General features: G+C 32.1%; 32 protein-coding genes and 4 long non-coding RNA genes across 87 annotated transcripts in view; 20 read left to right on the top strand and 16 right to left on the bottom strand.

Annotated features, from left to right (window-relative positions):
* The window catches only part of LOC145320052 (apoptotic protease-activating factor 1-like), a 61,304-nt gene extending 41,923 nt beyond the window's left edge, over window positions 1–19,381 (top strand). Inside the window, exons 34-47 of the mRNA XM_080162491.1 lie at window positions 8,705–8,754; window positions 8,869–8,931; window positions 9,035–9,152; window positions 9,522–9,636; window positions 10,125–10,187; window positions 10,511–10,599; window positions 11,087–11,236; window positions 11,668–11,746; window positions 12,037–12,103; window positions 13,601–13,686; window positions 16,417–16,498; window positions 18,047–18,097; window positions 19,155–19,241; window positions 19,367–19,381. Coding sequence (XP_080018617.1) covers window positions 8,705–8,754; window positions 8,869–8,931; window positions 9,035–9,152; window positions 9,522–9,636; window positions 10,125–10,187; window positions 10,511–10,599; window positions 11,087–11,236; window positions 11,668–11,746; window positions 12,037–12,103; window positions 13,601–13,686; window positions 16,417–16,498; window positions 18,047–18,097; window positions 19,155–19,241; window positions 19,367–19,381 — 1,115 coding nt within the window. The remainder of the gene's footprint in view (window positions 1–8,704; window positions 8,755–8,868; window positions 8,932–9,034; window positions 9,153–9,521; window positions 9,637–10,124; window positions 10,188–10,510; window positions 10,600–11,086; window positions 11,237–11,667; window positions 11,747–12,036; window positions 12,104–13,600; window positions 13,687–16,416; window positions 16,499–18,046; window positions 18,098–19,154; window positions 19,242–19,366) is intronic.
* LOC145318989 (uncharacterized) lies at window positions 13,159–27,063 on the top strand. 7 transcript variants are annotated; one of them, XR_013879630.1, is made up of 13 exons: window positions 13,159–13,315; window positions 13,601–13,686; window positions 16,417–16,498; window positions 19,155–19,241; window positions 19,507–19,637; window positions 19,990–20,077; window positions 20,799–20,832; window positions 21,134–21,295; window positions 23,682–23,767; window positions 24,097–24,177; window positions 24,518–25,088; window positions 25,347–25,474; window positions 26,852–27,063. XR_013879630.1 is itself a non-coding variant. In XM_080160799.1 (12 exons), the coding sequence occupies exons 6-12, from the start codon at window positions 19,519–19,521 to the stop codon at window positions 24,623–24,625; spliced, it is 678 nt and encodes a 225-aa protein (XP_080016925.1). In that variant the 5' UTR covers window positions 13,159–13,315; window positions 13,601–13,686; window positions 16,417–16,498; window positions 18,047–18,097; window positions 19,155–19,241; window positions 19,507–19,518; the 3' UTR covers window positions 24,626–25,088. The 7 variants fall into 7 exon arrangements, 1 of the variants encoding a protein (XP_080016925.1); XR_013879629.1 differs by lacking the exon at window positions 26,852–27,063 and having other exon boundaries at window positions 24,518–25,070; window positions 25,363–25,697; XR_013879628.1 differs by lacking the exon at window positions 26,852–27,063 and having other exon boundaries at window positions 25,347–25,697.
* A 3,071-nt stretch (window positions 27,064–30,134) lies between these two features.
* LOC145318976 (uncharacterized) lies at window positions 30,135–39,235 on the bottom strand. Of its 2 annotated transcripts, none has more exons than XM_080160772.1 (10): window positions 39,154–39,235; window positions 37,687–37,741; window positions 37,007–37,102; window positions 35,946–36,027; window positions 35,012–35,081; window positions 33,591–33,654; window positions 32,693–32,759; window positions 32,293–32,340; window positions 31,760–31,817; window positions 30,135–31,239 (listed from the first exon to the last, which is right to left on the bottom strand). In XM_080160772.1, the coding sequence occupies exons 2-9, from the start codon at window positions 37,730–37,732 to the stop codon at window positions 31,760–31,762; spliced, it is 531 nt and encodes a 176-aa protein (XP_080016898.1). In that variant the 5' UTR covers window positions 37,733–37,741; window positions 39,154–39,235; the 3' UTR covers window positions 30,135–31,239. The 2 variants fall into 2 exon arrangements, with proteins under 2 accessions (XP_080016898.1, XP_080016899.1); XM_080160773.1 differs by having other exon boundaries at window positions 35,012–35,078.
* A 41,214-nt stretch (window positions 39,236–80,449) lies between these two features.
* Window positions 80,450–82,623, top strand: LOC145320271 (uncharacterized). The gene is made up of 5 exons (XM_080162696.1): window positions 80,450–80,570; window positions 80,941–81,030; window positions 81,467–81,544; window positions 81,817–81,863; window positions 82,376–82,623. Exons 1-5 carry the CDS (start codon window positions 80,519–80,521, stop codon window positions 82,493–82,495), a joined length of 387 nt encoding a protein of 128 aa, XP_080018822.1. The 5' UTR covers window positions 80,450–80,518; the 3' UTR covers window positions 82,496–82,623.
* A 10,859-nt stretch (window positions 82,624–93,482) lies between these two features.
* Window positions 93,483–98,732, bottom strand: LOC145318975 (uncharacterized). Of its 2 annotated transcripts, XM_080160771.1 has the most exons (3): window positions 96,571–98,732; window positions 94,611–96,377; window positions 93,483–94,268 (listed from the first exon to the last, which is right to left on the bottom strand). In XM_080160771.1, the coding sequence occupies exons 2-3, from the start codon at window positions 94,675–94,677 to the stop codon at window positions 94,021–94,023; spliced, it is 315 nt and encodes a 104-aa protein (XP_080016897.1). In that variant the 5' UTR covers window positions 94,678–96,377; window positions 96,571–98,732; the 3' UTR covers window positions 93,483–94,020. The 2 variants fall into 2 exon arrangements, with proteins under 2 accessions (XP_080016897.1, XP_080016895.1); XM_080160769.1 differs by having other exon boundaries at window positions 94,611–98,732.
* A 10,169-nt stretch (window positions 98,733–108,901) lies between these two features.
* LOC145320051 (uncharacterized) lies at window positions 108,902–112,201 on the bottom strand. Its single transcript, XM_080162490.1, has 4 exons — window positions 112,159–112,201; window positions 110,416–110,531; window positions 109,983–110,151; window positions 108,902–109,515 (listed from the first exon to the last, which is right to left on the bottom strand). The coding sequence occupies exons 1-4, from the start codon at window positions 112,199–112,201 to the stop codon at window positions 108,902–108,904; spliced, it is 942 nt and encodes a 313-aa protein (XP_080018616.1).
* A 1,883-nt stretch (window positions 112,202–114,084) lies between these two features.
* Window positions 114,085–117,302, top strand: LOC145318974 (uncharacterized). The gene is made up of 5 exons (XR_013879618.1): window positions 114,085–114,170; window positions 114,575–114,641; window positions 114,872–114,939; window positions 115,368–115,484; window positions 116,270–117,302. It is a non-coding gene; the product is annotated as an uncharacterized LOC145318974 (long non-coding RNA).
* A 7,162-nt stretch (window positions 117,303–124,464) lies between these two features.
* On the top strand, window positions 124,465–135,836 carry LOC145318973 (uncharacterized). Its single transcript, XM_080160768.1, has 5 exons — window positions 124,465–124,845; window positions 125,536–125,616; window positions 128,977–129,272; window positions 133,273–133,382; window positions 133,843–135,836. The coding sequence occupies exons 2-5, from the start codon at window positions 125,580–125,582 to the stop codon at window positions 133,958–133,960; spliced, it is 561 nt and encodes a 186-aa protein (XP_080016894.1). The 5' UTR covers window positions 124,465–124,845; window positions 125,536–125,579; the 3' UTR covers window positions 133,961–135,836.
* Window positions 135,837–150,361: 14,525 nt separating this feature from the next.
* Window positions 150,362–156,732, top strand: LOC145318971 (uncharacterized). Of its 3 annotated transcripts, none has more exons than XR_013879616.1 (4): window positions 150,362–150,478; window positions 155,353–155,501; window positions 156,060–156,220; window positions 156,582–156,614. It is a non-coding gene; the product is annotated as an uncharacterized LOC145318971 (long non-coding RNA). The 3 variants fall into 3 exon arrangements; XR_013879617.1 differs by lacking the exons at window positions 150,362–150,478; window positions 156,582–156,614 and adding exons at window positions 150,763–151,072; window positions 156,662–156,732 and having other exon boundaries at window positions 154,195–155,501; XR_013879615.1 differs by lacking the exon at window positions 150,362–150,478 and adding an exon at window positions 150,763–151,072 and having other exon boundaries at window positions 154,195–155,501.
* A 19,099-nt stretch (window positions 156,733–175,831) lies between these two features.
* Window positions 175,832–178,998, top strand: LOC145318970 (neuroparsin-A-like). The gene is made up of 7 exons (XM_080160767.1): window positions 175,832–175,950; window positions 176,199–176,245; window positions 176,604–176,647; window positions 177,434–177,493; window positions 177,762–177,813; window positions 178,211–178,286; window positions 178,854–178,998. Exons 1-6 carry the CDS (start codon window positions 175,890–175,892, stop codon window positions 178,262–178,264), a joined length of 318 nt encoding a protein of 105 aa, XP_080016893.1. The 5' UTR covers window positions 175,832–175,889; the 3' UTR covers window positions 178,265–178,286; window positions 178,854–178,998.
* A 537-nt stretch (window positions 178,999–179,535) lies between these two features.
* On the bottom strand, window positions 179,536–207,432 carry LOC145318969 (uncharacterized). Its single transcript, XM_080160766.1, has 18 exons — window positions 207,366–207,432; window positions 206,657–206,704; window positions 205,689–205,774; window positions 205,261–205,345; window positions 204,800–204,880; window positions 204,215–204,300; window positions 203,334–203,421; window positions 198,917–198,965; window positions 188,253–188,347; window positions 187,679–187,764; window positions 187,242–187,332; window positions 185,777–185,959; window positions 185,377–185,471; window positions 184,672–184,771; window positions 183,347–183,415; window positions 181,972–182,024; window positions 180,400–180,524; window positions 179,536–179,744 (listed from the first exon to the last, which is right to left on the bottom strand). The coding sequence occupies exons 1-18, from the start codon at window positions 207,387–207,389 to the stop codon at window positions 179,656–179,658; spliced, it is 1,533 nt and encodes a 510-aa protein (XP_080016892.1). The 5' UTR covers window positions 207,390–207,432; the 3' UTR covers window positions 179,536–179,655.
* Window positions 190,830–191,804, top strand: LOC145320270 (uncharacterized). Its single transcript, XR_013880140.1, has 2 exons — window positions 190,830–191,126; window positions 191,402–191,804. It is a non-coding gene; the product is annotated as an uncharacterized LOC145320270 (long non-coding RNA).
* Window positions 207,433–208,750: 1,318 nt separating the features above from the next.
* Window positions 208,751–213,445, top strand: LOC145318967 (uncharacterized). The gene is made up of 7 exons (XM_080160763.1): window positions 208,751–209,260; window positions 209,553–209,616; window positions 210,124–210,216; window positions 211,105–211,190; window positions 211,485–211,587; window positions 212,184–212,245; window positions 212,683–213,445. The coding sequence occupies exons 1-7, from the start codon at window positions 209,223–209,225 to the stop codon at window positions 212,756–212,758; spliced, it is 522 nt and encodes a 173-aa protein (XP_080016889.1). The 5' UTR covers window positions 208,751–209,222; the 3' UTR covers window positions 212,759–213,445.
* A 662-nt stretch (window positions 213,446–214,107) lies between these two features.
* Window positions 214,108–215,987, bottom strand: LOC145318968 (uncharacterized). Its single transcript, XM_080160765.1, has 3 exons — window positions 215,808–215,987; window positions 214,817–214,884; window positions 214,108–214,519 (listed from the first exon to the last, which is right to left on the bottom strand). Exons 1-3 carry the CDS (start codon window positions 215,985–215,987, stop codon window positions 214,462–214,464), a joined length of 306 nt encoding a protein of 101 aa, XP_080016891.1. The 3' UTR covers window positions 214,108–214,461.
* A 1,844-nt stretch (window positions 215,988–217,831) lies between these two features.
* LOC145318963 (uncharacterized) lies at window positions 217,832–238,215 on the bottom strand. Its single transcript, XM_080160741.1, has 15 exons — window positions 238,164–238,215; window positions 237,302–237,383; window positions 233,724–233,800; window positions 233,101–233,197; window positions 232,298–232,414; window positions 231,771–231,819; window positions 231,142–231,224; window positions 228,794–228,903; window positions 228,318–228,370; window positions 227,450–227,515; window positions 226,973–227,023; window positions 224,770–224,821; window positions 224,611–224,669; window positions 220,641–220,750; window positions 217,832–218,746 (listed from the first exon to the last, which is right to left on the bottom strand). Exons 2-15 carry the CDS (start codon window positions 237,340–237,342, stop codon window positions 218,695–218,697), a joined length of 1,017 nt encoding a protein of 338 aa, XP_080016867.1. The 5' UTR covers window positions 237,343–237,383; window positions 238,164–238,215; the 3' UTR covers window positions 217,832–218,694.
* On the top strand, window positions 237,858–594,816 carry Hel25E (ATP-dependent RNA helicase 25E). 2 transcript variants are annotated; one of them, XM_080160732.1, is made up of 13 exons: window positions 237,858–237,907; window positions 588,871–588,979; window positions 589,256–589,344; window positions 589,637–589,727; window positions 589,959–590,063; window positions 590,312–590,404; window positions 590,605–590,704; window positions 591,374–591,477; window positions 591,654–591,749; window positions 592,547–592,681; window positions 593,109–593,227; window positions 593,960–594,125; window positions 594,355–594,816. In XM_080160732.1, exons 2-13 carry the CDS (start codon window positions 588,920–588,922, stop codon window positions 594,484–594,486), a joined length of 1,290 nt encoding a protein of 429 aa, XP_080016858.1. In that variant the 5' UTR covers window positions 237,858–237,907; window positions 588,871–588,919; the 3' UTR covers window positions 594,487–594,816. The 2 variants fall into 2 exon arrangements, with proteins under 2 accessions (XP_080016858.1, XP_080016860.1); XM_080160734.1 differs by lacking the exon at window positions 237,858–237,907 and having other exon boundaries at window positions 588,721–588,979.
* Window positions 238,884–252,939, bottom strand: LOC145320049 (uncharacterized). Its single transcript, XM_080162489.1, has 12 exons — window positions 252,915–252,939; window positions 252,421–252,771; window positions 251,294–251,416; window positions 244,381–244,450; window positions 243,967–244,197; window positions 243,523–243,717; window positions 243,121–243,365; window positions 241,282–241,389; window positions 240,611–240,802; window positions 240,316–240,470; window positions 239,922–240,071; window positions 238,884–238,961 (listed from the first exon to the last, which is right to left on the bottom strand). The coding sequence occupies exons 1-12, from the start codon at window positions 252,937–252,939 to the stop codon at window positions 238,884–238,886; spliced, it is 1,923 nt and encodes a 640-aa protein (XP_080018615.1).
* Window positions 253,378–268,306, bottom strand: LOC145318935 (uncharacterized). Its single transcript, XM_080160652.1, has 4 exons — window positions 268,185–268,306; window positions 265,234–265,338; window positions 264,191–264,790; window positions 253,378–253,691 (listed from the first exon to the last, which is right to left on the bottom strand). The coding sequence occupies exons 1-4, from the start codon at window positions 268,234–268,236 to the stop codon at window positions 253,396–253,398; spliced, it is 1,053 nt and encodes a 350-aa protein (XP_080016778.1). The 5' UTR covers window positions 268,237–268,306; the 3' UTR covers window positions 253,378–253,395.
* Window positions 340,145–399,907, bottom strand: Syt7 (Synaptotagmin 7). Of its 3 annotated transcripts, XM_080160738.1 has the most exons (21): window positions 399,787–399,907; window positions 393,607–393,697; window positions 393,092–393,195; window positions 390,438–390,517; window positions 389,269–389,317; window positions 386,765–386,818; window positions 379,148–379,234; window positions 378,554–378,603; window positions 376,354–376,384; window positions 374,519–374,585; window positions 373,298–373,358; window positions 370,499–370,547; window positions 368,190–368,243; window positions 366,890–366,964; window positions 366,013–366,052; window positions 360,521–360,618; window positions 356,087–356,135; window positions 353,489–353,554; window positions 351,587–351,651; window positions 351,347–351,366; window positions 340,145–343,702 (listed from the first exon to the last, which is right to left on the bottom strand). In XM_080160738.1, exons 2-21 carry the CDS (start codon window positions 393,695–393,697, stop codon window positions 343,681–343,683), a joined length of 1,212 nt encoding a protein of 403 aa, XP_080016864.1. In that variant the 5' UTR covers window positions 399,787–399,907; the 3' UTR covers window positions 340,145–343,680. The 3 variants fall into 3 exon arrangements, with proteins under 3 accessions (XP_080016864.1, XP_080016863.1, XP_080016866.1); XM_080160737.1 differs by lacking the exon at window positions 351,347–351,366 and having other exon boundaries at window positions 351,567–351,651; XM_080160740.1 differs by lacking the exons at window positions 351,347–351,366; window positions 386,765–386,818 and having other exon boundaries at window positions 351,567–351,651.
* On the bottom strand, window positions 407,027–410,316 carry LOC145318959 (uncharacterized). Its single transcript, XM_080160731.1, has 2 exons — window positions 409,828–410,316; window positions 407,027–408,842 (listed from the first exon to the last, which is right to left on the bottom strand). Exons 1-2 carry the CDS (start codon window positions 410,260–410,262, stop codon window positions 407,730–407,732), a joined length of 1,548 nt encoding a protein of 515 aa, XP_080016857.1. The 5' UTR covers window positions 410,263–410,316; the 3' UTR covers window positions 407,027–407,729.
* LOC145320048 (uncharacterized) lies at window positions 433,034–486,805 on the bottom strand. Its single transcript, XM_080162488.1, has 9 exons — window positions 486,706–486,805; window positions 439,963–440,051; window positions 438,753–438,801; window positions 436,332–436,371; window positions 436,041–436,119; window positions 435,371–435,525; window positions 435,031–435,121; window positions 434,591–434,854; window positions 433,034–434,160 (listed from the first exon to the last, which is right to left on the bottom strand). The coding sequence occupies exons 1-9, from the start codon at window positions 486,730–486,732 to the stop codon at window positions 433,986–433,988; spliced, it is 969 nt and encodes a 322-aa protein (XP_080018614.1). The 5' UTR covers window positions 486,733–486,805; the 3' UTR covers window positions 433,034–433,985.
* On the top strand, window positions 520,621–529,902 carry LOC145318934 (protein Skeletor, isoforms B/C-like). The gene is made up of 8 exons (XM_080160651.1): window positions 520,621–520,698; window positions 521,762–521,816; window positions 522,060–522,128; window positions 525,277–525,327; window positions 525,871–525,960; window positions 528,945–529,007; window positions 529,171–529,230; window positions 529,421–529,902. Exons 2-8 carry the CDS (start codon window positions 521,799–521,801, stop codon window positions 529,502–529,504), a joined length of 435 nt encoding a protein of 144 aa, XP_080016777.1. The 5' UTR covers window positions 520,621–520,698; window positions 521,762–521,798; the 3' UTR covers window positions 529,505–529,902.
* Window positions 532,227–569,982, top strand: LOC145318957 (protein-lysine N-methyltransferase SMYD4-like). 2 transcript variants are annotated; one of them, XM_080160723.1, is made up of 27 exons: window positions 532,227–532,364; window positions 532,713–532,756; window positions 535,457–535,507; window positions 543,649–543,721; window positions 545,076–545,157; window positions 545,501–545,574; window positions 545,859–545,975; window positions 546,229–546,322; window positions 547,090–547,116; window positions 549,135–549,224; window positions 550,678–550,792; window positions 551,243–551,299; window positions 551,513–551,581; window positions 553,048–553,112; window positions 553,574–553,647; window positions 553,969–554,071; window positions 555,424–555,526; window positions 556,577–556,639; window positions 560,983–561,109; window positions 561,266–561,349; window positions 564,093–564,179; window positions 564,759–564,832; window positions 565,217–565,318; window positions 565,896–565,940; window positions 567,430–567,513; window positions 567,954–568,010; window positions 569,454–569,982. In XM_080160723.1, exons 1-27 carry the CDS (start codon window positions 532,308–532,310, stop codon window positions 569,518–569,520), a joined length of 2,085 nt encoding a protein of 694 aa, XP_080016849.1. In that variant the 5' UTR covers window positions 532,227–532,307; the 3' UTR covers window positions 569,521–569,982. The 2 variants fall into 2 exon arrangements, with proteins under 2 accessions (XP_080016849.1, XP_080016851.1); XM_080160725.1 differs by having other exon boundaries at window positions 565,896–565,941; window positions 567,464–567,513.
* vih (ubiquitin conjugating enzyme vih) lies at window positions 571,010–578,855 on the bottom strand. 19 transcript variants are annotated; one of them, XM_080160745.1, is made up of 9 exons: window positions 578,733–578,855; window positions 578,054–578,126; window positions 575,310–575,381; window positions 574,730–574,781; window positions 573,926–574,044; window positions 573,109–573,204; window positions 572,679–572,822; window positions 571,282–572,344; window positions 571,010–571,184 (listed from the first exon to the last, which is right to left on the bottom strand). In XM_080160745.1, exons 1-7 carry the CDS (start codon window positions 578,804–578,806, stop codon window positions 572,766–572,768), a joined length of 543 nt encoding a protein of 180 aa, XP_080016871.1. In that variant the 5' UTR covers window positions 578,807–578,855; the 3' UTR covers window positions 571,010–571,184; window positions 571,282–572,344; window positions 572,679–572,765. The 19 variants fall into 19 exon arrangements, with proteins under 19 accessions (XP_080016871.1, XP_080016870.1, XP_080016869.1 ...); XM_080160744.1 differs by having other exon boundaries at window positions 571,010–571,164; XM_080160743.1 differs by having other exon boundaries at window positions 571,010–571,144.
* LOC145318961 (uncharacterized) lies at window positions 578,814–587,636 on the bottom strand. Of its 9 annotated transcripts, none has more exons than XR_013879608.1 (11): window positions 586,542–587,636; window positions 582,420–582,544; window positions 581,943–582,146; window positions 581,603–581,692; window positions 581,421–581,477; window positions 581,137–581,193; window positions 580,686–580,773; window positions 580,390–580,527; window positions 579,844–579,970; window positions 579,248–579,557; window positions 578,814–578,965 (listed from the first exon to the last, which is right to left on the bottom strand). XR_013879608.1 is itself a non-coding variant. In XM_080160735.1 (10 exons), the coding sequence occupies exons 1-10, from the start codon at window positions 586,757–586,759 to the stop codon at window positions 579,372–579,374; spliced, it is 1,290 nt and encodes a 429-aa protein (XP_080016861.1). In that variant the 5' UTR covers window positions 586,760–587,636; the 3' UTR covers window positions 578,814–579,371. The 9 variants fall into 9 exon arrangements, 2 of the variants coding, with proteins under 2 accessions (XP_080016861.1, XP_080016862.1); XR_013879609.1 differs by having other exon boundaries at window positions 578,814–578,955; XR_013879610.1 differs by having other exon boundaries at window positions 578,814–578,918.
* Window positions 594,817–594,874: 58 nt separating the features above from the next.
* Window positions 594,875–617,755, top strand: LOC145318955 (uncharacterized). The gene is made up of 27 exons (XM_080160721.1): window positions 594,875–594,997; window positions 596,668–596,800; window positions 598,221–598,380; window positions 598,823–598,924; window positions 599,080–599,286; window positions 600,422–600,898; window positions 601,491–601,586; window positions 601,766–601,885; window positions 602,510–602,618; window positions 603,079–603,190; window positions 603,893–604,069; window positions 604,350–604,405; window positions 604,762–604,872; window positions 605,135–605,243; window positions 605,964–606,063; window positions 606,372–606,492; window positions 606,882–606,998; window positions 607,285–607,808; window positions 608,132–608,313; window positions 609,027–609,328; window positions 610,538–610,656; window positions 610,961–611,006; window positions 611,116–611,188; window positions 612,341–612,751; window positions 614,959–615,659; window positions 615,912–616,453; window positions 616,804–617,755. Exons 1-27 carry the CDS (start codon window positions 594,900–594,902, stop codon window positions 616,863–616,865), a joined length of 5,367 nt encoding a protein of 1,788 aa, XP_080016847.1. The 5' UTR covers window positions 594,875–594,899; the 3' UTR covers window positions 616,866–617,755.
* Window positions 617,422–725,115, top strand: LOC145318958 (calcium/manganese antiporter SLC30A10-like). Of its 6 annotated transcripts, XR_013879607.1 has the most exons (17): window positions 617,422–617,805; window positions 631,560–631,654; window positions 672,807–672,937; window positions 676,433–676,519; window positions 683,602–683,773; window positions 701,107–701,202; window positions 709,731–709,805; window positions 710,224–710,350; window positions 711,620–711,687; window positions 712,183–712,264; window positions 713,122–713,247; window positions 717,272–717,403; window positions 719,488–719,644; window positions 722,644–722,726; window positions 723,307–723,402; window positions 723,791–724,678; window positions 725,016–725,115. XR_013879607.1 is itself a non-coding variant. In XM_080160727.1 (16 exons), the coding sequence occupies exons 3-16, from the start codon at window positions 672,817–672,819 to the stop codon at window positions 724,388–724,390; spliced, it is 2,022 nt and encodes a 673-aa protein (XP_080016853.1). In that variant the 5' UTR covers window positions 617,422–617,805; window positions 631,560–631,656; window positions 672,808–672,816; the 3' UTR covers window positions 724,391–725,115. The 6 variants fall into 6 exon arrangements, 5 of the variants coding, with proteins under 5 accessions (XP_080016853.1, XP_080016854.1, XP_080016855.1 ...); XM_080160727.1 differs by having other exon boundaries at window positions 631,560–631,656; window positions 672,808–672,937; window positions 723,791–725,115; XM_080160728.1 differs by lacking the exon at window positions 617,422–617,805 and adding an exon at window positions 631,202–631,313 and having other exon boundaries at window positions 631,560–631,656; window positions 672,808–672,937; window positions 723,791–725,115.
* Window positions 725,116–804,442: 79,327 nt separating this feature from the next.
* Window positions 804,443–919,582, top strand: LOC145318956 (uncharacterized). Its single transcript, XM_080160722.1, has 34 exons — window positions 804,443–804,495; window positions 804,962–805,008; window positions 805,391–805,444; window positions 831,492–831,598; window positions 837,431–837,492; window positions 838,329–838,385; window positions 848,827–848,876; window positions 852,161–852,226; window positions 857,209–857,307; window positions 861,026–861,098; window positions 869,068–869,146; window positions 869,346–869,442; window positions 869,617–869,706; window positions 873,196–873,283; window positions 873,539–873,615; window positions 883,892–884,084; window positions 884,377–884,645; window positions 884,995–885,261; window positions 885,908–885,965; window positions 886,401–886,462; window positions 891,358–891,532; window positions 891,954–892,055; window positions 893,161–893,300; window positions 893,759–893,902; window positions 898,275–898,381; window positions 903,596–903,734; window positions 904,130–904,202; window positions 906,028–906,118; window positions 911,904–912,000; window positions 912,285–912,446; window positions 912,633–912,707; window positions 912,993–913,235; window positions 918,238–918,708; window positions 918,879–919,582. The coding sequence occupies exons 3-33, from the start codon at window positions 805,436–805,438 to the stop codon at window positions 918,271–918,273; spliced, it is 3,387 nt and encodes a 1,128-aa protein (XP_080016848.1). The 5' UTR covers window positions 804,443–804,495; window positions 804,962–805,008; window positions 805,391–805,435; the 3' UTR covers window positions 918,274–918,708; window positions 918,879–919,582.
* Window positions 919,583–923,299: 3,717 nt separating this feature from the next.
* LOC145318964 (uncharacterized) lies at window positions 923,300–927,840 on the bottom strand. Its single transcript, XM_080160742.1, has 7 exons — window positions 927,745–927,840; window positions 927,302–927,381; window positions 926,873–926,930; window positions 926,275–926,392; window positions 924,599–924,712; window positions 923,934–924,049; window positions 923,300–923,647 (listed from the first exon to the last, which is right to left on the bottom strand). Exons 1-7 carry the CDS (start codon window positions 927,838–927,840, stop codon window positions 923,324–923,326), a joined length of 906 nt encoding a protein of 301 aa, XP_080016868.1. The 3' UTR covers window positions 923,300–923,323.
* A 4,241-nt stretch (window positions 927,841–932,081) lies between these two features.
* On the bottom strand, window positions 932,082–970,426 carry LOC145318953 (N-acetylated-alpha-linked acidic dipeptidase 2-like). 2 transcript variants are annotated; one of them, XM_080160719.1, is made up of 27 exons: window positions 970,009–970,426; window positions 967,442–967,519; window positions 964,985–965,093; window positions 964,604–964,661; window positions 964,083–964,198; window positions 962,856–962,954; window positions 962,501–962,629; window positions 961,924–962,023; window positions 961,277–961,304; window positions 960,915–960,981; window positions 960,603–960,642; window positions 959,739–959,837; window positions 959,317–959,382; window positions 959,007–959,092; window positions 958,625–958,706; window positions 958,180–958,305; window positions 957,389–957,505; window positions 945,024–945,135; window positions 943,726–943,845; window positions 943,230–943,311; window positions 942,862–942,944; window positions 942,190–942,274; window positions 941,526–941,612; window positions 940,983–941,027; window positions 933,375–933,448; window positions 933,044–933,086; window positions 932,082–932,257 (listed from the first exon to the last, which is right to left on the bottom strand). In XM_080160719.1, exons 1-27 carry the CDS (start codon window positions 970,049–970,051, stop codon window positions 932,155–932,157), a joined length of 2,277 nt encoding a protein of 758 aa, XP_080016845.1. In that variant the 5' UTR covers window positions 970,052–970,426; the 3' UTR covers window positions 932,082–932,154. The 2 variants fall into 2 exon arrangements, with proteins under 2 accessions (XP_080016845.1, XP_080016846.1); XM_080160720.1 differs by lacking the exon at window positions 970,009–970,426 and adding an exon at window positions 968,812–968,832.
* On the top strand, window positions 946,232–948,571 carry LOC145318933 (uncharacterized). 4 transcript variants are annotated; one of them, XR_013879591.1, is made up of 4 exons: window positions 946,232–946,321; window positions 946,707–946,768; window positions 947,738–947,840; window positions 948,427–948,571. It is a non-coding gene; the product is annotated as an uncharacterized LOC145318933 (long non-coding RNA). The 4 variants fall into 4 exon arrangements; XR_013879590.1 differs by having other exon boundaries at window positions 946,239–946,321; window positions 946,648–946,768; XR_013879592.1 differs by having other exon boundaries at window positions 946,248–946,321; window positions 946,648–946,768; window positions 947,742–947,840.
* A 4,003-nt stretch (window positions 970,427–974,429) lies between the features above and the next one.
* Window positions 974,430–998,085, top strand: LOC145318952 (cyclic nucleotide-gated cation channel subunit A-like). The gene is made up of 27 exons (XM_080160718.1): window positions 974,430–974,468; window positions 975,866–976,007; window positions 976,374–976,432; window positions 976,934–977,033; window positions 977,772–977,815; window positions 977,963–978,015; window positions 978,204–978,302; window positions 978,407–978,472; window positions 978,623–978,716; window positions 979,293–979,361; window positions 979,459–979,549; window positions 979,898–980,008; window positions 987,533–987,608; window positions 989,014–989,112; window positions 989,654–989,723; window positions 990,025–990,114; window positions 990,563–990,657; window positions 991,127–991,237; window positions 991,682–991,738; window positions 992,093–992,143; window positions 992,576–992,641; window positions 993,119–993,196; window positions 994,365–994,456; window positions 994,846–994,896; window positions 995,908–996,015; window positions 996,451–996,520; window positions 996,804–998,085. Exons 2-27 carry the CDS (start codon window positions 975,892–975,894, stop codon window positions 996,870–996,872), a joined length of 2,085 nt encoding a protein of 694 aa, XP_080016844.1. The 5' UTR covers window positions 974,430–974,468; window positions 975,866–975,891; the 3' UTR covers window positions 996,873–998,085.
* A 6,968-nt stretch (window positions 998,086–1,005,053) lies between these two features.
* Window positions 1,005,054–1,013,661, top strand: LOC145318951 (purine nucleoside phosphorylase-like). 3 transcript variants are annotated; one of them, XM_080160715.1, is made up of 11 exons: window positions 1,005,054–1,005,193; window positions 1,005,684–1,005,732; window positions 1,006,853–1,006,909; window positions 1,007,835–1,007,866; window positions 1,008,008–1,008,058; window positions 1,008,317–1,008,445; window positions 1,008,992–1,009,089; window positions 1,009,814–1,009,880; window positions 1,010,886–1,010,997; window positions 1,012,800–1,012,924; window positions 1,013,546–1,013,661. In XM_080160715.1, the coding sequence occupies exons 1-11, from the start codon at window positions 1,005,113–1,005,115 to the stop codon at window positions 1,013,633–1,013,635; spliced, it is 891 nt and encodes a 296-aa protein (XP_080016841.1). In that variant the 5' UTR covers window positions 1,005,054–1,005,112; the 3' UTR covers window positions 1,013,636–1,013,661. The 3 variants fall into 3 exon arrangements, with proteins under 3 accessions (XP_080016841.1, XP_080016843.1, XP_080016842.1); XM_080160717.1 differs by lacking the exon at window positions 1,012,800–1,012,924; XM_080160716.1 differs by lacking the exons at window positions 1,012,800–1,012,924; window positions 1,013,546–1,013,661 and adding an exon at window positions 1,011,544–1,011,738.
* Window positions 1,013,662–1,014,845: 1,184 nt separating this feature from the next.
* On the top strand, window positions 1,014,846–1,026,049 carry LOC145318950 (uncharacterized). Its single transcript, XM_080160714.1, has 17 exons — window positions 1,014,846–1,015,020; window positions 1,016,383–1,016,463; window positions 1,016,823–1,016,906; window positions 1,017,396–1,017,454; window positions 1,017,919–1,017,978; window positions 1,018,289–1,018,364; window positions 1,018,575–1,019,476; window positions 1,019,935–1,020,032; window positions 1,020,629–1,020,728; window positions 1,020,959–1,021,684; window positions 1,022,093–1,022,212; window positions 1,022,778–1,022,830; window positions 1,023,434–1,023,542; window positions 1,024,062–1,024,238; window positions 1,024,470–1,024,562; window positions 1,025,366–1,025,471; window positions 1,025,912–1,026,049. Exons 1-17 carry the CDS (start codon window positions 1,014,975–1,014,977, stop codon window positions 1,025,977–1,025,979), a joined length of 2,958 nt encoding a protein of 985 aa, XP_080016840.1. The 5' UTR covers window positions 1,014,846–1,014,974; the 3' UTR covers window positions 1,025,980–1,026,049.
* A 4,002-nt stretch (window positions 1,026,050–1,030,051) lies between these two features.
* On the bottom strand, window positions 1,030,052–1,039,519 carry LOC145320269 (glucoside xylosyltransferase 1-like). The gene is made up of 15 exons (XM_080162695.1): window positions 1,039,429–1,039,519; window positions 1,038,603–1,038,683; window positions 1,037,977–1,038,050; window positions 1,037,178–1,037,268; window positions 1,036,468–1,036,517; window positions 1,035,808–1,035,889; window positions 1,035,308–1,035,391; window positions 1,034,692–1,034,775; window positions 1,034,325–1,034,425; window positions 1,033,919–1,033,979; window positions 1,033,142–1,033,255; window positions 1,032,834–1,032,908; window positions 1,031,211–1,031,318; window positions 1,030,582–1,030,624; window positions 1,030,052–1,030,198 (listed from the first exon to the last, which is right to left on the bottom strand). Exons 1-15 carry the CDS (start codon window positions 1,039,498–1,039,500, stop codon window positions 1,030,068–1,030,070), a joined length of 1,251 nt encoding a protein of 416 aa, XP_080018821.1. The 5' UTR covers window positions 1,039,501–1,039,519; the 3' UTR covers window positions 1,030,052–1,030,067.
* A 7,895-nt stretch (window positions 1,039,520–1,047,414) lies between these two features.
* LOC145318932 (uncharacterized) lies at window positions 1,047,415–1,069,499 on the top strand. Its single transcript, XM_080160649.1, has 6 exons — window positions 1,047,415–1,047,511; window positions 1,065,938–1,066,113; window positions 1,067,152–1,067,290; window positions 1,067,764–1,067,862; window positions 1,068,359–1,068,462; window positions 1,068,838–1,069,499. The coding sequence occupies exons 1-6, from the start codon at window positions 1,047,488–1,047,490 to the stop codon at window positions 1,068,911–1,068,913; spliced, it is 618 nt and encodes a 205-aa protein (XP_080016775.1). The 5' UTR covers window positions 1,047,415–1,047,487; the 3' UTR covers window positions 1,068,914–1,069,499.
* Window positions 1,069,500–1,102,661: the final 33,162 nt, after the last annotated feature.

The following is a 1,102,661-nucleotide window of genomic DNA, read 5'->3' as shown; positions in this document are numbered from 1 at the left end:
TGAAACAGTATAAATATTTAGGTTGATAGCATATTATTCATTAGTATTTTGTCAGTGGGCAAAATGGCAACATGTAGCGGAAGTAATGGCGTTCAGGGTGGTCAACATGGAGACAAGGGTGTTGGAGGAGGAGCTAAGGGCAAGGGAGATATTAGAGGGCAGAAAAGAAGATACAAAGAAAGAAAGATGCTTGCCAAGAAAATGAAGATGGCAGCTATGAGTGGGAACCAGTACCCACGATGCGACTTTTTTATAATTTAATGATATTGTTTTAACAATTACTAATGGCTCTGTTTAGAGCCCCAATAACTATCAATGAGATTATTATTCTAAAATATTATTCTAAAATAAAGGGGGGAGGGGGCGGAAAAATATTTAAATTTTCGCGTGCTCTTGATGAGAGGGGTAATCTAATTTTCAAAATATCCAAAAAATATTTTAGGTTAGGTTAGCTTATAGTCTAGGGAGCCGAGCGCTGCGGCCACAGATGTTCGTTGTCGAGGGTACTCTAATTTTATAAATTTCAAAAAACTATTTTAGGTTAGGTTAGGTTATAGGCTAGGGAGCCGAGCGCTGCGGCCACAGATGTTGCCTGTATTATGATCGATTTTTAACGTTTAAATCCCTTTAATTTTGCAAACTTTTTCCGTAGGTACTAAGTTTAAAAAGATTACATAAGATCTCAAACTTGATAATGTTTTTGTCCTAAACAGGATGGCATCATGGTTGGGCTTGCCGGCGCTCTTCTTGGTAAACTTAACGGCGAATGTGTTGGTAAACAATTGAGATTTTCATTTAAATTTAAAACTGTTTGCATCATGGATGGGATTCCCGGCGCTAACCTCGGTAAACATTTGGGCGCAAATGTTATAAAACACTAAGTTTTAAAATGTGAAAATTTAATATTTATATTACTCTCTGGCTTTGTACTCTCTCGCGCTCCCCCCCAACCCAATCCCCATGGCATCTTGTCCTGATTCTAATTTCGTAGTAAACTGACGTAATTTTGCTACATGTACGAATATTTATATGTGCTTTTAACTCTCTTGCGCCCCCCCCCCCCCCCACCAATCCCCACGGCGTTCCAAAGAGTTCCACTTCCAACCAATCAGAGTGTTTCATTTTTGACCAATCACACACGAGTATTTTGAAAGCTTTGCAGATTTTTTTTATATAAATAGACTGTAAAGACAGTATCACAATTAGTCGCGTGAGGGCTTGTGGTAGCAACCTGAGTGTTAGCTAACCGGTTGCCACGGCGGCTAAAGAGGCTTATGTCTCTATCTTCCCCCCCCCCCCTCCTCTCTTTCCTGTCACACATCATAATATTTTATGGAAAATATTATTTTGTTGTCGGGGGGGGGGGGGGGGGGGGGCTACTCAAATTTTCAAAAGTGAAAAAAAGAGTTGTAGGAGGAATTTACCGAATATTTATATATTTATCCATCTATCTATCTGTCTGCCCTTCTGTCTATCTATCTATCTATCAACCGCATGTATAGTTTTGCATCAATGTTATTTCTTTCTTTGAATTAGAATATTTATATATCTATCCATCTATCTATCTGTCTGCCCTTCTATCTATCTATCTATCAATCGCATGCATAGTTTTATTTTGCATCAATGTTTTTTCTTCCTTTGAATTAAAACACTTATTTATCTATCCATCTATCTTTCTGTCTGCCCTTCTGTCTATCTATCAACCGCATGTATAGTTTTGCATCAATGTTATTTCTTCCTTTGAATTAAAATATTTATATATCTATCCATCTATCTATCTATCTGTCTGCCCTTCTGTCTATCTATCTATCAACCGCATGCATAGTTTTTATTTTGCATCAAAGTTATTTCTTTCTTTGAATTAAAATATTTATTTATCTATCTATTTGTCTGTCCTTCTGTTTATCTATCTATCAACCGCATGCAGAGCTTATATTTTGAATAAAAATAGTTATCCATCTATCTATCTGTTTATTTCCATCAACCGCTTTTAGTTTTTTTCTTTATTTTTTTAAATTAAAGAAATTATTAATCTATATATTCACCTATATATCCATCAGTCTGTCTGTCTATCTTTCAAATGCATGCAGTGTTCAAAGGGACACTTTTTGAAACCAAATAAAGAGTTACAGCTCTGGGATCTGAGATGACAGTTGCTTTAAAGAAGTACAATATGGAACTGTGAAGAAACGGTGGCGGAACTGCCACTCCCGCCGAAACCGCCGTTTTCCGCCGATTTTTTTTTTGCCTTTTCTCGTTATATTAGACAATTTTCAATCATCTGAGATAAACTTTTTCTTTAATAAAAGTTTCCCTTATATTTTCACTTGGCACTTGCAATCTTTTTTTTTATAATATTGACCTGTTTGAAATATTACAAGTGTCACGTAAAAATATAAGGGAAATTTTATGAAAAAAAAATTTAATCCATGATGATTGAGAACTGTCTAATTTGGCGAAAAAAAGGCAAAAAAAAAATTCGGCGGGAAATGGCAATTTTCGGCGGGAGCGGTGGTTCAACCGCCGTTTCTTCACAGTTCCATATCGTACCTCTTTAAAGCAACTGCCATGTCAAATCTCAGAGCTGTAACTCTTCATTTAGTTGAGTTCCTTTGACCCTTAGTTTTGGTTTCAAAAAGTGTCACTTCCGCCCCCTCCCTTTTGAATAAAAGCTATTTCTAAATTTGAATATTAATTTATTTATCAATCTATCTGTCTGTCTATCTATCTATCCATCTGTCTATCTATCTATCCATCTGTCTGTTCTTTTGTCTATCTTTCTATCAATAGTATATGCATAGTTTTTATTTTGCATAAAAGCTATTTCCTCTTTTATTTTCCTTGTCAATCTGACCACGGATAAAAGGACATAGAAGGTTATTCCAAATAATAAAAAAACAGTTTGGTGCTTTTCCACAGTGTCTGTTGAGGAGTGATTATCATCCCTTCTTATTTTTGAAATAAATTTAAATTAAAGGGGAAGAAATTTTTTTTTCTATTTCAATATTTTTAATACCTTGAAATTTCTATTGTGAATATTCTTCTCTGTTTAGAACAATAGTATACTACACATAGTTGTTAAGCAACGAATTCTTTATTTAATCAGCTCAAAGTTAAAGAGACTCTGAAAGAAGTTTTTGTATTTTGTATTTTGATTTAAATAAAATGAATTTTGTAATAACTAAAGATATGTAGGAAAAAGATCATATACTCCTTGACTAATCATACCAGCTATTTTGGACCCACAGGCCGGTTTTATGCTAATTTTCGTTGTAGATCATCTTTACTGTACATGCGTTTCTTACAGAAATAAATTTATGCTATCAAGGAAAAAATAAAACCCCGTCCTTTCTCTACACATTTTTCTTTGTTAAATTTTGTGAAAAAAAAATGGCGGGAAAGTCAAATTAATCCATGAAGCTATAAATATTTTTGTTCTTGTTTAATTCCCCCAAGTTTTTTCCGTTTTTATTGCTTATTGCTGAGAACTAAATTTGCATAAACTACATGCATTGACATGAGCCAGTTTAGATTCGTGGGTTCAAATCCTTGCAAAATCCGTATATTAAAGAGGATGTTTGTTAGTATGTCTGTCTTTCTCGCTAATTGAATTCTTATTTTCAGCGAAGCTTAATGTAGGTTTTTATTTCAGGGAGGGAAGAAAAGAGGACCCTTGTAATATATATTTACTCCCCATACATATTTAAGGTGGTGGTGACGCTTAACCTTCCCATATGAGACCGCCTTAAATATTAAGTTGTCTTCTGATTATCAGTGCGTTAACTAAAATCCCCAAAACAGCTTGATATTCGCAATTTTTATGCTTTTCCACATTAATGGCTCTTGAAACTTATTGCCATGCACAATCACATTTAAGACTTGCAGACAAAGACTGTACAGTAAATTAAATAGGTTGTATGTTGGATGTTACTCTACCTAATATAAAATAAACAAACAAATATTTTTTTTTTCGAATTAAGAATGTAATATGTAAGTATTTTAGTGCAGCTTCTACTACTTTAGGACATTTTTATAAGACATAAGGAATTTCTGCATATACATAGGGACATAGATTAAAAGTATTATAAACAATTAAAATAACAGGACAGACAAAGATTTAAATGACTTTATCACTAGTAGTTAGAATAGGCTAGCATTTAGTGCCTTTTAAACCACTGAAAAAACAAATATCAATGAATTGAAAATCGTTTAAAGTTTTAGATATAGGACATTTTGTTTCTTTATAAATACGTAATTTTTTATCTTTTTTTAAAAGTAACACGATACATAAACTTTGTGTCGGGGAGAATTTCGCTAACTACTGAAGGGTTATAACTGAAAGGTTAAATCCACCCTCCCAGGAGAAAAATTTAGTATTGAAACTATGAATAAAATATGTTTAATATGTTTTTCAGAATAAACACACACCCTTTTTTTTCTATATCCTTAGTTAAAATAAGCATAAGAATTGAGGAGTTTCTTAATTTCCGCGTGCATATATAATAACAATTGCATAGCGTTTATTTTCTTTAGAAGAAACAAACAATAAAATAAGAATTAAATTTAAGGGAAGAGGCAATTTCTGTAATAAAATTCCTCATATAAAAGTAAGAAGGCGTGTGTCTGCAACGAATGATCGCGTTAACCTATGAACTAATAATGTTTTTTCTATAGAAAAGCTTCCATAGTCACAGAACACGGTTGGACCCTCAGATGTCAAAACTTTATTTTAGTGTTTGGCCAAAATGACTTAGCAATTGTATCTGTAAGTACGTCTAATAACACCCTTTGCTATTTTTAAAATCCTAGAAAATTTTTTTTGCAAGAAAATTGCATAAATTCGCAACCTTTTTTAGAACCACTACATAACTCGAGTTTTAAAACTTTTTATATAAAATCCTTTTTACAAAAATTATCAATAATTACTTAAAATTAAACCTGAAAGAAAAAAAATCTCATTACACGTGTTAATTTGCATGTTTTAGGTCTTTTTTTGAGGAAAGTATAACTTCCACATTTTTGACAATAATTATATTTTTTTTAACATTTCAAAGTAAAATATAATAAAACTTAAACGATTTTTCTTGAATTATCAGTTGAAAATTTCATCAAACATGCAATTTAAGTGATGAAAATTTAATAAAATCATTTTTTGAATGTTTAGAATTACCAATTTTCTACATTTAAAACAAAATGTTAACAAAATTTAAAAACATTTTAACATATAACTTCAAAAATCAATAACAGTTTATAAAAAGATGTTTCAAAAAATAAATCATTAAAAGGTATTAAAATGCATTTGAAATTACTTAAAATTACTTAAAATTAAAACGAGAACATCTTTTTACACTGTATTCTGTGCAATAGAGTTTAAATGACATGATTAGTGAATGAAATATTTCCTAAACTCATTAAGCCTTTTTGTGACTATATTAAAAATAATTTATTTTGTTTTATATTGTTTTTTTATTCAAATATTTGACAAAATTTTCCCTACGTCAATAAAATAAAGTCAGTTTTTTACTGTTTCCAGGTTTTTCTTTATAATTATAACAATTAAATATAATATAAATCTTCATTATCTTTTATTTGAATTATCATACACATTAAAATGTAAAGTATAAGCTAGAATAGCACTTTTTTCAACGAATATTTTAATGACATTATATCAAAATAATTCCTCTTAAATATCACACAACATATGATTGGGAAGTATAGCCATTTCTTGGAGGTATAATATTTACAAAAATAGCATTAATTCTGTTTTTATCAGAAGTTAAAAAAATTGAACAATTCTAAAACAATGGTTGGCTGTCTAGATATTGAGTACACTAAGACTACGGCTCTGTTCTATTGAAATAACGTTGCAAAAAGAGGGGTTCTGAAAGTAATCTACCTAATTTTTTTTAAAGAACCAACAAGTACTGTCAGTATCTTTGTTCTTGTAATCTAGCAGACAATCAAATCATAACACAATTTTCATGATAAAATATTCAGGTTTCTACTTCACATTTTAAAAAATATACTGATACTGATATACTTCAAAATTTTACTTTGTACTAATTGAAAAAATATGTTGTAATTCTTATTTTAAAGTTACATTTTTATCCCTGACAAAATCATAGACGACTTTTAAAGGCATCTTATCTAAACTTTTTGAAGAAAAACTTAAAAACGTTAATTAAGTATGAAAACTATTTTCTTCGATTTTTCTGAAGTTATTATCGCATTCTATGGGTTTTTTATTATCATTTACTTATATTGAAAGTGCCAAACATTGTACCCTAACTTATTCATTTAATAAAAAACCAACCGTGAGAAAGAAAACTCGCCCCTGGCAAAAAATAAAATACCCTTTTCTAAAAAAAATTCTACATTTTTTTTTGTTTAAAACTTAAATTGAATGTGGAGGTGGGGGTCGAACTTCAACCTACCCTAAATTACCCGTAGAGACCTGTATGTGTGTAGCCACACAAAGTTTATAATTTGAAACATTTGCGGAGATGCAGGGACACCTAGAATGCAAACTATTAGCTTTATTTGACGTTAATTTGTATTGATAGTGCAAGGGGTTGTTACAGAATTAATTTAATAATTTTCTATATATTTCTGTTTAAAATTTTAATATTTATATTTCTCGTATTCATTCGAATCCGGTGGATAGGAACCGGTTCTCATCCATACGAAAAAAACTATGTCTAGCATCGTATTATATCCAGCTTTCTACGAATATAAAAATGTACAATTATAAGATTAAAACCAGTTTTTTTAGTATAAGATTAAAACCAGTTTTTTTAGCCCGTGCCTTCGGCACCTCGGGGCTAAAAAAACTGGTTTTAATCTTATAATTGTACATTCTATATCCACGGAAAGCCGTTTATAATACGATGAAAGAAATAACTATTAATCTTTTGAAAGCTTAGCGGGTTTTTGAAAAGGTTGCATTAAAATAGATTTATTATAGAAATGTCTCATTGTTTTTAAACTTTATTCATGGTGTTTTTTTCTTCACAAAATTTGTAATAAACTTTTGTTTTTTTTGTAGATCTTTGAAACTCTTTAAACAATATGAACGCATTTGAACCCTACTTAGAAAAAAATAAAGAGCCTGTATAATACGACTTAATTTTTAAAAATATATATTTTGTTCTAGTATTTACATACTTAAATGTTTTGAAAATGGAAAATTTTGTCATATTTGTTTAAAATATTGCATTTCAAGAGGGATTTATATCAATATTATTTATTATAAAAAAATATATAAATTCAAACTTAAAGAATCGTAAACCTAACTTATTATATATTTATAGCAATAATTAATTTTTTTATTTTTGTTGGCTTTTTATCTATTTTGATCATTGATAAATCAGTTTCATTTGTCTTTAAACATCTTGATTTTGTTTTAAATCATTTTTTTAAAAATCTGTTAAATTTTTTTTCCGAGAAAAATGTAACTCCAAATATTAGCAGTAACAAAAATTTGACAACGCATGCTTTGTTAAATTCAAAACAACAATAATTGCCTTGTAAAAATTTTGCTGAACTGAAAGATTGATCTAACCCTGAGGAAAGAAACTGAACCCGGAACTTTTCCTAGATTTTGTGCCTAACAAAGATATCAAGTTGCCCTCGTTTGTGGGTGGGCGCTGTGGGCGCGCATACAATACAAATTTTTAATGAATTCCTATTTCTTAAGCAGAAAAAGTTTGTTTATTTTTCCATAGAGGTCTCTTATTAAATATACTTTTTGTTTTGAACTTTAAATTTCTTTTAAAAACAAAAACAATATTTTGAAATCTTTTGTTTCTCAACCTAAATTCATTTTTTTGTCTCGAAATTTTTATGCAACAGAACTTAAAAATATAGGCAGTGATATGTTATTAGGGAAAAGTTAATTGTTGCATGAGTTATTGATATAATGTTACTATATTTACCAGCATGTAGATAACCAATCAATAACATTTGTTGGGAGATTCGCAAGGGTCTCGATTCAGAATTATTTTTCACAATAACAATAATTTGATAAAATTGAATTTTAAAAAGAATGAAAATTGAATGAAGAGTTAAATTAAACAAGCACAGACCAAACGAGTCAGTTACCTATTTTTCTCAGGAGGGAGGTAGGGGACTGTAAATTAAAATGGTACTCAAAGTTTTATAACCACATAATCTTATTCGTTGGTTCCAAACTAGTAAAGTCCAAACTTGACGCCAATAATTTAAATCCTTAAAAGGGATAATTAAAAAAAATTTTGGAATGCAATTCAATTTATCGTCCACTGTATTATCCCTTTAGATCCCTGATAATATATTTACAAAGTAAAGGGCAGACAAAGATTTAAATAAATATTCCGACTAATGAGGAATAGTTTGAAAATGAATAAAAATTTAGATTCAATTTTTAAAATTCTTTTATATCCCAACATTTTTTATTGTTGTGTGCCTTGTTTTTATTTACAAATTACATTTACATTATAATTTTTTCTTATAAAGAATAATTTTAGGCGGGTAGCTAATATGTTTTTGGTAAATGAAGTTTATTAATATATTTCCATAATTATTAAGATATTCATTTTTACTTAAATATTTCCTATTATTTCTTTTTTTATATAACAATGCGTCTTATTCTTATATGTCTGTAATTTCTTTCCAACTTCTGTCTAAAGTTTTTTCTACACATAACAATAAACTATAAATATTCCAGGTACTATAACAGAGAAACTGGTGGTACTATGGTGTGTGGAGACAAGACAGGTTGTTGCAGCACTCACAGGACAGACAGACAGACAGACAGACATACTAACTATTAATATTCCAGGTACTATAACAGAGAAACTGGTAGTACTATGGTGTGTAGAGACAAGACAGGTTGTTGCAGCACTCACAGGACAGACCAGTCATCTGGTTAATCTATCCTTTATTCAAACGGAGGTATGCAACATTATTTTTTAAAAGTTCTAATTGATTTTCTAAATTTTTATTTCTAATATTTCTCTAAGTCTCATACTCTATCCATCACTCTGTTACTGTGTAGGAAGAAGATGAACATGAGGACGAGGGTGATTATGACAAAGTGCTTCTAGCTGGTCTTAGTGAACAGATGCTGATTGTCTGGGCTGTGGATAATGTAGAATCAGACGCCATTTATCCAGGGATACTATAAATAAAAATGAAGCTACTCTAAAGTCATATTTCAAAATGTAAAGACAAAACGTCTAGTTTGACCTCTAAAGGTGTCTTTATTTGTATTGTAGATGTCAATTAAACACAAATACCTTAAAGAAAATACACCATTTAGTAAGAGCATTTTGCATTAGATATTTATGTGTATTTATAAGGGGTTTAAACACTTTTAATTACCTAATCTGTACGCCATTAGACATTGTACGCCAAATTATTAATTTCTATTAATTATTAACTGTAAGTAAATCGCAGAATTTTTATTAATATATCTCCAGCCTGTGATTTAAGGAACTATGTCCCTTAAAGTTATTTTATTTATTTGAGTATTTGAACCGTAGAGCTGCTGCCACTTGGACCCAAACACCACACACGCTGGCTTAAACCTGGAGCTTTTATCAACAATTACAATATGGCAGCTAGCAACATTACCAACAAAAAGTTGGCAGTACTAAGGAATGTTTTATATAACTTACAAGCTGTTTCGCCTTTAGCTCTCATTTGGGGGCAGGAAGGGGGGAGGGGGCAAAAAAGCCTTACTACTTTACAAAAAGGACTAATTCTTTCGAATATAACAAAAATTTCTAAGCCTATTGAATTCTTATATAAAAATAATTTGTCTGTACCTAAATATCTCGCAATCTGTAGGAACCAATATGAGTCTTCTTTCAGTAGAGCTTTTGTAGTTCCTGGAAAGATTATACTATATTTTTAGGAAAGGTACTTTCAATCTCCCAAGCTATATCACTGCTAGAAAAAATTCTACCCCCTCTCCTTTAAAATCAAAATTAAAATAAGGGAGTTTTAAAAAAAACTGTCACCTCCGGCCGACCTTTTGTCATCATTTCTTGATATTTTTTAAACATTTAGACCAAATTATTTTTCCAAAACTAATTTTTCTTTCTTATTTGTATACATGTTTATAAAACCAAATATTGAATCAGACAAGAATCATCCGGGGGGAATGTTTTGTCTGAGGATGCTATCACAGCCGCACCTGACGACAGGAATAGTCAACATATTTTAAAATATACGAACTAATAACTAATAACTGAAACCCTCCCTCCTTTTTATGAAATGAATTTAAATAAGAGAAGAGGTATTGTTATTTCCTATGCCTAACCCCTTGGGGGAGGGGGGGAAGGGGTTACAGTCTGCGGGACTACCCAGTACCCAATGTAAACTAACATATAAGATAATAAAAAACAACAAAAATTACTTATTCCTATTTTAGGGTGTGTTAGGGGGGGGGGGTATATATAAGTGCTTAACAATTTACTCACTTTTAACGCGCATAAATAACTTATGTTTTCAATTTCTATTTCGATAGAAATCGAATAACTATTTTGAAAAATGGACGAAGAATATTTGCATCTGAACCTGAGCTTGATGAAATAACAGCTTTAAGGCTGAGTAAAGGTACATATTCTATATTCTATTTTAATTTATCACAAATTAGGGTGGGTCGATTTTGGACATTTTATCTGATACCAAAGTGGAAATTTTCACATAGTTTTTAGAAATGTAATACACCTCTGGATGATTAAAAGTCTAAAAACAGTTGGCTACCACACATACAATTGTATATCTATTTTGAATAGGAGTCAAAAATTTATTGAATCAGAACTATGGCTTTATGGTGCTCCTAATGTAGGCCTTGAGAAGTAGAATCAGGAACTTTTGTCTGTTTCAAAATATCTTGTTCCTAGCCTAAGAAATTACTAAATAAACACCATTTTTTGTTGAGAATTGGCCAACTTTTAGAGTTTTTTGAGACGTATGAACGATTTATTTTGAAACGGACAAAAATTTCTAATTTTACTCCTCAAGGCCTTTTTACAGAGCACCATGAAGCTATAGTTCTGATTTAATAAAGTTTTGACACCCATCATTTATTTTTGTTTAGATTGTGATTATGCGGTTTACGGAACGAGTGTTGGATTTGTCAAGAAATTTAAATTTGACAAAAGACATCCCAGTGTTCAAACTTTGAAAGAAAAACACTCCTCGCCAATTATTACTATCAAAGTTACTTCAAGTGGCACTGTTGTTTCAGGTAGTTCTAAATTAAATTATTGATTGAAAAGTATGAACACTACTAGTTTTGAATCATCCAATGAAAAGTTGTCCAAAGTTTTTAATTAAGATAACTCTTTTCTCTTCTTGACAGTCAAAAATTCGCATAATCTGAATTACTATGAAACGTGTAGAAAGTTAGAAAAGTGTTATTTTTCTACATATAAAGTGATCAATAAAGTTGTGAAATCGGAGTCAAGAATCTGGTTCCTTCAAAATTGCATAAAGTTAAAAATTGTACCTAACAACTCAAAAGTTAAGATCAATTTAAATGAGCGAATACAAGTTAAAACACAAAAAAAATATGGCCTGTACAAAGATGTTAGTTTGATAAAGTAGTCTTGGGTTGAGATGGATCAATAGCTTTTAAAACTTAGATATTTGTTACTACATATATTGCAAACTTTTTAGGTGGTAACGATCACAAAGTAAAAATTTACCACCCGGATGGACGAATTTTCACTTGCGAAGGACATCAGTCTTGTGTCAGGTTAGAACAGCTTTAATAGTTAGGAGGAGAATTATTGTCAGTTTGACATTATCATAGCTTTTGACTAATTTTTCAGGGTTTTTGAAAACAATTTTCAGGTATCGTTAACTAAAAAAAAACTTTTTTGTCTATAGTTGTTTTCAACATTATAATATATGTACATTATATTCTGATTATTCAATTCTGCTATTCTACAAATATTAATGTTCGTTTGTCGTATCATTTTTAAGCTTCGATTTCATGGATGTTGTCATGATTGTTTTCATAATATTTATATTATTTATGCTTAGAGATGTAGAGTTAATTTGTGGAGAGACTCAAGTTCTAAGTTGTGATAGAGAAGGAATTCTCAGGAATGTTAAACAATTATGATTTAAATATAATAACTCAACAGTTTTCCTTGTGTTATTTAAATTTTTGGATCTACTGCAGTTCACGGTAAAATATTGCTGGTAATGCAATTTTCCAAAAATCTATGAATTTTAAAGGCTGCTAGCTGCCAAACGGCTGAACGTACAGATCATGCCCGCACACTGTTTTAAGCGACATAAGAAGGCCTACAAATAATCTGGAATAGACATAAATCAATAATGCATAATTATCTCGCAGTGCAGAGAAATGCGCGAAAAAGACCTATTTTACTCGTTTTTTCTTCAGTTAAGCTTTCCCTGTGCATCATTGAATCTTGGCTATTCCAGATTATTTGTAGGCCTTCTTATGCCGCTTAAAAAGGCGTGAGGTATGATCTGTACGTTCAGCTGTTTGGCAACTAGCAGCCTTTAAAATTCATAGATTTTTGGAAAATTGCGTTACCAGCAATATTTTACCGTGAACTGCAGTAGATCCAAATTTTTTTTTTAAACTATGGTATGTTGCTAGCTACCATAGTATAGATTTAAAGGGTTCTAAGAGGTTGTTAAAATCATAAGAAGTTTAATTCGAGAAAAAAAGCATGATTTTGATTTAAATAACTTTAATCTTACTTTTCTATTTCACTTCAATGTAAAATTTTCGCAGCATACTATTAGTTCCTATTTTCAATAGCAATGTTACTCTATAATTAATTTGTCTGTCCGCCCGTCCGGCTGTAACGCAATGGGTGAAATGTGATTTTCTGGACTGCTACGGACCTGGTTGGTCGGGTGGTCAGTCATGCTACAAAATAAAAATAATAGAAAACATGATGTAACTCATCTCTTCAACTGCCTCATCAAACCAACAACATTTACCCCCACAGATCTTTGGAAAAAGCCTAAAGCAGTGGCCACATTCCTGCAACTAAATAACGAGACTTGATGACAACCTGATAAACTAGAAAACGTGGCTGCAATCATCATTAGAAAACATCAAAATGCGTGTAAAATATTCTTGATTTTAACATGATCTGCTCTTTAAATCAATTTGTCCGTATTTTAATGGATATATGTTGTCATCCTTTATTTCCATCTTTAAAAAAATTGTCTAACCCACACCAGGATCTGGGATATAGAAACAGGATTGGAGCTAGAAAAGTTCTGCGAAGGTTTCACAAGCTTCTCCAGCTGTCTGGATGTTTGGGAGGGAGAACAGGTTGTTATTTAGCCTTTTAAAAAAGTAGTGTGCAGTTCTTTTAAAAAAAAAAGTTTTTATGTTTGTCTGTCTGTTAAACTGTCGACATTTGACCTTTCTTAGATTTTCATCAAATTTACAAAATTTTCTAGATGTTCCATGAAGTATTGAGGATGCAATTTGCCCAAGAAATGTTTTTTTTCTCTATCTGCTTGACAAGACATTCCCTGAGGAACTAAGATTAATAAGGGGGGGGGGGGGGGGGTCAAATTCTGGTACAATACAATCAATCTAGAAAAATTTCAGGAAAGTCTGGCAGCTGTTGGGGGCGTTACTGGGGGTGTCTCAATCATAAACCTACAAACTGGAAAATGCCTCATCAAAATAGCGGAGTAAGTATTTAAAAAAACACCAAAACTTTCCTGCAAAATACGTCCAAGCTTTTTATTTTAGGGGTTGAACGAACATGAACATAATCTTTATAGGGCGGAGGCGAAACTTTTGTTGACCCCTCCAACTCCCAAAATCTTTATTTAGACGGGGTAAATAGTAGACACCCCTTGACCCCTCTCCAATCTTCTAACGTTCTTGCTTCTTGTATTTTCCAGTTAATTATAAATCATTTCAATTGCGCCTTAGTCGGGTGCTTGACATTTATAGTAAAGATTAATTTGAAAATACTTGAAGTACCTAAATTAAGCAAGGCGGACTTATTTTAATTTTAATGAAGCAGCAACAATTTTTGTATGATTGCTTAATTCAATTTTCGTCTACATAACATACTAGGGGCAATTGAGGGAAAGCCGGGGGAAGAGTAGCCCCTGTTTTTAAAAAAATCTTTGAAGAAGAAAAGGTTCTTTTTAAGGGGGAGGGGGTTTCTTGGGACTATAGTTCTTTGATGGGTGGAGGTACCTCTGGACCTACACACACACAGATGGACATACTCCTTCTTTCAAGTAGGGTTTTAATTTTATGTGAATTGACGTCTAGTCTGATAAGTACGAATATATGGAAAATATTAAATATGTATAAATATTAAATTGTCTCCCAATTAATAAAAAAATATTAAAATATATGCTTTTTATAACATATTTTTAGGTGCGTCGCATTTATATAAGTGGTCCCTTACATTAAATTTGAACTCGTTCTCTTTGGGTATAATCAGGGCTCGGCACCTGCACCACAACAGCGCTACAAATTTAAACCCGATTCCTAAAACAGTTAGGTTAAATTGAAAAAGCGTAGAAACTCCATAAATCGTTAATCGAATGTCTGTAGGCACTTTTCTGATTTGGAATAATGATTCTTAGGACGAGTAGGCACTGTTTTATCAGCGAAGCATTTCTATAATAAAGTCTTAAAATATACCATATGGCCAAATTTAACATCTGGTATGCAGGGATAAGGGATGGGTAACGTAGGAAAATATTATTTCAGGCCTATTTCTAGCCTAATAAACCAGTTTTGGGATGGCGCAGTGGTTCGTATAAAACGCTAATGAAAAAGCTGTGTGTGTGTGTGTAGATAAAGTATAGAATCTAATTCAGGTAGCTAGTTTAAAGTAAAAAACATAACTTTTTATAAACCTATATATTAATGGCTTTTGTTAAAATGAAGTTTTTTCTCTCCCAAAATTTTTTTATCTTTTACTTTGGTAATTTGAACTGTCAGAAAGCTATCGTTGGGTTTCCCTCAGACAGATTTTAGTTTGTATTATTTGCATTTTTTTTAATGAGTAAAAATTTTATTTGAAAATTTCATTGCTAATTAAAATTCAAAATAAATAAATTAATATGCACTTGGGTAACATTCTATCAAGTTCTTTGGATACTATTATATAGTGATAGATTTGTACTGTGTTGTATTGTACATATATTAGGGTTAAGGTGTTGTATCAATTCCGTATTAAATTTTTAAAATTCAAAATACAACATCTAATTTATAAACTACCAAATGAAAATTTGTAGCTACCTTCTTTCCAAAAAATAATCCCGTTATTTTTGTTTTTTCTATATGGCCCTTTTTTAATGTTTAACTCTAAGCAGATTTAATAATTAAGCTAATGTGATCTAACACCATTTGTATTTATTTTTTAGTAGCAGACGAAATCATTATTTTTTCTAGAATTGTCTGCTTTTAAAATTTCCGCCAATTGGTGATTGGTTGTTAAAACAGGCCGATTCTTATTGGTATAGAGCGATAGCTACTTGGGAGCGTCCGCCAGTTTGATAGGAATTTGTAATAGTTGCAATATCCCTTTAAAATCTAGGCCGGGACCTAATTAATGGCCAGGTTTCCTATCCCTTATCCCTGCTGGTATGTATGTAATTTGAAATACATTTTTTTGTCAATGTTCGTTTCTTGATAAGCTTCACTTTTATGGATGTTATCATCCTTGTTATTTTGATATTTCAAAATTTTTATTTAATGTATTAAATAAAATATTTCCTAATGCAGTTTGCTTCAAATAATATCATTTTAAAGGCCATGTTTTTCTACATATAGGGTGGGTTGCTTGTTAATTTTATTATTTTAGAATCGTCCTATTGATAACTCCTTTTCAAATATTCCATCAACAGTAAAGTAAAGCTAAACTATAATCGTAACAAAATAATCAACACGTCAATCTTAAACATTTAGATTTTTCCTCAATGCTATTTTATTTCTTAGATACCTATTGAAGTACATATATCAGAAATGTCCAGATTAGCTTTAATAAATGTTGTCATCCTTGTAACAAAATAGTTTATTTGGTTGAATAAAAAATGAGACAAATACTAGTAAATATTTAGAGGAACCCACAAAAATCATCTAAAATATCAAGCCATATTTTAAAAAAATGTTAAAAAAAATTGAAATACGTGCATTTTTATACAAATATTTTAAAATACACTATTTCGTTAATAGCCTATTCAATGTAGTTTTTCTTCCATTGTACCCTTTGACCGTTTTAAAATAAAAAAAATTATGTAACTCCTAATTTCTTGAATATTATGAACAATTAATATGTTTAAATTAAGAATCAACTTTATTTTCAGCAGAATGAAACAAGTTAAAACATAAAGACATTAGATTAATACATTACTAACTTATTACACAATATAACCTGGATTTTTATTTAGGCAAGGACCAGAAATTCGGAGGGCAAGGTTTGGTCCTGCGGGTAATATTCTGGCCACTGGACACGATACTGGAGAAACACAGGTTAAAACAAGTTCCATTTTATCATGAAAATTTCTAATATTGTAGCTGTGTTGTTGAAAATCGTAGCTTGTCATAAAAAGTTGAATACATTTGCAATTCCCCAAAAAATCACTTTGCAAATTTCAATTTTCTACCACGTAGTTTTTAAAATATCAAGACTTGAAAATCGACTTTTTAAATTGCATATCACAAAAAGACGATTTTCAAGTCTTGATATTTTCAAAACTACGTGGTAGAAAATTGAAATTATTTCAAATATATGCCATATGAATATAGTTTAACCCATTAACTACCAAAAAATATGGGGTTCACTAAATTAAGTTCAAATGCATTTAGTGAAACTACCCCTTTAAAAAAATAAATCTTTGATTTGGGAAATTATAATTATAAAATGTCATCGCTGGTATTATGTTTTTGAATCATGTTTTACTAAACATAGGTAAGAAAAACTTTCTCTACTAAAAAAGTTTCTGTTTTTAGTTTGACAAATTTTAGTTGTCTGATCGGACATCTATTCATTTTGCAATGATTTATCCCTTTAAACTTTTAAAATCTAAGTAACCAACAGTATCCCTTTTTTTGTTTTCTTTCAGATATGACAAGCCACGAATTTCAATAGATAAGCTAAATTCAAACTTTCAATGTTGTATAAAATTTTCAGTTTTAAAAGTTTAGTTTTAGTTCTAAAACATTTTATTAGATTTAGTTTATTAGTTCATAATATGAATAGCCTTCAATATTTCTTTACATTTGCATGCTCTATAAAATTTGAGATCAATTTTGTTTAAAAAAGTATTTTTTGATATTTTTTGTCGTGTATTAGAATAAAAAATTTGGGGTAAAGTCCTTGTGTGGCAACGCTCTTTAAGGGGCGATTCTTCGTTTTTCTTATAGTAGCTATTCTCCTATTTCTAGCATTTGCGGGGCCATTTGCCTAACCCTGTGGGGCAATCACCTAACCCAATATAACCTAAAATAACCTATCAAAAGCCATTTTAAAAATACGACGAATCGACTCTTATGGGTCGTTGCCACGAAAGGGACTATTCCCAAATTTTTGCATTCTTATTTTTTTGTATAAGTTATTGACCGGATTTTCCTATTACAATATTTGTAAATTGCTTAAGTTTGCTAACTTATTAATTTTATATGTTAGTTAACCAAATATTTATTAACATTTTATTTACCTACTTGTTTATTTAATCAAGGAAATATTCCCAAAAACTTTTATTTGTATATAATACAATATAGGAAATATTCTTACATATTGTATATATTTGATGCTTATATAAGTCAGGGAGTAGACATTGGACTGTAAATTATACTAGTACCAACAGTTTTATTATCACGTTATCTTTTTCATTGGCTCAACTTTTGGTTATTTATTGAATTTAGATTGGCTGTTTGGTATTGCTAACAATTTATCGTCCACTGTCTTATCCCTCTAGATATTTGGACAATAGGTTCTGCTGTTTTTCTTCGAATTCTTTTACTGTTTTAAATAGTTTAAATTAGACACAAATGGTTTTTGTTATTTTTGTGACTTAGGATTCCGAATCTAATTGTTTTGGTGGTGGTAATTCTAAATTTACAATCCAGGTAAGATTTCAACTTCGTGCTTTCCCTCAAGGTGACTATCGAACACTAAAAAGATCCTAGCATCTTATTAAAAAAGAAATTAAAAATAAGGGGGGAGGGGCAGTTTTTTCCTATGCCTAACCCATGCTGGGCCTATGCCTTTGGTGCCCCAACCTTGCGGGGCTACCCAGAAACGTACCCAATATAACTTAAAATAAACAACTAAACGAAAAATTCCTCCTTCTCTCGTATTTTAATTTTAAAAAAATGATGTAGGATTTTCTGTGTTCAAATAGGTACTTTGAGAGAAACCGCCTTTGATAACTTTTGATAACTAGAGATAAAAAACTAAATTGCACTTTTGATCCTTCTATATTTGTTTGTTAGTTATTTACTTTAGATACATGTTGATTCATATTTCTAATATTTTTAATAGTGAATTTATATTCATAATCCCCAGTGAATGTCTGTCGGTCAGACTTTTTGTAACGTCATTCACATCTGTTTCACATTAAATACATCTTTTTTTTCTTTTCATGTTAGATATTAAAAATAATTTTACACACTCAGTTATTTATTTCTTTTAGAATTTACTTTATCATACCTTCTAAAAATCTACTTCTAGCATGCTTTGTATTTTAAAAAGATTTTCTGATTTTCTTCTCTATTCTATACTCTATATGTATGCAAAAATAGTATGTTGTATCATTTAAAATAATAGGTAATGATATACATAGATAAATAATATTAGAAAAAAAATAAAAAATATAGGTACCTTAAACCTAATATTACTATGTTTCCATCTGTTATTTATGAGAAAGTTTCTTTAAGATCCTTTGATTAATTTTTATAAATAATATATTTACCTAACAATTATTGCCCTGCCTCAAATTTAAACCCACTTGAATGAAGAAAAAAATTCTAATAAGATCGATTGTCTGTTTAGGAAAAGGTTCAGACATCAAGCTAAATTATAATAAGACGATTTACTAAGGCTTACACGCGGCTGCCGAGCCCTGTATTACGAATGATACTCAATAGAAATATTTCTTAATAATAATCTGAATCAATTTTGAAGGTCTGGGATATAAAAACTGGAAGAAGCCTGCTCACATCTCCACTCAAACTTCACAACTCTTGGGTCAAGGATCTGGCCATCTCAAAGGTGAGCATTTATATTTATAGAGAAGCTATGTTTATATTGAAGCTAATTCTGTACATTCAAAATGTAACATGTAGATTTTTTCCTTAAATATTCTGTATTTTTTTAATAAACTCTTTTTTTTTCAGACGTTATTTCTCTAGAGGGGTTAAGCTACCCTCTACCAAAATATATAAAGTTTTACCTGATCGGTACAGATAGCTGGATCTTTTGTTACAGACTTACAAACAGACATCCTAGCACTTTGGTTTTATTAATTTAATTTTAGGATGGAAAGAAAATGTTAACCGTTGGGGACAGATTAATTTGGTGGAGTTTGGAATACCTGGCTAAGCCTCAACCTTTGTCTGCTGGTCCTAAACGAAAGTTGTCTCTCCCCATGCCCAGCCGTTCTAGAAGGTATTTGTTTTATTGATATGACTATCCCCACCATCCACATAACAATGATATGAAGCTCCTTTTATAAACCAAAAACCAGGGATAGAACAATTGATGGACAATATTTTGTTATTTTGGAAGGGAGAGGACATTAGACTGTTAAATTATACTGATACCTAATGTTTTGTGACATCGTTATCCTTTTCGTTGACTCAAAATCTGTTTAACCCAATAATTTTATTGTCTTGAGATATTAGATACCTAAATGAAACTTTCTCAAATTATTGCATGAAAAAGCTTTTAAATGTGGAAGTAAGTAAATTAATTCTTCCGTCATTTGCCCATCCCACCCTTAATACATAGAAATATTTAGGTCAAGTGAGTCCAGATCCAACGCGAGTTCAATCCACGAGGACAGCCTGGATGGAGCACACCTGGCAAACCTATCAAATCTGAACAGGAAAAGAATAATATGAAATAAAATGCAAAATTTCAAGTATTATTATAGTTTTATGTTGGATATTTAACTAGTATACATGTAGACGAGAAGCTACCTTGGAAAGGAGAACCATATCGGTTCAGCGACTAGCGAGATCCTCCGGTACAAACAGACATTCTGTTACTTTATTATAAGGATTGTGATTGTACAAACTAGGTGTATGCATATCAATTTTTGGGTGCGCGTTTGGGAAGTAAAAATGGCAGGGAAGTAATTCAAATATCGGGAATAGTACCTTTCGTAGCAACGCCCCTTAAGGGGCGATTTGTGGTTTTTTTTAAATGGCTTTTGATAGGTTATTTTAGGTTAGGTTAGGTTATATTGGGTTAGTTGATTGCCCCGCAGGGTTAAGCAATTGGCCCAGTAGGGTTAGAGCCCCCCCGTAGGGGCTAGAATAAGGGGAAAATCTACTGTGAAAAATACGAAAAATCGCCCTTTAAGGTGCGTTGCCACGAAAGGGACTATACCCCAAATATCTTATCTTGTTGATACCCTCTTACTTGACGCCCGTAGTAGAAACTCTCAAATTCATTTGACTTTTTAGTATTTGCTAAAACTTTCCCAATATCCCTTGATAAACTAAATGTAAATCTTTCTTTGGATGTATAAATATTCCACTAAGCATTTATGCCGATGGTAGAATCCTGGTACCTTGTATGTACTCATTATTCTTTGTTTGAAGGCTTTCACTTTCCGGGTCTAACAGTCATATAAAAGGAACGCTCTATTTTAAATGAAATGCATAAAACTTTAGGCTTAATTCTAGTTAGATGGTTGTTTTAAACTGATTCAGCGTTACGCTAATTAACAGAAACTAAATATCAGAAAGACTTGTAGGACGTATCGAAAGGGTAGGAATGTAGGTGGCGCCTAAAATTTGTTAATTCGTTTATTTTTTGTGGGTGTTGGGGGGGGGGGGGGAGGAGAAATTACTCCTTTACCTCCCCACCCCCGTTAGACGTCCCTGAGAAATCATCTCTACATTTTAAATAAAAAATAAGAGTGTCCTTTTGTAAAGAATCTGGAAGCCACGGCAGCAGCCCAATGTCCCCGCCAAGTGTTGCAAAATCACCACAAATTCTCGCAACCTCTCCGCCTGCTATAAAGTCTCCACTTTTGCCGCCGATGTCGCCATTGTTGTCTTCGCAACTAAGACGTCACAAGATTCCTTATAGTGCAGGTTGAATTTTTTAATTATTACTAGCACCTACCAAAAATAATATTCTGTGGCATCTACGCCACTAGAGGCCTCTAGGTGCCCTTGAGGAACGTAATTGTTACTAAAATTGTCGGATCATGGATAGAAAACGAAGTACTGGGTTCCGTCGTATTTTCACAGTACCTTTTGATAGGTTATTTTAGGTTAGGTAAATGTTAATAATTGCCCCGCAGGGTTAGGTGATTGTCCCTGCAAAGCCCCCAGCATGGGCTAGAAATAGGAGGAAAGCTACTGTGAAAATAAGACAAAAACCGCAACTTCGTTTTCTTTCCATGATCCAAATTGTCCTTCCATTCATTGATTTTAGTTGTTTTTTTTTATTAAAAATATTTATTTACAGTTTTAAGACATAGATCATTTTATTAAAAATATTTTGTTTTGTGTGGGAAGATAAGATACAATAGGATTAGTGATGTGATCATATTCCAAAATTAATACCTGTCCATTGTTACATCCAAAGGTTGGATATTTATTGTATTGTATTTTTATCATACACTAATTTTAAAAAGGAGTGGTTTTATCTTTGTGTTTGTCTTTAAGTTTAAAATGCACAAAATGTAATTGCTTCAAAACCGATAAATATCCGATGGATTAGAACCGGTTCTCAGCCCTACTGAAAAATTGTGTATATCGTATCAGAAATAATTTTCACGAATATTAAAATAAAAATCATAAAATTATATCAGGTTTGTTAGACCGGGTCTTCACCTTCCCTGGGTCTAATAAAACTGGTTTTATCCTTATCATATTTTTATTTTGATACCCGCGGAAAGCTGTTTCTAATACGATGCGATAAATAACTATTATTTGTAGAGATCAAACCTCCTCCCCTTAAAAGGCAAAACCTCTAGTAACTAAATGAAGCCTTAAGTTTTAATAAAATAGTCCAAGTTATATTGGTTTTAAAATATTTCTTTATATTGTACTTCTTTTCATGCATATTGTATTTCTTGTTTAATATATAAACACAGATTCTTGATATTTTTCTATTGTATTTATTTTTAAAACCAAGCATGTAGGTGGTCAAAATGAATGTAGATTTTATTATCGTTTTTCTATCGCAGGCTTTAAATATTTTTTTCCAAATATAAGAAATATTGATTAGAAATATGCAACGTCTGCTATTCAGCCAAATAATTCCACTTGAAATTGCTGAAAATTAAATATTTTGTTGGAGTAAATTTGGAGTAAAAGTTGTTTTTTTGGTGTAATTGAAAGGGAAGTGGGCGAGGAGGGGAGAAAAAAGGGAAGGGGGTTGAGGGGAAATTTTGACTTAGAATTGTTTGTCAGAATCACATATCCTTTTCCCTGAGAAATATGGAAGTTTTAAGAGAGCAAAAATCTTTTAAATTAATTCTTTATTATTAAACTTAAAACTTGTTCTACTGATTGCAAGAAATCTTTCCTATTGAAAAATTTAAATTCATCCTCATTGATGATAAACAAAATAAGCTCATTTGTAGATAAAACTATTGGTTGAAAAGTGTGATCACTGCTTGTTTGGAACCAAATAATACCAAATAGAGTACGCAAAGTTTTTAAGGACGATTTCAACTTCATATGCCTTATTGTCCGTAACGTATGGACGCAAGGACCTATCCAATTTGTGGAAAAGGTTTTTTATAAATAAGAAAATATTTAAGTACTTATCAATGCTCTACTTTTACTTATAAAGAGACCAGTAGGTTGTGGGTAAATTCCGTAAAGGTGTGAGTTTTAAGGCTTGAAAACAGTTGTAGATCAATGATATTCTCTAAATATGTTTATTCCTTATAGAATAGAATCATAGACAAAAAGTTTTTTTAAGTTAACAATACCTGAAAATTGTTAAAAAAAACTTAAATTTTCACTGAACGCTTTGCTAATGTCAAGATGACAAAAATTAATTTTTAACATATAATACAAAGAATTACCATGGACAATCAAATAATGTTTTTAAAAATTAATATCTTTGAAATAATTGGCATTATTTGTAATTTCTGAAGCTCTTTCCAATAATTTTTTATAACAATTTTTTAACTTAAAAAAATTTTGATTGTCCAAAGTTCTTTAGAATATACATATTCAGTGAATATTATCGTTCTACTACTGTTTTTAGCCCAAAAACTCATACTTTTACGGAATTTACCCGCAACCTACTGGTCTCTTTATGCTTAAACGATATAAAAATATACATGTTCTTATTAAAATATCTCTTAAATTCATTTTATAATTCTAAAAACAAAATATTGGTATTTCTTTTAACATACACATATATAATAAGTGTTTTCATGTTTTTTTTCTTTGTTTTTAATATACAATATATATTATATAAACTACATATGCTAAAAATTTAATTTTATTTAAGGTTCAGCTCAAAAACGGCCGAATTCGTTAAATCTAGAAAATGTTCGGTCTCCAAACTCACCAGCTGCCAATAGGAAAGATAAAAAGGTAATTTATATTTTCCTGTCATTCTTCTTGAAATGTTTTAATCAAGCTGACAGATCTATGATATTATAGACGTCCGTCAAGACAGTTACAAACGTTTTTGGGTTAGTTTTCATTAATTTTGAGGTCATTTAAGAGGGTTGCTGTTTACTAATATTCAAGTTGTTTAACCTGTAAGTTTAGGAAATAATGTTTTTATATTTTACACGAAAGGACAGTAGGCTTTTTTATTTCATGGAAACTAATCTTGGTTTTGTTAATTCGAGCTAGTTTTCTAGTTTAAAGAATAAAACAATTTGATTTTATTAAAATTTTAAAATTGATGTTTTTAGACTGGCAAAGGGTCGCAGAAAGAATTGTTACAAACATTCGATATGAAGGGCAGTTCGGCCGACAGAGTTTTTATAAACCAGGTTAGTGTGTAGAAGCTGCGCAGCTACTATATAATTGAGGTTTATCCACCTGAATGTCCGTTGTAAAGAAGAATGTAGATTTTTTACACCACATTAAATCTTCAATTAACAGAATCCTACATATGAACCCCAGGATAAGATAATGGACGATAAATTGAAATAGAACCCCGATGATGATGGACAAAATTACCAATTTTTGGGGTTCATATCAAGGAGGTTAAGAAGGGAAAAATATAATGGTAGACGGCTGAATAAAAATAATCCTACAGCAGTAAGATTAGTGCCAGTCAAATGCTGTTTTAAGTCTAAAGAACTAAACACACCTTTTTTTTATTTTCAGGATTTTACTCAATTTGTGACAATAGACGACGCTGGAATATTATATATTCTCAATGAATACAGACCAAACACAGAAATCACCAAATTCTTCCCAAATAACCTTTCTTAGCATATATCTTTTATTGATAGTTTTTTTGCATCTTGTACTTTTTGGTGAATATATTGAACTTGACTTTTTAAAAGTAAACTTAGACTTTCAAAACTTTATATTGTCTTCAGAATTATTTCAATTTATTTAAAATTTTGTATTTCAAACCTACTTCCCCCCCCCCCCTTTCCTCCACCAGTTATTATTAATTTTAATTGTAGCCCAAGTAGGGGTAAGAACCCTTACTAAACCTTACCAAAAATAAGCCTGAAAATTTGGGAAGGGAGAGGTCAGGAGGGTTCGTTGGTCCAATTTTGACCCCTAACATTTTCTTTCAATTGATAGTTAATCAATACATTTTAAAAAAATATTGGAATTTTTTGACATTTATTATATGTATGTATTTCTATTATATGGATGATGTCATTCTTGCTAAATGTTTGTTAATATTTAATATTCAAACAAAGTTCCTTGTTGAACACTTGTAACTCCTCCCTCTCCTTATTTTTTAAATAGGGTTAGGGGACGGGGCTATTTTTTCGTTTTTTTTGTTTTAAGTTTATGTCAAGTAAATTCAAATTTTATTGGGTATTAGCTATTAGGTAGCACCACAGGGTTTTGGCACAGTTAGGTATAAGCTCCGCAGGGTTTGGCCCCAAGAAGGGGTCAGGAATAGAAAAAATCCATATCCCTTTTCAATTTGTTCCAAAAATAAGGTAGGTGGGTTATAAGTGCTCAACAGGTAATTTGTGTGTAAGCACCTGATATTTATTTATTTATGTTGCAAGTAACCTTTAATTATCTTTATTCCAATGATATTATATACACATGTGTAAAGGTCAAATACCCATAGAAAATTGTAGATTGAAGGTAGGTAGATTATTTTGCTCAAACTCAATTCCCATAGAAAAAGTATTGTAGATTGTATATAGGTAGATTTTATTGGTCAAACTCATTTTCCACAGAAAACATTTGTAGATTGTAGGTAGGTAGATTATTTTTCTCAAACTCAATTCCCAAAGAAAACTTTTCTAGATTTTGGGTAGGTATGCCATCTTGTTATTTCTATAATCATAATAAATCTGAATACGTACCATTACAACTTTCTGTAAAAAAAGACATTTCAGGTTCAAATAGTTTTAGAGCAGCTACTTAACATCTAGGATATGTTGGTCTGTACGCCTGCCGGACGTAAAATTTAGTTTTTGTACCTATTCATTTTTTGTAATATTTGTACCGCTCATTATAGACATGATTGATTTGTAAATTTTTATGTAGCTTAATTTTTGGAGGATTCTAAAATAAGTTAATTATGTGCCATAAACTAGTCTTTGTTTATAATCGGATTTTAAGATTTTAGAACATAGAATGCTAAGCATTTATTGAACTGAATGAATGAAATGTGATGTATTTTGGTCAACTAATTAAATTTTTTTCTTCTATGTTATGGCTGCATAATCGTACTTTCCCTTTAATAGAATACTTTGAGTATTCTATATTAATCCATGATGAGGTTAATGTCAACACTAGTTAAGTATTCAATATAAAATTGAAATAACATTTACCTATATCAGCTTAAGTGGTACAACTCTTATTTTATGTTTTTACCCTGCTACACGAAAAAAAATCTTTTATCAAAAGTTGTTTCAAACATCATGAATAAATTTTTTTTCTTCAGTTTACTGGACTGATTATAAATATATCTGCTCCTTCTGTAGATTAAAAATAATGGTTAAAAAGTTTGGACACCAACTTGAACCAACTAATCAAGCTTCAATAAAGGGACCCAAAGTTTTTGAGCCAATTAATAGGATAATGCGTTCATAAAATTTTGTTTACCAGTGTAATAAACAGAATGACCCTCCCTGCTTTTTTCACAAGTTCTTTTTAACAGATACATACTCCTTTGTTGATTTGTTAGCGGCTGCGCTCCTAGCATCTATGGTCTCTATATTTAAAGGAATATAGAAGTGTAGAAAAATAGCCTAAAACCATACCCAGACTTATCTAAAAAATTAAAACCATCACAGGACCTATAAGAAGCTTCACTGTAACGGAGAACCATGTCGGTTCAGTGGTTAGCGAGATCTTACATAAAGTTATTTGATAAGAGCTTAACATAGGTCCCAGGACAGTTTCAGGCTATTAATTTTAGTTTTATTTATTTGGATGATTTAGGCTTTTTAACCCCTTTCTACCACTTTAGATACAGAGCCCCCTAGATGCTTGGGGCGCATTCATTTGTAGTTAATAATGAGCCAATTTTAGAAAACTATTTATATGTGATTAATTTTCACAATAGACGTTTTGAATAGTGTATTTGAAGAAGACTTATTGTACCTTAGTAAAATTAGTGTGATAAAAATCAAAATAGAAGAAATGCTGTATTTTTTAATACGCGAGTCTTTATGATGTAATTATTTATTTTAAGATACGTATAATGAAGGAAAAATAAACTATTGAAATAAAAGATATTTTTATTTATAGGTGATTTTCAGAAAATAATAGGTTACAATTACAATAACAGGTAATGTTATGGTTTTATGCCATTTTTCGTATTTAATTTTCTTTCAAGGTCATATATATTCCAATTAAAAAATATATTTACATCAAAAATATTGTCTTTTATTGCTGCGCCTTTTTGCTTTCAACTTTTCAAATAATTCCGTTTTAGGATCTCGAAAATAGATAATCAGTTTTGCATTTCATGGAATATATTAACTGGTCCCGTTATGTTTATTTTTCTAAGTATGTATTGCACGCCACATGTGGAAAGGTTACTTTGACTGTAATTTATAGTATCTCGCATAAGTTGGCTTTAAAACTTTGATTACTTTTACTACACCTTGATTGGTAGGTAGAAACCAGCATTGTCTTTTCTACTAAAAAATTTTAATCAACATAAGGGCAATTATGTTTTTATTAATTGGGGTGAATTAGTTAAATAAATTTATGGTTAATTGTCTTATCCCATAAGATCCCTGATATTTAGCATATAATGTTATAACATCTTTTAATTTTTATAGAAAAAAAACAAAAATAATGAGGATAACAAACTATTTTCACGAATAATCCGCGTGGATTTTGCTCTGCGGAGTGTCCAATCACTTCCACTAAATGTATTAAATTATAAAAATAGGTATATTCAAGTGTGACTTCACAGCCGATTAATATCCGTTAACAACGAAATTAATTCGGAAAAAATACGAAACCTAAAAGTGTTTTTCAGCTGTCGTTGGGGGGCAACACAAAGCAAAATTGACGACTTCTTCATCTGCCCCCCAAATATTATTTTAGATTTATTTCGCTTGTTGGTTATACCTTATTCCTGGATTAGAAATGGTTCTGTGCCATTCTGAAAAAAAAATGTATCTTATCATATTATGGAAAGCTGTCTATAATAAGATGAGATAGGACGTCATGTAAAATTGTAATAATAAAAAAAGCACAAATTATTAAATACTTCCTTCAATCAAAAGTATCTTTTCAAATTACCATTTTATTATATGTCTAGAAATTTTAGGTTCATACCCCTGTGGAGTTCCTCTATTTCTTACGTCATGACCTAACCTAACTACTTAAATAACTATTTCTTTATTCTCATACTAATCCTACGTACTATGTGTTAGTGTTTATCTTATTAACAAGTATTTATTATTTTATATCTATCCAGGAAAGGAAGAGATTTTTAATTTTACTGGAAACAAAAGTTTGAAACACAAATTCTCTCATTCATTGCATGGTTTAACACTATAACTACAGTTTAGACCTGTCTTGGATAGGTAATTGAAAACTTGCATGAAAATTGTTCATTGATTGTGTCCAGCCCTTTACGAGATCATAGCAGACATAAATACAACATAATATATTTTATTTTCAAATAGTTTTTTTTCCAGTATGGCTTGGAAACCGATTAATATCCGTTGAATATGAACCGGTTCTCAGCCATACCGAAAAATCATGTATAGTATCTTATCAACGTAAATTACTTCACTTTACTTCAACCCCCTCCCCCCCCCCCGGATAACAAAACTGGTCTAAACTTATAATTTTTCATTTTAATATCCGCGAAAAGCTGTCTACTATACCATGCGATAATAACAATTCCCTGTATTTTTGTAAATCTCTCTAAGTTCAACCTACACATCAACGCCTTTCAAGAACTCTTCATTATATCATAATTCTAAGAGATTCTATAGTTATGGTCTATCCGTCTCATCATATTGTATTTTCTCTCCATTTGTAACTCGTTCTGGTCGTTTTGTTATAAGCTACAATTCTTGCCAAAGGTATACTATTAACCAGGTGTCTTAAGAGATATGACAATAAATTGTAGCACATACCAACTGATTATTAAGAAATTAACTCCTTCAGTATATTGAAATTATTGGTTGAAACGTGTGAACACTGATAGTTTTGAACAAACCAATAAAAATTTAACAAAAGTAGCCAATGAAAAAGTCATTGCGGTTGCAAAACTTTGGGTACCAGTGTAAAAATAGCTTCAGTTTTGAGAGCCAGGTTTAAGTCAAATCTATTTTTAGGATTAAATGTAAAAAGTTTTTCGTTACGTTTAATACAATAATAACTTTTAATGTTATATACAGGAGGGTTCTAAGAAGGTGCACCAATCGGACAAGCCGTTAACCTGATTTTTGCTTAATAAGACTATTTACTACGTTATAATATAGTAATATTTCCTATAAAAATCACATATTGATTTAAATCCTTCTGAGGTTAGGAAGTTTTGAAAATACTGTCGTTTAAGTTGAATATTTCTTTACTGGTCCCAAAGTTGGTAGGTCATTCATTTGTCATCTTCGCTTTTCTTGATCTTGTCATACTTGTTTTAGCCCTATTTTTTATAAATCTTTTACATGATTAAAGTCATGTTTAGCCCAGGGTTCTTAAGGAATAAGACAATAGACTTCAAATTAGTGTACATATCTCCACAGATGACAAACAAAATGACCCTGTCTATACAACTTAGGTTACCAGTAGAATTTACAGTCAATCTTTCCTTCCTCTCTGTGTACAGTCGTAATAAATATACAATTTAATTTTAGTAAAGCCAAGCTTTTCTATAATTGGGGTCTGTACGTCCGTACGACACTGTTAGCTCTTTTCGTTTGGTACGATTTAGAGAGCGTTATAACATTTTTTTACCAGAAAGTCCCTACGTCCATTTAAAATATGTTGATTTTTTTACTTTTTTAACAACCACTTTTTGTATGATATAATTTTCCAATTCATCTGATTTTTTAAGCAAGTTTATATTTACTGTGTTGTTTATATCTTTGAGTTAATGCTCTGTTGATCTTATTTTGACACTCTACAAGTTTTTAGAGCTTCGCTTTTATGGATGTTTGCATCCTTGTTTAAGATGATCCTTACGAAAGAGTGGAAAATAATAATATCCAGGATTAAAACATTTTTAAGTCAAATTTTCCTTTTTTCTTTGTTATTTTTTTTGATTTATTATTCAGCCAAGTTCAAGTTATAGAGTAACTTCGGAAAATAAAAAAACACGTTTTGAAATTGCTACATACATATATTTATATATTTTATTATGGTTTAAAGAATAAACAAAAATTTCTATTTTAAATTGATATAGTACGATTTATGGTTATTTCAACTTATGAAAAAAAATTAAACTTAAGTTTTTATTAAATTTTAAGTTTATCTTTCTGTAGGAATATTTTTGTCTATGGCAATTGTAATTTATATAATCAAAATATCAAATTTACATGTTATCAAACGCTTTGGTTTAGTCTAACTAACACTAATTAAAATTTTACTTGTTTTTATACTTTTTTTTTAGGTATTTTGTCTGATGAATAAAAATTTACTAATAATATTAATAGTCAGTATGAATAATTAGAGAAAAAATCCAGCCTCCTTACACATTTAATAATTTAGGGAATGGGGACAAAAGTTTTTTAAAAAGGTCATTTTACAGAATAATAATATCAATAATAATATATGAAGATTTGTTTTATCAAGTTTGGCCAATATAAGATTTTTTTCTATCCCCTTTAAAGCAGGTTCTATTTATATAATATGACCTTTTAATTGCAAACTTTTGTCTCCAATCAAAATATGCACGGCACACAATTTACAACATATGTACAAATTTATTCTTGTTTTTATACCATAGATAAAATATTTTATATAAGGATAGATGTGCTATCTTAGTACATACATATATATTTTAGCTATAGAAAATAAGAAAATAAAGATGAAATGGGCTTTTTTAATATCTAAAGCCAGAAGGTTAAATTTTAGAACAATAAAGTGAAAAGTAATATGTTTGAAACGTATTGAATAGTTTATAAAAAAAAATTTAAAAGATAACTTTGTTTTAAAAAACTTAAGTATTAAAAAATCTATTGTTATTTTTAGAATAAAAAACAGAGAATGTTTTACTTTGTATTAAAGCTGAAGTTTTAAGGGTTCATGTGGAAATCTTGATTAAGTTTTGTTCAATTTTTAATTGTGGATTGTTTTTATTTTAAAGGTGTGTTTTTAATGATTTTAATGACTTACTAAAAGTAAATATATTTTATGTTAAAAGTTATTTTAATTTAGAATCCTGCGAGCATGTAGAACCTTATTCTGTTCTATCTTCTTATGGCCTGGCAGGGTACAAAACTATTGATAGATGAAAGACAAATGGTATTAACGTCCAGCTTACAGCTTGGAAGATGTTTGTTCTGTTTTTGGACACATTTAGCCGTTGAATATGGTTCACAATGGTATCTATGTCTAAGAGGAGGTTGACTATAGTTTTCTGGCACCACATTACCGTACAAAATAGGACTACACGACAAGGGAGGGTCGTGCAATCAAAGAGTTTGTTGTCTGTTTTAAGGAAAAAGACCATATTATCCTGTTGTGACGTCATAAATTTCGGGAAAGGGAAAAGAGAACCCCATTTCTCCCAAAGAGATTTTCTTCCCCCTTTTCTTTTTCTATCCTGAAATTTATGACGTCACAACAGGACAATATGGGCTTAATCGTGTTCAGTAATTTTCTGGAAGGTTAAATACTAATCTAAACATTTAAAATACTTTTTAAAAACTATCCTTTTTTAAAGACGAATATTTGATTTGTTACTAATAGGATATCTGATCCACTATCTATAGTTTTATATGCCTAGCAGAATTGTTTCAGGAATTTTGGAGAACAAGGTCTGTCTGTGCAGCACATCCTGTTATTTGATTATCCAATGTTTATCTTATTTTCATCTAGTAGACATTGGATTTGAATAAATGTAAACCTATTTTGGTTTAATATAAGATTTTTTGCCTCTTATGTTGATTTTGTGAAAGGTACAATTACAAAAATTTCAAACATTTCATATGTCAAAAACAAACTTTTAGTCAATCAAATTTAGATCCATCCATCCATTCGGCCTCGGGTGCCATCCTAAGTCCAGGTGCATTTTTAAATGTGGATAAAAAATACTATTCAATTACACATTCATTTTGCCTTTCTTGCTTCAAACACAAAGTAACTTGCTTAAGCTAAATTTTGACCCCAAAAAAGCCGTCGACAGGTATACCTGACACCAAATTTACCTTGTAACAGAACCCCCTTTTTTTAAGAGGAGTGGGGAGCGAGAGACAAACATCCTATTGCACTTGTCATATTTATGTAGAAAGTAAAAGTAAACATTGCAATTCCTGGCAAGTCCATAGGGTCTGTTGCTTCCAACGTATTCTGCTATCTGAGTCCTGAAAGTAACCCAAATTCAAAAAAATATTTGATAACTGTTTTATATAAAGTAGTAAATTGTACTTAAGTAATAAAGGAGGGGAAGAATTTTCATTGTAAATTAGACTTATACCCAAAAAATTTTACGAACACATTATCTCGTTCTATGATACACATATTTTGATAAATTTGTAGCGTCGAGTAGTGATAAAAAATTGTCGTCTATAGAATTGATATACAAAATTACCAACATTTTATTTTCAATGTATTATCCACTGTGTGTAGGGCAACAAAGATTGCAGATGGAAACTTATAAAAGAACAAAATAATTTGAAATAATTTAGGCTCTCGGGTTATGAAAAAATGTATTACCTCATGCCAGAGCGTTTTTGAGTTAGGTCACCAAATTGTCTGATTTCCTCAAATAGTCCCTGAAGTCCTAAATATATATTTTTTACTTTTTTTACACACTACACATGAACACATACATATCAATTCTAGTAAATTTTGAAATTTGGATAGCTTTATGTTTTTAGATATGTATGGAAGTGTTCAGAGAAATAATACTTATTTTAACATAATGTATCTATCAATCTATGTATCTATACCTGGAGAATATCCACCCTCACAAGCTAGGTAGAGCAACATAATCAGATGTATCTATCTATCTATGTATCTATACCTGGAGAATATCCACCCTCACAAGCTAGGTAGAGCAACATAATCAGATGTATCTATCTATCTATGTATCTATACCTGGAGAATATCCACTCTCACAAGCTAGGTAGAGCAACATAATCAGATGTATCTATCAATCTATGTATCTATACCTGGAGAATATCCACCCTCACAAGCTAGGTAGAGTAACATAATCAGATGTATCTATCTATGTATCTATACCTGGAGAATATCCACCCTCACAAGCTAGGTAGAGTAACATGATCAGATGTATCTATATATCTATGTATCTATACCTGGAGAATATCCACTCTCACAAGCTAGGTAGAGCAACATAATCAGATGTATCTATCTATCTATGTATCTATACCTGGAGAATATCAACTCTCACAAGCTAGGTAGAGCAACATAATCAGATGTATCTATCTATCTATGTATCTATACCTGGAGAATATCCACCCTCACAAGCTAGGTAGAGTAACATAATCAGATGTATCTATCTATCTATGTATCTATACCTGGAGAATATCCACCCTCACAAGCTAGGTAGAGCAACATGATCAGATGTATCTATCTATCTATGTATCTATACCTGGAGAATATCCACCCTCACAAGCTAGGTAGAGCAACATGATCAGATGGTCTCCACAGATTTTCTAAAACATAAAAGGATTAAATTGTACAGCTTCCATATGTTTTTATCTTAAAAGTTTTTAAGTGAAATGTGATATTATTAGCTCCTTTTTGTATATTTGGATTTTTAGGTGGGTGGTCTTAAGTAACTTTGTCCGACCATAAACTACAGCATAATTAATTTTGAGCTTCGCTTTTTGTTTCTTGATATTACTTATAATTTTTGTTTCCAAGAATACCAAAAAAGAATATTTTCTATTATCTAAAAATTAGGCCATCAAAATATGTCAAAAATATATTATCTTGATGTTGTTTTTTTCAGCATATATTATTAAGAATAAAGGATTACTTAATTCTTATTATGAAAATGTTAGTACAAGAATATTTTTTTTGAATTATATTTTTCAGACATTTAACTGTTATTGCTGCACTATTACTGGTCATTATTCTTATTGTCAGGGCTGTGCCTAGGGTGTGATTTAACACCTCCATAAAATGAGAAATTGGGCTAATCTTTCCCCTCTCCTAAATCCCATTATGATTAATTTTAAAACAAGGATGACAACATCCATAAAAGCGAAGCTCTGAAACGGTAGGACAAACGGACATTAACGCTTGTTTAATGTCAGAACTGAATAATCAGAATGCGAATGTATAAGAGTTAAAGCAAAATTGTAAGTAAATTTGTTGAAAAACTGCTTGATACAGGATAATGATTATGGACATACTTACATTTTTAGGACTTGATTATAGAGTTGCTTCGCTTATAATATTGTACTTTGTTGTCCCAGGAATCAGTATACCAAAAATCAGACCAATCGGATAATTAGGTCACATACAAATTTGTTGTTAAAAATGTAAAAAAAATCAACATGTTTAAAATGGACGTACGGACATTCTGGTAATGATTATAGAGTTGCTACACTTTCTAACTCGTACCTAACTAATATAGGAATCACCATGCAAAATTTGAAATCGATAGGACAATTCTAACATGCCTAAATTAACGAAAAAAGCTATTTAAAAAAGTAAAAAAATCAACATGTTTAAAATGGACGTACGGACATTTTGGTAGTGATTATAGAGTTGCTACGCTTTCTAAATCGTACCTAACTACTAAAGGAATCACCATGCAAAATTTGAAATCGATAGGACAATTCTAACATGTCTAAATCAACGAAAAAAGCTATCCGTGACGGACGGACGTACGGACGGACGGACGTACGGACGGACGGACGGACCGACCCTAATTATAGAAAAGCTTCGCTTTTAAAAAACATTCAAGTCCAGGCTAAAAAAAAATCTTTTGACTTTCGGCTAAAACATTTGCAGTAGGCACAATTATTATTTTTGAAGATATAAACTATCAGATTATCTCACCGATGCACTAGTTCCTCTCTTGTTCTTGTAACCAGTGAACAAATCAAAGCCTGACATACTAGCAGAGCTGCTGATTTTTTTTTTTTTTTTTACAAAATTGAGTATATCATTTTTTAACAGAAAGTAAACTGGTATTTTTTATTATTTTAAGTTACTTAGCCTTAAATAATCTAATTTTATTTGAATTTTGAAAAAAATATGTTTAGTTTTCTTTTTCTTTTACCTATGGGACATTGAATGGCTTTTATCATTTATTTATATTTCTAAAAATCTCACTTGAAAACCCAGCTACCTTGTTTGTAACCAAATACCCAACTTTACCAGGAACCTCACTATTTACCTTACCTCGTAAGGACAGGATTCTCAATCGACTAGAAATTCCAGAGCAACATCCGCGTGTAATGGGATGCGATACTCTAGCACTCAAGGATTTTAAGTTTAGTAACATGCATCAGACAACCAACTCTTTGATTCCTAAATCTGCATGGTAATGAATTGCGCCCATTTCCCTTACTCTAACTATTAATGTCGCGCACCTGACATAGTAGCAGTAGGAACAATTTTTAACATCCTAAGTTATGACGCAGTGTCGTGCCGAGATTTGAACCTATCACTTTCCCCACGAGGAGCGGATGTGCTTACGTGTTAAGCCACGGTCGCGAGTATACCTTACTATTTAATAAGATCTCTTAAAATAGTGTACATTAGCCAATAGTTTACATTTTATGTACTAGAGCTAATAATAAACTTTTCTAATAGGACTTAATTAAATAGTAAATAAAAATAGTAACCTTTAAAAAGTTAGGTTTTAGGCTGTTTTATTTCTACCTTTAAGTCTTGGTAGTTTTAAACTATTTTTTTCCTCGCTTCAAATACAAATCTCAATAGAAACAAAATGAAGTTATTAAATAATGTTACAATTTTGTTTAAAAACCTTGGTTGAGGGCTGAGACTCTGTGGTAGCCCTAGAGCTCGGGTCATTGGGGCTACCAAGCCCTTGGACTGAGGATATTTCTAATCAATATAATATATTTATTTTAATTTAGGCTCTAGGAACCTCGGTTAACATGGTTGTTAATTAACATGGCTTGTTATCTCATCGTTTGACATTTATTCATCTACTTAAGATTAATGTATGTATTTAAAATAAATGCCAGTTTTAAATCAGAAATTTTATTCAATTAAAGAATAAATAATTTCCTTTGTTTTTTTAGGCCTAAGTAAATCTACCGTAAAACAAAAACTGGATATTATACATATGTTTACATACATTCTAAAGTCTTTGCTACAACTTTTTTCATCTTAAATTTTTCATAACCTTTTTTAACTCTTTTTACCTATAATCATGTTATATGAAGTAGTGTTTTTTTCTGTAGCTAGAGATTTCTGAATAAGTTGTACTGTTAAGCGTTTTTTTTTATAAATGTCATGGGGTGGTTTTAGGCTATTTTCCTGACCACCTAGACAGTTAGGGAGTTGAATCCATTTTTATAGAAGCAGAAATATAATCTATGATTATGGTTTGGACCCTCTAAAACTGTAATCTACCCTTCCACTTTCCCCTCTCTTGGTGAAGATATCTTCAACGCCGATACAATTTTTGAAAAATAAGATTCCACTTTTGTCTCTCTTGTTGAAGATATCTTCACCAAGAGAGTCAAAAGTGGAATCTTAAATTTCAAAAATCGTATCGGCGTTGAAGATATCTTCACCAAGAGAGGGGAAAGTGGAATCTTACATTTCAAAAATCGTATCGGCGTTGAAGATATCTTCACCAAGAGAAGGGAAAATAGAATCTTACATTTCAAAAATCGTAGCGGCGTTGAAGATATCTTCACCAAGAGAGGGGAAAGTGGAAGGGTAGATTACAGTTTTAGAGGGTCCAAACCATAATCATAGATTATATTTCTGCTTCTATAAAAATGGATTCAACTCCCTAACTGCTAGAGGCGAAGCAACTAGTTTAGAATTATAGTAAATAAATAAAATATTCCTGAAAGAAGAGTTGTGGGGAGGGTGGGTATCTCGCTGTGTTTCCTCTAAATGCAGAATCTTCATCAAAATCTGCCATCAACTGGCAGACCAGCAAATCTAATACATATAAAAATATATTGTATACAGCTAAAATGATATTTCTTCAACCAATTCTGCTTTCAACAGATCACAAAATTTGGCTAATGATTAGTTATCTTTTATCAAATGAAAAATTAGATGCCTATAAAAATCCGAACAGAGTATATAACTAATAATCTGCACGTGTTTCAGTGTTAGGAAGGCTTACAAACAATGGCCTGCAAAAATCTACTAGCCACTAGCCTTCAGGTATAGAAACCTAGCATTAGAAAAACAACCATTATATAATCTCCTTACGAAGTTCAAATTAGTGAGCTAATTTTTTTCAGAAATAAAAACACTTCTACTTTAAACAATAGATTTTTTTACTTAAAACAATTTACTTAACAGTCCCAGTATTCCAAAAATCACGTGAATTTGATAATAAAAAGGACAAAAATCATCATGTTTGCCATGAACACACGGACTTTGGCAATAGATTTGCTATGCTATCAAAATTGGCCTGACTGATTATGACAATTCTGACATGCTTAAATTACTGTTGCGGTTACGGACGCACAGACCAAATTGTAAAGTAGCTTCTCTACTAAAACTTTTCTGACCTGGCAATAGTGTAACAGTGACAAAAAGACATAATGTTGCTCTCATTACAGTAACCTACAAAATAATTAGCCAATCACAGTCCAGATAAGTCCATAAAACGGTCATAACACGCAAAGTAAGAAAATGTATAAGTAAAAGCAAAATGATGAATCTTTCTGAGCGCTAGACAGGTATGGTTCTCTTTCACAGTGAAGCTTTTAGAACTATTTTTGGAAAAGGGTACCTTAACCCTTCCAAGAAAACTTTCCTTTGGAAAAAATATAAACCCCCCTACCGATAAAATTTACAAAAATTCTAACATTGAAAATGTGGGCGTAGCTGCTAGTCTAAGTGTTATGTGATACATAAATTTACTTTATTTTATACATAATTAATAAAACATATCATACAAATCTACATTTTGTAAAATTAAAACACAGTGCGTATGAAGGTGCTTTGACTTTTGCGTCAGAACCTAAATTGGGACATAGTGCATTACAGGTAACTTCATTTCACTTTTAAATTTTTTAGAAAATTAGATTCGAAAATTTCAAGTTCAATTTTCATCCATTAGGAGTTACCGCATAATCATGACAAGAAAAGCAAAGATTATTTATTTAAAATTTTGAACAAGTTTGCTTTTATAAAGTTCTTCATAAAACCACTCCTGAAGTGAGTTAATTAATGTCTTTTTTTATCAGTTGCTTTGCTAAGGTCACGGAAATTCAGCCTTAAAAAATCATATATAGAGACTTTTATGACAAACTTTATAAAAGCAAAGTTTTTCAAAAATCTAAATAAATAACCTTTGTTTTTCTTGTCATGATTATGCGGTAACTCCTAGTGGATTAAAATTGAACTTTTCAAATATAATTTTCTCAAAGACGGCTGCATTTTAGATTTTATTGAAAAGTGAAATGAAGTTACCTAACCTAGTGTAATGAAATGCACTATGTCCCAATTTAGGTTCTGACACAAAAGTCAAAGCACCTTCATATATACGCACTGTGAAAATATCATATCTAAAAACAACAGAGTTTATTGACAAAAACAAGCTTGACAACAAGCGTTTCATGTGAACCGCATTATAGACAGACATACAGTGTTAGGGATTTTAAGAATTATGAAACACGCTTAAAAATCTCATTACATCAGGAAGAAGAGAGTGAAAAATTTGGTTTAAGAAATATACAGTCCTTCTTGTCCCTTCCCTTTAAAAAAATCGTTAATAATCAAAGAATGAAAGTACATTTAAAACCAATAAAATGTGACAAAACTTAAACTCAACTTTTAAAAAGTTAAAAAGATAAGTGTAGATTTTAATTATTGGTGGAAATGTTAGGACACTGCTGGATGGAACAATCCAAATAAACTACACGTAGTTTGAACAAACAATGTTACAAATGAGAGAACCTTTTGATAAAACTTTGGGCATTATTATTATTTATCGTCAATGACCCTTCCCTTCCTCCCTGTAAATTAAATACCTTAATTATTGAAGCTATGAACCTCTTTGGTTGAAATAAAACCTGCGACAGACAATCTATTAGTAAATTTTGAACTTTTTATACAGAAATTCTCTGTTTACTCTAAGTAAACTTACCATATGATTCTCTTACCTTCACTCTCTCTCTCTCTGTTTTTCTCTTTCTCTCTCTCTCTCTTCCTCTCTCTCTCTCTCTCTCTCTCTCCCTCTATCTTTTTCACTATCCACTCTTTTATCTTATCTTACTCACTTATAAACTCAGGGAGGGAGAGGACAATAGAATGTAACTTTGCTGGTACCAAAAGTCAATCATGCTCTCTCATTTGTTTTACCGCAAAACTTTTTATATTTATATTAAATCAGGATTGGTTGGTTCATTGGAAGCGTCCAAACTTTTTGACCAACTATCTTAATCTGCAAAAGGAATAATTTCGTTTATCATCACTTGGGATGTATGTCAATTTATTGTCCATTGTCTTATCCCTTAGAATTAATACTAAACTCTGAAATCTTTCTCTTTATTTTGTCTTTCAATTTCAAAATTTTATATTATTTTTAGAAAAACAAAAATTGACAAATTCAATCCCTTTCCCCAAATTTTAATTAGACACCTTAACTATATTAGAGCTAATCACAAACGGTTTATTAGGGACCCTTTAAAAATAAGGGTATCTTAAGCTTTACTTTAGTTTGGGGGAGATAGGCTACCCTTAAATTTAGTAATGTCAAGCTTAAGTAAAGATTTTGATAGGCATACTTTAGCCTTACATAAACCTCTCATAAACAAGTGTACATAAGCCTGTACTAAACCTTCCTTATTACATCAACTTGCAATAAAAAATAGGAATATTTTAAAATCTTTCTTAACTTATCCTTTATGTATTTGTTTATGTAAAATAACGTGGATTTAAAAAAAAGTATTTCATAAATAAATTACAGTTCTCTTTGCATTATTTGTAAGAATAGAATTGTAGAAATGAACTCTTTGTATGATTAAAAGTTCATAAAGGCAAAGAGAAAAAAGTAAAAGAGGGGAATCAAGGGAATTTAAGAATGGATAAAATCAGTAGGCCTGGCCATTTTTGCTGTGCTAAACCATATTGTTGTTGCACCTCTTTCCAAACTAAAAGAATTTAAAGAAGATTAATTAACTTTTGTTATAAAATTTTGATATTAAATTGTTAAAAAAATATTTTAAACCTTTTTCTACTAATATCGTGGATTTAAAAGATTTTTATTAGCAAAGTTACTATATAATATGAATTTATGTCTGTCCATCTGAAACATTTATGGGAAATTTAATATTTGAGAAAGTCATTTTGGTTCAATTGCTTTTAATAGAAAAGGTTCTGATTGATTTGAAAACAATTTATTTTATCTTTTATCTTCATTTTAATTTCAACATTAAATGAAAATATGCTTAAAAATGATATTGGAAAAGATGTTGTCTTAACTCTTATTAGTTTTCCTCATGACATTATAAGGCTGCACCACCAATGTATTTTTCCCCTCTCTCTTTTACTTTACTTACTGCTTCTCTTTTCCCCCCAATTGTTTATATCTACCCTTTTCAACCGATTCCCCCCAATAAGTGTACCTTAATTTTGTGTTAACACTCACTAGGCCAATCCTCCCCCCACCTCCCCCCCCCCTTAGTGTTCTTCATTTTGGGTTTAAAAGTTATCATGATTGAGGCTGTACATTTGTATCTTACGTTTTTTTTTCCTTTTTTCCCATTAATCTTAATCTAGTTTTTGCTACTTTAAAGATAGCAATTTATTTCTTTTCTCCCTTAATCTTGTTTTTAATACTTTAAAGATAACATTTGTTTAGCTGATTTATAAAAACTCTTCCTATCTTTTCTGTATTTAAGATAGGATACCCTAAGAAAAAATAAGGCTTTCCTTATTTTATTTAAATAATAATGAATGAAATTCTTTCTTAGCTAGACAATTTGATACATTTTTTTAACAAAACATATTGTAGATTAAATTTAACTTTACTACAACAGAAAAAAATTAACAATCTATTTGCATGAATTTGTCTATTGGATGTACTCTTTGCATTTTTCCTTTCTTATTAGAGAGTTGCTAAACAAGAATGACAACATCAATAAAAGCGAAGCTCTAAATTTGTAAACAATTATAATGTAAAATTGATTAAATGCAGGATAATGACACACACATTTTTTAGGAATCATTATTTCAATTATAAGATCAAGATGGATAGGATAACTAAATAATTAAAGTTTTTATAAAAAAAGTTTTAAAAATCAGTATGTTTAAAATGAACATGTGGGCATTTGGATAACGATTATAGAGTTGCTAAATCGTATCTAACTATTACAGGAAACATTATTTGAAATTGATAGGATAATTCTTATATGCCTAAATTAATAATATGAGCTATCAGATACAGATGGACGGACTTACCCTTATTATAGAAAAGCTTCGCTTTTAAAAAGAGAAGTACAAAGTTGCATTCTCTCAATTAAATTTGTTATGTAATTACATTTATGTTCCCAATCTTATTAGTATTGTTATTTTTAAAATTTTAGATTTTAGGAACCTGCCTTAATTGAATAGATATAGGACATTTAGATACACATTTTCTAATGCAGCCAATAGGAAAACAATGTAGCAATAATTCGGCCATATTATTGGTTAAAAATTGTGCAGATTTTTGTACAAAAGTGAGGACGTCAAAATATGTGGGGAAGGGGGGGGGGGAGGGATGGTTGTTTATCTTCCTAAAAATGCTTTGAAAAAAATTTTTTTTTTATTACCCTCACAATAAAATCTTTACCAACATTTGATGAAGGGGTAAATAATTTTTAGTAGTGAAGCTACTCTTTAGATCCAAATGTTTGTCTATTGGTCAGTTTGTCCTTCAAAGACAAAAATGTAGAGAATATGATTATCTCATCTCCTATTCAAGATATACAGCAGTAACTTTTTGTCAACACTCTCATATTAAGAAGTATAATTATCTATTAACCCTTACAGATCAGGGGGGGGTCATATTGACCCCCCCCCCCTCTATTTTTTTCAATGTCATTTTTTTGTAGGTAAGATAGAGAGTTGTGACTTTATGACTTTTTAAGTTTAGTAATTATATGTCGGCAAGAGTTGATCTTATAAGGATATCTAGTCTGTGTTGGTCATGGTGTCCGGTCAAAGTGGGTTAGGTGGTACCAAAGAAGGTGTATTTACTTTTATTTTTATAGCTAGCCGGTGCTTTTAGTAAGTAGTAGATGTAAATTTTTCCATAGAATTCAGATATGCAATCGTTTTTTTTGTAGACCTCTTATTTTTAAAGTAATGTAAGTTTTTTTTTTAAAAATTAAGTCAATTTTAAGGTACTAAAATGCAACAAAAAAAAGAAAGAAAATGGCCATTATGAACAAAAATGGTAAAATCTTTAATTTGACACCTTACTTTTTAAATTCTGTCAGGTAATTATTGAAAAAATCGATTTTTTTAAACCCACAAGAATAAAAACTTTGAACTTAATTTTATCATTACCCAGGCATAAGAAATAGGCGTTATATATACTGTTAGAATGAGAAAAATATTACAAATCCATTCTAAGCAAAATTGAAATAAAAAGTTTACACTATAGTATATAAACTACAATAAAAGGAATTATATAAAAATATTATGTTATATTATACAGGCAACCATCTTATTTCTTATTTTGAGAATAAAAATGGGAAGGGGGTAAAGAGGGGATGAAGAAAGTGTTGCTTGTACAAAATAATATATTAGGCCATTTTTTTTTTTTTTACTTTTTTTCAATTTTGCTTATAATGGATTCGTAATATTTTTCTGATTCTAAAGGTATATATGAACCCATATTTTTTATACCTGTGTAATGATAAAATTAAGTTCAAAGTTTTTATTCTCGTGGGTTTAAAAAAATCAATTTTTTCAATAATTACCTGACAAAATTCAAAAAGTAAGGTGTCAAATTAAAGATCTTACTATTTTTGTTCATAATGCCCATTTTCTTCCTTTTTTTTGTTGCGTTTTGGTACCTTAAGATCGACTTAATTTTAAAAAAACAAACTTAATTATTTTAAAAATTGCATAACTGAATTCTATGAAAAATTTTACATCTACTACTTAATAAAAGCACCGGCTTATATAAAAATGTATAATTACTAAACTTAAAAAGTCATGATGTAATGAAGGCAAGTGACATTGAAAAAACTAGAGGGGGGCGGCTAATTTAGCCCCCCCAATCTGTAAGGGTTAATTTCTTATTGCTCTAAGGGAAACATCCATGGTAATTGGAGTGCTTTTTAGCAGGTTTTTGGCTATAGGACTACTTCCTAGAGTATTTAACCCTTAACGGTTGGGGGGGGGGGGGGGCGTTGAACGCCCCCCATCCGGTTTTTTCTATCTCATTTTCTGTGTGTGAAAGATAAAGAGCCCAAACTGCGTGACTTTTTAAGTTTGGGTATGACACATAACTGAGAGTTGGAATTTTTTGAATATCTCCATCCTGGCGGGCACAGGATGCCAGCAAACCTGGCAGGGTCATCCAGGTAAAGAGCAAAAATATTTTTTTGACTTAAACAAAGTATTTTATCTTGCCAAAATACTAAAATATCCTCTAGTAGTACATCCTTATATGAAATACAGGTGTTCAAGTCAATTTCAGGTTCCAGGTATGATCCTGCAGGTCCTGATCCTCCAGGTCTCCAGAAATCTTTAAAAGGCTCCTGTGACCTCAATTTTTGACTTTGAGACTTCAAATTTTAAACTTAAGCTTTTCTTACATGTCTACATAACGTATTAAAATTTCATAAAGATCCACTGCCGTTTTCCCGCCAACCGCCGACTGCGGCGGCTGGCAGCTGCCAAGTAAAGCTGCGGCCGCTGAAATTTATAATTTGACATTTCAAATATAAAATTTACATAAAGATAAACATTTTCTGCAAAAAAAATTGTTCTTCTAGCTTCAAAAATAAGAAAATTACAGCCGTTTGAAATTTTTAAGTAAAAAAGGACCTAAAAACAAAGGTTGTTAAATAAAAGGGTGAAGGAAGCGAAAATTGACTTTGACTTACTTAAGGTCGGAAATTCATCATAACACAGGGGATAATATGGGGGGGCGTTGAACGCCCCCCCCCCCCCCCCCCCAACTGATTAAGGTGCGGCAAGGGGCCCGACTGTTAAGGGTTAAAGCTAAAGAATCAGGAAAAAATATATCATCTAAAAATTTTGTTGCCCAAATTATTGAATTTTAACAAATACGTCTAAATAATCAAAAGCATTTCAGAAATTTATATCATCTAAACATTTTGTTGCTGAAATTATCAAAATGAAACTTATACAGTTACAAATAAACAAAAGGGTTTGTCTTACACCTCTATATGTATGACAGAATTTGGTGCCAGATAGACCATCTAGATCTTATATATCTATTCATTGGATGTCAAAGCTCTTCCCACCTCTACCTGCTTTCTTTTGAATTAAGAACCCTAAGGCATCGCTAACTTTAATGTAAGCCTACCTTAAAGTTGTACTAAAAAAGCTTACATAAATTTGAAAGTAACCTTTATCAACCCCCCCCCCCCCCCCCACCACCACCCTTCCCTATTAATTTCTACCTGCTTTCTTTGCAAAGAAAGGTTTAGGAATCCCTAACTATTTATGTAAAGGTAGCTTAATCCCCTCCCTATTTTCGATGCCCCTAACTTATATGAATCATCCCTTTTGATCTACTTCTCCATCAAAAATCCTAGGGTATCTTATCAAAAAAAGGTACCTTAACTAATTTTAAAAATAATAAGAAATAAAATTCTTTCTTAGGATGACAATTTGATGTTTTTTCAACAAAACTTTGTGTGGATTATTTTTAATTTTACTATAATAGAAAAACAAACTATAAGGATAGATCATATAGAACTAAAAGCTACTCTTTGTAATAAACATATAAAATTTGTTAACATGTGGCTCTTTGTAGATTTTAATTTTAACATCTATATAGATGTTCATACATTTTAACAAAAAAGTATCATAGGTTCAACACTTGCCTATTTCTAATATTTGATTATATGTCATGTGTTTTACCTATATTTTACATGGTGCCTTTACCAAGCTAAGAAATCACTCTCTACAAAATGTTTTTTTTAACCTTTCTTTATAAATCTAACAACTTTAAAGCTTAGAGGGGTTGTAGCTATTAAGTATAAAACAGACAGGACTTGAAAAGAAACTACTTAAAAACTAATGAAAGCTATAAATTTTTATGATTTTTGAGCTAAAAGAACAGTTAGCTGTTTTAAATAATAACCTTTAAAAAAATATTCTACCAAGAAAGTACAAAAGTATAGTATAATGAACCAATAGATATAGTAGATCTAGATGGTAAATCGGGCCCAATAAGTTGTGAAACTTAATAAGAAATATCCAAAGAGGTAACTTTATCCCAAGAAAGTTAACTATTTAAAGATGACTTCTTATATATGTTATGTCATATATGCTTTAAATCATGCGAGGGAAGAAATTTTTTAACCATATGACCAAAGCAAAGGCTTATCCTATGAAAGACTATTTATAGATGATTCATTTTGCGAATGATATCAAAGGATAATTGCTCTTTCTAACCAAATTTTGTTTACTTTCTAACCAATATATGGTAGATTGATCCTCCCCTGTATTCCTATTGGCTGAATTTGGGAGTATGTATCTAGATTATACCTTTTAATAATTCTTACTTGATAATTTCTTTATTGGTGTTCCTTTATTTCTTCAAATCTTGAATGACAGCTTTAAATGACTTATTTTTGATTACATTTTTTTACGGCAATGCTTCGCCTATCTATTATGAAGTGTTGATTTAGGGAAAAGAGAACACTGAAAACATTTTTTACTGTGCTAAGAAAATTGCTAATAAAACATCACATGTTTTATTTTAATAGAGAAAGAGGGGACAATGGGCTATTTATTACCAGCTTATACCAATAACGAAATTAATTTGAAAAAATCACAAACATTAACACTTGTATAGTGTCAGAACTGAATAATCAGAATATAAATGTATACGAGTCGAAGCAAAATTGTAAGTAAATTTGTTGAAAAACTGCTTGATACAGAATAATGTTTATGGACATACTTACATTTTAAGGACTTTATAGAGTTGCTTTGCTTATAATATTGTTCTTTGTTGTCCCAGGAATCAATATACCAAAAAGCAGATCAAAGGGATAATTAGATCACATAAAAAATTGTTGTTAAAAAAGTAGAAAAATCAACATGTTTAAAATGGACGTACGGACATTCTGGTGATGATTATAGAGTTGCTATGCTTTCTAAATCGTACCTAACTACTACAGGAATCATCATGCAAAGTTTGAAATCAATAGGACAATTCTAACATGCCTAAATTAACGAATAAAAGCTATCTATCTTGGACGGACCGACCCTAATTATAGAAAAGCCTCGCTTTTAAAAATCATCCTGTACAAAACATTTTGAAGCAATTCATATAAATCTAATATCTTTAGAGGGGTAGCCAAAAGATATGGTGTATGTCTGTCTGTGTGTGTAGAACTGGACTAAGAACTACGCATGAAAACAGTTTTTAGTATCTTTAAAAGTTTTTTAAAGCAAGAATAAGTTTCCTTTTTTTAAACATAACTAATGGCATATAAGAAGCTTCCATGAAAAGAAACCTATTCATTCCAGAAGCTAGCAAGATATTTTAAACATCCTTGATTATATCTCTTTTTTTATGACCATTGTATTTACCTTCACTTTTACTTTATTTCTAAAATAGCAGCTACGCCCCTAGAGGCCTCTAGTGGCACTTTAGATGTTTTTATTTGTTAAAGTCTCTACATTACTTCTTTATTTTACGATAATTCTCTTTATGTTACAATGAAGTCTCCCATATATTTTAAATATTTTGATTTTTGTCATTTCTCTTGGGAGGTTGGTTGTACCCTCTCCCAAAATAGTCATAAACCTTCCCAGAAACCATTAGAATCTACATATTAAGGAGAACCCGATCGGTTCAGATCCTTTGGTACAGACACACAGACAGACACACAGACAAACAAACATCCTGCTACTTTAGTATACGGATTTTAGCGCATATGAAGGAACACAAATGAATATATCAATCAGTTAAATGTAGATGAAATCAGGGATCTAAAGGGATAAGACAATAGTAGATAAATTGATACCCCGCCCAAATTGAATTTTGGGATGCCTAGGCAAAATTTTTGAATTTTGATCTACCTCCCCCCCCCATATAAAAAAGGCTTGGACGTCCTTGTACTGTACAATTAGTGGTTGAAACGGCTGGATATTAAGATTAATGAACATACCAATTAAATTTCGAAAAAAAGTCCCATAAGTTATTAAGCTATTGAATAAGAAAACGTTATAATACAAATTTGGGGACTAATGTAATATTTTAGAAAGCCCAATGACCCCTCCCTCCCTGGATTGAATGAGAATTTGTACTTGCTTTCTACCTGACTTAACTAGATAAGATACCTTTTATATGTTAAGTATACCTAAGTAATTTTATGTAACCCTAATTAAATAATTAAAAAATAAAATTAAAAATTATGAAAGATAAGTCTTAATTAGAGTAAAGTTTTTTTCGTCTACATAAATAGAAAAAAAGAAACATTAAAAATAACTAAAAGTGTACTCATTGTAATAAAATTTGAATTATAGCTCTTTAAATGTAGAATCAAATAATTACATCTATTTTGTTGTTCATTCATTTTAACGAAAAAAAAATAATTTGCAAATGTTTAGCACACCTGCCCATTTCCAATATTTGAATATGATTTGTGTTTTTTATATATATTGGGGAGGTTAATTTACCATATTTTCTACTAAAAAAATCACCCTATAAAAAATATTTTGAAGTAACCATTCTTTATAATTATGAAAATAAAAAAATATCTTTAAAGAGGCCTTAGATGGTTAATTGCTATTATGTATAACACAGATAGGATGTATGTGGCAGAATTTACAAGGAACCGTGCTCAAAAACTTAAAAAAGATAGAAATATTTTTTAAAAATCTTTAGTTAGAAAAACAATTGGCTGTTTTAAGACATAACCAAAAAGGTACTCGTGTATCAAACCTGATTTTTCTTGACCTAACTTAATGTAACTAAGAACAAAATAGGAACCCCTAGTAAATCTCATAAGGTACCTTAAAGCTTCCCTAAGTCTTACTTAACATTACTACATTTAGGAATACTTAACAATATCTTAGAAACTTCATAGGGATACTTAACTAAAAGCTTACATAAGCCTGACATAAGAAAATACCATTAGGAACACTTATCTTCGTTCGTGATTCTCACTATTATAATTAAACAAGCATGATAATTCTTTAAGAATTAGGAAGCTAGTAAAAGTGGCTGACTCAGATTATGACGTCAAATAAAAATTTAACCAATGAGAGGCCAGCATACACTGTAATTGACCGATGGTAAAATTTATAGTGTCCTCTCATTGGTTGATTTTTTTTGACGTCATAATTCGAGTCAGCCACTTTTATCAGCTTCAAAATTAGGGTCACTTAGTGAGGCAAAATTATTTATTTGAAAAATCCTCAATAATTTTTTATGCGGTTTTGGGGGATTTTTCACAAAAATAATTTTGCCTTACTAATAATTTTGCCCCACTTTTTAAAGAATCCACCTCAGATGTGCAATGGTAGTATAATAAACGTGGACAAATGAGTTCAAATTAGAAGAAAATATGACGTCAATATGGATATTTCAGCCAAAAGTTTTTTTTGTTAATTTCTCTCCTTTTTACCAGTTTTTTAATCTAATGTTAATTTTGTCATGTTTGGTAAGAGTGTGCAATTCGCAAAATTGTAATATAATGCAATACATTTATATGCTTTCTTTTATTAAATTACATATAATTTATTTTCCTTATTATTTAATTATCAATTTTTACAAGGGATGCTTCTCTAAAATCACTTTGTCTGTTTGTCCATCACGCCATAGAGGAAATGGGATTTACTTGTTAAAATACCTGTGACCGTGACGTGACACGTAGCGCATCCACTCGACGCCTAGGTGAGGTGATGAATTCGAATCTCAATTCAACACTATGAATAGCTAAATCGTTAGAAATGGCTCCCACAGCTGCTATGTCAGATGCATGACATAAATAGCTAAAGTAATGGGAATACCTTTTCCTCCCAGAAGGTGCAACTCATTATCATTCAAAGTTTCAGACAAAGGTCGTTCAATAAAAAGTTGGTTGTCTATTTAGATGTACCTAACCTCATGTATTTGAAAATTAGATGAGAGATTGGCCCCCTTATAGTTATCCTTGGTTGTTGAACAATTATCCTAGAGTATTATGGACATCTGGCTTGCCCGTCATATTGACAATAGCCAACAAGCGAAATAATCTAAAATAATATTTGTGGGGTAGATATTACAGTCGTCTTTACTAAGAAGCACTGTCCCCCAAAATCACGAAAAAAAGCTGAAATTACCAAATTAAAAAAAAAAATAATTCAATTGTTGGTTACAGCTTTAATTGACGAGGTAGAACAAGGTAGAAGTATACAAAAAAAAACAAGGATGACAACATCCAAAAAGCGAAGCACGGTAGGACAAACGGACATTAACACTTGTATAGTGTCAGAACTCAATAATCAGAATATAAATGTATGAGAGTCGAAGAAACTTTAGTCATTCAGAATTGTCCCATCGATTTCGATCTTTGCATGGTGATTCTCTTAATAGTTAGGTACGATACTAAGGCGCAGAAACTCTATAATCGTTACCGGAATGTCCGTGCGTCTACATTTATATTTTGCTTATTCAGTGTTGACACTTTCCAAATGATAATGTTTGTTTGGGCTATTGTTTCTGAGCTTCTCTTTTATGAATGTTGTTATCCTTGTTTAAAAATGTATTTTTATTGAAAATTGTTTATCATGCTTGTATTTGTATTTTGCCTAGTAGTTGAGACAAAAAGGATTACATAGGTTCAAAATATTTTTCAATATTTCCTATCAAACTTTGCTCTTGTTATTGACAATTAAAACCACAACAATATTTTTCAGTATGGTTTCGAAACCGTTTAATATCCGGTTCTGAGCCATACTGATCCAATTGTGTTAAAGATATTTTTCTACTACTAAATAATAAAATCAAAACAAACAAAAAATGTTAGTTTTGTTGGTCTGAGAACTCAACCCCTTTAGGCCTAAAAAGTAGAATCGTATAATTTTTTATCTTACTATCCGCAGAAAGCTGTCTAAAATACGATGCCATAAATAACTATTCCTATACCCTGATTTTGCCTTTTCAAACTATGTGCTTTGAAAATAGCCTTAAGACTGCAAAGTAAACCCAAGGTTCCGTGATAAATATAAGTAACCGCTAAACCCCTAATTTTCTCATGGCTCAAATCCACTTTTACTTAAAAACAGATTCGACTTACACTATTGTTATATATGTCAATATTATATTACTAAGTTTAACATGTACGTATAGGTAAAAGTACAATATTGTTTGTGTACAAACTTCTACACTTTGTTTGTAAAGAAAATGTAAGTGATTTACCTTTTTGAGGCCCTACTGGGTAAATTTTTTTTAAAATAATAAAATTGAACAAGGATGACATTATATATCAAAGCCAAGCTTAAAAATTATGTAGTTGGAAAAAAATCTTGTATATTTTAAAAATTACCTCTTGAAGAAACAAAATAAGAGTGTTTTATTTTTGCAAGATGATTCTTACATTTTTAGACCACAGATATTGGTAAATACGTCCCTTCATGGCCAGGGAAGAGGGTTGGATAAGGCAAAGGTAGGGGCAGGGGATGGAGGGTTATATTTTTGGGAATAGTCCCTTTCGTGGCAACGCCCCTTAAGGGGCGATTCGTCGTATTTTTAAAATTGCTTGTTATAGGTTATTTTAGGTCAGGTTAGGTTATATTGGGTTAGGTGATTGCCCCGCAGGGTTAGGCAATTGGCCCCGGATCCTTGACAATAAAAATAAAATCACCAAATTTTTCAAAAAATATTTATTCTTTAATCTCGAAGTCAAAAATACTTTTAATTTTCAAGTCTGAACCTAAACCTTAAAGATTGGCTCTCATCACGAGAATGTCTTTGTAAGTGACTATTTTATATAAATTTAGGTAGATTTTTTTTATAAATGTATACCCCAGGATCCGGATCTTTGGACTCAAAAAAATTCGGATCCTAGCGGATCCGGATCCACAACACTGTTTTTTATAACGGATTTTCTCGGCTCCTACAAAAGATACACGGCTGAAACTTCTTGCCATTAAATCCTTTATTATGCATCTTAATTAGGTATAAAAATCTCTGGTAGTCTCAATGCCTTTAAACAGTTTTTAGCTACTTTTCTTTTTACAACTTTAAAAGACATAAACCTAATATTTTAAGGTTATGTGATTTTTTCTGCATATTATCCCTTTTTTTGTTATAAAACAGATTATCTGCTCTATAACTCACTTTGTCCGTTTGTCTATGTTATAATAGAGTTTGTACTTCTTATGGGTATTTTCATTATGTTATAAATTATCATCTATTATTATGTAAGACTTAGAAAACCCTAAAAACTCCCAGGCTTGCCTAAGAAATTCTATACAATTTGGTGTAATATCCCTCTGTCAAATTGCAAAATCATTGTTACATGTACTTTTTAAAAAATGAAAGCATGTTTCGATTAATTTCAAAAATTGCTTTAATAGACATATTTCTTTTTTTTGTAACCAGATTTATATGTAAAGGGCTGCAAATATCAATAAATGTTAGAAAAAAATCACTGTTCTTACCAATGGATGCTGTGAGTATTGGTGCAAAAAATATGACGTGACAAAAAAAATTAGCCAATGAGAGGCCGTTATTGACCAATGGTAAAATTTATAGTGGCCTCTCATTGGCTAATTTTTTTTGTTACGTCATATTTTTTGCACCAATACTCACAGCATCTTACGAATGGCGTGTACAGGATTTAGCCAGGGAGTGTAAACATTGGGAGGTGAAAAGAAAAGGAAGGCAGACCTCTACAATTAAAAAAAAGGGAGTGTTTTGACATCCCCAATCTGCAGATCTAGTGACATTGCCTTGGTCTCCAGATATTCGTCACAACAGGAGTCTATACTACCCTCAAGCGTTTGAGTTCTAATTAATTAAAAGTAAAAAAAAAAATTGGATAGGATATTTCGGGTATAGTCCTTTCCACGACATCCCTCCATAAGGAGCGATTCTTCGTATTTTTAAAATGGCTTTTTATAGGTTATTTTAGGTTAGGTTAGGTTATATTGTGTTAGGTGATTGCCCCACAGGGTTAGGTAATTGGCCCCGCAGGGATAGAGCCCCCCGCAGGGGCTAGAAATAGGAGAAAAGCTACTGTGAAAAATACGAAGAATCGCTCCTTATGGAGGGATGTCGTGGAAAGGACTATACCCGATATTTCTTATCATCCCCCTCCAACAAAAAACAATTTTTCTGGACCCATAAAAAGTTTCAGCGGTTTTTGATTCTTTTTGGTTACACACACACAAACAAGAACTTTAATCTATTACTGTTTTTACGTAGATAAAATTACGAACATCGCTCTATTTATTATAACTTTATAATTGTATAAATGTGTTGCTAAGCTTGTATAGTAGGTCATTATTATCATAGCAGGAATAAGTATTCTTACAAACAGATAATGGATGTGTTGTACATACATTTCCTTGGTGCTTCCCCCCCCCCTCCACCTTTAATTTTAAAATAAAATGAAATAGATAAAGGGAGAGTTGGCCTATACCTAAAGTGTACTAACCCTACAGGGCTACCCGGTATACAATATAACCTAACCTAACTCTAAGCAATAAATAAACAAAGCTTAGGCTAATGTAATAACTCCAAAATAGCTTGACAGAAAGGATTTGAAGAAAATACTTTTGTCTCAATAATTGCTTTCAGGATGATTTTTATTCGAGGAGGAAGTGGACACTGGACTTATGATATTTCCCCATGACGTTTTTAAACACGTTCTACCATATGTTATACTAAAAACTTGGAGGCGTAATAACAAAATTGAACCTTAATTGGGTTGTACAAACTTTTACCAATAATTTTGACCCACATATTTGTAATTTTGTTTCTCATAATTTGGGGTTTGCTTTGTTTTAATATTGTATATTCTTAAAACAGCTGACATGAAGGTTCACTGTAAAATATGTATAAGCCTTATGTAGTTTTGAGGCCATTTTGAATTTAGGATTTTAATATAACATCCTCGATACAAAGACCTCCCCCCTCCCACTACTAGGAAGAAAAGTGTTATTGTTTATTGCTCTAAAAAAATTTATTGTTTGAACTACGGCAAAGTCACTTTAGATCTATGCACCTAAGATTTGCAAAAACTACATAATAATGTGCTACTTCATACAAATATTTGGCCTTCAAATTTCACTTTTAAATAATTTTCCCTGTCTTGTGTATAGTAAATATTATTCACTCCTTATTGCTATACAAGTTCTTAACAGAACATGCGTTGCTTATCATTTCAAAAATATTTCTGTCCGTACTCCCGTTATTTCGTACCTATATTAGCTGATATTTTTAGGGTTGTCCGTACAGATTGAATTTAGTTTGATTGGGTTGTACAAGCCAGCAATGTTTAACTTTAAATCTATAGAATAAGTAGTTTTCTTTCCTGGTATTATCAGATAATTTTATTTTTTTATTGTGGCCCTTGGAATTTACCAATTGGTAGTTTTCAACTTTAACAGAAAATAAATTTGACTCTAGGCTAGTATAAAGCCTCCTCGAACATTAAAAAGGAAATTTGTATTCTGATATAAAAACCAATACTAGTCTAATATTTCAACATTCATATGTAAACCTTGTTTATCTAAACTAATTAAACACAAAACTCTTTTTATTAGGCTATAATTTTACATTCCAGCCTTTCCCTCCGAAACCGCTGCTATGGAATATACTATTGAAAGTACGGATGTTATGAAACTCTGTAGAGGGTGAAAATATAGAACATATTCGCGTCCCTAGCACCTAGGGACTCTGTTTTCAAAGGGGGAAGACGGATGTAGAAAAAGAGACTTACCTATCTCTAGACTTAAATTCAATATCAAATTGCCTGAAACAATCCCATGACCTATGTGAAGCTTCCTTAAATAGAGAACTAAATCAGTTCAGTAGTTAGCAAGAACTTAACAGAAATCAAAAAAACTTACTACTTTATAATATAGAGAGAAGTAATTAGATTAACATTTTGTTTAAATTTGTTAATCGGTTTTATTTAATTTTTTTTAGATAGGCAAATATAACCTTTTGTGTTTCTATGTAATTTTAATCTCTAAACCTTGCATATTTTTTATTTTTTCATATACTGCATATTATTTAATTTAAAATATTTTCATTTGATGTAAAACTATTAAAACAAGGATGACAACATCCATAATTAGCAAAGCACAAAACCATGATTGACAAATGGACATAGTGACATTAGGCAAATGTTCAGTGGTCATTTAATATAGATGAAAATGAAAGAAGGGCATTAGAAAAAAAGTTTTTATGAATGTTAAAAAACCTAACAAAAATATCTGTATAAATTGGACTGGCAGATAATATAAGTCATTGGAAAACGGAACCGTCACAAAATAAATCAACAATCTACCTTCAATATCAACAGAGGAAATCAAATTTATGTGAAAATCGAAAATAAGGCTACTTGTCCTTTCATGTATGAAGAATAAAATCCCATAGATTGACGGGAAATTTTATTTTCTTATTGTTACACACAAAAAGTTAGTTTAAAAATCGGACTATAAAACAGAAAAGATATGTGAAAATTGTTAAAAGTTGATTTATCTTGCGTTTGTTTATTAATGTTTCCCTGAAGCAACCCACTTAGCTTTGTTTATTAATTTTCCACTAATTTTTCTTCTTTTTAAAACATTGTTTTGCATAATAAACCTAATTTTAATTTAAAAGTAAAGCTGCACTAAAATTTAAACTTTTGGTTTCTTATCTATTTTATAAAAATTGAAATGAAAAGAGTAAATTATATTTATCATGGTAGGAAGGGGACATAGAACTAGAAATTATACTGTTACCCAAGTTTTATTAACAGGTTATTTCATTTAAAAAGCTTAAATTTTGATTGGTTAGTTCAAACTAATGATGTCAAAAAATTTCTACTATTGATATTGACATTGTTTATTACTATTTGAGATGTATATCAACAAGGATGACAACATCCATAAGTAGCGAAGCACAAAAAATCCTGGGTGAGTATACGTACAAGAAGATTAAAAGTGTATTCATTAAAATCGAGAATATATTTATTTGAGAAAATAAACACGAAACCTTGTTTTATTTTGTATGATGATGACGGTCAAAGTAAATTACATAAAAGATGCTCATAACAAAGGGAAAAATTATTTTGATACTAGTATCCCAAAAAAAGTTTGAAAATTGGACAAAAAACACCAAAAATATGGGGAAATATGTAAAACATATAAAATAGCCAAAAAACTGCTAAAAGGCAGTTTGACCGACATGGCTGTTTTCATAAAACGACAGGAAATTAAATTTTTATATCATTAACTTAAAAAATTTGGAAAATTGGATCATATACACCAGATATATGGAGAAATACATGAAAAATTTAAAAATAGCTAAAAAAGGCAGTCTGACCGTCATGGTTATTTCTTAAAACGACGGCCAATTTAATTTTGATATCTATAACTGAAAAAATTTGAAAACCGGACCATGAACACCAAAGATATGGAGAAAAATGTGAAAAATATAAAAATAGCCTAAAACCTGCTAAAAAGCGGTCCGACCGCTATTGATGTTTTATAGTTAATTGTGCTCCTTAATGATGGAAATGTTGTCAAACAGTTTCAGTATTCTATCTTTTATAGGAGCTGAGTAAATCCCATTTCCCCCATAGCGTTACGGACGGACTGACGGACGGGCATAGTGTATTATAGAGTAGCTTCGCTACTAAAAATACATATGATATATATTTTCAGGAGATATTACAAATAAAGAAAATTTCTTTAATGATGCCGAATTTTGGTCGTTTATTATACATTTATTATGCTGCTTTGCATATTTTGGACTAATTTGTTTGTGTTTTTCTGTGCCTGTGAAAAAATATTAACTTTTAACGTTTCCTATTTTTAAATTTTTAAAAATATTTTGAAAAGAAATATGAAACTAACATAGTTTAAACTTTAAATAAGGTCAAAACATTTAATGAATTGTAAATTTATAAGTTTATTACTTAAGGCAAATCAATAAGGTGTTTTTAGGCAAGGATCTTAAGGGTTAAGATAATGGATGATAAATGTATACATCACCAATTTTAAAGAACAAAAATATTGATTGAAAAGTATCGATTTTGATAATTTAAAACAACCTTGTTTAAAAAACTTTGGGTACCAATGTTGTGTTTTAAATGAGTTATTTAAGCAAACAAAATTTAGCATAAATGGATATTTAATACCGAGGGATTTAAATATCCATTTATGCTAAATTTTGTTTGCTTAAATAACATTCTATTGCAACAAAAAGGTGATGTTAGCAAATAATTTCTTGAATAAAATCATAAAACGTTTTTTCATTTAATTTTCATTTTTTTCACTGTTGTGTTTTTATTTGACATTAAAAATAAAAATCATAAAAAATCTTCCAAATCAAAGAGAAAAAATCTTTGAATTATTGGTCAATTTAAGTTCAAAGATTTTTTTATTGTAAAAAGTTATTTTTTTTAAAAATATTTTAGAAAAAAAATCTTCTAACAAAAAAAATTTTCATAATCCAAGATGGCGTCAAAACATGTAAAATAATATTTTCAAAACAAAAAATTAAAACTTGAATATCTTTTTTCACAGATTGAATTTCAAAAATCGGTCTGACAGTTTTTCCAAAGTCAGTATGATCTATCGAATGAAAAAGGTTTGAAACTGATAGAACATTTCTTTATACTAAAACATATTTTTTCTCCCGTTTTTTCCCACACTTCCAAAAAATGAAATTCAATGAAAATTAAATGGTTCCCACACTAAAAAAAAGTTCCCACGGGTCCTAAAAATGAAATTAAATGAAAAACATATGTATCATTTAAATGAAAATTAAATGGTTCCCACGCTCAAAAAATTTTCACACACATGAAATTCTTGAAAAAACCTAATTAATTGAATATTTAAACAAACTGAATATCGCGTTTTTTGCAATGGAATGATTTATTCTTCTTATTAGACAAATCATAAATAAATTAAACATGTTATTTACAGTCCAATGTCCCCTCCCTCACTGAAAACAGTACACTTTACTTAAAACTCATTTTAAAAGAAAGATTTTATTGTGGACACTTCAATTAAACACGACACTGAGCTGACAGAACAAATTGTTAACATAACAAGGATAACAACCTCCAAAAAAGCAAAGCTTAACAAATCAGAAATTTCATTATAGATATACATCGATTAAAAGATACCTAATAATCCTAGGAATCCATTTTCCTAAAAAATATATATTGGGTTTTAAAATTCAGCATGGTTAAATGGACTAAAATGTACCTAATTGTTATGGGAATCACCATAAAACAGAGATACAACAGTTCCAATATGCCTAAAAAAGCAAAAAAAAGACAAAGCTGTAAATACACAATAATGTGTTAATTTGTTAAATGATGAGTGTAAAGAAATGGAAAGATCAGGTTTCAGCTGTTTTAACAGCTAGATCTAATAATTAGATGATGTGATACCTGTGCGCAAGTGAATGCACATCCCAGAAGAAAATTGACAAAATCAAGAGAAACAAATAATCTGCGTATTTTAATTCTGAGAATTTCAGACGTGTTTTAAAGACTATATCTGTTTTTACAGCCTTGATTTATGCTCTATCTATCTATCTATCTATCTATCTATCTATATATATATCTATCTATCTATTTATCTATCTATCTATCTATCTATCTATCTATCTATCTATCTATCTATCTATCTATCTATCTATCTATCTATCTATCTATCTATCTATCTATCTATCTATCTATCTATCTATCTATCTATCTATCTATCTATCTATCTATCTATCTATCTATCTATCTATCTATCTATCTATCTATCTATCTATCTATCTATCTATCTATCTATCTATCTATCTATCTATCTATCTATCTATCTATCTATCTATCTATCTATCTATCTATCTATCTATCTATCTATCTATCTATCTATCTATCTATCTATCTATCTATCTATCTATCTATCTATCTATCTATCTATCTATCTATCTATCTATCTATCTATCTATCTATCTATCTATCTGTCTATCTATCTATCTATCTATCTATCTATCTATCTATCTATCTATCTATCTATCTATCTATCTATCTATCTATCTATCTATCTATCTATCTATCTATCTATCTATCTATCTATCTATCTATCTATCTATCTATCTATCTATCTATCTATCTATCTATCTATCTATCTATCTATCTATCTATCTATCTATCTATCTATCTATCTATCTACAGCATGACCCTCAAAAAAGTATTTTTAAGCATCTGCAGCCCTTATTTCTCAATGAATTATAAAAAAAATGCATATGTCCTTGTTCTCCATAGTATTCCACATAAGTAGATATAAAAATATTTTTTTTACCTCCATTAACACCGGAGATTTTTAGAGCTAAAGTTTTGAAAAAGTGACTGAGGAAAAAGTAACTTTTAACATGAAACGACTTTTTTAGCAAAATTAAGGTAGAAATCCTTTTATTTTTGCTACTAGCAGAAACTTTACACAAAAATGAAATAAAAAATTTAGTTTTTGAGTAAAAAGCATTTTTTTACACATATTTTTTGAGTCTTTTTAGTTTAATGATATTTTGAAAAACTTACTTATTAGGCAAAATTTTTTAAGATTAAAAAACCAAATAAATCTTTATGAATATAGCAGGAAAATTGTTTTTGTTTCACAATCCTAACTTTAATAACAAAAAAGTTATGAAGAAAATAAAATTAAAACATAATGATTTTTTTGTCTAAAAAGCTTAATTAACCCCCTATTAAATTATTGAGATGTCAGAAAAGTAGGCGGAGCAACTGTCATAATTAATCCTTTTCTCAAATAAGGATTAGTTAATAACCTAAAATTTGCAATTAATCAATTCATTCAGTAGTATTTTTTGCCATTAAAAATTTATATTTTTTGGTGGAATAAAAAAGAAATAATTAGTTAACTTGTTTTTCTTTGTGTCTCATTATTCAGTTGCCAGAAAAACATAATATAACCATCCAAAAAATAAGAGAAACAAAAAAAAATTCTTTTTCTCAGTCACTTTTTCAAAACTTTAGCTCTAAAAATCTCCGGTGTTAATGGAGGTAAAAAAAAAATATTTTTATATCTACTTATGTGGAATACTATGGAGAACAAGGACATATGCATTTTTTTATAATTCATTGAGAAATAAGGGCTGCAGATGCTTAAAAATACTTTTTTGAGGGTCATGCTGTATCTATCTATCTATCTATCTATCTATCTATCTATCTATCTATCTATCTATCTATCTATCTATCTATCTATCTATCTATCTATCTATCTATCTATCTATCTATCTATCTATCTATCTATCTATCTATCTATCTATCCATGGCGCCAGACATAGTTATTATGAGAGCTTGAATTTGACATGTTGAGTTGATGTTGTTCACTTTTCATTTTTTTTCAATTACCATTTTTATGTAGCAAAGCTTCTCTGCATTATGTTTATCAGTTTCAAAGTTTATCTCAATAGGGGTGTAATTCAAATATTTTATATTCTTGGGGTGGGGGGGTATTTTCGTTACCACCTCTGTTCTTTTTTACTTTTACCGCTATGTTTCTAAGGTTGACATACATTATAAATTATTTATGTCAAAAAGTTTATGTTAAACCTAAGTTACACTTTTTAACCTACAAATTTAACTTCGCTTTCATATGTATATATGATTCTTGTTTGCTTGACTTGTCAAGTTTTATACTTCAACTTGTCTGTCAAATATGGATTTTTTTGTCCTAGCTAGGCAGATAAAAACTGTTGTCAGATATTTAACGTTTTGGAAAGGGGTTGTAAACACTATACACCATAAAAAATAACATCCAAGGGCAGTGTCTGTGTCCTAATCCAAGAATGTCCAAGCTTTTTTTTTTTTGGGGGGGGGGGGTCCAAAATCTTAATAGGTAGGAGAAATCAAGTTTGGAGGGAGGGGATTTAAAAAAATAACCAACCCCCCAAAATTTTGTGAGGTAAATATAATTTATTGCACCCCTTCCCATTGCCTCTTGTCCTTATTACTCCGCCTCTTTCTTTTAAAAAACTTATTACATCCTTATTTTAAAATTTAGAGTATTTAAGAATCTTTGCTGCTAGGTAATGTTGATTTATCATAAAGGATTTCTGATTATTTAGCGGATTATCTTACTATATCAAATATATTTTATCGGCCTAACTTTATAAATATTGTTGAAAATTTAACAAATATTCTAATTAGATTACATATGTATTCTTAGTGGCGTGCGGAAGGGGTGTGTTATCATACCACCTCCCCTTTTTCGAGACCTTAGATGAACTTTTGGTGAGCTGCCTTCCCCTTTCAACCCTCTAGTAAATCACTGTGCACGCCACTGTGTATAAGTATTTTTTCATGTTTAATGTAAACAAGAAGGAAAATATCCAAAGATATTAATACATCTATATTTTTGTTTGGTGTGTATTCACTTACGCTTATTGTATTTATATTTATACTTTATAGTGTAAATAACGCCAATAAGCTAAGTTAGCACACAAATAGGAGGGTTTTTAATGATTTAAGTGCACTGAAAGTGAAGGGTCAATTTGTCCTTGCTTTTGTCATGATTTGATACTGTGTCGTTAGAGTTTTGTACTCTCCTAGAAAGTGACTGTCGAGCAATGAAACCCTACCGTGATTTTTAAAATTAATATTCACAACCCCTGAAGGAGACTTACCCCTTAACCCTGCAGAATTCCCAGTAACCAATATAACCTAGCTTAACCTGACCTAAGATAATAAACAAACAAAAAACTACTCCGCCTCTTTATTTTCAATTTTATTTCAAAATAAGTTGTTAGGGGGAAAGGTTTCGGTGCTCGATGAGGAACATTTAGGGAATTAAGACACCCAAATTTTTACAATTTAAAAACGGAGTATACTATAACAAGTGCTCAGCCGCTCATTCATAAGACATTGAATGGCTAGATTGCCAAATAAGACATCTAATTCTTAAAGTTATAAAACGTTTACTTCTCTGCAAAGGCTTAGAGGTGACTGAAGTTTGTATGCAAACCACCCTCTAGTCAAAAATGAAGTTTGTATGCAAACCACCCTCTAGTCAAAAAAAAAAAAATTACGTGCTTATAATCATGATTTAAGAAAAGATAAACTATTTGAATATTAATTGAGACGTAATAATTAGTTACCTTCCTTTGTTGTTTATTATTATTTTTATTTAATTACGCATTTAATCATTAATAAAATTGTTTATCGCTAAGAATAAACAATGTATTTGTCATGTCTTGCTTTTAGGTTAGGTTAAGTAAGATTACTCAGAGTTTCTTCAAATATCTACAAACAAATATTTTTTTCTCAGCTGATATTAATTTATAGTTTACAACTTAAATTTATTGTCAAGATTTTTGCAACCACTGATCATATTTTATGACATGGAAATTATCATCCTTGTTAGAAGCGAAGCTTTTCTATAATTAAGGTCAGTACGTCCGTAACAGTTAGCCCTTTTCGTTAGTTTAGACATGTTAAAATTGTCCTATCGATAGTAACAACTCAATAATTGTTACCAAAAAGTCCGTAAGTCTATATAAAACGTGCTATTTTTTAACTTTGTTTGACAATATTTTTTTGAATGATATAATTATTAAAACAGACATGTTAGAAATATCCTATTTATTTCAAACTTTGCATGATGATTCCTAAAAGGGTTAGGTACAATTTAGATAGCGTAGCACATCTTTTATGTTTACCAGGGAAAAGGTAATGTGATTCTGACAAATAACAAGTGAAAATTTCCCCACAACCCCCTTCCTGCTTTAGATACCTTCTCTTATTTTCTATGTTTTTCAAAAATAAAGGGGATGAGGTTTCTCTGCTCGCAAGGCTATTTGAGGGAAAGCACCGAAGTTTTTTTTAATTCTTATATATGTGTAAAATTGTTAATTAAACTTGACTTAACCAGATATTGTATTATAATTTTTAAATGTAAAAAAATGTTTTTATCTAATATTTGTGTAATAGATTAATCCATGCACACCTTGCATGGTGGCAGTTAATTGGAATTGATATTTATGATTTTTATTTTAATATTTGTGGAAGATTGTCTGTAATACGATGCTGAGAATCGGTTCTAATCAAGTGGATATTAATCGGTTGCAAAGCCATACTATGAGTAACACTATTTCCTTCATATACTATACTTTTATGTCGACAAATATTATAAAAACAAATTATATAAATGCGCAGATGTCATTTAGAGTTGGTTAGCGAGATCCTTCATTACGTATATAGACAGACTTATATATGTGGTAAGACGGCAGCATACGGACAGGCATTACACAGAGTTGCTACGCAACGGCTTATCAAATCAAGCCTTCAGCGCTAATCCTATTATCACCATTTCACCCCTGCCCCTCCGGGGCCGTGCTGAGACCCCACAGGCAGCGGTCAGCTTGGACCGTCTAATAGTGGGAGGGACGCGGCCACCTTACAACCCCGCGCCCCAGTCAACTATCCTACCGGGAGATGTTTGCCTTCCCCCTGACTGCAGCTTACCCCACAAATGCCTACCGCCGCAGGGCTCCGCCCTTGTCTCCCCACACCCCCTTCAACCTAACCTATTGTTATCATCTATTTTTGTATATCTATTAATAATCCTATTGTAAATGTATTCAGTTATAAATATATCTTTGTAGTAGTAACTACTGCTAGTTCTTTATTGGTAGAATCTTCAAGGCTAGGGGCTCGTTTGGATTCGAACTCGCGACGGTAAGCTGAAACGCTTCAACTTACCACATCTTGGTGTCAGCGTGTTTCAATCGAGCCCTGCTAAAACTAGCCAATTCTACCTCTGATTGGACCCTTTTGCAAGTAAGGGGACAGTCAGCCGCCAACTAAGAAGCCAACTGACCCGCGAGACGGCCTTTTTAGGTCGATTTTCCATCATTTTGAACGCATTATGTAGGCCTCTGGCCTACGGCAAGCAGATTTAGCCTGCTAAAAGCGCCAGTCGACGGCGTTTTCCGTACCGTGTGGGAGCTGCGCTAGGTGCGCAACCACGGTGATCGGATAATTTAGCTCAGACGGCTACAGAACTGAGTCTAATTTGGCATGTGTAGCTGGGACAAGCCCCAGGACACCCAGGCCAAACCTACGAGACGGACAGCTGCGTAGCTGGTCTCCCTAAGAAGGCGATGTGTGGCTGCGAAGCTTCAGCACACAAGTAAGGCCTACCACTGCGACGGATAGCAGAATTCGAGCCCAAGGCGCGGCAGGACGGGACATTCCCTGCCGTCACCTCTCAGGATTCGAACCCACGGCGCTGCAGGACGGGACATTCCCTGCCGTCACCTCTCTGGATTCGAACCCACGGCGCTGCAGGACAGGACATTCCCTGCCGCCACCACTCCAGACACAACCCACCGGCGCTTGCAGGACGGACATTCCCTGCTGCCACCGCTTCCAGAATCACCCTTAGAGCTCCTAGTGATAACTACACATAAGTGTTTATAAATGTCAACCAAGTGATAAAATACAAAATTGTTGACCTAGTGATTTAATAAGCTCAAGTGGTTCGAAGCTCAAGTGTAGACCACCACCAAAAGGTTTGCACCCACTATGGTAGGCGAGAGCACCATAGCTGCGGCCCGGCCGCCGCCGAAGTTCCGCCCGACACCGGCAGAACGGGAGGCCCCCTTGTCCAATGGCCAGGACCTCCACTTCCCCTGCCATATCAGGGTGAGGTTCCCCACTCACGACCCTGCCCAGCACGTACAGGTTGATGCCATGGTTGATTCTGGCAACCGTGTACCAGGGTCCGCTGTTATTTCCGAGTCCCTCATGCACGCAATGGGCGTGCAGAGGATGTTGATTCCAGACAACACCCAGATCCTGACCGCTAATGAGGAAGGGCAGCCCCTTCAGGTAATTGGAAAGTTATATGAATTATATATGGCAGTCTCACACACTCTTATACTCCATCTGTACCATGTGACCGTGGTACGGAATCTCTCGCATCCACTGAACTTAGGGGGGTACATCTTGCGTGAATTCGGAACTAGGCTCTGTTTCGACATGCAACCCCCCTGTCTGTGGGTGCATGGGGAGTTTATCCCCCTCCGCGGCGTCCCTGTGGACCGGGAGACCGCCGAGAGAGAGTTGAGTTATGAGGGGCCCCTGCCAGGCCCTCTGCCGGAGCAGCCGTGGGTAGTCGAGCGAGGGACACACTGGGTGGATACTGCGCTGAATGCCCACAAGGGGACCAACCTGCTAGCCATGGGAGTGCCCCCAGTGCCCCGGGTGCCTCTGGGGGACCTGCCAATGACGTTCCCCGAGCTTTCCAGCCCTCCAGAGCCCATCTTCTCCGCCGATACCTTTATCAACGGCCAGCCGTGTCCACCTGGCCCCCTCTACCTGGGGCCCCCAGCGATCCAACCCGCTAAGCCGCGGTTAGCTAAGTCCGAGACCAGGCCCGTCAAGTCGTGGTCTGATGCACTCGGAGCCGCGCCCGACCCCCATGATTCAGCCTCTCCCGGCGCCGTGCCCGTCAAGTCGTGGCTGGACGCCCCTGGAGCCAAGGCTGGCCCTGACAACCCAGCCTCTCCCAGCGCCGAGCCCGTCAAGTCGTGGCCGGACGCCCCCGGAGCCAAGGCTGGCCCTGACAACCCGGCCTCTCCCAGCGCTGAGCCCGTCAAGTCGTGGCCGGACGCCCCCGGAGCCACGAATGGCTCCGATGCTTCAGCCACTCCCGGCGCCAAGCCCGTCAAGTCGCGGCCGGTTGCCCCCGAGCCAAAGCTGGCCCCGTGCCAGCCACCACTTACAAGCTAAATGCTGTCACTCCAGCCAATGGCCAACCACCCCAACTCCGCACGGCCAAGCGGGTGGCCTTGCCTGGGCGCAGCATCATGGCTGTCCCTGTCTGCTGTCTGCTCCGGAACAAAGGTTTGGGGAGTATCTTGTCATTCCAGAAGGCCTGTATGCGCACAGGCCTGGCTCCGCCAACGTGTTCCGAGTACTGGTGGTAAATGAAGGGGAGATGCCTCTCCTGCTGAACGCCGGCCTCCCCGTGGCTGGGGAGCTGGTGAAGCCCGACGTCTTGGAGGTCTCCGACGAGCCTCTCCCTCGCCTCCACTCCTTCCAAGAGCCTGCTGAACCCCCAGACATGCAGCAGCTGTGGGCAGACCTTGAGATGGAGGAGAACGAGTTCCTGCGCAAGGACCCCCTGCTCAAGAAGGAGGTCTGGACTCTGCTGTCGGAGTACAGAGACGTATTCTCCAACTCTACCCTGGGCTGCACCGACGTCGTAGAGCTGCAACTTCGCCTCAAGCCAGGGACCCAGCCGATCCGCCAGAAATTTCGTGATTTGAACCCCTGGCAGGAGGCTGAGCTGGAAAGCCAGCTGGATACCTGGTTGAAGGAAGGAGTCATAGAGCCCTCGGACTCGGCCTGGAGCAGCCCCCTGGTGCCCATCAAGAAGAAGGACGGGAGCACCCGTTGGGCGGTCGACTACCGGGCCCTCAACAAGTGCCTTGAGCTAGACAGCTACCCCCTGCCCAAGATCCAGCAGCTAGTAGAACGAGCCGGGGGACACCGCGTCTACAGTGCCTTAGACGCGGTGGCTGTGTACTACACCATCCGAGTGTCCGAGGATAGCCGGCCCTGCACCGCCTTCACCACCCCTAGGGGCTTGTACCAGTGGAAAAGGATGCCCTTTGGCCTAGCCACCGCACCTTCCGTCTACTCCAGGTTCATCGCTGGGGTTCTGAACCCATTGGGCACGGCCAACCTCCAGTCATACCTGGATGATGTCTTGTCTTTCCACAACGACACCTGGGCCCACCTGGCTAGGCTCCGAGAAGTCTTGGAAGCCCACCGTAGGGGAGGAATCCGCCTCAAGCCCTCCAAGACCAAGCTGTTCCGCGCCAAGGTGGACTATCTGGGCCACACCTTCAGCCGCGAGGGCATAGCCATGCAAGAGGGTTACATCGACCGCATCCTCGACTGGCCAGCCCCCAGCACCCCCAAGGACCTGCTGGCGCTCCTGGGGTTCTTTGGGTATTACCGGCTGTTCATCCCGGAATACGCCGACCTCACCTACGAGATGAATTGGCAGAAAACGGCCAGGACACTGACATGGACAGCTGAGATGGAAGCCCAGCTGGTACAACTCAAGGACAAGTTCCGCCAAGCCCCCATCCGAGCGCCACCCAGGTTTGACCTGCCAGCCATGTTCCAGCTCACCACGGACTACAGCAGCCGGGCCATCTCTGCCATTCTCAGCCAGTGCCAGGACGGCAAGGAGAGGCTCATTGCCGCCGTGGGGCGCAAGACGACCGACCCCGAGACCCGCTACCCGTCCTGGAAGGGAGAGATGGCCGCCATCATGTATGGAATCCGGAAATTCCACGGGATCCTGTCCTACCGCAGCTTCCAGATCAACACTGATTGCTCGGCCTTGCTACAAATGAAGTCACTGAATGCATCCACAGGGATGGTAGCCCGCTGGCAGGAGGAACTAGCGGCCCTAGACTTCACCGTCTGCCATCGTCCCGGCACCCAGAACACCAATGCTGATGCCCTCAGCCGCCGGGAGGATGACAACATGCCGGCCCCGTCCGCCGAAGAATTAGCAGAGCAGGCCGAGTATCTCCACCACCTTTGCCAGCTAGGGGAGCCCGCACCTGGCAGGCCCTCCACAGTACGGCTGGATCCAGCACGAGTCTTGGAAGCCCAGACCCAGGATCCCCTCCTGCTCCGGGTCCGCCAGTGGGTGGCTGACGGGAAGCCCCCAACTAAGGCTGAGCTCCGGGGCAAGGACCGGGACGAGCAGCAGTGCGCCAGCCACTTCGCAGCACTTGGACTCGACAAGCATGGCTGCCTCACCACCACTGACAAGACCCTGACAGGGGAGAGAACACGGTACCTGCTGCCTTCGGCCCTCCGGCAGGATGCGTTCTTCCTGGCCCATGGAGCCCCCATGGCTGGACACCATGGAATGGACGCCACAATAGCTCGCGTCGCCATGCACTTCTGGTGGCCCAACATGGCCCGCGACGTCTGCCTGATGGTCCAGACCTGCCCCGAGTGCGTACAGAAGGTCACCAAGGAGCGGCTGAAAGTAGGGATACACGTGCCCTCCCGGCAGGGGTATCCACAGCAAGTCTTGTTCATTGACCTGGTGGGGCCCCTACCAGAGACGCCAGCCGGGAACCGCTACATCCTCACCTGTCAAGATGGGTTCAGCCAGTTTGTCAGCCTCTACGCCATCCCCAACAAGCGCACCCTCACGGTGGCCGAGGCCTTACTGCACCGCCACCTAGCCACGTTCGGATGTCCCTTGAAGATCCACTCCGACAATGGGATGGAGTTCACGGGCCAGGTATTCAAGGAGCTGGCCTCCAAGCTTGAGATTGGCCTGACACATCCACCGCCCTACAACCCGCAGTCCAACCGAGTCGAGAGGTTCCATCGGACGCTCAACACAGGCATGCGGATGTTCCTGGACCGAGACGACAACAACTGGGAGCCGCACCTGCCCGCCATCGCCTTCGCCTACAACACCAAGACCTGCAAGTCTACGGGCGTGACCCCCTTCCTGGCCTACTTTGGGAGAGAGGCCAAGCTCCCTGTGGACTTGGTGCTCCGGCTGCCGGACACTGAGTATGCGTCAGTCCCAGCAAACGTCCAGGCCCTCCTGCAGCGATACCACGCCGTGTATGACGCAATCCAGCAGCGAGAAGAAGGGACCATCCGAAGGAGCGCAGCAGCCTACGAGGGAACGGCCAAGTACGAAGTTGGAGACCTGGTCTGGTATCTGGCCCCCCGCTTAGTGCCAGGGAAAGCAGCCAAGATTACCAAGAGATGGACTGGCCCCTGGAAGATAGTGAGCCGGGCAACGGACGTCCACTACGTCATCAGCCCCGCCTCTCCGACAGCCAGGATCACAGAAATCACCGCGCATGTTGGCCGACTGCGCAAATACACGGGAGATGTCACCGCCCAGCAGATTCCAACGGACATTCAGGACGACTTGGACGGCGACGAAGACGCCACTGAGCTGCCGGCCGGAGCCGCGGCGGTGCCATCCAGTGGACCAGTGCAGCTCCCTGTGTATCAGCCGGCGGCCGCAGCAACGGAAGCCCCACAGCCTAGCTGCCAGGATCATGACCCGGTGGAGGAGAACCTGCAGCACCAACCCAGCGAGCCACCGCTGGCGCCGCCAGCCCCAGAACCACCCACGGATGCAGTTTGGAATCCCGACGCGGACATGGAGCCCCTACCTGCCAGCAGCGAGCCCCCAGGAGGAGAAGTTGCCACTGAGATGGAAGTAGCGGCCCCCGAGGGTGAAGCAGAAGCGATGTGCCCCCTCCAGATGACAGCCGTCCCCATCCGGGTGAGAGCCAAGAGGCCGAGTAACCTGGACAAGATGGTCTCTGTGTCCAGCTACCCGCCAAGACAGAAATAGTCCTGCAGACAAGGCCTAACTTCCAACGCCGGGGCCTGGCCGTCGCCAACCCCCAGCTGGGAACCAACTGGGAGCTGACCATGCTGATATCCAACCACAGCCAGACCGAGCAACGAGTGTCCCGAGGGGCCTGTGTAGCCTGAGCTGTCCTACACCGCGCTGTGCCCCAGGGAGAAGCTGCCGTCCCCCACGGTTCAAGGCCTGGTGTCCCGGTGGTCCCGCAGCCCTTGAAGGGGAGGATGTGGTAAGACGGCAGCATACGGACAGGCATTACACAGAGTTGCTACGCAGCGGCTTATCAAATCAAGCCTTCAGCGCTAATCCTATTATCACCATTTCACCCCTGGCCCTCCGGGGCCGTGCTGAGACCCCACAGGCAGCGGTCAGCTTGGACCGTCTAATAGTGGGAGGGACGCGGCCACCTTACAACCCCGCGCCCCAGTCAACTATCCTACCGGGAGATGTTTGCCTTCCCCCTGACTGCAGCTTACCCCACAAATGCCTACCGCCGCAGGGCTCCGCCCTTGTCTCCCCACACCCCCTTCAACCTAACCTATTGTTATCATCTATTTTTGTATATCTATTAATAATCCTATTGTAAATGTATTCAGTTATAAATATATCTTTGTAGTAGTAACTACTGCTAGTTCTTTATTGGTAGAATCTTCAAGGCTAGGGGCTCGTTTGGATTCGAACTCGCGACGGTAAGCTGAAACGCTTCAACTTACCACATATACATTATGTTAATATTGTACTATGGGGATAATCATGCTTGGTTTGTTTTTCAAATGATTAGTAAGAAGCTTCTATACAAGGCAGACCCCAATTTTCGTAATTAGTAATTTTGATAGGTAGATACACAGTCACTCTCTGTCATAAATTTTTTTCTACCTAATCTTCACAAGAAAGGTATAGACTTAGAGTTTACTTTTAAATACGATTGCTTCAGATTTTTGAATTTAGATAATCATTTGATACATATATTCCTCTTTCCAAAAAATACCTTTCTTGAGAAGACAGTTTTATTAACAGAGACCCAAATGGAATGACATACAACTTAAGTATTGCCAGGCTGATGGACGAGCTACGAAAGAATTGGATAGACACACAGTAGGAAAAACAGCCTGGAAGGCTGATATACAGAGAAGCATACATACAGTATGATGAATGGACAGACATAGATTAACAGTAGATAGATGAACATGGATAGAAAACAGATGAAAAAACAGACAAATAGATGGACAGACAGATGGATAGACAGACAAATAAATGGACTGCCAAATATTTGGACCGACAAATAGATGGACAGACAAGTAGATCAACAAAAAAATATAAGAAAAACAGATGTATTGTCAGACAAATAGATAGACGGACAAATACAGAAAAATAGTTGGAAAGGCAGACAATTTGATGGACAGACAGATGGATGGACAGACAAATAGATGAAAAGGCAGACAAATAGATGGACAGACAGTTGGATGGAATGACAAATAGATGAAAAGGGAGACAAATAGATGGACAGACAGATGGATGGTCAGACAAACAGATGGATAGACAGATGGATAGACAGCCAAATATATAAAAAGGCAGACAAATAGATGAAAAGGCAGACAAATAGAAGGACAGACAGATAGATGGACAGACAAATAGATGGACAGACAGATGAATGGTCAGACAAATAGATGGATAGATGAAAGGATGGGCAGACAGATGGGGTCAGACAAATGAATTGAAAGAACGATTTTTCATATTATTTATTAGTTTCTCCCCCCCTGTTACTGTGTATTATTACTTGTAAGTGACTGTCACTTTTGATAAAGAATGCACGCGAGAATGCCGTGTTCTTAATTTTACATAATCTCAAGTGTTTAAGTACGCCCGGTGGAAATAATTGGGGGCCTGTAAAGGGGCAACTTTGATTTTATAAGCAGTGCAGCTACAATATAATTAGAATGTCGGTTAACATTATTAGAACTTTGGCCTGGGCCCTCACATATATCAAAAATGATCAAACATCCCTTACTTTATTTTCACATTTAAAACATACAAATATTTTTTAGTTCTTACGGATAGCTTTAACCTGTTATTTCTGTGTACATATTTACTTGATTAAAATATACCTTACTGTTCAATTTTTTATTAAAACATGTCAGCTAAATGCTTCCCTTCTAATTAAACTGATAATTTTGATATGTGTATGATTGTTTTACTTCCAAATAAAAAGTACATTATTTACACCTGTATGTTCCGTAAGATCTCGTTAACAGTAAGCAAGATTTTTAGAATTCTAGTATGCATAATGCTGAAAATAGTTATATTAAAAGGCTTAAAATAAAAATTACAAAAAACATAACAAAGATGACAACATTCTTATTTAATAAAAATGTAGATGGAGCTACTGACAAATTGAGTTATAGGGCAGATATTAGTTGTCATAAAAATAATGTGAAAATCACGAAACCTTTTCTTCATAAAACATGTATTGGTCTTTTGTAGCATAACCGACAGACTGCGGGATCAAGTAAATCATAAACTAAATGCTCATCAGTAAAGGGAATATTCAACAAATCTTCAGCTGTCTTTCTTGAATGGCAGCTTATAAAATCACCATTACTTTATACAGACACACTGACGTACGGACATTTCAAAAATAAATAAAGGGCATGAAATAGGAATAACATACATAGTCTCTAAAGAAGGTTTCTTAACTTTTATTTTTATAGCTATTCGGTGTTTTTAGTAAGTAGTAGATGTAAAATTTTCCATAGAATTCAGATATGCAATCGTTTTTTTTTTGTAGACCTCTTATTTTTTTAAGTAATTTAAGTTTAAAAAAAAAATCAGTTGGTTTTAAGGTACTAAAACGAAATAAAAAAAAGAAGAAAATGGCCATTATGAACAAAAATAGTAAGATCTTTAATTTGACACCTTAGATTTTGAATTCTGCCAGGTAATTATTGAAAATCGATTTTTTAAACCTCGGTTGAATCAAAACTTTCAACATAAATATATCCTAAAATAGGCATAAAAAATATGGGTTCATAAATACTTTTAGAATCAGAAAAATATTACCAATCCATTGTAAGCAAAATTGAAAAAAGTAAAAAAATAAAAATAAAAAAGAATGGCCTAACATATTATTTTGTACAGGAAACACTTCATTTACCCCCTTTTTACCCCCTCTTTACCCCCTCTTTACCCCCTTCCCATTTTTACTCTCAATGATTTTATTCTTAAAGATTTAAGATGGTTGCCTGTATAATATAATATAATATTTTCATGTAATTTCTTTTATCGTAGTTTATTTACTATTTTGTAAACTTTTTATTTCAATTTTGCTTAGAATGGTTTTGTAATATTTTTCTCATTCTAAAAGTATATATACGCCTATTTCTTATGCCTCTGTAATGATATATTTAAGTTAAAAGTTTGTATTCTCGTGGGTTCAAAAAAAATAGATTTTTTTAATAATTACTCAACAGAATTAAAAAAGCAAAGTGTCAAATAAAAGATCTTACTATTTTTGTTATTATTGTTTGCAATTTTCTTCTATTTTTGTTGCGTTTTAGTACCTAAAAACCCAATTAATTTTTTATAAAAAAACTTAATTACTTAAAAAATACTAAAAACACCGACTAGCTATAAAAATAAAATTTAAGACACCTTCTTTGATAGAATTTGAATAATATACGAACTTATATACACATTTTAAAATTTAAAATGTTCTTTAAACATTTTTTTTTATTGTGAACTAATTGTATAAAATATTTAAAGTGTACAGCAATGCATATTCTAACAGGGATAGAGAAATCGACATTAAATATTTTTTTTACCAATTCGATTTTTTATTTTTTTTCTCATATTAGGTTGTGGAAATGGGATGGGTGAAAGGGTTAAAGATCAATTTTTATCAATTTTCATATCCCTTTATCCCTTATTGAAGATATACTACACACACATGTGCCGACATTATGTTGCCGAAGTTCAGGTATACAGTGAACAGTATATGTGCCATCATGTATTGATATATACACCTTACAACTAACTCCTCTATTATTCATTGACCCCTAATTTTGAAGAAAGTTTGGAATTTCTCAGTAAGGGTAACACAGCGTCACAGTTTAAATAAAATATGTCTAGGGTAAACGCTGAAAATTGTTTAGTATACTTAATTAATTTAAAACTGTATGCATAAAAAATAAATACCTCATTAATTTTTTATATGTTGAATTTTTTCTATAAAAAGTGAAAAAAAACGTGTAAAAACTTGTTTAAGGTGCAAGGTGAAAAATCTTAGGACTGAAGGAGTTTTATTAGGGGGTCCATGGTCAATGTGGGTACATATATTTAACTCTCGCCCCCTCTATAGGGGCTAATCAAAATCAGCTTATCTATGGTTGTTTTTATAAATAGTTTAAGTCCCTTGATCATTATATTCTCTTTGAATATGGTATAAATTGAAACTTGTAGCTGGCTAAGATAGCAATCCTTCCATCCACCCCTTTTGTCCAATCCCCTCATAATGGATGAACAAACTGATTAATAAGTGATGTCCATATCAGCAATCTAACTTCACGTAAAGTTTTTCTCAGTCATAATATCCACGAATATTTTACATATATCCATTGAGGTTCTTTATCATTTTAATGTGAACAAATTAACACAATACATTGCAGCTACTGTACACAATTGAATCTTGCTTAGGTCATTGTCTCTATAATCAATTTATTGCGCCTCATTTTTTTTGTGCTTCACATCTTATGGATGTTGTCATCCTTATTAAATGTGTATTCATTGCATTCCTAAAATATTATGAAGTTTGACCATAAGATAATATTTTTTCTTATATTTATATTGCTCTATCCCTGCAATAGCAACATATTAAAGTTGCAAAATTAAGGTGTTCGTTCACTGACGCACATGCTCCACATTATCAAATCATTATAACCGCAAATTTTTACTAAAGCACAACCAACGCCTAGACCAGGTACGTCCAACAGAAGAAGGGGTAACTGTGTGAATAATATCACTCCTAAACTTGAAATACCCCCCCCCCTAAAATGGTATTTTTTATCCACAACCCCCCCCCCAAAAAAAAAAGCAAAGACGTCACTTTTATAGTATTAAAACCCTTATAAAAATTAAAAAGGATATAGAATATACGAGGATATTATATCAGGGTGAAAATTATAGTCAATCTAGCTTGCTAACATGGACCAGTAGGGTTCATCCAGTAGGGTCAGAAGGGGTCGTTATTTTAGCCCGTTGCAAGTTTCACTTTATAAGAGAACATGATAAAATCCAAGTTATGACAAATCCAATTCATTCTTTGATTTAGATTTATTTGCTATTGTGTGTATTTGCGAAATAAAACACTATGTGAAAGTGATTGCACAACAAGATATTTTTTTGCTATTTTTACATATTCAGGACATATTTATAAGATAGAGAAAGTACATTACTATCTTAGATACAAACATTTAATAAATCTGTATATGTTTAATTTTTAGAACAAAGCTAAACAAGGGTGATAACATTCACAAGTAGCGATGCCTAAAAAAACATAAATGGACAAACTGACAAAGGGAATTATAAAGCAAATATTCATAGATCATAGGAGATAGAAGAAAGATAGAAAATCACGAAATCTTCAAAGATATAAATAAATATATTTCTTGTGTTTCATTCCGATGGACCGACTGACCAAGAAAGTTGTAAACTGCATGTAAATTTATTTGAAATGACCTACCACCTATTCTTGAAGTGTTTTTAAAGGCCTATTCGTTATTCTAAAATAAAGTTTTTTTCTTCTTCATTTTTTACGTAATAACCAAAAAGAAGTACTTTTGTCGTGTTTGTAAACTTGCAGCTTTAAAATATATTTATAAGTATCTACTAAGAAAAAAAACAATAACGACAACATTACATAGATATCTTATACTTTTTTCCCCAGACTTTTACATCATACTTATTTTTAATGCGTAGCCCTGCAGGGCTCTATGAAAGCATCACATTAACCCATCAAGGCATATATAATTTTTCTCATGTTTTTTTCATTTATTGGCTTAAAAAACCTTGGGTTCTTTTACTAAATCTTGATTCATCACCAGTGTCCAAACTTCGAATAATTTTAATATACTAAAGGGGGTTCCACGCCAAACGTAGGAGTGGAAAAACATCGGAGTGGACAAACGGAGGAGTCCTAAACGTCGGAGTGGACAAACACAGGATTTTTTTTTATACAACCTCCCCTCCCACTCTCGGTCCCGGTATTTTTAGTTAGGTTAGGTTATAGGCCAGGGGGCCGAGCGCTGCAGCTAGGCAGGCTAGGGGGCCGAGCTCTGCGGCCATAGTCATTATTTTGTAGACAGAGGTATACAAAATTTCAAAATTGTCATATTATTAAAATAGCGGACACTCCTAGGTTTTACTTAAGCAATGTCCACTCCGACGTTTGTCCCACTCCTACGTTTGTCCACTCCGACGTTTGGGACTCTTGCGTTTGGGACTCCTGCGTTTGTTCACTCCGACGTTTGGGACTCCTACGTTTGGGGTACATCAATTTAACGTCATTTGTCTTATCCCTTAAGATCCCTGACTAAGTGAGAAGTGTAAGTTTAGTTTTCACATATTATGATAGTTACAAAGTAGCTGCGCGATGATCAAATATTTTGGTTGAACTTAAAACTTTCTCTGTCTGAGCAAACAACAAGACGCTCTTGTAAATACCTAAGCAACCATGAAACCAAAACAAAATAAAAATAAACAATTTTTATATAAACGGTTGTTTGTTGGGGGATAGAAAATGCTTTCAGAGGATTAATTTTTTTCTTGTTATTGTTGCAGTAAAGATCTATCAATGAATATGACAGGGAGGGAGGGAACATTGGACTGTAAATTATACAGGTACCCATAGTTTTATCACCACGTTATCTTATATGTCTGTAAAACTTACAGTATTTTAATTGAATTTAGATTGGTCAGTTTTAAAATTTATCCCCTTTTTTAATAGATCATTCTAATATGACGTCATTAGGAACAATTCGACCAAAAGTTTTTTATTTCATCCCCTTTTTTTATTGGCACTATAAAGAGCTTCAGGAACCGACCATTCAAAATTGCTCAAAGTTTTACAGGCAACAAATAAGATAACGTGGTAATAAATAATAGTCAGTCGGAACATTTCGTCCAAAAGTTTAAAAATTCATCGCCTTTTTTAAAGCACTATAAAGAGCTTATTGGTTTCTCAATAAAATTATACAAATACACTGGGGCTTACTTGGTGACTTACAAAGCAGCGAGAGAGTAACATCTTATTGCATTGCTTAGCTTATGAAGCCGCGTGGTTGAAAGCAACAGAAACTGTAGCTGTTGGTGCCGAGCCCCAAATTAACCTTTTTTTATTGACGTAATTTAAAAGTTAACAAGGATGACAACATCCATAAGTAGCGAAGCACAAAAAATCGTAGATGGGAATACGTACAGTTAGATTTTAAAGGTTTTACTAAAATCAAGAATAGATTTTTTGGATAAAATAAACATGAAACCTTGTTTTATTTTGTATGATGACGATGGTCAAAGTAAATTATATTAAAGATGCTCATAACAATGGGAAAAATTATTTTGATATGGGGAAATATGTAAAACATATAAAAATAGCCAAAAACCTGATAAAAGGCAGTCTGGCCGCCATGGTTGTTTACTTAAAACGACAAAAAGATTAATTTTTAAATCCTTAACCTAAAAAATTGGGAAAATCGGACCATATATACTGAAGATATGGAAAAAAGTGTAAAATACATAAAAAATAGCCTAAAACCTGCCAAAAAGGCAGTCTGACCGTCATGGTTATTTTCTTTAAAAGACAGGAAATTTAATTTTAATATCTATAACTGAAAAATTTTTGAAAATCGGACTATAAACACTGAAGATATGGAGAAAAATGTTAAAAATATAGAAAACAGCCTAAAACCTGCTAAAAAGGCAGTCCGGCCATCATGGTTGTTTTCTTTAAAAGACGGGAAATTTAATTTTGATATCTATAACTAAAAAAAAAATTTTGAAAATCGGACCATAAACACTGAAGATAAGGAGAAAAGTGTGAAAAATATAAAAATAGCCTAAAACCTGCTAAAAAGGCAGTCTGGCCTTCATGGTTGTGTCTTTAAACGACGGGAACTTTAATTTTGATATCTGTAACTGAAAAAATTTTGAAAATCGGATCATAAACACTTGAGATATGGAGAAAAATGTGAAAAATATAAAAATAGCCTAAAACCTGCTAAAATCGGTCCGACCGCCAATGATGTTTTTTAGTTAATTGTGCTCCTTAATGGTGGGAATGTTGTCAAAAAATTTCAGCATTCTATCTTTTATAGGAGCTGAGTAAATCCCATTTCCCCCATAGCGTTACGGACAGACTGACGGACGGACAAAGTGAATTATAGAGTAGCTTCGCTACTAAAAATGAGAAATTAATAACCATTAAATGAAAAGATCATCATCTCTAGCAAACGTTATAGTATTTTCTATTAAACATATTGATAATTTTAAATTTGTTTAAAGTAACAAATTGACAAACATATGCTGGAGAAAATATTTGCTTAGAATTACTGTTTTTGTTTAAATTCTTGCATAATAATTGTTGTTATTAGTAGCGAAGCTACTCTATAATTCACTTTGTCCGTCCGTCCGTCCGTCCGTCAGTCAGTCAGTCCGTAACGCTATGGGGGAAATGGGATTTACTCAGCTCCTATAAAAGATGGAATGCTGAAATTTTTTGACAACAATCCCATTATTAAGGAGCACAATTGACTATAAAACATCATTTGCGGTCGGACCGATTTTTAGCAGGTTTTAGGCTATTTTTATATTTTTCACATTTTTCTCCATATCTTCAGTGTTTATGGTCCGATTTTCAAAATTTTTTCAGTTACAGATATCAAAATTAAATTTCCTGTCGTTTAAAGAAACAATCATGAAGGCCAGACTGCCTTTTTAGCAGGTTTTAGGCTATTTTTATATTTTTCACATTTTTCTCCATATGTTCAGTGTAGGGTCCGATTTTCAAATTTTTTTCAGTTATAGATATCAAAATTAAATTTCCCGTCTTTTAAAGAAGACAACCATGACGGCCAGACTGCCTTTTCAGCAGGTATTAGGCCGTTTTTTTTTTATATTTTTAACATTTTTCTCCATATCTTCAGTGTTTATAGTCCGATTTTCAAAATTTTTTTTCGGTTGTAGATATCAAAATTAAATTTCCCGTCTTTAAATGTAATAACCATGACGGCCAGACTGCCTTTTTGGCAGGTTTTAGGCTATTTATAAATATATTTAACACTTTTTTCCATATCTTCAGTGTATATGGTCCGATTTTCTAAATTTTTAAAGTTTTTAAGGATTTAAAAATTAAATTTTTTGTCGTTTTAAGAAAACAACCATGGCGGCCAGACTGCCTTTTATCAGGTTTTTGGCTATTTTTATATGTTTTACATATTTCCCAAGACCTTTGTTTATTTTGATCCAATTTTCAAACTTTTATGGGATATCAGTTTCAAAATAATTTTTCCCATTGTTATGAGCATCTTTAATATAATTTACTTTGACCATCGTCATCATACAAAATAAAACAAGGTTTCATATTTATTTTATCCAATAAATCTATTCTTGATTTTAGTAAAAACCTTTTAAATCTACCTGTACGTATTCCCATCTACGATTTTTTGTGCTTCGCTACTTATGGATGTTGTCATCCTTGTTATCTAATATTAATTGAACACATTTTTGTGTCATTTAATTTAATGTCTTAAAATAGAATGATAGGTGTTTCATCATATCTGCAGATTATCATAGCCGATCAGTGTTTTAGATTCACAAAATACACAATTACAGCAATATATTAGAATGGGTTTTTAATTATGAAAATGAACAGAAGTGGATGGTAATAATAGTTACATCTTTTCAGGGAGGGAGGGGAAATTGGGCTGTACATTACATTTGTCCCCACAGTTGGCTCAATAACTTTGGGGACTATTTTTAGTTTTTTTTATTTTTGGTTGATTTAGTTGAGTGTCACAATTTCAACCACTAATTGAAATCTACAAAAGAGGGGTAAGATTTATTGCTATTTTAATAATTTGAGGTTCTGATGATTTTATACTGTAATACATGCACGGAAGTTATGTACACACGAATAATTTGAGTTGACATGTTGATAGGGTTAACCAGGGAGGTCAGGGGTAGGACAGCTGAAATAAATAACTCGCAATGGCATTTTTGTTGGTGACTATAGTCGGTTTAAAATTTTTAAAAAATCAATAGGTAATAATGATAGCACATTATAAATTTTAGAGATAAGACATTTTCTTAAAAACATAACTTTTTATTTTATTGCGTTAATAAAAGGCTAAACATATGAGCAAAAAGTTGGTTTCTTTGTCGTTTTCATAGCTCCACTTTTCAAGAATTTTGGTTATTATCAATCTTGTTATGTATTTTCTTTATATCTAATTTTATTTGCTCTAAATTCCTAATTCATTTCGTGACGAGTTTGTTTATAAATAGAACTGTTTCATCGGCTACTGGGAAAAAAAACTGTTAAAAACTGAAAATGTTACGGGGAGGCAATTATAATTATTTATGTATGTAACTAAGTGAAAAATTGTACTTTCGACTCACTTTAGAAAAAGATATTATCTTAATTATGTATCAAGTTAAATTGTGTATAAGCACATTCAACAAGGTTCGACAGTTGCGCATTTTTGTATGTGCTAGAAATAATTAGCAAGCATAGAGCAGATCGGCTGTTGCCTATTAATGCAAAGATGCAAAAGCAGCTTTGGCTTCCCTAAAAAGCCCGGTGAACACAACTGTGGCTGCTGCACACTGATTAAAACTTCAAAACAGAATTGAGAATTTTTGGACAAAGTGAGTTATAAAACCGATGTTTAATTGTCTAAAAAAGAAAAGAATGAAAAAACTATGCAAAAACTCAAAGAAAAAAAAGATTTTGAAGTGCATATACCACTGAAATATTCAGTTGTTTATCTTCAACTTGTGTCTTCGCCCCTAGCCTCTAGGGGCGATGCCCCATAAGTTACTTAAAAAAAAATTCTGGTGTTGCACCCATAATTTATGGTGCAACACCAGAATTTTTTTTTTGGTTGGGGGAATTTTCATTTTTGGGGGGTTGTGGGTGTCCCACTCCCCAAGAAAATAGCTTAAAATAGGTATATACCCTGAGGAGTAGAATCCGATCGGTTCAGTGGCTACCGAGATCTTAAGGGACAGACAGACAGACATCGTTCTACTTTGTATTATAGATAGCAAACGAGATAAAAATGATGGAAATATGGGAATATGGACAAGATAAATTAGAGTTGTAGCATTAATAGCAGTTGAGTTAATCTGATCTCCCTTGGAGCGTTACAAACGGATGGACAGACAGACATAGTCAGTTATAGAGTAGTTTCTTTTCTAAAAAGTATTAAATATGAATTTAACTTATTTGTCCATATCTTTAAAAGATAATTGTTATCAGTAAGATGTACAAGCATTTCTTATATTTAACTAGTAATATAATTGTACAAAATGAGAGCACTGACAATAATATTTGTTTTGACCATATCAAAAGCTTTGTCAGGGATTGAAGTTATTAATGAAGATTTTTACAGTTCAAAATTTTTAACATATTTTTTGGTATGAGTTGATAGTTGACATTTTTATCCTTAAAAAGATCATGAAGCAATTTTTAAAAATTCACATACAATTAGATTTACTCTAGCTATTTATAAATTATGACTAAAATTTTGCTTTATTTGAAAGAATAAGATTGTTAAATACATAATATTGTAAATTAACTTTGAGAGTACTGTAGCAGCTTTAAAAATCGAATTATTATGGCACTTTTATAGCAAACTACTTTGTACAAAAAACACGATTGTTAAATGCTGGTTTTGTATAAAGTCACAAAATTCGGATTTAAACACTTCTTATATTGATTTGTTGAACAGCCAGTGTTGAGACAGCTGCTGAAGAATGCCCAGGATTCTTATGTTCTGGAGCTTGCTGTCCTGAACCATCATGGGAGTGTTGCTGGGAAGGTTGTAATTATTTTTTAAAAACTTACATGCATTAACATATAATTTAGCATTAAGAACTTAGATTGCTGGTAGGTAGAGAACAGGGTTATTAAATTTTAAGTTATTGTGTCACCAAACACACTAAAAAATTCAATCAACTCAACAATTTCAATACTATAGTTCATATTAATAAACATGATTAATTCCTCTTAAAGTAGTTGATAACACAAAGAGCCCAATACACTAACCTCCAAAATATTGCAGACAACCAATTCTTTGATCACATGATCTTTTTCTTGAAGTCTCAAGTATGCAATGCAATAAGTAATCCTTAAATTAAGACACTATTTGGGCGAAGACTTTGAACAAATAACTTCCTGACAATAATCAGCTAAGTAAATCAATTTATTAATATTTCATATCCAGAAAATTGATATTGATATAAACATTGATTTAGGTTTTATTCCATGTGCACCCTCAGCTGATTTCTGTACGCTAGCAGCTGATAATAATGTTCAGAGTGACCAAAATTCAGGAATCCGAGAGATAAATAAATTTTCATCAAAACTAAAAAAAACTCATTAAATTGAAGATTAAATATCAGGACTATATATTATACAATAAAATTTTTTTTATAGCATCATAGTAGAATAATTAAACTAATTATTAATTTCCACCTAAAATATGCAAATTAAAAACTTTAAAATATAAATATTCTCCAATTAGCTTTATTATGTTTGTTATTATTACTTTTCCTCCACAGTGCAATTATTTTTCAATTCAAATTTTACTGCATTCTTGATATAGATAACAAGGGTAAATTAATCCAAATCAATGAAAATGAAAAACCAGAGGTAAATGAATTTAATTTTGTATATTTAAAATGTCTTATAAAACATACATGCACTCACATGCAATTTATTATTTTTACTCATACTGGTTACTTTTGGCCCTAACCTCTAGGGAAGGGCGGAATAGGTCAGGAAAATAGCCTAACTGTAGCCTAAATAATAAAGCTTCCCTGAAAAGTACAACCAATTACGAGCAGTACTTACTGAGATCTTTAGCTTCAGACAAAAATGTGATGTATTTTGATCTTGAGTTCTTACTTCTAGACAGAAATAAGGGATGGGAAACCTGCCCAAAAATTAGATTCAGCCTAGGTTTGAAAGGAATAGTGCAACTTTTATCATTTCCTAGTTAAATTAATTAGTTTGAGGATGATTTTATTGGCTATGACTTTAAACCAATATTTTTATTGCACTCATTTAGCTAATTTATTATATTGATCTTCCCGTAACTAAATTTTTAGGCCTTGGTGAAATACTATTTTGCTAAGTTTCCCATCCCTATCCCTGACTTCTAGGATGAATGTGATTTGTGGTGTCCAGGAGGTTGCTGCCCGATGCCTGATGCTGAAGAATTAGGATGGGTCTGTTGTGCTGATGGAATGTTTTCATGTGCTCCAACTTATTATGATTGTTAAAATTTTTAAGATTTGGGGGGGGGGGGGAATAATAATAGTCTAATTAGTCAAAATATGATTTTTTACATACTGCAAAATCTTGTAACATAAAAAATAAAAATTCAAAATATTTATCTTTAATTTGATATTTCATTAAAATTTACAACAGTAAATGGAAAAATGTGTACATTGGTAAATTATTATACAATCAAGAACATTATAGTATTGCATCCAAGATGCCCACTTGAAATCGGGACAAAGACCAAATTCTTGCAAAATTGTGTCAAAAATCACCCATTTGACGCCATAAAAATGAGTGACCATCCATCTCTTTTTTAGAGGTTTTCTTTCCCACTTCTCCTCTCAGCTCCCTCATTTTTATGACGTCACATGGATCATTTTTGACACAATTTTGCAGCAATTTGGTTTTTTGTCGAAATTGGAGGAAAATCGCGGTAATTAACCATGCCTTCACAAGTCTACATTCTGTGCAATGTTATTGTTAGAGATTTTAGTATAAATGATTAAATATTCCTACCAGCTGGCTAATATAACGACATATCCTCACCCAACCCGATTTTGTCTGTCTGTTTGTTTGTCTTCTTCTTCTTCTTTTAGCCCTTGTCCTGCTCATCCCGGGTCTTCATCATTTCTGGCGGACAGGCCAAGGAATCTGGCTGTCTCGACAGGTTTACTCCATAGGTTTTTCACATTCAATGACGTAGGGTTCTGTGCACAATTAAACAGATGTTCAGTGGTATGTAAATCTGGACAGTTTGGACAAGTGTCTGACACGATCTTGTTGGGATCCTTGTTTATTCTGGCTAGAAATGTGTTCAGATATACACTATATCCTGAACGTAGCTGAGCCAGTGTGGATCTGGTTGTTTGTTTGTACCGAATGATCTCGGAAACCGCTGAACCGATCGGGTTCTTCTTAACATGGTAGCTTCTCATAGATCCTGAGAAGGTTTATAACTATTTTGGGGGAGGGTACCACCACCACCTTCCAAGAAAAATCGCCCCAAGAAAAAAGTTTAAAAATTTTTTTTTAAAGTAAAATAAAAAATGGCGGGTTGCATTCCCCCCCACATAAAAAAAATTTCCCCCCCCCCCAAATTTTTCTTTTAAAATCTAAAATAATAAATTGGGTTATCGAATTCGACTCTCAAGTAATCCTAGAGGCTTCTAGGGGCGTAGCCGCTAGTTAAATATAAATCAGGAAATAACTAGAAAATAACACATTTAGGAAAATAAAACTATAAAATTTAACATACTGTTTATTGCAATTTATTTTGCAATATACACTGGGAAAATCAAATTAGTAAAACTTATTTCACATATAAAACTATGCAAAAGGTTAATCCTTATTATAAAAATAACAGAATGTCTCCATTTGTCTGTGTGTGTAGCGAATGAATTCACGAATCGATATGGGGTCTCCTTAACAGTGAAGCTTCTTATAGGTCCTAGGAAGGTAAATAAGGTGCCATCACACTCCGATAAGAAATCGCCCCTAGAAAAAATAACCCCCCCTCAAATTTTTTAAAAAATCATATAAAAAACTAAAATGGAAATTGAAGGGTCGATTTCCCGTCACGTACATCTAGGGGCGTAGCCAATATTTACCATTCAAGTAGCAACTCTAAACAAATTGAACTATATCGGTTTAGCGGTTAGCTAAAGTTTTGGTACAAACACACAGACAAACAGACATAAATCCTTTTTTAAAACCGTTTTTATATATTTATTGATTGTAGTTACACTAATTTTAGGACATAAGAAATCGTTTTAAAATAATTTATATAAGCACAATAGTACTACAAAATAATTAGATTTTTAAAGTAAAAATTTAAATTTTTTTTTCATTTTTGAGTGTTGAGAGAAATTGTCTTGAAACTGTTTAGTGTTTACCTTATGTAAAGATTTTCATATTTTTACATGGATTAGGTATAATTCCTCAAATCTTACATAAAAATTAATTAAGAGTCAGAATATCACATTTAATAAACACAAAGAAACAAAAGTGAACAATTGAGCAATCTTCATACGAAGGGGCAAAATTTTTGTCTGTGTGTATCATAAGATCTCCCTAACCGGTGGAACGACAAGGTCCTCTATTACAGTGAAGCTTCTTATAGGTCCAAATTACCAACCTCCAAAATTTTACTTCATCCTTTCAAAATTAAAATGTAGGGTCGACTCATCCTACATTCTTCCTCAACTACACCTAGAGGCCTCTGTGGGCGTAGTCGCTAGTAATAATATAGAGTTAAAATAGTATATAACCGAAATACAAAATTCGATAATAATCGTTCGTAAAATAATTTCATATAAGCTTTATTTAGGTTCTAGGCAGGTTATCCACTATCTTTTATTTAATTACTAGAGTTGGCTCGATATAATTATCTCCCTATTGGCTAGTTTTCTATATGCATATCTATTTCTCAATAAATCTATTTTCCTCACCCGGCATTACTATCTAAAAGAAAGTACATATTTAATAATTTAAATGATTTTTAAAAGATTTTTTTAAATTATATTTTTTTCTTTACATTACCATCACCAAAGGGTTAATGATGATGATTACAATTTTAGTTTAATATTTGAACACACAAAATGTCGCCACAATCGAATTCTTTGAAAACATAGTTTTCTTAAATTTATCATATTATAAATTTAAATTTTCTTTTTTATGATTAGAAATTAAATACATCAATATAAGGTAAATAGCAACATGAAATGAAAAAAATGAATTTATTTTTAATAAAGTAAAATAATGGGTCTTATCGTTCTGGGCAATGAGAGTTTATTATGGATTATTGGAGCACTATGAGTTTTAATCATATATTCCTTGGAAAACTTGAGCTTGTTTATAGACATTTATTTCCTATATAGATCTGACATGGATCTTGAAGCAATTAAGCAGGCCGTTTTGTACATGTTAAAAATTGGAAGATTTCATTTAATAAAAGTAATCGCAAATATACTTAGTAAATAAGAGGCTAGGGTCATATGCAGCCAAAATAGATTACAAGTTAACAGAGTACGAATTTCAAAAAAAAATTCTTAATTTTTTGTCTTAGCCCTGAATTAATTATTTTTATTGTTGTTGTTTATCCTTACTCCCTGACAATCACATGTATCCTAATTTCAATTCATAATGCCGCGCTCATACATCCATACAAATTATATATTTAGTATGAGAAATTTTTTGTTGAATAATTATTTTCGTCACTCTGGGCCAAGCGGTGGCGTGCACAGGGGGGTGTAGGACCTTGTCCAGGGGGGATTAGAGTTGTGATGTATGGGACTGGTCACATTAAATTGTTATCCACCTTCCCTTATTTTTGCCAGGGGAGTCGGTATACCACCCTTTTAGCATGAAAAATGAACAAGAACGATTACGTCCAACAAAATAAAATGTCTTAGTATTTAGAAATACAGTGTGTGTTTTTTATGAGAACTTTTTTGAAAGCCATTTTACCCCACTTATAGTTATCAGAATTTAATGATTAATGGCTTATTTTCTTCGTTTTTTAAAGGAAATTATGAAACAACAAAAAAATTACAGTTTTTGTTGAAAAAGTACAGTAAAGTTGAAAATTAAAAACTTAGGTGTCAACATCTAAAAATGGTTTTAGCGCATTTTTCTTATGCTCAAATAATCAACCTTTTGCAAGAATGGCTGCTAAACACTTCAAAGTTGAGATATAGAGCTAAAAATGTATACAGATGCTATTAGGGACATGTACTAGAACATATCAAAGTTTGAAGGTCATATCTCAACCAGGGAGGGAGTACTGGCCCCCCAAAGTCGACTACAGAAAATCTATTTTTTAAAGAAAAATGCGCTAAAACCATTTTTATATGTTGACACCTAAGTTTTTAATTTTCAACTTTACTGTACTTTTTCAACAAAAACTGTAATTTTTTTTGTTGTTTCATAATTTCCCTTAAAAAACGAAGAAAATAAGCCATTAATCATTAAATTCTGATAACTATAAGTGGGGTTAAATTGCTTTCAAAAAAGTTCTCATAAAAAAAAACACACTGTAGAAGCAAAGTTGTTAGTTTAAAGAAACATTAGATTAGAGGCTTGGCAACAAATTACGATTTTCAGAAAATCTTATGTTTTAATTTATTTATAGATTTGTATAATCTTAGATGTATGGAAGATTTTAATTAATTTTAATTGTTGAATGTTTATGTTTTTTTTACTGTCTTAGGACAAAGGAAATGGGAAGAACAAGAAGTTAAGGGTAAGGCATGGGAGAATATCAGTGATGGGAAGTGATTTTTTGTAACTCTATTCTAGCTTTATAGACAGTTGGATAGACAAACATACAGACAGATAAATAGATTGATGGACAGACAGACAGACAAACCGACAGACGGACAGACAGACAGAAGGACATACAGATAGACAGACACAAAGACAGATGGAGTGACAGACACACAAACAGACAGACGTGACAGACGGACAGACAGACGGACAGACAGACGGACAGACAGACGGACAGACAGACGGACAGACAGACGGACAGACAGACGGACAGACAGACAGACGGACAGACAGGCGGACAGACAGACGGACAGACAGACGAACAGACAGACGGATAGACAGACACAAAGACAGATGGAGTGACAGACACACAAACAGACAGACAGACGGACAGAAAGACAGGAAGAAAGAAAAATAAGTACATAAGAAATAAAAGAATGATATAAATAGCGAAACTTTCATGAAAATTATATTACAGAGAAGCCTCGCAAATTTAGTTCAAGAATATAGTATCGCGAAAAGCACTCTGCCTTGTAATTACAAGAGAGTCAAGACAGTCAAAAACAAATAACATAAAGAGTAGCTTTGCAACATATAAATAAAATTGATTAAAGATTAAGAATATTTATCCCTATCTTATTCTTAAAAAATTATAAAACTAGATATTTCTTACTCGTTCACTTTTCACGTATGGTCCCTCAGATGTCAAAACTTTATTTTAGTGTTTGGCCAAAATGACTTAGCAATTGTATCTGTAAGTACGTCTAATAACACCCTATGCTATTTTTAAAATCCTAGAAAATTTTTTTTGCAAGAAAATTGCATAAATTCGCAACCTTTTTTAGAACCACTACATAACTCGAGTTTTAAAACTTTTTATATAAAATCCTTTTTACAAAAAATATCAATAATTACTTAAAATTAAACCTGAAAGAAAAAAAATCTCATTACACGTGTTAATTTGCATGTTTTAGGTCTTTTTTTGAGGAAAGTATAACTTCCACATTTTTGACAATAATTATATTTTTTAACATTTCAAAGTAAAATATAATAAAACTTAAACGATTTTTCTTGTATTATCAGTTGAAAATTTCATCAAACATGCAATTTAAGTGATGAAAATTTAATAAAATCATTTTTTGAATGTTTAGAATTACCAATTTTCTACATTTAAAACAAAATGTTAACAAAATTTAAAAACATTCTAATATAAAACTTTAAAAATCAATAACATTTTATAAAATGATGTTTTAAAAAATAAATCATTAAAAGGTATTAAAATGCATTTTAAGTTGCTTAAAATTAAAACGAGAATATCTTTTTACACTTTATTCTTTGTAATAGAGATTAATCGTCATTTGCTGAAAATGAAACATTTAATAAACTAATTGAATCTTTTTGTGACCATATTTAGAATTTTTAATTTTTACACTAAGGTGTTTTTTAATAAAAATCTTTGTTAATTTCTGTTTTACGACAAAAAAAGAAAGGGACTTTTTTACTATTTCTAGGTTATCTTATGCAATTTAAACTATATAATATGAAATAAATTTTAATTGTCTTTCTTTTGAGCCACAAAACACTGTAAAATGTAACATATATGCAAAAATAACAATTTTTTTAATGAATATTATAATATCCTTACATGACATTGCGTCAGAGCTTATTCTTTAGATCATATGTTCATGAAAAGTAGCCATAACTTGGAGGGTTGCGCTATTTATTAGAATATTAAATAAACTTGAATGGTAAAAATATTAGCATATCCTTTGTTAATTCAAATGCTTTAGGTATATTATTCGGAAAGTTAGTTAAAAAAGAGAGCATTTGCTGTGTATACTGTTGAAAGACTTTCAAAAATGTGAATTACAAAGCAATCCTAAAAGATCGGGCCGTAGGCAAGTCTTGGTCGATTGGGGGGTACGGGGGTTTTCTGATAGCAATTTGCGTTATTGGTATACAAGGTAAAAAAAAAACATTTTAAAGAAATTCTTTAAATAAAACCCAACGTGTATTGGCAGTACAAACATCTTCATGCTAGCAGACATATGTTTATCAAAATTAAAGAAAAGTATTTCCACAAGAAAAATTATTCAGGTTTCTACTTTATAATTTTAAATATTTTTTTTCTGATAAAATGTTTGACATATATCATATAATCATTTACCAAAAAAAATATTTTGATAATTTAGATTTCAGAGAATATGAAAACCCTCAAAAACTAAGACGACATTTTGCATCTTCTGCTATGACATTTAAGAAAAAAAATTTAAAAATCAAAATTTAGTATGAAAACTATTTTTATCGATTTTTCTGAAGGTATTATCGTATTCTATGGGTTTTTCATTATCATTTACTTATATCGAAAGTGCCAAACATTGTACCCTAACTTATTCATTTAATAAAAAACCAGCCGTGTTTTGTCTAATAATAAGATTTTTAAAACCTAGAAAATTAAAGATAAATCAATGAAAGTTAGAAATAAATATTTTTTAAAAAGGAAACGTATTTTGGCTTCTTTTTTATTTTAGTTTAGGCTTATTCAGCGATTAAAGTTAACCTGTTTTACATTCACTTGGATACATATTTAAACAGCATAAAGATTAAAACAGGGCTTTGCCAGGGGGGTTGGTTCGCGAAGCGCATCCAAGAATTATTACACCTCCCTTACACCAAAATCGAGGTCGGTGTAATACAAACTTAAATTTAAGGGGGATTTTATTCGGGGAGTTGGACCACCCCCTTATATAGTCAACCTTCTCAAAAGTCAAAAGGCGTCCTTTGGTAAAATTTTCACACCAAACCTAAATCTAAGATGGGTGTGACTTTTTTAAGTTCCCTAATTTTGCTAGAGGGATGAACTGCCCTAATAATCCCTTCTGCACGCCTATGGTTTAACAGTTTGCAAAAGGAAACAATTAAGAAAGTACACATTGTCAAGTAACTCTCAAATAATACATAAATTTCATGCAAAGTTAAAAAAAAACAAGTATGAAAAAATCCACGAAAGAAAAGTTCAAAGATCAGACTGTCAGACAAAAGTATTGTAACAGCTCATCTCAAATTCAATTTATTTAAAAGTTTAATCGAAAATTCTGTACATGTATAATATATACCCAAAAAGTACTTTAAAACAGACAGTTTAACATGGACATGCTTTCATTTTTAGACTTTCGAATCCTCGCCTATAAAATTGTGCCTAATCATACTAAAAATCTACACTCCACAATGAAAGACAATAGGATAGTTAAATTTAATGTAGTCAAACGTAGTTCAAATAGGACATAACGACATTCTGGTAATGATTATAGTGTTGGTTCGCTTTCTTAATTTTACCGTTTTGATAATAGGCTTTTTATCCTTTTAAAAGGTATTTTTTGCATTCAGGTCAAAAAATAGACCAATCCTATGTCCTTTTCATTTTGATTTTTAGTTTCTATAAAACCATTCAATATATGGTTTATATCCGAACAAATCCATAAGAAAATAATTTTATTCTGAGCCAAAATGTAATAATACATGCACCATAGTTGACTTACAGGCGTATAAGCCTTATTGCATAAAATAAATATTGGACTTTTTTAATAGAATAAATGTTAAAATTGCGTAGAACAGCAAGTATAATTTGCATGTCATTAATTTAATAAATAAGACGTGTTCTAAATTTTAAAGCATTTTTTTTTCATCACTGCTTCTCTTTAACGATGCGCATATGTCTAACTAACGGTCAAGTAATTGGACGATAGGTAAGAATTCAGTGACCACTCTAAGCAGTGTTTAGTTTTTCCTCCGTATAATAGTTTACTGTACGATTAAACTAATAAACGTCTTGTTTTGGACGAATTTGTTCTTATTTTTTCACCTGCGCATAGATTTCACAAATATTGATGCAAGAGTTAATGATCATTTTCAGATTTTAATGTAATCAGTTAAAAAAAATTAAAAAATCTCCAACAAAATATTTTTTCGTATATAATCTCCTTTATACATCTTTTGAAAACTAAAATGAAGCCACTCTACTAAATCTAAAAATAAACAAATTAAAATGTACAGAGCATGCATTTATAGCGATGAAAAAAGGTCATGTGTCTCTTTTAATAAAAGTTTCTAAATTTTTTCGAGGAAAATTGCTGCTTTTTATCTCTGTTCTTGTATTATTGACTTAAATGAGACATGTTTTTAGTAGCGAAGCTACTCTATAATTCGAAATGTCCGTCCGTCCGTCCGTCCGTCCGTCTGTCCGTCCGTCCGTGTAAGACAGAATAGGGGAAACGTGATTTTCTCGGCCCCTATTAAAGATAGACAGCTGAAATTTTTTGACAACATTCCCATTATTAAGGAGCACAATTAACTATAAAACATCAAGGGCGGTCGGACCACTTTTTAGCAGGTTTTAGGCTATTTTTGTATTTTTCACATTTTTCTCCATATCTTCAGTGTTTATGGTCCGATTTTCAAAAATTTTTCAGTTATTGATATCAAAATTAAATTTCCTGTCGTTTACAGAAAACAACCATGACGGCCACACTGCCATTTTGCAGGTTTTAGGCTATTTTTGTATTTTTCACATTTTCACCATATCTTCAGTGTTTATGGTCCAATTTTCAAAATTTTTTCAGTTATAGACATAAGAATTAAATTTCCCGTCGTTTAAAGAAAACAACCATGACGGCCAGACTGCCTTTTTGCAGGTTTTAGGCTATTTTTGTATTTTTCACAATATTCTCCATATCTTCAGTGTTTATGGTCCGATTTTCAAAATTTTTTCAGTTATAGATATCAAAATTAAATTTCACGTTGTTTAAAGAAAACAACCATGGAGGTCGGACTGCCTTTTATCAGGTTTTTGACTATTTTTATATGTTTTACATATTTCCCCATATATTTGGCGTTTTTGGTCCCATTTTCAAACTTTTTTGGGATATTAGTATCAAAATAATTTTTCCCATTGTTATGAGAATCTTTTATGTAATCTACTTTGACTGTCGTCATCATTAAAAATAAAACAAGGTTTCGTGTTTATTTTCTCCAATAAATCTATTCTTGATTTTAATAAATACACTTTAAATCTACTTTTACGTATTTCCATCCACGATTTTTTGTGCTTCGCTACTTATGGATGTTGTCATCCTTGTTAATATAGATATGGAAAAATTATAAATATATGCTTAGGAAAAGAATTTTTTTAATAATTTTTAAAAGCGAAGCTTTTACATATATGTATATTGTATAATTAGGGTCGGTCCGTACGCCCGTTCGTTAATTTAGGCTTGTTAGAATTGTTCCATCGATTTTAAACTTTGCATGCTGTTTCTATAGGAGTTAGGTACGAGTTATAAAGCGAAGCAACTCTATAGTCGTTATCAGAAAGTCATAATAATGTCAGTATGTCCACAAAAATTATCCTTTATTTAAGAGTTAATGTTCGTTTGTCTTACCGTTTCAGAGCTTCGCTTTTATAGCTTTTTTTGTTTTTGTGAAATTGGATTATTTAAAATTACTTCCGAGGCTCGGAAGCGGCATTTTTAAAAAATCTACAAACGTCTAAAAGGCTTTGTATCGTTTGTTGTAAATTTATGGGCCTTCGGCGACTAAAAAAGGATTTAAAAGAGCAGCTTAGCAAATTTTGCAGCTGGTTAGCATACAAGTTTTGTCAGCTAAACGAGTTAGCGGCTTCCAAGCCCTGATTATAACTAAGTATATTCTTTGCTTGTTACTTAATACCTTTAAAAGGACTGTATATACTGTGTTCACAGAAGCTACAAAGTACATCTAACAAAATTTGGATTTGATTTCTAAATTTATTTTGTTTAACGATTCTAAGAAAACTATATGATATATTTATAATTTTGAATCTGTTTTAGGAAAAAAATACCCATAAAAGTAAGAGGCATAGACGTCCAAGGAGGGGGGGGTAAAGTGGTGATTACCCCCCCCCCCCTCCAAACGATTTTTTTCATTTTACCCCCATGCATTTAGGAAAGGTATTTACCCCCCCCCCAACAATTTTAGGGGGGTAAATACCCTCCCTAAAATAAAAATCTCTAGCAAAAAAAATTTTTGCGCGCTTCGCGTGCATTTTTAATAATAATTATTTAATAAAATTCAAATTACCCCCCCCCAAAAAAAAAAAAATTTACCCCGGAGGTAAACTTTAGGGGGGGGGGGTAAACAAAATTTACCCCTGCCAACAGATTTCAGGGGGGGTAATTAACCCCCAGGTTCTAATTAATACCATAAAAACACCTAGGTTTTACCACTTTTATGGTAAAATTTTACCAGCCTATACGATTTAAAAGGTGGTAAAATTTTACCGTAATCGTGGTAAAAACACTTTTTGTGGTACTCTGTAACGCTTTTTACCAGCGATTTTTACCACAATTATCGGTAAAATTTTACCAGATTTCCGGTAAAATATTACCATTTTAGGACGCAAATTTATACCAGATTTTGACCAATTTTTACCACTTTTTTGGTAAAATTTACCGCAAATTTCTGTAAGATTTTACCGAAAAAGTGGTAAAACTGTTCAACACCTGGTAATATTTTTGCCCTAAATTGGTAAAATTTTACCAGAAATAGGGTAAATATGGTAAAAATTTACCAAAAATTGTGGTAAAAACGGGTGGTAAAAATCACGAGAAAGTGGTAAAAAACGACTGACCTTAATTATAGAAAAACATCGCTTGTACACAAATCGCAAAAATAAAAAAAAAATTGTTTTCATTTTTATCTTTATTGATTGAAACACTTAAACATATTTTTTTACATAATGATTTACATAGGTACGATAGCGCGCTACTATATAGGTATATATTCACAGAAATTTTCTTAATTAGTCTAATTCTAGACGTGGTTTAAATGACCAAATATTACATAGTTTTATTCAGATACTATAACTGCATGTTTAATCGGTTTAAGCTGAGAAATTAACACAAATTATACATAGGTTTTAAGCTGAGATCTGGATTCTAATTGTACTTTATACTAGAACATTTTTATACACAAGAAAAATATATTACGAAGTTACTTTCCATTATAAAATTTTCAAAAATTTGCTATAGGAATAGCGGTTTCAAATAATATTATATGAATATTCTCATCGTCAGAACAAAACTGTCAAAACTGTCATATAGATTAATGTACGTACAAATTAAAGGTGGTTAAACATATTTTTGACTCAAGATATCTTGATATATATCACTTTTTTATCACAAATAGTTTATATATGATCTGACTGGAAGGACTATTATACATCAGCTTACTTTTGTCCTTCTTTTCTTTCCTTTTGCCTCTTGTGAAAGAACACGCGGCAGTCAGCACACAAATAGGTGCATTCGATGAGTCTTGTGTTCGTTGGCAGCTCGCTTCGGGGACTGCGTCCATGGGCGCAGGTCTTGATTTTCCCCGGTGTTGCAGTTCTTTTGCGCCTACTCAGTTTTGATGCTGGCGGGATTGTAGGAGGGGGTGGTTCAAACATCTCCTGCTCATCATCTGACACTCGATACACTGAAATTAAAATATTTTTTAAAATTATTTTTTTGTACAAAAAAATAGTTCAATTTTACAATAGTTTTTTTTTCTAGCCTAACCTAACCTAACCTAACCTAGTGTATTAATAGAAAGAGTAATATTTCTAGTTTTAGCCTAACCTAGCCTACCTAACCTAGCCTAGCCTAGCCTAGCCTAGCCTAGCCTAGCCTAGCCTAACCTAACCTAACCTAACCTAACCTAACCTAACCTAACCTAGTGTAATAATACAATGTATTACGGCATTTTCTTAGTGCCTAGTACAGAAATGTTTCACTATATGCTTTGGGCACAGTCGCTAGTATAAATATTGTACTATACCTGGGCTTTTTGGTCCTGGATTCTTTATGTTCTCATAAATGATATCAAAATCCGGTTCGTTTTCCATATTCCTGAAATTAAACAATCTATACTACAAAGTAAAACGATTTTTGTTTGTATGTAGCGAAGGATCTTGCTAACCGCTGAACCGATCGGGTTCTTCTCATAGGTACCGGCAAGGGAAGGGAGTGGCAAAAGAAACTTTAAGGATATACTTCATATTAGAGGGTTTAGCGTACAGAAAAATCATTTACAACACAGTCGCCAGGATAAAGTAGTAAAAACAATTTAAAAAAAATCTTACTTTGCTGGTGTTTCCATAACAGTGATTTCCTTAACCTCGTTCTCATCCGAATTTTCTGGAGAGCCAGCTGTTTTGTTCCTGAATTAAACAATATATATATAATAATCTATTTAAATTAAGTAGTCAACTTTTTGGTTCCACATTTACCCCTTCCACCTTACCCAGCTAGAGGCGTACTTGCTAGTACTCGCTTTTAATAAATAAAGGAACACGTTGAATTTGTCTTTACAGAAAAATCATTTACAACACTGTCGCCCGGATAAAGTATGAAAAAAGAATATTAAAAGAAATATCTTACTTTGCTTCTCCTTCCATAACAGAGTCTTGTCCGACCTTCTGGTCATCCTTTTGTGCCGGACATCTCTCGGATTGCTCCCTGAATTAAGCAATCATATTATAATTAAATAGTAAACTTTTTTTGGTCCACATTTACCACTCCCACCTTACCCCTAGAGGCATACTTGCTAGTTTTGTAATATATAAAGGTGAATTTGTCTGTACCGAAAAATCATTTACAACACAGTCGCCCGGATAAAGTATGAAAAAAGAATATTAAAAGAAATATCTTACTTTGCTTCTCCTTCCATAACAGAGGCTTGTCCGACCTTCTGGTCATCCTTTTGTGCCGGACATCTCTCGGATTGCTCCCTGAATTAAGCAATCATATTATAATTAAATAGTAAACTTTTTTTGGTCCACATTTACCCCTCCCACCTTACCCATAGAGGCATACTTGCTAGTTTTGTAATATATAAAGGTGAATTTGTCTGTACCGAAAAATCATTTACAACACAGTCGCCCGGATAAAGTATGAAAAAAGAATATTAAAAGAAATATCTTACTTTGCTTCTCCTTCCATAACAGAGGCTTGTCCGACCTTCTGGTCATCCTTTTGTGCCGGACATCTCTCGGATTGCTCCCTGAATTAAGCAATCATATTATAATTAAATAGTAAACTTTTTTTGGTCCACATTTACCCCTCCCACCTTACCCATAGAGGCATACTTGCTAGTTTTGTAATATATAAAGGTGAATTTGTCTGTACCGAAAAATCATTTACAACACAGTCGCCCGGATAAAGTATGAAAAAGAATATTAAAAGAAATATCTTACTTTGCTTCTCCTTCCATAACAGAGGCTTGTCCGACCTTCTGGTCATCCTTTTGTGCCGGACATCTCTCGGATTGCTCCCTGAATTAAGCAATCATATTATAATTAAATAGTAAACTTTTTTTGGTCCACATTTACCCCTCCCACCTTACCCATAGAGGCATACTTGCTAGTTTTGTAATATATAAAGGTGAATTTGTCTGTACCGAAAAATCATTTACAACACAGTCGCCCGGATAAAGTATGAAAAAAGAATATTAAAAGAAATATCTTACTTTGCTTCTCCTTCCATAACAGAGGCTTGTCCGACCTTCTGGTCATCCTTTTGTGCCGGACATCTCTTGGATTGCTCCCTGAATTAAGCAATCATATTATAATTAAATAGTAAACTTTTTTTTGGTCCACATTTACCCCTCCCACCTTACCCCTAGAGGCATACTTGCTAGTTTTGTAATATATAAAGGTGAATTTGTCTGTACCGAAAAATCATTTACAACACAGTCGCCCGGATTAAATAGAAAAAAAGAAGTGAAAAAAATTTCTTACTTTGTTTGTGTTTCCAAACAAGCGATCTCCTCTTCCAAAGAAGCAATTTTTTGCTTTGCTGCCCCAAGGTCTTGTTTTATTTTCTGCATTGTCAAGCTTGGGAAACTATCGTCGTCCCTGAAAAATAAAAAAAAATAATACTAAAGTAACAGGATGTCCGTGTTTATGTACCGAAGGATCTCGATAACCACTGAACAGATCGGGTTCTTCTCATAGGTACCGGCAAGGGAAGGGAGTGGCAAAAGAAACTTTAAGAGATATACTTCATATTAGAGGGTTTAGCGTAGCTGCTAATTTGAAATATCAGGGGTGTATATCCTATATGGGATCCCCTGTTCAGGTGGTGGGGGGAAAATAACTAAAATATGTGTGGTAGGAGGTATTAAACCAAAAAATTTTAGTTCTTTAAATATTTCTCCATTTCCGTCCCTACTTGGTGAGATAAAAATAGGTGGGAAAAAAATACAAAATTTTGTACCACGGGAACAAAATAAATCTTGTGCGTAATGTACACCCCTGAATGAAACTATAATTATTCGCCATAACAATAATGTTTATCCTACTCTTTTCAATCCGGCTACTACCACCTTCCGAACAGAAATAGAATGGTAACAAAAATAAATAAACTTACGTAGTGCAATCCAAAGTTAGGTTCAAATCTTCTGTATCAGACGATTTAGGAGGGCTATCAGGCAGGTCAGGCAGCTTAGCAGGCAGCTCAGGCTCAGACACACTCATTTCGTTCTTCTCTTTTTCGCTATCACTGAAATATATAAATATATATTATATATCCCAGGTAATCGGACCTTTGCCCAAAGAAGTAATTACCAAAAAATATGTAATATGTATTTATGTAATTATGTTGTGATGGATTGTCGAATCCGATTCGATGAATGGTTACCAAAATATAGCTAGGGACGGACGGACGGACAGACAGACAGACAGACATCATTCTACTTCGTTTTATACATATTAAAATATTACTCACCCACTTGTGGTTTCCGGCTTCTGTTCTTCGTGCTGTTCGTCTCTCTCTAAGTCGGCTGCTGCGGCTGACATGTCGGACATTCTATATTAAATTTGAAAAGAAACAAATTATCACTGGTAATTAAATTTTCATGAATAAATGTCCAAAAAACTGACGTAGGGAATTTTAATATAATAGGGTCCAGCAAGATCACATATTGGTATATCTTATATTGTAAACAAGTATATAGACAAATTTCATTTACAAAAAGTTAATACAAATTTGAAACGTTCTCTTTTTTAATTACAGCACATAAACCTTACGGATTTTACCATGGAAATCTACCACCCTATTAATTAAAACATTCCCTACGATAACTGTTATATATAATATTTATATACAAAATTAAACAAATATATAAAATTAACAAAAGCTAATTGTGAATAGTTTTTTTCCTTAGTTTAGGGGGTAAACTACAACTGCTATATACTGAATTACAAAAAATGCGACAGATTATACAACAAAAAATTTTCAGTTTAAGCTCTTAACTTTAAGCTCATTAAACTTAATTGGTGGAAAGGGGTAGTTTCACAAAATGCATTTGAACTTAATTTTGTGAATTGCATATTTTTCTTTGTTAAGATGGTAAAAGTACGTGGTAGAAAATTTAACTTTCTTCAAATTTATGCCATATAAATAGAGTTTAAACACATTTAAACAGGTTCAAATATACGGTTCACTAAATTAACTTCAAATGCATTTTGGGAAACTACTCCTTTCTAGATATTATAAAAAAAAGTTTAAGATGAAACTTATGAAATATAAAAAAAATTACATATAAATATATATATACGTAAAGTCCTGGAATTATTGGGATTGACTGGGACCTATCAGGTCTTCGTCTTGTTCTTCGTCTTGTTCTTCGTCTTGTTCTTCGTCTTGTACTTCGTTTTCAGATGAAAGTTCCGACGAATAATACTTGTTTCCATTCTGCGGTGCGCAGGGATGTATATTCTACATGGTTCGGATGTGTAATATTTTTTCCAATTCTGCGCAGGGATGTATATTATATTTCATTAAATATAAATAGATGGAGGAAAGAAAAAAAGGTAATAATTAAGAAAACTGAAAACATTTGTAAATTTTAAAAATTTTTAGCCGTGGACAAACAATATTTCTTGTGCAGAATATACACCCCTTTCCCTAATCAATGTAGCTGCCAAAGTTACTGTAATTGCTTATGTTCTGAGCACATTGTTGAGAACTTGCTCTCTGTGGTGGTCTGGAGCTTGATCTTTTCTTCTTCTCTAACTCAGCATCTTCAGGCCTGATTCCCTGTTCCCACAATCTTTGCTGCTTCATGTTGGCCTTTACTCGTTTGTTGGCATCTCTTCTTGTCCGAGCCTCACCACGCTGGCCGAAATCGGGCAAATGTGTATTTGTTCTGTTCAACATTTGCTGCAACCTAATTTGGTTAGGTTGCTCACTGAGTTGACTATAACTACAACCTGGCTCTGGACTGAGTTGACTATAACTACAACCTGGTTCTGGGTTTACGTCTTCATCAGGGTTTGATGTGCCTGCGCAACTTTCAGCATAATCCCGGCTTGAATTTTGTGCTCTGCTCGTGCTTGCTCTGCTCTGGTTTCTGTACAACACCGCATCAATTTGATTCCCAGATGGAAATGTTGTTTGTTTTCTGGGACGTTTAGGAACTTCTTTGGTAGGCTTTGGCTTTTGGGCCACTTTTGCTTTTGGCCTGCGTTCAACTTCTTCTTCTTCACTACTACTACTACTGCCAGTTCCAGTGTCTGGGTCTGATTGATGACCTTGATCTGTATCATCACTTTCTGGTGCTTCTTCTTTGATGTCAGAAATTAATTCACCTTCTTCTCCATCTTTTTTCCACAATGCTTTTTCTCCTACAAAGAAATAAAAAATGTTAAAGCAAATGTACATAATTGTAGCTTCAATATTATTTCCATACCTATATGAACATTAGTTACTATTAATCAGATTCAAATGAAAACAAGCAATATTTTTTACCCTATATTTATATGCCAATCAAAGATAAAAGGGGGAATTTTGCATTGGCAGTTGCTTTATAGGGGTACAATATGGAACTGTGAAGAAACGGCGTCGCCACCGCCGAGAACCGCCAATAAAAGCCCCAAAAAAATTCGGCTGGTTTTAGTTTTGGTTTCAAAAAGTGTCACTTTCGCCCACCCCCCCCCCCCATTTATTACATTAAGACCTGTAACTTACCTACAATGTTGATGAGTTCTAAAATTTCCCTTTGGTTGTGTATAGAAACATTTGAGCCTACTGCAACAACCTCATAATGACCCAGGTGGTTTTCAATTATAATGGCAAGTTTGGGTAATATTATTCCACATGGATGTATCCGAATTTCCTTACTTGCTTTGCCGTCATTCTTGCCCTCAATGTCCTCAACCTCCAAAATTTCGTCACTCTCGTTTCTGTCATCTTCGTTATCCACCTCGAATGATGGTTCATTTGAGTCCAGCTGTAAACTTCTCTTGGTTTTTGCTTCGGCTTCCAATGCGGTTTGCCTTCGCTCCCGGTTCTTCTTTGGAATGATCGGCACATCATCTAAATAATTATTATAGTCATTATTTCAAATAGTATAAATGTTACCCCCCCCCCCCCCCCCCCTCCAAGGAAATAGCTTAAAATCACCGCAGGACCAATACACAGAAGAGTAGAATCCGATCCCCAGGACACAATTAATACCATAAAAAACCTAGTTTTTACCACTTTTATGGTAAAATTTTACCAGCCTATACGATTTAAAAGGTGGTAAAATTTTACCGTAACCTCGATCGATTCAGTGGTTACTGAGATCTTAAGCTTCTGACGGCCGGACAGACATTAAGCTACTTAGTATTATAGATAGCGGCTGCGCCCATACAAATTTTAGCCTAAAACCCTGTCAGGGCCTGTACGAAGTTTCCCTTAAAACAAAATTAATGCACAGGGTTTTTATCTAAGACTACTTCTCAACTAAAATATTAATAAACTTAAATTTAGGTGATACAGTTCCTACGTTTTTCAAACTATAAATAACAATACCTTCGGCATCCTCATCATTCTCATCACTGCTGCTTTCCTCCACGACACTTGTTGCCTTTCCAGTCACCTGTCTCTCGTTACTGTTGCCTGTAAATAATTAATTTATACATTAATTTTATACGTTTCCAAACAAAAAGCAAGTACTGAAAACATTTTTTCCACCCCCCCACCCCCCCTACTTGGTGGAAAAAAAATTTTAAAAGGAAATGTGTTGTAGGAGGGATAGAATAAATAAATCATAGAGTTCTTTAAATATTTTTCCATTTTCCCCCTACTTGGTGAAAAAAAACTAGGGGGGGGGGAAGAAAAATTTAAAAAAAATTAGTAGCAGAGGAAAAAAAATCTTGTGCAGTATATACACAATACGAGGAAAGATAAAACTTATAAATAATAATTAATGTTCAACAAATATGTACCTGTGATTGAATTATTTCGTCCAGAAAATTCTTTCTGTCTTCGCAGTGGTGGCAAGTTTGGTGGTGGTTCATCATCTTCCATTGGCACTGTATCATCAAGATTTCCCACATTTTGGGCCTCATCGTCTGTTTCACAAATAATTATCTTCTTCGACTTTTTCGAGCCCTTTCCTTTTCCATGCTTCTTCCTTTTGGAGCTTGTGATGTTTTCAAATAAATTTACAAAGGGTTTATTATTGGACTGGCTGTTGACCATTGGATCATCATATAACCTACGTGGCTTTACTGGTTGCTTTACTGGTTCTGGAGTTACTGCTGGATTCTCCGCGGGTGGTATGCCAAACTCATTCCCAATCTGATCATCATTTGAATTCATTTCAACGTCGTCGCCTCTGTCATCAATTACAAGCTCACCATTGTTGCTTTCTTCATCAGCAATGTTTTCCATACCATTTTCTTCAACAGCATTGCCTTCAGCATCATTGTCTTCAACAGCATTGCCTCCACCATGATTGCCTTCACCATCATTGTCTTCACCATCAGTGGATTCATCAGCAGTGGAATCATCAGCAGTGGAATCATCAGCAGTGGAATCATCAGCAGTGGATTCATCAGCAGTGGTGTTCATTCTTCCGATCTTTCTATTTCTGGAAATTACTGTTGCTTTCTCACTGGCATTGTGAATCTTTGTCTGTTCTTCACTCATTTCTGGTTTCAAATTTATTGTGGCGTACGTATAATACATTACAGCTCTTGCTATAACCTTCTTATTACTATGGACTGTCTTGAAAAATTGCTTGGGGTTCTTTGCATTCCCAATGTCTGCATAATTTTTGATCTGATATGCAGTACTCGACTTGTCATTGTTTCTTTTCAAGTAAATCTGGTTCTTTCCTTGAACTTCGTGGGGTAAGCAACCCATTGAGTTGCCACCTAACATGTAGTAAAATTTCTTGTCTTCGGCTGTAACACCTGGTGTTGAAGTTGTGATTGTCTTCGGTTTAATACGCCGCTTAATTCTTTGTATCTCTGCAGGGGCCAGATACAATCCACACATCTCTAAGGCTGATCGTTTCTGTGGCTTTTCCTTCTTGTCTTTCTTGTCTTTCTTGCCTTTCTTCTTGCTTGTCTCCTTGCTTGGCTTGAGTTCAAAAACCTGTTCGAAATTGTAGAGGGGGGTTGACAATGCGCGTTCTTGTTTTCGCGTTACCAGCGCTCGAAATAACCTCCAGATGACAGGATCATCATTATGAATCATATAATCTTCGGCTCTCTTCATATTTTCACAAAAACCATTCGTGTCCTTGGTAAAAGTGTGTTCGAAATTGCGCTTGAACCTAGATAAAAAAAGGGTTTATATCAAAACAGTCTCAATATATAACATATATCAAGAAAAGATGAACTAACAGTCTTGCCACATAAAAAAATACATGGTACAAAATTGAAATTCTTTGAAACATATGCCATAGAAATGTAGTTTAACAATTTAACAAGAATACAATATGCAGTTAACATTTCGTGAAACTACTTTTTTAACTAAAGAACATTGAAATGCATTTTGTGAAACTACCACTTTCACATTTAATAGACGCGGAATAGATGCGATAAATAATTGAATTACCTACAAGCTTGTACGTGGTTCCTCACTAGAAAAAGGTCGCTTGAAGACACATAGGTTCCTGTTCTCCACAAATTTGGTGGGATAGCTTCATGTAGGTACGTGTGGTTAAGCACTAACTTACAATGATCCAAGAAACGTTCCACTGAAATAATAATGAAATTTTGAATTAACTATGCATAGGTACATGTTTATTATTGTACCAGGGGTGTATATTCTGCACAAGATTTATTTTCACAAATAAAATATATATATAAAAAGATTATTGTACATGGTCACCTGCTAGCAAGAATAGGAATGCCCCTTTTATTCGGTTTATTTCCCTTGCCCCCACCTCCCTTCTCCCTGTTTTACACGTTTTCTCATCATGTCAAATTTACAAAATAATATTTACTTACCAGTTTCGTCATCAATAACTTCCGGAGCAGTCCAAAAGGCAGCGGTGATGCGGGCGTCAAAGGTGAACTGCTCGAACACGACATATATGAAGGTGATGGTGTCTCTGCATACTTTCAGTAAGGTTTGCCAGTCTTTATGCACTTTCAGTGTGTCATCGAAATTTTGGATGAAAAAGACAATTTCTTCTCTTCGCATATAACCATCTTTTTTCAAGGGGTCATGGTTCTATATTCTTTCTTTGTAAAATTCTGGTGAGAAAATACGGTCCACGACAACATCCTGATTCTCACTAGGCCCTTTATTCGCCTCCTCCTCAAGTTGCTCATCCACATTGGTCAGTCTTCTTAGATCAGTCACCAAGGTTTCCACTATTTTTCCGGTTTTCTTCATTTCTGTTGTCAGCGTTACAGTATTTTCAGCCATATCTCTTGATACACTGTCTTGCAGGTCTTTGATGTCATTCTTCAGTAATTCATGGTTTGTCGACGATTTGTTTGCCAAGTTTCTGATGGACGCATTAATGGGCTCTATTTGATTTTTTATGTGTGAGGCGAAGAAAGTACGTAGCTGCTGAAATTGGTTCTGAATTTGGTTCATAACGGCCCCGGTCAACAAATCCTTAAAATTAAACATATTAAACCACATATTTTCAAGTCTTGGTATTTTAAAAACTACGTGGTAGAAAAGAAGACTATCCACAAACAAGAGCAAGTGATCCTAAGCATCTTCCATCATTTTTGGACTTTGACAAACAAAAAAACTTGGTAAAATTTGACCAACTTTTTGGTAAAAATTGACAAGGTAAATTTTTAGGCTAAGTCCAGATTTTTGGACTTTGACCAAAAAATCAACTTGGTAAAATTTGACCAACTTCTTTGTAAAAATTTACAAGGTAAATTTTTATTGGTCAATGTTTACCAAAAATTTAGTCAAATCTTACAAGTTATTTTTTCCAGGCTAAGTCGATATATATCCTAAATAATTGTAATTTGTATCCTCTGGATGACAAAATGAAATAAAAATAATACCTCGCTTTCTTCCATCTCACCAGAAGGGGCAGATGATCCCTGGGGTCGTGATGACTGGGACTGGGGTCGTGATGATGTTGCAGGAGGAACTACAACTCTCTCGGTCCGTTGACTCGCGGAGGGGGGCCGTGGCCGTGGCCGTGGAGATGGAGGTGGGGTAATCCTTATTGGAGATGTTGTGGTTCTAGTTGTGTTCTAAAAATAATATAGATAATTATTGTAAAGCATTACTTACCGAGGATTATAGTTTTAAACAACACTGGCATTATCCTAATTTTTTTCTTCTATTTTTTAAAACTTTACCCTCCCCCCCCCCCTCTCCCGACAAAATGACTGTGTTAGGTTAGGCTAGGTTAAGTTATATGGTTAGAGGGACCCAATTTGTTCAACGGTTAACGAGATTTGTTGGTACAAACCCACAAACAGACATCATGTTAGTAAGTTTAGTATAACAACAAAACACCAACAAACCAAAAACCGATAACAATAAAACTTAAAATCCTACCTTTGCTGTTGTACCTTTGCCACCTCCAGTAGATTTGTTACTTCCAGGTTTGGCACTTGCAGCTTTGGCACTTCCACCTCTGGCACTTCCATTAGGTTTGCCACCTCCAGTAGGCTTGTTGTTCTAAAACAAGAAATAATTGTTGTATTTACAATGCATAATAAGATATTAGATAGCAGTGGCTACGCCCCTAGAATTTTAATTACTAATATCAAATGTTAAACACACTGTGGAAAATTAATAAATAATTATACTTGGTCAATAATCTTTTGTGGTCTGTTAAGCATGAACCGATAAGGTTTTCCTTTCGATCCGGTAACATGCGAATTTATAAGTTTTAAGAGCGAAGGGTAGCAGCAATTTGTACAATAGTAAATTAGGCCTTAAATATAATTTTTACCTTTCCAGAACTAGCACTCTTTCCAGTCCTCGTCATTTTGGGATCTAGCTTGGTCAATTGCCAGTCGAAATTACGCTGTTCTATCCAGGTCGTTGGCATGGGCAATTTGCATAGTTTTAATTCTGAAATGTGTAGACAGAAATTAAAATTTTATGTAAAATTAAATTAAATTGCAAACATGTACTCTTTCAAATTACAGACTAGACTTATAACACTTTAACTTCATACCCATCGATGGCCAAAAAGGTAGGGTTTTGCTAAATTAAGTTGAAATGCCTTTTTTAAAATTAGCTATAAAAAATAATTTTAATGAAAAAAATATTTTAAAGTACATTTCACATAAATTCCAAATAAAGAGGGAAGGGCCTTCAGTTGAATTTTACAACATTTTACATACATATTATAACAAAAGGGGGGGGGGGGGGGGGGAAGTGACACTTTTTGAAACCAAAACTAAAAGTCAAAGGAACTGAACTAAAGAAACAGTTACAGATCTGACATTTTGCATGGCAGTTGTTTTATAGGGGTACAATATGGAACTTTTAGTTTTGGTTTTAAAAAGTGTCATTTCCCCCCCCCCCCCTTTCTCTGCTTTCAATGTACAAAATTAAATTCCGATAGGAATTACGATGGAGACATCTTGATGCAACAGGTGTACGGAGATACATGCTACTCTGTACTTCAGTAGGTTGGAGGCTAGTTGTGTTGGAGGATGGCTATAGTCTTCGGGATCGTCAGTCTTGCCTACTCCTAATACCAGGGGTGTATATTTTCAGTGTTTAAAACCATAAAACTTAATTCATATTTCCTAGACCCCCCCTTTACCACACTCTCCTCCTGGCATGATAAGAGAATTACAAATAAATTGTGGTAGGTTAAAAAGGAATTAGATGAAATGTATAGTTCATGAAATATTTCTATACAACAATTAATCATGTGCAAAATATACACCCCTACCTATTATTCTGGAATCTTCAGGAAAGGTGTATGCCGGAAAAAATGTCCTCACTTTGTGGACCAACCATACTGTTTTATCACGACGGCAGTCTGGGACAAAGTAGAGGTCTTGGCAGTCTGTATAGAATTGATTACTCTCGAACTTTCGTTTGTTGGCATTCCTAGTTCCCCTGACAGCCAGCTTTTCATTTATGTACGGTTTCACTGTGTGAAATATCAACAATCTAAATATGTCATTTATGTCATTAATGGCTGTTAAACGGAAAGGTATGTTGCTGGTGAAATCGTTATAGCTTAAGTGTTTGATCAGCAATACACGGAAAGAAAGTTATGTTACATTTTTAAAAATTACATTAAAATTTGTAAAGAGTGGGGGGGGGGAGAAGTGACACTTCTTGAAACCAAAACTAAAAGTCAAAGGAACTCAACTAAAAAAAAATAGTATTACCTGTTTGAAACCTCTTTAAGGCCAAAATTATATCATCGGATGTAAGTTGATATCACATGATTGGCACTTTCGAAAGCATAACAACTGAACGCCATGGATGGTCCAAATCGGCGGACATGTTCCGGCATATGGTAAAGCATGTGAGTATTGTAACTCAAGCACGATTCGCCGTACATCTCCGCCAATTTTGAGTTCAGGACCATTATCATGGTCTTGAGCTCAGCCACACGTTCAGTTGTTATATGCTCTTCGAGACTGCGCAATATGTGGAATAAAAACTTGCATATCAGACGTTGTTCATCTTTAAGATTTGCCAACTGGAAAAAAAAACATTGTAATAATTTAAGGTAAAACTAGCTGTTTTGCCCCTAGCCTCTAGGGGCTTCGCCCTATATACTTATTGGAAGTCCACCCTCCTCAATAGAAATATATATATAATATAGCACACGTGCGCAAATTTAAAAAGAATGTTATTGCTATACAATATAATGAAACTGAAATAAGCTTTAAATTCCAAAAAGATTATAATATGGTAAAAACCTACCTCTGCATAAAATATCATATGGTAGAAGCCCAGTACTTTGAATTCAGAACTTTTCAAATTGAGGGCTAGCTTCTTCTCTGTCAGGCGCATGATGGACGTACGGGGAACGCGATCAAAATCGCCAACAAGCTTCAATTGATCGTTGATTTCATCTATAATTGGAGTTACTGCAGTTCATGGTAAAATATGGGTGATAAGGAGAAAATTTTCAAAATTTAAGTTCTTTAAACTTTTCAAACTAACAATCTTTTAAGCGGCATAACAAGGCGTACAAATAATGTGTAATAGACATAAATCCAAAAATGCAGAATTTTATCGCAGTGCCGAGAAATGCGCAAAGAAAACACCTATTTTACGCGTCATTTCTTTAGTCAAATGCAGTACATCCCTGTAATTCTCTCCATTTGAACTAAGTCTTCTTCTTCCAATTCTGGATAACTATTACGTCCTTTCTTCAGGTACGTCATCACTTTCTTTACATAGCCCAGGTGCAACGCGTGCATCGGATCACTGGGGCAATCTTGTATTAAATCCAAGCTCGGGTCAAGGTCAGAAAAACTGGTTTTCATGTTCTGATTATTTTCCTCTAACTTGCGGAATTTCTCGTCAGACCTCGGCGTACCCATATTTTGACTGTCACTGGGGTAAAATACATTCATTGATTCGAACAATACCAAGTTCTTTTGACGGAGATAAGTCTGTGAAAAAGCCATCCCTGGAAGGTCACAGTGTGGGCATCCATTTTTTGATCCATGGCCAAGAAGGCCGAATACATCGGCTCTGGCAACGGCATCGTGGATGATGGTTCTACATTGAAAGGTATGTCCAGGTAATCCTTCTTGAATTAGTTTGTTGATGAATTGGGTAACATTATCCAGAAAGTTGTAACTGTAGGGACGCTTCCTCGTCTTCTCAAATATGCTGACTGGCAATATAACACTGAAATCTTTGTTGAAGAATAACCTGAAATAATGAAGAAGAATTAATAATAATAGCATTTAATACCTTAGACTTAAAATTGTAGTCACTGATTTATAAAACGTAAAGGCTGGTAAAATTTTACCGTAAAAGTGGTAAAAACTAGGTTTACTTATGGTATTAATTAAGTCCTGGTATACAGTAAGACAGATTTTTATATATGAATGCAATAGAAAAAAGTATCAATTGTAAACTTAGTTTTCTTTCTTATTTGTTTATTGAATGGTTTCCTAAACTTTGGCTTTAAAAATCTGGGCTGTCAATTGATGTAAAACAAATATTTTGATATCCTTTGAAATATAGGCTGCCAATCCTAAAAAATACCTTTTCGAGGGTCATGCTGTATATGAAAAGAACTTTATCCCAACCCAACCCTTTCAAATCCACAATATATTAATTACTTACCTAATCCAGACAGTATAATAGGAGATATGAGATCCCTGAGCTGCTTTCACTCCGTCGCCCGAGATGTCAAAAGTTATATGATCATCAACGGCCTGTTGTCCATTCAACCGTTTAAAGTCTGTGATGGCGTCTTGGAGGATCTCATAGGTAGGGAATCTGGAAAAAGAAATATATTTTTAACTAAAACTTGCACAATTCAAAGAAATTTTGCACCATCGGGCTCCAAATAATATTACGATGAAAAGTAATGGAACAAGGATGACAACATCCATAAAAACCAAAGCACTGAAACGGTACGACAAACGGACATTAACAATTGTGAAGTATCTGAACTGAATTTAAAAATATTAAAGTCGAACCAAAATTGTATGTAAGTAAATTTGTTAAAAAAAAATGCTTGAAGAAGGATAAGGTTTATGCACATACTTAAATTTTAAGGAATTAATTATAGAGTGGCTTCGCTTATAATATTGTTCTCAAGTTGTCGCAGGAAGCAATATACCAAAGAATGATCAAACTGATAATTAGAACACTTGAAAGTTTGTTGTTAAAAAAGGAGAAAAATCGACATGTTTAAAATGGACGTACGGAAATTCTGGTAATGATTATAGAAATGCTACGCTTTCTAAATCGTATATAAACATACCTGCACTCAATCAGTGAACCAGGAGCATTTGTAGGATTATATTTGTTTTCTTTGATTTCAACTTTGTATTTGGGTTTGAATAATGTATTATATGACGGAAATTTGAAAATACACAAGCGTTTCAGAATCGCCAGGATGATTCTAACTTTGTTGTGAGAGATGGGGTTGTCTAGAACACAAACGCTTCTGAAATCATTAACAACTTCTTTCTCAAGTTCTGTAAGATGTTTGAAGGGATCCCCGTCATGATCGCCATCAGGTTCGTCATCAGGGTCATCGTCATCATCTGGGTCAAAATAATCTTCAGGTATATCAAACAATTCGACGTGTTCCCAGTCCTCGGCATCTTGAATGCTGTCATTGTCTGCATCATTATTATCGTTGGTATTATTGTTGTTAATATTGTCTACAACAATATTAATGTAGTCCGTTTCTTCAGGATTGTTATTTAATCGCTCCAAAACTTGGTTTGCGTAGCATTGATAACATATACTTTCGGTTTCCTTTGTGAAGTTGGTATTGCAGCCTGTACAAACTTTACCTAAAAAAATACGATGTTAAACATGATGTTTTATAGTTATAAACCTTCCCGGGACCTATGTGAAGGTACCCTGTAAAGGAGAACCCAATCGGTTCAGCGGTTAGCAAGATCCTTTTGAACAGACACACAGACATCCTGTTACTTTAGTATAAGGATAATGCCGTAAAGAAAAACTAGTCAAATTAGAAAGTTAAAAAATTTAAAATTCCAGAAAAAGTAGATAAATGTAGAGAGTGGGTGAAGGTGGGTTAGGTTAAGGGATCCCATGTAGAATATACACCCCTGGAACAAGGATATCTTGAGACAAACTTAACTAACGTTTGATCAAACCAATTGTTTGAAATTTAGATTGAAAGGAAAATAAAAAACAAAAATTGGGAGACAATGTTTGTGGGAATTTGGACAAACAAACAACAAACAGACAGACCGACATCGTTCTACTTTATATTACAGATATTGTAGGTTACCTTTTGACGATGCAGTTTCGTTCTCATATTCCACATCCATCAAATCCTCCTGCTGTTCTTCTTCTAGTAATGGCTGACTGTCTTCACTTTGTTGATGTTTCTTGCGCCATTGTCTGATTCTCGTTGCATTACAGAAGAGTTTTCTTATGGACCTCAGTTTATGCTGCAACTGGAAAAAGATTACATAATTAGTGAATTACTTATTTAAAATAATATAGGGGAGTTGTTATGGATCGTTATTTGGGCAAGCTACATGTGTCAATTGATTACAGTACATATGACTATACTGGTGTAAGAGCAAGCATGTTTATAGTGCGCTGACTGCAAGTGAAAAATAGAAATTAAAGTCGAGCATAGATTATACTTTAAGTACAGTAATGAAAAGTAAGGTCTCATCTTAAATATGTAGAAATAATTAGTTGTAAAAAGTCACCTGTACATTTTTCCTCTTATCTCCACTTCTTATACGCTTCAGTAGAGCTTTAGAGAGTGTACCAATCAAATTGTCTCCCATTTCAATAACGTCTAACAGGGGTGTATAGGTAACTCCTGAAATAAGAAGTATATGTTATAATCAGGGATGTATATTCTGCATGGGATCCCCTGCTCAGGGGGGGGGGGGAAATAAAAAATAAGTGGTTGGAGGAAAAAAAAATGTAAAAATTAAGAAAACTGAAAACATTTTTTCCATTTTGCCCCCCTCCTTGGTTAAAAAAACTAAAAAAATGTGTGGTAGGAGGGATAAAATAAATGAAATATAGAGTTCTTTAAATATTTTTCTATTTCCCCCCCTACTTTTTCAGAAAAATCTAGGGGGGAAAAAAAATAAAAAATTTTGTAGCAGGGGAAAAAAAATAAATCTTGTGCAGAATATACACCCCTGGTTATAATAATAAGGTTATTACTTGTTTACATATAACGAAAGAAGGAGAAAGTAAAAAAGGGGGGGGGGGGGGAGTGACACTTTTTGAAACCAAAATTAAATGTCAAAGGAACTCACAAAATAAAGAGTTAGAGTTACAAACATAAGAAAATACCCTTATTTATTCTTTGATTGTCTATAAAATTAATTAAACTTACCTATAAAATTGGGATCCAATTATACATACGTCATCCAGCGTTGGTCTGACATTTTTTTACTTTGAAAAAAATAACTATATACAATATACATAAAATTTTGTTTGTTCCAGTCCTGACCTGGATAATACCTATATAAATTTCCTGCCTTCCCTGAAAAGCCGACGAACGCATATATAATCGAGCCCCACTGGTCGTGACTTTTGCAGAATTCTGCAGTTGCATGGAGTTTTATTATAACAACAGTGTTGAACCCAGAAAATTTGTTAATTTGCTATAAAATAAATAATGTAAAACAACGAAAACAACATAACAAAAATATTAAAAAACAAAAACAAAAAATAAAACATATCAATTAAGATCTCCTAGAGAGCTATAGCCAGAAGCTTAAAAAACTGTACACGTGCATACGTAATCGTCGGCTTTAGGGGTAAATAATGTTTATTAATGTTTATATGCAGGAAATTATATATCTGCACGACCAGTGGGGCTCGATCACTGTCACCATGGGTACTTAATTATAAAATATATGGGCGCTGCAATCAAAGAGAGGTTAACGTAAATGTTCTGAAAGAACAAATTGATGTTATCCTCTTAGGAAATACCCCCCCCCCCCCCTAGAAAAACGGCCCCTGGCCTCTACCTAGCCGTATAACTTAACCTAGCCTAACCTAACCCAGCAATTTAGTTTGGGGGGGGGGGGGATGGGGAGTTAAATAATACAAACAAAATTTTCTAAGAGGATAACGCCACAAATTACAATTAAAATTCGCTTTCAGCATGGATATCCGGAGGCTGGATGAAATCGCCGGCGGCGAGCTCGGCTTCTCCTAGCTTCTCCTTTCTCTTCCCTGAAAGGAAAGAACATTGAATTAAAAATGAGAAAACTAAAGCGTTTTTTAATGAAGAAACTCAAAGAATTCTGAAACATTTTTTGGTTAAAAACAATTTTTTCCCCTGCTACAAAAGACAACTAGCCATGAACAAGAGCAGGTGATTTGAAGCAACTTCCATCATTGATCCACTTATTTCTTTTTTCCCCCTCCCCCCCCCCCCCGGAGCAGAATATACACCCCTGCAATAATTTCGTAGTTTTTACCTTTCCTTATTCTTTCCTGCTCGTCAGAATGTGAAGAACTCATGGTCTTGAATATTATCAGGGCCGAGCAGGTTAATCTAAATTAAGAAAAGAGATGTGTTACTATGGGTTTTATTTAGAAAAAAGGGCTGACGTTGGTGAGGAAAGGTGCACAGTCGGCTTCATGGTCAATGACATATCTCTCGGTATCATCCAGGCGGGGTCTCTCGTTCTCGTAGAGATTCTCGGGCATAGGTTCATTCTTCTTTAAGTGTGTCTCTACCCAACCGTGATGGTATAACAGTTTTACTATTTCAACAGCGTCATCAATGCCACATGATTCTTCTTGAACTCGAATATTTAGCTTGGAGAAGAGTCTCAACATCCTAACCATGAGGGCGTCCCATCTGTCATGCAGCTCGTGGTATTGGTATGGATCCATCCTAATTTGAGGAATGATTATTTTGTTTGTCTTGTTTATTTTTGGGACGGGTGTGATTAATGTTTTTTAACTTTCCGGTATTTTATTTGTCCTTAAACAAGGGGGGGGGGGGGAAGGCCTGGAGCTCCGGAACCTGGAGGCCTATCCAAAAAATCTTAAAACTTGGGAAAATTCATCATATGAGAATGATTTTATCCCTAATAACCTATACTCTCAGTCCAAAGATAAAGCCTATACTCCCTGTTTACGCAAATGTGTCAAAACTTCCCCCCCCCCCTTATTTATTTAAAACAAATTTTGTAGCAGGAGAAAAAAAATAAATCTTATACAGCTAATATACACCCATACCTGTTATTATGATGTACGCGTACCCAGGTGATTGACTTGAATAGCCTGTTATTCAGAACTATCTGAAAAGGTAGAATATTTAAGAAATAAAAAATTACAAAATAAAAATAGCTCGTATTCATTCGAATCCGGTGGATAGGAACAGGTGTTCTCATTCATACGCAAAAAAACTAGGTAACTAGCATATCGTATTATATCCATGGTTTTCTACGAATATAAAAATCTAAAAGCATAAGATTAAAAACAGTTATTTTTAGCCAGTGCCTCCGGCACCTCTGGGCAAAAAAAGTAGTTTCATTCTTATAATTGTACTCCTATATTTGCGAAAATCCGTTTATACTACGATGCAAGAAATATATTTATTAATTTTACATTTAAAAAAGTCCTGTATATTACGTAAGCTAAAAAGAGTCCCAAAAATGGGAGAAAAAACGAATACGAAGAATATTTTACAAAGAATTCTCAATAATTAATGATAAAATTTGAATTATAAAACAGAATGTTACATATTAACTTAAAAATTCACTGTAATTTCACTAAAAATGATTACTAAAATACAAAAATGCACCGTAGTCATATAGTGCAGTTGAATATTGCGCCGATGGAAAGTTACGGTTGCCAACATACAGATTGAATAGGTGGCAAAACACTTTGCAAGACAGTTATATTTTTAATCGTAAAAATGCAACGAATAATAATATTTCATGAATTATATAAGTTATGCAGTTTTAATTAATTAACCGGTAAAATATTAAAATGATATTATATACATAAGGTGTTTTTTAAAGTTTGGCAACTTTGTCGAGCACGCTGATTTGATCTTCTGAAAACAGGGTTACGAAAGTTAAATTAATGTAAATTTTTTTTAATGTGAATGTAATATATTTTTGCAATGACTTAAATGAAATATCATCGATAAAATATAAAAAAATATATTGCAATGGATATAAAAGAAATATTTTTCAATATAAAGTTGTATACCTGTACAGAGCATGTGCATGAATGCCGCTATACCGATTGAAAACTATTGTAAACAATGAGTGTTATATTTCAAGTCTCTTAGAGAAAATACGTGTTATATCCAAGTATGATTGACAGGAGATGGTCCATGTCCAAGATTTAAATGAATGTCATTTAAGAATTCTAGAGAGCTGATATTCAGAAGTTTAAAAAAGTACGTGTCCACCTTCAGTCTTGGCTGTTAGTATATGGACCCTGCAATCAAAGAGTGGTTTGCGTAAAAGTAAGTGTTTAAATAATTTTAATATAAAAACATTAATAATATAGGACCTTGAGCGTACGGTTTTAGGCTGCCTTCGATTAACGGTTTAAGTTTTACTAGCGGCTATGCCCCTTAGAAGCCTCTAGGGGCACTTAAAGTAGGAAGAGAAAAGTCGAGGCCTCATCCTATTTTTAATTTGAGTTTCAGCTATAGATTAAAATAAATAAAAAGCTTCGTTGTAAAAGAGAACAATATTAATATATTTATATAATAGGATAATTGTTTTAAGCCTTTTTTAAGCCTTTTTGATTTGATCTAAGAAACACTTTTTATCCTATTCTTAATATTAAATAATCCGGGTTTAATATATATAAATGTAAAAGAAATATTAATAAATTATATTTAAATTGAATATTGTTTTTCAGGTTCAGCAACACTGATTCATCAGAAATAACTATTTGGGCGCTGCAATTAAAGATTGGCGAGATAGAAGTAAGTGTTTAAATAATGTAATAAAAAAATCAATATAATTTAGGACCTTACGCATGGTTTTAAGCTGCTTCGATAAACTGTTTGTTTTATAATTTTTTAAACCTTTTTGATATATGATATAAGAACGACTTTTTATCCTATTCTTAATATTTAAAGTATTCTACTATTAATATATATAAATAATAATAGAAATATTAACAAATTATATTTCAATTAATATTGTTTTTCAGACTTAACCAGGAATCAGATTCGTGAGAAAATATATGGGCGCTGCAATTAGTGAATGGTTTACATAGAAGTAAGTGTTAAAATAATTTTAATAAGAACATGGATATTTTAGGCCATGTTATTAAGACTATCCTTTAACGAAACCTTTTTAATTCAACCTTGCTATGAAGCCTTGTGTGATGGTAGAGTGTTTGAGTTCTTAGGGAACCACACTAATTACATAATATTATCTTGAGTTAGACAGGTTTTATAAGCTGTAAACAGACTAATACAATTAGATATGTCATTATCTTTAAATTATTTATTATAATCTATATAATAGCACCTTTGAAATAAGCTCATATTATATCCAACCTATATTCGCCCTTTAAGGTTTATGATTGTTTTAAGCGTAACGAATTTTTATACCCTTAATAGAAAGATATTATAAGATGTGTTTTATGTAAAATAATATTGAAAATATATATAAATTATATTTCAATTAATATTCTTTTTCAGGTTTAGCTTCGCACACAGCTGGGTGTATTCTCTGATTATAAGCTGACCGCAATTCGATCGTGGAACATTTCTTGCACCAACATGAAGCTGTTGCCATCAGAAATTCATCCGTTAAAAGTAAGTGTTTAATTATTTGTAATAAAAGATAGTTGGAATAATCCTACACGCAACTACGGCAACACCTCGGCCCCAAAAGGTAGTTTCCATGTATACAAGCGTAACAAATATGAAGTTAATATACACAGACACACATCGAACTACCTTCATGAAACTGTATACTAAATTATATTAACAATTAAGCTATTATTAAATTTATTAGATAGATATTAAACTGGTTAGACAAAAGTTAATACATAAAAATAACGTACTAGATAGGTAGCTATTTAAAATTAGATTTTACTACTTTATATTATTGAAACAGTACATTCAGGATATTATTAAAATCTAAACAGCATTACATTCATCCTCGTGCATGTTTACTTCGTGAAGAACAGCTGCCAGTTCGGCAGCCTGGGCAGCGGCGGGCAGCAGAGGGGAAGGACGGCAGCGATTAAGATGTGTAGTAATCCATCCATGCTGATATAACCTCTTACAAACCTCCCTCTGGATCTCGACATTGTCAGTTCTGGCTCTAATCTCTAGACTCTCTCTTAAAACTAACATACGACTATTTAATTCATACCATAACTCCAAATTCCCGTTATAAGACATTCTTAGTTTCTCTCAGTCTGGTTATGTATTGATAACTGAATTAAACTTTCTCTAATAAGCAGGCACGTACACAAGCTGTATCTACTTTCTCCATGAAATTTTCCCAAAACAGTTAACTTTCCTTTTTGTAAGGCCTTTTTGATTTGTTAATCCTTTAATTGCTTAATTTAAAAATGAATATTCTTTTTCAGGATTTTGGAGTTGAACCAGTTTTGAAGTGTGGAGCTTTGCAGTTCCATGGAGAACAACTTGAGTTCCATCTCAACATGTAACAGTCACAGATTATACAAAAAATTTCATTATTTATTATGACGACAATGTTGAACCGAGAAAATTTGTTAGTCAGTTAAAATTAACAAATAATTTACAGAACGATACTAATAAGTTTTATTATGACGATCAATGTTGAACCGAGAATATTCTGTTAGTCAGTTAAAATTAACTTAAATAAAGCGTATTGATTACAATCAGTGTTTATTATGACGACAATGTTGACACCAAACATTCCACAAGCTAAAATTCTAAAAAATATTGACTTTATTAACAAATAAAGCGTATTGATTACAATCTGCCAAATCAGTGTTTATTATGACAACAATGTAGAACCGAGAAAATTTGTGTCAGTTAATTAAGTTCTACTCGAGAGCTCCAAACATTCCACAAGCTAAAATTCTAAAAAATATTGACTTCATTACACATTTGACAGGTGTATGGTATGTTATTTACAGAAACGATACTAGTAAGTTTTGTAGTTTCAGTATTGACCTGGATAATATCTATATGACCTGTTATGTTATAATATGAAATAAATTCTAAATAAAATCATTATCATCATATTTTATTAATTTCATATTCCATATAACGAAAGCAAATAGTGCTGAGTAAAAGGATGTTTGTTTGGAAAGTATTAGGTCTGAATATTTCCTCATTATATTTTATTTGCGATTTTTATCATTAAGTAGAAGGATGTTTGTTTGGAAAAATCTGGACTTAGCCTAAAAATTTACCTAAAAATATTGACAAGAATTTAATTAACAAGTAAGAATGGAAAAACCTACCTTAAATACTGGAGATCTTGAGGCAAGTATAAACTTGTGCACTTTTAATTTGGAGGTACTAGTTTCTATCAAACAATCAGTAAACTCTGGATCCTCAAAACAATTCTCCAGGTCACCAGAGAGACAGGATACTGCACTTTCAGGTCCAGGTTTTATAACTTCCAGCCAAATAGTCAGAGTACCTCCAGGTAGGAGACTTGCCTGATTGTTCTTCAGTACATTAATCTCCATAAAAGCAGCATTACAATTTCCCTCTCCAGGTGGCACTGTTATCAATCGACATTTAGGCATCAGTAGTAGACTGTTGTTATCTTGGATGCCAATCTTTTGTAGTTTCAGTATTGACCTGGATAATATCTATATGACCTGTTATGTTATAATATGAAATAAATTCTAAATAAAATCATTATCATCATATTTTATTAATTTCATATTCCATATAACGAAAGCAAATAGTGCTGAGTAAAAGGATGTTTGTTTGGAAAGTATTAGGTCTGAATATTTCCTCATTATATTTTATTTGCGATTTTTATCATTAAGTAGAAGGATGTTTGTTTGGAAAAATCTGGACTTAGCCTAAAAATTTACCTTGTCAATTTTTACCAAAAAGTTGGTCAAATTTTACCAAGTTTTTTTTTTTGGCAAAGTCCAAAAATCTGGACTTAGCCTAAAAATTTACCTTGTCAATTTTTACCAAAAAGTTGGTCAAATTTTACCAAGTTTTTTTTTTTGGCAAAGTCCAAAAATCTGGACTTAGCCTAAAAATTTACCTTGTCAATTTTTACCAAAAAGTTGGTCAAATTTTACCACGTTTTTTTTTTTGGCAAAGTCCAAAAATCTGGACTTAGCCTAAAAATTTACCTTGTCAATTTTTACCAAAAAGTTGGTCAAATTTTACCAAGTTTTTTTTTTTGGCAAAGTCCAAAAATCTGGACTTAGCCTAAAAATTTACCTTGTCAATTTTTACCAAAAAGTTGGTCAAATTTTACCAAGTTTTTTTTTTGGCAAAGTCCAAAAATCTGGACTTAGCCTAAAAATTTACCTTGTCAATTTTTACCAAAAAGTTGGTCAAATTTTACCAAGTTCATTTTTTTTGTCAGAGTCCAAAAATCTGGACTTAGCCTAAAAAAATACCTTGTCAAATTTTACTAACTTTTTGGTAAAAATTGACCAAATTGCGTTTTTTTGTCTAAGTCCGAAAATTCGGACTTAACCTGAAAAATAGAGTTGTAAAATTGACCACATTTTTGGTAAAACTTCCAAAAGTGGTAAAATTAAAAAAAAAAAAAAAAATTTAAATTTAGGCTTCATTGTATAGAAGTCGTTATTTTAAAGTACTACAACTGATTATGAAGAGCTGTTTTTAATTTAAAACACAAAAAACGGGTTTTTTTGTTTCGTCAAATTTTACAAAAAAAATGGTAAAATTTGACTAATTTTTTGGCTAAAATTTTTGCTGGTAAAATTTACCACGAAACTGGTATATTTTACCAGGTTGACCAGCTTTACCACTTTTCTGGTAAAACGATTTTTTTTTCTGGTATTTCGTAGAACCTGGGCCCCCCCAAGCAAATTTTACCCCCGGGGTAAAAAAAATTTCCGGCGCACTTCGCGCACCATTTATACCTCCCCCCCAAAAACGAATTACCCCCCCCCCCTCAAAATTTTTTTACCCCCCCCCCCAAAAAAAAAAAGCTTGGACGCCCCTGGTAAGAGGATGTCTTTTTTTGCGAGATCTCTCTCAAACCTTCGAATCGCTTTGGTTCCCTTTTCAATCAAGAATATAGGTCAAGAGAAGGTTTACCTTATTGGAGGAAGTGATACTTCTACCCTCCCAAAGAAATGACCCCTCTCAAGTTTCTTTTAAAATTTTTCCTGTATAAAACTAAAATTAAAAGGGTAGGGTTATCTTCCCCCTAGAGGTAGGAGAGTAGCCGCTAGTAATGTTCAGCGTTGTCTTTCCTTCTTTGTTTATGTGTTGTATCTGCTTAAAGGCTAAGATATTCCTATATTATATTAATATAATTTGAACATATTTAATGTCTTCAGATATGTTGCGGTTTGGGTTAAAACTGGAACTCCTCAAAATTATTTAATTTGAGTTGAAGGTTTATTAGCCTAAAAACTAGGAAATAACATTCAAAATCTGCTAAAATCTGGCTGATATACTATCTTCTTATAAACATACAATTAATTCCAAATGTTACTGATTATTAAATTTTGTTGTATTCATTATTTGGAAATGATTATTCTTAATCTTCAGGGACACAGTGAAAGGTCATTAAATGGTAAATTAATCTTCTCTACATTTCTTATGTGAATTTATTGGCTTTTCGTTTCTATAAGAACCGTGGGAAGAAAGTGATTGTAGATTAATGTAAGTTCCTATATCCCTTACGATCTGATGAAGTATTTTCAAAGTTCATAGACATACTTAGTTCTAAAAAATCTGAGGAAGGGAAGGGGCATTGGACTGTAAATTACGTTAGTCCCCCAAAGACATTCCCTTAACCTTTGGGTTAAAAGGTTTAGGGACTTTACTGCTAATAATTCTGATCTACATAAGGGGAAACTATATTTATCATAATTGCAGGTTTACATCAATTAATCGTCTGTACTTCAACCTTTTAATAATTAGTGACATATATAGCGCTGATGATTGCCAACTTTCTCAAATTACTTTGACATTTATACTTTTGAATATGCATCATTTAAACAAGAAATCACATCAAAGAAGGGCAACATTTTGAAACAAGGATGACAGAGGTTAGAACAAACGAATATTAACACTTGGGGAGTAAAATCTTAATAAGCAAAATAAAGAGATGCTTTGCTTATAATATCGTACCTTGTCCTAGGTATCATTGTTTTATCCTAAAAAAATGTTAAAAATTATCATGTTCTAAATGGGTGTTAGGGCATTCTATGTCTAAATTAACAATGAGGGCTATCCGTTACGGACAAACGAACGGACCTAATTAAAAAAAGCTTGGTTTAAAAAGGGTTCATGTCTACTATATGTACTTTAGGGTGTTTGAAATATTTTTCTAAAAAAGGCAATATTTTTTTAGATGAGCAGCAACTCCATGATATATTAAACTTTAATGACACCATCCATAGGTAGCAAAGCACTAAAAATCCTGGATGGACAAATGGAGAAAGTGGATTGTAGAGCAGATGTTTAGATGTAAAAAATGAAAGAGAGAGAACATGCAAAAACTTAAAATCACGAAACCTTAAAAAAATAAGGTTATGTCTTTGAAAGTTGTAAAAAAGCAACTGAAGAGCTTCTTAATAGCAGTCAATATAAAATCACGAAACCTTCTTAAAAATGATCTTTTGTAGCACGACTGACGGTCAATAAAAATTATATCTTTACTAAAAATACGGAATTACTTTATCATTCAGAAAAGATCCTAAAAACGATAAAATAAAACCTGAATTAGATTAATTTAACAATTGGTTTCTAGGTTCATGAGATTTTGCTGGCCAGACGAACAGACAAATATCCTGTTACTTTAGTATGAATGATTTTTAAACACCCAAGTGAACAACTTGCGCTTTTTAGAAAAACACATGGATGTTAAAAATATACCGTACTTTTAATAACCCAACATTAAAGGGTAGCAACAAGACAATTTAAATCAATAAAGTAGACAAAGGGGGAAGTAGGTTGTGCTAAAATTCTGTAAAGGTGCGAGTTTTAAGGCTTAATATCAGTAGTAGGACAATAAAATTTTGTCTTTATTTGGTCTAAAGTTCTTTTCAATAAGGAATACACATAAATAGTGAATATTATCGTTCTACTACTTTTTTTAGGCCTTAAAACTCACACCTTTACAGAATTTTAGCATATCCCACCTACCCCTTTGTTGTAAAAGCTTTTTGAAATTGGTTTTTGATAGCGGTTTTCATTCGTGGCACCCACTGTAATTTATATCATTATGAAAAAAATAATTTAGAATATATTGAAATAAATGATATTATGCTTTTAATGGTCTTTCAAGATTTAATGGTATAGAAAAATAAATCACTTTATACAATCAGATAAAGCCAGATGTTTTAAAATTTTGTTTTCAATTTGTTTAGCATAGTACAGTTAGGGAGTTGAATCCATTTTTATAGAAGCAGAAATATAATCTATGATTATGGTTTGGACCCTCTAAAACTGTAATCTACCTTTCCACTTTCCCCTCTCTTGGTGAAGATATCTTCAACGCCGATACGATTTTTGAAATGTAAGATTCTACTTTCCCTTCTCTTGGTGAAGATATCTTCAACGCCGATACGATTTTTGAAATGTAAGATTCCACTTTCCCCTCTCTTGGTGAAGATATCTTCAACGCCGATACGATTTTTGAAATTTAAGATACCACTTTTGCCTCTCTTGGTGAAGATATCTTCAACAAGAGAGACAAAAGTGGAATCTTATATTTTAAAAATCGTATCGGCGTTGAAGATATCTTAACCAAGAGAGGGGAAAGTGGAAGGGTAGATTACAGTTTTAGAGGGTCCAAACCATAATCATAGATTATATTTCTGCTTCTATAAAAATGGATTCAACTCCCTAACTGTAGTACATCATAATAAGTTTACAATAATATTAATAATAATAAAGGGGTTTATTTATTTAGAAACTCAGGGATGAGACAATCAACGATAAATTAATCCTCTTGCAATTGTTAAGTGTTCCCATTTTGTTTTAGTATTTTTTGACTTTAATTTTTAGGGAGAAGAAATAGGTGTAGATTGATTTAATCACCTTTATGTGTTTATTATTTGACTTCAATAACACAATTCAAACTAATTTAAATAACAGCAAAATTGGATTTTAGTTACTTGAAAATGGGGGTTTAAAATGATTATCTGGCTAAACTATTGATAAGAAGAGGGAGCGGACATTGGACTGTAAATTACACTGAAACCCAAAGTTTCATTTCCACTTTACCTTTTTCGTTGGCCCAAAAACTTTAAATAATTTTCTCGTATTCATTCGAATCAGGTGGATAGGAACCTGTTCTCATCCGTACGTAAAAACTATGTCTAGCATTGTATTATATCCAGCTTTCTACGAATATAAAAATGTACAATCATGAGATTTATAATACGATGCGAGAAATAACTATTATCGAATTTTTTTGGTTAGTTCCAAACTATTAGTGTTCTAACCCATCAACCAATCATTTAATCTATAGAAGGGGTAACTTTGTTCATCATTATTGGAAAATGTGGATGTATATCAATTCATCGTTCATTGTCTTATCCCTAGTAGAGATGCTACTCTATGATACGAATAACTGTCCAATTACCAATACGTATGTCCGTTTGTCTGTCCGTCTATTCAGGATAGACGGCTAATTTTTCGTGCGTGAATATTTTGCTTAACTGTGAGTATCTACTCTATATTTTACTAGTTCCGTCGGTAAAAATACTATAAATGCTTAATTTATATTAGCAGCTGTTCAAATATGTTTATATTAAACACTTTTCTCTGATGTAAAGATAGTCGGAGTTATGGAATTATACAGAAGCCTTGCTACTTAAAAACATGCTTGTATTTAGTGTTTTTATAAATATATGGAATAATGTCAAATATTAAGCATAGGCGTGCTAAGAGAGTGTTGGGGATGGTGGTAGGGGTAAAACAAGTTTTCCTAAATTAGCCCACCCATGAAAATTTTTATCTTCAATTTAGGTTGCTAATATCATGGATCTAAAGGGATAAGACTTTGGCTGATATATTGATGTACATCTCCAATGATGATACACAATTTTATATTCTGTAAATTACAATGAGTAGTTGAAACGTTTGGACACTCAAACATGAACCAACTAATCAAAATGCAATAAAAGTCCCAAAAGTTGTTAAAACAACGTTATTACAAAACTTTGGGGACTAGTGTAATAAACAGCCCAATATCCCCTCCCCCCTGTGCTGATATAGTTCTCAGATATTGTTCAATACGTTCCTCCATGGTCTTGGGAAGGGGATTGGGTAAAGTCATAATTGGGAGGGGATGGGTGATGTTAGTCAGCTAGGAGTAAAATATGAGGGTATGCGAGAATCTCTCACAATATTCTACATCAATTATTTTCTAACACAACCCCATTGACCCCCTTGAACCCAAATCAAGTGCACGCCCTTGATATGAAGTTAGCAACAATAATAATAAAGATGACAATAACTTCCCCTAAATATCATATATGTTCCCCAAAATACTATCAATATATGTCTCTAAATCAAGCTAAACTTGAAAAAGAGGCAAATCAAGAAATTTTTAAACCTACAAAAAATGCTTTTTAAGTGTTTTATGAAATTTTATTAAGATTTTTAGCTAAATAACTTGGGCATTTATTTATTTTTTTGATTGCTTTTTTCAGTGAAGCTTTAAGATAAAATTTTAGCTTATTTTACTTACCCATTATCCATTTAAAATAAAATGGGCTATAGAAGTATAAACGGCTGACACATAATATCGACATGGCATTAATTAAAAGTCGCCATAGCAGACACATTACAATATGTACTTTAGATAATTATAACAATGCATTTATATTCTTTTAAAATGGGTAATGGCTGGTAAGTTTTCGACACGACATTGTTCTGATAATATAAAACATGTAGACAGTAGAAATACTTATTTGCTTTAGTGCTATGTTAAATTCTTATTTACAATGTATAAACGTATTATATGAAAAACAATAATAATATGCATGATGATAAAGATATAAATTCAAACAGCATTGGCGCAGATTTAAGTCGATCATATGTTGGGTTAGCAAACAATATTACAAATAATTTCGAGTTATCATAATTGCTTAATATTATAAGTATTCAAATAAGATTATGTTTTTGTCTATATTTATCTGAAATAAAAATCTTCTTAATCAAACTTTATTTTTTTTTTATAATTTCCCTCGTATATATATTGCATCTAGACCGTATGAAAAAATCATATGTTTGATTCTTATTTTGGTTGGGTCAAGTAAAGTCTGATAGAGACCCGAAGAAGTAAGGAGCAGCAGGTTTAGAGGGGCTAAAATAAGTTTTCAAAAATTAAAAACATGTGGGGGGGGGGGGGGTTCGGAGGCAAAGAATCAGATTTGAGTAAAAGCGCTGAAGCTTGCTTTGAAAAAGATTAAAACTTAATCATGCATGAGTATTATAAGTAATTCTTGGTGTATAATATAAACAAGGCCTTCAGGTACTTTTATAGTTGCAATTTCTCTATTATTTCTGTCTAGCTTTCTTTTCTGCTCTTTTTATTTGACTGCTCCATAAGAACACTAATTTCTGTGGCGCTTGATATCCCCAAACTCATACACGCACACAAAATTCCACCAGCCCAAATTATCGTTGCGCTAAGAAGTGCCTCCTGTGGAACCCCATAAAAACTGACACGCTTAACCTCTGGTGACATACAGAGTCAGTTTCGACTCGGACATCACACTATGAGGATTTCATATACTATGGGATCTTCAAATAGAATAACAACACCCGAAAAGGGATCTTGCAGTTTAAACCATTAAAATAAAATAATAATAAAAAAGCGAAGCCTTTGACAATTAAACGGCTCTCCCCTTAAAACTCGGTGTGGAAGTTATAAATAAAAAGACGCGAAGCGACTCTATAGTTGTTGAACGTCGTCAAATGGTAGATTTCTGTTCAGGTCCTGGTATGAATACAACTTTCTGGAAGGAAGATTTAGGTAAGATTAATTCGTAGCCTTTCCAATTAATATTTTTTATAATTATTCCACATATAAATTTATTTGATAATCTTGACAAGTTTTTTTTACTTTTTGCATGCGTTTGATAAATTTAGAGGCTAGTTCGAAACTTGATTCTATAACAAGCCAATGCCTTTTTTTTTTTTACAAATTGCACTTAAATAAAATATGATATTATTGACCTAAATATGTAGAAGTACGTCAAATTGTATGAATAAAATGCATTAAAAATAACGTGAGCATAATTTTATAAATATGTTTGTAGTACATAGCAATGCATATCTTCAACACAGCTCAAAATCAAAATTAACTGTTTTTTTTTGCTAAGAAAGATATTAATCAATAAGTTTATATAAAAAGTATAAATAGATCCATAAGTAGCGCATCAATGACTTAAGATGAATCTATTCTACATATGTTTTGGAAACATATTTTTTTTGTTATTTAACTTTTGATTATCAAGTTCGTCCAGGGGTGGGATTAATTTTTTTTCTTTAAGAAATATGTTTTTACCCTCCTCCCACCCCATAAAAAAAGTTTTCCCAATGCCTTATATTGATGAAGGTAAGTGATTAATGTTGTAGTTTTAAAACTGATAAAAACAACCAATTACTGCTTAATTCAGAAAAAAGTTATTGAAATAAAAAAATTAAATGTCGTATTTTTTAGGATTACCAGCAAAGAAATTGAGAAGATAGAATAATTGAGTAGAAATGTATTCCAAACTACTCAACATCTTTATAATCTCGGGTAAGTCAGGAGTTTATTTTTAGGAGCGTAGCTACTTGCTATATTATTCTTACTTTGTATGTTGTCTGGGTGCTTTACCTCAAGGTACCTTTAGTGCACTGACACTCTCTTTATTATTTTATAATAAATAGAAAATGAGGTATGGATTTTTTCCCTCCTTAGCTGCGGTTAGGTCTCATCCTGAAGGGCCTCTAACTGCGTTGACCTAACCCTACGATCCTACCCTTTAGTAGATTTAACTTACCTAAGGTACAATAAACACATGAAAAACTCCCCCCCCCCTACCTTTTATTTTCAACGAATTTCAAAATAAGGGAGGGGGGAGATTCTTAGTAATTGACCGGGCACTGGCAGGAATTATTAACGGTAATTTATTCACCTTAATACGCATTTTTAAATCGTTTGTATATAAGTAATGGGACCTTATGGTGGAATAGATTAAAAATTGGAAAAGGGTTTTGGTTTAGAGTTTTAAATGGGAACTAAGAGGAGGAGAATTTTAGTTCCATGGGCGGGTTGACATCCTGTCACATAGTGATAGGTCAATAGAAAATATAACAATATTTTCGCAAAAATAATGATTTTAAATTAAAATATTCAGTAGGGAGATTTGACAATAGATAAAAAATTAATAGCGCTCCCTCCCCTTTATTTTTTAGCTTATTTTTTGCACCTTCGGGGGCATCAATCCTACAGGGTACCACTGAGAGGTATTAGCCCTTTGAACCCTTGCTAAACCTAATCTTACTTACTAAATTAAAGCAATACAAAGATATTTTAAAAAGTTTGTTTTGGTACATTTGCAAAAGAGCGAAATCATCGATTTGATATTCCTTAGAATTAAAATACAAAATTCTTCTTCTTCTTTTAAATATATTTTTTTAAAATATGTAATTTCTATATTTTCAAGCATTTGTATGGATTAAACTAGAAATAACTAGCAGTTTATAAACAAAGAGTTAATATAAAAGTATATTTTTACTTCACAGATAAAACTTTATGTATTAAATTGAGTTTTAAAATTTAATATAGAAAAAGTAATTTTAAAACTGCAAATATACCGAAAAACGTAGGCGCTAGTGGCGTAGCCACTGCTAGACAAAAATGGTGTGCATATACGTCCGCATATTTTTATAATGCATAGTGTTTTCGACTCGCAAAAAGCCACTCTAGAAAAAAAATTAAGAAAATATACATTAACACAAATAGAAGTTTATATAATTGTAATAATATGCTATTCTAATAATTTTATATTGTAATACATTTGCGGCAGTGAGAGCACACCTTAAAGATCTGAACTAATAAAAAGCATTTGTTATTATCTGAAGGCAGAACTTAGTAAAAACTTTATAATGAATATCAAGGGTAAAGTTATTAATACTTCCAAGGGCAATTTCTTAGAATTGAAACGTTGTTACTTATTTAGCATATAAAATTATGACCTTTTGGATTGATACTATGGGGATCTATCCACACGAGACACCAAAACCTATTTAGATTCCTATTCTTAAAATAACTTACATCTTTTAAATTGTTGGTTTTGAATGAACTTAAAACTCAAGATTACAGTTACATTAATTTGTATACCACATGATTTTTTTTACACAGCTTTACAGAAAATTATATAACTTTTAATAATTTTGGAAAAAAATTGTAGATATCTTTTTAAAAAAGGTGGCACATCCTTTTGCATGAATTAGGTGCATAGGTTAAATCAGGGCCTGGTTTTGTAAAGTAAATATTTTATATATAGGGTTTTTCCTAGAGTATAAGAAATATTTTTTATTACTAAAATGTGCAAAATAAAGAAATTCTTGAAGCAAAAATATGATTGCACTTTAAGAAGCAGTATTTTAGTAGGCATATGCTCTTGTACTTTTAAAATTTTCGTACATTATCTGTATACTGGGTGTCTGTTATCACCTTTTTTATAGGAAGATTCTACATAATTGGGTCTGTCTGTCCCAATCAGAGTAATCTTTTAATATTTGTCGTTTGCTTGATTTGCTGCGCTAATTTTATATAGAACTACCCATTCTTATACTACGCATATTAAACTTGTTGTTTTATGTATTTGATATTTTTATTGTTTTTAAAATTATTATCTTTTGATAAGAAATTTTCTTTGACTCCTTTAAAATTAAATTTTTAAATAGTATAGTTTCAGAGTAGCTGTGCCTTGAAAACCCCGGTCTTAATGATTGATAATTTAACATATTATTTTGTTTCTCATATGTAGTATCTTTGGGATGGGTATTCTTACAATCCTTCCTGTTTACTAAATAATACTATTTATGTCTGGAGGATCGTTTCAAATTTTCCGGGAAGTTTTGTATTGGAAAATAAAAATAGATGTTAGATGGGAAAGGAGGGGGGGGGGGGTCCCCTTAGCTTCTAGTTTATTGAAGTTTCTTATCAGCAAAGCAAATAGGTAGTAAAAAAGATAAAAAAGAACAAAAAATTATAAAGATCTGTAAAGCACCATGGTTATATAATACGTTATATAAGTTTTAGCAGAATCAAAATTGCTACGTTTTGAATTTTTATTCCCCACCCCAAAAAATCAACTAACTTGAAGAAACACCTGATCTGTCAAAAATACTGGCGCCTTGTCTTATTACAATTTGATATATAACAATCACATTTTTAAATGCGAGACTTTTATAAAATTCTGACACTTTCCCAAATCTTTGCTCACAATTTGTAGCAAAAGAATAAACTTTATAAACATAATAGTGACTACGCCCATAGCAAATTGGAGAAAAGTTGAACTCGAGTTTTTACTACCTAATGGTTTCACAACCCCCACTGGTTCATCGCTTTGCACGCCACTGGTCCAAAACCGAGTAAAGGTTTCTTAAAAAGTAATTAGCGGGATTTTAAAAAATGTTTGTACAAATGAACAACTTATCAATTACAATCTTAGCAAATCATATCGTTCTATTCTTTTTGGATATTGACATCCTTGTGTTTTCAAATAAAATAAAAATGTCATTTTTTTGGGTTGAACGTTTTTAGACACAATGTTACCTAGTTTTTACGTACTAAACTTTTAAAGAGTACAGATTTACAGCTAGTAACAAGGCTGTAAGAAACGATTAAATGGTATACACCCCCAATTATATAAACAGAATTATCCCTTATGTAAATTGAAAGTTTGAATACTTCTAGTTTGGTACCATCCAATCAGTATTAATTAAATATACCAATCAAAAGTACCCGTCTAAAATATTAAAACCTCTCAGGACCTAACAGATGCTTTACTGTAAACGAGAGCTAACAAGGCCTAGTGGTTATTGCGATCTTTCGGTTAGGACATACAGCCATCCTGTCTCTATTATACATGAATATGATTTTTAGGTCTGTACAGCCTACGGCCATTCCTGGTCTGCGGAAAGAGTCTGGCCACCTCAACCCTTCAGAATTACAGCAAGCGTGCTCCATACTCCCACCTGCAAGGAGCCATGACCCTAGCGTCATCCTACACCTCCAATATGGACTATATTTCCTCTGTTGAACAGAAAATAAATGCCATCATTAATCTTGCCGCCAAAAAGGCATCCAGTGGCGGTAGTAAACCGACGGTGGTTAATATTCCGGCGGCCCTTCGCCATCAGTCACGGCCGCTGGAGAGGCGGAAGCGGAGCCCAAATCAGGTAAAAATTTCTTTAAAAATATGTGAAGGATAGGCTACGCTATGATTATAAATGTTCGTTCGTCCTTCACTTTCGCTCTTGGGGCTTAGCCCAATTATCAGAAAAATGTTATCTACACGACTTCTATTTGAGATAGAAAGCTTTATACAGATATAACTCTGATCAATGAGCATCTTCTCTTTTACATGTTTTGTCCGTAGGTCGGGGAATGGTGGAATATAAGTGATTCTATTTTGTAAATTGATTCTGTCTGTTTGTTTGTAACTTATAATCATAGTTAAAAACGACTTTGAAAATACAATGAATTAATTTAAATGGATAAAAATGCGCAATTAAAAGATAATCTTTTTTGTTCCTTTTTGCCTTTACTTATACAAATTCCTACATACTTTATAAAATATTTAAAAATAGATTTGTTTATAACAAGATCTTGCCTCCACAAACATGTGTTACATTTCATTCAAACGTCAACGCGAGCCCTCTAAATTGACAATAGTTGGGTTTTAAAAAAATTTTAGATTATGAAAAAGCTAATTAATTCAAATCTAACTCCAGATAAATATTAAATAATTATTATGGCAATCTATTTTCAAAATAGTTTCTCTTACCTTTTAATATTGAATATGAGCAATAAATAATTTCTTTGTTGCCGAAATTTCTAACCTTTATGACACTATAAAAACGTTACTTTTTGCTAATTTATAATATTATCGGTTTTGTTTGAACGTTTTTAAAAACTAAGGCTTGAAGATTAAAGACTTTCTGCCTAGATTGTTAAACTTTGCCTTTACCAACAATGTCATCTAGAGAATATGACATTTTTTCTAAAAAATATCCCTAAGGTGTTAAATCTTATCGTAAGAAGTAGTACGGTTTTTAGTCTGTAGTTTAAGATTTCGATAACTAACGAATGACTACTCTATTATATGGAAGCTTCAGACTCTTTATTTTTAGTTTTAATCTTGGGATGGTTTTAGGCTATTTTTCCAATACAGAGCTTCTAGATTCTGGGGTTCATCCGATAATAATAAAAAAAAAGTAAGAAAATAAGTGAAAAAATAGATTAAGTAAAGATTAACTGAGCCCCGGGGGTTCAAATCATCGGTGCATGTAAAAATCAATTAAAGTGTTTTAAATTTTCTGGATTTTATTTTATATTAAAGAATTTTAATTTTTTTTTATTTGACAGATAAAAATGTTTTTACAAAAATTGTCTAAAACACCCACTAAAATAAAACTATTTATAAGTATGTTGCATTATATATTTTAATTAAAAAAAAACATATCCTTTTATCCGATTGGACTTAAATATACAATGCTGAATCACGCTTTCTTGTCATGATTTTCATTTATCTAATATTATTATTAGTATACAGAAATACAAGTTTAGAACAAGGACAAATATCTTTCCATAGAAGCGGAGCTCATAATAATTATTATGACAATTAAAATGATTGTATGTGAGTACTGTATTAATATTGATATTAAATAAAATTTTTTTCAAATCTTGAGATTATAAAAAAGGGCATAATCTAGGGAAAAAATAACCAATTAAAATAAAGACGCACGGTCTAATACAGCAAGTTATAGAGTAGCTGCGCTACTGATATTGTTATTATTATTATTGATGATATTTAAAGTTGATAATAACAAGTATTTCCATATTTTCCTTATCAACAATCTCTCTCTCTCTCTTTCCCTCACTCCTATCACTTTATTTATCCCCCTTCTCCTTCTCTCTTATCCTCGCTTTTAAAAGGTCAAATAAACAATTATTGTTGATATGGCGAATAAATTTATACCCCCTCCCTCCCCCCATCCTCCCTTCCACCTGGTCTATCATTTATTACTGTCCTATTTTAAATGACAAACCGACTCAATTTCTTAATTTAAAATATTAATATTAAAACCCTTATAAAGTACCACCATCCAATTAACGGAAAGACTAACAAACGAGTAGGAAGACAGACAAAGGACAGACGGACGCAGAATAGTCTCAAAAAGGCCAGACAGCCGGAATGTAATTAACGTAGACAGGAATATTGAGTAAAAATGACAGATGAACGGACATTTGAAATTATTGAGTAGCTTTTCAACTTAAGATATAAAAAATGAAGAGATATGGTGACTGTTTTATTCTTGTGATAAAAGTTGTTATCCTTGATGCTAAAAATTTGATTAAGGCTTTTCATTTATGCGTTTTTCACACTTTTTAATGCATTAGGGATGCTGAGCGATTGTATAATATCTAGAGGATTCGAAATGAAGAAGGAGTTAGAAAATTTACTAAAACACGAAGGTTCTCTAAGAATCAAATGAACAATTAATTTCTAAATATTTGGATTTAATTCCACCAAAAAAGTGCTGCTTATAAAATGATTAGCGTCTGAGCTCTAGGGAATCTTAAATTCTACAATTTTAAAAAGATAAATTTCTAATTTAGGATTAATTGGCTTCATAATATTGTGTCCAAAAATAGGCCTATTTCTTATCATTTTACAAAAAATATATTAAACTTTGAACAGAACTAATACAAAGCGTACCTGCTAAGCACAATTTATTTAGAATTCTTAAAATCGATTTATCATGACTTGGATCTTAAACCAGATTATTATATACTCTAATAAAGCGGAACTTTGACCACAAAAAGACAGGATAAATAGCAACCTAAATTGACGACAATATGTTCCCTGTCAAAATATATTCTACAACCATTTATTCTTTTTAGTTGAATGTAATTTTTCTTAAAAAAAACCAATGTGTGATATTGTCAAACGCTTTGCTTGAGTCAAGCTGCTTTAAATTAGCCATTACGTTTCAATATTTAACCAATAAAGGTACTAAGAAAGAGAGGTATTCAGGCTCCACCAATAAAAATATCCCGGGAGAACTCGGCAGACCTGCTATTGGGTAGAAACTGTACACATTTTGGTATGAAAGGCCTTATTTTTTTAATTTCTTCCCAATAAAAAAGTCGGCTATAAACGGTCGAATTTCTTAATTAAAACCCATAGATCAATTCGTTTCAATAGTTTTCAAATTTAGTGAGAGATTGATGCTAGTGACACTACTCCTTAATTTTTAATAGATTTTTAAAAAAATAGGGAAACAACTAAATAATAAAAAACGCCATTTCCATTATTTTTGAAATTAATTGTCACAATTCCAAGTTTTTAGAGGATTCGTTAAAGAGGTGGATGAAAGTAACCCTAATATGAAAGATTGAAAAAATATGGCATATGATACTTGATTGTTTTTTTCTTTTGTAGGTTTATATATTGTATGAATTGATATCTTCTAATATGAAAAAAAACTACAAGCCGATATAAACACTTCCTGAAAATTGAGCATTAATTATTATTTTATATGTTGACGAGATCTTAAAAGACATACCATGCTCAACCCTATTTAATTTTCTTTAAATATCTTCTTTTAGTTAAAGAATCTGGTTAGCGTACACTTATTGAAATATTACATATCAGTTCTTAATTAACAAATATTCGATTCCTTTTTTTAAAGATAATGTTGGAATCTAAAATAATTTTCTCATATGCAGTGTAAAAAATAAATGTACAATATTATTTGTAATGGTTATAAATACTTTAATTACTAAAGAAATCTATTAAACTAGTTTTGGTTCTGAATAAACGTGCGGCGATTAAAACTTTTTAAAAGAATAAATGATTTTTAAAACTGTTTAAGTTTCTACCTTACCTGTTTTTTTATTCTTTTTTAACAAAAAATTTTAGCTGATTCTAATAAGATTTCAACTGTTACAATTTCTTTATAAAGAAACCATCTAATAGTTCCTTTTTCATTATGACCAAGTTCTTTACTATACATTAGTCTTCTTCTCTCATATTTCTATTATTTAACCCACATATTAAACCATATTGAGATCTAATAAAAGGGGACATTAGTTTAATTCAACTAATATTTTTAGCCCTATACATTATTACTTTTAATCTCATAAATTTTTGACAAAAAATTTTTATTTCAGACCCGTTTGTGTGGTGACTTTTTAATCAACATGCTGAATGTGGTCTGTTTATCGGGCAGGAAAAAGAGAGAAATTCCTGAAACAGACAGAAATTTCTATTATACAAATAGGTAAGGTTTTTTATAACTAAGATTTATAAATCAGTGTACCGAAAATTCGAAATATAATTTCATGTGGAATATTTTGGCACTGGATAAAAAAGGCAAACACATTTTCGAAATACCATTGATCTAATGATATTAACGAAAAGTAATCATTATTTGGGATCTTCAGGGATAATGCAATGGAGATAAATTGATTTACTTCAACAATTCAGATTAAAATTGATACTTGAAAATATGTACACTACTAGTTTGGAACTAATCAATTAAATATGAATAAAAATACACAAAGTTTTTGACCCAACGATTAAGATAAATTGGTTTAAACCTTTGGATGCCAGCGTAGTTTACAGTCCAATATCCCCTCGATTCCCCCATGGTTATTACTGACATATAGATATTCTGTGTCGCGATGAATTTAAATTTTTCCTAACTCCTAAAAAAAGTTATTATCTGTTGTTTGTTCTAGAGATGAGATGGCAGCTATAACAGACAGCCAGCCGCGGTCAGCCAGGCTCAGTGACGTGTGCTGCAGACAGGCATGTGACATTGTCACTCTACAGAAAGCCTGCAGTTACTTTTACTAGCAGTGTGGCCGCATGGAAAATTGCAACATCAATTTAAAAAAAATATCTTTGGACAAAAGTGAAAAAATATCATGAAAAATCAAGATAAAAACATCGTACACACTAAAACTAAGGCTTATTGTAAACATCATGAAGATTTTTAAGCCCAAACTTATTTTTGATATTTTTATTGTAACTGTCCTAAGAAACAAATTTTGATAAAATTAAACCGCCTTCCGGGCTTGAAGGAGCTAGACATTTTCATCAAAATTATTAATTATTAGAGAAATTTAAAAATCGAGCCCCATTAAATAAAAAATTTATTTATAGAAATCAAAGAATTGCTATGTAGATTACATTACAAAATCTTATTTAAAAACATCTAGTCAATGAAGTCGAACTCAGACTTTAAAGAACTACATTTATGTTTGGGTAGCTTTGAAAAGTGTCTAAAAAATCAGCCTTTTGACGTCATAAAAATACGTCTAAATCTATCTCTTTTTAGGGGTTTCCTTTCCAACTTCTCCTCTCATCCCTCATCTTTATGACGCCATACGGCTGATCTTTTGAGACATTTTGTAAAGCTTCAAGTTTCTATCATAAAATGTCCTTTTTAATTAATTCCATAAATTTGATTTTGTTTGGGCTTAAAGCAATCAATGATAACTTAAGATCTCGTATGTAAATAATAAAATTTAAAAAAATGTGATGATTTGTAGAAGAAAGAATGGAACCCAAGTCTTTTCAGCCAGAATTTGAACAAGAATAAAGCAATTCATAGATGAAACTTTTCTCTAATTTAAATGAAACTTTTAATATTTGCACAGTGAGTCAATATAAAGACACAATTATTTGGATAACTTTGACAACTTGTGAAGTTTAGTGATTAATTCAACTCTGTTTTTGAAAGAGTTTTGAATTTATGTTATACATTTCTGTTAATAATCTTTTTGAAACTGATTTTTAATGCAATTTAATGCATTCTTTTTTAAAATATAAAATAATCGTAAAAAAGTAAACTTAAAGCATTTTAAACATAAACTTTACATTAAAATATATTATATTCTACTTACAATAAAATTTAATAAAACTGCAAAGTAAGACGACATATTAATGTATATCCTACTTTCTCCCAAAGAAAAAGTACGGGTATGATAATCGAAAAAAAAATCAACGAAAATTTATCCTTTATTATTAAAAGAACTATATATATTCAAAAACACTATATTTTAAAGCTGGTAGGTGGCTAATAAGGCTCATTTCGGGAATAGCCCCTTTCGTAACATCGCATTTTTAAAATGGCTTTTTATAGATTATTGGGTTAGATGATTGGCCCACAGGGTTAGGTTTCCCAGGGATTAGAAATAGGAGAAAAGCTACTGTGAAAAATACAAAGAATCGCCCCATAAGGTGCGATGTTACGAAAGGGACTATACCCCTTATTTCTTTTGACTGTAAAAGACTTGAATTTAAGTTTATAATATTGATAAAAATGTCATTTTTTTGCATTTTTCAATTTATATTTATTTTATTTTTATAACGAGGTAAACTTTTTTCTAGGTGGATTAGAATTATGAAACAGGATACCAAAAATGTTTTATTTTCTAAAGTGATATTTTATATAAAAGGATAAATTTAAGTTACTAGATTTTTTTCTTGAAAACTTAACAGTTACAAAAAACAATTCTTTCTTTTAGTTAACCATGTACAAATATTTTAAAAAATACTCTAAAATATGATTATTAAAATATATGTTAATATTATGTAAAATGTAAAGTAGTCATAAAAATATGTAGAGCTTTATACATTTAAATATTGTAAAAAACTATTTAGGCAATTTTAAAGTGATATTTATTATTATTACGATTCCGTAGAAATAAAGATAAACTAAAAATATTGTTTTTAATTCAAAATGTTTAATTTTAAATGTTTTAAAGGAAAGAAATAAGAATATTCTGAAATATTCAGGTATGGTAAGGGATAAGACAATGGACGATAAATTAATATATAACGCTAATGATTAACTCCTACTATAGATTAATATCAGTGGTTGAAACGTTGAAATATTAGAGTAAAACACTTGAGGGAGAAGGGGTTAAATAACTGTATTTCCCTATCCCAATAACCTTGTACCAACTCTCAATTGGGCCATTGGAAATCAACCAATGCAATGGTGTCGTGAATAATCAACACAGTTAAGTAGCAGAAAATAATTTGTTAGCTGACGAAAAAGGTCATTGGAAAAGGGGGGGGGGGGGGTAGTTATCTGTATATACACATATACTAAATATCTGTTTTTGAAACAACCAACTAAAATTGTGAAGAGTGCAATTTTTTCACATAGAAAAGCCTGTTATCCTTATAAAAAGTAGCATGATGTTTTGTATGTCTGCGTACTAAGGATCTTGCTAACCGCTGAACCGATGAGGTAATCCTTTACTGTGAAGATTACAATATATCCAGGGAAGGTTTATGGCTATTTTGGTTAAGAATACTTCCACCATTCAGAGATAAATCAATCTAAAAAAAAATTTGTTTTTTACTTTTTAAAAGCGAAACTTTTCTGTAATTAGGGTTGGTCCGTCCGTACGTCCGTAACGGTTAGCTCTTTTCGTTAATTTAAACAGGTTAGAATTGTCCTATCGATTCCAAACTTTACATGATGATTCTATAAAAGTAAGGTAAGACTTAGAAAGCGTAGCAACTCTATAATCGTTACCAGATAGTCAATTTAAACTAGCTTATTTTTTACTTTTTTGTTAACAAATTTTTGTATGTTAAAATTATCCGATTCATCTGATTTTTTTAAATACTGATTTCTATTACAACCAGGTATAATCGTTTAAGCGAAGCATCTCTATAATCAAGTCTTAAATATGTAAGTATGTTCTTAAACAGTATCATGTATTTAATCACTTTTGCAACAAATTTACATACAACTTCGTCTGACACTTAATGTTCGTTTGTCCTTCAATTTCAGAGCTTCGCTTTTATGGATGTTGTCATCCTAGTTCTTTTTAAAGGTAAACTGACTTATTTTTACCTCCCGTACTTAGGGAGAAGGATGAATCTGGGTCCAGTTTGGATGTGTCTTTGGAATGGAAGGTCTGATCAAGAGTGTACCTCTCTTTTTATGCGATATAAAGCAAGGCTCTATGTGTTAGCAAATCAACATTCTAAAACTTTAAAATCAAATCAAATAGTTTTTCTATTTGTGATAACGTATAGCATTTCAATAGAATAAATTATTGATGGAAAAAATTGGACACTGCTTGTTTGAACCACCCAATTTGGATTTAATGACGTGTCCTCAAAGTTCATTGTCCCTTTTTTCCTGTGAAAGAGTATATTTTGGGGTTCGACTGTAAAATGGATTTTTTAGACATAAAAGTTGAAAATGGGGGCAAATAAAACTAGTTACTTTCAGTATAAAATACAAACAGTTTAATTTTTGTATTTTTTTCAAAGATTAGTTAATATTTGTGTTTGATATCATTAGAGATGGGCGTGCAGTAGAAAGATTGCTGGGGGGGGGGGGGGGGTTTAGAGGTTAGAAGTATTATACCCCTGACAAAAAAAAAGGAATATACTTTTGGCCAGGAGTTGCTTCCTACCCTTTAAAAAAAAATTTTAACTTGCATTTTATTATATAAGCTACTCTATAAGGTTTAGTGTCTGTCTTTCCTTCTGTTTGTATGTAATGTTTTTTTTTAAATTTTAGATGTTAAGATAATTAACATTTTCCATGGTAACCATTCGCTTTACTTCCCATTCCCTACAAATTCCCTAGTTTTTAGGATAACAGGCTAAATATTACCAGACTTCTGCATGCGTTGGGATCGTGATTTACATCTGTACAATACTCACTTTCTCATTCTCAATATAGGCGTTTTTATATAATTGCAACATTAATTCCTATCAATAAATAATTAAGTGTGTACCAACTTTGGTCAAAAAATACTTATCTGTGCATATATTTTGTAAGATATATTTGTTTCATAGTTTATAAACCTACTTACTCAGTATATGTAGGACATGGCCATAAAAAATCAAAATAATGAGCAAAACGAGTGATTGCGCCCCTTTCTCTTTTTGTCGACAGATGTACTTGGATAAATTATTTTCAGAATAAAATATTTGTATTTCCCATCCCGACATTAGCTTATGTGTTATTTTAGTGAACGTGAGTTATATTTTTGAGTAGCATTATTAAGTTACGATGGATGAAATGATTGCTTAATAAGAGGAAAAGTGGGAAGAGAATAAGGGTTGGGGTAGGATCAGTTACCATTGTGCCATAGTTTCTAATCCTTAAGTCAAACCTCATCCTTCTTTTTTTCTTACCACCCCCTTTTATCCCCGTTCATTTGATAGTGGACAATTTGGTGACGGGTAATAAATATCCGAAAATAGAAATGACGCAAATGATATGCAAATTCTGATCACAATTCTCACGTTTATCTAAAAATGCAACATATGATAATAGCTATTAAAACAATTTTCAAGCATAACTTTTATCTTATTAGTATAACAATTAAATAAGAAAAATATTTTTACTATATGCAGTTTGTGATCACACACCTAGTTGAAAAAAAATGCAACACGTAGCTTTTATTTTAAGAAAGACTAGGGGCAACAAACGCCCCCTAGAAGCCTCTAGGTGTTCTTAAGGTGGGAGGGGGATAAGTCAACCGCCCTTCTACTTTTTAATTTGAGTTTTAATAAGAAATATTGAGAAAAAAATTTGGGGGGGGGATTTTAAATTGGGAGGGTGGAGATACGCTCTCCCAAAATAGTTAAAACCCTTCCCTTTACCTAAAAAAAAGCTTAATTGCAAAGGAAAATTAAACAGATGTCATTTAAAAAAAAAATTTCAATTGGCACATTTGTATAAACACCTGTAGACTCAAGAACTACGCCAAAAATAGGGAAAGGAAAAAAAAGAGGGGTTAATCAAGTTTGAAGATATCAGAAAATAGTTATGATCACCAACTTCTACCATCGACAATTTACTGCCACGTCTTGCGGTCGTAGCGGTCATGCAAATTTCAGATCTCATTTTTTGCTGATTTTTCTTCCTAAGATAAAAGCGATGCTTGCAAGATTATTTAATTCACTAAAATATAAAGATAAATTTTTCTCAAATCGCGAAATCATGGATCTGAAATTTGCGTCACCCCCCAACCTGAAAGTGGGGAAGAGAATAAAGGAGGGGGTAGAACCGGTTATAATAATGTTTTGTTTTCTTGACTTTAAATTAAACTCTGCCGTTCATTTCCGCTTTTTCTTCCTTCCGCCTTTAATAACTCTTCACTGCAAGAAAATAAAAACATGTGAGCTCGCTTTTTAATAGCTAAGCTACTCTAAAATTTACTTTGTCCGAGCGTTAGTTCGTCCGTAACGCTTTCGGGGAAATACGATTTTCTGAGCTGTTATTGAAGATAGATGACTGAAAATTTTATGTAAGTTTCCCTGTATCAATGAGCATCAAGTGTATAATTTACTTTGTCCGTAAGTCTGTCGGTCATGCTTAAAAAGATATTTTTGTTTATTGCGAAAGGTTTCGTGATTTCTATGAATTATTGATATTTTCTTCTTTATAATTCATTTCGTCTGTTTGTCCTTCCATAAATTTATAGTGCTTATATCCTTATTGATGTTGTCATCTTTATTATATCTGTATGTCGTTTTCTCTCTTTATCTTTTCTCAACTTTTATTAACTTTCTTTTTTTTTCTTTAAACTTTTTATATTTTGCTCTATCTCTATTTCTTTTTCTCTGTTCTTTCTATCTTTTCCTTACTGTTTATTTTCTAAAGTTTGTAATAATATCTTATAGATATAATTTTAAACAGCTTCACAATGTCTTTTGTGAAAAATCCTGTGCACGCGCCTGTCTTTTGATATCTGGAAATCATTACATTAACATTAATTATATTATTTGACAGATTTAATCAAATTAAAAGAATATTCGAGATTTTTTCAAAATAAAGCTTTTCTATTGAAATGTTAGCAAGTCAAAATTAAATTTCAAATTTTATTTTTTTTTGTATTTTCCCAAAAATATTGTTATTTTTTTATCCTCTTCCATTTATAAGTAAAATATGCTACACAATAATTGAGTTACGGATATTACACCTTAACGGGATTGAGGAAACACTGTATGTTGTTTCTATGCAAGTTGCAATGCTGATATGAATGTTCATTCACATCCGCAAAGTGTTTCTTAATTACAAAAAGGGAAAATTGCAATTTGTGTTGTATTACATTATATTTAGTATGATAGTGGTAGAAATGCCGGAGGATGGAGAAATTACACTGTACAGTATTCTTGTCCCCAAAGTTTTTTTTAGATGTACTGAATTAATTGGCTTAATCAATTTGGGGGCCTTTATTAAATTCTGAGTGTGTGGTACAAAATAAGTGATTAACTCCAATAACTTTAATCTACAGGAGGGTATTTTTTATAAATCATTAATTTGGTGTTCATCAATTTATTATCCATTGTTTTATCCCTCCAAATCCTTGGTTTTATTTGCAGAATAGGAGGACACACGCTCCCATCCCCTAAATGATTCATTATGATTAATATATGTAGATTGTAGAATTATTCATAGTATGTTTAAATTGATTATTAACAATTAATGAAATAGGATTGTCTAGCCGCTAACAGTTGCCTACACTACTTGATTCGATTATTATTAGATAAGCTTTGAGAAAAAATATAGGATTAAGGAATCTGCAGATTTTTCTTGGCCGGCATAAGGAATCGGAAATAGTATTTAGATGTGGCAGCTAGTCAGCCAATAGCAAACCTCGACTAAACCGTAAATATGACATTTAGATATTAAAAAAATAACAACAAAAGTTTTATTTTCTAATCTAATATTAGGGTTGAAAATGCTGCTTAATTTTGAAGATTTTAAATGTCGAATGCAATCGAATACACGACACTGATTTCTATGATGGCAGGTGTCTAGCCCTGGTGAAAATTTTTTAATCGGTTGTGACTGAACAAATCCTAGGAAATGTCTCAAAATTGCTGGTGGATACTATTTCTAAAATTTAGCACTTAGATTTAGACAGCTAATTATCTTTAGTGGTTGTTTAGCGGATGCGATAAAATAGGTGAGAGAAAGAAAAAACAGACTTAAATAGATCTGCTTCGCTACAATACAGCTGGCAATGCCGATCCTTCAAATTTCAACTGATTTCGTCATGTTATGAAAAATTTTAAACTAAAATACATCGAACATGAAACGTTCAGTCAACTAAAATAATCTAATTAGTGAACATTTGATTATGTGATTCTTAAATAAAGCTACATTCCTTAATAGTGGCTACACCCCTGGAGGCCTCAAGCAAGGGCGTCCCAGCTTTTTCATTTTTGGATGGGGGAGGGGGTAATCTTTATATCATTTAGGTAAGGACGTCCAAGCCTTTTTTTTGGATGAGGGGCGGTGTAAAAATTCAAACTTCAAAATTTTGGGAGTGCATACGGCACTCCCAAATTCATTTGGTGGTGGGGGGTAATCACCCCTTTACCACCACCATTGGATGTCCTTCCTTGGCTTGAGCACTTGAGGGGAGAAAGGGGGTGGGGGGATGAATAGAAAAAAGAGGATAACGCCAAATTAAGATATAAATTATTTAAATATATTTTAATGAATATAATTTTTACTTAAAGTTATGAACTGTATAAAAATCCATCTTGACGGATGAAAAATAATTTCTACAGCTTTATTTCTTTTATTAAAAACTAGCGGCTACGCTCCAAGCCTCTAGGGGCTTTGCCCCAAGAGGTTTAATAAAAAATTTTAAAAAAATATTTTTTTGGGGAGGGAATTTTTTTTTTTTTTTTGGGGGTGGGGTAGTCGACCCCACTATTTTAATTTCAGTTTTAAAAAGAAATTTTTTTTTTTGGGGGGGGTATTTTTCATTTTTTTGGGGGTTGGGGTTGTCCCACCCCCCAAGAAAATAGTTATAAACCTTCCCGGGACCTATGAGAAGCTACCCTGTAAAGGAGAACCCGATCGGTTCAGCGGTTAGCGAGATCCTTCGCTACAAACAGACAGACAAATAGACAGACAGACATCGTTCTACTTTGTATTATAGACTAGCGGCTTCGCCCCTAGCCTCTAGGGGCTTTGCCCCAAGAGGTGATAAAAAAAATAATATTGTTTTTAGGGAGTGAATGTTGCTATTCTTTCATTCAAAATAAATGCTGGAATAAAAAATAATAAAGGGCAGCCTGCGGCAGCCTGTAGCAGAGCAAAATAAAAAATAAGGAAGGAATTTTTTTGTTTTTTGGGGGGTTAGGGGTGTCCCACCCTCAAGAAAATAGCTTAAAACCACCACAGGACCAATAGGTATATACCCTCAAGAGTAGAATCCGATCGGTTCAGTGGTTACCGAGATCTTAAGCTTCAGACGGACGGACGGACAGACAGACAGACATCGTACTACTTTGTATTATAGATAATCACATTCATTTATTAAATTTCAAGTTTCTATTCACCCTACAGAATTGAAATTTTTAAAATTTTTGAATTTTTTGGAAATGGTACGGTGAAGTAAGGTTATATGTACAGTACACTTTACATTAACTATAGAGTGGCTGGGCTAAAAAATAACAAAACAAAGACTTACCAATGTTTACATATTTTTAAATAAAAAATAAACCAAAGTGCTTTCTATTTTTTCATTTTTTAAAAGGATGGCAAACAGTTAAAGATTATTTTGTTGTTTTGATATTTTTAGTTCTTTAGTAACGTGGCTATTACATATTATTTTTTATTGCTAAAGGAAGTGAATTAAAACACAATACGGCCAACATATTTCATTCAATTACCTTTGTCAAAAAGTCCTAATAATTTTTTGGCAATGCGATAAAGATTATGTGAATGGGAAATAATTTGTAACTTTATTCTTTTAAATAATTTGTAACTTAATTCTTTTAAATAATTTGTATTGGTAAAGTTATCACACGTGATTCTCCTTGTTTCTATGTATATGTACTTGTTTATAAAACATTCACCTAATTCCAAACAATTATTTCAGCTATTTTCAGCAAAGGTTTTTTCATTAAGGGACGGTCGTTAATGGAAAGCTCCTGGCGTTAATTTGTGTATGTTTCTATCGAATTAGAAAATCTAAAATTTTTGGAATATCGAGGATGATGAAAGTCCCTCCACAGATTATGACGTCATGCTATAAAATAACCAATGAGAGGCCAGCATAAATTTTACCATTGGTCAATTACAGTGTATACTGGCCTCTCATTAGCTATTCTATCGTATGACGTCATAATCTGTGGAGGGACTTTAATCATCTTCTGGAATATCATTTTTTAGGATGATTATTATAAAGCTTTCGGATGTAGGTATTCGGCATCATGTATTCAAGTAATTTTGGGATATATTTTTACGGAACTTTTGTTTAGATTCCGATATTGTTAAACATTGAAGGCGTTGTTACTTTATATATGTCAGTTTTGCTTTTATGGATGTTGTCATCCTTATTTTTTTTGGAAAAATAAGTGTTTGACGCTATTAGGTTTTTACCGGTAATGCGTATACAAAATATGTTTTTGGTATTTTCAAACCTTTTTTAACAATATCGTTTACTTACAAACGTAGCAAAGGTAAGATCGAGAAATTGTAGTAAAATAAGTATAAAATATGTAAAATATAAAATTAGGAAGCAGCTTATAATGCCAATAAAAATTGCAATATAAATGTGGAGTTTTCATCAACAACCTCCCAAAACCATATTCAGTTGAATGACATAAAAAAGATCAATGATAAACAATAGTTTGTATTACACAATATTTATTTAAATCACCACTGGTTACCTCACATACAATTTATAAGAATTTGAAGGTGTGGAATAAAACATCAATAATAGTATGTGCTTAGCTTAGGACATGGACCACAGCTAAGGACAAAATCTATTAAGGAATTCCAGTGATGACTCTATTGTTATAACTCTATTGTCTCGCTTTATCTGCCAATTCTAAGAGAATTATGATAAAATATATAAACAAATGATAAAGCACACAATTTCTATTAAAATAGCACTAAACCATTCAAATACATATAGTACATGTACCTGAATTTATTGTTCTAGATAAAACTAACCATATAAAATATGTACAGCACTTAAAATAGACATAAAGTATATCAAAATGTACTAAACAAGAAATTACTAATATTTAAGTACTTTTCTACGCATTTTAATTGATATACTTTAATCGTTTCTTATTAATAAAATGTAACATAAATCACAAATTATATTTATGAAACAATTATTAAAGTCTCTCTCGCTCGTTCTACAACAAATGGCGTTATTTTTTTATAGGCACTATAAGCTGCTTTTAAATTATTATGTTTTGTTTGAAGTTATTAATAGATTATCTGATTAGGTTGTCCTTTTTAGTAAAGCTTCACATACACCTTGGGTGAATTTAGATTACCACCCCCCCCTGGAAAGGAAAAAACTTTAAGCTAGTCAATAAAAAAGGTTAGAATGTTTGGGTATAGTCCCTTTCGTGGCAACGCACCTTAAGGGGCGATACTACGTATTTTTCACAGTAGCTTTTCTCCTATTTCTAGCCCCAGCGGGGCCAATATCCTAACCCAATATAACCTAACCTAAAATAATAATCAAAAGCCATTTTAAAAATACGAAGAATCGCCCCTTAAGGGTTGTTGCCACGAAAGGGACTATTCCATAATGTTTCTTTTTTCATTAAAAAATAGCATTCGACACTAAAAAAACATAAAGATGAAGAGAAAGACCTAACAAAAAGTTTACTGTATACAAATTCTTAATAAATAGTAGTTATCCTTTTAGAGCGCATCTACCATACACATATGTAGTTATGTATTTAAACATACAATTTTCTTATTATTGAAGTGGTTTCGCTCTTAGTATCTCTATTTAAGAGAAGAAAGAGGTCAGCAAATAGTCTAAAACAGCCAAATAGGAAAACAGGAACAATATAGTGGTTAGCGCAAGATCTTAACTGACAAGCTATTAAGTAAGCTATTATTATTGACAATTAATATTGAATTTACAGCTCTAATTTAATGAGGACCTTAAAAGGTTTATTTTCTTCGTATATATGCAGATAAATTACAAAAAGTCATAACTATAAAGTCAAAATGTCATAAAAATGATGATATTATGTCAGCAATGTTCAATTGTAGTTGATTGTAGTAAAGAAGGTGTATCAACTATTTTTTTTATAGCTAGCCGGTTCTTTTAGTAAGTAGTAGATGTAAAATTTTTCATAGAATTCAGATATGCAATCGGTTTTTTTGTAGACCTCTTATTTTTTAAGTAATTTAAGTTTAAAAAAAAAAAAATTAAGTCGATTTTAAGGTACTAAAATGCAACAAAAAAAAGAAAGAAAATGGTCATTATGAACAAAAATAGTAAGATCTTTAATTTGACACCTTACTTTTTCAATTCTGTCAGGTAATTATTGAAAAAATCGATTTTTTTAAACCCACGAGAATAAAAACTTTGAACTTAATTTTATTATTTCACAAATAAAAAAATATGGGTTCATATATACCATTAGAATCAGAAAAATATTACGAATCCATTGTAAGCAAAATTGAAAAAAAAAGTTTACAATATAGTATATAAACTACAATAAAAGGAATTATATGAAAATATCATATTATGTTGTACAGGCAACGTCTTAATTCTTCAATTGAGTATAAAAATGGGAAGGGGGTAAAGAGGGGGTAAAGAGGGTTAAAAAAGGGAAGACAATAGTGTTGTCTGAACAAAAAAAATAATTGGCCATTTCTGTAATTTTTTAATTTTTTAATTTTTTTCAATTTTGCTTACAATGGATTCGTAATATTTTTCTGATTCTAATGGTATATATGAACCCATGTTTTTTATGTCTGTTTGAGAAAATATTTAGGTCTAAAGTTTTTATTATACCGAGGTTAAAAAAATAGATTTTTTCAATAATTACTCAACAGAATTTTAAAAGTAAGGTGTCAAATTAAAGATCTTACTATTTTTGTTCTTACTGACCATTTTCTTCTTTTATTTTGTTGCGTTTTAGTACCTTAAAACCGACTTAATTATTTTTTTTAAAAACTTAAATTACTTAAAAAATAAGAGGTCTACAAAAAAACCGATTGCATATTTGAATTCTATGAAAAATTTTACATCTACTACTTACTAAAAGAACCGGCTAGCTATAAAAAAAAAAGTTGATACAACTTCTTTGGATAATAGTTAATAGCCGCGCCTAAGCCGCGCACAAGCTTCAACTTTAAACGTGCTTGTGGGCATAAAAAGAATTCTTAAAAAGATGGATTGTCTGTTTGGGATCAGGTTTTGACATACACTGCATTTTAAAGTTTTAATATGACGATTTCACTGAGGTTTACACGCGGCTGACGCGCGGCTGCCGAGCCCTGGATATATAAGCATTGACTATGGCCAATTTAATTTAAAATTCTTTTCCTATTCCATAACATTGAACAAAACCGTTATTCAACATAATTCCAACTGCGTGGTTTTATTTGCAATTTATTATTTAGTTTTAATTCTAATACATCATACAATCTTTTTTTTTTTTAAAGCGAAGCTTTTCTATGATGAGGGTTGGTCCGTCCGTAACGGTTAGCTCTTATAGTTATTTTAGACATGTTCGAATTGTCCTATCGATTTCAAACTTTGAATGATGGTTTTTATAACAGTTGGGAACGATTTAGAAAGCGTAGCAACTCTATTACTGTTACAAGAAAGTCCATATGTCCATTTAAAACATACTTCTTTTTTTACATTTTTTACAACAACTTTTTATATGATATAGTTTATTAATTATCCTATTCATCTGTTTTTTTGGATTACTGATTCCTTTTACATCAAGGTATAATGTTATAAGCAAAGAATATCTATAATTCAGTCCTAAATAGGTAAGTATGTCCTTAATCAGTATCCTGTATTTAAGCAGATTTGCAACAAATTTACTAACAAATTTTGTTCATTTATATTCTGCTTATTCTGTTCTAACTCTCTACAAGTGTTCATGACCGTTTGTCCTAGAGTTACAAAGCTTCGCTTTTATAGATATTGTCACACTTGTTAGTTAAAACTTCTATTAAATTAAAGGTATTGAATAGAAAATGATATTCTTATCTAATTCATATTTTTGTGTGGCGACTTAGTTTATTGAATATTTGCGATTTAAATTTACTTTTTTCATTATCAAAGAACACATACATTTGAAAAGATATATAAAACTTTTGAAAAATAAATGTAATCTAAAATATAAAATAGTCCTTCTGTTTCTAATAGAGAGAGTATCAAATCAGTCCCTTTATCTTGGTTTCATCAACCCACTCTTGGAAGTTTATTTGAGTAACATCCAATCCACTGCTTAAAATGGACGTACGGACATTCTTGTAACTTTTATAGAGTTGTTACGCTTACCTAACTACTACAGGAATCACCATGAAAAGTTTGAAATCGAAGGACAATTCTAACATGCCTAAATGACCGACGTACGGACGGACCAACTCTAATAATAGAAAAGCTTCGCTTTCAAAAATACCCCGAATGTTTAGACACTTGCTTCTATTAACCTTCCTATCTTTAGAATAAATTGAAAATAAGGTGGAGGGGATAGTTAAGTTTTTCTCCTGCATCCCAAACCCTGTAGGATGCCCTTACAATGCGGGGCCTGCGATGCCCTAACCCTTATCTGACCTTAATTAATAAACAAACAGAAGAACCTAACTATTTCCGGATAATTCCAACATATCACTCTCTTTTTTAAAAGGTTCATAAAAAACAGTGATAACAAATCTAGTTATAGCCACTTGTATCCACAATGTAATGGTGTTCTAATGAAACCAGAAATTTTTCAACTAATTTTAAAGTTGTTAAAATTACAATAATATAAAATAAAAACAAAGAGTTAGAACGACAAGATTTTTTATATAGGCACTCTTATCAGTACCCTAAAAAATCACATCTGGTTTGAGTAGTATGAACAGACAAACTTATTTAAAGAATCACAGGAATCATCACAAAAAATCAATTGTCTATTGTTGAAGGCAAATCACCCAAAACATTACCAACTAACCGACAGACAAAATGAGTTATAAACCGAGTAATCACTTAGTATCAAAGCTATTCTATAACATTTCGTTTTCTTCTTTCTATAACGATAGTGTTATCAGATTTTTGGTACTAAATACTTATTTAATACATATATAATTAATAAAAAAAATATACACAAAATGCCCTATTCACGGAGCGCTAAAAGTGTAACGAATCATATGCATTTTTAAACGGACCAAAGTCAACCCAAAAACCATTGACTTTTGGCAGTAACTTTTTATACTCTTCTTGTCAATACACAGTGCAGATAAAACTAATTTTGGACGAACTGGATTTTTCGGACAATTACAAGTGACAAATTTTGCCATTTAAAAGCTTTATATGCTTCAAATTTTTTATTGCTGGTATGTTTAGACACCTAAAGAATCCCCTAGTGATCCCAGGTTCTACGAAATACCACAAAATTTCACCCTTTTTACCGGAAAAGTGGTAAAGCTGGTCAAGCTGGTAAAATTTACCAGTTTCGTGGTAAATTTTACCAGCAAAAATTTTAGCCAAAAAATTAGTAAAATTTTACCATTTTTTTTGTAAAATTTGACGAAACAAAAAACCCCGTTTTTTGTGTTTTAAATTAAAAACAGCTCTTCATAATCAGTTGTAGTACTTTAAAATAATGACTTCTATACAATGAAGCCTAAATTTAAAATTTTTTTTTTTTTTAAATTTTACCACATTTGGAAGTTTTACCAAAAATGTGGTCAATTTTACAACTCTATTTTTCAGGTTAAGTCCGAATTTTCGGACTTAGACAAAAAAACGCAATTTGGTCAATTTTTACCAAAAAGTTGGTAAAATTTGACAAGGTATTTTTTTAGGCTAAGTCCAGATTTTTGGACTTTGACAAAAAAAAAAAACTTGGTAAAATTTGACCAACTTTTTGGTAAAAATTGACAAGGTAAATTTTTAGGCTAAGTCCAGATTTTTGGACTTTGACAAAAAAAAAAACTTGGTAAAATTTGACCAACTTTTTGGTAAAAATTGACAAGGTAAATTTTTAGGCTAAGTCCAGATTTTTGGACTTTGACAAAAAAAAAACTTGGTAAAATTTGACCAACTTTTTGGTAAAAATTTTTACTTTTTATTGAATTTTTTCGCATAAAAGAAGCTAACTTTTTTTTAAAACCTTGAAAATTATTTCATCATTTCTTTTAAAACATCCTCCCGCATCGTCAAAAATATATCAAATTTAATATTTACTTATTAGAGCTAGCTTCATACGAATTAAAATTAAAAGAAAAAAAATCCAGGTGTGTGTGTACGCAGATGTGCCGTGTGCATTTGAATTTATCGATTTTTCATCTTTAATATAAATATAAGCTTTCGTATATTCCCCTGAATGTTTCTAAAAGAAAGACAGAGATTTCGAATTATAGAGTAATTTCGCTACAAAACTTATATTTTTAAGTTTTGATTAATTTATGGCACCTCTGTGCGCGCATGCGCACTATTGATAAGCTTATGATTATTTGAATATAGAGTGCCAAAAATAATTATTAGTTTTGATTCAATTTAATCAAATATTTTGAATCAAGAAGTAAATTACTACTCAATTTTCTCTAAATATTTAAATTTGTAGAATTTACAATTTGTTTGGAAGATTTTTTTTAAGCAAGATGTTTAAAAATGTGGCAAAATTGTGGAACAACAATGTTTCATGATTTCTATATTTATGTTGTCTTTGCCAACCGGAAATACCACCGAGATGGGTTTTTAAAAGATGAATGCCACATTTTTTCGGCGTTTTTTAGACATTGATTGATTGAACGTTGACGATAGAATTTCAAACAGAGTATATAACATAAAAATACTGAATTTTAAATTATTTTTTTAGCAATTTTTCTAATGTCTAACACAGCTCTAAAAAGATGCATTAATTAATATGCAGCAAAAATGGATTGAAGATAATCTTTTTTTTTCTATGAAGGCCGTACCATCAAAAGCGAAATAATTAAATAAATCATTGTATACTCTTTTAGATTTCGCGAATGTCGCGCTTGTTATTCATAGCGTAAAAAATGTCGAAAAAACGCGGCATTATCTTTAAAGAACCCGGCCGGAAATAGATTCATATATGGTTAACAACTATATATATTTAAATATTTTTTTTAATATTGAATGCACTATATTTTTTTATATTCTATCGAATATATTTTATATGTCATTACAAAACTATATTACATTCAATATTAACATTAAAAAAAAATAACATCAATTTAAACTTTCGTAACCCTGTAATTGGTTATTGGCTTCAGAAGTTCAGTTATACATAAACCACGGTCCACGCTTGAGCTAGCATCACCAGCATGGCTCTGCCTAGGCTTATAATTAGAAAGGCCAGGGTATTATTATTGGTTGAAAAGTTTGTACATTATTATTACAGGTATTGTGTCTTTAAAGGGACTGTGAACGTAAATTTTTCTCATCTTAATATCAAATCTTAACATTATCTCATTCATAATATCTCACAGATAGAGCAAAACGCGCTTTTGTTTGCTTAAAAAACAGCTTTTTCCGACGATTTTTATAAGGTACAGGGAAAGGAAGAAATTTTCCGTATTATATAAAATGTCCATTAAATTGATTTTTTGGTATTATCCTCTTAGAAATTTTTTTTTCAATATTGAAAATTTGAGTACCAACCCACCCCCCCCCCCCCCCCCCCGACAGCGAACTATGAACTCTGGCCGCAGCGCTCGGCTCCCTAGCCTGCCTAGCCGCAGCGCTCGGCCCCCTTGCCTGCCTAGCCGCAGCGCTCGGCCCACTTGCCTGCCTAGCCGCAGCGCTCGGCTCCCTAGCCTAAAACCTAACCTAACCTAAAATAGTTGTTCGTCGGTAGTCGGGGGGGGGGGGGGGGGGGTACAAAATTGAAAAAAATTGAAAAAAAAATTTCTAAGAGGATAACGCCGATTTTTTCTCCCATTATAGCTAAAATTAAACTTTTTCACATAGTTCTAGATTTTTCCTAACAGTTAAAGTGATCGCGAAGCTAATTTTTCAAATTGCATTTTTATTTACTTTTTCTTATGTTTTAAGTAATTTTCATTGAATAATGCCTTAAAAATTCCATAAAGGTAGAAATAAATTAATTAAGAATGCCGAGATCCACTTCTCACAAAAATACCACAACAATCTGTGCACTTATAAGACTAAGGAAAAATCACCCTTTTCTTTGCTTACACATAAAAACAACGAAATTTATACTACAAAAATTTTGTTGTACTACACCTCTTTTGAAATAAATGTTCAAACTTGGTTTACAATTAAATATAAAACCTGCGTTAATTTCGTAAAATCAGTTACCAATTATTGATATATCTATGCAGGTACACTAACATATGAAAAATTGTTGAAATCTTCAGAAAATACATGATTTAAGAATAAAATTGGGCAAAAAGAATAAACAAATATCATTTGCCATACATATCTAGCAAAAAAATTAGCAGTCTTTCTAAAGGTTTTCCATAAACAAAAGCAATCTTTTTTTTCTCCCAATTATCGGAAAAGAGTCAAATTTTTCTAAATACCTGCCTAAATTTAAACCCTAGATATCCAAATTTAGTTTTTTATTTAATTTTTTTTAAAGCCTTAAATTCATATTCCTACAATCAATATACATAAGTTTCAACTAAACATTATTTAAATGAAAAATCCATATAAAATAAACATTCAGGGCCCATTATTTTAAGTAGTTGTCTGTTTCATTCAACAGAGTTGGGGATTTAAAACAAAAAGGTCGTCAATTAAATAAAATCTGGATAATATATAAGTTGATTTTAATTAATTTTTATCCAGTAATATGACTGTTTCATTCACACAGAGTTGGGTCTTTGAAACAAAAAGGTTGTTTATCATTGAAAATCTTGATAACATAGATCATACTTTTCAAGGACGTCCAAGCATTTTTATTGGGGGGGGGGGGGGGAAGAATTAAAAATTACAATTTCTGAGATGCCTACAGCATCACAAAGTTCATTTTGGGGGGAGAAATCTTTATGTCATAGAGTTGGTGACGTCTAAGCTTTTTTATTTTAAGGGGGGGTAAAAATTAAAAATTTTGGGGATGCCTACCCCTTTATCCTCCACCCCCTAGGACGTCCCTGGTGATATTATGTAAAATCTCGACAACTTGGTTAAACAAGTTTATTAATTTATTGATTTATAATCATACAGATTTTGTTTATAAACCCAACTTATAGCCGTTTGTATTTCCCTCTTTCTTTCTTCGTCCCCTCTCTTACCTGTCATTGTACAAATGGTACCAACAAATTTTGTTAAGTTGAATTATAGAAACCAAACATTTTTGAATATTGTAAAAGTTGCAGTCCCTTCAGTGTATTTTAAGTTATAAGTTTGGACCAATATAGGACAATTTCAATAACTATAATAAGTAAATAATTGTATTCCCATAACTGAAAAGACATGTTATTTTATGAACTGACTTGATTTAATATCTCAGGAACCATCTTTACGTAATTTTGTTTAGTATTAAAATAAAGCCTTGCTTTAATTATTGTACATCCATATACAACAGATTTATATATAAATTTATTAAAAGAATAGAATTTGTGTGCTCTTTGTCCTATTCCATGTTTTGAAGAATAAACTTTAATACAATCAAGTTCTGTGGTGTCCGTACTCTGTCTGTGTGTATGTGTGTGTGTGTTTAATTCAACCTGTCTGTACTAAAAAAATGCCTATCTTAGAAAACACTTACAGCAAAACCTTTAATTAATTTACATTTTAAAGTTTGTTTCTTTTAAATATCTTCTATAAATTTTAGTTAATTAATTAAATATAATCTAAGCAAGAATTTTACCCCAAAATAAAATAAAACCTTAATATCTGTAAAAACTTTCTCAATTGATAATAAAACTTTAAAATCCCCCAATTATGTGAGGGCCTATTCGTATTTTTAGCTCTGCAGTATGATTCCAAAAGAGAGTACAAACACACAGACAAACATCCTGTTACTTTATTAGTAACAGGATGTTTGTGTGTCTGTATATTTGTGCCAAAGGATCTCGCTGCAATCAGGTTCTTCTTAACATGGTAGATTCTCATAGGTCCCGGAAAGATTCGTAACTATTTTGGGGGAGGGTACCACCACCTTCCTAAGAGAAATCACAAGAAAACAAAAAAATTATGTTTCTTGATTTAACAAAGAGTATTCAATGAAATATAAATGTCAAACGCAACATAGACATATTTTAAATATAAAAAAAACTTTTAAAGTACCATTAGAGGCCTCTGGGGGCGTAGCCACTAGTTAGAGCTAAAAAGCTTGGACTTTATCTTAACAATTTTTAATAAATGAATGTGTCTTTATACAAAATGAATATAATTAAGTCATATTAATGATATCAAAATATATTCTTATTAATATATTGATTGCTAAATATAAAACAATGCTTTGCTTTTTAAAATGTCTTTAGAAAAGCATTTTCTGAGATAAGCATTTTTTGAGATAAGCGTTAATTAAGATGATACATTATTGATGGTCCCGAGAATAGCTTAATTTTATAGTTTCAATTATAATATTATCAATTGCCTGTATGTATCCTGTTCAATGGTTTATATTACATTTTATCATACATATACAAAGCAATTAACTGATTTTAAATGTTTTTTAACGTCACATATCTAAAGCCATGTAGATATGTAGAATTAGATATTCATATAAATTTTTAAATAAAGGAAAAAATGAAAATCCAGGAACCATTATCAGTGATATTCATTACCATATATGGCTTTATTTCTGTGACCATCGGAAGAAAATTTTAAATCTATCCGTAGATAACAATTTCAACATTTTTTGGTTAGTTTAATACGGTATGTAACAAAAGCTTTTATTTTACTATAAATTTGCAAGTAAACTTCAACTAAAAGATTGTTATTTGTCGATTTTGATAGGTTTTTAGATATGTATAATAAAACACAAAATACAACGATGTTTTCAAGGGAATAAATTCGTTTTTTTAAAGTTTGATTTATTTTTAAATGGGAAGTATTTAAGACTTAATTCTCAAAAAAGTAATCTTAAAAAACAATAATCAGTGACATATATCAACTTAATTCCAGCTTCGTGAACACTTTAAGCTGACTTTTAACATAATCCTTGCTTTAAACCAATGTATAGTTACTTAGAAATTGATAAAATAAGCAATATTTTTTATTGAAAACCAAATACAATAACAAAGCCAGAAACAGGTTTTTTATTATTATCCAATTAACTTTAGATGGCCCATCTTAATTACAAATTTGTAAATAATAAAGACGCAATATTTTTTTATAAACAGTCTGATAAAAGTGTAAACTAATTCTCCAAAGTGGGTTATTTATTGTCCAACACAATAAAAAAGGATATTATTATTTTAAATAACCTATGAGATTCAACCCTTTGTAGACAGTGAGGTATTTTTTTTGTCAATAATACGAATTTAAAATATGTCTTTATTACCTAACTACTACGTTATAAAAAAACTAATTGGCAATTTTATAGCATAAAATAAATCCTTAACAGTAAGTAAATTGTTTCAACTATATATGACAAGTTAAATATCCCTACAAACATTATAAGAATCAAAAACGTTCAGATTTTCCCTGTTTTTTCCTTTTTCCCTCTCAAAATACCATAAAATCAAGGCATTATTCCTGGATATTTTTGTTAATAGGACGTTTTTGGTTGATCAGTGTAGTGAAATGTGCTTAGTAAATGTTAAGATTTGATAATCAGATGAGAAATTTTTACGTTCACACTCCCTTTAATGGCTTTTCACATGTCTTATTTTATAAAGTAGGAAGGCTTTTTTTTGTCTGAAGCTTAAGATCTCGGAATTTCACCTTGCATAGAGCATTCGTAAAATGTACTGGGGTGCCCTTTCTTTACTGTTTAGTTTTAATAAGAATTAAAAAAAAAAACAATATTAGGGTTACTTTTCCTAGGAGTGAGAATATATATATATATAGTTATAAACATTCCCTGATCTTATGAGAAGCTAATTGAATAGGAGAACCATACAGATCGATCCAGCGGTTTGTAAGCTCAGCATTGTTAATTTTTAAAACATGCATTTTTAAACTCTCTTTACAAACTAGAATGGAAGAAAATAAAACCAAACAAATCAAATACATATAAGACCGATCTTTATTTATCCATCTTTCTTTATTACTTTAAATATATAATATTTATTTCCATATTTTTATTCTGTTCTTTACTTAGGAATGATAACTTTTTAACCTAACCAAAATATTCAGGGTCTGCTGTATTCCGGGCTGTTCCTGTACCACCTGGCGTCGTATGAGAGCGGCGGCGAGGCGCTGGTGTCCTGCGGCATGTTGGAGTCACTCCTTAAGGTCATACAGTTGGCCAGCAGTGAATTGGAACACATTACTTTTGTTACTAGGTATGTTTTTCATGGTTTGATATACAAGTATTACACTGAAAGCTAGGTAAAAAAAACAAGGTTGACATCATCCATAATGTATATCATAGAAATAAAGAAAAATACGCACAATTTATAAAAATAAGTTTCTTTGTCTTTTAAAGCATGACCGACGGACGTAGTAAATTATATACTGGTTTCTCGCCGTCTGTCTTGAAAAGGATCGCATGTTAAAGATTGCATCACAGACGTATAAAGCGGACAAACAAAGCGTATTATAATAAAGTAGATTCTTTATAATAAGAAATATATTCAAAAGTTTAGAAAAATTTGTTTTTCATTCTTTTTCCAGCGTGGCTTCGAAACAAATTAAAATCGATTAGAAACGGTTCTCAGCCATAATGATAAAACATGTATACTGACCATTTTCCAAATAAAAATCATAATACAAGTACCAGTTTTGGTAGCCTAAGCCTTAAGCCTCTCAGGGCTAACAAAACTGGCTTTAATTATATGATTTTTATTTGAATATCCACAGAAAGCTATCTATAATACGATGGAATAAAAAATATTATTTAGGGCTGTAAGAGTGATAGATCAGAAACTATTCATATGACGTAGCGGCCATAGCCGCTCAGGAGGAGCTGGCGGCGGCTCAGGATGCGGATGCTGTTGATCCCATTGGTGGTCCTAGTGGCTCAGGTTCTAGCTCTAGGCTAGCTTCTCATCTTATTCAACAGGTATGCATTGTTTATTTATACAGGGATCTTAAGGGATAAGACAATGGACGATAAGTTTTTTAGGTTGCAAGCCAACGAATGAGAGATGTGTTGATTAAACCTTCAAGACCAGTAAAACTTACAGTCCAGTGTAACTTCCTTTCCTGGCATTTATAGAAGTTGAATAAGAAATGATAAAATATGATATGCGAAAATGTAAAAAAGAGATAGGATATATGAAGAAATATTGATTTTAATCTTATATTGTATAACACAAACTTTGCTTAAATAAAAATAAAATCCTATAACGTAGCCCTATACTATTGAAAATAGTTAAATATAACAAAACATATTATTAATATCAATCTATCTGATTATTTAGGACGTACCCAAGCCTGGTTTGACCTGCCTACCCACGCGGGGTGCCTTGCTAAAATCTTCTAACAACCTATCTCTATTTAGGATGTACCCAAGCCTGGTTTGACCTGCCTACTAAAATCTATGCTCAACTTCTTAAAGAAGGCTATTCAGGAATGGGTTATTAAATGATTTAAGACGAAGTAAAATATTGTTTAAGTTTAAAAAAAGATTGTACTAAAATAATTTACGTTTCTGTAGACACAACGGGAAACATGGTTCTTATGGGATAGGACAAAAGACGAAGTATTGAAATTAAATCAAGATTTACCTAATAAAAATTAGGTATTCAAAGTTTTTGAGTTGACGAATAAGTAAACTTGTTTCTGAAACTTTGGATACCATTATGATATTTACACCATATTTTACCCTCCCTGCCTGGGGTTTAGGTCTAAATTTATCTAATATTAGTACTTGTTTGGGACAGGGATCTAAAGGGACAAGACAATGGCGGATAAATTGATGTACATCAGCAATGATGATACACAAAATTACCCCTTCTGTGGAGTATAATTAGTTGTTGAAAGCTTTAGACACTTAACTTGATTAATCAACCATTCAAAATTCAATAAAAGTCCCTAGAGTTGTTAAAGCAACGAAGAAGAAAATAAAGCTTTGGGGACTAGTGTAATAAACAGTCCACTTCCTTCCTTCATTTAATCCTCCATAACTTAGGACCCCGCGTTCAGCGACTGCATACGCCACGTGTTGGAGTGAAGTTTGCCCAACAGTTTGAAGCATATATTCAGTAAAGCCGAGTACTATGGCCCCAGCCTGTTCTTGTTAGCCACGGATGTTGTTACTGCTTATGTTTTCCAGGTAAGCTTTCCCTTTATTTTTTCTCGTTCTGCGTTTTCAAAGATGTTTAGTTAGATAAGTTTGCTGATTTTTTTGCCACGTGTCAAGATGCCTGTAGGAAATGAATGAGGGGGGAGAGGGGGAGTCGAACCTACACACTTTTATTTTTGCTTTCAAAAGAAAATTTTAGGTGTGAGAGTAAGGGGGGGGGGGGAGTTCTGACACATTTGCGTAAACAGCGAGTATAGGCTTTATCTTTGGGACAGACGGACAGACAGACAGACATCGTTCTACTTTGTATTATAGATTAGATATTTAGTAGGGAGGGATGGGACATTGGGCTGTAAATTACACTAGCCCCCAAAGTTTTCAAATAACATTTTCTTATTCTTTGGCCTAACAACCTTGGGTACTTTTATTGATTTTTTATTGGTTGGTTCATTAAGTTGAGTGTCCTAACATTTCAATCACTTATTGTAATCTACAGAATGGGTAACGATGTGTATCATCATTAGAGATGAACATCAATTTATCAGCCATTGTCTTATCCCTTTATATCCCTGTAATTATCTAATTAACTAATGAGCAATTTTATTCCAGGTTGAATATCATGGTTATACGAGGGAATGGGGCCGGTGCCCAGCAATTCCAGGAGGTTGCGCAACAGTTTTCGGCCAGAGCAGTAGAATCAAGAACACTTGTGTGTTTGGCGGCGCACCCAAGGGTCCTCAGCTGCGCGACATTGAGAACGGCTGCTGATTTATTAGAATTATTATTATTATTATTTTATGTTCAAGTTAAATAAATATAAAAATACAACAAAAAATTTTATAATTTTTTCTATTTTTAAAAACGAAGCTTCTCTATAATTAGGGTCAGTCGTTTTTTACTACTTTCTCACGATTTTTACCACCCGATTTTACCACAATTTTTGGTCAATTTTTACCCAATTTCCGATAATTTTACCAATTTAAGACAAAAATATTACCAGGTGTTGAACAGTTTTACCACTTTTTCGGTAAAATCTTACAGAAATTTGCGGTAAGATTTTACCAAAAAAGTGGTAAAAATTGGTCAAAATCTGGTATAAATTTGCGTCCTAAAATGGTAATATTTTACCGGAAATCTGGTAAAATTTTACCGATAATTGCGGTAAAAATCGCTGGTAAAAAGCGTGAGAAAATACCACAAAAAGTGTTTTTACCACGGTTATGGTAAAATTTTACCACCTTTTAAATCGTAAAGGCTGGTAAAATTTTACCGTAAAAGTGGTAAAAACTAGGTTTTTTTATGGTATTAATTAAGTCCTGGGATAAACATATAAGTATATTTATGTATTTCTCTATGTTTACTTAAAACCTATCTTTTGCGGAAAGTCAAACATTTTTTATCCCACAAGGATAGATTAGTGTATTTTGGGCGCAACTAAGATGAGAAATTGAAGCAGATAGTTGCATGTTCTAATATATCTTAAGGGATGAGACAATGGACGTCGAATTGAAATGATTTCCCAATGATAATAGGATATTGTGGTTATAAAACTTTGGGCAAAAGTGTAATTTACTGTTCAATGTCCTATGCCCCCCTGGTAACACACAACAATTTGAATGGAGTATTCTGATTTGAAAACAACATAAAAGTTAAATAAATTGTTTAGAGATAAGTTAAAAAGTATAGGTGCATGCTCAATATACCTTCCTGCCTTTTTCTTCATTGACCCATTATTTTGCAGAAAACAGTTATTTTTACAAAGAAACTTGTGTCAGTTCGTACGTCAGTCCATAATGCTATTGGGGTAATATTTTTTTTTCTCGGCTGTTATTCAAAGTAAATGGCTGTTTTTTTGTGTGAATATTCCCTAGACCTATGCAGTATATAATTTGTCCGCCAGTCTGTGATTCATGCTACAAAATAAAAACATACATATAATGACAGGTTTCATGAAAATTGTTTCTCAAACGTTTCCAATGAGTATTGGTTATAGAGTAGCTGTGCTGCTAAAAAGGTGCAATAATAGATATTAGTTGGGTAAAAATAAACTCTGTTGCTACTTACTAAAATATAATAGCTATACAAAATAAATTTTGAAAAAGATAACTTTTAACAGGGTATCGTTGACTTATGAATAAATATAATACTAGCGGCTGCACCTTATCTTTTTACAAAGGGTCGCTGCATACGAAGGAGTAAAAATAGTCTAAAACCATCCCGGAACCTTAAGTAAAGCTTCCCTTAAAAAAAACTCAATCAGATCACTAACTATATAATCCTAAGCTGCAGACAAAAAACCTTACTACTTATAAAATAGGATATGTTTCAAAAGGTATGAGAAAGATTTATAACTTTCTATCTTTTCAACTTAAATGCTCTACTTTAAGTTAAGTAGCCTTTAAAAAGAGATTAGTCATTGTTTTGAGGTAAAGGTAAAAAGTTAGAATAACTTTTAAGCACTGAATTTTTTAATTTAACTTTACAAATAACAAGACCTATTACATCCAATAGTAGCGAGATATTGACTTCAACTTACAATCTTTAAATGAATTTTTAAAAGTTTTCATATGAGGGCAGATTTTTTTAACGGCTGCAGGCTGACCAGAAGCTGTGATTTTTTTTTTATAAAAAAGCCTGTCAGTTTTACTGAGCTAACCATAAAAAGAAGGGATCTATTCGGATGCTGGGTTGAGTTGTTGTCATATCCTGACTAGTATAATGTCCTACATTAAACTAATGAAAGGCAATTCTGGGTCTTATGTTGTACAGTACGGTTTTTCCACGAGTTTTTACCAATTTAAAAAAAGATTATTTACTTTTATTATTTATTTTTAAAATCAAATCCTATTTAAATTTTAAACCAGCTTATTTGCTTTTGTACATTTCAAATTTGCGTTATTCTCGGGCTTCTGGGTAACTGTCAACAAAATTTAAATTTTTTTATTCAATTTGATAACTTATGTAAGTTTTAAATTATACAAAGTTCAAATAACACATATTATAGTACTATTATTATTGTAACAATAACATATCAATGTAATCATTAATACCCTAGTAGTTTTTACCCCTTTTCGGTCAGATTAGAAATTCACTGTCACTAGATTTCAGATTTAAATCTGTCTCAATATGACTCTTTGTTACCAAAACTCAGATATGACAAAATTTGACTAACATTCAGATTTCAATCTGAAATTTAGTGACATTATGTCAGGTTATTTCCTCATTTTTGGCAATGCAATCAAATATCAAAATATCACCAAAAGTCATATATGACATGTAGTGACATAGAGTCAGAGTTGAGGATATTACCTTATCTGACACATTTTTACCAAAAGTCATATATGACATTAAGTGACATAGAGTCAGAGTTGGGGAAACTACCTTATCTGACACATTTTTACCAAAAGTCATATATGACATTTAGTGACATATAGTCAGAGTTGAGAAAATTACCTAATCTGACTCATTGTTGCCAAAAGTCATATATGACATTTAGTGACATAGAGTCAGAGTTGAGAAAATTACCTAATCTGACACATTTTTACCAAAAGTCATGTATGACATTTGGTGACATAGAGTCAGAGTTGAAGAAATTATCTAATCTGACACATTGTTGCAAAGGGTCATATATGACATTTAGTGACATGCAGTCAGAGTTGAGGAAATTACTTAATCAGACACATTGTTGCCAAACATCTTGTATGACATTTAGTGACATAGAGTCAGAGTTGGGGAAATTAAAGGGTGTTAAAAAATGATTGCTTTACTTTTTTCAATATAAACCATACAGTTTTGGTCTAAAACTAATAAAAAATATTTCAATTTATGCTCAAGCAATGACAATGAGAAAATAATATTGAATTTTGAATCTTCTCACATCTCAGCTTGAGACCTAGCCCTTGAAGAGAAATTTGCCCTATGCCTATATTTTATGATAAATTAAGAAAAGTTTGCCTGTTTTTAAAAAGATCAAACTATCTTATGTACTTTATATCTTGTAGATAGACCCCGTAATGTTAAGAGTTTTTTTATGGTGCTTGTAAAGACCTTTCTATAGACACATTAACTAGGTTTCTAACACAATCCTAGCTAATTTGGCATAAAAAAAGAAAGACCTGGCAAAATTCAAGAATTTAAATTAGACAGAGCCATGTCTCAATGTTCGATGGGTCTGTCTTTTCAATGTTAAATTGACAAAGATTGAGTTAAAAATCGGGTAAAGGTGTCTATAGAAAGGTCTTTACATGCTCCATCAAAAACTAAAATAATTATGGGGTCTATCTTAAGAATTTTAAGTAATTGATTTACATCGTGGGCAATTGTTTTTTTAACACCCTTTACGATATCTGACACAATTATGACATTTAGTGACATAGAGTCAGAGTTGGAGAAATTACCATATCTGACACATTGTTACCAAAAGTCATGTAAGACATTTAGTGACATAGAGTCAGAGATGAGAAAATAATATAATCTGACACATTGTTACCAAAAGTCATATATGACTTTTAGTGACATAGAGTCAAAGTTGAAAAAAATACCTAATCTGACACATTGTTACTAAAAGTCATATTTGACATTTAGTGACATGGAGTCAGAGTTGGGAAAATTATCTAATCTGACACATTGTTATCAAAAGTCATATATGACATTTAGTGACATAGAGTCAGAGTTAAGGAAATCACCTAATATGACACGTTGTTGCCAAAAGTCATATATGACATTTAGTTACATAGAGTCAGAGTTGAGGAAATTACCATATCTGACACATTGTTACCAAAAGTCATGTAAGACATTTAGTGACATAGAGTCAGAGTTGAGAAAATCACCTAATATGACACGTTGTTGCCAAAAGTCATATATGACATTTAGTGACATAGAGTCAGAGTGGAGAAAATTACCTAATCTGACACATTGTTACCAAAAGTCATGTATGACATTAAGTGTTATAGCGTCACAGTTTAGGAAATTATCTAATCTGACACATGGCTAACAAAAGTCATATATGGCATTTAGTGACATAGAGTCAGGGTTAAGGAAATTATCTACTCTGACACATTGTTACTAAAAGTACTAACTTTGAGTAAAAGTATCACAAGCAAAGCAAATGGAAAACAAAACTGAGCATAAGAGTGTAAGGAACACTGCAAGAAATACACCAATCTTATTACTAAAAGGCTGCCACAAGTAGTTTTAATACCCAAAATTGGCTGGAAGCCCTTAGCTTCAATAACAAAAAAATTGAAAGCATTTTAAAATGATATTTTTGGTATATAAAACTTTTGAAAGTTTTTTGTTGCTCATGATAGAAAATTAGAAATTAAATTAGGTAGGCTAGAAACAAAATTACAGTGTGTTTTTTTTATGAAAACTTTTTTGAAAGCAATTTTACCACACTTATAGTTATCAGAATTTATTGATTAATGGCTTATTTTCTTCGTTTTTTAAGGCAATTAATAGAACGTTAAAAAAGTATTTCAGTTTTTTAATTAAATAGTACCGTAAAATCTAAAATTCAAACTTAGGTGACAACATCTAAAAATAGTTTTAGCGCATTTTTCTTATGTTTAAATCTTATACCCTTTGCAAGAAATTTTTTTTGATTTTCAGAAGTTGACTTTGGAGGGCCAGTACTCCCTCCCTGATTGAGATATGGCCTTCAAACTTTAATATATTCTAGTACATGTCCCCAATAGTATCTGTATCAATTTTTAGCTCTATATCTCAACTTTGAAGCGTTTTGCAGCCATTCTTGCAAAAGGTAGAACATAAGAAAAATGCGCTAAAACCATTTTTAGATGTTGACACCTAAGTTTTAAATTTTACATTTTACTGTACTTTTTAGACTAAAACTATAATATTTGTTTGTTGTTTTATAAATTGCCTTACAAAACAAAGAAAATAAGCCATTAATCATTAAATTCTGATAACTATAAGTGGGGTAAAATTGCTTTCAAAAAAGTTCTCATAAAAAAAACACACTGTAGAAGCTTATTTTCAGCAAAAAGTTAACTTGCAGGTATCTCATCATATTTACTTCAAATATACTTCATATTTATTCTAAAATATATGATATTCACTTTTAGGGCAAGAAATAGACAAAATTCATTTGCAGCAATGTCAAAAATTTAAAAAGCAAATTTTGACATTTTGGTTGTGACACCCTGTATCTCACAATTTTCAAGATAATATCTTATATTAATTTTATGTGTAAAAACATGTCACTGTATTCCAGAAATCCCGAAAAATGACAAAAAATCATAGAGAGTGTATATTTAAAAATTTTAATGAAATTTTATTTAAATAGCAAAAAGTATACATATGTCTTACTATATAGTAGGGGTTTTACACAAGGGGCATCAAGGGTGGGGGGGTGTAAAAAGATAGTCTAATAAGCACATTTCAGAAGCTGTAACTTTCCTTGTTCTTGAGCTATATTGATGGGAATCATATCAACAGATATTGCACAATCCAATTAACAATGTTTGATAACCCCTAACAGTCCAGGGGGGGGGGGGGGCTACTTTATGATTTAATTTTTATTTTCATTTTACTTGAAAGAATACATTTTCTATCTTAAACAATATAAATTCTACTTTTCTTTGTTTATAAGTATAAAAGAACCTTTGGTGAAAGGTTGCTCAATAAAAGGATAAAGGGAGTAGATAAGGTTAATTAATGATATCAGAATATTTTTTGTTTATTAAACAAAATTTTAGACTTCTAGCTTTAATGGGATTCAAGATGGATATAAGTCAAGCATTCCCCCCCCCCCCCCCCCCTGGAACATAGTGCATGTATGTGAAGTAAAAGCTTTTAAACCTAAAAATGAAGAAAAAATGCCTTTTTTTATTGTGTAACACCACAGTGAAAAAATTCGCAATAAATTGGACTTTCAATGGATTAAAAATGTTAAAGCCCGATGCACCCCTAGCATAAATTGAGTTTTTTTTATGGGGGGGGGGGGGAGGGGGCTAAATAAGCCTAAAACCATCCCAAGATGTAAATTTGGTAACACAGTAGCCTAAATGGAAAACTCAAATAGTGTAGAGGTTAGCAAGATATTAATGGACAGAAAAAAAATAACTTTTCCAGTATGGCTTTGAAACCGATTAATATCCGCTGGATTAGAACCGGTTCTCAGCAATACTGAAAAAATCATGTACTGCATCATAATGCAGACAATTTTTCCACGAATAATGTAAAAAACATAAGGTTAATACCAGTTTTGTTAGCCCAGGCCAAATTTAAAAACGTTTCATTAAAATATCTAAGGAAAGCTGTCTATAATATGATGTGATAAATAACTACTACTCTATGCAATTTTTTCAGTATTGCTGAGAACCGTTTCTAATCCAGCGGATATTAATCGGTTTCAAAGCCATACTGGAAAAGTAATTTTTTTTTCTGTCCATTAATATCTTAATAGCTAGGAGCTTTTCATTTAACATTCTAATTTTATCTTATATTTTTATATCCCTGTTTTATATTTATCTTTTATTGACATTTGCCCTTTTCACGTCATTCTATAGTATGTTCAATAGTTAATACATTGCTGAAATACAGAAAAAGCTAAAAAATCCCTCAAATGCTGTTCAAATTTAGTTTTATTCTGGCCATTACTACATAACATTTTTATATTTGAACCTTTTCAACCCCCCAAAAGAAACCTTATGAGTCATTTTACCGACTTGACCTACAAATACTTTTTTCTAGAACTCCTTTAGCCCATAAAAAAAAAATTATTATCACCACTCACGTAGGACGCACCATTACGACGGTAGCAGTAGATATAAGGAGCGATTATTTAGTTATCAGCAGATGGTTTTCCATTTAATTCTAAATACGACGCGTAGTTAAGTGTGTGTGTGCGGGTGTGGTTGTGTGTGTGTGTTTTACAAGTTGAGCTGAGCTGGTCAGTAAGTATTTAACTGTGGGTGAGGTGAAACGTTAAGAATCCTTAATTCAAAGTATTGATGTGAAAAAGCAAACTGATAATAATATTTTTTCTCGTATTCATTCGAATCCGGTGGCTAGGAACCGGTTCTCATCCATACGAAAAAACTATGTCTAGCATCGTTTTATATCCAGCTTTCTACGAATATAAAAATGTACAATCAAAAGATTAAACCCCTTTTTTTAGCCCGTGCCTTTGGCACCTAGGGGCTAAAAAACTGCTTTTAATGTTATAATTGTACATTCTATATCCGCGGAAAGCGGTTTATAATACGATGAAAGAAATAACTATTACAATGCTGTAAATATTTTTAAATTCAAATGTTAAATGTATTTGGTTGAATTTAATTATGTTACACTGCATTATTTTAATCGCGTCTTTTTGAGTATCAAATCACACAAACAAACAAATCAAATAGTAGTCAAACTTGTCATATTCATAAATAAGGTAGGGTTATATATATTTATATGTTTATGTAATAGTTATTTATCGAATCATATTATAGACAGATTTCCGCGTATAGAGAAATGGTATTGGAACTATATAACATTAAAAATAATCGTTTATTATTCGCGGTCAACTGTTTATGAATTCGGGGATAAGACAATGGATTATACACTAATATTTATCTTCAAAGATGATAAACAAAATTACCCCACCTAAATTGTAATATAATTTTGGGTAAAACGTTTGCACATTGCAAGTAAATGAATTAACCAATCCAAGTTTATTAAATATATCCAAAGTGTTTGAGCCAACAAGTATTTTAACCTATCTACTAAAAAGTTGTGTCTTTAAAAAAGGTTTATTGAAGTGCTTAAATAAATTTATCATCCATTGTCTTATCCCTTAGGATTTCTGGTAAAATCGTAAATTTTTCTGTATTTAAAACAGGGATAGTACAATCCATTAAAGCCAGGAACGGAGGGGACAATGTACTGTTTATTACTCTAGTCCCCAAAGTTTTATAATAACGGTTACTTATTATTTGGCCTAACATCTACACTGTTGTGGAATTAAGATCGGTTGATTAATTAAGTAGAGTGTCCAAACGTTTCAACCACTAATTGTAATGGGTGATTTGTGTATCATCATTGGGAATGTACATAATTTTATCAATCTTTTTAAATCTAAGTCCTGGGAAGGTATTAACTATTTTGGGACTAACCACCATCCCTCCCTCTAGGGCCGTAGTCATATTATATAAAGTTTTTTGTCAGCAGATTAAGATATCAAAAGCTACATTTTTTGGAAGTTTCACGTTAGTCTTGCGATGACTTCTATTCCAACAAAGTACATTGTTTATGAAAAAATAAGTTGCGCCGCTATCATTAAAGCTAATTACCACTTGCAGACTGCCAGAACTGAACAAGCATAATATAACTGTATAAAGTATAAAAAAAAAGAAAAAAAATCAACATGTTTTAAAAATACGTACATACATTCTTATAACTATCATAGAGTTGCTACGCTTTCTAAATCGTACCTAACAATTCCAGGACTTACCATGCCAAGCTTGAAATCAATAGGACAACTTTAACATGCTTTAATTTATTAACAGCTATCTGTTACAGACGTACGAATGGACGGACCGGCCCTAATTATATAAAATCTTCGCTTTAAGCAAGGAGAATTATGTTCATAATTAGCGCAGCAACAAGTTTAAATACAAGAACAATCATATCCATAAGTAGCATAACAATAGTATCCTATAACTATTACAAAAGAAAAGAAATACGTTTTTAAATAGCGTAGCAACAAGTTTCTCATTTTCATAAAATACAACAATGTCCCAAAAAGTGCAATTACAACCTTATTCTAACCAAGGCAATTTTCAACCAAGAGTAGTCAGTGATCTTAGAGATAAGACTATTACCGATCAATTGATGCATGTCCCCAATGATGATACACAAAATTATCTCTTCCGTAGATAACAATTAGTGGTTGAAACGTTTGGACACTCAACTTTATGAACAAACCAATAAAAATTCAATCAAGTCACCAAAATTGTTAAGCCAACGATAAGAAAACGTTTCAACCATAAGTAGCCAGTGATCTTAGAGATAAGACTATGACCGATTAATTAATGCATATCCCCAATGATGATACACAAAATTATCTCTTCCGTAGATTACAATTAGTGGTTGAAACGTTTGGACACTCAACTTTATGAACAAACTTTATGAAGTCACCAAAATTGTTAAGCCAACGATAAGAAAACGTTTCCATAAAACTTAAGGAACTAGTGTAATAAACAGCCCAATTTCCCCTGCCTCCCTGATAAGGAAATTTTTTTTTTTGGTGGGGGGGGGGGGGTTATCTATATATCATAGAGGCAAGGACGTCCAAGCTATTTTTTTGTTTGGGTTGGTAGAAATTAAAAATCTAAAATTTTGGGGGTTGCCTTTTTTTAACCATGTGACCTTATTTGTTGGCTCAAAAACTTTTATTGAATTTTTATTGGTCCAAAATTTTTTATCAATAATTTTTTTCTACAGAAAGGGTAACTTTGTCAGGGATCTTAAGGGATAAGATCAATATAAGTACCCAAAGTTTTTAATGTAACAAATATAAAACATGATTTTTAAACTTTGGGTACTTGTGTAATTAACAGTGTAATTTCCCCTCCCTCCCTGATCTTTGTTCATTTATAATCATTAGGGGCGTGTATTAATATTCCGGCGGCAATTGTCTTATCCCCTATAATCCCTGGATAACATAAAGTAATAATATAAGTTGTTTGAATTAATTCTCTAGTATCCCTGAAAAATAGATTGTCGATCCCATAATATGTCAGCCAAGAGTAGTATTTTAATAGCTATATATAGTCAACAACTTAAATTATTGAAATTGAAAGGAGAAACAGTTTTGGTAGGGGTATTAATAATTTGAACTTTTTTCCACTTCTATTTTGTAGCAAAGCTACTCTATATATCTTTGTCCATCAGTCCGTTTGTAACTCTATGTGTGCAGTGTTAAAATATTTGGTACTAAATTTTGTTTCATATTTTTTTCTTTTTTTTTTATATCAGCCGACCATCCTGACTAAAAATAAGTTTTATGCTTTGTTTCTTATGGATTTTGTCATCTTTGTTGCACAACCTACTATTTTCAAGCTTGGTATTTCCCCCCTCCAAATTTAATAATGTTTGCACACCCTTTGAAAAAGAATGACAAACATGCATTTTAAGTAAAAACGCATTGAACAAAATTGATAGATCGACCGGAATTTTAGAAGAGCTTACCTTTAACAATTGTTGCAAGCTATGCTACTATTCAGAGATCACCCAATTATGATACACAAAATAACCCCTTCTGTAGATAACAATTATTGGCTAATGGACACTCAACTTTCTGAACCAAACAATCAAAATTCAAGTCCCCAAAGTTGTCAAGTCCATGAATAAGAAAACATTATTTGGGGATTAAAGTAATAAACAGCACAATGTCCCCTCCCTCCCCAATTACTACACTGCTTTTTTTCAGAGAGAGAGGGGACATTGTGCTGTTTATTACAATAGTCCCCAAAGTTTTGTAAAAATGTTTTCTTATTCATTTGCTTTTTAACTTTGGGGGCTTTGCCTTTAGTTAATTTTGATTGGTTGTTCATTGAGTGTTCAAACGTTTCAACCAATAATTTTCATCTACAGAATTGGTGATTTTGTTTGTCATTACTGGAGAAGTACGTCAATTTATCCGCAATTGTCTTATCCCTTTAGATCCCTGTTTTTTTTTAAAAGCAACTCTTTTGTAAAATTTGGGTCGGTTAGGTTAGCTAGAATTATCAAATTGATAATCTACAAATATTCAATTTGTTTTAAATAAATATTTTGTTGGCATAGAGTTGGCTTAAACTTGTTGCTTTATGTAACTGAAGGGAAGTGGGTAAGAAAAGGAGTAAAAAAGGGAGGGGGTTTTGGGAAATTTTTACTTAGAATAGTTTATCAGAATCCAATCCCTTGTCCATGGTTGTAGTAATTTGGAGCTTTGCTTTTGTATGTTTCCTTGTCAAAAGAGAGGCTTTTATATAGTTAGGGTCTGTATGTCCGTACATAATGGATATATTTTATCATTCATTTATGCATGTTAGAATGTTCTATTGATTTTAAACTTTGCATGATTGTTCTAAGAAAGCTTAGCAATTAGTACACGTGTTAATGATTGTTAGAATTACTGCTTTGGAGCTTTGCTTTTGTGTATGTTGTCATCCTTGTTTTCTTATTTAATTAATTAGAGATTCTGGGAGAGAGAAACAAGGGATAAAACTATAAAATACACACTAAAATTATAGATATGTTTAGGTAAAATTTTTGGAAGGTTAAGATAAGGGGGATGGGGCTGAGGTGCACTGTTAAAATTGAGGGATATTTCCTGATATTCTTTTTAGTAGACTGATTTTTAGAGGATGCTCTTACTTGAAGTAGCCTAGCTGAATGATAAACAATATCCTTGCTCAACTGTCTATAATTAATCCTTCACAGCTTAGAATCAGCTTGCTTTTTAGAAACACTAGCGGCTGCCCCCCTAGCATCTAGAGGCTCTTTTCGAAGGGATATGGAATGTCATAAAAATAGCCTAAAGTAAAGCTCAGTGGTTAGCGATATCCTTTGCTACAGACAAAAAAAGAGATACAGGGTGCGGCACATAAATCCGGACAAATTCTAATTTTTAAACAAATGAACATAAAATCGTCAATTTGAAAGATATTTTTTAATTTTAAAAACTGAGAGGCAGAATAGGTATATGACTTGACTATTAGATTATTCAAAAAAATGGCGGCCAACCTCAATCACCGCCTCTACCCGCCTCCTCAACCGCCGGCAGGTTCAGGTCAAAATGCACCTGTCCAAGCTGGCGTAGTTCTCCTTGATAGTGACAATGAGGGAGGTCTTTGTGGTATGTGCACTTCTACATCTCAAAATCTGCATCGTTTCACTTTGATGGAGTACTACGGCCAAGCCATTTCAGATAGAGAGCTCTAGTCTTTTCTAGTGTCTTACTTATGTATCTAACAGTATCCCCAGCAAGTTGCATAACTCTACCTCACCTACAGATGGGCTAAGGTCAGATTTAGTGGGCCCTAGTCGAGAATCAATATTAAACCACTGCACCGGCGCATTTGGAATCTGCCTTGTTGTACATTTGCGCGGCCAGCTCGTTGTACACGTCCATCTTTGTCCAAAGATTTTTTGTGCTAAAGGGTCATTACCTAAGCTTTTTATAGTGGGGTCAAACGTCCTGATTGGTCAAGTAGTTTTGACGCTATGGCCGTTTAAAAAACGTCCGGATTTATGTGCCGCACCCTGTACATACAAGGGTAGGAGGGGACATATAACTGTTTACTACACTAGTCCCCAAAGGTTTATAATAACGTTTTCTCATTCATTGGCACGACAACTTTGGGGATTTTTATTAAATTTTAATTGGTTGGTTTATTAAATCCAGTGTCCAAATCTTTAAACCACTAATTCTAATCTAAAGAAGGGGTAATTTTGTGTATCATCACTTAGGATCTATTTACATAAATTTTTCGGCCATTGTCTTATCCCTGACAAAATACTTTAAAATTTGTTAAAATCAAAGGATACAGTATTGGATCTTCTGCAATAACAATATACTAGCAGCTACGCCACTAGAGGCCAGCGGGAAGTCAACCCTCCCACTTTTAGTTCAAAAATGAGAATAATAGCCCACTTCGATTTTTATTAGGATTTTAAAGTTTATTTTTTACTATGGATTAAGTATATTTTACTGAATTGTGAACTGTCTTTTCTTTCTGGGTAAAATTCTTGCTTAAAAAGCATTTTTCTTCATAATATGATAAAAAGATAATGATAGTAAAAAAATAGCACTTTTGATTTTATATTTATAATTATTCATTAAAAGTTATAGATGTAGGATATATCTTTGAATTAACATAAAAACTATGAGGATTCAGCATGAACCAATGACAAAGCTAGAAATCTTAAAATGTTTTCACAAAGTGACTTATTTCCAATTTAATAGAATAACTTTTATTTAATTAAAATGAAAAGAATGAAAACAATACAGATTAAAGATACATACTTTTTAAAAATATTTTAAAAAATAAGTTTGAATAATCATATTTTATATCATATTTGTGAAATGTGAAAAAGATAAATTTGTTGTATTGCATAAACATTTATTATTTTTTACAAATTTAGTCCTCTACAGCCGACTTTTATGTGTTTTAAATGTATAATAGACGTGAAACATTTTTATGTTAATTTATTAATATATATTGTAAAGAATTAATTTTTAATTAGTTTTGATAGATAAAATCAAAAGACCTAACTTTACTTTATACTAGCATACAATATTTATAAAGCAAGACACTCTAAAAGCTTAGTATTTTACCCACAAAGGAAAGAAACATCACGATTCAGTAAAATTTATTTAATCCATAGTAAAAAATAAACTTTAAAATCCTAATAAAAATCGATGTGGGCAATTGTTCTCATTTTTGGATTTGCAGTATGATTCTACAGGTGTTAGAGTATATTTTGATATATATTTCAAAAAAAGGTTAAAAACAGTTTAAACTTAAGCAAAATAGTCAAAAAAGTCTTATAAATTGCAATATCTACTTAAGGATTTTTTTAAATTTTTAAATTTGGCATATATATTCTAAAAGTAATTAATGGTTTTTATGATTATTTGTTCATTACAAGTTTTTATGATTATTTGTTCATTACAGGTAACCAAAGTTTTATAACCATTTTGGTTCTGAAACTTTGGACACCTCGTAATTTATTAAATTTTGATTAGTTTGTTTTATAATTGATTTTAACTTACATTGGGCGATTTAAATTAATCAATCATCTATTGTCTTATCCCTTAACATCCCTCATGTTAAATTCTTGGTTGACTAATTATTTATAATAATCTATGTCTCTCAGGGATCAAAGGGGATTAAGACTATGGATGATAAATTGATATACATTATACATTCCCAATCTTTAAAATAATGAAAATATTATGATATTTGATAAAAAAATGTGTTGTATCTTTTTAGATATCCTTTCCGGCTAGTTTATTTCCAGGTTATCGGTTTTGTGGTTAAATTTACGTGCATTTTAATAGGTTTACCATTATTGTGGCTTAAAAAATAAAAAAGCTATGATTTTAAACTTCTACACCAAAACAGCGAATTTTAGAGTAGCTGCGCGAAAATTGTTATTTGAGTAAAAATGACTTTTTAAGTTTCAGGGCCTTTGAAATACATATTTATAGCTTGGCGAATTTAAAAAGGTGTGAAAATAAAAAAAAAAGGGGTAAGTCAAACCGCCTTAATAATTAGTCACATTTGTCAGATAAAGGATTACCTGGGCAAATTTTGAGAGTCAATTTATCACAGATTTCGATCTTAATCACCTGAACTTTGGTCACATTGAGTCAGATTTGTCAGATTATAATCGGAAATCCCCCTTGACAGATTAAAAATTTGGAGGCAAATCCTGAGTAATCTGAATTTTACTTACAAAATGGCAAAAACACAGGTTTCGTCAGATTATAATCTGATAAAATGTAATAAAAAGTCAGAGTTTATAGATAAGGGGCGGGATTTAGGTTTCAGTTTAAAACCTGAGCAAAACCTGAAAAAATTCAGATTAGACAAGGTTTTGTCAGTACTTGCCAGATTTAAAAACTACTAGGGATATGTACATAAACATTTACTTTAAAGCAATTTTAATCATGTGTGTATTTTTGTTTACGGATATTCCCCTTTAAACTTAAAGTATTTTGCCAATGCTATTTTATGATTGAACCTCCGATAGGATAGAGCCCAGCAGAATGATAAACATTTATTTAAAAAAAAATGATAGAAAATAAGGTTTGGTTGGTCAATTTATGAGTATAAGTTGAAGCAACCAATATTTCACAATTATATAATATCTATGATTAAAAGTGATATACTTTACAATAATAGTTATGTTTGATAGATTAAAGTTTTTCTATTTGATTTTAAAGTTATGATGATAACACCCATAAAGGGAAGCGCAACAAATTCTTCAATAAAACTTTTTACTTATTCGTATAAATTTTTGTTAAAGGGGAGGGGTACGCCTATGTCACCCCAACGTTTTAGAGGGGGTTTAAAATGTAATATATTCCCCAATTTTAAAACTTTCTTGAGGGAGGGAGGGTGGGGTATACACCCCTATAATCATATCCCCTACCCTATTTATCTTGTTTATCTTGTGGATGTACATCAATCAATCGTCCAATTGAATTTATAGTTGTACTCTTACTCTTTTTTCTTTATCTTTGCCCATATTATTGGCATGACTTTTCTAAAAGGTTCTTCACTATTGGCCTTGCTGTCTTTACAGACAATCCAAGTTATTTAGGTATCAATTATCTGCACATAGTTACAAATACATTACAGTAATGGATATACAATACGTAGATATATTGATAGGGAAAAAATCTCGTCAATTTATGTTGCTAATATGGACCTCATTTCTTGGTTTGTTCTTTCATCCAGTAGGAGGGGGTTGATTGGGGGAAAGGGGTATCGCTAAAGATATCACTTTATTAGAGTACATAAAAATCTGGTGCAACATCCAAGTAATAACATATCGATTATTACAGTAGATCTTAAACATACAAATAATTTACACATATTTTACAGTTGGAGCTATATAATTATAATCTTTAAATGGATTAGACAATAAATATTTAATAAATTTATATCCCCAATGATAATCAATAAAATTATTCCTTCTGCAAATTAAAATGGACAACTTTATTGAAACCAACCAATCAACAACAAATAAAAGTACCTAAATTTTTAAGACAACGAATAAGAGATTGTGTTTTTGCTTAATTCGCTTTACATTTCCTATTTGCAAAATTATAAAGAGCTTTTCTATAAAATACCGAAGAAAATTCGACTTCCTTTCTATCTATATATACATTTACCATACAAGGACAATTATGTTCACAAGAAGTGGAGTAATAATAAAAAAACAGTTCGTATACAAGTCTGAATGTGTGTGTGTGTTTATATCAATCTGAATAAATGTACCAGTCTGGGTGTGTTAGTACCTTTGAAGTGTGAAGTACCTTTAGGACTTTGAAGTGCCTATAAAAAATGACGTCATACAATACACATGTCCTAGGATATGCGAATACACAGACTAAATTACTCATGGCAGGCCAGTAAATATTTTAATTGAGCAATGGTAGGCCAGTAGGGCGTCATTTTTATAGGCACTATAAAAAGCTTCGTTAGTACCAGTTTGTGTAAAAATATGACGCTGCAAATTTCATGGACTTCATTTTTTTTTACAATTCTTAAGATTCGTCAAAAAAAAAGTAAAGGTTTAGACAATTATTAATCTAGTGACGTACGAACAACTCTTGATTATAGAGTAGATGCGGTACGAAAACTACATAAGGTGTCCAAAATAAATACTCTTATCCAATGTAAAAAGAAAACATTTGCGTATAAAAAGGAGAAAATATTGATATAGCTATTCATTCTCCCACCAACCATCAAAGAGAAACAACGTATAATAATCAAAGATATATATTTCCATAGGGTGCACAGCAATTACAAGAAAATATTGACATTAAAGTTTTTTTTTTCAATTATTGTAATTAAAATACTGAAAATGACATTTTAAAAGCGTTGCTTTTCTATAATTGTGGTATCGCCATACGCCCTTCCGTTCGTGTCGTAAGGTAAAATGTTATATGCGAAGCATCACTATAAACAAGACCTTAAAATGTTATAAGTCCTGAAACAGTGTTTAAGTAATTTTGCAACAAAATTCAATACAATTTTGTTAATACATATAAATTTATATTCTGCTTATTAAGTTCTGACACTCTACAAGTAATAATGTTTGTTTGTACGGCCATCTTATTTTAGAGCTTCGCTAAATTATGGACGTTGTCATCCTTGTTCTTATAGAAAATGACTTGTCGACGAACCCTAAATAAAAAAATGTCAGTATTAAATATTGAAAAAACAATTAAGTTTATTTTTATGGAAATAATAGAATAAAATGATTAATATAAAAACATTTACTTAGTATTAATTTTATTTGTCATAATTATTGACAAAATATCCTTTACTATTTTCCTAATTAGGGGTAAGTCGAGCCACCCATTTTTAATTTTAGTTATAAAAGAAAAAGTATTGTTTCATTCTTTTCTAAGGGCGATTTCTCTTGGATGAGTGGTGTAACCTGCCCTAAAATAGTTATAAACCTTTCCAGGACATATAAGAAGCTTTGTTGTAAATGAGAAACCATATCGGTCCAGCGAAATCTTTCGGTTCACACAGCCAGTCACAGACATAGATAGTAACTGGATGTTTAATTGGGCGTGTCTAATAGGATCTCGTAAACGGTTAGATTGTGAAAAGGGGACAACCAATTCTAGAATTCTTTGAAAAAAAATATTTTACCATTTTTAATTTCCTTATCCCTCACTCAATAACTCACATAATTTCTTACTCACTCATATTAATTGTATACTCTATTATAGAATACAATGCATATATACGCTGGTCTTGTCTTTCTCATGTTTGTTGTGCTAAATACACCAAATCAGGGATCAATACTTAAATAATTCAATAAACAGTTGGATTCTTAAAATATTAGTTTTAACAATAGCAATAAGACTTGTTTTAAAAACTAAGCAGCTTAAGTGTATTTTACATAATCTATGCTGTTTAATAAATTCCTCTTCTATTTATTTAAGGAAAATTTGGTGATTTTTGTTTTTCTTTTCATGATACCATCTCTTGTTCGTTACCAACTTATTTTAAGACGTTATTTTTAAGTATTGATCTTATGCAGGTGTCTGTAGCCAACCCTGCTCCCATACCTGACATATGCGATATTCAGGTGATATTGATAGAAGGGACAAGTGCCTTATAATGCTCTAGTTATCCAGAGAAAATGTTTTTTTTTGTAGCTTTTAGGAAATTACATAGATTAAGGAGTTTTATTTAGGTTAATGAAATTAGATCTATGATCATGGACCTCCAAAGGTGGGAGTTAAGGGATGTAAAACCCCTTAAACTTTGAAACACCACATTTTAACCCGCTCAAAATTTAAAAAAATGTATTAGATCACGTTAAACCCTTAAAAGACTTGGACGTCCTCGACTATGATGATGCAAATAAATAAACAGTCTATAAATTTGATTTCATATATAAGACATAATTGGCCAAAATTACTTATTCAACGTTTTTTGTTTAGATTGGGGATGAGAAAGACTGTCACTATGGACAAACATACGACAGGTTAGAAAGTCATGGCTATAGAGTAGCTTCTACATCCTATTATATAAAGTAGTAAGCTTTTATTTGTCTGTAGCAAGAATCTCGCTAATCGCTGAACCAATATGGTTCTTCTCTACAATGAAGCTTCTTAAGGTATGATTTTTAACTGTTTTGAGAGGGTAGCTCCACCTTCTAATTAAAAAAAGACAACCACTACCCCCCCCCCCTAAAAAATACTTTTTCTCTTAAAACCTTAAATTGAAATGGGGAGGAGGTCGAACTCCCCCTAGAGGCTTCTAGGGGCGTAGCCGCTAGTAATATATAAAGTTTTGATTAGTTAGTAATCTATCTGTGACTCAATTGGTGCTACATTGGTAATGCTCATCTTTTTGCATAAAAAATGAGTTGTACTTTTCAGGGAAGATTTAATGTCCTTTTTATAAATGTCCTGGGATGGTTTTAGTCTATTTCCTGACCTTCCTGCCCTTATTAAGAGGCTTTGTGCGAAGAATCTAGTATAATAATATGAAAAAAGACAGGAAACAAGAGAGAGAGAGAGAGAGAGATAAAGCGCGAAAAAAAATCGGCTTGAGGACCATCCAAGAAACATGGGTTACTTATTCCTGTACCTGTAATTTGTTCGTCATATCCCATATAATACATATTTATGTCATTCACTTGCTCTAGTTCAGGTAGGCTCTCTAATTATGTCACTTTTTTTTTGACAGATAAAGGGACAGGAACACTTATAGGTTATAGGTTATCTTCGGTTCACAGAACTAAGAATTATTTCATTCTTTATTTCAGGTGTGGAAACATGGTCTGTATGAAAGGTCCTGGTGAGGTTTGTGGGGGTAAATATCAAAGGTTAGAAAATAAAAATTTATTAATACGCAAATTTTGCTCTAAAAAGATTAATTTCTAAAACCATCTTTCTATTTTTTACTATACTTTTGGCAATTACTATTGAACAGCGATAAAATATATCAAATTATTGCCTATTTCTTCAAGCTTATATATTAGTTTCAAATTTGTGTTTAGGACTGATTTAATATAATAGTGTTATCAAATTTTTGCTTCTTATTTCTGCTTAGAACAAAATCTTATTCAAATAATAAACTAATTTTTTTTAAAGGTATGGCATCTGCGGTGAGGGTCTAATGTGCTCAAACTGTGGCAGATGTCAGGTAAAATTGATAGACAGCATGGACGACAGATAGATAGATAGTTAGAATAGGTATATCCAATATCAGTGTCAAATGTACTCAAAATGTACATGAAATTTTCGATTAAAAAACAATGCTATAATTAAACACCTAATATTGAAATTGACAAGAACACTTCAACCTTTGACAAAAACACAGTAACTGTATTTGTGTAAGTTGTTCAAATGACAGCACCATTATAACAGGTGTCAGGTATCACATATAGATAGATAAATATATGGATAATAGAGGGATGGATATTATGTATATATGGTTAGATAAATTATAGATATATTGAATAAAATGCATTATGGAATAATCAACATTTATTTTGAAAAAGTTTAAGCAGCAACCAAAATCAAATGACTAATCTATTTAGGGATGTTCATACAAACACTTTGTTTGCTGGAGCGATACCCAATGCATTTGGTAAACCCTAATCTCATTTCGTCCAGGTAAAAATATTTCTATAGAATGTAAAAACGACATTTGAAATAGATACAGGACGCTGCGCTGCATTTTAGGAATTCAAGCATAGGTGCTGTTCAGTCACCATTCTAGCCAGGCCGTGGGAAATACAAAATAAATCTTAAGCTTTAATTTTCCAAATGTAAAAAAGAATGTCCCTTTTTGTGGTATTAACTAAAATAATAATTATCATATGCACCATCAACTAAAAATACTTTTTGTTTTGTTATTATTATTTTTTCAGCATTCATCATAATGCTTTACCATTTTTTCAATAATTTAGTTACGCTTATTTACAACATCTATTTTTAGCTAATGAAAATCTATAAAACTATACATTTATCATATTTTACTTTTTTAATTGTTTATTATGATGTATGAATATATTATTATGCTATTCAAGGACATTTTTCCTTAAGGGGATAGTAAAACTAATTTTATTAGGTTTATATTGCTTGGATTATGCCTGATTTGTTCATAATAAATGCTGCATTTTTGTACTTGTATTAAACTATATTCTTTCTGCAAATGTTAATTGTGTTTCTCTTTTTCAGGCCAAGATATTTGTATCTGTGAGGACCAAAGTATTTATTCTGCTCAATTCAATAATAGTTTGATTTGGAATCACTGTATGGCGCACTATAATGTAATGTAAAATCATATCATATGTACAATTTAATAAATCCCCCTGCACTTAAACTTTATATCTTCATGATATGTAATATAGCGGCTACTCCCCTAGAAGCCTCTAGGGGCACTGGTAGGAGGGGGGAAAATCGACCTCATCCCATTTTAAATTTGAGTTTCAAAAGAGTTTTAAAAATATTATTTTGGGGGGAGGGGGGTGAACACACCCTCTCCAAAATAGTTTAAAGCCTTCCCAGGAACTATGAGAAGCTTCACTGTAAAGGAGAACAATATCGGTTCAGCGGTTAGCGAGATCCTTCGGGATAGACAAAAAACGCTTACTACTTTATATAATAGGATGGCTACTCTACAAGTTTATAGTTTGGTCTGCCATGTCAAACAAGAATAACTGCCAATAAGAGAAAAAAATATATAAAACTTTAAACAATCATTTTGAAACATCATAGTTTGTTAATTTTGATTAACAATAAAAAATAATAATAAATAAAAGGCAAGCTTGAAAAAGAAAAATCCATATTATTAACAGAGGAAAATTTTTATAGATTTTAGAATCACAAAAATATGCACTATAGGAAAATACAAACTAAATAAATTTCAAATCTATATTTTCATCTTTAAATAAATTATTAAAATTAATACAGGAAAATTTTTATGTAAAAAAAAATCTAGGTTTTTTTTTGGTGTCTTTTGGCTCTGCAAATAATCCACTTAGACATCACATTTGTCAATGTCAGGCCATTTGGGCCCAGCAATACAGCCACACTCTCCACTTCCAGATATTCCAACACCATCATATTCTAAATAATAATAATCATACTTAGGCTTAGCAATACAGCCACTCCTTCCTCCAACATTCTTTTAAAGACCCATACTTTGCATATATTTGCATTATATCAGACAACAATTTACCTATAAATTAGAGTCCATTACTTAAATGCCTGTTGGACAAAACTGTTTCAAAATGCTTACATAACAGGTATTTTTTGACCTAAGATGCTACCACAAGTTCATTGCAAGCCAAAGTAATAAGTTTTGAATGGTGATTCTATTTCAAGAAAAATTTATGTAAATACTTTTTTAATGTTCATCATACTGCATATTATTCATTAAACAAATACCTCAACCTTCTTATGGAGAGAAACTAGCTAGTTGCAACTACTAGTAGCTGGGTTGCTACAAATTTAATCATTTACTTATTTTCTATTCTTTCTCCTCCTTTATGTTAACTTTAGAAATCCTTGTTAAAACTTTTTTCTAATCAAATTTTATATAGAAATATAAGAAAAGAAATAACTCAATTCTAAATAGTTCAGATTATTTTTCCTTATTAAACTTTATAAAGGGTAATAGATTTTATTTAAGTAATGTTACCTTCTACAATTCCCTATTTTTTAACAATGATGCTTAAGTCAATCTAAATCCCTTTCTTTGATTAGCATTCAATGATGTTACCTTCAAAACTTCCTTCCTTCTCAACATCAGTAAACTCATCTAACTCCTCTGCGGCATGATTGCCTTGTTCAGCTGAATCTCCATAACCGCCAGGGTTAGGCACAGGGCAAGTTCTCAAAGCAGTCCTACAATTATTTTCATAATATATCTGATTTCTAAATCTCCTTTCCTGTCTGTCATGATGATAGAGATAGTCTAGAGATACACACTCTAATTCAGCCAATAGGAAAACAGTGTACAGGGTGAGTCAGAAAAAACTGAGTTTTCCGATTTTCTGATACAACCAGTAGGAATAAGGAAAAAACAATTATAGGTTCTTGTTCTCTATAAAAATATACATTAAACTTAGAAAAGGTGTTTTTGAATATCTCTGAAAACAACAACGCTTTTTAGAGCATAAAGATTTCAAAAAGTGTGTGTGATGACTTTTTCGGCCACTATTTAGTACTTTTTAGGTAGATTTATGAATAATAAAAAATGTCTACCATTCTAAAAAGATAACCAAACATATTTTTTGATTATTAAAATTTGTATTCAACAGATTGTAAATATTTAACATCTTAAAAATACAATTTATTTAAATTAAGTTATCACATTATAAATCAAACATTTTGTTGTAATCTATTGTTAAGATTTAATACTCCATGAACGGAAAACCAGCTCATGACCGGAAATATTTCATCTTGTTACCTAAATTCCTACCCCCTCCCCCTGAATTTCCTCTATATTTGGTGCAAGACTGGATTTAATCTCCAAAATCTCCGCCCCCTTTTGACAAATGTTACTTGTGTGTTATAATTCATCATAATAACTTCATTTAAATAGGGTAGGGTTTCTAAAAGGCATTTTCATTTTTAAAATTGAAACATTGATAACTTTTTTATCTTAAGAGATTTTTTTGTCAAATAAAAAGGTTTTTTTTTTCTTTTTACTATAAGCTACGTTATTATAGAAGATTCTTTTAAACCACATGCATCACAATCAAGAAATATGAAAAAATGACAAATTGCAGTATTCTAAAAATGCTTTTCTGAGGAGCCAAAAAGCATTTCACCTTTAAAACTTATTAAAGTACTTTTCTTAGACCTTTTTCTAAATAAATATTGAAATTTTAAGATTTTTTTATACAAAATAGATGAGTTATTTTAATTTTTCTTGATCAACATTTTTCACACAAGGCATTTTTTGACACCATACACCTATCATAGAGGCCGCATTTTTAGAGATAATGAAAAACACCTTTTACAAGTTTGATGTGCTTTTGTACAGAGAACAAGGATATATAATAATTTTTTTTGTATTCCTTCTGGTTGTTTCTGAAAATCGAAAAACTCAGTTTTTTCTGACTCACTCTGTAGGTGGACAAAATTTGGGGTCAGATAAACAATCTAGATATATTATGCCTATTTTCATAATAATATTGTTCAGCTCAATCTCCTTACATGCAATTTTTCTGTTTTTTATTTGATAGTAGGTTAATTTTACTGTGAAGATTTCTTTGATAATTGGGCTCTCCATCTGGTTTTTTATCACATTTCAATACACATTCAAATACAGTTATTTTTTACCTACCTACACTTAGATGGTTCCAGCCAATCACAAGTCCAATGCAGGAAACAATGGCCCTACAAATATTAATACATTATAAATTAGGATTTATTTCCTCTAGCAAACAACTCCTTCTGCTACAGAAAAACTTCTAAAGTAGGACTTGCTAGTATCATGGGAAAGTGCAATTTATGACTTTAAAACAAAAGCAACCTTATAAGAAGATTTGCATTTTACAGTTAATTCATTATTATTTTTTTTTTTAAGTAGTTGCATGCAAATGTGTCTTTTAATGAAATATGAATAATAATTAATTGGTTTTAATTTTTTTAAATTATAATATCTAAAATATGATATAATACATTTTTAAAAATTACATCAAGTTTTAATCAAGCAGACAAAAATATAATCAAGATATCAAAAAAAATTCCATTACTCTGCACCAATGCAATAAAGTCCACATTATTGTAACTCATACAATAATTTTTCCATAAAAAGATATATCTTAATCTAAACTTTGTTTTAGTTGTAAGTACTATGATATCAATTTGCAATTAATTAATTACTGGAAACCTTAAGAGGTACAAGCCCCGAGGGAAGGTTAACTTTTTATTCACTATGACGCAGTAGAAATGGATAGTTAAAAAAACTCAAGAACAGTCAGTCTTTCACAAATATTAAATTGTTCTCTCAATTTAAACCATTTTCTACTTTCTTTTACGTCAACAATGGTGACCTTAGCAAGACATGGTTTTTTTTACTAGTTACACAAAATAATTATTAAGACATGGATCTGAATCTTTTTTTTTATCTATCCTTATAACCGTAAACAATGGACGCAGAAGGTTAATAAATATTATTTCAAGTGTGTCATTATTTCCACAATAATTTCAACCGCAATTTCAATTTTCCTCGCAAAAATCAGAAAAGCATATGACTAAACTGCTAACATGATATTAGTAGCTAAAACACCAATTACCTAAAACTTAAAGGACTATTCAATGCATAGACGTCCAAGGGGGGGGGGGTAATGGGGCGATTACCCCCCCAAACGATTTTGGGGGTGCCGTAGGCATTTAGGAGGGGGTATTTACCCCCCCCCCCTTAACCAATTTTTGGGGGGTAAATACCCCCCCCAAAATAAAAAATCTCTAACAAATGTTAAAAAAACAACCATTTAAAAATGTCATATTAAAAGTTCATGAATTCAAATGTTTGATAATATGATGTATGTTATTATGATATCTATGCCCATTGCCTATGGATAATTTTTGTTTGCATTTTTGCATTCTTGTTAAAATTTTGGCAATTTTGTCTTTCATTGATCTAATCTAACTATTCTTATTTAGACGGTTGTAAAAATCAATACACAGATTTTTATGGAGAAATGATAGTTTACCTTATGATCTCCTCTTTCCTCTACATAATGAGAGAAGAAATGACATGCCTCCCTCTCTTGACATAAAGCCTAATTAAATATATTCTTAATTGGTTATTAAACAGAGTGTTTTATTCAGGATTCTAAATAACCAATGTAATTCGAATCCACCAAAAGTGTAATAATATTATCATAATTAGGGATATACATCAATTTATAGTCAATTATTGACCATTAAAATCCTTGTTCAAACAATGATCATCAGGGCTCGGCAGCTGTGCATCAGCCGCTCGCATGCTTCAGGGAAATAAACCTTTAGCAATTTTAAAAATCAGATTGAAGTCTAAACCTAAAGCATCCAAACGGGTTTTTAATTTGAGGCTGAGCCACGATTGCCGAGCCCTGATAAAAATTAATCTAATTTGATTACCACCTATTTTAATTACAAAAAGATAATAAAAAGCCAATTTAATTTAAATATTACTGATCAGGATTGAATATTTCTGAAGCTGATTATAGTGCCTAATAAAAAATAACGTCATACAATACAAATGACTAATGTTAGGTCAGTATACATTTTACCCTTTGTCAATTACATTGTTTGACGTCATTTTTATGAGGTACTACAAGCTGTTTCAATATTTCTACAGTTGACAAATTCTTTGCCTTTAACGTTACGATCAAATTTCTATTTTCTGTTTAACCAAGGAAAATGTAAACTGACTTTTTTAGTTTTAGGGAGATAAAATCCTGAAATCAGACTTAAAACTAAAACCATTCAGAAATACGTGTGAAGCTTTCCTAAAATTTTGAACTCAATCGGTTCTGTGCATTGAAAGATCTTAATAGACAAGCAAAATAACCTTATTACTTTATACATACTGGCGGCTACGCCTCCAGGGGCTTCTAGGGGCACATGAGAGATGGGGGGGGGGGGGGTGGAGAGAAAGTATTCTTCCTCAAATAGTTATAAACATTCCCTATACCCATAATCATCTTTACTTGTATGAGAAACATATCAATCCAGAACGGTTAGTGATATCTTAATTTATAGACAGATAGACATCCAGTTACTTTTAAAAAACGAAAATAGGATAACTGTCAAAGTAAATTCGTTTCCAGTATGGCTTCGAAACAAATTAATTTTCGCAGGATTAAAACCGGTTATCGGCCATACTTAAAATTTAAAAACCACGTATAGCATCGTAATACTGACAGTTTACCATGAATATAAAATAAAAATCATAAAATTAATACCGAGCTTTCGGGCCCTCTTGGCTAACAAAACTCATTTTAAGATCCGTGGAAAGCTGTCTATAAAACAATGCAATAAATAACTAATATACCTGGCATTCAGATGCTGTTTGGATCCATTCAATCTGCTGGATATCATTGTTATGTCTCTGGCAGAGATAGTTCCTGTGGAACTTGTTACACCCGCCTGACAGAACAGCAATAGATAATATTGTATTATAATTTATTTTGTCTCAATTTTAGGTATAGAATGTTTGAATTTAATTAAGTTGGTTAAAAATATATCATTTTCATTATTAGTGAATCATATATTTTTCTTTTCTGAAGGAAAGAACAATTATTCGGATCAAATTTTTTTTTAGCATTACAGGGATAATTTGTTTTATTTTTATAGATTTTTAATGTGGTTTTGGAGGATTTTTCACAAGAATAATTTTGCCTCACCAGCGAGTAGCGACTCAAATTTTTTTAAGAATCCACCTCAGCTTGAATCGAAAGTAAACAATTCTTTCGTCTGCTAGAAATGTTCCTTTTTAGATTTGACGAAAAATCGGGTCAGACGGATAATCAAGATATAGTATGTCTATTTTTGACCCTTTGAAACCCCTCAAAATATTTTGGGGCCCATCAATACCTCGTAAGTATTTCTCCCTCCCTCCCAATTTTGAATGTCACACCTTCCCGATTAGATTTAGAGCATTTACCCCCCCCCCCTCAACCCCCACCACCCCCTAAAAACTACGAAAAGACACATTTATACTTCAAAATTATTATATTCTATTATCTAATTTCCTGACTCTGTGGTCGGCTTATGGGTTGTGGTAGTTTTTGTTGTTGGTGTCTGGGTTGTTGTTGTCTTAGTTGTTGGTGCTTGAGTTGTTGTTGTAGGAGCCTTTTATAGAAAGTAGAGTTAGAACAGAAATTAAATTAAGTTCACATAAAAACGCTTCTAACAGATTTTACAACTAAAAAATTGCTAAAGGTTGCTAAGATTTTGATAAGAGCAAATTTCTGTAATGAAATAGTATTATATTAAGAATAACGTTTTTATGTATTTTATCATTGTTTAAAAGGTTTTGATTGCTTAAAAAAAATATCTTTATATTCTGATATAAAGTGTTTCATGTTAGGGCCAAAGAAATATAAAAAAAATAGAAAAGTCGTTTTAATGTCAACTTGTGCTGCAAATATAATTACTTGTGTGGTAGGCGCTGGTGTAGTTGTAGGTCTTGCAGTGGTTGTTGATGTTGTTGGAGCTGGAGTTGTTGTTGGGACTGGTGTTGTGGTAGGTCTTGGGGTGGTTGTGGTTGCTGGTTGGGGAGTTGTGCTGACTCCATTGCAGTTGTCAATATCAGGAGATACTGGCCCACTTACACATCCCTAGCAAAACATATAATATAGTATTTTTCCCCCTATTATTACATATGTGGTATCCGCCTAGGGTAAATGGCAGACACCAGAGTTCGAATAAAGACTACGGCAGTGTGAACAGACGTGGACACCTTACTATAGAGAAGCTACGCTTCTCTAGCATTCACTAGACAAGAATCAACATCTATTTCAGTTGTCACTTTATTGAAGGTGTAAAGGATACTAAAGCTATATACAACAAACAATAACTACATGGATAGGAATAAATGATCATAACATAAAAGCATTACAATACATATACAATAGTCAGTTTGGGCAATCATGATTCCCCATCCCTGGAAAGGGTGGGGGGAATTAAGAATACAGTTAACCATAATATAAATACATATGGATTAGGAATAAAGATAGTTAAAGATAAATCATACAGTAAAACATAGATAATTGCAATGGTTAGGTAGATGGCTATCCCTGTCTGGGGCAGGCAGGATAGCCCATGGAGCAGCACAATAGGTAGATAAGCATAGAGGGGTTGAGTGGTAGGTCTGGGTACTAAAGAGGGAAGGTTTGATGATTACTTGTGACAACAACAGCCTGTGTGGGGGTGATTCTATCAGGTGAGGGCAGGTTTAGATCCTTTATCCTCAGGGTTGAGGTGGTGCTGATAACTTGGTGGTTGAAGGGGAAGGTTCCGGTGCTTAAGATGGGAGAGGGAGGGGTAACACCCCTCCCTCCATTTGCAGGACAACTGAGAGATGAAACCAGTACCGTTATCTGACATATTTTCAGGTGGCCTTATAATTGTAGAATAACAGGATTTAGCTAGGTGCGTAGCATCACTATAATGTCCTGGTTTCTGCATGGTCCAGAGCTGCCGCATACCACACATACACCATTTTTGCTTATCTCGGAAACAAATATTCAAAGAAAAGTGAATTATTAATTAACCAAACGTCTAACTGAAGACTTACCCATTGATTGCATATCCTTTGTCTGGAAGTTTTACTTTTGCATGGAAATGAGTTGTGCCTATTTTGGGCTGAGGCATTCCTCGTACTTTAATCTTTAATTTCTCATATAGCTGCAGTGGGAACAATTTTTTTATGAGTTTTCAAATGATTTAAGCAAGTTTTAATGGCTTAAATGTATAACACAAAGATATATATCAAAATACTAAACAACCTTTTAGGTGCAGTATTTAGTGGTTATTTACCCTTAATGACTTATAAACGAGCTTAAAATCTCTGCATACTTGGTATCTGTGATAAAAAAAAATGTTCCAAAAAATTCTTACTGTGCACACATCAATTGAATCACAGGTCTTGAGTAGGTAGCAGGTTCCATCAAAATAGGTGAAATACCCACATTGGCCTGTTGCTTCATCTCTTAATAAAAAAATAAAAATAAAAATTTTGTCTTGAAGCATTACCAATACAAGTGATGATTAATGGTCAGATAAAGGAGATCGAGGCATGGCAAGGACAGGACAATATATGGAGAAAACAAGTTGCGGTATTCCATGGACTAAAAATAGTCAAAGAGAGAGACGCCCATGATGATGAAGCCTTTAACAAAAAATAAACATTTTATCTAACTGTAACAGACAGTATACCATTAACAACCACCAAGAAATCACATCTCTATAAAACGTTTCACATACAGGGACTTACTAACAGACAGACAGATGGACTTTATAAAGTAGCTTCGCTACAAAAAAAAACTAGTTTGTACCTACACTTATCCTGGCATACAGAGGCACTTGGAACATGAGATATATAGGTGATCAAATTATACTCTGTGATGGGACACATACCTTCCTAAACATATAAGAAAAGAAGGTTTTTTAACGTTTCAGTGGACAATAAATTAAAATATTGAAATATTCACTGTTTAGATTTTAAGCCATTTAAAAGAATTCTGGGGAAAAAGTATAATGTTTTTTTATAAAAAATATCAATAGTTTTATCTTCTTCAAAGTTATACTAAAAAGTAACGGTTTAACAATTTCACGATTTCCCTCAAAGTGCATATTTACCAACCCACCTTATTTTTTAGATTAATTGAAATTATTGTGGATAGGGACGGGGGTAGTTTTTTCTCTTATACCAAGTCTCTATGGCACTCTAACCCTGCTAGGCTACCCAGTATCCAATATAACATAATCTTATCTGCAGTAACGTAGAAAACAACCAAACCAAAACTAACTACACCATCATAAAGTTTCAATTTATTTAAAAAATAGTTGGGGGGGGGGGGGGGTCAGCGCTTAACATACACTTTGAGGGAAACTGTCCAAAAACCTTACATGAAAGTCTGAGCAGTCAGTCCATGAGGCAGTTGTAGTGGGTCCTGCTGTTGGCTTTGCAGTTGTGGTTGTGCTTCCTGGCTCAGAGGTGGAACCTGAACTTAAAAAAATTAAATACAGACGGTCACGTATCAGGGAGGGAGGGGAAATTGGACAATAAATTATGCTAATATCCAAAGTTTTAATACTAAGTTTTTTCATTCCACTTTAGTCCACCAGTGATATAATTTTCTTCACAAGGGATATTTTTACTTTAAGGTTTTGTTTATTGATCGTTCTGGTAACTTATGGATTATACAGTGTGTTTTTTTTTATGAGATCTTTTTTGAAAGCAATTTTACCCCACTTATAGTTATCAGAATTTAATGATTAATGACTTATTTTCTTCGTTTTTTAAGGGAAATTATGAAACAACAAAAGAAATTACAGTTTTTGTTGAAAAAGTACAGTAAAGTTGAAAATTAAAAACTTAGGTGTCAACATCTAAAAATGGTTTTAGCGCATTTTTCTTATGCTCAAATAATCAACCTTTTGCAAGAATGGCTGCTAAACACTTCAAAGTTGAGATATAGAGCTAAAAATTTATACAGATACTATTAGGGACATGTACTAGAACATATCAAAGTTTAAAGGTCATATCTCATCCAGGGGGGGAGTACTGGCCCCCCAAAGTCGACTACAGAAAATCAATTTTTAAGAAAAATGCGCTAAAACCATTTTTATATGTTGACACCTAAGTTTTTAATTTTCAACTTTACTGTACTTTTTCAACAAAAACTGTAATTTTTTTTTTGTTGTTTCATAATTTCCCTTAAAAACGAAGAAAATAAGCCATTAATCATTAAATTCTGATAACTATAAGTGGGGTAAATTTGCTTTCAAAAAAGTTCTCATAAAAAAAAACACACTGTAGTACCTCAGGATTGGTACATGTTGTCTCAACCATGACACTTTGGTTGAGCTTGACTTCCGAATTAGCGGGAAGTTCACGAGATCAGTTGGCGAACATACAAACCCCCAATACCAGGAACCATCAAGTTTCAACAGCAGGTTTGAATATAGATTTATTGATGAAATTATTTCAAAGACCTGAAATTACAATATCAATTAGTTCATAATTCCAGTTATTTATAACCACGTAATCTTATTTGCTTTTTAAAATCATTTTTCTCTACAGTAAAAATCTTTGGAAACTTTGGCTTTAAAGGAAAATTATTTGGTTTAATAAATCATTGTTAAATGCAACAATAAGGCACATAAAAATTACTAAAACATATATTAAACATAATTAAGTTTCATGCTTAGCTGGCTAAAGCCTTTTTAAATCTACATATAATCGTCCTATACACCATTCTTCCTTATAAAATTAACAAATTCTACCTGAAGTTCTTATGGTTTCAAATCCCTGATATACTAGGGTCGTTCACACACTATGAGACCAATGATAGGCCCAATTTTGTTCTCCGAAATCTTCACACTCTCATATCTCATTCAAAAGTGAAAAACGTGCGCATCATCATAAACAAAACAATCCATGCCGCGCCACATTATCAAAGGAAAGGCTAAAAAGACGACATTTGCGCTTAGTTTTTGGATTAATGATAAGGAATTAATTTTGCACTTGATAAACACAAAGCTTCCTCGAAAAGAGGTTAAGACACACCCCCCGTTTGAAAGTCAAATTAACTTCCTTAACGAGATTCAAGGTTTTTTTGCGCTGAGCACTAGCAACATTTCTCACTAAACTCAACTCACCATAATCACATGAGAATGGCCACATCCCGAAAACGTGACAATTTTGCTCCTAACTAATGAAACCCCGTGAAATGCATACACAATATTATACTCCTCACTAGGACTCATAATACCTCACATTTTAGGATAGAAGGATGGGGATTGGTTTGTACCATACAACATTCCATGCACATGACAATCACAAGATCACATACACAAATCCTAAAATGGATAATCCTATTAATCATGATGTTGTAAATATAACAACTTATACTAAATAATAATCATTTCATAATCAATAGGTAATAAATCATTATTAATAATCAATAAGTACCTACGAAATCAGGTTGAAATGTAAACAATAATGGTAAAATAAAACGAAATAAATCTTAGACAAGTCATACTTTAACTTACACAAAGCTTTGACAAAGCAAGAAAAATGCGCGTCTCGCATTTGGTTCTTAAAAAACTGTGTAAGACTTAATGTTTTGCCTCCAACTTCTGTGATAAAAGCCAACCATAATGTTAGATTTTCTAACGAGGCTTCTCAAAACTTTCAAACAAATTTACAAAATGTGAGCTTTGATAATTTAAAGATAGGCATTGTCGAGGAAAATAAACATTTGGACTTATGTAAAAAACATCTGCGCAGCCTAAAAATTTCTCTGCATGGATTAATTTCGGAACCAAATTTACATTTATTTTTGGAGGAAAAAGTCAACAGTGATAAGTCAAAATTAAAGAAACAATTTTTCAATGTTCATAAAAATAAGTTGTGTTTCTTGTTGCAGAAAAATAATAAGCCTATTCCTCGTGAGTTTCAGTCAATCAATGACTCAGCAAATAATAATTCTACAGTTAAAAAGTGTCGAAAATTTGTGAAAAGAACAAAATATAGACGAAAGATAAAACGTCAGAATAAAAGCTTGAACTCTTTGGTTACTAATTACAGTGATATAGAACTAACTAAAGAAATGTCTGACCTTTTAAACCGTGGCCTAAATTTTGCAGTGACACCGAAATCTGTTAACACTACAGATATTCACGCTGGTTTTCAGAAGCTAGGCAGATCTATGAGATGGCGTGAAAATCTTCACAAGGAGGACGACATGGAAAAAACCTTGATAGAACCTACACAAGGTAGAAAGCCTTGGCATAAGGTTAAGACTAGTTTTCCAAAAAGCGCTCCTTCTGCAGATTTAAACACATTTTTAAATGGTTCATTGGCTTGCGTCCTAGGTACGGATTTAAACAAAATTCATACAAATTTACCTGAATCAGAGAGGCGTGCTATGAATGACTTGATTCAACTTCAAAAATCCCGCCAAATCACAATTAAACCGAACGATAAGACAGGTGGCTGCTCCGTTCTTAACACTTCGGATTATATTGATTCTATGGAGATTTTACTTAAGGCTAAACACTTAGATGCTGATGGTCAAGAGCACCCGTATTTTCAAGAGCTGGATGCATATCAGGCGGATCAAATCCAGTTTAATGACCATGAGAAGCTTAAATCGGAAGTAAATAAAGCTAAAAAGGAGGGCTGGATAGACAACGATATAGCTTCATGGCTTGTAACAGAGGAGCCAAAGCCAGGTAGATTGTATGGCTTGATTAAAGATCATGTGGCTCCTGAGAAATGGCCGCCAGGTACCACTGTACCTCCCCTCAGGCCAGTAGAGTCAGCAAGTGGTACTACTTTCGAGAATGCAAGCCATTTCGTGGATATTCATTCTAACCATCTGGTTAAATCCTTGCCATCATATTGGGAGGATACACCAGATATGCTAAGGAACTTTGAGCAGGAGAATCTAAAAGGGCCGCAGCCTACAGGTTCTATTCCTGTGACTTTGGATGTGTCAAGTCTGTACACGAATATTCCCTTAGACGAGGGGATCAATATATTTGGTAAATTTTTAGAAACAAGAAGTGATAAAAGTGTCCCAACCACTTTCTTAATTACTCTTTTAACCCTAGTGCTAACATGTAATGTTCTTGTTTTTAATAATAAGTATTACTTACAACGGATAGGGACAGCCATGGGCACGCGTGTTGCACCCACTTTTGCCTGTTTATTCATGGGTGCCATAGAATGTTTGATGCTAACATCATGGAAAGGCATCAAACCACACCTTTACAAACGATATATTGATGATATTTTTTTCTTTTGGACTGGCACTGAGCAACAACTTTTAAAGTTTATTGAACATTTGAACAATTTTCATCCTTATCTTAAATTTAAAGCTTCTTACAATTTCGAGACCAAATCTGTGGAATTTTTAGACACTGTGATATCAATTGATAAAAATGGTTATATTAAAACTGATTTATTTGTTAAACCTGGCAAAAAATGTTCTTATTTGCTTACATCTTCTTGTCACCCTAGTCATATAACTGAAAATATTCCTTATTCATTAGCTTTGAGATTAAAACGCATTTGCAGTGATAATTTAGATTTTGTAAAACAATTAGATACTTTAAAAGAATTACTTTTGACCCGTGGATACAAACCAAATTACATTTTAAAAGCTTTTGAACGTGTTTCTGTAATTGATAGGTCAACTGCTTTGAAAAAAGTAGAGAAAAAAATTGTAAACCGCCCAATTCTTAGTTTACAATATGATCCACGGTTGCCACATATTTCAAATATTTTGTTTAAATTCTGGAAGGTCATGACACAAAATCCTTTATTAAAAAAGATTTTTCCAGATCCACCGATGGTGTGCTGGACAAAACCAAAAAATTTGAGAGAATTTCTCATAAGAGCAAAGTTGCCAAAAAGTTTAGTTCCTAAAAGACCTTCCAGAAATAAGATAGGTTTTAAACATTGTGGTAATGATTGTATGTTATGTAAATTTTCACCTAAATTTGTTAACAACATTGTATCTTCTGTAACAAAAGAAACTATTCCCATTTTATCTAATTTGACTTGTAATTCGGAAAATATTATATATTGTATAACTTGTACTAAAGATAATGGAACTTGTAAATCTCATCCACAATATATTGGACAAACAGGACGCAAAGCAGTGGATAGATTCAGAGAACACAAAAATTCAATTGAACCAAATTCTGTAAAAACTGTAGGACAACATTTTTCACAAAATGGCCACAACCCTTGCCATTTACAATTTGTTCCTTTTGAGCAACTTAAAAGTAATAATCCTTGGATAAGATTAGCCCGTGAAAAATTTTATATTAGAAAATTTGAACCATTGTTAAATCGTAGAACTTGATTCAAAATGCAGTTGCAATTGTTTTTTAAAAAAATATTTTTTTCAAACTATATACCCTTCCCTTTCTCTCTCTTATTACACAGCCAGTTTGACCGCTTCTCCTTCATTTGTTATTTGGTTGTGTTATAGTAAAGATCTAAACAGTAACTGTGAATTTAAAATTTTATTTTTTATGATATATTTTAACATTTTGACTATTTTTGTATAATTCTTAATGCTTTTTTTTTCATTTATTTATGTTGTTGTTTTCTATTACAGATGCGATTGATAATGAAGATTTTTTTCTTTGAAATATATTTCGTTATGAAGCAGCAGTAGTTACTAATTTATAAATGTTATGGTTGAGATAGATTTATAACTGTTAAAGTGCTTAAGATTTATAGGTACTTAAAACTAAATTTGTTAAGCATCAAAAAGAGTAGTAAGAAAAAATATTTCAAAATCCTTGGGCAGAAAGTTTTTCAAACTTAATGAATAAGAACTGTACTATCTTAATCAACAATAAACTTTTTAATACTTAAAGAATAGCAAAATAATAATATCTTCGTTAGAATTTTCATCGGAATTATGAAAAAAAATACCAATTTTTCTTTGTAAAAATATGAGACTTTAAATATGAATTTTCAATCATTCCTTGATCTGAATAAAAATGTTTTACTTGATTGAAATTCATATATAATTTTTTTAAAAAAAATCTGCTAAAAAAATACTTGATTTTTTTCTTAGAATAAATATCGAATCACGCAACCTCGACACATTTATTCCTTTTTGTTAAACTTTTCAGGTAAGTTTTTTTTAATGAATTGTACTTTTGAAAAGAAATTAAACTCAATAAAATTAAATTTGAGCATATGAAATAGAATAAAATTTTTTGCATTTCATTTGATTCTTATTTTAGGCATAAAAATAGGCATATGAAAATGTAGCTTTTTACTAAGAAAATGTTCTTAGTTTTCATAAAATAAGAATCAATTATTAATCATAATTTTTAATAACCGCTTTTATTTTAATATCTGCGATAAAATGAAGGAAAGGTTAATTTAAAATATGCATAGTTTATCTTAAATTAATTCTGTGATATTCATATAAATAATAATCAATAATTTAATAATATCATACATCGTGTTCATTATTATAAATGCTTATCTCATAGAAAATAGAGTTTATATTTAAACATGAACGAAAATATATGTACCTAGGAAATAATTGCTATAAAATACTTCTCAAAGTTTAAAATTGTCCGAAGTCGCTAGGTACATATATTACTACGAATCTCTGCTCTCGGAATGAAGAAAAAATCTTTACGCGTGGATTATTAGGAATCCTTGCCTCCGGAGTGAAAGAAAAAACTTTATTTGCTTACAAATTAAAACAAATATCTTGATTTTTTGCGATAATCTTTTTAAAATAATAATAAGAAATTATTTTAAACATTATCATAATAATTTTACATGTTGTGTTCTTTACTTTAATGCATTATCTCATATGAGACTCTGAGAATAACATATTTAAGCAACCGTGAACCATGAAAAAAATACCTCGAAAAATACTTTTAAAAATCTATTTTTCTCAATCTAAAAAAATCTGCAAAAATCACTTTGTAGTTAATACACACAGACTTTTGCTTTTCAAAATCATACTTAAAGAAACAAAATCTTTTAAAATCTGCTTTAAAAGTCTAAACAATTTTGTAGAATTTTTGTGCTTAAATATGAACAATAAAATTAGTTGAATAATGAATACTTATTCTTTGCAGAACCTTTTTAGGTTCCCTTCACAAGCTTAATATATAACTTGTAATATTTTTTCTTTAAAGATCATTTTCACATAAATAGTTTATGTTGTAGATTAGATATGTGTGGTTTGAAATTTTTCAATGACTTTCTGGCGGCAACACCCGCCATATTTCCACCCGCCATTTGCAGGCCTCTTACCCTGTGTCGGGCGGCAAGGTTGGCAGCAGCCAAGTCGATTCTTGATTCATGACAGCACCAGGGCAAGTAATAAAAGTGCGACTGTCATAAAATTTAGAATCATCTACCGGCTTTTGTCCGGCCGGAACCGAAACTCCCGTCGGCTCTTGTCCTGCCAGAACCGAATTTCTTATTGGCTCTTGCCCAGCTGGAACCGAAACTCCCGTCGGCTCTTGTCCAGCTGGAACCAAAACTCTGATCGGCTCTTGTCCAGCCGGAACCGAAACTCCCGTCGGCTCTTGTCCGGCTGGAACCGAATCATTCAGCGGCTCAATACCCGCCGTAACAATATTCTCAACGGCTACAGTATCGTTACCAATATCATCAGGAATAACTGCAGCACAACTAACATCATTATCAATATTAGCCACGGCAACACCCACCGTAGCCATGTTGTCAACGGCTGCGGCACTAGCAGAACCAAAAGGTTCATCAGCAACGTTACAAGCAGAACCAACAGGTTCAATAATAGCAGCTACGGCAGACCCAACCGGCTCATTATCAACAGCTACGGCAGAACCAACTGGCCACGCACTTTCATCAACAGCTACGGCAGCTTTATATGCAGATTTCTGCTGACCAGCTCCATAGTCAGCACTTGTACAGATAAAACCACTACCAAAAATGGTTCGCCACAACATAGACTGGCCCACTTTCTGGTAGGTTGATGGAAACACGTCAGGATGTGTATTTCCAATGATGATATCTAAGCCTCCACTAATATATGTAAATCTTTCTGGGGGCATCTTAAATATTTCGGCGGCGGTTTCCGGATGGACCGAGCGCATCTCGTTGCCACCTCCGAGGTTAGGCATAACAGCTGCCTCAAATTCTCTCAAGTTACCATCCCTGTCCTTCAGATAGAACACCACATTGCGGCAGGATGATTCACTACCGTCAGCAACAGAAATGTTTGTATATCTGCTGGTAGATTTCAGCTTCAACTTGTGGGACATCTTCTCAGATATAAGTGGTAGACTCGCACCAGTATCAAACATGACGGCGGCATGGCAGGCGCCGCCGCCAGGTGCTACAACTGGAACTATTTGCAGCAGGAAGGTACATGTGCTAGGCGCAAAACTTGATTTGTAGACTGTATTCACACTAGCACTAGCCTCATGCAACATACGACTATGATAACCGTCGCAATTATTGGTGCCACAGACACCAAGCTTATCCGATTTATTACAATTGTCAGCAGCATGACCCTCACACAGGCAGAGTTCACACAATTTATTCTGCTGGACAACTTTTTTTCGGTCAACAACATCCATCTTCTTAAATGTGGGACAACGGAAAATAGGATGTTTATCCTCGCAACTTTTAATAGGACATGCACTATTCCACTTGGAAGTTTTGTCCTTTCCAGCCCATCCATTCTCATTGTCACTGCGGCCAGACACTTGCGCGGCGGCAGCTCTGTCACGATTTCTCTTGCCGGCGTTAGTGTCATAGGACATATCACCGGCCAACATGGCACCCCTGGTCCTCTCCAGCAGTTCTACAATCTTCTGGATGTTTGGTTGGTTCATGCTACCTAGCTCCATCATAATTTTGTCTCTCAAATTTTCAGGGCACTTGTCTTTAAAAATATGAATAAGAGTTAGGTGATTGTAATCCTTAGCTGCAGAACCAACGATGGCTTCTACCTCCTGCATCATGCTCTTGAAGGTAGCAATTGCGCTAACCACGTCCACAGGTTTATCCACAGGTTTCATCTTGTTCAACTTAGTTAAAATCCTCATGAACCGGCGAGTGTTTGATAAAAACATCTGATCAAGAAACGCCCATTGTTCATTATGATCTCTAATCGCTGACACTTGCTTGCGTAGTTCCGGGTTGGTTATCACCTTCTCCATACACAACATCAGACTTAACCTCTGGTCAGCAAATCCATAACCAGAGCATAGATCTTTAAAGACCTGTTTAAAATTAGGGTAATCCGTGTCAGTACCGTCGAACGACGGCAACAAACTGTTGTCCCAGCGCCCATACTGCGGGTTGGAACTCTGAATATCCACAGCAGACATACTTCTGGAGAGAATGGCAGGTGTCCCACTCTCATCCAAGTTAGATGAACGACGTTCCATCTCTCTAAGCCTTCGGTACATATCACGTACTTCTTGGCGCAACTCCATGGAAATTTTAAGCACTCCCATGTCCATCTTCACCTTCTCAATGACGTCGAGGTTCCTGGCGACAGTGCTTGACCTCGCGTCGTCTGAATCATTGTCAAGCCAGTACAGAATTTTTGTACACTGCTCCAACGACGCATAAACTTTATCTGCAACAGTTTTCTGCTCACTAGCTTCATCCAAATCACGCTTGAACTCGCGCAGCTCACTAGTATCCACGGCAGGTTTTAGACTTTTTATTAGGTCAGATTGGTCCTTGACCTCACTAAAAATGTCACGAATTGATTTTAAATTCACATTTTCACATGAACTAAAACTTTGGCAGGCTTTTAGATTGTCATAAAACACTTTTAACTGTTCGTCAAACACTTCTAACCTTTCACTGCCAATAGCGATAGCTCGCTCAATTTTCTGCTTTTTAGTGAGCACCATATTGATTCACTAGGTAATTATTTCACAGAAAAATTGTCAATGTTTTTTTTTTTTTCATCAATACACTATATGCTATTGATTTATTGAAGAATGCTAACGCCTATTCTTCAGATTCTTTGAAGAATGCTAATGCCTATTCCTCAGAACCATTTGAAATTGCTTGTGCAGCGCCTTCAACCATCAGGTTATTTGAAATTCGCTTGTGCAGCTCCTTCAAACTCCATTCCTTTGAAATTGTCTCAACCATGACACTTTGGTTGAGCTTGACTTCCGAATTAGCGGGAAGTTCACGAGATCAGTTGGCGAACATACAAACCCCCAATACCAGGAACCATCAAGTTTCAACAGCAGGTTTGAATATAGATTTATTGATGAAATTATTTCAAAGACCTGAAATTACAATATCAATTAGTTCATAATTCCAGTTATTTATAACCACGTAATCTTATTTGCTTTTTAAAATCATTTTTCTCTACGGTAAAAATCTTTGGAAACTTTGGCTTTAAAGGAAAATTATTTGGTTTAATAAATCATTGTTAAATGCAACAATAAGGCACATAAAAATTACTAAAACATATATTAAACATAATTAAGTTTCATGCTTAGCTGGCTAAAGCCTTTTTAAATCTACATATAATCGTCCTATACACCATTCTTCCTTATAAAATTAACAAATTCTACCTGAAGTTCTTATGGTTTCAAATCCCTGATATACTAGGGTCGTTCACACACTATGAGACCAATGATAGGCCCAATTTTGTTCTCCGAAATCTTCACACTCTCATATCTCATTCAAAAGTGAAAAACGTGCGCATCATCATAAACAAAACAATCCATGCCGCGCCACATTATCAAAGGAAAGGCTAAAAAGACGACATTTGCGCTTAGTTTTTGGATTAATGATAAGGAATTAATTTTGCACTTGATAAACACAAAGCTTCCTCGAAAAGAGGTTAAGACACATGTATTATTACAAAATCCAAAAAAATGTTTAATCTCAGAAAAGGTTATTGCCTGCCACAAAGCACAAATTTAATTGTGTAAATAAACTACGTCATAATTAAGGTGTTAAAATTGGTGTTGATATTATGCACTTTACAAATTATCTATATAAGACTACAATCGCTTTCTCTCTATATGATTACCCTCACCTGACATACATTCATCATAATCAGGTTCCAGGCCTCCGCTAATACAGGACTAAAAATTTAACAACATGAACAATTTTGTCCATAAGAAGTGACAAACTTCATGATTTACAAGATATCATACAGTAAGTATAGAATTATGGCAAGGTGTGTCAAATTATTGTTATTTATTGGCAATACAAAACTATATAAAATTTTAGAAAGCAGAACTTTTATATCTTATTAATTTTTAAAATATTTTTGTCTACCCTCTTCTAAAGAACTATTAGTTTAGTCAACAAGAAATTCTCAGAGATATCAGGATATAGCATTACTAATTTGTTCTTATTTAATACCTATATTTGCGACAACTTTTATTCTATAAATTCTTCCAATTTTTAACATCAACAAAAACCCCGCCCCTCTCGGAGAGAATCGAACCCGGTACTCACGGATAAGGAAACCAACATTCTATAATTAAGCTATGAAAGAATCCAATTATCAGAGGTGAAAAAAGACATAGTAAACAAAAACTTATTTCTTATTGTATACTTTAAAATTTCATGGATTTTCATGTCTGTCATTTTGGCTCAGGGGTAGAGGTGAGGTTCCAGTTGGAAGGTTGTGTGTTCGAATCTACCCAACCTCAAAATATAATTTTCAATGTCTGAGATAACAAGTAATATTTGGTAAAAGTAATAATATTTTTAAAAACTACATTATAACAACATTCACTTAAAACATAAAAAAGCTTTTTTATAATTTGCTTAGAGAGTAGATATCATGACAACTATAGTAAATAGTAAAACTTTAACATGGGAGGATTTGAACCTGCAATCTTCCTATCCATACCCCAGCGTGATAACCCCTACACTAAAGAAGATAAGATATTATGCAAGAAAATTTAGGTATAGAATACAATACTCTCTCTCCCGTACTCTGCACATAATTTTTCAGTATGGCTGAGAACCGGTTATAATCCAACGAACATAAATCGGTTTCGAAGCACTACTGTTATATGTTATTTTTAAAGGAAGAACAACTTGATGTCTATTATCCCATAATAAAATAATAATTTTTCCTGCACGGTCTAGATCCTGCAACCATTGTAATACAACACTTTGACGCTAACCACAAGACTAAAAAAGAAAAGAATTTTTCCAAAAAACGTTGACTATCCAGTTATGCATTGTATTATAAACAGCTTTTCACGGAGATAAATATGTACAATTACAAGATCAAAGCCAGTTAAATTAGTCACGAAATGCCAAAGGCAAGGGCTCAAAAATTGGTTTTAATTTATTCTTAGGAGGGTGGTGGAACCCTCACTCAAAATAGTTACAAACCTTCCCAGGAACTATGATAAGCTAACCTGTAAAGGAGAACTATATTGTTTCAGTAGTTAGTGAGATTCTTTGGTACAAATAAATGAACAGAGAGCCAAACAAACATCCTGCTACTTTATTATATGGATGATAGCTACAATCTTTTAAGTTACTTGCCGGGATTTGAACTGGAATTCTTAGATAAGTTACGTAAAAATTTGCCCCAAGACTACAGCGGCACAATTAATTTAATGTGATTTTTATATAAGTATAGCGAAAAAAGACAACATAATCATTTTCATAACATTTCTCTCTCTAATCAAAAAAATATTAGCTGACACGGAGTTAAAACCTTCCAACTAGCACGATAACCTCTAAAAGAAGAATAGGTATAAAACAGTAAAATTTAAGTCAATGAGCTATGAAAACAACCGAACATTCTTGGTGAAAAAGACAAAGTAGACAACATTTTCAACACTTATTGTTTAAATTCACCATTTTATAGTAATCTACTCTGTAGCTCAGTGGATAAGTTCAAATTATAGTTTTAATCAAAACCACCTCATTGAACAAAAATATTATTTTTTAACAATGATAACATCGTAAGTAAAAAAAAATAAAACCAATTTTAAAAAGTCACTTAAAATCTTGGAAAAAGCAATTAAAAAAAGAGAAAGAGAGAGAGAAAGAGAGAGAGAGAGAGAGAGAGAGAGAGAAAGAGAAAGAGAGAGAGAGAGAGAGAGAGAGAGAGAAAATTTCAGAAAATAAAAAAATAAATATTTTTGTTCTTTGACCGCGGAGATTTGAACACGCGACCTACAGATAAAGTAAAATCTAAAAGAAAAATTTTACTGTTACTCTACCACAGAGCTACGTCGGTGCTTAAACGTAGGGAGAAAATAGACATATTTAATCCCAAGAAACACAAATTTTTTGAAGATTTCCACGGATATAAAAATGTACAGAAGTAAGATTAAAAATGATATTTTTTGCACCGATGTCAACAAAAACTGAATAGAATATGATCCCAAATAATTTATCAGTATGACTGATATCCGCTTCTTATCCACCAGAAGCAATACTAGAAAAAGAAGAACTCAATTAAATTAATATTAAAACATAGTAGACAATATTTTATTTATATAGTCATTGTTTACAATTAGACCAATTTTCAAATTAAAATTTAATGGTGCCAAAAGCCCTGTGGTTAAACACCGGTGACGTAAGATCTAGAGTTCCGGTTCAAACCCCCAATCTTTCATCAAATTTTTGGGGGAGTTGTGATTTTATTGGGTGGGGTGGAGGGGGGGGGGGGGGGGAAAGGCCAATTAACCTCCATTTTTAATTTAAGTTTTTAATTTTGGGGTGGAATGTAATTTTTTTCTAACGTGATTTTTTTGGCAGTGTGCTAATACCCTCCCCCAAAATAGTTATAAACCTTCCCAGGGCCCATAAGAAACTATCCTGTATAAGAGCACCATATCGGTTTAGTGGTTAGCAAGATTCTTTTGGTACCAACAGATAGACAAACAAATGGACATCATATTTTACTTACTGATGTAAGAATAGGACAGATTTTCTACTAAAACAATTTAGTTCTAATAGTTCTTTGGTACAGTGACTGCAGAGAACCATCTATCATCCAGGTTCTAATCCCCGAAGTGTTTTTTGGGGGTAGGGTGATTTTAGTTATTTTTTGGTGGGAAAAGAGAGGGGAGGTCAAGCAACCACCAGTTATAATTTTAGTTTTTTTTTTTAAAATTCAAAAATTTGGATTTAAAAGAAGATTTAAATCAGTTCAGTTGTTATCGAATTCTTAATCTACAATCAAAATAACCCTTCATACTACTACAAGGTTTTAAAAATATTCGTTTTCAATACTTGGAGGAATAGAACCGAAAACCTTTCTAACATGAGACTGCCGCTCTAAGCCCTAGACAGTAGGTATAAAGATATGTTAGACAAAAATTTAGGTGATAATAATAAAAATAAAGTAAGTTTTGCTAGAGCAAATCTATTTAACAGAGAAATAGGAATTTCTACAATGCCCCCTCTCTCTCCCTCTCTTTCTCTCTCTCTCTCTCTCTCTCTCTCTCTCTCTCTCTCTCTCTCTCTCTCTCTCTCATGCTGTGTTAAAAACGGAGGTTTGGTGGGCATAATTTTTGCATAATGGAAATAATAAACAAGGATATTATTACAATGAATTTTTGTGTGTAAAATCTTATATATTGTAAAACCAAAAGAAAGTAAATAAAACATTGAATAAATCTAGCCAATCGCGTGATAATTTTAGAACGTGGCCTCTAATAGTTATATAAGCAGACGCCTTAGCCCTCAAAATCACTCAGCCAATGCAATAGAAGAAGGAATCTTTTAGAATACTGAAATTGTTATAGATTTGTGTTTTGAAAAGAAAAGTTTTATCAGGGAGGGATGAGACATTATAATATAAACTTAAAATCCCACTAATTATAGTAGGATCCCATAATATTTTTTAAAAAGAGAGGCAAAATTATAAATATGTTTTTAAATAAAATAATGAAACTAATAAAGAGACGGAAGAAAAGGGATGATAGAGAGGGACATTAAATCTTTTAAAAATATGAATATTTGTAGTTTGATTTTTTTCTTACTTTCTTAGACAGAGATAAGACAATGGAAGAAAAAGTTTAATATTCAGGGATAATACAATGACAGAAAAGATTAAAAAGGCAGTGATAAGACATTGGAAGAAAAGAGTTAATAGTCAGGTATACGACAATGAAAGTAAAGGGTTAATAGTCAGGGATAAATAGCTATTAGTTGGGGATAAGACAATAAAAGAATTGAATTTTTTAGGTGGTGCCTGCACCACGATTTTTCTTGAAAAATTTCAAGAGTAAGATCACCAGAACATTTGAAAATTGCATTAATTGATGATTATGTAAATAACATTGTATTCAAGGATGTATTAATTTGAATTAATATTTGTAATATATAACAATTGAAATACAAAATAATATTTTGATCCTACAAATAATATATCAGAAGATAGTAAAGAAACGCGCAGCCAATAGCGCGCTCATAGCGCGCTCTTGGCTAGTTCTATATATTTAGACGACAAAAGGATTACTTACATTACAGTCAGTAAGAGTATCACAGGTTAGCAGGGTGTAGCATTGGTTATTAGTCCAGGTCCAAAACTTGCAACCCAGTGTAGAGCCTCTTCAAATATTAAAAAATTAAAATAAATATAAATGTTTTTAAAAAGTTTACTGTTATAATTAGCGATGCTACTCTATAATTCTAAATGTATGGCCGTTTGTAAGAAATAATGGAAGCGTGAATTTCACGGCTGCTGCTACAGATACATGGCTGAATGTTTATGTGTATATTTCCTGCACTAATGAGCATCCAGTATATAACTTGCTGACTTTGTGCGTTTTTTGTGCTGGCCTTTTAATAAATGCTGTCATTCTTGTTGAATAATTTTGCTCACTTAACCTTGATATTATGAACACAATTGAGAAGAAATTTAGATAGAGTTAAAGGTAAGGCGACATTCAGTAGTAGGCATTATAGTGTTTTATTTAAATAATTGTTGATTTGTTCTTATATTATTTGTATTAGGTGCATTTTAGATACTGTAAAAATCAATCATAGTCCTTGTTATAGGCTTGCGGATATTGCTTGCCATTATTATTTGAAATTAGTAAGGACTGTCTCCGTCTTTTTTTAATCCCTCAAGGTTCACAGCCTCACCATATCATAAACAGCTTTCCGCGGATATAAAAATGAACAATTATAAGATTATAACTAGTTTTTTTAACCACGAGATGGCGAAGGCACATTCCAAAAAATGATTTTAATCTTATGATTGTACATTCATTATTAAATTCGTAAAAATCTTGATAAATTAGAATTATGCAGCTATACATTATTTACAGTATGGCTGTGAACCGGTTCTTATCCACTGGATATTTATCGGTTTCGAAGAAATGCTGGTAAGATAATTAACCTGCATTTATCCTGACATTCATCAGCAGAGAAAACCATAGGTACAATCTCGAGTATGTTCATCTCTGTCAATGGACAATAAGCTTCCTACAAATAAAAATAATAATAAATTTGGGATTGAAGGGAATTTGTTTTATTTCTATTTCTTAAACAACCATGCATTTATAGGGCTCGCATAAAACCTAAAAAAAATGGGATCACACAAAATCCTAGTATGTAGGTTACACCTGTCATAAAAAATAAATTTCTGTAGCAAATATTAACTTTTGTGAATAAAGGTACTAATAATTCATAATTCATAATTCTATTCTTTTGTGATATTACTGACCGAGACTGCAACATAAATAAAGAAGTTAAAAATATTCTGACTTCTCCTTTATCAATAGTAATACTGTTGTAGGAAAAAATAAATTATGGCTTAACTGTTGAACTTCTTTGATATAGGTTGTTGAATCAATGATCAAAAGTTTTTAGTTAAAAAGAATAAACTTCTAAAACGGTGAACCTAGTGCATATTGTCTATAGTTTCAAATAGATTTTCTATTTTTACAAGGTACGTTTTAACAAAAATCCTGCAAAATCTTACATGGAAATTTTCCTGACAATCTGGTACAGGTGGCCAGGAACAGGATTCAAAAGCTGGACTGGCAGGACCACAGACACAGTGCTGAAAAGTATTAAAAATGGGGGCGTTATAATCAGATAGACAATAAATGGTACAAAACTAACGTAAACTTAATTTGGGAAATATAAATTTTTCTCTATTTATAATAGACATTTTTCTTTAAAAGTAGCACAATATCGGCAGTCAGCCTTAGAAGAATAAACTGTAATTCAGCCAACTGAGAAACCTTGCAGTAGATTTAGTCAATGTAAGCTTTAATTTGTAACACCTTAATCGACGTGAACGTATTTAGCAAAATATATCAAACATTTGTCTGCTCTGTAAATCACAAACAGACATGAGAACATACACAATAAATAGAGCCACTACACCTCTATAAATAATTTATGGGAAATAATAAATCATTGCAAATTTTTTGGTACCTGGCAGGTTTCAATGGATTCACATCCTTTCACCAGGAAGCACTGTCCTTCAAACCAGGTGAAGTACTGGCAGTTTGGATCAGCACTACAAAGTTGTTAGTAATTTTTTATGGTTTTATTTTATTTACTTATTTATTTAAAAAAATTGATTTTTTTATCATGTTTTATTGGCATACTTGATCATTACTTTAGGTATGGTTGATAAACTTGAAGCTGGAAGCTCCATTTTTATGCATGGTATTGTTGTTGCACTGTCTCATTTCCTAAACCTATGTGGGGTTAATCAGTACCCAATTTAACCTAACCTAACCTGACCTAAAGTAATAGACATACAAACAAAAACTACCCTTTCTGAATATTATTTTCAATCTATTTCTAGTTTTGATCCTTTCACATTTTTCATAGTTGCTTATAAGATTAAATCTGACCTGCATTGGGATTGACAAAGTCCAGCAGATGAGACATCATCATGATAACTGATCAAATTGTATTCATCCAGAGGACATGTACCCTCCTAGTACACAAATATATAGTTATCGATAATACAAAGTAGAATGATGTCCGTCTGTCCGTCTGAAGCTTAAGATCTCGGTAACCACTGAACCGATCGATTTCTACTCTTCAGGGTAAATACATTTTGGCCCTGTGGTGATTTTAAGCTATTTTCTTGTGGGGTGGGACTCCCCCAACCCCCCAAAAAATAAAAATATTGCCCCCTCCGATTTTTTTTCTTGCGGAGAAGTTAGATTTTTTTTTCTTATGGAGAAGTTAGATTTTTTTCTTATGGAGAAGTTAGTTCACATAAAACTACTGGCGGCAGCACAAAGAGAACTTAATTTTCTTTTTTAATTTCCTCTTGGGACAAAGCCCCTAGAGGCTAGGGGCGAAGCCGCTAGTTTTACATAACACAGTAACTATTGAGTATTGTTTTCCTAGTAAATAATTTCAAAGACGTAGAAAGTCCCTCAAAAAAATTCTGAAGTCATAAAAATGAGGGATGAGGAGACTAGTGGGAAAAAACCCCTAAAAAGGAGATGGATAATCCCTTATTTTTATGACGTCACATGCTGATTTTTTGAGCAACTTTCTTCATCTTCATAATTTAGGGGGACAGAAAGAGCCTTTGAAAAGATCTACTCTTTGTATCTTTTGCTGGTGGGGTATTATGGACAGTTTTCCGCGGATAGGTAAATACAAAAATGTAGGAAAATATACGGGTTTGTTTTGACCTGGGTATTGAAGGCCCGGGCCAACAAAATAAGTATATCATTTGATCTAAGTTTCTTTTTCGTTAAAACTATAATTTTTATGTGTGTCTCGATAGTTTTAAATCAACTGTACTGAAATCAACCAATGTAAAAAATATGATTATATAATATTTTTTATTAAAAGTTACTTTAAAATCGTTGCAATTGAAGGCCAACGTTCCAGAAATCAGCAACCCCTAAATATAAAGATTATAAATTAGTAGTAAAAAAAGCATACTATGTTTCAGATTTTTGAAAATTGTGGATTTTTCACTTCAAGATATTTTTGTGCTTTCTCTTAAAGTGACTGTCGAACACCCTCTCCTTTATTTTTGAAATAAATTGAATATGTGGGGTGGGGGGTTGTTTTTCCTATGCCCAACCTATGTTGAGCCTATACCTGCTGTGTTATAACCCTGCGGGGCTATCCAATACCCAATATAACCTAACCTAACCTAAAAAAATAAAATAAAAAACTACCAACTCTGATTTATTTTCGGTTATATTTTGAAATATGAGGTGGGGGTTTGGTGCTCAACAAGACACTTTGAGAGAAAATAACGAATCTTGCTGGACATTTATGACGTATTGCATACAAACTACATACATCCAATTTCTTTAATTTATAGTATTGTTATTACATTGCTTCTTATGGACATGGTTGTCCTTGTTATTTTTTCAGAAAAAATATTGTCACGATATCTTCATCACTCAAAATGACATGTTTTAGGGGTGAATTTGGATAAATATTCCCTTCAAAAGCTAAAATTTATTATTCAGAATTGTAATTTACATTGAAAATCAGCTTTTTTTTCACGGAAGCCTTAAAAAAAGAATAAAATTTATAATAAAAACTGCCTGTAAGATAAGAAGCAGCAACATCTTGACCTATCCAAGGACAAAAACTGAAAGAAAACATCCTTTACAAAATTCTTTCTTATTTTCTTATCATTATGATGTAAATACACATCTGACTTAAACTAGGTGTAGGGTTCAAAATAAATACAATATTATGATTTAATCAGGGATTTTAAGGGAGAAGCCAATAGACTATATATTGATATGCTTCCCATTGGTGATTTACAAATATACTTCTTCTGTTGAAGTTTAAAATTATAGGCTAAAAAGTTTGGAAATAGCCAATCAAAATGCTAAAAATCAATGATCCTACGAAAATAATGACAGGGTTAGAAAACTTTAGGTACAAGTGTAATTTACAATCCATTCTCCTCTCCCTTCCTAGATTTATAAATATTTCTGGATAAATAAGAGATGCCAACTTTTCAATAATATTTCAATTTACAAAAATCAGCAACCCCTTATAAACTTAAGTGTTATAGTCAGACAGATTATGTCCTTTATTCTCCTAAACAAAGAGTTAAACATTTATATATAGGCTTTAAATGTGAAATATTTAACAGTTTTGAAGATTTATAGTGTCATACTTGAATATTTTCTATAAGAAAGGTTTGACGATTCAATGATCCTGAAGCCGATTCTTTAATTTTTAAGAGCAAATCCCAGGTTTCATATTTAATAATGTAGGCATTACTCAGTATAGTACATTAAAACCATAAAAATGCCCAATGCAGCTGTGAGTAAAATTATCTTTTATAATGTTTATTTATTCATCATTTTTACCCGGAGTTATCTTACTAGCAGGTCAGCTAAATTCTAATGTCCGATTGTGTACATAGCACCCTCATAAAATATTTACTACTAGCTAAAAAAGCTTCAAACTTTTAAAAGTTAAATTTGAAAATTTTTAATTGTATAATGTATAAATCGTTTAAACATTATATCGCTTTTCCCTTTGACCGGAAATAATAGTTTGGTTATCTGCTGTACATCTTCGGATATTAGGGAAGAAATAAGTTATCAATTTTCAGTTGATCTCATAGCATGAACACACATAGAATACAGGTATATGACAATTGACGATAAATTTGAACCAAATAAGTTTAACAGTCCCCAAAGTTTTTGAGAAGACGAATGAGACAACATGTTTATACAAATTTGGGTACGGTTCAAATTACAATCTATAAGCCCCTACCTCCCTGACGGAGTGAGACAAATATGGTTCTAGAAAACAAATTGCTTTGAATGATAACAGTTATTTATCGCATCGTTTTAACAGCTTTCCGCGGTTATAAAAAATATATGATTTTGATATTATGATTGTACTTTTTATTTTCGTAGAATACTGGATATAATACCAGGATTGAGGTATAGCCAACAAGCTGAATAAATCTAAAATAATATTTTTGGGGCAGATAAAAAGGTCGCCAATTCTATGCCTAGCGTTGCCCCCCCCCCCCTCACACAACGACAGCTGAAAATCACGTATAGGTACGTGATTAAAAAAAATAATTTCGTTGTTGGTATAAGCTGTATGATACGATACATAATTTTTCACATGATGAAAACATTTTTACTTTTAATCCAAGCATAGGATATATTTTAATAGAGGCCTGGGGCATCGAACCTAATGGACCTGCGTCATAAAATTCTACAGTCGAAGCCGCTAGCTGTCTATCAAAGGATTAAATCCAGCAATCAAGTTAAAATTGTTTTTGCAATTACAAAAATTGATAAAGAATAATAATCATTATTTGCTTCCGGTTAAAACTTTACAGTAATCAAAGCAATTGTTAATAATAGCATATAAAATTTCTACACTTTTAAAGAAAAATATATTAATTAAGTAATTTAAAAATGTCACGCGAAGGAGAGGTGGTAACTTTAAGGAAAAGGTAACAACAAATATAGACAAAAATAAAATAAAACATTTTTGTACTAAATTTTTCAGATTTTTTCGATAAAATTTGATAAAATTTCGATTGGTGTTTTTAAAAAAACATTTTGATTTTCTTGTTTCATACCTGTTTATAAATCTGTAATATATCGCATCGTATTATAGTCAGCCTTCCGCAGAAGTTGAAAAATTATAAGATTAAAACTAATTTCATTTTAAAATTCGCGAAAAATGTCAATGATACGATGATATACATGATTTTTCAGTTTAACAAAAAGGCTTATTTTTAGGAGAAGTGAGCAAGCAGCAAGTATAACAGATGTTGATATTGAAAAATACAGAGATATATTTAAGGTGAACATGTTAAATGGGATAGTTTAAACATTTAAAGATGATAAAATCCTAAGACATCAGTGCGTTAATGTAGTAAGGGGCAAGCAGCCTCAACCACAGCTTTGTAAGTCGTATGGTCGACCGTACGACTTAACACGAAACCCAGTAAGTTTTAGCAATTAACCTTCAAAACAGCCACCATCAGCCTTAGTCACCATTAATCTTAATTAACTTCAGCCACCTTTAGCCGCAGGCACCCTAACCAAGCAAATATTTTGCTGCTTCTAGCCGCTTTAATATTAATTCAGATAGATTCGAAAGAACGAAAGTGGAAGTCGCATACTTGTTTTAAGCCCAAGATGCGGCCGCACTGCTGAGTGCTTTGCTACTGTAAATGTTTTGTGATTATACTTGCTATTCTTATTTTTTGGTTCTTAGATACATTATGTGTAAAGCGCCGTTATAAATAATCTAAGCTACCAATTTTTAAAGATATATGTATACTATTATTGATGCTGTTACATTTAGATCTTGGACAAGAACGGAAGTAATCGAATAAGCCTTGCGGAGTTTGGAGAAGTACTGAATTGTTTGGGTCAAATTGGACAAGATACATCAGAGGTATTGGTATTCATAAGACGTCCAAGCATTTCTTTGGGTTTCTCTATCACCCCTCAAAGACTCCCTTCTATACCCCCAACTGTTATTGAAAAATCTTGTACACACACCAGCTCTAAAAATTTTAAGATATTGCTGAGGAAAATATTGTGAAAACTTATGTGTGGATGGGGGGGGGGGGGATGGGTGCCGGAACCCCCTGCTAACTTATAACCTTCCCTAAACCAAAATGTAAAACATTCATAAAATTGCGTTCAACAATCTTTCAATCCGATTAAAGATAGCTGACATCAAATATGCAAGCACATCTTCCACTTTGATTTATAGAACTAATCTATGTTGTACAGGACTTATAAAAAACACAGTGGTAACAGTAAATTAAATGGTGTCTCGAAATTTAACTCTAATGTCAAAATCATTTGGGGGTGACTAATTCAGAAACTATATCTTTTGTTGATCTTGCCGTGTATTTAGAAGACAAGATGCTCTTTAAATGTTCTCGTCTGTCTGCAAAACTTACATTTTGAAAAAGTAAGGTGTCAAATTAAAGTTCTTACTATTTTTGTTCATAATGACCATTTTCTTTCTTTTTTTGTTGCATTTTAGTTCCTTAAAATCGACTTAATTTTTTTTTTTAAACTTAAATTACTTAAAAAATAAGAGGTCTACAAAAAAACCGATTGCATATCTGAATTCTATGAAAAATTTTACATCTACTACTTACTAAAAGAACCGGCTAGCTATAAAAAAAAATAGTTGATACACCTTCTTTGTAAAGTGTTTTAGCTAATAATGATATTGCAGTGTTTAGTTTAGGTTAAGTTAGGTTTATAAAACCCTGTAAGATTAAAACACCATGTCTAAACTTGGTTAATTTTATAACCTGTCCAGGATGAATTGAAAGCTGTGTTTAATGAGATGGACTCAGCCAAATCTGGTGGTATTAATGTCAAAGATTTTGCCAAGTTAATGAAAAGGTTAGTGACGCAGCTACTCTATAAGTGGTAATTGTTAGTCGATTGTTGCGCCAGTAATTCTCTTATTATGTACATGTTATTGGTTTTAATTTTTAAGTGAGAATGGAATTCATCTTAGTAATCAAATATTTTTACCTTGGTCTTCCTTCTCAATTTATCTTGAGATGGTGGAGATACCATCTATTAAACCTTCCCATGACCAATCATAAGCTTCACTGTAAAGGAAGCGTTTATCAAAATCCTTCGGTACAGATCCTGTTCTTTTATATAGAGATGAAATTTGATTTGTTACAGTTTCGAGCCCACGAAAACGAATCAAGAGGAGGAGTACAGACAAGTATTTCAACTATTAGATTCTGATAATGATGGCCTTATTTCTACTCAAGATTTAACTAAGGTTAGATTGTGTGTGTGTGTGTGTGTAGCAATGGTAGCCATGTGTGTAGCCATAGTTTCTCAGTGTTTTGTCCTAGGTAGTCATCGAGGATAGATTAGATCTACTAGTTTATGATAATAATAAGGTCTCATTACTACTAAAAATATAACTAGGGTTAGATGAAACTTTTATTTATTTAATTTCAGCTTTTCTTTCTTTTTATTCTTACTGGTTACTTCTATTATTACTATGTTTCTTTAGAACGTTATATTGAAAAAATCCTGTTTTTATCTTTTTTTTTATATGTTCTATCAACTACACCACTAGAGGACTCTAGTTGCCCATGAAGGAGGGGGGGGGGGGGGGGAGAGGAGATTACCCATTCCACTTCATATTTTAGTTTAAAAAAACGTAATATTTTTTTTTTTTTTGGGGGGGGGGGTGATTCATTTTATTCTAGAGCCGATTTCTCATCGGACGATGGTGGTACCCTCCCCCGAAATAGTTAAAATACTTCCAAGAAAAAGAACCATATCGATTCAGCCGGTTAGCAAGATTCTAAGGTACAGACAGACAAACACACACAGACAGAGATTCTTTTACTTACTATTTGTCAGGTACTGCAGCCACTTGGTGTTGGTCAGAGGACCTCCCTGGATAGTATTCTTGAAATGATACAGTAAGATTTCCAATGTTTTCAAATCTGACTTTAAAAAGCATGATAAAAAAATTATACTTAAAATATCTTTATACGCGAATAAGAGACTTAATTAAGTGGCACTTAGACGTATAGTTATAGAGTGACTTCGCTACTTAAAATCTGTTTCTTTTTTGCTCTCGCAGTGAAAATTATTCTTACTTTGCCCCAGCAGCCCTATTTGCGGGGAGGTGTGTCCCAACCACCACTTCACAAGAGGACAGACACACATACATCCGAACACAGTAATAGTGTCTGACTGATTATGACGTAACAAAAAAAATTAGCCAATGAGAGGCCACTATAAATTTTACCATTGGTCAATAACGGTCTCTCATTGGCTAATTTTTTTTGTTACGTCATAATCAGTCAGACACTATTACTGTGTTCCATACATCCTGTTAAATCATTTTGTCTAGTTTAGCGGATGAGGATGGTCTAGGAAAAATGGATGTTAAACAATTCCTAGAAATCATGATGGGTCAAGATGAATAAACTTAAACATTTAAAAACAGATGTAACCACATTTTTAAAACAAATTTCTGAATAAATCTACCTACAATATTTAAAGTCTTACGTATATTTAAAGGATACTTAATTCAAAAGTACAACTTTAGTTAATCTGACCTTTAAAAAATCAAATAAATTTTGCTATATTCTAAGAATAGGTGTTTTGCCTTATAAGCTCTAAACCCTTATGCCTTTTCCTGTGTGTTCCTAACCCTATTGGGCAACCCAGTAGGTGATATAACTTGACATATTCTAAAGAAATATACAATAAAAAACTGTAACCCCCCCATACCCTTTTCAACCTTTTTAAAAATGGGTTTTCTTTGTTCGACTAAGAAACTCACAGATATCTGTTGAGGATTTACTTACTTTTTATTCGCTTTAATGGATGTTATAATTCTTGTTCAAATTAGTATTAAAAATAGTTTGAAATTTCTATTATATTATAATTAACAATATGTAAAAAAAATTTATGTTATTTTGTAAATAAATAAATGGTACAATATTTTCACTAGATCACAACAACTTTTTGAGCATAGTAGAAGTAAAACTTTTAAAACCTTATTTAATGTTATTGCCAAAATTTAAAAGAAGGGGAAATCTGATGTATGTAATTGTGCTATATAGATTTCTAAAATGATCTAATATTAATAAACACTTTGTATTACGGGATATCTTTGTAGAGTCACCTTCCTTTATGATAAAAAAAATATGAAAATAGATACAATAATAATTTTAGTAAATCATTAGGCATTCAAAATTTCTGACAATACAATAGCATGATATAAAACATTCCAAAATATGTAAATAGATAGTTAAGGCACTTTGGTGATACCAAAATAACAAAATTTAAGTAGCATTTTAAAAAATGCGACGAAAATAAGCAAGAGATTTTTGGTGATCTTTATAATGTTTTTATAGATAACAATATTGTAAATCTTATTGCAAAATAAAATATTCAAGGATAATAAGGATTAAGACAATGGACGATTAATTGATTTGCATCCCTGAACAAATTACCGCTTCTATAAAATAAAAATTTTGGTTGAAAAGTTTGAACACTGATAGTTTTGAACCAAACATTCAATATTTCAGTCTCCAAAGTATTTAGGCCTTCAAATGTGTATAAAACTTTGGGTATCGATAATATTTGAAGTCCAACATCCCATCCCTTCTTGAAAATATTTTATCTGAGGTGAATTCTTAAAAAAAAACTTTCCCCTCTGAAAAATCAGTTTGCCCCACTAAAATTTTAGTGATGCAAAATTATCCCCTCTGAAAAATCAGTTTGCCCCACTGATTTTAGTGGGGCAAATTTTTATAAAAGAATTCGCCTCTGGTTTCTTGAGTTAGTAGATTTAATACATATCACATAATACTAAGAGGCTTTGGGAAGTCAATAATTTTTACTATTATTATATACCTACACAACATTATTTTATATTTAATTTCCAGGGATCACTTTGAATCTGGCAATAATAATATCACATTTTTATAGTGTCAGAGAGAGGAAAATGGCAGATTTGTTGGCCAATTAAATTTTCTCCACAGTTAACATATTTCAATTTGCAACTCGCCGAAACAAATTTCACTACATGAAGTTTGAGGGCATTTTCTGGCTTTGTCACCCCTCCGCTCCCTCCCTTCTCACTGCATTTTCTAATTTTTTATGTGTTCTTGGTGTTATTTTAACCTCCCCCAGCCACTACGGGGTTCTGCACATCCATTCTTCTTGAATGATCAAATCTAGAAATAAGTTCTTTAAATTACTAATATAAGTCCACAAAAGGGATAGCTATTTAATTTGAAATATAAGATGCAACAATGAGAAACTTGATATATACAACTTTAAAGGAAAGTAAGTCTAAAACTTCCTTTTTAAAAAGGGCTGTAAATCTAAAATTGTTAATAATAATTATAATAATATACTTTTATCCGATTTGTTGGGCTTTTCATTGAATGTGTCATTTATGATAAATTTAGTTTGTGTGTATACGAAACTAAATGTTCTTCTATAAAAAAATGAGTTTTAAATTATTTTACCTACTATGCATTATCAGGAAGAGTTTAGTTTTTGTTGTGTACTCGCAAGCCGCGCATTTGTACTCCTTCTAAAATAAGAAAAGTAATTAATTATACTGTAAATACAAAATCAGTCATTACTAATACAGCTGAATAAGCTCCTTTCTTCTATGGTAGCTATCTCAATTTCATAATGTATAAGTAGTTTTTAGTATGGCTTCAATTCTGATTGCATCCGTATTACAAATTCTGACTCGAGACATACTAAAAATCATATATCTTGTATTATAGAGAGTTTTCAACGAAAACAAAAGTTCATAAATTAAACCCTATTTTGTTGGCCCTCTGGGATAAATATATATATATATATTGTATACATATACATATAAATATTTATAGTAAAACAACATTTTTTACTTCAATTTTATTTATCTTTAACTTAAAGTTTTATGCTTTCGCAATCTTCAGAAAGATACTAATGATTTTTATAACATAATTGGATGATTTTTTCATAAAATTTTAGGAGATTTTTCAACATATTTAAGTTTACATAAAAATACTAATTTTGAACAGCTACATTCTTTAGTTTCCTAAAAAGGTGATATTTTCTGTGGATACACTTAGAGAAAATTTCATGCCGTTTATTGAGAATAGATTTGTTGTCTGAATATAAGATTGCAACTTTTACCATAAGACAAAGTTGACATTTATTAGAACCAGGATCAAAGGGTGGCTGCGTAGAAAAGATACTCCACTTGATGTTATATTGTAACTCGTCATTTTTTAATTGCCAAATAGTTTCGTATATCGTTTAAATATATATATATATACTACATAATTATATAATCTATTCAAAATAGCCTCACATATGTTTTACTAGTGCAGTGAAAATAATTATTGTTTCTTAATAGTTTTTCTAATATTTACTAAATTGTCATTCCATTTCTAATTTAATATACATCTTAGCTCCTCTAAGATGCTTTCACTACTTTTTTTTTTACAATAAAATTACCTTTTTAGCTAAAGGCTTTTTCTTAATTCTAAAAATTTTCTTGATAGAATTATCTTCTGTTTTTACTTCTTCAAATGTAGTTTTAGCCATTTTAAAAGCTTTTAGAATAAAATTTTGTGATTTAACTTCAACTCCACAAGTGGTTGTAGAATAAATGGTTTCAAAACAAAGTTTCACCATTATATTTTCAAGGCATAGTTTGGTTTGGCACAGCAGGGGTAAATATAAACTTTTCACAGATTTTTAAAAAATATTTGATATATAAACATTTTACTGTAAGAAATAAATTAATTGTAGATTGTAATTTAGAAAAAATAATATAAAAATTGTGATAAATATATAGCCCTGAAAATAATACAGGTCGAAATGTTGACAATAGAGGAGATTCAAACGCAACTGAGCGCAACGAAATGTGACGTCACGCAATTCCAGAGAAACAGTGAAAATTATTCCGAACAAGATCAAATATTTTCAAAATTAGCGTTTGAACAATATTTTGACAAATTTTGACGAAATTTGATACAGTATAATTTGAAGACCATGAAAAGAAAACGAAGTAGCGGGTTTCGACGTATTTTCACAGTAGCTTTTCTCTTATTTCTAGCCCCTGCTGTTGGCTCTAATCCTGCTGGATCTTTTTCCTAACCCTGCGGGGCAATCATTAACATTTAACTAACCTAGCCTATTATAAGCTACTGTGGAAATACGAAGAAACCCGCTACTTGTTTTCTTTACATGATCCTAATTTGTATAATCGTCGGGCATAATCAGAAAATATCTTCTATAATACAAAGTAGAATGATGTCTGTCCGTCTGTCCATTAAGATCTCGGTAACCACTGAACTGATTGGATTCTACTCTTCATTGAATATACCTACTGGTCCGTTGGTGGTTTTAGACTTTTTTTGGGGGGTGGTGTACTTATTTTTTGAAATTACCTCTTGGGCCAAAGCCCCATAGGCTAGGATGAAGCCGCTAGTATAATATAAAGTAGTAAAGTTACGTTATTAAAGCTGACATTCCCTCCTTCCCCGAATCGAAGGGGAGAAGCTATTAGTCGATTTATCCTTAAAATAAAGTAAGAGGATGTTTGTCTGTATGTCTGTTTGTCTGTCTGTATGTACCGAATAATCTCGCTAACCGCTGAACCGATCCGGTTCTCCTTAACAGGGTAGCTTAATTCTCATAGGTCCCGAGAAGGTTTATAACTATTTGGGGGGAGGGTACCACCACCCTCCCAAGAGAAATCGCCCCTTGACCCCCCTAGACTACAGATACTTAATTTTTTTTGCAGGTAATTAAAACTTTAATAGTCGCACCATCACATATACTTATTTTTTTTAAAAAATACCTAGAGGCTTTGGGCGAAACCGCTAGTGTATATCAATACTAACTGACTACTAATAGAAAAGTGTAAATAAAAGGTCGTCATACTCGTACAAGTATGTGAATTTAAAAAATTAAAGATGGTGGTACCCTCCGCCAAAATAGCAATAAACCTGCCCAGGACCTATGACAAGCTACACTGTGAAGGAGAATTGTATCGTTTCATTGCACCTCTAATAACGTACAATTTTTTATGTTTTAATATTTTGCTATTTAGTGAAAAAGAAACTGAACTTTTTTGATGATACAGCACTTTGAAAAAGATTTGTTAGGTTAATAAACCTTCAAATTCTCTTTATCTTAATTAATTTTTTTTGAAATTGTGAATAAGAAGATAAGTAAATGTTCTATAAAAAAAATGTACTAGTTGAAATAAGAATTCTTCATTTTTGGTTCCTTTTGGAGGGGGGAGGATTTGCAATATTTTTGGAAGTTATTTCGATCTCTTTCCACGAGGAATAGTTATTTATTTCCATCCCCCCCCCCTGTACTCACATCTCATAATCTTCTACTGTATGAACAAACTGACAAATAAATGAGGTTCACATTAGCGACCCCTGTCAATATATCCACGTATTCTTAATACATTGCTATTTTGATTTTACATCTGTCTTATTACATTTTTTCAAAAAATTTAGAACGTTTATATTTAATTTATCATGATATATATATTTTACTTTATTTAAATTTATAATAACAAACAATATATAATAACAGAGTTAACATCTTAAATTATTTCAATCAACAGTAAAGTATATTTAATGGTATGACATCACTTCCGCTCTTTAATATATAATATCAAATTATCAAACCAAAAATTTTAACTGCAGTAAAAATTGATATTTCTCCATTTAGAACACAACTTTTATTTGCCATATAATTGTCTTCTTTGAAAAATTAAATTTGGCGGAAGTAATAACGCACTATATTAAAAAAATATATAACATTTTCAGGGCAGGTATATTCTTGTAAATAGATAAACAATTTTTATTATGGCTTCGTAACCATCTAATATCTTGTGGATTAGAACTGGTTCTCAGTCATACTGCATAGCATCGTAATACAGATGATTTTCCACGAATATTAAAATGAAAATCCTAAAATCAATAACAGTTTTGTTAGTCTGGCCTTCGACTCTTCGGGGCTAATAAAACTAGTTTTAATCTTATAATTTTTCATATTAATATCCGCGGAAACTGGTCTACAATACGATGATATAAATACTAAATAGCTATCATAAAAGCAAGGTTACTTTAACATCTTAAATTTGAAATTTTTGAAATCTACTCATAAAAAATCTATTTGAAATTTTGGGTTCTTAAAATAGCATGGAAATTCCTATAGATGATTTCATTGATTTTCTTATTCTATAGACGCATTTTAGATTATATTTTAAGAATCCACATTTTAATCGTAATATAACATATATATATTTATTTTTAGGTATATATTAGCACCCTTACATAACAAAAATAAAATAATGATGAACATCAGTTTAAATTTACAAAAGATCTTTTAGTCCAGGAAATAAATCTTCTGCCTTCAGCAAATGCCTGAAATAAAAACAAAAATATTTTAATAATCAAGGAAAATGATGTCCAGGTTTCGTGATTTTTTCTCTAATATTCATGATTTTAACAAATACTCTTTAAATCTTTTGTCCGTAGTCTCATCCATGATTTTTTGTAGTTTCGCTACTTATGGATGTTGTCATCCTTGTTACTTATTACTTAATGTACATTGGTTACTTAATTACAACGGAACAATTACGAACATACACTTAACAAAACTTTTTAAAATTAAATTGCATATTCTGTTTTACTTTTCAATACTAAGAATTGTAGTTTTAAAATGAATTGGGTTTAGGATTTGCCGACAAAATTGTAGGAAAAACTTACTTCCTAACAAGAATGGGCAAATTCATAACACTGCACTGTAAGAAAACAGGGATAAAAACACGATAATTTCTTAGTTAAATTTTAATTTATTCCCATTGATAAATAGTGCCATAAAAATGGATATACATAGAATACATGGATATTGTAAGATATTCTCGCATACCAAAGAAAATGTTTCTCCCCGCTGGTCCCCCTTCCCTGATCATGAAGGAACGTATTGTCCGATATCTGAGGACTGTATTAGCAACCTGTATTGACGACAATAATTCCCCTGTCATAACATCCACGCATTCTATATATATATCAATTGCCTTATACCATAATTAAAGATTAGTTGCGGAATAAACCAAATTGCTTAACAACAAAAATCTTGAATCGAAACACATTCAAGTTAATAATATGAATTATAGATTGAAATAAAATTCACTAGAAAATTCCTTCTGAAACCATTTAACATATTTTAAACACACAGACAGTTACAAACAGCAATAGCTAGAATTACAATTTTCTGGTAAATTCCCCCAAAATAAAATTGAACCACAAAACAAGCATGTACTATAAATAATTCTTATTTCAGACTAGTTTGGGTTAAGTAAGGGAGGCCCGCAAGGATAGATCCTCTTTGGGTTAGGGTATAGATAAAGGAACTATAATAAAACAAATGAGTTTTTAAAATTATGCCATCAAAAAATTTCGTCACTTCATCTGCTATAAATTCACATTTAAAGTTGGACGAATTATTGCGTCTTATTGGCCATCTAGGGGGAACAAATATATTGGCTAGAGCTCCTTGCCAGGACTCGTATAATAAGAGGAGGGGGGGGGGGGGTTGTTTATGGTCTACTTGTCATTTCTAGAAATCACGCCAGTTTTCCTTATAATTTAGTTTTATTTCGCTCTGGTGAACCTAACCCCATTATACATACATATATATGTAATAGGCTTAAGTCGACTCAGAATTTTTTTCCTTCAAATATGTATTATATTAGTTTTCACAACAATGTTAAAGTAAAGCTTGTATGTAACTAGGGTGTGTCTTTCCAAGAATATTGATAAAAGTATTAAACCTTACCAAGAATTTACAGTTTTGGAATTGATTATAGAGATACTTCGATTATAATAGTGTTCCTTATTATCATAGGAATTATTGTTCCAAAAATTATATGAATAGATTAATTGGAAAAAAAGTTGAAAATCAATTTATTTTAATGGGCCTATGGAATTTTTGGTGAATATCATTAAGTTGTTACGATTTCTAAATCGTACTTCACTGTTACAGGAATCATCAGACAAAATGTTAAAATCAAAAGGACAACATGCCTAAATTAACTCTTAGATCTATTCGTTAAGTACGGACAGAATATAATTATAGAAAAGCTTCGCTTTTAAAAATGTATTACTTCATGCCTGTGGGCTAAAAAAAGGACTAGACTGTACCTAGTTTTCTTTCTATTCTACAACTCTAAGATGATATAAAGATATACCCATTTCTTTATATTCTTATTTCATAAAGTATCTACCTATCCATGATTCTGAATTTTAAAAGTACCTGTCTATTACTCTAAGATGATGGTGAGAAATATCCACTTTTCCTTGATCTTGTGTGGCTGCTTCTGCCATCAGATGGAGGACCAACGACATCAGGACTAGATTATTCTCCTATAACATGGATTAATATTAAGAGAAAATTGTCAGGTAGCTTGTAACCTAACTGATAAAAGTTTAAATAGCATGTTCTAGTATTAGAAAAGAAACGTCCGACATTAAAAGATGACTATTCTATCATAACATAGATTAATATACAGAGAAGGTCGTCAGGTAGCTTGACACCAAAAAAGATTAATCATGATAAAGGTTGAGGTAGCTTGTTCTATCATAATAGAAAAAAACTAAATTAATTAAAACATTATTCTACCATAACATGTAGTAATGTAGAAAAAAACAGATAGCTAATCATAAAAATAGAAAAAGGTTTAAGTAGCTTGTTTTACCATCAGATTTAGGGAAAGTTGTCAGGTAGCTTAAACAAGTATAAGAAGGAGAACTAAATATATATTAAAACTAGATTATTCTCCTATACCATGGATTATTATAGAAAAAAAGACAGGTAGTCTAGTTGAGGGTTCAGGTAGCTTGTACTTTCATTTAAGGGAGAACAAGATAAATTAATAGATAATCTTAAATAACATGGATTAATATTGAAAAAGACATGTAGCCTATGATAAAATGATATAGAGAAAGGTTCAATATGAACCTGTTGCATTATAAGCAATGAAATCTATAATACAAAGTAGAATGATGTCTGTCCGTCCGTCCCTTAAGATCTCGGTAACCATTACTCTTCAGAAAATATACCTATTGCTCCTGTGGTGGTTTTAAGCTATTTTCTTGGTGGGTGGGACTCGCACAATCCCCCCCAAAAAATCCCCCCCCCCCATTATTTTGGGTGCAAATCCGCTAGTGACATATAAAGAATTAGGTAAGTCCTAAATATCAAGAGTAAGATAACTAATATTGTGCATTTTTTGGATGAGTTACGCTATTATAGATGTTATCATCCTTGTTCGGGTTTTGCTGAAAGCTCAGATAAAAAGTCAATAAACAACACATTTAAATTTACGTTAGTAAAATAAATCTTTAGTTTTTACATCACGAACATTAACTTTTCAACTCAATGACGACATACACAGCATAAATTTACTACATAAAGAGAGAGAGAGAGAGAGAGAGAGAGAGAGAGAGAGAGAGAGAGAGAGAGAGAGAGAGAGAGAGAGAGAGAGAGAGAGAGAGAGAGAGAGAAGAATTACAGGGAAGAGAGAATTGAATTCAAATAATCTCTACAAAAGATTAGGTTATTTTACAAAATATCAAAGGCTGAATTTTAAGCTTCAGAATTGAAAGGAAATTTTGATCCATCGTTCTATCATTAAATCAGTTTAAAAATCGGTAACAAATTGTAAAAAAATTTTCCTGTTCTCAAGATGTTTAAGAGTTCTTAAATATTAACAATATACACACATGCATGTCAATTTATTTGATGCAATTTCCATTTTTAAATTAGTTCAAATGTATCACATTATATCAAAATGTAAAAAATGTTTCTATATCTAGATGTTTATGAAGTAATAAGTAAAATCATACCCAAATTTTTTGAATGCAATTTCCATTATAAATTAGTTCATTTACGGAGTGTAAAAATATAAAATAGAGACTGAGGGTTTAATGTTCATTTCAATTGCAATGGTGTTCTAATAATGTGTAGGAACATAGTGACAGAAATTGGCGTATAGTATACGCCTCTAACCTCTGTGTCACACGCAGTAGTTTAATTATCAGTACCCAAAAATACCCAGGCTTGCCCTCATCATTAGCAAAATGGTAACGTGCAACTTGCTGTCAAGAGGATGTTGAGTTCGATTCTGGACCAAAACGCGTCATACTAGGAAGGTTTAAAATTATTTAAAACAGAAAAAGTGCTATTTTATAGAAGAGGATATGTTGCTAACTTGTGCTATCACCAATATTAGTTTAGAGCATATAGTTTTGTTCATAAACATTTGTATTCAAGCTTCTATTCCAAATCTATAACTCTCCATACAAAACTGTAAAATAACATTAAGTAGCACTGCTTCAATAATACTTTATTTTTAAACAGGAAAAGAACAGTAAAGTTCTATATTCAAATAATTCTCGGCAAAGAGGGGAGGGGAGGGGGGATAGTATCGACTTATAGTTACAATAACTTTCATCTTTTATAGCATAATTTGAGTATTTTAGACTTAAGGCTAGTGTTTGACAAACAAATTTATATGTGTCTGTGTGTCTGTCTGTACCAAAGGATCGCATTTTCGTTATGGTTCTCCTTTTCCATTTAGCTTCTCATATGGCCTGGGAAGGTTTAAGACTATTTTAGGGAAGGTACCTACTCCCTCCCAAGAGAAACTAGAAAAATGGAGAGTCGATTTCAACCCCCACCACCTCCAATTCACCCCAGAGGACTCTAGGGGCATTGTTGCTAGTAAATAATTACAATTAAGCCTTTCATTTTTTACTACATTTATGAAATGCTTGAAAAGCTACAAGGCCTCGTTGTTCCAATTTTGCATGATCTTGAATTTAAATGGCAGATTTTTTTCCTATTTTCATTACTGATTTTGCATTTTTTTCCCAACATATTTATTTTTAGACAAGAAAAAAAAACTATTATCTTATTTCTATTTGAGTATAAATTTTTCGTCCTTTGTACCCTTCATTTTAACTTTGAACCATAAACAAACAAAAATTGTTATCAAGCCCTTAATATTTAACTAAATATATTTAACTATGTGGTGAACAAGGAATAATTGGCTGTTTTTGATACTTCCATATAGTGTGCTTTGCCACTCTTTGATGTTGTTATCCTTGTTTTTGTAAAAAAAATTAATAATATTTCTTTCTGAAAGAAATCAATTACTAATATAATAAAATGTTATTATAATATTAGTAAGAAAGACAATTTAGAAAATATTGGAAAAAAATTCTTGACGAGATTAGAAAGAATAGCTTACATAAAATCAATAATAGGATAAAAAGAAAAAGGTTTCCAACATATAAATGTGTTCCATAAGCATTAGAATCGTCTGTTACTATAGCAAAAAAAAATATTATAAATTGAAAAAGTATTTTAAGGTCTGATAAAGTAAGTTTCAGAAATAAAGCTTCCTATAAAGGCTAGAAAGGATTTTTCGCAAATTGGCAAAAATTAGATTTTTTGCACTTATACATTTTAGGTTCGTTGTTTTTATTTTTATTTGTCCTTGATCATTTAATTTGACACACACTCTCTGAATAGCAAAAACCTTTTTAGTGAAAAGATAATAAAGATGCTTTTAAGGATGGGAAGTAGAACCCTAACCCCCCCCCCCCCCTAAGCATTATAAAGCACATATTTATTTTCAATTTTCTTGTATTTCTTTATATGATTATGTATATCAATTGTGGTTGAGCGCATCCTTGTTATGATATTAAATGTCTGGAAATATTGGATTTTAATATAATATTGATGTGCATCATATGAATGAATTTTAAACTATTTTAAATTTGCATTAGATGAAAACAATAATAAAAAAATTATTTTCATTATATTAAACAATATAGAACACTACTCGGCAGCCGCTAATTTTCAAATTTAAACCCGTTTGGATGCCTAGAAAAGTTTTTTTTTTCAATTTGGGTCAGATTTAGAATTCCAGCTGATTTTTAAATTTGTAGAAGGTTGATTCTGAATCTTACAGGCGGCTGGCTCGCGGCCGCCGAGCCCTGGAAGTACCTTAATATTTAAAGTAACATAGTTTTGGAAACAAAACAACATGACTTGGCAGCCTAAGAGAAAGCTGCAAAAACAATGTTTAAATTTTTTTCTCGCCGCTGCTCATATCCGCAGACACTTTCTGTCCATAGCCTGAGCACTGCAAAACTGGACCTTGGTATCATCATTAAATGCTGATACAGACGGACATTAACATAGAATAATAATTTACCTGTAAAAGTCCTAATATTCTATGGATCTGTCCAACTGGTAATTCTCCACGTACTGATTCTAAACATAATTATTCTGTGATAATTTATAAGTAATCTTTGATTTTAAATCACATGATGAATTAGAGAAAAAAATGTTTTACTAAATGAAAATACTATACCTATCTTATTATGCCAGTCAACTAAGGACCCATGGATCTCAAACAGTTGCTCCTAAAATATAATAACAAATAAAAAATCTAAAAGTATAAAGTTTAAAGTGTCAGGGTTTTGCCAGGGGGTTGCGCGAAGCGCCCCCGAAAAAAAAGTTGACACCCACCTAGCGAATTTTTGACACCACCCTAAACCAAAATCGATGTTGGTGTGGGGATTTAGAGCTTTAGGTAGTGTATTATAGATCACAAGAGGGGTGTTATTGTATCTACCCGTCTAGATGTCCACCCTCTACATAATTATCTTTCTCAATAGTCTAAAAAGCACCTTGAGGCGAGCGCGCAATATTATTTCACACTCTCTTTAATTTGAAACTCTAGTTATTTCTAAGAAGAACAATCCCTCGCTTTATATAGCTAGCTTTAATACTAGCGGCTACGCCCCCTAGAGGCCTCTAGGGGCACTTGAGGAGGGGGAAGTCGAATTTGATAACCCAATTTCTTATTTTAGATCTTAAAAGAAAAAGTGAAAAGAAAAAGTAAAAAAAAATATTTTGGGGGGTGGAATTTTTTTTTTTTTTTTGGGGGGGGTTGCCCGTTGCCCCACCATCATTTTTAATTTTAGTTAATTTTAATTGGGGGGGGGGTGTCGGTTCAGCAATTAGCGAGATCCTTCGAGACACACAGACAAACAAACAGACAAACATCCTGTTACTTTAGTATAAGGACAAGAGAAAAAGATAGTAAAATTATTCATTTCTTCTTCGTCATGTTTAGAAATTGGACGAAATCGTTCTTGTTTTATGTGATTTCATTAATTATAAAACTAAGAAAAATGCTAGATACGAGGATAAAAAAATCTACCAAAAACGAAACTCGTTCTTTTTACAATGATTGAGTTTGTATACTTTTAGAAGATAAGATTCTTCCAAATATAATGATTAATTTGAGAAATGTTAAAGCAAAAATGTTTATATAGAACAAAATATTTATTTTGATAAAATTGTAGAGTAGTTGCTATCACTTTACAATGATAAGATGGATAAGAAAAATCTAATAAAGTCAACTTTCTATGGAGTTAAAACGCATTAAAAAGTTTTGATTGATTTAAATACTGTTTTAGTTTAATATAAAGGGTAGATTTTGAAAAATAGCTACGCGACGTGTAGATCCCAATTAAAGGAAAGCTTTGCTTTTATAAATAGATAAAAAGCCCGCCTACTGTGTTAAAACATAGTAAGATACATTTAATTAAGTCATTGTAAAGGAGATAAAAAGAGGAAGGTTTAGGCTAATAAAAGAAAAGTACAAGTCTTTCCATAAAATTACCAAAACAAAGACAGTTTATATAATGAAATTCAGAGCTCTGCCGCCGCTTTAAAAAACTAGCTGGAAGTCTAAACATAAATTTGTCAATCACTCTTTAAAAAAACATCCAAACGGGTTTAAATTTGAGGCTTCGTCACAGCTGCCGAGTTCTGATATAAATGAGCAATGTTCAGTTATATATAGCTAGATTAGATTTCGGATCTATAGTCGCATCCCAGCCCATTGGCTGGAACATTTAAATCGTTGAATATATATCCTATTCCTCTTCCTTGAGGCAATCTGTCCCCATTTATCTGTATCTAGAGGATTATCAAATTAAATTAATTCTTTCAGTATTTTCATTTTGAGGCGTTTATTTTATATATTTATATCCCCTAATGCAAACTCTGCAAAATAACACTAAATGACTTTAAAAACAGAATATTTATAGGGTTTTACAGAAATATTTAAAAATTACGTATCCACAAATTGCCAAGAGTTTTGAGTCAAAAGGAAAGTTGACACTCTAAAAATAACCTGAAACAAATTAAATGTAAGAAGTAAGACGAATGGTTAACGGACCCAACATGTAAAATCCTCAGACAGAAAAACTCAAGGCATCAAATTTTTTAATTTATTCAACGTTTCGAGGGCAAAACTGCCCTCATCATCAGGAATTTTTTTCGTCCATGTACATTATTAACAAAACACAAATTGAATGTAAGAAGAATTTGAGGCCCTAAAACGATGAAATTATGGCAGTTTCATTCTCTCCAATAATTTATTGATCTAGTTTTTAGTACCTTTGAAAAATATAGTTATAGGTTATAGATCAGAAAAGCCTTGTATTGTTAAGATAAGATCCCACTGTATGTTAAGAGTTACCAAAAGTGGATAGATTTACCTGGGTTAATTTAGTGCCGACAAACAATCCATGAAATCTTGTCTTGTAATCCTTAAATATACATATTAATTACATTTTTTCAAGTGTAATATTAAAGGTAAAAGTAAGGGATTAAGCACAACAAACAAAAGCAAATGAACTAAACATCTTTCAGGTATGGTGTTAAGCATTTTTAAAAAAAGAATATATGTAGTAGGATTATTTCCAAAAATATATTTCTGATAGAAAGTGCATGCATTACTTGTCTCGTTCCTGCATACTCCCTTTTAACATCTATATTACTTTTATTTAAAGCTCATGCATAGTCCCTTTTACCTTTTTCATATTATCATTTTGAAAATAATATTAGAACGTCTGGTATTCTATAATACAAAAAAGAACGATGTCTGTGTGTCAAGCTGTGTGTAAGTCTGTCCGTCTGTCTTGCTGCGGCTGAGAAGTATGAAAAAAGGAGTGTAGAGATAACTAAAATTATACCTGCATAATATAAGGGAAAAGGTGAGGTATAATTCGGAGCACCTTTTCTATATTCTCAACATCAACCTAAATTAATGATTATATAATTTATAAGGAACATAGATGGGAACATTCATAAGTAACAAGGCACATAAAAATAAACAGCTTGATAAATAACCAATAAGCTACTAAATGTTCTGCTGAATGTTTGTCTCTCCTGTTCTAATAAAAATTTGTCTGTTCTGTTCTACTAAATGTTTGTCTGTCCTGTTCTACTAAATGTTTGTCTGTCTTGTTCTACCAAATATTTGTCTGTCCTGTTCTACTAAATGTTTGTCTGTCCTGTTCTACTAAATGTTTGTCTGTCCTGTTCTACCAAATATTTGTCTGTCCTGTTCTACTAAATGTTTGTCTGTCCTGTTCTATTAAATATTTGTCAGCCCTGTTCTGCTAAATATTTGTCTGTCTTGTTCTAATAAATGTTTGTCTGTCCTGTTCTATTAAATATTTGTCTGTCCTGTTCTACTAAATATTTGTCTGTCCTGTTCTACTAAATGTTTGTCTGCCCTGTTCTATTAAATAATTCTCTGTCCTGTTGTACTAAATATTTGTCTGTTCTGTTCTACTAAATATTAATCTGCCCTGTTCTACTAAATATTTGTCTGTCCTGTTCTACTAAATATTTGTCTGTCCTGTTCTACTAAATATTCCCTTTCCTGTTCTACTAAATATTTGTTTGCCCCTTCTACTAAATATTTGTCTGTCCTGTTCTACTAATTATTTGTCTGTCCTGTTCTACTAAATAAATGTATGTCCTATTATACTAAATATTTGTCTGTCCTGTTCTACTAAATGTTTGTCTGTCCTGTTCTACTAGATGTTCGCCTACCTCTGGATTGACAAGTCCTTGTAAAGCAGAGGGAACCGGTATTGAATCAATGCCTTTAAAAAAAGATGTTAATGATTTTATACATAACTAATTTTATTTTAAAATAAGGAAGATTTATCAAAATCCCAATACAACCAACAAAAAGAAGATTCAGCAATGGCATGTTATGGTCTTTTCAAACAAAATCATTACATAATGAATAAATGTGTAAATGAATAATTCCATAAGTAGTTGTGTGGGCCATTACCTAATATTTATTGCTGTTCCTCTAACATCGAAGGAAAAGGGAAAGGGGGAAAAATAAAATTTTAATAAAAAAATAAAATGGTCTAAGATCATCTGTGGAGATTGAGAAGCTTCCATAAAGTTAAAAACTCAATGGGCCCATAGCAGGATCTCTAAAAAATATTCAGATGTAATCCTAGACAATTGCCTGAAGATACATAAATGTTGAAATATGAAATAAATTTCCTTACCTTGTAGTAATGAGTAAGAAATATTCTTGACTGTGAAGGGACTCGACTCTACATCCACATCCCCTGATCTTTCAGAACCAAATACTTTGGATGCCTCATCTATTGAATATCTGAAAATAATAAATTAGTTAGTTGAAAAAAACGATCAAATACGCTTTCAGTTTCTCTGAACCAAACTTTGCTCAATAATATGCACAATTAAATCGTTATATCCCCTTCATACAAACAATCCTTTAATTCCACGACCTTTATCTGAAATTCCTAACTTAGTATGGTTTTAAGTGGCACCTGTTTTGTGCCAAGACATTCCACCTTCTGTAACTATTTATGTCGGGGACCTGAGATATCAGGAGTAGAAAGTATTTTTAAGGTAATTAGTTATGAGATGGTTTTATTCTGACATTCAAACCTATAACCTTCCCGCTACGTGTTATGCCACAGCAACGAATTGTATACTTGTAGTTGCTAGCTTCTTTCAACTGGTACAAGTCGCAACAAACATTTGTTTATGTAAATAATTAATCTTGAATTAATGCTATTTAAATAGTTTGCTTTGAACAAACTTATAATTAAGCCCGAAGGTATTATACACTTGATATCAATTTAAGAATAAAAGGTAATAGCTTACAAGTGGCCGGTTGAGCCTTAATACACCCCTCCCCCTGATTTTTTTTCAATTATTTCTCTATCCCTCATCCCTGTTGGGTTACCTAGTACCCAACTTATTTAAAATATTTTTAGATAAGGAGTGGGTGTTATCTGTGCTCCAGAGAGTACTTTGTGTGATAGCGCTTTGTTAAATTAAACAAATTCGAAATAATACTGGGATATTATACATTCTTTTAAAGATATTTTTTAGAAATGTATTTTTTGGAGACGGGTTTCTTATCCCAAAAGAAAATAGCATAAAACCACTATCTGACCAGTAGGTATATCCACAAAAAGAGCAACATTGTAAGTTCAGCGGTTAACGAGATGTCAAGGGACGGATAAAAATATGGACGGACGGACTAAACAAGATATAAAGACGATACGCGGCAAAGAAATGCACCATAGAAAGTATAAAAATCCGCATTTAAAATCTTAAAACTTTAAATTTTCTAATTATATCTTCCGAGAAAATTAAAACTTTTTTCTGTTTATGAAATGCTTTTCAAAAACTTTGTAATAACTTTAAATTATAATAGTTATTTCTCGTATCGTATTATAAACGGCTTTCCGCGGATATAGAATGTACAATTATAAGATTAAAACTAGTTTTTTTAGCCCCGTTTCATTAAAAAAAAAATATATTATAAAGTATTAAAACTATCAGAGTAATTTACTAAGGAATTTAAAGAATTTAGCTATGTCTATTCCAATGATTAAAGATTAGAGTACCTAATTCTGATGTGATTCTCTTTAAAAAGACTGAATATTATTGCTGTTCTACATTAAGCGTTAAAAATTGAAGAGTAACATTGCTTCTTCAATTTAATTTATTTTTTTATATTGACGTCAAATGAGCATTTACATCAGCCGTATTAGTATTCTTTAAAGGTTTTCCTTCTTTAAATTTTATTTTTTATTGTATTGTTATTTTCTAAGCTTTTGATAAAGATAGTTGTCTACTTTTTCTACTTAGCATCTACTCTATAACTAATTCGTGCCATTTTAAAAATTTGTTACAAGTGAAGTTACTATAGAGCCTGCACAAAAGTGAAGAGTGGGGGGGGGTCAGTTAGAAAGGATAAGAAAAATAAAGAAAAGGTGAAAAAGTGAGAAGCAAGAGAACGTCATGGACGACAAGACATACAAACTAACAATCGGACATGAATGAGTTAAAAAGTAGCTTTAGTACAAATAAAAATAAGGATGGCAACATCAATAAAAGCGAAGCTCTTAGATGGTAGAACAAACGAACATAAACAAGTAGAGTGTCAGAAATCAATGAGCAGAATATACATGTAAGCCAAAAGAAAATTGTTGCAAAACTAGATTTATTAAAATGTTTAAGGGCTTACATACATTTTTAGGACTCAATTATAGAGATGATACTCTTATAACATTATACATTGTTTAATATGAATTAGTATAAAAATCAGATGAATAGGATAATTATATCAAATGGAACAATTAGTATCAAAAAACTAAAAAAATTGCTTGTTTTAAATGGACGTACGGACTTTCTGGTTACAGATATAGAGTTGCTAAGCTTTATAAATTGTACCTAACTGTTACAGAAATCATTATGCAAAGTTTGAAATCGATAAGAATTATAATATGTCTACAATAGTAAAAAGAGCTCACCGTTAAGGACGGATGGACCGAACCTTGATTTAGAAAAGCCTCGCTATTAAATATCTTACTTGAGATTAACAATGCTGTTATTCACCAAAGTCATAAACCTCTGCATCAAGTATTCTTCCAGGCTTAAGTCACCAATCTCGTCCTGACAAAAAGAAAATTAAGTTTCAGGATAATTTTAGTTTCTATGATGATTTGCCTGCAACTTACCTGGTTGTATCTTGTTACATTTGATTTTCCGAATGATACAATATCATTTTGTTATATTCTATTAACTATAATAACATTTAGATGTTATTGACTATTTTAGAAAATCATAAACCCTATGTAAAGGTAACAGGATATTTGTCGTGTGTGTGTAGCTTAAGATTTAGTTATGCTCTGAACCGATATGGTTCTTTTGAAGCTTCTCATAGATACAGGGTATGTTTATATCTACTTTGGGGGAGGGTACCACCACCCTCTCGAAAGAAATCGTCCCAGAATTTTTTATCTTTTAAAACTAAAATGAAAAGTAAAGGGTTGCCTCCCTCCCCCCCGGCCCCCCTCTCACACTTCTCTGTACTCAATAAGTGCCCTTAGAGCCCGCTAAGGAACATAGCAGCTCGTTTATCAATAATCTAATGGTTTATTTAAACTACAACACTTTCTCCCAAATAATTATCATCAAATCTCCTATCTCTTTATTCACCTGAATATCTTGTGTCAAAAATGCTTCTTCATCGGGTGTAAGAACTCGCCTTAAACAAATCAAATATTTATATTTTCTCATCACACAACAATCTACCTTATGAAAAAGTTACAGCTTCTGTCTTGTCTTGTCTTTCTGTCTTTACTTACCGTTGTACCGACATGGTTCTCCTTGGAGAAAACTACCATGGAAAAAAATACAACCCTTAAAAACTAGGATTGAAAGTGGAGAGTAGGTTTACCCCCCCCCCCCCCCCCTCCACCCTTCCCTCAAGCAATAAATAGCAGTTAGATGTAAGCAAATTGTTTCTGGATACTCTGTTTGAACAACTGTATTTTCATTCAAAGTGCCTGTTGACTTGAGCTGTTTTTGAATACATTAATAGAAAGAGGGGGGGGGGGGGGTAAGTATGCATAACTTCTACAGGGGGCGGGGGGGCAAACTTTAGTTTTCAAAAATATAAACAATATTTAGATACTAATGACCCTAATAAATAGAGATAATATATTTTTTATACTCAGACTCACCCATCAATATCAATATTAAAGTCTTCATTTTCTTCAAAGATATTATTTGTATCAATCCTATCGGCAGCACTTATCTTGGTTGATGGCTCAGATAACTTCATCTCAGATGTCAGGGTTCTTAAACAAAACAAAATATGTTGGGCAATAGGCTGGACATTGAATGAAGCACTTTATAATGCCTATAAAAATGACGTCCTACTGGCTTACCATTAGCCAATTAAAATGTATACTGGCCTACCATTGGTAATTTAGTCTGTTTATTAGCCTATTGGGCATTTGTATTGTATGACGTCATTTTTATAGGCACTTTAAGGAGCTTCGGTACAAACAAAAACTGTTTAATCATTATTTAAAAAAAAAATAAGAATGATTTTTGCCCATTGCAGGGAGGCGCCCATGAATCTAAAAATTTGGGGGTCCCTTCTAGGGAACAATTTCTTTTCTTTCATAGTATGGCTTGAAGTATTGATCCTAGCCAGAGAAATTTTAAAATAAATGTAAAGTTAAAGTCGTTTTGAGAAAATTATCTTATTTGTATAATGTTAAAAATAAAAAAAATCATTGAAAATGGACCCACTCTATATATCATAAAAAATTTATCAAATTTGAAGAGAAATCCGAACAAGGTCGTAACATTCATAGGCATTTTATACATTTTCCAACATAAAATTATATCTAACTGTTACAGGCATTATCATGACAAGTTTTAAATTGTTAAGATAAATTTACTATAAGAGCTATCCGTTGTAGACATACGGACAGATCTTATTTATAGAAAAGTTTCGCCTTAAAATATAAAATACCTGAGAACTGTTAGTGGTGAAACTATGCTGGTTAGATTTTCTAATTTTGAGCTGATGTTACGCGATTTATCCAAGATATCTCCAATAGAAGGCAAACCTATTAAATTGTAAATAGTTGCTGAAACATAGATTTATAATTGACGTTATATATTTTAGGCTATCTATGATATTACTAGCGGATAGGCCACTAGAAACCTCTAGGGGCGTTTAAGTTACGAGAGGGAAAAGTCGACTATCCTAACTATTTTCAATTTGAGTTTCAAGAAGAAAATTTAAGAAAAAGATTTTTTTGTAAGGAGGTATTTTTTTTACTGGGAGGGTGAAGATACCCTCCCCAAAAATAATTAAAAATCTCTCCTGGGCCTATAAAAAGCTTCACTGTAAAGGAGAACCATGTCAGTTCAGCGGTTAGTGAGATCATTCCCTACCGACAAAAAAGTTTACTACTTTATACAATAGGATATCTTAAGTGTTGCCATATAATATCTTCCTATTAATGTCTTGAATTTTATCACCCTTATTTATGACTCGGTTTTGGACAGGGTTCAAGCCCATCATTTCCCAGGCAATAAGCGAGTTCTTTAGGATTTTAATTAAGAGTCGCGAGTTTAAAAAATGTATACCTGGAAGTTGAAACTTTTTAACTTCCTCCGAAGCGTTTTTAACATGCTGGGTAAAATGAAGATTATCCCATTCTGACCTAAAAAAGCAAAAAGTATTACAATCAAAAACTCTAGAATATGTCCGTTCGTCCGTTTTCCACTAAGAATTTTTTACAATATCTGCTTGCTTTATACCTAATCCCTGCCTTAATCCCACAGGGCCTATATTGCTGTGCCTTAACCCTGCGGGACTATAATTTATCTAATTTAACCTAGTGTTGACCACTTTAATGTATGAATACTTACACAAAATATCCTTCCTTATTTTCTCTTCATGTAAATTAAAGTGGGGTAGAGGTTTTGTGTTTTGAGGGACACAGCCGAATAAATATGTACAATTGTTATCCTTGTTTCTTTAGCTCTACTTTAAAGTTTCTAACTTATTTTAAAACTTTGATCTAAAGGTTTTTGACCTGAAAATTTGCAATTTTATAATACTTCAATTGATGGTCCGGTTTAAAATAGATTTTTGGCAGGTGTTGTAGTTAAAATTCAGCATAAATTTAATTAATTTTCCATTAACGTATAAAACTCGTCAATTTACTAACTATAACATGGGACATACCCAGGGATCTAAAGGGACAAGACAATGGCCCATAAATTAAATGACATCCCAAATTAAGATAAAAAAATAACACTTCTGTAGATTACATTTAATGGATAAAACGTTTGGACAATCAACTAAATAAAACAACCAATCAAAATTCAATAATAGTAAAAAAATTTGTAAGTCAAAGAATAAGAAAACGTGATTATAAACCCTTGTAACTAATGAAATAAACAGCCTAACGTCCCTCCCTCCTCCAACCTTATTTTCAATTTATTTCAAAATAAGAAGGGGCTGGGTATACCTATGCTTTTAAAGTTACTTTTTAAACATAGTTACTCCTATAAAGTTATAAAACAAAAATCCTTATCTGAGTTGTAATTGTAAAAATGAATAAAGATAAAGCTAAAACGCATATAAAAAGATAAATATTTTATTGATATTTTGGTTCATATCCTCTTATATCCTAGTATACCATAAAGTCCCTCCGATATTAATATTAATATTCAAGAACATGTATGTAGCTAGTGAGCTCTAAACATTGCAAAGATTTAACCTTGCTGGGCACGAAAGCACTTTCTTATTTTTAAATTTCAATAACCTAAACTTAGAATCTCAATTTCATTTTGTTTAATACAAACTTTATTCCAAGAGAAAGCGATGCTTAAAGGGTTGTTTTTTTATCCCCCTCCCCCCCCTCAAAATTTGAAAACCATCGTTTTACCCCCCTTAACATTTTAAAAATACATTGGAACTCCCCTTTTAAACCTTTAAAAACCTTCATTTAATCCCCCTCAAAATATTTAAAAATACATTAGAATACCCCTCTCACCCCTCTCAAACCTTTACAAATCCTCATTTTACCACCCTTAAAAAAACAGGACTTAGACCTCCTTGTCAAGCTGGATAGACGACTAGACAGGTATACAGAAGGCAACAACTTTATGAAAAGAAAATATAATAAGTGTCAACAATGGAAAATATGGAACTGATAGGTACAAATATTTTTATCTTATGTATTTCAAGAGTAACAGAGATATGAAAATTAAATTATCTCGAATCAGGTGCAGGTGGTAAAATGTTCATAGCAATGATTATGTTCAAAACTCAAGGGCTGAACGTAAATATAATGTTTAAAAGACAAAAAAAGGCATACAATTAATCTAGTAGAATAACTACTACTCAACAATGCTCAGTTATCTCGCAACGAACTTAAATGCAACACAACCGAATCTAATAATAGAAAAGCTTCGCATTTAAAAAATAAGAATAATTACATCCATAAGAAGCAAATATTGGAATATGGACGGACAAAGTGTTTTTTAAAGAGAGAATTTAACTCAAGATTAAAGGGGGTGGGGGGGGGGGGGGGGTTTAATGCAACCATCTCGTAATCAATGTATAAATGGCACTTAAAATTCGAATTTTGATCTGAAATTTTGCATGAGTAATCCTTGGTAGGTCTATTTTCCCTAAATCGAAAAAAAAGTTGAAAAAGTAACGGCTAACGGCTCAACCGTTTTGCCGTTTTTTGGCTATTTTTAGGGCAAATCTGTCATAAATTACGTAGAAATCAACTTTTTGAAACATATTTTTGCTTTTAATTATGTGAAATGATACAAAATAACATTTTTTAGATTTCTAGTACCAGCAACTACCGGCTAGAACCGTTTGAAAACGTTTGGATCGAAAAAGAGCATTATGTGGAGAGAGGTTTCGTGATGGATTTCGCTTGAAAATACCCAACAAATGGCTATACGGATGAGCCGCCAGCCGTTAGCCGCTACTTTTCCAACTTTTTGTTCGATTTAGGGAAAATAGACCTACCAAGGATTACTCATGCAAAATTTCAGATCAAAATTCCAATTCTAAGTGCCATCTATACATTGATTACGAGATGGTTGCATTAAAAACCCCCCCTTTAATTGAAAAAATCACGAGACCTTTGCAAGTATTTATTATTTTTTAATGTTTATATTTTGTAGACAGACCAACGGAAATAATAATAATTTAGCCATCTATCCTGAGTAACAGCCGAGATAATCTCAGTACTTACATAGCGTTACGGAATGGTGGCGGCAAGAATAGACAAAGTGAATAGAGTGGTTTCAAAATATCCTTGTATGGAAAAAATATTGAAGGCAAAATAAGTTGTAATCTGTTATATTTATACAATTTGTAGTTTCGTGTTTTATAAATATTTTATTATTCATCATTCATAACAACGCAAATCCTCTAGTCCTATAATATAAAGTATTGTGGTTTTTTGTTGTCTGAAGCTTCAGATTTTAATACCTAAAGAACTGTTTAAGTTCTCCTTTTTAGGGAGGTTTCACATAGGACCAACTATGGGTTTAGGCTATTTCGAATTTATATTTAAGCCTTGAGTTGGCATTGAACTATTTTTTCCCCTCTTCATACCCTTTTAAAAGCAGAGCCCCTAAGTCCTAGGGGCGCACCCGCTAGTATTGATATTAGGTAGAAATGTTTTTGTTTGTTCTAAAAGATTTCACAACCAATGAACCGATAAATGCATAATTTCAAAATATCGCTTCACAAAAATGTGATTATATATAAGCTGTAAAGGTGGTAGCTCCCTAGGTAATGGGTGATAACCCCCTACAATAAAATTTACATAATCAGACATCCCCTTCACTGTTTAAAGGTGCATGTCGTCAGTCCAGAGGAGGTTGCGGAGCATTGAAGGAAATATATGTAATAATTAATACTATTAAGATCTCCATTTTAGTAAGGCTTTACATAGCCCCTGTAATGTTTTTGGATTATTTCATATGTAAATACATAGTATTCGTATGGCTTTAGGCTATTTCTTAGACCTTTTACTTCAACTCGGAATACAGAGGCCCTAGAAATTAGTTTACTGTATATTAGTATGAATTTGTATATGTATGTTTATTAATATCTCGCTTACGGCATGAACGTTACATTCACATATTACATGAGTTGTAGTAAATTTAATAATTAGACTTACTTTAGCGCTGAAGAGTTGAAGTTTTTGTCTTGTGCAAGCATCCGAGTTCTATTCTTGATAATTTCAGATACTTTACTGAAATTTTGGAGAGTATTACCTTTAGATTATTATTTATAACAAGGACATTTATGTCTAGAAATAGCACAGCTATATATTGTATATTTAAAAAATGAAATAGTTAGTCATAGAAATAAATATATTAAAGACATAAATAATGAAATTATCAAGTTTTAGAAATATTGCAATGAATATAGTAAATACGTTTTTTTTTGTATGAAATAGTTAATTTATGTTCTTTTGACTTTCTAAGCGTGTTTGATTACTAGTATAATAATGGATGTAGAATATTCGTGGATACTTTGACAGGGGAAAAATTGTCGTCAATTTAGTTTTCTAACGTTGATATTTAGTCAGTTCGTTCAACATATAGGAGGGGATGGGTTTAGGCGGGATGTTAGAGGGAAATAATTAATCCAGCCAGCTACAAGTAATAATAAATACATAGGAATAATTTACTACTACTAAAGTAGGCAGTTCTTTGTGAGTTTCCATATATCAAGTCTAAAACGACCAAGCTAATATTGCTTGATTCACTTCTACAAGAGATGCGATTGATAATGAAGATTTCGTTATGAAGCAGCAGTAGTTACTAATTTATAAATGTTATGGTTGAGATAGATTTATAACTGTTAAAAGTATATTAAGTAAGATCTAGAAATAAGACATTATGGGCATTCGGACCAACGGTCCGACCCTAACTGTAAAAGAACTTTACTTTTGAAAATATTGGCATTTTCAAAAAGTTATGAAAATAATAATACAGTTAATAAAGGCAAACTAAAAAGGTAAAGTTTCCTGAAATCTTCAGTGATGTGTCTGAACAATGGTATATCCAGGGACTGGTTCAGAATATTCTAAAATATTTCATCAGGCTCGGTTTATTTTTCAAAAGTAATGGGTAGTTTATCTGTGTGTCTGCGTGTAAATCTGAGTCTGTGTTACTCTGGGATTTTAAGGGATAAGACTATGGACGATAAACAGATGTTCATAATACATCCTTTATAATCATAAACTAAACAACCCTATTCTAGATTGAAACTATCGATTGGACTGCTTGTTTAAACCAGCCAATCATGATATCATTAAAGTACCCAAAGTTAATAGGAATGGTATTGTGTACAAATCATTATTTTTTTAGAAAGCTAGTTTTATCCCTGGTAATATTATTATCTAATCAACAGTGACCTGTCACTACCGTACAAAAACCAGTTTATTAAATTCTTAAAATCCATGGATATTAAGATAAGACAATTTGCATTAAATCCCCAATGATGACAAACAAACAAAATGCTTCCTTGGATTAAACACTGCTAGGATAAACCAACTAATCAGGATTTAATAAAAATATTCAACCCTTTTTAAGCCTACAAATAAGAGACTGTTTTTGATACTTTGAGTACAAATATTATCAATAGTCCAATATTCCCAATTCCCCATCCCTTTAACAGAAATATTTTCTTTAGATTTGGCGGTTATATACATAATCCTCGTTGATTTTTCTATGCGGTAGTAATGGTTGACCCTATCTAATCAGCCGGAGCCTGATAATTTCCTGAAAGGGTGAATTCACGAGGGAGCTCAGAGAAAAAACAGCTGAATTCTGAAACAATTGATTAATACATAAAGAAGAAGAAGCTTTTTATAGTGCCTATAAAAATGACGTCAGACTAACATTCAATTTGTCAATTAAAATGTTTACTGCCTGCCATTGGAAATTTAGTCTGTGTATTGACCTATAATTGGTCGTTTATATTGTATGACGACATTTTTTATAGGCAATATTAAGAGCTTCATAGTTTAAGGAACATGCATCTAATATTATCATTTGGTTGCTGCCTTGCTGCAATTGAATTTATATCTTAAAAGTCGGCTACTGATGAATATAAAAATGGCGGTTGTCTGACGCAGATATACGTTGGTAGTTAAAAGCGATTTAAACTGTTCTTTAAATTATAAGCATAAGTCCTTTATTTTCTCTTATTTCCTTCAATTTGTCTGTCATTTTGTTAAAAAAATACCTTGTATTATTATTATTAACCCATAAAATTTCTTTATGATTAGTTATCTTTTCTTATAAGTCTATTATTTGTGAAAATATAAAATAATATAATTACAGTTATAATTTGGAGAAAATAATTAGCAAAAGAAAAGCATTGCATGTTCAACAGACTGTAATTGGTAATTATATAAGAGTAATCAACATTGGTTGGGTATATTTCTTGCAAAGATATAAATGGTGTAAATAATATCTAAATAAAATGATTTTAAGATCCTATATACTAATATTACCGGATGTTGGTGTTCTTCTTTTTAAACAAAAGTTAGTTAAATATAGCAGTTGCTATTATGTATGTACGTAGCCCTGATTGATCTAGGATTCAGATGCACACGGAGATTAAATGTAATTGCTAGTTCTATCCTCCTCCGATTATTGGGGCGAAGCCCCTAAAGGCTTATGTCGAAATAATGTAATAAAAGCATATAAATATATGTACAAGCCATAACATCTAAATGCTTGAAGTTGAACTATAATTAATCAAAGAAGATAATGACTACCGACCTTATGATCAACCTGTTTATTGGTGAGATCCAGCTTCTTATCAATCTTATTTCTAGATGAATCATCAAATATTTTCTTATCCTCTCTGCTAGACTTGTTTCCCTCGGTGTCATCATTCAAATTCTCATTTTCAACGCCAGATGTCTCATTCTTAAAGAATAAATAATATGAATTAATTCTAGTAACAGAATACAATTGCAGCTGCAACATAATCAAGGTACATCTGTCTGTATGATCGTTCATAATTGATAGAAACTTATTGTATATTTTTAAACAAAAGATAAATATTACTTGTTTTAAAAAATATTGAGTTTTTTTTTATGGTTGATAGTATTAAATTAAATGAAAATAATCAATATACTGTTAATTTATTTACTTACAATGATATACTTACTTTATTATCAAATGATGAGCTAAAATCATCAGTGTCCATTTTTAAATCTGCATCACGATCATCAGAAGTATCAAGATTGTTTGAATCAGCTGTGCTTAAAAATCCGCCATTTTTCAACTTCCCGCCAATAATTCGGGATTCTACTTTTTCAGGCTCTAAAACATAAATAATAATTTTAAATGAATTTAAAAGGAGCAGTTTAATGAAAAAGAATTTAATCCAAAATGTGTGACAGATGTTTCTAAACGAGTAAAACTTTTTTTTGTCATTTTTTGCATGAAAATCTTATTTTTACCTGAAGTTTCCAAAGCCAATAATGACTTGATGTTAGCTCTCAAACTTTCTAAAGTTGGAACCTTTGGTGGGGTTAGGAATTGAAGAAGCCCTGCTCCAACTCCCCGGCCAGGTGGCTGGTCAGGACGCTCCTGTGCGGCTCCTTGGGTTGGGTAAAGAAGGTTGAATAGACCACTGCCTCCTACACCATCTTGATTTTGTCAATATTGTAAATAGATAAAAATATATGCCTAATTATTATATAAGCCAAATTTTCTTAATTTGCTTTGTATGCATGAAACTTTTTAAAATCTAATTTCTAATGATTATACAAAAAGCTTGTGTAAGTGTTTATTTGACAATTAAAGCTGGAGGAGAATTGACGAGGAAAAGCATATGTTAATTAAAAATGATTGATAAGTAAAATCCTAACTTTCTAAAAAATCTCTTAAAGTAAGGATTGAAGGAGTTTTTGATTCAGTGAGGGAAGAGACACTTCATTTTTTATTATCAAAATCAAACTTGTAACCCCTTGGCCCTATCCCTACGGGAAACTTTTCCTTAAGACCCATTCTAACCTTTACTTAACCTAACCTAAAATAAGCATCAATAATATGTTTTCTAAGAGTTTGTTTGTGGTACAAATGCGAAATGATGGAAACAGCTAATTTTAATTAAAAATTGACAATCCTTTTTTATTATTAGATGATAAGAAATTGAATAACCCTCCTGTAGTGGGTGTTGCAGTATCTGAACTCCCGTCCTGATCTTGCTGACCAGTTGTACTGCTGGACAGTAAACCTGAATAATTTCACATTTTTACACCATTCTATAGTTTTGAGTATTCTTTGAATAATATTAATACCTGTATGTGAGGTCTTTCACTTGCCAAATAACTTTTCAACACTGCAATTTTATTACTGATGCGCAAATTGTGGTCATAATTGACCTATATTGGCATGACAAAGACTGATTAGCCTGGGATTTAAAGGCAATGACCGAAAAAATGATAAACATAATGATACATTAAATTAACCCTTCTGTAGATTAAAATTAGTGTTTCAAACGTTTAAACACTTAACTTAGTGAATCAATCAATCAAAATTCATTTAAGTCGCCAAAGTTGTTAAGCTAATGAATAAGAAAACGTTATTATAAAACTTTGGGGACTAGAGTAATAAACAGCTTAATGTCCCCTCCCTCCCTGATAATTCATAGTGTGGGTTGTTTCATTGATCCATAAATATTTGTGAGACACCCAGCTGTTTTGTCTTGATTGGAACTTATTTTTGGGAAACCCTGTAAGTGCAATATTGTCTGAATTGGGTCTTATTGTTCTTCAGATATTTGCAGACTATGCAATTTTTTAGTGTTCCCATGTATAGTTAAGAAAATAAGTAGAAATTTAATTTATGAAAAGACATGATTCTATCAAAGTGTTTTGGCACTAATTTATCAATCAAATAGAGAAAGGTATATAAACTTTCAAGGCTATATTATTTTAAACTTTGACCTGTTAATGGTTTTATTCTTTATTAAATGAATTAATAATACTTTAGCTTTCTTCAATTTTGGTAGATTTATATGGACAACAATTTTCTAACAAGACAATTGCCTCTCATAAATTGTGTTTTCATAATGTCACCCATTTTTTTTAACAAACATACCTATCTACTTAAAGAGAAAACCTAAATTAATGTTAGTTTAATGGTAAGTCCATTACTTGATTACAATTTAGATTCATGTGATATAATGTTTATAATCATTGTCGTCAAACATACACTGGGAATCTTACTGTCTTACCTATGTACTCAACAATGCTATATTTGCATAACATAAACTATAAGAAATTACTGCTTGCAAAAGTAACTAAGTTGTTCTTTGTCGCAGCACAGACAAGTAACACTTTGATTACAGGACCTTTGTATCTTCCTATTTTAACCATCCATGTTACTTAGATGACCTAGAAGTTTTAGGATAATCCTGCCTAAGCTCGAAAACCTAACAACGTGAACATGCTAAATTTGAGCAATATTTTCTGTTGTAATATAAGAATATAAACTCAATTATTTTACAACCTCAACAAGGTTCTGGCACTCTACATCTTATTTATGAAAAAATGGAAAGATTAAAGTAAATACAAGTCAACAAAGTACTAGAATAACAATAACAATTACCTGTAGCAAAATAATATATTAAAAAATAGTAGAAGCATTTATATTATTCTTTAAGGTTTTCAATTTTATTTTTAAAAAGAATAATTAAATATTTTTTTAGGAGGATAATTTTTTTCTAGGACAATTTCTCTTGGGATGATTAAGGGCGTCACCCTCCCGCAAAAAAGATAGACTTGTGAGCAGCTAAATTGTTAACGAGAACCATATCGATTTAGAGGTTGGCAAGATCCTTCAGTACAGACAGACCTCCTGATACTTTTATATGATGGTGACTTTTAGGTAATTAGGAATTAGAGTTGATGATTTATGCAGATGTTATAGTTATAGAGAGGCTGCGGTACTAAAAATTGTATACCTAAAATAGAATTTATGGGATCGCCAGGTATAATTCTTGACAGCGAATATCCTTCAGTTGTAACCGCTACATTTGCCCGGGTACTATCCTTGTTCTCCTTATTTGCATCAATATCAATGCTCTTTTTGCGGGGTTTCTCTTTCTTTTCTTTGTCACTCTCGTGCTCATTATTTTCTTTATCTTTGTTTTTATTTTCGGGGATTTCTTTCTCAAATTTATCTTTAGGTGTTTCTTCGGGTAAATCTATGTTTTTATGACACTTAACATTTTTCTTAAAAATTAAAATATGATTTATTATTCAACCCCTAGATTCCAATGACTTTTTCTTACTTTTTAAATATTTTTAATTTCCTTACATATATAATAGCTGAATTTAAACAGTTAAAAAATGTTAGCATTCCTTCAAAATGAACATCACCAAATTCTTTACTTAGTTCCTTTTCAATGAGAGTTCTGAGAGCTTCTCTAAAATCAGGATCAATATTTTCAGCTGTTAGTCTGAGAGCAATGGGATCGAGCAGATGTTTATCTTGATCATCAATTTCTTCATGTGACTCATTTAGGTCTGTTTCTTCTTTACTTTCTTTTGGTTCATCACTAAAATATAAATATCAAATTTTGTAACATTTACATATATTCTTTAAGTATACAACTACTTACAGAAATCAAATCTATCAAACACAATTTATTTAAGTAATGAATCTAAATTTTATTGATTGGCTTACAGTAGACTTTACAAAAAAATCAGCTTTATGTCGTTGATAGAAGCCGAGAAAATGACGTTTCCCCTTTCTCCATAACAAACAGATAGAATATAGAATTTTTTGTGTCAAAAAAGAACTGTACCTTATTGTTTGAGAATCCTCAGAATTTTTCTTTGTATCCTTTTTCTTTCTCCTATTCTTATTTTCCAGTGCCAGCCGAAGCAGCTTTAATTCTGGAATAGAATCATAATGGCTGCTGCCAGCTCCAGGTGACAGCTGCTGCTGGCTGCTAGCTCCAGGTGACGACTGCAGCCGGCCGCTAACTCCAGACGGTTGCTGTTGACCAGATCTTAGGTCTGCCTGTTGATTTAACCTATGTAAAAATGTTCATTAAAACTATTTTATAGGATCTAATGGTTTTGTATAAAACTTCGTTTCCCTGACTTTTTATAAATATGTTATTGTATTTATTTAAGTAGCAATTTTATTTTTTTCCCAACAAATTGTATTTTTTTAGATTAAGTAATGAACATTATAATTTTATTTTTTGTATTACCTTAGTGTTAGACTAGGGTCTTCATTGGCATTGGCTGTAGGGCCGTGGTAGCCTAGTCCCGCAAAAACATCTAAATTAAAAGATTTTTAAAGATATGCTTTAAAATTTCTTATCGGCACTAAGTAGTAATATCTTTTACAGATTTTGTGATCTAACAGCAGATTTCGGTGGTAAATTTTTTTCAAAGCTTATCTATAATTAGGGTCGGTTCGTCCGTTTGTTTGTCAGTAACGGATAGCTCCTATGGATAAACAAGGCATGTTAGAATTGTCCTATATATTTCAAACATTGTATTATGATTCCTGTAACAAAAGGTTCGATTTAAAAAATAATTTTAAATAAAAATTCTTATGGCTATTTTATTTATGGATCGGTCTGTAGATTTATTGGTCAGTTGGTGAAGTAAAAAAGGTGATAAACTTAATAACCTAAAAATCCATATGGTAGTTGGTTACTTTGAGGCTATCTGTTTGAGAGGGGGAAATTTCCACCAAAAAATGAATATAGAATCAAGAAATGTAATAATTGAGAGGAATAGAATATGATGAATTAATTTAATTTTCTCAAAAACATTGCTTGCTTGAAATCCTCTATTAATCTATTTTAGTTCAATAAAAATCTAAGCTTAATTATGAGCATGTTTTTATTCGAGATATAAAACCACACTCTTTCAAAATTTCTTCTAAAAAAATTAATAACCCACCCCATCAAAAAAAGTTGTGTTGAAAAGATGTGTAAAGAAAAAAAAAAGAGTGTGACAATAAAACAATTTTCACTTAATACTCAAGAGAGTTGCAAGGATTTCTATTCAGGTGACCTTCAGCAGTTTAGCGCATATCAATATTGGCCTAATCACCACGTCATAATAAGGACGTTATAATTATACCAATTGTGACATTTAAATGAAATGTGGAAATGACATGGCCTATTAGTTGCATTCACTTTTAGACACACAGATAAAGTAAGTGCAATAAAACAATTGTTAGCTGAAAACTTCTATACATTTTAGGCTCTAAGATGATGAATTGACGTTGCTTCAAATTCAGTCTTTGACAGCTTTAAAATATGGGAGGAGAGATTATATAGAAAAATATTAATTAAAGATCTAATATCCTTCATCTCAGTAAACTAGTTCTTTTTTCATTTACAATTATAATTTTTACTTTTCAGTAAATACTTTAAAAATTGATTATTATTGCTAACTACACCTGCATGTTAACAATAATGTAAGTATCCAGACTTACTCAATAATCTCCCTTCTTACGCTTCCAAAGGGATGTTGCTTTAACGTATTACGTTTGAAAAAATTCAACATAAAGTTAGACTTCTAGTTCAAATCTACATATGTTGACTTAAATTTTTCAGTCGCAATACAATCATACAACTTCTTCCTAGTTGTGTATGATAAATTATTAAGTAAGTTTGGGCGGGTTCATATCGGAATTTGACGAAGAGGGGATATGCCACAGATAAAATGTACTTATAAAAAAAATTTCTGACTGAAAAAGAATTTTTTATAAAATTGAGTTTTAGAATGTGACCACTTAAAAATGTATTTCATTACTTAAAATATGCAATGACGACATTCATATCAAGTCCTCTCCCCTTATTATCTCAGTTCCTATTAGAGTTAGAGAACTAAAAAAATTTGTGCATTTCCACAGTTTGATAATGATTTTCCGACAATAAGTCTCAACCTATTTCATAACTAATTAAGTCCAAACCAAAGAATTTCTATGATCGATGTTTAGTCCACCTTTCTTAATGATCTTGACAGAGAATGAGAAGACAATTATAAGTTGTTACATGATAAAACTTTTCAACAAGTTTAACTTTACAATAGGTTTCCCTTCACAAGCAAAAGTTGCCAACTTAGTCTTGGACAAACCATTGCTTTTGGCATCACATACAATTATCATTTTTTCTATAGGTCAATATGTCCATCTAAATTTTTGTGGGGAGCTCATTTAACTTGAAGATAAAGTGATTACTCTTTTTAAAACATAGATTGTCCATCCAATCATTAATGTAACTTTGGTGGAAATCAGATTTGTATTAGGATAAGTAAACTAATAAGTTTTTTGAATGGTCATGTGCTCCAAACCTGACTTTGTACAGCAGATTGATTGACAACTTACCTTACATCAAATAATCTTATTTTTATAATTAAATAATCACTACTTATCTTATAGGCATAATTATAAACTAATTAATAACAAAAGACAAAATATAAGATAGCTACACGGTTTAAGGATTGCAGGGAGGCTGTATATTTATCCTTGTATAATTTTGACTAATTTAAATGGTAAAGTAACTATTAAAATTTACTTTTCATAAAAACTTTGTAAAATATAATAAGGGAAATTGTATAATTGTCTGATATTTTGTCATTAAAATTAATACGATACTTAAATATCAAAGGAGCTTAATCCTCCTTTATAATAATCTGAAGTATTAATTATGACAATTAATATAAATCCTGTTTTTGCTGAGATATATTTTCTTGATAATATTACTTTTCACTATTATATACTTAAATAAATCAATCATATTTCAAACAACATAATGTAATAAGATAAATTAAAAAAGGTTTAGACAATCCATTTGAATTTAATTCATGTCTTATTATATGAAGTAGTAAGGTTTTTATTGTATGATCTCTATGATCTATAGATCTCAGATTTTACTTGTTTAAGTAGGTGGTAATTTCCAAAGAAGCTTTACAAATGGGGTGGTTTTAGGCTTTTTTTATGAACTCCCATAGAGGCTAGGGGCATTGCAACTAGTACTATTGTAAACTGTTTCAAATATAAAGTAACAAGTTAACACTTAAGTGTGCCTCTCCATTTACTTAGTTTTTAATTTTTACAACATTTAATCATAGGTAAAGGTAAAGTGAGCAAGATTATAGGGGAACATCTAATCATCATTTGTAAGTTTCAGGGCCAGAGATACCTATTTTATGAATCAGCTGGATATGAGAAATTGTCCAATGAAAGAAAATAGTTCAGTGACTTGAATTAAGGCTTATATTATATGAACAAAAAATTAGCAGGTTTCACAGTTCAACATCATTTCTTACTAAAGCAACTGTTATGTCTAATTTAATCGGTACAATCTTGTTTTTTAGTCTAAATAACTCTACTAGATCTCAGCTATAGGCCAGTCTCCTATTGGTATAAGAAAATTCTGGGTTGGTAACCTTGTTGACATCTGCTGTTTTTCCACGTGATAATGATTGGACGAAATAATTCCATTCTCAATAGCTTTCACAGTATTTAATTTCATTGGGGACTTCTTTATATGTGAGAGTGCATTGACATTTTTACAATACAAATATTAATAATTTCTTCTTTTCAAATCAATATATCTATATGTTTATAGTAAAGCTATTCTACAAGTATTAGAGTCTGTAATTGTCATTTAATATTAATAAGATGACTAGAATTTGAAATGGTAAAAATAGTAAAGAAGAGGTCTTATAGTAAAGGAGATAATAAATTTTTTAATTATTAATGTTTTGATTTTTTCATTTTAGGCTTTTATTTACAATTTAAAGTTACAAGAGCCTTAAAATTTAAAATATAAAGGCATATTGTATAACATTTAACGTTAATTTGACTTTAGCAAAGCTGTTGTTTTAAATATTTCAAAATTTAGCTGTTTTATAGTTCAGAATACAAGATAAAATTTGCAATTTTAAAGTATTGTATAGTGTATACGCATTATTTTTAAAAGCGAAGCTTTCCTATAATTAGGGTCGGTTCGTACGTCCGTCTGTAACGGTTAGCTCAATTCGTTTATTTAGACATGTTAGAATTGTACTATCGATTTTAAACTTTTTATGATGATTCTTAAAACATTTAGGTACAATTTAGATGGCGTAGCCAATCTATAATCGTTTCCAGAATGTCCTTACGTCCATTTTAAATATGTTGATTTTTAACTTTTTTAACAATAAATTTTTATATGATAAAATTATCCGATTCCAACGACAACAAAGTCAATAAGCGAAGCATCTCTATAACCAAATTATAAAAATGTAGTATATACTTAAACATTATCCTGTATCTAAGCACATTTTCAACGAATTTACTTAAAATTTTGTTTTGACTTTTATACATTTATATTCTGATAATTCAGTTCTGACACTCTACAAGTGATAATAACCGTTTGTCCTACTGTTTTAGAGCTTCGCTTTCATGGATGTTGTCATCCTTGTTTTTGTTGGGGTTATCCATATTTTACACAAAATTTTACAATTATATAATTTTTTTATGTAATTTTTTTTATTTAATTGTAGAGGGAAAATTCTAAATTCTATTACTTGATTAATCCCCCAGATCTTTAGTAGTGAAGCTACTCTATAATTTGAAATGTCCGTCTGTATGACTGTATGTATGTCTGAAACGTTTTGGGGGAAACGTGATTTTCTCAGCTCCTACAAAAGATAGAAGGCTTAAATTTTTTGTCAACATTCCCATCAATAAGAAGCATAATTAAGTGTGACACATCGTTAGCGGTCGGACTGCTTTTGAGCAGCTTTTTAGCCGCTTTTAATTTTCAAAACTGATTTTCTTGGCTCCTGTAATTGAGAGAAGGCTGAAACTTCGTGTCAACATTTCCATAAATATGGAGCAAAATTATGCATAAAACATCAATAGCGGTTGGACTGCTTTTAAGCAGCTTTTTGGCCGCTTTTATTTTCAAAAATTATTTGGTCGGCACCTGTAAAAGAGAGAAGGCTGAAACTTCTTGTCAACAATCTTATTGATATGAAACATTACAAAGTACAAAACATCAATAGCGGTCAGACTGCTTTTAAGCAGCTTTTTAGCCGCTTTTATTTTTCAAAACTGATTTGCTCGGCTCCTGTAAAAGATAAAAGGCTGAAACTTCTTGTCAACATTCCTATTAATATGGAGCATAATTAAGTATGAAACATCAATAGCGGTCGGACTGCTTTTAAGCAGCTTAGAGCCGCTTTTATTTTTCAAAACTGATTTGGTCGGCACCTTTAAAAGAGAAAAGGCTGTAACTTCTTGTCAACAATCTTATTGATATGAAGCATTACTAAGTATAAAACATCAATAGCGGTCAGACTGCTTTTAAACAGCTTTTTAGCCGCTTTTATTTTTCAAAACTGATTTGCTCGGCTCCTGTAAAAGATAGAAGGCTGAAACTTCTTGTCAACATTCCCAACAATGTGAATCATAATTAAGTATTCATCATCAATAGCGGTCAGACTGCTTCTAAACAGCTCTTTAACCGCTGTTACTTTTTGCAACAGATTTTCTCGGCTCCTATCCTTGGAAGTCTGATTGATTTTAAGCTGCTTTTCTTTTTCAGATATAAACCTTAATTTTTCAAAGTTTCAAGATTTTAAGTTTTTGCATATTTATTTGCATATTTTTCTCTTCCTTTTCTTTGTCATGATAACAGTTAATCAGCTCTATAAATTACTTTGTCTGTTTGTCTATTTTATTATAGATTTTGTGCTTCGCTACTTATGGATGTTGTCATCCTTGTTTTTTTTTATAGATAGTTAACGAATAGAAAGTTCAGAAAATTATTTTTATATGTATTAAGTAGGACTATAACATCTGCCCTAGCATAAAGTAAAGCATATAAGAATTTCTTCTTGAAATTATATTTTTCATATGGTTCAAAACTCGCATTAAACAAAAAAGGAATAAATTTTTAGAAATAAAGTTAATTTTCAATCTCAGTCTTTTTATACATTTATATGGCGGCAAAAAGAACATTTAGAGGTAAAATATTTCTTTTAGATAAAATATCTCTTTCTCATTGAAGTATAAATCACAGCTTAAGCAAATACTAAATTTACATAGAAATTAAACTCAAATAAATTAAATCAATTTACATTGGAATTATATCAAATTAAAATTACAATTTAGCTGCACCACCGATTTATTTCGGTACATTGACTTTCAATATTTAATTTAAAACCTTTGAAATTTCATAATATTTAAAGTTGATAATCCTTAGATAATTTTGGAACATTTATTTTAGACCACACGCCTCGAATGTATCATAATATCACAGTCTCTAGGCAGTTTCCTTCTCTACGCACTTTCTCTGAGGTGGATTCTTTAAAAAAAATAGGGGTCGGTGCATCGCTTATGAGGCAAAATTATTTTAATGTGAAAATCCTCCAAAATCACATAAAAAATCTACTAAAATGAAATAAAATCATGGAAGGGTTATTAACTTAGATTTTATTTAGTCTTTGTAGATTTTTTTTTTATTTTAAAGGATTTTTCATGAAAACAATTTTGCCTCACCAGCGATGCAGTGAACCTATTTTTTTCAAGAATCCACCTCTGTTCCATAGTAACCTATACACACGTAAAGCCCAGATAATTTCCTATACTTTCTAAAAGCTATGTCAATGATTAACTAGGTATAATTTTTGAGAAAGCCCAATCTGTCCCGATTTTGTATCACTTTGAAAAGTGCGATTCCAGTTACGTCATATACGTTTCGGGAAAGAAAAAGGGAAGGGAGAAAGAAAATCTCTTCAAAAGAGATGGGAGAAAAGGGAATAGATTTTCTTCCCCCCTTCCCTTTTTATATGACGTCACAGGAATCGCACTTTTTAAAAGTGATACAAAATCGGGACAGATTGGGCTTTCTCATAATTTTTGTTTTTTACATCATGGGTGTAATAGGGTTGCCGTACCCCCAACCTCCTCCTCCTGTTGCCAATGACTGATTTTCTAGCATTGAGAAGCAGCTTATAGTGCCTATAAAAAATGACGCCATAAAATACAAATGACCAGTATAAATCGGACCATTGGTCAATCACAATGTATACTGGCCTATGATTAGTCTTTAGTATTGTATGACGTATTTTTTAAAGCCACTATAAGCTTCTTTTAGTATTGCGTACCTGGAAATCTCAAAAAATCAGTTAGGAATTTTCTTGGTGTTATTCCAATGGTTGGGGCTGTTCCAGGTATAAGAATATTCCCTCCAGTCAGAGTTGCCTTGATCTCTCCAACAGACGGCAAGCCTATAACATAAAGTAGTAAGGTTTATTGTCAAAAACAAAGATATCTATAGAATATGAACAATAAAGTAACAGGATGTCTATCTGTCTGTACCGAGAGATCTCGCTAACCGCTGAACCGATCGGGTTCTCCTTTACAGGGTAGCATCTCATAGGTCCTAAGAAGGTTGATAACTATTTTGGGGGAAGGTACCACCACCCTCCCAAGAGAAATCGCCCCTAGAAAAAATACCCCACCCCAAAAAAATTTAATTTATCTAAAAATAAAAATGAGGGGGCGTCAGCCCTTCCCCCCTTAAAAAAATTTAATTTCCTCCCAAAAAAATTTCCCCCTCCCCCCCTCAAAATTTTTCTTCTTAAATCTGAAATAAATAATGGTTATCAAATTCAACCCCCCCCCTAAAGTGCCTCTAGAGGCCTCTAGGGATGTAGCCTCTAGTTGTAAATATTACAGCAAGTATTTGTTAATGTACATTAACAAGATGCCAAAATGTTATTGATTTTGATACTTTTATTTGGTGAAATTGTTAGCGAAAACATGCTAATAATCAATTGAATGAGTATCTCCATCACTTTTTCTTATTTTGTTACCTCTTCAATTACCTCATAAGAGCGAGGTTGCTATCCAAGACAGTTTAAGGGTAGGTTCAATAACTAAAGAGAGGCTATTCTATACTTTCCCGTCCAAATACGCCTAGTATTAGGTTAAGAAACTACCAACAGACATCCAACTCTTTAATTACACGGCCATTTTCTGGAAGTCCCTACTGTGCACGGTAATGAGTTGTCCTAAGAAATTCCCCCTACTCTAATCATTATTGTCGCGCATCTAAGATAGCAGCAATCAGAACCATTGTAACGTTTTTAGTTATGACGCAGCGATGCTTTATGTGTTGAGGTATGGTCGCGGGCATTTCTTATTTTGATTGTTTGTCAATTCTTTCCTTTATTATAAGCGAATCCAAAATCTAAAATTAAAAAAAAATGGAACATAAATAAAATATTACCTGGTATTTTAAAGTTATCAATATCTTTTTCTAATCCATGTTTGAGATTAATCAATGTTTCAGCCAGAGTTGGAACTAAAGTATTTGTTTCTTTATCCACACCGTGCACTTCATTAGATGCAGCTAAATTGGGCTTAGTGTCTAGTATCAATGGCTTTTTTGTTGGCTTTCTTGGCGAATCTTTGTCGTGATCATTGCTGTTTCCATGTAAATCTTCATCATTCAATGAATCATAGATGTATAGATCTGTAGATTCTGTAGTTAAATCATAGATATCAATAAAATCAACTTTCTCATTGATATCACTAGTGTTATCTTGTCCATTAGAAACTGTTGGCTTTTCTGTGGTATCTTAAAAATTTGCTGGATTTTTTTTAGAAATACAAGGGCGTCTACTCGATTTAGGTCAGATGAGACGGGGTGGGGGGTATACAAAGTATCTAAACTTTTCAACAAAATGTTTATACGCGATATTTTTCTGGATTTATTCATACTGTAGATGTTGGAAACTAATGCCATTACTTTTGCTCTGACGGAGTACGAATTTAATAGTAGTAATCACTATCAAACACTTTGATAAGGTCTAAAATACACAAATACCGGTCAAATGTAAAACATAAATTCAAAAGAATTTCTAGAAAATAGACATGCTTATGTAAAAAACATTTGGTAATAAGTATATAAATAAAAATCCTTCTCTTTTCTTTCTGTTATCAATTTAAACATTTCTTAACATCAAAACAATTTTGAAAACTTTTAAGTTATATAACTTTAGAATATACAAAAATGCTTTTCTTATGAAAGCAAAGCGTCTGTAAAGTTAAATATGCATGTAAAAATCAGTTTTCATTGCTAAATACGTTGATTAAAACCAAAATAAAATAAAACCACTGTTTTTGTCTATAATACACGTTCCTTTATTTTTGGTTAGGGGATGTTAATAATTGTAAACTGTGAACGTCACTGGCTTTTATTTTAAAAAATCCAGCAAATTCCTTGCAAAAATTCCGCACCAGTTTCATTACTGGGTAGTGAAGTAGCTTCCAACTGACTTGGTGAACTTGTCGATGTCACAGTAGTGCTACTTACTGGCGTCGCCGTTTCATGGTAAATTCGCCGATTCTGTGAGCGGCGGACAGGCGGGTTTGATGGAGCCACGGGTCTCGGTGGCGGAGTTATCAAGTTCAGGTGTCGGCCTAGTTTGCTGATAGGCGGAACTACATGAACGGGGGATCGCTTCTTTTTCCGTTGAAGAAATACTGGCTTGAAACCTTAAAAAAAGGATTAGGATTATATGTACACTAACACGGTAAATATATTTTCTGTAATTGGAAAAAGTATCTAAAAAATCAGCCATGTGACGTCAAAAAAATGAGGGATTATCCTTATATTTTTTAGTGGTTTTCTTTACCACTTCTCCTATCATCTCCCTCATTTATATGACATCACATGGCTGATTTTTGAGACACTTTGTCCAATTACATATTTTCTTAATACAATGTTAGTATACCATAAGGTATACTTAGTGGGGATTATAAAATCTTAAAAGTTATTAACATGGTTTCAGGATGTATATTCTGCAAATTTAACCCTGCTAAAGAGAGGGGGGGGGGGTAAAAAATAGAAAATATGTGGTGGGGGTAGGGGGGGGGGTGGAAGTAAAAATTAAGATAACTGAAAACATTTTTTTCCATTTTTCTCAACTCCTTGGTGAAAAAAAAGCTAAAAGAATATGAAATAAGATATTCATTTTTCACCCTTCCTTGCTCGAAAAAAATGGGAGAGGAAAAAAATAAAAATTTTGCAGCAGGGGAAAAAGAATAAATCTTGAGTAGAATATACACCTCTGCATGGTTTTCGTTACACCTTCCCCCCCCCCCCCCCCCCCCATCTTCCTACATGATGAATCCATTACACGTGCCTGGCTTCATGTGTAGTTAAATCTTTTATACATATGATAAAGATGTAAGTATAAAAATAGAATATTAAATTTAAACTTAATTTTAGTTCTCTAGCTCTTTGAAATTGTAGATATAAATATGTATTATTGAATTTCTTATGAAAATAATAAGGGAACAAGGATGACAACATATATAAGAAGCAAAGCTCTTAGTTATAAAAATAAAAACAACAAAAATTTTTAATAAATGAAATAGTGTCCATAAGAAAATCAGCTGTCTATCTATAATAGCAGCCGAGAAATTTATGTTTTCCCCATTACCGCTTTCAACAGATGGACAGAAGTACAAATCGAATCATAAAGTAACTTCGTTACTAAAATGATACATATTTGCAAGTACAGTTTGATAGTAAAGTATTCATTATGTATTTATCTAATGCATAGTTTTTAAGCTGCTTGATATTCCATTTGCGAACAGATTTCCTACACTTAAGGTTTGTACGTCCGTAACTCTACAAGCATTACCATGAGGCCTATAAGTTATAGGAACAAAGTTTTCAAGAATATAATTATTCTATTACTTGATTCAAATATGGGGTTTCCTTAAACAATTATGCATATGCTTTGTGCTTTTTGGAATATTAGTATTCTTAATAAGAAAGATCTCTAAAGTTAACTACCTTGAAATTTTAATAATGATAAGAATTTTTCCCAATTTAAAATAGATTAATACAAAGAGTCGCTGCAATAAATCCGATGACATCATGAAAATATTTGAAAGAAGTTGTATCAACTTTTTTTTTTATAGCTAGCCGGTCCTTTTAGTAAGTAGTAGATGTAAAATTTTTCAAAGAATTCAGATATGCAATCGGTTTTTTTGTAGACCTCTTATTTTTTAAGTAATTTAAGTTTAAAAAAAAAAAAATTAAGTCGATTTTAAGGTACTAAAATGCAACAAAAAAAAGAAAGAAAATGGCCATTATGAACAAAAATAGTAAGATCTTTAATTTGACACCTTACTTTTTCAATTCTGTCAGGTAATTATTGAAAAAATCGATTATTTTAAACCCACGAGAATAAAAACTTTGAACTCAATTTTATCATTTCACAAGTAAAAAAATATGGGTTCATATATACCTTTAGAATCAGAAAAATATTACGAATCCATTGTAAGCAAAATTGAAAAAAAAAGTTTACAATATAGTATATAAACTACAATAAAAGGAATTATATGAAAATATCATATTATATTGTACAGGCGGTTGTGGGGAATCTGGTAGGTCCACGCATTACCTGCATGATCAAATATCTCATGATTTTTAGTTCTTAATTTCTGACGACTTTTTATACAGTTTTGTACTGTGGGAGGCGTAGTGAAACAAGTAAGTTGGGGGGGAAAGTACCAATTAAACGGTGTGCGGTCATTTCCGCATATTATCACATCAGCATATTGTTTCATCAATACACAAAAGCAAATTATATTAGAAGGGGTATACAGTAGTGGATCTAAAGGGATACTACAATGGCCGATAAATTAATATACATCCCCCGCCCTATGATGATACTTAGAATAACCCCTTCTGTAGATTAAAATTTGTGGTTGAAAAGTGTGAACACTCAACCTAATAACTTTGGGGACTATCGTCATTGCCCACTCTTTCTCTGCTGTACAAAGTTTATACTGTGTTAACAAGGACAAAAGGGATGAAAAGTAGAAAATATTTTTTTCATGAAATAAAAGAAATATATTTTTTTTCATTAAATAAAACAAATATATTTTGTATCTTGTATATCAAAATTGTAGATCCTAAATAAATTTTGTTGAGTAATTTACCACATCGTATTATAGACATCTTTCCGTGGATAATTAGTAAAAACAAGGTTCCGAATGCCTGAGGTAACAAAACTGGTGCTAATCTTATGATATTTACTTTAATTCTCATGTAAAATTTCTGTAATATTAATAGTAATAGAGTAGCCCCGCTACTCTAAATTATTTTGTTTTATACCAACTAAGAACTAACGGCAAATTTTCAGATATTTAAATTAATTTTTTTTTTTAAGAATTAATTAATGATTATTAAAATCTCAAAAGCTTTTTTTCTAAGTTTGTTTCAAAAATTAATTTAAATACTATGAAGAAAAAAAATACTTTATCGATGTACTTAATAGCTTAATGTACTTTTCTTCAATTTATACATGGAAACGTTTTATGGGGGCGTTGTTCAAAAAAGTGGTTTATACACCACCAATAATTAAAATTTAAACAAAAATAAAAATCTGTATATTAATGTATTTTATATACATAGATATATTTAAATCTTTTATTACAAGCGACTTTAGATAAAGTATCAATTAATTCACATGCGTCGCATGTGTTTGAATGTATTCGCATCAATGTAAATTATGTTTGCAGGGATAAATGGAGTTGAAATATGGAACTTGAAATTGTTGGCGAATTTTATCTATAATTTAGATGTCTGTCAGCTTGTCATTGTAACTTTTTTTCTGCTTTTGTAAAAAATATTGGAAAACGAATCAGTTTTTTACTGTCAGTGAGTAAATACATATTATTTTTTTTTAAAAGCAATGCTTTTCTATAATTATGGTCTGTCCGTCTGTATGTGAGTTTATTTTATTCTGGGACAGTTAGCTATTCCGGTTAATTTAAACAGGTTAGAATTGTCCTATCAATTTCAAACTTTACATGTTGATTCCTATAAAAATTAGGTATAATTTAGAAAGTGTAACAACTTTATATTGACTTATGTTTAAAATTCTGCTTATTAAGTTCTGACACTCTACAAGTGTTAATGTTCGTTTGTCCTACCATTTAAGAGCTTTGCTTATATGGATGTTGGCTTCCATGTTTGGTTGTTGTTAAAATGAGGAGTTATGTTATAAGATATGTGCCAGAGGGCAATTCTAGGTGAATTTTGTTAAGGGGGGCAGCAGTTCTGACACTTTTGCGTAAACAGGGAGCATAGGCTTTGTCTTTGGATTGAGAGGATAGATTATTTAATAAAAAAAAGTTTAGTTTTGGGGTGTATTTTCCTTATATCTATTTTTTTGATAGGTCTCCAGGTTCAGGTGCTGCAGGCTGGAAGGTCACTTCTGGACAGGTATAAATGAAAAAAAAATTTGTTTGAAATCTGGCTCCAGGTTTAGGTACTGCAGGCCTCCAGGTGGATCCTGGACAGGTAAAACAAAAAATTTTCAGTTTTAAAGTTAGAGAATAACTTATTTAACAAAAGTTGCTACTTTATGGATAGTACTAGCGGCTACGCCCCTAGAGGCCTCTAATAGCACTTTAAATGTTTTTTTTTATATTTAAAATATGTCTATGTTGCTTTTGACATTTATATTTGCGTTTAACTCTCTTTCTAAAATTAAGAAATGTAAAAAAAATTTCGATTTTTTGTGATTTCTCTTGGGAGGGTGGTGGTACCCTCCCCCAAAATAGTTAAAAACCTTCCCGGGACCTATGAGAATATACCCTTTTAAGAAGAACCCGATCAGTTCAGTGGTTAGCGAGATCCTTAGGTACAGACAAACAGACAAACACCCTGTTACTTTAGTATAAGGATTAACCAATTTGAAGATAAATTTGAAATCGGGATCCAGGTTCAGGTACTGCAGGCCTCCAGCTGGATCCTGGACAGGTTAAAAACTAAAAATGTTTACTTTTGAAGTTAGAGCATAACTTATTTAACAAAATTTGCTACTTTATGGATAGTATTAACCAATTTGAAGATAAATTTGAAATCAGGCTCTAGGTTCAGATACTGCAGGCCTCCATGTGAATTCTGGACAGGTAAAAACTGAAAAATTTTACTTTTGAAGTTAGAGCATAACTTATTTAACAAAAGTTGCTACTTTATGGATATTATTAACTCATTAGAAGAAGAATTTTAAATCGGGCTCCAGGTTCTTGTGGGCCCACAGGTGGATTCTGGACAGGTAAAAACTAAAAACAATACCTTTGAAGTTTAAACAAAACTTATTTAACAAAAGTTACTACTTTATGTATAGTATTAAATAATTTAAAGAAAAATTTGTAATTGATTTCAAATTTTCTTCAAATGAGTTAATACCTATTATCCATAAAGTAACTTTTGTTTAAGAAGTTATGCTCTAACTTTAAAAGTAAAAACAAGTAAATACTGTCCATAAAGTAGCAACTTTTGTTAAGTTTGTTTTGTTCTAACTTCAAAAGTAAAAATTTTAAGTTTATACCTGTCCAGGATCCACCTGGAGGCCTGCAGTACCTGAACCTGAAGCCCGATTTCAAATTTTTCTTCACATGAGTTATTACTATGAGTTATTACTATCCAACTTTTGTTAAAAAACTTATGCTCTAACTTTAAAACTCAAATTTTTCAGTTTTTACCTGGAGGCCTGCACTACCTGAACCTGGAGCCTGATTTCAAATTTTTCATCAAATTAGTTCATACCATCCATAAAGTAGCAACTATTGTTTAATGAGTTTTGTTCTAACTTCAAAATTAAAAATTTTTAGTTTTTACCTGTCCAGAATTCACCTGGAGGCCTGCAGGACCTGAACCTGGAGGCTGTTTTTTTTCTTTTCTTCATATATGCTCATAAAATCCCAAAAGATGAATATTTGGTTTAATAAGTTGATCTCTAACTCTTCAAACAATTTTTTTTTTCATTTACACCTGTCCAGAAGTGACCTTCCAGCCTGCAGCACCTGAACCTGGAGACCTATCAAAAAAATTTAAATATAAGGAAAATACATCCCAAAACTAAACTTTTTTTTTTAATAACCCATCCTCTCACTCCTAAGATAAAGCCTATGCTCCCTGTTTACGCAAAAGTGTCAGAACTGCTGCCCCCCTAATTAGTAAGTAGCGAAGCTACTCTATAATTTGAAATGTCTGTCCGTCTATCTGAGAAAGAATAGGGGAAACGATTTTCTCGGCTCCTGTTTAAGATAGAAGGATGAAATTTCTTGTCAACAATCTTTTTAATATGGAGTATAATCAAGTATAAAACATGGATGCCAGTCGGACTCCTTTTTAGCAGGTTTTAGGCTATTTTAAAAATTTTCTATTTTTTCTCCATATCTTTGGTGTTTATGGTCCGATTTTCAAAATTTTTTCATTTACAGATATCAAAATTAAATTTCCCGTCAATTAAAGATAACAACCATGACGGTCCGACTGCCTTTTTGTAGGTTTTAGGCTATTTTTATATTTTTCACATTTTTCTCCATATCTTTGGTGTTTATTGTCCGATTTTCAAAACTTTTTCAGTTCTAGATATCAAAATTAAATATTCTGTCGTTTTAAGAAAACAAACATAGCAGTAAGACTGCCTTTTAGCAGGTTTTTGGCTATTTTTATATGTTTTATATGTTTCCCCATTTCTTTGGTGTCCAATTTTCAAACTTTTTTTTGAATATCAGAATCAAAATAATTTTTCCCAATGTTATGAGCATCTTTTATGTCGTCATTGTACAAAATAAAACAAGGTTTCATGTTTATTTTCTCCGAAAAATCTTTTCTTCATTTTAAAAATACACCTTAAATCTACTTGTACACATTCCCCTCTACGATTTTTTGTGCTTCGCTACTTATGGATGTTGTCATCCTTGTTTTATTATCATTAATAAATTCATTTGATGAAACCATATCCCTATTTCATAAAATAATTCAATAACCCCTTAACATTTGGGGGGGGGGGGGAGAGACTTAAATGCCACCTCCCCCCTTCTGGTTTTTAGTAGCGAAGCTACTCTATAATTCGAAATGTCCGTCCGTCCGTCTGCCCGTCCGTCTGTTTGTCCGTCTGTCCGTCCGTCTGTCCGTTTGTCCGTCTGATCGTCTGTTCGTCTGTCCGTCCGTCTATCTGTCCGTCTGTCCATCCGTCTCTCCGCCCGTCTGTCCGCCCGTCTGTCCGCCAACCTGTCCGTCCGTCTTTCCGTCCGTCTCTCCGTCCGCTTGTCCGTCCGTCTGTCCGTCTGTCTGTCTGTCCGTCCGCCTGTCCGTCCGTCTGTCCGTCCTTCTGTCTGTCCGTCTGTCCTTCCGTCCCTCTGTCCGTCTACTCTATAATTCGAAATGTCCGTCCGTCTGTCTGCCCGTCCGTCTGTCCTTCCGTCTGTCCGTCTGTCTGTCTGTCCGTCTGTCCGTCTGTCCGTCTACACTATAATTCGAAATGTCCGCCTGTCTGTCTGTCCGTCCGTCTGTCTGTCTGTGCGTCCGTCCGTCCGTCTGTCCATCCGTCCGTCCGACTGCCCGTTCGTCCGTCTGTCCATCCGTCCGGAAGGGTACCGACCGTTTAGGGTTAAACATAGAGTAAATTCGCTACTAAAAACTTAAACTCTAAAGTCATCAGAGGTGTAACATGAATTTTATTTAGTTTCCTGCGAAGTTGTCTCCGATACCATCGCTAATTTTTCAAATCAAATTAACGTTTTTGCTGTACAAAATGAAATATTTTAATGATTTTTAGTGCATTTTAATATGGAATGTAAATATTCTAAATAGAAAAAATTAATTTCTATTAAGGCGTTGCAAAGTTTTAAGTTCGCCAAATTTGAGATATTCCGGACCTACCATTTAAACTACAACCGTACAGGCAACGTCTTAACTCTTCAATTGAGTATAAAAATGGGAAGGGGGTATAGAGGGGGTAAAGAGGGGGTAAAAAAGGGAAGACGATAGTGTTGCCAGAACAAAAAATACAATTGGCCATTTTTTAATTTTTTAATTTTTTTACTTTTTTTCAATTTTGCTTACAATGGATTCGTAATATTTTTCTGATTCTAAAGGTATATATGAACCCATGTTTTTTATGTCTGTTTGAGAAAATATTTAGGTCTAAAGTTTTTATTAAACCGAGGTTAAAAAAATAGATTTTTTCAATAATTACTCAACAGAATTTTAAAAGTAAGGTGTCAAATTAAAGATCTTACTATTTTTGTTCTTACTGGCCATTTTCTTCTTTTATTTTGTTGCGTTTTAGTACCTTAAAACCGACTTAATTATTTTTTTTAAAAACTTAAATTACTTTAAAAATAAGAGGTCTACAAAAAAAACCGATTGCATATCTGAATTCTATGAAAAATTTTACATCTACTACTTACTAAAAGAACCGGCTAGCTATGAAAAAAAAAGTTGATACACCTTCTTTAAACTGAAGTGATTTTGTAAACAGTCCTTATTTTGTTGAAAAATGAATGAAAACATCCTAATTGTTGTTGTTTTTACTTTAAAATAATAAATGATTTTGATATGTATTGGCTTCACGTCATGTAGACATATCAATATCAGTAACTAGTAGCTGCGCTCCTAGAATCCAGGGGCTCTATGTCAGAAAGGGTAGGGAAGAACAGGAAAATAGCCTAAAACTATCCCAAGACTTAAATATAAAATTCTATTAGCCTAAAACCATCCTAGACCATATATAAAGCCTCTCTAAAATGGAGGATGCAATTAGTTCAGTAGTTATTGAAATCTTCTGTTTTAAACGAACAAAAACAATATTATTTTATAACATAGGATAAAATTAACTAACTAAAGCTTATTCCTAACTACTTAATCCTGGACGGAGTATGGCAAATCTTACTTGAGTAACCAATAAATAGAAATAATATAGAAATAAAGTCATCATATCAGTAGAATTTTTAAGCCGAATTGTGGACAGGTGTGGTAAATGGCATATTCGAGAATCTGTGGCAATCTACATATATCTAATTTTTTTATATCCATGCACCATTAAAAAAACAATCAAGATACAGTATATTTAATTCACTTTCTCTTACACAAATATATTGAAAGAAACAAATTTAAAGTTGCTATGCTCCTAATAAATTAACTGTGTTATCAAGTGCTTATAAAAAAGAGGACAAATTATAAAAAATGGCCAAAGTATCATATAAGAACAGTCTATTATTCTAAAATGACGTCATTCGGGATATTTCGTCGAAAAGTTTTAAAATTTTTCCTTTTTTTACAGGCACTATTAAGAGCACCGTACACTATACAATAGGGTATGTCCGTTTGTCTGGATATCTGTCAGATTGTCTGTCACTTACGCCGATTATTAAGTATACAGGCTACACTTAATTTCTTTGCATACTATGGACAAAATACATAGTTATAAATGTATAATTATATGTATTAAAAATCTTCACATATCTAGTTTTAGTGTCAGCTAAAGAAATGTTTTGACAGACAGAGGGACGAAGGGACAGATATAATTTATAGCATAATGAAATTCTTAAATGTGAAATCTTTATGAAAGATACATATTTGCACATTATATTGTTGGCATATCACTTCAAATTTGATAAATCATTTTCACTTTTATATGAATATAGAAAAATGGATTCAACATTAAAAAAAACTAATGGTGATTAGTTAGAAAAACACCATGAACAATTTAAAGATTTGAATTTAAAAATATTAAAAGTCTAATAGCATCCTAGAATCTTTGTAAGAACAATCGGTCAAGTGGTCAGCGAGTGGTCAGAAAAAAATATTATTTCTTTACATACATACAACTTAATTTAAAAAAACATTAATCTTCAGTGGAAAATGTATGTGCAAATTCCCCCTCTGGTAGCTTGTAAGGTAATTTTTGTTTGTTTGAAATTTAAAAATATTTATCTTAAAATATATAGGTATAATGTCCAATATTATGGAAAAGATACAGGAAGGAAGTAGGGGACAATGGCCTGTTATTACACTTGTCCCGAAAGTTATAAAGTAACGTTTTCTTATTCGTTTGCTTTTATTGAATTTTCATTTGTTGACTCATTAAGATGAAGTTTCCAAATGTTTCAACCACTAATTGTAATCTACAGAAGGGGTAGTTTTATGCATTATAATTGTAAATGTACATCAATTTATCGGCAATTTTCTTATCTCTTTATATCCCTGGAAAAGATATGGTCTAGACCTCAATATTATGGGACTAAGAAACACGAAAATGATATGAAAATAAAAGTTACTTTATAAAGTGTCTCAAAAACCAGCCATGTGACGTCATAAAAATGAGGGATTATGTATCACCTTTTTAAGGGTTTTCTTTCCCACTTCTCCTCTCATCTCCTTCATTTATTTTTATGACATCATATGGCAATTTTTTGGACACATTATAAGTTACAAATTTCTTAATGATAATATGAAAATAATTGGGTAAAAAAAGGGTGGTACATTCATATATCATCCTTTGCCCTCCCCCTTTTTTACACATTAAATATTTATTTAAATATTCTTCCCTACTCGCAAAGCTGATCTAATATCTTTAATCATAAAAGGATTTTGTTGGAAAAGTTAAAAAATCATAAATCATAAAAATTTGAAAAGTTTACTGATACCCTCACATTAAAGAATTTAAAGGATTGCTATACATATGTATGATCCTTGCTGATAATAAAACTTCTTTAAAGAACAATCATTCCCATAAGTTTTATCTTACAGTAGAAATAAATATTTTTAAGGTTTTAACAGGCAAAGTTTGAAATGCAAGCTAGAGCACATTAGTTTGAACAAATAATTAACTTTTCATTAAAGGATCTATAATGTATTGTAAAATTACTTTCATTTTTTCTTATTAAAAGAAAATGCTGGTTGTTAGGATGGACGGACAATCTAGAGTTATAGAGAAGTATTAGTTATTTATCGCATAGTATTATAGACAGCTTTTCTCGGACATTAAAATAAGATATTTTAGGATTAAAACCAGTTTTGTTAGCACCGAGGGGCCGAAGGCTCAGACTCATTTTATTTTAATATTCGTGGAGAATTGTCTGTATTACAATGCTATACATGATTTTTCTGTATTGCTAAGAACTGGTTCATATCTAGTGTATGTTAATCTTCTAATTCTAAATTAACTTACCTGGAATAAAAGATTTGGAATTCTGGAAGATAACTCCAGCAGCTTCCCCCATTAAACCCGCCAAATTTAGGTCTTCATCAGCTTCTCTCTGTGACCTTACTAAATTCGCGAGCTTTTTATTGTTAGCATTGGCGGATTTCGCATGAATGTCGTCTTCCAGTTCACCTTTAGCCTCTCTGATTGATAAGCTTCTAGAATTCATGTTCATATTCATGTTCTCGTTCATGTTCATGTTGTTATTATTGTTGTTGTTGTTGTTATTGATGTTGGTGTTCACATTTGCCATGACGGTCAAGGAGGACGCCACAGCGGACGCCAGAAATGCCAGGAACGGGAAAATGGCGAAGGTTCCGCAATGGCCAGCACCATAGCCGTCATCGCGTTTTTGGAGTTTAGAAAACCCATCGCCATTTGGACTGTGAGTCTTGCTTTCAGCAAGTTTTAATGATTCCCTGAGGAATTCTTTTGCATCAATGGCATTATCATTGTCAATGTCGTTTGTAACCAAGTCATCTTTAGAAATGTCGGTGGGGTTGGTTTGTGGCACATATTTTTCTTCAATACAGTTTAGATAGTCTTTTAACTCTTGGATCCATGGTCCTTAACAAAAAGTTGCTTTTTATTATGAATATGAAATAAAAATTTCAAAAGTCAAGGATATTTTAAACTTTAAAAGAATTATAGAAGTATGCATATCTGTCTGCTTGATGTTAAATTATTGTAAGTCAATGGACTAGTTATATTTTCCTATTCTAAGAAGCTTTGATTCTGTTCTGGGAGTGGAAGACTTAACTCATCACAGAGGTACGCTCCCAAGAAAATTGTAAGCGCGCCCCCGGCTCTTCTATAAGATGCCCACACAACTTTTTAGTCATATTTAAAAGGGCTGCAGTCATTTGTTTGAATGACAAATATAAAGTCACTGTGGATGAATTTTTGACAATTTCAATAATAGGCTTATAAATATTATTGGCATTATTATTATTTTTTGTTTACTAAAGTTTTAATGCATATTAACAATCGACAACAATAACATGACTTACCTTTAAGAAGAACATTTAATTCTTGTATTTCCGTATTTAAATGTTTATTTGACAATTTATTTACTTTTTGTTCAGGTACACTTTTTCCTTCTACCTCAATCAGCCCTAAAATATAATATATTATATTAAGATGACAGCATATATTCAGTAATGACTTTTAGCTAAAAATATTTAATTTCACTAAAACTGTAAATATTATAACCAGCCTGGGCCATTGTGCGTAATATAATTTACCTGATAATATTATAACCAGAGCCTGAGCAATTGTGTAAAAAATATAATTTACCTGTAAATATTATAACCAGAGCCTGGGCTATTGTACATAACATAATTTACCTAAAAATTAGGGTTGGGCCGGATATCCGGCCATTTTCAATATCCGGCCGGATACCGGATATTGAAACTATCCGGCCGAATATCCGGCTATATAATCTTTTATATTTTTTAACAAAAATCTCAGTTTTTTTAATCTTAAATGGCTGTAATTTTCTTATTATTGAAGCTTAAAGAACAATTTTTTCTGAATATGTTTATCTTTATGTTTTTTGTTTATATTAGAAATCTCAAAACATAAGTTTTGGCGGTGGCAGCAATACTTCGGTTGGCAGGTAAACGGCAACGGATTTTATGAAATTGTAATATGCCATGAAGATATATAAAAAATTTGAAATCTTCAAGTAAAAAATTGCGGTCACAGGAACCGTTTAGAGATTTCTGGAGACCTGGAGGTTCAGGACTTGCAGGATTTTACCTGGAACCTGAAATCGACTTGAATACGTATATTATATATGAGGATGTACGACTATGGGATATTTTAATATTAGATAACATGAAATGCTTTGTTAAAGTAAAAAAATATTTTTACTTTTTACCTGAATGACCTTACCAGATTTGCTGGCATCCTGTGCGCGCCAGGAAGGAGGTATTAAAAAAATTCCAACCCTTAGTTATGTGTCATATCCAAATTTCAAAAGTATCCCAGTTATAGCCCTCTACCTTTTATACACATAAAATGGGATAGAAAAAAACAGAGGGGGGGGGGGGGTAGGCAGGCATTCAACGCCACCTCCCCGCCCATCCTCCAACCGTTAGGGGTTAATATTACAGATTGAGGGTATTAATAGTTAATTAGATTTATTTGCTAAGAAGAAAGATCATTTTATAGTTACTTAATTTTTAAGTTTTAACCTTAATTTTATCCTATTATATAAAGCAGTAAGCTTTTTTTGTCTGTAGCGAAGGATCTCGCTAAACGCTGAACCGATATGGTTCTCCTTTAGTGTGAAGCTTCTTATAGGTCCCAGGGTGGTTTTAGGCTGTTTAATTTTTATGAAAAAAAGTCGTTGTAAAGTTTTAGGTTATTTTTCTTCACTTTCATGTCCCTTCTAATATCCCTAGATACGAGGGACGCAGCCGCTAGTATAATATAAAACACCAGTTTATGAAGACATTTTTTTTGCGGGTATGGTCCCTTTCGTGGCAACGCCCCTTAAGGAGCGATTATTCGTATTTTCACAGTAGCTTTCCTCCTTTTTCTAGCCCCTCGCGGGGGACTCTAACCTTGCAGGGCCAATTTTCCTAACCCTGCGGGGCAATCACCTAACCCTGCGGGGCAATCACCTAACCAAATATAACCTAACCTAACCTAAAATAACCTATTAAAAGGAATTTTAAAAATACAACGAATCGCCCCTTAAGGTGCGTTGCCACGAAAGGGACTATATCCTTTTTTGATACTTTTTTATGTAGTAATTTGGCCGGTTATCCAGCCGGATATCCGATAATTTGGCTGGATAACCGGATATCCGGCGTTGGCCGGATATCCGGTCGGATACCGGATATCCGGCATTTGAAATCAGCCGGATATCCGGTATCCGGCCAAAAAAATATCCGGCCCAACCCTACTAGTAAAAATATTATAACTAGAGAGTGGGCTATCGTGTATAATATAATTCACCTGTAAATGTTATAACCAGAGCCTGGGCTATTGTGTATAATATAATTTACCTGTAAATATTATAATCAGAGCCTGGGCTATTGTGTTTGATATAATTTACCTGTAAATATTATAACCAGAGCCTGGGCTATTGTGTTTAATATAATTTACCTGTAAATATTATAACCAGAGCCTGGGCTATTGTGTTTGATATAATTTACCTGTAAATATTATAACCAGAGCATAGGGTATTGTGCATAATATAATTTACCTGTAAATATTATAACCAGAGCCTAAGATATTGTGCATAATATAATTTACCTGATACTATAATAACCAGAGCCCAGGGTATTGTGCATAATATAATTTACCTGTAAATATTATAACCAGAGCCTAGGATATTGTGCATAATATAATTTACCTGTAAATATTATAACCAGAGCCTAGGATATTGTGCATAATATAATTTACCTGTAAATATTATAACCAGAGCCTAGGATATTGTGCATAATATAATTCACCTGTAAATGTTATAACCAGAGCCTGGGATATAGTGCATATTATAATTTACCGGTAAGTATTAAACCAGAGCCTAGGATATTGTGCATAATATAATTTACCTGTAAATATCAAACCAGAGCCTGGGATATTGTGCATAATATAATTTACCTGTAAATATTAAACCAGAGCCTAGGATATTTCCCATCATATAATTTACCTGTAAATATTATAACCAGAGCCTGGGCTATTGTGCATAATATAATTTACCTGTAAATATTAAACCAGAGCCTAGGATATTTCACTTCATATAAATTACCTGTAAATATTATAACCAGAGCCTGGGCTATTGTGCATAATATAATTTACCTGTAAATATTAAACCAGAGCCTAGGATATTGTGCATGATATAATTTACCTGTAAATATTATAACCAGAGCCTGGGCTATTGTGCATAATATAATTTACCTGTAAATATTAAACCAGAGCCTAGGATATTGTGCATGATATAATTTACCTGTAAATATTATAACCAGAGCCTGGGCTATTGTGCATAATATAATGCGCATCTCGGTTACTCCACCATATTATTGTTAACCATCACCGCATTTACTCCACACACATTTTATACTCATGTCTGAAATTATAAGCATAAAGTCATTTTCAACTTTTTGGGAATTTAATTTTTTGCAGGGATCTTCAGGGATTAGACAATGAACAATAAATTGATATAAAACCTAAATCATAATCAACAAAACTATCTCTTTTGTAGATTAAAATTACTGTTTGTAAAGTTTCAACTCTGCAAGAAGGAAAAAAATAATTACGCTCCAATAAAGTACCCAAAGTTTTTGAGCCAATAATTTATTTTTCAAAGCAATGTCACCTCAAAACATGGTATCATGACAAACAGAAAAAAAATTTTTATTTCTGGGTAAGAAAGGAAAGTTTTTGTAAAGAACCTACAAAAATAACAAGAAAAAGAGTCATGGCACTACTTGGTAAAATGGATGAACATACCTAATTTAAAGAGTAGCTATGCCGCTAAAAATTATTGAATTGAAAAAAGGGCGAAGTAAGAAAAGTAGGTAACTATTAATCTCTGTAACAAGGAAATCCACTTTAGCTTATCTTTATACCACATGGTGTAACATCACTTCCTCATATGCTTTACTTTTATATTGTCAAAATCCTTGACAAAATCCCAATTATGGTATATACTGCGTTTGGGTTTTGTTTATATGAAACAATTTGCACTAACGAAAATAACAGTTTCAATTATTGCAACCCCTGAGACATTAACCCTTTCTCATTAGCCACGGCCCTTCGAAGGTGTCGGGTTGAAGTCAAAGAGTTAGTTGTCTGCAATGGTTTAAAAAATGTGATTTTTTTTATCCTAGTACTATTTAAGTTTCTTTTTTATTGGTTTAAAATCAAAACTTTGTTTTTAATATACATTTGATACGTTAGTTTTGATAAAACATTGTTTTTGTTTACTCTGTTTACTTTTCTAAAGATTTATTTTCTAGATTAATACTGAAAGGAAGGATTTGAATTTAAACAAGAATGCTTATATGCATGGTTGGATTTTATATACTAATGGCTACGCCCGTAGAGTCTCATATAGAATAAGGCAAGGTTAGTTATCACCCTCTTAGAACCTATTAATGCTTCCCTGAAAAACAACAACTCTATAGATTATGTATTGCAGGGAGGGAAAGGACATTAAACATTAAATTATACTGATAACCTAAGTTTTAAAACAAACAGCTCTCTCACTCATTATCTAAAAACTTGGATATTTTTAATAATCGGATCAAACTAGCAAATACCAAACTACCAATAATTTAAGTATTCAGAAGGGTTGATTTTGTTTATCATAATTTGGGATGTACAACAAATAATCTATCATACAATAGAAGGTTTATTAAGGAAAGGTTGCTCTGTTATCTTTCAAACGAGGGAAGTAATAATTTTATCTCAAGGTATAAAAAATCATGTTAATCAAATGTTTGTGAGTACAAAGAAAACAACTTTTTTTATAATATATTTGCTTATAAGAGTTTTTAAAGTTGACAAACAAAAAGAGATAATTTTCAGATAAAATGATAAGAAAGTGAACCAAAAAGATACTTAAAGAACATAAGTATATATATAAAATTTAAATAAAGGATTTCAAGTTTTTGCTCATTTGCGTTTTATTTAAATTAAAATCTTTAGGAAATTTTACTTCCGCATTTTTTACTCATTTATTTAAATTTGAACAAGGAAGAAAGATTTTTTCAAAAGGCTTTGAAACCGATTATTATGCTTTGGATTAGAATAGTGTTCTAAGCTATCGTATCGAATTACAGACAATTAGCCACGAATACTAAAACAAAAATCACAATATTATTACCAGTTTTGTTAGACCAGGCCTTCGGCCTCTTGGAGCTAATAAAATTGGTTTTAATTTTATGATTTTTCATTTTACTACCCGCTTAAAGCTGTCTATAATAAGATGCATAAATGATCATTCCATTGTATCTTTGAAATCGACTATAATCCAACTGATTAGAACTGGTTCTGAGCCATAATAAAATATCTTGTATCGTACGTATTATAGAAAATCTTAAATAATAATAAAATCAAATTACTAGGGGTCATTTCTCTTGGTAGGGTTGACCTATTACTCCAACCAATAAAAACTGCTCTGAACCTAGATGAAAATTCTATGAACAGAAAAATATGATTTGTATAGAGGCGAGATCTTTAGGTACTCAGGGACTGACTGATAGACAGACAGATAGACTGACATCATACCCCTTTATGTAAGGACCAGATGATAAGTCCCGCGAAGCCTCTAGAGGCATTAAGGGTAAGGTAGGGAAGTCGACCCGCCCCCATCCATTTTCAATTATGTAAAGGAGAATCATACCGGTTCAGCGGAACACAGTAATAGTATCTGACTGATTATGACGTAACAAAAAAATTAGCCAATGAGAGGCCACTATAGATTTTACCATTGGTCAATAACGGCCTCTCATTGGCTATTTTTTTTTGTTACGTCATAATCAGTCAGTCACTATTACTGTGTTCGGTTCAGCGGTGCGCGAGTTACTTTCCTAAAGACGAAAAAACTTACTACTTTACAGAATAGGATGTAGTTTTAGCTTTCTATCATATAAACACGTAGACATTTTTTAAAAAAATCTACTTTTAATCCTTCTATGTAAATTATGATTATTTTTTGTCCTCTACTATATAATTATCTTATGCACGTATATGAGAAGGTTGTCCTACAAAAGAGTTCAGAAAAATCCAAGAAAGCAAAATTGCAAAATAATGAGAGGTTATTAGTGCTCAACAGTCAATTTGTGAGAAAGCATGATAAATATTATGAGGTTACAGATAGCAGAACGGCACACCACACAACATATGTTTGTACACTATTAAAACAATCAAGTTATCAAATGATCAACCGAGCACAGTGAGTTATGTTAACACACTGATCGACCAGTTAAAATCTAAGCTGTCAATAGCATATATTTAAAATTGGCTAAAATTATCCACGAGTTTTCTATAGCCACGTGCTTCCTTGCATTATAGTGGTACAGAAAGTATATGTCTTACTCGATCCTATTATATATATAGTTGCATTGCGTGAATATTTTGTGTATAATTGTCATGAGTAGAAAACTAGCAAATTGTAACATAATTATAGTTGTTTGCAAATTATACTTTTGCATGTAATATTGTTGCGCAGCTTTTCTATAATTAGGTCACCATTCCGTATGTCCCCAGCTCAAACATAGTGAGCTGTATGGAACTTCCTATGTTGTTATATGATAATTTTAAAAATAGCTTGAAATTCCCCTTATCAAAATTAAAAACTGGTATATTTAGTGATTTTTTTACATTAACTGCTAAACTAATATTCTAAATAGATGTTACTTACAAAAAAGGTTTTGACAATGCTTCCTTCTCATATTTATTCATTTTTTGAGTATGGATGTTGTTATTCTTGTTTTACGTGTAAGTCAATGATTTAGGTCACATTGGAAAATTTCCTTACTCCCCCACCATAGGTAGGATCTCAGAAAAGGAATTTCGGTAACCGTGCATTAACAAAAAAAAATTTGTAGACAAAAAATTCTAGCATTTTATTTTTTTAATCTTTAAAGTTGTATTTCTTACTTGAAATAATAAAATAATATTGGACATTAATTTTCGTTTAGAAAAATGTATTGTACATTGTATGTACATTCATTTGTTTTGAGTCAATATTTGATATTTGTTTACCTAACCTTAACCCCAAATATTCACATTGCCACAATATAAATAACAAACAACAATTTTTTAAAAACCAAGCTTAGTTTGAAAAAATAATATGACAAAAAGTTTTTTTTAGTAGCGAAACTACTCTATAATTCATTATTCCGTTCCTACGTCTGTCTGTAAGAAACTGTTATAGGGAAACGTGAATTTCTAGGCTGCTATCAAAATGGAAGACTAAAAAAGTTGGTGATGATTAATATATAAAAAAAATAGGCATCTACTTTATAACTCACTATGTCCGGCCGACTGTATATTGGAAAGAGAAACATGTTTCTTATCATCTGCTTTTAAAAATAGACGTCTGAAAATATGATAATATGATTTTAAACATATGGATGTTATCATCCTTATTTATACAGTTTTTCCCAAGTTTTATTTCTTTTATGTATATGTATGTCCTATATTCATTGACAATAAAGAGTAACACTGTACTAAAAGCAGTAAAAGGAATAAAGATTCTGAACAAAACAAATGATAGTTATTTATTGCATCGTATTGGATACATCTTTCCGCGGACAGTAAAATAAAAAAAAGCTGGTATAATTTATTATGATTTATATTTTATTATTTGTAGAAAGTGAAACGATAAATGTTTTTTTTCTGTATGACTTAAAACCGGTTCTATTCTAGCGGATTTAAATCAGATTCAAAGCAATACTAAAAAAAATATTTAAAAATTATCTTTTTTATTCTCTATATCATGTTTAAATTCATTTAACAAGCACTCGCCAATGTATATGATAGCCTTTAGGAAAAGTCATAAAACTAAGCCATAAATGTGCTCTTACTTTATAAGAAAAATAAGTAGAAGAGTTGATTAAGGATAGAAATGAGGAAAAAATGTAGGGGAAGTTTTTGTAATAAGCTGTCTGATCTAGAAATTTTGAGTGATTGCTCTTTCACCCTTCTCTATAACGCTGTATACACCACAAACATTTTTTCTCTGCCATTGTACTATCTGAAATTAGAAAAACTATTAGATTTATTGTCATATATGGGTAGAACAGCAATAGAAACTAACAACAACATTTAGATTAAAAATTCATTCTGAAACATTCAGTGGATAATGGATGTCTTAAAATTGATAAATATTAAAGAATAATTAGATAGATGAATTAGTGTTGAACATAGGTGACACAAGTAACAAAAAAGCTTCAGGTATAAAACTAAAGTATCCTAATTATCAAAGTATCTGTCCGTGTCTATTGTTACAATTTTCATGGTCTACATTGTCCAGACAAAAGGACCAAAGTTGCATATGTGTAAGGCAAGGAGGAGACAATGGACTGGAAATTAATCAGGTACTTAAAGTTTTGTTAACACCTTCTCTCATTCATTTAAAAATTTTGATACTTTTTTTAAACCTTGATTGCTTGATTAAAACGAGCAGTGTCCAAACTTTTCAACCAATATATTCAATCTTCAGATGATGTAATGCAGTACATCACGTTATCATCTATTGTCTTATCCCTTAAAATCCTCAATAAGAATGCAAAATGCAGTTTTCTCTTTATAACATTAAATACCTGCTTATTTATTCAAAAATTATGAGGAGCTGATAAATTTCTTTATTTGAAATGATAATTTGATCTAAATAGTTGTTATGTAGCGGTTTGAAGCACGAATACAATTTTGGCAATACGATAAAAATATTTTATACCTGCCTTAATGCTCACTATCAGCTTACTTGCTCTAATGAAAATGGTATTATTTTGTACTAAACCCATTACTCTGAATAAATCTCTTTATAGACCCAGACAACTAGAAAATTAATATCACAAAATTTACATTTTAATTGTGTTCGGATAATTTGAAAAAAAGGAACTATAGAATCAAGAACGATAAAATCGATAAAAAGCGAAGATCTTAAAAGCAATTTATTAAAATATTAATAATAAAAAGTTTTAAAATGAAAAAATATTTTTTAGTGGGAAAACCACCACAGGACTAATATCTATATTCCCTATTATTTTAGCGGCTTTTGGTAATAGGATCTTCAGAAGGAATCAAGATCTCTAATCTCCTCCTCCCCTCCTTTTACCCTCATAAAGCTCATTAAAATGCCCCTAGAGACCATTAAGTAGATAGATAATATGGCACATATGCGGAAGTGAATGAACACCAGATGAAGTAAGAAAGCATTGGTGCATCATCAGACAATGTATTTCTGTTTGAGTGAGTCTGTCTGTCAATACAAAGGATAATTGTCTGTCTGTCAATATAAGCTTTAATTGTCTGTCTGTCAATACAAGGGCTAATTGTCTGTCTGTCAATACAAGGATTAATTGTCTGTTTGTCAATATAAGCTTTAATTGTCTGTCTGTCAATAAAAGGGCTAATTGTCTGTCAGTCAATAAAAATGTTTAAGCTAGACAAATGAAATGAAGGTGTGCAATAGCTTCCGCCAAGATGCCTGTATTAAATTGCACAAAAATAGTGGCGTTATATTCTTAGTTATATTTTTTTTTTCATTTTTTTTACAATTTGGTTAAGTTAGGTTATAGGCTAGGGGGCCGAGCGCTGCGGCTAGGCAGGCTAGGGGGGGGGGAAGTATAAAGATTTTCAAAATTGAGAAAAATATTTCTAAAAGGATAATACCAAAAAAGTTAGTATTTTGTGATGTGATGGCATAGAATAAGAAGGGACAATTTATGCGTTAGTAATACTTTGCAGAATTGTTAGATTTTTTTCAATATGAAAAAATGATTTATGCGAAAATGATGTTACACCCCACTTGTGCTTTGGGTGAACATAGTGAAGTATATTTGCTCTGATTACTGCTTGTCTTAACAATTTTTATATGCTAGATTTAATCACGAGTAAATAATAATAACAGGGCTCGGCAGCAGTATATGATAAATCTCGTTTAGATACTTTTTTACTGAATTGTCGGATTGGCATATTATAGGAACATATTTAGACATCTAGCTGACTTTAATAGAATCTAAGAAAATTATCACATTTCCCTTAAAATTAGAGGATAATAGATAAACGGACCAAGTAAGTTTTATGCTAGATGCTCGTTGACAAGAGAATTATCACCAATAAAAAAGACGTCTATATTATATAGCAGCTGAGAAAGCGTTACGGACTGACAGACGAACCGACGCTTAAATGTAAAATAGGACATATAATGATTTATGTAATAGGGTAAATAATTATAAGGTTTAAAATTAGGGATCAATTATAAATCCATTAATATTTTTTGGTTGGTTAAGAGTATTTTAGTTGGTGTGTTGTCATATCAGCAAAAAAAAGTCTAGTTTTTAGCAAAAAGCACCCTGAAACCTTTAAAAATCACAAACTATTACAACTGTAAGGGTTAAATTTACTGTCACTATCAAACAAGCAGCCATTGTATTAGCTTTTTTTCTATTTTCAAAAACTTTGCTATTATGATAATATTGAGGAAACGTTGGCACGTTAATTTGGTTGCCTACAGACAACAATACCTATTATGTTTCATAAAAAATGGTATAGGTAAGGAGGAAAAGGGACATTTATTATATCTTGTTTCATAGCTAACGGATATAACAATTTAACATATAATTAGCGGCGCAGCTTCTGTGGATCAGAAATTCTTAATTTAAAAAATAACTATTTTATTTCTTATCCTATAACCAAATGTTATGCATCTAAGGATACTTCTGGATAAGTTAACATATTTATTAATCTTCACCCATTTCACCCTTATGATTATCAGCTAGGAAATGAAGATTTATTTATTTAAAATTAAGGAGAAAAATAATTTATCATTCATTATTTAATCCCAAAATATTTGAAGATAAAAGGTTATTTTTTTTTCAGTAAGGATTTGAAACCGATTCAATATCACTTTTATATCCGCGGAAAGCTGTTTATAATACGATTCGAAAACAATTATTCTTACATAAGTTTCCAAACTAATCAGATACAGGAAATGCACAATTCTATAGTTAAATTACAAAAAAAAGATGGATATAACAATTCCTCGCCTCCATCATATAAAGCAAAACTTTTTATAGAAAAACTGCAATCGCATCACTTAAAGTAAAAAAATCAACAGTCAAACTAATAAAAGGCGGCTGACTATATTATATCCATTTTATTAAGTAGCCAAATTTGGGCGGTTTTCTGGTTTTCCATAAGTTGGACTTGGTTCATACTTAGTGCCCAAATAAAATAACGAATAAAATTAGATAGAAAAAAAATCATGTTTAAGTCAAACAAAGTCTATTTTATCACAAAATTATATCAATGGCGTTTCTTTAAATGTAAGTGTTAAAGTAAATTGATTTCATTTATCTTATTATTTTCTGATAAATAAGATTGTATTAGTTTGAACGTTGATAAGCTGCTAAATTAATGATTTGGAAAGCTACCTATCGTCGTTTTTTTTAATACAATAAAAAATTACATTTGGAATCTTGGAGTGGCTTAAATAAAAATATTTAAAACCTTTTTTTTTCTAATTTGTGTAGCTATAAGGCTCTCCTTCCTAGAGAAGCTTTTATAAGATTGTTTTAAAAAACGATTGTTTAAAAATTAGCTAATTTCTTAATTTTTTCTATGTTTGTTTACAGAAATATAAATGGGCAGTGGTAGGCAGTGCCCTTTCTTTTCCTTATTTTAATCAAAATTCAAATCCCCTAGATTTATACAACTTGTACAATATTACAATCGAAATAATATTACTTGGATGTTGCACCAGATTTTCATGTAATCTAATAAAGTGATGGTCTTAGCTGGCTATAATAACGATACCAGGTCTCTAACAACCTGTTGAACGAACACACCAATAAATGAGGTCCATATTAGCAACCCAAATTTACGACAAATTCTACCCTGTCATTTTATCCAAATATTCAGTTAACACTCTTATAGAAATCATATATATGCATGTGTGTGTGTGAGTGTGTATGTTTGTCGAGTAAGACTTCGTAAATATAATTTGTCAAAGCTAAGAGTACTTGTACGAGTAAGAATTGTACGGAAATTCCACGGCTTTTAAATGTTAAACAAATCTTGAAAATAATCTTTGTTTTCGAAATTTTTTTGCACCGTGAGATTTTCAAGTTTGGGCAGGGCGAAACAAAGGAGAAATTTGACCGTGTGACATCACACTCCCACATCAACAGGATGTCTGTGTGTATCTGTTTGTGCCGAAGGCCATCGCTAACCACCCAACCGGTATGATTCTTCTTTACAGTGTGGATTATCATAAAGATTTATATATTTATTTTTTTCTTGAGAGGATACCACCATCCTCTCAAGAAAAAAATAACCCTTGCAAATATATATATGATTTTTGATATGTTATTTATTGCATTTAGATTTTTGTGTGGATGTGGTTCTACACTAAATTTGACATGGGGTGGAGGGTTGAACATGAAAATGGTTGAAAATAGGGAGAGGAACAATTAGGAACAGGGAATTGATATCTTTGTCCAGGGTCAAGCTAGATTTTAGGGGATTAGGGAAACCCAATTTTTATGAACATATCCTATTATAAAAAGAAAGCTTATTTTTGTCTGTAGCAAAGAATCTTGTTAACCACATAACTGATATTGTAAAGCTTCTGATAGGTCCAGAGTATGTTTAAAGTTATGTTGATGGAGGGTATCTCCACCATCCCAAGAGTAAACGCCACTGGAAAAAATTTTCCCACCCAAAATAAAAATTGTAACTCTTTAAAATTGAAATTGAAAAGGGAGTGACAGGACGCCTTCTTCCCCTCACCTTAAATACCCCTAGAGGCTTCCATGGAAATTCGAAGCACCACTTGAATATTTCCTCTGGACTAACCAAAGATTTAAGGGATAAGACAGTGCAGGAGTAAAAATTTATGTTTATCTTCACTTATAATATTCAAAACTAACCCTTCTGTAAATTTTTTGTTTAAAAGAATGTATATTGCTAGTTTATTAAAGTAATCATAATTTAACAACGGTTGAGATATGTTTATAAAACTTTGGGTACCGGTGTAATTTACACTCCACTGTCCTCTCCCGCCCCAGTTTAAACTTAGTTTTTTTCCTTTTAGCATTGTAATAAAGATAATAATAATCAAAATATGTTATAACGTATATTCCTGATCTAAAATGGTTAGAAAAGGTTCAACCAATGTTTATTTAAGTTTCACAAAACAACAATTTTTAGATTTAAAGCTTTGTAAAAATTTGGGGATAAAAAATGTACTTTTAAAAAATGAAGCTACTCTGTAACTTAGTTTTGCGCATCTGTATATTACTTTATGATTATAATGAATATTATAGAGCATCCTCCCTCCCTCTACTATTAGTAACGAAAATTGTACAGAATTGATATTCAATAGATTTTATTTTTATCGTAATAATTAGATCGGAGCTCCTCTTAAAATTTATCCCTAGCGGTTACGCCCCTATTTGCATTTAGGGTCACTTAATTAAAGGAGGCTCGGGTGAGGTTTACCCTCCACTTTTAATTTTAATTTGACAAAAAAAACTAATAACTTTTATGGGGGTATTTTATTCTAGGGGCTATCTATCTCGGAAGCGTTGAGATAACCTCCTCCAAAATATTTAATAATAAGATTGATTTTCTGATCTATAGGCATCTTCAATGTAAAGGAGATCCATAAAGGTTCGTCGGTTGGCTAGATCTATGCACTAGACAGACATTTAATTTTTGGATTTGAGCAATGGCAAAAACTTTTTAAAGTTTTAAATGATTTGTTAAAAATTCAAAGGCGTAAAATATGTATATACTAAATAAGTGTACCATAAAATAGTAAGCCCAACACTTAATGAACTTGTTTTCCTGCCTGGACTTTTTATTAGGCATTGTTAAGGCCATATAAAGTTATTGTTTTGTTAACTTGCAATAAAAATTACCTCTTTTAGGTTGTTATTAAAAAATTTACAGCTTCCTTATAATTTCTTATTTAACTTTTTATACATCTTTACTATATAATTTTTTACTGCTTTATCTTAACTACAGGGTTAAGTTAGAATAAAAATCATAAAAATCCCAATTTAGCGTTGTTTTATTGTAGCAAAGATGCTTGATAAGTAGAGTCTTTTAGTTTGTTTGTCCATTGTAAGAGAAGTTTAAACAATTAGTATAATCAAATGATAATTTCTATCAATCGATAATATATAAATTTTTAAAAAGCTGTCATAACTGACTTAATATCAGATAGTAATTTTACGATAGTCTTTTGTTGCAGGAATCTAAAGGGATAAGACAATGGCCGATAAATTGATGTACATCCCCAATCATTGTATAACAAATTACCAATTCTGTAGATTACAATTAGTGTTTGAAACGTTTGAACACTCAACTGAAAGAACCAACCAATCAAAATTTATGAAAATCCCCAAAGTTGTGAAGCCAACGAATAAGAAAACGTCATTATAAAATCTTGGGGACCAGTGTAATAAACAGCTTATTGTCCCCTCTTTCTGCTTTTGTTGATAAAATAATAGCACAAAAGCCTAACCGGGATGTAGTAAAGGTTTGGTTGTTGACCATGAAAAGTTTGAGTTATTATTGCGTTCAATACATGGTTGGGGGGCTGACTATTATTGTACTCTCTTAAAATGACTTTCCAAATAAATTTTTAGCCGTACACCAGTTATTTTGTCCAAATATTAGCAACAAAAATATTTAATTGTCTCTGTAGAAGTGTATTAAAACTAACAAAGTGTTATGTAAGAAATTCTCTTTTTTTGATGGATGGTAAATTTCAGGGGTATAAAGAGCATTGCACCTCCATTACTGACGAAAAGAAAAATTAAGCATTTAAAAAAAATTATAATTACTTAAAACCTATATCTTGACCGTCATGTCCCTTCTTTCTTAAACAAATTATTAAAAACATATTTCTAGTATCTGAAGAGGGGGAGGGGTAGCCCATACGTTGCCCTATCCGCTATTCCTCGTCTAACCTTTGTTTTTGCTAATAAGACCTGCGATACGTTTTTACAAATAGGTTTTATTTGTGGTCTAAATAAAATATGACGGGCAACCGCTAATTTGTGTTTTAATGTAAGAGATTATTGTTTATCCTTCCAACTATAATTGGTAATTATTAGTCCTACAAGAGCCCTACATTACGCATCCACTACCCTAAACACGTCAAACTAATTTACCGTAAATAATCAATGATACAGCCAAGATAGCTGTTTATTCATTTACAGAGAGACTTTTAGACAATGGTTCCAATATTAAAGTGTTGTTGATAAAGTTTAAAATGGTGGTTGACTTTACGTAATAATGAAGGTTGTTGGATTTAATGTCTAATAGCATTAAGATAATGTGTATTCAATCTTGTTGAATGACATATCCTATTAAATAAAGTAGTAATGTTTTTTATCTGAAGCTTAAGATTTCAATAACTACTTCACTGATTGAGTTCTCTATTTTAAGGAAGCTTCACATAGGGCCCAAGATGGTTTTAGGATATTTTTTACAGTCTTCAAATACAGAGCCTCTAGATGCAAGAAGCACAGCCACTATCATTTCCATAAACTAATTAGATTTTTTAAAAACTGTTTCTTAATTCCAAAACAGTGCATTACCAACCAAACCAACAGGCTGACAAACCTAAAATTTTAGAGTTGCTTTGCAAAGGTAATTTTATTTCTGCTATTTTGTATTATACTTATATTGCCTATATTTAATATTTATGCTTTAACCCAAATTTTGGCCTTAAGCAACTATTTTAAAATTTTCAGGAATTATTTGTAGGTTTAACAATAATGACGCCATACACATTCGAAATTCATCAAATATGAATGTTCTTTAGACTAGAGAATAAAATTTAGCCTACATTGTGTCTAATCTTCCTTGGAATTACACTATGATAAGTCTAAATTATTGGATGATTAAAAACCTGATTTAACTATATTCATTGACATCGATAGGACGATTCAATCATTCTTAAATTAGAGCTTTCTCTTTAGTACGTGCGCTTGAACTGACGGACATACCTTAGTTATAGAGTTGCTGCGCTACTATAATTACTGACTATTAATAACACAGTTTGAGTAAATTAACTTTTAAATTTATCTATTAATATTATATGTAGTCAAGAGTGAGGTTAAAGGTTAACATAATTTAAGGAGATATTATAGGCTGATATTAAGCTTAGAGCGTTAACAAAATTAGCGAAGCTACTCAATATATAACTTATATACGTCAAAAATTAATTTGATAAAAGCTCCATTAAATCAAAGTTTCTCAAAAACACTTTCAGACATTGTTCTACAAATCACTTTCAGTAAAAAATATTTTTCTGAGAAGTATAATTTTCACAGTTTTTCCTTACTCAGTTTTCCGTGTGCAATAGTGTCCGTCAAAATGTCATAACTACAAAGTTTCGCGTGTTGCGACTCATTTGAATTTTTCTTCATTTGAAATAATTATGTTTTGTCATAATTGGTTACTGAATGGGGGTTGAACTTAGAAACGAAATGGAAAAATTGAAGAAGGGGGGGCGGGGGGGAGTTAAGGGAAATACCGGAATAGGTATTCATCGCATCGTATTAAAGACAGATTCCGCAGATATTGAAATAAAAATTATAAGATTATCTTTAATGCGATACGATACAATATTTTTCAGTATGGCTCTGGCGTGGTTTTAATCCAGCGGATATTAATCGGTTTCAAAGCTAGAAAGTTGATGATGGCTGTTTTAAAACTTAAAAAATGACAACCCCTAAAGATTTCAGACAGACACAAAGACAAACATGCAGAAACTTCTAGAGTAGCTACGCTACTAAAAAAATGTAATATTTATTTTGTGTGATGAAGACTGAAGTGAGAAATGTAATTAATATAAGGATGGATTCCTAGTTATTACTGATGATTAGTAATCTAGATAGATTTAGATTAACAAGGACATTTAAAGTCTACAAGTAGTGTAGCTATATTTAGCTAAAACAAACTTCGTTGAAGAGGAATAATTAGGTAAATTTTAGGATATATGTTAAGATATGTTCGATCATTAATTAACTAACAAACTTTGGAGACTTTCATCAAATGTTGAGTCGGTAGTAGAAGCTAGTGGTATAAAAAAATTTCCACCAATAATACTTTCTAGTTGATACAACCCTATAATCTAGGGGAGGGTGGAAAAGGTCAAGAGATAAGAGATAAGACTCTAGGGGGCTAGGTGTCGCTTCGGCTACTTGACCTCTTCTCCACGCGCCTTGAAACATACTCCGCTTTTGATACTCCGCAGTGTAAAGCGTCTATTTACCCATCAGACAACCAACTCTCTGAGATGCACGACCTTTGTCTGAGAAGTACCAACTGTGCATGGTAACGAGTTGCGCCTGTTTTGGGCCAAGGCATTCCCCCCACTTTAACTATTTACGCCGCGCATCTGACATAGTAGCAGTGGAAACCTTTAGTTATGACGCGGTGTCGGACCGAGATTCGAACCTATCACCTTCCCGACGACGAGCGGATGCGCTACATGTTGAGCCACGGTCGCGAGTTAAAGGTCAGGAGATAGCCTAAAACAACCCAAAGACATTTAGAAACCTTCCATGAAAATTATAACCAATTTAAACTAGCATTTTCCGAGATCTTTTGCTTCAGACAAATAAACCTTACTTTTGCAACGTATAATATTGTAAATGAGGAAAAATCTATTTTATTGATAAATAACATATTTTCTTTAGAATTGGACAAAATATCTTGATAATATATTTCTAAATAAAAAAAAATTTCTTATACTATAAGAAAAATGTTAGGTCGACAGTTGCCTACATTTAGAGCGGTTGTCTAATGCTATTATTTTTTTTTAAAAATAGTAGCTTGTCAAATAATGGGAATTATTCCTCCATCTAAATTTCCTATTTAGACCCTTAGAATGGACGATAAACTAATGTACATCCCTGGGTAAACAAAATTACCTGTTCTGTATATAATAAAGTTAGAGAATAGAGGGAGCAAGGGTACATGACTATATAGAACTATCGCAAAGACCTACCAACACAATCCCATTGCTCAAGAAATTTGACAGCTTAGACTCTAAAATGGCTGAGTTTTATACAGGGTTTTTCATTTTTAGAAACAATACCCTAACTATAAAATTTATTATGTATTTGTGTTTGTCCTTTATAGATAATGCATATATCTTAAAATTAATAAAGTAAAAAAAAACAATTTTGGCGTTGTCAAAAAATTATAAAATCGTAAACATCTGGATAGTAATTTCATTACAAGCTGTCTTGAGTACAATTATTTCGGAAAGTATACATTATTTCCATTTTTTATAATAACAAGCTCAAGTTAACAGCACTATAGATTTAATTTTTTAAAAAAAATATATTTCTTTTTTTAGGAGGCTTTTAAATCTTTATCTTAGTACTAGATAGATAACTTTCTTCCTTACAACTTTCCTAAATAGTTTAACTGTCCATAGCAATGTGAACTGAACCAGAGCGCATGTCTGTGTATATGTCATATTTAGTAGCGAAGCTACTCTATAATTCACTTTGTCTATCCATCAGAAAGTCCGGATTTTTATTCAATGAACTTGTAATTAAAATCAATTGTATTTGTTTTTTTTATAAAAGGATATTACATCCTAATAAATATATGTAAATTATTTCAAATTGTAGCTCATTTATGACACTATACATGCTATACTCTGCTTTTACAGTTACCAAATGAATGTAATTATTTTAAATTCCTGAAAATCATAAAAATCTGTAAATTGCTATATACATTTTCAATATTTCATGCAATAAATCAACTGTTTTTTGAAAGACATATTTGTTAATTGTTGCTAAACTTGATATCATCATCCTTGTTAGAATGTACTATAGTATTTGAATAAAAAATGTATTATTATTTTTTGAAGCTAGCTTTTTAATAATTATGCTTAAATTCTGTTAGATTTACTGATAATTATCATATAATAATTTTTTGCTTATTTTCAAGGTCTTACTATTCTAATTATATATACATTATTATGTTTAATAAGAAAATTCCGATATTCATCTTAGGTTATTTTTTTTTTAAAATTGCTATCTTTGAATTAAATATTCAAATAAAATTACACAGTACAAATAATAAAAAACAGGTTTTGCTTACAAAACACAATCAAAACACTTTTGAAAAGATAGCATTGATTTTAAATGATAAATATGCTCCAAATTTTTACAAAAATTAGGCAAAACATTTATATTTTGTCGTTGATAACAATATCTTATTCTTATACTCTTATTTACAAATAGTTTTACACTAAAATCTTTTGATTTAATTGTTAACTCTTGTACATTAGGTCACATGACTTTAATTAATAATAAAGGTCCCCCAAATCCTTATACCAAAATATACGGTGGTTTTGATTAATTAGTGAAGTTCCTTTAAATCTTATTCCAATGACAGCTTTTGAGCTTTCTAGCAGCTAAGTGAGAAAGCAAAATTTCTATCGATAAACAACCTTCTGCAGCATCAGGGGTCTTTGAAAAAAGAAAATGGTTTTATAGCTATTTATCACTCTATATATATTACTTTAATCTGTATATTAAAATTATTTGGGGACTCTTAGGTTCTTTCAACTCATACAAGATTTGCTAAAAGAAAGGACAAATGAAAGAACGTGTTTACAAAAGTTTAAGGACAAGCATAATTTACGGTCCAATATCTCCCCTCCCTTCACTGATGTTTCTAGTTACAATGCAATTTCTTCTTCAGTTTTTCCTTGTCAAGAGATTAAATACAGGGAGTAAGGGAGGGGACAATGGGCAGTTAATTCAATTTTATAGTTGTGACCCTTTAAGGTTGAAAACCCAGATATTTCCAGATAAAACAAGTATTTGCAATATAGCAACCTTTAGTGGAAATTTTTGACTTTTTGAATTGTTTTTAATTCGAAATGCACCATCCTTAAACTGATGCTTTACTACAAGCCTTTGATTCTAGAGATCAAAACTCTTGTTTACAATTCATTTCCATAATTGTTATTATTTGAACTTCGGAAAATTAAGGAAACATACCATTTTACTTTTACAACATCTTTTACCCAAATTTTTTTATTGTATTTATTAAAAAGCTTAGACATGAAAAAGCCTTTAAATAATTATATTACAAAACTTACTAAAACAATTACCTTCCTACAGAACTTTTAACTCAAGTTATTTCATTTAACGAAATAAAAATGAGATACCTTGCGTCAAAATTTCATACTACATAAATAAAATAGTTGAGAACATAAGTGCATCTTAATTTTAAAGATCTTAAGGTTTAAGTAACTTATCTTAGGATAACTGGTAGCTGCGCTCCTAGCATCCAGGACAGAAAAATAAAATAACACCATCTTGAGATGTTAATGATAAACAAACCTTGAACAACTCAGGACTTCGAATTTTCCCTAAAATTTTGAAATTAATCGGATCATTAATTACAGAAATATTAAGCTAAAGACAAAAAACTTTTGCCTTTACATTAAATCAATAAGAAACATCTAACATGTCTAAAGTAACGAAAAGAGCTAACCGTTACGGACGTACAAATGTGCGGGACCCAATTATAGGAAGGCTTTGCTCATAATAACTAATAATCTTAATATAATTTCTTTCTACAACGCACTAATCGGAATGAATTAACATTAAACAAGAATTAGATATAAAAAATGTAATGATTCAATTTACAAAATAATTTTCAAAATCAAAATATTCTGTCTGCTTGTTATTGTTCATCTTTTTGTTGACGCGCTAGTTTGCCGCGAGATTATGCATGATTTTGCGTGACGTCATTCATAATTGGTCCCCAAGATTGGTTAGAAACTGCTAAATTCTTGCATGTTCCCTTTAAGCCAGTCCCCAAAGTCTGAGACTCCTAAAAATTGAATATTCGATCCATTGTCCCCTCCCTTACTCCCTGGATTAAATATGATTGCCTAGAATCAAATTCATTCTTTGTAATGCATTTATTTGTATAAGATTACTGTTTGGATGAGAAACAATAACAATGTTAAAAAAAAAGGCAAAAACTCAGCTAATTCAGAAATTAATAGAAGTTTGTCTCTATGCCTAACCATCTCCTGCGGAGACCCTAAACATGTGGGGCTATCCACTACCCAATATATTCTAACCTAAAGTAATAAACTTAAAACTTTCCCTCACTAATTTTCTATTTATATCATAGAAGGGTAAGGGGTTCTGTGCTTAAAAATTCATTTTAAGGGTAAATGCAAATCAATAAACAACAATGAAGAAAAGATTTAATTTAAACAATAAAATCAATCTTTAAAACTAAAGTAACATTTTGGTTACAAGTAATTCTTGGCGATCAAAAGAGATAATGTTATTTTTCATACTGAGATGGTTTTTTGAAAGAAGAATGCCGCGTTTTATTATGAAATTATTATGAAAATGCCTCGTAGGATTATAGAGTATACAACTATTTATTTAATAATTTCGCTTTTGTTGGTACGGCTCTTATAGAAGAAAAATAAATAATCTTAAATCCATTTTTGATGTATATTAATTAATGCTTTTTTTTAGAGCTTTATTAGACATTATTCAAATGGCTGAAATAATAATTTTAAAATTTTGTATTCCTAAGTTGTATACTCTGTTTAAATCCTACGAGGCATTTTCTTAATAATTTCATAATAAAACGCGGCATTTTTCTTTCAAAAACCCATCTCTTGGTTGGTATTTCAAGTATATTGAAATGAATGGAAATTTTCTCTAATGTTTTGCAATGAACGTGATTATTTGTAACTTATAATTTTTATATTTTTACCTTGTTTTTATCTAAAATTCATCTTTTTATCAATTTTAATCTTATTATATTTTCAGATTTTTAAATTTTATTTAAAAGTTTTTCAACAGAGAGGCGGCGGCGGGTTTCGGCCCAAAGAACTGAAACGATGGTACCGAATCCAAATAAGTAAGTAGTTTTTATTAATTATAATAATGTATTAAAACGTAGAAAGAAAAGAAAATTTTTATTTAAATTGAGGATTTTTATTTTCTCATATTTTGAAATCTGTTTTTGAAGTTTTAAATTCGTAATTAATATTTGCACATAAAATTTTATGTTTATGTAATCTGACTGTTTATAGTCGGAATTTATTTTTAAATATTAATGGTTAATATGAAATTTTACTCTTTATAGTAGAATTTATTATTAGTTTTATTTTTATTTAAAACTATTTAGTGTATGACTTGTTTTATTTTAAGGCTGGTCCAAACTGCTGATAAATTTGGTTCTTATTATCCAACAATTACACCTGAACTGTTGAAACAAGGCATAAATTCTATTTTATCTGTTTGTGCTGTAAGTGATGGAAAGTCCTAGTCTGGAGAGTTTAGAGTTGCTCTGGGTTCAAAGACACCTCTAAGAATACCGTTAGATCTTGAACTTGTTTTAGGGTGTAACCCAATACCTGAGGTTCAGTTTTTTTATCCGGTGCAAGCTAATAATCTATTGTTCATGAACAACAGATGGCACACAGAATGGTATTCGTTTCAAGACCTGCTGGCTGCTGGACTTCTTGCTTGTGATAAAGCAAAAACATCCAAAGAATCTTACGCAAAGTTGGTGGATAGGTGTAAATTGAGTCTTATTAAAGAAGAATACCAATGTGCATTTAGAATAGAGGTGGGTTGTCCTTCCGATGGAGATGTGTTGGACTTGAATATAAGATGGCTTCCTTGTTCAGCCCACTATTTGAAGAATCATTCTAGATTAAACAGCGGTGATGTGGCTACAATCAATGGTGGAAGTGTAAATGTTTACTGTCCATTATTTCCAGAATCATTGAGAGATATTATGCATCATTTCCCAGTTCCGCCAACTTTATTTATTGATTCAGATATTACATTAGATGATTATTCTACAGCTGTATTGGATGGATTTCCTGCCATCTTAAGTTTCATTCAAGGTCACGTTGATTTGACTATTGAGAATGCTAGAGAATACATTAAATCTCCAACAGCGCACTCTGGCAATGTTAAGAGGTTTAAACCGAAGAGAAAGAATCCACCAACATCAACATCTGAGTTAGCAGCTCAATCTCATTCTACAGGTACATTCACATTGTCAAAATTTGGAACAAAGAAAAATATATGGCAATATATCGCCTGCGTTCCCTATGCACAGAGGAAAAAGATTTCACTGTCTAAATCTGGGTCAACTTGGGATAGTTACATGACTGCATGGCGTACTTTTACTAATTTTTGTATTATAAAACGAAGAAAACCTTACATTCCTGTTGAGCCTGATATCTTAATTGATTATGTATGTTTTTTGGATGAGGATAGAGGTTTACAATATCCAACAGTTAGGTCTTATTTGTCTGCTTTGAAGAAACTTCATCATTTGAATAATGTTTCTGACAAATCTTTTGATAGTCCGAGGTTGAGTGATGTGTTGAAGGGTATATACAATGAGTCAACTTTGATGAAGTCTGTTTCTACTAAGAAATATAGAGCGGTCATGACGTGGACAGTTATGAAGATTCTGGGCATGAAGATTTGGGGATCAGCTGGTATGACCGATTTCAATAAACAAGTTTTTTGGACCATTAGTTTGTTCTGTTTTTTTGGGGCGTTTAGAGGGGGAGAGATGATGTCCTTGGATGCAAATTCATTTGATCCTTTTAGATGTATCACCTGGGCGAAGATCAAGAGACTGAATCAGAATCAACTTTTAATTGATCTTGTAGTTCCAAAATCTTCAGAAGTTCCTGAAGGTACTGTAGTTGATATTTTTCGATACCCTGGTGATAAATCAATGTGTCCTATAGAAAACATTGATTTTTTGATCAAGATGGTGTTGAAACTTAGAGGTCTGGATTTGAACAAGCCTGTGTTTCAATTTGATAATGGCAGCATGATGACACCAAAGTTTATGAATGAAAAGTTAAATGAATATTTAAAGCCATTATTTCCAAATGTACAATTTTCTTCACATAGTTTTCGTGCTGGAATACCTAGTCATATGGCTGCAAACCCTGAGTTATTCTCTGTTGAAGATTCCATGATTGGTGGTAGATGGACTTCTAATACTGTTAAGAGATATCAAAGACTTCATGGTGTCGCTCAAAGAAACATATTTTCCAAGTTTAATAATTTTTTGCAGGTGCAAATTTAATTTCTATTTTTATTAAAAGGAATGTAAAAGGTTTTCTTCGCTTTATATATTAATAATATATTGAATTTTATCATTTAAATGTTATTATCTAGACTCTTTATTAGTTTAGAAATTTTATAAGATATATCTAAATTTTTTATTATTTAGAATATTAACTGAAAATATTATTTGTTTAATTTAGAATTTAAGAACAAATATATCTAGACTCTTTATTAGTTTAGAATATTGATTTGCTTTTATGTTGAATAATTTTAGATTGAGGAGTTACTTTAAAAATATCTAAATTTTTTATTGATTTAGAATTTTGACACATATATATATCTAAACTCTTTATAGTTTAGAATATTGACTTGTAATTTATAAGATAACTCTTAATGTAGGTATATTTATAAGATATCTAATAGGTTTTATATTACTTTTTATAGTAGTGTAAAGTTTTTAAGAAAAAAGTTTCTTTTTTTATTAAGTAACTTTTAATTTTAGAATTACCACCCGGCTACAGCCTAGTCAATCCAGATCAATTATCTACAGATCAATTTAATAATCTTGTAAATACAGCAGAATTAGATATAAGTGATCAATTGGGTCATCAAATTACTGGAAACTCAGCTATTTCAAGTGTTCCATCAGTAATCTCGCTACATTTACAGAGCACTAATCCACCATTGCCAACTAAAAGTCAGGAATCTTGTCCACCTCCACCTCCTCCATCAACACAAACAGTTACTGATAACTATTCTTTTGATGGGTTTTATCAAAGTAGTAATGGAGGTTTAAGTAACAGTAATGGAACAAGTCAATTGAGAAGACAAGGTCGTGTTTATCATACTCTAAATTCACAGGATAGATTAATAATAATGTTATTTTGTTCTGTAAAATTAAATTTTATAGTTTTGATCAATGATTTCTATTTTCTTTTAAATATTTAAAAATGAGATAATTTTATTTTATTTTTTTTTTTATCTTCTTTAAATAAGTCATACATAAATTAAATAGGTTTTAATCAAAAAGAAAGGAGTTTATATTTTATGTAACTAAGTATTTTATTTACATTTTCATAACATTATTATAAATTTTCAACTAGTCTACTGAAAAAGCTCCTGTTTATTTACCTTCCGGTCCAACCTATCAAAGTTATGCTTGTTCAAGCAGCAATCTTCAATCACAATCAAACAATAGTCATTTCTTAAATTTGCCGTCAAACTCTGTTATTCAAAATACTTCAAATTTTGTTAATAACAACAGAATGAACTATAAAAGATCTGATGTTCTTATGGATACAACAATGTCAGCATCAGAATTCCGAACCATTTTTCCTGATTTAGCTCCAGGTGAAGGTCCAATCCCTGAGTGCTATTTTTACTTAACAATAGGTGAATTGGCTATTGAAAACTGTAAGGCAAAGAGTAAAGTGATTAAGAAACCTTCTACACTAGAAACCAAGTTAAAGGATAATGCTATTAAAATACACACTGTCAAGTCATGGGATAATAATACTATGGATAATCTTAAAGATAAACTTCATCCATTGAGATTTGATCGCTGTCCAACTATAAGCTCTGAAGAAATGTTTGTTAAAGCGGCTCATTTTTATGATGACAAAGAGTTACTTCCCATTAATACCTATGATCTATCTAGGCTGGATTTGACAAATAAGATATCAATGAAGGGTTTTGAAGAGCTTCATAAACCGGATTCCACAATTCTCTCTGTAAAAATGTTTTCCCCTGAAAATGTAAAGAAAACAAATGGTGGATTATCAAGTTTAAATGTGGTGCGAGATGAGAGTGGAAATCAAACTGTTTTAACTTCTCTTTACTTAGAAGACATTGAAAATATTAGAAATTTCAAGGCTGCATTTTTTGGTTTATATGTTGCGAAGGACAGAGTTGTTCCTTGGGACAAATCTCTTCAACCTCTGTGGAAATTTTTTCTAGTACATGATTGGTTAAAAGATATTCCTAACTCTTTTGGATACAATACAAATGAAGACCAAGGGAGTTTTTGTACTTCGTTCACTGATAGCGTACTGCAAACAAATGCAATCAGATTTTCTCAGAAACAACCGCATATGTCATTTTCAGAGCTAGATGCTCATTTCCAAAGTTTTTGTACTTTCAATCAAAAATGTTCTTTTGTTCAGCTGGTTCCCGTGGTTAATAAAAATGTTGATGGGAAAATGAAACAGGTTATCAAAGAAACTTGGACACCTTCAGAACCTGGTGCTTCTTACATTGCAGTAAGAACTATTTGTCGTGTGTTCAATTCTGACAAAAACTGCAAAAACTCTTTTGATTCTAAGTCTAGAAAGTGCCACGACACAAATGGAGGGAATAAATACCTTCATATTTGTAATGTTAAAATGCCAAATGGTAGACCTTGCGGCCAGGGACATAAAAACAGCAGTCATCCAAAAAATTGATTTTATTTATTGTTTGTTTATTTTAGCTTATAAATAAGAGTTTAAGTTTTTCTTTTATTATTAGCTATGGTAGTTTTCATTTGTTTATGTTATATCGAGCTTAGAATTAATACATTTATACAGATTTTATTTTTGTATTTTATGATATCTATTTTTGATAGATTTTTAAAACATGTTTATCTTTTTATAGATTAAGCATTTTATTATTCCATTTTAATCTGTTTTTATTTATTTAACTATTTTATAGTTAAAGAGTTTTATTGATTTTAATAGTCGTCTTTTATCCCAGTAATATATATATATATATATTTATAAATCCATAGATTTATTTTATAATATTTATCATTATTTTGAAATTGTCAATAATAATTGTGTTTATTTTCAGAAAAAAATTTGGAATATTAATTTTATTGGGGGGCTGGTTTTAAAATGACAATGTGAATGTTTAAGGAAATGTTGAATTCAGTCATTTGGGTTTACCTGGAGATGTTTTGGAATCTTGGCTAAAGAAGAGGAGATTTTTTCCGGTAAATAAAGAGTTAATCAAATTACCAAAGCCTTTAAAAAATACTGAAATTCCTCTGTTGGAAAATTATAATGATGAACCAAATGCTGATTTTTGGGTTAAATTTCCTTCTAGACCGTTACCTGGCAGATATAGTCCAAATACTCCGATTTGTGCTAATTCTTATGAAAGTGAATTTTTACAAATCAAAGAAAAATTGTCTTTACCTCAACGTGAATCAGTTTTACAAACTATTAATGATTTAAGATATGGCGCAAATTCACTAGTTGATTTTGACCGTATAGAGCCTCTTTTTGATTCAAATGCACAGAATATGGGTTTACAAAAAGTTGGTTGTCAATTCACTGATCAGTTGGTAACCATGATAAAAAAAGGTTATGTTTCTGGACCTTTTGATCAGCCACCAATAGTGAATCTTAGAATAAATAGTTTGTTTGTTGTTGAACAAACAGACAAATGTCTGATTTTTTCTACATTGGACAATGTATGTGGCCAGAGAAGTTTATTTTACAGTTATTCGATGAAGATGGAAAAAAGTTTGGAAACAAGACAACTTTTTTAGAAGCAGTTGGTGTCCTTATTTCAATTTATCATAACTACAAGTTGATACATAATAAACATGTCGTATGTATGGTGGATAATGTTGCTGTTGTTTGAGCCTTTATCAATGGCAGATCTCGTCAGGATCCTTTTACCAGTCTCATAGTGTCAGTAATAAATCATATTGCTGGTTCAACACCTTTTAAATTATATGTGGAACATCTTCCAAGAGTGTCAACTTTGCCAGCTTTAATAGCGGATACATTATCAAGAACAGATCCTAAAGGCAAATATCTTATTGACAATATTGGCAAACCTGTTAAAACTGATTGGCCACCTGCTTTGAAATCATGGTTACTAAATCCTGTTATAGATTGGGATCTGCGATCAAAAATTTTAGCTGATTTTCGTGCTTCTCTTTGGGTTTGACTTCTTTTGGATGTTTTTCTTACTGTTTTTGGTATTTTTATGTTTTAATGAACCAGTACTTAAGCAATAAATATTAGGTAAATTAGATAAGTAAGGGGTTTGTTAGTTAAATATATTTGTTAAGAAAAAGTAGTATCTTAAATTGTTTAAGTACTGGTTTCTATAAATCTTTTCTTTAAAATAAAATAAAATAAATTCCAAAAGAAGTTCAACAGATTTAGGTCGAGAGCTGTATTCCTTAATGAAATCAAGAGTTAGTAATTCATAAAATAAAGGTGAGAAAATTTCCTTGGTATTTCAAGTATATTGAAATGAATGGAAATTTTCTCTAATGTTTTGCAATGAACGTGATTATTTGTAACTTATAATTTTTATATTTTTACCTTGTTTTTATCTAAAATTCATCTTTTTATCAATTTTAATCTTATTATATTTTCAGATTTTTAAATTTTATTTAAAAGTTTTTCAACCCCACCCTCCATCCCTGTATTTTTATGTTTTAATGAACCAGTACTTAAGCAATAAATATTAGGTAAATTAGATAAGTAAGGGGTTTGTTAGTTAAATATATTTGTTAAGAAAAAGTAGTATCTTAAATTGTTTAAGTACTGGTTTCTATAAATCTTTTCTTTAAAATAAAATAAAATAAATTCCAAAAGAAGTTCAACAGATTTAGGTCGAGAGCTGTATTCCTTAATGAAATCAAGAGTTAGTAATTCATAAAATAAAGGTGAGAAAATTTCCTGTAATGGGAAATGAAAATATTGTGCAAAACGTATTCGACAATTACAACGTAGAAAAACGTTTTTACAAAAGAGCAAAAGATTCTTATATGTATTATTATCAATGCTTCTTAACGAGTTAATTTCTTTTTCAGAACTTAACTTTAAATTAATGTTATAATTCGTTTTATTGACGAATCTACTCTAAAATTCACCTTGTTTGTCAACCATCCATCATCAGTTACGCTATGGAGAAAATGTGATTTATTTGTCTATTATGAAACACTAGCGGCTACGCCCCCTAGAGGCCTCTAGGGGCACTTGAGGAGGAGAGAGTCGAATTTAATAATTCAATTTCTTAGTTTAGATTTTAAAAGAAGAAGTAAAAAAAAATTTTTTTGGGGGGGGGTGCCCCTCCTCATTTTAAATTTTAGTTAAAAAATTTTAAAAAAAAATAAATAAAATTTATGGGGGGGGGGGAGTTTTCATTTTTTGGGGGGGTTAGGGGTGTCCCACCCCCCAAGAAAATAGTTATAAACCTTCCCAGGACCTACCCGAGAAGCTGAGAAGCTACCCTGTTAAGGAGAACCCGATTGGTTCAGCGGTTAGCGAGATCCTTCGGTACAAACATACAAACACACAAACACTCAGACAAACACACAAACATCCTGTTATTTTATTATAAGAATATACGGCTGTTTTTTAGCATCTAACATATTCATACTTAGTCCGTCTATTTGGTGCAGATTTCAGGAACCAAAAAGTATCTGCTCTATATAATCCGATAGGGAATTGTATTTTCTCGGCTGTGTTTAAAGATAAATGGTTAAATATTGCATTAAAGATACTGCTCTCTAATAAAAATCTTAATTACTCATTCAGTCTGTCATAACGTCGTTTGTTCTATTCAGATTTGATATAAAATTGTTTTAATTGATGAGATTCGTCACCTATGAATGTTTGTCAATGAATCTTGTTAATTATTAAAGGAATACATCAATCCATAAAAGCGAAGCTCAATAATTAAGAAATCAAACAAAATCATATCTTTCAAACCGATTATATTCCGCGTGTGCCTTACTCAAAAAGCACGTATCACGGGGCAATTACAACAAGAATCAATCTTATAATTGCGAAAAGCTGTCAGTAATACGATTTTATTATAATAATATTATAATTCTGAAAATAATGCATGTATTAATCGTACACTGATTAAACTAAAATGACAACAAACAATTAAGATTGATCATGAATTGATGGACATACCTTAAACTATAAGAAGCTGTGCTAACAACAAGAAAGACTACACATTATATCTAGTACTTAACAGGTTAATAGAAAGACCCTTCAGAAAATACCATAATCAGTAATTTTCCAACATGAAACAATATAAATAGGAAATAAACAAAACATATGCATCCAATCATAATTATATATAAATTGTAAAGTACATATAAACATTGAAAATAACCTAGTTGTACAGTTTTTATAGACAATATATGGACAAATATAAACACTGAAGGTCCTAAACCTTCAATTAAAAAGGGTACTTATGAGCATAGGCCCTTTTTGAATATTTTTTTTCAATAATAGAATAAAAGAGAGCTGGTTAATTTGTTACCTTAAAAAGTTTGACTAAGTATAATGTTCAGTCTAATATTTCCTTTAGTCCCATTAATATTTTGGCCTAACATTGTAACATTTGTCCACTTTTTACAAGGTAATTCTTCCACGTATCTGTGCTTTTTTTGCTTGGGTTTGAAATTAGCAACAATTTTGATGGTAGTAAAAACATTACATCAAGGTTTTTAGTTAGGACCTTTTCCTTTTCCAAAAATTTGTATCATATAAAGTTGTAAGGTCTTTTACAACTGGATAAACCTTATATATTATATATTACTAAAATCAAAGAACAATTTTCACAACTATTAAAATTTCTGAAAATATCAAATTGAAATATCAAAAAAAGAAACTATTGACAATATATTAAAGTCTGGATTTTTCTATTTAAAGTTTTGAATAGTTGAAATTGTGTTGTATAAAATTTCACATCAAACATGTCAAGGAAACAGGGATCAGGTGTCTCAATTGATATAAATCATCTAATGTTACCTGAAAAATTTAGTTTAGAGTATGTCATAAATTAAGAATTATAAATGATAGTGCCTTTCAATGTATAATTATCAGTTCATAATACTGCATTTTAAAAAAAGTATACTTAATTACATTTTTGGTCACTTTATATGGAATCATTTAGCTTTTTTACAGGGAATTTCTACAATGCCATAGAAGAAATATTTTTCCAGTTCATAACAGCATTTTTCCAGTAAAATCAATTATATTTTGAGGCTGCACAGAAAAAATTCTGAAAAATATAAGACTTGATATTCTTGACACTAGGGTTGGGCTGGATATCCAGTGTGGCCGGATATCCGGCCATTTTCAATATCCGGCCGGATACTGGATATTAAAACTATCCGGCTGGATATCTGGCAATATAATTTTTTATATTTTACAACAAAAAACTCTGTTTTTTTAATCTTAAATGGCTGTAATTTTCTTATTATTGAAGCTGAAGAACAATTTTTCTGAGCATGTTTATCTTAATTTAAATTTTATTTAGAAATCTCAAAACATAAATATTGGCGGTGGCAGCAGTACTTGGCAGCTGCCAGCCGCATACCAACGGTTGGCAGGTAAACGGCAACGGATTTTATGAAATTGTAATATGTCATGAAGATATATAGAAAAAACCTAAGTTTAAAATTTGAAATCTTCAAGTAAAAATTTAAAAGATTTCTGGAGACCTGGAGGTTCAGGACTTGCAGGATTATACCTGGAAACTGAAATCGACTTGAACACCTATATTTTATATGAGGATGTACGACTTTAGGATATTTTATTATTAGATAACATGAAATGCTTTGTTTAAGTTAAAAAAATATCTTTTTTTACCTTCATGACCTTACCAGGTTTGCTGGCATCCTGTGCCCGCCAGGAAGGGGGTATTAAAAGAATTTCAACTCTCAGTTATGTGTCATACCCATATTTCAAAAGTCACTCAATTAAAGCCCTCTACCTCTATACTCAGAAAATGGGATAGAAAAAAACAGAGGGAGGTGGGGGGGGGGGCATTTAATGCCACCTCCCCGCCCATCCTTTAACCGTTAGGGGTTGATATTACAGATTTAGGGTAGTAATAGTTCATTAGATTAATTGCTAAAAAGAAAGATCAATTAATAGTTACTTAATTTTTAAGTTTTAACCTTCATTTTATATAATAAAACACCAGTTTATTAAGAAATTTTTTTTTCTTGTATAGTCCCTTTCGTGGCAACGCCCCTTAAGGAGCGATTATTCGTTTTTTCACAGTAGCTTTCCTCCTATTTCTAGCACCTGCGGGGGGCTTTAACCTTGTGGGGCCAATTGCCTAATCCTACGGGGCAATCACCTAACCAAATATAACCTAACCTAAAAATACGACGAATCACCCCTTAAGGTGCATTGCCACGAAAGGGACTATATCCTTTTTTGATACTTTAATATGCAGTAATTTGGCCGGTTATCCGGCCGGATATCCGGTAATTTGGCCGGATACCGGATATCCGGCATTTAAAATCAGCCGGATATCCGGTATCCTGCAAAAAAATATCCGGCCCAACCCTACTTGACACTGAACATATATTGAATAAAATGTAAATATATTATGGGAATGTTTTCAACCTTGGCGTCATTTTTCATTGAAACTGTCAGTACCAACTACAGGTATAAAAAAAGTATACAAAAATAGAGTAAAATATATGTAAACAATACCAAATAAAATAATACTTACATAACAGTAAGTAGATTTTTTTAGTTTGTTGGTACAAAAAGATTTGGCTAACTGCTGTATTGATATCGCTCTCTTTTTTGTAAAGCTTCTCATATGAAATTGTTCTAAATTGTTTCTAGAGGCCTTTAAGAGCACAGCTTCAAGTATAAAAGTTAAAAAATAAGTAATATTTTTCATGGCTTGTAACCCATCTCCTGACTCATAGCCTCGGATAGCCTATAAAGGACGGATTACACCAGAAATTCTTATTTTTTTTGAGTCTTTGAACCAAATCTTGAATAAGGATGAATTCTTGATGAAGATGTTAAGCACCCTTCAAAAGACTAACCTTTTGTATGGAAGTCCAACCTGTTAAAGTATTTATTTTCTATATCCAAGAAAGGCACCTTTAAAAAAAGGCCTCAAGTGTGACATGTTGGTTTAAACGAACCGTAAACTTGAGAATAGAATAATTTTTCTATAGAATGCTCTAAACACATCACCTAATGACTTAAAATCCCAATGTACTATAAACAATTATTAATCCCAAAGAGTATGTGAATAAAGATGCAAATAAACCAAGTCATTGAGTAGATTTATGTTTGAGTCCATGACAAACTTTAGATTTTGGGAACTTGGTTATCTAAATATAAGGCCTGTTGCCACTCTAGTAAAATCTGAGGATTTCACTTTTGTTCTCTGAATCTCGTATCATATCATAAAATTTACAGAAATTATTTTAAATAATTGACTTATTAAATTTAGAAATATCTAGATTAACTGGCGATTTTCCAAATGGACCAAAAATGAAATTTTTGAAAAAAAGAAACCCATTTTTTTTACATATGTAGCACGCTTCGTTTTTTATTAAATGAATAAGTTGGGGTACAATGTTTGGCACTATCGATATAAGTAAATGATAATAAAAAACCCATAGAATGCGATAATAACTTCAGAAAAATCGAAGAAAATAGTTTTCATACTTAATTAACGTTTTTAAGTTTTTCTTCAAAAAGTTTAGATAAGATGCCTTTAAAAGTCGTCTATGATTTTGTCAGGGATAAAAATGTAACTTTAAAATAAGAATTACAACATATTTTTTCAATTAGTACAAAGTAAAATTTTGAACATTTTATTGATCAGTATATTTTTTAAAATGTGAAGTAGAAACCTGAAATATTTATCATGAAAATTGTGTTATGATTTGATTGTCTGCTAGATTACAAGAAAAAAGATACTGACAGTACTTGTTGGTTCTTTAAAAAAAATTAGGTAGATTACTTTCAGAACCCCTCTTTTTGCAACGTTATTTCAACAGAACAGAGCCGTAGTCTTAGTGTACTCAATATCTAGACAGCCAACCATTGTTTTAGAATTGTTCAATTTTTTTAACTTCTGATAAAAACAGAATTAATGGTATTTTTGTAAATATTATACCTCCAGGAAATGGCTATACTTCCCAATCAGATGTTGTGTGATATTTAAGAGGAATTATTTTGATATAATGTCATTAAAATATTCGTTGAAAAAAGTGCTATTCTAGCTTATACTTCACATTTTAATGTGTATGATAATTCAAATAAAAGATAATGAAGATTTATATTATATTTAATTGTTATAATTATAAAGAAAAACCTGGAAACAGTAAAAAACTGACTTTATTTTATTGACGTAGGGAAAATTTTGTCAAATATTTGAATAAAAAAACGATATAAAACAAAATAAATTATTTTTAATATAGTCACAAAAAGGCTTAATGAGTTTAGGAAATATTTCATTCACTAATCATGTCATTTAAAGTCTATTACACTGAATACAGTGTAAAAAGATGTTCTCGTTTTAATTTTAAGTAATTTCAAATGCATTTTAATACCTTTTAATAATTTATTTTTTGAAACATCTTTTTATAAAATGTTATTGATTTTTGAAGTTATATGTTAGAATGTTTTTAAATTTTGTTAACATTTTGTTTTAAATGTAGAAAATTGGTAATTCTAAACATTCAAAAAATGATTTTATTAAATTTTCATCACTTAAATTGCATGTTTGATGAAATTTTCAACTGATAACTCAAGAAAAATCGTTTAAGTTTTATTATATTTTACTTTGAATTGTTAAAAAAATATATTATTGTCAAAAAAGGAGAAGTTATGTTTTCCTCAAAAAAAGACCTAAAACATGAAAATTAACACGTGTAATGAGAATTTTTTTCTTTCAGGTTTAATTTTAAGTAATTATTGATATTTTTTGTAAAAAGGATTTTATATAAAAAGTTTTAAAACTCGAGTTAAGTAGTGGTTCTAAAAAAGGTTGCGAATTTATGCAATTTTCTTGCAAAAAAAATTTTCTAGGATTTTAAAAGGGTGTTATTAGACGTACTTACAAATACAATTGCTAAGTCATTTTGGCCAAACACTAAAATAAAGTTTTGACATCTGAGGGTCCAACCGTGGTATATTTAAGGTTAAGTAAAAGTTAGAAGAGCCCTGTAGGGATAAGTTCCCGCATAAATAACACAAAAAAAAACACTTTAACTCAATTATAAAAATATATGGAAAAAAAAACTTGCATTTTGCTAATTACACGATAATAAAACATACAAGCCATCCTTGATTAAAGGTTATTCATGTTTAATTAAGGTGCCAGTTTAAAAGCAAAGGTTTTCTATAAGCATACATTTAGGGTTTTTATGTCTCAACACTAGATCATTTGGACAGTGAGGTGTTTTGCCTTTAATATTATTTGTGTTGTATCTAACGTCATTTATGTTTTTAGGGATTGGAAAATTCTTAAAATAAAGTAACAGGATGTCTGTTTATTTGTTTGTATGTTTGTACCGAATGATCTCGCTAACCGCTTAACCGATTTTTTTTTACCAATAGAGACTTGAACGCAAGGTATCGTAAAGACTTGAAAGCAACATAGATAGGTATCGTTTAAAAAACATTTAAAGTGATACTAGGGGCATCTAGGGGCGTAGCTGCTAGTGGATAATAAATTGGAAACATCCTAAAATTATGAAGGAAAAACATAATAATATTGGTGGAAGAGTGTGTACTTTGCAAACCTAATAAAGAGTCCATATTACCCCCTTAAAATGTTAGCTTACGAATGATAGAATTAGAATCGGGTTTTAAAAGTTGGAAGGGCAGTGCACATCAGTCCATTGTCCTCTCGCTCCCTGTTACAAGTCGATAATAATATTTTAGTAATAACAATACTAGCGACTACGCCCCTAGAGGCCTCTAGTGGCACTTTAAATGTTTTTTTTTTGTTCAAGTCTTTACGATACCTATCTTATGTTGCGATCAAGTCTCTACGATACCTTGCTATGTTGCGTATAAATCTACGAATATTTAATTTTTTGATTTTTTTGTGATTTCTCTTGGGACGGTGATGGTACCCTCCCCCAAATAGTTATAAACCTTCCCCGGACCTATGAGAAGGTACCATGTAAAGGAGAATCAAATCGGTTCAGCGGTTAGCGAGATCATTCGGTACAAACATACAAACAAACAGACAAACAGACAAACAGACATCCTGTTACTTTAGTACAAGGATTACCTAACCTATTACAATTTAAACAGTTAATACATTGCAGCTTTTTAAATTAATCTTTATTCGTCATAAAATTATGAACATAGGTTAATTTTTTTTAAATGAAAAAAAACCGCCCCAAGTTCTATATTTCTATAACACAACAGAGTGTGAATACATTTCCAGCAAAGATAACTTAAGACAATAAAAGTCTATTCAAAAATCTTCAATCTATTTTTTAACAAATATAACCTCTAGTTGTTATTGAAGACAATTTTCCATCCCCTAGGATGAGTTAAAACCTTGTAGGCCATAAAAACCTCGATGACATGATCTTATGATATCTCACCTAACTTTCTAGATGATATTGAAACAATTATATATTTATAGTGACGTGTGACTTGTACAGTAGATTCCCTACAAGAATATTTTTCTGCTGTTTCGAATGAACATCCTATTAACTTAAAACTTAGAAAGGTGTAACACTTCCGCTTATCAGAATAACTCTTTAAAAAAAGCTGAATCATTCTTGCATCTAAAACTTAAACTTTAAGCTTAATATCCTAAACGCCTAATTTTGTTATTTGAGTGGCTATTCTGTAACTCATTTGATCCTTTAAACAAAAACGTTCCGGGTATAAACATAAATTTAGAATTCTTTGAGGCGGAAGGACATACAGATAAATCTTTATAGTCATTGGATCAAATCCTATAATTTTTTTTAATGGTATCCTTGTAGTTAGGGTTTTCTAAGTCTTACATATTCCTGTATATATAAGGGTAAGGAACCCCAAACTTCTAGGCTAGCCTTTCAAAATTTTACAAGATTTAGCCCATTATGAATACATATACAAAAGGTAAAAATTATAGATAAATTAATAAATATGGTTAACTTGTTTTCTATGGCGTAAAACCCTAAATGAATGTTTTTTTTATGTCATAAATGTTTATTATGTATGATGTATCAATAACAGGAAAATATTTTTATATAAAAACATGTTTGTTTATTGGATATCCATAGTAAGAGATATAAGTTTTCCGGAATTTTAATGTAGGGAGTAGATTTGAAATCTGCATCAAATTTTAAGGATTTTTTATAAAATTCGTTTTTTGTAAAATTCTTTATCTAAAAGCGAAAATACATTTTAAGTTAATTAATTTTGACCAATAGGATAGGTGGATTTTAAACTACCTGCGCTCTAATTGGTTGAATGATGTACGACATCCAATCAGAGCGCAGATTTTTTAAATCCACCAATCACAGATGCCAAAATTAATTAACTTAATTTGTATTTCCGCTTTTAGATAAAGAATTATACAAAAAACGAATTTTATAAAAAATCCTTAAAATTTGATGCAGATTTCAAATCTACTCCCTACATTACAATTCCGGAAAACTTATATCTCTTAATCCATAGCTGCATTTCCTAGTAACCTAAACCTCTTGTCAAATTAAGCATCATGCATTAGTTTGCTTCAGGATAATAACTAAAAGGAGACTTGCAGATTAAAATCTTCAGTCACAATCAACAGCCAAAACTTAGCAGCATAATTTAAAGAATTTCAGCAGCAATTAAAATGAGCTAGAATTTTTTTATTAGCCAGTTTTGGATAAATTTTCCTTTATTGACATTGCCAACATCGCAGCCGATTTAGAAATTTTAGCCTCCATTAAGACAAAGCCAGGCTTCTTTTGTTTACCAATCTTTTCGAATTTGTCTTAATGCGATAAATTTTTATTTGACCGACAAGCTAAAATATTAGAGTGTATCTTAGAATGCAGTTTATTATTAAAAGAAATATAATCTTTTCTTTATCATGCAACCTATAATTTATACATTATCCTAAATTAAAATACAACCATTTTTGACTCAGCTTCCTGAAGAATTGGTCATTCGCCACTAACTTATTGATGGAAAACTGTAAAAGATCTATATGATATGTAACTAGCGGCTTCGCCCCTAGCCTCTAGGGATCTAAAGGAATAAGACAAAGGCCGATGAATTGATGTACATCACTAATGGTAAAACACAAATTACCTATTCTGTAGATTACAATAGGTGGTTGAAACGTTTAAACACTAAACTAAATGATCTTAATAATCAAAATTCAATAAAGTTCCCAAAGTTGTTGCCAACGAACAAGAAAACATTATGATAAAACTTTGGGAACCAGTGTAATAAACAGCTTAATGTCCCTTCCCTGCCTGATAGGAAGTTGTAAATTATAATGAAACCAATTTCTGCTGTTATTTGTACTGTACAAATTTAAATATAGAGACACTTTAAAATCCACAGTGGGACAAAGTTGGGCATAAAATGTGGATTCACAGGTTGTCCATTTTTTTGTTCCCCCTCGTTTCTCCGTGGAGATTTTGCTCCGTCAGTATGAAGAGCTTAAATATAAATTCATAAATGATTTATTGACCAAAAAACCCTAAATGGTATATTGAACATTGAAAAATAATCAAACCTACATTTTCTCAGCTTGGCCCACAGTATATTGGCAAAAATATTTGTCGAATTAAATCCAAATTGCGGTTGAGCCCCTAGTCTCAAGGAGGTTAACCATTGTATTGGAGAAATCAACTTTCTTGATTTAATACTATAATAAAATTGCCTAAGTATATTTAAAAGGGATGATTTCTGAATTCATATTTAGGTTTTATGCTATTTTACTAAGCCCCACAGATAAATAACCCCCCCAAAAAACACCTACTATAACTCCTTTTCTATAAAATCACAACGAAAAAAATAAATGAAGGGTTATCCCCCTTGAACCTAGAGACAACGTAAAATAAAAAAGAATAAAACCCAACTATTTTAGAAACATGTTATATTTTTGACCTAAGCTATTAAATGAAACGGTTTTAATTTTAATTTAGATAAATGAGAAAGATTTAGTACATTTAAGTACATGGTTGTTTAGTTTAATTATAATCACGAATAAAGAAATTTTAAAACTGACAATTATTTTTGTCAACGTAATTTTATTTGCCTGTTAATTAAAGCTAACTGTAAAAACATTACTGCTAAATAACATATCGACCTTAACTGGCTGAAGGCGATTAATTTATCTTTTATTTCTGTATCCTCGTATTCCTTAATTACAGCAATAAATGACCTTGTAGCTTTCAGGTTTTCTTAATTTAACATGTATTATATTAATGTATATTTTGTATATGTTCAGAAAGAGTTGCTTTCAATTATTATGTTGCTATGCCACTAGATTGGTGGAGTCCAACAAAAATCTCAAAAGAAAAGAAAAAATCTAAGTTAACAGTCAAATACGTAATTGACTCAAGAAGAACTAAAATTATATCATGGAAGGTAAATTATTTTAGTACCCAAAGTTTAATCAACAATCTCTCTCATTCATTGGCTTAAACACGTTGGGTGTTTAAATCAATTGTAATAGGTTAGTGCACTACTAAAATTCTTCAAAAATCTACAATATTGTATTCAAAATGGAGAAATAAAAGCTAAGTAAACTTATCTTTTAAATTTAATTATACAACTTATTTTATATTAAAATATTAACTGGTAACGGTAGTCGCAGCCTTTTTAAAGTTTTAATAGTGGCTCGACTGTTTCCTGTTTACATAGTGACAGCTGAATCTTTCTTTTCAAACAGCTACAGTTTCATATTAAAAAGAATCGGAAAAACAAAGGCAATTGCTGGTTAAAATAGTGGATGATTTTTTATCGGTCTGCAATCAACAACTACAATCTGGAAGGCTGCAACTTTGGTATTTTAAAAAAAAAAAATTTTTCTTTTAACTTCAAGATATTTTTAGTTGTTGATTAATCAGTTGGTCAATTAGCTGCAGCTGTTTATTGTTAGATCAATAAATTAATATGGTAAAAAAATATGCGGCTGTGGCTGCAAATGTATGAGCCTGAACTATTTTTCCTATACTTTATTTAATTTCTTCAAATTACCTAATTTCCTATCCTGTTTTTAAATATTAAATATTAATTAACTAAGTAGAAATTAACAAAATAAAATTGTACAATTTATATTTGAAAATGAACTGTAAACTTTGGAACCTTTGGATTTATAAGTTGATTGTTGGATAGGTATGAATTCAATTTGTCTAAATTTTCCCCTATACTTGCAAAATCCTTACGTTTTACTTACCCATTAGGTAAAATCTAAAAACGTGGAAAGCATTCTCTAAGTTTTTATCCTTACTGTCACTCTTCGATTGTTTGTTTGTCCGTCTGAATTGTCGAGTTTCACTTTTATGGTTGTTTTCATCCTAGTATAAGTAAAAATTCTTAAAAAATAAAATAGAATTATACAAGAAGCATAAGATCTAAGTGAAAAAGATATTAGGACAATTCCAAGAATTTAAATTTATTTTTTATTTTTCTCTTTAAATTTTTGTAGAATAAAATATTTAATTGTATAACATATTTAAATTGTAATCAAATCCTGTGAATTAATAAGGTAACCTTATGTAAAAGTGTAAAAGAAACAAGGTTGACAACATATGCGTTATTAAATAACAGTAAAGCAGCTGTAGTAAATCTATATCTACATTAAAAAGTTGTCTGTTTTTCTGTCTATCCGTATGTTTGTATGTCTGCCAAAAGCTTGAGATCCCACTTACTTCTGAAATGATAAGGTTCTATTATTAATGAATATAACTATATATTCTTGGTAGGGTTAATTTATTTTTGAGGTTGGGAAATTACCCATAAAAAATAGTCTTTTTTTAGGAAGCTATGTTTGATCCTTCTAGGTATATAAGGAAATTTTAGATTAGTCTTAGCCAGATTTAAAGCGTTTTTTGAAAAGCTATGACTATTCTTTCGTGTCTTAAATTTTCAACCAATGGTCAGGTTTTAGGTTTTTTAGCTACATCGTTTATATGATTACTTTTTTTATCTTAATTTGAAACAATTTCCTACAAAAAGTTGACACTAAATAAAACAATAAAGTTTTTAATAGTTATTTTTAAAAGTGAAACTTTCCTCTAAATAGGGTCGGTCTATCCGTGACGGATAGCTCTATTCGTATATCAAGACATGTTAGTATTATCCTATCAATTTCAAACTTTAAATGATGATGATCTTATTACAGATCTTATTTTGGAAGCATGGCAACACAATAATTGTTTCTAAACGTCTGTACGTCCCTTTATAAACATGCTGATTTTAGAATTTTGACGAACACTTTTTTGTGTGATAAATTATCTTACTCGTCTGTTTTTTGCAAAAATGATTTCTAGGACAACAAGGTCCAATATTATAAGCGAACTTTAAAAAGTGCAACCTGTTTTTAAACAATTTTGCAACCAAGTTATGTACAATTTTGTTTAGATTTATACATATATATTTAGTTCTGTCACTCTACGAAAGCTATTGTTAGTTTGTCCTTCCTTCTGATTTTAGAGCTCTGCTTTCATGGATGTTGTCATCCTTGTCCTTTTTATATAGATTATTAATTTATAATGACACTAAACGTGATAAATTAAAATAGAACTTCCTCGTTCCACAAAACATTCAACATATTTTCTCAAACGTATAATTGGTTTACATTTTAACAAGGATAACAAAATCCATAAAAGTTAAGCTTTAAAACTAAAGGATAAACGAACATTAACACTTGTAGAGTGTCAGAACAGAATACTCAGAATATAAACGTAGTATAAGTCTAAGCAGAATTGTAAGTAAATTTGTTGCAAAACTGATTAAATGCAGTACACTGTTTAAGGACATTTTAGGACTTAATTTTAGCGATGCTTCGCTTAGAACATTGTACTTTGTTGTTCTATGAATCATTATTACAAATCAGATTAATAGGATGAATAGATCACATAAAATATTCATATTGTTGGCAAAAAACAACATGCTCTAAATGAAAGCATGAACATTATGGTAATATTTATAGAGTTGCTACGGTTTCTAAATCGTACCAAACTGCTGCAGGAATCCCTATGTCAGGTTGGGAAGCGATAAACCATTCTAACATACCTAAACGGACAAACTGATTGACTCTTATTATAGAAAAGCTCTATATGATTCCTTACTATTAAATAAGAGCAAGATTATTAAATCTGTCCATAATAGCATAAATTCATTTTTAACTTTCGCTGTTTTTGATGTTGTTATTCTTGTTATAACTCCTATTTACACCACCAAATTTTGGCTTTGACATTTTGTTATAACAACGTTTCACAAAAAAATCTTTCCCAAGTGTTCTTTAACAACAGATAAAAATCAATTTTCAAAAAGCGATTTTCTCAATTTAGATACTCTAAATACAGATAGAGCTAACTTAAAACTGAAACAGTTTATTATTGGAAATGTAATCTTACTGTATAACATATCATTGTTCTTTTATAGTTAATAAACATCTATAGATTACACATAGACTTAAGTCTTGCTATTGTTTAGAGTAAAAGTTTTGTTGAAAGACGAAATCACCCTCTTTCCCTCACTCGTCCTTAACTAGAAAACATGAAATTAAAAGTCAGGCTTTCTAGAAAAAATGAAAGTATTCTCAGGGCTAGAATGGAGGAGTTGGCAACCAAAAAGAAATTATGTTTCTTTTATAAAAAAAAGGAATGGTTTACAGTAATCGTGTCTTAGCCTCAAGAAATTTCTAATTGAAGTAGAAAAATCAATTAAACAACCCAAAGACCAGTATAAATCTTACCAAAAATTATAATTAAGTTTTTGTTTCTTGAATACATTAAAGATATCATTTTTATAAATATCATTCATCGTATTCTGTATATTCTTGATGTAAGTGCGGTTACTTTATGTTAAATAACAGTTACTTTACGTTAAATCAGCGTTTTTATATATGTAATCCATGATAGAAAACACGAATGACGAATTTTTTTTTCAAATAAAAAAATTGTGATGTAATGTTATAATGTTTTTGGTAAATTATAAATAAAAATCTATACAATATAAAACATTGGTTGAAAAGATTGGGCACTACAAGTTCGGACCCTACCAATCACAATTCAATTTTTTTAACCTACAAGAAAATAGCCTATAACCACCACAGGACCAGTAGGTATATTCCCTGAAGAGTAGAATCCAGCAGTTACAAAGATCTTAAGGGACAGACAGACAGACATCATTCTACTTTGTATTGTAGATTGTGGGGGAGGAAAACTTTTACTTTTATTTATTATCCCTCCATTCTTCTGGGTTAGACTTAGGAGTTGACTTTCCAAACTTTCGAAGCTACGCTATATTTTGAAATGTCCTTCTGTCTTTCTATTTTTGGTGTTTATGGTCGAAATATCAAAATAAGCATAATTTAAATGTACAAGTGTACATCCAAATCACATTAAATGACCTGTGTATGCATGTCATCCCCCCCCCCCCCCCAATAGACGTCATATTGTAATTTGATAATTATAACATGACCTCCCCTCCCCTCCCCCATCCTTTCATGCAACAATGGAACAAGGTTGACTAGATCCAAAATCATTGATAGAAATACATACAACAAGAATATTTGTGTATTGTAGTTTAAGTTATTTAATCTAGAGAGTGACATATTCATAGAAGGTAATTTTGTGTATCATTGTTGAGGATGTATATCAATTTATTGGCCATTGTCTTATCTCTTAAGAACCCTGATTTTTCTTAATGTTGATTGCAAGATATTTTGACTTTTAGACTGACCTAACCTAGTTATAGAGTAGCTGTGCCACTAAAAAAGGGGAAAACAATTAGTGAGCAAAACTTAAAAGGATTTTGTTTCTAACTTACTAGTAGCTTCGTCCCATGTTCCTAGGGATATCTTATATTTTATAGAGAAACTAGCTTAAAACCTGACCATTGATATTATTTATCTTCTCAATATTTCAACTACATATTACTTAACTTTTTAATAGCAAAGCTATTCCACAATTCTATAATGTATAACTCCTAACATTCGTCTATAAAAAGGTTACTATTAAAGATTTATGTCGGATTTTTTTCGAAGATTTTCATCAAATATACTTTTCAAAGTTCAAAGAGATAGGGGACAATGGGATGTTTATTACACTAATCCCAAAAGTTTTATAATATTTTCTTATTTGATGGCTTAACAACTTTGGGGACTTGAGTGGTTAAATGTTTCAACTACTAATTTTACGTTAAAAAATGCATTAAAAAGTAAAACATTTTAAATGTACATAATAAAATTCACTACATCCTATATCCGCGGAAAGCAGTTTATAGTTTTCAATAGGAAGACAATATCATTAATGATCAGTCTACAATTTTCTGGTCTGAATTATTGCTCTATCCCTGTATCTTAGGAATGCAATCTTAGCATTTCTGGGGGGGGGGGGGGGGGAGGAGTTAAATAAACACTCATTCTCTCTCACTTCATACATCCCCCCCCCCCTAATAATTCTTCCTATAGGACAATTTTGTCAATTCAAAGTTTTATGATAACGTTTACTTATTCATTGGCTTAACAACTTTGGGGACTTTAATGGTTTGTTCATTAAGTTGAGCATCAAAATATTTCAACCACTATCAATCTTTGGGGATGTAAATAAATTTATCGCTCATTGTCTTATCCCTTATGGTTTCCCTTAAACTATACGGGGACCTATATGAAGCTTACCTAAGATGGATAACTTAATTTTAAGGAAGCTGTTTAATAATTAACTGGCTAAACCTAATTATAGAGGAGCTTCGCTTCTAAGAACTATATAAATGTATCATTTTAGATTTTATTGGCCTTGTTTCACCTTTTTATTATTTTTAATGGTAGTAAACTGTAAAGTAAATCATATTCAATCGAATATGGGGGGGGGGGGGTAAAATCCCTGTGAACACCGCACCCCCTATAATCCTTTACAATAGGAAGTTTAAATATGAGCATTTAATAAAATAGGTTCTTTCATTATTTTAACTTTTTAAGTGTTAAAACCTAAAAGTCTAATTAGATATATTTTGCAAATTATATACCTAAATGGTTTTATTTATTTAATATCCTATTATACAAAGTACTAAGCTTTTTTTGTTTGTAGCGAAGGATCTCGCTAGCCACTGAATCGATATGGTTCTCCTTAGCCTTAGCATGGATTTAGGCTATTTTGTTTTTACAAATAAGTCTAATTATGGTTTTAAGCTATTATTATTTTTTACCCTTCCATTTCCCTTCGAATGAAATGCCCCTAGATGCTAGGGGCGCAACCGCTAGTTTACTAAAAAGCTCAACGGTTAGCAAGATCCTGAACAGACAAAAAACTCTTACTACTTTATATAAATAAACGCCAATTATTATTTGCTAAATCAAATTCCGGAAAACTAAAACAGAAAAATAGGTTGCGTGAATATTTTAAACAATATTTATGAGAACGTTCCCAATTAAATTTTCAACACTTTATTATTTTTCTACGGCCAGCGAACGTTGAGTTATATTCCCTTTTTCAATTATATTCAACGTCCGAATTTAACTGAACAACTGGATATCGGTCAGAAATAACATATAAGGCTTAAATTTCAACTTCCTGTGCGAAGCGTTATATTAACCCTTTCATTTTTGAATTTTACGGATTTTCTCAAGACGATTCTGGGGTGCGTAGGGGAATATTAATATTGAATATATATTTATTCAACTAGCGATGTCTCTGTATTAAAAAGAATCGGGAAAAATAAAGACAATTGCTGGTTAAAATAGTGGATGGTTTTTTATCAGTCTGCAATCAACAACTACAACCTGGAAGGCTGCAACTTTGGTATTTGAAAAAATAATTTTTGGCTTCTAACTTCAAGATATTTTTAGTTGTTGATTAATCAGTTGGTCAATTAGCTGCAGCTGTTTATTGTTAGATCAATAAATCAATTTGGTAAAAAATATGCGACTGTATAAAGCTGTGGCTGTGAATGTATGAGCCTGAACTATTTTTCCTATACTTTATTTAATTTCATCAAATTACCTAATTTCCTATCCTGTTTTTAAATATTAAATATTAATTTACTAAGTAGAAATTAACAAAATAAAATTGTACAATTTATATTTCAAAATGAACTGTAAACTTTGGTCTTATAAGTTGATTGTTGGATATGTATGAATTCAATTTGTCTAAATTGTCCGTCTGAATTGTCGAGTTTCACTTTTATGGTTGTTGTCATCCTAGTATAAGTAAAAATTCTTAAAAAATAAAATAGAATTATACAAGAAGCATAAGATCTAAGTGAAAAAGATATTAGGATAATTCCAAGAATTTAAATTTATTTTTTATTTTTCTCTTCAAATTTTTGTAGAATAAAATATTTAATTGTATAACATATTTAAATTGTAATCAAATCCCGTGAATTAATTAATAAGCTAACCTTATGTAAAAGTGTAAAAGAAACAAGGTTGACAACATATGCTTATTAAATAACAGTAAAGCAGCTGTAGTAAATCTATATCTACATTAAAAAGTTGTCTGTTTTTCTGTCTATCCGTATGTTTGTATATCTGCCAAAAGCTTGAGATCCCACTTACTTCTGAAATGATTAGGTTCTATTATTAAGGAATATAACTATATATTCTTGGTAGGGTTAATCTATTTTTGAGGGTGGGAAATTACCCATAAAAAATAGTCTTTTTTTGGGAAGCTATGTTTGATCCTTCTAGGTATAAAATTTTAAGGAAGTTTTAAATTAGACTTTTTAAGCGTTTTTTGAAAAGCTATGACTATTCTTTCAGGTCTTAAATTTTCAGCCAATGGTCAGGTTTTAGGCTTTTTTTTAGCTACATCGTTTATATGATTACTTTTTCTTTTTACATAAATTTGAAACATTTTCCTATAAAAAGTTGACACTAAATAAAACAATAAATTTTTTAATAGTTTATTTTTAAAAGCGAAAATTCCCTCTAATTAGGGTCGGTCTGTCCGTGACGGATAGCTCTTTTCGTATATCAAGACATGTTAGTATTATCCTATCAATTTCAAACTTTAATTGAGGATAATCTTATTACAGATCTTATTTTGGAAGCATGGCAACACAAAAATTGCTTCCAAACGACTGTACGTCCCTTTATAAACATGCTGATTTTAGAATTTTGACGAACACTTTTTTGTGTGATAAATTATCTTACTCGTCTGATTTTTGCAAAAATGATTTCTAGGACAACAAGGTCCAATATTATAAGCGAACTTTAAAAAGTGTAACCTGTTTTTAAACAATTTTGCAACCAAGTTATGTACAATTTTGTTTAGATTTATACAAATATATTTAGTTCTGTCACTCTATGAAAGCTATTGTTCGTTTGTCCTTCCTTCTGATTTTAGAGCTTTGCTTTCATGGATGTTGACATCCTTGTCCTTTTTATATAGATTATTAATTTATAATGACACTAAACGTGATAAATTAAAATAGAACTTCCTCATTCCACAAAACATTCAACATATTTTCTCAAACGTATAATTGGTTTACATTTTAACAAGGATAACAAAATCCATAAAAGTTAAGCTTTAAAACTAAAGGATAAACGAACATTAACACTTGTAGAGTGTCAGAACGGAATAATCAGAATATAAACGTAGTATAAGTCTAAGCAGAATTGTAAGTAAAGGGATAGTTTCACGAAGTGCATTTTAAAAAAAATAGTGAACTGTAAGTTTTTTCTATTTTAAATAACGTAGTAGTGCATAATATAAAGTTATTGATTAAAATTAAAAGATTTGACCAGGGATTTTCCTTCAAAAATGAGTTTTTCATTTTTATTTTCAACGTCGTTGCATGTTATATATGGCAAAACCTTTTTTCTCATAAATACAACTTTAGATAGCATTTACTAGTTAATACAACTTCAAACTTTTTATTCAACAAAATACACATAACAACAAAGAATGACCAATAAAATATTTAGTATGGTACTTAGAGTAGTGATCTTTTTATATGTCTTAGTAGAATATATTAGGCATTGGATAGATATGATTGTGATAAAGAATTTTAACATTGACCTGACCAAACTTTTTTTATTTGACAATATCTAAAAGAGTTAGTGATTTGCAACATAAATTACATGAGAATGGTCTTTTTATATATATATATATGTTGTATGGTTAGTTGGTATTTCCGCGTGAGATAATGTGTATATTGTAAGTAAACCGGACGGTTTTCTTTATTTTTTTTAAAAAGAATCTATAGAAAACCTGTTCTATAATGAACCGGACGTTATTTTTATGTTTTTTAAGTAACTTGTCCCAAGGGGAACCCCTGTTCAATTTTTTTATAACTCTTGTGAAATATGTGGAAAAAGATTCTCTGATATTGGTGTTTTGGCTATACATATTTGGAAAAAAATAGACCATTCTCATGTAATTTATGTGGCAAATCACTTTAACTTTTTTCGATATCGTCAAATAAAAAAAGTTTGGTCTGGTCAATGTTAAAAATTCTTTAACATATAATCATATCTATCCAATGCCTAATATATTCTACTAAGACATATAAAAGTTCACTACTCTAAGTACCTTAACTCTTTAAATACACTTCATAGAACTATCCCTTTGTTGCAAAACGGATTAAATGCAGTACACTGTTTAAGGACATTTTAGGACTTGATTTTAGCGATGCTTCGCTTAGAACATTGTACTTTGTTGTTCTATGAATCATTATTACAAAGTCAGATGAATAGGATGAATAGATCACAAAAAATATTCATATTGTTGGCAAAAAACAACATGCTCTAAATGAAAGCATGGACATTATGGTAATATTTATAGAGTTGCTACGGTTTCTAAATCGTACCAAACTGCTGCAGGAATCCCTATGTCAGGTTGGAAATCGATAGACCATTCTAACATACCTAAACGGACAAACTGATTGACTCTTATTATAAAAAAGCTCTATAGGATTCCTTACTGTTAAATGAAAGCAAGATTATTAAATCTGTCCATAATAGCATAAATTCATTTTTAACTTTCGCTGTTTTTGATGTTGTTATTCTTGTTTCAACTCCTATTTACACCACCAAATTTTGGCTTTGACATTTTGTTATAACGACGTTTTACAAGTGTTCTTTAACAACAGATAAAAATCAATTTTCAAAAAGCGATTTTCTTAATTTAGATACTCTAAATACAGATAGAGCTAACTTAAAACTGAAACAGTTTATTATTGGAAATGTAATCTTACTGTATAACATGTCATTGTTCTTTTATAGTTAATAAACATATATAGATTAAACATAGACTAAAGTCTTGCTATTGTTTAGAGTAAAAGTTTTGTTGAAAGACGAAATCACCCTCTTTCCCTCACTCGTCCTTAACTAGAAAACATGAAATTAAAAGTCAGGCTTTCTAGAAAAAATGAAAGTATTCTCAGGGCTAGGAGGGAGGAGTTAGGCAACCAAAAAGAAATTATGTTTCTTTTATAAAAAAAGGGGTGGTTTACATCAATTGTGTCTTAGCCTCAAGAAATTTCTAATCAAAGTAAAAAAATCAATTAAACAACCCAAAGACCAGTATAAATCTTACCAAAAAATATAATTAAGTTTTTGTTTCTTGAATACATTTAAGATATCATTTTTATAAATATCATTCATCGTATTCTGTATATTCTTGATGTAAGTGCGGTTACTCTATGTTAAGTAACAGTTACTTTAAGTTAAATCAGCGTTTTTATATATGAAATCAATGATAGAAAACACGAATGACAAATTTTTTATTCAAATAAAAAAAATTGTGATGTAATGTTATAATGTTTTTAGTAAATTAAAGTATACCTAAGCAAGAAGACCAACTTCAAAATATTAAAAGTTCTAAAGAAGGTGTATCAACTTTTTAGTAGCGAAGCTACTCTATAATTTTTAGTAGCGAAGCTACTCTATAATTTGAAATGTCCGTCTGTCCGTCTGTCTGTATGTCCGTATGTCCGTATGTCCGTATGTCTGTCTTAGTTTGGGGGAAACGTGATTTTCTCGGCTCCTATAAAAGATAAAAGGCTGAAATTTTTTGACAACATTCCCACTATCAAGGAGCACAATTAACTATAAAACATCAATGGCAATAGGACCGCGTTTTAGCAGGTTTTAGGCTATTTTTGTATTTTTCACATTTTTCTCCATATCTTTGGTGTTTATGGTCCGATTTCCAAAAATTTTTAGTTATAGAATCAAAATTAAATTTCCTGTCGTTTCAAGAAAACAACTATGACGGTCAGACTGCCTTTAAGCAGGTTTTAGGCTATTTTTGTATTTTTCACATTTTTCTCTATACCTTTGGTGTTTATGGCCCAATTTCCAAAGTTTTTCAGTTATATATATCAAATTAAATTTCCTTTCGTTTCAAGAACACATCAATGGCGGTCAAACTGCCTTTATGCAGGTTTTTGGCTATTTTTTATATTTTCCACATTTTTCTTCATATCTTTGGTGTTTATGGTCCGTTTTTTTTATTTTTGTAGTTAAAAATATCAAAATTAAATTTCCTGTTGTTCTGAGCATCCAGTATGTAATTTATTTTGACCGTCAGTCTGTTAGTCATAGTTCTGAAATGTAAATAAATATTAAGAAATTTAAAACAAATGTTGAAAAGGTTTCGTGATTTTTTCCTAATATACATGCTTTTGTCAACTAATATCTAAATTCTTATTTAATTGTTTATGCTTCGCTACTTATGGATGTTGTCATCCTTGTTCACTTTTTATTTAAGATAGCTAGCCGGCTCTTTTAGTAAGTAGTAGATGTAAAATTTTTCATAGAATTCAGATATGCAATCGGTTTTTTTTAGACCTCTTATTTTTTAAGTAATTTAAGTTTTTAAAAAAATAATTAAGTCGGTTTTAAGGTACTAAAACGCAACAAAATAAAAGAAGAAAATGGCCAGTATGAACAAAAAAAGTAAGATCTTTAATTTGACACCTTACTTTTAAAATTCTGTTGAGTAATTATTGAAAAAATCTATTTTTATAATCTTGGTTTAATAAAAACTTTAAACCTAAATATTTTATCAAACAGACATAAAAAATATGGGTTCATATATACCTTTAGAATCAGAAAAATATTACGAATCCATTCTAAGCAAAATTGAAAAAGTTTTTAAAAATTGTAATAAAAAATAAAAAAAAATAAAAAGTTTATTTTAAGAATTGTAACTACTAAACTAGCCAATCACAAATCGCGAAAATTGACGAATCACGAAGCTTAACCTATAAAGTTTACCAATAGAATTGCCTAAAAAAAAAGGAGAACGTTCATTTAATATATAAAATAGATACTACAATAAATATAGTGATATTACAGAACATGTAAAGAATGAAAAATTATGAACAAATATGCATCAGTCTGTTTATAAACTTCAAAACAATGCAGTTAAAAATACATTATTGTTTCTTGTGTTTAAAAAATATCTGCTACATTGCATTGTCTTTTGTTTAGGTTTTGTTCAGGTTTTATTCAAGCTAACCCTTTAAAGCCGAAAATTATGATTCTTAAAATAAACTTATATTTTTTATTTTAGTTTTATAAAAGTTTTTCAATTTTGCTTAGACTGGATTCGTATTAATTTTCTCATTCTAAAAGTATATATGAACACATACTTTTTATGCCTGTGAGAGGATATTTTTAATTTCAAAGTTTTGATTAATCCGAGGTTAACAAAATAGATTTTTTCAATAATTACTTAACAGAATTTTAAAAGTAAGGTGTCAAATTAAAGATCTTACTATTTTTGTTCATGCTGGCCATTTTCTTCTTTTATTTTGTTGCGTTTTAGTACCTTAAAACCGACTTAATTATTTTTTTTTAAAACTTAAATTACTTAAAAAATAAGAGGTCTACAAAAAAACCGATTGCATATCTGAATTCTATGAAAAATTTTACATCTACTACTTACTAAAAGAGCCGGTTAGCTATCTTAAATAAAAAGTGAAAAAGTTGATACAACTTCTTTAAAAATATTCAATGCATAAAACATCAACATTCATATGTAAATAAATATTTATCATAAGAATCAGTTGGGGTTTCATCAGAAATGTCAGTAAAGATTTGTTTAAGCTTTTCAGATGAACTAATTTTGGGTCATGATGTAATTTTAGGCATAATTAATAAAATTGATTACTCTAAATGGAAAGATAAAAAAATTTAAGATTAGTTGCATTACATAGATTATCATATTTGAGGGCTTGCAGCACATTTGGTGTCTTGTGATTATCCAAAGGGATCATTTCTCTTTCACCACAAATACATGATAATCTATTTTTATTTAGTGGTAGCATAACCACTCTATAAGCATTAATAAGTTCGTCACTGCTTTAAATTGACGGATTTTCAGAAACAAGAAAACGTTGCTAGAAAATAAATGCATTATTCAAATTATTTGCCAAATTCAGTGATTTATTTACAATTAATTCAAAAAATAATCTTTTTAGCTTTTGAAATCAAATTTTAAAATTTAACTTATTAATAGACAAAAAATTAAACTTTATATTCCAGAATGTTATAACTGTTCCATACTGAAAAAAATTGTTCCATACTGAAAAAAATTTATCACATAGTCATAGAGGTATTGACAATTTTTCAAGAAATATAAGAAAAATCCTAAAATGAATACCAGTTTTGTTGGCCCGTGCATTCGGTCTCTCGGGGTTTTATTATATTATCCGCGGAAAGAGCTATCTATAATACTATTCTTTAATAAACTATTATTATCTTTTCATCACCAGAAAGGGACTGGACAATGTTGTTATAATTAATTTACAAACAACCTTTTTATCCTAAAACTTAAAATTTGGAAGTAATATTTACCTGTAATTGTCATGCTTCTAAATTACTAGCTATCTATGTAAGTCTCTTGTTATTGTTGCGCTACTTAATAAACAAGACTGTCCTTGTTATTTATATGTTTACGATATTTTGGTTAAACGCTCAATGATTTCAACTTAAGAAGGACGTTTTATACATTTAAACTAAGATTAATTCACTGTAACTTGTAATTATCACTATTTTAATATACTTTTATATCTTGGTTATTACTTTATAACTAAGGAACCTTTCACCTAAATAACAAATTTTGTATTTTACACAATATTATAAAATACATATAGATGTCTGTGAAATAGAGCGAGCGCGTTATTATAAGCTACAACTTGTGTGCACTGGTAGCGTCGCGGGTGCGCGCGCCTAGCAGACTAAACACTTTGAATTTCCCGTTGAAACTGAGAGTTTATATTTCTGGTTTAGATGATGGGTGTCCCCGCATACTAACAAAAAAAAATTAAGCATATTTTGAAATGATTAAAATATCTTTTAAAACATTTTCAATTTAGGGACAATTTTTTTAACTTTAAAAAGTGTGGGTTGACACCCAGGAGGGATGTATCAAATCCAATAACACTAAAAATACATTCCTTTTGTCGTCAGTAATACACCCTTCTAAACCTTTACCCCCTTTCCCCCCCCCCCCCCCTCGAATTTGATTCAATGAGGGTGTCAAAACTTTTGAGGTGCGCTTGGTGCATCCCCCCCCCCCCTCCTCAACAATGTTCTAACACGCCACTGGTTTTATGCATTTAAAACAAAATAGTATACTGTTAAATTAATAAAGAAAAAATAAAGTAATCCTTGAGAGTGTAATACTTGACTATAAGAAAAGTTCCAAAATATTTTTTAAAAAAATTTCGTATTTCACACTTGTCTAAAAGGGCCCATTTGTAAACATGATATGTACAACTAGCATCGCCCTTTAAAATAGGGTTGGCTGAAAATTAGCCTTAAACCATCCACAGAGATGTGCGAAGCATTCCAAAATAATAACAATAGTAATAACAAAATAATAAACAAGCATTTACTATAGAATACTATCTCATTTTTTTTGTTAAAACATAAGAACGTTTTAATCGTATATGCATTTGATGATGTGTGTTAGTGAGTATGTTTATCAGTGTGTGTGTGTATGTTTGTGTGTTAGATGCTACTTAATGGTCAGCTGGCAGCAAATTGACAAAGTTGCATTTTTGTCAAATAACTATTTGTTTCATAGCCTTTATGCTACAAAATAAAGACTGTAAAGTAGTAAGTTATATGTAGAACAGTTGTTCGAATAAGATCTTGTAAATAGCTAGACTGATCGCGTAACAGTTTAAAGAAACTTTAATGCTACTTTTATAATTTGTCAAACTAGCAACTTTTCCAAAGTTTGGTTTGTAAATTTTGTCAGTTATTAGTTCCTAAATTACCCTTAATTTTTTATTAGACACTTTTGACATATTATCAATCAATACCAAATTTTAGTTGTTGATTTTGCATCCCCCAGCGCGTCGCTACCTGTCCTTACTCCTATTATATGAAACTACCCTAAATCAAAATGATATCAACATGTCTGCCCAACAATAAGCGTGTGTGTGTGTGTGTGTGTGTTTAAGAGTCAAAATTTCATTTGCTGCTCATTCCTCTCTTATGCACGGAAGTAACATAATGTATGTATGTATATGTGTTTGTCATCAAGACCTCTCATACGGTTTGAATTTATTACTGAAGCTTTTATCAAAGTTATGAAGTAAAGATTACAGGTTTTCTTTGGTAAAGTTATAGCTTAACCTTCATCAGAGAATTTACTTAAGGGGGAGGGTGGGGGAGGGGAGGGGGATAATAAAATTATAATATTCTCTTTAAAACAAAAATAAATATGAAGAGTTTAGTCCAACAAAACCAGTGGCGTGCGAACCGAAGGGGGCATTTGGGGCAATCGCCCCCCCCTAGCGACCAAAACGCCCCCCCCCCCTGCCCCCCCCTAGCAACCACCCCCCCTGCCCCCCCCCTAAATGTTAAAAAATGCCCCATTTTGCCCCCCCCTGGTCAACAAAAATGCCCCTTTTTGCCCCCTACCCTACAAAAAGCAAAACTATCCCAGTTTCCAAAAAAAAAGATCAAGAAATACTCCAAAAAAAAAAATTTGGCGCTTCGCGCCAAACAGACAGTTACTATTCATTTAACCTTACCAAATTTTTAAATTAATGTAGAAATTAGGTTATAATCTTTTTTCACTGAACATAACAAACCAGGTTAAAGGAAGTATTTTATTTTTTATAATATAAACTTTTTACCAAAGAAATTTTGTACATCCCCAATGATGATACACAAAATTTCCCCTTATATAGATTACAATTAGTGGATGAAATGTATGGAAACTCGACTTAATTAACCAACCAATCAAAATTCCATTAAAGTCCCCAAAGTTGTTGAGCCAACGAATAAGAAAATTGTATATGAAATATTGGGGACTAGTGTAATAAATAGCCCAAAAACCCCTCCCTCCCTGCATATTTGAAGAAAAAATTTGCGCTTTGCGCCCTTCTAAATTGTTTCTGCTATGAAATATTGGGGACTAGTGTAATAAATAGCCCAAAAACCCCTCCCTCCCTGCATATTTGAAGAAAAAAATTTGCGCTTCGCGCCCTTCCAAATGGTTTCTGCTATGAAATATTGGGGACTAGTGTAATAAATAGCCCAAAAACCCGTCCCTCCCTGCATATTTGAAGAAAAAAATTTGCGCTTCGCGCCCTTCCAAATGGTTTCTGCTATGAAATATTGGGGACTAGTTTAATAAATAGCCCAAAAACCCTTTCCTCCCTGCATATTTGAAGAAAAAAGATTGTGCTTCGCGCCCTTCCAAATGGTTTCTGCTATGTAATATTGGGGACTAGTGTAATAAATAGCCCAAAAACCCCTCCCTCCCTGCATATTTGAAGAAAAAAATTTGCGCTTCGCGTCCTTCTGAATGGTTTCTGCTATGTAATATTCGGGACTAGTGTAATAAATAGCCCAAAAACCCCTCCCTCCCTGCATATTTGAAGCAAAGGTTAATTTATCTTCTGTACTATTTTTTCAAAGATGCTCTCTAGCTTCCTTCCCTTCGGTCATTGCAGGGTGGGGAGAAGGGATGGGAGAGAAGAGATGGGGGGGGGGAAGAAGTGGGGGATATAAATGGGAAATAGGGATGGGGGAAGGGATGGGGAAGAAGGGATAAGGAATAGGAGGCCCATAATCAAATAATCCCACCCCTTAAAACGCCCTTATTTAAAATTAGTATATATAATCAAAATGCCCCCCCCTAAAGCAAAGTGCCCCCCCGGGGCACTTTGATTTAGGGGGGGGCAAAATTTTACAAAATCTTCAAAATGCCCCCCCCTAGACAAAGTGCTTCGCACGCCACTGAACAAAACCTTTTGTATTAGACATACTCTACCTAAGTTTAATAATGGATGACGGTACCCCATGTTTTTCAATCCCTTGTCCAGTGGGTTCCAACACGCGAGGTTAGTTCTCGTTAGTTTGCATCCAGTTTAATCCTTAGATACTCTTAACCCTTACAGCTCGGGCCCCAATTCCCACCTTAATAGATCGGGGGGGAGGGGGGGGGGGTCATATTGACCCCCCCCTCTATCTCGGCTCCTGTTACAGTTAGAGACATAAAATGGTGGTTCATGTGTATTTTTAGAGAAAATTACTTTAGTCATAGCGGTCAGACCGCTCCTTAGCCGCTTTTTAGCGGCCATCTTGAACTAAACTGAGGGGGGGGGTCAATATGACCCCCCCCCCGATCTGTAAGGGTTAATAATAACAACTTTATTAGAACCAGTAGGACACATGATATGATAATGTTATTATATAAATTAGTCAGTTTTTTGTCGGAATTTAAAAATCTCGGAAAATACTGTTCCGAATTGGTTAAACTTTTAAAGAGGAGATTCATAAACATCTTTGGGTGGTTTTAGGCTACTTTATTGACCTCCCCGACCTTCACTAGAGGCTAGGGTTGAAGAAACTAGTAAAAAAAATAGTTACAAAATTAGAAAAAGCTCAACAAATTTGACAGCTGGACATACGAACATTAACAAATCTAGAGCGACAGAGCTTTAAGTGTTGATTAATACTTAACAAAAAGTACAGCGTTTTTAAAATTGCTTGAATGCAGGATGCCTAATATGAATCACATCCATCTTAAGATTTGATTATGATTAGAAATGCTTCTCGTGTGACATTGAGTTCAATCTCGCTTAATTTCTTCTTTTCTTTTAAAGATGTTTATATGTTGAAGAGTTGGTTATAAAAAGTTGGTCAGACACGTACGCTTAAGGAGTAGCTTCACTGAACACATAAAATGACGGCTCCATTGTATTTCTGAGATATCAATCTAGCTGTCTACTCAATACCCGTCCCGCCCACCTAGGTGAACCACAAACAAAATTCTTTAAAAATATATTAATGCTATACTGTTTTAGGTTTGGATAAGAAAAAGCAGAGAGAGAGGGGATATTGGATTGTAAATTACACTGGTACCCAAAAGTTTATAACAAGACTTTTCGTTCGCTGGATAAAAAACTTTGGGTACTCTTATAAAATTTGATATGTTTGTTGCAAACTAGTTAAACTAGTAGTGTTCTAACATTTAATAAATCAATAAATTTAATCTTCAATAGGAGTATATAAGTTTATCATCAATTCATAATCCATTGTCTATCCCTTAAGATTCCTAAGTAAAGGCTTAGCAGTACCGCAAAACTTCGCAGGATTAGAAATTTTCGCAGGGGATAGATAAGACTTTATGGGGGGTGCTGGTTTCCACTTAGCTTTAGGAAGGATTGTACCAATTTTTTTTGTGAGTCACAAATATGTAGTATTATTTAGATATGTAGTTGACGACCTAACTTTCTTTTTTTGTAAACTTTCTAAATTTCGTCTTGCTTTTTACTTCAACTACATGATAAGTATATACAACACCAGACCTCCAGCAAATAAAAAACAAAGAAATTACCCAGCTGTCAAGTTAGCTATCCGCCTTAAAAAAATATATGCACCCTCCAATTTGCCGTACTTAAATGTGCGAAGGTGTTTGTTATTTCCGTTTGGTTAAAGGTATCACTGCTTGTCACAAAAGATTACAATAGTAAATTATTAGAGTTAGCTGTCATTTATATATTTAAAAATTTGATAGCAAAGACAACCGTACCCATCTCCAAACCTTAAATGTCTTTAGTTTTTAGATATAAAATGATTGGGAATAAGGTATATTTCCTGATAAGCAACCTAATCGATTCAGTGGTTACCTTACTTTAGCTTCATTCAGACTGTCGATTTATATCTTAATATTTGTATGTTTTGTATGTTTTTCTTTGCATTTACCTATCCTTGTACCACTACATATGCCATGCCTATTCTAATAGAAAATGGGATTGCATACAGAGTTGAAGAGATAGGAATAGTATATCAAAATTACAATCTTAACTGATGATTTAATTTTTCTATTGTAATATATATATTCCATTTTATTATAGAAATACAAATTCAAAGGGTAGAATTCAGGGACTAAAAATGTAAAGTAAGTCAACATCAAGTTGCCGTTTATTGAGAAAAATAATTTTGTAGGTCATTTTTTTCTAGTGGCAATTTCTATTGTGAAGTTTTGGTACCCTCTCCCAACATAATTATAAACCTTCCCAGAACCTATGAGAACATGAAACTACATTGTAAAGGAGAACCATATCGGTTCAGCGATTAGCAAGATCCTTCAGTTCAGACAGACACACACATACACATACAGATAGACATCCAGTTACTTTTATATAAGAATTAAGATTTGGCAAGGGACAATATTCAGACAATTTGCCTTTCCTTGTAGGAATGTAAAACATCAAGCAAATACTACTTTGGCAATGCATAAACTATTTGCTATATTTTAATGTTTTCAAACCTTCTCACGTTTTAAATGAGTATTATGCATTTCTGTGTATATATATTGAAGTATACTTGGGTAAAATAAAAAATACAAATTACCTATGTATAAATAAACGCTAATACATAATTCAAATTTAGTTTTTACATTTATTTTGATTGTATACTACGCTACCTCTGGAACTTTGTTTAAAGAGAAGCTTTTCTATGTTTGGGTTCTGTCTTATCGTTAATTAGATGAAGTTAGAAGTGTTCTACCGATTTCAAACTTTGCATGAGGATTTCTGTAACAGTTAGGTACGACGTAGAAGCGTTGGAACTCTATATTCTTTTATAAGTCCATATGTTCATTTATTCATTTAAAACTTGCTTATCTTTTTACTTTTTTGACAACAATTTTTATTTGATATAATTATCCTAAAGATTTGCCTTGTATCCTGTATTTAAGCAGGTATCTTGTTACGTTTTGGCACTCGATATAATATTGTGTTAATGTTCGTTTGTCCTACCGTCTTATTTTAGAGCTTCAATTTTATGGATGTTGTTATCCTTGTTTAACATATAAATATCTTTAGAGCTTCTAATTTGATGTAGAAGTCTGAAGACAAGATAAAAAAGATGTTGAAGATAATTAAAAATCTAATTTTGTCTAATTCTCATCTTCTTTTCGCCTTAGGAATTTATTCATATAAAACAGAAAGTTAACTTTTTGGAGAAAAGCCAAAAAATATTCTTCGAAACTTGTCAGTTACTCTCATTACCACACCAATAAGACAACTAACACTTTGATTGCACAGCTCTTGTTTGGAGATCCTAATTATGAACTAAATATTGTTCTCTCAAAGTGCCTTATTGAACTTTTTAACCATCCCCTCATTTTTTCAGAACTAGGTAGCCCCGCAGGGTTATGGCATAGGAAAAAACATATTCCTATTTATTTTCAATTTCTTTCAAAATATGGGAGGGGTTTTAGTGCTGGACAGGTATTTTGTGAGAAAGAATCAAAGAAATTTTTACATGGAATATGACAAGACATACTTTCCAGAGAGAGAGGGGATAATGGGCTGTTTATTTCACTAGTCTCTATTTTTGAGAGCTAGCTAAAATGTATGACCACCGTATGGAATTAATAGTACATTTGTATGTTCTAATACTCTTGGAGAGACAAGACATGTATCTTATTTTCCCATTTTTATATCAATATTTGATCGTGTTACGGAGCTCGAGATCTTAGATGAGAGCCAACCGCGGATATTGATCTTTAACCGCTACTTGCTGTTCGATAAATAAACAACCAGACTGATTTTAAATCTCTTTATTGAAAAGTGATGAAAACCATGGAACTAAAACAAAATAAAAACCATTAAATCAAGATATAATGGTACGAGAATCAGATAAAGCAAAAAATCATATCTTAATAACTCGACAGAACATAATACATTACTAATAATAAATGCACAGGTTAATACTCAAGTTTTTTCATAACAAGATAATACATTACGAATAATAAATGCACAAATTAAATGCTTAAGTCCTTTATAGACAAGGATTAAATAATTGCCGTTTTTAATCGTAATCGATCCAAATTTGCTAGGATATCTTCCTATTTAAAAACAGGAACGACCACTTTCATATTTCAAGGAAGCAGCTTATAGTGCCTAATAAAAAGAGACGTCATACATTACAAATGAACAATGATAGGTCAGTAAGCATTTTACCGATGGTCAATAACAATGTATACTAGCCTATAATTGGCCTTTTGTATTGTATGACGTCATCTTTTATTAGGCACTTTAAGCTGCTTCTATTTCAAGGAAAGACAACTCTAAAATAGCTAAATTAATAAATTGTTAACAACACTATGCTATTAATATTTTATCATACACTATTTAGGTTAAACTATTGAGAAATAAACTAATATTCTTCATTAAGTCGTATAGATACCAATGGTGGTGGAGTATAGGAGTGTTTACCCTGCTCAAACTTTGAAACCCTTCATTTTACCCCTTCAAAAATAAAATAAAATAAAAAATCATTAGATTACCCCCCTCAATCCTTTGAAACCCCTTTTAAACCATTTTTGTATTATTGTTTTTTTAGAATCATTGTCTAACTTCTTGATTAAATCTGTGTTTTCATTAGTTATCTAATTGCACTTTTTATTAGATGTGCGTAGAGTCTCTTTAATTGTCCGACTGCCTTTATAAAGACTTATTTACTAACCTTTTTTTGTGTAGAATTCTCTTTATTATCTAAATACCCTAAATTTTATAAGTATTTGAAAGTGAATTTTTAGCCGTATTTCTTAAGGGGATGAAGTCACTTTCTCCCCCCTCTTGCCCTTAACAAAAAATGCAAAAGAAAATTGCTTGATACATTCGGTTCACTAGTAGCCAAATACCTACGAAAAAAATACATTACTTCTGTATATAAGAGTGAATAGGGATAAAAAAGTAAAAAATAAATAAATGAAGTCTTCCTTTAACTCATTTTTGAAGACCTTAATTCTGTTTACCATTTCTATTGTTAATAAATGTTATATTAAACAAGTACATTTATGTTTATAACAAATTCAGCAATAGCAAATGGAATATTGATGCTTAGGGTTGCTGTTACAAAGGTTGGCAGTGACTGTGGGTTGCATAAGCTGAGTAAGGCTAAAGGTGGCTGAGCACTAGGGTTGATGCGGCTGACGGTGGCAGCGGCTGGATCAAGGGTTGACTTGTAGCGCATTCTTAGTGGGCAACTTTGAATTCCTGTAAGGCTCGCTGCGATCGAGCTGCTGAGCATAAAAAATTTGAGAGGAAAATAATATTAATCCTAAATGAAGGAAAACACAAGAACTAAAAAGACAGAAAGGAACAGTAGGGGGGGGGGGGGGGGTGTACAAAATAATATGAACACTTTTACATATGAGAATCATGTGAGGTTTATAGACCGACCAATAGAAAGATAATCATGAAATAGCTGTATAATTGATTAGCTAATGAATAACGGAATTAATGCGTAAATATTTTTTTACAGAAGCGATGCCCCTGTACAATGCATGATATTTCATAATTCCAAAATATATTTTAGTCCTTTCTAGCACTACGGCCAAAGAAAAGAGCAAATGTGTCGTAAATCTTTTTCAATTATTTATAATTAACATCTAGTATCTAACTTTCTTTGCCCAACTGTCTGTCTATTAGGCATAATATCAAGGCGGCTAATATAAGAACAGGTATACAAATATTATTTGTAAACATGAGAATATTTACCGTTTCTTTATTTCACTGTATCCACTGTTATGATTATTTTTATTTTTGGATCATGGAAAGAAAACAAAGTCATTCCTAAATTAGGACAGAAGTCACCTTCCTAGGAAGGACATAAGTAGCCTTCCTTAAGTGAGAATTTGTTAGATGAAGGGCATAACATGCCTCCCTTAACAAAGATTTTGCAAGATTGAGGACATAAGTAGCCTCCCTTCACCTCACAAAACCTAGCTTTTTGATTCTTCACATAGCAAAATCTTGCATAAAATTGGTTTTTGGTCCATCACATAGCAAAATATTGGAAAACTTAGCTTTTCTGTCCTTCACATAGCTAATTCTTGCAAAACATAGCAAATTCTTACAAAACATAGCAAATTCTTGCAAAACATAGCAAATTCTTACAAAACATAGCAAATTCTTGCAAAACATAGCAAATTCTTGGAAAACTTAGCTTTTCTGTCCTTCACATAGCTAATTCTTGCAAAACATAGCAAATTCTTACAAAACATAGCAAATTCTTGCAAAACATAGCAAATTCTTACAAAACATAGCAAATTCTTGCAAAACATAGCAAATTCTTGCAAAACATAGCAAATTCTTGGAAAACTTAGCTTTTCTGTCCTTCAAATAGCTAATTCTTGCAAAACATAGCAAATTCTTACAAAACATAGCAAATTCTTTCAAAACATAGCAAATTCTTGCAAAACATAGCAAATTCTTACAAAACATAGCAAATTCTTGCAAAACATAGCAAATTCTTGCAAAACATAGCAAATTCTTACAAAACATAGCAAATTCTTGCAAAACATAGCAAATTCTTGCAAAACATAGCAAATTCTTGGAAAACTTAGCTTTTCTGTCCTTCACATAGCTAATTCTTGCAAAACATAGCAAATTCTTACAAAACATAGCAAATTCTTACAAAACATAGCAAATTCTTGCAAAACATAGCAAATTCTTACAAAACATAGCAAATTCTTGCAAAACATAGCAAATTCTTACAAAACATAGCAAATTCTTACAAAACATAGCAAATTCTTGCAAAACATAGCAAATTCTTACAAAACATAGCAAATTCTTGCAAAACATAGCAAATTCTTGCAAAACATAGCAAATTCTTGGAAAACTTAGCTTTTCTGTCCTTCAAATAGCTAATTCTTGCAAAACATAGCAAATTCTTACAAAACATAGCAAATTCTTTCAAAACATAGCAAATTCTTGCAAAACATAGCAAATTCTTACAAAACATAGCAAATTCTTGCAAAACATAGCAAATTCTTACAAAACATAGCAAATTCTTGCAAAACATAGCAAATTCTTGCAAAACATAGCAAATTCTTACAAAACATAGCAAATTCTTGCAAAACATAGCAAATTCTTGCAAAACATAGCAAATTCTTGGAAAACTTAGCTTTTCTGTCCTTCACATAGCTAATTCTTGCAAAACATAGCAAATTCTTACAAAACATAGCAAATTCTTACAAAACATAGCAAATTCTTGCAAAACATAGCAAATTCTTACAAAACATAGCAAATTCTTGCAAAACATAGCAAATTCTTACAAAACATAGCAAATTCTTACAAAACATAGCAAATTCTTGCAAAACATAGCAATTTCTTGCAAAACATAGCAAATTCTTGGAAAACTTAGCTTTTCTGTCCTTCACATAGCTAATTCTTGCAAAACATAGCAAATTCTTGCAAAACATAGCAAATTCTTACAAAACATAGCAAATTCTTGCAAAACATAGCAAATTCTTGGAAAACTTAGCTTTTCTGTCCTTCACATAGCAAATTCTTGCAAAACATAGCAAATTCTTGCAAAACATAGCAAATTCTTGCAAAACATAGCAAATTCTTGCAATAGGGGTCCCAAACTCAAAAACAAATTTTCAGCGCGATCCGACCACCGGTTCTTGAGATACGGTGACCTGGTGTCCTTGTTACTGACGGTAAGATTTGGGAAATGGTTCGAATCCTTAGTAAATTTGGCTAAGTCCAAATATTTTTTGACACTTAGAATATTTTTGACCTGGTGTCCTCTCAGTAGGTACGCTTGGTGTCACCTTGGTATTTTTTCTTCAAAAATTTGACTAAGTGTCAAAATATTTTTGGACTTAGCCAAATTTACTAAGGATTCGAACCATTTCCCAAATCTTACCATCAGTACCAAGGACACCAGGTCACCGTATCTCAAGAACCGGTGGTCGGATCGCGCTGAAAATTCGTTTTTGAGTTTGGGACTCTTATTGCAAGAATTTGCTATGTTTTGTAAGAATTTGCTATGTTTTGCAAGAATTTGCTATGTTTTGTAAGAATTTGCTATGTTTTGCAAGAATTTGCTATGTGAAGGACAGAAAAGCTAAGTTTTCCAAGAATTTGCTATGTTTTGCAAGAATTAGCTATGTGAAGGACAGAAAAGCTAAGTTTTCCAAGAATTTGCTATTTTTTGCAAGAATTTGCTATGTTTTGTAAGAATATGCTATGTTTTGCAAGAATTAGCTATGTGAAGGACAGAAAAGCTAAGTTTTCCAAGAATTTGCTATGTTTTGCAAGAATTAGCTATGTGAAGGACAGAAAAGCTAAGTTTTCCAAGAATTTGCTATGTTTTGCAAGAATTTGCTATGTTTTGCAAGAATTTGCTATGTTTTGCAAGAATTTGCTATGTTTTGTAAGAATTTGCAATGTTTTGCAAGAATTTGCTATGTGAAGGACAGAAAAGCTAAGTTTTCCAAGAATTTGCTATGTTTTGCAAGAATTTGCTATGTTTTGCAAGAATTTGCTATGTTTTGAAAGAATTTGCTATGTTTTGCAAGAATTTGCTATGTTTTGTAAGAATTTGCTATGTTTTGCAAGAATTAGCTATGTGAAGGACAGAAAAGCTAAGTTTTCCAAGAATTTGCTATGTTTTGCAAGAATTAGCTATGTGAAGGACAGAAAAGCTAAGTTTTTTAAGAATTTGCTATGTTTTGCAAGAATTTGCTATGTTTTGCAAGAATTTGCTATGTTTTGCAAGAATTTGCTATGTTTTGCAAGAATTTGCTATGTTTTGTAAGAATTTGCTATGTTTTGCAAGAATTAGCTATGTGAAGGACAGAAAAGCTAAGTTTTCCAAGAATTTGCTATGTTTTGCAAGAATTTGCTATGTTTTGCAAGAATTTGCTATGTTTTGCAAGAGTTTGCTATGTTTTGCAAGAATTTGCTATGTTTTGCAAGGATTTGCTATGTTTTGTAAGAATTTGCAATGTTTTGCAAGAATTTGCTATGTTTTGTAAGAATTTGCTATGTTTTGCAAGAATTAGCTATTTGAAGGACAGAAAAGCTAAGTTTTCCAAGAATTTGCTATGTTTTGCAAGAATTTGCTATGTTTTGCAAGAATTTGCTATGTTTTGCCAGAATTTGCTATGTTTTTCAAGAATTTGCTATGTTTTGCAAGAATTTGCTATGTTTTGCAAGAATTTGCTATGTTTTGCAAGAATTTGCTATGTTTTGCAAGAATTTGCTATGTTTTGTAAGAATTTGCTATATTTTGCAAGAATTTGCTATGTGAAGGACAGAAAAGCTAAGTTTTCCAAGAATTTGCTATGTTTTGCAAGAATTTGCTATGTTTTGCAAGAATTTGCTATGTTTTGAAAGAATTTGCTATGTTTTGCAAGAATTTGCTATGTTTTGTAAGAATTTGCTATGTTTTGCAAGAATTAGCTATGTGAAGGACAGAAAAGCTAAGTTTTCCAAGAATTTGCTATGTTTTGCAAGAATTCTTGCAAATCATAGCAAAGTCTTGCAAAACATAGCAAATTCTAGCAACACATAGCAAATTCTTGCAAAACATAGCAAATTCTTGCAAAACATAGCAAATTCTTGGAAAACTTAGCTTTTCTGTCCTTCACATAGCAAATTCTTGCAAAATATAGCAAATTCTTACAAAACATAGCAAATTCTTGCAAAACATAGCAAATTCTTGCAAAACATAGCAAATTCTTGCAAAACATAGCAAATTCTTGCAAAACATAGCAAATTCTTGCAAAACATAGCAAATTCTTGCAAAACATAGCAAATTCTTGGAAAACTTAGCTTTTCTGTCCTTCACATAGCAAATTCTTGCAAAACATAGCAAATTCTTGAAAAACATAGCAAATTCTGGCAAAACATAGCAAATTCTTGCAAAACATAGCAAATTCTTGCAAAACATAGCAAATTCTTGGAAAACTTAGCTTTTCTGTCCTTCAAATAGCTAATTCTTGCAAAACATAGCAAATTCTTACAAAACATAGCAAATTCTTGCAAAACATTGCAAATTCTTACAAAACATAGCAAATCCTTGCAAAACATAGCAAATTCTTGCAAAACATAGCAAACTCTTGCAAAACATTGCAAATTCTTGCAAAACATAGCAAATTCTTGCAAAACATAGCAAATTCTTGGAAAACTTAGCTTTTCTGTCCTTCACATAGCTAATTCTTGCAAAACATAGCAAATTCTTACAAAACATAGCAAATTCTTGCAAAACATAGCAAATTCTTTCAAAACATAGCAAATTCTTGCAAAACATAGCAAATTCTTGCAAAACATAGCAAATTCTTGGAAAACTTAGCTTTTCTGTCCTTCACATAGCAAATTCTTGCAAAATATAGCAAATTCTTACAAAACATAGCAAATTCTTGCAAAACATAGCAAATTCTTGCAAAACATAGCAAATTCTTGCAAAACATAGCAAATTCTTGCAAAACATAGCAAATTCTTGCAAAACATAGCAAATTCTTGCAAAACATAGCAAATTCTTGGAAAACTTAGCTTTTCTGTCCTTCACATAGCAAATTCTTGCAAAACATAGCAAATTCTTGAAAAACATAGCAAATTCTGGCAAAACATAGCAAATTCTTGCAAAACATAGCAAATTCTTGCAAAACATAGCAAATTCTTGGAAAACTTAGCTTTTCTGTCCTTCAAATAGCTAATTCTTGCAAAACATAGCAAATTCTTACAAAACATAGCAAATTCTTGCAAAACATTGCAAATTCTTACAAAACATAGCAAATCCTTGCAAAACATAGCAAATTCTTGCAAAACATAGCAAACTCTTGCAAAACATAGCAAATTCTTGCAAAACATAGCAAATTCTTGCAAAACATAGCAAATTCTTGGAAAACTTAGCTTTTCTGTCCTTCACATAGCTAATTCTTGCAAAACATAGCAAATTCTTACAAAACATAGCAAATTCTTGCAAAACATAGCAAATTCTTGCAAAACATAGCAAATTCTTGCAAAACATAGCAAATTCTTGCAAAACATAGCAAATTCTTAAAAAACTTAGCTTTTCTGTCCTTCACATAGCTAATTCTTGCAAAACATAGCAAATTCTTGGAAAACTTAGCTTTTCTGTCCTTCACATAGCTAATTCTTGCAAAACATAGCAAATTCTTACAAAACATAGCAAATTCTTGCAAAACATAGCAAATTCTTTCAAAACATAGCAAATTCTTGCAAAACATAGCAAATTCTTGCAAAACATAGCAAATTCTTGGAAAACTTAGCTTTTCTGTCCTTCACATAGCAAATTCTTGCAAAACATTGCAAATTCTTACAAAACACAGCAAATTCTTGCAAAACATAGCAAATTCTTGCAAAACATAGCAAATTCTTGCAAAACATAGCAAATTCTTGGAAAACTTAGCTTTTCTGTCCTTCACATAGCTAATTCTTGCAAAACATAGCAAATTCTTGGAAAACTTAGCTTTTCTGTCCTTCACATAGCTAATTCTTGCAAAACATAGCATATTCTTACAAAACATAGCAAATTCTTGCAAAAAATAGCAAATTCTTGGAAAACTTAGCTTTTCTGTCCTTCACATAGCTAATTCTTGCAAAACATAGCAAATTCTTGGAAAACTTAGCTTTTCTGTCCTTCACATAGCAAATTCTTGCAAAACATAGCAAATTCTTACAAAACATAGCAAATTCTTGCAAAACATAGCAAATTCTTACAAAACATAGCAAATTCTTGCAATAAGAGTCCCAAACTCAAAAACGAATTTTCAGCGCGATCCGACCACCGGTTCTTGAGATACGGTGACCTGGTGTCCTTGGTACTGATGGTAAGATTTGGGAAATGGTTCGAATCCTTAGTAAATTTGGCTAAGTCCAAAAATATTTTGACACTTAGTCAAATTTTTGAAGAAAAAATACCAAGGTGACACCAAGCGTACCTACTGAGAGGACACCAGGTCAAAAATATTCTAAGTGTCAAAAAATATTTGGACTTAGCCAAATTTACTAAGGATTCGAACCATTTCCCAAATCTTACCGTCAGTAACAAGGACACCAGGTCACCGTATCTCAAGAACCGGTGGTCGGATCGCGCTGAAAATTTGTTTTTGAGTTTGGGACCCCTATTGCAAGAATTTGCTATGTTTTGCAAGAATTTGCTATGTTTTGCAAGAATTTGCTATGTTTTGCAAGAATTTGCTATGTGAAGGACAGAAAAGCTAAGTTTTCCAAGAATTTGCTATGTTTTGCAAGAATTTGCTATGTTTTGTAAGAATTTGCTATGTTTTGCAAGAATTTGCTATGTTTTGCAAGAATTAGCTATGTGAAGGACAGAAAAGCTAAGTTTTCCAAGAATTTGCTATGTTTTGCAAGAAATTGCTATGTTTTGCAAGAATTTGCTATGTTTTGTAAGAATTTGCTATGTTTTGTAAGAATTTGCTATGTTTTGCAAGAATTTGCTATGTTTTGTAAGAATTTGCTATGTTTTGCAAGAATTTGCTATGTTTTGTAAGAATTTGCTATGTTTTGTAAGAATTTGCTATGTTTTGCAAGAATTAGCTATGTGAAGGACAGAAAAGCAAAGTTTTCCAAGAATTTGCTATGTTTTGCAAGAATTTGCTATGTTTTGCAAGAATTTGCTATGTTTTGTAAGAATTTGCTATGTTTTGCAAGAATTTGCTATGTTTTGCAAGAATTTGAAGACAATGACATCAGTTAAGAAAGCCTTGTATGCAATATCTGTTTGTATGTTTTTCTATCAAACAGCTAAAGCATTTATCAAGTATTTTGAATCTCCTACAGTTATTCAAACCAGAGAAGGTTTGTTGTCTGACAATAATTATATCAAACCTAGGTAGGCATTGATTTTAAAAGTTTCAATATACTGGGAAAATGGCAATTATTTACAATATATTTTACAGTTAGGAGGATTAATCTAGTTTCTTAGAAGTAGAAATAGTATCTTGAATTACCACATAGTCTCATTAATAAGAGGATATGTCTACTACTATAAAACTGGGTTGAATCTCCTAACTGACTTCAACAGCTGGAGTTATAGTTCTAATCGTAAAAATATATCTTATTCTTTTTAATACACCTATATTTAACAGAATATTTGTTTGTCCTGGTGAAAAAGATATCAACAATACAAAAGCTAAAGCATTAGGCTATGGCTGGGTCATGGACTTGTATGTTGGACAGAACTCATATAACAAAGATGCTTTTGTCTGGAATGGAAACCAAAACATGACTTGGTCTCAACTAAATGATCATCTTTTTGAAGCTCAAGCAAACTTTGGGTCTGATTTTGAGTACTGGTTGTTGGAAAATTCAACAAAGAAAAAGATAAACATGCTTTTACCATTTTCATCCTGTATAGAAATTGTTAACTACAAGCAGATACTTGGTGTAGGATCAACAAACCACTCAATCAATATAATTTTGGAAGACCCATTTCGATATTTAAAGTATCGGGTTCTTAAAAGTGCCATGTTTGGTGAATATATGGAGGTTGAAAAGTTTGCAGATCCCCAGATTAAACCAGTTGATTCATATTTTACAATATACACAATAGTGAAGAATGAAAGGCCTGAAAAAGGTTTCTGCACTGTGTATTCATCCCCTGATGGTTTCAGTAAATGTGTTCAGGTATTATTCATTAAAGTAATACTTTAGATAATGATAAAATAAATTCATTATAAACATTTATCATTTAAGATTGTTGAATTTACTCTTTATTACTTTCAATTAGAGTAAAGTTGTTAAAAATTCGATTGAAATAAAAGTCTAATGAACTAGGAATATATTCAAAGATTATTTCTTTTTTTGGACAATTGTCTATGATATGATATGATATGATATGATACATGTTTATCAGTATGGCTCTGAACTTGTTTTATTCCTGCAAAAAATATAGGATTCAAATACTTGAAGGAATTATTTTCTCTATATTAACTCAGAGAACAGTTGTTCAACATTCAATTGAAAGGATAGGCTGCATATTACCTTGGATTCCTTCAACAAGTTCTGAAGATGAGAATAAGAGGTGTGCTCTAGTTCACACTTTTGATAATGAAGAAAAGGTATGATTTAAAATTCTCATATATCAAAGGAAACAAGATGTGTTTAATTGCAACCGAGATTTCCTAATTGAAAATCAAATTTAGATGAAAAAAGCAAAAGCAGAACTTATGGAATTTGCAGAGAAAATTTGGTTCCTAAGTGAAGCTGAATATGATTTTGGAAATTGTCTACAACCTTGTACTTCTGTAGAATATTCTACTAAACTAGTTTCAAGACAAAGGCATTGAAATTTTACTTTACCAAAGTATTTTATTTTACTATCCCAAATAATAATCACAAAAAAACTGATAAGTAACAAAGTTAATTCATAATTTGGGTATGTCTTGACCACTTCATTTTTTGTTTGTTTGTGTAACCATTGGTAGCCATGGTAGCCATTTGCATAGTACATTTATAATTTAGGCATATCTTAATGTCAGTCATTCTACCACTTCATACAACAAAAGTCCTTTATAGTAAGTTGTTATACAGGATGAAAAAAAAACAAATATTAGCTTAGGGTACAAAATAACTAAATAAAGTGCACTCTCTATACAGCGCAGCAGACAGTTTAATTGCTGTGCTATTTTTGGACCTAACAGCTGTTGTTATGATGTTGCTTTAAGTAATTAAAATTTTGAACTGAACACAGGTTTCAAGGAACAATAAATTGGATAAATTTGTCATTTATGGATAAAATTAAGATTAATGATTACACAAGCAGGTAATTTCAATTACCATCTTTTAAGTTTAGATGTTAGAGAAAAGGCAATATTATCCATTTTCTCATGTCAAATAAAATAAGATTGTTAAACCCTTTTTTAAAGTTATGATGAATTTTCACTTCTTGTTGAGATTGGGAGCTCACTTGGACTCTGGACTGGTTTATTTATTGTCACACTGTTTGATCTCTGTGTTGAAATGGCACTAAAATTTTTTAGCCTTAAACTTAATACATTTATCAGATAAAATGCTAATAAATTATATATACACCTAATATATAGATGTTTAAAATTTGTCATGATTCATTCTCAGTTAAAATTCAACATCCATCATAAGTAGCGAGGCTCAAAAATGATGAAAGGATACCGGGAAAAATTTTAATATAGAGCAGTGTCATACAATAAACATTAAACTTTATAAAATAGGGAAATCACGAAACCTTTGAAATCACAAAACCTTTAAAATCACGCAACCTTTAAAATTATGATAACTTAAAAATCTAGGAATCGATCTAGCACCGCAATTAATAGACAAATCTTAATGAAACTTGATGGAAAAATTTTGAATAAGAGCATATTCAATCCCTTATAATTTTAGCCGTCAATCCTGAATAGGAATAGAGAAAATCGCGAAAACCTAAAAATCTAGTAATCGATCTAGCACCCCAATTTATAGACAAATCTGAATAAAACTTGGTGAAAATATGTAGAATGTAAAATTTCAGCACTCTATCTTGAAAAGGAGTTAAGAAAATCATGAAAACGTAAAATCTATGGCCCGATCTAGCACCCCAAATAACAGACAGACAGACAAATCAATGTTTATATTAGACGTGCAAATATAATGGGAATCTTAACTAGAAATTTCAGCTGTCTAATTGGAATAGGAGCCGAGAAAATCACGTTTCCCCCATAGAGTTACGGACTGACTAACTGACTGGCGGACGGATTGACTGACGGACAGACATAGTGAATTATAGAGTAGCTTTGCATATTCATGAAGCAAGAAAATTTTATAATGACAATTTTGTTGTAATTATTTTTTTAAAATGTAAAGAAAATATATATTTACATAGAATGCTTAAACATAGTTTTTGAATTCAACTACTTTTCTACAATATTTGTATTTTGAACTATACTTGGATGATTTATCTAATAATGATGTTATTTATAAACAATTTGTTAAGAATAAATGTACTTTACTACACCCGGAAAATATTTTTTTGATTAAATAAAAAGTTCAAGAAACACATTTTATCTCTTTATCATACTGGATTTTTAAATGGTTATAAAACTCTTTACGTTGTAAAATAAATCCTGCACTATGATCTAAATTTTTTTTTAGAGTTTAAGTAAAAAGAATTTTGTGTGTTTGTTTATTGAATGTATGTACTGTGAAAGATTGAATGAAATTGAATGTGTAAGTGCTATGACGTTTTAGTGCAATTAACCCTACAACACTTTTTTCATTCAGGTTTTGTAACTCAGTAATCAAGTTAATGGTAATCCCTTAGAGGCACAAGCACCATATAGAAAAAGTAAATGATTAGTTTTTAAAAAGCGGTGGTTTAATTATTGCTTGGTAGCCACAAACTAGCTACCTACAAACTTTTTTATTGTAACTAACAATAAAAACTTTTTTTAATAAATTTTTACCACACTGAACTGCAACATTTTTAGTTAAATCTTTAACTTTTTAACTTTATTGAAGCGCAGTACTTTATAATCTCATCACTTTAATTCTATTAAGGGGGGGGGGGGTTACTTTTCCAACTTTTTGTTCGATTTTGTGAAAATAGACCTTCTAAGTATTACTCATGTCAAGTTTCATAAAGAAATTCGGATTCTAAGTGCCATTTGGGCATTGATTACGAGATGGTTGCATTACCACCAACCCCCCCCCCCCCGCTTAGTTTTGCAGAAAAATTTGTCACAAATTCTGCATTGGATACTGATGACCTACTAACCTTTAAGAGGAAAAGGGAAGTAGATTATTACACTGCCTTTGTCCTTTACCTTATTGATAGTTTGTGTGATATTGTTAGTATACAGGGTGGGGCAAATAAGACCGGACAAACTTTAAACGGCCATAGCGCCAAAACTACTTGACCCATCAAGACGTTTGACACCACTATAAAAAGCTTAGGTAATTACCTTTTAGCACAAACAAATCTTTAGACTAAGATGGGCTCGTACTCCGAGCTGGCCGCGCTTATGTTCAACAAGGCAGATTCGAAATGCGCCGGTGGAATAATCTGGATTTTCGACTAGGGCCCACTAAATCGAATCTCAGCCCATCTGTAGATAAGGTAGAGTTATGCAATTTGCTGGGGATACTGTTAGACATAAGTAATACACTAGAAAAGACTAGAGCTCTCTATCTAAAGTGGCTTGGCTGTAGTACTCCGGCAAAGTGAAACGTGGCAGATTTAAAGATGTCAAAAATTGTGTGAAATCGTGAAAATTTCTCGGTTCTCGACGTTAGAGACCCATATTGAACTTAAAAACTCATTTTAGACTATGAATTGCGCTGACAACCCTAGCTGAATCTTCATGCCATTTCCAAAAAGGTATAGAACGTCGTTCCAGCTCACCTGTGGTCCAAATAAGAGCCTCCGTGTCAAAGGGTAGCGTTAAAGTTGGGTGAATTTGGATCCTGCGGTTACTCACGTTCCTAAGGAAATGGGGGCTCCCAGCAGCCCGATCTTAATTCAATGGACTTTTGGGCCTGGGGCTACTTTAAAGCATGAACCAATAGACGTGCCTATACAACAAAGACCTCCCTCATTTCCACCATCAAGGAGAAATTCGCCAGCTTGGACAGGGACATGGTGACCAGAGCCTGCGGGCGGTTCAGGGGGCGGGTGAAGGCGGTGATTGAGGCTGGCGGCGATTTTATTGAATAATCTAATAGTCATATACCTATTTTGCTTGCCAGTTTTTAAAATTCAATAAAATCTTTAAAATTGACGATTTTATGTTAATTTGTTTAGAAGTTAGAATTTGTCCGGTCTTATTTGCCCCACCCTGTATATTGGAATGTACTCTTTCTTTTTCAACACAATGCACATAAATCTGTTCTTTTTCTACAGAGACAAGAAAATTTGTTTTGAAAACAATGACAATTTAATTATAAAATGCATGCTTTGCTACTGTCACTAAGCGACTAAATATGGAACAGTTGCCATACAAAAATCCACGCTAGTGAGGTAAAAACTATAAATCTTGAGTATTACTTCATATGTTTGTTGTCAAACACCCTAGAATAAGAAACATAAAAAAAGAAAGAATTTGACAATTACATAGTTTAGGGTAAGATTGATTAATCGGCCAGTATCCTTTCTCTGTATTCCTGGATAATCAAGAAAGAAAAGATTTTCTTATGCTCTAATAATAAGCTCAGAACACTTCAACTTTAAGTGCAGAGTCATAAAGCACTCTGTGCTCATAGACAACTAAACTTGAAGGTTCTTCCCAAAACAATTCAAATCGCATTACTTTAGAAGTTTTGAAAGTTTATATCTTTCAAGAAGGAGCAGATAGGATTTTAAATTAAACAGAGTATGATTCTTTATTCAAAAGTTTATATAGAACAGCTGGGGTGTTTGTTTTTGTGTGGAAAGTAACTTATCTGTCCAGAATTATAGAGCCATAGAGAAAGATAAAATAGAGAAACCCAAGAAATAATTCATTTTTGTAGTAAAGCTCACTATAACAAAAGCTAATCTGTAGAGCAAAATATAAAGAAAAAAGACATTATATCAATTGGCTTTTATGGAAGGCGTAATCCTTGTTTTTTTCATGTGAAAAGAATGCATCAAACAATCAGAAAATAACCAATTTATCTCTGATACTTATTCCTCATTTTAAGAAGCGCAGATTATCTACAATTTCAACGTCAAGTTCATGAAACAGCTATTAAGAAATATTAAAAACTCAAAGAATGTTTACATTCTTAATTTTGAAATAGTTGAAATATAACAGAAGGGTTGAGGATGTAAGTTTTTCATATGTTTGTTTATGACTTAAGGGTACTTTGTAGCACCAAAAAAGGGTCATTTTAGTGAGATACAGTAAGACACAGTTCTGAGTAAAACGAAGTTTTATAGAACACGCTAAAATATTAGAAAAATAAGATTACAGTTAATAAAACATTTATTATCTAAAATCTAAACAGTCAGCTAAATATCTGTATAATGTATACTTACGTACATAAAATATAAATTACAGAGGTCGTTTCTATACAAATTAGAATCGGCGATATCATCAAGGAATCACAAAAATTGTTTTTGTAAAAAATCTGAAAAATATTACCTTACTTTTTCGCTTTAAAAAAGAAAATGATTTTGTGATTCTTTAATTCTAAAGAGTTTTTTAGCAACTCGCCTTTGATTTCTTCACTTTGAATAGTTATTTATCGCATAGTATTATAGACAACTTTTCGCGATTATTTAAAAAATTAAAAGAATAAAAACCAGTTTTGTTAGCACGAGGAGCTAAGGGCCCAGACTAACAAAACTGGAATTAATATCATGTTTTTTTATTTTATAATCAGTGGAAAATTGTCTGTAATATGATGCTATTGATTTTTCAGTATGGCTAGGAACTGTTTCTGATCCAGGGGACATATGTATATTGGTTTCCAAGCCAAACTGGAAAATATTTTTCTCCTAGCAAAATAAGTTTAGTTCGAATTACTTTTTTTATCACTTTTACCTTTCAAAATATCAGCTTTTTTCTTTCGATAAGGCTATTTTTTTTAATGACTAAAACATTATAAGACAACAAAATTTTTATAATTCAATTCTTTTTTTATAAAATATTGTGATATTTTCTGCAAAATAAAATAAAAATCTATAAAGTCTTTTTATTTATAATGTTAAAAAAACGAAGCTTTTACATTTTAAAGTCATTCGCTACGTCGGTAAGTTCTGGCTTGTTAAAATCGTCTGATCGATTTTTAAATAATTTATGCAGATTCCTTCAACACAATGAGGTATGAGTTTATAAAGTCATTAGGTTTAAAGTTTAGTAATTTTATATGAAATTTTCTGAATTTACCAAAAATTTATGTACCAGCGTAATTTACAGCCATATGCCCTCCATCCATTGATCTTCGCTTTATGAATTATGTCTTGCTTGCTATTTTATTAAGTTTAAAACATCAAATAACAATGGATAAATAACAGTACAACGGATTATGGAAACATATAAAATTTTCAAATCTTTCAATTTGAATTTCATATAAATTCTAAACTTAAAATTTATATTGTACATAAAATTAAATTTTATAAATGTTCGTTAAACTAAATATCATTAAACTTATGTACAAATTATATAATTATTATGTAATTTTATTCTTAACAATTTAGTTTTAATTTAGTTTACAATTAAAGGACGAATTCATATGATATGTTTCTAAAAGCGAAGCTTTTCTATAATTAGGGTCGGTCCGTACGTCCGTAATGTTTAGCTCTTTTCGTTAATTTTGCATGTTAGAACTGTCCTATCGATTTGAAACTTTGATTGGTTATTTCTGTAGTAGTTAGGTACGAATTAGAAAGTGTATCAACTCTATAATCGTTAAAAAATTATAATTGTACGTCCATTTTAAAAATGTTGATTTTTAAGTTTTTTTAACAACAAATTTCTATGTTTTATAATTATCCGATTATCCTGATTTTTGGAATACTGATTCCTAGGACAAAAAAGTATATTGTAATACACGAAGCATCTCTATAATCAAGTCCTAAAAATGTATGCCCTTAAACATTATCCTGTATTTAAGCATTTCTAAATCAAATTTACTTAAAATTATGTTTCGGACATTTATATATTTATATTTGATAATTCAGATTTGACCTTCTATAAGTGTTAATGTTCGTTTGTCTTACCATGTCAGAGCTTCGCTTTTATGGATGTTTTCTTCCTTGTTTGAGAAGGAATTTAACTACATTTTTTTATTACATAATATTTGTAATAGTTATTTATCTATCGAATTATAAGCAGCTTTCCTCAAATACTAAAATAGAAAATCATAAGATTAAAACCATTTTTGTTAGCCTTGAGGAACCGAAGGCCAGGGCTATTAAAACTGGCAATAATTTTAATTAAATATTCGTGGAAAACTGTCTGTACTGCGATACTTTACATGATTTTTCATTATAACCGAGAACCGGTTCTAATCCAGCGGTTTCGAAGCATTTCTGGATATGCAATAAATGTTTTTCAATTTGTTTTTTTTTAATATTTTATGAATTTTACTGGAGTCATGTATATTTGATCTATTTTATTATTTTTTTAACAATTTTTACTTTAGATGATATAATTTCAGCAGCTATAAAACATTAAAGTTATCAATAAATACATCTAAACTTTGACTATACAAAAATATATAAATTTTGGACTGATTCGAAATATAAAAAAAGTTAATTTTAATTACTTTATAGGCTGTTAAGTCAAAGAGATATCATTTAGACATTATTATTAAAATCAGCAGTTCAAGTCCAGCATAAATTGGAGGATAACCAAGACTCTGTGATACACAGGGAGCTAGAGAAAACTCGTTTTAGACGAATATACATTCGCTAAGAGCTTTATTGAGTCTTAGTTATAATTACTTACAATGGCGAAAGTACACAGGGCCCGGGATGTAAACCTTTAGAGGTATGAATCTTAATGGGGATGTTGATTGTTGACACAACTCCACTACTTCTGCATCATTTTGATTACAAGCCTTTTAATGCTAGTACATTTTATGTAAAAACGCTCACCGCTACCAGCCTGTAGAGTTCAGAAAAAAAACTTTTTTATATCGCAGATAACATTTTTTTTCATCTTTTATCGTATACATTTACAACTAATAGGAATAATTTTGATCAATTAACGCAAAGGTTTGATTAAATATATCTGGGGGTAACAGAAATATTGGCAGCATCCCTCCAACTGTTAGTGGATCACAAACAAACTTTTTGATGTACTTGTTTTATGTTAGGTTAGATTAGATAGTGTCAGGCAAGCCCTGCTGGGTTAGAAGCTCCCCGCAGAGATTAGAAACAGATTATAATTAAAGAAATTGAGGGAGGATACTTGTGCTCCATTAAGCAATAGGAGGGTTTTTACCAAAATATCCTTAAAGACTAACAAAATAAGCAAACCTTACTAATAAAAATATAGGACAATGAACGCTTAATTTACTCCTTAATTAATTAAATATTTACTTGCAATTGCCTACTCTCTCCCTCATTAAAAAAAGGAAGATTTTTTAAATTTGTTTTGCATTTCAAATGCTTTTGTTAGGTCAAAGTGTTTAAAATTCTAGTTTTAAGTTAAATATAAATATCTATTTATGTAACACACTTTTTAAAAATATTAAAAAAGATAATTTTGGTACATTTCCATAAAATAAATTTTTACTTTATATATGTAATCTCTTTTATTCGCGTTGTTAATATGTAGATTAGGCATTATTACAAAATACTGTATATTATGTATCTTTTTATATCAAACGTACATATAAAAGGTTTTGATATATTTTAGAATCTTTTTATGATAGATTGTTTTTGAAATATCTTTTTAATGCCCCATAGAATTATGAAGTAAGTATGTATTTTTTTACACAAATAGTAAGGTATTTTTAACGTATGATGTCACTTTCAATTATCTTAATTACTTCAAGACTCTCCTGGTTTCAACCTTAATAACAAATTTATATTTTTATACATTATAAATATATGTAAAGATAAATAGATAGATAAAAAGATAGAAAAATATATAGGTAGATATGTGGTAAGCCGAACGTTTCAGCTCACAGGGTTGCGAGTTCGAGTCCAACGAGCCTTAGCCTTGAATTATTCTACCAAAAACAAACTAGCAGGATTTAGTCATACAGAAATTATATATTTAACTGAATAATATTTACAATGAATGTTTACTATTTATATACAACAGATTATAACAATGGTTAGGTTTGAAGGGGGTGTGGGGACACAAGGGCTTAGCCCCACGGCGGTAGACAGGCTGCGGGGGCAGCCGTGGTAAAAGGGGAGGCAGCGCCTCCCGGTTATATAATTGCGTGAGGGGCGCGTGATAGCTGCGTGTTTGTGCCCCTCCCCATATTTAGGCAGGCCAGTTTGACCGCTGGATAGCGGGGTCACCGTCGGTCATGAGGTGAATGGTGATATAATGGGGATTAGTGCAGAGGGCTTGTTATGATAAGTCACTGCATAGCAATTCTGTAAACTGCCCGTCCGTCTGGTTCTCTTCTACTGGGTCACGATCCTGGCCGCTAGGCTGTGGGGCGGCTGCGGCTGGCTGGTACACTGGGAACTGCCCTGGGTCACTAGCTGGCGGCGCCGCAGCTCCGACAGGCAGCTCGGTGGCCTCCTCGTCGCCGTCCAGGTCGCCTTGAATGTCTGTTGGAATCTGATGGGCAGTTACATCTCCAGTGTATTTGCGCAGTCGGCCTACATGCGCGGTGACTTCCGAGATCCTGGCTGTTGGAGAGGCAGGCTTGATGACATAATGGACGTCTGTAGCTTGCCGCACTATCTTCCAGGGGCCAGTCCACCTCTTGGTAATCTTGGCTGCCTTCCCTGGCACCAGGCGGGGGGCCAGGTACCAGACCAAGTCTCCAACCTCGTACTTGGCCGTGCCTTCGTAGGCGGCCGCGCTCCTCCGGATGGTTCCCTCCTCTCGCTGCTGGATGGCGTCATACACGGCATGGTAGCGTTGCAGGAGAGCTTGGACGTTGGCTGGAACCGAGGCATACTCTGTGTCTGGTAGCCGGAGCACCATGTCCACCGGAAGTTTGGCCTCTCTCCCAAAGTAGGCCAGGAACGGGGTCACGCCCGTGGATCTGCAGGCCTTGGTGTTGTAGGCGAAGGCAATGGCAGGCAAGTGTGGCTCCCAGTTGTTGTCGTCTCTGTCTAGGAACAGACGCATGCCTGTGTTGAGCGTCCGATGGAACCTCTCCACTCGGTTGGACTGCGGGTTGTAGGGCGGTGGATGTGTCAGGCCAATCTCAAGCTTGGAGGCCAGTTCCTTGAATACCTGGCCGGTAAACTCCATCCCGTTGTCGGAGTGGATCTTCAGGGGGCATCCGAACGTGGCCAGGTGGCGGTGCAGCAGGGCCTCAGCCACTGTGAGGGTGCGCTTGTTGGGGATGGCGTAGAGGCTGACAAACCGGCTGAACCCATCCTGACAGGTGAGAATATAGCGGTTTCCAGCTGGGGTCTCTGGCAGCGGCCCCACCAGGTCAATAAACAGGACTTGCTGTGGATACCCCTGGCGGGAGGGCACATGTATTCCTAGCTTCAACCTCTCCTTGGTAACCTTCTGGACACACTCAGGGCAGGTTTGAACCATCAGGCGGACGTCACGGGACAGGTTGGGCCACCAGAAATGCATGGCGACGCGGGCAATGGTAGCGTCCATTCCAAAGTGCCCAGCCATGGGGGTCCCATGGGCTAAGAAGAACGCGTCCTGCTGGAGGGCCGAAGGCAGCAGGTATCTGGTTCTTTCTCCTGTCAGGGTCTGGTCAGTGGTGGTGAGGCAGCCATGCTCGTCAAGTCCCAGGGCCGCGAAGCGGCTGGCGTACTGCTGCTCGTCTCGTTCCTTGCCGCGCAGCTCAGCCTTAGTTGGGGCTCTGCCATCGGCCACCCACTGGCGGACACGGAGCAGGAGAGGGTCCTGTGTCTGGGCTTCTAACACTCTAGCCGGGTCCAGTCGTGCGGCAGGGGGCCGGCCAGCTGCGGACTCCCCTAGCTGGCAGAGGTTGTGGATGTACTCAGCTTGCTCTGCTAATTCTTCAGCGGTAGCTGTCGGCATGTTGTCGTCCTCCCGGCGTCGGCTTGGTGTTCTGGGTGCCAGGACGGTGGCAGACAGTGAAATCTAGGGCTGCTAGCTCCTCCTGCCAGCGAGCCACCATCCCTGTGGATGTGTTCAGCGACTTCATCTGTAGCAAGGCTGAGGAATCAGTGTTGATCTGGAAGCTGCGGTAGGACAAGATGCCGTGAAATTTCCGAATTCCATACATAATGGCGGCCATCTCTCCCTTCCAGGACGGGTAGCGAGTCTCGGGGTCGGTTGTCTTGCGCCCCATGGCGGCAATCAGCCTCTCCTTGCCGTCCTGGCATTGACTCAGGATGGCAGAGATGGCGCGGCTGCTGAAGTCTGTGGTGAGCTGGAACACCGCCGGCAAGTCAAACCTAGGCGGCGCTCGGATGGGGGCTTGGCGGAACTTGTCCTTGAGCTGTAGCAGCTGGGCTTCCATCTCAGGCGTCCAGGCCAGGGTCTTGGCCGTCTTCTGCCGATTCATCTCGTAGGTGAGGTCGGCATACTCTGGGATGAACAGGCGGTAGTATCCAAAGAACCCCAGGAGCGCCAGCAAATCCTTGGGGGTGCTGGGGGCCGGCCAGTCCAGGATACGGTCAATATAATCCTCTTGCATGGCTATCCCCTCACGGCTGAGGGTGTGGCCCAGATAATCCACCTTGGCTCGAAACAGCTTGGTCTTAGCTGGCTTGAGGCGGATTCCTCCCCTGCGGTGGGCTTCCAAGACCTCCCGGAGCCTAGCCAGGTGGGCCCAGGTATCCTGGTGAAAGGTCAGGACGTCGTCAAGATATGACTGGAGGTTGGCCGTACCTAGTGGATTTAGGACCCCTGCAATAAATCTGGAGTAGACAGACGGTGCCGTAGCAAGGCCAAAGGGCATCCTTTTCCATTGGTACAAGCCCCTGGGGGTGGTGAAGGCGGTGCAGGGCCGGCTGTCCTCAGACACACGGATGGTGTAGTACGCGGCCACCGCGTCTAAGGCACTGTAGACGCGGTGTCCTCCCGCTCGTTCTACCAACTGCTGGATCCTGGGCAAAGGGTAGCTATCCAGTTCCAGGCACTTGTTGAGGGCTCTGTAGTCGACGGCCCAGCGGGTGCTCCCGTCCTTCTTCTTGATGGGCACCAGGGGGCTGCTCCAGGCGGAGTCTGAAGGCTCTATGACTCCCTCTTGTAGCCAGGTGTCCAGTTGTTTCTCCAGCTCAGCCTCCTGCCGCGGGTTCAGATCCCTAAATCTCTGGCGGATCGGCTGGGTCCCTGGTTTGAGGCGCAGCTGCAGCTCTACTACGTCAGTGCAGCCGGGGGTAGAGTTGGAGAAGACGTCCCTGTATTCTGATAACATGGTCCAAACCTCCTTCTTGAGCAGGGGGTCCTTACGCAGGAACTCGTTCTCCTCCATCTCAAGGGCCTACCACAGTTCCTGCATATCTGGGGGCTCAACAGGCTCTTGGAACGAGTGGAGACGAGGGGGAGGCTTATCAGAAACCTCTAAAATGTCAGGCTTGACCAGCTCCCCAGCCACGGGGAGGCCAGCGTCCAGCAGGAGGGGCGTCTCCCCTTCATTTACCACCAGCACTCGAAACACGCTGGCGGAGCCAGGCCTGTGGGCATACAGGCCTTCTGGGATGACAAGATCCTCCCCAAACCTCTGTTCTGGGGCAGCTAGTTGGATGGCATCCTTAGTACGGTGCCCTACTAATTCAACAGGGACAGCCATGACACCGCGGCCAGGCAAGACCACCCGCTTGGCCGTGCGGAGTTGGGGTGGCTGGCCATCAGTTGGAGTGACAGCGCTTAGCCTATACGTGGCTGGCCCGGGGTCAGCTTCGGCTCCGGGACCCGCCGGCCGCGACTTGACGGGCTCGGCCTCGGGAGGGGCTGGTGTGTCGGAGCCAGGTGTGGCTCTGAGGGCGTTTGGCCACGATTTGACGGGCTCGGTGCTGGGAGAGGCCGGGGCGCTGGGACCAGCCTGGGCTCCGTGGGCGTCCGGCCGCGACTTGACGGGCGCGGAGCCGGGAGAGGCTGATTCCTGGGAGTTGAGTGTGTCTCCGGGTGCATCAGACCGCGACTTGACGGGTCTGGACTCGGACTTGGCTGGCTGAATGGCTGGGGGTCCCAGGTAGAGGGGGCCAGGTGGACACGGCTGGCCGTTGATGAAGGTGTCGGCGGAGAAGATTGGTTCTGGAGGGCTGGCAATCTCAGGGAACGTTGTTGGCAGGTTCTCCAGCGGCACCTTGGGCACTGGGGGCAACCCCATGGCTAGCAGGTTGGTCCCCCTATGGGCGTTTAGCGCAGTATCCACCCAGTGCGTGCCTTTCTCGACTACACGCGGCTGCTCTGGCAGTGGGCCTGGCAGAGGCCCCTCATAACTCAACTCTCTCTCGGCGGTCTCCCGGTCGATGGGGACGCCACGGAGTGGGATGAACTCCCCACGCACCCACAAGCAGGGGGGTTGCATGTCGAAACAGAGCCTAGTTCCGAACTCCTTGAGAAAATACCCTCCTAGGTTCAGAGGGTGTGAGAGATTCCGTACCACAGTCACGTGGTACAGATGGAGTATAAGGGTGTGTGAGACTGCCATATATAATTCTTTTAATTTTCCTATTACCTGGAGGGGCTGGCCTTCCTCGTTAGCAGTCAGGATTTGGGTGTTGTCTGGAACCAACATGCGTTGCACACCCATTGTGTGCATGAGATGTTCAGAAATTACAGCAGACCCTGGTACACGGTTGCCAGAATCGACCATGGCATCAACCTGTACGTGCTGGGCAGGGTCAGGAGTGGGAAACCTCACCCTGATATGGCAGGGGAAGTGGAGGTCCTGCCCTTGAGACAAGGGGGCCTCCCGTTCGGCTGGGGTTGGCAGAAACTTCGGTGGTGGCCGAACCGCAGCTATGGTAGTATCGCTTACCATGGTGGCTTAGGCTGTAGCTTCGAATCACTAGAGCTTATCAATTATCACTGGGTCAACAATTTTATATTTCTTTTTATCACTTGGTTGACATTTATACACACTTATGTGTTGTTATCACTAGGAGCTCTAGGTGTGATTCTGGAAGCACTGGCAGCAGGGAATGTCCGTCCTGCAAGGTTCAGAGGGGTGACGGCGGCAGGGAATGTCCCGTCCTGCAGCGCCGCTGGTTCGAATCCCGAAAGATGGCGGCAGGGAATGGCCCGCCCTACAGCGCCTCGGGTTCGAATCCTGGAAGGCAGCGGCAGGGAATGTCCCGTCCTGCCGTGCCTGTGGCTCAAATTCTGCTATCCGTCGCAGTGGTAGGCCTTACTTGTGTGCTGAAGCTTCGCAGCCACACATTGCCTTCTCAGGGAGACCAGCACCTAGCTGTCCGTCTCGTAGGTTTGGCCTGGGTGTCCTGGGGCTTGTCCCAGCTACACTTGCCAATTTAGACTCAGTTCTGTAGCCGTTTGAGCTAAATTATCCGATTACCGTGGCTGCGCACCTAGCGCTACTCCTACACGGTACGGAAAAAGCGTCGTAACTGGCGCTTTTAGCAGGCTAAATCTGCTTGCCGTAGGCCAAAGGCCCACATATTGCGTTCAAAATGATGGAAATTTGACCTAAAAAGGCCGTCTCACGGGTCAGTTGGCTTCTCAGTTGGCGGCTGATTGTCCCCTTACTTGCCAAAGGGTCCAATCAGAGGTAGAATAGGCTAATTTCTGTAAGGCTCGATTGAAACACGCTGACACCAAGATGTGGTAAGCCAAACGTTTCAGCTCACAGGGTTGCGAGTTCGAGTCCAACGAGCCTTAGCCTTGAATTATTCTACCAAAAACAAACTAGCAGGATTTAGTCATACAGAAATTATATATTTAACTGAATAATATTTACAATGAATGTTTACTATTTATATACAACAGATTATAACAATGGTTAGGTTTGAAGGGGGTGTGGGGACACAAGGGCTTAGCCCCACGGCGGTAGACAGGCTGCGGGGGCAGCCGTGGTAAAAGGGGAGGCAGCGCCTCCCGGTTATATAATTGCGTGAGGGGCGCGTGATAGCTGCGTGTTTGTGCCCCTCCCCATATTTAGGCAGGCCAGTTTGACCGCTGGATAGCGGGGTCACCGTCGGTCATGAGGTGAATGGTGATATAATGGGGATTAGTGCAGAGGGCTTGTTATGATAAGTCACTGCATAGCAATTCTGTAAACTGCCCGTCCGTCTGGTTGTCGTATTACCACAGATACATTGATGATGCAGTCATGTCATGGATATATGAATGGATGAATGGATAGATAGATGGATGTAAAGAAAGATAAACATATAGGTAGATAGTTCTACCTCTGCCAAACTATGGCCGCCTGTCTTGGCTTGGCAATCATGTCATGGATGAATGGACATATTGATGGATGTATAGATAGATAGTTATACCTGTGCCAAACTATTGCCGCTTGTCTTGGCTTATCAATCATGTCATAGATGTATGGATATATGAATGGATGAATGGATAGATAGATGGATGGATGTATATAAAGATAAACATATAGATAGATAGCTATACCTGTGTTAAACTATAGCCGCCTGTTTAGGCTTGGCAATCATGTCATGGATGAATGGACATATTGGTGGATGTATAGATAGATAGTTCTACCTGTGCCAAACTATGGCCGCTTGTCTTGGCTTGGCAATCATGTCATGGATGTATGGATATATGAATGAATGGATGAATGGATAGATAGATGGATGTATAGAAAGATAAACATATAGATAGATAGTTATACCTGTGCCAAACTATTGCCGCCTGTTTAGGCTTGTCAATCATGTCATAGATGAATGGACATATTGATGGATGTATAGATAGATAGTTCTACCTGTGCCAAACTATGGCCGCTTGTCTTGGCTTGGCAATCATGTCATGGATGTATGGATATATGAATGAATGGATGAATGGATAGATAGATGGATGTATAGAAAGATAAACATATAGATAGATAGTTATACCTGTGCCAAACTATTGCCGCCTGTTTAGGCTTGTCAATCATGTCATAGATGAATGGACATATTGATGGATGTATAGATAGATAGTTATACCTGTGCCAAACTATAGCCGCCTGTATAGGCTTGTCAATCATGTCATGGATGTATGAAAATATGAATGGATAATTAGATGGATGTAAAGAAAGATAAACATATAGATAGATAGCTATACCTGTGTTAAACTATAGCCGCCTGTTTAGGCTTGGCAATCATGTCATGGATGAATGGACATATTGATGGATGTATAGATAGATAGTTCTACCTGTGCCAAACTATGGCCGCTTGTCTTGGCTTGGCAATCATGTCATGGATGTATGGATATATGAATGAATGAATGAATAGATAGATAGATGTATATAAAGATAAACATATAGATAGATAGTTCTACCTGTGCCAAACAATGGCCTCCTGTTTAGGCTTGTCAATCATGTCATAGATGTATGGATATATGAATGGATGAATGGATAGATAGATGGATGTATATAAAGATAAACATATAGATAGATAGCTATACCTGTGCCAAACTATGGCCGCCTGTATAGGCTTGTCAATCATGTCATGGATGAATGGGCATATTGATAGATGTATAGATAGATAAATCTACCTGTGCCAAACAATGGCCTCCTGTTTAGGCTTGTCAATCATGTCATAGATGTATGGATTTATGAATGGATGAATGAATAGATAGATGGATGGATGTATATAAAGATAAACATATAGATAGATAGCTATACCTGTGCCAAACTATAGCTGCCTGTCTTGGCTTGGCAATCATGTCTCCCCATTGGTTTGTCTCTCGAGCTCCAGATCCGTTTCGGGCTGAAAAATTCATTTTAATTTAATTTACTAGCAGCTTCGCTCCTAGCTTCTAGCCTAGACAAGATAATGGAAAGTCCAACTCATCTATAGAATCGTTCTTAAAGCTATAGAGATATTATAAAAAAAATTCTCTTATGGGTTTGATTTTGCCATCCGAATTTTTTTGGTAAACAATAACAAATAAGGGGTATGGGAGAAATATGAAATCTCCCCTCCTACTTTTTTTATCATGGGTTTGATTTTACCAGAATAATTTGATGATAAAAAAGTAGGAGGGGAGATTTCATATTTCTCCCATACCCCTTATTTGTTCTTGTTTACCAAAAAAATCGGGGGTTAGGTGGATTTTTCTTTTTTTTGAAGGACAGACGTTCTACTTTGTATTATCTTAAATCTTTATTTGATGTTTATTTTTTTTAAATTTTAGATAAAAACTTGAAAATGTCATGTAAATAATTGAGAAATAAAAACTAAACTAAATGTCAACAGGATGTACAATATTTTCAATTTACATAAACAAGCTAACGACGTTTTATAGAAAACAGGAAAGTAAATTGTTATACAGTAAAAATAAAGAAAGCTTTTTTAAAGTGAAATTTATATTATAACAAGGATAACAACATTCATAAAGCGAAGCTCTGAAATGGTAGGACAAACGAACATTAAAACTTGTAGAGCTCAGAACTGAATAAGCAGAATATCAATGCATAAATCTAAACAAATTGTAAGATAATTTGTTGCAAAACTTCGTAAATGTAGGATACTGTTTAAGGATATACACAAAATGTTGTTAAAAAGTTATAGAAATCATCCTGAAAAGTTTTTAATCGATAGGACTATTCTATAATATCTAAATTAACAAAATGAGCTAACCGTTACGTTCGGATGGAAGGACCGACCGACCTTAATTATAGAAAATCTTCGCGTATAAAACTTATGAAAAGATTCTCGGGACGGTTATTTATTAGGCTATTTTGATAAAATTGTATATTGCACAGAAATGAAAAAAATCAATATTACCATATGTCAACAAAAGTCAGAGGTAACGTTTCAATTGTTTTTAGTTCAATTTACAAATAATTTATCATTTTTGTCTTCCATTTTTCTGGGGATAAAGTTGGTTTAAACCCACCATTCCGCCCTCAAGGACGTCCTTTTTGTGTGGGTTGGTCATAAGACGAGGGCTTAAAAAGGTTGAGGGGAGAAGGTAATCCAATGTTTTTCCAAAATTGCCTTTGGCAAGCTATTTATAATGTCTATAAAAAGGGGATAAATTAAAAAAAAAAACTTTTGGCCGAAGTATCCCGAATGACGTCATATTAGAGTAGTCTATTATTTTATTTTGACGTCTTTCGAGATTTTTCGGCCAAAGTTATCAAACTCATCTCTTTTTTATAGGCACTATGAAGAGCCTCTGCCTTTGGGGAGGAGTAATCACCCCTTTATCCTCCCTCCAGTTTTGGACGCCCTTTTCCGTCTTCCAGGATATTCTTGTAATTCAATGAGGTAAAGTCTGGCAGGCAATGTGAGTTATAGAAATGCTATACTTTATTTCCTAATATATCTAGTTTTACAAAACTGTTTATACGTTAAATTTACAGGTATTTAAATTCAATTTCAAAATTAAAATAAAACAGAATTAGTCAAATTGAATTTATTTTATTTAAAATGTTATTACACATTGTTCAAGTAATTGTTTAAATAAATGTAATATTAACATGTACAATATTAAACGTTTAGAGCATCTATTTATACAGCTATCTAACTGACTTTTTTTTATCTATCTATCTTTCTATCAATCTGTCTATCTATTGCTATCAATACATAACCTTCTTACCTCCTAACATAAGCCTGCCAATAAGTTCATTTCTTCCAATAGTATCAAAATCCATGACTGACACCTAGCGTTCATATTTTGAAACTCAAACTGTACTCAGTACAAGGCTAATTTTCTTTCTTTTATAAGCATTCTCAAATGCTTCAAATATTATTCAGAAAATTTGTTAGAAAAAAACAAAAGTAGAAAAAAAACATGAGTGTACAAATGTTATCAAAGAAAATCGGGTTAAATGTTTGAAAAGTATCACTTTAGTGTGAAGCTTAAGATATTTCTTGAAAAGGGAAGAAGGAAATTTATGTATCATGTGTTTTTGGCTACCGAAAAGTTCAAGGGTACAAGGACAAATAACCACGAAAATTCTGCGTTTAAAAGTTAAATTAAAATTTGGTTTATAGACATTTTAGTTTTGCACATTTTAGAAAATAAATAAAAACACAAATATTTGTAAACCCAAAAAAAACTTTTGTATACGCAATATTTCAAAATTTTTTTAAAATTCACTTAGAAATAAAGGAAATACGCTCACTTCTTTATTGTCTGAACCGATATGGTTCTCTTTTACAGTAAAGCTTCACAAATGTCCAGGGAAGCAGGTTTCTAACTATTTTTTGGGAGGGTATATCCACCACCCCAATAAAAAATAATCCTTTCCCCCAAAAAATTATTTTTCTTTTTAAATCTTAAAATGCAAATGAGGGAGGTCTACTTCTCCCCAACACACCCAAAGTGTCCTAAGAGTCTTCTAGGGGCGTAGCCACTATTACTTTTTTTAACATAGATGTGCTACTCGAAATGGAGCCTATTTAATGGCCGGTTACAATTTAAATTAAGAAAAAAAATATTTCTTTGGTTTTATTTTTTTTTTTTAATTGAAGAGGAAGTTGGTCAAAACCCCCATGCATGATTTAGCAGCTAAATATTGTTTTCACTCAATTATACATCACACAGCACACCCAGGGATCTTAAGAGATTAGACAATGAACGTTAAATTTTTATGGCTCAATACCAGCTGAGTATCCACGTGGATATTCAGCTACTATTGGGGTCATTTTTGGATACTCAGCTACCATTGGGAAAATGTGTGGATATTCAACTACTATTGGGGGGGGGGGGGGGAAGTTTTTAAACAATAATTTTGGTTAGCTTTTTGTTAATTTATACATGTTAGAATTGTCCTATCGATTTAATACAAAAGGTACGAGTTAGGAAGCGTAGCAACTCTATAATAGAAAGTCCGTAGGTCAATTTTAAACATGTTGCTTTTTAACCTTTTTAACAATTTTTTTCATATAATGTAATAAATGAAAGCAAGTTTTTCTACATTTCTAGGAAATTATATCAACTGTATAAAATCATGGCTTTAGGGATTTTTGGTCTAAAAAAATATTGGATTATTAGCCCTGATCATTAGATTAATCATTTTAAAAAGCAAAGCTTTTTTATAATAAGTGTCTGTGCGTCTGTCGATTTCAAACTTGGTGTTATGATTCCTGTAAAGCACATTATAAAGAACGTAATTACCAACAAATAAAATTGATTATTGTATGCCCAACTACGCTCTTAACGATTTTGTCATTCTTGTTTTAAAGTGCAAGGTGCAATAAGTGAGTGGAGATTTTTCGGCTTCTTTGTACATTTTAAATTCTAGACAAAAACATACGTTGATTGGTTTATATCTAAATGGTATTTATTATTTATAAGTTTGAGGATATCTAATTTATGGAATACTGCTTCTTATTATGATAAGGTACAATGTTATAAGTGAAGCATTTCAAAAATCAAGTCCTAAAATTGTCAGTATGTCCTTAAACAGTAGCATATACTTAAGCAAATTTGCAACAAATTTTCCATAATTACAAAAATTTTATATAGACTTATGCATTATTATCCTGTTAATGTTAGTTTGTCCTTTCATTTCAGAGCTTCGCTTTTATGGATTACCAATAGGAAACTATTGTGGATATTCAACTACCATAGGGGAAAAGTGTGGATATTCAACTACACTTGGGAAATATGCGTGGATACTCAGCTACTATTGGGGAATTTGTGGATACTCAGCTGGTATTGAGCCATTTTTATAATTCCCAACGGTAATAAATAAATTAACCCTTCTAAAGATAAGAACAATTGGGTTGAATTAGGAAAACTGTTAGTTCAAACCAACCCCAAAAAAATATTAATAAAAGTATCAACAGTTTTTAAGTAACGTCCCTCCCAAGTCCAATGTCTTTTCTCTCACTGATATAAACCAGCATGATGATTAACTAACTGTATTTGTTATTTGTTGGTTAATCTCAAATGTGGGCTATTCAGAACTTAAACAACAATAAACTGACCTATGAACTACAAAAAAAAAATATCCCACAAAAAAAGATAAGTTTAGTATTTCAAAAGAGTTGCGCCTGTCTGTCTTCTGTAATGCTTTTCTGTTATTAATGCAAATTTCATCCCCTTCCCCATCCATTTACTTCCCACTCCTCATCATTTACTTCCCCTCCATTTTAATCCCTTTGACTGTACTGACTTCTTTTAGTTGTTTTGAGAGCAAAGGAAAAATTACAAATAATTTGAGTAATTTAGTTTGAGTATTTTCCTCCAGAGAGCAATCTCTTATTTGTTCCCAGGGCACATCAAACTCAAATGTCTGAAAAAAATAAATCAAATCATTATTTCTATATTTTGATAGATATAATTTTTGGGGTAATATTATATACATGGCTATGTGGATTATGATAAGGACAACCTTTATATTCTTACTGTTTTCTCCTCATGTAACTCACTACATAATCTATATTTAATCTTTGATTAAAGAATCCCAATCAATCAAGATTATATATATTTATATCCAATCTTTATATTTATAAATAAACTATTATAAAAAAAACTTGCATGATAACAAAAAATTATCTATTTTTAATTTATATGTAATCTTGCTCTATTAAACAAAATGAAGGAAACAGCTATGAAAAAATTAGATGATCTTGAAAAAAACAAGTAAGATGAAAGAAAATTGTATTTATAATAAGTGCACCAAAGTTCAGCAGACAAATCTATCGAGGAAAAAAGAACAGTAATTGAATAATGATATGGCATAACAAGAAATCATACAAATAATCAAGCATTGCCTAGAAGTATGGGAGAATCAGCCTTCAGGGTGATAGTAATCCTTTAAAAAAGTGTTTATAAATGATCTCACTGCTGGACTGATATGGTTTTCCTTTATAATGAAGCTTTGCAGAAGTATAGGGAAGGTTTATAACTATTCTTGGGGAGGGTACCTTCACCCTCCTAAGACCTCCTGAAACATATCCCCCCCCCCCTCCCCCTCTAAAAGTAAATTCTTAGGAGATGCATAGAGTTAAATTGTGTTAACATATCTATACAGAATCTGATTATATTGTACCTATTCTAACAATAAAAACCTCAATATAAGATAATGATAAAATATCTCTGTACACTTTCTATAAATTCCGGTAAAACTAAAGGCAAGATCCTCTTTCTGTAGAAACCATAATCTACTTTAAGAGTTCTGGTTTGTACTTTGCTTAATCTTTGATAACTTTTCTTTCTTCATATGCCATGGCATAGTAAACTTAATAATATTATAAAATATTTTTTTATTAGTAACTAACAATTAGATTTCCAGATACTCTAAAGCTTTGGCTAAATTTGAGTTAAGTAATTTTTTTTTAAATTTGTGTTAGAACATGTTGGGGAAATCTATTTTATTATGTCCACTTCTTTTACACTGATGTTTACTTTTGTGTACAAGTTAGGATGGACAAGTTAGGGTTTTGCTACCTAGTCAAGATTCAAGAAGAAATTCACCATAGTTTTTAAACCAACAAATAAGAGAACATATTAACAAAACTTTAGAAACTATAATAATTTTGTACTTCACTATCCCCCCCCCATTCCAGGTAAAAAGCTATTATAAAAAAGATGTTTGAATTAAAAAATAATGTTTCATTTTAGATTCAAGAACAGAACTCGGAGACAAATATTTTTTATATTGTTTTAAGGAAAGGGTATTTGAGTATGCTTTAAGCCTTACATCTGATTTATACATCAGGGAAATGTCTGTCTGTCTGTCTGTCCGTTTGTCTGTATGTCTGTCTGAAGCTTAAGATCTCGTTAACCACTGAACCGATTGGATTCTACTCATCAGGGTATATACCTAATGGTCCTGTGGTGGTTTTAAGTTATTTTCTAGGGGGATGGGACACCCCCAACCCCCCCCAAAAAATGAAAAATACTCCCCCCCCAAAAAAAATTTTTCTTTTCCTTTTAAAACTGAAATCAAAAAAGGGGAGTTTGATTCAGCTCATACCAATAACGAAATTAATTCGGAAAAAAATCACCAAACCTATACGTGTTTTTCAGCTGTCGTTGGGGGGCAACACATCGTAAAATTGACGACCTCTCCATTTGCCCCCCAAATATTATTTTAGATTTATTTTGCTTGTTGGTTATACCTTATTCCTGAGTTCGATTACCCCTTCCCCCCCCAAATTTTTTTTTTTACTTTTTCTTTTTAAATCTAAATAACACCACTTGATTAAACCTCTTGGGGCATAGCCCCTAGGGGCTAGGGGCGAAGCCGCTAGTAAATATAAAAGAGTGAGACATTTGCAGTAGATTTTAGGACACTTTTTATGAAGACAACTTACCGTTTAATTGCAAAAAAGTAGCTTAAAACTTTAATATTTATATAGGGGCAGGGTATTTCCCCACTCTATTATTCTCTAACATAGTAAAATAAGACATGACTTTTATGAATCTAATTTTGAGTGGATATTTGAAATCATTTAGACATCCCAACAAAAATCACATGCTCTACAATTTACTCTATTTTAAACTATGATGGAACAGCATTAAAAATTAATGATTTCAAGTTTCAAATTTTCACTATAAAATAAAATAAAAAGGAAAATGTAAAGGTTTTGTTCCAAATATCCTTATTGAATAAAACCACATTAGATTATTGAGAGAGAAAAACTATTTACAAAAATATTGAATTTCTTCCCCATGTTGAAAAGTGAGAAGATGTGAAGAATAGAAAAGCTTCAAGTAAAACTTTGGGATTTTTCTTTTTTATTTATCTGTGTGTACTAACAGCCCCACTTTGTTATCATTTTTAATCATTTTTCGGGACTATGACGAGGGCATTTTAAGGAGATAGTTTCCTCTACCAAGAAAGATAACTTAATAGCCTTATAAGACTAGTAGGTATATTTCCAAACATAAGTAAGTCCAAACATATGTGAGGTTTCAAGGTTATACCTGTTTAAAATACAGGTAGGCTATTTGAATTGTTTAATGTGTATTACACTAGCGGCTTCGCCCCTAGCCTCTGGGGGCTTTGCCTTATAAGGAAAGGGGAAGTCAACACTCCTATATAGAATTTATTTTTTTTAAATAGACTCTGCTACAGGCTGATGCCTAGTGCAGATTTGTTTTTAAAAAATAGGCACTGCTTCAGGCTGATGCCTAGCCCTACAGCCTACCTAAAAAAAGGGGTTGGAAGATTTTTTGTTTTTTGGGGGTTGGGGGTGTCCCCCCCCCCCCAGAAAATAGCTTAAAACCACCACAGGACCATAAGGTATATACCCTGATGAGTAGAATCCAATCGGTTCAGTGGTTAACGAGATCTTAAGCTTCAGACAGACGGACAGACAGACATTGTTCTACTTTGTATTATAGATATTGGATAGGTACATGGTTCATTGTGTTGAGTTGCAATATTGACATATAAAACAACAAGCCACTAATATTATGGTTACTCCCCCCTGCAACAGAAACCTCTACACCCTACCTGATACAACCACCTTTACAACCTTTCCCATACAATCTTCTAAAGAAGGGGTGAGCGGAAAGTTTAAATTCACGTGAAAAAGAAGCAGGGAAAGTTTTTGATACAAAACCAGCTGAGCTATGAAAAGACAGGAAATAAGATGGTCAAGTTTCCAAACAGCCAATTTTGAAAATGGACAAATTTTGAGATGTACTATGATTTGATTATTTCAAATGCAAGTGAATCTAAAAATAAAATAAAATGCGAATTATATTTCATTTTAAGAGATTTTTTAAACTTAAATTTTGTTATTTTTATGGAACACTAAATATAGGATTAGTATTTAAGATGGAAAAATTGTGAGAAGTAAATTTATTCTTTGAAGATAATTGTGCTTATATTACAATTTATTTACAATTCTACCTTTTTATTGTCGTATCTGCTCTATAATATGAATATGTCATTGTCCGTACGTCCATAAAATAGACGAGGTAAGCTTCGTAAATTCCTGTCTTTCTTGTTTATTGGTGTATTAAAAATAAATCTAGTGATTTAAGACAAACTCGTATTAAATTTTATATGTTAGCCTTGGAGATACGGTTTCCTAAGTCTTCCAGATTTCTTTTTATATATGTAAGGCTATGGATATCCTTACTAATAGGCTAGCCTATAATATTTCATATTATTTTGCCTAATATCTAAAAATATCAATTGTACTATGCAATTAAAGTATTCCCAATTATTAATAGCGAAGATACTCTATGAATAACTTTTTTCTAAAGTCTGTTTTAACTATAATATTTTGATGGCATTTAAATTTTCTATTGCTGCACTACTTTTATTTCATATTATATCAAATACAAGTACATCTCAAAACGTGAGAAGTGACGATTTATATTTTAAATAATAAATATTTCAAGAGCATTTGGTTTGGAGAAAATTTTTAAATTTAATTTTAGGAAATATTTTTTGTGTTTATTTCACTTTTTGTGCTTTTCTGCGTCTAGAGCCTGAAAGTTTCGGCTCTTCCCTGTTAAACCCAAAAAAACGAAAAATTTTATAAACTTTATGTGCTTATACTAAAGTGCCGTTAAAACTCATCACCATACAGATTGTTAGCTCAAGTGAAAACAATATGTTACTTCACCTTCCAAGATAGGATATATTTCAACTTTTATTAAGTACTTAAAAATTAAAGTACTTTTTTAGCGGGGCATTCGCATTTTGAAAATTACCTGATTGAAAGTTGGATTTAGGTTACACTTGTAAACAGGAGTCTTTTTCTTATCCACTCGCTTCTCTCCAAATAGCAGCCAAACCTTCACATAGGGATCTAAAATAAAAAGAAATAAGCAAATCTAGAATGCAAATTGGTAAAAATTTTCCAAATAGGAGGGGGGAGGCTATTTTCTTTACCTCGTCAGTCCTCCCATAAAGGTTAGTGGAGAAGCAACTAGTATAGTAATAAAATAACTAGAATCATAGGAATTGATGATAAAAAAGTAGAATATTCTAATTGGAATTTTGAAATAATTTGGATTGATGATCAAACTTTAAATTTTAAAGTAAAATGCATTAAAAATTTCCATTAACATTTTCCTAAACAAAATGAAATTGTTGTCTAAATATATTAACTTGCAAGTGAAGCACCCTCTTACCCTGCCCCCTCTTTAGTCAGTAAAGAAATATTTTTGTTAAACTTCATTTATATTGAGTTAGGTTATTTGAGATTAGGTTAAGTCTATCAGTGTTAGAGCTTAGAGAAAAATGAAATAGGGTGGGATAGGAGGCTCCTAATGTTTTGGTGTCCAGTATTTTCTAACAATTTTTTTGATGCATAAAATTTGCATAATTATTTCAAGATTAAATACTTTCCACAAAATATTTAAATATTTTGGTTTACGCACAAAAAATTTGACAACCAAATGTTTCTGACACTATTCATCACTATTAATCTATACAAGTGCATCAACTGCAATATTATTGTAAAATGAAAAACCTTTTACTATCTAAGAAAGATGAATTATTTTGTATTTGACATTTTTCCTACATATATATTTGATATTGAATTTCGTTTTATTTCATTGGCTGTGTTTGATTGTTGTTGTTTTGTAATATCAATGGAAGCATTTTTGCCAAAGACAAATTAGATGAGTAAATTAATTTATGTGACCTTAGTAAAACAAGTTTTATTGCCAATTCTGGGGACATAAAGAAAAGTGTAAACATTTGGCAAATATCCACAGTGATTTGCTTGGGATATCCAATACTTTTCTCTATTATTTTACCCCCATTTGTTAAAAAATATTGAGATAACAAATTAATGTTAAATCACAGTTTAATGAAATTAAGACCCCAAGTCAACATAATAGAAAATTATAAAAGTAGGATTTTGTTAAGGTGCAAAACTCCTTCTACTTTTTTTGTAGCGAAGCTAATCTATAATTTACTTTGTCTGTCCATCCATCAGTCATAACACTACAGGGGAAATGTGATTTTCTTAGTATTATTCAAGATAGACAGCAATTTTTTTATGAATATTCCCTTTACCTGTATGCAATTTACTGTAACAATTAGTCTGTTAGTCATGCCACAAAATATAAATAAACAACATGAATATGTGATAAAGGTTGTATGATATGATTAAAGGTTCCGTAATTCTTGGCTTTAACATATGCTCTTAAAATCTCCTTGTCCATATTCCAATATATGATTTTTTACGCTTCGCTACTTGTGGATGTTGACATCCTTGTTTGTATTAATCAAGTAATAGTATTGTATCAAGTTCTGGCTCCAAGTTTTTGGGTTATTACATGTCTGTCATCTTAACAATCAATTTTTATCAATCTACCTTTAAAATTGTAATTATTCTATTATATTAAAATAGAAAAAACCAATGTGATAAATAAAAGAGCCTTGAAAGTTCATTAATAGATATTAGATGATTTTAAAAATAAATCAACGTCAGCTTGCATCAAAATAGTGGATCTACTGCAGTTCACGGTAAAATATTGCTGGTAAGCAATATTTCTAAAAATCTATGAATTTTAAAGGCTGCTAGCTGCCAAAGGGCTGAACGTACAGATCATGCCCGCACACTGTTTTAAGCGACATAAGAAGGTTTACAAATAATCTGGAATAGCCATAAATCAATAATGCATAATTATCTCGCAGTGCAGAGAAATGCGCGAAAAAGACCTATTTTACGCGTTTTTTCTTCAGTAAAGCTTTCCCTGTGCATAATTGGATCTTGGCTATTCCAGATTATTTGTAGGCATTCTTATGCCGCTTTAAATGGTGTGCGGGTATGATCTGTACGTTCAGTCGTTTGGTAGCTAGCAGCCTTTAAAATTCATAGATTTTTGAAAATATTGCTTATAAGCAATATTTTACCGTGAACTGCAGTAGATCCAAAATAGTTTATTTAAAAAATAGAATGTTATCAGAGATAACGTGTTAAATAAAGTTTCGTTGTTAAGAAAACTGATTCCTTTTTGCTTTATAGCCAAAGTTAGAGATTTTTAGTTTACTCAGACAGAAGGATGTACGGATATACAAACCAATGTACATTCAAATGGATTGGCAGCAGACGTCCATAGTATCTACTACAGTCAGATGGACAAGTGTACAAACAAACGAACATTTGAATGGACGGACAGACCAATCTTAGTTATGGAAAAGCTTGCATTAGTAATAAAAATATGTTTCTTATGATGGTCCAGGACACATCCCTGCAATACTCCAATGGGTGACCCAAAGGCAAACAAACAGGCAGAAAGATAGACAGACAACCAGACAGACATTGAAACATACAGATAAAAAGATAGGAGACCACTGAACTTTTTGAAATGATAAATAATTAAATTATAATTAATTTTTCAGTTTATAAATGTACCTGTATTTTTTTTTATTTGAACTTGTTCCTAGATTAACTAATTAGTTAACTTGTAAACTCGACATAGAATAGAAGTTATTTTCCAAGAAATTTCTACTTATATAAATAAATTTCCCAATTGAGTCAGATAAACTCTTGTTAGCATTGAGAGATATTATAACTTTCGTATAGTTCCCAACATTATACTTGTAAAAATACTCTACAAATCATATGTATGTGGGTTAGTATATATCTTTTTAAAATCTGATTCAAGTGACCAGCATCAATTAAGTTCATAAAAGACTAAAGTTGTTGTTATTGTATAAATGTATAATAAATATTATTATATCTGTGTGGTTTGCTTGTAAATCTTGTTAAAATGGGATCAGGACAAATCCAGGGAAGGATATGTTTATTAAAAAGACATATTGAAACTTTCCCTTTGTACAAAGTTCATTTACTGGCTGATTTAGAATCTGGTTTTGGGTCATGTGAAGGAAACGAAGTTGCGGGTTTTGTCATATTTTCAAAGTAGACTTCTCCTATTTTTAGCCTAGGGGGGGGGGGGGCTCTAATCCTGCTGGGCCAATTACCTAACCCTGCGAGGCAATCACCTAACCTAACCTAAAATAACCTTTCACAAGCTGCTGTGAAAATAAAAGATATCATTACTACAAGACAAGTTTTCATACAAAATAAATGACTACATATTCATGATTTCAAAATATATTCTTATTGGTCTATTTATTGCCAAAATAAAATAAGGCATTTTTAAAAATGTAATATGAATATAAGATGAAAAAAAATGATTTGCCACTTTTCCTCTAATCATAAGTGAACATTCCTCTAAACGTAATTAATTGTTTCACCATTATGCTGTAAAAACAATTTAACTTTTATAAATGTGTAGCACTAATATTGTTTTAAAAAGTAGAACACACACACTCTAAAAAAAATAGGTCCATTTCATGATTAAACATCTGGTAAGGGAGTTACTTCTTTATAAACATATTAAATGCTTTCCAAGTTTGATATGTGATAATTTTTTAAAGAAAGTTTTCTGTATTTTTTCTTGCGAAAACTTATTTCTGCATCTGAAACGCCAATTTTATCAGCTTTGGCGACAATTTATAGGTTACAATATATTTTATTTTAGCGAAGCTTCTATAGTTTTCATAAAAAGAAAGTAAGTACGTCCCTTGTGTTTATACCTATAGACATATTATTTTTTCTTGGATTTTATATTTCCCGGATTAAAAATTATATGGTACCATGTATATTTTGTCTACTAAAATAAAGAAATTTTTCATCTAGATATTAAGAATATTTATTTTATTTAATGACATCATAAATTACTTAATCTAATCTTTATCGTTTCAAACAAGTTAATAAATATAGAGTAATTTACTAGATTATCAAGAATAAACAAACAGAAAAAAAACCGGTCATAGGTAAATATAGAGTAGTTGCCTATTGGTCTTGGTAATATCTACATACAAATAAAGATATGTATTACAATCAGCAGCCAAGACATAACATGTCATCAATATAAATTCCTAAATCACCTAAACGTAATAGACGGACAAATAATCAAACTCACCGTGATGGACGGACGTTTAAAGTCCATATTAATTATATACTAGATTCCCATTTGCCTGAAAACTCTTCACACCAAATTTTAGACATCTATCTTTGATAGCAACCAAAAAAATTTAACACGCATACATTTATAATTAATTAATAATAACTTCTAGGCGTTTAATTTTACCAAGGTGATGTTTTCCAAACAAAAAAAAATCTTTTATAAAGTATTAAAGTTCATGTGACGTAGTTTGGTTAAGTAGGATAAGCTTTTTACATCATCCCGCATTAGGTTTTAAGTTTTTTTAAATATATTTTTTACGCCATTTTTTACTCACAGGCGTATTCTATAAAGCTGTGTCTTTTTTGTTTGATATTTGAAAGGGTTTCATCCTTCTGTTCCTTTGTCTTTATAGTACTATTTTAAGACACTTTGCTATGCTTACTTTTCTTGATAGATAAGTAATTACCCCTTCATTTTAACCAGATTTGAACCATTATGTAATCAAAAAAATATATTAATATTTTCTAAAAATGTGTAATAGATAGATGATTAATTCATATACAGGGTGGGGCAAATAAAAAATTCTCGACTAGGGCCCACTAAATCGGATCTCAGCCCATCTGTAGATGAGGTAGAGTTATGCAACTTGCTGGGGATACTGTTAGATACATAAGTAAAACACTAGAAAAGACTAGAGCTCTCTATCTAAAGTGGCTTGACTGTAGTACTCCGGCAAAGTGAAACGTGGCAGATTTAAAGATGTCAAAAATTGTGTGAAATCGTGAATATTTCTCGGTTCTCGACGAAATTCGGTTCTCGGAAATTGGGCCTCCCAGCAGCCCGATCTTAATTCAATGGACTTTTAGGCCTAGGGCTACTTTGAAGCATGCACCAATAGACGTGCCTATACAACAAAGACCTCCCTCATTGCCACCATCAAGGAGAAATTCGCCAGCTTGGACAGGGACATGGTGACCAGGGCCTGCGGGCGGTTCAGGGGGCGGGTGAAGGCGGTGATTGAGACTGGCGGCGATTTTATTGAATAATCTAATAGTCATATGCCTATTTTGCTTGCCAGTTTTTAAAATTCAATAAAATCTTTAAAATTGACGATTTTATGTTAATTTGTTTAGAAGTTAGAATTTGTCCGGTCTTATTTGCCCCACCCTGTATATGTCTTTTATTTCATCTATATGAGTTATGAGGGGTTGGTTTACGGAAATACGTATGAACAGATCCTAGTTATAGAGTTGCTGAACTTCACATACCTGATTTTCCATTGATATCCTTGGCCTTCAGGTTTCTGGCCTAAATTAAATAACAGTTATTTATAACATCGTATTATAAGCTTTCAGCGGATACTAAATTGAAAAAATATAGGATTAATTCCAGTTTAGTTGGCCCCGAGGGACCAAAAGGCCTAGCCAACCAAACTGGAATTGACGTTTATTTTATCATTATTAGAAAATTGTCTATAATACTATGAAACTTAAGTGGTATTTCTTTTAATGTAACAAAACAAAATACTTTTTGAAATGTCAATTTTTCCAATTATATTGACAAAATTTGATATTTAACACAAAATTGTGTTTAATTATTTAATATTTTTGTGAAATTCCAGGACATACTTCTATTAGAGCGAAGATACTCTAAAATTTGTTGGCCAGTTAGTTCTCTACACAACGTTACCCAGCCAGGAAAGTCCAGGGCAGGGGTGTAAAGGACTGATACCCCCTACCCCTCCCCCACCCCCTAGTGAATTTTAGGAATGGTAATTTTTTTTAAATCTTGGATAGAGAACTCAATCGGTTCAGCAGTTATCGAAATATTAAGCTACAGAGTAACGCTTTAATATAATTTGGTTCTTAATATAGAAAGTGTATTGGTAGAGGGAAGGTAAGTTATACTTACTAAGAGCTTACTGCTTACCTTTAATAATCCTATAGAAAGTGTATTGGTAGAGGGAAGGTAAGTTAAACTTACTAAGAGCTTACTACTTACCTTTAATAATCCTATAGAAAGTGTATTGGTAGAGGGAAGGTAAGTTAAACTAACGAGGAGCTTACTACTTACCTTTAATAATCCTATAGAAAGTGTATTGGTAGAGGGAAGGTAAGTTAAACTTACTAGGAGCTTACTACTTACCTTTAATAATCCTATAGAAAGTGTATTGGTAGAGGGAAGGTAAGTTAAACTAACGAGGAGCTCTCCAAGTTTTTCCTAAAATAAATTTAACATATTATTTGAACTACTTTTGGATCCAATCTAAAATTTCAGTCTTAATTTTTAGCACTTTGACTTTAAAGTGGCCTTTGATTACACGTTTTTATGTTTTTATTATAAAACATTATTTAAGATAGTAATGCATATGTGGTATTCTGTGTTTTTGTCAAGATCTCTATGTATTATAGTGTCTTATAATAATTTAAATAGATCAATAAATCAATCTTGGATTGAAAACAAATTCCATTTAAATTAAACGATAATCTATGGTTCATGGACGAACACTAGAGAACACTCACAATTTTTAGGTGAAGGGCTAAAACAACCGATATTTTATCCATTTGTATTATGTCTTAGAATACAAATGATTAAGTTAAATAGTAGCGTGGGAGACAGAGAGAAAAAGTGTTAAAAAGGGATAGAGGAAAAAGTGAGAGTGGGAGAAAAAGAGATCAAGAGTAAAATAACTACAGTGTGTTTTTTTTATGAGAACTTTTTTGAAAGCAATTTTACCCAACTTATAGTTATCAGAATTTAATGATTAATGGCTTATTTTCTTCTTTTTTTAAGGCAATTAATAGAACATTAAAAAAATATTACAGTTTTGGTTTAAAAAGTACAGTAAAATGTATAATTCAAAACTAAGGTGTCAACATCTAAAAATGGTTTTAGCGCATTTTTCTTATGTTCAAATCTTCTACCTTTTGCAAGAATTGCTGCAAAACGCTTCAAAGTTGAGATATATAACTAAAAATTAATACAGATACTAATGGGGACATGTACTAGAACATATTAAAGTTTGAAGGCCATATCTTAATCAGGGAGGGAGTACTGGCCTACCAAAGTCGTCTACTGAAAATCCAATTTTTTTCTTGCAAAGGGTAGAAGATTTGAGCATAAGAAAAATGCGCTAAAACCATGTCACCTTAGTTTTGAATTTTAGATTTTACTGTGCTTTTTCATTAAAAACTGAAATATTTTTTTAATGTTCTATTAATTGCCTTAAAAAACGAAGAAAATAAGCCATTAATCAATAAATTCTGATAACTTTAAGTGGGGAAAAATTGCTTTCAAAAAAGTTCTCATAAAAAAACACACTGTATCAAAAAAAAAAACATAAAGCAAGAATACTTAAATGATAGAGAGAACCGGATAAAGAGCAGCATTGTAAACAGACATAAACACTTATAGATTAGCTTGGCAGACTAGAAATATTGTTCACCTTGACTTGTGGATGTAAAGCTCGCCAGAAGTTTGGTTTCGTGGCTAGATCAATCTAAATAAAAGAAAAGTCATTTATATTAATATAGAATAACAGTTAAATATTAATGAAGTATTATATAAGCTAGCGGTTACGCCATTAGAAGCCTCTAGGAAACTTAAGGTTGGAGGGGGAAAAGTGTCCCCCCCCCACTCCATTATAAATTGGAGTTTTAAAAAGAAAAAGTAAAGAACAATTCAATATATATATATTTTTTTTTGGGGGGGGGGTGGGTAATTTTTGTTGGAAGGGTTAAGATACCCTCCCTCAAAATAGTTAAAAACCTTTCTTTGACCTATAAGAAGCTATATTGTAAAGGAGAACTATATCGATGCATTATTAAGCGATATCCTTCGCTACAGAAAAAAATGCTTACTACTTTAAATAATAGGATAGGTAGGATGCTGTCTGTCTGTCTTTCTTTCTAGATCCCAGGCAGGATTGAAACTATTTTGAAAATATTAGCTAAACACGAGAAACAAAAATAACCTCTCCCTAAAAAAAGCTCCCAGCATAATATAGCTCATCACATACATTAGTAAAAATAATCAAAGTAATCCAGATGGAGCTACGGATAAAGGACCCTTTAACATAGACTTGATACACTCGAAAAGTCTAACCTAACAAGTTGATAAAACCGGCTCAATCAGACCTAAAAATAATTCTACGATTGCCAAGGCAATAAATGTTTCCAAGGGTGGGGGGGGGTGGGGGGGGGGGCAGTGCAATTAAAAACGTGCGTAGGTGTTAAATCAAATAACAAAATAGTCTACAGTAAGCAGTACACTTTTAAGCTATATGTTAAAAATAATGCATATAGACAATAAAACTTTATGAGAATAATTTATAAAATACAAGATATTCTAAATCTGAGCCAGCAAACGCTTTTCATATTTTTCCATATAAATATTATAAATAATACATAAGTATAAATATGTTCTATTCGCAGGATAGGTTAGGTTTTCTCAAGAATAAAACAAATGAACATAGCATATATATATATATCGTAAAGGTAAATATAAATTCCTTAAAAACTGAAATTGTTTCCCTTTTAATAAGAAACTGTTTTATTTAAATTTTGTGATTTATAGCTTATTTTCTATATAAATGTAGCACTCCTATGGGCTAAGCAATCAAAAAGAGCATTTACTTCTCCCTCCCCAACCCCTAATTCCATCGCTAGAAAGTTAGCAATAAACCATAATAATAGCATTATAGAAGTCTCTGAAAAAACAATAGGTTAAGTGGTCAAAATCTCCCCCAACGATGGTAAAAGCTTCTCTGAAAAGTACAATCCAATTGGACTAACATTTTAGATATATATTATAGATATGTATCTAAAAAGGGTAAATGATAAATATTTTTTTTCTGTTTTCCAGATTAAAAATCTCTTTTATAAAGTGTTTATATATTTTATACATGCTTTTATTATTCCTTTTTATGATACTGTTAGCTCCGCCTTAGCCTCTAGGATATTCTCTGCAAGAGGGGGAGGTGAAAACACACTTACTTTTTTAAAAGATTTGTTTTTTGGGTTGTGAATTCATTTTTTAATACATTAATTATAACAAGAAAAATACAATCCTGAAAATTTTTAAAAAGATATCTTAACTTGCACACACAAACAAATTGAAAATCTAAGAAGGGTGGCTCCGTACCCAGTCTAGAAAGGTTTGTTTCTATGATACGGGGTATTGGGGTAACACAAACTCCCCAACCCACATTTAACAATGTTTAAAAGTAGAAAGAAGTATTTATTTAGGGAAGGTAAAAAATCATTCTTACACTAACAAAGGAGAAGATCTAAATAAAAAGTTTGAGATACATCTTTTATTGTTTAGTTTTCTTAAATATTTTATCATTAATCATGAATATTTTATACAAACAAAATTGTAACAAATGAAAACATTTGATCAAAAATTCGGGAAAACATAAAAATGTTTCTTTTGTCTAAAAATATTTAAAATACTAGCCATTGCGACTCTAGCATCTAGGGTCTCATGTTTAATAAAATAAAATATCCTAGAACCATCTCAGAACCTGTATGAAGCTTCAGTGTAAATGAGAACCATATCAGTTTATCAGAATAGTTTTAGTTTGTACTTTCATACATTGTACCTTGTTGAACACAGCCGCGCAGGGTTAGGGCTACCCGCTCCCCTCACCCAACTTTTAAAATTTATGTGTAAAACTCCCCCCCCCCCTCCCCAACGATACAACGATTAGGGGGCAGAGTCTCTCGTATAAAAAATAAATCTTTTTTCCCCTACCTGACATAAAGGAAGGTGAAGTTCGCCAATAGAATCATCACGGGAAAATCTAGACAAAAATTATACATTAGAGTCAGGGATCTTAAGGGATAGGACAATCGGGCGATAATTAATATTCATAATGATTAGTGATAATGATGATGTACAAATTTAATCATTTTTCAGATTAAAATCATTGGTGGAGAGGTTTTAACACCAACAAATGACAGGACTTTTTTTAACATTGCGTACTAATATAATTTGCGTTGAATTAACCTCTCATGTCTCTGATTTTTATTAACCCTCAGAGCCAACAGAACAACAATTAATTTTTTTATCCTCTGATTGGACAGCTGTCTTTAATACGATGCTATAATAGTTATTTTTAGTATGGCTTTAAAACCGATTAACATCCGCTGGATTAAAACCAGTTCTCGGCCATACTGAAAATGATGTAAAGCATCAAATTGCAGACAATCTTCAACGAATATTAATTTAAAATCAAAATCATGAAATCAATACCAGTTTTGTTATCCAGGGCTTTGGCCCCTCGGGGTTAACAAAACTGGTTATAATATCATAATTTTTCATTTTAATATCCATTAAAATGTGTCATTAACACGATGCGTTAAATAACGTCTAAGAATCTTCATTAGTAAGAACACATTTATATTATGACGTTGTTTTTTTCATCTGAAAGGATAGATAGAAATATTGACTTACATTAATTATGTACATTTTTAGTCAATATATCGTGCAGGGTTGTAGGGAAACTCGGAAAGGACAATATGTAAAAATAAAACTCCTTCCATGTAGTGATAATGTCTTTAGAACAACGGTATATCGATAGTATGTTAACTATGAACAATTTTTATCAAAAACATATAGTCTAAGTAAATTAAGTTTTATCATCAAATCCTTCTTTTAAAATGCATGTCGATATAGCCACGAACACTTTATATATAAGACATATAGTGTATGTTAATTTTGTTCAAAGTTATAAATTTCCATGCATTGATCTGTTACAGTTCATGGTAAAATGTTGCTAGAATCGATAATTCAGCGAAACTGATAAACTTACATGATATGTTTACTAAACAGACAAAAAAGGCCTACAAATAATCTGGAATGGCGTTGCTACAAAAGACCAACTCTACAAAAGACTAACACCTACAAAAGACCAACTAGGCGTTCCTACAAAGGACCTTTAAGTTGGAAGACGCGTTTGCCAGGACCAAGTTCCAGCAGTGTGTAGCTGGCACCTACACAGATGCCAACCCTGGAAGGAAAGACAGGGCTCAGGCAAGGCTAGCTGAGATGAAGGCAGCCATGGCAAATTAAAGCGCACCTTCATTACTGAATACATGTTTGGACCTAAGAGGTGGGGGGACATCTGAGATGTCAGTCATGTACATCAGAATTGTAAAAATTATTTGTACGTATTGTATGTGCTTCTATTACTAAGTACATAAATTGATTATGTTTTACTTTATTAATAAATTTGATGTTTATATAACAATATATATGTGTTAGTCTTTTGTAGGTGTTGGTCTTTTGTAGGTGTTGGTCTTGTGTAGAGTTGGTCTTTTGTAGGCGTTGGTCTTGTGTAGAGTTGGTCTTTTGTAGCAACGCCTCTGGAATACCCTATACTAAATAAAGCACATTCGTCTCACAGTGCCCATAAATGCACAAAAAAAAACTTATTTTATGCGTGTTTTCTTTAGCCACACTTGAACTATTGGATATTTTAATTAAAATCCTTATTATGTCGGTTATAACATTGCTCGAACATATTATGTACGAACGTAAGCATTTGGCCGCTATCCTCCTTAAAATTTTTAAAAATAATCAATTCCAGTAAAAATTTTAAATCTGAAGTTATGATGTATTTCAAAAAAGTCATTTATAGTTTTAAAGAGCATCCTTTAATCCAAAACTATCTGGTATATTTTTCTCTTAGATACAATTATTTTTTTCTTATGATTAGTCTGAAGGAATTGATTTGCCATTTTCAAAACTATTTGTTATGGACCCATTTTTAGGACTAGAAGTTAAGCTATAAAAAAATACATTACGTTGAAACTAAAAGTAGTAATAGTCGTCATATATTGATTAATTCTGATGATAACCTTTCCTTTTTGGTCAGATCGCCGCTTTCTAAATCTTTTTTTACTCCTTAATTAAGTTAGGTCTTATTTGGTAGTGGGTAGCCTTGTATAGTTATGGCACCGCTGGTATAGACCTCGCAGTGTAAAAATAAACTACCCCCCTTTCAGGTTTCATAAAATTTTTTTTTTTAATTTTCTGTTTCAACGGTAAGGTTTTTCATTTGGTATCATACGTATACAACTAGGATATTAATACAGATTTATTTTGTGTATGACGTAAATAGTCTGTAATGAGTGGTACTAACAAACATTTATAAATAATGGAAAGGATAAGACGATGGACGGTAAATTGATGTTTGATAAACAAATTTACCCATTATCTATTCTAGATCAAAACTACTGGTGGAAAACTTTGACCTCCATTGCTTTGTACAACCCAATTAACATTTACAGTTCATTGACACCCATGTTGAAAAAACTACAGATATACATTTGATATAATAATACTTGTAGAGTTGCTACTCTTCTTCTAATATCTTATTTACCTGTGATAATCTTAAACATTAACGATCATAGGATAATAATACTTGTAGAGGAGCTATGTTCATGATGATATCTTATTTACCTGTGATAATCGTAAACATTAAAGAGCTCTATTCATAGGATAATAAAACTTGTAGAGGAGCTATGTTCATAATGATATCTTATTTACCTGTCATAATCATAAACATGAAGGTGGAGAACTCGGTTTTGTAGCTTGTTCACGGGAAATCCTTAATTAAAAATTATTAATGTATGTCGTTCAATTTGTAAAAACAATAATGTTTAACTTTTTTTTGAAAGATTCGCAATGAAACAAGGATGGCAACATCCAAAACTTAAACAAGTTACTAAACATAAATAGTAGATGCTAATTAATCAATAAAATTTTTAACTAGTATTTCAAACATATTTCTTCAAAAAAAGACTAAAATCGCGTTTTAATGGAGTAGTTTTACTTCTATAAATAATTGTTTATAAATGATTAAACATACAGTCTGTCAGTGCCTAGTGCTGCTTTAATATGAACTCTTATTTGTAAAAAAGTAATAGTTATTTCTCGTATCGTATTACAAACGGCTTTCCGCGGATATAGAATGTACAATTATAAGATTAAAACTAGTTTTTTAGCCCCGTGGTGCCGAAGGCACCTGCTAAAAAAACTAGTTTTAATCTTATGATTGTACATTTCTATATTCGTAGAAAACTGGATATAATACGATGCTAGACATAGTTTTTTCGTATTCATGAGAACCGGTTCCTATCCACCGGATTCAAATGAATACGAGAAAAAAGAGGATTGAATTTTATTTGATCTACAAGAAATTCAAGGAGGTTCGAGTGGTAAATTGATTTCACGAGTGGTAAATTGATTTCACGAGTGGTTCTTAAACATTGTCTTCAAGCTTTTTTTTATATGCACAGCATCTCTATAAATAACCTCTTCCCTCCCCGACTCTTTTAATCCATGCCTCTTTCCATCAGAAAAGACGTAATAATGTAAATAAGTCAATTCCATAATCAGCAATAAGATTTGGTCATAATGCAATATTTTCAAACGTTGACTGTGTCTCAGTGGTTCATATCTGAGAAAAAACAAATTGCCAAAAATCAAAATTTGAGGTTTGATCTTAGATTTAAGATGGTTTAGTGGAACTATCATATTGTGTTTAAACCTTGTTTGGAGATAATCTAGCCTTGTTTTAATTCTTGGGAAGGTTCCTATATATTAGGTGGGAGGGTACCAACAACCCCCAAGAAAAAATGATCCCCCTAAAATTGATTTTTAAAACTAAAATCAAAAGTCGGGGAGAGTCGACTCACCAGCCTCCCCCCCCCCAAAAAAAAAAAAATAACCTACCTGACCTTTCATCATATACAAAAAATGACTTACCTTCAAAATAAAAAGTCTCATTCCATTTTGGATTTAAGGTTCTTCGCTTTATTTTTGTCTCCAATCTTATTTCAACAAAATTATGAAAATATTTATAGATTTAATCATCCTTTTATCCATTTCAGGTAAACTTTGTGTAGGTCCTAGGCATAGCTTTTTTGTTTTTCTTTAAAACTAAAACTCTAAGCTAAAATTTGTGTGTACCCGCTTAAAGCTACTTGTATACGTATATAAAATCCTATTATGTAAAAGGGTAAGGTTTTTGTCTGTAGCTTAAGATATCGATAACTACTGAACTGATTGAGTTTTCGATTTTAGAAAGCTTGACATAGGTCCTTAGATTGGTTTTTTGATCATTAGATTTCAGTTTGGTATGTTTTTAGGCTATTTTTCTGCCTATCCTCCCATCAAATATGAAGCCCCTAGATGCTAGGGGCACAGCCACAAGCATCTGTATAAAGTAGCTGCGCTTTAACAATTGCTTTCAATTTATCTTTAAAAAATAAAAGAAAAATATCTGATTAAAATTAAATCTTTTCTCTTTCCTATCTCATCAATAAAGATCAAGAACACTATCTTAACTTAATTTAAAATGTCTTTTAATTAGAAGAAAACTAATCCTAAAATTTAAAAATCTTCGTCGGATTTTGTTTGTTTTTAAGAAAATAATCTTTTTAATGTGGTTGCGAAGCTGCTCTATATGCCGTGCTAATTTGCAGACTAGTTGGTAGCTTAATTTGAGTTTCTTAATGTCTCTTTTCAAATGTTACCTATAAATATAAATATCTATATTTTTTTATTTTCATTGCTGTTGAGTCGAAAATGTTTAGCAAAAAAAATATAGGAGTAAGGAGATTTGACGCCCTGGTGCCAAAAATAGCCAAAAAACCTTTTCATAGACGCATGCATTCTTTATGTCTTGTAAGTATCTTGCTTCTTTACCATGAACATAATTGTTCTTGTCATTTTTATTTTGCTGACGACAGGGCAAAGTTTTCGTCAACTAATTTAAAAGTATAGGAAGCTTAAAACATTCTTTTATATATCTTATATAGATTTTTCAGTTTCGTATACAAAGTTTTTGACAGTATAGCTACTTTACAACTTTCTGCATAAGTATGTATGTCATGCTGTCAGTAGGTCTGTAACAAAACCTTTGGAGCATGATTTAGATCTATAGTTTATATCAGTGTTTCGGATCCGCATTGATTTTTTGCGGATCCGGATCCGGATCCTCCAAATTTGGTCAGTGCGGATCCGGATCCGGTTCCGGATCCTTGACAATAAAAATAAAATCACCAAATTTTTCAAAAATATTTATTCTTTAATTCGAAGTCAAAAATACTTTCAATTTTCAAGTCTGACCCTAAACCTTAAAGATTGGCTCTCATCAAGAGAATGTCTGAGATTTTATATAAATTTAGGTAGATTTTTCCATTTTGCCGCATTTTTTTTTGAGTCCAAGGATCCGGATCCACATCCTTGGACTCAAATTTAAGCGGATCCTTGCGGATCCGGATCCGAAACTCTGGTTTATATGAATCTATATCAAACATATTAAGTGTATTTATAAAAACCACATTATAACTCTAATCCACATTCAAATTCAAATTCATACAGTAGAATTAAAGTAATGAAAATGCAAGTCTACTTGAATCCATTCAAATTCCCAGGACCTACAGAAACTCTATATGAGATTCATATTGGTTCGGTGGTCACCGAGTTCTTTTAGTAGAGACAAAAACAAACACAGATATGCATACAAACACCTTGTTACTTTTATATTTAAGGATTAAGAACAAATTCAAAACAAAAATAATTTTCATATTTTTCCTGTGCTTCTTGTCTGGTAACAATGTTATTCTGTTTTTAATAAAAGATATCACTTATCCAATTTCTTAATTCAGAGTTCAGACAATTTTTTAGAACAAACGACAAATTTGTTTTGATCATTGTATCGTTTTAACCAGGGTTAGGAAGCCGCGCCTCAGCCGCGCATAAGCCTCAGTTTTAAACCTGCTTGTGAGCAGAAAAAGAAATTTTTGAAAGAAGGATTGTCTACTAAAAAGACAGTTTTATACATCCAGCAAAATTTTATAGTGATAAAATGACGATTTCACTGAGGCTTACACGCGGCTTACGCGCGGCTTCCGATCCCTGGTTTTAACCGTTATCATATCCTTCTAAAAATTCCATTTTTATGTAATATTAAGCTTCTTTTTGCAACCTTTGTCTTACTTATAGGCTATCTTTTTTTACCAAATCATATGTGTCTTTTTTTAGAGTAGCTGCACAGGTGAATGAAAAAAAGGACATAAATTCACTTTTTATTTTACCATAATAAGAACAGAGATCCATTTTGAAGACAAAAAAAACATTTGTTTCTAATAAGAAATACGATAGATATTTCGATTGAAAACTTTATATACTGGCTGCAGTGAAACAAACGGCCATACAGCATACTTTTGTAGAGAGCGGCTAGATGGAAATAATATAAAATCTCGCGTTAACGTAAAATTTTCGCGCTTTTTTAAAAATCCTACTTTGTGGTTTGTTCTTCTTAACTTGATTAAATTTAAAACAAGTGTACTAAAAATAAAACATGAAAAATAAGTTATGCAATAATATGTCTTTCATCTTAGTAAAAATAGTTATTTTGTATTTTACGTGAAGAATATCATGTAAAATCAAATAAAATCTGCGAAAACTGAATTATTTCTCAAATTCTTTTTTGTGTTCTTTTATATATTTTTCTAATAAAGATTTTTTGTGTTACAAAAGTTTGTACCTTAACGCAACATAAATAGAAAAATAGCTTAAAACCATAAAAACAGCTCAGGGAAATCGTAAGGGACGGAGAAAGAGAAAGTCGGACGGACAAACAGACATACATCGTTTTACTATGTAATGAAGATAACTTCAGAATTTGACCAACAAGTATTTATGTGTGTTATTAAAGATTTACTCACTGCGTGTGTGTGTGTTTGTGTGTGGAAGTCAAGTTAAGTGACTTTGCAACAAAAATGGTTTTTATCCGTATCTAAAAAATAAAGCACAACTGGAAAACAACTACAAATAGTTTTAACAAAATCCTTTTGAATAATTAATTGACTTTTGTCAGAATAAATAAATAAACTTTGTGTAGTATTTATTTACTGGATGAACCAATAAATATTTTATTATAGCTTTCTGGGAATGTTGAAATTTCCTAAAGTGAGTCCGGGTAAAGGCAAAGCGTATTTCTCATATATGTTCTAAACCAATCAAAATTTGAATTTATGTTAGATTACATCGGAATGTTAAATCCAGGACCGGGGCTGCTATTTAGCCAATTAATTTGAAATTGCCGAAAATTAAATATTTTGTTGGCGTAGATTTGGCGCAACACGGGTTATTTGATGTATCTCAAGGGGAGTAGGCAATAAGGGGAGAAAAAAGATAAGATGGTTGTAGGGAAATTTTCCCTTAGAATTGTTTATCAGAATCACATTCTCTTTTCCCTGGATAAATCTGCCTATTATTTATATCTTAAGACAGAAATCAAAATAGTAGAATTTTTAGATAATATCTTTTTTTCCGGACACCCTGTAAACCGAATACATATAAAGGATAAAAACTTTTGGAAAAAAGTTTTCTCTAAAACTCATCAAACATTTAATATAAGAGTAAACGAGTAAAATCATTTCCACAAGAAAAAAGATTAATATTGCGTTAGGTTACCTTAAAGCACTGAAATACCCGAAATCTTAAATGATTTCCTAAAATGGTGTTATATACTGCTTGGTTGTGTACAATATTTCCTACAACTATATGGATAAGAAACAGTTATATTGTCCGACGGTCTGACCAACCTATGGAGAGTTACTTGTATATTAACTTCGCTCCTAAAAGAACGTATGCATTGTATAATTGGTTACTTTCTAATAGTTTCAGACTTCTGTGCACCCAGGCTACTCTATAGTTCTTAGTTTGCCTGTTAAATGGTTAGGTCATTTTTATATTTATCATATTGAAGACTAAGTGATAGCTTTCCTGACGTAAGGATCACTGAGACCGTTTGCATCTCTTGCGGCCAAATCTTTACCCTAAAAATAAAAGGCCATAATACTAATTTGAAAGCTACATCATTCCCACCGAAATATTGTATAGTTTTATAATGTCCTTAGTTTGAAAACTATTTGAATATATTAGTTTCTATATTAAATTATAGTTACTGCGACCCTAGCATCTAGAGCACTCTATTCAAACAGGCCGAAAGATGCTAGGAAAATAGCTTAAAACTATCCCAAGAATTAAATCTTAAAAAGAATGAGCCTAAAACCATCACGGGACCTATGTAAAGTTTACTTAAAATAGGGAACCCATTAAGTTCAGTAGTTTTTGAGATCTTAAGCTTCAGGCAAAATAAACTTTATGTAATAGGCTATAGATTACATATACATCAATGCCTCTATGGCCGTTTTGGATCTTTTTATTCTTGTCATGAGACTGTGTAGTGTTTGTTTGTTGGAATTTTTAAAAATAATATGTGTTGAGATCTTCTAAATATCTTTTGAAGTATCAACTACAGACCGACCTACCCTAAAAAAAAACTGAAAGAGTAGCTTCGCTTCTATATCGTATATGTACCTGTATGATTTTTAGTTTTAAAGTCTGTGTGTTGAAATCATAGTCAATACTGAAGTTAATATCTCCGCATCTTTCTGATGGTTCACCCTACAAATAATTAATAACATTCAAATTTTTAGCATTTCACACACAAAAAGGGGTAGGGGAGGCTAATTACTATCTCAATAATAAATTGACCCCCCACAAAAAACTTTAATTTATTCTTTCTGTATTTCACATCCCCCCATAATAAAAAGATCTGACCCTGGATATATATATTTTAACCATCGGCTTTAAGCCTAACCTCTTATAGAACTATGTATTTAAAGGGTTATGGAACAGCAAAAAAAATAGACTAAAACCGGGATCTATATGAAACATTTCTAAAACAGAGAACTAATTGGCTCTGTAGTTATCGAAGTCTCAGATACAGGCAAAAAAAACTTACTACTTTATATAATAAGATAACTCAAATTATTGCAAAACAACCTTAATTTAGGAAATACACTATATGTCAAGTATGGTATGTTTTTACTAAAAGTCTTGCTGTAATGACCATGCAGGATAAGTTTTCTGAACGAATTAATGTATGAAAAGGCACACTCTTTATTTCCAATTTTTTTAAATGTGAAAATATGTCAACACTGTGTTAATGTTCAATATTCATGTTTCTTATTCCATTTTAAGTTAATCAACATATAAGCTTCTCTATAAAGCACAACCTAATTCCATAATTTTTTCATTAACAAGTTACAATTATATAGATAAAAATTATTTGTTAAGTATATGTAGTTTTAAATAACCAATTAATTTTAATAAAAGTAGCCAACAAAAATTAAAACCTGTTTATAGAACTTTGAATACCATTTCAATTTTTCTACCTGATAAAATATAACTATATTTTTTTGACCCCACCAGAAATTTAACGGATGACTAGTTACAAATAACGATAAGTACAGCTTTTTGCCAGTCGAGAATTATTTAGTTATATGTAATCAATTGTATAATATATCTCTAAGAATCTTTAATGATTTGATAACAATATCTATACAGTTATTTACCACAGATCCATCTATCAATAAGTAACTAAAATATTTTTTATTTGATTTTTGAATATTTTATTGGTGTATAAAATGCACAAAGATAATATCTTTTTGAAGAAGTTAGAATTTAAAAAAAAAATTATTTAAATATTTGAGAAGTTTCTCCTATGAAATATTTGATGACCTCTCAACTTTTAAATAAAGATACATAATTGTAACAGTAGATATGAAATCATTCCCTCGAGTAAAAAATGCTATGCTATATACGCCTACGCCCTGAAAGGGAAACTTGAGGTGGGGAGGGAAGTCGAACGTCACACTTTTAATTTAAAAAAAAAAATTAAATTTGGTTGGAATAATTTTTTTAAGGTTGACTTCTTTTTTGAGGGTGGTGGTAAATTCCCCAAAAAAGTTATAAACCTTTCCAGGATATATGAAGCTACACTGTACAGGAGAACAATATCGGTTCTGCGGTCAACCAGATTCCTCGGTACACACACATCTGGTTACACTATAGAAAATGTACCTAGTAACATGTAAAGATATTTATACAATGTTGTATGCATTACGTCTATACAATTATCCAGAAAAATTGGAATAATCTCGTTACACGAAGGCATGTACCCATGCTGAAGTCTGTTTCTCAATAATAGTCCTGATAGCAGTAATAGTTATTATCGCATCGTATTATGGACAGCTTTCCGCAGATATTGATATGGAAAATCATAAGATTAGGACTAGTTTTGTTTACACCAAGGAGCTAACAAAAAAATTGGTGAAAAATAGTGTGTAATACCAGGCTATACATGATTTTTCTGTATGCTTGAGAACCGGTTCTAATCCTGCAGGTTTGGAAACCATACTAGAAAAAATTTTACAAAAAGAAAAGTAAATTATTACACAGTGCTTTGGAGAATATTTCCTTGGTATATTGTTTTAATTATATAAATAATTAAAGGGACTGTGAACGTAAATTTTTCTTATCTTAATATCAAATCTTAACATTATCTCATTCATAATATCTCACAGATAGAGCAAAACGCGCTTTTGTTTGCTTAAAAAACGGCTTTTTCCGACGATTTTTATAAGATACGGGGAAAGGAAGAAATTTTCCGTATTATATAAAATGTGCATTAAATTGCTTTTTTCTCCCATTATAGCTAAAATTAAACTTTTTCACGTAGTTCTAGATTTTTCCTAACAGTTAAGCTGACTTTTAACATTATCCTTGCTTTAATCCAATGTATAGTTACTTAGAAATTGATAAAATAAGCAATATTTTTTTATTGAAAACCAAATACAATAACAAAGCCAGAAACAGGTTTTTTATTAGTATCCAATTAACTTTAAATGGCCCATCTCTCGCCCACCTTTAATTACAAATTTGTAAATAATAAAGACGCAATATTTCTTTATAAACAGTCTGATAAAAGTGTAAACTAATTCTCCAAAGTGGGTTATTTATTGTTCAACACAATAAAAAAGGATATTATTATTTTATATAACCTATGAGATTCAACCCTTTGTAGACAGTGAGGTATTTTTTTGTCAATAATACGAATTTAAAATATGTCTTTATTACCTAATTACTACGTTATAAAAAAACGAATTGGCAATTTTCTAGCATAAAATAAATCCTTAACAGTAAGTAAATTGTTTCAACTATTTATGACAAGTTAAATATCCCTATAAACATTATAAGAAACAAAAACGTTCAGATTTTCCCTGTTTTTTCCTTTTTCCCTCTCAAAATACCATAAAATCAAGGCATTATTTCTGGATATTTTTGTGAATAGGACATTTTTGGTTGATCAGTGTAGTGAAATGTGCTTAGTAAATGATAAGATTTGATAATCAGATGAGAAATTTTTACGTTCACACTCCCTTTAAATCACATTACATGCTTGGTTTTTTATTAAATGAATAAGTTGGGGTACAATGTTTGGCACTTTCGATATAAGTAAATGATAATAAAAAACCCATAGAATGCGATAATAACTTCAGAAAAATCGAAGAAAATAGTTTTCATACTTAATTAACGTTTTTAAGTTTTTCTTCAAAAAGTTTAGATAAGATGCCTTTAAATGTCGTCTATGATTTTGTCAGGGATAAAAATGTAACTTTAAAATAAGAATTACAACATATTTTTTCAATTAGTACAAAGTAAAATTTTGAACATTTTATTGATCAGTATATTTTTAAAAATGTGAAGTAGAAACCTGAATATTTTATCATGAAAATTGTGTTATGATTTGATTGTCTGCTAGATTACAAGAAAAAAGATACTGACAGTACTTGTTGGTTCTTTAAAAAAAATTAGGTAGATTACTTTCAGAACCCCTCTTTTTGCAACGTTATTTCAATAGAACAGAGCCGTAGTCTTAGTGTACTCAATATCTAGACAGCTAACCATTATTTTAGAATTGTTCAATTTTTTTAACTTCTGATAAAAACAGAATTAATGGTATTTTTGTAAATATTATACCTCCAAGAAATGGCTATACTTCCCAATCATATGTTGTGTGGTATTTAAGAGGAATTATTTTGATATAATGTCATTAAAATATTCGTTGAAAAAAGTGCTATTCTAGCTTATACTTCACATTTTAATGTGTATGATAATTCAAATAAAAGATAAGAAGATTTATATTATATTTAATTGTTATAATTATAAAGAAAAACCTGGAAACAGTAAAAAACTGACTTTATTTTATTGACGTAGGGAAAATTTTGTCAAATATTTGAATAAAAAAACAATATACAACAAAACAAACTATTTTTAATATATTCACAAAAAGGCTTAATGAGTTTAGGAAATATTTCATTCACTAATCATGTCATTTAAACTCTATTACACAGAATACAATGTAAAAAGATGTTCTCATTTTAATTTTAAGTAATTTCAAATGCATTTTAATACCTTTTAATGATTTATTTTTTGAAACATCTTTTTATAAAATGTTATTGATTTTTGAAGTTATATATTAGAATGTTTTTAAATTTTGTTAACATTTTGTTTTAAATGTAGAAAATTGGTAATTCTAAACATTCAAAAAATGATTTTATTAAATTTTCATCACTTAAATTGCATGTTTGATGAAATTTTCAATTGATAATTCAAGAAAAACCGTTTAAGTTTTATTATATTTTACTTTGAATTGTTAAAAAAATATATTATTGTCAAAAAAGGAGAAGTTATGTTTTCCTCAAAAAAAGACCAAAAACATGAAAATTAACACGTGTAATGAGAATTTTTTTCTTTCAGGTTTAATTTTAAGTAATTATTGATATTTTTTGTAAAAAGGATTTTATATAAAAAGTTTTATAACTTGAGTTAAGTAGTTGTGCTAAAAAAGGTTGCGAATTTATGCAATTTTCTTGCCAAAAAAATTTTCTAGGATTTTAAAAATAGCAAAGGGTGTTATTAGACGTACTTACAGATACAATTGCTAAGTCATTTTGGCCAAACACTAAAATAAAGTTTTTACATCTGAGGGTCCAGCCGTGATTAGTAAAAAACTAAATGATACATTTTAGAAATTTTGTAAGTGTGAGTAATGAGTAGAAAAATACAGGATTATGATTTATTTTATGAATGTTTTCTTACGTTTGGTTTTGACATCTTTACATGTGTATTAAGAATTATAAAACAAATTAAGAGCACAGACAAAAATTAAAATATTGAAAAACAGGGATAGAACAATAAATAGGTAATAAATAAGTAAGGGTACTATTGTATTCTAGCCATTTAATCTGCCTTGTAATTTTTTTCCAGAATTAATAAATGAGTCTTATATTTATATAACGACAGCAAATATTTTGACAGTAATATTTGGGGGTATAAGACTAAATTAAAATTGGGCTTAATTGTTCAGGGGGTCTTACAACATAACTACACCCCCCCCTTCCCTCCTTCTCCCCCCCCCCCCCCTGGTTGAACGCTTATATTCTAAATATTTATCTACAAGATTTTCTCATTATTTTTACACCATATTTTCTTTGTTCAAGTTTTTTACAAGTTACCAGGGAGAGAAGGAGGGGATATTGGACTGAAAATTGTATGGGTACCCAAAGTTTGCAAACATGGGCTCATCTCATTCATTAGCCATAAGAACGTTGGTGTTTTTGATCAAATCATTTACTAGTTGTCTAAATCACTAATTTCTATCCACCGAAGAGGTGTACGTAATTTTATTGTCCAATTCTCTTATCCCTTAAGATCCCTCTTAAAATCAAGTTTTAAAGTATATTATACTAGCGGCTTCTCCCCTAGCCTCTAGGGGCTTTGCCCTTAGAGGTTTGATCAAACCAATTTTTCGTATTTTAGATTTAAAATAAAAAAGAAAAAAAAATTTTGGGGTGGGAGGGGATTTTTTTTTGGGGGGGGGGGGCTAGTCGACCCCACTATTTAAATTCTAGTTTTAAAAAGAAAAAAAAAATTTTGAGGGGGGGTAATTTTCATTTTGGGGGGGGTTAGGGGTGTCCCACCCCCCAAAAAAATTGTTATAAACCTTCCCGGGAATTATGAGAAGCTACCCTGTAAAGGAGAACCCGATCGGTTCAGCGGTTAGCGAGATCCTTCGCTACAAACAAACAGACAAACAAACACACAAACAAACAGACAGACATCGTTCTACTTTGTATTATAGATAATGGCACAAAGCAAGTAATAGTTATTCATCGCTTCGTATTATAGACAGATTTCGTGGATATTAAAATGAAAAAAAATAAGATTCTAACCAGTTTAATTACCCCTACTTATAAAGTAGAACTATGTCAGTATGTCCGTCTGAAGAAAATTTATAAGCCATATCGGACCGATTTTAATTTTATATCAAATTTTAACTTTTTTCTTTAAGAAATCTAAAATTAAAATAATTTTAATTTTAAAAACTTATATAAAAATGATGTGATTTATATTAATTTTAGTGAGTCATGAAAAAGTCAGCAACAAGGTTTTTTTTCATTCTTTCATGATCAATAAATATTCTTTACTAAGAATAACAAAAGAGTACTCATAGATAAAGGTTTGGTAAATAAAAGGTTGCTGTTTCTAACGAAAAAAAATACCAGTTAAAAATTCTTCATTATCAAAATTTCCACTCGATTATCATTATTAGAACAGCGATATGTGATTATTATAGCTGTAAAATTAAACAAAAAAAATAGTTGAATTATATAGAAATTAGCTTACCAAAATTGTATCGATTATATGTTAGCCATGGCTATTTTATTAAATAACATCAAGTCTTAACATTTTTATGAAAAAAGAAGAAAAAAGTACAACGTTCAAAATAAATTTATAATTTTTTCATTTACTTATTTGTTAATTTCTGTGAGAGGATTATTTATAATATTTTATCATGTACTAGCTACAAGTATTAGTTTGTAAAAAAGAATATACTCCTCTTCAATATAGTAGTGGGATGTATGTATGTCCCGAAATACCTCACAAACAGCTGGAACAACCCTCCTCCCCTATTTGATAAAAATAGCAACTCCACCTCTAAAAAAGATGCTTAAATTGGACAGACTTTTATTTGATTTCTAATTTCTAAATAACTTTGCTTTTAATGCATGTTTAACTTCAACAAAGCATTTAAAAGAAACAATAATGCTTTCCCCACCACCCTCACCAAATCTTACAACTCCATGGCAAATCCATGTGCAAGCGCCTTAACTTTAAAAATCTAGGCATTTCTGAAATTAGGGTAAGTCCGTCCGTCCGTTAAGGATAGCTCTTTTAGTTCATTTGGCTAACTTTACATAATTGTTACTGTAACCTGAGTCTTTGGCTGAATTAAAATTTAATGGCTTCAAATAAGGGTGGCTACGTTTTAGAGAGACTGTTTGTTCGTGCAAGCCGCTCAGCTTCCCCAAAGTCATGCTGTTAAATAAGCTGCGACTGCAGAAGAAAATATAATAACTGGATTATAGTATCAATATTTAAAATCAAAAATGTATTTAACGCCCTTTTTATTATTGTTGATAGATTTTTTATTGGATAAATTGATCGATATTAAAAGAAAACAAAATTTGATACAAAAGAAGGAAAAAGATAGAAATAGAGTTAAGAAAATAATCTTTTCTAAATATAAATATAACCAATATAAAAAAAATGATTGAAATTTTTATCATAAAATAAATAAAATTCTACCCCATACAATAAAATATCTATATTACAATTACAAAAAGATAAATAAGCTATAACCCTTTCTGTCCTAAATGATTTAGAACACTCAAAAGCAGAAGAATTTCTTAAAGAGAAAGATTTTGATATGGCCAACTATTCTATCCTAGCATTTAAAAAAATTTTTATCAATAACTAATCAAAAAATCTGATTTTATTTTTTGTTTTGCCTAATTTTAGTTGCCTTACTATACCTTTTCTAAATTTGCACTGGCTTTCCAATGCATTATTATCTATCTGACCTCAAGCTTTTTATAAAAAATGGCCCGCCTTTGGTAATTTAGACTGTGAATTGGCCTTTGATTGGGTCATTTGAGAAGCTTCACCTTACATAACCTAAGTGTCAACTCTACCTGACCTGACCCATGTATCAACTCTACCTGACCTGACCATGTGTCAACTCACCTGATCTGAGTAAAGATCCAACAAAGTCATTGATTTGTGTTGCCAGAATGAAAACTGAAAATAGAGCCAATAGGAACAAAGGAAAAAAACTCCTGGCTGGTCAATTTAGATCTTTTTTTATATATTTCTTATTATCCTAAACTAAAAAAAATTTGATCACATATAAAAAATAGGGGAGGGGGTATCAACTCATCTATGACATAAAGGAGATTCCCAAGGGGATATGTTCAGTACAACCACTCCTATATAGTATAACTTTATTCATAACACCCCCCTCAATTATCAGTTTACATCCTTCCATCCCCTCTATTTTTATAACACTACTCAGTAGGAATATGCGGCTACATAAATGCGAGGCTTTTTTGGTGGGGTTGGGGAAGTACTATTATCCCCTTAAAGATCCCGTCTAATTTCTTCCTATGTAAACAATTGTCAGATGAGAATTGTAGAGAAGATCATCTTCTTTAAATGATGTTTTACTTTTGCATTAATAGATCTAAATTGACCAACTTGATAGAAACAGGTAAATTCTACATATTAACCTTAGATAAAGTAGCCCTGCCGGATTAAAACTTTATGTAAATTTTGGAATTTAGTTTTTTATCTAAAGTCTATTGTTTAGTAAGGCTACTTTATCTGTAAGTAAAAATATAAAAATTCTAAATCAAGTAATAAAAATCATCATGCTACTTTTTATGTAAAATGTTTAAATTTGATTTTAAGAAACTACTCTATAAATGTAGCAAAGTTATATGAAAAATAATTCTGTAAAATAAATAGTATAACTTCTAGAACAATGTAGGTAAATGAATCTTCTATTTCTAGTATAAATATAAATTTTGCCTTTGGGAGCTGGTAGGATAAAGAATAGATTTTGAGGACATCGTTCACTCCAGCCATTTTTATCTCAATTTCATTGCTTTGGCCCCCTGTTCTACTATTTGTTTTATCAGAAAATGAAGCTACGCTCTTATATAAATGATTATTATATCTTATTTAAACAGGATATAAAATTACAAAGAACAAAAGCTTAAGTTTGAAACTTTGTTAAATATGTCAAAAGTAAAATTGGATTCCGAATGCATAGAAATTAAATGTTAGGCAAAATTTCTTAATCTGTGAGTGAAGCAGTTTGATCAAACTATCCATCTTCCTTTAAAATGATAGCACAGTTTTTGTATTTAGGTTCGGTTGAGTTGAATAGGCTCCAGTTAGTTTCCGTAGATTTACTTTTTAAATGAGTTTTAAAAGCTAATTATCTTAATCGTCTTTAACATTAAAAAAATGGGGGGATAGTAAATTTAAAAAAAAATAACATTAAGAATTTTTACCTAAAATTAAAGCTTTAATGAACATTTATTTTTTCTTCTCTCATATGCATAAAAATTTCCATTCAAGACATTGAAAAAGCCATATCAACTTTTGAACTTTGCTTATTCTAAGTAGGAAAAAGATTCATTCAAATTAAAAAAAAACACAGTAGAAAAAAAAAGAAATAATTAAGAGGGTGGTGGGGAGTTGCTTCAGATGCAGAATAAGATATTTTGTCCAAACTTTTGTTGAAAACAGTACAAATTAAATTCTAATTAAATGTACTGTTAACAATTCAGTCAAACTTTTTAAAAGGACAGTCCATGTAGTTTCATCTATTTGAGATTAATTGCTTATTGATTTAGTCCTAAAATTGATTTGGAAAGAGTTGATTATCATATTTGGACGTATATTAATATGATTTCTGCAATTTAATTAGGTTTTTTTTTACAGGAAAATCTGTTCTACTAACAAAATCATGTTTTTTTTTATATTTTATAGCACTTTCTAGCCTGTAAATCTGCTATTAAATTTTCATCAACTGTTCATATAATTCCAAACCATGAACTTCCCTCTTCGTAATTACTTCAACTAGGAAGATCATAACTTTTAGAATTAGTGTAGGTTTTAATTCCATATAATAAGTCATATTATATCTAAAATTAAATGTATATGAAAAATATTTTAATGTGTCGTATATGCAATATTATAAAGAATTTGAAGTAAAGAAGATATTTAAATTCAATAGGAAAAATAATTTGAAAAAAGTAGAAGAGTATATAATTATGAATTTTTTCCTTTTAAATTTTCTTTGTGGGGATAAATGGAAGTTTAACAATTAAATACAATCTTTACTATCAATAATAATAATAAGTTTGATAAACTTCAGAGAGAAAGATATAAATGGATGATAAACTAATTTAATATCTTTTTGAGAATAAAAAAAGTTACTATTTGAAATTAAGAACTTTTTTCTTTTGAGAGGTATTTTTTATAGTTGAGCAAATTTATTTATCATCCAATTATCATTCCCTGTACCCTAATCTAAATTGTAAAAATGTTCATATCAATTAAAATGCAACTATAAAGAAGAAAAAACAGGGCTCGGCAGCCGCAGTAATAGCCATGGTCAGAGGCTGTAGGCTAGGGTGCCGAGCCTTAATAAAAAGAAACAAAGAATTGATAACACTTACAGCAGATGAGGAGCCTTTGGGTTCAACTGCTTGAACAGTGGTTTGGGTCCTAAAATTAAAAGTTTAGATAATTCTAATGAATTAAGTCAAAGTATTAATCAAAAATAATAATTATAGAATAAAGCCATTCTTGACTGTTCTGTTAAAAAGCCTGATTTAGTAAATAACAATAATCTTATGCTTTAATTTATAGCACTTTGACATTAACAAAACCCTTAACTTACAAAGACAGGGAAGTAAATTGGCAGAGCAGCAACAATAAGCAATAATATCCAGAGTAATATCAAAGCTTACCAATTTACAAATTTAAAGTTTTTTTTCAAAATTTAAAGGCTTTTTAAACAGATTTTTTATATCTTGTTATTGTTGCGCTACTTTAGATTTAGAATAAAGAGCCCGTAGATGCTAGGGATGCAGTATTATACAATATTGGCTCATGTTAAATTAACATAAAATCAAATCTCTAAGGAAATATTTTTTTGAGCAGTTAATATCATATATTTGGATTACTAATAAATTTTTAATACTAGAAAACAACACTATTTTGCAGCGTTAGTAAAAGTCAATTTATACAACATATCTTTGTTCATACTGTCATAAATAGTCAATTATCTTGCAAATATAAAACATATAGTGCAAAAAAAATATTATTTCCTACATCTTATTTTCAGAATAGAAAATACTAGAAGGAAAGGTCGAAAACTTTAATTTAATCAAAAAAATTATCTTATTATTCTTATGACGAAACATCGATAAAAAAACGCGTCATTTCTTCTTTTATTATTTTCCCCTAAATTGACTTTTTTGTGGAATAATGAACGGTTAATCAATCTACCCAGCATTAGGTGTAAACTTCTGCCTTTTATAAAAAATTTAGGGGAGGTTAGAGTTGTAAGCTTAATTTTCAACTCCTTGTATCCCAAAAGTAACAGGATCTGTGACTGCGTGGCTGTCTGTATGTCGGTACCAAAGGAATCACTAACCGACTCCCCCGTCCCCCCCACCCAAAAAAAAAGACTCTCCCCAATTTGAATTCAACCTTCCCCCGCCCCCTCAAGTGCTCCTGGAGCTATTGTTTAGCCATGATATATGCAGTATAACAGAATAACCGACCAAACAGGAAGATAAAATGACGAGCTGCTTTGATCCGGAGAAAAAAAAGTTGTCACCTTGTTTTTCCACCAAAAAGTGAGGCAAGTCCAAATATTCCAGATTCTGGTTCTTCTGTTACTACCACGTTTCTAGCATTCTAGATAGATAGATAGATAGATAGAAAAGAATTGGTATTGGAATATTTCTTAATATTACAATTTATACTGTTTTAGAGTAATAAGTTTTTTGGATGTTTAGATATTAATTAACTTTAAAAAGGTGTAGTTTTACTTTTGAGTACTTTTTATGGTATCAAATGATATGTTATAACAGCTTTTAAATTGATATATTTTTTATATTTGATAATTTAGAGCAAATTAATTAGTTATTAATTCTAAGGTAGCAAGTCTAAAATCTAAATGTTCGGTCTTTATCTTTGCCGGTTTGTCTGTAACGCTTATGCTGTATCACTTTGCAAGAAAAAATAGCGCCATGACAAGAAATAAAAAAGCTTTAAAAGCCCTTATACTAAAGTAGCTGTCTGTCTTTCTTTATATATCTATAATACAAAGTAGTACGATGTCTGTCTGTCTGTCTGTCTGTCCGTCTGTCTGTCTGTCCGTCCGTCTGTCTGTCCGTCCGTCAGACTCTTCAGGGTATCTACCTATTGGTCCTGTGGTGGTTTTAAGCTATTTTCTTGGGGGGTAGGACACCCCCAACCCCCCCAAAAACCAAAAAATCCCCCCCCCCCCAATTTTTTTTTCTTAAGATTTCCTTGGTCCTTTATTTTTTTTTGTAGAAGATCACCTCTTGGGGCAAAGCCCCTAGAGGCTAGGGGCGAAGCCGCTAGTATATTAAAAAGAGCTTCAACGATAGGTTCATTTTAAAAAGGTTAGCATAGTTTTGATACATGTTATACTTATATATATACATGTCTACTTTATGTTCTTCTCTAATTATGGAATATTTTTTCTTAATAATATTTTTAATGAAACAAATAAAGATGAAAGGAGCCTGAAGTACAATAATAAGAGGCGTGCAGAAGGGGTATAAAGTGGGTTATCCACCCCCCCTCCTGATAAAATGAATGGGGTGGGTACACCCCCCTATATATCCGTTCATTTCAAATTCTGATACTACTTGGCCAATGGTGGTGTCACCATAAAAAAAGAACTTCATTCCCCTAACTTTATTGGGGGGGAGGGGGGTGTTAAAAAAGAACACCCTTATTTACTTTGAGTACGTTGATTTTTTTAGGCTGATGAACCCTAAAGTGTTATAAACACCTCCCTAACTCTTTTCTCTGTATTACAGCCAACTAAAGCTCGCCCCCCCCCCCCCTACACTCCCCTACACATGGTGTCAAAAAAGGGTATCTTTGCGCACCCCCCTAGCAAAACCCTGTTCACGCCACTGCCAATAATTAATCTTTTTTTTCATGCATAATAATAATTACCAAAAACAATTGTGTCCATAAGTTGACCAAACAATAAAAAGCCAATAAAGTTTAACAGTTTGTTAGATTTTATAATCATAATAGTTAAAAAGTTAACAGTTCTTGAAATCGGCCAACAAACATGTAAATTTCTGTCATTTCTGTGAGAGAAATTTTAGCATGTATTATTGAAAAACGTAGGAATACCTATTTTAAGATTATTAAACCTTACTTTCAGTTATAGAAAAACTTAATTATAGAGTTGTTTTGCTGCAAATATAATATATTTGTTAATTAGTTCTGATAAAAATAATATCAATATATGATTAACAAATAATACTTATTACTAATGATGTACATTTCATAAACATAGAATATTTCTATTTTATATTTATACTTGTATTGTTAGTAATCGTTATTAGTAAATTTTAAAATGGTAAAATTTTGAGTACAATTTTACCCTTTTTTACGGGGAAATTTTTGAAAAGATTGAGCTAACCTCCCTCAAATTAGAAATAAGAAACTTATTACGAATGCTTTTTATAAAAAGTTGCGGTTTTTCACTATGTAGTGAGTGAGATCGGGGCACTTAGATAGACACACAGTCAAACACCCTTTAACTTATATTTACTGGCTTTATTAGATTCAAGAAGGAAAGGCAGATTTTTAACATTTTGATGCTATACTAAATGCTACTTTTGTGCAACTTATATTCTCAGGGATCTAAAGGGATAAGACAATGGCCGATAAATTGATGTACATCCCCAATGATGATTTACAAAATTACTCCTTCCGTAGATTACAATTACTAGTTTAAAGGTTTGGACACTTAATCAACAAATAAAAATACATAAAAGTCCCCAAAGTTGGTAAGCCAACGAATAAGAAAATTTTATTATAAAACTTTGGGAACTAGTGTTATAATATCCCATCCCTCGAATTCTACTTCACCAAGAGTACATTGTGACGAGAAAAATATTTTGTTCTTTATTATGTATAGAAAGTAATTATTATTTTCTTTATTACTTTGAATATAAATCGAATAATTATGCTTTTTGATTATAGCTAGAACGATTATTTCTGTGATATTTATATTTATATATAAATTTTAGTAAAATGTAAGATAAATTTGTGCTCTCGCCTAAGATTATTACATAATTCTGCCTTTGGTAGATTAAAATCATTTTTGAGAAATAGTCATTCTGTTATTAAATTTCCCATTGCATTTGCTTTTTACCTTAAATTGATTATAATATTTATGTTGATTCATGGGGGGAAGGGAGGTAATTGACTTACCTTTCCATTCGCCTGGGGCCTCCTTCTCTCGCCAGGGAGGGGTGGTGGAGGTGGTTCCTCTCCCCATATACAAGAACAGGGGTTTAATAACATCTCATCTAGTCCTGAATAAATAAATTACATTAAATATTTTGTTGTTTGTGTGACTTCATTATTTTCAAAGATGCTAAATTTTTTTTACAAAATATCTCCCCTCTACCTTTGTAAATTATTATGTGTTATAATCTTAAAAGTCCTAAGTAACACTGAAGTATCAATGAATCTCTTAATCAATAAAATATGTAGCTTTACAAAGTGTCTCGAAAAATCAGCCATGTGATGTCATAAAAATGTGGATGAGAGGAAAAGTGGTAAAGAAAAACCTCATTTCTATGACGTCACATGGCTGATTTTTTTATATACTTTGTAAAGCTACATGAAATATACAAAAAAGAATAACTTTAATGTCAATAATGCGTAAGGAATTTTCATTTCTATCCATGCAATTTCCTGCAGTCGATTTCAATAATTTTTACCTGTGGATTCTAGCCAGCCAGAAAAAGTGGATGAATTTGATATTGTGTTGGTACCCCCAGGTAATCCACGTACTATCTTAGTACCAGGCATCTAGATAGATAGGTAGATACATATAGATCTACATGGCTATATAAATAACTTATATGTAATATACAAGTTTTTTGGTAAAATGGCCAAAAAATTACAGTGCTTTTAATATTTTTAATCGAGTTTTTACTCTATGGATAAAACGAATTTTACCGCCAGTCTGTTCGTTAAACTTTTCTTCATAATATAAATCTTATAGGGTTTTGTATTTTTTTTGTTTTTTTTTAGGAATTTTATATAATTACTAGAAACTGTGCCCCTAGTATCCAGGGGCTTTATTGCGAAGGGTTATGGAAGGGCAGAAAAATAGCCTAAAACCATACCCAGACTTTTTTATTTAAATAAAATAGCCTAAATCCATTGCAACGACCTATAAGAAGTTTCAATGTAAAGGAGAACCATATCGGTTTAGAAGTTCAGCTACAGTCAAAAAACGTTTACTACTTTATATAATAGGATACTATATTTTGTATGTTTTTGCCAATTGTTTGTGTACACCAAAGATTTGTACACTCTAGGTTAAAAAAAACTTATAAGGAGGACAACTTTTGATAATATTATATTCATATTCATTCATAATAAAATTAGTCCAAATAAGATCGGAATACAAAGTGGTTCCATGATTGTAAAACGAACCTCACGCCAAGCTACAATTAAATCAAGACAAAAGTAAGTGCCGAGCTCAGGGACCTATGTATTGTGAAATTAGACATGAAACCATAATGATTCCAGGTAAACCCAAAATATTTCAGTGGGATCTTTTTGAGAAAATTAGATTTAAAAATTTCAAGTTCGATTTTCACCCCCTAGGAGTTGCCGCATAATCTTGGCAAGAAAAGCAAAGATTATTTATTTAAATTTTTAAACAACTTTGCTTTAATAAAGTTTTTCATAAAACCACTCCTGAAGGGAGTTAATTAATTTCATCATTTTTATCAGTTGCTTTGCTAAGGTCACGGAAATTCAGCCTTAAATATAAAAGACTTCATAAAAGCAAAGTTGTTTAAAATTTTAAATAATAATCTTTGCTTTTCTTGCCATGATTATGCGGCAACTCCTAGGGGGTGAAAATTGAATTTGAAATTTTCAAATCTAATTTTCTCTGAAAGACCCCGCTGAAATATTTTGGTTTTACCTGGAATAATCATGGTTTTATGTCTAATTTCACCATATATAGGTCCAAGAGCTCGGCACTTACTTATGTCTTGATTCAATTGCAGCCTGGCGTGACCTGCATATTATTATTTGTATAGGCTAAACAAATCTAATATTACCTAGGATGACAACATACACAAAGACTTTTAGTTTAAGACACACTAATCATATGTGCTATAGATTGTTTCTTTTAACGTCTCCTTATTTTTATCAAAACTAGTTCCCGCTATTTAAAATGTGTGTACTTGTCTTGTATTCTGCATTCATATTTCTCAGAGACAGAGGGGCATTGAGCTATTTATACATTATTCCCCAAGGTTTTATTATAACATTTTCTTATTCTTTATTTTAACAACATGGGGACTTTTTATCAAACTGTGATTGGTATGTTCATTAAGTTGAGTGTCCTAACGTTTTTACCACTTATTGTTATTGTAGTCTATTGTTTTGTGCATCTCTATTGGGGATGTACATTGTACATCAATTTATCGGCCATTGTCTTATCCTTTTAGATTCCTGGATATTTCTGCTGTTTGTTGATCATCCGGTGAAAGTTACCTAGTAGTCCAATAATGCAAAAGGTTAAAAAGTACAAAGTATTAATAACCACACTGAAATAAGTTGGATATTTAGTTTTACATCTTGGAAAATAAACTAGGGCTCGGCAGCGACGCCTCAGCCATTTATAATCCTCAAATTTAAACCCGATTGTGTGCATTAAAAATTGCGAAATCAGCTGAATTTTATAGTTTTAATATGACAATTTCAATGAATTTAAACGTTGCTGACCAATAGCTGCCAAGCCCTAATAAACCCTAAACAAATTTGTACAACCAACGGAAATCCCTCAATGAATATATACTGTACAAAATAGGATCCTAACTTTGCCTGTCATCGATCCTTCATTCGAAATTGACAAACTCGCAGATTAATCAACGAAAAGTAAATAAATTCATCTCAAAACAGATAATATATGTACATATCAATAAGAAGCGAAGAACAGAAATATAAACAAAATCTTTTCAAAAATTATATCTGTAATAGAGCAGCTTACAATATTACACTAATCAATCATCCTCACAGAAAATTACGAAGTGAGAGCGTTTTTCTTTTCGAAGTAAAAAAGAATAGAAATAGGTAATTTGATAAAAATGTATCTTTCAGGCAAGCTTCATATAAGTGATAATTAAAGGATATTTCTACTTCTTTTCTCCTATACGCAATTAGGCAATAAGACTATAGTCATATACAGTCTTTTATTTGTTAACTTCATTAAATACCATTTAGTCGACATTTAAACCTTTAAAACATTAATCGGAAATGTTACTTTTTATACTCTTCCCTTTTTAAAAAGTTTATTCAGGAAAGTAGGTCTTTATTTCAAAACTAGATTTTAACAAGGATGACAACATCCATAAAAGCGAAGCTCTGAAACGGTAGGACAAACGAACATTAACACTTGTAAAGTGTCAGAACTGAAAAATGAGAACATAAATGTATAAATGTCGAATCAAAATTGTAAGTTAATTTGTTGAAAAACTGCTTAAAACAGGATAATGTTTAAGGACATACTTACATTTTTAGGACTTGATTATAGAGTTGCTTCGCTTATGATATTGTTCTTTGTTGTCTCAGGAATTAATATACCAAAAATCAGATCAAACGGATAAATAGTTCACATAAAAATTTGTTGTTTAAAAAGTAGAAAAATCAACATGTTTAAAATGGACGTACGGACATTCTGGTAATGATTATAGATTTGCTACGCTTTCTATATCGTACCTAACTACTACAGGAATCACCATGCAAAGTTTAAAATCGATAGGACAATTTTAACATGCCTAAATTAACGAATAAAAGCTATCTATCTCGGACGGACGGACGTACGGACGGACGTATGGACCGACCCTAATTATAGAAAAGCTTCGCTTTTAAAAATACAAGGAAGATAGTGTGAATTAGTTACAAGTCTCTATGAATAATTAAAAGTTTAGTTTTATATATTTAGGTTTCCGAGTAATAATCATAAATGTTGGACAATATCAGTGTCTGCTATTCAGCCAATTAATTCCATTTGAAATTGCCGAATATCAAATATTTTGTTGGCATATAGTTGGCGTAAAACTTGGTTTTTAATGTAGCCGAAGGGAATTGGGTAAGAAGGGGGAGAAATAAGGGAAGGGGGTTGTGGGGAAATATTAACTTAGAATTGTTTGTCAGAATCACATTCCTTTTTCCCTGGACAATATGTAAACAATTTTAAAAAGATTTGCAAATCTACATTTAAAAAGCTAATCTATAATACAAAGTAGAACGATGTCTGTCCGTCTGTCTGTCTGTCCGTCCCTTAAGATCTCTGTAACCACTGAACCGATCGGATTCTACTCTTCAGGGTATATACCTACTGGTCCTGTGGTGGTTTTAGGCTATTTTCTGGGGGGGGGGGATGGGACATCCCAAACCCCCCTAAACAAAAAATCCCCCCCCCCATTTTTTTTTTTGCTAAAGATTTCCTTGGTCCTCTTACGAATTTTTTTTTATCACCTCTTGGGGCATAGTAGTTCTTTATAAAGTAGATAGCTACTGAATTAGTCAGTCTTTGAACACATAGAATTTACAGGTTTATTTTTGCTTGAATAAAATAAGAAAATAAACATGCTCTTTGTGAACAATCAAACGGCCTGGCGCATTCTAATCTTAAATGTAGTTTAGAGGAAATTACAAAGATTATCGTAATAAAATAATTAAATATTGAAATTTAAAAAAAGTGTCATTTTAACTAAAAATGATAATTGGAAGGATTCTTGGTTCTTTTGAATGAACACCCTTTTGTCAAAGCTCTTGTGCGGTGTGTCCTAATTTCCTCATAAAAATCAATAACGCAATTTGATAATTGGAAATTTTTTTTAAAAGCTCTTAAGTGGTGTGTTATATTTACCGCATAAATATCACCAACGCCATTTAACATTACAGCCTATATACGAGAAGAGCTTAGAATATTATATTGTCAAAACATTAGTATCAATATTGTGCTTGAAAGCTAATATTAATTGGTCAAAAATTATATCAATACTATTGTAATTTGGTGTTTATGGTTTCTCTTGTTGTTTGGACTTTAATGAATCCATAATTTTTTTTAATGCGTAATTGATGGTACATCCTCTTATATATCCTTAATAAAAAAACAACTTGTTTTCAGATTTTCTATTAATCTCATCTTCCCACACACTCACACACACACACACACACACACACTCACACACACATTAACATAGACAAAAATTCTGCTATTTAAATCATGTAACAATTGTGCAGAACAGACAAAAAAGTGTTTGAATATTTAAGCCACTGAAAAAAAGTGTAAATTTTCAGAGGCCTGAAAGTAGCGGGTAAAAAAAAACTAACAATGGCTATATCATATTCATCAGTAGCAAATCAACAACAAGCTAAAGAGCTTTGTTGATCGTAACCAAACTTTTTTAAAAACGTATCTACGCTAGTTTAGGTTAAGTAAGCAGCATTGTTATTTCCCCGCAGGGAAGAGACTGATACGAAATTTTATCACCAATTGAATTTAAATTTGTAGCAGGTTGGCAATATATAGAATACTTCGTGATATAATCATATAATGACAATAATATCAATAATAAACTCCAACGTTACCAGCTTATAATGTAAATTCCCTGAATTCTAAATTTTGTTTGTTGTGTTAATACAACAAACAATTGTGCTTTATAAACAAAGCAAAATACAACCATTAAAATAATCTAAATAATTTAAAATTCTTGAATATTTATTACTGCCCTTGCAAATCTCTTTCTATCTATCTAAAATAACAAATAAATGCATTTTGGGGGCTTTGGTTTACCATTTATGAAAAAAAGACAAAGCTTTTCTATAATTGATTGTGTCCGGTCTATTGTGATTTATAGACTGCAATCCACATGTAAAAGTAACAGGGTCGTTTATCTGTATGTCTGTCTGTCTGTACGGAAGGATCTTGCTAACCCCTGAACCGATATGGTTCTCCTCTTCTTATAGGTCATAGGTAGGTTAATAACTAACAAGATAAATTGCCCCTAAAAAAATCCCCCCCTCCCCCTGATTATTTTACTTTTTCTTTTAAATTAAGGATGGACTGTAAAGGCATCTAGGAGCGTATCCGCTAGAATTAAACTTAAGGAAATTGATAGTCTTATACCAAATGTATGAATGTATACTATAAAGTATATAAGAACGTGGTTTTATTGTAATTTTTAAATCCAGTGATCTCAAATAATTAGCAATAAAAAAATGCGATGGAAAGTGAAAAATATTAATGAATGTTGTTTTTATGTTTGGCACAGTATTTGGAAGGTCTTTCTTTTTAAATTTATCATCACAAATTGACATCTCTGATTTTTAAGATTCGTTGTTATACATGTTGTCATCCTTGTTTTATAATCTCTTCTTACCAATTAAAAAATAACCAATACTTTGACATAGAAAAGAAAAATATTTTTCTGACGTACGATATCTAAGTTAAGAATTAAGACAGAAAATTTTATGAATTTAACCTAATGAGCTTAATTTGATAGCATTCTTTATGCTATTTCTTATGACTTCTGCATGCAATTTATTTATAAAAATATAGTTTCATCAAATCTATGACTTTAATAAAGTATTTGATAACTGTTTAATTATGTTTGTTTCTCTTAAAGCAAATCATTATGTGTATTTTTTTTATTTATAAACCTTGTTTAGTGTTTAGAACTATAAGCTTTATAACGTATAATAACCAAACAAATATGCTGTTATGTTTAATCAAAAGCACTATTCTTTTTATAAATCTTTGTTTAAATCTACATTTTACTAAAAAAGTCAAGTTAGGATGTAATCCTTAAATTTTTATATGATTTTGTTAAGGTCACTAATAATTCTAAAAATCATCATAATACCTTTAATTTTTAATCAATCTGGGACAAATAACAATTTTTGTTTGTTACCCCTTATAAATCAACAGTATAACTAAGTAAAAGATCTTTTCATAAAAACTTCTCTCACATATGTACACATACATACATTCTCTTACTTATTTCTTATACACCAAAATTGAGAGAGAGGGAGCGAAAAAGATCGAAAATTTTTAGAGATAGCAAGAGAGGGAGGGAGAGAGATAGAGAATAAAATAAGTATAAGATAGAGTATCGTTATTTCAAATAGGTTGCCAACAAATTTATATGATAATAAGATTTGACTCGCAAAAGTCCCTAAAAACGCCTCGTTCAATTATGTAATCAAGCTGAAGCTAAAGATTTCAGAAATTGCTGTACCGAATTGGTTCTACTTTTCAAGAAAACTTTGTGGTTGTAAGCTATTTTCTTCCCCCCCCCCCCCCCCACAGACATTTCCTAGAGTCTAGAGACGAAGCAGCTATTAGTCTTGAAACCTATAGTATGTCAATAAGATTCTAGGGTAACTTGTTTTCCTGAGACAAGAAGCTCAACATCTTTGGTTTGAATCTTGAAATTTTTTTGATCTTTTTCTCACTCTCTCTCTCTCTTATTTTTTGTGTATATGAAATAAGTAGGAACTTGTATGTATGTTTTCTTTATGCCTAATCCATGTGGGGTCCTACCTGTGATATTCTAACCCTGTAGGACTAACATGTAACCAACTTAACCTAGCCTAACCTTCGAAAACATCTAATATACTTACTTTCTCAAAATAACCCACAACCATTACCTTGAAAGTAATGGAGGGGTTTGTGTTTTGTGCCTTTCCCATCTTTAAGGATACTGCCCAATTAATTCCATTAATACTTCATATCCATAGATTTAAAAGATGTAACGAAGCAAACACAGGCATAAGTGTAAAACATTGTACTGTATGTATCCATAGTGGGGATGTTTTTTACAATGTTCTGATTTTTAAAACCCATTTCCCCATGTGTTCATATGTTTGTGTGACAGAAACTTTTTAAAGGAAAGGTAATTTTAGGGTAAACAATAGATGTAAGAAATGTTACTTTTTTTAGGTATGTTGTCATTCTTATAATCAGATGACCACTTTCCCAAATTTGGTCTCTTTTTTCCAACGTTTGGCAACTTGGAACTTGACAAAAAGGCGCAACAGGCGTCAGTCAGTGAGAATATAACTCAGCACAGAGAAAATAGATATATTTCGGAAACCTCTCATACAAATACCCTAACATCCACCCGCCCCCCCCCCCACACACACAAGCACAGCATCCCTTTCCCTTTCCTCTGGTATTCCCCCCCAACCAGTTGCTTTGCGATGCATTTATGTTTTCTCTCAGCGGAGATTAAGTTGCATATACGGAGAAGATAGAAGATTGTTTATCCGATAATTTTTATTCTCGATGGTTTAGGAGAATGGGAAAAGATGGAGAGGCAATTTTTAAAGTAGGAAATTAATAAAGTTAATATACTATATATCACAGGCGGATTAATTATGCTTGGTATTTACAATAATAATTATTTAAATTTTTAAAATCATAACCTATTTTATGAAGGAGTAAGCTATTTTTTCTCTGTAGCGAATGATCTCACTATCCGCTGAACCGACATGGTTCTCCTTTACAGTGAGGCTTCTTATTGGCACTAAAATGGTTTTGGGCTATTTTATTTTCATAAATAAGCCTGGATATGGTTTCAGTATATTTTGGTGCTCTTCTCTTCGAATATACGGCCCCTAGATGCTAGGGGTTCAGCCGCTAGTTATATCATATAAGTAGTTCTTTTTTTCAGAAGCTTGAGATTTTAATAACTTCTGAACTTATGAGTGCTTCTTTGAGAAGATTTATATAGGTCCTGATATGGTTGTTAGCTATTTATTTTATATATTTAAGTCTTGTGCTGGTTTCAGGCTATTTATGTCCTCTGTCTTACCTTAATGAAAACATAGCCCCTAGTTACTAGAGACGCAACCACTAGTTTTAATATAATCCGTTAGATTTTCAACCAACTGCAGCTAAGCTACAAGCCCGTGTAGGGTGTCTAATGAAATAGCCTAACTTTTTTGTGGGGTTAACCTAAACCAACTATATTAACCTTAATTAAACCTAACCTTACCTTTCCTTAATAATTCTACTATGTTTTTTTTGTGATATTGTTTTAAGCCCATGATTTTCAAACAAAAACATCTTTATTTTAGGGAAGATCTTGATTTACAAAACCTATTCTTTTATTTTACCAATACACCAGGGCTCTGGAGATAGGACGGTTGGCGAAAAACTATCAATCTCCCCTCCCCCTCCCCCCCTTAAATTAGTTGATGAATATCTGGGAAAAGAAGGGTTTATAGAAGGTTGTGTAATCAAAGGGTTGGTTGTCTGCAATTGATGGGATGTTATTGCCTTGGGACCTACTACAATGGTCTGGTTCTCCATTCTTATTTATTTGGGTAACATTTGTCTGAAAGTCCTAACATCCCTTGCCCTTGTTAAAATGAAAATTGTTATGTTAATTTTCAGAAGTCTGAACTATACTATGTGGAAATATAGTAGAAATAGTAGAATTAGGCTCATAAAATAACGAACTATTGTAAATACTAAAGTAGCTAGATTATTAGGTCATAACTCTGACAAAAAGTTGCAGAGAAAAATATACAAATTGATGTGTATCTAAATGAATGCATGTTAATCATAAATCAAATATTATTTTGATAGATAGAAATTTAAATCTTAATTTTGGGGCTTGTAAAGACGTAACTATGTTAGCATCCTAAGGACAGCATCTGCTTGTCCTCAGGAAGGTGATAGGTTCGAATCTTGGATTGACACTACCTCAAAACTAAAGACGTCAAAAATGGTTCCTACTGCTGCTATGTCAGGTGCGAGACATAAATAGTCAGAGTAGTGGGAATGCTTTGACCCAAAAAGGCGCAATTCATTACCATGCACAGTTAAGACAAAGGTCGTTCAATCAAAGGGTTGGTTGTCCATAGGGAAAATGGACGCTTTACACCGTCATTAAGACGCAGAGTATGTTTTAAGGTGCGTGGAGAGGTCTAGAACCCAAAGCGACACCAATAATTTTTTAAAAAATTGAAAAGTAAAAGAAAAAATCCTAATTGTGCAGTAGCTGAGCTATAAAAATTGTAAGGCTTTTAAGTTGCGTAGTCCGTCCGTCCGTCTGGAATGGAAAAAACGTAAATTTCTTGGCTGCTATTCAAGATGGACGACGAAAATTTTCATGGTGGGATACCCTGTACCAATTAACATTCTGTATATAATTTACTTGGTCCGTAGATTCGTCGGTCATGATTCAAAAAGCATTATTTAATTTAGGATTCTTTACGGTCTAAAAAAATATATTTTAATAACACTGAACATCTGCTCTTTGTCCGTTTTTGGTGCTTCGCTTTTGTCAGCCTTGCTTTTTTTGGCTATTTTTTGTTTTCTACATTTTGTAAGAACATTTATGAAACTCCTCTGTAGAGAATTGGACAATTTTGTACGAAATTGTAACTTTTACTGCTAAAATTATTCTTTTAATACAGGAATATTGGGTTAGAGATAATTATATTTTATAATTTATAATCATTATTACAAATTATCGTATTATATAATGAATTACGGGTTTTGGGTTAAAAGCTTAAGCTCTCAATAACTATTGAACTAATTCGGTTCTCTATTTTAAATAAGCTACACAATCCTAGGTCCTGCGATGGTTCTAGGCTATTTCGTTTTAGATTTAAGTCTTTATTTTCAGCTTTTTTTCTAGCCTCTTTGAATACAGAGCCCCTTGGATGCTTAAAGCGCATCCGCTAGTAGATATAATAGCAGCTAAACTCCAAGAGGAAGGTATATAGGAGCACTTGCAGATTAACCCATAACCTTGTTAAAAGCGAAGCTTTTCTATAATTAGGGTCGGTCCGTACGTCCGTCCGAGATAGTTAGCTTTTATTCGTTAATTTAAGCATGTTAGAATTGTCCTATCGATTTAAAAATTTGCGTGGTGATTCCTGTAGTAGTTAGGTACGATTTAGTAAGCGTAGCAACTCTATAATCGTTACCAGAATGTCCGTACGTCCATTTTAAACATGTTGATTTTTTTACATTTTTAATAACAATTTTTTATGTGATAAAATCATCAGATTGACCTGATTTTTTGATTACTGATTCCTATTACAATAAGGTACAATATTATGAGCGAAGCATCTCTATAATCAAGTATTAGAAATGTCAGTATGTCCTTAAACAGAATTCTGTATTTAAGAAGATTTGCAAAAAAAATTACGTATAATTTTGTCAAACCTTATATTTTCATATTTTGTATATTCAGTTATGACACTCAATAAAAGTTAATGTTCGTCTGTCATATCGTTTCAGAGCTTCGCTTTTATGGATGTTGTCATCCTTGTTTAAACAGAAAACTACTTTATTTTAAGTGGGTTAGGGTTCTAGGGTTGATTGGAAGGGTGGAGCCATTCTATACTACCAATATACATATGTTGTTAAACCTTTATGCATTATTCCTGGTTCTTAAGGGAGAATACTATTTCAATTTTGAGTGTCTTGTTTTTTTTTCATATAAGAATAGAGTACGAACTAATTTTAAAGTTTTTGTCGTTGTCCTTATACTGCATTGTTAGGCGTGTGATACAAATATTAAGGTTTGAAGAAATATCTTAACTAAAAAAAAACAGTCATAGTAAAAACTTAGAGACAAAGAGTGTGAACTAATAGTTATTTCTTTCATCGTATTATAAACCGCTTTTCGCGGATATAGAATGTACAATTATAAGATGAAAACCAGTTTTTTAACCCCGAGGTGCCGAAGGCACGGGCTAAAAAACTGGTTTTAATCTTATGATTGTACATTTTAATATTCTTAGAAAGCTGGATATAATACGATGCTAGACATAGTTTTTTCGTATGGATGAGAACCGGTTCCTATCCACCGGATTCGAATGAATACGAGAAAAAATATTATTTTATAGTTGATCAAAATGATTCAATTCAAATTTTGATAAACCTAAAAAATCAAAGGTATCTACTAAATAGGTTGTTTATATAGGGCCCACATTAATTTTTAAAAATTAAATAAAATAAAATTAACTATTGTAATAAAAGTGTACAATAAAAAAAAACAATTTACATATTAGAAGAATAAAATTTCCATTTTAGTGATAAACTGTATTAATTTATAAATATTCTAATAATTACCCCATAAATGAGAAGCTGTTGTCTATGACACACTAAAGTCAGGTCCAACAACCAAGGATAATAAGAGGAGCGAAATCTCTACTTTTCTGTCCAAACACCCATTTAGCAACTAACTTTTTTACTTTTTAATTGTACGACCTTTGCCAGGAAGCCTGTTTTGGGCTATGGCATTCCCCCTATTCTAATTAATAATGTCACGCACCTGACAAACCAGCAGTAGAAACTAATTTAAATGTCTTCTGTTATGACGCGGTGTTAGGCCGAGATTCGAATGTATCAACTCCCCGAGACGACAAGAGGATGCGCTACATTTTGAGCCACGGTCGTGGGTTTAACAGACCATGTAAGTTGTATGCTTATAACATAAAGATATAGGGGAATAATCACAAAAAATCACGGACAGATTTTTAAATTATAAAGAAACTTTGCTACTTTTAAGTATTAATTGAATTATATTGATATTTTCAATAAAGGTTTAGTGATTTTCTTCATTTTTGAAGTTATTCGTTTTGATGATAAGTATAAATATGATAGAAAGATTCTTTTCTAAAACAACTAACATGATTTTCTTATCGTTTTTTCTCAAAGTACCTTGCTGTGCAACGAAACCCCCACTCTCCATTATTTGGATACAAAGTTTAACAAGGATGACAACATCCATAAAAGCGAAGCTCTGAAATGTTTAAACAAAAGGATATTAACACTTGTATAGTGTCAGAACTGAATAATCAGGAAATAAATAAATAAGAGACAAAGCATATTGGGAGTAAATTTGTTGAAAAACTGCTTGATACAGGATAATGTTTATGGACATACTTACATTTTAGGACTTGATTATAGAGTTGCTTTGCTTGTAATATTGTACTTTGTTGTCCCAGAAATCAGTATACCAAAAATCAGAACAATCGGATAATCATATCACATAAAATTTTGTTGTTAAAAAAGTAAAAAATCAGCATGTTAAAAATGGACGTATGGATATTCTGGTAAATATTATAGAGTTGCTGCGCTTTCTAAATCGTACCTAACTACTACAAGAATCACCATGCAAAGTTTGAAATCGATAGGACAATTCTAACATGCCTAAATTAACAAAAAAAAAGCTATCTGTCTCGGACGGAAGGACGTACGGACGGACTAATTATAGAAAAGCTTCGTTTTTAAAAAGAAGGGGTGGTATTTTTTCATTATTTTGTTAATTTGATTTACGTTAGGTTGGGTTATATTGAGGTAGCCTCGCAGGGTTAGGTTGGGTTATATTGAGGTAGCCTCGCAGGGTTAGGTTGGGTCATATTGAGGTAGCCTCGCAGGGTTAGGGCAATCATCGCATGGGGAAAATCCCCTCCTCATTAACAGAAATAGGAGGGGGGTACTTCAGTGATCGAAATGTCCTTTTAAGGAAAAAGCCATTTATAGTTGCGGCTTCGAATTGCATCAAAAGCATCGCTGAGGTTAGCTACAAGTGGTTAATGATATAGTATTTACATTATGGTTGCCTTAAATAAGCATTGCTACTGTATGTGTCTGATTCTGCGGCTGCCAAGCTATGATTTTCGTTCTGTGTCGGACAATCCCTCTGCAATAAAATAATTTAAATGCCTGTGAACTTGAATTCTCAAAAATTTTCAGTTTACACGAAGCACTAAAAAGATTAGCAGCAACAATATTTGGATGTTTTCATTGGAGGATTTTTTCTCAATGTTTTTCAGTTGGAAGATTTTTTTCCAATGTTTTCAAAACATTTAAAACATGGAAAAACTTAATCTTAATGGAAATCGGCTACGCGCTTGGCTACGTTTTTTACCCTAAGGTTTACATTGTCACTGTTTTTTGTTAGTAGTTGAAACATAACTTCAATTTATCAATTACGTATTGGGGGGTGATTATTTGTTGTAAGGTTTCGTGATTCTAATAAAAAATAAAAACTATATTCTGAAGATTTGTAGTGACAAACAAGAACAAACATTTGGATCGTAGCCTAGCTTTGCGAAGAAAGAATAAAAAAATAAACCCAAATTGTATTTCGTATATATACCTACAATAAATACAAGATACAAATTTAATTTTACAAAAATAACTACATGATAGATTATAATATAATGCACAAATATTGAGAGGGGTTTTTGAATAATATAGTAAACAATGAAGTAGATAATTATTTAACAGTTTGCATTTATAGATTATTATAATAAAGGTAGGTAGACAAATAAGCTTTTCTTTTTATAAAATGATACATTTTTATATTTCACAGGAAAAATATTAAATCATGTCTATTTGTTCATTTGTTATTAATTCCATTGCATTTTAAGTAATTAATTCTATAATAATAATTAGAATACTACATCCATATTTATATCTTATTGCAAAATAGAGTTTTTAAAAATAGGCAGTAGATAAATTTTTTTGTACAATTCATAGTTGTAAATTTTTTTAAGCTCCAAAAGTAAAAATGTATTTGATGCCCATGAATTTTAGAAAACTAGAATTTATATAAAAAACTAATTACTGTAATATGAAACACTAGAATTTTTTCACAACTGCTAAAATAAAATATTTACATTAACAAAAATACACACTGCTTGAATCTTTTGAAATACATAATTGTAGAATAAAAAAACCTTAAATGGTTAAACTAAAAATTATCAATTTATCAGAATGAACAATTTTAACTGTTTATACTTTAAGGTTTTTTATTTTAGGTTTAAAATTTTAATCTGCTTCAATAGCTTTTCCATTTTGTTTGACAGAATCATCTTCTTGAATTCCGCCAATAACTTCAATATCTTCATCTTCTGAGCTGAGAGCAGCTTGGTGATGACCATTGTCATGTGCCTCTGGCTCCGGTGATGACTTCAACAAATTCTTCAGCTCTGCTGCAGAGGTCACCTTTTTCTCTGGCTCTTCTTCCTTCTCCTCAACTTTTGGAGACTCTAGGAAGTCCTTTAATTTTTCAATAGATGTAACTTTTTCGTCATCATCATCATTATGGCCGTTTTCTAGCTTGACAGGTGCAGGTGATTCGGCTCTGATTGGCTCTGGGGACGCTGACCTTGCCGGGACTGGGGAATCTGCTTTTGCTGGTTCAGGGGAGTCGGCTCTTACTGGGGATTCTTCTTTCACGGGAACAGGACTGGTTTCCTTTTCTGGTGTATCCTCCTTCTCGCTGCCATCAGAAATGCCTCCAATAGTTTCTATTTCAGGTGAGGCCACTTTTACTGGTTCAGGGGTTTCTGCTCTTACTGGTGCTGGGGAATCTTCCTTAGATGGCTCTAGTGTTGCATCCTTAACTGGTTCAGGAGTGCTTGCTCTTACTTCAATAGGAGAATCGGCTCTTTCGGGTTCAGGGGTTGCGGCTTTGACTTCAATGGGAGAATCAGCTCTTTCAGGCTCAGGGGTTGCGGCTTTGATGGGTTCAGGCACAGGGGAATCTTCTTTCACAGGATCCTCAGAGATGCTTCCAATTGTTTCAACTTCTGGTGTGGCTTCTTTTAAAGGTTCAGGTGTTGCTTCCTTTACAGGTTCAGGAGTAGCAGCTCTTGGAGGTTCAGGAGTAGCGGATCTAACGAGCTCAGGAGTAGCGGATCTAACGGGCTCAAGAGTAACAGCCTTTGGTGGTTCAGGAGTAGCGGCTCTTACTGGCTCAGGAGTGGCGGCTTTTACTGGTTCAGGAGTGGCGGCTTTAACTGGTTCAGGTGTGGCAGCTCTAACAGGTTCAGGAGTGGCGACTTTGACAGGCTCAGGTGTGGCAGCTCTAACAGGTTCAGGAGTAGCGGCTTTAGCTGGCTCGCCAGAAATACTACCAACGGTCTCCACTGCGGGAACCTAAAAAAATATTCCATCAGATTCAATTTTAGGGAAGCTCCCAGGGTGGTTTTATGCTATATTATTTCCAAATATGGTATTTTTTTGCTCCCTATTACAGCACCCAGAAAACCTCGCACACCCCCCCCCCCCAAAAAAAAAAAAAATTGTCGTCTCGTACTAAGGTTTTATTTCTTTATTTTTTAAATACGGTACTTTTTTCACATTTTAACCACAAATTTGAGTTTAAAAAATTAGGAGGATAGTTACGCTCCACCCTCCCATTTGTATTTAGCCCCCCGGGTTAAATTTTTGAGGGTGGGATATAAAATGCCCTCAATAAATCAGTTACAAAACCTCACGATTGAATATAGAAAATTTAATATAAAAAACCTAAGGGGGGGGGGGGAGGTAACAAATTTAATGCGTTTTTCACGACTTATGCAAAAACGCCTGGACAAAACTATTACTTTGCTTAAAATAGTAAAAATCAACCAAGTGTAACAATTTACTAAGAAAAATCAAATAAATTAGATAAAAAAAAACCTTCAACTTTAAACTCGCAGGGCATTTTTCATTCATACATATGTATGTTAGTTTTAAGATATATAGCAACTTTATCTCTGAGGGAATCTTTTATAGGGGGGGGGCCGGGGGGGGGGTGAGAAAGGAATAATGTTTACCAACTACCTAGATTTTAGTTTTAAAAAGAAATTAAATCTTTTTTTTATGGGGATTGAAAAATTTTACCCTAGGGTGCAAAATTTTTTTGGGGTAATAAAGGTACACCTCACCAAAATAGACAATAAAAGAAAACTTTGTTTGACCCATAAAAAGCTTCCTTGTTTATATTTTTTATGATGGTTTTTTTGAATTTCAAAATTCAAAGCTCGTCAAACAAAATATAGAAAGTATGCATTGACAGTAGTAAATGATAGTTAGAGCAAGACCACAAAATACTAGTTTTTTTTTGTAGAGTATCAATGCCTGTGAAAAATATGCTTACTGGTTGTGCAGTGGTAGTGGCTGGCTCAGGTAGTTCTACTTCTTCTTCTTCAACTTTTTCATCAGCAACATCATCACTTACAGCTTGTGATTCACTTTCAACATCAATACTTTCAACTGTGGGCTCAGCAACAGCCACTGGCTCAGGAACCAGTTCTGGGACAGCTGCCACTGGCTCTAGAACAGCTGCTACTGGCTCCGGAGCTGCTACAACTGGCTCTGGGACAGCTGCCACTGGCTCCAGGACAGCTGCTACTGGCTCAGGTGCTGCAGGCTCTTCTACCGCTGCTGGTGGCTCAGAAACCGGTTCCGGCGCTGCTACAGCCTCTTTGGCAGGCTCTGAGACAGCACTAGCTGGCTGGGCAGGCTCCTCAGCTACGGGAGCTGGCAGCTCGGGCTTGCTGCCAGGAAAGAACATTGACAAGATATTCCCCATTTTGTGCTTTTTTCTTCTGAAATATAAGATTAAAACTTAATAAAAGATATAGTTAGTATCTTGAAATAAATGGATAAAATCCAAATTTCAATTATATTATATTATTGACTAAACTTATAATTAAGTTACCAAATCAAAATTAGACACTGCCCTTATAATAAAGACATGAACTAACTTGCAACCAAATCAAACTAAAGAGTAGTTGTAATTATAAAATTATATGATGCAGTTGCTCCTACGCAATAGTTTTTTTTAAACATTAAAAAAATACTCAAACAAGGACGATTTTGTAAATAGTAAGCAAATATTTAGAACCTAGACATATTGCAGCTAAAGCATCTCAAAGACAGACATTGCAACTTATACTAGAATAAGAAAAATAATTCAAACTTCATAGTTATCTCATGTATGGAGGGGGGGGGGGTGCACCATGAACGCATAAAAATTAAGTTCAAGAAATATAATATATAAAAAATCATTTTTAGGGAAGGTTTTTATATTGGCCCTTTTTCTTTAGGGGGGGGGGGGGATAAATCTGGCATGGGATAATCAATATCTTTGAGAAAATACAAACCAATTTTCATCCTATTTTTGTAGGTTTATAAGTATAATTCACTAATTCTTGAAATAAAGCTATTGTATTAGTTTGAAATTCAATTAACATTTAGATTCAATGAGTAAGGAATTATTTAGATAAATACTAAAATACAAGGATGACAAAATACATAAAAGCAAAGCTCTGAAACGGTAATACAAACGTTAACTAACACTTGTAGAGTGTCAGAACTGAATAATCAGAATATAAATGTATAAGAATCGAAACAAAGTAAGTAAATTTGTTGTACACTGCTTAAATACAGGATAATGTTTAAGGACATACTTACACTTTTACTACAACTATAGAGATGCTCTGCTATTTGGCAGTTAAGAAATTTACATTTTCTTCATAGTTATGGTTATATAGTAGCTCTCTAACCGAACAATACACAGTTACTATCTATGTATCCTATCTAAAATTCACATATCCTATTATATAAAGTAGTAAGCGTTTTTTGTATAAATATATTTCACTAGTAAAGACAGTTATATAGAACCACAATATTAGATATTGAAGTACGAACTCTAACTCCTACATAATACATTCCAAACAAGTAACATACAGACAGCCTGAGTATTTTTTAACTCCCCCCATCTCTCACTTGCCATACACCTATCTTGGGCCCAACCCTTTTCATGTCTATGTCCATGCACTTTCTGTCTCTATCTTTCTCTCGCTACCCTTTCTATCCTCTCTCGATCCTGCCTTTCCCTTCCCCTACCATTCTTAAAAGAGGCGCCGTAATGCTTGCAAAAATTTTGCAAAGTTGCCGGTATTACTTGCAATTACACACACACACACACACACACATACACACACAAACATACAAATATAATAGATATACAAGATTAGAGACACAAAAAAACACTCAAAATATCCTTTATTGTTGGTTAATATAATGCTTTCTCTAAAAATTCAGCAAGATTTATTATTTTTTTTTTAAATCTAAAAAGCTATATGCTCACCTAATACAACATCGATGAGTCAAAATCTAATTGTTCATAAAATGATGTGTATATTACTGACAGTCGGACAAATAAAAGATATTTCCCCCCATAAGTAATAATACCTATCTAGAGTCAAGGTATACATACATCTCAACAACATCTCAACATTGAACTAAATATTAAGGTATCTAAAAATTTGATAAAAATATCCAATGATATATTAATTTACAACTCTAATGTTTGCCTTTACTCACACACACACACAAACATACACAAATACACTGGTTCCTTTCCTTCCCAAAAAAGCTCTCAACTCTCGCTCTTACTCATGGTATTTTTTATAGCGCAGCTTCTCTGTAGTTAGAATATGTCCGTCATTAAATGTATCTGCAAAATTTTAGACTTGTAATAGAATAATACTAACTTGCTTTCTACTTGATCATAATTAATATCAAAATTATCACTTAACAACAAAAAATATGTTTTAAATAGACAAATTATCTTATGTACTAAACAATCTAATACAGTTTAAATGTAAACATATCAAAGGACAAAAGTAAAATAAATTGTTGAAAGCATACGTGTTAACAAGAATGAAAGCATACATACGTATTAAACTAGAAAACAGAAAACATTAACAGTATATCGGTAGCACTATTGATAAAAAAAATTCTGAATAATCGAGTTTTATCTGTTGTATCTTTCTAAAAAATAAACATGTTTGAATTAGATTTCTTGGTAATTATTAATATAATATGTACGCATTCAAACTTACACTTTATTATAATAAGCAGTATTTTGATAGGTATTAAAATAACGGTTTTGACATGCCTAAATTAGCAATCAGAGCTATCTGTTTCACACATATAGACATTCGGAAACTCGATCCTAAAATGTAGAAAAGTCCCGCTTTTAACAATGCAATCACTACATAAAATATAAAACTGTTGAACTCAAAAAAAAGTTTTACTGAATAATGACAATACTAAACTCACACTCATACAATTTACAAAATAAAAGAGAAAGGCTTTGCAGGGGGCTATAGGGGAGGTAAGGGGGAACTTAAAAAGAAGAGGTGTTTTCATACTATGTGTCTTCAGGAATAAAGGGGTTGGCCGATCAATAAATCTTCTCCCAAATTTTCTACACAATATTTAGCTTTTAATATCTGTTTATTGTGAAAGGGAAAAGTAATAAATATAATTTCAAATGACCTCTCCCTCCCTGTGTGTGTGTGTGTCTGAGTTTAAAAGTCTGGATAATAGATGTTATACAAATAGAGGCCTGTTTAGGTTTTATGTTAAGAAATACAGATACTCTAAAATTTACACATGTACGTTCGTTTATCACTTCGCTAGAATAAATTATTTACAAAAATTCAAAAATATTGTTTATTTTGGATAGAATTGTCTTTGTTGTCCCATGGTTGCTATGGATTTAGAAAGTCTTAGAAAAGTACGTCTTAAGATGATAAACATTAAGTATTTTCAAAACAACAAAACAAGTATCAGTTTAGCCAAAGAAAAAGCATAAATCGCATTTTCTCCAAAAAAAATAAAAGATGTTCACTAAGCTTATTTGAATATAAAATATTTGCCACTTTATAGTTTTATTTTACCCATTCCTATATCTAAGTGATTTAAAGCCATACTAACATATAGGGGAGGTCATCTTTATTGGTGTTCCATCACTGCTGCAAGTTGACATTTTCGATAAAGCTTTCATATTTGCGAGAACAACAAAATCCTTATATAAAAGTAACATGATTTCTGTCTGTGTGTCTTTGTTTCTGTCTGTAACTTATGATCTCGCTTACTGGTGGACGATATACTTTTTATTTCCAGTGAAGATTCTAACAGGTCCAGAAGTTAATAAATATTATGGGGAAGTTAACCTCCACCTCCAAAGAGCAATGGAGGGAGATATTAAATATTACAAGTGCAGCTATGATTACATATTAGAATATGCTTTCGGGATTATTTGTGATTCTTAATTTAATGATACATTTGTCGGAAGTGTTGGCACACCTTTAAAGGTATGTGCATTTATAACCAGAATTGTTAAGCATTTTTAAGCAGAGGAAGGATTTGGCAAATTGAGTTGTTTTAGATTATACATGCATTTCTAAAAGTGTAGCTTTTCTATACTCGGATGTTTGGTCAGCAATATGTAAAGGTGTGTTATTAATTTACATAAAATTGGTATGTTTATATTCTGTGTTATAGAATCATCATTTTGAAATTTATTAGAAATCTAAAAAAACTCTATTATGATTTGTCTAATGCAAGGCATTTCTACTTTTACAAAGAGTAAAATAAACATGAGGGGAGGTGACTTTTATTTCTTTAATGTGTCATCATTGTCGCTAATTTTATTAATTTTGGAATTCAAATTATTACAACAGCACAAACTGTAATCAATATTTGCTAATATGCTTTTTAAAGTGAAATAAAACACTCTGCAATTATGAATGCTAACACGTGTAAGTGAAGGAACACCATTTGTTAAAACCTAATGAAATTATGTAATTTAATTTAATTTGTTGCTATTAATTGTTCAGTCAAGTTTTTCTATACCAAGGGGCTTTACGTCAGTGCCTTACTGCGTCACGAGACATATTTTGAGAAATATTGCGCATTTTTTGCCAATACTAACCTAGCTTATTAATTAGCAGATTTTTAATTACATAAATTTGGAAATACTGATAAGTGTAACTACTCTATAATTGTAGCAAAACCTTAGTGTGTCCATCTGTAACCTACGATTTAATCTTTCAAAACTGTTTACTACAAGTAGAGAACTTAATTGGTTCAGTGTTTGGCCTGATCCAAACGGAGAAATGAAATAGATCTCTATGTAATGGGACAAACATTTACAATTTGAATAATAATTTTGCGCAGTTAGTAACAAAATTTTAACAAGTGCCATGAAAAGTAAAATTAAAATTTCACGTAGTAATTCTTTTATGGAAACGGACAATTAATCGAAAATAATGTTGTGGTAAAATAAACATCCTCAGAATAAATGACAATTTTTATTAATTTAAACTCAAAGACTTTTTTGGGGGAATGACTGACTTTTTTTTTCTTTCCTGCACAATATTCATTTAAAGAGGAAAATCTATGGGCTGTCTCCTATTTTCAATTTTAAAGATTAATTAACAATATTTCACAGATCTTTTCGACTATGAGCACTGTGTCATATTTTGTGATTTATTTACAATATCGTTATTAAAATTTTAAGTGTTCAACTATCCTATCTTCATAATTTTAAACAACAGTATTTTTTTTATTACTAGTCCCCTTTCACAAAGTAAATTTAGTGTTATATAAATGTGAAATTTTACTTATATAACTGTGTAGCCTGTATTTGTAAAGTATGATGGGAGTGTGCACTAAAAAAAGCAAAAAAATAAATATCTTAAATGTAGCTAAATATCCTGTTGTACGTTTAAGTATAAAAGTCTACAAAAATTTTAATGAAAACTAAAGAACTAGCAGCTACGCCCTTTGAGGCCTCTACAAGGGGCACTTAAAAATGGGGGGAAGTCGACCCCCAACATAAAATTTTAGTTTTATAATGAGAAAGTTTTTTGTAGGGGTTTGTAGTAAAGTAACCCTTTACCTAAAAAGTTATAAAACTATAAAGAAGAACCATAACAGTTTAGTGGTTAGCAATTTTCTTCGTTACACACACATATGTAGGTTAAAAACGTGATTTTAGATTGCTAACTAAACAGATTCAGTTACATTTTGAGAAGACCGTTATTATATAGGAATTGCTAGAAAGCCAAGTAAAGCAAACTTGAATTATAAGTATGTCTGGAGTCTGCCTTGAACTATTTGAGAGTTTTATACAGCTTTTATCATTAGGTACTGTAAAAGTTTTTAATCAAATATTACTTCAAAAATTAGATTTTTTCAAAATCAAGTCGCAAGTTGTAATAAAACTGAAATTATATTCTATTTTTTAAAAAGAATGGATACACCTCAAGCATGAAGGAATTTTTTGGACATCTTTAATTTTTTTTGTTTTTTGAAAGAGTGGAAGGGGGTTAGGAAGGGAGAGGTTTATACCAAGCAAATTAGCTTACAAGCAGAACCCTATTGGTCTCTTAGATGCTGATATATTCAAATATTAAGACAGACAGACATAATTCTACACAATAGTTTTCTTTATATATGCATATGTGGCTTAGAGACATGCTTAAGATAAATAAAGTTAATTTCTAACTAGGGATAAGCATTTTAATTGTATTATACATATATTATTGAAGTACATTGTATTAGCCTAATGAGTTTAAAAGAAAGACTTTGTTTGTCAAGAATATTTACATAAAATAAGGCAAGCCTACTGAATTACTCTAATCTCTTAGTAAAACTAGTGGCTATGCCACTAGAGGCATCAATTGTAACATCAATGCGGTAGGTAGGTATTTCCACACTTCACTTTCAATTTACAGAAAAAGTTCTTATAGGCACGATTTTCATTTTTAAGAAGCTACACTTAAAAGAAAAGCAGAATATAAAACCAACACACAAACAAGCATCCTATTACTTGATTAAAAATTGATTTTAATGATACCTTCCAAAATAAATTATTTGATATTATTCATTTACTGAATAATATGCATGCCGTTGAATAGTGCCTACTTGAACATTATTTAGGTGTTTCTACAAAAAAAATTCGCTGGCTACTTATTTTAAACTCAGTGAAAACTAGAAATAAAATATTCGAAATAGTCTTAACTTGAAGCTATAGACAATAAGAAACATATCGCAATGGGAATGAAAAACTAAAATATTTTAGGTCAAATGGTTAATTATACTATGTTGGCTAGCTGATGGGAGTTGTCAGGTTCGAGTCTGGTCTACACTGTGGCATACGTGACACGTTAAAAGATGTATGTTGAAAAGATTCCTTTTTCAAAACTGGAATTAATAGAGTTTTGTCTTATCTGGGAACACAAAGATTCAAAAGTCTAATTTAAAGATTGTTAATTGGCAGTAAGTTACGTTTAATCCATCGGTTTCTTGGCTTAGTATCATAATATTTTTTAGCAATGCCTTCCATTCAATGTTATTTTGTAAAAACACTCAATTTTTGTAGACTGTTAAAAAAGTTTAAGTTTTTGCCTTGACCTTTGAGTTTTGATTGTTCCTAGAAATGCATTTAAGAAAGCAAACAAGGAAGAAAATTGTCCAAACACTTATAGTGAGGCTCTTTATAGTGCCTACATAAAATTACATCATAATAGAATAGTCCATTATTCTAATATGACGCAATTTGGGATTTTTCGACCAAAAATCATTAGATTTAACCCCTTTTTTATAGGCACTTTTTAAAAACTTTTAACCGAAAAATCTTGAATTACGTAATATTAGAAAAACGGACTTTTCTTATATGACTTCATTTTTTATAGGCAGTATAAAGAGCTTCTTTGTGGCAGTTTTACGTAATTTTCAAATTTGGGAAAAGGAATAAGGGAATAAGGATATTTCTCAAATATATCAGAGAAGTTATAATCTATAATACAAAGAAGTCTGTTAGTGCGTCTATCTGTCTGTCTTGATAGATGTTGCTATCCATTGCGTTGGACCAATTGGGTTGTTCTTTTCAGGAAATATATCTACATTAATAGTTTCAACTTTTCAAAATAATTTTCTAAAGGTTTTGATATCACCCCTTCAAGCAAAGAAAACAGTGACAAAAAAAACTTGTACTGAAAAAAGTTAAAATAAAAAAAAACAATGTTTTCTGACAAAATTAGTTAAAACAAATTTTGTATTGTTTGAAAAAGTTCACTTAAAGAAAAATAATGATTTTGCAAATTTATTTTTAACGGTAACATTTTTAGATCTGATTAAATTATTTTGATTTTCTTTTTAAACATGTGTTTTAGACATATCTTTTTAAATTGTGTAAAATAACTTTATGATAAATTCATACGAGTAGAAAGTTTGGCCCTGCCTTGGACAAGATGGCGAAGCCGCCCAAGTTCCTGATGCCTGCTACATTCTGATTCCGTACGAGTAGAATGTCCTTCAAAATCCGTTTTAAATTTTACTTTTATGATATTGTTTATTGCTGCCTCGCTCCTTATGTTAATTTTAGTTCATGTTTTCTTTCGTAGACGGAATAAATGTTGCATCATTTTAAAAAGTTTTAAAATTCCTTAACTTAAAAATACATACATACCAATGCAATGTTTCAATTAATTTATTTTACACTGCTATGTAGATATTTTATTTTAAAGCATTATTTCGAAGCGAATCTACCCTACACTTCAGTATTTACATCAATTAAAGTACACAAGAAGAGAGGGGGTTGGTCGTCAATGGTGTCCCACTATCGAAATACGTGATTATAATCATGAAGGCTAAAAAAAGAAGATAAAACACTAAAAATAAAATAAAAATAAATGTAAACAAAATTAACTGATAACAAATGCATTTTAATAATATGTTAAAAGTGTAATTATATAATTATAATAATTAGTACAAACTTAAACTTGCTAATTTAAATTGGAAACAAGTATCTGAGGATCCTATCTTTCTATAAACAATCTATAAAATCTCGTCAACGGCTGGATCAGTTTACTACAATTTTGGAAAGCTTTTTCCAGTCATGCTTCGAAACCGATTAATATCCGCAAGATTGAAACCGGTTCTCAGCCATAAAAAAATCATCTTTAGCATCGAATCACAGAAAATTGTCCACGACCATATTATAGATAGATAATTATAAAAGGCAATCAGTCAAACTATTTACGAGATCTTATTAGACATTCAGAAATCCAACAACTTTATGTATCTCCTTAGCTTGGATTAGGATTTTTAAATCACTCATTGTTTTTTAACTGTGAAATATACACAGAAACATCTTTCTTTTCTTTACAAGATCAAGTTTTGACAATTTTGCAAAATAATCAATAATTTAAAGTATCTTCGTTTTTCATATTTTAAATGTTTTTTACCTCTTGCATTTTGTTGTTGTAAGCTTGAACGTGTTATTGTCCTAAATTTGTTATAATATGATTTTATAAAAGTCGTCTTTTGCATTTGATAAAAGTTTGATCCAAAGGGTAAAATATTTTGGAAAGGTTTTAATTTTTAAAAGGTTATATTGCTTTCATTATACCTTATCAATACGATATCTAAATTCTAAAACATATTTTCCTACCTATATTTAAGTTGAATTCGCTAATTTAGCTAGGATTAAATGCTTAAAAGTAGGAAGGTTTTAAAAAGTGCAGAATCAGAGGGGGGAAATCATAGGGATTTAATCAGCGATGGGGGGGGGGGGGTAAAACCCCAAAAAAATTACACGTGAGTAGTAACAAAGGCACCTCGATATATAAAAAAATTTCTTCAGAGGCAAAATATTTTTGGAAGGCGAAATAACCCCATACTTTATCTTCATTATATTTATTTTGCAACAAAGTAAAATTCTAGATTGAGAAATACTTCAATATATTGCATATAATAAATCAATTAAAAAGATGTCAACTATAATATTCTTCACACTAACATAACAATCATGATTTTTCTTAAAGTAAACATTCCCTGTTTGATCTAATAGCATTTTGTTGACTATAATTTGTTAATTGTCGACATTATTGAATATATATTGATACTATAAATTTCTAAATGGTACCTACTGCTGATATCTCAGTCACGTAAAGTCAGTAAGACTTAGAGTATAGGGGAATGCCTTGTCAATGAGAAGAACAACACCTCCCCTCTGTAAGATTATTGTATTTATTAAAGAAATTCTGCTGAATTATCCTGCTTGCCTAATATTTACATTGAAATGCTGAAAAAATACATATACTAATAGTTGAAACCTATACCTACAAAAAGCACATTATGTATAAGGATTTAATTACAGCACAAATTTTAACTGGGGATTACATAACTTAAACTTTAGAGATCACTTTTTAAAATACTGCCTGCAACACTTTCAAGGCATGGACGGACGGAGCAGTATTAAAAACTAGCTTTCATAAGCTATGAATTTTCTCCTATGTACATAGCCAGCCACGCATCTCTGAAAGTGAATCAAGACAAAGATAATCTGGAAAAGAGTTATGGCTTACACAACATAACAGAAAGTCAAAGTATACAAGTATGAAATCTCAATAGTTTAATACTATTTCAAGAGAAGCAAATATTTTCTTTGAAACTTTTGAAATAAAAAAAAATATTATTGATCAATATGTAATATCCTAATGTCGGTTTGTCTTAAAAAGATCCTAAAATACTTTTTATAGAGTTTATTTGATCAGTCATATTTTAGTTTTATTCTTTATTATAGTTTTATGACACTTTTTATATAATCTAGGTTTGTTTCTTTTTCATTATTAATTCTTTTATCAGATGATTTAAAAATCACGAAGATTCAGCTTTAAGCAATGCCTATTTGAAACTTTAAATATGAATTTTCTCAAAAAGACACTTTTGAATTATTCTAAAACTAGGGTCAGATTATTCAAGCTTGCGCCTGTTTTTCATTCTGACGAGGTTCAAATTTCTTATTTTTGTCTCAATTTATTTCTGGACAGGTGTGTATTGTGTAGTCGGGGAATAAATATCACTCATTTGATCTAACTCTCTCCCATTTAAATGGGTGCTTATCAAATTTAACCAAATTCAAGTTTTTGAAAAATTTGCCAATTTAAATAAAGCACCAACTACATACAATGCTATAGATGCTAAAATGAATCGGGTAACTTATTTTGAACAACACTACTAAAAAAAATATAAAAATCTTATATGATTTCATTCATTTTGGCTTAATTTATAAAATTTATTGTATTATGAAAACACATAAGATTGCCTCTGAGAGAGTTGACATGCCGCTCGGCGCGCACAGTCATAGAGTAATGCCAGTAAGAATAAACAGACGGACTATTTTTCATATTAAATTGAAATAAAAGGAACTTTCTCAATTATTTAATCCTTTCATTTACTACTATTTATTTCTGTTGAAAAGCAAAGCAACGATTATTTTAGGGATGTTTTTTTCAGAGCCTTATCTCATATTAGGTACCTCTCCAAACCCAAAATGCATCTTTTCATGGGCCAATCTTTCATTTTGGATTATGGACTAATTGTCTTAACCATTTGTTAAGACTTAGTGGACAGAGTACTTACTCTTGTTAATGGCAGATTGCTTTTTTAAAAATTTTCAAATTAATCTATGTCAAAAAGATGATGTAAAAAATAGTAAAAAAAAAAGAGAAGGAAAGGTCAACGGAGGAGATCAATCTAGAGAGAGGCATGCGCCGGCATTAGAGGCATATACTATTATTGGGGTTACTTAAATGTAGAAGGAAAAAGGGCTTGGGAGGGGAAAGTGTTGATTAGCAATGAAGTAGAGGAGAAAAACTAAAGGGTTGAATAGAGTAGAAATAGAAAGGAAAATAAGCAGGGAGTAATGGGAAATGGGAAAAGAAAGGGTTGACTGGCACTGAAATAGAAAAGAAATGGGGTAGGGAGATAAGGGGAAAGGAAAGGGTTGAGTGGAGCGGAAATAGAAAGCTAATATAAAATGTTGGCCTCACTTTCCATAGCGCCAAGGTAAAGCTGACCCAACAAGCGAGGGAGGACACACACAACTGCAAAAAAATCACTGAATTGTACGGCAAGAACAATCATTATGGTTACTTTCTTGTTTATTTAGGCATTTGTAATATTTGAGAACAGTGTTCATGTTACGATATCAGCGGCCTAAAATTGAATATCAGTATTTTTTGTTAGTTTAAAATCTGTTAAAATGTACGGATGCTGTTTTCTAAATTTCATAAGATTGCAGATTCGGGTTTAAACTGTTGTCAGGAATTTAGCATCAGATTAAAAATTTTAAAGTTTATCTAACACTAATAGCAAAGTCTGATATTTCAAAACACAAAGATTATCAAGAATATTAGTTTTATCTTATATAATGTTGCGACTGCATCTTACATTATTGGAAAAGTATTTAGAAATTGCCTAAGAATATTTAAAGCTTCCCCGAAATTGAGAACTCAATAGATTTAGTCTTTTTGAAAAAGCCATTTGTATGGGCGAATGTTAGAATTGCTCATAAACCTAAATTATTTTTTTTTTATTTGAACATATCCTAAACTTTATTTATCAAATGTTTCCACCATTGAAGTGCCACCCCAATAGGGTTCATCACAAATCCATCACCTATGTGGGTGTTACAAACCGCGAGCCAACCTAACCAAACCTAAACTATTTAGTGGCTATTTTTGGTCAAGATAGTACTCCTGTAGCTCCTGGTGCATATCCTGAAAATTTTCCTGCTTTTCCACCAATTTATACTTCGTTAATAATTAAACTCTTAGTCGATATCATTTTATTTTTTGTATGAGATTAAATATCATAATGTAAACTCTAAATTGTCGATAAATAGCAGCAATTTAGAGTATTGTATGTGCTATCTCCTAAGCTGGGGGGTACCTGGCAGCACCAAATAAACATTATTATTATTATTATTATTTTGTGAAATGGGTACTTGATTTTTAAACAAAATATTGTTTATTATTCTTAAACGAATATTTGTCTACACTTTATTTTCAAGTGAGTAATTAGAAAGTGAAAGAGAAAAGTGTTTAAAATAGGTCAGACTTCATTTTAGCAATATAGGCTAAATTTTTTTTCAATGCCATTACGAGCACAACAAATCTATATTTACAATTGTAAGTCACGCCAGGCTACAATTGAATCAAGACAAAAGTAAGTGCCGAGCATAATCATGAGAAGAAAAGCAAAAAATATCTATTTAAAATTTTGAACAAGTTTGCTTTTATAAAGTTCTTCATAAAACCACTCCTGAAGGGAGTTAATTAATGGCCATTTTTATCAGTTGCTTTGCTAAGGTCACGTATATTCAGTCATAAATAAATCATATATAGAGAGGTTTTATGAAAGACTTCATAAAATCAAAATTGTTCAAATTTTAAATAAATGATCTTTGCTTTTCTTGTCATGATTATGCGGTAACTCCTAGGGGATGAAAATTGAACTTGAATTTTTCAAACATAATTTTCTCAAAAAGATCCCGCTGATATATTTTGGTTTTACCTTGAATCATCATGGTTTTATGTCTAATTTCACCATACATAGGTCCAAGAGCTCGGCACTTACTTTTGTCTTGAATGAATTGTAGCCTGGTGTGAAGTAAGATAAGATATTTCTATAATAAAGTAAAAGGATCTCTGTCTGTCTGTATGTGAACCGAAGTATCTCATTAACCACTGATTCGATAGGGTACCATCCTTCTCCAAAGAGAAACTGGCCCCAGACAAAATGACCCTAGCCCCACAAAAAATTACTATTATTGAGGTTGGAACAAAACTGGTTATTTTTTTCATTCTTAGAGAAGGATTACTTACAAAATTGAAAAATGCCAAGTTTATAAAAACAAGTTGAAAGGTCAAATCTTTTTGCACTTTTGTAATTTTGCTGCAAAAAATGCTTAAAGCTGAGAAATATGCAGTGTGAATTTTTGTTATTAATACTTTCCTGGGGAATTTCCCCATGTCATATGCATAGGCGTCCAAGGGGGGGGGTAATGGGCCATTTGGCACCCCCAAACGATTTTGGGGGTGCCGTAGGCACCCCCAAAATTTTGTGAACAATACCCCCCCCAAAAAAAAATTACCCCTACCTTGGGGGTGCCGTAGGCACCCCCAACGATTTTGGGGGGGGTATTTACCCCCCAAAATAAATGTTCTTTAAAAAAAAATTTTTGGGGGGGGTATTTACCCCCCCCAAATTGAATGTTCTTAAAAAAAAATTTTACTGAAAATTTTTTTTTAGGGGGGGAGGGAGTAATCCCCGCCTTCCCCCCCCCCTAAAAAAAGTCATAGTGTGACTCGAGCCGTGTAATATATTTTTCGTTTGGTCTCCTAATAGTTAATGAAAAGTATATCCTAAATGGCTTTTGATAGTTTATTTTAGGATAGGTTATATTGGTTTAGGTGATTGCCCCACATGGTTAAGCAATTGGCCCCCCGCAGGGGCTAGAAATAGGAGAGAAGCTTGTGTGAAAAAAACGAAGAAACGCCCCTTAAAGCGCGTTGCCACAAAAGGGACTATACCCCAATATAGTCCAACCAGTTAAAACAGTTCTTAACCATGATAACAAAAAATTTAATAGTTTGATCATGTTTTATTTGCTTGGGCCTTTATAAGGGCTAAAACCATCCCGGGGATCTATGATGTAATTGTAAAGCACTGAAGATTCCATAAAACAGATACCTAACTAAATTAAATATTTCATTAAATAATGAAAAAGAATTTCTATAGGCGATTTCTTTTGGAGGGATGTCAGGGTGTCTCAAAACTAGTTATAAAACTTACCAGGACCTATAAGACGCTTCACTTTAAAGTATAATCATATTAGTTCATTGGTTAGTGAGTTAATTATTGTATTTTTATGTTCTAAAGAATGAGATACTACTATATATTTGAATAGTAGTGGCGCCCTTAGCATCTAAGAACTCGTGTTTTCTAAAGGGTAAAAAGGGAGGAGAAAAATAGCCCAAAACCACTCAAAGGATTGACCTATAATAGTGTGGAACCATCATGGGATCTATGTGAAGCTTTCCTAAAAAGGAGAACTCAGTATTAAAAGTAATGAAATCTGAAGCTATAGTCAAATAAACCTTACTTACTACTTTATGTTATAGGATAGTACTTATTAACTTAATAGATAAGGTAGGTGCTTTTTTTACATAATTAAATTACCCCCCCCAAAAATTTTACCCCCGGGGTAAATTAGTTTGGGGGGGGTAATTACCCCCCCCAACAGATTTGGGGGGAGTATTTACCCCCCCCAACAGACTTTAGGGGGGGTAATTACCCCCCCCAATCAAATTTTACCCCCGGGGTAAAAATTTTGGGGGGGGTAAAAAAAAAGTTCGGCGCGCTTCGCGCGCCATTTTACCCCCCCCAAACACGAATTACTCCCCCCCCTAAAATTTTTTACCCCCCCCAAAAAAAAAAGCTTGGACGCCCCTGGTCATATGAAAGGTCAGGTTTTCCATAACACAAACACCAACAGGGCGAAGTATTTAAAAAAAGAAAAAGGTATTTACACATCAACAATTTTCCAAAGAGCACCAAATTGTAATACAACAGTAAGATGAAATGTAAGATAGCTGGATTCCTATCTGCCTGTTTGTCTTCATTTCATATGTATGCCTAGGAAGATCTCATAAACTAGAGAATAGATCATTCAAACTTATTCAATTTTTTTAATCAAAGCAATTAATATGCAGTTTTTCAAGACAACTCTGGAACTTTGCAAGAATATGACTGAAAGGGAGAAAAAATGCTTGCGTTTTGTCCCTTCACTTTTCTTAGCATAAATGAAATACTCTGGACAAACAGACGCACCCAAATTATGGAGCTTCTAAAAAGGTTTGCCTAATAACGCTAGATAATTTTATCATAAACACATTTCTATCCCTGATTTTTTACAATTTTCTTTAGAATATCAAAAACAGCCACAAAAGTTTTGCTGATTTTTTGTTATTGTGTGGTATTCGGCAACCGTGAGCCATGCCTATGGCACCCCTGACCGGGGTTCGGGGAAGGGCCAACGGCCCTCCCCCGAGTCCTGGGGAAGGGGTCTGCCGACCCCCTCCCTATGCCTAAAATTAATGATTGAATCTGACAGCCTTATTATGGTTAAGCTGCATTGTTAATTCCCCCCACCCTTCCCAGGGATGGGGGATCATTATTGCCCAAACTGACTATTGTATATGTATTATATTGCTTTTATTTATGATTATTTATTCCTATCTGTGTAACTATTGTTTGTTGTATATAGCTTTAGTAATCCTTAGACCTTCAATAAAGGGACAACTGAAATAGATGCTGTTTGTTATTTAGTGATTGTTAGAGAAGCGTAGCTTCTCTTTAGTAAGGTGTCCACGTCTGTTCACACTGCCGTAGTCTAATTGAACTCCGGTGTCTGCCATTTATCCTCAGCGGATACCACTTTTGGTGACAGCTGTGTGAGATTACGGCAAACCACAAGTGTAGAGCAGACGCGCAGCTGAGGCTAAGGTACTCCCAGCAGTGAAACTGGCAAAACTGACACCAGCAACCTGAATTACCCACCCTGGATAGCAAGGTCTAACTCTGCATCCGGCAGTTGTGGAAGTGAAACAGCGAAACTTGACGGAGAACCGCGAGAAGCGCCGACATCTAACGGAGAATTGAGCGCTCAAAGGGCTGAAACAGGCCTGCGGACTGGCTGAAACAGGCCAAAGAAGTGCAAACGGCTGAAAATAGGCCAACATTTACTGCAAGAGATAGCAGGATCCGAACCAGCGGCGCTAGCAGGACGGGACATTCCCTGCCGCCATCAGCCGGATTCGGATACACGGCGCTGCAGGACGGGACATTCCCTGCCGCCGATAGACTGAAACAAGCAAGGATTCGAACCAGCGGCGCCGCAGGACAGGACATTCCCTGCCGCCAACAGTCGGATTCGGATATACGGCGCTGTAGGACGGGACATTCCCTGCCGCCGATAGGCTGAAACACGCCAAATAGCTGCGAGCTGCGAGCCAACATACGAGTGTAGTGTACCAAAGCAGAGAAAACTACGTCAACTCCAAGTATCCTGAGAGGCTACAGCGCAGCCACCCATCTAGAAAAGCAGATATTATATCACATTGTAGGGATTACCACCCTAGTGTGATGGCTAAACAATAGATTTATGAGCAAGGATTGGCAAACAATTTGTTGTGTATTGTGATAAAACTAAAAATAGAACAGGCTTGGTAAGCAAATCTGTTATGTATTGTGATAAGGCCAAAAATAGAATCTAGATGTAATATAACAATGCCTTGATAAACAATCTAACCACCCAAGCCTCCAGCACAACAAAATACACCCCTTATTCCAGAGGAAAGGGAGGGGCCCACTCTCCATTGAAGAAAATACAATCAAGGTGACATAACAAATAAGCCTAGGATTAAGGAGAAAAGGGCACTATTACCTCATCACACAGTTACCTCAAACCCACAGCACTCCCCCTTCCTCACAAGGGGAACGGACGGATTTACCCCGTCCCCTCACGTGCTTCCCCCCTCCTACCCACACTTGACTAAGTCCGCCCACGGTGTGGAGCTAGCGACCGGGAACACAGAGCGCCATTTACGGGTCGCGCAACAGAGTTCGGGAAATATCATAAAATTCAACGGACAAAGCGGACCAATGAGAGAGCGAGTTGAGGGATAAGTGCGCGTTTTACCTGTGTGCGCGGATTTGACGGTGCGTAAGCGCGCTGCAAGGAAAGGAGATTTCACGCACACACACACACACAGGAGCGGAGCTACTCCATAGCATCTAACAGAGGTATTTTTAGAAAATAAAGAATTACAAGCTTCTCCCTCCTATCTATAGTGTGATAAAGGAAAACCAAATCAGTTCCTGACAGCAGTTCAGACCCTCAACAGCTATCTACCCCTACCAGCCTACTCTACAAAAACTCAGAATAAAACTAGTGACAAGTACATCTAAGTTATATCTTTGTAACTAAACTACCAACCTAGTGATAAACAGTGTTGGCTGCTAGGCTAGAAAGCCGCAAGTGATAAACATTTATATTATTGCCTTATAACTTTGTGTTCCGCCGCTGAACCGTTGACCCGATGGAGCAGCCGCAAGGGCCAGGAGGCGACCAAGCCCAAGGATGGCTCCAGGATGACCCCCAGCCGGCTCCAGCCGAGTACCGCAAGCTGATGCTGAGTAACCTGCCGGAGTATAGAGGGCCGCCCAAGCAATCTTGGAGCTCCCACATCCGCAGACTCGAGATGTCATGGGCGGCTTACCGCGTGCCGCCCCATGACACCCTCAACCGCCGCAACGCCCTTTTACTGTCACTAGTAGGGCAAGCGGCGGAAATGGCGTCTCATCTGTTTGGCGAGGCAGGCCAAGCCTTGACTTACGAACAAGTCAAGGCCGAGTGTGAAATGTTATTTCGTCCAGCCTTTGAAGCAAGCCTTCAGGGATTACAGGCAACACTCGACAGAACCTATACAAGCATACATATCCACAAAGTGTGCCTTGTATAGGGAGGCCTACAGCCATGAGGATCTCGAGTTATTAATCGATGAATTAAATCGTGGCATTCGTAACGCTAATGTGAAACGTGAAATGATGAGTCATGAGATCGCCTCTGTACCTGAGTACACGAGGCGAGCCATGTTCACCGTCACAATGATTACCAAGCAGCTGAAGGAGGGTGTGTGCCTAGTGGACACCACCGACGGGCTCACAGGATCAGCCAGCGTCCAGTTGCCCAATTACGACGAGTCGGAGCCAATGGAGATTGGCGCCTTGGCTCCGGGTCTCCACCAGATGGGGAAGGTCGCCCCAGATGACAAGACTGCAGGCCGCTGTTACCGCTGCCAAGGGAAAGGCCACCGAGCCCGAGACTGTCCGACGCCTATGGAAGTCAGCCTGGAGGAGAGACGCACCCAGCCATGCCGTGACCGTCCTGCCAAGTGCGAGCGTTGCCTCTATGCTGGCCACACGGCGGCCGAGTGCAGAGCCGACTGGGACCAGGTAGCCGGCCGGAGGCGCACTGCAGACAAGGGCGCTCCCCCAGGAAAGCCCAGCAGAGTAGCCAACATGGAAGGGAGCGCGCCCCCAGCACCACTGCAGCAAGCAGCCGCCCCCAACGCAGCGGGCCGAGCCGATGGAATGCCGCAGTTTGGAACTGTTCCAGCTAGGATCAACGTGCTGGGAGGCGCGGCTGAGCCCAACCGGGTTGGCCTGGGCTTCAGCCTCAACCACCTGGGGCCGGAGTTTGTGCAGCCCAACAACATTGCTGAGCCAGAAGTCCTGAGGCCCCAGCCCTTTAGCCTAAACATGATGGGGCCTGCCCGACCGAGCCTACCCAGCAAGAGTGGAGGGGCGCTACCCAGCGCCACTGAGACGGTGTACGGGGAGGCCCTGGCGGCCGTTGAACGAGAGAGGCAGGAGGCGCTAGCCAGCGCATCAGAGTCGATGTATGGGGCGCCACCCGGCGCCGCCACCTGCGATGACTGGGGGGTGCTATCCAGCGCCTCCCACCTGGTGCCTGGGGCGACAACCGTCGCCGCCACCGAGATACCTGGATCCTGGAACGAGCCAGCAGTCCCAGAGGAAGGGGTGACACCCGTCACCCCCAGTCAGCCAGCGCCACCAGCCTGTAGGGAGAGCCCAGCCATACACCATCCAGCGCCCCCTGCCAGCCGAGGGAACCCAGATGCCCAGCACCTCCAGTCGAGCCAGGATAAGTTAAATTTAACAAATGTATTGTATCCAAATTATTGTAAAACCCCAACCTTGCCTGTGCCTCATGCACCAGAGGCTGGGGAGATTGAAATTTGGGGATATAAGGACTTGCCTGTGCCACATGCACCTGAGTTCCTAGGGCAGGGGAGGGATGTGAGACAGGGCGAGCCTGTGCCACCCGCACTTCAGCCCCATGCCACTGGGCATGCCATGGACCAGGGAAGGGACCACTTGGGACTAGGGGAGCCGACACCCAGGCAGGCGCCAGTTGCCTGCCAGTCTGTCATTGGGGAGGGTATCGGGGTGCCCCGGACCCACAAAGATAACGCTCAATGGAAATTTGTATCTAGCCAGGAGCAGCCCAGCCGTGTCCAGCCCCAAGAAGCAGCCGTGACCCGCGCCGAAGATCCCCAGCCGCGTGCGAGAGGTAGATGGCTGTCTGGTAGTTTTTCACACTGGTGGATGGTTCTGTGGGGACTACTGCTGGCAGCCGTGTGGCCTACAACTAGCTACGTCCTGGTAGGGTGGGACTGCGCCAACCCCACCCACGTCACAGCCTACAATAAGGAAAAGATGTGTAGCACGGAACCGCTACACCAGGAGGTGCCCCTGGGCCATGAAGTACATGTCCTGCAGCAAGTCAAGATTAGAGAAACAACAGGATACAGTTGCCAGCTCACCGTGTCCCAGTGGACATTCAGGTGTGGGGTATGGGGTCACCTCAAGGTGACCTCAGTCCCCACCCTCATGAGGCCAACCAAGATTGATCCAGAAACGTGCCGAGACCTGGCCAGGAACCGAGTCTACACGCTGCCAGGCAAGACCCAGCCACTGACGTTTCAGCTGAACCACCCCCTGTTCTTCACCCTCGATATGGTGGGCGCCTTGGTCAACAGCCCAGAGGGGGTGGGTTGTGAAGGGGAGGACGTTCACTTCGAGGGCCAGCTGTACCGCAATGAATTAGTGCTCCAGGAACGACGGCTGCTGGTCAAGGAAGAGACCTACGTAGTAGAGGATGGACGGGTGGAGTCTCAATCTGACCACCTGACCCTAGAATGTCCCCATTCCGAGCTGTCTTGCATCACTGGGGAAGCAACCTACGTGTGGGACCACCTGGGGAGAGATTGCCCCTTGAGGCTGATCCGCAGCCTCCAGCCTAGCCTAGTGATAGATGCGTTCCTGGTTGACCATCAAGCTCAGTTCTTCATCAACATGACCACCCCCACCTCAATAGTGAACTGCGACTTTGAGGCCCATGCCACCAACCACCCAGCATTGTTCGTGGCAGCTGACCCGGCCGCGGCAGCGCTGCCCAGAGTATCGGCCAGGGATGTTGATGTCCCCCTGCAGGCCCAGATACATGCAGGTTACATTGGATTTACCCTGGAGACACGCATGAAAAGCACAGCGGCAGAAGAAGTAGCGGCCAATTGCTGGAAGCTCCAGCAACTAGACCCGGCCCACCCGGTGCGTGTCCAGGGGAGCACGTTCTCGGTGCTGAGGGGAGATGTCCTGCTCCAGCTTACCTGCCAACGCAACAAATACGTTGTCCGTGAAAGCAAGGAATGTTGGGACAAAGTACCAGTGGAACCCACAGGATTTGTAGACGCCGTGACACGGGTGTATAGCGGCCACGCCACCAAGATTCCCTGCTCCTCCACCTACCCCCTGACTGTGCACGCGGAGGAAGGCTGGATAGAGTTAACCCCCGCACCTAAGAAGAGGCCGCCCCCGCTGGATACGCCCAAGCAGCTGCTGACAGAACCCTTGGATGACTTTAGTTCAGGGGGCTTGTATTCGCAGGCTGAGTTGAACGACTGGCAGCAACTGCTGGCGTTCCCAGCGTATAAAAGCGCCATGCTGACCGGCCTGTCCTATGGCTCATGCGTTCAGCAAGGTAGCTGTTCGGCCACCGGAGACCATGGGATAGTGTCCTACAACATCGACCGACTGGCGGAGGAAGGAGAGGCCGCCCTGGATGTCTGGGCTGGGTTCAGACAAGCTATCCACGAGTGGGGAGATGGCGCAGCCATACTGTGTTTGCTGTCGCTAATCCTCAAACTGCTGGGGGACCTGACCATCATTTCCCTGGCAGCCGCACAAGGAGGTGTACGGGCAGCCATGAATGCGATGTCACAAGTGTTCCTGTACCATCCAACCTTGTACAGGAAGGCCTTGGCCAGAGCCCGGCTCACCCATGCCAAGTCCCGGGACTTTTCAGTAGACTGGGATGCCATTCCCATTGGCCGGGAAGCCGCCGAGGAAATGGTGTCCATGCGATCAGCCGATAGCGGGCATGACCGCCCAGGCAGGCCTGGACCACCCTCTGGAAGACCCCGCGGCCCCTCGGGAGGTCAGGCTGCCGCTCAGAGGGTCAACTTGGCAGCCAGTGCCCCGGCCGCTGCCAACAACAACCAGAATGCCCCGCTGCTGACCGGCCCAGCAGCAGCTGTGCCACACGCCAACCTGACACCTGCCGGCGCCGAGCTACATGTCCAACCAAAACCAGCCTCTACCTGCTACCCCACGTTGGGAGCCCATCAGCCCTGAAAATCACCACTAGGATTCCATTGAATCATTATCATTTGTATATATCTTAGCCCTAAGGAGCGGACCGAAGGCCTCAACCACTGTCGGAAGTCTGGCAGGGAGGCTCCCTCCCAGCCTTCCGAGGGGAGAGTTGTGGTATTCGGCAACCGTGAGCCATGCCTATGGCACCCCTGACCGGGGTTCGGGGAAGGGCCAACGGCCCTCCCCCGAGTCCTGGGGAAGGGGTCTGCCGACCCCCTCCCTATGCCTAAAATTAATGATTGAATCTGACAGCCTTATTATGGTTAAGCTGCATTGTTAATTCCCCCCACCCTTCCCAGGGATGGGGGATCATTATTGCCCAAACTGACTATTGTATATGTATTATATTGCTTTTATTTATGATTATTTATTCCTATCTGTGTAACTATTGTTTGTTGTATATAGCTTTAGTAATCCTTAGACCTTCAATAAAGGGACAACTGAAATAGATGCTGTTTGTTATTTAGTGATTGTTAGAGAAGCGTAGCTTCTCTATAGTAAGGTGTCCACGTCTGTTCACACTGCCGTAGTCTAATTGAACTCCGGTGTCTGCCATTTATCCTCGGCGGATACCACAATTGTTTCTACTTAGATTTAAGTTTTTGTTGTAGAATTATTATTGTAATTTAAATTACCTGCTACGCGGCTGAAAACCCGGCTGCCCTGCTCTCCTTCATAGACAGATTTTTAAAAAGATTTTTATAATTGTAATTTAAATATTTCCTTTTGAAAGTGATAAAGACATGTATTTTTTAAAGCGAAGCTTTTCTATAATTAGGGTCGGTCCGTCCGTCCGAGATAGATAGCTTTTTTTCGTTAATTTAGGCATGTTAGAATTGTCCTATCGATTTCAAACTTTGCATGGTGATTCCTCTAATAGTTAGGTACGATTTAGAAAGCGTAGCAACTCTATAATCATTACCAGAATGTCCGTACGTCCATTTTAAACATGTTGACTTTTCTACTTTTTTAACAACAAATCTTTATGTGATTTAATTATCCGATTGATCTGATTTTTGGTATATTGATTCCTGGGACAACAAAGTACAATATTATAAGCGAAGCAACTCTATAACCAAGTCCTAAAAATGTAAGTATGTCCATAAACATTATCCAGTATCAGGCAGTTTTTTTTTATCAAATTTACTTACAATTTTGCTTCGACTCTTATACTTTTATATTCTGATTATTCAGTGCTGACACTATACAAGTATTAATGTCCGTTTGTCCTACCGTTTCAGTGCTTCGCTTTTATGGATGTTGTCATCCTTGTTGTGAGTGGGATTTTGCATTTGTTTGTTCAAGTGTGTCCTTGTTTAAATTTTAATATTAAAAAATACAATAATCAAATTTATTTTGATATTTAAACGATTTAATAATAAAAAATACACTAATCAAATCTATTTTAATATTTAAACGATTTCTTGGCTTTAAAATTACATAATTCACAATTACAATTACAGTAATAAATGTTTCTACATGGTTTTACAATAATTACAATATTACAGTATTTAAAGATTACAATATTACAATGGTTACAATATTACATTAAAATTACAATTTGTAGCAAATAATAAAACGTCTACAAATTACATTATATTAAATTTTCATTATATAAGGGGCCATTTCATGAAAAAGATATAAAAAGCCTTAATGTTACAAACTTTTGTTGTGTGTATTCTTTAAAGTAAAGAATGACACTTTAGAAATCTTTCAGACTAAGCATCCACCAGAATTGGATAAACATAGTAATAGAGTCCTAACATTTCCACCAAAAATCTTTATCTTATTTGAGAAGGCTATAGAATTATTGTTCATTGCCACATCCCTTATTGATCATTGTTTTACTAAATTTTAACTTTTTAAGCAACAAAACCTCAAAAAGCTTTTTAAATGGTTCTTATATCGAACACTTTGCTTAAATCAAAACTACGTAACATTAAATACGGGGTTGTTAAAATAATTTAGCCTACTAATGGCTTCATGTGTACTCTTTTCCTATGGCCCCTTTTATTCATAAAACTTTATATCTACTATTAGACATAATAATTTAGGAAGACTTGGGTTACAAATCAATGCTTAATGCTTTATAATGCCTTGGTAACTTAAGATGGTAACATTAATACTATGGTAACTAGGCCTTTTTAATGGTAACAAATGTAAGATTTGAAGTTACTGGTAACTTTAGTTGATATGAAACTAGGTACACAATTGCTATTGCATTAAAATCTTATTTATATTACCTAATACGTGCATTAAAATATTTTTAAAGAATTGAACTTCAAATTGTGAACAAAATTATTTTCCACCTACCAAAGGAAAGGTTCTCATGAACTGATTAAAGAACCTGACTTTGGAATTGATCTTCCTTGACAGAGCGACTAGAAATCTGTTGATGGGCAGCTCTGTGGTTGGTTGGGGGCGGGGCCTTGGCCTTGGGCGGGGGCGAGGTTGTGGTCGTGGTCGCACAGGTCTATAATAAAGGTAAATAGTTAAATGCATAATAAAAGTTAAATTTAATGGGTGAAAGTCAACATAAAATGAGATGAGATCAAAATAGACAAAAAAAAACACAGATATAATATATTCTCAAACAATTTATGTTACTTTTACACAAAGTACTCTCTTGAGCACTGATACCCCCCCCCCCTCCATTTCCCCTTATTTTGAAGTAAATTCAAATTAGTGGAGTGGATTAATTATTCCATAATTTAAGTATTACTTTGGGTCAGCTTAGGTTAGGTTATACTGTGTACTGGGTAGCCTCGCATCGCAAGGCATAGAAAAAAACTTTCCTCATCTCCCCCCCCCCTTCCATTCCACTACTTTTTAAAAGTGCTAGGAGGGTGGGGGGGTTATCAGTGCTTAACTGGGCACTTATAGGCTACTGACCAATTTTTTACCTGGGATTAGGTCTTGTAATAGGCCTGGGTGGAGGTGGAGGAGGACTTGGTGGCAGAACAACTCCAGTAATTGGTCGAGGTGGAGGCTGGGGGCGTGATGTTGTAACCACAACAGGGCGGGGAGGCGGAGTAGGGCGCTGGGTCACCACCACAGGCCGTTGGGTGATTGGTTGGGGTGGTGGAGTTGGACGGGGGGTAGGTGCTGGGGTAATTATAATTGGGCGGGGTGGAGGAGTTGGTTGAGTAGCAGGTGTTGGACGAGGTCTGTAAGAATTTGCAAATTAAATTATGATTATAGAAAAATATAAAAATAAATTCAGTTATTTCCAACACTTAACACTGATTTTTCATTAAAATTTTGAAATACTTATGGAAATGGTAGGGAAAAAAACTCAAAAGATCTATGCAATTACTTGTCAAATCCAAGAGTGAAATTATACCTGGGTGTTGTTATTTCAACTACCGGAGGTGGGGCAGGTGGCTCAGGAGTCGATGTAGGTGGAGCAGGAGGTCCTACAAGAAAATTCAATACTTAAATTTATTGGAAAATAAGGATAATACTCTCCATTGAAGAAATAAGATGTTTTTATAGATTATATAATTTGTTTTTGTTTTTTTAAGTTGTGAAGGGGGTAAAATTAGCAGATTCTTGGTTACCCGGGCAGAACTAACTTGGTTTCGGGTTACCAAACTATTTCAATATTTATTATTTGGTGTCTTTTGATGTCTAATATAGCAATAATTTTATTGTCTAAATTGTTTTGTTTTTTCTTATATGACATATTCTAATAAAAAAAGTATTAGTCCCTGGCATGGAAGGTGGAGGTGCGGGAGGGCCGGGGAAAAAGTTTTCCAGATTAAAGTCGTCTTCGTCTTCTTCTGCAACAACCGCCTCAATGATTCCCGTCACTGGCTCTGGTCGCGGCGGGGAATTCCTAAGTTTTGGAAGTGTTGGTTAATTAATTATAGTTGTATTTATACAAACAGTATGGCTCTCCTTTACAAACTGCAGCTTTTTAGTCTAGGTCCAAGGAAAGTTTATAACTATTTTGGGGGAATGTAACACTTCAACTTCGCCCCCCCCCCTTTCTCATCTCAAATGCCATTAGAGTCCTCTAATAGTTTAATATGTGTGTAAACTTTATTAATGTCCTGCTGTTTTGGAAATATGGAATATCATTATCTAAAATACAAAGTAGAACGATGTCTGTATGTGTGTCTGTCTGTCTGTCCGTCTGTCCATCCGTCTGTCCCTTAAGATCTCGGTAACCACTGAACCGATCGGATTCTACTCTTCAGGTCATATACTACTGGCCCTGAGGTGGAATATACCTCTTGGGGCAAAGCCCTTAGAGGCTAGGGGCGAAGCCGCTAGTCATATCATATCATATCAGATATAACGTTTTCAATTGGATTTACTATTGCTCAATATAATCCATCCGTGTCTCACCTGTGATATTTGCAGTACTGGTTACACTTGTAACATTCTGGAGGTGTGGCCATACACACACCATTGGGTCGACAGTAACCTAGAAATAGATTTGTAATCTAACTAAAGCAAGTTCATCCAATAAATCAGTTGGATAATTGTATTATAGTTATATATTGCATCATATTATAAGCAGTTTTCTGCGGATAGCAAAGTAATAAAAATATTTCAGATTTAAAATGACAAACGTGATATCTTGTGTAGAGACTGACATATAAACTCATAGAGGGGCTTTGTTACTATTAAGTTTACCTAAAGTATATCCACTTCTTGATATTCCTGTCCATCTAACCTGAAATATAGATTGAATAATGATTGGGTTGTACAAAATAATAGCGTCCAATTGTCAATCTATAATCTGTCAATAATGCTTTACAAAAGGGGTTATCATAACTTTCAATTAATTTATTGTCAATTGCCCCATGCCTTACCATCTCGGAATTTTAAATTTTAAAATTTGAATTTATAAGATAATCAGATGATCCACAAGATGAATTTCTAATTCTAAAACAAAATCTCTCCTGTCATCAAGATGTTAAATCAAGCTGGCAAAAGAAAACTGTAGCTAATCTGTAATTCAGGTTTGCTAATGTAATGTATTTAAATAGTTTATATGTATAGGTTACCGCTAATCAAAGAATCTACGCAGGACTAAGCATCATGTGTTTACTTATCATACTGTTACATCATTAAAATAAGCTATTACCTATTTATTCTAATCTCATATTTGCAAAGTAACAAAATTTACATACTTGCAGAAATTATTAGATTATCTAGCTTTGGTGTTATGTATTATTGTATTGCATTGTACAAAAGTATATATTATTATGTTCTCTAAAACTTAAAACTTAAAGTGAAACTTGACTTGCAGTCTACAGCGGGCTAAAATAACGATTTTCCCTTCCTCCCCATTTACACTAATCCCCTCCCTTCCTACTTGAGGAACAAACTGACCAATAAACGAGTTCCATGTTAACAAGATAAATTGACGACAATTATAATATCCACGTATATTCTACATCCATTATTGTATAAGCTATAGTAACAGTTAATGCAACAAATGGCATAGGCAACCTTAATCTCAAGCTGTTTTGGTACTAGTATAAACAAGTCCTTTTGTGGAAATCTCCTGCCAATCCTCATGCAAAATCTCATATACTGCAAAGAAGAAAGCAACCCCTACCCCCCTTTTTTTTAAATTATTGGTTAATTGATGGTAGTATATTTAAGGCTAGTCTAAGTAAAATGTAGAAGAATCAAGCAAGGACGTACAAGCTTTTATTAAAAGGGATAAAATGAGGGGTCTAAGGTTTGAGAGTGGTTTTTGTTTTTATTTTAAGAGGGGATAAAGGAGTGGTTGTAAAGTTTGAGGGGGGAATTACTCCCCTCCCCCCCCCCCCTTGGACATTATTTGAGCCACATACGATTTTTACACTTTTTTATACTGAACAATTACTGATTGATAAAATTAAAATTGATTTTTAAGTTTAAGAGTGAAATAATTTACATACCCCTTTATAAAATTATTAAATTAAATGAATGTCAAATCTAATGAAATTCTGTAACATTGTATCATAATTGTAATAGCAAATTAAAAATCTTCAAGAAAATGGTGTAAACATGTTTGTGTGGGATTTCGTCAGAAATTTAAATTAAATTTGCATCAAGAAATTTTGGCACTATTCCTTAAACCGTCAATTAAAAACTCCATAACCCCATAATTCAACCAAGTCATATATCAAAGATTATAATTCTTTCCATTATTACTTTGAATCCTATTGATTTTTACTCTATAAGAATAGGTTCTAATCCACATGAAAAAAATCGTGTATTTTATCGTAATTTAGACAATTTCATAAAAATCAAATAATTATTTTCTCTCTTATTGGCCAGAAATTGATCATAACATTTGGATTACTTGGACGTTATTATTTTACTAATAGTTATTTATTGCTGTCCGCAGATATAAAAATCGGCATCTCGGGAGTTTAAAACGTTGGTGGTTTGTAAGTTTTTAAAGATATAGGGATAATACCAAAATTTAAATTAGTTGGTAGCTACTATGCTAGAATATATTATACTTTGTATCCTTTTATAATCTACACTTTTTGGTTTCTTTTTCATTTTTAGTGGTATGAATTATAAAACTTAGTCATAACTGAAATGATTTTTTAATCTTAACAAATATAAAAGAGACAGAGTCCATTTAAGTGTGTTTCGAAATATCTCGCTAACTGCTGGACCGATATGGCCCTATCATATAAAGTATCCATTTATCAAATAAAATTCACACCCCCCATTCCCTCCCTAAATAAAGAATTCACCACCCTTTACAATGTCCCAGGCCAAGAGAGACTGCGTTAGCACTTGAAAAATGTAAAATTTACAAATATCTTATTTAATCCACAGATCTATGTTATAGATTTTTATACAAATAACTTCCTCCCCTCCTTTTCCAATGACCTTTTTGTCTGCTAGTAAATTGTTTTTGCTACTTCGCTGTGTTAATATTCCCGACACTATTCATTGATTTCAAAGACCCAATATGGAGAGTCGGCAGGGTCGGCACAAGAGCATTGTGATAGGGAAATACAGTTCTATTTTACTCTCATATTTAGTCTTCTTATTACTATGCCTACTAATGAGAATAATTGGTCATTTATCATAACTTACCGAGCAGCCACCCCCTGGTTCACAATTGTAGTCACAGTTCTTATTCAACCTAAATAAAAAAAATAACATTTACATTTCAATTTGAATTATCAGTCTGATTGGGATTTTTAGAAGCAGCTTATAGTGCCTAATGAAATGAAATGTCTTAAAATAGAATAACTATAGAACAACGTAAAGTGGCACAAAAAATGACGTCATTCAATACTAATGACCAACGATAGACCAGTATTCATTGTAATTGACCAATTATAAAATGTATACTGGCCTATCATTAGTCATTTGTAGTGTATGATGCTATTTTTTATAAAGAACTCTAAATTGCTTCGGATTTAACAAAAAACATTTCCTTCTCTTATTGGGACTGTAATATTAGAAGGAATATTATAAATTATTAACAAAAATTTAGTTCTGTACTAAAGAAGCAAGATGTTGGTCAGTTTGTACGTGTAAGATCTCAGAAACCACTTGCTTAAGTTTTTAAAATGTGCATAGGTTTTAGATTGAAAATGGTTCAAGAGAATAAATAGGAAAGCAGGGGGAGTGAGGCCCGGAAGGGCTCAGAGCAAAGAAACAAGTATAAGTAATTATTAATGACAATTTTTCTATATAAGTATTTTTGCACAAAAACAACATATTAAGTAATTAGTAAGTTATGCTGATTAATCACAAATATTATCTTAAGATTAGCAATAAGAGATTTAGGGATGGTACAATGTTAGAAAATTTATCTTCTGAAAGTGACAAGATATTATTTGTAACTAATAAAAATTGAGGTATCAAAATGATGTAAAACGTATCGTCCTGTTAAATAGTTGTCGGAAACTGATACATAAAGAAAAACACTTTTTCTTCTAACTTTGTTATCAATAAAAATAAGAGATTTCTATATTCTGTATCTTACAATAGTTTAGCATGCTAAAATTACATTTATGCAGAAAATTATACAATATTTAAAGGCCTTTATACATATATATTTTTGCTGGAGTATACTTATATATAATGATGATTATTTTAGTTTATCAGCATTTTTAAAATAAACCTTTTCTATACATAGGACCTGTTTGTCATTAAAAATATCTAAAATGTTTTAATTGCTTTAAATCTAAGCGAATTATTAGCATCTACTCAAATAGCGGTATACAACATTTCTCGTAGAGGGAGTAAGTCAATGAGTCAGTAAGGGAAACGAATACTTATATAAAAACTCTACCTTTTGTTGGTATTCTGTTGTTGTTGTCTAAATCCTCTGTTCTTATAGGAGGAGAAATCTGAACCAACCACGTTCAAGCACACCACAATCTAAAATATAAATAATATCATTATTTTAAGGTTAAATATAAATATCCCTGAATATAAAAATTCTAAAAAATATTATATGTAAATTTACTATACATTCCTTGTTTATTAACTGGTTTCAAGTATATCAATTAGTCAACTATATCTATTTGTTAAAAAGGCAAAAAGTGGAAAATTTGTCTTTATAATCAATAGATCTCAAAGTAGATTTAAAGTTTGGACACTATTAGTTTTTACAGCACAAGCAAGATTTTATTTTGTAGGCAAAGTTTTAAGACAACGAATGGAACACTTTCAGTGAGGAAGGGACATTTGACTGAAAATTATACTGGCCCCAAAAACTTTATAAACACGATCTCTCATTCGTTAGCATAATAACTTTGTGAATTTGATTTGGTAGAAGAGGTAGAGGTTTTAATGGAGAAAGGTTTCGTGATTTTTTTAAAATTTAATTTAAAAATGGAAAATTTATTTCCTCTCTTCTGGAGAAAATCTCCTAGAAACTAGGGTTGCAACCACAGTAAATAAAGAGTAAAAATATAAAAATAAGATGAAAGGTATATAGTTGCATGTTAAGATGTATTAGGATTAAATCTAATTTCCTATTTATTTAGAAAATATTCCGATACTGCTAAAATAATCTTCTTCCCAATCAAACCTGTCTCATCGGACGAGACTGTACCTTCCAGCGACGAGTGTGTGCGCTACGTGTAAGCTACCGCCGCAGATATCTTTCACTGCACACTGATTCAAACATTAAATAGTTCTGCCTTAAGTTAGGATTCTAGATATTGGGGGAAGAGGTATATTTTCTTTAAGAAACTACTCAAGAACTCATTTCTATAGCCTTTTTCTATAGTAAAATAGCCTTTTTCATGGTTCAAAAATCATTTTTCTTTTCTTAATAAATAAACTGCTAATTTTTTTTAGTATTGTGATAACCAATACTTGCTTTAATGCTTTAATCAAAAAACTTGAAGATGTATTTTTAGGTTAAATATTACTCTCCCATAATTATTTTGTAAACCACTGTCCTTGTCTATAAGAGATTTGCTTTAAAAAAATATCAATCTCCATAGGGTATTAATCTATTACCCCTATCCGTACTGTAAATAGCCTAAAACCTGTCCAGGACCAATACAATGTAATTATAAACTATAAGATATAAATACATATTAACACCTCCTATAAGTTAATTTACATTTTATCTAATTAAAGAGTTTTTTTTTCATGAGTTTCATCAAGAGAGCTTGGTCATAAATAATAACATTTTTATTTTAAAAAGGGCGGTCTTAAGATAAAGATCTCTACAAAAAAAAATCGCAGTGATGAAATGTCTTTGAATTTAACAATAACAAACAGAAAATAAATAAAGAAAAAAATTTTATTTAAAAACAAAATTTTCTTTTTTTTAATTTTCACTTCTATTCTTGTGCAAAATTTGCTGAGATGATGATAATTGACTTCATAGACATGTCACAGCCCAAAAAAGGTTGAAATTAAAGTCTTAAATTAGTTTTTCAGCGTAGTTTAATACAAGTTTGATTGTTTGTCTGCCTTTTCTATCTTTGGTTGGATATTAAGTATGGAGATATAGGTACACTGAACAATTTAAAACTTCCTTAAATAGTTTTAAGCTTAATGAATTACTATAATAATAGGGCACTAATACCAAACACCACACACTAAAAAGCAGTTAAGGTGCCAGCCTCGCTTTGAGCTCAAAGAGCACTTTTGAAAGGGGAATTTACTCAAAAAAGATAAAGTGATTTTAAAAGAAATAATTTAGGATAAAAAACGTTTATAGACAATTAAAATTTCTTTTAGACAATTTTCCTGATTTATTATTATAAAGCAAGGAGAGGGAAACTTAGTTTAAAAATAAAAAGTTTATTAAAAACTTATATTATACCTTTTCATGGTAGGTATTTGTTATTTCTATGTTATAGTTTACTGGTTTTTCATCACAAAATTTGTCAGCTTATTAAGTTGCTATACTACTTTGTAGCAATTTTATTTTTATAAATTAGAGTATTTGATTCTGTCTTTGAATTATCTGGAATCATTTACGCCAAACGTATCACATTATCATATAATTAGAACTGCATATTATAACAACATTACAAACTACCCCTATCCCCAATCTCCTCTTATATATTTGCTATTGTGACTTTTTTCGCGCCTTTTTTGCGGAATTAATAGCACACTTTTATGTGGAAAAGATTTTGAAGAATGAACCTTAATGAAATATTCTTGCCAACTTGGAGAAAGGAGTGTGGTTCACACAACAATTTTTTGAGGGGGGAGAAATTGAAAAGAACCAAGTCCTTTAGAGCCAAACAAAAAATATTTGACTATGAAATGATGTTTCATTAAAGTTTTAAAATTTCGTTTTCTTCCATTCATTAGCTTGAAAACATTTGGGGTAAGTTTGGATCATGAATTTGAAACTTGATTTTTTCATAATTTTGTAATATGAATGAAATAAACAACAAAAAGTTAGTTTTTATAGACAACTTTTGGTAAAAGCCCAATAATTAATAGGTGGACCACAAATCCCCAATTTAATGGTAAAACGGAGCGTTAGAAAATGATTAAAATCCCTTCACAGATTATGACGTCATACGGTAGAATAACCAATGAGAGGCCAGCATAAATTTTACCATTGGACAATTAAAGTGTATACTGGCCTTTTTTGCTATTCTATCGTTTGACGTCATATTCTGTGGAGGGACTTTAATAATCTTCGGAGCGTTATTATTTCATACAAAGCTCTTATATCCTTTAACTTATTCAAATAGATATAATAAACGTGGATATTGTGACAGGGGAAATTTTGTTGTTACATTAAGTTGATAATATAGTTCTTTTATTTATTGGTCAGTAGGAGGGGAGGTAATGAAGTAAAAGGGGTGGATAAGTAAGGGGTATCGGTATATTAGCCAGTTGGAAGTACCAATTTATTAGAAAATGCTAAAATCTTGTGTAATATCCAATTAATTATAAATTAATTTTATTTTCAAAACCTATCGTTTAATGATATATTGCATTTAAACTAAAGTTATATCTTAATATTATATCTAACTTATATCATTTTAAGTGCCTTATATTTTAATTAAAATTAATATTCAAGAAATTAGAAAAGGTGAAGAATAGGTATTGGAAATTAAAACCTTTTTGCTTTTACTTTAATTGTTGAAATGTTTGGGCACCTCTAATTTTCCTACTCCTTTAATTGGTTATAAACCTTTGAGGAGTTTTTAAGTTGACACACACACACACACACACACACACACACACACACTCAAATATACAAACGTACAGACAGACGACAGACATAACATCCAGGTATGGAAAAACTGATGAATTGATTTTCTTTCCAATTTTTAAACTAGGAAATTTTGTTATTAGTTGCTTGATAATATTTGGGGAGAGTATCGTCATTGTCATCTTCTTTACTCTACTGTACACCTATCAAAATTGTTAAATAAGACTCATCAACTTATAGACGTCCAAGACGTCCCCTTATTATACCCCCCTCAACATTTTTTAAAAATACATTAGATTGCATCTACTTCCTTTCATTTTCTAAAATTTTTGAAGTCACTGACATACGTACAAACATATCACAATTATAGAGTAGAAGTGCAGCAAAAAGTTCCTAGAAAATTTTAGATAAAACAGAATACTAGTTACAAACTTTAAAAAACTACAAGAATTGAAAAAACTTTAAATTATTAAATCTTTAGGAGAAATATGAAAAGTACAAAAAATGAAGTACGTATGGTACAGAAAGAGTCTTAGAATTATCTACAGGGTGTCTCAGCAAAAACTATGTTTTCAGGTTTTTGGAAACAAACGACATGCTTTACCCCAACTTAAGCCTATCAGTACTGCCATATTTTTTAGAGATATTAAAAAAAATCCTGAAGTAAGTATAGTATGCATTTATTTAGAAATATGGACCTATAGTCATTTTTTCATTATACTCTTTCTGACTGTTTTACAGGAAAGCGCAGTTTTTTAGATATCATGAAGATCTTTACATATTTTTTCATCGATAATCATATTTATCTATTTACATATATTTCTTTTAATATCTTTCTATCTACCATCAACAATCTATTTATCTATCTATTGTATGTGTCTATTGATAGTTTGTAAATGGTCGTATCATCATTAGAGACCCCTTCATTCATACAACCTTTCTCCACAGGTGATAATACATTACAGTAAAGATTTTAATTATAGCTAAATGCCCACTTCCCGCACCTCCAGTAAAAAATTAGTCTTCTGTTCAAATGTTCTATCTTAATAAGTGAAACATTAGATAAATAATCAGTGGTGTGCACAGCGAACCAGGAAAGTGTGAATCCATTTGGGGGTAAAAAAAAAGGGTGAGGCAGGCCTTCCAATTCAATTTTCAGGTGGGGTGTCACCGCCACCCTACTGCACGCCCCTGGATTCAATTTAATCATAAATAAATTAGATTAGATAAAAAATTATACTATATACACTTTTTTTCCGGTTTTTTTTCAGTTTTTTGTGGGAACGCTACTTTAAAAGTCTTTTTCGGCCAATCTTCACAGAGTCATAAAATTTGTGAAAAGAATTTTCAACAAAAAGTGTTTCATGCCATTTAAATGAATTATTAGTCTGCAAAACATTGAAGAAAAATCCTAAAAAAGAAAACTAAAGAGGGAGAGGATATTGGACTTTTAATGATACTGGTCCCCAAATTTTATAAGAAAAACAAGGTGTGGAAAGGAGGGTTAATTGTACTGACACAAGCTTCCTAAACAGTAAATAGTTCATCTTTTTTGTTGGTATAAAAATTTATCAAATCTTGGTGATTGGTACACACCAGCAGTGTCTAATTTATGGTCAATTTGAAAATAATAAGTACTTTAAAAGTTGCTGTAACTAATAAAAATTTTAATGTATCCATTAATTCTTTCATAACGCATATGGGCTACAATCTAACTCTTTTGGTAAAAAGTATTTGTGATGGTTAGTTTAGGTTAGGTTAAGTTAAGCAAGGGTTACAAATTCCTAGTAGGAGAAGTACCTGTGATGAAATAGCAGGATCTAAAACTATTTTTCTATATACAGGACAGAATTTCGGACAGTATAGAGTAGATTCGCTACTAAAAAATTAATCATAAATTTATTAACTTTGATATTATGATTATACATTTTGATATGTAAAATATAGTTTTAAAAGGTAGGGCCCATTCATTGGATCTATTTTCCTAACAATAATGGCTTTAAGGTTTGTCCATCAACCTTTTTTGAACAATAATGAACCATCTTGCGTTAGACTTTAGCAAAAATTGGGATAATTTTATACAAAGAAAAATGGTTATGCCCCTAGGATTTAGGTGCTCTCTCTTCTAAGGCTGAAGATGGCTGCAGAAATCAGCCTAAAACTTACTCAATACATTAATTTATAATAAGAAATACCCCAAAACTATCTTAGAGCCTATTTGAAACTTCCGTAAAATAAAGAATTTAATATGACAGGATACAAATATTTCAAAATGAAATTAATTAATTTTTGTTAATGTATGATTAATCAATAATTTTAAACATTACTATTAAACTTTAATTTTTGAATGTCCTGTAAGATATCGAAAACAGCTAGGTTAAAAGTTCTTTAGTTTCAATGGAAGCTAATATTTATCCCTGGAAGGTTTTAAGCTGTTTTCAAGTGTGGTAGGTGAACCCAATCTCTATTAAATAATCTATTCAAAGCTAATTTTATTTAAATCCCCTACAATTTTTTTTAAAAGCCAGGTTTTTCCAATTATAAGGCGTGTTTGTCATTAACGGAATGGTTTAACCGGAAATCAATTATTAACATTGCATGATGATCAAATGATATAAAGACTAGAAAGCGTAGCATTTCTATAATATTTAAGTAAGACAATAGAGTAGTAAGGGTTAAATAACTATATGTCCCCACTCTCTGGAGCCTGTGCCGACTTTCAATTGGATCTTCGAATATCAGCAAATAGTTTCTAAACTTCGTTCTTATGGATGTTGCCATCCTTGTTTATAACATTTCATTAAAATAGGAAAATGATCAAAATGATCAAACAAGCCAACAAAAATAATGTATAATTTATTTACCTTCGCTTTGATTGTATGTTGCCATCCTTGTTAGTGAGAAATTAAAGAACAAATAAACTTTTAATTGGTGGGTTTTTCCAAATTAAATAGCTAATATCTGAATAATTCTTTGTCAATTTCATAATTTTCAAAAATCAAATTTCATCAATATTTGAATTTCTTAAGAGGAACTAGCGACGCTTTTCTACATTTAGTTATTAATCTGTTGCATTTCTATGATTATTGCATAAAGGTTCGACACGTCTTTTTAAAATTTATATTGTTTATATTCTTTTTTAAACCAAATTTTAAAATCCGCAAATTTTCTGTAACCTTGATTTTTATGATTAGGCAAATGTTAAAAAAGCTTAGTATGTAATGTACATATATGTACGACCATAATAAACACCCTTATATTTAAGCAATTTAAGATTTGCATAGAATATTTTGCTAGATATTTGTTAGTGCTTGCTTGTCCTTCGTGTTTTGTCATCCCTGTTTCACAATAGCTATCTTTGGTGATTTGTGGGAGGGTAAAATGGACTGTAAATTATTTTGGTCTCCAAAGTTTTATAAAACCAATCCCTCATTGGATGGCTTAAAGACTCTTGGACTTATTAAATCTTGATTAGGTTGTAATACATTTTGTTTGTCGTAATTGGGAGTCGATGTATTTTGCATTGAGATACCTGATTAATTTTTAGAACTTTATTATTGAAGTTAAACTAATATAAATTGGATAAATCATCTAAAGAATATTTTTGTAGAAGTCTTTTTAAACATTTTTTTGTAGTAAAATATTTTCTAAGGATAAAGAGAAATTTTAGTGTTCAGGAGGGGGGGGGTTGAGAAAAGAAGATGAATTTATAAACCATTATCCACTCCCTGCCATATTTGTTCGTGTATCATAAATTTGTACTTTATAAAGTTAAGCTTATCAATACAATAGAAACTATAAGATATCATCATCTTAGCGATGTTCCATACTTTCCGAAAAAAAGTCAAATCAATAAAATTTTAAGAATGGATGTAGTTATATTTATATGTGGATATTATGACAGGGGAAATATTGGCGTCAATTTAGGTTGCCTTTTTCTTCAGTCATTTATTGGCCAGTTTTTTTTATCAAGTAGGATGGAGGGGATGGGGTGATACTTATTTTATCCCGCTACAAATCTAGAACACATGATAATCTGGTGTAAGATCCAAGTAATAATAAATCCATTATTTTAGCATACAATAGCCAAAAAAAACATTTCTAAATGAGTAAATGAAATTTCTGGGTTATTGTAATGGTTAACAGAGCTAAAAGCTTTTAACAATATGAAAAACATAACTTGCGAAAATAATGTTTCATCCATTTTAGCGTATTATGGATTAATTAACTTTTTGGTGTTTCCTCTAATTTAGCTAAAAAAATTCAAACATAGACGACTAGTACGATTATATCCAATGTTAGGGGATTTGCTGTGTACGCCACTGTTTTGGAACATGATATTTATATGGTTTAATGAAATTAACCACTGCACAGGAGAAAAAAGTGATAACGTGCCTACTATAAAATGCCTATAAAACAATAAGAAAGTTATTATATAAAAACATACTTAAATTTATGTTAATACATTAATACATCATATTGTTGTGTTTAACTCAGGAATTGTTATGAGAAATTTTGTTTTAAAAGTGTGTAAACGGACCATGGAAAAAAACGAAGTAGTTGGTTCGTAGTATTTCACAGTAGCTTTTGATTATTTTCGGTTAGGTTAGGTAATAGGCCCCGCAGGGTATAACAGGGGGCAAGAAATAGGAGAAAAGTTACTGTGTAAATGCGACGAAAACCGCTAATTCGGTTTCTTTCCATAATCCTTGTAAACTTTTCGTCGTTGAAAAATATATATCTATAATAATATATAATTTTCTAAAAGCTGTTTAACATTCCTAAAATGTAAAAACAATTAATTAATATTTTTCCTCGTGACCCAATTTTCATAGATGAATTTAATTTTAATTTGTATAAACCTTTACATTCCCATGTTATTAATAATCCATTTAATCATTTTAGATTATTAGAATATAGACTTTTACAAAAAAAAAAAAGGTAATTTTGTCTTTAATATGACTAAATATGCCAGCAATACCGACTGCTGCTAAGTACAGCGTGTAACGCTATTAGTAAGTCAAAGTCATATCCCAGAAAAATCCGCAACTCATTACAATGCATAGATAGGACTTCCGGACAAAGATCATGCAATGTAAGGGTTGGTTGTATGATTGGTGATACTGCATCAAATTTATTTTAAAAAAACGAATCCACTAAGACCTTACTACTTATACAATCATTTGAGTCAAAGAGCACTATAGGTAATTGGTAATAACCTCCATTCTAAAAATAGTAATTGAATTTGACTAATTTTCCTTGCACTTTTCTCTAGGTGCGGCCTTTGCCTCTGTTTTAGTTTAACTCACTAATAAGCAAACAAACCACAACCTGCACTGCAGACCCCCTTTGATATTTTCTTATTGGCGAGCCATAGCTTACTACTAATCAATTTTATTTTTGCCTGTGTAATGATATAATTAAGTTCAAAGTTTTTATTCTTGTGGGTTTTAAAAAATCGATTTTTTCAATAATTACCTTACAGAATTCAAAAAGAAAGGTGTCAAATTAAAGATCTTACTATTTTTGTTCCTAATGGCCATTTTCTTCCTTTTTTTTTTGTTGCTTTTTAGTACCTTAAAATCAACTTAATTTTTTTTAAACTTAAATTACATAAAAAATAAAAGGTCTACAAAAAAAAAACGTACTAAAAGCACCGGCTAGCTATAAAAATAAAAGTTAATACACCTTCACCTTCTTTCAAAATAATTCATGAGAGCTAATCGCTTAATTGATTTTGTATATATAGATGTAATCGAGTTTTACATTCATTAAATCTTAAAAAATACAAGAAACTATTCTGTATCACTCTTGCCCCCAAGTTTGAATAGTTTTGAGATCTTACGATACAAATACATATTATCAAAATCCCTTTATTGCATCATGTAAAGCTTTCTATTATTATCATAAGGGATGGAAAATTTAAATAAATTTGACATCCTCCCCGAAGTATTTTCTCTTTCTCAAAGCAAAGCCACTCTATATATACATAATCTGAAATGTTTGTATGTTGGTATTAGTCGTATGTAAGAAACACTATGGTGTAATTTTCTTGGCTTCTATTAATGTAAGATATCTATATTTTTTGAATGATTTTCATAACTAAAGAGTATCCACACTTTAGATTGCTTTTAGGGATGATGTGTTTTTCTCTAGCTATTTTAATAATGTATGTGTCTTTTTTTGATATTTTAGCAAATTTTAATATTTTCTAGGTTCACTACTTATGGATATTATCATCCTTGTTTAAAAATACAATACGTAGATAATTTTCTCTGATATATTATCGAACATAATCATCAAACATTTTATACATTCTAAGCGCATTTTAGCGTGTTTATGTTCATTAAAAATCACACAAAAATATTTAACTTTTAGCAAAATATTTGGGAATTTTGCCTTGGAGAATATAAGAATTATCAATTATAAAATTAATACAAGTAATTTGTACCCATCTTATATTATTTTTTTCTTCATAACCCCCCCCCCCCCCTCCCCCATAAATCTAAGGGTCGGGGTGGCTTTTATGCTTGGCTGCATTAGGGAGGTGTATCGGGAGGGTGTAGACTCTTATCAAGATGGCGTAGAGAGGTTAAGACCTAAGGGGGATGTATCTATTCAACCCCCTAATTTTGATGGGATAGATACACCATTTTTCTGCATTAATATCACACTTTAAATTTAAAAACTGTTTTATATGCACATACAGGCCTAGCGCGGAAAATCATGCATTTTTGTCCAAATCAATCTTCTTAATAGTGACAGAGACTCAAACCTTGTTACCACCTTTTTACAAACGTAAACAATGGATGTAATATATGTGAATGAATCATTTCAAAATGCATATTTGTACGTCTATAGTTTGTTCTAGTGGCTGCGCCCACAGACTCTAGCGGCTTTGTTTCCGTATAGGGAGATAGAGGGCATAAAAATAGCCTTAAACTGTCCAAAGATTTATGTTTAAAATCAAAATAGCCCAAAACCATCTGGTGCCTACGTTAAACTTCTGTAAAATGGAGAACTTAAGTGGTTGAGTGGTTCGCAAGATCTTAACGAACAAATAAAAAAAACCTTTAAAAACCGCGCGGCTAGAGTTAACTACACAACAAGTACACACTTCTTTGTAGAAAATATATTTCGCTTTATTCAAGCCTTCTCAATTCTATTTTTTTGAGAGTTTCTGTACAACTGTACAAAAAAACCTTTCCACTTTATAGAATAGGACTAGAATAAACATGAAAATGTTAACAAGTTGGTTTATGTTTTTAGAATTTCAATAATTAAATGAAACAGATATCTATGTGATTTTAACGTTTATCCAGTTATCTAAAATCCAGAAATCCATATTTTGATGCAAAACCATTGGCATAGAGTAACTTAAGTTAGAGCAAAATAACTAGACTAGTCTCTGGGTGCGAAGTCGCTATTTTCATTAAGCCAGATTACCCCCATCCCTCCTCTCCCCCCCCCCCTTCGCTCTTCAGGATATATTTAAGGACATAAATCCCTACAAGACCGAGCAAATTAAATTATAAACTTTTCTTTCACTTATCTGGTTTTAAATACATGCCCCTATAACTCCTTAACTGGTTATATTCATAATTGCAAAGTAATTTTTATTAGCTGTAATATTAATTTGTAATCCTATTATCTAAGTAGTAAGTTTTTTTCCGTGTAAGGTCTTCTGAACTAATTGAGTTCTTTAATTAAGGGAAGATTCACATTGGTTTTTGGTTGAATTTAGGCTTTTTTACTTTTAAAATTTAAGTCCTTAAAGGGTTTTGGGCTAATTTAACCCCCCCCCCCCCTTTCATTTCTCTAGATGCAAAGGGTGCAGCCGCTAGTAATTTGAAAAAGCAATACATTTTCTGGCAATGAAGGCACACAATGTAGACAAGTGTTGAAGCTTCCTTAATCTAGTAATTATACCTTTTATGTTCTAATTATGTCAAAAATAAATTTCCGGAAATTAAGATTGATCAAGTAAGATGGTTATACAGCTTGGCATTTGAGTTGATAACAATTTACCCTGTAAATTAAAAGCTTAAACGTCCATGCTGAAATGAACAACTATGTTATCAAACGTACTGTAAAAATAAACCCTTTTGATCGCATGGCATTTGCCTAAAATATCTGACTGAATTTCGCTTGTTTTAGGCAAAGTCAACCTCCTTATTCTAACTATTAAGTCACACATCTGACATAACAGCAGTAGTGACCTTAATTAAACGTTTATAGTTATGCCACAGACTTTGTCCCAGATTCTATCATGCAAAAATCTTAGAATGTCCATTCTATGTTTGATTATTTGAGGCTGTCCAAAACAAATTGATTTGTTAATGCAAATTTTTCACTATTCAGCTATAAAAAAGAAAGTCTATCCATCTATCCAACCATCAATCTTTTATCATTGGCAACCATAGGTTGATAATGCGTTCTGTGGCTATTATGTCAGACGCCTGATTTAAATAGTAAGAGCAGTAAGAATGATTTGGCCTATAAACAGTTACAATAACTGTAATACTTTTTACCAAGAAGGGAGGGGACATTGGCACTAGATTATTCTGGTACCCAAAGTTTTATAAACAAGTACTCTCATTTGTTGACTTTAAGTCTTTTTAGTCTTTTTGAAAACTTGATTATAAGATACAAAGTAGAACTGTCCAAACTATTACTCCAATGATTTTTACATCTAAAGAGGCAATTTTATTTATTATCCTATTGTTTAACCCTTCAGATCCCTCCTATATGCATTTTAGATTTTTCATTGGCCAATAACAAATATTTTATCCGAAATTGAAATTCAGACAGTTAAATAAGAATATATAAATAAATTATATTCAAAACACTAAATTTTAAAGACCAGCAAATTTTTAAAAGCGAAGCTTTTCTATAATTAGGGTCGGTCCGTCCGTACGTCCGTCCGTACGTCCGTAACGGATAGCTTTTCCGTTAATTTAGGCATGTTAGAATTGCCCTATCGATTTCAAATTTTGCATGGTGATTCCTTTAGTAGTTAGGTACGATTTAGAAAGCGTAGCAACTCTATAATCATTACCAAAATGTCCGTACGTCCATTTTAAACATGTTGATTTTTTTTACTTTTTTAACAACAAATTTTATGTGATCTAATCATCGGATTGATCTGATTTTTGGTATATTGATTCCTGGGACAACAAAGTATAATGTAATAAGCGAAGCAACTCTATAATGAAGTCCTAAAAATGTAAGTATTTCCATAAAAATTATCCTGTATCAAGCAGTTTTTCAACAAATTTACTTACAATTTTGCTTTGACTCTTATAAATTTATATTATGATAATTAAGTTCTAACACTATACAAGGGTTAATGTCCGTTTGTCCTACCGTTTCAGTGCTTCGCTTTTATGGATGTTGTCATCCTTGTTCAAATCATCAATTAGAGTTAGTACATTTGACTAAAACTTAATCTTCCATCCTTCATTACAACGTGTTGAATTTTGCCTTAAGGAGCTAGAAAATGTTATAGGGAAGACGATTAGTTTAGTCTAACTAATTTTCTGCTGTTTCTGGAAAACAAAATAAAAATATTGGTCATTGGAAGATTAAATGAGACTTTAATTGTGAAAATATATAGAATTTTAGTAACTGGCTAGTTTCGTAGAACATGATTATTTGGCCATTTCTCTTGGGAGGGTGGTGGTACCCTCTCCCAAAATAGCAATAAACCTGATCAGGACCTATTATAAGCTACAACGTAAAGGAGAATGATATCGGTTCAGCGGTTAGAGAGATTTTTTGGTACAAAGAGATAGATAGACACAGAGATCCTGTTACTTTATTATATTGATTAAATGAGTGATTAATTTATCCTTCATTGACCCAACCTTGAATCTCTTGTTGACATGTTGGTGACATAAAATGGCCGAAATTGACAGGTTTAACTTCGTGAAATGAATAATATTCAAAATAGATTTGATGGCATTGCAAAGATTTTACTAAAATAGTTTACTCTAGATTTCATCATTAATCCTGTTTACTATACTAGCAGCACATACCTTAGCATCTAGTGAAGGAAAGGCAGTAAAATAAACAAAATCTATACCAAGACTTTAATTCTTTTAAGGTAGCCAGAAACTATCCTGTTACATATGTGAAGCTTTCCTAAAATGGAGAACTCTATTGGTTCAGTGGTTAGAGACGTGATCTTAACGTGCAAACAAAAATCTTACTACTTTATTTATAAGTAGATAATATACTGTGTTTATTTAAAAACGTATTTAAAAGAACGAACCTAACCTATAGTTGGGCGCCTGTCTTTATTTTTGAAAATAAAAATACACAAATACTATAGTGGTGAATTTATATCCTTATAATAAAGTAACAGGATGTGTGTTGTTTGTTTGTACCGCAGGATCTAGCTAACTGCTGAACCGATCGGGTTCTCCTTAACAGGGTAGCTTCTCATAGGTCCCGGGAAGGTTTATAACTATTTTGGGGGAGGGCACTACCACCCTCTCTAGAGAATTCACAAAAAAATCAAATTTTTTAACGCAAAGACATAAAAAGGTTACGTATTATTTTTTAAAAAAACATTTAAAGTGCCACTAGGGGCCTCTAGGGGCGTACCCGCTAGTATTTAAAAAAGTAAAGTATCTTGTTATCAACTGAAATTGAATATAAATTGAAAAAGTTAGCTATAACGGGTAGACTATATTTTATTTCTTTATTAGAAGAGAAGCTACTACATAAATATATAGTTTCAGTATGTTCGTTTGTTAGTTTTAACGAGAAGAGAATTTTAGATTTTTAAAAAAATATTTTGTGAGGATGTGTTGCCTATAAAAGTTTATGGAGCATAATGGAAATATATAAAAATGATAAGACAAGCCCTAGACTTAAAAGTTACTCAAGAGAAATTAATTTGCAAACAACGTCAAGCAAGTACTTAAGTAGCTTAGAAAAAACATTTTAGATTTTATAAGAGAAATAAAGGGTTAGACAGTAATAATAAAAAAATTTATAGGTATTCAAAAATGTAATGTAGTTTTTTATGATGCTCTTGCAGCTACGCCCCTTGATGACTCTAGGGGCATTGGAAGGGTTATTTTTCGATTCCTCTTGGGAGAGTAGTGTTAACCTTCCTTAAAATAGGAGGTATGAGAAGCTTCAATGTAAAGGAAAGCGAGATCCTTCGGTACACTCAGACAGGCAATGTTACTTTTATATAAGAAGTGTTTGTGTGTTTTTGTGTTTAAGTAGTAATGCTTAAAACCTATATTGTTTGTAAGTAGATATGGACTTTCGGACGGACGTATTTTAAATAGTTATAGAGTAGATACTTTGCCAAAAATATTATACATATCAAATTTGGTATTAGGATTGATTACATAAAGGCAACTCATCTTTTTATTAACAAACTAAGATTAAATTTCAATAAATTCTGAGACTTTAGATATTATGATTTATAAACCTTGGCATTTTAGTGAGGGGAGGGGAAGTTGACCCTACACGGTTTTTTCCAGTTTTAAAAAGAAAAAGCAAAAAAAAACTTCTACAGTTGATATCTTGGCAGGATTAATGCACCCTTCCCAAAATAGTTATAAACCTTTCCTTCACCTATAAAAAGCTTTACTGTAAATGAGAACCATCCAGCGCTTAGCGAGATCTTAGCCTACAAACAGAGGCGCAGGTAGATAGACATCATGTTACTTTTATATGAGGATAAGAAGCTGCGACTCTGGCCCCCTGATATCATAAGCGAGACTGTTAGAAATAATAAGCCAAACAAAATTGCATCCATTCAGATATATATGTATAATAAAATATGGGGGGAAAAGTAAAGAGAAAGAAAGCAAATGAAAGAAGAAGAATGAGAGGGAACGACAGAGAATGGAGAAAGAACTACATAAAACAATTGTAGAATAGCTTTGGTTTTTATAAGTTAAAATAATAATGTTCGTTTCGTATTTTGACTACACAATTGTTTATTTTGATACATCAATATACTTTTTGTTGCTTTCCAAAATGGGTATTTACCATTTCTTAAAATAACAAGGATGATAAAATCCAAAAATAGTGAAGCTAATACTTAAATACATTAATCTACTAGTACAAAATGAACAATACAGGACATCAAAGGTTAGAAATTGTAGGCATCTTCCTTTGACAGCATCCATGACTATCATTTCTCAATTATAATTGATGTCTACATTAAACCACAAGTTATTCAAAATAACTGCTCATTGGTAATTTAGAAACTGCCAGTCTGCAAAAACCATTTCTGACAGACAAACCGAAAGACAGACAGTTTAAAGTGTAGATTCGCTACTATAAAAAGATTTTTATATGATATTCCATGATGAAAGTTTAAATTGATTGATCAGCCGTCATTCAGACATCACAGAAACCAATTCGAAGATATTTTTACCAGAAAATTTTTGATATGTGTTATTCCATTTTATTTTAAATTGAATTTCATAAAAATAATTAGGTATACCTTTCTATTGATATATGTTTATTTATATGTTAGCTTGAAATTTTTGTTTTTAAAAATCATGCAATATGTATTTTGCTAGATTTCGAACCTTGGATGTAAGTATAAAGTTTGCTTAAGGGGAGTAGCAAAACCCTGTGCACGTCATTGTTTCAAGCTACAATTGTTTTTATTAATATTTCGATTACTGGCTGAAAGTTTGAAGTTTTTCCAGATGTATTATCCCTGTCCCCACACAGGGGTGCGTTGGAATTTATTTTTATCCAATTGTCTTTACTGTTCAATCTGTTTTAGTTTTATACGGATCTTCTTTTGGTGTGCCATCAATTCTACTAAATTTATCTCAATATTAATATTGTCGAAACAGCAATTTAGTTCTACAAAATATAACTACTCTCATTATTATTTAACAGCTCCTTTAAATTTTATCCTAATATATGGCTTCACCCATGGCATCTGAAAGGGGGGGAAAGGAGAAGAAAAACAGTCTTAAACCATCCTAAAATTTGAATTTAGAAATTAAATTTCCTTGAAACTACCATTAAAGCTTTTCTTTAATGGAAATCTAAATCATTCCATTGGTATTTTGTAAATAAGATAATTAGTTGTAATGACAGCGCGCTGTTGTTTTTACGGATTTCTTCATATGGGTGTGCAAAAAAGACCACTTTGAGAAGAAAAAAAAATATTAAATATCCGTTCATCGTGCTTATTGTAAAAAAGAGTACTGTCTCCATAAGTATTGCAACATTATAAAGCCAAAACAATGTTTTTCCATTTAAAATTACAAATTCTTGTCAGTTACAGAAAAGTGTTTGAGACACAAATAAAATCTCTTAATTGCTATTCAAAATTAGTAATGTATAAAATATTTCTGCCAATATTTCCAAATGCATTCTGACTCATTTTGCTTATAGATATTTCAAAGATATTTGCAATAAGAAGCAACATGATGAGAAATGTCAAGTTTTTGCTTAAAATTCTAGGTATAAAAGCTACTCTATAAGAATTTATAGTCTGTTATTTCGGAATATAAATTCTATATAATCAAAGATGCAAAGGAATGAACTAAGAACATTAACCATGAAACAAAGATTATACTAGTACCTAACGTAGATATTCGATGTCCGTGACACTAAAAAGTCCCCAAATATCTTTATAAACCCTCCCTGGTCCATGTCGGTTCAGCAGTTAGAGAGATCCTACACTACAGACGCATTCTCTTACTTTTATAAATGTGTATTGTTACATTTTATATTTTTTTAAATCTTATCGTGTTCTAATTTTAAAATTTATGAACACAATTGTAATTGTTTTTTTGTTTAATAATGCAAAATGTTGCTAGTATTATTCACTTGACATTCCCGTGTTTCAGGATCTAAATTCCAGAATATTTTGTTAAACAGTGGCGATTATGTCCAATAGTAGCCAAGATTGAAACTTGGTACTTGGTAAATACAACATATAAAACTACACAAGTAATTTTGTCAAATTAACGTTTTCTCGCTCATTGGCTTAACGACTTTAGGGACTTTTATTGAATTTTGACTGGTTGGTTCATTTAGCTGCTTGTCCAAACGTTTCTACCACTTAATGTAATCTACAGAAGGGGTAATTTTGTTTATCATTATTGGGAATGTACATCAATTTATCGGCAATTACTCTTAACCCTTTAGATCCATGAATTTTGTAGCTATTAAGAAAAAACAATAATGGGACAAAGCCAGCTTATACCAATAACGAAATTAATTCAGAAAAAATTCACGAAACCTATACGTGTTTTTCAGCTGTCGTTGGGGGGCAACACATCTTAAATTGACGACCTCTCCATTTGCCCCCCAAATATTATATTAGATTTATTTTGCTTGTTGGTTATACGTTATACCTGGGACAAAGCAACTATTTGAGTATATAATGTCAAATGTATTACATTAATATTTTTAAAGCGAAGCTTTTCTATAATTAGGGTCGGTTCGTCCGTACGTCCGTAACGGATAGCTTTTTTCGTTAATTAAGGCATGTTAGAATTGTCCTATCGAGTTCAAACTTAGCATGATGATTCTTGTAGTAGCTAGGTACGATTTAGAAAGCATAGCAACTCTATAATCGTTACCATAATGTCCGTACGTCCATTTTAAACATGTTAATTTTTTAACTTTATTTACAACAATTTTTTATGGGATATAATCATCCGATTGATCTGATTTAAGGAGAACTGATTCCTATTACAATAAGGTACAATATTGTGAGCGAAGCATCTCTATAATCAAGTACTAAAAATGTCAGTATGTCCTTAAACAGAATTCGGTTTTTAAGAAGTTTCGCAACAAATTTACGTATAATTTTGTCAAAACATATGTATTTATATTTTGTATATTAAGTTCGTCTGTCATACAGTTTCAGAGCTTCGCTTTTATGGATGTTGTCATCCTTGTTATGATTCAATTTAAAAGCTGTAAGGGATGAGAGGAGCGACGACCGCTATTCTATACCTTGCGTTATTAATTAGGGCAGGTTTTAGCCTATCTAACTAATCGAATTTAATTAAAAAAACAGTAACAGTAACAAGCCCTTTTCACTCCACAGGGGGAGCATAGGCCGCTGACAATTTGTCAGTGTTTCTGTAACAATGTGGCTTTTTATGGATATGGGATAGGGTTGTTAGCCCTAAGCCCTATGATTGCGGTGTAAAGCATCCATTTGCCCATCAGACAACCAACCCTTTGATTGCACGACCTTTGTCTGAGAAGTCCTAACTGTGCATGGTAGTGAGTTGCGCCTGTTTTGGGCCAAGGCATTCCCCCTACTCTAACTATTTATGTCGCGCACCTGACATAGCAGCAGTAGGAACCATTTTTAACGTCTTTAGTTATGACGCGGTGTCGGACCGAGATTCGAACCTATCACCTTCCCGACGACGAGCGGATGCGCTACGTGTTGAGCCACGGTCGCGGGTTAAAAATCGAATTTAATTAACGTACAGAATTTCTCTTTTATCGGTTAATCTACCTACAAGGTATCCCAAAATAAGTCAAAATTGTTGGTTCAGTTTTTAGAATGATCCTAACCCGTCTCCTAGGAAACCCCAAAATGACTGATAAGTTTCTCCTATGCTTACAGCCTGCCACTAGATTCCGAAAGAGCGACTTATTACGAATTAGGTTGAATTATAGAGTAGTTGCGATACTATATTGAAATAGATGTAATTATTTTATGATTTTATTATACCAAACTTTTATTTTAGACACGAGACTAATACAATCAGAATTAAATAATACAAGATCTCACAATTAAGGTAAATGGATTTAATAACTGGTGGATACGATAATTACTGATAAATGGACAAGACAATACAATTTATAAGTTAATTTACTGAGTTATTCAAATATTAGACAAGACAAAATTAAAACACAAAATTTGTTACTTTAAGTTATGATTTTAAAATTACTGATTATCTATTTACATACAAATAGGTATCCCTATCTGTAAGGATACTAGGATTAGTTTAAATATTGGTTCGCAAATGAGATAGGTATTTCTATCTTAAGGATGTTTGAATCAAATCAAAATATTTATTTACAAATGTGATAGATATTTCTATCTTCAAAGATACTTGGATTAATTAATTATTTAATTACAAAATGATAGGCATTCCTATATTTTAAGATACTGGGTTAATTTAAATACTTATTTACAAAGGTGATAGGTATGCCTATCTTTTAAGATATGTGGACTTAAATCAATTATTTATATTTCCTTAAGAAAGATTATTTAATTTCAAAATTTAAAGTTAAAATCAACCAATAGTTTTGGTGTTGAGTGATGGAAACCTTAAGAGTTACTATTACCTATTGCTATTAAGTTTAATTGAATAGTTATTAAAATATTTTATTTTAGGTATTAAAATCAACCAATGGTGCTTACTGACTACAAGCGCAGGTAAAACTATAGGTTGGAAACTTTCCAACCACTAATTTTAAACAAATCAAAATTAGATGATAAGTAAATTTTAAAACTTACTAAGTTTTGGTTTGATAATTTGGTTGAATTTGTCTCTGATTAAGATTCGATTCTAAAGGATGTGTAAGAAATTAGATGTTGTCACTACTGAGTCCTGCGAGAGAGTGTCTGGTTGTCTGGGAATGTTCCCTTTTTATACTGTTGTGCAAACTTGTAACTTTTTGCACCTGTCACTTAGATCAATAGTTTTTATTGATCTTTAACCGCCAATTGTTTGGGGTACTACTTGTTAATGTCTTAACTTCCCCTTTTCACTTTCATTGGCTGGCAGATGGGTCTTTAAAAGTCCGTTGGAAAGATGACTCATTCTTAATATTCGACCTGTTTATTGTATTTTCACTTGCAGATGGTTATAATGGCTAACGGTTTATGTCTATTTGGGATACACTTGTTACTAAGAAAACTTTTGCAGGTGGTTTAAAATTTGTAAGTTCATTGATCTCTTTTTTTTATACAAATAAAATATTTCAAAATAATCATTTTGTTTGCTAAAAATCAAATTCTATAATAGGTAATAGTTTGAAAATGAGCTTAAATTACAAGGATATGAATTATCAAAAATGGTTGGTGTTTAAAAATAAAACAAAATATGATTTCTTTGAGAATAAAAGTTTAATCGTTCTGGACTCTCATGTCCTTGTTAAAAAAAATGTATTCTATGAAACTTTTTATAATTTGATTGTCCTTGTTTTGAACAGAATATTATACATATTACAACGAAAATCATTATTTAGGATACGCTATCTGATTGTTGAATTTTATCATATAAAACAAGGATGATCTGGTTTAGAAAAGGTAAGTATTTCATGCTTAAATTTTCTACAAAGCTCTAATAGTGGATAAATCTAATCAAGATATCAAAAGATGAGTTCCAAATGTAAATAGTGACAGAAAAATAAATCTTTTTTTTAATATTTCAAGAAAAGCATTTAAAATATTTAAATTTTTCTACTTTCTTTCGAGAGAAGCCTTTTCAAAAAATGATTTGTTCCAGTAAACACATATTAATATCTCTTTTAAAATCTCACTCTTAAAATTTATTTGGTGATCGTACTCTCATTTTCCTCTCATGTGTTTAATCCCATATTATAAAGAAGTATGACGTGTGTTTGTGTGTATGTGGTAAGCAAGATCTTAGAAACCACTGCAGCAATATTCTAGAATCTATTTCAATATTCATGGAAGATTTTGTAATATTTATGGGCAGGATTTCATTTATTTTATGGGGGAGGGGTTGCATAAGATTTTAAACCTCTTAAAAGAAACAGTGAAATATTTGTATGAAAATCTCGATTTAATAAAAGAGGAATTATGATTAATCTAATGTCATATCAATAACAATAAAAGGTATTTTTACAAAAATAATAATTTTTAAAAATATTAAGAGCAAAGCTTTTCAATCTAAATAGTCTGTACGTTTTGCCGTATTTACGTAACTGCAGTGTAAAATGGAAGCATTCTTCGACATTAATGAAATGTTTGATAATTATGAAACTTTAACATTTCCGACATATTTTATGTAGAAAAGATACATTATTAGTTGTAACCAAAAGTGTCAGTATTTCTATTTTATGTCAATCCCTTTTTATGCAATTTTAACTTACAATCATAAAAAATAAGCTTTTATTACAAACTCTGTTTTTATTGACTAAAAAGGCATTTTTCCGAAGAATATTTCAATAAAACCATTTTAAATAGAAATTATTCTACTTTAATTAGAACTGGTTTTCATACAGCAGAAATAAAAAAAGAACCTAAATTTTCTTATTCATTTCTGAATACCACTTTTTTTAGTACACTATTCTCTATTTTTGTATGAACACTAAAAATAAAGGATGGGCTAATAGAACAAAACACAACATCCTTTTTTAAATTTTAGAGCTTTCTTTTTTTAGTAGTGTAGCTTCTCTATAAGATATGCCTAATTAATAAATTCTACAGTACGTTGTATTTGTTTAAAAGATTAAACTGCAAAACATATATCGTTTAACGATTTTCAGGAAATTTTAGATAGTCTTAAGGTAGGTTTTAGGCTATATGGCGGAGATGGGATGCTTATTTTCTCCTGCTTTAAAATTGATATAGCGTGAATCCTCAGTCGTTATCCGCAGATTTGTGATAAAACGTTGCAACAGCTATGGGATTTAATCAACCGTTTGCCGATTTATTTTGAGCTGCAGCAAAGTTTAATTTCTAACAGAAAGCTAATGCTTTAGTCAAGCAGACCCATTATTAGTTTTTCTGCACTTTTTATTATATTATATATTACATTTAACCCTCTCCATACCTTAATGTAAAAGAAATGAAATAAATCATTAATGTTTTGTGTTTTTACCCCTAGGGGGCCAAACTTAGGCAAATTATATATCTCTGGTGTCACCGTTAAACAGCGAATTAAAGACGTAGCCAAACCTTAAATTAGAAAATTTTCATCTCTTGGGAAAATCTAACTAACCCTTTTTTATTGTTACTTAAAATTGTCAAATGCTTCGATGTTAATAACATATAAATTAAGTATTAAGTTTAACAGTATGTTAAATTTAAAAAATTGCTGCTGTAAGTTGTTATATAGTCTTCATATATTGGTCAATCCGTTCCTTCATGGTCAGGGGAGAAGATAAGGTAAAGAATAAGGATGAAGGAATGTCAGTATATCAAAAACAAATCATAAAAGTACAAGAATTGTGAATCCTTTTTTTGTTATTTCGTATAAACATCTATTACATATATATATTTTCGATAGCCTGATATCTTGTTGCCGAATGTGTACGCAGTTTCCTGGGTGTTTCCTCATCCTCGCTCAATATTTACTACTAGCTACAAATCTTCAAACTTCCCTTAAAAAAATCAAAATTTGAATGTGTAAACGATTTATACAATATACATTATAAATTTGAATTTTTTAAATTTTGATTTTTTTTTTTTGAAGTTTGAAGCTTTTTTAGCTAGTAGTAAATATTGAGCTAGGATGAGGAAACACTCAGGAAACTGCGTACACATTCGGCAACTAGATATCAGGCTATCATATTTTCCATTAATCAAATTAGTAGCGCTAAATATAAAACAACAAGAACTAATCCATCCAATAGCTGCGTAGCTTTCTTAAAATACTTTTATTACAAAAATATACCTAGAGAGGGGGCAATGTAAGAAACTAGTTCAGGCATTCGTTAGCTTAAATACTTTGCAGTTTAGAATTGATTGGATTGTAACTAAGTAACAGTATCCAGTAGTATTATAATGCTTTATCAAATTTTACTGAAATTAGTCTAACTCTTTTTAACGATACATAATTATACCGCAAAGGTACGGTTTATCTAGTTTAAGCAATTGTCCGAACGTCCGTCTAAGCTTAAATTAAGTTTATAGCTTAAATAGTAAGAATTAATATCTTTATGAGATCTTCTTAATTTAATAGCAACCCTTAAATATATGTTGCTCTTAACTATAGCAATAATATTGTTGTGCTTTATTTTCTACGGCGTACGGATGAAATTTAATAATGATTAAATAAAATAAGTACATTTTACATTAAATAATTAATTCTGTTTTTGAAGAAATAAAATCGATAATAGATCTTTTTGTATCGATAAGCAATTAGATTAATAAAACATTTCATTCATTATTACTGGAAAAGCTACTCAAAATTTCCTTAATTCACTTTGTCCACATGGCTGTTCGTTTGATGAAAGTTTTCGATAACAACTTAATCATCATTGCATTGTCTTATCTCTGAAAACTTTGAAAATGTTATGGATAATTGTTTTTTCTTCTGAGATTCTAAAAGTTAAAGATTGGACAAGCATCATAATGTGACTAATGTGTGAAACATCATTTCTACAAAAAGGCTTAAATTTTCTGTATATTGTCTAAATACAGAAGCATGCATAGGTTTTACCATAGTATAGCGCGAAGTGCAGTAGAAAATCTTATAAATTCATTGCAGTGAAAAATTCATAATTATTTACGTAAAATATATTTCAGTGAACATGGCACCCCCTTTGGTCTAAATGACATAAATCAAATAAAAAATTGAGAAAAGCGGTGAGTTATCTTATTGGGTGGGTCCCCCTAGGTATCCACTCCCCTACATAATCGACATACTTTAAAGTCTCAAAACGCCTTTGACTGGTAAAATTACGCGAAAATTTGCAATTATTTTTGATATTTTTACGGAAGCTACGGGACATCCTAAAGTGTTAGGTCTAGACATGTAAGATAATCAGAATCTCTACAAGTGTCTTTTCCCCTACTTTTAACTCATTTAAGAGTATACTGTTGTGTGCCCGCTTTCAGTCATCGAAGCCGTAAATGGACAATACTGCTTCATACTAAAGACGTTAAAATGGTTCCTACTGTTGCTTTCTTGGTTGGAGAGACAACACTCATGTCCATGAAGTATGGACTTTTATACAAAGGTATGTCAAAAATGCAATACTATAAGCATTTTTCACTTCACTGTTAAAATATTAAGAAGTTTGTTTAGAAAGGAAGAGTACATCATACTGGTACACAAAGTTTTATCAACACGTTCTCTCAATCGTTGCCTTAAAAACTTCAATGACTTTAGTTTGTTTGTACAAACTAATTAGTGTCCAAACTTTTCAACTTTAAATTTCAATCTACAGAAGGGATCTTAATAATGGGAGTACATAAATTTATAGCTCATTGTCTAATCCCTAAAGATCCCTTAATGAACATTTTATTAACCAACGTACAATGATGAGAAGTGCCTTTAATAGTTATTTCTCGCATCGTATTATAAACGGCTTTCCGCGGATATAGAATGTACAATTAGAAGATTACAACTAGTTTTTTAAGCCCCGTGGTGCCGAAGGCACCGGCTAAAAAACTAGTTTTAATCTTATGAGTGTACATTTCTATATTCGTAGAAAACTGGATATAATACGATGCTAGACATAGTTTTTTCGTATGGATGAGAACCGGTTTCTATCCACCGGATTCGAATGAATACGAGAAAAAATATTAATTCATTAATTAACAAAAATGATTATCTCCATAAGTAGCGCAGCCACAATATATTGACAACTTTTTGATAAAAAAAACAATGTTTTTGTATTTCTGTCTATGTGTGCTAAAGTTCTCTATTACAATGAAACTTTTTATAGGTCCAGAGAAGGTTTGTAGCTATTTTGAGGTAGGGTATCTCTATCCCTTCCCTTCCTTCTAAATATTTCTGTTTTCTTTTCTAAAACTAAATTTTAAAGTTGAGGATCGATTCTTTCCCATACCCAAAACTTACCCCAAGTGCTATAAAAGCCTCTAGGGGCGCGCGTATCCGTAGTATAACAATTGTCATTTGAACTTCTAGTTAAAGAGTATCTACACATCCTAAACTTAAAATTATGCTAATCTAAAATATAAATACATTTCAACTAAACGAAATAAGAACGTTTTTGCAATGATGCTGTTATTAAAATGAGTGGTCTCTGCAATCTTAGAGCTATCTAGATGAAAGTGATGTCGGGGCAGAAAAATAGCTTAAACCCTCCCAAGACTTAAAGCAAAACAATAAATAGCTTAAAACCGTCTCAGGACCTTTTTAAAATTTCTTTAAAATTGAGAACTGAATTGGTTCCGTGCTTTGGGAAACTTCTATGATAGACAAAAGAGTAAATATAGGGTCGGTTCGACGTCAATACATTCATAATACATAGCTCTTAACATTAATTGAAAATGTTAGAACTGTTCTTTATATTTCAAACTTGCCACGGGGATTGCTTTAATAGCAAGGTAAAATTTAAGTGTTCATTTGTCCAACCATCTGATTTATTGAGCTTAACTTGTATTGATGTTGTCATCCTTGTTTTCTATTTCTATATCTTGAACCTATACAACAACAAAAAATATGTCGTGCTATTTCACTATTTTGTTGTTTTATTTGCGAACAATTTAATTTTTTGGTCTGTCTGATTCGTCGTGTTTAAACGTTCATTTCTTATTTTCATAATTAATACAGACAAACTTTTTTAGTGTTCTTACAAAAAAAAAGCAGGACTAGGTGGTAGCTTAATTTTAGTGCTGCTTGCTACAGCTGCTATTGTAAAATGGATTTACCAATTTTGACGGCTAGCGTTTTTGTAATGAACATGGCAGCTGAAAACGAACTTTAAAAAAGGAAATCAATGAGGCTATTATTAAATTATTTTTACGCCATCGTCTGCCGCAACTTTTGCAGCTGCGAGTTTAAACTAACAAAATAAAAGCTATAAACAGACATATGTATATATTAAAAATAATTTCAAATTAGAATTTTAAACTAAAAACATATATAATCTTACAATCCAATATGTTATACAAAAGTCTTATTTTATAAGAATAGCACTAAATTTTACTTTGTATGTTAAATGAAAATTATGAGAATAAATTTAGTTGTTTTGTATGGATGTTACTTTTTGCTTGAACATTATAGTATATGCTTGGCATATAAAACCAAATTAAATTAATATATTCGTTTTAAACGTCTAAAAAAAAACAAGGATAACAACATTTTATTGAAGCGAAATTAGACATTAAAACAAAAAAGTTTTAAATTCACAAAGGCAGAAAATATAATTTAAGACGAATCTAAAGAGATGCGACGCAAAAATAAAATTTTTCTGTTCGTCTTAAAAATCTTAAGAAAAAGTTGAAGAAAGTCAGTTCATCATTACAAAAAGGGATGTAATTTCACATGGTAACGAAACATAAACCCAAGAAGTTAAGTTAAAATATATTTAACTTTGTGTGTGCGTTTGTTATTAGTTATACTATATCTCAGTATTATTTAAATATACTAAAACCTGCCCAAGACACTTTCATGGGTCAAAAACTATAGAAAGAGGAGTCAAATCCCCCTTACCCAACCCATATACAATTCTACTAAAAACTACTCAGGAACGGCCTTAAAAATACCTAATCGGTCTAGAAGTTACCACTTGATCTTTCAGTATAAAAAAAAATTATCTTTTGAGACTAAAGTCTATTTTTATGTAATGTGTTGAATATTGATGATATAAAATTGTGATGAAATTTATATTGTTGATAAATATGCAATTTCATACATCATATACTTGAAATTACATATCTTTATATAATCAAGGTCTTCCATATAGGTATAGTTTAGAATAAGAAAAATAAATTGCAAAAATTTCCTAAGAATGAAAAATATCATTATTTTTAATTTTCCAACCCTATACCCTTCTTTAAATTTTAAGTTTGTAATATTTTCTTCATGGGCGCGTAGGATTGTAAACACCCGTTAAAATTGATATTTAGTTTGTTTATCTTTTTTTCTTTACCCCTCAAGGTTTAAACCCTCTTATCAAAGTTGCTCATTTACCTATCCCCTCAAAAAATAAACTGTGCGGTATGAAGGCTGTATGCTCTTTATGTATGGTTCTATTGGTTCCAAAGATCCAGATGTATAAAGGGATGAGACAATGGTCAATTAATTTGATCTATCCCCAATGATGATAAACAAAATTTCTGTTTTACAATTAGTGAAACTCAACTTAATGAACCAACCAATCAAAATTCATGAAAATCATCAAAGTTGTTTGATACAACGAAAAAGAAAAAGTTATCATAACACACTTTGATGACTAGTGTAAAAAAACAGTCCAATGTCCCCTCTGTCCCTGATAGCTACTTTAGTATAATGCAATTCATTGATTTATATCCTTGATTGTAAATAATGCACTTGAATACATGAGCTTGAATTTCTCTTTATCTTATCTTTTGAACCTTTTATTTTCACAGGTTAAGTGTCAAAATATATTTAACTTATATAAAAAGGTGTCCATGCAATTTAGCATAGCTTTTAGTATCGCAGCTATTCTATTTAGCTTAAGTCCATTCGTCCGTTCACAAAATCAATGTATTTTCAATTTTATTTAAAGAATTTTGAATATCAAAAACAAAAAGAGATATATTTTGTGATTTGTCTATTAAAATCAAAAAAATATATATATAATTTCTGTAAACTTAAAGTGCAAAACGATTCTTTACAAGATATACTATAAAAGTTCATATGCATATAAAAAATTAAAATGGAATTTAATTTAGTGGAAAACCCAAAAATTAATATTCTTTTATTATTTCTTCATTGGGATGACAAAAATAATTTTAAAAACGAAAAAATGTAATTTAAGTTAACTGCATGTTATCTGTGTGTGAATTGTGTTTGTGTGTTGAGTCATGCATAAAAAAAGAGTAGGGGGAATGCCATAGTCCATAAAGGTCGTGCAATCAAAGGATTGGTTGTCTGTTATACCTAATACCCTTGGGTGTTAGAGTATCGCCTACCATTACAAGCGGATGATGCTCTGGATTATCTAGTTGATCACATATAAATCAAAGGAGAATCCCGCCCTTACGAGGTGAGGTAAATAAACAGGTCATCCCGAGGGATATCATCACACACTCTCTATTTTATATTTATTTTAAAACAACAGGTTTAGATTCTAGACCAGTATTCTACTATTAATCTATGTCTTTTAATCATTTTCTCAAATTAGAATTCCTTTGAAGCTAAGGAATATAAAATGAAAATATTTTTGTCTTTGTTTTAATAAGAAGGAAAATAGAAAAATGAAAATCTAATGCAATTTTCATTAGTTTTTAATTAAACAAGGATGATGACATATTCTAAAAATAAGACGATAGTTAACAGAAATTAACACTTGTAGAGTGTCAGAAAATTAAGTAAATACAGAATGCTTTTATAATACATGCTTATAATTTGAGACTTAATTTCGCTAAATATGTTATGCTAAATTGTCCTAAGAATCACAGCAACATCATGGTATACCGGTAGCAGAGTATCTGCGCTACTAAAAACAGAAATAACAACCCTTGCCCCCAAGATAATCTGTGGAAAGAAAAAAAAGCTTAATATGATTTTGGTCAAAGCAATTATGATATTATGGAAGCTGTAAAATTAAAATCATTGAATTAAAAAGAACAAGGACAAGGAAAGTCCGTAATTTTAGAAAAAGCGGGTCCTATACGTATTTGCAAAATGAGGGAGGATAAATGTTAAAAAAAATAACCCTTCTCATTACTTATTTTGCATCAGATTTTTGCCAATTGCAACTCTTAGCTATTATTTATATTTGCAGTTGTAAAACTTTGGCATCTGCGATTCTGTCACCTGTAAACCAAAAAAAATATGTGTAGTATATATTGTTCACAGTTCTCTAAGTCTCACAACAAGGAACCTAAGCAATAAGACAAAAAAAGGCAATGTTCCATTCTGTTAGTCAAAATTATTGGTTAAATTATTTTGTCACTACCAAGTTGAGCCATCTATATATAAAGTTTTTTCAAACGTACCCATAGTTTTTAAGCCAACAAATGGGAATTGTTTTTAAAACTTTGGGTACTAGTATAATTTGAGTCCAATGAACCCTCCCTGATAAGTCTGCAGTGTGAATTACTTTCTTGACACCGTGTTAAAGTTTGTTTATCTGAATTGAAATCAATAGAATTCATCTTGATAAGAATAAAACCAAAGGAAAGCTTGGAACATGTCAAATCTTGACTAGGGACTTATTTTAGGAAAATCAGACAGGACAAAGCAGAAGTGAATAGGAGAATTAGTGTTAAAGAAATAAATTAGAAATTATGATAGTTTTATATAGGCGTCCAAGGGGGGGGCGGCGGTGTTTATCCTCCTCAAAATTTAAAACCCCTGATTTTCCCCCCTTCGAATTTTTAAAATTACATTAGATTACACCACAACACCTAGGAAAACTCTCATTTAGCCCTATTTAAAAAACTTGGACTTGTAAATTATATTCAAATGCGGCAACCTCTCTCAAAGTGCCTTGTCGAGCACAAAGGGGGGAGGGGGGTAATTTCTAGGGTTTTAAATACATTAAATCAGATTAAGAATAAGGAAGGAGGGTTCAGTGATAAATAGACATTTTAGGTAAAGTAATTTATCTGCTAATATATGATGTAAAATTGTACATTTGCAGACGTTATATTTTTTGCCGTTTTATTGTTCTCCTTTTTGCTTATCAGAATAAGTATCTCCATTCCCCTTATCATGATGTTAAATTTGAAATGTAAATAAAATTGTTTCTTCAGACGGAAATATTTTATATTAGGAGCTAATATACTCTATAATTGTTCTTTAGATAAATTATTAAAACGAGGCAAAATACTTGAAAAATAAATATTATTTAGATTTGCTCAATAGAGCTAGTAAAGATTTAAGTGTTCTTCTTCCCATTACAATCTTAAACTTTCACACATGAATATTTTATCGGTATTTATGCATGAGTAAAGAAACAGGCCAGACAACTATTTCTTTTCAAATGACAATTTAAAAGTTAGCAACACTATTTAATTTTGTAATTCCTTGTTTCCTTCAAACAATCTCATCCTTGTTTATTTCATTTTATTTTATTTTATTTCTTGGTCAGTGAATTATTTTAGATTTAGATCATCCGCCTAAAACTTTACTTATTTGTTATATACGTACAATACTGGGGATCTAAGATGGTTTATCTAAAAGAAAACTATTTTACTACTTTTGTCATCTTTTAGCAAGTTAAACGTTTGAAATAAATAATTTATGGTGGTAATTAACGTCAGCAGTTTATTGTAAACTAGTGGATGCGAGTCTAGCATCTAAAGGATCTTTAGTGAAAGGGATAGGGAAAGGAGTAAAATAACCTAAAACCATCCAAAGACTTAAGCCTAAAAAACTAATTGCCTAAAACCTCCCAAGGCATAGGCCTTAAAAACATCCCAGGACCTATGTAAATCTTCCCTAAAAAAACTTAATTGGTTAAGAAGTTATCAAAATGATAACCCAATTGTAATAAAGAGTTTTGTGCTCATTACAATGTTGTAAAAGTATGAAGATTTACATTATTTTACCTAAAGCCATAAATAGTTTTGATTTTTTTTTTTAAATATGAAAATATCAAACAGTTTTTTAAAGTATAAAAATGTAAAGCATGAGATAAAAAAAATTGCCTAAATTTAGTTTGACTGACCATTTTACGCTCCGACGAAGAGGCCAACTTTACATCTTTAATCTGTCTTAACTTTTTGGCTTTCTATGCATACAAGTTGGCAGCTGTGTGCCCCTAGCTTATAGGGATGCACCCAAGAAAAAGGGTAATAGGGTTATTTTTGTTTGTAACTTTGTTTATGTCTTTTGGTTTAATTTTGAAAATAATTCTTATTTAGCCAGAGACATAAAAACCTGCTAAGTTTTCCTAAGAAAACAATACATTTACTTCAGCATTTCTTGAAATTCATCGTTACAAACAGAAAGATGTATTTCATAAAAAAAATATACATAATGAAACAAGGATTACAAAAGGCAAGGCTCAAAAATCTAAACTTTTTACGAAATACTGTTACCAGAAATTTTTACAAAAAAAGCTTAACAGTTTATCCAAAATAGCCGAGAAATTAACGTTTTTAACATTTGGACTGACGAATGGACGGATAAAGTGAATAAAAGAGTAGTTTCCCTACTTACAAGAAACTATAGTTTTCAAAGTTTTTGCAAGAGTAACTCTAACTTAAGTAAATTGATATGTGTATTGTTTAACAATTCAACCGTTTCTAAAAGTTGTTTATTCTATAACTATGGTCTGACCGTGTGTATGCTAAGCTAAGTGTCCTTGCATTAATATTTTGTCGTGCAGTATGATTTTCAATACGAAAGGGGAAATACTTTGGCATAAAAACAGGCAGTACCAAATAATCTCAAAAAAGCACTCTAAGATTAAGTATCCATTTAAAAAGAAAAAAATTATAAAATTTCGAAATAAATCTTATCTTCATTAAATAAACACTGGCGCTCCTTAACATGGTCTATTCCAGGGATCTAAAGGGATAAGACAATGGCCGATAAATTGATGTTCATCCCCAATGATGATCAATAAGATAACCCCTTCTGTATATCAATTTTTTTTGTCGAAATTGTTAGAGACCTATCAAAATTCAATAAAAATACCCAACATTTTTAAGCAAACGAATAAGATAATGTAACTATATAACTTTGACTACCGGTCTAATTTGCAGTCCAATGTCCCATCCCTCCCTGGTATATAAAACTTTTGGACAAAGTATCAAAACTTTTGAATATTTTTTTTTCTCTAAGAGGATTATTAGTACAATGATTATTTTAGAAGGATTAAAATTTATGTTGTTTAAGATTTTTAATTGAAACTAGGAAAATTATGTCCATTTAAACTTTAAATGTAGATAAAAACCACATTGCCCCCCAACCCCTACCTTTCCATTTTACTTATAACCCCCTCCACTTTGTTTTACCCCCCCCCCCCCCCAGTCGATTTTACTTTTAAAAAGATAAAAATTGGGAGGGGGGGGCATTTTTCTAGGGGCTTTTTCTAGGAGGGTGATGGAACCTTCCCCTAAAATAGTTATAGTCCTTCCAAGGAAAAGCTACATTGTAAGGTAGAAACTTATCTGATTAGTGGTTGGAAAGATCCTTCGGAACACACAGACAGACTTACAAACAAACAAACAGATAGCCTTTAACAGAGATACACATCCTATTACTTTTATATAAGGATAGGAAAACTGATCAGCAAATGTTCCAATGAAATGCAAGAAGAAAACTTTTGTGAAGATCATATTTTGATAACATGTTAGAAAAAATTTAAGGCTCCGTTCAATTTATGATCATATTATGTTTTTTTGATTTTTATTATTATTTAATACTAGTGGCTTTAACCCGTTTTTAGGCTTCAGACAGATGGACAGACAGACGGATGGACTTTGTACTACTTTGTATTATTGATAGAAAAGAAACTTTACTCCATATTCTTTAATCTGCTTCAACTCTGTTGTAGTTGTACTAATTGTTTCCGAATAAAAACAAAGTTTCTGCTGATACAGAACAGTTAGGAGCTTACAATACATATAAAAAAAGAAACAGGAGGTTTGTAGATCTCAAAAAACACTGGACCGATAAATTCACTTTTTTTGGTGTAGCTTTTTAAGGGTCAAAAAAGTTTTAAACTATTTTTGAGGATGGCACATCCATCATTTTAAGAAAACACGCCCATCGCCAAAAAATAGTTTGATTTTTAATATTAAAATTGAACGTCGAGGACCAACTTTCCTAATGTCTCCTTTCAGACCGCTAGTTTTGAATAAAAAGTATGTTTTATAATTGTCTGTTTGACCTTTTTAAGTGAACTTTACATAGGTCCAAGTATGGTCTTTGTCTATATTATTTTAAATTTAATTCGTGTGATAGTTTTAGGCTATTTTACCGCCTTCCCTTCGTTAAAAACTAGGGGAGCCCTTCTATTATAGGATAAAAAAGCAATCTTATTTTATTTATTTCTACTTCCTATACTAGTAAAAAAATTTCAATTTCCTAACTGCAGACATGAGGAAAATGGATGTTATTTTTTTCTTAGAACTAAACATTTAAATAAACAATAACAAGATTCTTTCGCAATTATTTGCTTTTTCCAGAAAGGTTTCATAATCAGTAATGAAAAGTATGTAAGAATTGCCTAATTAATTCCTTCTTCTGATAAAAAGATCTCTTTTTTTTGAGTAGCATTTATTTTTTATCGAAATTATCTTTATTTTTTATCTTAAGATTTGTTTGGATTAATGAACTGCTTATAAAAAGTTCTGCCACTTTACCAGAGCTATTGTTCGTTTATGTTACCTTCTACTTTTAAAGCTTTGCTTTTATAGATGTTGTCATCCTTGTTTGGTATATTTTTTGCCATCATTATTAAGCATTAGATATGCAAACTGACAGTGTAAATTACAGTAAGATATTTTTATAATAAATCTTGCAAGCACAACTATGTGCTTTACACACATATATACTTTATGTTATACAGCAATTTTAATCCGTTTGCAACATGTAAATTATTTAAGGTTTGTTCTTAATTGTGTATGTTTTATGCTTCTCAAACTGTATTACTTTAGACAAAGGGATGTCTTGGTCCAACAAAGACACCCCCTTATAGTCCCAACTAGAGTAAACCTATAGTATAAATATAATTTCAGAATATAAGCCCCTGTGTTATAAAACTAATTATTATGGTCCCAACTATAGTAAACACATAGTATAAATATAATTTTAGAATATCAGCCCCTGTGTTATAAAACTAATTATTATGATCCCAACTTTAGTAAACACATAGTATAAATATAATTTCAGAATATAAGCCCCTGTGTTATAAAACTAATTATTATGGTCCCAACTATAGTAAACACATAGTATAAATATAATTTCAGAATAACAGCCCTTGTGTTATAAAACTAATTATTATTTATGGTCCCAACTAAAGTTATCAACATAGAAAAATATGATTTCAAAATATAAGCCCCTGTGTTATAAAACTAATTATTATGGTCCCAACTATAGTAAACACATAGTATAAATATAATTTTAGAATATAAGCCCCTGTGTTATAAAACTAATTATTATGATCCCAACTAAAGTAAACCTATAGTATAAATATAATTTTAGAATATCAGCCCCTGTGTTATAAAACTAATTATTATGATCCCAACTTTAGTAAACACATAGTATAAATATAATTTCAGAATATAAGCCCCTGTGTTATAAAACTAATTATTATGATCCCAACTAAAGTAAACCTATAGTATAAATATAATTTTAGAATATCAGCCCCTGTGTTATAAAACTAATTATTATGGTCCCAACTATAGTAAACACATAGTATAAATATAATTTTAGAATATCAGCCTCTGTGTTATAAAACCAATTAAACTGCGAACCAAAAAAATAGGCAAGTCTGAATTTTCAGATTATCAGCTTTATTATTTATTTAGGATGATTTTAATCTACATTTCATATTTACAGTAAAATCATCCTAAATGAATAATAAAGCTGATATTCTAAAAATTCAGACTTGCCTATTTTTTTGGTTCGCAGTTTATTATGATCCCAGCTATAGTAAACACATAGTATAAATATAATTTCAGAATATAAGCCCCTGTGTTATAAAACTAATTATTATGGTCCCAACTATAGTAAACACATAGTATAAATATTATTTCAGAATATAAGCCCCTGTGTTATAAAACTAATTATTATGATCCCAACTATAGTAAACACATAGTATAAATATAATTTCAGAATATAAGCCCCTGTGTTATAAAACTAATTATTATGGTCCCAACTATAGTAAACCTATAGTATAAATATTATTTTAGAATATCAGCCCCTGTGTTATAAAACTATTATCATTTATGATCCCAACTATAGTAAACACATAGTATAAATATTATTTCAGAATATGAGCATCTGTGTTATAAAACTAATTATTATTTATGGTCCCAACTAAAGTTATCAACATAGAAAAATATGATTTCAGAATATAAGCCCCTGTGTTATAAAACTAATTATTATGGTACCAACTATAGTAAAAACACATAGTATAAATATAATTTTAGAATATCAGCCCCTGTGTTATAAAACTAATTATTATGATCCCAACTATAGTAAACACATGAAACATGATGTTTTACAATAAACTTTTGTTCATTCTAACACCCCATTATAGTCCCAACTATAGTAAACCTATAGTATAAATATACTTTTAGAATATAAGCCCCTGTGTTATAAAACTAATTATTATGATCCCAACTATAGTAAACCTATAGTATAAATATAATTTTAGAATATAAGCCCCTGTGTTATAAAACTAATTATTATAGTCCCAACTATAGTAAACCTATAGTATAAATATAATTTTAGAATATAAGCCCCTGTGTTATAAAACTAATTATTATGATCCCAACTATAGTAAACACATAGTATAAATATAATTTTAGAATATAAGCCCCTGTGTTATAAAACTAATTATTATGGTCCCAACTATAGTAAACACATAGTATAAATATTATTTCAGAATATCAGACCCTGTGTTATAAAACTAATTATTATGGTCCCAACTATAGTAAACACATAGTATAAATATAATTTCAGAATATCAGACCCTGTGTTATAAAACTAATTATTATGGTCCCAACTATAGTAAACACATAGTATAAATATTATTTCAGAATATCAGACCCTGTGTTATAAAACTAATTATTATGGCCCCAACTATAGTAAACACATAGTATAAATATAATTTCAGAATATCAGCCCCTGTGTTATAAAACTAATTATTATGATCCCAACTTTAGTAAACACATAGTATAAATATAATTTCAGAATATAAGCCCCTGTGTTATAAAACTAATTATTATGGTCCCAACTATAGTAAACACATAGTATAAATATTATTTCAGAATATAAGCCCCTGTGTTATAAAACTAATTATTATGATCCCAACTATAGTAAACACATAGTATAAATATTATTTTAGAATATCAGCCCCTGTGTTATAAAACTATTATCATTTATGATCCCAACTATAGTAAACACATAGTATAAATATTATTTCAGAATATGAGCATCTGTGTTATAAAACTAATTATTATTTATGGTCCCAACTAAAGTTATCAACATAGAAAAATATGATTTCAGAATATAAGCCCCTGTGTTATAAAACTAATTATTATGGTACCAACTATAGTAAAAACACATAGTATAAATATAATTTTAGAATATCAGCCCCTGTGTTATAAAACTAATTATTATGATCCCAACTATAGTAAACACATGAAACATGATGTTTTACAATAAACTTTTGTTCATTCTAACACCCCATTATAGTCCCAACTATAGTAAACCTATAGTATAAATATACTTTTAGAATATAAGCCCCTGTGTTATAAAACTAATTATTATGATCCCAACTATAGTAAACCTATAGTATAAATATAATTTTAGAATATAAGCCCCTGTGTTATAAAACTAATTATTATAGTCCCAACTATAGTAAACCTATAGTATAAATATAATTTTAGAATATAAGCCCCTGTGTTATAAAACTAATTATTATGATCCCAACTATAGTAAACACATAGTATAAATATAATTTTAGAATATAAGCCCCTGTGTTATAAAACTAATTATTATGGTCCCAACTATAGTAAACACATAGTATAAATATTATTTCAGAATATCAGACCCTGTGTTATAAAACTAATTATTATGGTCCCAACTATAGTAAACACATAGTATAAATATAATTTCAGAATATCAGACCCTGTGTTATAAAACTAATTATTATGGTCCCAACTATAGTAAACACATAGTATAAATATTATTTCAGAATATCAGACCCTGTGTTATAAAACTAATTATTATGGCCCCAACTATAGTAAACACATAGTATAAATATAATTTCAGAATATCAGCCCCTGTGTTATAAAACTAATTATTATGGTCCCAACTATAGTAAACACATAGTATAAATATTATTTCAGAATATCACCTTGTGTTATGAAATTAATTATTATGATCCCAACTATAGTAAACAAATAGTATAAATATAATTTCAGAATATCAGCCCCTGTGTTATAAAACTAATTATTATGGTCCCAACTATAGTAAACACATAGTATAAATATAATTTCAGAATATCAGACCCTGTGTTATAAAACTAATTATTTTGGTCCAAACTATAGTAAACACATAGTATAAATATAATTTCAGAATATCAGACCCTGTGTTATAAAACTAATTATTATGGTCCCAACTATAGTGAGGAATGAGAAACTGTCCCAATTTTGTATAACTTTAGCGGAACAAGTTCCAATTACGTCATATTTTTCTTTCCCGAAAAAGAGAAGGGGGAAAGAAAAAAAAGGGAAGGGGGGAAGAAAAAAGAGATGGGAGAAAAGGGGGTTTTCCCCATCTCTTTTGAAGAGATTTTCTTCCCCCCCTCCCTTTTTCGGGAAAGAAAAATATGACGTAATTGGAACTTGTTCCGCTAAAGTTATACAAAATTGGGACAGTTTCTCATTCCTCAACTATAGTAAACACATAGTATAAATATTATTTCAGAATATCAGACCCTGTGTTATAAAACTAATTATTTGGCCCCCTACTAGCGTAAACACATTTACCTACAGTAATGTGTATATATTACTCAGAAGAAGGTTTGGGTGGGTCTTCACTTGCGCAATCACAAATACCACAATCCAAAAAGACACTTGCAAGGCATTATTTTGCAAACATTCTTAGAATCGCTTTTTTTCAAAAATAAAATATTTCGAAAATGTTGAAGTCGAAACATATTATTTTCATAAAAGCATTTATATTGTAAAATGGCGGAAGCCCCCTAGCCTCTAGTGCTTAGGTATTGAATGAAGAGGTACATGTCCATAAGCCTAAAATCACCCAAGGCCTACATTAATCTTCCCTAAAAAAAAAGAATTAACCCACTAAGTAATTTTAATTTCCTTTGCTCTAAGCCTTTGTAAGAATAGAAAAATAATTTTTATGTAATTTATCATCCATAATTAGAGCAGCCAATAATTAGATTTTAAATGTATGTATAAATTCATCAAAAAGGAAGATTTTTTAATTAAAAGTTCAGAATTCGAGTTTCGAATTACTGCTGTTTATGTTTAGGCGGAAATTATGGCACACCGAAAGTTTGCAGCTATTATATCTAAGAAATGGAAGAGATATTCAGCGATTTTGATCATTATAAATTTTTATTTAGAACTAATAATTCTATCAAATTTGCGTTCTTTAGGTCTATCCTCAAAAACGAGTGAAGCATTATTAAGGTTGGTTAAAAGCAAAAAGATTAATGTATGAAAAATCTTTTAATATATCGTCTTGTGTTAGTTTTAGGCTATTTTTGCCAATTCTCTCCTGAATGCAAGGTCTAAATTTAATTGCCTGTGCATCTAATACTCTAATTACAAAAAAAAATCTCCGAGATTGTATCCTCTAACCACCGCATAGGTAAACCTATCTTTGTAGATAGGTATACTTTAGTATTATATAAGTGTAAAACAAATTTTACATAAAAGGAATAATAATTTCCAAATATGTATAGAGTTTCAGGGATTGAGGAGACATTGGGCTGTTTATTACACAAGTCCCCAAGATTTTATGCTTTCTTATTCGTTGGCCTAACAACTTTTTGGGTTTTTATTGAATTTTGATTAGTTAATTCATTAGGTTGTTTATCCAAACGTTTCAATTACTGATTGTGATCTATAGAAAGGGTAATTTTGCAAATCATCATTGGAGATGTACATCAATTTATCGGCCATTCCCTTATGCTTTTATATCCCTGGTGTAGTTTAGTTATCTATGAGAAACTAACCTATATTAGGAAATTTATATAGTAAAGCAGATCAAATTATTTTTCTTCACTTAAATATACAGATTTTATATGAATAATAAAATCAAAATCTTTGAATTTTAAATGAGTATTTTATTTTGTTATGCTAGAAATAATGAACTTCTTAAAATAATCTTTAATATTTCTCATTTTATCTTATACGTATGAATTCAAGTAAGGGAGGAAACATTGGGTTGTTTATTACACTTTATAAATTTGGGGACTTTAATTGAATTTTGATCGGTTAGTTCATTAAGTAGAGTAACGTTTTAACCACTAATTGTAATCTACAGAGGGGTAATTTTGTGTATCATTATTGGGGATGTATATCTATTTATTGATCATTATCTTATCCCTTTAGATCCCTGTATGATTCCAGTTTTAGCGGAGGATAGCAGATATTTCATGGCCTAAAATCCAAACATAAATAAATATACTAAAATCCTAAATACTATAATTTAGCTGGACTTTGTTAATCTATACAAATTTCATGATAATTAAGAAAATGAAATAAATGTCATCCTCCTGACTGTTATAGAAACTAGAAATTGAAGTAGTTAAATTGCTTGTTAATATTTCCATATGAACTATAAACCATCCTAACTTCTTAAAGGGACACTATGCGATTTAAATAATGTGCGTCTGTCTGTCTGTCTGTCTAGCCGTCCATAGCTTAACAAAAATGGACTGATTGAAAGTTCTTTTTTCCGGGAAAGCTTCAAGTTGGTAGAAGGAGGAAATCACCCTAAGAAAAATAATCTATTTCCAAGAACATTATAATTCAGCCAACAGTAAAAAAAACAATGTAATATTTGAATGAAGTTTAAATGGCCTGTAAATTTCTTTATTTTTAATACAAAAACATTAATATGCTAAATAAACTAATTTCATCAACAAAGTTAAACTTGTTGAAAACCTTTTTTATTAAGTTTAAATAAAGAATTTGTTTAACATAATCTTTAAACACAATTGAAAATCTAACATCTTTAGAAATGTATACAGTTAATTTAGCAAATTGAGCAAAAATATGTAAATCATAATTTTTCTGTAGTTGCCGAGATTCCTTTTAAGTATGTATACTTGAAATATTTGTACAACAGGAAATCCACTGAAACAATGGTAATTATTTCCATAGGTAGCGTAGCTAACAAATCCTTATAAATTTTAAGTGTTTTACGATATAAATGATATAGGTTATACGTGGATATATTGACAAAGGAAAATTTGTCGTCAATTTAGTTTGCTAATTTGTATGTTGTTCATGAAAATCTTGTGCAACACCCAAGTAATTATAAATCGATTACTGTATAACTGTTCTTAGAAGTTTCCAGTTTTAAAACCCGTTTTCTAATTTTTTGTCTTTATATTTAGTGATTTTCATCAAATCCTGACTGGATTGTAGAACAAAGCTGATTTCAAACTTTTTAACAATGATTTTATTATTTTTGACACTTAAGGGGTATTTATGTTCAGCATAATTGTGTGTGTATTTCTATCAATCGTCCATTAAATTATCGTTTTTTTTAACTATTGTTTTCTTACCAATGTTACGCTACTTATGGATATAACTGTTCTTGTTTATGATTCAAGAAGGAAATGATTCTGATAGGATTAAAAACATATTGAAAGAAATGAATAAATTCATTTCCAATGAAAAAATATAGATTGATATAGGTTACTAACTTTCAGGAGAAGAAAAATAACAAGGATGACCATAAAGTAAAGTTTCGCAAATAAATGTAATGCTTAATAAAGCCTGGTTTGTCGTACAACTATTTTCATTCGTCCTTTAAAGAAAATCACTTAAGCATCCTGCCTTATTTTTATACAACCAGCAGCCGAGAATATAATGATTGTCAACAATAAGAAATGACGACAGAAGGCCTAGAATCGAACTGCAGCCACAAGACAGTCAAGGGTGTTTCTTACACAACATCCTCAAAACTGCAGCTGCAGCTGAGCCCTCATATAATTTATTTGTATAATTAAATGCCAAAGTTTGAAGAAAAAACGAAAAAAGAGCAAAGAGAATTTTCACTGTAAAAATATAAAAAAGACTGCTTTAAAGGTAAACAGACGTATATTTCTTATATATAAATTGTAACATGTATTTTGAGGTAGCTACGCTGATGTATAAAAAGACGTATGATGTGCGTGCTAATCGAATTGGCACAGAACAATGCGAATTACAAATATACACTGCAAAAACAAAGTAGGCTAAACATAGATTAATTGAAATAGATTTTTAAAAAGTTTTACAGTTATATACCCACGCCCTTTCATTCGTCTGCTCAAAATTTTGCTTACTTTTACAAACATATTGTGCAAACTTGTCAACCAATTATTTGAATCTACAGGAGGGATAATACTATTTTCATTAACATCAGAGGAAATTGTAATATTAATTTATCGTTCATTGTCTTATCCATTGAGATTCATGGTCCACAAAGTTTTAAAAAGATGTTATCTCATTTGTTTGATTAAACACTTTAAAATCTTGATTGGTTGGTCCAAAATAACAGTTTTTTTAGGAACGATTTCTTTTTTTTTGGGGGGGGGGGGTATTGTATGACCCTCCTATAAATTTATAACTCTGCCCAGGACCTCTGATAAGGTACACAGTGTAAAGGAAAAACAAATCTGTTCAGCGGAAGCAAGATCATACGGTACAGACAGACAGATAGACCCGCACAAACACACAGACAGAATGACATCCTGATGCTTTTAAATAAGGATTACCTTTATTTACATTAGTTTTAGGCTATGTTATTTTTTATCAAAGTTAACAGTTGTTTATGTGAATCATAGAATCAATGATACTCAAAGTAACATTTATCATTTCAAGCACACCTCTTCTCAATAAGTTCCTAGATTTTTGGTAACAGTGTTTGTGTCTGTCTGTCCACCTATCTGTCTGTCAGAAATGCCTCTATTTAATAAATTAATGTAATAATACATACAGTATTTAAAATGCCATAACTTTCGATTTTATTAATAAGTTTTTAATTTATTTAATTGGCAAATCAACTTTTAAAACTGGTTTGCAGAAAGCTTTTGTCTAAAGTATACAAATTAAAGATTCCATACAGTTTTGTTTTTCAGCAATGGCTGTTATTCTATAATGATTGATCTTAGTCTGTAGCTGAGCAATCCTTATAATAAAGTAAAAGGATCTCTTTCTGTGTGTGTGTGTACTGATTGATCTCACTTACCACTGAACCCGTAGGGTTCTGCTTTACAGTGAAGCTTTCCATAGGTCTTTGGAAGGTTTATAACTATTTTAGGGGTGGGTACCAACACCCACCTATGAGAAAACAACTCCCCCCCTCCACCTAAAATTCCCCTAGAGGCATTTAGGGGGCGTATCCGCTGGTATTATATAAAGCATGCAGAGGATATGTCAAAATTGGGTTTAAATTTTTTATAAAGGGGGGGGGGGGGGGGGGGTTAATGCAACCATCTCGTAATCAGTGAGCAAATGGCACTTAGAATTCGAATTTCCATCTGAAATTTTGCATGAGTAATCCTTGGTAGGTCTATTTTCCCTAAATCGAACAAAAAGTTGGAAAAGTAACGGCTAACAGCTTGTGGCTCAGCTGTTTTGTCATTTTTTTGATATCTATATTGCAAATTAGTCACGAAACCTCTCTCAACATAATACTCTTTTCTACTCCAAAACGCTATCAAACGGTTCTACACGGTAGCTGTTGGTGCTAGAAGTTTTAAAAATGGTTATTGCTATCATTTAACATGAATTAAACCAAAAATATGTTTTAAAAAGTTGATTCCTACGTAATTGATGATGGATTTACTCTGAAAATAGGCTAAAAACGGCTGAACGGCTGAGCCGCTAGCCGTTACTTTTCCAACTTTTTGTTCGATTTAGGGAAAATATACCTTCCAAGGATTACTCATGCAAAAGTTCAGATCGAAATTCGAATTCTAAGTGTCATTTGCTCACTGATTACGAGATGGTTGCATTAAACCCCCCCCCCCCCTCTTAATCTATTATTAGCTACAGCGAGGTGTGATGATATAAATCATTTGAATTAGGTTTTTTACATGTTTAATTGCCATTAATAACAGAGCAAACTTTTTCAAATAACAACATGGCTATTTTCTCAAATGTAACAAAAAATACTACAGCCAATATTTTACCTGGGGATATTACGTCTATCTGTACTTCAAAAACATTATTTTCTTGGCTGCTATTAAAGATAAATTGCTTTGTTGTAATGTAAAGTTTTCAATAGCCTTTTCGTATCTAAAACTTACTTTATCCGTTCTTTCTTACAATTCGCAAGAGGTAATTGTTTCGAACACACACACACACATATTATTTATTAAATGAAGTTGCTGCGCTACTTATAGCCGGACATAATGAATCTTGTTTGTCTTATTGTGAAAACATCAAAACAATAAAGATTATAAGGTTACTTCTTATTAGTTGATATTTTATTAGGTGTGGCATTACTTCTGCAATATAAATCATATTGGTGAATTAATAGAATCAAAAAATTGTATTGTAGCACAAAATGTTCCTTCCCTTTTCATTTAATACTTGGAGCTCTGTATTCAAAGCCTAAGAAATAAAATAGCATAAAACCACACTGGACCTATATGAAGCTTACCATAAAAAAGAGAACCTTATCGGTTCAATGAATGCTTAGATCTTAAGCTTTAGATAAAAAAAACATTTCTTGATTACCATTAATACAATTAAACACACCCTTTGATGCCTTTTTTGCGACAAATAAGTACTTGAAGTTATGTAAAATGCGAAATTTATGACACACCATTTAACTGATGGATGTTTTATTAATTCATTTCTTTACACGAAATAACAATTAATTAAAGTTAGGGCGTGGTATTCTCAAGGGAATAAAAATACAATGCAAAATCGAAGATCTTTAGGAATGGGACAATTTATATATAATTCAGAGCGGGTCGATTTGAAAGCTTTTTGGGATTTTAACATTAGTATGTACATTAACAAGGGTTATTGGACCAATATGAAACCCTGTGAAACTTGAAAGGTTTTTTTTAATCCAAAAACAACGGGCGCATGGGGGGTATAAAATGTGCCCGCCCCCTTATAAAACCCAAAATTGAAACAAGCACAGGCATGTTGCATATCAAAATGACCGCATTGAAATGCTGATTACGAATCTGAAAACCGTTTCGAATAATTTTGATTCAGTCTAAAATGATTTTCAAATAACCTACCAAAATAAACAGTTTTGACTAAATCAGCTGTTTTAGGTACTTAATGTGATCTTATTCGAACTAGAAGCAATATTTATAAAAATAGTTTTAAGATTCGTAATCAGCATTTCTATGCGGTCATTTGATATGCAACATGCCTGTGTTTGAAGGAATCTTAATTTTTGATTTTATAAGGGGGACGGCACATTTTATACCCCCCGCGCGCCTGTTGTTTTTAGATTATAAAACCCCTTTCAAATTTCACAGGGTTTTATTGGGAAGTAACCCTTGCCAATGTCTACAAATGTGAAATTCCAAAATCGACCTACCATAATATATGTATATTATATATAAGATATGTAGATTGATTTGCCTCAAAATTATGATAAACAAAATTGTTCCTAGGTTTATACTCCTTTACTTTTTAAAACCCAATCAAGATTCAATAGTACCTCACACAGTTTTTAGCAATTCTAACAGAAAATTTAAGTAGTAAAAAGTAAAAATGTCTATTTAGGATAAATGAAAAAAAATAAATTAAAAAGAAGTCTACTAAATACTTTATACTCTTTCTTTTAATTTCCGTTGGATATGTATTAGATAGATTTACAACAACAAAAAATATAAGTTAAGAAAATACAGAAATATTTTTAATAGGTTGGTAGATTTATTAATTCTCACAAAGGATGTTTGTCTATCTGTCTGCTACGTGTCTTTTTATTTATGTGTTTTTACCGAATGATCAATGTGGTTCTTCTTCAGCCACTAGGGGCTAATAAAACTGGTTTTAATCTTATATTATAGTTTGGCTTCGAAACTGATTAATATCCACTGGATTAAACCGGTTCTCAGCCATACTAAAAAATTATGTAAAACATCGACTTAAACTTAAATAATTAACGCTTTTAGAGTATAGTTTTGGTTCATAAAAATTTTATCTAGCAAAATGACCTAAATGATGATTTTAGATTAAATGATCAAAATCTTTTTTTCTATGATGAGCTTTTTAAGATTAATGGTTTTATTCTCTTTTCAACTAAAATATGTCTAGAACAAGGATAATTATCATCAAAAGAAGCTGAGCAATAACATTATAACATTAAATTCATTGAGTATCATACAGTAGAAATAAATAAGAATAAAAAAGCATAAATATAATATTGTAATATAATACCTATTGTGAATAAATCACTGAATATGACATTAAATCTTAGTCTTAAAATAAATAAATACATTTAAGTTGCTTAAAATGCTTAATTATCTATAACGTTTTGACAGACGGATAGACTTAAATACCATAGTAAAAGAGTAACTACGCTACTAAAAATGTGTTATATGAACATTAATAATGTAGGAGATTTGTATGCGAGGCTTTTATACACTTAAAGTAATGTGTCGCCAAACGCTTCTTATCCCTAACACAAAGATGAACGATGCCTATTTTTGCTTTTAGCGAAGGATTTCGCAAATCGCTTAACGAAGTTATACTCCTTTACAGTGAAACTTCTTGTAGGTCCAGGGAAGGTGTTAAACTATTCTAAGTAGTCCTAGGTCGTAACCGCTATTCATTATATTCTATAGTAATCTAATAGTTATTTCTCGTATCGTATTATAAACGTCTTTCCGCGGATATAGAATGTACAATTATAAGATTAAATCTAGTTTTTTTAGCCCCGTGGTGCCGAAGGCACCGGCTAAAAAAACTAGTTTTAATCTTATGATTGTACATTTCTATATTCGTAGAAAACTGGATATAATACGATGCTAGACATAGTTTTTTCGTATTCACGAGAACCGGTTCCTATCCACCGGATTCAAATGAATACGAGAAAAGATTTTACGTTTCATGGATGTAATCATTCTTAATAAAATAGTCACATGAAAAGGATTTTATTTGAACTATATTAAATCATTTCTATTGTATTTTATTCACAAATACTTCAAACAGATATTGATTTATTTTCATTTTTAAATTATTTGAATTTCTACGTAAATAATTATAATCTGGAATGGAATTTTTTTAAACACGCATATTCCCGAAAAGCAGATTAATATTGGTATAATACAGTAAACAAACTAACAAGTATGACAACATCCAAAAAACGAAAGACAAACGAACTTAATATGTCAGATATTGATTGTGTATATGTTTCGCAAAAAATTAATGTACCTAGTTGTTCTAGGAATCATAGTTTCAAAAATCAGATAAATAATGTAAAAATTATTGACAAAAAAGGTAAAAATCAGCATGAACGGAGGAAGTTTCTGGTAACGAATATTTTTTTGTCACGCTTTTTAAATACTACCTAAATGTTACAGGAATCATCGTGCAAGTTTGAAATCGATAGGACAATGCCTAAATTTATGATATTATTACGGACAGGACCAACCTTAATTTTAAAAAACTCCGCTATAAGAAATGTAAAAAGTACTTACCACAACCAAAAGCTTAAGGGCTGCCATTCTTGATAATTTTAAAATTCAACTTCTACCAATACAAGAAATCAAATTTTAACACATTATTATAATACTTTCTGAAATAAATACATTGTTACATAAAAGTGGCAGGATGTTTGTCTGTCTTTTCCTATATTCCTATTCATAACAAAGGTGAAAAGATTTTAAAATCTACCAAATCCAATCAGGGATGAGGGATAGGAAACCTGGCCATAAATTAGGTCTCGGCCTGGTTTTGAAAGGGATCATGCAACTTTTACCATTTGCCTAATTTAATGACCTTACTGGCGGACGGCTCATATTGGCTACCGCTCTAAACCAATAGTGTTCTGTGATTTGGGCTTGTTTTGTATCAACCAATCACCAATTGGCGGAAATTTTAGAAGCAGACAATTCTAGAAAAAATAATGATTTCATCTGCTACGAAAAAATAAATATAAATGGTGTTAGATCACATTAGTTTAATTATTAAATCTGCTTAGAGTTAAACATTAAAAAAGGGCCATATAGAAAAAACAAAAATAACGGGATTATTTTTTTGGAAAGAAGGTAGCTACGAATTTTCATTTGGTAGTTTATAAATTAGATGTTGTATTTTTAATTTTAAAAATTTAGTACGGAATTGATACAACACCTTAACCCTAATTTTTTTACAATACAACACAGTACAGATATATCATTACATTATAGTATCCAAAGAACTTGATAGAATGTTACCCAAGTGCATATTTATTTATTTATTTTGAATTTTAATTAGCAATGAAATTTTCAAATAAAATTTTTACTCATTAATAAAAATGCAAATAATACAAACTAAAATCTGTCTGAGGGAAACCCAACGATAGCTTTCTGACAGTTCAAATTACCAAAGTAAAAGATAAAAAAATTTTGGGAGAGAAAAAACTTCATTTTAACAAAAGCCATTAATATATAGGTTTATAAAAAGTTATGTTTTTTACTTTAAACTAGCTACCTGAATTTGATTCTATACTTTATCTACACACACACACACAGCTTTTTCATTAGCCACATTAACCACTGCGTCATCCCAAAACTGGTTTATTAGGCCTAGGCTTGAAATAGGCCTGAAATAATATTTTCCTACGTTTCCCATCCCTTATCCCTGAATCCAATCTGAATTTTAGGTTTCTAACTTTACATAATTACAGCAAATCTCGAAGAAGGCAAGGTCTTAGTATAAATTGTTATTATATGAAATAAAATGTCTAAGAAATCGTTGAATTAAAGATTATTGAGGTCTTTTCAGGAAGAGAAGGGGACATTGGACACAAAAATATACTGGTACACAAAGTTTTAAAAGCATGTACTCTTTTTCGTTGGCTTAAAGCTTTCGGGTACTTTCATTCAAACCTGATTGGTTGGTACATATTAGCAAAACTTTCTATCAATATTTTCAATCAATGGAAAAAAAATTAGGTTATCATCATTTTGTGTGTACTTCCATTTATCGTCCACTGTCTTATCCCTTAAGATTCCTGGACATTTCATATGACAGCCAAACTAACATCAAAATAACATCTTTCTATTTTACTTTGTACCCTCTTCAGTAGACTATAAAAGTTGGAAAGATTTTTAATCAATATAATAGATTTGAAATCTGCATAAAATTTTAAGGATTTTTTATAAAATTCGTTTTTTATATAATTCTTTATTTAAAGGCGCAAATACGATTTAAGTTAATAAATTTTGACCAATAGGATAGCTGGATTGGAAACTACCTACGCTCTAATTGGTTGAATGATGTACGTCACTTAAGCTTCTCCAATCAGAGCGCAGATAGTTTTCAATCCACCAATCACAGATCTTAAAATTATTTAACTTAATTTGTATTTGCGCCTTTAAATAAAGAATTATATAAAAAACGAATTTTATAAAAAAATCCTTAAAATTTTATGCAGATTTCAAATCTATTATATTGATTAAAAATCTTTCCAACTTTTATAGTCTACTCTTCAGGTAGGAGGGTGTGGAGGGATTGGACAATAGACGACAGATAAAACCTAATGTGAAAGGAAGAAAATAGTGTATACTAACTAAAGTGACAATTTGAAACAAAATTTAAATAAACATTAGTGTTGTAACGTCAGGTTTAACAGCTAAGGTTAGTCGCATATTAACACCTCACAGACAACCAATAATTTTATTTCACAACCATTGTTTAGAAGTTCTAACTGTGCATGGTAATAGATTATTAGCTTTTTTAAATGGCTAACCATTCTCCACAAATATTAAGTAAAGATACCATTTTGATGATATAGTCTTAAATTTCCGAAAATATCTAAAGTATTGGTAAAAAGAAATATGGAAGGTTTATTTTGATAAAAAGACTTATAATTGGTTCAATTTGGCAGCAAAATGAACCAATTAAAAATGGAGGTTGAAACGTATGATCACTCAACTGAAATAACCAACTAATTAAAATTAACTAAAGTCCCCAAAGTTGTTAAGCCAACGAATAAGAAAACGTTATTTAAAACTTTTGGGACTACTGCAATAAACAGCCCATTGTCCCCTCTCTCTCTCTCTCTAGGGTTGAATGTATAGGCCAAATTATGGTAAAAGGAAACTGCTCTTAGGATTATTGAATGAAAAGATGTGAGTTAGGACATCCAAAGTCAATTAAATCATATAGTCACAGTAATATTATTTTGTGTACAAGCCTGCTACTTAGCTGTGATTCTAGTGCAATTAGTAAAGTTTAGAAACTATATAAAAAAATATATTTTAACAGTATGCAAATAATTCCGCACAAAAATATATAAAAGCAAGGTGTCAATATGTTAAAGATTATCATAAAAAGCTACCATTTTAGCCGACATCCTTATTATACATCAAAATAAATCAATGTCCAATTTTAGAAATTAATGATGAAACAAATTGGAATTTAAAGAATTTTAAATTTGCCGCTGAAGTAAACCAATCACATAATAATATACCCGCGTATCATTGAATGTCTTTCAACAAGAAGACACATAATTGGTTTATTTCAGCGGCAAATCACCGATATGGTTCTCCTTTACAAAGAAGCTTCTTATATGTCCAGGGAAGGTTTTTACTGATTTTGGAGAGAGTATATCATTATACACCCTCACAATAAAAAATTACCCTTCCCCCCAAAAAAATCTTATTAAAACTCAAATTGAAATTTGGGTCGACCTTTACTTTACCACCTTAAGTAACCCTAAAGGCTTCTAGGGGCGTAGCCGCCAGTATTCCGATTCCTTATATGCTCTTCTAATTTTGGTGGTAAAATCAGATTGCACTGTTGAAAGTTTTGTGTAAATGATAGCACATTAGACCTAAGAGTTTAACCTCTTTTGATCCTTGTCAACAATTCTTACAATACAAAGTATTATCACACAAAAATCAAGCATGCGAATTTTCGTAATAACACAGTTTTATCTTTCCTGTAATATAAAGTAGTAATTTTTTTTCTAAAACTAAAGACTCGTAAATTTCGGGTCTGAAATGGTTGTTCTTTTCAAGGAAGCTTTATAGATGTCTTGTATGGTTTTAATCTATTTTCACTTTCCCCCAAATCCTCTAGAGGCAAGGATTGAAGCAACTGGTATAATATAAACTAAAAGGATAACTGTCTGTCTTTCCATCTGGATAAAGCTTAAGATCTCTGTGACCACTGGATCGATTGGTCTCTGCTTTTGATGTAATATACTTATACATACTGTATATAATAATGTTTTATGCTATTTCATGATATCTTTTAAAATAAAAAGCAGTCTCAAAAGTCCATTTTGTAAGGAGTAGGACAAACATGTATCAAATACAAATTGATTTTTTTAATCATAATTTTAAGTGTATTGGTATATAGGAAAATAATTAATAATCTATTCAATATATGAACAGCAGGTTGCTCATTAGTATCTCTAAAACTTTTCTTCAAGAATAATGCATGTAAGTACTTAAAGTAACGTGATAACAAAAGTAAGTTAGAAGCAGCTTTTAGTGCCTATAAAAAATGACACTATACAATACAAATGACCAATGATAGGCCAGTATATATTTTACCACATTGGTCAATTGCAATGTCTACTGACCTATCATTGGTCATTTGTATTGTAAGACGTCATTTTTTAATGGCACTATAAGCTGCTTCGTAAGTTATCAATTGTATATTAATGATTAAGATAAATGTTATTAAGAAATGGTTTGAAGTGATCTTGTCATCCTTGTAAATCTTTTATACATATTTTTTTATCGGTAATAGAATTATTTTTCCAGTATGTAACTCTAATTTATGTAACACGTATAAAGGTAAAATCCTTTATTCAGACAGAAAAACAACCTAACAAATCCTACCCCCCCCCCCCCTCCAGATAATATTAAATATGACCCATAAGAAAGGCCATATTCTTAAGAGCCTATGGATTAGACAATGGACAATGAAAACTGTTAACCCTTTTGTAGATTGAAATTATTGGCGGAAAAGTTTGGACACCGATAAATTATCTAAACCCAAGCAGGACATAATAAAAGTCCCCAACATTGTAAAGGTTTTATAAATACGTTATTTAATAGGAAGGGGGTAGTGATAGTTCAAGTGCAAAATATATCATCATTGTAAGTTATAAAACTGGGGAAATAAGAAATAATTAAATTACCACAAAGAGCTCAAAACTTTTATAAAGTAACATATTCAAGAGAACAAAACCGAAAACGTTCTTATGTATGACTTTAAATAGAGTAGTAAGGAAGGACATAAGAATATAAGATATTTAGAATAAATAAAATCACGAAACCTTCATAAAAAAAATATTTTTTGCCTAACCCATTTGGCAGACGATAACCCAATCGCGTTACTGAATTTCGGATAGCCGAAGTATGTTATAGAAAAGCTTTGCTACTAAATAATATAGTTCCCTGTCTTTTCATCTATATTACACACACACAACATATTTGAATAAAAAGGATATAAATTTATATTTGATTTGAATTTATACGAAAATGCACTTCAAATAAGGATGATAATATCCACAAAAGCGAATCTTTAAAAGCCTGCATAAACCGAAATTCGATATTGAATTATTATAAAGTTGTATTGCTTTTAAATTTTGGCAAGAATAAAGAAGAATAGTTATTTATCGCATCGTATTATACTTATTAACTTCAATTATTTATATGATTTTCATTATATTATTTGTATAAAATGTCTGTAATGCGATGCTATACATTTTTCAGTATGGCTGAGATTCGGTTCTAATTCATTGGATAAACATCGGTTTCGAAGCAAAACTTAAATATTTTTAATGATATAACATATATATAATTCAAACAAAAATACAGAAAACGAAAACTTTTAAGATCTAATTTTTAGGAGACATGAATAAGAACATTGTGGCTAGAATCAAGTTTTGATTGTCAGTTAATCACAACCCCCTACCCAATTTTAACCTTTCCTTTGTGGATAACCCTGTATGCTATAGGCGCTGTCGCTTGTATAAGATAAACCTATGGGGAGAATAGTTTTGTTTTATCTATTCTATCTTTCAATTCTCATGAGCTTATTATTTGATATTACAAACTTTTACTCATATTATGCAATTGGGGATACAACACCCCCCTCCCCCATCCTTTATTTTTTTGTGTCCAAAATATTTTATCTTTAACTCTAACCTACAGTAAGGGTAATCTTGTTTATCTTTGGTGGGGATGTATTTCAATTTATCGCCCAACGCCTTATTTATTAAGATCCCTGATTGTAGTTTGATGAAGTTGGGGTAACTTGCTCCCGTTTATTTGAAATAAGATTTGACCAAAGTTTTTTTCTAAAATGTTTACAAAAAACAGCCAAAGTTTACAAAAAGTAGTTTTCAAAAAAAATTTTCAAAAAGACTGCGCCCCTACCCTATGAAAAATACCCATACATATGTTTATATGCTGGGTTAGTCTAAATTCAATAAAATCAACCTCTAACTCGTAGATTTTTTCCTGTTTATTTTGTGGATTTTTCATCATTATCCCATAAAATGGTCAATAGTAGGCTGACAAAAACTTTTTATTTTACTAAATAGCTCCAATATTAGGGGATTAATAAGCGTTTAAAAAAAACAGTTTATTGAAATAGATAACATAATTGATGCCGTCGTTTGCAAGAACTTCAATGACAGACAAAAAAAAACTGGTGCTATCACACAAAGTATTCTCTTGAGCACTGATAATTCAACCCATACCTTAGCCCAACAAGTTATTTTTCTTTAAATTGGAAAAAAAGGAGGTTGTAGTTTAATATTTGGTTGTTTATTTCTTTAGGACAGTTAGGTTATATTTTATATTAGGGTACCGCAGGTATAGGCTAGCAGAGGTTTAGCCATAGGGAAAAGTATGTTGTGAGATGGGTGCTCAACAGGCTACTTGAAAAGCCCTTATTAGTAGCGAAGCAACTCTATAATTCGAAATTTCCGTCCGTCCGTCCGTCTGTCCGTCTGTCCGTCTGTCTGAGACAAAGTGGGGGAAACGTGATTTTCTCGGCTCCTATTAAAGATAGACAGCTGAAATTTTTAGTGAAGATTCCCATGACATATGCGCATCTAATCTATACATTGTTTTGTCAATCTGTATGTTAATTGGGGTGCTAGATCGATTCCTAGATTTTTTTGTTTTTATAATTTTCTCGACTCCTTTTCAAGACAGACAACTGAAATTATTAATTAAGTCAACATTCTACACATTTTATAAAGCTTTTTTAAAGATATGATAATTGGTTGGGGTGCTAGATCGATTCCTAGTTTTTCAATTTTTTATGATTTTTTTCGACTCCTGTTCAAGATAAACAGCTGGAATTTTTAGGGATTAAATAAGTCAACATTATACATATTTTCACGAAGTTTATTAAAGACTTGCTATTGGTTGGGGTGCTAGATTGATTCCTAAATTTCACGGTTTTCTTCTTAGCTTAATGCTTCAAAAGATATTATATATTTTTAAAAGGTTTCGTGATTTATTTCATTTATGTCTTTTAACATACTCAAAAGATTATTTTTCCTGATGTCTATCAATAAATTTTGAGCTTATGGATGTTGTCATCCTTGTTCACCACCTTACTACTTTGTATGATAATAATAGGAGGAATAGAAAAGTAGCGGCTTTCCAATAACTCATGTACGTCCGTACAAACTATAGCTATTTTTGATTATTTATAGAGTTGTATGATCAAAATACATTTATTCCATACAAGAGAAGTAAAAGTATTTTATTTCCTTATGAAATTTACAACTTTAACATAAAATTTCTCATTTTTCCTTCAAATCGACAAATTTGTATTGGTAACGGAACTACCTTACAACTAGAAATTTTTTGAAAGTGCAAGAACATTGGAACAAAAATGACTCAAACCACCCCAAGAATAAAATAATTAAAAATAATCAAAATCTTTTCCGTAACCTTTATGAACCTTATAAAATATTGTCTTAAACTTACTTTGTCCGTATGTCCATCCAGGATTTGTTTTGTGCTTCACTATTCATGGATGTTATCATCCCTGTTTAATTTGAAATCCTTGAAAGTTATTATCAAATTGAATTCCAAATAATTTTCTAATTTTCTTCATTTCAGTTTCAAATTAAATTGGATCAAATAAAACAAGGACTACGCTTAATATAGACGTCCAAGGAAGGAGGTTAAGAGGGTGTTTAAATACAACCTCCATCCCCTAAACCACAAAACCCCTCATTTTACCAATCTCAAAATTTTTAAAATACAATATATTACCACCTTCAAACATTTTAATTCTCTCATTTTACCACTCTTAAAATAAAAAGCTTGGACGTCCCTGAAGCTTACAAAATAATTGAGAAAGAAAGTGATAAAGATAAATAGATAGGAAAATTTTAAGGAGAGAGAGAGAAAGGTAAAGATAGACTAGACAGTGACAGAAATAAATATATTAATAGCGTAAAGCAAGGCAGTGTTATAGCGAGGGAAACTTTTCCATTACATACAGTAGGACATGAAGACAGACACACTTGTAGAGTAGCTTCGCTACTTATAAAATTACTTAATATATTAAAATTGTGTAACAAACGGAATTACAATTTTATAAGGTAAATAAATTTGAAATTGTAATTGTAATTATATTGAGTAATGTTATTTTAGGAAAAAATAATCAAAAAAAATAAGATCGTAGAAACTAAATTAATAAAGTCTGTTTTTAATCAATAAATTTGGATCATGGAAAGAAAACGAAGTAACGGGTTTCAGCAGCTTTTCTCCTAGTTCTAACACTAAACTGCGGGGCAATTATTAACATTTACCTAACCTATCAAAAGCTACAGAAAATACGACGAAGCCCGCTACTTCGTTTTCTTTTCATGATCAATAAATTTTAATGAAATTAGATATTAGAGATATAAATGAAAGTTAAAAATAAAATAATTATGAAAAAGTTGCGCTAATACAAATTGTCGTGAAAAAAAGATTAAAAAGTTTACAAAGGAATATTTCTTAGGAAAATATAAATTGCAGAATTTAAAAAAATCCACGGATAAAGTCATAGTAAAATTTACTGTTAATCTGTTTCATTTTATCTCACAAAGTGTTAGACTAATTACACATTCTTCTATTTAAGGAAAGTTTAAACGCTTGCATTTTTTAAGGGGGGGAGAGAGAGTTGATTTAAAATTTACAGGTAATTATCAGAGTTTGCTAACTAAGTATTCATGTCGACTTTTGGCATTTCAATTATAAACAAAATAGAGCTCTACTGATCAAGTCATTATTACAGTCCTATGTTGATATAATAACAGCAAAATAGTGTTACAGAAAATAAGGATTCGTTTAGTATAGCAAAGAACTAGAAGACTATGAATAAAAACCTTTGGATTACATATATCCAGTAGTCTGAGAATGTACATTGTACGTAAGTTTTAAAGTACAAATGCAATTTGTGAAGTATTTGTGAAACTAAAGAAAACCAATATTTAAAGAACATATACTAGACAAAATAAGACCTTGAATTTGCCTGTCATTCAATTTATCCAAGAAAGTTATACATATTTCTAAGCCAAAGCATTCCCCTCTAAAATGTGAGTGTTTATGTCACGCGCCTGATATTAAATGTATTGCTTTATCTCTGTAATATAATTGTGTGGGTATTGCTATGGTTATTGGTTGGAATTATTGAGAATTTCTTTTCATCTAAACAATTACAGAAAAAGATCAAACGTATATTATTTTTTTTTTTTTAAAGAATTGTTAAAGCAAACAAGGATGACAACATCTATAAAAGCGAAGCTCTGAAATGGAAGAACAAACGAACATTAACACTTGTAGAGTGTCAGAACTGAAAAAGCAGAATATTAATGCATAAGTCTGGACAAAATTTTAAGTAAATTTGTTGCAAAATTGCTTAATACATGATACTGTTTAAAGACATACTGAAATTTTTTAGGTCTTGATTATAAAGATGCTTCACTTATAACATTTTACCTTTTTGTAATAGGAATCAGTATACCAAAAATCAGATGAAGCGTATAATTTAATTTTCACATAAAAAATTAGTTGTCAATAAGTAAAAAATCAGCATGTGTTAAATGGACGTACGGATTTTCTGGTAACGATTATAGAGTTGCTGCGCTAACCGTAACGGAAGGACGGACGGATCGAGCCTAATTATAGAAACACTTCGCTTTTAAAAAACTCTTTAGTTTCACATATCCAAACGTCTACATAAGATAGGTGACTAAATTATTTTTGGTGTTTCCCTTGACAAGTAAGCATAATCAGACATTTAGGTTTAAAGGAGATATGGAGGGTTTGGGAGGGTATTTCTTGGCTGCCATTTGAGATAGGGCTTGATAATTCCTATGAAAATGTGAAATGGCATTTTTATATGACAAATTTGACTTTCTTGTTTGCTATTTGATATGCGTCTGAAATCATATGCTGGTTTTTATTAGTGTTATTTTTTGACCACTTTAAAATAAGATCCTATACAAAACTATTCTAAAAAGCTGATTTCCATTGGTACAGCTTTTATGTGTATTTAAAGTAACATCTACAAATGACCAAAAAGAAAACCAATGACTTTAGAATTGACAAGAATTAAATCTTACCTACTTTGCTACGCTTCAAAATATCAAATTAAAAAATTAAAAACCTTTATTAAAATCTTTCAAAAATGTTTTAACTATTGCGTTAATATGAAATATTTTGTATTATTTGTTAAAAAAATTAAGGAATTTCTATAAATCCTAAAAACATTTTCTTATGAAAAAAATATTGTTGGAACTGTAATAATCTTAAACCCATAAACCCCAATATAAAACTGAGAATTAATATGAGTATGTTCAATGGGCTTTCTAAAATCCCCCCCCCCCCCCTCCCCACACACACACACACACACCCAAGTCACACCAAAAAAGGCATCGCGGCTTGCTAAGAGATGATTCCCCTATTAAGAATCCCCGTGCGATGGTTGTTGCCTTTATTTATTGGCTTATAAACCAACCAAAATATTTTCAAATAAACAGCAAATTAAGAAACTAAAAAGATGTTTGAATTCTTTTATTAATTACCACCAATCACAGAAGTAGATATTTCTAATTCCACTAAAGAATGTTAGGTTACAAATACAATTATTGACTGTAAGAATATTTTTTTGAATAACTAATTTAATTTTTTTAAAGTCTACTATTTTATGAAAACACCGATAACATTGATTTGAAACCCATCTTCCCGTCTCTCTTAGCATAGGTGTAGACGAACTTCTCATTTGACATCTCATGAATCGAAAAGAATCTCAATTTATCGTCCATTGTCCTATATTTAGTCGTCTTGTAATAAATGTGAAAGGGGGTTTAGACGCGACGACCCATAAGTCCCCCATACTATGATATTAAATGCAAAGCTTTTCTATAATTAGGGTCGGTCCGTCCGTACGTCCGTAACGGATAGCCTTTTTCGGTAATTTAGGCATAATAGAATTGTCCTATCCATTTCAAACTTTGCATTGTCATTCCTGTAGTAGTTAGGTACTATTTAGAAAGCGTAGCAACTCTATAATTATTACCAAAATGTCCGTACGTCTATTTTAACCATGTTGATTTTTTTACTGTTTTAACAACAAATTTTGATGTAATCTAATAATCCGATTGATCTGATTTCTAAAAGCGAAGCTTTTCTATAATTAGGGTCGGTCCGTCCGTACGTCCGTCCGTACGTCCGTAACGGATAGCTTTTTCCGTTAATTTAGGCATGTTAGAATTGTCCTATCGATTTCAAATTTTGCATGGTGATTCCTTTAGTAATTGGGTACGATTTAGAAAGCGTAGCAACTCTATAATCATTACCAAAATGTCCGTACGTCCATTTTAAACATGTTGATTTTTTTACTTTTTTAACATCAAATTTTTATGTGATCTAATGATCGGATTGATCTGATTTTTGGTATATTGATTCCTGGGACAACAAAGTATAATGTATTAAGCGAAGCAACTCTATAATCAAGTCCTAAAAATGTAAGTATGTCCATAAATATTTTCCTGTATCAAGCAGTTTTTCAACAAATTTACTTACAATTTTGCTTTGACTCTTATAAATTTATATTATGATAATTAAGTTCTAACACTATACAAGTGTTAATGTCCGTTTGTCCTACCGTTTCAGTGCTTCGCTTTTATGGATGTTGTCATCCTTGTTTGTATACTGATTCCTGGGACAACAAAATACAATATTATAAGCGAAGCAACTCTATAATTAAGTCCTAAAAATGTCAGTATGTCCATAAACATTATTCTGTATCAAGCATTTTTTCAACAAATGTATTAACAATTTTGCATCGACTCTTATACATTTATATTCTGATTATTCAGTTCTGACACTATACAAGTGTTAATGTCCGTTTGTCCTACCGTTTCAGCGCTTCGCTTTTATGGATGTTGTCATCCTTGTTATCATATAATTATAACGATCGACTCTACTTGAAACAGTAAAATAGTCAAAAACCATTCCAATACTTTAAAGATGGAACAGCCTAAAACCATATGTTGGGAAATATATAAAGATTCCATAAAGAAAATAACTCAGTTGGTAGCGAGATCTTGAGGAACAAACAAACAAAATCTTATATAAACAATGGTTAATATAACTTTATTTCTAAAGAAGTTTCCAAAGTGCAGTCAGACTAAAAAATAAAAGAAAGATTAATCTTGCAAATAAAATTAATTTACATATATAACTTCTTTGTTTAAAATAGACCAATTTTTTATTCAAACAGTACATTTAGAATAAAGGAAAGGGAATATGAATTCTTTTCACTGTTTAACTTGGGGTAAACTAAGACTCCCAGTATTACCCCTTCTGTAGATTACAATTAGTAGTTGAAACGTTTTATTAGCCAGTTTATGAAAGTATCCAAAATTTTAAGCCAACGAATAAGACATCGGTGTTAAAAAACTTTGGGGCACGTGTAAAAAAATAACCAATATTTCCCTACCTTTCTGACTTGGAATAGCTTTGCTGGCAGACAGACCGGGGTATAAGCTGATGTAAATTGAATTTTTATAATAAACAAGGATGACAACATCCATAAGTAGCGAAACACAAAAATAGTGGATGGGAATACGTAGAAGTAGATTTAAAATCAATAATAGATTTATTGGAGAAAATAAACATGAAACCTTGTTTTATTTTGTATGATGAAGATGGTTAAAGTAAATTACATACTAGATGCACATAACAATGGGAAAAAATATTTTGAAACTGTTAATGCAAAAAAGTTTTAAAATTGGACCCAAAATGCCAAAGATATGGGGAAATATATCAACATATAAAAATAGCCAAAAACCTAGTAAAAGGCAGTTTGGCCGCCATTGTTTCTTTTCATAAAACGCCAGAAATTTAATTTTAATATCTTTAACTGAAAAATTTATGAAAATTGAACCATAAACACTAGGAGATATAAGTTTTCCGGAATTGTAATGTAGGGAGTAGATTTGAAATCTGCATCAAATTTTAAGGATTTTTAATAAAATTCGTTTTTTGTATAATTCTTTATCTAAAAGCGGAAATACAAATTAAGTTAATTAATTTTGGCATCTGTGATTGGTGGATTTAAAAAACCTGCGCTCTGATTGGATGTCGTACATCATTCAACCAATTAGAGCGCAGGTAGTTTAAAATCCACCTATCCTATTGGTCAAAATTAATTAACTTAAAATGTATTTTCGCTTTTAGATAAAGAATTTTACAAAAAACGAATTTTATAAAAATCCTTAAAATTTGATGCAGATTTCAAATCTACTCCCTACATTAAAATTCCGGAAAACTTATATCTCTTAATAAACACCAAAGATATGGGTAAAAATGTGAAAAATATAAAAATAGCCAAAAACCTGCAAAAAGGCAGTCTGTGTGTCATTGTTGTTTTCTTCAAACGACAGGAAATTTAATTTTGATATCTTTAACTGAAAAAATTTCGAAAATCGGACCATAAACACCAAAGATATGGAGAAAAATGTGAAAAATATAAAAATAGCCAAAAACCTGCAAAAAGGCAGTCTGACCGTCATTGTTGTTTTCTTCAAATGACGGGAAATTAAATTTTGATATCTTTAACTGAAAAAATTTTGAAAATCGGACCATAAACACCAAAGATATTGGGAAAATTTGGAAAATATAAAAAATAGCCTAAAACCTGTTATAAAGCAGTCCGACCGCCATTGATGTTTTATAGTTAATTGTGCTCCTTAATGATGGGAATGTTGTCAAAAAATTTCAGCTCTCTATCTTTTATAGGAGCCGTGAAAATCACGTTTCCCCCAATTCATTAATTACGGACGGACGGACAGACGGACGGACAGACGGACGGACGGACATTGTGAATTATAGAGTAGCTTCGCTACTAAAAAGGAATATTGGCCTTAAAAAGTGTACTGGTTGTAAGAAAAATTATTTGCTTTTATAACCCTAAAACTTGCCCGTTTGGTTAATTTGCCGTTAGTATGAAACAATCGAAAAACAATCATCTCCCCATCCCTTTATCTAAAATTAACATTGAAAATAGTGAAATGTATGACATGTTTTATCTTAGAGGCAAAAAATGACATAATACTGATGGATTACCTTTTTAAAATCATCGTTGATAAAATTTCATCATATTTTTATTTTTGTATAAAAACTTGTGTCTATATTAATGCTTTTGAAACCAAAATCAAAATGATATCTTTTTTAAAGGCAAAGAAAATGAAACTACTCGTATAACCATATCGTTTTACAGACGCACAAACCAGTGTATGGAATGGCTGCTCATAGGTCATAGAAATCTTCACTAAACTTTCAGTTTTATATCTTAAATAAAAGCGTTTGTTTCCTCATTGTCGTACAGCCAGAAGGACGTTAGGACCGAAGTGAATTTGGGTGAGAGTAGAGATAAGAAATTAAAAGAACAGAACCAGATGTCTTAGTTTCGAGGGGCCGAATTTTTATTTCAATATTCGTGGATAATTGTAATACGATGCTACACATGATATTTCCTTATGGATAAGAACCGTTTATAATTCAGTGGATATCAATCGGTAAAGCAATAATAGAAAAGTCTTTAGCTCTAAATCATTATTTCGGGAGGATAAATTATGACTACATTAACGGATTCCACACAAACATAACATGTTTTCATTCTCGGTTGTTCGTTGTTTGTTTTTGTATATGCATGAATAAAGTAATTAACAGTATTGGTAAATAATTATGTCTATATGTAAATAAATACTTAAGTGGGACAGTTATTACATATTACGTACAAAGTCAAATTTTCTTTATATTGTCCAATCTATCAGTTCTGTAAATTAATCTATATAAAATTAATTGGAGGTTGCACCAGATTTTTCATGTATTTTAACTTTAAGTGAACCCAGCTGGCTAAATTAACGATATTTCTTTTTAAAGAACCATATACTGCATTATAGTAATGATATAGAATAATGTAAAATATAGTCAGTTTGTCAGTCGGACGTACAGACATACGTACATGTAAAGTAGCTAAGCTTCAAAAATATATTTTGCTACATGGCAAGACAACCGGCTAATAAGTGTTAATATTAAGTATGTTGGTATGTTAGTACAATAAATAGTCAAGGATAGAGGAATAGAATAATGGACGAAGCTTATACATATGATTATTGATTACACCTTTACAAGCGTCTACACCCCCCTGAATCACAACCTTAAAAAGCAAAAAGCACAACCACCTTAAATTTAATGGAGTGGAAGTTTTTAAAAATTGCGTGCTTCGCTAAAATAACACCTTATTGTTGTCTGTATTGCACTCCCTTTCGCCCCACTCGATTTTGGCTAATAGGGATCTCAAATGTATAAAAGGGGTGAAAAAGTTAGTGCGCTTCACGCAACTCACTCCCTTACCTCACAAACCCTGAGTACGTCACTAGTTAGAAATATGTGTATGTTCAAAAATTTACACTGTTAAAATTTTGTAATAAAATCTTCTCACAACTATTGTGATATTATTTCCGCCTGAAAATCAACAACGCAAATTAATATTTTACCCAAAACCACTAAAACACAGGTTCTGTTCAGAGCTGGATCTTTAAATGTGTAGCCGTTGGCGTGGCTGTAGCCGTGGCCGTAGTCATGGCTGTAGTTGTAGTTGTAGTCGTTGTCGTAGGCGTAGCTGTGGTTGTAGCTGTAGCTGTAGTCGTCGCCACAGTGCTGCTAATAAAACATGGATTTTTAAATGATTTTACAGCAATGCAATGCCGGCTATCCTAGAAATATGGATATCTAAAATCTTTTATGGCCCACCTAAAAATAAATTATTTTCATCAAAGAAATGAAATTATATTTTATACAAAATTACTATTTTAATAACACATTTTAAATGTTTGTAATATTTACATATTATTAAGGGCATGATCCAATGTAGTTGGTACTACGGCTGGTATGGCCTATATCGTGCCGGGGCACGGCACAGCACGACATTGCACGCCTGGCCAATTGCCCAGCACGGCTGGACAGACAGCCACTACACACAAGACAAAGGGAGAGTCCAATAAATTCAATATAAATAAAGAAATACATTCGATTACTAAAATTTAAAAAATGTAATCATATTCCAACCTTATCAATAATATTGCAGCAATAAATCCCCAAAAGAATTTAATTTAATTTAAGTATATTTATAGTTTTATCATATTAATTTCCTAAAAACTGTCTCTTTATGTAACACAGTGAGCATACTTTATTATTACGTGACGGTTCAATATTAACTAATCATTCCATGCCCGTACGTTATTTTATACATCATATAAATAAACTACATCCTAACTTTTATAATTTACTTTTATTTTATTATTTATAAAAACCACAATTAAAATATTTTTATGATAGTTTTAAAATAAAATATTCCATGCCCGTACAATTATTTATAAATTCATTTAACAATTATAATTTACGTTTTCAATGGTTTTACGTTAAAATTATCAAAAGCAGCTGTCTTTGTGGCTTTAGCAACACTTTAGCCACACCAACAGACTGTGGTCACTTTTAGCGAGGTTAACCACGCTACAATTACAACTACGCGTTGTCAATATGATTTAAAGATCGCATTTTTTTTTGTGGCCACGATTACGCGTGGTTAATATGATTTAAAGATCGCTATTAGGTTGGTGGCTGTAACTCTGACCACGACTACGGCCACGGCTACGCTTTTAAAGATCCAGCTCAGGGGTCTTAAGGGATAAGACAAATTGATGAACATTATTATACCCGTTGATTCTGAACAAAATCAACCCTATTGTGTAGATTAAATTATTAGTGGAAATGTTTGGATCAAGATTTAAAATTACCTACAGTTATTGAGCCAACAAAAGTAAAACTTCGGGTTCCAGAATATTTTTTTAAATTCTGATTCAGCCAAAACTAACACTTATCAGTTCAAATTATCAAATACGTGACCTATACCCAATGTTTATTATGTTATAATTTTTACATTCAAAATGTCGCAACCGTAAAATATTAGGCTTTTCATATTTTAAAGTTTCTTTTGCAGAAATGATTATACACTTCCATAACTATTATTTACTTTCCTTTATGGTTTATTTTGACCATTTACGGATAAAATTATTGTCAATTTATTTAACTTTATTTACAACTTAGAATTGAAAGTTTGATTTTCAATTATAGAAGGGAATACATGGAAAAATATTTGGTAGATATTGTCAAAAAAACACTAATTGCTTTAAAATTAATTTCACGACAGGTAGAACCACATCGTAAATTCTGTTGGCGATCTTTTTTAAAGGCGAGGATTTTCCATAATCATAATAATAATTCCTTCCATCCGTTGGTTTGTCTGTCCTCCGTAACGGATAGCTTTTACATTTCATTTTTGCATGTTAAAATATCCTTTTGATTTCAAACTTTGCATAATGATTACTGCACGATTTAGAAAGCTTGCTAACTCTATAATTGTTACCAAAAATCTGTACATCCATTAAAACATAATGATTTTTTACAATTTTGAAACCAATTTTTATGATATAATTATCCTTATAATTAATCTATTAATTCTATTTTAAAAAGTAAGAAAATTCAGTATTGGCCCAGTGAAGGTTTTAGTCTATATTTGGGGAGGGGGGATGCGACACTCCACTTAGAGATATTGTTCCAAAGAAAAAATACTCTTCCCCCAACCAATTCTTTATAATGTATAATAAAAAAAATTATTGTGTAATATTAATGAAAATACTAATTTCTTAATGATCAAAATATTTTATAATCATAAAACGTTTAGTTAAACAGGGATGGTATAATCCATTTAAGCAAATACATTTTAATAATAACCGCAGTTACTGTAATTATAATTCAAACCCCTCAAAATGGCATTATAAAATTAATCTATAACAGCATAAAGAACAAAAAGATAAACAGTGGAAACATGTGGATTTAATTGCAAAGTTGCTTTGCTTCAAAGTTACGAATGAAAATATAAAATAAGTAATTCTAAATAGTAACTTGTCAATAGTCTTGAAATTCAATTAAAGAAAATTAATGAATATACAAATGATAACCTAATTGTGGAAGCAAAGTTTAAGAAAAAAATATTTTCATCTGTTAGCTAGAGGGTCCTTACTATTTAGGGGAGAGAGTTGTCTGGAATATACATTTATAAGCTGGAAGACTGATTAATAATACTCTAATCATAAAATAGCTTCGCTACTAATATAGAATGTGATAATCATTAATTGACCACACGTAAGATTTCAAATATTTAAGAGCGCCTCTATTTTATAAAGATATTGTGCGTCAGTATGACAAGTCTTTTTTATTTTAATTATCAAATGAATCTTGTATGAAACAATATTTTTCATAAGTTTGTCTTTATTTCCCTCTATAACTTAAATTGAAGTTGTTCTTTGTCCATTCCATTATTTTTGTGCTTTGCTACTTTTGGAAGTCGTAATACTTGTTTTTCATTGAAATCCAACATTTTAATTAGTGCTCGATTTTATTGGATGTTGCCTTACTTGATTTAATTCTAAATATTGGAAATTTAAAACAAAGGAGTCAAATTAGCGCCAAGGTTAAATATTCCTCATTTTTACATTGCCGAAATTTTTACAAATGAATCTTTTCTATATTTAGGATTGGTCCGTCGTAACGGTTAGCTCTTTTCGCTAATTTAGATATGTTAGAATTGCCTAAAAATTTCAAACTTTGTATGGTGATTCCTATAACACATAGATACGATTTAGAAAGCGTAGTAACTCCATAATTGTTACCAGAATGTCCGTACGTTCATTTAAATCATGTTGTTTAGTAAAGTAACTTTTTTGACGACTAAATTTTTATGTGATTTAATTATCTAATTTTTGATATGGTGATTTCTAGGACAACAAAAAAAATATTGTAAGCGAAGCATATCTATAATTAAGTCCCCAAAAATGTAAGTATGTCCTTTTCACAGTTTTGCAACAAATTTACGTACAATTTTGTTAAAACTTTATATTCAGCTTATAATAATCCTTGTTCCTTAAGATCCTAAAACAGTTTCAGATGCGTAGCATCTCTATTTTGATATAAATGTATGTTATTCATATCAAGTTAGCAAATAAATATATTATATTAGCTCATGATCTACGCATCTATGTACTTTTTTCTACCTGTTTTTTGAAGTTAAATCTACTAAATAAACAGTTAAGTCTTTTAAAGATTCTCCAAAAGTTTTCTTAAAAAAACTTTTATGATGTTTTAAATGCTTTACACACATATAAGAAGATTATATCAATATATTTTAACATAAAAATTATAATAAAAAGAACAAGGATGATAACATCAATAGTAAGCTAAATATTAATCTGAGATTTTTTATAATAATTGCTACTAAGGACTTACTTACTTTTGAGTCATAGCTATAGAGAAGCTTTAGCATCAATCCTAATCGTTCTATGAATCAATATTTAATTACTAATGTGATAGAACTTTGGTAAAAAAAAGCAACATAACTTATTACATTACTTTCATTCTTTATAGCTATCCGTAACGCCAGATAGACAGACGGATGATTAGACCACACAAAGACTGAATGTAGAGAAGCCTCGTTGATAATAGTTTTAGAAAGTCATGTTATTAACAGAGGATTATACTGGTTATTAGGCTTTTTTATATCAGTTTATAAATATTATAATATAAAAAAGGTTTAATAGCGACGCAATTCTCTTCTTTTTATATCAGTGCCTTCGTCTCAAGCTTTGGATGAAATCTCTCTTAATCTATTATTATTTTAAACAAGGACCTAGTGGAAATCACTTGAAGACAATGTTGAACAGTGTCTCTTTGTCCATTTTTTCATTCCATAAGATCTCCGCAACTGCTTGATCAATTAGGCTGTGCTTTTCAGAGATTATAACATGTGGTGGATTTTTTTATGGTTTTATGCCATTTTTCTTGTGTAGTGGGGCAAGCAGAAAATTGCCCCTAGAGACTAGGGCCGAAGCAACTAGCGGTCAAAAAAGTAATAGTTTCTGTATTTAGCTAAATCTTGCATTTGTGCTTTAAATCGCATATTAATCCTATCAGCATAAAAAAAAGAATTTCTAGCAGTTGAATAGATATGTTTATATTTAGTCACATATGATTCAATCCCATAATAAGCGTAATGAAATATTAAACAATAGAATTTTATCAAGAAAAGCTTTATCCCTGTTTATAGCTGACTTATCTTATGTATAATTTTTTTCGTACCGAAATAGCCACATTTTAAAAATGAATAGTGTGGTCGGATTGTTCCTACACTGTGTAACTAAAGATATGATTAAGTTTGTCTTTCTATAAGTTTTATATCTATTCCATTTCTATTATTTAGTTTGTATCTGTTCAACTTTGTAACTTTTGAGTCTGCCGATGAGAGAAAAAACCTTTTTTGGACAGATAATTCTGTGTTTACAAATAACTGCAAAAAAATATTTTTTACTCCATTTATGATATATTAACTTCACCCCTAATCATATAACCTATCATACCCTTTCGAAAACATTATGAATTATTGTCACACTTCTGTCATAGTAACAGAAGGTAAAACTTTTACCGTTTTTTTTTATGAAGCTAAGTTGGCCTAGATTCTAACCCATCACCCCCCCCCCCCCTCAGGCCCCCCCTGTCGACATCGAGTATATACATATACGCTAGAACAGCTAATGGATTTGATTGTTCTTGTTTATCATTATCTGTAAGTGGTTTTGTCAGGTTAAAAAATCAATCTTTTCTTATAAAGGAAAGTAAGGAAACTTTTTTATTGATTTATATAGAAGAGTGTTTCATTTCGTTCCTACAGGGTTAAAGGCATAACTAAAGGTTTTTAAACAAAATAATATATGAAATTAAATATACAAAAATATATAATCCCAAAATCGCCATTAAAATTAGGATAGCGAATAGGTTGACTTCGGGGGAAAGTAAGAAATAAAGAGATAAAATGTAATCTAAGAATCTAAGTGGGATTTGAAATAATACACTTTATGGGGAGACACTCTATAAGTGTTAAAGTTCGTGATGTTCATCTGTCCGACTATTTCATTTATTGAGCTTTTGATTTTATGGATGTCGCCATAAACATTTGAACCATGATAAATTGAAATAAGTCGAAAGCTCCGTAAACAAGGAAATAATTGTCTACTTATCCATTAATTTTTGGTAAATAGTACATTTTCTGATGGTTTTGCAACAAGTCTGTAATATGAAGAAAGAGAGGATATTTTTGCCAACTTTAAAAGGCTTCTCTGTGGCCAAATACTGGCCGCACGGTATGGTTTCTACACCATTCGGAAGTCAAAATAAGACCTAAAAATTACCTAAATGCTCAAAATTTTACAATGCATTGCACAAGAATAGAAATCAGTTTACGCGCATTTTTGAGGGTAGTGCAAAAATTCTAAACATTTTTGGGTTTTTGACTGAGACAAAAATAACTTCCTTTGTATATTTTACTTGATCCAAAATATTTTTACACATTTCATACTGAAAATTATATTATGATCAAGATTTTGCAATGGATATAGGATCAGGGAAGTAAGAAATCAATTTAAGACACAAAGAACAAGGGTGATAATAATTATAACAGCGAAACTCACAAAGTCATACAAAAATCTGCTGTTAATAAAAGAAACTACTTTTGAGTTATATTTATGTACTATAATGAACATAAGGACTTTCAGGTAACGGTTATGTATTGAATTGTTCTAGGAATCTTCATACAAGGTTTGAAATCGATAGAAAGACTGAAACATTTCTTAATGTATGGGTATAGGCATCTGAAGCAGACGAACACATAAACTCGACACACAGAAAACTGTCCCGAATTTGTATTAATTTTGAGGAACAAGACTCCGGTGACGTCATATTTTTCTTTCCCGAAAAAGGGAAGGGGGGAAAAAATCTCTTCAAAAGAGATGGGGAAAACCCCCTTTTCTCCCATCTCTTTTTTCTTCCCCCCTTCCCTTTTTTTGTTTCCCCCTTCCCTTTTTCGGGAAAGAAAAATATGACGTAACTGGAGTCTTGTTCCTCAAAATTAATACAAATTCGGGACAGTTTTCTGTGTGTCCATAAACTCTATGAACAGAAAAGTTCCACTTTGAAGAAAAAAAAATAAATCAAATGGCAAATCAATTACTTTTTAGAAATGTGAGAAGCTCTAAAGGAAAAAGGATAAAAAATTTAATTCAAGTATAGTGTAACAAATGCTTTTTAGAAAAAATGTTTTTATTTCTAATATGTTCAGTAAATGAGAAATTTAAGCGGTCTGTGATTGTTTTTGTAGCATGTGATTATACAAGTGTGATTTTAGAGCATCTATGGAGGGGGAAAGGTTGAGCAGAAGGAGCTTCACTGTTATAAAAATTAATTATTTCTAAAAGATCGAAACAACACTAATGTTATGAAAACCAAATTTATTTTATTTTATCTATTATAATCTCGTATTGAATCTTTCTTATATTATCTATCTCTTCTTCTTTATACCTCTCTCTTCTTCTTTATTTATCTCTCTTCTTCTCTATTTCTTTCTCACTTTATTACTTTCTTTTTTCTTTCTCTCCCTTCCTTTGTTTCTTACGTCGAATCTCTCACGATCCTCGTATATTTTCTACCTATAAATTTTTACATGTAGATTTTTTCTAAAATCACTGGTCGCTGCACTTTCTTGTTAGTGTTTTTAATAAGCATTTAATTTTAAGCAAAGGTTTGCTAGAAAAGACATTTATGACATCTTCGGGTTAATTTTTTTAAATGGAGAAATTACCTCCCTAAGAAATTTTTAAAATCTAGCATAGTATATTTATTAATAAAGTATTATTAGCTCATAGTGATAGAGAAAATCAAAATGAAATAAACTGCGTGCAGTGTTAAATAAATATTGAACCAACATGTGAACGTAGCGCACAGTGAAAGGTATTGAATTATTTCTGCATGTTTGATTCCTAATTATTTTGTCTCGGTAGATGGAAAACGGTTTCATAATAAAACAACCAAAAGTTCATCTGCGAAAGGCAGCTGCTTGTAAAACTCTCCTCTGCTGCTAAACCACTTAGGACGGCTGGCTGACAACGTTAAATTGATTTGATTGATTGCGCGGACAGCTGGCGGTTTTATCTGTTATGTTTTAGTTTGGACTATATAATGTTTAATGTTCAAGAAAATCAAATGTAATTTTGATATGAAACATATCTGATAATAAGATAAATTAAAAACACCTAATACTGGCTTCTTGGTACTTTCTTTCTCAATTATTGCTCTGCTTATCTTATTTAATCAACTAAATTTTATTTCATTTTTTTAACAACTTTTTTTTATGGTTTGCCAATAATAATAAAGAACATAAACAAACATACCAGTACTGACAGACAGAAAAACAAAAAAGGCTTTACAAGTAGATTTGTTATGTAAAATATTTTGAATCTAATATTTTCCCTGTTTCGTGCAAACATTATTTTGAAAAAATTCTCAGAGATCCAAACAATAGGAAAAAATATAAAATTTTATAAATACCCTGGAAGCAAAGCAACATTTTTTAGCAGCGCAGCTACTCCATGATTATACTTATCTTTACGTCCGTCTGTACACAATATAATCTTATTTATGATTACTGACGTTATATTTATTTAAAGTTACCTGGCTTCCTAAACCTCTTAATAATTAAGCATTAGCAATCGGTTTCGATCAGTAAAGTTTTTTAGCAACGGATTTTAATACCGTGCAATTTAGTTTGAGCGATTGAATTATAGGTAAAATATCGCACACAAAATACAAAAATACTTCAATTAAATTAATCTCTTTAAAAAATTATAGAGATGAAATAAATCTATATTTAAAGACCACCCCAGTATACATAGAAAAGGAATCTTTCCAGCAAAGCAGAATCTTTGTTAATTTAAATGTTTCACATACAACCGTATATACTATATAGTTCAAGTCTTTTAATCTCAGAGGCGTGCAGGATGGAAGTCAACACCACCTAAAAGGTTTTGATTTTATTTTTTGTTGACTAAAGTCATTTTGTGGCTTAAATTAAAACCCGATTATTTTCCAATGGATTGGAACCGGCTCTGAGCCATACTGAAAAATCCAGTATCGTATCCCATTATAGAAATTAAACACGAATAATAAAGAAAATCTCAAAATTAATATCCGTTTAGTTGGTCCGGGCCTAGGGCTCCTCCTGGCCAACTAAACTGTAATTGTTATTCTAATTTTTTATTTCATTTTTCATTCTTTCAATTTTTCATAATATACGATCCAATAAATAATTAACTATTATGATTTTAAAAGGTTTGGTGATGTTTATAGTATTTTATTTAATAAAAAAGTAGATTGTAGAGAATGTTTTTGTTTAGATTTTAATAATAGAAATAGAAGAATAGAAGCATATTCTCAACCCCTTTTTCGTCAAATCTAAGAAGGAACATTTCTAGCAGACAAAAGTATTGTTTACTTTCGACTCAAGCTGATGTGGATTCTTAAAAAATTATAGACTCGCTACTCGATAGTGAGGCAAAATTATTTTTGTGAAAAATCATTCAAAAGCACATTAAAAATCTACAAAAATTAAACAAAATCATATGTTAATAACCCTTTAATATTTTATTTAATTTTTGTAAATTTTTTTATTCGATTTTGGAGGATTCTTCACAAAAATAATTTTGCCTAACCAGCGAGTAGCCAGCCTAACTTGTTTTTTAAGAATCCACCTCGTTTCGAAGCTTTCAAATTTAAACGAAATTTTTGGGCAATTAATTCTGATTCCGCAAAGCTTTCTACTAAGAAAATATACTGTTTACAGCTGACTTCTAACTATGTATGAAATGAAAAAAAACATGCATTCGTAACAAGATGTGTACAAAATTTCAACCAATAAAATTAAATGTATGTACCGATGCGATTCTCCTATTGGCTCAATCAGACATTCCCTCTCTTTCTTAGTACCTTTATTATTTTAATGAGTTGGAGGGGAGGCTTATTAATAGTGAGACCATCATTAGTAGATAGAGCCAATGTCAAAATTTAAAAAGCAAATCTCCAAGCCACTGCTTTTAAGAATGTATTCTATCCAAGACCGTGTGGGAAGGAGATATAGATGGTGTCAACTCCCTATTAGAAATTCAATTAGGCATGCAACTGTCATCCTCTATATGCTCATTTCCGCAAACAAATCTCAGTGTAAGCTTATCTTTCTAAGCTTCTAAAAAGTTTATTCTTGACCCTTTTCTCTAAAAATTCACGCAACTTCTTCAACCTGATGCGTGTAAAAAAGTATTTTCAAGAGTTAATATTCCTCTTAACATTTTACAGCCAAGATTAGCCGCTCATAAAAAAAAATCAAGCAGCTGTCGATTGTGGTATTATGCACATCAGCTCCAATTAATTTTAAATCCACAGTCATCCATCCACTCAAAAACAAAAGCCGCATCCGCGAAAGATAGAACTTAAATCTTTACAGCAGCAATTTCTTATTTATTTTTCATTAATTAAATATCTGTTAAGCAGTTCTTTTAAAACTGTCAGTGTTTATGGAATTATAATAGCTGCTAAAAATATTTTTTCCCCAAAAAAATTCAGTAACGTGAGGCAGGGGGGCGTATAACGGTAAAATCCCCCCCCCCCCCCTCCTTAAAATTTTAATTGGGAAGGCCTTCCTTCCTCATTTTTCACCCATTAATGGTTTCACACCCTCCTAGTTTGTCTTAAGGGAAAAGACAAAGGAATATAAATCTTTATGCCTTTCTTAAGATGATTAACAAATCAAAGATTTGAATTATTGGTTTAAAAGTTTGGATAAAATAAAAGTTTAATAATATTACCCAATGTTTTGAACCTACTTATATGATAACTTGGTTATAAACTTTGGATACCAGTGTAATTCACAGTGCAATGTTGTCCCATCCCACCCTAATAAAATAAGACTTTGAACAAAATTGTTATTTAAAATGACAAAGAAGATTTCAAGTTATTTACCAGGGTACTCAAGGGATTTTACAATGGACGTTAATTTTTTTACTCCTCCAATCACGATTAACAAATTAGCCCTTCTATAGGTTGAAATTAATGAATAACGAAGGGGGAACAAAATAATTAAGATTTAAGAAATGTACCCAAAGTTTTTAAACTAATGAACGAGATAATATGTTATCAAAGTTTGGTACCAGTATAACTTAAAGTCTAATGCCTCCTCCCTCCCTGATTTACAGACAAAGAATATTTTTTTTGTGATTTACAGCTTCTCTTAAACAAGAATGTACATTACAATGTACATATATTGTATATAGTTGTTTCGATGTAGAGAAAAATAAAAGTCAAATAAATAATTCTAATAATCATTATTTGGAACTAAAGATACTCTATAAGTGTATGTTTGTGTCAGTCTTTCGGTTAGTTGCAGGAGGGGACGAAATATTGGACAAAGCAATGAATATATGCAGAAAGAAAGATGAACACATTTCAATGACGATAAATTAAAAAAAGAAGAAACATTTTAAAGAGTAGCTCATTTTATTGGATTTTAAACAAATTGCAATTTGATTAAGTTCTTTATAGAGTATATTTTTGGCAGTTGGAAATTAAATAAATAAGATATAACTTCCAAAGTTTTGCAATTGATTCTTTTAAAGTTTTAACATACATCACCAAACAAGGATGACATATATGTAGGTGTTTTATATACTTTTCTATATTTAATGAAATGAGCTTCTTACATATTTTCAGTATAATAACTTTTCCCTTGTATCCATGCTATGTAAATGTAGACAAATGGATATATTGTTACTTGGATCTTACACCAGTTTTTCATATTATCTATTTTTATGTTACATCAGTTTTTCAGTTTATCATGTTATAATAAAGTTAAACTTGCAGCGGGCTAAAATAACGGTTCCCCCTTTTACCCCATCCCCTCTCCTCTTAATGGATGAAAGAACTGGCAAATAAATGAGTTCCATGTAGGCAACTATCAAGCTAGATTAAAGAAAAATTTTCCCTTGTTATGACATCCAAGTATATTCTACATCTATTTGTAGACAATTATTTAATCAGACAGATAACCGTTTAAAGTGCATTTCACTGCACTGGGATAAAGTAATTACAAAATATCTTTTAGAGGACACCTCACCACGAGTTATGTGTTTATTTGTGTTAAATTAATAGAAAAAACATCTTTAAATATTTAATTTCTATGGCCATTTTTTTCTGTATACCACCAATTATGATAATAGTTATTTCTCGCATCGTATTATAAACGGCTTTCCGCGGATATATAATGTACAAGCATAAGATTAAAACTAGTTCTTTAGCCCCGAGGTTCCGAAGGCACCGGCTAAAAAAACTGGTTTTAATCTTATGATTGTACATTTTTATATTCGTAGAAAGCTGGATATAATACGATGCTAGACATAGTTTTTTCGTATGGATGAGAACCGGTTCCTATCCACCGGATTTGAATGAATACGAGAAACAAAATATTAATTCATTAATTAACAAGAATGATTATCTCCACAAGTAGCGCAGCCACAATATATTGACAACTTTTTGATAAAAAAAAAACAACACGAAAAAAACAATGTTTTTGTATTTCTGTCTGTCTATGTGTGCTAAAGTTCTTTATTACAATGAAACTTTTTATAGGTCCAGAGAAGGTTTGTAGCTATTTTAAGGTAGGGTATCTCTACCTAGACAACCTTTTTGCATTTTTAAGTTGGTATTTAAAACTTTATGCATATACAATTTAGACCTTTTTAATTTACATAGATATGCAGGGAAAAGGAAATGTTATTCTGACAAACAATTCTAAAGGAAAATTTCACCACAACCCAATTCCCCTTTTCTCTCCCTTCTTCAGTTACATGAAAAACAAAATGTACTTCCACTTTACTTAAAAAGGTTTTGTGATTTTTTGTAGAATTGATTGTTAGAATAGCTACCCCTGATAGATATGTTTTAAAAGCGAAGCTTATCTATAATAGTAAATTTCTAACCATCTAAGCGGACATAGATGTGATATGATGCAAGTGGGTAAAGGAAATATTAGAAATATTGAATTATACTACATAAACATTTAGTGAAAAAATATCCACAAATCTATATCGGTGGAATACTGACTTTCTGCTAACTACTGTAGAAATGCCAAACTTCTAACATCATGGCTTTTTACAAAAATGTACAATTACATACAAGCTATGAAATAAATTGGACGAATTTCTAAATTTTCTTTAGGTGCTATTTGTGGCTATTTGTACAGCGTACGTATATTGTCTTATAACCTAGGATCTTAAGAAATAGTACAATAAATTGTTTTAATTATATGGACAGACATTTCCAATTATGATAAGCAAATTACGTAATCTGTAGATTATAATCATTGTTTTAAATTTTGTCCATTGTTAATGTAAAAAGTACCCAAAGTTTTAAGCCAGACAATGAAAGATCATTTTGTTAAAACAATGGGTACCACAATAATATTATGCCAAATGTCCCCTCCCTCTCTACTTACACCTTTTCTCCCTCACCAAATTTTTGCATTGCACAATGATTACGTCAAAAAATAACAATTGCAATCCACTACTGCAAGCTTTATCAAATCATTTTTGTTTCGTAGCTGCTCTATAAGTCGATTGCTCAGACGTCCATCAATCGTTCGCTAATGCACTCTTTATACCAGCACATGGCCAGTGATGATGTCATGAGAAAGGGTTGTCACCACCCAACCCTCTAAATTGAAATTTGTAAGGCTTGTCTTATCCTTATTTCACCCCTTCAAAAAATACACCCCCTTGGAAAAACCCTTTGCACGCCAATAATAGTTGTAATAGTTTGATACACTATTTAACAGTTAAAAGTTTTTTTATTACTTTACCTTTTTATTGGTATCCCTATAAAAAAGACAAACAAATTTACATATCATATTTAATTTTTTACACTGAAGGTATAATACATAGAGTTTAATTGCTTGATTAAATACTACGGCCGTAAATTCTTAGAAAACCAGCAATTAACTGTCTATATATAATAACTGCATAATAATCTACATAAAAAATATACTGTATGGATTGAATATCTATATCTAACATATCTATAAATCATAAATGAAAGAGAGGGTGATTCTAAACAGCTTTATGGTTGTATATCTATATCTAATGTATCTATAAATCATAAATGAAAGAGAGGGTGATTCTAAACAACCTTATAATTGTATATATATATCTAATATATACTATAAATCATAAATGAAAGAGAAGATATTTTAAACAACTTTATGTTTGTATATCTATATTTAATACTAGCGGCTTCGCCCCTAGCCTCTAGGGGCTTTACTCCAAGAGGTGATAAAAAAAATTAAGGCAAAAATCGTAAAAAAAAAATAACGGACAAAGGAAATCTTAAGCAAAAAAAAAATGGGGGGGGGGATTTTTTGGTTTTTGGGGGGGTTGGGGGTGTCCCACCCCCCAAGAAAATAGCTTAAAACCACCACAGGACCAATAGGTAGATACCCTGAAGAGTTACCGAGATCTTAAGGGACAGACAGACAGACGGACAGACAGACAGACGGTCAGACGGACAGACAGACATCGTTCTACTTTGTATTATAGATATCTATAAATCATAAATGAAAGAGAGGGTGTTTCTAAACAGCTTTATGATTGTATATCTATATCTAATATATCTATAAATCATAAATAAAAGAGAGGGTGATTCTAAACAACTTTATGATTGTATATCTATATCTAATATGTCTATAAATCATAAATGAAAGAGAGGGTGATTCTAAACAACTTTATGATTGTATATCTATATCTAATATATCTATAAATCATAAATAAAAGAGAGGGTGATTCTAAACACCTTTATGATTGTATATCTATATCTAATATGTCTATAAATCATAAATGAAAGAGAGGGTGATTCTAAACAACTTTATGGTTGTATATCTATATCTAATATATCTATAAATCATAAATGAAATAGAGGGTGATTCTAAACAACTTTATGATTGTATATCTATATCTAATATATCTATAAATCATAAATGAAAGAGAGGGTGATTCTAAACAACTTCATAGCTATTCATGTTGTGCATTCATTTTAGCAAAATCATTAACAGAAAAACGAACTCACTTTTTGAGAATAACCAACAAATTCAGATAGTCAGACGGACGAACAGTGATAAATTCAGAGTAACAACGGATTTAATATTCAATATTAAATTCTTTACTAAAATTACTTAGATACAAAATGTCTAATATGGACCAGGACTTCCTTACATTACAGACCTGCTTATGTAGATGCATCGCTTATAACATTTAGCCAAATCGTTCTAAGAATCAATATTACAAAATAACAGGATGATAATATCTTATTTAGTCATAATGTTTAAAATGGACATACAGGCTTTTTGGTCATGATTATAAAGTTGCTCCTATAGGAATCATCATGCCACGTTGGAAATCAATAGAATTATTCTAACATAACTAAATTATTATTAATTTGCTATGAATAAAAATTGTTGTTTTTTATTTTAAAATCATTTGTTGGTTCAACAATAAAAAAAGGCTTCAAATGCAATAGTAAATGTCCCTGTGAAACTACTAATTCTAACATTTTTTAGCCAAAGCCAGATTTGTTTAGGGGGCTGCTGTGGTGAAAAGTCTTCATAGTTAAGATGATTCAAGTTTTCGGTGACACCAACCTTCACCTTTTTTTTTGGGGGGGGGGGGGGGCTATACAAGCCAACATGCCAGGGGGGGGTTGCTCCAAAAACATAAAAGGTGGGTTAGAAAACTCCTCCCTCCATATATTTGATAAAACAAACTAAAAGAATTGCTATTTGACGAGACACTACAATGTTTTGTATAGACGTCTGCTTTTATGACAAGTGTAACATCACTTCCACCAAATGTGTCACATTATCATATCATTAGAACTCTGAATTATTACTTGAGCATATAATACCCCCCCCCCTCCCCTCCATTTTTCATTGTCCTTAATCTATCTGCTTAATTAATTTGCTCTTCGTTTGTGTTTTTTTCGTGAAAATTAAACTTTTTGTGATAAGACAATTTGCGGATTTAATGGCACAACTTTTGACAGCCCGGCTTGCGTACTGAAGCACAAAATAATAAAAAATTGGACAGTTTCTTATTATGCAATATTTTGATTTTTAAATTTTTTTCATTATTAAGAGCAAAACTATTATAAAATTCAAAATATTATTCGGCCAGCCTTTCAATTTCTTTGGGCTATAAATTTGGGTCCCAAAACTTTAATACGCATGGTTTGCAATGGATATTTGTTATTCGTGGCTATGTATTTTGAAAGAGGGAATAGTTATTTCTCTCATCGTATTATAAACAGCTTTCCGCGGATATAGAATGTACAATTATGAGATTAAAACTAGTTTTTTTAGCCCCGAGGTGACGGATATAATACGATGCTAGACATAGTTTTTTCGTATGGATGAGAACCGGTTCCTATCCACCGGATTCGAATGAATACGAGAAAAATGTTTCGTCAATTTAGCTTGCTAATAGAGACCTCATTTTTTAGTCAGTTCGTTTATTCAGTAGGAGGAAAGGGGATTGGGTAAAGTGGATAGATGGGGACATCGTTATTTTAGCCAGCAGTGAACTGAGCATCACTTCATCAGAGTACATGTAAATCTGGTGCAACATCCAAGTAATAAAAATGTCGATTTGTTAAGTAGGTGTTCTATGAATTTTGCCTAATTATAAATTTATACCGCGATATCATGATGTTTTTTAGACAAAACAATCTTTGAACATTTTATTCTATAGCGAGTTGTCTTTGTGTTTCTATGTATGTGCCGAAAGATCTCGTTAACAAATATAAGACATTTGCACCATTTTATTTAATTTCAATACAAAAATATAATAATCAGAACAACGTTCGTTTAATTAATACAAATGGATAAAAAGCCATACATAATACAGCTATTGAATTTCTTCGCTTATTAAAAGCGAAGCTTTTCTATAATTAGGGTCCGTCCGTCCGTCCGGAACGAATAGCTTTTTTCTCTCGATAATTTAGGTATGTTAGAATTGTCCTATCGATTTCAAACTTTGCATGGTAATTCCTGTAGCAGTCAGGTACGATTTAGAAAGCATAGCAACTGCATTAACGTTACCATAATGTCCGCACGTCCATTTCAAACAACTTTATTTTTAACTTTTTAACAACAAATTTTTATGTGATATAATTATACGATTGATCTGGTTTTTTTATTACTAATTCCTAGGATAACAAAGTAAAATGTTATAAGCGAAGCATCTCTATAAACAAGTCCTAAAAGAAGTAAGTGTGTCCTTAAATGTTATCCTGTATTTAAGCGGGTTTTCAGCAAATTTACTTGCAATTTTGTTTCGACTTTTATACATTCATATTCTGATTAGTCAGCTTTGACACTCTACAAGTGTTAATATTCGTTTGTCCTACCCTTTCAGAGCTTTGCTTGTCATCCTTGTTAAAAAAATCCATGTTTAAGACTTTAAATTGTTTAATTTTGTTCAATTAATAGTCTTGTGTGAATTTTAATGGATGCTCTGCAATTTGGGTTTGTAAACATCTTAAGTGGCGTTCATGGGTTTTTGAGACAACAAAAGTGATGTTTTATTATCGTCAGGGTGGTGTAAGCCTTATGATGTACACATATGCATAGACGTCCAAGCTTTTATGGGGGGGGAAGGGGTAATTCGCTTTTGGGAGAGGTAAAATGGCGCGTGAAGCGCGCCGATAATTTTTTTTACCCCCCCCCCAAAAAAAATTTTTACCCGGGGGGTAAAATTTGCTAGTGAGGGGTAATAACCTCCTCTGAAATCTGTTCGCAGGGGTAAATTTTGTTTACCCCCCCCCCAAAAAAAAAAATTTACCCCGGGATAAAATTTTTTTGGGGGGGTAATCGCCACTTTACCCCCCCCCCCCTTGGACGTCTATGCACATATGTACATGTCTCATTACTCTTGGTAAGGGAAACATATATAAAAATTAATTATATTATAGCAATTCAGACAGACATACAAATGTAAAAAAACTATAATAAACATCAAAGCGTACTAGAAAATTTGTCAACCCTTCTTTAATTTGTACATTTAAATAGGGATGTTTACATCATAGACATAGGTCGACCTATCTAATCAAGTTTTGTGTCAAGTTGTTCTACAATTACATAATTTTTTGTCTTCTTTAATTTTAAACAAATAATAAAAAAAACTCAGATTGTCTTTTTAAGGGTATGTCCATTTGTCCAAGTGGTTTACTTGATTCTTCAGAGCTAAATATTCTCTCATCAAATTTCGTAGATTTTTTTTACAGCCCTTTATATTTTTTACCACATATTTAAAACCTTCATACAAAAAAAATTCAATTAAAGCAAGTTAGCACTTTTTTCAATACCTTCTATATATCTTAAATTATACTTAATTAAAAAGTTTATGGAGTCGTTCGCTATTCGTTAGCTTAAAACTTCACGGGGAATTGAACCATGATTGGTTTTGTACAAACTAACAGTGTGAAAACTTTCCCTGCAATAAATTTAATTTAAATAAAATATTTTTTATTATCTTTAGTATGTTGCAATGTGAATGTGATCAATGATCTTACTACCCTCATTTAATCAATCAATGAATAGGATAACTATATCATAAAAAAAAATCATTTTGGTTCCCATCTGTTCCAGGAATTATAATGCCTAGTTAAAAATCAAACATGCATATATTAACGATAAGAGGGACGTTTGTGCCCTATTTATAGAAAACCTTCTTATTTAAAAATTTCTTAAATCTACTATGAATTTATTCTATCATGAAGAATAGTTACCCCTGTCAAGTCTTTTATGTGTGTTTGTGTTTGTACGTATTTAAAAAGGGGAGATGTAGATTCCATTCTTGCATTTTACGTGTAGCTTTGAGTCTAGCAACATTACAGGAGACTTACAAGGTATCTATCAAGCTTACACAGTTTTATCTATATTTGCTATCTTTTGAATGTGTTATTTGTCTTTGCTATCTTACAGTAATCTTTAAAATAGTTTTTATGCATTTTTATAAGTTAGCTTTGACCACTTTTAGTTAATAATTTACTGTTGACACTATAATTACTAGCAGTGTGGTTCTAATCCTATGGGGCCTGTACTTAAAATGCACAAACCCTGCGGGGCTACTCATTTTTCCACTTATTTCAATCTATATCTAAATTAGGGAGGGTTCTGAGCTCATTAAGGTACTAATAGGGAATACTTGAAAATTTATTTATTAATTTGTGAGTTTTCCATTTATGAATGTTGTCATCATTGTTTATCTAAGTCACCTATCTAATAACATTTTTAGATAAGTATCATAAATATCTGCTTCTTAAATATCTTTTTTAAGTTTATTTTTCACAACACGTGTCTACGTCCCTGTTAGTCCTAGCAACGCTGTATACAAAATAACCACCGTTACACCAATAAAATTAATCATCTTTGTTGACTTTATGCACTTACACTTGTAAAAAGTTGTTCGATCATTTCTGCTAATGTTAGACTTTTTCCCATATATAGAATTTTGTATTTCCCTCAACCCATTTTCTAAAGAGCTAACAAGTAAAAACAAGCAATGCTGATCAGGTCCTGAAAAATTGTCGAGCAATCGGGAGTTTTATTTCCTCTGAAACAAATAATTTTACATTAATTATTTAGACCTATCGAAAATAACCATTACTAGAACAAAATGTATTGTTTTCCGTTATTTAAAAAGTGATTAAGTTTCTATCAAATTCAATGTGCTTGAAATGAAATAACCATAACATTGCTATTACTTTAAATTAACAGTTGATATTTGCTATTTTTTAAAATCTAAATTTTTACGTGAAAGCATAAACGTATCTCAAGAACACAACGATGACTGTATTGTGTTAAACGTTTTTGGCTTTATGACCGAAGTACCTCTTTTCTTAACTTTGTCGGTTTCAAACTTTACCTTTTTTGATAGATTTTTTTATATTTGTGTTATGTTATTTTAAGGACACGTACGTTGTAATCAAAGAAACAAATCCTCAAAATGAATCCCCTTTCAAATGTAAGTATTAGTTTTTTTTTATTAGTAGCACAACTATACATTAATAATAATGAATAAGCTCAAAAAATAATATATATTTTTTTCTTTTTTGTTACTATATAATACTTCTTTGTTTGTTTATAAAGTGTTCTTTTTTCCGATTTTATGCTAAAAGAAAAACATTTAACTAATTAAAATGAAACGAAAATTTAAATTTTATTATTCCATTATTAACTAATTCTATTACAATTTTTAATATTTTAGGTTTCTGTTATATTATTAGCTCTGATTTGCTCAACTAATTCTTCTCCACAAAGGAACAGAAAAGTTCAGGTACAAATAATTTGTGTATGCTTCACGCACCCAACACAGAAATTTAATTTAAATAAACTAAAAATCCAGAGAAAGTCAAGGACACATTTACTAAAGTAACAGGATGAATATCTGAATTCTGTATGACAAACAAAATATCGAAAACGACTGGACCGATCGATCTACACTTTTTGGGGGAAGTCTTACATTGGTCTATGGAAGGTTTCAGGCTAGAGGGGTGCATCATTTGCCCCATATCATTTCCAACAGCACCCTTGACTCCTAAGCAATAATCATTCCATTGCAAAAAACGCGATATTGGGTTTGTTTAAATGTCCATTTATTTAGCATTTTTAAGAATGTCAAGCGTGGGAAAATTTTTCGAGTGTGGGAACCATTTAATTTGATTTAAATGGTACATATGATTTTCATTTAAATTCATTTTTTGGACCCGTGAGAAAATTTTTTTAACGTGAGAACCATTTAATTTTCATTGAATTTCATTTTTTGGAAGTGTGGGAAAAAATGGGAGAAAAAATATGTTTTAGTATAAAGAAATGTTCTATCAGTTTCAAACCTTTTTCATTCTATAGATCATACTGACTTTGAAAAAACTGTCAGACTGATTTTTGAAATTCAATCTGTGAAAAAAGATATTCAAGTTTTAATTTTTTGTTTTGGAAATATTATTTTACATGTATTGAGGCCATCTTGGATTATGATAATTTTTTTTGTTAGAAGATTTTTTTTCTAAAATGTTTTTAAAAAATTAACTTTTTACAATAAAAAAATCTTTGAACTTAAATTGACCAATAATTCAAAGATTTTTTCTCTTTGATTTGGAAGATTTTTTATGATTTTTATTTTTAATGTCAAATAAAAACACAACAGTGAAAAAAATGAAAATTAAATGAAAAAACGTTTTATGATTTTATTCAAGAAATTATTTGCTAACATCACCTTTTTGTTGCAATAGAATGTTATTTAAGCAAACAAAATTTAGCATAAATGGATATTTAAATCCCTCGGTATTAAATGATGAGCTAACGCTCGATCATTTAATACCTTGGGATTTAAATATCCATTTATGCTAAATTTTGTTTGCTTAAATAACTCATTCCATTGCAAAAAACGCGATATTCAGTTTGTTTAAATATTCAATTAATTAGGTTTTTTCAAGAATGTCAAGCGTGGGAAAATTTTTAGAATGTGGGAACCATTTAATTTTCATTTAAATGGTACATATGTTTTTCATTTAATTTCATTTTTTGGACCCGTGAGAAAATTTTTTTTACGTGAGAACCATTTAATTTTCATTGAATTTCATTTTTTGAAAGTGTGGGAAAAATGGGAGAAAAAATATGTTTTAGTATAAAGAAATGTTCTATCAGTTTCAAACCTTTTTCATTCGATAGATCATACTGACTTTGGAAAAACTGTCAGACCGATTTTTGAAATTCAATCTGTGAAAAAAGATATTCAAGTTTTAATTTTTTGTTTTGAAAATATTATTTTACATGTATTGACGCCATCTTGGATTATGATAATTTTTTTTTGTTAGAAGATTTTTTTTCTAAAATATTTTTAAAAAATTAACTTTTTACAATAAAAAAAATCTTTGAACTTAAATTAACCAAGAATTCAAAGATTTTTTCTCTTTGATTTGGAAGATTTTTTATGATTTTTATTTTTAATGTCAAATAAAAACACAACAGTGAAAAAAATGAAAATTAAATGAAAAAACGTTTTATGATTTTATTCAAGAAATTATTTGCTAACATCACCTTTTTGTTGCAATAGAATGTTATTTAAGCAAACAAAATTTAGCATAAATGGATATTTAAATCCCTCAGTATTAAATGATGAGCTAACGCTCGATCATTTAATACCTTGGGATTTAAATATCCATTTATGCTAAATTTTGTTTGCTTAAATAACTCATTCCATTGCAAAAAACGCGATCTTTGGCTTGTTTAAATGTCCATTTATTTAGCATTTTTCAAGAATGTCAAGCGTGGGAAAATTTTTAGAATGTGGGAACCATTTATTTTGATTTAAATGGTACATATGATTTTCATTTAAATTCATTTTTTGGACCTGTGAGAAAATTTTTTAACGTGAGAACCATTTAATTTTCATTGAATTTCATTTTCTGGAAGTGTGGGAAAAAATGGGAGAAAAAATATGTTTTAGTATAAAGAAATGTTCTATCAGTTTCAAACCTTTTTCATTTGATAGATCATACTGACTTTGGAAAAACTGTCTGACCGATTTTTGAAATTCAATCTGTGAAAAAAGATATTCAAGTTTTAATTTTTTGTTTTGAAAATATTATTTTACATGTATTGACGCCATCTTTGATTATGATAATTTTTTTTGTTAGAAGATTTTTTTTTCTAAAATATTTTTAAAAAATTAACTTTTTACAATAAAAAATCTTTGAACTTAAATTGACCAATAATTCAAAGATTTTTTCTCTTTGATTTGGAAGATTTTTTATGATTTTTATTTTTAATGTCAAATAAAAACACAACAGTGAAAAAAATGAAAATTAAATGAAAAAACGTTTTATGATTTTATTCAAGAAATTATTTGCTAACATCACCTTTTTGTTGCAATAGAATGTTATTTAAGCAAACAAAAGGGGTAGTTGCACGAAATGCATTTAAACTTAATTTAGTGAACCGCATATTTTATCCTGGTTAAATGTTTAAACTACATTTATATGGCATATATTTGAAAGAATTTCAATTTTCTACCACATAGTTTTTAAAATATCAAGACTTGAAAATCGTCTTTTTAAATTGCATATATCACAAAAAGACAATTTTCAAGTCTTGATATTTTAAAAACTACGTGGTAGAAAATTGAATTTATTTCAAATATATGCTATATAAATGTAGTTCAACCCATTAACTAGGAAAAAATATGCGATTCACTAAATTAAGTTCAAATGCAGTTTGTGAAACTACCCCTTTAGCATAAATGGATATTTAAATCCCAAGGTATTAAATGATCGAGCGTTAAATGATGAGCTAACGCTCGATCATTTAATACCTGGGATTTAAATATCCATTTATGCTAAATTTTGTTTGCTTAAATAACTCATTTTTAATAAAAAAAAATATTTTTGATTTATTTTGTTGATTGACTATTTTTTAACTTTCAGGCAACTTTTATTGGAGATTTGATAGATACAGATCATAAAGTAGAAGGAGAGGTAAAGAATCTTTGTAAACCTTTAGTTTTTTTATGATTTGTATTATTTAATTTTAGATTTTTTAAGGACATACATGACAAAATATCTATTCTACTGATCTTGTTATAATCCATTACTTACAGCGCAAATACCATAAAACTATAGTATATTCGTAAATAATTTCTGGTTTATTGACATAGTTTAAATTTTATTTGTAAGAAGTAAGCGATAAAACATCTAATGCTTCAACTGTGTAGGTTAGGTATCGAGTATTACTAGACATAATCTTATCTAACCACTTAATCATTGCTCGGTAGCTGCACCTCAGAGGCGCATAAGCTTGAAATCAAAGCAAGTCCGTTTGTCACTTGTGTGCTTACATTTTTCTGAAAAGACGGAATACCATATTAAGAATAGGTTTAAACATCGAGCTGAGCTCTAAAATTCTTGTAGGACGGTTTTCCTGAGGCTTACAGGTTGCTTTACGCGCGGCTGCCGAGACCAGTCCTTATATTTTTTTACTCAAATCAGAAACATTTTGGTAATTTAAATCTCTTATTTTAGGTTTACATAATAAACGAGGATACGCTTGCCATAGATAAATTTGGATATGATGGAAATGGCTTTGGTGTCTATATTCATGTAGCCACTGAGGTAGGTTACAGCGCAGCTACTATATAATTATATTTGTCTGTACGTCAGACTGTGAGTAAGTTAATCAAATTAGCTTAACATTCTTGTTTATGAATATAAATAGAAAACCACAGTACGTTTAAGTAACTTTACAAAGTTTCTCAAAAATTAGCCATGTGACGTTATAAAAATAAGGGATTACCCATCTCTTTTTTAGATGTATTTTCTCCCACTTCTCCTCTCATCTCCCTCACTTTTATGACGCCACATGGCTGATTTTTGAGACACTTTGTGAAGTTACTAAGTTTAAACAGACTATAATTATATGCATGCAGAGTAGCTTTTTATATCCTTTTTATATCTCTTCCTAAAACTTTATAAACCCCAAACAAACATATTATGCAAATCTGAATTTTCAAAATAGTAGCTTTATTATTCATTTAGGATGATTTTACAATAAATATGAAATGTAGATGCCTCTTTTGGTTACAAAATTCCACTGTTATTTTTTAATTAATCAGTACCAATAAAGCACAAGATCTCAAAAACAGCATTTGGGGGTAATACTGGTGAACAAATATATTATGCAAATCCAAAACAAAGCAACAAAAAAAAGGTTTTTTGGCACTTTTCTCCTCTTTTAAAGATTGATTATGATAAAATAATATTTTTTTAAGGGATTTATGCATTAATTATTATGAAATATAGTATAAGGTAGAAATTAATGATTTTTCTAAATAAGAAATGATTGAAAAAAATAAATTCGATCCCTATCACTTTAGAGGACAGCTGCTGACCCCCAGTCTTATGGATGAACCTAAATACATGTTAAAGATAAAAATTACCCTGAAAATTATACAAAAATGTTTTTTTATGTGTTAAAACAAATCATTTTAAAATCTTGATTTTGAGGATGATGACCTTTCAGATGCTCCTGTTGGTGGTGATGGTAAGCCAAATGTTATCTAAGTACATGCCCATTACAACAACTTGTCTATTAACCTATGTACCATTTTTTGTAGTCATAGCAGCCTCCAATGGAGCCTTCTGACAAGAAATATAACCATCTTCTAAAAACTACAGTATTCACCTTATGAATTGAAGTAAATAAAATTGCAATTCTTTTCTTTTTTAATAATGCTGGGCTGGAGGATGCTATAACTACAAAAATTGGATCATAGTTTAATATATAAGTTGTCATCATCGACATGCACTTTGATAACATTTGGCTCACCATCACCACCAATAGGGGCATCTTAAAGGTCATCATCCTCAAAATCAAGATTTTAAAATAGATTTTTTCAACACACTAAAAAACATTTTTGTATAATTTTCAGGGTAATTTTTATCTTTAACATGTATTTAGGTTCATCCATAAGACAGGGGGTCAGCAGCTGTCCTCTAAAGTGATAGGGATCGAATTTATTTTTTTCATACATTTATTATTTAGAAAAATCATTAATTTCTACCTTATACTATATTTCATAATAATTAATGCATAAATCTCTTTAAAAAATATTATTTTATCATAATCAATCTTAAAAAGAGGAGAAAAGTGCCAAAAAACCTTTTTTTGTTGCTTTGTTTTGGATTTGCATAATATATTTGTTCACCAGTATTACCCCCAAATGCTGTTTTTGAGATCTTGTGCTTTATTGGTGCTGACTAATTAAAAAATAACAGTGGAATTTTGTAACCAAAAGAGGCATCTACATTTCATATTTATTGTAAAATCATCCTAAATGAATAATAAAGCTGCTATTTTGAAAATTCAGTATTGCATAATATGTTTGTTCGGGGTTTATATTTAAAAAACCTTCACTAAAAGCTTATTCATGAGTTTTGAGTGAAAATTAGAAACATAAGAGCTCTGGAAATAAATTTTTGAATTTAAATGTGAATTTAAGAAGTGTTCTTATTCTGTAACATTACAGATTAAGATTTTTTTATTTTTCATTCTTTCAACTGAATACAAATTTGTAATATATTTTCAAGTTTAGGTTAGGTTAATTGTGTGATAGGATAGCCCTATGGTGGTGCTATTTTCAAGCAAGATTATTGCATATATATTTTTAAAAAGTAGAAATCGAGGGGGATGGCACCATCCCCAAAAAAAGTTACAAACCTTCTCAGAACCTATTAGAATCTCTACTGTAAAGGAAAACAATATCAGTTTAGTTGTCAGTGAGTTTCCTCGAACACGAGCGGACAGACACACATACACAGACAGATAGACAGCCTGTTACTTTTATATAAGGGTATTCTTCTCTTAATTTTGCTAAAGTAAAATATAAAAAATTGGTAGATTTTAGATGAAATCTAATTGTGTTATAAAAGGATTGAAATGGATTGTTAGAGTAATTCATGGAAAAATTCTCTTCATTTTTTTCACAGAAAATTTGTGATACAAAAAGAAAGAAGATATAAACTTATAAAGTCAGCTAAATAAATAATACCAATTTCAAATAAGAGTTCAAATGATAAATTCAGAGCAATGTTTATGTTTATCATTGTAATAAGACGGATAAAATTTGATTCACAAAAAAATTACTGAAATATTTTAAAATGAATATTTTTTAAAGTTTTAAATTAATTACAGTTTCTTTACAAATTCACTTATTTCAAAATAAATCTACTTTTCTTTTTGTGCATGCAAAAATACATTAATTTTTCCATGTCTTTTATCTATGTCAAAGGATAAAGTGCTCTTAACTCTGAAGTCACTTTTCTACTTTTAAAATCATTTTCACAGATTTTTTAAAAATTTTCCTAGATTTTTTGCAACAAGAATTTTGTACTTTATGCTCTTACATAATCGTATATTTCAATTCTAAAAAATATGTTTTCTCTCAAATTCTTACCGAATAAAACCAAAGGATAAAACAATTCACAAAAAGATTATGATATAAATTACCAGGTAGAGAATCACCATTGTCAAAACAGTAATTCTAATCTAGAGAAGATATTTTATCGTCATTTGGGATGTTAAATCTGACAATTTTTAGGGTTCAAATTTAGATGACTATGAGGCCAATAAGATTCTAGTTCCCTACCCAACTGAATCAGAGGTATGCTTTAAATAATCATTATTGAAACACAAGGTATTATTTCTTAAAAATAAGTATCCTTTCCTTCAACAGTATTTCGTTTTATCTATCCATTTTACATTTAAATTTCAATCATGCATTCTCTCTCCCAAATTCTATTTTTAATGATAAAATAACTTTTTAGGGTCAGCCTATTGAGGAGCCTTATGATGGTAGCGGTCAGCTTATCATTGACCTTAAGCAGGTAAATTTTATCAACATGCTGCTTTTTAAAGTCTGACTTGCTTGTCTTTTGGTTTTTCTGTAATGCAATTTAATATTGTTTGTAAAAAAAATATTATAAATCTTTTTCAAATAAGATTAAAGATACCTTTTTCCTTTCTTCTAGCATTTTCTTTAGTTTTGCTGTATAATACTGCACTGTTCTGATTTAGGTTGGAGTACGTGCCTCTGACGTGAAATGGTTGTCTGTTTGGTGCACTGTCTTCGAGCTCAGCTTTGGCCATGTAGAATTCTAATTATTCGTTGAACCGTTATAATAGAGATTATTTAGAGCTGTTATGTCTCCTTTGCCCTACTCCTTTTCCACTCCTACCCAACTCCCATCCTCCATTAAATCTTTTGCCTTCAATTTTCGCCCAATTTCCTCCCACTATCCTTGTCTCATTTTTCCCCCTACCCTTCACAACCCTTTACCTTCCTTTGAAAACGATTCCCTCTTTCGTTTCTCTGTAGTACCATTCCCGTTTTAAACCCATTCCCTTTCTTCTTACTTATACCTATAATTCCCTCTCCCCTTTACGTACCCCACCCCCTTACTTTTACTCCCTTACCCATTCCTTTTACCATTGCCTTTCTCTTCCTTGCCCCTTTCCCTTCCTTTTCTCTTCCCACCCTCCTACACCTCCATCCTCAACCCCCCCCCGCCCAAACTCATTCCTTACCCTAACTTCCCATCCCTGATTCTTCCCTTTCCCAATTTTCCCACAGTTTGTACATGATGTACGGAAATCAGCTGTTTCTAATTTGTTACTCAAAATTTTCTCTTTTCTCTCTATTTCATACATCATCATTATTTATATTTATATTTTTATTAGATTAATAAAAAATGAAATTGTATATATTTGTTTATCATTTTTTCAACCTATAATAAGCAGCTGCCGCGGAATTCAAATTTTTAGCTACAGATGAGGTTGGCAGTGGCTCGGGGTGGCTTAATTTAATTTATGTGGCTTATGCAGAATGTGGCTTATTGAGACTGCGACTGCAGTTTGACTGAGTGTAAGTGTGGCTATGAGAGACTGAGAGAGAGTGGCTTACTGAGGTTTGGGGTTATGAACTTGAAATTTTGTGGCTGAGGCTTTGAAGTAGGTTTATCAGGTGGATTAGAAAACTGCTTAGCTGCGGCTTTAGCTGCTGAGCTCTGCTTTATACTGAAGGATAGGAACTAATTTTAGAAATAGTAGCCTAAAAATTATGAAATTTTGTTGAAACAAATACAAAATTAATAGAGTTTATTCTAGAAAAAAATACATCTACAAATATATCAACAAATTCTTTGCCATTATTCTCTCAAAAGTCTTTTAGTATTTATTACATGTATAAAAGCATTTTGTCTTCAATTAATCTGCTATCATATTTAGGCATTATACAAGTTACCCCGTTTTATGCAAAATTCTTGAAATATTCTCCCCTTTGATTTATGAAAAGCTTGCGTTTCTATTTCTAGAAAGTACCCAAAAGTGATATACTTTGCAAACAAAGTGTCCAGTAGAAACAGCAAGATTTTAGAGTAGCTTGGTTACTCGCTAATTAGAATGTCCGTTCATCCGACTGTTCATCACTAAATCGATTTATTTATTTATTTGATATGAGAAACAGGGTGCGACTAATAAATAGCAAATGCACTCTTTCTCTCTCTCTCTATCTCTATCCCTTTTTTGCTGTTTTTTTTTCTCCATATCTATCTTCTTTAGATTTATGAGGAGATATAAGGTTTTTATGAATAAATGATACACGAATTTATAATATTATACAAAGGTTCTATTGGGACTAAATGACTTTTAAAATGTTTTAAAAGATCTATTGAACAACAAACTCGATATTTACACAAAATTCAGCTTGGTATAAGGCAAGTTTTAGGCTATTTTTGATGAGTTTGGTTAACTTCTCTGAACTTTCTAAAAACTGAGTAATAATTTAACAATTTTAAATTAACACTCGTAAAGAAAGTATAGAAAAAAGAAAGCAAAGAAAAAGGAAATATAAGGAGTATTCAGTATTAGTTTATCCCTATCTAGCAAGCCGGTTAACTTAGTTAAGTCTGCTTACCAGAGAAAGCAATGTTAGATAGTATACACTATACATATGTTAATTGAAAATAATACAAAAATTCACTATAGTGATGTTTATGATATTATAAGAATTCATTTAAACTTATGTCAATATAATATAACATTTCATATGCTCATAAAACTTTTTTTTACAAACTTAAGTCTACTTTTCCTTTAGTGACAAAGGGAAAGCAACATTGACACATTGACTTACATTTGACCTACGTATGTACTATAAACTGCTGCTAAAATTTACAAAACAATGAAAATTTCAAGGCCTTAAGTGTTACAATTATTTTGCTTTCCTACAGCATTATTTAAATCTTTCAATATCGCAGCTAGTAAAGAGTGTTTAAAAAACAAGCGCTCACAATTTAAACCGAATAAAGTACTTGACATCTTGTAGATAGACCCCGTAATTATAGGGTTTTTGATGGGGCATGTATCGACCTGTATGTAAACACTGCAACGTTATTCATGTATAATATTCAGTGATTTATTATCGGACAACACCCCCCCCCCCCAAAAAAAAAAAATAAAATAAAAATGTGATATACCATTAATTATCTTATACTGGCTATTATAGCTTGTTTTGCTTCTCTACTTATGAACATAATGGCGTTTTCACAAAGAGTACCTTGTAGAATTCTGATTCTTAACCCCTCCCTCTTAATTTAAAAATAAGTATTATGTAAATAAATTGTAAATTTGGGGAGGTTTGTTTTAGGTCAGGTTAGGTTAGGTTATATTGGATACTAGGTAGCCCTGCAGGATTGGGGCACTGCATGTATAGACTCCGCAGGGTTAGAGCCCAATTTTCCCCACTCGTGGGTAGGCATCTCTCCTTATTTAAAAATAAAGTGTGTGTGTGTGTGTGTGTGGGGGGGGGGGGTTATTAGTACTAAATAAGGAACTTAAAGCCGATAATTTAAAAAGTTAATAATTGGCAGATTTCAATTTTAGATAAACAAAAAACTTGTAATTAAAAATGGATTTTATGCAGCGGCAAGGACAGATTGAAAAAGTTAAAAATCAAATGATGCAGGTTCGAGTTTTGATAGCGAAGCTATTCTACATCTAGGTTGTGTCAACACGTTCGCAAGGGAAACTAAATTTATTTATTAGCTTGGGAAGGTTAATAACAACATAGGGCTAGAACTGTTGTCGACAATCAACCATTTGATTGTCTTATTTATTGGCCAAGGCATTTCCTGTACTCGTATTATTAATTTTTAACGGCTCTAGTATGATACGTACCCAACTTTTCGACGACAGTAAGCCGACACGTTACTAATGCCGCTTTTTGCGCAGTTTTTATAGAGTTGCTTAGCTACCAAAGAGATTTAAAGTAATATTTCAATATAATTAAATTAAAGTTTTAAAATTTATTAAGGTGATGGGAATAACCGACCCCGCAGAATTTCAACGAATAGCCAAGTAAGATTTTATTCTATACACATATATGTCCGTACGTTCATAGCTTGTCCAATGGTTTCTCTCGGCAGGCAGCACAATATATGTGCGGAGCCGTCGCTTGCAGCAGATCTCATGCGCGTAGCCACTAATAGAAATCATAATTAAGCATAAACAAACAGCCACACGACTGACGAGCCCTAATTGAAATATAAAGGTAGGGGAAGGGGAGGGGGCATTGAACTGTAAATTACACTAGTACCTAACAAACCATGTTCTTTAAATTGGTTTAAAATCTCTGTTTAATTCTCATAAAATCTTGATGAGATGGTTCAAACCAGCAGCTCCAAACATTTCAACCAATAATTTTAATAATTTTTATTTATACAGGGTGCGTCACATAAATTGGGACATTTTTTAAACGGCCATAGCGCAAAAACTACTTGACCAATCAGGACGTTTAACCCCACTGTGGAAAGCTTAGGTAATGACCTTTTAGAACAAAAAAGTCTTTGGACGAAGATGGACGTGTACACCGAGCTGGCCGCGCATATGTTCAACAAGACAGATTCCAAATGCGCCGGTGGTTTAATCTGGATTCTCGAATAGGGCCCACTAAATCTGACCTCAGCCCATCTGTAGGTGAGGTAGAGTTATGCAACTTGCTGGGGATACTGTAAGATACATGGGTAAGACACTAGAAAAGACTAGAGCTCTCCATCTGAAATGGCTTGGCCGTAGTGAAACATTGCAGATTTTGAGATGTCAAAAACGTCAAAAATCGTGCATGAAAATTTCTCGGTTCTCAATTTCAGGGACCCATATGGAACTCATATTAGACTATGGGTTGCGCTGACAACCCTAGCTGAAACTTCATGCCATTTCCAAAAAGGTAAAGAACGTCGTTCTAGCTCAACTGTGGTCCTAATGAGAGCCTCCGTGTCTTAGGGCAGCTTGAAAGTTGGGTGAAATTGGATTCTGCGGTTACTCATGATTTTAAGGAAATGTGATCTCCCAGCAGCCCGAACTTAATTCAATGGACTTTTGGGCCTGGGGCTACTTTGAAGCATGCACCAATAGACGTGCCCATACCACAAAGACCTCCCTTATTGCCACTATCAAGGAGAACTACGCCAGCTTGGACAGGTACATATTGACCTGGAACTGCCGGCGGGTAAAGGCGGTGATTGAGGCTGGCGGCGATTTTATTAAATAATCTACTAGTCATATACCTATTTTGCTTCCCAGTTTTTAAAATTTAATAAAATCTTTAAAATTAACGATTTTATGTTAATTTCTTAAAAATTACAAAATGTCCCGATTTATGTGACATACCCTGTAAAATTTGTAGATTTATTTACTTTGTCTTATTCATTGGCTCAAAAACTTTGGGTACTTTTATTAAATAATGATTCCAATATCCACACTTTGGGTACTTTTATCAAATAATGATTGCAATATCCACACTTTTCGACCAAACAACGAAAGGGGTAATTATGTTTATAATTAATAGGTACGTAAATCAATTTATCATTCATTATATTATCCATGAAAATGTTTTGCGCAGAGTATGTGACTTTAACAAATTATAGAAATCTAATTTTAAATCATTGACGGAGAAACATGTTTATTGTTAAAAGCAAATCTTTTCTATAATTAGGGTCGGTTCTAAGCGTACGTTCATCCGGAACGGTTAGTTTTTTCTTCGTTTTAGAATTGTTCTAACTTTGCATGGTGATTCCTGTATTCATCACCAGAATGTCCGTAATTCCATTTAAATCATGTTGATTTTTAACTTTTTGACAAAAAAATTTCATGCGATATAATTATTCTATTCATTTAAATTTTTTAAATACTGATTCCTATTACAACAAGGCACAATGTTATTCGCGAAGCATCTCAATAGTCAAGTACTAAAAATGTAAGTACGTCCTTGAACAGTATCCTGCATTTAAGCAATTTTGCAACAATTTTACTGACAATTTCGTTTCCACTTGTACATTTCTACTGATTTATTTTAGTTCTGACACTAAATGCCAATGTTCATCTGTCCTTCCAGTTCAGAGCTTCGCTTTTATGCATGTTGTCATCCTTGTTATAATACATACGTAGATTCGACACAAAAATATTTTTAACAATTGACGTTTGATTTTCAATAAATATATTATTTAATTTTATATATATCGAGGACCTCGAGAATTGAAATGTTTGAATAAAGAAACCTGACTTGCCATTACAAAAGATGATTTTGAAATATTAATAGTCCCCTTAAAGAGAAAAAAGGAATATGCCTATGGCCGATAAATTGATGTACATCTCCATTAATTATACACAAAATTACCCCTTCTGTAGATTACAATTATGGATTAAAACGTTTTGACACTCAACTTAATAAAGCAATCAATCAAAACTTAATAAAATTCCCCAAAGTTTTTAAGCCAGCGAATAAGTAAACGTTATTATAAAACTTGTGCAAACGGAAATGAAAATTGATTTTGACCTTAATTTTTTTGTTTGAATCCCCCCCAAAAAGTATAAAAAGGTCATTTTTCTGAGGACTTTAAAATCAATTAAGATTTCAGAATATACTAGGGGTAATAAGTTGTATAACATTTATTTTTTTGCAACCAGGCGATTCTTATAAAAAATCAATATAATTGATAATAGACGAGTCTCTAAAAGGTAACATATTTTCGCTGGATTAAAAATAATGTTTTTTTTCAGGGATTACTGTAAAGAAATGGCCGTTGAAATGTGCCTTCCTTATTTTCACAGGTAGCTATAAATATGCATAAGCGCAGCTTTTATGTAAATTGATTATGTATGTCACTAATTTAGCATGATTCAAATTTGTAAAAATGGTTGATTTCCCTGAGGCTTACAGGTGGCAGGCGTGCGGCTGCCGAGCCCTGAAAAACAGTTTAAATTTCTGTTCACAGATTTCAAGAAACACATTTGTGTGGGCAATTTCCCAGTTGAGGAGTGAGATTCTACCCCATCTGAAAAAATAAACCCCCCCCCCCCCGCCATCTATCAAAATAAACCCCCCCCCCCCGGCATCATGAAATTTATACCCCATCATGTGATTTTGTCCCCATCATGTAATTTGATCCCCATCTTCATATTTTGTTCCTCTCCAAGAGAAACAAAATAATGTCAGAGAAGGGATAAATTATTGAACAGGGGACAAAAATGAAGGATGGGGTCTAAATTTGAAGATGAGGCCAGAATTGGAAGGTGGGGTCTAATTTGATAGATGGGGACATGATTGGCAGAAGGGGAAATAAAATCTGGGTGGGGGGGGGGAGAGTCTAGAGGGGTTTGCGAGGTGAGCCTCGCGCGAAAGAATTTATATTAGGGTAGCATAAGCTACCATGCTCCACTGTAGTGAAGCTATGCCTTTCACTCTTCTATATTTTCCTATATTTTGAATAAAATTTGAAAATGCCTCTATTTATTTTTTTTATTTCTCTTTTAAGACTTTTTTTATACTAAATCACCAACATATTCTAATTCTTTACTTTACCTAATATTTTAAGATAAAAATTTGGCTCCATTGAAGAAAAAAAAAACAATAGTTTGTTTGAAATAGGAACATCTAGTGGCAGATTATTGAACTACATAATATACATTTTTCTGGATGTCATCAAACATAATTAGTGGTTGAGAAACACAGATGGGGTAGCAACCAATGCTATGATATTAACATTGAAGCAAGGGGTTAAAACTCACACATGGAGGTCAAAAAATTAATATGGGGTCATTTTTTCATGATGGGGTAGCTTCAAGTGCTTATATCTGGAGAACTGTAAGAGATAGAGGCATAGTTGTTTGACTGTGGTAACTCAGATTTACACAAGGAAGCCATTTATGCACATGGGGTGTCAAAATTTGATATGGGGTATTTTTTTCATGATGGGGTGTCAAAATTTCATATGGGGTATTTTTTTCATGATGGGGTAGGTTCAAGTGCTTATATCTTGTGAACCGTACAAGATAGAGGCCTAGTTGTTTGACTGTGGTAACTCAGATTTACATAAGGAAGCCATTTATGCACATGGGGGACCAACATTTGATATGGGGTATTTTTTTCATAATGGGGGTAGTTTCAAGTGCCTATATCTGGAGAACCGTAAGAGATAGAGGCCTAGTTGCTTGACTGTGGTAACTCAGATTTACATAAGGAAGCCATTTATGCACATAAGGGACCAAAATTTAATATGGGGTACTTTTTTTCATGATGGGGGTAGTTTCAAGTGCTTATATCTGGAGAACCGTAAGAGATAGAGGCCTAGTTGCTTGACTGTGGTAACTCAGATTTACATAAGGAAGCCATTTATGCACATGGGGGACCAAAATTTGATATGGGGTATTTTTTTCATGATGGGGGTAGTTTCAAGTGCTTATATCTGGAGAACCGTAAGAGGTAGAGGCCTAGTTGCTTGACTGTGGTAACTCAGATTTACATAAGGAAGCCATATATGCACATGGGGGACCAAAATTTAATATGGGGTACTTTTTTTCATGATGGGGATAGTTTCAAGTGCCTATATCTGGAGAACCGTAAGAGATAGAGGCCTAGTTGCTTGACTGTGGTAACTCAGATTTTCATAAGGAAGCCATTTATGCACATGGGGGACCAAAATTTGATATGGGGTATTTTTTTTCATGATGGGGGTAGTTTCAAGTGCTTATATCTGGAGAACTGTGAGAGATAGAGGCCTAGTTGCTTGACTGTGGTAATTCAGATTTACATAAGGAGGCCATTTATGCACATGGGGGACCAAAATTTGATATGGGGTATTTTTTTCATGGTGGGGGTTGTTTCAAGTGCTTATATCTGGAGAACCGTGAGAGATAGAGGCCTAGTTGCTTGACTGTGGTAACTCAGATTTACATAAGGAAGCCATTTATGCACATGGGGTATCGAAATTTAATAGGGCTACTCAATCTTAAACTAACCTAACTTGATCTAACCTAACCTAACCGAACCAAACCCAACCTAGGTAATTAGGTTAGGTTAGGTAATATTGAGTAGCCCTGCAGGGCTACTCAATCTTAAACTAACCTAACTTAACCTAACCTAACCCAACCAAACCTAACCTAACCAATTTTAAACTAACCTAAACCAACTAAACCTAACCTAACCCATCTTATCCTAACCTAACCCATCTTAACCTAACCTAACCCATCTTAACCTAACCTAACCCATCTTAACCTAATCTAACCCATCTTAACCTAACCTAACCCATTTTAACCTAACCTAACCTAACTTAACCTAACCTGACCCATTTCAACCTAACCCAACCCCTGCAAGGGGGCCTTTCCCTTTCCCTTAATATTACTTTACCTAACATGACCTGATCTGACCTAACCTAACCTGATTTCACCCCCCAACTGCATCATAAAAAATTGGCCCCTATATTCAATTTTTACCCACCATCAGAGAAAAATGACCCCATATTAATTTATGTATCCCCATGTGCATAAATGGCTTCCTTAATTTAATCTGAGTTACCACAGCCAAGCAACTAGGCCTCTATCTCTTACAGTTCTCCAGATATAAGCACTTGAAACTACCCCCATCATGAAAAAGATACCCCATATCAAATTTTGGTCCCCAATGTGCTTAAATGGCTTCCTTATGTAAATCTGAGTTACCACAGTCAAGCAACTAGGCCTCTATCTCTTACGGTTCTCAAGATATAAGCACTTGAAACTACCCCCATCATGAAAAAAAATACCCCATATCAAATTTTGGTCCCTCATGTGCATAAATGGCTTCCTTATGTAAATCTGAGTTACCACAGTCAAGCAACTAGGCCTCTATCTCTTACGGTTCTCAAGATATAAGCACTTGAAACTACCCCCATCATGAAAAAAATACCCCATATCAAATTTTGGTCCCAAATGTGCATAAATGGCTTCCTTATGTAAATCTGATTTACCACAGTCAAGCAACTAGGCCTCTATCTCTTACAGTTCTCAAGATATAAGCACTTGAAACTACCCCCATCATGAAAAAAATACCCCATATCAAATTTTGGTCCCCCATGTGCATAAATGGCTTCCTTATGTAAATCTGAGTTACCACAGTCAAGCAACTAGGCCTCTATCTCTTACGGTTCTCAAGATATAAGCACTTGAAACTACCCCCATCATGAAAAAAATACCCCATATCAAATTTTGGTCCCCAATGTGCATAAATGGCTTCCTTATGTAAATCTGATTTACCACAGTCAAGCAACTAGGCCTCTATCTCTTACGGATCTCCAGATATAAGCACTTGAAACTACCCCCATCATGAAAAAAATACCCCATATCGAATTTTGGTCCCCCATGTGCATAAATGGCTTCCTTGTGTAAATCTGAGTTACCACAGTCAAGCAACTAGGCCTCTATCTCTTACGGTTCTCCAGATATAAGCACTTGAAACTACCCCCATCATGAAAAAAATACCCCATATCAAATTTTGGTCCCCCATGTGCATAAATGGCTTCCTTGTGTAAATCTGTGTTACCACAGTCAAGCAACTAGGCCTCTATCTCTTACAGTTCTCAAGATATAAGCACTTGAAACTACCCCCATCATGAAAAAAATACCCCATATCAAATTTTGGTCCCCCATGTGCATAAATGGCTTCCTTATGTAAATCTGAGTTACCACAGTCAAGCAACTAGGCCTCTATCTCTTACAGTTCTCAAGATATAAGCACTTGAAACTACCCCCATCATGAAAAAAATACCCCATATCAAATTTTGGTCCCCCATGTGCATAAATGGCTTCCATATGTAAATCTTAGTTACCACAGTCAAGCAACTAGGCCTCTATCTCTTACGGTTCTCCAGATATAAGCACTTGAAACTACCCCCATCATGAAAAAAATACCCCATATCAAATTTTGGTCCCCCATGTGCATAAATGGCTTCCTTGTGTAAATCTGAGTTACCACAGTCAAGCAACTAGGCCTCTATCTCTTATGGTTCTCCAGATATAGGCACTTGAAACTACCCCTATCATGAAAAAAATACCCCATATCAAATTTTGGTCCCCCATGTGCATAAATGGCTTCCTTGTGTAAATCTGTGTTACCACAGTCAAGCAACTAGGCCTCTATCTCTTACGGTTCTCAAGATATAAGCACTTGAAACTACCCCCATCATGAAAAAAATACCCCATAGCAAATTTTGGTCCCCCATGTGCATAAATGGCTTCCTTATGTAAATCTGAGTTACCACAGTCAAGCAACTAGGCCTCTATCTCTTACGGTTCTCCAGATATAAGCACTTGAAACTACCCCATCATGAAAAAAAATACCCCATATGAAATTTTGACACCCCATCATGAAAAAAATACTCCATATCAAATTTTGACACCCCATGTGCATAAATGGCTTCCTTGTGTAAATCTGAGTTACCACAGTCAAGCAACTATGCCTCTATCTCTTACGGTTCTCCAGATATAAGCACTTGAAGCTACCCCATCATGAAAAAATGACCCCATATTAATTTTTGGACCTCCATGTGTGATTTTTGTTCCCCATATTCTATATACTTACCCCATATGTAATATTTTACCCCTATAACTCATAGTTTATTATCACCAAGCTTTGTTTTATACATTGAAAATTACAGGGACCAAAATTTAAGATGGGGTACAAATCACATGATGCCGGGGGGGGGGGTTTATTTTGACAGATGGCGGGGGGGGGGGTTTTATTTTTTCACATGGGGTAGAATCTCACTCCTCAACTGGGATGGTGCCATTTGTGTGTAATTGTTACTCTACAGAATGCCACATCTTAATGGATTTTTTAAAGATTGGTTACTTAAATTTTAATCATTATTTTTGAATTTCAGCTATATTTCCCAGATATTGGAAAACAGAATTGCCCTATTTCAAAACCCCACTCATTAAAGTGATCGCGAATTTAATTTTTCAAAATGCATTTTTGTTTTCCTTTTCGTATTTTTAAAGTAATTTTCAAAGTATAATGCCTTAAAAGTTCAACTAAGTTAGAAAAAAATCAGTTTAAAATGCAAAGAGTATTTCCACATGAAAATAATGTTAAAATCTGTGCAAGAATTAAATTATGAAATAATAAGCTATTTCTTCGCTCACAGATAAAAACAAAAAAAACAATACTTAGGAAATATTTTTATAATACATCTCTAATAATATTTGTCTTCGAACTTTCTTTAAAATGTAATGAAAAAGTTTGGTTTATTTTATAAAATTATTGACCGAATTTCGGTATGCTTGAGCTGGTATAAAGACAATAGAAAAAGTGTTTAAATCTATAGAAAGAATGATATTTAAGAATTAAATTGTTTAAAAAGTAAAAATGTATTATATTTGCTATATACTTCAGCAAAAAATTCAATCATTTTATTAAAGTTTTTCCATAAAAACAAACATTATTTTTTTTGTTCCAATGAAAAGTTATTGTAATTTGTCACACACACACACACACACACACACACGCACACACACACATACCTTACCTATCTTGCCACACACACGCACACACACACTATCGTAGTATAACACACACACACACTTAACGCACCACCCACGAACCCACTTGCTACATAAATAACCAGGGAATTAGAGGCATAAGACAATGGCCAATAAATTAATGGATATTTTCAATGAAAATATACACAAAATTACCCATTTTGTAAACAATATTTGGTGGTTTAAACATTTAAACACTCAAAGTAATAAACCAACCAATTAAAATTCTATGAAAGTCCCCAAAGTTAATTAGCCAACTAACAAAATGTCATTAACTTTGGGAACTAATGTAATAAAAAGCCAAATATCCATTTCCTCCCTGCATTCATTTACGTACAGAAGGGTTGTACAGAAGGGTAGTTTTAAATGAAAAGATTTAACAATATCCTAATTTATAAAGTTGTAAGCTTTTTTTATCTGTAGAGAAGGGACCGCTGAAACGATATGGTTCACTTTTACAGTGAAGCTTCTTATAGTTTTTGGGAAAGGTTTTAGGCTATTTTATTTCTATTAAAAAAGTCGTTTGTTGGTTTTAAGCTATTTTTCTGCCCTTTTATAGAAAAATATAAATTTATATTTGGTTTCTTTTTATACATTAAATAATATTTATTTAACAACTAAACCCCCAGGTAAAAATCTGAATGTGTGAGAAAGAAAAACAGAGAGAGAGGGAGAGAGAGAGAGAGAGAGAGAGAGAGAGAGAGAGAGAGAGAGAGAGAGAGAGAGAGAGAGAGAGAGAGAGAGAGAGAGAAAGAGAGAGAGAGAGAGAGAGAGAGAGAGAGAGAGAGAGAGAGGGGTTAAACTCAACAAATGCCTATCTTAGAAAACGCTTTTAATAAAAACTTTGGTTCATGGAAAGGATACAAATACAACAAAACCTGCAAACTTGTTTCCTTTACATGACCTAAAACTTATAAATTATTTTGTGTTTTAAAGCTTATTTTGAATATCTACTATAAGTAGCCCTCTTTCTGTTTAAGTTAATAAATTATATTTAAGTAATACACACATCCTAAATATAAATTGTTAAAATAATGTAACAGGATGTCTGTATGTTTGTCTGTTCTAAAGGATCTTGCTAACAGCTGAACCAGTATGGTTCTCCTTTACAGGGTAGCTCGTCATAAGTTCTTGAAATGTTTATAACTATTTTGGAGGAGAATACCACCACCCTCCAAAACGATTTATACATTATACATTAAAAATTTTAATTTTTAAAATTTAAATTTTTTATGGAAGTTTGAAGCTTTTTTAGCAAGTAGTAATTATTGAGATAGGATGAGGATGCTATGTTAAAATCGACAACTATAAATCAGCTGACCTTATATCCATATTTGGTAATATCTTTTTGATTATCCGTAAAAATCGTTTAATCTCCCCGTAAAAAGAAATTATAAACCTTTTTGGTTAGTTTGATATGTATGTAACAAAAGAATTTATTCTACTCTAAATTTGCAAGTAAACCTTAACAAAAAGATTGTTATTTGTTGATTTTGATAGGTTTTAAGATATGTATAATAAAACACAAAATACATCAATGTTTTCAAGGGAATAAATTCGTTTTTTTAAAGTTTGATTTATTTTAAAATGGGAAGTAATTAAGACTTAATTCTCAAAATAGTACTCTTAAAAAACATTAATCAGTGATATATATCAACTTTTTCCCAGCTTCGTGAACACTTTAAGTCAACAGATATAACATACTTATCCCTTCTGTAGATTAAGATTTTTGATAGAAAAGTTTTGGGGTCTAACGATTTATTAAACCCATTCAAGATTGAATTAAAAGTCCATCAAAGTTTTGATTTGAGCAATCGAATGTAATATCGTGTTTATAAAACTTTGGGGACCAGTATAACTTTAAAAGTCCAAAGTCTCCTCCCTCCTTGAACCTATTCTAATTGGATGACGTTTTTTTCTGCAGAAGCCTAATAAATAATCCTATAATTCTATTTTAGATTCCTCTATTTATCCATTATTACAGCTACAGATATTTATTCTAAAATATCTCGCTAATAAAGTTACTTTGTCCTTATCTGCTATTTCTCAAATCCACTTAAATTAAATATACTTTGGTATTTGAGTAAAACGGATGGGGGGGGGGGAGTCAACCTTACACTTCCTATCATAGTTTTAATAGAAAGAGTTTAAAAAATATTTTGTGGCAGGGTATTTTTTCATGGGTGATTTTTCTTGGAAAGATGGATCTACCTTTTACCGAAATAGTCATAAACCTACCCTAGGCCTATAAGGAGCTTCACTGCTAAGAAGAACCAAATTGGACCAGCGGTTACTGAAACAGACACACAGCCAGACAGACCTCCAGTGTTAATATTTTTTTACATTTTTGTTCTTCGCTACTTATGGATGTTATTATCCAAGATGTTTTATTTTTTCAGATTGTTTTCCCGAATAAGTAAAGTAATTGAGAAGAGTAGAGACAAGTTTGATAAATTAGATAGAGTAGAAAAGGTAACCAATTTTTAATAAGATCAATTTTCTTAGATAAATATCTTGGTGGTTTCCCTCAAAGAGCCTAGTTTAGCACATAATCTCATCTCACATTTTTTATAATGGATTGAAGGAATGGGAGAGTGTTTTTGTAAAACTTTTGGGACAAATATGATTACAATACATTGTCCCCTCCTTTTCTTTTTAACATAGAAACTCTTAATTTTGTAGATATAGTTAAAACTTAAATAGGCCTAGAAATAATTTAATCGTAATTTAAGTAGCGAATCTACTTCCGTAATTTACTTTGTTTGATTGTCCGACCATCCGCTATTGAAGAAATAATTTAATTGTATTTTAAGTAGCGAAGCTATTTCCGTAATTTACTTTGTTTGTTTGTCCGTTCATCTGCTATTAGATAAATGTTATTTTCTCGGCAGCTATTCAATATATACATTAATTTTTTTTTGTGATGATTACTAATACAAATAAGCATCCATAATAAATCCATTCATATTGTAGTCTTTTGTTGATTTTGATAATAAAACAATAAAAACTTTGATAGCGTACGCAAAATGTGTATGAGAGTCTTATAAAAACAAGAATGACAACATTCTTAAGCACAGAAAAGTCATGGATTGAAATACGGACAAGTAATTTATAAAATTTAAATTTTAAAAATCAAGAAACTTTTCATATAATTTTTATATATACATAATTATTTACACTTTTGTAGAACGACAACAGACCGACAATAACATACTAAATGCTCTTTAGTATAAGGAATCTTCATAAATGAAATTCCAGCCGCCCATCTTGAATAGCATCTGAGAAAATCACATTAAAGATTAAATAAAATGAGATAATGAGTAAATCCATCGCCAAATATATTTGTTCTAAAATAAGATTTGTTTTCTTGTTCATCAAATTAGTGAGGGAAGGAGTATCGGTGGTTTTAACAAACAAGGACAATTATATCTTCCAATAATATATATATTATGAGTGTGTTTAAGGGGGTGTCAACGCAGCCCATAAAAATCAAATTTTAATATTTATTGGGTGACTTATGTCTTCCACGCTGCTAAAAGTGAGGTACAGTTGAATTCTCCCGAGCTGATCAGTAGTTATATTTCTCCTTTTGCCTCGCTACTAGCTTCTAGACTAGGTCAGGAAAATATCTTAAAATTACTTTAAGATATTAATACAACTTACCTGAAAAGTAATAATATTTCGGACCAGAAATTTTAAAGATCTTTAGCTTCATACAAAATAAACTTACTACTATATATTATACGATATCAACCTTCTAAATTTATAGCTTTTTATTGTTATAAGATTTTTCTAAGACTAAAATAATGAAAAATCTTTTTTTTAGTTGAAAGCAGTAATGAAAGCAGCTATGGACGACGTGGAGTGTGTTGATACATTTAAACTAGCATTTGAGGAAGAGGACATAGGTAGGTTTATTTGGAGTGTTTTAATGGGTATGAGATTTAAACACAGGACGTTGAAGGTGGTTGAGGCTGAGTATTTCTTAGAGTAAATTTAGCTGCGGCTAAATACAAATTTATGATCGCGGCTTATTGAATGGCTAAATTTTTCTGCACAGCTGAATTGTAATACTTCTATTGAAACTTTGTTGCTTAAAATAGGTGTTTTGCTTAATATTGAATATTTGAGATATGATATAGATAATCTAACTTTTCGTAACTAAATCTTGATTGAAATACAGTTTCTAATTGTAGAGAATTATCAATGTAATAGAGATCTAATAAACCTTTTTTTAATTATTTTTTTAAGAGGCCGAGGGACTAAAACCAGAAAAGAGTGGACAATTGAGAAATGAAGGGAATGCTGCTTTTCAAAAGAAAAAGGTTTGTTCACTTTAGGCTGAAATATTTTTTTTAAATATGCAAAGACATTTGTCCTTTGGCGCAAAAATGGTTTAAGAGGTGCTATAATAATTTTGCAAAGTCAAAATAAATTTTAAAGATTTAAAGGTTCTTCTGACCTTACTTGATAATTCTGATTGGAATATTGTTGGCCTTTTACGGCAAGATTGTTTGCCAACTTTAGAAAAGGCCATAACCCAACAATGTTTAGGTAGCACTGGCTATAGAAAATGCGCAAAAAAAAATTCTATGATATGATTTTCTAGGACATTGACGCATTGAAACTTTACACGGAGGCAATGTTCAGTGCCAAGCCAGAGACGGAGGAGGGAAAGAAAGACATTGCCATGGCCCTAGCCAATAGGTCCGCAGTTCTTATTAAGGTAAAAGCAAAGTTGTTATGTCAAAAAAAGTTACATTTTTAATTTTATAACAATACTTTATTTGAAAAAGTTGAAATTAATTAATCCATAATCTGACGGTTTTACTTTAAGCATCAAAATGATTTTGAAGGTAATCGTTACCAGGAACATTTCACCGTGAACTGCACTAGATCCTTTAGATTTTTACTTTACGTGTAATGAACGTACACAATTTTGTACTAAGTTAAATTTTAATAACATTTACATTTTTAAGATGGACAATTTTGAGAGGTGTTTAGAAGATATCGAGGCTGCTCTACAATTTGGTTATCCTCACAACATGAGGTTTAAACTTCTAGACAGACAGGAAAATATTTTCAACACCAACAAAAGCACATGAGCAATAAGGCAGCTTATACCAAAACGAAACTTATTTGTGATTTTCAGCTGTCGTTGGGAGACAACACTTACTAGAATTGACGACCTTTTTATCTGCCCCCCAAATATCATTTAAGATTTATTTCGCTTGTTGGCTATACCTTATTTCTGACAATAAGGACTACAAGAATAATAACATCTATAAAAGCAAAGTTTTTGAAAGTCTTATAAATTTACTGATGAAATTATTTTAAATACTGCAAAACTTTTAATGTTTATAAGGGATAATTATAGGCTGTGCCCATTGTATCGTGCTAAACTATTTTGAAATATCTGTGAGATAAAAATTGTTTTCTATTGGACATACTCACCTACTGATGATTAATGTAAAGTATCTTTGCTTCTTAGGTCTTTCTTTACCATTACATGATTTTGGACAACATAAATTCTACGCAAATGTTTAAAAAAGTATAAATTAAGCTACGCGTTACAACAACCGTTATAGTTGGTATGAGTCCTTTTTATGAATATACTACCCGTTACAACGTCAGAACTGACTAACGGACCAGCCTTAAATAGAGAAAAGATTGCAATTGCTTTTATTTTTAAAATTAAGTTTTTTTTATAGAATAAAGTTTTAAATTGTTTGTTCAACAAATCCTTTGATTTATTGATGCTTATCATTGAATTGTTGAAAATAAATGTACAAAGTTACTTACATAACACTTAAAATGTTGAAAATATTTTGTTTTTCAGGCTAAATGTTTAACAAAATTGGGACGATGTAAGTATATTTTTATCAAATAAGTGAGTTACATCTATTAACTGCGCCCCTTGATCTAGGGGCTCCCACCCAATTCGAAGTTGAAGAGAAAATGACTGACAATAGCTAAAACCAATATTGATTCTAAAAAAAAAATAGCAATAAACCAATACAAGACCTATGTGGAGCTTCCCTAACATGGAGAAGGCAATCGGGTCAGAAGTTATCGATATCTTAGGACCATACAAAAATATAGTTCTTTATATAATAGGATTACATCGATATCTTCTCGTTAATTTTTATGATACTTAATTATTAATTAAGTTTCTTGATCTAAAAAAGGCCTTTGATACTATACTATCTATTCTTGGAGCAATTGCAAAGTAATTTACTTTTTTACAATAGAGTAATTTGATTATGCTAGTACATGTAAATTTCTTTATTTTATGTAAAGAGTTTTCTTGACACTAATAGAACATTTGATAAGTACATAGCTTTCTTTTACAATGAATATATAGGGGCGATTACCCCCCTCAAACTTTAATATTCCTCATTTTACCCCCTTCAAGGAAATCCTAGACGTTCTTGTCCATCCTGCCAAATTCTGTGCAAACAATCACTTATGTAGCTGTATAAGCAAAAGTTTCTTTTTTGTAATACTCAGCTGTTCTTTTGTAAACTTTTTTAATTCATCAATTTTGTAAAAAAAAAATAATTGAATAGATCCATTTAGTATAAGATACAAGATACTCTTCAAACAGTTATTTTCAGGGATAAGGAATTGTTGAAAAACTATATTAACCCTGTCAAATTTTTAAAAAAATTTGATTATTATTTTTTTTCTTTGTCGGTTTATGCTGACGAGTTAATTATTAAATTTTGTAAAATTCGAGTAAAGATAAGTTTAATAGTTTTTCTCACGATGAACTATCCCTTGTCTCTGGTTACTTTATACTGGTCCCCCTCCCTCCCCATCCAAAGAAAATGGCAAATGAACAGAAATATCTCTAAATCAGCACTTTAGACCACTGTTCCTATAACTTTACTTCAATACTTGCATACTTTACTGCAATATGATAGACAGAATTACAATTATATTGTACTTAAGTGACGCAGTTACATACCAAGGATGACAACTTCTATAAGTAGCGAAGCTCCTAAATATAAGATAAAGAAGATGAAAAACAATACAGACGAGCATAATAAGTTATTGAGTAGATTCAGTGTATATATAAATATTCACACAAAAATCTGACATCTATCTTTGAAAGTAGTCGAAAAAAATATTTTCCCCTAAACAAATAGAAAGTCTGACATTTGGAATTATAGAGTGGCTTCGAGGTTAAAATTTCCACATTATAACAGGTATTACACATAGATAAATAAATTAAACATATTCTTTAGTTAGTTTATTAAAGCTATTGATTTTTAAATTCAACAACAAACAAGGAAGATATAGAACAGACGTAGTGATGTATGTATAACTGTATGTACAAACTTTAATTATAGTGTAGCTGTATTTCTATAAAGAGGAATTCAATAAAACTGGAATCTATGTGTATTATACATATATTTTGAATAAAAACATATTAGGGTGAACGTCATTGATGAAAGTGGAACCATCCATTTCATTTTCAATTTCCTATTTTTCTTTCATTGTTTGAGCAAAGTTGTTCTTTAACTAGAGTAGGACTAAACCGTATACCTCAGTTAACAAAGCTAATATTAGTAGCAAAGCTATATTATAACTAGGACATGTCCGTACATTGTTAGCCCGTGGCTAACAAAACTTGATAATATAATTTTTCATTTTATTGTCCGCGAAAAGCTGTCTTTAATACCAAAGGCCCAGACTAACAAACTTGTATTTAAGCTTATATTTTTTTCATTTAATTATCCGCGGAAAGCTGTCTATTTTCTCTATCTGAACAGTTGAATTGGACAATTAAGTACGTAAGTATCAAATCATATAATAATCAAACAAAAAACAAACCAACTTTCTAAATCAATATGTTTAATGCTAATAAGTAATATTGTAGATAGCGACGCAGTACAAAGTTACAACAGGCTGGTTTTATCTCTCAAAGAAGCAAATCTTGATAATGATAAAATTGAGAAATGGAAAAAAGGTAAATATTATTCTTATATTGGTTAGAAGCAAGCATTATAGGGTCCATCCGTCCACTTTGTTATGACAAAATTAAACACATCTATTTTTTCTCAGCTGACTTTTAAGATATAACAATGTAAATTATATTTATGTAAAAAAAAAAGGAATTATGTCAGGACAAAAGTAGGTTTTAATTTATTTGGGGGAAGAGAAGGTCAACCTTCCTAAAAGAAATAAAAGTATGTGGTTGACCATTCCCATCATAAATTATCCATAAAAGCTATAGAAGCAGCTGAAGGTGCATTCTATGTTCTAAAGCAGACTTCAGTCTGTCTTTCTGAATGTAGGCAGTATGTCTGCTAAGATCTCGTAAACTACAGGACCAATCGACAATTTTAGAGAGGTTTTTATGTTGGTCCAGGGAGTGTTTTAGGCTATTTGAAAGGGGTGCACGGTACTCTCTGGAAGATATAACCCATCCTACCAAAATAAATTTAGCGCACCCCATATTCCCATCTAGGGGCGAAGCCGATAGTAATTTATATATAATTAAAAAGATTACAATTGATGTATTTAAAAGTGTTATTCATTCTGTTATAAATGTTCATATCGAAAGTAAAGTGACATGCGTTTAAACGAAATTATAATATAAATTATTTTTACAAATTTCCAATATTTTTTTCCTGTTTCTTTTTTAAAACTGAAAGTTGAGAGTTATATTTTAGATACTTTAGCCTCCTTACCTCAAGTGTCCCTAGTAAGATTCTGTTTGCTTACATTCGATTCATCTTTATATTATAATAAAAGATATTTAATTTTAAAGCTAAATAGTAAAAAAGTAAAAAATGTTGGGCGGGGGAACCATATATGAGTGAAATTACTTTTAGAGGGTTTAGCTACCTTCTCCCAAAGTATATAAAAATGGCCCTGCTGGTAGATCTATATAATAAGCTTCGAAGTGTAAAGGAAAACCAAATCAGTTCATCAGTTAGCAGAATCTGTTTGTACATCCTATCATAAATTGATTACCTATTTCTAAACCCTATAAAAATAGATGAATTGAATTTTGTAAATTCCAGCAGATAAATATTTTCAAATCTAAATCTATTTTTAATTCAGATATTATGTATCGCTATAATACATATATACCTACAATATATTTCATTTTAATCAATTCTATATTCATCTTATTTTAATACATAGAACGTGTTTTACCAAGGACAATTATGTCCATAGAAACACATAAAGAACAAACAGACAGCGTTAGTAAGAACATTAAAACCAGTGCAGAATTAGCTTTCTGTTGGGAAACCCAGTACTCATAAAACCCAAAACAACACCTCGCTCTGAGAAGGAATTGTATAGTAATGACGCTACAATTAATTAACAGTCATTAGCTAAGGCAGAACCCTTTTGAATAGTCTTGTTAAACATCCCACTAGATAGATATAAATTATAATCAAATATATTAGATACCCAGAAAGAGATAGATGGACTTAAAGGGAAGACAGATAATCCAATTGAGCCCACGAATAACAAACAAAAGTTAGAACTTGAACATCCTAATAAGAAAATTCCTCAATTCAGGTTAATTTTTTTATTATACAAAAAAAGACCTATATATATGCCCTCCCCCTAATTAAAAGAATTACATGTTTAGTGGCGTGAAACCAATTATAAGGGTAATTAAAAGGGGGAGAGTTATAGGTCATGAATATTTTCAAATGGCTTCAACTGGAAGCTTTTTATAGTGACAATAATGATGACTTCATCTAGCCTAACATTGGTTTAATAAAATGTATACTGGCCTGCCATTGGTAATTTAGTCTGTGTATTGGCCTATCATTGGTCATTTGTTATGTATTGTTTGACGTCATTTTTTTATTGTCACTATTAAGAGCTTCCTTCAACTGCAATGAATTTCAGACGTTTTTCTCAAATTATCTTTCTTTTAGTAATAGTATATATTTTTAAAATTGCATTGTTATTGATTCCGTTTGATTGAAAACAAATAAAGAATTTATTTTTGATGTTTAGTGATTGTGTGCAGCTAGTTTACCACAAGAAGCTTGGCAGATATGGAATAGCTACCAGGTAGATCCTTATAAAAATTTTATTTTGTTGCTCAAAAGTTTTTGGAGGGTTATTTTTCGAAAGTAATTACCCTTCCCCCAAAAAGATAAAAAGGTAGTTGGACCTGAGCTGACGTTTGAGTGTCATGGACAGCAGACTCGCCCGTATGAGGTAAATAATAGGTAAACTCTAATGTTTTGTTAACGTCAAACTGACATATACTTTTGTATTCAGAGATATCGAGGCAGGAGAGCTATTGATGATAGATACAAGTGTTACACACCATCTTCTTAATGCTACAAGGTAAGTGAGTGAGGGATTGAGTGAGGGAGTGAGTGAGGGAGTGAGTGAGGGAGTTAGTGAGGGAGGTTACTTGTATGATAACCAGGCCTAAGAAAATTAGAATTTTATACATATTTCTTAAATAGTCTGTTCAATAACACATTTATGGTTGTATGTTTAATATATTCTTCTGCATTAAAGTTTAAAGAATACTAAGCACAGCGAAGGAGGAACGTTAGGCTGTTTATTACACTAGTCATCAAGGTTTCATAATAATGTTTTCTTATACGTTGGATTAACAAAGTTGGACTTTTATTGGTTAGTTTATTAAATTGAGTGTTCAAACGTTTCAACTATTAATTGTAATTTAAAGAGGGGGGGGGGGGGGTTGTATATAACAATTGGGAATGTACATCAATTTATTAACCATTGTATAATTATATCCCTATAGATCCCTGAGTAAGCTTTTTTTTTGGTACGCTTCATATTGGAATGAGATCATCCTTTTTTTTGAATAGTTAAAAAGATACAACTTTATTTCTATGTTATAAGTATAGTTAAATATCTCTTTCTAATCCGCTTTTATATTTGAAATTCATAGGAATTTGTTTTGATGTTTAATTTTACATGTAATTTCTAATGTATTTTAATTACGTTGTCGGAAACATTATGTTACTTTTTTGGTAGCAAAGTTATAATATATACAAGGTGTTTAAAAAAAGGCGTTTTCCAGTTTTGGGAATCAACCAGAAGAAGCATAAAAAAAATTATAGGTCCATATTCTCTGTAAAAATGTACATAACATTTACTTAAGGTTTTTTTTACATCTCTAAAAATGCGGCCGTACTGTTAGGTACATGTATGGTAAAAATACCTGATCATAAATCTGTGATGATAATTAGATTCAATTAAATTAACTTATTTATTTGGCAATATAGTGGCTGAAAAGTACAATATTAAAGTAATAAAAGGTTAAATCAATGTCCTCATTTGAGATTTTTTACATATTTTTTGTTTTTTTGGCAAAGAGGTTCTTTAGAATTTATTTTTTTCTATTTCTCTATGGCAAAGTCATTTTTATTTAAAAATTCTGTGCACATTTAAGAATAAAACAAGTCACATTTCATTTCAATATCTTTAAAAAAAGCAAGATATCAGAATAAAGCAACACACATACATTTTGAATTCTTTAAGCTCTAAAATGCGCTATTGTTTTAAGAGATATTAAAAAACATCTTTTATAAAATTGATCCATATTTCTATAGAGAATAAGAATATATAATTATTTTTTTTATACTCCTGCTGGTTGTTTCCCAAAACCGGAAAACGCAGTTTTTTTAAACACCTTGTATAGAAACAAAGGCTGTCTGTCCAATCTTATATCAGTCTTTAAGCGTATATAACATGTTCTTGTGGAAATTTGTTTAGCTTCTATTCAAGATGAAAATCAGATACATTTTTTTCTAAATTGATGTGTTTTTGTAAAGGAGTACCCATTGCACACACTGTATGAAAAGAGTTCAGAACACAGAGGGGATTCCCAGTCCGATAGGTGAGCTATAATATAGTCATTATACAGTCTAAGACCTTAAATACAGCGGGATGCTTTCAAGGTTCCCGATTTTTCTCGTATCGATGTCACTTTCGCCCTTCTGGTAGGAGCCTAGTGAGAGATAGTTTTTAAGTCATTTAGAGTTTTCCCTCAATGGCTTTCTATAGACACCTTAACAAACAAGATTGGTCTACTGTACCCACCCCCCCCCCCCTGCTGACTCGGCAAAGTCAAAACTTTGATTGAGAGTTCGGTCAACTTGAAACCCTCAACTGTATTCTTTCAACTAAACAGACGGACGGACAAAGTTAATTATATAGAATATAATAAATAGAAGTAAATATACGTATTTGCGGACAAACTTCAACTTTAAAGTAGATTTATGCATATAATAATCTTTTCTTACGGACAGACGATCGGATTAAAAAATTTAATTCTAAATAATTTGTATTACTTCTAAGGTATTGGAACAAGATTCTGTAGTTTATCCTGTTCTAAAGCAGCTTTGGATACATATCATCCTGTTGAAGCTAAGGTATTTCTTTAATTGTCAAACCTTTATCTCTGTGTATTAATTGACTCATTATGTGAATTTCATTTTTTGGTCTCTTTGACAAAGTGGATTGTGGTTTGAGTGTCTGTCTGTAAGAAAATTCGCGGGTCAGAAAATGAGATCCAGACTTTCTGCGGGATTTGTATGTCTGTAGACGAAAAGACATGATTTTTTTTTTCATTTCAAAAGGGCATAAGCTTCCATAAAAAAGGATCGCTTTATTTCTAATAAGGGAAATTACTTGTAGCTCATCTCCTTGAACATTTGAACAACGGTTTTGCAATAAATTTTTTTTATATTTAGATTAACTTGAATAAATTTTTCTGGTCTCGAAAAGACAAGAGATACGAAGAATTATCAGGAAACATTCCTCTCACATTCAGAGCTATCACTCAGAAACCTTTAGGTAAACAATTAGCCACTATGGCTTCGAAACCGATTAATATCCGCTGGATTATAACCGGTTCTGAGCCATACGATAAAATCATGTTTCAAATTGTAAGATAAAAGTCATAAAATTAAAATCATTATATGTTTTGCTGTCCCAGGCATTCGCCCCCCCCCCCCCTCCCTGGGTCTAACCAAACTGGAATATACTGTCTATAATACGGTGCGATAAATAGCTACTACCAAACATTCTCCCATATAAAACACTATCCTTTATTATACATACGATAAAAAGCTATAACTATCTCTTTAATATACAAAACAAAATGTCCAGACTTATCTATCTAAAGCCTTTACTTTACACAAACATTAAAGAATTTAAATAAATTGCCTCTTTAATGTTGCTTATATATTTAACTCCTTTGTACTTAAATCTCTTTCAATTGTTTAAATTCACTCATGATTTTAAATTTAATAAAAAAAAACAATTATCTATTAATTTGAAATTGTTATTTTTCTGAAATTTCGTGCGAAACAATTTATAAATCAATAAATAAGTTAAAAAATCTTTATAAAATAAACGTCAATTCATTTAAAAATGAATAGATCTATAATTTAAAAGAATTGTATGTATTCATGTTGTGTTCAATATATTGGTAAAGTTACAGCAATCCTTATAATAAGTTACAGGATGTTTGTCTGTCTGTACCGAAGGATATCGCTAACCGCTGAACCGATATCGTTCTCCTCTACAGTGTAGCTTCTCATACGTCCTGTGAAGGTTTATCACTATTTGGGGGAGGGTACCACACCTCTTCCAAGAGAAATCGCCTCTAGAAAAAATGACCCCCCTAAAAAACTTAAAAATAAAAAATGAAATATGAAGTAGAATAGTTCCATTTCCCCTTCCACTTTCAAGGGACACTAAAGGCCTTTTTTTAAAAAATTAACAAGAAAAACTATTTTTATCATTTGTGGCTCAACTAGATTAAGCTAAGCTAAATATAAAGACAGCCATAAAGAGTTAGAATTGCAAAGAGAAACAAGAAGTTTTTAAAAAAGAAAGAGAAAAAATAAAAGGAAGATCATTTATATATTAGTAGAATATAAATTATGTATACATAAAGATACAAGAGTGATATCTAATTTTGCAACGGTTTTTGGCTTGTTAAATCCCATTTATCACACATTTCCCTCGCTGCTGGTGCTAACAGGGCATTATGTAATTTACAGAGCAGACTTTAGATCTTAGCAAGCACTCGTGTATATCTGTAGATTATTACTTACAGACAGACTAATTAACAGAGAGCACTTACAGAGCAGCTTCGCTACGAAAAAAAAACATCGCTTCATTTGTCGATTTTTATTTAGATTACTTTATGACAACCTGGAAGGATACATTTGAGAATGTTGACGCCAAGTTTGGAGCTGAATTCAAGCAGGAAGATGATATTTGTAAATATAGTGATTACAGGTAGAATTCTGGTATTCATTTTAACAATTTTCAAAACATTAAAAACCTAATCTTCTTGGGAATCGCTTAAACTTTCTATTATGTCTAAAAATTATCAACTTCAAATGAAAAGACATAATGCGCTAGTGGTTACCATTTTTATTTTTTATGGTAGGAGTGGAAGGATTAACTTTCTTACACAGAATAGAAAGGAATGCTGTTTATCAGATATTTTAGAACAAGAGGAACGCTTTGACCCTAAACCATTTGTACTACACATAGCTATGCATTAAAAGGTTCAAACTGTTATTAAGTTATTTAAGTAAATATTCTTTAAAATGTATTGGGTAGATTTAGGTAAGGTTTATGAAAGTACCGCTGTGTTAAAACTCACCGTAGAAAAGAAAAAGTTTTTAGACAACAGAAAAAGTTCAATGTGAGAAACTTTTTAAACAAATAAGCATCTACTCTAGAACTCTATTTTTCCGTCCGTCTTTATGGTTTTTTTCTCATAAATATGTTCCAATGCATGCTCATGGATGCTATGACCCTTGTTAATAAGGATTTCTTGAGAGAATTATAGAATTTTCATATAAATAGTTGTGCAAAAACAATATTAATAAAACAAATTCCTTAGATATCTAATTTATGTAAAAAATTTGGAGATTTTTTAAAGATTGGTGTACCAAAAAAAGATATCATAAAAAACGGATTTAAATTTTGGCTAAAGGGGTAGTTGCACGAAAAGCATTTGGACTTAAATTGCTAAACCTATTTTTCTCCTATTTTGTGATATATGCATTTTTACTTATAGTTATGTATATAAATTAAAGAATTTTTACCATGTACTTCTGCTGTTATGAAATGAAACATACAAATTTTTTTAGTCGATGTTCCATTACTTCAACTTTTATGTATTTTTTTGGCAGTAATGTAAAAAATTCTCTATTTGCTAAAATTTTGCCTCTTAAAAATCTTATATTCCGCTAGAAAAATTGTTGATCCCTGTTTATAAAATCCATTATAATCTGTAACAATATGAATGTTTAATAGAATGTAAAAAATATTTAGGAATATATTTTTCTTGGAAGCTCACAGACAAGAGAGAACAAATGATGAAATGCTTTCTCTCGGGTAAGTATATTAGATGCAGAGCTCGGCAGCCGCGTTTCAGCCGCTTGTAAGCATCACGTAAATTAACTTTCTACACGGTGTTACAGAAAAAACTGCGTTTTCCGTTTTTTCTGACACAACCAGAAGGAATACAGAGAAAACGATTATATGTCCTTATTCTCTGTAAAAAAGTACATCAAATTTATAACAGGTGTTTTTCATTATCTCTAAAAATACGGCCTCTATGATAGGTACATAGTTTCCAAAAATGCTTTATGTGAAAAATGTTGTGCAAGAAAAATTAAAATAACTCTTTTATTATGTATAAAAAAATCGTAGAATTTCAATATTAATTTAGAAAAAGGTATAAGAAAAGTACCTTAATGAGTTTTAAAGGTGAAATGCTTTTTAGCTCCTCACAAAAGCATTTTTAAGAAACTGCAATTTGTCATTTTTTCACATTTCTTGATTGTGATGCATCTGCAGTAAAAGAATCTTCTTTAATAACGTAGGTTATAGTAAAAAGAAAAAAACTCCTTTTTATTTGATAAAAAAATCTCTAAAGACAAAAAAGTTATTGAAGTTTGAATTTTTTTTATTAAAGCACTAAATTACAAATTATGGACAAATTATGAGTTTATATCTTAACCTGTCAATCAAATTAAAGGATTATAGGAATAAATGAGGGGTGGGGATTTACGAACATTAGCAATTTTTAAGGTCATGTTTCTTAAGTATACAAAAAGAAAAACTGAATATTTGTTTTCAGTGAGGGAATTTTAAATGAAATTTTTAGTGTAATTGGTAGAAAATTGTATTGGCCGTATTAAGATGTTGTTTTCAAGTGAATAAATTTTTGAAAACCAACCTTAAGGCACAAAATTCTACCAGAAAAAAAGCATCATACGCATCTTTTGAAATATTTATGCTTTAAAATGCGCCGTTATTTTCAGAGATATTAAAAAACACCTGTAACAATTTCGATGCATACTTTTTTAGAGAATATTGACATATAATTATTTTTTTTGTACTCCTAATGGTTGTTCCCCAAATTTGAAAAACGCAGTTTTTTTAAACGCCCTGTACAATTTCTAAAAAATTACCTGGAAGGCTAAACCTAACCCAAATAGGCCTTCTATTAAAAAAAATTTTAACCATCCAAACGGGATTAGATAGAGTCATGTCTGACGCGCAGCTGCAAAACATGTCGGGATCATATGTCTATTTGAATCACATGTTTTATTGCATGAAAAATGACAATATTGGTCTAAAATTGCAGAAAATATACCAAATTCTCAATCTAATTTTCACAGTTTTCTTGGGGAGAAAAATGATACTAATTTCAATTTTGGTATTGTAACTAAAAAGAACTTGTTGTATGCTCTAAATAAACTTAAAAGCAAAAAGAGTTGTGGGGAGGATAACATCTCAATCTTTCTTATCAAAGAAGTTATAAATGAAATTATTGATCCGTTAGTATACCTATTTAATTTATCATTAAAAACAGGATTCATACCACAAAATTACAAAATTGCTCGTGTAGTACCTATTTTTAAAGCAGGGGAAAAAAATAAGTTTACTAATTATCGTCCAATTTCTATTCTTTCAGCATTTAGCAAAATTTTAGAAAAAGTTGTTGCATTACAAATGATCAAATTTTTATCAGATTGTAATATCCTGTATAAATATCAATATGGGTTCCGTCCTAATCATAACACAACACAGCCTTTATTAAATTTACTTAAGCATATCTATGAAAATCTAAATAAAAAGAACCCTGAATACACAATAAACATTTTCCTAGATCTTTCAAAAGCCTTTGATGTCCTAAATATAAAAATTCTTTTAAACAAACTTGAACACTATGGTTTTAAAAATACCTTGAAATGGTTTGAAAACTATTTAATAGGACGACAACAGTTTGTTACAATCAATGGTGTAAATTCAGCTAAAAAAATCATTCAAACGGGGGTTCCACAGGGAAGTATTTTAGGCCCCCTCTTATTCATTCTATACATAAATGATTTACCAAATGCAACATCTTTTTTAACAAATTTATTTGCTGATGATTCTACATTTAGCAAATCAAACAACAACTTAAATGATTTAATTGCAGATTCTAATTTAGAACTCGATAAAGCAAAAAATTGGTTTAGAGCAAATAAACTAGCCTTGAATGTATCAAAAACTAAATATATGATTTTTCGCCCACATAAAAAGCTATTTGATCCAGAGTTATGCACATTGAAAATAGGAGGGGAAAAAATTGAAAGAATTGGCAGAGATTGTAATACTAAATTTTTCAAGTTTGTTGGTGTTCTTATAGATGATGAACTAAAGTGGGACAAACATATAAACTATGTAGAAAATAAAATAGCAAGCTCAGTCTATGCCCTATCCCAAACAAAAAAGCTCTTTCCAACCACTACTTTAAAAACAATTTACAACAGCCTTGCTAAGCCCCACATAGAGTATGGCTTAATTGTTTGGGGTGCGGCAAAGGATGAGCATATCACAAAAATTCATAACCTACAGAAGAAAGCTGTAAGGAATGTTTTAAATGCTAAGTACAATGTGCATGCCGAGCCCCTGATGGGAAAACTAGATATTCTTAACATTTTTGACCTAAGGGATGCAAATGTAGTTGAATTTGTCTCTAAATATTTAGAAAACAAACTTCCCCAATGTATGCTTAATTTTCTAACACCATTGCAAAATACTAGATCAAAATGTCTTAGAGTAGAGAAGCCAAATTATAAAATATATGAAACTTTCCCTTCAGTAAAAATCCCGAAAATTTGGAATAGTTGGGCAGGTGAGCTAAGATCATTAAATTCATCCAAAGCTGTTAAAAAATATGTAAAAAATAAGTGTATATCAAAGTACAAAACATTTCAATGCAGGGAGAGAAAGTGTTATCCCTGTGGAAAAACCTAAATATAATTTAAATATCGCAACCAGTAAGCTACTTAAATGCCATACCCTGTAAATAGCTAGTATTATTTTATATCATTTGTGAAACTTGTAAATATATAAGAAAAAAAAACTTAAATGAAAATGGGGCCGAAGGACAGTCAAGATTGACTTTAAAGGCCCTGTAGTACAGTTACCCTAATTATGTCAATGTAAATAAATATATCTATAAAAATTGATGTAATTTAAAATGTATTAAATTATTTGTTAAATTAATCTGTAATTTACTGCTAATAAATCATATCAACTTTATCACATGATAAAAGTTTGTTAGATTATCCTATCTTCTTTCCCCTTTTCACTTTATATTTTTGCTCTCAACATGAATGCTATTTTTAAAAGCGAAGCTTTTCTATAATTAGGGTCGGTCCGTCCGTACGTCCGTCCGTCCGTAACGGATAGCTTTTTCGTTAATTTAGACATGTTAGAATTGTCCTATCGATTTCAAATTTTGCATGGTGATTCCTTTAGTAGTTAGGTACGATTTAGAAAGCGTAGCAACTCTATAATCATTACCAAAATGTCCGTACGTCCATTTTAAACATGTTGATTTTTTTACTTTTTTAAATAGTTTTTTTTCGTTAATTTAGGCATGTTAGAATTGTCCTATCGATTTCAAATTTTGCATGGTGATTTCTGTAATAGTTAGGTACGAGTTAGAAGCGTAGCAACTCTATAATCATTACCAGAATGTCCGTACGTCCATTTTAAACATGTTGATTTTTTTTACATTTTTAACAACAAATTTGTATGTGACCTAATTATTTGATTGGTCTGATTTTTGGTATACTGATTCCTAGGACAACAAAGTACAATATTATAAGCGAAACAACTCTATAATCAAGTCCTAAAAATGTAAGTATGTCCATATTCATTATCCTGTATCAAGCAGTTTTTCAACAAATTTACTTACAATTTTGCTTTGACTCTTATACATTCGCATTCTGATTATTCAGTTCTGACATTACACAAGTGATATTGTCCGTTTGTCCTACCGTTTCAGAGCTTCGCTTTTATGGATGTTGTCATCCTTGTTTTTAGAAGTTCCCATTACCTTAATATTAATAAATGTTTACTTTTTTAACTTTAAGTTGTTAGCAATTGCAATTTTCAACATGTAATATAAGAGAAAATTAAATCATATCCAGTTATTTTCAATAAATCACTGAATATGACATTTGTTTTTAAAACATAAAATAAATAAGATATTATTATTCTATTAATCTTATTTTGATAATAGTACACATACTTAGGAACATTTTCAGTAAAAAATATTTTTAAATCTGCTGCAGAAGAAAAACTGTTGTGACATTGACTAGGGATGCGTATTTTAGAAGATGAATTATTGAATTATTCTTCAAACCTCGTTAAAACATTTTCGGTTTTTTAAGAATAAGAACAATTTTACTGATTGTGATGCTACGACATGGTGGATACTTTGGAGAGAAGGAGACACCGTATGCAGCTACTATGTCAGACGCTGAACTTACCATGGCCAGAATAGCATTCCATATTCAGGTTAACATCTTTTATTTGAGGTAAATAATGGCTTTTAGCAGAGGGGAAGGGGGGTTGAGGATTTCCTCCGATTTGTGCAAAGCTTTATTTTTACAATCAAAAAGAGATAGCAAGATTCTGATGCATTCAATGATTGTAATATTCCTTGTTTTGTAGGAAGGTATTCAGTTCAACCTGCACTCTGTGGACGAAATTCTGCCCAATAAACTATCCGGCATAGCCACACCCGAGATCAACGAGGTTAATAGGTTCTTCAGAGGGAAAAAGGCAAAGATCTGCTAAAAAACGCGCAATTTTTTTTATAAGCCTAAGCTTAAGGCACATAGCTGTTGTTGTTAGTTGCATTATTCTCAAAACTTTGGTCTTTCAAAATATTTTTACATATGAGGATGTAAAATTTTTACTAGTTGGTGTTTAAGACAAGGAAAAGTATTCTAAAAAATAAAATGTAGAATTGTTATTTCATCCTTTTCTACAAAAATTGATATATTAGAATACGTGGATATTGTGAGAGATTCTTGCATACCCTGATAAAATGTTTCGGATTTACTGCAGTTCACGGTAAAATATTGCTGGTAAGCAATATTTCCAAAAATCTATGAATTTTAAAGGCTGCTAGCTGCCAAACGGCTGAACGTACAGATCATGCCCGCACAGTGTTTTAAGCGGCATAAGAAGGCCTACAAATAATCTGGAATAGCCATATATCAATAATGCATAATTATCTCGCCGTGCAGAGAAATGCGCGAAAAAGACCTATTTTACGCGTTTTTTCTTCAGTGAAGCTTTCCCTGTGCATAATTGGATCTTGGCTATTCCAGATTATTTGTAGGCCTTCTTATGCCGCTTAAAATGGTGTGCGGGTATGATCTGTACGTTCAGCCGCTTGGCAGCTAGCAGCCTTTAAAATTCATAGATTTTTTAAATTTACCATAAACTGCAGTAGGTCCAATGTTTCTTCCCGCTGGCTAATATATCTATACCCCTCTTATGAAAATGCACCATCCCTTCCCCTGATCATGAACAAACCCCTCTTTTTTGAATAAAATAAAGTATACGCCAGCAAAATTTCAACAATTATAAGCTTGATTAAATTGCTTTTTTCCAGCCCCTCAAGAAATTAAATCATATAAGGCAAATCTGTAACAAACATTTCAATCTTTTATTTTTTTAATTCTTTACATTCAGCAGTATAATATTTTACTTTTTGTTTTTAAGGGAACTTCCATTGTCTTTAGATTTAAAAATGAAATTTGTTTAAAATTTAAAATTTGAAAGTTTTGAGAATACACCCCCTTACCATTCTGTTGGATACTTTGCGAATTAGACCCCTGCCACTGAAATCTTTGTGTGTTTAATTAAGTTTGGTGTATTTATTAACTTGATCTCTCTCTACATACATTTGGTGTGTCTATTATTACATTTATACACATTTTTTAAAACCTCCTGTTTTTGAATAAAAATGTATAAAAAGAACTTAAAGTTCATTGAAATTTTTAAATAAATTTCCAAATATTTGAAGTAAATTTTGTAAAAAGTAAATTATGAAATAAGATAAATATTTCTTGGAGGTAAAAAAACACTTCTAAACAAACGAAAATGATATTTTTCTTATCAGTTTGTCATTTTGGTGTGTAACTCCCCCTAGCAAAGTCTGCAATGCCTTTTATTTATCTTTAAATTACTTTTGGTAAAAAAAATTATTTAATGTTTTAGAAACGATATTATTAGATTATTGAATAAAATTAAAAAAAACACTGCAATGAAATAAAAGGCATTTATAGTTTGTAAAAATGTTTAACAATTTTATTTGATTAAGTTTGGATTGTAAAAAGAAAAATCAGGTAAAAAAAATTAGGTTGATCCCTTTGTCAGCGTGTAGTGTATCCTTGCCTTTTTTCTACAGGACTCTTTTACTATAGTTTTTTTTATCAAAGTTTAAAACAGTGGCGTGCATAGTACAGCGATTTACCAGGTGTGAGAATAAAGGAAAACAGACCTTGAAAATTTGAAATTTAAGGGGGGTGTTGACACCATTAATACCGCACGCCACTGTTTTGAACTAATCTAACATACAAAGTCGATTTATTCACACATTCCCATAATTTTGTCGGTGTTTTATGTGTGGAGTTTATGAAAACATCGTTTAATAATATATAAACCCCAATGATAATTCAATTAACCAAAACAAGGACGCCCTAGAGAGGGGGGGGGGAGTAAAGGGTTTTTACTCCCACACCCCTCCAATTTTTGGAGGTACATAGTCAGACCTATATTTTTTGGAAGTACATTAGATCCCAAAAAAGCTTGGACGTCCTTGGACATTTATTTAGAAAAAAATAACTTTTTTATTGTTTGAAATGAGACAATTAAAATGATAGTCTACTTATGATATCTAAGTTTACTTAAAATACAAAAGATTCATAAATGACAGAGAAATTCACTGTAACACAAGTACACTACTTAATACTTGTTTTCAAAAAAATTTTCCAGCTTAAACGGTGAGCTTTTACACTGCAGGCAATCTCCTTAATCTTTCTTAACCTAAACAAACGAAATTATATAAAAAGGAAATAATTTAAGTTTGTGCTGGTGAAATAAAAGATTTTACTATGTATGCTCATATAGGTGTTTCTATCTAAAATAGTCAAACCTATCTAACTTATACAAGGATAAAACACGGTATAATGAGTCTCCCCCTCCCTCAAGCATTAAAAATATATTTTCTCTTTTTTCATCTCACAAATTTCCCTTTTGAGGATACTAAAATCAAAATGAATGCTGGGGGGGGGGATTTATTTATTGTCCATTGTTTTATCTATGTGTATTTAGCTTTTGGTGTACATTAACATCCGCATAGTGTTTTATATTAACAAAAGGTGAAATTATAGCAAGGTTCTGAACATTTGAAACATATTCGGAAGTGAATTTACACCTTTTGTTTTATACAATTTTCAACCTAATATTATTAATATATGAATAGGTTGGAGCTGCTTTATTTCCAACTCTGTTGCTCCTCAATCATTCTTGTGAACCAAATACCTTGAGGATTTGTGCCAACGGAAACCAGGTAAAGGATTTGATTTGTTTAAATTTTTTTATGAAACGGCTTAGGTCAGGAAGAGAGGGAACATTGGGCTAGTTTATATACTAGTCCCAAAAGTTTTATATTAATAGTTTCTTATTCGTCGGCTCTACAAGTTTTGGGACTTTAATTGAATTTTGATTGTTTTTTTTTCTTTTATTTGAGTGTCCAAACGTTTCAACCACTAATTGTAATCTACATAAGGGATAATTTTGTGTATAATAATTGGGTAGGTTCATCAATGTATCAGACATTGCTATATCACTTTAAAGCCCTAGGCTAAGGCCCTCTTTAAATTCGATTCTTTTGCCAATGGTCATACCGGGCATCGTCCAATATATCTAAAATTAACATCCAACGAACTAGCACTTCATTGATTTTATGACCCTTTGTCTGCAAGTCGTATGGGCCTTTTTACATTTTCTTTTTAAAACAAGAATTGCTAAAAGGGGGGGGGGGTTCAACCTAACCTCCCCACCTTAAGTCCCTCTAGAGGCCTCTAGGGGTGTATCCGCTAGTATCCTATATTGTGGCTGTGTTTTAAAAATGTTCGATACTATTTAGAGCATTATGGTAGCTAAGAGAAAGATAAAGAAGGGAGATGAAGTTTCTGATAATTATGGAATTCATCATGTCAGGTTTATATTTACATTTATTATGTTAGAATTCTTTTAACATTTTTTTTATTTTTAAGACTTAATTTTCAGTAGTGATTCCAAGGACGTAAGTATTATAATCAAAGCACATAAACATTTTTTTCAACCTAGAAACCATAGAACTTTCATTTCTGTTATCACATGATGCTTTTATGTTAACAAGGTTACATTAAAGACAAACTTACAGACCTAGTAAGAAACTTATCATTGTAGCCTAAGTCACAAAATATTTTTAGAGGTCTACCTAATTTTGCCACATGTCCTTAAACAAGTACCAAAAAAAGTTAGTTCCAACCCCCTTCAAAATAAAAAGCTTGAACGTCCTTGTCGCCTTATGTCTTTTTTTAACCAGAATTTTGTTTTAAGTTTTGCCTTTGAAGAGAGACAGGAGAGGTTGAAGAGGGGCTTCCACTTCTCTTGCTGTTGTGATGCTTGCGCCAATGATTTCCCAAGACTTAGAAGTTTAAAGTAAGAAAGTTAATCAGTAACATGAAAATAAAATAAAATTTTGATTTGGACAGACAGCCTTCCCCATTTTTAGTCCCATAATAGTTTCACACCCCCTCTGGTGAATAGCTGTGCACGCTACTGAAATGATAGCTACTCTAAAACTCACATTGTTTTCATGTCAACTGTCCGTCAAAATTTATGATTTACTCATCTCCTCTGAGAGATAGATGACTGATTTCTTTGTGTGCAAATTCCGCTTCCATTTGTCTGTTGGTCCATCAGTAATGCACTAGTAAACAAGTAATTACTCAACTGTACTAGAGAGATTTACTGTTGATTTTCTAAAAAAAGAATTCTGTGATTACAGAGCATTTGTCTAAATTCATTTTAACGGTAATACTGAGGGGGATATGGGATTTCTACATGTCTTCTGCTAAGGATAGGCTACTAAAGTTACTTGTGAAAATTAATTATTTTGACCAATGTGCAATGTGAATCTTCCCACTAAAGTTGTCCGTCAGTCTGTCATCCCTCAAGTTAATTATTTAAAAATGAAAAACCTTCTAATGTGTTTTAATTTAATTTTAAATTGTAGGGAAGCCTTACCAGAAGCTGTAGAAGAGAAGTTTGATGCATTGAGGAACAATTTATTTTCAGCTTTTTAAAACAATTGAAATTTAAACAAAGACAAAAAGTTGCTATCAGTATTTACCCAGGGATCTAAAGGGATAAGACAATGGCCGATAAATTGATGTACATATTACATCCCAAATGTTGATTAAAAATAATACCCATTCTGTAGATTAAAATTAGTTGTTGAAACGATTAAACACTAAACTTTATGAATCAACCGATCGAAATTCACTAAAGTCCCCAAAGTGGTTAAGCCAACGAATAATACAGTGTGTTTTTTTTTATGAGAACTTTTTTGAAAGCAATTTTACCCCACTTATAGTTATTAGAATTTAATGATTAATGGCTTATTTTCTTCGTTTTTTAAGGCAATTAAAAGTTCTACAGTGTGTGTTTTTTATGAGAACTTTTTTGGAAGCAATTTCGCCCCACTTATAGTTATCAGAATGATTAATGGCTTATTTTCTTCGTTTTTTAAGGCAATTACAACAACAACAAAAATATTTCAGTTTTCATTTAAAAAAACAGTAAAATCTAAAATTCAAAACTTAGGTGTCAACATCTAAAAATGGTTTCAGCGCATTTTTCGTATGCTCAAATATTCAACCTTTTGCAAGAATGGCTGCAAAATACTTCAAAGTTTAGATATAGAGCTAAAAATGTATACAGATACTATTAGGGACATGTACTAGAACATATAAAAGTTTAAAGGTCATACCTTAACCAGGGAGGGAGCACTGGCCCCCCAAAGTCTACTACAGAAAATCTAATTTTTTTCTTAGAAGATTTAGGCATAAGAAAAATGCGCTAAAACCATTTTTAGATGTTGACACCTAAGTTTTGAATTTTAGATTTTACTGTACTTTTTAAATGAAAACTGAAATATTTTTTTGTTGTTCTATTAATTGCCTTAAAAAACGAAGAAAATAAGCCATTAATCATTAAATTCTGATAACTATAAGTGGGGCAAAATTACATCCAAAAAAGTTCTCATAAAAAAAACACACTGTAGAACTTTTTGGACTAGTGTAATAAACAGCCCATTATCCCCAAACCCCCCCTCTCTCTCTCTCTGGTATTTACCGCCCTTTTTAACAAGTCGCAGTTGTCTGCAATTAAAAAAAAAACGAATAAGCTTTCCTATAATGCTGATTTAAAAATAAATAATCTGCGTCCGAAAACCTGTCAATCGCCAGTTTTATCACTAAATGCCAACTACCATCTTAAAAAGCACTCTTACATCCAGATAGTCTAACCGATTACCAACCCTTTCATTACACGTCCTTTATCTTGCTGTCCTACCTAACCTGTAAATGTTAATTAGTAAACGTCAACTAACCAAGGCATTACCCATACCCTTGCTATTTATGCTAGACAGTAAGCACCGTTTTTATCGTCTTAATTATGATGTGAATTGGTCCGACCTTGAACCCTACAGCAAGCAGTTACCAGTGATAACCGGCTCTTTATAATTTAGAATAAATTTTGCCACCTAGACCTGAGCTGAAAATAACAATGCTTGCTAACAGGGAGGATGTCAAGGATAACTTTAGAAAGAAAAATCACCAACAATGCCTCAAGTAAGTACATTATTATTATGCAGTGCATGTTTTGCATCACTCTGTCTGAATTATGTAAAGCTGTTTTTATGATAAGTGGGTTGCTTTTCATTTTCTGGGTCTTGGTAAATTTTACGGTCCACAGCTCGGCAGCAAAATTTGTATCCCGATTTCCAAGGCAGTCACCCTTGAACAATTTGTCGACACCAGTCAGTAAATCAATAATTTGTCGTCGGCAATTAATATGGCAGCCAACTACCGTATATTCATATCATTTGCATTAAGCTAGCTGTGATTTGGCTGCCTGAATTTCATGAGTGTAAAATAAGATACCATTAATTATGTCAGTTCAGTGGTAAAGTAATAAATAAATATTACCAGATGTACAAATTGTCAAAAAGACAGTGCCTGTACTGTTACTAGCACCCATTTTGAAGTATTACAAAATTCATTTGTTTTAGGAAAAGTGTGGAGATGATCCAGCTGTTAGAAAAGAACAATATTGTTTACCCTCATAGGTAGGTTAGGTTCTTTCAGAGCCCTGAAAGGGTATCATAGTATAGTTAGGTTCTGTCAGAGCTCTGCAGGGTATCATAGTGTAGTTAGGTTCTGTCAGAGCTCGGCAGGGTATCATAGTATAGTTAGGTTCTGTCAGAGCTCTGCAGGGTATCATAGTATAGTTAGGTTCTGTCAGAGCTCTGCAGGGTATCATAGTATAGTTAGGTTCTGTCAGAGCTCTGCAGAGTATCATAGTATAGTTATGTTCTGTCAGAGCTCTGCAGAGTATCATAGTATAGTTAGGTTCTGTCAGAGCTCGGCAGGGTATCATAGTATAGTTAGGTTCTGTCAGAGCTCTGCAGGGTATCATAGTATAGTTAGGTTCTGTCAGAGCTCTGCAGGGTATCATAGTATAGTTATGTTCTGTCAGAGCTCTGCAGAGTATCATAGTATAGTTAGGTTCTGTCAGAGCTCTGCAGGGTATCGTAGTATAGTTAGGTTCTGTCAGAGCTCTGCAGGGTATCATAGTATAGTTAGGTTCTGTCAGAGCTCTGCAGGGTATCATAGTATAGTTAGGTTCTGTTAGAGCTCTGCAGGGTATCATAGTATAGTTAGGTTCTGTCAGAGCTCTCAGGGTATCATAGTATAGTTAGGTTCTGTCAGAGCTCTGCAGGGTATCATAGTATAGTTAGGTTCTGTCAGAGCTCTGCAAGGTATCATAGTATAGTTAGGTTCTGTCAGAGCTCTGCAGGGTATCATAGTATAGTTAGGTTCTGTCAGAGCTCTGCAGGGTATCATAGTATAGTTATGTTCTGTCAGAGCTCTGCAGAGTATCATAGTATAGTTAGGTTCTGTCAGAGCTCTGCAGGGTATCGTAGTATAGTTAGGTTCTGTCAGAGCTCTGCAGGGTATCATAGTATAGTTAGGTTCTGTCAGAGCTCTGCAGGGTATCATAGTATAGTTAGGTTCTGTTAGAGCTCTGCAGGGTATCATAGTATAGTTAGGTTCTGTCAGAGCTCTGCAGGGTATCATAGTATAGTTAGGTTCTGTCAGAGCTCTGCAGGGTATCATAGTATAGTTAGGTTCTGTTAGAGCTCTGCAGGGTATCATAGTATAGTTAGGTTCTGTCAGAGCTCTCAGGGTATCATAGTATAGTTAGGTTCTGTCAGAGCTCTGCAGGGTATCATAGTATAGTTAGGTTCTGTTAGAGCTCTGCAGGGTATCATAGTATAGTTAGGTTCTGTTAGAGCTCTGCAGGGTATCATAGTATAGTTAGGTTCTGTCAGAGCTCTCAGGGTATCATAGTATAGTTAGGTTCTGTCAGAGCTCTGCAGGGTATCATAGTATAGTTAGGTTCTGTCAGAGCTCTGCAAGGTATAGTTGCTCTCTGTAAAAGCTCGTATAACTTTAAAGGACCATGTTTTACCCATATTATCTACAGACCAAATTTTAATTTTTTTCAGGCATTACGAGCTGGCTGCCTTGAGTTTACTCTCCTGTTTGTGGACCATGTATGGAAATCATCATTAACAAATCCAAATAATCCATATCATTTACTGATTATTCAATATGTTACTTTTAGCATAGAAAATCAAATTTAGAAATTACATCTATTGCTTCTTACAAGATGTTTCATTTATTTCAGTTTATTAAAATTAATTTACAACTTTTTTATCGGATAGGTAATATTTTTCACTTGGCAATTGTGCTTTTAATAATGAATTGATTTGCAATTAGCTCCCTTTTAACTTAAATACTAAAATTTCACTGTTTTTCTTTATGACTTGATGGTTCAATAGTATTTTGCACAGATAGAAAATTCATAAGTAATTATCAATAAATTTGAATGCCATTATAATAAATTAAATTCCTATTTCAATATTAGTATAGACTTAAGTTTTAATGATAGATATGCCCTAATTGCTCAATTTTTATACCTATGTATTTTATTATATTATAAAACTTATTGTAGAATAAATTATTTAAACATATTATTTTTTCATGTTTTGATATTAGATAGACAATTCAGCAAAGGGTAATAGATGGATAACCAGGCACAATAATCCGTTCAACGAAAAGTTTGGACGTTTTAATTTCATCTTTGAAAATATAAATGCCCTTTAAAACAAAAGGGATTAGTAGCTTTTGCAATATTCCGTAAAATTGTGAGCAACATTCCAGTCAAATAGGCATATTAAGTCCAACTGTTCTTAATGTATAACCATAATATAGTCGATTTGTTCCCAAACCGTCTTCTTAATGTTACAATTTACTGAGTAAAATCTAGATCTTTCATATTTATCATTAATCCACAGAAGATTTTAAACAGAAATGTTATTCCAAGAATAGATTTATTATCTTGAATCTTACACCAGTTTATCATGTACTATAATGAAGTGAACCTTGTAGCGGGCTAAAATAACGCCCCCCCCCCCTATTCTACTGTATGAACAAACTGACCGATAAAAGATGGTGAAAATAACAATCTAAGTTCGCATTTACATATCTAATTATTAAAGGAAAAGAAATAACAAGAATGACAACATCAACGCAAGCGAAGCTCTGAAACGGTAGGACAAACGAACATTATCACTTGTAGTGTGTCATAATTGAATTATCAGAATATAAAAGTCAAAACAAAATTGTAACTATTCGTTAAAAAAACTGCTTAAATATAGGATAAAGCTTCAGGACATACTTACATTTCATAACATTGTACTTTGTTGTTAAAGGAACCAGTATTCCAAATCAGATCAATCGGATAATTGTATCACATAAAAATTTGTTGTTAAAGTTAAAATCATCATGTTTTTAAATAGACGTACTGACATTCTGGTAACGATTGTAGAAACGCTACGCTTTTTAGATCATAAATACTACAGGATTCACCAAGCAAAGTTCTAAATCGATAATACAATTTTAATTTTTAACATGCCTAAATTAACGAAAAAAGCTATCAACTCCGGACGGACGGACCGACCCTAATTAGAGAAAAGCTTCGATTACAAAAAAAAAAACATTTTGAAGGTCAATTTTATTTACAATTGACAAAATTTGAAGGAAAAAGACTTTTGTACAAAATAAAATATTAAGTTGTCACGGTTTACAGAAAAAAATTTCAATTCATTAGTTTTTTTTTATATTTTTTAAAATTCTTTACACGTGTATAATTTACTGAAGATCCTTAATTAATACTTTAAAAATTCATTAAAAAGAAACTTAATAAAACCTTATTCGTCAATAACAAAAAAAAACTTAAATTAAAAATCTTTAGAAATTATTGAGGATAACCAAGAGCAAAAATATGCAAAAACGCATAATTCTAAAAACAGACAAAAATAAAAGTGTATTTTACAATCCTAAACTGGTTAGGGTACAAAAATGTACCAAACATAAAAAGTGACTCGAATTACTGTATTTTAAAACAACATATTGCGAGAAAATAATATAAAAAGGCGGGACAACCAAAAAAAAAAGCATGATATTAAATCAATAAAAATAATAATAATCATAAAATTATTGCGTATATGAATAATATTCATAAAATAAAATAAAATAAAATAGTTCGAGGGATTTTCAAGACTAAGGCTTGGCAGTTGTCCACAAGCAGCAATTACGCCTAGATAAAAAGCATACCTTTCGTCAAAACCATTATATTTATTTTCCCTATCTGTTTAATGAGATCTTATTAAAAGTTATTTGCTAATATATAAGCTTTTATTTAGCATAAACGGAAAAAAAGAACGTATGTTTAAAGTCGTGTATTGAAATAATTTTTTTCTTTCAAAAAATGCCTTGTTAGAAATTCTTTTAATTAAGGAAGCTTATAACAGCAAATTGATTATTATTTTAATTTGGAATCGATAAGAAATATCTGAAAAAAATCTAAAGTGTACAAGGGCTTACTTTAAGAAGAAAAATGAATATTCTTTACTTTTTTGTTTAATAGGTAGTTTACTTTCAGATTCCAGAATCAACTTCTATTTTCCAACTGATAAAAACATTTACTGTATACAATACATTAAAGTATGTATCATTAAAACATGGTATTACCATAATAACTTTAATTGGATATTCAAAGGAGTATTATTCCTTAATAATATGGAATTTTGAAATTTAAGAGAAAAAATCTTCCAAAATTAGTAAGTTTTACTTAAAAGATGTCCCATTGTACGTTTGTCGCCTAGTAAATTTGTCACCCTTGATGGTTTTTCCCTATTACGTTTGTCGGTGTACCCACAATATTACAAAATGTATACCTACCTATCTAAATTAAATTATTATAGTAAGACCTTTGAAATACATACTACTTTACATTATACATTTAATAATGCAGTTGAAAAATAAACATATTCTTAATTTTTAAAGCAAAAGGAAGGGGTTTAAAGTTCTTAATCTTTTTCCTGTCTAAACGATATTGTTGCCTTATTTAGGAAATAAATCAAGAATTTAAAAATACAATGTATGCATAATTTTTTAAAGGGGTATTTTCACGAAGTGCATTCAACTCAAAAATAGTATTTTTTAGGTCTTATTGTAACTATAATAATTGAGACTTTTTAAACTTTACATATTTTAATGGTGATCGCTGACAAACTGAATCATAGGGATAAATAAAAGATTAAATTTCCTAGTAGCCAAATCGTTAGAGTACCTCATGAAAATATCCCTTAAATTACTAAATATACAAAATATGTTTATTTTTCATCCGCACGGACAGCGCAATAAGACTTGATTATAATTGATAATTTGTTATTAAACTAAATGTTTATTTTCTAGTTGAGTTTTGCTTCTTTGTCGTAATGGTCTAGCAGGTACTTCTTGTACAAAACCTTAAAAATTAATTAAAACCAGATTAGTTTTTATAAAAACTTACGCATTTTTACAATGAGTACGATTTTCATGGGCATATGAGCTATATTCGCAAAAATCAAAACAAAACAAGGATGATAACATCCATAAGTGTCGAAGCACAAAAATTATGTGTTTATATGTTTTAATTTTGTAGCATGACTAACAGACTGACGGACCAAGTAAATTAGGTATATAATGGATTCTCATTGAAATAGTGAATCTTCACAAAAAAAATCAGCTTTTGCTACTAATAATGCATTGTACCTGGTTTTGCCAGAGATCAGCCGCATGTGTGTTGAGGGGACTAGCATTGTTAGGTTCACCTAGCAGGCTTTGGATAGACAACAGGATTGTACGCACCTAAAATTTTTATTACATTCAGGGTGGCCAATTGGACTGGAAATAAAATTTGCAACTACAGTTTTTTAAACAAGATATCTCATTTGTTGGCTTAGCTAGATATTATACGTAATATTAAAAAACAACTGTTTTCTTTAATTTAAAAATGTTTGTTTTCATTGTCATAGCAGAGCAAATCATGATAAAAATACTGGTAAATTGCTTTTAAAAAGCGAAGCTTATATAGTAGGAAAGGTACGTCTGTCGGTCCGTAATGGAAAACTCTGATCGTTAATTTATTTATGTTGAACTTTATTTCAGACTTAATGCATAATAATGATACAGTTTGTTACAATTTCGAAAGCGTAGCAAGCAATTCTATAATCTAAACAAAAAGTCCCTTTGTCCATTTTTTACTACATTGATATTGTCTTGCTGATGTTTATAGATATTTCATGTTTTAAATTACATGATCTCTAAAGATTTAATCACCAATCCCTTTGAAGAGTAGCTGCACTCAAGATATTGCGACCAAACATTTATCCAACAAAACAAAATAACTTAGTTACGAGAAAAATTACATAAAAAATGCGCGACTTACATTCAATTCATTTACTTGCGAAAATTGTACCTTTCCTACATGAATAGTAAATTAGTAATAGTCATTTATTATGTATAGGATTCATATCAATCGGATATTTTTTTATGCTTATGAATCAAAAAGGGAAACGGATGTTTTTACCTCATAAGCTGCGGACCAGTTCTCTTTGAGAATGTCGAGACAAATATTTCCATGGGTGTCAACATTCGGATGGAAACAGGGTGTCATAAACTTGACTGTCGGTGACTGGTAAGGATAACCTGAACAAGAGTTACGGTAAGGATTATGACGCTAATTCCAATTTATCAAACTTTGCAAATTAGAGTGCCAAACACGATAGATATATGAAAACGTTTGGAAAGGGGAAAAAATAGCATTCAGACACTTAACACTAACAGCTAGGGTAAATCCGTGCGTCGAGACACAAAAAGACAAAAAATCTTTAGTAGTGCGTGAACCTATATTCATTAGGTATACTCTTGATATTTAAATATATGAGTTGGTTTTTACCAACTATGTTAAAAGAGAGGAATAAATAAATCGATTATTTATCAAAATGATGTTAAAAATAGTTTAAATGTGGGAGTTATTAAACTTATTGCTAAGAATTAAGAATGATATTAAACTAAAGGCTAAAAATTAAAAAGGTTGGTTAATTTTTAACAAACTATTATGCATTAGTTGGGTTTTTGAAACCAGAGTGAAGCCCAATTTTTGTCCTCCTTATGAAGGGCAATCCAAGTAAAGCAAACTTTTGTCCTTATTAAGCCCCCCCCCCCCCTTTAAAAAGGAGAGGCAGCCGCCATCCCCTAAAGTGGAGGAGAGGGGCCACCCAGCACCACTGAAGGGCACTGTATGTTATCATATTTTTATACTTTCTTTAATTTAAATCTTTGTCTAGTTTAAGAGTATAGTTTAGATTGAATTTAAAAATGATAAAAGTACCTGCAGGGAATTCTAATCTTAGCTTGTAAGACAAACCATCATACACAGAATCCTAAAATTATAATAATATATGTTAATCTAAAAATAAAGGCAGAATAAAACAAGATTAGTTTTATTACGACTTGTGGAAAAATCTAGGTGTCTAATTCATATTCAAACTGCACTGGAAATTGTTAAATATTACCTTCAATAATATTAAATACCTTTAGCTTCAAAACATTTCAAAGGCTAAGACACTCAAAATTTAAAAACACCATGCTGTGCTGTAGTTAAAAAAATTCATTATCGCGGAACTTTTTTCAGATAGATCAACCCGACTATTCTTGCTTAAATTCTAGTTTTCTAATAAATGTTATACTACTTGATTCAGGACTAAAATATAGTTTGCTAATATACACAGGAAAGGAGGGGACGAAGAACTACAAATAATACTGCTTCCCAAAGTTTAAAACCACATTATAACATTTATTGGCTCAAAACTTGTAGTGCCTGAACTTTACAACTAATAATAATTTGATTATTCATCATTGGGGATGTATAGACTAATGATAATCTTATCCCTTAATATCCCTGGCGTTACCTGTGGTCCTTGAATAGTGCCAATCCAAGACAAAAGGTTATCTCCGTCAGGAAAAGCTGATATTCCCTTGTCCTGAAATTACATACATATATTTTTAGAAACACAGCTATTCTGGGTAGAGTTGGCAATCCGGATCCGGAGTCCGCCCAATTTTTGGGCCAATTTTGGAATCCGAATCCGGAATCCGTTTTTTAATAGCGGATTTCGGATTCTTAATTGGTATGCTAAAATTAGCGTCTTGAGTTTTTCCTTTCAACTCTCGCTTTTTGAAGGCAAAGATTATCATCATTATATATAAAATCTTTTAAAATCTGGTTCGATTCTCGGAAGTGAATTATAGAGAACACCAAGAACATTAATTTTTTAAAAAGGCTTTTAAAATACTGCTAGAATCCGAATCCGCCAAAAATAAGAATGCGGAATCCGAATCCGGCCCAAAAATTCGACGGATTGCCATCACTAATTCTAGGACTAAGTTTTGTCTAACAGTCATGCGGTGAAACAGTAAGGTAAAACGATGGTTATAACTTCCTATTTCATTGATAAATTTCAGCAAAAATCGTTTACAATGACACATTACTTACTTACAAATATCTCTTAGACAAATAACCGATATAAAGCTCTCCTTTAAACTTATATTTACTAATTTGTAGAACATAAGGGGGGGTTTTTTAATGCAACCATCTCGTAATCAATGATTAAATGGCACTTAGAATTCGAATTTCGATCTGAAATTGTGCATGAATAATCCTTGGTAGGTCTATTTTCCCTAAATCGAACAAAAAGTTGGAAAAGTAACGGCTAACGGCTGGCGGCTTAGCTGTTTTCCCATTTTTTTGCTATCTTAAGAGCATATTAGTCACGAAACCTATCCCTACATAATACTTTATCTCGCTCTAAAACCTTATCAAACGGTTCTAGCCGGTAGCTGTTGGTACTAGAAATTTAAAAAACTGTTATTGCTATCATTTAACATGAATTAAACCAAAAATATGTTTTAAAAAGTTGATTTCTACGTAATTAATGATGAATTTGCCCTGAAAATAGGCAAAAAACGGCTAAACGGCTGAGCCGCCAGCCGTTACTTTCCAACTTTTTGTTCGATTTAGGGAAAATAGACCTACCAAGGATTATTCATGCACAATTTCAGATCGAAATTCGAATTCTAAGTGCCATTTAATCATTGATTACGAGATGGTTGCATTAAAAACCCCCCCCTTAATAAGACCTTTCTTTAGACTAATGATTCCTTTTTCATTAGGTAATAAAACTTACTTGTGAAATTTTGTCTAGTATATAACATTATCTTAATGGTTTAATATGAAAATCAATAAAATGTAATAAGATATTATGTGGTGATTTCCCTCAAAATCATGTCTTAACCACTTTAATAACACCACCAGTTCATATTTGTAAAAATATAGCAAGAAAGTTTGAGGATTTTTTTTTAAAGGGAAATACTAATTTTTTGGATCTATGTTCTATCAACAACATTTACCATTTTTTTGTGATTATCTCTGTGTGGGAGGGGACCCTAACCAAGCGAGGCCTACCTAATTTAACAAAAGGGGACTATCCACGAACGAGATCACATGATTCTAAGTACCTTCCAGCATTGATCCTCAGTATTTTCTTTCAGAATATAATAGGTCACCATATATCATTAATGTATTGACGAGAAAATTTATGTTTCACCATATTTTTTTTAGGTATTTTAATTGATTTTGAAAAATTTTATGAAGCTAATTCTTTTAATAAAATGGATATTTGATGATACATATGCGAATACTCATTTTATATAGATTGTAAATTAATCCATACTTGCATTAATTTGAACATGTGAGATATAGTAAATGTGCTTTTAACTTTTTAAAAAAATTTTTATCATTTGACAACATGGACAATTAAAGACACCCCGAACTCAACAAAACGTTTGATCGAATTTTGACTAAAAAAGCTGAACATTTTTTTACTTTTCTTCAACTTGAAGTGGTGAAACATAAATTTTCTCATCAATATATTAATTATTAATAGTGACCTATTATATTCTGAAAGAAAATACTTAGGATCAATGCTGGAAGGTACTTAGAATCACGTGCTCTTGTTCGTGGATAGTCCTCTTTAAAATAAGCTAATCAAATATGAACCATCAATAATAAGGTTTCCAGTATGGCTTCGAAACCGACAAATATCCGCTTTTCGGGGCTGAAATTAACTGGTTTTAATCTTAAAATTGTACATTTATTGACCGCGGAAAGCTGTTTACAATGCGATAAATAACTATTCTCTCTCTCAAAACCAAGCAGGTGTGTGAGTGTGTGCGGTCGGGGGGAGCAAGGGGATGATTGCTTCACTAGGCAATAAGAGGGAAAATGCTATCTTGTTACAAAATTTATTAATTTATGATAAATATAAAATTCAAAATAAAAAGGTCATGTCATTATATATGATCTAATATCAAAGCTGATAAAACTAGTAAACCTATCCAATTTAGAATATCAAAATAAAAGAAAAATGCTTTCCAGTATGGCTTCGAAATAGATTAATATCTGCCGCATTAGAACCGGTTCTTAGCCATATTGAAAAATCATGTATACCATTTTTTTTACAGACAATTTTAAACGAATATCAGTTTTGTCAGGCTACAAATGTAGATTAATTTTGGTCTACTAAACGGGGGGTAAAGTTTTTTATTTTAAGCAAGGAATTGTCCAATTCCTTAACCCTTGATTTGTTGACAATACCTGCGACATCATGAGATTCATGAGCTCAGACTGTAAACGTTTGGACACTTGTTGGGATGAAGATCCGTTCACCCTAGAATAAAAAGATTTGCATCAACAAATTGTAGAGGATTGGACAATGGAGATCAAATAATCAAGAAAAATCAAACAAATAATACACACAATTAAGAATAAGATAAGTTTATGATCTGCCTGTTTTCTACTTATTTTTTTTGATTAATTGTTTTTCTTCTTCTGCGTAGCTCTTAAATGTCTAGGTTTTTTTATATTTTAATTTAATTTGTTATTCACTACCTTAAAACCAACTAGATCATCCTAAACTATGGCTCAACACTAACTCTATATATATCCGTAATAGCGGCTATGGCTCTAGAAGACTCTATTTGCACTTAAGAAGTCAACCCCAATTTCATTTTAAGATTTTAAAAAAACACCTAATTTTTTTTTTTTTGGGGGGGGGGGGGGAAGAGGGTAATTTTTAAAAGGGAGGGTGTAGGTACCCTCCACAAAATAAGGTTAAAAACCTTCTCTGAACCTATACGAAACTTCACCATATCGGTTCAGCGGTTAGTTAGATCCTTCGCTACAGAAAAAAATTGCTTACTACTTTATATAATAGGATTGCTATCATACTGTCTCTGTCTACCTAGTACCTATCTCTGTCTGTCCATGAACTTACTTTCCAGCGCCGTCTTTATCCGCCTGGTCATGGAGCCTGACACTGCCACCAACTGGGTTCACGTTCTGAGCCATATTTATATCTGCAAATATTATTAAACATTCAGTATAAATACTTGGATGACAAATATTATAATATTACTCATGATCTTTCTTTAGTCAAAGTTATCTTTAATAGTGGCCTAGCCTTGAATGAGGTTGTTTATTATGAGTAGAAGTATCTTCTTAAAAGGTCTGTAAACATAATCAAATGTGACTAAACAGCTTTATTATTGTTAAATAAAACGGGAATGACCATCGCTGCTTCCGAAAAAAATATTATCGTCGATTTTTGCTTTTTCTTAGGAACCAATTAAAGGGATTGTAAATTATCTAGGGGACACTTTAACATTTTATATTTCCACTCGTTTGATCCTTCTTTATAAGTATTTCAAATGACTCAACCTACAACCCCCACCTCTTCCTCGATTTGAGAAATACAGTAGATTTAATTTCTTTAAGTACTCCCTTACTAGCCTTTTATAAAGATTTTTTTATTGCTTTGACATGTGTAAATTTGTTTCTTGATCACTGCTTCTAAAACATCTTTTCACTTTAAAATAAATCACAGATAAATAAAATGTTTTTCAGGGATTCGAACCTAAGTTCTCATGGCCAGCATAGTGTTAACTTCCCAAATTATGTTTCTGAGATGGTCAATAATGTCTTTTAGGTGGCGATTTTTCAGGATTATCTGTTGGATTAGTTCGTTGTGTTCGTCAAGAGCAGCGCGGTAGTTTTCACCCCGTTTCTTTTCTATTTCTCCCCGACTTGGGTCGGAATCATCCTTGATTTTTTAGAATTGTTATTTGAACAAGTTACAAGAGTAGCTATGTCCATAAAGAACGCGGCTCATAAAAATACTAATAATCGATAGATGGAGGAAAAAAGTAAGATGTTTATTATCTACCAACATTTAACGGACTTATTTGGAAATAGGGAATAGCTTTGATACTTTTAATAAAGATATTTACTTAATCTCTCTGATTTTACTAATTCTTCTATTTACTATTACAGATTTAAGTTTTACGATATTAGTAAATGAATGTATAAAAATCTTGTTATAACAATGCCTTAATAGGAATTAGGTTAGGTAGAGGTGGGTGTTCAATGCTTGCAGTACTTTCCTCACATTTCTCCCAACAAACTCGTAACCGTACAAACAATTTACTGATCATTTTTAACAACTCATGCACTCTGAATAAATTAATCAAGGTTTAATACTCATTAAATTCGATATTTGTGTAATGTGTATGGACAAAAGGGTATTCAATCGTGCATAGGGAGTTATTATTATTATTAGATACAACCACCTACAAAATTCTGCACATCAAATTATCAAAAAGAAGACTTAGTCTCTTTCGTAACTTATTCATTAAAATTTAAAACCCAACAATGGCCTGAAAATGGCAATAATTTTTTTATACATCAGAAGTCGGTCTCTCTTTTTTATATCCGAAGCTAACACGTTATTATCTTACCATAGCCTAATAATTGCAGTTGCCATACTAAAATACACAATAATAAATTGAACCTAAGAGTAGGGATTAGAGAAAACTCCAATTATCACATCTATTCGACCCAACACTATTGAACAAATTGAGTAATAAACCTTCCTGTTTTGTTTATCCTGAATGCCGCGGTCACTTTGTATTGAGTGGTGATTATACTGTCCGACTGGCGGCTGTAAACTTTTTAGAATGGAAAATATTTCCAGGGTTCGATTCCCAATTTCTTCTACCGCCTCCTGACCATACCTAATAGATAAGAAAGTGATTATAGCAAATGTTTTGGAAAATTGACATTTTCTAATAAATTTCCAATAAGGATATAAGGATAGTTTTAATTTGATAGGGCAATTCAAACTTGATGTAATTTGCAATAATGTAATTGATCTGCTTTTAAAAATAATTACACGATATAGCTGCAAATGGTGATTGTGTTTGGATCTTTGGTTTGTTGAGCTGATGTGTCTCCGCTTTGGGAGTTTTCTGTTTTAACTCCTAAAAATAAGAAAATTTTAGATGGGGTTAATTCTCCTCGATTATGTTCTATCCCTAGTTAATTGCAGTATATTGGTTTATCTTATTTGTCAAAATTCAAACAATAAAAGTTTCGAGAAGTTACTAAGCTACTACCTATAGCATATTATGTGATACAATTGTAAATGTCGTAGAAGTGATTGGTTCGAATCCTTACCCAAACAAGAATTCTCTTACTATTTAAATCCATTGTCCAAATACAGCGTTACATATTTTTACCATTCTTAGCCTGGACTTTAAAAGCAAAGGTTGTAAAATCAAAGGGTATGTTGTCTGTAACTAGTAGTAACAAGTAGATTAACTAAAATCTGAAGCTACTGCTACCTGAATCCGTAGATTGTGTATTATTTGCTGATGATGACGGGGTAGAGGTCGTAGTTCCTACGCACGTGTATTACTATAGATTTAAGTTTAGGTAGATCATTTGTAACTTTGCGACTATTAACATGATATTTCTATTAAAATTCAAATAAAATAATGTACATTGCAAAGTGCTAAAATGAATGAAAATTATATAAAAAAAATGGGCATAAGCTCTATGTTCTTATTAAGCTGGATAATCAAACGAAATGCCTACTTTAAAGTCTGGCAATAGTAATGTTATGTGCCTGAGGTAGATAACATTGATGAAGAGGAACTTGTCATCATTGAAGAGTTTACACCACCTAACATTGCATTTGTTCAAGTTAATCTTGTTTTACAGCAGCTAATATAAAATTAGGGTTTGGGCGTATCAAAATTAAAGGGTGTTACCCAATTTTAATACAATACTTTAACTTGAAACTAATGCCTAGCGAGGAAGATTGATTAATTGGCATAGCCCCGATTGGAGGGTTACTCGTTGAAACCGGCATCCGCATTCCACCTGCTGTTCCTGATCCTAAATATTATAAAATCAAGGCACATATAAAACATCTAGTTAGGTTTATCCTATAAATTTGAATTTTTAAAATAAATAAATTAAGAACAAAAACATCCATAGAAGTGTAGCAATGTGTTTTAATTTTTGAATAATACAATATATCTTAGCAATATACCTAAATAATAATTAATTAGGTATCGATCTTAAAATATACGTATTAACAACGTAGACTACCTAAATATAAACTTGGCTTGGCTTTAAAACTAACCTGAACGAATCATAGACCCAGAAAATCCCACAGAACTTGTAGTGTTAGAATTACCAGACGAGGACATCCCACCGCCCATACCCCCCATGCCTCCTGTCCCTCCAACCATTGAGTTTGGCGTAGGTGGGACCATACTCACGTTGGGAGCACCCCTTCCCATCATGCGCATACCCCCAGTACCACCAATTCCTCCCATGCTACTTCCTAAAACCACATTTAAATGTAAAGCTAAAATCATGAAGTGCCAATTACATTGAAAATGTGTAGATGTCGCACAAGTTTTCAAAGCAAAAATTTCTAGATTTTAAAACAGAACAAACTACACTTGTGATGAAAATTATGACATGTGGCGCTCCAACATAATCTAAGCAAACTTCAATCAGAGCAAAAAAAATCAATATGCAACACGTACTAACGTATAGAACCTTATAATAGAAAAGCTTTGCAAAGGAATATAAAAATACCATTTTTTCTTACCCATAGTTGAGGTAGAGCCCGGACCCATTGCTCTAGGTGTTGACATCATTCCCCCGCTGGTAGGTCCCCCCTTTCCACCACCTCCCATCATTCCACCCATAGTACTTACAGGCCCTGCGCCAACACTAACAAAACAACAATTTTCTACTGAATTCTTTTCTTCGAGAGCTTAAGGGGGGGGGGGGGTGGGGGGAAGTTTGTACACTTATAGGAAATGAAATTCAGTACCAAAGTTTGGGAGGGTCGTATGGGCTTGTTTTTAAAGTTATCAACCTAATTCTTTTTGTAGGCTCTCTTATATGACTTGATATACACGGAAAACTTTGAAAATTGAATTTCGGTACTTTCCTTCTAGGGGCTTGTGGAGCAAAAGACCCCCAAAACACTAAGAATTAGAGTTCTGACCTTATTTTTAAAGATATCGACCTGATTTTTTCTTTATAATACTTTTTTAACATACCCGAATCAACGAACCATTACAGATTTCATTTTGGGACTTTCCTTCTAGGGGCTTGTGGAGCAAGAGACCCCCAAAACACAAAAATATGAGTACTGGGCTTATTTTTGAAGATATCGACCTGATTTTTTTTATAATACTTTTTAAACATAACCGAATTAACAAACCATTACAGATTTCATTTTGGGACTTTCCTTCTAGGGGCTTGTGGAGCAAGAGACCCAAAAAACACAAAAATATGAGTACTGGGCTTATTTTTGAAGATATCAACCTGCTTTTTTATATAAAAATATTATTTTAGCATACCCGAATCTACGAACCATTACAGATTTCATTTTGGGACTTTCCTTCTAGGGGTTTGTGGAGCAAGAGACCCCCAAAAATCATAAAAATATAAGTTGTGGGCTTCTTTTTTAAGATATCAACCTGATTTTTTATATAAAAATACTATTTTAACATAACCGAATCTACGAACCATTACAGATTTCATTTTGAGACTTTCCTTCTACGGGCTTGTAAAGCAAAAGACCCCAAAAACACTAATAATATGAGTTCTGAGCTTATTTTTAAAGATATCAACCTGATTTTTTATATAAAAATTAGTGATGGGAATCCGGATCCGGAATCCGAATCCGGAATCCGCCCAATTTTCGGCCAATTTTGGAATCCGAATCCGGATCCGGAATCCGTTTTTTATAGCGGATTCCGGATTCTAAATTGGTAGGCTAAAATTACCGTCTTTTTTCTTACAACTCCCTCTGTTTGAAGGCAAAAATCAAAAAATAATTTTCTACATAACAAATTTTAATAATTTCTAATGTGATGTAAATGTTTTAGTTATGCTGGAAGTCAACACTTTAAGTTTAAACAAATCAAGGCTTCAACCAAGTAACATAGTGATAAATTAACGAAAAAAGCTATCCCTCTGTAACGGACGGCCTTTTAAAATACTGCTAGAATCCGGAATCCGAATCCGGAATCCGAAAAAAATAAGAATCCGGAATCCGCAAGAATCCGTCACTTTTTTTGACGGATTCCTTCAGAATCCGGAATCCGAATCCGGCCCAAAAATTCGACGGATTCCCATCCTTAATAAAAATACTATTTTAACATAACCGAATCTACGAACCATTACAGATTTCATTTTGGGACTTTCCTTCTAGTGGCTTGTGGAGCAAAAGACCCCAAAAACACTAAAAATATGAGTTTTGACCTTATTTTTAAATATATCAACCTGATTTTTTAGGAACACTTTTTTTTAACATAACCGAACTAAGAAACCATTACAGATTTCATTTTGGGACTTTCCTTCTAGAAGCTAGTGGGGCAAAAGACCCCCAAAAAATATTTTTAGAGATATTGAGCTATTTTTTTTTCATGAAAACTTTTTTCACATGTTTGAACTAGGTAGCCACTAATAATTTCATTTTGGCACTTTCCTTTTAGGGGAAAGTAGGGTAAAACACCTCCAAACCAAAATAATTTGAACTCTTAGGTAATCTTAAAAAATAAGCTCAGAACTCAGAACATAACCAAATTAAGAAAACATTACAGATTTCATTTAGGGACTTTCCTTCTAGGGGCTAGTGGAGCAAAGATTCCAAAACCACTAAAAATATGAGTTCTGAGCTTATTTTTAAAGATATCAACCTGATCTTTTTAAAATAATACTTTTTTAACATAACCGAACTAAGAAACCATTAAGGATTTCATTTTGGGACTTTCCTTCTAGGGGCTTGTGGAGCAAAAGACCCCCAAAACACTAAAAATATGAGTTCTGAGCTTATTTTTTAAGATAACCTGAGAACTCAATTTATTTTGTTTTGGAGGTGTTTTACCCTACTTTCCCCTAAAAGGAAAGTGCCAAAATGAAATTATTAGTGGCTACCTAGTTCAAACATGTGAAAAAAGTTTTCATGAAAAAAATCAGCTCAATATCTCTAAAAATATTTTTTGGGGGTCTTTTTTCCCACTAGCTTCTAGAAGGAAAGTCTCAAAATGAAATCTGTAATGGTTTCTTAGTTCGGTTATGTTAAATAAGTGTTCCTAAAAAAATCAGGTTGATATATTTAAAAATAAGGTCAGAACTCATATTTTTAGTGTTTTTGGGGTCTTTTGCTCCACAAGCCCCTAGAAGGAAAGTCCCAAAATGAAATCTGTAATGGTTCGTAGATTCGGTTATGTTAAAATAGTATTTTTTTATTATATAAAAAAATAAGGTTGATATCTTAAAAGAGAAGCCCACAACTCATATTTTTATGATTTTTGGGGGTCTCTTGCTCCACAAGCCCCTAGAAGGAAAGTCCCAAAATGAAATCTGTAATGGTTCGTAGATTCGGTTATGTTAAAATAGTATTTTTATATAAAAAATCAGGTTGATATCTTTAAAAATAAGCTCAGAACTCATATTTTTAGTGTTTTTGGGGTCTTTTGCTCCACAAGCCCGTAGAAGGAAAGTCCCAAAATGAAATCTGTAATGGTTCGTAGATTGGTTATGTTAAAATAGTATTTTTTTATTATATAATAAAATAAGGTTGATATCTTAAAAGAGAAGCCCACAACTCATATTTTTATGATTTTTGGGGGTCTCTTGCTCCACAAGCCCCTAGAAGGAAAGTCCCAAAATGAAATCTGTAAAGGTTCATAGATTCGGTTATGTTTAAATATTATTTTTATATAAAAAAAAGCAGGTTGATATCTTCAAAAATAAGCCCAGTACTCATATTTTTGTGTTTTGGGGGTCTCTTGCTCAAAAAGCCCCTAGAAGGAAAGTCCCAAAATGAAATCTGTATTGGTTCGTTAATTCGGTTAAGTTAAAAAAGTATTATAAAAAAAATCAGGTCGATATCTTCAAAAATAAGCCCAGTACTCATATTTTTGTGTTTTGGGGGTCTCTTGCTCCACAAGCCCCTAGAAGGAAAGTCCCAAAATGAAATCTGTAATGGTTCGTTGATTCGGGTATGTTAAAAAAGTATTATAAAGAAAAAATCAGGTCGATATCTTTAAAAATAAGGTCAGAACTCATATTTTTAGTGTTTTGGGGGGTCTTTTGCTCCACAAGCCCCTAGAAGGAAAGTACCGAAATTCAATTTTCAAAGTTTTCCGTGTATATCAAGTCATATAAGAGAGCCTACAAAAAGAATTAGGTTGATAACTTTAAAAACAAGCCCATACGACCCTCCCAAACTTTGGTACTGAATTTCATTTCCTATAAGTGTACAAACTTCCCCCCCTTATTTTTAAGGATTTGATTGTAAACTATTCGATAAAACTAACGAACAAAAATGTTAAATTAAACTAAAGGGGTAGTTGCACGAAGTGCATTTAAACTTGAATTTAGTGAACTGCATATTTTAGTCTGCTCAAGAATTGAAACTACATCTATAGGACATATATTTGAAAGAATTTTAATTTTCTACCAGGAGTTATAAAAATATCAAGACTTGAAAATCATAATTTTTGGATATATGCAACATAAATGGCTATCCTGTTACCACAAAAACAGCATGATGACTATTTTGTTGGTTCCTAATTGATTGCTATTTATTGTAATAAAAAAATTATATAAGTAGTATTCTTGTAACTTTTACTAGAAATCAGTTTTCTGAAATGCACTTCATGCAACTATCTTATTACTTGAAACAAATAATAACTTGAATACACACCTTACTGAAGGATCATTGGGAAAGCCACCCATTCCCATTGAAGAACTCATTCCTCCCATAGATCCCATTCCACCGCCCCTGGGACCTCCAGGTCCACCCATAGGCATGGAACCCCTGCCCCCAGGACCACCCATTCCTGTGTTCATGCCCCCCATCCCACCCATGTTTCCCGGGCCACCCATCGGGTTCATTGAATTGTTGTAAGGATTTTTCGACATAGTTTGTGTCTATCTCTGAAATCAAAATAATTTTGTAAAAAAGGGTTTTAGAATCAATCATAATTATAGGACAGGAACTTTAGAAAATAGGGTACGTTTATAGATTTCGTCTTGTCTGCTACTTTACCTACTTTCAAAGATTGTATTCCTTCCTCCCAAATATTCAAGGTTAATTTTTCCTCAGTCAATTTACCTACACCTATATAATATAATATATAGAACCTTTAGAGCATACAAATATATATATGATTAAATGTGCCCCATAGTCGTCTTAAAATTTATATTTGAAATGAAAGTATTCAAGTTTACAATAACACACTTCAATATTCAATAATTCCCATTCTTATAAGATTGGGGCCAGAAGTAAATAACTATCTTAAATTGATTTATTGTGTTTAAATAATTTCTTTGTATTTGTATTTAAAAACCTAAATATTTGAATTTTAACAAAATTTTATGCATTTGCAGGACTAATTTTGGAGACAAAAAATATTATTAATCTAATCGTGGAAGTTTTTTCTGAGGGCCTGGAGGGGAATAAGGTAGGTACGTACTTATAAGCTCCTAAAACAAGACGGATATAAATATTACAACAACACACTTTCCACATCAATATTGAATATCCTATTCCCCAACATGATGGCAATCTTCTAATTTAGTATAAAGTGTGAACTGAATTTGAAAATAAAATGTTTTTGCTTCAAAAACCTTAATTTCAAGGTCATAATAAAAAAAAACTTTCATAAACTTACCCTCTAAAACTTTAAAATTGTATCATAAGATAAAAATTAGTTAAATTTGCCAATACAATTATAATATATTAATAAAAATAGGTATCTGAGGAAGTAATTCAGCCGTTAGCAATTAATATTTCAAAGCTTTGTGTCACCTTGAAAACAGAGCGCGGCATTCAAAACAAACTTTGAACAATTTCAAATGTCGTCTTTTCTTTCAAAACAGGGATAAATAACATTGTTTTTAAATAAATAAAAATATCAAACAAATAAAAAAATTTGCGGGTTTTCAACAAAAAAGTTATTAACAATATTTTTAAAATAAAAAGTCAATATTTATTAAACGAGGAGCATATTGCCGCCATTTTGTTTTGTTGCCGACAAAACGTTTGGGCACCGCGTGGCGTCAAGTTCGAGTCGGGTCTTTTATTTGTTGAATTCAATTTAAATGGTTTAAGATGAAAGTATATTATTAATTTTATTTGTTATGAGACATGTAGTAGTATTTTTTGTGTTAATTTAACATAAATGTGCGAAAAATATACGATATGTTCCTTTGTATTGTGAAGTGAGTAATAATATTCGTAAACATTTTAATATTTGTGCATTTAATTTAGTAGGTGTTAGTTATTGTCATAAAATATAGACTATTTGATACATTTGGCTGCCTCCAAATCTATCTGAGTATTCTAAGGAGAAGAAAACTGCTGTGAACTATCCTAAGTTTATTTTTGTCTTTAATATCTTTAATTGTTTTTGGGATTTTCGTTCATCCAAATCTTATAATTTTAAGCATGGAGTTAAGTGCCTGTTTAAATGCTGGTCTGAATTTGTTGTACTCGTTATGAAAGAAGTTTTAATACCTTAAATTATGATTTCTCCTTTCCTCCCCTTAGATGCTAGGGGTTAAGTAAATAATAGATTTCTTAATGTAATCATTAAAAATTATATTCTTTAAATGATTAGAATTGTAATATATATAAACTTAATTCTTGTAATATTTGCACAAAATTTATTGCATAATGTTGTGTATCAAAATGGTGCAATAATACTAATTTGTTATTTTCATAGCCAAAATGGCCGCTAGAAAGACCCTTCGTTTAAAGCTGATCCTTGCCAAGAAGATGAAGCAGAATCGTCCCATCCCCCAGTGGACCAGGATGAAGCTTAACAACAAGATCCGCTACAATGCCAAGCGTCGTCACTGGCGTAGAACCAAGCTCGGTCTGTAAATTCATCGTTTCACCTGGATTTTCTGGATATCATAGCTTGTTGTGTAATTTAAATTATTACCAAATCTTGTCATTATTTACAATGGTTTGTGATAAAAATTTCATCTTGAAATGATTTATTGATGGATGTTTGAAATATTTCAGAAGTTTGCATTTTTTCTACTCCTAAACCCAATTTTTCACATCAACTTAAAATGGCCGATACTGAAGTTAACGAGGATCTTTTGGACTACGAAGAGGAGGAAACCACTGAGGTGAGTGTTGTAGATCGAGTTGACATGTAATATAAAATGTCTAATTTTCAAGCCATAAATGTCTGTGAACATATCTAACCTTACACTTAAGATCTTAACTACCTATTCTTTTACATGTAAAAAAATCTATTGCTAATAAGGCCGATTTAAATGAATATTGTGCCTCGTACAGAAATATTTAAGTCTGCTTTTTAAGAGAAATACTTTTCATTTTTGATTCTTGATAATAAAAGTTAAAATTATACTTTCGCTCACTTATGCTAATCTTTAATTTAGACCACTGAGGCAGCAAAGGAGAACGGAGTAAAGACCAAGAAGGAGGGAGTCAAGGGTAACTACGTCTCTATCCACAGCTCTGGTTTCAGGTTTGTCTGAATAGTATATTATAAAAGTTGCTCCATATCTTACTTTGTGTGTCCGTCGGTGTTTTATTGCAAAGATTCAGCTGTCCAATATTATCTTCTAAAATATTTTTATTTATCGGATTGTCTCGATTTATGAAGTTGACTGGCTGTTTCAATGAAATGTATACCTGTAATAGTATATATTTATATAGTATGAAATAAATTAATTGCCCAAAGCCCCTTGACAAGCTTTTCAAATTAATCCTTTAAAAGGAAAGCAACAGGACTCCTAGTTTACGATTTAATATTTTAGGGACTTCCTGCTGAAGCCCGAGATCCTGCGTGCTATTGGAGACTGTGGTTTTGAGCATCCCTCTGAGGTTCAGCACGAATGTATTCCACAGGTAAGAGTTTTAAAATTGTTTCCTCTTAATATTTTAAGAAAGTAAATGGGGAAAATATTATATATTACCTAAAATCTTAAGTCTTCCAAATTTTATTATACCCTGTTTTTGTTTTGTAGCCAACTTCTTTATTGTATATATTCTTGATGAGAATCAATCTTTTTTATATATTTTATAATACAATGTAACAGACCACTGTTGATACAGCATCCCTGATGTAACATTTTTTAGGCCGTTTTGGGTATGGATATCCTTTGCCAGGCTAAGTCTGGTATGGGTAAAACTGCCGTTTTCGTCCTGGCCACTCTTCAGCAGCTGGAGCCCGTCGATGGACAGGTAATTTGATTAAATTTAAGTAGCGTATCTACCTTATGGTTTACTCCAGTTTATTAGACATGGAAAAAAAAACTTTCTAAGCGTACTTTGGGACAGTCATGAGCAACCCCGAATTGGAATACACCTGCTTTAACCTATTCTATATTAACTACTGCTCATGATTCATACCTTAGGTTTCTGTTTTCGTCAATGCATTCGTGAGCTTATTTGATTGATCTACAGTACAATTAAGACTACTAATATTTCAGGTTTCCGTGTTGGTTATGTGCCACACCCGTGAACTGGCCTTCCAGATTTCTAAGGAGTATGAAAGATTTAGCAAGTTTCTATCAAATGTTAAGGTATAAATGAAGGCTGTCAGTAGAGGTGTAAGTGTTTAATGCAATTGAGATTGTAGATAGTCACAAAGGAGTTTTATAAACCTAAAATATTGTTTTGTGTAGTAGGACATATAACTGTAAAATATAAAGGAATCTGTACCTATCATATTTATCATTTATTGCATGAATTTATTTTAAGTATGATATTTTTGATACTTCAGGTCGGAGTGTTTTTCGGTGGTCTGTCCATCACCAAGGACGAACAAGTACTAAAGAACAACTGTCCCCATATTGTTGTGGGTACACCTGGCAGAATTCTCGGTTAGTATTTCATCCCTATGCATTGGGATACACCCACACTTCACAAGATGTGCAACTACTTCAGCTATACTGCAGAAGAAAGTAGAAATTGGAAGATTTATGATCAGTGATATGGAAACCGAATATATCTGATTTAAGAAGTTTTACATGAGTCCAGCTATTTGCCATTGCTCTTCCTTTGTCCTTTAACTGTTCTTGTATGATCGCCCAATATCATACATTTTGGCCCGTTAGGGATTTATTTCTTCGCAGAAATTCATCCTTGTTTGTTTTGTTAATGTGTAATATCCTCGCGGAGTTGCACATGCGTCGTTTTCATTATTGCGTACGTTCTGGCCTCTGGGAATTTGTCTTCGCAGACACTTTCCCGGATTTACTAGGTTTGATCTGGCCCCGCGGCCTTTTCAAACCATTTCTCTCACAGCAATGGCAGTTTAGCATGTTATCACTGTGGTAAATAGTTCTTCTCACCTTCCATCAGAAAACTGGTCCACTCTACTCATGTTAACTATCTTATTCAATTACGAGTGTCTGAGAACAACAAAGAGATAACTCAAACTAAATGTAAAGGTCCCAAGCTTTGTTTTATCTTGGAGATGTTAATAACTCCTCTGCTACCATAAGTATTGCACATTGAAAACTGAGTTGTTGATCCCAATATATTTCCAGCTCTGGTGCGCAGCAAGAAGTTGGACCTCAAGAACCTGAAACATTTCGTACTGGACGAATGTGACAAGATGTTGGCCGAATTAGACATGAGGCGTGATGTTCAGGTAGTAAAACGAGCCGATTATTTAAAAATCATCCTACAAATTAAGAAGAAATTATTCAAACTTTCAAAGAAACTGAAACAAAAATGTTGAATAAAAGTTGGGAGATGCTTTTCAATCTTAATTTCAAATAAGGTAAGCTATGAGTTGTAAAAATTGGAATGTTTATTTGCTTTTAGGAAATATTCCGTAGCACACCTCACGAGAAGCAGGTTATGATGTTCTCCGCCACCCTTAGCAAGGAGGTTAGGCCTGTCTGCAAGAAATTCATGCAGGTTTGTTCATTTAACCGGGGTGTATATTCTTCTAGGGATAAAAAATTAAAAATAAATTTGTGAAAACTTTCACAGTATCTCATTGGAAAAAAATCTAAAGGGGGGGGGGGGGAAATATTAATTTTGCAGCCGGTGAAAAAAAATCTTGTACTTAATATAGACTTAATATTTGTGTGTAAAGGGTTTAAAAATTTTAATTCGTAAAGTAGTGTTAATATGAATGAGTTTTTAACTTATTTTACTCTTAAGATATTATTTCAGGCCAATAAAGGAACGTTTTTGGGCGCTTTAAGCTATTTAATTTAGGAAACTAGCATTAAAAAAATTCTGACCTTAAGTTTTAAAACTTCAATGAATAGGTTTATCTAATTTCTAAAGAAGTATCTTTAAAGAATTAATCTCTTATGTTAAACAGTAGAGGTACTACATTTAATTTACTAAATTATTTTCTGTCAATATTTATACAGGGGTGTATATTCTGCATGGGATCCCCGGCTCAGGGGGGGGGGGGGAATAAAAAATAAGTGGTTGGAGGGAAAAAAAATGTAAAAATTAAGAAAACTGAAAACATTTTTTCCATTTCGCCCCCCTCCTTGGTTAAAAAAACTAAAAAAATGTGTGGTAGGAGGGATAAAATAAATAAAATATAGAGTTCTTTAAATATTTTTCTATTTCCCCCCCTACTTTTTAAGAAAAATCTAGGGGGGGAAAAAAAATAAAAAATTTTGTAGCAGGGGAAAAAAATAAATCTTGTGCAGAATATACACCCCTGTATTTATAAAAATCCTTGGTTATAGGACCCTATGGAGGTCTACATTGACGACGAGGCTAAGCTGACCCTTCATGGTCTGCAGCAGCACTATGTTAAGCTCAAGGACAGCGGCAAGAACAGGAGACTCTTCGAGCTGTTGGACGTTTTAGAATTTAACCAGGTATGTTATTGTTTATGGTGTTCGGAACTTTTAATTGAAGAAAAATATGCAAACAATAAAAACTGTTTTTTTTCTTTCAAAAAAGAATTTTGATTTGTTTCCCATAAAGTTCCAGTCGAGCATTCAAGTCCCTCTCTTTTGATTTTTAAAAATTTATTGAAAATATTATGTAGGGGAAGGTTTTTTCCTAATGCCTAACCATCTTCAGTAAGTGTAAAATCAATATACATATTACGAAAGAAATTTGTTGATTCTAATGACTTTATGCAAAGTCTCGAAAATTATTAAGATAATTTATTTTCACTTTCTCTAGTTGAACGAACTTTATGACCAACGGTCGAAAAAAAATTGTGTTTAGTCGCAAAAGTGTAATTATACATTTTGTATGCCTAATTACTGTAATAGAAAAAAAACCTGTTATTCTTAGGTTGTTATCTTCGTGAAATCTGTACAGCGATGCATCGCTCTGGCCCAGCTTCTGGTTGAACAAAACTTTCCAACCATTGCCATCCACAGAGGCATGTCTCAGGAGGAAAGACTATCAAGGTAAATATTTGATTACATTTTTCAAAGGGATAGTTGCATGAAGTGCATTAAACAAGTTTGATTGCAAGCATAGGTTACAAAAATACCATCTAACATATGAGTTTGTTTTACAATAAATAGCAATCAATTAAGCACCACTAAAATAGTCATGTTGTTTTTGTGAAAACAAGACTGCCATTTAATTTACACATATCCAAAAAATACGATTTTCATGTCTTGATATAAAAACTTCTTGGTAGAAAATTGAAATTCTTAAATATATTTTTTATTAATGTAATTGAAATTATGAACAGAAAAAAATATGCAGTTAATTAAATTTAAGGTTAAATGTACTTCTTGCAATTACCCCTTTACGGTGAAGGATCTTCAATAACAAACCTTGTACCCAGCTGTTACTAACAACTAAATGAATTTAAAAATAATTTTCATGATCTTGAGCAAAACTATGGGCCAACGCTTCGTTGTAATAGTGATCTTTTTATTTGCCCCCAATTAACTTTATTTAGCTTGTCGAGTTATTAAAGAACATTCGATAATTCTAACAAAGTCACGATATCTACATCTTTGACCGACTGACCTAATAGATTATATCCGATGCTATTGATACAGGGAATCCTTACCAAACATTTTAACTTTCTGTTTTTAATAGCCGATTGTATCTTTCCACAGCTTTGCGGATAGACGGACAAAGTGAAATATAGAGTAGCTTAGACATATGCTCTTTTTTTGTAGGTACCAACAGTTCAAGGATTTCCAGAAGCGTATCCTGGTGGCCACCAACCTGTTTGGCCGTGGTATGGACATTGAGCGTGTCAACATTGTATTCAACTACGACATGCCCGAGGATACCGACACTTACCTCCACAGAGTTGCTAGGGCTGGTAGATTTGGTACCAAGGTAAGTCATATAAGATTTTTTTCTTATTATACACACACATATATTGTTAAAATTGCCTTTTAGAATCATTTGTTCTGAAATTTGTGTTTCTGTTGTAAGGAAAAGGGGAATTTTTTTAAAAGATATAATAAAAGTGAGAGTAGAAGACCTAAACCTTAAATGATTTAGAATTCCATTTACCATTTTCTGTTAGAAACTTCAATAGTTTTAAAATTTTGTTCTATTTTAGGGTCTGGCTATCACCTTCGTGTCAGACGAATCCGACGCTAAGATCTTGAACGAAGTACAGGAGAGATTCGAGGTGGACATCACTGAGCTACCTGACGAGATCGATCTCTCCACTTACATCGAGGGACGTTAATCAGCTATGTCAAACCTCTAAACACCTGAAAAATCCTGTATTGTATTAATAGCGTTTACTTAAAACTTTGTATTTTTTTGAATATAATATTCTAAAAATTTAATCCAAAAAAACGCCCTAAAACTAATTTATTAAAAATTGCACCAAAAATCCACAAGATTTGAGACATTTTTGTATTTGTTTGGAAGATTTTTTTTCTCATTTGCAAATATTTCTCACATGACAGTTAAATATCTGTATTTTTTTATGTATCGGCATTTCTATTTGAAAATTGTATTCCTTTTTGTTGTAATACCAATAATTATGAAAATAAAGTTGTAAAAAAGGTTATTTATTTTTTCTTCATTTCTTTAATTTTATGCTGAAAAATGCATAATTTTGTTAATTTCTTTCAGATGTTGATTTAAATAAAAATGAAGTTGGCTAATCTAGAACCATGGAAATGGTCGCATGACACAGATTTCCCTGATACTCGCATAGTTTGTAGGGATGGGAATGTGTCCGCTCACAGGTCTCGTGGTTTTATCCTTCTACTAGGGATCTTGTAAGGCAATAGAATAGATAACTTGATTAGGTTATGTGAATAAAATTATTTATAGTAAGTGACTTAGGATGTATTCATTTACTTTAGTATTAATAGATAAATTCCAGCGGACTTTTATTGGGTTCGAAGCCATACTGTTAACTAGGTTTCTTTTAATATCCGGGGTGTACATTCTGTAAAATTAGTTCTCTCTGGTGAATTCTGTGACTAAATTCTTTTTAGTAGCGAAACTATTCTATAATTTGAAATGTCCGTCTGAAACTATTTTGGGAAAACGTGATTTTCTCTGTTCCTTTCTAAGTTAGACGCCGAGGGGTGTATATTCTGCACGAGATTCGTTTTTCCTCCTGCTGGAAATATTTTTCCCTCCTAGTTTTTTTCTAGCAAGGAAGGGGAAAAATGGAAAAATATTTTCAGGACTCTATATTTTATTCATATTATCCCCTTTCACATATTCTTTTATTTTTTTTTCACCAAGGATTGGAGAAAAATGCAAAAGAAATGTTTTCAGTTTTCTTAATTTTTACATTTTCCCCCAACCACATATTTTTTATTCCCCCTCCCACTTTTGCAGGGTCAATTATGCAGAATATAATACACCCCCTGTAGACGTTTGAAATTGTAAAGGATTAAAAAGTTCAATTTCTTCATATTTTCATCAAGTTACAGTAAGATTTATCAATTAATTGGGGTGCTAGATAGATTCCTAGATTTTTATGATTTTCTCGACCCCTATTCAAGATAGACTGTTGAAATTTTCAGGGATCAAATAAGTTTAGGTACATTTTACATATTCCCACAAAGTTTGATTAAGGTTTGCTGATTGGTTGGGGTGCTAGATCGATTCCTAGATTTTCACGTTATACATTTTGAAAGGTTTTTGTGATTTATTTTAGTTGAATGTTTATTTTTCATACACTGCTCTATAGCTTTTATTTCCGGTTGTCCATCCATAGTTTTTAGCTTCGCTACTTATGGATGTTGTCATACTTGTTAAGAAGTCTTTTCTTCGGTTCGAGGGATTTTAACCAGGGTTGGTAAAAACCCGGGTTTTTTAAAAATAACCCAACCCAGTTTTATTAATAAAACCCGGGTTTTTTGGGTTTTATTGTTTTCTAAAGATTATTACCTAGGAATTTTAAGATATAAGGTTAAATCATTTTTATAAAGTAACAGGATGTTTGTCTGTTCCATAGGATCTCGCTAACCGCTGAATCGGTATGGTTCTCCTGTACAGGGTAGCTTTTCATAAGTCCAGGGAAGGTTTATTCCATTTTTTGGGGATGGCACCACAAATCTCCTAAGAGAAATCTGCCCCCCCCCCCCCCCCCCAAGTAGTTAAAAACGGACCCGTGAGAAGCTAATTGTAATTGAGAACCATATCGGTTCAGTGGTTAGGGAGTTATTTTGGTAAATATAGACAGACATTCCGTTACTTATATATAAAAATAAGCAGTTAAAATAAAATATTTTTAAAAATATAAATAGAGTTAACATTATCGACAAAAGGTACATTTAAAAAAAAGCCCGGGTTTTTTTGTTTTTTTTGAGTTAAAAAACCCAATAAAACCCAATTTGGGTTTTTTACTTGGGTTTTTTTATGCCAACCCTGATTTTAACAGACTTTTTATTGTTAGGGCTGTACTTAGTTGTTACTCGAACCTGCTTCACAAAATGTTCCTTGACGTGGATGAAGAAAGTAAAGACAACAACAAATATTACCTCTTATTGCCAGACTATTACAGGCTACAGATTATTAAGGTTTTACAGGTAAAAATAAACGATATTAGTAACTCAAAGCAACGTCTGCTAGATCGGTTGATGGTCGGATAAAGGGAGAAGTAGGTTGCGCTAAAAATCCGTAAAGGCTGTGCGTTTTAAGTTTAAAACAGTAGTAGAACGATAAAAAGAGAGGGGTAGGTTTCTGGTAGAATCCGTAAAGGTGTGTGTTTTTAGGCTTAAAAATAGAATGATAATATTCACTAAATATGTGTATTTCTTATTGAAAAGAACTAGACAAAAAATTTTTTTATAAGTTAACATAAATTTTTATCGTTCTACTACTGTTTTTTACTTATAACACATAACCTTTACGGATTTTACCAAAAACCTACCCCTCTCTTTATGTTAACTTTTTTTCTATAGTTTTTTTTAATAAGAAAGACACATATTTAATGAATATTATAGTTCTACTATTTTTAAGCCTTAAATGAAACTCACACCTTTACGGATTTTTAGCGCAACTTACTCCTCCCTTTGTTGTATCATTTACTAAATAATGCACATAAATGCGCGAAAAACACCTATTTTACGCGTGTTTTCTTCAGTCCAGCTTCTCCTGTATATCAGGAGCTAGAAAATAAATTTTAATGTTTGTTATTAGCTGAACGCTCTGTTATCATATATCAGACCCAGATTCCTAACCAGAGATTACACGTTATTACCTAAATCTGGCCTACGCATGGCATGTGTCCTACTTACTTAGATTTATTCATATGAATGCATCAGTGCCTCGGATTGCCGACATTGATTTTACCATGAACTGCACCAGATTTATTACCACTTCGATTTCAAAATATTACTCTTGTGATAAAGAAGCAGATTTGAAGTTAGCATCACGAATATCTAAAGATGACTATCCACGAACGAGAGCAAGTGATTCTAAGCACCTTCCAGCATTGATCCATATTTTTTTTTTAGTGAATATACTAGGTTTATGTTTAATATTTGGTTTATCGACTAAAAAGTTAGGTTTCACCATGGTTTTATATGAAAAAAACTTTGAAATGTATAATATATTATAGTATAAGTATATTATTTTGATTGAAAATGTATATTTAAAAAAATGGTTGGTAACTTGTAGCATTGTAAACAGTTTAATTAATGTACTTTTGCAATTTACAACATTTGATGCTTTTCTGTCGTGTTATTTTATTTTGTCCTTTAAATCAAAAAAGCGTTTGTTGATAATGCATCAAAAAATGCTTTACATTTCAAAGTATATTTCATTTATGTAAATCAAATGTGAAACCTAAATTTTTAGTGGATAAACCAAGTATTAAACATAAACCTGTCACATTCACTAAAAAAATACTATGGATCAATGCTGGAAGGTGCTTAGAATCACTTGCTCTCGTTCGTGGATAGTTCAAGGCATTAATACTTAAACTTTTTTCTTCAAATTTTCAAGGTTATGTACAGAGAAGTGGAGGAGAGTTTAACATCATGTGAGCTTGTCCAAGCTTTGTGTCTCAATATTCCACCTCATAAACAACAAGATAGGTCCATATTCGACTTGGAGGAGGAAGAGGTTGAAAATCTACCTATACATGATCAACATGACTTACAGGGTAATTTTTTACACAGTTTTATTAGCGAAGCTAATTCTCCTAAGGTATGTAAGGGAATAAAACTAAATGTCTATATTATTTGGAAAGATTTACCTATCTATCTAATTTTTAAATGTTTTTTTTCTGTCTTTCTGTTCATTACGGTTTGTTAGAGATGAAAATTGTACGTGCGAAATGTTAGCTTCTTATGACAATATGTCTGAAATTAAATGTAAGTTTTTCTAAAACCCAATCCTTCACTTCGTCTTTGTCTTTCCTTTACTCTATGGTTGAAGAAATGAGAGATTTAGATGTATGTCTAAAGCTCTCTTTTTAGATTACAATAACAATAAAACATCGCCTATCTGTTAAGCTATAAAATTGAAAAAAATATCCAGATTTATGGGCTTGGATACTAGTAGACTAGTTGTCATTTTTAAAATAAAAGTTTCTTTCTTTGTAGTCTTACAAAATGGTGACGATATGGAAGTGGCCTGCAATGAAGAGGTGTGTGATGGACAAGAGTCAAGTGTGGAGGAATCATCCGATGAATATCAAACTCCAGGTGACTACTAATAAATAAATTTTATAAGATTCAGCTCCTGCTTGAAATAGAAACTTTCTTTGATTATTCTTTCGATAAAAAGTTTTATCAAGATGCATTCTAATCTTTTTTTATTGTACGCAAATTCAATTTGTTATGCCTAATAATCCTTTTAGACGATTCTGGTGGCGAAACTGAAAAACTAGCTAGACTGAGGTCACATAGACTCCCAGAAAAGGGGCCAACTTTACCTGAAAGTCTAAGTCATCCTGGAAACCAGCCAAAAACAGTCGCCGCTACAACCGTAAAATGTCAACAGAAAGAAACGGAGAATAGAAACCTAGTCTACTTGATTTCAGAAACTGACTTTGTTGAGAGTGAGAGTAAGTAATTTTTGTGTCCAATAAGATCTTCAAAAATCTGTTCAGTTCTTAATTTTCATTGATGATTATATTTGATTGCTGGTCCCTTATCTATAATACAAAATAGAATGGTGTCTTTCCGTCCGTCCCTTAAGATCTCGGTAACCACTGAACCGATTGGATTCTACTCTTCAGGAAATGTACCTACTGGTCCTGTGGTGGTTTTAGGCTATTTTCATGGGGTGTGTGGGACACCCCTAACCCCCCAAAAACAAAAAATCCCCCCTAATTTTTTTTTCGCGAATTTTTACGAATTTTGCGAATTCGCCATTCATTCACTAACATTTGCGACCCATTCGCAATTTTTTCAGCTGGGTTTCAATTTGTCATAGAAGATGTAAGGGGGGATTATTTACGAAACCTATCTCCACCTTATTCTCGTTGCCACTCCAAAACGCTATTAAACGGTTCTAGGCGGTAGCTGTTGGTACTAGAAGTTTCAAAAATGGTTATTGCTATTATTTAACATGAATTAAACCAAAAATGTGTTTTTAATAGTTGATTCCTACGTAATTGATGATGAATTTACCCTGAAAATAGGCAAAAAACAGCTGAACGGCTGAGTCGCCAGCCGTTACTTTTCCAACTTTTTGTTCAATTTAGGGAAAATATACCTACCAAGGATTACTCATGCAAAAGTTTAGATCGAAATTCGAATTCTAAGTGCCTTTTGCTCACTGATTACGAGATGGTTGCATTAAACCCCCCCCCCCCCCCCCTTATTTCGACACTCACATCATTTATTTTAGGCACGTACCTGTTTTTTTTAAATTACATCTTTGGCCCTGGGTAATGCCCCTAGAGGCCTGGGGCGAAGCCGCTAGTAATTGATAAAAAATATATTAAAAACTATATCAATTCTAATTGACCTTTAATCACATTGGTTTTATTTGAAATGCTCTTATACAATAGATATGTGGCTCTTAAATTACTAAGTAAAATGAGAGAATCTTTTTATTAAGTGATAGATAACTTTTGTTTTTGGCATTTTGCTCTTTGCTTGAAGTAGATAAATCAATGTTACCATAAAATCCTCAAAACAATTTCATAAAAATGTACGAATATAGTTTTGTAATAAAAATTTTCTATTTTTTAGATCCAACAGAAGCTAACAGCCCTACCGAAGAAAATGAAATCATTTACGTGGACTGTAAAGATATGCCTGAAAATGACAAATCTCATAACACCTTCATAAACCAATCCGAACTTGTTCAAAATTCTCATTTATTGGAAGCTGAACCTTCTGAACACGTGGAAGAAAATGTTGTTTTTGCCACGGAAAACGTTCATGATAACGTAATCAATATATTTAATGAAAACGACATTATTCAGCATCAACAAATAGAAAGTGACATTCCTCCAAATTACATAGAAGCTGTTGAATATGTTGAAACAGATCAAATTCATCCGGAATCATTTACTTACACTGAAAATGTGGAAAACACTGAAATTATTTCTACAGAAAATATTGCTGAGATGTCCGCTGATATTTACACTGAAGAGCAGAATGCTGACGAACTATTAACTTATGAAGTGGCTGAAATTCAAGATACTGCCCAATTTTTTGAGCATGGTATGTATTCATGATTTAAACTCGCGTCTGAAATGTAGCGCAGCCGCTCGTTGTCGGGAAGTTGATGGATTTAAATCTCAGCGGCCGACCCAATACTGCGTCATAAATAAAGACGTTAAAAATGATTCCTTTTTTTACTATGTCAAGTACACAACGAGTTAGAGAATGCCTTGGCACAGACTCAACTCATTATCACGCATTGTTAGCTTGCAATCCTAGTTTAGGTTGTCTAAAGGGCGTTTGTCGACCATATAATCATGCACACTATGAAGCAAGATTTGGTTCGATGGTCCCTCCAATATTGTATAGTCTCTCAGATGCTATTATGTTTATTTATGACAAGAATTACGTCTGCTTTAAAGAGAAAATAAGAAATAATAATTTCCTAGTAAAAATTTGCGAAATTTTGACTATATTAGCTTAATTAGTAGATTAATTTCCTTCCCTCCCAGAACAGAAATATTTTAAAATGAGGTGCTGCCTTTTCAAAACAAGTTATTGTGTTTTTATTAATTTCATTTCTTTGTATAGTATAATAATAAAGGTACTATTTCTATTAGTATAATATTTTAATGCTTCTTAAATTTTGGAGGTGGTGAATTTGTAACTGCGACTGATGAAGCTTCGATACCTGAATTTTCTTCCATCGAGGGTGGCCAAACTATACACTTACAAGATTATATTCAAGGTATAAAAACGTTAACCTGTTGGACTAGCCACAAAAGTAAAAAATTATCAAGACAAAACAATTTGGTGACTTTTAGTAAAAATTATCACAGAAAGTTAAAAAAAAAATCGATGGAATGAAAGGATGTAAAACCGCAAAAGGAAAAATTATGCTAAACTGAAATGTTTTTTCTTTTTAAGAAGAGAATGATCACGTTAACACTATTGACATGGGTAACGTGATAGTGAATGATGTAGTTGTTCAAGATGTTATCGATGAAGATGGTCAGATTGTTTCTCTTGCTGATGGATACCAAACAGGAATAATAGAAAAAGTAGAAATTATAATATTGGATTTCAGTTTGGGTTCTCTATGTTTTAAGCTCTCTAGTATATTTCTTTGACAATTTGCATGTTGTTGTTGTTGTTGTAGCCATGATTCTCTGAAGTTAGGACTCAGATGCGCACGGAGACTGGAAGTGAGAATCCTTTGGCCAATCTTAGATTGGTAAGCTTCGCGCACAGCTGATTGTATTCTATGTTACATTACAAGCTGACCCGCAATTCTCGTGGAAGCTACTTAATTATTACATCACCCTGGCCTAGAGTTTTGGCAGGTGTTCCATATTAAGCCACTCTATTTAATGGCACTCTCATACGAGAAGCATACTATACGTTTCTGTCCAGTGAATTGTCTCCAGTCTTACTGAAACATCTAGAAATTTTTTAAAATCTCATGAAATGTTTTTACCCATTGTTTCACTACTTGAGACAAACAAAGGATAAAGATCTGCAATATTGAAAAAAAAATATTGAATATGTTTGAAGAATACTGGAATGTTGATATATTTCCTAGAAATCTTCGTATTACTTTTTTTGTTTACCTACTAATTGAGAGAGAAAAAATAAATTCTTTAATACAATCATTTTCTGTTGTTATTGTAGAAGGAACAAATGATGAAACTACTCAATTTGTTGATGCCAATAATTTATCATCAAGAAGTGATCTGGTTTCCGATGCTATAAGAGAAACATTCACTGATATTCTAACAGGAAAGATACATTTTTTATTCAACACACAACCCTAATTTACCTACTCATTTACATATAGATGGGGTAAAGTTATTATTGTAATATGGTTTCGAATCCGAATAAATTCCGCTGGTTCAAAGTCGGTTCTCATCAATGCTGAAAAAATGTGTTGTCGTTATTAAACAAAAATTCCGTTGAACACTGTTACCCCAACCTTTTTTATTTAACAAAATGAATTTATTGTATGGGAGTTTATTTCTAACCCCTGCGGTGCTACTCATTACACAATTTAACCTAACCTGGTCTGACCTAAAGTAATATACAAACGAGAAATTACCACCCATATACTCTTATTTCAATTCATTTAAAAATATGAGGTGTTTATCAGTGTTCAACAGGGTACTATATGTAAAAAAAAATATGTAAAGACACACCCATGAACCGTTTTAATTCGATGAAATAAAAATGCTCTTGTCAGCAGGCAATTCTGACTTGGTAAGTGATTACAGAAATGATCACGAACAACCTGAGGTTGATTCTGAAATTCAATCAGCTGTCTTTCATTTACAAGAGAATAATCTACAACAAAATGAGGTAGGGGTTTTACCTCTGTTGAATGCTTTTTGGAGGTTTTCTCGCTAACTCAAAAATGTAATGACCAAGCAACACTGAGCCCAGTTAGAAATTAATAGTTTAAATTAGGGTTGGCAATCCGTCTAATTTCTGTACCAGATTCGGATTTTTAAAAGAATCCGTCCAAAGATAAAACGGATTCTCCGTGGATTCCGGATTCCAGCAATACTTTAAAAGGCTTTTTAAAAAAAATTAAGGGATTAAATTTTACCAGGTACTGGGAAGAATCTAAAGCTGCGTTTTTCCATATTTTCACAGTAGCTTTTCTCCTATTTCTAGAACCTGAAGCGGCCATTTTCTACCCTTACTCCACCTAACCTAACCTAAAATAAGAATAAAAAGCTACTCTTAAATGAAAATAAATATCTGGTAGTGTAGGTGGGGAGAGATGGGGTGGTGGTAATCTTTGCCTCCAAAGAGGGGGGGGGGGGGGGGGGTAAATGAAAAAACTCAAGACGCTAATTTTAGCCTAACAATTAAGAATAGGAATCCGCTATTAAAAAACGGATTCCGGATTCTGATTCTCGATTTCAAAATTGGGGGGATTCTGAATTTTCAACAGGTACTTTTTCTGACTGTATAAAGATTACTGTTATTTTTTCCTACAAAAATAATGTTTTATTAAAGCCGCTCTATTCATTTATAACATTTATTTTGTTTTAGGAAGAACTTAACTATGAGTGTAGTGTATGTCTTTCAAAGTTTCTCAGCTCCGAGTCTGTTTCCCGCCATATTGGGTCGGACCATCCAGTCTGCCATGTTTGCGGTCAGCTGTTCAACAACCAGCCATTTCTTAAACAACATCTCTTTGAAATGCACGATTATTTGGTTGAGGATTTGGTAGGTTTTTCTTCAAATATATTTCAGGTTGTCCGTCGAAGCTTTTTTTTTTATAGAGGGGGTGATACAAATTAAATAAATGAAGAGGTGGGTTGGGTCACTGCAAGGTCATGTTGGTTCGTTAAGTTTTCTATTTTTCAATACATCTAAATTAATATCAGTTTTCTTTCATTCAATAGTGATATCTTGTAGCTGCGGTACGTACTGATAAAATTGTACTTGTTTTAACATTCAGAAGAATTCAAAATGTTAAATTATTTTGTTAAAATGTAATTTTTAGGAAAATATTAATACAGTACCTGAAAACCACATCCTTGTTCAAGAAGAAAAATTCAGGTAGAAATATCCGATTACATTTAATCTTTGGCGTAAATGGTCATGTGCTTGGTTCGAGTATGCACCATACGACACTGCGTTATAATAGAGACGTTTTTTTGTACCTACTGTTGCTATGTCAGTCGCGTGACATTGATAGCATACGAAGAATGCATTCGTTGTCCCACTTCCCAAGAAAAAAATAAACACCAGCACGAGATAAATAGATTTTTGATTAAAAACACAACCTCATCATTCTAACTCTTATTGAGATCTTAAAGAACAAACGAATAGGCGGACGGAAAGACATAGTTTTACATAATATTTATTATACATATATTTTTTTGTTTTTAATCACTAATACGATTTTTTTTCAGATGTGAGGAGTGCAGTCTTTCTTTTACTAAGATTGATCACCTTAATATGCACAAACTGGGAGCCCATAGCAAAGTTAAACAAACCATTCATACTGATGACTATGATATCAGGTTTGTTCTTGGGTATTTTTGAATTGGAGCTGCTCTATAATAATAGGATCCAGTTGTACTTATTATCTGTGTATGACTTAAAATGGAGGGTTAGATAGTTTTCAAGTAGGTAGTTTTAGTGTATTTTTATAGATATCGAAGTTTTTTTTCTTACAATGTTCTGTAACCAAGACGATTAGATTTTAATTTCAAGTCATGATGTGGGGGAAAGTTTTAATTTTTATTTTAAAACTAACTTTACTTCAATATGTTTTTGTTTTAGTATAATGGATAATAATGAATCCTCTTGCTTTTTCTGCCCTGAAAAGTTCAACACAATTGATGAATTAAATCAACATGTCATCAACAATCACCAGATTATGATTCAACAGGTAGTTTGGGTTTTGTTGTCATTTCATGTATAGGGATGAGATACGCCCTAATATTGGGAAGTATTGTTTTTGATAAGAGCTCAACCAATTGTCATATGCCGCCTAAAATAAACGTATTGTGACGGGGCCTTCAATTAGATTATAGTTGTAAAAGTGTCTTTATTTGTTGCCTTGAAAACTTTTGGTACTTATTAAATCTTCATAGGTTGGTACAAACTTGATTTCAAACTAAAGAAGGAATAGTTTTGTGATTTTGGGAATATATCAATTATCGTCCATTCCATAGTCCAGGGGTGTATGTTCTGCAAATTTGACCCTGCTAAAGGAGGAAGGGGGGGACGGGAATAAAAAATATGTGGTATTTTTTTCCATTTTTCTCCCCTCCTTGGTGATAAAAAAAAACCAAAAGAATATGTGGGAGGGTTGATGATATAATATAAAATAAAGAGTCCAGAAAATATTTTTCTATTTTTCCCCTTCCTTGCTGGAAAAAAATTTGGAAGGGTAAAAAACAAAAAGTTGCAGCAGAGAGGGAAAAAATGAATCTTGTGTATAATATTCACCCCTGCAATAGTCTTATACCTCAAGATCTCTGATATTTACATGCTTGTGTAACAATATGACAGCTGTCTTACTTTAATTGACTAATGAATTGAACCTTAATGGTACAACAATGCATGACATCCTTTCGAAGCAGTTCTTAATTGACATTATATTAAGGTTCCCTCTAGTCCCCGTGAGATCTGTTATTTGATACGATGTTCTTTATGCAAGAAAGAATATACAGAGCTACAACAACTGGAAGATCATATTGGGACAGGTAAACAACTACAACAGGATTTTAGTGTTTCTATTCTTTAGTACTTGGAAGCCTTTTATTTGTCTTTGTCGGGAGTTTTAGGGTTTGGAACTATATGAAGAGACATAACCCCTGCATGATTAAGAATTTGAGATATCTAAAATGGCGCTCTTAAAAATATTTCCGCTTGTTGCTTGCCATTCCTGTAAAATATATTACATAGGTACATATCAATTTAGGTTTTTTGTACGTATTTTATAACTAGAGAGGTAACTTTTTTCATCGCAAAGTTTTCATGAATATTCAATACTGATCTATTTTCTATTTAGAGCATAGCTTGGCTGGAGGCCTGGAATCAAGTATCAGTTGTTTTTACTGTGATCAACCTTTTCCACAAGCAAAGATGTTACACAATCATTATACCACATTTCACAAAAGTGCCCCTAAAAAGTAAGTTTGTTTTACTCTTTAAATTAAAGTTTTTTTTTGAGGTTTAGAGGTAATATATGTACGATGGACATCGTCCGTTGGTCCTAAACGGATAGGATAGCTAATCAACTTCTCATGTTAGAACAGTTGTTTCATATTTACAGCTTTTGACGGATAATAAAATAATAAATATATAAGATTCAGTATGACTAAGAACTGGTTCTAATCCAGCGTATAACTATTGGTTTTGTAGACCTAGTGGAATCTGAATTATCTGCCCCTTTTCATGTAAAAAAAATAAAGAATGTCGAATTTTTCGGTTATCGCGGTTTTTATAAAATTTATCAGGTTCTTAGTTCCATGTTTCCTATAGGTATTAAAAGATGTAAAATTTTTATATATTTTTTTAGATTTGAGTGCCATATTTGCCACAAAGTGTACGTTTCGTGGAAGAATGTTCACAATCATATTGTTAATCACGAGGACAGCACAGCTGTTCATGCCTTCCAGTGTGGACAGTGCAGTATGTAAGTTTTATAAATTATTGAGTTGTAGAGATATGTTATTTTTGGCAAAATTATGAGTATGATTTAATTTCTTTTAACAACACATTTAAGTGAAAAATTCTTCATAACCTCTATTACCTCTTCTTTAATTTTTTTTTAAAATTGAAAAGTGAATTATAGACATTAGTAAAATATATAAGCTCCTCTGAAGAGTAGAACTACAATAGATCTGCGGATGGTGATAACTATTTGTATAGAGAGACATCCTACTTCTTTTATAATTGTACAATAATACATTGTAATTTAGATCTTTCCGAACAAGACTACAGCTTCTGAAACATATTGTAGCTTGTCAAAAAGATAATCCTACAACAAGAATCGTCCTCACTACTCCCAAAACTAAACCTGCAACAAAAAAGACTCCAAATAAAACTTCACCCAACCAAGTTAAAAAGGGAGGAGGGCGTACTGGACCAAAAGCCCTAATAAATTCTGATAAAACTAACATTATTCCTGGTAATGAAAATACAGAAAATCTTGATACAAATCCTTCAGATTTGAAACCAAAGAAAAACAGAAGGTCATTAAAGAAAAAGTTTGAATCCAAATTAATTAAGGATCATCATACAGAAAATAAAGAAAAAACTAGCAGAGATGTAAACACTAATGATGTTCTAAATGAAACTGTCAATGACTCTGTTTCGAAAACTTTAATGAAAACAGTACAGAATACCAATAATAAGGGGATAAGAGATGATGTTCACAGTAATTTTCAAATTGAAAATAAATCTGAAAATGAGACAGATAAAAATAACAAAGAAGTTTTAGAAGGTAAAATACTGTTTTTTTTGCGTTATGAAACAAATAATTAAGATGAATAAATATTGAAAAAGTTCCAACTGCTGTCATAAAGAAAGAGAATAAATGTTCGGTTTTTTTGGGGGTGGGAGGGCCGGGGGGGGGGGGGGGGCTTTCGAAGAAATAACTGCAATTGAAACACTTTACTTTACCCCCACATAACAAGTGTTGCTTTGTATTTGAATAGCAAGATCTATTATTTCCTCTAGTCTGATATTTTGTTCCCGACTGCCTTCAAAATTAGTAAGCTGTCCCCGATATCTTGCAGAACACACAATTATTACATTGATTTTTAGAAGAAGCCAGACAGCCTCGGGAACGGAGGCGAGTAAAACCAAAGATATCCAGCGATTTTATCTATACAAGTCTTCGCGTAGCTGAACGACAAACAGCAACGGAGGCGGCTACATCTGCCAAATTTGTTGATATAAGTTTTGAGGAAGGATTAACAAGTGAAGATGAAGAATTTGTTCCAAAGGTACTGATAGAAATTAATTTATTGTATAGATTACAATTATCGAATACTTTTAGTTATTTATAGGTATTGCTCGCATCGTAATATAAACAGCTTTCCGCGGATATAAAGTACACAATTATGAGCTTTAATCTTGTTATTGTACTTTTTTACATTCGTAGAAAACTGGATATAATACGATGCTAGACATAATTTTTTCGTACTGATGAGAACCGGCTCTAATCCACCGGTTTCGAATGAATACGAGATTATCAGTTAAACTTCTATTTTTTCATGGCAAATTTTTTTTTTTAATGTTACCTAATCATCTTTCTAGAATATAGGTGGTTCTATTGTTGAAATAATTAACAATGTTTAACTCCGGGGCTGTGATTCAGCAAATTAATTCCATTTGCAACTGCTGAAAATTTAGATATTTTATTTAAATGCTGTCTTAAAACTTATTTTGTGCAGCATCTAAAGAGAAGTGGGTAAAAAAAGATGGGTTAAAGAAGTGGGTTGTGTACAATTGTGGGGAACTTTTCAATTAGAATTGTTTTTTGTCGGAATCATGGTTAATTGTCCCTGGTTATAAACTCAACTTATTTTTGGATACCAGACCTTAAATCTGTATCAATTCCTGTTTTTGGTGTGAATTCATCTAGAATTTTTTTAATTTGATCTATTAGTAGTAGTATGTAATTAATTTGTATAAAAATGATGATTATAAATTACAGGGTGATGAAACAATAGAATCAGATTTTGATGAGGATATTGATAAACTAAATACCAAAGATGATCTAGAGATTACATTTAAATCTAAACAAAATATTTCTGAAGCTTTGGTTGATGAAAGTGAAATAGAAACTGTTGCGCCTAATGATTCTTTACAAGCAAATGAAATGGAAACTGAAATTCTTTCAAAATCTAATAAATCCTCATGTAAAGTTGATAATACAAATGAATCTATTACTAAAGATCCAAAAGCAAATGAAGATTTAAATGTCAGTGTTGAATCTCTAGAGAAAAAGATATCAAGGAATGTGATTTTAATATTTGATTTTATAAATTATCTTGTTTTTGCAGTTTCTCTATATTGATTTAAAATACAGTTCTCAAAACTGTATTCTATAATATCTTGAGCTTGTCCGTTAGTCTGAATGACAAAGTATATTTTCAAAGGTTAGATAGATCGGTCTTTTTATTGTATATCATATGTTGAAATACATATGGCCCTTTTCATATGGGGGAGGGGGGTTAATGCAACCATCTCGTAATCAATGATTAAATGGCACTTAGAATTCGAATTTCCATCTGAAATTTTGCATGAATAATCCTTGGTATGTCTATTTTCCCTAAATCGAACAAAAAGTTGGAAAAGTAACGGCTAACGGCTGGCGGCTCAGCCGTTTTACCATTTTTGGACTCTCTTTAGAGCAAATTAGTCACGAAACCTATCTCCACATAATACTTTTTGTCGCTCAAAAACCTTATCAAACAGTTCTAGCTGGTAGCTGATGGTACTAGAAATTTAAAAAATTGTTATTGATATCATTTAGGTAACATGAATTAAACCAAAAATATGTTTTAAAAAGTTGATTTCTACGTAATTAATGATGAATTTGCCCTGAAAATAGGCAAAAAAAAAAGGCTAAACGGCTGAGCCGCCAGCTGTTACTTTTCCAACTTTTTGTTCGATTTAGGGAAAATAGACCTACCAAGGATTACTCATAAAAAATTTCAGATCGAAATTCGAATTCTAAGTGCCATTTAATCATTGATTACGAGAGGGTTTGCATTAGCCCCCCCCCCCCCCCCCTTATATAGCTAATTCCCCATTATATATAAATGTTTATAAGGCAGAATTAAACACAAAATAAATGATGGAAGATTAATTTTATCAACGGGTTTCAACACAAATTAATAATTATACTTATACTAAAGTAACAGGATGTCTGTTTGTGTGTCTGTACCGAAGGATCTCGCTAACCGCTGAACCGATCGGGTCCTCCTTAACAGGGTAGATTCTCATGGGTCCCGGGAAGGTTTATAAATATTTTGGGGGAGGGTACCACCAACCTCCCAAGAGAAATGACAAAAATCAAAATTTTAAAAATATATGGGAGACTTCAACGTAACATAAAGAATTATCGTAGAGACTTTAACAAACAAAAACTTTTAAAGTGCCAGGCCTCTAGGGGCGTAGCCGCTAGTTTGATATACATTGCTAAAAGTAAAATGACATTAGAAAAGAGACACCGTCGAAGAATAGAAACTTTGAACAAAAATTGAAATTAAACAAATCCAATGACAATATTTCTTTACCTGAACAAATTGGAGAAGAATCTGAAAGGCGGACTTACAAAGGTTTAATTTTTATTTGTTTAGGCCCACTCTATCCTATTATATAAAGTAGTATTAATATAAAACAATAAGGACAGGGGTTTGAATTTGGGCCGCGGCATAACTAAAGGCGTTAAAAACTGTCCTTATTCTTTTGAATTAAACGCGTGATAATTAAGTGGGGGGAGGGGAGAGGGGGTATTTTTTATATTTTGGTTTATGTTATTTGGGTACTGGGGTAATGGGAACTTACGATCAAGGTTAGGAGTAGCTCAATTTTATAAATAAACCAATGAAAATTAGAAAAGCAATCTGTTTTTTTTTACAGATTTATACGGATTTGAAATAACAGAAAGTGAAAAGAAAAATAGAAGGTTTGTAAATTATTTTTTTTATTTTGCTTTTCCAGATAGTGAATTATTTTTAGTGACCACCAATGTATTTTGCATTACTTGTTAGTTTAACTTTAATTTTATAAATCAGGTGTTTGGAGTGCGGATTCACAAATGAGAGGGCGGATAGAGTCAGAGAACACATCATCCGTTTTCATACCAAGGTACGGCTATACGCGATAAATGAATCTCCCCCTTAATTTTAAGAATTAGTTTAGTCTTTGTTAGCTTAATATTGTCGATGGGCGATTTGATAATTGGTGATTAGATCTGGCTTATACTTTCTTAAAAAGGGAGGAGTAGGTTGCGCTAAAAATCCGTAAAGGTGTGAGTTTTAAGGCTTAAAAATAGTAGTAGGACGGTAATATTCACTAAAAATGTGTATTTCTTATTAAAAAGAACTATAGACAAAACTAATTTTTTTTAAAGTTAACATAAATTTTTATCGTTTTACTACTGTTTTTAACTTAAAACTCACAACCTTTTCGGATTTTAGCGCAACCTACTACTCCCTTATTAGAATTTCAAAACTTCCTGCCATTTTTACAAATGTTCGCCAGGGGTTTATATTCGGTGAGGGATTCCTTGCTAATGTGGGTTTTTTTTTTTTTAAATAAAGGATATAGGTATCTATAATCTGTCATTGAGTTCCAACAATTTTGATTTTTTTTACAGCAGTGAAATATATCTTGTGTAGAATATACACTCCTGATGTATGAATAAACCCGAATCATAGATATAGCGCGCTACAACTAATGTACTAACTTAAACTGCGAACTAAAAAAAAATAGGCAAATCTGAATTTGCAGAATAGCAGCTTCATTATTCATTTAGGACGAATTTACTGTAAATATAATATGTAGATGCATCTTTTTGTTACAAGTTTCCACCGTTGATTTTTTATTAATCAGCACCAATGAAGCACAAGATCTCAAAAACAGCATTTTGGGTAAAAACTGGTGAACCAAAAAGATATGCAAATCCAAAACAAATCAATGGAAAAACGATTTTTTTTGCACTTTTTTCTGTTTTAAAGATTGATTCTGATAAATTCACAATTTTTTAAGGGATTTATGCATTAATTATTATGAAATGTAGTATAAGGTAGAAATTAATGCTGTTTTTGAGATCTTGTGCTTCATTGGTGCTGATTAATAAAAAATTAACGTTGGAAACTTGTTACCAAAAGATGCATCTACATTCTACATTTTATATTTACAGTATAATCATCCTAAATGAGTATTAAAGCTGCTATTCTGCAAATTCAGATTTGCCTATTTTTTTGGTTCGCAGTTTAATATTTGAAATATTTTCAGGATTTTCCATTTAATTGTGACAAATGCAAGAGAGGATTTCTGCGTCCTGGTACTCTTGGCAAGCACAATTGTTTGTCAGTACAACCAACCATTCCAAATATTCAAACTTTTAACATCAATGAGATTGATTCTGAATCATTTTCAAAAATGCAATTAAAACTCAAGTCGCTGACTGCCAAAGAAATAGAACAAGATACAAACTCCAACTACAAATGCATTTTCTGTATGTTTGAAAGCACAAATTTTATTGATTTTAATAAACATTGGAAGAATGCGCATTTAAATAAGGAAGAAACATCCAAATTGGAAGACGATACTGAAACGACTAAAAATGAAGATATTATTATTGATAAAGAAATTGTTTCTAATCAGAAAGAGAGAACCAAGGAATTGCCACAAGATTCGAACCAGGTGAAGCTTATATTTTATTAAACTGTGTAATTGTAATCGTTATAATTTCTAGATCATTTATTATCGTTTTAAGAGCTGAATTCTTTGGGATGATTAATCTATGCTTAAGGTTTAAATTTGAGTTTTCAGTTATATCTTACTGACTGACATTGCCTTATTGTGTAAAAGCCCAACTGTTCATAAAATCTAATTTGTATAATAGTATACTCATTGATATTATAGAGCAAGTCATTGATTGGTAATTTAATCCTAAATACCACAAAGACTTTTTGCAATTTTCATTTACTTGGGTTTTTGGTGGATATACATGTTTAGGTGTTCTCATTATACAGCAATTTTATTGTAAATTAAATACGTGAAAAAAAAGGGGGGTTGCAAAGATTTCTTATAATAATCGACAATCGTATAGCCGCTAACACATGTTATTATGTTATTTTAAACTTTCTGATATGCATGCATTAAAAAGGCAGAATTCACTTAAATGTGTTTTCTTAATGTGGTTATAATGGGCATGTCTTTAATTAAGTTATAAAGAAGGACTCTTGAAGACATTTTAGAAAATTATAACATTTCGACTGAGCAAAACATTTAATGTACCAAATATTGGGAAAACTAAAAAATAAGATTTTACTGCCCTTCAGGGGCTGCTATTCAGCCAATTAATTCCAATTGAAATGCCGCAAAAATTTAATATTTTGTTGGAGTAAAACTTTTTTCCCATGTAACTGAAGGGGAGTGGTTAAGGAGGGGAGAAAAAAGAGAAGGGGGTTGTGGGAAAATTTGCTTTAGAATTGTTTGTCAGAATCACATTCCCTGCTGCCCTTGATGTCTTGATTACGAAGTCTCTACACTATTCACCCCCTTATTTGTCAAAATTTAATTTTCTTTTTAATATGAGCTCCATGATTTAGCGTTCCCTGCAGACTAAAACTCATTAATTCGTCATTTCCTTTATATACTACTGGATTAGGGATATAGAATATAGAAGTTTTTTATAGTTAAATACACAAAGCAAGCAGACGTTAAAGTGTATTTATTTATGTTAGAGATGTATTTAATTTGGAAACAGATTTTGATTCATAGGGGGGCGATTTCTCCTAAGCCGTAGGAAACACTTTTGACATTCATATACACGACACGACGACGTATTATAATAAAACCGCAGCGTATGCGCCAATTGCCTCTAGCCATAATTCTTGTACAAGTTTTTATTTTTTGGTTGATAAAGAAAAATTCTACAATGTTGATCTAATTGATTCAAGAGGGGTGGGTGCCTTCTCCCTTTCAGCTTCTCCATAAGTACACTCCCATAGCAAAACTCTGTACACGCTTTAGTTTTGAACTATTTGTTATTTTACCTAGTTTATAATATGTTTTATATCGAATTACTTTTCTCTCTATTCCTAAAAGTTCTGATTAACATTACTTGCGAAATTGGGTAAAAATATAATTTGTAAAGTGCAAACTAATTTATTTGTGGATTTTTTAGACCATTTATCGTCCATGAAAATCAAATACTAATTTCTATTGTGTTTACACGCATGTTGTACCATAATGCTTAGATTCTATAACACTGCATTTATTTATTTTATACCATTATTTCGCTTAAGATTTCCTAAACATACCCCTTTCTTTTAACTTAAAAATAGTTTAAAAAAGCTATGACAAAAATGTAATTTCTCAAAAACTCAATACCTGTCAAATTCGATGTATTGGATACCGATAAAAATAATATGTATTTCAGTTTTTTGGACTTTTTGAGCATAAGCGATCTTGTTCTAGCAATTTCAAGCTGTTAAAAGTTGACAAATCGTAATATTTATTTTTCCACCAACTTGATTAAATATACAATCATATATCAACAAAAAATGAAAAATTACTGCATTTGCCAAATATTTGATTTGAGGGGAAAAGTTGGGAAAATGTTATTAAAATGCGTAAAACGTCAGTCAATGCTCTTAATTTTTTTTTTACAGCTACTCTATACTTTTGGTAAATCCAATCGACTAAAATCAAAAACCAGAAGTTGATATAATTTTTCGGTGTGCAGGGGTGTCACTGTATATTCTGCACAAGATTATTTTTTTTTACACACACTTTAAAAACAATTTTACAAATGGTCTTTTTCATCTAAATTGTTGTTTGACCAAGTTACCCTTGTCATGTGAGAAAGCTGTTTTATACCTAATTATTTTATATTTTTTTAGATGCTGTTAGACAGACTGCCATCGGATATCACTGTTTCTAAAGTATGTCCGACTTTTTCAAATTATACTTCAAATCATAAAGAATCTCCAGAAATAAATCTCCCATCCAATAAAGAAGATGATATTCAAATCATAAGTCAAATCAACACTAAACAAATAAACATTACGCCTATCAAATTGCAAAGAAAGCCAATAAATATTGCGCCTAAACCATCAACAAATATAACTTTGTTGTCGCCAAAAAGTAATAGCCTTTCAAATAATATTATTTTTATTTCTAACCCAAATCAACCTACTGTTTCCGATAAAAATAAATATAAAGAAACTAATTTACAGACGAGTATAACCATAACCCATCAAAAATTACCAATGCTAAAGCCAAAGATATTTGGAGAGCAGAAAGCAACTATTTTCACTACAAATCTTTCTAAGCTAGAAAATGAAAAAAATATGCCAGAATCAAGTATTACAATAGGAGAACAAAACCAAAATGCATTGGAAATTACAAAGTTAGTAAGTAAAGCAGAAATAAATGTAACAGCAGCTAAGAAACGTCCCAGAGGTCGACCGGCTTCCCAGAAAATCCAAGACGATGCCAAAGAAATCCAGCACATTCCTAAAAAGGCTCCAGGTCGTCCAAGAAAGAAATTCATAGTTTTACAACAATCAGACGAAAATAATCTTGCTTCTAAAAAGGACAGGTAAAAGCTTTTCCTTTATTATAGCACTAGCGGTTACGCCCCCTGAGGTGGGGAAAGTGTAAGTCTTCCCCCTCCTCCAACATTTTAATTTTAAAAAAAGGTTTAAAAAACTTTTCTATTTGAATACGTATTTTTCTTTCTTGAATTTATTGTTTTAAATAATAATAAAAGGTTAATATTTTTTATCGTTCGAACTTTATTGTCCATATATCATTGAAAATGCAATGTTTGATGTATATTTCTCATTTTTAGAGTGCAAGATATTACAGACTCTGATACACCTTTAATTGGTATAAAAAATGTATCTGTTCAAATTCCAAGATTATCAAAAAGAAAATTTGCCAAGTACATGGCTATATATAATGAACGTAGTACTTCTGAATTTGAGGACTGTCTATCCTCTCCTAAGGAGAAAAGATTAAAATGTTCTAGTCCTGACAAAAAGAAAATTGAATATTCTGGAATTCAACTATTACACTCAACCTTGCATTCATTTCCAAGACCTGTTTCTCCACGTGGAAGTGAATCAGAAACAACACGCGAAAAATCCTCCAATTTTACGGCAGAAAAATCCTCGAAATCAGCAACACAAAAATCCTCCAATGATAATGCTTTTAAAGCAAGGGATCTGAATGAACAAGGACCATCAACAACATCTAAATATTTTTCATTACTTAATGAAAAATCAAAAATATATCCATCTCCATTCAAAGTGAACTATGAAGAACTTAATAGTTCTGGTGTAGATGATTTGATCAATGAACTGCTCAACAGTGATGATGATGACATGTTAGGCAAGGATAGATAATAAACAAATAACACGCGAAAAATTATAATGACTAAATGTAATTCATTGTTTTTATTGCTGCTCTAATTTTATTAAGTCCTCGCTTATTTTCTTACTAGCGGCTACGCCCCTAGGGGCGAAGTGAACCTCTACTACCTATTCAATTTTTTTCTTCTAAAAACACAAAATTAAAAAAAAAGTTTGTAGGGACGGGATATTTTTTATGGTCGATTTCTCTGGGGAAGGCCGGGTGGTGGTACAATCCGCCAAAATATTTATAAACCTTCATATGAGAAGCAGAGTTGTTATTATGAATATGCTTTTGAAAAGTCAATTTTCTTATCTTTTGATTTATAGGTGAATCTGATCAACAAGAATTAGCTAATGAAACACCACAAAAGAAACAGCTTAATGATTAAATATATACTGAAAAAGACAAGGACATGGCACAAAATGGTGAAATTGCAGAAGAGTAGCAAAGCAATTGAAACAAGTGTCATGGTTCGTTATCTAAATAAATAAAACATTAGATGTATTTCTGCCAGTTGTAAAAACGCCGTGTACCAATTCAAAATGTGATACTTTATTTTGCTATTTTAAGGGCATTCTTTAATTTTGTATTAAGTTATTCAACGTTTCGTTATTGTAAGATAGATATGCCAATTTAAAAAGTACAATTTTCTTTTGTTAATTACCAGTTATTGAAGTTTTTGTTGTTTTAATCTAGTGAAAGCTAAAGCCGTTTTTTAAAACCGGCTTTGGATCGTAGATAAAACTAGTTATTTACGCCAAACGAGACAAGTGTTGTTTTTTTGCCTCTTTTATTTAATTAAAAATTTATCTTTACTCGTAACACTAAATACTGTACATTTGTATATGTGATAGTTAAATATAAAGATATATTTATGACAAATAAAGTAAAGTGTATAAAGTTAAAAGTATTTTTAAAAAATATTTACTGAAATTTTGTGTTCTGAAGTTGGTAAGAGAAAAGAAAGCAACTCTATAGATTAAGCTACGCCCGTATGTCGAATTAGAAATAATCACGCAAATTATAAAAAATAAAAAAACGTGGTTGCCGGTTAGAGGTAAGTTTTTCTTCAAATATTATAACTTTTTTGTTGAAAGCTAGCGTTGGTGCCTTTATTAAATGTTTACATTTCTTTGCTCCGAGCTTAAAAATCTATAAAACTTGCTTGTTATTTGTTTTTCAAAGAGCTTTGCTACTGTAAATTTTTTTGTCTTGACCTAACTTTACATTTAGTTGATAATTTCAGAAGTAAAAATAATGTGATAAAAAAAGAAAAAATACAATTTAGTTTATCCATTAGAAATGACATAATATTTTTATCATTACAGGTAAGAACTCTTATTTTATTCACTCTTCTAATGGGCGTTTTAAAACAATGACACTGTTTCATCACATATTTATTGTACAAATTAATAGTACTCTTTAAATCTTAAGGTTATTTTTCACAAAGCTTGATTTGCTGCGGTTATTAAAAGCGAGGCTTTTCCAATATTAGCTCCGTCCGTCCCCATGTCCTTTAATTTAGGCATGTTGGAATTGTCCTATCGATTTTAATTTTGTATGGTAATTACAAATTAGGCAGCGAAGCAATTCCTATACCTAATTAATACCATAACTTCCGTGGGTAACTGAGAAAGTACAGAATGCAGATGTGAACACAGCAGAAAATACATCTGCAGCAGAAAATTGGAATTTAAATATTTTATAACCTTTCCTACCCTTCACATAAAATCATCAGTTCTTATTCGCGTCTCAATTGTCATTGTCGCAACTATTTATGAGATTCGTCACAGGGGTGTATATTCTGCAAATTTGACCCGGCTGAGGGGGGGGGGGGGGGGATAAAAAAAAATAAAAAATATGTGGAAGGGGGTATAATATGAATAAAATAAAGAGTCCTGAAAATATTTTTCCATATTATCCCCTTCCTTGCTGAAAAAACTAGGAGGGGAGATAAATAAAAATTGCAGCAGGGGAAAAAATTAATCTTGTGCAGAATACACACCCCTGACTGATTCGTCATCAATGCTTGCAATACAGTGCAAAAACAATTTGGTCTGTGTTCATTCAAAATAACTACTTAATCAAAGAAAAAAAGTCTTCGAAGGCTTGATACTATGCATTAAAAATTTGCAGTATAATAAACCATAGGTAGTCACTTTTGTCTAATTGTAATTTTGTTTACATTGTGTAAATAGTAAACACCTGGATATTTCAAATTATGCAGAAAATAGAGTTTACCCTAGATGGCCAATAAGTCACAATAATCCGTTCAACTTACAAAGGAATTTATAGCGGGCTTGTGTATACTTAATCACTTATTATTTAATCCTATCAGGAAAGGAACAATAATATTGATATAGTTACTTCAAAGAAAGCTTTATTCTAAGTAATTCAACTATTTTTAGGCTTTAGCTGACTTATTTGGATAAAAAATAATCTTTCAAAATTATGTGGTTGTATTTTTCCTATACTGTAACTTTTGGTCCAACTATACTTCCTAAATCTATCATGCATAATTTCTCTCTGATATGCAAAAAATAGCAAGGGACAATGGTCAATATTACAATATTATTAATAGGGATGGCAATCAGTCAAATTTTTGGACCGTATTTGGATTCTTACAAGAATTCGTCCAAAAAAGGCGGATTCCGGATTCTTATTTTTGGCGGATTCGGATTCCGAATATTTTAAAGGTTTTTTTTTTAAACAAAAAAATTTTAGTGCTACATATGTTCTAAAAATTAATGTTCTTGATGTTCTTTATAATTCACTTCCGAGAATAGAACCAAATTTTAAAAGATATTATAAATAATGATGATAAACTTTGCCTTCGAAAAGGCGGAGTTGAAAGAAAAAAATCTAGACGCTAATTTTAGCCTACCAATTAAGAATCCGAATCCGCTATTAAAAAACTAAAATTGGCTATAAATTGGGCGGATTCCGAATCCCGGATTCGGATACGGATTGCCAACCCTAATTATTAACAATGTTCTTATGTGTGTAGCTTTATTTTTTTAGGCTAGCGGCTTCGCCCCTAGTCTTATGGGGCTTTGCCCCAAGAGGTAATGGGCTTGATTTAATCGACCCAAATTTTTGTATTTTAGATTTAAAAAGAAAAGAATTTTCTTTTTTGGAGGGGTTGGGGTTGTCCTTAAGAAATTTTCTTAAAACCATCACAGGACCAGTAGGTATATTCCCTGAAAAGTAGAGCCCATTTATTTCAGTGGTTACTGCGATCTTAAGCTTTAGTCAGACATCGTTCTACTTTGTATTATAAGATAGGAATTTAACTAGGGTTGTGGTTAAGTTAGTTCCGATTGCTTTCCCATACCTGGAGTTGCGTAATAAATGCTTAAGGGCCATGAGATAAATAGATCAATTGAGTCTAAGTTGGACAGATTTTTTTTATCTTCTCTGACCATTTTTTTCTAATACAAGTCTCTGCTTTTAACTAGATGCATGTTGAGCATTTAGTTTTAAAGTTTTGACCCATTGAAACAGTTAGACAACTTTTTTTCCAAGTTTTGATTTTCCATTTTCCTCTTTCAAGTGTAAATATAGTAGCTTAAGAATATTTAAAAACCTATTCAAAATTAAATCTGAATTATATATACATTTGATTTTATCGTTTAACCCTACACTTATACCCAAAGTTTCTTCATTGTCCCAAAAACCTTAGGTTCTTTTACTGAATCTTGATTATGTTCCTTTCCACAAGCAGTGTCGAAACATTTCAACTAATAATTCTATTTTAACAAAGAGGTTATTTTATTTAGGATTTAAACTGATTTAACGTCCATTGTTTTATCCCTTAAGATCCCTGATTTATCGACATTTTACTAATCAGTTGAGTATCTTCTGTTCTATTTTTTTATGCTTGTGTAATCTTATAGACAACAAGACAATCATATCCATGGAAAACGTAACAATAAGAAAACAAAAAAACATTTAAGGTGAAAAATGGATCCTTTATTTACATAGATCTGATAAAGAGGAAGTTTTAAAGAGTTTTCTCCGCGGAGCCGTCTGTGAAGATAGCGGCTCCAACCTAAAATCAAGAAAAACTCATCATATTTTTTTTGCCAAGTCTATTTTTTGACTTTTTAATAAAAATGAACTTGAAAAATTTAAAAGGGGCATTTGCACACGACACAACATAGTTTCCAAATTATAATTAACAAAAAATTTCTTATTTTAGCTAACCCGGAGTTGGAGCTGTTTTTTAACGAAAATAACGGCTCCAGCTCCGGCTCCAGCAAAATATGGCGGCTCAGGCTCAACAACGCTGGTCTATACCATTAAAATTGTTCTTATATTGCAAGTTATTATTATTACCTACTTATTTCTTAATGTAAAACAAAAACAATTAGGTTACCCTAAAGTTATAAAAGTGAAGGCTGTAAAAAATAATCTTCTATCCCTTTATTTCTGAGAAAAAAATCGGAATATAATAGTTTGAAGGCTAAACACTTAAATTCCCTTTAGGGTAAGACATAACTTCCGCATTCTGCATATATTTTTAGATGCGTAGCAGCTCTTTAAGTATTCACTTCCCTCACTGACTGACACGTATTTAATTAAATATTCCCTCCATTTTTTTACTATTGTCACTTTTTATCAGTTATGAGACTTTGGTGGAATGTATAACACACCTTCCTTTACACCTCTTAATTCTGCTTTGCTCTTGAAATAATGGAGACCTTGACTTTATTTTAAGCAACGGTGGATATTTATTTCGGAGTGAGAGGACATTGAATTGTAAAATATTCTCGCACCCAAAGGTTTCTGAACACGATCTGACATTCCTTGATCTAAAATCTTTGGGACTTAAATCTAAGCTGGCGAGAAAGGTTTTTATATTTCTATTTTTTTTTTATTGTAACATTTTCTTATTAATAGATCCACTAAAAAGCAAGGAATAATTAACTAATAAAATGAGAGATGCCCTTGACGATAAAAAATTGAAACCTAACCTTGACTTAATTTCAAGTCTAGTGCTCCTCCCCCGGAGGATATTACCATTTAATCCTCCCGTTTTTTGCTCTCACTTTAATAGAGTTATTAATATAGAGTGATCCTTAGCTGAGGACGATAAACCATTAATTTCTATTCTCTTAATTCTTATCAGGGATGGCAAAATAAAAACCACGTGGTTTTAATCAAGTGGTTTAAACCAAAAAAAAAAGCTAATAAAACCAAAAAAACCAAGGTGTGATGGTTTATATGGTTTTTTTAATACAAAGGCCTATCTTTCCAGTTATATCCTTATAATAAAGTAATAGGACGTTTGTCTGTGTGTTTGCGTGTTTGTGTGTTTGTATGTTTGTACCGAAGGATCTCGCTAACCGCTGAACCGATTGGGTTCTCCTTAACAGGGTAGCTTCTCATAGGTCCCGGGAAGGTTTATAACTATTTTCTTTGGGGGTGGGACACCCCCAACCCCCCCTCCGAAAGTTTTTTTTTAAAAACTTTTTAACTAAATTTAAAAATGAGGGGGGGGGGGCAACCCAAAATAAAGTGTTCGCTCCCCCCCCAAAAAATTTTTTTTTTACATTTTCTTACAAATATAAAATAAAAAATTCAATTATTAAATTCGACTCTCTCCTCCTCAAGTGCCCCTAGAGGCCTCTAGGGGCCTAGCCGCTAGTCTTTTTATAATGTAAAAAATACAGTCAAAAACATAAATACCTAATTCAAAATTCTGTTAATAGTTTAAATCTTTATACTAAAGGGGTAGTTTGAACTTAATTTAGTGAACCGCATATTTTTTCTTAGTTAATGGGGTAAACTACATTATTTAAGCATATATTTGAAATAAATTCAATTTTCTACCACGTAGTTTTTAAAATATCAAGACCTGAAAATTGTCTTTTTGTGATATATGCAATTTAAAAAGACGATTTTCAAGTCTTGATATTTCAAAAACTATGTGGTAGAAAATTGAAATTTTTTCAAATATATGCCATATAAATGTAGTTTAACCATTTAACCAGGATAAAATATGCGGTTCACTAAATTAAGTTCAAATGCATTTCGTGAAACTACCCCTTTATACTAAATTAGAATACTTTAATTTGGATATTATTAAAAAAACCAAAAAAATTATTAAAAAAACCAAAAAAATTATTTAAAAAACCAAAAAAACCTGGTTTTTATTAATAAAAACCAATAAAAACCGGTTTAAACAAAAAAAACCACACTGGTTTGATCTTTTTAAAAAAAACCCTGGTTTTTTCCCATCTCTGATTCTTATGTATTCTGTTCTGATTTTTGTATACAAGTGACTTAGACTTATACCTCCCATTATTCTAAGGCCTTAGGAAATATAAAGCTTTGACTTTTTTTTTGGTTTACATCATACCTATTTTCTTTGATAGGTACTGTAATTTTTCTGAATTTTTGTGCCCATTTTGTCTAAATTTTAAAATCTTATTTTTTGTTAATTCATCACCAAAATACAGTGTAACCTTTTTACTTAAACCCATTCCACCCTTTGTATATTCGTTTTTTAATAAACACATTCCTATTGAATGAAATAAAGTGTAGAAATTTTGATTGTTAAACAACCTGTTAATGTGTGTTTGTCAAGTAATATCTCGTAAATAGCTAGACCAAACGGCTCAAGAGCCTTAATTTACATAAAATTTAGCCTAAATTAAAATATTTTTTTTCTTCTGTCGTTAACGGACAAAAATAACCTTAAATTGAGAATTTCTATATTGTATATGATTACATTTTTAATCTTATTACCATACTTTCAACACAGTAATATTAAAGCTTAAATCTCTGTGTGATATTGTATGGGAATTAATGGAAACCAACTTCAAGTGTTGAATTCCAATTTGTCCTCCCTTGACCTTGTCTTTTTTTCTCTCTTTTTAACAATATCCTCACAACTGCTAGTTGACCATTTGGGAGAGGCTGCTGTCCATGACACTCTAACGTCATGTCCAACAACCAAGGTATTAATGTCTTGCATCTGACATAGCAGCAGTAGTAACCAATTTTACCGCCTTTAGTTAAGACGTTTTGTTAGGCTTAGATACGATTATTTCACCTCCCAGACAAAGAGTGAATGCACTACGTGTTGATCCACGGTCGCGGGTTAAAAAATTTCTGATTCTTTAGGAATACTAAAAAGTATTTAAGTCTAGAATCATACAAATGCTCTGCCACCTAGTTATTTTAGACAAAACATTCTCATTTGTAATATGTATTTCTACTGTGCAATGGGGCATTGAACTGTAAAGTGCACTGGTACTCAAAGTTTGATAATTAATTGATGAAATTTAAAGACAACTTTGAGTACTTTTTTTAATTAGAAAAGAGCATTTTGTTATCATTGGAGATGTATATTAATTTATCGTCCATTGTCATATCCCTTTAAATCCCTGGTAAATACAATTGTAAAGGGGACTTTGCACGTACAAAAGCAAGGGGGCTAAGCTCCTTTCAGTCAAGCTTTTTTTCATAAATAAACTAGGCTTCTGTTAAATAAACTTCAATTATAAATAAAAGGTTAAGTTCTACAATAATTTTATAGAATACATTTTTTTAAATGAGTCGCGATCATCATTTTCTCTATGCTCCGTATATTATATTTTTCTATGATATATTCAGTAGTCCAATTTTGTAACACTGCAAAACCTGGCAATGTACTTTTATTTCACTCTAAACTACTCATGTACAACATATTTATTTAGTTAAAGCAAAGTACAAGAAAAGCTTCGTCAAGGACAAATATTTAAATTATTAAAAGCAGTTATGTCAATATCCACAAGCTAATAAATAAGCGTTTTATAAAGAGTACAGCATGAATGATAAAAATTTTTTTTTATGTTTTCCGACACATGAATGTGTAAATAACATTTTGTCCTGGTTCTCTGTTAAAGTATACATCAAAAGGGGTAGTTTCATGAAATGCATTTGAGCTTAATTTAGTGAACCGCATATTTTTTGCTAGTTAATGGGTTAAACTATATTTATATGGCATCTATTTGAAAGAATTTAAATTTTCTACTACGTAGTTTTGAAAACATCAAAACTTGAAAATCGTCTTTTTGTGATATATGCAATTTAAACAGACGATTTTTAAGTCTTGATATTTTTAAAACTGCGTGGTAGAAAATTGAAATTCTTTCAATTATATGCCATATAAATGCAGTTTAACCAATTAACTAGGAAAAAATATGCGGTTCTCAAAATTAAGTTCAAATGCATTTCGTGAAACTACCCCTTTAGATTTTTTTGTCCTCTTGTTAAGATCTTGCTCCCCATTGATCTTACTTAGTTCTCTATTTTAGGTATGCTTATCTTAGATCTCAGGATAGTTTTAGGCTATCTTATGTTATTTGTAAAATAAAGTCTATGATTTTCATAAACTTCAACTTGGCTTGAATACCTTTAGTTTTAGTATTTCTGCATCTTTACATATTTTCACATTTTCTTCAATTTTCCCTAATAATATAAATAAATACTTTTGGCCTATATTGAATTGTTGTATTTATCTAATCCAGATATTTCATTTGCGGATATTTAAATACACATTTAAAGGGGTAGTGTTGCACGAAATGCATTTAAACTTGAATTTAGTGAAATGCATATTTTTCCTGTTCAATGATTTAAACTACATATATAGAGTATACCTATATTTGAAAGAATTTCAATTTTCTACCATTTAGTTATAAAAATATTAATACAAAATTATATGTTTGATTGTAAATTTGTAACTTATGCTTGTAACTTCATGCCACCATCCATTAGATTATTTGATTTAACATTATAAAATTTTTTTTTTCTTTGTAGTAATCAACATCAAATTGCTTAGAAGTTGCTTTATTAATTACACACGAACTGTATGTAAGCCCCTAGCTCCCAGCGAGGTTCAAACCTGAATGACCAAACTTAACCCAACCTATGTTAACTGTTTGTTTTGTTTGTTAAATGAATGCGATCTGGTTTGAATGCACCTAAATATTTACCAAAAATGCTGGGACATAAACAGAAATGAGAGAGTTTGTTGCTATCTATCTATATGACACAATTTTGTCTATCTATCTTTGGCATTGACCTTGCACTGCAGATATTATTTTTTACACAAAGTGGTTCCTGAAGTTATTTCATGTCACAACATCACTGTTCTATTTAAGCAGATGTTGGACTAGTAATGTTATGTTATTTGACTCTTAATGAAGGACTTAAGAAATCCGTTAAATTGCACTTCGCATGTGTGTGTCTTTCTAAAGGCATAAAGGGATATTTAGATAAACAGATAATCTTAGATTTGGCATTACAAATACAGAAGCCCAATACAACCAAAGAACCATAAAGGGCTTTCCAGAAAAACATAACTTATTTTACTCATTCGTTTCAGAGACGATGTTTTGAATTAACAAAAAAATCCTTACTTAGTCATATTATAGATTTCCTTTACGCACAATAATATTACATCAGAGATAAAATAATTTTGTTCGATTGTTATTTAAAACATTTAGTAATGAAAGTTTTGATAATTACCAAAATTTTTTTTCAAGATATACTTCTTACTTTACCCCTGCGTTCTTAACACTAAAAAGTTTTATGTTATTTTTAGCAGTAGCATCCGCTGTTAAGGGAAAATGCAATTTAATTTATAAAAATTGTTATGTTAGGGGCACACAATTATCCCTTCTGTAGATTACAATAAGTGGTTCAAACGTATGGACACTCGACTTAATGAACCAACCAATTAGAATTCAATATAAGTCTAAAAAGTGGTTAAGCCAACGAATAAGAAAACGTTACTATAAAACTTTTAGGACTAGTGTAATAAACAGCTCAATGTCCCTACTTCTCTGACTCTTGATCCAATTGTTCATATTTATAAGAGATTAAATTTATATTTAGCTATAAAGTTGTAAACAAGTAATCACTCAATAGTCTAATGACTGGATCGAAAAGCTTGGATTTTTGCGCAAGCAACATGTCTGAAGCAAATGATCCCTCAAACAGCTTGGCTTTAGTATTGGTTTTGTGGTGGTGTTAGTTTATTTACCCCCCCCCCCCCCCCCCCCCACTTTCTGAAGCAAAGTAAAACGCGAAACTGTATTTTTACATCCCATATAATATATGTATATTTAATATGTACTAAGAAGGAAAAATTAAAGTACAAATAGGGTTAATGTATAAATAAATAAATAGCTTAAAATTATATTTTATTGATTTCTGGTGTCTAAATCAATATTAAAACCAAACACCGGTAAAAATGTGGTTTTCTCCTCCCCTACTAACTAAGTCCCACCTCCCAATAATGTATCATAGGCAACCCTTGCTTTTCTCTTTAGTATATATATTAAGTATGTATGTATGTATAGTTAAGTTTAGCCTCCTTTCCTTATTTGACATTTGTCTCTCTTTATCCGAGTCTATATTCCCACTTCCCTACATTAACACACTTCTCTCTCTCTCGTTCTTTAGCTACTTACACAATTGGCCAACTTTAAGCAACAAACTTCCCCGTAATTTTTTTTTGGAATTAGAAAATATATTTTCTAGAATTTTCTACAAATTTTCCCTTTTGCGTGGAAGTTTTGCAATTATGTGAATAGTTCATTTAAAAGTTTTCAGCAATTGGAATGATCATTAATTCAGAGTTTTCATGAATGTTATTCTTATTTTGTTAAACAAATATTATTTTTATAAAATGCAATTTTAAATAATTGATTTTAAAAATGCAATTTAGAATACTGGATTTTAAAATGCAATCTTATTTTAAATAATGTTGATATTTAAATAGTTTTATGTTAGTCATGCCATAATTGTGTTTTTTTTTTAATACTTCATTAAGCTAAATAAGGCGCTAAATTTTTTTTATATTTGCTTCTATGGTAATGTAAATGTAATCTTCATTTTTATGTTTTACTGAGTGATACACTATGTGCCCAGCCAATGCAAAAACTCCAAGATTCCAAAAAATGCATTTTTGAATATTGACAAAGAGGGAAGTCATTTTCTAGTAAATCCCGTAAAGGTGTGTGTTATTAGGCCTTAAAATAGTAGTAAAACGATAAGGTGCTCTATATATTTGTATTCCCTATTGAATAGAACAATAGGGAAATTTTTTTTTTTTTTTTGATAACCGTACCTGGAATATCTTTAAAAAATACGAAATTTCTATCAAACGCTTTGTTTGGCTCAAACTGACAAAAATTTTAAAAAAATATAATTATAATAATAATGTTTTCTATAGGTACAAGGTAAAAGTTAAGAACAATCTATACCATTAAGCAAAGGAAGAAGACCTATAGAAAACATTATTAGTATTATTATTATATTTTTTTTTTATTTTTGTCAGTTTGAGCCAAACAAAGCGTTTGATAGAAATTTCGTATTTATAAAAGATATTCCAGGTACGGTTATAAAAAAAAAAATTCCCTATTGTTCTATTCAATAGGGAATACAAATATATAGAGCACCTTATCGTTCTACTACTATTTTAAGGCCTTATAACACACACCTTTACGGGATTTACTAGAAAATGACTTCCCTCTTTTAAAGTTTTAGGTTAATCTTTGTCATATTTGAGAAGGATTTCCAAAGCTAGAGTTGAAAATGTCAATTACATATCATTTTACAGCTTCGAGAAGTAGCCTACCTAGATATTTAGGATTTTGTAATAAAAGCCTGACTATTGAAATTACATTTTATATGCAAACTTTAAATTATTGTCAATCTACCAAAAATTGAGCTACAGTAATATGTTATACCTTTTTTGAAAGCTTATTGAATATACTATTCGATTTAAAATTAGTTTTTATATGTTTACTTATAAAACTTATGAAAAAATTTATGTCAAAGCATTCCCCCTTAAAGAATCAGGAATTATACTATTTTGTAATGATACTCTCAACTTTAAATAGTTTGATCTTTTTTCAGCTAATGATGCCGCATATCAGACCTTTACACATGTTTAACCAAGGCACTCAGTGAATGAATCCCGTTGGTTTCAATGGCGGCATTGTTAGCTGAAATTTTTTTTCCGCATTTTTGTAGGAGCGGTCGGACCCATTTTATAACAATTTTTACACAAAAAAGACAAATTAAAATAACTTTTTATACAAATTATTTTATCGTGATATTTATAGTTCTTGATGCAATTTTTTGATACAATCCCTTATTCTTATTGCTTAAAGTCTTTAAAGGATATACTCCCCCCCCCCCCCCACCCTGGAGTATGGGGGAGGCCCCCCATGCACACACCTAGGAATATTCATTTAAGCTATGTAATCGAAACTGTTGCTTCTAATCAATTACCATTCTTTTTAAATTAAATAAATAATATTCTAAATGTTTCAATTTGATAAAACTAATAGTTATTTCTCGTATCGTATTATAAACGGCTTTCCGCGGATATAGAGTGTACAATTATAAGATTAAAACTAGTTTTTTTTAGCCCCGAGGTGCCGGAGGCACCGGCTAAAAAAACTGGTTTTAATCTTATGATTTTACATTTCTATATTCGCAGAAAGCTGGATATAATACAATGCTAGTCATGGTTTTTTCGTATGGATGAGAACCGGTTCCTATCCACCGGATTTGAATGAATACGAGAAAACCTATTCCACCCCTTATGCACGCCCTAAAGAATTAAAAGAGATAAGCAAACTTGTAAAGAAACTAAAAGATTTAAGCAAATTTGTTAAAAAATGTATGAAGGCCTTGGGATCTAAAGGGATAAATGAATGGCAGATAAATTGATGATTACCAATAATGATACACAAACTTACCCTTCTGTAGATTACAATTATTGGTTGAAAAGTTATGACACTCAACTTAATAAACAAACAAGAAAATGTTATTATAAAACTTTGGGGACTAGAGTGATAAACAGCCCAATGTCCTCCTCCTTCCTGATAAAGGCCCTATTGCAGACAATCAATCCTTTGATTGCAAGGCCTTTGGATTAAAGTTTTCAGTGCTTTTGGGGTGATTTGTGATATATTTGCTTTTATTTTTAAAACAAGGATTGTTTTGTCTCTAAGTAGCGCAGCAATAACAGGTCAATTTTTTAATGAAAAAGTACAGTAAAATGGGTTATAGAAAAATAGAAAATTATTTTACAAAATGTTATTAACATGTTTCCTTGTTTATAGTTATTAATGTCAATAAATCCAGGGATCTAAAGGGATAAGTTAATGGCCGATAAATTTATGAACTTACCCAACGATGATACACAAAATTACCCCTTTTGTAGATTACAATTAGTGGTTTAAACGTTTGGACACTCAACATTTGAAAAAATACAAACAATTAAAATTCAGTAAAAGCCCCTAAAGTTGCTAAACCAATGGATAATAAAACGTTATTATAAAGCTTTTGGGACTAGTGTAATAAACAGCCCATTGTCCCCTCCCTCCCTGAAACAAATCAATTGATATATTTCATTGATAATTTATTTAGGGGGGGGGGGGGGGTAAATGTGGTGACTTGAAACACGACATACCAGCAATTTTATTTTGGGCGCTACTCCCTTAGTTTTAGAAATAATTGGGTAAAATCTTTTGGGTTGTGTCACTAATCACCCCAAGTTTTGGTATCTTTAAAAAAAACTGCGACAGAGCCGCCGTTCTTGGCCGTTTTCCGCCACCACCAAAATTTTTTTATTGTATTTCTCGCTAAATTAGGCAATTTGGAATCATGGGGGGACTTCATTTTCAAATTCTCATTTATCAAGGTATATCTTAAATTCAGTGCTTCTCTTGTGCTTTTAAGATATTGGACCCAAATCGTTTTAGGGTGTCACTAAATCACCCCAATTTTTGGTATCTTTAAAAAAAATGGCGGCGGGCCCAACGCTCCCGCCGTTTTCAGCCGCCGCCGCCAAAATTTTTTTTTTGCATTTCTTTCCAAATTAGGCAATTTGGAATCATTTGAGATGATATTGTTTTTTTTGCGGCAGAAAATGGCGGTTAACGGCGGAAGCGGCGATCCCGCCGCCATTTTTTTAAAGATACCAAAACTTGGGGTAATTAGTGACCCAACCCAAAAGATTTTACCCAATTTAAAGCAAAATTAACAGAACTATGAGTTTTTGTTTTATTTTGGAATTCTGGGCACATAGTGTGATAGTTATTTGAAAATTGAAATTGCCTCATTCTTAAAAATCACCTAAGCTAAGATTGCTACATAAAATGAGACTGATATTTTTAAAGATATTGCAGAATTTAGCCAACAAACAAAACTAACCTGTTAACACATGTGGACTGACTTAGAAAACTAATTTTAGCCTAATCCATCCAGTCATCAGAATCTTCTTAATATCATGTACACAACTTCTTCTCTACTATTTGTTTTTTACTTCTGAAGATTGGAAATCATTTAAAGTTCCCCCAAACTTATCCTGGATTTTATGGACAATTGTACCATGAACCCACACATTTGCTTAAGGCATCCTTAAACAATTTACCTATCTACCTCTCTGGCAATTTTGGTTCTTCTTATCATAAGTATTTCAAAAACGTCTTTAGTTGACACAAGTGCTCTAAAAATTGGTAACCTCTATGATAATCTAAAAAGATCATAAAGTTTTTGTTCAGTTTTTAAAAAGAAAAACATTTTATGTATTGCTTAGTTATCCACTTTTTCTAATATTTAGTTATCATGGTTAATTACAGGAGGATAAAAAATACACAAAATTCCCCTGCTCTCTCAACTTTGACAGCTTCAGGGGAAATTTCTCCCCAGATTTGGTCTCCCTAATATATTCTCAAGCCCAGTACGTCAAAATCCTCTGAACAGAAAGGAGACACTTTTATACAAAATATTATGGAAATACAAAATTAACATTTTTACCAATGTAAGCATTGTATTATTAAATTGAAACTCATTTTATATAAAAAATAAGATAATATTATTGCAGTTTACTAATATTATTAAAGTAAGAAGTAACTATTTTTATGCTAAACAATTAAAAAATTCCTCTTTTTTTCTGTAAAGGACACAAATATATGTATATTTGATTGTAGTATATATACATATAGTAAAAGACATAGTATTATACTTTTACTTTCTATTATAAATTGTGAATATTTGCATATTTTAGATTTGTGTCTGTTTGTGAGCTACTAAGTGAAATAACAGTGAGACAGAATTAAAGTGTGATTTTTTAATACACAAGTGTAGCAGTAAAGAAAAAAAAGGTAAGGTGTTTTTATTTAGTAGTAAACAGGGATTGAAAGGGAAAAGACAATGGGTGATAAATGAATGTACTACCTCAATTATGACGAACATTATTGTAGAATAAAATTATTGGTTGAAAAATTTAAACACTGCTAGTATGAAACCAACCAATAAGGATCAAACAAAATTACCCAAAGGTAATAAGCAAACGAATTAGAGAGCGTGTTTATAAAACTTGGGTTGCTAGTTTAATTTACAGTCCAATGTACGCTCCGTTGCTTTGTAGTAGGTAAACCTTCTCTGTAACTCACCTTGTCCGTCTAGTCTGGGTATTGCTATTGACGGAAAGAAACATATTTTTCTTGGCTGTCACAACAGATATACAGCTGTAATTTCTGTGAAAACTAGTACTTACTCTAAATTCATCTTGCTCGTTCAATTAAATGGTAAGAAAATTATCTTTTCTCGGCTGTAAATTCCTACGAATAATGAACAGCTACTCTATAACTCTTTAGTCTTTTCCCAAACGTAAATTACCCTGCTGTTATGATTCTTTAATAATACTCCATTATTTTACTTAGACATGAAGATAAATAATGATTTGTACAAGTTTTAATTTCTTAAAATAACATAAATTTAAAAAATTAAAATAAATGACAGAACAAGGATGTTACGTCCATGTAGCTTTAAAGAATTGTAAATTTTATCTATCCCGTTATAAAAATATAGTTGAATACTGAGCTTGATCTTTAAATCATTTTAGGGGTGATTTGGCGCGCCCCGATCTGAATCGCCTCTAAAATGATTTAAAGATCAAGCTCTGGAGAGAGAAAAATAATGGTTTCTCTTAAAGAGCCTAGTAGAGCATTGAACCCCTACATTCACTCAAATTTAAATCAATTGAAATATGGTGAGGGGGGTAGTTTTTCATTTGTTTGCCTTTACTTTCCTTAGTTTAGGTTATATTGGTTACACGGGTTAGGGTTAGTGCACCGCATGGTAGGGCCGGCTTAACCTAACCAATATTAGGCTGTATTTGAAATGAGATTTAAAATATCTATTGAAAAAAATGCGAATGAAATTTTTTCCTAGTCCAGACGAACTCACGGACTCTGCCTTTTATATGAAGAGCTTTGTTATTAATAGGATAGAATATTTTTTTATGGATTCCCTTCTTTGTTGGGTTAATACTGTGCGGACGTACAGACGAGTAAATGGATTTTAGCGTAGCTACGCTGGATAAAGAAACATATGCAATTAATCTAATTTTATGATGACATACAAGCTTGTTTTTATAAATGAAGCTTTTATAACAGTTTATTTGTGTCAGATTCGTAAAAAAAATAATCATGCATGCAGGAATTTCCAATTGCAGACTTTTTCATTATTCAAAGAACTTAACGTTCGAGTATACTGAATGGGAGATTATAGATATGAATGAAATGTGCATATTTTTAGATCTGAAAGCTTTTAAAGTTTGAATATTTGTTTATAAAAAGTGACTTAAATATAGGAGGTTAAAAAATGAAATATTAAAAAAGTCACATTTTTTATAATATAAATATTTAGGAAACCTTATTAATTTAATTAAATTCATTTTTAGCTCGTCAAATAAATATCTTCCCTACGTTAAACCGATAATAAATAAAAATATTAGTAGAAAAGAGAAAAAGAAAAAATTCAGAATGAATTAGGTATTGATTTCAAATCTCATTAGCATAATTATTGATTAGGGTAATCTTCATTGAAAGAAATATCTCATATAGATCTTAAGTAAAACTTATTTCCTACAGTACTAAGTACTAAGATGAATGAACAATAGCATAAAGACAGACAGATTAAATTAGCTATAGAGTAGATCCGTTTTGGGGCTTATAATATTTAAGATACTACTAGAAATCTTATATAGCAGCCAATAATATAGACCTCTCAATAAAATAGCATCCGAGAAACCTAATTTTGCTTATTAAACATAGAAGTGAAAGACAAAAGTTCGTGGGGAAAAAATCAGCGTTTCAAGTTAAATGTGAATTCCAGTTCTTCTCTCTAAAACAAAAGCTAATAAAAACAACTGTTACTTAGATAAGAAAATTAGATGTACCAAACAAGATATTTTTTTATCAAGGAAGACTTAATCCATTGGTATTTAACTTTAAAAAATAATTAAAATAATATGACAGACTTTTAAGATACAAAATAAAGCTATGTAAAGCGTTTATCGAAAATAAGCTTTAAAGTATTATGACAACAAAAAACTACTCTTCTGTCGGATTTAATGCTTCAACTGACGGACGGACACAGTAAATCATAGAGTAGCTACGCTAAAAGTAATGTTATTAACTAAATTCTGTCACAGTGGCTTTTCAACACATTAATAATCTTAAATTTTGTAAAAAAAAAAAAATAGAATCGATATTTTATGATCTATCTTATCTGTAATTTTCTTTGTTAGGTAAGGATTTTGTCTTGAAATGTTTTAGTGAAAAAATGAAATATTTAGTTTTTCTCGAAGATATTTATATTAAGGATAACAACCAATTTTGTTAAAGCGAGAAGAAAGTGAGTAATTCTCAGACGGCACACCCTTGTCGAGAACCTGATTTTTATTCGGTTCTGGAGATCTTAAGCTTCAGACAAAAAATCTTACTAATTTATTTAATAGGATATATTAGTCCTATTAATACTCTGTTGATTAGCGAGTTCTTTGAAATTGATTTCTAATTAGGTAGAAAACAAGAACGAAAACGTGAACATAAAAAAGATACCTAGATATTGAAAATATTAACATTTTGAACAAATTATGGGATTAAAAGCTAAAAGTAAAGAAAGATTATATCAGTGAATCAGAGGCCTACAGGACGGAGGGGATGGTGGGGGGTGAGTAAAACTAGGGAGGATTGACTTCCCCTTTTCTATTACCCCCTCAAAGCGCACCCTTGCCATGTTTTTGTGCACGACACTTATAAAACATATTTATAATGAAACTCTTATGAAAATCACGTGCAACTAATTATGATTAAAAGTTAATTGGTGAAGACTGACTTGCAAAATCAAAGAAAGTATTAAGCTGTATTTTTGTATTTTAATTTATAAATTGTGGGGGAGAGGAGGTTATTATCCTAGACTATAAAGTAGTAAGGTTTTTTTTCTGAAGCTATTTTCCTTCATCCCCCCCCCCCTCCATTCCCTAGAGGCTAGGGCGAAGCAATTAGTAATAAATATTACAAAAAGGGAGTATCTTAAAGTTTAGTCATAAAACATGATTTCATATTAGTTTTTCAAAATGCTTAACATTTTTATGCAGTGCAGCTACTCTATAATTAAGGTTGTCTGTCTGTCCTTAAGTCCTAAGTTAGCTTATCTGTTTTTTAAGTTTTAAGGTTGTTATGGACATAATAGTCTTGGTCATATAAATCGATTTATAATTTAATTACTTGGATGTTGCACCAGATTTGTATGTAATCTTAACATGGTGATACTCCCAGCTGGCTAACGATTTGCCCCTTTACCCTATCTCCTCCTCTCGTACTGGATGAACGAATTGACCATTAAAAGAGGTCCATATAAGAACCTAAATTGACGACAAATATTTCCGTTGTTAATATATCCACGTATTTTATATCCATAGTTCTAACATGCAAAATAACTTAAATGGGAGTGTCCAATATAAAAACTAATAAGTAACTCATGTACGCATCAACTTTACATAATAAACAACTTCCGCTTAACAATGACAGATTTTTTTATTGGCGCATTTTTTTTTAAATTGAACTATTCTATGACTAGTTTATGCATTTTTGTTAATATGGTGCTATTGTTTGTAAAATTTTGATATTCTTGATGTCGTTTGGGATATTTGTTACTATTTTTTTTTTTTGAGGCGTTACTTTTTGTTATGATAAATTAAGATATATTTAATATTAATTGTTAATGCTAAAAAATAATAAGATGATCAAGTAAAACTGACACTTTTCAATTTATTAAATGACTAAAAGATTATACTGAATTTTTGTAAAATGCAAGTACATGCACATTATAAACAAAAATTCCATGAATATTTGATATTTCTGGTAAAATCAGGTAAAAATAGTTTTCATGATATGTTTTTATTTGCTAATTCTACTTTTTTTTATGACATTTAGTAATTTTCCAGTAAAAATTGGTTTAATTCTGTAAAATTATTTTCAAGTCTCTAGTTGTTTTGCCAGAAAAGAAGGGTGGGAGATTCTTTGCCTATATCATTCTACCTAACCGTCTCGGCAAAAACTAATCAAAACATTAAGTAAATCACATTATTTTCTTAATGGACTTGGACATATTTACTTTCTATAAATGCATATAGAGATGATACGCTCCAAAAATTGTACCTAACAGTTACAGTAATCCTCATGTCAAGTTTGAAAACTATGGAACAATTCTAAAATGGCTAAATAAGCAAAAAGAGGTTTGCGTTACGGACGGATGGACCAACACTAAATGTGGAAAAGCTTTGCAATTATAATTTTATGTTGAAACAAAAATATTTCATCATGTTGTCAATGTCTATCTATCATTCTGTAATATTAAGTCAGGAGTTAATCAATTTGTACTGTCTCAACTTTTCCTAGCTTTAAGATGTTGAAATAGTTTACTGGTGGCCAGGGACCTCGCCCTTAGCCTCTAGGGGCATTGCTTCTGAAGGGAGAGTTGAGCGATAAATTTTCATTGATGATTTCCTTACCAATGAGCATCTCGTAGATGTTTTTTTTTTCTTCATATTTTTGAACGCATATTCACTCCTTTTCTGAACATTTGCTCTGTAACTCACTCCGTCCGTTTGTACATTCGATGTTTTCATCCTTGTTACCTTTCACTTTATCAACAAAAAAGTAAGACTCTTTGATCAATAAATCAATGCTTATAGTGACAGGGGCTAAAGCCTAAACCCATTTACTTGAGATTATCTTGTCTTATTTTTGATAAAGTTACTCTTTATTTGATTAACAAGGATAACAACATCAATAGAAATATAAAGGCAAAACATATTTTATTAATATTATCATGTTTGGTTTTTAATAATGTTATTCTTTTTTTGTTTAACAAGGATGACAACATCTATGGAAAGAGAAAGCCTAGACACATTAACTGGAGATTATCTTGTCTTGTTTTCGATAAAGTTAATCTTTATTTGATTACCAAGGATGACAACATCCATAGAAAGTGAAAGCCTAGACACATTTACTTGAGATTATCTTGTCTTATTTTTGATAAAGTTACTCTTTATTTGATTACCAAGGATAACAACATCAATAGAAATATAAAGGCAAAACATGTTTTATTAATATTATCATGTTTGGTTTTTAATAATGTTATTCTTTTTTTGTTTAACAAGGATGACAACATCTATGGAAAGAGAAAGCCTAGACACATTAACAGGAGATTATCTTGTCTTGTTTTTGATAAAGTTACTCTTTATTTGATTAATAAGGCTAACAACATCCATAGAAATATAAAGGGAAAACTTATTTTATTAATATTATCATGTTTAGTTTATAATAATTTTATTCTTTTTTTGTTTAACAAGGATGACACATTAACTGGAGATTATCTTGTCTTGTTTTTGATAAAGTTACTCTTTATTTGATTACCAAGGATGACAACATCCATAAAAAGATAAATCCTAGGCACGTACAAATTCTTGAGAATATCTTGCTCTGTTTTTGATAAAGTTACTCTTTTTTTTGATTAACAAGGATGAAAACATCCATAGAAAGAGAAAGCCTAGACACATTTACTTGAGATTGTCTTGTCTTGTTTTTGATAAAGTTACTCTTCATTTGATTAACAAGGATGACAACATCCATAGAAAGAGAAAGCCTAGACACATTTACTTTAGATTATCTTGTCTTATTTTTGATAAAGTTACTCTTTATTTAATTAACAAGGATAACAACATGTTTAGTTTTTAATAATGTTATTCTTTTTTTGTTTAACAAGGATGACAACATCTATGGAAAGAGAAAGTGTAGACACATTAACTGGAGATTATCTTGTCTTGTTTTTGATAAAGTTACTCTTTATTTGATTAACAAGGATGAAAACATCCATAGAAAGAGAAAGCCTAGACATTTACTTGAGATTATCTTGTCTTGTGTTTGATAAAGTTACTCTTCATTTGATTAACAAGGATGAAAACATCCATAGAAAGAGAAAGCCTAGACACATTTACTTGAGATTATCTTGTCTTATTTTTGATAAAGTTACTCTTTATTTGATTAACAAGGATAACAACATCAATATAAATATAAAGGCAAAACATATTTTATTAATATTACCTATCATGTTTAGTTTTTAATAATTTTATTCTTTTTTTTGTTTAACAAGGATGACAACATCTATGGAAAGAGAAAGCCTAGACACATTTACTTGAGATTGTCTTGTCTTGTTTTTGATAAAGTTACTCTTCATTTGATTAACAAGGATGAAAACATCCATAGAAAGAGAAAGCCTAGACACATTAACTGGAGATTATCTTGTCTTGTTTTTGATAAAGTTACTCTTCATTTAATTAACAAGGATGAAAACATCCATCATCCATAGAAAGAGAAAGCCTAGACACATTAACTGGAGATTATCTTGTCTTGTGTTTGATAAAGTTACTCTTCATTTGATTAACAAGGATGAATACATCCATAGAAAGAGAAAGCCCAGACACATTTACTTGAGATTATCTTGTCTTGTTTTTGAAAAAGTTCCTCTTTATTTGATTACCAAGGATGACAACATCCATAGGAAGAGAAAGCCTAGACACATTAACAGGAGATTATCTTGTCTTGTTTTCCATAAAGTTACTCTTTATTTGATTACCAAGAACGACAATATCCTTATAATATGAAAGCATCAACATGATGCATCAACATGATTTCTATTTTTATCTTCGTCATTATTTTGAAAATTATTGTAAATAAACTACAACCAACATTAGGGAATTTCTTCTGAATCCTTAGAACCGCTTTCACAATGCGTTACGAGGGTTCAACGTATAGTTCAGATATTGCTTGATCTAATACAGAAGTGGGGAGTTTTATCTAAGTACTTCGATATAAAAAGTATGTCAGTATAACATTATCAAAAATGTAAAAAAATACTATGATGGTATTATTAATTTACTTTTATTGCGCGTTGAATGCGCTTCTAACTTATTTAGTTTGATTTTGCCTGTAAAAGCTTAAGAACATAGTAGATCAGCCTTACTATCATTAATCTAAAACCCTTTATTAGTACCAACTATATAATTGCAAGGTTCTAAACATTAAGCACCTAGGTGAAAATTACAGACAGACAGATTGAGGGATGCATATCTTCAAAGCTTTTCATGTTGAGATTATGTATGCACATCCCTTGGTTTTGTGTAGAGGAAGTTAAGGGTTTAACTTGCCTGACTGTACTTCTTGCTTGTGGGAATAGAAAGCTTTTTTTTGGTGGTGCTACCATTATCTTAAAAAATACTTAGTTAAACCAAAATAAGGGGGGGGTTTTTAATGCAACCATCTCGTAATCAGTGAGCAAATGGCACTTAGAATTCGAATTTCGATCTGAAATTTTGCATGAGTAATCCTTGATAGGTCTATTTTCCCTAAATTGAACAAAAAGTTGGAAAAGTAACGGCTGGCGGCTGGCAGCTCAGCCGTTTTGGCCTATTTTTAGGGCAAATTCATCATTAATTACGTAGAAATCAACTTTTTAAAACATATTTTTGGTTTAATTCATGTTAAATGATAACAATAACCATTTTTTAAAATTTCTAGTACCAGCTGCCAAACGGCTAGAACCGGCTGAAAACGGCTGGGAGCCGCCAAGAGTATAAAGGGTAGATAGGGCTTGTGACATGTCTAGGGGTATGTTTCTATGGGTGCTGAGCTCAAAAATGCTACTAAAAATAGTGATGGCCAATCCATATGGCAGCTGGGTAACAGCTGCAGCTCAGCTGCAAGCGGCCAAAAGTAGAATGAGTAGATAGGGCTTGTGACGTGTCTAGGGGTAGGTTTTTATAGGTGCTGAGCTCAAAAATGCTAACAAAAATAGTGGAGGCCCATCCACATGGCAGCTGGGTAATGGACGCAGCTCAGCTGGGTAACGGCCGCAGCTCAGACGAGATAGGCCAAGAGTAGAATGAGTACATGAGGCATATGACGTGTCCAGGATTAGGTTTTTATGGGTGCTGAACTCAAAAATGCTTCTAAAAATAGTTTCGGCCAATCCCTATGGCAGTTAAGTAATAGCTGCTGCTCAGCTTCGAGCGGCTAAGAGTAGAATGATTAGATAGGGCTTGTGATGTGTCTAGGGGTAGGTTTTCATGGGTGCTGAGCTCAAAAATGGTACCAAAAATAGTGGCGACCCATCCACATTGCAGCTGGGTAACAGCTACAGCTCAGCTGCGCGCCACCAAGAGTATAATGAGTAGATAGAGCTTGTGACGTGTCTCGGGGTAGGTTTTTATAGGTGTTGAGCTCAAATATGCTACTAAAAATAGTGGCAACCGATCCATATATGGCAGCTGAGTAACAGCTAGGAGCGGCCAAGAGTAGAATGAGTAGATAGGGCTTGTGATGTGTCTTAGGGTAGGTTTTTATGAGTGCTGAGCTCAAAATGCTACAAAAAATAGTGGTGACCCATCCATGTTGCAGCTGGGTAACGGCAGCAGCTCAGCTGGGAGCGGCCGAAAGTAGAATGAGTACATAGGGCTTGTGACGTGTCCAGGGGTAGGTATTTATGAGTGCTGAGCTTTAAAATACTACCAATATTAGTGGCAGCTTTTTTGGTACCATTTTTGAGCTCAGCACCCATAAAAACTTACCCCTAGACACGTCACAAGCCCTATCTACTCATTCTACTCTTGGCCGCTCGCAGCTGAGCAGCAGCTATTACTCAACTGCCACATGGATTGGCCATCACTCTTTATGGTAGTATTTTTGAGCTCAGCACCCATAAAAACCTAACCCTGGACATGTCACATGCCCTATGTACTCATTCTACTCTTGGCCTCACCCAGTTGAGCTGCCGCCGTTACCCAGCTGCCACATGGATAAGCCGCCACTATTTTTGGTAGCATTTTTTAGCTCAGCACCCATAAAAACCTACCCCTAGACACGTCACAAGCCCTATCTACTCATTCTACTCTTGGCCGCTCGCAGCTGAGCTGCAGCTGTTACCCAGCTGCCATATGGATTAGCCGTCACTATTTTTGGTAGTATTTTTGAGCTCAGCACCCATAAAAACCTAACCCTGGACATGTCACATGCCCTATGTACTCATTCTACTCTTGGCCTCTCCCAGCTGAGCTGCCGCCGTTACCCAGCTGCCACATGGATAAGCCGCCACTATTTTTGGTAGCATTTTTTAGCTCAGCACCCATAAAAACCTACCCCTAGACACGTCAGAAGCCCTATCTACTCATTCTACTCTTGGCCGCTCGCAGCTGAGCTGCAGCTGTTACCCAGCTGCCATATGGATTGGCCGTCACTATTTTTAGTAGTATTTTTGAGCTCAGCACCCATAAAAACCTACCCCTAGACATGTCACAAGCCCTATCTACTCTTCATACTCTTGGCCGCTCTCAGCCGTTTTCAGCCGGTTCTAGCCGTTTAGCAGCTGGTACTAGAAATTTAAAAAATGGATATTGCTATCATTTAACATGAATTAAACCAACCCATGTTTTAAAAAGTTGATTCCTACGTAAATAATGATGAATTTGCCCTAAAAATAGGCCAAAAACAGCTAAACGGCTGAGCTGCAGCCGCCAGCCGTTACTTTTCCAACTTTTTGTTCGATTTAGGGAAAATAGACCTACCAAGGATTACCCATGCAAAATTTCAGCTCGAAATTCGAATTCTAAGTGGCATTTGCTCACTGATTACGAGATGGTTGCATTAAACCCCCCCCCCCCCCCCCCCCCTTTATATTATAGGACGGGAATGTAAAATATGTTTGATTTAAAATTAATCTATCCCCCCACCAAAAAAAATTCTTTAAAAAATTTTAAATTGAATGCGGAGTTGAGTTTCAGGAACCCGTATTTAATATTGTAGTTGATCCCCCTTATTATTTCACCACCTCTGGTTATTTTTCTTAGGGATGAGGGTTTATTTTATAAAAATGGTTTTTAAACCTTATCAAACACGCCTCTACTATAACTTTTCGTATCTCTATCCAATTCAACTAAAAGACATTAAATTGTCAATCAAATAATAATATATAAATGAAAACCGTTAAACAGGAAATAGGTGGTAGGAAAATAGGAAGGGGTAGAGAAAATTATGATATTTTTTCTCAGGATTGCTTTTGATAATGAGTTGTAAAATTATTCACAATTGTAAACTTTATTTTTTAAAAATATACAGGAATAAACCAATATGAGAAATCCTTTTAATTTCAAACAGCATGGCTCGCCCCCATGAACCTAAGTGGACGAAACCTCTTAAGGCTAAGGGCGAAGTCATCAGCCAAAAGCAAACAATGTATTAACCTTGATATATTAAAAATAATTACAATGATAGAAAAATAATATTTAAGGTTCGATCACCTTTTATAGAAAAAGATAAGAAAATTCGTTCGAGTCGAGGTAAATCTAGTTTATTTAGCAACAACAAGAAAGAGAACATTTTAAAATTTAGCTCCCAAAAATACCAATTAACATTCTTAATCAGGGAACAATAGAATAGTTATTTCTCGCACCGTATTATAAACAGGTTTCCGCGGATATAAAATGTACAACTGTAAGATTAAAACCAGTTTTTTAACCCCAAGATGCCGAAGGCATGGGCAATTTTATATTCTTAGAAAACTGGATATACAACGATGCTAGACATAGTTTTTTCGTATAGATGAGAACCGGTTATAAATCGGTTTTGAATGAATACGAGAATTAATTTTCTTTCAAAATCATTATCACAACTTATAGTTAAAGTGTTTTGGGATCAACACTTATATGATAAGCATTTACTATTTTTAAGGGGGGGTAATAATTTCGAATATTTGCACAATCTGCGGCATGGGCAATTTTAAACTGTATCTTTGAATGACAGTTATGGTTCCTGACCCTAATATTAAGACCTTGGTCCATTATCAGGCATAACTCACTATCCTGCACAGTAAAGGTTTCCAAACTTCAAAGGGTTGGTTGTACGTAATAACCAAAAGGAGAGCCACATATGAATCATTTTAATTTTCGCACACAAAGAAAGCTTTTTCATTGATATTTAATATTAAATATCTTAATAAATATACGTAATTGCATTGCAAATTAAAATAGCTGTATTTGTATTATATACTTTTAGATGCAAAGCTACTCTATAATGATATCATGTCGGCACGCCCATCCATAGTTTATACGCCTACTTAAACACGCTTGCTGCAGAGATAATATCTTTTATTTTGGGATGAGGCTTTTGCATACGAATTTCAGACCTCACGGTACAGTTGTGTTTTAGATACTTCGATACTTACACAGATCCAGCTACATCTAAACTATTTTTTTGCAATGTTTGTGCTTGTTCCTGCTATTTTATAACGCTAACAATACAAAATGCAAATTTTAAGCGTGTAAAAAATAATAAGCTAACAAAAGTTTTAATAAATAAAGCAATTTACTCATTCAATTCAATGTATTTTAATTTTAAAATACACAAAGAGTATTTTTAACATAAGTAAGGCTGGTAAAAGCGCCTTCCAATTTTGTGCTTCTTTTGGATGTAAAATGTAAAAAAATTTAACTGATTTTTTGGGGTGGGATGGTTTAAAAATTATGAAACCACTGTCGAAAGCGATTTTCATCATTAGCGAATTATCATCGATTTAGACAAATGGAGTCATTTGAGTCGAACTTTTTTTCTAACTATTATTTATTTAATTTTCTAACTTTTTCTGACGGATTGACGTATGAACAAGCTTTGGTTTTAGAGTAAATGCTCTCTTATAAATGTTAAATTGAAATGCATTTTGTTTAATGCGAAGTCGTTTATATTTAAATTTTCCTTTAGGTTAAACAAAAGACTAATTAAAAAGGCCTAAAACATATTTTTCTACATTTTTCCACTATATTAAAGAAAAAACCAATACTTTTTATCATAGAATTATATATAGTGATTTGGTCGCTGGCAGCCGCAATTAGAATAACTCTTTAAACGTTAAAACGTTCGCATTTTATTTTTACTTCATGAAGTAAGAATTTACGAAAGACAGCTGGTTTGTGTTAAATTTTTAATTAGTATTTCTGTTTCACAAAATTAAAGCATTACCAAACAATATGTTTATATACAAATAACATTTGATTAAAGGTAGCTTACTTTACCTTCCTATTCATTTTTTTTTCAAGTTACTTTCTAATTTTTGACACTGTTTTATAACGATATTCGAACTTATGACAGCCTTGATAATTAGTATTTTCGTTATATGGTTTTTAGATTAGTTTGGTTTGTATAAACTATAAACATTGAAACAAAACCACATATATATAATAATATATCGGTTCAAAGATTTTTGCAAATTTCATAGATAATTTACATAGAATTGTTAACATAGAAGAAAAAATCAAAGTGGCGATGTCAACCTTTTATTTTTTTACTTGCAACCAAAGGCATAATTATACAAACAATAGCATAGGGCAAGATTAATTTACCGTCCATTTCACTATTCTTCTATCTTCGTCTTGAATTATATAAGGGGGGGGGGGGTTAATGCAGCCATCTCGTAATCAATGTATAAATGGCACTTAGAATTCGAATTTCGATCTGAAATTTTGCATGAGTAATCCTTTGGTAGGTCTATTTTCCCTAAATCGAACAAAAAGTTGGAAAAATAATGGCTAACAGCTGGCGGCTCAGCAGTTTAGCCATTTTTTGGGCTATTTTCAATGCAAATCATCACGAAACCTATCTCCACATAATACTATTTTCTGCTCTAAAATGTTTTCAAACGGTTCTAGCCGGTAGTTGCTGGTACTAGAAATCTGAAAATGTTATTTTTGTATCATTTCACATGATTTAAAGCAAAAATATGTTTCAAAAAGTTGATTCCTACGTAATTTATGACAGATTTGCCCTAAAAATAGCCAAAAAACGGCTAAACGGCTGAGCCGTTAGCCGTTACTTTTTCAACTTTTTTGTTCGATTTAGGGAAAATAGACCTACCAAGGATTACTCATGCAGAATTTTAGATTGAAATTCGAATTCTAAGTGCCATTTATACATTGATTACGAGATGGTAGCATTAAAAAAAAAAACCTTTTTTCTTGACATTTTTTTTCTTCCTTTGGAAAACACTTTTTTGAAAATGAAGCTTATCTATAATTAATGCCGGCACTGTAGTATCATTGTTAGCTCTGTTCAAAGATAGTGGGAAGGTGGAATCGTCCTGTTGAATGCAAACCATCCATAAAAAGTATTGTCAATATAAGATATAAGCTTAAAAAATATATCGCAATTTTGTAAAAAGAACTACCTCTAACTCGGATGTAAAAAAAACCTAATGATATATGACGGATAGTCTTATGTTACAAATGGTTTTATCTAATTATCAAGCTTGCATAGGCCTAACAAGTGTTCGTACACAGAATAATTTCACCATAGTAAAGCTAAACAAAGCTCATCTTTAGAAAAAAAATAACATGATACCTGTCTTATTTGTGTATCTGTACCGAAATAGATCGCCATAGTCTAGAACGAATTGGATCTCCTTTTCAGACAAGAAAGTTTCTTATATGCCCTAGGAGAGTTTTTCTATTTAAATCGTAAATCTGGGGAGGGTGACTCAACCCTTTCAAAATAAATGATAATAAATTCTTATTTAAACTCATCTTATTACCTATTTAATACTAAAAGCATAAATTGTCTGTAATGTAAAAATGTTTCACCAAAAGATTACTACTTTATCATGGTTTAAAGGGATAACTAAATGAAAATCAAGAAATAAAGACAATTAAGTTGATGAGAAATATTTTATTTTATATTAATCGTAGCAAAGCTCTAAATGAGTCAGTGTTTATTCGCTTATTATATAGAAGCTGTGCTTAAAATGATCATATTGATATTTGTTGTACTTTATCTATATGCAAAATATTAATGCCTATTATCAAGAACTGTTCAGATTTCTTTTAGACTTGTTTTATGAAACTAATTTAAATTTTCTTAATCCATTTAATTCCTGTATCTGGCATCTTAAAGTATCTTTTCTAGCCAACTAACCATATTATAATGTCTCATATGATTGATACAAGGATAATACAGCTAAATATTTTCCACGTATTTATTCGAAACCGATTAATATCCGGTGGAGTAGAACCGGTTCTCCATACGGAAAAATTATGTCTAGCAACGTATTATATCTAGTTTTCTACGATTTAAAAATGTACAATCATTAGATTGAAACCAGTTTTTTTAGCCCGAGCATTCGGCACCTTAGGGCTTATAAAAACTGTTTTTAATCGTATAATTGTATAATTTTATATCCGCGTAAAGCTGTTTATAATACGATGCAAGAAATAACTATTATCTGTGTAGTTGCTATGTTAATAAATAAAACTTTTAAAATATTTTATCAATAGTAACAAAAAGAAAAAAACAATGACAAAAGTTTAAAGTTTATGATATAAAAAAGAGGAATTTTTTTGCTTGTTATTAATCGTTGACTTTAAATGACCTTGCGTGTGTTGTTATCATTAATTAATGAATAATAACAAATAAAAAGATAGATTAAATTGAGATAAAGGTCGATATTTTTTTTGTAGTGGTTGTTCTGATCGTTATGGAATTTGGCAAAATCTTTAATAGTGTAACGTAAGGACAATCAAAATAGCAAATCTTCTCTTAGGTTACTCTCGTTTTGTGCAATTTTGAGACAGTACAATGGTTCGAACATACGATATTATAGAAATTTTTGCCGCAATTTTGAGACAATCTTTAAATTTTTTATCTTTACTTCCAATAACATTGCCTTTTGCCATATTCAGCTTATGTTCTTTTCCGTTTATCTCTAAAGATAAAATACATTTCTATCCTTAGCATGTGGTAATTAGTATTTGTTATTCTCATTTGTTATTTTTATTATTAGGTAAGTTGTACTATCAGTTGACCTTGGTTATAGAGCAGCTACTATTTAAGTAAGTTCATAGAGATATAGCGTATCTACTTTTTAAGTAATGCTATACCTTTGTTAAACTTTTGGGGTAAATTCTTTACGGTTGCAATGAGGGGAAATTGGGCTGTTTATTACACTAGCCCAAAAAGTTTTATAATAACGTTGACCTATTCGTTGGCATAACAACTTTCGGGACTTTTAAAATTTTGATTGGTAAGGGTTAATTTTGTGTATCATCATAAGCACAAAAAAACATGGATTGAAAAAATGGACAAAGTGAATTATAGACAGTTGTTCAGTGATAATAAAAAATGTGACATATTTATATAGAAAATCACGAAACCTTTACATTTGGTTATACAAATATATCTTTTGAATCTTAAAAGACAGACAGACCGACCTCGTAAATTGATATTTGATACCTAGTCATTGGTACAGGGAATCTTCTCCAAAATTTTCACCCGTCTCTCAACGAAAGGACGGACATTTTGAATTATAAATAGCTTTTCCACCATAAATGTTTTCTAAGAAACAAATCGTTGAACGACCATCTAATGCAAGTTTGTACTTATTTTTCCCATGGATATTAAACATGTATTGTGTCATATTATAAACATATGTTTACTCCTAACTACCAAAAAAGAAATTAAACGTGACACGGTAGCTCCATGGTAATTACCAAGTAAGTTAAAACACTAAGTCTGGTCGATAATTCTTTATATTGATGCTAGCGGCTACGCCCCTAGTGGCCTGCAATTTTTCGTTCTGTTGGTTCGGGTGAAGCAAGAAATCTGGATTGAACTTTAGTATCTAATAATATGATTATCTTGCCACATAAAAGGAACCCCTATTTAGTGAACAGATGCTAATTATCTAATGGTTACATTATATTCTAACTGTTTGGTTCTGTTTGTTCAGATAAGACAAAGTTTTTGACAGCAAAGGATCTGCTAAATTTTCTTTTGATTTTGGAATTTGGGATTTTTGCTTTGATAGATAATTATCATTCTTGTTAAATATATCTCGAGTGTTTGATAAAAAAAAGTCAGCAAAGGTTATAAAAGGCCTTTTTTGTTTCGAAGATTGTGATAAATATCATGAATTTGGGTTAATATTGGCTATGACACCCCCTCCCCAGTCCCCTACAAGCATCTGACATATATAACAGCAGTGTGTACACTATTAATTTCTTTAGCTATCGCGTAATTTGGCATTCAAATGCACAATTTGCGGAGCAAAAATAAATAGGTTAAAGGCCTTTTTATTGTCCTTACAAGAAAGTGTTGAAGTCACGGTGTGTTAAAAAAACAAGTTTAAGAAAGTAAACAGACACTAGAGTTTTCCCAAAGGATAGGATTACAATAAAATAATATCCTGAGCATGGCTGTTATTGTTGTGTTATATACTGAAATAAAATGCCTAGAGGAAACGCATTTAAAGCAAGAAGGACGAACGAACGGTGATATGTTGGATAAGGCTTCTTAAAATTGAATGTTCCTTAATATTGAGTAAATAAAATATAAAATGTTAAAAAATTAAAAAAAAATTGAGTTTAAGCTTTGTTTAGAAATCGTAAGATTTGACGATCGTATCAAAGAATTTAGTGCAATATCGTTTTTATCATCACTTCTTTAGTTTTAGCAAACTCGGTTGAAAATCCCCCGCCCCTCCCGATTTTCTCTAACTTAGTAGACCTTAAAGGTATATCCTTTAAAATTCATGGTCTCTGAAGAGAAGTAGGTAATGCGTTGCAGTTTCTATTTGTTTGGTGAAAAGTATTCTGAAAAACAATAAAGGTACTAAGAAAGAGAGGGAATGTCTGATTGAGCCAATAGGAGAATCGCATCGGAATTTACATTGGATCTCATTGGTTGAAATTATGTACACATTTTCCTACGAAGGCATGTTTTTTTTCATTTCATACATACATAAAAGTCAGCTGTTAACAGTATATTTTCTTAGTAGAAAGCTTTGCGGAATCAGAATTAATTGCCCAAAAATTTCGTTTACAATTTGAAAGCTTGAAACAAAGTTGGATTCTTAAAAAAAAAGTTAGGCTGGCAACTCGCTGGTGAGGCAAAATTATTTTTGTGAAAAATCCTCCAAAATCGAATAAAAAAATTTACAAAAATGAAATAAAATCTTAAGAGGGTTATTAACATATGATTTTGTTTAATTTTTGTAGATTTTTAATGTGCTTTTGGATGATTTTTCACAAAAATAATTTTGCCTCACTATCGAATAGCGAGTCTATCATTTTTTAAGAATCCACATCAGCTTGAGTCGAAAGTAAACAATACTTTTGTCTGCTAGGAATGTTCTCTCTTAGATTTGACGAAAAAAGGGTTCAGAATATTCTTCTACTCTTCTATTTCTATTTGAAAAACATAGAAGCTTGTCTGGTACTTTCCCTTAAAATAACCAGCGAGTGCTAAACACCACTAACCATGCGGGAATATCCAATATATTAAAACCTAACTTAGCCTTTGTTAAAATAGATAATCCGAAAAACTACCATCCTCCCATATTTTCAATTTATATCAAAGGGAAAAGGGTTATGTTATGATTTTATAAATAAGAGAAAGTAATAAAAGATTAAGGCTTTTTGTTTATTTGATTTATCTTTGATCAGCTTTGTTAGGTATATCTTATGTTTTGAGAATATATTTCCTTATTCTTAAACTTTCTAACCTACGTAGCTTAGTTTAAAGCCCTTTTAAAGTTTACAACAAAAAGTGATTTTTTTGGCGGCACTGTTTATTTTACTTTTAAAGTTTAAATGTTCTGGATTTAAGTTTAATGAACTGGCTCTAAAGGCATTTATTAAAATCTTTTTTTATCTTATTATAGTATACTAGCTGTCTAGCAATTCGCGAGATCCTTCGCTACATTTAGAAAAGATACTACATGTTATAGGGGGGACCCCTAGTAAACAACAACGTTTTAAAGATATATTTCTTTATGAACATATCCTAAAATTTCACATGATACGTTTGAGATAAATGTGTTAGTCTAGGATAAATCCTCACGCCCTTTTTGCATCAAAACGTCCTTGTTGAAAAAAAACCATGCCTACATTCAAAAATTAGATGTCCCACTGTGTTTTGGCCTTTCAAGGCGGGTTCTTAAGTTAATTTATTCTCATTGTTACTATTAATTTTTATAAAAACAATCCTTTTATTTTATTGTGATATTAATGATACATCCTATTATAAAACAGACTCGGATTTCATTTCACAATACAAATGAGTGACGCCATATATATAAAAGTAAATATTTAACATTTAAGGTACAATTTTCATCATAATTGTCCAATGTAAAATGTGATCAAATGACTTTAGAATTTCATTATATAAGGACAAACTTTACAAACGTTTATAGAGCAGCTTTACTTCTAGTAAGCAAACCTCCCAAAATCCAAGGTGATTTTTAAAGCTTGAAATCTCTTTTGTACCGTTTTTTTATTTGCTGGTTTTAAAGAGCCTTCTCTAAATCTATAGGCACGGGTGGACCCTCAGATGTAAAAACTTTATTTTAGTGTTTGGCTAAAATGACTTTGCAATTGTATCTGTAAGTACGTCTAATAACACCCTTTGCTATTTTTAAATCCTAGAAAAATTTTTTGCAAGAAAATTGCATAAATTCGCAACCTTTTTTAGCACCACTACTTAACTCGAGTTTTAAAACTTTTTATATAAAATCCTTTTTACAAAAAATATCAATAAATACTTAAAATTAAACCTGAAAGAAAAAAAATCTCATTACACGTGTTAATTTTCATGTTTTAGGTCTTTTTTTGAGGAAAGTATAACTTCCAAATTTTTGACAATAATATGTTTTTTTAACATTTCAAAGTAAAATATAATAAAACTTAAACAATTTTTCTTGAATTATCAGTTGAAAATTTCATCAAACATGCAATTTAAGTGATGAAAATTTAATAAAATCATTTTTTGAATGTTTAGAATTACCAATTTTCTACATTTAAAACAAAATGTTAACAAAATTTAAAAACATTCTAATATATAACTTTAAAAATCAATAACATTTTATAAAATGATGTTTTAAAAAATAAATCATTAACAGGTATCAAAATGCATTTTAAGTTGCTTAAAATTAAAACGAGAATATCTTTTTACACTTTATTCTTTGTAATAGAGATTAATCGTCATTTGCTGAAAATGAAACATTTAATAAACTAATTGAATCTTGTTTTTTAATAAAAATCTTTGTTAATTTCTGTTTTACAATATTTTGCTTTTATTTGATTAAAGCTATATAAAAGTAGAAGGATGTGTGTCTTTTTGTTAAGTAATAATAGTTTTTCAGTTTATTATATGGAAATAGACCGTTGCCAAATTATAATATTACTTTCAAAAATCATTTTTAGCTAATCTGGAGTTTTTAACAAAAAAATATGGCTCCGGCTCCACAAAAAATGTTTCTGCTCCTGGCTCCGGCTCCGAAACGCTGCTATGGGACACCTTTCCCAAAAGAAATAAAAAGAAAAATAAAGTATTGTTTTATGGTGAAATCTTTAAAACTTTTACTCTAAAATGAATGTATTATAAAAATCATATTACACAACAGCATTAACAATCAGAATTGATCAAAATTGCTATATACAATATACATCTTTTTTCTGATATACAGGCATTACTATCTTTTAGATTGAATATTCAACTTAATCCTAATAAATCACGCAACTCTTATCTTTAAAAAAAAATATGTGTTTTTTAATGTAAATGTTCATTTAGTATTAAATATTCATCTTATATCCACATCCAGTATATAATGTTTATTTATAATCTTAGAAAATAAGTTAATAATGGATATAATAAATCAAGATAGATAGTCACAAAAAGAAAAGAAAATTTTAATTTTTTGGTTGTGAAAAAGAGACATTTTTTGTAGCACAGCTCGTGTCCATATACAGTTCTTCTGTTAATACATTCCCTAAATACACACAGACACACCTGATATTTATTTAGATTTTCTAATAGAAGGAAATATGTCTGAGAAAAGTTTGAATGGAAGGACCAATTATCTTTTTCTTACATATGAGATAAGGGATAAAAAAAATCAACAAAACCTCTCAGTGTAAATAGAAATAAAATAGTTGAACTATTTATTACGGTCCTACCCCAAACGTAGGAGTCCCAAATGTCGGAGTGGACAAACGCTGGAGTCCCAAACGCAGGAGTGGACAAACATAGGAGTGGGAAAAACGTCGGAGTGGACAAACATCGGAGTGGACATTGCTTAAGTAAAACGCAGGAGTGTCCGCTATTTTAATAATATGACAATTTTGAAATTCTTTTATACCCCTTTCTACAAAATAATGGTTATGGCCGCAGCGCTCGGCCCCCTAGCCTATAACCTAACCTAACCTAACTAAGAAAAATAAGGGGACCGAGGGAGGGGGGAAGGGTGGTTGTACAAAATTGAAAAAAAAATTCAAAATTGAAAAAAAAATCAAAAATAAAAGAAAAATTCAAAATTGAAAAAAAAAATTTGGGACTCCTGCGTTTTTCCACTCCGACGTTTGTCCCAAAAATCCTGCATTTGTCCCCTCCGACGTTTGTCCCACTCCTGCGTTTGTCCCACTCCGACGTTTGGGACTCCTACGTATGTCGTGGAACCTTTATTACATTTGTCTTGAAATTAGTGTTATTCACACAACGTTTATCAAGATAAAACCACCCTTCTACCGACAGACCAAGTATAATGAATACTGGATGCTTATTGTTACAGGGAATATACACAAAAAATTTCAGCTGTCTATCTTGAATAGCAGACAAGAAATTCAGGTTTTCCCTAACATTTTTTTTACAAATATGGGAGGCGGATGGTTATATTGAAATTTAGAGTAGCCAAAACGGGACTAAGGTATACGTTACTAAATTTCTTATATATAAATCTGGCTGAAACTTATGAGCTTCTGTTTCCCTGATTTCTAGATATTTGGGGCTGTCAATATCAGATTTATCAGACATACTATATGAATGATATCTACTAAATACACTCTTCTGTCATACAATAATACAATAGTACATTTATGTGTACATGTATCATTGTATACCTAATAGAAGAAATTATTAATATTACTTTTTCCTATAAATAATTTTTTTCTTCTTTAGATACCTATACATTTTACTATCATGTCTGACATTCACAAACTGTGTGTAAATAAATGGATATTTTTTTTTAAAAATAAAATTTCTAATTTCTTCATTCTTTTTCTTTTTTTGAGATTTTTTGACCTTTCTGCAAACATGTTGTTCATTTATTATTCTGTTTACTTAGGTTATTTCTTATTATTATGACAATTGTTATTTTATAAGTCAGACTAAATTGCTGCCTTTCAGATTATACCTTCTTAGAAAACATTGCCCTCAGTTGATAATGATATCAACTTATTAATATTGAACTTTGCAATTATTTTGTGCTTATCATTCATTATTTGTGTTTTCACCTTGACCAATATCAAGGCTAAATACGGGTATTGGTCTTGTTTTCTTTCTTTCTGTTGTGCTTATCATCTATGTGCACAGGCAGACAAGCCTTCATATTTTGCGAGGCACATTGCATTTACCTAGCTATTTTGATGTTTAATTATGTAATCAGAAGTTTATTTATGTTATTATAATCAACTTTTTGTACTATATTACTAAACCCCGAACAAACATATTATGCAATACTGAATTTTCAAAATAGCAGCTTTATTATTCATTTAGGATGATTTTACAATAAATATGAAATGTAGATGCCTCTTTTGGTTACAAAATTTCACTGTTATTTTTTGATTAGTCAGCACCAATAAAGCACAAGATCTCAAAAACAGCATTTGGGGGTAATACTGGTGAACAAATATATTATGCAAATCCAAAACAAAGCAACAAAAAAAGGTTTTTTGGCACTTTTCTCCTCTTTTAAAGATTGATTATGATAAAATAATATTTTTTTAAGGGATTTATGCATTAATTATTATGAAATATAGTATAAGGTAGAAATTAATGATTTTTCTAAATAATAAATGTATGAAAAAAATAAATTCGATCCCTATCTCTTTAGAGGACAGCTGCTGACCCCCAGTCTTATGGATGAACCTAAATACATGTTAAAGATAAAAATTACCCTGAAAATTATACAAAAATGTTTTTTGGTGTGTTGAAAAAATCTATTTTAAAATCTTGATTTTGAGGATGATGACCTTTAAGATGCCCCTATTGGTGGTGATGGTGAGCCAAATGTTATCAAAGTGCATGTCCATGATGACAACTTATATATTCAGGGCGACCACTGCATACTATATATACTATATATACTATATAGGATTAATTTGGATACTATATCATACTATATGACAAAAATTTACTATATATACTATATATTATTACCTTTATTTGACCAAAATTTACTATATATACTATATAATATTATATTTTTATAACAAAAAACGGATTTTGTGACAACACCTCTTTAGTGTTTTGTCTTATTTTCACAGTAGGTTTTCTCGATCCTATTTCTAGACCCTGCGGGGCAATCATTCACCTTTATTTTACCTAACCTAACCTATCAAAAGCTACTGTGATATGATGAAGCTTCCATTAATCTTACCATATTACGAAATTGCCAATTATGACCAATAAGGGGGGTAAAAAAATTTGCGGCGCTCCAAAACCAAATTATCCCCCATTAAATTTCCCCCCCCCCCCCCCTCAAATGAAAAAGCTTGGACGCCCCTGAGCATATAAATATATATCACATGATGTTCAGTAAAGTTTATCATTTTTTTGTGTATACTTCCTTAACTAAAAGACACCAATATTTTTGTTTAAAGGTGGTGTAAAATTTTCTAAGAGCGTTTCGCGCACCGCCCTAACAAATCCTTGCAAACACCTCTTTAAACAAGGATGACAACATCTATAAAAGCGAAGCTCTGAAACGATATGACAGACGAACATTAACTTTTGTTGAGTGTCAGAACTGAATATACAAAATATGAAAATATAAGGTTTGACAAAATTATACGTAAACTTGTTGCAAAACTTCTTAAATACAGAATTCTCTTTAAGGACATACTGACATTTTAATACTTGATTATAGAGGTGCTTCGCTAATAATATTGTACCTTATTGTTATAGGAATCAGTAAACAAAAAAACAGATCAATCGGATGCTTTTATCACATAAAAAATTGTTATTAAAAAAGTAAAAAAAATCAACATGTTTAAAATGGACGTACGGACATTCTGGTAACGATTATAGAGTTGCTTTCTAAATCGTACCTAACTACTACAGGAATCACCAAGCAAAGTTTGAAATCGATAGGACAATTCTAACATGCCTAAATTAATGAATAAAGGCTAACTATCTCGGACGGACGGACCTACCCTAATTATAAAAAAGCTTCGCTTTTAAAAAGTGTCAAATTTTTTATGTGCCATTTAAAAGGGTGGGAGATGGTGATATAACTTTTGGCATTATCATCTTGGTAATATTTTTTTTCACTTTTGAAGATTTTTTTCCCTTCCTCCGCTCGGTTCCCTTGCCTATAACTTAACCTAACCTAAAATAGTTGTTCTCTGCCAGAGTCATAGTTCTGTCAGGGGTGTCAGTTTGTACCGAAGAATCTTGCTAATCGCTGAACCGATTGGGTTCTCCTTAACAGAGTAGCTTTTCATAGGTCCTGGGAAGGTTTATAACTATTTTTAGGGAAGGTACCACCACCCTCCCAAGAGAAATCACAAAAAATCAAATTATTTACGTAGAGATCTGAACGCAATATAGAAATTTTTTTCTCAAACTAGATATTTGAAATAAAAAAATAAACATTTAAAGTGCCACTAGAGGCCTCTAGGGGCGTAACCGATAGTAATTCTACAATTCACTATGGGTGTCAGTCCGTAATGCAATGTGGGAAATGTGATTTTCCAAATTATTTCCAAAATGAGTTTTTAGCTCGCCCCCACCTAATTTTTTAAGGTGGGTTAATCATCCCGCGACCGTGGCTCAACACGTAGCGCATCCGCTCGTCGTGCGCGACATAAATAGTTAGAGTAGGGGGAAATGCCTTGACCCAAAACAGGCGCAACTCACTACCATGCACAGTTAGGACTTCTCAGACAAAGGTCGTGCAATCAAAGGGTTGGTTGTCTGATGGCAAATGGACGCTTTACACCGCAATCATAGGGCTTAGGGCTGACAACCCTATCCCATATCCATAAGCCACATTGTTACAGAAACACTGATGAATTGTCAGCGGCCTATGCTCCCACCTGTGGAGTAAAAAGGGCTTGTTACTGTTTTAATCATCCTTTTTTATCATCCTCCCTCCCATAAAAATGTTTTAATTCAATGAGTGGCGGGGGGGGGGGGGGTTAATATTCTTGTTTTGCAAGATGTCTTTAAGCTCCCAGTCATTGCAGGGTGGGGAGAAGGGATGGTGATGAAGAGATGGGGGAATGGAAAGGGAACAAGTAATCCCACCCCCTTAAAACGCCCTTATTTAAAATTGGTATATATGATTAACCCCCCCCCCCCCTTAAGCTAAGTGCCTCCGAGGGGCGGGGGGGGGGCAATATGTTCAAACTGCCCCCTCCCCCCTCAAAACAAAGTGCTTGGCACGCCACTGCTACAGTAAGAAAGAGATGGAGAAAATCCCTTAAAATATATTGTTATTTGTAATTATAATTTAAATATCAGTTATTTTTCATAGATTTAACTTAATTATATGTGAGATTGCTTTGATTACAACATTGCTTTGAGGTATTATTGATTAAGTATATACTATGATTTACTAAATAATTCAAAGTCCGATACTATATCATACTATATGAGTAAAAAAAAATATACTATATATACTATATGGGGGGAAAAAATATACTATAAATATACTATATTTTTTTGGTTTTGGAGTGGTCGCCCTGTATATTAAACTATGATCCAATTTTTGTAGTTGTAGCATCCTCCAACCCAGCATTATTAAAAAAGAAAAGAATTGCAATTTTATTTACTTCAATTCATAAGGTGAATACTGTAGTTTTTAGAAGATGGTTATATTTCTTGTCGGAAGGCTCCATTGGAGGCTGCTATGACTACAAAAAATGGTACATAGGTTAATAGACAAGTTGTTGTAATGGGCATGTACTTAGATAACATTTGGCTCACCATCACCACCAACAGGAGCATCTGAAAGGTCATCATCCTCAAAATCAAGATTTTAAAATGAATTTTTTTAACACATAAAAAAACATTTTTGTATAAATTTCAGGGTAATTTTTATCTTTAACATGTATTTAGGTTCATCCATAAGACTGGGGGTCAGCAGCTGTCCTCAAAAGTGATAGGGATCGAATTTATTTTTTTCAATCATTTCTTATTTAGAAAAATCATTAATTTCTACCTTGTACTATATTTCATAATAATTAATGCATAAATCCCTTTAAAAAATATTATTTTATCATAATCAATCTTTAAAAGAGGAGAAAAGTGCCAAAAAACCTTTTTTTTGTTGCTTTGTTTTGGATTTGCATAATATATTTGTTCACCAGTATTACCCCCAAATGCTGTTTTTGAGATCTTGTGCTTTATTGGTGCTGATTAATCAAAAAATAACAGTGGAATTTTGTAACCAAAAGAGGCATCTACATTTCATATTTATTGTAAAATCATCCTAAATGAATAATAAAGCTGCTATTTTGAAAATTCAGATTTGCATAATATGTTTGTTCGGGGTTTATAACCTAATTATCTATTTTTATTATTGCATTTTATTTGGACTTATGTCTTCAATAAAACACAGTGGTTTGGTTAAGGCAAGAGAGCTTGGAGCTCTGTAGGATGTTTCATTATCGCAGGGTGTTAAAGGCTCCTAAGCAATAAAATGATTTCTACCCAATATTATTTTGGTGAGCTTTTAGATTCATATCTTTGAATTTATTTTTAATATTTCTGAAGCCTTGATGTTTTTCAGAATAATTACTGTACACAGGCAAACTGACAGACCAACCTTTTGTAACACATTAGTTATCAGGTTTGCCTCTTTGTAAATAATGAAGACATAAAGATGATATTTGCAGTAGAATTGTTTGAGTGTCTGATCAGTAATGTAATTACAATGACGACTTTTCATTTATTAAAGACGACATAACAAAGAAAACTAAATATTTACAAAACAAAATAAAGAGTAGCGAACTTGAATGCTTTATTTGAACTTTGGAGTTATAATGTCGTACTATTACTATGGTTTTCCTGAAGCTAGGGTTGATATAACTTGTATCTATTTGTTTATTTTACGTATAATTAAAAAAAATATTTAAGATAAGAGAGCTCCTAGCCTTGAAAACAATTCAAGTTCAATTTGGGATTTGGGAATTTGTAATTAGATTAATTGATTGATTGAGTTTAAGGCTAAACTCGAACCTTTGGCCAATTGTAACTAAAATTTAGTCCAAACATTTTACAATAAAGTTTATTTATTATTAATTCCCATTTCCTATCTGAAATTATTTTTTCTTCCTTTAAATCCCTGAATCGAAGATAATGAATTGTTTTTTTAAATAACGAGTGAAGAAAGGATTCTATGCACTAGTTTTACTTTATCTCTCAACATTTGTGCATTGATTACAAATTTTAAGAGGAAAAAATATCATTATATTGAGACTTACTTTTTATTTTTGATCTTTTTTTTATTATTTAAGGTGATTTTTAAACTTATTTGAAATTTTGATAATATTTTGGTGAGTTTAATCACTTACTTTGTTCTAAGAACTGATTTTCCAACAAGAAATCATTGTACAAGAAAGAAAGGTAGCAAAAACAATCCAAAGTTTTGATAAGTTGAGCAACTTGTAGTTTTCATTAAATGTAATTTTAAAATCACAGTTATTCTGATAATGGTTAATTGTAGAGTTTCTCTGCTTAAAAACTTACTTACCTGTGTGTGTGTACTACGTGGTTTGTGAAACATAGACTGCTTAGAGACTGAAATAGTCTTTTACAAACAGAATTTTCGCCTTACGTTGCATTTGATATTAAATTATGAATATTATTTTTTCTTCTGTACAAATAAAACAAAATAAAATTAACATTTATTTGGCCATAATTGTAAAATAAATGGCATGTTTTGTAATAAAAATACAAGTTTATTGGCTATAAGGAAAACCATTCAAATGTTTTTTTTGTGAATTATTTGCCTCTTTTTACTTATAGTTACTGCGCCCCTAATCTATTGATTTTATTTGGGGAGGAGCTACCCTATATTTTGAAACCGTCACTAATGTAACTATTACTGTTTAATTTTATATTAGTACACACACAGAAAATGACTCGAATACACACTATTATATTTCAAGCGGCTGCGCTCCTAACATACGGGGGATACGATTCAAAGGGGGGATGAAGGGGTAGAAAAACAGCCTAAACCATCTCAAGACTTAAATTTACGATCAAAATAGCCAAAAGCCATCAAAGTGTGTGTTAAACTTCCTTACAGTGTAAAACTAAATCGGTTTAAATGTCTTTTTTATTAGGTCTTTATTACAGAGTTGGCTGCGCTACTTTCGGAAATATTTGTCCTTATTATTAATTATATTGTTAATAAAATACATTATTTTATTGTTATTTATGCAGAGGTTATTTAATTAAGTTAATTGAACATTGGCAAATAAAGCATAATTTACTTTATATAAGGGAATTAGATACCCACTTTTCTATTTTATTATTAAACTAATTTTTTGTGTGTGGGTTGGAGTTTCTTTTCACTGATTTTATTTTTTTAAAGGCTTCCCTTAATATTACGATTAACTTTTTTTTATAACTAACACGTTTCAAATTATAAATTAAGACAAATATGTATTGTCAAAAAATAAGATTATGTAAAGCCATTGCCAAAGTTATAAATATTTATTTCTTGGACAAGTATGATAAAATCCACCGAATTGATATATGTAGATATCTTAGGATCATATTATTGAGGACCTTTAGAAGCCGGTAAATAGCAGTTCTTTAGCCGCCAAGAGTCAGATAAAGCTGTTTCATTCCCTTGAGCTATTTAAAAAATGTGTCTAAAAAACTATATATGAAATTATGCCTTTTATAGTGTGTATTTTATTCTTTAAATACGTGTTCCTACAAATGTATCGCTACTCCCTTAAAGCCTTGTATTATAATAAACACCTTATTTTAAGACCAAGCTCATAATTGAATCCGTACAACAATTTATTCTTTTCAACATAGGCTACGCTTATCAATACTTGTCTAAAAGTCTTGAATTCACAAATCTTTATATAAAGGTAACAGGATGTCTTTCTGTGTCCTCTAGAAAAAATCAACCTTCCAGCCTCAAAAGTGACAGGGGGTCGAACCCCTCTTTCACCCTTAAAGTGCCACCTATATGCCTCTAGGGGCGCAGCTGTTAGCATCTTATAAAAAAATAAAAAGCTATTCAATTAAAACATGGGAGCGGCTTTTTGTTGCTAAGTTACTTGAATATAAATGTTTGTTTATTTTTTCTACACTTTCAAAGCATTATTTTAAACTTTAAAATGGAATATTTTATTTATTTGGTAGAGGCCTTTGAAGGGATTGATTAAGTAAAATATAAAAAAAAACACGATAAATAAAAAATAGCGACCTTTTTTCAGTATGAAAATAAATATAAGACTACCTAATTTTAATCTTAAGAAAAAATTTTCCAGATTATTTCTTTCAATATCCAAACTCACAAAATCCATTAATTTACAACAGCCAAAAAATCGTCCAAATACTTGTAAAAAATACTTGGCATTTTTGTATTTACATCGATTTAGTTATTACGCAATTACCAACCATGTCTGATGGTACTCAGTTGCAAAATTGTGCATGTTTGTGTTTCTAGTCATTTACAAAACAAGGAAATTTATGTTCGTTAACAGTGCAACAATAATGAACTAAAAACATATTTAATAGAAAATTAAATAGATTAGCAGTTTTTTTGCAATAAAAATAATATCTAATATTCAAACAATTTATATGTACATAAATTCATTTTATTTTGATCTCTCAAATTATCAATTTTTCGTAATGTTATTTTGTTTTTAGGTAAGTCGGAAGCATCAGAAAATCTTGGTTTGAAGAAATCTTTTTTGACCAATCAAATAGTTTTAAGAGGTATAGTTAGTTTTAACTTATTTTTTTTTTATATCAAACTATTATTATTCACGTAGTTTTTATGGGATATACCTAGCTTTTAAAACATCGAAATTTTAAAACGCCATTGCAAACTTGATAAATAAAGATAAATTGATAAAATTATAGGCTATAATCGCTATGAATTTTGGTAAGACTAAATTCTATTTGTTGTCCATTAAATTGAATCTTTCCTGATTTATAAAAAAAGCAACATTTCATGTCAAATTAGATGATCATGTAATTTTATGTAATTGTATTTTGTTGTAAAATTAAACTTGGAATGAGGCCCAAGTGTTCTACAGAGTTTTGATGATTTTTCTGGTTCCCTTTTGAGTTAAAGAACAAAGATTTCCCGAGAAATAATAAAATTAGACGAATGTTATGGACGTCGTAAGTGTTAACAGGTCTGTAATATAGAGAAGCTTTAAATATATCTATAATACAAAGTAGAATGATGTCTGTCCATCTGTCTGTGCGTCCGTCCGTCCGTCTGTCCCTTAAGATCTCGGTAACCACTGAACTGATTGGATTCTACTCTTCAGGGTATATACCTATTGGTCCTGTGGTGGTTTTAAGCTATTTTCTTGGGGGATGGGACACCCCCAACCCCCCATAAAAATGAAAATTCCCCCCCAAAAGTTTTTTTTTATATTTTTTTCTAATTTTAATGTTTTTATATATTTTTAAATATTTTTCTCGTATTCATTTGGATCCGGTGGATAGGAACCGGTTCTCATCAATACGAAAAAACTATGTTTATTTTAGCCCGTGCCTTCGGCACCTTGGGGCTAAGAAAACTGGTTTTAATCTTATAATTGTACATTCTACATATATCCGCGGAAATAACTATTATAAATTTTTATATTTTTTATACTTTTTTATATTTTTTTATATTTTCAATTATTTTTTTTCTTTTAAAATTTCTTTTCTTCTTTTAAACTTTGTTTTGTCAAATTCAAAAAGATTGTGAAATATTCCTTCTCCTGTAGGGGCGAAGCCTCAAAAAGGCTAATGGCAAAGACATTTTTAAAAACATTTTAAAAAATTCAAAGGTTTTAAATAATATAAATCAATATAAATAAATATAAAAAGTTATATAAAGTTATAAAGAGTTATAAAATGTTATAAAGAGTTACAAAATGTTATAAAATGTTATTAAGAGTTATAAAAAGTTATAAAATACAGAAAATATCAACAAAAAAATGTAAACAAAAGTTTTAAAATTTTCCCCTGAACCTTCAGGAAAAAAAGCCCCTTGAGGCTAGGGGCGAAGCCGCTAGTATAGTCATAAACTACTTCAAGTTCTGTTAGGCTAGCTTATAATTTTAAAACCAATTTAATATTCCTTTCCTAATCATTTTAGATTATAATTATTCAATCCTAATTAGCTATTCAAGTTAAAAACTTAATTGATAACTTAGTTATCACGTTTTTACCTAGTACAAAAGGGAACTCTCCACGAACAAGAGCAAGTGATTCTAAGTACCACAGTGGTCTAAGGCCGGACATTTCGCCAAAAATCAACATTGGAATTCCTCATAATTAATAATTTATTTTGAAAATATATACCCTATCTCACATAAAACTGAAGAGTTTCTGTCTTTTCAACCACTGGTTGATGAATGATGAACTTTGAAACATGAAGGTTAAGGATTATTTTTACGTCATGAATTTTACCTTTTAAATTTTCACCATCTTTGGAAAAAATAATTTTTTTCAGTGTTACATTGATACAATGAAGTTTCTTCACCTATTTATATTCATAATATTACATGATATATTAGGAAACTGGTGTTTTAGAATTTTTTTTTACTTTTTTAATCTATTTTATTGTTGTTTTTTTAAAAAATTTATGTCATTTCCTAAATATTTTTGCAAAAAAATTTGGCAACAATTTTCAGTTTTTTAAGGTTTTCACCAAAAACCGGGCCCCGTAACATACCAAACCATATATTATTCTTAATATACAGGTATAATGCCATAGTTTGATGTTTAGTTTAGGTTGTTACGGGGCCCGGTTTATTTCAAATTTTAACTTTAACTTTAGAGGTTAAACTCTAAAATTGCAATAGATGAAAGAAAAAAAATTTAATTTTTTTTTCTTTTCTCTGCTAATTTTTATTCCTAATGCATTTTAACTTATTTCTTATTAATAACATAATATCATTAATGTTTCAATTTGTTTGTTTGTTATGTAAGATATCTAAAACAGATTTTCTAACTATAATTTGATTTTTGTTAAACTAGTAGGTATAATATCAATAAAAATGTCTTGTTACATTTATCAATTCAAGGGCCAATACAATGCCCATACTCTAAAAGTAACGTGCCTAACAAAGCTGCAGCCTTTTTTAACGTCTCTAGATGATTACGTTTTACACAAAAAAAAACTAGCAAACTCATTACCCTTTTTGCTATAGCCGCGGGTTCCAGCTAGACTAATTGATATAGAATATACGTGGTATTATGACAGGGGAAAAATTGTCGTCAATTTAGCTTGCTAACTTGGAACTCGTTTATTGGTCAGTTCATTTATCAAGTAGGAGAGGGTATGGGCTAGAAGAAGGTGGATTTGGGGGTATCGTTATTTCAGTCCGCTGCGAGTTTCCTAAAACATGGCACTTGTTTATTGGTCAGTTCAGTTATCGAGTAGGAGATGGGATGGGGTAAAGGAGGGTTATGGGGGGGGGGGGGTATCGTTATTTTAGTCCGCTGGGAGTTTCCCTTTATTTGACAACATAAAAATCTGGTGTAACATTCAAGTAATAATAAATCCATTGCTAGACTAAAAACCATCTGGAAATTTTATTTTCGTCAAAGACATGGCATCTAAGGAACAATGACTCCGACTTTTCAGTCATCAAATTTAATCATTTTTCTTCCAATTAAAGTACTAATGCATAAGTAATCTAAAGGGATAAGACAATGAATGATTAATTGATAATGATATCCATCCCTAAACAAATTATCCCTTTATTATTGGTAAACCAATTTGGACACTTCTAGTTTGGAACCAACCAATCAATTTCAATAAAGAGTACCCAAAGTTTTTGGGCCAACAAACAAGATAACATGTGTATAAAACTTTGGGTACCAGTGTAATTTACGGTCGTATGTCCCCTTCCTCGCTGCTATTGCATGCTGAATGAAACTTTCTTTTGGAGGCCAAAAAGTTGTCTTCAAGTAACATATCCCTGTGTATTTATTTCGTGATTAGAAGCAACGACTTGGGTTACCACAAAAACAACATTTTTTTGATAAATTCCTTTCTAATAAAGTAACTTTTGCCAGTAACCTATCCTTGTCTTTTATTACTAGATTACATTAAGTATTATAAATAATCTAAGAGAAAATAACTTCGTAAAAAAAGGGTAAAGAAACGTCAAATAGTTGTATCAAATGTATGTTGCACAAAGATTGGTGATAGGGCATTTACCTTTATATAATCATTTCTAAAGTAATATTTATTAATGCTTTAAGGTTTTTAAATGTTTTTTTGCTTTAAAACATCGAATTTAGGCTCTCTACGACCCAAGAAAAAATTATGAAAATATAAAATTTTAGCTAAGTTTCAAAGTAATTTCTAGACCAATTGGCTTTTGTTTTTCTTCTCTAGATGCACATATGAGTTGTATTGGGTAATAATAAGGCGCATGCTTTTTATTTTGAACGATTCTATCAACTACAAGCTGAGAAAATTGACTTTGAGTAGAGGTAGGTGAAATGTCCACCAAAAGGCCAAAATAGACCACTGTGAGTACCTTCCAGCATTGATCCATAATATTTTATTATTGAATATGCTAGGTTTATGTTTAATATATGGTTTATCAACTAAAAAGTTAGGTTTCACCATGGTTTTATATGAAAAAAACTTTGAAATGTAAAGCATTTTTTGATGCAATATCATCAATTGTTTTGATGAGTTCTAAGGACAAAATAAAATAACACGACAGAAAATCAAAATCAAATGCTGTGAATTGCAAAAGTACATTAATTAAACTGTTTACAATATTACAAGTTATCAACCCTTTTCTAAATATACATTTTTAATCCAAAAAATATACTTTGTGTCAAGGCTTTTAAACAACAGTTTGAACTCATCAAAACATTTGATGATATTGCCCTTAAAAATACTTTACATTTCAAAGTTTTTTCATACAAAACCATGGTGAAACCTAACATTTTAGTCGATAAACCAAATATCATAGGGATGTTTCATTCATAGGAATTTGCTCTTATACTATACCCCCTCTACTACAGTTTATAACAACCATAATTGAGAAAAAAATATTTGTTTTTCTTTATCATGCCGACTCTAAGTGTTATTCATTCAAATAATTATTTAACAACACAATTCAGCAAATTTTCAAAAATAATTTCTGAGCCCAATCATAAAAAATATGATAATTATGGCTTACCATAAATAGACAGCTACTTATGATATAATTTACAAGTAAATGTTGAATTTTAAGGTTTTTAAAAATATTTATTAAATGTACCTATATTATTATCCTAAAAAGCTGACTTTGAAGAAAATTAGAGGAAATGAATCATTAATCATTTTATTTCATAATTGCTGACTTTAATAATATTTGTTAAATCATGTGTTTCATTTAAATTAGAAGGATACAACAAGGGGGGGGGGAAGTTTTGACACATTTGCGTAAACAGGGAGTATAGGCTTTATCTTTGGACTGAGAGTATAGGTTATTAGGGATAAAATCATTCTTATATGATGAATTTTCCCAAGTTTTAAGATTTTTTGGATAGGCCTCCAGGTTCCGGAGCTCCAGGCCTCCAGGTCCTCTCTGTACAGGTAAAAATGAAAAAAAAAAATTTTTTTTTGAAGAGTTAGAAGTCAACTTATGAAACAAAATATGCATTTTTTTCTTCAAATATGTGAATAACATTCAAAAATATGCATATTTTGTTTTATAGGTTGACTTCTAACTCTTCAAAAAAAAAATTATTTTTTTAATTTTTACCTGTACAGAGAGGACCTGGAGGCCTGGAGCTCCGGAACCTGGAGGCCTATCCAAAAAATCTTAAAACTTGGGAAAATTCATCATATAAGAATGATTTTATCCCTAATAACCTATCCTCTCAGTCCAAAGATAAAGCCTATACTCCCTGTTTACGCAAATGTGTCAAAACTTCCCCCCCCCTTATTTGAAAAAATTAAGATAAGAATTTTTGAAAAATATTTATGTAAAAAAATATAATTACCTATTGATATTTTATTTATTTTTTGCATCCAAAATGTTGGTTCTTGAATGAACAAAACCTTGGTCAGGCTTGTATTTTTATGATTAATCCATGTATGATAAAAAAGGGAGTTTTTTTTAATTTCTTGATGAATGTTTGAAAGTAGAGTAGTATGATTTTATGCTGAATGATTTCTTTGTATATTTTGCTTTCAAATATGTTGTAAATGCAAATTTAGCAAAAGTATTTAATTGAATCTTCTCTAAAATTCATTCAGTATTGTTCAAATAATTAAAAGAGAAAGGTAGGTTGCGGGTAAAATATGTAAAGGTTGTGTGTTTCAATTTAAGAACAGTAGACGAACGATAAAAATTTATGTTAACATTAAAAAAAATATTTGTTGTCTATATTTCTTTTCAATAAGAAACACACATATTTAGTGAATATTATAGTTCTACTATTTTTAGGCCTTAAAACACACAGTTTTACGGATTTTACCCGCAACCTTCCTTTCCCTTTTTATTATTGGACCTGAAAATAAACTATTCAGCTTCCAACTTTTCAAACCATTCATAAATAACAGTTTCTTTAAAAATTAAGTATTGTTCAAATAATTATGATTGTTATTATTACAAATAAAGATAAATTATTTAGCATCCAACTCTTCCCACCAATCATAAATAACATTTTCTATAAAAATACTCGATTTTTTACACCAGCATTTTAAAAAATCTTGATATATTGTATCACAAGATTATTATTGGGATGATTAAAATCATAAGTTGTAACACAAAGATCAAGAGTAAGTCTTTTCTTTTTTGTTTTAAGTTTGACTTTCTGAAACTTTTTTCTAGGGTGTGTTTGGCTACATTTGACCCACATATGCTGGAGATAAATTGTCAATTTTGAAAATAATTTTGCATAATGCAAATTGTGTCCTCTGCCAGAACCATTCAAATTCCTCTATGTGCATTAGCCTGTCCCGGATTAAAAAAATTTTGTTAAAATTTTGGCCCCCAGCTAAAATATGGTCGATTTATGCAAAAAATTACCTCTGCAAAATATTTTTTTCTGTAATGCAAAAATTGCGACAGTACAATTGAAATGTTGAGGCCCCCTTATGGAGGTCAAAAATTCATTGCATCAGAACTATGGCTTCATGGAGAATTGTCCAATTTGTAGAGATTTTTAAAGATTTTCTAAGGCTAGGAACAAGATATTTTGAAAGGGACAAAAGTTCCTGATTCTACTCCTCAAGGCCTTTCCTAGGAGCACCATGAAGCCATAATATTAAAGCAATGAATTTTGACTTCCTCAAAATTTCAAAGTGCTTATACTGTCACAATTTTTGCATTACAGAAAAAAATAATTTGCATGGGTAATTTTTTTTGCATAAATCAACCATATTTTAGCTGGGGGCCAAAATTTTAACAAAACTTTTCAAATTCTGGACAGGCTAATGTGCATTAAGGGTATGGTACAAAAATCTAGTAAAATAAATGTTACTTTCAGAAGTTTAACAATTTAGAAAAAATTAAATCATATAAATACAATATAGTCAATTTGGAATAAAAGCGCTTTTGATAATGAAAAGAGAACATACCTTTTATCTGTAATAAAGAATCTATTTCCTTAGCTCTGAGAGCTTAAATCCAGGTATTGCAATCTTGGCTCTTTGTCCTTATACTAAATTAAACAAAGATTAGAAAGTGTTTTAAAGGTTATTTAATAGTTGTATACCATTTCTAGAAATCAGCAATGTTTCATGGTTTTAAAGGTAGATATTTTGATTTTCTTGCAAACTTTTTTACACCCAGGCTTTCATTTTTATCAAAATATACCTATGTTTATGATTAACTTGTACTCTTCTTCTTTGTCCTCATGTATTTCCTTCGTTGATCTGGACACACATTAACTAAGCGGCATTGAGCCAAAACTTTTGCCCAAAATAGGAAAACAAGTTGGGAAAGGGACAATTTTACTTATCCGTAAATTAGCAAGTTTCAAGTATGGTTGTTGTACTGATTTATTAACAGTTCCAATATTTTCTGCAATGAAAGTTGGTTTTTGGTAGTTGGCATTGGATTTTATAAGTTTATCATTACTGACTTTAGCATGTGAAATTAATGTATGAACTTTATGCAATCAGTAAGGCTTAGATCTGATAACTTGTCCCAATCATCCAACTCTGAAACATGCCAAAAGTCCAGCCTATCATTATTTAATTGTGGCAAGACTCTTGTTTTGCTTTGATTTTAAGGGATCCATGTTCCATGTTTGGTAAAAGTTTATTGACTGAGTTTGCAGAATCTTGAGGATGATCTCCTTTTGCAGGACACCCCTTTCTTCCTCCCTTTACTTGGGTTCAATTCTCTATTATTCTTTCTCCCTTCTCCTGAGAAGTTCTTCTCAGTTTTCCTCTTTCTTGTGTTGCCCTCTCATGGTATAAAAGATAGGTTAATGGGACTAAAAAGTTTTATGCATGATACTTATATAAAATATGAAATAGGTTAGGTTAGTTTATCTTTTTTTTCATAGCTATTGCTAATTACTTAGGGTACAAATAATTTTTTTAATCCTTTGACATAATAAAAGTATTTGATATTACCTAATAAATAGTAACTTTAAACTAGTAATAGAGATTAGATTCAGAGTATTATTTTCAGTTTAGTCTTGGTATACCTTTTCCTAGAAAGTCATACATGAATACTAAGCTTTGTATATTTTTTGCAACGTGTCCTGCTTTCCTTTATTACAAAATATCTACATTAATTACCCCTCCCTTCCACATTTTTATGATAGATAATTCCAGATAATCTAAAAAAGTTCTAATTTAATGATTCCTTAATCCTTGACTGTGCTGAATCTATTGTATTTCAAGGCCAGCACTGTAATATTTTACTTTTTCCTCCAACACAATGAATGGGATGGAAACTTAAAAAGCCTATTGGAAAAGATTATAAAAAGACACCAGATATTGAAAAAGCAATATGTTGAAATAAAACTTATAAGAAAAGAGAAATAAACTTGTTCCTGAAAGCAAAGTTATTAAAATCAATAATGCATAAATGAATTAGTAAAAAAATATTGTGAAACAACTGACAGAAATTTGACAAACTTGATGAAATGATGGATTTATTGACTACTTACATTTTAAAAATACAAAATAATGAATCCTGTGAACTTTGGATTCTTAAACACTTTAATGAAGTCAGTCATACACAAATTTATTCAGAAAGAAAATTTGGATAGTTTTGTCATAAAGGCAGTTATTACAATGTAATTTTAGACCGTGCAGTTAAATTTTAATATTTGTTACCTTAAAAAGATTACAACATATGTATATTCTTTCATAAAGATTTGCTTGCATTGTATACAATAAATTAAACTGGGAATACACAAGGGTTTCCTTTAGAATTTAGGTCAGTGCAGTGGTTGAAAGTAGATTGGTTCCACCCCTTAAGGATAGGATCATATAGTTACATTAATAATTATAAAGTTAATAGTACCCTCACAAGATTTGATAGTTCTAAGTTTCATGATTTTAATATGGCACTAACTCCTTTGTCTTTCCAATTACCATTTGATAGCTAATATATTTATGTTGGTATCACATGGAATTGCTTTAAAATGTTGCTCTAAAATCTCCTCTGAAAATTTGTCACTGCCTTTGGTTAACCTTAGTTTACTTCAAACTCAGGGAGGGAGAGGACAATAAAAAAAACTCTCACTCCTCCCCACCATCCTAATAAGTAACCAAATGCAGACTTCCAGATATAGGTTGAAGATTTGTTATCACTAATTGGCCTATCCCAGCCCCAAACTATATTCCTGGATTCTACCTTATATACCAGGAGTAAGACAAAAAAAAGTTTAATACACTGTGGTCTAACTTTTGATAAGTTTATTGATTTTGGATATGACATGTAGTCCGTGAACACTGAACTGATATTATTTTATAGGAAGAACATAGTAGTATCAAAAGTGTTCATTCTGTTAAAGTACCTAGGTATATACAAGTCGAAGTTAGCTATTTAATACTGAATATGTTTGATTTCCATGTGTTAATTTAACAGAAATTATAATGAAAACTCCTTTAATATCTGTATACCTTCATTTACAAATATTGTAACTTAAAAAATTTTCTTAATCTCATTTTAGACCAATCCTTAATTTTTTTTTTTAAATGTGTACCATAATCTTATAATAAATATTTATAAAAAATAGAAAAATACAAACAATTCTAACTTACAAACAAAACATATATAAGGTATAAATAATCTTTTTCACATTAAAAATACATATGGTGTATGCTGTTGCAATTAATCTCTTATCATGCCTAACACAACAATGCAAAACAAATAGGACAGGATAAAGTATTCTAAAAAGTAAAAAGGACTTAAAACAACAAGGTGATAAAAAGCACCTCTGAGCAATTATGATCTGCATATTTTTTGGTAAATTACCACCATTATTATGGAATTAATTTAAAAATTTTTAAATTTTTATTTCCTATAAATATATCTTTCTTCTGTGAGCAAATATTACAATTCAAAATTAATTTTTCTTCTGGTGTAATATTTGCTAAGTTATAAGTACAATTATGTATTACCTAGTTTATAATATAAAAGTATAATAAAGCATAACTCAAGCATTAAGTTAATAAAAGGTTTCTTTTGACTGTTGCTTATACAATTTAATCTAAACGTGTTGAGGATATAGTTTTATGTTTAATTCAATATTAAATTGATTATCTTATTTGTTATTTGACTTGGTCTACTATTTTCCTAGAATAACTTTTTTTTTGCTATTTTCATTAATAGCAAAGAAAGCAATCAAAGATATTGTTATTTTGTTTTGATGTCTGGGATAAATTGGTTTTGTTAATTGTCATTGCTACTGTAAAAAAAAACATTGCTAAACTTTTCTATGATTGTTAAATGTATAATGAATATTAGAAACAAGTATGACAACATCCATAAGTAGCAAAGCACAAAATTGTGGATGGGAATATGTACAAGTAGAAAGAAAGAGTATTCTTTAAAATCAAGAATAGATTTATTGGAGAAAATAAACACAAAACCTTATTTTATGACATACCAACTTTCAAAGTAAAGTACATACTGGATGCTCAGAACAACAGTACAAATTTTTATGAAACTGTGATCTCAAAAAAGTTTTAAAATCGGACCAAAAACACCAAAGATATAAATTAGAAATTATGTAGAAATATAAAAATAGCTAAAAACCTGCTAAAAGGCAGTCCGATCACCATGGATGTTTTTTTAAACACCTGGAAAATTAATTTTGATATTCTTAATTACAAATATTTTGAAAATCGGACCATCAACACCAAAGATATGGGGAAACATGTAAAAATATAGAAATAGCCAAAAACCTGCTAAAACTTGCTAAAAAGCAGTTCGACCGTCATGAATGTGTTAACGTTAATCATGCTCCTTACTAATGAGAATGTTGTTAAAAAGTTTCAGACTTCTATCTGTCATAGGAGCCGAGAAAATCACGTTTACCCCCTTTGTCTCAGACAGACGGACGGACGGATATTTCAAATTATAGAGTTGTTGTTACTAAAAAGGGAGGATGGATGCTGCTTTAGAGATCTGGTTATAATGTCAAAGATAACACATACAAATTATATAGCTTCCTCTAAAGAGAAAATACAAGGCTAAATACATGTCATTGTGTAATTTTTTATTTTAAAAAACCGTCATAGCTAGATTTTTTTCTATCGTTCCCAATTACATGTTCTGTTAAGCTTTGTTAAAGATATTTTTATTTTAATTGTGCCATTTTTAACAACAAATATTCTTTTTAACATAGACATATTTAATTTACATTGGTTTTTAATGAAATTGCTTTGAAGTTTTGGAGCCAACTGAACCCGCTAAAAAGGCATCGCTGGAATAATAGTATTTTCTGCTATATGATTGTCCATTTCCCTGAGAAAAATAAAAGTTTTTATTGCAAAGACTGATACAGACTTATTGATGCTTTTATTTTAACTTGCAAATATTGAACATTTGCATTTATTATTATTATTCAAAAGGGAAAATTAGCCAAAAAGAAAACATTCATTAGGCTTGATTTTGGTGTGTGGTTTAAAGCAGTGTTTCGGAGCCGGAGCCGGGAGCAGCAACATTTTTTATGGAGACGGAGCCGTATTTTTCGTTAAAAACGGCTCCGGCTCCAGATTAGCTAAAAATGATTTTTTAAAGTAATATTATAATTTAGCAACGGCCTATTTCCATATAATAAACTGAAAAACTATTGTTACTTAACAAATAGACACACATCCTTCTACTTTTATATAGCTTTAATCAAATAAAAGCAAAATATTTTATATTATTTATTTTATTTTATCAAATTCAATAATGAACAAAAATTGATATATTAATTTTAAGGTAGGAGCCGGAGCTGGAGCCGGAACAGGAGCCGTATTTCCATATACGGCTCCGCGAAGCCGGAGCGGCATCAAAATTAAACGGCTCCTACACCCTGGTTTAAAGTCAATTTCAGGAGATCTTTAAAGCTCCCTTGAAAAGCATATTTTACAGAAAGCTTAAAGGTCGGATAAAATACATTAAACCTCTATAATAAAGCACATTCTTTTTGCAAATTAATTTAATAATTCATTTACTATTATATTTTTTTTATTTTCAGGTATTCAGAATGGGGTTCGGAACGGGGGGTGGAGCTGGCGCTGGCCGCGGAAAGTTTTCTGGAAAGAAATGTCGTCTTATTTCAATGTTCTGTCTCACTTCTGTATTCTTTCTACTAGAAATTGTTACAGGTATGGTTTAGATTTATGTTATTACTAGTAGCATTGCCACTAGCCTCCGTAGGAGGTCAGAAGATTAGCCTAAAATCATCCCTATTTATTCTTAAAGCTTCCCTGAAAAATTTCGAACGAGCTATTTTCCGAGATCCTCAACTAAAGACAAAAAAACTTTATATTAAAGGATTTAACCTTTGCTTTGATTAGAGTAGGTATGTCGTTACAACAGGGACAGATAGTTCTTTTCTTTGATTGGCATTAAAATTTTTCTGAAACATGCCGGTATTTTTAAACATTATTGTATTTTAGACCTTAGTAAAATGATCGATAACGTATAATATAACATTGGTAACAATTAAGATTATAAACAGTTCTTTATTATAGGCAAAAAGCTCAAAGTTTCATTTATTTTTCTTCTTTAACGATACATGATTTTTCAGTGTTTTAATTTATGTAAAACATTGGCTCCAACAAATATACTGGGTACTATTTTGACTTAGTTTAGTTACAAAAAGGAAAATAACAAAAATCCGTTTGAAAAGTTAAAAAAGATTCTTGTTTTACTTTATTTTTAAGATATGATTAATGTTAAATGTTAAAGTTTGAAAATCATGAAAATGAAAAATTACTTTAATCCCTTTTTGTTTTCATTGCCTATTCTTTTTGATAGGAAGAAAATTTTTAAGGAATAACAATGACTGGCACAAATTATTGGCAAGGGGAAATCAAAACAATGTTTTTTATACTAAATATATTCCTATAATCGAAATCCAAAATTTAAAAAATAAATACAAATGCGAGAAAAGGATTAAAAGTTGGTAACTAATGCACTAAATATGTAGAAAGGGGGGGGGGTAAGTTCTGACACTTGCGTAAACAGTGATTATAGGCTTTGTCTTTGGAGTGAGAGGATAGATTATTTCACCAAAAAGTTTTCTTTTGGAATGTAGTTTTCCTATCTTTAAAAAAATTTTGATTTGGCCTCCAGGTTCAGATGCTGCAGGCCTCAAGGTTGTCTCTGGACAGGTAAAAATGAAAAAAAAATTTTTTTTTTGAAGAGTTAGAAGTCATGTTATAAAACAAAATATGCATCTTTTTGAATGTTATTTACTTGTTTAAAGATAAAAAATGCATATTTTGTTTTAAAAGTTGAACTCTTATCTCCGCAAAAAAAAATTTTTTTCGTCTTTACCTGTCCAGAGACAACCTGGAGGCCTGCAGCACCTGAACCTGGAGGAAAAATCCAAATATTTTTTTTTTAAATTGGAAAACTACATCCTAAAAATAAACTTTTTTGTTAAATGATCTATCCTCTCACTTCAAAGACTAAGCCTATAATAACTGTTTACGCAAAAGTGTCAGAACTTATCCCCCCCCCCCCCTCTTAGTTGTTTAGACAAAGGCTGCTTAAAAGCAGTCCTACCGCCATGGGTGTTCTTTTTACATAGATATGCTACATAACAGAAAATGTCATCCTTTATCTTATTGGAAGCTGAAAATAACGTTTCCTCAAAATTTTTTAGACAGACATTCTAAATTATAGAGTAGCTTCGCTTTTCCCGAAAAAGTTACCTTAATCTTTATGAATAAAAATCTAAGTTTAAATAAATGAAATAATTTTTTTTCTCGTGGTGAAACATGTGGCTGCCAAAAATAATAGAATTTAGTGTAAATGCGAACAAACAAACCAAAGCTTTGTGGGAAAGCACAATTTTTGTTTACTAGTATTATTTTTTTAACTTTCAATCGTCTCTCATTCATAAATACTCCTTTAATCTGATTTTATGGTAATAATGTTCGCACACCATGACCATACAATTTTCTAAAGTCATTGTTTTGATTCAGTCAATTGATTAGGATTCATTATTGATGCTCTTATTGTGTTGCTCTGCTCAACCAAGATCTCAACAGGGCTCGGCAGCCGAGCGTCGGCTGCCTTTTCTTTCAAAAACAAATTCAAAGAATCTCAACGGTTTTAGATTTGAGGCTTAGTCGCGACTGACGGGCGGCTGCCGAGACTTGATAATAAACATTAAAAGCTTTGAATATTTTTAAAACCAACCACACAAAAATACGAAATTTGTCTTAATTTCAACTGAACTTCCAAAGAGTTACCTGTTATTTTATGAATTTCTAGCTTTCTAGACTGTTCATAAATGTACAAAGCACCGGTTCCAAGAAATCATCACTTATGTCCTGTTTTTTACTGAGACTCCTTTTGAATTAAAGCGTAAAACACTTTGAGTTATTTGAAATTTAGGCCTAGACTTGTTCCTATTATTATTATTTTAAGCGACAAGGGTGGTAGGAAATATAGTCTTTGAATTGATAGTTTTAGTATACTCCTGTTAGGTGTAAAAAAACTAACTAGTATGTATAGTAGCTGCGCTGTAAATGTATTATAAATTGTACAGAATTACATGATTATCTTGCATATTTATTTTACTGATTAAGCTGAAAAATCTTTTAATATGATGATTTGTTTACTTTAAAAATCGTTGTACTTTAATTATCATTAATTTAATAATGAGATAAAGCTGTGTGTCTATTTGTATACTTTGTGTTTTATTGCTGTGGAATTGAATTCAATTATAAATCGATAGTACTATTCTTTATTGTTTAAATTTACAATTTGATCTATTAGTATTTCATCCGTAGACTGATCCAAATATAGTAAAGTTCCTATATAAAATAAACTTATATGAACGGAATTAGATAAATGAAATGAATCCTATTTAACATTCTGTGCAATTATTTACGCCAATTTTTAACCGCAGAAGTTTTCCGTAATATGGAATCATATAATTCCAAGCATATAGCTCCTAAATGCTATGGAGGAAACCACCAGTATCAAATAATATATTAGTAGTATTCAATGATAAGGATAAAACAAAGTGGAAAAGTCTGTCTTATTTAGATAGTTTCTGGTTAATTTTGTGCGGATTTGAATCATTATCACTGAACTAAATATGTTGAAGGAAATGTAGTGAATAGTAACTCTTGATTTAATATTTTCTAGTGAAGCCAAAGCGAACGGCCTAGATATTAGAATTCAATAGGATTTTATTATATTTGGAATATGTAACTTAGATTTCAGGTATTTACAGGGATCTTAAGGGACAATCAACTACTAATTTGGAACCAACCTATCAAAATTCAAGAAAAATATCCAGAGTTATTGGTATAACAAATAAGATAACGTGGTTATAAAACTTTAGTTGCGAGTGTAATTCATTTCCAAACCTTGGTATAAATAATATGAAATAGGGGGACAATAAAAATACCCCTCCCCCCCCATCACTAATTCCTCTGTATGAAATCTTGTTATTTGGGCTGGTAATTATTGAGGGGGGATAGGGATTATTAAATTTTTATAACATTAAATGCTCTATTCCCTCGAGCTTAGATTTGAAAAGTTGTGATAAGATTTTAATATAGTCTAGCATAGCATTTAGGAAACCAAGTAACAATCCCTTTGTTATTGTTAATTATTTTATTATTCTATTTTAGGTTATGTGACAAATTCTATGGCCCTAGTAGCAGACAGCTTTCACATGCTTTCAGATATTGCTGCCCTTGTTATAGCTTTTATATCAGGTAAGATACACTCTTTGTATGTTTTTTTTACACTTAGGCTCTTTGTAACTTAAGGGTTTAATAAGTGGATTCCTAGTTTATAAATGATCTGACATATTGTTTCACTTGTTATGGTTTGATATCTGGAAATCAGATATTTTTATCTCACTTCGCTTATATATATGACTAATGGATATATTAATAATTGGATCTTATACCAGATTTTTATGTTCTCTGATAAAGTAAAAATTGCAGCAGGCTAAAATAATGATTATCCCCCTTCATTTTTATTTACCCCAGCCCCTCCCCTTCCAATAGATGAACGAACTGACTAATAAACGAGTTGCATGTTAGCAAGCTAAATTGACACCAATTTTCACTTGTCATAATATCCACGTATATTATAAGTCCATTATCAGACTTGATCCTTAATTATATTATTACCCTTTGTAACATGGTGGACAAGCTTAATTGTATCATAAGTCAATACTTTTAGTATTTGTTAAGACTCTTTTTAAAAAATTAAAGATAAAACTCAATTAAAATTCATAATATAGGAATTTTCTTGATGTTTAATGCGTCGTTTTTAAAAACACATGAAGAAAAACAATATAATCCTTTTGAAGAGAAAAAGTATAAAAATATTTGACAAGATTACGTAGGATGATATTGATGTTTCCCACTTCTTTTTTCACTCTCTAATATCATTATTGTTGTTGTTTACTTATTTTCTAAACTTAGTTTTATCTTAGATCAATTTATTTGTTTTTCTTTGATTTTTCCATCTCACACACGAGAATGAATGAGTTTTACTTTGTGCGAAAAACATTATCAGATAAATATCCGTCTGACCTTAAAGACGTTAAAAGTTGTTCATTCTTGTACTTAGATAAATGAGCACCACAAATAATATTGGGGGGGAGGTGGTATTAGTTATGATCCTTCCTTTATGTATACTTATAAGTATAAATTATAATAATTTCTATTGGGGCACTTGAGGGGGGAGGGGGGAATTAATTCCCCGCTCCCAATTTTAAATACTTGTTTTCAAAAAATTAAACGTAATTTTTTTGTATTGGGGGGGGGGGTCTTTTTTCAAAATTGAATTTCTTTGAAGGGTGTTGGTACCCCTAAATAAGGGGGGGGGGGTTTAATGCAATCATCTCGTAATCAGTGATTAAATGGCACTTAGAATTCGAATTTTGATCTGAAATTTTGCATAAGTAATCCTTGGTATGTCTATTTTCCCTAAATCGAACAAAAAGTTGGAAAAGTAACGGCTGGCGGCTGGCAGCTCAGCCGTTTAGCCGTGTTTTGCCTATTTTCAGGGCAAATTCATCAATAATTACGTAGGAATCAACTTTCAAAGACATATTTTTGGTTTAATTCATGGTAAATGATAGCAATAACCATTTTTTTAATTTCTAGTTCCAGCTGCTAAACGGCTAGAACCGGCTGAAAACGGCTGGGAGCTGCCAAGAGTATAAAGTGTAGATATGGCTTGTGACGTGTCTAGGGGTAGGTTTTTATGGCTGCTGAGCTCAAAAATATTTCCAAAAATAGTGGCCGCCCATCCATATGGCAGCTGGGTAACAGCTGCAGCTCAGCTGGGAGCGGCAAAGAGTAGAATGAGTTGATAGGGCTTGTGACGTGTCTAGGGGTAGGTTTTTATGGATGCTATGCTCAAAAATACTATTAAAAATAGTGGCGGCCTATCCATATGGCAGCTGGGTAACAGCTGCAGCCCAGCTGGGAGCTGCCAAGAGTAGAAGGAGTACACAGGGCTTGTGACGTGTCAAGGGGTAGGTCTTTATAGCTGCTGAGCTCAAAAATACTTCCAAAAATAGTGGCCGCCCATCCATATGGTGGCTGGGTAACAGCTGCAGCTCAGCTGGAAGCGGCCAAGAGTAGAATAGGTATATAGGGCTTGTGACGTGTTTAGGGGAAAGTTTTTATGGGTGCTGACCTCAAAAATACTACCAAAAATAGTGGCGGCCTATCCATATGACAGCTGGGTAACAGCTGCAGCTCAGCTGGGAGCGGCCAAGAGTAGAATGAGTATATAGGGCTTGTGACGTGTCTATGGTAAGGTTTTTATGGGTGCTGACCTCAAAAATATTACTAAAAATATTGGAGGCTCATCCATATGGTGCAGGGTTTCGGATCCGCATTGATTTTTTGGATCCGGATCCTCAAAATTTGGTCAGTGCGGATCCGGATCCAGATCCGGATCCGGATCCTACCGGATCCGGTTCCGGATCCTTGACAATAAAAATAAAATCACCAAACTTTTCAAAAATATTTATTCTTTAATTCGAAGTCAAAAATACTTTTAATTTGCAAGTCTGACCCTAAACCTTAAAGATTGGCTCTCATCAAGAGAATGTCTGAGATTTTATATAAATTTAGGTAGATTTTTCTATTTTTTCCGCATTTTTTTGAGTCCAAGGATCTGGATCCGCATTTTTTTGCGGATCCGGATCCGGATCCTTGGACTCGAAAATATGCGGATCCTTGCGGATCCGGATTCAGATCCGGATCCGAAACCCTGATATGGTGGCTGGGTAAAAGCTACAGCTCAGCTGGGAGCGGCCAATAGTAGAATGAGTACATAGGGATTGTGACTTGTCTATGGTTAGGTTTTTATGGGTGCTGACCTCAAAAATACTACCAAAAATAGTGGCGGCCTATCCATATGACAGCTGGGTAACAGCTGCCGCTCAGCTGGGAGCGGCCAAGAGTAGAATGAGTATATAGGGCTTGTGACGTGTCTATGGTTAGGTTTTTATGGGTGCTGACCTCAAAAATATTACTAAAAATATTGGAGGCTCATCCATATGGTGGCTGGGTAAAAGCTACAGCTCAGCTGGGAGCGGCCAAGAGTAGAATGAGTACATAGGGATTGTGACTTGTCTATGGTTAGGTTTTTATGGGTGCTGACCTCAAAATTACTACTAAAAATAGAGGCGGCCCATCTTTATGGCAGCTGGGTAACAGCTGCAGCTCAGCTGGAAGTGGCCAAGAGTAGAATGAATACACAGGGCTTGTGATGTGTCAAGGGGTAGGTTTTTATGGCTGCTAAGCTAAAAAAAAACTACCAAAATTGTAGTGGCCCATCCATATGATTGCTGGGTAAAAGCTGCAGCTGTGCAGAAAGCCATTGTTTAAGACTCAGCTGTAAGCACTTTTTGGGATTATTGAAGGGTATCCAAATATTGAATATTTTAGTATTGATTTAGTTGTTAAACAGCTGAAATTGGCTAAGAACAGTTACCAACAGATAAAAGTAAAGGTTTAAGACATTGCTTGTGATGTGTCAAGGAGGATATCAAAAAATTTATTATTTCAGTAGAATTAAACTTCTCCCAATTAACATTATAACTTTATTTCATGGAAATATTACTAGTAACACTTTTTTAATTTCTAGATTTCACTGAAAACTACCAAAAACCTCTAAAAACAGTTATCAACAGCGAAAAGTATATGTTATATGTAGATACAGCATGTGACATTTCAAGGGGTAGGTCTTAACTTTTTAGGGAGGTGTTGAGCTCAAAAATACTACCAATAATAGTGGGGGCCCATCCATATGGACGCTGGGTAACAGCTATAGCTGAGCAACAGCCATTACCCTGATGCCATATGGATCGGCCTTTCTATTTTTGGGGAGTATTAATAAGCTTGGCACCCATAAAAACCCACACATCACAAGCTATGTCTTAAACTTTTACTTATGTCTGTTGGTAACTGTTCTAACAACTAAATCAATACTGAAATATTCAATATTTTGTTATCCTTTAATAGTCCCAAAAAGTGCCCACAGCTGAGTCTTAAACAATAGCTTACTTATAGCACAGCTGCAGCTGATACCCAGCAACCATATGGATGGGCCACCACTATTTTTGGTAGTTTTTTGAGCTTAGCACCCATAAAAACCTACCCCTAGACACGTCACAATCACTATCTACTCATTCTACTCTTGGCCGCTCCCAGCTGAAATATGGATGGACCGATACTATTTTTGAGCTCAGCACCCATAAAAACCTAACCATAGACAAGTCACAAGCCCTATGTACTTATTCAACTTTTGGCCTCTCCCAGCTGGGCTGCAGCTGTTACCCAGCCGCCATATGGATGGGCCGCCACTATTTTTGGTAGTATTTTTGAGCTCAGCACCCTTAAAACCTACCCCTGAAACGTCACAAGCCATATGTACTCATTCTACTCTTGGCTGCTCCCAGCTGAGCTGCAGCTGTTACCCAGCTGCCATATGGATAGGCCGCCACTATTTTTTGTAGTATTTTTGAGGTCAGCACCCATAAAAACCTACCCCTAGACACGTCACAAGCCCTATTTACTCATTCTACACTTGGCTGCTCCCAGCTGAGCTGCAGCTGTTACCCAGCTGCCATATGGATGGGCAGCCACTATTTTTAATAGTATTTTTGAGCTCAGCCGCCATAAAAACCTAACCCTAGATATGTCACAAGCTATATCTACCCTTCATACTGCTGGCAGCTCCCAGCCGTTTTCAGCCGGTTTTAGCCGTTTAGCAGCTGGAACTAGAAATTTAAAAAATGGTAATTGCTATCATTTACCATGAATTAAACCAAAAATATGTTTTTAAAAGTTGATTCCTACGTAATTAATGATGAATTTGCCCTGAAAATAGGCAAAAAACGGCTAAACGGCTGAGCTGCCAGCCGCCAGCCGTTACTTTTCCAACTTTTTGTTCGATTTAGGGAAAATAGACCGACCAAGCATTACTCATGCAAAATTTCAGATCGAAATTCGAATTCTAAGTGCCATTTAATCACTGATTACGAGATGGTTGCATTAAACCCCCCCCCCCCTTAGGTATAAACCTTCACAAGTTTGCAAGATCCAAGATACACACAAATAGACATCCTGTTACTTTTATAAAAGGATAATATCAAAAAGACAAAATAAAAATTCCAATTCACAAAGTAACATTTTATTGCAAAATTTTTACTTATCAAGTTAAAGTAGGTAGGTATCAATTAAGACTATTTTGGTATCTTAGAAATAAAATTAAGATTTTAATGTAAAAAAGAATATAAAAAGTTCTCAATTGCTGCATGTTGACAAGTTTGATCAAGGACAAAAAAGTGAAATAATTTATGTTCTCTTAAAGTTTAATTTAATTGCTTTTATCTACCATTCTATTAGTTATTCCAGAATAGTTATTTATCGCATCTTTTTGTAGACAGCTTTTCGCGGATATTAAAATTGTTAGATTAAAACCATTTTTGTTAGCCTCGAGAAGCCGAAGGCCCGGGCTAACAAAACTGTTATGAATTTGATTATATTTATTTTAATATTCGTAGAAAATTGTCTGTAATAAGATGCTATTTATGATTTTACAGTCTGGCTAGCAACTGGTTCTAATCCAGCGGAATATTTTTGGATTGAAGCCATACTGGAAAATTTTTATTTCCTATGGCTCCAAACGTTTTTATGCGTAAAATATACCTAGAGGAATGTATACACCCTACATTTTTACATATCTTGCATGATATTAGTTAACATTTAACTAGAACAATTATGTGCATTAGTAATGCACCAGTTTAACTAACTTAGTAAATATAAAGAATTTTCACAATAAAAAGTACTAGCGGTACGTCCCTAGCATCTAGGGACTTTGCGTTCAACGGGAGCATAATAATATTTATAGTCTAAAACCATATAAAGACAAAAAATATCCCAGATCCTACGTGAAACTATGTCTAAAAATGTAGAACTCTAATAGTCCAGTTGTTTTACCGGACAAAATCATCAGTACTACACTTATATTATAGGATAAAAAATATAAAGTAAATATATGATAATTGGTCATTGAAAAACAAAAGGGAAAGTTAGGGAAGACTGTTTAGCCACCCCTTATTTTTCAGCGTGCATTTAATGTTTATGACGGATGGAAGGACAGACAGCCCGACATTAATTTAAGAGTAGCGTCACTACTAAAAAAAAGATTCACTAATTGTCTCTACTATCATGCAATTTATGTGTTAAAGAAAAAATTAAATAGATAGAGAAATCGATTAGAATTCCTTAGATGCTTTAAAAAACAAATATGGTGTCTGTCTGTGTGTTGTGCTTTTAATTTTTCTAGGGAAGGATTATAGCTAGTTTTGGGGAGGGTACCTAAAACCTCCCAAGAAAAATCGTTCCGTGAAAAAAATCTCTTTAAAGGTAGAATGTAATGTGGGGAGTCGACTCCTTCACCCCCCCCCCCCTTCCAGCAAGTGCCTCAAAAGGTCAATAGCAGCTTAGCCGCTAGTGAGAATAAATATAAAAATAATAGATAAGTATAATGATATTAACAATAAAGGGGGGAATTCAATCCTAATTTTCATTTATAGGTTTATTTTGTAATTCTCTACCTTTTTGTGTTGGTGCATTTATGGTCTTACCAATAAAATTATTTTAATGTTTGAAATAGTAATTTGAGTTTATTGAACTTGTTTTATTATATTTAGTTACACTTGTTATTATGTCCTAGTTTTTATTTGATAAATGTTTTATTTATGGATTAAAGTTGCACCCTAAGTTGCAATTTTAATGAATTGTTTATCTAAGCAATTTTTATTTATTTGATAACGTGTAGGTATGAAATTTGGATCCGATAATTTAATTTTTTAACTAAAAAGTTTTCAGGCACAATATATGACGGAAAAAAATATTAGTTTTTAGCATGAAATATTATTTTTATTTCCTTGTTTAATTACAGAGGAAGAATGGGTTAAATAGTTATTTCTCGCATCGTATTATAATCAGCTTTCCGCGGATATAAAATGTACAATTATAAGATTTACATTTTCATATTCGTAGAAAACTGGAAATAATACGATGCTAGACATAACTTTTGCGTATGGATGAGAGCCGGTTCTAATCCACCGGATATTAATCGGTTTCGAATGAAAGCTAGAAATAATTATTCTTCATTTTTACCGATTGATTCCCTCATTGCTGAAAGAAATCTGCCTAATCTATAAAAATTATCCACCTTTAAAGTGCTACCTCTCTAAATTGATTTTAGCCATACTGTTATTGTTCATAAATTATCTTATCTCAAATTTTAGTGAGAATGGCGCCAAAATCCTGGAGTAAGAACACATTCGGGTGGGCCAGGGCTGAGGTGTTGGGCGCCCTCGTCAACGCCGTGTTCCTGGTCGCACTCTGCTTCTCCATCACTGTAGAGTCCATGAAGAGGTTCTATGAACCTGAAGAGATCCACAACCCAGTTATGATTCTGTGAGTATTTATCATTTGTTTTTTTATTAGGGTTAAGTGGGGAAAAAATATTATTGATAGTGACTACTAGCTTCCTTACTGCTTTTGGACCACGTTCAATCAAAAAAAAACTATTCTAATACTAGCAGCTACGCAACTAGAGGCCTCTTGGGGCACTTGTGGTGGGGGAAAGGGTTTGACCCCTTTTTCAATTTTAGCTTTAAAAAAAATGTAAAAGTAAAACCATACCTAATGCTTCTACGGTTAGAAAGATCAATTGGAACACACAGAGAGACATCCAGTTAGATTTGATCAAATCATTTGAATACAAAAGGTATATGAGACATTCTATCAAAATAGGAATGCAATGTCTTGAGTTATGGACGGACGGATAAACCCTAAATTTAGAATAGATTGGCTTTTAAGAATTAATAATTTCCTAGTTATAGCTCAAGTCTATTACTCCTGACCTAAACTTCAGAATGATTGATAGAAAAAAAAACTTTTATTTACACTTTAATTCTTAGCAACAAATATGCATTTTATTTTGATGGATTAGAAAAATATAAAAATGGACCTACAAAAAAACTTGGAATGTAGGAAAAATAAGAAATTAGAAAAGCAAAACTGTATATATTAAACAAGGATAAAGACTTTTTTAAGTTGCATAGCATTATTTTAAATATCAAGAACAGGTTATTAGTCGGATGGACTAAATAAAAGAAAATTCAGAGACTAATCTAAAGCAGTATCTGAGTAAATCATATTTTAGATGTTCCCTAGACATAGTACCTAATCATCTAAAAATACCCATATACATTATACTTTTTAAGTCCAGCTAATGAATCACATTTAAAGCATTACAGTCAGATTGACAAACAAAGCAAGGTTATATTTTATTTACGCTCATTTGTCAGGGGAATCATCACAAAAAGTCAATTATTTATATTAACATTATACTTAACATTTCCCCCTGGCTGGGACTGGTGGACAGACAAAGTAAGTTAAAGAGAAGCTTCGATACTAAAACTGTTTATCACAATTGTATTTATTATAAACAATCTCCTCTTCATAATTGTTATGCTTGTCTTGCATTTTGATTAATAACTCTTTTGTTACACATTTTATACAACATTATAGAGTTTCATCAATTAAGCAGAAATTATTTTAACAAAATTTATAATTTTCAAAATCTATTCAGCCATCAACTTTTCAATTATTGATGATTTTAATTTTAAGAAAAAGCAGATGATTTTGATTTAAATAGTTTTGACTGAAATTATTTGAATATTTACCTAATTGTCTGAGAACTCATTATGTATAGTCATGTGACGTGTTACCTACTGATTTCATTGTTTTCCTAATCATTAACTTCCTGGACTACTGTTTTTTTGATAAAAAAAAAACGAATTATGTCTTAACCTCTTTTCGAGGAAGCTTTGTGTTTATCAAGTACAAAATTAATTCCTTATCATTAATCCTAAAACTAAGCGCAAATGTCGTCTTTTTTGGCTTTCCCTTCATAATGTGACGCAGCATGGATTGTTTATATGCGCCCACGTTTTCCACTTTTGAATGAGATATGAGAGTGTGAAGATTTCGGAGAATAAAATTGGGCCTATCATTGGTCTCATAGTGTGTGAACGACCCTAGTATATCAGGGATTTGAAACCATAAGAGCTTCAGGTAGAATTTGTTAATTTGATTAAGAAGAATGGTGTATAGGACGATTATATGTAGTTTTAAAAAGGCTTTAGCCAGCTAAGCATGAAACTTAATTATGTTTAATATATGTTTTAGTAATTTTTATGTGCCTTATTGTTGCATTTAACAATGATTTATTAAACCAAATAATTTTCCTTTAAAGCCAAAGTTTCCAAAGATTTTTACCGTAGAGAAAATTGATTTTTAAAAAGCAAATAAGATTACGTGGTTATAAATAACTGGAATTATGAACTAATTGATATTGTAATTTCAGGTCTTTGAAATAATTTCATCAATAAATCTATATTCAAACCTGCTGTTGAAACTTGATGGTTCCTGGTATTGGGGGTTTGTATGTTCGCCAACTGATCTCGTGAACTTCCCGCTAATTCGGAAGTCAAGCTCAACCAAAGTGTCATGGTTGAGACAATTTCAAAGTATCTGATGAATAGGCGTTAGCATTCATCAAGAGATCAATAGCATCCAGTGAATTATTGATGCAATAAACTGTGACAATTTTTCTGTGAAATAAGTACCTAGTGAATCAATATGCCACTAACCAAAAAGCAGAAAATTGAGCGAGCTATCGCTATTGGCAGTGAAAGGCTAGAAGTTTTTGATGAACAGTTAAAAGTGTTTTATGACAATCTAAAAGCCTGCCAAAGTTTTAATTCATGTGAAAATGTGACTGTAAAATCAATTCGTGACATTTTTAGTGAGGTCAAGGACCAATCTGACCTAATAAAAAGTCTAAAACCTGCCGTGGAGACTAGTGAGCTGCGCGAGTTCAAGCGTGATTTGGATGAAGCTAGTGAGCAGAAAACTGTTGCAGATAAAGTTTATGCGTCGTTGGAGCAGTGTACAAAAATTCTGTACTGGCTTGACAATGATTCAGATGACGCGAGGTCAAGCACTGTCGCCAGGAACCTTGACGTCATTGAGAAGGTGAAGATGGACATGGGAGTGCTTAAAATTTCCGTGGAGTTGCGCCAAGAAGTACGTGATATGTACCGAAGGCTTAGAGAGATGGAACGTCGTTCATCTAATCTGGATGAGAGTGGGACACCTGCCATGCTCTCCAGAAGTATGTCTGCTGTGGATATTCGGAGTTCCAACCCGCAGTATGGGCGCTGGGACAACAGTTTGTTGCCGTCGTTCGACGGTACTGACACGGATTACCCAAACTTTAAACAGGTCTTTAAGGATCTATGCTCTGGTTATGGATTTGCTGACCAGAGGTTAAGTCTGATGTTGTGTATGGAGAAGGTGATAACCAACCCGGAACTACGCAAGCAAGTGTCAGCGATTAGAGATCATAATGAACAATGGGCGTTTCTTGATCAGATGTTTTTATCAAACACTCGCCGGTTCATGAGGATTTTAACTAAGTTGAACAAGATGAAACCTGTGGATAAACCTGTGGAGGTGGTTAGCGCAATTGCTACCTTCAAGAGCATGATGCAGGAGGTAGAAGCCATCGTTGGTTCTGCAGCTAAGGATTACAACCACCTAACTCTTATTCATATTTTTAAAGACAAGTGCCCTGAAAATTTGAAAGACAAGATTATGATGGAGCTAGGTAGCATGAACCAACCAAACATCCCGAAGATTGTAGAACTGCTGGAGAGGACCAGGGGTGCCATGTTGGCTGGTGATATGTCCTATGACAATGGCGCCGGCAAGAGAAATCGTGACAGAGCTGCCGCCGCGCAAGTATCTGGCCGCAACGACAATAAGAATGGAAAGGCTGGAAAGGACAAGGCTTCCAAGTGGAACAGTGCATGTCCTGTTGAGAGCTGCAAGGAGAAACACCCGATTTTCCGTTGCCTCACGTTTAAGAAGATGGACGTGGTTGACCGAAAGAAAGTTGTCCAGCAGAAGAAATTATGTGAACTTTGCTTATGTGACGGCCATACTGCTGACAAATGTAATAAATCGGATAAGCTTGGTGTTTGTGGTACCAATAATTGCGACAGATACCATTCCAGGTTACTCCATGAGGCTAGTGCTGGTGTGAATACAGTTTACAAGTCAAGTTCTGCACCCAGCCCCTGTACCTTCTTACTTCAGTTAGTTCCTGTTGTAGCACCTGGCGGCGGCACCTGCCACGCCACGGTAATGTTTGACTCCGGGGCAAATTTGCCACTTGTGTCTGAGAAGTTATCCAACAAGTTGAAGCTGAAATCTACCGGCAGATATACAACTATTTCTGTAGCTGATGGTAGTGAGTCTTCCTGCCGCAATGTTGTGTTTTATTTGAAGGATAGGGACGGCAATCTGAGGGAGTTTGAGGCAGCTGTCATGCCTACCCTCGGCGGGGCCAACGAGATGCGCTCGGTCCACCCCGAAACTGCCGCCGAGATATTTAAAATGCCGCCAGAAAGGTTTACATATATTAGTGGAGGCTTAGATATCATCATTGGAAATACACATCCTGACGTGTTTCCTTCAACCTACCAGAAAGTGGGCCAGTCTATGTTGTGGCGAACCATTTTTGGTAGTGGTTTTATCTGTACGAGTGCTGATGGTGGAGCTGGAGATCAAAAGTCGGCTTATAAGGCTGTCAGTGTCAGTGGAGGCACTTTGCCAGACTTTCTGACGTCTGAATCGTTTGGTGTACAGCCGCAGGCGCTTTGTCCAGGATGTACTGCTTGTCAAGAGTGCAAGGCTATGGCCGACGGCACTACCTGGGACCAGCGTGAGAGGCAGAGGATAATTGAGGCAGGTTTAACACTAGACTTGCAGTCCAACAAGTGGACAGGTCAATATGCTTATATTGAAGATCCTCACACTTTACCCTACAATGAAAGTTTAGCCCGCAAAATTGCTGAAAAGGATCGTGCCAGGATGGTCAAGGAAGGTACCTATGGAATGTATGTGGAGGTATTCAACGACGCCATAAGAAGAGGCGTTTTTCAAAAAGCCACGCCTGAAGAATTGCAGTATGAAGGACCTAAGTCTTGTTCATCAATAGTGGTTGCTTTCAAGGAGGATTCAAGTTCCACACCCATGCGATTGTGTGCAAATAGTTCTCTGACGTTCAAGGGTACCAGTTTTAATAACATAATGCTGGGAGGCCCGCCGCCAATGCAGAAGATATTTTATCATTTGATGCTTTTCCGCGGTTACAAGGTTGGTATAACCGCGGATATCTCCAAGTTTTATAACTCCATCCTGGCCACAGAGTTCGACAGCCAGATGAAGAGAGTTTTATTTTCCCCGACGCCAGATGGTCCACTTGAAATTTACCTGACCAAAGTTGTAAATTTCGGCGAGTTAGCTGCGGGAAATTTGGCAGTTACAGCCCTGAAGTTGACGTCCCGCCTGTTCGGCGGAAAGAGTGAAGCAGAGGTCAAGGAGATGTATGGAGAGGGACAAATAAACGGTAGTGAAATTGTTGCCAAACCTGAATTATGGAAGGAGCCACAAATACCTACCTACCCTGATGAGGAATTCAAGTTACCTCAGATTCCAGTTGCAGTCAAGCTTGAGAAGCACAGCTTCATAGATGACGTTATTTCGGGAGCAGGATCGAAGCCAGAAGCCAAGGAGATGATGAAAGAGGCCGACAGGATTATCGGCAAAGGTAGTTTTTCCTTCAAACAAGTCATTTATTCTGGAGATGATTGCCAGCCTACCAAGGTTCTCGGGCTGATATGGAAGCCAGCCACCGATGTGTTGTCCATTGCCACAAGAGTCAACCAAGATGGTAAAGTCAAGGGAAGGAAGGTGAAAGAGGATGCTGATTTGTACAACCTCCAGGACGCCTTGGACGAGAATCTGACGAAGAAGATGGTCCACAGGTTCGCCGCCCAAACCTTCGACCCGATCGGGCTTTGCAGCCCTATTCTGTTGAGAATTAAACTTGTCCTGCGGAAAACCTGTTTGCTGAATTTGGGCTGGCAAGATTTCATTCCAAAAAGTCTACGGGATGAACTTGTTCAGTCGCTGGAGGACAGAGCTGAGGTCGCTAAATTGGAGTTTGACCGTTGTGTGGTTCCGGATGAACCAACTGGCCTTCCATCCTTGATGATGTTTTCGGATGGGTCATCAGAGGCTTATGCATCTAATGCATATTTGAGGTGGCCAACTAGACAAGGATTTGAAACGTTTCTGCTAGCCACCAAGTCAAGAGTTGCGCCGGTCAAGTGTGAATCAATTCCACGCCTTGAGTTGATGGGGTGCCAGATGTCCACAAGGTTGGCAAAGTCCGTCAGAGATGCCCTGCCCTTTGATATTATCAGAGTGATGTATTTTACTGATTCATCGTGTGTTTTATCACAAATAGTTTCCAACAGTGCTATGTTGAACACATTTAATTCTCATCGTATTGGAGAAATTCAATCTGCGACCAACAAGGATGACTGGAGGTGGGTCCCGGGGACGCAAAACGTTGCAGATTTGGGCACCAGAAGCACCTGCAAGGTATCAGATTTGGGACCAGGTTCCAGGTACAGATTGGGCCCAGAATGGTTGCGCCAGGATGAAAGTGCGTGGCCGGTGAAAACTGCCGAAGAAGTCAAGCAGGTTTTACCCCCAGAGGAGTTGAATACCAAAATGGTTAAGTTATGTTCAATGAAAGTTGCCGGAGAAGCCGCTGAAGATGTCTTTAGGTTTAAGCACAGGAGATCATTTGGACAGGCCAAGCGTATTATGGCAGCTGTCCTGCAAGTTGCGAACACCTGGTTGAAGAAGCTAAAGAGCAGACAAGAAGGTAAGACTACAGCCGCTGGTAGTCATGTAGCAGCCGCAGATTCTGTGTACAAGCCGTCTTTGTACAATTTTATGGCGGCGGCGGAACTTTTCATTGTGTCACGAAGCCAAGAGGATGAGTGGATAAATGATGCTAAAGGCAATTATGCGTCATTAAATCCATTAGTGCATGAAGTATCATTGACCTGGCCTGTCGTTGGTCCCGGAGGAAATTATGTGACCAGGGAGATGAGGATTCTTAAAATGGTTGGTCGTGGACAGCCAGTCATTGACGCCATTACTGGCGGCCGTAAAATGATATTTGAAGACATGCCAGGTTTAATAATTTTGGAGCCTGGTAATTGGTTAGCTGCTGTTTTTATGAGAGAAGCGCATGTTGAGCTTCACTCTGGTGTCCGTGGAACTTTAGCTGAGAGCCGCCGTTGGTGCTGGATTGTGAAGGCAAGGAGGTTGGCCATCATGGAAGTGAAGAAATGTTGGCCCTGCAGTGTTGAGAGGGCTAAGGAATGTCGTGCTACCATGAAGGAGGTGTTACCTGACAAGTTGGTCCCGAGCAGGCCTTTCGAAGCTGTGCAAGTCGACCTGATGGGTCCGCTGGTTACGAGGAGAGCTGCCGCCAAAACGAGGAGTCAGACAGCAACGAAGAAGGTGTGGGTGTTCGTGGTGGTCTGCAGATTCTCAGGGGCGTTGTGGTTAGATGCCTTGGAAAAGTATGATACCAGCAGTATCCTGTTGTCCCTGCGCAAGTTGGAAGCTGTTCATTGTCTGCCGAAGTCATAGTAAGCGACATGGGCACACAATTATCCGGTGCTCGCAAGGTTTTAGAGCAGAAGTTGGGCAGCCAGGTAGAGTTTGCTTGGTCTCAGATCCCGGCCCGAGCCCACCATTATATTGGGCAGGCTGAGAAAATGGTGGGATTAACCAAGAGATTGCTGTCCAAGAAGTTGGTGAATAGTTCTGTTAATTTCAACGAGCTCCTGGTGCTGTTGGCGGAGGTCAGCAAAATTATGAATAGCAGACCACTGACGATTGAAGCTGCGAACGACGTGGAGAATTAGCGGCTGATTACCCCTGGCCAGCTGCTGGGAAATGTTGACCGCCAGCCGTTGTGCAATGTGGCGATGAAACCGGAGGACCAAATTTCCTCCAGGTTGAAGTTGTTGGAAGATTTATCTGCCCAGTTTTGGACTGCCTACCGCCAGGAGATCCTACCGAAGATATTACGGATGTCCAAGTGGAAGGATGAGATGGCGGAGCCACTAGCTGACGGAGATATAGTTCTGGTTACGAGTACCAATCCCCTGATGAGATGTTTGAGGATGGGCCGAGTGACGAGAATTGAGGATGGGAGAAAGACTGCAAGAGTCTTGTTCAGACTGACAGATAAATCTCCCCTAGAAGAACATGCTGTATCAGTCAGGCAGTTGTTAAAAATTATGATTAATAATTGATTCTTATTTTATGGAAATTGAGTTTTTTTTTAGTAAAAAGCCACATTTTTCATATGCCTATTTTTATACCTAAAATAAGAATCAAATGAAATGCGATTAAATATTCTTCTATTTCATATGCTCAAATTTAATTTTATTGAGTTTAATTTCTTTTCAAAAGTACAATTCATTTTAAAACTTACCTGAAAAGTTTAACAAAAAGGAATAAATGTGTCGAGGTTGCGTGATTCGATATTTATTCTAAGAAAAAAAATCAAGTATTTTTTTAGCAGATTTTTTTAAATTATATATGAATTTCAATCAAGTAAAACATTTTTATTCAGATCAAGGAATGATTGAAAATTCATATTTAAAGTCTCATATTTTTTACAAAGAAAAATTGGTATTTTTTTCATAATTTCAATGGAAATTCTAACGAAGATATTATTATTTTGCTATTCTTAAGTATTGAAAAGTTTTATTGTTGATTAAGATATTACAGTTCTTATTCATTAAGTTTGAAAAACTTTCTGCCCAAGGATTTTGAAAAATTTTTTCTTACTACTCTTTTTGATGCTTAACCAATTTAGTTTTAAGTACCTATAAATCTTAATTTTCTTGTCTAAGATTTATTTCGTTTTATTTTACCATTATTGTTTACATTTCGACCTGATTTCGTAGGTACTTATTGATTTATTAATAATGATTTATTACCTATTGATTATGAAATGATTATTATTTAGTATAAGTTGTTATATTTACAACATCATGATTAATAGGATTATCTATTTTAGGATTGTGTATGTGATCTTGTGATTGTCATGTGCATGGAATGTTGTATGGTACAAACCAATCCCCATCCTTCTATCCTAAAATGTGAGGTATTATGAGTCCTAGTGAGGAGTATAATATTGTGTATGCATTTCACGGGGTTTCATTTAGTTAGGAGCAAAATTGTCACGTTTTCGGGATGTGGCCATTCTCTTGTGATTATGGTGAGTTGAGTTTAGTGAGAAATGTTGCTAGTGCTCAGCGCAAAAAACCTTGAATCTCGTTAAGGAAGTTAATTTGACTTTCAAACGGGGGGTGTGTCTTAACCTCTTTTCGAGGAAGCTTTGTGTTTATCAAGTACAAAATTAATTCCTTATCATTAATCCTAAAACTAAGCGCAAATGTCGTCTTTTTTGGCTTTCCCTTCATAATGTGACGCAGCATGGATTGTTTATATGCGCCCACGTTTTCCACTTTTGAATGAGATATGAGAGTGTGAAGATTTCGGAGAATAAAATTGGGCCTATCATTGGTCTCATAGTGTGTGAACGACCCTAGTATATCAGGGATTTGAAACCATAAGAGCTTCAGGTAGAATTTGTTAATTTGATTAAGAAGAATGGTGTATAGGACGATTATATGTAGTTTTAAAAAGGCTTTAGCCAGCTAAGCATGAAACTTAATTATGTTTAATATATGTTTTAGTAATTTTTATGTGCCTTATTGTTGCATTTAACAATGATTTATTAAACCAAATAATTTTCCTTTAAAGCCAAAGTTTCCAAAGATTTTTACCGTAGAGAAAATTGATTTTTAAAAAGCAAATAAGATTACGTGGTTATAAATAACTGGAATTATGAACTAATTGATATTGTAATTTCAGGTCTTTGAAATAATTTCATCAATAAATCTATATTCAAACCTGCTGTTGAAACTTGATGGTTCCTGGTATTGGGGGTTTGTATGTTCGCCAACTGATCTCGTGAACTTCCCGCTAATTCGGAAGTCAAGCTCAACCAAAGTGTCATGGTTGAGACAAATTAGGAGTACCTACTCATATACTTATTGCTTTTAAATTGAGGGAAACATGGCAATTGGTTGGAACAAACAAAAAGCATCCTTTTGTTGAATCCTTAAACAAATTTCAATTTTATTTGAAAGAAAAAAAGTTGTATATCTTATTTAAGAACTTTATACATAAATTATAATTCATAAATAAAATTTGAGAAAAATACTTAGAAACAAAATTGTTAACATTCAAAAGTAGCGAAGCAATGCAAGAAAAATGCCATAATAAAAAAAATGATGACTTTCTAACTTATAGGTACTTTAACTGTGATTGTATTCTTTACTATTCCCATCTTGGACCAGTTGTGTCCCTTGTTTTCAAGGTATTTCAGTGTATGATAGACGTACTATATATGTAACGAACAAAAGCAATATACAATACCCTTTTGTGTAGCTTCGCTACTAAAAAAAAGAAAGAACTTATGTTTAGACATATGATACATATTTTATAAAGCAATTTTGTTATTGTTTAGATAAATATTGTGCTCTTTTAAACCGCATTTATTATTTAACATGTATAAACTGCGTAGAAATATCATTCTTTTTTTAGCCATAGAAAAATAAAGAGTATATCAGCCTAAGGAAATTGCTATAATATTTTGAAGATATTTAATTTTTATCGCCCTTTTAACATGACTAAAAACCATAAAATTAAGGATTATTAAGATAAAATCTTGCAAATTTAGGGGTTGTTTTCTGCCAGATGTTATTTTATTTTATTACCCTGAACTTTTAAACACTTAACATCAACCACACAAAGCTTCTGTTATAGAACTTAGATATTTGAACACTTTCATTCTAGTTGAGGTTCAATTTCTTTTAGTGGTAATTTAAGATTTTGAACATTTTAGTCAGATTTTTCCTATTATTTCTAACTTTAGAAATGAAAAAAATGAATGAGGTTTTCTCAAAACGTTTTTTTTTGCAGAAATTTGCAATTTGAAAAGATTTACAAAAAATTATAAAATTTCACATCACTAAATCAACATTTAGATTATTATGCTTGGTCTATCATGGAGGGAGAGAACAATGACAAACAACCCTCATTAAAACCTAATCATACCCTCTTATTCTTTAAGTAACACATAGCTTCCTATAAAACAGTTACTAGGAAAAATCAGTTTAAATTAACACAACTCAATCACAGTTAATCTTTTCTTCAAAAATTTGTCTAAAGTGTTATTTTTTACTTTGCAAAACCTTTGGTATAAATAATTGAATGAAAAATATGAAATAGCGATAAATTGGCAGGGAGTAAGGGAGGGGACAATGGATCGAATATTCTATCTTTAGGAGTCTAAGACTTTGGGGACTTGCGCAAGAAATGCCTATACTCGCTATGTTAGTTTTGAAAATATATAGTTTTGCAGACAGAGAGTAGTTCAAATATAAATACACGGCCCCCTCCCATACTATATTTCACTCCCTTCATCCCCACCTCCTTTTTAAAAGTAGACGACGAGAAAGGGAAATGGAGAAGGGAGGTGGGGGAAATAAATAGGATAAAAAGGGGCAGGAAGGCGTGCGGTTCATATACTTGCCCATCCAGCTACACGCCTGCCTGCCCCTTTTTTCCGTGTTCACATCACTTGCCCCCAAATCTCTTTTCTCTTTCCCTGTCATCTAAAGAGATCCAGGGAGATATTTCTAGTAATTAATTACAGAATGGTTATGTCAGTCTGTAATACTGGTAATCTTATTTTCAAATGATTGCTTTTTTTCTTGGAACTTTTTTCTTAGTTTATGGTTTTCTAGATTTAATCAACAATCACTTTACAATTTCCACCATATTTTCGGGATTATTCTGGTTTTCATGGCCTTTCTTCAAAAACTCTTAAATTGAATTAATTGCCCATTGTCCCCTCCCTTACTCCCTGATAAATTGGGGTATATTAATTGTCATGTTATGGTTATGGTTATTTTAGTTATGTTTATTCTATTTGTGCTTTACATTGTCTAATAAAAAGGAAAGTTCTTTACCCTCTTTGTCAGAACAATGATATAAAGCTTAGCGCCCTTCTATTGACTTCTCTCACATATCTATTTGGATAAAAAAATCTCCCAGCTACCAACTTTTGTAGTTTTAAAGTACATTTGAAAAGTTTGAGCAAATTCAACACAGTCAACAAACAAACGGGACAGGGATATGGCATGTGAAAAATATTAATTTTGTCTTCAGCTATACTTTACTCACAAATTAATCAAAATGACATTTTGTCTTGCTATTAGTGGCTTGGCCTTAGAAGCTGTAAAGTGTTGGCCCATGGCTTTCTAGTCCATTAAATTCTGAGATCTTAATGGGCACACAGACATTATTTTTTTCTTAGAATTTGACGTGCTTCATGACATTTCCCACAAGTCTTATCTTTATTTTCATAGAGAAAACTTTGTTTTGCAGCGTATACAAGAAGGGTTACTTGCATCATTCAGATCTTTGTTTTTGATGTATTTATATCATGTAAATGGATGAAAGAGGGATGAGTTTTTCAGCATTTTTTTGCATAGGTAGTGTCATCAAAATTAGACTGGCAAATATCTTCTTATTTCTTTTTGAACAAATTGGTAGGATTTTTGACAAATTCTCTTTCTTGTAGAGTTACATAATGAATATCATACATGACTAAGGATTAGTTTCCACCTCAAATTCAATTGTTAATTTATCAATAATATGTCAAAAATACTAAGAAAAAACCAGCCCCCTCTAATAAAAATTGTATTCCTTACCCCAAAAAAAGCGTCACGTGCCTGCAGATGTGCCAGCCTGCCTTTCTCTGTGCCCATGTGTCCGCTCTGTACAACTTTTCTCTTTACCTTCCAATGCATTTAATTTTATATGAGATATATTTCTGGAGAATATACTCAGATTTTCTTTAGATTTACAATAGATATTCAAAATTAATAATAGAAAATTTTAACCACCTATTTAATACATTCGTCTATGAAGACTTTTGGCTGCAAAGATATTTTAACTTATGACTATCCTAAATTGCTGCAGATTGCTTTAAATAAGGCTTATTTTTTATGCCTTCTATGCCCAAACAATATTTCTTGTTAGTCAAAGTTGTGTGATTAGTATTGCCACTTGGAGTGTAAAAGTACACAAATAGGTTGTACATATTAGTAAAAGGAATTTGTTAACCATTTATGTGTACTTGTGTGTATATGTATGTGTACACACGTGTGCTGCTGTACTTTATACACGATGTTGTCACTGTAATGGAGCAAAAAAAGATAAGATTGAAGGGGTAGGTCCATAAATTTTATTTTTAAAGTTGGAGCAAATGTTTAGATTAAGGTTTTAACAAGTTGTAAAACTAATACTGAATACAACTACTAAGCCGTTCATGAGTATCAATAAATGTGATATTGACTACTATATTTTGTAGGGGCCATATCTTCAAGGGGGAGGTTTGCCCCCTTACTGTCCAAACAGTAAAAGTGAATTTGAAACCCTATCTGGTCATGAAAATATTTTAATGATCATTACAGCCATATTTGAGATCTTAGCGTACATACAGACATACTACTTTTGCTTTCTACTACGGGATAGAATATTTTTTTGTGTATTGTCTCATTTAATTAAAACTTAGATTTTAGGTATGCCATACAGACAGACATCCTGTTGCTCGAGTTTATAAAATTTGTTGTGATCATTTCCATAAAAAATCAAATACCTACGAGAAATCTAATGTATTTTTCCCTGCTTTTTATTCTGCATTTTTTGACCATATATTTGTTTTTCTTTGTAATGCATTTATATCATCATAACAGAGCAAACAGAATAATACATTCAATCCCAGTATAAGTTGTTGGATAGGACAGTATTTGCAAAAATAAAAATTCTAAAAATCTATGAATTACAGATTTTCTGTCCCATTTGAAGAATTATTTCTTGTTCATTGACGAAATATTAGGAGTGCCACAAATTATTATAACGACCTTTCTCGACATGGTATTAGGCAAGAATTTATCTAATGATTAAGAGACTAACTTAATGCAAATCTATGAACGAAGACAAATTGTATATTATGTTGGCTAATATTGAGAAGGAATAATGAGAACAGGTCCAGTTTTATTGAAAGTTTACTTATAAAATTAATCTTAATGACTTTTGCCATTCAATTGATAAAGTTTATATATATATGTTAATTTTTACTGGAGTTCATGATATTAAAGCAAAAATAAACAATTTTAGAAATATTTTTATGTCAAAGTGTAATTTTCAATTGTCAATAGGTACTACGTTCAAGTTGAACGGATCTTGCAATATTATATCTATACCTGCTCATGAATGGATTGTGTTTGAAGGTGTTAGTCAAGTGGAAAGTTAGGTTTAATGAATATACCTGAAAAGAAGTAAATTTTTATTAATGTGACAAATAACAATTATTTTGATAAGAGTGCTAACAAAACCAATTTTTAAATACAAGAAAAGTTGAATCACTGCAAAAAAAAATTAGTTTAATGGACAATAAAGTGTTTTAAGATCTGTCAAATAACATTTAAGCCCTTTTCCTTATATAGGTTTTTAATTATTGATATGTATTTTTTTGCCAATTAATCAAATTGACCTAAACTTTTTCTATTAATATATATTTTCCATGTAAAAATAGACCACAAATATAGAAGTGCATTTTCTATAGGGCATTGATAAATATTATAAATAAAAAAATAACAGATAGGGCAAATGTTGATATGAATCTTATAAATTCTTGGGAATATTGATACGAAATTTCAGAGACAAGGGACTAGGAATTAAAAATGAAAGAATTCTTTCAATCCACTAAGCTTGCCCACTTTCTTTTTCATACCCGGCCCGAGTTTAACTCGAAAAAATAATATTCGATTTTCATTGATTTTAAATTTTCATTGAATTTAGAATTACATTTTCAGACATTACAAATAAGCTGAGCAAGTATCAATTTTCATGATCCATTTTGCCTTACAGAATTTTAAGTGACCAAGTTGGCAAAATTTATAAAAATTATTATTTTGCATTTTTCTCCTTAAAAATAGTTTTAATGAAACAGTTTAATATTTTTTATCAGCTTTAATTGCCCCTCATTAACTAAAAGTATTAATACAACTATTTACAAGCTTCTCTTATTTAGACCAAATTTCTCCTGTAAATTAATTTTTGTTTAATTTTGGAAGGTTTTTGCTATTTTTTTTTTACTGTTTTCAAGGCTATAATAAAAGTTGAATCAAATGAATCAATAATTTACTTGGAATTCATTTAGCAACAAGGCCAGTTAATGCCGAGTAAATTACTTCAAATGCTTTCTTATTAGGTTGATAAATTTCAATAATAATTGTTGAGTTTTTTAATCTTTTTGAAACAATATGTAACTAAATGAAGTGGAAGTGATATATCACCTTTACAGACATATACTAAAAAAGCTTTAGGCTACTAAGCAATACTAATAGTCAACTCTCGCATCGTATTATAAACGTCTTTCCGCGGATATAAAATATACAATTATAAGATTAAAACCAGTATTTTTAGACCCGAGATGCCGAAAGCACGGGCTAAAAAAGCTGGTTTTAATTTTATGATTGTACATTTTTATATTCGTAGAAAGCTGGATATAATACGGTGCTAGACATGTTTTTTCGTATGGATAAGAACCGGTTCCTATCCACCGGATTCGAATGAATACGAGAAAGTATATTTATCTTATTTTCTGTATTTTTCCTGGTTCATTATTAATAGAATTTCTTAATATATCATAATGAACCCAAGTTTATCCCCCTTCCTATATTCTATCTTACTATATTTTACAAATCAAAAGTAGTAAGTGTTTTGTTTGTTTGTCTTTAACCACTCTACCGATCGAATTTTCCATTTTAGGAAAGCTTTCAAAGGTCTTTGGGCGGTTTTATGCTAGTTGATTTCAGATTTAAGTCTTGGAATATTTTTTTTATCAATATATTGCCCCTCAATCTACCCCATCGAATATAGAGCTTTACTTTTGCTCGAAGCCATATGAAAAACCGTATTAAAAGTTACTAGAATATGGGTCCAATTTATATCATTGTAGTAAATAGATATTATTGATATGCAGTGACTTATAATTAATATGTATATTACATTATTATTGATTGGAGCGAAGCTTTTCTACATTGAGGAGTCATATAACCGTTTTTCGTACATGATTATATATTTATTAAGCTTAATATAAAAAGGATTTCTGTCTGTAGCATTTGATATCGCTAACTGCTTGGCCGATATACTTTTGGGGGATCCACTAGTAACTAAAGCATCGCAATTATTCATATGTTTTTATAAATTCAAATTTACATATGATTTACATACTATTTCTGATTTGAAAAATGTCATACTTTTTATTTTTATTTATTCTAATTATTGTACAAATAAGTATATTTTTAGTAGCGAGCTACTCTATAATTCACAATGTCCGTCCGCCCGTCTGTCCGTCGTCCGTCCGTCCGTAATTAATGAATTGGGGGAAACGTGATTTTCTCGGCTCCTGTAAAAGATAGAGAGCTGAAATTTTTATACAACATTCCCATCATTAAGGAGCACAATTAACTACAAAACATCAATGGCGGTCGGACCGCTTTATATCAGGTTTTAGGCTATTTTTTATATTTTCAAAATTTTCCCCATATCTTTGGTGTTTATGGTCTGATTTTCAAAATTTTTTCCGTTAAAGATATCAAAATTAAATTTCCCGTCATTTGAAGAAAACAATAATGACGGTCAGACTGCCTTTTTGCAGGTTTTAGGCTATTTTTATATTTTTCACATTTTTCCCCATATCTTTGGTGTTTATGGTCCGATTTTAAAACTTTTTTGCATTAACAGTTTAAATTTTTTTTTTCCCATTGTTATATGCATCTAGTATGTAATTTACTTTAACCGTTCATCATACAAAATAAAACAAGGTTTCGTGTTTATTTTCTCCAATAAATCTATTCTTGATTTTAATAAATACACTTTAAATCTACTTCTACGTATTCCCATCCACAATTTTTTGTGCTTCGCTACTTATGGATGTTGTCATCCTTGTTTATACATCAATTGTTATATTTAGAGCACAAAGAATGATACTCTTATTTCTTATTTTGACTATGAAATACACTAGAATAAGGATAAAAAACATACGTAAGTAGTCAAGTTTATACCTAGGGTAAAATAAGGGGTCATTTAACTCTTGGAGTAGTTTGGTCATTGAACATGAAAACTTATAACTTGTTTTTTGCATAAATTATGATTGTTATTGAATGACTTATAAACTGTGTTCAATAGTTTTTCTCAAGAATAAATGTCCCTGATTGGTTATTAGGAAAGAAAAGGATCAATTAGAGAAAATAACAACTTGAATAAGACAAGGATAATTGGTTGGTTGTCTCTCTTTCTTACAAATATATATTACTAGTAGTTTCGCCTTAGCATCCAATTATAAGAAAGGTTTAAAAACTAGTATTAAACCATCCAAAGACTTAAATTTAGAGCAATTTCCTTCAAGCAATGGGAAGCATATCAAAACGGGAGAACTCTATAAGTTTAGTGGTTATCAAGATTTTAATGGACAAACAAAAACTTTTTACAATAGGATCATATCATTAGTAATTTGATTATTGATGATTGACTACAAATCAATTTCTCTCTATATCTTCATTATGATGAATCTATCTATTTAGGTATGTTGGAGGTATGGGTCTTGCGGTCAACCTGGTTGGACTCTGTCTGTTCCATGAACATGGATCTAGCCATGGACATAGCCACGGTCTTACAAGGTAACACTTTCACACAGGGTTAGTTCCATGAACATGGATCTAGTCATGGACATAGCATTAGCCATGGGCTTACAAGGTAATACTTCCATACAGGGATAGTTTCATGAACATGGATTTAGACACGGGTATAGCCACGGTTTTACAAGATAACACTTTCACAGGGATAGTTCCATGAACATGGATCTAGCCATGGGCATAGTCACTGTCTTACAAGGTAACACTTTCACACAGGGTTAGTTCCATGAACATGGATCTAGTCATGGACATAGCATTAGCCATGGGCTTACAAGGTAATACTTCCATACAGGGATAGTTTCATGAACATGGATTTAGACACGGGTATAGCCACGGTTTTACAAGATAACACTTTCACAGGGATAGTTCCATGAACATGGATCTAGGCATGGGCTTAGTCACTGTCTTACAAGGTAACACTTTCACACAGGGATAGTTCCATGAACATGGATCTAGCCATGGACATAGCCACTGTCTTACAAGGTAACACTTTCACACAGGGTTAGTTCCATGAACATGGATCTGGCCATGGACATAGCCACTGTCTTACAAGGTAACACTTTCACACAGGGTTAGTTCCATGAACATGGATCTGGCCATGGACATAGCCACTGTCTTACAAGGTAACACTTACACAGGGTTAGTTCCATGAATATGGATCTAGCCATGGACATAGCCACGGTCTTACAAGGCAACACTTTCACACAGGGTTAGTTCCATGAACATGGATCTAGCCATGGACATAGCCACGGTCTTACAAGGCAACACTTTCACACAGGGTTAGTTCCATGAACATGGATCTAGCCATGGACATAGTCACTGTTTTACAAGGTAACACTTTCACAGGGTTAGTTCTATGAACATGGATCTAGTCATGGACATAGTCACGGTCTTATAAGGCAACACTTTTACAGGGTTAGTTCCATGAACATGGATCTACTTAACACTTTCTCAGGGAGAACAATCAACAAAAACCTAACCTTCTAACATTCCTTAACACAATATATTTTTTTAAACAAACGTAAAGTACAAGAAAGGTATTGAAAGATTTTGAAAATTATGACTTTATATATACCTTTACCGTTGGTCAATTTCTCCTTATCTCTAATGTTTAAAGTAAGGTAAGAAATAATTTTATAAAAAATACTTTCGTTATGTCAATATTTATTAATTGCAGAAATAGTTACAAGTGTACACTTAAGCTAAGAAAAGACATTCATTCCAAAGTAAAAATAAGGTCGTTTAATATGAATGTTCTGTGGTTTGTGTTTTTGTACCTTTAAGGATGTTTGAAAAGGCATACTTCATCCAAACAATTGCAGATAACAAATGGTCCTTTTGGGGTCAATGCTTTTATCTAACTCTATTTTAAGAAAAATGCAACAGTAGGTACAAATTTTAAAGCCTTGACTTAAGATACAGTTTAAGGCGAGATTCTTTTCTTATTTGTTTTATCTCCGATTATTGCGAAGTTTAGCTTAGAAACACAATAGCTGTGGTTATCGAATGACGCAAATCCATAATCATAACAAAATTTTGATAGCTTATAAGAAATATTCAGAAAGACAAGCAGATATATAAGCTGCTTAATTTAAAGTTAGGATATGTTTTTTCTATAGATAAATAATCCAACATATCAAAATGACTTAAAATTATTAAGAATCATTTAATATTGTTTAGCTAAGCTAAAAATCAACAATTCATGTTTTTAATTCTATACTCTGTTAAGTACATAATTTTTCCTGACATAAACTTTAATTAATTTTAAGGGGGCCATCAAACTATTATAACACTAACATTGGTTAGAAAGTTCAATTATGAAACTCTTTAAACTAATGGAAAAGGAAAGAGCATTCCAATAAAAAATTAAAGAACTTGTTTCATTTAGACAATTTTCTTTTAAATTAAAGTACAAGAAAAGTCTGAAAAATTCAAGCATTTTTTTATATATTTATTACCTAACTATTTTTTGTTTTTTTGACTACTGGTTTCTTTCCAATCTCCAAAATTTTAATTATATTAGTTTTATATAACTTTAAAACTTTCTCTTTCGTTGAAATTAACTTTTGCTACTCAAAACCTTTTCAGAACTCAGGTTTTTATATAATAGTGAAAAATGTTGCTATAAATAATGAGTACAGAGTAACAACTTCTAGTTAGGACTTCTAAACAAATATTATTCATCGAGTTTATTTTTACTCAATATCACATTTGAAAGGTGACAGAGCCATGGATGTAAACTAAGCTAAAAAAAAATTCTAGCCTTAGCAGGCAATGATTGATAGTCTTTATTATAGTAGCTTCACTGTAAAAACACCGAAAATGTTCTGAAATGAAGAGCTGATTTCGTGGAAATTAGTTAACCATTTCATCTGGTTCTCATCTTTAAAGTTGGTTCTAGAGTCGGTTGCTTATTCTGTATCACAGTTTTAATCCAATATTTCTACAGTAATTTGATTTTGCAGGCTGTGATTACCTTAAGATTTCTATTTTTTTTTATAAACATCTATAATCATATTTCATCAAACTAAATAATCCTTTGATTTCACAACCCATTTCTACAAGTCTTTTAATTGGAATTGGATGTCAAATGATTATCCTTGCAAGAAGAAGTTTTTATAATTGATATTTTAATGTTTGCAGCAAAATTACTGATGGTTTTTTTCGGTTACTGAACGACTTTGGAAATCAATTTAGTTTTTGAAGAAAATCTTAGTTTTTTGTAGGCTTTCTACATAAAGTAAAAAATCAAAATCAAAACACAATTTGAAAAAAAATAATTTCAGTGGTAATTTATTAACATATTTTTCTAAAACTAAACAGTAAACAGCTACCTAACTGATTATTTATCAAATTTTTTTTTATGGAAATTATTTACAATGCATTTTCTCTAAAGACTAGAATTAATCAAGGATTATTTTTCTTTTGCTGCTATATTAATTTCAGGTACATAAGGCATAGAACATATCCATAAATTAAGAAATTAAAAAATGGAATAATCAACTTGTGGGTTTTTGTATGCTGAAAGATATATGCTATAGGACCAAACTGCGTCACAACTAAAGAAGTTGAAATTGAATCCTTAAACAGCTATACGACAGCAATATTAAGATATGTCTTTGCCCTTAAATAATCACATCTCATTTCATATACAGTTCAGACATCGAGACAAAAGTCCTGAAATCTATTTGAGTTCTGTTGATAGTGTAGAATTAAATATCAATCTTTTTATTCCTGACTTAATTTAAGCTCTTCTTAATTGATCTTTAATCTTCAAAGAATCTTTTTTTATAGATGATAAATGAGCATATACTCTTCTAGTTATTTGCTGTGTCTATATCAAGTGTTTTAAGTTCCTTAAATTTTTATTCTCCTGAACAAATTTGTTTGTCTTACTGTTCATGAAGTTCAAAATAGGATTTATTAACTGTATTATCTATGATCTATGAATGTTGTAATTCTTTTCTTTTTATCTATTTCATTAGAAAAGAGTAAATATTAAATTCTTTTTATTAACAAATATTAATAATTTTTAGATGATTTTTTTTCTACCTTAAAGGCTTGTGAAGTTCTTAAAGGTATTGAAGGTTGTTTTAATTGAATTGTGTGAACAGCTTCAATCAAACCACATAAAAATTAAAAGAGTTTCGATTACCTGAAAGATCATGTGCAATCAGGCTGTTTAAACAACTTCATACAAAAAAAGGCAATTGGAAAGATTTCGTGATTTTTTTTGTCTTTTCTCATCTAGGAAATATTTTTCTAAACTTTTTTTATCAATATTTTTTATAGGACAAAATTAGCCTAGAGGTAACCCTGAAAGGTTTCCTCATCTTTTTCAATTAGAAAAATTGTAAAAGACTTTTTTCAAATGCTTTCATATTTTCAGGAAAAAAGTGGATTTTTATAACGTTGTCAAAAATCATTTATATAGCACTACATGGATCTAAAAAAATTCAAAATAAAAGTCATTTTCTTTATTTTCCTTATCCTTTTATATTTCTGCTGTATTTGTTTCTTTGAAGTAGAACATAAGTTCTGTATATGTTAAGATTAAAGGAATAAAATATAATACAATTATACTGTATTTTTTCAACCAACTGGGTTCAAAAAGAAAATAATATTACACATTCGAAAACTATCTGGAAAAACAAAACAAAAAAAAATTTCATATTAAACATTCGAAAACTATCTGGAAAATCAAAACAAAAAAATTTTCATATTGAACATTCAAAAACTATCTGGAAAAACAAAACTAAATTTTTTTAAATTTTAACAAAGCCTACCATTATTAATTTTTAGAGACCATTAACAAAAATTCATCTCTTACTTAGTTCCCTTATGAATGAACTAGCGGCTACGCCCCTAGAGGCCTCTAGTGGCATTTAAATGTTTTTTTTTTGTTTAAATATCTAATTTAAGAAATAATTTGTCTATGGTCAATCAGCTGTTAAATAATAAATTCATGTATCTACGCAGCGCAACTACGCTACGTAGAGACATTCATATGCTAGCGACACTATGCGGCAGGAATATTTCAATTTTTACGATTTTATTGTGATTTCTCTTGGGAGGGTGGTGGTACCCTCCCCCAAAATAGTTATAAACCTTCCCAGGACCTATGAGAATCTACCCTGTTAAGGAGAACCTGATCGGTTCAGCGGTTAGCGAGATCCTTCGGTACAGACACACACACAGATACACACACAGACAAACAAACATCCTGTTACTTTAGTATAAGGATTGATGAATAAGGAAAAATACTTATTTCAGCAAATGAAAAGAATTTAGTATAAGCAATTTCACTTTCTTTCTCATTACTTCTTTCATCATCCTATATTATATATATAGGATTTTTGTCTGTAAGTTCCTGATGATCTTGACAACCACTGGACCATTTTACAGTGAATCTTCTAGGAATATCATCAATCCGTTTCCAATTTTGTGCCTCGAATTGCTATTCCTGGAACCTTCTTATTAGAATTTAGATAAATTTACAAATTAAAACAATAGGTTTCTTTTCTTTAAAAGTCAAGTTCAATATGAGTTTAGAATCCCACTGACCTTCAATAACTTTGATCTTTTATTACCTCTATTTGTTTTATTGGAAGGTATATCACTAAAGGAACTGTGCAGAAAGTATTACAAAACTGTAAAAGTTAAAATTTTAAAATGTTTTTATTTGTCTGCATTTCTAGCCTTAATGGGGAAGGGCTTCAAAGTGGGATGGATATTGCCTATATATTATTTTTTCTGGAATATGTTGTTGTAAGGTATGGTTCGTATGACTGATTTGATTGTTTTTACAATATTGATTCATACTGGTATCCACTTGGCACAAGTTTTATGTCTCAAAAAAATTAAATAAGTACTCTAAGCAAATCATAATTCAATCATTGGTTTAGGCTTTTATTTAAACTTTTCATGTTTAATCCATGTTCTAAAATCCATTACAAAGTGTAAATGCATACCACTGCACTTAGATTTATTTTTGTGCGTTCAAAACTGCTACCAAATCTGCCTTTTAGATACACCAATAGATTTGGAAGATTGCTTTATGAGGATCAGAATATTTATCATTAACTTTGGTTATTATCTCATTATATTGTCATTAAGGGGGGGGGAAGTTCTGACACATTTGCGTAAACGGTGAGTATAGGCTTTATCTTTGGACTGAGAGGATAGGTTATTAGGGAAAAAATCATTCTTATATGATGAATTTCCCCCAGATTTAAGATTTTTTGGATAGGCCTCCAGGTTCCGGAGCTCCAGGCCTCCAGGTGGTCTCTGTACAGGTAAAAATGAAAAAAAAAAAAAAATTTTTAAAGTTAAAAATCAACTTATAAAACAAAATATGCATATTTTTTCTTCAAATATGTGAATAATATTAAAAAAGATGCATATTTTGTTTTATAAGTTGACCTGAAACTTAAAAAAAAAAAAAAAAAAAATTCAATTTTACCTGTACAGAGACCACCTGGAGGCCTGGAGCTCCAGAACCTGGAGGCCTATCCAAAAAATCTTAAATCTGGGGGAAATTCATCATATAAGAATGATTTTATCCCTAATAACCTATCCTCTCAGTCCAAAGATAAAGCCTATACTCACCGTTTACGCAAATGTGTCAGAACTTCCCCCCCCCCCCTTATTTTAATTGGAAGCCTGTTTGGTATATTCCTTCAAAAAGAATTTAAATATTTTTTGCTGTTTTGTTTAAAGGTTTGATTTTCTGGGCACAGAATTGCTTTATCTGCCCAATTCCTTGCTAAATATTACTCCCAGGCCGTCTTTTTATTAAATCTAGTGCATTGCTTGTCAAATTTGCTTTTTACTTGGTGTCACAGTTGAAATAGTGCCTACACTAGCTTAAGATTCTACTGTAGTATCTTTCATTCAATCCACATTCAAAGAAACATGCATTTTTGGATTGCGGGACACATATTCCCTTCTGAATACTTATACATTTTTTCATAGTTTTTATTTTTTAAGTAATTTTAATTGGAGAGCGAGAAGACATTACACTGGTACCCAAAGTTTTATAACCATTAAATTAGGCTCTAAACTTGGGTAATTTATTAATTTTTGATTGGTTAGTTCAAATCTAGAAGTGTCACACCAATAATTTTTAACTACAGAAAGTGCTGGGCAAGATAACAGAGGAATAATGTTTATCTTATGGTTTTAGGCTGCTAAACCAAAGCTAATCCTCTATAGGCTAAACTTAAAGTGAAAGTTACAAGAAATAAACCTTATGTAAGCTTTTCTTTATTTCATAAAAGTTTCTTCTACTTTCTTAAGTTTAGAATTTAAATGTTTGAAGTTTCATAAATATTTATTTCATGGCTAAAATTTTTGTAAATTGCATAGAATTCTTCAAAGAAATATGAAAATAAATTGTTAATTTAATGTAAAAAGGCTTTTTTTCTATTATACACATTTTAGGTAATGAGTATTAAATAGGATTATTACTAGCTTTGCTACAAGCTTATTTAAAAATGAATAGGATTTTATTTTATTATCTATTAGAAAATGAAGAACTTTTAAATCACTCAAATTTATAACTTAGTCTGTTTGCCCTTTTCTTTATGTCTGATTTCCACATCAATAAGATTATGTAAGGTTAGCTTTGGTAAGCAATTTATATCAGGAATATTTCAGAGATTCAGATAGTAATATAATTTCAAAATATTGTGTTATTTGGACTTTTGTCGACTTTACCATATTCTTCAAATATACAATTTGTTAAGCAATCATATCAAACATTAACATAAGTGTCTAATGTGTTAAAACTTGCCCTGAGCTACCCCAGTTTGCTATGGTTACTGATTTCTTTTGCTCGATGTAAAAGTGAATTTTAGTGTATAATTAGGATCACTTACTATGTATTAAGATATATAAGTTTTCCGGAATTTTAATGTTAGGGGGAGATTTGAAATCTGCATAAAATTTTAAGGATTTTTTATAAAATTCGTTTTTTGTATAATTCTTTATCTAAAAGCGGAAATGCATTTTAAGTTAATTAATTTTGACCAATAGGATAGGTGGATTTTAAACTACCTGCGCTCTAATTGGTTGAATGATGTACGCCATCCAATCAGAGCGCAGATTTTTTAAATCCACCAATCACAGATGCCAAAATTAATTAACTTAAATTGCATTTCCGCTTTTAGATAAAAAATTATAGAAAAAACGAATTTTATAAAAAATCCTCAAAATTTGATGCAGATTTCAAATCTCCCCCTAACTTTAAAATTCCGGAAAACTTATATATCTTACTATGTATGTCTGCTATTTGCTTTTTTGTTCTTTCCAATCTAATATTTAACATTAGATATAAATGGAATTAAGTCTACTATTTGTTTATCTACAGTCTGTTCTTTTACCTTTAATTCCTGATTTCTTTGGAAACTTTGTTTTGAGTCAGATTGTCTATTAGTTTATATAAGACTACTGTTTTGTGTTGGAATATAATGTTTTACAACAAACAATGTATAAATAAGAGCATAGCTACTCTGTAATGAAAATATGTCTGCATTCATCCATCTTGCATATAAATTGGAAAAAAAGATTTTCTTAGTTTTTATGTAAGATAGGTTTGGGAAAGAATAATGAAATTGTAATGATGCTTAATCTATCAAACGAATTAAATGATGTTTGTCCATGTGTTCTTCCGTCGTGTCTATTTTAAATATTTTTAGCTAAGTAATAGTTCAACATATTATCCCTGTTTTTTTTTCTTTTTTATTGCTATTATTCATTAATTCTCTGTTCATTAGTTTCATATTATGTAAGTTTATTATGTGGTTAGTGATAAAAATACAAAAACATCTAGATGTTATGAAATTTTCTATTGAGAATTATATTTGATACCTAATGATAAGAAAAAAGAACAGTTCCATAACTCTATTTATGAAAATCGTAAGGGGGGGGGGGGGGTGATATTGCTAGGTTTGAAAGAAAATGAATATTAAAACATAAATAACCTGTTAATTAATTAAATTATTATATTTCAGATCCACCCACAGTCATCTGACCGACCTAGCAGACAGGGAGGAGAAGGATGCAGAGATTTCAGAAATTTATCCAAGGAACATAAAATATTCGCAATAAAACTCGAATAGGATATTTGTATTAATAGTTTAAGTTGTTGATTTAGACTATATCGTGATCTATTTTAAACTGCCATATATTAGGGGAAGGAAAGTATTGTACATTTATTTAACTGCTCATATCGATAACATTCTTATTGATTATTATTCAAACCAGATGCCATTTTTTTCTTAGGAGAGAGAGTGGTGTTACTCTCCCCAATATAGTTATAAACCTTTCCTGGACCTATGAGAAGCTTTACTGTAATTGAGAATTGAATCAGTTAGCTAGATCATTCGGTACACAGACAGACAGACATCCTGTTACTTTTAAATACTTATAGATAAATCGAAGCTTTAAAAGTTATAAATTTTATGGATTCTTTTCTCTTACCTAATATTTTATGGTTGTGTTCAGAGCGGGCGAAGCGCATGGTCAATCCCACAGTGCTAGCAACATGAACATGAGAGGCGTCTTCCTCCACGTCATGGCTGATGCCCTCGGGTCTGTAGTTGTCATCATTTCTGCCATCATCATGTGGCAGGTACGAACTAGATTTATATTGCATAGAAATAGTATGATCACCAAGAAAATAAAGTGGGGAAACCTAATATCATAAATTAAATAATTGCTTTTTTTCAATAAAATGACAAATTACCCCTCCTGTACCTAGACAAAATTATTGGTGGAAGAATTTAGTCACTGCTAGTTTGTACGACCCAATCAAGATTTATCAAAAGTCCCCAGTGTTATTTTTGCAACGAATGAGAAAATGTATTTTGAAATTATCAATTAGGACTAGTCAAAGGGATAGTTCTATGAAGTGTATTTAAAGAGTTAAGGTACTTAGAGTAGTGAACTTTTATATGTCTTAGTAGAATATATTAGGCATTAGATAGATATGATTATATGTTAAAGAATTTTTAACATTGACCAGACCAAACTTTTTTTTATTTGACAATATCGAAAAAAGTTAAAGTGATTTGCCACATAAATTACATGAGAATGGTCTTTTTTTTCCAAATATGTATAGCCAAAACACCAATATCAGAGAATCTTTTTCCACATATTTCACAAGAGTTATACAAAAATTGAACAGGGGTTCCCCTTGGGACAAGTTACTTAAAAAACATAAAAAAAAATAACGTCCGGTTCATTATAGGACAGGTTTTCTATAGATTCTTTTAAAAAAAATAAAGAAAACCGTCCGGTTTACTTACAATATACACATTATCTCACGCGGAAATACCAACTAACCATACAACATATATATATATAAAAAGACCATTCTCATGTAATTTATGTTGCAAATCACTAACTCTTTTAGATATTGTCAAATAAAAAAAGTTTGGTCAGGTCAATGTTAAAATTCTTTATCATAATCATATCTATCCAATGCCTAATATATTCTACTAAGACATATAAAAAGATCACTACCCTAAGTACTATACTAAATATTTTATTGGTCATTCTTTGTTGTTATGTGTATTTTGTTGTATAAAAAGTTTGAAGTTCTATCAACTTGTAAATGCTATCTAAAGTTGTATTTATGACAAAAAAGTTTTTGCCATATATAACATGCAACGAAGTTGAAAATAAAAATGAAAAACTCATTTTTAAAGGAAAATTCCTGGTCAAATCTTTTAATTTTAATTAATAACTTTATATTATGCACTACTACGTTATTTAAAATAGAAAAAACTTACAGTTCACTATTTTTTTAAAAATGCACTTCGTGAAACTATCCCTTTACAGTCTAATCCCAATGTACACTCCCTCCCTTATTTTAAAACATATAATAATTGTTATCTAGACTGACTGGGAGTACAAGCTGTACGTTGATCCTGGGCTTTCCCTCCTTCTAGTTATCCTCATTCTAAGGTAACATATTTATTTTATAGAATAATTTATTTGCTGCGACCTCAGGACATAAAGGCTTTATATTCAAAGTTTTAGGGAAGGACAAAAAATGGTCTAATACCACCATAAAACTTACTTAGAAATAAATAGCATTAAACAGTCCCCGGGGCCCATGTTGAGAATCCTCAAATGAAAAACTAAAACGGTTTAGAATGAATCTTAATCTTTAAAAGAAGGTTTTTTACCTACTTATCGTTATTGGATGAACTATTTTAAATAACCAAGCTTTAGGCTGTCGAACGCTTTGATAAAATCAAATTGTCGAATATTTATTTATTATAATTCTTTTATGAATCTAATTCTAATATTAAAGTTTTATGTCTTGAGAATTATTTTTGTTTTGCCAAATCTAAGTGCTGTAACTCTTTTTTGGTTAAATTCTTTGTTAAATTACAAAAGGTGGCACATCCGCCTCTCCATTTTATACATATTTACATGTAAATGAGGTTATTTTAGGTCTGTGTGGCCACTCTTGATAGATTCTGCCCTTATTTTACTACAAACTGTGCCAACCCATATTCAAGTCGATACGCTTCAGGTAAACACAACTGGTCATAACCTCCGTTTTTATGCATTTTCTGTGGGGTCATCTCAAAAAACGCCTATCTTAGAAAACGCCAATTTCAAAAAACGCCTATTCAAGATATTAGGTCAAATAAAAAGAAAATAAATAAGAAGTATGTTTTAATAGAGCTCATAGTTGTTCATCTTATTGTAATAACTGAAAAGTAAACTGGGTTGTTTGCAGTAGATATATGAAATAAAGAAACTTAAAACATGAATTAACTAGGTAAAAGTTTTTGTTATTCAGTTGTGATCAGTTTTCAAAAAGCAAACCTTTAGTTTGTTGTTACTCAAAATGCTTTAAAAAATAAAAAGGGCTTAAGGAATGTACAAGAGTGACATTATACTTCAGGGATAGATATTTCAATAAGAAAATTTATAATGTACATATTGTATAATGTTCACAATACCTTTTTAGACTGACATATTTTACTACAAGATAATTTTAAAAAAATGTTGTAGGCATTTTATGAAAAAGGCGTTTTTTGAGATAAGCGTTTTCTGAGATGGGAGTTTTTTGAGTTTTTTTTAGTATAGCCTTTTTGTGTTGCATCATGCAATTTTGTACCTTTTATTTGATTTAAAATTGATTATTGATGGGAGGGGGGTAAAAAACAATGAATATACCTCGTCCTTTTACCTGTTAAATAAAGTTCACTCTAACTGTAAGTGTATAAGTATACGATTAAATGTAAAAAGTACAAATGTATTATTCCTATAAAACTTTCACCAAGAATTTCAAAAGTGAATACAGTTTTTTGCCTCTTGTCTGAATAATTTTTGTTGCTGTGCTATTTGTAGTCCTTGTTAACTACACATTTGTTATTACAGAGAAAGCTGATGGAGAAGGTTGACGGCATCTTGGCAGTCCACGAGTTCCACGTCTGGCAGCTCACTGGGGATAGGATCATTGCCTCAGCACATATACGTTGTCTTAATCTAGCTCAATATATGGAGGTAGGATATTTTGGTATCATAGTTATCATAGAATAGTTATTTCTCGCATCGTATTATAAACGGCTTTCCGCGGATATAGAATGTACAATTATGAGGGGCTAAAAAAACTAGTTTTAATCTTATGATTGTACATTTCTATATTTGTAGAAAGCTGGATATAATACGATGCTAGACATAGTTTTTTCGTATGGATGAGAACCGGTTCCTATCCACCGGATTCGAATGAATACGAGAAAAAACATTAAAAAGGGGGGGGGGGGAATGTGGTGAAGCGTCACACGATATACCAGCAATTTTATTTTGGGTGCTACTCCCTTAGTTTTAGAGATAATTGGATGAAATCTTTTGGGCTGGGTCACTAATTACCCCAACTATTGGTATCTTTAAAAAAAAACGGCGACGAGACCGCCGCTCCCGCCGCCCGCCGCCGTTTTCCGCCGCCACAAAAAAAAAATTTTTATTGCATTTCTCGCCGAATTAGGCAATTTGGAATCATTTGAGACCATGTTATTTTTTTCAAAAATTTTTCCCCTTACAAGCAACCCTGCGGGGGGACTTTTTTTCAAATTCTCGTTTATGAAGGTATATCTTAAATACAGTATGCTATTCCTTTAGTTTTAGAGATAATTGGATGAAATCTTTTTGATTGTGTCACTAATTACCCCAAATTTTGGTATCTTTCAAAAAAAACGGCAGCAGCACCGCCGCTCCCGCCGTTTTCCGCCGCCACGAAAAAAAAATTTTTATTGCATTTCTCGCCGAATTAGGCAATTTTGAATCATATGAGACCATGTTATTTTTTTCAAATTTTTTTGAGGCGGTGGCGGAAAACGGCGGCGGCGGATGTCGGGAGCAAGGTTGCTTGTAAGGGGAAATTTTTGAAAAAAATAACTTGGTCTCATATTATTCCAAATTGCCTAATTCGGCGAGAAATGCAATAAAAAAAATTTTTTGGGTGGTGGCGGACGGCGGGAGCGGCGGTCCCGCCGCCATTTTTTATTCAAATATTTTTTTACTGACCTACCTAAAAAGATTTTGTTTCAATATCTTTAAAAGCACAGGAGTAGCACTGAATTTAAGATATACCTTAATAAACGAGAATTTGAAAAAAATGACTAAGTCCCCCCGCAGGGTTGCTTGTAAGGGGAAAAATTTTTGAAAAAAATAACATGGTCTCAAATGATTCCAAATTGCCTAATTCGGCGAGAAATGCAATAAAAATTTTTTTTGGTGGCGGCGGAAAACAGCGGCGGGCGGCGGGAGCGGCGGTCTCGCCGCCGGTTTTTTTTTAAAGATACCAATAGTTTGGGTAATTAGTGACCCAGCCCAAAAGATTTCATCCAATTATCTCTAAAACTAAGGGAGTAGCACCCAAAATAAAATTGCTGGTATGTCGTGTGACGAGTCACCACATTTCCCCCCCCCCCCCCCCCCTTTAATTGCTTCTCTCTACAAATCCAAAAGTTCTGTCATTGCATTGGTTGCTTTAATTTTATTTTTATTATCATCGGAATTAAGTCGTTGGCTTTCATATTTATTTTTCTCTTTATTTTAATTTAACTTCATACTATCAATTAAAATTACTTTAATTGTCAAATATAAGAATAACATTTATGCGTTTTACATTGGAAGGGAAACATTTAATAGACATTTACTTATGATAAACCGTTTCATTTTTTATTTGAGTTAAAAATAATGCAAAAAATTGTATAAGTGCACTGTAAAATTGGTCTGTTGACAATTAAGTTATATTGGTCTGAAAAGTTTTTAGAAAATGTTTCATAAATTATTAAGTGTTTTTATTTAGTCAATGTATTGAAAAATATTTCTCTAACGGCAAATTTCTTTTCCATATTTAGCTGACTGGTAAAAAAATATACCTTTTTAACATTATAAAATTGTGACATTGAATGAATAAGTTACAGTAGGTGTGTGATTGTTCTCCTTTTCATGGAATCTGACCATTTTACTTTTATTTTGGTACTAAAACTCTTGATATTGTATTCTTCGGTAGAGTCATCCCCTAAAGAAAGGGGCGATTTGGCTATTTTCAATAGTGTTTATAAAATTTGGTTTGCTGCGCTTGGATATAATACACGTTAATAAGCGTTACTGTAAAATATTTTACTTAAGAATATACCTTTCTCTATATCTCTGAATATTGCAGTAGTGAGTAGTGAGAGCCTTTCATGTTAAGTATTGATGAATTCGGTTATATAAACTTTTACATAACTTACATTCAGGAACCTAAAGGGATAAGACAATGGTTGTAAAATTTATGTACAGACCCTATGATGATACTCAAAATTGTCCCATGAGTAGATTAAAATTAGTGATTGAAGCGTTTGAACACTAAACTTAATGAATCAACGAATCAAAATTCCCTAAAGTCCCCAAAATTGTTAATAAGAAAACGTTATTAGAAAACTTTGGGGACAAGTGAAATAAACAGCTCAATGTCCCCTCTCTCTCTGACTTACATTACACCTCACCAAAGCTGCAATAACTAAGGACAAATAGTTTTGCATTTTGAAATTTTGAAAACAATAAACAATGGAGGTGTCTTTGGACTGTGAAATATACGAGAGTCCAAAGTTTTACAAAATCTGTTTTGCTGAAAAACTTTGGGTACTTTTTTGAATTTGGATTGGTGGGTCTCAAACTATTTTTGAACAAATGTTTTAACCAATAATTTCATTAATCATCAAAATGTATATCAAGAGGGGGGGGGGGAAGTTTTGACACATTTGCGGAAACAGTGAGTATAGGCTTTATCTTAGGTCTAAGAGGATAGGTTATTAGGGATAAAATCATTCTTATATGATAAATTTTCCCAAGTTTTAAGATTTTTTGGATAAGCCTATAAGTTCAAGAGCTGCAGGTCTCCAGGTGGTATCTAGACAGGTAAAAATAAAAATTAAATTTTTGTTGAAGAGTTAGAGTTCAACTTATAAAAGAAAATATGCATCTTTTATCCTTAAATATGTAAATATCATTAAAAAATATGCATATTTTGTTTTATAACTTGACCTCAAACTCTAAAAAAAATTTTTTTTTTAATTTTGCCTGTCTGGAGACCACCTGGAGGCCTGCAGCCCCTGATCCTGGAAGACTGAAGCTCCTGATCCTGGAGGTCTAACCAAATAAGCTTAAAACTTGGGAAAATTTATCATATAAGAATGATTTTATCCCTGATAACCTATCCTCTCAGTCCAAAGAAAAAGCCTATACTCACTGTTTACGCAAATGTGTCAAAACTTCCCCCCCTCTTTATCATTTATTGCCAATTTCATTTCACTTTATTAGGATCTCTGGTTAACGTCTCCTATGAATTGCATGTATTATATGTTTTGTCCTTTTTAAAATGTTATATCCCTTATAATAGATCCAATAATCCAAACTTTATAGACACAACCAATATTAGCAAATTATAAACTTGTTCTTATTGCAACTTTAACAAATCTTATTTTAACTTCGTAATAACAAAGTCATTAATTTATCATTAATGACAGCTTTAACTTTTAAATAATTGCCTTATATTGTTTAGGCGTAATATTATAGGGGTCTTGTTTGTACATTTTAATTAAATTAAATTCGCGGGTTTTCTATCAAAATAACAGAGACATGCTCCAATAAATCAACCAACAGGAGAACACTAGATGTAAATTGCAGACATGTCATTGGTTGAAATTTTGTACAGATTTTGGTAGGAAAGGGTATATTTATTTTCATTTCGTTCGTAAAATGAGTCGACTATATAAATAGTCGCATTTCTTAAAATAAAGCTATTTTGTGTAAATTATATCTTGTAAAAATTTAATAAGTAACCTACGAATAGTTAAATTCCTTGGGATAAAATTAGGTTTCTAGAAATTATATCATAGAAAAATTTCGACGCGTTCATAACTTAAATGGTGTTTGTCTGCAATGTAATCCTTTTAGACGAATTTTAGGATTAGATGAACCATCTAGATATGCTATGTCTATTATCAAAATCTAAATTAAATTAAGTAATGTATTTTAGGTTGCCGAGAAGGTGAAAGAGTTTTTTCACCACGAGGGTATTCACTCCACCACTATTCAACCTGAGTTCATTGAGACAGCACCACACAACAGGCTTGCTTCCACTGAGGACTGCGTCTTAGCTTGCCCCAAGGTCAGAAACAAACCTGGGTGGATGGACAAAGTCGTTTAAAGAGTAGATATATTAAAAAAAATTACAAAACGTTTTGCATATTGAGAGACCAACGGAACAAGTAAATTAAATACTGGTCTCTTTTTGATAAAGGGTATCTTGACTAATGTAATGAGCAGTTTATCATACATAACAGCTAGAAAAATCAAATTTTCCTCATAATGTTGCGGACTGTCGTATGGACGGACAGAAAAAGTAAATCAAAAAGTAGCTTTGCTACTAAAACTTAAAAACATTTAGTGGCAAGAAAGGGTTGTAGATTTATTTATCCTCTCATTTCCATGCAATCTTTGTTACTATTTGTATTCACAAGAATAAGCAAAAAAGCATATATTATGTTAGAAAAATAAAATAATGGTATTTGCTTACAATTGAAAGTGAAAATTTTGCATATATTCCATGAATAAAGTTAGAATATCAATGCATAAGATCTTACAGGCATATAGGTGTAAGCAAAATAGCCAAAAGAAATCCTTCAATTAGTTTATTAATTTAGAGGGGTTATTAGTTTTAAAAAAATGACAATTTTTTATTTGGTTTCACCTATTGAAAATTCTGCCAATTTTTTTTTATAGAATATTGTATCTCGTCTTTTCTCCTATCTTTATCTCAAATGTGTTCTACAATTTTTTTATAGTTGCGCAGCCACTCTGCAGCTTTGTATGTCCCGTCCGTCCGTCCGTCCGTCCGTCTGTCCGCCAACTTTTTATATGAACTGTTTAAAAACTATCCGCGTTTGTCTAATTATACTTTCTATTATCCCTTTATACAGTGTTTCGGAGCCGGAGCCGGGAGCCGTGGAGCCGCCATATTTTGCTCGAGCCGTATTTTTCGTTAAAAAACGGCTCCGGCTCCGGACTAGATAAATAATGAGATTTTTTATAAATTATAATTTGGTAACTCTGTTTTTTCATGTGCAAATGCCCCTTTTAAGTTAATTCAAGTCCATTTTTATCAAAAATTGAACTTTTAAAACCTTCAAAAGTCAAAAATAGACTTGGGAGAGAAAAAATATGTCGAGTTTTTCTCGATTTTAGGTCGAGCCGGAGCCGCACCAAAATCAAATTGCTCCGACACGCTGCCTTTATAATGTTTACAATCTTTCCCTATTCCCTAGTTATGGACATGTCTTTGCTTGTTAATATTGTTTTCATTTTATTTGGATGTTATTACCCAAATAAAAAGTAACAACAGGCATTTGTTTTTTATTTCAAATGTGCATTTCTTTTACTATCACTAGAAAAAAAGGATAGGAAAATAACTTTTCTTTATATACTTTTTCAACAAAATTAGTTAGCATGCCAATCGTAGATATCTCGCAATGAGGGTGCAATGTGCATGAAGAACATCTTAGAAAGCTTAGAATACAATTTTCAGTGTGGCTTTGAAATCGATTAATTTCCACAGGATTAAAACTATTTTGTTAAACTTTATAACCTGTCCTTTTATCCTAAGATATACTGTCATAAAATATTTATTTTCTTGACTTTTGTTTAACCTATTGAAAATGAATTTTCAATGTTGAACCTAATGCAAATATTTTATTGGTACAATCCCTCTAACAAACAAATAGACCTTAGAACAATAAGTTTCTTTCCTATTTTAAACTGGTGGGGAAATTGTGGGACCTTATACATGAAGAGCCCATTTTACCCCTACTCAACCAAAGCTTACCCAAAAATTACTTTAAACGTTCTTGTTATCAAAACTTGTTTTTTTCCACTCTGATGATTATATCAACTAATATTTTTTAACCTAGTTAACTTAAAGGGAGTATGCATGAATTAAATTGATGATTGCAAATTTACTTGGTAATGTAATACTAGTTGAATCAAAGGGAGTGTGAATTAAAATAAGAAATGATTAATGTACTTTACAGCAGTGATGAAAAGATTCTTTTGTTTATATTATCCAATAATAAATAACAGAAATCTAGTAGACTAAAAATAGTTTTCTATTGGTGCTTTAAGTTGGTATAATAATTTGATCTCGTTTGTCTATTCCTTACTTTAAACTAACATTTAACAATTTTAAATCTTTTTTAGCTGCCAAAGAATTCTTTTGCTGGTTGTGAGGCGAGCAAATGCTGTCCTCCGGGAAGCAAAGCGCCGTCAGCTGGCGGTCAGAGCCGATCATCTCGGTCCAGCAGCCCGCTGAACAGGCGACCTTCTTCTATATCCATATCTGCGGAAACTGCTAAAGGTAATACTTGGCCGGGAGACATCAATGCAAATTACCTTAATTTGAAATCTTTTAATTTCACCATTTTTTATTCTCTTTTTCAAACTACATTTATATTAAGCCTGATTTTTTACACTTTATGAGTTTTTAGGTAATATTTTTTAGATTATTAAGTATATTGAAATTGTTGTTTGATTTAGAGTATTTTGATTCTGTATGATTTCATCATAATATTAAATATGGTAAGCACATAAAGCTGGAATTGTGTTGTTTTCAGAACTAAAGATCTTAATTTTGTGACGTACTTTTTATCTAATTTTAATATTGTAATGTTTGAGTGTTTATTATTTACCCTTTTTATTAAAACATTAACAGTAGGTATTGTGGACTTTTATTGAATTTTTATTGTTTGGTATATTAATCTATTGTCCAAACGTTTCAACCACTAATTGTAATCAATAGAAGGGTATTTTTGTGCATCATCATTGGCGATTTACTGGAACATAATTTAACTGCCATTGTCTTACCTCTTTCAATCCCTGAATCTTTGACACTCATGAAAGTTAACATTCTTGTTCTGTCTAGTTTAAATTAGTCGCAATATTTATATTGGGTATAATGGTATAATACATATATTATTAGATCAGTGGCGTGCATAGTTTTTTAAAGGGGGGGGGGGTATATGAATTTTGACAAATCCCATTGCTTAAAATCAAAGAGGAGGGGGGAAGGGTAAGAGAGACATTTAAAGGGGTGTGATATGTTCTTCCTAGTGGTGTAAAGATTTTATACATAAGATAGGTGTGGGACAATTTAAAATCCGATTTAATCTGGTGTTAACTCCATCTTACACCCCCTCTGGCACGCCTCTGTATTAGATACTGGTTTTTCCTAGATTTTCCTATTATTACTAAATAAGTTTTTTGTTCTGGTAATATTATTTATTGGGTAATTATTATGACATTGGTTTTGTTATTGATACTTCTTTTGGCTTTGGCCCTAGCTTCTGAACCAATATATACTCTTATTTATCCTTTGGTCACCTTTTAGTAAATTGGTAAACATTGTGTAAAATGCCTCTTCTCTAAAAACCAACTAACAATTGTTTTTGAGAGTTTATTATTCTATTTTTCTTTACATTTTGTGGGTATTTTTGATCCCTACGACAATTAAAACTAACATTTAATACTACTCATACCAGATACCCAATTCATAAAATTTTGCACAAAATTCTAAATCTTGTCAGGGAGGGAAATGGTCACTAGAGGTAAGGAAGGAAAAACTTAATCTTTTTTTAAACATAAAAGAGTAGTTTTTGTTTCAATGGGAATGTTATTTTTAATCATTACTATGGCACGAATGAATATTTATTCCCTTGGGCAAAAAATATTCCTTACTTGCCAGTTACTTTGTGATTAGAAATAATACATATCATTATCTAGGGTATGTATTATAAAAAAAATAAGTTTTTGTTTCGGTACAACAGCATTTGCCTGGCCGTGTAAAAGATCTTTTAGTACAGACGTACTAAACCTGCTACTTCCCACATGATTCAAAACCAGCGTAGTTACTAATACAATTTATTGTATGAAAACGGTCACGCTGAAATAAAAATAACAAAATTAATAATCAAATATTAAAATGTTAAATACATCATAAAGAAAATAAATCTTGTAAAAGAAAATAAATCTTTTTCATTTGGGAATAATCGTCTTTTCCTTATAAAAGGTTTCGTGATTCTTGAATTTATATTTCAAAAATATATAAAAAATTAAACTTCTTTTTGCTTAAAATTAAATCAAAACTTAATGCGAGTTTATAATTCATAGATAAAATCATCATAGACTACTATAAAAATATTCTGATACAAAAATAAATCAATTACTTGGTCTAATTTTAATGAAAATAAAGAAATTAATTTGCCTTCTTTAAGATATCATTCTATTCTATTTAAAATGCTTAAAAGAAATAAATATTTACCGAGTCTTTTGGTCATGTCAAACCGGGAAGCACTCAAGGTATTATCAGCACGGATAACACCACATTTCATTGTGAAACATAGTTTTTCATACACAGAAACTCCGCACTCTCCAACGGAAGAAAATAAGATGGCCACATGGGCTTTGTTTAGGCTTGGTTGCGCAAGCATTGTTTGAAATGCCGCACACACTTATGAAATTCAAATAGGCGCTCTTTTTAGACTACCCAATATGATAAGGAAAGAAAGAAAGGATAAAGGTTCGAATTCACAACGAAACATACTATTATACTTCCAACACAGTTTTATTTACTAAATTTGTGTGGTTTTGTATTGTCTTAAAAGCAAAAAAAAACAATGTAATTAGGTATATACTAACATTATTATTATTGGTAGTTATGTCGAGTAGAGGTTTTATAGTAAACCTTAAGTTTTAAAGACATTGAAGTAAAGTACCTAATTTGATAATACCTTTTGTTTTTATGCTATGCTTGATATTACTTTAAACTATGGCATCAAAAAAAATAACTTAGTTTATCTTTTATCAATTCTACGAAAGACAGATAGAACAAACATCCTGTTACTTTAGTATATGGGGTTGAATGATTATATTTTAAGTGTAGAAAATACAGGATTATTATTTTTTTTTCTCTTACGGATTATATATCTAAAGAGAAAAAGATTAATTTAATGGAATATTTCAAAAGATTTTAGAGTTCAAAGAATTACAAACTTTTAAATGGAATTTGCATTTAATATTCTCCAACATCATTATTTTTTCATATGGAATTTTTTTATGATTTATTAAAAATATGTACTTGTGCAAAAACAAAGGTAAATGATAAAAAAGGTTCGTTTGTAATTTTTTTTGCACACTTTTTGACTGAAAGTAAAGCATACAATTTTTAGTCTTTATTTTGTTAGTTTTTGTCTTCAGCTTCAGTTCAATAAGCGTAAGTTATGATTATATCAATATGTTTTCCAAGTGATTTTATAGTATTTTAGTATTTTTATAGTGGATGATAATATTAATGTATTTTAGGTCTGTCTGCCTTGTTAGTTGGTACACAAAGTCGGCGGTCAGCCCCCAACCTTAGCATGGAGGATCCATCCAGTAATTCCCAGGTACCTAGACATCTAATATCTAATTATCTATCTATAGCACCAAAACTTATCATGGAGGATCCATCTAGTAATTACTAGGTACCCAGATATCTAGATATCTAACTATATGTCTACAGAATAGCCCCCAACCTTAGTATGGAGGATCCATCCAGTAATTCCCAGGTACCTAGACATCTGATATCTAATTATCTATCTATAGCACCAAAACTTATCATGGAGGATCCATCTGGATATCAAACTTAACTATCTATCTATAGAATATCCCCCAACCTTATTATAGAGGATGCATCTAGTCATTCCCAGGTACCTAGCCATCCAGATATCTAACTATCTATCTATAGTCCTTTACTTAACCATAGAGGATCCTTCTAGTAATTCCCAGGTACCTAGCCATCCAGATATCTAACTATCTATCTATAGTCCTTAACCTTACCATAGAGGATTCCTTTAGTAATTCGCAGGTATCTAGCTATCCAGATTCTGGAAATTTGATTTTCGTAATTTCCCGGATGTTTAAAATTACCATCCTTAAGTTTTTGGAAAAATAAATCTTAGTAGGTACAAATTCTTTTTTTTCTAGGAGACTACAGGAATTCCTACCGAATTAACCACTGATTTAACCCTTCCTGATTCACCCAGCATTCAACTTAGGAGCAATAACTCTTCCTTTAGACAGGTAAAGTCATAGCACACACACAGTCACAATTGAACAAGCTATTCTATAACGCAGTTTGTTCGTCCTTCCCTTTTTCCATAGCCCTTGGTTGGCTTTGTTAATATTTCAGCCTTTATTGGGGATATGCTAGCTAAGATTTCTATATAAACATAAATAGCTTTCCTTCTCATAAATATTTTTATTCTTGTTTATTCAATAACTAACATGTAAAATCTTGTGTACATGAAGTGAAAATGATGACTAAGTGAAGCTGGAATGTTGTGGAGGTGGGGTGGAAGGATTTATTTCCTAGACATTTTCCTTTCCTAGATAAATCACTCTGATTATTATTAAGAATTTTTCCTTACAACAAAAACACAAAAGTTTCTAAAAAGTTTTTTTTGTTTAGAATCCTGAAGTTCCTTTAAGTATCAGCCAGTTCACTACCCCTGTAAAACCCCGCGAGACCAGTACCCGCCGAAACACCCCCGACAAACCAATCGCCGCCCTCCGTCCCGCCGCCGGTACTAGCAACACTCCATCGCCATTACTCGCCGGGACTCGAACCCTTAGCCGAGACAATAGCGGTGTCTACAATCATGCTACTGTACCCGTTGCCCTGCCCCAAGATACTGTTCACTTTGCTATGGGCGGTGAAGGCGTGCAAATGCCGCCTCCCCCACAATACAGTGGAAGTGTTGTGCCGCCAACGGCGGTTCTTCCTCAGTATACAAGCACCGAGTGCTTGTCACCGCCGCAGTATACTGAATACACAAACCGCAGCATGACGCCAACTTTAAAATCAACTTCTTCGGTTGGTCCCGCAGCCGTTTGCGACAAAACTGTGCCAACTACCGCCGCTCTCGGCGGGTCAAATCCACTAGCTCGCAAGACAAGTTCTAACAGCAGTACTGGGGGCGATGATCTGGATGAGGGGGAGCACACGCCAATGGTGCCAATTGCTAAATCAAGAGCGGTTAGGGTTATCTCGAAACAATCAAATGTTTAAAATCAAAATCCCAAGATATTAATAATAATACTATTAAAATAATAGAATTACCCTTTTTATATAAGAAATTTTTTTATATTCAACAAGTTAGATTTAAATATAGGAAGAAATAAGAAAAAAATCCTAACCTTTTTTATGGTGGGAAACTTCACAGGACCGCTCAAATAGAGATAGTGTACTAACTAACAATGAAACTTTATTATATTTTCATCTGCGTAGAAAAATTTAATTTTTAATAATGATTAAAAAATGAAGAGGGACAAAATATTTATTTCTTTAAATGTAGAGGTTTGGGCTGTAATTTATTACCATCTTGGACAATTATCAGTCATATCTTCGGAAACTAATCCTTAAGTTGGTTTGCTAGGTAAATCTGTATTAACATATTTTACTGAAATTTGTATGCAATATTTTTGTCTATTATGACAAAAAAAAATTATTAAAATGATTGCTGGCTTTTGATGGTTATTATTGGAAACGATGAATTTAAGGTGGTTTCTTTTATTTTGGGAATACATATAGTATAACTAATAAAGCCTACAAGACTATAATTTTAATTTATATTATTAGTATCATTTAAATAAATATTTGACTAAGATGGTGAAAAATTAACCCCACTATTAAGATATTTAGAATCCCTTTTTGATAACAAAATATGTGATAAGAAAAAAAAAGATACAGACACGCATTAAATTGTTGTGAATGTGTGTTACATGTTTTTGTTTTATAAAAATAAAAAATATTGTTAAAAATTGTAGTCAAATTAAAATTAAACCCGGTTATTACGGACAGAAACCAAAATTAGAATAAGAAGAGAGCTTTGTTTCCATTCAAAAGCAAAAAAATTATTAAAATATTAAGATAATCAAATGCTCTTCAAATAACTAATAAAACTATCATTTTTCAATGTTAAGGATGAAATAAACCTTAATCTTAAAATCACAAGTGATAAATTAAAATAATTAAGTACTTTATATGAAGAATATTATGTACAATTTCCTTTCTGATTAAAAGTATAATAACTTCTCTAGAACAATGGTATGTACGTTCTTAAAGCGATATCTCTGCTTTGGATTTTCAATAACTTTTTAAAAATTTGAAGTCAGTTTTAATATTATACCTTTTTCATCTGCTTCCTTACCCAAGATTTGCAACCTTGTCTCCTCCCCTTATTGTATGCCTTGCTGCGCTATTTATGGAAACAATTGTACTTGTTTTTTATTATTGATTTTCTAAAATATACACAAATACAAATTAGAATTTATAGTACTTAGAAATTTAAAATGTATAATCTATGAAAAAAATTAGGTAAATTTAAATTATCTACAATAACTACCTGCATATAGCTAAAATAATTTTCAAAATTAATAAAAACTATTAGATTTAAGGATTTAGCAAATTAAAATAATGAACAGCCAAAAACTTAATTATTTTACCTTAAAGTAAGCTATTTTTTATTCCAAATATAACAGTGAAAAATTAAAATTGATTTTGCTAAAAAAAGTATCAGTTTAAAACAATCTTTGAAATCTTAAGTTGATTATAATTGAATTATCTACCCAGGAGAATCTATTTTCTCGTATTCATTTGAATCCGGTGGATAGGAACCGGTTCTCATGAATACGAAAAAACTATGTCTAGCATCGTATTATATCCAGTTTTCTACGAATATAGAAATGTACAATCATAAGATTAAAACTAGTTTTTTTAGCCGGTGCCTTCGGCACCACGGGGCTAAAAAAAACTAGTTTTAATCTTATAATTGTACATTCTATATCCGCGGAAAGCCGTTTATAATACGATACGAGAAATAACTATTCTCGTATTCATTTGAATCCGATGGATAGGAACCGGTTCTCATGAATACGAAAAAACTATGTCTAGCATCGTATTATATCCAGTTTTCTACGAATATAGAAATGTACAATCATAAGATTAAAACTAGTTTTTTTAGCCGGTGCCTTCGGCACCACGGGGCTAAAAAAACTAGTTTTAATCTTATAATTGTACATTCTATATCCGCGGAAAGCCGTTTATAATACGATACGAGAAATAACTATTAAATCTTTTGTTTTTATTTTTATTTTCGTTTTATGTTTATTTTAAGTTATATTTGAAAAACCAGTTTTTATGTATTTAAATAAGAATATTTTCTGTGTATGATATTTTATAGGTAATAACCATTGTTGTGTATATCTATACCATTTAACCATATTTATGTATAAATATAATCATATTTCATTGTATATGTATATGTTAATGTAATTCTAATTATTGTAATTAGATTATCTTTTTAGTTTAAGTTTATTAAAAGCGCAGCTTATAAATTACTATCATTGAAAGTTTTTTCTTCAACTATTTTGCTTTATTTTTAAGTTTTATTGCAGGTGGGTTCTCAAATTGTTTTTTGAAAATCGGTAGCTAAAGAGTAGCCACAATTATTTTTTAAAATCTTCAAAACTTCATAAAAAATCTTTAAAAATTTATGAATTATCTTCCATTTTTAACCCTTTTATGATTTTTAAAATTTTTATTTAATTAAAGTTTAGAAAATAGATTCGACGTTTTTTAAGAACTCCCCTCTGTTTTTTGTTTTGTTTTTAATAATAACAAAAAAGGACAAGTGCGCATCTTATAAAAATATGTTTTTATTATGTATTACCTCTTTTGTCAAAAACCGACTCGAATAAAACGTGCTATTTACTTTATAGGCACACAACTTTTATTATTATTAACTATTAGTAGAACAAGACAGAGAAAATTAATAAAATACGGCAAGACAATTTTACATAAAACAGGATACTCCTAAACCTATGGAGATTGATTTATTACTTAGTTTAAGTCTATTCAACTAATAGATTTTCATAATAAGAGTTCTGACCCTGTAACTATATGTATGTAAATACAGTATTTTGTTATGTAATTGACTGACAAAATTTATTGACAACAAATAAATCTTAATTGTACCCGCGTTTTTTATTGATTTTTTTAGTAAATATCTTTTTTATACCTATTATTTATTGAAATAAATCTGACGTTTCTTTGTTTGGTAGAAGTGTTTGGTACCTACTCTGGTTAAGTATTTATTGAATTATCTAATCAAAAGATCAGAAGTTGTAGAAAATGAAAAAAAGTGATAATCAATATCCCCACGTCAAATTTGGTGGTAAATCATTTTAATACAGAAAAATGGTAACTAAATTACCCCCCCCCCCCCCCTCATATACGCTGTAAACTTTGTTTCGTAGTAAAACAAATATAATATTCTCTATTTTGTAGATTTATTTTAAAAGTATTTTTATAATTATTTCTAATTAATGATAATTTTCAGATAAATGCATGTTATTACCTAGTTATTATTTATTATTAAATTACAAGTTATTTAGTGACATGATTCTATGGGCATCATTGTTTATTAAAAGGTAAGGTTTAATTTTTATAGAAGATCATGTTACATAAAAATTAAAGCGCTGTAGTGCTGACAAACGTGTTCGCATATATAGGCAGGCACATACGTCAAAGGGTTGGGGTAAAAGGGGTGTTTACCCCCCTCAAACTTTGTAACCTCTCATTTTATCCCATTAAAATTCAGAAGAACACATTAGATTACCCGCCTCAAACAGAGTTGGCATAAAAAAAAACACTTGGTTTAAACCGAAAAAACCAAGCTTAAAAAAAATAAAAAAAACAAGGTGGGGATGGTTTTTAAAAAAATATTTATGCAAAGGCCTATCTTTCCAGTTATATCTTTTTATCATGAAAATAATACAGTTAATTAGTGTCAAAAACCTAAATACCTGATATAAAAATTCTTTTAATAGTTTAAATCTTGTACTTTAGTGATTTTATCTAATAGACAATTTAATACTTTTCTTAAGGCAATTAATTTTTCTAAAAGAAGTTTAAATGCATTATTATACATTGTTTAGGTATTTAAGTTAAAATATTCAATAAGTTCTATAAAAATTCAACTTTATACTAAATTAGAATACTACAATTTGGATATTATAAAAAAAACCCAAAAAACCTACCGGTTTAAACCCAAAAAAACAAACTGGTTTGTTCTTTTTTAAAAAAAAACCTGGGTTTTTACCATCTCTGGCCTCAAACCTTTGAAACCCCTTATTTTACCCTATCAAAATATAAGAGAATACATTAGTTATCCCCCTCAAACCCTCATTTTACCCCATTCTAAACTAAAAGCTTGGACGTACGCAAATGACTGACGGACCAACTAACATTTTAATTTCAGAAATACTTTATTATATGAACTAATTATTGTTCGAAAAAACTTCTTTGTCACTTAAGACTACCTAATTAAATCAACCTGTTTCCAAAGATGATGTATTATCATTAATTTTCTTTTAAAAAATTGATTATCTGTTGTTAATTATGGTTATTATTATTACATTTGTTGAGTTAGTGCCTTCCATTTCGCCAATTGAGGTGTTCACGGAGTATGGTAATGGTCCTAAACTTATCCGAAACGTATCCACCTTTCTAGCCGTTTACGAGATCTTGAACACATTTAAACAAACAGGTCAGCATCTTACTCTGAAAATATTTAGGATATCCCAGTAAAATAAATGTTTATTGTTTATATGTCGTCTTACTATGAATTAGATTTTTCTATCAAATATTTTGCTTTAGTCGAAGTGATCTTAATTGCAACTTACATTAAGTAATATAACCTCTAATGAATTTTAATGTTTTATGAATGAATTTATTTAACAAAACTATGTGAAAAATAAGCAATATATTCCATAATAGTACAAAATCATTTTACAAGGAGGGGAGGGGGCATTTTTATTCTTTATCCAAATTGCCCACATTATTATCTGTATGATAGAATTTATAAAATATAGTATAGACTTGTTTATCCACCGTTAGGGGAGGCGGGAGGGGTCAGGAAAGGAAAACCCTCCAAGACATATCTACTGCTTCTACTGAAAAGTACATCATATTCGTACCAGCAATTTCTGAGATCTTTAGCTTCAAACAAAAAAAAATTTCTACTTAATATTTTAGGATTAGTAGATGGGCCCCTAGCATCTAGAGGCTTTGTATTCTAAGATAAAAAAATAGCCTAAAACCATTTCAAAACTTAATATCTAAAAATTAAAATAGCCTAAAACCATCCCGGGAACTAAGAAATGCTTCATTTAAATGGAGAAATCAATCGTTTTAGCAGTAATTGAAATCTTAAGCTTCAGACAGAAAAACTTTGTTGATAGGATATCTTATGTGCTGGTGCTTACTAAAAGAAATAATGTAATTGACTTGAAATCGCTGTTTCTGTAGGTTACTCAACTTGTGCGAAATAGTTATTGTCCATTCTTGTAAGGTGGACCTTAGTAAATAATTTTAAACAGAACAAGAAATTTTCTTTCAACAAATTAGCAAGCAGTTGAATGTGAGACCCCTTTATAGTTGTGTGAAATTGAAAACGATTTTAAAAATCCCTTTCAAATTAGCTACCTTATTTTTTTTACTAGCGGCTTCGCCCCTAGCCTCTAGGGGCTTTGCCCCAAGAGATGATCAAAAAAAAAATTGAGGTGAAATTCGTAAAAGGACCCAGGAAATCTTCTGCAAAAAAAATAAAGGACCTAGGAAATCTTCTGCAAAAAAAAATAAAGAACCTAGGAAATCTTCTGCAAAAAAAAAATAAAGGACCTAGGAAATCTTCTGCAAAAAAAAAAAAAATAAATAAAAAAAAAGATAGGGGGGGATTTTTTTGTTTTTTGGGGGGGTTTAGGGTGTCCCACCCCCCAAGAAAATAGCCTAAAACCACCACAGGACCAGTAGGTATATACCCTGAAGAGTAGAATCCAATCGGTTCAATGGTTACCGAGATCTTAAGGGACAGACGGACAGACAGACAGACATCAAGCTACTTTGTATTATAGATATATGTATAATTCTATGTTAAGCAATTTTTTGTGACGTCACTGTTTTATTGCAAGCTTTTTTTTTCTGTGAGAGGTGCTTTTTAGTTATGATATTTTCTCAACCATGTTATTGCACTCTCTTATATATGCAATTGTCTGATTTCTGTTGCAAAAATGTTGAGGCGAAACAACTTAAACAGAAAGATAACAAAATTGCCTGAAATTTTAAATCTATTGAAACTAACTTTTAATTCGGCTGATGATCTAAATGTAAGTACATTTTACGACTTGATGTAAATATTAGTTGTATTATTGGATAAACACTCCAAAGTTCTATAAGCTAGTTTATTTTGAAAAAAGGAAAGAAAAAGAAAACTGTAATTGCCTGTGTGTCAAGATTTATGAACTTTATGATATCTGCAATACAATTTGCCACAATATATATTTTTACTTGCATCTACGATTTTGACTTTTTTCCCGTTCAAGTATTCAAGGTAGTTATTTGTGTTTCTAATCTAGGCTGAAACCACGTCATGATAAAAACTTAAAAAATACATAGGTACTGCTGCTATTTTGGAGGCTCGGCATTAATAAGCAGGGGAGGAAGAATGAATTGGCCAGAAACAGGCTCAACTCGTAAGCATGAACAGTACGGACGAATGACGTGCATTATAATCTTTGATATTTGGGAAATTAGTGTCTTAGGAACATTAGAAGAGGTCCGCCTTTTCATTAGTTTCATCCAAAAAGACATTTATGAAGTATTTGTGTAATGTCTTTCAAAGAATTTGGGATTAACTTAATAATTAGTAGTAAAATTTTATGAGCTTCTTTAGCCTAGTTATTTTTATACTTAATCATCCTTGCCTGGTAAAACCTTTAAAACCTATTTCTTTCTAATATTCTAACATTACCCAGATTGAAAAAATATTGGATTATGTAGTTTACAATGTAAATTCTATAAGTAAAAAAAATACTTACACAACCAGAAAGTATTTTTTTTTATATTTTACTTAAAGATTAATATCGCATGCTTTGTCTAATGCTATAACATGTTAGCTAGCTATCTGTAGAACTACATATCTTTAGTTAAGACAAATGTCTGAAGCCCTAACTTTGCATTTGAATACCTAGTGGAAAAAAGATATGTTAAAAAAGGCATTTTATTTCATATACTAATTAGTTTAAATCAGAAATGGAATAATTAGACATTTAAATTAATATCTTTATTCCGTCATACTTTGTGGGATTGGCTTCAGTCATAGCAAACGACTATGAGGTAATAGCAACAACTTATTTTAATTTGAAAGTGAGCAATATACAAAATTTACTAAGCCTTTGGAAAACCCGGAAAACATTTCTTTCTTCTGAATTTATCTACACAGCTATATAGTAAACATGACAATTTATTTTTCTTCTTGTCTACATTCTCTACGGTTGAGGAGAAAAGGAAAATGATCAAAAATATTAAAGATATCTGGAAAAAACTTTGGGTTTAAGAGAGCAAAAGCCTGAAGTTAGCTCAATATTATAAGCGAAGCATCAAGTCCTTAAACAAAATTCTGTATTTAAGAAGTTTTGCAACAAATTTACGTATAATATTGTCAAAACTTATATATTCATATTATGTATATTCAGTTCTGACACTCTACAAGAGTTAATGTTCGTCTGTCATACATTTTCATAGCTTCGCTTTTATGAATGTTGTCATCCTTGTCAATTAGCTTTTATGAAAATATTCTTGTAGAGATTTCAGATTTAGGTTGAAACCCAATTCGTAATTTATAAAGACAAAGGGGACTATACAAGAATGAGAACTAGCACCTTCCAGCAGTGATACTTGATTTTGTTTAATCATACAAGTTTTCAGTAAATATTGTTAAATTAAATGAGAAAAAATTGTTAAGAGGATTTGACACTAAGTTCCACTTTTCTGTAACCAAACCTAAATTAATGGTCAACTTGCCTATCCAAGATTATTTACTACCCTACACCTAGTAGTTTATCCATAATGGTTGACTGAAGCTTTGATAAATGGATGTATGAACTGTGTTGATGTTTTCATCACAAAATAACTGGTAATATTAATAACAAAATGTAGCGGATTTAAAGTTTTCGCAATTTAAATCTTGTTTTATCGTAACGGTTGGGGTGGGGGGTAAATGTTTTTATGTGTAATGAAATGGCACTTTTTTTTTGTTTGGGGGGGGGGGGTGAACCTTTCTAAGAATTATCAATGGATAATTTATATCCCATTTTAGATCTTCTTTTATTTCTATTTTTAATAACTTTCTAAATTATTATGGCAATTACCGTTCAATGATTTAAAAAGAATGCAAAATAAAAGGGATTTCTTTGTAGACTAAAACCATCAAAGTTATAACTGCTGAACTCCTTAAATATAAATTGATTATCAACATAAAATGAAACCTTTTTAAACCTTAAAATTTACTACATGTAAATTTTAGTTCATTCAACCATGCCGTTTGTTTGTTTATATTTACCTCAAGCAAATATTATTCATAGATAAAGGGTGAGGTACACGATGGTATCAAAATTTCTAAAAATAAGAAGTTGGACAGTAAGTGTTTAAACCAAGCAAATTAGCTAAGATTAGATCAATTTCCATAATAAACTGCATAACTTGTTTTCATTTTTTGAAGCTTTAGTTTTTGGCCAAAATAAATAATATATATTCTTACCATTTGAACTTACAATTAAATTCAAATAACATGGTTTTCTTTGCAACTTTACAAATAAAAAAATGCTACTCCTATTTATAAAAGCCCATCTTATTATTTTTTTTTAAATTTTGTGTTAGTTATTGATTTTTTTGCCTCTTCAACTAACCTTTATTCCTGATAATATTCCAATATTAACATGAACTAAGTTAACATTCAAACTTGATAATTCCTCTTAATCTCTTACAGTACAAATTTGCTTCAGTCTTACACGAATTCATTTCTTAAGATATAGGTAATTCATTTCATTAAATAGATTTTTTTATGGGAGAGGGGGGGGGGGGGCCGGGAAGTGAAAATTGCATGGTTGTGTATTTTCCTTTCTTTATTAATTTTTTTTCCAAGGGACTGATGCAAAACAAAAATTTGTAACAATCGTTCCTGCTGTGAAAAAGATCAAACTGAACATTATTTACCTACATACTTTTATTTATATATAAGGTGGTTAGAATTAGAATGTTTGAAAGAAATGACTAGGACTTTTTTATGATCCTGTTGACATTAATAATAATAAAGAAAAGATGAGATTGTATAAGTTGGAGAGGGGAAGGTTTAAATAAAGAAGAGAACCTAAGAATGATTTACTGTGACATTTCATTTATATATTATCAAAGTTTACACTAGGGTTCAAACAAATTATTTGGTAACTTTAATTCAAGTCCTATTTTGCCAATAGATTAGGGGAAATATCTCCTTTTTATTTATTTGTGCTTCATAAAAGACGGCATTATAATATTATGAATCTATTAATAACAATCAATGTATAATATTTTACCTCAAATCTTTCCTTTTGATCAAATAGCAAACTCGTACAGTACATACATAGGTTGATAAATCATCCAGGGACCTAAAGAGATAAGACAATGGTCAATAAATTGATGTACATCAATAAAGAAAGGATAAAGAAAATTACCCCTCCTGTAGATTAAAATTATTGGTTGAAACCTTTTGACACAAAGATAAAAAAGTTTTATGATAAAGTTTTCTTATTTGTTGGTTTAACATTTTTGGGGACATAAATTAAATTTGGATTGATTGTTTCATTATGTCCACCATCGAATAAGAAAACGTTATTATAAATCTTTGGGGATAAGTGCAATAAACAGCCCAATGTCCCCTTCCTCCCTGGATAAGATCAGATAGCCAACTCCTACAGTACAATCATGGGTTGACAAAATCTTAAAACTTGTAGACATTCCTGAAAGAAATTATTTTACCTCCTTCCAATGAATTTCTATAGCTCCAACCAGCAACTAGAACTAACCCCAACTGAAATTAAGACATTCTTTTAAAACAACAAATAAAGACTTTATGGCTTAAAAGTTGTTGAAAAGAAAATATTTTTAGAGTCAGAAAAATTACAAACAAAAAATAATTCACAAAAACATGGATATTTTGAAAAGCTGTTTTGTAGAAACACTAAAATGAAGAATGGTTTCAACATTTCCAACTCATTATTGTTCTCCGAATACTTTACTAAAATTCGGAGATCTAGACTTGCCTTTTGTTCACAGAACTAGGGATTTATATCCGCTACAAATGCTTGCAGACAAAATTATTAGTTTCTGCTAAATTAACAATAATGTTAAACCTAGAAATCTGGAACGAAGATTTGAATACCTCTAATTGATAATATCTGTAATTTGGAAGAGAAGCAAACTGTCTCTCTCTCATATCCTTCATTAAAGTTTCTCCTGAAAATAATCTATAAACAAACTATTACTAGAATCTTAATGGACATAACACAGCTTGCTTTATTTAAATATAATGTTGTTAAAATTAAATCAAACAAAATAATTTACAATTACTGCCCTGATGTGGTTCAATCATCAATCTTTTTTCAGCAATAATAATTTTTGTAACAACTTGTTACATATCATACTTTTCATGGAGAAATCTCTTTTTCATATAATTCTACTGTGACCATTTAATTGTTACAATGTCAATTTAATATTTTTGTAGATACATTTTTTTCGGAAAAGGATCCCTCATTGAAACTCTCCTAATTTTGATTTCTAGTTTATACAAAAGGAAGAAGGACGGGATAGGTTTAGTCCAGAGGTATGGATAAGATATCATATAAATCAGAATTATGCATAAATAAGAGGGGGGGGGGGGGGGGGGAATGCAATCATCTTTTAACCGTTTTTCCATCTGAAATTTTGCATGAGTAATCCTTGGTATGTATATTTTCCCTAAATCGAACTAAAAGTTGGAAAAGTAACGGTTGGCGGCTCAGCCGTTTAGCCATTTTTTGCCTATTTTCAGGGCAAATTCATCATTAATTACGTAGGAATCAACTTTATGAATGGATCAATTCATGTTATATGATAGCAACAAATATTTTTTAAATTTGTGTACCAACAGCTACCGGCTAGAACCGTTTGCTAACGTTTTGGAGCGGAAAATACAAAATTACAGATCGAAATTCGAATTCTAAGTGCCATTTAATCATTGATTACGAGATGGTTGCATTACGAGATGGTTGCATTAAACTCCTCCTTATAGAACTTGTCCAACAAAACAGGTACAGTAATTCACCTTATCCATTGCTTACCATTTTCACATAATCTATTGTTTACCATTTCTTACATCAGTAAGGATATATCAACAGAAGATGATTTGTTGGCGCTTTAACAAAGTACTGATAGTTCCCAGGGAGGGGATTGGGTTGTCCCAAAAGTTTTATAATAACTTTTTTTATTCGTAGGCTTTACAACTTTGGGGTTTTTTATTGGTAGCTTGGTTCATTGTAAATGAGTGTCCAAACGTTTCAACCACTTAACTTATTGTTATATATTAAAGGGGTGATTTTGTGTATCATAATTGGGGATATATATAAAGGGGGGAGGCGGATGTGCCACTTTTTGAAACCAAAACTAAAAGTCAACAAAGGAACTCAACTAAAAAAAGAGTTACAGGTCTGAGATTTTGCATGGCAGTTGCTTTATAGGGGTACAATATGGAACTGTGAAGAAACGGCGGCGCAACCGCCGAAAACCGCCGTTTCCCGCCGAATTTTTTTTTGCAATTCTCGGCGGTTTTCGGCGGTTGCGCCGCCGTTTCTTCACAGTTCCATATTGTACCCCTATAAAGCAACTGCCATGCAAAATGTCAGACCTGTAACTCTTTTTTTAGTTGAGTTCCTTTGACTTTTAGTTTTGGTTTCAAAAAGTGGCACATCCGCCTCCCCCCTTTATCGACAATTGTCTTATCTCTTCAGATCCCTGGATACTCCCCATTCCCTATTTTTCAATAAATAGGGGTAGGGGGAGTTTTCCTACAGAGTTTAAGCGCAGGGGAAAAATCACCACCCTTTACTTTATTTAAGAAATTAAACATTATTGCTCAAACGGCACATTGTATGAAAGCTTCAATTTGTTTCTCTGATTATTTGTCCTAAACCACAGTTAGGCTAGGTTAGTTTCTTTTATAGTAAGTCAGAGTTTTTTTTGTTCTTTCACAAGAATCTTATAATCTGTCTTTGGTGCCCTTCATCTCGTTTACAATTTTGGAGGTTTCAAACAAATAATTTTAGGTTACATATGATATGTTTTATTGTTGGTTTCTAAGATTTAAACTGAATATAATTGTCCTATCTATTTTAAAATTATGTGTTTAAAATCTTTTTCAATAAGAAAAAGCTATCAGTAAAATGTTGCTGGAATCGAACCTTTCCTTTTAAGAATGCAAGCAGTTAAAAGATGATATGTACAAAACGAATTAGAAGTCGTACAAATTATAATACAGTGTGTTTTTTTTTATGAAAACTTTTTTGAAAGCAATTTTACCCCACTTATAGTTATCAGAATTTAATGATTAGTGGCTTATTTTCTTCGTTTTTTAATGCAATTAATAGAACACCCAAAAAATATTTCAGTTTTTATTAAAAAAGTACAGTAAAATCTAAAATTCAAAACTTAGGTGTCAACATCTAAAAATGGTTTTAGCGCATTTTTCTTATGCCTAAATCTTCTACCCTTTGCAAGAAAAAAATTGGATTTTCTGTAGTTGTCTTCCAGTAGAAATATGTTTTGGATTTAATTAGAAATGTACATGAGCCACTTAACCAACAAGACAAGATTATAATTAATACATTTTTCGATCTTTCTGTCCTTTTTAGTTTTTGTCAGATGTAAAGATAGGGGGCGGTTGTGTCACTTTTTGAAACCAAAACTACAGGAATTCAACTTAAAAAAAGAGTTACAGCACTGAAATTTGGAATGAAAGTCGCTTTAAAGAGGTACAATGTGGAACTGCGAAAAAAAAGTTGGTGAAACCGCCACTACCACCGTTTCCCGCTAATAAACAATTAGGTGATAGCGGCGGTTCCGCCGCCGTGTCATCACAGTTTCACATTGTACCTCTTTAAAGCAACTGCCATACCAAATTCCTATGAGTTCCTATGACTTTTAGTTTTGGTTTTAAAAAGTGTCACAACCACCCCCCCCCCCCTTTCATAATTTAAAAGGCTAAATAGGTAGTTAAATAAAATAATCTTAAAGAACAGGCTTAAACTTTTCCTGAAAAAAAAGGTTATCTAAAGACGTGAAGATTACCTACATTCAATCTGATACACAGACAAATAATCTACAAATAATTGTTATATAGATATTTCATCAGGTCTTTTGTAATCTTGAAGAGCACTAGATTAAGCTTTTTGTTGGTAAATAGTGGCTTCGCCTCTAGCCCTTATGCAGGGGAAAGGAGGATCTCTTATTTCTCTTTGATTAACACAATACCAAACAGTTTTGAATACCAGATTAGAAACTATTATTTAATGTTCTTGTTTGATTTATCTTTGTGACCTTGTATGATTGCACTGCCTATTGACATGATCGTCCTTGGTTTTCTAATGTTTTTCTCTGCTCCATAGCATTCAATAAATTACCCCTGGTGAGAAAAGTGCGACTATGCGACTCATTTTGCAATAGGTTGGAATTAGAGTAGTCCAGGTGTTCTCAACATTCTACCAATATTTGTTAGGGTTGGCATTCAGAATCCGAAATCCGCCCAATTTTAGGACAATTTTTGGACTCAGAATCCGAATCCGCAATTCAAATTGAATCTGCAATCCACGGATTAATCCGCTTTTTCTGGGCGGATTTTTGTAAGAATCCGAATCCGACCTAAAAAATTAGGCGGATCGCCAACCCTAAATTACTCGTGAAACTAAGTAGAAGGATGTCCGCCCGTTTTGTTAACCCCTGGACTGATTAAATGCTTTTAAGTGAATATATATACTATACTGGTAAGTATATGAATTTAAGATATTTTAATAATGGTAAGAAATGCCAAATTACAGTACCAAGAAAACAGAACACTAATAATCAAAATAAGATGATTTTCATCTGCCTTTCTTCTAGGCGGCCTGGCTGTGTTTAGCGACGGCTGCGGATTTTATGCCTACTGCAAAGTGCGAATCGTTAAAAAATTTAAACAGTTCACTTTTTGTTGTGTACCAAGCTACTCTTTTTACTTAAGTCAAGTGACCAAGTCCTTTTTATAATTTGAAGATCACGACGAATTCTGAACCGTTTAATTTTTTTATGAATGGAACCTTCCATCCATAGGTCACAGGATGGTTTCAGCTTTTTTCTGCCACCTCCCTCCACAGTTTAATACAGAACCTATGAGACAGGGCACAATTAAAACGTATTTTGTTATGGATAATATTATTTACTAGCTAATGCAAGAATATTGTTTGTTTTTGTGAAAATGATGAAATAGATGCATTTTTCCATGAGTCCTGGCACAAATATTTGACTCATCTACACAAACCAATAAGTCACAACCTTGTCAATTTTGGAACACACACGTCTTTTTACTTTCCTTTGCACAAAATGCAGGAAAAAATTAAAATTATTATTTTTTATCTTTGTAGACAAATTTTGACAAATATTTACGCTTATTGTGTTTCCCTGTTTATAGGAAGTTATATTTTAATCTTAAGCACTTTAATTTACAGGACTCTAAGCTAGTAGATCGTCTTTTTATCAAAAACACCTAGGGAGGGAGGGAATATTGGGCTGTTTATTACACTAGTCAACAAAGTTTTATAATAACGTTTTCTTATTTATTGGCTCAACAACTTGTTCCAACCACTAATTGTAATCTACAGAAGGGTTAACTTTGACCATAAAAACTTAACACCTATTTTGGGTTTTATAATTTTTCTGAAAATATTTTAAGAAAGTTAAATTCGCTGAAGTAGAGGTCCTTATCAGTCCAGTGGTTGCTGACATATTTTATTTCATCGTTTTACTTTTTCTTTTAATCCTCCAAAAGACTGGAACTTGTAATTAGTCTAAGAGAGGGAGGGAGATGGCAACGATAGCAAATTATTTCTATAATCTTTTCTTTTTATTAGTTACCAAAGGTATAATTTTCTAAAGAATTGGGGAGTAGATTAATATGTGGTGCATTGTCCTATCCCTGTATTCCTGCTGAAATGAAATAATTAACAGTCTGTTTTTACATTAGTAACTCATTCATCTAGATGATTTGTGTCAATACAGATTTATGTTACTTTGAGTTGGCAAGAAGTGTTTTTAAATATTGTTTTTTAAGGGGGGGGGAAGTTTGTACAGTTATAGGAAATTCAAATTCAGTACCAAATTTTGCCTTGGCCGTTTGGGCCTGTTTTTATAGTTATCAACCTAATTCTTTTTGTAAGCTCTCTTATATGATTGCATCTACCTGTAAAATTTTGAAAATTGAATTTTGGTACTTTCCCTCTAGGGGCTAGTGGAGCAAAAGACCCCCCAAACACTAAAATTTTAAGTTATGAGCTTATTTTTTAAAATATCGAGTGGATTTTTTTAATGGAACCTTTTATTACATAGATGAGTTGATTAGCCACCCTATATTTCATTTTTGTACTTTACTTCTAGGGGCTTTTGGGGTTAAACAACCCCCCCAAAAACAAAATTTATAAGTTTTGAGCTAACAAGCCCCTAGAGGTAAAGTGCAAAAATAAAATATGGGATGGCTAATCAACTCATTTATGCACTAAAATCATCTTCCATTTAAAAAATCAGCTCGATATCTTTAAAAATAAGCTCATAACTTAAAATTTTAGTGTTTGGGGGGGTCTTTTGCTCCACTAGCCCCTAGAGGGAAAGGCCCAAAATTCAATTTTCAAAGTTTTACAGGTAGATCCAATCATATAAGAGAGTTTACAAAAAGAATTAGGTTGATTACTATAAAAACAAGCCCAAACGGCCAGGCCAAAATTTGATATTAAATTTTCATTTCCTATAACTGTACAAACTTCCCCCCCCCTTATATTTTCTTCACTAGTGGCTAGAGGCCTCTAGGGGAAATTAGGGACAGGGGAAGTGGATTCTGCCAACCCACTTTTACTTTTACTTTTAAAACTTTTTTTGGAGGGAATTTTTTACAGAGAAGTTTTCTACAGCGAGGGTGGTGATACCCTCCATCAAAATTGTTTAAACCTTTTGAGTGATGGTAACGTAAATGATAGTAATAATGGTCGCCCCACCACTGTTTTTTTTAAATTATCACTTGGGGCAAAACCCCTAGAGGCTAGGGGAGAAACCGCTAGTAAAACAAATAAAGAATCATTAAAACATTCAGATATATAATTTTATTGAACAAAAAATTATTATCAAATTAACATACCTATATAAATAAACATCAGATCTTTTGGCACAGCAAACTAAAACAAACATGAATACCTAAATTAAATAGGATAAAACATAATTGTGATATTGAGGACCTATGAGAAGCTGTAAAGCTAAGGAGAATCATATTGATTCAAAGGTTAGCGAGATCCTTCATACACATACACACACAGATTCTGTTACTTTTTACAAGGATATTATCAATTTTTACTACATTTTAAAATCTAGAGTATGGGACGAAAAAAAACAAGGAAGTGAAAAATTATGAAAGAAAACATAAATGTAGAAAAGGAGAGTACCTACAGAAATTCTAATTTTAAGGCCAACATTTTTAACTTTTGCTTTTCTACTCTTTTCTTATGTTATCAAAAAAGTTTTTTTTTAAAAAAGGTTATTAAGTACCTGTGGTGCTAAGAATAAATATGTATTATTGTCTATATTTATATTCCAACAATTTTTGCTTATTTTTTCAGTGAAAAATAATTTGTTTTAGTTTACTTAAATCTCAAGAAAACTACCTATACAATAACTGAATCTTTAATTGTTTTAAAAGCTTGACTAACATATAATCACCCTGGATTTAATGATTAATAACGCAATGATTTTTCACCCAAGTTAAAAATGTTCTCTGTTCTAAGTTTAGGATCATGTGGTGTAAAAGTTTTAATTCTTGTTTTGTTTAGGTAAGTGTGCCAAGCTCTTCACAGGGATTTAGGGACAAGTATATATGTTAGGTAAGTGTGCCAAGCTCTCCACAGGGATATAGGGACAAGTATATATGTTAGGTAAATGTGCCAAGCTCTTCACAGGGAGTTAGGGACAAGTATATATGTTAGGTAAGTGTGCCAAGCTCTCCACAGGGATATAGGGACAAGTATATATGTTAGGTAAATGTGCCAAGCTCTTCACAGGGAGTTAGGGACAAGTATATATGTTAGGTAAATGTGCCAAGCTCTCTACAGGGATGTAGGGACAAGTATAAGTGTTAGGTAAGTGTGCCAAGCTCTCTATAGGGATGTAGGGACAAGTATATGTGTGTGGGTAAGTGCGTTGGCTCAACTGAGAAATATAGTGACTTGAGTTTTTGTTTAGGTTTCCTATTGTGTTGGCTCTACGCAAGTGTTAAGTGATGACATGTTTAGGAAACTGTTGGTCTTTCGTAAAAATTATAAGTCAACTTATGTGTTCCTTTAGTTCTGAGCTGTTCTTCTTGTATGTAATTGTTTATTCTTACAGGGTGCGCAAAAAAATACGTATAGTAAAATGTAAAGTCGTCATTAATTTAGAGATGATTCCTAATATGGGAGATAGGTAACACGTTCTCTCATTCGTTGGCTTAAAAACTTTATTTAATCTAGATTGGTTGGTTAAAACTGGCAGTGTCCAAACATTGTTGATTTTTTGGCTATCTTCCACTATTAAGAACATTATAATACAAACCCGCTTATTTCTGCTTAAGTATGTATAGAACATATGAAGAGTAGCTACACTATGCTTTAAATGGAAACTTGGAAAGTACATTGTGTACTGTTCTGTCGTTGCATAAGTTTGCGGTTTTGACCTAGTATAATGGGATAAAACCATGGACAAACGAACAAGTTTCAAGCTTTTTATTTTACTTCGCTGAGTTCTAACACACATTAGTATCGGGGTATGCGTAAATAAAAGGGGAGAGTAAAGTTATGGGATGTAATACTTAAAACATTATTAGAAAATTAAAAATAAGCATTGCATTTGCTTTAATGTGTTACAAGTGGATCTGTTAAGAAACGGCGGATAATTAAAAAAAATAGGTGGTTTTTGGTAGCTGCAGTGGTTTCGCCGCGGTTTCTTTACCACATTGTACCACATGTAAGCAACTATATTTTTTACCTTTTCAAAACTAAAATTGTGAAGGATTGTCTCAAGTGCACCTATAGCTTCTAGGTGCATAACAGATATACTAGTAAAAAATAATTGAAGATTTATGTATTTTATTCCTTTTATTCTTGTCTGAAACCTAGAACTTATGTTTGCATCTTATGAATAAAATTACACAAAACACGGCTATCATATTATATTCATTTTTCTGAAACGTGTCTTTATTTTGTCTGGTTGTCTGTCTGTCAGTAGGACACTTTAGTACAAAAATTAAAGATTTAACTGAACATTTCAGAATAAGATTTAAATATGTAAAACATTATAAACCTAGTTGTTTGAAAACGCAAATAATTAGACTGATACTGCTACATTTGAAAAAAATCCGCTGTCTATCTCTGATGAATAAATCACCATTAGAAACTAAAGAAACACAAACAAATGGAAAGACAAAGTAGGTTATGTAGTACCTAAGCATTGCTACTAACAAAATTAAAGATATTCCTGCAATCCTAAGGAAGTTTTAATCCTCGCCTTCTCTTGTTTTAATATTTTATAAAATTCTAGTGGCTGCGCCCCTTGCATCCATGATATGCGTTCTTAAGAGGGAGGGAGGGAACTAGGTAAATAAATAACCATCTTGAAAGAAATGCGAACCTTCCCTAAGGTGAAGAAATCGATTGGGTCAGTGGTTGTCGATATCTTACCGGGCAGGATTATCATAACATGATTACACTATTTTAAAAATTGTTGTTATAATAAGCATTTTTGTATATAATGTTCATTGACATACATTTTACCAAATTTTCTATATGCAATATGTAACACAACGTGTTTTTGTGTGTGTGTATGTGTTTGTGTGTGTGTGTATGTGTATGTGTTTGTGTGTGTGTGTATGTGTTTGTGTGTGTGTGTGAATATAGGATATGAGCTTGTATATATTCTTATCATATATACCATACCATTTATTCCACACACGACAATTTTAGATATAACGCCAGGAATCCTGTACCCAAGTTCATATTTAGATGGTAAGTTCGGCTCAGAGTCCGAGTTTGTACAGTATATATTATTTACGGGTTCTTCTCGAGTTATATTTTTAAGAAGGTTTATTTTAATCTTATTTTTTTAATTTGTGTTCTTATAAACTTTTCGGTGTATTGGCGGTAGGACGTTTTCATTATTTAAACAGTGTACCTAATAATTTGTATAAAATGCTTTTTGACTTGTGGCAGGCATTTGATACATGGCGTTATTACTGCATTGATAGGAATAGACACTATGAGACAATAATGTTACAGCTTGGTTGACAAAAAAATGTATTCATATACATAAATAATAGTGGCTATTCCTTAGCCTCAAGGGGATTCGTCACAAACTAATTTTATTTTATATCTTTAAAAAATGCTTGAATCATTTTTATTCTGATCATGTATTTTTTTTAGATTTACTTGAGTAAATGAAAATAGCTTAAAACCATTGTATGACGAGATGGTTTATTCCCTAAATAGCAGAACCGAATCATACCAGCTAGATTTACTTCAGACAGAAAGACAGCATCGTTCTGCTTAGCATTATTTTTTGTTATAATATGTGTGATTGTATGAATACTTATTAATCTGATACATAAGCTAATGGTTTTGTGTGCGATTGTGTTTTGAGTTTAAGGGATAACCCCGAAAAATCTTGAATATAGTCTTAAAAATTCTTATTAATTGTATACTATCTACAAATACAATCAATAGAAATCCTGAAATATCAGCATCTATGTATAATTCCCTGGAAACATTGTTATCTATCCCTTTATTCGCGAGAAGAACAAAAGAATTGTTAATGTTCATATTAACTGTCCTGATAATTATTATTGCTGACTTAGTCTTGGGTCCTTAGTATTCATACGTCCATATAAAACATGTCAATAAAAACAGATTTAAGCCGGTAGGGAATTGAAATCTGTGAAATGGTTGGAAAAACTTCAGAGGCAAATCGGAGGCGAAGTTTAGAAAAATGATTAAGCTTAATCCTATCTTCGAAAGTAGAAAGTTGTATATCTGTTAATGTCCCTTGATCGATGATTCCCTAATTTTTACGAAGTTTAATAATTTTGGTAATTTCAGGCTCTCAATAAATTCTTATAATAAAAAAACCGATATGGCTATCCTTTACAGGGTAGCTTCATATAGGTCCTGGGAAGGCATCTAGCAGCCGAAGGTAGCCACTATTTACACCTTAATTAAACTTAATAGGAGCTTCTACTCATGTCAAAATCTGCTGCTTTGTAAATATACTTATTTTATTAATAGGAACTATCCTTTTCTATGTGATAAAGATCTGACAACTTCCTCATATTAATTATCTATGTTAATTACACAACATATTAATAGCAGAAATATTACATTACTGAATCATATTTTACAATATTAAATATTTTTTTGGGTATCTATGAGTGTTAAGGAACATTGAATTTTTAGTTTCATAATATGATTACTAGATAAGTACTCTTTTAATGCTTGACAACTTTTCATTAACATTACATAACATCATTTTTACTAACTTATTTCTAGTTTAAAGTTTCACAAGAATAACAACATCCTTAAAAGTAAACTCAAGAAATCTGATAATCTGGCAAATCTATAACTAAAGGGTTATACCTAGTCTTCCTATAATAGTAAGGTTTGTTTTTGTTCATTTCGATAACTACAGACCTGATAAAGTTATCCCTTGTAGGGAAGATTTGCGTAGGTCTTGGGATGGTTTCAGGCTATTTTATCTATAGATTTAAGCTGTGGGATTGCTTTTTTCTGTCCTTTTTCTTACCACTTTGAGGACAGAGTCCCTAATTGCTAGGGGCGTTGTCGCTAGTAATTATTAGAGAGGTAAAATATCTTTATTAAGAGTATTAACCAAGGTTGGATTTTATTGTGTCTTAATTTTGCCACAAAATTCATTTATCTTTAAATAAACATATTTATATGATATGATGTAATGCAAACATAGCTTAATTGTATAGAATTTAAAAATAGTAAAAATAGAAAAAGGCGAGTAACTGTGCTCCTTGAGAAAAACTAGTTAAAACAAGAATGAAAACATCAGTAAAGCGAAGAACTAAAACCAGAAAGTTGCTTCGCTAAACATGATTTACATTGTCTTACAAATCTTTTTACCAAAAATCATATGAATAGTATAATTACATCAAACGTTGTTTTAAAAAGTAAACAAGGATGACAACATCCATAAGTAGCGAAGCACAAAAAATCATGGATGGAAATACGTAAAAGTAGATTTAAAGTTTATTTATTAAAAACAGGAATAGATTTATTGGAGAAAATAAACACGAAACCTTGTTTTATTTTGTATAACGATGTCGGTCAAAGAAAATTACATAAAAGATGCTCATAACAATGGGAAAAATTATTTTGATACTGATATCCCAAAATGCATCAGAGATATGGAAAAATAATGGGAAAATTTAAAAATAGCCAAAAACCTGCAAAAAAGCAGTTTGACCGTCATGGTTGTTTTCTTTAAACAACAGGGAAATTTGAGTTTGATATGTATAACTGAAAAATTTTTGGAAATCGGACCATAAATACAAAAGATATGGAGAAAAAACAAAAATAGCCTAAAACCTGCTGAGAGCCAGTCTGACCGTTATAGTTGTTTTCTTTAAAGGACAGAAAATTTAATTTTGATATGTATATAACTGAAAAAATTTTGGAAATCGGACCATAAACACCAAAGATATGGAGAAAAATGTGAAAAATACAAAAATAGCCTAAAACCTGCTTAAAAGCGGTCCTATCGTCATCGATGTCTTATACTTAATTGTGCTCTTTAATGATGGGAATGTTGTCAAAAAGTTTCAGCATTCTATCTTTTATAGGAGCTGAGTAAATCCCATTTCCCCCATAGCGTTACGGACTGACTGACTGACTGACTGACGGACGGACGGACATAGTGAATTATAGAGTAGCTTCGCTACTAAAAATCAGCATTTTTTCACGACTACAAAGTTTCTTTTAAAATTATACCTAACTGATACAGAAATCATCATGCAAAGTTTGTAACTGACAGGATTTAAAATATGCCCAAATTAACGATAATAGCTATCTGAAACATTCGGACGGACTTACCATGATAATAGGAATGCTTCGCCTTAAAAATTAAAGAATATTTTTCTTACATATTTCTTATTTGTTTTTTTTGCCTGGAATGTAAGACAGGAATTTGAATTCTTAAATATTATAAACCTGGTGACTTAGCTCTATATATCAACGTTAACATTAGGAAGTTAAAAATGGTTCCCACTACTACTATTGAGCATGGAAAATAGGAAAATGAATGAGCTCATTAATAGGCTTGACTCACCAGCATTTACATTTAGGACTTTTATACAATGTTGTGCAATCCAGAGGGTTAGTTGCTGTCTGCAAGACGTTGGGTGTTATAAAAATGAACTTCGAATTAACCAGGAAGGGAGGGGATATTAAGACTCTTTAAAGACCCAACTCATTTGTTGGCTCAAAAAAATTTGGTACCGTATCACTGTAAAGGTTCCCCTTGAGTTTTCTTTTGTCGTGCTCTGTGTGAAAGCCCATAGGATGTCTTGTTGAATATCTCGAGCTCTGTCCCGCGGTCAAACAGGTACTATATTAAATCTTGATTGGTTGGTTATAACTAGCAGTGTCAAAGCGTTTCAACTAATAATTTTAATCCACAGTAAGCATAATTTTGTTGTACAGAATCAGGATGTATGTACACCAATTTATTGTTCATTGTCGTATCCCCTACCATCCTTGGTAAAAATTGAATAAAAATAAATTAATGTAGGGAGTTTTTAAGAATTTCTTTTCCAGTATTGCGTCAAAACCGATTGATATTCGGTGGATTAGAACCAGTTCTCCGCCACACTAAAAAATAATGTATATCATCGAATTAAAGAAATTTTTCCATAAATATAAAAAAAATTGAAAATTTATTTCAGCTTTGTTAGCCTGAATAACTATTACCTAAACGTTTTCCTTAATATTTTTCTCTGACTGCTGATAATTCCCACACTCATTTACATTTTTATGTTTTAAAGCTACTCTATAATGAAATTGTCCTATTTTAAATTATTATAAAGAAATTATTTAGAGAATTTTTCAAAATAATTTTGTGATTTAATAATCCTTTGAATTAGAACAGAATAAAATATTTGCATCTTAACTAAAATAGATTATAATAAAGTTTAAAAATCTATTTCACTACTACTCGAAGATAGCTTCTAATTTATAACTCGATTTGTTTGTCTCGTGTCTGTGAAGGTTTTAAGTTTCTAAGCTGAATTTTTAGATGGATATCAAATAATTCTGTCCAATTAAGAGCTTCTCTATTTAGACAAAAAGTGAAAAAAATATCGAAAAAGAAATCATAAAGAGAGGGGTAGGTTTCTTGTAGAATCCGTAAAGGTGTGTGTTTTAAGGCTTAAAAATAGTAGTAGAACGATAATATTCACTAAATATGTGTATTTCTTATTGGAAGAACTATAGACAAAATTTAAAAAAAAAAGTTAACATAAATTTTTATCGTTCTACTACTGTTTTTAACTTATAACACATAACCTTTACGTATTTTACCCTAAACCTACCCCTCTCTTTGTTAGGTATACTTTTTAAAAGACGCCCACTCTTGTTTTGCGTTTTAAGTCTTTTTCAAGGCTCATTAAAATATGTTACAACATTTAGAAGAAAGCTAAATACATCTTTTTATACACATTTTTTACTAATTTTTACTTGATATGCTAATTTTTAGATGATTTTCTGCTAAAAAATGTGCATATATAAAATATTTCGATAACTATTGATACGATTAATTTCTCTCTATTATGGAAGCTTATATTGGTCCCTGGATGGTTTTGGCCTTTTTTAAACTTAAGTCTTGGGATTGCTATGGGCTATTTTTTCCCTTTTCCTATCTAATTTATGCTGAGCTACTAGATGCTAGGGGCACAGTCCAATTGTAAAGTGCCTCTACTTTATCTATACATCTAGCTACCCTACATAATACATATAGTTGTAGGCTGTTCAATTGATTGCACAGTAGAAAAGTTGGACAATATCAAATTTGAGATTGTTAGTGGCTTTCATCAGGTATTCAACTTACATACCCCTTCAGCATGGTTAGATAATAGAGTGATGCTGTGTAGAGTGGTATTCAACTTACATACCCCTTCAGCATGGTTAGATAATAGAGTAATGCTGTCTAGGGTGGTATTCAACTTACATACCCCTTCAGCATGGTTTATAATAGAGTAATGCTGTGTAGAGTGGTATTCAACTTACATACCCCTCCAGCATGGTTTGTAATAGAGTTATGCTGTGTAGAGTGGTATTCAACTTACATACCCCTTCAGCATGGATTATAATAGAGTAATGCTGTGTAGAGTGGTATTCAACTTACATACCTCTTCAGCATGGTTTATAATAGAGTAATGCTGTGTAGAGTAATATTCAATTTACATACCCCTTCAGCATGGTTTATAATAGAGTAATGCTGTGTAGAGTGGTATTCAACTTACATACCCTTTCAGCATGGTTGGATAATAGAGTAGTGCTGTGTAGAGTAATGTTCAACTTACATACCCCTTCAGCATGGTTAGCTAATAGAGTTATGTGTGTAGAGTGGTATTCAACTACCATACCCCTTCAGCATGGTTGGATAATAGAGAAATGTTGAGTAGAGTGGTATTCAACTTACATTCCCATTCAGCATGGTTGGATAATAGAGTAATGTTGTGTAGAGTGGTATTCAACTTACACATACCCCTTCAGTATGGTTGGATAATAGAGTAATGCTGTGTAGAGTTGTATTTAACTTACATACCACTTCGGCATTGTTAGATAATAGAGTAATACTGCTTAGAGTAGTACTTAACTTACATACCCCTTCAGCATGGTTGGATAATAGAGTAATGTTGTGTAGAGTTGTATTCAATTTACACATACCCCTTCAGTATGGTTGGATAATAGAGTAATGCTGTGTAGAGTGGTATTTAACTTACATACCACTTCGGCATTGTTAGATGATAGAGTAATACTGCTTAGAGTAGTACTCAACTTACCTACCCCTTCAGCATGGTTGGATGATAAAGTAATGTTGTGTAGAGTGGTATTCAACTTATACATACCCCTTCAGTATGGTTAGATAATAGAGTAATGCTGTGTAGAGTGGTATTTAACTTTGATACCACTTCGGCATTGTTAGATAATAGAGTAATACTGCTTAGAGTAGTACTCAACTTACATACCCCTTCAGCATGGTTAGATAATAGAGTATTGCTGCGTAGAGTGGTATTCAACTAACATACCCCTTCAGTATAGTTAGATAATAGAGTAATGCTGTGTAGAGTGGTATTTAAATTAATACTTCTTCAGTATTGTTAAATAATAGAGTAATGCTGTGTAGAGTGGTATTCAACTAACATACCCCTTTAGTATAGTTAGATAATAGAGTAATGCTGTGTAGAGTGGTATTTAAATTAATACTTCTTCAGTACGGTTAAATAATAGAGTAATGATTCGTAGAGTGGTTAAACTTACATACCCCTTTAGCATGGTTGGATAATAGAGTAATGCTGCGTAGTGATATTTAACTTAAATACACCTTCAGCATGGTTGGATAATAGAGTAATGTAACTTAAGCCGTATTTTGTACTTAGTTAGACCCTATTAAATCCTATCATTTTCCCCTGACCAAGAACTAAAATACTTATTTTGGTTCTTTTAGACCAGATTTTGCTTGATCCAGTGGCGGATCACATTTCTATGTAGTTTATCGTTGTTAGGGCAGAAATTTGAACTTATTAGTTGAGGTCATTATTTATCGATGAAAAGTCTAATCTAACTCTAGTGTAGATGGTCATTTCTTATTCTCTTATTCTGGTTGATATTTGATGTGTGTGTGTGTTCAGTCAGATCTCATACAAAAACTAGTAATTTAAGTGCATTAACTATAATTTTATGTTCTAGGAATAATAATTTCATGTGGTTCATAAATGGGGAGTAGGAAATAAAATAGAACTTATTTTATAACTGTAAAGTCTGTATACGGTTAAAAGACGAACTACCAAGCCCAATTTCTTACACCACTATAGTGCACTAGAACCAACACAGACAGTACGTTAAATAACCTGTAGTATAGCAAACTGAATAATGCACAGGTAGCGCGTTATTAAAGAGAATGCGCATTTATTTTTAATTTTAACTTTTCTTGTAGGCTTCATTGGGCTAGTCTAGACCTATGTTTCTTGTAAAGATTTAATACCATAGACGTCCAAGGGGGGGGGGGGGGTAAAGTGACGATTACCCCCCCCCCAAAAAAAATAAAAAGCTTGGACGTCTATGTTTAATACAAAGTTTCTTAGCAAGTATATTTGGTATTTTTTATATAAATGGTTGGTTTGGGATGGTTTTAGGCTATTTTCAATGTAAATTTAAGTCGTTGGTCCGGCCGCAGTTTTATTTTCAAATCTTTAGACTTAAGATTAGAAATATATAATTAATCATTTTAACAAATAATAACAAATTCTGAGCCTAAAATTGTAATTATATTTTAAAAAAATATAAAATACCTTCCAGTGAATTTGATTTTGTTAGAATTTCTTGGGTTGGATGGACAGGCATAGCAATTCATTGATTCAAATCGATTATTAAAATGACATAATATTAATGAAAAAGCACAAATGAGAAAAAAAGCATTATGCCCGATAAAAACTACTTTAGGGGCGGTTAGTAACAACGTAGTGTAGGTCCTACGACACTAACCTCAAGTATCGTAGACAGCCAAACCGTTTAATTGTACGACCTTATCTGTAAGTACTAACTTTGCGTGACAATGACTTACATCTGTGTTAACCAGGGTTATTAACTTGATGAATGTTATTCCCTGTGGCAGGGATGGGTAAATTGTTGCAATTAGAGAATTCTTCGCTCTTTCCAAACCTTTGATGTGGTGCCTTCTTCAGAGATAGGATACAGGGATAAAAGGTTCAGTAATTTGATTAGGGAAGGGGGAGGAGGGTATTTCTTTTTATTATCAGGGTAAAGCGTGACCTATAATGTGCATATCTATAATACAAAGTACAATGATGTCTGTCCGTCTATCTGTCTGTCTGTCCGTCTGTCCCTTAAGATCTCAGTAACCACTGAACCGATCGGATTCTACTATTCAGGGAATATACCTACTGGTTCTGTGGTGGTTTTAGGCTATTTTCTTGGGAGGTGGGACACCCCCAACCCCCAAAAAACAAAAAATCCCCCCACCAATTTTTAAAAAATTATTTAAAGTAGTGGTGGAGTGGGGGCTCTCCAGGTAATAAAAGAAGTAATTATACCTCTTAGGGCAAAGCCCCTAGAGGCTAGGGGCGAAGCCGCTAGTAGTATATAATTTCTTATCTATATACAAAGTAAATCAAGAAACGAAGTAAATGAAAATAAACCGATGAAGTTTGATTTTTTTATTAGCGTTTTCAAGCTCTGTGTTTGAAGGGGTATGAAATACTTTAAAAATAGTCTTACACCAACCCTTTATCTATATAAAGCTATCTTAAAATGCCAGTTTAGTGGTTGGCGAGATCTTAATTGACAAACATTAAAACCTTGCTACAGAATATAAGATGAAAAGATATTTTACTTATCACCTAATCCCTATTCTCTGGAAGAAAGAGAGGGGGGTAAAGTAACATTATCAAATTACAATTTAGAAACGTTTCACTGAAGATAATTTTACAAAATTATTTTATTTTTGGACTTTATTAAGTTTTGTTATGTTAAGCATTTTTACACGCACTAGGAAGTTTAAGCGATTCCAATGAAGGTAAGGTTTGCAATTTAGTTTTTCAAATATTTTCAATCTTTTTAAAAAGCGAAGCATTTCTATAATTAGGGTCGGTCCGTCCGTCCGTCCGTTCGTGACGGATAGCTTATTTCGTTAATTTAGGCATGTTAAAAATGTCCTATCAAACTTTGCATGGTGATTCCTTTAGTTGTTAGGTACGATTTAGAAAGCGTAGCAACTCGATAATCATTACCAGAATGTCCGTACGTCCATTTTAAATATGTTGATTTTTAAAACTTTTTTAACAACAAATTTTTATGTGATCCAATTATCAGATTGATCTGATTTTTGATATATTGATTCCTGGGACAACAAAGTATTATATATTAAGCGAAGCATTTTATAATCAAGTACTAAAAATGTAAGTATGTCATAATCAATTTCTAAAAATGTAAGTATGCCATAATTAAGTTCTAAAAATGTAAGTATGTCCATAAACATTATGCTGTATTAAGCAGTTTTTCGACAAATTTACTTACAGTTTTGCTTCGACTCTTATAAATTTATATTCTGATTATTCAGTTCTGACACTATACAAGTGTTATTGTCCGTTTGTCCTACCGTTTCAGTGCTTTGTTTTTATGGAATATGGATGTTGTCATACTTGTTTAAATATTTTTTATTCAATGATTTTCGAAAAATCTTAACTAAAAAAAAACATTGATAAAAAAATCCTCCAATAATAAATCCAACAATGTGTATGGTAATCGTTTTAGTGCTCCGTGTAATGTTTAATGTATAAAGTTAATGAAACCAAATTGGTATCAAATGCTTTAGTGATATCAAACTGCTCCTAATTCATAATTATTAAAACTAGTCTCAATTTTTTTGTCTACTTCCCGTCAATCTTCTATCATAGGAACTAAAATTTATAGGCCAATTGAGGGGAAGATCAATATGGGTAGAAAGGTAGGGAGGTATTTTTGAAGAAAAAAAAATTTGGGTATAGTCTCTTTCGTAACATCGCACCTTATGGGGCGATTCTTCGTATTTTTCACAGTAGCTTTTCTCCTATTTAGTCCCTGCGGGGCCAATTACCTAACCCAATATAACCTAACCTAACCTAAAATAACCTATAAAAAGCCATTTTAAATACGATGAATCACCCCATATGGGGCGATGTTACGAAAGGGACTATTCCCAAAAAGAATTTCTCCCTCCATTTCATAATAATGTTATTTGTCTAAATGAACAAGCTTTAAAAATTTATACAACTTTTTAATTTTCTTCAATTTAAAATATAAATAAAACATAATAATAGGTAGGTATTTGTGATACTGACATTGATATTTATTGGTAGTAAAAATTAGGGGCTATTGTGTAAGAGGCATACAAAAAAACTTTAAAAATCTAAACTCTAAAAAAAAATACTTTTTTAATAGTAGTAAATAAGTTTTCTGTAGAAAAAGTCTAAAAGTCCTGGTCCTGTTAAAATAATTTAAATTATTAAAATATATATTTTCTCCTGAAACCAAAAGAGCTAGAGGGTTGCAATTATACATTTAGCGGTGTACATATTACAAGTTACGGGGTTAAGCTTACCCATAATGTTCACCCTTATTACCCTTTCTCTTATATTTCCCTATTTTATAATTGCATATCGTTCTCTCTCTCTCTCTTTACAAATATCCCTATCTATTTTGCTTTTAGATCGCGCTTTCTCTTTTTCGCTGTTTCTCTCTCATTCTGTATCACCTGCACTTTTGATCCTGATAAAGTTTATACAAAATAGTAAAAATATAGTTATCCTTATATGAAAAGAGGTAGGATGTCTGTAAAAATGTCGGTTTGTTAGATTTACAATTAAGCTTCTTAAGCTTCTTAATTTTGTGAGGTCAGGTCGATTTGCTAAAAAGTGTGTTTTTGTAAATTTTAATTTCTTTTAAAAAATCGCATTAATTTTACCCACTCTTTGGGTGAAGTCGTGATTCATTTTTAGGTTGGATGAAATTTTTTTTAATACGTTTAGTTTATTAATTTTTTGTTCTATGGTTTACTCTATTTTTCAAAAGATATCTACCCCTTAACACAAAAACGAAATAAAGTGATTGAATGTTATAATTCTGGTAACAACACATGTGTGGGCTTTTCCATGTATTTCAGGACGAAAAACTTTTGTACACCCTAATTATGATAAGCTAAAACCCCTCTTAAGATTAAAAGTTTGGACACCGCTGGTTTAACAAACAATAAAGATTTGATTAACGTACCCAAAGTTTAGAGCTACCAGAGGAGAGAACGCAATTATTAAACTTTGTTTAAACAAGTAATTCTTTTCCTAGCTTTAGTTCAACTTTGTGTTTTCTGTCTAAACACCGGAGAAATCTAGACATCCTGTGAAGCTTATTTCATATTTCTCTCATCGTATCCCCGTTTATATACACTGAGTTTTGCTGTTGTCACACACACACACACTCACACACACATCCTTACAAATTATGGGAAACCTAGAGAGAGGTGTGGGAGAATGGGTGCAATATTGTGGGTAAAATGCTCCTTTGGTGAGAGTTGTACACCCGCGGATAAATTCTCTTCTGACCTCCCAGAGAAATAACATAGCGTGCTACTCGGATGGGCCGAATCTTTCGGGGGATGGTGTGTGGGGTTTTTATTTAGGGATGGGTGTTGTGTTGTCCCGTAGGATATTGCAAGGCTTGTTGAGGGAGGGTTGGAGGGAGGGCGGGGGTTTTGTGCACCTTTGTAAGGCATTCCAGTCCCTTGGGCCGGCTCCCTCCAACCCTACCCCACATAAAACTACCTAAAGGGGTTGTCCTAGCCCCCAGCCCCTGTGTGTGGGTGTGTGTGTGTATGGACTTGCAACATTGTATTGCATCTAGATTATTGCCGGCACTTGATGCGGTTGGGACAGTTCATTGCAAAAAATTTTATACAAATAAATTTTATCGGTGCTTTTCAATTTGAGGCTTAAGTTGTAATTGACAATAGTTTTATTTTTGAACTCTATTGCTAAAAGCTTTGAATTTTTCAATTTGTGAAATAAAATATTGATAAAAAGTAAGTATATTATTAATTATTGTTAGGCTAAATTATCTGTTAGAATTTTATTTTTTTAGTGCTTTGTTATGGTAATAAGATAAAGTAAATATTATTACAAAGTTTATAAGTAATAGGTAACTACCTAATGCTAATTTAAATATGGTATTAAAACCTAAAGTAAATTAAAAATAATGATACGAAGAAAAAACTTTAAACGTTGTTTGAAAAAGTTATCTTGTACAGAGATCATGTTATTAAGATTTTTTGGACACTATTAAAAGCCAAAACAAAAATAATATTATTAACTCCCAGCATATACTTTTATCGCATTATTTTAAGAAACATGTCGCATTAATACGTCCTTAATGACGTAACTTTTTTATTACTATACAAATGACGTTTCATATTTTTTTAAAGGACGTTTTGTGTACCAAAAATACGTCGTTATCTTTAAAAAAACGTCACAAAAAAAATATAAATAATAACAATATTTTGAATTTAATGACATGTTATCTTAAATAACGGCGCATTAAAACGTCAATTTTTCCTTTAAAACGTCCAGAAAAACAAGATGGCCGCCAAACTAACAATATAATTTAAATATTAATTAAAAAATAATAATATTTTATTAAATCCTAAAAATGCGGCCTTAACTCTGAAAAAACGTCACTAAAAAATATAAATAACAAAAATATTAAATGACATATTATTTTAAATAAAGACATATCAAAACGTCATTTTTTACTGTAAAACGTCAAAAAAAACAATATGGCCGCCAAAATTGGTATTTAATGTGTATCAATAAAATATTAGATTTAATATTAAACAATTATCTTATTGAATCAAATAAATATTTTTTGAATTAAATCATTAGAATTAATTAATAATTAGAAATTGATTTGAGTTAAATAAAAATGGATTATTTTAATAACAATTGCAATTAATCTAGATGCTTGAATATGAGAAATGTACACAGGAAAAAGATAAGACCTCACTCTTAATCAGGAAACGAGAAAATCTTTTTTTTTATATATTTCTAAATTTCTGCCTTTTATTGCCTAACCAACCGACCAACAGACAAAATATCATGGAACAGATTGGTTAGAAGCCTCTAGGGGCACTGGTAGGAGGGGGAAAAGTTGACCTTATCCCATTTTAAATTTGAGTTTCAAAAGAGTTTTAAAAAATATTTTTTTTAGGGGGAGGGGGGTGTAGAATCCTCCCAAAAGATAGTTAAAAACCTTCCCAGGACCTATAAGAAGCTTTACTGTAAAAGAGAACAATATCGGTTCAGCGGTTAGCGAGATCCTTTGGGACAGACAAAAAACGTTTACTAATTAATATAATAGGATTGATATAAAATAGAACTCTTACCTTTAAAGTTATAAAACCAATTGAAATTCATTAAAGTCCCCAAAGTTGTTTAAGCTAACTTCTTACCTCAACATTGTAAAACTTAAATTCATGATTTGTCGTCGATTATGATCTCCTTTCGAAATTATGCAACAAGAGAAGGAAAAATGTTTTTAAAATTCATTTAACTCATTCTCTCATCACATTTACGAATGAAGTTCTATTATTGAGTAAATCTTATTCTTTACACAGATTAATAAATTGTAATGTTTGTTTGAGGGGTTTAACTATGACTAAATACTAAAATAATATTTATATTATGATCAGTGGTCTGACATAGTTCAGAAATTATTTTTGTCTTTTCATAAAACAAATTTAACTTCAAAAATAAAAATAATAGATTTCTTGATATTATTTTTATGTTACAAACTTTTAGTTTTTAAGAAGAAAAAAGAATTTAAAAATAATTATGTCAGAATTTTTTCTGAACTCTTCCTTATTTCCTAAATTTTCTTGAAAATTATTTAACTAATCAAGATGACACATTACACAATAAGGACGTATAAATGCCACATTATTTATTTCATTTACTGTAACATTAATATGTATATTCTATGAAATATATTAATAAATTATTTAATTAATAAAGATGACTTATTACAAATTAAGGACGTATTGATTCCACATTATTTATTTTATTTACTGTGACATGAATGTGTAATTATACAATATATATTAATATGTGGAAAAAATACAAAATGACGTATTGAAACAACCTTAATTTTTATATTTAATCAGGCATTAATTTGTAATTTCTTTTTTTAAGAAAAATAATGGCAAATAAAAAACAGTTAAGGCCACATTAATAAGTCATTTTCTTTAAATACGTCACAAAAAAGACGTATTGAAAATTAACGACATGTCAATGCGACCTTTCTAAAGAAACAAAACCACTTTAGTAGATGCTGGGCTAGGACCATATATTGAGTAATTTTTAGGCCTTTTTTTGTGTCCACGATAGCTTGATTACCTACTCTAAGATACAATAAAAAATAATTTGATCAAAACTAAACTCTAAAACAATAAATCTACTATAGCATACACTTTCAATATTGGTGGGAGTACAAGATGTGCAATATTTTAAATATCCTCTAAAGTGCAATTTCAATAAAAACTGCAACCATTATTTGGCTTAGTCTGTTGAAAACAATAAAAATATCAGTCCCAGTTTGTCACAACCACTTTGTCATAGCATACAAATTAAAGCTGAAAAAGTGAGGAGTGGTTATTTATAGATATAGAAATCAAAATATTTAGAACAATTGAAAACTTGACAGCAATTTATAAGTTCTAAATAATTCTTTAAAACAATAAATACTAATTCCATCTCAAATAAGTATCTAATTTCAGTACTAGTATGAGTAGTCATTATTGTAAGTAATGTATCTGTTGCCAATTTTGACCATTAATTTCTTAAATGGGTTTTTACAAAATAGCACTATCTAAATTCGTAAAAAAGCAGTATTTATTTCAGAAAATTCGTTTATTTTCGAATCTACACATAATTTTTTAGCTCCCTAGGATGTATTTAATTGTCTTACGTACCTTGATTACTATAATAATCTACTTGACCCTTTAATAATGAGTAAATTATTTAGTAGATATTAATATTGATTCAAAAAGACCTTAAAATAGCGTTTGATAAAAAGATATAAAATATAGATTTAAAATCTAGAAAATGAAGTGGTTAAATGAAAAACGAAATTAACCGATATTATTCTTCTTTACAGTAAAGCTTTCTATAGGAATAAGGAAAATTTATAACAATTTTGGAGGAAGGTATCTCCGGCTTCTCAAGAGATATCCCACCTAGAAAAATGACCTCTTACAAACCCCTAAAAAACAATTGTTATTTCGTCTTAAACTGAAATTAAACATACCCCACCCCATATGCCTTAATGTGTCTCTAGGGGCTTAGCCACTAGTAGTTTTTAACAAAGTCTTCTTTTAGCTTGTTAGGAATTTTTAAGCCTCAATAATTTTTGTTTGTCAATAATTGACCTGACTATATTCTTAGTGTTGTTTATTAAAAAATAAAAAATAAAAATATGAAATGAAAGTTAATAATTTAATTTGAAATTACGTTAATTTAATCTTTTGTGTTATCTATAATGCAAAGTAGAATGATGTCTGTCTGTCCGTCTGTCCCTTAAGATCTCGGTAACCACTGAACCGATCGAATTCTACTTTTTAGGGAAAATACATACTGGTCCTGTGGTGGTTTTAAGCTATTTTCTTGGTGGTGGGACACCCTCAACCCCCCAAAAATATAAATTCCCCCACCCCAAAAAAAAAAAAAAAAAAGAAATTCTGGGGAGACTATGGTGCGCAGCACCAAATTTTTTTTTATTTTTATTTTTTTTTAAAAATTACCTCATGGGGCAAAGCCCCTAGAGGCTAGGGGCGAAGCCGCTAGTAAATATTAAAGTAACGAATTTTATCTTGTACCATAAACCTATAAATTTTAAATAACCTTAAGAGTTTTGGACTTTACAAAAGCATTTGATCACTATAATTCATCCTAATTCATAGAAAATGTAAACCTTATTATCTTAATAAGATAATTTTATTTTAATCCTGATAATATAAACATTCTTTATCTGTGCAGCTTAAATATAAATAATAGTATTTTGTAAAATATTATTGATTAGAACTGTAAAGTAAGTTATAAATCCTGACAAGTCTAACTTAATATTAAAAGTTTAAATAAAATCAATTTAATTTTTTAAAAGATCTAATTGTTTTAAAAAATCATTTATTTGGAACTTTCTAAAAAGAACGTGTCTTAACATTTGTGATTTTTTTTGCATACCTCTTATTTTTGAAATAATTAAAGTTTTTTTTTCTAAATAAGTTGTTTTCAAGGTACTAAAACGCAACAATAAAGAAAAAAATTGCCATTCTGTTGAGTAATTATTGAAAAAATCTATTTGTTGAACCCCGGTGATTTAAAACTTTGTACTTTGTGAGCTCTTCACGAATCGGTTAAACAAAAATCACAGAAGTTAGGACACGTTTGTAATGAATTTTAAGATTACTAAATATTATATTTTATTACTAGCGGCTACGCCCCTAGAGGCCTCTAGTGGCACTTTAAATATTCTTTTTTATATTTAAATATGTCTATGTTGCGTTTGACGTATATGTTTCGTTGAACTCTCTTTCTTAAATCGATAAATGTAATTTATTTTAGATTTTTTGTGATTTCTCCCCCAAAATAGTTATAAACCTTCCCGGGACCTATGAGAATCTACCCTGTTAAGCGGTTCAGCGGTTAGCGAGATCCTTCGGTTCGAAAACACAGACAAACAGACATCCTGTTACTTTAGTATAAGGATTAATCTGTGCTTTTTACTATCTGTTGCCGTGGCATTGTACTCTAAATATTGAAGATCTTTGCTTTTATCAATGGTTATCCTTTAGAAATCCGCTAGTAATCTCTCCCCTCTATAATATATATTTTAGTGGTCATTAATACTAATCTTAGTGCACTCTCTCTTGGCATTTATTGGTTTACTTTTCTTATTAACACTGCATTGTTTACCAGGGGTAGATACATATAATACCTGTTTCTGGAAGCTATTAATATGAATTTATATTTTTATACGAGGATTTTTAAAAATTATCTTTCATAGTTTTAACACTATATTTTCAAATTACCGTCTTCGGTGTGGGGGGGGGGGGGGGGGTGGATAGTCGACCTAAACCTGAATTTTAATTTAGTTTTAACAAGAATTTTTTTTGGTGGGATCTTTTTTTTCTGAGTGGGATTTCTCTTGGAAGTTTGGTGGTACCCTTTCCTAAAATAGTCAAAAATCTATCCTGGATTTATGAGAAGCTAAAATGTGAAGGAGAACCAAATCGGTTCAGTGGTTTGAGATGCTTTTTATAGACAGACAAACATCTTGTTACTTTTATATATAGTTAATCACTACCTTATTTGTATTAAAAAGTATTTTGGTGGATTTAAAATTGTCAGCAAATATTATAAAGAATTTAAGAAATGTTACACAAATATATTTACTACAAGAATCATTTAAAGGGGAAATAATACGGGAAGGGGACAAATCTTCTAGAAAAGGATAAACATATTAATTTCAAACTAACATGAAGAGAGTAAAAATGTACATAACCATAAAACCATCAATAAAATTAAAGACTAGAATTTTGACTTTAACTCTAAAAGAGTACTATTAGATTAGTTAGATCTTGTTATCGGTAGGCTAATATACACCACTTTTATTGGTTGAATTAAATAAACCATTAAAGAGCACTAAAAATTAGATTGGTATCTTGTCATTGGTTGGGCTCAATTGTCAACGGGGTAAAAAATGTTAATAGTGTGTTGCCCCTATTTAACAATTAAACACACAAATTAGATCTATATCAAGCTTCTCTGACATACTCATCCTAACTATTTGATAATAGAAATCAGAATATTTCTCTCTGCCTGAGAAATGTCACTGAGGCGAAGTATTGTTCTAAAAGATTGCTTTCATCATATTGTAGCAATTAATCCTGATAACTATGTTATGTATTTTCCTATTTATAGATTAAGGGTCAGGTATCCTGTTACGGGGTTATTAATTTTACCTAAAACCGTAACCTTTCATTTAAATTATTCATGAAAGAAAAAAGTCTTCATTTGTCCTGCAAATGCTAACTACAAAAATCTCTCAAATTTTAGTATAATAATTAATAACTAGATTATAAATGCAGAAATCAAAATCAGTTTGCAATTGCGGAAGGTAAATAGAGTTTTTTATTAAAAATTCTAACTACTTAAAAGCTAATTCAATTAGGAAGGGGTTGGGGTGGTGGAATTTCTCATTCTACTAATTTGACTAGTAATTGTTAGTAAACCAAGCTAAGAAACGTCCCCACAACAATACTGAATACTGATACTGTCATAGTTCACTTTTTTTTTTGTAAAATTTGTAAAGTACCTACAAATAAAGTAAAAAAGCTATGAGATAAGTTTTTACAATTTGTCAATCCATAAACCATGAAGAATCCTCTAATCATTTAAATTTTTTTCTGAATTATTTTATTTTTGCATTTGAAGCAGATTAGAAAGGAGAGATGAGAAGAAAATTATTTTATATTTTCTTCACAAATTCTGTCAGATTCTATCTGTGTGCGGAAGTGTGTGTTTGTGTGAGTCACACTACTCCTTAGTTACTTAGCTACATAAGGTCTTTTGATTAATACTTTTTTGGTTTATTTTTGTAAAAAGGTTTTCAAAATTTCAAATATCTTGTCAGACAAGGAATTTTTGTTGTGAAATAATACATACCTAGGTATTTTATTATGACAAATCTTTTGTTCAAATATTTCTGTAGCACTATAATAAAGCTGTTTAAACTTAATTACGCTCTTCATTGGTTTTTTTAATTGCTGTATATGAATTTGTATCTGAAGCGTTATGTCAGACAAACTTACCGACTTGCTCTTTCTATAAACTTTAGATTCTTTTCAGGGCTTATGTGATGTTGGAATGTGTGTGTTTGTGTGCATCAGTTGGAATTATAAACGTGAAATGATCAATTATGGCCTAATTTTGTTGCAGCACCCTTTATTTAATTTTCAATCTAATCTGCTTCTCTATCCCCTATAGATATATCTCTCTCTCTCTCTCTTAACTCAACATTAGAGTTATACAAGAATGGCAATCAAATCTTAGATGTTTTTAGTAAATCTTCCATGCAGTAGTGATAATATTGACATCACACTGGTAAAATTGTCCAATAAACAGATAGATATTAGAATAATACATATATTGATTCTTTTCTACGACCTATTATTAGGTTATTTCCTTATTACTAAACTTTACATTTAGAGGATGATCTTAATTAATTCCAGTATATGAATTATTGATGAAAAACTTTAAATCTGATTATTTTATACCCTGATAGTCTAATATCTCTCCTGTTACTATCCTCTCAGTGGTGTTTCCTTAATATGAAAACTGAAAAGGGTCTTTCAATTAATTAGATTTTAAAAAGTTCTAGCCAAAAACTAAATCTTTTTACCTTGCAGATGACTATATAAGGTAGATATCTATAATTTACTATCCTGAAAATATAATTCATAATTGTTGGGATAAATTTTAATCAAAGCAATTAAATTGTCTTAATGAATTTTGAACTTGATTATAATTGGTAAATTATAATTTTGAATTCATTTTTAACTCTGTTTCTAGCCATCTATCTTTCATAGAGATAGTGTTAGGTTGATGCATATTTTCAACATATCATTAACACTGGATCATTAGTTAATTTAAAAATTTCTTTTCCAAATTTTACAAAATGATAAAAAGAAAATCAAGATATTTCATTCTGGTTTAGAGCTTTTTGATTTAATTTTCATATAATTAAAAAAATATTGTTATATAATTTCTTTTTGCAAGAGCAATGAATAAACTTTAAAATAAATAGTATAAAAAAAAACATGTTAACATTACCCCTAGGGGTTTCTAAGTTCTGGGATACTTAAGTTTTATTTGTTAAACTTATCTTACAAAAGAAATTTGTAATTTGTCTATGGTAAACTATAGTTATCATGTTTTATGTTAATATTTAAATATGAATTGTTTTTATCTGATAAATATCAAACATTTAAACTACAATTTTTCATTAGTGTTAAAAGAAATGATTGTTAGAATTGAATTGAAATCCTCTTTCTTTGTGCAACCTTTGTATTAAGTTTTTGTTTTAAAAGCTTATACAACAACTAAACTAATTGAAAGCTCTATCAATCTCAAATCAAAACATTTCAAGCTTAACTTTTAAATGAAAATTCTACTAACACACAACAACCAAATCAAAAAGAGAAAGAGAGAGAGAAATGGATAAAGAGATAAAAGGAGATAGTAAGGGAAATATTAAGAGAGAGATATGGAAGCTGTGGAAAGAATAAAAATTTTCAATTCTTGAGAGACGTTATCTACTTATCCTAATAGGCAATAAAGGGATATATGGTTGGTGGGATAACTTCACTAAATTATAAACCCTCAACATTCTCTATACCCAGAAACATTGTGCCTCTCTCAAATGGCTGGAGAAGTTAATATTGAAAAACAATACAATATTTTTCATAAATCTCTCCAAAATTGCATTGGACAATTATTTTAATTTGAACATCAGATGATAAAATAATGTTGTAATGTCCAAACAAAACAAAAAAAAGATTTCAAAACTTCCAATTTTTATGATTTTTTACTTATTCAGTGACTATTGCACAAAAAAATTCTTACTTGCCTTGTACTCTTTGAATTTGAAAAAAAATACTCCAAAAATATATTTCTTTGTTAGTTTTCTCCATTGTAAATGTATTTGTTGTTAAACCATTCTTTTAAAATGGTATTGAATTCTAATTGAAGTTTGTGAGATGGGAAAGAAGATAAATTTACCTGCCTTTTCCTTCCTCTCTACTCCACGATTTTCTGAGTTGCCATAATTTTGTAAGAAAGTTGCTTTTTTTACCTTTTACTGACAAAAAGATGCCATGGTTTTGAATTACACAAATAGATAACTAACCTTCCCAGTACTTAAAGTTTTCAGGTTTTAAGTAAAAAACACAATGAATTTAAAATCAGGGAGGAAGGGAGGAGACAATGGGCAATTAATTCAATTAATTGTTTTTACTGAAAGGCCATGAAAACCAGATTTATCCAGAAAATTTGAAGAAAATCGTAGAGTGTTAATGTTTATCTAAATTAGAAAACTTAAAACGAGAAAGAGCTATAAGAAAAAAGCATCTACTTATATATTAGCTTATCAGTACATCACAATTAAGTCAACATTCTGTAATTAATCACTAGAAAAATTGCTCTTAGCACTTCTTCATCCCTTCTCATACATTATTAACTTCCACCTAAATTCAAAATAACACAAAGGATTCTTAGATAGTTTTTTTTACACAAATATCACAGTAGAGTTTCTAGACATGAAAAAAAATATTTGTTATAACCAGCCGAAATAATTTTATACAATATAATTTTTTGTCTGATAGAAATTGTGTTAATTTTTTAAAATTTTTGTCTGCTAGAGTTATAACAAATTCCGCCGCAAATGTGCGCCAGTAACCAAAGTCTCCAAATTCAGCCTAAATCCTTCACGAACACTTTATGTTGGTACCCAAAGTTTTAGACCCTAAAATACTGAATATTTGATCCATTGTCCCCTACCTTCCTCTCTGATTTAAAATACACTTACATAATTATCAGGTTTGCCTGCTAAGATAGCTAAAATGTTTTATGTACTAATTTTTCCAGGTTTGCCAGTTAAATTAGCTAAAATGTTGTATTTACGTTTTTTTCCTTACATAGAGTTGCCATTCAAGAAAAATCATTTTTCCTCCGCTAAAATATATACAATTGGTTTAAAATATGCATGCAGCTTAGTACAACTCAGTTTCTCTAAATTGGAAAATAAATTTTTTGTATTTATAATGTATTTTTCAATTGTCAAAAGTAAAAGTTTTAGGATACAGTGGTAAAATTTTAAGATTACTCGTTGGCCAACTAACCCCAAATATAATAAATGTATATCTGATCAAATTGAATTGACTTGATACTTTCAAAGAAAATTATGAACATAAATAAAAACATAAGATAAGTTTAAAATGAGTATTGTCAACCATGCTTTGTAAGGCTCTACAATTATAAATTCAGCTCACATAGTGCTAACTGCGAGACTAGGAGCCAAAATTTTAAGTTGACAGATTTTATATTTTTATAATTCTATTTTATACCCAACAGAAGTAGCCATCAAGAGAGGGCATAGAGGAGAGTTTTGATAGGGGGTAGGTAAGCCAAATAGTTAGATTCTAGATAATTTTCATCTTATCATGTACAATATTTTAATCGGACTTTTGTTATTTCAACTCTTTTTATAAAATTAAACCATTATTTAAAGTATTTAGGTGAAAGAACACATTTTTCTCGTATTCATTCGAATCCGGTGGAAAGGAACCGGTTCTAATCCATACGAAAAAACTATGTCTAGCATCGTATTATATCCAGCTCTCTACGAATATACAAATGTACAATCATAAGATTAAAACCAGATTTTTTAGCCCGTGCCTTCGGCACCTCGGGGCAAAAAAAACTGGTTTTAATTCTATATCCGCGGAAAGCCGTTTATAATACGATGCGAGAAATAACTATTTTTTTTTTTTTGGGGGGGGGGGAGGGAGTTAACCCTACTTTTATTTACTCCTATTCACTGCAAAAGTAGCCATCAGGAGGATGTCAAATATTTGTGCAACTCTTTATATTTCATTTCCTTTGATATTAAGAAGTGGCTTTTGCAAAGATCTTGGAAGGTTTCAACTTAATTTACAAGTATTTAAGAAAAATAGGTACTTGCTTACATGTGGTAGACTGGAGCACCGAAAACCCCCCCCCCCGCTTAGTTTTGACAAAAATCAAAAATAAGGGGGGGGTAGTTTTTTAATGTCTGGAAAATGGCAAGGAGGAAAAGTGCAGGGAAAGGCAAAGACTTTTTGTTCAAAACCCCCCCCTTAATTTTGAAGAAAATCAAAAATAAGGGGGGGGGTAGTTTTTTCACTGTACATTACGCCAGAAAGTTGAGTGAGGTAAATCAAGTAAATCTAGTATACCAGAACGGAAACCTTATTACAGGGATATTCATGTTTTGGGGCATAATTTCCTTATTTATTTATTTATTTTCCCAGTAAAAGGTTTTAATTTTGTGCGCACAAAATTAAAACCTTTTACTGGGAAAATAAATAAATAAATAAGGAAATTATGCCCCAAAACATGAATATCCCTGTAATAAGGTTTCCCCTCTGGTATACTGGATTTACTTGATTTACCTCACTCAACTTTCTGGCGTGTTGTACAGTGAAAAAACTACCCCCCCCTTATTTTTGATTTTCATCAAAATTAAGGGGGGGGTTAAAAACTACCCCCCCCTTATTTTTGATTTTTGTCAAAACTAAGCGGGGGGTTAAAAAACTACCCCCCCCTTATTTTTGATTTTTGTCAAAACTAAGCGGGGGGGGGGGTTTTCGGTGCTCCGGTCTTCACATGTAAGCAAGCACCGAAAAATAATATGATACTTTCGTCTTATAAGTTAAGCATAAAAAGTTGATATTTTATAGCTAGAAAAAGATGTAAAGATGATTGAGGAGCAATTAAAATAAACATTAAATTATTTTGGGGGGTTTCTATCTGGAAATCAAAGTATTTTATTGGTTTCAAATATGCAACATTAAATTAAAACACTTTCAAGAAAGCTTTAAATAAAGGGGGGGGGGGGGGGGCGGAAAGTGACACTTTTTGAAACCAAAACTAAAAGTCATCAAAGGAACTCAACTAAAAAAAGAGTTACAGGTCTGAGATTTTGCATGGCAGTTGCTTTATAGGGGTAAAATATGGAACTGTGAAGAAACGGCGGCGCAACCGCCGAAAACCGCCGTTTCCCACCAAATTTTTTTTCCTTTTCTCGGAGGTTTTCGGCGGTTGCGACGCCGTTTCTTCACAGTTCCATATTGTACCCCTATAAAGCAACTGCCATGCAAAATCTCAGACCTGTAACTCTTTTTTTAGTTGAGTTCCTTTGACTTTTAGTTTTGGTTTCAAAAAGTGTCACTTTCGCCCCCCCCCCTTTTTAGCTTTTTATAAAGTGCCTTAATGTTTTCTTTTATTGACACTTTCTTTGATTAAAACTTCAAAGAATTTAGTTTTCCTTTTTCTTTCCTTGCTATTCAAAATTCTTTTGTAGGTATTAATGTTACATAAAAAGTGATATTATTCTTCACCACTTCCTGTCTCTTCCTTAATTTTTAGTAGCGAAGCCTCTTTATAGGTCACTTTGTCTTTCCGTCCGTCTGACGATTAGTCAGTCCGCAACGCTGTAAAGGAAATGTGATTTCTCAGCTGTTTTTCAAGATAGACGGCTGATTTTGTGCGTGTGAAGATTTCTGATACAAATAAACATCCAGTTTGTATTTTACTTTGTCCGTTGGTCTGTCGGCCATGCTACAAAATATAAATATTAAGATTTATAAAAGTTTTGTGTTGTTTCATTATTCTTGTTTTAAACAAATGCTCTTTAAATCTCCTTAACCTTGTTTTTCCTATCTTGACAATTAAATCTTTTACTATGAGCTGAGATTTCATATTATATTACATTTTATAATTTTATTCTAAAGTTTGAAAAGCCTCATTTGAAACATGTAGGTATAAAAACGACTTCTAAAATGACTATACCTCTCGGTCTACATTTTTTAACCAATTACCCTTTTGGACGAAGTCACTAAAGGCTAGGGGCGAACCAGACATTTCATTCTTACTAGTTACATTTAATGGGTATCCTATTATATAAACTAGTAAGCGTTTTTTGTCTGTAGGATCTCGCTAACCGCTGAACCGATATTGTTCTCCTTTACAGTAAAGCTTCTAGTAGGTCCTGGGAAGGTTTTAAACTATTTTTGGGGAGGGTGTCTTAACCCCCCTCCCCCCCAAAATATTTTATTTACTCTTTTGAAACTCAAATTTAAAATGAGATGAGGTCGACTTTTCCCCTCCTACCTTAAGTGCCCCTAAAGGCTTGTAGGGGGCGTAGCCGCTAGTTATAATATAAAGTTTTAAAGAAAGCATAGGCATTTTTACTCCCGCTTCAAACATCGATAGACCAGCATATCCCTATTTTACCCCTATTAAAGCTTAACACCCCTCTGCCACAACAGTGTGACTAAATTCATATTATTAGTAGAAAAATTACAAAATAGATTAGCCCCACGACAGAACAAAGCTTTAATAAAACTTGCATTTGGTGAATCCTACTACAGCACAATGTAATCTTTATATCCAAAACATGTTTATAATATGTTAATAGCACCATAGCATCATGTATTTAATATTCTGTAATATCCATAGATATCAGGAATACAGGGATATATAATATATTAATAGTACCATAGTATCATATATTTAATATTCTGTAATATCCATAGATATCAGGAATACAGGGATATATAATATATTAGTAGTACCATAGCATCATGTATTTAATATTCTGTAATATCCATAGATATCAGGAATACAGGGATATATGATATATTAATAGTACCATAGTATCATATATTTAATATTCTGTAATATCCATAGATATCAGGAATACAGGGATATATAATATATTAATAGCACCATAGCATCATGTATTTAATATTCTGTAATATCCATAGATATCAGGAATACAGGGATATATAATATATTAATAGTACCATAGTATCATATATTTAATAGTCTGTAATATTTATAGATATTAGGAATACAGGGATATAAAATATATTAATAGTTCCATAGTATCATATATTTAATATTCTGTAATATCCATAGATATCAGGAATACAGGGATATAAAATATATTAATAGTACCATAGTATCATATATTTAATATTCTGTAATATCCATAGATATCAGGAATACAGGGATATATAATATATTAATAGTACCATAGCATCATGTATTTAATATTCTGTAATATCCATAGATATCAGGAATACAGGGATATATAATATATTAATAGTACCATAGTATCATATATTTAATATTCTGTAATATCCATAGATATCAGGAATACAGGGATATATAATATATTAGTAGTACCATAGTATCATATATTTAATATTCTGTAATTTCCATAGATATCAGGAATACAGGGATATATAATATATTAATAGTACCATAGTATCATATATTTAATATTCTGTAATATCCATAGATATCAGGAATACAGGGATATATAATATATTAATAGTACCATGGCATCATGTATTTAATATTCTGTAATATCCATAGATATCAGGAATACAGGGATATATAATATATTAATAGTACCATAGTATCATATATTTAATATTCTGTAATATCCATAGATATCAGGAATACAGGGATATATAATATATTAATAGTACCATAGTATCATATATTTAATATTCTGTAATATCCATAGATATCAGGAATACAGGGATATATAATATATTAATAGTACCATAGTATCATATATTTAATATTCTGTAATATCCATAGTTATCAGGGATAAAGGGATATATGATATATTAATAGTACCATAGTATCATATATTTAATATTCTGTAATATCCATAGATATCAGGAATACAGGGATATATAATATATTAATAGTACCATAGTATCATATATTTAATAGTCTGTAATAATTATAGATATTAGGAATACAGGGATATAAAATATATTAATAGTACCATAGTATCATATATTTAATATTCTGTAATATCCATAGATATCAGGAATACAGGGATATATAATATATTAATAGTACCATAGTATTATATATTTAATATTCTGTAATATCCATATATATCAGGAATACAGGGATATATAATATATTAATAGTACCATAGTATCATATATTTAATATTCTGTAATATCCATATATATCAGGAATACAGGGATATATAATATATTAATAGTACCATAGTATCATATATTTAATATTCTGTAATATCCATAGATATCAGGAATACAGGGATATAAAATATATTAATAGTACCATAGTATCATATATTTAATATTCTGTAATATCCATAGATATCAGGAATACAGGGATGTATAATATATTAATAGTACCATAGTATCATATATTTAATATTCTGTAATTTCCATAGATATCAGGAATACAGGGATATATAATTATATTAGTAGTACCATAGTATTATATATTTAATATTCTGTAATATCCATAGATATCAGGAACACAGGCATATATAATATATTAACCCATTAGTGCCGAACTTCCCCCCTGTCGTCAGAATCGCTTCAAATTTTAAACACAGCTTCCTTAAGGGATTGTAAGACATTTGTATTTTTAGATTTTTTGATTTGTGGCATACCAAAGAAGTTTTTTTTTTGCGTCGTTTCCGACGCATTCCGACTAATCATTTTACCCATGCGTCTATTATGTACCATATCGGACTAATCATCTTAGGCTTTTACTGTATAATCTATTAGTTGCTTCGCCCCTAACCTCTAGGGTGGGTGGGGAATGTCAGAAAAATAGCATAAAGCCATCCCAAGATATTTATAAAGCTTTCCTGATAAGTAAAACCAATTCAGACCCGAAATTTCTATAATCTTTAGCTTCAGACAAAAACCTTACTACTTTATAGTATGGAACACTATACTAGCAGCGGTTACGCCCCTAGAGGCATTAAGGGACCCTTGGGTTGGGGGGGAGTCAAACACCCTCTTTTAATTACAGTTTTTAGAGAAAAATTGATAAAAAATTTTGAGAGGGGTTTATTATTTTCTAGGGGTGATTTCTCCTAGGGCGGTTGTGGTACTCTCCCCGAAAATAGTTATAAACCTTACCAGGTCCTATGAGAAGCTACCATGTAAAGGAGAACAATATCGGTTCAGTGGTTAGTGAGATCCCTTTGTACACACAGACACATATATATAGAATGTATATCCTGTTACTTTATTTTAAGGATGTACATAACACAGATACTTTACAATCAGTGTCTGTCTGTACGTCCATTCGTCTGCATAAAACAATTCAGAATATAATTATTTGGTACTAGTAGCTACGCCCCTAGAGGCCTTTAGGGGCACTTGAGATGGGGAGAGGTCATTGAATTCAATAACAATATTTTTTTTTTAGATTTAAAAAGAATTAATTTAATTAAGTTAATTCTATTTTTTTTGTGTTGGGGATTTCTCTTTGGGTTTTTTTTAAGGGGCGATTTCTCTTTGGAGGGTGGTGATACTCTCCCCCAAAATAATTATAAACCTTACCAGGTTCTATGAGAAGCTACCATGTAAAGGAGAACCATATCGGTTCAGTGGTTAGTGAGATCCCTTAGTACACACAGACACATGTAGAATATATATCCTGTTACTTTATTATAAGGATACATCACACAGATACTCTACAATCAGTGTCTGTCTGTATGTCCAATCGTCTGTATAAAACAATTCAGAATATAATTATTTGGTACCAATGGCTACGCCTCTAGAGGCCTTTAGGGGCACTTGAGATGGGGAGAGGTCATTGAATTCAACAACAATGTTTTTTTATTTTAGATTTAAAAAGAATTAATTTCATGTAGTTTATTCTATTTTTTCTTGTGTTGGGTTTTTTTTAAGGGGCGATTTCTCTTTGGAGGGTGGAGGTAACCTCCCAAAAAATAGTTAGTTATAAACCTTCCCAGGACCTATGAAAAGCTACAAAGTAAAAAAAGAAGCATATCAGTTAAGCAGATACACAGAGAGATATCCTTTCACTCTATTACAATGCTTTAGCTAAGAAATATGATTTTGTCGACAATTATATTGAACAACCCAATACATGACAAACCCTCGCCCCCCCAACCAGCCCCTGTTAGTCCCCAAAGTTTTATAATAACTTTTTCTTATTTGTTGTCTTGCTAACTTTGGGGAATTGTATTTGTATTTTGATTGGTTGGTTTATTAAGTTAAGTGTCCAAATGTTTCAACCACTAAATGTAATCTACAGAAAGATTTTATGGTATAATAGCCCTGAGTAAGTACATCAATTTATCGGCCATTGACTTATTACTTTAGATCCCTAACAAATACATTTCTTAGTTGTAGTGTAGTTGTTAATTAATTGGATGCAATTGTGTATATACAGACGGACGTATATACAGACAGACCATAATTGTAGAGTATCTGCGCTATTTTCATGAATCCCTTAACAGCTAGGCTGCAATAAAAATTACAGAAGTATAAACATATTTACAGTCTTTAATTGGCTGTAATTTTAATATATATAGACAGACATACATACATTCCCTAGTTGTAAGGTAGCTATTATTTATTTGGATGCAATTATGGAAATACAGACAGGTGGACGTACAGACAGACCCTAGTTGTATATTATCTGCGCTACTATTTTTATATCCTTAAAATAAAGTGACAGGTTATTGTATGTCTTTGTGTGTGTACCAAAGGACCTTGCTAACCACTGAACCTAAATGGTGCTCCATTACATGGTAGCTTCTACTAGGTCCTGGTAAGGTTTATAGCTATTTTGAAGGAGGGTACCACCACCATCCCGAGAGAAATCACCCCTAGAAAATAAAAAAACCAAAATTTAAAAAAAAACTTGTTCTTTAAAAAATTGTAATTGAAAGAGGGGATTTGACTCCCCCCGCAACCTAAGGGCCCCTAGATGCCTCTAGGGGCGTAGCCGCTGCTTGTATTGTATTCCATACTAAAAAGTAGTAAGGTTTTTTGTCTCAAGCCAAAGATTACAGAAATTGCGGGTCTGAATTGGTTTTACTTATCAGAGAAGCTTTATAAACACCTTGGGATGGTTTTGTGCTATTTTCCTGACATCCCCCACCCACCCTAGAGGTTAGGGGCGAAGCAACTAGCAGATTATAGGAGATTATAAAGTAAAATTCTAAAATGATTAGTCCTATAAGGTCAAAAAGGACGCAATGGCTAAAATGATTAGTCCGAATGCGTCCAATACGACGCACAACAAATTATCAAAAAAAAGTATGTAAACTAACTAAAATTAAAGAAAACTTAGCAGAAACTAAAAATATATAATAAATGCTATAATTAATTATAAATAAGTATGTTTTAATTCATTAATAGAAAAAAGTTAGACCTGGTGTGGAAATTTTTTCCTATTTTTTCCACCTCTGCCATGAAAATATGATTTCATCTGGTCATCGAATTAAGTGAGAGCCCAAGCAATGTAGAGGACAAAACTTGAAGCTCTATTCTGTTATTTACAAACATTTAGAAAGGACAGCACAAAAAAATAGAGTGATAGTATAGGTTTGAATTTGTGCGTCGTTTAAGACCCTATTGTCATTAATGGGTTAATAGTACCATAGTATCATATATTTAATATTCTGTAATATCCATAGATATCAGGAATACAGGGATGTATAATATATTAATAGTACCATAGTATCATATATTTAATATTCTGTAATTTCCATAGATATCAGGAATACAGGGATGTATAATATATTAATAGTACCTTAGTATTATATATTGAATATTCTGTAATATCAATAGATATCAGGAATACAGGGATATATAATATATTAATAGTACCATAGTATCATATATTTAATATTCTTTAATATCCATAGATATCAGGAATACAGGGATGTATAATATATTAATAGTACCATAGTATCATATATTTAATATTCTGTAATTTCCATAGATATCAGGAATACAGGGATGTATAATATATTAATAGTACCATAGTATTATATATTGAATATTCTGTAATATCAATAGATATCAGGAATACAGGGATATATAATATATTAATAGTACCATAGTATCATGTATTTAATATTCTGTAATATCCATAGATATCAGGAATACAGGGATATATAATATTTTAATAGTACCATAGTATCATTTATTTATTCTGTAATGCCCATAGATATCTAAAATACTTTTTCGTGATTTATCAAACTTTTAACCCGTGAAACTATCTCTCTTTGATATAGTCTGGTAGTAATAACTGATTCAGTGGCGTGCACAGGGGTTTTTCACACCCTCCCTAAATTTAGAGTGGGTGTGACTATTTCCTTGGAATAATCAGTGGGGAGTAGACCCTTTCAAGGGGATTTAGTGAGGTTTAGCTGAGTGTACACCAAGGGGGTGTAACAACCCCATCTCTTCTGCACGCCTCTTGTCTAACTGCCTTTCTCTGCAACCCTGATGTAAATATTGTATAGTTTGGCTAGCTAAATATCGAATGATGTCATTATCTAGATTGTATAAAAAGCCTGACTGAGTGTGGACACATTTCCTTAAAATGTCTTTTTACCAGAGAATCTACTCAATAATCTTCTCATTTCTTTGAGTCATAAAATATACAGAAAAGTATAAAAGAATTTGAATAATTTAGATTTTTATGATTTTATTTCTCCTTTCATTTGACCCGTCTTTTTATCTCCTTTATGTATAACAAACAACCATAATTGTTCTCGCCTATTTATAATAGCAAAGCTACTCTATTACTCGCAATATATTGCAGTTTGTTACTCCTTCAGGGTAAATCCTGGAAATTTACCTTATCTGTCTTGTTTATTGACGAATTTAAAAATTTAACAAGTTCACTTCAAATTATTTCCAAAATATTTCATTGTTGGTGGTTTATTTTAAGTACCTGTCAAAAATTAATATTTTATCTCTTTCTATAAACTGTTGTTTGCTTGTTTTTGTTGCGCTGATAGATTGTCCTTGTTTATTGTATAAAGGAAGTTAACTTGTGCAACCATTGTGTGACTGAGAGGGGATAAGACAACATAAACATTATAAAATTGGGTTGGGGAGGAGGAAGGAGAGGGCGGAGGAGAGGGCTGGCAGTTACGAGATTATGATTATCTTGTAAACTGGGAGCTCTAATCCTTTTTATCTTGGCCTACACGGTTAGGTGTTGCTACTTGGAGGGCAATTGGAACTACATTTTACTTTCTTATAAAGCTAATTTTAAATTAATTCCCGACTATTTATGGGTTTGTAGGGTTGTTGATAAAAGGACAGTAATTTTCTTTTTATTTAAAGAAGGCAAAACATTTCATGAAAACTAATCTTGTTTTTACTATAATTGTCTTTAGTTTTGTTCATTTTAGAATTATCCATGAGAAACTGACTATAGTGACAAGTAGTGTCAAAAAATTTAGAAAAAAATATTTTTATAAAATAACAATCTTTTTTCGTACAAAAATCTGTGTTTTTCTAGTAAGGAAGAGGTCAATTATATTGAAATTTAATATTTTGTATCTATAATTTTCAATTTAGTAACTTGTCATCACTTAATAGGTTATGAGGATTTCGTTATCTCTAAAACTTAATTTATAATACTCATTTTTAATACCTACTTTTCTTTTAACTATTTTCTTGTGGTCGACGAACAGTTAGAGGGAAATTTCTAATACAAAATCTGTTTTAAAATTGCTGTAAGGAAGTTTTCTTACATTTTCATAAGAACTCCAAATTTTTAAGATTCCATACCTGCTCAAAACACCGTTGTAAATAATGACCACCTCTAGACATTTAGTTTGCGTACATTTGTAAAAATAATTGTAAATTAAATATTTGTCGGCCAATAAACATTATTCCTAAAATCAATCCAATAGTTTAACTTTAATATGGTTTATGATATTAATATTTTCAATACAATCTTTAAGAAATTATGACTTATGATCAAGCATAAATATATTAAAACAAAAAGAATATATTTTTAAAGTTCCAAATAAGTCAGCTAGCTCCAAAAATATCTATTTTCCTTGTTTCATTGTTTAAAGCTGTTTCCTAATTATAATACAAACTAGGACACATCTTAGTTTACAAAAAATTAAAGTAAATCTAATCAATATTTAAAAAGTTGAAAATTATAAACATAGTTACATATTTTTGAAATTTTCTATTTTATGCAATGTATTCTTGTTCACTTAATATGATTGTACATTTTCTACTGATATGTATATCATTCTCTAGTTTTTATACTATGTTCTAATTATTGAGCTAATGTAGCTTGTCTTGAAAAATAGATTTGAAATCATTATCTTTTTGCATTTAACCTTAAAGGAAAGTTTATCAATGTTTAGCACTTCCTTATATTAGACCTGTCTGTATGGTCATCTTGTTTTAATAGGTTGCCAACAAATTTAAATCTTATTGTAATTTAAATATTTTAATTAATATTTATGAGCAACTTACAATTGTAAAATGTTTCTTTAAATGTGTTCAAGTATTCTTGTGTTAATGATGATATTTACTAGCCATTCTTATGAACCTAGTATAGTAGCACATTCTATAATTGTGGATGCTTGTTATTGCATTAACACTTTATTTATGTAAGGAAATAAACTGTTAATCTATAAAAGTTTAAAGTAGAATGATCTACATAATACAATATACAAGATAAAGCCAGGAAATTCCTTAAATTAACAAATTTAAATTTTCCTTCCTCTACTCTGGAATTTACAAGGCTGTGAAAAGGCGTAATGGACAAACTTTATGTGGACTAATCATCCCACAGTGGAAAAATTGTCTAAAAGTTTAATGGGAATTATCTTAGTGTAAAATCATCCCACTGTTCACATAAAAATTCAAATAAATCAACCTATATACAGGGTGCGCCACATATCTAGGGACTTTTTCTAAATTGTAAACAAATGAACATAAAATCGTCAATTTTAAAGATTTTATTAAATTTTAAAAACTGGGGAGCTAATTAGGTATATGACTATTAGATCATTGAATAAAATCGCCGCCAGCATCAATCACCGCCTCCACCCACCTCCTCAACCACCGGCAGGCCAAGGTCAGAATGTAACTGTCCAAGCTGGCGAAGTTCTCCTTGATAGTGGCAATGAGGGAGGTCTTTATGGTATGGGTACGTCTATTGGTGCATGCTTCAAAGTAGCCCAAGGTCCAAAAGTCCATTGAATTAAGATCGGGCTGCTGGGAGGCCCCATTTCCTTAGGAATGTGAGTAACCGCAGGATCCAAATTCACTCAACTTTCAAGCTACCCTTTGACATGGAGGCTCTTATTTAGACCACAGTTGAGCTAGAACGACGTTCTATACCTTTTTGGAAATGGCAGGAAGATCTAGGGTTGTCAGCGCAATTCATAGTCTAAAATGAGTTTTTAAGTTCCATATGGGTCTCTGACGTCGAGAAACGAGAAATTTTCACGATTTTTGACGTTTTTGACATCTCTAAATCTGCCACGTTTCACTTTGCCGGAGTACTAAAGCCAAGCCATTTTAGATAAAGAGCTCTAGTCTTTTCTAGTGTCTTACTTATGTATCTAACAGTATCCCCAGCAAGTTGCATAACTCTAGCTTATCTACAGATGGGCTGAGGTCCGATTTAGTGGGCCCTAGTTGAGAATCCAGATTATACTACCAGCGCACTTCGAATCTGCCTTGTTGAACATAAGCGCGGCCAGCTCGGAGTACGAGCCCATCTTCGCCCAAAGATTTTTTTGTGCTAAAAGGTCATTACCTAAGGTTTTTATAGTGGGGTCAAACGTCCTGATTGGTCAAGTAGTTTTGACGCTATGACCGTTTTAAAAAAGTCCCTAGATATGTGGAGCACCCTGTACTTGTAGGACATTTTTGTATGGATTTCTAGGAAAGATTTTTAAAGCAGTAAACTGCCATCAGAAAAATATCAGTTGTTTTTTTAGAAAATTTGGAATACATGAATTTTTCTTGGGTTAGGTGGGACTTCTAAAAACAATCTTTCCTTTTGCTTTGTCGGTACAATTAAAAGATAAACTTAGAATATTTAATCTTTTTAATAAGTTCATATTTAATATTAATGAGCTGTTTGTTTTTCATATTAACAGTTTTAATAGTTATTTCTCGTATTATTAGCCGGTGCCTTCGGCACCTCGGGGCTAAAAAAACTAGTTTTAATCTTATAATTGTACATTCTATATCCGCGGAAAGCTGTTTATAATTCGATGCTAGACATAGTTTTTTCGTATGGATGAGAACCGGTTCCTATCCACCGGATTCTAATAAATACAAGAAAACAATTTACATTGTTGCATTTAAGAAAAACTTTAAAATGTTTTATTCTGTGATATTTATTTTATTGAACTAGAATACACACAGCTCAGTCTCTTGATAACAATTTTCCCATTCATCTGTACAATATCCAGAGAATAATATTAGAATACTTACAACAGATGAAACCATCCTTGTTGAAACATTAAATAAAATTTTTCATAGAATCTTACAAAGATTTTGAAAATTAATACAAACCTTTGCTCTCATTGCCTGTTCGGGCCTACCAAAGTAAAAAATATTTATCAATATATAAAAGAAACTACCTGAGCTCTCAGCTACAAAATTAGTAATCAATGAACAAATTCTTTCTATTTCAATTTTGTGAAGAGAATGGATTTAACTTCTCAACACATTAGACAAAGCAATAAAGATACATCTCGAGAAGAATTCATTACTTGCAAGTTTAAGATAGAAGGCCAAGAAACCAATTGCATTTTTCTTATTGCTTTTTATATCAACTATCCTTTAAAGGTTAATCATCTTTTGTTGAATTGTTTTGGATAGGGAAGAAATAGATACTTGACCGACCATTCATATTTTAATCTAAGTAAAAAAATAAATATTGTTCAGTAGTTCCAAGTTATTCTGTTGAGTATCAAAGCATTTCTTAAAGTGTCAGAGAATAAATAGAATAGAAGTAAAAACTAAACCTTCTAAGTTATCTCGATTATCCTTCCTTATTTCTCATCCCAGGTCTTGTGGAAGGTCAAATTCTTCCAGGTTTATTATTTGGATGAATAGATTAGTAATGTATAATTTTCATTTCAGACTCACAAAGTTGCATCCATCTTACAGAATTTAATCTTGGTGTCAAAAAGAATACATGAGAAATTACATGTTTGCAATTATATATGTATGCCTTTTGACATATTTTTACATTTAAATTCCAAATTTGCTGCTTTTTGTATGTTTTTGAGTAGAGATTTTTATTTTAATATAAAGAATAATGAATATAATGTGTAATAATCCAATCTAATCCAAGTTAAGACAAGGGATTTAAAATTTCAGTTTTTGAGAAAACATTTTTTTTCATGAATGCTTTTGCATAAATGAATTTTCTTTTTTTTGCTGCAATACATATTATTTCAATCAAAGGATTTTTTTTCCAGTTTGGCTAGGAATCCGTTTCATTTCATGCAATCCTCCAGTTTATACTTCAGTTTAAAAAATGAATTAAAGAGTATGTTTTTCAATGGGCGGTTTATCTTGGGAGGGTGGAGGTACTCTCTACAAAAATAGGTATAAACCTCTCCTAGACCTATGAGAAGCTTCACTCTTAGAATAATTCACCAGATCGGTCTAGTGGTAAGTGATATCCTTTGGTATAGACACACAGACTGTCAAACATCTTGTTACTTTCATATAAGGATTTCTTGTGATTGAAACATAATATTAATCAGAATATGCTGTTAAAAAAAGTGTATACAATGTGTAACAGATTTCCTTGAAGCTATTTTCCCAAAGATTAATTTCTAATTGTGTTTGATACTTTATCCTGATGTTAGTAAAGAAATGTTCTCAAGTCACGCTCAATATGTAAAGCTATGGTCCTCAACTTTTTAACTTGTTTCTTTAACATTTTCCTGTTTAAAAAAGATGTCTTTTTTAACCCACTACACCTAAATAAATAAACATTAGTTGAATAAGTGGATTAGATTAAAAAAAAATCAAGTACCCATATTATTGAGTTAACGAATAAGATAACAAGCTTATAAAACTTAAGGTACCAGTGTAATTTACAGTCCAATGGTTTGCACAGAAATATGATTGTGTCTTATTTAACATTCATTGACAATCTTTAGTTGTACTTATTCCGAATACAAAACACTATATTAATATTACAACTAAAAATCTTTTCAAAATTACATTTATTGATTTTAATTTTTTTTTTTGGGGGGGGGTCAATAGGCATAAACAAGCATCTAGGATATTATTCTATTTTCTTGCGCTGGGGTATAATTTATTGAGAAAGTTTAGTATAACTAGAAGTATAACTAACTACTGTCCCATTATTATACACTAAAACATGTTCTAATGGATTTTTTTATAATAAACTTTCATGTAAGTATAAAAATAACATAATATCAAATATCATCTATGATTATTAAAAACCTTAAGAAATTATTTAATACCTATATTTGAGACAACTTTTACTACACAGAAACTCCCAATTTTGAACAACTACAAAATCCCTGCCCCTCTCGGAGAGCCTCGAACCCGCAACATACGGATAAGGAAACCAACGTTCTATAATCAAGCTACGAGAGAGAGAGAGAGAGAGAGAGAGAGAGAGAGAGAGAGAGAGAGAGAGAGAGAGAGAGAGAGAGAGAGAGAGAGAGAGAGAGAGAGAGAGAGAGAGAGAGAGAGAGAGAGAGAGAGAGAGAGAGAGAGAGAGAGAGAGAGAGAGAGAGAGAGAGAGAGAGAGAGAGAGAGGATCACCAAACCTCGAAGATACAAAAGGGGGATGCGTGTTTTGTAGATTTGAATTTCTAGATCGTTTTTGCAGAAAAAGCAAAGAGTGACTTAAATGATCGAATTAGAAAAAAAAAATTTGAAACAATAAATCTACAAAATACATGAAAAAAATTTGGAAGTTTGGTGATTGTTTTACTATCACTCCCACTCCCTCACCCACCCCCCCCCCCCTCAAATTTGGTTTGGTGTTGTTATGAATAGGGTTTTCCAAAATACTTTTTCTAAAATTTCAAATATTCAATAAATTAAAACAAAAGAGCATTTTAATATCAGCGGAACGTTTTTTATTTATTTTAACAATATTTTTAGAAATTAAAAAAGGGGGGGGGCGAAAGTGACACTTTTTGAAACCAAAACTAAGAGTCAACAAAGGAACTCAACTAAAAAAAGGGTTACAGGTCTGAGATTTTGCATGGCAGTTGCTTTATAGGGGTACAATATGGAACTGTGAAGAAACAGCGGCGCAACCGCCGAAAACCGCCGTTTACCGCCGTAATTTTTGTTGCCTTTTCTCGGTGGTTTTCGGCGGTTGCGCCGCCGTTTCTTCACAGTTCCATATTGTACCCCTATAAAGCAACTGCCATGCAAAATGTCAGACCTGTAACTCTTTTTTTAGTTGAGTTCCTTTGACTTTTAGTTTTGGTTTCAAAAAGTGTCACTTTCGCCCCCCCCCTTTTGTATAATTCAATATCGGCGGAACGTTTTTATTTATTATAACAATATTTTTAGAAATAAAAAAATTTGGTGTAATTCAATATCGGCGTAATATTTTTAGCTATTACAATAATATTTATAAAAGAAATTTGGTAACCCCTATTTTGTATATGTATGGGGAATTAATTAATGGGTGGGGGGGGGGAGTTGTCTTCATAATTTGTTGCGGCAAAATATTACGCATGTTGTGGTATTAATTCAACATGTTTAAAATATATATTTAATGTCGTCTTTTTAAAAAAAATTTTAGATTGTAAAAATTATTAGATTAATTTTAAATTGATTATTAAATAATGCCACTAAGAAACGTAAAGTATTTTCTGAGATATTTATCTTATCTTAAAAAAAATTTTTCTTTATTTTAATTTCCGTAGATATAAAATGTAAAATCATAATATTAAGTAAATAATGAATATTTGGCTGTAACAAATTAATCTCCTAAAAGCTGAATTTATTCTCGAAATTTACCAATGAGAAACAAGCAATTAGAAATTGTCTAATGAGAGGTGACTACCTAACGTGGGGTAGGATCTTAATTCATAGACTAGAACGGAGTCCATATTTCAACGGCGACTAGAAAAAGAAGAGGGTGGAATAATAACAAACAATTTATTGTCTGCTACAAATCCAAAACAAAGACGATCACGATATACATATTTTTCGCGCAACTTATTTTTCAAGAAAGTTTTGTTAGTACTTTTTCCTTTTTTTAATTAGTTTTAAATTTAATGACTTATTTTTTAATCAAATATTCTAATCGAGATAATTACATAGAGCCCATCGATACAAGTCATGGCGTAAAACTATTAGCACTATTCTTCCATTGTCCTATCCCTGATATCTGTCATGCATTAGGTTGGAAGGGTGACGCCAGATCTCAGTTTTTGCTATTTGATGTACTATTGTTCTATAGGATAAAGGCAATGCTTGCAAGACGTATAATTGTTATGTCAAATAAAGTAAAATAAAATACTTGATAAATCTAGCCAATCGCGTGATAATTTTAGAACGCGGCCTCGGGGATAGGACAATGGAAGTAAAAAAAAATATATTTAGAGATAGGACAATGGAAGAAAAAAGGTTAATAGTAGGGGAAAAGACAAAGGGAGTAAAAAATTAATATTCAGAGAAAGAACAAAGGAAATAAAAAATAATATTCAGGTAAAAGACAATGGAAGTAAAAAATTATTATTCAGGGAAAGGAGAATGTAAGAAAAAAATAATATTCAAGGAAAGGTCAATAGAAGAAAAAGGTTGATATTCAGAGATTGGACAATGGAAGAAAAAGTTTAATTTTTAGGGATAGGACAAAGGAAGAAAAAGGTTAATATTCAGGGATAGGACAATGAGAGAAAAAGGTTAATATTCGGGGATTGGACAATGGAAGAAATTGTTTAATATTCAGGGATAGGACAATGAAAGAAAATGATTAATATTCAATCTAGCCAATAGCGGTCTAATTTTAGAACGCTGCCTCTAGTAAATTGATATTTAAAATATTTTGGGAGATTTTTGTTTTTAAAAGAAATCCATTATTAGCATAAAGATTATATGAAATGCCCAGGATTAGGATTAACCGTCAATCAGTTTTGGAGATTTTGCGGGACAAATATCCAACTAATTTTGGATATTTGGCTTGTTATATTATACGTTTTAAAGGTTACAGGGTGAGATAGGATACTGGAAGTTAAATAAATGTCCCCTCTAGAAAATATTTAAAACTAGTTTCTTATATATTGAAGGTTGTACTTAAAGTTTTGTATTTTATTTCACCAAAAGTTTAAAAATATTAAAGGTTTAATTTTGTTTATTATAATGGTTGCATTAGAAGATTACTATCATCCCTATATATATATGAATATTTTAAAATATCTTGTTTAAAGTTTAGAATTAGCATAACCTGGCAAATATATTTGTAAAATTAGGTAATTATATCACAAAGAAGGAGGTATTTAATTTTTATGCACACAGATAAATTTCAAATTGCAATATTCTAATTTCTACTCTGGGCTTCATCTATTTAAAATAGCCAGGGAGAGAGGAGGCATTGGACTGTGTACAGTACATTATACTGGTACCCAAAGTTTTATAAAAAAAAAGTTTTCTTATTTGTTGGCTGAAATAACTTTCATCTTTTAAATCTCGATTGGTTTGTTAAAATAGCTTTTATCCTGGCTATATTTAGGCTATTTTACCTTATATAAATGCTGCTGTCTATCCTATTTATACTTTGTTTTTACGTAAGGGTGGAGAGGGAATCACTCTTTAGGCTTGTAATGTAGTGCTGAAGCTGTAAACCAAAATTGATAATTCGTTTATCAATATATTATAAAAATTAAAAACTTTTAATATTTTTAAATATTTGTAATCATTGGCAAAACATCTTTGTTTTCATAAGTGTACTACATCGTTTAATAGCCACTAAAATAAAGCGACACACATTTTTGAATACAATACAATATCTTATTCAAATAGGGGGAGTCTATTACAATAAGTAGTATCATAACTAACAAAAAAAAGCTAAGACAATGGAGCGTCGAGAGATATGATTAGGTTTCGTACAGTTTATTTACCAGTATTATCGGATAATTGTTTCATAGATGCAAAATTAATAATTAGAATTGAAAAATCTATTGAGAAAAGATGTAACTAATTTTATAATTATAATATTATAAATATTTGATATTGGGTTAAGATATTAAGAAAAAACTAATTTAAATCTCTGGATGGTTTTTGGCTTTTTTTTTCTTAGCTCCTCTGACAAAGTCTTTAGGACCAGTGACGCTTCTTATGATATTGAATTTGAATTTATACACTTTAGACTATAGAAGGACGTTTTATACAGTTTTTTTTAACAAAATGTACAGATCCCCTGAAAATATGACTACAACCCAAACAAGACATAAAAGAAAGTTATACATGTATAACTGGCCAAAATGTGTAAGAATGTATATGTGTACATATGTATTTATATTATTGTCAACAAGGACAAATAGGTCCATCAAGCTTAAATTAGTTTGATAAAAAGAACATTACAGAGTCACTTTTGAAAAATTTATGTTGTTTAAATATTTCACATCTATTGTTAGTTTTAAAAAGGTCAGAAATAATGAAGCCAATTTACTTCATCATTTCGGAAACACTGACAAATAGACAATCTTAGTTTTGTAGTAGCTGCGCTACTAAAAATATTAAACAATAGTCTGAACACGAATGCTATTGTTCTAAACAGTGTAGTTTCTTCATACAAATTATAGTTGAACCCCACGTCCAGTTTTAAAGCGACCACCTGGCTATTGGCTGCTGCTTTTTTTTATAAAAGAAAATCTTCTGTTGAATATTTAAAAAAAAACTTTATCATTAACTTAATTGCAAGAGCTTGATAAAATTTGCATTAGCCCAATTATTAGGAAATTAAATACTATGATAAAGTCAAAAGTACTTAAATGGTAAGATTAAAGCGGTCTTTCTGCTAAGTTATGAAAGAACAGTTGGCGGTGTAAGAAGGGGTATTTGTATTGGTGGGGAAAAGGTTGGGAGAACAATTAAATTACACAACTGGCAATAGACACGATAATCAACACATTTGGACTTTCATTTTGTGTACTATATTACTGTATTTTATAATTAGGTATAAAATTATCTCTTTGGTAAATAATTATTTTTAGTTTTTTTTTAAATTACAGAACGTATAGTTACACGGTTCTTAGCAATAAAAAGGTCTTGAGATGCCTCAGAGATTTTGTAATTGACGTTATAAATTTTGTGTTTGTAAATCCTATTGTTCTTGTCTAGTATTAGTAAAGTATCATGTTATAATCTGAATAATATCATGACCAAATAGATACAAACAAGATTTGCCTCTTGCATAATATAGTATTAGATAAAGAAGAAGACGAATATAAAGAAAATGCCATTAAGATATCTTAAAACAGTTGGTTATAGTGTCAACTCTACAATCCTTAAGCCCATAACATAACATTTATTCAACTTTAGCATGGTTTAACATATATAATAAATCCTATTATATAAAGTAGTAAGCTTTTTTTGTCTGTCACGAAAGATCTCGCTAATCGCTGAACCGATATTGTTCACCTTTACAGTGAAGCTTCTTATAGGTCTTAGGAATGTTTTAAACTATTTTTAGGGAAAGTGTCTTCTCCCCCCTACCATAAAAAAATATTTTTTTTACTCTTGAAACTCAAATTTAAAATGGGATGAGGTCGACTTTTCCCCCTCCTACCTTAAGTGCCCCTAGAGGCTTCTAGGGGGGCGTAGCCGCTAGTATATAATAAAATAATAATTATCAACTGTAACTCAAAGTCAACTGGGACCGTACAAATGCATAATCCCTTTTTTTCATTTTTTTGACAAAGGCACCCCCCCCCTCTTCACACCCGAATTAAAATAACAACTAGGAATAAGATCCTTAAATAAGAAAATATTGTGTTCTACATATTATTTTTTTTAGAATGTTCGTCAGTGTTGACTTAGAAAATGTGTGAGTAAAGATAAAACTGAATATGTAACTACATTTCATACTTTATAAGGAATACAAAACACTAAACAAGAAACAGGGAAAGTTATTAGAAAAAATAATTGACAAGAAATGTGTTCAGAATTATTTACTGAAGGGACTATGCACGAAAAAAAGCAGACAAGTGATTAGAAATTCCCTTTCTCCTTTTTTTTACTTTAAGCTTATATTGGTAAAATTAAATTAAACTTTTAATATTAAAGACTCTACACAAATCTTTGAATCATATTTGTTTATAATCTGATAGTTTTTATTAAAAAAAATAATAGCATAATAACGTCATCACCCATCGTTAATGCATAATCCCCTTTTGTTAAAAGAAAATGTAACAAGTTATTGCGGATTTTTTTCTTTTTTTTTGTGGTTTACTAGAACATTTATTTTGATCTGTGTTTGTGTATTTTTAAGATTGTCTATATGTGCAAATATAAAAAGACAGGAGGAAACTATATTTTGGATTTATTGTATCTTTATATCTTTTGCTGCGCAACTAGTATCGATGGGCTTTGTATTAGAAGGCGTAGGAAAGGCAGAATAATAGCCAAAACTAATCCAAGACTTAGATATAAAAATGAAAACGCCTATAAAAAGCTTACCTAAAATGGAAAATCGGTTAAGAATCTACTGACAAAAAACTACTTTGTATTAAGGGATTGCTTTAGTATTTAAGATAGATAAAAATAATTTAGTCAATATATACAATTTTTTAAACAGAAAAAATCGTAACATTACATTATACAAATTATTGTATAAAACGCAAGTACCTATAGGGAAAAGAAATTTACAATTTTCAAGAAACTTTTTATTTAGATTACATGTCCAAATCTTTGAGTAAAGTGTATATATTAATGTGGTACATATTAGTAACTATTATAGAATACTTATTAAATAATAATAACCACATCATATTAGGAATTCTTTATCCGTATTAATCCAGGGGGGGGGGGGGGGATTTTCTTCCACCAAATTCTTGTGCTTAAATACTGCCTTTTCTACTTTTCTTAAGGGGTAGTTTCACGAAATGCATTTGAACTTAATTTAGTGAACCGCATATTTTTTTCCAGGTAAATTGATTAAACTACATTTATATGGCATATATTTGAAAGAATTTCAATTTTCTACCACCTAGTTTTTTAAATATCAAGACTACGTGGTAGAAAATTGAAATTCTTTCAAATATATGCCATATAAATATAGTTTAACCCATTAACTAACAAAAAATATGCGGTTCACTAAATTAAGTTCAAATGCATTTCGTGAAACTACCCCTTTTATTATTTTAGTGAAATGTTATTAATTGGGGAAGAGGATTGGTCCGTCCGTACGTCCGTAACGGATAGCTTTTTCCGTTAATTTAGGCATGTTAGAATTGTCCTGTCGATTTCAAATTTTGCATGGTGATTCCTTTAGTAGTTAGGTACGATTTAGAAAGCGTAGCAACTCTATAATCATTACCAAAATGTCCGTACGTCCATTTTAAACATGCTGATTTTTTTACTTTTTTAAACAGCTTTTTTCGTTAATTTAGGCATGTTAGAATTGTCCTATCGATTTCAAATTTTGCATGGTGATTCCTGTAATAGTTAGGTACGATTTAGAAAGCGTAGCAAATCTATAATCATTACAAAAATGTCCGTACGTCCATTTTAAACATGTTGATTTTTTTTTACATTTTTAACAACAAATTTGTATGTGACCTAATTATCCGATTGGTCTGATTTTTGGTATACTGATTCCTAGGACAACAAAGTACAATATTATAAGCGAAGCAACTCTATAATTAAGACCTAAAAATGTAAGTATGTCCATAATCATTATTCTGTATCAAGCAGTTTTTCAACAAATTTACTTACAATTTTGCTTTGACTCTTATACATTCGCATTCTGATTATTCAGTTCTGACATTATACAAGTGGTAATGTCCGTTTGTCCTTCCATTTCAGAGCTTCGCTTTTATGGATGTTGTCATCCTTGTTTTAATGTATTTACTTATCTGTATATTTTTGTAAAAAATAAGCATATAAGATGCAGAATATTAATATGATAAGCCTTACATACGACCATTTACTGTTGTCGCACAATAAAACAAAAATTATGTGGTAGCAAAATGGCCAGGGTAAAGATTAAATAAGTACAACAAAGTCTTTAAAAATCAAGCGGCAATAGCTACAAACTTTTTTAATGTATTTTGAAAACATTAATTAATTCAATTACAGAAAAAATCATAAACTTTCTTAGTGCACTTAGCTAATAATTTAATAAAATATCTATCTATTCTATTAAATTAACTATCTTTTAAATTTGTTAGAATTTGGTTAATTTAATCACTGAATTTAATTTTTTTTAAAGATGATTTTATGCAGTTTTTCTCAATAGGTCATAGCTGATAGCATTCTTTATAGTAAACAAACTTTTCGCTATCAAGAATTTATTTATTTGTGATATTGTAAGGTGGGTATAATTTATCATAGCAGTGTTGTAATGTAATGGTATTTTCAACAGCCCATATCTATTACAGGTTAACATACACTCCAGCTAATAATCTATTATAGCAGTGCTGTAATGTAATGGTATTTTCATGAGCCCATATCTATTACAGGTTAACATACACTCCAGCTAATAATCTATTATAGCAGTGCTGTAATGTAATGGTATTTTTATCAGCCCATATCTATTACAGGTTAACATACACTCCAGCTAATAATCTATTATAGCAGTGCTGTAATGTAATGGTATTTTTTATCAGCCCATATCTATTACAGGTTAACATACACTCCAGCTAATAATTTATTATAGCAGTGCTGTAATGTAATGGTATTTTCATTAGCCCATATCTATTACAGATTAACATACACTCCAGCTAATAATCTATTATAGCAGTGCTGTAATGTAATGGTATTTTTATCAGCCCATATCTATTATAGCAGTGCTGTAATGTAATGGTATTTTCATTAGCCCATATCTATTACAGGTTAACATACACTCCAGCTAATAATCTATTACAGGTTAACATACACTCCAGCTAATAATCTATCATAGCAGTGTTGTAATGTAATACTATTTTCATCAGCCCATATCTATCACAGGTTAACATACACTCTAACTCTTTTTAGAGTTTTTCTTTGGAGTTTAGTGGGTACTCTCCCCTAAATAGATGTAAACCTTCCCTGGAACTTTGAGAATATATTTGTATAGGAGAACGATATAGGTTCAGCGGTTAGCGAGATCCTTCGGTACAGACATACACACTAAGTTCATATATGGATTATTGTTACGCTGTCTATACCTCACTATTACCCCATGGATTACCTATTTATGAAAAAATATTAAATTAATATTAATATATAGGCTAGCCATCTAAATATCATCAGGTATTTTTGCAATACATCCAATTTAACTTTTCAGCAAATATATAAGAAAATTAATGAAGGCCACGACACATTTATTTTTGTTTATGATAAAAAGCAATAAGTTTTGTTTTTCATAAAGAACTTGCTAACAACTGAATTATTTAAGTTCTCCATTTCAGGAAAGACTTATTTTTGTTCTGGGCAGGTTTTTTTTATATGTTATTTCTAAATATTTAACTTTAGTTTAAAAAAAATAATTGTTTTAATTTTTAAAAATTTTATAAATCTAATGAGCGTAGCATCTATATAAGTTAACAAGCTTATGCAAGTTCTGTATTTTTATGTTGTTTTGAACAAATACCATAGCCATCTATCCATCCGTCATCGGGCCACTTGTGAACCACAGGAATGGGGACAAGGATTTTTAATTGCAAATTGAAAAAAAATGTCCTAACCCTGAATGATCATAATTCAAGATTCATTTTGATAAGACAAGGTCATATTCTAAAAATTTAAGAGAATTGTAACTATTCTTTATAATTCTATTCTGTATTATATTGTATTTTATAGATATTTAGAAAAAGCATTTCTTTATTTTTTAATGGTTAACTGTATTTTTTTTTTATATTTGGCAGTTCTCTCCATTGATGTATGTTAGGTTTATTGCTTTATATATATCTTTTCCGCATGATAATTGTCCTTTTCCGTATTTTATTTTTAGTGTGCTATTACTTCTGAACAATAATCTTTAATATATAATCCTAATTATTATGATTATATAATTTTCATTTTAGTGGCAGTTATTTATTTATAATTTTAAATCAAACAACAATTTAGAAATTGTTATTTCTTACTATGGGATTGAACCAATATAATCAAGAATATTTGTTTGTGAAAAAGTCGTTTTGGGCTTGGGCGTATAATTGAGTCAGAATAACCTTCTAGTGTAATAAATCTATTTTTATTTGTAATTTGAGTGGTGATATTAATTTACTGCGGAAATGATGGCACACTTGTTCTCTATTTTTCCCTATTACCTATGCGAGTGGCTGAGGTAATCTAATATTCAGACAAAATTTTCACCTTTCCTCAACTAGAAGATATTCTGATGTTTGTATATAAAAAAAGAAAAGTATGTCCATTAATAGCGCAGCAATAACAAGTTAACATCATATGTATCAATCTAAGTAACTTAAATGATACTTATGTCGATAATTCTTGTCTGCCATTTTGTATTTTCTTCTTAGCTTGTTTCTGGTTTCTGCCATTGAATATGTAAAATATCTTAATGCCTAATTTTTTTTTGTTCCTACTGGAATGTGCCGAATTAGGCAATTTGGAATCATTTGAGACCATGTTATTTTTTCAAAAATTTTTCCCCTAACAAGCTTGTTAGGGGAAAAACTGAAATCTTTTTGATTGTGTCACTTATTACCCCAAGTTTTGGTAAAAAACGGCAGCGGGACCACCGCTCCCGCCGTCCGCCACCGTTTTCCGTTTTGAAAAAAATAACATGGTCTCAAATGATTCCAAATTGCCCAATTCGGCAAGAAATGCAATAAAAAAAAATTTTTTGGTGGCGGACGGCGGGAGCGGCGGTCCCGCCGCCGTTTTTTTTTTTTAAAGATACCAAAACTTGAAGTAATTAGTGACACAATCAAAAATTTTTTGGTGGCGGCGGAAAACGGCGGCGGATGGTGGGAGCGGCGATCCCGCCGCCGTTTTTTTTTAAAGATACCAAAACTTGGGGTAATTAGTGACACAATATAAAAGATTTCATCCAATTATCTTTAAAACTAAGAGAGTAGACTTAGTTATTTTTTTCAAATTCTCGTTTATAAAGGTATATCTTAAATACAGTATGCTACTCCCTTAGTTTTAGAGATAATTGGATGAAATCTTTTTGATTGTGTCACTTATTACCCCAAGTTTTGGTATCTTAAAAAAAACGGCGGCGGGACCGCCGCTCCCGCCGTCCGCCGCCGTTTTCTGTTTTGAAAAAAAATAACATGGTCTCAAATGATTCCAAATTGCCCAATTCGGCAAGAAATGCAATAAAAAAAATTTTTTTGGTGGCGGACGGCGGGAGCGGCGGTCCCGCCGCCGTTTTTTTTTTAAAGATACCAAAACTTGAAGTAATTAGTGACACAATCAAAAAGATTTCATCCAATTATCTTTAAAACTAAGAGAGTAGCATACTGTATTTATGATATACCTTCACGAGAATTTGAAAAAAATAAAAGTCCCCCCGCAGGGTTGCTTGTAAGGCGAAAAATTTTTGAAAAAAATAACATGGTCTCAAATGATTCCAAATTGCCTAATTCGGCGAGAAATGCAATAAAAAAAATTTTTACCCCCCCCCCCCAAAAAAAAATTTTTTGGGGGGGGGTGGTGGGTCGACGATAATTTTAAAAGTAACTTTGGCCCCATAGAAGCTTAAATCCAAAATTAGCTCCCTCTAGCACTAAGGGTTCTCGAGTAAACTTAAATCTATTTGTTTTTATCTGACAAAAGTTGCATATTAAATCTACCATTACGACTAGAAATCGAATCATTTCATATCTAAAACATTGCAAATAAACTCGAATAACTTGTTAGTTAGTTTTTATCTATTATATTTTTTTATTTTTACTTTTCTGATATTAGATGCGGTATTATTCATAAGATTTTACACTATAAATATGTTGCATCATTTTTAACAAAAGCTTTCTAAACACATTTTGATAGGTAAAACAAGATATACAGAATTGTTAGCAGAATAACCGATTCATTGGGAAGTCAGGGCTCAGTCCATATTTTTAATACGACAAATATTTTGTTAATTCATGTTAATTTGGCTGGTTGTGGTTAGCTTTATTTAGTTGTAAGGTTTAGTCCTTAGCAATGTCTGGTGAATAAGTGGTAGCTATACTTGTGTAAGTTATTAAGTTAGGTCATATTTAGAGATTTAAAGTAAGTTTTAGGTGTATCATTCCCTTTTCTCATCATTACCCCCTCCCACGTCCCAAGGAAACCTAGAAGTTTAAAGTAATTCATGTAATTTGGGCGCAATTAAAACTAAATCCAAATGAAGATATTAAAAATTTAGCAATATTACAACTTTCTTCTTGCTAACTTTGAACCCTTAAAACAACGTACACAGAGAATTATAGAGAAGTGCCGATGCAAAAATTGTGTGTGCTAAAGATTTTAAATATAAAAACTTTAGTATAATAAAAGAGAAGACGCAACTTTATTGTATTTTTCATACACAGCTGTATGTATTGCATATCTAGCAGGGATTTAAGGGAGAAAGTCAAAAGACAATGGATGATAGTTTGATGCACATCCCTAATGATGAAAAATAAAATGACCTGTTCTTATATTACCATTTTTTGGTTCATAAGTTTGGAACCTGCTTGTTTGAAAAACCAACCATTAAAGATTTTGTAAAGTAACTGTTTTTAAGCCAATGAATTACACTGTGAATCCAGTTTAATTTACAGTTGAATATCCTCTTCTTCCCTGATATCTAGCAATAAACTAAAATGTATTCTGGAAAAAAAGGGGGTGATCACAGTCAACATCTCGTAATCAATAGAAGACTTAATTTCAACATTTAGCTTCCTTAAGAGAGTCTCAATAAATCAAAATTTTAAATTCTTTGCCGCCAAATCTTAGATTTTTGTCTTTTTTATTCGTTTTTTAGGATATTAATCTCTATTCTGTTAACATGGCCCATTTTTATGGAGCGAGAGCAAGCAAACTAAACAAATTAATTAAAATCTCAGATTTTTGTTCCATTTTGTGAATGTTATTTGTTGCTAATATTTGAATGTTTATGTTGTATTTTGATGGCTCTTGCATATGAAAATCAGGGACATGGAATAAAAATCATAAGATTAAAACCCTATTCGGTAATATCATTTAAAGATAGATAAAAAAGTTTTAAAGGAAAATAAAGCTTGAAAAAACTCAGATGTATATCAATAAATATGTAGATATTGATAAACATGGGCTAGGTTCCTATAGTTAGGCTCATAATTCAAAGGTTCAAATCCTTAAATAACACAAGTATAAATTAAAATCAAAATAGCCTTTAATCTTCCTGAAATTTGGGAAGCTTTCATTAAATGAGGAACTTAATTACTGAGTAATTATTGAAATTTTAAGCTTTATACTTTTTTAATGGGATATATTTTACATTAAATACAAGGTAAAGAAAAATAAAGAAAGGTAGAATTTATTTAAAAATTATTATGGGAAAACCAATCCATAACTGCATCAAATTACATATTCAGGCCATGATAAGTTAATAAATTAAGGTGAAAATAAATTGTATGTTCTCACATATTAGTTTTTGTAGTTTTGTCTCTCCAACATAACATGATTGAGAGGAGGTTTGGGTTTATGTTAAGTGGATGGGGATTAAATTGAATAGAAGGACACAGGACAATGTAAAAGACAGGTTTGATGATCCCCAAAATAAAATTTAAAACAAAGCAAGCAGAAAATTTATTTTATATTTAATTCATTCATATCACTTTTTACAGATCTAAATGATTAAATCTATTACAACCATAACAATTAAAACAGTAACTACTTTAAAATATTTTTTTTATAAAAATTACACTTTAAGAAAAAAATCTGTAATAGAAAGCAACTACCTCAGAGAGTAAAAAGCATTTAGAGTTATACAAAGTTAGCCAATTATTAAAATCATTTTAGTGCATTGCAATTTTGTTTGATTATAATTGTCCCAGTCCCGAAGCTACACAATTGTCTATTGAATAAAGAGTTAACTACCTTGCTGCAATAAAGTACAGGGACAAATTTTCTAAATTGATAAACAGCCTAAAACCAATACTTGGGTTCCATGATTCATTTTAAGAAACAAAAGAGCAAGCTATGAGATCTTACCCATCATAAATACATCATAGCTGCTTTAGCATAAGGGATAAACAAGAGCTACTCTATAACACCTGTCATATATTTAAAGAATTAATGTCAAAAAGATTAACATATCTTTCATACCTTTTCTAACAAGGGTTTTTAAAATAATTAATCACTACTAATGGTTATAATTTTTTATCTCAATCTGTTTTTTGTTGTACAATATGTTAGTCCTAATAATCCTCCCCTTTGTAGCTGCAGCATCGTATTATAACATCAAACATTGCAGTATCGTATTATCACACAATACACAATAGTTGTTCAGATTAAAGAGGAATATTCATTTAAGTGCTTCATTGAGATTTACTACTCTGTAAAATTTAGTTGTTTTTGTTACTTAGTATTGCTCTTTCAATTTTTTTGGCTTTCTTTGAACCTTCTGGCAGTTGTAACTGAACAAAAATAGGTTGCTTATGCAGATTTTTATGCAACTGCTGTTACTGAATCCTTTGAAACTGCCTTGTTTAGGTTCTAAATTCTACAGCTGTGAAATATTTAGTTTTTTTTTCAGTAGGTAATATGTTATTATTCACCTCTTGGTTAGCCCCCTTTGCTCTCCTAGTCAACAATTTAAATGAATTAAATTTGAATAGAATTGAGAAAGTTTTGTAATGCAACCCTCTCCTAAACAGGGACACCTGGATCAATAGAAATTAATTTCCCGCCAATTGTTTTTTTTAACTTTAATTTTACTTTTTAGTTGGGAATGATTAATTTACAGCCCATTTTCTCTCATATATTCAATGGTTGTGTTACTTGGTAGGGAAGATTAATTTTATCTTTACTTCTTATTCTTAATCTTTCCTATCTTTCCCTTTATTTTAAAACTCATAAAGCAAAGCCTTTTTTTGCCCAATTGTACTTTACAGCATATCCCCCCCCCCCCTAAAATGAATTTAAATTTGTATTAAGAGTTTTATGACTCCCATAATCATATGAAAAAAAGGCAAATAAACAAAAATTAAAAGTGGGGAGGGGGGTGATGTGTGACTAGATATGAAACAAATCAAACGGAAAAATACCCCACCCTCCATATGGCTTTTGATGAAATATCTATGGTACACAATTTTGGGATGGTTTGCATTTCTATCTATGACAATAAAATTACAGCACTGTGTAAACTAGTACTTGCAGTATCCTTACTGTCATACTAAGGTTAACTCCTATTACTAGGAACAATATTTAGTTAGATTAATTTTAGCCTTTCTAATTCATAAAGTTTTGGGTAAATATTGTATTATTTTTTTTAATTAACATAATGCTGTAGCCACAGCTATTGCTTAATTAAAATGAGGGTTCTGTTTCATTGAAACGTTTATATGATTAATTGGAAAGAAAAAGTTGTATTTCATCCCTCTACTGTCTTCTCAGGTGGGCAGGTCTGGACAGAATATCAAATTATACCACCTCACAAATAATTTTAATTTATATGGGTGTAATTCTTTTAAGATTTAAAACAACCAGACACTTCAGGTTTATTGTAATTTTTCTTAAGAATAATAAGTTGGAAACCCAATATAAATAGAATATTTATGGTGAAATTGAAAATACCTATTCCAAATATGTATTTTTGTGATTTCCAATCTTTCAAAATTCATAATTCAATTTAAGATTTGTTGAGATAGAGGGATATTTATATAAAGTAGAAACTAAACAATGAATAAACTAATGAATAAGTACCCTTCAGAATTTTTATCTCAAACTGGATATGTAGGAATAGAGTAATGCGCCAATTTGTTAAACTAAATATCAGAATCTAAATCATAAATTCCTTTAAATTAAAATCTGATTTGTCTCGAATCTGAATCAGAATAATCTGCAATTCTTTAGACTAATTAGTTCAACTGGATCTTTGATCTGAATTGCTGATCTCATTCCTACATTTACAGCTTATAAAATTTGGAAAGGGAGATAAATGAATAATCTATTGTCATATCCCTTTGTTCATGAAAAATCTGTAATTTTGTATCAGTTTCCCTGCACTGAAAATCCCTTTCATCAGGCTTCAAGTATTTTCAATAACATTCTCAGAGATTTTTATTCCAGGTGGTTAATTTAGAACAATGGATCTAGCACTATCTATTTTTACCATGGCATATTTTGGCTTTATATTTGAGGAGGGCTAAAGAACTTTAATTTTCAATTGAAATAGGATCTTAAGTTGTAACTGTCCTCCAGAAGTTATCTGTTTTTAATACTCTGACTGACTGGTTTTAAACTTTTATAAAGGATTTGATTCAAACCCTACATGTGTATATGTTTATCTAAAAAAGTTATTTAAAAATATTAAAGAATGCTCTGGCCTACTAAACAGATGAACATATTCTTTGCACAGTTAGGACTTCTTGTCAAAGTGCATGCAAATCCAGAGTGGGTTGTTTAGAATATAGGACATATTATATTTATCAGAGAGTTTAAACCATAACCCTTACAAAGAAATCCCTTTTTTGTGTTATGCTGTATAAACATTAGTCTTGTAAAGTTATGTTTATGTCTAAGCCAAGAAATATGTAACTCTCACATGTATCATATTAGGATGTTATTACATAAAGTAAAGTTGCAACAATTTTAAGTAGTAGCTAAAATGCTAAAGTACATTTTTACCTACAGCTCTACTGATGATATTTATTAAAGAAAACTAGCATTGATTATTGAAAGAAAGGGATGTAGAATAAATTTGTATGTCCACCTTGCTCCCTGTAAACAAGTTATTTTTTTTTATCAGAATTAAGATGCAAATCAAGTATTGCTTTGCATATAGCAATTCAACTCTTTTTATACTAATCAATCTATCTATTTAAATAACCTTTTTGCTTCTTGATCTTGATTTCAAAGAAGTTCACAATAAAAGTCAATGATTAGACTTGATTTTAATTGAAACTGAGTGATTTCTAAGGACATATCTCACAACCAAATCATGTTATAGATACAGCCTGCCACTTGGAGAAAAATACTGTGATAATATTTCATCAACCAATAAGAGAACACAATTTTAATCTATTTGTGATTGATACAAAAACATTTTGCACCTTAATTATTTCTTTACTTCTTTTAAATTTGGATTGTAAAGTAAAGTCTTTGGATTTAAACTAAATTAAAGGCAAAAGGTTTGAATGCTTTCAATAGAATTAAGGGGGGGGTCCGTAATGACATCTATTCGTAAACCGTGAGCAAAATGGTCTAAATATTTAGCTAGACCCTTCAAACTTTGTATATAAGCCTAGTCCTATAGGTATTACATCTAAATGGCAAAAAAATTCAAAATTTTTTATTTTAAGGTTAGGTTAGGTAAGAAAAACCCTGCGGAAATGGGGTTTTTAGGCTTTTTTTGGTCTATTTTGATGTGGAAACTTACCATAAATTGTTTTTTCTTAGGGTTTTAACTTAAATACACTGTGTCTATTCATATGGACATTATTTTAGATGATTCAGCAAGTCTTGGACCGACCCCAGGGGGCTAGGTGGGTGGCCCGCAGGGGTTAAGTGCATTTTTCCCAATATATATGTTGTGTTACATCAAATTATAGGTTTTTTAGGTCAAGGAACTCAAATTCAGAGCTAAAATAATCATTAGACTAATCTGAAGCTAGCCCCAGCGGGCTAGGTTGGTAGCCCGCAGGGGTTAAGTGCATTTTTTCCAATATATATCTTGTTATATATCAAAATATAGGTTTTTTAGGTCAAGAAACTCAAATTCTCAGTGAAAATTAGCATTAGACTAACCTGAAGCTGACCCCCCCGGGCTAGGTTGGTTTTCTGCAGGGCTTAAGAGCATTTACCTAACCTAACAAAGAAACTTACTTATATTTTTACAGGTTTTTCTTGAATAAAGTGTGTCTATTAATGAGGACTTTATTTAAGATGATCCAGAAAGTCGGGGACTGACCCCAGCGGGCTAGGCGGGTGGCCCACAGGGGTTAAGTGCATTTTTCCCAATATATATGTTGTGATACATCAAATTATAAGTTTTTTAGGTCAGTAACTCAAATTCAGAGCTAGAATTAGCATGAGATTAATCTGAAGCTAGCCCCAGCGGGCTAGGTCGGTGGCCCGCAGGGGTTAAATGAATTATTTTCCAATATTATTATATACCTTGTTATATATCAAAATATAGGTTTTTAAGGTCAAGAAACTCAAATTCAGAGCTAAAATTGGCATAAGACTTACCTGAAGCTACCCCCCGCGGGCTAGGTAGATTTTTTCCGCAGAGTTTATGTGCATTTTACCTAACCTAACCTAGAAACTTACTTATTCTTTTGGTTTTTTCCTTGAATAAACTGTGTCTATTAATGAGGACATTATTTTAGATAATCCAGCAAGTTGGGGACCGACCCCAGTGGGCTAGGTGGGTGGCCCGGTGTAGTTTATTTTTTCTAAAGTATGTGTTGTCATACATCAAATTATACCTAGGTTTTTTAGGTCAAGAAACTCAAATTTTTTTTATCTCAAATCATTGGAATCTGAAAAATCTTAATTTAGCTTCTTGACCTAACAAAAACTGTAGTTTAATGCAGTAAATACTTTTGAAAAATTTTAATTAACCCCCTGCGGGCCTTTCTTCTAGCCTCCTGTATGAAGAATCTTTTAAATGGTGGCTTTAGGAATGAACACTGTGTATCTAAGTAAAACCTAGCCCGCCTTGGTCAGTCCCCGACTTGCTGGATCATCTTAAAAAATGTTCTCATGAATAGACACAGTTTAGGATTCAATTAAAAAAACCTTTAAAAAAGTAAGATTCTAGGTTAGGTTAAATGCATTTAAGCCTTGCAGGCAACCCCCCTAGCACGCAGGGGCTAGCTTCAGATTAGTCTGATTCTATTATTAGATCTAAATTTGAATTTCTGGACCTAAAAAACCTATAATTTTATGTATGACAACACATACTTTTTAAAAATGCACTTAACCCCTGCAGGCCACCCACTTAGCCTGCTGGGGTCGGTCCCCGACTTGCTTGATCATCTTAAATAATGTTCTCATATATAGACACAGTTTATTCTAGAAAAAAACCCTTAAAAAAAACAAGTAAGGTTCTAGGTTAGGTTACACAGTGAGCCCAGGAATCCAATTTTGTGGAAAAAATTAATAACTTCCTTATTTTTCAACCAAATCAAACAATTTTTTTTTTAATTAAAAGGTTTTTATAGTACCTTTTACAGAATTAACAAGATTGTCCCTTCCTCCCTCTCTAGATGATTGGGGGGTCAAAATATCCCCCCCAAAAATTGGGTTTTGGTCGATTTTGACCCAGGCCACTTTGAATGGCCATCACGGCCAGGGAAGTGATGGGAAAAAAATTGTGCAAAATAGCAAAGATGGGCAATGGCCCAGTGTGTCAAGTGACATGTGTCCCAGGCCTGTCAGCCAAGCAGTCTGGCTGCACTGGCATGCCAAAAATCCTCAAAAACTCAATTTTTGTCAATTTTTGCGACCTTTAACTGCGGCTGTCGGCCAAACGGCCGGTCAGATCACCTCTGGCTGCACACCCGCCAATCCGGCTTGGAATGACCTACAAAAAAGTGGTAATACACGTGGCTGCGCCACAAACACACGCCGCCCTGTGTGCAAAAAACACAACAAAAAATTGTCATTTTTTTGGTGTGCTAACTTTGCCGCCAATTAAAGGACGGAAGGCGGCCGGCAATTATCTCTAACTTCTTCTGAGTGCAGTTAGAGCCGGCCATTGTGGTTCTAAAGATACCTTTAGATTTCTGGTAGCCCCTCCACGTGGCCCTCAGGGTCCAATACACAAGGGCATAGTAAAATTTTATTTTGAGGTGCTCTAACTTTTCCACCACTGGTGAGAAAATTTTATGCCATGATTTTTTGGAAAGGCATTTTGCCAGATTTTTACCCTGTAAAAGGTTTTTTCTCTATAATGAAATCCGGCAGCAAATTATATAAGGATTATACACTAAAAATAGCTTAAAACGACCTTTACAAAAATATCTATAGAGGTTAAGCAACTAAGTGAAAGTTGATAAGACCAATGGGATCCTTTTATATATTGCCTAATTAATGCTAGAACTTCATCCTAAAAATTTTCACCTCGTTGCTAAAAAGATCAAGGTATTTGAATCAGAGCTTGAAAAAATATTCAACGTGCTTTTTTTTTGCATTTTCACCAACTTTCTTTAATATGGATTCAAGAGGTTTTTTTTATACAAAACTATTTAGTTTCTTGTTATCCAGCGTTAGATAATTGCACAACCTTTCTAAAATGTTATTACATTACGTCCTAAGTTAATATTTGATTAAATGGCAAGTAAAACAAAAAAAATTTAAAAATATTTTTTTTGGGAGATTTTTGTATCTAAATTTCATGAATTCCAGGGTAACAACTTCAGAAGGCCATAAAAACTTTAATTTTTAAAATTTTTCATTAATTTAAAATGGCAAACCTCCTCTAATATGATGAATTTTAACATGGACTTTTAAAATAATTAATTTTCTAAAGTTCGATTTTGGGCATAAATAATTTTTTCCACAAAGTTGGATTCCTGGGCTCACTGTGGGTTAGGTAAAATGCACTTAAGACTTGCAGGCAACCCACCTAGCCCGCTGGGGCTAGCTTCAGATTAGTCTGATGCTTTTATTAGCTGTAAAGACCTAAAAAACCTATAATTTGATGAATGACAACACACATAGTTTTAAAAAAATGCATTTAACCCCTGCGGGCCACCGACCTAGCCCGCTGAGGCTAGCCTTAGATTAATCTTATGCTAATTCTAGCTCTAAATTTGAGTTACTGACCTAAAAAACTTATAATTTGATGTATCACAACATATATATTGGGAAAAATGCACTTAACCCCTGCGGGCAACCCGCCTAGCCCGCTAGGGTCAGTCCCCGACTTTCTGGATCATCTTAAATAAAGTCCTCATTAATAGACACACTTTATTCAAGAAAAAAACCTGTAAAAATATAAGTAAGTTTTTAGGTTAGGTTAGGTAAATGCTCTTAAGCCCTGCAGAAAACATACCTAGCCCGGGGGGGGTCAGCTTCAGGTTAGTCTAATTCTAATTTTCGCTGAGAATTTGAGTTTCTTGACCTAAAAAACCTATATTTTGATATATAACAAGATATATATTGGAAAAAATGCACTTAACCCCTGCGGGCTACCAACCTAGCCCGCTGGGGCTAGCTTCAGATTAGTCTAATGCTTATTTTAGCTCTGAATTTGAGTTCCTTGACCTAAAAAACCTATAATTTGATGTATCACAACATATATATTGGGAAAATGCACTTAACCCCTGCGGGCCACCCACCTAGCCCCCTGGGGTCGGTGCAAGACTTGCTGAATCATCTAAAATAATGTCCATATGAATAGACACAGTGTATTTAAGTTAAAACCCTAAGAAAAAGCAATTTAAGGTAAGTTTCCACATCAAAATAGACCAAAAAAAGCCTAAAAACCCCATTTCCCCAGGGTTTTTCTTACCTAACCTAACCTTAAAATAAAAAATTTTGGATTTTTTTGCCATTTAGATGTAATACCTATAGGACTAGGCTTATATACCAAGTTTGAAGGGTCTAGATAAATATTTAGACCATTTTGCTCACGGTTTACGAATAGATGTCATTACGGACCCCCCCTTTAGTAATAGATTGGCTTTAGATAGATATTATATTTTTTGTTTACTATAACTTTCGCCTAAAACCTTTTCATAAAAAACACACACCCGCACACATTCACACAATCTCTACATTTGAGATGTACCAATTTAAACTGCATAGATTGGATTCAATACATTTCAGGGCAAGAGGGGAAAGAGAGGGGTAGGGGGTGGGTTGAGGTCAGGTATAAGGAGTATCTTTCAGGTGTCAGAGACAATAAATGAAACATTAATAAATATTACTTCTAAAACATTATCCTGCACTTCAATAAGCAAAATATAATTCATTTACAACTAACTGATTCCTGTGAAGATTTGGCTATCTAACTCTTCTAATGCCTTGATTTACCAGTATCCACAATCCTGATAAAACGAAATCTTTGCTTCCATTGCATACTCATACATACATAATTGATTCATTTCAATCTTTACACAGATATCCAAATATCGAAATTGATATACAAAACTACTTAATGATTTGTACCGGTTTCAAAAATTGGATCTTACACAGATATCCAAATATTAAAATTAGTATAAACTACGCCGTCAATCATACTTATTGTTTTTACTGTTTAAATTGATACTATAGAACCAATGATTTAACCCTTAGTCTTATTGTCCTGTTATCTTTAAAATAAAAAATGGGTTTTTGTGTTTTTTAGTTTTTATCAATACTTGAGATTTTACATTTAAGGCAGTTGAGTATAATGATTTTTTAAAAAGAAACTTTGAACCTAAAAAAGCTTAAGTCTAAAGTTTCCTAAACTCTTTGAGTACCCCTTCCGCTCCATACTAAACATGCTCCCTTTTGTTAAAATAAAAATTCTAGTAGATTGTGAACTTGGTTACCAAATATTGATATCACATTCAGATACAGATACTATACATGTATTAACATATATTGTATAGCCAAGAAAATTTCTAACATTCTGAAAATAATATATTTATATATGTGTATACCTATTAGGTTTAAAATACAGTTTTAATTTATTTTTATTTATCATAAAGTTAATTTTGCTAATGAAAGTAAGGAAGGGAGGAGTAGTTTGTGCTTGTATTGTGTAAAATCCGTTAGTTAGCTTCATCAAAACCGATTATTAAGTCTAAGTGTTATTAAATATGCATTTTGTCAATATTAAGAACACTTAGACTTAATAATCGCTTTCCATGAAGCTAACTCATGGAGTTTACGAAATACAAGCACAAACTACTCCTCCCTTTATAACAGTTCACTTTCATAAATCTGTTTATAGCTACGCTTTTGACGGACGTAATTGATCTTGATCTTTTGAATTAAAACTTCCATCCCTGGGAGAATGTGTGTTAAGATATTATCACCCTGAAGATATGCATTTTAATAATTCTATCCTTCCTCATAATTCAACAATTTTTCAACAGGGTTTCAAATTTATATTTTAGAAATCATCATTTTTTAAATATACATATTTGATATATTTTTCAAACACAGAAAGAACCAGACAAAAAATTCCCTACTTCAGGACTATTAGGATTGGTGTTATTGTTGCATAGGTCTATTTTGGTTACGTTAGAGTCCCGTTGGGATAGGCTACCCTTTAGGGGCTAGGGATACAAAAATTATACATCTTTAGGAGGTAAGTTGTAAGTCATAATTTTTATTTAAAAATTTTGTAATTATAACCTGTAAATATATCTAAATTGTTTTTCTTTTTTTCAGAGGGGTTACAAAGATGACCTGTATTTGCTCAGTGCTATGCCAGACAGAATTATAGAGATACTACGCAACTGTATGCCACTAGCTAGAAGTTATTATTATAATTACAAACTGATTCTTAGCTAGCCCAAGCTACAACTATAATTATAGTTCTCTAACCAGGAAATAGGTCAATTCTAATTTTTATTATTGTACGAAATAAGTAAAATAATCTTTCCTTTAAACAGTAAAAGGGTGCATCTATATTGTCTGTTGTATTAAATAGCGCAAACCATTGAACCGATATGGTTCTGTTTTACAGTGAAGCTTCTTATAGGTCCAGACAAGGATGTACATAGAGGGTAAAAGGGGATAATTACCCATATTCAAAAAACATTAAAAAAAAAAATATCTCCCCTAACCTCCAAAAAATAGAAAATTTGGACGTCTTTATGGAAGGTCTTAACCATTTTTGGGAAGGCAACTCTTCGACTTCCCCTCCTTCATGTACCCATAGAGGCCTTTAGCTGCTAGTAAATATACATAGCAATAAAAGAGGGAAAGTACATATGGAAATTAATAAATAACCCAATCGTTCCTCACTTATTTTTAAAACCTTTGTTGGTAAAAATTCACGTAAAATCGAAATAAAGATAATTTTATTGTATATATGGGTCTAATAAATGAATTTAGAATTTACCTCTTTATCTCCTACAGGTGAAAATACAGTTGAAAATACAAGCGAAGACAAAAACCAACTAGTTATATAAATTATACATTAAAGGAATGTGTATGTATTGATATAAAATTCCTTCGAAAAAAGGACCGTTAAAACGGTGGTCTTAATATCAATATGACTGAAATTTTGAAAGTTACATTCTGATTGTAGCACTCTTATTCCATTTTAGAGTCTTAGAAGACATATTTTTACGGATTCTTAGCTTTTGTCTTTCCCACCTGAAACTTTTGCATCACTAAAATCAGTTTGCCCCACTAGAATTTTAGTGAGGCAATTTTTTATAAAGAATTTAACTCAGTTTTCGGCATCCGCGCGTAAGCCGCCAGTAAGCCTCTAGGAAATTAAGCTTTTACAAATCAGCTGGAAGTCTAAACCCGACCCAAAAATGACAATCCCTCTTTTCAAACAAATTTTTAAATCATACAAACTGGTTTAAATTTTAGGCTTTGACGCTAATATGCTATTGAATATTACCATTGTATTTCAAGCATACACATAAAAAAATTATTAGGTTAGTGAATCAAAATTTGTGATCTCCATAACAAAATCATTATTCAAGGCAAATTTTTTTGTTAAGTTTCATCATTACTTGTTACTATCAAAAGGTGCACTGTTTTGTATTAATGAAATTAACCTATGGACACTTAATATTTCACATATTATTGCTGTTTTCCTTCAAAGTGCCTAGCAAGCACATAATTCCTCCGTTATTAAAAAAAAAATTTAAATGGAGGGAGGGGCAATTTTTTTTTATGTTTGACCAGTTTTGGTCATTTTAGTCCACGTAATTAAATTCTCAACAATTTGTTTATATCTCAATTTTAAGACCGTTTTATAAAAATCTATTTGAATATTTTTATTTTGAATATAAAATGCCTTTTTATATATAGGTATTTAAGCATCTATTTATAATGAAATATAACAAAACTAAAAAATATCAGAATACCCAAGACTGTAAAGGAAGAAAAGAAAATAGTTGATTTCGAATGATAATGGTAAGTTTATTTTAAATTTTATTTAGGTAACCATCAAAGTTACAGATTACTTCATTATTGCTATCTTATATGTTGAATGTGTTTATGCAATGTAGTAATATTCAGAAGAAAAACAGTAGAATCTAAGAAAACAAGGTGACAACATCTATAAAAGCGAAGCACTGAAACTGTAGGAAAAACGGACATTAACACTTATATAGTGTCAGAACTGAATAATCAGATTATAAATGTATTAGAGTCAAAGCAAAATTGAAATAAATTTGTTGAAAAACTGCTTATAACATTATAATTTGTTGTCCCAGGAATCAACATATCAAAAATCAGATCAATCAGATGATTAGATCACATATTTTTTTTTTAAATCAACATGTTTAAAATTGACGTACGGACATTCTTATAATGATTATAAAGTTGCTACGCTTTCTAAATCGTGCCTAACTACTAAAGGATTCACCATGCAAAGTTTGAAATCGATAGGGCAATTCTTACATGCCTAAATTAACGAAAAAAGCTATCCCTCTGTGACGAACGTACGGACCGACCCTAATTGTAGAAAAGCTTCGCTTTTTAAATATTACGTACTAAAGTATCTCCTCAAGAAGTTTCTGATCACTATCATAATAATTATCCCCAGAAAATCTATGTTCATCACAGCATTACTGAAAGACCAACAGACCTAGTGAGTTAAATAATGAATGCTCATTCGTATTGGGAATCTTCAGAACCTAGAACGTTTCCCCCAATTAGATATTTCGAATTGTAGAGAAGCTTCACTATTTACTAACAGTAATAAAAAATTATATTAAATACGTTGTTGAAGTCAAACAAACATAAATTTACACATGCCCTGACAAAGACCATATGGTTAGAAATAACCGTCCTAACCAACACTTTTTTAAAGCGAAGCTTTTCTATAATTAGGGTCGGTCCGTCCGTCCGTCCGTAACAGTAAGATTTTTCGCTAATTTTAACATTTACAAAATTTTACGTATAATTTTGTTAAAACTTAGGCATTTATAATCTGTTTAATTATTCAGTTCTGACACTCTACTAGATTTGCGTTTGTCCTACCATTTCAGAGCTTCGCATTTATGGATTATATCATACTTATTATTATATTAGGGTTACATTGTATTGACGCGCATAACTTGGTTGTGCTAAATTGTCTTGGCTAAACTGTGTAGATAAATACTCCCTTGCCAAAAATAAACTTTGCTTTTCAACTGACAGAGAAAAATATTACATAGAACAAATTGTAGGTATTGTTGTGATAAGGTAGAACTTAGAAGTACATCTATAAAGGCTATTTTCTTATCCTTATGCCTGGTTTCTGATTATCATTAAGATTTTAACTAATGTAATACAGCTTTTAAAAAGTAAAACGATGTGATTACTTAAATAAGATTTTTCCTTATTTTTTTTAAAATCTTAATAAAATGATGATTTTTGACGCAAATCTGTTTAAATGAAATAAATTGTTCTAAAATGTGTAATAGATGTTTTCTTCTTTCATTTGTCTTTATGATCAAAAACCTAGTAAAGAGACAAAAAAAGGAATTCGATCACAGCATAAAACTGCATATTTCACTTGTTCTGTTATGTACAAGGTAAACTTGAATATTATAATTTGAATCTTTTCAGAATAATATTTCTTACTATTTTTCTACTGTTCCTAGATTATTTTAGGGTGTATTCAGATTTATGATTATATAGACTAATTATTAGATAAGAGAGTTATTTGGAAAGATTAAAAAAACATAGAATATTGATAAAATTGATAGGTACTTTTCTTACTTAAAGATGTAATACACCCAAATGCTGATAATATATGTTGTTGTGAATAATCTTCAAAAGTTTTCAGTTTTATATTTAATATTTCATTAATTTTTCTTCCCTAGATTTTTTCTTTTAAAGTAAAAGATATAATTCGAAAGTCTCTAGATTTATTCTAATGCTCTATCAAGCTTTTCTCTCACTAAATCTTTTTTCTTACACTCCCCCTCCCCACAACCATTCTCTCACTGAAAGATAGTATGTGGTCAGAAAAAGGTTTCCAATCTAACTAAGAAAAACTTTTTTTCTGTGTTGAAAGCGAGTTGCAAAAAGTCTCTCAGCAGAAAAGTTTTTTAAATAATGAATGCAAATTGTTGTTAGTTAAAGAACAAATATCTATCTGTCTTGTTTTCTTTCTGGATATCCAGATTTTCTATCTATCAAATGTTTGCCTTGTTATCAACATTTTGAATTGTCTACTCATCTTTTTTAGTCTACATATTATTAATCTATCTAATTTTATTTTATTTTAATGATACACCTTTGGTTGAATCTGGCTACTTAAGTCAACCTTCAGCATTTAAAACTAGCCCTAATCTTACTATTTTTCCATGATCTATTTTGTGTATATTACCTTGTCTTCCAAAGTGTGATACTTACTAGTGAGGGACACAACTTGAGTCAAATGCACTAACATCTTCAGTAATGTGCATGTCAGAGGTGATACAAAATTATGATTAAACTTTATATAGATCTTATTTTAATCAAATATAAAGGAACAGCTATTAGTAATGAAGGCCTATTAAATGGTTTTAACATAGCCATTCATGATGATACCTTTAAAGTTTTAGTTCATAAAGTATGGACCCAATTTGGTTATGAATATAAATATATTTTTTTGTTTTTTGGTAACTTAAATTTAAAAGTAGAAAAATATAATTTTGATTCTTTCACATGCTGTTTACTTAAATAATTTAACCAAAAATTATGTAAATTGTCCCCTTAAATGTTAAGAAAATAGCAGTTAAAAGTTTGAATGGCAGTAAATATCTACAATGTCCTGATTATAGAATCAGATCAACTGTTGCAGAATTTATTGTATATTTTAATTTCATCTTATTATTTTTATCATATATTTTAAAATATTATTTGTTGATTCATTGAAATGTTGAGACAAAATACAATGTCTAAGATGGAACAAACAAACATATAAAGAATAAAATTTCATACTTATCAGAGATAAAAGAATTAGTAAATATTACTAAGTTCAACAGTTTAAAACAAGGTGTAATATTTTTTCTTCTTTTGCCCAAGATATTTATGTTTTTCTTATTTAACCCTATGATACAAATATCTAAACTTTTTTGCAATGATAATTTACTATTGTGTAAAAGAATATGTTTCTTCTCAATTCTGATACAAATAATTAAATTGGTATTTTTACTAAAATGGTTAGAAATTCTTTCTTTTTTTAAAAAGGCAAATTTTCATTACAATTCCCTATTCCCTTTATCACTGTAACCATATATAGTATATACTCCCTTACTTCTACAAATATTCATAGGATTTCAAATTTCATAAATTGAGAAAAACTTTTGTCATCTTTTCCATTCACACCCCACATACAAAACACACGCACACACACACACAAATCACCAACACACACTCAAACACATCATAGTTAAGATGATTTCTTGCTATTTCCACATAGAAAATTATAAGTAGAAACTAAGTTCCTTTAGTTATTTTCTGAATAAAATTATATGAATCAAATATATTCCCAATTTTATATGAACAGCTGAGGTTTATATGTTTTATCATGTTTATCTTATTTTGAGGTTTATATGTTTTATCATGTTTATCTTATTTTGAATGTTTTCAAGATGCTCTTTCTTATGACTAATTACAGCACTGTGGGCTAGAATTGAATCAAGACAAAAGTAAGTGCCGAGCCCTGGGACCTATGTATGGTGAAAATAGACATAAAACCATGATTATTCCAGGTAAAACCAAAATATTTCAGCGGGGGCTTTTTGAGAAAATTAGATTTGAAAATTTCAAGTTCAATTTTCACCCCCTAGGAGTTGCCGCATAATCATGACAAGAAAAGCAAATATTATTTATTTTAAATTTTGAACAACTTTGCTTTTATGAAGTCCTTCTTAAAACCTCTCTATATATGATTTATTTTAGGCTGAATTTTCGTGACCTTTGCAAAGCAAGTGATAAAAATGGCCATTTATTAACTCCCTTCAGGAGTGGTTTTATGAAGAACTTTATATAAGCAAAGTTGTTCAAAATTTAAAATAAATAATATTTGTTTTTCTTGTCATGATTATGCGGCAACTCCTAGGGGGTGAAAATTGAACTTGAAATTTTCAAATCTAATTTTCTCAAAAAGCCCCCGCTGAAATATTTTGGTTTTACCTGGAATAATCATGGTTTTATGTCTATTTTCACCATACATAGGTCCCAGGGCTCGGCACTTACTTTTGTCTTGATTCAATTCTAGACCACAGTGACAGTATTGCTTTGCTATGTAAGCTAATCTGGACATTTTTCTACAGTAATCCCTGTCAATCTCTTCCTCCTAGTCTCTACAAAGTCAAAAGTGTGTTTTATCTTAACTTTAATCAAATTGATGGCTTTTCCAGAAAGAGGTTGTTGAGATGAGCTTAGGATTCAGATACTGTGAATTTATTATTGTAGTTTTATTTATTTATCAAAATTATATTAAATACTGCCATATTGGTTCCTTGGAATTGAGAAAAAAATAACATTGGAGAAGAGAGGTTTAAAAATGAATTTAAAATCTTTGTCCTTTATTTGATTTTCTTTAAAAAATGGATATGATTTAATAAAAGTTCTCCCTGAATATAAAATCTGAAAATTCAGTAAATTCTTCTATTTAGATGATCCTCATAAAAATAAATGTTTATCTCCATGTTGCATGTTTTAATAAGTTAAAATTTTTTTTAAACTACCTTTTTTATTTCATTGTGATAAGAAAAGGGCAGGAGCAGACAAAATAGTGTATTTTATGAATAATTTTATAAAAGTCTTGGTCAGTTTTGAATTATTTCTCCCTCAGGGCTATTCAAATATTTCAAAGACAGAGAAATATTTTATTTTTATCAAGAGTTGGTAATGAAGGGAAGAACTGAGTTTTAGAAAATAAGTTTTTGTTTTAAAGCTTATTTGTCAATACATAAACCTTTTTTTTATTCTCTCTGACTTATTTCTTTCATAGCCCTTTCTAAATTTCATTTTATTTATGCCTGTGTTTAGAATTATACAGTATTACTAGCAATTTATGATATTTAAATTGTAAAAGAAGACTAATATCTTTTTCTGAATATTTCCTTTAAAAATCATAAACATGATTTTAGTTTTAGTTCTAAATGGCTGAGATTTTAAAGAATTTCAAGACCTTTCATTAAGATTATTTTTGGAAAACTTGGATTATGTCAATAACTAAACTTTTTCTTAATTAACTTTTTATCTTATTTTGCTTGTGGAAAATTCAAATTAAACTAAACCCTTTAGTGCAGAGCAAAAGAATTGAATTGAGCTATATTTCATCAAATTTATCATGCAAATATTCTAATGGCATCACTGAATTGCCCGTTTCTACCACAGATAAAGGGAAAGGTAATTGGCTAAAGCTTAATTCATTTTTGGGTCTTTATATTGTTGACTTGAATATTTCATGCTGAGAAGAAATTAAAACTTTTTTACACTAGTGGCTTCCCTATAAGTCTATGGGCTTCTTCTATGACCTCTTTGGTTGGAGGAAGGGGGCGGGGAAGTATAGGAGGCTAACGCCTATAGATATTGTTGTTGTTGTCTTGGCTGCTCGTAGTCCGTTTCTGGTCCGGGTTGTCATCAGTAGGATGAGGGGGGGGGGGCGTGGGCTTATGGTGGGGGCTCTGGAGGGAGGCGTTGGAGGGGAGGAAGGCTGGTGAAACTTGGATGAGAGGAGAGGAAGGCAGCTACATGGGTGGGATTTTGCCAAAGGTCCATAGGATTAAGATTTGTAGGATTATTTGGGCATGAAAAGAGGTGTTGGACTGTTTCTGGGGTAGGATTAGCAGGACAGGATGGGCAGTTGGGGGTAAGAGAAGCGTTGATGGAATGGAGGTAGCTTTGGAGTTTAGGACAATAGTTGGATCTTAATTGGGAGAGGATATTCCTAACATTTAAATGAATTTTCCCAAAAGTCTGACTTACATCCTTCTACTTTATGTAATAGATTGCTAGTTTTAATTTTCCTTTATCCCTGTGATACTAAGAGAGGCATTAAGGTCCAGGACAAATTTTCATCTGCATAACTTTAATTACCTAAGCCTTTCTCAGGAATTAAATCCAACCATAATTATTCAAGATTAATATTTCTGGTTTATGGAAAATAGGACAAAGAAAATTAACCCACTGCTTTAAAAGAAAAGGAATTTTAGTTAATTTCAAATAGTCTTAGATTTAAGGGGGTGGAGGGTTAATGAAACGTAACTCTTAATCAGTGCGCAAATATCACTGAGAATCCGAAATTCATGGTGAAATTTGGCATGAGTAATCCTTGGTAGAGCTATTTTCTCGAAATCAAAAGTAACGGATAACAACTGGCGGCTCAGCCGCTTTTGGGCTGTTTTGGGAGCAAACCATCATAAATTACATAGAAATAAACTTTTTGTAAAATTATATTACCAGCTGCTTAAATTGGAATATTTTTTACAAAAATAGTCAATATCTTTTTACACTTAAATCTAAATGCACTAAAACTTAAGAATTTAATGTTTATGATTTTATGATTTGCGTAATTAGATACCTATTTTGTTAGAAACTTGTAGAGTTGCTATGCACTGAAAAGTTAAAATACTCATTTGTTGCTTGTTAGTTAAGATTTAAATAGTCAACTTTCTTTGACTAGCCACAGAGGGGGAATAGGTTTCTATTAAGCAAATTAAAACAAAACAGACATTATCTATTTAGTATCAAGAATTTAGTTTTGTAAATTGATTAAATATTGATTCTTAAATCAATTTTCACCTTTTTTGTATTTATTTATTATTAAGGAAAACTGTCCCTCTCTCTTATTCCCTCTAGTAGAAAAGTGTAAATCTATAGTGTTTCAAATCCGGGACATGGGATTAAAATCATAAAAAATACATGCTCTTTCACTTCCTACAAGCCAACTAAACATACGTATTTTATTTAATAAGATACAGTTTACCGCGGTAAATTGATTAATTGGGATAGTTAATTCACAATTTTTCTTAGACAAATAAACCTCCCTCTATTTTTGAATCTTATTGTAGAATGATCATACCTTTCCGAGTGGCTAATTAGTTGTTAAAAGGGAAAAGAAAAAAAATCTACATATATTCTGCTTATTTCTTTTGTTGACATTTAAAATGACATTGGGAGTGGACTCATAAATTTACCTTTAAAACAGGGACATTGATTCTTTTTTTATGTTTGGGAGGGGGGGGGGGTGGTTATAATTATGAGGCCCATTGGGAATATGTAAATGGCATAAAGATCTCTCTAATGACTGCATCTATATTAAGTTCGCTATTTCAGAGGCACAACTGCAATAGGATAATAATAAGCTTTTGTTTTATTGAGTTCTTACTCCTCCTATATGCTACCAAAGTCAAAGATTTGTGCACAATAGTTAAGATTATAAAAAAATTCTAGATGAGAAAACATAAAGGTGGTGAATAATTCTGCTGCCTATTTTTTTTTTTAGAATACTTTTTATTACCTTTGGGTGTGTTGCGTGTGTGTGTGTGTGTGTGTGTGTGTGTATGTGTGTGTGTGTGTGGGTGTATAGTCATATATTCACCTGTTCCGCCCATTTTCTTGGACAAAATTAATACTTTCTGCATTTCTATGCCAAATTATTTGGGTCCAAACTACCTGTTTATATACAGTGTGCCCATATAGAATCGACTGATCATCTTTTAAACCTTGCATATAGAATTAGCAAGAAGGGCTGTTTTTTTGAAGCGTAGTAGCTTGTTAATTATTATTGGAAAGTATGTAAGTCTGCCTATTTAACTCTCAAATGACTTTTGATTCATGTATTTATTTAAGTGTAGGTATTAATTCTTATAATTAAAAAAATTATAATCATCTGAATTTCTTTTAAATACCTCAAAAACAAGGCTTTTTTAAAACATTGCATTTTGGACGGTAAACGTTTCCAATTTTAATTGACTTTCAAGAAAACCTAATAAGTTTTTGTTTTTCCCCCTGTATCTATTATGCATGACTTTATTTCTAATGTTATTTATGATATAGCCCATATAGGCAGTATTCTTACTGTTGTTAATATTTATTCCTATTGATTTTAGATTCATATTAAGGGAGAATGGAGTAGGTCCACTCCAAAACAAAAATTGTGCGCGCATCGAGTTCTCTAACAAAGAAATAATGCAAATTATATGCCTTTTAACAATCGAATGTTGCACTAGATTTTCATTTAATCTTGAAGTGATACTACTAGCTGGCTAATATTGATCCCCCCGTCCACCTTTATTTCTTCTTCTCATTCTGGTTGAAAGAACTGTCCAATGAGTGAGGTCCATAATAGCAACATGAATTGACAACAAATTTTTCCATGTCAATATATTTTCGTTTTATATTTCCATTCTTTTGCTTTAATTAAGAAAAAATCTTATTTGTTGTTTAATGCGCTAATATGAATATTGTCATTCTCGTTTAAGTCGTCACCATGACTTATTTTGAACAAATTAAAATATTAATTTAGGTCAAAATATTTCCACTTTAGTACCTTTGTAAATTTTTTAATACTAACATTTATTGAAAATGATTTCTGTCAAAAATATTCAACAAAGCTTTTAAGACACGTAGTAGGCTTGGATTGAAAAAAAGCAGGCAAAAAAGTTGCATACAATTTACTTGGATGACTATTAGCCTAAAATTGGTATTTTTTTTTATTTTTAACATCCACTGGATACCAACTCTATGATTGCACGATCTTTGGCTAGAATACTGTTAAAAAATAATTTAAATCATTGTTTATCAGTTTTTAGAAAGCACAACCCTAGTTGAAGATTAAGAGGCTGAATTGTAAAGTCAAAATACATATTTATTTATGTATCAAATTACACAATTGTTAAAATGCTAAATGAGAACTGCCCTTAAGATTTTGCACACGTTTTTGCTAAGAGTTGTGCCTTACCGTATCCCCCCCCCCTCCCCGTTTTTGTCCATTCTTGTCTTATTTAGCCCCTAACAAAACAAATATTAGTGTTATAACTATGTCACAAAAAAATATAGGCAATCAGAAATATAATTTTTGTTTAGATGCCTATAATCTTTTCAGTAAATATTGGCTAATGTCTTAGCAGCCGAGTAAATTCATATTTACTTGTATAACAGCGATAGACAGTCAGACTAAATGAATTATAGACTGGATCCTCATCGGTAAAGTTAATTCACAAAAATTACATTTGTTTATATTTATAACAACAGATTGACGAACAGACGAACCGTTATTAAGCAACCTATTCTACCATTTATAGAGAAGCTTAGCTATTTAAATTTAAAATGTATTTTATTTTGTTTGCGCAACGATTGTTTAACTTATGTCAATTTGTTTCACGCTGTTTAGAGCTTAGAAAGACATCCTAAACTAGAACTTAGAAAAGGGCAGAAACTCGTTTCAATCCCAGAGGGGCGAGCAGACCAAATTTTACCCTCAATTAATCAAAAGTGATAGGATGCTTTTTGTATGTCGCTGTTTTTTTGTCTCCTGATTCTAGTAAATATCTAATAACAATTTTAGGAAGCTTTATGCTGGTCGTTTCCATTTAAAAACAATATCTATCCAACAAGTTTCCATATTTCTGTTTCATTAGGTAATAAATATTCAAGATGGTGGGGGCTAACCAACCCCCTAAAACCCTTCACAAAGCACGCAGACGATAAGTAGAAAAATAACTTTTATCCTGCTCCCCCCGTCTGTCTGACTTTACACCTTACAGGTAACATAGAAAAAAATTTAAACAAGGACAAGTAACCTTTCAAGGAGCGCAGTAGAATATATCCAAAACAACACAAAATCTAAATACTGTGCTAAAAATATATTTTATGACTAAAGAAGTACCCCCACCATTTGTAACCTTCCTAGGACCTATGAGAAGCTACATTGTAAAACTGTAGGACGAATATATGTTCAGGGGTTAGCGAGATCTCTCGGTACAGACAAACAGTTTCACTTATATGAGTATTGTTATTATAAAATGTAAATTTCAAAGCTGTTTCTATGATCTTAAGAAACAAGACAGTATCATTTAAATGCTGCGTTTGAGTGATTATATGCTCTGTAATTTTTAAAATTTCGTACATTCTCAGAATGCTGGGTACATGTCACCCTAATTGATATTTATGCTGTAAGTTCAAAATATAATACTATTATATTCCCCTTCCTTTTATTTCCTTTTCTAATCGATAAATACTAATTATCTTTGTCTCAACCATGACACTTTGGTTGAGCTTGGACTTCCGAATTAGCGGGAAGTTCACGAGATCAGTTGGCGAACATACAAACCCCCAATACCAGGAACCATCAAGTTTCAACAGCAGGTTTGAATATAGATTTATTGATGAAATTATTTCAAAGACCTGAAGCTCTTATGGTTTCAAATCCCTGATATACTAGGGTAGTTCACACTCAATGAGACCAATGATAGGCCCAATTTTGTTCTCCGAAATCTTCACACTCTCATATCTCATTCAAAAGTAAAGAACGTGCGCATCCAAAATAAACAAACATTCTATGCCGCGCCACATTATGAAAGGAAAGCCCTAAAAGACGACATTTGCGCTTTGATTTTGGTTTAATGATAAGGAATTTAATTTCGAACTTGATAAACACAAAGCTTCCTCGAAAAGAGGTTAAGACACACCCCCCGTTTGAAAGTCAAATTAACTTCCTTAACGAGATTCAAGGTTTTTTTCGCGCTGAGCACTAGCAACATTTCTCACTAAACTCAACTCACCATAATCACATGAGAATGGCCACATCCCGAAAACGTGACAATTTTGCTCCTAACTAAATGAAACCCCGTGAAATGCATACACAATATTATACTCCTCACTAGGACTCATAATACCTCACATTTTAGGATAGAAGGATGGGGATTGGTTTGTACTATACAACATTCCATGCACATGACAATCACAAGATCACATACACAATCCTAAAATAGATAATCCTATTAATCATGATGTTGTAATATAACAACTATACTAAATAATAATCATTTCATAATCAATAGGTAATAAATCATTATTAATAAATCAATAAGTACCTACGAAATCAGGTTGAAATGTAAATGTAAACAATAATGGTAAAAATAAAACGAAATAAATCTTAGACAAGAAAATTAAGATTTATAGGTACTTAAAACTAAATTTGTTAAGCATCAAAAAGAGTAGTAAGAAAAAAATTTTTCAAAATCCTTGGGCAGAAAGTTTTTCAAACCTAATGAATAAGAACTGTAATATCTTAATCAACAAATAAAACTTTTTAATACTTAAAGAATAGCAAATAATAATATCCTCGTTAGAATTTTCATTGAAATTATGAAAAAAAATACCAATTTTTCTTTGTAAAAAAAAATGAGACTTTAAATATGAATTTTCAATCATTCCTTGATCTGAATAAAAATGTTTTACTTGATTGAAATTTATATATAATTTAAAAAAATCTGATAAAAAAATATACTTGATTTTTTTCTTAGAATAAATATCGAATCACGCAACCTCGACACATTTATTCCTTTTTGTTAAACTTTTCAGGTAAGTTTTAAAATGAATTGTACTTTTGAAAAGAAATTAAACTCAATAAAATTAAATTTGAGCATATGAAATAGAAGAATATTTAATCGCATTTCATTTGATTCTTATTTTAGGCATAAAAATAGGCATATGAAAAATGTGGCTTTTTACTAAAAAAAATCTCAATTTCCATAAAATAAGAATCAATTATTAATCATAATTTTTAACAACTGCCTGACTGATACAGCATGTTCTTCTAGGGGAGATTTATCTGTCAGTCTGAACAAGACTCTTGCAGTCTTTCTTCCATCCTCAATTCTCGTCACTCGGCCCATCCTCAAACATCTCATCAGTGGATTGGTACTCGTAATCAGAACTATATCTCCGTCAGCTAGTGGCTCCGCCATCTCATCCTTCCACTTGGACATCCGTAATATCTTCGGTAGGATCTCCTGGCGGTAGGCAGTCCAAAACTGGGCAGATAAATCTTCCAACAACTTCAACCTGGAGGAAATTTGGTCCTCCGGTTTCATCGCCACATTGCACAACGGCTGGCGGTCAACATTTCCCAGCAGCTGGCCAGGGGTAATCAGCCGCCAATTCTCCACGTCGTTCGCAGCTTCAATCGTCAGTGGTCTGCTATTCATAATTTTGCTGACCTCCGCCAACAGCACCAGGAGCTCGTTGAAATTAACAGAACTATTCACCAACTTCTTGGACAGCAATCTCTTGGTTAATCCCACCATTTTCTCAGCCTGCCCAATATAATGGTGGGCTCGGGCCGGGATCTGAGACCAAGAAAACTCTACCTGGCTGCCCAACTTCTGCTCTAAAACCTTGCGAGCACCGGATAATTGTGTGCCCATGTCGCTTACTATGACCTTCGGCAGACAATGAACAGCTTCCAACTTGCGCAGGGACAACAGGATACTGCTGGTATCATACTTTTCCAAGGCATCTAACCACAACGCCCCTGAGAATCTGCAGACCACCACGAACACCCACACCTTCTTCGTTGCTGTCTGACTCCTCGTTTTGGCGGCAGCTCTCCTCGTAACCAGCGGACCCATCAGGTCGACTTGCACAGCTTCAAAAGGCCTGCTCGGGACCAACTTGTCAGGTAACACCTCCTTCATGGTAGCACGACATTCCTTAGCCCTCTCAACACTGCAGGGCCAACATTTCTTCACTTCCATGATGGCCAACCTCCTTGCCTTCACAATCCAGCACCAACGGCGGCTCTCAGCTAAAGTTCCACGGACACCAGAGTGAAGCTCAACATGCGCTTCTCTCATAAAAACAGCAGCTAACCAATTACCAGGCTCCAAAATTATTAAACCTGGCATGTCCTCAAATATCATTTTACGGCCGCCAGTAATGGCGTCAATGACTGGCTGTCCACGACCAACCATCTTAAGAATCCTCATCTCCCTGGTCATATACTTTCCACCGGGACCAACGACAGGCCAGGTCAATGATACTTCATGCACTAATGGATTTAATGACGCATATTTGCCTTTAGCGTCATTTATCCACTCATCCTCTTGGCTTCGTGACACAATGAAAAGTTCCGCCGCCGCCATAAAATTGTACAAAGACGGCTTGTACACAGAATCTGCGGCTGCTACATGACTACCAGCGGCTGTAGCCTTACCTTCTTGTCTGCTCTTTAGCTTCTTCAACCAGGTGTTCGCAACTTGCAGGACAGCTGCCATAATACGTTTGGCCTGTCCAAATGATCTCCTGTGCTTAAACCTAAAGACATCTTCAGCGGCTTCTCCGGCAACTTTCATTGAACATAACTTAACCATTTTGGTATTCAACTCCTCTGGGGGTAAAACTTGCTTGACTTCTTCGGCAGTTTTCACCGGCCACGCACTTTCATCCTGGCGCAACCAATCTGGGCCCAATCTGTACCTGGAACCTGGTCCCAAATCTGATACTTTGCAGGTGCTTCTGGTGCCCAAATCTGCAACGTTTTGCGTCCCCGGGACCCACCTCCAGTCATCCTTGTTGGTTGCAGATTGAATTTCTCCAATACGATGAGAATTAAATGTGTTCAGCATAGCACTGTTGGAAACTATTTGTGATAAAACACACGATGAATCAGTAAAGTACATCACTCTGATAATATCAAAGGGCAGGGCATCTCTGACGGACTTTGCCAACCTTGTGGACATTTGGCATCCCATCAACTCAAGGCGTGGAATTGACTCACACTTGACCGGCGCAACTCTTGACTTAGTGGCTAGCAGAAACGTTTCAAATCCTTGTCTAGTTGGCCACCTCAAATATGCATTAGATGCATAAGCCTCTGATGACCCATCCGAAAACATCATCAAGGATGGAAGGCCAGTTGGTTCATCCGGGACCACACAACGGTCAAACTCCAATTTAGCGACCTCAGCTCTGTCCTCCAGCGACTGAACAAGTTCATCCCGTAGACTTTTTGGAATGAAATCTTGCCAGCCCAAATTCAGCAAACATGTTTTCCGCAGGACAAGTTTAATTCTCAACAGAATAGGGCTGCAAAGCCCGATCGGGTCGAAGGTTTGGGCGGCGAACCTGTGGACCATCTTCTTCGTCAGATTCTCGTCCAAGGCGTCCTGGAGGTTGTACAAATCAGCATCCTCTTTCACCTTCCTTCCCTTGACTTTACCATCTTGGTTGACTCTTGTGGCAATGGACAACACATCGGTGGCTGGCTTCCATATCAGCCCGAGAACCTTGGTAGGCTGGCAATCATCTCCAGAATAAATGACTTGTTTGAAGGAAAAACTACCTTTGCCGATAATCCTGTCGGCCTCTTTCATCATCTCCTTGGCTTCTAGCTTCGATCCTGCTCCCGAAATAACGTCATCTATGAAGCTGTGCTTCTCAAGCTTGACTGCAACTGGAATCTGAGGTAACTTGAATTCCTCATCAGGGTAGGTAGGTATTTGTGGCTCCTTCCATAATTCAGGTTTGGCAACAATTTCACTACCGTTTATTTGTCCCTCTCCATACATCTCCTTGACCTCTGCTTCACTCTTTCCGCCGAACAGGCGGGACGTCAACTTCAGGGCTGTAACTGCCAAATTTCCCGCAGCTAACTCGCCGAAATTTACAACTTTGGTCAGGTAAATTTCAAGTGGACCATCTGGCGTCGGGGAAAATAAAACTCTCTTCATCTGGCTGTCGAACTCTGTGGCCAGGATGGAGTTATAAAACTTGGAGATATCCGCGGTTATACCAACCTTGTAACCGCGGAAAAGCATCAAATGATAAAATATCTTCTGCATTGGCGGCGGGCCTCCCAGCATTATGTTATTAAAACTGGTACCCTTGAACGTCAGAGAACTATTTGCACACAATCGCATGGGTGTGGAACTTGAATCCTCCTTGAAAGCAACCACTATTGATGAACAAGACTTGGGTCCTTCATACTGCAATTCTTCAGGCGTGGCTTTTTGAAAAACGCCTCTTCTTATGGCGTCGTTGAATACCTCCACATACATTCCATAGGTACCTTCCTTGACCATCCTGGCACGATCCTTTTCAGCAATTTTGCGGGCTAAACTTTCATTGTAGGGTAAAGTGTGAGGATCTTCAATATAAGCATATTGACCTGTCCACTTGTTGGACTGCAAGTCTAGTGTTAAACCTGCCTCAATTATCCTCTGCCTCTCACGCTGGTCCCAGGTAGTGCCATCGGCCATAGCCTTGCACTCTTGACAAGCAGTACATCCTGGACAAAGTGCCTGCGGCTGTACGCCAAACGATTCAGACGTCAGAAAGTCTGGCAAAGTGCCTCCACTGACACTGACAGCCTTATAAGCCGACTTTTGATCTCCAGCTCCACCATCAGCACTTGTACAGATAAAACCACTACCAAAAATGGTTCGCCACAACATAGACTGGCCCACTTTCTGGTAGGTTGAAGGAAACACGTCAGGATGTGTATTTCCAATGATGATATCTAAGCCTCCACTAATATATGTAAACCTTTCTGGCGGCATTTTAAATATCTCGGCGGCAGTTTCGGGGTGGACCGAGCGCATCTCGTTGGCCCCGCCGAGGGTAGGCATGACAGCTGCCTCAAACTCCCTCAGATTGCCGTCCCTATCCTTCAGATAAAACACAACATTGCGGCAGGAAGACTCACTGCCATCAGCTACAGAAATAGTTGTATATCTGCCAGTAGATTTCAGCTTCAACTTGTTGGATAACTTCTCAGACACTAGTGGCAAATTTGCCCCGGAGTCAAACATTACCGTGGCGTGGCAGGTGCCGCCGCCAGGTGCTACAACAGGAACTAACTGAAGTAAGAAGGTACAGGGGCTGGGTGCAGAACTTGACTTGTAGACTGTATTCACACCAGCACTAGCCTCATGGAGTAACCTGGAATGGTATCTGTCGCAATTATTGGTACCACAAACACCAAGCTTATCAGATTTATTACACTTGTCAGCAGTATGGCCGTCACACAAGCAGAGTTCACATAACTTCTTCTGCTGGACAACTTTCTTGCGGTCAACCACATCCATCTTCTTAAACGTGAGGCAACGGAAAATCGGGTGCTTCTCCTTGCAGCTCTCCACAGGACATGCACTGTTCCACTTGGAAGCCTTGTCCTTCCCAGCCTTTCCATTCTTATTGTCGCTGCGGCCAGATACTTGCGCGGCGGCAGCTCTGTCACGATTTCTCTTGCCGGCGCCACTGTCATAGGACATATCACCGGCCAACATGGCACCCCTGGTCCTCTCCAGCAGTTCAACAATCTTCGGGATGTTAGGTTGGTTCATGCTACCTAGCTCCATCATAATTTTGTCTCTCAAATTTTCAGGGCACTTGTCTTTAAAAATATGAATGAGAGTTAGGTGGTTGTAATCCTTAGCTGCAGAACCAACGATGGCTTCTACCTCCTGCATCATGCTCTTGAAGGTAGCAATTGCGCTAACCACGTCCACAGGTTTATCCACAGGTTTCATCTTGTTCAACTTAGTTAAAATCCTCATGAACCGGCGAGTGTTTGATAAAAACATCTGGTCAAGAAACGCCCATTGTTCATTGTGATCTCTAATCGCTGACACTTGCTTGCGTAGTTCCGGGTTGGTTATCACCTTCTCCATACACAACATCAGACTTAACCTCTGGTCAGCAAATCCATAACCAGAGCATAGATCCTTAAAGACCTGTTTAAAGTTTGGGTAATCCGTGTCAGTACCGTCGAACGACGGCAACAAACTGTTGTCCCAGCGCCCATACTGCGGGTTGGAACTCCGAATATCCACGGCAGACATACTTCTGGAGAGCATGGCAGGTGTCCCACTCTCATCCAGATTAGATGAACGACGTTCCATCTCTCTAAGCCTTCGGTACATATCACGTACTTCTTGGCGCAACTCCACGGAAATTTTAAGAACTCCCATGTCCATCTTCACCTTCTCAATGACGTCGAGGTTCCTGGCGACAGTGCTTGACCTCGCGTCGTCTGAATCATTGTCAAGCCAGTACAGAATTTTTGTACACTGCTCCAACGACGCATAAACTTTATCTGCAACAGTTTTCTGCTCACTAGCTTCATCCAAATCACGCTTGAACTCGCGCAGCTCACTAGTCTCCACGGCAGGTTTTAGACTTTTTATTAGGTCAGATTGGTCCTTGACCTCACTAAAAATGTCACGAATTGATTTTACAGTCACATTTTCACATGAACTAAAACTTTGGCAGGCTTTTAGATTGTCATAAAACACTTTTAACTGTTCATCAAAAACTTCTAGCCTTTCACTGCCAATAGCGATAGCTCGCTCAATTTTCTGCTTTTTGGTTAGTGGCATATTGATTCACTAGGTACTTATTTCACAGAAAAATTGTCACAGTTTATTGCATCAATAATTCACTGGATGCTATTGATCTCTTGATGAATGCTAACGCCTATTCATCAGATACTTTGAAATTGTCTCAACCATGACACTTTGGTTGAGCTTGGACTTCCGAATTAGCGGGAAGTTCACGAGATCAGTTGGCGAACATACAAACCCCCAATACCAGGAACCATCAAGTTTCAACAGCAGGTTTGAATATAGATTTATTGATGAAATTATTTCAAAGACCTGAAGCTCTTATGGTTTCAAATCCCTGATATACTAGGGTAGTTCACACTCAATGAGACCAATGATAGGCCCAATTTTGTTCTCCGAAATCTTCACACTCTCATATCTCATTCAAAAGTAAAGAACGTGCGCATCCAAAATAAACAAACATTCTATGCCGCGCCACATTATGAAAGGAAAGCCCTAAAAGACGACATTTGCGCTTTGATTTTGGTTTAATGATAAGGAATTTAATTTCGAACTTGATAAACACAAAGCTTCCTCGAAAAGAGGTTAAGACAATCTTAAAGACAAATTGAAAAATTTAGAAGCTTCGACAATTTAAATGGCAAGAACTTATTACTTTAAATACTTCTGTACATTCATTCTTGCTGGCTTAAATTTTTTGGGGTTCTCGTTCTCAACACTTAAAGGTTAATTGATTGGGATGTACAAATGTCCAACCTTTTTGCCAAAAATATGAATCTAAACAAATATTGATTTTTTTTTATTATTGGATGTACACATCAAATATCACCTTTATCGTTTCCTTGAGATTCCATATATGTATAATATCCTTTCTTCTAGAGATTATCCAAATTTAAACTTACTGAAAATCTTTCCTTCTCCTTACAAATGACCTTAAAGAGAATAGAGTAGTAAATAAGATGTATGAATGTATTTTGTCTTTTATTTATTTAATCTTTAAAAATGGTGATTCATATTACACTATACGTACATAGTTCATTTGCGTAAATAGTTTTCTTAAATGTCAAAAAGGTGAACATAGATATGTTTTCTTTAAAAATAATTCTAATGATAATAGTGTAAACAAGGGTTATAAAATTCATAAGTAGCGAAGCTCAATAATTCAAAATAAATTGCTAAATATCAGCCAACTTGATGCACGTTAATTTAGTTTTGACTAAATTTTGACATCTAACTAGTATTAATCTTTAGAATAATTTTTAATTTAAGATTCATACTTTGATCTCTATCTAGTATTGATCGTTAGAATGAGTTTTGATTTAAGCTTCATACTTTGATCTTACAGAAAAAATGTATGCCTAAGCACCAATACTGAAACAAAGGACCAAGTGCGCTATATAAAAATTTGTTAAAAAAAGTAAAAAAATCAACATGTTTAAAATGGACGTACGGACATTCTGGTAATGATTATAGAGTTGCTACGCTTTCTAAATCGTACCTTACTACTAATGGAATCACCAAACAAAGTTTGAAATCGATAGGACAATTCTAACCTGCCTAAATTTACAAAAAAAAGCTATCCGTCTGTGACGGACGTACGGACGGACCTTAATTATAGAAAAGCTTTGCTTTTAAAAAGGCCTATCTTAAACAATCTTTAGGTGCTTGGTTTTACAATTTATTTTTAAGAATGCTTGCTATAGTTCGGAAACTAGGAAGGAAATAATTTTGTCCTCTAAACCTATCTATCTTTGATCAGTGGGGCAATCGTCTGAATATCAATATTTTATAATTTCCATTGATGTAAAATACCTTTACAGATATATATTGTTACACAATACAGTATCTTAAAATTCGAATAAAAAAGGCAATATACACGAAAAGGTGCCCTTAAATGAAACTTTTTTGCTTTACTATGAGAGAATCAACACCAAAAATCATCAACCTCTTTAATACCGTAGCAATAAATCTCACCGATAACGGAAATTTAACTTCGATCTATAGGTATATAACATCTACCTAGAAAAACGTTTATCTATTATATATAAACATAGAGTAGCTTCGATTCAAATAAGGGAAGCAAAGATAGTTTTTACCCTGGAAATTAAAAGTTGTTTTTATGTGAAGTTATTTTGGGCATGTTTAAAATTCTTTCTTCCCAGGATTTCATGTTTTAAAAAAGGAATAAAGTAATGAATAAAAAGCTAGGCGTATATTTCTACTTGTAAGCAACAAAGATTAAAAATAATATAAACTAAACTGAAATGTATTGGCTCCTTGTTAAATGCTTAGGTGTCCTTTACTTAAGTTTTGTCTGGCCGTTCTTACTAACTCTGTTTCCTGAGATTTGCAAGCGTTTTTATTTCATTTAACATTCCCTCCATCTTAGTTTACTAAGGCTTTTATATTTTCTCTCAATTTGTGTAAATAGGCAGACAATGGATGTGTTAATTCTGTAAATACACACAAACACACACCCTCACACATACTCATATACTCTGTGCTCAAGGAACAACTTGCCTAAATATTCAGGGATATTGGATTGAACAAAAGAGAATAAAATTATCCACCTTATTTTTTTTGTCTATTGTTATCATCTTAACATTAATGGTCAAAAATTAATCCAATATAATTTTGGGTTTACCTCAAGAAGAGAGGTCAAGGGGGGGGGGGGAAGTTTTGACACATTTGCGTAAACAGGGAGTATAGGCTTTATCTTTGGACTGAGAGGATAGGTTATTAGGGATAAAATCATTCTTATATGATGAATTTTCCCAAGTTTTAAGATTTTTTGGATAGGCCTCCAGGTTCCGGAGCTCCAGACCTCCAGGTCCTCTCTGTACAGGTAAAAATTAAAAAAATTATTTTTTTTTTGAAGAGTTAGAAGTCAACCTATGAAACAAAATATGCATATTTTTGAATGTTATTCACATATTTGAAGAAAAAAACGCATATTTTGTTTCATAAGTTGACTTCTAACTCTTCAAAAAGAAAATCTTATTTTTCATTTTTACCTGTACAGAGACCACCTGGAGGCCTGGAGCTCCGGAACCTGGAGGCCTATCCAAAAAATCTTAAAACTTGGGAAAATTCATCATATAAGAATGATTTTATCCCTAATAACCTATACTCTCAGTCCAAAGATAAAGCCTATACTCCCTGTTTACGCAAATGTGTCAAAACTTCCCCCCCCCCTTATTCTAATTGATATATTCCTACCTCTTTAGATTTTATCAGTTAATGTTGCTATGGTTTTTAAAAGCGAAGCTTTTCTATAATTAGGGTCGGTCCCTCCGTCCATAACGGATAGCTTTTTTCGTTAATTTATGCATGTTAGAATTGTCCTATTGATTTCAAACTTTGCATGGTGATTCCTGTAGTAGTTAGGTAAGATTTAGAAAGCGTGGCAACTCTATAATCATTACCAGAATGTCAATACGTCCATTTTAAACATGTTGATTTTTTTACTTTTTTAACAACTAATTTTTATGTGATATAATAATCCGATTGATCTGATTTTTGGTATACTAATTCCTGGGACAAAAAAAGTACAATTTCATAAGCGAAGCAACTCTATAATCAAGTCCTAAAGTTGTAAGTATGTCCATAAACATTATTCTGTATCAAGCAGTTTTTCAACAATTTTACTTACAATTTATCTTTGATTCTTATACATTTATATTCTGATTAATCAGTTCTGACACTATACAAGTGTTAATGTCCGTTTGTCCTACCGTTTCAGTGCTTCGCTTTTATGGATGTTGTCATTGTTTTTTTTTGTATTTCTGTAACTAGTAGATTTTACTAACAACTTGAATTCATTCTCATAACCTATTGAAAAATCAAATTTTCATCCATTTACTTGTTTCTTTATGCTTTGTAAAAGTAAGATACATAAAAAACAAGAGAATTAGACAAGAAAAGATTCTTTTGTATTGAAATAAAACAGACAACTACAGGACAACAGGGTCCTTTACTCAGACAGGGAGATAGAATCTCTTAAATTATCATAAAAATGAAGGGCTATTAGAAATACTAGACATTTGAGAAAATTCTTCTATATTATTTGGTATTTTTTTCCATTAGGTATTGTATTTGTTAAAAAGTTTCTCATAATAATTATCCATTTTTTCATTCCTTACAAACCTAAAAAACTCATTATGTGTACACCAAGAACATGTGCACAATATACATTCGGACATTTACACAAAATGCATTGTTTATGCAGACACAGTTCTGGAAATAGTATGGTTTATATTAAATTAGTCTTTGTAATACTTAAAAAATAGATTTTTTTGTTGGTTGCAGTGTAGCATTGTTTGTGTTATTGAATTATAAATTCAGTTTATTATTTATTCGTCTTGGATAATAAGATTTAACTAAATACTGAGAAAAAAGTATTTTAGTTTTACCTTTTATAATAAAAATAAATCTTTTAACATAGATAAAGTAAATAATGCAAATATATTTTTTCTACTATCTAAATTTAGATTTTACTCTGCAATTAAGATTATGTCATCTTTTAAGTACAAAATGTGTTTCATAGTTTACCTCAGCTTATTCTTTCTATTTTAAAAGCATTGAAAATTAGTAATGTGACAAGCAAATCCCAAACAAGGTTTTCTACATTTTTATCAGGGAGTTTTGTGAAAGTAAGTTTCATTTAAATTGGCATGATCAAAACTTTTCCTGTAATATTTACTAGATAAATTAAGTTTTTAAGTAATAAAAACTTGTATTTTAATGACATGATTGTCGTAGGCCAAACATAAAAGATCAATTAGGTAATGTTGATCAATTTAGACTATAGCATATGAAGGATAAGCAATTAACCAAAATAGAAATGTATTGTTTTAGGACACATTAATATAGATTATATAAAGTTACATATTTTATTCAAATACGATTAGAATTATTCAATTTATTTGCAATTATAATCAGAACTTAATGTATCACATTGTATATTTATGTCTTAAAACACTTTGAATTGTTTTAGCAAAATTCAAATAAAATTATTTTAAAATCAATTGAAATTCATCATATCCCTGATAACTATAGTATAGAGCATGCTAGGGATTATCCTCCCCCCCCCCCTCCCCTATTCTAGATACCTAATATTTGTCCCCAGAATTTGAATTTTGAGGTTGGGAATATTTAAGACATTTTTCACAATGATATTTGTTGTCATGTCCTGTCAAATTTTCCATTTGCTTCACACCTAATAAATATATTTTTCTTTCTAACATTTTTCAATGAATAACTTCATTGAGGTTTTTTAGTAGCTACCACCATACTGTCAGTCCTTCTGAATCATATTGGGAGAACTGTGATTTTCTCTTTAGGAAAGATGGCTTTATTTTTATAACCTTTTACATGCCAATTAGTATATTTTATTCATCTTACTTAATCCAGCGTCTGTGTAATATTTTTTAAGGTATAATATTTTTTAAAAATACAACTTATTTACCTTATTTCAAAGATAGAAAGCCTAAAATTTGTAATAAGATACTCCTTACCGGTAAGGATAATTTAAAAATCCACTTTGTCTTAAGGTTAGTCTATAATACTATTGGGGATATGGAAATATATGGCATGATTTGATTTAATGAGATTACAAATGAGATTTAATCCTCAAATTATGTGTGAACTAACCTCTGACTAAGGTGCATCTATTATGTAACTCAGTCTGATTGTATGTCTGTTTGACTATTTTATATATCTGTGCTTTGCTAACTTTGGATATTGTCATACTTGTTTTTTTAAACAACTAATTCATTAAATTGCATCAGCTAAAATGCTTACTTTTGTGTCTGAATTAAGTTAGACATTCCTAAATATTTTATGTAAAAAAATATAACCCAGAAATATTCTTATTCTCTACACTGAATGAGATATTGAAAACTGTATTCCATCTTTCAATTGGAAAATAAAACACAGAAAAGAATAGAATGACTAAAAAATTTAGTTATTTTTTTCTATTCAAACTGATATATCTGTATCAAATTTAAGCATGTTTTCATGAAAGTGATATTTTCATTAAATGATAAGATAGGCACGACTAAATAGTCGTCATGCTGTTCCTGTGTAAGCAAGACAGACATATAAGATGCATATAACACAAGAAAATGATTTTTAAGTCTTGACTCTTGATATTGTTAAACTACATGGTAAAAATTTGACATTCTTTCAAATATATTCATTTTAATTATCATTGGAAAACTTATGCCGTTCACTAAATTAAAGTTTTAGAGCATTTCATTGAACTAGGTACCTTTTTCTAATTTTCAATATTCTTAAAAAAATTCTTGTTGTTGCTATAATTAGCTAACTAAAGCCTTTTCTATATATAGATAAGAATGGAAGAGGATATTAGATATAATAGATGGAGTGGATTGACAGAAGGAGGAAAAGGGGGATAGATAAGAGATAAAGCAGATATTCTTTTGTGTTATAAAAATTGTACATCTTTCACTTAAGCAACTATTGCACAATAAATAAAATTATTTATTTATATCATCATTCATAAAAAAATAATTAAGTTCTGTATGATTTTTTTCTTACCTTTTTTCTCTTTGTTGTATTGCATTTCATAAAAGAAAAACAAGTTTTTTCACATTTTTTTATTAATTTTTAAACTAGCTGTGAGTTTAACTAAAATCTGATAAATTCCTAATAAATCTAGTAAAGCAATGGACAAGGATTTATTTGGGGAATAGAAAAGAATTGAAAGATACAGAAATCTTAAAGGGGAGACCTATTCCTCTTTAAATTGGGAAATATATATAAATATGTATTGTAGTACAGTAGAGATAGTTATATACAATATAGAGTGGGCTAAAGATTGAACTCTATCAAAAGGAAGAAAAGAGAAGTAAATCTGGAGAGAAAAAAAGAGAGGAGTTATTCTCAAGAGTTGAGTGAAGATAAGATTTGGAAATATTGTCCTTTATTTTGATTTTCACATTTTGCCTGAGATTTATATATATATCTCAAGTAATTCTGAATGGAGACTGCACAATTTGTTCAAATAATATTATATTTTTTTTATTTTTAAATAAATTAAGTTATATGATATTTAATATTTTGAATTTTTAAGTAAATCCTAGAATTACATTTTAATAAATTCTAATCTCAAAGGATGCATTTGAAATTACACACTATTAAGAAAACCAAAACCATTTTGGTTAAATTCAGATTAAAGGATTATGCATAGAGCGTTATTTAAGCTTAATTATATCCAAATTAGATTTTTACCAAATTTACAAATTAAAGTATTTTATAATAAAGAATTTGATAAATTGTTTGATAAAGGGAAAAAATAGGAGAAAATGTAGAATAATACAACAACCATTTGATGAGTAATAAAAACTTTGTCATGAACCAATTGGGTAACCAACAAAATATGTACATATGATATGGCACACAAAATAAAAAGCTAGTGAACTTTTATTGCCATTTTTTCTGATGTAATTGCCAAAACTTGCCTGAATTGCTTCTTGTTTCAGAATACAAACTACAAGAAAAGTTTTTTTACAGTAATAACATAGATTAAAGGAAAATAATTTTAAAGTCTAAATATTAGATTTTTTGTTGAAAATAATTAAATAAAATCACAATTCTAGGGGTAAAAATACAGCAACAAATAGTTATTACAAATAAAGAATATATTACTCCAATACATTTATGTTTCCAAGAATAAGAATATAAATGACCAAGCAACAATCTATAAAGATTATTGGGGCAGAACATTGAAGAATGTTCACTATTTGAATCTGTTTTCATATGTATGAGTTTGTGTGTGTGTGGGTGTGTTTGGTTGTTTGTAGGTGTGTGTTGGTGGGTGTGTACAGTAATATAAACTGATACAACACCCAAGTTTTCCTATTTACTACAATTTATGATTTCTATGCCAGACTTTCATATGGATTTCTTGCCGGCATAAGCAGTAATAATATTTGGCGGGGAAATTAAAGCAAATCTATTTTATATTAGGTAAGAAATGGTTGGTTGGTTTCTCATTGATTGCATAAAAATATCATGATTGTTGAGCTTTAGTTGAAGATGACTTTAACATTTTTCTTAGATTTGCCAATAACTTACTAATTTCTACATGCTTTCCTGTTTGGTTGATTGTTGTTTCTGGTCAGTTGATGGTGTTGTTATGGTTACTGAACATGTTAACTTCTTGACCAACTTCTTATCATCCAACCACTTCTCCGCTTTTCTTGGTGGTGACCCACAATGTTAAAAAAATTCACTACCAATCATTTAACTTTATAAACTGAAAAATATAGATAAATTCTATTGTTCCCTCCCATCCTGATTTTAAAAATATTCATGGTAAACAAAGTAAAGTCTAGGTAATGAACATGTTTTTATCAAAAGTTTTCTATATTTAATGAAAATAATCAAACAAATAGAGCTTAAGAAAATTTTATATGGAATAAATTATCCTACCAAATAAATTAAATGACTGAAAAATCTCATTTAGTATTTTTTTGTATCACCTAATCTCGTCCATCCCTCTGTCTTGATATGGCTAGTGTAAGTGATGCAGAAAATGAGTTACCTAGAGCTATAAACAATAAACTTTAGAATGTCTACTATTTTTCTGGTTTCCAGTGTAATCATTTGTTTTTTTGTTTCATTAAATGTCTGAAAGTTAATCATAACTATTTTAGTCAACTGGAAGTATTGAGGCCTCACCATCACCTTCCCCTGGAAATTTTCCAACCACTATTACCCTTCACAATAGTTTCCCCAAAATGGGCACCCTTATACCAAACAGGTAAGTTTTCATAGTGTTTCTTCTTAGTCTAAAACAATGCTTTTATAGGCTTCATTTACTATATTTTTTACATAGATTGGCATCCCAAAAAAAAAGGTAGGATTTTATTTGTTTTTTTAGGCAAAATTTAAAATACTGATTATATGTAATAAGGTTACTCTTAATATGTTATTTATGAAATAAGGTGCCAATATTCAATTGAAATAAATCAAACTTGAAGATTTACAGAATAAGATAACTCTTAGCTTTAACAAGAAATATATTTTAATCATGAGCTGATATTCAGCCAATAAATTCCATTTGAAATTTCCGAAAATTAATTAATTTTGTTGGCGTAGAGTTGGCGTAAAACTTGTTTTTTTGATGTAGCTGAAGGGAAGTGAGTAGGAACTTCTATACAAAATAGGTATGTTTAATTAGTGTAAGTTAGACTAAAACAAAATATTTGATATTAGTTGGTAATAAAATAAACTTTTTTGGTACCAGTACTAATATATTAGGTTTTATTGTTTTTCTTGGACCTAAGAGGAATTTGACAAATTTTAAATTTTTTAGAAAATCCACCATAACTCCAATGAAACAATTGTGATTAATTTATGTCCAGCAAAGTTTTCATAACTAATTTTGATGTTCCTAAATTGTATGCTTGCAAGTGAGAGAAAGACAAAAAAATGTCCATCTAGATAACAGGATAAATTTTTTAAAATTTACATTGCATACAGATCATGATTAAGAGTCAGTCGTTAGAGGGGAAGGGGAATGAAGTAGGACACCTGCCACACTCATCCCTTGCCAACCATTAACAGCAACATATATGTACAATTCTTAAACTAAGGACTTAGTTTTTCCAAAGACATGTTCCTTTTTGTGTAAACAGTGTTTGCTTGAAGAAATCCTCTTATTAAATCCGAGCTTGAGTGAAGATTAGATGTAGCAAACTATGTGCATAGCCCTGCTGCAGCCTCACACTAATTTTACATTTGAATTTATATCTAGGGGGATAATTACATAGACAAGTTTTCATCACAAGTTAGTTATTTAATTATTCTATTGTTAATTTTTCTGGGCCCTAAAACCACCTTCAAATATATTTTTTGTAGCTCAATTGTGGTTATGATTGTTAAACATACTTATTTGTTGTTTACTCAAATACAGCTACAGAATACGTTCGTACAATGAATAAGGGGAGGGGGGGGGGGGGGGTTGTAGCCATCGGATACAGTTGAGTCTAGAAAAAGTTTCTCAAGTCTAGCTGTGTAAATGTATTTAATTTAATTTCAACTACAATCTTATGGGATATGCACTTACTGAAGAAGTGTCATCTTCTCTGACACCCACATATTACATTGCATCAGAGGGTTGTCTTGTGGTTTTGGAGGATGAACAAGAAAGGAAGGGGGTTTGTGAGATCACGTAAAACAAGGTGTTTAATAAAGGGAAAGGTAGGTTGCGGGTAAAATCCGTAAAGGTTGTGTTTTTGGAGGTTAAACAAGAAAGGAAGGGGGTTTGTGAGATCACGTAAAACAAGGTGTTTAATAAAGGGAAAGGTAGGTTGCGGGTAAAATCCGTAAAGGTTGTGTTTTTAAAGTTAAAAACAGTAGTAGAAAGATAAAAATTTATGTTAACTTAAAAAAAAAAATTGTCTGTAGTTCCTTTTAATAAGAAATACACATATTTAGTGAATATTATCGTTCTAATACTATTTTTAAGCCTTAAAACACACACTTACGGATTTTACCCGCAACCTACTTTTCCCTTTATTAACATCGCATGAAGTGAAAAAATAAGAAAGAGCAGTTGAAAATGACACTAAACTCGTATTGTTTACCCTTTAAAGTGTTTAATATTAGTTAAAATAGCTGTGGTATTAACGGTCAAAAGCATTATTTTGATATTTTACTTATTTCTAATTACATATCGTGTCTAAATGTAATAAACACCTTGGTTACGGCTTATTCCTTTTTCATAATTTTGATGAAAATTATCTACACGTAGACAATAAATTCATTGAATTTTGAAAAAAATATAACAATAGACAATAGACATAATACAAATATAGACATAATACAAGTAGGATATTCTTAGCACATTAAACTACATAGTACATATGCTAAATAATGTGCCTTCAAATATTTCAATTTCTTAATTAATATTATAGCATCCATGGAAAGAGTGTTTTTGCATGTGTATTTGTCAGTTGAATGATAACACATTGCTAGAAGAGAAAATAATATGTAGGAATTGATTGACGAAACAGACAGACTTACTGACATTCCCTAATTGAAAAGAAGCTTTACTATCAAAAAGGCAATAATAGTAGTAAAACAATGTACATTTGTTGAGTTGAGGGCCTACGGATTATCTTGATGCATATTTCTGGTGTAAATTATTCTAACGATTTCATTTCATGCACAATTAAGCTTTGCTTACCTCCCCCAGCTCCCTCTCCAAACGGGGGGAGGGGGGGGAGGTGATTTCTCCAACCCTCCACTTATCTTTTCCCCCTAGTCTCAATTTGCAAGGTATACTCCATGATTTAAATTTATCTAGGGAATAAGGAAGCTCTTGGCTAGAGAAAACAAAGGTTATCATGTTGTAAAAAGAAGTATGGATTTTTATTGTCGGTGGCAGAAGATTTCAATAACATAAACCGGGTTCTCCATTGTAGGTAAACTTCACATAGGTCCAATGTATGTTTTTAAGCAATTTTATTTTTTGATTTATTTCATGGAATGCTTTTTTTCTGCCCACCGCTCAAACTCCTAAAACACTGCCACAAGTAGTCCCCAATACCCAAAATGTAAAGCCTCCAGCTTCAATAACAATTAACTTTTAGGCATTTTTAAAGAACATATTAGGTAGATGAAAACTTTCATAAGGTATTATGTCTACTTGTGGCAGCACTTTCAACTGTGTATTTCTTGCAGGCTTCCTTTGATAGCCTTTATAGGATTTTGATATGGGTGCTTGAACGAACGTCTTTCTTGGTATGTACATACATTAAAACTGATTTTTTATTACAAAAAAAAAACACAGTTGAGAGTGTCCCATATTCAAAGAAACCATTTGTTGGTTTACAACAAGTGTGGAAAGGAAAAAAGAGGAATAAAGACATGCACACTTATATGGATATGAATTCTAATTTAAAAGTTTAACAAAACTTTTTTAAAAGTGAACATGTAATAAAAGGAATTGATTCTGGAATGAAAATGTGCTTGCCTGTAGATTCTAGAAAGCCTGGCCAATAAATAAATAATATGGGACTAATCTTTTTGCCTCAAAATTTAACAAAATGAAAAAAAAATTATTATGATGAAAAGTTTCTTGGTATTTTAATTTATTTATTGTCAACCAATAATTTATAAAAAAAGATAACCAAACTGTTAATTGGATTGTATGACTTTTGTCTGAAGTACTTTATTGGGAATTTGTTGGGCTTGAGTAATAGTATGGGCCAAGGTATGGGCCTACTGACCAGTCATAAAAGAATTTTTAAGGTTATTCATATGACATTGTGAGTTACTAATATATATTTGTAATGTCTTGTCAGCAAGTAAATACTTTACCAATTGCGCTAATGCCGCGGTTTATTATGAAACAGTTCTGTTTTATGTAACTTTTTCTCTGTCTTTGGATAAGAATTGAGGAAAATTTATTTTGAATTGAAACACGGAATTCATGTAGGCACCCACAAAATTATCCTGAGCTGGATCTTTAAATCATTTTAGTGGTGAGCCAGATTGGGGTGCGCCAAAGGTGATCCGGAGGTGGGCCGAAGGTGAGCCACAGCCACTGCTAAAAAACATTGATCTTTAAAAGATTTTTCGGCTTAGTGTTGTCAGATCGCTAGCCATTTTGATTTAAAGATCGATATGAGGTGCGCCAATCTGGATCACCTCTGGCGCACCCCGATCCAACTCACCACTAAATGATTTGAAGATCCAGCTCTGATCTTAAAATAAAAATTTTGAAAAAAGTAAGAGATTTTATATACATTTGATTTTATATAATTCGTTGGCATTCTCAAATAAACAATTTTTATGTATTTTGAGGATGAACATCAATTTACCGTCCATTGTATTATATCCTTTAAGATAACTGCAAGAGCGTAAATGGTAAAGTAATCGTTGCCGTTGCAGGTAAAAAAGTTCCTACTGATGTTATGTCAAGCTGTGGACATCGCTAATAAGAGTAAGGAGAATACTTTGGCCCAAAAACAAAAACGATTACCATGCAAAGATATAAATACGAAGGTTTATGAAATCAAAGGGGTTGGTTTTCTGACATGTTTTACTTCACTAAATACCAAATGCCTTCGGCAAAATCTCAAGCATACGAGATTGGTGTTTAGATTCCGGAGGCGACAATGGCCAAAAAAGGATATGTTATTTTGAATTAGCTTTTATTAGCAAAATTTTTTAATGTTATTTCGTATATAGGTATACTTGTGGCTGCGGCCCTAGGATCTGGGTGTTCTTTATTGAAAGGAGTAAGGAGGGGGTAGAAAAATAGCCAAAGACTAGTCTACAACCTATGTGAAGTTTCATGTAAGATGAAAATTCAATCAATTCAGTAGTTATTGAAATCTTAAGCTAGAGACAAAAAAATTTACTACTTTACATAAATGGATAACTTAATAATGTTTTTTTTTCTGTCCATCATGATCTCACTAACCACTAAACTAATTCAGATACCCAATTTCTTACTGATAGCAAAGTAAAAATATAATTTAATTCCGGTTAAGATTTTATTTCATTTTTTTCTTATTAATGACAAAAATGCTTTGAGTAATAGAAAAAGTTTATTAATAGAAAGGAAAAGTATAAAAACACTTAAAAGTACTAAAATGTAATAATTGCCTTTGAAAGAAAACGTTTAATTTTGTTTTGTTTTGTTTAGTTGTTGAGATCAAAACTTTTTGTTGCATTTTTCAGTTGAAGGGATAAGTATATTTGGCTAAAATTTAGCTAGATGGGTAGGTAGTTCTTTGAAGAGTTTGTTAAGTGATTACTTCAAAATTTCAAAGACTCATTTTTAAGTGGAATTTTCTACCTTTTTGTAATTTATTACAAATTTTGCTACTGTTTTCTCAAAAACTGTATGGTAAAAGATTTATCTCTCTTGATTTTAGTTAATTATATTTGCCATTTGATACAAAACCCTTAAGAGAATGACAAAAACTGCATGATAAAATCTTAAATAACGCCATCCTATATATTTTTCTGGTTACTTTTTCTTTATTTGTGACTAGAGTGCAAAGTAAATAATTGAGTTTGTTTAGAGTAGTAAATAAGGGTGGTGTGATAGTCGTAAATCATGTCAAAAAATTTAAATAGAAATAATATAATTATAAAGCATTTAATGGTTGAAAGTGGTAAAATATATTAGTTAATTTCACCAGACAAGGACAAAATTTATATTTAATTTTATTTTTTTTCTATGTTTTAAATAGCCTATTTTCATCATTTGTTATAACGGGATCTCCATATCTATTACTCTTTTCATTCTTTTCCTAATTGGTCATTAAATGCTTTTATAAAGTCTAAGTGATTTAAATACATAATAATTATAATTCACAATTATATGGAAATACACTTTTCTCTATTGGCACAGAATCCTACTAATTTCACCCGATTCAAACCGGTTGTGAACCACGACAAAATATTGTTTCATTGTTAAATTCTAACAAATCATCAGTTGTTTTATAAATAAAAAGATGTGATATTCAAATGAGTACATGATATATTCTTGAACCATGGTGTCATGAAGTGTATCAGCGGATACGTAAATAAATAATCACTAGATCTTCCAAAATATATCTTTATTTTTCAGGGTGTTTGTTGGCGGGATATCAACGAGCACAACAGAGTCAGAGCTACATCAGCTGTTCTCAGGCAATAGAACGATTCCATTTACAAATTAAACAAACATTCACAACTGCATACAATGTAAGAATCTAAGATATAGGGCACCAATAGAAAAATATTTGTACGAATGATAATTAGATAGTCTGAACTTTCCTCATTTTTAATTTTTAAAAAACCCTGCCTTACCTAACCTAACTTAGACTAAGCATCTAAAATACGTTTATGTTTGTGGTAAATATTTCATAAGAAGGAATTGACTATGTGTAAAATATTTTCCACGCCGCCGGTTACTTTGTATGATTACCATTTCTATAAATTTTGAAATATATTAAGTAACAAAAGTGATATTATCATTTTTCGGGTTTAAAATCTTTTTTTCCCTGGCATACATATAACCTTTCATCTTAACCAAACTATTTCTAAATCTGCATGGACAAGGGCCGGGACAAAGGAGAATTATATTTTTTGTTTGAAACTTCTTGAAATGTCTTAGGCCAATGAAAATTTACTATATAACTCTTTGTTCTTCAGTCCATCTCGCCATAATTGTGTTGGGAATTTGTGGGATATATGTAAATGTCTTAGCTGCTAATGAAGATAAATGTCTAAAGTTTCTTGTGAAGATTACCATGATCAATAAGTCCTTCTTTTTTAATGTTCTCCTCATTTTTTAAAATTTACTGCAGTATTACGAGCTTTTTAGAAATATTGTCAACCTTGATTTTAAATATTTTTAGTTCTGTAAGCACTATAAAAAGAAAATTTCTAGTTCTTGTTTTAAAAAGCTTCGCAACAATAAGATAAACAAATTTTGATAAAAAAAGAAATGAATTTGTAAAGCGAATCTCCTTTGCACCTTGCAGAGTTTGGGAACGTAAAACAAACCAAGATAATTGCTGATAGATCTGGAGTTTCTAAAGGTAAACAACTTATGTTTTAATAGAGAAGCTACTCTTAAACTCAATTTGTTTGTCCGTCTGAGATTTCCCTCAATATTGAGCATCTACTATAATTTATTCTGTTTGTACTCTATGATACTTTAAAACTCCATGGAAGAAACGTGATTTTGCTGGCTGCTATTAAAGTTAGTTTTTTTTGTAAAGATACCTATGACAATAAGCATTTTTTCTTACTATTTTTTGTCAGTTCATCTTACACGATCAAGGTTTTTATTTCACAATTAACCATTTCCTTTTAAAAATAAAATAAAAGGTATGTTTGTTCCTTTAACCCTCTCTGTTGGTAGAAACCCTTCATTCCAGGTTCAAAGTTTTCAGGTATAGAAGAACCCGGGTTTCTACATGGACACAGAAAAATATTATGTAAAGTAATCACACCATAAAAAAGGAAAATAACATCAAATATGGTGACAATGTTTTTTTTTAATTCTATAAATGTATAGTGTTGTGGGCTCTTGTTCAGTTTAAGTAGAAAAGGGTCGAATGCCAACCCTAGTTTATTTCATCTTCAAAATTTTATTTTTTGTCCCAAATGCCTTTAAATTAGTTTTTTAGAATGTATTTCCGTGTGTGTTTGTGTATGTTTGTCTGTTGTGTGTGTGTTTGTACTATTGTCGTGTGTGTGTTGGGGTATGTGTTTGTCTGATGTGTACTTTGTACAGGTGTGCATCAAAGCTTCAAGTTTCAGATAAACTAGGGATGCAGGGATAGGACAATAATGATTAATTTTAATTATGAATATTACTCAATTTTCTGCCTATCTGCGATGAACAACCCTTACAAGGGCAGACTATACATTTATTATTTGGTGGGTGGGTTGGTTGGTTGGCTAGCATTGGGGTTGGTATTATGCAGTATTTGGTGCAAAAAAGATACATCTTTTACTCTTTATATCAAATAAGGTATTTATTTAGAAGTCACCCCCTGCCGCCAACCGCTACCCCTCCGGGGCTCAAAAAATACGTAAAGTACTACCCAAAAGTAAACTTTTATCCCAAATAACCTATAGTCTCACAAGCCTAATAATCATTGAGTAAGCGAAAGTGGCAAAACTCCCCCCCCCCCTTATTATACAAAAAAAAAGTTATTTCATTGACTTGAGTACTATTTATTATTGGGCTTTATGACACATGGCTATTTTACACAACTGGCATGAAATATATTATTCTTAAAGTATGTTATGAAGAGCCGATTAAAGTATTACAATATTTTGTATTTTATTGAACATTAAGGTCATGGCTAAAATCTTGTGCTTGATGTTTATAATTAATGATGCTTTGGTGCCAATTTTTTTATTATGACTACCAAAGTTTTAAGCACAAATAACAGGGACCTTATGGTATAGGTCAATGGACGATAAATTTATTTACATCCCCAATGATGATAAACCAAATAAAAATTCAACTTTTGAAGGAACAAGAATTTCCTTTTTTTATAATTTTACTTAGATCATAGAAAGAAAACGAAGTAGCGCGTTTGTCTTATGTTCACGATAGCTTTTCTCCAATTTCTAGCCCCAGCGGGAGGCTCTTACCCTGCGTGGCTAATTTCCTAACCCAAAGTAAACTATCAAAATTTTTGTGAAAATACGACTAAACCCGCTACTTTGTTTGGGAATAGTCCCTTTCGTAACATCGCCCCATAAGGGGCGATTCGTCGTATTTTTAAAATGGCTTTTTATAGGTTATTTTAGGTTAGGTTAGGTTATATTGGGTTAGGTGATTGTCCCACAGGGTTAGGTAATTGGCCCCGTAGGGTTAGAGCCCACCGCAGGGGCTAGAAATAGGAGAAAAGCTACTGTGAAAAATACGAAGAATCGCCCCATAAGGTGCGATGTTACGAAAGGGACTATACCCCTTTGTTTTCTTTCCATGATCCCTACAGTTATCTATTGCAGTCTAGCTTTGTGTAAGTTTCTATTATGAGACATTGTGTGGTTTACATAATCTTTGGTTTGGTCATTAGTTTTAAGATTATTATGTCATATAATAGGCAGTTTTAGAGTTGTTTTAGAGATACTTTTGCCTTTGTTGCACATAAGTTGTATTTTAGAGGTGAGGGGGTAGTTTTTGATGGTTTTAGTTGTTACCATATGTAAGGTTAGGTTGTATTAGGTAAAGAATAGTCCCGCAGGGTTAGGGGAATACAGGTATAGGCTCCGGAAGGTTAGAGACCTCCATCTCCTTATGTTATATTTTTTTAATTCAAATAATAAGGTGTAAGATTTATGTGCTTAACAGGCACTTTAAGGTAAAGCACTGTAAATTTAAATGAAGTGATATAACCAATTCATATGTAGGTTGAAAGTGTAGGTTAGGATTATTGGATGGTGTTCCTCTGAAAGAAGTGATTCTTCCTTGAATTACAATATAATATATATATTACAAGATATAAAGTTAACTTGGCATATAAAGCATTATCTTCAAGTTTATGATTTTGGTTTATTACCTATGATGTTCACATTTATAGAATTAGAAAACATATCTGTAAAGTAAAATACATATATACCTTCCCCTGGGATTTAAAGGGATAAGACACTGGCTGATAAATTGCTGTACTTCCCCAAAGATGAAAAACAAAATTACCCAATTAGTGGATGAAACGATTAAACCAACCAATTAAAATTCAATAAAATCCCTCAAAGTAGTTAAGCCATCTCGCAACTTTGTACAAGAAAATATTGGAATAAAAAAAACATTGTTCCTCTGTAAAATGAAAAAGTAAATTTACGGTTTCTGTTCATTAACTTTTAACTTAGACAAGCAATAATTTTTTTTAAAAATGTAGTTGGGCAATCCTATAATATATAGAAGTAAGGTTTTTTTTTGTCTGTAGCTAAGGATCTCGGTAACTGATGGTCCTAATTGATTAATTTTCAGGGAATCTTTAAAATTGTCTTTGGCCAGATCGCTGTTCCCTAGAGGCTGAGGGCGAAGCTATCTATGATATCGAGTCACCAATTTTCACAAATGACTATTTTCATTAAATTCAAAGCAAACTTAACCTAGGGTAAACCAGAAATACAATTTTAAGAATTTTAAAATTCAATCGCGTTAAGAAAATCTTTTATTTGTTTTTCTTTTAAATCTTAAAACTATTAATAAGGTATGTAATGCTAAAGGAGAAAGTTATACCCAATCCCATAGTATTCTAAATATTTTTCCTGTTGTTCCTATTTCTAATATCTTGCACATCAAATATAAATTGATTCAGGTTCAAACTACGGCGGGCATATCAGAAACTTGATTGTGGATATATTTCTCAAGCTAAATTAGTTGTATGATTCGAAAAAAATTATTATTTAGTTGCATTGGTCCTTCGAAAATCTTAAGAGGTTAACTGTGGGGGGTATTTTTTATGGCCTTAGTCAAAATTAACCATATGATTGTTAACACAGAAAGAACTGTAATTTTTTTCCGTTGTCGAATAGTTTTTTTTTAGCTTAAACTTGCAGAAAAAAATTGTAGTTAAATCTGTAGCTTTTACATTTTTGTATTAAATTCAATAAAAATAAGGCTTCGTGAAATAAATGATTTCTATCTCAACTTAAGCATCATTTAAAATGATTGTTAGTTTTGACCAAAATGGTGAGAAAGAGTGTCAAAATTAAGTAATGTTGTATCCATTATTTTATATTAATTGTTGGGATACAGTTTGTGTGCACAAGCGAATTAAAGGAGACGAGTAGAGTGGAGGGTTCAATTAAATGCATCCAGGTTCATTTAGGGGGGTATCACCTGTTCTCTTCTGTGTCCTGTCCTCCCTGAACCTTTTCTTTTTGGGATCTAGTCCTTTACGCCTTATCATTTTCGTGTTCCATCCTCTTTGTATTCCACCCCACCCCACTTAGTGCTGCTCTCTATCATGGTTTACCACCTTTCCCACAAAGTTTGGGCTCTCATTTTTCTTGCTGAAAAAAGTTGCCCAATTCATCCATGATCTCTCCCTTGATAATTTCACCCCTTCTCGCTCTCTCTTACAACCCTCTGCTTTTTAAAGCGGTTTCCATATTTATTAACTTCACTTATTTTACGTTACAATAAGAGTGTACCTAAGTTGGCCACATTATGTTGCTCTGCAATAATATATCTGTGGGAACCAATTTTTGCTGAATAAATTGAACTTGGTAGCATTTCCTGCAGTTTTTTTGCATCGGATATTATGAAAGTTTTGAAGGCATAATTTTTCATTTAAATCCCTGAGTTAGGCTCCATGATACTACCTTGCTGTTACCCCCCCCCCCTCTCTCCTTTTTACCAGCTGACAGGGACAGGGATAGATGTATTACAAAAAGAAATGTGAAATATTCTTTAATAGTATATAAAAAGTTATTATCATTTAAATTATAAAAATATTATCAGTCAAAAACATTAAATATACTGGCAAGAACTTTAAAGGGTTTGATACACTTATGCCCACAACAGGACATTACATTAAGTAATTCAAACAGACTCCTTAAAGGAATCCTGCAAGAAATACCACGCTTTAACTGCTGAAAGACTGCCACAAGTAGACCAAATACTCCAAATTTGAAGCCTTCAGCTTCTATAACAAAAAAGTTCTAGGCATTTTAAAATGACATTTTATGTACAATGGAAATTTTGAAAGAATTGCAATGCTCATGTTGAAAACTTTAAAATTAAACTACGTGGCCTAGAAACAAAATTATAAGCTTATTTTTTGTCATAAATTTAGGTTTCCAGTAACTAATTATATTTTTACAATAAAAACTAATTTTTATAGTCAAAATCATTAAAAAAAATTAAGTTTTACTTGCGTTGTACCGAATGTACTGTAGCCAATCAGAAGGCTGAATCAGCTTAACAACCAATCACAGCTAAGCTTGTATTAGTTTACCCCTTTGTTTCCGCTATGATTTTCGTTTAAAAATGCAATTTAAATCGAATTTTTTTCATAGATTTTGACTATGAAATGTGGTGTTTTTATTGTAAAAATGTAATCAGTTACAGGCAATCTGAGTTTCTGACAAAGATAAGGTTATAATTTTATGTCTAGGCAACGTAATTTAATATTGTTTTTTCTTTTATGAGGATTGCAAATCTTTCAAAAATTCCATTGTACATAAAATGCTATTTTGAAATGCCTAGAACTTTTTTGTTATTGAAGCTGAAGGCTTATAATTTGGGGTATTGGGTCTTCTTGTGGCAGTCTTTCAGCAGTTAAAGCGTGTTATTTCTTGCAGGCGTCCTTTAATGGTACGACAATTGTCTGAAAGTCCTCTCTGTTCATGGTAATTATTTGCACCTTACTCATCAGCAGTTTTTTAGTTTGCCAGACTGTCTAATTAATTTAGCTTTGCTTTAATTCATGAATGTTTTTTCTTGATTAACATGTCAAATTGTCTTAAATTACATTATAATTTACACTTCTGGACTTATTCAATATTTGCTTTTGTCGTCCCCCTCCGCTGCTAGCATGTACCAGTGCAAATAAATGGATGTAAGTTTTGCAAAACTCAAGATTTTAAAAGTAGGCATAAGATTAGAAAACCATAGCTGAGCTCATTTTACATAGCAGCAAGCAGTTTTCAGGCTTTGAAGTAAATACATAACAAACTTTTGGTAAGCTTAATGAAAATTCTAATAGGCTCTTAAGCATTATGTTTTTGAATACAATGCAAAAGAAATTTTTCTTCCAAAACAAAAGCTAATAAATGGAAACTTATTTTAAAGCAGATATTTAAATCATTCTTTGATACTAAAGATTTTTAATATGAATCATTGCATGTACTAAATGAAAACAGAAATCTCAAGTTAAAACAAACTTAGACTGGTTAACTTATTTTTTTTTAAAATCTATTTAATTCTATTAATAGATAGCTAGGCAACGACTAATTTTATTAATACAATTTAATAATCAAATAAACATTCTTGGCAACAATAAATAAAAGGGTTCATTGCCACAATATTAAAATATTGGAAAACATATTTCCATCTTCAATTTTTATAGCATTTACTGATTTTCCACAGTGCCCATATGAAAGGCCATAAATATTACCTATACACACACACACACACACACATATTAAATATAAAATATCAAAACAGCAAAACAAATGGAATCCTTAAGAGGGTTGGATTTGTGTCCAGCGAGTAGGGATAAAATCTGTCAACTGTTAAAATATGGCCCATATATTATCCTATGCAACAAGAGGATTCAATATTTACACAGCTATAAGTCAGCCTTTTAGACTTAAATAATTCTAATATTATCAACAATTTTAATATTTTGTTTACATATAGAATAAGTTAGCAAAAAGTAATTTGTTTGTGACATTTGGTAGGATGTTGTGCATATGAAAAATTTGTCAATATTTGTTGGTGGTTGGAGATAAAAGAACATTGTCTTATTTGTGGATAAAATAACTTTTTCTCACTCTTTCAAGAGGCAATATTTTGTAACACAGATAAGAGGATCTAGAGCTCTAGGTTTGCATAACTTGGTGGATGCATTTCATATTATTTGGGAATCTTAATTAACACATTATGACTTAAAAACACAGGAAGTTAGGAATGTGCAGTTTCTGTTTCATGGTTAAACTGTACGTTTATTTAGTGGGTCATCAATAACAACTTTTCATTCTAACAAAAAAATTTATCTCTACCTTTAAATTTCCACTGTTTTTGTAATTCCTAAACAAAAGTTGACAAAATTAAATAGTTTAGAATGGATATGTATTTAATTGTTTAGTCAATCTTTAATGTGCTCCAAATTGTTGAAACACATTTTATCTGTGAATTGAATGTAAATATATGCAAATATTTTGCATTCTAATCACTTAATGGATTGTCCTTAGGTTAGTTGTATGGTTTGTAATATGATATGGTTGAAAATGCATCAAAGATAAAGTGATGGGATGGTTTGCAAGTATACTTTCATACTTAGGGTCCTAATCTACTATGAGATGATATAGTTTTATATTTCCTTCCTAGACTAAATATCAATTTATTGATTTTTGACACTTTTAGATGTAAAACAAGATTTTTTTTCTTTTATTTCAAATTAGTGTTGTGGCCCACATCCTAATTCACAAAACAATATTAGACCTCATTCTAAATATGAGGTCTATATATTTCTGATTTGCATTCTCTAGCAACAGATTTGGTCAACATGTTATCAAGTAATAAAGCCCCACTTAAGTGTATTCAACAAATCTGCACAAATATATATTTGCAGTTATATTTATGTTTATTATTTATCACAAACGTTTATAATATTTTTTATATTTATACTTAATAAATAAATAGGAATACAAAATTGATTATACTTTATAAATACAAGTGTGGCATACCATAGCAGGGATAGGTTTACTAGCTATGACATCTTCATAATCCTGCATTTTAGAACAAAAGTTTCTTTACTTCATTTTGTAATTTTCTTATTTGAAGCATTTACAGCATGGTTTTAAAGAAAAGCATTCAAACATAATAACAGCTGTCCCTCTAGCATCTATGAACTTAGCATATAGGTCCAGTGGAGAATTAGCATAAAACAATCTTTAGACTTAAAGGGGGGAGGCGGAAGTGACACTTTTTTGAAACCAAAACTAAAAGTCAAAGGAAATCAACTAAATAAAGAGTTACAGCTCTGAGATTTGACATGGCAGTTGCTTCAAAGAGGTATAATATTGAACTGTGAAGAAAAGGCAGCGGAACCTGCCAAAAACCGCCGTTTCCCATTGAATATTTTTTACTTTCATCGCCAAATACAAACATAAGGAACGACAGGAAAGGCTGCAAATGCAGGAGAATAGAAGTGTGGTTTTACTAGAAGTATGAGGCTGGTCAATATATTTGCCCTTGACACTTGCGATTTTAACATTAACATCTCAGAGTTGTAACCCTTTATTTAGTTGAGTTCCTTTGACTTTTAGTTTTGGTTTCAAAAAGTGTCAATTCCGCCCACTCCCTTTATTAGTAAATAGTTATTTTGAGACATATTTTAAGCTTCCCTAAACAGATAACAAAACCAGTTCAACTGTTAAAGACAATACTACTTTATAGTGATAATGCATTATATTAGACATAGTTTTTAAAGGTATAATCATATGCATTTAAATATAATTGTAAATAACTTTAATTTTAAATTCGTGTCAATAAAGCAAACTATTTCATTCCAACTTGTATGTCTTGGTTTGAATCCAGCATATTCCGAGAGCATTCACAATCAATTGTGTGTCATAATTTCACGCTATTCTGGACTAATCTTGTGGGTAAACTTACATTTGAGTAGATATAATTGCATACCTACCTACCTACTCCTCCAGGTTGTTTCTTCACCATCATCTCCACACATTATTGCATACTTTGCCCTGCTTTCCATCTCTTCCCCCATCTTAACTCTCAGGGATGGTAATAATTTTCATAGATTAGTCTATGTAACATTTATATAATGAAAAAAGGTCATATTTAAATAGAACAATTGACTGTTTGTCCATACAAATGGCAATTTGAAGCAAAACAGTCCAAACTGCAATTCTTAAGATTTAAAAAAAAACATAAACTGATATAATTAGAATTTTAGTTTTTGTTTGATTTCATATGTTGATGAGAATCCTTATTCTTAAATCTCTTCATCTTATTCAAATGAATTTAGATGTCCTGCTCCTGTTATGTTTGTTTAACTCCAAGACTTTGGTTTGATGGGAGGACTTTAATAAACAAAGATTGTATATATTAGTTCATATTAAATTTTTGAAATTCTATGTTTATTTTTTGTATTGAAGTTGTTAACTAAAAAAATACAGCTAGGTATCCTACATATTTCTCATTTATTTCTTTCTCTCTATTTTGTAAATAAAAATGAAACCTAGACTTTATGTATACAGACTTGCCCTTGTTTTTGAGTAACCCCCCAGGGAAAAACCTGGATTGAGCTTTAAGAGAAAGAGAAATGTATTATAGGGATGGTGAAAAGCATGGCAGGTTTAGGTTAGGTATCTTTTAGTGTTAGTAGCCATGAGAGAAAGAGATACATCATATAGATGGAGTAGGAATTCAGTTGATATAAAATCTAAGGATTTAGAGATTTATTAAGTATTTTTTAGTGTGTTTTTATAGGTTGATGTGTTAATTTTAAGACTACTTTAAAGCTGTACTTCCATGAAATGCATAATGTTTTTGTTTTCTTAAAAATTTAAAATCAGCTGATGTTCAATGTTCATTTACTAGAGTTATAAAGAAATGAACTTAATGTGATTTATAAACAGATGGAATTTTAAATTCAGTAGTAAGTAAAATTACCTACAATTTATTTTTTTTTCCCTTGATCCCTAGGTTGATGGCAGGCAAGGGGAGGGGGTGAGGTGCATTCTGTGCACAGAAATTATTGAATCCTTTTGCATAATACATTCCTGACTCACTTTAAATATTCTCTTCTCTACTCCAGGTGTGGAAGGGAACCATACAAAATATAGGGTAGTCCGGGGTAATTCTTTTGCCTTAGGGTAACTTCAGTCATGGACAAATGAGGAATTATGTTTGTCTCGGATATGAATTAAACGAGAACATTTAGTTGGGTAGAACAAAACGCATTGAAGCCCTGTAAGTTTGTTTTTAGGAAAATGATACAATTTTTTTTACTTCTTATCTTAACGGGTAAGACAATGAACAATAAATTGATGTACCTGCCTAATGATTGAGATTATTGGTTTAAACATTTGGACACTTATAATTTATGAACCAACCAATCAAAACTTAATTTAAGTACTGAAAGTTCTAAATCCATAAGATAAGAAAATGTGTTCATATGATCTTTTATGAGAGTTCGAATAAAACATGATTTGTCTCTTTTAGTCCAAGAAGAAAATATTTCTAGAACTTTTAGAAGAGGGCTAATATGTCATATTAATCCTCAACCAGGGTTATCCCCAGGCAGCCAAACTTAACCCCATCTACCCTGCAAGATATTGCTGTTTCAATTTATACTGCAACAAATATGTATTTATTTTTGTATTTTATGTACATATATTCATTCTCTGTAACATACATTGATAAAATAGCAATAACATGTATATCCTACATAATTAGTATTTTAAAAGAAATTAAAAGCTACAAATTTTCTTTATTCAAAAAACTAAAACAAGCAATAATAAAAAAAATTGCATCACAAAATTTACTTCGAAATTTAAGGTAAAACAGCTAGCTGAATAGTTAATTAGTCTTGTTGCTATTTTGAAAGTAGACTAGTTAACAAAAGTCTCATTGTTTTCAGTACAGACCTACATATCATTATATTTTACTAAAGTTACAGCTGATTATTATGGCAATAATACGCCAAATGAAAGATATCATGGATAACTAAAAACAAGTATTTCATAGGGAATTTTAATTCCCTCATAGGTATTACATTAATTTTTAAAGTAAATGTTTTTCTGTTTCAGGATATGGATTTGTGACCTTTGAGACTGAAGAAGAGGCTAGAAGACTCCAGGTAAGTTTTTAATCTTTAATCTACCTTAGCTAATATTATTCATAATATTCAGCAGCTAAAATCCACATTATTTTGCTTTTTACCTTTGATATTTAAAAAAAGTTAGAAGACCAAAGTTCATTTTCGTCAACTTGACTTAAATATAGCATTTTTATACTCTTTACTTGATGTATCAATTGTCTTAATACTTGGATTACGATAAATGTGATAGAGATCCCTCCCATTTCCCTCGATTTCTTAAGATACTAAAATTAATATAAATGTACTGAGAATTATATTTGAATTATCTATTGCATATGTTCAAGGATGTGTATTATAGAAATATTTTTATATAATAATATCAGTTAGATATTATTATTTATTGAAGCACCATAGCCCAGTGGTAACGTACCGAGTTACGGTGATGAAAGTCCCATGTGGCTATTTGAATTTCTCAGTCGCAATAAACCTTGTAATTTCCCCTAAGTTGTTTTAGAAGGTAAATTATTTAGTAGTATGAATAAGTTTTAATTGATTTGTTGACAATACCTGCTTTAAAAATATTTTGACTATTTTTTAATCTCCAAACACATTTTTAAAAGCGAAGCTTTTCTATAATTAGGGTCGGTCCGTCCGTACGTCCGTCCGTCCGTAACGGGTAGCTTTTTTTTGTTAATTTAGACATGTTAGAATTGTCCTATCGATTCCAAATTTTGCATGATGATTCCTTTAGTAGTTAGGTACGATTTAGAAAGCGTAGCAACTCTATAATCATTACCAAAATGTCCGTACGTCCATTTTAAAAATGTTGATTTTTTAACATTTTTAACAACAAATTTGTATGTGACCTAATTATCCGATTGGTCTGATTTTTGGTATACTGATTCCTGGGACAACAAAGTACAATATTATAAGCAAAGCAACTCTATAATCAAGTCCTAAAAATGTAAGTATGTCCATAATCATTATCCTGTATCATGCAGTTTTTCAACATATTTACTTACAATTTTGCTTTGACTCTTATACATTCGCATTCTGATTATTCAGTTCTGACATTATACAAGTGTTAATGTCCGTTTCTCCTACCGTTTCAGGGCTTCGCTTTTATGGATGTTGTCATCCTTGTTACAGTACAAATAGACATAAAGTTCCATTCTTAACATTACTTCTAAGTTTGAGAATTTTAGATATATACCATTTTATATTCCCAGCCCTGAAAATATAAATATAGAATGAAATTTAATTTCACATTTTTGAAGCTGTTCATCAAATATAATAGCTTTTATGATATAATTTGTGTCTACTTTATATTCTTATATTTCATGACAGATAAGTTATGGAATAATTTAAATTCAAAATAATTGCCCAAACGGCTTAGAAACTGATTCTTTTCAACCGAAATTAAGCCGGTTCTGAACATATTTTGTAGAGATGGTCCATAGAAACAAACATGATTGTTTTAAAAACCACACAAGAAATATTACTTAATTTTCAATAACTTTGAGTAACATTGACTAAAGCAAAGGGTTGGATTTGACAGAAGAATTTTTTTTTAAACAATTAATAAAGTTTAAATTAAAAGACGAAAAATGGTCAATTTTTTCCATCCAATTACAGACATTTTCATAATGTTTTTTTTTCAATAACAAAAAATAACATTTAGCCGCGTTACACGTATTTTTAAGGTCCCAAAACTATTGCCTCAACCAGCCCTCTTAAAATTCAGTATTTTTTTCGTGTGTCATGTTTGCTTGAACAAAATTCTATGTCACTGATTACTTATTATTCTAAGATAATTAACCTTGTTTTGTTGTGCTAAACTCAGGCAAATTAGGGGATAAGACAATAGATGTATTGTACACCCCAATTATATGATAAAAATAACCCCTTCAATTATGCTGATTAAAATAATTGCTTAAAATGTTTGGACGTTGCTTAGTTTTACTAACAAATCAAGATTTAAAAAGTACCCAAGGTTTTAAAGCCAATGATTTAAAAACTTTGGGTAGCCGAATACAGCACAATGTCCCTTATATTCCTGATTAAACTAGAACAATCGCTTCTAACAGTAGTGCATCAATAAGAAACTTAGGATATTATGAGCATTAGTTATTATTCAGATATAAATCACTAAATTACTTTTATTTTAACTAGCTGATAGGCCCCTAGCATCTTGGGGCTTTGTAATCGAAAGAGTAGAGGGGAGTAGAAAAATAGCTCAACACCGTCCCAAGACTGAAATATGAAAAAAATAGCCTAAAACCGCCATGGGAACTACATATGTTAAGCTTACCTAATATAGAGAAACCCAATCGGTTCAGTAGTTATTGAGATCTTATGCTTCAGACAAATACTTACTACTACACAAAATAGGATATCTACTTTTAATAACAATAAAACTTTCAATATGTTTATAATCCGGTATTGAAAACATTTTTTAGTTATACAGTTTCATCGCTTCCTAAATATGCAAGTTACCTATACGCAAACATTATCTTTATCTAAAATGTTTTTCAATGGCTAAGTTCAAAACAAAATTCTTTACGTTGTATAATGTACATTTTTTTAGTTATTTAAGGATAAATTTTAATCAGAAAGTAATACGTTTTTAGCAGTTACTAGCTAAGCTACTCGATAGTTCCAAGTTTAAACCTGTCCATTCATAGAAAATTGTGGGGGGGGGGGGGGGCATGATTATATCAGCTTCAATTTAGGATAGATGACTGAGTTTTTTCCCTGAAATTCTATGACTAAAGAACTTATACTTTAAAACTCACTTTGTCCGCGCGTACATCTGTCTGTCGGGGTATTTTTTATATTTTAGGGTTATTATTACTTAAATACAAATGATTAAAATTATTGAGCAAGAAAAAAACTTTAATTGTAGAGCACCTAAGAAGCCTAATCAAATAAATATCTAAATTAATTTGAGATTCTGAAAAACATTTTAAGTATTTTCCGCATAAAGTAAAGTTTTCCCCCCGAATTATTGAAGGTTTAGTAGTTAGAGTAATAGATAACAAATTAGTGGCTTCGCCAATAGCAAATACAATTTATTGATATCTTGTCTTGGCCTTTTCCTTTTTCGTACAAGTTTTAGATAATTATCATTATTTTTAGGTATCAGTTTAGCTATTGGGTACCTACCTATAACTGGATTTTGCGCTTTTCACACCACCCAATAAGACCTGACATATTCACAAAATTAAGCGGACACGCTACCCTTTACGCTATTGCCACGAGTAGGTATTGTAAGTAGTCCAAACAATAAATGTAGGAAACTGATATAAAAACATTAATTTCAGGCTGCCTCTGAAGACATAGTGCTGAAAGAAAGAAAGCTCAACATTGCCCCAGCGATTAAAAAACAAGTAAGATAACGATGTTTGGAAATTTAATCACTTCACGCGAAATAGCTTTTTAGTGTGGCACGATTAAAGCAAGGAAAATTTTTTTACTGCCTAGCTACTCAATTTTTTTTTAATACAGTAACTGTTACAGGAAATGACAAACCTAACATGCTGTTATTAATGATAAGAGCTTTTTGTTACGGACGTACGGCCGGACGGACCCACTCTGATTATTATAGAAAAGATAGTAACTATTATTTTTTAAGCCACCCCTTAAATAATCTGAATGTTCTGTTTACCCCCGTCTCACGGGGTGAATCCGAGGACAGAGAATTTTTTTCGATAATTGTGAAGAAAATGTTTTAATTGACATAATTCTGAACTTGACGTTTTTGGTACATACTTACATTTTTACACTTGATTACAGATACTTTGCTTCTAATATTGTATTTAATCTTCTAAGGAATCATTATTGTAAATAATCGTAAAATTAGCTTTAAAAGTCATTATATTCACAATGGACATACTGACGTTCTGTTAATAAACATACAGTTGCAAAGATTTCTAAGTTAAACATTTTGTTAAACAAAAGTATCCAAAGTTTAAAATCGATAGGACTATTCTAACTTATCATAATTAAGAAACGTTGGGAAATGCTTGTATAAAATTTTTGTTCAGACTACACAATATTGTTAGAAATTAAGTGCGTTAATACTCTTTGTTAGTTAATTGTCATTTGCTTGATGGTCGGGTCTGTTAAGATTCTCTTGTTTGGATGTTGTCAATCCTGTTCTAAATGTGTATCAGACTACCTTTCCCCTATTTGGGCGGACCCTTAAATGTTATTTCAGAAACTTTTCAAATAATGAAATTTTATATTTACCTTCCTGTTGTACCAGGGAGGAAGGGGGCATTGGACTGTTTATTATACTAGACCCCAAAGTTTTATAATGTATTGTTATTCTTCGTCGGCTTAACAACTTTGGGGACTTTTATTGAATCTTGTGTCCAAACGTTTCAACTAGGTATTAATTGTAATCGAAAGAAGGGTTTATTTTTTGTATCATCATTAGGAATGTACATCAGTGTACATCATATCGGCTATTGTCTTTTTCCTTTAGATCCCTGCTTTTGTACAGTTGTGAATTAATAGGGTTTAAATTACCAAAAAGGAACACGATGAACGTAGGTACTTTGGACTATAAACCATTAATTGTCGAAATAAATCATAGTTGCTGTTATTTTTAATACTTTTCAAAGTTATATTAAATCATAAATATTCCAGGAAATTTTATCCAAAAAAAATACGCCACAGCTCTTGTCTTGCAAAGAGAGAAAGTTTCCGATTTAATGTGCGAGGCCGTTAATTCTCGTAATCTTGGTTGCATTCAAAATTAAATGCGTATCTGTTTCCTTTACTTTTTGCACACAAAATTATTGCTTGCATAAGTTGTTGGAAATGGCACTCCTACCCCCCCCCCCCCCTCTCTCTCACCAACTTCCCCGTCTCTGGTCTCTATAAAACCATCCCTTGTATAGTGTAGTACTACTCTTTACTTTTACCTCTTTACTCTTTTTCTGCAGAATTGCCGCCAAAAATTCAGGGTTGCCGTATTTTTTATTGATTAACATGCAATTCTTTACATTCAAAATTAAACTTTTTATTTCCCTTTTTAAGAATAAATAATTTTGATTGCTTTGCCATAGCCTTTATTGGCTTCCCTAATAGGGATGGGTGTTGGGATTTAACTTTACTATTAATATTTAATCTTTTATTTGAAACTAGCGCTTCGCCCCTAGCCTGTAGCCCACCCCCTAAGAAAATAGCCTAAAACCACCACAGGACCAGTAGGTATACTCCCTGAAGAGTAGAACCCAATCGGTTTAGTAGTTACTGTGATCGAAAGCTTCAGATAGACGGACGGACATACAATGTTCTACTTTGTATTATAGATTAAGAAGAGAAGTTTTATGTTTTGAGGGGTGGGGGGTTTATATTTAATGGTTTAGCCAATTTTACAAGATCCTACTCGATCTTCATTGATTTAATGTAATGTGCTGAAGAGGTTAGCAGACTCACTTTTCAATACTATTTCCTTATTGTCATTACTTAAGCATGAATTGAACCAATTTTTATAACTCTAGAACCAAAACTTGTTAATATTGAAAGGTTTTGAGATAGACTAATTTTAAAATGTGATATTATTAATGAAAGTATTTGCTATCCTTTCCTCTATTTGTATTCTTTTCATAAATTTAGCAATATTACTTATTTTTTGAGTTTCCTATAAATATTATAATCATTATGATAAATTTTTATAACAATTTACATATAATACAAAACACATTCTGTCCAACTGCTTGTAAAATATGAATCCAAAATAACAGTGAACTTTGGCCTCTAAAAACGTCAAATATAATTTTATTTATTTGTCTCCTTGTTGTCCACTCCATTGCACAGAATAGTCACACTATATTGGTCAGCATACAATGTAGCTAAACTGTTGAGTCTATTGGTGTGCTCAAACAGGTTTCAGACACCGTCAGAATTAATAAATTTAGTATACTGCACAGTGGAGAAAGATAGGACTAAATTAGTAAATATGGTTTCATAAATCTACAAATGTTCAGAAACTATTTTTCTTGTTGCTCTCAATAGAAATTGTATGTATTTGTTCTGGTTTTGTGAACCACTTTTCCAATTAAAAACATTTTTTGTCAACTAAAACTTTAAAAATTATTTTATTTAATACCTATACCTATTTGTATTTTTCCAGTAGTTTTGTATTGTATTTCCACTGTTTCAGTGTTATTTCATGCAAATAGCATTCATGCATATGAAACAAAAAAGGATTTAAAACTGCATAGAGATATGAGTCGGGACAGCAGGCAACAATTTTTGACCTTTATCTATCCATTTCCATTATTTTACCCTTCATTTGATAAATTTATTAAATTGCTTTTGTCAAATAATAAATTATCAATATAAAAAATCTTTTTTATATGTAGAATGAATATAATACTTTAAATGCATAAAATCATTTATATTTTTTGTCAATCAAACTAAAGTGTTTATTTAGACCTTTTATTAAAAAAAATGAATAGATTCTAAATTCAAGACCTAATGTCCTATCTGTCAATATGGAGGTTACATGGGAGTAGTGGGGCTTACAAGTGGATAAATAAATTGCAGATATAATATTTAGAATAATCGTTACATGATATCAGGCGGTTTCCCTTAAATTCATTATAGTAGTGGAACCCAAAATTTAATTAAAAGTAAGTGTGTCTGTTTTTTACTTTAGGTCAGGTAAGGTTATATCAGGTTCTGGGTAGCCCCACAGTGAAGGGCACCACCTGTATAATCCATGCAGGGAACCCTATCTCTGCATGTGTTATTTATGGGGAAAACTGCCCCCCCCCCCATATTTTCATTTTTTTTTTAAATAAGGGGGCTTCATTGGTCGTTAGACACTTTCAGCAGTTAAAAGCTGGATTATATTATATTATTATCCTTAGAATGTATGTTATTTATTTTTATCAAAATTTGAAAATAAATAATAGGATATGTCCATGCTTCTTATATTGGTAGGGTGCAAAGATATTATGGAAATGCAATATACAATATACATACATACATACATACAGAACTTTACAGGTCGTGTGCCTCGCATTTACTGCAAATTAAACTTGAAATAAACTCAATTTTACAGTGGAAAGGCCGGCTATAGGAATGTTGTATGTATATTCTATATGTGAAGATACATGGCTAGAACTTGGACACGGTATAAAGTTTTAGCTGACTGAATAGAATGTATAACAAGTAGGGGGGGGGGGGGGGGATGGTTTCAACTGAATTGCAATTCAATGTAAATAGAAAAAAAGTTTAAGACACATTTTACCAATTTTTTTGATTCCCTTCTTTTTCTTTTATACAGTTTATAATACTACACTTTATGCTAATCATTAATCTTTATTAATATCAAAACAAGGTTGATTTTGTCCAGTGACATCGTAGAATTGATTGAAATGATAAGCTAAACATACAAGCAAACATTGAGAGAGTACCTATAGAAAGGGGACCGGAAAAATACATGTTAAAAATAGGAGAAAGAAGAAGAAAGTTGCCACTAAAATGATGTTTAAATGCAATTTTTAAAATGGATACTATGTAGTGAACACCCTGTAATAATTGCACATGGTCTACACTAAATTGGTGGTACATGCACCAATCAAATTGTCCTACTTGACTTTTCTGAAGAGAGGGAGTTCCTTCAATTAGAATTGCATTGTTAAGAGTTCTCACAATATAACTCATCACTTGGAATTGCTATTTAAAAAATTATTAAACAATTGAGCATGATCAAAGGGGTTGTTCCACGAAATGCATTTAAATATCTATTTAGTAAATTTCATATTTTTTCCTGTTTAATGCTATAAACTTTAATTTCAGCATTTTATTTGAAAGAATTTCAATATTTTATCAGCATTCAAAGATATCAATTATGGCTTGAAAATTATATTTTATGGATATAAAACTTTTTCTTTTGTTTTCTTATCACAAAATAAGTAAAATGAACATTTTAATGGCTCTTAATTGTAGTAAAATATTATATGTTATACAGTATTCTTGTAACTTTAGCTTACAATTAATTTTCTGAAATGGTAATGCTTACAAATTTAACACGTTTTGGCTCCAAAACCGCCGTGTAAAAATCTATTTTTCTTTCAAATATCTGTAATGGAAACCTATAATATTCATCATATTTTACAAGTACCTGAACTCGTTAATTGCACTTCATAGAACTATCCCTTTCATAAATATGAAAATTAAAACTAATATAGGTTCAAATCCAGTTCTGGTTCTTTTACTCAAATTTGTCTGGGTTCATTTTAAGATTGGTTTGGTTTGAGCTGTTGCTTTTGTGCTAAACTAATATTCCTATATAGGAACTTCCATTTCAAATTGCCTAAAATCTAAATTTAATATCTTTTTTTTTTAGCCTAACTACACAACCGGTGCTGGTCGCGGGTACGAGATGGGTCAGCCTATAGTGAATGGAGCTGTATATTACCATAATGGTATTCCATACACATATCAGGTAGGAATGCAGGTAGCTACTTTATCGTTTGGATGATTCTATCACAAGTAGCGCATCAAAATATAGTTTTTTATGATGTTTTGGTAATTCCATTTTCTCTTTAGAAGACCCTCCCTCCTTTCCTCTATGAAGGTTTATAAATATGAAAAGAACCACTATAAACCTTCCCGTCGTTAAACCGTTTTGTAGGTTTGAAGTATCAAATACACTTAAACAATGTTACTACCAAGGATATTTTGTTCATTAAATTATAATCTAAAATACAAAAAAACTATTTTATATAAGAACTGCCTAAAACACATTGTTGATAGTTTTTCAATAATATTGAAAATGAATATCCACATCAAAACCTCTAAAACAGGCTAATTAACTTGCTTTATTAATAAGCATGACATTATTTATAAAACCGAAGCTTGTGCTATTAATATTGTGTCTCATCTTCATAGGCATCACTATTCTAATATCAAATAATTTGAATATAGGAATGTTTTGCTTTCTAGATATTTTTTTCTGTTAAGACAAGGCTTGGAATCTATGGGAAAATTTGCTATTTATAATGTTCCAATAAGAAACAAATAAAAATAATGCACTAACGGACATACACTTAATAAAGAAAAGCCCCGCTTTTAATAACCCAATAAAAACTTAATTATACGGTTTAGAAAACTATTCTAAAGCTTTAATCATTTTCTTTTTCCCTAATTTTTAAAAGAAAGTGTTAATCAATTAAAAAGTTGGTGCACCTCTTCACAGGGTTGAAGTAAAATATATTATGAATTTTATTTATCACCACGGAATTAAAACCGGTTTCGAGTTACAAGGAAAAATTAATATCGTATATATTTTAGCATTTTGAGTTTAATCTCTGTGTATAATTTATAATGTTTCTCCATAAGTTGTGAGAAAATAGGCTTATAATAAACCGGTTTCTAACTACAAGATAACAACAAATTAGCCACGTGGACTGTTTCGCTGAATTCAGATGTATTAAAATCCGTTTCTTCATCCTTGTTTGCAAATCGCTCCCTTTGGATTTAGGAAATGTTTTTACCATGTTTAAATGTTAAGCCGGCTACATAAACCTTCATATATAATTTACAATTTGTTTACTCCTTATATTATCCCTAGCCAAACCCCCCCCCCCCCCCCCACCCCATTTTCTCCAAATTTTCAAGCGCGGATGCTTTTCATCTCCCGTCCCTCCCCCCTCATACAACCACCCCTGCGGGAAAGTTTTAAGCTTTATGGCTGGGCACAAGGCATTCAATACCAAAACTTATCTAATCCAATGAAAAATGTGGAAAACTGGTGGGGATAAGGATGGATACAGTTGAAAAATACACGCTTTTATATTATGTTATGCCTTGAAGTTTTGACATCCCCGCGTCAAAAAATACACAAGTTCAGTTTATTATGTGTTTTCCTTAAAGTATCATGTCAATGCACTGAAACAAAGTAAATAATGAGGGCTCTTTAGCCTAGTGTGTTTGGCTTTTACTTCAAGTCAGATTAGGTTAGGCTATGTTGGGTACCAAAGGTATACCCAACAGTGTTAGTGTTCCCCGCAGTGTTTGGTTCATAAAAATAAAAAACCCGATTATTTTCAAATATAAGAGGAGGGAGTGCATTGCTTAGTGGGAAAGCTCTTTTTTCATACTTATCCTTACTAAAAGTTTTGTCAACTCTTATCTTTTTCTTAAAAATCGGTTTTTCTATAGATTTTTCCATAGTGAGTCCCAACTAATATTATTTCTCTATAATGATGCAAAATTTATTGCAGTTATTTTCGCAGCTACCATGATTTATATAGCCTGATGTAGGGTTGCACCGTTTTAACAATTTGTACTTGACTGGTAGAATTGCTTTTAATTCCGATGATTTAAAATTAGCTCTGAAAATACTTTCTTAGAATCACATTCATTTTCGTATTTTAGGATTAAATTGGTTCACAATTAAAGACGTTTTAAACTCCTGCTGCTGCTTTTTTTTATGATTATAGGGGAAATGGCTTGGTCTCAAAACAGGCGATACTATTTTAGTTTAGCGTAAGTCTTTTAGATAAGAGTCATGTAATTAGGTATGGTATTACTATTTGCAATCGTAGGGTTAAATAATGCTTTAGGACCTGTGGTATTAATCAATTAAAGTGTGCATTTATAGCTACCATCACAGCTTTAAAAAAGAATATCCTATAATATGATATAAAGAAGTAAGGTTTTTCTGTCTGTAGGTAAACATCTCATAGATTGTTGGTCCGACAGGTCTGTACTTTTAGAAAAATGTGTTATTGTGGTTTTAGGCTATTTTTTCTTACCCTTCCTTCCCTAGAGTATAGTGGCAAAGAAATAAGTTATTTTATAAAGCTAAGCTAAAATATTAGCTTAAAAAACTAATCTTTAATTTTTTTTGCAAAGATATCTAGTGTTAAATTTTCTTATCTTGACTTGACCTTTTTAGAAATTACACTTCTAACTTCTCCTTGCATAATTGCATTCATTTCTTTTTAGCTTAAAAGTTAATATACTTACTTATACAAAAAAGACACACCTTTCTTAATACTTGTGGCTGCGTCTTAGAGGCCTCTAAGGGCAAAGCTGCTGAATTTTACTTTTATATTGAAATATTATTATAGTTTAAAAAGTTATGATATAGTTTAGAAGGAAGAAACCTAATTTGTTTCCAAATAACATTACATTTCGAATACTTGTGCAATCCCTTGTTAGTTAAAGTTGACCAATTCTGGTAGGAATTAGAATTAGAATTGCTGAGCAATCAGTATTTTCACAAACGTTCCTTCAACCATTGGAAACACTTGTTATGGATGAAGGATCAGGCAGTTAATTATCTTTTGATCGCCCATGTTTAATCGGGAAAATGGTTTGGATAGATTTTTAAAGATTTTGTGTGTGTGTGTGTGGCTAAAGACTAAAGAAGACCTAAGGATTAAGATTTTAAAGGCAAGAGTAAAATTGTCAATACCATCACTCCCCGGCCCCGTTGTCCGTAGGGAAAATAATACCAATTTTTGATGTTTAGACTGAACAAATACATATTAAGACAAACTTTTCGTTATTATTAAGATAGGAGAAAAGAAGAAAATATTGAAATCTCGGGAAAAAAGGTTTTATCTACTATGAATTGAACTAATGTGGAAATCCTTATTGCATTTACAACACCAAAATTTTCTGTCCCATTCATTTTTACTGGGAATGGTAGCATTAGAACTGTTACAGAACTATTTATAATCTGTTACCTTTGAATAGTAGTGGAACCGCCAGTTTAATTATCTTTTTCATTGATAGTTTATGGCAGATGTCCCGTTTATCTTTATTTTTTGGCCTATTTATTTACCTATTACATAGTGATCGTCCAAGGACCTTAAGACATCATTGATTGCTCTTTCACCTAGGGGTAGATCATACCATACATAAACCAACCCTTTGATTGCATGACTTTTTTATGGCTGTCGTCCTGTACATGTACATGATAATGAGTTTTGCCTTATATTTCCCCCACTTTTACATAGACATAGCAGTGGTAGATAGAATTTTAACGTCTCTAGTATAGAGTTGCTTTGTCCAGATTAAAATCGTAGCTTCTATCTACGATAAAGCTGCAAGTTTTTGTGACACATTTAGTTTGGTTAGTTTTACGTGAAACCCCAAGTTTGTTCCTTATTAAATGCCAGGTGTTCAATTTATTATTTTTTTTATTTCAGAATGGAGTGGCAATGTTCATAACTGGGGACCCTAACGCCTTAAATGGACTCCTCTCTCCCACAGGTCAGAAAGGTGAGATGTGGTATACAGGTGAAGCTGGACGTATAACCCTGGGACTTTTAAAAGGATGAAAGAGGACATTCCACGCCATAGTTTTCGTGTAAATGGACAATTAATTTTATGCATTTCTTAATTAACCCCTATACTTTTGGAAGAGTGTTTTCAAATGTGTAATCCTATTATAAAAGTAACAGGATATCTGTCTGTGTGTCTGCCTGGGTGAATGGAAGGATATCTCTAACCACTGGACCGGTATGGTTCTAATTTACAGTAAAGATTCACATAGGTCAAGGGAAGGTTTGAACCTATTTTGGGGGAGGGTACATTTATCCTCCCAAGAGAAATCTCTCTGGAAAAAATACCTCAAAACAATTTTATAACTATTGGTTTTTAAAACTAAATTATAGAGATGAGGGTCGACCACTCCTCCCTTAAGTACCCCTAGAAGCTTATGTGGGCGTAGCCGATAGTATACTAAAAGCAAGCTGAACTCTTAAATTTGTCATTTATTTTAGCTATTCTTAAATCTCAGATGTCAAGAAAATAGAAAACATTTTGAATTTCCACAATTTGTTCAATCCAAATTAAGTGCTTATATAAATCCTTAATTATACTTACATGCTTTTAAATTTCCTCTTAAAGTACAGGGTGGTTTCTTGTATAAAAAGATAAGGTGGTGCGTTAAGAAAAAACAAAACAATTGCTTGAAATTCAAATTGAACTTCAAAGGCCTGCTGAAAAATATTTACTGAATACTTTTTTACGTTCTAGTTGCTCTTCCTCTATTAAACTAGTTACTAGCAAGTACTTTGTAATATAAGAAACTAGTTTTTCTCCCTGTTAGAAACCTTTTGGTCTCCTTGTTCGAATATAGTTGGCTTTCCTGTTAAAAACTAGTTGGTCTCCCTGTAAGAATCTAGTTGTTCTCCCTATAAGAAACCAGAAGGTCTCCCTGTAAGAAAATAGCTCAAACCCTGTAAGAAACTAGTTGGTCTCCCTGTAAGAAATTGGTGGTCTCCCTATAAGAAACTTGTTGGTCTCCCTGTAAGAAACTTGTTGGTCTCCCTGTAAGAAAATTGTTGGTTTCCCTGTAAGAAACTCGTTGGTCTCCCTGTAAGTAACTAGTTGTTCTTCCTGTAAGAAACTATTTGGTCTTTTTAAGAAACTGTTGGTCTCCTTGCAAGAAACTAGTTGGTCTCCCTGTAAGAAACAACTATTCTAAACTTAATCCCTGTATCATCTAACTATCCATGTTCTTCTTATACCAAAAGAAAGGGATAAGTAGTCCAAAATTAAATGGCTAAACAGGACAAAAGACAAATATTTGTAATGTTCACGTGGTTTAAATTGAATTGATTGATTGATAGCTTCCTAAGGTTTGGACGTAAGTCGTCATGGAGTAGGTTGAGACACTTTTGTATAGCCACTAGGGGCAGCTCAAGCTCTACATTCGCTGATTTGTGTAATTTGCTTAATTTGTAAAATGAAATGATAATTTTACAAGAATATACATATTCTAAGTAGCAAATGTTGTTAAGTACACAACTTAGAACTTTGTTATTAGAAGACATGTCCCTGCCATTAACTCGTAACAATGTTGAGAAGAAGAGCAATTAAGTCTAAATATAAGTATGTTCATAAATCAGTGGTATGAAGTACTTCACTACTATACCAAGTATTATGTAGATAAGACCATTGTAATCTTATATTCAATCTTCAAGTAGTTATGTACACTGTGTACATATAGTGTAATATATTCTTACATTAATGTAATAGGATTCTATAGTTTTGAAAAGGGGTGCTAAAAAATATAATAGTTATAAGGAATAAAACAAATTTCAAATAAGTTTAAATGTGCTCTTTGAAAATTATGTATTTTTTTTATAGAATCGCACAGTGCCTTCAAAGGTGCTTTGACTTTTGTGTCAGAACCTACATTGGTACGTAGTGCATTTCATTATCGTAGGTAAGGTAACTTCATTTCACTTTTCAATAAAATCTAAAATGCAGCCGTTTTTGAGAAAATTAGATTTGAAAATTTCACGTTCAATTTTCATCCCCTAGGAGTTACCGCATAATCATGACAAGAAGGGCAAAGATAATCTATTTAAAATTTTGAACAAGTTTGCTTTTATAAAGTTCTTCACAAAACTACTCCTGAAGTGAGTTGATTCATGGCCATTTGTATCAGTTGCTTTGCTAAGGTTACGGAAATTCATCCTATATATAGATAGAGATTTTATGAAAGACTTCATAAAAGCAAACTTATTCAAAATTTCAAATAAATAATCTTTGCTTTTCTTGTCATGATTATGCGATAACTCCTAGGGGATGTAAATTGAACTTGAAATTTTCAAATCTAACTTTCTCAAAAACGGCTGCATTTTAGATTTTATTGAAAAGTGAAATGAAGTTACCTAACCTAGGGTAATGAAAGGCACTATGTCCCAATGTAGGTTCTGACACAAAAGTCAAATTACTTTCAAAAGCACTGTGATCGTAGTTCAGTTTTTTTTGCAAAAAAATATACTTGGTATTTAACAAACTAAAATAATTGCTATTCTTTCTTACTTTTTTCATGCTTATATATGAAGATTTTTAAAAAAAATTGACTAAAATTTTTTACAAATATTTGTATCTCCATGTCCATTGTTTGTTTGAATTGCCACAACCACTAAAGATTCACATTAGTTTAAGATGTGTATCTTAAAATACTTGGACTCAATGTTCTAGGAGGGAGAAAAGGATAGGATTCAATTAATAAATTAACTGTTTCCTTCTAGGCACAGAGGGATTTTATCTAAATTATCGGGAAATCGCATTGTGATTTTATGTTCTTACATTTATATATCAAACATGAATTATAACTGGTCAAAGGACAAAAAATTGCTAACCCCCCGGCCCTTCCCCGCCTTCTTAAAGAAGTTGACTATTTAAAATATTAATCAAATTACTTTAATTTTAATACTAACATTTTAAGACTTTATTTTAAAATACAGAAATAAACTAAAAATGGGCTTTTTGGTATTAATTATAGAGTTGCTTTGTGTTATGCATAGATTATACCTTACTGTTATAGGAATTATCATACCATTGAATTGTGTTATAGATAAGAAAATTTTAAATGATGAAGAGCTTAAAAATAAAATAAAATATAAATGGAACATTTTTATGATTTCTTGCTCCTTGATTATTTTTGTCCACAATCTAAAGGCTTGGAGTTTGTTCTTGCATTTCAATTTGAATATTTTACATAGTTACAACAATCTAGTCATTCTTACAAGTTCTACACATATTTTCTTTCTTAAATGTTACATTCAAGTCTGCAGCTTGGATGATAATAAATTAAATGTTATTTAATAGCTATGATATCTTTGGAAACCAGATTAGTAATGTTCATCTTTAATTGAGTTGAGAAATTTACCAACAACTTTTTAAAATTATTCATTCTACTGTACAAATATAAGAAATGGATTAAAATCATCTATTGATTTTTTTTCAAAGGCTATCAAACATTATACCTAAGTCTAAAGAACACAAATTACAAAATTTTTATAGGTATCATGCTAAGTTAATGTATTTGAATGGAAATAGAAAATATGTGAATATTATGACAGTGGAAAAATTGTCAATTTAGCTTGCTAACATGAAACTCGTTTATTGGTAAGTTTTTTTCTTCCAGTGCAGTGGGAGGGGAGGGGTTGTGATAAAGGGGATGGAAGGGGAGAATCGTTTTTTTAGCCCGCTGATTGTTTCACTTTATCAGTGAACATGAAAATCAGGTGTAAGATCCAAGCAGAGTAGTATATCCATTTGTATGTCTGATATACTTTTTTTAAAAAGCATTCAATATACAAACAGGAAGACATCCAGATACTTTAGTCAACAGGATAACCAACTTTGGTCGTCATTAATACAAAGCTCAGATAGTGTCCAAAAAAACTTTAAAATATTGTTAAAATTGTTGTCCTCGGGTACCAAGCAAAGAATTTAATTTGGAGCATGGTTAACAAAACTTGCCTTGATTAACCGTAGTAAGTCGTTGCGGATCTACGTTACAGATAAATGAGATCATCCCTATGTTCATATTTACAAATGCAATCATTTAATAACCCAACATAAAAAGAAACTGCTTTTCTATGCCCAGTTATACAAACAATATTCATCATATGTAAACTTGTGGATGCCAACTTTTTGGGCTGTAAAATGGAAAAAATCTGAATTATAGAGGAATATTAGAATACACACCAAAAAATACGCTGGGGGTCTAAAATTAAAAAAGTTTGCAATGATTTTGTTTTGATTGATTGATTAGCCATAGTCTCTTAGGGTTTGGACCTAAGTAGTCATGGAGTAGGCTGAGACACTTTTGTATAGCCACTAGGGCTATCAAGCTCCACGTTCAAGCACATTATGACTTGACCCGCTATCTCATGAGAGCTACTCATTATTACCTCAATGATTTTGTTGAGAATTAATGCTTATAAGAACTAACTTAGAGCGAACAAAATACTTAATGTGGCTAAAAACTAGATTTTTAGAAGAACATTATTTTCTTAATTTGTTTTCCACTGTAATGTACGACTATAACCTTGTTTTAAAAACACAAAATATAAAGTTGTGGGTCCAATAAAACAAAATTGTTTGCATACGATCAGTGTGAACTCAAGTCCGCATATAACCACATTCCGCAATTTTTTTATGTTATAAAGACGAAAATAAACTTTCAATATCCCTCAAAGTACCTTGTCGAGCATATAAACTCCCTTTTCCTACCATATGTTTTAAATAATTTATTAATATATAACTAAATTTATTGCTTGGGGGGGGGGGGGGGTGGTAGAGAGATTTTAAGTAATTAAGGAGAAGCAGATGTAAAGTGGAAGCTTCTACTGTCATTTTGATTACATGCGATTTAGACATATGAGCAAGATATGCATGTGCGGAAATAAATGCACACCTAAACTCCCTGCTCCTACACAGTTTACAAGCCAATTTAAGCCAACAATTGTTCTGGGGATATCATGCCTGTTTCATGCCTATCTGATCAACTAAATCTGGGCCATTTCCCCTCCCTTTTTTGTTTTTAACAGGATCCAATATTCAGCAAATTATTTATGTTTAAAATTGCTAAAAATTTGGATATTTATTTTTAATGCCTATACTATCTAATAAACTAATTCTGGGCCATTTCCCCCCTTTTTTTCATTTTTACAATTTATTAACCTCTATCCACTAATAACTTGAGCAATCATTCTTTCTAAGATGACCATAGATGTTAGACCTATTCTTTTTATGAAGTAATAAGATGCTGGCGTGTATGTGTAAACTAAGGCCTCGTAAACGACTAAACTAATGTTCTACATGGATTAGGTAGTTCTTCCGTTCGCCAAATGGGGCCAAATGAAATATCAAAAATATATTGTTTGCTATATAAAATACATTAATTTCATATTATCTTTCGGGCTGATTTAAGGATCTAAAACTAATAAAGGGAAGGAGGGGGGGGGGGGATGGACATATTTTAAAAGAGAAATCTAAGAGGAACTTCATCCTAATTGTGAATCTATAAAAGTTTAGAATTGTTCACTTTATTATTAAACTCTTTCTTCTGATTTCTCTAACTATTGACAAATAACAAGGCCAGCAACATGCAAACAAGTCAATTAAAATATTTAGACACACGAACATATACATTTATTTAGTAGCAAACAATATCTAAGTTACAAAATAATATTTAGAAGTTTGGACTAAAACTTTGGATCATGAAAATAAAACGAGGTAGCGGGTTTCATCATATTTTCACAATAGCTTTTGATTATTAGGTTATTATAGGTTAGGCAAATGTTAATGATTGCCCATTGGGAGTCGGAAATTGGCCCCGCAGGGTTAGAGCCCCCTGTAGGGGCTAGAGTTCTCTAGGGGCGTAACTGCTAGTTACTATATACTTTTACAATTTAACATTAATAGAGAGATAAGAGAATAATTTGTTTTCTTGTGTTAATGAATTTTCTAATTATTACTCCAGCACACAAATTAAGAATCTAGACTTCTAGGAGGGTAAGAAAAATTACAGTGGATTAGAGTGAGATTTCATATAGTAGAAATATTTCTTCAAATTAAAAAAAAAGTCTTTTGTAGGCATGTTAATACTCAAATAGGCTAAAACATGCCCAATTAATATTATGATTCTTAGAGAATTGGAAAACGCGTTTGTTTGATATTGTTTAGCTCTTTTGTACCAATAGTCTAAAATAGATATGAATTAATACTTTTTCCTCTTGTAATTTGTGTAAAGCTAAAAAGAAAATGTTTATAAAGAGTTCTAAGGCGATAATTTGTAAACTTGATTCAAAACTTTTCAACTCTGGGCAACTTTTAACAAATATCTGTGGCAAATATTAAACCATTTCAATTCTAAACATTCCAATATTTGGAGGTTTTCAAATTTTATTTAGAATTTGAAAGTAGGACGAAAGGAGTTATAGGACTAATAACATATGGAAATTATTCAACATTTTATTTATTACTTTCATATAGTGCTCGTTGAGCCTGTGTTGATATCCCCCCCCCCCCCTATCATTTAAATAAATTGAATAAATGGGCGGGGGGGGGGGGGGGTTAGTGTTTTTTCTTATGCCTAACCTCTGTGGGGCTACGCAAGCACCAAATGTAACCACTACTCCTTTTTTAAAATTTATTGAAAAATTAATGGGGCAGGTTATCATTGCTCAACATGGTATGTGAAAGTGCAAAGAAAGCTAATAATGAAATAAAAGTTCTTGTTAATTACAGAATACTTTTACCTACCTATTCATTTTATCCATTTTATTGAGGATTTTACACGCTGTAAAAGTAAATCAATGTTATTTGTGTTCAACTGTAGGTGTTTAAATGATTATTGCACTGTTTAATTTTATATCCCATAGTTTGATAGGAAATTTTACATTCTGATATTGAAATTTTATAGCGGTAGGAGTTATACTTATAAAGATTCAGTAAATCTTGGGGGAAGGGGAAGTCGACACTCCATTTTCAGTTTTAGTTTTAAAAGAAAAAAAAGAAAAAAAGGTAATCTCCCCCAGATTTGTTATCAACTTGCCCTTGATCTATAAGTAATTTCCCTGTAAATGAGAACCATATCGTTCCAGATATCCTGTTTCTTTTATATAAAATTGTTTTCTCTCTTTTATCGGCTCTGATTTAATTCTTTTTATATTAATCCCCGTCTTTGAACAAAGTGGGAAGTCTAATTTTCATTATCAGATTGAATTTCAATATTAGACAGAAATTAATTGAAATTATTGCATTTTCAACCTTCCTAATTCAAATTGGATTTTCTAGCTACATATACGAATTTTATATAACACTTTTAACTGCGCCCATAACATCAAAGGGGTAAAAGGTGACATAAAAACAGTCTAAAACCATCCCAAGGGGCGTATCTTAAAATGTATAGCATAAATCCATCCCAAGACCAATGTCAAGCTTCCCTGAAAAGAACTGAACTGTTAGGCTACAACAAATACCTTAATACTTTTTTAGAAGAATTATTTAAAACTCAGCAAGTCCGTAGTGTAAGCTAGCTGTCGGTCAACCTTTTTTTTGTTATTGGAAGTTGTTTGATCTTTCTTTCACTTCAGGTGTATATAAACTCTGATGTAAAATGTACTAAGCTAGCCAACGTTCCAAAGGATTGAGAATAAGTTTTATTAAAATTGTGATGAAATTTTACAATTTATGAAATTCCTATGAGCCGCTAATGATAAAATATCCAAAACGCATAAAACCAAAATTCATTCTGTTGGTTGTTTTGACTTATAAAACATTAGGATGAATATGCTTCGGTTAATAATGCCAATATCTGATGTTAAATTATGTATAGTAAATCTTGTACAACAAGTACAATCCTGTGTAGTGGTTATATCTCATACTTATACATGAAAACACTGCAGGGAAATATTAACTGATTTAATTTCAGGACTTGCCTCTTCACCTTATCCTGTTCTCTACCCTGGAGCTGGCAGTACCATGTTCATTCCTACTGCTGCTCAACCAGGAATAATACTCTTTCAATTTTTTATTAATAACTCATAAAAAAGAATATATATATTTATATACCTTTTTTATCTTTCCTTTAATAATCTTATCAATATGGCTAAATAGTTGAGATAACACGATCATTTTGATTTTAAAAAAAATATTTGAATAAAACTTAATAAAAAATAAATAAAATTGAATATGTCAAATTGTTCCAGGCCCTACAACCCCGCTGCTTCAGCAGCAGGCAGCAGCTGCGGCCGCCCAATCTGTAGCTGTCAGCAGCGCAACAGCAGCCGCTGCCGCTCAACAACAGGAATTGTCATTATTTAGATAGAATTACAAACCTTTCTCTCCAATACATTATTTTTTATTTTTATATGCAAAATAGGTATACTTGATTTAAAAAGTTCTCGTTAGGAAAGTAAAACAAAAGAAATCTTCTATGACGTAATTTAACCATAAATAATGAATTATATCGAACAAGCAGTCAGCTGCCACACAGCTACAACTTCAAACAGCTGCTGCCCAGGCGGCTGCCTCGGCAGCTTCGGCTGCTGCTGTCAGAGACATGGCTCAGGTTAGTAATTTTAAGGCGTGAAGCAACTCTATAAGTTTTAATGTGATGGTTGTTAAATTTTCTTAAGACACTTAAAGTAATTTACAGGGATACACGTATAAACAAATAATAGTTAACCATTCTTTCTTCGGTCCAACAATACTAAATTCTTTCATTTTACAAAATATTTAATTAAATAGAATTTTTACGATTTTTCTTTTAGATTGTTGCAGATTAAGGATGACAACATTAATAAAATCTATTAGACAGTTGGGTAAACGAATTTAAAATTATTAATTACTCTTACAAAGAATGTACAAGTTTTTAGAATTGAGTATAAAACTGCTACGCCTATTAATGTCTAATTGTAATCGTTATGGACATTCTCATGGACGAAAGTCTTTATTTTTAAAAGCGAAAAATTTGAATAATAAAAAAATTCATGTGGTCTAAAATGAATGGGGTCATAGTTTAGCAGAAATGAAAACGTAACATTCCAATTTAAAACTTTTTTCTGTGGCTGAGTAAAATAGTTGTTTTGACAAAACAACATATTTTGAAGAAAAAAACATATCAAATATAAACCCATACATTTTAGTAACAAGGCTTCGTCAGTTGACCAAAATGTCTTAAATTAATATCTCGAGTCGAGATCTTTTTGAAAGATCCCCAAGACATTTGAGGTTCTGTTAAAAACCTTACTTTGTCCAACTGTCTTTCTTTTACACTATAGGTTTAATACGATTTCTAATTTTCTCAGCTGTTGTTAAAGATAGATTTTGAATATTTTTTTCTGCAACATTATGAGTTGAATTAGTAGAATAAGTAAACTTGGAAAGTTGTGATTTTCTGTGTAAAAAGGTTTTAACATAGTTAGTGTCTCTTACACACTTCTTCATAAAGGGATCTTCCATAAAATATAATTCAGACAGTTATTAACCTTTTACATATAACTCTCTCACATTCTTCTTGAAAGAGGATCTTCCACTGAATAGCGTATTTCCTTTGTCCAATCTTTTGCGTCCTACCTACTTCTCAAAAGGAGAATGTTCAACGTGCTGGTTTTTATTCAATTATGCAGTTTAAAACTACAGACATAGTGTCTTCATTTTTGTTTAAAGGAGATCTTCCATACGTACTGACTAATTAATTCAATTTTTTTTACAATCAGGGTAGTAAATCTTTTCACAAATCTTGAAAAGGGTATTTTACATAAAAAAATCATTTTGATCAGTTCCTAACCCTTTATATTTTGTTTACAAAAACAGATATTTTAGAGGAATTTATTTTTTCGGCGGGGGGCGTCCCCCATTAAGAAAATATCTTAAAACCACCATAGGATTAGTAGCTATATCCTCTGAAGGATAGTGCCCAATCTGTACCGAGATCTTAATCTTCAGATGGACTGACAGATATTGCTTTACTTTTTAAAATAGATGAAATTTGTTCTTATCAAATAAGTCTGGTTATCAAAACCATGGGGGCCAAAATTCTAAATTGAATTATTATCCTTTTTGTAATTCCTTCATCTCTGATTATTATTACCAAAATAAGGAAAATTTGTACTTTTTGATAACTTTTTTTTGACACAGTTTATTATTAATTTATACAGTGTTGTCCTTCTGGCATCTGGCAGTGGATATTATGATACTATCTGCACAAAATTTGCAAGCCAGGCAGTCATCCAGCCACTAGCATGCCAGCCATAGTTCACACACACAGACACAAATATTGTTAAACAAATTAAAGAGACATGGATTTGGTTAAAGAACTTAAGTCCTGAATGGTAAATGGTATAAGTTTAACCAAAGCAACACAAAAGTTGTGATCATTTGATTTACAGTTAGTTGATATATTTTTATGTGTCATTCACTAGGAAGGGTTAAAAACCGTGCTTTAAACTTAGTTAAGGTACTAATAAGAAGTAGACTCTAAACGATTTTTCTGTTCCTATTATTGTATCAACTCCTATACAAGAGATAACCATAAAGGTATAATTTTTAAATTATTTTATTCTTGTATTCTGGAAAATTATAATATTTGGCATAAGGCTGCCAAGAGATTCAACCTTGGCGCATATCATCAGACACATGCAAAAAAAAGTAGGGTTAAAATATTATTGTGCACCCTAGAATTAAAATTATGAATAAGATTATTGTTACACATTTTGTGTGTTCACCCTAAAATGGGAAAATGTTAAATGCTTTACAGTTGTGGGAAATATTCGACGGAATTTTAAAAACAACTTGGGGTATCCATCAAATAGGGACATGCGGCTTACACCCAAAATATTTATTGCCACTCAATAGTTGTACCTCACCTCTATACACCAGAACAAATAAATGATATTGTAAACAACAAAACTCCAAATATTTGTTTGACTATGTAAAAGAATTTTAAATATTATGGATAAATATAGGTAAGGAAATTGGTTCTGGCTAGAAATAGCTACTTAAATGTTTTATCTACAGACATGCATTACATTTAATATTGCTAATCTATATAAAAATAAACTGTGTTTAGATTACTGGTATTTGTTTTACTAGTGGGCATGCCCCTAGAGATACGGGAGGGATGGGGATTTTGCTCTTGGTGTGTCCTAGCCATGTATAGTTTTGTTTGAGAAAAAAAATTGTATTTGTCGGGGGGGGGGGGGGGGGTGGGGGATGTTGGACCCCTCAAGAAAATAAATTAAAACCTTTGAGAAGCATAAAAAGCTTAGACCAGCGATCCATCTGTTAGCGAGATCATCCGGACAGACAGACAGATATTTTCTTCTCTTTGTTAAAAAGGTTTTGTCTTTTGGTAGATTTGTTTTTTTTAAAGAAATTGATATGAACAATAAAAAAGTTTTTCTCAACAAACATTTTATTTTTTTTACAACAAAATAAGACTAATAATAGAACTGTTTTTCCTTGTAAAGTTGCATGTTTTAAAGCGTTCCCTTAATTGCTGATTATGCATAGGATCTCATAAACTACTGAACCGACCGAGTTCTCTATTTTAAGTAGGCTTCACATGGGTCTTTAGGTGGTTTTAGGCTATTTTATTTTCAGATTTAAGTCTTGGGTTCAAAGCTACTTTTCTACGTCCTCTCTGACTCTTCAAATACAGAGCCCTTAGATACTAGGGACGTAGCCGCTATTACAATTCTATGATATTACAAAGATTATATAAACCAGAAACATCCCCCCACACAGCCATGAAACATCAATTTATGAGCATAGTAAAAATATACTAGCTCAGTCAAGATTTGCAAGGAGCCAACAATACTTAATATCTTAGGATAGAGATAATTAATACTAAAAACAAACAAAGTTATGGCTATACGTAGCGCAGCAACACATAGTAGTGAACAATAACATAAATATCTTTACTTTAATGGGACATAAAAATATATCTGTTACGAAAGATAAAATAAATCTTTCTGTGATGTTTCTAAGTGTCCATCATATTTTTATTTTCCACAAAAATCACTTTATCCTGTACAAAATATTTATTCTATTTTAGAGTCCTGTTGGTTGCAGTGGAAGCCAGGTACAGAACAAACAGACACCTTCAAATCCTGGTTGGAGGTTTGCTAGCTCTACTCCAGCAGGTATGTTAAATGTGGGACACCTGCCACAACCAGGTTATACCTGTCACACATAGGTATTTTAAGTTTGATCAGGTTATGAATTAAGGAATATTACCTAAACATTTGTTGTTTTTGTCTTTCTTAATTTCTCCAGTTAAAGAATATTGAAAGACTATGTAAATATACAGTTTTTACTCAATCAAGTTTTTATTCACCTCAATACAGGCATCTGACCTTGATATTAAAATGACCAGAATATTTATCTAGTATGTTAAGGTACTGGAGGAACCCCTGCTGGAACCCCAACTGCAACACCACACCCATTGAGTCAGACCATCAGCATGCCAGCCCAGGTCAGCTTTCACAGACGGGTTTTCATCTTGTATTGACAAAAGTTGCAAACTATGAATTCATTATAAAAAAAATTACTTAATATTTCATTTTTTTTTAATATAAGATGATTTACGCGGCATTTGTGCATCTCTGGAAAATTACACAGTCATACTACAACTTTTATTTTCAGAAGTTAAATTCAATAATAATACCAATTGACTTTTTAAACAAAAGACTCATTTTATATGCTATCAGTGTACATCATTAAGGATAAGGAGACCCAAGACTTATAGCAAACGACAAAATTACCCAAGAAGAAAAATAACAGTATTTATTATTTATCACTGCTTTATCCTCCATTTTTATAAAGTGTCTTTTTTATTTGGTCTTAAAGAACTTAATTTTTATGCCTCGAATAAGTTTGTATGTCATTCTTTACGTAATTTAGCTTATCTATCTAAGTCGTTTTTCATCGAATTTTCAGTTTTTGATGATGTTATGTGCATAATTTACCTTCGTTCTTATTCTTTTATAGGTCTTTTGAGTAAGGAACTATAGGTTATAGACTATTTAAATTAAAAGCTGTAAGTTTGAATAAAAAAAATAATCTTATCTAAACATAATTGTCGTGTCTATTTGGTAGTTTACTAATTCATTGTATTGCACAGAATCCCAGAATTTCATTCAAATTCTAATAATCCAATATTAGAGGTATCCCAACACTCCCGCCACAAAGTTAGAATATACAGATAGTAACATGTCAATAGATTTATTACCCCACAGAAAGCCAATCAGACACATGAATCCATCCATTTTTGGTAATTGGTACGATTAATTTCTTTTTCTACTTTCATATGCCTAGAGATCTAGAAGTTTTAGCACGGTTCCCTTTTCATACTTTGATGATAACTTATTTTTTAGTAGCGAAGCTACTCTATAATTTGAAATGTCCGTCTGTCTTAGTTTGGGGGAAACGTGATTTTCTCGGCTCCTATAAAAGATAAAAGGCTGAAATTTTTTGACAACATTCCCATTATTAAGGAGCCCAATTAACTATAAAACATCAATGGCAGTCGGACCGCTTTTTAGCAGGTTTTAGGCTATTTTTGTATTTTTCACATTTTTCTCCATATCTTAGGCGTTTATGGCCCAATATCCAAATTTTTTTCAGTTTTAGATATCAAAATAAAATTTCCAGTCATTTCAAGAAAACAACTATGAGGGTCAGACTGCCTTTAAGCAGGGTTTAGCCTATTTTTGTATTTTTCTCATCTTTATCCATACATTTGGTGTTTATGGTCCGATTTCCAAAATTTTTTCAGTTATAGATATTAAAATTAAATTTCCTGTCTTATCAAGAAAACATCAATGGCGGTCAGACTGCCTTTTTGCAGGTTTTTGGCCATTTTTATATATTTCACATTTTTCCTCATATCTTAAGTGTTTATGGTCCCATTTCAAACTTTTTTTTGTTAAAAATATCAAAATTAAATTTCCCGTTGTTTTGAGCATCCAGTATGTAATTTATTTTGACCGTCAGTCTGTTAGTCATAGTACTGATATATAAGTATTAAAAAAATTAAAAACAAATGCTGAAAAGGTTTCGTGATTTTTTCCCAATATACATGTTTTTGACAACTAATCTTTAAATTCTTATACATAATTTTTTTGCTTCGCTACTTATGGATGTTGTCATCCTTGTTTTTAACAAAAATAACGGTCTGGCTATACATTAATTTTATATTTAATAATACTTTGCATAAATGATTGCACACCAATATTAGAATATTGTTCTCTATTAATCCTAAACTTACTTATCTTGTAAGTTTCAGCACAAACTCTTAGTTTGTTTCAAATTAGTAATTATTAGGTTTCATTTATGCCTTTCGTAGATTTAATTTAATTCAATATGAAGAGTTTTACATATGCTACCCAAATATATTATTATGACAAGTAGAACAAATTAAAGTTATTTATTGTGTATAAAAATCATCAATATACATGTAAATTAAATCTTATTTACTCTAAAGGGTATATCATCCCCACCCCCCAAAAAAAAGAAAATAAAGAAAGAAAAAGAAAAAAGAACATAAAAACATTCATTTAATTAAGTATTGATAAATAAATTCTTATGCTAACATTCCTTGATAGAAGTTATTTTTTAGCTTAACATGATAAGAAATATTTAACTTATCAGGAGTAAATTAACCTTTCCTCATAATTTTGAACTGTTAAATTGTGCTTATGGAAACTTATAAATTTTAAGATGAGATTAAGAATAGAAAGAATAATAATTCCTCTAAATCCACCATTCCCTTAAGCCCATTGTTATAGAAATATAAATCTCTCCCACCTCCCTCCCTAAATACTCTCCTATTCTGTCTACTCTCATTCTCTTGACCATCCATTTCTATTTGTGTTACTACACTAGAATATACCAATTTCTCCTTGCAAATACCATTTGTGGTGTACCTACTATGTAGACAAAAATCTTTTATAGATACATATTTTAGATTATTTTTAAAGTCAATTCTTCTTTAAATATCAAAAGTTTTGACAGGGCCTGAAATTTACTAAGACTCAATAATGCAAATATAGCTCTTAGCGCATAATAAGACAAATTATTATTGTGCAGTGAAAGATTTTTGTATTATGTTGTCTAATTTGTAAACTTAGAAACTTTGTAGAATAAATGAATCTTAATTGGTCCGTACAAACTAGCAGTGTTCTAAGGTTATAACCAATAATATCAATCTTCATAAGTGTTCATTTTGTGAATTAAATTGGAGTTTAAATAATCTTTTGTCCTTGTGTCTTGTCCCATAAGATTCATGGACTTTAACACGCGTTTTACCAAGCCGCGCCCTCTTTGTGCATAATTAGGTTTTGGCCGTTAAAGATTATTTGTAGACGACTTATCCTTTTGACTACTAACCATCTTAAACCATTTCTTTGTATTTCCTTTTCATCCCATTTTTTTTGCTGTTTTTAAAACAATCTTCATTTGCATCTATCTCACAAAGCAAAAGGTGGGAAATGCAACAAATACAGGAAATATTAGGTTCTACTAAATTAAATATATATTCTCTTCTAATTTAATTAATTGAAGGTTTCCAACAAGTTTAGATTCGATACACCTTATTACTGCAAATTAGTAAATAAAGATTGACCCAACTATAAATTATCTAAAGTGTGGTAAAATATTTCAAGTTATTTCTATAGCCTTGACTTTTGACTATCTTATGACTTACTGCAAAACTGTAAATTTTTACTTTTGACTTTACTATCTTGACTTTTTCTATTAATGTTTTACAATATAACTTTGACTAACTGACTTAGCTATTGTATTATTGTACCTTCTTAAATTAATTGCCTTGACTAATGACTATCTATAACTATTCTTATGACATTATAGTAAAATAAAAATATTTATTGTATATTTAACTTTGTATAATATATAATCAATAGTAATATCTACTTTAGCCTTATTTCTCACTATCTCGACTTTAAGAAAGACAAACAAATTAGAAGAAATATTTTTGTTCTGAATGACTTTAAACACTGAATTAGTATGGTTTATTCAGAATGGTCAAGCAGGTCAAGCTGGCTACCTGCCACTGGACACAGCATTCCAATTTGTGCCTAGTCCCTTCACTCAACATCCAGGAAACACATTAACAGATTATATTTAAAGCCAACATATTATGCATTTAGGAAGACGTGATAATTGTAGCAGTCTCGTAATCCAAGTATACATTTATACACCTTAAATTATATGGTCTCTTTCAAGATGCCCTTTTGATTATTATTATTTGATTCTTTATTTGTCTTAATTATTTACATAAAAATTTTACATCTGAATATAAGAGTTATTATAACAATATTAAATAAAAACTAATCCAAGATATTCTCTTATAAAAAAGTGTCAGTTGATTGTAAAGCAGAAGTAAAAAAGAGAAAGAAAATTGCCGTCTAACAGAAAAAGTGTACATTTAAATTAAGTCAAGACTAATTCAACATAATATCTTCTAAAAAAAATATAACTTTAGAATGTCCCAGAAGGAAATAAAAGCGTCATTGATAAAAAAATTATGATACAAATATTAGGTCAATACTAATCATTTGAAGTAAGTATCTGTGTCTAACTGTTGAAACTACATAACTCCATTTATTTCAATAGTTGTCGCGTTTTTTTTATCACAAAATGAAACAACTGGTGAAAAAAGTGTTAGACTATAGAAAATTTAGAAATATGAATTGAATTGGTTTTGTGTTTATGTTTTTTATATAAATTTCAATTAAGCTTCCATATTTCTGATTTTAAGAAACTATATAATTGGATTACATAATTGATAAAAGATTACAAGTTGAGCTTGCAGGTAATACTTTTTGTCGGTATTTAATGTGTAAATAATAAGCAGGATTGGGATTGGCCACGCTGCAACACTCTGGGTTCCTCATACCCAACAGATACTAGACAACTAGATAATAAAACAGCTAAATCCATAACAAATGGCACCAACTACTAGTCAGCAGCTAACTCTATCACCTAGAAATTTAGCTGCAATTCACCCACACTTATAGAAATTGTAATATTTATATGTACTACCAACCATCAACCAATCAATGACCATGAACCAAGAATCAGCTGTTTCAAGTCTTCTCACCTGGGAATAAGTAACTCTATCATCAGAACAAATTATTTTCTGTTATTATATGATGAAGATATATTCCTGATTATTCAACCTACAGTTCACCAAGAAATTTTAAGTTTAAAATGAGCCGCATTAGCCTGTAAAACTACTAAGTAAATTCATTCAACAAACCATCTCCTTTCTAATGGTAAATATGAATTAGACATAGATCTGCTTGTGCTATGGAATGATTATGCTTTGGTTTGCATTTTTAATATTTATTTAGTGTTAGTAGATTTTTTACATTTATTATGTTGATTTATTTAATCTAATCCAAGATACAAAATTTAACTTACTATTCTTGACATGTAGTTAAATTGCACTTTAAACTAATCTTAATACATAACCCTGATCTTACTGAAAATTACTTTAAAAATTATTAATAGCCTAAACATCAATAAAAAGTAAAATATATCTTTATGTACAATCTACCAAACAAACAAATCACAATTTTGTTACTTTCATTTTCAAAACACAAAAACACACATTACAAGACTATCTGCATGTTCCTGGGCACAATTCAAACCAATGGAAAAGTTGGCAGCTAATTTGGAAAAGTGAGTTAGGATTTTGGTTTGAGTGTATTCACTTGGGAAAGTGGGAGTGGGGCCAATTGTTGTTGTATCAACATTTGTCATTGGGTTTTAATATTTTTCAGTGACAAAACTGAAGGTTATGAAATAGAAATTTCTTGAAAAATGCCGTTAATATAAAGCATTTCATTTTATATTGTAGGTAGGTATAAAAAACTAAATAAAATATTTGTGCTTTTATTACTTAAAGAATAAAACAATAAAAGACACAACATTGACAAAAAATTCAAACAACCTGAGAGATAAAACAGTCTTCTTTTTAAAAAAATTAAAAGAAAATGCTTCTAATATTACTCAATTATTGAAAGTTACTGAATTTACCTCACACGGCCACCCTCTGTTGCAACTTGACTATCAAATCTAAGTTTGTTATATTTGGATCTCAAAATTTGAAATGGAAACTAAATTTTTAGGATTTTGCAAATAGCCAACTATACATGTACAACAATCTTTTATAGACTCATATGATAGGAAGGAATAAAATATTTTTATAACATTGGTCATTGCTTTTATTTATCTCTATTTTCTACAGCTTTTCTAACAAATACTTCAATCATCATTTTTTATGGCTTATCTAGCCTCATAGACTGGTTTGACTCTAAAATTTAAGAGGTTAATAAAAGAGAGATGCTTAGTCTTAGTAACGTGCTTAGAAAGGTATTGCAATCTATTATCAAACGTTAATAAATTTGTAATTTTACGATATTATTATATTTTTTGGGGGGTAATTTGTATTATGCTTGCATAATCATTTACTACAATTTTAAACTTGACATAACATGCGCATATATAAAGTTATTCTGCTATCACCTTAAACTAATTATTTAGTTTAAGGAAATCCTCAGTTTTTGGAATATGAGTAAACATTATTGTGGACTTTAATTCCTAATAATAATAAGTTTTGGCTCTCTAATGTGATTTTAAGAGTCCATATGCTTTGACTTTTAGGATCTTTTCAATAATCACCCCCCAACTCACTTTATAAATAAGAGCTATGTTGTTTGATAATAAAATCATTTTATTTTCAGTAGATAAACTAAGCAGCCTATAAACATACTGTTAAATTGAAATTGAATGAATTCCCCCCTGTGTTGAAGATTTAGATTTACTGTGCTGTGGTGCTGGGTTAGCAAGTTTTCAAATTGATGCATATGAGAGTTTGAAATTGGTTTATTTATCAAGCATACAGATCAGAACACGGGGCCAACACTCAGTGTTTATTCAACACTGTCTTAAAAGAATTTAGGAGTTGAAAATAAAATTAAACTGTTAATCTCAATTTGAATTTATAGCTATATGGTCTAGCAAAGTATATCAAGTTAGGACAATCACAAGAAAAGCTTATTTAAATTTTAAAAATGCAACTATAGTGTTAAAATTATAAGTACCTTCTTAAAAGTCAATTGCCTGAAATCTTTCAATACCTGTTTTACAATCCGCATAGGTTAACAATTGTGTAATTTTTTATTTTTTAAAACTTGTGGTTTTGCATGAACATTTTCCAGCACAATTTCAGATATACTGGTGGCCGAGGCATATCTAGCCAGCTAAATTTTATTCACTCAAACAGGATTTTCATCAATTTTTATGCACATGCTAAAATTGTTAAAATAGGAATAATATCATTTTCAGTGAGTATTTATTTCATCATTATTATTATCATTTAATATTGATTATTATTCAAATCAGACAATATTTGATAAAAAAAATTCATTAAAGCATAGAAGCAAAATAACTTATCATAGACAATGAAATATTTACTAAAATTCAGTAATTATTATTTAGTATATTTTAAATATTTTCTTTCTAATACACAAGGTTTAAACACAAATTTATGCATATTTTTCAGTTTTGTTTACCAAGGGTTGTATTGTGTGTTTATATTTATCTTCCTTTTGATTCTAAAAATAAAGAATAAACATTTTATTCTTTGTATTAGTAGCTTTCCTTTTGATTGTGAAGAAATAGATTTAAATACAGATTTTAGATAAGTTCATTTTTAGTTTGAGATTTCTGTTGGTTTGGTTGTTCATTACTGACCAATTGCTAAATGGACTGTTTAAATACTTTAAATTAACTTTGTTTAAAAAATTTAAGTTTTAAAGATTTTATTTCTTCTTATGTTTATTTCTTCCATTATGTTTACAAAGGGGTAAATATAAATCCTTATTCACTCTATTTGAATATCTTCAGACTAAGTACACATTACATTAGTCCAGTTTATATGCATTACAATAGAATAATAATCTACTCTTGAAAACATTCAATTAAAGTCTATCTTAGGATTAAACAAATGTTTAGACTTTAAAATTAAATTTGTTTTAAGTTTATACAAAGCTATAAATTGTTTAGCTTTAGTTAGTTCATTACATTTCCCTAGTTGATTTTGAATAGAAAATAAATTTGCCCGTTTTGTTCTTTTTCTATTTCTTTTTCCTGAGTTAGACTATTGACAGGGAAAAGATAATAAGATTAAATTATAAAGAATCCAAAGAGTTAAAATCTTTTTTAACTGTCGATTATCAATTTTAAACCATAAAATTCGTTACTAGTCTCATTAAAACGGCTGAACAGATTTAGATTAAATCACCTAAGAAAATTTAAGTTTTTGTGTCACTAATACCTTGTTGATGTCTTTTAAAATTAATCGGTTTTAAACCAAAAAGTCCTTTAATTTTATGAGTTAAATATTTTTTTTTAGAGAAATCTATTATTAAACTGACTAATAGTCCTTGGTTCTGATCCTTTGCATATGAATAAATAAACCTACTACTTACACAATGAATACCATATTAACATAAACCTAAACTTGGACGAAAACACCAGAAGGTAAAAAGCTGTTAATAGGTATGTTATTAACAAATTTCCCCGATTTTTCATGTAATATTTTTGTGTTGTGGTGAAGCATTATCTAAAGGGTGTTTTGAAATGTGATCTTTTTAAAATTCAAATTGCGCGAGTTGTGCGAACAGAAGAAAAATGCTACTCATATCACAAGAACTGCTATAAGTTCTAGTTTTTGGAAGTATATATATCAATTTGAGCTACTTGTAGTTTTGGAGCTAGTTAAAAGTGTGAGGAAGGTTGGAAAATGCAATTTATGAGTAAATAATAAAAACCTAAATAATTTCATTTAAATATAACAAAAAAACAAATGGTGGTTACATGTCAACACAAGCCACGAAATTTGAGTTTTTAAAGAAGGACACTTTTTTTTTGCACTGCTTTAATAATAGTGGATTAATACTTTATTGTTTTGTGTTTTTACCCTTTTTGGCATGATTATTTTTTTTAATGAAATGGTTAAGTTGAGAAACAATTCTGAAAAGTATTCTTTTTTTCTCCTTAATTTACAACATTGAATATGAGTCTCAATTTAACTTAATATTTGTAAAGCACTAGAGTAAGAATATTCTTAACTAAACTAATATTTTTGTTGGTACTTTTGAATAAATGAGGATTGCTTTATACCTTTTCACATTTGTACATCCTCATTTGTTCAAAAGCTATATATATTGTAAATTAACATGGTGTTTTGGTCATTATATGCTCTATTTTCATTTGTTTTTAGTTAGCTTCTTTTATATTAATTGGTAGTTTTCCTCAAAGTGCCTTGCCAGCAAAAACTCTCTCCTTTACCCCACTTATTTTGAAATCATTGAAAATTAAAGGGAGGGGAGGGGTGGAGTTTTTTTGTGTTATTTTTATCTTAGGTTTGGATAGCCCCACAGGCTTAGGTACTGTAGGTGAAGGGTTTTGTGCTCGCTATGCTCTTTGAGTGAAATTTTTGTTTAATTTGGTGGTTGTTGTCATTTTAACAAGTGTTCCTAAAATAAACTTAAGTTTTTCTAATAGTAGTTACATAAGATTAAGAAAATCACAATATTTTTAGGACCACTTAATAAAGATATCTTTCTTTACATTTATTTTGCACATTTTCATGGTTTTAATCCATTGTGTTGGCTTGGGGTGCAAAGATGCACATTCGTGCTGTCTTCAACTCATCTAAAAACTTTTCTTTTACCCGCAGGGATATCGGGACAGGACAATGTTTTTTTCTAATTTTGATTTTAAAAAACTTCACAAGTCTTTAAAAAATATATTTATCTTCAGTAGGTAAAATGAGTTAATAGCTGTATTCATATTTCTTCCCTTGTCCCAGCCCTATATGTCTGTTAACCCCTGGCCTACCCTTTGCTAGCCCTTTCAGGGATAAAGATACAAATAAAGGTGGAGTGAGGGGGCATTTCTTGCCATCTTGATCCAATCATGTGATTCAAAAATGTTAATTGCTGTATGCATTTGTAGTCATCTTTATTTTTTTCAGAAAAGGCGCTTTTCATATTGATATATATTTTAAGTGTTATTTTATCATATGTATATTTTGGATAAAATGGTTGAAAATGCCATCCCTCACTCCATTCTACATTGATACACAAGATAATCGTTCATTATTATAGGGTTTAAGGTGTTTATGTTTGTTATTACATTTTTAGAAGAATTAGTAATCTTTTGGTCTATTTTTTTTCTTTAATCCCTGAAAATATCCTTGGTTTAGAGTTTTTACCGCCAACAGTTCATTATTGCAAATTAAGTGTACAAACTTCATAAAAAGGTGGTTCCTCCAGCCCTTTCATCTCATTTTATCACACTAATTTTTTTCTTGCAATACCTTCTAATCTATTGTTTATAATACTGTAATATAAAGGTCTTAGAAATCATTTAAACTTGATACATTTTCATCAACAACTAGTTTTATTTGCTTTTTGAGAAACATTTTCTGATTTATTTAGGTACTTTAAAAATCATAATATAACAATTTTATTTGTTTGCTATATAATAAAAAAAGGGATGGGTAACATCCCCCTGAAACGATTTCTTTGTTGCTCTTGTTAAATATTTTTTTTTTCAAAACAAATCAATTTTTCTATTTTCAGACTTAATTTTTTTATTTTCAGACTTTATTTTTTTTATCTCAATTTGACTGGAAAAGTATTTCTTTTTGCCAGGATTGTTTGGACATATCTCCTATACCTGACAACAATAACAACTCCACCATGATGACTCCTGTTACCCAGCATATGACCTCTAGCAATGGTTCTACCACCAACTCAGCTAGCAACAAGGATCAACCTACACCAAGCACCACAACTAATTCTGAGGAGGCCAGTGGCAACAAGCAAATGCCAACAATATTTCAGGAATATATGAAATAAAAGTTGAATGTTTTTAACCCCGTCTACATTAGTAATCGCAAAATCTCAGTCTTGAAAATCGATGCTTTGAATCAAAGTGCCTTTTTAGCACTGATAATCTTTAGATAAATTGAAAAGAAGGGTGGGGGGGTTTAATCATTAACCCATGCAGAGCTCTAAACTTTCCGGGCTATCTTTACCCTTAACAACTCAACCTAACCTGACAAAAAGTAAAAAAGTTTTTTAGTCTATTGTGAATTAACTTTTTTTTTTATAAACTTTAATTATAATATATTAGGCAGCCACAAATCCAAGAAAGCTTGGACAGAGTCCTGGCAACATCTTCCAATTTCCTCCAGTAATCCAGAGCTACCTGCAGCAGCCGCCAGCAGCTGCCAACCACCATCAGCATCTGCATTTGGACAGCGGAGCTACTGTACAGTATGTTCCAGCTGCCAGAGGTGGCAACATTGCCCTGATTCCTCCTACAGGCAACCAGCAACAGGTTACTGGTAACAAAGTGGATGTTGCTCCTGGGAATCCAGAGATCGCACTGTCCAACCAACAGGTAATGTTTTATTCATAACTAGCGGCTACGCCTTTAGAGACATCTAGGGTCACTAGATAGAGAGAGAGAGGGGGGGGGGGGGTCGGAAGTAGACCTACACCCGCAACTTTTAAAGTTAATTTGAAGAGAGAAAGTTTTAAAAAATTTGTTGGTTAAGGTGGGGCGTGTGTTCTTTGGAGGGTGGTTGTACTCTCTCCCAAAGTAGAAAAGAGAATCATATTGGACCAGCGGCTAGCGATATCCCTCACAGGCAGACATCCTGTGACTTTTATATAAGAATAAACCCATTGCCAAGAAATAAGAATAAGGACAAATTATTAGGGCACAAAATTGACTTCTTTTTTCTTAGCCAAGCATTGTGTTTGATCATATTCAACAGCAAGAAAAACTAGCTAATCAGCAACAGCATAATGTTGTTCAGAAGCAACAGACAGCTGTTCAACAACAGCAATCTGGTGTCCCCCAACAACAATCAGCTGTTCCCCAACAACAGCAACCAGCTGTTACCCAACAACAACAATCTGCTGTCCAACAACAACAATCAGCTGTTCCCCAACAACAATCAGTTGTTCATTTGCCACAGCAACATCCTCAACTGTATCAACAGCAATTTCAGGTTGGACTGCTTTAACATTTTTACTTTTAGCTTCTTTTTGTGTAAAGGTTTAAACAGTAAGATATATAAGTTTTCCGGAATTTTAAAGTTAGGGGGAGATTTGAAATCTGCATCAAATTTTGAGGATTTTTTATAAAATTCGTTTTTTTCTATAATTCTTTATCTAAAATCGGAAATGCAATTTAAGTTAATTAATTTTGGCAACTGTGATTGGTGGATTTAAAAAATCTACGCTCTTATTGGATGGCGTACATCATTCAACCAATTAGAGCGCAGGTAGTTTAAAATCCACCTATCCTATTGGTCAAAATTAATTAACTTAAAATGCATTTCCGCTTTTAGATAAAGAATTATACAAAAAACGAATTTTATAAAAAATCCTTAAAATTTGATGCAGATTTCAAATCTCCCCCTAACATTAAAATACCGGAAAACTTATATATCTTATTAAACAGTGTGATTTTGTTATAATTTTTTCCCCTAAGCCGATTTTAATTGGTTGGGATATCTTAAAACAACTTACATCATCATTATTACACTACTATAGTGTATAAGTTGTAACTCATTAATATTAAACCTTACCTATGCAATACATACGATAACAATTCTATCACTTACTTTGTTTTTAAAAATCATTATGCTTTAGGAGGAAGCCTTCCCTGGGCAGATGTTTGTTCCTTACTCCCAGCCACAATTTGTCCCAGGTTTCAGTTTTATATTGTTAATACTCATATGTTCTGAACTTAAGGGTGACGGCAAAATGAATTATGTATTATCAAAGATTTACTAAATTCTGATAAAATACATCAGAGAACGTTAATACCAACATAGAGCCAGACATTTATAGTATGTCCCACTTAGCTAACTATTGCAACAACCAACCCTTTGATTAAACGACCTTTGTATGAAAATCCTAACAGGGCATGGTAATGAGTTGCGTCTGCTTTGAGCAAAGGCTTCTATAGATGCAATAGGTACAACTTTAATGTTATTTGGTCCGAGATTCGAACTTATCACCTACCCAAAACTAGCGGATGCACTACGTGTTACGCTATTATGTTAAGATATCACCTATGAATTGGCTATCTACCTTTTTATGTTGGTGCTTTCTATCGTTGTATCTAAATATAATATTTTAGTGTTTAAACCTGGTGTTCATTTTGGTAACCAACTTCTACCCAACTTCCAAGTTCACCAGCAGGCAAATATTCAATGCAAAATTATTTTTTAATTAAATGATACCACATCAATTGTGAAATGGGCCAGCAGCCTTGAGTCTGATAAAAATCTGTACAACTTATTTTACTTACAACTAGGGATGGCAATCCGTCAAATTTTTGGACCGGATTTGGATTCTTTCAAGAATCTGTCCAAAAATGGCGGATTCCGGATTCTTATTTTTGACGGATTCCAAATTCGGATTCCGGATTCTAGTAATATTTTAAAAAGCTTTTTTTAAAGAAGTTGTATCAACTTTTTTTTTATAGCTAGCCGGTCCTTTTAGTAAGTAGTAGATGTAAAATTTTTCATAGAATTCAGATATGCAATCGGTTTTTTTGTAGACCTCTTATTTTTTAAGTAATTTAAGTTTAAAAAAAAAAAAAATTAAGTCGATTTTAAGGTACTAAAATGCAACAAAAAAAAGAAAGAAAATGGCCATTATGAACAAAAATAGTAAGATCTTTAATTTGACACCTTACTTTTTCAATTCTGTCAGGTAATTATTGAAAAAATCAATTTTTTTAAACCCACGAGAATAAAAACTTAGAACTCAATTTTATCATTTCACAAGTAAAAAAATATGGGTTCATATATACCTTTAGAATCAGAAAAATATTACGAATCCATTGTAAGCAAAATTGAAAAAAAAAGTTTACAATATAGTATATAAACTACAATAAAAGGAATTATATGAAAATATCATATTATATTGTACAGGCAACGTCTTAACTCTTCAATTGAGTATAAAAATGGGAAGGGGGTATAGAGGGGGTAAAGAGGGGGTAAAAAAGGGAAGACGATAGTGTTGCCAGAACAAAAAATACAATTGGCTATTTTTTTGTTTTTTTATTTTTTTATTTTTTTACTTTTTTTCAATTTTGCTTACAATGGATTCGTAATATTTTTCTGATTCTAAAGGTATATATGAACCCATGTTTTTTATGTCTGTTTGAGAAAATATTTAGGTCTAAAGTTTTTATTAAACCGAGGTTAAAAAAATAGATTTTTTCAATAATTACTCAACAGAATTTTAAAAGTAAGGTGTCAAATTAAAGATCTTACTATTTTTGTTCTTACTGGCCATTTTCTTCTTTTATTTTGTTGCGTTTTAGTACCTTAAAACCGACTTAATTATTTTTTTAAAAAACTTAAATTACTTAAAAAATAAGAGGTCTACAAAAAAACCGATTGCATATCTGAATTCTATGAAAAATTTTACATCTACTACTTACTAAAAGAACCGGCTAGCTATAAAAAAAAAGTTGATACACCTTCTTTAAAAAATTAAGTGCTTCATATGTTCTAAAAATTAATGTTCTTGGTGTTCTCTATAATTTACTTCCGAGAATCGAACCAGATTTAAAATGATATTATATATAATGCTGATAATCTTTTCCTTCAAAAAGCGGGATTTGAGAGAAAAAACTCAAGACGCTAATTTTAGCCTACCAATTAAGAATCCGAATCCGCTAATAAAAAACGGATTCCGGATTCGGATTCCAAAATTGACCAAAAATTTGGCGGATTCTGGATTCCGGATTCGGATACGGATTGTCAACCCTACTTACAACCTTTCGCTTTAACCTGTCTTAAACTACTACATTAATATAAAAACTTAATGTGTTATGACCGTTGAAAGTTTTGTTCATTTAAAATTTCTTCTAAATTATACACTGCATAAATTTGATTTTACAAAATAAAGAAAATAATTAAGTTTTATTAGATTTACGAAGGAAAAAATACTATGAAATAATCAATATTAGAATTTGAAATCCTTAGGTTTTTCTCTAACAAAATAGGTATTCACTTAGGTATTATCATAATATTTTCCCTAAAAGAAAACTAATAATTTTTTAGCTCTGAAACTAAAACAATGCTTTCCTATACAGTTTAACTTCTTTCATTATTTTTATTCTTATTTATCTTTTACTAGCGGCTACGCTCCTAGAGTCGAATTTGATAACCCAATTTATTATTTTAGATTTGAAAAGAAAAAGTAAAAAAAAAATATTTTTTTTTTTTGGGGGGGGGGGTTGAAATTATGTTTTTTTGGGGAGGAGTTGCTCCCCCCGTACTTTTATTTTTAGTTAAAAAAATTAACACAATTTTTTTTTTGGGGGGGGGGAGGGGGTTGGATGAATTTCTTTTTAGGGGCGATTTCTCTTGGGAGGGTGGTAGTACCCTCCCCCCAATAAACCTTCCCGGGACCTAGGAGAAGCTACCCTGTTAAGAAGAACCCGATCGGTTCAGCCGTTAGCGAGATCCTTCAGTACAAATACACAGACACACAAACACACAAATAGACATCCTGTTAATTTAGTATAAGGATTAAATCATATTGGTTATTTTTTGTCCCAGAAAAATTGGAAAAAATAGTTGGAGGGTGTGAGTGAGGGTTAAAGGAAGTGCTGACAGAATATGATTAATTATATTTCACTCAAGTCTTCATACAATAATACCAAAGCATTACCTCTCAAATTTAGCAAATTATTTTACAATAAGAAAATAGAAATTATTCATGTAAAAGGAAGCGGCTGAGAAGTAAATATTTCTATAAAGCTTAGAATATCATGAACTTCTGAACCGATAAGGTTCTCCTTGAAATAAAAGCTTTTTACAGGTCCAGTAAAGGGTTTTGATTATTTTGGTGGAGGGCAACCCTACCCTCCTAAAAGAAATCGCCTAAACCAATTTTAAAACCCAATCGAATTTTCTATTTCTAATATTGCTATAAAAAATTTAAAAATTGTTAATTTTATTTGGACACATTTGAGTGTTGAAATATATGTTGAATGATGGATAAGCTTACTTTTTCAATATGAAGACTCAACCTGAGTTCACAGATGTTCTAACTATATTAGACAGTTAAACTTAATATGGCAAAATTTTAATTTTTCAAGTAGTGTAGCAATAACAAGCATACAATATCGTAGATGGCAGTTTTAATGGAGTAAAAATAAATTTGTAAAGAAGGTGTATTAACTTTTTTGCTTTTTATTTAAGATAGCTAGCCGGTGCTTTTAGTAAGTAATAGATGTAAAATTTTTCATAGAATTCAGATATGCAATCGTTTTTTTTGTAGACCTCTTATTTTTAAAGTAATTTAAGTTTTATTAAAAAATAATTAAGTCGGTTTTAAGGTACTAAAACGCAACAAAATAAAAGAAGAAAATGGCCAGTATGTACAAAAATAGTAAGATCTTTAATTTGACACCTTACTTTTAAAATTCTGTTGAGTAATTATTGAAAAAATCTATTTTTTTAACCTCGGTTTAATAAAAACTTTAAACCTTAATATTTTCTCAAACAGACATAAAAACATGGGTTCATATATACCTTTAGAATCAGAAAAATATTACGAATCCATTCTAAGCAAAATTGAAAAAAAGTAAAAACTTTAAAAAATAAAAATGGCCTAAAAAATTATATTTTTACAGGCAACACTTAATTGTAACTATTAAACTAGCCAATCAAAAATCTCTAAAATTGACGAATCAAGAAGCTTCACCTCAAAACTTAACCAATAGAATTGACAAAAAAAAGGATAAGGTTCAAACAATATTTACAATAGATACTACAATAAAAGTACATTTGTTTAGTGTTCATGTTTTGTTCAAGTCAACCCTTTAAAGCCGAAAATTATGATTCTTAAAATAAACTTATTTTTTTATTATAGTTTTATAAAACTTTTTCAATTTTGCTTAGAATAGATTCGTAATATTTTTCTGATTCTAAAGGTATATATGAACCCATATTTTTTATGTCTGTTTGAGAAAATATTTAGGTTTAAAGTTTTTATTAAACCGAGGTTAAAAAAATAGATCTTTTCAATAATTACTCAACAGAATTTTAAAAGTAAGGTGTCAAATTAAAGATCTTACTATTTTTGTTCATACTGGCCATTTTCTTCTTTTATTTTGTTGCGTTTTAGTACCTTAAAACCGACTTAATTATTTTTTTAAAAAAACTTAAATTACTTAAAAAATAAGAGGTCTACAAAAAAAACTAATTACATATCTGAATTCTATGAAAAATTTTACATCTACTACTTACTAAAAGCACCGGCTAGCTATCTTAAATAAAAAGCAAAAAGTTAATACACCTTCTTTCACAAAAATGAAAATTTTGTGTGTTTGTGTGTATGTTCTCTTGTCTGTTAAATGCATTTTAATATTTTCATCTGATTAAAAAAAAATGTTGCTAACACTAGTAAAATAATCGATAGGATGATGGTTTAGGATGGTTTTTTGAAAACTTATCTTTTTTTCTGTTATAAAAGACTAAAAGTTTAAGCTGCAGTGTTTTTTTTTAATCACAAGACTATATTGTATACTGTATAGGCAAATTATATTAGATTGATGGATTACTTTTGGCAAATTTTTATTATTGTATTAGAAACTAGCGGCTACGGCTACGCCCCTAGAAGCATCTAGGGGCACTTTACTTAAGGCAGGAGGAGGAAAAGTCGACCTCATCACATTTGAAATTTGAGTTTCAAAAAGATAAAAAACATTTTTTGGGGGGAAGGGGGTAAAGACACCCTCCCCCAAAATAGTTTAAAACCTTATATAAAAGGATAGAAATAAATTTTTTTTTCTTCATTATTTCCTTATTTTAGAAACTAAGGGGGAGGTAGGTTGTGCTAAAATTCCGTAAGGGTTTGAGTTTTTAGGCTTAAAAATAGTAGTAAAACGATAATATTCACTAAATATGTGTATTCCTTATTGAAAGAAACTATAGGCAAAACCTACCTTCCCCTTTTTAATCATATGGTTATTGATCATTTTCAATGTACCTAATCATTTTATAAATTAAAACTAAATCAGATATTAAGATTTGTATTTAGTATGGTTATTGAATATGTATGAACCACAGGGCGGCCACACGTACTACCAACAGCTACCTGTTAATAACTATGGCGGCTACATGGCTCCTGCAGGATCTGGTAGTTACTCACAGCAGCAGCTGCCACAAACAGCTGCAGCGGCTACTGCTGTTGTAAATCAATCGGCACCGGTTAATATACCTCTGGCAACTCAAGCGTCCCAAGGTAATTGTGATTAATACAAGAGCATGACTGACTTTTCAAAAGGCTTGAACTTGGTCATACGAAAACTACAACAGTTATTAATAGTCACACACACAATCCAAATATGCAGCATTTTCTATGAAAATGTCACTATTTCCACTTTTCTATGGTATTGGGTTCAAATGTACATAAACCACGCCGTGTCATACTTTAGACTTTTAAAAGATAACAATGAGAGGAATGCCTTGGCCCTTACTAAGAACAGATAGGGCTTCTAATCAAAGTCATGCAATCAAAGGGTTGATTGTCTGTAAGGTGTTAGATTACCTCATATCATACTAGATTTACTTCATTTTTTGAAGGAAAAAATGTACCCACCCAGTAATGTACACCAATTTTAATGTAATGACAATGTATTTAGGATCATTTTTGTCTAATCCAGGTATAGATGGCAGTTATGGAGATGTTCTCGGCCTGCAAGGACCTGGTCAAGTGTACCTACAGGATTGTTATCCTTCAACCCAATACTATCATCCTCTACAAGGTAAAAGAGTTCGTGGTTAAAGGGATAGTACAAAGGAAATAAAATAATCTCCCAATCCCCCCTCTTTTTTTATTTACTAAAAATGCATAAAGTTTTACCTAAGGTTTCTGACCTTGCCTTCCCATTAATATTATCCCTTTCGAATAATTAAATATTTTTACATTTAAATGCTTTCAAGAGGGGGGGGGGGGGGAAGTTTTGACACATTCTGTAAACAGTGAGTATAGGCTTTATCTTTGGACTGAGTGGATAGGTTATTAGGGATAAAATCATTCTTATATGATAAATTTTCCCAAGTTTTAAGATTTTTTGGATAGGCCTCCAGGTTTAGGAGCTACAGACCTCCAGGTTCAGGACATGTTATAGGCCTCAAGTTGGTCTCTTGACAGGTAAAAAAAATATTTTTTTTGAAGAGATAGAGGTCAACAGGTAAAAACCAAAATCAAAATTTTTTTTGGAAGAGTTAGAGGTCATTTTATATAACAAAATATGCATCTTTTTTGTTCAAATAAGTAAACAACATTTAAAAATATGCATATTTTGTTATATAAAATGACCTCTAACTCTTCCAAAAAAAATTTTGATTTTGGTTTTTACCTGTCTAGAGACAACATGGAGGCCTGCAGCTCATGAACCTGGAGGCCTATCCAAAAAATCTTAAAACTTAGGAAAATTTATCAAATAAGAATGATTTTATCCCTAATAACCTATCCACTCAGTCAAAAGATAAAGCCTATACTCACTGTTTACGCAAATGTGTCAAAACTTCCCCCCCTCTTATCCAAAGCCGTCAGGGTCGATGTCAGTACACAATTTAAGAATAGTTATCTCTCGCATCGTATAAGAAATAGCTTTCCGCGGATATAAAATGTACAATTATTAGATTAAAACCAGTTTTTACAGCCCCGAAATGCCGATGGCACGGGCTAAAAAAACTGGTTTTAATATTATGATTGTACATATTCATATTCATAGAAAAATGGATATAATACGATGCTAGACATATTTTTTTTCATATGGATGAGAACCTGTTTTCATCCACCGGATAATAATCAGTTTCGAATGAATACGAGAAGAAAATAAGAATGCCAAAATTTGTATTTAGGATACCTGTTACCAGCTCAGCCAGGCTTCCTGCCAGCGGCTACCATGATGCAGCCGCCAACGGCTGTTAGTTCATCTGCCACAAGTAGCGGTCAACCACATCAGCCACCAACATCATCTCAAGGACATCTAAAAGAGAAGGTAACAGAAAAATATTCGGGTATTGTCGGTTTCGTGACATCGCCTATTAAGGGGCGTTTCGTCATATTTTCGCAGTAGCTTTTTTCCTATTTCTAGCCTATACCGGGGGGCTCTAACCCTCCGGGGCAATCATTAACATTTACCTAACCTAAAATAACCTATCAAAAGCAACTGTGAAAATACTACGAAACGCCCCTGAAGAGGCGTTGTCACGAAACCGACAATATTTAAATTTTCTTGCACTACTATAAAGGTGAATTTTAACGGTGATATTGTTAAAAATATTTTTTTTTTTTTACAAAAATACAATAAAATATGATGTTGGAAATGTGTGAATATCTTAAAAGATGATAGGATTTCGAAAAATGGATGAAAAATAATTTTGTCTTTGCGGATTTTAAAGAAAAAAAAACTTAAATAATTTGTAACTTGTGATCTGATTCTGTTATTTTTTTAAGGACGTAAGCTCCAATGCCAATATTTGGGACAACTCAGCTGCGGGCGGCAAAGATTATCCAGTCTGGCAGCCACAGTGGGCAGCAACCAAAGACAACAGCAAATCAGTGACTGCTACTGACAAGGACCTTAGCAAATCCTCCACGGTGAGCTAATTTTTTCAAATGTAGATTTATCATTAACTAGTTTGGCCATTTACAGCATTAAATGATATCTTTATTGAATATCAATGTCTAATCTATAAAAAAATGATGTTTTTTTTGAAGGGGTAAAAATATTTTTAAAAATAATTATTTATAATTTCTTTTGAATTTGAGTTAGATTAAAATTTTATAATTTGTTTGTCTTAAGTACATTAGTTTAAGAATGCCAATAATTGATTTGATATAAAAGCAGGGGTGTATATTCTGCATGGCCACCCCCGGCTTAGTACATTAGTTTAAAAATGACCATAATTGACTTGATATAAAAGCAGGGGTGTATATTCTGCATGGGATCCCTGGCTAAGTACATCAGTTTAAAAATTACCATAATTGACTTGATATAAAAGCAGGGGTGTATATTCTGCATGGGATCCCCAGCTAAGTACATTAGTTTAAAAATGACCATAATTGACTTGATATAAAAGCAGGGGTGTATATTCTGCATGGGATCCCTGGCTAAGTACATCAGTTTAAAAATGACCATAATTGACTTGATATAAAAGCAGGGGTGTATATTCTGCTTGGGATCCCTGGCTAAGGCTAGGCGGGGGGGGGGGGGGATAAGAATATGTAGGGTTGTTGGGGATGAAAAAATAAAAACGTCAGATACTATTATTATGACAGAAATTTGAAATTGGACAGAAAAAACCAAAGATTAGAGAAAATATTTGAAAAATCAACAAAAAGCTACTGGTCCTTTTATTTACAAGCATAAAAATCTTTAAAATGATGTAAAAATTAAATTTTAACTTTAGAGAGTTAGGGGAAATTTTTGTGGTAGGGGAATAAAATCTTGTGCCGAATATTCACCTCTGCATAAAAGGGTCAGGTCAGAAAGTATGTTTTGATGTTTAATCTTGTTGTAAACTAAAGTATCTATGATTACCTAAGACAGGTGAGAATAATACACATTTTGCAAACATATTTGCAAGTGTTCATTCATTGCGAATACACCAATAAAATAAACAGAAGTAAAATTCAACTACTTTAAAGGCTGCCTCCGGTCATTAGAGTAAAACACTAGAGGGAGAAAGGGTTAAATAGCTGTATCTCCCCATATCCTTTTGTCGACTCTCAATTGGGTCATTGAAAATTGACCATTGATGTTCGAAATATTAACACAGCCAAGTAGCACAAAACAATTTATTAGAAGACGAAAAAGGTCATTGAAAAAGAAAGAGAGGTAGTTATCTGTATATTAATCTATACTATAGATCTGATTTCCAGTGAAATAGCCGAGCGTTCAGCATTATATTTGTTACCTAGATGGCAAACGAGAGACAATAATCCGTTCAACTTAAAAAGGAATTGCTAGCAGACGAAGATTTTTGTTTACAATTAGTTACATATGATTCAATCCCATAATACGATCGACGAAATCTTTGGACAAGGGAATTTAAAGGCAAGCCTTATTCTAAAGAATTAATCTGAGCTGGATCTTTAAATCATTTTAGTGGTGAGCCAGATCGGGGTGAGCAGAATTTCAGCCAATCACAGTGCGGCAATTCAAAAAATGCTGTGCTCTCATTGGTGGAAAGTTGGCTCACCCCGATCTGACCCACTACGAAAATGATTTAAAGATCCAGCTCTGTTTATATCTGATTTATTAAATAAAATAAAAAGACGATTCCTTTCATACCAAAGTTTGTACAATTTGCAAACAAAAATGTAGATGGGTTGTTCCTCCGAGCAGGTCTTTAGTAGCCGCTATGACTTATAAGAATTATTTTATTTTTATGTATTCCTGGCAATACAGAGAACATTCTATTTGCGCTACCTATACATTGTCATATGGAAATTTGCTTTAATGCAAAAACATAAAAATTGCAAAGAAAATTTGTTTGCCAATTTATGTTTTGCCATTTTTATTGTTTGAATTCTTCTCAATATAAAGATGCAAATATCTCAATATATTCTTCTTTAACTCTTACATTTTTTGAAAAAAATTCTAGTAGCGAAACTTCTCTATCATCAAAATTCTAATTTTTTTTTTTAATTTGCCTATATTACATTAGGATATTTTATAGAAGATTAGTTTCATCTTTTCATCTTTTGGTTGGTTATAGATTAACTCATTGTAAAATTTAGTTCTTTTACGTTAAAGGTTAAGGGGTTTCTCACGAAGTGCCTATCAAGCACAGATACCCCCTCTTAATTTTGAAAAAATAAAAAATTCGGTAAGCGAGTTTTTTGTGTGTTTGTCACGTTTTTTTTTTGTTAGGCTAGGTTATATTGCGTACATAATATCCCTTCCCAACATGGTTAGGCATATGTTGGGCATTAAGAAAAAATACTATATCCATTATTTATCATTTATTTGAAAAATAAGAGGCCCTAAAAACAAATAATTCTATAAAAATTTCAGAGTAATATCAATATCTTATTTTATCAAACGTTTTGTTTCATTCAAAGTTACACAAATAAGACAAAAAAATATATTTTATCACATACGTTTGACTTTTACTATGAAAGCATATTAGGATAATGGATGTAGAATATATGTGGATGAGAAAATTTGTCGTCAATTCAGTTGCAAATTCCCCTCGCCTTTATTGGTCAGGCCGTTTATCTAGTAGGAGGGGAGGGGATGGGGGAGATCGTTATTTTAGCCCCGCTACAGAGTTCACTTATGAAAATTTGGTATAAGATCCAAGTAATAATAAATCCATTATTAGGATATACACTGGCCACTTTATGTTAAAAATGTGTTTATAATCCTTTATGTGCGATTTGAATATTGTCATGAATATTAGGTCTAGGATGATCAGTTTTTAAACATTTCTTGTAGATTTCATGGGATCCGATGAAATTTAAGTAATTAAATTCAACGAAAAAATATTATAAAAATAACATGCCTAAATAAACAAAGATGAGAGTTATCCGTTACGTAGTAAGTAAGTTACGGACCGACCCTTGTTATAGAAAAATCACTTAGGGAAAGCACTAATTAGAATTCAATGACTATTTTCGATTATATTTTATAAGAACCCTCCCAAAGATATGTATGTTGTACATATTCCAAGATATTCATGACAACTATTATTCAACAATTACACCTTTTCTTAGTTTTTTTCATATTCACTTTTTTTAAAGTGAAGCTTTTCTGTACTTTCAATTCTTATGCAATTTAAAACTTTTGCATGGTGATTATTGTAACTATTAGGTATAATACGGGAATCGCATTAAATCTGTAATCGTAACCAGAACGTCCTTTAAAAATATGGGGATTTCTAATATCTTCTCTCGATGGACTGATAGACAAAGTTAGTTATAGAGAAGGTGATTACAGTCACATGGAAATCCCACGAAAAAGTTATTTATTTTCGTTATCCTATGATAGGACGGGTAGTACAGAAATTTGAAATTTTATAGAGTAACTTTGCTAATAAAAAAACTCTTTGGGCAAAATAATTCTTTTTATAAATATAAAGCATGTTTCATACATAAGTTTTCCGCTTCTGTTTATTGAAGATAATAAAAATAATATTATTTACAATACATAGAATGGCGAAATATTAGACAATAAGTTAAGATAACCATGTACCACATTTTTATAGCATTGCTGTGGATAGTTAGGTTAGGTAATTTTAAGATGAAATGGCATAATGAGATGTCAAAAATAGTACCACCTAATGCCATGCAAGGCGAATAAAATGGCATTATTGGGTAAGGGTAGAGGAAATACTTTTGGTTATATGCAATGCAAATCAATCAAAGTTAGTACATGAGGCTGCAACCATTCGGGGCTCCATCCTTTAGGGGTACTCACACTTATTCTTCTTATCTAAATGAGATTATTGAGCATCATATATACATTTTAAAAACATTTTTATTGTAAATAGTAAACGCCTAACACATTTTACTTTTTCACTTTTTATGATGCTTTATGTACATGCGAACCATCTACCCCCTGGACTGTAAGTGCGCATTCTCCTAAACTCTACTTATCCCGTACTGGGACTGTACGACCTTACTCGTATAAACCTTATCAACATGGTTGAATAGCACAATAAAATACAGTTTATGTATATATGAGCTACACAATACTAAATGTATTATTTTCTCTGCTCCTACAGTTGTATTTTTGTTACATTTTATTTAAATGTATGTATAGAATATGTAGTAATGTACGTTTGATATTATTTTATTTAAGTTTTCGTGGTAAAACCAATAAGTTAGCGAAAGGTGGGGCAATTATTAAGTACGTACATCCCCCCTCTATTATTAATTTTATCAATTATAAAAAGCTTTAACGCCCTTATGAAAAATACATTAAAACATTCTATCACTTTTATAATAACATACTCTTGTTTAGGATGATGTAAATTCTGGTAGGACCGGTAAATGTGACGTCCTGCAACTGCCAACCTTTTCCACCAGCTATTATCCACCACCTCTGTACAGCTACTCTGCCCAGTCCAGGTATATTTGTATTTACTTGTTATGCGCATTAGTGTTCTCATTTGAGACGTCAAATGATATCAAGGTTCGCTATGTCAGGCGAATGACATCAAAAGTTTGATTAGGGGAAGGGGTTGTCCTGTAAACAGGTGCAACTCATTAACATGCATAGTTAGGAAATGAAGGAAGGGTCGCGCAATCAAATAGTCGTCTTTTGAGTGTTACATATAACATAATGCTAATCGGTTGCATGCACGCTTTACATCGAAATTCTAAGATGTGGGGTATGATTCAAGAACGTTGAAGTGGCACTTCGCATCCGCAATGTGATTGTAGGTATTAGTGTTCTTATGTAAAGAAATGCAATGATGATGAGACTCAACCATTGGATGATTTGTATATATAGTTCACTTATTATTTCCCAATACACCAATAATCCACCCTAACAAATAAGTAGTAACCTTACGGCGTACGAAACATTCACATTTTTGTGATATTGTGGTTCTACTTTATTTACACTCAAAATTAAAAACAAGCAGTCATACCACTCTCCACTGTAATTCCTTTGGTATTTATATTCTCTCTACTTACAAAACATGTTGACTTTTTATACATAAATATTATCATAATTTTTACACGAATAGTGACTCCTAGGGAGGCGAGACAAACTCCATGTAAAGATTTGGGCAATTATAATATCAATTCTTAAAACGTAAATTAACATCCTGAAACTCTTTTGCTATATATTTTTTACACTGCAAGTTTTTAGATTTCTTTTTTATTATTAAAAGTGCTGTAACTCCATGTTTGTTAATGTTCGTTTGTCCGTCTATTTATCTATTTTCGCTTGTATTTATGTCTTCATCTTTCCGTTTTTTTATATTTTCTAATTTTTATTTGTGTCCGTGTATTCAGGGACAAAAGTTTAGATTTGAGTTCCATTTACTTTTGTGCATTTATAATTATGCATTTTACAATTTTCCACAACAGTCATGCAATTACTGATACACAACAAGTTAGACAACTTCTGTTTGTTGGAAAGGAATAAGAAAACAACACAACGTCCCTGGAATATTAGATCTGAAACATAAGAAAGTAAAAATATGTCGACAAAATAAGTCATAAAAATTGTAATTTTTACACTATTAAAAAAATATTGCTTTAACTTTTATGGTGAGTCTTAAAACAGTTCTTGTAGAAAATCTGGTTATTTTGGGGAGAACCAAGAACATTGCTTTGATATTTAGGGCAAAAGGTAGCAGATTCAAAATTTTTACCTTTAAACATTTTCTTGTCTTCTTAAACCGTTTTCCATATTTTTTCAATCGAACGGCATCAAAATTAGTAAATCTCGTTTAAATTGAATTTATTAAGGAATCTTTTGGGCTAGGGGGCAAGGCTTTTTGAAAATTGAAAGACTATTAATACCTTAAACCTCTGACCGTAAGCCAACTTTAAAGAATGGTAATGCAAAGTTGGACGCGTCATCACTTACGCATTAAAATCACAAAAAGAATCGCCAAAATTAGAATTGCAACTTACTAAATTGTTGATGACTGTTTTAATCTCCAAATTAAAAATTATTAATTAAAAGCAAAAAGCTAAACATAAACAATGTAATGCCTGACGGGCCTTATTATTTATCATTTAAAAAATAAGGCTAAGATACACATTATATTGACGATATAATCATTGGAATTGTTAATATTGGCGTTAATCATAATTAGTAATATTCTGGTGAAAGTTATGTCACACCCTAAGTTTGGTAAGTTTTGGCACTAATAATAATTTTGAGATTATATCATTCACAAAATTAAAACTAGTGGCGTGTGCAGATCAAAGGAAACTCATTCTTTGTTTTTTTTTACTATAATCAAAGCTACTACATCTATTGGTATGTCTGAAACGTTTAGGGTTTTCTTGGTTTGTTTTAAAGATGGACAAATATTTAATTGGATATGTGTTTGATTTAGGTAATTAGCAGGAAGGGGAAATCTTTTTGATTAATTTTCCCTCCAGAATTTGCCACCTAGAGCTTTAAACCTTTTCAGGAAAGGTTTATTTGCCGTCGTTTAGGTTATATAAAAATATAAATATTCTTTATAACTTTAGAGAATCAGGGCTACATGTCATACATACAACCATTGAATATGATATGGTTCTTCTTAACGTACTGCTTCTCGTAGTTCATTGGAAGGTTTAAAACTATTTTTTGGGGAGATTGCCACCACCCTTCCAAAATAAATGACCCCTGAATTTTTTCTTTCTTTTTAAAATGGAATTAAAAGTTGAGGTATCCCCCCCCCTCTCCCTCTTTTTTCAAGTATCCCTAGATGCCTCAAGGGGAGTATCTGCTAGTTTACCTTTAAATTGATGAAATTAATGAGTTTACTTTTAGGCAAAGCTTTTCAATCTTAGCCATTTTTTGCAAAATTGTTTTTAGCAACAATCAAAGTAAGTTTGGGTTTTGTTTTGGGCTAAAAATAATAATAACTTTCAAGGTCATAATTTAATTCAATCTCATCAACAGGGATTTTAAGGGATAAGCATTTGAAAACATAATTACCTCTCATTTAGTTTAAAATTATTGGTTGAAATGTTTGGACATTGCTATTTTGAACAAACCAATTAAGGTTTAATAAAAGTGCCTAAACGTTTTTACGAATGAGAGTCGCAGAATATTAGTGTCTAAACTATTAAACTAATTATTTTGATCTTCTAAAGGGTTTATGGTAATATCCTCTTAGAATTTGTTTTTCAATTTTGAAAATTTGAGGGGGGGGTTACTCAAATTTTCAAAATTCAAAAGAGGAGAACGCCGGGTTTATTTTGTTTGTTATCATTGGGAATGTACATCAATTTATTGTCCAATGTCTTTTTCTTCCATCACACGAGCACACGCCTGACATGGCATTACAATTTATAATTTTGCACTCTTAACTTTTAAAGCAAATATATGCTTTGCTGTAATTGGTAAAAAAAGGTGCTTAAAGTGCACACTATCACAAGTACGCACACACATGGCAGATTCACGGACAAACATTCATTAAACAAGGATGACAACAACATACATAAAAGCGAAGATCTAAAATCAGACGATAGGACATAATAACATCAACGCATTTAGAGTGTAAGAATTTAATAAGCAGCATATTACCTAATTTATGTGTAAATATATTTGTCTTGGTACAGATTTTTTGCTTAATTGCTTCAATAAAGGATACTTTTAATTTTAGGACTTTACTATAAAGATGCATCTCTTATAATATTGTACCTTGTTGTCCTAGGAATCTATATTCCAAAAATCAGATTAAAATGGTGATTATGTCAAATGTAATTATAAAAAAGCTTCATTTTTAAAAATACTCGAAGAGAAAGTAATAATAGTATTATGCTGGAACCTTTTTTTTGTGTGTATAAAGAGCAAAGTTTGTCTTACCTACAGTAAACTAATAGGGGCTTGGTGTCGCTTCCACGCACCTTGTAACACACTTATAATTTCAGTGTAAAGACTAGAGTCCATTCGTCAAAAGTGTAAAGACTCCATTCCTTTGATTTAACGACCATCTTCTAAGAAGTCCTAACAGTAACAGTGCATGGTAATGAGCTGCGCCTGTTTTAGACTAAGACATCCCCCGTAATATACCTTTTTGTATCGCGCACCTGAAATATCAGCAGTAGGAACCATTTTAACGTCTTTACTTATGACATGGTGTTAAGCTGAGATTCTAAAATATCACCTCCACGAAGACGAGCGGAATTACTTTGTGTTGAGCAACGGCCGATTAGCACCTTACTAAATAGATTTCTCTATTTTTTAAAAAAGATTCAATGAATTTTGGCAAGCCTTGTCCCATTCTCTGTGTATAGTAGATTCTAAATTTAATACAATTTAAGTTTTGTGTAACTTTGTATTTGCTCGAACTTGTGCGCGCAAAATTTGATAAAGTTATTTTTGTGTGATGTTCAGCAGTTAGGTTATTCATTCGGGTGGTTAGTTTAGTATTGGTTATTAAAAATTGAAGAATGAAAAATACCCTTGTGCCAGATTAGATTTGTCACCATCTATGCTTTTTAAGGGGGGGGGGGGGGGTAATGCAACCATCTCGTAATCAATGTGTAAATCTAAATCGAACAAAAAGTTGGAAAAGTAACGTCTAACGGCTGGTACTAGAAATCTAAAAAAAAAATTTTTGTATCATTTCACATGATTTAAAGCAAAAATATGTTTCAAAAAGTTGATTCCTACGTAATTTATGACAGATTTGCCCTAAAAATAACCAAAAAAACGGCTAAATGGCTGAGCCGTTACTTTTTCAACTTTTTGTTCGATTTAGGGACCTAGAAGGATTACGAAGGATTACGAAGGATTACTCATGCAAATTTTAAGATTGAAATTTAATTGAAAGATGTAATAGTCTGTTTGATAGGTGTCCTAAGGGCCTCTAGGAGCAATATAAAAAAGGGTGTCGGGGGGATAGACTCCTCTAAAGTTATGTTTTAAAAAAGATTAAGGATAAAAAAAATTATTTCATTTGAGGATTTGTTTAGGGGACTTTTTTTGAGAGGGCATTTTGTGAGTACTCTCTCCTAAAATAGCTTCCCCCTCCCCCTCCTTACCAAACTCACATACTACTGGATAAAAATTATTATTAGTCTACCTTGAAGAATTCCCATGATTTAAAGTTTCAATAGTTGATGACCTTCTGTATTTACTTTTCTTTACTTCTTTTACAGAATAAAGATAAAATTTTGTATTAAAAATGGTTTACGGGTTAAAATATTATATATAATACAAAGTAGCTTGATGTCTGTCCGTCTGTCCGTCTGTCTGTCTGTCTGAAGCTTAAGATCTCAGTAACCGCTGAACCGATTGGGCTCTACTCTTCAGGGATTATACCTACTGGTCCTGTGATGGTTTTAAGCTATTTTCCTGGGGGATGGGACACCCCCAACCCCCCCAAAAACTAAACCCCCCCCCAAATAAAATTTTTTTTTTTTTTGTAAAATCTCAGTAACTGCTGAACAAATTGGGCTCTACTCTTATGGGAATATACCTACTGGTCCTCTGGTGGTTTTAGGCTATTTTCTAGGAGGGTGGGACACCCCAACCCCCCTAAAAATAAAAAAATCCCTATTTCCAAATTTTTTATTTTTTTTATTTTATATTTTATGTAGTTGTATTTTTTGGGGTTTACAATGTGCAAGTTTTTATGATTTCTATTCTTGTTTTAGTGTATGCCAGCAGCACATGGCGCCCCTGACCCCCATAACTCCATCCGTGGACCCGAGCCAGGGATCTAAGACCGGTTTCACGGTTCCACACACACCAAACACCATGACCAACTCACAGTTCCAGTTCAACTGTGTTCAGGTTAGGAAATTTATTTTCTAATATGGCTTTCAAACCGATGAAATATCTTATGGATTATAGCTGGACCATACTTGTTTAGATTTTCAAAATATGAATATTTTATACCTTTATCATTCTGTCGGTGTATTATTTAAATTATTTAACCACCATGAATAAATTAAAACTACAAAATTAATACCTCCCCTACCCATTTTTAGAGTCCTGTGCACAGTGATGGTAAGAGTAGACCCAACTCAAATCTCTCAAGCTATGATTATTTTTAGAGTCTTGTGCACAGTGATGGTAAGAGTAGACCCAACTCAAATCTCTCAAGCTATGATTATTTTTAGAGTCCTGTACACAGTGATGGTAAGAGTAGACCCAACTCAAATCTCTCAAGCTATGATTATTTTTAGAGTCCTGTGCACAGTGATGGTAAGAGTAGGCCCAACTCAAATCTCTCAAGCTATGATTATTCTCAGGCTAGAGGTAAAACTTTTCAATTTATTTTATATGTTGATACAAAATTTCTAAGCTGCCCTTTCAAATTATTCTGTGCTTGGTATAAGCATTAGATAATTTTGCTTTCAAATGTATTAACTCTGAATTTTAAAAAACTGGCTGAGCTGAAAATCGGGGGGGGGGGGGGGGGGTATGTAAGCGGTTGTTTGACAAAAACTACAGCTGTGATAGCCAACTGCCATATAGGCTGTTTTAGATTGAATAAGTACAGCTGCCTGCAAATTCGGCTTGCTATAAAAAAAAGATGATTAAAACGGCTGTGATATTGGTCTCTGTATTCTTTTTATTGTATGAGTATTTTTATATAAAAAAATGTAATTCAGACGTAATAAAACTCTAGTAACACAATTTTAAAGTAAAGTTAAGATTTCTATGTGTAATGTAGTTAGTACATATTATACCTATATAAAGAAATCCAGCCATTAAGAAAAATAATGACCTACTAGAAATATCTATTCACAAAATGAAGAAAGTATTTGTATTTAGCTAAAGTTAAATGTACTCCCCAAGATAGCAAACTTTTTTTTTATCGAAGGTGTTATCGTTGATTACTAGTTTTTAATATTTATCTTATAAAAATCATGATAACAGATTCAAAACCTTAAAAATTGACTAAGGGAAATCTGTCAGTCGAAATTAGGTAAATACATTTTCCATTTTACATAATATTAAGGCGGGCTGGAAGAGGTAACACTTACACACGCCTAAAACAAAAAAAAATCTTTTGTTAAGATGTAAAAACGTTCTAATAAAAGGTGCATTCTTTAAAACGAGCTGTTAACCATATGAATTGCTTCATAAGGACATTAAACCAAAATAACATTTTAATATTCGGTAAAGTTCTAGATAGTAAACGATGAAGATTCTGGTAGCCCTTGTGGAACCTAACCTACCTTATGATAAATTTTATAATGTTTAGGCAATTTTAGTAGTCGTGACTTTGTATTACTATTCATTAATTTCAATTTATTCGTAAAATAATATGGGTGAGGGGATTGCTCTCTAACACTTTGGGGGAAAGCACCTAATTATCATCTAGTTTTACTTCTATGGGACATCTAATACAATGGTCCCCAAAAAGTTTTCTGACCGTTCGCTTGTCTGTTAGTTTTTAATCTTTAAACCAAATTTTCTCCATTCGTATACCTACACATTTTACAATTTTTGGTCTTCGCTATTCCAAGATATTTGTAAGCGGCCATTAGCTGACTAGGGCTGTGCGGCCAGCCGTTAACAGCCAGCAGTCTTTAAAAGATGTTCGTCTTGAATCATTAGTTTTATTATTGAAATATAATTTTTTATATATTACATATATTCTGTTCAAAATTTAAATCCTCCAAATTATTTATACCTACCATTAATAATGTAAAATGCATAAAGTAATGGGGGAACCAATTTGTTATCAAATGCTTTTCCAAAGTCCAGCTACCACAAATATTCATATGAAAGCAATTATTAGAGCTATTATCGTGCATTTAAATTATTCCATGTAATCCTAAAATTATCGTTATTTGAATTTTATTTGTACTTTTAAGTACACAATCGTGAATAATTTGATAATTAACCTTTCGCTGACACTATACCGGTTACTTTTTGATAACAATTTCATCATGTATTTTTAGTTAAATCCGAAATCATTTAAATTTTATTAGTATATTAATGGCTTCGCCATATTATTTAGGGTATCTGTATTCGGGAACACTTAGGGGGGGTTGCAGAAAACGGACAAAAAATACACACGATAGATTACTGCACACTTATAAACTGAATGCCTTTATATTGTATTTTGTAGGTGCTGGTAAAGGTGTATCAGGACCAACAGGAGGCGGTGACCTGGTTGCTGTTGGATGGGACAGATCTCATCTCAATTCACCTTACAAACAGTAAGAATTATATATTTGTCTTTTTTTATATTATCCCAACAATTCAAATGATAACCTTATTTGTAGTTAGTAAGTTTCTTTGAACCTCTGAAAAAAACTTCTCTCAAAGGTGTTTTTTTTTAAATTTAGCTTATTATGATCGTTTTTCTTTGCATTTTTATCTTTTTCTGCTTCAGAAGATATATTTGATATTAAATCTCTACATATCAATTTCCGTATTAAAGTAATAGAGAGTCTGTTCAACATCAAAATATTACTTCTATTTGGCTTTCCTTAAAATTTGTAGCATAAACTTGAAAGTTGGGCTTGTCAACAGCAGCCTGATCTAAATGCGGTCTTGCGGCTTACAAAAGCCTCCCTGCCAGTTTTATAAAGGCTTATCTGCTGCAGCTTGGCTTAACGAAAGAACAAGCAACCTTCAATCCTATAATCTTTTTCTCAATTTTGTAAAGGTTTGATTAATAAGCATCTAAAAAATCCTATGTATATTGTATAGACGGACACAGTTGAATTAGAGTGTAGCTACCTGCATTACTTGAAATAGATTTTAATGAAAATGAGTTGAAAATAATAAATATTGTTTCCGAGCAGCAGTTGCAAAATGGAAATAAAGTAATCTAAAATAAATGGTTTCAACCCTTGCCTTGATAATTCATTTCTTTTTTAATAGCCAAGCTTTTCTATATTAATGGTCGGTTCGTCCGAAAAGGATAGCTCTTATCGTTAATTTAGGTATCTTAAAAGTGTCCTTTCGATTTCAAGATTGGCATGGTGATTAGAAAGCGTAGCAACTTTATAATCGTTATCATTGTGTCCGAACGTTCATTTTAAACATGTTTTTTTTTGTGATAACATTCATCTGATTTTTGGAATACTGATTCCTAGGACAACAAAGTACAATGTTATACATGCGAAGCATCATTATAATCAATTCTTAAAAATTTGATTATGTCCCTTAACAGTATCGTGTATTTAAGCAGTTTTACAACAAATTTACTTACAATTTTGTTTAGACTTTCCGTTTCAAAGCTTTGCTTTTATTGTTGTTATCATCCTTGTTTTGTGAAAAATTAGTAGTAAATGCAATTGTTCAGAAAAGAAAATTAATTTACTTTTTCTACCATAAATTAATCTTATTAAAAAAGTAATTTTGATTTTTGACTCCTTAGCTGCATTTACTTTTTATTGAAAGAATATTTTTTCAAAATCTTGTTTACCTTTATAAAGATTTCAATTTTAAAGAATTACTAAAATTATCAGGATAACTGAACGGCAAAAGATTATAATATGATAATAAAAAAGGATGATAACGTCCAAAAGTAGCATAGCTTAGAAACATAAAACTATCTACTAATATAACATAAACAGTAAAGACAGGATGGAAAAGTTCTTTGTCAAAAAAGCATCTCATTCATTATAAGAAAAATTGTTGAAAATCAAGAAAAGTTGTTAGCTATATTTTTTTAGAATTATGATTTTAGAAATATAAATAACTGACAATGCATCTATAAATATTATATAACTATCATCTTTCAAATACAAGCTCCATAGAGTTCAGAGTTCACATTTCAAAGAAGAAAGTTTTCAGGGGTTATCCTTTTAAACTCATTCAACCGAATTTTAAAAAGACACTCTTCCATATCTTTTGTTGTTGTTGAATATTGCCTAAAACTGTAGTCATAATTAAATAACTATATAAATCATTTGAAAACAATTTTTAACTAACAGCATCAAATTTAGAGAGAAAAATTAACTAAATTAAACAGAAAAATTACCAAACACTTTATTTGGCTCTGTGTAGGAATTAAATAATTCTTGACAAAAAAGCACAGCTTAATTTCTTTCTAAAATTAGAACAGACTTCAAATATCACATTTAAATCATGACTACATGTATTTTGGAAAATTTTGAACAATTTTGAATTAAAAAACTAAAGAATTTGGATCCTTTGAAGGTTTGATTCTCTTTCTTAGTGCAATGTGTGGCTCAGTAGCTCACAGTTTAAATCTGTAACAGTTTGCGTAACTTACACTGGTGATACAAAATTTTATTGTGTTACTTACTGTTACACATTTTACTGCTTCTCTAACTTACAGAGCTTCTAAAATATTTTATAATGTTTGGGTCTGTGGCCAAGTTTGTTTAACTTTCAGGTGTGCTTCAATATTTATAAAAAAAATCATTGATTATTTTGTCACTTTTAAATATTCAAATCAAATTTCATTTTGATTAACTACCAAATGTATGAAATAGATTTTTCTAATACACAAGGATGACAACATCCAGAAATAGCGATGCACAAAAAATCATGGAACGGACAAAGTGTGTTATTGAGCAGATGTTCGGTTGTTAAAGAAAAAAAGAAAGATTCTGCATAAACTAAAAATCACGAAACTTAAAAATTATTCAAATGTTTTTTTGTAGCGTGACCGACAGACAGACGGACAAAGCTATAAGAATTTTTACTAAAAATTTCAGCTGCCTATTTCCAATAAAATTTTCCCCATAGCATTACGGACTTCTTGACTGACATCAAAGTAAATTATAGAGTAGCTTTGCTGCAAAAAATCTGACTAGGTATTTTGTAAATCTGTCTTTTCCCTATGTAAGGTCTCTGGGTGAGAAGGTTTAGGATTTAAACGAAGAAGAAATGCACTCCTTAAGTCCTAGCAACCATAGTTTAGTCAGAGACTCAGACTTCCCCACATCTTTGGAGGGTCAGATAATAAAATTAAAATAATAGTTATTTCTTTCATCGTATTATAAACCGCTTTCCGCGGATATAGAATGTACAATTATTAGATTAAAAACCAGTTTTTTAGCCCCGAGGTGCCGAGCACGGGCTAAAAAAATGGTTTTAATCTTATGATTGTACATTTCTATATTCCTAGAAAGCAGTTTATAATACGATGCTAGACATAGTTTTTTCGTATGGATAAGAACCGGTTCCTGTCCACCGGATTCGAATGAATACGAGAATAGTTATTTCTTGCATCGTATTATAAACGGCTTTCCGCGGATATAGAATGTACAATTATAAGATTAAAACCAGTTTTTTAGCCCCTGGGTGCCCCTGAGAACCGGTTCCTATCTACCGGATTCGAATGTATACGAGAAAAGTCTTAACAAAAACTCCATCAAAACCTAAATTACTTACCTAAATAAAATAATTTTCTAAAGATTTCTAAAGTAACAAAATCTTATATTTTATTGTTAAAAAAAAACAATCATTTTAGTTATTGATAGAACGAAGTAACTATTTCTTAAAATAAGAATAACTAATGTCATTAGGATTGGGGAATTTCAACCCTTTTCATACGTAATCCTGTACACCCATTCAAATCACAATAAATTTAAACTCTTTTATTTAATTTTACTTATTAACTGTGGATACAACATTTTATATAAAAATCTATTTCATTGTTAAAATTGTTAAAAGACTATCACTGTTCTTGGTTGATAATTTAACCCAATCACAATAAGCTAATAAAGCCTTTGATATTAAACCAAATAATTAGACAAAAAGTTTGCAGGGGGAATACTTAAAAATAAAATAAAATTATAAATAGTTAAAAGTTTTTAGATGTTTTATCCACTTATATTTATTCCATTTATCTCTCCCTCTCGTTCAGTATTCAGTACTTTAGCACAAGGACTCTTAAATCTTTAAACTTTTTAATAGCAGCCTCTTTTTATTTCCAAACTTGAGACGTGGATTGCCTTTTCCAGGACAATTTGAATTGATAATTTATTTATTTAAAAGAATTTAAAATCCATCTCTATCGTTTCAGTTTATTTCTGCCAAAATTAACCCTATAGCTTAAAAGCAATACACATTAATTATCAACAAAAAAATGGTGTAAATCTAACATATAATTTAATTAAATGCAAACTTTAAAAGTTGAATGGTTTCATTTGTTTAAGGTTTTTTTAGTATTTTTTTTTATAGTTTTAAAAAGCACAGTATAAAAACACTTTATTAATAAAGTATTTGTCCAAATGGTTCTAAACTAATCCTTAGTACCTGTATCCTATGATGGGGTTAAAGAATTGACTTTAACTGTAAAAAGTTTTGTATTATGAAGACGGATGGATTAACTAAAGCTGACACCAAGTAATTAACTTGCAATTAAAGAAATAGTTATCTGACAAATTATACTGCAGTTATGGAAATGATATTAATACAAATTAATTTAGGTTTATATTAACAAAAGATTACAAATCATAATATTACTTAGATTTTAAAATCAACTGCAATAATGAAAATAAGGATGACATCATCCATAAAATCGAAGCTCTGAAATGGTAGGACTAACGAACATTAACACTTGTAGAGTGTCACAACTAAGTAATCAGAAAAATCGAAAAAAATGTAAATTTGTTGAAAAACGGTAGAAATACAGGGTAATGTTTCAGGACATACTTACATTTTATAGAGATGCTTCGTTTATAACATTGAACTTTGTTGTCCTATAATAAATGTATTAATACAGGAAAATATTTAAAGTCATACATTTTTAGGACTTGATTACCTATAGAGATGCTTCGTTTATAACATTGTACTTTGTTGTCCTAGAAATCAGTATTCGAAAAATCGTATCAATGGGATAATTATATCATATATAACTTGTTGTTAAAAAAAGTTAAAAATCGGCATGTTTAGAATGGACGTACGGACATTCTGGTAATGATTGTAGAGTTGCTACGCTTTCTAAATCGTACCTAACTTCTACAGGAATCACCAAGCAAGGTTTGAAATCGATAGGACAATTCAAACATGCCCAAATTAACGAAAAAATATATGCGTTCATAATAGTCTTTTTTACATTTTTTTTTATACAAGAGTAGCTTTGTTTCAGACATTGGCAAATTGCATTCTCCACAATTTAAGCAATCTTTTATACCACAAGACAATTATGTCATGCATAAATATTCGTAAGTCTGCACCTGACGTACTGACCTTAATATTAGAAAAGCTTCGCATAAAAATCTATTACGTTTCTAATATGTAGCCTTTACCTATCACATAATAAGAAAGCGGTCCTCTTCTACTTTAGGTTTTCTTCCAAAATCAACTAACTCAGACCTTTGTCTAAAAGCCCTAATTGTGCACCGGCCTTTTGATCCCTCCGCTACTCGACGTCAAACGGACTTTTTACGCTATTACCTTATATACATAATATCCTTGCTTATTTCTCTGTTTCTAACTGAAATATACCCGTATATATATTTAACATATATAACTTACATGCAATTCAGCGGCAAATGCACACAAGTGCAGTTCTCATTTTCATCAGAGGTTTCGTGATTTTTAAATCATATTTCCTTGCAAGGCCATGTACTAAAGTAGCAAGATGTCGCTGTCTGTGTGTTAAGATATCTAAAATTGCTGGATCGATCGTTCACAAATTTTCAAGGAAGTTTGTTGCAGGAATGGTTTTATCTCCACCTAAGATAATATAAAAAAGATGTGGGGGGTGACACTATACCACCTCTTAATTCATTAGAGGTTATAGGCACAGCCACTAGTTCTATAAATGTTAGAAGAGAAAGATAATTATGTCAATGAATGGCTAAACAATAATGACATAAAAACAGTAAAGAAAAATTTTGGCAGGTATTGTCAATTAATCATTAAATATGACAAACGGTCTTAAAGTATTTATTGATTGTTGTCATTAAACAAGAAAGTTACAGTTGGACAGACTAGACTAACAGAATCTTTATAAAATTAAGTTGTCCTACTTTCACTATTATTACCCTTTTTATGTTATTCTTTTTTTAGGTTTGTAAAGTTCACTGGCCAACCACACCGCAACAAGTTCCCGCTTGCGCAAATGCCGCGTCTCCCCAAGAGGAATATCATATTCCCGCTCAATCAGGTACTAAGCAAGGAGGGAGGGGATATTGGGCTGTTAATTAAACTGGGTACTCAAAGGTTCTACCAATGTTCTAGAGAAGGGATAATCTTGTTGTTACCATTAAGGGTGCCACTGCATATTTTTTGTCCAGTGTTTTATCCCTTAAACTACCTGAGTACTTCGGCATCAAATGTCCTAGCTTGACAAACATAAAAGAAAGCGTCATTTGGAATTTTTTTTCTCGGTTGGTAGCAGAATCCGGCAGTCTAGTACCTTTAGAATTTAAAGTCATTTATCTTTTTAAGGTTCCGCCACGTCACCAAGCCGCTGGAAGACGGCCATTCGGAGCTGGCCCAGCAGCGTATCCCCGTGGGGGTAGTGTGGGATCCACCTCCCCCCATTCAGGCTATCAGGGTTACGGAAACCAACAGAATAAGTTCAGACTGAGACGTCCTTCAGATTCTAAGGTTTAAAACTATTTTGTATTTTTTCTATTGCTTTACATAAAAGACGAATAATTTGACCAAACATTGCAAGGCCTTTTTTCTCGTATATTTGCTATAATTCTCAAGCGTATCAAAAGTAACTATTAAAAGTAATTTACTAATTTAAAACAAAAATTGAAATAGAATACCTAATTAATTTCTATTTAGTGTCAGTTTTACAAGAAAGGAGATGGATTTGGAAAGCGCAATGAGCTGCCAGCAGCTAACTCTACACCATCGAAGGTATACCAAATGATGAATTATTTGATGGCAAACCACGGTTATAGATACCAGTGCAGTGGTTTATGACAGTCATGAGTAAGATTCAAATTTGGATTTTAAAATTCCTTGTAATTCCTTTTTCCAGAAAGCTTTGTAAATATTATATTACTATTTTTTTTCTGAATGTTCTTCATGTTTATATTTACGGGATATCTTCAAAAATAACCCCTCCTTTGCTAAAAAAATATATTTCCAATTCTTGATAAGCAATCTGACAAAATATCTATAGTTTAATTTACTCCCAAGGCACCACCCACCACTGAAGGGAAGAGCAACTCCACCCCCACAGTCTTCAAAGAGAAGAACAGCTTCTCCCCCATTCTAAAGGAGGCGACAGCACCCGCCAAAGTTGCCCTACTCAAAACTGGCCGCGTCAAGAGCGATGACCTGCCCCAGACTCCGCCGTTGACCCCGGCAGTCAAACAGGCGCAGACCCCGCCGTTGATGACCGGTCCAGCGGTCAAACTGGCTGAACCAGATCTTCTCCAGGTATGATGTTTTTATGCACAAGAAAATGGGGGGGGGGGGGGGGGGGTTAATGCAATCATCTCGTAATCAGTGAGCAAATGGCACTTAGAATTCGAATTTCGATCTAAATTTTTGCATGAGTAATCCTTGGTAAGTCTATTTTCCCTAAATCGAACAAAAAGTTGGAAAAGTAATGGCTGGCGGCTCATCCGTTTAGCCGTTCTTTGCCTATTTTCAGGGTAAATCCATCATCAATTACGTAGGAATCAACTTTTTAAAACATATTTTTGGTTTAATTCATGTTAAATGACAGCAATAACCATTTTAAAAACTTCTAGTACCAACAGCTACCGTCTAGAACAGTTTTAAAGCGTTTTGGAGTGGAAAAGAATATTATGTGGAGATAGGTTTCGTGACTAATTTGCAATATAGATATCCAAAAAATGACAAAACGGCTGACTCCTGAGCCACCAGCCGTTAGCCGTATTTTTCCAACTTTTTGTTCGATTTAGGGATAATAGACCTACCAAGGATTAATCATGTAAAATTTCAGATGGAAATTCGAATTCTAAGTGCCATTTGATCACTGATTACGAGATGGTTGCATTAACCCCCCCCCCCCTTAAGTGACAAGTGTTTTGCCAAATTTTATTTCTTATGTTTTTCTATTTTTAACCATCTTTAGTCAATCTATGTTACTTATTTTTCTGAATTTATCAGTCTGTTAATTAAAATGACTGATTGTTAGGTATAAATGCCTAAACAAGAAAAGAACATATCTCAATAAAAATTTTCCTTTTGGCTGCAGAGTTTGTGAATAGTATAGTAAAAGTTCTAAGCCTTATCATTGGTTGATTATTTTTTCAATTGTTTTTATGATTGGATAATAAGTCATGATGGCTGGAAACTCAACCAATCATAAACAATTTAAGAAAAAAACATAAGATAATAGGTAAAAATCAAACGCTTTACTTTAGTCAAAAGACGTTAAATAAGTTTTTATTATTTAATAAACTGCTATTTTTCCCATTTTCCCCCATAATTTTCAAAACGCTACCAAAAGTAAACTTCATGTTATAGAAACTAAGAGGAAGATTTATTTAATTGAAAAAGTATTTATTGTCTCTTACTACTTTGAAATTGTTTTTTTTCTTTTCTTCAAATTTATATCCCCTTCCCTGACTGTGCATTGTGCATCCAGCAATCAGGGCTTCATTAGGTACAATAGCACAGGCAGAGATTTCAATCAAACAAAAATACTTTTCTTATTTTTAATACTATTTGTTGCGTAGGCCCCAGTCTCTAGAGAAGGGCAATGGAGGGCTGGAAAATTGCTAAAACCAAGCAAGACATTTATAAAGCTTCTATGAAAAGTAACATTGAAGCAGACCCATCAATTTCAGTGATCTTAGGCTGCTTGCAAAAAAAACTTTAAGAATGAGGAGAATTTATGTCAACATTTCAGCAAAAGGAGGGACTGACAAAGGGAGTGTAAAATGTACATGTGACTTAGGAGAGTTGAAAGAATAATTTAGGATAGAATTGTTGTTTTTAAAGTGAATGAAGAGACATGCGGACGGATATATGTTTATACCCTAATTTTTATAGAAAGAAGATGTCCTAACTTTTGTGATATTTTATCAAAGTGCGCTTACTAGATAATATATAAGAAAAATATCACAAAAGTTAGGACACCTTCTTTACAAGAAATTTTCATGTTCATATGAAGTAAATCTGCTGCATAAGAAAAAATGAAGGTATAAATCAATCCTCCTATCTTCGTGTGTGTGTGTTTTTTTGTCCCCAGAAAGTTGATTCAAAGTGATCAACTCTTTTCCCTTCTTCTTTTAGCTCATAATCTCATATTTTTAAAGTTATGAACCAAACTCCCCTCCAGTATCGTAATTCTAAATAAACAATTAAGAAAAGATCAAAGCAATAACTCGAAACTTTTAAAAAATATAATAGAGGGGGGGGGGGGGGTTATGGTCGATATCATCTTGTGCTCTGGTTGTACCCAACCCAAACTGTTAATACAAACTTACAAAGAAAATATAATCTCCTACGTTTACTAGAATATTTTGTTAAGATTAATAGCCTCTCAAATTTTTTATATTACATTTAAAAGAATATGATCATGTATTTTCAAAGGAAAAACTACGATAAGATTTTGTGTTGACATGTATAGGAATGAGATACCTACAAGGCCAGAAATTTTAGGATATTATCTCAAATTTTCTCCTGTCTACCCCAAGCATATTTATTTTTCTCTATCCATGGTCTGAAAAAGAAAATGTACTTAAATCCCTATCATTTTACTTATACTTATCTTTATTTTATATAGCCTAGGCTAGTCTTTAATACACTACGAGATCTTTTTTTAATGTATCACGAACCAAATCTTGCTAAATGATGTCCTTCAGACAACCAACCCTTTGATTGCACTACCTTTGGCTAGAAGTCATAACTGTGCTTGGTAATGAGTTGCACTATTTTTGGGCCAAGGCGTTTCCCATACTCTTACTATTTATGTCATGCACCTGACATAGCAGTAGTAGGAACCATTTTAACGTCATTTTAGTTATGAGGCGGTGTTTGGCCGAGATTCTAACCTATCACCTACCTTACAACGAGCGGATGCACTACTTGTTACGCCTCAGTCGCGGAGACTTCTTTAATTTATTTTTTGTTTTTGTCAGAACACCCTGGCTGATTATGGTATAAGGGTGGCTGGATAGCGAACTTAAATGCATCAACTCTTAAATTCAAGAATATAGGAAAGCCTTTTGTTGTAGAAAGTATATCACAACAAAATTTGGAAAAACATGACATGATCTAAAAGCATGCGAGGGTACTACCATTATTGGGGTGTTTTCCATAGTTTAAAAAGACAATTCTTAATTTGAGACAGAATTTACCTTGCTTTAAATCTAAATTATCATTTCTCGCCGAATCACACAAATTAGAATCATTTTAGACAATGTTATATTTTTAAAATGTCTCTTAACAGTTATTAACCCTTTGGTTAAATGTTTGACGATTAGATATAAATTGTCACAAATAGTGCAGCTCGACTTATTCTACGGGTTTTTGAAAACTTGGGCGGAAGCTGAATAGCAATCCCTTAGTTCCCTTGTCTCTAGGTGCATCTTGTAGAAAATTTAAAAGTTTTCTGCTACTTTGTTTCGCTATCCCGGGCCTATATTCATTAGAAAGGGAGGGACAAATATTCTGATAAATAAAAAAACCAGAAGTTGGAACATAGTATATCCTTCAGTTATTATTTTTTTTACTAAAGATGATAATCTAAGTTTGTAATTGTCGTTTGGCGGTTCCGGTTTTTTTAAGGTGCTCAAGTATGGAACCGAACCACACCCTGTAATACTAACAAATTAAAAACGATCTCTTCTGCTTCTACGTCTGGCATGTGACATTAATAGGGAGAGAAGGGTGAATGCCTCTGCCTTAAAACAGGCGACACTCATTATTATCATGCAAAGTTGGTACTTAAAAAAGGCCGTGAAATCTAATGTTTGATTGTCTATTGGATGTTACCAAAAATAATAAAGATAATAAGCAGTATTAGCTTTTAGAGCCATAAAACAAATCTCGTTTGTGGAAAGATTATGGATCGATCAAACGAGAAAGGGTTTATTTAAAATAACATCCCTAAGACATTGAATATTGGATTCCCCGACCTTTTCGCATTTATTGGGTAGAGCATTTCATCACTTTTTATTTATTTATGTGCTTAATCATTTTTAACGTCCCTAGTATAATCCTGTCACCTTCTCAATGTCAATGATGTTTTCATAAATGCTAATTTGCGGGTCCCCTAAGCCAATCCTTAGATTTGTTTATACGAATTCTTAGATCTGTCTTTATCTGGTCAGTTAGTTAAGAATCTGACCAAAGTTTGAAAGTTTTTGTTCCAATAGATCCTAATTTATAATTACACATTTTATGATCCTTTGCATTCACTAATTTTGCACCCAAGGACGTCTAAGATTTTTTAAGGAGGGGGTGTTGCAGTGATAGAGGGTTAATATTTTTTTTTTTTTGGGGGGGGGGGGTAGGGTGATGTTTAAATAGAAAATAAATCAGTCCTTTCACCACTTTAGGCGGGGGGGGGGGGGGTATATAGATTTCGTGTGAAATGTCAAAAGTATACCTGTGCTTTATGATTGTTTATCTATTATTATCAACATAAGAAAAGCTGAAATTGGAGTTTTGAAACGACATTAAAAAGTATTACAAAATATTGTTTAAAACAGTAGAAATATAATGATTAGTGATGGCAATCCGTCGAACTTTTGGGCCGGATTTGGATTCCGGATTCTTAAAAGAATCCGTCAAAAAATTGGGGGATTCTGGATTCTTAATTTTGGCGGATTCCGGATTCAAGAAGAATTTTAAAAGGCTTTTTTAAAAAAAATAAATGAAGCATGAAAAGCTGTGAAATGAAAATAAATACTTATAAAAAAAACGCAACTTTGGATGCCAGCTACCATTATACCTGTAGTTAAGAAGAAATAATAAAATACTTTTTAGGTATAAGTCTGCAACATTTTAAATAAGTTTTGTCTGAAAAAAACCTGTTATTTGTATTTGTAATTTTAGCCTACCAATTAAGAATCCGGAATCCGCTATTAAAAAACGGATTACGGATTCGGATTCCAAAATTTGCCCAAAAATTGGGCGGATTCCGGATCCCAGATCCGGACTCGGATTGCCATCCCTAATAAAGATTGATAATATGTAGAAATAATCGTCAGTCAATTCATCCATATATGATTAAAGTAAAGGAATAAAGGTGGTACGAGCTAAAAGTAACTCCACCCACAAGGTGGGGATCCTGTTCCTTCTTTCAATTTTGTCTTCGAATATCAGCCAAATATTAACACAGCCAAGGTAGTTTAGGCCAGGTCGTTGTCAGGGGTATACAATATACATATCTGCATTTACTTTTATTAATGCATGTCTGCTAAAGTCTATGTTATTTTAAACCAAATATTTTGTTTAGGGAAAGATGAAAAAACTGCAGCTTAACGAGGACTAGAACACATTTTCCAGTCCATTCTGAATCCTGCATTTCAACCAGCAACCACATGATCTGTCCGAATGTCCATACATATCTGGTTCACAATTTAAGGTTATGTGCTGCTCCTTTTAAACTTAATTCCTGTTTCAAAATTGTTTTGATTTCAAATTAAAGTATCTTATCATTTTTTGTTAAGAAATGTTTTAAATTTTCAAAAAGCAGCTGATTTAAACTATCCAAAAAAGTTAACTAAAAACGAAAATTTTTGAGTGTAACTTATTTATGGTGATGGGAATAACTTTGGCTTGTATGTGTATGTATCTATCTATCATCTAGTAATTATAATCCAGTAAATAATAATAATCTTTTTTTTAACTATGTGTAAAATTATTAAATATATACCAGTAATATAATTATTAATCATTAACATGCTATAACTAGTATTATACAGAGGTTTAGATGTGTATTTTAATAAAGTTAAGCAGTGCAGTAGTTATGATTTCAGTATGTTTAATTAGGTGAATTATACGCCCTTTTTATTCAAACTTAAATCCTACTCTGCTCTGTTTATAAACTTATTTTTGAATACATCTCCACTCCTCTGTAATTATGTATATCTAAAGGCTGCGCTTATGATATTAATTTTGTCAATAAAATAATGTAAATGTAATAATAATAACATGCCCTTCCCAAAACCCCCTTTTGATTGTAAGTATAAAACTAAAATAATTAGTATTTTAATCTTGATATTTATACAGCTAAAATAGTCAGTAAAATCGCAATTTTTATATCTAGCTCTTATTATAATAATCAATATTCTAAACACTTTTATGACATTATGATAGCACCAGCAGATGAAAGTGCTATTTTTATTATCATCCATCGCATAATACTTTCTTCATATTTTATTCCAAACTTTTTTGCAAATATTTTGTATATAAAATGATGTCTAGGAAGTGAAAAATAATATTTATCAGTGGAAAATGTAAAATATCATTCAGTAGATATTTGTAATTAAAAAAGCACATAAAAAAAGACATTATAACTAATTTTAGAGTATTTCGGCAAGAGGCAATGCGGCGACATAAAAAAAGTGTCTCAATGTCAGAGTGCGCGTAATTTATTGTCATCTTGGCGCTATTTTGGACCTAACATTTTGTGACGCGTTTTTTTTTATGCCGCCGTATATTTATCTATGCCGTTAATTCCATTCTGATCACGTGAAAAAATTTCTGAACCCAAAAGTGATTTTTGAAAAGGCTCACCAAGCTAGCCTTACCTATATATATTACAAAATAAAAGAAAAAAAGCTTAATATCTTTAAAAGGTTTTATTACAAAATGCAGTTTGTTATTATGATTAATTCTTTTTCCTGACGAGGGTAAATAGTTGGACTTGCCAATTTTCTGAATCAACTATCATTTTATTGTTTAGTTTTTTTTTCTTCTAATCATATTCGGGATTATTTCCAGGTTTTTATTTTAATAATTTCTTATTTTAACGTAATCAAATTAAAGATACTAAGCTTCATGTTGATTTTTTATTTAACTTGCAAAATGACAATTTTTAACCTCAATTATAATAGGCTTTTAAGGAAAATCTAATTTTTAGGAAAAATATATTTTATATGCAACAAATCAACTTTTTAAAGCGATCTTTTTTTGGAGGTTAAAAATATTTGTCCACCTGTAAGTCGAAATAAAATGCCTCGGGTTGGTTGCTGTATTTTGTGTATTTTCTTTACAATAAACCGCGGTTTCCTTTAAGCAAATCGAGATATTTTTCTTGACACTTTTAAGGCTACCGTGAATTTACACAATACCTTAGTTCAATCAATACTAAACGCCATTTCTCCAAAAGAGACCAATTTGATTAAAAAATGTTTAATTGAAATTGATTTGTATATCATAAAAGAAACCGGCTCGAAACTTTACAGAAAAGTACTACTTTGATACATTAAAGTAAAAATAGAGCTATATGTAACTCTACCAACGTGGTGGAGATTCTGTTCCGACTTTCAATTAGGTCAGCCAATAGCGTTGGAAATATAAACACAGCCAAGTTGCTACAAACGAGTATTATTTAGCATCAGACGAAAAAGGTCCCCACCACTTAGGCAAGGTAGTTGTTTAGGTTATACATACATCTTTACTTAATTATTAATTTTTCATCTAATTGATCTCTCTTGCAATATATGTCAAAATGTTTTGTTTGCACTAAGGAACCTCGAGCTACCCATCCTTGGTAAAACTTGTAAATGTTGTAAAGTTGTAATGTTGTGCCAAATGAATGAATCTTTATTCATTGTAAACCTGTATTAAAACACACAAAACTTCTATGTTAATACAGGGTGTCTTAATCTTAAAGGACCCTGTATTACTACATGCAGTGGCAAGCTAAAAGTTCACTTAAAAATACAACACACTAAAATTTTAATCCTAAAATTGCGGATAGAGTAATGAAAGTTTGAAGCTGAATGTTTAAAACAAATTTGATTTGCGATTTTTTTATTAATTGCGTACTATTTCATATCACAAATCCTCTGACTACATTAGATCAACAATTAAACATGAAATTTATATTAACGGCTTAATCAAAGAATACCTTGTCTAAAACCTGCTGAACTTTGAAGAATGCTAAATATTATTTTGTGTCTCTAATACAGGTTTATAAAATAATTTTTCTAGTCTTTAGAATAGTCCAACTAATTTAATTTTAAGTCAAGATAAATAGATTAATTTCTGCACTAAGAATAAGAAAATGTTTAGAATTTAAGGAAAAGTAGCTTGTGAATTAATATCCATACATTTTATTTTAGCTTGTATCATAAAAATTACAAAAAAAGAACACAAAAAACGCAATTAGATAGTTTTCTGCATAATCTTTATATACATAATAAAATATTTAGATTTAACAACCTTTTTTTTGACTAAAAATAAAATAGATTTTGAAATCAATTTAAATGTAAAGCAACGTTTAGAATAGTTTCTGAGAAATAATGTAATAAATTTTTGCAAAGAATATTCAAAAATTTTAATAAAACCAAAAATAGAATTCTATCTTTTGCTCAATCAAAATTTAGCTTCATTGAAAAACCTTTTTTCAAAAATTAAATCTATATTTGAGTTATAAAGAATAAAAACATGGCTATTTTAAATTTTCTAGGCATCTTTAGAGAAACTTTTATGCAAAATCATATTAAAATATATTTTTTCCTCCAAATATTTTTTTCCAAAGGCAATAGACATGCAGGTCCAAATAAAAATACAAGTGATAATCAAAGAAGAAAAAACCTAGTTGAGAACAGTTTTGCTCCTAAAAATACATTAAATTTTTATTCTGGAGTAAATAAGATATTTGCTAATTAAGCCACTAAAAATATTTTCCATGATCTTGAACAAAATTTTGTAAAAAAAAGCAGTATAAAACTTGAAATCTTGTACTTTTTGACCAGAAAATATCAAAACTTAAAAATCTGAATATGGACATATAAAAATATAATATTTATATATATATATAAAGAATAATATTAGAATTAACCTTTCTCGGATTCAAACATTTTGATATTAAAATTTAAAAAAAGATGTAATTTTAAATATCTTACGCCAAAAATGGCTTAATTTTCAAAGTGAAAAATACGCAAAAAAATTTAAAAATTGAATTCTAGAAATGTTGTGTAAAAAGGTATGATATACATTATTTGTGCATATAATGTCCCCATAATTATAAGAAATATACAACCACACCACTTTCTTGCAATTAAATAATAAAACTTTAGAGGAAGCAGTAGATTATAAAAAATAATATCAAAAATCACAATACAAAGTCTTGCTATTTTATCCCCAATTTTTACCAAAAAAAGCAAGTTTTTAAGATTTATTTTTCATTATCTAAGTTTTTTATAGATTAAATTTTATATGACTTTCCTCCATTCATTTTATCAGTATTCTTTTATAAAGCTTATTTAAAGTATATTTTATTTTAACTAAAAACTATATCATTTTGCTATTAACTTTATGACAAAGTTAAAAGTACCAAAAAGCAGAATTTTGAAGGTGTAAAAAATCATATAGATATCTATGTATTATTATTATTATTATATCATGTAAACTTTTAACTTTTAATACAGCATTACAACTCAAGATCTAAGTAATTTAAATAATAATAAAGGGAAAAGTAGGTTGCGGGTAAATCCGTAAATGTTGTGTGTTTTAAGTAGTTGAACGATAAAAATTTATGTTAACTTTTAAAAAAATTGTCTAATGTTATTTTCAATAAGAAATACTCATATTTAGTGAATATTATCGTCCTACTACTATTTTTAAGTCTTAAAACACACACTTTTATGGATTTTACCCGCAACCTACTTTTCCCTTTATAATGAAAACTAAATTTTACAAAAAAAATATATTCGAATGGTATTTTAATAAAATATGCTATCTTTTTTTAATAAACAAACATAATTCGAGCTATTCATATTGTATTTTACAAAAAGTCTAAAATTTTACGTAGATCTTAAAGCTGTTTAAAAGTAAACTTGTCGCAAGTAAATATATTTAACAATTACTAAAAAGAATTTGTTATGAAAGCAACTTCTATTTGTTAAATTTGTTAATACCAGTAAAATAATTGTTGATTTTTATCTCAAGTCCATTAATTATATTATTATTATTATTATTATAGTGCTATAGAGTAGCCCTGTGCTCTCAGCATCTTGTTTTATTGTAATATGTTATTTTTTAAACTTGCTCTGTTAAAGAAGAGTTTGTTGGGTTTAATGTTTAAAAAAAGGGTTTTTGAATATTACAAATTCAACAAACAGTTCTAAAACAAGAACCCACAAACTTTTCTTTTCTCTTCCCCCCTTCAATTTTCGGACCTTTTTTTGCAATAGAGAAAATGTAACTGTGATCATAAAAAATAAATATGTACATAAAAACTCAAGAGTTTTTTTAAACAGCAGCGCAGCCACCTTATACCCTATATTGGCGATGTCATTTTCCGCGTATTAAAAAATAAAATTAGAAGAAAGAACAGGTCAACATAAAATGGCGTCATTTTTTTTTGATTATTCTGAGAACGCAGCATTATCTTTTGCAGCAGTTGGTTTTGGTGGTCCACAGCAACAGCCACCGCCTGTGGCAGCAGCAGAAGTTTCAGGATTAGCTTCATTCTCGTCTTGTTCCTCTGCAACAGTTTCAACTACATTTTCTGGTTTTCCGTTTTCAATTTCTGTTTCACTTTTGGCGTCAGCTTGTTCTAATTCGCTGTCAGTGTCATCTGGTTCTATTGCGTTGTCAGTGTTGGCTTGATCTGTGGCATTTTCAGTGACAGCTGGATCTGTTTCATTATTAGTGACTTCAATTTCTTTATCATCATTTGAACAGCAGCTCTGAATAGTTGTACTATGATTAAAAATCCTTCCTTTCATGAGCAATATGTATGATATTGAAATTAGTTTGGTATTATTAATTTAAATATTTAGGAAAGATAAATTGGATAGATTTATGTAGGTATGTCTAGTTGTAGATTGTTTTAAAAAGTGGCTTTACCATTCTGTATTTTTAGGATAGCTTCATATTGCATCTTATAGCAATATTTTTCCTTATAGACTGTAGCCATATTAGACCAATTCAAATAAATAACTAGTATAGAAAAATATTCCCAAAATTACTAACCTTGGAAACTTTAATTTCTTCCTCTAGTGTTGATAGTTGTACACGTTTTTCGGCCTGAGTTTGTATTTGGGCAGTTGTTGTCACTTCAGTAGAACATGTTTCATCATCACTATCATCTAAAGAACGTGTCCTAAGTTTTATGATTTTATTTCAACCCATTTTGTGACGAGCTCCTAAAGTTCAAATTTTTGATTCAAAGGGGTTGAACAAAAAAGAATTTTTCAACAATTACTCAACAGAATTCAAAAGTAAGGTGTCAAATTAAAAATCTTGCTATTTTTGTTCATAATGGTAATTTTTTTTTGCGTTTTAGTATCTTAAAACCAACTAAATTTAAAACAAAATACTTCAAAAATATGAGATCTACAAAAAAAAAACGATTGCATATCTAAATTCTATGGATCATTATACATCTACTACATACTTAAAGCACCGACTATCTATTTTAAAAAATCACAAAAGTTAGGACATGTTCTTTATAAAATTCTCTTTTTATTCAACATTATTTTCTCAGATGATATGAAAGGTTAACACCTGAGTATTTATTTAACTACTGAATTTTGCTGTAAATTGAAAAAAATCGTTAATGTCTGACTACATTTGTAATGATTGTTGATGTGGTAACTAATTTTTAGCCAGTTAAATAAATTAAATGTAAATGATACCGTGTAAGCTCTCTGTTTTTATGTCTTCTTTTCTGGTGATGGTTTCTTGTTTATCTTCTTGTTGAATGCAAGGCTGTGCTACAATTGCTGTTTCTTCAGTATCAACACTTCTCTCTGAACAAGAACAATATTAACAGTGAATATTTGTGGTGAAGCTGTGGTAAAAAATATATGTTAATCATGAATTAAATAACATGAAAATTGGTTAAACATGTGTTGATACATAAATAGAATTAATAAAATATTTTAAATGGAGAGAAAGAGAAATTTTTATTTCATTTTTGTTTTCCTCTCCCTCCAGTGATGTTAAAAAATAAAAATGGGTGAAAAGCAGTGTTGTGGAGCCGGAGCCGGGAGCAACCATATTTTGCCGGTGCTGGAGCTGTAATTTTCATTAAAAAACCGCTCCGGACTAGATAAATAAAGAGATTTTTTATAAATTATAATTTGGTAACTCTGCTTTGTCATGTGCAAATGTCCCTTTTAAGTTTTTCAAGTCCATTTTTATCAAAAATTGAACTTTTAAAACCTTCAAAAGTAAAAAAAATTAACGTGGGGGAAAAATATGTCGAGTTTTTCTTGATTTTAGGTTGGAGCCCGGGGCCAAATACGGAGCCGCCATCATCACAGACAACTCCGCGGTGCTGGAACTGGAGCCGCACCAAAATCAAACGGCTCCGCATCGCTGGTGAAAAGCTATAAAAAAGGTTATCATTGTACTTTATTAAAAGCAAAAATAGTAAATTAATTATGTCACCATCATTAAAAGGAATATTAAAAGTTGGCCAACTAAAAAATATACACTAAAATACTTTTATACCTTTAATTCTAGTAGCATTTATTCTAATAGCATTATACAACATTTCTTGTCAGTCAGTCATGTAGCACAGTGCAAATGAAGGTGCTTTGACTTTTGTGTCAGAACCTAAATTGGGACATAGAGCATTTCATTACCCTAGGTTAGGTAACTTCATTTAACTTTTCAATAAAATCTAAAATGCATCGGTTTTTCAGAAAATTAAATTTGAAAATTTCAAGTTCAATTTTCACCCACTAGGAGTTACCGCATAATCATGACAAGTAAAGCAAAGATTATTTATTTAAAATTTTGAACAACTTTGCTTTTATAAAGTTCTTCATAAAACCACTCCTAAAGTGAGTTAATTAATGGCCATTTTTATCAATTGCTTTGCTAAGGTCATGGAAATTCAGCCTTAAATAAATCATTTATAGAGAGGTTTAATGACTGACTTTATAAAAGCAAAGTTGTTCAAAATTTTAAATAAATAATCTTTGCTTTTCTTGTCATGATTGTACGGTAACTCCTAGTGGGTGAAAATTGAACTTGAAATTTTTAAATCTAATTTTCTCAAAAACCGCTGCATTTTAGCTTATATTGAAAAGTGATATGAAGTTACCTAACCTATGGTAATGAAATGCACTATATCCCAATTTAGGTTCTGACACTAAAGTCAAAGCACCTTCGAAGGCACTGTGGTAGAGAAGTGGATACTTATAGATGTGCTATAGATACAAAAACACAAAAATGGCTAATAAGAAACATTATTATGTTTAAACTTGTCTGACATTAATTAGTAAACATAAAAAAGTACACACACTAGAAAAATCTATGTGGCTAAAATTCTTAAAAAGCTTTGGATTTAGAAATAATGTACCTTGAAAGTCGTCTTCCAGTATTATTTCCATAGAATTCTGGTTTGATTTGGTTAACAACTGAATGTGGGAGCTTGTCAAATTAGTGTCCTCACTTAATAATCCATTCAGCTTTAAGGCCTAAAATTACAAAAATGTGCTATAAGTATTACATTTCTTTCCTTTGGTTATACCACATGATTAGTATTACTATAAAGGTACTCCATAAATATTACAAAATAATAAAAAAATGGATTTGAAATAGAGGTATGGGAATGACCAACATTTCATAAAAGTATGCTATTGCAAATACATATATATAATGTATGCAAACTTGCTAATTCATGGGTGATATAATGTAAGATTTCAGGAATACGGTTTTGCCAACAAGCGAATTAAATCTAAAATATTATTTGGGGGGCAGGTAAAATGGTCGTGGTTGGATTTGCCCCCCCTCCAAAAAAAGAAAAATATTATAAAGCTCCAGAAACCTTTACAAGCATTTTTTTATGTTTTAATTTAGTTGTAGATTAGCTAGATGTAATTTCTTAAATAATTTGTAACTACAGATTCACAGACAAGTACGTATTTATAAAGTAGCGCTGCTGATAAAAATATTACCATTGATGGTCTTTGTAGATCATATTCACACAGGGAATCTCTGTCAGATTCTTTCCATCTAAAAAGACAAGATTGATTATGTTCATATGCAAGTACAAATTCAAATTGCGTGGCTTGTATTAATAGTAAAAAATGTAATGCATTAGAACTGCTATAAACTCTAGTTTTTGGAAATGTAAGAACCATTCATTTGCTACATATAGTTTAGAAGGAATGTGGTTAAATGTTCCATCGGACTTAAAACTTGACTTGCAAGTAAATCATTAAAAATCAAAGTATACAATAAAAATACATTCTAGTGATAGTAGTAAAAAAAATTAATAAATGTCGTTAGAACATCTTTAAGTCTTAGTTTTGAAATTATGGGAACCATTCCATGCATATAGTTCGAGAGCTACGTGGTAACATTTCCCTATAACTAATTATTACCTAAATCTATTGACAAGACATATCAAGAACATAACAGAAGCAAATACTCCAGCCACTGTACCACCTCTGATCCCATTCTCCTGTATTGTTTAATTTCAAAATATTAATATTATCATTCTTCATTGCCCGTTTTATTATAAATTCATGCACTTTAATGCTTTTATACAACTAATCAATTATCAGATTTTCCAAATCATGGTAAATTAGAATATCAACAGTGTAGGCATGATCGTTTTATTAGGCAGGTTAGAATTTTCTTATTGATTTCAATATTTAAGGGTGTTTAATCAACACCATCCCACCCCCCTCAAAATGTAAATTTTACACCCAGGCCAGGGTAAAAATGTTTATGGGTGAATTAAAAAATTCTCACCATAAAAATGAATTACTCCCCTATCTGTTTTTTAACCCCAAAAATATAAAGCTTGGAATTAAATTATTACCTCGTATTGTTTATAATAGGGCACTTCTTCAATCATGTTAGAGGTTTTACACGTAGTCATATAGGTATCAACACTGTTTTTAAAAACTAACTGCATTGATATTATTAAAACAAGAATGATAACGTCAAGAAATGATAAACTTTTTAATAAATTAGCTCTAAGTCAGATACAGCTTTTTTTGTATTAGCTAAGCTCATTTTCTATTAACCTCGTCTGCTTTTCTTATGTATAATCTCTCGAGTCTCATTATTTATTTATTTTAGCTTAGTTTGACTTAGTTCATTACTTAGATCAGGTTAGGCTAGGTTATATTGCGTACTGAGCAGGCAAAAAAATAATAACATCCCCCCTTATTTTCAATTAATTGAAAAAATAAGGGGAAAGGTTTTTCAGTGCTCGACAGGTATTTTGTGGGAACGTACCGAAAAAAAACCCAGAAAGTTTAAAGAAAAATACAAATCCAACATTTAACCACAGACTAATGGATTATATAGAAAAGCTTTGCGTCTTGAATAACCTTCAATTTGTTTCTTCACTTTCCTTTTAATATTAATTGATACCTCAATAAAAACAATAACAAAAAAATCACATTCAATAAAACAACTAGCAGCTTCGACCCTAGCTTTGCCCCAAGAGGGAATTTTAAAAAATAGGAACCTCTGGTACTACAACCACTAATTTTATTTCTTTTGTTTTTTGGTGGGTTGGGGGTGTCCCACCCGCCAAGAAAATAGCTTAAAACCACCACAGGACCAGTAGGTGTTTTCCCTGAAGAGTAGAATCGGTTCAGTGGTTACCCTCATCTTAAGTGACAGATGGATGGACGGACGGACGGACAGACATCATTCATCATTCATCTTTGTATTATAGATTATCTTATAATTCTAAAATGCGTGGCATTTTTAAAAAATTCCGCTGCCCTAACTAACATATTATCCCCCTTTTTGTGATTTTATACAGTTGCCATAAATTAAAATTAAAATGGGCCAAATTAAGTTAAGTGAAAATTGTTTAAACGTTTTGCCACACATAACAATAGATTGTATGGTAATTAGAAATTAGTTGTTATGGACTAGAATTAGGATAAACAAACTGGTGCAATTTTGTCGACATGTCCTTTCAATAGTCGACTATTATCTAAATTTAATTGTGATTATCTAACCAGGTATCTAAAGGGATAAATTGATAAACATCCTCAATGCAATGATGATGCACAAAATTACCCCTTCTTTAGATTATAATTAGTAGTTGAAACTTTTGACATTTAACTTGATTAACCAACCAATAACATTTATTAAAGTCCCCTAAGTCGTTCAGAAAACGAATAAGAAAATGTTATTATAAAACTTTGGGGACTAGTGTCATAAACATCATAATGTCCCCTACCTCCCTGAGCTGTGTACTAACATTAAATTTGAAGTTGTCATAGCTGACATATTATCGACAAAACGATGTCATTATAACGCCATACTTATGTAATGATAACAAAACAATAGTTTGATGGAGCTTTTTAGGCAGATGTTTTACAAATTATTTTTCTAAACACATATCCCCTATTTTCTTATTAAATAATTCAGCTTTATAACACAACAAAAACATTAGGTATAGCAAAATTATTTTTACTTTTAAATTGTATAAAATTATATTAAACTGTTTTTAACCTATTTTTAAAACATATATCAAAAATATACTATGACACCAGTAGAATTAAACTGCAGAGCCTAAATTTGAATTAAGTCCCCAATAAACTTTTTTGAGGGGATTTAAAAATTAATTTTACTGTTGCTGTGGTCTTTTTTGATCAGAGCAAAAGGTCTTTTTTTATTTAGGTAAAATTCGTAGCTTTTAGAGTGTTTTGCTTCATATATATAGTATTCTGGTATAGAGTAAAAAAACTTAATTCTTTACAATATATTAATGAATTAACTTTATCGTGCTTGTTTTCCATCACTTATTTAAAACACAAAAAAATTGGCTGTAAAGGGTTAAATAGTGAAAGATGACAACAAACGTTTACGCAATACAACAATTTTTTTTTGTCACATATACAAATATGATAAGATATAAGATTATTCAAACTTATTTTTTTTAATATTTTTAAAAAGCATGTACTTTTTATGTGCATAGTTTTCATTCTTTTCATTTTAATTAAATAAAAATTATTTAACTACATTGGAAATAAGTCACTTTGTGAAAACACTCTTTTTTGAATTGTAAAAAACTGAAATGAAACAAGACTTGTAATTGGTTCAGACTTCAGAATAATATGTTTTATTTTAATGTTAAATTTCTTCTATATAAATTATTGTTTTAGAAAAAAATTATTTGCATCGAACAGAGTAGAGTTTTTATTATTGTATTGATATAATCTGAATCACATCAATTTGTTCTGTAAGAAACAATTAAACCCCAAACTAAAAAATGCTTTTGCTTCCATCAAAATGATCACAGCAACATATAAAATTGATTTTTAAAGCACTTTAACAGTTATAAATCTATCTCAACCATAACATTTATAAATTAGTAACTACTGCTGCTTCATAACGAAATATATTTCAAAGAAAAAAATCTTCATTATCAATCGCATCTGTAATAGAAAACAACAACATAAATAAATGAAAAAAAAGCATTAAGAATTATACAAAAATAGTCAAAATGTTAAAATATATCATAAAAAATAAAATTTTAAATTCACAGCTACTGTTCAGATCTTTACTATAACACAACCAAATAACAAATAAAGGAGAAGCGGTCAAACTGGCTGTGTAATAAGATAGAGAAAGGGAAGGGTGTATAGTTTGAAAAATATATTTTTTAAAAACAATTGCAACTGCATTTTGAATCAAGTTCTACGATTTAACAATGGTTCAAATTTTCTAATATAAAATTTTTCACGGGCTAATCTTATCCAAGGATTATTACTTTTAAGTTGCTCAAATGGAACAAATTGTAAATGGCAAGGGTTGTGGCCATTTTGTGAAAAATGTTGTCCTACAGTTTTTACAGAATTTGGTTCAATTGATTTTTAAATCCCCCAAAAAAAGTTTATTGGGGACTTAATTCAAATTTGGGCTCTGCAGTCTAATTCTACTGGTGTCATAGTATATTTTTGATATATGATAAAAAAATAGGTTAAAAACAGTTTAAGTAGTTATTTCATAAAACTCCCAGATTGGCTTAAAGGGAGTGTGAACGTAAAAATGTCTCATCTGATTATCAAATCTTAACATTTACTAAGCACATTTCACTACACTGATCAACCAAAAACGTCCTATTAACAAAAATATCCAGGAATAATGCCTTGATTTTATGGTATTTTGAGAGGGAAAAAGGAAAAAACAGGGAAAATCTGAACGTTTTTGATTCTTATAATGTTTGTAGGGATATTTAACTTGTCATATATAGTTGAAACAATTTACTTACTGTTAAGGATTTATTTTATGCTATAAAATTGCCAATTAGTTTTTTTATAACGTAGTAATTAGGTAATAAAGACATATTTTAAATTCGTATTATTGACAAAAAAATAACTCACTGTCTACAAAGGGTTGAATCTCATAGGTTATTTAAAATAATAATATCCTTTTTTATTGTGTTGGACAATAAATAACCCACTTTTGAGAATTAGTTTACACTTTTATCAGACTGTTTATAAAGAAATATTGCGTCTTTATTATTTACAAATTTGTAATTAAAGGTGGGCGAGAGATGGGCCATCTAAAGTTAATTGGATAATAATAAAAAACCTGTTTCTGCCTTTGTTATTGTATTTGGTTTTCAATAAAAAATATTGCTTATTTTATCAATTTCTAAGTAACTATACATTGGTTTAAAGCAAGGATTGTGTTAAAAGTCAGCTTAACTGTTAGGAAAAATCTAGAACTATGTGAAAAAGTTTAATTTTAGCTATAATGGGAGAAAAAAGCAATTTAATGCACATTTTATATAATACGGAAAATTTCTTCCTTTCCCTGTACCTTATAAAAATCGTCAGAAAAAGCCGTTTTTTAAGCAAACAAAAGCTCGTTTTGCTCTATCTGTGAGATATTATGAATGAGATAATGTTAAGATTTGATATTAAGATGAGAAAAATTTACGTTCACAGTCCCTTTAAGGCTGTTTATTTCTTGGGTTATGTTTTGGGCTAATTTTCAGTCCATTCCGTTGTCTTTAATACAAAGCTTCTAGTTTCTATGGACTAAGCCATAAATGGGTTTATGGAATTATATGGAAGTGAAATAACTTTTTGCCTACAGATAAAAACAACACAAAAGTTTGAAAACAAATTAGACTGAAACATGCTACTTTAATCTGTAAAAGATAATAAAAAAAACAAGTTGATTAAAGTTTTTATTAAAAAATCTATTGAAAACAATAAAGTTCCAAATGTCTCCGCCAGGTGTCATCAATCTAAAATCCCAGAACAGGAAGAGGTTTGAGGTACATAGCAGCTCTGTTCACAAGTATCATCAGATCAGATGTATGCTTCTTTAACTTTTCTATCTGCAGATTTCTAAATTTTAAGAAATTAGTTTAAATCTTTATTTTGTAGATGTGCATAGATTAATTTTTAATATCTAGAATTAAAGCCTTTCTACCTTCAAGGTCGATAAGTCCATTTGTCTGAAGCAGATAGCTTTTAATTTTACTTTAGATATGTTAAAATTGTCCTATCGATTTTAAGCATTGCTTGGTTATTCTTGTAACAGTTAGGTTTTTATTTAAAAATGTTTACGTTTTCAAACATGGATGAAAAATATTGGGGAATAGTCCCTTTCGTGACATCGCGCCATAAGGGGCGATTCGTCGTATTTTTAAAACGGCTTTTTATAGGTTATTTTATGTTAGGTTAGGTTATATTGGGTTAGGTGATTGACCCAGAGGGTTAGGTAATTGGCCCCGCAGGGTTAGAGCCCCCCGCAGGGGCTAGAAGTAGGAGAAAAGCTACTGTGAAAAATACGAAGAATCGCCCCATAAGGTGCGATGTTACGAAAGGGACTATACCCAAATATTGTTTTCTCTGTATTAGTTAGCGTTTGCTTAACTTGCTAATTGTTTAAGCTACACTTTTATGGACGTTGTCAACCACTATAAATGCAGGGCTGATTTAGAAACAAGGATGACAACATCTTTAAGTAGTGAAGTATGAAAAATCATGGATAATAATATTGATCTTTTAAAAGCATAGTGGATGCTCATAAAAATGGGAATTCTACTATTATCCACAAAAACTTTGAAGATTGGAACAAAAGCACCAAAGATATGGGGAAATGTAAAAAAAATCAAAAAAAAATTATACCTGTCACTTTCACTTAAATCATCAATTCCATGCACCAAATCTCCTAAAAATAGCATGAAAAAATATAATTGCTCAACAGATTTTAGCTTGGGAATTGGTATTTCATACAAGAATGGTTAATAAATATGATTTCGGATTATGGCCTGTACAAGAATGGCTTATACCTCCCTCAACAATATTAATGAAGATTAAATACAATTGACTGGTGGGTGGACCTTGTTCTCATTTTTTTTTCTTAAAGGTTGAGAAAAATTTGTTTTGTTATTCTCGGCTAAAATCATATACATTATACTATACACGCTTTGTAAGATTTTCTTGCAATTTAGTTTACCTAAGCCAGGGAAGGCTGAGCCTCCATAGGCATCAAATTGTGAGGGAGCTATGATAGCATGGCGATACTGCATCCTACGATAATAAAATTTTATTCTTTTAAATAGTTGGATTTACGCTTGCTGTAGTTACACATGTGCCAATTGATTTGCAGATATCTCTGTCTGATATCTGAGGTTGATTCTTTAAAAAATGGGTTGCTCCATCGCAGGTGAGACAGAAATGTTTTTTTTTTTTGCGAAAAATCCTCCAAAATTATATAAAAAATCTACAAAAAAAAACAATAAACTAATTATTATCTTATGTTAATATTTAAATTTTGTAGATTTTAGAGGATTTTTCACAAAATCAATTTTTCCTCACCAGCGATGCAGCGACCCTAATTTTTTTTAAAGATTCCACCTTGGATATGAATCTGAATAGGACTGAATACAATCCTTAAAAAACAGTAGTGTGAATCACGAACGAAGATAAGTGTCCCTAATGGTATTTTCTTATGGCAGGCTTATGTAAGCTTTTAGTTAAGTAATCCTATGAAGTTTCTAAGTTATTGTTAAGTATTCCTAAATGTAGTAATGTTAAGTAAGACTTAGGGAAGCTGTAAGGTACCTTATGAAGTTTACTAGGGGTTCCTATTTTGTTCTTAGTTACATTAAGTTATGTCAAGAAAAAGCAGGTTTGATACACGAGTACCTTTTTGGTTATGTCTTAAAACAGCCAATTGTTTTTCTAACTAAAGATTTTAAAAAATATTTCTATCTTTTTTAAGTTTTTGAGCACGGTTCCTTGTAAATTCTGCCACATACATCCTATCTGTGTTATACATAATAGCAATTAACCATCTAAGGCCTCTTTAAAGATATTTTTTTATTTTCATAATTATAAAGAATGGTTACTTAAAAACATTTTTTATAGGGTGATTTTTTAGTAGAAAATATGGTAAATTAACCTCCCCAATATATATAAAAAAACACAAATCATATTCAAATATTGGAAATGGGCAGGTATGCTAAACATTTGCAAATTATTTTTTTTCGTTAAAATGAATGAACAACAAAATAGATGTAATTATTTGATTCTACATTTAAAGAGCTATAATTCAAATTTTATTACAATGAGTACACTTTTAGTTATTTATAATGTTTCTTTTTTTCTATTTATGTAGACGAAAAAAACTTTACTCTAATTAAGACTTATCTTTCATATTTTTTGATTTTATTTTTTAATTATTTAATTAGGGTTACATAAAATTACTTAGGTATACTTAACATATAAAAGGTATCTTATCTAGTTAAGTCAGGTAGAAAGCAAGTACAAATTCTCATTCAATCCAGGGAGGGAGGGGTCATTGGGCTTTCTAAAATATTACATTAGTCCCCAAATTTGTATTATAACGTTTTCTTATTCAATAGCTTAATAACTTTTGGGACTTTTTTTCGAAATTTAATTGGTATGTTCATTAATCTTAATATCCAGCCGTTTCAACCACTAATTGTACAGGACAAGGACGTCCAAGCTTTTTTTATATGGGGGGGGGGGGAGATCAAAATTCAAAAATTTTGCCTAGGCATCCCAAAATTCAATTTGGGCGGGGTATCAATTTATCTACTATTGTCTTATCCCTTTAGATCCCTGATTTCATCTACATTTAACTGATTGATATATTCATTTATGTTCCTTCATATGCGCTAAAATCCGTATACTAAAGTAGCAGGATGTTTGTTTGTCTGTGTGTCTGTACCAAAGGATCTCGCTAAACGCTGAACCGATCGGGTTCTCCTTAATATGTAGATTCTCATGGTTTCTGGGAAGGTTTATGACTATTTTGGGAGAGGGTACAACCAACCTCCCAAGAGAAATGACAAAAAATCGATAATATTTAAAATATATGGGAGACTTCATTGTAACATAAAGAGAATTATCGTAAAATAAAGAAGTAATGTAGAGACTTTAACAAATAAAAACATCTAAAGTGCCACTAGAGGCCTCTAGGGGCGTAGCCGCTATTTTAGAAATAAAGTAAAAGTGAAGGTAAATACAATGGTCATAAAAAAAGAGATATAATCAAGGATGTTTAAAATATCTTGCTAGCTTCTGGAATGAATAGGTTTCTTTTCATGGAAGCTTCTTATATGCCATTAGTTATATTTAAAAAAAGGAAATTTATTCTTGCTTTAAAAAACTTTTAAAGATACTAAAAACTGTTTTCATGCGTAGTTCTTAGTCCAGTCCTACACACACAGACAGACATACACCATATCTTTTGGCTACCCCTCTAAAGATATTAGATTTATATGAATTGCTTCAAAATGTTTTGTACAGGATGATTTTTAAAAGCGAGGCTTTTCTATAATTAGGGTCGGTCCGTCCAAGATAGATAGCTTTTATTCGTTAATTTAGGCATGTTAGAATTGTCCTATCGATTTCAAACTTTGCATGATGATTCCTGTAGTAGTTAGGTACGATTTAGAAAGCATAGCAACTCTATAATCATCACCAGAATGTCCGTACGTCCATTTTAAACATGTTGATTTTTCTACTTTTTTAATAACAATTTTTTATGTGATCTAATTATCCGATTTATCTGCTTTTTGATATATTGATTCCTGGGACAACAAAGAACAATATTATAAGCAAAGCAACTCTATCAAGTCCTTAAAATGTAAGTATGTCCATAAACATTATTCTGTATCAAGCAGTTTTTCAACAAATTTACTTACAATTTTGCTTCGACTCGTATACATTTATATTCTGATTATTCAGTTCTGACACTATACAAGTGTTAATGTTTGTGATTTTTTAAAATTAATTTCGTTATTGGTATAAGCTGGTAATAAATAGCCCATTGTCCCCTCTTTCTCTATTAAAATAAAACATGTGATGTTTTATTAGCAATTTTCTTAGCACAGTAAAAAATGTTTTCAGTGTTCTCTTTTCCCTAAATCAACACTTCATAATAGATAGGTGAAGCATTGCCGTAAAAAAATGTAATAAAAAATAAGTCATTTAAAGCTGTCATTCAAGATTTGAAGAAAAAAGGAACACCAATAAAGAAATTATCAAGTTAGAATTATTAAAAGGTATAATCTAGAAACATACTCCCAAATTCAGCCAACAGGAATACAGGGAAGGATCAATCTACCATATATTGGTTAGAAAGTAAACAAAATTTGGTTAGAAAGAGCAATTATCCTTTGATATCATTCGCAAAATGAATCATCTATAAATAGTCTTTCATAGGATAAGCCTTTGCTTTGGTTAATCATATGGTTAAAAATTTCTTCCCTCGCATGATTTAAAGCATATGACATACCATATATAAGAAGTCATCTTTAAATAGTTAACTTTCTTGGGATAAAGTTACCTCTTTGGATATTCCTTATTAAGTTTCACAACTTATTGGGCTCGATTTACCATCTAGATCTACTATATCTATTGGTTCATTATACTATACTTGTGTACTTTCTTGGTAGAATATTTTTTTAAAGGTTATTATTTAAAACAGCTAACTGTTCTTTTAGCTTAAAAATCATAAAAATTATATAGCTTTCATTAGTTTTTAAGTACTTTTTATTCAAGTCCTGTTTTTGTTATACTTAATAGCTAAAACCTCTCTAAGCTTTAAAGTTGTTAGATTTATAAAGAAAGGTTAAAAAAACGTTTTGTAGAGAGTGATTTCTTAGCTTGGTAAGGGCACCATGTAATATATAGGCAAACACATGACATATAATCAAATATTAGAAATAGGCAAGTGTTGAACCTAAGATACTTTTTTGTTAAAATGTATGAACATCTATATAGATGTTAAAATTAAAATCTACAAAGAGTCACATGTTAACAAATTTTATATGTTTATTACAAAGAGTAGCTTTTAGTTCTATATGATCTATCCTTATAGTTTGTTTTTCTATTATAGTAAAATTAAAAATAATCCACACAAAGTTTTGTTGAAAAAACATCAAATTGTCATCCTAAGAAAGAATTTTATTTCTTATTATTTTTAAAATTAGTTAAGGTACCTTTTTTTGATAAGATACCCTAGGATTTTTGACTTGGAGAAGTGGATCAAAAGGGATGATTCATAAGGTAGGGGCATCGAAAATAGGGAGGGGATTAAGCTACCTTTACATAAATAGTTAGGGATTCCTAAACCTTTCTTTGCAAAGAAAGCAGGTAGAAATTAATAGGGAAGGGTGGTGGTGGGGGGGGGGGGGGTTGATAAAGGTTACTTTCAAATTTATGTAAGCTTTTTTAGTACAACTTTAAGGTAGGCTTACATTAAAGTTAGCGATGCCTAAGGGTTCTTAATTCAAAAGAAAGCAGGTAGAGGTGGGAAGAGCTTTGACATCCAATGAATAGATATATAAGATCTAGATGGTCTATCTGGCACCAAATTCTGTCATACATATAGAGCAATAAGAAATTAACCCTTACAGATTTGTTAATTTTTCAACTTTTTTATTTCATGGGTGGGTGATCTCCAACACCACCTTAAATTTTTTTTTAAATACTTTTCTTTTATTTTATATTTTTTGGGGGTTGAGTACCCTCCCAAACCCCCTTAAATTAAAAAAAAATTAACTTCCATTTTCAATTTTTTAATTTTTTTTCTTTTTGAATTTTTTTGGGGGTGAGGTGACCTCTCACACCCCCGTATAAAAATTTTATCTGAAATTTTTTAAAATTTTTCTTCCATGAAATGGGGTGACTTCCCACACCCCCCCGTACAAATATTTTTTTCTTCCACTTTTAATTTTTCTGGGGATGGGGTGACCCTCTTAAAAAATGTTTTGTCTTCAATTTCAAATTTATTTTTTTTGGAAAAGGGGTGACCTTCCACACTCACTAAAAAGATTTTTCTTGTCAAATTTTTTTTCTTCAATTTTCAATTTTTTGGGGGTTGGGGCAACCTTGCACAACACTTTAAACAAATTTTTTGTTTAAATTCTGTTTCTTTCATTTCAAAAAAGGATTTTTTAAAAAATTTCTGGATACCTGGAGCGGGGCGGCCAAGCTTTTTTTGTGGGGAGGGGGTGAAATTTTTTTTAAGGGGGATAAAATAGCATGCGAAGCGTGCCGCAAATTTTTTTTAACCTCCTTAAAATTTTTACCCTGGGGGTAAAATTTGCTAATTACCCCAACTGAAATCTGTTTGCAGGGGTAAATTTTGTTTACCCCACCCCCCTCCCAAATTTACTCCTGGGGTAAAATTTTTTGGGGGGTAATTTAAATTTTATTAAATATTTAGTATCAAAAATGTGTGGGAAGCGCGGCAAAAATTTTTTTGTTAGAGATTTTCATTTTTGGGGGGGGGGTGTATTTATCCCTCCTCAAATTGTTTGGGGGGGTAATCCCCACTTCATCCCCCCCCCTTGGACGTCTATGCTTGGAGGATCAGTACCTTCAGAATCATACATGGAACCTGAAAGTGACTTGTATGCCTATATTTCTTACCAGCGGCTACGCCCCTAACCCAATTTCTTATTTTAGATTTTATAAGAAAAAGTAAAAAAAAAATTTTGTGGGGTAGAAAATTTTTTTTTTTATAGGGGGGGGGCGTGCCGGGTGCCCTCCATCATCATTTTTAATTTTAGTTAAAAAATTTAAAAAAAAAAAAAAATTTAGGGGGGGGGTATTTTTCATTTTTGGGGGCGTTGGGGGTGTCCCACCCCCCAAGAAAATAGTTATAAACCTTCCCGGGACCTATGAGAAGCTACCTTGTTAAGGAGAACCCAATCGGTTCAGCGGTTAGCGAGATCCTTTGGTACAGACACACAGACAGACACACAAACATCCTGTTACTTTAGTTTAAGGATGAGGATGTACTACTACAGGTTTGGGGGGATGTTTTATGGGGTTCAGGAATCCCTACCCCAAATAAAATAAAATGGAGGGGATGAAAAATATATCTCCCAAAAAGTTGTATTTTGTCCCAATTTTTTTTTTATGTTTTTTTGGTGATCCCCCCCCTTAAGTAAAAAAGGATGTAAAAACAAAAGTTGTTGAATAAAAGTGTGGAGGAAGCTAAAATTGACTCTCACTCACTTAAAGTCGGAAATTCATTATCAAACAGGGGACTTGCACAAATTTTTTTAGCACTCTAGCTTTAATAGGAGCTGAGATAATGGGGGGGGGGGGGAGCATTGAACTACTGATAAAGGTGCGGCAAGGGGCCCAACTGTTAAGGGTTAAGTCTCACAAATTATGGATCCCGATTGACCATCTAGTTCTATTATATCTATTGGTTAATTATACTGTAGTACGGCTGTACTTCCTTATTATTTTTTTGGTTATTTTTCAAAACAGCAAATCGTTCTTTTAGCTTGAATTAAAAAAAATATTATGGCCTTAATTAGTTTCAAATGAAGTTTCTATTCAATTCCCACGCACACACAGACATACATCCTATATTTGTTATACATAATTTCGGCTACTTCTCTAAACTTTAAAGATGTAAGATTTATAAAGAAAGATTTTAAATCTTTTTTTGTACAGAATGATTTCTTTGCTTGGTATACAGGAACTACATGAAATATAGATAAATCACATGACTCATAATCAAATATTTGAAATGGAAAAAGTGCTGAATCTTTGATCCTTTTTTGTTAAATTGAATGAACAACTATGGCGATGTGAAAATTAAATTCTACAAAGAGTTATATTTATAACTTATTACAATGAGTATGATTTAAGTTCTATATGATTCTATAAGATTTTTTTCTATTGTATTAAAGTTTAATTTAATCCACAAAATTTTTTGTTAAAAAAATATATCAAATTGTTAGGCTAAGAAACAATTTTATTCATTATTTTTTTAAATAAATTAATGACACCCTTAGGTAACCCTAGGTGGAGAATTATATGAAAAGGGAGGATTTATAAGGCTGGGGCATCATAAAGGGAGAGGGGTTTATGATAGGGATTCCTAAATCTTTTACTTAAAAGATAGGAAGAGTTTTTATTAATCAGCCAAAAAATCTCTAAAGTAGTAAAAACAAGATTAAGATTAAGGGAAAAAATGTAGAATACTTAAAATAGAATATACAGCCTCATTCATGATAATTTTTAACGCCTCTAAGTCTAATGAAACTTTGCTAATGAAAATTTTCTTATATAACCCCAATTGAAAGAACACTAAGGGACGGGGGGAGAAGGGGAATGGTGAGTGTTATGGCGGCTATTCATTGGGGGGGAATCGTTTGAAAAGGGTAGATGTGGGGGGTACCTTATATTGATATGATAGGTTTATGTAAGGTTAAAGTATTCCTATCAAAATCTTTACCCAAGCTTGACATTACTAAATTTAAGGGTAGACTATCTCCCCTAAACTAAAGTAAGGCTAAAGATACCCTTATTTTTAAGGGGTCCCTAATAAACCGTTTGTGATTAGCTTTAGTATGTCTGCACCGAAAGATCTCGCCAACCGTTAAACCGATATGATTCTTCTCGTAGATCCTGGGAAGGTTTATAACTATTTTTTGAAAAGCCGCGAGTATTAAATAAAGTACTATCATGATTTACTTTGCATTAATTGACTGGACTAACAAAACTTCTCTAAGATGATTGTATTTTAGTTAACTTCACACGGTTTAGAAATGTAAATAATAACCTGTCGGGAAGGCCACCGTAGAGCAAGAAAGTTCCTTCAAATCCCCTAAAACAAAAAAATTAATAATTCTCTCCTCTATTTTATTAGTAAACAAGGATGACAACAGCAATAAAAGCGAAGCTCTGAAATCAGAAGGAAGTGCAAAACTTCTTGTAGAGTGCCCGAACTTGGTAAGCAGATCATAAATTTGCGGCAAAAGTGCATAAATACAGATTATAATTAAAGGCCTTACTTCCATTTGTATGATTTGATTGTAAAGATGCTTTGCTTAAAATATTGTATCTTTTTGTTGTAGGAAAAATTATTTCAAAATCTGATGAAAAGGATAATCATTGCTGCGCTATTTATTAACATAATTGTCGTTTTTACCCAGCTTATAACAATAACGAATTTAATTCGAAAAAAAATCATGAAACCTATACGTGGTTTTCAGCTTTCGTTGGGGGGCAACACATCATAAAATTGACGACCTCTCCGTTTGCCCCCCAAATATTATTTTAGATTTATTTCACTTGTTGGTTATACCTTATATCTGGTTTTTACCTAATTTGATCATTGATAGTTCTTCTAACCAAAGGATTAGTTAGATCCAAATCATTCATGTAGATTCTCCAGGCTTCCACTGCTGGTCTGAAAATTTAATTAATTTTCTCGTATTCATTCGAATCCGGTGGATAGGAACCGGTTCTCATCCATACGAAAAAAAACTATGTCTAGCATCGTATTATATCCATCTTTCTACGAATATAAAAATGTACAATCATAAGATTAAAACCAGTTTTTTAGCCCGTGCCTTCGGCACCTCGGGGCTAAAAAAACTGGTGTTAATGTTATAATTGTACATTATATATCCGCGGTAAGCTGTTTATAATGTGTGTTTATAATGTGAGAAATAACTATTTTAATTTTTATGACGTAATGCTTTTATTTTATAAACATTGCGTTGAAACTCCTTAATTTACCTCCCTCATACTCTGTAAAAATACATTAGATTACCCCTCATTTAATCCTTAAAAAAGCTTGGAAGACCTGTGGGAGAGGGATGCCTGGAAAATTAGAGATAATAGCTGATAGTGATGATTCCCTTTTATGCAGATAAAGACAAATTTTACTCAACAGCTAAATGAGCTAACGGTATTTTTGTCATGGACAGATCACAACCTGCACAGTATATATAAAGACTGCTATGCTTCTTATAATTACAAACCTGAAATTTATAACAGCTTCCTTCAAATATTTTGTTTCAATTCCAAGATCTGTAAGCTTTGCAATCAGACCATTAGATTCCATGTCTAAATAGATTTTACATCATTGTTCATCTTATCTACCTTTAACATAAAAAACATTACATTTCTTCTAACAAAGCTAATTATATTTTTAATTAATCTATGTATCCTATGGGCTAGCTTAAATAGCTTAAAACCACCACAGGACCTGTAGGTGTATTCCCTAACGAGAACAGCCTTAGCGGTTACCGAGATCTTAAGTTTCAGGAGGACAGAATATGATTACTTTGTGTTAAAGATAAAAATTTGATAAAACGTTTCTGCGTAAAATAAATATGAAACAGTACTGATTTTACATGGATCTAAAGAAATATGTCAATAAACGATAAATTGATTTACATCCCAAATGATGATACACAAAATTACCACTTATGTAGATTACAATTAGGTTAAAACTTTTGGACACTTAGCTTAATGAACCAATTAATCAAAATTCATTAAAAGTCTCTAATGAACAAGAAACAATTATTATAAAACTTTGGGGACTAGTGTCCAAAACAGCCCAATGTCACCTCCCTCCCTATAATTTCAATAAAAAAAGATTTCTAACAGACATAAGTAACTTAGCGGAAAGTTGGACACAAAAAAATCACCTGTAAATGCTTGTTCCATAACATCAGCATAAGTCTCTATTTTCATGGGAAGAATTTCTGTATCAGCAAGATCTAATCCAATTCTAAATGATTTAGAAATTACAAACAGTGTAATAAGTAATTTAGTTAGAGTAAGTCGTGGGTTCGAACCTAGTCCCTTTTATCAACATGTGTTAAAATATAATTTCAATTTGTATGGTTATTTTATGATATTGTTTTCATTGTATTCAATCAAACATTATTCTTTAAGTGACCTTGAAACTGTAGTCAATTGTTGAAAATTCAGTACAAGAGTTTATAAAGGTGTCACATATTATATGAACAATTAAGGAAGGGAGGGTGCAATAATGAGTCAATTAATTCATTACCTAAGATTTAGTTGGGAACAGGCTCTAAACATTTTGTATTCTGGGTCATAAATTTTGTCAACCAAATCAAATGTCTCATAACCTGAATATTTCTTTTGCATTTATATTTATTTCTACTTATACCATCTACAGAACATATTATGATTTTATAGAAGGGCAGATTCAAAACTGAAAAGCTATAGGGTTAAATACATTCACATATCTTTGGGTACGTGCTACAAAGCAAAGAAGACTGTTTTATCCAACAGAGTTTAATTTTGCATGTGCAGCATTCATTTTTTGTTGAGGCGTGGAGAGGAGTGTGTAATTTTTTAGTGGTTTTTTTCCCTTTCACAACCTCTTAGTAAAATTAGTTTATGGCTATTAGAGGATCAGTAGGTATGTTGTAAAAACACTACCAAATCATTTAATCTGTTAGACAGATCTTTAGGAATAAAAGCCAGACAAAGCAACGGACATACAGACATCATAATACTTTATATTACAGAATAAATACCTGTATGATAAGCTGGGTAGCCACTAATTTTAGGATATTTCTTGTAGTCAGGACCAAAGGTAATATCAAGTACAGGAACTCCAGCTAGAAAAATGAATGTGGCATGGTCACTTCCAGCACCTACAAAAACAAAAAGATAATACGTTTGGTTTCTTCGCAGAATAATGGATATAGGATATGCCTGAATAAATTGACAGGGGAAAATTTGCCAAAGATTATTGACCTCATTTATTGGTCAGTTCGATCATTCAGTAGGAGGAGAGAGGATGGGGTAATAGGGGGGGGGGGATGGGGTTATCGGTATTTTAGCCAGCTCCGAGTATCACTTAATCAAAGTACATGAAAATCTGGTGCAACAATCAGGTAAAAATATATGTATTGGCAATATAATAACATAGAGAATGACTTTTATAGTAGGTCCAAATGCAATATCATTCCAATTAGTGGAGAAAACCAACCTTTTGTTTGCACGACCTTTGTTAGAAGTCCTATAAGTTAGATACTTTTTAGGCCAAGTCATTCTACAGAGTTCATTATAATGTAGATGCTATTTGGCTCATTGCTTAGGAAAAAATTAAAGATATCATCTAATCTAAAGGGTGTGCAAAAAAAATGCGGACTTTTTTATAATTGAAATTGCGCGGCTTGTGTTTATAGTAGAAAAATACTACGCATAGTGTTAGAACCGCTAAGAAGTCTATTTTTAGGAAATATAAAAACAATTCCTGTGCTACGCATAGTTTAGGAGCCACGTGTTAAAATGTCCCAACTGACTCAAAACTTGACTTGCGAGTAAATTTTGGGTTATTTTACCATCTGGCTCCTAGGCTATTTGTAGCACAGGAACCGTTCTTATATTTCCAAAAAATACAGTCTATAGCGGTTCTAACGGTGTGCGTAACATTTTTCTACTATTAACACAAGCCGCGCAATTTGAAATTAAAAAATGTAGGCATCTCTTTTTGCAAAATATCTTCTCTAATTTTTAGTTATATTTTAAAATTTACTCGCAAGTCAAGTTTTACATCAGTTGGAATATTTTAACACGTAGCTCCCTAACTATACGTAGCACAGGTTCCGTTCTTATATTTCCAAAAAATAGAGTTCATAGCGGTTCTAACGATATGCATAACATTTTTCTAATATTAACACAAGCCGCGCAATTTCAATTTTTAAAAAGTCCACATTTTTTGCACATCCTTTACCTGTAACAGTGGCTAAGAAAAATGAAAAGTTGTCTCTCTGGATTGCCAGACAAAGATAGTTAAAAGAGTAGTTTTCGCTTCTGAAATTCTTACCTGGAGACATAATAACCTCAGGTTCAAAGTCCTCATTTTCTGGAACATTCTCATAATTCTTCCAGAAATCATAATAGCTCCCGTTATCAGCTCCTGCAGGGCTCCAGATATCCTAAATACAGGTTTATAGTTGTATTGTGGTATTCGGCCACCGTGAGCCATGTCTATGGCACCCCTGATCTGGGGTTCGGTGGAGGGTCAATGGCCCTCCCCCGAGTCCTGGGGAAGGGGTCTAGTGACCCCCTCCCTACGTTTAGAATTAATGATTGAATCTGTCATGTTTATTATGGTTAACTGTATTCTTAATTCTCCCCCACCCTTTCCAGGGATGGGGGACTCATTATCGCCCAAACTGACCATTGTATATGTATTATTTATGCTTTTATGTTATGATTATTTATTCCTATCCATGTAATTATTGTTTGTTGTATATAGCTTCAGTATCTCTTAACCCTTCAATAAAGTGACAACTGGAAATAGATGTTGATCATTATCTAGTGAAAGCTAGAGAAGCGTAGCTTCTCTATAGTAAGGTGTCCACGTCTGTCACACTGCCGTAATCTAATTGAACTCCGGTGTCTGCCATTTATCCTCGGCGGATACCACAGTATAAACAGGCAGGATTAGAAAGATTACTATATAGAATTACATAGTGTGTCTATTCAGGCAGGGAAGTTCAAGATTTTTATTCTTATTGGGGTAAAATCTAATTGATAGGTTTCAAAGGTTTAAAGGGAGTATTCTAATGTATTTTTTTTTATATTTTGATAGGGGTAAAATGGAGGGTGTTAATACTCCTTTACATCCACCCTTGAAAGGGCGAATATAGGTTGGATATAATATGAGCTTATATCAAAGGTGCAATTATATACATTATGAATAACTCAAGCAAATAAAGATATTCCATTGGATAAGGCCGTTATGGCTAAAAACCTAGACAAGTTGGGCCAATTCATGACGTCAAAGGAGTGGTTCCCTACAATATTCAAATACCCATATTCACAACAGGATGCGTGTAGAGTTTGCATAAATAGTGTTGTTATTTTGCAGTACAAATAAATGAGAAAAAGGTTTCTGGAAAAAAACTTCCTAGACAGTACTGAAAATCTGATTATTTAGGAAAATATTAATATTAAATACTAGGAAAATATTTACGGAGAAAATTTGTCCCCCCCCCCCCCTCGTACGCAAATGAAAGTCATGTTGAAATTAAAATAGCAGACGGGACGACATACATAACATAAACAATCAAAGTTTATATGTGTGTGTCAGGCCAAGTTGGCTGTACTTATCATTAGGTAATAATTTATTTTTTTAAATGTAGCGTATACAGGTAGTTCCAATTATGACTAAATTCCACTGGAATGAAACCAGTTCAAAGTCAAACCCATGACTAAAAATCATGTATTGTATTTTATTTTATTGTGGACAATTGAAAAAAATAAAATTAATCGATTTATTGGCCCCAACTAAACTGCAGAATAGATTTTGTTTCCTAAGTGAAATTAACATCAAAACCTAACTTTTATTACCTACTTTTCATCTGTTATCCTTTTGAATTTAGTGGAATGGGATTGATATAATCTAAACGAATAAGCTGACAACTAAACTAATTTATTTATAGGAATTTGTATATATGAGAGGTTTTAGCCAGAAAAGAGAACATTCAAGCCCTTTTTTCAGTTAATGGACCCTCCATGGTGTCTCAGACCTTGACCTGTAGAAGAATTTACCACTAGTTCCAGGTAAAATTGTTTTTAAACTTATATCAACAGTTTGTTTATTAAACCGAAATAGCACGAGAAAAAAGCCTTTAAGTTATCTTCTACTAGCAACTTGTATTCAAAGCAAAAATGTATAAAAATAGAGGGAGGGAGGAGCTGTCGACGACCACTCATGTTTAATTTATGAATCGGGAGTGAAAGTTGAACATCTATAGTAGTTAAATATTGTTGTGCTTTGCTAGGTATTTAATATTCGGGAATAGTCCCTTTTGTGGCAACGCCTCTTAAGGGGCGATTCATGTTTTTTTAAATAGCTTTTTATAGGTCATTTTAGGTTAGGTTATATTGGGTTAGCGGTGATTGCCCCACAGGGTTAGGCAATTAACTCCGCAAGGTTAGAGCCCACAAGGGGCTAGAAATAGGAGAAAAACAACTGTGAAAAATACGAAGAATCGCCCCTTAAGGTGCGTTAACACGAAAGGGACTATACCCCTAGATTCTCAGCCACATTTGTATTACAAAATTTTCCACGAATATTAAAACAAAATCATCGGCCCCTCTGGACTAACAAAACTTGTTTTAATCTAATTTTTCATTTGTATATCCACGTAAAGCTGTCTATAATAAGATGCTATAATAGTTATTTATTTCATCGTATTATAAATAGCTTTCCACGGATGAAAAAGGTACAATTATAAGATTAAAAACTTTTTTTTAGCCCCCTAGTCTATAACCTAACCTAATTATAAAAAAAATATTGTTCTCGGGTGTTGGGGGGGGGGGGGGGGGGTGGGGGGGGGAAGGAATAATGGGTACCAAAATTTTCAAAGTGTCTTAATTTTTCTAGGACTACTGAAAATCTGCTATATAACGAATTTTTGTCCATCCATGATTGTATTATAGTACCTAAAGAGTTTTTTTTTGTAAAAAAAAAACGTTCATCCTTATTATTGCTGCGCTTCTTATGGACCTAATCACTCTTATTATCAGCAAGATAGAGTTGGAGGTGCATGAGAAAGTCAAGCTGCCCATGAAGAAGGTGCTGGAAACAGAGAAGAATGGTTTAACCATGGATCTTGCCACCCTTGCCAAGGTATGTACAGGGGACAAGACAATGGACAATGAATTGACAACAGGGGTATGGGGGTCCGACTTTTCAGCTTTCCGTGCACAGTAATATGAAGAAGAAAAAACATATAATATATTGCATTTACATTGTTATTCAAAGGTACATAGTTTTAAGTTATTTAAGGCCATTATGAATCAGCTAGTAGCCTTAAAAGTATAAATATTTTTTTTGGTGATATAATCGATGCCAGGAGCATTCTACGACAGGGGTGTATATTCTGCACAAGATTTGTTTTTTCCCCTGCCACAAATTTTAAAAATCCCTCCCCACATATTTTTTTACCAAGGAGGGAGGGGGGGATGGAAAAATATTTAAAGAACTCTAGGTATATATTATTCATTTATCCCCACACATTTTTTTTCACCAAGGAGGGAAGGGGGGGGGGGGAGAATGGAAATTTTTTTTTCTCAGTTCTCTTAATTTTTATTTTTTTTTCCAAACCACATATTTTTTATCCCCCCACCCCCTCTTTTAGTAGGGTCAATTTTGCAGAATATTCACCCCTGTTATACTGTGAGCTGCACAAAATCCATAATATTTTTATATTTAGATTGAGATGATCCAAAGCCAATATCTTGAAGATAGCTGTGACGTTAGCAATAGCCAATCCTTGCTACCTCTATACTTCATACATCATTATACTCGATTTCCAGAATAATATATTTAATTTCAATAAAATAATAATATAATACTAATCTAGCTCTATTTATATGTAAACTTGTAGCTGCTCTATTACTATACTAATGGTATCAAAGTCCACCATTTCTTTTAGTTTCACTTATATTAGACAGAAACCAGTATGACAGCCATAAGAGCGACAAAGAATATGCGAGCAAAAATAACATTTAACATAAGAATGAAAACATCTATAAAATCTAAGCTTGATTATACAATACAGATAACCTAGATAAACTCTTGAGGATGGGATACACCATTAGGTGTTTTTTTTGGTGTATCTCTGAACCAAATCTTGCTACTGACAACCAACCCTTTGATTGCACTACCTTTGAGAAGTATTAAGTGCATGGTAATGAGTTGCGCCTGTTTTGGGCCAAGACATTCCCGAGACTTTAACTATTTATGTCGCGTGCCTGACATAGCAGCAGTAGAAACCATTTTCTCATATTCATTCGAATCCGGTGGATAGGAACCGGTTCTCATCCATACGAAAAAACTATGTCTAGCATCGTATTATATACAGTTTTCTACGAATATAGAAATGTACAATCATAAGATTAAAACTAGTTTTTTTAGCCGGTGCCATCGGCACCACGGGGCTAAAAAAAACTAGTTTTAATCTTATAATTGTACATTCTATATCCGCGGAAAGCCGTTTATAATACGATACGAGAAATAACTATTAACGTATTTAGTTATGACATGATGTCGGGCCGAGATTCTAATGAAAGATGTCATAAATGTTTCCTCCTGCTGCTATGTCAAAAGCGCATCTTTAATAGTTAGAGTTGGGGGAATGCCATGCCTTAAAATAGGCTAACCTTTATAATGCATAGTTAAGACTTGCAGACAAAGGTTCTGCAATCAAAGAGTACGTTGTCTGTTACTTGCATCATAATCAGGGTGTATGGATAGCAAAGGAGAGTTAGCTTAGGCTCCAGGGATCTACAGGTATAAGACAATGGTCAATAAAGAAATGTACAATGAGTAATAAAACGTTATCATAAAACTCAGGGGACTAGTGTAATAAACAGCCTATTGTCCAATCCCTCTCTGGATAGACTCTCCTTGGTTGTTGGACCCGACCTAAAGTTTCATGGACAGAAGCTCATCTATTTTAAGCTGTAACAAAAGGGGACTGTACACAAATGAGAGCCACATTCCAAAAGTGAAAAACTTTATTATTGAAAATCTTTGACAGACATATGGACAAAGCAAATGAAAATCAGTAAAAGAAATATGGAGTAGCTTCGCATTTAATTAGTGTGAATGATGCACCTAAGTAATCTTATATCAAATACTTTGAGCATTGATTTTCACAATGTTTCACATTTGAATTGCGCTTCATGGAAATACCCCTTTATTAAAAGCTTTATTCATTATTTTTTTAACAGTTTCAGATATTAAAATTGAGAGGCTTTATTATTGTGTGGGTGTAATTTCATGTATAGGGATGAGAAACAAACATATGTAAAGAAAAAGTGGTGCTTTATTTAAAACTAGGGGCAGTTAAGGTAGGAGGAGGAAAAGTCGACCTCATCCCATTTAAAATTTGATTTTCAAAAGAGTAAAAAAATATATTTTTGGGGGTAGGGGGGAGAAGACACAATCCCCAAAAATAGTTTAAAACCTTCACAGTACCTAGAAGAAGCTACACTGTGAAGAAAAACCATATCGGGTCAGCGGTTAGCGAGATCCTTCGGGACAGACAAAAAAACGCTTATTACTTTATATAATAGGACTAGCGGCTACGCCCCTAGAAGCCTCTAGGGGCACTTAATTTAGGAGGGGGAAAAGTCGGCCTCATCCCATATTAAATTTGAGTTCCAAAAGAATAAAAAAAATATTTTTTGGGGGGAGGGGGGTGAAGACACCCTCTCAAAAAATAGTTTAAAACCTTCCCAGAACCTATAAGAAGCTTCCCTGTAAAGGAGAACAATATTGGTTCAGCGGTTAGTGAGATCCTTCGGGACAGACAAAAAACGCTTACTACTTTATATAATAAGAAGAAGATTAAGTTTTACCTCTGAGACTCACCCTTTCCTTATATTCGAAGAAAGAGGGAGTGCTTTCTTCTTCGTTTTTAAGTAGGTTACAACAATCTTTTGGAAACCAAGCATAACAAACACCCATGGCCGATTAAGGGAAAAAAGTAAATTTTTCGGTTGATTGATATGAACAAGCGTGTTCGATTATTTAAGATATTAAGAATAATAAACTTTTGGGGGCCCGGTGATGCTTCGGGTACAAGTCCGCTACACGCCACCATGAACTGAATTTGTGTTGTAATGTAACGTCCTCAAATGCCAAGGATATCAAGTAAGGGATCATCCATTAGACAATCAACTCTTTGATAGCTTGACCTTTGTCTAGAAAAGCACGGTAATGAGTTGCGGCTATGTTGTGCCAAGGCATTCCCCCTACTCTCTATTTTTTCTGTCGCTCACTAGACATAGCAGCAGTAACATCTCAGTTCATGATGTGGTTTAGGGCCGAGATTCAAACCTAGCACTTCCCGACAACAAGCGGATGCACTACGTGTTACGCCACAGTTAAGTGTTAGATATACAAATAGTCTAACAATTATGCGGACAGATACGTTAAAGATTAGATGCTACATAATTAAAAAATTTTTTTTTAAATATTAAGTGTTCACTTCTTCTCCTTTTATAATTGTTCATCTAAGCATTCTATTTGTTTTTTTTTCTTCACATTTTTTGATAAAAAGTAGTTAGGTATTAACTTCTTTTATATTTCTTAATTCAAAATCTAACTTATCAGCGACACACATAGTTGAAGTAGGGGGAAAAGCAGTCCGACTGTTATGGATGTTTTAGTTAATTATGCTTCCTAATGATGGGAATGTTGACAGGAGTTTTCAGCAGTTTATCTTTAAACAAGCGCCAAAAAAATCATGTTTCATAAAAAAAACTTTCATATGGACAGACTGACATTTCAAATAATAGAGTAGCTTCGCTATTACGAAGAACACCTTCCCCTTTCAGTAAAATAAAAAATACAAAAGTTTTGAAATGTTTTGCATTTATTAGTTTATTTCATAACATAACAATAACATAATAGAATGTGTACTAAAGTTTGAATTTAACAATAATATTATTAAAGTATAACAATGTAAAAAGCAAAGTAATCCTTGGTAGGTCTAATTTCCCTAAATCGAACAAAAAATTGGAAAAGTAATGGCTAACGGATGCCGGCTCAGTCGTTTTAAGGTTTTTTTTAGGGCAAAATTTTTGAAAATAACACCAATAAACTTTTTAAAATTTTCTAGTACCATCTGTTTAACTGCTAGAATCGACTAAAAAGGGCTGGTAGAAGCTATAAAATGCCAAGAGTACCATTTTTAGACCGAAGAATGTAAAACTATCATTCAAAAAGTTGATTCCTCCGTATTTAATGATGGATTTGCCCTGAAAAAAGCCAAAAACCGGCTTAACGGCTGAGCCGCCAGTCAATACTTTTTCCAATTTTATATTCGATTTAGGGAAAATAGACCTACCAAGGATTACTCATGCAAAATTTCAGATCGAAATTCGAATTCTAAGTGCCATTTATACATTGACTTTGAGATGGTTGCATTAACCCCCCCTCCCCTTGCTTCACCGCTAGATGCATATTCATCACACTTGAGGAAGGAGAGGGTCAGGTTTGTCAACCACCATAAAGGGTGGGGGGCGTAAAGAAATTTAAACTTAAACCGTGAGCAAAATGGTCTAAATATTGAGCTAGACACTTGAAACTTGGTACATAAGCCTAGTCCTATAGGTACTACATCTAAATGGCGAAAAAATTCAAATTTTTTTATTTTAGGTTAGGTCAGGTAAGAAAAACCCTGCGGAAATGGGCGAAAATGGGGTTATTAGGCCATTTTTGGTCTATTTTGATGTAGAAACTTACCTTTAATTGTTTTTTATTACGTTTTTTCCTTGAATACACTATGTCTATTAAACAAGGACATTATTTAAAATGATTCAGCAAGTCGGGGACCGACCCCAGTAGGCTAGGTGAGTGGCTCGAAGGAGTAAAGTGCATTTTTTCTAAAGTTTGTGTGTCATATATCAAATCTGGGTTTTTTGAGTTTTGGTACCAAACTTGCTGAATCATCTTAAATAATGTCCTTATGAATAGACAAAAAGTTTCTAAGGAAAAAACTTAAGAAAAAAAATTAAAAGTGAGTTTTTACATCAAATTACACCTAACCTTAAAATAAAAAAAAATGATTTTTTTTCCATTTAGATGTAGTATCTATGGGACTATGCTTATGTACCATTTTCAAGTGTCTAGCTCAATATTTAGACCATTATGCTCACAGTTTAAGTTTAAATGTCATTAACCCCCCCCCCCGCCTTATTTTTAAAGAAAATAAAAATTTTACGGATAATATTTATTCTATTACCTAGCGACATCAAAATAGAAAGAACAACATCCATAAAAGCGAAGCTCTGAAACTGTAGGACAAAAGGGCATTAACACTTGTAGAGTGTCAGAACTGAATAATCAGAATATAAATGTATAAGAATCGAAGCAAAATTGTAAAGGGGGGAGGCGGATGAGCCACTTTTTGAAACCAAAAGTAAAACGCACATGATCTTAGCCCATAAAAGAGTTACATCTCTAAAATTCGGCACAGCAGTTGCTTTTGTGAGAACAATATGGAACTGTGAAGAAACGGCGGCAGAACAGCCGCTCCCGCTGAAAACCCCCGTTTCCCGCCGAAATATTTTTTTACTTTTTTCGCCAAATTATACAGTTCTAGATCATCAGAGATAAACTTTTTTCTCATAAAAATTTCCCTTACATTTTTACGTGACACTGGTAATATTTCAAACATGTCAATATTAAAACAAGGATGACAACATCCATAAAAGCGAAGCACTGAAACGGTAGGACAAACGGACGTTAACACTTGTATAGTTTCAGAACAGAATAATCCTAATATAAATGTATAAAAGTCAAAGCAAAATTGTGAGTAAATTTGTTAAAAACTTCTTGAACAGGATAATGTTTATGGACATACTTACATTTTAAGGACTTGATTATAGAGTTGCTTCGTTTATTACATTATACTTTGTTGTCCCAGGAATCAATATACCAAAAATCAGATCAATAATCACATAAAAATCTGATGTTAAAAAAGTAAAAAAATCATCATGTTTAAAATATACTTACGGACATTTTGGTAATGATTATAGAGTTCCTACGCTTTCTAACTCGTACCTTACAATTAAAGGAATCACCGTGCAAAATTTGAAATCGATAGGACAATTCCAACATGCCTAAATTAACGAAAAAAGCTTTTTAAAAAAGTAAAAAAAATCAACTTGTTTAAAATGGACGTACGTACATTTTGGTAGTGATTATAGAGTTGCTATGCTTTTTAAATCGTACCTAACTACTACAGGAATCGCCATGCAAAATTTGAAATCGATAGGACAATTCTAACATGCCTAAATTAACGAAAAAAGCTATCCGTTACGGACGGACGGACGGACCGACACTAATTATAGAAAAGCTTCGCTTTTAAAAATTGCAATTGTAAAATCTTACAAGTGTCAAGTGAAAAAATAAGGGAAATTTTTATGAAAAAAAAGTTTATCACAGATGTTTGAAAATTGTCTATTATGGCAAGAACAGGGGGAAAAAATTTCGGCGGGAAAAGGCAGCTCCATACTGCTCTCCACAAAAGCAACTAATGTTTAAGGACATACTTACATTTTAAGGACTTCATTAATATTATAAACTTATATATAATATTGTACTTGTCCCAGGAATCAGTATACCAAAAATCAGATCAATCGGATAATTAGATCATATAAAAATTTGTTGTTAAAAAAGTGAAAAGAAGAACATGTTGAAAATGGACGTACGGACATTCTGGTAATGATTATAGAGTTGCCACGCTTTCTGATAGTATCTGACTACTACAGGGATCACCATGCCAAATTTGAAATCGATAGGAGAATTCTAACGTGCCTAAATTAACGAAAAAAGCTATACGTCACGGACGGACAGACCTACCCTAATTATAGGAAAGCTTTGATTTTAAAAAAAACTGTGGATTGAGAATTTCTACCCTTATTTTACTATTTTTATCATTATACAAAAGTAACAGGATCTGTGTATGTATGTTTGTCTTCCTAAATTTCTTCAGTGACACCTCATGGTATAACTTTCCTGAAAAATATGAAATTTCTTCAAAATAAAAAAATTAGTGACATGCACAGATACCCCCTTAAACCCAAATTGAGTGAAGTATAATACAGGCAACAATGGTGGTGTTAGTTTATTGTCAGAGGGGTGGATTCACCTTCCTATATGTCAACCGTCTAGCATACATACTTAAGAGTCAAATTATCTTTAATTCTTGAAATTACGAGCGAAATTATGCCATAGCAAGGGAAAAAAGGGACAGAAAGAGAATATATTAAAATTAAAAGAATATCATGAAACCTTTAAAAAATAAGGTTTATGTCTGTGTAAAGACTAGAATTGCATGTCATATGAATCTTCACTGAAAATTTCAGCTGTCTATCTTTTAAAAAGTTTTATGTCTTCTAATTCATGACCGACAGACAGACAGGCAAAAAAATTAAGACTAGATGTGCCTTTGTCATACATAGGAATTAGGGTTGGGCCGGATATCCGGCCATTTTCGATATCCGGCCAGTTACCTGATATTGAAACTATCCGGATAACGGATATCCGGCCGGATGTCTTGTAATTAGCCGGATAACAAGCATTGGCCAGATATCCGGCTGGATACCGGATATTGAAACAATCCGGATACCGGTTTTCCGGTATCCGGTATCCAGCAAAAAAGTATTCAGCCCAACCCTAATAGGAATAGCTTAAATAGCAGCCGAAAAAATCAAATTTTCCTCATTGCGTCTCGGACTGACGCATGGACAAAGTGAATCATAGAGTAGCTTCGCTACTCAAAAAAAAACTCCCTTATTTTTACCTGTATTTATCTGTAAATTGTTGAACTTTATTTATCTGGTTTTTTAGACTTCATCCACTTTAAACATTTTCACCTGAAATTAAAAAAAAATATTCTTTAATTAAGTCTTTTAAACTTTTGAGGTCTCAGCCAACTTCACAAGAATGAGAATATCCATGAAAGCAAAGATCAAATAAGATGGACAAACATATTGAGTAATATTTAAAGGAAACATTTTTTCAGTTGCGTGCACAGCATTTGTCATTCCCCTTAAACCAAAATCGAGCAGGGTGTAGACGGGTGTCAGATTCAGAGTGTGTTTTACTGACAAGAACATGAAATTGCTGGAAAAAATATTTAGTTGGTAAAAAATAATAAAAAAGTATACTACGATTAGAACAAAATTATCAAAAAGAGAGTAGCAAAAATTAGATGTATCCCAGACAGCTAATCCACAATAGAGTGAGACAGGGAGAAGGTTAATCAAAAAAGAGAAAGGGGAGGTTGAAGTGGTAAAGCTCCTTACACAACAATTCCCGTAAAAATAAAAACTTAGGTAGATTCAAAATAAGGTAGGTAAATAGAAATATGAGGTTAATAAAAACAATGCTTTTCTATAATTATGGTTATTCTACAGTCTACACATCTATAAAGTTTAGCCTACTGGTCCAAACGTAATCATGAAAGCATAATAGTTCAATAATAAAGAGTAAATAATTTTCAAAATAATTGTTCAATATCCTGCCGAAACCAGTTGTTATGAAATACTACGTACTTTAGAAAGGGTGTTTGTTATTGAAATCAGCTGACATATACGCACAGGGGTAGATAATTGCATTAAAAATACGTTTAGTAATGAATATTTATCAAAGTGGAATGTGTGACGTGTCAATGACGTCACACCTACGTACGCTTATTTGTAATTAAAATAATTACATTTAAAATTACGAAAATTAATGATTTTATGATCTTAAAAGATGCATGCAAATGTATTAATTAAATGAACATAAGTAAAGTAGTCAAAAAAAAGTCTTGTAAAGGGCTAAAATAAACGGTTTGTCGGCAATCTCATTTATCATATGTTCAATTGAAACAGAAAATTGCAAAATCTACTTAAGGATTTTTTTGAATTTTTTAATTTGGCATAGATATTCTAAAAGTATGAAATGGCACCTTTCATATAAGCTCATATCATATCGAACCTATATTCGCCCTTTGAACGTCTCTGTAATCAGATATACCTGTTTTAGACAGGTTTATCTGAATATTCATCAATACCTATTAGAAGTTAGGTGTCCTTATTTGTAGACAGATAAATCTTTTTCTCGTATTCATTCGAATCCGGTGGATAGGAACCGGTTCTCATCCATACGAAAAAACTATGTCTAGCATCGTATTATATCCAGTTTTCTACGAATATAGAAATGTACAATCATAAGATTAAAACTAGTTTTTTTAGCCGGTGCCTTCGGCACCACGGGGCTAAAAAAACTAGTTATAATCTTATAATTGTACATTCTATATCCGCGGAAAGCCGTTTATAATACGATACGAGAAATAAGTATTCTCGTATTCATTCAAATCCGGTAGATAGGAACCGGTTCTCATCCATACGAAAAAACTATGTCTAGCATCTTATTATATCCAGTTTTCTACGAATATAGAAATGTACAATCATAAGATTAAAACTAGTTTTTTTAGCACCACGGGGCTAAAAAAACTTATAATTGTACATTCTATATCCGCGGAAAGCCGTTTATAATACGATACGATAAATAACTATTAGCATTTAAATATGAAGTTTAATTTCTATTACCAATGGTTTCATGTACATGTACATTCCACAGATGCAATTCTTCTTACAAAATTTGGTCACCTTAGTAGCACTTTTAAAGAGATGTGCCAGGGTAGGACTGCTAGCAGGTTCCAGGTATAAGCCACTCATACACACATCTGTATTTATATATGCTACACCTCTATCTTCAAGCTGAATCTGTAATTCAAAAGCAAAATTATTACTTTCAATAGTTACAGTTCTGGCAAGATATAGTTATGTCTCAATTTACATTTACTTTTTTAGGCAAGCAATCTTTTGATTTCATTAGTCTTGTCAGAATGTCTTGACTATGTGTGGTACCTATGTTTATAATGTTAAGAATATGTACTTAATCAATAGTAATCAATAGTTAAAACAATGTCTAAATGTTGATTGATATGAAATAAACAAGTAAAAAAAAAATAGTTATTATTGCTTTTTTACTTCTGTCTCATGTAATGTAGTAATTCTAAAAAACTATTTTCTGTTCTATTCTTGGTTATTTATATCTTTATTTTATCTTTGTAAAATTTTCAGAATGAACACTTTGGAAGAAGACATTTATAGACTTATGCATTGGATTTTTGTCTTCACATTAGAAATAGTGAAATTGTATTAATGAAATTATTTAACATTGTTCTGACTATTCAAATTTAATGAGCCACTGTATTATCATTAAATTAGAAGATATCCACGAAGTTTCAATTTCCTCTCTTTTAATAAAAAATTATATTAAAGAAACCTTGTTTTCAAATATTGATATTGATTTTTAAAATCTTTGAAAAAAATACATCATAAAAGAAGTATTATGTTGGAAGTAAAAGTGAGTGAAAAGCACAAAAATATTTAACCTGATATTCTTCAACAAATTCTCTGGACCCGCAAAGTGAAAATTCCTCCGCTCCCCAACTCAGAAACATGATTGTTCTTTTTGGTCTCCAGCCTGTTTTCAATTTCTCTCCTACTACTCTTGCAACCTTAATAGAAAAAGTTAAATCATCTTATTTCAAGATTTGTATTTGTCTAAACTGCATTGAAAAAACAAGTGTAACCAAATCTTAGATTATATTCTATTTAATTGTTTTTTTTTTAGATATAAGCTATGAAATTCTATTCCCCTTTAGCATGCATTTTTTCTTGAGATAGTAGGTTCAAGTCTAAAAATTGCGTTTTAAAGCAGATCAAATGCCATACTCAACCATTGTAACTTAGCTCCAACAAGGGTGGATAAGAATTTATACAAAACAACCGTTTAACCAAAAATTTTAGAGAGTAACCATGTTATTTATTACTAACCTCAATAAGTTGAGCAGTACCAGAGCTAGGGTCAACAGCTCCAAATCCCCAGGCATCCCTGTGGTTTCCAAGCATAACATATCTAGATAAAATAGATGTAATCATATCACTAGCAAACATTTTTGAACAAAACTGTGGAAATGTAGAAATCTATGAAAATAAAGTTGGTAGAAAAGGGCATGTTTATGTTTCCAGTTGCCATATTTTGCAGAGACAATAAGCAAAATGTTATAAATTTTTTGGATCTATTGCAGTTCAGGTTAAAATGCTTCTGGTAATGATAATCTCCAAAAATCATTGAACAAACATGTTATGTCCCCACAACACTATAAGCAGCATAAGAAATCCAATAGATAATCTGATTTGTCAAGGTCCTTTATACCTGTCTGGTTCTTCAGATCCATAGACAATGCCAATCACATTCTTACTTTCTTTCTTCTCTTGTTTGTTGTTCACGTTCATTTCAATCTAATTCATATTGTCTTTATTAAAAATCTTAGGGATGTCCTTCTAAAAGTCACGCTATTGTGATTGTCTGTGTCTTATTTTCACAAAATAAGCAAGATTACCATTTTATCGGCGCCTTATTGTTTTTTTTTACTGAAATGAAATAAAAAATACTTATATATTCTAGGATCAATAGAATTAGAATAACTATAACCATAATTTTGGTAGTTTTATATACAACTTACCATACAATCTGAATGTTCAATGTTAAATTCTCCTCCAATTCTGTAGATTAGATCAGGTATTTCACCCTAAATTAATAAAATACTGAAAAAATTTAGTTAAACAAGACCAAAACAAAAAACCATCAATTCTTTGCTGAGTTAAATCCTATTTTTCACCTTGAAATACTTGTTTCTAGGATGCTATACAGTATACATGAAATTTAAGCTATCTAAAACAGAAAAAATTACAGAGAAAAAACAAAGAAAGAAATAGAAAGAAAAAGAAAGACCTGAAAGAGAAAGTATAAATGCCAGAGAAAGAGTTAGAGAAAGACCAATGTACATTTAATGTTTTTCCTTTTCCTTCCAACTATTTTGATCCATCAAAAAGAAAGATCTATCAAAATTTGGGGCCTGTTTTGTGGAGTTTCTAAGAGTTGTACCTGCCAGCTATTTGGAGCAATCCACCCTCCCATTCTGGAGAGAATTTCTTCAGCATCTGCATAACCTATAGGTTGCACTGGGATGGATGGTAAATATTTCTAAAAAAATAATAACAAATTTTAATTTCTTAAGGGGCGTTTCGTCTTATTTTCACAGTTGCTTTTGATAGGTTATTTTAGGTTAAATTAGGTTAAGTTGGGTTAGGTGATTGCCATGCAGGGTTTGAGCACCCGCAGGGGCTAGAAATAAGGGAAAAGCTACTGTAAAAATACGACTAAATGCCCCTTAAGAGGCGTTGCCACAAATGGAACTATACGCCAATTTTTTTTTATGTTTAACAGTAAATTTTGAATATGACTTATTTTGAACTAATTTGTTGAAATGTCAATCCATATCTTAAATTCATGAAAGTTATGAAAATAAGCGTGATTTCTTACAGACTGAATTGCAATGTAGAATACTTAAGTAGCAAAATATGTTTTTTTTTTCAGCAGCCATTAAAGTTAGACTGCTAAAAATTAAAAAAAATATGTAGATTATTTTGTCTAATAAGCAACTAATCTAAATATACTTTGTCCAACCATCTGTCCATACACTGTGAGGGGAGGAGTTTACATTTTAAAGAGGAAATACAAATTTCTTGCCTGCTATTAAATACAGAGAGCAGTTTGCTTAAAAAATTATTTCTCAGTTGCTATTAAAAACAGAGATCTAGTTGCTTTAAAGATATCCTTGACCTATATACATCTTTCCTATAGCATACTTATTCTGCTTATCTTAAAATTTCCTTCACTGAATTCATGAACTTTGCTTTGCTGCTTATGAATATTATTGCCCTTTATTTATAGACAACTTATGCTCACACTTAATTCTTCTTCAGGAATATTGTAGGCATTCTCAACACTGAAAAGAATATTTCATTTAGTAACTTCAGTATATAGAAGAGCAAATCTTTACAATAAAGGTTAGTTGTGTAGTTATGGGACAGATTTAGACTTCAAGCTGGTTTTTAAATTTGTGAAGGTTGATTTCCCTGAGCTGACAGCCTTGAATTAAACAGATTTTGTTAAGACATCTAAATGACATTCTGTTTTTATTACATTCGCACCATTTTTGAATAATTTAGTTGCTTTTATGGATATTGTCATCTTTGTTATAATAATTAAAGTTGTTACCTGGGCCAAAAAGGAGTTAGGGGATCTCCATCAATGAGAGCTAATGATCCTCTTTGCATTCCAGTTCCTGGTTGTAAATTAGTTTTTAGATAACTCAGCTAATATATAACTAGGGCATGTCTGTTGTCTGTATACCTTTCCATCTAAGTCATAAAAAATTTAAGTTTCTCATTATCTATTACAGATAGACTGATACAGGTTTAGATTCTCCTAACAAAGGATATACTTTAGCTTTCAAGCATTAGCATTGCCTACAATGGATTGTATCCCCTTTTATAAAAAAAAAATTTTCTTGATTTTTATTGCATTTCCTCATTGAATTAGATGATATATAATAATTAAAAAGAAAATTTTGTACAAACCTGGCAGCCAAAATGAGTTTGGATAAACCTAAACAAAAAAAATCACAATTATATTTCATTTGTAATTCATTTTTGGAAATGTAACATTTAGAATGTTTAAAATGTAAAAATGATTAAAGTTTATTGATTAAAGTTTAACTTCCATTCTAACATTTATTGATGCTAAAAATAAAAAAAGTTTGCATTTGTAAACTTTGTGCAAAAGTTCTTTCACACAAAGTTCCTGTTGAACATTGATTATCACCCTAACCAATTTTTTAAATAATTTATAAAATAGGGGGAGGGGGTAATCAGTTCTCAACAAGGTGCTTCATGTAAAAGCACCTGTGTAAAGTCTATCAAAGAAAAATCTGAGTAGACAATCATAACTGAGATGGATCAACACACTCAACTACTTGATTAACTACTCAGTATCTGAGTAGTTAATGAGGCCAACACAAATAAATCATACCTGAGATGGATCAATTACCTCAGCTGCAACCTCTTGAGGACTTGAGTAGATATTTATACCTGAGATGGATCAACACCTTCAGCTGCAACCTCTTGAGGATCTGAGTAAATAATCATACCTGAGATGGATCAACACCCTTAGCAGTAACCTCTTGAGGATCTTAGGAGATAATGAGGCCAAAACATCCAAATCATACCTGAGATGGATCAACACCTTCAGCCGCCACCTCTTGAGGATCTGAGTAGATAATGAGGCCAACACAACCAAATCTTGCTGCATGATCAGCTTTATTTCCTCTAATTTAGAAAGTAACATATGATTTAAAAAATAGAATATTTTAAAATGTAATTCCTGTCTAAATGGGAACCAATGATTTTGTTTTTCTTATAATGTTTTTGACTATAATCAGTGATCAGGGCTGATATTATCAACAGAAAGGTATAATGAATACAATATGACTGCAGTCATTTCAATTATTTTTAGAGAAGATGAGACACTATTTTTAAAGTTTAGGGGCCTTCATTTTCTTTCAAATGTACCCTCCCTCCTTGTAAAAGACAAGGCAATTTTGATAGGGTTGTAGACTTTTATTAATCATGATCGAATAAAATACATGCTCTTTTTGGGACTAAATATTTAGGTAGCATATAACAAAAACCAACAAACCACAGAACATAATATTCATAGATTATCCATCAAGACTTTTTTTTAAGATGAATGGTTAATGAAAAAAGTGAATTATAGAGTAGCTTCGCTACTAAAAACAAAATAACCTGAAAATCTTTCCATATCTTGCAATGCAGACCTTGTTGTTAAGATCTACAGTCATATTGGCCAGCTCCTCAAAATCCTCAATTCTTCCATAGTTGACATACACAGGTAAACCAGAGGCATTACCAGCCCTTCATAATAAAGAAATATTTTGGCAACCTAGAACCTAGTACCTTTTAAGCAATCTATTTTAAGATTCATTTCAAAATTAGCTGAATGTGTAATTTGAATTTTGAAATAATATGTTTAGTACAAGTGAATAAATTGAAATAGAAGAATGTAGATTTGGAGCATCCCTTATCTATGAAAATACAATTTAAATTTAAATTTACAATAAAAATAAAATCATTATCTTACTTAGAATAAGCATTGAAAGCATAGACAAAATTTGGGTTGTCCACTCCTTCCTCTTTGTAATGAGTTCTAAACACCTCTTCTCCATTTTCTCGAGTAATGCTGAAAAAAACAAATCTGATAACTGTAATTGAGAACTATTTTCTATAATTTAGACTAAAATTTTTTTAAAACTAACTTTTGCAAAAATCTAGATTTACAGATATGGTATAAAATTTTTTTATGATAGTAATAACTATTCAAAAATGATTTCAATAACTTTTAATCAACTCTAATGTAATGAAATATTTTCATATCCCATTGATATGAATTAAAGTAGGTTGATAATATCTAGAATCTAGATAATCTAGGTTAATTTTTCTTCTTCAGTAAAATCTATTTAGTTATGAGCTTATTTTCATAAGGGAATAGCAGAGAAGTATTACAGTTAGGGAGTTGAATCCATTTTTATAGAAGCAGAAATATAATCTATGATTATGGTTTGGACCCTCTAAAACTGTAATCTACCCTTCCACTTTCCCCTCTCTTGGTGAAGATATCTTCAACGCCGATACGATTTTTGAAATATAAGATTCCACTTTTGTCTCTCTTGTTGAAGATATCTTCACCAAGAGAGGCAAAAGTGGAATCTTAAATTTCAAAAATCGTATCGGCGTTGAAGATATCTTCACCAAGAGAGGGGAAAGTGGAATCTTACATTTCAAAAATCGTATCGGCGTTGAAGATATCTTCACCAAGAGAAGGGAAAGTCGAATCTTATATTTCAAAAATCGTATCGGCGTTGAAGATATCTTCACCAAGAGAGGGGAAAGTGGAAGGGTAGATTACAGTTTTAGAGGGTCCAAACCATAATCATAGATTATATTTCTGCTTCTATAAAAATGGATTCAACTCCCTAACTGTATTAATAGCATGTTACAATTGCTAATATGAGAACTTGATTTAAGGATAATATATAATATCATTTAACACAGACATAAATATTGTTGAATAAAAGAAATTTTATTGAAAAGAGTAATGTTTGAAACATTTCATAGTATTAAGCTAGTCCTGCCAAGATAATCTATTATCATACTCTGTAGAGTAATGTAGGACACCTGCCATTCAAATATGTTACCCTATAGTCTTAAAAGTGTCACTTTCCTTGGAATATTTCATTTTTCATAGTAAGGAGAATGATAATGGAATGTTGCCTAACAAATAACTGAATGTGACCTGCCATAGAAATACCTGATTGTGTTAGGCCAATCCCTGTCAGGATAGTCCATGAGCATATTGTACCCCCTTGTCTTCACCTCATCTAAACCAAATCCTCTCCAAGTCTCTGCCAACCAATCAACAAGAAACTTAAAAGATTATAATCATCATAAAGATCCCACAACTGTAGCTCAGACAAACAGGTATTTTTGGAAAGCTGGCTTATTTGAGTCTTAGCCAAAATAAAATATTTGCTCTCTAACATATTACCAATGCTGCAATGTCAGGTATATTATGCTAGTAGTAATTTTATGTGGAATGCCTTGAATTATAAACAGGAACAACTTGTCACCTGATAAAATTGGGACTTCAAGACAAAATTAATGCAGTCAAAGTAATATGTGTTTAACAATATAATTGTCTATGAATCTTCTCAATAGAAATACAAAGACTTGTATAAAAAAGTTATCATGCATTGAGCAAAACTTTGTAAGAAAATAAAAATACAAGGCGTAACAAAGGTAGAAACTTGAAAATAGGCATAAGAACTTTACCTTATCTCTTTCAAGTCCAGCCATGTGGGGCTCCTCACTCAGAACTTGTAAAAACTCCCTAGACATACACATTTTTAATTAACTATAAGGTTCAATCTTTTGATGCATTTGGAACTTATTGGATTATGTACAATCAATATCATAAGTAACATTTTTTAACTTTACTTTGAATTAAGTCAGATGAGTTGTTATTATTATGCACTGTATTGAATACATTTTTTCAATTGTGTGTTGTCATTTAGTTGTTTTAAACTTTAAGATTCTTTTTAATGACCAGGATGAATTTAATATGCATATTTTTTTCTACCAATTAATTCTACTTAAAAAAACACTTGAAGAAAGATAGATAATAGAAAAGTATCATCTTCCTTGAAAGAATACCTGATTTTACTAGTATCAACAGCATTCATTTCCCAAGACCAGTCTCTATCCTCACCCATGCTTCTACTCTCTCTTGTTTTTGTATTCTCTTCATTGGAACTCTGGGAGCCTTGAGTTAAAAATAAGAATTTATCTTTCATTGTGAAGAGGTGTTAAATAATATTTATTGTAAAGTTATAAAAGCTATACATCTGAAATCTATTATAAAGATTATGTGATTATAACCAACCTAGAATATTTGTAAATGAGAAAACAAGAACAGCTGCGACACAAAGGAGCAACAAACCCCCCCTCCTCTCTCACTGTAGCTTACCTGGAATGTTTTTGAAAGGGAAACAATAACAGTTGAAGAACAAAAGAGCAACACTCCTCCCCTCCCCTCCCCCAATCCCTGTAGCTTATCTTGAAAATAAGAAGCAACACCCCCCCCCTGTAGTTTACCTGAAATATTTGTGAATTAGAAAACAAGAACAGCTGCTACAAAAAAGGAGCAACACCTCCTCCCCTCACTGTAGTTTACCAGGAAAATGTGTAAATGAGAAAACAAGAACAGCTGTGGCACAATGGAGCAACGTTCCTCCCCTCTCCATATAGCTAACCTGGAATATTTGTGTTGTGAAAGAGAAAACAAGAACAGCTGCGACACAAAGGAGCAACACTTCCCCCCCCCCCCCTGTAGCTGGAATATTTGTGTTGTGAAAGAGAATACAAGAACAGCTGCGACACAAAGGAGCAACACTCCTCTCCCCCCCACCCTCCTTTGTAGCTGGAATATTTGTGTTGTCAAAGAAAAAAACAAGAACAGCTGCGACACAAAGGAGCAACACTCCTACCCCCCCGCCCTCCTCCCTGTAGCTGGAATATTTGTGTAGTCAAAGAAAAAAACAAGAACAGCTGCGACACAAAGGAACAAAACTCCTTTCCCCTCCCCCCTGTAGCTGAAATATTTGTGTTGTGAAAGAGAAAACAAGAACAGCTGCGACACAAAAAAGCAACACTCCTCTCCCCCCCCCCTCTGTAGCTGGAATATTTGTGTTGTGAAAGAGAAAACAAGAACAGCTGCGACACAAAGGAGCAACACTCCTCTCCCCCCCCCTCTGTAGCTGGAATATTTGTGTTGTGAAAGAGAAAACAAGAACAGCTGCGACACAAAGGAGCAACACTCCTCTCCCCCCCCCCCCTTTGTAGCTGGAATATTTGTGTTGTCAAAGAAAAAAACAAGAACAGCTGCGACACAAAGGAGCAACACTCCTCTCCCCCCCCCTGTAGCTGGAATATTTGTGTTGTGAAAGAGAAAACAAGAACAGCTGCGACACAAAGGAGCAACACTCCTCTCCCCCCCCCCCTCTGTAGCTGGAATATTTGTGTTGTCAAAGAAAAAAACAAGAACAGCTGCGACACAAAGGAGCAACACTCCTCTCCCCCCCCCTGTAGCTGGAATATTTGTGTTGTGAAAGAGAAAACAAGAACAGCTGCGACACAAAGGAGCAACACTCCTCTCCCCCCCCCCCCCCTATGTAGCTGGAATATTTGTGTTGTCAAAGAAAAAAACAAGAACAGCTGCGACACAAAGGAGCAACACTCCTCTCCCCCCCCCCCCTGTAGCTGGAATATTTGTGTTGTGAAAGAGAAAACAAGAACAGCTGCGACACAAAGGAGCAACACTCCTCTCCCCCCCCCCCCCCCCCTATGTAGCTGGAATATTTGTGTTGTCAAAGAAAAAAACAAGAACAGCTGCGACACAAGAGAGCAACACTCCTACCCCCCCGCCCTCCTCCCTGTAGCTAACTTGAATATTTGTGAAAAAGAAAACAAGAACAGCTGCGGTACAAAGGAGCAACTCTCCTCACCAATCCCTGTAGCTTACTTGGAATATAAGAAGCAACACCCCCCCCCCCTGTAGTTTACCTGGAATATTTGTGAAAGAGAAAACAAGAACAGCTGCAGCACAAAGGAGCAACACTCCTTCCCCCACGCCCTTCGACCTGTAGCTTACCTGGAATATTTGTGAAAGGGAAACAAGAACAGCTGAAGAAAAAAGGAGAAACACCCCTCCCCTCCCCCACCCCAATCCCTGTAGCTTACTTGGAATATAAGAAGCAACAACCCCTCACCCCTGTAGTTTATCGGGAATATTTGTGAAAGAGAAAACAAGAACAGCTGAAAAACGAAGAAGCAACCCCCCCCCCCCCACCTCCCTCCTGGAGTTTACCAAGAATATTTATGAATGAGAAAACAAGAACAGCTGCGGAACAAAGGACCAACACTCCTACCCCCACGCCCTCAGCAATGTAGCTTACCTGGAATATTCGTGAAATAGAAAACAAGAACAGCACTCCTACCCCGACGCCCTCCGCCCTGTAGCTTACCTGGAATATTCGTGAAAGAGAAAACAAGAACAGCTGCGGCACAAAGGAGCAACACTCCTAGCCCGACGCCCTCCGCCCTGTAGCTTACCTGGAATATTCGTGAAAGAGAAAACAAGAACAGCTGCGGCACAAAGGAGTAGCACTCCTACTCCTGTTTTTACAATCACTAAAAAATAAGCAATGGGTATTAAGTATTTTATGTTTCAATCCATTTAAAAAAACTATGTTACAATTAAGTATGTATATTATATAATTATGCGTGTAAAAATAAATCATTATAAATTTTAAAATTTTCTTTATAAAATTGATAATGAAAATTTAAGATTATTTTATTTTTCACATGAAAACTTATAGATGATTTAATATAATCTATTTATATGCCGTTCTCCAATATCTTAATCACTTTATTCCATGATTTATGTGGTGGTCCATCATTTCCGATTACTGAGTTTTTATGTTCACAAAATAATTAAACCTTATAAAAGATTATCAGGATGTCTGACTGTATTTGTAGGAGCCGATAGGCGTCTTCGTTACAGTGAAGCTTCTCATTGGTCCAGGGAAATTTTTAAACTATTTTGGGGAGGAATACCTCAAACCTCAAAGGAGAAATCAACCCAAGAAAAATTACCCCTACCAATTTTAAAAAAAGATATGATTTAAAGTAAATAGTCGATTGTCGCCCCCCTCATTCCCACAAGTGCCCTCACAGGTCTCTAGGGGCGTAGCCATTATAATTAGATAAATTAGATGGGATTAGGGTGAAGCAAATGGGAAAAAGCTTTTTAAAATTAATTTTCTTCTTTTTCTAAAAGTTTAATAATGTACATTTAGTGGCGATGAAGAAATACAAATTTATGTTCCATATATATCTGAGATTATTTATGGGGTGCAACTATATAAAAACAGCTTAATAAAAGTCAATTAAAATGTGAAGAAAAAAATCTTTAGGACAAATATTTTAAAGTGTAGATTCTTTATACCATGGTTTTTGTCGGTATGTATACTTTTGGCTGGTAAAATTAGAAATACATTATCGCAATTTACTATTTATTAACAGTTTATTAAAACAATAATAATACTGTTATCTATTCAGATTATTATGTTATTATTCAGATATTTTCATTAAATAGAAAATTACTTGAGATTATTGTAATAATCAAATAATCAAAATAACAATCATCCCGATAACAAAAGTTAAAATCATAGAACAATTACGTTCAATAGTAGCAAAACTGTTTGAAAATATAAGCAAAATATATGTATACGTCCAACCATTGAGAGTGTTAGAGAAAACCATTTATGAAGCTTAGTAAATTTATTACTATAATTTTCTCCGTTCCCATAAAATTGCTGTTAAGATTTAAGCCATTAGATACATTTGATAATAGTATATTTGTGAATGCACTTATAACAGTTTATTGAACTTGTAATAAAGAAAAAAAATCTTAAAATTACTTTATCTGTATGTCTGTATAAGAGTTAAACTGTATGATTGTCTGCTAACCACTGACCATTTTATTTCTTTTTTTTTTAGATAATCTTATAAAGTCCAAATTTTTATTTATTTGTAGGTTAATATTAAAAGGGCCACTGAAAAAAATTGTGGTGTTTTAAGTTTACCTAAATTTAATTTCTTTTTACATTAATATTTTAACTACTCAAGTAAAAGATGTCCCTTTTTTGTTCCAAGAACAGTTTTATTGAAAATTGGAAATTATATATAAATGTATTCTTGAAGTATAACATGAAATATTTTAGTTTTATACTCTTTACAAATATAAATTCTAATTTCAAAAAGATTTGAAAAAAATTTCCAAATGAGAAAAATGATAGATAAATGTAAGAATCTTGATTTTGTGGTTCTATAACATAAGTTCAGTTAAAAGATTAATTTACTTAAGTAAAACATTATAATAAAATATCTACTTTTAGCTCGCATTTCCTCAAAGTGTTTTTAACATTTGGATGATACAGCTAAATTATAATTATGTAATACTTTAATAATTGAATGAGATAACAACATAGTAAGGAGAAACGAATAATCAAGTTGCAGTAATCAGAACTTAGAAAAAAAGGATCCTTTTTTTTGGGGGGGGGGGGGGGGAAGGGCAGGGAGGGAGAGCCAGGTGAAGCACCTTTTTAGATTAGGACATACCTCCCTCAACCCTTCCAACAAAATTTAAACTTTTATCTACATATGCTGTTAGAGTGACCTTAGAGTTCCCAAACTTCTCAATATTTCTCTTTTTGTACTTTTTATCAAATTTTAGCCTTTTTTTATCCTTAAAATTTTCCCGGGAGGGAGACTAAAACGAAAATTAAACCAATATCCCTCTCTATACATATCATATGCTATTAGATCTATATTTAATCTGCGCATTTATGACCGTTTTCGGTCTTGTTTAATATCATTTGAGACAAACAGCCATGCCATAGATTTGCTTAAGCAATAATAACTAAACTATTTTTCCCACTATGGTTTGGAAACTGATTCTAACCCGTACTGAAAAAAACATGTATCATATCTTATTATAACCAGTTTTTTACGAATATGAAGATGCACAATCATAATATCGGTGCTAAAAAAACTGGTGTTAATCTTATAAATGTACATTTTTATATCCGCGGAAAGCTGTGATAAACAACAATTACCTGGTTTACCCACAGCCATGTTTGTTAAAGATAAACTAAACATTCATGACAAATATTAATTTGAACTCTGTAAATCTTTATCTCCATAGTTGGGCAGATAACAACATTCATATTTTCTAAAAAAAATAATTAATCGCTAAAGTTTTAATTGTCCCCTCAAATATAAATGTTAGTTTTAAACTAGAATTTTCACGTTAAAAATCTATAAGACTTACAGGGACAATCAATTAAATAGCATGTATAGTATGTTACATTTGGAAATCCTCAAAAATTCTTTATGAAAGTTTTTTTTTTGGATTATGTGTTAATATCCTGGCTTGGCAGATGCATCTGTGTTTAGACCTATTAGAATGGCAACCAGAGACTAGGTAATGTGATTCAGACAAACAATTTAAAATTTCCCAACAACCCTCATTCCTTATCCCCCACCCCCTTCTTTTATCCACTTCCCTTCAGCTACATTACCAGCTTTACGCCAACTCTGCGCCAACAAAATATTAAATTTTCGGCAATTTCAAATGGAATTAATTACCTGAATCACAGACCCTGGTGGCAATTGTCCCTCCTCATCTTTCAAATCTCGAAAAAGATACAGCCAAGCCGAACATTTTGATCATAAGCCGCCGGGAAGAGGGGATGTGAACGACAGAAAGGATATTATTAAGTTTTAGAATTTAATAAATTTTCACCTTCCCAACTTTTTATTTTCTCGGAATATATCATATAACAAATACAGAACAGTCCAAGCTGTTTTTCTTCTGTCATATCAATGAATTAAACAATTTTAGAAATATTATTATTTTTAATTATTATCTCTAAACTTAGCCCCACTCTTCTCTGAAAACTAGTAAAGAAACAAAGAATCTAAGGTGTTGATACAATTTGCTACTTTATTGGAGAGTTTCTTCTATTAAGTTGCTATAAAATTTTTTGATAATTCCATTAAAAGTTATTTTATGGGAAGATATTAACTCTATAACTTTAAATCAACCCCTGGGAGAGTGTGGACATTGAACTGTAAATTAAAATGGCAACAAATCATTCTAATCTATGGAAGGGATAATTTTGTTTATAATCATTGAAGATGTACTATTTGAGTTTTAAACATCCGCAAATAGGGAGGGTGATCCTAGTGGTAAAATTATTAAATATTTTCGAGCTCAAAATTTTCGAATTGCGCTAGCTGCCTTGTGGAGTGTATGAAAATTGACTTTTATCACTTAACTACTGCACTGGGTACCTTATATGATTTCATAGAACACAGTAAAAGTGTCGGACTGATTATGACGTAAAAGAGAATTAGCCACTATAAATTTTACCATTGGTCAATAATGGCCTCTCATTGGCTAATTTTTTTACGTCATAATCAGTCCGACACTTTTAATGTGTTCGATTTCATATTCAAGAGAAGTGTTATTTTAATCAAACGTCAGATGCAGGAATAAGGTATAACCAACAAGGGAATTAAATCTGAAATAATATTTGGGGGGCAAATGGAGAGGTCGTCAATTTTACGATGTGTTGCCCCCCAACGACAGCTGAAAAACACGTATAGGTTTCGTGATTTTTTTCCGAATTAATTTCGTTATTGGTATGAGCTGCGTCAGATGCCTTCAGTTAGAAATCGCAAAAATAGCGCATTTACTCTGCAAGTACTCTCTGATTAACCTTTGAATAGCTAGATAGAAAATTTGTTTCTTGAAAATCTAAATGAAAGTAACAGGATGCCTATGTGTGTCTGTCTTTACCGAAGGATCTCGTTAACCGCTATAAAGCAGATAATGTTCTCCTTTACAATATAGCTCCTAATAGGTGAGGCATGGTTTATATCTATTTTGGGGGAGGGTATCACAACCCTCCTGAGAGAAATTGCATTTTAGAAAAATTATAAAACCTGAAATGACGACAACTTTTCCCCTGTCATACTATCCACGTATATTTTACATCCATTATGACAGGTATAATTAAGGAGCAATTTTGTATAGCTATCAGACAGTTTTTTTGTGGCTTCATGGCGTTTTTACGTACAGATCCTAATTATAGATTTTGAAAGGTTAAAAAAGGCTTGAAAAGTTATTTGCAAATAAAATGGAGAATCATTTTTATTTTTATCTATTTCTAATATTTGTGGCATGCACAGCTATTCACCAGCCGGGGGGTGAAAAATAATAAAGCATTCTTAGTATCTTAGAAGGGTGTTGTCACGCCCCCCCCCCCCCGTATCTGATTATAAATCGCATTATCCCTAAATCCCTGGATCGCCCTAGAGATATATGTATATCAATATTATATCATACATTATTGGAAACCTAAAGAAAATAGAGTAAAATAGAGTCATCTCAATACGGATTATTAAGGTCAAACAGCTCGCCTTCACAAATAATCATCAAGAATAGGTTATCAAAATAAGCGTTCAGTACAATAAGCCAATGTACCAATGTAATTGTAAAACTTCCATAAAAGTGAATGAAATATCAGTCTAGCCGTTAAAAAAATCACAGTATTTTAGCATACTTTTTCTTCTGTATATAAGGTTATAAATGCGCTGATGTTTATTCTAAAATGATTGATGAATAAAAGTGAGAGAGAAAAAGAGGAGGATGTTGGAGTAATGGAAAGAGACTTAGAGAAAGAAAAGAGGAAGGGAGAGAGAGAGAGAGAGAGAGAGAGAGAGAGAGAGAGTGAAAGTGAGAGAGAAAAATAAAGGTTTAAAGTAAGATAAAGAAAGGAGGAGACAATTAGATAATAATAGATAGGATAGAGAGAAAAAAAGAAAGGGGACTAAGGCAGTTGTCATGGTAATATCAATCATATCTCTTATATGTATACACATTTTTCATACTTTTTATATGCATTTCTAATATTCATATATTATATTTAAAATATTATTGATTTTTATTGTTTACCAATTATTAAATTTTCTTTAAAACAAATCTTCTAGGTGTTTCAAAATAATCTTAAAACCAAGAGTTTTAAAAATGGACTGTCCTTTATTATGGTTAATAGAAAAAAAAGTGTATGTACAGTCCTTTCAAGCACTGAAGCTTCTGGAGACAGATGAGAGCTTCATTTTTCACACACAGGAAAAAAGACCATGGTTAAGGAAGGGGAGGGGGCCGGGGGAGAAAGGACAACGAGAGAAAAACTTGGAGGATGAATTTTTATTATCTGAGGCAAGGGGAAAGGTTTTATTTGTTGTTGGTCTCTATTCTATCCATAACAGTATGATACAAATATAATAAGTTGATAGTTATCTATAAAAGGAAAGCAATAATAAATATTGGTATAGAATATAATCAATTATGAGAATATAAGAAACAACCTGAAATAATATTTATCTTAAAAACTACTAGAATATGACGTACGTTTTTTTATAAATGATTTATTTATTTCATAAAAAACGGGTCTGTAAAATTTTTTTTTGGATATTTTTCATAGAAAGCATTCTATTCATGAAAACAAAATCATTTTTTAATGTTCTGTATATTTGCAAAGATTATCATTTTACCTTTAACTTTTGATGTAATTTGAGCCTAGTGTGCTCTATATATCTAACTGTGTGTTGACTCTGTATCTGTGTATCTGGTCTCACAGTCACTGGTTACTTTCACAGTACTACATTCTAGTCTAGTTGTTAATAATACTATCTTACATTTCTATATTATAATAGTACCAGGGGCTCAAGTGTAGTAGAATATCCATGTTGAAGTTGAATATTTTGTAATTTTAGTTATTTTCAAATGCAATTTATATCCACTAAACACAGATTATTTCTAGCTATTTAAAAGCTTTGGTGTTTTATACAAAAATTGTGTACACAATTTAAAAAAAATATATGATCAAGTGTATTTGAAAATCCGAGTAGGTAATGGTATTGATCTACACTTGAGTCGTACTATGAATTGCCCCCTACTGAGTATACAACAGTTATTTATTAGTCTACATATTTAATTAATTATAGATACACATTACACATATAATTATACATAATAAAAAATAGATAATTCTTTTATGATATGTATTTTGTATGCTAATCTAATTTGATTTTGATTTCCTTTTTTTTTTTACATATAAGTGATTATCAATCGTGATATTGAATAGGAATTTTATTGCTTTCAATAGCGAAGCTACTAAATAATTAACGTCCTTCTGTTACTCTGTCCGTATTGCCTTGTGAGAGAATTAATTTTCATCCCCCTTCCCCTCTACTCTTATGACCACGGAACATCTAATTTAAAACTCACTTTGTCCGTAGTAAGAAAATAATATAATCCTATTTCCAGTATGGCTTCAAAACTGATTAATATTTGCTGGATTATAACCGGTTCTCAAGCCATAATGAAAAATATTTTAAATTTTTTCATTTTAATTTCCGTGGAAACTTTACTGAAGTTTTAAAATTAATATAAATTCTTGTTTTTGTTTCAGAATTCTCTACCTACACAAAATAAAGCTTAACGGTGAGTTTAATTTCAAAACATTACTCAGACTGCCTATCTATAATACAAAGTAGCTTGATGTCTGTCTGTCCGTCCGTCTAAAGCTTAAGAAGTCGGTAACCACTAATATGATTGAATTCTACTCCTCAGGGAATATAACTACTGGTCCTGTGGAAGGGGGGACACCCCCCCCATCCCCCAAAGGTAGGTATCTTATTTTTTAAAATTAACTCTTCGGGCGAATTTCCCTATAGGGGCGAAGCCTCTAGTAATTATATCTAATTCAGCCAATTAAAGAAAAATATATTATATATCAATCTAAGTTCACGAAAATTATCTTTTTATAACAAAAATTATTATTAAAGGACAATAAGTATACATATTTTAGCTTTATCATATGAGTTGTATTTTTAATTTTGTAAACTTTTAATTCATAATCACCAAGCATTTTATAATGCCTATAAAAATGACATCATACTATTAATCAATCAAATTGTAAACTAGCCTGCCATTGATAATGTAGTCTGTGTATTGGTCTATAATTTGCTATTTTTATTGTATGGCGTCATTTTTTATAGTCACTATAAACAGCTTCATAAATCACGCATTGTATACACCATTAACTGTAGGTGGGCTGGGAGATAGTATCACTGTCATGGGTACAGAGATACTAGGGGAGGTCATGATAATATTAATATTTGTATAGGTGGGCTGGGAGATAGTATCACTGTCATGGGTAAAGAGATACTAGGGGAGGTCATGATAATATTAATATTTGTATAGGTGGGCTGGGAGATAGTATCTCAGTCATGGGTACAGAGATACTAGGGGAGGTCATGATAATATTAATATTTGTATAGGTGGGCTGGGAGATAGAATCACTGTCATGGGTACAGAGATACTAGGGGAGGTCATGATAATATTAATATTTGTATAGGTGGGCTGGGAGATAGAATCACTGTCATGGGTACAGAGATACTAGGGGATGTCATGATAATATTAATATTTGTATAGGTGGGCTGGGAGATAGTATCACTGTCATGGGTACAGAGATACTAGGGGAGGTCATGATAATATTAACATTTGTATAGGTGGGCTGGGAGATAGAATCACTGTCATGGGTACAGAGATACTGGGGGAGGTCATGATAATATTAATATTTGTATAGGTGGGCTGGGAGATAGTATCACTGTCATGGGTACAGAGCCTGCAGATACTGGGGGGGGGGGGGGTCATGATAATATTAATATTTGTATAGGTGGGCTGGGAGATAGAATCACTGGCATGGGTACAGAGATACTAGGGGAGGTCATGATAATATTAATATTTGTATAGGTGGGCTGGGAGATAATATCACTGGCATGGGTACAGAGATACTAGGGGAGGTCATGATAATATTAATATTAATATTTGTATAGGTGGGCTGGGAGATAGTATCACTGTCATGGGTACAGAGCCTGCAGATACTGGGGGAGGTCATGACAACAACAAGAATATGAATAACCAAAGATCTGGTGCTAGAAATCATCAAAACAGAGATAAATCAATGGAGGATACACAGTAAGTTTTACACAATATTGTTTGTAGTGTCAGACGTATAAAATATTTAGAATTGTTTACAAAAACATGTAGATAATTAAACAGTGAGGATTGTATTCAATTTTTTATGAAATGTTCTATTTTTGCACTTTAGACATAAAGAAAGCGTTTGATAGTGTGCTAGTCAATGAACAAAAATATATCTAACACACTGTGAGCTGTAAATAAAACTAGTTATAAGACAATTTCATAAAAACTTATGTTAATTAGGGTTATTACAAAGAATAAAATGTATTTCTTGCTTATTTAATGTTAATTTTTTTATGAAAAAATTATACGTGTTTGGTTAATCAAATAGCACAGCTGCTCTATAATAGTTTTTAATAGAGAACAAGTTGTGATTCAAGTGCCAAATGGTGATACAAATACAAGTGCCACAAATCCAGGTCAGAATAATCTTTTGTAATATTTGTTTTTCTGTAGTATAAATATCGGAATAGATCTTTTCTTTTGGGCCCATTAGGCCTTTATCCCTGGTAGCTGAGTGGATAGGAAACGGGTACTCATATTTAATGTTTGCATATTGAATTCGAATGTATAAACCTTGTATAAAAGTAACAAGATGTCTATGTGTGTGTAGCAAAGAATTTGCTAACCGCTGAACTGAACAGATTATCCTCTACCATATTATATTAGGTTCAGAGAAGGTTAATTATCTATTTTTTGAGAGGATACCACTATCATTCGAAGGAAAATAATTCCCACCCCCTAAAAAAAAATATTTCTTTATTCTTTAGAAAGTTATAAAATTAGAAGTAGAGGGTCGACCTTCACCCCTCCCCCTCCCTTTCAGTCAATTGGTACCCTTTAAAACATTGTACATTATAAAAACTTTTAATATTTGAAATTTACAAAAATAACTAAAAATTGAATATATTTATTTTTAGAAACAACAAGTGGATTCTCCAGTTTGTGTTCAAACTTAACATTTTCAAATTTTATAAACTTCTGTAAGGGCAACAAGGTGGAACCTGAAGCTGAAAACAGGTTTGTCAAAGTTTGTAAAAGCGAAGCTTTTCTTTAATAGGGTCGGTAACGGATAAATTAGCGTTAATTTAGGCATGTTTTAATCTTCCCATGGATTTCTATTATGGCATTATGAATCTTTTACCTGAAATGTGTACATTGTTTAAAAGATTGTTCTTTTTATAAATAAAGCCTAAATCTTATATAATCTGGTTTTAACAAGATTCTTAATAACTTTTGTTGCAAAAAATGACAGTTTATTTAAAGGATGATTACAGGATGACAATGATGACAACTTCTATAAATAGCGCAGCTTAGTAACATAAATCAATACACTTCAGAAAATAACATCCAAATATATTGATTAAAATATCAAGTTAATGTTAATATTTCCAAATATATTTTTTTTTTAATTTGTAACTTATTTATTTTAGGTATATTTTAAAATAGATTTATGTCATATAATATCATAATTTACAAAATTATAAAAATGTAACATCGTCATAATGTTATTTGAACGTAAAGAAAGCTCCTCTATAACCAATCTTTGTTTGTAAGTCACATAAACAAAAAGCAAATCATTTTATATTTATTTCACTTAAAATTGAATAGTCTTTTCAAGTGTAAATTCATTTCTTGTTAATTCTTTGCTTATCTTGAACTACAGATCAGTCAATTTTAATAAAACCTTCTTTTAAAGTATTGGTGAAGGTTAATCAAGTAATTTGCCAGTCAAACTATTTGATTATATATTTTTAGGTTGGGGTTCGGGCCTGGTTCAACAGAAGAATTAATTACGACAGGTAAAGCTTATTTTGCGATTTAATAAATACATTTGATACAACCTTATATCATTTTTTGTTTAAATTGATATAATTATCTGATTATGAACACTTTTTTTTTTAAATATAAAAAAGTAAATTTATTTTATTAAAAAATTATATTTTTAGATAATAAATTCAGTTTCAACAAAATTTTTAAGAATGGCTTTCCGTTTAAGAAGGTAAAATTTGTTCAATTTAAAAGTTGTTTGTATTGCACTTGCATTGTGCTTTTATAAAATGTACAAAATAAAATTAACATTAACAAGTTGCCTTCTGTCAACATATATGTTTGGCATTACCATGGCAAAACTGTGTGGTGGTCGGCTGCGGCTTTACACAAACTGGACTAATCCTCTATTATATTTAGAATGAGGAGAGAAGTAAATCCGAAGGGGAGGGATCAGATTATTTCCTTACCCGGCTCAACTTTGTTGCAGAAGAAGGAGCTAATTTAGATGAATATAAGGTAGCACTTTTAGTTTACACATCATTTTATAATTATAAGTATTAGAGCTTTCCAAATAAGAAATCAAAATTAAATTTGTTTCCCAGTGTTTTTTTTCTTCTCAGGTTACTTGCTGTGGGAGATCTTGGTTTAGTCTTGTTATAGATCCTGGACAATCTAATCATTATAAGGTCTAGTTTTTTATATTTTATTCCATAGTCTTTTTATACATACTGGACAGACAATCTAATCATTATAAGGTCTAGTTTTTTATATTTTATTCCACAGTTTTTATATTTTTGTTTTAAGGAAATTACGATATAATTTTTTTTATATTTTAGTGGCTTTGGGTGATAAATTTTGCCGTAGTGTATAATCTAATTTTTGTGATTGGACGTGCAACTTTCTGGGAACTAGAAAAATTATTTCCTCTAGGTAGGTATTCATTAATTTAGTTATAGCTTATAATGAATTTTGGTACAATTTTGTAATCCTATAATGGTACAGTACAGCTAGCTATCGGTCGGAGAGGTGTCGGATTTGATTTAGAACTACATCGTGTCATGCTCGATTTCAAAATGTTATTTCAAAAAGCGCATTAGTAAGGGGAAATGCATTTGCCTATAAACAGTCTTCAATAAAAGTTAATCTCCAGACAAAAGAATTGAAATTAAAAGCTATTTTCATGCAGTTATCCTACTGTAGAAGCAAGAATTTTTTGTTCTTCAAGATAAAACCGACTGAGTTACATGTAACTGTCAATTCTTCTCTATAAGCTACGGACACAGCTGCTAGTATATCAATAAAATACCAAGGCGTTTGGCTAGAAATTTCTTCATATTTCAATATCACCCCCCCCCCTTAAAAAAAAGAAATCACTTGATTTTAAATAAAACATGCCAGATAATGATACACATATGTTATGATGACTCATAGTTCTTGATGGATGTTTTTATTATCAAATTTCAATATTATAGTTGAATTTTATTTTTAAAAGAAATATTTTATTAGGATGGACAGTTCTGGATTATTGCTGTGACGCAATTTACCTCATAGATATTCTTGTTAGAATGCATGAAGGTTAGTAAAAAAAAGGAAATAATCCTCCTCCGAGAAGGTGATTTAGTAAAAATTAGTAAAATATATCCATTTTGATTAATATTTTGTTTATTTTCAGGCTACCTGGAGCAAGGTCTATTAGTGCGGAAACCAAAGTTATTAAGAGCAAACTATTTCAAGAGTAAATACCTCATTCTAAACATTATAAGGTAACAAATTTCAGTGGTTTCCCTCAAAGTGCCTAGTCGAGCACAGAAATCCTTCCCCCCCTTTATTAAAATAAAATAAAATGGGTGGGGGGGAGGCATGTGTTTTTTTTACTTTAGGTTAAGTTATATTAGGTATAGGGTAGCCCAGCAGGGTTTGACACAGGTATAGGCCCCATAGGGTTTAAGCATAGGGAAAAACAACCCTCTTTTATTTTTGATGTATTTTTCCTCGTTTTGTACTTTGAGGGAAAGACCTATATCTTATTTTTGAAAAATTTGTAATAATAAAAATATAATAATAGATAGTTTTTGTGTTACTTATTATGTTTCATGTTTTTAATATTTTAGTTTGCTACCAACAGATTTTCTGTACCTGATTTTCCCATGGAAATGTGATGCATTCTGTCCTTGTCCGGTCCTACCCTGTCCTGTTATAGTCAGGCTTAACAGGGTGTTCAGGTAATATTGTTGTTATATACAGGGTGTCCTCTGTCTAGTACTACTCTGGTAAGCCGAGCGTTCTCGGCCCACGGGGTAACGAGTTCGGATTCAACGAGCCCTAGCCTTTAAGTATTCTACCAAACAAACAAGCAGGATTCAATCATACAGAAATTATATATTTAAACTGAATAATATTTACAAGTTATGTTTACTATATATATATATACAACAAAATATGACAATGGTTAGGTTTGAAGGGGGTGTGGGGCGCTAGGGCTTAGCGCCCGACGGTAGACAGGCTGTGGGGGCAGCGGTGGTAAAAGGGGAGGCAACACCTCCCGATTATATAAGCGCGTGAGGGACTCGTGATAGTTGCATGTTTGAGTCCCCTCCCCACATTTAGGCAGGATAGTTTGACCGCTGGGTGCGGGGTCAACAGCGGTCATGAGATGGATGGTGATATAATAGGATTAGTGCGGGGGGTTTGTTATCATAAGTCACAGCGAAGCAACTCTGTAAACGGCCTGTCCGTCTGGGTGTCGTATTACCACAACCTCCCCTTCAAGGGTTGCGTGGCTCCTGAGCCACCAGGCCTTGAACCTGGGGATACGACAGCCTATGCCTGCGCCGGACAGGCAGTTCTTGGGGCACAGCTCGATGGAGGACAGCTCGGGCTACACAGGCTCCCTGGGACACTCGTTGCTCGGTCTGACTGTGGTTGGTGATCAGCATTGTCAGCTCCTGGTTGGCTTCTAGGCGTGGGTTGGCGACGGCCAAGCCTCGCCGCTGGAAATTTTGCCTCGTCTGCAGGATCAGTTCTGTCGCGGCTGGTAGCTGGACACGGAGGCCTAGGCAGACTCTGGTGGTTCCTAGGGGTGGAATGGTGATGGCAAAGGGTGCATAGAACTCCATGGGGGCGCCTGCTTGATTCAGGTTGCTTGGTCTCCTAGCTCCTACCCGGATGGGGATGGCTGTCATCAGTAGGGGGCACATGGCTTCTTCTTCTTCTTCTGGGGCGGCCTCTTCCATCGCAGTGGCTGGCTCTTCTCCTACAGGCTCGCTGCTGGCTGGCAGGTTCTCCATGTCCGCGTCAGGGTTCCAGATGGCATCTCTGAGCGGCTCTGGAGCGGGCGGCGGCGGCGGTGGTTCGTTGGGCTGCTCCTGCAGGTTCTCCTCCACTGGGTCACAATCTTGGCCGCTAGGCTGTGGGGCGGCTGCGGCTGGCTGGTGCACTGGGAGCTCTCCTGGGTTGCTAGCTGCGGGCGCCGCCGCTCCAACTGGCAGCTCGGTGGCATCCTCGTCGCCGTCCATGTCAACTTGGATGTCTTCTGGGATCTGGTGGGCAGTCACATCTCCAGTGTATTTGCGCAGTCGGCCTACATGCGCGGTAACTTCTGAGATCCTGGCTACGGGAGAGGCAGGTTTAATGACATAATGGACTTCTGTAGCTTTCCTCACTACTTTCCAGGGGCCAGTCCATCTCTTGGTAATCTTGGCTGCCTTCCCTGGCACCAGGCGGGGGGCCAGGTACCAGACCAAGTCTCCAACCTCATACTTGGCCGTGCCTTCGTAAGCTGCCGCGCTCCTCCTGATGGCTCCCTCCTCCTTCTGCTGGATGGCATCATACACTGCATAGTAGCGCTGCAAGAGAGCTTGGACGTTGGCTGGAACTGAAGCATATTCGGTCTCTGGCAGCCGTAGCACCATGTCCACCGGAAGTTTGGCCTCTCTCCCAAAGAAGGCCAGGAACGGGGTCACGCCAGTGGATCTGCAGGCCTTGGTGTTGTAGGCAAAGGCGATGGCAGGCAGGTGTGGCTCCCAGTTGTTATCGTCTCTGTCTAGGAACAGGCGCATGCCTGTGTTGAGCGTCCTATGAAACCTCTCCACTCGGTTGGACTGCGGGTTGTAGGGTGGTGGATGTGTCAGGCCAATCTCAAGCCTGGAGGCCAGTTCCTGGAATACCTGGCCGGTAAATTCCATTCCATTGTCGGAATGGATCTTCAGGGGGCATCCGAACGTGGCCAGGTGGCGGTGCAACAGGGCTTCAGCCACCGTGAGGGTGCGCTTGTTGGGGATGGCGTAGAGGCTGACAAACCGGCTGAATCCATCTTGGCAGGTGAGGATGTAGCGGTTCCCAGCTGGGGTCTCTGGCAGTGGCCCCACCAGGTCGATGAATAGGACTTGCTGTGGATACCCCTGGCGGGAGGGCACGTGGATCCCCTGCTTCAGCCTCTCCTTGGTAACTTTCTGGACACACTCAGGGCAGGTTTGTACCATCAGGCGGACGTCACGGGCCAGGTTGGGCCACCAGAAGTGCATGGCAACGCGGGCGATAGTTGCGTCCATCCCAAAGTGCCCAGCCATGGGGGTCCCATGGGCTAGAAAGAACGCGTCCTGCTGGAGGGCCGAAGGCAGCAGGTATCTTGTCCTCTCTCCTGTCAGAGTCTGGTCAGTGGTGGTGAGGCAGCCGTGCTCGTCAAGCCCCAGGGCTGGGAAGCGGCTGGCGTACTGCTGCTCGTCTCGTTCCTTGCCACGCAGCTCAGCCTTGGTTGGGGCTTTGCCATCAGCCACCCATTGGCGGACACGGAGCAGGAGGGGGTCCTGTGTCTGGGCCTCCAATACTCTAGCTGAATCCAGTCGGGCGGCAGGAGGCCGGCTAGCTGCGGCCTCCCCTAGCTGGCAAAGGTTGTGGATATACTCAGCCTGCTCTGCTAATTCTTCGGCGCTAGCCGTTGGCATGTTGTCATCTTCCCGGCGGCTGAGGGCGTCGGCGTTGGTATTCTGGGTGCCAGGCCTGTGGCAGACGGTAAAGTCTAAGGCCGCTAGCTCCTCTTGCCAGCGGGCCACCATCCCTGTGGATGTGTTCAGTGATTTCATCTGTAGCAAGGCAGAGGAATCAGTGTTGATCTGGAAGCTGCGGTAGGACAAGATGCCGTGGAATTTTCGGATCCCATACATGATGGCGGCCATCTCTCCCTTCCAGGACGGGTAGCGCGTCTCAGGGTCGGTTGTCTTGCGCCCCACGGCGGCAATCAGCCTCTCCTTGCCCTCCTGGCATTGACTCAGTATGGCAGAGATGGCGCGGCTGCTGAAATCTGTGGTGAGCTGGAACACTGCTGGCAAATCAAACCTGGGCGGCGCTCGGATGGGGGCCTTGCGGAACTTGTCCTTGAGTTGCAGCAGCTGGGCTTCCATCTCAGGCGTCCAGGTTAGGGCCTTGGCCGTCTTCTGCCTATTCATCTCGTAGGTGAGGTCTGCATACTCTGGGATGAACAGGCGGTAGTATCCAAAGAACCCCAGCAACGCCAGCAATTCCTTGGGGGTGCTAGGGGCTGGCCAGTCCAAGATACGGTCAATATAGTCCTCTTGCATGGCTATCCCCTCACGGCTGAGGGTGTGGCCCAGGTAATCCACCTTGGATCGGAACAACTTGGTCTTGGCTGGCTTGAGGCGGATCCCTCCCCTACGGTGGGCTTCCAAGACCTCTCGGAGCCTGGCCAGGTGGGCCCAGGTATCCTGGTGGAAGGTCAGGACGTCGTCAAGGTATGACTGGAGGTTGGCTGTGCCTAGTGGGTTTAGGACCCCTGCAATAAACCTGGAATAGACAGACGGTGCCGTAGCCAGGCCAAAGGGCATCCTTTTCCATTGATACAAGCCCCTGGGGGTGGTGAAGGCGGTGCAGGGCCGGCTGTCCTCGGACACACGGATGGTGTAGTATGCGGCCACCGCGTCTAGAGCACTGTAGACACGGTGCCCGCCAGCTCGTTCCACCAACTGCTGGATCCTAGGCAGGGGGTAGCTGTCCAGCTCCAGACACTTGTTGAGGGCTCTGTAGTCAACGGCCCAGCAGGTGCTCCCGTCCTTCTTCTTGATGGGCACCAGGGGGCTGCTCCAGGCGGAGTCTGACGGCTCTATAACTCCCTCCTGTAACCAGGTGTCCAGTTGTTTCTCCAGTTCAGCCTCTTGCCGCGGGTTCAGATCCCTAAATCTCTGGCGGATCGGCTGGGTCCCTGGCTTGAGGCGCAGCTGCAACTCAACCACATCTGTGCAGCCGGGGGTAGAATTGGAGAAGACGTCCCTGTACTCTGACAACATAGTCCAGACCTCCTTCTTGAGCAAGGGGTCCTTGCGTAGGAACTCATTGTCTTCCATCTCCAGGGCCTCCCACAACTCCTGCATGTCTATAGGCTCAGCAGGTTCTTGGAACGAGTGGAGACGCGGGGGAGGCGTATCAGAGACCTCTAAAATGTCAGGTCTGACCAGCTCCCCTGCCACTGGGAGGCCAGCATCCAGCAAGAGGGGCACCTCCCCCTCATTGACCACCAGTACTCTAAACACAGTGGCAGAGCCAGGCCTGTGGGCATACAGGCCCTCTGGAATAACAAGATCCTCCCCAAACCTCTGTTCTGGGGCAGCTAGTTGAATGGCATCCTTGGTGCGATGGCCTACTAGCTCAACAGGGACCGCCATAACCCCGCGGCCAGGCAGGACCACCCGCTTGGCTGTGCGGAGCTGGGGTGGCTGGCCATCAGTTGGAGTGACAGCGCTTAGCCTATACGTGGCTGGTGCGGGGTCAGCTTTGGCTCCGGGACCCACCGGCCGCGACTTGACGGGCTCGGCTTCTGGAGGGGCTGACGTGTCGGAGCCAGGTGTGGCTCCGGGGGCGTCCGGCCACGATTTGACGGGCTCGGCGCTGGGAGAGGCCAAAGTGCTGGGTCCAGCTTTGGCTCCGTGGGCGTCCGGCCGCGACTTGACGGGCACGGCGCCGGGAGAGGCTGGGGCCTGAGAGTTGAGAGTGGCTCCGGGTGCATCAGACCGCGACTTGACGGGTCTGGACTCGGGCTTGGCTGGTGGACTGGCTGGAGGTCCCAGGTAGAGGGGGCCAGGTGGACACGGCTGGCCGTTGATAAAGGTGTCGGCGGAGAAGATTGGTTCTGGAGGGCTGGCAATCTCAGGAAACGTTGTTGGCAGGCTCTCCCTTGGCACCTTGGGCACTGGGGGCAACCCCATGGCTAGCAGGTTAGCTCCCTTGTGTGCGTTGAGCTCAGCGTCCACCCAGTGTGTGCCTTTCTCAACCACACGCGGCTGCTCAGGCAGGGGGCCTGGCAGAGGCCCCTCATAGCTTAGCTCTCTCTCGGCTGTCTCCCGGTCAATGGGGACGCCACGGAGTGGGATAAACTCCCCACGCACCCACAAGCAAGGTGGTTGCATGTCGAAACAGAGCCTAGTTCCGAACTCCTTGAGAAAATACCCTCCTAGGTTCAGAGGGTGTGAGAGATTTCGGACCACAGTCACGTGGTATAGATGGAGTATAAGAGTGTGTGAGACTGCCATATATAACTCTTTTAATTTTCCGATTACCTGGAGGGGCTGGCCTTCCTCATTAGCAGTCAGGATCTGGGTGTTGTCCGGAATCAACATGCGTTGCACTCCCATTGCGTGCATGAGGTGCTCAGAAATTACAGCAGACCCTGGTACACGGTTGCCAGAATCAATCATGGCATCAACCTGTACATGCTGGGCAGGGTCAGGAGTAGGAAACCTCACCCTGACATGGCAGGGGAAGTGGAGGTCCTGCCCTTGAGACAAGGGGGCCTCTCGTTCGGCTGGGGTTGGCAGAAACTTTGGTGGTGGCCGCACCGCAGCTATGGTGGTATCGCTTACCATGGTGGCTTAGACTGTAGCTTCGAATCACTAGAGCTTATTAATTATCACTTGGTCAACAATTTTATATTTATTTTTATCACTTGGTTGACATTTATACACACTTATGTGTTGTTATCACTAGGAGCTCTAGGTGTGATTCTGGAAGCACTGGCAGCAGGGAATGTCCGTCCTGCAAGGTTCAGAGGGGTGACGGCGGTAGGGAATGACCCGTCCTACAGCGCCGCTGGTTCGAATCCCGAAACTGGCGGCAGGGAATGGCCCGTCCTGCAGCGCCTCGGGTTCGAATCCTGGGAGGCAGCGGCAGGGAATGTCCCGTCCTGCCGTGCCTGTGGCTCAAAATCTGCTATCCGTCGCAGTGGTAGGGCTTACTTGTGTGCTGAAGCTTCGCAGCCACACATTGCCTTCTTAGGGAGACCAGCACCCAGCTGTCTGTCTCGTAGGTTTGGCCTGGGTGTCCTGGGGCTTGTCCCAGCTACACTTGCCAATTTAGACTCAGTTCTGTAGCCGTCTGAGCTAAATTATCCGATTGCCGTGGCTGCGCACCTAGCGCTACTCCTACACGACACGGAAAAAGCGTCTTAACTGGCGCTTTTAGCAGGCTAAATCTGCTTGCCGTAGGCCAGAGGCCCACATATTGCGTTCAAAATGATGGAAATTCGACCTAAAAAGGCCGTCTCACGGGTCAGTTGGCGGCTGATTGTCCCCTTACTTGCCAAAGGGTCCAATCAGAGGTAGAATAGGCTAGTTTCTGTAAGGCTCGATTGAAACACGCTGACACCAAGTTCTGGTAAGCCGAGCGTTCTCGGCCCACGGGGTAACGAGTTCGGATTCAACGAGCCCTAGCCTTTAAGTATTCTACCAAACAAACAAGCAGGATTCAATCATACAGAAATTATATATTTAAACTGAATAATATTTACAAGTTATGTTTACTATATATATATACAACAAAATATGACAATGGTTAGGTTTGAAGGGGGTGTGGGGCGCTAGGGCTTAGCGCCCGACGGTAGACAGGCTGTGGGGGCAGCGGTGGTAAAAGGGGAGGCAACGCCTCCCGATTATATAAGCGCGTGAGGGACTCGTGATAGTTGCATGTTTGAGTCCCCTCCCCACATTTAGGCAGGATAGTTTGACCGCTGGGTGCGGGGTCAACAGCGGTCATGAGATGGATGGTGATATAGTAGGATTAGTGCGGGGGGTTTGTTATCATAAGTCACAGCGAAGCAACTCTGTAAACGGCCTGTCCGTCTGGGTGTCGTATTACCACACTACCATGTCCTGTTATAGTCAGGCTTAACAGGGTGTTCAGGTAATATTATTGTTATATACAGGGTGTCCTCTGTCTAGTACTACCATGTCCTTTATAGTCAGGCTTAACAGGATGTTCAGGTAATATTATTATTATATACAGGGTGTCCTCTGTCTAGTACTACCATGTCCTGTTATAGTCAGGCTTAACAGGGTGTTCATGTAATATTATTATTATAAACAGGGTGTCATCTGTCTAGTACTACTACCATGTCCTGTTATAGTCAGGCTTAACAGGGTGTTCAGGTAATATTATTATTATATACAGGGTGTCCTCTGTCTAGTACTACCATGTCCTATTATAGTTAAGCTCAACATAATGTCCGGGTATTTAAATTAGTGTTTGCAGAACTTCAATCAAAAGAAATCTGTTAGATATTAAGCTGAAAATGAGATTAAGCTTGGAGATTATTGGCGGGCGGTGTAGAGAGTGTAGGAGGGTGTAAACACCTTCTTAAAATTGAAATTGGAAAGGCCAGCCTTCCATTTTTTTCCTTAATGGTTTCATACCCCCCAGCTAAAATGATGTGCAGGCCACTGTTAAATAATTATTCCATATTTTAGGGTAGACCGTCTGTTTGAATTCTTTGATAAAACAGAAATTAGAACAAACTCTCCAAATGCTTTCAGAATTTTACAGGTAAAATAATACTATCAAGCATAAGCTTTTTATTTCTTTTCTGTAGACAACTTTATTAAAATCAGATGTATTTTATTGAGATTATTTATTTAAAACAAACCTATGTAAACATTAATTTACATAGTATAAAACTGAAATTTGTACCTTTTATTTTAACTCAAATTTTTGTAACCACTTAATATGTAATGCCCTTCAAATTTACATAGAAGCTGCATGTAGGTCCTGGGACGATTTTTTAATCTGTTTTTTTAAAAGGAGGAGGGTGTTTATTACCAAAAAGTTTGCTCTTACCCAAAATATTCCCTCTAGGTCCCTAAATGCTAAGGTAGAAGCTACTAGTTCTTAATATTATCATATGAGAGACAACGTTTTTATTATAATTATGGAATGATGTAATCCCTCAACCTATCTTAATCTTTTTTATGGCTAGCACGAAATAATTTCTCTTCTTTTATATTTTTAGTACCGCAGCTATAATATAACTACAGGGTATATCCGTATGTTGTATATACAAAAATATTCTAAAATTTAATTAAATATCTCAGCTATTATTAAAGATAAAGACATGCTGTTTGTGTCTAAATGATGCATTTTGACATATTTTGATAGTATTTCTCAGCATTTAAAAATTTTATCTCCTCTATTTGTCTAAATATGTATGTAAATATTATATCAATAAAACAGGGTAGATATGTTAATTTATAGATGATCCATATTGTTCATGTCAACTTATATCTAAGGCAAAGTAGATGTTTGAAATGTTTTAGCTATGGCCACTTTCATTAAATTCAGAACGTCATCGAAACCTTTAATAAAAACTTATGAATAAGGACAGAGTGTTTGAGGCTTGTCAACGTTATTTATACTCAAAAACATAATAGCTTAATAAGAAAATTTAGATCTAAAAGTTAAAATTATAATTAATAAAAATTGATTATTTAATTGAAGTGAAAATCGTGTGGGTTTATTATTAATTTTAGATAAAGTGCAATTAACGATAAAATAATTATAAGAACGTTTAGATCAAACTAATTTTATTGATTAATACAGTTGATATTAGTTATTTATCGCATCGTATTATTGACAGCTTTTCGATAGTAAAATGAGCAATTATAAAATTAGTTTATGACCTGTGCCAACTAAACTGGTAATGCTTTTATGATTTATGTTTTATTATTCTTAGAAAATTGTCTATAATAAGAAAATACATGATTTTTCAGTATGGTTGAGAACTGGTTCTTATCCATGGTATATTTATCGGATTCGAAGCCATACTGGAAAAGGAGTTTTAATAGTTAGTTATCGTGTTACGGTCAAATAAGATATGTAGAAATTTTATTAAATCTATAGCAATATCACAAGTTTGTAAATAGTAAATTTTATCTAAACCCCTTTTCATGTTAAGGTTGTGCTGTTGATTTTAATTCTGATTCATTGGAATGCTTGTCTCTTCTTTGCCATCAGCTTCTATATTGGATTCAAATCTGATGAATGGGTCTATCAGGTTTAAAAGTTATTCATATCATAATAAATAATCAGTTTATCATATCAAATGTTTTGGAAGATAAAATGGCAAAAAAAAGTTTATTTTTATTCATAAACACTTTAATTATGACTAGTTTTTTTGCCCATAGCCTCCCTTATGGGAGAACGGAAGATGTTAGATTGGGAGGGTGAAAGAACCCTCTCCCAAAATAGTTATAAACCTTCCCAGGACCTATGCGATGCTACCCTGTAAAGGAGAACCATATCGGTTCAGCGGTTAGTGAAATCCTTTGATACAAACAGACAGTCAAACTTCCTGTTACTTTTTTATAAGGGTTTGGAGGGTGTTGAAACCCTCCCATGAAATAGTTATAAACCTTCCCGGGACCTATGAGAAGCTACCATGTAAAGGAGAATCATATCGGTTGAGTGGTTAGCAAGATCCTTTGGTACAAACTGACAGACAGTAGACTTCCTGTTACTTTATTATAAGGATAAAGGAAGATCCTAGCCTACTAACATATATGTTTTTATACACGGAAAATTGATCTATTATTTAGGGAGACCCTAGCCTTGTAACACAGTACATCTACAGCTTTTATTGGTCAACCCTCACCCTTACTACTATTGGTAAGCATTATTTTAATTACTTGGATTATTAATCTAATTAATTTTAAAAATTGAATCATACAATATTTCTTACCCTTACCCCAAAATTAAAATTTTATGATCTATGAAAATTTTGATCGCCATTTAGTTTTCTGTATGTCTAAGAAAATGGCATTTCATATCCATTTTTCATTAATATAAAAACAATTTTGAAAATTATTGCGGGGGGTTTTAAAGTTAAAAGTTTAAAGTTCGAGTCATTTAGCTTTTTCTGAAGCTTAAACAGTCCAAGTTCTGAAAACTAATGATGCTATTATTGAAGGTGAGACTCCCCAGCCAGTGAAAGATGTTGAGTATCTCTTTGTGACCATTGACTTCATGGTTGGAGTTCTTATCTTTGCTACCATTGTAGGTAATATTAACAAACATAGGATAGAAGGGACATAGAACTCTAAATTAAATTGGTACCCAAAGTTTTTAAAACATACTCTTTCATTCCTTGTGAGAATTTTTTATGTATTTTATTATATTTGGATTTTGGATTGACTGTTTCAAACTAGCAGCTTCCAGTTTTTTTACCCAATAATTTTGTTTATTAATATTGGGGATGTACATCAATTTAGTTTCCATTATCTTAAGATATTTAAATTAAAATATAAAAATTTTATTGATGTAATAATAATTAATTGTTTTCATAACTAATATAAAGTATGGTAAAGCAAAGAAGCTACCTTTCTATACATCAATAATAAGAACAATTTTTCTAAATAATATTAGTTCTATGATAACCGATATGATGGTTGGTAAAGCAGATAAGTCTGTCTCAATTTCTAACATAATCTATGTAATAATTATTCTAGGTAATATTGGTTCTATGATAACCAACATGAACGCTGGTAAAGCAGAGAAAAGAAACCGTATGGATGCCATCAAACAATATATGAATTTTAGAAAGGTATATTATTTGTATTAATTCTATATTAATCAGTCTTTGCAACTTTCTCTCAAAACAAGGATGACACCACCCACAAGAATCGAAACACACAAATCATGGTTGAGAGTAAGGACAAGATTATTTAAAGATCATTTGTTATAGTCAAAAATAGATTTATTGGAGAGGAAAAAAGCACGAAACTTTTCTCACTTATTTTTACATAGTTTTAATTTATATATTCAGATCGAAGGTCAAAGACTTTTTGAATAGCAACTAAGAAAATTACATTTCCCAATTAGCGTTACGGACTGACTTACTGATGGACTGGTGGACGGACAGACAGAGTGATTTATTAAGTCTTTTTGCCATGAAAAATGTGAAAATATAATTAAGATAAAGTTGAATATCAGTAAAGGGTAAAAAAACAAAAAAAATACTTGCGTCAAGTCAATTTGGTTTGTGTTATCGCTTCTAATAAAATAATGTTTAGGTCGGAAAAGAATTGGAAAATCGAGTAATAAAATGGTTTGACTATTTATGGACAAATGAACATTCTTTAGATGAACAATCTGTCCTGGAAATGCTGCCCGATAAATTAAAGGTTTGTACTCTTACAACTATTATTAACCACTGGACCTGGGCAGGTTTGTAGCCAGTTTGGGTGAGTGTACAACCACCCTCCAAAGAGAAATTTCCCTGGACAAAAGTCCCCACCTCCCAAATAATTCCCTTTGAGTTTTCTTTTCAAAACTAAAATTTAAAATGGGGAGAGGGGGGAGACTTTATCCATCCCCACCTCGAGTGATCTAGAGGCGTAGCCGATAGTCTACTACACGTTAAACACTTCCATAATAAGTAACTTACATTTAAAGCTCTAAGATATGAAAAAATATTTTTGTTAGAATTTTTTCAATATTATATCATTGTTATTACTAGTTTTATATTATATTAAATGTTATACATTATACATTAATATAAAATATTCTTTATCTACTAGAAGAAACATTATTTACAATTTTTATCTCAAATATATTATTATTCCCAGGCTGAGATTGCGATCCATGTTCATTTGGATACTCTTAAGAAAGTCAGAATTTTTCAGGTAAATAATTATTCATTTTTTAAAGTGGTATAATTTATTTCCTTTCGCTTAAACATTTTTTAATTAGCTTTTGTATATTTGAAAAAAAATTTTGTTTATTCCATACGAGTTAAAATTATTTTTTTTTGTCTTCTAAAATTACGGCCCTGATATTTAAGTCAAACATTTGAAATTTATTATAAAAACGTGATTAGAGTTTTTCCGCTGTTTTTTGTTTTGAGATTTGTATTTCCATACAAATATGCAACTTACTATATCCAACTGTCTGTTATATTCAATTCTAACTATTTGCTTGGAAATTCTTGCTTTTGAATTTGATAGCTTATTGATGTTGTCATCCTTGTTTTATTTTAGGATTGTGAAAAAGGATTGTTGATAGATCTTGTTCTTAAACTTAAATTGAAGGTAGGTTTCTATTCTGTAGATATTTTGATCTAATGAAATTAAGTTATTGATTTAATTCATGGATTTGTAATAACTATGAAAATTATGGATGAAAATATCCTTGAATGTATTAAATTTAATAAATTTGAACATACTTTTAATTTAAAAGATAAAGCTTACAATCTCACAAACCTGTTGACTGATTGGAGATTGCTATTCAGGAATAAACCTAGTGGTCTTGGGCAATTTTCTTGGAGGGTTGGGAGGGGGCGGGTGGGCTGGGTTGGCTCCCATTGTTCCAAAAAATAATTCCCGGAAAATGAGTACTCTAAACCTGTTTTTTTTGGAATTAACAAATATTAAGTGACAGGCGTTTCTCTATTGGGGTGAATTATATAGGGGCTAGGAGCAAAGTCAGAATTATGAAAAAAGATTAAAACCGCTTCTTTTAAGGTATTTTCTCCTGGCGATTATGTTTGCAGAAAAGGAGATGTTGGCAAAGAAATGTATATCATCAAGGAAATCATGCAAAATTAATCATAAATCATTTATTATTGACTTACGGATTTTATGGTAGATTCACTTTCTAAATCAACTAGCGGCTACGGCCCTAGAAGTTTCTTGAGGCACTAAAGGTAGGAGGAGAACAGTCGACCTTATCTCATTTAAAAAAATTTGAGTTTCAGAAGTGTAAAAAATATATATTTTTTTTTCGGGGGGGGGGGGGGGGGGTTAAAGACACCCTCCCCAAAAATAGTTTAAAATTTTCTTAGGACCTTTAAGAAGCTTCACTGTAAAGTAGAACAATATCGGTTCGGCGTTTAGCGAGATCCTTCGGGAGAGACAAAAAACGCTTACTTCTTTATATAATAGGATAAGACAATTAAATCATGCCCAAATAAACAATAAAAGCTATCCATTACAGACGGTAGGACTCTAATAATATCAGAAAAGCATTTTAAAAATGAAATGGTTAATATTGCTGAATACTTGAAGAGAGGAAAGTTGGATGTTGTGGCAGATGATGGTAGACAAGTATTTGTTACTCTGGGAGATGGTGCTGTCTTTGGAGAGGTAATAATAGTTATTTAGACAAGTATTTGTTACTCTGGGAGATGGAGCTGTCTTTGGAGAGGTAATAATAGTTATTTAGACAAGTATTTGTTACTCTGGGAGATGGCGCTGTCTTTGGAGAGGTAATAATAGTTATTTAGACAAGTATTTGTTACTCTGGGAGATGGAGCTGTCTTTGGAGAGGTAATAATAGTTATTTAGACAAGTATTTGTTACTCTGGGAGATGGAGCTGTCTTTGGAGAGGTATTAATAGTTATTTAGACAAGTATTTGTTAATCTGGGAGATGGCGCTGTCTTTGGAGAGGTAATAATAGTTATTTAGACAAGTATTTGTTACTCTGGGAGATGGAGCTGTCTTTGGAGAGGTAATAATAGTTATTTAGACAAGTAATTGTTACTCTGGGAGATGGAGCTGTCTTTGGAGAGGTAATAATAGTTATTTAGACAAGTATTTGTTACTCTGGGAGATGGAGCTGTCTTTGGAGAGGTAATAATAGTTATTTAGACAAGTATTTGTTACTCTGGGAGATGGAGCTGTCTTTGGAGAGGTAATGATAGTTATTTAGACAAGTATTTGTTACTCTGGGAGATGGAGCTGTCTTTGGAGAGGTAATGATAGTTATTTAGACAAGTATTTGTTACTCTGGAAGATGAAGCTGTCTTTGGAGAGGTAATAATAGTTATTTAGACAAGTATTTGTTACTCTGGAAGATGGTGCTGTCTTTGGAGAGGTATTTAGAACTTAATCATATCTAAAATACAAATTAGTACGATTTCTGTCCGTCTGTCTGAAGCTCAAGATCTCGGTAACAGCTAATCAGATTGTTATCTACTCTTCAGGGAATGTAGACTCTTGTTCTGTGGTGGATTTAAACTATTTGGTTGGGGGTGGGACACCCACACCCCCTAAAAAAGAAAAAAATCACCACAAAAAATATCTAAGTTCTAGTTTTCAAAATTTGGCATTGTCTTTTTTCTATGGGCGATCTCTAGGGAGGGTTTTATTACCCTCCACAAACCTTCCTACGATCGATTAATGAGAAGCTTCATTGTAAAGGAGAACCATGTCGGTTTAGAGGATAGCGGAGACAGACTTTAATATAAAAATTGTTAATTTTCGATCTATCATGGATTATGTGATCCTTGTTAAAATTTTATAATTTAAAGGTGAGTATTCTGAACATACCTGGAAATAAAACTGGAAACAGAAGAACAGCCAATGTTAGAAGTGTCGGATATTCGGATCTTTTCTCTTTAAGGTACACGGCATATTGAAAGATAATTAATTGTTTTTTCCAATCCTATGGCCCTATTCCTGTAGACCTCGCTAAGTGTCTTTCAAGCACTGACCCCACCTCTCTCTTTGGTAAAAAAAAATAAAAATAAGGGTGGGAGGGGGGTTCTTCTTTTTGTCTCATCCCTGTTGTGCTTGCCAGTACAAAAGATAACCTAACCTAACCTGACATAAAGTAATAAACAAAGAAAAGAAAAACTACTCCCAGCTCCTTCTTGTTTTAATTTGTTGCAAATTGTAGGGATTATGGGGTAAATTTGCTCAATTACTTAAAACAAGCATCAACTAATAATCGATATATATTTTTTTACTTTTTAGTAAAAAATATATATTTATCTTGTATTAAATTTTTAGCAAAGACGATCTTTGGGAAGCTTTGTCTGAGTATCCAGAAGCAAAACAAAGGTAAACATCTTTAAGGTTATCACAATTTTTTTAAATTTTATACTTTTGTGACTTTGGCTATCGGCGAATGTGACATAACATGTAGCGCATCCGCTGGTTGTCGGGAAGGTGAAGTTTCAAATCTCGGTCCAACACTGCGTCATAACTAAAAACATTTAAAATATTTCTACTGCTGCTATGGCATAAATTGTTAGAGTAGGGGAAATGTCGTTTCCCAAAACAGGCGGAACACACGACAATTAATATCTTGTGGTGTATCCTGTCCTCTAGAGGTTTCTAATGTTTCGTTGGCAATGCAAAAGTTTTTTCTTAAATTAAAATGACTATTATTTTTCTTTTCAAAATTGTCAAAAGTTGATAACGCATGTTTCATAATTCAATTCTGTAAACAAAAACAAATAATCTGTACAGTTTTAGCTTTTATTGACGTTATACTCCCTTTTATATTATTTGATTTTAAACCAAACATTTGATTTGCATATACAATTTTATTTTATGAAAAATATTATGCTGTCGTCATTTTATGTTAATAGTTCATAAGAAATTAAAACAATTATATTATTTATAATTTATTATTGGCGAAAGTTCCGTGAGAAGATAAAAAGAAAAATATGTAATAAATTAATGATTGGAATTTAAAATTGCTTATTCTTATGATTCATTATTTCGTTGATACTAGCGCAGCTTGGTATGTTCGTCCGTCTGTTAAAAAATTAATTAAGTAGAGATAGATAGATAGATAGATAGATAGATAGATAGATAGAGAGAGAGAGAGAGAGAGAGAGAGAGAGAGAGAGAGAGAGAGAGAGAGAGAGAGAGAGAGAGAGAGAGAGAGAGAGAGAGAGAGAGAGAGAGAGAGAGAGAGAGAAGAGAGAGAGAGAGAGACAGAGAGAGAGAGAGAAAGAGATAGAGATAGAGGGGGTGTGGAGCAGTATTACATATTACCGAAAGGCAAACTGACAAAAAGATATTTAAAGAGTAGCTTCGCTTCTGAAAATAAAAATGTTTCAGTTTACTGGAGAAAGGTCGTCAGATCTTGATGAAAGATGATCTAATAGATGAAGAGAAGGCTAGACAGGAGGAGGCTGCACATGAAACTCTCAAACAAAAGATTGACAGGTATAATCTTAATCTTATATACAGACAAGGATGAAAAAATCTCCAAGAAGCAGAGCTCAAATTATAAAATAAGAAAATAAGCAAATAGACATGCAGACAATTTTAATCATAGATTATATGCACATTAATCATAAATCTTGAGAGGTCTATTCTTAATTGAAGCTGAGAAAATGACATTGCTCACATATAATTCCAGTATTAATTCAAGAAGACGGTAGAACACCATTTTTAAAAAGAGGGCGATCCATTTTCAGGGTGGATTTTTCTTTAAGGGGGGAATGAAGGTAAAATATGATTATACCTTCTTTGGACATATAATAAGCTTCATTGGTCTAGCGGTCTGCAAGATCTCAACCTACACACATGCATACAAATAGACATCCAGTTACTTTATATAATAATGATAATAAAATAATTGAACATATTTTTCCATAGATTGGAATGTAACCTGGATAGTATGTCAACAAGATTCTCAAGACTACTTGCAGAATATTCCAGTTTCCAGGTAAAATTCAAAAGATTTTTAAATTTTTTTTGTATAATATCCCAAAAGATTTACTTTTCCAACTCAACTTGAATTTTAAGTATTATTAGGTTTGTTTGTAGCGAAACTTTAGTAATATTAGTGGTGCTGTATCTTCTGTAAAAAACTGCAACTTGGTTGCTTGACATTTTTAATCATTTGAATCTTTCAATTGTAAAAATTCTTGCTGCCTAATGTAAAATCTATTAGCCTACTCTCAAATTCGAGGTTTAAGAAAACTTTATTGATTTTTCTTTTCTTTTAGATTCGGATAAAGAAACGTATGACTAAAATGGAACACAAAGTTGGGGGAGATTCTGAAACTATGGACTAGACCTGGGGAGAATTCTAATAACTGTCAAAAAAATTCACTGAATTAATGGAAATATTTCTGAAAAGTGTTTGATCGGTTCAAATAGTCAAAAAAGTATTTTTAACCTTAAATTTTTGTCTAAGATGATAAGTAAATAAAACATTGCATCTTAGAACTTAAGTTTAAAAACTAAATTATATCAGCTGATCAGCTGCTTATAAACTCATGCTCGGATCAATACACACACTTCAATTTGACCTTTAAATTGAACTTAATTTATTGCATGTCAAGAATCATTTACTGTTAAAGATTGATATATTTATAAATAAAGCTAAAATAATCAGTATTATAAAAAGTATTAATTTATTAATATTGTACAGTATTATATTTTATACTATGCTAGTTATCTATCGCATCGTATTATATGTAGACAGCTTTCCGCGAAAATTAAATATTAATTATATGGTTTTTATTAATATTCGGGAAAATTGTTTGTAATACGATGCTATACATGATTTTTCAGTATGGCTGATACCGGTTTTGATGCAGCGGAAATTAATCGGTTTTCAAGCCATACTGGAAAGTATATTTTGTGAGCAAAACTTTTGAATTATATTGAATGACTCATTTAACCATAACATTAGAGGAATTAATAAGAAAAAATAAGCTGCACAAAAAATGATTTTTTATCGCAGAAACACAAAAGAATTTTTGTGACAATAGATTTCTAAAGAAATTCTATGTTTGTACTGACTCTGGGTAAAATTTCTACAATTTTGTTAAATTTGAAGAGTATCTAAATTGGTAAATTTCTTGAAAATTAATTGGAATGCTACCTATTTTACTGGGTTCAATATACAAAATATTGTAATCAGCACAAATAAATCAACATTCAACAGTAACACATTTATTTTTATCTATTTAAATATTACCAGTGAGGGAGGGGACATTGGGCTGTAAATTACTCTTGTATCAAAAGTTTTATAACTACGTTATCTAATTCTTCAGCTCAAAACTTTGGGTACTTTTATTCATCATTACTAAGGATGTACAATACAAATTTATCGCCCATTGTCTTATCTCTTATGATCACTGAAATCTTACATATTTATTTCATACAGTAAATCCATGGTGTTTTATTTTGCAGATGGCTTGCAGCTGAAGAGCTATGCCTAAATCATTTACCAAATACATTTATGATGCTTTCCCTCAATGTGCATATCAAGCACTGACCCCCCCCTCCCCTCCACCACACCTTGATTTTTTTGATAAATTGAAAATAAATGATAGGAGAAAGTAATTTTTTTTCCCATGCCTTACCCCTTTGGGGATCTATAACCATGCGAAGCCATTACCTGCGGGTTTACCTAGTATTCTAACCAAACTTGACCAGAAATAAAGAAAAAAAAACGAAATTCTAACACCCTTATTTTTAATTTACTTCCAAAAAAGAAGGAGGGGTTGGGGTTGGGTGCTTAACAAAGCACTTTGAGGGATAACACCACATTTTCTGTTAATCAAATTGTTTTGTATGTACCACCAAGCCAAATAGCCAATTGTACCTGTTATTCAAATTATTTCATCATTACAAAATTAGCAAAAAAGATTTATTGAAATACACATCTCACACTTTCAATGTTTTGGATTATTTCAAATCTAAAAATACAGAATTGTTAAAAAGAATTTAAATAAAATTGTATACTTTAAAACATATATTGCACATCATAATATACAAAAATATTAAATAAACATAAGATTTAAATTTCTTTTATAGAATTTTATTTTAAAAAGCAAGGCTTTTCTATAAATAGGGTCCGTCTGTACGTCCATAACGGTTTGTTGTTTTCGTTAATTTAAATATGTTAGAATTGTCCTATCGATTTCAGACTTTAAATGGTGATTAATATAACAATTATGTACGATTTAGGAAGCTTAGAATTCTATAATCGTTACCAGAAAGTCCGTACGTCCATATAAAACATGTTGCTTTTCAACAACAATTTTTTAAGTGACATAATTATCCAATTCATCTGACTTTTGAAATACTGATTCCTGTCACAACAATGTACAATATTATAATCCAAACATCTCTATAATAAAATCCTAAAAAAGTAAGCATGTCCTTAACCATTATCTGCATTGAAGCAATTTTGCAACAAACTTACTTACAATTTTGTTACGACTAATACATTTATATTCTGATTTTCCAGTTCTGACACTCTATAAGAGTTAATGATCGTTTGTCTTACCGTTTCACAGCTTCGCTTTTATGGATGTTGTCACCATTGTTCTATAGCAAATCAACCCAATAACGCACCATGATCGTTTGATCCGAGTATCATAATTTTGATCTAATTTCATCCTAAAATGTCGGTTTTCGAGATTGAAAAACCTGTTTTAGTATCCAAGCTTTCTATGAATCTATAATTCCCTCTGTCCGTCTGTCATTCCCTTTGTCTGTATGTCTATTTGTGAGGGTTGATTTTCTCGGCTTGAATCAAAGATAAGCTGCTGATAACTTTGTAAGTCTAAATTTTCCCTTATTAAAAAGCATCCATTCATTCTGTGACTTGTTTTGTCGGTCCGTCGGTAATGCTATGCATATGGTTTATTTGGATTCTGTTTAAACTGTTTTTAACCTATTTTTAAAACGTATATAAAAAATATACTATGACACCAGTAGAATGAGACTGCAGAGCCTAAATTTGAATTAAGTCCCCAATTAACTTTTTTGGGGGGATTTAAATATTAATTTTTACTGTTGCCGTGATCATTTTGACCGAATCAAAAGGTCTTTTTTTTATTTGGGTAAAATTCGTAGCTTTTAGAGTGTTTTGCTTCATAAATATTGTATTCTGGTATAGAGTAAAATTAGGCCTTATGATTTTACTATAAAAATTCACTAAAAAGTTAATTCTTTATAATATATCAACGAATTAACATTAACATGTTTGTGTTCTCTCACTTATTTTAAAAACATAAAAAATGGCTGTAAAGGGTTAAATGACAACAAATGTTTATGCAATACAACAAATTTATTTTTGTCACATATACAAATGTGTTATAAAATAAGATTATTCAAACTTATCTTTTAAAATAATTTTAAAAAGTATGTATCTTTTATGACTATGGTTTTCATTCTTTTCATTTTAATTGAATAAAAAATATTTAACTACATTGGAAATACGTCACTTTGTGAAAACACTCTTTTTTTGAATTGTAAAGAATTATTTAAAACAAGCCTTCTTATTGGTTAGATTTAAGAATTATTTGTTTTATTGTAAATGTTAGATTTTTCAATGAAATTAATTGTTTTGGAAAAAAAAATTATTTCCAATGAACAGAGTAATGTTTTTTTTATTGTATCAATATAAAGTGAATTATATAAAAATGTTCTGTAAGCCACAATATTACCCGAAGTAAAAAAAGAGCTTTTGCTTCGGTCTAAATGATTACAGCAACACTAAAAATTAATTTTTAAATCCCCCCAAAAAAGTTTATTGGGGATTTAATTCAAATTTGGGCTCTGCAGTCTGATTCTATAGGTGTCCTAGTATATTTTTGACCCCCCATTCAAAAATAGGTTAAAAACAGTTTAATATGTACGGATGACATTTTTGTGAGCATCATTATATTAAAAACTTATATCAATAACACAGATTTCTGTTTTCGCGGTACTTATGGATACTGTAAATCTTGTTTGATTCACGCTTATATTGATTTTAACAGTAAGTGGCAGATTTTTTAAAGGGATAGTTACACAAAATGCATTTGAACTTAATTTAGTGAACCGCATATTTTTTGCTAGTTAATGGGTTAAACTATATTTATATGGCATATATTTAAAAGAATTTCAATTTTCTACCACATAGTTTTAAAAAATACCAAGACTTGAAAATCGTCTTTTTGTGATATATGCAATTTAAAAAGACAATTTTCAAGTCTTGATATTTGAAAAACTACGTGGTATAAAATTAAAATTCTTTCAGATATATTCCATATAAATGTAGTTTAACCAATTAACCAGGAAAAAATATGCGGTTCACTAAGTTAAGTTCAAATGCATTTCGTGAAACTACCCCTTTGAAATATATAGTCTATATAGAAATATCATTTTTATTTATATGAATTCAAAATACAAAAAATAAAATTTTTTTATCTTGTTTATTTGTAAAACTGTGCAAAAATAATAAACAGACATAAGAAAATGATGTATGAAACACATTCAATAAAAACTGTCAAATTTTTATGCATTTAAAACATAGGCGTGCAGAAGGGGGTTTATCAACACACACATCCCTAGCAAAATTAAATTATGTAACACCCCTCTTGCTGTTTGTATTACACCTCTCTAAACCTCAAATCCCCCTAGATTTTGATTTAAGGGGGGTATCAAAATTCGTAAGGTGGATTGTAAAAATTGCCACCCCCCTGACAAAACCATGTACACGCCACTGATTTTAAAGATAATAAATCTTAAATTATTGACTATACTGACTTTTATATAGTAATTTAAATACAAATATGTTAATAAATAATTCAAAATATAAAGTTATATCACCACAACGTTGCAGTCTTAGAAATCGCCAGTCGCATTCAAAAGTCAATAACGGCTAGCTGCCAACTGTAGTCGAAAGAAGCTAGTAAAAGTGGCTGACTCAGATTATGACGTCAAAAAAATTAACTAATGAGAGGCCACTATAAATTTTACCATTAGTCAATAACAGTGTATACTGGCCTCTCATTGGTTAATTTTTTTTGACGTCATAATCTGAGTCAGCCACTTTTAATAGCTTCTAGTCGAAATTTTGTTTATCAACCTGCCCTTTTGATTCTCATAAAAAAATAGAGCATATATTTTTAGATTTCACTTATTAACAAATGTCTTGAAAAAGTATATCTCCAAAAAAAACGGTACCTCATGAGCAAAGATAACACCTTTCCTTATTTCAAATAAATGGTTGGGGTATAATATTTCATGCCTAACCCACTTAGGGTTAATTACCCTGCGGAACTTAATATCGTCCAGTACCCAATATAACTTAACCTTGTCTGACATAAAGTAATAAACAAACCAACAAAAAACTTTATTTTATAAGGGGGAAGGGTTAAGTGCACAGAAAAGTATTTATGTGAAAGCGCCAAATAAACAAGCATGGAAGAGCTTACTTTTATACAGAGGAAATGCCTTGAATTTTCATTAATTAGATCAGAAGTGAAAATGTTGCATATTTGTAATGTGATAAGATCTTGTTGTCGCAATTTAGATATTAATAATTACTGCTAATGTTATCTTCTTGTGTCTAGCATGCATGGTTCACTGATTACTTGTACTATTTATAATCTAATCTTATATTATCTGCTTATCAGTGGCGTGGCAGCTGCAACAGTGGACAACTGCAGCCCTTGGAGACGAGTGGCGATGCCGCTGATCTTTACTTAGAGAACAAAAAAATAGATTTGATAATAATAGTACAAATAACATATGTAAAAGTACCTTATATTTTTTTTCACTGATAAAATGTACTTTTTTAGAGTAAAATAGGCTTGGATAACTAGATGGATAAGATAGGTAAAAAGTTACCAACCACTTGAAAAATCGGCGTTTTTCTTCATAGTGCCTACCGAATGCAATAACCTCTTCCCCCTTATTTTGAATTTTAAAAAAAGGGTTGGCAGTAGTATTCCATGTTTAACCTTAGATTATGTCACGTTATATTAGGTACAGGTAGCCCTGCGGGGTTAGGGCACCGCAGGTATAGGCCCAACAAGGTATAGTCAATTTATATTAAAAACTAGGCACTTTGAGTGAAATATTTGTATTTCTAGGAGGGGTGTAACCAAATGTGGTTATATTAATAATACTTATTATTATGTATTAATGTATTATGTGTGTGTTTGATTTATTGCTAATTTTACTAAAAAGTGCAGAAACAACAAGACATGAGAGGGAGAGAATTTGCTTTTTGTCAATAATAGACCACATTTCGAAACGGTTTATTTAGAACTCATACAATATTAATTGTATGATGGGTTTTCTTTTTACTTTTTGCACTTACGCGGCTAAAACACTTACTGAAAACCAACCGTTTGATCGTACAACTTTTTTGTCTGGAAGACCTAACTATGCATAGTAATGAATTGCACCTGTTCATGTTATCTAATATCAATGCCGCGCACCTGACATAGTAACAGTAAAAAGCATGTTTTGCCTTCTTTAGGTATGATGGGGTGTTGGATTCGAACCTTTTTACCTACGTGATATTTGTCAAAAACCAGGTACAAAAAGAACATCCGACCTTGAAATATTCATCCCCAAAGTTGTATAAATGCGTTCTCTCATTCTTGCGCTTATAAACAATAGTAAATGTACCTTTACAGTTCTCCTATTGGCTGATTTAGAGAGTATGTCTATAAATAATCTCTATTGACAATCCTAACATACTAAATTAACAATATAAATTTTTAGTTTTGCAAAATTATGCATAAAATCTATTTTTAAAAGAATTTTTATTCATATTTTCCTTAATTAAAATATAATTTTTAATTAGATCGTTGCATAAATAATATGTTATAATAACATAACAATCATTTTATACTTTTTTATGAGGTAATTTGATTATATTTTTCTATTAATTTCAAAAATAATGTTTTTGCATTTAAAAAATTTCAATCTTTCAAAATATCTGTAAGGTTCATAATATTTCTTTAAAAGTATCATACAACTAGCGGCTATGCACCTAGAGGCCTCTAGGGGTGCTTGGAAGGGAAGTGAGAAAGGTGGCTTTTAATTGTAGTTTTAATTTTAAAAAGTTTTTAAAAAATTGTTGGGGGTGATTTCCAAAGATGATTTTGTGGCGATTTCTCTTGTGACAGAAGTGGTTACCCCCCCCCCCCCCCAAAAAAAAAAAAAAGTTATAAACCTTTCCAGGATCTATGAGAAGCTACGCTTTAAAGGAAAACCATATCGGATCAGTAGTTAGCAGATTCTTTGATACGGACAAACAGACTTACAAACATCCTGTTATTTTATTATAGGGATTAGATAGAGAAAAATCAAAAACAAACTTTATAGCAATAATTCTTGATTTAAAATTTATTTTTTCTTGTATGAAAATAATTTTTTTATCTGTCAAAATTTTCATCTGCACTCAACTAGTATTTGATATATGTGTTGTAGTAGTATTATAAACAAGGATGATAATATCAATAGAACCTAAGCTCAACAATTTGGAACAGACAAGCAAACATTGATATATATAACTACTAGCGGCTTTGTAGACCCAACTGTTTTAATAAGAAATTTTTTTTTGGGGGGGGGTATATTTCAATTTTTTGGGGGTTGGGGGTGTCCCACCCCCCAAGAAAATAGTTATAAACCTTCTCGGGACCTATGAGAAGCTACCCTGTAAAGAAGAACCCGATCGGTTCAGCGGTTAGTGAGATCCTTCGCTACAAACAAACAGACAAACAAACACACAAACAGACAGACATCGTTCTACTTTGTATTATAGATAATTCTAGACCAAAATTCCGTGTAAATATATCCAAAAATGAATAGAATACAGGATGCTGACATACTTACACATTATACTTGTAATATAAATTTAATATATAATTTATAATATAACATACGTTCGGGCATAGTTATATAAAAGCTACGAATTGTACTAAAATATTTTATTTGCTATTGTTGCATGTGTTTGTGTGTGTGATAAAATGCTTATCTTGAATAAAATCAGTATCTGGTGAGCTCTTGACATCTTATCATAACATATATTTAATTAATTATTACTGCTAATAATAAAATTACCTCTAAATGATTGATTGTTGCTTTTACATAAAGTACCTTGTTGAGCATTGACAACCCACCCCTATTATTAAAAAGGAGATGGGTTTGATTTTCGAATTTTGTTTCAGGTTAGGTTAGGTCTTATTTAGTACCTGGTAGTCCCGCAGGGTTTGATAATAGGAAACTGATTTTCCCTTAATTCAAATCTATTTCAAAATTAAGGGGTAGGGGAGGTGTTAACTAAAAGAACTTTGTGTAAAAGTTTAACTGTTAAATATTAACATACATATCAATTATATGTATAGTTAAAATTATATTTAAGTACAGAAAATGTGCATATACACTTTGAGCTGTATAGCCTATAATGGTCGACTTCGAATCAAATATTAATTTACGGAAAACTTTAGATATCCAAAAAAGTATCATATTAAATAATGATTTAACATAACTATTATGAAAGATAGTAAAAATGCACAGTTATCGCGTGAGTGGGCAGGATGATCCAGTTTCTAAAGAAAATTTAATGCCAATGGTAGCACATATACAACAGGTATATCTTTGTTTCATCCATTTTAATTATTCTATGTGATTTCTAAATTTGATAGTGAATGAAAGTGGTTAGGTTATAAACAGCGTATATATCCTATTACATAGAGTAGTAATGCTTTTGTTGTAGCTTAAGATATCGATAATTACTGAACCAACAGATTATTTTCTCCATTTAAAGTCTGGTATGGTTTATGATATTTTATTTTTGATCTAAGCCTTGGGATGATTTTATAATAAAATAAAAATACTTGAACGTCCTTTGCTAGGGCCGCTAGAATTGGCCAAGATAAAAGCATATCCATCACAGATACAAATTCCACCACAGCGTTAGTGACGGATGAACGCACATAAATATTTTAATTATATTTAATGATTAATAGTGGAATTATAAACCAAACCTCCTGACGGACCAATGGACAAATGTTTATTACATTGTAGCTACACTTTTGAAGAACAAAATAATTTTTGCAAGCTAACTTTCACTGTTTTAGTTAACAGATGTGAAACCTTTACTTGGAATAATTTGTGGCTCTGGTTTAGGTAAATTTAAAGTTATAAGATTTATTCCAGTTTTATTGACCTTTATAAAAGTTTGAAGTCCTCCTACGTAATACAGGTAGACTGATGAACCACGTAATTGTTAAAGAAAAGACGTTCATTAGTTGGGAAACCCTTTACAAAAAATCTACCTTGAATAAATACGGAGAAAATTACCTTTCCTTCTTACCGTAGATGACAGACGGATCGATAAACATTTGGTGCTTTTCCCCAAAATGCCTAGCAAGCAAATAAACCACCTCCTTATCTTATTTTTAAAATAAATTTATGTAAGGGGCACTAACCTTGCGGGTTCTATATCTGGCTATTTTAAACTGTTTGAAACCTAACCTCTCCCCTCCACTTTTTTTCAATCTATTTCAATTGAACCCTTAGTTACAATTATAATTCCTACCAACCGACCATTTCTAAGACTTGCATTATTGTATATACTACGAAAACATAAAATTATATATCCAGTAAAACTTCATAAAAATATAAAAATTCACATGTATGACAAATGTTTTTTTATTTAAATAAAACAGACAAATAGAAATTAAATCTTAATTTGAATAAATTTATATATATGTATTTATATACATAAATACATATGTATATAAATATATAGTCCACATAGAATGAAAAACAAAAATTTATTAGTAAAACATCATGTTTCATGCATTAAGCAATCTTCAGTTACACTTAACTTTTGATATATATTTCAAACTAAGAGCTTTTTCAATTCTAAGGTGCAGATTTATAACGAAATAATTTCAGTCGTAGCTGTAATTAATGACAGCTCCTTAATGTTAAAAAACGCGTGTTTTGCCGTCGGCAGAAAAAGAGCATGATTAACTTTTCGACATTTTTTGGCAGCTAAAGTTGCAAGAATAGATATCGAATAATTTGATATTGAGACAGGAAAATTTTTGCTAATATAATTCACATACATTGGTCAATACGTTCCTCCATCTTTAGGGGAGGGGATAGGGTAAAGTCATAAAAGAGGGGTGTTGGGGGGTTATCATTATATTATCCTGCTGGGAGAAACATTTTATCAGGGTATGAGCTGATCTCCAGGTATTCAATAATCCATTGAAGCACGTTAAATTTTTATCTTCAGGTGGTTTAGCAGAATTGGTGGATAATCCAACTTTTATCAGTTACAAAGATATTCCAGGTTTTTATTTTAGTAGCGAAGCTACTCTATAATTTGAAATGTCCGTCTGTCTTAGTTAGGGGAAACGTGATTTTCTTGGCTCCTTTAAAAAATAAAAGGCTGAAACTTTTTGACAACATTTCTATTATTAAGGAGCATAATAAACTATAAAACATCAATAGCGGTCGGACTGCCTTATAGCAGGTTTTAGGATATTTTTATGTTTTCCACATTTTCCCCCATATCTTTGGTATTTATGGTCCGATTTTTAAAATTATTTCAGTTAAAGATATTAAATTTAAATTTCCCATCGTTTGAAGAAAACATTAACGACGGTCAGACTGCCTTTTTGCAGGTTTTTGGATATTTTTATATTTTTCACATGGCGGTCAGACTGTCTTTTAGCAGGTTTTTAGCTATTTTTATATGTTTTACATATTTCCCCATATCTTTGGTCCGATTTTCAAACTTTTTTTCGATGAAAGATCAAAATATTTTTTCCTATTGTTTTGCGTATAGTATGTAAGTTACTTTAACCGTTGTCGTCATTTCGTGCTTTGCTACTTATGGATGTTGTCATCCTTGTTTTATTTTAATTTTAAAATCTTTAAAATAAATATTCATCGAACTTTACATTTTTAGCTGTTTGTATTTAAATCTAATGTATGTAACGCTAGCTGCTTGTTGTTTATATTATCCCTAAGAAACATAAATTATTCTAATCCTAAGTATTTTTATTCTTGTTTTTGCTAATAAATAATTTCAATGTTTAATGTATTGATATTTGTTAGTGATCCCTTTATTTTGTTAAGATCACATGAGGCCTTATTTAATCTATATAGAATAGTTCCCTATTACTTAATCCTGGTATACTAATTAGTTTGTCTGTCTGTTTTAGCTTAAGATATGGAAAAAAGTCTATAATTCTTCATTTTTTTCTGTTTAGGTTTTCCAGTTTCCACAGCACCCGGTCACAAGGTAATTTAGAAATTATCCAATTGTCATCCAGATAATTTTTTTTTAACAATTCAAAACATATTTTTTCTTCTTATTGCCCTTAGTATGTTTTTATGTTATTTCATTCAATTAAAAAAATGAAACAAATTGTCATTTTTTCAGGGAAGACTTGTATTTGGCCTCCTGGATGGTTACCCAGTTGTTCTTATGCAGGTAGATAAAATTAGGATGTTAAAAATATTTTGGCCGTGAAAATTTTTTTTGACCATTTTACCAATTAGTCATGCGAAAGAAATCATAATTAGTAAGGTTTATTGAGAGCTTTTTTATTATTTTGAAATTCTACTTTAATTTATTTTGATAATATTAATTTTTACAATTTAAATTACAAACAAAAATTTTACTTCCTTTTAATGCATTTAACTATGCATTTTTTATTGGATAGAGGGTTAATTGGTTTATATTTTTAAGGGAAGGCTTCACAGCTATGAAGGCATTCCCCTATGGCAAGTTACTCTTCCAGTTAGAGTTATGAAACTACTTGGTATAAATACAATTATTGTTACAAATGCAGTTGGAGGTATCAACCAGTCATTACAGGTATTTTTGTTTTAGTAGCAAAGCTGCTTCATAATTTGAAATGTCCGTATGTCCGTCCATGTCAGCTACGTAAAGGAAAAACAGAGATTTATTCAGAACATTTTTTGGGGTGTGAAGATTTGATATATTAATGAGAATCCAGTATATAATCTACATAGTTTTGACAGCTATTTTATTTCTAAAAGAGTAAAATAATATAGTAAAATAAACTATAATTTGATTATCGACCAGAAAACATTAAAAAAATTAAGGGGGAGAAAGATATAAATCTAATCCGGACCGATATTAATCTTCCCATAAGAATTTATACCAATCGGTAAAACGGTTATTTTTTTTAAAATTTCCATAGAATCCGGATTATTTTTTTAAAATTTTCATAGAATCCGGATTATATTTTTTAAAAATTTCCATAGGATCCGGATTATTTTTTAAAATTTCCATAAAATCCGGATTATTTTTTATAATTTCCATAGAATCCGGATTATTTTTTAAAAATTTTCATAGAATCCGGATTATTTTTTCTCAACATTTTTTTGTTGTTGCAAGGTTGGTGATATAATGTTGGTTCGTGATCATCTCAATTTATTTGCACTTGGTGGGGACAGCCCTCTCAGAGGTCCCAATGATGAAGCTTTTGGTCCCAGGTAACTGCAACCACCTTTTTGAGAACTGATAACCGCATCCTTCCCTTATTTTTGAATCAAATTAACAATTTTAAAGAGAAATAGTTTGAAGCTTATTAAAGGGACCATAAAAATGTCGCCACCATTAGTCAATTAAAATCTATACTGGCCTGTCATTGGTAATTTAATCTGTGTATTGTCCTATCATTGGTCATTTGTTCATAATATGACGTGATTTTTTATAGGCACTACAAAGAGCTTCAAATAGTTTTATTAGTTTTATATAAATTTCTTCAGTTGGATTTAATAATGTATAACATATATGTATGATGAACATTTATTGAACATGCTAATTCTTTGACTATAATTTCTGTTTTGCATGATGATTTTATGAAGCGCAGCAACTCTGTGATTGCTTATTGCCTGTTAATTAATAGTAAATCCCAAACTATAAAAAGCTTACATTTAAAGCAAATGTCATTTCATGGTGAATCCTGCCCGTTTATATTAAGAAACTCTAAAAACAAAAACCTTTTTTGTAAGGTAAACTGACTGAAAAATTGTAGAAAATCGCAAAAATTAGGCTAAAATAAATGTAAAATCCATTCTAACATAAACTGTTGAATAGGCGAACAAACGGGTTGATTAACTGCATTTTTTTAATATAAGGACTCTTAATTTTTTTTTCTCACTTACTTAAGGTCTTACTAAAATAATGTTATCATATAATTATGTTTTTCTTCAGATTTTTCTCCGTGAACACCCTGTATGGTGAAAAATTGCGAGAAATTGCTAAAGAAACAGGAAAAGAGGTAACAAACTCCATTAGATAGCAAAGCTAAGAATACAGTTAAAATATTAGGATCTACTGCAGTTCACGGTTAAATATTGCTGGTAACGAATATTGCCAAAAATCTATTAATTTTAAGGGCTGCTAGCTGCCAAACGGCTGAACGTACAGATCATGCCCGCACACTGTTTTAAGCGGCATAAGAAGGCCTACAAATAATCTGGAATAGCCATAAATCAATAATGCATAATTATCTCGCAGTGCAGAGAAATGCGCGAAAAAGGCCTATTTTACGCGTTTTTTCTTCGGTGAAGCTTTCCCTGTGCATCGTTGGATCTTGGCTATTCCAGATTATTTGTAGGCCTTCTTATACCGCTTAAAATGGTGTTCAGGTATGATCACATCAGTACGTTCAGCCGTTTGGCACCTAGCAGCCTTTAAAATTCATAGATTTTTGGCAATATTCGTTACCAGCAATATTTTACCGTGAACTGCAGTAGATCCAAATATTATTAATACACATAGATGGACTATGTGAATTACAATACTGATCCTAGATTTTAAAGATTCTTTACAATGAATTTGGGAAGATATCGTATAAAGTAAACTAAATTATATCTCTACTCTATTTAACATCAGTGTTGCGCTTCTGACATTGCAGCAGTAGGAAACTCTTTAAACGTCTTTAGTAATGACGCAGTTTTTTTTCACAACAGACATCAAAACGAGCTGGTTTGTTAGTGTAAAGACTATAATGCAAATTATGCCTATACCAGACCTGATAAACAATTATATTCATAGACTTGATTTGCTACAAAAATAGAAACAATACATGGATATAGAATACGTGGATTTTTGTCGTCCTCCATTGATTAGGGTAGGGGATTTGATTAGGTCATATGGGGAGGGGGGGGGGGGCAGAGGTATCATATTATCCAGTAAGCAGAAACATTTCATCAGGGTATGGAAGAATCTCTTACAATATCCACGGTTTCTATATCCATTGAAACAATAAATTTGATTTCAGCTTGGCCTTCAGCACCGTGTTAAGGAGGGAATCCTAACCATAACTGGGGGTCCAAATTTTGAAAGCATAGCAGAGTTGAGACTATTCAAGATGGCGGGCGCAGATGCTGTAGGTGAGAATTTAATTATTAAGAGGTATAGAGTTACTATGTTAAGAACCCAAGAAAACAAGGAAAGTTATGTCCATAAGTAGCGCATTGAAACGAATAATAACATTTAATGATAACTGTTCTTTTCCTTTAAATTTTTGTTTATCTACTTTTGTATTATGTATACTCCATTAACACAAATTGAAAAAGAAAAGAATTGAGTAATCTTTCTAGAAGCGTAGTTTTTCTGTAATTAGGGTAGATCTCTATGTCTTTAACGGATAGCTCATATTGTAAATTTATTCATCTCAGAATTGACCTATCGATTTTATTGACAGTTAGGTATAATTTCGAAAGAGGAGCAACTATAAAATCATATCAGAATATCCATATCCTAGGACAATTAGGTAAAATATTATGTTTTGATTTAATATTTTTTTCACCGTCTGTTTTTATGCTGAATGTCATCCATATATATATAGGTATGAGTAATATACCTGAGTGTTTGGTTGCTCACCACTGTGGTATCCAAGTTTTATCTTTCTCTCTCATCCATATATATATATATAGGTATGAGTAATATACCTGAATGTTTGGTTGCTCACCACTGTGGTATCCAAGTTTTATCTTTCTCTCTCATCCATATATATATATATATAGGTATGAGTAATATACCTGAGTGTTTGGTTGCTCACCACTGTGGTATCCAAGTTTTATCTTTCTCTCTCATCCATATATATATATATATATAGGTATGAGTAATATACCTGAATGTTTGGTTGCTCACCACTGTGGTATCCAAGTTTTATCTTTCTCTCTCATCCATATATATATATATATATAGGTATGAGTAATATACCTGAGTGTTTGGTTGCTCACCACTGTGGTATCCAAGTTTTATCTTTCTCTCTCATCCATATATATATATATATAGGTATGAGTAATATACCTGAATGTTTGGTTGCTCACCACTGTGGTATCCAAGTTTTATCTTTCTCTCTCATCCATATATATATATATATAGGTATGAGTAATATACCTGAATGTTTGGTTGCTCACCACTGTGGTATCCAAGTTTTATCTTTCTCTCTCATCCATATATATATATATATAGGTATGAGTAATATACCTGAATGTTTGGTTGCTCACCACTGTGGTATCCAAGTTTTATCCTTCTCTCTCATCCATATATATATATATAGGTATGAGTAATATACCTGAATGTTTGGTTGCTCACCACTGTGGTATCCAAGTTTTATCTTTCTCTCTCATCCATATATATATATATATAGGTATGAGTAATATACCTGAATGTTTGGTTGCTCACCACTGTGGTATCCAAGTTTTATCTTTCTCTCTCATCCATATATATATATATATAGGTATGAGTAATATACCTGAGTGTTTGGTTGCTCACCACTGTGGTATCCAAGTTTTATCTTTCTCTCTCATCCATATATATATATATATAGGTATGAGTAATATACCTGAATGTTTGGTTGCTCACCACTGTGGTATCCAAGTTTTATCCTTCTCTCTCATCCATATATATATATATAGGTATGAGTAATATACCTGAATGTTTGGTTGCTCACCACTGTGGTATCCAAGTTTTATCTTTCTCTCTCATCCATATATATATATATATAGGTATGAGTAATATACCTGAATGTTTGGTTGCTCACCACTGTGGTATCCAAGTTTTATCTTTCTCTCTCATCCATATATATATATATAGGTATGAGTAATATACCTGAATGTTTGGTTGCTCACCACTGTGGTATCCAAGTTTTATCCTTCTCTCTCATCCATATATATATATATAGGTATGAGTAATATACCTGAATGTTTGGTTGCTCACCACTGTGGTATCCAAGTTTTATCTTTCTCTCTCATCACAAATATGTGTTCTGTTGACTATGGATGTGAACTACAGGAACCAAATGCAGAGGTAAACTTCCCTGTAATTACTATTGGTGGGTTGTAATAGGTTCCCTGCCTTCCCTCTATAAAACAAAATGATGCTTTCCCTTAAAGTGTCTATAGAGCAATCATATAAAAAAAATTAAGAAAGGGGGTGTGGATTGTTATTTTTTATGCCTAACCCCAATGGAGCAACCTAGTATCCAATAAAACCTAACCTAACTTGAAAAAAAAAACACGAAAAACAATCCTTGTGTGGATATATTGATAGGGAAAAATTTGTTATCAATTTATTGCTAATATAGACCTTATTTATAGTTAGTTCCTTCATCCAGATGGACGGGAGGGGATGGGGTAAAGAAAAAATTTAATTTGCATGTACAGAAACGTATTTACATGTATGGTGATGCAGATTTTATATTGCTATCCTATTATATAAAGTAGTAAACGTTTTTTGTCTGTCCCGAAGGATCTCGCTAACCGCTGAACCGATATTGTTCTCCTTTACAGTGAAGCTTCTCATAGGTCCTGGGAAGGTTTTAAACTATTTTTTGTACCCTTAAGTGCCCCTAGAGGCTTCTAGGGGGCGTAGCCGCTAGTAAATAATAAAGTTTCTAATATTTTTGTTTTGTTATATTTTTATTTTTAGGAGGTTTTAGAAGTGGGAGAGAGATGTACAGAAGATTTGTGTAATTTTGTTAAAAGTATTGTTAAAAAGATTCAAAATTTAAATATGTAACTTGAATAAAATAAGATCTAAATGTACTATATTTGTTTAGACTTAAGTGTTTTTTAATGTATTAATTTGAAACATTTTCTTTTATGGCAAAAATCTCGAAACCTTTCATTAATCATTATCTATAATAGAAAGTAGAACGATGTCGGTCTGTTTGTCAGTTTGTTTGTAGCGAAGGATCGCTGAACCGATCGGGTTCTCCTTTACAGGGTAGCTTCTCATAGGTCCCGGGAAGGTTTATAACTATTTTCTTGGGGGGTGGGACACCCCAACCCCCCAAAAAATGAAAAATACCCCCCCAATTTTTTTTTCTTTTAAAAACTAAAATTAAAATAGTGGGGTCGACTACCCCCCCCCCTAAAAAAAATGTCCCCCCCCCCAAATTTTTTTGGTTGAAATTTTTCTTTTAAATCTAAAATACGAAAAATTTGTTTGGGCTTTGCCCCAAGAGGCTAGGGGCGAATCCGCTAGTACAAAATAAAGTAACATGACCTGTGTCTGTTTGTCTATCTGTGTGTTCCAAAAGCTGAACCGATTTGGTTCTTCTCTGCGTATATCTTCCAGGTCTAAAGGGGCGTATCCGCTAGTCTGAGGAAAAGTAATATTGTTTCTTTCTGCAGCAACAGATCACAGCAACAATTAAAGCAAAGAAGGTTGCTATGGAATAATTATATAGTGTCTTTAGGCTATTTATAAGTGAAATGGGACCCATTCCCTAGAAAAATAAAATAGGATTCACACTTTTAAAAATTTTATCCTTTTATGACAGTAACATGATAATTTTCTGTCTATGTGTAGCGAAGGATCTCGCTAACCGCTAGACCAATACGGAAGATAAAGATTTTTTTGGATCCAAAGTACAGGTACAGGATAGCCCTATAGGGTTATGTGAACCGCAGGTAAAGGGTACACAGAGAGAGCTAGGACCTAATACAAGGGTTAGGCAAAAAAACCTACCCCTCTCATAATAAGGAATAATACGACACTAAGATCTTAAAAGTTAAACAATATGATTGCAATGCAATTTGTATGGTCTGATAAAATCTAACATACTCTTTGTATTATTCATGAAACGCTTATACTCTTTGTTATTTTTTATAATGATATTTAAAATATCAATTTACAAAAAAATATTATTATAAACGATAAGGAAAAAAAATATTTTGCAGATATTAGTTATTTTTTTTTATAAATTTAAAAAATATTATATTAGGTTTATTTTTTAAAATGCAAGTACAGTACACGTGTACGGTTAATTTCTGTTAGTTTTAATTGAGCCTTCTAAGAGGGCTGAGGTTATTCAACTTTAGGGATTTTTTTAGTGGTTTCATCTTTAGGAATAATGATTTGGAGAGAACGAAATCTTTTACTTTTATTAGTATTATCAGGTATTTAAAAATATTATTCATATGTTTAAGTTTTAATAGATTTCAAACTTTGCATGGCGATTCCTGTGGTAGTTAAGTACGATTTAGAAAGCGTAGCAACTCTATAATCATTACCAGAATGTCCGTACGTTCATTTTAAACATGTTGATTTGTATACTTTTTTAATAATACATTTTTATGTGATCTAATTATCTGATTGATCTGATTTTTTGTATACTGATTCCTGGGAAAACAAAGTACAATAATAAAAGCGAAGCATCTCTATAAACAAGTCCTAAAATTGTAAGTATGTCCATAAACATTATCCTGTATCAAGCAGTTTTTCAACAAATTTACTTACAATTTTGCTTAGATTCTTATACATCTATATTATGATTATTCAGATCTGACACTGTACAAGTGTTAATGTCCGTTTGTCATACCGTTTTAGTGCTTCGCTTTTATGGATGTTGTCAGCCTTGTTACAAATATCATATCTGTCTAATAAACCTGAGATAGCAAAGAAAAATTTGATACACCCAATATTCCCAGAGTTTTTCTTTCGAAGTGAGGTTGTGTAAAATCCTTATTGGGGAATTAAGATTGTGCGTGTAACGCGACGAAAATCTATCGCCCCCCCCCCTAAAATCTTTGTTTGATTTTAATCATCATTTAAGGGGGGGGGGGGGTTAATGCAACCATCTCGTAATCAATGATTAAATGTTACTAGAATTCGAATTTCGATCTAAAACTTTGCATGAATAATCCTTGGTAGGTCTATTTTCCCTAAATCGAACAAAAAGTTAGAAAAGTAACTGCTAACGGCTGGCGGCTTAGCCGTTTTGTCATTTGTTAAGAGCAAATTAGTCACGAAACCTATCTCCGCATAATACTTTTTGTCGCTCAAAAACCTTATCAAACGGTTCTAGCCGGCAGCTGTTGGTACTAGAAATTTAAAAGATGGTTATTGCTATCATTTAACATGAATTAAACCAAAAATATGCTTTAAAAGTTGATTTCTACGTAAGTAATGATGAATTTGCATTGAAAATAGGCAATAAAGGGCTAAACGACGGAGCCGCCAGCTGTTACTTTTCCAATTTTTGTTCGATTTAAGGAAAATAGACCTACCAAGGATTAATCCTAAAATATTTCAGATCGAAATTCGAATTCATTCAATCATTGATTACGAGATGGTTGCATTACCCCTCCCCCCTTTTCTATAATCTCTAATGTTTTTTAAAGACTAGTGGTCTTTTCAATTCACTTTGTCAGTTTTTCTATCCATAATTTTTCAGTGCATCGCTGATTAAGCTGTTATCTTCCTTGTTAACTAAGATTTTAAAAATTTGTCCTACTTGTAAAATTATATTTCTTACCTAGGTGTTGTATTAAGCCAGAATGACAGAAAAGTACGAAATTTTTTCAGCCGGGCGAGATCTGGTGCACAGCTTCCTGTTGGAGGTAAAAATTCCTCATCTTATTTCATAGCTAGCGCCTCCGCCCCTACCATCTTGAGGCTATATATTAGAAAGGTCGGGGAAAGACAGAAATATAGTCTGAAAACTATCTTAATATTTTAATCTCAAAATATATTAGTCTAAAACCATTCTGGATAACGTATACTACCTTTATATACAGAACGCAATCTAAACTAATAAATAAACGTAAAGTTAGCCCCCCATTACTTTATTTTTAACATTTTTCCAAAAAAGATAGGGTTTTATATTCGACAAATCACTTCGAGGACAATCTCAACCCAATACATCTAGTTGTTTTTTTAAATTAAATTGTTATATTTATGATCATATTTATTATTTAAGGTGAACAGTTTCAAGGAAATGTATTAAGGATTGGCAGACGTCAAGATTTAAGACAGGCTGAGGAAACCTCTGAACAAGAAATTGGTAATTTTTTACTTAATTTTTCTACATATTTTAGTTTTCTAAGCTATTCTACATTTAGGGTCTTTCCGTCATTGTACTGGATAGCTCCAATGATCTATTTCGCCATTTTAGAGTTGTCCTATAAATTTCAAACTTGGCATAATTATTGAGTTATGTGTACTCAAGAAAGCGTTGCAACTCTATAACCAAAACCAAAAAGTCAGTTTGTTTATTGGTAACATGAGTAATAATTAGCTTTTTTGATATTATTTTTATTATGCTGTCTTTTTGGAATACTTGTTCTAAGTTAAAGACGTGCATAATCAAGGGGGGGGGGGACCCCGCTGTACCTTCTTTCCAAATATTTCAAAACATGACATGAACCAATTAGAAACATCCAAAAAATTAAGAAACTGTTTATTAATTTGTTTAGATTTCACAGGACATGTATAAACAAATAAACATCCCTATTACTTTGTGGTGTCATTTATTTTATATTAATTTATTAAGTTGCTCTGGAAACTTCAAGTGCTGCTGAGCTTGCCAGGGAAGACTTGAGTAGAGCACAGGTATTATAGATCTTAGAATTACTCGGATTTGACAATGGATGATAAAAACAATTTAGATTTTTCGAACGATTATAATTATCACGTAAAGAAAGGTAATGAAATAAATAATAATATTCTTTTTTAATTGTCCTAATAGATCTTTTGGTTTGTCGGTCTGAAGTAATATCAATCTGTTACCAACAACTGAATTAATTTGAAGAAAAATATTTTATATTTACTTATTTTACCACTACACCCTGACCTATGAATGAGGTCTATTATATTAGCAACCCAAATTGACGACAAATTTTCCTATGTCAATATATCCACCTATATCATATTAATTTATCTATGTAGTGTGATTTTTAACGAATAAGTCTTTTGTTTGAACGGATTATTAGAAAAATTAAGTACATTATTGGATTAGTATTTGTGTAAGACACAAATTGTCTTACCAATTTTTCTGACTGGATGTTATTCTGCAGGTAGCTCCAGCTTCAGATGCAAGAGTGCGTCCTGAAGTGGAACTTGAACACTCAATCCAGGTAAGTTATAAAATTTAGGATAAGATTTTTGTATCAATCTCTTAAGTATTTTGTACAATTAAAAAACACCTTGGATATCTAAATAACAAACAGATTATTAGGCCTCAACTATAATTTTGAAGCTTTATTTGAATTTTTATCTTTTCAGGATACATGTTTCTAAATGTATACCCTACTAAGTTATGATATTGATACTGGATATTTCTATATATAACTATCTTTTGATAATAGTTTATATTTATTTTTTGTTTTCGCTAAATTGGTTTAATAAACTGCCTTTATCTAACTGAAAGTTTTCCTTTATGTGCAGGGTCAAGTAGCTGAGGCTTTGATCAGAGACTCCTTGACAGGACGTACCCTAACTGGACCACCTACTAGACCAGAAGGTAGATTTCAAATTTATAATAGGTATTATCGTATCTTTATATAAAAAGCTTTTGTCTTGGGGCTTACATAAATAGTTTCTTTTTATGATTCTTATTCTATATTAGTGGGAAATTATTTGTAATACAATGCCAAACATTATTTTAGTTTTTGTTTATCTGCTGGTGTTATAGAATATGATAATAAATTTGATTTCATCATACTTTTTTAAGGTCACAGCCCCGATGGTATTAGAAGCAGGCTTATTCAACGTCCAGTGCAACGTCCTGTTGCTTCTCTTGAGCCCTCTGATAGCACTGAAAATAGTGATAATATTTCTGATAATGAACGTGAAGAAATAGCCAGATTTAGAGCTTCTCGTCCTTCAAGAATAAGACCATTAGTGCCTGCCCCAGCGCCTGAAAGTAGACGAGAAGAAAGTGAACGAATTGAAGCTAGTCAGGTGTCCATTCAACCAAGAAGAATTGTTCAACCCCAACCAAGAGGAAGCCCTCAGCAACCCCCTCAGTCTCGCAGAGCTGACATTAGAAGACCAGAATCTCCAGCACTTAGAGCTCCTGCCAGCATTAGACCTGCTGTTCTACTAGAAGTTGATGCTATGATGAAAAAACATTCAGCTGCGCTTAGACTTCAAGCTGGTTCTGACAAGATGGAGGAAATTAATAGAAATCTTTTGGTTGCTAAACTCAACACTCACATGGCTGAGAAAGAAAATGCTCTTGAAAAGGCCGAAGCACAGGCTGCAGCATCCTCTGAGAACAGCAGGTTAGCTGCTGAAATTGAAGAGCTAAGAGCTAGACTTCTCAAAGCTGAAGAAGCATTAGTTGGAAGATCACAAGCACCTGTTGATGCTAATAACAATCTTGCTGACAGAGCTAGAGAGATTTCCCAATTTAGATCCAGACAACCTTCTAGACCAAGATCATTTGATGGACAACCCAGACAACCAGAGAAAGCCAGACAGCCAGACGTAAGACCAAAAGACAACACACCTGTTTATCAACCTGGAAGCTTTTTTGGAAGGAACAGTCAAATACCTACGCTGCCCCTGAGGCAACAGCTGCCAGCATTACCACGTCAGCCTATCCAAATGGTTAAGGTTCAAGATATTCAGGTAATAGATATAAAAGTTGGGTAATAGTGGCTTTGTTTTGAATTTTTACTGAATGAACCTGTTTTACAAAATTATAGAATATTTTCATTAGAATTTAATTTAATTATCAACCTCTTATTTTAAAATATTATTAATATTTTAAATTTAAAAAAAGGGGGGGGGATGTGTGGGCGGGTGTTTATTTCTTATAACTTAGGTTAGATTATATTGGGTACTTGATACTCTTGCTGGGTTAGGACAATCCTAGGATAATAGCCTACGGTAGATATTGGAATGAGGAAATATACTACCCCGACCCCTTTTGTTTCTAATACAAACTTTTTTTTTTTTGGGGGGGGGGGGGAAGGGTGCGGGGTAATGTTTTCAGTGCTTGACTGGTACTTTTGTTGAATTAGTTTTGTGTTTTTGATATGTCAGACGATATTTCAAACATGTAATTAAAATAGCTTTACTTTAAGGTGCCTAAATTCTCCAAGATGGTTAAGAATGTTGGGTTGAGACTTCTGCCTTCAGACGAACGTTCTATCCCAGTTGAAGAGATCGCTACCCCATCCAGGTACTAACAATTATTGTGAAACATAAGCAAACCATTTGTTACTTTCTAATTTACATTAAATATCTTTTGTAGTAACTAGACGTGCACTTGAGATAAGAGAGGGAGGGGGGAGGGGGAGGCTAAGCCTCCCCTTTTTTTGTTTTGAAAGAAAAAAAAATTACTAGAATGGAGGGTTTCTCCAGGTGCGATTTCTCCTGAATGTTTGGAGGTACTTTCCCCCAAAATAGTTAATAACATTTTCTGGGCCTTATTGTAAAGGAAAACCATATCATTCTATCGATTTCCTAGACCCTTTGGTAAACAGACATCATGTTACTTTTATATAAGTATTATATTTTATTTATAGATATACATTGCATTGTATTATAGACAGCTTTCCGAGAATATTAAAATGAGCAATTTCAATATTAAAACCAGCTTTGTTAGCCGTGAGTATTGGTATTATTTTTATAGTTTTAATCTCATATTCGTGGAAAATTGTCTGTTAAACGATTCTTTACATGATTTTTCATTGGCTGTCAACTGGTTCTAATCCAACGAATATTAATCTGTTTTGTAGCCATAATGGAAAATAAATCTTTAATCTCTGTATTCAGATCAAACCCCCAAACATCAGATTTGAGACTGAGACAGCAGCAGTTGGCTCCAAGAAGAAATTCCCAGCAGAGGCCAGAACCAGCTGTACAAGGATTCAAGGTAATTTGAAGGGGGGTTTAGTATTTAAAAATTAACAAATATGGTTAAGGTTTTACATGGTAAAAAACAATCTTTATTTTAAAATCTTTTGAATATTTTTTATACACCAATAATACAGACCAAGCAATGATAAGCTTAATATTTTATAAATATAAGTTTTTCAATTTAATATTTTTTTGTCCCAGTTCCCTGATAATTTTTTTTTATATCATATAACATTATTTGTCTAGGTTATTGGTGACCGTTCTAACAGAGTAATCTTTCTGAATGTGGCAGAGCTTGGCCTTACCCTTGGCCCTGGCAGAACACTGAAACTTGGCAACTCTGAGCTTGTACCAGTTGACAGCTCATCTCCTAATCCTCTTAGTCCTACACAGTTTGGGGACAGATTTATGAATGTTGATGCGGTTGATAAGATGGTCACTACGCATTTACAACATAATGCCCCTGAGCATCTCCCTGTTAACTTACCTGCTTTTAGAAATCCTCTGAATGATGTTAAAACCCTCCCACAACAATTGCGGGGCAGACTGCAGCCTGCAGGTAACAGGTTTGAATCAGCCAGAGAAGCTCAAACACCGCCCCAAGCTAGAAAGCAACCAATTTTCTTTTCAAACAGATTTGATGATCAGAAGCCAGTGGCTGTGGAAGAACCATCTAGGCAAACACCAAGACAAGGTAAAGCATTGCAGGAAACTGCAAGGTCACCACTTGACAGATCTGTTCAGTTCGGCAGCTTCCCACAAAGATCAGGTCTTCCTCAACAAGATGCTCGCTCTCAGCAACCTTCTCTCCAGCAATTGCCTCGTATCCAGCAGCTTCCAGTCCAGCAGGACCTGTCACGTGCTCAACAGATTCCTGTTCTCCCAGATCAGCTTTCTCGCTTCCAAATTCCTCGACAGAATTCTCGCTTCCAACAAATTGCACAGCAACAAGACCCACTTGCTCGCTTCCAGGGATATAAGGATTAGTAATTAGTAATTAGTTTTTAGGTATTTTATTTGTTTTATCCTTCATTGGATATTAATGTATTTTTATATACAAGAATGATAAGACGATGATACAGGAAATGTGCTTGTGTGTGATAGGGACAAGATCTAAACCATCTCAAAATTTGTAAACAAATGAGATTTCAAATATTCAAGTTAGTTTTAAAATTAAGTTACAAATTTCAGCCAAAAATTAGATATTTTAAAAATAAAGGTAAAGAATAAAAAATTAAAAACATAACAAAAGTTTTTTTTTTGATTCTGTTATTCATTTTAAAACTTTGTTATTGTTGAAAATAGGAAAAACAAACTGAAAAAAATTAGATTTCTATTCCTAAATTTCCTTAATCCCATATATCTGATTTCGTCCATTAGATTCCTCAACAGCAAAGCCAGCAGTTGGCGCCTGTTCCTTTGTCCAGGCAATTCTCCAGATTTCAACAACAATCTCAGATCCAGAGACAACTGCCACAAGTACAACAGGCTCGTTTCCAGGTAATTTAAACACTTTGTAGGAATGTTAGAATTGTCTTGTCAATTTCAAACATTTCATGACGATTCTTAAACAGTTAGGTCCGTTTTTTGAAAACATGTGAATTTTTAACTTTTTTGTCATGTTTAATATGATATACCTACCTAGTTAAACTTATTCCTGATTTCATTATTAATTAGTCCTAGAACAATGTTGTAAACAAAGCTTCTCTAAAAATTCTAAAAAATTAAGTTTGGCCTCAATAAGTATTTCAACAGTCAATGACGAGCATTCTCTTGAAGTTGATTAAAAAAACCCAGCAGTTATGTGTATAGGTTGTGAAGATTAAAAGATTCATAGGACAATTAAGTATAATGTAAAAGGCAAAGCATGCGGATATAAAAAAGTAGTATAATCTGGAGAAATTATCATTTCTATTATTACAAGAAACTCTAGTATATTATAAGACTGTTGAATTTAACATCTTTAGTTGAAAATAGCTGAGGTCAATACATTAGCAAAGGTCTTTAAATATTACCTAATGACCATTGAGAATTAGGATAAGAATAAAAAATTCTCTTAATTTAGGAAACTCCAAGATTTGAAACTGTCCGTGAAAGACTAGAGGCTCAAATTCCAAGGTAATATTGAATTTTAAACTACAATAGCAAAAAAAGGAGAAATAAAGTGAATTATTTACACGAGTGTTAGAAATCAGCTTATCCTAACATAACAGACTGACAAACGGTAAGAAAGACTGGCACGAACAATTACAGCATCTATACATTTTACACGCACGAACAATTACAGCATCTATACATTTAACACGCACGAACAATTACAGCATCTATACATTTTACACGCACAGGGTAGCACTAAGAAATAAATTTGACATTTAAATTATTGACCGTAGCATTTTTTGGTAAATTAATTTCATAAACAATTATCTTGAATGCGATTTAGATCAATTATGACAATGGAAATAATATACGTGGATATGTTGACGGGAGAAAATTTTTCGTAAATTTAGATTGTTAATATGAACCGCATTACATCCATTACACCCCATAAAGCGCCCCCCTCCCCCTTTATTTTGGTTTTAAGAGATTCAAAAATTGTAATTGGTGTCATAATGGGTAATGTAATGTGTCTTGGATTTAATTCTAATCTAAAGGAAATTTATCCACAATTTTGAGTAGCTAATCTTAAATTTGCTTTTCTGAACATTACCTTTTGTCCTGTAGGTATGAACCTCCACCCCAGAACAACCAGCCAACTCCAGATGTTCCTGGCATCGAGGCACACCTGGCAGAACAAAACAAGATCATCAACCTGCAGAGGACCCAAGCTGAGGTTTTTGGATATTTTATTTTTTATCATATTTTATATAGAATTTTATTGGCTGCGCTCTAGCTTTGTGTTTCTCTGTATTATGAGTGAGAGGGGAGTATCAGAAAATAGCCTTAAACCTTCCTGTCATCTCTATGAAAATCCTCTAAAATGTATATCTGAATTGGTCTTGTTATTTCTTTATATGTAGAACAGTGCTGTAAATGATCGATCAACCATAACTAAGAACTTTACAGGCTACTAGCAGCTGAAAACCAAAATATATACGTGTTAAATAAATTCACACATTCTATGAATCTGAAAAGAAGTCCTAAAAATCTTGTATTCATTAACTTAATAATACTGTTAATTTTGTGTTTTTCTGTAACCAGGATGATCCTTTCCATGATTAGGTTTTGGCTATTTGTAGATATTATTTAGTTTACATGTGGCATTTTCTTTACAGTAGTTTTTTTTCTCTGCAAAGTTTAATAAAACTGGAATTATCAAATAATTTACTGTTCACAAAAAGTTGTTTTATAGAAAGCTGCAACATTGGAGAGAAGGAGACTTGGATTAGAACAGCCTCCGCAGCAGGTCACTCAGCCACAGCAAAATTTCAATCAACAGCCGCAGCAGAATTTCCAACAATTGCAGCAGAGCTATCAGCAGCAAGCTATTCAAAACCAACAGCCACAGCAACAAAATTTAATTCCTCAGGTGAGATTATCGTTCCAGGAGAATTTTTGGAAAGATTTTGGAAAACATTACATTAGTTTTTACTGCTTATATTAATTCTGATAGAAATATGTTCTAGCTATTTTATGGCCCAAGAAACCTTCAAAACAGGAAATTTTGAAAGATTTTGTCCCATTGCGCTTTTTTTAGTTATTTACAAGGTTGCGTGATTTTGAAAGAAAATTATTTACTTTGTAACAATATTTATTTCAGGTTCCTGGATTACAGGAGCACCAAGCCGCCCTGCAACAACACCTGGCTACTATTCAACAGTTCAATGCTCAGAGACCAGAACACCAATCCCAGGTATGTATCCTAAAGCTGACTTTACACAAACAACAGCAAGTGATTTTGTACCTTTCACCATTGAACCTATTTTTTTTAGTTAATGTACTAGCTAGATGTTTATGTTTAATATAGCTATATCGACCAAAAAATTTAGTTTTACCATGGTTAAGGTTTTATGACAAAACAACACATTGAACTCAACAAAACATTTGATGATATTTCATAAAAAAATGATTATAATTTCAAATTTTTTTTTCATGCAAAACTATGATGAAACCAAATTTTTTTTCACCAAAATTATACAAATAGTGTTTGTTTGTTCTAATTTTCCCCTTTTTCGTTTCTTGATTATTTTTCTCTCCTTTTTATCTTCCTGTTAATCTGTCTATATTTGCTTTAAGATTTAAAAAGTTCAGCTTCTATAAGAAGAGTATGAAGCGAAGTCGCAAAATAGTAGCATAAATTAAAAGAGAGAGAGAGGATAAAAATAGAAGAAGTGAGAAATGAGAGCTAAGAGGCTTTTATACTTTAGAAAGAACCAAATATAGTGCAGCGTTATACTACTCTGCTACGATATCGATAGCGAACTTGCATGCTACCTTTTGCTTGAAAGGCCGATTTTCCAACGTTTATCGCCAAAAAATTAGGTGGTAATTTCATAAGCTAACATTTGAGATATCGAACAACGTAGCATGCTACCTTTTTTTTAAGTTTCGCTGGGTTTTATTTATTTATTTTCTTTTAGTTGGACTTAATAATTATTTGGTATGTCTATAAAGAATTTTTTGAAACTTTTATCTCTATATTTGATATCTTTTTAGCCTCAGCAGCAGCAACCTGTGCCACAGTTTCAGCCACAGCCTACTCCTCAATTTCAACCACAGCCTACTCAGTTCCAGCAACCTCCTTCACAACAACAAATTCCAGGTTTGTTGCAAATTTTTTTCTTTTACACCTGGGATCAAAAGGGATAAGACAATGTGCGATAAGTTGATGTACATAACTAATTATAAGCTATGTATATTACTCCTTCTGTGGATTAAAATTATTAGTAGAAAAGTACTGGACAACGAATAAGATAACGTGGTTATGATAAGTCGAATTTCTCCTCACACCTGATTGATTGGAACCGGAAAGTTGCCCAATGCCCACTCTTGGAATGGTTTACCCTCTAAAACTCAACTTTTTATCTCTTCATAGCTGTAACCAAAAACTTAAATGCTTTACCTAAGAATTATTATAAACAAAATCACCCTATATATCCCCTTCATTTCTTTAGTGTTTAACAATAACGAAAGGCCCTTTTTCTTTAATTACACTGTCACATTTTTCTTTAAGATACTATTTAAATTTTTCACTTATTTTAGGTTTAGAGCAGCATGCCAGGTTTGTTTCTGAACTACAAGCAGCTCAACAAGCTTTGGGAACAAGATAAAATAGTTTTTACCATTTTTAGTTTATTTATTTTAGTATTGACAAATGTGTAATAAATACTTAAATTCTCATTTTATATTTTATTATCAGATTATTTGTACAACTTTTTTTTTATATATATTTGGGATATAAATAAAGGTACTAAGAAAGAGAGGGAATGTCTGATTGAGCCAATAGGAGAATCGCATCGGAATTTACATTGGATCTCATTGATTGAAATTATGTACACATTTTCCTACGAAGGCATGTTTTTTTTCATTTCATACATACATAAAAGTCAGCTGTTAACAGTATATTTTCTTAGTAGAAAGCTTTGCGGAATCAGAATTAATTGCCCAAAAATTTCGTTTACAATTTGAAAGCTTGAAACAAAGTTGGATTCTTAAAAAAAAAGTTAGGCTGGCAACTCGCTGGTGAGGCAAAATTATTTTTGTGAAAAATCCTCCAAAATCGAATAAAACAATTTACAAAAATGAAATAAAATCTTAAGAGGGTTATTAACATATGATTTTGTTTATTTTTTGTAGATTTTTAATGTGCTTTTGGATGATTTTTCACAAAAATAATTTTGCCTCACTATCGAATAGCGAGTCTATCATTTTTTAAGAATCCACATCAGCTTGAGTTGAAAGTAAACAATACTTTTGTCTGCTAGGAATGTTCTCTCTTAGATTTGACGAAAAAAGGGTTCAGAATATTCTTCTACTCTTCTATTTCTATTGGGATATAGAAGACGGTGATATGATATAAAATGGGATATAGAATACGGTGATATATTGGAGTATTTGTCATCAATTTAGGTTGTTAATATGGAGGGTTGGTTACTTTGTTTATCCAGTAGGCGAGGAGAATATAAAGGATAGAAGTTGAATGGTGGCTAGGATTTAGACGGGGGTAATTGTTATTCTAGCCAGCTGCAAGTATCACTTTAGTAGAGTCAGGGGCAGTCCGTCTCGTCAACAATTCTTCAACAATTCTTGGAAAATCACCAAACCTACTATGGTAATCGTCAGCTGATATAGCAAAAGAAAGGTGAATAAAGGTACTAAGAAAGAGAGGGAATGTCTGATTGAGCCAATAGGAGAATCGCATCGGAATTTACATTGGATCTCATTGGTTGAAATTATGTACACATTTTCCTACGAAGGCATGTTTTTTTTCATTTCATACATACATAAAAGTCAGCTGTTAACAGTATATTTTCTTAGTAGAAAGCTTTGCGGAATCAGAATTAATTGCCCAAAAATTTCGTTTACAATTTGAAAGCTTGAAACAAAGTTGGATTCTTAAAAAAAAAGTTAGGCTGGCAACTCGCTGGTGAGGCAAAATTATTTTTGTGAAAAATCCTCCAAAATCGAATAAAAAAATTTACAAAAATAAAATAAAATCTTAAGAGGGTTATTAACATATGATTTTGTTTAATTTTTGTAGATTTTTAATGTGCTTTTGGATGATTTTTCACAAAAATAATTTTGCCTCACTATCGAATAGCGAGTCTATCATTTTTTAAGAATCTACATCAGCTTGAGTCGAAAGTAAACAATACTTTTGTCTGCTAGGAATGTTCTCTCTTAGATTTGACGAATAAAGGGTTCAGAATATTCTTCTACTCTTCTATTTCTATTGAAAGGTGCAACTACTTTTTTTATGTACTATTCATTTCAGATAGTATAAATCATAAGCTATCACCAAACCTTGTTAGCTTCTGCTTCTTAAATCAAAACAAAGATTTCTTACTAAAGAATTTAGAAATAGGGAGATTAAAAAAATATTTAAAATACTTCTTAAAATTAAAATCTTTAAATTTTTCTCTTATTCAAAATATTTGTAACTGTTTAAAAACAAAAACAAAATATTGAAACAAATTTTAATCCTAAACATTTTTAAACACTTTGTTTAACCCCCTGAAGTAGGTTAAGGCAAAGGTTTCAAAATGATTCAATAACTAAATAATATCTCACTTTATGAATCTATAAAAAATGAATTAGGACAAATTCAATCCTAACGAATTGGATCTTTACAGAAAAATTGAAAATAATTAGAAAATAATCTAACTTATGCCTAAAGCTCAAAATTAAATTCATTGTTCATTAGACTATAAAAGTTTTAAAGATTTTTAATCAATATAATAGATTTGAAATCTGCATAAAATTTTAAGGATTTTTTATAAAATTAGTTTTTTATATAATTCTTTATTTAAAGGCGCAAATACAAATTAAGTTAAATAATTTTGAGATCTGTGATTGGTGGATTGAAAACTATCTGCGCTCTGATTGGAGAAGCTTAAGTGACGTACATCATTCAACCAATTAGAGCGTAGGTAGTTTCCAATCCAGCTATCCTATTGGTCAAAATTTATTAACTTAAATCGTATTTGCGCCTTTAAATAAAGAATTATATAAAAAACGAATTTTATAAAAAATCCTTAAAATTTTATGCAGATTTCAAATCTATTATATTGATTAAAAATCTTTAAAACGTTTATAGTCTATTGTTCATTACTTATCAAACAAGATGACAACATCTATGAGAGCAAAGCTCTGAAACGATAGGACAAATGGACATTAACACTTGTAGAATGTCAGAACTGAATAATCAGAATTTAAATGTATAAGAGTCGAAGCCAAATTGTTAGTAAATTTGTTGAAAAACTGCTTAATACACAATAATGTTTATGAACATACTCACATTTCTAGGACTTGATTATAGAGTTGCTTTGCTTATAATAGTGTTCTTTGTTGTCCCAGGAATCAGCATACCAAATCAAAAGGATAATTAGATCACATAAAAATTTGTTATTAAAAAGTAAAAAAAAATCAACATAATGTTTAAAATGGACATACGGACATTCAGGTAACGATTATAGAGTTGCTACGTTTTCTAAATTGTACCTAACTACTACAGAAATCACATACAAAGTTTTAAATCAATAGGACAATTCTAACATGCCGCCCCTTTGATCGTTTTCAATTTGTTTTACATTAATTGTAGGGAAAGGGGGGACTCTGTGCTCTACAAGGCACTTTGGGGAAAATTACCCATATTTTAAATGATTAAATAAGTTTGCAAGTTGTAATATTCGGAGAAGATTAGAAGTTTTTAGGTTTGATTATTGCAGTACTTAATAAATAGTGATTTCAGAGAAGCCTTTTTATTTTACTTTCCTAATTCGCCACTTTCCTCCAACGTGTTTAGCCATTAGATACAAGAAGTTGCCAAGAAAGTCAAAATTAAACTACAACAAATATTATAAAATGTATGATTGTGAAAATACATAGCTATGTAGTTCAGAATTTTATTGCTAGGTGTCGTAAAAACCTTCTTTGATTTAAAATTTTTATATGAGATAAATATTTAAACAATCTTAAGTATTTTTCAAAGTATTACAGCTATTCACTCTTTAGGATTTTTAATAAATTTATTCACTATTTAACATATAATTTATGAGTAGTTTATGGTTTAAATAAAATACCTAAAATTTGTAAAAAAGCTTTATTTCTGCTTATACATCTTTAAACTGAACGGGTAGACAAACTCTGACAATCCTTTTAGCATGGCTTTTAGTAAACAAAGCAAAAAGTTTTTAAATAATGCTTGAGTTTCTTATCAAATTCTGCGAAAAGTTGCTTTATCTCATCATCAAGTTTAAACTGGAAATCTAAGAAATCAGCTCTATAGCATTGTTTGCCAGAATAGACTTCCCTTGTCCCTGAATCTTTACAAGAATGGGAACATCCATGTAGCAAAGAACAAAAAAAAACTGATGGAAGGCTATATTATATCAGAGCGAGAGGGGACAAGTCGCCAAAATTTTATATAGCGTTTTCTTATCAAATGGCTTTTTTACTTTGAGGACTTAAATGATTTTGATTGGTTGATTAATTAAGTTGAGGGTTCAAACGTTTCAACCACTAATTTTAATCTAAAGAAGGGGTAATTTTGTTGATCATTAATGCGAAAGTTCTTAAATTGATCGGCCGTTACCTTATCCCCTTAGATCCCTGATATCATATAGCGTTACAAACAGATTGACAGATTGAATTATAGTGTATTTTCACTACTAAAATGTCAAATAAGTTATAATAAAATTTATTGAGAAAGATTAGAAGATATATTTTTAGGTTTAGGTTCAAATCCGTGGGTTTCTTTTCCATTCTGTATATCCTCATCTGTAAGTTCAAACACCTTTTTGGGCCATTTTAACAACATTTCATCAATACCTAGAAAACGAAATATAGTATCTTTAAACAAATAGGACAACATCTTTAGACAGCGATGATCTTAACATATTTTTCTTATGGAATCTGGTACATTTCATAGCATCACACGACAATTTATCAATTAGAAAAAATTGAGAAAAATACATTTCATTTATTTAAATTTTTGTTCTTTTGGATCACTACAGGTAGTCCATCGGACCTCAACGAACTTTGAAACCCCTCATTAGCCTACTCCCTAAAAAATAATAAAATTACCTTTGCAATCCGATTTTAACCCTTGTAACATAAAATAAAAACGTAGACATCTTTGTCTTTGTCTAAGAATTCATTTTCAATGGGGCATGACCATGACCAATGACCATGTAAAAATTTGAAATAATAACCTGGTATTCTAATACAATAACTTGGTAGACGTCTTTTGTTTACCTTTAAATAAAAAGAATGTTAATATTTTGAAAAAAAGCAAATGCGCTGTAATAAGACAAGCCAAGGACATGAATTATTAGGGACTTAGATACACAATAATAGTTATTTCTCGCATCATTTTATAAACAGTTTTCCGCGAATGATAAATGTACAATTATAAGATTAAAAGCAGTTTTAACCCCGAGATGCCGAAGGCCCAGGCTTAAAAATCTGGTGGATATAATACGATGCTAGACATAGTTTTTTTCGTATGGATAAGAACTGGTTCTAATTCACCAGATATTAATATGAATAAATACGAGAAATGCTATTCAATTTTTTGTATGAAGCGTGCCGAAGGTGGGTGGATACACCTCCCACTCTACTCCTCTAATGCTATGGTAACAATCTCTCCTCGTATGTTGGTTTATTACTTTGGGTCAGGTTAAGTTATATATATTAGGTATAAGGAAGCCTCATAGGCATAGAACCCACTACCCCTTATTTTCAATTTATTTTAAAAATAAGGGGGTTGAGTCTCAGTGTTCGACTGGCACTTTAAGGTAAAACACCCAAATGTTTTTTTAGCAACAGGACCGCGTATTACCTCTTTCAGGTTAACTTTTAGATCAGCAATGAGATCTTTGGGTGTCTCGTGGGTCATGTTGAAATTTTGGAAGGTCAGGTATACCATTTTCATTTTCCATTGACCATTCTAGACAAAACAAGAATGATTACAGCTATCACAAGTTAAAAAAATCATATCTACTTTAGCTCTAATTTTATTTCAATATTTTTGTCCATACTGTTTTAAATTGCAGGTCTTTATTCGTAATTGAGTATTCCCAGTCAAACTTTTATATAGGATTAATTTTACAATATATCCTAACATATAAAGTAGTTTTCTTTGTCTTAAGCTTAAGATTTCAATTATTACTATTTTATTTTCAGATGTAAGCTTTGGAATGGGTTTGGGCTATTTTACTTATCCCCACATAACCACCTTTGAATACTAGTGCTAGTGTCGCAGAAGCTGGATAATTGATAAATTAATTAAAATAAGGATGATAACATGCAATCATGATGCACAAACAAAAGCTTTTAATGGGCAAATAAATTAATGGAATACAAAATGACATTTGAAATCAACATAACAGATTAATAAAAACATTACAGTTATATATCTATAATCCTTGCAGCGGAGCTTCTCCAAAATTCCCTGGATAGACTTGCGCCTTACTACAGAAAGCAATAGAATAATATAAGTTACTAGAGTTGGCTCGATATAATTATCTCCCTATTGGCTAGTTTTCTATATGCATATCTATTTCTCAATAAATCTATTTTCCTCACCCGGCATTACTATCTAAAAGAAAGTAAATATTTAATAATTTAAATGATTTTTAAAAGATTTTTTAAAATTATATTTTTTTCTTTACATTACCATCACCAAAGGGTTAATGATGATGATTACAATTTTAGTTTAATATTTGAACACACAAAATGTCGCCACAATCGAATTCTTTTAAAACATAGTTTTCTTAAATTTATCATATTATAAATTTAAATTTTCTTTTTTATGATTAGAAATTAAATACATCAATATAAGGTAAATAGCAACATGAAATGAAAAAAATGAATTTATTTTTAATAAAGTAAAATAATGGGTCTTATCGTTCTGGGCAATGAGAGTTTATTATGGATTATTGGAGCACTATGAGTTTTAATCATATTTTCCTTGGAAAACTTGAGCTCGTTTATAGACATTTATTTCCTATATAGATCTGACATGGATCTTGAAGCAATTAAGCAGGCCGTTTTGTACATGTTAAAAATTGGAAGATTTCATTAAATAAAAGTAATTGCAAATATACTTAGTAAATAACAGATATGTTGATCATCTTTCCCGACTGATCTCAGGGGATAAGAAATAGGGCGATAAACATAGAACATCCGCAAAAGTAATAACAAATTACTCCTTCTAAAGATTTAAACTATTGGTGAAAACGCTTGGACATTCAACTCAATGAACAAACCAATCAAAACTTAATAAAGTACAATAATAAGAATTAATTATTGATGTTACAAAACTTTGGTTACTAGTTTAATTAACAGTCCATTGATCTCTCCCTCCCTGCATTTCTCCTAATGCGTTTTAGACTTTAAGACAGATGGATAGACTTTGTCAGTTACATATATGGTGCGGCTTCTACTAACATGAAGTACTTACCATAGAAAAGGCATTAGCGTTGCCATGAATGATAGAGGCTCCGTCTATAGCAGCAAGAGGACATGAATTTCTACCCTAAATGTAATTGTATTAGAGGCTCTATCAATAGTAAAAAAGTGGTATGGTTTTTCTTTTCGTTTTTAGCAGATAATATTAAATCACTTGGTTGTTAAGTCGTGCTTTTCGTGGTGACCTAGCTTCTCTGTCAAAAAAATAAATGTTTGTTTTTATACATATTACATGTTTTGAAATCAAATGAAGTACTTGGAACTATATAATTTTAAACAAACTGTATTTAAGATACTTGCCGATTTGCAGTTGAGACCTCTAAAATTCCATGTACAAGGTAGAACCAAAACTTTGTCTGGATTGTCAGCTAGGTATATGTTCACCAGATCTTGATCTCCTAACCTTAGTTGCCCCTGAAATATAAATATTTCTACTCAGGTATATGTTCACCAGATCTTGATCTCATAACCTTAGTTGCCTCTGAAATATAAATATTTGTACTCAGGTATATGTTCACCAGATCTTGATCTCCTAACCTTAGTTGCCCCTGAAATATAAATATTTGTACTCATGTATATGTTCACCAGATCTTGATCTCCTAACCTTAGTTGCCCCTGAAATATAAATTTTAAATAACAGGTATTGATCTTCTAACTATAGTTGCCCTGGAAACAAAACTTATAATTTATCTAAACAGTGTAAAATTTGTTTGATTGCAGGCCCCTGTTAATTAGTGGAAAAGAAGCGTGGAGTAAAACCTTAGGTTTTTTAAAAAGTTAATGAAATTTCAGGGGGGGGGGGTTTACATTTTTTCAAGTGGTGAGTTCTCTAAGAAGGGTTAAGGTACTCTCCCCAAAAATTGTTAAAATTCTACCCTGGACCTTTAGAAGGTTCACTGTAAGGGAAAACCATATCGTTTCAGAGGTTGGCGAGTTTCTTTGCTACAGACAGACTCACATACAGCAACTATTATATAGGGCTTTTGAAAAATATTGGTCGGTATTTTCAAGTTTTTATACCTCGTCTTCTTATATTTAGATCACTTATTGAATAAATTGGTTAAAAATTGAACTTACTTTCCAATTATCTACTAAATCTATCATTGTATCCATCCATTTGATTTTAGGGTCTCGCATTCTAGATTTAATTTTAATTATTTGAAAAATTACAACGGATACAGCCGCTGAAATAGCAGCTTTATTTCACGGATTATGCTAAATTAATTATTTGTATTTTTTCAGCCTACTTATTTCTTTTGATTTTCTCTTAAAGAATATTTCGCCATTTCATAAGAATTTACAGCACTGACTAACCACACTTACATTATAACTTTTGGTCACACTCTTATATTCCTACGGCTTTGCCAGTAGCCGTAAACCTATCCTGATCCAACAATTTTATAAAAGCGTTTGATCGGTCTATCCGTTTACATGATTTTATGGACATTTCCCGCTGCTCAGAATATTTTTATGAAGTTCTTACTTGTTTAAATCCATAAGCACCACTCCGGTATTGATACCATCTTTGTATAGGGGAATGCCTTGGGTCAAATACCGCATTCCTTCCTCAGTCATCGACAACATCTACAAAATGAAAATATAGGTTTATAACTTAAACATGAATATCAAAACACTGCTTCTTCTAACATAATGTAAAGAAAATATGAAAAAGTTATAGGCAAAATATCATATCATATCTGTTGAATTTTTAATTATTTGAATGCGCTATTTTCTCTTTTTGTGTAAGAAACAAGAGTGTGTTTTGCTATTGATTATTCAAGATTAATCTGTTACATTGATTAATCAATTTTACAATTATAGGTAATAACAAAAAATAAAACTTTTAAAACCTGATCTGGGTTAAAATATTTGAAATATATCCAGATATCTTCAGGGGGGCGTAGGAATACCATGTCAGTGTCAATGTAGAGAATCTAAAAATGCCAATAACTTTTTAATTAGAATGATTGCTTTTCAAAATAAGATAGATTTTTGTTTGATAGGATACACTTATTATGAAAAGGGTGTTAATTGTGTATGTTTCATTTGCCAGATAGGTTTTAAGATTTTATATTTTTTCCATTTTAATTGTCAATGATGGGCTTTAATTAATTATTTGAAGCCTAGCTATTCATAATGATAATAAGGATCCTCAATAATGAGTCTCTTAGGAGGTGATGGTGGTAGATTTAATCGTGTTTTTTTAATTTCTTTCTAGTATCGCTTCAAAACCGATTGATATCCGGTGGATTAGAACCGGTTCTCAGCTGTACTGAAAACGAATGTATAGCATCGTATTGTATCCAGTTTTCTACGATTATAAATGTACAAACTTAAGATTAAAACCAGTTATCTTAGCCCGTGCCTTCGGAATCTCTGGGCTAAAAAATGATTTTAATCTTATAATTGTACATTTTTATATCCGCGGAGAGCTGTTTATAATACGATGCGATAAATAACTAGTACCTTATTTAAATGTGAAAAAATGTTTGGTAGAAATATTGATTCTGTAGCACAACTTCTAAACATCTTCCTCATATTTTCTCTACCCTTAGAAATTACAGTTAGGAAACAAGGATAATCATTTCAATTAGTATTAATGCTATTTGTATTCTTTATTGGGCATTGTGCTAAAAAAATGCCTTATTAAAAATCCCCTGCCCCTCCCCTTTTTTATTTTATTTTGTTTCAAAATAAGGGGGGATTTTATGCTAGATTAGGAAACCCCCAGGGCTCGGCAGCCGTGCGCCATCCACCTGTAAGCATCAAGAAAATCAACCATTTACAATTTTCAAAATCTTCTGGAAGTCTAAACCTGACCCAAATATGCCAATCCGATCCCTCTTTTCACAAACATTAACAAAGCATAAAAACGGGTTTAAATTTGAGGCTTAGTGACAGTTGACGCGCAGCTGCCGAGCCCTAAAACCACAATCTATATACTAGAAAAACTATTTTAAAATTACCTTGGGATACCATACATCATATTTAGAGAGTATTATTCTGTTTCTGTACTTTTCTGGCATAGAATTCACAAAATCTTCTAATCTAAAACAAAAATAATTATTTATTACTAATTTATTGATAATTTTAAAATGGTTGAGTTTACTTTTTGTAAACGCCTTATGATTAGATATAAGATTGATCTCTTAATTTTTGCTCCTTTTAAAGATACTAGCAGCTACGCCCCTAGCATCGAGTTGCTATGCAGTCAAACAGGAGAGAAAAACCAACTCACGATTTAAAATAAAATAGCCTAAAACCATTACATGACCTATTACAGCTTTTCAAACACAGAGAACCCAATCAGTTAAGTATTTATTGAGATCTTATGCTCCAGGAAAAGATCCTTACTACTTTAATAATAGGGTAGATAACACTTATATTTCTTTTTCTTTAGAATATTATGGAAGACGACAATTAACTTATATTTAGAAATTTAAAATCTTGACAAAAAAAATGTGCTTGAATCTCAAAAAAAAACCAAGCAGTGTAATATTAAGAAAATAAAATAGAAATCTTTAAAATCTCTTGTTATTCCTTTATTGTAAATTTTTACAGTTACTCTTGAAAAAAAGATTTTAGATCACAGCAAAAATAGTAAAAATTGCTATTTCCTGTCTTACCTATCAAAAAGATCATCTGTATCTACGACCATATGTATATGCACTTGTTTCTAAAATTTAAAATTATAGATTAATTAAAAATAATTGTAGAGTAAATTACCAGAGAGAGCGGGGACTATTGGTAGTTATTACACTAGTCCTCAAAGTTTTATAATAATGTTTTCTTATTTGTTGACTTATCAACTTTCGGGACTTGTAAATTTTGATTGGATGGAATTTAGTTGAGTGTTCCAACGATTCAACCACTAATTTTGATCTAACGAAGGTGTTATTTTGTATCATCACTGTGGAAGTACATCAATTTATCGGTCTATTGGTACACCCATAAAATAAGCAGGTATGCCTGCTCCTATTTTCTTGACTGAAGGGCAACACATAGTGAGTCCAATCGTGGTTAAGTTATGGGTTCGAACATCGACGCAAACCGCGTCATGAATGAAGAGGTTAAATGTTATACGTGCTATCAATATGTCTGATGCGCAACATAAATAGCAAGATCAACGGAAATGTCTTAGCCAACAACCGGCGAAACTCATTATTATGCAGAGTCAGGACTTTCAAACTCCCAGAAAAAGGTCTTGTAATTAAATGGTAGATTGTCTGCAAATAATTGGGATTTTAGTGCCTTAGCGCCTTTTATAAATGTGAAACTCTAAATTGTTTTCAATTGTTTCCAGGTATTAATCAGAGGTATACATGTTCTTACTTACCTTTGTCATAATAGCTGCTGATTTTATCATAACTCTAGTTTGATTAAATTGTCTTTCTGCTGATAACCAAATTGGAGGAGATTTTTCATCTCTAAAGATAGAGAAAAAATTGTCAACGAATACATTTTAAAGACATACAGATAATTATATTAAAACAGAGAAAAAAGAATCAAAATATAAAACAATGGCAAATATAAGAAACGTATAAATTAAAATCAAGTTGTCAATTTTAAAATTATTTTTTTTATCTTTGACACTACAGTAGCAACAGAACGCCAGCAAACCTAGCTAGATTTTCGAAGTAAATGTTGATAAAATTGATTGTTTACAAAAAATAACTATAGACTTTCGTTGCTAGTTGCTGAAGGGTTGACCGTACAAGTCTTGTTGGCACGTCATTATATGCGGATTAAGAGGATCTAATAAATCTTAAATAGCCAAAATCTAATATCATACATACAGCGGATGGCAAATTAAGTTTTTTTGCGCATTATTGTGCGCTGCGAGATAACTGTGCATCATTGAACATTGGTTATTGTTTATCTGTCTGTTGTCTGTTTAACCGCTGAACCGATATGGTTCTCCTCTACAGGGTAGCTTTTAATAGTTATTTGGAAGGGTATCACCACACTCCAAAGGGAAATCGCCCCTAGAAAAATACCTCTACCCCCTCCAAAAAATACCCTCCAATTTGTATTCTTAATTCTTAAAAAAATGGGTTATTAGATCTAACTCCCCGGCCCCCTCCTCAAGTGCCCCTAGTAAAAGAATAAAATATTAAAATTTGTTTAATACTAACATTATAGTAGGCCCACAAGCGACAACCACAATATCAATTATATCTACATTTACTGTTTCTTCTTTTATCAATTCCTAAACAGAGATAATGGCAGAATCATATAAAATTTTATAGGTTGGCCTATGAGTTAGGATTTCCTAAGTCTTACATATTCCTCTACAGATATATGTAAGGTTAAAGAAACCCAAAGCCTAGCATAGCCTAGGAAAATTTATGGAATTGATCGAATATTTATTGATTTCAAAAAACAAGTATCGCTAGAAAGGGATATGATATATTATTGACAAGGGAAAATTTGTCGTGAATATGGACTCATTTATTGGTCAGTTCATTCATCAAATAGGAGGGTATGTGATGTGGTTAAGAGGGTGGATGGAGAGTATCGTTATTTTAGCAAGCTGAAAATATCACTTTATTAAACTGAGTACATGAAAATCTGGTGCAAAATCCAAGCAATTATATATCGATTTTGCCAAAGCAAGTACTTATTTTATCACTGTTAAAAAAAAGCTTTTAAGACACTTTTTTTCATAATTATCAATATTGATGCTAGCTTGTTATTGCTGCGCTTCTTTGGAAACAATCGTCAATGTTGTAACAAAATCAAACAAAGGGCTTTAGCTTACCATTTCTTGTGTGAACTGATGACCAATAAGACAGTAAATCACCACAGCTGTTGTCAGAACAACAACAAACGCCTCTTGTCTCTAAAATATTACAGAAAATAACAGCTGTTGTCAGAACAATAGCAAAAACATCATGTATCTGATAATTAAGGCAGAAAAATACCACAGCTTTTGTCAGAACAACAATTAACGCATCTGGTCTATAAAGTATTACAGTTAATAATTACAGCTGTTGTCAGAACAACAACAAAAGCTGATTGATGTGCTATATTGTATCAACTACCTGTAGTCTTAAAATCAAATAATTTTATCCATCCCACTAAATGATCTATTTAAACCACTTTGGTTATCGCAAAAATTTTAGTTCTCTAAGCGCACCCCTATGCCGAAATATGGTGATTTTATGTACTGTGTTTTTTTATTTATAGACAATTACTTTAAATTTAATTCAAAAGCTTTCAACTAAAGATAAAAAAGTCTCGCAAAAATTCTGTGGGTATGATTATGTAATTTCTTTTGCAACTAAAAAGGAAAAGACAAGCTATGAAAATGCCAATGACTTGAGGGTTGATACATTCAAATTCTTGCATGAAAGATATACAAACTAAATTCTGATCTAGCTGCAAATTTTGTTAAATAGCCAATTATGTCCTATAGTTAGGAAAATCTAAACAAATTCGACCTCTAACTTGTATAGCCTCTGTGAAAATCTAATTTTTGTCAACTTGGACAGACGGACGGACAGATCTGCCCTAGGGGCTTTTAAACGTTGCATCCCTTGTTTTTCGTGGCGTAGCTCTTTTGTAACTATTAGTGAAATACTTACCGAATTTTTAGCAGGTCCCGATGGTTTTGACTTTATATGATCCATTTTGGATATTATTGAAATATTCAGCATGTATTATAACATTTAATCTGAAAAATAAATAATTCAAGTTTTACAATTGTGTTACCTAAGACAAAAGTTCGATGATTTCTGTAACAGTATGGTTCGATTTAGAAATCGTAACAGCATTATAATCGTTACTAGAAAACTCGTACTAAGATATAAATATTTACCTAATTCATTTTTGAAATAATGATTCATAGGACAACAAGGTCTAAGTCCTAAAATGTAAGCATGTCCTTAAACTGTATCCTGTATTTAAGCAATTTTGGAACAAATTTACATACAATTTTGTTTAAAAATTAATGTTTGGCTTGATAGTTTATGACACTCTACAAGTGTTAATTTTCTTTTAAATTATTCTTATAATTCCTCTATCCTAATATTTTTCATGCATATTTAGAAATTACATAATTTGTAAAATTGTTTTAAAGTTGTAAGAAAAAATATTATTTTTGCATCCTGGAGTTAATCCTAGTTTTCATTGTCAATTTAGTTCAACAATAATTGACAACATTTTAAAATCACTGATCATTTTAAATTACACAAGGGTAAGGACAGTTGCAACAGTTTAATACACAAAAAATAACCTATTATATAGAATAGTAAGATTTTTTCCGAAACTTAAATATTGATAACTAATGAACTGATTTGTTACTTTTTTTAGGAAAGCTGCACAAAGGTCCTGTGGTGGTTTTGGCCTATGCTATTTTAAAATCTTAGTCTTAGGATGGTTTTAAGCTATTTGAATAGCCATTAGATGCTAAGGGCCTAGCCGCTAGGTAATTAAATTAAGTAAATAATAGGGCTCGAACGGACAGACGAATATACGCAAGGACCAACTCTAGTTATAAAGAAGCTGCACTGATAAAAGAGTTAGAAAATGTTGGCTTTGAGTAAAAATTATTTGATGTTCTTTGTGAATAGATTAGAATTAAATGCAGGCGTTTAGTAGTGTCTCATCGTTTCCGCAAAAGACCAAGTAAATACAAAAATTAGTATAGTAGGGTATCAATATTGGTGGAATTTCTAATCTACACATAGAATATAGTTAGATACATAAACGCAAATATTAATGTAGAAAAATATAATTTACCTTTTTTTTGTATGGTTGCGTTTAAAATAATTTCAAATTGAAGTTGAAATCTTATAGAAATTTATTATTGAGAATGGGACAATTCTATTGTTTGATACACGATTAATAAATATTTTTTTTTGTTAAAAGAATTAAATTAAAATTTACTATTTTAAAGGTAATAATATAAATATGAGTATTTTTTTGTGAAAATGATAGCACCCCGCATTTGTTGGCGTTAAAGTATAACTTGATAGATATTTATAAATAAAGGAATAGGCAATTAGAATATTATATTTGTTATGTTAATTTTAACCTTAAAATAATACACAAATTAGGGGGAGGGGGGATTAAAGTTATTTTGAATATATTGCCATTTCACTTAATCTTTAACTTTTTTTAAAAGATGATGATGTTATCTATAGCCTTGTATTATGGTCAATTTTCCGCGGATAGAAACATGAAAAATAATAGGACAAATTTAAGCTTTTTGGTAATATCCTCTTAGCTAATTTTTTTTCAATTTTGAAAATTTAGTACTCCCCCCCCCCCCCTTGCCTGCCTAGCCGCAGCGCTCGGATCCCTAGCCTATAACCTAATCTAAAATAGTTGTTCGTTGTACTATAGTATATATTACACAAATTTTCAATATAGCTCAGAAACGGTTTAAATAGGGTGGAAATAAATAGGATTCTAAGCTATTAAGGAAAAATTAATGAATCTTAAAAGAACTAAGCTATCCATGCATTTCTACATATTGAATCTTGAATTACTACGATGGGATTGTGCATTTGAAGAAAGGAGCTACTCAAAAATTCTCCACGAAAACACAATTTGATAACTCCCACCTAATGCCCTTCGAGCCCCCCATAATATTCGTATTATTTTAGCCGTCTATCTTGAACATCAGCTGATAAATACACACTTCCCCCCCGTTCCGTTTTATGGTTCTCCTTCCCAGTGAAGCTTCATAAATTATAATGAAGGGTGGACTTCCCTCCAATAAACATTGTTTTTCTTTTTTTTACTTTTAAAATTAATACCCGCAGTAAAGCAACTGAATAATGTGCAAAGGTATAATTTTTTTGCATTGCATTGTTTAAATGTTAGATTGGAAAGAAACAAATGACCTAATTTTATTGGATTTTGAACTTGTTTATAATTTCAATTAATATGTACAAAAAATACAACGAAACAAGAAATTTTAAAAAAAGGATTACAGCAACCATAAGTAGCGAAAAACAGAAAGACAAATTAATTTATTAGGAAATAAGTTTTTTTTATAGTATCAAAGTTAAATGTTTAATTTACATAAAGATGTTCCTATCATTTGTTGGTTTCTCCAATATAAATGAAATAATAAACAACATCCAAAAGTAGCTAAGCACAAAACAATCATGGATTGACACAAGGTTAATTTTAATTGTTAAAAATACAGTTAAAGATGCTATTAATTGTCTAAATTTCAGTATCCCTTAAAGCTATGAGTTCTCATACTTGTATCATGTCTTCTTTATTCTACACAGTACAGTTTATTTTGCATATGTTGCATAATTGTCCTTGTTAATGCTTTTAGACAGGACGCTTATTTCATACTAAATAGATTCATTAGGAACGAACAGAGACAATTTTAATAAAAACAAGGACGATTTGTTAGAATTGAATCAACAGCCTAGAGAAATATTTAAAAATCTAATCTCACTATTTTTAGAGCAAGACCTACAAAACAACTGATAAATAAAATACAAAACAGAGTTTCATAAATCACAAGAGTAGGATTTTGAAACCTTTTGTAATAAAATTAGTGGCTGCAACATTAGCATATAGAGGCTCATAACCAGGGAGTATAAGGGAGGGGACAATGGATCGAATATTCAATTTTTAGGAGTCTCAGACTTTGGGTACTGGCTTAAAGGGGATGTGCAAGAATTTAACAGTTTTTGACTGAGTTTGGGTACTTGCGCATGAAATGCCGCTACTCGTTATGTATGTTTTGAATATTGCAGACGGGGAGAAGGGATAAGGGAAGTGGGGGCAAGGGAAATAAACACTCGTTGTGTTAGTTTGGAATGTAGCAGACGGGGAGAAGGGAGAAGGGAGGTGGGGGCAAGGGAAATAAACAGATTAAAAGGGGCAGTCATATTCTTGCTAGCAGCTGGCCGGGTCCAATAATCTTGTAATATAAAAATCACACCAAAAAACCTCAATATATTTCATCAAAAACAAGTTGTGATTTCACTTTACATGATGCTATGGAAATCTATTATTTAATTAACAATCCCATTATAATTTCCTACAAATTTATTGGATTAAACTGGATTTCATGCCCTTTCTTTGATAACTCTTATATTGAATTAATTGCCCATTGTCCCCTCCCTTACTCCCTGGCTCAAAACCCATAACATAAAACAATTTAAAGAAATGAATCTAAAAACAAACTGGCCTAAAACCATCGTTGGACCTATGTGAAGATTGCCTAAAATGGAGAAATTAATCGGTTTATTAGTTTTTGAAATCTTAATAAGGAAAAATATATAATGCATGAAAAAAAGTATATGCTCCTCGTCCTCATGCACCAAATCCGCTAAAACTATATTTGTTTTAAGAATATTTTTCCCAATTTCATTATAAACTATTTTAAGACACTAAGTACAAGACAAATTGACCTTATAAATCAAGTATTTTTAACCAGACATAAAGTCATAAGCATAAAATTTGGATCGAACAATGAGACACTGTATATTAATGCAATAACTTTTAAATGAAAAACAATATTATTTTATCCTTTAATAAAAAAATTCTCTGTAATTGGCATAAATCTTAGGGGATAAGCCAACGTATGATATATTGTTTTACAGCCCAAATGATAATAAACCAAACTAACCCTTGTGTAGATTATATTTACAAGTTTTAGATTTTTTGTTTGTCATTACCCGTTTGAAACCAACCATTTAGAATTCAATAAAAGCACCCGAATAATTTGAGCCAAAGAATAAACTAACGTAATTATAAAACTGCCTTTTATATTTCCCTTATTCCTTGAGTTTAAAGTCTTGAATAGAATTTAAAGAACCACACAACAAGGGTAATTGAAAACAACTTTTTAGACATAATTCATTTGAGCTGGGTAGGCAAAGATTAAGGCTAAGACAAAATAAAAGGTAAGAGTCGTAGTGGGAGACCACTGGTTGAATCGATTTACAACCCCTTTCTTCCTAAAAATACTTATATTCATAAAAGAACTTCAAACAAAAATAAAATTAATGCAGCTTGATAAGTGTCTCAAAAATTATCCATGTGACATCATAAAAATGAGGGATTATCCATCTCTTTTTTAGGGGTTATCTTTAACACTTCTCCTCTCATCTCCCTTATTTTTGATTTTTGAGACACTTTGTAGCGCTACGTAATATATATTGTGTATTATATTCTGGTAAAAAATCTTTTTGTTCTTTTTTTTATCTACTAGCGGCTGCATTTCTAGCGTCTAGAAGCTCTACATTCTAAGTAGAATGGAAGAGCAGAAAAATAGCCTAAAGATCCCAATCAATATAAAAAAATAATTGCATAAACTACCCCAAAACATATGTGAAGCTTCCCTGCAGGGGCGTCCAAGCTTTTTTTTTTGGGGGGGGGTAAAAATTTGTTAAGGGGGGGGGGAGGGTAATTCGTTTTTGGGGGGGGTAAAATGGCGCGCCGCAAATTTTTTTTACTCCCCCCCAAAATTTTTTCCCCGGGGGTAAAATTTGCTTGGGGGGGGGGGGGTAATTACCCCCCCCTGAAATCTGTTGGCAGGGGTAAATTTAGTTTACCCCCCCAATAATTTACCCCCGGGGTAAAATTTTGGGGGGGGGTAAACCTAATTTTATAATTAAATATATAGTATTAAAAATGCGCGCGAAGGGCGCAAAATTTTTTTTTATTAGAGATTTTTTATTTTGGGGGGGGGGGTATTTAGTAATTTACCCCCCCAAAATACCCCCTCCTAAATAGTTGGGGGTGCCTACGGCACCCCCACCCAGGGTAGAGGTAAATTTTAAATGGGGGTGGTAAAATGAAAAATTTTTTTGGGGGGGTAATCGCCCCATTACCCCCCCCCCCTTGGACGTCTATGCTTCCCTGTAATATAGATCTCAATCAGTTCAGTTGGATTCAGTAGATATTTTAATATCAAGCTACAGACAAAAAAACATTACTCTTTTACTTGTGTAATAAGATTTGTCAAGTAATTGAAAACAACTTTTTTTATATCAGCTTGGAGGTTGAAAATTTTTTCTCTTCTTAAAATATCATGTTTTTCTTGCATCCAACACAGCTGCGACGTTAGCTTAAGGTGTAAAGCGCCTTTGCGCATTGTCCTAAAGGTTTTGAGGCTAGATCTGAAACACCTCAGAATCGACAATCCTTACAATGAATAGCAGGATCTGTGTGAGTCCGTTTTACCGAAGGATCTTGATAACCGCTAAACCGATATGATTCTCTTTTTCAATGTAGCTTTCCATGGATTCTAATAAGGTTTATAACTATTTTGGGGGAAGGTACAATCACCCTCCCAAGAGATATCACCAATTAATACTAAAAATATTTTTAAAGTAGCGCTAAATTGAAACACTACATTTGAAAGAGGGGTTGTCGACTAAATATTAGTATAGGTGTGTATCATAACCTTTTGGGGAAATATTTGTTCATGTCATTATTCAATATCATGCATTATGCAAAGGTCTTTTAATCAAAATGTTGTCTACGAATTTTTCTACCTTTACACCCCTGAGGATAAAACATTTTAAAATTATTGTATATTTTAATCAAAAAATATATTCTTTTTCTATTTTTGTAGTTATTTGTTATTATACTAATTATAATTTTATGTTATTTGAATAGAAGTTAAGAACTCTCAACCGCTCTTCTATGTAGCATAAATCATTTTCTTTTATCTATAGTTTCAAAGATATTCTATAAGCAGTTTGTTCGGTAGTTTGGGAAACAACTATTTCTCAGCCTAAAATTTGATATCGTCTGCCTAAATTTTATGAAGATTTATCTTACTTGAGCTCATTTTCTCTAAAACTTTTCTATCCATAAGTAATCACACCAATCTATTGGCTTCAGAAAATTAATTGGCTTAAGTATATATTTTCATTACTTACTTTGTTCTTGTTTGTCAATTCGTCCATAAAGCATCAACGTTAATTATAATATAATACAAATATTGTTTTCATTTTGTTGGCCTTGTTCTAAGATAAACTTGATCTATAATTTAAGTTTATTACAGTGAAAACAAGAGGTCAGATTATCTTTGAAAAATCGCATCATAGATAAACAAGAAATGTTTATCAGCAAAGGCGGGTAGCTTTATGGAAGAAAAAAATGAAAAATTGACGCTAATCATAAGAACACATATCTCAATTTTCTAAAGTATGCACTGGCATAAAGATAAAGGGAAATTTTATAAGATTATCTCATTTAGCAGCCGAGTAAATCACCTTTCTCAATTGGCATTGTTGAAGTAATTTAAACGTAAATTTATTTAAACAGGGAGGGAAATCACTCGATTAATGTGTGTTAAAAAAAAACTAAAAATAAGAACAGTAAATTTAGAAAATAAAATGCAAAAGACGAAGTACAGGGAAATTTTTGCGCGAAGGTAAAAAGGGGATGGTTTAAACTTCAGCGGGAATAGTATTAAGCTTAAAAAACAGCAAATTTTAAGATTGCAAAAAAAAGATAATTGTTGCAAAACAGAAGAGTTTTATTTTTTTTTTTTTGATCGCAGCAACAACATATTTTCAGATTGACATTCTAGAGCGAAACACTGTGTCTATGGATATTATATAAAGTAGTAAGGTTTTATTTCTGTTTGCGTCGTCGGTAAGATCTCTTCAACGACTTAACAGAATCTATCCTAGGAATGGTTTTCTTAATTTTATTCAAATAATATCCCATTTGGATTAGATCCCGGAGATGTAAGAGGCGCAGCCACTAGTTCTCAATTAACCACAACTGTAAATTTAAATCAAACGTTTATTTTTTAATTCGTAAGTAATGTTTAATTCATTATTCTTCTAAATCAAAGACAACGAACATTTGGATATATTAAGTTTACATATGCATATTAGCTGCGCTTCTCGAAATGAAATCAGAAACATTTTGTGTCAATTACATTAATATAGTTTTATATTGTCAAATAAATTAGTTTTTGAGTTTTCTAAATTCTTACTTAGTTGGCTAAATATTAATTTTACTTTTGTGTATGCCAACCTTTTAAGTGTTGATATTTTACTCTAGTTTCAATGACCACTTACGTGGAAATTTTGTTTATAAAAAGAATCCTAGTTTTAAATAGGCGGTTCTACTGTCTAATGTTTTAACTTTTAATAAATAAAAAAAATTATTTTAAATAGCAACAACTGATAAATCAAGGCATGTATCTAAATGAATCGACATGTTTAGATCTGGTAAAATGTTACTGGAATCGATTATTTTCAAAAGTTCTAAGAAGTTATCATATCATTGCAACTTGCATAAGAAGGTATACCAATAATCTGGAATATCAAATATATTCTGCAAAGTTATCTAGCAGCACACATAAATATGCAAAAAAAAAACTTGTTTTATAAATGGTTTCTTTAACCGTAAGCTTCATTTGCATCCTTGGATCTTGGCTATTTTAAATCATTCACAGGCCTTGGTCTCATGCGGATGTTCGTACATGAAATAACATTTAGGTTAGATTTTTCAAATAATGGTAGATAAATAATAATTAAATTTAAAACATATAATCTAAACTTGTATGTAAAAACTTTAAAAATCCACGAACGAAATTTTCCAAAAATCTTTGTAACTGGGCGAGTATAAAAAGTAATGATGCGTATGTACGCACTAGTAGTTTGAAGCTTGACTTGCGTCAAGGCACAACCAAGTAAAATGTATTCCAAAACAGTCCTCGCCGTAAGTTTTATTTTGTAAAATTATTTAGAAGCGTAGCTTTTGTATATTTATTGGCTATAAATACCTTATACTAAGGTAGATGAAAGTCTTGTGTCTTTCAAAAAGAGATTAAAAACACGTAGGTTTACAATTAAATGCTATGATTTAACACATATGATTTTTTAAATATTCAAATGGTTGGTTCTGATAAATTTATAGTAGGCCCTTTACTCTATACTTATAGTATATGTCTGTTAAGCTATAAAAATTGGAAAGAATTTTAATGAATATAATGGATTTGAAATCTGCATTAAATTTTAAGGAATTTTTATAAAATTCGTTTTTTGTATAATTCTTTATTTATAAGCGCAAATACAAATTAAGTTAAATAATTTTGACATCTGTGATTGGTGGATTGAAAACTATCTGCGCCCTGATTGGAGAAGCTTAAGTGACGTACATCATTCAACCAATTAGAGCGCAGGTAGTTTCTAATCCACCTATCCTATTGGTCAAAATTTATTAACTTAAGTTGGATTTGCGTTTTTAAATAATGAATTATATAAAAAACGAATTTTATAAAAAAAAATCCTTAAAATTTTATGCAGATTTCAAATCTATTATATTTATTAAAATTCTTTCCAATTTTTATAGCTTAATGTCTGTGGATCGTACACAACTGAGTTTAATTAATTTAAGGATATTGTTTTATATATACAAAATCTAAAACAAGCTTTAATTCAAATGAGCAATTTAACCAAAATGTCATGTCTAGTGGAGCAATTTGCTTAAAACTACTAACATAATTATAATTAACTTTAATTGTTAATTTCTATCTAAACTGTTATTAACGTATTATTGCTGCGCTACCTATGAATATATTTAGCCTTGGCTTCTAGACATTTTCCTCATTATGAAATAAACAAACTGAAAATAAATTAGATTATTAATGTTTTCCAAAGTTAGTGGAAAGCTAAGTCTGGAATAAAAAGATCATGGTGGAATTATTTATTTCGAAAGTGGACCTTCATTAACCCCCCATTACAAGAGTCTACAAGCCCCTAATGCACCCTCCTAAAATAGCCAAGTGGGATGTTAGGATAAATAAGTCACACACGCCCACAGAAAAAAACATGTGCACGCCACTATTACAATGCTTGGCTAATAAGACATATATTTTTCTATAATTTTATAATTATAAATTTAAGGATGGGTGGTTTAATTAGTGGTCCATATGCGAAATAAATGATGTTACCATTACCCTAAATAGAAAATTAAGTTAAATACTTCTTCTTCAAGAATACAAATATTATCTTTATGTATTGTGGAAAAAAAAGCCAGTTAGATAGTCATTGGGTTTGCATTTAAAAAAAAAAAAATATTATTTAAAGTTCTCTTTTGTTTAAAAAATACATGGACAAGGGATAAAGCCTCCGAAGAAAATTAAATCACGCCAAGTTGATTGGGGGAAAGATTAAATTGTTTTCATTGCCTTATTCCCATTATTATATTATCCAATCCAATCCTTATAAAGAGGCAAAAACAAATTACTAGAAAAAATAAAAATAACTTTTTTATGTACATAAATAAAAAAAACATACTTTTTATATTTTCTGCTAAGCATGATTTCCTGTAATTATAACTCTCCTTAAAAGATCAAAATGCTCCTCCTTTTACTTGACTTACAACCACCAACCATAAGTTTAGGTTGGTCATAGGGAACTTTTATAACAGACTAACAATGACAATCTACCTTTAACTCAAGTTCAATCTTATCTACATTATTGGATAACTAGCGGCTATTTTTAATAATAAAAAAAAATGACTGGGGGATTTTTTGTTTTTGGGGGGTTTGGGGGTGTCCCACCCCCCAAGAAAATAGCTTAAAACCACAGGACCAGTAGGTATATTCCCTGAAGAGTAGAATCCGATCGCCTCAGCGGTTACCGAGATCTTAAGGGACAGACGGACAGACATCATTCTACTTTGTATTATAGAAAATATTAACAAGCACAATTGTTAATGTTGTACTATTATCTACAGAAATTTAATTATTAATGTAAGTTTGTGTTAGTTATTCGTTAGTATTTATAGTGTCCAATCATTCCCGCGAAAAAAAATCAACAACACAAATTGCTAATCACAACAATTTCAACATTTTATTTTTGTTAGCTTAAGTAATTACGGATTATAAAATAGCTTTGCTAGTGTGATATTTGCATAACTTTGGTTATATGTTGCTGTTTAGAGTTTTACGAATATTATAATTTTCATTTAAGCTGATTTTTCTGCAGTAGTGTTGGAACACCAGTCTTGATAACTTTTACCTTTCGTGAAGGTCATTGATAAAACTATTTATAAATCACAAAATGAGAATGACAAACAGGACAAAGTAAATCAAGAGCAGATTCTCATTGTTCATTGGAATTTTCCCAAAAAGCTGTTAAGAAAAGCACATTTCTTAAATAGAATGCCAACTTCATGTAGAATATAGAATATACGCGAATATTATGACAGTCAATTTAGGATGCTAACTTCATTTCTTGGCCAGTTCATTCGTCTAGTAAATGGGGATAGGGTAAATAGTTTATCCCGTTACAAGTTTCACTTTATTAGAGTACATGATAATCTAAGATCTAAGTAATAATAAAGCCATTGTTATAGTTAGTGTGGTATGCGGCAACTCTGGACCATGCAGAAACCAAGACATTATAGTGATGCTACGCACCCAGCTAAATCCTGTTATTCTACAATTGTAAAGCCACCTGAAAATATGTCAGATAACGGTACTGATTTCATCTCTCAGTTGTCCTGCAAATGGAGGGAGGGGTGTTACCCCTCCCTCTCCCATCTTAAGCACCGGAACCTTCCCCTTCCACCACCAAGTTATCAGCACCACCTCAACCCTGAGGATAAAGGATCTAAGCCTTCCTTCACTTGATAGAATCACCCCCACACAGACTGCTGTTGTCACAGTAATCATCAAACCTTCCCTTTTTAGTACCCAGACCTACCACTCAACCCCTCTATGCTTATCTACCTATTGTGCTGTTCCATGGGCTATCCTGCCTTCCCCGGACAGGGATAGCCATCTACCTAACCATTGCAATTATCTATGTTTTACTTGTATGATTTATCTTTAACTATCTCTATTCCTAATCCATATGTATTTATATTATGTTGTACAACTTTAGTACTCTTTAGACCTTCAATAAAGTGACAACTGAAATAGATGTTGATTATTATTTAGTGAATGCTAGAGAAGCGTAGCTTCTCTATAGTAAGGTGTCCACGTCTGTCACACTGCCGTAATCTAATTGAACTCCGGTGTCTGCCATTTATCCTCGGCGGATACCACATTAGCACAAAAATTTGCTCATTTTTTTCTCACGGCTTTCAAAAAAAATCCTGATAATTTTTCATTTTTGTTTACTGTAATGTAAAAATACTAGAAAGTTTGTTGTACTATTTGGTTTCTCTCAATTTATGCTGAATAATTAAGATGGATATTATGTATTTTTTGCTTTTTTATTTTAGTAGCGCATCTATTCTTAAAATAACTAGGACATGTTCGACCTGTCGAACGTCAACTATAGTTAAGTAAAATCACTTATTTTCCTTTTTTAATGGACTTAAACATGTATTTTTAGGTAAAAAATAACTTCTAAAGTTTACTAAATAAATATTTAAATAATTAAAAGTTATTTTCTTGTTATTGTAACGCTACTTTTAAAATAATTTTCCTTGTTCAATATGAAGTACTGTGAAAATTACTTCCATTGAACTATTTTATGCGGCTATAACTTAAAATCTAGACATAGAATAAGACAGACACTAAAATGATATTAATTTGGTTTCCGTTTTAAAAAGGCAACAATTTTAATTCATGAAAATATGTTGCTTAAAAATCTTCCAAAATATGCTGTAAATATTTTTACACAAAAGTGCATATAAGATATCCCATTAATTTTGCTTGTAAATTTTCTGCATCGTTATTCTTCTTTGAACATCCCAACTGAATCTTATTTATAATTGAAGTAGAGATACAGAGATAGAATAATGAACGATGAAACAAACTCCATAAGAGTATAATAAACAAAACTACACCTTTGGTAGATTATATTTCAGTCCAATGTTCCCCTCTTTCTCTGCTTTGATGTTGTTTTGAAAAAGTAGAAATTAAAGAAATTGATTTACCGCTGTGCTGAAGGTTCGAACACTTGCAACCGACGTGTAAGATGCATTACCAAACGGCAGACCAATTCATAAGTTTTGTAAAAAAGCTTTGCTACAAAAAATGGACAGGCATTTTAAAAAATTTATATTGTGCGTTGTTTTTCAAGAACATATTTCAAGCTTTCATTATTGCCGTAAATTGCACCAACGAGGTATTAAAAATCCACTGCTTTGAAATTTATGCATTACAACAAAGAAAACTCGTAGAAACATTAAAAGGTATTTCTTATAAATCAATGTTTTATTTAAAATTTTGGATTACATTTACAGTGACTATTTTCTTGCATTGTCCTCGTCGGGGTTTAGGCTATTTTTGAAAATTAGACAACCAATCTCAAAAAGACATATGACACTATCAGCTGTATTTTGTTTTATTAAATACATCTCTAGCTGTGTATATCGATAACAAATATCCGTGGTTTTAGACAAACATCCTGCTACTTGTTTTACTAATCTTTGCTTTTATTATATCAATACAACAAAGAGAACAGAGAAGGGACAAGAAATTAGGTTTAGTCAGGGATAAGATAGTCAGGGATAAGTTAGTCAAAATGGTTTTGCTTTCCTTATATTTAATTGAGTGCATGGCAGCCACGCGTCAGGGAAATCAACATTTTACAACTTTTAAACTCAGCTGGGAGTCTAAACCTGACCCAAATATGGTAATCCCACTTTTCAAAAAAAAAGTATCCAAACGGGTTAAAGTGTGAGGCTTTGTCGCGGCTAAAGCGCGGATGCTAAGCCCTGATAATAATCCCTTCAAAATGTACATACCATCTCATCGATTATAATTAACAAAATTTTAATGTTTTATGTTATCTACATGGCATTAAATAAAATTGTTAATGATGACATTTTATCAGTACGTCCCTATTGGTATAAAGTGTATTGATTAAATTTGTCAAAGATAATGTATTCTTGATATGCAGTTGCTTTACAGTCCAAATGATTATCCATGCATCCCTGAGATTAGGCAACTATGGTTGACCTTTAGAAAATATTGTCCTGTTACTTTTACACATTTTTGATTCATTTAAGTGCTTAGTGTTGGTATACAGTAACTATTATTTGTAACTAAAATGTCCGCAAGTTGTTAGGTAGGTGATTATGGTTTGAGTTTTTGCTTGAAATTTGTCATGACAAAAACGTTGAAAAATGCTCCTAATGCCGCTATGATTGACAAATGGCAATTTAAGCTAGGATAGTTAAATGCATATAATACTTACACAGTCCGTCCGTCTGTCTGAGACAAAGTGGGGGAAACGTGATTTTCTCGGCTCCTATTAAAGATAGACAGCTGAAATTTTTAGTAAAGATTCCCATGACATATGCGCATCTAATCTATTCGTTGTTTTGTCCATCTGTTTGTTAATTGGGGTGCTAGATAGATTTTTAGAAATTATTGTTTTCGTAATTTTCTCGACTTATTTTCAAGCAGACGACTGAAATTTTCAGGGATTGAGTAAATTTGCATCCTGCATATTTTTACTAAGTTTCATTAAGAGATATACTTTTTATAGGTTATTTTAGGTTAGGTTAGGTTATATTGTGTTAGGTGATTGCCCCAGAGGGTTAGGTAATTGGCTCCGCAGGTTTAGAGCCCCCTGCAGGCGCTAGAAATAGGAGAAAAGCTACTGTGAAAAATACGAAGAATCGCTCCTTATGGAGGGATGTCGTGGAAAGAACTATACCCAAGATTTGTATATTGATTGGGGTGCTAGATCGATTCCTAGTTTTTTCAAGTTTTCATGATTATCTCAACTCCTGTTCAAGATTAACGGCTGGAATTTTTTGGGATCAATTAAGTCAATATTCCACATTTCTATAAAGTTTTTTTTAAGATATGATAATTGGATGGGGTGCTAGATTGATTCCTAGTTTTTCGAGTTTTCATGATTTTTTCGACTCCTGTTCAAGATAAACAGCTGTAATTTTTAGGGATTAATTAATTCAACATTATACATATTTTCACCAAGTTTATTAAGGACTTGCTATTGGTGCTAGATCGATTCCTAGATTTTACGTTTTTCTTCTTAGCTTAATGCTTCAGTGGATATTATACATTTTTAAAAGGTTTCGTAATTTATTTCATTTATGTCTTTTTAACATACTCAAAAGATTTTTTTTTTCCTGATGTCTATCAATAAATTTTGAGCTTCGCTATTTATTGATGTTGTCATCCTTGTTTCAATAATATTCAACTAACTCATTTTAAAAATTCTAAATTGCCTTTTTATACTTTAAAGGTGTAGAAATATGACACATGTGCTTTTGTATTGAAAATAATCTAGAGGTACACAAACCACAGAAAAAAGTTCTATATTAAAAAATATGTGTCCGTATGTCCGACTAATCAAAATATTTTTTATTTAAAACCTAAAAATGGTCTTGCTGGATTTTTTAGTTTCTAGTTGATCACCTTTTTTCTTTGTTGCATTAAGAAGTACCGTTTTGACCCAATCAATTTGATATTTGACCAAATTTTAACAAAATTTGTCACTAATAAGACCTTTAGGCTAACTTTTGTTGTTGAAATTATCAGATATTTTAGTTGTTGCAAAGCTATTTTATAAGTCTTTTGTTGGATTCAGTGGCGTGCACAGCGATACATTAGGGGGGTGTGAAACGATGTGTGGGGGGTGTGGGGGTACAAAAGAGGAAGGTAAGCAATTTTAAGAGGGGTGTTGACATACTTCACACCATTCAATCGCACGCCAATGATTGGATATTTTTTAACGTATGCATTGTTGTAGAATAAAAATAGATTATTCAAAGTTAAAAACTTAAACATAAATAATATGGGATTTTTCCATCTTATCTTATCTTACTTTTAAAATTTTTAATTAATTTGCAAATTTCTTTTTGCTAATATGGAATCCTTAATTTGATATTTACACAATTGCCAAATTTTTGTAACCAATAAAAATATTAATCATTTAGAATATTAAACATAAATATAATTTATCAATTCAATTTATCGACACATAAACAATCATTAAGAATGCTTTATCAGATATTTTATTAACACTGTAAGTTATATATTATTTGTATTGAGGATACTCTATAATGCACAGAGACATGTGCTGTACTGTTTCTTTTACTATTTATTAATGAGTCGATTGAGATTTTAAGGGACCTTTACATAGGCTCAAAATGGTTTTAGGTTATTTTTTATTTTTTTAATTCTTGGGATGGTTTAAGTTTGTTTCTGTCCCCCACCCCGTACAATCAAAGTAGAGACTCTAGATGCTTGGGGCGAAGCTGCTAGTAAATGTGTATTTTATTATGCAATAAGAGTAATCAAATCTTAAATAAGTTAATAGTTTTGTTTTCAAAATTGTTGATTCGTTACTATTCTAATATTAATTTACAAGTGACAAAGCGGCCTGAGGCCGCCTTAGGGTCCGAGTTATTAGAAAAAAACAGAGGAATATTTCAAATTATATAGTAGCTTCTCTACTAAAAAATATTTTAGCAGAAAATCTTACATGAACTTTGTATGTCTTTCTGGTACACAATCAGAATTATGTTTTACTTTAAAATAAAAATAGAAAGCAAATTTGTCTGTGAGGATTTCGCTGACTAAAAAGCATCATATATTTAATTAACTTTGTCAGTCATGCTAAATTTTTAGTAATTAGATTTTTATGGTTTTAGAGATGTATGTTTAAAGTTTACTGTATATATTTCTATTGACATCTAATGTTTTAACCACATTTTCTATCTTATTAGATTTTTATTAACTTCACAAAGTTTATGGATGTTATCATATGTTTCTTTGTACTCTAATTGAAATGTCTGTCTGTGAGAAACCGTAAAGGAGTAAACGTGAATTTCTCTTCAGTTATTAAAGATAAATGGCTGGAATTAAAAAAAAACATTCCCATGCTGATGATCATCCAGTATAAAACTTACTTTGTCCGTCCGTCTGTTGGAATGCTTTGATATGCATCTACTATCAAAGATATTGTATAAATTCTATTGTAAACCTTCCATGCTTCTTAGCTTTACTAAGGACTTATAAATGATGTCATCCTTTTTAAGCTTTAAAATTTCTTAGAAATTCTATATATTCTATAATTAATCCTATCAAGAGTAAAGGCACATCAAGTGTAAACCTCGGTGGGTTAGGGCCCCCTGCAAGAGTTAGGCTTATGGGAAAAACCTATCCCTTCTAATTTACAATTTATTTATAAAATATGGAAGTGTATTTTCAATGCTTGATATGTACTCGATATTGGAAAGCACCCTAAACCTCACTTTGGCTGTCCTTGCTTAATTATTATTAAATATTTTTTTTTACGCGAAGCACCTCTATAAAGTCCGTCTGAGGGTAAAACATAATTCTTCATCTGCTATTAAAGATAGACGGCTTTAATTTTTGAGAATATACTCTATACCTTTGAGCATCCAATATGTGATTTACTTATTCCGTCAGCCTGTCGGAAATACCCTGCAAGTCATTTAAATTAAAATGTAAAAATTTTATTTATCAAATGCTAAATTAGATAGACGATAGATTTTTTCTAGAGAAGATTTTCCTGAGAAATGAATATCTACTCTCTACCTTATTTAGTCGGTTAGTCTGTATGTAACCCTCCATATGACATCAATTTCTGTAGGAAATGTGCCTTTTCTTTTATTGAAGATAGAAGTCTAGCCTCTAGTCCATAAATAAAGTAACAGGATCTCGCTGTGTGTGTGTGTGTCTGTCTGTATTTAAAGATCTCTATAAACGCAGAATCGATATGGTTCTCCTTTACAAATAAGCATCCATTATATAATTTACCTGGTCTGTCAGTCTATCGGTAATGCTCTGATGGTCATTTGATTAATAGAAAGATGACTTTTTCCCGGGTAAAATTTTACAGGGCGATGAGCACCTACTCTACATCTCAATTGGCCGGCCAGTCTGTCTGCAGTAGTATAGAGGCCACACATTTTTACCGTCGGCCTGTCAGTATAGTTTTTAGTATTTCCAGGGAAGACTTTATTATCTTAGCTTCTATTCAAGTTTTGTATGATTTACAACATACAACAATAAATAACTAATAAAAATATTTTTATTTGTAAATATATTGTCAATTTGATTTCAATGTCTCATTCTTAATATCTAATCTACTTAACTGATTGGGTTCTCTATTTTATATAAACTTAACATCGGTCCCGTGATGGTTTTAGGCTATTTAATTTTTAGATTTAAGTCTTGGGATGGGTTTAAGCTTTTTTTCTAGTCCGTAGATAATAAAGGGGCAAACGCTAATAATATATAAAGTTTTTTTTGTCTGAAGGTTAAAATCTCAATAACTACTAAAGCGATTGGGTTCTCAATTTTAGGTAAGCTTCAAATAGGTCCCATGAGGGTATAAGGCTATTTCATTTTCCGATGGTTTTAAGCTATTTTTTCTAGCCTCTTTCTGCCCCTTTAATTACAGAGCCCCTGGATGCTAGGTACGCATCCGCTAGGTATGCATTTTTTTATTCAGAATTAGAAATATGGATTTTGTTAAAATTTCCCTGACAATTCCTATGCCCTTTTTTTTTGGGGGGGGGGGTCACTGTATATTCACAGGGGAAATATTAGAAAATAAATATAAATATATTAACTTGCATATAAATATTACTTCAAGTTTAACTACTTACGTTAGAATTTCTGTCCGGCTGATTTTAGTTATTTATTTTATAATAAAAGCCTTTGATACTATGAACGTAATAACATTCTGCCTTAGCGTTTTCTTGTTTTTTTTTAAATCTCTCTCACACTTGCTTTTTCTTCCGTTTTTCTTTTGATTTCTTTATTTAATCTTCAGATACGTATTTATAACAATGCTTTTTTCATTCTTTCAAAAATGCAATTTGAATTATGGAATTTATTTTCCAATATATATTTTTTTATATAACCGTCATGAAAGGGTTAAAATGTTTTTAATTTTTGTTTGTAAATTTGAACACATTAAAAGTGGCGCTAGAATCAATTTTTTTTAAAACTAAGTTTTCTTAAATTTACTATATTATGAATTTAAATTTTCTGTTTTAAGAATAGTAATTAAATACTTCAATATTATGTAAATAGCAACATGAAATAAAAAAATGAATTTATTCTTAATAAAGTAAAATATTGGGTCTTATCGTTCTGGGCAATGAGAGTTTATTATGGATTATTGGAGCACTATGAGTTATAAACATTCATCCCTTGGAAGACTTGAGCTCATTTATAGACATTTATTTCCTATATAGATCTGACATGGATCTTGAAGCAATAAAGCAGGCCGTTTTGTAAATGTTAAAAATTGGAAGAATCTATTAAATAAAAGTTATCGCAAATATACTTAGTAAATAACACAAATTAATAACATACAATATAATTATATATGATTAAATATTTTTTAACTCTGATGTGGACACATATAGAATAAAACTAAATATGTTAAAAAATAGGACTATGAAACAATTAGCATGGTGTAGGGGATATACGTACTAACGAACAATACAATTTAATATGTGGCTAGGGTTCAGTTGAAAAAATAAGAAAGGTATCGCTTTAACATAAGCATCGTTTGAAATAAGCTTTAAATATTATGATTTAAGACTTTTATGATGATTATCTTTCTTAATGAATATTATTAATAAAAGAGGCAATAAGGTCAATAAAAGAGGTCTACAAAAGTTTTTCTAATGAAGCTGTATCACTTGTCCGTGAATTTTTACAAGTGTCTTAAAAATAAATGTGTAAGTAAAAGTAAATATTTAATTATGTCACTCACCTGTTTAACATAGTAGCATTAAACTCTACAGCTAAAGGAAAGGAAACTAGAGCTTAATTTTTTTACATCCCTTTTTTCCACACACCAAGTTTATCGTTACGAATACTATATGTCCCAACATATAGAACTAGCGGCTACGGCGCCCGTAATTTTATTTTGAGACAAATCTTTTTTTTGGCTGGGAGGGGTGGATTTTTTTTCTAGGTTGTTATTCTTTTTGGCTTTGTTATGAACCTTCCCTTGAAAGAAGAACCACATAAGTGGTTTTGGAATCATTATTTACACACAGAGTTAGAAAGACACCCTTATTATATTTATATACAGTATACGTTACGAAAAATGACCGGTTTTTGTAATTAAGTTGTAACCCATTTTTTTGTATTTATGATCTTTATATACATGTATAATGGTGTTTGTTGCGGTAAATTATATCCTTGAACATTTTCCGACATTCAGCAGGCTATGAAAGAAAATATTCAAAATGAAAAATTCCAACCCTTTTGTATTTTAAGTGAATTTTGGTTAAGCCGAAAAATCATAGATTTTGAGGTCTTGATACATACTTTTTGGGCTCAAATGACTTGTATGAGAGCTAGGAAGTCGGGTAAGGTGTCTATGGAAGCAGAATTTTATGCTGAAGATAAAACTCGACACAACCCATATGCTTAATTCAATTTTACTATGTTATTTTTCGGCTTAAGTAATATTTACTTTAAAAAATAAGGGTCGGAATTTTTTCATTTTGAATTTCTTCTTTTAAAGCCTGCTGAATGTCGGAAAATGTTCTTTGATCTAATTGACCGCAACAAACACCATTATACATGTATATAAAGATCACACATACAAAATAAAGGGTTACAACTTCATTACAGGGGGGGCTAGACCATTTTAAAGACCGGTCATTTTTCGTAACGTATACTGTATGTATATACTTTCCGACAAGGTTTATACATATTTAGGTGGAGTGATATAATAATTAAATATTAAGCCAAAAGTAAATTTAAAATGGATTTATTTTCCTTCTTTTGATATAGTTTTCAGTTTTATTAGTCAACTGGTATTTATAAGAATAATCAATTTTGATTATTATGCACTTTTCTTTAGATAATAAAAATAAAAACACAAACGTAATTATTGTATTTATGCTAGAAAATATCATGGGTTAATAAAATAAACATTTAGTATAAAATTAGGTTGGGTGAAAGTAGAGAGGCTGGTATTCTGAGAAACAAATAGAGGTGGATTCATCACATTTGGTTGGCATTGCTTTACTTTTTTTTCTCTTCTTCTTAGAGAGACTTCAGCTTAAACTGTTTTTAACCTATTTTTAAAACATATATCAAAAATATACTATGACACCAGTAGAATTAAACTGCAGAGCCTAAATTTGAATTAAGTCCCCAATAAACTTTTTTAAGGGGATTTAAAAATTTATTTTTACTGTTGCTGTGGTCCTTTTGGATCAGAGCAAAAGGTTTTTTTTTATTTGGGTAAAATTCGTAGCTTTTAGAGTGTTTTGCTTCGTATATATAGTATTCTGGTATAGAGTAAAATTAGGCTTTTTGATTTCATCTAAATTAATTCATTAAAAACTTAATTCTTTACAATATATCAATGAATTAACATTATCGTGCTTGTTTTCCATCACTTATTTAAAACACAAAAAATTGGCTGTAAAGGGTTAAATAGTGTAAGATGACAACAAACGTTTACGCAATACAACAAATTTTTTTTTGTCACATATACAAATATGATAAAATATAAGATTATTCAAACTTATTTTTTAAAATATTTTTAAAAAGCATGTATCTTTTATGTGTATGGTTTTCATTCTTTTCATTTTAATTAAATAAAAATTATTTAACTACATTGGAAATAAGTCACTTTGTGAAAACACTCTTTTTTGAATTGTAAAAAACTGAAATGAAACAAGACTTTTAATTGGTTTAGACTTCAGAATAATATGTTTTATTTAAATGTTAAATTTCTTCTATCTAAATTATTGTTTTAGAAAAAAATTATTTGCATCAAACAGAGTAGAGTTTTTATTATTGTATTGATAAAATCTGAATTACATCAAATTGTTCTGAAAGAAACAATTTAACCCCAAACTAAAAAATGCTTTTGCTTCCGTCAAAATGATCACAGCAACATATAAAATTGATTTTTAAATCCCCCCAAAAAAGTTTATTGGGGACTTAATTCAAATTTGGGCTCTGCAGTCTAATTCTACTGGTGTCATAGTATATTTTTGATTTATGATAAAAAAATAGGTTAAAAACAGTTTAACTTTGTTTGTGTGTCTGTAACAATTTACAAAATTTGTAGATAAAAATTATTCATCGTTTAACTTCTCACAATTGTAGAATATTATCGATTTTGTTTTCAGTTGTGTAAGTATTTCAATACTAATAATTCCAACTGTATTACAGTTTATTCATTTTATTTGTACAACATTTTGATATTTTTTATAGAACTATTGTCAATGTTGTTGGGTTTATGTAAAACCGAAACTGTGGTGTAATTTTGATTCCCTAGGGAAATAAGAACTAGGTAGGGTGCATAAATTATCGCGTTGATACAAAAGACCTAAATAGCATAAGACCTTATCCTAAAAAAGACCTAATATCAAAAGACCAAAATGACATAAGACCTATATGACAAAAGACCCTATTCTACAAAAGACCTAATCTGACAAAAGGCCTAATTACAAACGACCTATATAACATTAGACCTTATCCGACAGAGGTCTAATTACAAAAGACCTAAATAGTATAAGACCTTACCCTACAAAAGTACTAATCCACCAAAAGATAAGTATAGGTAGTATTATTGGATATAGATTTGTGATTATCTAAAAATCACATTAAATCTTAAAACTTAATTTTTGTAAGATGTGGTCTTTTGTATGATTAGGTCTTTTGTTTTTAGGTCTTTCGTAGGATTATGATTTACGTCCATTTTTTATGTATTTTTGTAGCAACGCCTACATTATCATAGATTACAGGTGAGTTAGCTGATATTGGAGTCCCACATGGATAAACTAGCATAACATTTAACCTTTATTTATGGCTTGCATTTAATACGTGAAATATATTTGTAACATTTTTACCAGTATTGATTTTTTTAATAGTAAAAGAATGTAGCTTGCTGTTTTTTTTTTGGCCGCATAAGCATGTACTTTTGTTTTTTTTTACGTTAAAAGTTTAACTTAAATGAAGGTTTAGTTTAGGATATTTTTAATTCTTAAACCTTTAAAATCAATTAATAAATAAAACATGGAATTGTTTGAAGAAGAAAATGACATTTTGCTTTTCCTATTTCTTTCCAGAAGTATTTAGCCAGTTAGGGAGGGGGTGACATATTAAGAGAAAAAGAACATAATCTTGAACCAAAACTTCGCCTGTTAATTGCAAGTTATAAGGCGTAAGAAAGGCTTGATTTGTGCTTTTTTGGACTTAAGGACTTTTCAGTACCGATTATAGAGTTTCGTTACTTTCTAATTCATCCCAACTGTTGATGCAAAGTTTGAAATCGATATGAAAACTCTAACATGCCTAAATTGACGTAAAGAGCTATCAGCTATATACGGACGGATGTAAGAACATACAGACTAGAATTATAATTAAGTTCTTAAATTTGTTTTCATGATTCTGGTCCCTCTTAACTATGTCTGTGTCGTTTTGTGTTTGTCTGAAACTTTACAAAAGTAATAAACCTTTATTGCCCAACCTTTTTAGTCATAGAAAAAGAAGAAGTAAAATAATTTAAAAATTGTCCTTTAAAGCCCTAAATTCAGTTGGACAAAAACCTGTTCTTAGATTGCCCTTTTAAAAATATATGGCTAATAAGAATTTTTAGCAGGGCTCGGCAGCCTCTCAAATTTCTTTAATCTAAACCTGTTTGTATGCAAATATAAGATTATGGACAGATGGATTAGCCAATGAGGATCAGGTTTTGACATTAAACTGAATTTAAAAGTTATGATATGAAGATTTAACTGAGGCTTACACGACGTGGCTGATATGCAGCTGCCGAGCCCTGATTTTTAGTGATGCTTATCTATAAATAGGTTTATCTGCTTTCCTTAAATTAATAAATGAAATGTAGAACTAAAAAAAGTTTAACCTTTTATTTCATAATTCTATTTTACTTATAATTTATCCATCTTTACATTACAGGACCATTTATTTGAACTATTCCTGGCTACTTTTTGTTTGTTTTCTTTTTACAACACTTTTAAACTAATCTATAAAGGGAATTATAAGGAATAATAAATTACTCCATTTTGCATAAATAGAACTTTAACAATAAATTTGTAATAGTTAATAAAATTTGCCTCAAGGTGCGTTAAATCATGCCTTGGACTAAGTCACGTCCAATGTAATAAATTTGTTTGAATCTTTCAAATTATATGTTAAATAAATATTTAATTTATATTAAACAATTCTAATATTTGTCGTCTATTTTAGTTAATGTCTTTGTTTCTATTAATATATCTATCAATAGTTGCGACCGCTCCTAGCCTTTAAGAAAATAGCTTAAAACCACCACGAGATACCTAAAAAATAAAACAAATTTATATCAATAATTTTCGTGATCTTTAGCTTCAGTCAAAATAAATTATGATGGGATAAAAGATATTATTATTTTTTTTATCTATCAAAAAAACCAAATATAAATTGTTTTTTTTTCTGATGTTATTTAATACCTATATTTGCGACAACTTTTATTTAATGAAATCTTCCAATTTTTAACATTTACAAAATCGGTGGCCCTCTCGGACGGGATTCGAACCTGGGTTAGCCAGATAAGAAGTCACACATTCTATATATAAGCTATATGCAACTTCAAAGATTAGAATGAAAAATAGATAAGGTAGTAAAAATAGTATGATTCACGAAACCTCGAAGTTTCTTTTCAAGTAAAAAAAGTATTATTCACGAAACCTCCAAATCTCAAAAAAGACGACATTATAAAAAAATCACGGAGGTTTCGTGAATTTCATTTTGGGAGGTGGGGGGAGACATAAGGAGGAAATAGGGAAGGAAGAACATATGAAGTGGGATGGATTTATAATAATAGTATAGTTTTTTTACAAAAACTTAATTTTGATGTAAATTGTTAAAAGAATATCGCTATATGCAACTTCAAAGATTGGAAGTAAAAATAGATAAGGTAGTAAAAATAGAATGATTCAAGTAAAAAAAGTATTATTCACTATTCACGAAACCTCCAAATCTCAAAAAAGACGACATTATAAAAAAATCACGGAGGTTTCGTGAATTTCATTTTGGGAGGTGGGGGGAGACATAAGGAGGAAATAGGGAAGGAAGAACATATGAAGTGGGATGGATTTATAATAATAGTATAGTAAGAAAAACACGGAGGTTTGGTGATTTTTTTCTCAATAAACCTCCCTACCAATGCAACTTTTAATATACAAAAAATGTTTTATTATTATAAATTGCATCATTTCTTTTATAAAAAATAACTCATGATTTGTGAGAAAATTAAGTTTTGTTAAAAAAAACTATACTATTATGGATGATAGCTACAATCTTTTAAGTTACTTGCCGGGATTTGAACTTGAATTCTTAGATAAGTTACGTAAAAATTAACCACAAGACCACAGCAGGTCAGTCATTATATGGTGATTTTTATATCAATATGGCAAAAAAAGACAACATAATCATTTTCATAAACATTTCTCTCTCTAATCAAAAAATATTAGCTTAAATGGTATTAAACTCGAAACCTTCCAACTAGCATGATAACCTCTATGGAAAAGAAGAATAGGTATAAAACAGTAAAATTTAAGTCAAGCGTACATTACCCCTTTCTCTCTCTCTCTCAAATTGTAAAAATATATATACATGTGGATTTGAACTCGTAACCTTCTTAACTCAAGAATTGTACTATAACCACTACACCAAAGAAGACATGAATTTACAATGCAAAATTTAACTATTCTGTACAATACCTCTTCTGTTCCGTTCCTATCTCTCTCTCACTCTCTCTCTCTCACTCTCTCTCTCTCTCTCTCTCTCTCTCTCTAATTAAAACTAGCCGATGCGCCCCTAACATCTATGGGATCCGTATTCAAAGTTATATGGAAGGGCAGAAAAATACCTTAAAACCATACCCAGACTTTATTTTATAAAAAGAAAACAGCCTAAAACCATCTCATGACTTATAAGAAGCTTCACTGTAAAGGAGAGCCATATCGGTTCAGCAGTCAGTGAGATCCTTTGCTACAGACAATAACTCTTACTACTTTATATTATAGGCTACGCCCCCAGGATTTTATCTCGGTTTTTTCTGATTCAATTTCAAAAACGTTAAACACTACACTATTGAATATAGGTTATGTATAGTCAAATTTAAGTCTTGCGTACATTACGCCCCCCCCCCCCCTCTCTCCCTCTCTTTCTCTCTCTCTTGCTATCTTTCTCTCTCTCTCATTCTTCCTCTTTCTCTCTTTCTCTCTCTCTCTCTCTCTCTCTCTCTCTCTCTCTCTCTCTCTCTCTCTCTCTCTCTCTCTCTCTCTCTCTCTCTTTCTCTCTCTCTCTCTCTCTTTCCGTAAACAATTAGAACTATTTTTTAATTTACACTCTGTTTTATCCTTTTGTTTACTATTCAATTTTGAGAAGAAAAAAATGTACTTTAATAGCATCATAGTAGTTAGGATTGAACCTCAATCATTAAAACCCTAAAGATCACTGCTAACCACTAAGCTTAATAAGAAATGTATTTTCTTATTTAAAAAACTGGACAAACTCTCCACCCCCCTTAAAATATTTTTGATTCATAAATGAATTAATCGATTCGTGAAATTTAAATGTAATAAAGAAAGATTAATTTGTTGTCAACGTAATTTTGGATAAAAAATGTGTAACTTACCAAGACTAGAACCTGGATTTTAAGGATGACAAACCAGCGTGTTAACCCATGCGCTATTCAGGAAAGGAATTTTCACCCAAATTTTAAGCTCATAATTAAAAATTCTAATATAATGCATATGCAGAAAATATGTTTTTCTATGAATATGTTAATAGTATCGAGGTTCGAGCAATATAATCGAGGTTCCTTAGACCTGAAGTATTCACACATGGTCAATTGTATGTTGCTATATCAAGAGTAGGATCACCAGAACATTTGAAAATTGCATTAATTGATGATTATGTAAATAACATTGTATTCAAAGATGTATTAATTTGAATTAATAATTGTAATACATAATAATTGAAATACAAAATAATATTTTGATCCTACAAATAAAATATCAAGATAGAAAAGGAACGCGCAGCCAATAGCGCGCTCATAGCGCGCTCTTGGCTAGTTGATAATATTCTAAATATCATGATTTCAATTGCTTAATATTATCGTCTATTTTATTCAATGCATAATTTGAATTTGACAAGATATTAATGATTTATTATTTCAGGTAGCTCTGTTCAGCAGCAGCCTGGTATCCAGCCTGGCCCAGTTCCAGGGGGACCCCAGCATGGCCAAGATCCTGCAGGAACAGAGGTTCAACGCGGGAGGAGGAAAATTTGGTTCAGCCTTTGCCCAGGAGGATGGAGTAGTCTTCAGGGAGGAATCTTCAGGCGATAATAACAGGTAAACTGTCAGGCGTGTGTACAGGTTTTTGCAAGGAGGATAAATAAAGAGTGCTGGAGTTTTTGACACCTATTTACTGATCTTAAAAATAAAATTTTGGGGGATTTAAACGGATTTTTAACAGTGGTAGGTATTTGGATGGAGCGTTTTCTGCTAAATTTTCGTGAAATTTTTCCCCCCTCTCCCAACATGAAACATCCTTTTGTTCTATCTGTCTCTTCTTTCTGATATTTTATTTCTTTTTTTAATCATATACTTTTCATATTTTTCCTGGAACCAGGTGTTTTTATTCGCCTATTGGGATAACACTAAGATGAAATCAGGGAAGGAAGATCTTTATTGAAAAAAAATATTATGTAACTTTGAATCATAACAAAAAAACGGAGGAAAATGTTTTTAACTTTTTCTAAAACTGAATGTTCTAGACTACTTCTAGAACAATAATTGATTTGTAAATGTGAAATCTTTTGAATGTTGCCATCCTTGTTCTTCCCTGTGAATAGTGGATAGTTTTCAGTAATTAATGGTTGGACAATAACCATAGCAGTGTATATTTTCTTGTGGTAATTACCACAGCTTTTAAAACATTATTTGGTTCATATTTTCTTTTATTGTACAAAAGGCTATAGAATATATCCAAAATAATAGTATTATTTGGCTTTACGGTTGTTTTCTGGTGCGTTCATAAAAAATGCTTGTTTGACATTAATACCCCCCTCCCTCTCTCATAAATAGAATGAGAATAAGGAAGGTGCTAGTCTTTCTCTTTATGACTAACTCCCGTGGAGGATCCTAACTCTTAATAACCAGTCTTAATATAAGTTTACCTAACCTTACCAAAAAGTAATACACAAAAAAAGAAAATCTATCCCTACCCGTTTTTTTAATTAGTAGGGGGGGGGGGTATCAGTGCTCGCTAGTGTAGTTTGTGTGAAATTTCTTTAAGTTTTATCAAGCTAACCAACATGCAATAAGCGTGGTCGTTTTAGATCTTTGTATTCCGTCTTTTAAGAAAAGTAATTGACTCTTTTTGTTCAGAATTGGTCAGTACAGCTACGTGGGAGACGATGGTAAGACATACACAGTCAAGTATAGCGCCGGCGTCGATGGATTCAGAATTCTGAGCGGTGATCATATTCCCAGCGGTGGCCAGACATCTGCCGCAGCTCAGCTTGTTGTAAGTATAATATAAATCTTCATAGTGGTGCAAGGGTCACAAAAACTGTAAGATTTGTCTGAGAGAGATGATTTCTTATTCGTTGGCTTAACAACTTTGGGGACTCTTGACTTGACATGATTGGTTACTTCATAATTTTAAATGTTCAAACGTTTCAACTACTAATTCTAATCTACAGAAGGGGTAATTTTGTATATCATCATTGGGGACGTAAATTAATTTAGCGGCTATTGTCATATCCCTTTAGATCCCCGATGATTTATGCACAGTGGGATAAAACCATATAAGTTTGCTATATGTTTCATTCTTAGCTCCGAAAACGTATTGTTTAATATTGCACATTGGGACAGTAGTCATTTATGCCCCGTTATGTGTCATAGGGTGGCAAATACCCCTCAATTATAGTAAATTTAATAGTGATAACCGGCCCCAACTTCAAATCAATCCATTTTAAATACAAAACTAATATTAAGGATGAGAAAGGAGAACCTATGCAGTATGATTATGAATATTATGATGATACCAAGCCCGACTCTCCCTTTGTCAATCCTCATGATCCTTCCCATAGACAGGTAAGACAGCAAGAAAGGTATTATGATTCTACCCATGGACAGGTAAGACAGAAGGACAGGCAGACAGGCATTATGATGATACCAAGCCCGACTCTCCCTTTGTCAATCCTAATGATCCTTCCCACAGACAGGTAAGACAGACAGACAGACAGACAGACAGAAGGACAGATAGACCGGTAATATGTTGATACCAAGCCTGACATTCCCTTTGTCAACCATCATGATTCTTCCCATAGACAGGTTACACAAACAAACAGACAGGTATTATGATGATACCATGCCTAACTCTCCAATTGTCAACCCATAGATCCATCCCACTGACAAGAGGTACTAATAGTTATATTTGAAAAAAAATATTTATACCACATTAGCGATGAATGCTTTCCCACAAAGTGCCTTTCGAGCACTGAATCACCCCCTTTTAAAATTTAATTTGATTGAGTGGTTTGCTTTTCCTTATGCCTACCGTTTATTGAGTCCTAACCCTGTTGTTCAGGAGTTCCTTCTTGCTGGCAACCTTGCCGGTCACCTTGCCCAGAGGGTCTTCACCACCACCCCCAAACCTCTCCCCGGAGTCCCTACTACCCCCGCCCCTCACAGGTAAATTTAAAAGTTTTTTTTTAATTCGGTAATTTTTGCTACATTTAGCCAAATATCTTGTTTCATTTCTCAAGGATAGGATTTAGAACTATAGGATACAAGGAAAGGGTACAAAAAACATTAATTTAATCTAGCATCACCTCCCATTTATTGTTGTTGTTAAAATTCTGCCCTAGGTAGCTGGTAATTATTATTTAAGGATCGGTCTTAGAGGTTTATCAAATTTTTAGGGCCAAAGGGTGAAAGAAATGTCTTGTCAATTTGAATCCTATTAGAAATATTCACTTTACATAGCTTGATAAAAGGTAAGAAAGTAACATTTGATTGAATGACAAATTATTTTGATGAATCTAATTCTTGCTGTTTTTTCTTAAGATTCTTCCCACCCGGCAGCATTAAGCTCGACAGGTTCCCTGAGGGTTTCAACTTCCATTTCCAGAGTCAAAAATAATTCTACAACAAAAACAACATTCGTCAGGCATTATACAAGAGTTGATATGGTTTGAAAGTGGCTTTAAATTATGCAAAAATGTATTTTAAGATTGCATTACTAAAATTTTTTAATATTTAGATAAATTTAAAGCCACTTTTACATTGTAAAATGAATCAAAATATTAAGTGCTTGCGTCTTATTACCATATGATATAAGTAAGTTGATTGAATATATTTTACTATTTGCAGAGTCTAGTCAAAATTAAACAGATTATTTATAATTCAAGAAGTCTGCAAGTCATAATGTAAACCAATCAGTCTTAAAAGGTTTCTACTTACTTCAAAGCAAAAATGATTTATTTAGAGTAGCTCAACTACTCTAAATTGGGTTGTCTTTACCCCCGTTACTGATATGTACCCCACAAATGGCCAATTATCTCTTTCTCCCTCTTTCACTTTTTGCCAATGTTATTTTTATATAAATATTTCGCTACTTATGGATAAGATTGTATTTGTTAACTATGTATTATACAAAATATAGGCACTCTTAAACTGAGCTTGTATGTATATTTATGTATTTTGGATAATAAAAATTTTAAAAATAATAATAAGGATATTTTTTCGCTTGGCTTCTCTAAAGTTCAGGTCTGTAAGTAGGTCCATATAAAAACTTGAATGGTTATTGTTTCTGTTGAACCACCTTATAGCAGTCTACTATATTCAGCGGGACTAAAGCCAGGGGTGAGTCGACCCTACATTTTTTAATAATTCTGGTTTTAGGGGGGGGAAATTGGGGAGATTAAAATTAAAATTTTTCTAGGGTGATTTCTCTTGTGGGAATGGAGGCATCCTTTCTCAAAATTTTTTTAATCTTTCATGAAAAGATTCACTGCACAAGAGAACCACATCGGTTCAGGATCTATCAACGAGATCCTGCACCAAAAACACACATAGACAGACAGACAAACATACGATTACTTTCATATATTGATATTCAGAAGAATAATTTCGTTCTGTTTTTACATTTTATGAAATATTTGTATGTTCTTTATGTGTTACATAAAAGATTTTACGCTTTATATGTTTTACATAAAGCTGTTCAGAATTACGATACTCGCTCTTTCATTTCAATATAATATTAAAAAGGTGAATGTTTTTTTTGTCCATCATTGCCAATAAATCACGAAAACTGATTAAATTCTGATGTTCTACAAAGATTTATTCTTAATCATGTTTAGCAGTTACCCTTCAAAGCCCAGGTAAGCATTGTTTCCCTTCCCTTATTTTGAAATGAATTAAAATTAAGGGAAGACTAGCTTTTTATGTACTTTTTCTTTATGTCAGCTCAGAATAGGTTCTGTAGTGTAGCCTCGCAGGGTAAGAACCTCTCCCAGGGGTTAGGCATTAGGAAAATCCCTATTTTAATAGTGAACATTTTTAATAAATCATTTTAACATGTAGGTTTTATCACTTTGTCTATCTGTCTGTCCGTTACAATTAGTTGAAATAGAAATTCTCAGATGATTTTTTATTAATAACTCATATTCCGTCTTCTACATTAAAGATATTTTGCGAAAAAGATATCTTAAAAATTATTGTTGGCCTGCATAAAAATCTAATCTGATTGACAGATATTTGTGAATATGAATGGAGTAGAATGCATTCAATTCTAAAACCAAAAAGACAGGAAAAAAGGAGGAAATTTGTATTAGAATATTAGATGATTTCCATAAAAGTTGCCAGAGCCCTATCCCCCCCCCCCTTTATTTTTATTTCTAAATAATATAGAAATAAGGGGATGGGGTAGGGTTATACCAACCGTCTCCTAAACATGCGGGGTTACTCTTCAAATTAAACAATCTTACCTAACCTGAGTAAAACACACAGACACGAAACTAACAGTAACACACGAACCAAATTTAACTGATATAAATATAGGGACGGTTTTTTTTCTGTGGTCGCAATGCACTTTGAGGGAAATCGCCTCATATTGAAAGGTAAATATTGATACTGAATATTAGGTAGAGGGGAGTGTGTACACAAATTGACATGGGATGGGGGTATGGCGATTTTCCTCTATTACCCTCTTCCATTCCAGAAGATTTTTCCATGCAATAAGAAGAATAAAATTAACAAACTTAGTTTTAGAATAGCAACACTTTTATAAATGTACGCACAAAAATACGGGCATATGTAATTATCTGTATTTGTTGATTTCTTAATTTTACTTAATTGGACGTTCAAAAGTTGCTTATAATCTAAAGAAATATTCGAAAAATTGGTCCTATATAAATGATATATAATATGAAACTTTTAATTATTTTTTATTCTTATAAAACTTATCTATTTTCCTCAATTTCGTTGGACCGTAAATTTCGCACAAGAATGAACCGCATTTTTTGCAACTAATAGTGCAAATATGTACAATTTTCATAACAGGATAATGCCAGGGCTCAGCAGCCACGCAGTCATAATATAACTTTAAAACGCTGCATGTCTAATTCTGTGCCTAAACACTCAAAACAGACAATCCAACTTTTCGGAATTTTTTTTCTTCACACAAGTGTGTTTAAATTTGAGGCATATGTGAGGCTAAGGCGCGGTTGACGAGCCCTTGATAAAACACTTATTTTGACAGAAATTGTACGACCAAACAAAATGCATTCTCCTTTTTTAGTCATGTTGGTCACCTATTTATATATATTGTATATTATGTTAGATAATATAAACTTTCTTAGAATATTTAAAAAATTTAACACACAGAAATTTTCCAAAAAATAAAATTATGTTTGTCGCAAATTTCTCATAAATGCCATTTAGTCATAATGTTATGGTTTTCCTGGCTCATATATTAAAATGGTTATAGAATACGTGGATATATTGACAAGAGAAAATTTGTCATCAATTTAGGTTAATTTATTGGTCAGTTCATTCATCTTGTGGAAGTGGAGGGGAAGGGACAAAGTACTGGATGGGTGGTATCGTTATTTTAGCAAGCTGGGAGTATCTCTTTAATAATAAAAAATTAAAATCTGGTGTAACATATCGATTTATTCAAATTGAAATTATTAAAGACAAATAGTTGACACAACCTTTACTATTATTTGTCAAAAATTTTAAAATAAAATCTAATTTATTTTCTAATAATTTTATTGTTAAACGAAGAAAGTGTCAATATTTTCTCATATAATTGTTATCAAAATTTTAATAATTTATACATTTTTTCCATATAAAAAATGCAATGATGGGAATTTCTTGAAAACAAAGATTGGTGAAAGGGCCAAATAAAATGCAAATAATTGTATAACAAACAAGGACAATTATAAACGTAAGTAACGCAACAAGAGATAATCTAAAGAACTTTTTGAATAAAGATATCAATGCATGATTAATGTATTACGATTAGAGTTTTAAAGATTGTAACAGCTGAATATACAAATAAAATATATTTTTTTTTTGTTTTGAAAGGAGTTAAAGATTTTCCATTGAAATTGAAATGATGTAATTTTGAAAATTTTGATATATCCACGAATTATCTATCTAAGGTAGCTCTATGAAAAGCAAGATAGGTCTAACAGCATATATTTACGCTTTTCTATAAATCTAATCTTATTTCATTTTTGAAACAATGAAATTTGACGGGATCAATTAAAAATGAATCAATTACAAAATTATATAACATGGAATTGCCAATTTTGCTGTATAATTATGTATAATATATTTATCATTTTATGCTATTTAAAGTAAGTCGACTCTAAAATTGTTGTTATAACCGCGATGACTAAGCTATCCTTACTTTGTCTCTTTGAACGTATGTCGCACAAATTTGCATTAAATAGATCTGTAATTCATGTATGGAATTTTAAGATTAAACAAGGATGACAACATCCATAAAAGCGAAGCACTGAAACGGTAGGACAAACGGACATAAACACTTGTATAGTGTCAGAACTGAATAATCAGAATATAAATGTATAAGAGTCAAAGCAAAATTGTAAGTAAATTTGTTGAAAAACTGCTTTATACAGGATAATGTTTATGGACATACTTACATATTTAGGACTTGATTATAGAGTTGCTTCGCTTATAACATTATACTTTGTTGTCCCAGGAATCAATATATCAAAAATCATATCAATCGGATGATTAGATCACATAAAAATTTGTTGTTGAAAAAGTAAAAAAATCAACATGTTTAAAATAAACGTACGGAAATTTTGGTAATGATTATAGAGTTGCTACGCTTTCTAAATCGTACCTAACTACTAAAGAAATCACCATGCAAAATTTGAAATCGATAGGACAATTCTTACATGCCTAAATCAACGGAAAAAGCTATTTGTTACGGACGGACGGACGGACGAACCGACCCTAATTATAGAAAAGCTTCGCTTTTAAAAATCAAATTTATGATCATAAAAAAAAGAATACACTTTGGTGTTTGCTGTTTAAAGCCAAGGAAAATGTAATAAAAAACAATATGTTTTATAATACACAAAGCAATTCTGTCTTACAAGAAAAGAGATAGTTGTTAAGAATGCGAAAAATGGGTCTATATCTAAAAGTAAACAAATTAGACGGTTTTAATTCAGTTCAAAATCACTTAAACCCTACGAGGCTCCTATAAATCAAATCAATTACATCTTTCATTCTTGATATATTATACTGTTATCAACTAACATTTGAAAATAGCCAAAATGATATATGATAGATGGTAGAATTAACTGCCAATACATTGCAAACATAGTTTGTCATTGCTAAAAACCATATTTGCATTGCACTGCTAAATGAAATCTAGCGTGAAGTTTAAATTACCCACACAGAGATCCCTGACATATTAGAAACCCGCGAGAGAAAAAAATCACTCTGAAAAAACCTAATCTGACCTAAAGTAGTAAACAAACAAACTCTTTCATCTTCAATTTATTTTAGATTAAAGGGAGGGGGGGGGGGGGTTGTGTGCTCGAATGAGCATTTTGGATGTAAATGATAAGCATACAGATAGACCATAAATGATAAAAGCTTCGCTCAGATAGCTAAAATTATTATATTGAAATTTTAAACAAACACTAATAAATGGTTAAATATTAGGCTTTCCTTTAAATTCCCGTAAAACTGTAAATAACAAAAAAAAGCCTAAAACACAATTAGCAACATTAAATAGATTTCACAGGGTAAGGCATACAATTTTATTTACAAAGTAGGTAGGTATTTATAAAAAAACAAACTTTTTGGACTATATTAATATATACTTTGATATTTCTACCAATTAAAACACAGTATAGAACGCTTAAAAAATCGAAACAAAATACTTTTTCTAGAGGCTCATGGTCACTCTTCTCTGATTGTGACAGTTATAGTTTGGACACATAAATTTCAAGGTGTGACATCACCTCCACTTAAAAAATAAGCACAGTGGCAAATTTATATTAGAGGGCGTAATCAGAGATAAGTAAAATTTAGGGTAATTTGTCCTCTGATAACTAGGCAATGTCTTATTTTCTGTCTGAACACCTATGGTGTCAGTTTAAGCAAAATCTAACATACATCTTTGGTTGCAGAATCTTTACTGGACGCTATAACTATGTATGGTATTTAGTTGTGACTGTTTATTAGCCAAGACATTTTCTTTAATCTTACTGTAAATATATACTGTAGGAATATCTTTTAACGTCTCTAGTCAAAATTGCAGTTCTGATTACATGATAATTTGATTCATTTGGTGGAAATGAAGGTAAAACAATTTAAAGTTCTAGTAATTTTCACCTTCAATGGTTTTATTTCATTGCAATTTACACCTCTCTTTAAATTGAAAAAAATATATTCTTTATTATCGTTATAGTTAGGCTATTAAAAAGTTCCATCAAAAAGAATATGTTGTGAATAGTGGAATAAATGTTTAATTTAACATTAATTTAGGAGTAGTGTATAGTATACTATTGTGTTATATCTGAAAATAATTTGTTAAACCAATATGCATTTAGTGGTGTGAAATTATATATGTTTACATTTATTTAAAGCATTTATAATGATAATATCAAAGCTCTTTTAAAAGTGGATAAAAAAATATTTAAAATCTTATATCAATAGACAGCAATCCTCTTGATGCTGGATTTTAGTTGAAAATCCAAGTTTTGCATTGTAATCAGTTGAGCCTGTTTATAGTACAAAGCATTTTCCATATACCGTTATTAAAAATAATCAGACTTAATTTAATCTGGTAGTGCATCTAGGGGATATAAATTCAAACATATATGATTGTTCTATTTGTTTCAAACTTGATAAATTTCATTCACTATCCATCCAAAATTGAAGATCTGAGATTTGCTTCGGAAATTTTTAATAGATCTGGTAGATCGTTCTTTAGAAATTAAAACCTTCGTACTTATTCGAAATTTCTTACTTGTACATAGTTTCATCTATGCTTTTTTTGTCATTGCATCGGACAAATTTAGAATAAGAGCATATGGGTACCTCTAATATATATTAAAAACTGAGAGCAAAACCAGGGAGGAAATGGACATTCGAATAAGATTATACTAACCTCGTTCGATCAAAATTCGTTCTGCTATACTTAGGCTTAAAAGCTTTAAATCTTGATTGAATTATACAAACGAACATTATAAAACTTTTTTAACTTAAACATTAACCTACAAAAAGGGTAATTTTGTTTATCAATGGAATGCGGGTTGTGTGTCATTAAGTTATCTTCCATTGTCTTATCAATAATATCCCAGGAAAAAAACACTTCTATGAATCTGGCACTTTCATCTCCTGAATTAAGAAATTCTTTCCTTCCAAGATAAGGAAAATCTTCCCTGTATTACGTGTTGTTAACCTGAAGTAACCTTTCTTAAGATATTATTTGGACATGTAATATGATACCCTAATTAACAAGATGGATGCAAATTTCTAGAATATTGCCTTTTATAATTTTTCTTTTTTCTTGTAGAATATTTTGTTATTTATCTATCTATCTAATCATGTAACTATTTTTCTAATCTTTATCAATGTGTATTTCTAATAATGGCTACGCCTCTAGACGTTATATACCTTTCCAGGACCTATGAGAAGCTACATTGTAAAGAAGAACAATATCGGTTCAGAGATTAGCTAGCAAGATTCTTCGGTATAGACTATTTCTATTACTTTAATTTTCTCTCCCCTTCACTCAAAATTTATCTCCTTTTTATCCTTCTCTTTTCTACTATTCTATTCTGTCTAAGTTTTACTTTGTATAAATATTTTATTAGCTTTCCTATTCCATGGGATTTTTTATGTATATTCCAATCATTGATTGGGAATAACATTATAAAATTTGGAATTTTTGTGTAGGCTTTTCGGCTGCTAGTGATAGTAGTCAAAAGTTTCCTATAAAATCCACTGAACTCCATGATAATTGAGAGGATTTTTTTATATTTGAGTAATTTGAGTTGCTGTAAGAAATACAAATCTGAAATTATTTATCAATATTTTAATCATACCCCTTAAATTTTCATTGAAGCCAAATTTACGTTCTCAGCTACCTCAAAATTAAATATTTTTAAACTGTACAAACAGCTATTTTGATAGACACATAAACAGAAAGATAGACAAATAAGCTTGATTCTATAGGTTTATTACAAAGATTATAAGAAATGAGATTATGGATGATAAATGGATGTACATTGTACATTGTAAACCTCCATTATGATTTATCCCTTCTGCAGATTTGATAATTGGTGCAAAAGTGTGATATTAGTTTGTACTAAATGATCAATATTTATTTAAAGTATCTTAAACCAACTATGATATCTATAAAACTTTGTAATAATAGTGTATTATGCAGCTCAATGTCCCCTCTCTCCCTGTATTTCTTAAGGTAAAATAATCCTTCAAAACAAAGGTTGTGAAATTTAATTTAAATGTTTGTTATAAGATCCTTATCTCTGTCCCTGATTAAATTAAGGTAGGCCACAGCTTACATAACATTACAAATTAGACACATTAAACATTTACCTTTAGTAGAAGTAAGGCTTCTCTATATTTTGTCTTATAGAAGGTTGGTTAAATGATCAGCAAGTTCTTTCGATAAAGTAGTTTACATCACCAAACTATCTATAAAAGCTTAGAAAGATACTTTCCTCTAAGAGCAGTACAGAAAGACAGACAGACAACGTAATTAATCGAGTAGTGATATGGTCAGTAGAATTTTCACAAAAAATAGATGTCTATCTCTACTAGCATTAACGAGAGACTGAAAGACATTTATAATTATATAGTAGAATCCCTACTAAAAATGTTTCTAGCCAATTTATAAAGCATGGCGTTTCTAAACCATACTTATTTACTTAACCTAAAAGAAGAATTTGGATTGGATAAAGAGCCCAGTGAAATTGGACAAAGGGAAGTACAAAAAACTATTGTACTTGGGATAAAATTAGTCCTTTTTTTAACTTGCCAAAATAGTAAGCATGTTAAACCGATAATTTACAGGAAAGCTTTTAATTGTACAATGTAGGTTTATAGTCTTACAGAAAAGAAGGCGGTCACCCACTCGTTTGTCTTTAATTTTCTTAAAATTAGTAATTATAGTAAAAGCTTTTGAGGTTATTAGATGAAAACTTCAAGAAAAATTCAAGAATTAAGAGTGCAGCTACTATATAATTCACTTTGGTCATTTATCTATTCATGATCTTTTAGCACAATGATTTCGAAGATTAATGTTTTTTTGAGTTTAAACTTACCATTTTCGAAATATTTTTATATATCCTAAAAAAAGATACAACAAAATTACAATAATCTTTATTTATTGATAGTGAATTAATTAATTAAGGGTTTGCTACTTATGGATGCTGTAATCTTTATTTGGATTATATTTATTTGTTTGGATTGAATAAAAATGCAAACTGCATCAAAAAGAATAATTAATTCACTATCAATAAATAAAGATTATTGTAATTTTGTTGTATCTTTTTAGGATATATAAAAATATTTCGAAAATGGTAAGTTTAAACTCAATAAAACATTAATTTATGCCCTATTTCATACTGACTTGATAAGTTAATTTTTTGTTCCAATCCACAGAAAAAAAAATTGTTTTGTTTCTCATCATTTTAGGATGTACATCAAATTATTGTCCAATGTCTTATCCTTCAAGATCCCTGCTTTTATGAGTAAACTATAATTAGTAAACAATATTTTTCCAAGCGTAATTCTCAGTCTGACGGACGGGAAGAGTTATATAGTAGCACATGATTACTAAAAAGTTTATATCTAAAAAATATATTTGATGTCGCGTGCCACTTGGAATCTAGCAGGATAATTTAATATTTAATGTAAGATATATTAATTACTAAAGAAGTAGTAGAGATGGCCATGGATCTTCTAATTAAAAGTTTTTATTTTAGTTGAAATTAAAAGTTAATGATAAAGTTTTTAAAGCAACGAATTTGATAACTTGGTTATAAAACATTGGGTACCAGTCAGTGGCGTGCGAAGCACTTTGTCTAGGGGGGGGCATTTTGAAGATTTTGTAAAATTTTGCCCCCCCCTAAATCAAAGTGCCCCGGGGGGGGGGCATTTTGATTATATATACTAATTTTAAATAAGGGCGTTTTAAGGGGTGGGATTATTTGATTATGGGCCTCCTAGTCCTTATCCCTTCTTCCCCATCCTTTCCCCCATCCCTTCCCCCATCCCTATTTCCCATTTATATCCCCCATCTCTTCCCCCCCATCTCTCCCCCCCCCATCTCTTCTCCCCCATCCCTTCTCCCCAATCTACAATGACCGAAGGAAAGGGAGCTAGAAAGCATCTTCGAAAAAATAGTACAAAAGATAAATTAACCTCCCCCCCCCCTCCACCACAAAACATTTTTAATGGGTGGAAGGGGATGTTATAAAATCTCAGCAGGAAGGATGAATAACCCCATTAAAAAAAATTGGGGGTGGGGGGGGGGGGAGATTAAAACACTCATTTTGGAAATAATTTACCAAAAGTTAACCTAATATGAGAAAATGATATTAAATATTTCGGGTATAGTCCTTTCCACGACATCCCTCCATAAGGAGCGATTCTTCGTATTTTTAAAATGGCTTTTTATAGGTTATTTTAGGTCAGGTTAGGTTATATTGTGTTAGGTGATTGCCCCACAGGGTTAGGTAATTGGCCCCGCAGGGTTAGAGCCCCCCGCAGGGGCTAGAAATAGGAGAAAAGCTACTGTGAAAAATACGAAGAATCGCTCCTTAAGAATCGCTTCTTCAAATATGTAGGGAGGGAGGGGTTTTTGGGCTATTTATTACACTAGTCCCCAATATTTCATAGCAGAAACCATTTGGAAGGGCGCGAAGCGCAATTTTTTTCTTCAAATATGCAGGGAGGGAGGGGTTTTGGGCTATTTATTACACTAGTCCCCAATATTTCATAGCAGAAACCATTTGGAAGGGCGCGAAGCACAAAATTTTTTCTTCAAATATGCAGTGAGGGAGGGGTTTTGGGCTATTTATTACACTAGTCCCCACATAGCAGAAACCATTTGGAAGGGCGCGAAGCGCAAATTTTTTTCTTCAAATATGCAGGGAGGGAGGGGTTTTTGGGCTATTTATTACACTAGTCCCCAATATTTCATAGCAGAAACCATTTGGAAGGGCGCGAAGCGCAAATTTTTTTCTTCAAATATGCAGGGAGGGAGGGGTTTTTGGGCTATTTATTACACTAGTCCCCAATATTTCATAGCAGAAACCATTTGGAAGGGCGCGAAGCGCAAATTTTTTTCTTCAAATATGCAGGAAGGGAAGGGGTTTTTGGGCTATTTATTACACTAGTCCCCAATATTTCATAGCAGAAACCATTTGGAAGGGAGCGAAGCGCAAATTTTTTTCTTCAAATATGCAGGGAGAGGGGTTTTTGGGCTATTTATTACACTAGTCCCCAATATTTCATATAAAATTTTCTTATTTGTTGGCTCAACAACTTTGGGGACTTTAATGGATTTTTGATTGGTTGGTTAATTAAGTCGAGTTTCCATACATTTCATCCACTAATTGTAATCTATATAAGGCAATTTTGTGTATCATCATTGGGGATGTACATAATTTCTTTGGTAAAAAGTTTATATTATTCAAAATAAAATACTTCCTATAACCTGGTTTGTTATGTTTAGTGAAAAAGATTATAACCTAATTTCTACACTAATTTAAAAATTTGGTAAGGTTAAATGAATAGTAACTGTCTGTTTGGCGCGAAGCGCCAAAATTTTTTTTTGGAGTATTTCTTGATCTTTTTTTTTGGAAACTGGGATAGTTTTGCTTTTTGTAGGGTAGGGGGCAAAAAGGGGCATTTTTGTTGACCAGGGGGGGGCAAAATGGGGCATTTTTTAACATTTAGGGGGGGGGCAGGGGGGGCGGTTGCTAGGGGGGGGCAGGGGGGGGGGCGTTTTGGTCGCTAGGGGGGGGCGATTGCCCCAAATGCCCCCTTCGGTTCGCACGCCACTGGTACCAGTGTATTTTCTATTCCATTGTCACATCCCTGATTATTAGGCTAGATTTAACTGGTATTATATTTGAAGACAGAGTTTGTGTTAAGATTTATTATTTTGTAATTTACCCCATATTGCACCTGGACCACAAATAACTTACAACGTAAAGGGATAGTTGCATGAAGATTTGTGATTGTAAGCATAAATTACAAGTATGCCATCTAACATATAGAATTTAGTATTAAAATAAAAAGCAATCAATTAGGCACCACTAAAATAGTCATCATGCTGTTTTTGTGAAAACAGGACAGCCATTTATTTTGCATATATCCAAAAAATAAGATTTAAAAGTCTTGATATTTTTAAAACTGCCAAGTAGAAAATTAAAATTCTTTCTAATTTATGTCCTATTAATGTTGTTGAACTTAAAAATATATGCAGTTTAAATGCACTTCGTGCATCTAAAAGAAGGAGAATGATGAAGGGTTCGTTGGTCCATATAGACATGAATGGAAGCTCTAGTTATTTCAAGAAATAAGGAGAGAGAAATAAGAAGATAGAAAGATAATTCTGAGTTAGAAATAATAGATAGACCTACACCTGTAAAGTAACCCTGCTACTAATAATTACGTTTTAAAATATTAGAATTCTGTATATCTAGTATGGCTTCGAAACCGATTAAATCCGCTGGATTAGAACGTTCTGGGCAATACTGAAAAATTATATCTATTCGAGGATAGTAAAATGGAAAATTATAAAATTAATGAAAGTTTGGTTGGCCTGGGCTTTCAGCCCCTCGGCTCCAACAAAATATTTCATTTTACTATTTGCAGAAAGCTGTCTGAATATGATTAACTATTGTTTGCATTTTTGCGAGTAGAATTAAATATTTTGCATTATATAAATTGGTTGAACCATGATGTCAAAATTACTTTACTTTCCAAAGTTATTATATTCCAGCATCCCAAAGTTTAAAATTGCTCACAAACTTTATCTATTTAAAACAAGGTTGACAACATCAACATCAGCGAAGCTAAACAATTAGACAAACGATAATCCTATGATATAAAGTAGTAAGGTATTTTTGTCTGTAGCGAAGGATCTCGCTAACCACTGGACCGATATGGTTCTCCTTTACAGTGTAGCTGATCTTAGGTCCTGATTTATTACTATTTTTTGGAGGGTACCACCACTCCCCCAAAAGAAATCGCCCTTAGAAAATTATTAACCCACCAATTTGTTTTTACTTTTTTTATTATTTCTATTATTGAAAGTGGGAGGGTCTATTTCCCGCCCCCCCCCCCATCCCTCCCTCAGGGGTTCTAGAGGCATCTAGGGCCGTAACCGCTAGGAAATAACAATAGCAGTGCAGTGCTTTTTAAATTTAAATATAATGTTATCAATTTTTAAAAGATCCATGTTCGGTGATCTTAACAATTTCAATATAAAGTTTTTTATAACAAATTCTTATAAAAAATTGTGAAATTTTTATTAATGTTTGAAATAAACCTAAATACTTGCTGCTATTGATTATAGAGATTGCTCTGTTTTATCTGCCCTTTGAGAAGGACAGACAAGAACATAGAGTCAAGTAGCTCCGCTGTTAAAATTTATATGTAGTTAAGGAAAATTTTGGTTCCATTGGAGTGACGTAATAGCTGAACTGTTAAATGGTATAAAAGCTTTATTCTCGAATAAACATTTTTTTTATCCTTAAAAATTACATATTTTAGGACACCCTGGTATAGTAATCTTTTAGAGTAGTGCAGTTGTAGTCAGGGAGGCAGGGCTCATAGGGCTATTTATTGCAGTAGAACCTAAACTATAATGACGTTTTCACATTTGTTAGCTTTGCAGCGTTGGGGACATTTATTGAATTTTGTTTGGTTGGTTCATTAATTTGAGTGTCCAAAAATCTTAACTGACAATTGTAACATACAGAAGGGTTAATTCTATGTTTCTTCATTGAGGATGTACATCAATTTATCGGACAAATCTTATCCCTTCAGGTCCCTGAGATGTAGTAGTTATATTTTGGTAAATATATTTCTATTAGGCATGCTAGCATAACACAACTATTAAAACACAAGAATATTCTTTAATAGCATAGCTACTCTATTGCAAGTTTATTTTTGAGTTCTCTATAGGAAAGGATGATTCACTTATGTTCCGGAATGGTTTAAGGCTATATTTGTCCGATAATTTAGCTATTTTTTATCTGTTGCAGCCACTAGTTTTTCTTAACACATTATAACACTCAAAACGACAAAAAAACTAACATCTGAATGAAAATGGTTTGATAAGTAGGATCTAATATACAGTACTTAAAAAAAAATAACGACCTTCCCTTTATTATTAGAAATACGGACCCAGAAAAGATTAAAAATCACATTAAGAAAGTGAAAGACATTCAAACTTATTTTTTTTTGAAAATCAAACACGAAAAAAATCTTCCCATTTTTTATCGACTTAAATTTGATTTTAAGATATTTGTTTTCAAATACATTTTTTCAAAAAGTATTGTTATTGTAGCTTTAGATGTTTTCATCCTTGTTCTTATTAGAAAAACAAGGATGACAACATCCATAAAAGCGAAGCACTGAAACGGTAGGACAAACAAACATTAACACTTGTAAAATGTCAGAACTGAATAATCAGAATATAAATGTGTAAGAGTCGCAGCAAAATTGTAAGTAAATTTGTTGAAAAACTAACTGCTTGATACAGAATGATGTTTATGGACATGCTTACATATTTAGGACTTGATAATAAAGTTGAATCGATAATAATATTGTACTTTGTTGTTCCAGGAATCAATATACCAAAAATCAGATCAATCGGATAATTAGATCACATAAAAATTTGTTGTTAAAAAAGTAGAAAAAATCGACATGTTTAAAATGGACGTACGGATATTCTGGTTATGATTATAGATTTGCCACGCTTTCTAAATCGTACCTAATTACTACAAGAATCACCATGCAAAGTTTGAAATCGATAGGACAATTCTAACATGCCAAAATAACGACAAAAGCTATCCGTTCCGGAAGGACGTACGGACGGACCGATCCTTGTTTCGCTTTTAAAAATTCCTTGAAATTATATGTCTCAGCCATTAGATGTATAATCAGAAAATAGATAGATAGAGAGAGAGAGAGAGAGAGAGAGAGAGGGGGGGGGGGTGAGAGAGAAAGTATGAAATGGGGAAATGAACAAAGAAAGAATGGCAATGAATGATGCAATACAGTTAAAGATAATATAGCTAAAAATACAGTATTTATTGCTGTAAGGCCACTTAAACTATTGTTTATACCTTATTTCCATTCTGATTAGGAAATATTTAGAATGATTAATTCGAATAAAAGTTTTTCTTATAAATTTAAGGCAGCAGACGGTTAAAACACTGTAGATAAGCGTAAGTAAGTATATTGTGTGGATAGCCATCAAAATTGTTACATTAAATGTTTACCAAAGGTAAAAGCTGTTGAATTTATCTTATTAAATCTCCTCGGTCTATTCAATATCACGCACACATTTCTGGACGGGAGGGTGGTGGTTGTGGAGAAAATCCTTCCCCCCTCCCCCCTCTATTTCATGAAAATATATTGAGGTACGGAGGATAGCTCGTGGGGGAATTACCTTTGCCATTGAAACCACACGGAGGATTTGCCCATGGCAGTTTATAGAGAAACCCCACTCTACCACACAGAGAATATCCCCCCCCCCCCCCACCCTCTTCACTCTCAACGACTCAAACCATTACGGCCCTCCTCCATCCTCCATACCCTCTGGAATCCTGCGGACACCAGGTGCGACATTCAGCCACGCAGTGCATGGTTACTTACTTCTGCAACAAGTTGCATTTTCCGCCAATTTTTTGGTGCGATTTTTGCGCATTTTTTTTGTTTTTAAAGTTATTTCTTTTAAAATTCTACAGAACAAACGTATAAAACGGAAGTATAGTCAAAAGTGTTTTAGTGATAATAATATTTGTCTAATTAGTTTAATGATTATGTTTTCCAGTAAAATTTATTAATTAAAGTCTATTAAATTCACTCTTTGTCTTTTGTAAATTTGAAATTCTGAAATATAATGATCTAATTATATAAGTATTTATATTCCATTCAAATTATATAACTAAAAGACAAATAGATAAGATTAATATGAATCTTTTAAAGATCTATATAACAGCAATTAAAAATTAAGAAAGCGTCCGGAATTTACCTATTCTAAAAGAATAAAGAATTTATATTTAGTTCGGAGATTATTGTATATCTCGCTATCCGCCTAAAAGATTGAGTTCTCCATTTAAGGGATAATTTCCAATTATGATTTAATGAAACCCAATCAAAATAATTTCTTCAAGACATTTTTTTGAGCATTTCCTAATAAATTAAAGAGTGTGTAGACAATTAACCATTGATTTTTTTCATTTGTATTTTGCATATTTGTTTTAAAAATATGATTTATTTTGAAATTTGAATATTGAAGTAATTATATAATAAACATAAAATATAAACCAAAAAAAATATATTTCTAATAATTAGTACTATAATTCTAAATGTTTTGACTAAATTTTTTACAAAATAAATGCCTATTTTTGAAACATTATAACATACATATATAAACACCATATTATTTAGCTAAATTGGCTCCATTTTTAGATTACTTAAAAAACAAGGATGACAACATCCATAAGTAGCGAAGCTCAAAATTATGAATGGATATCGCGAAAAATTTAATATAGAGCAATATTTATACAATAATCACAAATCACAAATCCTTTAAAATCACGCAACTTTTTAATCACGAAAACTTAAAAATCTAGGAACCCATCTAGCACCGCAATTAATAGACAAATCTTAATGAATGAAACTTGATGGAAATATGTAGAATATTAGCATATTAAATCCCTGATAATTTCAGCCGTAAATCCTGAATAGGATTAGAGAAAACCTAAAAATCTTGGAATCGATTTAGCACTCCAATTAATATACAAATCTTGATAAAACTTTGTGAAAATATGTAGAATGTAAAATAAATTAATCCCTGAAAATTTCAGTCCTCTGTTTTGAAAAGAAGTCAAGAAAATTACAAAAACTTAAAAATCTAGGAATCGATCTAGCACCCCAATTAACTGACAGATGGACAAAACAATGTATAGAATAGATAAGCATATGTCATAGAAATCTTCACTAAAATTTCAGCTGTCTATCTTTAATAGGAGCCGAGAAAATCACGTTTCCCCCATGGCGTTACAGACTTACTGTCGGACTGACTAACTGACTGACGTACAGACAAAGTGAATTATAGAATAGCTTCACTACTAAAAATACCCTTTTCTCTAACATACTATCTTTAATTTATTTCCTCTAATATCTCTTTCTTACCCATTCTTTTTACTTTCTCTCTCTCTCTCTCTTTCTCTGTCTATATCTCTCTCCCTATTCTTTTACTTTCTCTCTTTTTCTCTATTTCTCTCTCTTTCCTATTTATTTTCTTTCTCTCTATCTATATCTCATTAATGCTTTTTCTTCTAAATTTTTAAATCTTCATTATTCTTTAAGTAATATTTACAGCTACCAAAAGGATAATTCTACAAACAATAATGAAGGGAAAGGGTGTTGAATTATTTTATAGTCCATTATCCTATCCATGTATCCCTGTATTAAAATAAAATCAGATTTGCACATTCTCAGAGATGAAAGTAGAAAATAAGTGTTCACACAGATCAATAAAATTTTATCAAATCAAAAATATTTTAAATCTAAAGAAATAAGGATTTCAACATGTTTAAGTAACGAAGCACAAAATTAAAAATATTTCTAAATATCAAAAAAAAAGCCGAGTGAACGGATATACAAAGTTGGTTAAAGGGTTATCATTGATTAGAAATTTCTGAAATTTATCTTATAGATATGTAAAATAGATTTCTATCTCTAGTATTTCATTTATAATTCTAAGTAACGTTAAAAAGATAGCTGACAATATATACACATTAAAAACCTTTCTTTAGAAATTTCATATATATTACTGTCAAAAAGAATCCAAAAAATTTCTCCTCATTAGTGGTTTGAGATAAGAAATCAGCTTGCTATCTTTGATAGCAGCTGATAAAATCCCATTTTACATATAGCAGTGCGGAACAAATAAATTTTACAAATTATTTTTTGTTTAAGCTATCACACACACATAGCGATTCTAGAGCAAGAAACTTTAACTTTCAGCAATCAACAAACGAAAACTTCAGTCCTATGTATTTTTGGGTCCAGAATCATAATCTGTTAAAACTAAAATCCTATGTCTTCCTATTTGCAATAAAATCGCATTAAAATTGCAACAAATATTTGCGATACCTTATTTTCATCTTATAAGAAACAATAATCCATTTTGCTAAAATAAAAATTAAAGTTAACCATTTATTAAATACTTTCATATCTTTAAATTTGCAAAAAAAGGTATTTTTTTGCAGAATAATGCCATTTATGTCAGCGATATAAAAAGTCTCCTTAAAAACAGATTGTTAGAAAAAAAAGTAAATGTAAGTATTATAATATGTTTTTCTGAAGTCATTTAATAAATTTATACAGTAAAAACCAGAATTGTGCAACTTATTTCAATGAAAAGCCAAAAAACGTAATTTGCAAAAAAAATTGCAACCCCTAAATCACCTAGAAAAATAAACTTTTAACCAAACTAAAGTAATATGTTTTAAAAAACATTAAAAAATATTAATCTTTTATAAAAGAAAGTTTGTTAGAAAAGTTCTAATCAAATAGAACAGGGCAAAATTATTTTTTCAAAATGTAAACAAACACTTAACTTTGAATATTTCTATACTTTTTCTAAAACTTAAAAATCAAATCGTACTTAAAATCAATGTTTTGTTTGTTAAATCTTCTTGTGGCGAGATTTTTAAATGTTACTTTTTCATATGTATTGAATAATCATTAAAAAAAGATAAAAAATTGCATTAAGCCGATTCAAATATATTAAATATTTCCTTATAAAGGCAGCAAAATAAAAAAAGGTGTTAAATAAAAATTATTTATATTTATTTCTTAAGCTGTATAACTTTTTAAAAAATTTTAAAACATGATTTTTGCTAAAATAGATATTTTTTCATTAAAAGGAAATATTGTTTATCAAATCAGCTGTTATCAAAGAATATATCGTTTTCTTATGTTGGGCTACGAATAGTAATTTCAAGGGATCGACAGCCGCGCACAAGCCTAAAATTCCGCAGGTGTGCAAAATAAGATTTTAATAAGGAGAATTGTTTGTTAAGAAACAAGTTTAAATTTCCAGCTTAATTTTAAAGATATAATATGACGATTTAACTGAGGCTTACCCGAGGCTGTTGAACCCTGTTAATCTAAATTAAAAACTATATATCTTTAACAGTCTTTAACCCTCAAAAGTAGGACCCCTTTCCGCATCTTAACCAGTTGTACTTAGCAGCTCCGCCGCAGATGGTGGTTGGCGGGAAAACTTTTTCATGAAATTTTTTTCATGAAGCTTTAGTTTAAAATTTTTAGTTTCCAGCCTAAAATATAAGAAGTAGGATGTCCTCCTTATTGAACAAAACTCAAATTAAAGTTGGGTACGATTTAGGAAGCGAAAAAGCTATATATTTCTGACCACAAAATGCTGATTTTTACTTTTCTAACAACTTTTGTTGATATAATTATCATATTCATCTGATTTTTAGATTACTCACAACAATTTTATAAGCGAAGCATCTCTATATTCAAATGTATGTTCTTCAACAGTATTTACGTAATTTTGCAACTTTATGTACAATTTTGTTTAATAACTACAAATTAATTTCCTGCTTATAAAGTTCTCACATTCTACTTTTGCACGCATCTGGGCCCTATTTTTTCATTTGCAAATTGAACACATGTTTGCGGGAGATAATTTAAATTTCGTCTTGGTTACCGCAAAATAATGCGGCACTGCTTTGACTGTAATAAAAAAACTCCAATGCTAATTGCCTAATAACACGTTTTTTATAGTATTATTTCTTATAAAATCAAATACGAACGCTAATGCATTAAAAATCTGTTATAAATTACAACAAATTAATATTATTATTTTTTTACCACTGGGAGTTATTTATATGAACATTTATGTTATGTTGTGAACATTTTAGCAGACAATTATTTATTTTAAATTTATAAAGGTAAAATTTTCAGGGATATAAAAAAAAGTTTAGATTTTTTTTCATTTTAAAAGATAATTTAATTAATTGTCAATAATCGTATTTCAATATAATATATTTTTGATAGGCAATATATTAGTCCTAAAAATTTAAAGTCGTCGTACTGATTTTAATGATAAGGTTTTTAATTTAAAAAAAAAAACTTAAATATCTCTGAAGAAGGGGAAAGAAGGATTTAACTGTAAATGAAAACATGAAATACAGGCCTTAATTTTATCGCCACACTTTGCGGATTCTTGCGGAGAGGTGTGGATAGTATAATTCGCCTCTGACTCGATGTGCACAGTCATAAACACATATAAAGCTTCTCACTCTTTCTTGCATTTTTATTTACATTATTGTAAGGACACTTGAAATAGAATTTGTGTTTACTGCGAGAGATATAAAATGTAATTGTAAAGTAAGAATCTAACAATATCTACGTATGTAAGAATCTATACTAAAGTTTTGTAACCTGTACTTCCCTTTCTGCATGATAGTTGAGTGCATGGACGTCCAAGCTTTTTTTAGGGTAGGGTAGGGTTCATATGCGGAGTTTTAAAGAATTGAGGGAGGTAATCTAATGTATTTTTAAAAATTTTTGATGTGGTAAAATGATTGATTTTTAAATTTGATGGCGGGAGGGTTTATTATCCCCCCCCCCCTTATTAATGTAAAACATTAATGTCAAAATTTCATAAGATTAATATACGTACTTTGTTATAAGGATTATAAATTTGCTACGCTTTCTAATTTTTTCTTAACTGTTTTAAAAAATCATAATGTCGAGTTTGAAATCCGTAGGACAATTCTAACATGCCTAAAATAACAATTATAGATTTCCGTTACAGATGGACTGATTCTAATTGTAAAAAAACAAACATAATTGGGTAATCTTTAAATCTCTTTAAAAGTCCAACACCAGGAACCATCAAGTTTCAACAGCAGGTTTGAGTATAGATTTATTGACACAAACTATTTCAAAGTCCTGAAATTACAAAATCAATTAATACAAAATTCCAGTTTTTATATCCACACAATATTATTTGCTTTTTAAAAATTTTTTTTTCTACGGTTAAAGAATCTTTGGGTACTTTGGCTTTAAAGGAAAATTATTTGGTTTATTAGATCATTGTTAAATGCATAAATATAAGCACATAAAAATTTACTAAAACATAATATTTGAATCATAATAAAGTTTCACGTGTAGCTGGCTAAAGCCTTTAAACTTAATAAATCCGCCCTATACGCCATACAATTATTTATAAATGAAGAAAAAACTACCTGGAGTTCTTATGGTTTAAGGTCTAAATATGCTAGTACCAACTATCTTTTTGAATTTTGAATTTTTGACACTATGATTAATAGTCCTTAAAATTACCATTTTGAATTTTAAAAGCCTTTGGATACTTTTATTAAGTCTAATTTATATAAGGACAAAACTAAAAGTTTTTACGTTAAACACTTTTCTTTAGTCGAAAATACAAAAAAAAAACTGTAAACTAATATAAAAATTAAAACAGCTAAATATAAAACTGTTTTTTATCTTGTTACGCAAGTCACGAAACATAAACCTTACGGAGAAACAATGAGGGTATAGCTAACAGATAAAGAAAAATTGCAAATTTACTTTATAGCAATTTTTATTCTTATATAAAGGTTTAGTTAGGGGTAGTAGAGTAACGCAGATATTAAAGCCCGTAGGGATTTACCCCCACATGGTTAGATCCTACCACAGATAATAGAAACAAATTTTATAAGTTTTCATTTTAGTTCCTAAAATTGAGACAGATTCATTTGTTGACAGTTGACAAAAAAGTTTTAAAATTTACATAAATATTTGTACATCCCCAATGATGAAAACAAAATAGCCCTTCAATTAAATTTATTGCGTGGACGTTGCTAGTTTAAACAAACAAATAAAGATTTGTTAAAAGAGTATTCATCCACTTTGAGTACCAGTATAATTAATAGTCCAATATCGTCTTCCTCCCTGTATTTAAAGTAGCTACACCACTTGATAATTAATAGTCCAATATCCTCTTCCTCCCTGAATAGATAAAGTAGCTACACCACTTGATAATTAATTTCCATGGTATTTTTAGTTTTTCCTTCTTTATCTCTAAGACTCATTAATTTCTATTTGTAAAACAATGGTTGGATCAGGTCGAATCTACAAGGAATTCTGAGCTTTGACAAAGCCCAAAATGACTAAAAAATCAGCCAAATGACGTCATAAAAATCAGGGAATATCCAACTCTTTTTTTAGGGGGTTTTCTTTCCCACTTCTAATCTCATCTCCCTCATATTTATGACTTCATGTGGCTGACTTTTGTGTCATTTTGGGCTTTGTTGAGAGCATTCACTTAAACCTACTTTGTAACCTATCATAAACCATTTCTTTTATTTAAAAAAAAACATATATATTTGGGAATTGTATCCCTATTGTACTGTAATCTATACTTAACCTAACCTAACCTAACCTAAAATAACCAACAATACAACATACTTTTTTTTTGAGACCTGAGAACTGCCGAAATTTTTGAATTCCTGTACATACACCGCCAAAAATAGAAAAAAATTGTCTGAAACTAACAGCCTATGTTTGCTCACTTGAACTTAGCATAATGTTTCCTGCTGCACTATTACAGTTTATTTGTCAGTGGGTCTGAAGTGAAGAATCTCGTGCTAATTTCTAGACCAACATTTCCAGTGCAATTTAATTTTTCTTCTTATTAAAATTGAAAGTCGACTTACCCCCTCCCTCCACCCATACTTAAGTGCCCCTAAGGCCATTTGGAGCAAAGTCGCTTCTTATTTGTAATGAAATACCTTTTAAGTTCCTTACCAAGGTTATTCAAAATAACTAGCCTTTGAAGTTACTCCAAGAAAAAATTTCTTCATATTTTCAACCTGATCCCATTAGTTGCTAGACTAAGAAAGTAGAAGAGGTATAAATGCATTCCAACAAAAAAATTAGTACAACGATGAAAATCTCTTCAGCTGTCTGTCTAATTGCCGCTTGTGATCTAGCTAACCGCTGGACCGATTGGGTTTTACTTATCAAGAAGTCCTGTGGTAGTTATAGGTTATTTTTTGGCGGGGGTTGGAATCCACAAGAAGTAGAATTAGCTTTTTAATTTAAAGACTTTAGAAAATAGTGACAACGCGAGGGAATCCTTGACAAATTATCTTAAACAACATGTTGTGCAATTAAATGGTTAGTTGTCACGCACTTGAAGGGCAGGAGGTACTTCTTGAAGTACTGGGGGATATTGACGTCCCTCCCCTTACCAGTCACCCTTCCTTCCAGGGATATGAAAGGTTTGCGTAGGACTAACTATCCTACCTGTAAAAATTCCAACAGTTACAGAAACCACCCACAAAACCTCAAACACTTATGGCTTTAACACAGCCAGAGGTGTGCATGAAACAAGAACTGTTGGAACTGATGCTCAGTTTACTGAGAATATGAAAGATGATGGTGAAATCCGAAAGGAAGCTATCAACTTGATGACAGGACCAATAAGTTCTAAGCAAAGCTGTAAGATAGGAACCTGGAATGTTAGAACAATGTATGAGTCAACTAAAACAGCCCAAGTAGTTAAAGAAATGACAAGTTACAATATCGGAATACTTGGAATTGCAGAATGTAGATGGACAGGACAAGGACAAACCACAACCAAAGATGGCCACCTAATACTTTATTCTGGTCATGAAAGTCAACATATGTATGGGGTTGCTATAATTATTCAAAAACGACATGTCAATTCACTAATAGACTGGAAACCTATATCAGACAGAATAATTAAGGCTAGATTCCAATCAAGGCACTGCAAGTTGACCCTTATCCAATGCTATGCCCCAACAAATGACAAAAGTGAAGAAGTAAAACAAGAGTTTTATGATCAACTGCAATCAATCAGAAACTCAGTACCCAAACATGACATGTGTCTAGTTCTTGGAGATATGAATGCTAAAGTAGGAACTGACAGGACTGGAGTGGAAAATGCAATGGGACACTTTGGCATAGGTACAAGAAATGAAAATGGAGAACTTTTACTTGAATTCTGTTTAAATAATGATATGGTCGTAGGAGGTACATTATTCCAACACAAAAACATTCACAAATATACCTGGACAACACCTGATGGACAAACAAGAAACATGATTGACCATATTATGATCAACAGAAAATGGGTCAAGTCAATGCAAGACTGTAGGAGCTATAGAGGAGCCGACATATTCAGTGACCATGAACTAGTTGTCAGTAAGATTAAATTAAAGCTGAAGCGTACTGGCCATGATAAAAAGAGTGAGATTGGTAGACAATATGATTCTTCAAGATTAAAGGACCCAGTGATAAAGAATGAATTTGTCTTAAAACTCAGAAATAGATTTCAAGTCTTAGAGGACCTAAATGACGAGACTGAGATCACATGGACTTCAATTAAAGAAAACTTTCAATCTACTGCTAAGGAAATCCTAGGACACAAGAAACCAGAGAAAAAGGACTGGATCTCTGAAGAAACATGGAACAAAATAGAAGAGAGAAAGAAGCTTAAAAACAAAATTCATAATGCTCAACATTTGGCTGACATGGGCAATTTAAGAGCTGAATATACTGCTAAAGACAAAGAAGTCAAAAAGCGCACAAGGAAAGACAAGAGAGATTACATTGACAATATGGCTGAAAAGGCCCAGAGAGCAGCTGACTTCGGTTACATGAAAACAGTATACAACATAACCAAGCAATTAAGTGGCAAATATAACAAAAAGAGTGGTGAAACTATCAAGGCTAAAGATGGTAAATTACTCACTACAGAAAAAGAAGTTGCTGAAAGGTGGAAATCGCATTTTGAAGAAGTGTTGAACAGACCTGAACCTGAAATTACTGCTGAACCAGAACCAGGACATGAAATAGACATAGACACAAGACCACCAACTATTCAAGAAGTTAAAGCTGCTATGCATAGTCTAAAGAATGACAAAGCACCTGGACCTGACTTGATAACTGCCGAAATGCTTAAGGCAGACATAGATCTTTCTGCTAGGACTCTGACTGATCTCTTTGATAAAATTTGGAGACAAGAAAAGATACCAACTGACTGGTCTAAAGGTATTATCATAAAACTACCTAAGAAGGGAGATTTGAACAATTGTGATAATTGGAGAGGAATTATGCTGCTTTCTATCCCAAGCAAGGTCCTATGTAAAGTTATTTTAAACAGAATTGATGAGAAAATTGACAATAAACTAAGAGAAGAACAAGCTGGATTCCGTGCTGGAAGAGGCTGTGTTGACCAAATTTTCACCCTTAGGACAGTTATTGAACAATGTGTTGAATTTAACAAGCCACTCCATGTAAATTTTGTTGATTTCTCTAAGGCCTTTGACTCCATACACAGACAAACACTCTGGAAAATACTAAGAAGTTATGGTATACCTGAAAAGATGATAATTATGATAACTAAATTTTATGACAACTTCCAAGCCTGTGTTTCAGTTGGAAACAATAAGACATCTGATTTCTTTAAAATAAGCACTGGAGTTAGACAGGGATGCATTTTATCACCTATTCTATTTATATTGGTCATTGACTGGGTGATGAAGAAAACCACAGAGGACAAAAAACGTGGTCTCCAGCTGGGCATACTAGGACACCTAGAAGATCTGGACTTTGCTGATGACCTGGCACTGATTTCAGAAACAATTAAACATCTACAAGCTAAGACAGATAGACTAGTCAAATACGCAGGACAAGTTGGGCTCTTTGTTAATGTCAAGAAGACTGAAATTATGAATATACCTACAAACCCTGATCAAACTATAACAATAAATGGTGAACAATTGAAACAAAGCAACAAATTCACCTATTTGGGGAGTGTTATCAGCAGTGAAAATGGCTCAAAAGCTGATGTTAAAACCAGGATTGACAAGGCTAGGGTTGCTTTCAACAGTCTACACAACGTTTGGAATTCAAAGAAACTTGCTCTGAAAACAAAAATCAGACTTTACAACAGTAATGTGAAATCAGTTCTTCTTTATGGAGCTGAATGCTGGAGAACTGTGAAAACTGAATCAAATCAACTTAATGCATTTCACAATAGCTGCCTAAGAAGAATTTGCAAAATATTCTGGCCAAACAAAATATCAAACATTGAGCTGTATGCTAAGACCAAGTGCAATAGTATTGAAGCAGAAGTGAAATTTAAAAGACTAAGGTGGCTAGGACATGTGCTTAGAATGGAACAAAATAGGTTTCCAAAAAAGTGCTTAAAATGGAACCCCACCACTGGTAAACGTAAACGGGGACAACCAAAAAAGACCTGGCGTCGGAGCACTGAAAAGGACCTCTTTAATTTGGAATTAACATGGGGAGAAGCTGAAGCACTTGCCAAAAAAAGGAATTCATGGAGGAGCAGGGTGGCCGTATTCTCTGGACTCCACAGTCCAAAAGAGAGACGCGCCTGAACTGAACTGTCACGCACTTGATAAAGCAAGATTTGGTTTAGGTATCAAATTGTAATTAACATCATGTGCTATTTCTCAGGGTATTTTTTCAGTATTTTTACGCAGTTTTGCATGTACTTAAAAAAGAAGGCTGGTTATAATTAGGTAAACAAAAATTGGTCTGTTTCCTGTAAACTGAACATTTTCATTTTAAACAATGATATATTTTCAAACAAGTATAGCAACTTCCATAATTAGCAAAGCACAAAAAATCATTGGTGAAATAAGAGAAAAAGTGATATTAAGAGCATAGGTTTTTTTTTATATATTTTCATATTTTTATTTTTGTAGCATGACTGACAGACCGACGGACCAAGTAAATTATATACTGGATGGTCATTGTTATTTTTGATAAAAAAAAATCAGGCGTCTATAATGAATGACATAAGAGAAAATCATATTTCCTCCATAGCGTTACGGACTGATTTTGGACGGGTAATTATCACCTACCATTTAAATTTTATCCCGGATGTAAAAAAAACTTTTTCTTTCTTTTTTTAGCCTCGAACATTGACTAAACATAGGTGGATTCTTTTTTAAAATTATGGTCGTTGCATCGCTGGTGAGGCAAAATCTACAAAAATTAGATAAAATCTTATGATAATAACGCTTCTTTGATTTTATTTCATTTTTGTAGTTTTTTTTATGTGATTTTGAAGGATTTTTCACAACAACAATTTTACCTCACCAGCGATGCAGCGACAAAGAATCCACCTCTGTTTAGTCAAAGTTCGAGACTAGGGCCAAAACACCATACAGTTGGGGAGTTGAATCCATTTTTATAGAAGCAGAAGTATAATCTATGAGTACGGTTTTGACCCTATAAAAAACGTAATCGACCATTCCACTTTCCCCTCTCTTGGTGATGATATCATCAACGCCGATATAGTTTTTGTAATCTACTATTCCAATTTTGCCTCTCTTGGTGATGATATCATCAATACGATTTTTAAAATGTATCATTCCACTTTCAAGAGAGGCGAAACTGGAATGGTGGTTTACACTTATAACATCGACATAATTGAAATCATACATACTATTTTTAAATTATGTTAATCTTAGGAATGTATAAAATACTATTTATAATTAAAAATTTGTTTATGTATAATAAAAATAATAACCAGAATATACCATTATTATTATGACGATATAAAAAAGGAAATCAGTGTTTATGAATTCGCTGATATGTAAACATAAGTGTACCATTCCAGTTTCGCCTCTCTTGAAAGTGGAATAGTACATTTCAAAAATCGTATCGGCGTTGATAATATCATCACCAAAAGAGGAGAAAGTGGAATAGTAGATTACGTTTTTTAGCGGGTCAAAACCGTATTCATAGATTATATTTCTGCTTCTATAAAAATGGATTCAACTCCCAAACTGCAATAGAAAATTTCTAAGAAATCTAAAATTTAAATAAATTGCTGATAAATTAAAAGTTATAAAACATTTTTCCACTCTTATTTAACTTAAAATAAAAATTTTGCACTCACAAAAATGAAAACTTTAAGATTGGTACATTTCTAATTATTTTTTGTTTATTTTATTTCTCTACCTATTGTATTTCTAGGGCATAAAGAACATTTATATTGTTCATTACTATTGTTATTGATTTTTACCAGGGCTCGGCAAATGATCAGCCTCAGAATAAAAGTGCGGCTTCACTGTGACTGTTACCTAATATGACAACTACAACTTGTGGAACCTAGTAATAGTGTCTAACTTTTTATCTTTGTGACGTAACAAAAATCCATCTCTTTATTAGGGGTTTTCTTTCCCACCTCCCCTCTCATTCTTCGATTTTTGTTACGTCACAAAGATAAAAAGTTAGACACTATTACTAGGTTCCAACTTGTATATATCTGTAAATTTATAGAAGCGGCCAAGGATGTAACTGATTTTTTTTTTAAATTCGGCACAGCTGCGGATTTAGTTTGCTGATTTGTAAAAATCGGCGGCTGTTGATCCCTAATTTTACCGAAACTTAATGGTTATAATGTTATTATAACAAAGTTACAAAAGTAATATTGCATTTATTTTATGTTTTCTAGACATCAATTTAAAAAAAACCACCAGAATGCCAGTTTAGTAAAGGTATGTTGCATTTTGGACAGGTGAAATTATCTAAGTTTTATAATACTTGGGTTTGTAATTTTTTTTTGATTATTTCTAAAAGTTTTAAATGTTCCAATTAAATATTTGACTGTAATTGAAATAATTTAAGTAGACAATCATTAAGAAAATAGATAATTTTTAGTTTTTAGGTCGAGCGTTATAGCACAACCATTATTATTAAGTAAATATAGAGATCCTTTTTTATGGATATTATCATTCTTGTTTTTCTATTGTTTGCATTATTTTCAATGATTATTGTTTTTGAACAGTGCAACAAGTCTCTTGATAATACTAACAAAAGTTTGTTGATAGTAACCAGAGCTAGACAGCCGCGACTAAGCCTTTATTGGAAATAAGAATCGCAATATTTAGGTCCGGTTTAGACTTCCAACTGTTTTTTTTTAAATTGTAAAGCGTTGAGGCTTACAGGCGGCTGGTGCGCAGCTGACGAGTCCTGGTAGTAACATAGCTACTCTGTAACTATAGGACATGTTCAACTTTCACTGTTTTATACTAAATTGTGGACAACGAACTGAATTGTTTAGCACCTTTGCCATTGATAAAGTTAAACTAACCTACTTTTTGTGCTAAATATTTGATTTTAGTCTAGAACAGAAATTGTATCATTATATATTACGCGCTTAGTGTGTTTTATAACTCTTTTCTTCCCATAATAAATCATTTAACATAGTTTAGATTACTGTGATCTCTTTTTTTTATTTCGTGTAAAAGATGTATTATTTTCATTGGCTATATACTTTTTTATGTTCTTATTTGTGTTGTTCTAATTTGAAGTAATTTTTTAAAATCTTGATGTGGAATGGTCTAATAAATTAATCCAAAACAAACCAATGCTAAATGTCAGAGTAAAAACATTGCTAAAATTAGATAGTAGAAATATTTTTCGGTAATTTTCAGTTTGCAAAACTGAAACTATGTCACGAAACGCAATTAATTGGTTATGTTTAGAACATATTATGTAGACATTTGTCCTTAAACAAATAGCTTATAAGTTTGGTAACCTTAAATAAATTCAAAATTGTCAAAGATTATTTGTTTGGATTACATAATAAAAGCTATTCGTCATTTTCAACAAGCTCTAATCGCAGCCTCGCTGATTCTTTAACAATATACAGCCGGATGCCTAACAATTAGATCTTTTCATGAAAATACTCTTTTTCGAATTTTAGTCTTCTGCTAACCTAAAAAGTTACTTTAGGAGCCTAGAAATACATGTACAAAATTTCAGCTCTCTATCTCTACTGGCGACCTAGCGCCAGGCATGTAAAATATCAACAGATAACGGTAGCACGGCGGTTTTAACAATATCTCAGCAATGTGCAGGTTTTAAGCTTTTCTGCATATTTCAATTAAAACACATAAGGGCAAAGATATATTATCCCAAAAGTCTTTTGTCAAAGTCTACTCTACACCTAGCGCCAGTCAGTTTTCTAAAATCATGCATTTTATACCTGTGAAAATAGAAATCACCAGCGCTAGGTGTAGATGTAAATGTTACTGAGTTCAATTATGGTAACAAAAGATTTTTTTTTAAATCAGGTTGATATCTTTAAAAATAAGCTCAGAACTCATATTATAAGTGTTTTGGTGGGTCTTTTGCTCCACAAGCCCCTAGAAGGAAAGTCCCAAAATTAAATGTGTAATAGTTACTAAGTTCAGTCTTATTTAAAAAGCTTTCTTTCTTTGTGTTGATATCTCTTTTACTTCTTGAGATAACTACTGTTTACTGAAGAGGGGGGCAAGTAGGGGCACAGAAGTTTAACTGCCAGTTTTTGCCGGTTTTTGTGCTGGAGGTGCCAATTTTTTTTAACTGAGCATAATATCTTAATAAGTTGTAACTATAAGCAGTGAAAAAAGTGACAAAAAAAGATATTTTTTAGGCCTTTTCAAAGGGCAGTTTTGAAATCCCGTTATTTCATAAAAAAGATTAAATGTCTAGAGAATGGCTTGGAAGATGAATTCAGGTGTTCTGCATATTTGAACTTAAACACTAAGAGATATAAGTTTTCCGGAATTTTAATGTAGGGAGTAGATTTGATATCTTCATCAAATTTTAAGGATTTTTTATAAAATTCGTTTTTTGTAAAATTCTTTATCTAAAAGCGAAAATACATTTTAAGTTAATTAATTTTGACCAATAGGATAGGTGGATTTTAAACTACCTGCGCTCTAATTGGTTGAATGATGTACGACATCCAATCAGAGCGCAGATTTTTTAAATCCACCAATCACAGATGCCATAATTAATTAACTTAATTTGTATTTTCGCTTTTAGATAAAGAATTATACAAAAAACGAATTTTATAAAAAAAATCCTTAAAATTTGATGCAGATTTCAAATCTACTCCCTACATTACAATTCCGGAAAACTTATATCTCTTATTAAACACGTAAGGCCAAAGATATAACATCCCAAAAATCTGTTGTCAAAGTCTACTCTACACCTAGCGCTGGTGATTTCTATTTTCACAGGTATAAAATGCATGATTTTAGAAAACTGACTGGCGCTAGGTGTAGAGTAGACTTTGACAAAAGATTTTTGGGATAATATATCTTTGTCCTTATGTGTTTAAATTGAAATATGCAGAAAAGCTTAAAACCTGCACATTGCTGAGATATTGTTAAAACCGCCGTGCTACCGTTATCTGTTGATATTTTACATGCCTGGCACTAGGTCGCCAGTAGAGATAGAGAGCTGAAATTTTGTACATGTATTTCTAGGCTCCTAAAGTAACTTTTTAGGTTAGCAGAAGACTAAAATTCGAAAAGTGTATTTTCATGAAAAGATCTACTGACAATATACGGCTGCCAACAGCTTGGTCTTTCTGCCGGCTGATAATCTTTTCAGCAGAAAATAAATAAATATTATTCTATCTTTTGTTATATTTTAAAGGAAAAAAGCAAATGTAAAGAAAAATTCCCTGGAGGCCTAAGGTGCAGTCACAAGTTGTTGTTATCAAGGCGCGGCAGCCGCGCGTCTGAGCCTCAAATTTAATATCATTTGAATTCTTTGAATTTTTTTTGAAAAGAGGGATTACTTTTAACCTTATATGGGTCAGGTTTAGTGTTCCAGCTGATTTTAACTTGTAAAAGTTTGATTTTCCTGAGGCTAACAGGTGGCTGCCGAGCCCTGATTGGTGTTATCAAGAGAAAAGATTGGATTTTTTTTTTCATTGTCAGCGTGTCACTGTCGCGTACCAATTTTAACTTGTTATTCAACATATAATTGGAAAACCGATACTGTCTCAAAAAGGGAAAGGTCACTGGCAAAATTTTCCATTAGTTTCAACATTATTTGGATATAATCAAAGAGTAAATAATTATTTATCTCTCATAGATCTGTGGTTGTATCCCTAAAATAAATTTCAGGTTGGCAATCCTTATCTATAATACAAAGAACGATGTTTGTTTGTCTGTCCGTTTGTTTGTAGCGAAGGATCTCGCTTACCGCTGAACCGATCGGGTTCTCCTTTACAGGGTAGCTTCTCATAGGTCCCGGAAAGGTTTATAACTATTTTCTTGGGGGGTAGGACACCCCCAACACCCCCAAAAAATGAAAAATACCCCCCCTAAAAAAATAAATTTCTTTTTAAAACTAAATTTAAAATAGTGGGGTAGAATACCCCCCCCCCCCCCAAATAAAAAAATCCCCCCCCAAAGAAATTGTTTTCCCATTTTTTTTTTAAATCTAAAATACGAAAAATTGGTTTGATCAACCCTCTTGGGGCAAAGCCGCTAGTATTTATAAAAGTAAAAGGATGTTTATCTGTGTGCACCAAAAGATCGCGCTAACTTCTCAACCGTTAAAGTTCTCCTTTACAAAGGTCATCCAAAATAAAATCGAAATTAGAAGAAAAAAAATTACCCCCCCCCCCAAAAAAAAAAAAAAAAATCTTACTTTTACAACTTTGGGTAAACTCCCAAAGTGTCCCTAGAGACCTCTAAAAAAACGCCAAGGACAACAGATTTAATCATAGTTCCACAATATGAATAAACATCCTTTCCGCTATATGATTGGGAACATTTTTCAGAAAAAATTATGGTTACACATTTAACATTGCATCTTGAATAATTTTTAGTAATTTTGCAACACAACCGGATAATACTATAACATTTTAACAACAATAAACAGCAACAAAAAGTAAGTTTCTCAATATTGGAAATAAGTTTATTTTGTGTATTAATTTAAAGATTATCGACAAAAAAAACGGTTCCAAATACTTACTACTTATTCTTTTTTAAATTTTTTTTTAGATATTTTTGTTGATTGTGTGCGGGACAATTTAAATATTAAAAGAGCAAATTAAACTTCTCTAAGTATTACAAGCCATGGCTAAATTTTAGGTAAATAATTACAACAACAAAAAATTGATATCAATTCATAAAAAATCTATATTAATATTTATCTATGGTAAGAAAGTGTTTTGCTTATAATGCCTTTGTTATGCGACCTACTTAAAATGACAAGATTAATAATAATTGTTGGTAATATTTTTTGTAACCTACATTAATACCTCTTAAATTTTTAAACAAACAACAATTTTTTAACTCCCTCCAAGATTGACATTTTTTGTTTCTTCTTATTGATTTGAGGGGGGAAAGTTCTCTTGTATTAAAACCTGGCTAAATATTGTGATTATATTTGCCAGCTGGAAATATTGAGGGAGTAATTCGTGGAAAATAAGTTCACAGCATGGCGCTGCAAAAATAACATAGAATGAATACATATAGAACATGCAAAAAATCATCTATTTTGATAAAAGTTTAAGCGAAAAATACGCATTATTAGCATAAATATAGTCTTATTGCTGGTAGTAAGGTGTTATCGAGTCTGGAGCACACGATGCCATACTAGAAACTACTACCTGCACTAATAGGAATAGTTATGGGAATGCCTTGGGCCGTAAACAGGCGCTACCTAAATACAGACAAAGTTTGGACTTCCAGACAAAGGTTGTTTAATAAAAGGGTTGGTTTAACCAAATATCCTATTGTAGATGTCAGAGTATCATATCCCATTACAATTATTGGTGTCGTTGGATTCTCAAGATAATATCTTGACATTAATTCGATTAAGGTATGAAATAAGAAAAATGTGTTGTTATATTTAGGGATGGGAATCCGTCGAATTTTTGGGCCGGATTCGGATTCCGGATTCTGAAGGAATCCGTCAAAAAAAGTGACGGATTCTTGCGGATTCCGGATTCTTATTTTTGGCGGATTCCTGATTCGGATTCCGTATTCTAGCAGTATTTTAAAAGGCCGTCCGTCACAGAGGGATAGCTTTTTTCGTTAATTTATCACTATGTTACTTGGTTGAAGCCTTGATTTGTTTAAAGTGTTGACTTCCAGCATAACTTAAACATTTACATCACATTAGTAATGTGATTTTGTTATGTAGAAATTTTTTTTTTGATCTTTGCCTTCAAACAGAGGGAGTTTTAAGAAAAAAGACGG

Source organism: Acartia tonsa, chromosome 5, assembly GCF_053477335.1.
Source record: "Acartia tonsa isolate MP-2025a chromosome 5, ASM5347733v1, whole genome shotgun sequence".
Taxonomy (NCBI): Eukaryota; Metazoa; Arthropoda; class Copepoda; order Calanoida; family Acartiidae; genus Acartia; species Acartia tonsa.
This window is presented reverse-complemented; position numbering and strand designations above follow the sequence as displayed.

Excerpts from the sequence above, each read along its gene's own strand:
- LOC145318975 (XM_080160769.1), bottom strand. The coding sequence starts at position 94,677 with ATGGAAAACGAACCGGATTTTGATATCATTTATGAGAACATAAAGAAT. Across the intron at positions 94,269-94,610 it reads TCCAGGACCAAAAAGCCCAG|TGTATCGAGTGTCAGATGAT; the intron begins GTATAGTACAAT and ends TTTTAATTTCAG.
- LOC145318935 (XM_080160652.1), bottom strand. The coding sequence starts at position 268,236 with ATGCGCATTATATTATGCACAATAGCCCAGGCTCTGGTTATAATATTT. Across the intron at positions 265,339-268,184 it reads TCTGGTTATAATATTTACAG|GGCTGATTGAGGTAGAAGGA; the intron begins GTAAATTATATC and ends ATTATATTTTAG. Across the intron at positions 264,791-265,233 it reads ATTAAATGTTCTTCTTAAAG|GACCATGGATCCAAGAGTTA; the intron begins GTAAGTCATGTT and ends CTTTTTGTTAAG.
- LOC145320051 (XM_080162490.1), bottom strand. The coding sequence starts at position 112,201 with ATGAGTTCTTCACATTCTGACGAGCAGGAAAGAATAAGGAAAG. Across the intron at positions 110,152-110,415 it reads ATAAGAGGAAAAATGTACAG|TTGCAGCATAAACTGAGGTC; the intron begins GTGACTTTTTAC and ends ATCTTTTTCCAG. Across the intron at positions 109,516-109,982 it reads CGAAACTGCATCGTCAAAAG|GTAAAGTTTGTACAGGCTGC; the intron begins GTAACCTACAAT and ends GTATTTTTTTAG.
- vih (XM_080160745.1), bottom strand. The coding sequence starts at position 578,806 with ATGGCTCAGAACGTGAACCCAGTTGGTGGCAGTGTCAGGCTCCATGAC. Across the intron at positions 578,127-578,732 it reads GATAAAGACGGCGCTGGAAA|GGTGAACGGATCTTCATCCC; the intron begins GTAAGTTCATGG and ends TTTTTATTCTAG. Across the intron at positions 572,823-573,108 it reads CTGATCTCTGGCAAAACCAG|GTTTTGTACAAGAAGTACCT; the intron begins GTACAATGCATT and ends TTAATTTTTAAG.
- LOC145318959 (XM_080160731.1), bottom strand. The coding sequence starts at position 410,262 with ATGGGGAATATCTTGTCAATGTTCTTTCCTGGCAGCAAGCCCGAGCTG. Across the intron at positions 408,843-409,827 it reads CCACTACCACTGCACAACCA|GTTCCCGCAGTGGAGACCGT; the intron begins GTAAGCATATTT and ends ATATTTTTTTAG.
- Hel25E (XM_080160732.1), top strand. The coding sequence starts at position 588,920 with ATGGCCGATACTGAAGTTAACGAGGATCTTTTGGACTACGAAGAGGAG. Across the intron at positions 591,750-592,546 it reads TCTGCAAGAAATTCATGCAG|GACCCTATGGAGGTCTACAT; the intron begins GTTTGTTCATTT and ends CCTTGGTTATAG. Across the intron at positions 592,682-593,108 it reads ACGTTTTAGAATTTAACCAG|GTTGTTATCTTCGTGAAATC; the intron begins GTATGTTATTGT and ends TGTTATTCTTAG.
- LOC145318958 (XM_080160727.1), top strand. The coding sequence starts at position 672,817 with ATGGGGTTCGGAACGGGGGGTGGAGCTGGCGCTGGCCGCGGAAAGTTT. Across the intron at positions 683,774-701,106 it reads CACAACCCAGTTATGATTCT|GTATGTTGGAGGTATGGGTC; the intron begins GTGAGTATTTAT and ends CTATCTATTTAG. Across the intron at positions 711,688-712,182 it reads CTAGTTATCCTCATTCTAAG|GTCTGTGTGGCCACTCTTGA; the intron begins GTAACATATTTA and ends AGGTTATTTTAG.
- LOC145320271 (XM_080162696.1), top strand. The coding sequence starts at position 80,519 with ATGAGAGCACTGACAATAATATTTGTTTTGACCATATCAAAAGCTTTG. Across the intron at positions 81,545-81,816 it reads TCAGAGTGACCAAAATTCAG|ATAACAAGGGTAAATTAATC; the intron begins GAATCCGAGAGA and ends TTCTTGATATAG. Across the intron at positions 81,864-82,375 it reads ATGAAAATGAAAAACCAGAG|GATGAATGTGATTTGTGGTG; the intron begins GTAAATGAATTT and ends CCTGACTTCTAG.
- LOC145320049 (XM_080162489.1), bottom strand. The coding sequence starts at position 252,939 with ATGGCATTAGTTTCCAACATCTACA. Across the intron at positions 243,718-243,966 it reads GAGGATTCTCAAACAATAAG|TGATGAACCAAAAGAAAGTA; the intron begins GTACAGTTCTTT and ends TTTATATTTTAG. Across the intron at positions 241,390-243,120 it reads TCCCATAAATTCTATTTTAG|GTTTACTGTCCAGCAGTACA; the intron begins GTATACAATTTT and ends GAAATTATTCAG.
- Syt7 (XM_080160737.1), bottom strand. The coding sequence starts at position 393,697 with ATGCCTGGTACTAAGATAGTACGTGGATTACCTGGGGGTACCAACACA. Across the intron at positions 389,318-390,437 it reads CTTTTTGGTGGAAAAACAAG|GACCCAAACCACTGTTCAAG; the intron begins GTGACAACTTTT and ends TTTTAATTTTAG. Across the intron at positions 368,244-370,498 it reads TTCACCTTCCTTTATGTCAG|ATTGATCTAGCCACGAAACC; the intron begins GTAGGGGAAAAA and ends TCTTTTATTTAG.
- LOC145318951 (XM_080160715.1), top strand. The coding sequence starts at position 1,005,113 with ATGCACAGTTATCGCGTGAGTGGGCAGGATGATCCAGTTTCTAAAGAA. Across the intron at positions 1,009,090-1,009,813 it reads GATGAAGCTTTTGGTCCCAG|ATTTTTCTCCGTGAACACCC; the intron begins GTAACTGCAACC and ends GTTTTTCTTCAG. Across the intron at positions 1,012,925-1,013,545 it reads TACAGGAACCAAATGCAGAG|GAGGTTTTAGAAGTGGGAGA; the intron begins GTAAACTTCCCT and ends TTTTATTTTTAG.
- LOC145318932 (XM_080160649.1), top strand. The coding sequence starts at position 1,047,488 with ATGTATTCCAAAACAGTCCTCGCC. Across the intron at positions 1,067,291-1,067,763 it reads CTGCCGCAGCTCAGCTTGTT|GATGAGAAAGGAGAACCTAT; the intron begins GTAAGTATAATA and ends ACTAATATTAAG. Across the intron at positions 1,068,463-1,068,837 it reads ACTACCCCCGCCCCTCACAG|ATTCTTCCCACCCGGCAGCA; the intron begins GTAAATTTAAAA and ends TTTTTTCTTAAG.
- LOC145318973 (XM_080160768.1), top strand. The coding sequence starts at position 125,580 with ATGTATTCCAAACTACTCAACATCTTTATAATCTCGG. Across the intron at positions 125,617-128,976 it reads CAACATCTTTATAATCTCGG|GTCTGTACAGCCTACGGCCA; the intron begins GTAAGTCAGGAG and ends TATGATTTTTAG. Across the intron at positions 133,383-133,842 it reads AATTTCTATTATACAAATAG|AGATGAGATGGCAGCTATAA; the intron begins GTAAGGTTTTTT and ends TGTTTGTTCTAG.
- LOC145318956 (XM_080160722.1), top strand. Across the intron at positions 884,085-884,376 it reads AATGCCAACAATATTTCAGG|CAGCCACAAATCCAAGAAAG; the intron begins AATATATGAAAT and ends TAATATATTAGG. Across the intron at positions 884,646-884,994 it reads TCGCACTGTCCAACCAACAG|CCAAGCATTGTGTTTGATCA; the intron begins GTAATGTTTTAT and ends CTTTTTTCTTAG.
- LOC145318963 (XM_080160741.1), bottom strand. The coding sequence starts at position 237,342 with ATGCTTGCACAAGACAAAAACTTCAACTCTTCAGCGCTAAA. Across the intron at positions 227,516-228,317 it reads AAGGACTTGTCAATCCAGAG|GTTGATGTTGAGAATATAGA; the intron begins GTAGGCGAACAT and ends TCATTAATTTAG. Across the intron at positions 218,747-220,640 it reads CATCTTAGAGTAATAGACAG|GCATTTGCTGAAGGCAGAAG; the intron begins GTACTTTTAAAA and ends TTTTTATTTCAG.
- LOC145318976 (XM_080160772.1), bottom strand. The coding sequence starts at position 37,732 with ATGAGAGCAACATTATGTCTTTTTGTCACTGTTACACTATTGCCAG. Across the intron at positions 37,103-37,686 it reads CACTGTTACACTATTGCCAG|ATTTGCTGGTCTGCCAGTTG; the intron begins GTCAGAAAAGTT and ends TATATGTATTAG. Across the intron at positions 36,028-37,006 it reads CTCCCCACAACTCTTCTTTC|AGAAATATCCTCAGTCCAAG; the intron begins AGGAATATTTTA and ends ATTATATTGATT.
- LOC145318934 (XM_080160651.1), top strand. Across the intron at positions 525,961-528,944 it reads ATATTCATGTAGCCACTGAG|GGTTCAAATTTAGATGACTA; the intron begins GTAGGTTACAGC and ends GACAATTTTTAG. Across the intron at positions 529,008-529,170 it reads CCTACCCAACTGAATCAGAG|GGTCAGCCTATTGAGGAGCC; the intron begins GTATGCTTTAAA and ends ATAACTTTTTAG.
- LOC145318957 (XM_080160723.1), top strand. The coding sequence starts at position 532,308 with ATGGATTTTATGCAGCGGCAAGGACAGATTGAAAAAGTTAAAAATCAA. Across the intron at positions 561,110-561,265 it reads GAATAGCATTCCATATTCAG|GAAGGTATTCAGTTCAACCT; the intron begins GTTAACATCTTT and ends CTTGTTTTGTAG. Across the intron at positions 567,514-567,953 it reads AATCACCAACAATGCCTCAA|GAAAAGTGTGGAGATGATCC; the intron begins GTAAGTACATTA and ends CATTTGTTTTAG.
- LOC145318970 (XM_080160767.1), top strand. The coding sequence starts at position 175,890 with ATGCATATATACGCTGGTCTTGTCTTTCTCATGTTTGTTGTGCTAAAT. Across the intron at positions 175,951-176,198 it reads GCTAAATACACCAAATCAGG|TGTCTGTAGCCAACCCTGCT; the intron begins GATCAATACTTA and ends ATCTTATGCAGG. Across the intron at positions 177,494-177,761 it reads TGTGGGGGTAAATATCAAAG|GTATGGCATCTGCGGTGAGG; the intron begins GTTAGAAAATAA and ends TTTTTTTTAAAG.
- LOC145318950 (XM_080160714.1), top strand. The coding sequence starts at position 1,014,975 with ATGATTTGGAGAGAACGAAATCTTTTACTTTTATTAGTATTATCAG. Across the intron at positions 1,015,021-1,016,382 it reads ACTTTTATTAGTATTATCAG|GTGTTGTATTAAGCCAGAAT; the intron begins GTATTTAAAAAT and ends TTTCTTACCTAG. Across the intron at positions 1,020,729-1,020,958 it reads CAGCTGTACAAGGATTCAAG|GTTATTGGTGACCGTTCTAA; the intron begins GTAATTTGAAGG and ends TTATTTGTCTAG.
- LOC145320048 (XM_080162488.1), bottom strand. The coding sequence starts at position 486,732 with ATGGCAGCCCTTAAGCTTTTGGTTGTG. Across the intron at positions 436,372-438,752 it reads AACCAGGGGGTGGCTGCTCG|GTTAGATGGACAGGAATATC; the intron begins GTAAGTTATGAT and ends TCTATATTTCAG. Across the intron at positions 435,122-435,370 it reads TACTTTTTTTATTAGAATAT|TATTGAATTTTCTTGTAGGA; the intron begins GTCATATAAGAA and ends AATAAATTTAAG.
- LOC145318953 (XM_080160719.1), bottom strand. The coding sequence starts at position 970,051 with ATGTTTAGTTTATCTTTAACAAACATGGCTGTGGGTAAACCAG. Across the intron at positions 959,093-959,316 it reads TTGAACATTCAGATTGTATG|ATTGAAATGAACGTGAACAA; the intron begins GTAAGTTGTATA and ends AATATGAATTAG. Across the intron at positions 942,945-943,229 it reads TGTTCCCAACTAAATCTTAG|AATTGGATTAGATCTTGCTG; the intron begins GTAATGAATTAA and ends TAAATCATTTAG.
- LOC145320269 (XM_080162695.1), bottom strand. The coding sequence starts at position 1,039,500 with ATGCTGAATATTTCAATAATATCCAAAATGGATCATATAAAGTCAAAA. Across the intron at positions 1,038,684-1,039,428 it reads CGGGACCTGCTAAAAATTCG|AGACAAGAGGCGTTTGTTGT; the intron begins GTAAGTATTTCA and ends GTAATATTTTAG. Across the intron at positions 1,036,518-1,037,177 it reads CAGCAGCTATTATGACAAAG|AAACAAGTGCATATACATAT; the intron begins GTAAGTAAGAAC and ends TTTAAATTTTAG.
- LOC145318989 (XM_080160799.1), top strand. The coding sequence starts at position 19,519 with ATGTTAACCGTTGGGGACAGATTAATTTGGTGGAGTTTGGAATACCTG. Across the intron at positions 19,638-19,989 it reads ATGCCCAGCCGTTCTAGAAG|GTCAAGTGAGTCCAGATCCA; the intron begins GTATTTGTTTTA and ends AGAAATATTTAG. Across the intron at positions 20,078-20,798 it reads ACCTATCAAATCTGAACAGG|CTTTCACTTTCCGGGTCTAA; the intron begins AAAAGAATAATA and ends TTTGTTTGAAGG.
- LOC145318967 (XM_080160763.1), top strand. The coding sequence starts at position 209,223 with ATGTCACGCGAAGGAGAGGTGGTAACTTTAAGGAAAAG. Across the intron at positions 211,191-211,484 it reads TTTGCCAAGTTAATGAAAAG|TTTCGAGCCCACGAAAACGA; the intron begins GTTAGTGACGCA and ends GATTTGTTACAG. Across the intron at positions 211,588-212,183 it reads CTACTCAAGATTTAACTAAG|GTACTGCAGCCACTTGGTGT; the intron begins GTTAGATTGTGT and ends ACTATTTGTCAG.
- LOC145318961 (XM_080160735.1), bottom strand. The coding sequence starts at position 586,759 with ATGTCGAAAAATCCTTACAACAATTCAATGAACCCGATGGGTGGCCCG. Across the intron at positions 582,147-582,419 it reads GGGCTCTACCTCAACTATGG|GAAGTAGCATGGGAGGAATT; the intron begins GTAAGAAAAAAT and ends ATGTGGTTTTAG. Across the intron at positions 581,194-581,420 it reads ATCAATGTTATCTACCTCAG|GAACTACGACCTCTACCCCG; the intron begins GCACATAACATT and ends ACACGTGCGTAG.
- LOC145318964 (XM_080160742.1), bottom strand. The coding sequence starts at position 927,840 with ATGCAGTTAGTTTTTAAAAACAGTGTTGATACCTATATGACTACGTGT. Across the intron at positions 924,713-926,274 it reads ACTGGAAGACGACTTTCAAG|AGAGAAGTGTTGATACTGAA; the intron begins GTACATTATTTC and ends GTTCTTGTTCAG. Across the intron at positions 923,648-923,933 it reads AAGAAATTAAAGTTTCCAAG|AGCTGCTGTTCAAATGATGA; the intron begins GTTAGTAATTTT and ends ACAACTATTCAG.
- LOC145318952 (XM_080160718.1), top strand. The coding sequence starts at position 975,892 with ATGGGTACAGAGCCTGCAGATACTGGGGGAGGTCATGACAACAACAAG. Across the intron at positions 989,113-989,653 it reads CTGATGAATGGGTCTATCAG|GGAGACCCTAGCCTTGTAAC; the intron begins GTTTAAAAGTTA and ends TCTATTATTTAG. Across the intron at positions 996,016-996,450 it reads CTCAAACAAAAGATTGACAG|ATTGGAATGTAACCTGGATA; the intron begins GTATAATCTTAA and ends ATTTTTCCATAG.
- LOC145318968 (XM_080160765.1), bottom strand. The coding sequence starts at position 215,987 with ATGGTGAAACTTTGTTTTGAAACCATTTATTCTACAACCACTTGTGGA. Across the intron at positions 214,885-215,807 it reads AAAAGCCTTTAGCTAAAAAG|AAGGAGTACAAATGCGCGGC; the intron begins GTAATTTTATTG and ends TTCTTATTTTAG. Across the intron at positions 214,520-214,816 it reads TTCCTGATAATGCATAGTAG|ATTTGATCATTCAAGAAGAA; the intron begins GTAAAATAATTT and ends ACTTATTTCTAG.
- LOC145318955 (XM_080160721.1), top strand. The coding sequence starts at position 594,900 with ATGAAGTTGGCTAATCTAGAACCATGGAAATGGTCGCATGACACAGAT. Across the intron at positions 594,998-596,667 it reads GGGAATGTGTCCGCTCACAG|GGCTGTACTTAGTTGTTACT; the intron begins GTCTCGTGGTTT and ends TTTTATTGTTAG. Across the intron at positions 598,381-598,822 it reads TGATCAACATGACTTACAGG|TCTTACAAAATGGTGACGAT; the intron begins GTAATTTTTTAC and ends CTTTCTTTGTAG.
- LOC145318969 (XM_080160766.1), bottom strand. The coding sequence starts at position 207,389 with ATGTTGCTGCTTCTTATCTTACAG. Across the intron at positions 205,346-205,688 it reads CTTTGTCAATCCCAATGCAG|TGCTGATCCAAACTGCCAGT; the intron begins GTCAGATTTAAT and ends ACAACTTTGTAG. Across the intron at positions 203,422-204,214 it reads GAATGTCAGGATAAATGCAG|AGGCTCTACACTGGGTTGCA; the intron begins GTTAATTATCTT and ends TAATATTTGAAG.